An 891,720-nucleotide genomic window follows, 5' to 3' on the forward strand; every position below is an offset into this window, starting at 1 on the left:
TCTTCTTTAAACTGAATAAAGTAGTAAAAATAAATTTTTGACAAAAATTTATTTTCGCAAAATTGAGGAGAAATCCACATCACTTCTTGGAAACAGTATATGCCCCATACACATGACTGTTAACCCATGTAAAGTTGAGACCTTAAAGTTTTAAACCATACCTGTAGTTTTTATGTATCTCCAACTAAACGTCCTTTACAGCTATTGAAAGTCTGTTGAAAATAGAAAAAATCAGCCAGCACACAGGGAGTGGCATGCAGTTAAGAGCTTAGCATGTAAGTGTTAAACGTTCCCTCCCATACAGCCTTGGCATTCAAGGTAAATGTATTTGTTTAGATGCAGACGCCTTACACCAATACATCACCATTCTTATCTCAGCCTTCACTGGACGTAATTACCCCACCAGCTTCATTCAAAAGCAGATTTCCCAGGCCATCACATCCAAACCTGGTACTACTAATCTCTCCAAAAAACAGCTTTCGAGCACTCCAGTGGTTACTCAGTATTCTGGTCTGAAATCTATTAATCAGCTACTTCAACAAGGCCACAACTCCTTAAATCATGCCCTGAAATGAGACCCATTCTGCCTGAGATTCTTCCCACCACACCTAGAGTAACGTTTTGTTCCCCCCCCCCCCCCAAATCTCCTCAATATTCTTGTCAGACCCTATGCTCCTTCTGCACCCATCTCCTACCATATGGCTTCTACTCCATTGACCATCCCCATTGCAAGACTTGCCTTATGCACCCTGCCACTGTGACGGAGCTGTCTCTTAGTCCACTGACACTGAAGCAATCTACAAATTGATATTCACCTACCTCAGACCAACGTCTGCTCAGTGTCCCTTCACTCTGCAACGTAGATATTTACAAGGTGATGAAAAAGCATCATTGATGAAAACATCATCTCTCTCTCTCTCTCTCTCTCTCTCCCTCCCCCTCTCCCTCCCTCACCCCTCACTCCTAAGCATTAATACTGACTGGCAGGGTCTGCTGGTTAATCGGATGTAGCATGTTAATTTGAAGGGGTGGCAGACGCCCTTCCTGTCTCCACTCGGTACCCCTCCGGGAAGGAATTAGTGTACCCCAACTGTCTGCATCAAGTATAATCCACGGAACAGTGTGAATGTGGTCAGATGACAGCGAGCTGTGTGAGGTGGAATGTGGATACCAGCCCAGTATTCACCTTGCAGGATGTGGAAAACCACCTAAAAACCACATCCAGGCTGGCCGGCACACCGGCCCTTGTTGTTAATCCACCGGGCGGATTCAATCCAGGGCGCGCGCCTACCTGAGTCCAGAAAGCAGCGTGTGAGCGCCCTCGGCTACCATGAGGGGGCGATGAAAACAGCACCTAATATCTACAATTACTGAGGCTGTGTAAATCTCGTTATAATTGTTCCTGTAAATATTCATAATAAATTTTCAGGTGGAAAAACGGAGTCCTGATCCTTTTTGAAAGTTCGGAAATCTGGTAAAAGTAGGTTTTATTTTCTTTGCTTAAACATGTGTCATCATCCCACATTTAATATGCAAAACTGCTATAATAAGTTCCCAGAATTCTCCTAAGTCCATTCAAAAAATAATCACTTGAATATACAGTCACTTTCTACACATCTACATCTACATGATTACTCTGCAATTCACATTTAAGTGCTTGGCAGAGGGTTCATCGAACCACAATCATACTATCTCCCTACCATTCCACTCCCGAATAGCGCGCGGGAAAAACGAACACCTAAACCTTTCTGTTCGAGCTCTGATTTCTCTTATTTTATTTTGATGATCATTCCTACCTATGTAGGTTGGGCTCAACAAAATATTTTCGCATTCGGAAGAGAAAGTTGGTGACTGAAATTTCGTAAATAGATCTCGCTGCGACGAAAAACGTCTTTGCTTTAATGACTTCCATCCCAACTCACGTATCATATCTGCCACACTCTCTCCCCTATTACGTGATAATACAAAACGAGCTTCCCTTTTTTGCACTCTTTCGATGTCCTCCGTCAATCCCACCTGGTAAGGATCCCACACCGCGCAGCAATATTCTAACAGAGGACGAACGAGTGTAGTGTAAGCTGTCTCTTTAGTGGACTTGTTGCATCTTCTAAGTGTCCTGCCAATGAAACGCCACCTTTGGCTCGCCTTCCCCCACAATATTATCTATGTGGTCTTTCCAACTGAAGTTTGTAATTTTAACACCCAGGTACTTAGTTGAATTGACAGCCTTGAGAATTGGACTATTTATCAAGTAATCGAATTCCAATGGATTTCTTTTGGAACTCATGTGGATCACCTCACACTTTTCGTTATTTAGCGTCAACTGCCACCTGCCACACCATACAGCAAACTTTTCTAAATCGCTTTGCAACTGATATTGGTCTTCGGATGACCTTACTAGACGGTAAATTACAGCATCATCTGTGAACAACCTGAGAGAACTGCTCAGATTGTCACCCAGGTCGTTTATATAGATCAGGAACAGCAGAGGTCCCAGGACACTTCCCTGGGGAACACCTGATATCACTTCAGTTTTACTCGATGATTTGCCGTCTATTACTACGAACTGCGACCTTCCTGACAGGAAATCACGAATCCAGTCGCACAACTGAGACGATACCCCATAGGCCCACAGCTTGATTAGAAGTCGCTTGTGAGGAACGGTGTCAAAAGCTTTCCGGAAATCTAGAAATACGGAATGAACTTGAGATCCCTTGTCGATAGCGGCCATTACTTTGTGCGAATAAAGAGCTAGCTGCGTTGCACAAGAACGATGTTTTCTGAAACCATGCTGATTACGTATCAATAGATCGTTCCCTTCGAGGTGATTTATAATGTTTGAATACAGTATATGCTCCAAAACCCTACTGCAAACCGACGTCAATGATATAGGTCTGTAGTTCGCTGGATTACTCCTACTACCCTTCTTAAACACTGGTGCGACCTGCGCAATTTTCCAATCTGTAGGTACAGATCTATCTGTAGGTACAGATCTATCTGTGAGCGAGCGGTTGTATATGATTGCTAAGTAGGGAGCTATTGTATCAATGTAATCTGAAAGGAACCTAATCGGTATACAATCTGGACCTAAAGACTTGCCGTATCAAGCGATTTGAGTTGCTTCGCAACCCCTAAGGTATCTACTTCTAAGAAACTCATGCTAGCATCTGTTCGTGTTTCAAATTCTGGAATATTCCATTCGTCTTCCCTGGTGAAGGAATTTTGGAAAACTGCATTCAATAACTCCGCTTCAGCGGCACAGTCGTCGGTAACAGTACCATCGGCACTGCGCAGCGAAGGTATTGGCTACGTCTTGCCACTTGTGTACTTTACATATGACCAGAATTTCTTCGGGTTTTCTACCAAATTTCGAGACAATGTTTTGTTGTGGAACATATTAAAGGCATCTCGCATTGAAGTCCGTGCCAAATTTCACGTGTCTGTAAATTTTAGTCAATCTTCGGGATTTCGCGTTCTTCTGAACTTCGTGTGCTTTTTCCGTTGCCTCTGCAACAGCGTTCGGACCTGTTTTGTGTACCATGGGGGATCAGTTCCATCGCTTACCAATTTATGAGGTATGAATCTCTCAATTGCTGTTGCTACTATATCTTTGAATTTGAGCCACATCTCGTCTACATTTGCATAGTCAGTTCAGAAGGAATGGAGATTGTCTCTTAGGAAGGCTTATAGTGACATTTTATCTGCTTTTTTAAATAAAATTATTTTGCATTTGTTTCTGGTGGATTTGGAAGAAACGGTATTGAGCTTAGCTACAATGACCTTGTGATCACTAATCCCTGTATCAGTCATGATGCTCTCTATTAGCTCTGGATTGTTTGTGGCTAAGAGGTCAAGTGTGTTTTCACAACCATTTACAATTCGCGTGGGTTCGTGGACTAAGTGCTCGAAATAATTTTCGGAGAAAGCATTTAGGACAATCTCGGAAGATGTTTTCTGCCTACCACGTGTTTCGAACAAGTATTTTTGCCAGCATATCGAGGGAAGGTTGAAGTCCCCACCAACTATAACTGTATGAGTGAGGTATTTATTTGTTACGAGACTCAAATTTTCTCTGAACTGTTCAGCAACTATATCATCAGAGTCTGGGGGTCGGTAGAAGAAGCCAATTATTAACTTAGTTTGGCTGTTAAGTATAACCTCCACCCATACCAATTCGCACGGAGTATCTACTTCGACTTCACTACAAGATAAACCACTACTGACAGACACAAAAACTCCACCACCAATTCTGCCTAATCTATCTTTCCTGAACATCGTCTGAGACTGCGTAAAAATTTCTGCAGAACTTACTTCAGGCTTTAGCCAGCTTTCTGTACCTATAACGATTTCAGCTTCTGTGCTTTCTATTAGCACTTGAAGCTCAGGGACTTTCCCAGCACAACTGTAACAATTTACAACTACAATTCCGACTGTTCCTTGATCCAAGCATGTCCTGTATTTGCCATGCACCCTTTGACATTGCAGCCCACCTCGTACTTTGCCCGAGGCCTTCTAACCTAAAAAACTGCCCAGCCCACGCCACACAGCCTCCGCTACCCGTGTAGCCGCCAGCTGAATGGAGTGAACTCCTGACCTATTCAGCAGAACCCGAAACCCCACCACCCTATCGCGCAAGTCAAGGAATCTGCAGCCAACACGGTCGCAAAACCGTCTGAGCCTCTGATTCAGACCCTCCACCCGGCTCTGCACCAAAGGTCCGCAGTCGGTTCTGTCAACGATGCTGCAGATGGTGAGCTCTGCCTTCATCTCGTAAGCAAGACCGGCAGCCTTCACCAAATCAGATAGCCGCTGGAATCCAGAGAGAATTTCCTCAGATCCAAAGCGACACACGTCATTAGTGCCGACATGTGCCACCACCTGCAGCTTCATGGCATCCGGAAGGACCCTTTCCACATCAGGAATGACTCCACCCGGAATGCACACTGGACTTCTTCCCCTCCTTAGCCGCCATATCCCTAAGGGGCCCCATTACGCGCCTAACATTGGAGCTCCCAACTACCAATAAGCCCACCCTGTGCGATTGCCCGGACCTTGAAGGCTTAGAGTCATCCTTTGCAACACGGCAGGCAGCTGCATCTGGCTCAGCCAGAGACAGTACCTGAAACCTGTTTGTCAGACGCACCGGGGAGGCTTTCTGATCAGCCTCCGGGGACGTCTTTCACTGCCTGCCATGCCTTGGAACGACCTCTTAATCAACCGCAGGCAGCAACCAGGCCAACCACAGCGGCAGACCGATCTGGGGACAGACGGGACGAGGTTGACATCCCCATGATACCCAAGTCTGGCTCCCCACAGTGGTGCCCATTGGCAACAGCCTCAAGCTGCGTGACCGAAGGGATGCCAACTCAGAACTCATCCGAACACAGCAATCTTACATAAGTCATTCAGTGGATTTCTTTCACAAAGATTGCTCGCTGAATATATTCTGTAGTAAAACACAGAACATCACCACGCGGAAATTTCTGAGTACAACGAGTCACACATGTGTATCTCCTGAACAAAATATCTCACAACTCTCAAACTTTTACAAAATGTTCATAGCAAGAAAATCTACCATTTCAAATCCATCTGATTGCGAAGGACTGAACATTTCTTCATCTTACACATTTTATGGACGGTCACATTTAACATGACCTTTGTGTTTGAAAAGCTAGTCCATGACTCCTCCCCTCCAGTTACTGATACAACCTAAGTATCTTGCAGTGCATGGGAACCATACTGACTTCAGATTGGCTGTTCAAAAAGGCCAGGCAATCCGATCATACCTTCTAGATCTTACTCACGCCAAAAATGTTCTGAGCCAATCACTACATCAGACTCATTGGCATCACTTCGACAAGCAAACTATTACTATAATGTTTATTAATTGAAAGTAAACGAAAATTAATCTTGAGATAACTTTAGAAAACTGATTATAACATTACCGACTTTCTGGCTGGCTGCTTTATTACATAAGCAAACACTCACAGACGTAAGTCATCTGCTATTTAGGGGGATTTACAATTTTCATGACACCCTGGTGGCGTAACACTTGCTGGTAACGTAAGGTGTATTACCATATAAATTTGAAATTTTACGTATGTCTCCCATACGCACTCACATTCACTCCCACCACCCTAAGACAAAATATAAAAGTTAATATTCAAACTGATATCAATATAATAGAGGGAAACATTCCACGTGGGAAAAATATATGTAAAAACAAAGATTATGTGACTTACCGAACGAAAGCGCTGGCAGGTCGATAGACACACAAACAAACACAAACACACACACAAAATTCAAGCTTTCACAACAAACTGTTGCCTCATCAGGAAAGAGGGGAAGGAGAGGGAAAGACGAAAGGATGTGGGTTTTGAGGGAGAGGGTAAGGAGTCATTCCAATCCCGGGATTGGAATGACTCCTTACCCTATCCCTTAAAACCCACATCCTTTCGTCTTTCCCTCTCCTTCCCCTCTTTCCTGATGAGGCAACAGTTTGTTGCGAAAGCTTGAATTTTGTGTGTGTGTTTGTGTTTGTTTGTGTGTCAATCGACCTGCCAGCGCTTTCGTTCGGTAAGTCACATCATCTTTGTTTTTACATATATTAATATTTAAACTTATTTACCTTACGAAAGAAAGATTATCGAAAGTTTAGAATTGAAAATCTTTATAAAAAAATAAATTGGCACACAGAGTGCTATTACTGTTTTCAAATAACAAAAGAAATATAAACTGCTATGGTTCCTATCTGAATTTCCTTTCTTTCGTTTTGGTCAAGTATTTTTTTAATGGGTTTTTCATATCGCCAAAATTATTATAGGTAGCAGTAACAAATTTTGACACGCTATTTGTCTGAATAACAAAAGGTCCTGTACCACTTTTGGAATAAAACAGTTAATATTTAACATAGTTATCTAGTTTCTTAGGTGAGGTGAATAATTGTACTCTATACGTAAAGCATTCCCATGCTCGGCCAGCAGGGCAGGTGGCTGATGACACAATCAGCAGGCCACAAGTCGGCCGCCGCTGGATGCTACTACACTGCAGGCTTCCAATACAGTTTGTCACAATGTAACAAAACTTATTGAAAAAACAGCAGTCGCGGATTAACCCACGATGCTACACCACCGCCACCTATACCAGCCTGATAACTGGCAAAACTTACACTATCAAAGAGACAGATACTTGAACCAACAGAGTCTTGTAGGGATGCATTTTCAAATCTCAGTGCAAGATTCTTCTCACACTTCAATCAGATAATCATAAAGCTAATATGTGCTTTCTTGTGAACATTGCATTGCCCACATTATACTGACTTTTCAAAATTTAGCTAGCAGACAAACTTAGTTCTTTAACAATGAAAACAATCAATTTTTGTCAAAATAATGTAATTAGATGGATAAAAAGAATCTACCTACCAAGTGCTGGCAGAACACACACATAAAAGATTACAATTAGGCAAGCTTTTGGAGCCAGTGGGGCACTTTAACATGACAGTTTTAAGTGGCTGGTGTTTTGAACTGCAGTTGCTCTTGAGCCTTAAGCACCTTGTTTTAAGATACTGGCAGCGTCAGTAAGCAAATGCACAATAGCTGTTAATGAATGCTTTGCAGTGTGCATTGTTTTCTTCTCTTATTTTGGAATGAGTGAAGAAACTAATCCTAGTCCATAAAGGAACGCGATTACAACTACCAAATACCAGGAGGGATCTGTGATCCCTATAACCATATCAAGTTCCGCTTTTCCAGAAAAACAGAACACAGTTGTATAATGGCTGCCCTGTGAAAGGACTTGTTTCCTCACAATGCTCCTCTTCCTTCTGGGCGTAACAATTCTACTTCGTTTATGCTTGTGGTCAACTGCTATTTTATACTCTCCGCACTCTAGCAAACAAAACCTGGTAATGTGTTTTGACCCCGCCAAAACTGATCTTCAAACATGCAAAAACTTATTTTCAGAGGACCATGTTGGTTCTATCTGTAGCACTGTCAAATATTGGATTGGATATCCACACAAAATTGTGTGGATATGAATTCCCATGAAAAGTCTAAATCAGTACTCTACATATTTTGTAATTATTGAACTGGGTGGAAAAGAAAAATGATGATGGGAAAGCACTTAAATCAGAGGCATGAAAATCATGCTGCTTCTGAGAGAAACAATCACTTACTGAAAACTTAAATAGAGCCAAAACAAAGAAGCAAAGAACGTTTTGGAAAATTGCTGAAGTTTTTGCAAAAGCAAACATTGCAGTCAAAAACATTCCACTTCACCCATTTTTCTCCAGTCAATTTCAAAGCAATATGGCTTCATCTGCAGGCATGTAGTGTGACAAACTTTTCAACAGGTATATCTTTACAGACGAATGGAAAAACTGGTAGAAGCGGACCTCGGGAAAGATCAGTTTGGATTCCATAGAAATGTTGGAACATGTGAGGCAATACTAACCTTACGATTTATCTTAGAAGAAAGATTAAGAAAAGGCAAACCTACATTTCTAGCATTTGTAGACATAGAGAAAGCTTTTGACAATGTTAACTGGAATACTCTCTTTCAAATTCTGAAGGTGGCAGGGGTAAAATACAGGGAGCGAAAGGCTATTTACAATTTGTACAGAAACCAGATGGCAGTTATAAGAGTCGAGGGGCATGAAAGGGAAGCAATGGGACAGGGTTGTTGCCTCTCCCCGATGTTATTCAATCTGTATATTGAGCAAGCAGTAAAGGAAACAAAAGAAAAATTTGGAGTAGGTATTAAAATCCATGGAGAAGAGATAAAAACTTTGAGGTTCGCCGATGACATTGTAATTCTGTCAGAGACAGCAAAGGACTTGGAAGAGCAGTTGAACGGAATGGACAGTGTCTTGAAAGGAGGATATAAGATGAACATCAACAAAAGCAAAACGAGGATAATGGAATGTAGTCAAATTAAATCCGGTGATGCTGAGGGAATTAGATTAGGAAATGAGACACTTAAAGTAGTAAAGGAGTTTTGCTATTTAGGGAGTAAAATAACTGATGATGGTCGAAGTAGAGAGGATATAAAATGTAGACTGGCAATGGCAAGGAAAGTGTACCTGAAGAAGAGAAATTTGTTAACATCGAGTATAGATTTAAGTGTCAGGAAGTCGTTTCTGAAAGTATTTGTATGGAGTGTAGCCATGTATGGAAGTGAAACATGGACGATAACCAGTTTGGACAAGAAGAGAATAGCTTTCGAAATGTGGTGCTACAGAAGAATGCTGAAGATAAGGTGGGTAGATCACGTAACTAATGAGGAGGTATTGAATAGGATTGGGGAGAAGAGAAGTTTGTGGCACAACTTGACTAGAAGAAGGGATCGGTTGGTAGGACATGTTTTGAGGCATCAAGGGATCACAAATTTAGCATTGGAAGGCAGCGTGGAGGGTAAAAATCGTAGAGGGAGACCAAGAGATGAATACACCAAGCAGATTCAGAAGGATGTAGGTTGCAGTAGGTACTGGGAGATGATGAAGCTTGCACAGGATAGAGTAGCATGGAGAGCTGCATCAAACCAGTCTCAAGACTGAAGACCACAACAACAACATCTGATCAGTGACACACAAAAAAAAAAAAAAAAAAAAAAAAAAAAAAAAAAAAAAAAAAATGCAAATTTTGCCAAAAATAGATGCTAAATTTTCAGATTCTACCTATGGTTGTGCAATCACAGACTGATTCAGATGCTGTTGCCTTTCATCAGTACTGCAACTGGCTATTGCAGTTTGTGCAAGACAGGAGGTTAAGCTTGAACTGCTTTTTGTTTTCTGATTAAGCATGGCTTCAGGAAAAGCAGACGTCATCCTGAACCTCATTGGTGACATCCTAAGAAAATGTAACTTGCCTTACAGAACTCTATTTTGACTGATTATTGAATACTGTCAGTTGGTGTGAGATCCTCAGCAGATAGAACTAATAGAAGAGATAGAGAAGAGCTAAAGAATATTGACATGATGCATCATGAGTTTATTTAGGAAACATGTGAGCATCATGAAGGTGCACATTGAGCTCCAGTGGCAGAAGTTACAGGGGGCAGCAGAAAGAACACCCTGATTTGAGAGGCAGTATGCAATGACAGAGTAGAGTGATGGAGATGTGTCCTTGACTAACTACATATGTGTTGTTTTCAATGTATGCCACGGCTTGGTCAGATGAACATTGCAGTTTATTCAAAAAGGCAGAGTGCCAATAGCTACTCAACTTGGCTTCTGCATTTGCTTCACATTTGGTCAACGAGACTCTGTTCCCAATAAGAAAAACATTTGTTCTGGGGTTTTGAATTTTCGAGAGATCCATTCTGAATTAAAATGTAAACCCCAAGGTTAAATACAGACTGCTACAGGTTCCAAAAATGTTGCTGCTGAGAGAGATTCAGTTCAATAATCTCCTCAATGTTCCACAAGAAAGCACACATTAACCTTATGATTATCTGATTGAAGTGTGAGAAGAATCTTGCACTGAGGTTTGAAAATGCATTCCTACAAGACTGTGTTGGTTCAAGAACTGAGTGGAAGAGATTATAAAGTCCATACAAAATTGTGTGGAGACATGCTTCAGAATGTTCACCAAGAAGATGTTATGATTTTTTTCAGATGAGACACAGTGTTGTCTTGTCTGTCAGCTGCAGTAAACAAACAAAATTGCAGGTACTAGCCCGAAAACAACCCCCAGGATCTCCATAAACAACCACTCCATAGTCCCAAAGTAACAGTGTGGTGTGCTGTTTTTAATTTTTGTGTGATTGGTCCATATTTTTGTGAAGCAAATGAATAGTGTGTTACTGTAAACAGCAGTCTGTACTGTACCATGCTCTGTGACTTCCTACAGTGATAACTAGGTGAACAGTTTCATGATCTTGAGAACGTGTGGTTCCAACAAGATCGTGCTACAGCCCATACAACACCTCCATCACTGGCACTAGTGAGAGAAATGTTTCCTGGACACATCATTTCTTTGCGTGGTGATACTGGGTGGTCACCACATTCACCAGACTTGACACCCTGTAATTTTTTCCTGTGGGGCTATCTCAAAATCCAGTGTGTACCAATATTGCTCTCGAACTTTAGAATCCCTCAAGGATATAGTAACTCAAGAAGCTGAAGCAATCATACCCAACATGACTCGCACAGTAATGAACAGCTTCAGAAAATGGCTCAACCAATGCACCAACAATAGAGGCAGGCACTTGAGTGACATATTGTTTAAAACGTATTAATATTGGGTTGTCTTAAACAAAATTATTTCTGTTCTTAGATAATAAAAATCTCCTATCTTACTTGGTCTCATTTTTCTTAGATTCACTAATAAGGGAGTTCTTTCTGCTGCACCCTTACAAGACAACTGCTGTGCATCACCGAGAGATTTACTGCTAAAATTCAAGGAGTATGTTTCAAGAGTCTGGTAACATATTACTTCCACATACAGCTCATGAGATAGCCAATTTCACTGACTGGGAAGGGTTATGGCTTGTATCATGGCATGCAAAGGAGATTAGAACATTCTGTCTGTTCTTCAGATTTGGCACCCTCTCAATTCCACCTACTGGGTGAATCATTTTGATTCAAACAAAGTGGTAATGGTAGGGATCGCAGAATATTTTGCGTGTCCTGCACAAGAGAAGGTTTCTGCAGTCTGGGTACCAAAATTACTAACATGTAATAGTGAAATCCAAAGGAATTTTTGTGGAAATTGGTCATTTTTTATACGAAGTGTGCCTGGAAAGTAAGTGGAATGATTTTTTTTCCTGCCAAATTGGAGGATTGCAACATTGTGACTAGTATGGCCAACATAGCCCTTGACAGTTCCCTGCTGGCCGTTGCCCAGAGCAGATTGTTCATGGTATATACCTGCATTCGAGTGACGCACTGGGAGATCCAAATGCCATGATTCACTGAACAGCAAAATGCCATTACATTTCCTGTTATTTTAGGGAAGTCAGGCTCCACGACAGTCACAATCCTAAATGAGCCAAAAAAAGCAAGAACGTTGAAATTCCAATTGAAGGTAATGCTCATTGCCTTTTTCGATTCCAGAGGCATTGTCCGCTCATAGTTCGTGCCACAGGGATAAACTGTCAACAGCAAGTTTTACATGGAGACCTTGAAAGACTCTGAAACAGGGTGCTTCACACCGGGAAACCGGGAAGCAGATCAGTGGAAAATGGCGACTCCATCACAGCAATGCATTGTCTCATACCTCCTTGATCGTTAGTGTATTCCCGGCCAGGTATGGTGTGGCAACACTGCCCCAGCCACCATACAGTCCCAGTCTGGCTCCAGAAGACTTTTTGTTTCCTTGAATAAAGAGAAGCTTAACGGTCATTGGTTTGGGATGGTAGATCCTTTGAAAGTCGCGGTGATGAGATGTCTGAAGGAGGTTCCTATCAGAGATGGCAGAATCGCTAATAAAAGTGTATTGACACCCAAGGGTGCTATTTTGAAGAATGGTAAAAATTTGTATTTTTATTTTCAATAACTTGTCTCCTGGATTATTCAACTTATTTTCGGGATAAACCCTGCATTTTGGATCCATAACTTTCCAAGAGTCCAAACAATATACAAGTTCTTGTGAGAGTACACAACAGAAAAACATTTTTAAGCCAGAATATTAATAACCACTGATTTTAGAATTACTACTGTATAATAAACAGATGCTTGACTGTTGAATAATTGGGAACATATTGTTAAAAACAACAGTGGTTAGCACACTGGACTCACATTCGAGAGGACGACGGTTCAATCTCGTCTCCGGCCATCCTGATTTAGGTTTTCCGTGATTTCCCTAAATCGTTTCAGGCAAATGCCGGGATGGTTCCTTTGAAAGGGCACGGCCGATTTCCCTCCCAATCCTTCCCTAACCCGAGCCTGTGCTCCGTCTCTAATGACCTCGTTGTAGACGGGACGTTAAACACTAACCACCACCACCACCACCACCACCACCACCACCACCACCACCACCACCACCACCACCAACCCATAATTAGCACATGAGGATGTGCTTCATTTTCATTAGGATACATATACAGGCCACACAGCAGTGAAAATAGTGACAAAGGCAACAGTTGGCACTGGATTGATTTTTCAACTGCCTTATACTTTTGATTCTGCCACAAGTGATTTTTCTCACCTCTCTAGTTAGCAACTTCAGGTTGGTAGAAACACGGTTCCTTTAAATAAAGAAAAGATTACCCGCATAATAGAATCTGTTGTAGGGAAAAAAAGTGAGCATAATTTTCCAAATGTGAAAGAGTGGAAATTTTCTGGACGAATTGCATAATTATTAGTATTACATATTTTGATAACTGAACAATTATTCTTTTTAAATGTTTGTGATGTTTTAATAGACTAATCAGTCTAATTCTGTATTCATGAGTGTTTTGGAAAATGCATATATTTGATTACTTGCCACTGTGAGTGGAGGTACCCTGTTTCATGTTTGTTACCACTATGGTTGATGTGCCAAATGATTTATAACATATGAGAAGGGAAAAAACTATAAAATATAAAGAACATAGACTAGTTGGACAGAATGTATCTTCAGGAGCCAAAATTCCAATTCTGCTGATATATACATTTAAATGTACAAAGAAAACTCTACATTCTGTAACCATTAATTCCTTTCTGTGGGAGGAAAGAGGGATTGGATGGGGAAGATTAGAAAACAGTGGAAAATCACTCAGATCTCATGTTGTGCATAAGAGGGGAGGCAATGATGGAGGAGGAGGTATCAGAGAGAACCGAATAGTACAATAGTAAGCACAGCTTACCGAGTGAGAAGTAAAACTGGATTACGAGGAAGAGAAACGAGAAGTGAAATGAATAGGCAGTTTGAAGTGAGAAGAAAATACAAATTAGAAGGCAACAAAGAAATTAACTGATGTAAATAAATAAAATTAAATAAACATGCAATAAAATACATAAAATGCAGGAAAAAATGAGAACGGTGATAGTATGTTAACAGAGGTTAAGTCTAGGAGGATGGTGGGATGCAAGGATATGTTGGAGAGAATGCTTCCATATCCAGAGTTCAGGGAAGCTAGTGCTGGGTTGGAGGATGCAATTGGCCTGTGTGGTGCAGCGCGCACGCACGCACGCACGCACACACACACACACACACACACACACACACACACACACACACACACACACCTTAAATCATGCTGTAGAGCATGATCACCAACTGGTTACACAGTATCCGCTAAGTGAGTACTTCTTCGGTGTCCGTTATTGGTGGTCACGAAGTGAAGACATTAGCTGGTGACCATCATCATAGGTTGCATTGGTGTTCTGCCTTTGATGATACAGGAATTACCAGTGCTGAGCCTAGAGTAAGAGCAAGTTGGATGCTTGGGACAGGTTTTACAGTGATAACAACTGGAGAGGTAGTGTCTGGCCACAATAACTTGACAATTTTGCTAGTGCTGCCAGAAGTGGAGAAAATCGGCGCTACATGAAAGATATTTATTTGTTTGTGAGTGCTGCCAACATCAAACTTCCCCTAGATGCAAAGTATTAAGAAAGGCTTGTCCCCTGTAGCAAGTAATTTCTGTAAGCACTTGTTGAGGCGTCTACGTTAAAACAAAATTTTCTCAAGTTACTTCTTTAAGACACTGAAGTAAGGAACTTGCTAGAAATACTCGTTACAGAAGTGCATTTACTCTTAGACACTCAAGCAGTCGCCACTGTTGTTGCTTCATTATTAATAATGAATAAAAATCAAAGACAAAACAAAAAAAAATAGAAAAAAATGTTGGACGAGTACATATTGAAGTTACCAAGAAACACAATTCAGTTAATTAGTTAGAGGTTAAAATTAAAAAAAAAAAAATCAGCTAAAATTTAAAGATTTCTGTAATGACATTCTACTTTACTTTCTGAAATTGATTTGTAAACTCATTTCCCACTTTCTTGACTGGTGGTCAGTTACAAGTGTTTATGGATTCCAATGGTACATTTGTTTCAGACCATCTGCCTTTGTGCCACTCTCCTTTTAAACACTGATAATTTCAAACCAGTGCTGAACGCACACAACATCTGTCAGTTTGAGAAAAACTTCCGCAATATGCTAAATTCATCAAGAACTTTCTGCAAGTTGCAAAAATCTTGACTGAATTTTCATGCTGCAGCAAAACGTGTGCTTATTTGAAACTTCCCGATAAATTAAAACAGTGTGATGCACCAGGACTTTAACCTGGGAACCACATCTGGCAATCAGTTGTAATTTGTCAGGAAGTTTCATACAAGAAACTGTTTCCATTAACTTGTCAACTTTCATGAAGTTACAAAAGTGACTAATATCAACTAGAAAGGGGGGGGGGGTGTATGTTTAAGATTTTGTTGTTCCTAATATTCCAACCAATTCTGTTATTGTGTAGGTATTGTGCCACACCACAGCAGAAATTCAAGAGAATGCCTAATAAATATGATTCCAGGAACAATTTGGAAATTTGTGGTAAGATCTTATAGTACCAAACTGCTGAGCTTCCACACTACTTAAACTAAGCTTACTCACTACTTGAACTATCACTAACGACAACACACACACCCATGCCTGAGGGAGGACTCAAACCTCCAATGGGGGGAGCCATGCGAACCGTGACCGTGCCTCAGACCTCACAACTATGATTTCATGATTACGATGTTAGAGTGGTTACAAGACAGGCAAATAAACTGCAATCACTCAGTGAGGAAGGCTGAATAGTTGTCTAAAAGAAAGGACAACAAACCAGCCATGAAAAGTATATAGCATGGATAAAACTGCTGACAGCAGAGGCCACAAAGCAATCAGTTTACCACCCTGCAACTGCTGTCAAGATTCCATAGAACTGGCCTGGGACAAAATAAAACACAATTTCAGGATAACAAGTCACTGCTGACATGTTGAAGAATGTATTGCAGAATGTTGTTATGCTGCTTTCCTTTCAGTTACTGCCACAGGACTGGCAAAATTACTGCAGGAAAGTGCAGCAGCTAGGGCAAGAGTAATGGACACAAGATGAAATAATGGAAGTGGGTATCGATGAAGTTATCAGTAGTACCACACTCTCAGGTGGTGGTGGGCAGGGGTGGTGGTCATGATCTTGAATAAAACATAAATGACAGTGAACTTCAGTGAACATCATTTTGACAATTCTTTCAGGCATAGTTAATTACACCTTGTAAACATTACTGCTGTGCTGGGTTTACAGATTCCAAAAATCAGTTTTTGACTTTCAGTTCATTGTATCTTAAGTTGTGCATTCATCTACTTTTGTTTCTGTTACTACACAAATCATAATAATAATACATAGATAAATTTTAGGTAAAACTCTGACATGAATACGTCAACAAATTTGGTGGTTTCCAGTGCAATGGAAGTGTCACTTAGGCAGGAAATATTTTCACAAGTGCCACCTCTGATTTATTGTTGAGCACAAAATGCAAGTAATGGTGCCAGCACTGCTGCGAGCAACTGACACTGCCTTCCCCTCACCACTCGTCTCCCATTGATTGCCATAATGTGGGGCCATGGCCATTGCCAAGAGCCACTGTGCCAATCGTCAACTGATCATTGACAAACAGTAGGAACTTTGGGGCAGTGATGATAAATGTTTGCTGGGCGATTTCCAATAGCAGTAATGTATTTTTTTTAAGTGTGTGACACACAGCTGAATTAATAGTCTTTTCTTACTGTCACCATCATCTCGTTATGAAAAGCTTAGTCATCAATCATATGTCATATAATTTATCAATACATCTGTCTCTCTTGCCGAATGGTTAGTGCGGCTGGCTGGCAAGTAGGTGATCTGGGTTCGATTACCAGCCAGCTTAGAGATTTTATCCACTCAAGGACTGGTTGTTGTGTTGTCGTCATCATCATTTCATCAACATCACGCAAGTCATTGAAGTGGTGTCAAATAAAGACTTGCACTAGGCAGCTGAACAACCCCAGATGGGGTCTCCCAGGCAATAATGCCATAGGATCATTTTATTTATCAATATGGAAATCCATATAATACATGACCCAACTAAACAGTTGCACATATACACAAAACCAACTGGTGTCGTAGCATCATCTTTCGTGCTGACACCAGTTGTTGACATTTGTAATAGTTTTTATAAGACACACATTATTTGGATTTCCATAATGATAAATGATATGACATGTGATTAATAACTGAGCTGTTTGTACTGAGATGATTGTACAACACCGAAACCAGCAGTAATAAAAGACTATAAATACAATAGTGTCTCATGCATTTAGAAAAGTAGGGATAAGTAGTCTGGGACTATAATATAGTTTGACAAATATGTTGCAGAGATTAGGAGGGTGATGATAAGCGCGCACGCACATGCACACAACCACTATCACAGGCCAGACTGCAACAGTAATGCGTCGAACAGGAGGAACAATTGAGAGTGGGGTGGGGACGGGGGGAGGGAAGTGGGGGGGATGTGAAAAATCAGAATCAGCACTGCCTGATGGAGCATGCTGGGACTAAATGTGGCAGGGCAGGGCTTCCAGGTGCAGCACTTTGAGGCAGTGGGGGAGGAAGATGGAAGCAGAAAGGACATGAGCGGGGCAAGGAAAGACGGTCGGGTGCACAGGCAGAGAGCAGTGCACAATGACTATGAGGGCAGGTGAATGGTGAGGAGATGAGAGGGCAGAGGGGGACGAAACAGCTATATGGAGGCTGTGGGGACAGTAGGTTACTGCAGGTTGAAGCCAGGATGATTTCAGGAGTGGTGTTATAAGGACAACTGACATCTGTACAGTTCAGAAAAGCTGGTGGTAGAGGGAACAATACAGATGGTCTGGATTGTAAAGCATCCAGTGAAATGAAGTGTATTATATTTGGCTGCACATTGTGCCACAGGATGGTCCACTTTGCTCTTGCCAACAGTTTGACGCTGGCCACTCATCCTGGTTGACAAATGGATGGTCATGACACCAATAGAAGAAGCTGAGCAATTATTGCAGCACAGCTGGAATATGACAAGGCTGCTTTCACAGGTTATCCAGCCTATGATGGGATAGGATAAGCGCACGACAGGATGGGAATAGGAAGTGCTGGGTTGGTGGAAGGATGTTGGGGAGGTAGTGTTAGTAGTACAAGATGATGAGCATGACATGTTGGTGAAGGAAGTGGTTGGTATCTTTAATGTGGGAGGCAATAGGTTGTAGTGTGCGATTTCAATGAGGGCTGGGAGTGTGGGCACAATAACCAGCTACAACGGGTCGTCCAGCATAATCGGGTTTTTGGATTCTCAGGAGCATGTAGAAAATGGGTGTGCAGAGTACCGTAGCAATGAGGAGGGAAATGGATTGAGGAGAGAATTCTGGGAAGGGTCTAAGACTTTAAGCAGTGGTTGGAGGTTATGTCAAACTTCTGGGATGGGATCACTCTGGCAGAGTTTAAAGGTGGAGGTGTCAGACAATTGGCAAAGGTCTCCGTCAGGTAGCTACTGTAATTCATAATAACAGTGGAGGAACCTTTGTCTGCAGTGGAATGACTTGGTTGGGATCTGCTTTGAGGCTGTGAATGGTGTCGTTTCCTCTGCTGGAAGCTTGGTGTTCTTTGGAAGGGACCTGGAGAAAGATGGTGAGGCCAAGTTGGTGGTAAGGAATTTCTGGAAGAGACTAAGGGTGGTTAGATGAGGGGAGGACCACAGCTGGTGCGAACTGGGAGAGGCAAGGTTCAGTGTTGGGATTAGATTGGCTTTGTTTGGAAGGACTGGTAACAAAGAAGAGTTTCCATTGCAGGGAGAGAGTAAGTCACTGACAAGTCCAGCACACTGAAATTTCAGTGTAAAGCTGAAGGTGAGGCCATTGGATAGGACTGAAACTTCTGTGGGACTGAGGATTTTGGTGGAAAGGTTAACAAAAGTGTTCTGGGATTGTTTTGGTTTTGGATTTAGTGGAGTGCCAGATGTGAGTTTTTGGGAAGAAGCAAGTTGAAAAGGTCAGCTAGGCAGGGTCTAGGCTTATCCTACACCTTCAGAGGCCAGGCCACCTGTGAAAGCAGCCATGTCATATTCCAGCTTTGTTCCAATCAGTACTCAGCTTTATATATTGGCATGACAACCAACCAGTTGGCCATCAGGATGAATGGGCACTGCCAAATTGTGGTCAGGAGCAATGCAGACCACCCCTGCGACACAATATGCAGCTGTACATAAAGTGCTTGATTTCAATGGCTGTTTCACAACTTGGGCCATCTGGATCATCCTTTCCACCACCAGCTATTCTGAACTGTGCAGATGGGAGGTACCCCTACAACACATTCTCTGCTCCCAAACTCAAATGGTCTCAGGGATGTTGCGATTACTGCTCAGCCAGGGCCACATTTTGATTTTATATTGCGTAATTTTCATTTTCTCTTTGATGCTGTGTGTCAAGAAAGTATTGAAACTTTATTTTTAATTCAGTACTGGGAGTGGAGAGGTGGGACTGGCGTTTTTTACTGACCTTAGTTTCATTTTGATTCCTATCGACTGCTATAAAAATGAGGGGCAAGCCGTTATGCTGATGTTGTATTATGTTTGTACGATACCCAGTGGTGGCCGGGACAACAGTGTGTCTTTTATTCTGACCTTACTCATAAATATATTACAATATAGACTATTATACTGGAATTGTAGACTTCAGGGTGTATGTCCTTACTGATCTGCCTCAGTGGGCACAGAGATTCACATCCTGAAGAGGTGGTACAAAGGTATTTCTAAAATATCTTGGCATACGGAATGAACAGAATTGCATGCAAAGGTCCCTCGTGCAATGAGAAGTTATCAGCAAAATGGTTCAAATGGCTCTGAGCACTATGGGACTTAACACCTGAGGTCCCCTAGACTTAGAACTACTTAAACCTAACTAACCTAAGAACATCACACACATCCATGCCCGAGGCAGGATTCGAACCTGCGACCATAGCAGCAGCATGGTTCCCGACTGAACCGCCTAGAACCGCTCGGCCACAGCGGCCGGCAGTTATCATCAACCTGTTGACACTTTGCAATACTGATATGACAATAACAAATGCCTATAAGTAACTTAGTCAAATATTTACTAAACACACTTTTGCCACATGACCTCTCAATCACAGATGTGTGTATCAGTACTGGTGGGTTTCTGGTACACTCTGTGGCAAAGTGAGCCAATAGAATTCTCTACATTTCTACTTCAACGAAGGGTAGGATGTCATTATGGGAACACAGGAGAAATGTATTTACTGTCGTGAATGAGGGTACAGAATCCTTGAAACACACAATTAATAACTCACTGATTGCTGTGGATGTCATAATGTGCATCAATCTGCTATTCCTAAACAGCTGTAGGTGTTTTAGTTCATACTACCTACTCAGCCTGCGAATGCTGGAGGATATTTATATATATACAAAGCGGCACTGAGTTATCTGCGTACTGTGGCCACCTCAATTTAGAGAACCATATTTCTATCCTATTCACCTTGCAGTATGATTTGTAGCCTTGTGCTGCACCTCTTCATTATGCTTTTCCACACAGGCAAAGTACATCTCTGTTTCTTTAAGAAAATCATACATCAGCATAAGTAGTAGTTTTTGGCACACAAAAGATGACAGTGAGAGAGAGACTTCTCACTAGTGAGAATGCTCATGGCTTTTTTACAGAAGCTTGAAGTAACAATCCTAAGTTACATACATCAGCCGGTATAAATCGTCTTTCAAGATTTTCTAGTACAGTACCTGATGATATATCTAGTAAATAAACCAAATAAATTTTATTTGTACTCAGGGGCAAATACAAAAGAAAACAATTTTTCATTGTCAAAGCAAAGAAACATGAGATTTGACAAGCTTTATTGCTTCACTGCTATTTTGGCCTTTCATGATTAGGGTGAAATGTTAGTGATTTTTGCTTCAGAGATGTAGGTCTTTGACATAAAAGCTGGACAGTGCAGAGAACAATTGCAAGTTCAAGTTGTTCACTTAAAATGGCAATACACTTAACTGAATCTCAGACTCCTTATCCTAAACTTTTGCGTGAGGTGACAATGCTTGGATGCTGAAGTACTGGACGAAGTGTTTTCTTCCACTTGAGCATTTATGGTTTTGTATCTATTGGTGAGCTAGTGGAAAACAATGCGCAATGTAAAAGAAAAGTTTGAGCCCACCTACTTCCTAATTTTTAAAAATAGCATTTCCTTCATACACTCATAGTATTAGTCTGATAGAAGCACAATAACTTATTTCACTTTCTGACCAGCCAGTAATAATGAAAGCTTCCAAAAATGTTTCCTTGAAAGAGCTTTTAACTGTCTGCCCAGCTTGAGACATTATCTGCTTGAGAGTTTGCATTTTAAGCAGTGATCACTAGGCACTGGATGCTGTCTGCAGGTAATAGTGAAACATACTACCATGCACTTATGATCTACAGTGCATATTGCTGAACTAGATTTGACAATCATGAATTTATTTATGATTGTAATGTGGGCTCCATCAATCACTACAATCCAGGGGTAGTGTGTTTGACTAGTAATCAAAATGCCCTAGGTTTCGAATACAAAAATCATCAGCAATGGTGGCTGAAGGCTTCTGGTGTAAGGAACTACCCTCATTCTGCCAATGGCCTCATCAAAGACGGTGGAGAAATGACCGAGGTTAAAGGTGCCTTCTTGCCCTTGGGGTGGAAAATTGTCCCTAAGATGGGGACATCACAAGGCAATGGAAACAACTGCACTAATGGCAAATAACATGTATCTTCACGACATGTGCGCTGTAATTGAATAATGTCTCAGGATGATCTCTCCATTGGCAATAGGTTCTGGATTAGTTCCCCCATTTGTATCTCTGACAAGGGAGGTACCATACAAAAATGATGGAATACACAACAAAATGTTAATATTCCAAAAATCATTTAGCATGAAATGTCAGAAGGCAGAATGTGATAAGGCAGCTATAAAATCTGAAAATGGAAATGCAAAGGCTTTCCCTACATATAGTGGCAGTTAATGAACCGGTTGGGCGAAAATAGGGTTATATCAAGAGCATTAGAAAATGGTGCAACAGACGTAGGATTTGTCATGAATAGGTAAGCAGGACAGAGAATGAGTGCCTGTGAATAGTTCACTGATAGGATTGTTCTCATCAGATTTGACAACAGACCACCACCAGCAGCAGTAACAGTAGTTCAGGTATACATTCAGACTTCGCAATGACAGTATGAAGAAATAAACACACATATATCAGGATGCTGAATGTGTAATCCAGTATACAAAGAGACATGCAAATCTATTAATAATGGGTGACTAGAATGCTGTGGCAATGGAAGAAACAGAAGACAGAGTTACAGTGAAATACAAGCTTGATAGTAATGAATTGAGTTCTACTATAAAGTGAGTTCTACAATAAATTTCAGCTAACACTATTTAAAAGGAGGTGGTATAGTTGGAAAAAGCCTGGAGGCAGGGGAAGAATCCAGCTCGATTACATCATGGTCAGACAGAGATTCTAAAATCAGATGACATGATGAAAGAAGAAATGGGAGTCAATAAGAAAGACAAGCGGATCCAGTACTAGAAACAGTGCTTTTGGACAACTTGCGATAGTAAGGTGGAGGGTATAATTTAACATTCCTTCGAAATTTGTAAAACCTTTGATGGAAATTGCAGCCATGTGACTACTCGAGTTGGTTTGTGGAATTTTTAAGCCTGACTTTCAGAAAAGTATCATCCATCTAATTCTGAGGATAGCAAGAACAGATATGGGCAGCAGCTACTGCACTATCAGCTTAAGAGGCCATACATCAAAGTTGGTGAAAAGACTAACATACAGAAAAATGGAAAAGAAAACTGGGGATCTGTTTGATGATGAACAGCTAGACTATAAGAAGGGACTGTTGTGATGCTGTACTTGACAATCAAAGCAGACTTAAGAAAAATCAAGACATGTTCATACGATGTGCACACCTAGAAAATGCTTTCAGCAACGTAAAACGTGCAAGATGTTCCAAATTGTCAGTAAAATAAATGTAAGTTTTAGCAAAAGGTGAGCAGTATACAACATGTACAAGAACGAAGTGGGAAAAATATAAATTAAAAACCAACAAGGAAATGGTTGGATTAGAAAGAGTATGATATCAATGATAAGATTCTCTTTTGCTATCCTCTGTGTAAGTGAGGAAGAATTACAGGAGTTGTTGAAGGGAATGAACAATGTAATAAACACAAGTTATAGGTCGAGAGCAAATGAAGAAAGAGAAAGTAATAAGTAGCAGAAATCAGGTTAATGATAAACTCAACATCAAAATTGGTGCCCAAAAAGTAGACTAAGTGAAGGAATTCTGCTACCTTAGAAACAGAATGATACATAGTCGACAAAGCAAGTGCAGCATAAAAAGCAAACAAGCACAGATAAAACAGGGCACTCCTGGCCAAAATAAATCTGCTAGTGTCCAAAATTGGCCATACTTTGAGGATGAACTTTCTGACAATGAACACTAGGAGCACATCATTGTATGGAAGTGAGTCACGGACTGTGGGAAAACTGGAAAAGAAGAGAACTGAAGCATTTGTAATGTGGAGCTGCAGAAGGATGTTGAAAATGAGGTAGGCTGATAAGATAAGAAATGAGGAGGTTGCTGGAGAGAAGGACATTGAGAAAACATTGGTGAGTAGTAGTAGTAGTAGTAGTAGTAGTAGTAGTAGTAGGAGGAGGAGGAGGAGGGACAGTATGATTTGGGGTAGGCTGTTTCGTAACAGTCGGAAGACTGATAAAAGGAAAGTGAGTTTCCATGCACAATATCTTCCATGAACAATGCAGTAACAACAGCGATGTGGCCATTGCTCACTCAGCATACAATCCAAGAAACATTTAAATATGTGATTTATCATCACAGTTAAAATTTATGTAAAGAAACTACCATTGTGCAGGTTTGTATTTTTTTTTTTATGCATAGGTTGCTATGAGCACATTTTTCAGTAGTTATTTCTTTAAAGTTCTAGTGTAGTTTAAGTGTTAGAAAATGGTGCATCAAGTGGCAAAGGCCTAATACTTGTGAAGTGCTGTTCTGTTTGGGTTTAGTGGGCAAAGCCAGCTTGAAACATTTATGGGGTGAGTGCCACCATAACTGATTTCAAGAAGAGTCATTATGATATAAATGATTATTCACATTCAGCAAGACCTATTGGTTCTGATGAGGAATGTTTAAACATTTTAATCCATGATGGTCCACACATAATTGACAAGTGTGATAAATTGTGATTATTACACCTTTATTTGAAATTTGCACTCAATGGACATTGATGTAGAACTCCAAGTTCTAGTTCAAAGCAACACAACTCAATGGTATTATGTAAACCGAAGGTGGAAGGGGGCAGGGGGAGAAAGGAAAGTGAAGGAACTGATGATATCGCCTGCACCGGGACTTTTATGTGGAATCACTGGCAATGAATGAAAATGTGTGCCAGACCAGGACTCAAACCTAGGATCTCCTACCTAACAGGCAGTTGCGTATCCACTGTGCCATCCAGACACAGTGTTTATCGCAAATGCATTGATGTCTTAGCACACTACCCAACTAACCCCCATTACCACCTATCCGCAGTCTCCGTTCACGTCCTCCGTGCTTGCTAATTTCTAGATTCCTGCCAGAGGTCAAATGATATTGTGCATCCGCACTGAAGATCGCGCTCATTGAGGAGAATCAATTATTAAGACTGCATGGTGTCTGTTCTTTTGGACATGTGCATAAGCTGACCTCTTGATTATGCCCTGTCTTTAATGGGGTTCATATCGGGCGATGTGTGTGGCCAAATCATTTGCTTGAATTGCCTAGAATGTTCCTCAAACTAACTGCAAAAAACGGTGGCCTGCTAACCTGTTTGGTAACATGAAGTCCAAATGTGGCTGCAAATAGTCTCCAAGTAGCCAAACATAACCATTTCCAGTCGATGATCACTTCAGTTGGACCAGACACCACCCACTCCACTATGGAGCCATCACCAGCTTGCACAGAGCCTTGTTGATAACTTTGATACATGGCTTCGTGTGGTCAGCACCAAATCCCAACAGTAAAATCAGGACTCACCTGACCAGGTCATGATTTTCCAGTCATCTAGGGTCCAACCAATATGTTTACGCCCCCAGGAGAGGCACTGCTGATGATCTGCTGTTAGCGAAGGCACTCCCTTTAGTCATCTGCTGGAACAGCCCATTAATGCCAAATTTCGCTACACTGCCTTAATGGATACATTTGTCGTATGTCCCACATTTATTTCTATGGCTATTTCACACAAAGTTGCTTGTCTGTCAGCACTGCTAATTCTATGCAAACACTGCTGCTCTCAGTTGTTAAGTGAAGGCCATTGGCCACTGTGTTGTATGTAGTGAGAGGTAATGCCTGAAATTTGGTATTCTCAGCACAATTGACATTGTGGATCTATGAATAATGAGTTCCTGTGCTCCTAGCTCCAACTATGATTCCACCTTCAAAGTCCGTTGACTCCCATTGTGCGGGTATTATCATGTCGGACACCTTTTCACAAGAATCACCTGGGTAGAAATGACAGCACTGCCAATGCACTGGCCTTTTATACTTTGTGTATGTTACACTACCACCGTCTATATATGTGCCTATGGCTATCCCATGACCTTTGTCACCTCAGTGTTTATGAGAGAAACTGCAACAGGGTGTATACAGGGACAAGGAAAAATAATTCCTGGATTATTCCCGGCTTTTTCCCGGATATCCAGTTTATTCCCGGGCGAAAATACACTTTTTCCGTGCTAAGTGACAGTAGGTTTTCCATAGATTTTCCTTCGGAACTGTAAAACTTAACAATCCTTTGAATGGTTAACGTTTTATACAGTCGCGTAGAACTTCCCGGAAGAAAAGTAAAGACGGGGGAGAGAAGTTTTTTTTTTTTTTTTTTTTTTTGGGGGGGGGGGGGGAGAAGAAGAAGAAGAAGAAGAAGAAGAAGAAGAAGAAGAAGAAGAAGAGAAGAGAAGTTTTGGATAGACCTTTGATTCGCAGCAACATATACGCTGCGTATTTTCATATTACGAAAGTATAAGTTCGAATTGCATCAAACACAGCGAGTTAGTTTCCGGAGCGTTGAGACCGAGCTTGCTGTGTCCTTTTGTGAGCCAATCATATCTCACGCCAGCCGATGACAGCAGATATTCAGAGCATACATGATAAATCTGTATCATTTTCTATATTTTTACAACATCCCGCCATTACAGGTCACAAATCAACCATTTTTGAATAAAACCTGCATTCAATGTTGAGAGCTTCAGTTTTGCTATAAATACTGTTCACTTTTAAGTAGCTCTCAAAGGATAACTATGTAGAAGAAAAATGTTCCATATGTTACACGGCCCTTTATATATGCTCACTCAGTTTCCAGAAAGTTCACCGCTTCCTGTTTTTACAGGAATCTAGTAAGGCACTCATCGCATACGGAAAGGAAGTGGTCATTATGACGTAACGCCCGACAGATATGCAACACACCTAACATACAGGTGATGTGGGTACAACCGTAACTACTGACCAAAGATACTGGAAAATCACCATAGTGTACGCTTACTTATGCCTATGGTAGTTTTACAACTCTACTCGGCACTCAATCTCGAATGTAGTTGCTGCACCTGCAGTAGTCAAACTGCTACAATAATAATGATGATGATGATGATGACGACGAATGTTCATTATACAGGGTGTCTCACCTAACTCTGCCACCCCAAATATCTCTGGAACAACAATAGATATTCAAAAAAGTTGTCACCAGCATGAATGTACGGCAGGGGCTTAGGAAACCAAATACTATGCGAAATTTTAAAATGTACACAAATACTATTTTCAACACAAACATGTGTATTTTAAAAGGACACCCCCAATTATTTCACATGCAATCAATAGCATGAAAAATCACGAAAATAATGGTGTTGGTTGCATCACAATATGTCAATTACATACCAAAAATTGTGAAGCAAAGTTGACACTTGAAATAAATGAAGCGCACAGCTAGCGCATGTCCTGAGACTCGAGCATGCACCTCACACTGCCTGTGTCAGGGACTCATACAATGGGAAGGTATGCACAATCCACAAAAATAAACAAGTAACACGTCCTACACACAGTTACGTTTTTCAAGTTGTAAATCTACATTTACTCTAGCGAAATAACAACTAGAGCTACAATTAGAGATAACACACTTGAATCCACTTTGCTAAACACATTGACTAGTGCTCTGTTGCCCACAGAAACTGTATTGTTGTGCATTTCATCCAGCATAGAAAATACACCCACATCTTGACCAATGAAACTGTGTCATGTCAACATATGTTCGAAGTGCCCTCTGTTTGCATCAATACACGTTTGCAGACCAGTAACAAGAGAGTTTTGCACAGATTATAGCGTTTCTACAGATATTTCTGCACACGCCACAGTAATACGATGTTGCATATCCTCTACTGTTGTTGGGGGTTCTCGATACATTCTGTCTCCCACTGCACCCCAGAGAAAGAAGTCTAATGGCGTCAAGTTGAGGGACCGTGCTGGTCATCGCACAGTACCTCCCCGCCCCATCCACCTATTTCAAAATGTCACATCTACAACGTCTCTGGCAATTTTTGCTTTGTGTGCGGGACATCCATCATGTTGGAACCACATTGATAGAGTTTCCAATCGTAGATCCTCCATGAGGAGCGCTAGTGTGTGTTGAAGAAATGATGCATATCTGAGGAGCGCTAGTGTGTGTTGAAGAAATGATGCATATCGCTATCCATTCAATGTTCCATGATAAAAATGGGGACCTACAATACAGTTAGCAATGATACCGCACCAAACATTGACACTCTACTGTCACTGATGAGCAACTTGGCGAATCCAGTGAGGATTTTGCATGGACCAGCAGTGCATATTCACCTTACCGTGATTTGTAAGTGAAGCCTTGTCCATAAACAATGTATTGCTTACGAAAACTGGATTACCTTGCAACTACTGAAGTGCAAAATGACGGAATGCAATGTGGGATTCAAAGTCATTCCCACAGTGTTCTTGGCGTAGTGAGATATGGAACGGATGAAACCAATGCCGATGCAAGATTCTGTACACACTACTGTGGTTTATTCTTATACCTCATGCAATTTCTTGTACACCCACCTCAGGATTGTGCAGCCAGAAAAGCAATTTCGCTTCCATTGCCAGTTGCTGTTGTTGTACATCGACGTTTTGTGGGAGCCCAGTTTCCTTTTTCCGTGACTGTCGTGCAGATGTTGCGAATGGTTCGACTTGACAAACACCGCTGATCTGGGTAGCGTTCAGCATACAGTGTCACAGCTGCGGTTGTATTTCTGTGACATTCGTCGTAAATTAAAATAATATCTAGTTTTTCTTCATTACTAAAGGCTGGCAAATATAACAAGCCACAAGAAAACAGGTTTTAATGTGGCAACATATGTGAATTACATTACAGTATGAGAGCAGTTCAGCAGACCAGATTAGGAGAGAGCATGCCGTGGTGATATTGGTATGGTTACGGCAGGATACATGTGCCAGTGCAAGCAACCCCTGCTCTGAGCACAGTACTACATGCGATGCATTACGTCAGAAACTGTGATGCCATTGCTATCCTTTACATGCCATACATTTCAGAACTTATGAAGTTTAAAAATGTTAGCACTAACTGTACCTCTAGTTGTCATTTTGCAACAATAAACATTATGTGCAGGACATCCATCATTCTGATACCACATTATTTGACACATTATAAGAGGTGGACCAGCTCAAGTAGGAGCTAAACTATCCCCCTTTAGGAGTGCCATCAATGAAATATGGGTCAATGATGCGTTGTCATACAATACCCCACCATACATTAACACTCCACTGACGTAGTATGTCAACCAAATCACAATTACCTGCAGCGTGAGGTGTATGCTTGAGTCTCAGGACGTGCGCTAGCTGTGCGCTTCATTTATTTCAAACATCAACTTCGCTTTGCAATTTTTCTGGATGTGCCTGATGTATTGCAGTGCAACCAATGCCATTATTTTTGTGATTTTTCATGCTATTGACTGCATATGAAATAATAGGGGGTGTCCATTTGAAAATACACAAGTTCGTGTTGAAAACAGTATTTGTTTACGTTTTAAAATTTTGCATAGTATTTGGTTTCCTAAGTCCCTGCCATACGATCATGCTGGTGAAAACCGTTTTTGAATATCTATTGTTGTTCCAGAGATATTTGAGGTGGCAGAGTTAGGTGAGACACCCTGTATAGCGCATTTTATTTGTAACTTAGCTTGGAATGGTACCAACATAATCCAATATGTGTATTCCTGATATTGTTGATGTTCTACTCAATGAGCACAATAACCAAAAACTTAGTAAGACAACACATTTAATACAGATAATACAGAATCAATAATATATTACTAAGAAGCTATATGTATCAGCATATGCTGATACGTATATGCTGTGTATATGCACACATAAACAAAAATTTTGTTATATGGTTGATAATAAAGCTGACACCAGTGAATAATGAAAAATGTATAACAAACTTCATGTACTCCTTGACTGTAGTAGTAGTAGTAGTAGTAGTAGTAGTAGCAGCAGCAGCAGCAGCAGGAGTAGTAATAATAATAGGTAATGTAGAACAAGGTAACTGATACTGTTATGCCACTATGACAGAACTATTTCAGTACAATCTATTTCACAATCATATTCTCTCAGGAAGAATATATTTGTGTTACATCATCACTTCTAGCATGAGCAGCAAAGAAACCTTTTACTTGTATCATCTGAAATAATAACATTTGTATATTAGCTGCTGTTTTCTTTCCACGCACTCAAACATTCTTTCTGTACATGTCAATTACTGCCCACAGGCAGACAAACTTTTCTGTGTAGATTATTAGGAAACGCATTTTCACACATCAGCAAGTTACTATCCCACTGTAGTCTATCCACCATAATCATGACTCTGATAGATGTGTGATCCAACAACTCTCTCTCTCTCTCTCTCTCTCTCTCTCTCTCTCTCTCTCTCCCTCTCCCCCTCCCCCCCCCCCCCCCTACTTGAGGAAGGAAGACGCGTTACTTCCATATCTCAGCTGTCATAATGTGACAAGAAGTAATGCAAAGTCACATCCTCATGTATGACTAAGAGGTGCAACAAGCGGCCATCAGCTATATCACACTGCATTTTGTTTGGGTGCAACTGTTCACTAGCCAGAACTTGTACAAATTTTCGGACGTCCACTCTCACTGATCGAATCTTTTCTGGATCAGGCAATGCATCTGGAACAACGAGAGTAATTATGTTTAATTCTGTAAAAGAAAAACTCATTGAAATTATGAAAGCCTGAAAAAAATAATTGAACCTTCATTGTCAGGTGAAGAGAATAGATATTATTTTAAGCTAACAAAAAGAAAAAAAAGCCTGTTTTGTTGTAATACATGGAACACATCATTTTTATGAAGGGAGAGAAAGGAAAGAAGTATGGATAGAGTCCACTATTTCATTGAGGATTATGTCACTATAAATGGAGTGGGGGAACAAAGTGACGTCCTGTTTAATTGACTACCCTGTTATTCATTTCAAGTAATTCAGGAAAATCACAGCATACCCACATAAGAATGGCTGGTTGAGGATTTGGATATTGTGATACACTTCTACGGAATACAAATCATGGAAAAAGTAAGAGTAACTCAGCTTACATTCGAGTGGTTGACACTCTTGCAAACAAGAATAAAGTCATTCTTAAGAATTTGTACAATATCCAGAGTTAATAGGCTAAAAAGGAAACACACACATACAAATGCATAACTACATTGTATCAGCACCACTGTTTTACATCATCACACCACTCCTGCCAGTAAATGGAAAGTCAGCTAAACTAGTAGTCAAGCTGATCATCAACAGCTATGAAATGTCTGAAGACACAGGAACTACGATACTTACCAACACAATGACACTTTATGGCTCTGGTAACCACAGTGGATCCCACTAGGAGTCAAATCAAAGTTAAAAGTAAGCTATATCACATAGTTTAAACCCTAAGGTTTGGATCCCAGTGTTATGTGATACAATACATCACAATAAAAGATGCATGATGTGATGCTTATCTGTGCAACACTGATGTTTACAATGGAATGATACAACAGTCAACAACACATCACGAATCACATTCTGCTTGAGTTGCAATCATGAACTGTTCGAAAGACAATGTTACACAAGCTGTTCGAAAAGTTCTCGGCCTTGCCCAGAGATTGCAGCACCACTTGTGAGCATTTTCCCCTTACGTTGGTATATATGTTAGTAGATGCCATATACAGATGCAATTAATTTCAGGCAGCAGTTGACTGTAGCAAGTCATCTGAAACAGTTGTGACACCCATGTTGTTTAATATGGAAAAAACTGAGTATTGTGCAGCGATTAAATTCTTCATAAAAGAAGAATTAATTAATCAATCTTCACCATGGAGAAATGGGCAACCAAGTTTAAACATGGTCACGAAAGCATACAACATGATCCAAGTGAAGGATGTCTGAAAAGTCAGAAAGTGCAAGCACAGCAGAAATCATCGACAAAGTGCATGATATGATTTTGGAAAGTCAGCATATAAAGGTGTGTGAAATTGCTAAGAACACCAGAAAGCTTTGCGCATGATGGGTGACATGTTCTCACTGCGGATCACAAATGCATTCACAACACTTTCCAAAAAGTGCTTGATGTGATGATAAAAAAAAAGGGGCAGAAGTGACTTTTTGCATTGGTATGTAACAGTGGATGAAACATGAATTCACCACCACACACCCAAATCCAAACAGCAGTCTATGTAGTGGACAAAAGCTGGTTATTCATCTCCAGAGAACACAAGGACAGTCCCACCGATGGGGAAGATGTTGGCATCAGTGTTTTGGCATCCAAAGGAATTTTGTTGGTTGACTATCTTCAAAGAGGTACAAAATAGTCATATTCCATCAGGACAATGCATCCATACAAAAAAGTGCCTTGGCAATGGGGGATCTGAAGGATGTGCATTATGAAGTGCTGGAACATCCACTCTAATCCGCAGGTTTGGCTTCCTCAGTCTCAAAACTGAATAAATTACTTGCTGGTCAGCACTTTTCCTCCATTCAAGAAGCTACTGCCGCTGTAGATGGGTACTTTGCAGCTCTTCTGGAGAAACACTACAGAGAAGGGACAATGGCATTGGATCACCACTGGATGAAATGTATTAATACTGCAGAAGTTTATACGGAAAAAGTAAAACTTCTTTAAAAGCATAAATTGTCATTAACGCTATTGAGCCGAGCACTTTTCAGACCGCCCTCATGCTGTGTCTTATCGTTATTTAAAGCTCAGAAAATTGAAAAACCATAATTACTTGGAGCACGTGTACAGCGCTATAAATATCAAACATAGTTTCATTGTGGTTTCTCATTGACTCTCTCAATGCAAACAGAAATTCCATAAAAGACTCCAGATAGCTTACAGTTCTTGAAGCGACTAGTGTCAGCTACTCTGACAAAGCAGGACATAAATTTTCAACTTGCTGAGAAACTGCTCATTACAATAAGGAAAATTTGTGCAAGTATTTCAGTGTCATTAAAAATGACACTATCAAAAGCTTATTTTTAATAAGACCACATAATATGGCACTTAATACCATGTGGTAGGTATATAAATAATGGTTGCAAGTTAATAAATCTACAATAGTATTTCTAAAACATTTCAGTTTCACAAAGCTTGAGGTGTATTCAGAAGAAACAATGCTGGATTTGAAGTTACCACTGATGGAATAGCGGTGCTTAAGCTTGGATCAGCAGTGTACGAAAAAGAGAAATGCAAGAGAGCTCTTTAGAGTGGAAAGAAGCATGGCTCTCCTTTCAGCATTAAAATAAATTTAAATATGACATATTTATAAGGAATGTCCAGACTCATTGCTGTATGATATTAATTTTCATTTCCTTCCACTTTTACTAAGTATCTGTTTAGGCTAAATTGCCATTATCGAGTGACCTGCGGAATAATGTGGGTGACATTATTTTCACTATATATAAATGTTATGGGAGAACACTGAACGTGGATTGATACTTATGATACATATTGTCTAGATGGATTAACATACATATAATATCATTGGCAACAGTATTATTGAAAAGAAAAATTAACAAAAGTATGCAAGTAAAAAAAATTCTTACCCAATAAACACACAAAAATTAATAGAATCTACAACTGCAATAAACACAGACTGCTGCTGCTGCTGCTGCTGCTACTACTACTACTACTACTGCATACAGCAACCACAGATATAAACACAAGTAAATAATGTATATATCATCTGCGTAACAGTGCTTATACAGGATGTTTCATAATGTTTTGTCGATTTCAAATTTGAATAATACGCAAACTAGTTGCAAAACAAAGCTGAACATTTTCACAAGGTACCCATGTTTACTTATTAACACTATATTGGAACAATGATGACCATTCACAGCTATACAACATTAGAGCCATTTCACTCAGTTTTTGAACACATCTTTTGTAACTGCTCGAGGGATCTGGAAATCTCATTGCGAATTCTATCTTTTAACTGCTGATAGCTTCTTGGCCAGCCATTTGAGAGAGTTCTGGTAACAAATGGTGAGATTTGCCTGTAAACTGCTACACACATGTTGAATGTATTCTGGAGTTCAGATTGTTTTCCAAAGACTGGTTGATTTTGATTCCATGCACTGGAAGTTGCATGGAAGTTTCTCATCCTCTTCAACATCGTTCCCCGAGCAGGAATTGGATACCACAGGTGAATCTTGACATGCTTACGAAAGACATGCTGCAAATTCACGATAGATTTGTCATAGCAGAAACAGCACCCCATCACAAAGTTGCTTCAACCAATAAGACATGATTACTGCCCTCTATATGGGATGAAACGTGACACTCTGTGTTACTTATAGATGGTGCCACCATTGCTGTATCTTGTTTTTTGAGCATGTTATTCAAATTTTAGAATGTCAAAACGTTGTGAAACACACTGTACTATGTAAAAATTCAACATCGTAGCTCCAAAACAGTCAAGTTATTGTCATAAGAATTACTACCTTAATTCAACAAATACGGAGCAGTCAAAATACTGTTGCCAACAATGTCATATGTATGTCAATCCACCTAGACAATATACATGTACGTAGCAATCCATGTTCCATGTCCACACATATGCATAATGAAAATAGTCACCGACATTGTGACGCAGATCGCCTGATAACAACAGTTTAGCTGAAACAGATACATAGTGAAAATGGAAAGAAATAAAAATTAATATCACCCTCCAGTGACGCTGGACACTCCTTATAAATGTCACTTGCTGACTAATACTATGCTGCAAGCCCTATGGAATATAAACAATTCAGATATATTAGCTATATTTGGTATGCATGCAGTGATGTATGGCCTAAAATGCATCAGCTGTTGTGGTCTTCAGACCTGAGACTGGTTCGATGCAGCTCTCCATGCTACTCTATCCTGTGCATGCTGCTTCATCTCCCAGTACGTACTGCAGCCTACATCTTTCTGAATCTGCTTAATGTATTCATCTCTTGGTCTCCCTCTACGGTTTTTACCCTCCACGCTGCCCTCCAATACTGAATTTGTGATCCCTTGATGCCTCAGAACATGTCCTACCAACCGATCCCTTCTTCTAGTCAAGTTGTGCCACAAACTCTTTCCCAATTCTATGCAATAACTCATCATTAGTTATGTGATCTAACTACCTAATCTTCAGCATACTTCTGTAGCACCGCATTTCGAAAGCTTCTATTCTCTTCTTGTCCAAACTATTTATCGTCCATGTTTCACTTCCATACATGGCTACACCCCATACATATAATTTCAGAAACGACTTCCTGACATTTAAATCTATACTCGATGTTAACAAATTTCTCTTCTTCAGAAACGCTTTCCTTGCGATTGCCAGTCTACATTTTATATCCTCTCTACTTCGACCATCATCAGTTATTTTGCTCCCCAAATAGCAAAACACTTTTACTACTTTAAGTGTCTCAGTTCCTAATCTATTTCCCTCAGCATCACCCGACTTAATTCGACTACATTCCATTATCCTCATTTTGCTTTTGTTGATGTTCATCTTATATCCTCCTTTCAAGACACTGTCCATTCCGTTCAACTGCTCTTCGAAGTCCTTTGCTGTCTCTGACAGAATTACAATGTCATCGGCGAACCTCAAAGTTTTTATTTCTTCTCCATGTATTTTAATACCTACTCCGAATTTTTCTTTTGTTTCCTTTACTGCTTGCTCAATATACAGATTGAATAACATCGTCCGCAGCTCGTGGTCGTGCGGTAGCGTTCTCGCTTCCCGCGCCTGGGTTCGATTCCCGGCGGGGTCAGGGATTTTCTCTGCCTCGTGATGACTGGGTGTTGTGTGATGTCCCTAGGTTAGTTAGGTTTAAGTAGTTCTAAGTTCTAGGGGACTGATGACCATATATGTTAAGTCCCATAGTGCTCAGAGCCATTTTTGAATAACATCGGGGAGAGGCTACACCCCTGTCTCACTCCCTTCCCAACCACTGCTTCTCTTTCATGTCCCTCGACTCTTATAACTGCCATCTGGTTTCTGTACAAATTGTAAATAGCCTTTCGCTCCCTGTATTTTACCACTGCCACCTTCAGAATTTGAAACAGAGTATTCCAGTCAATATTGTCAAAAGCTTTCTTTAAGTCTACAAATGCTAGAAATAGGTTCTCTAATGCACTCCGTGAAACTCTCTACAACCTCTGGCTCTTTCATTTATCCAGGTCCCACCTTTTTGCAGTTTCTTGGGTTTTAATCTACAGTTCATAACCAATAGATTGTGGTCAGAGTCCACATCTGCCCCTGGAAATATCTTACAATTTAACAATTGGTTCCTAAATCTCTGTCTTATCATTACATAATCTACCTGAAACCTTCCAGTGTCTCCAGGTATACAACCTTCTTTCATGATTCTTGAACCAAGTGTTAGCCTATGATTAAGTTATGCTCTGTGCAAAATTCCACCAGGCGGCTTCTTCTTTCATTCCTTACCCTCATTTTATGTATGTAATTGATTTTGACTATGCCTAGTTAATATCTTTCATTATAGGGTGAAATCAATAATTGTTTCATTACTTAAATTCTATTGTTGATGCATAAACAAATATAAATTCTGTACTACTTATAAACATTTAGAAGACAAAAAACCAGTAATCTTAAAGTATCTATTTAGCTCTTTTTGTAAACATGTTAGCAAAGCCAGCCTTCAATTAATTCCAAAGTAATTAACAGTTTTGTCAAAAGTATTGTTTACATAACTATATACGTTAATTTCATGATTTAAACAAATAATTCGGCTTAACCCCTGTAGTAAAAGAAACTGTTAAAAAGAACCAGTTTTTTGAGGTAGTCAGTTAATTGTGTGAAGCAAGATTCAATTGTAATTTCTGTTAATTTAACTTCGAACAATGTGAGTACCTATTATTGTGACAATATATAAGGGCCCGGTTTTTGATCACAAGACAGTCAGTCCACGGCCGAGTTTCAGGCAAGGAACCAGTGTTGGTTAGAACGGCAACAATGCATCAACTTAACAGTGTAATAAGTGTTACATAATTAGGCCGTGTGATAAAACAGTGACAGTGTCGGCTCCATATGTACCTTTCTATTCTTCAAGAACTGTGAACTTTGTGGATAGGCTTTTACTGCTCACAGATGTTCAACAGTGAACTATTGTAGCATTATGTGGATGGCTCGCCTGATAACTATTAGTGAGGCTTATAGGAAGTTAGAGCAATAGTGCACTGGCCATATATAACTGTGAATTATTGGGTGGTTGTGAAAAGTGAAAGTGAAAGACTGTGAAATGCAATTGTGCATCTGTCGGCTACATCATTTATAGAAAACAGTACTGTACGTCCACCTCCTATTTTTTGGCCAGTACGTAAACACCGAGGACAACAAACAAAGAAACAAAGGAGGCGAACCGCTACACATTCAATTAATTTTAAAGTAAAATTTTGCCAAATTATATGACTAAAACTCTTAAGAAGTTTCAGTCTTATGTAAAATCTGTAAGTGGATTAAAATCATTTATACAGCCATTCGGTGACCGTATTGGCACAGAAACAGGAGAAAGAGAGAATGATGAAACACCAAATTTGGTTTTTTGAATTTGTTTCACTGCTAAAAAAAATGTAATACTGCTCTTCTGTTCAACAACAACATGAATGCCAAATTGGCATATATTGGGATAAGCCTTGCAAAATAGAAATCGAACTAAAATTGCTCAGCAGTGATAGACTTCTGGAACAGAAGGGACACTTACTTCTACAGAGATAATGCAAAAGTACTTGTTCCTCTACCAAGAATAGTTTACTGTAGGTCACTGGAGGAATGAAGAGCACATAATGACCAGAAAGAAGTGCAGGTCATTCCCATCTCCACAAGAGGTTCCTTGGACAGACCCATATAATTATGAGGCCTGTATCACAGTCGTCAATTTGTTCTAGAATTATGGAACACATCTAATGCTAACACAGATTTTGAAGTTAAAACCAAGACAGATTCTTCAAACAAAGATATTTTGAATATCAGTTCACTCTGTTCACCCACGAGATCTATGTTGGTTCCATGTGTCCTTGAATTTCAGAGGGCATTCGACACATTACTGCGCTGTCTTTTAGGGAACACAATATGAGATTAACAAGTATTGGATCAGAATTGGGTTTGGATTCAGGAGTTTCTGACAGACAGAATTAAACATATCAACCTTAATGGAATAAAATCAGTACATTTAAAGGTTATGTAGATTAAAGGTGAAGGGGGTAGAAAAAAAGGAAAGGGACTGTTAATTTCGGCTGCAGCAGGACTTTAGTGGAATCAGCAGCGATGAGCGAAAATGTGTGCTGGACTAGGAATCAAACCCAGGATCTCCTGCTTACAATACAGTTGCGTTAATCATTACACCACCTGGACACAGTGATTATTGCAAATGTGTGGCCTATTTGGCACGTCTTTCGGCCAACTCACATTCCACCTAGCGCCACCTATCCGCAGCCCTGTACATGTCCCTCATGCTCGCTACTTTGAGATACCCACAGGATGTCGAACGTTATTGTGCATCCACACTGAAGATGGTGGATTCATTGCCCATCCAGATGAATCAAATTATATGAATTCACCTTGATGGGTGAAGAATCCACCAGCTTCAGTGTGGATGCACAATAACTTCCAACCTCATGTGGGAAACTCAAAGTGGTGAGCATGTAGGACATGGACAGGGACTGTAGATAGGTGGCACAGGGGAGGGGGAATGTGCGTCGGCCAAAAGGTTTGCTGAGATGGTCCACACAATTGTGAGAAACACTGTGTCTGGGTGGTGCAGTGGTTAAAGCTACTAAATGGTAAGCAGGAGATCCTGGGTTCTAATCTGGTCTGGTATACATTTCCACCTGTTGCAGCTGATTTCACATGAAATCTCTTTGCAGCTGACAACAACAGTCTCTTTCCTTTCCTTTCTCCCCCTCCACCATCAATTTACACAATACAGCAACAAAAATAATCAATTTTTGACTAAGAAATCTACTCACCAAGTGGCAACAAAACACACACACACACACACACACACACACACACACACACACAGGCAGAGGGCGTATATTGGCACCAAGCAATATCTGTTGCAAGGCATGCTCTACAACATCACAATCGTGACCTTGATGACTGTTTCACAACATGCGCCATCTGGGTTCTTCCTCAGACACCAGTTTCTCAGAAATCCGCACGTGGGAACTAGCGCTATAACATATTCTTGGTTCTCGCCACCCACCTGGCCTTAATTTATGTTAATTTCTTCTGTCTCAGCATTTCCTGACAGTAACTGCTCCTTTCTTCACTCTGTTTTAGTTTTCTACATCTTTCATTGTCTTAACCATCTATTTTTAGCCCCCCGCCCCCCCCCCCATCACTGTTACGCATAATGCACTTAGCTTTTTACTCTTACTAACTCACGCATTATGTTTAAGCAGTAATCACTGTCTTGCATATTACCCTGTCTTCCACCTTTGAGATCTCAGGTATTCAAATCTCATACAATGCAGTCCCCAACACTTGGTCTTTCCTTCTCATCCCGTCCGGTAAGTCTCCCCTGACCTGCAGTTCTGGGTGACTTTCCTGAAATCTACCCGTTTTCCTAGACCTTTCCAGTCCTTTTCCTTCATCCCTCTTCCTTCCCTTTGACCCTTCTGCCTGAAGGAGAAGCCACTGGCTCCAAAAGCTTCCCTAATTATAACCTTCTGTTATGTGTGTGTTCAGCCACAGCTTAATGAGTGGATTTTTTATGTATCCAATTAAATTAATATACATAACATGCATCACAGCTGCAGATTCCGTATGGTGTCTGTTCTTTTGGACATGTTCAAAAGAACAAACACCTTGCAGTCATATTATATTTAAAAGTAACTCTGGGAGTGCCCCAAGAGAGTGTTATAAGGCTGTTACTGTTTACAGTTTATATTCAAATGGTTCAAATGGCTCTGAGCACTATGGGACTTAACTTCTGAGGTCATCAGTCCCCTAGAACTTAGAACTACTTAAACCTGACTAACCTAAGGACATCACACACATCCATGCCCGAGGCAGGATTCGAACCTACGACCGTAGCGGTCGCACGGTTCCACACCGAAGCGCCTAGAACCACTCGGCCACCCCGGCCGGCACAGTTTATATTAATGATCTTTCTAGTGGATATGTTGAAGGTCCCATGAGGCTATTCAAGGACAACTTTGTTGTCTGTAAGAAGGTTGCAATGTCAGAAGACTGTAGAAAAATGCTGGAAAATCTATAGAGAATTGATGACTGATGCAGGGCTGGGCAAATAATGATGAATGTAATATATTGTGCACAAACAGGTGAAGACATCCACTACTGTTTGATAACACTATAGGCGACAAATCACTGGAAATATTAACTACTGCAAAATACATATGAGCAATTATCTGTACTGACATAAGAAGGCCTGAACATATAAAACAAATACTACAGGAAGCCAGGCTGAGATTTGTAGGGAGAATATTAAGGAAATGTAATTCATCCATGATAGATGATGCTTGCCAATTACTTGTTCAACTTATTCAATCTGGAACACTTTCCTGAGAAGGATTAATAGAAAAGTGGTGCATTCCATCATACATTTATTTATTCAGTGTAGGAGAGTTTGGAGGTGCTCAACAAACTTCAATGACAAATCCTACAAAAGAGGCATTGTGCATCACAGAAAGATTTAATGCTGAAATTCTAAGAGTTGGACAACATACTACTTACACCCTCATATCCCTTGCAAAATGATCATTATGAGAAAATAATATTATGAGCTCACACAGAGCTAGAGTGACAACTGTTCTTCCCATGCACCATTTATAAATGGAACAGGCAAGGTGGAAAAAGGAAATGTTACCAAAGTACCTTCTGCCACACAAAGTAAGGTGGTTTGCAGAACATAGATATGTTTATTACATGAACTAAATGAGAAAAATCACATACAAAAATCAAAATAACTATGTGAAACATGTATACAGGATTGAGTTTTGATTTATTTTTGTCAATTACAACATATATGCACTCAATATCTTACACATACACATTATAATTACGACTTGATTAGTCTTTTTTCACTTTTAATAGCATGTTTGATGGTCACATGGCAATATTAAATTAGTCCTATAAACATGTGGTGTTTCAATGGACTTTGAAACAGAAAACTATTTCCGGCAGATTAGTTAGTATAATACCCAAAAATTACATGTTCAGAAGTAGGAAAGTTCTGGTAAAAGTCAGAAGTTTAATTCATGCAATCATCTACACATTAACTGAGTTAAGCATTGCTGAAACTGAACTTGTGATGTATAAAGCACATGTGATTCAGCGTTTAGAGACAATTTTTTAATAAACTTACTTGCTGTGCTGTTTATATTGAGATCACTGAATTGAGTCCTTAGTCTGACAATATCTGTTCGTGTTTCAATTACAAGTGTTCCCAGCGAGTTGGCCCCAACCTCCAAATACAAGTTGATGTTACGCATACGTTCTGCTATTGTTCGCAAAATCCTGAAATTTGGGAAATCTATACTAACCTGAAAAATGGAAAGACATGACATATTCTCAAGATCATGCAATAACATAAATGTTACAGTCTTAATATAGATCAACAATATTTTAGCCTTGGAGTACAGCTTCTACTGCTATTTACATATTTAGTGAGTATTATTAACTGATAATTCAGAATAATGGTTTGGAGATAGACTAACAACATTAAAACACTGATAATAATGATGATACTGTTTGCTCCTCCTACTCTCCATCCCTCCCACTCCTCTCAAAGCAGTATTATGCTGCCACCTTGCCTATGAATACATGTATATGTAGAAGATGAGGATACAAGACGTGTCTAATGCACCCACCCAGCACATCTTACTCCAGTTCTGTCACAGACATATCCTAGACTATCAAAAGTAAAACCACTTGTGAAAGGTGTCACATCACATACCAACTCTAACTTCTGCAGTGTTTTAAATGGGCACGATCACCAGCCAGCTGTTTATCCAAATGAATGGCCACTGCCAAACTGTGGCTAATAGCAGTGTTGATGAGCCAGTGGTTGAACATACAGTTTAGCACAAGATGCCTGATGATAATGGCTACTTCACAACCAGAGCCCTCTGAATCCTTCTATCCCCAACACTAACTTATCTGAATTATATAGATGGGGATTGTCCTTTCAATACATTCTTTGATCTCACAAGCTTCCTAGCCTCAAACTCTGCTAGCCCATGCCCCACCTTCACTCCTGCCTCATGACCCTTACTTCACTCATTCTGCAATTACTCCCTCTCCTCTGTTCTATCTCCCCTTCCCAAAGCATCCTTCCATTTTACTATGTGCTGTGCACAATTCCTCCTGCCTGAAGCCAGAACAGGCTCAACAGTGCCACAGACCTACAACATACAACTACTGCCTCCCCCTCCCAGCTGTCAGTCATCATTTCCCAAGCCTTCCTTCCATTTCTCACCTCCTTTCTCTCCTTGTTCACTCCATCTGACACAGCTCCTGAAACCAGTTGAGCTGCAATGCCAGCACAATATAGTCAGTCAGGACAATGCAACCATGCATGTACATGAATCTTCCAGTAGCTCTGAGGAAGATTTCATATGAAATTTAACATCATTCTCAGTCTTATTTTATGTTCCCGTCAACAACTCAACTGTGCGATGAGCTGTTAGCTGTACTTCTTGCATTATTTATATTCCACCAAAACTTTTCCATTAGCATAAACTGAGCATGGGTTGAATTTTGATTTACAATCCATAAAACTCTTGCAGTATCAAGGAATCTTCTCTTCACTTTGGTAGTGAACTGAAATTGTGTGTGTGTGTGTTTTGGAGGGGGGGGGGGGAGAGGAGTGTAACAATTGAACTATGAAGGAAGATCAAGGCCTGACTAAAGGAAGTAGGTTCAAATAGATGTGGGCTGCAGTTGTTGTACAAAGGTGATGAGGCTTGCACAGGATAAACTACTATCGAGGATTGCATCAAACCATTCTTCACAATGAAGACCATAACTATAAAAAACAAAACAGGAAAATAATCTGCATGTAGACTTTGCCTTCTTTTGTAGGGTTCAGAATTTGTTTCTGTGTTCTGGTGTGAAAGTCTTTGACATGATCCCATCTAATAATGCAAGACCTAGAGTAACCCTAAAAATACATACCACAAAATGAAAAGTACCTTAGTTGCCAGCCCTCCTAAAACTTGTCTGATTATCCAGATTCAAGGATTTAAGAGTCATGTTAATTCCATTACAAGCAATGATTTTTGTCTATTCGCGTGACACATAAGCAATATTTATAGGACAAATGTCATAGGTATCAAGCGGGAGACACTACCAGGAGAAACAGAAGCTTTTTATTGTAACTAAGCAAGTAGCAACTTATTCAAACATACATAATTTTAGCATGAGTATGTACAAACAGAGTGTAGAAGTCCAATAAGTTAGTTATTAAATCTAAGAACTGCTTCTTTTATGTTTATGATTAATTTCATATCCCTGAAGGTTCTTCCTTGTGATATGAGCAACATAAAATATGGAATTTAAGAATAAAAAATAGCACACACTGTAAAATGCATCTTTTGTGTGCAGAACCAAAATTATTTTCCCTGTGCAAGGAGCTTTGTTTTCTTTATAAAGGCCACTAACAGTTTCTTGCTTGACTCAGTTATGGGTGACATTAGTAACACAGTGTCTAATGATTACAATTTGTTGTTGCCCCACATCATCACTATACCAAATATTACCATCTATATGGCAGTTTCTTCTTTACACGAGTCTCACAACAATTGAACAGGTCCATGATGTAATTAATTGTACTTGCTAGCTCATTTGAGTAAATAGGTATTTGTGTAACTGAATATGCAACCAGATACTGTCAGATTTCATTGGCATTATATATTCTTACCCGTAGACACACGGGAAATAGCAGACATTCTCCCATAAAGTATGTCCAGTATGGCTATGAGAGCCTCAAGATGTGTTGGTACACAAGATTCATCTAACAATTAGTGTTACACTGGTGCCAACTGTAAAGCTGTACATCAGCAGATTTTTTTTACTTTGACAAAAGTAATATACAACACTAAAAAATGATATAAAGTTTCCAATTTTTACTGTATCTTATAAATATATCTGTTTTTGTCTTTGGCAAACACAAAACAATGCTAATTGTGTATTAAATCCTTGCTAACAATATTAGTGTAAATGTGTTATGTCAGACATGCTGCTTATGGCTTGGGCACAGCCATATCATATTTCCTGGACCATTCTCAAGTTTTTAACCATTTGGCAGAACAAGACTATGTGTGTTTCTTACCTAGCACTATGGATAAGGTAAGCTCAACAGATGGTTGATACTTTCCTCCATTCAACAAGAGTCTTAAGTCTCTTTAAGAAGGAATGCCACAACAGTGTAGCCAGTGATGACAGACGAAGCACCACAGCTTATAGTCTTCAGAAACTGCCATCATAACCCATAACCCTTCTCCGGTCACAATAAGCACTTCATGGACCAACCATTCAGCACTACCTTATGTGTTCCACAGAGAGCCATATTCAGATTTATAAGGAACATTTATGATAAGTGTATCAACTTAAGGAATAGTGCAGATGTAGTAAACATCAACACATGTCATTTACCATCATGAATGATGATAAATGCTCAGCAGCTACTTTGGGATATGAGACTTTTGAAATCCAGAGTGATGTGCACAGTAAAAATCCTTAAAGATTCTACTTACAAAAGGTTCTTTTGGGATGATATTTATTTAAAAAGCATATCCAAAAATTAACATACCTAAACCTATTGCTATTCTATATAGCCTTTACCAGTATATTTATGTCACATCAATTTTACACAACAATGGTGCAACGTATTTTCCAAGAGCAGAGTTGTTTGCTGTTCTCTTCACACTCAACTTTCACTAAATTGTTTTATTAACCTGCACTAATATAAACTGCTCATCAATTACCTAACAAATCTGATACCATGAAATAAAGACAATGTAACTGCCAGCAATATACCTCTTTCCAAATGTGACAGAAATTTGTTTCTGAATCATTGTGTTAAATTTACTGTTTGTGTGATTTGTAATTTTGTAATGTCGGTAATATCATTATTTGGTTCAGCTGAAGCATGAACTGCTAGCCACATATTATTTTAATCTGGGAGTTGCACAACACTTTATGTCAGAGTTTCCATTGTGATCACTTTTTCTATAATATTCAACATTTGGGAATAAGAAAAATCAGTTATACTACCAAGATTTGACAAGTTTGAGGAGCAGGCACACAGATTGTACATTGAGATTTGTCTATAGCTTTCCAGTGTTGTTCTGCATGACACTCACAATGTAAGGGGGAAAAAAGAAATAACACAACAGAGCTTGTACAGGTTAAATGCAGTTTCATGCACATAGAGATTTATCTACACAGTTTCAAGAAAATCATGAAGTTTCTTGTATTTGAAGCTCCTTAAGCAATTATTTTTGTTGTAAATTGTTTTCAGTACAATTGTTGTGCAACAATATTAGATCAGATCAAAACTGTAGTTGCTCAACAAGTTACTATATATTAAGGGCACTTGTGAATACAAACTGGATGACTAATGACAATAAGCTGATATTAGCCAGTTCAATGCTGGAGTTGTCAGTACCATTACTAATCTTGTTAAACATTAATGAGGTTAAAAGATCTAAAATACACACATTTTCAATATACAAAACCAATGTGTATTTTATTTTCCCACTCTCCAACTTGCATTCACTGAGACTGACAACGTAAAAACAGAACAGCATTTTCACATTTGTTTCATGTTCGTGATGTCTCTTGCATTGCAAACAACTTTCATAGGTGTGCCATGTACACCAAATAATATTACACAACAGCAACTTATTTGGGGTCAACCAAACTTGGCAGTACCACCTGTCTGCTTTGACCAGTGATTTAACTGTGTTGTGTAATGTCATGGCAATGCGGTGTGTTTGAAATGTGTTTGTAGAGAGAGTGTTGGAATATGTGGCGGCACTTCCTTGTGTGGGACATTTGTTTGTAAATTGTTTGTGAGCCTGTTAATGACTCATTGGACTGCTTGAGTGCTGTTTGTGAGAATAACATTGGAAGAGTTTGAGGCAGTTTGTTACAGAGTTATTTTGATATTGGCACTTGTGGGCAATAGATTCATTTTTGGGTTTAGAACAATTAGTGCAGTTTATGCCTGGACATTTAATTTCCTGTATCATATTTTGTTAATTGTGGATGTAAGAATGTATTACATGAGTGGATCCCTGCATGCCACAATGGGGGACAGCATATCATTAATATTAAATTTCTACAGTCGTTTGGTCTAATTTCTGAGTATGTGAAGTTGTACATTTTTGGAGAACATTTGAGATTATCTAAAGTTGCTGCATCTTTCATCAGGATATGACAATCAGCAGGACAATGTATGGCATTGTATCTGGATGGTTTCCTGGTTTGAGAGGTTTACACAGGTCATTTGAAAGGTTGTGCTGAAACATTTTTGGTATCCCTATATCTGCATGTCAGCTAACTTTGGTTGGGAAGCACATTTATATGCTATTTTTTTTATTGCAATATGTATACTATATGCGCATAACTGTGTATTTCTTGTGTATCAAAACTAGTGTTAACACAATTTTTAATGCATTTCTTGGGTTGCACTGTTAGTTGAAGGTAATTATGATGGAATGTGACTGGTCGCTATTATTATTTTAGCTATATCATGAGTTCCATTTTGAGCTTTACAGGTCAAGCGAAATTTCTGGTATAACTGTTTGGAGCTGCATGTCAATTCATGGTACAGTGGACTTTGTTTGAGTTATAAAGGTCAAGGGAAATTTCTGACACGTGTTGTTGTTGGTTTGTTTTTGTCTTCAGGTTTTTCTTAGTGCAGTTTTGTTGGTTGCTGAAGATTTGGTGTGCTTCTTTTTTGTGTTAGTCTCTGTTTTGATGTTTCTTTGTTATTAGGACTGCCACATATTTTAGAAATCCTGTAATTCGTGTGGTTGTCCTATTAGTTTCATCTTGTTTATGTAATTTATATTTTGTATTATATGTGTCTTTTTGTGTGTCTAATGAGTGACGTCATGGTCACCATGTTGTATAAGCTTGAAATAAGGATGTCCACCAGTCTGAAGATGTCTCAGCTCAAAGCCAACATGTGATGCCACAATTTTCAGGTTTGCACTGATTTGGATCAGAACACAGCTGGGTATTCTGTTGAGAGTAAAGATATTTCTGTTTTGTTTTTGCTGATAATTTAGAAGGAGTGGTTCATACCTACTTCTTCCTTTCTTTTTATGGAGGGATACAGTAAAGCCCGTGGTAATTTGAGCTAACCGAGGCTACTTCAAATTACAAAAATCAGTTAACTATCACAAAATCAATGGGTAAATCATGAATAAAAGTTTACTGAGCACAATAATGATTAAAAATAAAAAATAATTCAGTTCATACCTGTATTATATGTACATATATAGGTACAAATTTCCAAGCTGCAAAAATGTAAGTTACATTTTAAAGAAATAGTCCATTGTCCTCAGTTTTAAAATAGAGCCTCATTTTTTAGCAGCAATGTTGTGCCATCTTCTAAGAAGCATGGTGTTAGTGGGGGTAGCTTCTGCTTGCTCCTCGATATAACACGGTGCCACATCTAGTGCTGCCAAACCCTTGATGTGAGTGATCACTGGTACAGTTTCTTTTGTGCAATTCCAGATTGCCACTGACTTCAGCAGGTTCACTAACCATTTCAGCAATTGCAAGATTGGTCACTTCAAACTGTTCATCCATTCTGAAACATCACACGCATTCACATTTTCAGATCCAGCAAGCTTTGTCGTTAGTTCTGCCAACCGTAGCTCATCTTTGTCTGTAATGGAGGTATATGTTTCATTTCATAAAATCTGGTTCCAAAACTTTTTTAATGTCTCCGCCTTTATTTCAGACCATCAATCAGCCATCCTGTAAACTACATGTTTTATCACAGTTTTTTTAGAAGTTCTTTGATGGTTCCTTCACCTTCTGTTGTTTGTAGAAGCACCTGAAGCAAATGATGATGATACCTTTTTCTAAGCACTATAAAACAACTTGGTCTACCGACTGCATTTAACTTGTAATTCTTCCTCATCAGGGTGTGAAGCAATGTTGCCAAGTATTGAGACTGCTCTCGAAGGCAGTCTCTGGAACAAAATCTCCATAAAACCACTTGTTAAAAATATTTTTGTCCACCCGAGCATTTTTGGTGAGCACCTGTAATTGGCAATGCAGAAGCAGTGATATTTTTTAAAGCTTGAGGCTTCCCTGTTACCAGCATCTTCAGTTTATGGTCTCCACTTGCATTTGACGCAGCAAGAACTGTTAAGCTCCTTTAAGTTATTTGTAGCCCAGGGCAGCCTTTTCTTCTTTTGAGGCTATAGCTGTAGATGGAACCATTGTACAATTTAGCCCTGTTTCACCACAGTTATCCAGTTGATTGGATAAGATTTTCTTCTTGTATGATTTTTCTTAATTTCTCACAAATATTTGTAACAGACTGAGAATCTGCAGAAAGTTTTCCATCACAAATTTCAAGCTTCCTTATGCCATATTGCTTCTTCCACCTCTACAACCATCCTGAACTTGCAGTAAAATCTTCTTTGCCATCCTTTCACTCACTCCTAAAAAATTCAGCTTTTTCTTGCAGAACAGGCCCTGAAATTATATTTCTGTTTCGTCTTTGTTGGGTAAAAACGACACAAGCTTCACTAATTTTTTTCATACCCAAATTTCTTCACTGACTTCCTCATATGATGAAATAAAACACTTGCTTGATGAAAACTTCTCAATTTTGTCTCTGTTTCTATGCCAATCTCCAACTGTCATTTCACCAACTCCATACTCAGCAACAAGACTTTTCCATATTTCTCTTTTGTCTAGTCCTTTCAAAGCATCTAGTTTTACAGTATAAAATTTTCATTCCACAGTGGAGTGTGCACTGATATGAAACTTCCTGGCAGATTAAAACTGTGTGTCAGACAAAGACTCAAACTTGGGACCTTTGCCTTATGCGGTAAAGTGCTCTACTGACTTCATGTTCAATGGCTCTAATTTTCTCTTACATCTACCACTCATTGCAATGTGTGAATTAAAACATTAAAAAGCATATAGTTACATACATACAGTACACCGTACATACATAAAAAACTTTAAAATTAATGTGAGACACAGGGGTTCACGACAGTGCTGTTGTTACTACACAACCAACTACAGTACATACAACAACAGTCAGTCAATGTTGTAAAATGTGTACCATATTGTTACTTAGGCATAATGTATTTTAATGAACACTGTTGCTAGTAAGGTACAACAGTAACAATGGTATGCACTGTTTGTTTGTGGAACCAAGAGCATCCCACTCCTCAATACCTAACGGTACCTGTCCATTAGTTATAGAAATGCATTAGCAGCCTGAGGCTAGGGTTGTTTCTGTGCGTTATGAACGAGAACTCTAAGTGGGACAGTTTTATCTGTACTGTACATTGAAAATTGAAAGTAAGTTCAAAATGTAATGCATTTGAAAGTGTGTAATATGCACATGCGCACAACGTATTAAAACGGACTTTTACTCTGGTTTTACATAAAATTTTAATTTTATTAAGACCAGCTCGAATTACACAGAACCTCAAAATACAAGGGCTCTACTGTACCAGTAAAGGGTCAATTCCAAACTTTCAGTAAAGAGCAACTCACTGTTTTTAGTTATATCTGTGTTTCGTTCCTTTCAGACCAAGAAATTAATTATGAATTTATTAATAAAAGAAATACATTTGCTAATTGAGTCCATGATCATGGTGAAAGCCGATAATCGGATTTGTAATTAAGACTTTTCGTACTTATGTTGACAGATAATAACTTAACCTTGATCTTAATTACAGGTCTAATGACGGCAGCAACCAAAGCATTGTAAATAAATGCCACCACAAGGCTGTTGCAAATTAAATGTTAAAATCCACCATTATAGAGCATACGGGCATGTTGTGTCTGTGTTGTGGTCTTCAGTATGAAGGCTGGTTTGATGCAGCTTCGATGATACTCTATCCTGTGTGAGCCTTATCTCCAAATAACTAATATCTTGTCTATCTAAGTGTGGTTAGTTACTATAGCTGATGGCGAAAATTCAATCTTACTACTATTCATTAGAGAGTCTGTACATGAAAGGATATAAATTTACCTTAGAGCTGCATTACATTGCAAGAAAATTTATTATTACAACAATACAAAGAAGTGCATAAGTGGAGAAGTTCAACTAGTCTACAAAAGAGATTGCTTACAAATCACTCGTGTTACTGGTTCTAGAATATTGCTTAAGTGAGTGAGACCTGTATCAAATAGGACTAACAGAGGATATTGAACATGTACAGAGAAGGGCAACATGAATGGTCACTGGTGTGTTTATTTCATGGGAGAGTGTCACAGAGATACTGAAGGAGCTGAACTGGCAGACTTTTGAGGACAGTCGTAAGCTCACCCAAGAAAGTTTATTAACAAATATTCAAGAACCAGCTTTAAAGGATTATTCTAGTGATATACTACAACCCCCTATGTATTGTTCACACAGGGGTCGTGATGATAAGATTACAATAATTACTACACTCACAGAGGCATTCAAACAGTCAATTTTCCCATGCGTGGTTGGAACACAAAGAAACCATAATAACTGGTACAACGGGATGCAACCTCTACCATACACCTGATGGTGGTTTGCAGAGTATACATGTAGATGCAAAAATGGATTAAGTGAAACAGCCAATTTTTACAAGTTACTTCATGTTTTTTCTAAATGTTTAACTGCTACACAGCTCTACGCAAACTATGCTTTAAAGTGTAGATGATTTTTCATGTCTGGCATCAACACAATATAAATCATTTAAGAAGTAAAAGTAACTGTGAATAGCTGAGGTGTTGAATCATCAAAAGGCACAAAAAGAAGACTGAAAATTATCTAGTTTCCAGAGAAACACTTTTTGAGCTAGATTACACATATTTTGTGGTAGGCAGCCACCAAAACACAGGTGTGTGTGTTTTAGACACGTTAATTATGCAAAATAAAACACACACACACACACACAACCAGTGACTCTGGCTGCTGGGCCAGACTACAAACAGCAGCACATGATGGGAGAATCAATATGGGTGGTGGGGGGGGGAGGAGGAGGAGGAGGAGGAGGAGGAGGAGGAGGAGGAGGAGGAGGCCGGGGTGGGATGGGCAAGGATAGCACGGTAGGGGTGGAGCACAGTAAAGTGCTGCTTGTGGGAGGGTACAGCAGCTAGGTGTATTCAGTAGTTTTGACGGAGTGGGAACAGAGTAGGGAACAGATGGTTGTAGGACAATGACTAAAAAACACTGAGGCCATGAGGGTTATGGGAATGGGAATGTAAGATATACTGCAGAAAGGGTTCCACCTGAGCAATTCAGAAGCACTGGTGCTAGTAGGAAGGATCCAAGTGGCACAGGCTGCGTTGCAGCCATTAAAATGAAGGACATTGTATTGGGCAGTGTGCTCACCAACTGGGTGGTCAAGCTTTTTTCTGGCCACAATTTGTTGGTGATCATTCATGTGGACAGACATCTTGTTGGCTATCATGCCCACAAAGAATGCAGCACAGTGGTTGCAGCTGAGATTCTTGATCACATGACTGATTTCACAGGTAGCCCTGCCTTTGATGGGATAGTCGATGCTTGTGACCGGCCTGGAGTAGGTGGTCGTGGGAGGATGTATGGGATAGGTCTTGCATCAAAGTTTATTACAGGGGACCATGAGGCAAGGGGTTCAGAGCATGGGTTATGTAGGGATGGAGAAGGACATTGTGTGGGTTCAGTGGGCAGTGGAATACCAATGAGAGGTGGTAGAAACCCTGGCAGAGAATGTGATTCAGTTACTACATTCCTGGGTGGTTGAGAGTCATTGTTCTATCCTGGATTTTCCATTGTTTGTAAATTAATTACTTTAATCGTTGTGTTCCACGTAGATTAAGTTTAGCAGAAAAATCTTCAGTGATGTGGAAAGAGTCAAGGTCTATGTTAACCAAAGGCAAGAGCCTTCTGTATTAATAAGAAGCTCTCGCTATACTGCCGACTCCTATTTCTGCTTACTCCAGCAACATGCTATGTATTTTATGAATTTGGTTGAGAATTATGTTCACACTACTTCATGCATGTAATGCAACGGAACATGCTGCAGTAAAACAGTGGGAATAAGAGAGATTTCTAAACAGAAGTAGGGTTGAACAGATATTTCTATCGATGTTTTTTGTCAATTTCTATTTTACTTTTTAAAGTTTTGCTATTTACCTAGTACACCTACTCAGTCAAAGGAAACAGAGTAGCTATTTTCACAAAATAAATGCAATAACATCAATTTATTCTGAATACCTAGGGCTTTTTAGACAGTAACATAGCCTGCAGCTGTACAGCACTCTATTCTCACAAAGATGGATTCCTCAATGTAATTGCTACAGACTAGTCACTGTGTTAGGGGAGATAAAATAATTGGGCCACATAATAAATCAGCAAGTGGATAACAGAAATGTTTGTTACAAGTCATTGGCATGGATCAAGGAGATAGGGAGCACTCGACAAACGTTGCAAAGTTACAGACCAGTTTGTTGCCACAACCAGGCGTTTTCAAAATCATATTTGTTGACTTTGCCAACTTACAACAACACTGTTACCTTCCAACTAACAATAAAACTGAATATATGCGCCAAAAGGAGACGTGACAGCGGCCACTAAAGCTACGTCACTAGGCAAAGTTGACAACTTGTATCTAACATTCCTCTTGGCCCTCATTAAATTACTTGCAGTAAGAACTGTTTGAACTTACAACTATTACGCACATTGTTCATCTTAGTATTATCACACTGCTTTATCTTTTGGCATGCTATTGTTGTCTGAATCTAAATGCCAAGAACATAATGCTACGATCCGTGGAGCTTAACTCATTTGTCAAGGCATCTTCTCAGCCCGGTGACGTTCCTTCCAATGGTCACAATGACAATAAACAACACAAATAAGATACAAATACTTGAAGGGAACTACAATATGACTCTCTGAATACAACTGATTTCTAAAGCCAGAGAAAATAATACAATAAAATTACTGTTGTTGTTGTTGTGGTCTTCAGTCCTCAGACTGGTTTGATGCAGCTCTCCATGCTACTCTATCCTGTGCAAGCTTCTTCATCTCCCAGTACCTACTGCAACCTACATCCTTCTGAATCTGCTTAGTGTATTGATCTCTTGGTCTCCCTCCACGATTTTTACCCTCCACGCTACCCTCCAATGCTAAATTTGTGATCCCTTGACGCCTCAAAACATGTCCTACCAACCGATCCCTTCTTCTAGTCAAAGTGTGCCACAAACTTCTCTTCTCCCCAATCCTATTCAATTACTGTCATTCAGAAATTATTTAGTGACATTTCTGATTCTTTTACGAGCAAACAGGTTCAACGAAACTGAAAAGCTGATCACTAATACTGTAATTAACTAAACCTTAATAAGTTAATAAGTTGGAAATAGAACAAACAGTGACATACATCAAAAGTTGGCAGGACAGGGTCTTCAAGGCTCCCCCACTGTCTCCGTGGGACAACAGTCACAGGAATGTCGTGTACACAAAGCCGTGATTGTCCCTAGAAGAAAAAAAAGGCTCGGATTAGATTTACAATACTCTCTGCAACACACACACTCTTAAACTTTTACATGACAAATTTTCGATACTAAGAACAAGAACATCATTATTAGTCATCGAACACAAACGCGGAAAGTTTCCTGAATTACCGATTCTATCTCAAAAGTGAGGCAAGGTGACATTTTGTTGGTCAGTTTCATTTTCACTGATTTAGTACTCGCTGATGTCCTCAAGTTGGCCGTAGCCCGCGCCAGTAGGTCTGAAACAAGGGAACTGCTGTTAACATTCTGATTAAATGACATAGTAAAAATACTTACTGTCGGCATTCTTACCTGGCGAAAAAATTAAACATATCATATTGTGTGTGTTGGAGACACCGACCACTGTATACTCGTTGAAGAAATGGGCCTGTTCTATAATACAATATGCCAATGGTCGCTCCAGAGTTGAACCATCCGACACAGTGAAAAATATCTTGTCCGGTGTTATTCGCAACTTCCAGTCTTTCGCCAGTTTCGCCAAGGCTCCGATTATATCTGTTATGAAGAATTGTCCAGAAAGAATTAATAAAAGATCCTACCATATAGATTATGTAATGGTATCTCATTAAGCTAATTTTACTCACTTGAAAACTGCTTTATACATAACACCTCCGTCATCTTACCCCTGAACTTCATATTTCTTGTGTGTTTCGTATATTAGTGCGCACTTTCAGCCATTATCGAAAGTAAACATAACCTTCATGATACTTTGAACACCCGCTTCAGTTGGTCAAAGTGTATCAATGTGAAAGCGATGCTTACGGGTTTGTAATGACGTCGACCGCCAGATCGATACGAACGAGTTAGAGTTACACACACATAAATGCCGCGACAGTACCTCTCTTTCTTGTTACCCAATGTGGTAACAGCCCGCCAGTCGGCCGGGTAGTTACACTGTTGAGTTCAGCGTAATTTTGTGAAAGCGAAAGGGAATTGTAATTGTTTGTATTGGTCTGCTGAATGTCTTTCACGAACGGGAGCGTCTTTAGCCCAATAAGTTGCAGTAACAAGAAGAAGAAGACAGCACATTTATCTTTTTTGGGGGTTTCCTAAGGACCATAGGAGGTGTGAACCGCTACATAACACGCAGTTCATTCATGATTTTCTTGTAACTTACAGCTGTTTACTGGAGAAAGTGGTGTTCTTTTAAGAACAAAAAAATGTTTCTGAACGGCAGGAGACCTGGCCATTTGCAGAAAGACATCATATATTTACATCCGGAATGTGAAGTAATCTTTACTAGACTTCCAGCGAAATCACTGAATGTGGAACATAGGAAACATGTATGGAATACAATATTGACTTTTTTAACGTACGAGATAATCCTCCACAACTGAAACTGAAGGAAAAAACTACAGAGAAGTGGTAATATAAGAACAAAAGCAATAAAACTCTTTCCCCACAAAGGAGAAACCAATTCCAAAACTGTTGTTGTATCTGACCTACAAACGGCAAGAATCTTCAACACATCCGCATGTAAAGCAAATGTTATTACATTTACAAAAATGTTCATGTATTACGAAGCCGAGTCTTTGCGAAACGTTAGGCTCCCTAATAAGCTGCTAAATGTCAAGGAAAGTGCCTGTCATAATAAGAACAGACAACAAAAATATATTATATATGCTTCTCATGCATGACATATGTGCTTATATTCTCTTGTGTCTAGTGGAGTAAGCTGCAGTTACATATTCGAAAGTATTTCATCGATAAGTTGTAGGTTACGTCACAGAATCAGTGAGATTCGGCTGTTTTCACATTTATTTCGTTATAATTCATGTCTCTTATTAATTTAATAATGTTTGTAACATTAAAGTTTTAGAACGTTTTCGCTAATTAATTAGAAAAATAATTAAAAACAGACATTAATCTTACGGCTTTCTCGCCGGTAGGGGCGTTGGTGTTGCACCAGCTGTCAGACTGTAACAATTTTCACAGCAGAGAGTATTGCGGCTGTGTATGTTAGATTGTGTTACTAAAGTTAAAAGGCATTTGTCTTTCTTGTACGATGTCGTTCATGGGAGTAGAGCCATAGATCACATCCAAAGGGCGTAAAGCCATAGATAGTACCCAGAGATGTTTGGTATGGAAATAGGAGCTAGTAGGAATCATTTTAAAACATCCAGTACACTAATAATAGAGGTATCTTTGGACAACGATATTTCGTTCGAAAATCATTTTCAAATGATAAAATTCAATTTTGTAATATTTTTGAGTCACATTTATGGCTCTGTATAAAAGTGTAATACACTACTACAAGATGTTGTAGCAGGTGGCATTACTTACAATTAACCTGAAATATCTGGGAACTTCAGTCACTGCAATATGCAAATTGAATTCTGGAGAGCACTATTTCTGAATTTGTATTTTATCTATAAGACACTGAATATGAATTGGAAAGTAAGTGTTTATCTCAACAGTTCAGTTTATTTTGATTTTCAGAGTTAGTCAGTGTTCTGATAGGTCATAGGTGCTGTAAATACACGTTTTGTAACCGATGTGGTACTGTATTTCGTAACCAGACATTGTACTAATGTGCAGAACAGTCATACTCAATGATGGCGCCAATACAAACACTGTGATATTTACAAGGGATTTTTATGAGATTCAGAATCATTTAAAATCTCTAAGCCACTAATAACTTTCCATTTCACAGTTATATTTACACTCAAAGACAACAGTAAAAAATATATATATATATAATTGCACTAAAATAAAAAAAATACCCTTACAGTATTGACTATTTTGCAGTAATACAGACCTCAGCATGTTCCCAACCTCAGTTTAAATACTTTTTAATCCATTCTGTCACTTCAGATCATGGTGTGATACTTTGTTACAAATAAGTGAATATAAGGAGTTGTTAAATATTAGAATGAAATTTCTATTAAACTGTTGAAGAAGATTTTCCCACTTTAGAAAGCATTTATTTACGTTGTTGAACACTAAGCCCATCATTTTGACATGACGCTAGCCTTCCATGTACATAACGAAACGATTCAGGATGTGTGCTGTGGAATGAACGAGAGCACAATGAGAGCAGGCCTGCCTTCCAGCAGTAACTGAAGTTCATACACAATTGTGGGGATTGATATCATGCAAGAAAGTAGAACATTTTTCAACTTTCGTAACTTACATATATAAATGTAAGAAATTTATACCTGACGAAACCTAGCAAAGCCAGGGAATAAAATAGAGCCATACAACATGCACACCAATTTAACCCATGGCTGGCCTACTCCTCAGTTACCTAACCCTGGATTGTGCAACTGACACAACAGGATGTTACAAAAATGTACGGCCAAACTTTCAAGAAACATTCCTCACACACAAATAAAGAAAAGATGTTATGTGGACATGTGTCCGGAAACGCTTAATTTCCATGTTAGAGCTCATTTTAGTTTCGTCAGTATGTACTGTACTTCCTCGATTCACCGCCAGTTGGCCCAATTGAAGGAAGGTAATGTTGACTTTGGTGCTTGTGTTGACATGCGACACATTGCTCTACAGTACTAGCATCAAGCACATCAGTACGTAGCATCAACAGGTTGGTGTTCATCACGAACGTGGTTTTGCAGTCAGTGCAATGTTTACAAATGCGGAGTTGGCAGATGCCCATTTGATGTATGGATTAGCACGGGACAATAGCCGTGGCGCGGTACGTTTGTATCGAGACAGATTTCCAGAACGAAGGTGTCCCGGCAGGAAGACGTTCGAAACAATTGATCGGCGTCTTAGGGAGCACGGAACATTCCAGCCTATGACTCGCGACTGGGGAAGACCTAGAACGACGAGGACACCTGCAATGGACGAGGCAATTCTTCGTGTAGTTGACGATAACCCTAATGTCAGCTGCTGTACAAGGTAACGTTGAACACGTCACTGTATGGAGAGTGCTACGGGAGAACCAGTTGTTTCTGTACCATGTACAGCGTGTGCAGGGACTATCAGCAGCTGATTGGCCTCCACGGGTACACTTCTGCAAATGGTTCATCCAACAATGTGTCAATCCTCATTTCAGTGCAAATGTTCTATTTACAGATGAGGCTTCATTCCAACGTGATCAAATTCTAAATTTTCACAATCAACATGTGTGGGCTGACGTGAATCCGCACGCAATTGTGCAATCACGTCATCAACACAGATTTTCTGTGAACGTTTGGGCAGGCATTGTTGGTGATGTCTTGATTGGGCCCCATGTTCTTCCACCTACGCTCAATGGAGCACGTTATCATGATTTCATATGGGATACTGTACCTGTGCTGCTAGAACATGTGCCTTTACAAGTACGACACAATATGTGGTTCATGCAGGATGGAGCTCCTGCACATTTCAGTCGAAGTGTTCGTACGCTTCTCAACAACAGATTCAGTGACCGATGGATTGGTAGAGGCGGACCACTTCCATGGCCTCCACGCTCTCCTGACCTCAACCCTCTTGACTTTCATTTATGGGGGCATTTGAAAGCTCTTGTCTACGTAACCCCGGTACCAAATGTAGAGACTCTTCGCGCTCGTATTGTGGATGGCTGTGATGCAATATGGCATTCTCCAGGGCTGCATCAGCGCATCAGGGATTCCATGCGATGGAGGGTGGATGCACGTATCCACGCTAACGGAGGACATTTTGAACATTTCCTGTAACAAAGTGTTTCAAGTCACGCTGGTACGTTCTGTTGCTGTGTGTTTCCATTCCATGATTAATGTGATTTGAAGAGAAGTAATAAAATGAGCTCTAACATGGAAAGTAAGCGTTTCCGGACACATGTCCACATAACATATTTTCTTTCTTTGTGTGTGAGGAATGTTTCCTGAAACTTTGGCTGTACCTTTTTGTAACACCCTGTATATATTAGTGAAGAGATGAGCAGATGTAGACTGATAGGGGTAAGGTTAGATGCAATATTTACATGAACAAAGTAACATGTAAGATTCCTGTTGCCGTGTTCTGTATGTGGGTGTGAGACCTTTTGAACAGATAACATATGTATTTTCACTCTCTTCTGTTACCAATAAATTCTGCTGTCTTGTTCCTTGCACTTTGTGACTATATCATCACCTAGAGCTATATGGTGTCAACAGATGTAAAAAGTTATGATACAAAGCTCACAACTGCTAGCTCTAGAATGTACTTTTTTGATAAGTGCTCAGACAGTGTGATTACTGAATGTATTTTTGCAGCCTTGGTTCACATATAAACAGTGTGTTAGAACATTGATTTGTAGCGATTTATGTGGAGGAAGTTAACATTGTGTAATGTAACTGCTTAATTTTCATCTAAAATTTAATAAAAATTCTCATTTAAATTTTTAATACAAAAGTCGACACAAAATTATCGATGTTTTCTAATTATGTTAAGGTTATCAATGTATACGAACTATGTTGAAGGTCTCTGAGAAGTTGAAAAAAACAAATTAAGTAGTAGATATTGTTTAAAGAACCCAAAAACGTTACAAGGTATGTTTTTTATAAACTTATTAATTTTAATATTCATAAGTTATTTAAAAGTGTGTATTCATTTTTACAGTGTATATAAGAAAGCTGGGTATCCACTTTGGGTTTTCAACTGGCTATTGTGTGGATTACCTTGGCGCTAGTGGCGCGACGGAAAGAATGGAACGAAACGAAAATATGGTAGCTGCAGCGAGGTAGAATGTGTACATACATTGTTGCGCTATGCCTGGCGATTCGACAGTACTGTAGATGCTAAAACGTTGCTTATGCTTGTATTAGTGAAAGTTGGTGTGACAGTGGCCTTTGTGTCTTAAAGTCGTCTCCAGAAATAGGGGATTTTGGACAGCAAGAATATCCAACATTTATGTAAGATGGAATCAGCAGTCAGAGCAAGTTAAAGGAAAATGGCTACCATAAGCAGCACCATAGTAACGAATTATTTGATACATTTCACTGGAGATGTGAAGAGTCTACCCAGCTATCATTCTGCAAGAATCATATACATCACTGCATAGACTGCAATAATTGAGGCAAGACTTTTTATTTAATCCAAGTAATGAGAAGTGTAATGGATATTTCAGACAAAAGTGTCATGTTTAATTACTCATTATATTAAGTTTTATTCTAAAGTTTTTATTTAAGTCACTATCATAAAGTAACTAACTGAATCCTAAATTCCTCACCAGTTTTGTGTAAATAATTTTCAGTGCTCAAAAGATGGTACAAAATAATTTCAGATTCACAGCAATGAAAGACTGTCACAGAAGTATATACCTTTGAAACTCAACTTCAAATTTATTAGTGCTGATACCAAATTATCTGGTCATATTGCGATATCATGTAAAGCTTCAGATTTGGAGATTTCTTGTAGATAATGTTCAGTTATCCAAGTTTTAGTAACATGTAGCTGCAAAATTTTAAAATTGGTAGCCATTGAACTGTGTAAGGATTTCACAGCTTGCATCTATCTTGACTTCAAGAAGAACATTCAAATTTAGCAGTAATAACACAAGATCATTTGAGTAACAGTTAAATAACTTCTGAAAGAATGAAGTTCGACTGCTCCTTCAAAGTTGACAACCACAAATATTCGTGGTATTAGTATCTTTTCAGAGGCACTGCCATACGATAAGGTTTTACCGAGCAACAGTCTGTTTGCTACTGTGGTGCAGATAAAACTACAAGATAGGCAGTGCATAACATTCAGTGTAATGTTCTTTGTTATGTACCAAGACTATTGCAAATGGAGCCCCATTACCCACACCACACTTGGGAGTGCTAACCTAAACTAACCAACTGTTGGCTTAAGTTAAAAATACTGCTTTTGGTTATACATGTTCCATGCAGCAATAAAATATTGTTAAAATCAGGAAAAGTAGTAAAAGTGATATAGTGCATATTTAATGTCAAAGCATAACTGAGGAGAAGAAAGTCTGCATTGTTTTGGAAGAAAAAACAGGTGCAAAGGGGGAACTGATTTTCTCTGGAGATAAGTGCCACACAGTCCTAAAAGTGGACAATGTAAACGTGTGATTTCTGTGGTCTCACAGACATCGAAGTTTTACCTTTCTATTAATTTAAAAGATTATTCTGTATCGTACCAAGCATCATTTAAAGCAAACACAGCTATTACAATAACTGAAAATTGCTAGTTTCGTGTTTAAAAATTAATATTTTCCCTGCTACGAAAATGTTAATGGTTAAAATGGCTGAGAGCACTATGGGACTTAACATCTGAGGACATCAGTCCCCTAGAACTTAGAACTACTTAAACCTAACTAACCGAAGGACATCACACACATCCATGCCTGAGGCAGGATTCGAACCTGCGAGTGTAGAGGTTGCGCGGTTCCAGACTGAAGGGCCTAAAACCGCTCGGCCACTGCGGCCAGCAAAAATGTTAATACTTTCGAGTAGGGCATGCTATACAGATACTCCCCCATGAATAATGGACATTTTCGTTGGTGGGGGGATTGTGTGCTGTAGGTGAAACCACAACGGAGGGGTATCTGTTGAGAGCCCAGAGAAGTCTGTGGTTCCTTGAGAAGGGCAGCAGCCTTTTCAGTAGTTGCAAGAGCAACAGTCTGGATGATTGACTGCTATGACCTTGTAACATTAACCAAAACAGCCTTGTTGATGGATTCTGCAAATGGCTGAAAGCAAGGGGAAACTACAACCATAATTTTTCCCAAGGGCTTGCAGCTTTACTGTATGGTTAAATGATAATGGCGTCCTCTTGGGTAAAATAGTCTGAAGGTAAAATAATCCCCCATTCAGATCTCCAGGTGGGGAATACTCAGGAGGACATGGTTATCAGAAGAAACAAAACTGGCATTCTACAAATTGGAACATGTAACGTCAGATCCCTTAATCGGGCAGGTAGGTAATAAAATTTAAAAAGGGAAATGGGTAGGTTAAAGTTAGATATAGTGGGAATTAGTGACGTTCAGTGGCAGGAGCAACAAGACTTCAGGTCAGGTGAATACAGGGTTGTAAATACAAAATCAAGATGAAGTAATGCAGGAGGAGGTTTAATAATGAATGAAAAAAATAGGAGCACAGGTAAGCTACTATGAACAGCAGAGTGAATGCATTACTGTAGCCAAGATACACATGAATCCCATGCCTAACACAGTAGTACAAGTTTATATGGCAACTAGCTCCGCAGATGTCGAGTAGACTGAAGAAATGTGTGATGAGATAACAGAAATCATTCAGATAGTGAGGGGAGACAAAAATTTAATAGTCATGGGGGGACTGGAATTCGATAGCAGGAAAAGGAAGAGAAGGAAAAGTAGTAGGTGAATATGCAGTGGGGGTAAGGAATGAAAGAAGAAGCCGCCTGGTAGAATTTTGCACAGAGCATAACTTAATCATAGGCCAACACTTGGTTCAAGAATCATGAAAGAAGGTAGTATACATGGAGTAGGCTTGGAGACACTGGAAGGTTTCAGATAGATTATATAATTCTAAGTCAGAGGTTTAGGTACCAGTTTTTAATTTTAAGACATTTTGAGGGGCAGATGTTGACTCTGACTACAATGTATTGGTTATGAACTGTAGATTAAAACTGAAGAAACTGTAAAAAGGTGGGAATTTTTAGGAGATGGGACCTGGATAAACTGAAAGAATCAGAGGTTGTAGAGAGTTTCAAGGAGTGCATTAGGGAACGATTGACAAGAACGGGGGGGGAAGTACTGTAGAAGAGTAGGTAAAAAGATGAAGGCTAATAGAAATCATTGGGTAACGGAAGATATATTGAATTTAATTGATGAAAGAGAAAATATAACAATGCAGTAAATGAAGCAGACAAAAAGGAATACAAACGTCTAAAAAATGAGATCAACAGGAAGTGCAAAATAGCTAAACAGGGACAGCTAGAGGACAAATGTAAGGAATATATCACTAGGGGTAAGACAGATACTGTCTACAGGAAAATTAAAGAGACTTTTGAAGAAAGGGAACCACTTGTATGAATATCAACAGCTCAGATGGAAACCCAGTTCCAATCAAAGGTGGAAGGAATATATAGGGAGTCTATACAAGGGCAATGAATTGGAGGGCAAAATTGTGAAAATGGAAGAGGACGTAGATGGAGATGAAATGGGACATACAATACTCCATGACGAGTTTGACAAAACCCTGAAAGACCTGAGTCAAAACAAGGCCATAGGAGTAGACAACATTCCATTAGAACTACTGATAACCTTGGGAGCGCTATCCCTGACAAAACTCTACCATCTGGTGAGCAGGATGTATGAGACAGGCGAAATACCCTCAGACTTCAAGAAGAATATAATAATTCCAACCCCAATGAAAGCAGGTGTTGACAGATGTGAAAATTACTGGGCTATCAGTTTAACAATTTATGTCTGCAGAATACTAACACGTATTCTCTACAGACGAATGGAAAAACTGATAGAAGCCGATCTTGGGGAAGATCAGTTTGGATTCTGGAGTAATGTCTGAACACATGAGGCAATACTGAATCTATGACTTGCCTTAGAAGATAAATTAAGGAAGGGCAAACCTAAGTTTCTAGCATTTGTAGACTTAGAGAAAGCTTTTGACAATGTTGACTGGAATACTCTGTTTCAAATTTTGAAGGTGGCAGCGGTAAAATACAAGGAACGAAAGGCTACTTACAATTTGTACAGAAACCAGATGGTAGCTGTAAGAGTCGAGGGGCATGAGAGGGAAGCAATAGTTGGAAAGGGAGTGAGACAGGGTTGTAACCTAATCCCAACGTTATTCACTCTGTTTATTGAGCAAGCAAAAGAAAAATTTGGGATAGGAATTAAAATCCATGGAGAAGAAATAAAAACTTTGAGGTTTGCCAATGTCATTGTAATTCTGTCAGAGACACCAAAGGACCTGGAAGAGCACTTGAACGATGAACATCAACAAAAGCAAAATGAGGATAATGGAATGTAGTCAAATGAATTGGGTGATGTTGAGGAAATTAGATTAGGAAATGAGACACTTAAAGTAGTAGATGAGTTTTGCGATTGTATTTGTACTTGTATGGAGTGTAGCCATATATGGAAGTGAAACATGGACGATAAATAGTTTGGACAAGATGAGAATAGGGGCTTTCAAAACGTAGTGCTACAGAAGAATGCTGAAGATTAGATGGCTAGATCACATAAATAATGAGGAGGTACTGGATAGAATTGGGGAGAAGAGGAATTTGTGCTACAACTTGACTAGAAGAAGGGTTCGGTAGGTAGGACATGTTGTGAGGCACCAAGGGAACACCAATTTAGTACTGGAGGGCAGCATGGAGGGTAAAAATTATAGAGGAAGACAAAGAGATGAATACACTATGCAGATTCAGAAGGATGTAGGTTGCAGTAGGTACTGGGAAATGAAGAAGCTTGCACAGGATAGAGTAGCGTAGAGAGCTGCATCAAACCTGTCTCTGGACTGAAATGCATATCAACAACAACAACAACAACAACAACAGTTGCACAAGGAATCAGTGGGTTCTGGTACATGTTGCGACCATGAGAGGACTATTTCAACTTTTCTGATGAAAAGAACTTAAGTTCTGTTCACGAAAAAATTGAAATACTAGAAATTTTCAAACTAAGCGAGAACAACTTGAAAAATATCGAAAAGAAAGCAGTTCAGGACAGTGTGACAGTTTGTATTAAATTAGGATACTAATGAGGCAAGAAAAAGAATGAGCTAGTATGGCAAATCCTAATCACAATCAGGGACCAGAAAAAATCAAGATGTTGCTCGCCAGTGTTAGAAATGACAAAGGAGTTGCTGATCGCATATGTGCAACTGGAGAGACAGAAAGCAAGAGCCGACATTGGTCACCACCTTTAGCTAGTGACAGCGTGCTTGAAATTAACCACCCACTGAGCGAATCCACACCGGTGTTGATCAAAATAGAGAATGGGATTACATTTTTCTATCAGGAATACGCTGACCAGGTGGGAACAATGGGGACAGAACAGCAACTGTCTATCTCTGACATTATGGAAATGTTGAAAGACATGTCAATAAACAGGACTACAATGAAATGAAACATGGGGTTCTTCAAACTAATATTATGAGTTATGCTCAAACTGAGATGCAAATGTTGGAAACTCAAATCACAACAAAAATCAAATACATAATGAGACCCAAAAGTTGGAAATTCAAAACCAGAAACTGGAGACTAAAAGTTCAAATTTATATGAGAAATTAACGAATAAGGCAGAATAGAATTTGGAAATATTGAATTTACAGAGCCAAATGTTTATTTAAATAAGTGCTTCCATTTCTTCAGTAAAAAGTGACTTGATAGAAGTCCAGAACGAGGTAACCAGTAGACTTCATACTGAAGACAAATAGAATTGATTGCAGGGAATAAATTGCAGGAACTCGTTCCAGTAGCAAAGATTTAGTACAGACGAAACGACAGCTGTTTTCATAGCCCTCAAAGACAGATTTAGGAAAGTACCTTCCGGTTTTACACATGTACAAAACCGTGTAGATGATGTGACTACAGAAATTCGTTATGAAGTAGAATCATTACGTATTGAATTGCAAAATAAAGCGAGTAGTACTGCCTTGGTTGTGTACAATTCGGAACTACTGAGCAAGTAGTACAATTCTCAAATAAAATAGAGGGGTTGGCATCCGTCGAACTTTACAATGAATTGCGAATGGGTGCTACCAAATGGAATGAGAGATGGGTAAGAGATTAATTTGGCAGTTGTTGCTATAAATGGTAGTAGAACCCCCGACGGGTTGAAAAGAGATTCGCCAAATATGACGTTCTCGGAATACAATGTGGAGTTTTTAGAGGAATTTTGGTCTGTACGAAAAATGGATAAGTTGTAGTGAGAGTTCGTTGTTGAAGAAATACCAGACAATCACGAAAGTAGTGCGATAGAGGACTACTGGAGGCAGGGCTTAAGAGATTATAACATTTGGAAGATAGTTTTTCAGAATCTGAGATAGTGTGGGGGCTATGACAATAACTGCCAGACGATTCGAAACGTTACGTTGGCAGCAATCACAAAACGGCGGACGATTTCTTGGAGAAAGTCGAAGACGAAGATCGTTGGCATGAAACGCGCGACCAAAGAATGTACCTGAAAGAGGAGGTCACAATGGAAAACAAATAAATATGATGAGAGGAAGTGGTAGAGGAAGTTCCAGTAACTATGGTAGAGCAAATATCTACAACTGTAAGGGGTACGGAGATGGGGAAAACTGACGACAGTGTAGGTTTCAGGTCTGTCGGGCGCGGAAAAAAGAAAGTGGCCTGAAGAACGACGACAGCGAAAATACTAACAGCATGAAAGAGAGGAACACAAAGACAGAGCATGGTCCTGTTGCAAACAGGTTGTGCCACTGAGACACTAAAAGCGTAAACATCGGAATATAGATACGTGGAGTCAGAGAAGAAAGAATCGTTAAGAAGACAGACAAAGTTGGAAATATTCAAACGGAATAGGGTATAGGGAGAGGAAGAGATAAGAAAATATGGATGTAGAAGAAGGTGGTTCGGAAGTACTGAAGGAAGGGCACAATGTTGCGAAAGGTAACAACAATAAGTGCTGTTTAAAAGATGGCTCAGAAGATATTGAGAAATGGGAAAGTCGAGCAAGATACGAGAAGTAATGACATAGAAGTGGCTCTATCCTCGATTGTAGAAAGGGAGGAAAGGAAATAGCCTTGCACACTGGTGCTTAAGGACACAGTTTTGCTGAGATAATAGCACACCCTGAATGTGATCATCAGTTACAAAAGACTGTGAAGAAAAAGACGACTGTTGCAGGGAGAAATGAAGACAACTATCTTAATATCACATTAATAGAAACTCACTCCAATTTTGCTGCACATTCTGTGAAATTCGTCACAATGCAAATGAATTTAAAAATAACAGTAGTGATAACTTGTGTACCTGATAACATAAGAGCTCATGAGACCGATTGTATTTCTCTTGATGAAAAAAAAAAAACATGAAGACATAACATCTGTGCAGTGGAATATTACATGTATGATTTTGCGGGAACTCGTAGAAGAGGATGAAGATGACAAATAGATATGTCAGTTAACCAAGGAATTTCTAGCAGCTTGGCAATTAAAAGGAAATAAAACCTAATTAGATTAAGAGAATGAAGCAGCTGCAAACAGAAGTGATGATGAGTCTATTTTTCCTCTCAAAGTAATTAATACTGTTAGCCGTAATGACCTTTGTGAAGCCAATAGCATAAAAATAGTGTCTGAGGAGGATGGTGAGACTGAATCCATTGAAACATCACACAATACAAAAGTGATACAAATTAATGAAAAATGGAATGAAATGATTGTGTGGCAATGTAAATGAAGATGAGGTAGAGAAAGAAAATGGTTAACAGAGGGAAGAAGTAATCAATGATAGAGATGAGGGGGAGAAGAAGAAGAGGAAAACCTCCAGAAAAACAAAGAGATGTAAAAATAGAACAGACTTTTTAGCAAGTCTTGATTAATGGAATGGACTTGATATCAGATAGCGAGTGTCAGGACTTCAGTAGGATATTAGACCTAATAGAGAAATACATGCAAGAGACTAGTTGGTTATTTCCAACTTACTGCCAAGAAAACAACAGATTTTGGCGCAAGTATGTTACAGAATTTGAACAATTAAGGAACACATTAAATCATGAAAGTACATGTTTTACTCCTGATGAAATTTTAAAAAAGAGAGAAATCAAAGAGTCTAGTGGAAATCTTGCCAGATTTTCTTCCATTTAGGGAATTCATATGGTTCAAATGGCTCTGAGCACTATGGGACTTAACATCTGAGGTCATCAGTCCCCTAGAACTTAGAACTACTTAAACCTAACTAACCTAAGGACATCACACACATCCATGCCCGAGGCAGGATTCGAACCTGTGACTGTAGCAGCCAAACGGTTCCAGACTGAAGCCCCTAGAACCGCACGGCCACACCGGCCGGCATTTAGGGAATTACTCTAGATGAGAAAAAATAGTTGGACATTTCATTTGGTAAACAAGAAATCACTTTTATATACAATATGTAACAGTTTGTAATGAAAAACATATAAGCTGCACTAAAAATGTATTAGTTAATTTCAATGTATGTTACCCTGTTGGAAAAGGAGATGTTCGTAAGTAACTAATTGTTCTACGAGGATTGTGTTTTATAAAGAGACATTTCTTTGAACCGAACCTTAATGTATGATTCAATGAAATGTGGCATTTGTAAAGCAAAACCTGAAATTTCACATTAAAATTTAATAAAAATCTTCAGTTAAACTGTGAATACAAAAATCGATAGATTAATTTATCGATCTTTTCAAATTATTCTAAAGTTATCGATATAAAAACTATATTAAAGGTCTTGGAAAATGTGTAAAAAGCAAATTAAATAGTTGATATTGTTTAAAAAAACCAAAAGCATTATAAGCAAGGTTTTTTTATAAATACATCGACTGAACTATTGATAGGTTGTTCGAAAGTGGAAAATGGACGTGGATTCCATACTTGCTTAGATAGCAAGTATGGCATCCACGTCCATTTTCAGTGGAATGAAACGAAAATACAGCAGTTATAGGCAGGGTAGTGTGGTGTTAGTATGTGGTTGTGCTATGTCTGGCGATGTAACTATCGGTGCTTATGTGAATGAAAGTTAGTTTGGCAGTGGTGTTTGTGTCCTAAAGTATTCTCTAGAAATTATGGTTTTTTTTCAGTTAGAATATCCAACATTTATCTACAATGGAATGAGGAGCCAAAGCAACTTCAAAGAAAATAGCTACTGCATTCAACGTGGTAGTAACAAATTATTAAACCCATCTCTCTGGGGACGTGAAGAACCTACCCAGTTATCATCTTGCAACTGTCATCTCTAGCACCACATCGACTGCAATAGTCAAGCAAAACCGTTTACCATGTGTATTGGATATTACAGTCAGAGGCATCATATTTAATTACTGAAGATACTAAATTCCTTGTTAATTTGTTTAAATAGTTTTGGGCCATTCTGAATGGTGCTAAGATCATACAAAATAATTTCAGAACCATGACAATTGAAGATTGTCACAAGAATGAATATGTGTAAAACTCAGCTTTAAATTTATTTGTGTGGATACAAAATAAACTGGTCGCCTTGCTCATTACTTAAAGCTACAAATTCTGAGAGTGAGTTTAATTAATGTTTAGTTATCCAGTTATAGTAACACATAACTGCAAAATATTAAGGATTGAGCCATTGATTTATGTAAGAATTTCACAGCCTGTATGCATCTGGACCCCAAGCAGGACATCGAAGTTTCAGTAACAGTTAATAACTTTTGAAAGAATAAAGTTAAATTGCTCCTTCAGAGCTGGCGACCACAAATCTTCATTGTGTTTTTTGGAGGGACTGTCGTACAGTAGCTATAAAGTGTAATTTCTATAAAGTGCTAGTATCGTAGTTAAAAAGAAATGGTTTCCCCGCTACAAAAAGATGAAGCAATTTGGTTACGTGTTAATTGGATGCATCAGTCAACAATCAATTCGCTACTGTGGTGCTGATAAAACTACAAGGTAAGCAGTTCAGTGTATTCAGTGTTATATTCTTTGATGTGTATTGAAACTATTGCAAACGAGCTCTATTATTCACACCACGCTTGGGAGTGAAGTCGAAAAGAAATTTGTTGCCTTAATTTGTCAATATTCCGCTAGGTTTTATGTGGACGATTGAGTAATAAAATATTGTTAAAACCAGGAAAATTAGTAATAGTGGCATGGTGCAGATTTAGCGTCAATGTTTCACTGAGTGGACGAAAGTATATATTTTTATGGGAAGAAAAAACAATTGGAAAGGGTACCATATCAAGCGTCATTTAAAGGAAACACAGTTATTACAATAGCTATAATGTGTTAGTCTTGTAGTTAAAAATAAATGGTTTCCCTGCTACGAAAACATGAAGCAGTTTGGTTCCACGTGAATTGGATGCATGGAAAAACGGCGGGTTCGGTTGCAATTGGTAACAGTTCACGTAATTTCCATAAATTCATGAAGCACAGAGCGTCGCATTTGGTTGATGTTGCTGTATTTGTACAGCGAAAAAGGTTTATTTCTGTTGATGATATGCATACATGTGTAAGGATTTTAATGTCTGAGATATACTGGAATAGTGAACCTGTAGTGTAGGGGCAGAATCTTTGATTAGTTATCAAAACATGCTCTTTTCACGGTTCGAACTATGCCACCTATTAAATTTTGAGTAAAAATCATCGGCTTTGATGGCTCTAAGACTTCCGGCACAAAAAATCACCCTCATTCTGCCAACTGCTTTGTCAAAGATCGCGGTGGAGCAGAGAGAGGTTCAGGGCACTCTCTTGCCCTTGGCGTGTGATACTGCCCCTAAAGGCGGAAGAACTATCACTGATCAGTGGCATGAGGATGCAGATGGCAATGAGAACTGCTGCTTCAAAGTCATAATGTGTATCCACAGGACATTTGGGCAGTAACTGAAAAAGTGTCATGATGATATCTTCATTGCCGGCCGCAGTGGTCTCGCGGTTCTAGGCGCGCAGTCCGGAACCGCGCGACTGCTACGGTCGCAGGTTCGAATCCTGCCTCGGGCATGGATATGTGTGATGTCCTTAGGTTAGTTAGGTTTAACTAGTTCTAAGTTCTAGGGGACTGGTGACCTAAGATGTTAAGTCCCATAGTGCTCAGAGCCATTTGAACCATTTTTTTTTATTTCTTCATTAGCAAAACATCCCGGAATAGCCCTCCATTCGGACCTCAGGGAGTGACCTCCAAGGATAGGTGACCATGAGAAAAAGACTGAATAGTCAGCGAAAGGATAAGGTTCTATGAGTCGGGGAGTGGAATGTCAGTAATCTGAATGCAGTAGGGAAGCTATAAAATTTGAAAATGGAAATGCAAAGGCTTAGTCAGGATATAGTTGAGATCAGTGACGTGAAATGGAATGAATATAAGGATTTCTTGTCAGTTGAGTATAGGGTAATATAAACAACAGCAGAAAATGTTATAATGTGAGTAGGAGTCGTTATAAATAGGAATGTACGACAGAGAGTCTGTTGCTGTGAACAGGATTGTTCTCATCAGAACTAACAGTAAACCAACACCAACAACGATAGTTCATGTATAAATTCGACTTCGCAAGCTGAAGATGAAGAGATAGAGAAGATATATGAGGATTTTGAGCTGGTAATTCAGTACCTAATAGGAGATGATAATGTAATAGTCATGATGGAGTTTAATGCGATTGTAAGGGAAGAAGTAAGAGAAATGGTTATGGGAGAATATGGGCTTGGTACTAGGAATGAGAGAGGAGAAAGAATAATTGAGTTCTGCAATAAATTTCAGCTACTGACAACGAATATTCTGTTCATGAATCACAAGAGCAGGTGGTATACTTGGAAAACGCTGGGAGATACGGGAAGATTACAGTTAGGTCAGACGGAAATTCCGAAATCGGAAACTGGATTGTAAGGTGTATCCAGGAACAGATATAGACTCAGATCACAATTTAATAGTGATGAAGAAAGGACTGAAGTTTAAGGGAGCAGTCAGGAGGAATCAGTGGGCAAAGAAGTGGGATACAGAAGTACGTAGTAAGGAACAAAGCGGTCTGCTTGAAGTTCTGTCAGGTTATAGATACAGCAATAAGGAATAGCTCCATAGGTAGCACAGTTGAAGAGGTACAGACATTTCGAAAAAGGGAAGTCACAAAAGTTGGCAAGAAAAACATAAGTACAAAGAAGGCAACTGCGAAGAAACCATGGGTAACGAGAAATACTTCAGTTGATCGATGAAAGAAGGAAGTAAAAAAATGGAATATAGAATTACAAGTCACTATGGCATAAAATAAAAAGGAAGTGCAGGGAAACTAAGACGAAATGGCTGCATGAAAAATGTGAAGAAATCAAAAAAGAAATAATTTTTGAAAGAACTGACTCAGCATATAGGAAAGTCAAAACAACCTTCGCTGAAATTAAAAACAGGAGCGGTAACTTCAAGGGTGCAACGGGGAAGGCACTATTAAATGCAGACGAGAGAGCGGATAGATGGAAAGAGTACATTGAAGTCCTCTATGAGGGGGAAGATTCGCCTCATGTGATAGAAGAAGAAACGGAAGTCGATTTAGAAGAGATAGGGGATGCAGTATTAGAACCAGAATTTAAAGGAGCTTTTGGGGACTTACGATCACACAGACAGAAGGGACAGATAACACCCCGCCAGAAGTTCTAAAATCATTGGGGGAAGCAGAAACAAAACAACTGTTCACATTGGTGTGTAGAATGTCTGAGTCTGGTGACATACCATGTGACTTTTGGAAAAATATCATCCACACAGTTCCGAAGACTGAAAGAGCTGACAAGTTCGTGAATTATCGCACAATCAGCTTAACAGCCCACGCATCCAAGTTACTGACAAGAATAATATACTAGAGAATGGAAAGGAAAATTGAAGATGTGTTATATGATGATCAGTTTGGCTTTACGAAAAGGAAGTTCTCTATAGGGGCAAGTCTGACATTGTGGTTGATAATGGGAGCACAATTAAAGAAAAATCAAGACACGCTCATATGATTTGTCGACCTGGAAGACGCGCTGGACAATGTAAAATGCTGCAAGATGTTCGGAATTCTGATGAAAGTTGACGTAAGATATAGGAAGAGACAGGTGATATACAGTATGTACAAGAGCCAAGAGGGAATAATAAGAGTGGAATACCAAGAACGAAGTGCTTGGATTAAAAAGGAGTCTGCCTGTACATCGAACAAGCAGTGATGGAAATAAAATAAAGGTACAAAAATGGAATTAAAATTCAAAGTGAAAAGATATCAGTAATAAGATTCGCTGCTGACATTGCTATCCTAAGTGAAAGTGAAGAAGAATTAAATGATGTGCTGAATGAAATTAATATTCTAGTGAGTAGAGGATACGGACTGAGAGTAAATCGAGGAAAGACGAAAATAATGAGAGGTTGCAGAAATAAGAACAGCGAGAAACTTAACATCAGGATTGATGATCACAAAGTAGATAAAGTTAAGGAATTCTATACTCTAAGCAGCAAAATAACCAATGACATATAGAGCAAGAAGACATGGAAAGCAGATAGGCTCTGGCAGAAAAGACAATCCTGGCCAAGAGAAGTCTACTAGTATCAAACATAGGTCTTAATTTGAGGAAGAAATTTCTGAGAACGTATGTTTGGAGCACAGCATTGTATCGTAGTGAAACATGGACTGTGGGAAAACCGTAACAGGAGAAAATCGAAGCATTTGAGATGTGGTGCTACAAGCGAATGTTGAAAATTAGGTGGACTGATAATGTAAGGAGCGAGGAGGTTCTGTGCAGAATTGTAATGGAACTGAGTATATGGAAAATATTGATAAGAAGAATAGAGAGGATGATAGGATAACAATCAAGACATCAGGGAATAACTTCCATGAGAGGATAAAAACTGTAGAGGAAGACAGAGGCAGGAATTCATCTAGCAAATAATTGAGGACATAAGCTGCAAGTGCTACTCTGAGATGAAAATGTTGGCACAGGGTAAGAATTCACAGCAGGCCACATCAAACCAGTCAGAAGACGGATGACTAAAAATAAGTAAAAAAATAAAAATAAAAATCTACTGAAGCAAAAATTGATGTATTATTTTCACGAGTTGCATAATGTAATATTGTCTACATTACATGTTTGCAGAGTTCTGTACATACACTGTGTCCTCTGGTTTTGTTTCTTTTATCTTTCGTAGTACCACTTAAGTATGACCCAATGGCTGAAATTGCAGTTGTGAAAAAAATAATTTCTACACTGAACGGCAAATATGTTGTCCTTTAGAAAAAGTTCTTGACACCTTCAGTTGTCGCTGAAGCCCCGGGCTTTTCATTGTCTTATAAGGATATTGTGGGGCAATGTCCCCACTGAATATGATTACACTCCATTGGAGAGCAGCATTACTCCAATTTTTGCTTTCATGTACAGGCTGGAGCCACTAGGGACCATTGAAAACCATTCCACGAAGTCTGAACTTGATCCAAAGCAACAAAGGATGCTTTACTTTTTTCCAGCCCTTCTGTTTCACTCCCTCCTGTGGCGTGATCACAGAGGGATCTGACATTGACACATGCATGAATACAATGACAAACGTTTCTGCTAAGAACCCGTTGTTTGGATGAATACAATGACGAACGTTTCTGCTTAGAACCCGTTGTTTGGCAATGTATTATGTAGCACCCACCCACAGTAATTGAAAGTTATTGAAATGTGGCTTTACAGGGTAAACCTTCAAATTACCTCTTGGCACGTGCAGGCAGGCAACCACTTTACACTCTCCCAATGCCAGTTGCCTCCCCGCAGGCGTCTGGGACTAATTTGCAGGTTTTCTTTGTAAAGACACATTTATAAAATTATCAGCAAATGTGGGTGGGTGCCACTGAGATTGTTGCAGAACTAGGGGGGAGGGGGGGGGGGAGGATTTTGTACACTTACACCTACTCCTGGAAATGGAAAAAAGAACACATTGACACCGGTGTGTCAGACCCACCATACTTGCTCCGGACACTGCGAGAGGGCTGTACAAGCAATGATCACACGCACGGCACAGCGGACACACCAGGAACCGCGGTGTTGGCCGTCGAATGGCGCTAGCTGCGCAGCATTTGTGCACCGCCGCCGTCAGTGTCAGCCAGTTTGCCGTGGCATACGGAGCTCCATCGCAGTCTTTAACACTGGTAGCATGCCGCGACAGCGTGGACGTGAACCGTATGTGCAGTTGACGGACTTTGAGCGAGGGCGTATAGTGGGCATGCGGGAGGCCGGGTGGACGTACCGCCGAATTGCTCAACACGTGGGGCGTGAGGTCTCCACAGTACATCGATGTTGTCGCCAGTGGTCGGCGGAAGGTGCACGTGCCCGTCGACCTGGGACCGGACCGCAGCGACGCACGGATGCACGCCAAGACCGTAGGATCCTACGCAGTGCCGTAGGGGACCGCACCGCCACTTCCCAGCAAATTAGGGACACTGTTGCTCCTGGGGTATCGGCGAGGACCATTCGCAACCGTCTCCATGAAGCTGGGCTACGGTCCCGCACACCGTTAGGCCGTCTTCCGCTCACGCCCCAACATCGTGCAGCCCGCCTCCAGTGGTGTCGCGACAGGCGTGAATGGAGGGACGAATGGAGACGTGTCGTCTTCAGCGATGAGAGTCGCTTCTGCCTTGGTGCCAATGATGGTCGTATGCGTGTTTGGCGCCGTGCAGGTGAGCGCCACAATCAGGACTGCATACGACCGAGGCACACAGGGCCAACACCCGGCATCATGGTGTGGGGAGCGATCTCCTACACTGGCCGTACACCACTGGTGATCGTCGAGGGGACACTGAATAGTGCACGGTACATCCAAACCCTCATCGAACCCATCGTTCTACCATTCCTAGACCGGCAAGGGAACTTGCTGTTCCAACAGGACAATGCACGTCCGCATGTATCCCGTGCCACCCAACGTGCTCTAGAAGGTGTAAGTCAACTACCCTGGCCAGCACGATCTCCGGATCTGTCCCCAATTGAGCATGTTTGGGACTGGATGAAGCGTCGTCTCACGCGGTCTGCACGTCCAGCACGAACGCTGGTCCAACTGAGGCGCCAGGTTGAAATGGCATGGCAAGCCGTTCCACAGGACTACATCCAGCATCTCTACGATCGTCTCCATGGGAGAATAGCAGCCTGCATTGCTGCGAAAGGTGGATATACACTGTACTAGTGCGGACATTGTGCATGCTCTGTTGCCTGTGTCTATGTGCCTGTGGTTCTGTCAGTGTGATCATGTGATGTATCTGACCCCAGGAATGTGTCAATAAAGTTTCCCCTTCCTGGGACAATGAATTCACGGTGTTCTTATTTCAATTTCCAGGAGTGTAGATACTCTGCAAGCCAGCATATGGCGCTTGGTGGAGAGTGCCACATGCCACTAGTAGTCATTTCCTTTCCTGTTCCACTAGCAAATAGAGCGAAGGAAATACGACTGTCTACATGCGTCTGTATGCCCCTGCAGAATCATTCTGCAGTGAGCTTCAAATAACGATTCTCTAAAGTTACTCAACAGTGTTCCTCGAAAAGAATGTTGCCTTTCCTGCAGCAATTCCCCTTTGTGTTCCTGAAGTATTTCCATAACAGTAGCGTGTTGTTCGAACCTACCAGTAACAGTTATAGCAGCCAGCCTCTGATTTGTTTCAATGTCGTCCTTTAATTCGACCTGGTACAGATTCCAAACACTCGAACAGTTTTTTCAGATTCAGAGCTAGCTGTCATTCATCACACCAACTAGAAATTTTGCCTAAGTCATCTTGTGTCCTCCTACAGTAACTCAACTTTGACACCTTACCGTACCCCACAGCATCGTCAGCAAACAACCGCAGACTATCGTCCACACTGACCACCAAATCCAAACTGTTGTCCACCCTGTCCACCAAATAATTTATGTACACTCCTGGAAATTGAAATAAGAACACCGTGAATTCATTGTCCCAGGAAGGGGAAACTTTATTGACACATTCCTGGGGCCAGATACATCACATGATCACACTGACAGAACCACAGGCACATAGACACAGGCAACAGAGCATGCAGAATGTCGGCACTAGTACAGTGTATATCCACCTTTCGCAGCAATGCAGGCTGCTATTCTCCCATGGAGACGATCGTAGAGATGCTGGATGTACTCCTGTGGAACGGCTTGCCATGCCATTTCCACCTGGCGCCTCAGTTGGACCAGCGTTCGTGCTGGACGTGCAGACCGTGTGAGACGACGCTTCTTCCAGTCCCAAACATCCTCAATGGTGGACAGATCCGGAGATCTTGCTGGCCAGGGTAGTTGACTTACACCTTCTAGAGCACGTTGGGTGGCACGGGATACATGCGGACGTACATTGTCCTGTTGGAACAGCAAGTTCCCTTGCCGGTCTAGGAATGGTAGAACGATGGGTTCGATGACGGTTTGGATGTACCGTGTACTATTCAGTGTCCCCTCGACGATCACCAGTGGTGTACGGCCAGTGTAGGAGATCGCTCCCCACACCATGATGCCGGGTGTTGGCCCTGTGTGCCTCGGTCGTATGCAGTCCTGATTGTGGCGCTCACCTGCACGGCGCCAAACACGCATACGACCATCATTGGCACCAAGGCAGAAGCGACTCTCATCGCTGAAGACGACACGTCTCCATTCGTCCCTCCATTCACGCCTGTCGCGCCACCACTGGAGGCGGGCTGCACGATGTTGGGGCGTGAGCGGAAGACGGCCTAACGGTGTGCGGGACCGTAGCCCAGCTTCATGGAGACGGTTGTGAATGGTCCTCGCCGATACCCCAGGAGCAACAGTGTCCCAAATTTGCTGGGAAGTGGCGGTGCGGTCCCCTACGGCACTGCGTAGGATCCTACGGTCTTGGCGTGCATCCGTGCGTCGCTGCGGTCCGGTCCCAGGTCGACGGGCACGTGCACCTTCCGCCGACCACTGGCGACAACATCGATGTACTGTGGAGACCTCACGCCCCACGTGTTGAGCAATTCGGCGGTACGTCCACCCGGCCTCCCGCATGCCCACTATACGCCCTCGCTCAAAGTCCGTCAACTGCACATACGGTTCACGTCCACGCTGTCGCGGCATGCTACCAGTGTTAAAGACTGCGATGGAGCTCCGTATGCCACGGCAAACTGGCTGACACTGACGGCGGCGGTGCACAAATGCTGCGCAGCTAGCGCCATTCGACGGCCAACACCGCGGTTCCTGGTGTGTCCGCTGTGCCGTGCGTGTGATCATTGCTTGTACAGCCCTCTCGCAGTGTCCGGAGCAAGTATGGTGGGTCTGACACACCAGTGTCAATGTGTTCTTTTTTCCATTTCCAGGAGTGTATATAGACAATCATAGCGGTGCTATCACACTTCCCTGGGACACTCCTGAGGATACTCTTGTCTGTGATGAACACTCACCGTCTAGGACAACATACTGGGTTGTGTAACTTAGGAGTTTTCGAGCCACACGTATGTCTGTGAACTCATTCCACGTGTTCTTACCTTCTTTAACAGCCTGCAATGGAACATCGTGTCAAACGCTTTCTGGAAATCTAGAAATATGACATCAGCCTGTTGCCCTTCATTCATAGTTCGCAGTATATCGTCTAAAAAAAGGACAAGTTGAGTTTCGCTCGAGCAATGCTTTGTGAAACCATGCTGATTCGTGGGCACAAGATTTTCGACCTCAAGAATATTTATTAAAATCGAACTGATAATGCGTTTGATGATTCTGCATTAAACCGATGTTAGAGATATTGGTCTTTATTTTACAGGCCCGTTCTATTGTCGTTCTTATATACAGGAGACACCAGCGCTTTTTTCCACTCGCTTGGGTCTTTACGATATTCACGATAAATGCAGGCCAAGTAAGGAACCAGTGCTGTAGAGTACTCTTTGAATTGGTATTCCACTCGGGCTTGGTGACTTATTTGTTTTCAACTCTTTCAGTTGTTTCTCTAAGCCAGGGATTCTTATTAGAATATAGTGTATATGGGAGTCTGTTCAGTGGTCAAACGACGGTATGTCTGTACGATTCTCTTGTGTTAACGTTTCTGAAACGTGAAATTTAAAACTTCCGCCTTCTTTTTTCTGCCTTCAACTGCCACATCAGATTAGTCAACAAACGACTGGATGGAAGCCTTAGATCCAATTAGCTATTTTACACAGCACCAGAATTTTCGCGGGTTCTCTCCCAAATCTTTTGCGAAAATATTACGGTAGTATTTGTTGTATGCTTCGGGCATAGATCTTTTCACAGACCCACGAGTGTCTACAGACCTTTGTTAGTCGTCAATTTGTCAAAAATGGTTCAAATGGCTCTGAACACTATGGGACTTAACATCTGTGGACATCAGTCCCCTAGAACTTAGAACTACTTAAACCTAACTAACCTAAGGACATCACACACATCCATGCCCGGGGTAGGATTCGAAAATGCGACCGTAGCGGTCACGCGGTTCCAGACTGAAGCGCCTAGAACCGCACGGCCCGGCCGTCAATTTGTCGTCGTTTGTCTTTTGAACCGAGAGTGCAACAGCCTCTGCTTCCTCAGTATTTTCCGAATCTCGTTATTAAACCATGGGGGTCTTTTCCGTTCTTAATCCACTTACTAATCACATAATTCTGCAGACAACGATTTACAGTCTTCTTAAAGTTGTGTATGTATATAGACTGAAGCAACATGTGATAATATATACCAAAGCCAGAAATGGAACCCGGGTCTCTTGCTTACTAGGCAGGTGCGTTTGCCACTAAGTCACCTTGGCACAGCAGTTCACACAGCTGCACAGATTACCCTGTCACGTCTCTCTTCTCGATCCAAATTCTCACTGCAATCCCAACCTACCTTATGTTCCCCCCCCCCCCCCCCAATTCTCCCTTTACACACGAACAGAATTTCATCTATATGAGACCAGTTAAGTCTCTGAAGTGTGTCATTTCACTTGTGCAAGTACCTGCACCTGGGTTTCAGGCTGGATCTCCCAGCTTCAGCTACTTACCTTCTTTGTATCTCTGTTTTCCTTTTCAACTTCTGTGATTATCCTTTTTACAGATGTCCGTTAATGTTCAACTGAACTGTCTACTGAACTATTCCTTATCGCAGTATCCATTGCCTTAGAGAACTTTAAGCGTACCAAAAAAATGTTCAAATGTGTGTGAAATCTTATGGGACTTAACTGCTAAGGTCATCATTCCCTAAACCTACACACTACTTAACCTAAATTATCCTATTGAGAAACACACACACCCATGCTCGAGGGAGGACTCGAACCTCCGCCGGGACCAGCCGCACAGTCCATGTTTGCAGCGCCATTAGACCGCTTGGCTAATCCCGCGCGGCTTAAGCGTGCCTTTTCATTCTTCATTCCGTCTGTATCCCACTTCTTTGTGCGTCCCTTAAACTCCAGCCTAATCTTCATCACTTCTAAATTGTGATCTCAGTGTCCGCCTGCTCAGCGGAGTGCTTCCTTTTTGTTTAATTATTTGTTTGTGATACGTTAGATTGTATTTTCTTCAGATGTTACATTATAAGATGATGTCACATTATCAGGCAATCTGTGAATCGTTCAGAAAAGAAATAGCTGAAAAAGTGGAGTGTAGTGCGCATTTACGGGAACGTCTACGTGAAGGAGAATGGACGATAGTGATTCGCGATCGAGATCCGACGATAGTTCAGATCAAGACTCGGACTTAGCAACTATCTTGCAATATCTGATTAGGAGCCATTACTCAATAGAGCTTCAAATGTTTTGAAGAACTGAAGCTTTCCTACATGATAATCCCTGGAAAGCCTAAGACTAAATCTTTCTGATGATGACATCCGCCACTGGGACTGAAGTACTGTCTTTCTGGCGAGGTGGAATGCAGAGCAGCCAAGTGCACACCATCTCTTCTGAACAGGACGACAGTGATGATGAATTTGTTGCTGCTGCGACACCTCCAAGGATAGATCCAGATCACAACACAAAAAATTTAGGTCAAAGCGAGTTTAGTCTGACTACAAGACAGTCTGGCGACATACCATCTGACTTTCGGAAAAGCATCATCCACACAATTCCGAAGACGGCAAGAGCTGACAAGTGCGAGAATTATCGCACAATCAGCTTAACAGCTCATGCATCGAAGCTGCTTACAAGAATAATATACAGAAGAATGGAAAAGAAAATTGAGAATGCGCTAGGTGAGGATCAGTTTGGCTTTAGGAAAAGTAAAGGGACGAGAGAGGCAATTCTGACGTTACGGCTAATAATGGAAGCAAGGCTAAACAAAAATCAAGACACTTTCATAGGATTTGTCGACCTGGAAAAAGAGTTCGACAATATAAAATGGTGCAAGCTGTTCGAGATTCTGAAAAAAGTAGGGGTAAGCTATAGGGAGAGACGGGTCATATACAATATTTACAACAACCAAGAGGGAATAATAAGAGTGGACGATCAAGAACGAAGTGCTCATATTAAGAAGGGTGTAAGACAAGGCTGTAGCCTTTCGCCCCTACTCTTCAATCTGTACATCGAGGAAACAATGATGGAAATAAAAGAAAGGTTCAGGAGTGGAATTAAAATACAAGGTGAAAGGATATCAATGATACGATTCGCTTATGACATTGCTATCCTGAGTGAAAGTGAAGAAGAATTAAATGATCTGGTGAACGGAATGAACAGTCTAATGAGTACACAGTATGGTTTGAGAGTAAATCGGAGAAAGACGAATGTAATGAGAAGTAGTAGAAATGAGAACAGCGAGAAACTTAACATCAGGATTGATGGTCACGAAGTCAATGAAGTTAAGGAATTCTGCTACCTAGGCAGTAAAACAACCAATGACGGACGGAGCAAGGAGGACATCAAAAGCAGACTCGCTATGGCAAAAAAGGCATTTCTGGCCAAGAGAAGTCTACTAATATCAAATACCGGCCTTAATTTGAGGAAGAAATTTCTGAGGATGTACGTCTGGAGTACAGCATTGTATGGTAGTGAAACATGGACTGTGGGAAAACCGGAAGAGAAGAGAATCGAAGCATTTGAGATGTGGTGCTATAGACGAATGTTAAAAATTAGGTGGACTGATAAGGTAAGGAATGAGGAGGTTCTACGCAGAATCGGAGAGGAAAAGAATATGTGGAAAACACTGATAAGGAGAAGGGACAGGATGATAGGACATCTGCTAAGACATGAGGGAATGACTTCCATGGTACTAGAGGGAGCTGTAGAGGGCAAAAACTGTAGAGGAAAAGAGCTTGGAATACGTCAGGCAAATAATTGAGGACGTAGGTTGCAAGTGCTACTCTGAGATGAAGAGGTTGGCACAGGAAAGGAATTCGTGGCGGGCCGCATCAAACCAGTCAGTAGACTGATGGGGAAAAAAAAAACCAAGACAGTCATTTGGCCTTCATTGAGAGGAAGCGGCCGATTTCTGTTACTGCCAAGATAAATCCAATAGAGCGTGGTAGGCGTGGCTCAGAGGCCTTCACAAGAGACCTCTGCAGGATTGCAAATTCATATCTTCCTAACAGGATGAGAACTGTTGCATATCAGAGCAAGGCTTTTTGTGGTTTCTTCTCTCAAGATGGAAACATTTTCCTAAGTGATTGTCAAGATCGCAACCCGAGACTTTATCATAACAGCGAGGGAAAATTTAAATATATACGTTCAATACAAGCAAGAGATGTAGGCTAGAGCTTACTAGACACTGCTTTTAGCCCAGACAATAACTACATTGTATATTGCAGTTGGTCAGAATGTTTGCATCTGTAAAAGTTGTATGGGTATTCTGATAATCAAGATGAACTGCCATTAGGACCAGCCGGCCGGTGTGGCCGTGCGGTTCTAGGCGCTTTAGTCTGGAACCGCGTGACCGCTACGGTTGCAGGTTCGAATCCTGCCTCGGGCATGGATGTGTGTGATGTCCTTAGGTTAGTTAGGTTTAAGTAGTTCTAAGTTCTAGGGGACTGATGACCACAGATGTTAAGTCCCATAGTGCTCAGAGCCATTTGAACCATTAGGACCACAAGAAAGACGTTTCTGTATTTTCTCTCTCATATTCTCTTCTGATGGACGAGAAATACTTGGTGGAGGAAATAATGACTACCTGTATGTATATGAGAGAGAATGCGACCAGAGAGCTCTGAGAACAGAAGGTCATGATAATGATGTAAATACATTTGATTTTGCTGATGATACATCACATATTTTCTACAGTGGAGGCGATGATGGCCTCTGTAAGGTTTGGGATCGCCGAACTTTAAGTGAACAAAATCCTGTCCTTGTCGGTGTTTTAGCAGGCCATATGGATGGCATTAGATTTATTGATCCAAGAGATGACGGTCGGCATTTTATTTCCAACTGCAAAGACCAAAGTATGCAGATATCGTTGGAGCATCAACAGTCACTCTTGACGATGCTGCATAGGATTCAGAAAATGGGAGAAGACGACTGCGACGTAGCCAGCGCCCTGCACAACAGCGAGCATGACAGCAGTTTGAAAGTAGTAGGCCTAGTAGTGCTGGATCCTGACATCTTTGTCCATGCACCATCATGTACATTACATTCATCTTCATGTGTTTTCATTTTTCTCACATCAGTTTTCATGGGCAGTATAAACATTTTTATTTGATTTTGTGAAGGGGTGACTTTTTTGTTTGATAAAAAGACGCTTTCAAGAATTTACATGAGGAAAAATTGACTTTTTTCAACAGGCGATTTATTTCAGTTTATGTCTGTTGGGGTTTTTGTCATGGATGCATAACTTATAAAAACAACACATGTGTAAGTTTCTTTTAAAATTATAATGCTCAATTTTGTGTTGTGTGCGTCACTGTGCAAAAATTGCATTTTGGAAAATTTTGATAGGTGTAAAGCAATACAAACTTTCACTAAATATTACTTACCCTGTGATAATCCTCGATAAACGCAGTTTCCTGTTAACTATACATACATTACGCTGTTTATTTTTATTGATCTACGGTTAGCGAAATTCTTATAAAAATTAAATCATTTATATTTTTGTCTTAATAGATAATTATAAATTAATCTTGTCGTGTAGTAAAGAGCAAATTACCACCTTATTCATTTATGCAAATAATCATCTCGTTTCCTAATTATCATTTATTATGCACATATACATGTACATTATACATGTCCTGTGTCTCTGCCCTAGATTCAAAAAGAGATAACTACCTGTGTGTACCCTCATATTGTAACACACATAAATATGCATAATGTAAAAGTTATTTAATGTACAGCAAACCGAACTGTTAACAAAAAGAAAGATTACGTGCTTGCCTGGCATGCAGTGGGCCCGGGTCCGATTCCCGGCCGGGTTGGAGATTTTCTCCGCTCGTGGACTGGGTGTTGTGCTGTCCTCATCATCACTTCATCCTCATCACCGGCATGCGAGTCGCCCAATGTGGCGTCGACTTGCACTCGGCGGCCGAACTTTCCCTGATCGGGCCTCCCGGCCAACAATGCCACACGCTCATTTCGTTTTTTTGTGATCTGAGTCTCTATGGGCGATCCAGCCCGAAATCAAAGGTGCAGGCACTTATACAGACGAAATGACACTATTTCAGATACTTTACTGATCTCATAGAGATGCAGTTCTGTTCCTGTGTAAGGGGGGCTGATTTAAAGTAAATTGGGACGGGACGGCAGTGTGAATTTGGATCGAGGAGGGAGGCGTGCCATGGTAATCCGTGCGGTTGTGTGAACTGCTTTGGCAAGGTGTCGTAGCGGCTAATGCACCTGCCTAGGAAGCTTTAGACCGGATTCGATTCCCGGCTTTGGTACAAATTTTCACTCTGTGCTTCAGTCTACATACATAAAATCGCATCTGTACGAGACCATGAGGGCTCTGAAATTGTGTAATTTCATTTTATTAAACTTTGCCACTTAATTCCTCTACGTCCCTGTTACTGATACTCAGTAATGTCAGTTCATTTTCTAAGTGAGAGGCTAACAACTGCTTAGACCTTGTAGCTCAAATAGACCGAACCTTATCGACAACGTCAGTATAGAAATTGGGATAATCCCCATACAATGAAAGCAGAAACACTCTCATAGACCTCTTAACTGATCATCTACTTTCGTAACCTTTCGTAACATCATTGTATGGGGATTATCCCAATTTCTATACTGACGTTGTCGATAAGGTTCGGTCTATTTGAGCTACAAGGTCTAAGATATTTCCACTGCATGTGAGCCGCGGAAATAGCTGCTCAAGACAGTTTTCAGAAAACGTGTTCAAAAATACTTCACACTGCTGCTGAGAATGCATAGACGTCCCAGTCTATACTCCGTAAGTTAAAATTGCCTCCAACTAGTAGTGTATGATCCAGCTATTTACGCGCTACTGACCGTAGAATTTCTTTGAATGCCTCTAGAATTGGTCACAGCAGAATCGGGTGGCTGGTAAAAACACCCAAGACCTGCTGTACGCTACCAGATAATTTCACTGTTGTACTCAACTTCGACATCAATACAGACTATTTTTGTCAACTGCAACGAACACTCGCTCTGCTATGGCCTTTAATTCGTGTTTCTGATGTCCTTTCCACGACTCGCTAAATATCTCCAAGCTTTTCACTTCGGGTTTCAGCTAACTCTCGGTCCCGAGAATAATTTCAATGCGAGAGCTTTCCTGGAGGGTAGTAAATTCGAGAGATTTGTTAAGACTGCTTCAAAAACTTACTGATAAAATTTTCACAGTCTTAGAGAGACCCTTTGCTGCCGTATTCGTGCTTATGTAAATGACGCACCTCTCTGTGATCAGACCACAGCCTGGCACAAATAAGGACGGTTGGAAAAGCATAAGAGCCCTTTGCTCCTGCGGATCATGTTCAAATTCCGTCGAATAATGTAGACGGTCCCTAGTGATTCCAACCTGCATACCAGAGCAAAAACTGCAGTTGCGCTGCACTCCAAAAAGGTCAAAAAGGTGAAATCACACGTTAGATGGGAATGCAATCACACAGTGCCCAGATGCAACCCCACAGTGCCCGCAGAGAGGAGTTGAAACGTCCGGGGTTGTCAGTAGCGTCATAGTTGTCATTGACTTAGCTCTATTGCTCATCGCACAGAGAACTGTCGTCTTCGACCGTGAAAAATGCACGAATCAACGCCCCAAGGAAAAATGGTTGAAATGGCTCTAAGCACTATGGGACTTAACATCTGAGGTCATCAGTCCCCTTGACTTAGATCTACTTAAACCTAACTAACCTAAGGACATCACACACATCCATTCCCGAGACAGGATTGGAACATGCCACCGTAGTAGCAGCGCGGTTCCGGACTGAAGCGCCTAGAACCGCTCTATCACAACGGCCGGCCATAGAGTGGAGCTAACAGTCATTCGCGGCAGGTTTGGTGCTCACACAGAATCGTACAGTCAGTAGCATCAGCTAGCAGGACGGGTTGTAGAAATACTCTACGACAACAGAGTTATCAAGTTACGGGTGATAGGACTATTCACTATGGAACGAAAATGTGTAACCACATTCTGTAAACAGATCTTCTTGAAGAGGTCTGACAGTAAATCAGTCTTCATTGAACAACAAGTGGCACCTAGTATACCAACTTAGAAGAAGACATTATGCAGATGTATTGCAGAACATCCCTGCAAAACAAAGGTACAGAAAATTCCTCGTCACAATTTTTCGTCTCCACTTCAATCACGTCTGTCGTATACAATGGACTGACCGTCTTGCGGAGGATATCGAACACATCATTTTCGGCTGCCACTGCGGTACCATGCAACATTCAGTGTGTGTGTGTGTGTGTGTGTGTGTGTGTATGTGTGTGTGTGTGTGTGTGTGTGTTTTTAGCTAGAAAGTAACCCAGAGCTCTCCCTTAAGATTTTAACCCAGCTCAGAAGTATGCGTTACCTGTATTCACGCAGTCATGACTCTTAATTACATCTGGCTGACGTAGTAGGGCGAGAGTAATAGTGTGCCTTCTCCCATTAACTTCTGAAACAAACTGTGTTTGTAAACTACAAGTGCTTAGGTCTTATGATGACGCCCGTGAAACCGAAAGTATCCAAATAACTGGATCTCGTAATAGTTAGTAGCTAGCAATTGCACATAGCAATGTAATGTCCAAATACAGCTACTTTTAATCTGGTACACCATTTGAATCTGATAGTCACTGAAAACTCTCCTCTAGTTCACATGAATCGAGAAACTACACAGATGAGTTGTGTGATCGGACACGTGAACAACATCGGCAACAGACGGATACTTCCCTGCCTCCCTCTACCAGCCCCACCACCGCCACGCCCGCTCTCTCTCTCTCTCTCTCTCTCTCTCTCTCTCTCTCTCCCTGTCCCTCCCTCCCTCGCTTCCTCCATCTATCTCTCCCTCCCTTCTTTCTCTTTCTTCATCCGCTTCCTAAGGAAACTACTCCGGATTCGGTCCATTGCGATAAGTTTCTCTAACGTTGTGTGTAACTTAGCGATAATACCTTGGCGTACACTGATGGCTACAAGACTGACCGTAGTGTCGGGTGTGCCTTCGCCAATAGCACAGACGATTTTCGGTACGGGCTTCCGGGACACTGCTCAACATTTACAGCAGAGTTCTTCGTCTAGTATCAGGCCCCGCAGTTCATCCGGCGACACAGGCTTTTTAATTATGCCGCCCGCATCTCGTGGTCGTGCGGTAGCGTTCTCGCTTCCCACGCCCGGGTTCCCGGGTTCGATTCCCGGCGGGGTTAGGGATTTTCTCTGCCTCGTGATGGCTGGGTGTTGTGTGCTGTCCTTAGGTTAGTTAGGTTTAAGTAGTTCTAAGTTCTAGGGGACTTATGACCACAGCAGTTGAGTCCCATAGTGCTCAGAGCCATTTGAACCATTTTTTTAATTATGCCATATGCTCCGATTCTCTCAGTGCGCATCAGAGCCTCTCTGTGCTGTACAACGTCCATCCGTTAGGGCAACGGGTCCAGGAAAGCTGTCACTCGCTCGCTCTTGATGGAGCCCCTATGACGTTTATGTGGGTTCCTGGCCACGTCGGTCTGACGGGAAACGAGGCTGTCCTACCTCGGCCCGCTGGCTCTTCCATTCGTTCGGATGATCTCCGTGTTGCCGTGTGCCGGCAGGCTGTGTCACTTCGGCATCACCACTTTTCTTCTCTTCACGGGAACAAGCTGCAGAGAATTAGACCTCTCCTAATGTCATGGCCGACCTCCTCCGGCCATCTCGCCGCAATGAGATTATTATAGTTAGGTTGTGTATTGGGCACTGTCGTTTTAGCCATCGTCATTTGTTAGGCGGTGATCCCCCACCACTATGCGCTCATTGTCGTCAACCTTTGACGGCTTCCCGTTTACCGAACGAATGACATATTTTAAACCATTTTCTTGATAGTATGTGTTTTCCCTCTGAGTTATTCGCCGTTTTAGCGACCGACGCACAGACTGTCAACCGGGGTATTTTGTGGACCTTTCTCCAAGAGGAAGTCTTTGTCCTTAGCTCTCGTTCCTTCCATCGATTCTGCTTAGCGTGTATTCACTTTTAACTTCATTTTCGTATTAGTGTTCTGAGGTTATGACAGGGGCACGTATTATCTCAGATGTTTTTGCGCCCTAGAACAAAACAAATCAGAACCCCCCCCCCCCCCCCCCCCCCCTTCACCACAATGTACATTACCTGTTACTTCTGTCGTGTAGCAGGTTGTGGCATTACGAAGCCGATGTCAGAAAGGATGAAAGATGCAGTTAGTGAGCTGCAATTTAAATTAGCGAACTTTAAATGCGACAGTAATATTATTAAATTTCTTGGTCACACCAGCATTAGCATGAACCAAGAGAGGCAGTACTTTTATAGCACACAGACTGAAATTTTATTTCAATATTTGAGTTTCAATTACTTAGATCTTTAAAATAAGAGATCTATTTTGTGGAAAATATTGATGTGATAGAACAAGATGCAAGTGATATCCAGAATCTGTGTTGATTGCAGAACACTTCTTTTTGAGAAATCGTTTGCCAAAAAGTTCTAAAACGGAGACTTGTGTAATCAACACTGCGCCACACAATTGAAGGCCTAGTTTTTCTAAATACCTTGATTCAGTCCCACTGCAGCGTATATATTTAAAATTAGATACAACAGTGCCTGCAACATTTTTCTGTAATGGTGCAAAAGCGTGGCGGCTTGCACCGTCACCCTCGGCCTCAACGACTCTTCCAGCAGCAGGGTGACGACACATGCGGACAGAAGGCTACAGCTCACAAGTTCATGTCGTGTAAGGTGGGTTAATGATGTCACATTGGCACCAAATTTCACCACAGTTCCGACCAACGATATCGTGGATTTGTCACACGAAGGGAACGACGTCACATGCCCTCTTACCCGCATTTCATTCCTCCCTTTGACGCCTCTGACATGGAGATTAGAACGGCGACACCGATCGTTGGAATCTGGCTGTTTTCTTACGGGTGGCCGGGGTAATGATTTCAGACGCATCGCCAGTCAGAACAGACACGAAAAGCCCTCAGGACGTGGCATAAAGAGTGTCAATGAACCATCCCTTTCCTTGGGGACGGCTGCTGTGACCGCGCGGTTCTAGGCGCTTCATTCCGGAACCGCACTGCTGCTACGGTCGCAGGTTCGAATCCTGCAGCTGACATGGATGTGTGCGATGTCCTTAGGTTAGTTAGGTTTAAGTAGTTCTAAGTCTAGGTGACCTCAGGTGTTAAGTCCCATTGCGCTTAGAGCCATTTGAAGCATTTTTTCCACTCTATGGGGAAAAAAAACTACCCCCAAAGAAACATAGTGGGAGCCACAGTGGTGTCTTGTCGTCATCGCATTTGCTGTCAACGGCACCTGAATTACGTGACCATGAGCCTGTTCCCATCCACATAAAAGGTTCAACAGTTCCGAGTATTGTGTGTCAGCGATCATTCGTTGAGAAGCAGAACTGTGTATTACCTCGATGTCACGTTGCGCAATAGGTTAAAATGGCGCCATCATGTACAGAAGTTGCAGGGGAAGACGAGACAGATATAAGCAATACTCGTAGGCTACACGTTTCTGAGAAACATGTAGCTTTCTACAACGTTAAGGGAACGTTCCTTCATATGGGGTGTGTATGGGAGAATTATTTTTGCTTCAGGTACAAATTATGAGCCTCAGTTTGGTATTATGAGTCTCAGATTGGTATATGTTCTATTCGTGTGCCGCTGTTGCAGACAGAACAAATGCAATTAAACCTTTTATGTACGGCCTCTTGGCCTCTTCGTATTCACAAGTGTATGAGGAAATATTTTTTGCGTCTCTGGTGAAAATTATGTACTTAAACCACTATATCTTCGACATGTCTACCTCTATAGCAGTTACAGCAAAATCAGTTCACTTATTTCAGTTTTATTATTTACAAATGCATTAATATTGAGTCCAGAAATTAAGCGCGCATTCTCAGTCTTCTATGCTCCTCAGTTACAGCCCGTTTAGATTGCTCCTCCGCCGTCTCCACGTGTCTTGAGCCTTCTAATGGTCAAATCTGTCAGACACCGCAGTATACTTACGAGTCGTCTGCAAAAAGCTTCGACGCCGTCACCTCTTGAGCTTTTGTGCTGCAGGCGATTTGTACTCGGCGGCGGCGGCGTCGTACTCAGATAAATCCAAGCCTCTGAAAAAAAAAAGAGTACATGAGAAAATGTTTACTGCAAATTATGTGAGCTCGTACGTGCTCACACAATAAGGTAGAGGTCGCAGACAGCATTGACACCGCCACCTCCTCAGGTTTGTGTAGTGCGTCGTCGTCATCTTACTCAAATCCAAGGTTCTGAAAAAAGGAGTACATAATCAAAAGTTTACTGCGGGTCGTTGGAATTCGTATGTGCTCGGACAGCATGGTATATCTTCGTATAGTTCGCAAACATCAACGATGCCGCACCTCCTCAGCTTCTGCGCTTTCAGCGACTTGTACGTGGCGGCCGAGTCGTCGTTGAGCTCAAATAAACCCACCCCTGTGAAAAAAGAAGAGAGCACGTGAGCAAAAGCTTACTGCGAGCCTTGGGAGCTTGTACCCACACAGACACCACTGCATACCTACCTATTGTTCGCAAACAGCTTCGACATCTCCATCTCCACATGCTCACCTCTCGCTCTTCTAGCGACTTTTACACGGCGACAAAGTCGTCGTCGTACTTACACGACAAACCATCGTACTTTTGAAAAATCCGTCGTATCGTTCGGAACAGCTGTGAAGCGCCATCTCCCCAACTTTTGCGCTTCCAATGACATGCACACGGCGGCGGCATCGTCCTCGTGCTCAAATTAATGCAAGCATCTGAAAAACACGAGAGTACGTGAGCAAAAGTTTACTGCGAATCGTGGGAGCTCGTACGTGCTCAGACACCACAGCATACCTTTGTACCTTTCGCGAAGAACTTCGACGCCACCACCTCAGCTTTTGCGCTTCCAGCGACCTGTACAATGATGTGGCGTCGTCGAAATACTTTCGCCTTCTACGGCATGCTGGTTGCTCGCAGCGATCTGTTCTCTGAAACACAGCCTAAACTTCCCAGCGTATTGCCTTATATAGAAGTATGACAATGCTAAGCATGGTTTCCGTGGAAATGTCCTATGACGTCATTTCTCCACCCATTGTCTATTACAATTCCACGTCCATTTATCGATACAACACTACCATTCGTGACAGATAAAGTGACGAATCATACACCAGTTCACTCACTGATTCTATGCTGGATATCTACACTGAAAACTTGGTGATTTTATTCCCCAGACAGTTTTTACGTAACTTACAGACACTGTCGAGTATACTGCGTTTTTAATCTCTTTATGCTATCCTAGACCTGTACTAGTGGCTTCCTCGCTTATAACAGGGATTTGTACAACAGCCATATTCAATATTATATACACCTAATGTTAGTGAGTGCGGTGAAACATTTCTTAAGGCACCAGAGTGGTGTTCGAATAATACTAGGTTCAGCTCTCTGGATAGTTTTCTGTATATTCTTATTTCGTAGCTTTTTTTCACAGCTTAACGAAACCGAATAAGCCTCAACCCTTTCGTGTCTTAGCATTCGCCTTTAGTGACTTTCTTGACAAAGAGACCTTAAGTTCTAACTTTCCTCTTATTCGATTTTGAATGTATATTACGAAGCTAGACTTTCGGTACAAGAAGTCGCCATCATCATTCTGCCAAAAGCCTTGTCAAACAGGATGGAGTAGGTGAAAGAATTTCAGGGAACTCTCTTGCCCTTTGGGTGGGAAACTATCCATAAAAAGGAGAATAATTAGCAGTAATCAACCATATGACGATACGGAAGGCAATGAAGACCAAGACATTAAAGGTGCATAGCGCCTATCTACAAGAAAAGTGCCCTATTACAGGTGGCGATGACATAAAACCAGTCAGAAAACCCTTCCCCACAAATAAGGCAACCTGCACAGTAGCCAACGTAAGAGACTGAGGGACAAAGGACTTTGATTCGATCCCACTTATTGAAAAACTGTTAAAATAATTTGGAAGACATCTGCGAAGTCCCGTGTCGTCCCTGCGGTACTCACATCCAGAGACTGCTTAAGCAGATGATGTGGCTGCGGTCCGTCGCTGTGCCAGTGTCCTGTCGGTCAATATGGCTACAGACTTCACTCCACGAAGATGTCAGTTCCTGCGTCACTTGCACCAGCATGTCCGCTTTTTAAGGGGTTCAGTGGGTCCCACCTGTGACTTGGCACAGCAGTTCTCACAGCTGCACGGATTACCCTGGCACACCTCCTTCTCGAGTCATATTCTTACGGCCTTCCCAGTCTATTTTAATTTCCATTCCCCCCACCCTCCCACCCCCTTTACACACGAACAGGATCTGAGACCAATAAAGTGTCTGAAGTGTGTCATTTCATTTGTGCAAGTACCTGCACTTGGGTTTCAGGCTGGATCTCCCAGCTTCAGCTACTTACCTTCTTTGTACCTATGTTTTTCTTTTCAACTTCTGTGATTTCCCTTTTTACAGATGTCCGTTCCTGTTCAACTGAACTGTCTACTGAACTATTCCTTATTGCAGTATCCATTGCCTTCAAGCGTACCTCTTCATTCTTTAATAGTTTCGTATCCCACTTCTTTGTGCGTTGATTCCTCCTGACAAGTCTCTTAAACCCCAGCCTAATCTTGATCACAACTAAAGTGAAGTCTGAGTGTCCGCCTGCGTAGCTGAGTTGTTACGTGCTTGCCGCCCATGCAGCAGGCCCGGCTTCGATTCCCGGCCGGGTTGGAGATTTCTCCACTGGTGGACTGGCTGTTGTGTTGCCCTCATCATCTCTTCTTCCTCATCACCGGCATGCAGGCCGCCCAATGTGGCGTCGACTGAAGTAAGACTTGCACTTTTTTGTGATGCGAGTCTCTATGGGGGATCCAGGCCGAAACCAAAGGTGCAAGCACTTATAGAGACGAAATGACACTATTTCAGATACTGTACTGATCTCATAGCGATGCAATTCTGTTCGTGGGGGGAGGGGCGTTAAAGTAGACTGGGACGGGACGACACTGAGAATTTGAATCGGGGAGGGAGGCGGGCCAAGGTAATCCGTGCAGTTGTGTGAACTGCTTTGGCAAGGTGGATTAGTGGCTAACTCACCTGCCTAGGAAGCAGTAGACCGGGTTCGATTTGCGGCCTTGGTACAAATTTTCACTCTCTGCTTCAGTCTACATACATAAAATCGCATCTGTACGAGACCATGAGAGCTCTGAAATTATGTCATTTAATTTTATTGAACTTTGTCGGTAATTCCTCTATGTCCCTGATACTGAAACTTAGTAATGTCAGTCCACTGTCTAAGTGAGAGGCTAACAACTGCTTATCTGCTCTTTCTAGCAGAAACAGTCTAATTAACGGATGTTCCACTTTCGTAACGTTTGGTGCTGTAATGACATCATGATATGAGGATTATCCCCATTTCTATACTGACGTTGTCGATAAGGTTCGGCCTATTTGAGCTACAAGGTGTAAGATATTTTGAAGTGCATGTGAGCTGCCAAAGTAGCTGCTCAAGGCAGTTTTCACAAAACGTGATCAAAAATACTTCACACGGCTACAATGAGTGCATTGATATCCTAGTCTATATTCGTTAAATTAAAATCGCCTCCAACTAGTATTGTATGATGCAGCTATTTACGCGCTACTGACCGTAGAATTTCTTTGAATGCCTCTAGAACTGGTCACAGCAGAATCGGGTGGCTGGTAAAAACACCCAAGACCTGCTGTACGCTGCCAGATAACTTCACTGTAACACTCAATATCGATGTCAATAGAGATGAACACTCGCACTTCTATGGCCTTTAATCTGTCTTTCTGATATCCGTTCCACGACTCGCTAAATATCTCCGAGCTTTTCACTTAGGTTCTCAGCTAACTCTCGGTCCCGAAAATAATTGACGAGAGAACTTTCCTGGAGGACAGTAAATTCGAGAGCTTTGTTACGAATACTTCAAAAACTTACAGATAAAATTTTGACAGTCTTAGAGAGACGTTTTTCTGCCGAATTCCTGCTTATGTAAATGTCGCACCTCTCTGTGATCAGGCCACAGACTGGCGCAAAGAAGGACAGTTCGAAAAGCATAAGAGCCCTTTGCTGCTGCGGATTATGTTCAAATTTCGTCAAATAATGTAGACGGTCCCTAGTGATTCCAACCTGCACACCAGAGCAAAAACTGCAGTTGCAGTGCACTTCAAAAAGGCGAAATCACACGTTAGATGGGAATGCAATCACACAGTGCCCAGATGCAACCGCAGAGTGCCTGTAGAGAGGAGCCGAAACGTCCGGGGATGTCAGAAGCGTCATAGTTGTGAGTGACTAAGCCCTATCGCTCATCGCACTGAGAAATGTCGTCTTCGAGCATGAAAAATGCACGAATCAGCGCGCTGAGGAGAGGGATAGTGCATTGACACCCCTTATGCAACCTTCTGAGGCCTTTTCGTGTATGTTCTGACCGGCGATGCGTCTGAACTCTTTACATCGGCCATCCATAAGAAAAACGCGTGATTTCAACGATGGGTGTCGCCGTTATAATCTCTACGTCAGAGGCGTCAAAGGAAGGAATGAAATGTGGGTAGCAAGGTTCAAATGGTTCAAATGGCTCTGAGCAACATGGCACTTAACATCTGAGGTCATCAGTCCCCTAGAACTTAGAACTACTTAAATCTAACTAACCTAAGGACATCACACACATCCATGCCCGAGGCAGGATTCGAACGTGCGACCGTAGCGGTCGGGCGGTTCCAGACTGAAGCGCCTAGAACCGCTCGGCCACACTGGCCGGCAGGTAAGAAGGCATGTGACGACGTTCCCTTCGTGTGACAAATCCACGATAGCGTTGGTCGGAACTGTGGTGAAATTTGGTGCCAACGTGACATCATTAACCCAGCTTACACGACATGAACTTCTGAACTGTGGCCATTTGTCCGCGTGTGTCGTCACCTTGCTGCCTGAAGAGTCGTTGAGGCCCACTGCAGCGTATATATTTAAAATTTGATTCAACAGTGCCTACAACATTTCTCTGTAATGGTGCCTAATCGTGACGATTAGGCACCATTACAGAGAAATGTTGTAGGCACTGTTGAATCAAATTTTAAATATATACGCTGCAGTGGGACTCAGTCAAGGTATTTCGAAAAACTGGTCCTTCAATTGTGTTACGCAGTGTTGATTAATTACACAAGCCTGCGTTTTAAAAAAAAATGACAAACGATTTCCCAAAAATACGTGTTCCTCAATCAACACAGATTCTGGAAATCACTTGCATCTTGTTCTACCACATAGATATTTTCCACAAAATACACTCCTGGAAATGGAAAAAAGAACACATTGACACCGGTGTGTCAGACCCACCATACTTGCTCCGGACACTGCGAGAGGGCTGTACAAGCAATGATCACACGCACGGCACAGCGGACACACCAGGAACCGCGGTGTTGGCCGTCGAATGGCGCTAGCTGCGCAGCATTTGTGCACCGCCGCCGTCAGTGTCAGCCAGTTTGCCGTGGCATACGGAGCTCCATCGCAGTCTTTAACACTGGTAGCATGCCGCGACAGCGTGGACGTGAACCGTATGTGCAGTTGACGGACTTTGAGCGAGGGCGTATAGTGGGCATGCGGGAGGCCGGGTGGACGTACCGCCGAATTGCTCAACACGTGGGGCGTGAGGTCTCCACAGTACATCGATGTTGTCGCCAGTGGTTGGCGGAAGGTGCACGTGCCCGTCGACCTGGGACCGGACCGCAGCGACGCACGGATGCACGCCAAGAGCGTAGGATCCTACGCAGTGCCGTAGGGGACCGCACCGCCACTTCCCAGCAAATTAGGGACACTGTTGCTCCTGGGGTATCGGCGAGGACCATTCGCAACCGTCTCCATGAAGCTGGGCTACGGTCCCGCACACCGTTAGGCCGTCTTCCGCTCACGCCCCAACATCGTGCAGCCCGCCTCCAGTGGTGTCGCGACAGGCGTGAATGGAGGGACGAATGGAGACGTGTCGTCTTCAGCGATGAGAGTCGCTTCTGCCTTGGTGCCAATGATGGTCGTATGCGTGTTTGGCGCCGTGCAGGTGAGCGCCACAATCAGGACTGCATACGACCGAGGCACACAGGGCCAACACCCGGCATCATGGTGTGGGGAGCGATCTCCTACACTGGCCGTACACCACTGGTGATCGTCGAGGGGACACTGAATAGTGCACGGTACATCCAAACCGTCATCGAACCCATCGTTCTACCATTCCTAGACCGGCAAGGGAACTTGCTGTTCCAACAGGACAATGCACGTCCGCATGTATCCCGTGCCACCCAACGTGCTCTAGAAGGTGTAAGTCAACTACCCTGGCCAGCAAGATCTCCGGATCTGTCCCCCATTGAGCATGTTTGGGACTGGATGAAGCGTCGTCTCACGCGGTCTGCACGTCCAGCACGAACGCTGGTCCAACTGAGGCGCCAGGTGGAAATGGCATGGCAAGCCGTTCCACAGGAGTACATCCAGCATCTCTACGATCGTCTCCATGGGAGAATAGCAGCCTGCATTGCTGCGAAAGGTGGATATACACTGTACTAGTGCCGACATTGTGCATGCTCTGTTGCGTGTGTCTATGTGCCTGTGGTTCTGTCAGTGTGATCATGTGATGTATCTGACCCCAGGAATGTGTCAATAAAGTTTCCCCTTCCTGGGACAATGAATTCACGGTGTTCTTATTTCAATTTCCAGGAGTGTAAATATCTTATTTTAAAGGTGTAAGTAATCGAAACTCAAATATTGAAATAAAATTTCAGTCTGTGTGCCTTAAAAGTACTGCCTCTCGTGGTTCATAGTAATGATGGTGTGATCATGAAATTTAATAATATTATCGGCGGTTTTGAAGTTCGTTAATTTAAATTGCAGCACACTAACTGAAGCTTTCATCCTTTATCACATCACTTCGTAATGCCACAACCTGCTAGACAAAAGAAGTAACTGCTAATGTACATTGAGGGGGATGGGGTTGTTATGTTCTGCTCTGTTTTGTTTTAGGGCGCGAAAACACCTGAGGTCATCCGTGCCTCTGTCACAACCTTAGAACAGTAATACGAAAAAGAAGTTAAAAGTGACTACACGCGAAACCCAATCGATGGAAGGAATGAGTGCTATGGACAAATACTTCCTCTTGGCGAAACGTCCATAAAATACCCCGATGAGACAACAGAGGTCCAGAACTAAAGGTTCGCCATATTACTAATACGGATAAAAAGTAAAACGTGGTTGACAGTCCGTGCGTCGTTCACTAAAATGGCGAATAACTCAGACGGCAAACAAACACTAGCATGTAAATGGTTAAAAAAAAAAAAAGGGGCATTGATTCGGGAAATTGCTCGCCGTCAAAGACTGACGACAATGAGCGCATAGTCCTGGGGGATCACCGCCTAACAAATGACGATGGCTAAAATGACAGTGCCAAATACACAACCTAGCTAAAATAATCTCATCGCGGCAAGAGGGCCGAGAGGAGGTCGGTCATGTCACTAGGAGAGGTCTAATTCTCTGGAGCTTGTTCCCGTGAAGAGAAGACAAGAGATGATGCCAAAGTGACACCACCTGTCGTCACACGGCAACACGGACAGAAAGCTGTGCTGATCCTCCCACGTTTCCTATCTTTCGGCTCGCTGTCTGCGATCCCTCAACACCCTCCGTGTCCTGAATGGCACCTCCTGGGGAGCGGACCGAGTGGTCCTTCTCCGCCTCTATCGCGCCTTAATGCGCTCGAAATTGGACTATGGAAGCATAGTTTACTCCTCTGCCTAGCCGTCTATTCTTCGGCGTCTTGACTCTATCCACCACCGTGAATTACATTTAGTGTCTGGAGCTTTTTACACCAGCCCTGTGGAAAGCCCGTATGCTGAGACTGCTGAAGCTCCGCTGTCCAATCCGCGAACTGTCCTTCTCAGTCGTTATGCTAACCATCTGTCTTCCATGCCTGCAAATCCGGCCCATGACATTTTTTTCGACGCCTCCTTGGATTTAGGGTATGCTGGCCGCCCTTCCTCCCTACTACCACCGGGAGTCCGCTTCCGTCAACTACTCCATTCTCTTTCATTCCACTTTCCTAAAACTTTCTTGACAACTTGGGGTTCAGCACAGCCTTGGCTCCGGCCCCGGACCTGCCTGCTCCGTGACCTTTGTCAGTTTCCCAAGGATGGTACCCCTTCTCTTGTTTATCGTCGGGCATTTGCTGCTCTATGCGCACAAATGAAGGATGCCACATTTATTTACACTGATGGCTCAAAAACATCGTTTGGTGTTGGGAGTGCCTATATTGTTGGCGACTCCCGAAATCGAATTCGGCTTCCCGACCAGTGTTCGGTTTATACTGCGGAGCTTTACTCTGTTCTCCATGCTGTCCAATATATCCGTCACCATCAGCGGATACAGTATGTTACCTGCTCAGACTCTCTCAGCTCTCTTCTCACAAGGGAACCTCCCCATCGCACCCCCCTCAGATTTAGTTATAAGTTGGCACAGTGGATAGACCTTGAAAAACTGAACACAGATCAATCGAGAAAACAGGAAGAAGTTGTGTGGAACTATGAAAAAAATTAGTAAAATATACAAACTGAGTAGTCCATGCGAAGATAGGCAACATCAAGGACACTGGGAGTCAAGGTGCGCCGTGGTCCCGTGGTTAGCGAGAGCAGCTACGGAATGAGAGGTCCTAGGTTCAAGTCTTCCTTCGAGTGAAAATTTTAATTTTTTATTTTCAATTTATGTGACAAACTCTTATGTTTTCATCCCTTTTTTGGGAGTGATTATCACATCTACAAGAAAACCTAAATCGGGCAAGGTAGAAGAATCTTTTTACCCATTCGCTAAGTGTACAAGTTAGGTGGGTCGACAACATATTCCTGTCATGTGACGCACATGCCGTCACCAGTGTCGTATAGAATATATCAGACGTGTTTTCCCGTGGAGGAATCGGTTGACCTATGACCTTGCAATCAAATGTTTTCGGTTCCCATTGGAGAGGCACGTACTTTCGTCTACTAATCGCACGGTTTTGCGGTGCGGTCGCAAAACACAGACACTAAACTTATTGCAGTGAACAGAAACGTCAATGAACGAACGGACAGATCATAACATTGCGAAAATAAAGAAAGTAAAATTTTCAGTCGAGGGAAGACTTGAACCAAGGACCTGTCGTTCTGCAGCTACTCACGCTAACCACGGGACCACGGCGCAAATGAGCTCACATTCTCCTTGATGTTGCCTATCTTGCATATGGACTACTCAGTTTGTATATTTTACTAATTTTTTTCACGGTTCCACACAACTTCTTCCTGTTTTCTCGATTGATCTGTGTTCAGTTTTTCAAGGCCTATCCACTGTGCCAACTTATAACTAAATCTGAGGGGGGTGCGATGGGGAGGTTCCCTTGTCAGTCTCCAAGCTCTCTACCCTGTTCACCCTCTTTTCCACCGGATTCAGGACTGCCTCCACTTGCTCCACTTGGGGGGAGTGTCTGTGGCGTTCCTCTGGATCCCGGGACACGTTGGTATTTGTGGAAATGAGGCGGCCGATATAGCGGCCAAGGCTGCAGTCTCTCTTCTTCAGCCTGCTATTCGCATGGTTCCCTTCGCCGATCTACGGAGTGTTTTATGTCGCCGTGTTGCTCTTTTATGGCACGCACATTGGTCGATACTTCCCAATAATAAATTGCGGGATGTGAAAGCTCTTCCCTGTGCTTGCACCTCTTCCTCCCGCACTCGTCGCCGGGAGGAGGTAATTTTAACTGGACTCTGGATAGGGCACTGTCTTTTTAGCCATCGACATCTTTTAAGCAGCAATCCTCCGCCACTCTGTCCCACTGCTCTCAACTGTGGACGGTGAGACACCTTTTACTTGAGTGCCCCTATTTTACTCCGTTACGCGCCCGTCTACAGCTGTCGCCTGATATATCTTCCATTTTAGCAGATGACACGCGATCAGCCGATCGCGTTCTCGAGTTCATTAGTGCCAGTGAGATGACGTCAGTAATTTGAAGCTCTTTTTGGGGACAAACAACCCCCTTCTATAGTGGTTTTTTAAGCTTTTTTTTGTTTTTGGTTCCCCACTTTTTTGAGTTTTGCTCCCATTGCTGCTGGTTCCCAGTTTCGTTTTCTTAGCTTTTCCTAAGTCACAGACCGGGCACTAATGTCCATAGCGGTTTTGCGCCCTAAAACCATAAAAAAAGCACGGAGATCATCCGAAGGAATGGTAGAGCTAGCGGGCCGAGGTAGGACAGCCTCGTTTCCCGTCAGACAGCCGTGCCCAGGATGCAACGTAAACGTCATAGCGGCTCCATCAAGAGCGAGCAAGTGACAGCTTTTTCTAACGGATAGACGGTGCACAGCAGACAGAGGCTCTGAAGCGCACTGAGAGAATCGGAGCATATGGCATAACTAAAAAGCCTCTGTCGCCGGAAGTACTGCGTGGCCTGAAAGAAGGCGAAGAACTCTACTGTACAATGAGATCCAGTTATTTGGTTACTTTCGGTTTGAAAGGTGTCATCAGAAGACATAAGCTCTTGTAATTTATACAGTTTGTTTCAGAAGTTAATGGGAGAATGCAGACTATTACTCTCGGCCTAACACATCAGCCAGATGTAATTAAGAGTCGTGATTGCGTGAATACAAGCAACGCATACTTCTGAGCTGTGTTAAAATCTTAAGGGGAGAGCTCTGGGTTACTGTCAAACTAAACACACACACACACACACACACACACACACACACACACACACACTGAATGTTGTATGGTACCGCAGTGGCAGCCGAAAATCATGTTTTCGATATTCTCCGCAACACGGTCAGTCCATTGTAGACGACAGAGGTGATTAAAGTGGAGACGAAAAATAGTGACGAGGATTTCTCTGCACCTTTGTTGTTCAGGGATGTTCTGCACTACACCTGCAAAATGTCTTCTTCTATGTTGGTATACTAGGTGCCACTTGTTGTTCAATGAAGACTGATTTACCGTCATACCTCTTCAAGAAGATCTGTTTACGGAACGTGGTTACACATTTTCGTGCCATAGTGAATAGTCCTCTGATACCACAGGCCCCTATCACCCGTATCATGCTACTGACTGCACGATTCTGTGTGATCACCAAAGATACCGCGAATGACAGCTCCACTCTATGGGGAAGAAAACCATCCCGAAGAACTTGAATTGGTTCAAATGGTTCATATGGCTCTGAGCACTATGGGACTTAACTTCTGAGGTCATCAGTCCCCTAGAACTTAGAACTACTTAAACCTAACTAACTAACATAAGGACATCACATACATCCATGCCCGAGGCAGGATTCGAACCTGCGACTGTAGCGGCCGAGCGGTTCCACACTGTAGCGCCTAGAACCGCTCGGCTACCTCGGCCGGCCACACCTGAATTACGTGACCATGAGCCTGTTCGCATCCATATATAAAAACCTGTTCGCATCCACATATAAGGTTTAACAATTCCGAGTATTGTGTGTCAGCGATCATTCGTTTGGAAGCAGAACTGTGCATTACTTCGCTGTCACGTTGCACAATAGGTTAACGTGGCACCAGCATGTACAGAAGTTGCAGCCATAGGCTCTATGAGCGAGACAATTATAAGCAATAATGGCAGGCGCTTCTTTATAGGCAACACATTTCTGAGAAACATGTAGCTTTCTACAACGACTGAACGTTCCCCCGTATTGGCTGTGTATGGGGGAATTATGTTTGCTTCCCAGGTACAAATTATTTGCGTCTCTGATGAAAACTATGTAAATCGATATGTTTACAGCTATAGCAGTTATAACAAAATCAGTTTACTTATTTCAGTTTTATTTTACGTTATTCTCAAATGCATTAATATTGAGTCCAGAAATTAAGCGCGCACGCTCCGTCTTCTATGCTCCTCAGTTACAGGGTGTTTAGATTGCTCCTCCACCGTCGTCACGTGTCTTGAGTCTTGTAATTGTCAAATCTGTCAGACACCGCGCTATACTTTCGTGTCGTCTGCAAAAAGCTTCGATGCCGTTACCTCTTCAGCTTTTGCGCTGCCAGCGAATTGTACACGGTGGCGGCGTCGTCGTACTCAGATTAATCCAAGGCTGAAAAAAAGAGGGTACATGAGAAAATATTTACAGCAAATTATGTGAGCTCGTACGTGCTCACACAATAAGGTAGAGGTCGCAGACAGAAGTGACACCGCCACCTCCTCAGGTTTTGCGATACAAGCGGCTTGTACGGCGCGTCGTCGTCGTCTTACTCACATCCAAGGCTCTGAAAAAAAAAAAGAAAAAAAGAGTACATAATCAAAAGTTTATGCGGGAGTACGCAATAAAAAAGTTTACTGCGGATAACTGGAATTCGTATATGCTCGGACAGCATGTAATATCTTCGTATAGATTGCAAACATCATCGATGCCGCACTTCCTCAGCTTTTGAGCTTTCAGCGACTTGTACAACGCGGCCGATTCGTCGTACTCAGATAAATCCACGTCTCTGAAAGAAGAAGAGAGCACGTGAGCAAAAGTATACTGTGTGTCGTGGGCACACAAGTATTCTGCGAGTCGTGTACACACAGACACCGCAGCATACCCACCTATCGTTCGCAAACAGCTTCGGCACCTCCACCTGCTCATCTCTCGCTCTTCTAGCGACCTGTACACTGTACACGGCGGCCGAGTCGTCGTACTTACACGACAAACCATCGTACTTTTGAAAAATCCTTCGTATCGTTCGGAACAGCTGTGAAGCGCCATCTCACTTACTTTTGCGCTTCTAGTGACTTGCACACGGCGGCGGCAACGTCCTCGTGCTCAAATAAATGCAAGTCTCTGAAAAACACGAGAGTACATGAGCAAGAGTTTACTGCGAATCGTGGGAGGTCGTACGTGCTCAGCCATCACAGCATACCTTTGTACCGTTCGCGAAGAGCTTCGACGCCGCCTCCTGCTCAGCTCTGCTTCCAGCGACCTGTACAATGACGTGGCGTCGTCCAAATACTTTCGCCTTCTGCGGCATGCTGTCTGCTTGCAGCGATCTGTTCTCTGAAACACAGCCTAAACTTCCCAGCGTCTTTCCTTATATAGAAGTACGACAATGCTAAGCACGGTTTCCGTGGAAATAACCTATGACGTCATTTCGTCACCCATTGTCTATTACAATTCCACGTCCATTTATCGATACTACACAACCATTCGTGAAAGATGAAGTCAGGAAATATACACCAGTTCACAATCTGATCCTATGTTGTATATCTACACTGCAAGCTTGGTGGTTTTAATCCCCAGACAGTTTTTACGTAACTTACAGACACTATCGAGTACACTGCATTTTAATCTCTTTATGTTATCTGGACCTATACCAATGTATTCCTCGCTTATAACAAGGATTCGTACAAGAGCCATATGGAATATTATATACTTTTGATGTTAGTGGTGTGGTGAAACATTTCGTAAGGCACCAGAGTGGTGTTCGAATAATACTAGGTTCAGCTCTCTGGATAGTTTTCTGTATCTTCTTATTTCGTGGCTTCTTCTCACAGCTTAACACAACCTAATAACCCTCAACCCTTTCGTGCCTTAGCTTTCGCCTTTAGTGACTTTCTTGACAAAGAGATCTTAAGTTCTAATTTTCCTCTTCCTTAGTTTTGACTATACAAGGTGAGTCACCTAACATTACCACTAGATATATTTCGTAAACCACATCAAATACTGACGAATCGATTCCACAGACCGAACGTGAGGAGAGGGGCTAGTGTAATTGGTTAATACAAACCATAAAAAAATGCACGGAAGTATGTTTTTTAACACAAACCTACGTTTTTTTAAACGGAACCCCGTTAGTTTTGTTAGCACATCTGAACATATAAACAAATACGTAATCAGTGCCGTTTGTTGCATTGTAAAATGTTAATTACATCCGGAAATATTGTAACCTACAGTTGACGCTTGAGTACCACTCCTCCGCTGTTCGATCGTGTGTATCGGAGAGCACCGAATTACGTAGGGATCCAAAGGGAACGGTGATTGACCTTAGGTACAGAAGAGACTGGAACAGCACACTACGTCCACATGCTAACACCTTTTTATTGGTCTTTTTCACTGACGCACATGTACATTACCATGAGGTGTGAGGTACACGTACACACGTGGTTTCCGTTCTCAATTACGGAGTGGAATAGAGTGTGTCCCGACATGTCATGCCAATAGATGTTCAATGTGGTGGCCATCATTTGCTGCACACAATTGCAATCTCTGGCGTAATGAATGTCGTACACGCCGCAGTACATCTGGTGTAATGTCGCCGCAGGCTGCCACAATACGTTGTTTCATATCCTCTGGGATTGTAGGCACATCACGGCACACATTCTCCTTTAACGTACCCCACGGAAAGAAGTCCAGAGGTGTAAGATCAGGAGAACGGGCTGGCCAATTTATGCGTCCTCCACGTCCTATGAAACGCCAGTCGAACATCCTGTCAAGGGTCAGCCTAGTGTTAATTGCGGAATGTGCAGGTACACCATCATGCTGATACCACGTACTTCGACGCGTTTCCAGTGGGACATTTTAGAGCGACGTTGGCAGATCATTCTGTAGAAACGCGATGTATGTTGCAGCTGTTTGGGCCCCTGAAATGAAGTGAGGACCAATGAGATGGTCGCCAATGATTCCGCCCCACACATTTACAGTCCACGGTCGCTGTCGCTCTACCTGTCTGAGCCAGCGAGGATTGTCCACGGACCAGTAATGCATGTTCCGTAGATTCACTGCCCCGTGGTTTGTGAAACCCGCTTCATCGGTAAACAGGTAGAACTGCAACGCATTCTCTGTTAATGCCCATTGACAGAATTGCACTCGATGATTAAAGTCATCACCATGTAATTGCTGATGTAGCGACACATGAAACGGGTGAAAGCGGTGACGATGCAATATGCGCATGACACTACTTTGACTCAGTCCACCGGCTCTCGCAATGTCCCGTGTACTCATGTGTGGGTTCATGGCAACAGCAGCTAACACATCAACTGCACCCGCTTCTCCTGTGACGGGCCTGTTACGGACCCGTTTGCGTGCTACGACCATACCTGTTGCATACAGTTGGCGGTAGATGTTTTGCAATGTGCGGCACGTTGGATGCTCTCTGTCCGAGTACCGTTCTGCATACACCCTGCAGGCTTCAGCTGCATTTCGTCGACACTCACCATAGATGAGTATCATCTCCGCCTTTTCAGAGTTCGAATACACCATGGTCACAGTTCCTACAACACTCCACTATCACAGACGTCTGGTAACACGGTGTACTACAGTTGGTCTGCGTGCGGAGACGAATGCAGAATAACAATAGCAGGAAGCGCTACATGCGGACACTGCGACAGCTAGACCAAACCACAACAGTGCACTACAGCCACACTCGTAAACACGGCCGTCATCGTAAACATGTCCCTGCAGATGCTGCTCGCCGACCGTGGCCCGTGTTTGTTACAACACGCAACTGAACGTCGGAGGTTTCAAGCGTCAACTTTAGGTTACAATATCTCCGGATGTAATTAACTTTTTACAATGCAACAAACGGAACTGATTACGTAATTGTTTATATGTTCAGATATGCTAACAAAATTAACGTGGTTCCATTTAAAAAAATGTGGGTTTGTGTTAAAAAACATACTTCCCTGCATTTTTGTATGGTTTGTATTAAACAGTTACACTAGCCCCTCTCCTCACGTTCGGTCTGTGGAATCGGTTCGTCAGTATTTGATGTGGTTTACGAAATATACCCAGCAGTAACGTTAGGTGACTCACCCTGTATATTACGAAGCTACCCTTCCGGTACAAGAAGTCATCATCATTCTGCCAACAGACTTTTCAAACAGGACAGAGTAGGTGAAAGAGTTTCAGGGAACTCTCTGGCCCTTTGGGTCTGAAACTATCCCTGAAATGGAGAATAATTAGCAGTAATCAATGATATAACGATACAGAAGGCAATGAAGACCACGGCATTAAAATTGCATAATGGATATCTACAAGGAAAGTGCCTTATTACAGGTGACATAAAACCAGTCAGAAGACCCTCCCCCACAAATAAGGCAATTTGCATCATCTGCACAGTAGCCAACGTAAGAGACTGGTCGTCCCTGCGATACTCACATCCAGAGACTGCTTAAGCAGATGATGTGGTTGTGTTCCGTCGCTGTGCCAGTGTCCTGTCGGGCGACACAGTTACAGACTTCACTTCATGAAGATGTCAGTTCTTGCGTCACTTGGTAGGCCTACGTCCTTACGCTGCCATGTCTTAGAATGGAGAAAAAATTGGTGTACGGCCTTCCTAGCACCTTTAACAAGAAGCTATACGACACACGCTGCCTGACAAAAATACTAAGCACGTCGAAGACATGGTCAGATGCCAAAGTAACTTTGTACACGTGCACACCTTCGGCAGACATGTAAATGATTAGAGCTGCAATTCTGTGTAGCAGGTGAAACAGCCACCAGAGTACATTAGTATTCTTAGTGTTCTTCGCAGATCTGGCAGGGTAATAAGTGGTGTGAAGAGCGCCAGATTTTGAGTAATTACCATGAAGAACACGGAGATGCAATTTACTCGTGTCAAACAGTGCATCATCAAGAGTTTGAAAGTGGATTCACTGTAGGTCTCCATTCGGTTGACTGGTCGAATTGAACAATATCTTGATTTGTGGGGCATTCGGATGTGACAGTGGCCCAATGTTGGACCGCGCGGGAAAGCGAGAGCAGTCATACGCATCGTCGAAGTTCCGGTCGACCGTGTATGATCACCGCAAGGAAGGATCGCCGTATTTTGCAGCAGCCACGTCAAAGGACTTTACATGTGTGCCAGATATCGGAGAAAGAGTAACGGGGTTCCAGCAACATTCTGTGTCTTCCCACAATATTAACCGGAGAGTAGGCAGTAACCAGAATAGAGAATTACCGCCCCACATATATTACATCGCTAACACCCTAACACAAACACACAGCCTGGGGTGGTGCTGTGGCCGAGAAGTATGAAGTGCTGATGAATGTCGTAGCATTGCGTTCAGCGATGAATCAGTTTTCTGCATTGCTCCGATGAACATCACCGACAAGTATCGCGGCGAATATGGGAGAGGTCCCATTCTTCCAAAGATTCGGAGAGGGACAGCGGTGTTACTCTGCATCGACATACATACTCCACAGACCCCTGTTTGGTGTGTGTCGGAGGGTATCTTGTACCAATAATAGTCATTTCCTTTCTTATTTCACTTGGAAATAGAGCGAGAAGAAAACGACTGCCTGTATGCCTCCGTACGAGTCTTAATTTCTCGTATCTCCTCTGCGCGGTTCGTATGTGAAATGTACTTTAGCTGCGGTAGAATCCTTCTATGGTTAGCAGAAAATGCCTGTTCCCCAGATTTCCTCAATAGTGTTTCACGAAGCTAACATTGCCTTCCTTCAAGGGATTCCCATTTGAGTTCACGAGGCATCTCCGTAACACTCGTGGGTTGATCGAACCTACCGGTAAGAAATTTAGCTGCACACCCCTAAATGACTTTGATGTCGTCCCTTAATTATACATGATGGGGAGCTCAAATACTCGAGTAGTAATTAAGAGTAATCGCACAAGTAATCTACACGCAGTCTAATTTGTACATGAATTGCAATTTCCTAAAACTCCCTCAGTAAACCGAAAATGATCTCTCGCCCTCCATGTTGCCGTCCTTCCTTTCTTGTTCCATTTGATATCGCTTTGCGACGCTGCGTCTCTCGTAGTTAATCGACTGCTTGTGTCCAGAAGCACACCACTAATACTGTATTGCACTATGCAATATGCATATTGTGTTCTGGAGAGACCTATTTCTGAATTTTTATGTTATCTATAAGACACTGAATATGAATTGGAAAGTAAGTGTTTTATCTCAACAGTTCAGTTTATTTTTATTTTCAGAGTTAGTCAATGTTCTGATATGTTATAGGTGCTGTAAATACAAGTTTTTTACCGATGTGATATTGCATTTCGTAACCAGACATTGTACTAATGTGCAGAACAGTCATACTCAATGATAGCGCCAGTACAAACACTGTGATATTCACAAAGGATTTTAATGAGGTCAAGAATCGTTTAAAATCGCTAAGCCACAAATAAATTTCCATTTCACAGTAATATTTACACTCAAAGACAAAAGCAAAAAAATGTTACAATTACTCTAAAATAAAAAATACCCTTACAGTATTGACTATTTTGCAGTAATACACACCCCAGCGAATTCACAATCGCAGTTTAAATACTTTTTAATCCATTCCGTCTCTTCTGATCATGGTGTGTTACTCTGTTTCAAATTAGTGAATACAAGGAGTTGTTAAATATTAGAATGAAATTTCTATTAAACTTTTGAAGAAGGTTTTCCCAGTTTAGAAAGTATTTATTTACGTAGTTGAAGACTAATTCCATCATTTTGACATGTACATAACGAAACGATTCAGAAAGTGTCCTGTAGAATGAACCACTGCAGACTGAGAGCAGATCTACCAGCAGTAGCTGAAGCTCATACGCTCTTGTGGGGAGTGATATCATGCAAGAAAGTAGAACACCTTTCAACTTTCGTAACTTACATATATACATGTAAGAAATTTATACCTGACGAAACCTGACAAAGCCAGGGAATAAAATAGGGCCATACAACGTGCACACCAATTTAACCCATGGCTAGCCTACTCCTCAGTTAGCTATTCCTGGATTGTACAACTGACACTAAAATAGATATATAGATTAGTGAAGAGATGAGCAGATGTAGACTGGTAGGGTAAGGTTAGATGCAATGTATACTTGTAAGATTCCTGTTGCCGTGTTCTGTATGTGTGTGTGAGACCTTTTGAACAGATTACATATGTATTTTTATGCTCTTCTGTTACCAATAAATTTTCCTACCCTGTTCCCTTGCACTTTATTACTATATCATCACCTAGAGCAGTATGTTGTCAACAGATGTAAAAAGTTGTTATGATACAAAGCTCACAATTGCCAGCTCTGGGAATGTACTTTCTTTGATAAGTGCTCAGACAGTGTGACTGGCGAATGTATTTTTGCAGCCTTGGTTCACATATAAACAGTGTGTTAGAACATTGATTTGTAGCGATTTATGTTGAGGATGTTAACATTGTGTAATGTAACAGCTTAAATTTCATCTAAATTTTAATAAAAATCCTCATTTAAATTTGAATATAAAAATCGACACAAAATTATCGATGTTTTCTTATTATATTAAGATTATCAATGTATACAAACTATGTTAAATGTCTCTGAGAAGTCGTAAAAAACAAATTAAGTAATAGATATTGTTCAAAGAACCCAAAAACATTACAACGTATGTTTTTTATAAATTAATTAATTTTAATATTCGTAAGTTATTTAAAAGTATATATTCATTTTTACAGCGTATATAAGAAAGCCGGGATTCCACTTTGGGTTTTCAACTGGCTGTTGTATGGATAACCTTTGCGCTATTTGCGCGAGGGAAAGAATGGAACGAAACGAAAATACGGTAGCTTTAGCAAGGTAGCATGTGTACATACATGGCTGCGCTATGTCTGGCGATTTAACAGTTCTGTAGATGCTAAAACGTTGCTTATGCTTATGCTAGTGAAAGTTGGTATGTGTGTCCTAAAGTCGTCTCCAGAAATCGCAGGTTTTGGACAGCAAGAATATCCAACATTTATGTAAGATGAAATCAGCAGCCACCGCAAGTTCGAGAAAAATGGCTACCATAAGTGCAGCACCATTGTAACGAATTATTTGTTACATTTCACTGGAGATGTGAAGAGCCTACACAGTTATCATTCTGTAACCATCATATACGGCAATGCATAGACTGCAAGAATTGAGGCAAGACATTTTATTTAATCCAAGTAATCAGAAGTGTGATGAACACTCCAGACACAAGTGTCATGTTTAATTACTTATTATATTATGTTTTATTCTTCAGTGTTTGTTAAAGTCACTGTCTTAAAGTAACTAACTGAATCCTAAATTCCTCAACAGTTTGTGTAAATAATTTTCAGTCACTCTCAATGCAAAAAAAGATGGTACGAAATAATTTCAGAATCACAGCAAAGGGAGATTGTCACAGAAGTATATACCTGTGAAACTCAACTTTACATTTATTTGTGTTGATACCAAATTATCTGATCGTATTGCTGTATCACGTAAAGCTTCAGATTTGGAGATTTCTTTTACATAACGTTCAGTTATCCAAGTTTTAGTAATATGCATCTGCAAAATTTTAAAGGTGGTAGCCATTGAGCTATGTAGGGATTTCACAGCTTGCATGGATCTTGACTTCAAGAAGAACATTCAAATGTAGTAGTAATAACACAAATTCATTTCACTAACAGTTAAATAACTTCTGAAAGAATAAAGTTAAACTGCTCCTTCAGAGTTGACGACCACAAACATTCGTGATATTAGTATCTTTTCAGAGGTACTGCCATACAGTAAGATTATATCAGTCATCAGTCTGTTTGCTACTGTGGCGCAGATAAAACTAAAAGATAGGCAATGCATCACATTCAGTGTGATGTTCTTTGTTGTGTACCAAAACTATCGCAAATGGAGCCCCATTACCCACACCACGCTTGTGAGTGCTAACCTAACCTAACCTAACCTAACCTATTGTTGCCTTAAGTTAAAAACACTGCTTTTGGTTATACATGGTCCACGCAGTAATAAAATATTGTTAAAATCAGAAAAAGTAGTAACAGAGATATAGTGCAGATTCAATGTCAAAGCATAACTGAGCAGAAGAAAGTCTGCATTTCTTTTGGAAGAAGAAACAGTTGCAAAGAGGGAGACCAATTTTCAGTGGCGATAAGTAGGTAGTAGATGTGCCACACTGTCCTAAAAGCGGCCAATGTAAGGCATGATTTCTGTGACCACACGGACATCGAAGTTTTGCCTTTCTGTTAATTTAAAACATTCTGTATCGTACTGCAAAATTTGAGGCAAACGCAGCTATTACAATAACTAAAAATTGCTAGTTTCGTGTTTACAAATAGATATTTTCCCTGCTACGAAAATGTTAAAACTTTCGATTACATGCGGTAGAGATACTCCCAGCACGAACCATGGATCTTGCTGTTGGTGGGGAGGCTTGCGTGCCTTTGCGATACAGATAGCAGTACCATAGGTGCAACCACAACGTAGGGGTATCTGTTGAGAGGCCCCCCTGAAGAGAAGCAGCCACCTTTTCAGTAGTTGCAAGGGCAACAGTCTGGATGATTGACTGATCTGGCCTTGTAACATTAACCAAAACTGCCTTGCTGTACTGGTACTACGAACAGCTGAAAGCAAGGAGAAACTATAGCCGTAATTTTTCCCAAGGGCATGCAGTTTTGCTGTATGGTTAAAAGATGATGACGTCTGTAGTGCTACAACGATGAAAATTAATATTACGACGATGTCAAACCTTATTTTCATGATTTAAAGAAGTATTCATGATATTAAAAATGTAATTATAATTTTATTATTTTCATTTTTGAGCTCAATGTATCAAAGACTTTCTCGTGCACGCAATAAATTAGCATTCTTTGTACTACGAAACTATATATGACTGTTAAGGGTTAAGCATGTAATAATTCGATGTAAGACATTTTGTTGAGTCTGAACTTTGTTCTCGTACTGGTCGGTAGAGAAGGAAAATTTCCTTAATCGATGTGAAGGTATAAAGGCTGTAAAAAGGAGAGGAGAGAAGGTAAATACAAGTTGTTCAAAACAAATATCTCTAAAGTGTAACATCTTGTGATTTCCTATAACAAAAAATTGCAAGGTCTAATCTGAACCTGTCCTGAATAACAGCGAAGAACATTTATGTTATCATATATTTTCTTCGTTTGATCACGGTTGTGATTCGCATGTTTCTTTTTGTTACGTGACGTGTTATGAATATTTTCATTATACGCGCAAAAGTGCTCACAGCTTTAATCGAACCTGCGTCTTTCGGAAACGATAACTTTTAATCAGTACAATTACGCGAATACCGTCTAAATCGCAAAAGTGTTTCCTGGACCAAATAATTCTTATAAAATGTGTATTCTCCAAAGCGAGCAGCATTGCACTATCACTGACTCGCAACAATCGAAAGAGTAAAAACAGTGCTTAAATAAAATTGCCACCTTTTAATAATTATTATTATCCCATTAAATAAATAAATAGCAATTCAGTGGCTATCCAATCAATAAACAGAGAGGGCAATTCGGATCAATTATATTTAAATAACTGCGAGAAGGATCAGTAAAATACAGCATCAAGTGTTTTCAGTAGAGGTTAACTGAACGAGATTGGAACTGAATTTTAATCAAACGAAAGTGAACATTTATAGTACTGATTCCAATTTGGTGCAGTGTAGTAATTATTTTATGTTTTGTGTGACGGAATAATTGATGTGTTGCGTGTGACGTTTTCCCGATTAGACTTGCACCCAAACATTTGCAAACATGGTAAAAACAGTGCGACGTGTAAGAAAAGCTACACAGCAGGAAGTAACTGTAGAACATTCAGAGGAGGAAGGAATAACTAGTGATGTAGAAATTGATAATATTTTTTTCAGATCAGACAGAGGATATAGAACAGGACACTAATATTAAAGTCAGTGATCCATCTGCTGTAGAACACTCAGGCAGAATACGGACGGTAATTCAAATGCGTACTGAAGCAGAACCACAAGAAACACCAGTTACAGTCGATTTACCACCGGTAGAGCCAACACAAACAGTAATGGACCCATTTTCTCTCTTAATGATGAAAATGGAACAAATGTTTAAAATACAGGAACAATCACAGATACAGCGTGAACAAGAAACTGCTAAACAGCTTGTAACTGAGATTAATAACAATATTAGCAGAGCAGATTAGGACCTTAGATGAACGCATCAGACAATTAGACGAGCGTACGCAGTTAAGCTTTTCACAGTTCTCAAAAGAGATAGATCAAAAGCTTGAAAACCGGTTAAAAGAACACGATCGCCAGCTGCGACAGCAAATAATTGCCCAGTTGTCTGCTATTCAGAACAACATTTCAAGTATGCAACAAACATACCACGACTTACCACAGAATTTAAAGCAAGTAACCCAGGATGTGGACAAATTACAACAAGCACACACTTCTTTGGAAGCAGAAATACGCAACATAAGTACACGTATAGAAAACCTTACGGTTGATAATCAAAACGTAATAGAACAAAAATGCAAAGAACAAGAAGAACGCGTTGTGACCACATTCAACACATGGCTAAATGACAAAGACAAACAAATTAGTACTGTTATACAGAAGGAACTACCTGTGATGTTACAACGAGCAGGAACACAACTGATACATGAAAATAACACAAAGATTCGTGAACTCCAGACAGAATTACAAAACGTGCAGAAAGTGCTTAATGAAACACGTATGCAAACATCTCATAACAGTTCACCGGAGTGTGTTAGTATCACAGAAACACACCCTGGTCATTATGAAACGCCTTTAACTGAAAGTAGGGGGCAGACGGGCAATAATTTCAATCCAACACGTGGAGTAACATCCGTTTATCAAGACCATACACTATCATTGGTGACTCAGGATGCTTTAGTGAAGAATTCACAGTTTCAGAAGTTTACCAATGATAAGAACGGACCCCATCAAATTGTGTTTATCAAAGGGATCCGCGGAATAATGCCAAAAAGTTGGAACGAAAGGGAGAAAATTGTCTTTACCATTACCCATATTCAAGGTGAGCCAGCGTTGTTCGCGACACAGAAAGCTGAACAATGCAGCTCCTTCGATGAATTTGAACAAGCTTTTCTAAACAAGTATTGGTCGCGTGGGGTACAAGAACGATTAAGAAAAGAGTATAGTCCTGAGCCATTTAATAGAAAAGGCGGTACTTTCCGGAAATATTTCGAAAAGTATTTGGACAAAGTGAAATATTTATCCACACCAATTCCTGAGTGTGATGTTTTAAAGATATTAAAGGAGAAGTTACCGCGTGATCTAAAGGAGAAATTGTTTCACATTCCTGAAGACAACGTGGAACATTTTCTATCTGTACTGGAAGAGGACAGACACCATTATGGGAATAATTCGTCGAATAATGGTAATGGTAATGGCAACGGGCGAAACCACAAGAACAATAGTAATAGAAACACCTACTATGGGAATCAAAATCATTGGAATAGTCCGAATTATTCAGGATGACAGAACCACAATATGAACACAAATGGACAGTACGGTAATGCACCGAATCACAATTACCATCCACAGAACAATAGTGGACAGAACAATAATGGAAACTTTTCAAAGATACGGAAACGAGATTTTAGAGCTAACGCCAATTACAATAACGGCAATTTTTCAAATAGTTAGCAAAACATGCAACCACCACATAACTGGTCAACACAGAATTATGCACAACAGCAATGGCAGCAGCCTAGGCCACCGCAATATCACAACAACAATCATGTACAACCCCCGTACAATACAAATATGCCAAATAACATGCAGCAGCATATGAATGCGCAGCCATGGCAACCTCCGAATCAAAATATCAAGATCATTGAGGTAAGTGAACCGCAACCATCAACCAGTACCAGTCAGTCAAACTAGATGCGACGACATTCTGCTCCCGTGTGTCAGTCGCAGGGTGTCTAGGGGGCACTTGCATGAATGGTGTTAGTAATAACGAGCAATTAAGCGTGCAGACAACCAGCTGTAGTAACAATGAGAATGTGTGTCGCATAGAATCAACAGCGATCGGGCCGAACGACGCAAAAGATGCAGTGTGTAGGAATAATTCTGTTGATGTTGCTCAGCAACGTAGTTCAACTGTGCAGATGTTGAGATGTAATGACGGAGTCGATATACGAGAGGAATTATGTCAAGATTTTCGGAAGAAGTGTAATTTGTTTGAACGGGAAGTTGTACAAGCAGCTATAGTTTGTGATATTTATGGTATTCAAACTACGGTGATTTTAGATACTGGAGCATCTGTTTCTGTGCTGAATGAATCGTTCTTTCTTCACTTAAAGAAGATTAGAGAGATTCCGGTTTTTCCAGTCACTAATTGTCGAGTTACAGGAGCCATTAGTCAGAAAGCCCAACTAGTTCGGGAACAGACACGGATTTGTATTAATTTTGGAATGGGAGCCAAAGAGTGCACCTTCCTTATTGTAAAGAATTTAGTCGTGAACAGTCTCCTCGGATTAGATATTTTGCAAGAGACGGAAACTATAATCGATCTCGCAAAGGGTGAATGCAGCATGTGTTTCGGTGACACGAGAGTCAGGTTAGAATTGATAAAGACCAAAGAATTGCATGGCAAGTATTGTCAAATTTTAAAGATAGAACCGATTCGCGCACATTTATGGCGGCTTCAAGATAGTTTCAGTTGCAGTACATTCCCGGTCGTGGAAGATGTGAAGAAAGAGGAGAATATCCACCTCTCTGAAATAGTAGAAAAAGTACAACAATCCTCTGGTCTTGACAGTCTGCAACAAAAGCAATTATTAGACACACTTACTAATAATCGTAAAGTATTTTTGAAAAAACCTGGACTAATTGAAGGTTACGTGTGCGACATGCAAGTGTTTCCCCATGAAATTTACTGTCATCAAACGTACTCAATACCCAGCGCGAAAAGGGAAGCAGGACTCTCAGAATACCAGTTAGTTGTAAGAAAATTTCAGCTCCAGTTCGACGGAGAAGAGGACGCCGAGCTGCAGCAAGGAGAAGAAGAATTGCTTCAAGATGATTCCACCCTAAGACACTTAATCAAACATAATACAAACTTGTTGAGATTTAGTAAACTTTCAGGAACTTATGCGTGTGAAACTACGAACAGTGAACAGAACTGCATATTTCACACAACAGTAGGATATAGTGACTTTAGAAAATAAACGTTTCATTTTGTTGTTTGTTAACTATTTTGAACTCACTATATATGATTGTTAAGGGTTAAGCATGTAATAATTCGATGTAAGACATTTTGTTGAGTCTGAACTTTGTTCTCGTACTGGTCGGTAGAGAAGGAAAAGTTCCTTAATCGATGTGATGGTATAAAGGCTGTAAAAAGGAGAGAGAGAGAGAAGGTACAAATATCTCTAAAGTGTAACGTCTTGTGATTTCCTATAACTAAAAATTGCAAGGTCTAATCTGAGCCTGTCCTGAATAACAGCGAAGAACATTTATGTTATCATATATTTTCTTCGTTTGATCACGGTTGTGATTCGCATGTTTCTTTTTGTTACGCGACATGTTATGAATATTTTCATTATACGCGCAAAAGTGCACACAGCTTTAATCAACCTGCGTCTTTCGAAAACGATAACTTTTAATCAGTACAATTACGCGAATACCGTGTAAATCGCAAAAGTGTTTCCTGGACCAAACAATTCTTATAAAATGTGTATTCTCCAAAGCGAGCAGCATTGCACTATCGCTGACTCGCAACAATCGAAAGAGTAAAAACAGTGCTTAAATAAAATTGCCACCTTTTAATAATTATTATTATCCCATTAAATAAATAAATAGCAATTCAGTGGCTATCCAATCAATAAAGAGAGAGGGCAATTCACGTCCTCTCGGGTAAAATATTCTGGAGGTAAAATAATCCCCCATTCGGATTTCCAGGCAGGGACTACTCACAAGGACATCGTTATCAGGAGAATCAAAACTGGCATTCTACAGATCGGAGCATGGAATGTCAGACCTCTTAATCGGCAGGTAGGTTATAAAATTTAAAAAGGGAAATGGATAGGTTAAGGTTAGATATAGTGGGGATTAGTGAAGTTCTGTGGCAGGAGGAACAAGACTTCTGGTCACGTGAACACAGGGTTATAAATACAAAATCATGCAGGGGTAGGTTTAATAATAATAAAAAAATAGCTACCCGAACAGCATAGTGAACGCATTATTGTAGCCAAGACAGACACGAAGCCCATGCCTACCACAGTATTACAAGTTTATGTGCCAACTAGCTCCACAGATGATGAATAGATTGAAGAAATGTATGATGAAATAAAAGAAATCATTCAGATTGTGAGGAGAAACGAAAATTTAATAGTCATGGGGGGACTGGTATTCGATAGTAGGAAAAGGAAGAGAAGGAAAAGTAGTAGGTCAATATATCATGAAAGAAGTACATGGAAGAGGCCTGGAAGCATTGGAAGGTTTCAGTTAGATTATGTAATGGCAAGACAGAGATTTAGGAACCAGGTTTTAAATTGTAAGACATTTCCAGGGGCAGATGAGGACTCAGACACAATCTATTGGTTATGAACAGTAGATTAAAACTGAAGAAACTGCAAAAACGGGAAATTAAGGAGATGGGACCTGGATAAACTGAAAGAACCAGAGGTTGTACAGAGTTTCAGGGATTGCATTGGGGAACGATTGACAAGAACAGGGGAAGGAAATACTGTAGAAGAAAAATGTGTAGCTTTGAGAGATGAAATAATGAAGGCAGCAGAGGATCAAGTAGGTAAAAAGACAAGGGCTAGTAGAAATCCTTGGGTAACAGAAGAAATATTGAATTTAATTGATGAAAGGAGAAAATATAAAAATGCAGTAAATGAAGCAGGCAAAAAGGAATACAAACGTCTCAAAAATGAGATCGATAGGAAGTGCAAAATGGCCAAGTAGGGATGGATAGAGGACAAATGTAAGGATGTAGAGGTTTATCTCACTAGGGGTAAGATAGATACTGCTTACAGGAAAATTAAAGAGACTTTTGAAGGAAATAGAACCTCTTGTATGAATATCAAGATCTCAGATGGGAACCCAGTTCTAAGCAAAGGTGGAAGGAGTATATAGAGGGTCTGTACAAGGGCAATGTACTGGAGGGCAATATTATGAAAATGAAAGAAGACGTAGATGAAGATTAAATGGTAGATACGAAACTGTATGACGAGTTCGACAGAGCCCTGAAAGACCTGAGTCAAAACAAGGCCCCAGGAGTACACAACATCCCATTAGATACTGATAGCCTTGGGAGAGCCATCCCTGACAAAACTCTACCATCTGGTGAGCAAGATGTATGAGACAGGCGAAATACCGTCAGACTTCAAGAAGAATATAATAATCCCAACCAGAAGCAGTGGTTTCAAAGGGAGTGAGACAGGGTTGTAGCCTTTTCCCAATGTTATTCAATCTGTATATTGAGCAAGCAGTAAAGGAAACAAAAGAAAAATTTTCGATAGGAATTAAAATCCATGAAGAAGAAATAAAAACTTTGAGGTTTGCCAATGACATAGTAATTCTGTGAGGGACAGCAAAGGAGCTGGAAGAGCAGTTGAACGGAGTGGACAGTGTCTTGAAAAGAGGATATAAGATGAACATAAATAAAAGCAAATCGAGGATAATGGAATGTAGTAGAATTAAATCGGGTGATGCTGAGGAAATTAGATTAGGAAATGATACATTTAAAGTAGTAGATGATATTTGCTATTTGGGGAGCAAAATAACTGATGATGGTCGAATTAGAGAGGATATAAAATGTAGACTGGCAACGGCAAGGAAAGCGTTTCTGAAGAAGAGAAATTTTTTAACATCGATTATAGATATAAGTGTGAGGAAGTCTCATCTGAAAGTATTTGTATGGAGTGTAGCCATGTATGTAAGTGAAACATGGACGATAAATAGTTTAGACAAAAAGAATATAGAGGCTTTCAAAACGTGGTGCTACAGAAGGATGCTGATGATCAGAAAGATAGATCACATAACTAATGTGGAGGTACTGGATAGAATTGGGGAGAAGACGAATTTGTGGTACAACTTGACTAGAAGAAGGGATCGGTTGGTAGGACATGTTGTGAGGCATCAAGGAATCCGCAATTTAGTATTGGAGGGCAGCGTGGAGGGTGAAAATCGTAGAGGGAGACCAAGAGTTGAATTCACTAAGCAGATTCAGAAGGATGTAGGTTGCAGTAGGTACTTCGACATGAAGAAGCTTTTACAGGACAGGTTAGCATGGAGAGCTGTGTTCAAAAATACTTCAAACGGCTGCAATGAATCCATAGACGTCCCAGTCTATATTCGGTAAGTTAAAATCGCCTCCAACTAGTACTGTATGATCTAGCTGTTTACGCGCGAATAACCGAAGAATTTCTTTGAATGCCTCTAGAACTGGTCACAGCAGAAACGGGTGCCTGGTAAAAACACCGAAGACCTGCTGTACGCTACCAGATAACTTCACTGTCACACTCAACTTCGACCTCAATAGAAATTATTTTTGTCAACTGCAATGAACACTCGCCCTGCTACGGCCTTTAATCTGTCTTGTTCATATCCGTTCCACGACTCGCTAAATATCTCCGAACTTTTCACTTCGGGTTTCAGCTAACTCTCGGTCCCGAAAATAATTTGAATGCGAGAACTTATCTGGAGGCTATTAAATTCGAGAGCTTTGTTACGAATGCTTTAAAAACTTACTGATAAAATTTTGCTGCCGTATTCGTGCTTATGTAAATGTCGCATCTCTCCGTGATCACGCCACAGGCTGGTGCGAAGAAGGACGGTTGGAAAAGAGTAAGGGCGCTTTGCTGCTGCGGGTCACGTTCAAATTTCGTCGAATAATTTTGACGATCCCTAGTGATTCCAACCTGCACACCAGGGCAAAAACTGCAGTTGCGCTGCACTCCAAAAAGGTGAAATCACACGTTAAATGGGGATGCAATCACACAGTGCCCAGATGCAACCCCACAGTGCCCGCAGAGAGGAGCCGAAACGTCCGGGGATGTCAGTAGCGTCATAGTTGTGAGTGACTAAGCCCTATCGCTCATCGCACTGAGGACTGTCGTCTTTGAGCATGAAATATGCACGAATCAGCGCCCCGAGGAGAGGGGTAGTGCATTGACACCCCTTATGCAACCTTCTGAGGCCTTTTCGTGTGTGTTCTGACCGGCGATGAGTCTGAAATCTTTACATTGGCCTTCCATAAGAAAACAGCGCATTTTCTACGATGGTTGTCGCCGTTCTAATCTCCCTGTCAGAGGCGTGAAAGGAAGAAATGATATGTGGGTAAGAGGATATGTGACGACATTCCCATCGTGTGAAAAATCCACGATAGCGTTGGTCGGAACTGTGGTGAAATTTGGTGCCATTGTGACATCACTAACCCACCTTACGCGACATGAACTTGTGAGCTGTGACCTTTTGTCCGCGTGTGTCGTTACCTTGCTGCCTCAAGCGTCGTTGAGGGAGTGCGTGAAGGGGCAGGGCGTCACGCTTAGGCACCATTACAGAGAAATGTTGTAGGCATTGTTGAATCAAATTTGAATTATATACGCTGCAGTGGGACTCAATCAAGGTATTTCGAAAAACTGATCCTTCAATTGTGTCGCCCAGTGTTGATTAATTACGCAAGCCTGCGTTTTCAAAATTTTTGGCAAACGATTTCTCAAAAAGGCGTGTTCTGCAATCAACACAGATTCAGGAAATCACTTGCATCTTGTTCTATAACATCAATATTTCCACAAAATAAATCTATTTTAAAGATCTAAGTAATCGAAACTCAAATATTATAATTGAATTTAAGTCTATGTGCTATAAAAGTACTGCCTCTCGTGGTTCATAGTAATGCTGGTGTGATCAAAAAATTTAATAATACTGCGGGGGATTTTAAAGTTCGCTAATTTAAATTGCAGGTCACTAACAGAAGCTTTCATCCTTTCTGACATCACTTCGTAATGCCACACCTGCTACACAACAGAAGTAACAGCTAATATACATTCTGGGGGGGGGGGGTTGTTTTGTTGTGTTTTGTTTTGTTTTAGGGCGCAAAAACACCTGAGGTCATACTTGCCCCTGTCATAACCTCAGAACACTAATACGAAAGCCGGCCGAAGTGGCCGTGCGGTTAAAGGCGCTGCAGTCTGGAACCGCAAGACCGCTACGGTCGCAGGTTCGAATCCTGCCTCGGGCATGGATGTTTGTGATGTCCTTAGGTTAGTTAGGTTTAACTAGTTCTGAGTTCTAGGGGACTAATGACCTCAGCAGTTGAGTCCCATAGTGCTCAGAGCCATTTGAACCATTTGACTTAATACGAAAAATATGTTAAAAGTGACTACACGCTAAGCCCAGTCGATGGAAGGAAAGAGAGCTAAGGACAAGGACTTCCTCTTGGAGAAACGTCCACAAAATACCCCGTAGAGACAACAGAGTGCCAGAACTAGAGATTAAGGGTTCATCGCCATATTACTAACACGGATAAAAAGTAAAACTCGGTTGACAGTCCGTGCGTCGGTCGCTAAAACGGCGAATAACTCAGACGGAAAACACAGACTAGCACATAAATGGTTAAAAGAAAGGGCTTTCGTTCGGGAAATGGCGAGCTGTCAAAGGTTGACGATAATGGGCGCATAGTGGTGGGGGATCACCGCCTAACAAACGACGATGGCTAAAACGACAGTGCCCAATACACAGCCTAGCTAAAATAATCTCATTGCAGCGAGAGGGCGAGAGGAGGTCGGCCATGTCACTAGTAGAGGTCTTAATTCTCTGGAGCTTGTTCCCGTGAAGAGAAGACAAGTGGTGATGCCGAAGTGGCACCACCTGTCGTCACACGACAACACGGAGATCATCCGAAGGAATGGAAGAGCCAGCGGGCCGATGTAGGACAGCCTCGTTTCCCGTCAGACCGACGTGGCCAGGAACCCACATAAACGTCATAGGGGCTCCATCAAGAGCGAGCAAGTGACAGCTTTATCTAATGGATGGACGTTGTACAGCACACACGGGCTCTGAAGCGCATTGAGAGAATCGGAGCATATGGCATAATTAAAAAGCCTGTGTCGCCGGAGGTACTGCGTGGCCTGCTAGAAGGCGAAGAACTCTGCTGTAAATGTTAAGCAGTGTTCCGGAAGCCGATACCGACAATAGTCGGTGCGAATGGCGAAGGTACACTTGAAACTATGGTCCGTCTTGGAGCAATCAGTGTACGCCAAGGTACCTTTTTTTTTTTTTTTTTTTTTTTTTTTTTGGTTTTAGGGCGCACAACTACAGAGGTCATTAGCGCCCAGACTAAGTTATGAATGCACTGCGAGGCACAAGGTTAAAACAGCAACTAAAAGGGACAACACCATAAAAGGCACATTAACAGGCAAGGGATTAAAAGAAAACAGCATAATCAAATGTCCTTAGACAGATTTGTCAAGTGGATAAAACGAAGAACGCGAGCAGCTGCTCCTGGGTCATCCGCTAAAATGGCATCTAGAGTACATGGCAGGCCAAGATCAACGCGCAATGTATTAAAATTCTGACAGGACTTTAAAATGTGGCGTACCGTCAGCAATTACCCACATGTGCAGAACGGCGCCGGCGCAGCCGTCAGCAGATGGCGATGGCTGAACCGGCAGTGTCCAATTCGTAGCCGGGCCAAAACGACCTCCTCCCGCCGGGAAGGGCGTGAAGAGGTTGTCCAAGCCGTGGGGAGAGGTTTCAAGGCCCGGAGCTTGTTGTCAGTAAGTGTAACCCAATCGGCATCCAGAGTAGTTGCCTTAGGAAGCGTATGAAGAAAGAGACGGAGTGTGAGGAGGGAGGGAGAGGGAGAGTGAGGGATATAGAGAGAGGGAGAGAGAGTGTGTGTGCGGGTGTGGCGGGGGGCGGGGGTGGTTGAGGGAGGCAGGTATGTAAGCGTCTTTTTCTGTGTCCGATCGGAAAGGGAAGGAGGATAGAAGCGCCTATGTTGAGACAACTCATCTGTGCAGTTTCTCGACTCGTGTGAACTCGAGGGGAGTTTTCAGTAACATTCGGATTCAAATGGTGTACTAGATCAAAAGTAGCTGTATTTGGACAATAAATTGCTGTGTGCAGTTTCTAGCTACTGACTATTATTAGATCCAGTTATTTGGTTACTTTCGGTTTGACAGGTGTCATCATAGGACGTAAGCTCTTGTAATTTACAAACACAGTTCGTTTCAGAAGTTAATGAGAGAATGCACGCTATTACTCTCGGCCTAGTGATTGCGTGAATACAGGCAACGCATACTTCTGAGCTGGGTTAAAAACTGAAGGGAAGAGCTCTGAGTTACTGTCAAGCTAAACACACACACACACTCACACACACACACTGAATGTTGCATGGTACCGCAGTGGCAGCCGAAAATCATGTGTTCGATATTCTCCGCAACACGGTCAGTCCATTGTAGACGACAGACGTGATTAAAGTGGAGACGAAAAATTGTGACGAGGATTTCTCTGCACCTTTGTTGTGCAGGGATGTTCTGCACTACAACTGCAAAATGTCTAATAATTTGTTATTCTAGGCGTCACTTGTTATTCTATGAAGACTGATTTAGCGCAGACCGATTCAAGAAGATCTGTTTACGGAACGTGGTTTCACATTTTCGTTCCGTAGTGAATAGTCCTGTGATACCATAGTGCCTATCACCCGTAACATAACTCTGTCGCCGTAGAGTAATTCTACAATCAGTCCTACAAGCTGATGCTACTGACTGCACGATTCTGTGTGAGCACCAGAGCTGCCGCGAATGACTGTTAGCTCCACTCTATGGGGAAGAAACCAACAGGAAGAAACATACCGGGACCCACTGTGGTGTCTTTTCGCCGTTGCATTTGCTGTCAACGGCACCTGAATTACGTGACCATGAGCCTGTTCCCATCCACACAAAAGGTTCAACAGCGATCATTCGTTGAGAAGCAGAACTGTGCGTTACCTCGATGTCACGTTCCGCAATAGGTTCACGTGGCGCCAGCAGGTACAGAAGTTGCAGGGGAAGGCATAGGCTTTAAGGCATAGGCTGTATGTGCGAGATAGATATAAGCAATAATCATAGGCGATTCTTTATAAGCAACACATTTCGGAGAAACGTGTAGCTTTCTATAACGTTGTCATCTTTCCTCCGTATGGGCTGTGTATGGGGGAATTATTTTTGCTTCTCAGGTACAAATTATAAGCCTCAGGAGTCTCAGATTGGTAATGTTCTATTTGTGTACCGTTGTTGCAGACAGAACAAGTGCAATTTTCACATTTCAACTTAAAACGGCTCTTTGTATTTACAAGTGTGTGAGGAAATATTTTTGCGTCTCTGCTGAAAATTATGTACTTCGATATTTCTACCGCTATAACAGGTATAACAAAATCAGTTTACTTATTTCAGTTTTATTTTACGTTATTTTCAAATGCATTAATATTGAGTCCAGAAACTAAGTGCGCACGCTCCGTCTTTTATGCTCCTCAGTTAAGAGCCCGCTTAGATTGCTCCTCCACCGTCTCCACGTGTCTTTGAGTCTTCTAATGGTCAAATCTGTCAGATACCGCGGTATACTTTCGTGTCATTTGCAAAAAGCTTCGACGCCGTCACCTCTTCTGCTTTTGCGCTGCCAGCGAATTGCACACGGCGGCGGAGGCGTCGTACTCACATAAATGCAAGGCTCTGAAACAAAAGAGTACATGAGAAAATGTTTACTGCAAATTACGTGAGCTCGTACGTGCTCACACCATAAGGTAGAGGTCGCAAACACCACTGACACCGCCACCTCGTCAGGTTTTGCGCTACCAACGGCTTTGTACAGTGCGTCGTCGTCGTCTTAACTCAAATCCAAGGCTCTTAAAAAAAAGAGTAAATAATCTAAAGTTTACTGCGGATAGTTGGAATAAAAAAAAGAGTACATAATCAAAAGTTTACTGCGGATAGTTGGAATTCGTATATGCTCGGCAGCATGGTTTATCTTCGTATAGTTCGCAAACATCATCGATGCCGCACTTTCTCAGCTTTTGCGCTTTCAGCGACTTGTACATGGCGGCCGAGTCGTCGTCGCACTCAAATTCACGCCTCTGAAAAAAGAAGAGAGCACGTGGGCAAAAGTTTACTGCGAGCCGTGGGAGCTTGTACACACACAGACACCACTGCATACCTACCCATCGTTCGCAAACAACTTCGACAACTCCATCTCCGCCTCCTCATCTCTCGCTCTTCTAGCGACTTTTACACGGCGGCCGAGTCGTCGTCGTACTTAAACAAACCAATCGTACTTAAAAAAATCCTTCATATCGTTCGGAACAGCTTTGAAGCGCCATCTCCCAAACTTTTGCGCTTCCAATGACTTGCACACGGCGGCGGCATCGCCCTCGTCCTCAAATAAATGCAAGAATCTGAAAAACACGAGAGTACGTGAGCAAAAGTTTACTGCGAATCGTGGGAGCTCGTACGTCCTCAAGACACCACAGCATACCTTTGTACCGTTCGCGAAGAGCTTCGATGCCGCTACCTCCTCAGCTTTTACCCTTCCAGCTACCTGTACAATGATGTGGCGCCGTCGAAATACTTTCGCCTTCTACGGCATGCTGTCTGCTCGCAGCGATCTGTTCTCTGAAACACAGCCTGAACTTGCCTGCGTCTTGCCTTATATAGATGTATGACAATGCCAAGCATGGTTTCCGTGGAAATGTCCTATGACGTCATTTCTTCACCCACTGTCTATTACAATTCCACATCCATTTATCAATACTACACAACCATTCGTGAAAGATGAAGTGAGGAAATATACATCGCTTCACACACTGATTCTATGTTTGATATCTACACTGGAATCTTGGTGATTTTAATCCCCAGACAGTTTTTACGTAACTTACAGACACTGTCCAGTACACTGCGTTCTTAATCTCTTTATACTGTCTAGACCTGTACCAACGTCTTACTCGCTTTCAACAACGATTCGTACAAAAGCCATATGCAATATTATATACTTTTAATGTTAGTGCGGCCTTGCTGCATTGGTAACACTGGTTCCCGTCAGATCACCGAAGTTAAGCGCTGTCGGGCCGGGCTAGCGCTGTAGGCAAGCGGGGTGCACTGAGCCCTTGTGAGGCAAACTGAGGAGCTACTTGATTGAGAAGTAGTGGCTCCAGTCTCGTAAACTGACATACGGCCGGGAGAGCGGTGTGCTGACCAAATGCCCTTCGTATCCGCATCGAGTGACGCCTATGGGTAGAGGATGACTCGGCGGCCGGTTGGTACCGTTGGGCCTTCATGGCCTGTTCGGGAGGAGTTTATTTTAGGTTTTTAATGTTAGTGAGTGTGGTGCAACATTTCTTAAGGCACCATACTGGTGTTCCAATGATACTAGGTTCAACTCTCTGGATAATCATCGATTATTCTTATTTCGTGGTTTCTTTTCGCAGCTTAACACAACCGAATAAACCTTATGTGTCTTAGCATTCGCCTTTCATGACCTTGTTGACAAAGAGACTATAAGTCTAAGTTTCCTCTTTTTGACTATATATTACGAAGCTAGACTTCCGGCACCAGAAGTCATCATCACTCTGCCAACAGAATTGTCAGAACGGAGCAGGTGAGAGAGTTTCAGGGAACCCTCCTGGGCTTGCTGTGGGAAAGTATCCCTGCAATGGAAAGTAATTAGCAGTAATCAACGATATGTCGATGCAGAATGGAGATCACGGCATTAAAGGTGTATAATTTTTATCTACAAGAAAAGTGTCCTGTTACACGAGTCTATCACATAAAACCAGTCAGAACACAGATGATTCTTCCACCCCAAATAAGGCAATTTGTAACAATTATATAGTAGACAACGGAAGAGACTGCTGGACGGAGGACTTTGGTTCGATCCTAGTTATTGGAAAACAGTTAACGTAATGTGGAAGATAGCTGCGGACTTACATGGCGTCTCAACGGTACGCATATCCAGAGACTGCTTAAAAAGACGATGTGGCTGCGGTCCGTCGCTGTGGCAGTATCCTGTCGGGCGATACAGCTACAGACTTCACTTCATGAAGATTGCAATTCCTGCATCACTTGGTAGGCCTACGTCCTTACGCTGCCATGTCCTAGAAGGGAGAGAAATTGGCGTACGGCCTTCCTAGCGCCTTTAACAAGAAGCTATATGAAATACGCTGCCTGACAAAAATGCAAAGCACGTGGAAGACTGGTCAGATGTAGCTTTGTACGCGTGTACACCTTCGGCGGACATGTAAATGATTAGAGTTGCAATGCTGTGTGGCAGGTGGAACAGCCATCAGAGTGCATTAGTATGCTTCGTGTTTAGTGTTTTCCAAGATCTGGTAGGGTATTAAGTGGTGTGAAGAGAGCCAGATTTTGAGTGATTACCATGAAGAACACGGGGATGCCATTTACTCGTGTGAAACAGTGCATCAACAAGAGTTTGAAAGTGGCTTCACTGTCGGTCTCCATTTGGTTGACTGGTCGAATTGACCAACATATTGATTTGTGGGGCATCCAGATGTGACAGTGGCCCAAAGTTGGTCTGCATGGGAAAGCGAGAGCAGTCATACGCGTCGTCAAAGTTCCGGTCGGGCGCGTATGATTACACAGGTGTACAGGATGGCGGGTATGGGCAGGCGGTGGGCGTTATGGAATAATAGTGTAAATTTTAGAGAAAGGCCATTTATTGGCTAAAGCATGATGAAAGGGGCTACATAGGCCTAGGGAGGTGAGGGTGAGCCAGAGCTTATAATTTGGCGAACATTGTTCGCGAAGCTACCGAAAGTTGTTGTCTTCCAAAACTAAGTCCACAGTGCCGTAGCACCGGGAGAAGCGGGAGATGTTCAATGCTACAGGGCGCGCATCCGACTCGCGGGTGAGCAAGAATACAAGAGAGCGGGCCCGGCGACGGGCGGCCGGGTATATTCGACGCACCACGCGGCTTCCTCCACCCTGATTGGTCAGGACCGAGCAAACCGTGCGGGCGGCATGGAACTTTCCAGAGCGTTGCCTGCTAAGCGACGCCTGGGACGGCGTTACCTCGTCAGCACATGAGAGAGGCGCGTGATCAAGGTGCCCTTTCTCGGTGCTGACTTCCTGTTACTAGACCGTGGGACGAAAGAATTTACAGGCAGCTAACACTGCCGGCCGTGGCTTGGCCGCAATGGAAAAATGAAGTTACCGGTTGGAGGCTCATATAATAAAGTAAACTCCCTTATTGTCTGGCTCATCCTTTACATTCCTCCCCGTTCCGTGGGAGCGGAGAACGTACATGAATTCGCTCAATGTAATTATTATTTGAATGTAAACAAATTTAGCTTGCAAAACAAAGTAAACACTACTTGATTAAGAATGGCCCTCACGGAAGACGGCAGGGGTCTTAGTCTATGGGAGGGTATAGAGACTCTAAAGACCTAAGGGTCGCAAGGGGACTTACATCAATAATATTGTTTGCATACAAGAACCATCATAAAACATCAAAACATCATAAAACATCAAAACATCATAACATCATAAAATATCAAATCAAAATTCGAACAAAACATGACAGTGTGTGTTAGGTAAATATGTCAAGTGTTCTTGTTGCTAAGTTGAAGCAAAAATGTTTTTTTTTTCTTTTGTTAAAATAAGTTGAAAATGTAAACAAATCACCACTGATGAGTCACGGCGAGGGCGACAGACGCGAGGCGGCGTGGTGTGTTGTCCTCAGCGGGCAGCGCGCAGGCTGCCGGCGGATAGGGGGCGTGGCCGTGGCCAGGTTCGTGCACTGGAACTCAGCGCAGGGAGGGTATGAGTGGAGATTCACACGCTCCAAACACATTCAGAAAGGGAGTTATCACTAAGGGAACACTTCACTACACTACACTAGTTTTTCCACATTAGTTGTTATTTCAGTTTCAATCTTAAAACTAAGGGAGGGCACATGCCTGATAGGTTTTTGTTTTCTCTTTTTTGTTTAGTTTAGTTTGTGGCTGTTTACCATTCATTTAAGTGTGCCAACAGGCGAAGGTAAGAAATTTGTCCTTTTTCATGTTTTAGCAAGTCATCAATTGACGATAGGTGATCATTTGACTTATTAGATAAAGCTGGCAAGTTAGCTGACAGAGGAATCATGAAATGGCTTTCAGGTATAAAAAAACATAATTAAAGGGGCACGAATAGTAATTGAGTAAGCCATAGTGGCATGAAAGGTTATAAGTGGTGTTCCAACAGGAACCGTTTGCTAAAGATCTGCGCGGAGGCTACGTCAAAGTATCAGCTGACTGCAAGGCCGAATCTCGAGCTACGTCAGAAACAAGCGCGGCAGATAATTTCCAAGGCCAGCGCGGCGTCAGATCTGCACGCGGCAGCTGAGAAGCGAAGCCGAGAAGGCTACGACTGTCAAATGCCTTACGCAGGGAGCACGTGCTCTGCGCAGGTAGCAAGCGTCAGGTGTAAGAGCGAGAGAGAGATGAAGCATACCGACGCTGTCCACTGCGCTGTCTGTACTTTACACACTCTCTACATGTTCTTGGGCTCCTGCGCCCGAGGAGCTTATTTATGTGCTCCAAAATGAGAAGTGACAAATATTAATGTCACAAAATGGAATAATGTCACAAAGTGGAATAGATGTACCTCATCGACATGGTTTTTTTTCAATGATGACCAACAAAATAGAAGTGACATCACGCTAGATGAGTTGTTACAGTGGGTTCTGTTTAAAATTACATTATGCCATAGTAAATTACTTCATAAGTGACAGATACGTCACAACCCCGTAACATAGGTCCTATGAAATCCATTTTAGCCCAAACATAATTGTTACAAAAACATGAAAATATAAAAGTAAGGTACACAAGTATCATATTATTTTGCTGCATATTCCATATCGCTAAACAAAGTAAGTTAAGTGCCTCTTTGGGCTGACTCTCTACGTGTAATAACGTTCACATTATGAGAAGTTTCTCATGCATCAACATTTCAGCTGAACATATCAAGTAAAATTGACAAAGAAAAGTGACACCAGTTTTGTGCAGGTGGGGTGTAGATTGTGTTGTTGGATGTCAAGGCTGTTGCTAATGAGAGGAGAGAAACAAAACATGACGATGTCCATAGTGGGCAGAGGGACGGATAGCTGAGTACTCGGTGGGGCAGTTGCGTTGCTGTAATTTGTGGAGGCTCAGCCATCTTGGAGGACAGAATATCAGAAAGCAGACATCTGACAAATGGGCGGACTCTCTACTGTGGCACTTGTCAAAAGTGCTCACAGGAACAGGAAATAACACAGGGAGAAACGAGATGAATGGCAAAGACCCAAGAACGGGTGGATCCCCTAAGGGCGTGACACTGTTTAATCTTTAGTAGTAAATCAGCCTGTGAGTAGGCTGGGTGCAGGATGAACGCTGCTAGACTATAGTAGTCATATGGAGACAAGAGCCACTGACGCGTAGACGAAAGTGATAGGTAGGCGATCGATTTACGAAACCGAAAATTGAAGGAATAAATCGATCAGCTGGGCTCTCTGCGGGCGCTAACCGCAACGTGTAAGGTACACGGCCCTGGAGGAATTCAACGCCGTTGGTAGGGAAAAGCAAAACTCGACAAGAACCTAGAGATTTCCACAGTAGAAGCAGAAAGCGCAAGGAGTTAAATTAGAATCAACTAAGTTGAGCGTAATTTCTGAAGGACTTTTCCTTTATGAAGATACAGTGCATGGCGCATCGTTGACACGACGTTATCGCCTACTTAACTGTGTACATGACAATGCTGCGACTCCAAGATAGCTGCTACCTACTTCTTCCTCAAACTCGACATCTCTTACATAAAAAAAACTTTACTGTGCTACCCAAATTCGCCGTCTTTATCCTCTCAACATCTTGCGACTAACTTTACTTTGCGACCAAATTCGCCGTCTTCATCCTCTCAACGTTTTGCGACTAACTTTACTGTGCGACCAAATTCGCCGTCTTTATCCTCTCAACATCTTGCGACTAACTTTACTTTGCGACCAAATTCGCCGTCTCTGTAACTCCGTAGTGCTGGCCTCCTCGGGCCCAGCTGGTTGCTTAAAACTCCGTCTATTCTTGCTTGTATCGCAGTGTCCTGGGACACGTCATACAGTTAAATGCTACTACTTCAATAGTCGGTATTCCTTCGGAAAATACAATGGGGAAACAAAGAAGGCTCAAGGTTTTGAACAGAGATTTCCGCTTACTGGCGTTTAGCTGCGGGCTAGACGCGGTTAGCGTCTGATGTTGCCTGATCAGCTGTCGTCAGAGAGCACGGAACACTGTTCTCGTGAACTCTTCTTCGAGATGGAAGATCAAAGTCTGGGCTGAATAGTTTTGTGTCTGTTGAAAGTTGACAGATCAAAGTGGGTAGAACGGACTATGCCGCGAAACGGAAAAGTGAAGAAACGACACAGACAGCTGAGGGACCGCGCGGGTGCCAGCCGCGTCACGTAAGATACGTGCCCTCGCGGGTTGTGCATGACTCTTCAAGGGTGGTTCTGTTGATAGTGGAAAGATGAAAGTGGGTAGAACAGACTATGTCGCGGAATGGAAAAATGAAGAAACGACACAGACAGCTAAGGGACCGCGCGGGTGCCAGCCGCGTCACGTAAGGTACGTGCCCTTGCGGGTGTGGTTCTCTTGTACATCCAACAAACTAGGTGTATGGCCAAAGCTTGCTCGTTCTGTGGGTGTGATTCACTCTGTTTACGTTATCTATCACAGGGGTAGGCATGTGGTATGTCTCTCCAGATAAACATTCAAATACAAATCAAAATAAAGCATGGTTACATCCTAAACTACTCTTCCAAAACAATTTATCACCTAAGACATCATTATTATTAAACAAATAATTGGCAGTACTCGGGAACTTACTCTAGCATACTTGAAATCCTACAAAATGATTATCCTCATCAGTATAGTAACACAGCGACACATGGAAACACTAGGTTGATACAAATACTAAATTACTGATGCTGGCAAAACTTTGCAAAATTCTCTAAATAGGTAGTAATAAAACAGTCAAAATGAACAACAATAAGATAATACATGGACTTAAGTAATTGGACACAAGTAATTAGACATAAGTAATTGGCAACTCGTCATAGTGATACAAGACATGGCAAAACCGCAACAAAAGCAAAAGTTTAAAATATTATTTCTTTCAAACAAAACTTCCTTATCCTCCAGTTACATTTCGTAGCAAAATGAGTGTAAGTATCCCTTGGTATTCCTTTATGCTCTCGTTGGCATTTCCATACCAACTAATAGTCTTTGGTACGTCTACCCACAAGAAAACTCTCATTAAGTAATGGCAATGTTGTGTGTAATGCTATGGAAGTGTAATGTCACGTTAATACTTCCTTTAACAAGATTCTGATGAAAAATGATTTTATGTCTCCTTCAATGGACAGACCAATAATTATTAAACGTGTGATAAACCGTTTCCTGTGTTGATTTGCTTTTGCAAATATTTGTGATTATCAGTCACCCAGTCAATCGTTCAAGGATATGATTGTTGTTCCTTTTGTTAATTCAAAAAAAAAATGGCTCTGAGCACTATGGGACTCAACTGCTGAGGTCATTAGTCCCCTAGAACTTAGAACTAGTTAAACCTAACTAACCTAAGGACATCACAAACATCCATGCCCGAGGCAGGATTCGAACCTGCGACCGTAGCGGTCTTGCGGTTCCAGACTGCAGCGCCTTTAACCGCACGGCCACTTCGGCCGGCTTTTGTTAATTCTCTCACTTACCTGCTTCCATATAATCAATATTGGCGGCTCGACGAAGCTGGTTGCATCTCGAAGACGTCGATATGACTTACCTGTCGGTGCTTTGGTTTATAATAAAATTAGAGTTCATTTGTCATATAAAAAGTGTGTAGGGAGCAAAGTAAGTTCCTGACTATTGAAAATGTGCATAAAGTTATTCATAGGGTTCGTTATATCATGGTTAAGAATTTCTGTGTTGAGATTCAGTGCAGCTTGAGGTGCTAAGGTGCGACACGCGTCGCGCTCGTGAGATTGTAAGTTGCTGACAGCACAGCTGACAGTACGGCTGCGTCCGGTTTCACTGGCTCGGCGGCATAACTGGCGTTCACGCTGGGTCCGTCCTCTTGCTACGCGTGGAGTTAATCTCTCGGTACAGTCACAAAATTTCCTTCCAGAATTATCTTATGTTGTTCACGACAGTTATGCATGGGAGATGTTCTTTTCTAAGGGACTCTAATAACTTCAATCGCTAGAGGTCACAAAACTATCGGGTTCCAATTATTTTACTTAAACATTTCTTCTAAAATTTAGATAACTAACAGGTGTTAGGCTTCTAGATAAACTGTATTTTTGCGATGGCATTCCAAACCCAACTCCTTGGCTAACGCGTTTCCCACACAGCGGTCGTTTACAGGACAGATATAGCGGCAAGTGCCGGCTTCCTTGACACCATATAGATCCGTTTATTAACCGTGGTGGTAATACAACATAGCCGGAGATCGATCTGAAATTCCAACGTTTGCTAATCCTGATGGTTTAGACAATGCGTACCAGGAAAAAGTTCTCTCTCCGACAACACAAATAGATCCCCATCTTTAGATCAGACTAGTAAAATCTGCAGGGCGATATTAAGCTGGCGAGTTTATTTCTATAACTATCACTTTAGGTTTGCTGTTTAAACTGCAACGTACGAAGGTGTAGCGTGGCTGACGCATGCGGCGTGCAGGGAGATTGGTGGGTGGAGAGGAGGGGCGAGGGGAAAGGTGCAGATACTGTACGCGCTAAAGACAGAGGCGGTGGGTGGGGAAGGGGGAACTGCAATGGCCGCTCTCTCGGCAGGCTGGTGAGGGGGAAGGGAAGGGGGCCGCGTCGCCAGCTGACAGGGAGGGGCGGGACTCGGCGCATGTAAACAGCTGTAGACAACAGCGGCGGTATTTACGCAACTCCTTTCGTGGCATTTGATATACAGAAATACGTGGTACCAAAAAAACTTACCTTGTTGTCTGTTCACATTGCATCATGAAAACAATAAAATAGCACTTGAGGAAGACTCCTTTTACTTTAGAGTAACCTATTTGTTGTTTAACTTGGACATACTTATTCTTGTTATTATCGTTGTGTGACCATTTAGCAAAACATACATGTAATTGGGCGTATTTCAAAGGACAGGTAGACGGCAGCATGTAGTCACTGATCTACTGGCAGTTACGAAGGCGTGTTACTGTCATGTTTTTATGGTAAAGCTTTAATACCTGTGTTCGTGCACTATTCACTAAATTAACAAGTGAAATGTGAATCCCTTTGAAATATACAAGATTAACTGATTCTTTCTCTACGTGTTCTTTTGACAAGGACAACTTTCCCCTTAATTCCATGATTAAAGAATGTTTGTGGTTTTAATTCTCGACTGCTACGATAACATTACTGGAGACGTTAAATGACAAGACAAAATGATTACATAACTTCAATCACTTCATTAACATGTGACGTCATAAATTCTATTATTAGCTACCAATGGTTGCCAATTCTTATGTCTACTTATAACTAACATGCACACTTCAATAAATGTATAGTAACAACGGTGTTTTCCGTCAATTAATTCTCTTGCTTCATGCAGGACTTTTTCAACTGTTTACATACCATCTCAGATTTACTCTCTGGAACGCAAATCATAGGGGTTTGACCTTAGAGCATATCTACGTTGCTGTCTAGGCGGTTGTATTACCTTCTTTCTTGCTTTTTTAGGTGGAACTACTGGCGTAATAGGCCGAGCTTCTCCGGTCGGAATTTCGTGCTGAACCAAATCCGTAGCCGGTAGAAACTGCCTCTCTTCAAACAACCACGAAAATTCCTCTAATACTGGCTGCAACATCCTTTTCTCCTCACTGTTTAAATGACCTAACTTCTCTGCTAACTGACTCCTTATCGTCGACGCGACATATCGCACTTCTCTAACTGAACATTTCTTTCCTTTCCTTCCTTTCTTATCTTTATTTCGCTGCTTATCAGCTCCTCTTATTTCCTCAAAAATTTCCTGACCACTGGCAACAATAGTACCCTTCGGTATCACAACATCTTCTACACCAAAATTATCTATACTTACTGGTATCGCAAAACCCTTCTGTCTCCTCTCCGGTCGGCAGATACTTCTCTTTATATGTACTGACTGACGATCTAAAACATCATTCTGGGTGAGCGGGTCAACCAGAATGTCTGTCTTGGGCTGTTCTTGACTTTTGACATCTATCCAGAGAATCTTTCCACTTCCGCGTTTTATCCCCACAGGGTCAGTGGTTTTTATCGCCCACATCTGCGGTTTTATGGGAGACTGTGAACGGCGCCTTTCGCAGCTCCCTCGCGTCTGACGGGGGTGCGCACTGGCAAATCGGTGAATTGCTTCGCCGAACTGCACAGTTCGCGTTCGATAATCCACTATCCTCTGATAACGGTGCAGGAAGTCATTCCCTAGTATGATGTCAAATTCACCCTTCTTTAGCCTTACTACCTCCATCCTCTGACTGTATTTACCCTCGTCTATTTGCAGATTCACTACACACGAACCTGCAGGGACAATTACTTCCTCTCCAAGGCCACTGATATGGTACCGGGGTGGCTGTAACACCCTTCGATCATTTTTCTCCACAAACAATACACTAACTTGAGCACCAGTATCAACTAAAATTCTAACTAATTTGTTCCCGAGTACGCCAAATAGACTAACGTGTTCCACCTCTTTACATTTTTCGGTCCTAACCAGGTGTATTATTTTTGTCGGGGGCGCGGGTGGGTGGCGGAACCTGCCCCCCAAGCGTTTCCGCATGACCTACTGTCTGGCCAATACTGCAATACGGCGCGCGACAGCGCATTGCCGTATGGTTGGGCTTCCCACAACGCTGACAAAATACTTCTTTTGCTGGGACCGGTACTGGGTCCGGCGGGCATGGGGCGGCAGCGCAAAAACGCAACACCTCTTCGCGTAGCATTGCCAAACGAACAGCTTCAAACAGAGAAGTGGGGGAGGCTGCTTTGACTTCTCCTCCGATGCGGGGGTCAATACCGCGAACAAATGCATCAATTGCACGCGCTTCGGCTTCTGAGCGCAAAATTCTGTTTTCACTGGCATTTTCGCCTAGCTTATAGGTACGACAAGATACTGCTCGTATGCGATCTGCAAAGGCATCAAAATCCTCATTAGGCTTCTGCCTAAGGGTTGATAATTGATCTCTGTAATATGCGGTACCTCTGGTATCGGAATAACGCGTAGTCAATCCGCGGGCCAATACTTCAAATTCGTGCGTGTCACGCAATTCGTCCACCGTTTCTATGAACATTCGGGCTTCCCCTGTCAACTTCAGTCTGGCTACATTGACCAGTAGATCATCCGGCCAGGCACACGTGCGACCCACATCACGAATATTTTGTAAGAACATAGCCACATTTTCGTGGGACTTCCCAGAAAACGTGGGAATGAAATCAGACGCAGGAAAATTGCTTACAGTCGCCATGTTAGCAGAAATTGTGGCGTTTGTATTAGAGACAGAATTAGTGTTAGTTGCCTCTGTTTGAGCATTAGTTAGAGGGGTGGAGCTAGCCACAGATATGGAAGTTCGCGCACTAGCTTCCAGCGTCTGTTTCAAGACGCGGTTTTGCTCAACTAGCTCCTGATTTTGTGCGAATAACTGGCGCATTTGTGCATTTATGGCCTCGAGCGGGTCTTGCGAGGCAGGTGCCTCTGCGGGAGTATCCCGTTCCGTCGCTTGTGTTCCTATCGGCATGTTTACAATATTATGGGACGCTAGTGACCAGAAAAAAGTAATGATTGTTACAAAAAAAGGACGGCCACAAAGATTCTCAATCCAGCGGCGGAAGATCGTCGAAGCTATAGTTGTAAGCATCGCGGCGACTTACATGGTGATGGCGGCGGTGCGACGCATTGGTGGCGGCGACGGCATGGTGCAGTGGCTGCGGCGGCGGTGGTCGGTGGTCGGCGGGCGGCAGCGGGCGGCGGCGGCGGCGTCCGGATCCTCGGGCGGCGGCAGATGTGTTGGCGGCGGACGGCGCTGGCTCGGCCGGTCGGCGATGGCGGCAGGCCCCTGGCGCGTCGGTGGCAGCGGCGCGGCGGCGGTGGGCGGCGCGGCGGCGGCTGGCTCGGCGGCGGAAGACGGCGTCCCGGCCGGTCGCGCAGTGCAGCGCAGGCCCCTCGAACTCAGGCAGCGGGCAGCGCGGCGGCGTCCGGCTCACGTGGCTGACTAGCGTAGGCTGCCTCGCTGCAGCGCGCGCCCTGTGCGTGTTTAGTGGAGCAGCCACGGCCCACGTGGAGCAAACGTGGCGGCCGGTTGGCGCATTCCATGCGCGAAGTGTACGGCGTTTTGCCGGGAAAAATTTAGTGTAGAGACAAAGTCACTACGGGAACGCATCCAAACTTCTGACACCAATTGTACAGGATGGCGGGTATGGGCAGGCGGTGGGCGTTATGGAATAATAGTGTAAATTTTAGAGAAAGGCCATTTATTGGCTAAAGCATGATGAAAGGGGCTACATAGGCCTAGGGAGGTGAGGGTGAGCCAGAGCTTATAATTTGGCGAACATTGTTCGCGAAGCTACCGAAAGTTGTTGTCTTCCAAAACTAAGTCCACAGTGCCGTAGCACCGGGAGAAGCGGGAGATGTTCAATGCTACAGGGCGCGCATCCGACTCGCGGGTGAGCAAGAATACAAGAGAGCGGGCCCGGCGACGGGCGGCCGGGTATATTCGACGCACCACGCGGCTTCCTCCACCCTGATTGGTCAGGACCGAGCAAACCGTGCGGGCGGCATGGAACTTTCCAGAGCGTTGCCTGCTAAGCGACGCCTGGGACGGCGTTACCTCGTCAGCACATGAGAGAGGCGCGTGATCAAGGTGCCCTTTCTCGGTGCTGACTTCCTGTTACTAGACCGTGGGACGAAAGAATTTACAGGCAGCTAACACTGCCGGCCGTGGCTTGGCCGCAATGGAAAAATGAAGTTACCGGTTGGAGGCTCATATAATAAAGTAAACTCCCTTATTGTCTGGCTCATCCTTTACACAGGTCTGCAAAAAAATATTTTTTGAAAGTTGTTTGAAATTTGAAAACTGACTTTTGTGTACTTTTCACCGCTGATTGCAATCCGTTTTTTTTCTATCACGTCAGGTTTTCACACAAAAAAGGAAGTATTTTTGGGTATAATAAAAAAATTTAAGCAATTTAACACATTTTTTCCAACGTTATGAAATTTTATTTATAAATCATGTTCTAAACTACTTTTCCAGTATACTTCCATTTCTCTTTAAGCTCATAAGTCCTTATAATAACGCTTTTGCTTTCTGTCGAAGCTTCTTTTATTGCTTTTCCGCCTGTGGACAAGTATAGTATTCACACCTGACAAACAATAATTAACTGATGAAATTGTCAATAATGTCTTTCAGAAAATTACGAAGTGGTTCCTTGTAAATGGACTCTCACTGAATTTTGATAAGACACAGTACACACAGTTCCGTACAGTAAATGTTATGGCGCCATTAATAAATATAGACCTTAATCAGAAGCATATAGCTAAGGTAGAATATTCAAAATTTTTAGGTGTGTCCATTGATGAGAGATTAAATTGGAAGAAACACATTGATGATCATCTGAAACGTTTGATTTCAGCTACTTATGCAATAAGGGTCATTGCAAATTTTGGTGATAAACATCTTAGTAAATTAGCTTACTACGCCTATTTTCACTCATTGCTTTCATATGGCATCATATTTTGGGATAGTTCATCACTGAGGAGTAAAGTATTTATTGCACAAAAGCGTGTAATCAGAATAATAGCTGGAGTCCACCCAAGATCATCCCGCAGACATTTATTTAAGGATCTAGGGATATTCACAGTAGCTTCTCAGTATATATACTCTCTTATGAAATTTTTTATTAACAACCAAATACAATTCAAAAGTAATAGCAGTGTGCATAACTACAATACTAGGAGAAAGGATAATCTTCACTATTCAAGATTAAATCTAACTTTGGCACAGAAAGGGGTGAATTATGCTGCCACTAAAGTCTTTGGTCACTTACCAAATAGTATCAAAAGTCTGACAGATAACCAACAAGTATTTAAGAAGAAATTAAAAGAATTTCTGAATGATAACTCCTTCTACTCCATAGAGGAATTTTTAGATATAAATTAGGAAAAAAAGGAAAAACCAAACAAAAAAATTATAAAAAAATTAAAAAAAAACAAAAAATAAAAAAGTTGTTATATTAACTTAATTATGTTGTTAAATTAACTTAATTATGTCATGTATTGAAAAATTTGACTCGTTCCACATCGTTACGAAATATCGTATTCATGATCCATGGAGCTAGTATTAATCTAATCTAATCTAATCTAATCTAAGGATCATCTCTTTTTATCATCCAGCAGTAGTCCGCTATCATGTTGACGTTTCATCTTCCTTGATATCTTCTTTCCATTTCTTCGATGTCTTTGTGGAATCTTTGGATTTACTCTTCACTTACATCACCAAGGTTTGCAGGGAAGTAGTCAAGATGTGAGTGGAGAACATGAACTTTAATGCTCATGTTACATCCCAGCTTCTTAAAGTTGCCAAGAACGTCTGTGACGATTGTCTTGTAGTTTGGATCTCTTTTGTTTCCTAGGAAACCGGCAACAACTAATTTAAAAGATGTCCATGCTGCCTTTTCTTTTGTTTCCATTTTGTCCACGAAGTTGGGATCTGCCATTAGTTTTCTAATGTCTGGCCTCGGATAAACCAGGAAACTGTCCACAAAGATATCTGAAACACTTCCCCTTTTGGCAATGCCTTAACAGATTGTTTCATCAGCCCCAACTTAATGTAAAGTAGTGGAAGTAACACCTTTTTTGGACCCCACAAGGCATTTCCTCTCAACATTTTTAACCCCTACCTGTGAGGTTTTTCTCAAGGAGCAAGCTTTTTATACGTACTGTTGCTTTCTGTCTCTACTGTCCCATTCACAGAGAAAGCAAGGGAACTTTGTATAGCCACCATGTTAACCAAGCAGCATTGAAATCACTTTTAAAACACCACATAGTGTCCATTTGTGGTCTGAATAGCAGAGTTTGCTTAAAACCAGTTCAAGGTCTTCGTAACATTCTTTTAAGTGAACCAAGTATCCAACTGCTATAAAAGCATACTTATTGCCATTGTGTAGAAGTACTGCTTTAAGACATAGGAAGTCTCCACTCATCACGAGCATATTCTATTTTGAAACGTGACGTAAGTCCAGGAACATCACTGCAAAACACCAGGTAACCTTCTCGATCGTTACGAAGAAAAGAATGTACCTGGAGCCAACATATGTTTATCTTTCAATCTATATCCTAAAACCTCTGACGATTCTTTAGAAAGGCCTAGGCCTCTAACTAAATCGTTCAGATCAGATTGTGAGAATGGAATGGGATCGGTTGTGCCAGGATCGTAGCAATCTCGTCTTGTTCACTATCCACTTGCTCAGCCAATGGCTCGTGATAATCTATATCATCCAAAGAATCTGGAGGAGGGTATTGGTACTTCAGGTCCATGATGTACAGGGCGAATGGCTGATTGAATGATATGGTAAGAAATATGCTTTTTGTTTTCCAAATTGAAACCTCGTATGTTGCAAGAACAAAAATAGCAAAAATGCTTTTTGGGCTCTCTCCAAACCATTGGTATTCCAAAACGTAAGGACTGCTTTTTACGCTGAAACCATTGACTCAGATCTTCAACACACATTGAACAAACTTTGTGTGGGGCCCAAGGCTTATTTTGATCGCCTAACTTTATACCAAAATAGGCGAAATATACTTTTTCAACAAAATCGGAAATGTTTCGTTGTTGCTTTTTGACGGTATAATTACCACAAATGTAGCAGAAGCAATCTGGCGAATTTACACATCCTCTGGTAGCCATTGTCCATAAAACAACTTCACAAGACAAGAAAACAGTCACTACTTTAAAGCACTAGTAACAACAACAAATGAACAGCACAGAGTGAAGAGGTACTGTGAACTGAAGGAAAATAGCAGAAGCTCTCTGCTTCGTGATGGCGGGGGAAGGGGCAGCGTGACAGACAGGCACTGACATGAAAATACTGCTGGGTTTACGTATATATAGTATAAAAACGGCTAAATAACAGTTTATGGAGATCCTAAAAACCAAAATTCAAACTCACTAGAGTTCTGAAATACCGAAAAAAAACTAAAACTAGACAAGCAGTTGTGAAATAACCGTAGGTGATGGAATTTTTTCACTATTTTTCCCGAAATCGGCGTTGAAAACACTATAAAAAATCACTTAATAAATTTGAAACAATTTTTGTGTCGCAGACCTTTGTTACCACAAGGAAGGATGGCCGTATTTTGCACCAACGACATGATAAGGTCTTCACATCTATGCCAGCCGTCGGAGAACGAGTAACGGTGTTCCAGCAACATTCTGTGACATCTCACACTGTTAGCCGGAGACCAGGCAGGAACCAGACTAGAGAATTACCGTTCCACATATAGTCTGTCGTTACCACCTTAACGCAAACATATAGCCTGGGATGGTGCTATGGCCGAGAAGTATGAAGTGCTGATGAGTGGAGTCGCATTGTGTTCAGCGATGAATCAATTTTCTGCATTGCCTCCAATGACCATCGCCGACTAGTATGGCGGCGACTATGGGAGGGGTCACATTCTTCCACAGATTCAGAGAGGCACAATGGTACGGACGTACATACTCCGCAAACCACTGTCTGGTGTGTGTCGGAGGTTATCTTGTACCAATAATAGTCATTTCCTTTCTTATTCCACTTGCCAATAGAGCGAGGGTGCCTGCATGCCTCTGTACGAGTCTTAATTTCTCTTATCTCCTCTGCGCGGTCCTTATGCGAAATGTACCGTAGCTGCAGTACAATCCTTCTATGGTTAGCAGCAAATGGCTGTCCCCCAGATTTCCTCAATAGTGCTTCACCAAGTGAACGTTGCCTTCCTTCAAGGGATTCCCATTTGAGTTCACGAGGCATCTCCGTAACACTCGTGGGATGATCGAACCTACCGGTAAGAAATTTAGAAGCACACCCCTAAATTACTTGCATGTCTTCCTTTAAGTCGACATGGTGGGGAGCTCAAATACTCGAGTAGTGATCAAGAGTAGGTCCCACAAGTAATCTATACGCAGTCTCATTTTTACATGAGTTACACTTTCCTGAAACGTTCCCAGTAAACAGAAATCCACCATTCGCCTTCCATGTTACCGTCATGCCTTGCTTGTTTCATTTGATATCGCTTTGCGACGTTACGCATCTCGTAGTTAATAGACGTGGTTGTGTCCAGCAATACACCACTAATGCTGTATTGTGGGAACGAAGTTTTTCGCGACGGCACTTATACAGGGTGTTACAAAAAGGTACGGCCAAACTTTCAGTAAACATTCCTCACACACAAATAAAGAAAAGATGTTATGTGGACATGTGTCCTGAAACGCTTAATTTCCATGTTAGAGCTCATTTTAATTTCGTCGGTATGTACTGTACTTCCTCGATTCACCGCCAGTTGGCCCAATTGAAGGAAGGTAATGTTGACTTCGGTGCTTGTGTTGACATGCGACTCATTGCTCTACAGTACTAGCATCAAGCATATCAGTACGTAGCATCAACTCGTCAGTGTTCATCACGAACGTGGCTTTGCAGTCAGTGCAATGTTTACAAATGCGGAGTTGGAAGATGCCTATTTGATGTATGGATTAGCACGGGGCAATAGCCGTGGCGCGGTACGTTTGTATCGAGACAGATTTCCAGAACGAAGGTGTCCCGACAGGAAGACGTTCGAAGCAACTGATCGGCGTCTTAGGGAGCACGGAACATTCCAGCCTATGACTCGCAACTGGGGAAGACCTAGTACGACGAGGACACCTGCAATAGACGAGGCAATTCTTCCTGCAGTTGACGAAAACCCTAATGTCAGCGTCAGAGAGGTTGCTGCTGTACAAGGTAACGTTGACCACGTCACTGTATAGAGAGTGCTACGGGAGAACCAGTTGTTTCCGTACCATGTACAGCGTGTATCAGCAGCTGATTGGCCTCCACGGGTACACTTCTGCGAATGGTTCATCCAACAATGTGTCAATCCTCATTTCAGTGCAAATGTTCTCTTTACGGATGAGGCTTCATTCCAACGTGATCAAATTGTAAATTTTCACAATCAACATGTGTGGGCTGACGTGAATCCGCACGCAATTGTACAATCTACATCTCTACATCCATACTCCGCAAGCCACAGATTTTCTGTGAACGTTTGGGCAGGCATTGTTGGTGATGTCTTGATTGGGCCCCATGTTCTTCCACCCATGCTCAATGGAGCACGTTATCATGATTTCATACGGGATACTCTACCTGTGCTGCTAGAACATGTGCCTTTACAAGTACGACACAACATGTGGTTCATGCAGGATGGAGCTCCTGCACATTTCAGTCGAAGTGTTCGTACGCTTCTCAACAACAGATTCGGTGACCGTTGGATTGGTAGAGGCGGACCAATTCCAAGGCCTCCACGCTCTCCTGACCTCAACCCTCTTGACTTTCATTTATGGGGGCATTTGAAAGCTCTTGTCTACGCAACCCCGGTACCAAATGTAGAGACTCTTCGTGCTCGTATTGTGGACGGCTGTGATACAATACGCCATTCTCCAGGGCTGCATCAGCGCATCAGGGATTCCATGCGACGGAGGGTGGATGCATGTATCCTCGATAACGGAGGACATTTTGAACATTTCCTGTAACAAAGTGTTTGAAGTCACGCTGGTACGTTCTGTTGCTGTGTGTTTCCATTCCATGATTAATGTGATTTGAAGAGAGGTAATAAAATGAGCTCTAACATGGAAAGTAAGCGTTTCCGGACACATGTCCACATAACATATTTTCTTTCTTTGTGTGTGAAGAATGTTTCCTGAAAGTTTGTCCGTACCTTTTTGTAACATCCTGTATATAAAACATTCTCGATATTCTTGCCGCGGCAAGAATACGGAGAATGTTTTATATAATTCTGTATTGCACTAATTTACATATTTTTCACGTTTAGGGCAAGCGGCTCTTTGTCGTTCCAAACAGAAATTCTACCTAAGCCATCATGTATCCTTTGACAGTCGTTCAACTACGGCAATTTTCGATACAGTATAGTGACATCAGCCATCACTGTCCGTCAGATTGCTTACTTATACAAAGAATAAGAGCGGTCGTATCATATTTCCATGGGAAAGTTCTGGCGATTCCCTTGTGTTTGATAAACATTCGCTTGCAAGATATTCACAGGTTTGATAATGTATTCCGAATGCTCAGCAGCGTTTCGGAAATACAGGAATACGCCTGTTTCCTTTCATCCATGATTCACAGGATATCGTGCGAGAAAAGGACAAACTGAATTTCACACGAGCGATGCTTTCTCTAAATTCTTGCTGATTTGTGGATAGCACTCGAACTCAAGACATTGAGCTCAAGAGTTACGCAGTAAGCCGACGTTAAGTATGTTAGTCTGTAATTTTGGGGGCCTCATACTGCAGAGAGGGAGAGAGTGAGGGAGGAAGAAAGAGAGAGAGAGAGAGAGAGAGAGAGAGAGAGAGAGAGAAAGAGAGGAAGTCGAGCAAATGGATCAGCTAGTAGGGTGGCGTCACAGGTGTAATTACAACCGTAATGAAAAAGGAGTGTTGGTGGAGAGAACATGTAGCCAGACGAATGGATGGCAGGCGGAGGAAGGAAGTTCTTTATTGTTCTCAAGCAATAGGAGATGACCGAAACGATAACGCAATGGAGGTGGAGGAGATCAGTGTTTAGCATCCCGTCGACAACGAGGTCATTAGAGATGGAGCACAACATCGGATTACGGAACCAACCTGACATTTGCCTGAAGCGATTTGGAGAAATCACGGAAGACCTAAATTAGGCACGCGGGACGCGAGTTTGAACTGTCGTCCTCCCCAACGCGTGTCTAGTGCTAACCAGTGCGCCAGCTCGCTCGGTATAACGCACTGGAAGACGGGGAGATGTCGTTAGAAAACACACACGCAAGATGAATGTGTACAGCCAAAGACCATTGCACTTGGAAAGTATAGAGTGAGAGAGAGGGTATTACCCAATATGATGACTTTGTTGGGATAAGTCTATTGAGATAGTTCAATATGAGCAGATTATCCACTGACTACAAAAAAAAAACAAAAAACAAAAAGTCAGTGAAGCTCCCTGGAGGAGAACAGGAGCCTTCAAACGTTGTGAAGGTATATGATGTTATTCCAGTGTTTACAAAAGAGTGTCAGATTTACAATAACTTGCCAGTAAGCACTGACTTACCAGTACGGATGCATGGAGGGACGCATGCACTGATTTGCTTGGGAAGGGTGTCATGAAGCCATTGTATCCTCTCCTGAGGCGAACTGACCCACAACTGTTGCATTTATTTACTCGAGTCAGAAGCTGTACAAAATCTAGATCACACGAATGTACAATAGTAAGGGGTACTATACTACTGGCCATTAAAATTGCTACACCAAGAAGAAATGCAGATGATAAACGTGTATTCATTAGACAAATATATTATACAAGAAATAAACTGTGATTACATTTTCACGCAATTTGAGTGCATAGATCCTGAGAAATCAGTACCCAGAACAACCACCTCTGGCCGTAATAACGGCCTTGATACCCCTGGGCATTAGTCAGACAGAGCTTGGATGGCGTGTACAGGTACAGCTGCCCATGCAGCTTCAACACGGTACCACAGTTCATGAAGAGTAGTGACTGGCGTATTCTGACCAGCCAGTTGCTCGGCCACCATTGACCAGACGTTTTCAATTGGTGAGAGATCTGGAGAATGTGCTGGCCAGGGCAGCAGTTGAACATTTTCTGTATCCAGAAAGGCCCGTACAGGACCTGCAACATGCGGTCGCGCATTATCTTGCAGAAATGTAAGGTTTCGCAGGGATCGAATGAAGGGTAGAACCACGGGTCGTAACACTTCTGAAATGTAACGTCCACTGTTCAAAGTGCCGTCAATGCGAACAAGAGGTGACCGAGACGTGTAACCAATGGCACCCCATACCATCACGCCGGGTGATACGCCAGTATGGCGAAGACGAATACACGCTTCCAATGTGCGTTCACCGCGATGTCGCCAAACACGGATGCGACCATCATGATGCTGTAAACAGAACCTGGATTCATCCGAAAAAATGACGTTTTGCCATTCGTGCACCCAGGTTCGTTGCTGAGTACGCCATGGCAGGCGCTCCTGTCTGTGATACAGTGTGGAGGGTAACCGCAGCCATGGTCTCCGAGCTGATAGTCCATGCTGCTGCAAACGTCGACGAACTGTTCGTGTAGATGGTTGTGTCTTGCAAACGTCCCCATCTGTTGACTCGGGGATCGAGACGTGGCTGCACGATCCGTTACAGCCATGCCCATAAGTTGCCTGTCGTCTCGACTGCTAGTGATACGAGGCCGTTGGGATCCAGCACGGAGTTCCGTATTATCCTCCTGAACCCACCGATTCCATGTTCTGATAATAGTCATTCGATTTCGACCAATGCGAGCAGCAATGTCGCGATACGATAAACCGCAATCGCGATAGGCTACAATCCGACCTTTATCAAAGCCGGAAAGTGATGGTGCGCATTTCTCCTCCTTACACGAGCCATCGCAACAACGCTTCACCAGGCAACGCCGGTCAACCGCTGTTTGTGTATGAGAAATCGGTTGGAAACTTTCCTCATGTCAGCACGTTGTAGGTGTCGCCACCGGCGACAACCTAGTGTGAATGCTCTGAAAAGCTAACCGTTTGCATATCACAGCACCTTCTTCCTGTCGGTTAAATTTCGCGTCTGTAGCTCGTCATCTTCGTGGTGTACCATTTTTAATGGCCACTTGTGTATTTAAACAAAAATTTCCACAGTTTACTACTTACATGGTTAACATAATGAACTAAATGATCTTTGCTCAGATGTGAACAACAGCAATTGTACCACCTTCAGCGACTATCAGCTGTGCATCACTGCATGAATCAGGGCAGCATGGAGAGTGGCACAGGTGATCCCTTGTCGGTTCTCTTCTGTATTCAGATTGTGTCAGTCTTTCTGAAAGTCCCATTCCACAAACCTGTCCCTGGATTTACCAACACAGTTCAGAGATCTCCAGGTGGATCAATCAACAGCACCTCCATACAGTAAACACGCAGCAAATTTCATCTATGTTTTGTTCTCTGGCATCACATGGAAACACAGTTAGCTGGACTAAGGAAACTGCTTCTGGATTTCAACCTAGACCTTAGTGGTCGCTGGTCATGGAGAAAGTGTAAATGATTTAGTTCAAACGTTTTCCTTTCAACGTCTGCAACTACTTTACGACATATATCATTATGCGGAATACCTGCCAAGCAGTTAACCTTGTCTGTAAGTGCCGGTTTCAGACATGCATTTGTCAATCGTGTAATTTCATTCAGTGCGACGAGATCTTGCTTTGTAAGGGTAGAGATGAACCGTACGCAGCACGCATACGTCCCCTGCACAGAAACAAAGTGCCCAGGCGGACGTTATGATCAAGTGAGTTTGGGCTCCCCCAGTTACAGCCAGTGATTTTCCAAATGATGTAATTTCGGGCTGACACTTTTATCTTGGTGTTGAGACCGGTTTTACAGTGCGTTAAAGACCTGTCTAAAGTAACTCTAAGGTGTTTAGGCGTAAAGCAGTGTTCCAGCTCGGTACTATCCCAATTAACTTTTAGTTTCGTCACAACTGTTGTGATTGCTTCTTGATATCCTGAACGAGATGGAGTTGACGTCCGAGCTGGTACCTCACATGTTCTGTCGGGGACACATCTTTCTGGTCACGGAAGGACTTCAACATGATGCAGATAGTTCATAGGGACATGTGCCATGAAAAAGTCGTTACTATACTGTCGCATGACAGATAACACATCAGGAAACAGGATGCTGTGACATAGCACTGTGCCACCAGAGTTCCCTCAGTCGCTACCAGCCATGATCCGAAGTCATACAAGATGGTTCCTGTAGTGGACTGACAAGGCAGCCAGTCCACAGTGAAGTAGCCGAAAGGGCACGCGTCAACTCACGCCGTCTGGCGTTAAGTCTGGAACAGGATTCGTAATGAATGTGATAAAGAAAAGAACGTAGCTACTAGAACACTTAACTTTTATATTGTCCTTTGGTATACAGCATTCTGGATGATACAAGTGAGACTCTATCTTGAGGTACATGCAACGTTACAAATGGTTAATGGCGCCTTGCTAGGTCGTAGCCATTAACTTAGCTGAAGGCTATTCTGTCTCTCGGCAAATGAGAGAAAAGCTTCGTCAGTGTAGTCGCTAGCAACGTCGTCCGTACAACTGGGGCGAGTGCTAGTACGTCTCTCTAGACCTGCCGTGTGGTGGCGCTCGGTCTGCGATCACACAGTGGCGACACGCGGGTCCGACATGTACTAATGGACCGCGGCCGATTTAAGCTACCACCTAGCAAGTGTGGTTTCTGGCGGTGACACCACAGTTCCCTCACCGTGACGCCAGGAGTAACACAGCTGGCCAAAACACTGGAAGAGCGGAGCCTCTCGCGAGGTCGCCGTCGTAGTCACCGACGATGGTCTTCGGGGGTGGTGCAGAACTGTGATTCATCGCGTGACACTATGTGACACCATTCATCATAAGTCCATGGTTCTCTGTCACGACACCACTGTAAACACAGCTGTTTGTGTTGCTGAGTTAACGGTAGAGTAGGCTTGGCACCGTCAGCAGCTCATGGTCTAGTGGCTAGCGTTGTTGCCTCTGGATCATGGGGTCCTGGGTTCGATTCCCGGCCGGTTTGGGGATTTTCTCCTCCTCATCATCATTCATGACAGTGGCTAGATTGCACTGTGTAAAAAAATTGGACTGTGTAAAAATTGGGACTTTGTATGGGGCTGATGATCGTGTAGTTGAGCGCCTCACAAACTAAACATCATCATCACGCTTGGGACAGTAATTCCCTAGTCAGGTTGCTGCTAGACTTCTACTAATGATGCGGATGGCAGAGAATGTTGTAGGGAGTCAATTACTTGTTTTTGGATGGCGGAAGCATATGCTGAAGCGGTTATTATGTGCCAGGGACACAAAGTGGCGATCCTCTTTCGTGGTGGAGAAACGTGGTCGACCGGAACCTTGCTTGCTCTCATGTTCAGATTCAGTCCAACAATGGACCACTGTCACATCTGAGTGCCTCACAAGTATGGATACGGCACTATTCGACCAGCCGCTCAAATGGAGGCCCAAAGTTAGATCTCTTTCAAACAATTACGCTGTTCACGCCCATAACGTAGTCTATCGGGTCTGGTAACAAAAGTAAACATGAACGCCACTAATGCACTCTGGTGACCGTTCTACTTTTCTGAGAGAATCATCTACACACTCGCTCGCGGTGTTTTCGTGTACGAAGCAATATTCACATCCGACTGTGTCTTCTGGGTGCTTCACTTTCTTGTCATGCAGTGCACTTCGGTGATTTTCTTGTCTGTTCAGTATTAATTCTGTACCAGGAATTGCTATACACAGATGATGATGACGACGATGATGTTTGTTTTGTGGGACGCTCAGCTGCGCAGTTATCAGAGCCCGTATAAATTCCAACCCGTTGCTCAGTCCAATCTCGCAACTTTCATGAATGATGATGAAATGATGAGGACAACACAAACATCCAGTCATCTCGAGCTGTGAACAGAGGAGTTCTGTTTTAGACATATACAGAGTGCCTATTATATCCATTTACGAGAAGTGCTGTGAAACAAATTCAGAGAATCAACGGTTTTCAACATTAAAAGCAACGTCTTGTGACATATTTGGCTGTAAGACACAAATAAGGAAGATTTTCTTTCTTCACGCACAATAGTGTCTTAAGATATCTGTTCACTGTAAGTGCCTGTGATGAATGTGTGTGGAGTTCTACTATCGTGCTTGCGTTGTTATTAAGGATATGGGAGATGTCGAGGTGAACGTCCCCATTCGAATGAGCCACTGTGAAGAGGTTTGCAATTTAGCACAGGACACCTGCGCAAAGTTTGGTCGTGGGGAACTAAACGAAACCGCCTCTCGTCACCTTGGTTGTCAAATACTGCTGGTGTAAAGTTCTTTCACCACCTGGATTTGCACCACCAGGATTTGAAAGGAAGTCGTCCGCCACTGTGATAACATACATTAGCAGCCTCGGCTATTGAAGGAGTACAGTCCCCATTATTCTCTCTGTATGACTTGTACCTTGATGGTACCTCGGCAAAGACCTAGTTATCAACACAAAAATTGCAATATCAGATGATATTTCATTACAGGAATTTTCCCCCTGCTTTCACTCAACGTGATATTCATGCCTGTCAGTAATTAGAGCATCCAGAAATGTCAAATACCACTCTGGGTAATTTTCAGCGGTAAGTTATGAAATATGAAGTGCAAGGAAGAATGATTTGGACTCAATGTTCTGTTGCTGACGAGGACGTTAGAAAGTGAGCTCCATCTTGAACAGGACAAGGTGGCAAAGGAAATAGATCGTGATTTTTTTAAGGGAACCATTCCACCAATAGGCATGGTCGATATCTTTCGGACACTGTGTTTGTTTAGCGAAGGAACAGAATTCGAATCCTCGCCTGGCTACGCTGATTTGAACAGACATAAGTCGCTTCAAAGAAATTCGACGCGTGCTCGACGGGGGTCCACTCACCGCTTATCCTCTCGTTCCAAGAGCTCCGCCACCTGCACGGTTAGACACGGTCGCGCTTTGTCATCCATGAAACTGAAGTCAGGGCCGGATGCACTCTCGAAAAACCGCACGTAGGAAAGGAGTACAGTGTGAAAACAAACTGGCGTGTTTCCGGAGGCTCCTATAACGCGACTAACCCGCAACGTTGCAACGCTATGCGGGTCATCGCTCCAGTTCCGCAGGCACAGTGGCCGAAGTCAGCTGAATTTCGCATGGCCTGCGGGAAGCAGGTTAGTTCCGTGGGCACGCACAAGAGCAATAGAGGCTTCCTTTGGTGCCTCCGTAGGGCCGTTTTCCTCAGCCAAATCGAGCCCATATAGCTAGACCAATAGCTATCTAGCAGTCATCCGCCGCGTGGGTATAACTGCTCTTGCCCTCCGAGCAACAGACAGTCCCGTCTCCGCCAGCAGAGGCAGAAGTTCGCCAGCACGACGCCGCCGCCCGGATTCGACGTCCCCCTTGCCACCCGGGACCATTGCGACCCGCTGCTCCGGCTGTGAGCTCTCAGGCTGGAAGTCCTTGTACTGTTCGTGAGATGGGACTTGAATTTTCTGCCTACTGTGCGTGTCTAAGAAGATAGTCGTTTTCGTTTGCAAGAGAACTTTTCAGAGGATAGTCTCACGGAAAGATTTATTTATATCGTTTTCCAAGAACTTTAATTTATGAAAGAAGCCACTCCTTTATTTTCAAGAAGAATTTTTCTTATTTGTTTTGAATTGTTAACGGAACACAGAACTTACTTTTGAGAACACGAACTGATTGTGTTCATAAATTGATTTGTAAGTGTATTCACTGAGTTACTACCAAAGTGCCCCAAGCTGGGACACGTAGCAAGAATGTTCAAAGATTTGGAGGTCAGTATGCGAGGTGCCGGGGTGGAGAAGAGTTTGTATCTCTTTAATTCAGACGAATTTTGCATGAGAACGAGACATGCACTCGACCTCCTCCTTATCTACCAGCTAATTAATTATGCGCACAATGGTAACGGAAGGAAATGATGATGGACCCTGCTAGTTGGTAAAATAAGGGGCGCACACTCACAATAATTTAATACAAATCGTAATCTACTCAACAAAAGAGAACTTTATCATAATAAACAACAGGAAATGAGATTCTGCATATATCTACGAAATGATATGCGGATTAAATATTACAATGAGATTTATTATACTTCAGAACGTAAATGCACATGATTATCGACACAAACAGTAGGTTAAAGGATAGGGTATACTGAACTACACTCCTGGAAATTGAAATAAGAACACCGTGAATTCATTGTCCCAGGAAGGGGAAACTTTATTGACACATTCCTGGGGTCAGATACATCACATGATCACACTCACAGAACCACAGGCACATAGACACAGGCAACAGAGCATGCACAATGTCGGCACTAGTACAGTGTATATCCACCTTTCGCAGCAATGCAGGCTGCTATTCTCCCATGGAGACGATCGTAGAGATGCTGGATGTAGTCCTGTGGAACGGCTTGCCATGCCATTTCCACCTGGCGCCTCAGTTGGACCAGCGTTCGTGCTGGACGTGCAGACCGCGTGAGACGACGCTTCATCCAGTCCCAAACATGCTCAATGGGGGACAGATCCGGAGATCTTGCTGGCCAGGGTGGTTGACTTACACCTTCTAGAGCACGTTGGGTGGCACGGGATACATGCGGACGTGCATTGTCCTGTTGGAACAGCAAGTTCCCTTGCCGGTCTAGGAATGGTAGAACGATGGGTTCGATGACGGTTTGGATGTACCGTGCACTATTCAGTGTCCCCTCGACGATCACCAGTGGTGTACGGCCAGTGTAGGAGATCGCTCCCCACACCACGATGCCGGGTGTTGGCCCTGTGTGCCTCGGTCGTATGCAGTCCTGATTGAGGTGCTCACCTGCACGGCGCCAAACACGCATACGACCATCATTGGCACCAAGGCAGAAGCGACTCTCATCGCTGAAGACGACACGTCTCCATTCGTCCCTCCATTCACGCCTGTCGCGACACCACTGGAGGCGGGCTGCACGATGTTGGGGCGTGAGCGGAAGACGGCCTAACGGTGTGCGGGACCGTAGCCCAGCTTCATGGAGACGGTTGCGAATGGTCCTCGCCGATACCCCAGGAGCAACAGTGTCCCTAATTTGCTGGGAAGTGGCGGTGCGGTCCCCTACGGCACTGCGTAGGATCCTACGGTCTTGGCGTGCATCCGTGCGTCGCTGCGGTCCGGTCCCAGGTCGACGGGCACGTGCACCTTCCGCCGACCACTGGCGACAACATCGATGTACTGTGGAGACCTCACGCCCCACGTGTTGAGCAATTCGGCGGTACGTCCACCCGGCCTCCCGCATGCCCACTATACGCCCTCGCTCAAAGTCCGTCAACTGCACATACGGTTCACGTCCACGCTGTCGCGGCATGCTACCAGTGTTAAAGACTGCGATGGAGCTCCGTATGCCACGGCAAACTGGCTGACACTGACGGCGGCGGTGCACAAATGCCAACACCGCGGTTCCTGGTGTGTCCGCTGTGCCGTGCGTGTGATCATTGCTTGTACAGCCCTCTCGCAGTGTCCGGAGCAAGTATGGTGGGTCTGACACACCGGTGTCAATGTGTTCTTTTTTCCATTTCCAGGAGTGTGTTATGAGAATAAGAGTTGGCTCGAGAACAAGGGTTTCCTACTTTCTGTGATGCAATAGATTGACGATAATGACTGGAGGTCCTAATGAATCAAATATTAATCTCCCGACTATATAGCAGAATCGCAATTAGCAGTGACAGCTCAAATGGGATCACATGGAGAAACAAGCAAGATCGACTTGTAGCAAAGTGAGCGCGTGTGCTGCTGAGAGATTCGGTATAAAACTGATGAGGTCCCACAATGCCGGAGCCGCAAAATACTGTACCAGTACTGAAATTTGCAGCACGTCGGCGGTAGGCAGCGTCCTGATGATGTAGGCGCCGACTTTTGCCGTGCGGCAACTCTGTGTCAACCCCTGGCCTCGAAGGCTGTCCGAGAATTCTAAGTCCTTCCGAAAAAGAGAGATCTTCGACTCCGACGAAGATCAGATCCCGAATCTCCTTTGTGCCCGCGCAACGCAAGAGCGAAGCCAACATTGCTCAACTCCCTACTCTCCTCGAAAACCGCGAATCAGCATTCAGTGCTGATTCCAATATCCCCCTACTCTGTCTCAGAACATCATTCGCGCCAGTAGCGACCGTTCCCTCCAATTTCGAGCAGGGCTTTGTGATGTCAACTAGCCTCAGTTTAAGTTGACCAATTATGCCTCTGCCAATCAGATGAGGGCACTGAACTTTCTGTTTGACCGGCTATGAAAACAACCTGCCTAGACCACCTGCTATCCGGCGCCAGACAGTCGCACCCAGCAGGGCACGGTCCACAAGTATTCTCAGAATCAGGAGGACAATGCAGTCAGTCGGTGCCAGGAGTCTTCGTTCCATACGCTCCAGAACGGTAAACACATAAACTGCGGCGGCACTCAGACGTCTCGCAGATCGTTTTGCACTGCATACAATAGCCGAAACTCGACCGACGTCAGTCGTTCCGCCAGGCGCGTAAGCATATTGTACGAACCCCTCAGAATTCAGGGAAGTGCAGCCTCCAACCGGAAACGCAGTGTGCCGCGTCCGCCGATACTTGCCGCGCATGGGCCACCAAGGGAAGTAACCCAACATGTGCAGGAATCAAGTGAAAAGTATTTTTTTTGAGCTCTCAGTACAAATACTCTCATTACAATAACCTTATTCGGTCTGTTACTACTGTGCAATGACATAGAACATTAATAAAATTGATGAAAATGAGAGGCGACATGCAAAAGAGGCCGTGGAAGCTCTGAAGTATGTCAATCTAACATTATGCCTCCCTGCAACATTATTTGGCCCTGCAACATAATACAAGGATCACTAAAACGACCATGTTCGACAATTCTGGACGTAACCTCTTATGGCGACAGATGTGAGCATGCAATGCAGCCAGGAACGTTAGCGAACGTTTTGATTGCCCGAGTGTTATGGCGTAGGGAGGTGTAATGTTGCAAGGGCGTAGTGAACTTCAAATCTTTGAATAAGGTACACTCGCCGGTCAACATTATTGTGACACGGTACTTTTTCCCATTCTGCGTCTTTTTATGGGCACATTCAGCCCTGCCTTCATTTTTATGGATGAAATGCACCGCCGCATCGAACAGTGCAGATGAAGATCTTGGAACGGGAGAATACTTGGCAAGTGGACGGGCATGCCTAGTACCCCGACAAACAATCCCATCGAGAATGTGTGGGATACGTTGGGGAGGTGTACTGCAGCAAGTCCACACGCACCAACGACCATTCTGCATTTCTCAACTGCGCTGGTGGAGGAATGGAATGAACTACCAAATCGTTCAAATGGCTCTGAACACTATGGGGCTTAACATCTGAGGTCATCAGTCCTCTAGAACTTAGAACTACTTAAACCTAACTAACCTAAGGACATCACACGCATCCATGCCCGGGGCAGGATTCGAACCTGCGACCGTAGCAGTCGCGCGGTTCCGGACTGGAGTTCCTAGAACCGCTTGGCCACAGCGGCCAGCGAATGTCCTACCACAAGAACTTTTTGCCAACCACGTGGCCAGCATGGGAGCACTTGGCAGAGCAAGCACTGCTGCCTGTGGTGATCACACAACCTTTTACGATCGAAGTCCCACCTTTTGTAACATCAATGAGACCATCATGAATCGCGGCGACTTTAGCGTAAATATAATTTTTGAGTAATGTATCATTTCTGTTCGTTTCACTGAGTATTTCTTTGAGTTACCTTCTGATATACACTGGGGTGACAAAAGTCATGGAATAGCGATATGCACATATACAGGGTGAGTCACTGACTATTGTCATCTAGGATAACTCCAAAAGTACGACAGTAGCTGAAACGTTTGCGGAACAAATGTTGCATGGGACAACGGGGGCCTTAATATGACGTTGGTTCTTTTCTTACTAGGTGGGGTCGCGTCTGAGACACGAAGGTCAACCTTTTATTTTTTTTAATTTGATGCTATAGTTTGGTAATTGTTTTCTGATAGCGGCTATCAAGACGAATTCAATGATGTGTAACAGTAAGATCTTTGAAGGTCAACGAAGACCACAAAGGTGGCATGAACGTCCATTTACAGAAGGTGTTCGAAGTGATGACCATTGGTATCAATGCAGTGCAGCAATCGTCTTATCATGGATTGAGCGGTATTCTACATCTACATCTACATCCATAATCCGCAAGTCACCTGACAGTGTGTGGCGGAGGGTACTTCGAGTGCCTCTATCAGTTCTCCCTTCTATTCCAGTTTCGTATTGTTCGCGGAAACAAAGATTGTCGGTATGCCTCTGTGTGGGCTCTAATCTCTCTGATTTTATCCTCATGGCCTCTTCGCGAGATATACGTAGGAGGGAACAATATACTGCTTGACTCCTCGGTGAAGGTATGTTCTCGAAACTTCAACAAAAGCCCGTACCAAGCTACTGAGCGTCTCTCTTGCAGTCTCTTCCACTGGAGTTTATCTATCTTCTCCGTAACGCTTTCGCGATTACTAAATGATCCTGTAACGAAGCGCAGTGCTCTCAATTGGATCTTCTTTATCTCTTCTATCAACCCTATCTGGTACGGATCCCACAGCGGTGAACAGTATTCAAGCAGTGGGCGAACAAGTGTACTGTAACCTACTTCCTTTTCTTTCGGATTGCGTTTCATTAGGATTCATCCAATGAATCTCAGTCTGGCATATACTTTACCGACGATTAATTTTATATCGTCATTCCATTTTAAATCACTCCTAATGCCTACTCCCAGATAATTTATGGAATTAACTGCTTGCAGTTGCTGACATGCTATATTGTAGCTAAATGATAAAGGATCTTTCTTTCTATGTTTTCGTAGCACATTACACTTGTCGACATTGAGATTCAATTGCCATTCCCTGCACCACGCGTCAATTCGTTGCAGATCCTCCTGCATTTCACTACAATTTTCCATTGTTACAACCTCTCGATATACTACAGCATCATCTGCAAAAAGCCTCAGTGAACTTCCGATGTTATCCACAAGTTCATTTATATATATTGTGAATAGCAACGGTCCTACGACGCTCCCCTGCGGTACACCTGAGATCACTCGGAAGACTTCTCTCCATTGAGAATGACATGCTGCGTTCTGTTATCTAGGAACTCTTCAATCCAATCAAACAGTTGGTCTGATAGTCCATATACTCTTACTTTGTTCATTAAACGACTGTGGGGAACTGTATCAAACGCCTTGCGGAAGTCGAGAAACACGCCATCTACCTGGGAACCCTTGTCCCGTGGACGAATAGCGCGAGCTGGGTTTCACACGATCGTCTTTATCGAAACCCATGCTGATTCTTATAGAGTAGATTTATAGTCTCCAAAAAAGTCATTATACTCGAACACAATACGTGTTCCAAAATTCTATAACTGATCGACCGTAGAGATATAGGTCTATAGTTCTACACATCTGTTCGACGTCCCTTCTTGAAAACGGGGATGACCTGTGCCCTTTTCCAATCTTTTGGAACGCTACGCTCTTCTAGAGACCTACGGTATTCCTTATCACATCGGCACTTATCGAAGCACATGCTCTGACAATTCTCCCTCGTATATCGTGCAAATAGTAAATATTCGCCGAATACGGCGTATCCATCTAACGTGCCATTGACATGTAAACCCCATTCGACGGTTTCGCAATACAACACTAATAGGAACGGTAAGACTAGTATCGTCGAATCAAGCGAATGTGAATGATGTATTCCTTCGAAGAACAAGTCGATATGCTTCTCATTTACGGAGAATGCCAACGAAATTCAGTGAGAGCTAGAGACTTATACGCTGAAAGATATCCTCAACGGACTGAGCGAGGTGGCGCAGTGGTTAGCACACTGGAGGACGACGGTTCAATCCCGCGTCCGGCCATCCTGATTTAGGTTTTCCGTGATTTCCCTAAATCGCTCCAGGCACATGCCGGGATGGTTCCTTTGAAAGGGCACGGCCGACTTCCTTCCCCTCCCTTACCTAACCCAATGAGACTGATGACCTCACTGTTTGGTCTCTTCCCTCAAATAACCCTAACCTCTATATCCTCAACGTACGCAACCTACACGTCGTACATTTAAATATGTGTGCGATAAGCTGAGAACAACTGGATCTTCAACGCATCGGAAACGTATCCGGCAAAGGAAACTTACTAACGAGGAAACGGGATGGTTCGAATCCTTGTGTTAGTTCACATCAGATCAAAGGGGAATCTGGCATGAGCCAGAGTAGTGTTGTTCGTGTTCTGCATCGCCATAAATATCGTCCTTAGCATATCAGCCTCCACGAAGAATTAACTGGTACGGATTGTATGCGCCGCATTTAATTCGGCCGAAGGACAACTTCAGATTCAAATGGATGACGCATTTATTAATTCAATTTTATTTACTGATGAGGCTACATTCACGAACCGTAGAAATGTTAATTTGCATAACATGCATTATCGGGCAACTGAAAATCCATGTTGGCTGCGGAAAGCTGCGAGCCAAAAAGCGTAGTTGGTGAATGTATGGTGTGGGATTCTGGAGGACAGAATTATAGGCCCCTATTTCATCGAAGGAAATCTTAATGGTAGGAAGTACACCACATTCCTGCAAGAAACATTAAGTCTGTTATTGGAAGAAATACCTTCAGGAACGAGAACAGAATGTGGTATCAACGCGATGGGTGCCCGGCACATTTTTCGCTGATGGCTAGAAATGAGTTACAGAGACAATTCCCAAATCATTGGATTGGACGTGGAGGAGATGTGTCGTGGCCGGCTCGTTCGCCAGACTTGACGCCTCTAGTTGTTTTCTTGTGGGGATTCGTAAAAGACATTGTTTATAGAGACGTTCCAACTACACCTGAAGATATGCGAGAGAGAATTGTCAGCGCATGTACTTCGATAAGTGCTGATGTGATAAGGAATACCACTCAATCCATGCTAAGAAGATTGGAGCACTGCAATGATACCACTGGTCATCACTTCGAACACCTTCTGTAAATGGACGTTCATCCCCCCTTTGTGGCCTTCGTTGAGCTTCAAAGACATTACTGTTACACATCATTGGATTCGTCTCGATAGCAACTATCAGAAAATAAGTACCAAACTATAATATCACATTTAAAAAAACAAAGTTGACCTTCATATCTCTGAAGTGACCCTATCTAGCAACAAAAAACGAACGTCATATTATGGCTCCCGTTGCCCCGTGTAACTTTTGTCCCACAAACTTTTCAGCCCCTATCATACTTTCAGAGTTATCCTTGGTGGCAATATATAGTGACTCACCCTTTATAGATAGCGGTAGTATCGCGTATCAGAGTAGAAAAAGGCAGTTCATTGGCGGAGCTCACATTTACAATCAGATGTCTCACGTGAAAAGTTTTCCAACGTGATTATGGCCTCACGATGGGAATGAAAAGACTTTGAACGCGGAATAGTAGTTGGAGCTAGACGCATGAGATACCAAATTTGAGGCATTATCTCTCACTACTGACAACGCAGTCGTTTGACAGGCTTCACTTGACGACCGAGAGGAGCGGCCTTGGCGTAGAGTTGTCAGTGGTATAAAAAAAAAGCAACATTGCGTGAAATAAGCGCAAAAAACATTCTGGGACATACGACGAACGTATCCATTAGGACAGTGCGGCGAAATTTTGCGCTAGCTGGCTACGGCAGCAGACGACCGACGCGAAAGCCTTTGCAAGCAGCATGACGTCGCCTGCGATGCCTCTCCTGGCTGGTGACCATATCGGTTGGACCCTAGACACTGGAAAATTGTGGCCTGGTCAGATGAGTCCCGATTTAATTTGCTAAAAGGTGATGCTAGGGCTCGAGTGAGGCGTAGAGCCCACGAAGCCATGGACAAAAGCTGTCAAAAAGGCTCTATGTAAACTACTGGTGGGCTGAGTCCTCTGGTTCAACTGAATCGATCACTTTTTCAAAGGAACACACCGCCATTTGGCTGGTTCATTGTTTATTTAAATACAACACGTGTTTCGGCCTGTTATGCCATTTTGAAGTAGTTGATTTTATGTCTTTAATATGCGGGGTGTAAATTTTATGTTGACAGACCAGAATAACTCGGAAATAAGCTTCACATGAAAAAATGTGTAGAATCCAAAGTTGATTATTTTAGAACGGGACATCTTCTGGTGCTAAAATTAGCCCGCCGCCTCAGCCGCCTGGGAACCCGCATTTTTAATTGAAGAATCAGATTCTACATAAAAACTACGTAAATTTTGTCTTAAACATTTGTTTTGGTTCTTGGCAGTTGGCGCTGTAATTCAAGAAAATCCATGTTCTCATTTCTGAGTGGAAAATGGTTACGGATAAATAAAAAAATACCTATTTACTTCATAAATTTTCAGTCGCTAAATCTAAAACTCTCCCTCTCTCCCCAAAAGGGAGGTTTGCGAGACAGGAATTAGAGTTTTACAAATGTTGACTCAAATATTAATTTTTTCCGCATATTCGGATAAGTTTTGTTTGTTTCGCGGTCATGAGGCCACATAACTTTTAGTTATCAAACAAATCATCTGACTAGCTAACTAACTAAACAAACATCCTACTTACTAACGAGTCAATTCATTAACTAAAAAACTAGCTCACTCACGAACCTAATTTTTTATTAGATTCGGAGTAATAACTCTTGTTTGGGTCAACATTTATAAAACTCTAAATCCTCTATCTCAAGCCACACCCTATGGGGAGAGAGGGAGAGTTTTAGTTTTAGCGAATCAAAATTTTTATTTATCCATAAGCATTTTCCACAAAAAATTATGAACATGAATTTTTTGAATTACAGCGTCAACTACCAAGAACGAAAACAAATGTTTAAGACAAAATGTACGCCCGCCGGTGTGGCCGAGCGGTTCTAGGCGCTTCCGTCGGGAACCGCGCGACCGCTACGGTCGCAGGTTCGAATCCTGCCTCGGGCATGGATGTGTATGATGTCCTTAGGTTAGTTAGGTTTAAGTAGTTCTAAGTTCTAGGGGACTGATAACCTCAGATGTTAAGTCCCATAGTGCTCAGAGCAATTTGAACCATTCTTGAACCAAGACAAAATGTACGTAGTTTTTTATGTACAATCTGAATCTGCAATAAAAAATGGCGGTTCCCACTTGAAATTTGAAAGTTGCCTCCCGCCCCACAACCAGGGGGCTGGAGTGGCGGGCTAATTTTAGCACCAGCAGATGTCCACCTCGAAAATAATCAACTTTGGATTCTACACGTTTTTTCGTGTGAAGCTTATTTTTAGAGTTATTCTGGTTTGTCAACTTAAAATTTACACCCTGTATATTGCAGGTATCTTAACATGTTGTCAGGCTCAAAATTTGGGCATCAATTAAGAAAAATTTTGGCTCCTCACGAAACCGGGGTTGCACTCAAATAAACTTTAAAATATGCAAATAGAGGTGTGTTCCTTTAAAAAAATATTGTATGACTGTTGCTCAGAAACGTCAAATACTGAATCGATCGCTGACTGTAAATGGTTATATTCGGCTACTTGGAGACCATTTGGAGTCATTTAGGGACTGTATGTTCCCAGACAATGGTGGAATTTTTATAGATGACAATACGCCTTATCACCGAGGCACAGTTGTTCGTGTTTGGTTTGGAGAGCATTCTGGACAATTCGAGCGAATGGTTTGACTCCCAGATCGCACATTTATGTTACATAATCGAGAGGACAGTTCGTGCGAAAACCTGCGAGACTTACGCGGTTATGGATGGCAATAGAGACAGCATGGCTCAGTATTTCTACTGGGGACTTGCAACGACTTGTTGAGTCATGTCACGTCGAGCTGCGGCACTATGCCTTGAGGTATCCCCTGACATTTGTCACCTCGGTGTAACGCGCGCTTGTGAATCCATGTTACTTTCATGCCAAAATTTGTGTCATAGCAGCTACTTGGTACGTTCGCGGAGGCCCGCGAGTTTTCAGAGCTGGATGTACTGGAAGAGAGTGTTATGCAGTCAGAAGTGAAAATTTATTTCTTTAGTATTAAACACTAACTTTACAGTAACATGTGAAAAATTTCGTACTAATCAATGAATACGTTTAGTGTGTAAAGGTATTTAGTGCGATGTAAGCATGGATGAAGTGTGCACATGGTTTAATGATTGGCATATCTGTGACGCTAACAACTCTGTTGTAACTTCCAGCTGAGTGGAAGCTGCGGCAGACCAGGGTTCGTCTTAGCGTATGGGTAGGTGTGGATGGAGGTCAATGACTGGGATTACTAAATGGCTAACCTGATGGATGGTGCACGACCCCAGTTGCAGGTTCCGTATCTGACTGCGTCCAGAGTCAACAAAAATTGGATTATCATTATTCCATATAATCACGGAACGAATTTAAAAATTTAAAGTGTTGTCATAATCTGCTCGTTAACAGCTATAATCTTATATTAAGGCTTAACACTTTAATACAAGTGCTATAGTTAGAAATGTGTATGCGTTTTGAGACAGCGTAACTCATGGTGCACAAGTTACGCATTATAGTCATCCACTATTTGAAAATGAGAGAGCACTTAGCGATTATCAACAAGCTTTACACATAATTTTCATGCAGCAAAACTTCAGTATCAGGCATGGAATTTTAATGTATTATTTCTTTACTACTAATGTTATTCACAACACATTTTGCATACAGTATTTCCAGATACTACCGTATATACCAGCAAAATTATATCATTGTACGGCACATAGTTGAGGGTATGCGACACCATAAACATTGAGATCCGTGAAGAACTTAGTGTTGCTTAAAACGGACCGCAAATTATCCGGACTATACCTATCCAGTGTTTGATGGGACCGCTTAGCAACTTACAACAAACCTTTAACATCATTTCAAAGCATTTCTAAACTTTTCTCTCTGAAATTCTTTTCTTAAAATAATCAAACTTTTGAAACTGTTTTATACATGGGGATTCGTTTTTTTAAAGGACTGGGAGTGGCAGGGTTTACTGGTAGGATCTAATTACTGTACCCATGTTGTCGATACCGGTGCATGTTGTTATAACGAAACTACCTAGTTTGTTGCTATGTTCTGCTGACACAAAGTAGTAATAACTGCACCAATCGACAATAAATGTCTGAAATGTTTCATTTTTGGAAATTTCTCTTTAAATACAAATGCTCTCTTTGAGACGTCTATCTGGAGGCAACATAACAGTACTTTGTTGATTGAGAATGAAATCTGAGCAACAGGCAAAATATTAAAAAATAGCAGAATTCCAGTAGTGCACAACAGAAGCAAATAGAGACATAGGTATTTGTAAAATTAAAGTTGGTATTTGTATCACAACCAGTTTGATAGAGATTAGTACACAGATATAAACTCATTAATGTCATGAACTGTTGTTCGTGTTGCCTTTAATCTTTAACAAAACATTTACAAAAAGAAAGGAAAAAAACACTTTAGTCTCATTTTATTTTCATCTCTCGAAACATTATTTTCTGTGCGTCAGTCAATGAACTGATCAACTTTCTCTGCAGAAGAATAAATGTGATCCCCTTCTTTCATTTTCCTTTCTCTACCCAACAGGGCAGACTCAACCGTTCTGGAACTCTTACGATAAATGTTCGGATCCTACTGAATTCAGTATTTATCAGACGAGTTCTTTATTTATTTGCAGATGGAACGTGGGAGTGACAGCTAATTGTCAAAGTTATTGACCCGCATATAACACTGCTCGTAGAGCTCTCTCTCTCTCTCTCTGTCTCTCTGTCTCTCTCTCTCTCTCTCTCTCTCCGAACCCTGTCCTTTGTCTTTATCTCACTTTTTGTTTCCTTTTCTCCTTCTCCCTGCGATGTCTTCAATGGATAATAGCTTCGGCGATCAACTACAAGGCGCAACACAGTATTGGCAATTTCAGCATTATACAATATATTCTGGAGGTTCAGATCTATACCAGACGACAAAATACGTTGCTCTGAAATGTTCATGGAAGCCGTCAGTATAATACTTCAGGAGCTGAGTTTATGTGAATAAATCACGTAGTGGGTGTCCTTTCTCGAACGTTCTACGCGCACTAATTTTAACCTGTTAAAGTTACGGTTTCGTTTAAACAGTTTTCGTTCTAGTGAAACATACGTCCTCACAAAACAGTTTGTCAACAGAATAATGCTCACACTGGTTTCCTTTGTAGTGGGAAAAATAGTTCCGATAATGATTGGTCCAAAATTTTCTATCACTTGTGATTCGCACTGAACACTTTGTGTCGTGACGAATTTTACATTTACAGGCAGTTTCCATGTTGTAAAATTTATAAATTCCCATTTGTAACAAATATTTATCGTTCCACGAACAAAGTATTACTGATTTCTTGGGTTTTCTACATTGGCTATCATCTAGTATTACTTCACATAACAAGCCCTTTCTACTTGTTTTACTTTCTTCTTACGCAGTCTCAGGCAGTAAAGATACATATAATAACAAGTTTTCTTTCTTTAAGACGTTTACTTTGACTTAATATCAACAAAATTAAAATTAAAATTTTTAGAAATGCTTACACATGCGAGTATTTACAAATTACCCGTAATGTGAAATAAAAATGAATCATTTTATTATACAAAGAGTGCTGTTTCGGCACAATTTTTACGCTAAAATGAAGCGTCCGAATCTCAACGATTAATGGCTCATTTATACACGACCTGAATTCACACACATTCCCCTATCAATTAGATGAAATGTAACTTCACTTAGCTGGAATGAAAAACCGATTATCGATGATATGCAGTATATACACAGTTTCGAAAACATCTTTCATTTCTTCGCATCGTTATTTATCGAAGTGCGTATCTGGTGCTGACGATGAATATTTGAACTCCATTGGAAATAACTATTTCCTTTGACACATAAATGGAATTTAATAGCCTTATCTCGGCTGCAATAACTTTACTTGACCGGGAGATAACTTTATTAAACAGTACTATGGATCTATATGGAATTAACCGAGACTTCTAGAGACGTAAAAATATTGAAGAACCAACCTGGAAGTTAATTTGTATTTCTAAGGAAATAAGCCAAGCCCGAAGATCTGTTAGTTCTCATACTGTTTGTTCAGGCGTTTATAACTGACGAAAAAGTTCCTCAAATATTGTTTGTGTGGGGAAAAACTGTTGTTCAGTTTTCTCGTATTAGTGTTTCATGGCTGTGGGTAGCTAATTAATGATTTTTGCGCTAGAAAACAGTGCTCGATGCTGATTGACTGTAACAGCGTGTACAACAAAAATAACTTCAGTCCTCAATAATCTTGCCCCTCATTTCGGCAATATAAGTTTTAGATGCAATTCAGGAGTATATTGTCGGAAAACAGTACGACAAGCTATGAATATTTACCCAGATTTATTAACTACTATAGTAATAATATACTAAACTTTGAAAATGCTATAGCGAGATATTAACGTCCACTCAGATGTATTCGATACACAGGTACTATGGTAGCCTCTTTCTACAAATACATAAATTACTCATTAGCAACCCAATCTCTCTTGTAGGAACGCTCCTCCATTAGGAATGACAGAAAAATTCAGGGTATCCATAAAAAAATGGTTCAAATGGCTCTGAGCACTATGGGACTTAACATCTTAGGTCATCAGTCCCCTACAACTTAGAACTACTTAAACCTAACTAACCTAAGGACATCACAGACATCCATGCCCGAGGCAGGATTCGAACCTGCAACCGTAGCGGTCGCGCGATTACCGACGGAAGCGCCTAGAACCGCTCGGCCACTCCGGCCGGCTGTCCATAAAAGAAATGCCCAGTTTGAGTAGTATATTGTATGAGCGGCAGTCAAATGAAAACCAAACACGCACCAAAAGGGACCATGGAATGGTTTCATTCAAAAGTAATTACCATACGCATTAAGATATTTATATCACCGAATAATGGGACGATCAATTCCTGTTTCGTGGAACACAGTCAGCCACTGACGGTCCTCAGCCGTAACTACTCTTGTAGTTCCTCGTCAGACTTGAACCAAGGTCCACTCATGTCTTTCTTCAGGTCGCCATAGATGTCAAATTTTTTATTTTTAGTTTTATTTTGTTTATTGATTTACTTAACCTGTCAAGATTAGGGCCATCAGGCCCTCTCTTACATGTATCCAGGCATTATACTTATTTTACTTTCATATGTTTTAGTACAAAAGGTGAAATAAACAATAACAAAAGCACACTTGGAAAAACACATACATATACAGTTTAAAATTCGTCGATGATAAGTACTGCTATAATTAGACATTATGATAGAGACATATTTTAGAGCCGGCCTGAGTGGCCGAGCGGTTCTAAGCGCTACAGTCTGGAGCCGCGCGACCGCTACGGTCGCAGGTTCGAATCCTGCCTCGGGCTTGGATGTGTGTGATGTCCTTAGGTTAGTTATGTTTAAGTAGTTCTAAGTTCTAGGGGACTGATGACCACTGCAGCTAAGTCCCATAGTGCTCAGAGCCATTTGAACCATTTGAACAGATATTAGATAGGAGTGCTAGCAGCAGGAGCTATGAGGGAGACAGATGGTGAAGGGAGGAGAAGAATAGGGACATGATGAAACATAATTAATGAAATACAAAGTAAAAGAAGACTGCGTGGCTAATAGAGATAGGTGAAGAGGAAGAAGAGATGGTTCAAATGGCTCTGAGCACTATGGGACTCAACGTCTGAGGTCATTAGTCCCCTAGAACTTAGAAATAGTTAAACATAACTAACCTAAGAACATCACACACATCCATGCCCAAGGCAGGATTCGAACCTGCGGCCGTAGCGGTCTCGCGGTTCCAGACTGCAGCGCCTAGAACTGCACGGTCACTTCGGCCGGCAGGAAGAAGAGAAAGGAGCATGATAGGAGATACTAGCTTTGCTATTTGACAGAAGCGAGGATTGGCGTTGTACATTAATTTTGTGGAAAACGTTATGAGGACGATAGTAGGAAATGCTTTAACTTCTTCTTAAAAGTAGGAGGGGATGAATTTTGCGCAAGGTAAGGGGCAGTTTGTTCCAGAGGCGGACAGCGGCAACTGAGGAGTTTGCCAAAGTTTTTGTTTTGTGAGTGGGCACAGTTAGGATACCAAATAACAGAGACCTCGTGTTTCGTTTATGATGGCATGAAAGGTGTGTAATCTGTGAAGCAAGGTATTGGAGTGCTTGCGCGATGAGGAGCCGATGAAGTAGACATTGAGTGTGGTAGTCACGCAATTTGTCCGGCCGCTGCCACCCTAGCTGGGAGTATGAAGCACTAACATGATCATATCGGCGAATGTTGCAGGTGTAACGCCCACAGGCATTCATGGTTAGTTCTAACCGTTTTTTTTTCACTACTCATGCCTTGTTGAATTACATCACAATAGTGGAGATTCGGTAGAACGAGTGCTTGCACGAGCTGGCGCATCACGTCCTGTGGAAATGCGTTCCGAAACTTTTTGAGAGCATAGAGACAAGCGGACGTGTTCCGGCACACTGCGACTGTAATCTCTGCCCAGTCGAGATGCTCATCCAAAGTTACACCCAAGTTCTTAACTGTTTTCTGATATGGTATTGGAATACTGTCGAGCAGAATAGGAGGCAGTCGTTCGTGAAAATCTGAACTTATTAATTTCTGATGAGCTATTAAGATTACTTTTGTCTTTTTTGCATTTAGTTTAAGCCCCAGGTTTTTCGCCCATGTCACCACTGAAGACAGATCATCGTTCATCTGAGCGACTATAGTGTTAATATCTTCAGATTTGACTCTTAGGTAGAGCTGGAGGTCGTCGGGATAGAAATGATATTTACAGGAGGACAGAACCGACGAAATATCATTGACAGATAAGGAAAACAAAAGTGGTCCTAAGACTGATCCTTGTGGCACCCTTGAGGAGACATGTTTCCAGGAAGATTTTTCATTTACACATGATGAACGATCCCGGCTGTACATAGGATGTTGCAATTGGGGGCGAGAGTATGATTCCGTCCGACAGCATTCCTGGGCATTTTGACTTCATGGCGGGTCGCAGTTTCTGAAAGGCGTCTTCACAGAACTGCGCATTGACTGTGGCTCCACGCTCGAGAACTCGACAAGCGGAGGGATCCCGTAGTCGAAGAAGCTCACCGTGACGTTATGTGGTGCCACCATTTCGAGTCCGAGGACAAACGGGAAAGCCAACATTGGAACATCCGCATTTTCCCCGCCAAAGAAATCTAAAGCTGTTCACACAAGTCCGGTAAGTCATGATGACCTCATTCTTTGTCTGCAGGGGCCGTCTGCTTGTCCAGTTCCTCGAGCCTGAAACCACAGTCAAAGCCAGTGCCACTTTGCACAAATTGAGACGTGCTATAAAGTCAACACAGCCAGGAATGCTGTCGGGCGGACTCAGCCTGTTGCACGATAACGCCTGCCCTCACAAAACGAAAATTTCTGTTCCGACACTGACAATGTTGAGTGTTTATGGAAAAAGTTCAAGGCAATCGTAAAATGCGTTTTAGACAGGTACGTGCCGAGTAAAACTGTGAGGGACGGGAAAAACCCACCGTGGTACAACAACAAAGTTAGGAAACTACTGCGAAAGCAAAGAGAGCTTCACTCCAAGTTTAAACGCAGCCAAAACCTCTCAGACAAAAAGAAGCTAAACGATGTCAAAGTTAGCGTAAGGAGGGCTATGCGTGAAGCGTTCAGTGAATTCGAAAGTAAAATTATATGTACCGACTTGACAGAAAATCCTAGGAAGTTCTGGTCTTACGTTAAATCAGTAAGTGGCTCGAAACAGCATATCCAGACACTCCGGGATGATGATGGCATTGAAACAGAGGATGACACGCGTAAAGCTGAAATACTAAACACCTTTTTCCAAAGCTGTTTCACAGAGGAAGAACGCACTGCAGTTCCTTCTCTGAATCCTCGCACAAACGAAAAAATGGCTGACATCGAAATAAGTGTTCAAGGAATAGAAAAGCAACTGGAATCACTCAGCACAGGAAAGTCCACTGGACCTGACGGGATACCAATTCGATTCTACACAGAGTACGCGAAAGAACTTGCCTCCCTTCTATCAGCCGTGTACCGCAAGTCTCTAGAGGAACGGAGGGTTCCAATTGATTAGAAAAGAGCACAGGTAGTCCCAGTATTCAAGAAGGGTCGTCGAGCAGATGCGCAAAACTATAGACCTATATCTCTGACGTCGATCTGTTGTAGAATTTTAGAACATGTTTTTTGCTTGAGTATCATGTCGTTTTTGGAAACCCAGAATCTTCTATGTAGGAATCAGCATGGATTCCGGAAACAGCGATCGTGTGAGACCCAACTCGCTTTATTTGTTCATGAGACCCAGAAAATATTAGATACATGCTCCCAGGTAGATGCTATTTTTCTTGACTTCCGGAAGGCGTTCGATACAGTTCTGCACTGTCGCCTGATAAACAAAGTAAGAGCCTAAGGAATACCAGACCAGCTGTGTGGCTGGATTGAAGAGTTTTTAGCAAACAGAACACAGCATGTTGTTATCAATGGAGAGACGTCTACAGACGTTAAAGTAACCTCTGGCGTGCCACAGGGGAGTGTTATGGGACCATTGCTTTTCACAATATATATATAAATGACCTAGTAGATAGTGTCGGAAGTTCCATGCGGCTTTTCGCGGATGATGCTGTAGTATACAGAGAAGTTGCAGCATTAGAAAATTGTAGCGAAATGCAGGAAGATCTGCAGCGGATAGGCACTTGGTGCAGGGAGTGGCAACTGTCCCTTAACATAGACAAATGTAATGTATTGCGAATACATAGAAAGAAGGATCCTTTATTGTATGATTATATGATAGCAGAGCAAACACTGGTAGCAGTTACTTCTGTAAAATATCTGGGAGTATGCGTGCGGAACGATTTGAAGTGGAATGATCATATAAAATTAACTGTTGGTAAGGCGGGTACCAGGTTGAGATTCATTGGGAGAGTGCTTAGAAAATGTAGTCCATCAACAAAGGAGGTGGCTTACAAAACACGCGTTCGACCTATACTTGAGTATTGCTCATCAGTGTGGGATCCATACCAGATCGGGTTGACGGAGGAGATAGAGAAGATCCAAAGAAGAGCGGCGCGTTTCGTCACAGGGTTATTTGGTAACCGTGATAGCGTTACGGAGATGTTTAATAAACCCAAGTGGCAGACTCTGTAAGAGAGGCGCTCTGCATCGCGGTGTAGCTTGCTCGCCAGGTTACGAGAGGGTGCGTTTCTGGATGAGGTATCGAATATATTGCTTCCCCCTGCTTATACCTCCCGAGGAGATCACGAATGTAAAATTAGAGAGATTCGAGCGCGCACGGAGGCTTTCAGACAGTCGTTCTTCCCGCGAACCATACGCGACTGGAGCAGGAAAGGGAGGTAATGACAGTGGCACGTAAAGTGCCCTCCGCCACACACCGTTGGGTGGCTTGCGGAGTATAAATGTAGATGTAGATGCTAGAATGACAGTTTAACACAGACTACTCCCCTAATCCAGTGATCAATAACAGCAATTTGAAAACCTTAACCAACAATGAGCAAATGCTCAGTCTAAATAGGATGACTCCACTGGCTGTGCCTATGTAAAATTTTTTTAAAAAAAGCGTCACTCTATACACACAAGCGCCAGTTTTCACAGCGAAACTCTTAGCCATTGGAAGGGCGCTAAGATTCAGCACGATGATGCAACCTGACCATATTGCAATAATGATGCACTTGCTCTCCATGTTGCAAGTACCATCAGCAGCTGACACTAAGTAATGAAACGTGTGAACTCATCTGCACGACTACTAAAAGAAATCCGCTAAATTTCGGTTACATGATAAATCATACAAATCTAAAGTGTGTGAAATCAACTAATACTTAGGGATTACAATTACGAGTAACTTAAATTGGGATGATCACACAGATAATGTTGTGGGGAAAGCAAACCAAATACTACGATTTATCTTCAGAACAATTAGAAAGTGCAACAGGTCTACTAAAGAGAGTGTTTACACCACACTTGTCTGCCCTACTCTGGAGTAATGCTGTACGGTATGGGATCCGCGTCAGATGGGACTGGCGGAGGACATCGACGAAGTTTCAAGAAGGGTAGCTCGTTTTGTATTATCGCGAAATAGGGGATAGAGTGGCAAGAACATGATACATGAATTGGGGTGGCAATAACTAAACAAAGGAGTTTTTCGTTGCGACAGGATCTTCTCGTGAAATTTCAGTCACGAACTGCCTCATTCGATTGTGAAAATGTTCTTTTGGTGCACAGGGAGAAACGATCATCACGGTAAAAGAAGAGAAATCAGAGCTCGCACAGAAAGATTTATGTGCCTATTTTTCCTGCGCGCCGTTCGTGAGTGCAACGGTAGAGAAAGAGCTTGATGGTGGTTCGATGAACCCTCTGCCAGGCGCTTAATTGTGAATTTCAGAGTAATCACATAGATGTACATATAGATCAGTTGGTAAGGACGAAGAGAACTACCATTTATCATAGCAAATACAGCGTGTCCTAAAAGTGATGATTCATTTTTCATGAAAACATTATTGTAATCGTTTCTTCTTTCATGTGTCATCGAGATGCTCTCTGTAGAAGAACGAGGAACTTCCCTCAAAGAACTATCAGATAAGAGCAACCCATAAACACACACATATACACACACACGCACGTACACACACGTACACACACATACACACACAATTCCACAGAGAATTTATTAACGGTAGATGCAAGCATAACATTCCCAGCTGTAAAATAACTTTTGTACATTAAGTTATATAATAGCAGATGATAAAGCGTGACACGAAAACAGCTGTAACGCAAAATTAAAGAAAGAGAAAACGACAGAAAAACCGCAGCATGTGGTAACAAGATATGTAAACAAAATCTTGTCTGTTTCTCAAATTTGTAAATACAATATTAGAATACAGGATATATGCATGTACAAGTACATATGCTTTTAAAATAAAACAAGCGTTATTAGCATGCTGCTTCTGTGTTCTTCATGTCTACATATTTATTTCTCATTATAGTCACCGTGGCGACGAACACATTTCTCCCAATGAGAGGAGAACAGTTTGTTGATAGGGTCACTGTAGAATGTTTGATTTTGTCAGCAGAGCCACAACCTCACATCTGCTTGCACGACTTCATCACCATCAAAGTGAAATCCTCGAAGGTGTTCTTTAAGTTTTGGATGGGGCCAGGTGGAGACTGTATGGAGGACGATCGACGGCAGCGAACACAAGGCGTCGTGTTGCTGCAGATGTCGCAGCTCTCGTGTGTGGTCTCGCATTGTCATGCTGAAGGAGAGGGTACTCAACGTGTGGACCAACTCTTCGAATTCGAAACTCGAGTAGAGCACACTGTTTTTCACCTACCGACATAGTTACGTTACACCCTGCCTTGTTACTCGCTAGAATTCGGAGCCTTCTAGTAGTAGAGGGCTGCAAATATTTACACACGAAGAATAAAGCGACAGAATGTGACTGATGTTTGCTTAATTCAAAAAGCTTTAATAGTTTTCACATAAAAATTCGGAGACTTTATTTTCCAGCACGCCATCGTAGTAAAGGGCATTTTTCTTATTGTTTAATAGAAAGAAAATAAAAGTCCACTGATGGTGCTGAAACTTCAGATCGTTTTCCGGGCTATGGCGGAAAGGTGGTTTCTTTGTGTTGACATACAAGGTGGGCACATTGAACTTTAATCATTTCTGATGCATCACGTGTGCCCTTGTTACGTAAACATATGAATAGTGGAAATGTCAAATGTTCTTAGTGCCATTTTTTAACAAAATGCGTTTTTAGCTTTATTGTTTTCTCGGTACTCTGTTGTGTGTCCCTAGACTTGCTGCAAGTGGCAGATCATTGAGAGAATGTTTAAGACATTCACTAATAGATGGCGCAAGGTTTCTATGCGAAGCAATTCTCTACACAAGACTGTTTAGTCAACTAAACCTTTGAACCCATTTCATGTAATCCCAATGCATAGCACTGAGTTCCTCCGAGATGCTCCTGAAACGCTGATGTGAGAGCTCCAAATTCAGTATAATCAAAGTTTCTCATAGTCATCTCAAATTGTTATTAAAATTGCTTACTCTGGAACATAGGAAGGGAGAACGTTAATGTACTCCTGTTCAAAAGAGGAAAGACCACAGCTGATGGATGGCATGCCATACTTTACATGAAAAACGAGCCACGTTTTTCAGTTGCATGACAGAAAGACGATATTGTCGTGTATTCCTCGACAGCACGAGTTTTACAGCAATCTTTGCAACATCTGATCCCAAAAATGGATCTGTGCAAGAAAAAAAGTCAACATTGAATTTTTTATTCTCTTGAAAAAATTTCAAAAGTGTGAAAAAAGGTATTTGTTGGCTAAAATTCAGTGAGATAGAACCATTACAGCTGTGCTTCTGTACTTGAAGAAAGAGGGGAGAAAGATTAATGTTTCATTGACAATGAGGTCATTAGTAAAGAGCACAAGCTCGTATTAAGGACGTAAATCGACCGTGTCCTTACAAAGGAACCACAGCATCATTTGCCTTGAGCGATTTAGAGAAATCATGGCAAACCTATGTCTGGATAGCCAGACGGTGATCTGAACCATCGTCGTCCCGTAAGCGAGTCCATTGTGCAAACCACTAGGCCATCTCACTCGGTTTCTGTAGCTGTATTTTCAGAAATAAAACATAGTGCGCCAGTATTAACGACACTTACCACAGTGTTTATGGTACATGAAACAAAAGCTTTGTAAAGTATTATGTTTGTTTTAAGCAGAATCGCTTTTTTATGATAGAATCATAACGGCTTTAGTCCTTCAAAGGCCACTTCCAGATGCTCTGAGCCGCATTTTATGAACAAGATTTTGATATTAATAAACTGCTTCAGTTATATTTAGTCCTTTATTTTTAGATCACTACCTGTTTCTTGGCACTAAAACTTATATCTTCAGATGAGCATATTACTAAAACATTAGAGCTGAAAAGCTCGAAACTTTCTAACAAACATCCGTGGTCCGTCAGAATAAAACACCGCTAAAAGGTGGTAAGTCATGGAATAAAATAGCCGGATTCCGATAATGTGAGTGGGTCCACTTTTCTGGTCTACCGAGCGAGGTGGCGCAGTGGTTAGCACACTGGACTCGCATTCGGGAGGACGACGGTTCAATCCCGTCTCCGGCCATCCTGATTTAGGTTTTCCGTGATTTCCCTAAATCGCTACAGGCAAATGCCGGGATGGTTCCTTTGAAAGGGCACGGCCGATTTCCTTCCCCATCCTTCCCTAACCCGAGCTTGCGCTCCGTCTCTAATGACCTCGTTGTCGACGGGACGTTAAACACTAATCTCCTCCTCCTCCTCCTTTTCTGGTCTACACGCAATCACGAACAGGGAACGCAGCCGCGTGCCGTGAATGTGACCCTTCGAAGAAACAGTACAAAAGTGTCGTTTGTACGGGTCAATGTATATGCCGGGATTGTTGGAGACGGGATGGCCGACCAAGTGGAAAAGAACGCAGCAAAGAATGAAATACAAGGGAGATTCTTCTCAGCTGTTGATCTAAGTGCTGTAGCTACAGGGATGAGCGGAAGGTAGTGGACCAAGTAGTGGTAGGCCGAAGTCTCCAGGAGAAGTGTGCTTAGTACAGACAAATCTACCCAAATATACAGAACGTACAATGGTGCGCTGAAAAGTGGGCTACGAAACTTAACTGCATTGGCAAAGGGAACTAGAGACCAGTTTACATGGACTGCTGCGAAACAGAAATTCAAACACAGCTACTACCGACAGTACCTTCACAGAATTCACATAATACCTTCACCACACCTGTTTAAAAGGTTAGGAATTCTTACAACTGCTTCACAGTACATTTACTCAGTAATAAAATTTTTTCTCAGCAACATGGACCAGTTTAAAATCAACAGCGACATTCATGATTACAATACCAGAAAAAATAAAGACCTACACTATCCTTTACTTAACCTATCTTTGGCATAGAAAGAGGTAAAATATGCTGCTATAAAACTTTTTGATAAAATGTCTGACAGACAGCAGTAATAGTGTCAAAAAAAAAAAATTGAAATCATTCCTCCTTGAGAACTCCTTCTATACCATAGATGAATTCTTGAATATGAGTAAATAAACCTGGAGATATAATATATGTATTTTGTGCCATTTAAGGAATGTATAACACTATAATGAAAACAAAAAATAAAAAAAACTTGTTTCCTCGGCGCATGTCTTGTGCATTTGACACGTTTCACATCATAACGGTTTTCCGTGCTATTGATCAATGGAACAAGTAACTAACTAACTAACGACTGGAAGGAGTCCATGGCACATATACGAAAGGACAGTTCGTTTATTAGCGTGCGACCGGTCGCGAAATTGAATCCACGGTGATAATCCGATGAAGGTTTGCACGAATGAGTTGGGCAGAGTCTCTAGTATGCTCATTAATCGAGTCATGTCGCCCTTTTTTGCATTTCTGAGCGCCCAACGAAAACGTAAAGATGCCTGAAAATAGTGTCTCCTGCTAATTTCAAAGCTTGCTGAGAGATTTCGTCTGATTTCATGCAGAACACATAACGTAACTGTTATGCATTTCCTTCTTCATGAAAATTCTCAGGTACACACTTCAGGGGCAATGAAGAAGCACCTGCAGCGTTTTCGATGGGAAGTGTTTGATCACTCACCTTACAGCCCGAACTTGGCTCCCTCTGAGTTTCCTCTCTGCTCATGTGAGCCGCTACCTATGAAGACAATATTTTGGCACTGACGACCTGCAGACCGGAATAAGACAATCAGCTGCCTTCTATAACGACGAAGTTGTTACAACGCTACGACAAACGTCTAAGTCGGAGTGGCGACTACGTGGAGAAATAGCTGGACGGTCTAGCAAGATGTAGCAAATAAAACATTTCTGATTTTCACTGCGTCCTTGGTAAACGAATAGCCCTCGTAATTTGACTGCCCTAAACACAGAAAGGTATCAAAGTGCGTGGATATAGAGTTAGTTAAAATGTAATGAGATGAGGTGCTGGCGGAAGTAAATCTGTGAGGGCGGGTTGGGAGTCGTGCTTGGATATATAAGCTAGTAGAATACTTGCAAAGGCCCAGGCTCGAATTCGTGCTGTAGTCGCACTCGCTGCACGCGTACCTTGGTGTGCCAGCCATGTCGGGCGGGTTGCGTCACCGTCTCGCCAGGCGCTCAGCGGGCAGTGCGGCACTATGTTTTCGATTTTTTTTCTCAAACTGTTGCATCCTTGAGCCCCCGGTTCGCGATGTACGCTCCCCGGTTGCTAAAGTCAGGGATCACACTTTATTAATAATTATAGTACAAAGTAATATCTCCTACATAGTTTTTATCTGCCAAGAAGTTTGAAAAAAAAGAAAAGAAAGAAAATAACCGCACACTCCGCTGCAGAGTGTGAAAATTCATCCTAGAAAGTTATATTTACTGTTGATGCTTGAACAGTTCCTGTTAATATCGTTACCATTCTTCTTTCCTTTCGTGCATGACGAAAGGACAGTTCCGCGTGCGCGCTCGCGCGCGCGCGCGCGCGTGTGTGTGTGTGTGTGTGTGTGTGTGGGAGAGAGAGAGAGAGAGAGAGAGAGAGAGAGAGCAGCTCTTTGTACTCCTAATGGTGTCCCATTAGGCCGCATCCTCTCCAATACGAAAGGAAGAGCATCTCAGTTGCACTTGTGTAGAGCTTTACTCGAATACGGGGTGGTCTGAAAGCGGAGCCGTTATTTGTCGCGCAGTTTAATGCCCAGAGTCGTTCGCGATTTTACTCTGCGTTAGGCAGCTGACGCTACTGCTGCAATTTCAGCCTTCCTGTCCTTTAGACAGCCACAAATTGGAAACAGTAATCCCCTATTTGAAAAGACGCTTTTAAGCTTTCAAACAATTATGCGCAAAGCACTTTCGGCCTCTATTGTTACTTCATCTAAAATTTCTTAGTATTGCGTTCAAAATGGACTGGTTTTACAAGTGTTTTATACGAATGTAGATTGTCGAAGTGATAACTTTGTACAAAAGATCTCAGAGTTCAAACAGCGTCAGATGCTTTAACAAGAAGCAGCTTTTGGTAGTATTGTGCGCTACTATGGTCAAAGGTTAAGTACTGTGTGCCGATAGGTTTACTAGATTCACTTGATAGGTTTGCTAAAAAACACAATAAATAACATCTTTTCTTCAGAATAGATTGTTTTTTTTTTTCGACAAAATTCACATTAAGTTCAATGTATGCAGTCCAGCGAATTTACAGTTGTTTAAATTCCCTCAGAAATAAAATGTGCAAATTCCGTGTAATAATTGAAAGGGTCCCATTTCATTATCATTTTATTTGCTTTCCAATGATACAGAACTCTCTGGCATGCGTGAGTGAGTGAATGAATGTCGGTGTGTTTCATTTTGCTATACAGTGATTTAGTCTGCTGCAGAGAATCACCGGTAGCCGTACAGAATGGCCAACCCTTCTACTTTTCAGGCAGGCAAAGAGGTTTGCTCCACTTGTGTGAAAGTTACCGGTGTTAGTTTGGTGGCGGAAGCATCATCTCTGCGTTTTCCTGGCCACGGGTTGGCGTGGAGTGTGTGAGAGGGTCAGTCTGCTTGCAGCTCGCCGAGGGTCTGCAGCCGAGCTCTCTTCGAAGGAGGGTGACTTGGTTCAACCGCGTGGCGAGTTGCGTCGTAGCGAGAGGGGAGCTTTTAGCTTTTGGTCTCGTGGCTCGTCTTATAAAGATTGTTTAACCTTGACGCAGCAAGGAATGCAAGGCTTTTGCAGATTTCCATTTTGATTCCCAATGCAGACTATGATCCGTAAGAAGAACGTAACACAAAGGGGTTGCATATGTAAGAATTGCTCCCTCTGTTCAGTGTGAATGTTTGTCTGCCTGCAGCTGCGTCTGTATACGTTCTAATCTTCCCTGAACCTTAATAATTTTGCCTCATCGCGAAGTTTCATTGTCTCATTTACCCTATGTCCGTTGGAAGCCATCCACGTGGTTTAACATTAGAGTTTGTTGGTCCACTGCCATTACCCTTTGTCTATTCAAATGTGCCTTCTGAAAAACGTTAATTGTTCGCGGCTGCGTGGTTTAATCTTGTTAAAACTTGGCCACGGCACGTAGAAATTGTGTCTCCGCAAACCACGTGGGCATACGAGTGTGTTGTGAATCGTGCACCGTTTCACACGAAATTGTACTTAGTTACCAGGCAACAGCAGTTGTATAGATGCATTACCTCAATGTTTTAAGGAATAAATAATTTTGCCGCCAATCTTATCCTGTGTACTGATGTCACGTCTCTGTTACCTATGCAATCTACTTTGTAGTTTCCTTGTTAGCCCATCCATGGCGTTTCCATGCGCACAGATCCAATGATTAGTGTTCCCTTTTTATTTAAAACAAATTATTTAGAATACATCTTGTTTTCAGGAGTGTTGTTGCAAGCTGCTCTTATGCACAGTGTCCACGTACTTTTTACTTTATTTTAATATTTGATTCACGGGAACAATGCCTGGATCATAACAATAATTACATCGCATTCCTTATGAGTGACTTTGCAGAGAATGTTTTTATGAGTTTTTTTATGAACAAATTAACTAAATTTCCGACTCAGCCCAACTTCTTATTTGTCGATGTGGCTAGAGTTGGTTGCGACCCAATCTTTTATGTTGATTTCAATGTCGGATAGCTTCTTCTTATTGAAAGTGCGCGTGGCTCTTTTAGCCATCAGGATACATTCGAAGTGCGCTTCACGCACCTTACACATAGCGACCTTTTATACACGCTACTTACATAATTACCTACAATTTTTTGGCCACCAGCGGTGAGAACATTGTGCTTGTACCTATCAGTGCTTCCAACACTCTCGGTCTTTGAGGAGCCCAGGTCCTTGATTTTGCTCTACCCCCATCTCCTGTCCCCCTTTCCAGGATCAAAAGGCAAGTGAATAGAACAAAGTAACTGAGCGTTATGCCTCAGTAAACGTTCCCCGAGCCTTGTGTCCAGAGCGATTACTTGGGCGTCATTAGACACTGCTATTGATGGCTATCTCTTGACTCTTGTTGCCTCCTTGGGAAAGCAGCCATGACAAAACTATTTCACCTGGTAAGTCAGACACATGAAACAGGCCAAATACCTTCGGATTTTAAGAATAATGTAATAATTCCAGTTCCAAAAAAAGACATGTACTGCTAAATAAAAAAAATAACTGATAAGGGGCTATCAAAAAGTTTTCTTTTGAGGACGTTACTGATGCTTATACGAACGTATGGCGACTCCGATGCGGGTATACAAGCACCGACGTGTAGGCAAGGGATTAAAGTGGCATTTGTGTCTCACCGAGAAGCATTCGGTAAATACGGATGAAAAAATGCTGGTCAAGTTGACACAGAACGATGTACTGGGATGGAACGACAGTAATATAGGAGACCAAGTAACACGTCAGTACTCAGTAAAGAACTGAACTTTGCTCCAGCTCCACAGCCACTACCAGTGACCAAGATTATTACTGGAGTAGAAGAAGCAGTGGGACATGCAACATTACGAGTGTGAAAAAACAAAGTCTGAAATCTTTGGAGAAGCATGAAGAGTTAGCTGTCCTACTGGCAGATCTAATCTATGGTTATCCTCAGTGCCACAGTTTGTCATAAGGAAGTAGTCTGTTACTGGAATATAGCACATGCCGCATTCTCAAGGTGTATTCCACTTTGACAGCAGGATGGCAGGAGAGATACTAAACAACTCCGGCCTCCCTTACGACCTTGTGAAGAATTTTAGGCCGAGACCACTTAGGCCACATAGGGTGTATGGTCTGCCTAAAATAGACAAAGATGGTGTAGCACTGAGACCGATTGTTAGTGATATTGGCTGTCCTACGTAAAGGCTGATAGTACTTAAATAAATTATTTGCACCTATAATCGGCCACTTTAGACACTGGTTAAGAACTCAAAAAATGTTTATTGATATTATAAAGCAGATGAGGATAGGCTCAAGTGAGGTCATTTTACGAAGGTACTGACCGCCCATTTTAGCCTTGAAATTTTAAAGTAATTTCATCACATCTTGACAACCACTTATTATTTGCATAGCTTTTCATCGAGTATTTTGAAGAACAAGTGTTAAACAACGCTCCCTCATGTCCATCCTGCTTCTTCAGATGTGTTGGCAATACATTTTTAACGTGTGGACATGACCGTGAGGCGCTGCGGTAGTTCATCGACCATGTGAATGGTATACATCCAAAAATAAGATTTAAAGCGGCAGTGCAGAAGGACTGAAGTTGCCTTTCATAGGTGTGTTGGCCGAATGGAAGTCAGATGGATGACTCGACCATTCTGTGTATAGAAAACAGATGTATACGAACTTGTATATGAACGGATGTAACTTCCACCATCCAGCTCAGAAAAGAACTATACTGAACACTTTCGAGTCTAGCTCTGAGATTAACCATCTCACAACGGCGTTCAGAAGCAACTGGAAGTCTGTCTGTGACACTAGGTCAGCGTTATCGAAGAAATCAAGATGTGATGCCACACAACCAAGTCAAGAGGACCAATATGTAGCACAGCTTCCATTCTGCGATGCAAAAACTAGTAAGATGGGTAAAGTCCTAAACGTACAAGGAATCAGACCAGTCTTCCCGCCATCCAGGGAAATGAAAGAATTGTTGTGACCCATTAAAGATCAGCGCAGTCTGAGAGCATAACAGACTTATAATATCCTTTTTAGTGTCGCGAAAGTTGTATGGACCAATCAATAGGGACTGCTGCCAGCCGCTGTTCGAGCAGCAGCGTCATCTTAAATACAGGAATTTCGAAAAATCAGCGGTTGCCGAGCATAGCCTGTAAAATAAACATAATATATTGTTCCAACAAATGAGAATACTTACTCATGCATCGAACTATTGGACTCTGTAATCAGGAAAACAGTTGAAATTAGGTTATGTGAAAACAACTTGACCGGCCGGTGTGGCAGAGCGGTTCTAGGCGCTACAGCCTGGAACCGCGCGACCGCTATGGTCGCAGGTTCGAATCTTGCCTCGGGCATGGATGTATGTGATGTCCTTAGGTTAGTTAGGTTTAAGTAGTTCTAAGTTCTAGAGGACTGATGACCTCAAAAGTCTACATCGTAATGCCATCATCATTTCTATTTCAGTCTGTTTCCGAACAATCCGGTTGTAAATTTACGCTGATAGTTTTAATGCTTATATCCATCATCATTTCCCTGTCCGATTATTCTTTCTGAAGCTTTTCAGCATGCCGCCCCGACTGTGCCCATGCTACAGGTGGGATGTTGTCTATTGCCTCATGCACAAGCGATTCAGTGAATATTGTCTTGAATTTTTTTTCCTCCCATATAGCTACTATATCCTTTGCTCAAATTAATTCCGTGTGGCTACACTGACAGTGACATGACGTTAATCACAAAACTGTGTGACCCCATTCACATTCAATGACGTCAAGTTTGTACGTTCTGTCACGTTACTTGTATAAATTAACGAGGTGCAGGAGATCGACACATATCTGGTTTATATTGAGCTTAATATTTTTATTTTTAAGCCAGGGAAAAATATCCGCTTTTCTGGTCTTTGCACTTGGTGTTTTCTCTGTAACAGTTGAATTATAACTGGCAGTGACCTATCTCGAAGCAAGATATGACAAAAATTGTGAATCACGTCACGAGACTGACAGCGTTCGTTTCCGAATGGTAGTCACTGCTGTTTTTCTTACACGTAAATACAAGTTTACTCTCAGAAACAAAACCACAAGAAGAGTCGGTATGTAGAATAACCTATTCCTATGAAAATTTTAAAACCGCCAGTAACGTAATTCATTTTCCAGCAGATCTTCCTGGAATGGTTCTAATTGACACATGTTTCGTCAAGATAATACACTGTGGAACTACAACCTTCTCTTGTATCGTGAATTCTTATATGTGATGTAGTTCGTGCTGCATCTATGTCACTTCTCTGAACTAAAAACTCTCTTCTTAACATATCTGGAATCAATGTCTTTTAAAATTCTTTTCATTGACGAAGCCCTTACTATTGAAACCAGTTTTCTGCTGCGTAATTGTAACACGTTTTAGTGATGTCGGGCATTCATCAATCACATGGAGAACTTTACAGCGACACGAAACCAACTTTTCTACGGTTCCTACAGTTCTGACTCTTTCGTTTACAATTATCTTTACAGTTCTCTTGCCGACACCACATGGTTCTGGAGTCCATTCTTGTGTCTTCAAATGCCAACAGTAGGAGACTTGCTTTCAATTTCACGTTTGGAAAAGTTATAAATGCGGTATTATTTACCCCTCGCCTGCTTGTGTAACACTTCACATTATCGCCGTCATCTGGCTTTTTTTTAATCGCACTTAAACATGTACAGTGACAGTCGAATGAATAGCTAGTGGAGGGGGATGTGCAGAACGGCTGAAAATTGGGCCGCCTTCCAAACTGACGTGAACTTTAGTCACGATAACTAGCTTCGCTGACATAACGATAATCGCTTGAACGTATGATCGCCGCTAACCTACGAGGTCAGCCATGCTGGGGCTCAGGTAGCAACGTTCTACTTGCATTGTATCATTATTTGATGACATATGTCTAGTTCGCTTCATTATTTCACTGTATTTCTTTATTTATTATGGTTTATAGTCTCCAATTGACTAAGTCAGACGGATTACAAAACTTTGTGTTCTGCCTTGTCATGGGGGAAGCATCGTCAGAGAGGTCCACCGCATGAGCGTCTAGGGAAGTGATTCCCGCGGTGGTTTCCCGTTGCCTTCCACTGATGATGATGAAAGGATAATGAGGACAACACAACAGCCAGTTCCTGAATGGAGAAAATCGCCGACCCAGCCGGGAATCGAACCTCGGCCCCTTGGCGTGTCAGAGAGCTGCGCTGACCACTCAGCTATCTTGGCAGACAGACGGATTAAATTCATGTTTATTTTAAACAGCTTTATCTCCCTTTGCTACTTATTTCAGAGTGATTACGTTTGACAAACAGTAAGGTTCTTTGTAAATGTAAATGAAGATTTCAGTATACCTGTTTATTTGTGTCTGAATATGACTCTTATTTCTATAGTGTTGTAAGCATTTATTATGTTAATTATAGCTAAAGAAAAGACTTAGTTTAATTACGACTACCAGGAGGGAACGAAAGCTAAGGCTTAGGTCATGGGCAGCGCCACAGGAAACTACCTGGCAGATTTTCACTTTAACAGGACGTGGCAACAGTGGGGGAGAATGTCGTCGTTTAGCGACCATAGCACGCCCCGGGTTTTTTACGAACTGTAATGTCCTAACAGAGTTCCACCCACAGCACAGCCTGCAGTGTCAGCCGCGAGAGGTCTGAGTTCCACGTGCCACGCCTACCCACTGTCGAGTCCAGATTCCAACATGTTCAGAAATGAGGCTGGAAATTTCACCTTCCGGATCCAAAAACACACCAAACCCTCCTAGTTTCCTTACCTGTTAACATTTAAGCCTACTAAGCGAATTAAGGACCTAGCACGAAAGACGAGCACTGAAAATTTCCTGGAATTCCAGAGGTGAGATCAAATTCTCATCACCCTGTCCTGACACTTATCTGTACCATGTTGTTCAGCGTTGTTCAATTGCGAGGTTTGAAGAAAGTGATAAAAGTAAAGCCACTGAGCGTCAATTTCCCTGGGGCCCTCATGGTAAGAACTAATTTATACAGTCTTCAGGAGACCCTTATTCAAGCTATTTATCATGATGCAAGCATCTCAAAGGGTGAAAAGTTCTGTTTACTTTCCGGATCTAATACGGTTAAAATCCAGAGCTTCCGATGATTGCCTTTATCATCGTTATCAGAGGATAAGACTGACTGTCGTGAAACTGACTAGGTTCCCACCTTTATGTCCAAAAGGTGGCATCTGATTGGCTATATTACGTCATGATGGCATCACGGAAATGGCGCATGCTGTGGCGGTGTTCTCTGTTTCCACAGGTTATGCTAGCGCTCTCTATCCAACGAACCAACCACCACATGCACTTGCATGAGGCAGTAATCTACCTGAAGTGTTCCTGCAGTATCTCTTTATCATTGCATGCATTGCTAAGTGCATACATAGCAGGTGTCTCTATTCAAGTTGTTTTCAAAAATGGTTCCAATGGCTCTGAGCACTACGGGACTTAACTTTTGAGGTCATCAGTCCTCTAGAACTTAGAACTACTTAAACCTAACTAACCTAAGGACATCACATACATCCATGCCCGAGGCAAGATTCGAACCTGCGACCATAGCGGTCGCGCGGTTCCAGGCTGTAGCGCCTAGAACCGCTCTGCCACACCGGCCGGTCAAGTTGTTTTCACATAACCTAATTTCAACTGTTTTCCTGATTACAGAGTCCAATAGTTCGATGCATGAGTAAGTATTCTCATTTGTTGGAACAATATATTATGTTTATTTTACAGGCTATGCTCGGCAACCGCTGATTTTTCGAAATTCCTGTATTTAAGATGACGCTGCTGCTCGAACAGCGGCTGGCAGCAGTCCCTATTGATTGGTCCATACAACTTTCGCGACACTAAAAAGGATATTATAAGTCTGTTATGCTCTCAGACTGCGCTGATCTTTAATGGGTCACAACAATTCTTTCATTTCCCTGGATGGCGGGAAGACTGGTCTGATTCCTTGTACGTTTAGGACTTTACCCATCTTACTAGTTTTTGCATCGCAGAATGGAAGCTGTGCTACATATTGGTCCTCTTGACTTGGTTGTGTGGCATCACATCTTGATTTCTTCGATAACGCTGACCTAGTGTCACAGACAGACTTCCAGTTGCTTCTGAACGCCGTTGTGAGATGGTTAATCTCAGAGCTAGACTCGAAAGTGTTCAGTATAGTTCTTTTCTGAGCTGGATGGTGGAAGTTACATCCGTTCATATACAAGTTCGTATACATCTGTTTTCTATACACAGAATGGTCGAGTCATCCATCTGACTTCCATTCGGCCAACACACCTATGAAAGGCAACTTCAGTCCTTCTGCACTGCCGCTTTAAATCTTATTTTTGGATGTATACCATTCACATGGTCGATGAACTACCGCAGCGCCTCACGGTCATGTCCACACGTTAAAAATGTATTGCCAACACATCTGAAGAAGCAGGATGGACATGAGGGAGCGTTGTTTAACACTTGTTCTTCAAAATACTCGATGAAAAGCTATGCAAATAATAAGTGGTTGTCAAGATGTGATGAAATTACTTTAAAATTTCAAGGCTAAAATGGGCGGTCAGTACCTTCGTAAAATGACCTCACTTGAGCCTATCCTCATCTGCTTTATAATATCAATAAACATTTTTTGAGTTCTTAACCAGTGTCTAAAGTGGCCGATTATAGGTGCAAATAATTTATTTAAGTACTATCAGCCTTTACGTAGGACAGCCAATATCACTAACAATCGGTCTCAGTGCTACACCATCTTTGTCTATTTTAGGCAGACCATACACCCTATGTGGCCTAAGTGGTCTCGGCCTAAAATTCTTCACAAGGTCGTAAGGGAGGCCGGAGTTGTTTAGTATCTCTCCTGCCATCCTGCTGTCAAAGTGGAATACACCTTGAGAATGCGGCATGTGCTATATTCCAGTAACAGACTACTTCCTTATGACAAACTGTGGCACTGAGGATAACCATAGATTAGATCTGCCAGTAGGACAGCTAACTCTTCATGCTTCTCCAAAGATTTCAGACTTTGTTTTTTCACACTCGTAATGTTGCATGTCCCACTGCTTCTTCTACTCCAGTAATAATCTTGGTCACTGGTAGTGGCTGTGGAGCTGGAGCAAAGTTCAGTTCTTTACTGAGTACTGACGTGTTACTTGGTCTCCTATATTACTGTCGTTCCATCCCAGTACATCGTTCTGTGTCAACTTGACCAGCATTTTTTCATCCGTATTTACCGAATGCTTCTCGGTGAGACACAAATGCCACTTTAATCCCTTGCCTACACGTCGGTGCTTGTATACCCGCATCGGAGTCGCCATACGTTCGTATAAGCATCAGTAACGTCCTCAAAAGAAAACTTTTTGATAGCCCCTTATCAGTTATTTTTTTTATTTAGCAGTACATGTCTTTTTTTGGAACTGGAATTATTACATTATTCTTAAAATCCGAAGGTATTTGGCCTGTTTCATGTGTCTGACTTACCAGGTGAAATAGTTTTGTCATGGCTGCTTTCCCAAGGAGGCAACAAGAGTCAAGAGATAGCCATCAATAGCAGTGTCTAATGACGCCCAAGTAATCGCTCTGGACACAAGGCTCGGGGAACGTTTACTGAGGCATAACGCTCAGTTACTTTGTTCTATTCACTTGCCTTTTGATCCTGGAAAGGGGGACAGGAGATGGGGGTAGAGCAAAATCAAGGACCTGGGCTCCTCAAAGACCGAGAGTGTTGGAAGCACTGATAGGTACAAGCACAATGTTCTCACCGCTGGTGGCCAAAAAATTGTAGGTAATTATGTAAGTAGCGTGTATAAAAGGTCGCTATGTGTAAGGTGCGTGAAGCGCACTTCGAATGTATCCTGATGGCTAAAAGAGCCACGCGCACTTTCAATAAGAAGAAGCTATCCGACATTGAAATCAACATAAAAGATTGGGTCGCAACCAACACTAGCCACATCGACAAATAAGAAGTTGGGCTGAGTCGGAAATTTAGTTAATTTGTTCATAAAAAACTCATAAAAACATTCTCTGCAAAGTCACTCATAAGGAATGCGATGTAATTATTGTTATGATCCAGGCATTGTTCCCGTGAATCAAATATTAAAATAAAGTAAAAAGTACGTGGACACTGTGCATAAGAGCAGCTTGCAACAACACTCCTGAAAACAAGATGTATTCTAAATAATTTGTTTTAAATAAAAAGGGAACACTAATCATTGGATCTGTGCGCATGGAAACGCCATGGATGGGCTAACAAGGAAACTACAAAGTAGATTGCATAGGTAACAGAGACGTGACATCAGTACACAGGATAAGATTGGCGGCAAAATTATTTATTCCTTAAAACATTGAGGTAATGCATCTATACAACTGCTGTTGCCTGGTAACTAAGTACAATTTCGTGTGAAACGGTGCACGATTCACAACACACTCGTATGCCCACGTGGTTTGCGGAGACACAATTTCTACGTGCCGTGGCCAAGTTTTAACAAGATTAAACCACGCAGCCGCGAACAATTAACGTTTTTCAGAAGGCACATTTGAATAGACAAAGGGTAATGGCAGTGGACCAACAAACTCTAATGTTAAACCACGTGGATGGCTTCCAACGGACATAGGGTAAATGAGACAATGAAACTTCGCGATGAGGCAAAATTATTAAGGTTCAGGGAAGATTAGAACGTATACAGACGCAGCTGCAGGCAGACAAACATTCACACTGAACAGAGGGAGCAATTCTTACATATGCAACCCCTTTGTGTTACGTTCTTCTTACGGATCATAGTCTGCATTGGGAATCAAAATGGAAATCTGCAAAAGCCCTGCATTCCTTGCTGCGTCAAGGTTAAACAATCTTTATAAGACGAGCCACGAGACCAAAAGCTAAAAGCTCCCCTCTCGCTACGACGCAACTCGCCACGCGGTTGAACCAAGTCACCCTCCTTCGAAGAGAGCTCGGCTGCAGACCCTCGGCGAGCTGCAAGCAGACTGACCCTCTCACACACTCCACGCCAACCCGTGGCCAGGAAAACGCAGAGATGATGCTTCCGCCACCAACCTAACACCGGTAACTTTCACACAAGTGGAGCAAACCTCTTTGCCTGCCTGAAAAGTAGAAGGGTTGGCCATTCTGTACGGCTACCGGTGATTCTCTGCAGCAGACTAAATCACTGTATAGCAAAATGAAACACACCGACATTCATTCACTCACTCACGCATGCCAGAGAGTTCTGTATCATTGGAAAGCAAATAAAATGATAATGAAATTCGTCAAAAGTCCGATATTTCCACATGTACACCTCTGTCATTTTCAAGGTACGAACTAGATGAGGCCATAAAATCACAGTAACTGTTACGGGGCGAGATATCGGTGGCTGTCGATGTTATCGGTCATCATTTCCTGGAGTTATTCACAGATGACAGTTAACTATTTGCTTGTTCAATGGATTATAGATGTAGTCTCTCACTGTAATGTCGAACGATTTAGTTTACAATCATTAGGCCCATTAACAGCGAAAAATATGACAACTCACTGACCATTTTTACAATAGTCTTTTCATTAGTCTTTTCTACCACTAATTCATTTTAAGCGCAGTGATGGTTGGTTGGTTGGTTGTTTTGGGGAAGGAGACCAGACAGCGAGGTCATTGGTCTCATCGGATTAGGGAAGGACGGGGAAGGAAGTCGGCCGTGCCCTTTGAAAGGAACCATCCCGGCATTTGCCTGGAGCGATTTAGGGAAATCACGGAAAACCTAAATCAGGATGGCCGGACGCGGGATTGAACCGTCGTCCTCCCGAATGCGAGTCCAGTGTCTAACCACTGCGCCACCTCGCTCGGTTACGCGCAGTGATTACACTTAACTACAGTCAAACAAATCCACACACATCTTATACACATTTTTAAAAATTCTATTGAGTAGAAGCAGTTGTCAAGCAAATATAATGATTTCGATTTGTGCTTCAAGTTGATTTTGTTGTCTATTAAATTTTTACTTACAATGTAGTTCAAATCGCAATAAATGATAGTTATTGCAAGCAGTTTCAATGATCTTGTTGTAGACAACTGTCATTTTGAGAAAAATTTTACTTCACGTCTTTACGAAGCTGTGTGAGCTGTTCTCGCCTCCCGACGTCACGCAGAGTAAATCTGTGGAGCAGTGGACGCAACGTCGTCAAGACGTGAATTAATATTTCTCTCATGACGACTGACCAAAATTGGTTTTAATATGTACTATTCCTCTCATAGATTTGAACGTATAATACGATGTACCGTAGGCAAATGTGCGTGCCGTCCGCAGCAATGCAGTTCGGCAACGTGGACTTTGTTTGCCCGCTCTCTGCTGCCGCGCATGCGCAGTTCTCATCCCTTAACTGCTCCGCCTCTATGCGCGGAAGCGCCGTCCTACGTGACTTGAGATATAGCAAGCAATAACGTGACTAAAACGACTGCTCGTCGAAAATCTACAATTTGCCTAAGGCTTATGAGGGTTCAGCACACATTCAGGCAAACTCAACAGTTCCATGTGACTCACAGGCTGATTGTGCAGACCGTTTCATTTCCTCGAAGACCAGCTAAAAAATCATACGACTGTTCTTGTTGCATACTATTTAAAACGTCTGGCGTCGAGAAAACGATTGACTGATCAGAACGGAACTACTTTTATCAGTCAAACTGGGTCCTCATAGCAGAGTTTGAAAGTATCACTCCGGGGTGATATGTTGTCAGGCTCTTGCCTTTCGGTTGCCAACTCCACCTTAAAAGTGCATCACTACCTGTGAAGGAAGACTTGTATCGCACGGAGATTTCATTTTAACGGAAATCGACATCATGGCGATAATCTGTACCTTACTAATTGTAGTGGACTGTTAAGGCAGCCAGTCCACAGTGAAGTAGCCGAAAGGGCACGCGTCAACTCACGCCGTCTGGCGTTAAGTCTGGAACAGGATACGTGATGAATGTGATAAAGAAAAGAACGTAGCTACTAGAACACTTAACTTTTATATCGTCCTTTGGTATACAGCATTCTGGATGATACAAGGGAGACTCTATCTTGAGGTACATGCAACGTTACAAATGGTTAATGGCGCCTTGCTAGGTCGTAGCCATTAACTTAGCTGAAGGCTATTCTGTCTCTCGGCAAATGAGAGAAAGGCTTCGTCAGTGTAGTCGCTAGCAACGTCGTCGTACAACTGGGGCGAGTGCTAGTCAATCTCTCGAGACCTGCCTTGTGGTGGCGCTCGGTCTGCGATCCTGACAGTGGCGACACGCGGGTCCGACATGTACTATTGGACCGCGGCCGATTTAAGCTACCACCTAGCAAGTGTGGTGTCTGGCGGTGACACCACACTAATACTATTAGAACTTGTGCAAGATAACTTACCCCTGAGCAGAAACACATTCTCGATCTCAGCGTTGGGCGAGTCCACCAACCTGCTTCGAAGACGTGTCCACCTCAGTTTGCTGCTGTCTGCTGAGCCGTGTGCTGCATTCACTCTAAGCGATGTAAAATAGAAGGGGGCTCACTGCTTTCAGCTGCAATGTGTCATTAAGCGCAATCAGGGGCGACGAGTGAAAATGTGTACCCGACCGGGATTCGAACCTGGGATCTCCTGGTTCCTAGGCAGCTGCTGTAACCACTGCGCCTTCTGGGACACGATATTATCGCAAAGGCACTTTCTCTGCCTGCTTTGGCTACACTGCAGAAACAGAGGTGTGTGCACGCCACCTCTTCAGTAATCTTCCACAGACGATTTGAAAGAAATTAATCGATAAAACTATAATTAACTGACACCTCGCAGCTTCATCTGTCAGCTTCATGGGAACTCCCTATCATTTCGCTAAGAGTGATAGTCATTATGATATTTCGAAATTAAGTAAGGTACTACATGGTATTGTAATAGTTTCTGTTGAAAAATAGTGGTCGCTTTTAGTTTTTGAGTTTCAGTTTGGTGTATGTTTAATTCATACACTGCTGGGTTTGAAATGTAGGAAATGTATTGAATATTTGTTTAAACTTGAGAAGTGTTTTGTGGTGGTGTTCTGAACTTTATGCTTACTAATACTCTCGCCGCACAGCATGGCAGTGGCTGGGTTACCGTAGCACTAGTATGTGGTCCTAAAGTAGAAAAAGTACCAGGCCTCGAATCATTTAACAGTCGTGACGTCATCGCCTATCGGACATTTCAGATTTGTGAGGTGTACAACAGAGACATGGGTAAATCATATTACATGTTCACCATGAAACGCGTACGTTTCATATGTATTCATTACCAGCGATGGCGAGGCATGACAGAATCTCTGACCAGAGAGTTATTTATCGTTGCTAGTCTGCGCTTGACCGCGCGAGTGTTCAGTTGCGAGTTGTACTCTGTCTGTAGTAGAAGTCGGCAGTAGTTGTAGCGAGTGGACGGTTGTACTGAGCGGGAGTCGGCATGCGTCGACGGCGTGCTGTTCTTCCGAATCTGGTCAGGATTGTGGTGGACGATGTGTAATATTGTAGAAGGTAATGAAGCAGCATTGCGCTCAGCTAATAACGTATGTTAATTGTAATTAATTTGTTCAAAAAATTTCCCAATAATAATTTTTCTATAAAATAAATCTTTTAAAGAAAAGTAATCATTTCAATTTAAAGAATTTTTCCATTCTTTTGAAGAAAAAGCATTGATTTCAATTTAAGGAATATTTCCTATGCATTTCCTCCAACAATCAAAATTAAATATACGCCAGCATTGCACAGAGCTGTGCCGAAAAATAAGAGCAGATATAGATGCAGTTTTACTGAGGTAAGAATTTATCAGGTTTAATTATTTCACAGGGCCGAAGGTCAGTGCAGGTGCCCTTATAAAATTTATCAGGTTCAATTATTTGTGTTGAGATGTTACATTCAGTTCACGGTTCATTATTTAATTAATATTATTGTGGGTTTAATGAGCAATCATCTTAACGTTAATTTTGTGGGGAGTTTACATTTGGGCCATTATTATTCTTTAATTTTGCAAGGAGGTTACGCTTGACTCATTTTTATTATTCACTTTTGTGGGAAGACAACATTTCACTTAACATTGACTTTCATATTCTTGCTGGGAGGTTACAATTTCACTAATATTGACTTTTAAAATTTTTGTGGGGAGGTTACACTTGGCGACATCCGGACCAGGATCGTATTTCTTTGAGAATCTTCTGATAAGTAGTCATATATCTGCTCTTATTTACTTAATATAATTAGGATTTGGCGCAACACATTTTCTAATTTGTCAATCTTTCTTCCACAGATCATCGGCAATTTTGTTAGCTCTTTGTTGTAATAGTGTTTGTTGCATTTTGCATTGTGTTTGTTTCATTTGTGAATAATTTTGATTTTTTGATTTGAGAAAAATGCCGCGAAAAACAGTTAACAGTACATCGCGATGTGTGATGAATGAAATAACCGACTCTAATAGTTTGAGCGATAGTACTTGCGACACGCAGTGTAATAATGACAGTTCCCCATTTACGGACAATCAGTGCATGCTGATCACCGGTAATGATTTTATTGCTAGTGATGAGCAAATAAATTCAATTGTGTCCTCTGTTAATTTGACGACAATTGATGACGAGGGGCGTTCTGTTGCAATGAGCGCTGCCCAGCTTGACACACCCGGTTTGCAGGATTTACGTGACGAACGGACGGATTTTCTTAATGAAAACGTACAGTGTAATCAGAATGCGTCGGATTTATTTAATTCCGAGGTATGGAAACAATAGAATGAAAGTGAAATATTCATATCGTCCTTCATATCTGGTAAACGATTTGAGATAACAAAACGAATTTTTGGCAAATGATAGCATGCTAAGTGGAGAATTTTATGCCATACGGTTAACACGCGAATCTTCCTTACCTGTTGCGATTATATAAGTAACTGCAAACTGTTTCAACAAAACAAAATAGTTATTTTACAGGCCGCTGAAAGCTCTTGAAATGAGAATTAGTGTGCATTTGTAAAAACGTAAGTTATGGAATCACTTGTACCGAACAAAAGCTTTATATAAGCTGTTGATCTGACATGCCCTCAGTTGTTTGATTAACAACAGAGAATTTCAGGATTATGTCACTACAGCAACTGCTCTTTCATTTGCACTTTCAGCATAATCCTGTAACCTACTACAGAAGATATGGTACGTAGGACATCTGCAACACCGAGCGAGGTGGCGCAGTGGTTAGGACACTGGACTTGCATTCGAGAGGACGACGGTTCAACCCCGCGTCCGGCCATCCTAATTTAGGTTTTCCGTGATTTCTCTAAATCGCTTCAGGCACATGCTGGGATGGTTTCTTTGAAAGGGCACGGTTGACTTCCTTCCCCATCCTTCCCTCGGCCGATGGGACCGATGACCTCGCTGCTTGGTCCCCTCCACCAAATCAGCCACCCAACATCCGCATCTGAGAGACATGATAGTTATTTAGAGAGATCTACTTCAGTTTTATTAATTGTTTATTCAAACCGCGATCAGTTTCGGGATTTTCCAGCCAGTGCACGAGCTCCAGTCACTGCCCGCCCGCCGTCAGCCACGTGGCAGGAATGCCAACTACTAGTGAGCGGAGACCACGCCGGGGCACCGACTGGCCCGACCGCATGTTATGTGTTATCAAATATAATAATTTCGTACACCTGAAGATGGGATTTCAAAATCTCGAAACCGATCGTGATCTGAATAAATAATTAATACAACTGAAGAGGGTTTCTCTAAATTAGTTAAGTAACTCGATGTGTTCTTAATAGTAAACGCTAGACTTGTCGAATTATTGGTCATACTTGCAAAACCTGTTAACACTACCATTTGCTGAGTTTCTAACTGTAGCTTAGAAGAGCTGCGAGATTGGAGTCTGTAGGAAGGCTTCAGCTATAAGGCTACACTTCCCATGCCGTGGTACCCTATCGGAAACGGAATCTTCACCATCACTGTTGTCCCCTTCCCTACTGTGCCATCTGTGAAACTTGGAGCCAAGTAATTTTATACGCATTGTATGTGAGGGATCACATAAGGCATGGAAAAATACCCCTATTCCTACCAAACATCGTTGTTTTATCATAACCTCTTGGTCACTTTCAAAACCCATAAATTTAATATTCATTTTTTCTCAGTCATTAATTAATAAAATTGTTTCATTCAGTTCTAGCGACACTGACTTCTCATATTCAGTTCTTTAATTATACCTAAGTATGGAATATAACTTAGATAGAACCTTCCCCTGAGGATGCAGGATCACAAGTTGTCTCTTTACAGTAGTGAAGGACCACATTGACACTACCTCCGCATCGTTACTCAAGAGCGCTGGCCATTGCGTTCCACAAAATGCAGACCAGATTTTTTTTCTGAGTAGGTCATCGTTAAGTAGACATATCAGTCTGTAGGGGTAGCCAGAGAACAATCTAGATGCAAGCGTAAATCTGCCACAATTGACAGTTAGGTGGTCAGTCGAGCAAGTGAGTATCTGAATGTAGGTTTAGGTCTGGAGTCAAGAAACATGGGATCGGGCGAACTCAGTTTTTGATATGTGCGGGATGGTCAAAATAACACTAAACAGGAAAGAATCTCTTTCACCTCATGACAGGCAACCGAACTTACATCATCTAAACCTGGGTAAGGATGCTGTAAGTTGGATTGTCTATTTTAAGGTGCAAGAAATTCTCCCCTGGCCAATTTTATTTTGACCACTCTCGAGAATCTGGTTGATGTATAAATATGTAGGCTACTGTGACAAGAGTCGGTTAATAAACCGCGAGGGTGGCCACTGCAACAGTGGTCTTTTCGTTGGTATTAATCGCCCAGTGGTAGTTATTTTCCAACTTACAGGGTTCCATATCCAGAAATTGTTTTTTATCCTTTGACGATATTCTGTACTGTTTCATACGAAGTGCCTACTACATCAGCATCTCAAAATGTTAATATGATGGTCTTCAATCAAGATTCCAAGAACTTTATCGATATTTGTTCAAGAAAGAAAACATCAGTTGGACGACCGCAACATTTTTACTTGCAGTAATCCTTCAACCATGTTTCAGTTCATTTCTACCGTAACAGACGTCCTTAACATTTGTGGGATTAGCTCTGATTTCTTGGAATAGAAATTTAGAAACTTTTGCTTTCTTACCATCTTCTTGTTAATGGAAAACTACTGTTTATACCCATATGGAAGTTATGCGTTGGTGATGGTGTTCTTCCATTGCATTGACAGAGTTCATGAGTTGCCTGGCAGACCACCAAGAAGATCCATTTAAGGGAGTGGACTGTTCTTGGAGTGCCAGTGTAGGTGGGACGTTAACCCTGGTGTCTCAGTACCATAGTTTTAACCGGAGTTAGGACATAAAAGAGTGTTATCGTGGGTTCCACATTGTGAGTTGGTCTGATTTATCCCGTGCCTCAAAATCAGCAAACTCGGAGGAATTTAAATATACCTGACTACGAAGCACATCGAACAGTTCACTTACTATAGTGGTGTTCAAGTAATATGGTGGCAGTGTGATGTATTCTGCACAGAGAGGGACGTCGCTAGTGTCTCTCCCGCGCCACCAGCTCAGCAGTTCCCTACCCTGGTAGCTGAGAACACTCGCGTAACCACCACAGGTGACAGCTGTTTCTAGTTTTCCCCAGGTAAATTTAAATGCCCAGAGAACTATCGCTGTCGCTTCATAGTATACGAGGGTTGGAAGTTAAATAGTGGCAACTATTTATTCACAACCGATACAAAAGAGTCACATGTTTGCACCTGTTGCTGTCCTTCAAAGTAGTCACCAGCGTTGTGTAGAACCTGTTGCCAGCGATGTGGAAGGCATAGTATACCGTTAGCAGAGCCTGTTCTGTTGATTGTGCAAATGGAGCAGTCTACTGGCTGTCGAATCTCTGGAACACTTGTGAAGTGAGTGCCACGAAGTGGTTCCTTCATCTTCGGAATCAAATCAAAGTCACAAGAACTTACGTCCGGGGAGTATGGTGGATGGTACAGTACTTCCCACTTCCATCGACCGAACGGAGCAGCTACAGCTTGCGCTGTATGCGCCCGCGCATTGTCGTGCAAAATGATGGGTCGGTTGTGCAGAAAGTGTCGCCGTTTCTTTCGCAAAGCTGTTCGCAGGTGATGCTCCAAAAACGAACAGTAATACTGTGCATTGACGGTGGCATTCGCTTCAGAACTGTTCCAGAGATTCAACAGGCAGTAGACCGCTCCATTCCCCCCATCAACAGATCAGGCTTTGCTAAGGGTATACTATGCCTTCCACATCGCTGGCAACGGGTTCTACGCAACGCTGGTGACTACTTTGAGGGACAGTAACAGGTGCAAACATGTAACTCTTTTGTATCGGTTGTGAATAAATAGATGCCACTATTTAAGTTCCAACCCTCTTAATACTTGGTTTGTACGTCTTCTACTTATTGCAATTAAAGAGAATTTTTCACCAGACACGTTTCGCTTTCATTTATGAAAATAAAATATGGTATACACCACATGTCTTTACATTTTAGTATCTGAAGGTTAAAAACAGTATTTATTCAAAAAACTTCCGCAGAATTTACTTATAGAATTTTTGTTACTAGTAAAAAATAAAAATAAAAGACTTTGTTGCAGATTTACTTTTCGCAATTTTTCAACTTTTATGAAACGCCTTTTCTTACACAGAGCTCTTGTGTCGTTTTCTACATCGCTCTCATTTGCAAACACCAGAAAACGAACAGTATTGTGGTTTTCATGTGTTTCACACTCAGCACAGTGTCTGTATTTCTTCATTTCTTTTCGATGTAGGTTGCGAGTATTGTCAACTTTGTGAATGCATATTTTGGTAGTTATTTGTTTGTTTGTTTGTTTGTGTGTGTGTGTGTGTGTGTGTGTGTGTGTGCGCGCGCTTTGTAAATTAGATCTGGGTGCACAAGTTAAATAAAAAACTTAATGTGTAGCTTGCAAGAGGGGTTTTACTTTTAAACTAGTGTAATCTGTTTGTTTTATATTGCGGTTTTATGAATGTGGTCGTTTCTCGTAGGGTCAAAAAGTGATTTTTTGTTCTTTATCCTAATGATTTACGTACGTGCGTCTCCGGTGGTAGTTTTATGTTGGTATACATGTAAGAGTTTGGAAAAGGTGAACAATTTGTCCTGTACTTCCATGTCTTACACGTTGTTTGTAAATTGTGTTAAATGTTCTCTTGATCTGTTCTATATATACTACCCAGACACATTGATGTCTTCACCTGTCAAAAGTCTGGGTAACCACCTTCTGCAGCGAGAGCCACTGCAAGACGTGCAGGAGGAGTCAGTGAGGTTCTGGAAGATACCGATAGGGATGTGCAGCCATACGGATTCCATTGCAGTGGCCAGTTTTGTTAGATTTCTCGGTTGAGAATCCTTGGCGCGAACAGCCCTGTAGAGGTGATAGCACAGATTCTCGACTAGTTTGAATCCGGGGAGTTTGGTGGCCAGGGGAGGAGTACGGTAAACTTGTCCTGGCGCTCTTCGAACCACGCACGTACAGCGCGAGCCGTATGAAGCGTCGCATTGTTCTGCTGGTAGATGCCATTATGCGGAGCAAAAACAAATTGTTTGTAGAGGTGGACATGGTCCCCAAGGATACGTGCATTCTTGTGTTGATCCCTTGTACCTTCCAGGATGACGAGATCACCCAGGGAATGCCACGAAAACATTCTCCTGACCCTAAATGTCCCTTCTCCGGCCTGGAGCCTTTGCCTTCAGATGTTTCACGCGGTACATGCCAAAGGCCATTTGTCTGGTGAGTATAAAACTTTATTCACCTGAAAAGGCCACGTGTCGCCACTCAGTGGACTTCCAGGTGCGGTATTGGCGTGCTAATTCCAACCTTCTTCGCCGATGGAAAGCAGTCAGCATAGGCGCAAGAATACCCTGTGGACGCCCATGCACAGCAATGTTCGCTGAACGGGCGTGGAGGAGTCACTGTTGGTAGCCACTTGGTTCATGTGGGAGGACAGTTGGTCCACAGCTGCACACCTGTTCGTCTGTACGTATCCCCGCAAAGTCACTCACCCCTGTCATCTATAGTCCTTGGTGCACCACAGTTGCCTCAGCACCATGGACAGCAACGTTTTGCCACACACGATATTTTTTAACAATGGGCGTTTCAGAAACGCTTCCGCGCTTGATCCGAAAGTCAATGATCATGCCCTTTTAGACGCCTCATAAAATAATTTATTTCTCCAATACGACACCGACTCCACCGTTTTTCACGTTCCCCAGCACGCTTTAATTTCGCTCCACAGCTTCTACTGCCGTCTGTCGCCTGTGAGTGGTTATAGCACGTTGACCTCAAACATCAACGTGACTGGACTGTGTATAAGGCATAACAGACACAACTTTTTATGAGGGCTATTCAGAAATTAGGGAACGTTTTGGCATAAAAAAAACTAAGTGCAAGAAATACATTTTATTATATACATCTAAAAGAGCGAGAGACTTATTACTTTTCCACATAGTCACCAAACACAATGAGACACTTATTATAGCGGTGGACAAGATTTGAAATACCTTCGACGTAAAATTCTTCCGCCTGAGACTTCAGCCAGTGAGTCACGCCCGCCTGGAGTTCTGCGTAGTCATCAAAGCGTTGTGTTGCAGGCCAGTTCCTCATCTTGGGAAACAAGTGGAGGTCGCTTGGTGCAAGATCGGGGCTGTAGGGCGGATGAGGGAAAATGTCCCATTTGAACGAATTAAGGAGTTCTTTAGTGCGGTTTGCCGTGAGAGGTCGGGCATTGTCGTGCAAAAACAAAATTTTGGACGTCAGCTTTTCCTAAGCGTTTGTTTTGAACTGCTCTTCTAAGGCTGTGCAAAGTTTGACAGTACAGGGCAGAATTTATGGTTGCTTCACGTTCGAGGAAATCAATAACAAGCACACCTTGCCTATCCCAAAACACTGTCTCCATCAAATTCCTTGCTGAAAGGTTTCTAAACATTTTCTTGCTTTTTGGGGGGCCTTGTGTGCCCCCACTCCATGGATTGTAATTTTGTCTCGCAATTGACGCGTTTCACCCAAGTCTCATCACTGGTTACGATTCGATCCAGTAATGAATCACCATGTTTGTGGTAGGCCTCCAGAAATGTCAACGTTCCCCCCATTCGCTGTTCTTTATGGCGCTCTGTAAGGATTTCTGGGCACCCATCGTGCACAAAATTTGTAATAGCCTAGCTTTTGAGTTACAATAAAAAAAAAAAAAAAAAACAAAGTCCGTGAAACGTGTGGTAAAGAAAGCGGAAGCTCCTTATTGTGAAGCGACGGTTGTCACGAATCGTTTCATCAACTTTAGCGATAAGATCATCAGTCACAACGATCGGGCGTCCACTCTTCTTTTCATCATGAACGTTGGTTCGGCCATTCACTCATTACGTTGTTTGTGTACACTTCGCACAGTTCACGATAAATATCTGTAGGTTTAAGGTTTTTTGAAAACCGTATCGCAGACCGCACCTCACAACTGGCGGGATTTTCGATTGCAGCGCACATTTCAAATTCGAAAATCGAAATACCCAGACGCGCAGAGACGTTCCCGCTGTCACGGATGGATGCCGACTGAGCTGCCGAGCACGCACATACCAAAATATACACGATGGGCACGAGCCTAGCGGCGTCAGACGGAAACATTCCCTACTTTCTGAATAGCCCTCGTATTTCGTTGATTTCTGATATATGTTTTTTTCTGTTGCTTTTGGAAAGTACATCTGAACTGAATTCTTGGTTGGGCGAGCGAGTTTTATGTCTTGTTTTCTGAAAAATTCTAGATATTTGCCATTACATTTTAATGTGTGTCGCTTTAATTTTTTTTTATTAATCTGTGTTGATACTGTTCATCTACCTTGTGTGACTGCATATGTGGCATACTGTTCTTATGATAGCTGGGTTTCCACTCTTTTCCATTTCTTGATTTTATTGTTCAGTCTTGTTACTAAGTTTTCTTTGATCCATTGTTTGTGGCTATTTGTGCTATGTACTAACCAAAACCAACCGCGGGAACGCCTTGCGCTGCGGATCGTAGCCGCCAGGCGGGGAAGCCGCCGGCGGTGGAGCACGCACCACTGCGTAAACACAAGGACGAGTCGGACGACAGACCAACGACAACCGACAACAACCGACTATGACCGACACAACAAGGAAGAGATAAACAACGGAGGCTTGTAGAAACCACAACACCAAACACCAACAGTAAATCCACTCGGAACCAGAGCCAGGCAAATGTCAACAACGAGCAACGACCAGAACGCAGTACCGCCGAGACAGAGACGCAATCCAGAGCGAGTACCAGACTGACTGGATTAGGATTTTTTTCCTTTATTGAATTTCGATCCCCCCCCCCCCCCAAGAATGGGGGCGGGCTGGCAGCAGCTTAGTATGCCGCTCTTCAGCCTACAGACTTTGTTTTAAAAGGTGAAGGTAATACACAATAAAAAACAGGTGATAAAATCGAAGACTTACAGGGTAACATGGCGAAAAAATCGTGGAACTTACAACAGAACAAAGGGATGAAGATGTTAATAAAAATACATACGAAGCAGACAGGTTAAAAAAACACGGCGACAGTCTGGTTTCTGTTCTCAAAGGACATAAAATTCACACCCAGCTACAGCATGGTTTCTGTTCGTAACACGGGAAAAGATGAAACGACGCTGAACATGCTCTGGAACACTGCACTAAAATATGACATACCACAGCCGAGAGCATGTGGGGGGAAACCAGACAGATGAGGGGAAGATAAAAAAGGGGGGAGAGGAGCCAATGGAGGATGAGGACCCATAAGAGGGTGGGGGGCACTAGACGCGACATGGAGTGTGGAAGGCAGAGGATGGGAATGCAAACGGTCTCGGGGGGGGGGGGGAGAAGGGAGGTAGGGAGAGGTTAGGCGGGGAGAAACACAGGATGGAAGGGGGGAAGAGGGAGCCCAGGGAAAAGATGGAGGAAAGGAGGGAGGGGTGAGGATCAGAGTTGATAGGAGGGATAAGTGGAGGGAGAGAGGGCATCATCCAGGAGGGGAAGTTGATGGAAGCCACCTTGGGAAATCAGATGAAGGGTGTAGAGATGGAGGATAGGGGGGACACAACAATAAAGACGCGGCAGGGGCGGGGATGGGAGAGGAGAGGAGCAACCAGGGGGTGAGGGGGATCAAGGCGGCGGGAGGTACTGGACTAGGTTTTTTTTTTTCTTTATTGTGATTTTTATCACCTTACACAAGGCGGGCTGTCAGCAGCAGAGTATGCCGCTCTTCAGCCTTGAGTTTTACAATAAGTAATACATAGAGGGGGGACATAAAATACAATCAAAACAGCGGGCAAAACAATGTAGACACCAAAAAAACAAAAAAACATGGAGCCGTTCATGCTGGACGAGAAAACATCACTGACACTAGTTGACACAGCACACACAACAAGGATGATGGCGACGGTACATGGGAACAGTGGCGGCGTGACGGGGAACAAACACTAAACACAAACGAAGGCACACACATGAGACACTGATGGCGATGATCTCCGGCGCGCGAATGTTCACTGTGCGTGTACGAGTCCAGGGACCTGCCAAGAGAGGAGGAGGAGGAAGGGGAGTGTGAGAGAGAGAGGGGAGAGCAGAGATGCCACAGGCATGGGAGATAGGGGGAGGGAGGAAGGGGTAGGGGAAGCCCGGGGGAAGAGCGGTGGAGGGAGGGGACGCGGGAAAAGGAAAGAGAAGGGAAGGGAAGAGAAGGGAGGGAGGGTGCCTAAAGGAAAGGACACCGGAAGTGGGGGGTGGGGCAGGGTCAAAGTTGATAGGAGGGGTAGATGGAAGGGAGGAGGACATCATCAGGGAGGGGGAGCTGGCGGAAGCCACCTTGGGAGAGGGTAAGGAGGGTAGAGAGATGGAGACCGGGTGGGACGTGGGAATACAGGCGCGGCAGCGGGCGGGGGTGGGAGAGGATCGGGGAGACGAGTGGGTGAGGAGGATCGAGTTTACAGGAGGTGTACAGGATTCGTATCCTTTCAAGGAAAAGGAGGAGGTGGGGGAAGGGGATGAGATCGTACAGGATCCGCGTAGGGGAGGGGAGACGGATGTGATAGGCGAGGCGGAGAGCATGGCGTTCAAGGATTTGGAGGAATTTGTAAAAAGTAGGGGGGGGGCGGATATCCAAGCCGGATGGGCATAACAAAGGATAGGGCGGATGAGGGATTTATAGGTGTGGAGAATGGTGGAGGGGTCCAGACCCCACGTACGGCCAGAGAGGAGCTTGAGGAGACTGAGTCGGGAGCGTGCCTTGGCTTGGATTGTCCGGAGGTGGGGAGTCCAGGAGAGGCGACGGTCGAGGGTGACGCCAAGGTACTTAAGGGTGGGAGTGAGGGCGATAGGACGGCCATAGATGGTGATATAGAAATCAGGGAGGCGGAAGGAAGGGGTGGTTTTGCCTACAATGATCGCCTGGGTTTTGGAGGGATCTGGACTAGGGCAGAGTGCGTCCCTATATACGAAACCGGAGGGAGCGGCTATTGGCCGCGGTCTGCACGTGGTGTAGCGGTGGCGCCCTCGCTGCGCCGCTGCACGGAATAGCCGTCGCGAGGGCGGAACCCTCTATGGGCTGACCACGTCCATTTGTTCTGGCACGTGTTCGACTTCCGCGGCGGGAGGTACTAGATGCTATGCTATTAATTTCGTCTTGGCAGTTGTCAGTGTCTAGTGGTATTGTGTTTAGTATGTGGAGCATGTCTGTAAGTGCTATTTGTTTTTGTGAGTTTGGGTGATTTGATGCTTGGCCTATGATTCTATCGATTGTAGTACGTCTTGTTGTTCTGAATGTTTAAGGTAGTGTCAAAAAAATGTAAATGTTCATTTTGCACTTTTTCCATACAGAATTTATCTCATCATGAAAAGAATTTTTTATGTCTGCAAGTAACTGGCCAATTTTACTGCTGTCAGTTAGAAGATGCCATCGAAATATCTACTCCAATAGACGATCTTGTACTTGTTTGGCACCATTTTATTAAATATGTTTTATCTGATACATAAAAAAATGTTATGATTTCAGACTCTGTGGATCCCATTGATAATAGTTCGCTGTATAAATAGAATTCAATACTGAACTGGAATTAGTTCATTTCAGCTGAAAGTGTCATCTCAGAAACAAGATGAAGAAATGTAAGTCTCAGGATTGAATCTGAAATAAGGATTGCAATTTTAAAATTTTGGAAGATAAGCTTACTTTCTTTTGTTCTACGTTTCTAATACATAATGAGCTGCTGCCCAACCAAATGCAAATAGAGATAACTGACTTCCTATGTGATTCAGATTTGAAGTCAAAATTCAGCCAATTGCATAACAGGAAAAATCTCATGTCAGCTCCAAAATTACTGATATTTATCTTGGATAAGTAATCACTTCTAACAAGGTCAGTGTCTCTCTTAGGGATGATGAACTGTAGCTGTGATTTAAACTGGTGATATATTTGAGTATAAATAAGAAAACAGTGTTTTTTTTTTTTGCGATTTATGTTAAATTTAAGTTAACACCATGATTCGAGCCACTGCAGGCTCATCATCAGATGGAGATATTACAGGAACATTATGACATGGACAAAGTATAATGAGACGCCGCGGTGATGGGGCTGGCGAAATTGACAGAAATTTAGTATTCGTTAATGAAACAATTATGAAATGTTGTTATGTGTGTGTACTTACAGTGCACTGAATCTTGATGTCCCCAGCAAATCAGCTCCCATAATGTAGATTATCAGCTAATATACACAAATGTATATACCATTTAGGTGCACTTAGTTTTACACTTATTTGTAGAAGGTAAACACTGGATATAATTACAAATAATATGAATATGGTAGATACTATACTTTACTACGTCACAAACATTGCCTTGAGATGCATGTATTAAAGAATAAAGTTTGAAAATAAGATAATATAGCAAAGTGAATCTTGGTAGCTGCAATATACATGTAATGACGTAATATGGATTAAAAAGTTATACAAAAGATAAACGAATAGAGTGAAGTATTTACTAAGTAATTAAAGAGCGAATGAGTTACAGGATGCCGTAGTTGTTATATGACTAAGAATATAATTTATGCAGGAGGATGACTATGTCTTATTATTATCTTTTATGATGTTTTGGTTCCAGGATGTCTTGGAAACTCTGGAAGAACAAGTGTTACATTGATTTAGTTTTTTCGTTAAGGTTTTTTGGAAGTGTTTTCAGCTTGTGAATGAAAATCTCTAATTACTCAGGGATATGCCTCTGAAACCCTTTGTCAGAAATGTGTAGCGCAGAAAGTCTGTCGCTGATATCACCAACAGAGTGTTCATAATGTGCAACATGTGATGCATAGCTGTACTTATTTAAGTTTTTTAGTCGTAGGCGACTGGTCTGCTCGTTCCCCGACTTAAATCACAACCAGTACGTGTGGAAGCATTGGGGAGCTGTGTTACAACACGTTTACATGTACCAGCGATCATCCATCGGCTCTCAACCGCCCTGGTGGAGGAATGGAACCCCTTACACAAGGCCTTCTTAACAGTCTTATGGCCTGCATGGGAGCACGTTGCAGATAATGTCGTTGGTGTCCTCAGAGATCACACACCCTAAAGAAACACGTTTCGTGTGACTAAAAGTGTGATTTATGTTCATCTCATTGCTTATTACTTCCAGTTATCTGATCCGTGCCCACTCCCAACTGGTTTTCGTGAACTTCGCTGCGCCGGCCGGAGTGGCCGTGCGGTTCTAGGCGCTGCAGTCTGGAGCCGGGCGATCGCTACGGTCGCAGGTTCGAATCCTGCCTCGGGCATGGATGTGTGTGATGTCCTTAGGTTAGTCAGGTTTAAGTAGCTCTAAGTTCTAGGCGACTGATGACCTCAGAAGTTAAGTCGCCTAGTGCACGGAGCCATTTGAACCATTTTGAACTTCGCTGTATATCGGTGTTTGGTCTCCCGCCCTTGTTGCGGTTACGTCGTGGCTCTTCTTTCTTATACGTGTGGCAGCAGTGATGTGTATCGATATTTGTGCCGTGTACCATCTTTGGTTTGGTGCAGACAGTTTCCGGCTACGGGGTCTGTAAGCGGCCGACGAGGAAAGTTATCTCCGCGCTTTGCAGTCGGCTGGGTCCGCTGGCAGCCCCTGCGCAGTGTCGGAGCGTGTGTGGAGCTGTCCGATCGCTACGAGCTTCGTATGTTTGTTCTATCTACTTTGCTGTGATGTTTTTTCTCAATTATTTTATTGCTATCATAATTGCATTTTTATCTTGCTGATTTGTTAAGATTTCTTGTTTGGAGGCCTTCAGGCGTGAAAGAGTTGCTTTCGGCAAAGGTCCAGCTATGTGCCACTTTTGGTTGCAAAAGTGTTATTAAATTTCAATAAAACAATTAGAAGGTGAAACTAACCCTAACTTTATTTGGCCCTTTCCACAATCCTAATTACCTGTTATGCCCAGCGGGTTTAGCGGGCGTATCTTCTGCACTATACCTCAGTATTGTTTTATGTATGGTCCAAGTTTCATTGAGCTGTGTTACTTAGCAGTGACACATCATGCGAAGCTACTTTCGTCATTAAATTTACACACCACTGTAGTTTTCTGCGTCTTGTTATATGCACGGCCTTACTATATGCACGGCCTTACACCGTTGTCTCTTTTTGGATTTGTCCTTCTGGGTCAGTGGAGTCGATTTAGAACGAGGCACACTGATTTTCGGTTGTATTCTCCGAACTGGGTGTCCTCACCTGTGTACTGAAGCTTCATTTATCCATCGTGCTCTTTCATCTGTCTATTCCAGCAAGTATACTTGCACGAGAACTTTTTCACTGTCCGAATCACTGGCCTGAATCTGCGTTGATGAGTATATTTTCTCTGTCCTTGTCTTCAGCTCCTCCTTGAAGAACGGTGAGAGTATTGGGATGTGAATAGATTTTTATGTTCTTTGGTTTAGCGTAAGATATGAGCTTAGTCACCTTAAGTTAGTCGATCTTCTCTGCGAGGAAGGTAAGGCACACCATAGTCCTCACTGGAACAGCTGACTCGGGAGCCAAGTTGTTCCTTCGGCCTAAGTGGCCATACCGCATTTTCACACCTTGTGTAACCATCGCAGCTCACAGGGATGTGCCTGAATTACTGATGTTCGAAACATGTCATGTGATTAAGAATGTATGGCGTCACGTTTAGCCCGGTAAATCCTGCTTGAAAGCAACCCAGCAATACTGTCGTGTCAAATGTTAGTGTAAATGGAGCTAAGAGGGTTGAATGAAAAGTAATGCCTCCACCTTCGTTAATTCGGTTTGTATCGGAATATTTTAATCAATCAAACGCAGAAATAATCCTTAGAATGTGATCTTTATTTACCAACATTCACTTTTCCACATAATCACCAGCCATTTGGATACAATTCTGCCAGTGATGAACAAGTTTTCTGAAGCAGTCACGGAATAAGTCCACACTGTTTCCGCAACCAAAGTCTCAAATTTCTCTCATCACAAGCAAATCGATGTCCCCGCAGAACGTCTTTCATTATCGGGAAAAGATGGAAGTCGGACGGTGCTAAATCTGGACTGTATGAAGGATGCCGTACGGTGGTGAGTTTCAGTCTCTGAAGTGCTGCTGTGGTGGTACAGATCATCCGATAGCCAAGCAGAGCAATAATGTGACCAACAAGTTCTTGTGAAACGCCGCTTCTGCTTGCAATGTCTCTCTGAATGATACGACGATCGTCCTGAATCAATCTGTCAACATTTTGCTTGTGACACTCGGTGGTTGCAGTCACAGGATGTCCAACTCTTTGTTTGGTACGCAGGTAACATGTTCCGCCTCAGCATCTTTAAACTTACTCGCCAAACGACGCACAGTAATCACATCAACACAATCACCATAAACTGCTTTCATTATTTGATGAATCTCCTTTGGAGTGACACCTTCTGCTGTCACGAATTCAATGACTGCACGTTGCTTAAATCGCATTGACCGACCGTCTGCGTAGGGTTCCATACTTTACACGGTAACAATACAACCGTTCAATGCTACGGCCTTCCGCCAACTGGAGCTGTAGAGAAGAGGCTACGGAACATGCCAGTACCTGTTCCATACCAGTGCTGCCAATTGTTGAAGAGTTACGAAGGTGGAGGCATTACTTTCCAGTCAACCCTCGTATTTCTCTGAAGTGCCATATACCCATTACACTATGTTTCGTAGTTCAGCTTCTCCATTGCATGCCCTTTCTTCTTGAAGCTCTGTTTCTACAAGAAATACCCTATTACCTACTGTTTTAAGATCACATGCTTGCCGGCCTTGGTGGCCGAGCGGTTCTAGGCGCTTCAGTCTGGAACCACGCGACCACTACGGTCGCAGGTTCGAATCCTGCCTCGGGCATGGATGTGTGTGATGTCCTTAGGTTAGTTAGGTTTAAGTAGTTCTAAGTCCTAGGGGACTGATGACCTCATATGTTAAGTCCCATAGTGCTCAGAGCCATTTGAACCATGTTTTGCAATCTCCCCTCCATACTCAATACACGAGCTTGCTTTTGCTTTTTTACTGTTTATGGCAAAGGGTTAACTTTGACATTAAAATGATTTTTATGAGTCCACCTTTGATTATTTCATGAATTTCTGATGATTTACTGTTCTCTCTCTCTTGTTTATAGTCAGCTTCTTAATTAACCATTCTGCAGGAACCAGTTCACTCCCTGAATCTTCAACAAACACTTTTATGTCTTGTATTATGGCTACAAGTATGACAGTCTATATACATTAGCATTTTTCATATATTTTCGTTACTAATGAGTGAGTAATTGAAGTAGTGTAGAAACAGAAGGATGGTAGCAAATATAATGGATATTACATCTGCAAGTGATTAATTACATGATCTTACGAATAAATGAAATTTAGGAATTTCTTACATACTTGCTTACCCCTGTACAATATCTATGATTTATCACAGTAGATTAACACACTGTTGGCTTTAACAGTGCTTAATACTAGACCAAGGTTTCCAAAACTGTGTTCTGTGGAACAGTCATGTTGCACGAAAAGTGAATAAATGCTGCATGATAAACTCTGAGTGAGAGGGCATTTTTGGTCAATATTTTGACGATACTGCCGTTTTTCAAATTTTATTATGATTTCTGTGTTACTAGTCACGATTTAAAAGCGGAACTAATCACTAAATATAACAAGTTCTTGTTTTTAACATTTTTTAACATCCAAAACAAGGTATTCCATAGGAGGAATAGTTTGGGAACCCCTGTGCTACACTCATACTTATCCAAGAAATCTATTTAGTCCTCATGAAGAGAATCTGCTTGCTAGTGATCTTTGGTACAGAGGTATATGATGAACGTGCCTCACACAGCTAAGTTGTTATAAGAAACCTTTATTGTTCAGTTCACATTTATATGTAATATGCAGTTACATGTATATGGCGGATGACAAACGTATGTTTTCCATCTTGCAGAACTCTTAACTTAATTACAATGTCACATACAATGCCAGGCATAGAGTCCTACTCTTTCATGAAACACAAGCTGGTAATGTACAGCTTGTATCTATAAACAAAATCTATTCTAGTCCAAAAAAGGCACGGAACACAAATTTTTATTGTTCTGCTTCTTCATTATTGTGTACAACAACTTCATAATTATCTTCCTTTTCCTTTTAACTTACAGAGTGAAAGACAACAGAAGAGCTGTGACAAGTTAAAGCTGGCTAATCTTCACCATTGGTGTTATCTCATAAGCAACCTTAAAAGTAACTAGCTGGAAATTCATTCTCTCTTTTTAGCTGTTTTGTGCATTGTTGTCAAAGGCAAACACAAGGGAATAGTAGGTTCCACTTGGAGATAAGCTTATTACGCTGAAAAGAAAACAAAAATTCTCCCTTTCATTTACAAAAAAATATAACATTGATTTCCATCGACTTTTCTTGTCACCATTTCATTTCTAGCCTTGAGTAAATATATTATCTCATGTTAAAGGACACAAAGTAAATTTATGGAGGAGAGTGTAATGTGTTCATTCAGTTGTGAATGTGAGAAAGGAATTATGTCCGTAATTTATTATTTTTGGTTGATATTTTTTGATAAAATTGGATTCTGGATTGATTTTGATTCACATTCACAATTATTTAAGAAAAAATTACTAGCACAATAAATTCCAGCAGAATCACATGCAGGCAATTTCCCATTTTACCTTAACGTTGGAAATCACTTTAGCTCCCACTTCAAATAATAGCACTCAGTGAAACAAGAAGTAGGGTACAGTTTCTTGATATAAATTGATAAGGGTGCATGAGAATAATGGGTTTTAGAGTTGTGCCAGAAATCACATAGAATCTACTGCCACATCATTGACTCGAGAACAGCTCATTGTTGTTGTGAAGGTAGATTCTGAAAATAAAGGTTACGAAAGGTGAAAGGTAAAATTCTGTGTTAACTGTGAAAAAAACTGGGATATTAACAATCCTATGATCCATAAAGACTGACAATATCTTTTACAGCTAGAAACATCTCAGAAGCGGTGACAATGAGTTAAGCTAGGAAAACAGTGGAAGAGACAGAATTACAATTCATGTACATCCATAAGATTTATATTATTAAAACTAATATGCCCCTTTAAAAATACTTTTCATTTAGAGAGCAGTAACTGCATATGACAATGCTTCACTAAAATAATGGTTCATATAAATGTTGTGGTCATACAGCCAAATTAAACTCATAAACTTTGTCAACATTTTAAATACGTTATCTGGAAAAATGCAAGTAATTGCAGTGAGCTGAATTTTTTTCATGAGAGAATTCTATTACAAATAAAAAAATGTTCAGTACCAATGTCGATAATAATTATATGAAGGAGTATTTTAATGTTACATTCACAGTTTTCAAATAAGTACCTGTGAAACCTGCACTGTTGAAGGTAGTCAGCGTTGTACCTTGAATCATACAATGTGATACTGCCATGAAAGAACTGCTGAATCAGCTTCAAAGAAGGATTGCTATATGAGTTCGGTTCTCTCTGCAAATGACTAGCACATTTCTCTTAGACATGTCAGAACTTATAATACTGTATAGAAAACGCAGTTTCACAATGAGCTGAACACCTCAGACTATTAAACTGGAGATAAGTTGTGTGACTAGCGTTTGCTTCCATACTTCTCCGAAACAGGTGAAGTGAAGCTTTCTGTGCCAAACTTTAACGTCTGAGCATATTTTTACTACTTAGGTGTGTTTAGAGGAATCTACTTTAAACAGGTGTAATTGTACAGTTTTTCGCATTTTGAAGGTAATTTTGCTGTCAGATTTTTGGGTAGCTTGTAGTATGTATAATGGAGAAGTCATGGATATGAAAGGAGATCACACGAAGATACTGAAAACCCACACAGTTTGTGGTCAAGTGATGCTGAAAATGTTGCAATACAAATCTCAGAGTATTCACTAGGATAGTAGGTTCTTTTTGTATTTTCCGTAAAACAACAATGTGATTCGCCTAAATTTCTGACAAATTTATGATGGCAGTAGCAAAATTACGGAAAATTCGACAACCTAGTTCCAACACCCTCCACACTCTTCGGAGAGTGCGTTTTACAAAAGGCAGTAATGATAAGTTGCAAAAAAAGTTCATTATTGTTTTTTCAAATTCAATTCTGGGTAGCTTGTCGAAAAAACAGTTCTGATCTATTGTTGAAAACAGGAAAACCCGGAAGAGGGTATCGGCGAGAAGGGAAGAGAAGACGCCATGACGCGCGTCTGCGTTACAGTTTCTTGTACCAGAACAGGTAGTGGTCACCCTCGTCCACGAACAGCCCGTCAACACCTGCAGACAGGAAAAGGGCACGAAATTAGTCTTGTTGGCTTCAAACTTCTGATTATGTTAACAACAAAAAAGTCACAAACACACACACACACACACACACACACACACACACACACACACACACACAACCACGTGCACAGGGGTGGATAAAAATATGGGAACACCATAAACACAATAGATTATGATGCCTAATACCGCGCAGTCATCGCGAATTGGATACGAGGGTGAGTCAAATGAAAACCTTAAATATTTTTTTAAATATTATTTATTGTGCAGAAGTGGTACAAAGATGTATCACTTTTCAACATAATCTCCCCCACGCTCAGTGCAAGTCCTCCAGCGCTTACAAAGAGCATAAATTTCTTTAGAAAAAACTTCTTATGGTAGTCAGCGCAACCACTCATGCACCGCGTGGCGTACCTCTTCATCAGAACCGAACTTCTTTCCTCCCATTGCGTCTTTGAGTGGTCCAAACATATGGAAATCTCTCGGGGCAAGGTCTGGTGAGTATGGTGGATGAGGAAGACACTCAAAATGCAGGTCTGTGATTGTTGCAACTGTTTTACGGGCAGTGTGGGGCCTTGCATTGTCATGTTGCAAAAGGACACCTGCTGACAGCAATCCACGTCGCTTTGATTCGATTGCAGGCCGCAGATGATTTTTTTAGGAGATCTGAGTATGATGCACTGGTGACGGTGGTCCCTCTAGGCATGTAATGCTCCAAAATAACGCCTATAACGCCTTTTTCGTCCCAAAAGAGAGTCAGCATAACCTTCCCTGCTGATGGTTCTGTTAGAAACTTCTTTAGTATTGGTGATGTGGAATGGGGCCATTCCTTGCTCGCTCTCTTCGTGTGGTGTGCGTACTGTAAGACCTTCGGAACACACACCATCAGATTATTTGACTTGTCGCTCTAACGAAGTAGGCGGGTGTCAGCAATATGTCTCGTGGTCTTATTGTGGCATGTTTATCTTCTGCTATTAGGTCAGACGATAGAAATGCCACTTGCACGTTTAGAGTAGCAGATTGACGGTGACCAACTTTAAACAGAACGTGATTAATTTTCACACACATTTATTAAAATAATAAATTGACAATCTGAAGTTCCTTTGGTCTTGGTACGTTAATCTTATTCTCACATACCTCTGATACTTGAAAAAGTGTCTATTCATTTATCTTCATGGCTATGTACAGGGATATGGTAATCTTATTAGGCGCAGACTGAAACTTGACTATAGACTGGTACAGACTAATGTAGACTGGTACTGACAGGTGCAGATAAATGCAGACTAATGCAGACTGGCTAATCGGAGGTCTGTACACTCGTTATAATACCTCGCGCGTTCATGTATCACTGCAAGAGTGTGATCCGCGAGGAGAAAAGGTTCTACGTTAGCAGCAATCACATTGGCTGCGTTACATATTAATACGCGGATCGGCGGAAGCAGAATTTGGTCCGTCTCTGAGGCAGCGCCATCTCGTAGTGTGGAGACGGACGAGCGCTGCGCCTGCGCTGTTGTGCTTAGTGGGGCGCGCTCTAGTGGGAAAGTTGTGTACGCGCTGACTACGCGGAACTATGTACACAACACTTCGTTTTCGGTTGGTGGAAGTGAACCCAGGTTTCGTCCCCAGTAACGATTCTTGCAACGGAGCCATCATCTTCTCATTCAAAACGCCGAAGAAGTTCTTCACAAGCATCAGAACATCGTTCTCTCATTTTAGGAGTCAGCTGCCGTGGCACCCATCTTGCCGACACTTTGTGAAACTGGAGCACATCATGCACAGTGTGCTGTGCTGAACCATGACTAATCTGTAAACATGCTGCAATGTCATTCAGTGTCATCGGCGGTTTTCCTTCACTATGGCTTCAACTGCTGCAATGTTCTGTGGAGTCACAACTCGTTGTGACTGACCTGGACGAGGAGCATCTTCCACTGAAGTCACACCATTTGCGAACTTTCTACTCCACCTGTAGACTTGCAGCTGTGGCAAACATGCATCGCCGTACTGAATTCGTCGATGAATTTCAATAGGTTTCACTCCTTCACTACGCAAATACCGAATAACAGAACGCTGTTCTTCTCTGGTGCACTTCTCAAGTGGGGTGGCCATCTTTATATTGATGCTGCCACGGTATGTGTACATCTGCACTATGCTGCCATCTAGAGGCCACTATGCACGCTGTTTGTAGCACGCTTACCAACTTACAGGGTAACGGCGGGAAATTTCGATGTGTTATTACAAATTTAAGGTTTTCATTTGACTCACCCTCGTAAATACAGGTCGTGAACGGTTTTCATGGTGATCTTATAGCATTCTTACTGCAAAACATTGGCAAGTTGAGATAACGATGATGGAGGTGGATAGCCATGACGTATCCTTCTCTCCGAAGTAGACCACAAAGAATCAATAATATTAAGATCTGGTGACTATGGAGGACAGGGTAGATGTGACAATTCATCCTCCTGCTTACAAAACCAGTCATGGAAGATGTAAGTTATGTGAATAGAGGCCCTGTCGTAACCCAGTACCTCAGACGGGGAAGAAACACTGTAGCATGGGATGGACCTCGTCTGACAACACGTTCACATAATCCTTGGCAGTAATGAGATCTTTGAGAGTAACAGCGAGCCCATGGAACACCACAATATGGCTGCCCAAGTCATCACCGAACCCCCGTCATGTTTCACTTTTCGGACGCAAACTCGGGCATAAGCTGGAAACAGTGTGAAACAAGACTCATGCGACCAAATGACTTTCTTCCATTTCTACACAGCCCAGATTTTATGGCCTCGGTACCACGGTTTCCTGTTACGGCTATTTGCACCACTGATGTGTGGTTTTGGTATTCCAGATCGTCATATAATTCCCTGCTTCTGGAGTTTCCTTCGTGTTGTTTTAGTACTGACAGGATTTGCAAGTGCAACATACAGTTGCGCAGTAACTTTACAGTTGTCGTCCTCCTATTTTTCGTCGCAGTCCTTTTTCATTGACCGTCTGTCACGATCATACAACACACACTTCCGTCCGCGTCGGCTTTAGCGGTAGATGTTATTCTGCTTTCGCAGTATGTGATATAAATCTTCCGTACGGTGTCTCTTGAAACACTAAACATCTCGGCAACCTTGGTTTTGAGAGCATCCACCATATGAACAGCAACAATTTGCCCAAACTCGAATTCGCTTAGCTGCGACGTAATGCACTCACAACATTATAGAACACTTTTCTGAGCACAACTGACGCTTGCAATGTATTAAGGATGTGCCACAGAGAAATAAAACAACACAACCTGCAGGCTTGCTTAGCATCTGCATGTTGTTCATGCGTGCCTTTCCACATTTTCCTCCAGCCTCAGTATTTGAATGAAAGACTCATTGATTATATCTATCAACTCCCCATTCAACCCTTTTCTATATAATCCATCTAGCAGTACACTTCCTCAAAATTCCTCGTCAACCCCATCGATTAGACAACAAAGCATGGTGGCGTAATTATAAAGGTCGTTCAAAAAGTTTTGCACAGTCGCCTCTTTTTTTTTATTTTTTGAAGGAGGAGAATGAAGTTTTTTGTGAACATACTTGGACCATTTAGTTATAAGTTGGTATATAAAAGTAGTTTTTTTCATTTACAGGTGAGCCATAATGGACCATGATGTAGATGTCAGGTTGTGACAACGGTCGGTGATGGAGTTCCTCTTCAAGACCGGCGATGACACGGCAACATCGATTCACAGGAAGTTGCTCCCTGTTTATGGGGAGGACACAGTGGATCGCAGCAGAATCCAGCGGTGGTTGCAGAAGTTTAAAGAAGGTGATTTCTCTCTACTGGACAATTCACGATGCGGTTTACCATCGACGGCAGTGAGTGATGTGAATAAGGAGACCATTGATCAAATCGCCCAAAATGACAGATGTGTGACGACACGACAGCTTGCTGAAATGACTCGTTTGTCATTGGGTAGTGTGGTATCACTGGTACAGTCACTAGGGTACAGAAAAATCTGTGCACGTTGGGTGCCTAGATTATTGACAAGAGAAATGAAAACGATGCGGAAGAATGTGTGCGAGGGTCTCATGAAGACCTTTACTGAAGAGCGGAAACAGTGTTTTGAGGACGTCATTACCCAGGATTAAACATGACTATTTTTGTCCGAACCTGAGAGCGAAACCCAATCTATGGAGTGGCGTCATCCGGGTTCCCCTCGGAAGAAGAAACCAAGACTTTGACGAACAGCAGACCGAAAGGTGATGGCCTCCTTCTTCTGGGATCAGTGTGGTGTCATTTTCATTGACTTTTTGGAACCTGGCTCCACAATTAACCGGGACCGCTACTGTTTGTCATTGGACAAGCTGCGGCATGCCATCAAGACCCACAGACCACAGCTTCAGGGTCAGCTCATCAGACTACACCATAACAATGCCAAACCCCATACAGCCTTTATGACGCAGGACAAAGTCAGAAAAATGGGTTGGAAAATTGTTCCTCATCCTTCCTACAGTCCGGTCTCGGCTCCGTCTGATTTTTACCTCCTTGGTCTTCTTAATTCTCACATGCGCGGTAAAACATTTGACAGTGAGAAAGACCTTATTTCCTGTGTCAAGCGATGGTGTAAAGGTCAATTCCCAGAGTTTTACCAAAGTGCATTTACATCATGGAAAGAACGTTGGGCTAGATGCGTCACAGCTGATGGAGGCGACTTTGAGTAGGCTCAATGTATACCTAAATGTTCAAAGTATGTTCACAAAAAATTTCATTCTCCTCCTGCAAAAAACAAAAAAGTTAGAGACGATTGTGAAAAACATTTTGAACGCCCTTTGTACAATTTTGATTATCTACAAGGAAGACATGCGAAAGAGATGTGGCTATATCGTGGAGGTGACCTGTTCTTTCTAGTAGAGTTGGCAAATACTTTGGTCCCGTTTTATGATTCTTAGATACTTACGAAATTTGAACCTGGCTCTCTTCTGCTCTGAATACAATTGGTATGTGCGGCCAGGTACTTGCACTTACGTTTACCATCGTGGTCATGACTTCCTCTGATGTTGTTGCCAACTCTCAATTTAAAGAAAAAAATTTTGGAGTTTATAATCTTTACTGCTTTTGTATTTGCCTGTCCGTTGATTGTAAGTTTTATAACTTTTACTCTTTTTTCCCACGGGTCTTTTAAATGTGACAGCCTCGTTTAAAAAAGTAAATGGGTTTTGCGTATATCTTACTATAATATTCGAAGCTTAAGTTCATTGAAATTTTATATTTTGTGGACACTTTCGCTGCACACAGTCCTATTATTTTATTTTTACATTTTGTTAGGAGACAATCCATTCCAATAATACGTCTTTTGATATTATGTATTTGTCTCACTGTTATTTATCTTTCTCCCAAGAGATACTTAACTGTATCAACTTTTCATTGTACTGATGTCCTCCTATTTTCCCTTCAGGCACGTATTTTAATTCTAATTTAGATTAAAATATCAGTGTACAGAGTCTTTTATGACTATCGAAGCTACGACTCGTCTTAGCCGGGCATTTCTTTTAACCCATATGTGACAGGGCAATATTTCCGTGGACTACTCCCGAGTTGTCAGTATACGCCATACTGTGGGTCGGGACGCCGAGCTCACGTACTATCATCGCTGCTTGTGTAAGAATTGTTTATTTGGGGATTCTCAGCACGAATTTTCAATTTCGCTTGAGTATCATCATATATCTCTAACGACCTTACCCCAGTGGCGACGCCGGTTCCCGTCATATCACCGAATTTAAGCGCTGTCGGGATAGGCTAGAACTTGGATGGATCACCGTCCGTGTCTGCTGAGCGCTGTTGACGAGAGGGGTGCACTCAGCCCTTTTGAGGCCAGTTGAGGAGCTGCTTGATTGAAAAATAGCGGCTCCGGCCACTAAAACTGACAATGACTGGAAGAGTCGTATACTGACCATATGCCTCCCATATCCGCATCCAGTGACGCCTGTGGGTCGAGGATGACGAGGCCGTCGGTCGGTACCGCCGGGCCTTACGAAGCCTGTTCGGACGCAGAGACAGTTATTTATCATCAGGATTCTTTTGTATTTTGATTGAGTATCAGTATTCTTGTTTGTTCTAGGTTCAACTCACATATAATTCACTGTCAACTTATCTGACGTTACATTTTTGTACTATGATCAGCGTTATGGTAGGGGACACCTGTGTTTTATTGAGGGGCGTCTTCTCTGTCTAGAAAAGGTCCATGGTCTTCCTTTTGTAATTTCTAATGCAATCAGAAATTTTGTTATGTAGTTTACGCTACACAGACTAAAAAGAAGTTTTTTGGATCTTCTTTAGGTCAGTCGTTTGACACCTGACGATGTGATTTTGTAGTCACGGAACGAGTGGTGAATCAACAGAAAATCAATAAAGCTTCTCATAGCAGCTGTTACTGTTATTTTTCATTCAAATTATAAGATTAGCTGGTGATTTGACTATCCTCAGTGAAAGTGAAAGTGAAGAAGAATTACAAGGACTGTTGAATGGAAGTGAAAAGTGAAATAAGTACAGAATCTAGATTGGGAGTAAACCGAAGAATGACGGAAGTAACGCGAAGTACCAGAAATGAAATAGCGGGAAATTTAACGTAAACATTGGTGATCACGAAGTAGACAAAAAGGAAGTCTACTACCTTGGAAGCAAAATAATACATGATGGGTGAAGCAGGAAGGGCACAAAAAGCAGACTAGCACAGGTAAAGAGGGACTTCCTGGACAAAAGAAGTATGTCAGTATCAAATATCGGTCTTAATCTGAAGAAGAAATTTCTGAGAATGTACGTTTGGAGCGCAGCATTGTATGACAGTGAATCGTGGACAGTGGGAAAACCAGAACAGAAGAGAATCGAAGTATTTGAAATGTGGTGATACAGAAGAATGTTGAAAATTGAGAGGACTGATAGGATAAGGAAAGGGGAGGTTACCCGTAGAACCGGCGGAGAAAGGAACGTATGGGAAACATTGACAAGAAGAAGGGACAGGGCGATAGGACGCGTGTTGAGACATCAGGGAATAACTTCCATGGACTTTATTCCATGGGACTAGTGGAGCTGTGAAAACTGCAGGAGAAGACAACGATTGCTATACGTCCAACAAACAAGGTAGGTCGCAAGTGCCACGCCGATATAGAGAAATTGGCGCATGAGAGAAATTCGTGGAGGACCGCACATACCAGCCAGAAGACAAATGATTAAAAAAAAATTAAAATCTCTCAAGCATAAAATGAGACTGTGGAACTGCAACCTCGGAGCTGTTGAATTGAGGGCCTGCTGTTGGGGCTTGCCTCATAAATAAATCTATTAAGTGCAGAGACAGATCTGTACGGCACGAAGTGTGGTCTGGATAATAAGCATGCAGCTGTAAGAATTATATTAAGTTTGCAAGCCAGCCAGGGAAGATGCTCTGCAGAGGAAGTAACTGAGGAAATGGAGCAGTACATCAACCGTAGAACCTGGAGCAGCTGTAAGACTATCAACATATTTGTTCACTCGTGATTTTCTAGCATCAAAAACGAAGAACAGCAAATGCGTATACAGCGAAAGACATGATTTTCCTTTTCCAACAGAAGATGCCCATATGTTGTCGAGTTTCTGAAGTACAGGGACACCATTAGCAGGTCGTGGTTGACGCCTTTGATCTTCGATTCTCTGGTAGTCTGTTGGTGTGGATTTTCATGTGTTGATAACCACTGAGATGCAGGTAAACATTTTTGCCGACTCGGTATTATGGAAAGACTATCCGAGGATCACAGAAATTAGTACGTACATCTGGACGACATGAAATGTGACAGTAGTGTTCGGTTTCATATTTGTAGCCCGATTCAGAGGTTATTCTTGCTTAATCCGATGACAATAAAACTAATTATAGTATTTGATTCATTTCAGTGACATGTTGTCACCTAATAGCCTACCAGCGTACTGTACCCTACTAAATCTTCCTTCTGATTCCGTAATTTACCCTACGATCTTCATCTTTCCATACACAATGTGTTTTAAGCTCTTCTTCTACTTCCAATTATTCTGACTGAACTGTAACACAACTCCTTTTCAATTTACTTCCTCAGGTCACTATATCTATGTCATGCATCCATGGATGAAAATCAACACAAAATTTACAAAACAGAGAGAAGTCTGTAGTGTCACAAACGAAACGCCGCTCGTGTTGTTGCACTGGCGTGACAGAATTCGAACAACATACCAACAGGCGTGATGAGTTGATTTGATGGGGGATCTGCAGGGTTTGGCAGTGTGGGCGTCTGGTACAGCAGCCAGAACAGGTAGCTGGCTGGTTCCTCCTTGCGACCCGCCAGTGTGTGTACATAGTGCCCGTTAGGCCACTCCGTCGCCTCGAACCTGTACAGAGTCAGAACGAGAGAAGTCGTTAAGTGGGCTTGACGGAATTTCAGCATGATTGGTTACAACAGACAAAACAAGTGTAGCAGCATGTACACATTGTGACTGGTGGTGGTTGCTGGTACTATAATAATTATTATGGTAATAGTGATGGTACAATGGTGGTGTTTGTGCTTGTAATATGATGATCGCAATGACTGTGGTCATTATGATGGTAGTGGTAGTGATATGGGATGGTGGTGATTCTAATATAGAATGTGATAAGATAGCAGTGGTGGACGATCAGTTAGCATAATGTAACCTGATAACGAAAAGATGTATTTTGGGAATGAATATATGCATCATAGTGATGGAGAGAGAGAGAGAGAGAGAGAGAGAGAGAGAGAGAGGGAGAGAGATAGAGAGAGAGAGAGACTGTTGGAAATGTGTAGTACGATGAGAAAGATGTGGTTAGAGGGACATGGGTTGGATGTAGCGACTGAGATGATGATACTGACCGGCATATAATGATGTAATCGTGACGATATATCGTTTTGCTGATGAGAACAATATGTTGATGATCACATGAAGATGATTGTGTGGTTAGTAAGGGAGAGTGCTGTACCTTGGAACACTTTCGCCTCTAGCTGGCCGTATAATAGAAGTTCAATGTGTTTTCTTATTCCATTTCAAATGACGTGATTCACTTTACGTTTGTAGTAGATATTTTCTGAAATTTCAGAAATTACCCCGCAATAAGTAAGGTTTTTCCAAATGTGAATAACTGTTCAAAGGTACAATATGGTCATGTACCCAGCAACAAATACTATATAAAAATCTAAATGCTTGCAATTGAGAAAATCCTGTTAGTACTATGTTTAATAGTCTGTATGTTACATTATTATTCTATTATACAGCAATTATCAGTAAGTGAAACGCAAATAAGAAATAGTAGTTTGAAAAACCAAAGTTAAACACATTTTGAAATAGAACCGTTGTAAACTAACAGAAATTGCCATTTTCAAGACGGGAAAATTGCTAAAACGTTTAAGACACTGAGCCGGCCGCGGTGGTCGTGCGGTTCTAGGCGCTCCAGTCCGGAGCCGCGCTGCTGCTACGGTCGCAGGTTCGAATCCTGCCTCGGGCATGGATGTGTGTGATGTCCGTAGGTTAGTTAGGTTTAATTAGTTCTTAGTTCTAGGGGACTGATGACCACAGCAGTTGAGTCCCATAGTGCTCAGAGCCATTTGAACCATTTTTTAAGACACTGAGTTATTTTGTAAATATCAAGTTTTCCATGGTGAAAAGACCTTCCGATTGAAGGTCACAAGAAGACTGTGCACGACTGACAAAGCATGGCTTCCATATGTTATGAAACTAATTTTAAAAACATACAGAATTTTACTTTGTAACTGAAGTACCATAAAAAAAGCTTCCATATACAGGAGGTAGCGAGTATAAGTGTCGATATTTCTATTGATGACTGAGGACAATGTACCGAACAACATTACATCAGTATTATTTATGGCATTGGAGACTAATAAGCCATTACTTGTCGTATGTTTTTACAGTGAGTAGTTCCTCTAAGTGCACATGGCAAAAGAAAGCCATAAATGCTTACGTATTTTCACCTGGGCAGCACGTCAGTTGTTGCAATGTGGCTGCATGGATACAAAATAGACAGACTATAGTGACACGTAGTCCACTTTCCCGTTAGCACTTAAATATGTGGAACTCTTAAAACTTACAAGGCTGCACAAAACACAACCTCATGTTCTATAATAACAACAAAAACAGTGGAAAATGAAAGAAACTGCTTATGGCGGCTTCCAGTGCCTGTTCTTTCTCATGATAGTAAAAAAAAGGCACTAGGTTGATACAGCACCCAAGAAACATCGTGTGTTCCTAGGTACAACACTCTCTCCTAAATTACAGAACAAAAATATTTAATCATATAAAAGCGCGGAGTCTGTTCTTCAGGACATGTCCGAAAGAACAGACAGTAGACAGAATCCACAGCTGTGATACATATGACGTAATTGAAGGTGGAGGCGGATGAAAGCAAAGGAAAGGGAAAGAATTATTGGTGTGGCACTGTATGCGGTATCAGCAGCGACAAGTGAAAATGTGTGCCAGACGGTGACTCCAACACGGAATCTCGTGCTTTCTAGGCGGCTCCATTAACGAGTACACCACCCTTACACTCTGTTGATCGTAAGTGTATTGACTATCTCGGTATGCTCCCCGCCTGACACACACTACCATCTAGCACCACCTATCCGCAGCCTCGTCCATATTCTCCAAACTCCCTAATTTTTAGATTCCCACTGGAGGTCGAACGTAAATGTAAATCCCCCACTGAAGGTTTTAGATTAATTGCTCAGCGAAGAGAAACAGTTATACGAATGTTCTTTGGGACAGACACAACATTTTCATATAACTGATTTGCATCAGTGGGTAATTCATCCACAACCTTCAATGTGGATGCACATTTACCTCCTGTGGGAATCTAAAAATTAGTGAGTGTGGATGACGTAGACGGGGACTGCGCATAGGTGGCACTAGGTGGCAGTGTGGGTTAGCTGGGGAGCGTACTGGGATAGTCAAGATATTTACGATAAACCTGTGCCCGGGTGGTGCAGGGGTAAACGCAACTACCTAGTAAGCAGGAGATCCCGGCTTCGAGTCCCCATGCGTCACACATTTTCACTCGCCGCCGCTATTTCAGCATAAATCCCAGACGTAGCTTATATAATTAGTTTCTTCCCTTTCCTTTCCTTTGTCCCCCTCCAGCTTTACATAGAAATATTTGGACTTAATGTGTGAGCCAGGCTATACAGATGCCGTCAGGGAGCGACTCACTGGTAGTGCTCATCCTGCTGGGCGGCGAGCATCATGACGTTGTAGAAGCTGGAGTTGCGCGCGGGACGCAGGGTCAGCGAGTAGTTCTCGGAGACCTCGGTGCCCACCCACAGCGAATACGTCACCGTCACCTCGTCCGGCTGCTGGCTCGAGTTGCGGCTGCCGGATGACGTCACCACCTCGTCGCCGGATCCGGCGCTGGAGTCGCCGTCGGGACGCCCGGGGGATGTCGTCGCGGCCAGCGGCGGCGCCAGAGGGGCCGAGTTGCCGCCGAAGTCGAAGGACACCGGGCCTGTGGAGGTGGCATCAGAGGACTGCCTGCACGTACTCCCAGGAGCACAAAAACTGGCTGTCAGTAATTGTAGCGTTAGATGAAGGTTTCTATACCACTACATTAAATTCTCTATTGTATGTCAGTGTTCCAGGCTACGCCATGGACACGCCTCAGGTGTAATCTACATGTATAAAAATCAATTGCCGGATGTATGAAACATCATCACCTGATAACAGCTTAACCGATTTGGTCGATTTTTGTTGTTGTGTTCGTTATTGTCAGGGCAAGGTTTCAACGAAAGAAAATTTTTGGAACATCCAACGGATATATAGGTAATATATAAAGCGGAAATGTTGTTGCGGAAAATCTAGAAACGTTGTTGACCGATTTACTAAAATTGTCAATGTCAATAAAATTTACCATCAGCCGTATACTTTAAGGTATTATACACATCGAAAAAGTTTTGCGTCACCCCGGTTCCCAGAACTCCTGAAGATAAACGTTGACTGTGGACTTTGTGTCACAGACACAGGCCCTTTGACTGTTCAGAGATGACACTAAACCCGCCCAAAGATGTAAACAACCGTGCATGAGCACCACCTGTTAGAGGTGTTATCCACAGAGAGATTGGGGGGTGGAAGGAGGAGGAGATGTATGGAGCTACTAGGCATTCAAACAGAAATTTGACATAGTGGGAGGACGAGGACGACGACGACGACGACGACGACGACGACGAGGACGACGACGACGAGGACGACGAGGACAAGGAAGACGAGGATGAGGAGATGGACAGAGAGAGGGGGGAGGTGTTTATGCACAGAGAGAGGGGGGTTGAAGGAGATGCATAGAGCTACTGACCGTTCAGAGAAAAATGAACATAGGACGAGGAAGAGGAGAAAGAGGGGAGAAGAAAGTTATGCATAGAGAGAAAGAGAGGGGGGGGCTGAAAATAGATGGAAATACTGAACTTTCAAACAAAAATGAATTTTGAGGGAGGAGCAGCAGGTGGATAGAGAAGGGGGGAGGAGGTTATACACAGAGAGATGGGGGGAGGAGGAGACGTACAGAGAGAGAGAGAGAGAGAGAGAGAGAGAGAGAGAGAGAGAGAGAGAGAGAGTTTTGTGACGGCCTTCATAGCGACAACACTTCGCTGTAGAAACGGCCTACGAAGTCACCGCCACACTTTTAATAGCGGGCCGACCGGTCCGCTGGAACAGTGAACAGAAAGATGAAAACCCAAACACTCGGATTAAATGAAAGTCGGTATTTATCTTTATTAACGACGATACAGAACACAGTGGTGAACATGGTCTACAGAAATCTGTCTAGTTCGAGTCGGAGCGGCTAGGTCAGCGTCGGCTGACGACAAACAACAACTCTGCTGCGATGAACACACAACTGACTAGCAAGTACACAATTCGGTGGCGAGTATACAACTGAGCGGCGAATACAGAACTGTCCTAGCGCTCGCGACTCCAGCGCTTAAGAAGCCAGAAGCCAGCGGTGGCGCGCGCAGACTTGCGGCGATTTCCTGTATCGCTGGCGCTGCTTATGCGGACGGCGTCCGGACTTTGATGCTGCCAACCTTTTGGCAGCGGGCTCGGTTGGCATTACTGGCTAGGATATAACAGAGAGAGAGAGAGAGAGAGAGACAGAGACAGAGACGGAGAGAAATGGACAGAGAGAGAGAAGGGGGGGGGGCAAGTAGATTAGAATATATATTCGAGGCCGAGCGGTTCTAGGCGCTACAGTCTGGAACCGCGCGATCGCTACGGTCGCAGGTTCGAATCCTGCCTCGGGAATGGATGTGTGTGATGTCCTTAGGTTAGTTAGGTTTAAGTAGTTCTAAGTTCTAGGGGACTAATGACCTCAGCAGTTAAGTCCCATAGTGCTCAGAGCCATTTGAACCATATATATTCGATTCCTATACATATTTAGCACTTGCTAAGCATTGACATATTCGCTAGTAGTTTTATAAAATTACAATAAAATGAGTTCTCACAATTATCCACACCAATTCATTGAAGATACTCGTTGAAATTCATGTTGAAAACCTTTAACTGTCTTATTTATGTCACAGACAATTTTCAAGCTTAGCCTAAACGAGGAAATACAAAAGTTAGAGATTGTACTATTTGACAATTTAGTGTAAGGTTATAAACATCGTACTTACAGGCATAATTAGCAAGAGTATCACACCATGGTTCAAACTATTACAAGTTGCTGTTGCAGGTCAACCATAGTCAATAAAATTGTTAGCAGTATAATAATTATACAGAGCAGTTGTCCCCAGAAGGCTTATTCACATCGAAAATCAATAATAAATTAACTGACCGAAATAGTTTAAGCAGTACGCGGAAAACACGCAAATAATGCTATGTTAAAGATAAAAACAATGCGGCTCATGCTAACAAGTGAAGCTCTAATCTAACAACCAAAGTAATACAATGTAGTATTTGGTTGAAGGTAAACAACTTACATGTGTGAAACAGATCGTAATATTAAGTGCAGAAACAAAGAATGTCAAACTGGCCAAAATATTTATTACTAAACTCTTTCATTTTCTTTACATTGTCTTTTGCTTGCAATGGATCATTAAAATTTCACTTTAAAGAAATGTTTCCTCCTCCAACCTCCCATCTTCTCTCTCTTTGTTAGTAATTCTGTTTAATATTTGAATATTTTTCTAAGCACTCAGTTCAACTGAATGTACTGCAAGTCATAAATTTATTACTAAACTTTTGATCAGTTTAACTGTTTCTGCACACGTCTGCAATGTCCGGTCTCGCTTGATTCATTCTTTAAGTTTAACAGACCACCCATCATCCTTATTGTTAAATGTCAGTCTGATCTCACAATATCACGCGTTCGACGTTCACTTCGATTTTTGACGTTGAAGGTCTCCCTGAGGAAGGTACGTCTTCAATGTGATCTCGACCTCACAAATATGATTTGTAACAGCGAAAAACTTGCGCTCTTGATAAGGAATGTTCCCCACAGCTTGTTTTAACTTTTCAAAGGTCACAGTCACGGATCCTCAAGTTTAACAAAAAACTAGATTGCTTAACGTTGCCCTAAATTCGGTTGTTCCATTTTCGTAACAGAAAACAAAGGCACAACTTCACTGATGGCGTTCTCAGAAATCGCGTGATGGCTGTACGGAGCTGAAATTTCGGACTGAGCGTCTGGAAGGGATGAACACACAAGTGGAAGAACACAACATTGCCAGATCACTCGCAGTGCTGTCAGTCTCATTACTTTGCCCACACACCGCGTATGCCCTATGAATGTTTTCTGTTTCAAATAGTCAGGATGTCTCGAAAACGCATCGACAGTGACACTGTAACACCGAAAATGCAGATAAAATACCTTCTGCACCATCCAGAATTTTTCGCCATTTAATATCAGTTAGTATCTTGTACTACTGCACTTCTAATTTTGGACCTGTAGGCTTTGTTACAGAAACTTTATTTAATATGTGATAGGTGTAACAGTGTATATAATTGTGAATGTATATAATTGATAGTAATTATATTGTAAACTGCTGGAAACGACTTGTGGTTCTCAACCAGCCGCAGCAACAGTAGCAGCTCAGCATTGTCGCCGGCTACATTCTTCGTCGTCTTCATGGCTGCAACATCGTGAGAATGTTAACTAATATTATACAGTCAGTACCCAGTGGCATTTCTTTCACAAACTTTAATAATTTTCTTCGATAATAACCTGCAATAGTTAAAACTTGTAAGGCAACTGTGTTGTCATTGCCCTAAGACACTAATACCTAGAAGGGTCCCTTTCCTTCCATACAATCACCGAGTGTCGTAAAAATGTGAAAACTGATTAACTGCTTACTGCCAGTTTTGTTTGTTAGCTAATGACCAGTTTCAGTCTAAATTTTGCTGCCTCAATAACTGTTAATTCTTGTATTCCATAACACAGGCTTTTCTGATTTTGAGTACTGCCTTCAGTCACTTGAAGCAATGTAAAATTTCGCTGGAAAAACTTATAAATAAAGATAAAGCAAAAATTAAGAGTGCATAATTTCATTTATTCTGTACATAGCTTAGACAATGACTTCTTCTGGCTTGGTATGTATTTTCTTGTTCTAATATTAAAAGCAAAATCAGTTGCTCTTTGCTTAAAGTAAATTCAATTCAGTCTTTCAATAATCAAAAGTAAATTGCTTACTTTTTTCTAAATTTTACATTACGTTAAGCTGAGGTCACTGATAGTCATGTTTTCGTAATAAGTTTCATTTACAGCTAGTCATTTTTTAACCAGTAACTTCATTTAACTTTGCTTTCAAAATTTAGCATTTCTGATCAAGTAAATCCAAACGCAGTGCTTTCTGATTCATTTATTTTCTCATAAACTAATGCGTTGTGGAAAAGCATAGCCTTCTGTTGCCACGCCAGTGATTATTTGCTTTTTCTTTGCCATTACCTTCCTTAAAGTTCTGGAGATTCATTCTCGTAGAGGGCTGGCTATGGTTTAATAACCCTTTTTTGCAAATCAGTATTATTTTATATTAAACATTACGTGGTACGTTTATCCCCACTGTGTGGTTCGTGAGCGATTGCACTGAATTTCCACCCATTTCCAAATTATCATCAGTATTTAGGTTAAGTTTACAATAGATTATTGGTTCCGAAGGGTCTATTGTGTACTATCCTCCTACTAGCTGGTATTATTTTCCTTCGGCAAAGATAGTCTTACTCACTGAAAAATTTCATTACGCATACGCGATCACGGCCAGACATATGGCAATCCACTAGACCGATTAGAAAGGGGGCAGGTTACAGTAAGATTTGTTATAATAAACTGCGAAGTAATAACAGATCGGTAGTTAAACCACAAAAGGCACATGTTCCTGGTGATGTAGTGGATAGATATGCCGAGTTTAGACGTGTGATATATCTGATTTGCCGGTCCGCGTCATGCCGCTTCTAATATTTTCTTTTTATCTTCACGTTTCTAAAAGATTTTGGGGCCGTATTATAAACTTAATAAAAGTATGTACTATAATATTCGTTGTTATGTATATATAAGAGCGCTCTTTACCAGGTGAGATTTGTCATTGTCAATAATTTACAAATAAAGCATGAAACACGCAGAAGCCAGTAACTATCCAAGACACGGTAATCATCTGGTGAAACAAACAAGATAAATTTGAGAAGAACTGAAAGGTAACTTAGTCTCGGCCATCTACAAAGCATAAAAGAAAAATTACAACTTAGTTATTCAACTTAGTTATTTTTGTAGCCTTCTTTTCCAGGCAAGAACATCTTTAATTAAAGAACATATGCAGATGAAATGTATTCCGGTACCGGTAGGGGAATGTTCCCTGTGTTGGTTTTCGTCGTTGTTCCGTTTACTTTCGAGTGCAATTGTATTTTTTGCACAAATTAGAACGTATTACACAAAGAGAGGCGTTGTTCCTCAACGGAGGGACAACGCCTCTGAAGATGTTCAACACAGATTTGGACGAGACGTTAGGAATAGAAGAGTTTCGTGGACCACGATCTCATTCCCCGAAACGTTTACCAGCAGCAAAGTCATCCGGCCGTGAAAGCCTTAATTCTATCAAACTTCACAATACAAGAAAACTTTTATCATTGTGGCTGTTTTTAAGTGCTTTTTGTAATACATCTTTAAATAACGAGCATGAAGTTTGCAAGTTCTCATTTTCAAAGAAAGAAAAGGTAGCAGTAGTTTCCAAAATTGCATAAACGTTCCAATTTAATAAGATATATGAGTTGTCGCTTTAATTCGTGTGCAAGAATGGCTAGCACAGTGACAACGATACTCCGTATTTGCAATGTTTTACCGACTTCAGAAGAGAGTTATGGTGTTACTACATTTATTATTCTGATGTATAAAGCACGTATAATTTTGTACACGTAACTAGACTACGTTACGTATAGGTCTAGAAATGAATAAACATAACAATTATAAAGAAGTCAATAAACATGTCAAAGCGAATAAGATGAGGCAAGGTATGAATTCCTCACTGGCATGCAACTTATACATACGTTTACACTTTTTAATTCCAGTGAGGCACAAGCAATAATTGTGCATTTGCAGACAGCATTTCTGAAATGAACATAACCTGCTTAGCTACACATTACTGTAATGCTCAGAAATAATTAAATTTTGAAAACGGCAACCACTCACGGCAGCAAGTAACCAGATGTGGGCTTCGTTGCACGAGAGGTTCACTGCGCTCAGACTCGGTACAACCACAAAGGACGATGCACATCACTAACAGTCGAAACTGGACGTGGACACGTCATGCTGGCATTAGAGAGAGATATCACCGTGTTGAATCTAACGTCTCCCTAAGTGCCTCCCCAAAGGGATTGGCCGACAGATATACTTGTCAGGAGGAGGGCAGAAGGGCTCGAGATGGTCGAGTTTGGATAATAACACACGGTGCGTGCGGTCAGTAGTCCTTTGTGTCCACCGTGAAAGCATGCGGCCGACTAACGGAAATGTTAAAACCACAGTCACATTCGAAAAGGTACGAAGCAGCACAGCTATGTTACAGTTATGTATAACACACTTAAGGTCTCGTCGAGATGAAAAACATAAGCCTATGCTGAACATCATAGTACAACTGGTTTAGGACCTACAGAGCTATAAAAATATATACGAGGTGAACATTAATAAAACCGACGAACTGCAGGAACGGATTTCTGACTGGAAATTGAGGAAAAAGGTCCCATGAACATGTTTCTGGATATGGACGGCGTGCGTTCAGCTACAATAAAAAAATGGTTCAAATGGCTCTGAGCACTGTAGGACTTAACTTCTGAGGTCATCAGTCCCCTAGAACTTAGATCTACTTAAACCTAACTAACCTAAGGACATTACACACATCCATGCCCGAGGCAAGATTCGAACCTGCGACCGTAGCGGTCGCGCGGTTCCAGACTGCAGCGTCTAGAACCGCTCGGCCATCTCGGCCGACTCAGCTACAACAAATCGCCCCGGATCACAGTACGGAGCTGCTTCGCATCCGTTCACTCGTCGCATCATAGGCTGCCGCACTTTTTCGCACTTTCCGGTGTCTCTCTGAACAGCGTCCCAGACATTGTGAAGACATTGTTGAAGGGTCTGCATATCAGAAACTGCTTCAGCATAAACGACGCTTTTCAGATGCGCCCAGAGATAAAAATTCAAGGAGTTTAAGTGTGGTGATCTAGCAGGCCATGCTACGGGGTCTCTGCGTCCTACCCAATGGTTCAAAATGGCTCTGAGCACTATGGGACTTAACAGCTGAGGTCATCAGTCCCCTAGAACTTAGAACTACTTAAACCTAACTAACCTAAGGACATCACACACATCCATGCCCGAGGCAGGATTCGAACCTGCGACCGTAGCGGTCGCGCGGTTCCAGACTGAAGCGCCTAGAACCGCTCGGCCACCAGCGGCCGGCCCTACCCAATGTCCGGGGGAGATGCTGAGGTGTTGGCTAACCATAATGCAGAAGTGGGATGGTGCTCCGTCATCCAGAAACCACAAAACCTGTCGTATTTCCAAATTCACACTCTCAAGCAGCTCAGCGAGAATTCCGCTTTAAGTCCACATACGTCCTCCATCGGTGAGTCGTGGAATAATAACCGGTCCAAATATGTGATGGCCAGGAATCCCTGCCCACACTTTAATGCTGAGCCGATGCTGATGAGACGTCTCAAGCATTCCCCGAGGATTGTCTATAGCCCCACAGATGACGATTCTTTAGAATGATGATGCCAGTTCTGGTAAAGGTTGCTTCGACAAAGAGACACAAATACGATAACTGTAATGGGCTATTTCAATAATCATCGACAAAATCCTTCCCGTAGAGGGAAATCCGCTGCTGATAATCCTGGCATTCGCTGTAGCTGATAGGGATAGTAGCGGTTGTCATGCAGAATATGCAGAATCGTTCTTTGGCTAACTTGCCTAGAGCTCGTACTACGGTTCGCCTTTGTCTGGAGCTTGTACTAGGATACGTCCAATATTCTGTAGAACCCGGTCCTCCAATTTGATGTACGCACAGTCCTTCGCCTCCCTGCACGTTCGTCTGACTGAATACACCGTTCTCACGCAAACGCCACAGAAGGGCTTAAAATATTGTGTGATTGTGGTTGTGTGTGAGGGTACCTGTTTTGGTATAGCCGTGCTGTCTCTCTACCGTTTCCATATCTGCTTGGCCGTACACAAACACCATCTCGGCTTGTTCCCGACATCAATACCGGACTATTCTGCTGCTTATAGTAGTCTACGTCGACAGCCTGCAACACTCAAGGATCACCCGAATGTTGGTCTGAGGAACTTTCATTCGTCAGTGACATCAACCGTCACAACGATGCATTTCCGGAAACAAGTTCATATGGCTTTTTTTCTCCATTTCCAGTGAGGAATTCGTTCCTGCAGTTTGTCGGTTTTATTAATGTTCATCCAGTGTCTTAAGGTAAATTAAGCAAATTAATGTCTATATAGAGCTGATTGGTGACTGGAGAAAATCGTAATGCAAAGCAGAACTCTGATCTCGTACCAAAAGATAGTAATCAATACGTTTTATTTTTGTGTTTTTAGCATTTTTGCTCATATTACATGTAATTTTAGTGAAAAAATGTTGCTAATCATAATTAGAAATAAGAAAGCCGAAACAGCATGATCAAGCAGAACTACAAATGAGTCTGCTGAAATGCCACCACGTAAAGTGCACTTAATCTAGTTCTAGAAAACTGGCATTTCACCGTATCAAAAAACGTGATCGCAGTTGCGGTAAGCAGACGCCACGAAAGTTCGGTGTGATTGGTTACTACAGACAGAACAGGTGTAGCAATATTTACATGTTGCGACTTTGTTGGAGATGGTGCTGGTGGTAATGGTGTAGGTGATGGTATAATACGCCGGCCGAAGTGGCCGCGCGGTTCTGGCGCTGCAGTCTGGAACCGCGAGACCGCTACGGTCGCAGGTTCGAATCCTGCCTCGGGCATGGATGTGTGTGATGTCCTTAGGTTAGTTAGGTTTAACTAGTTCTAAGTTCTAGGGGACTAATGACCTCAGCAGTTGAGTCCCATAGTGCTCAGAGCCATTTGAACCATTTGATGGTATAATATTTTCTTGGTTGTCATATGCCTGACTTTCGCCTAAAGTGATTGGCATTGGCAACCCCTCAGACAGTGCAGCATCACGTGGTTGCGTATGCACAAGGCGTTGTTTCCCCGGACTGCGGAGCCACAACAGGGACGACAGAACAAGCGCCACCAGAGGTCCTTCTCGCCAGAGACCTATTTCTTCCCCGGCATCACGCGTGCGGCAATGGATCGTCACGAATTTCTCCGCGTCCCGGCTATACAGGACGGTGCACGCTAAAATGTCAGCAGCTCGCTACGCCGAAGCTCTGGACCAATTCATACGCCGGCTTTTAACAGCCCATGAGATACCGGTCGCAAACCACCGATACGGACCCACTACTCCACAGCCATATCCAGAGACGTCTCTGTAAGCCAGTTGCGCCAAACGCTCAACTTCCGTTGTTGGGAATTATCAGCGGGGCGTAGTCTTCACGTCCCCCTACGTTTATTGACTGTGTGTTCCGGGTGTATGCCTGTTAGTGTCTGAGAAGCTGTATTATTTTTTATTGAGAAGAATTTTTTTGTGCGTTACGAGGCGTGTTTTTTAAGTAAGTACCGTTTCTAAATTAAAAAAAGACGTGCTAAGATAACTCAATAATTTTATTTTTACATGAAAGCCTGTACCTTAATCTACGCACTGACGCCATTACAGTCTGTTTCTTCCTTGTTTACGTTGTGTACTGAGTGTTTAAGATGCCTCTGATAATCGTGAGTCCCGTCGACTGTGAAGTAAGGGCTGTTATAAGATTTCTTAGTGATAAAGGCCTAAAAGTGATCGGTATTCATCGTGAGATCTGCGCAGTTTACGGAGAAAACATTATGAGTGATGGAATGGTAAAAAAGTGGGTGAGAGCATTTAAAGGTGGCGCACAGATGTGCATGATGAACAACGGAGTGGGCGTCCTTCGGTCGTTAATGAAAGTTTGGTGCAGGGAGTGGACAATAAAATGAGAGAAAACAGACGCTTTACGATATCCTCCATGCGGGATGACTTTCCTAATGTTTCTCGTAGTGTTGTGTATGGCATAGTGACCGAGCACTTGAATTACCGAAAATTGTGCGCACGTTGGGTACCGAAAATGTTGACGGATGTGCACAAAACCAAACGTTTAGACAGTGCATTGACTTTCCTTGAGCGGTACCACAACGACGGTGATGATTTCTTAAGCCAAATTGTTACGGGCGATGAAACATGGGTAGCCCACGTCACACCAGAATCAAAGCAATAGTCCATGGAAGTTGAGCAAGGGCATCGTTTTGCTGCAAGACAATGCTCGTCCACATGTGGCGAATCAGACCAAAGATCTCATCACATCTTTTCGATGGGAAGCTCTAGATCATCCTCCGTACAGCCCCGATCTTGCGCTCAATGACTACCATCTGTTCCTGCACTTGAAGAGACACCTGGGCAGTCAGCGTCTTCAAGATGATGTCAAAACAGTAGTGATGCAGTGGTTAACAAGTCAGGCGGTAGACCTCTATGAGGAGGGTATTCAAAAACTGGTACAACATTATGACAGGTGCCTCAATATTGACGAAAATTATGTAGAAAAGTAAATTAACGAACAGGCTTTCATGTAAAAATAAAATTATTGAGAAATCTTAGCACGTCTTTTTTTAATTTCAAAACGGTACTTACTTAAAAAACACGCTTGGTATTAAATCTCTCTAATATGGTCGTAATGAACTCCTGATTTTGTTTACCTTTGCTCATGATTGCTTATCAAGTATCTCCCCGTGAGGGTTATAGCACTGGTGATGGTGGTGATATTTAAAATGTCTGTTAGTACCTAACAATTGCACCCATTCCCAATAACACACGCCACATAAAATCTGGGATTTACCCTCCCTCAGCAGGTGATTGTGTTTTAACTTTAAACCATTTTAAGTGACCTGACTGTGTGTAAATTTTTATAGTGCACAATATGATTTCAGTACTGCACAGATTTGACGACAAACGTTAGTCACAGAGAATTTATTAATAAAACGAGATGCGTGATAAAAATAACCTAGAATTTTGACATGCATAACACCACTGTAAAGTGAAAGAATTTGAAATGTCGATGCGACATATAATTTGAATGTCACTAAGAAACAATAATCTCGATTGTACTGTATGAAAATGTCTTATCAAAGCTGTGGATTCAAAGATACTACAGAAGCTCCTGGAATCCTCCTGTTGGTCTGTAACATGATCCGCAGGTTATCTTGTGGGACAAGACGAGCTGTATTTATCGCTGTGCTTCGAAATCTCAAGAGACCCTTAACTTAAGGATCGTCCAAAGCTCTGTCTGCGTAAATGTCTGCCCTCATCACATCACACAGATCATTGCGTGTGAACAAGTGATTTGCGCAGGTACGAGATGTGCGCGGACCTGGGTTAGAGGATTGAGCGAAACTGCGTAGTTCTGTGGATTCAAATCGCATCTGCACAGTCAGATTAGTGCGCGTGGACAAGAGATCGCCGCAAATCTGGCGCTAAAACCTGTTTGAGTCAGCTTCAGTCAGCTGTTTCTCGCCTGTGTGTGCTCGGTGAATTTTAAAATGGGAGATACGCGTCAGTGTTCTAGATAGTTCATTGCCTAATTTATCGAAATGTATAGTAGTGATACATGTTAGTCGGAAATTAAAAGCAGAGAATACAGCGGTAGGGAAAAGAAAGAAGCTGCTAATAGTTATTTAACAGAGAAATTACGAGCGGTTGACCCTACGGCAAACAGGGAAAAGGTACATAATAAACAAAGTCGTTGGGGACTATTCACCGCAGAGAGTAACGAAATTTATTCGATCTGCTGCTTTCACTCATTACTGTCCTATGCTATAATGTGAGTTGTTACAGCGTATCAAAAAAACGTACACTCTATTTGTATTAAAGAACAGTGCAATCAGAATATTGAGTTAATCTGATAATGGAAGATCTTGGCACAGGGTCTTCAGGGACATACCGGTAGTTATTATTACACTTCTTTTTCTTTCTAATATAATACGTGGTTTATAGCAAGAGTGATTTATAGGTGAATTGTAGAAGCCACTACTACAATACTATAAGTAAATTTTTTTCAGATATACTATGAATCCCTTTCTAGAGTTCAGAATGGGATTTTATATTCTGATGCAAAAGTTTCTGGTAGGCTCAGGCAGGAAACATCAAATCTCGACTTAGAAACGAACTTCAGCTCACTGGCCATGTGTATAACTTCTAAGAATGTGTGTGTCTCAGACACTTCTAAAACTGTAAAAATATGACCTGTACCTCTCAGAATTGAGGTACAGTACTTTACTTACCTCCATGAAATCATCCTTCAGGAGAGTACGAATAGCTCACGTGTTCAACACTTGTTTCGAAATTGCAGTAGCAAATTCTAGAGCCTTGTAGCTCCTGTTGCCAGGAATCTTAACATCACCGTCAGCCGCTCATGTGGCGAAATTTTTCTCTTCATACATGGTTTTTTCCGTTTTATACTAAGAGTTACGAGCGTCGAAAGATAATTATATGTGTCTAAAGCCGCGCTCAAACAATTACGCCAGTCGTCAAGTTCGCTCTGCAACTCATGAAGTAAGTTTACGTGCGAAAATTACCTTTGCACTGAAATGAGGATTGACACATTGTTGAGGTCAGGAGAGCGTGGAGGCCATGGAATTTGTCCGCCTATACCAATCCATCGGTCACCGAATCTGTTGTTGAGAAGCGTCTTCCTGTTTCTGGCATGTTGTTCGCTTTTTGTGTTTTGCAACTCAAGTTGCAAACACAGACCATAACAGAATTTCCGCCATTTGCGAATAAATGAAGTAAACTTTGAGGTTATCATACGAGACTGTAGTCGCTTGCCACTGAAATTTCTTCTGCGTCGACAAATTGCGGGGAGGCAACAGTTATGGGGCTTATCGCTGACACAACCGGTTTACGGTTATTATTCGTTTTTCTCACGCCAGTTTAACCTGTATGTCAAAACCACTAAGAATAACCAGTTTCTGAAATAACTGATTTTCGGTTTTTTGTTGCTATATATGTAATACATGTAGAGATCGAACAAAGATGTAAAAATTTTGACTCACAGAGGTTCAAAATTCATAGAATCAAAATATTAAATTATACAGGGTGTTACAAAAAGGTACGGCCAAACTTTCAGGAAACACAAAGAAAGAAAATATGTTATGTGGACATGTGTACGGAAACGCATACTTTCCATGCTAGAGCTCATTTTATTACTTCTCTTCAAATCACATTAATCATGGAATGGAAACACACAGCAACAGAACGTACCAGCGTGACTTCAAACACTTTGTTACAGGAAATGTTCAAAATGTCCTCCGTTAGCGAGAATACATGCATCCACCCTCCGTCGCATGGAATCCCTGACGCGCTGATGCAGCCCTGGAGAATGGCGTATTGTATCACAGCCGTCCACAATACGAGAACGAAGAGTCTCTACATTTGGTACCGGTGTTGCGTAGACAATAGCTTTCAAATGCCCCCATAAATGAAAGACAAGAGGGTTGAGGTCAGGAGAGCGTGGAGGCCATGGAATTGGTCCGCCTATACCAATCCATCGGTCACCGAATCTGTTGTTGAGAAGCGTACGAACACTTAAGACTGAAATGTGCAGGAGCTCCATCGTACATGAACCACATGTTGTCTCGTACTTGTAAAGGCACATGTTCTAGCAGCACAGGTACTGTATCCCGTATGAAATCAAGATAACGTGCTCCATTGAGCGTAGGTGGAAGAACATGGGGCCCAATCAAGAAATCACCAACAATGCCTGCCCAAACGTTCACAGAAAATCCGTGTTGATGACGTGATTGCACAATTGCGTGCGGATTCTCGTCAGCCCACACATGTTGATTGTGAAAATTTACAATTTGATCACGTTGGAATGAAGTCTCACGCGTAAAGAGAACATTTGCACTGAAATGAGGATTGACACATTGTTGGATGAACCATTCGCAGAAGTGTACCCGTGGAGGCCAATCAGCTGCTGATAGTGCCTGCACACGCTGTACATGGTACGGAAACAACTGGTTCTCCCGTAGCACTCTCCATACAGTGACGCGGTCAACGTTACCTTCTACAGCAGCAACTTCTCTGACGCTGACATTAGGGTTATCGTCAACTGCAAGAAGAATTGCCTCGTCCATCGCAGGTGTCCTCGTCGTACAAGGTCTTCCCCAGGCGCGAATCATAGGCTGGAATGTTCCGTGCTCCCTAAGACGCCGATCAATTGCTTCGAACGTCTTCCTGTCGGGGCACCTTCGTTCTGGAAATCTGTCTCGATACAAACTTAGCGCGCCACGGCTATTGCCCCGTGCTAATCCATACATCAAATGGGCATCTGCCAACTCTGCATTTGTAAACATTGCAAAACCACGTTCGTGATGAACACTAACCTGTTGATGCTACGTACTGATGTGCTTGATGCTAGTACTGTAGAGCAATGAGTCGCATGTCAACACAAGCACCGAAGTCAAAATTACCTTCCCTCAATTGGGCCAACTGGCGGTGAATCGAGGAAGTACAGTACATACTGACGAAACTAAAATGAGCTCTAACATGGAAATTAAGCGTTTCCGGACACATGTCCACATAACATCTTTTCTTTATTTGTGTGTGAGGAATGTTTCCTGAAAGTTTGGCCGTACCTTTTTGTAAGACCCTGTATAGGCAATGAAAGAAAACTTACTTCATGCACCGTTCGCTGCTTTTCTCGAAAACTGGTACGTGGTTAAATCGTACAGAAATCACCAGTATTCTTCTGTTGATTCTAATTCTTTGAAACTCTGTTAAATAAACTATCACTATTTGGGCACTACGAGTAGCCCCTACCAAAAAGTGAAAACTGAGGCTGAAGAACTATATTTTTCATGTTAATTTGTCCGTTTTCAAGGGCTAAAGGCAGATAAAGGCATATTATGTAAACACATGCAGCAGATCAGCAACTTTCTATTTTTACTGCATACAATGACTGAGTTAGCGTGAAGTTTTTGATTTATTACTGTAACCATAATTGCCTTCCTCTTTTATTAATTCATAGAAATGGCAGACAAATCTTTAATCTCTAAAAGCAAATGAATCATCGTACTCCATCGCTGTGTCACTTCGAAAAAATATTTAAATGTATATTTAAAAAAGCGTATAGACAGGCGGAAGCCAAGTCTTGGACACACGCCAGGCCTTGTAAAGCCATGACACATGGCGACAGGGACTTTACTGTCCCAGAAATGCTGTGCCAGTTCTTAGGCAAGCATTTGTTGCTCGTTTCTATCGGCATTGTTATTAAAATAACACGGATCGGTTTTCCCATTTCACATAATAACGCAATATTTCCAAACCAACGCCAATTGTACGAATAAAAATTACTTCTTTATTTAAGAAAGGTTCATTAAAAAAATAGTTTTAGCACTGTTAATACGAGTAAGGCTGTCCGCCCCCGGTAGCTGAATTGTCAGCGCGATAGAATGTCAATCCTAGGGGGCCCGGGTTCGATTCCCGGCTGGGTCGGAGATTTTCTCTGGTCAGGGACTGGATGTTGTCCTAATCATCATCATTTCATTCCCCATCGACACGCAAGTCGCCAAAGTGGCGTCAAACCGAAAGACTTGCACCCGGTGGACGGTCTCTCCGATGGGAGGCCGTAGTTACACGACATTTATTTAATATGGCTAATTGATAGTTTTCGTCTATCCATGATTGAAACGGGCGACTTGGGACGTCGACTAGTATAATATATGATAAAAATGACGAAATTCCTCCAGTCGTATTAAGGTGTTGGTTTTATTGGCAACTAGTTTCGATGTTGTTACAACAAATGGTTCAAATGGGTCTGAGCACTATGGGACTTAACTTCTGAGGTCATCAGTCCCATAGAACATAGAACTACTTAAACCTAACTAACCTAAGGAGATCACACACATCCATGCCGGAGGCAGGATTCGAACCGGCGACCGTAGCGGTCGCGCGGTTGCAGACTGTAGCGCCTATAACCACTCGGCCAATCCGGACGGCATACACGTATGGTTGCTGTCAACAAGTATGGGCCAGAAGATGATGATGTAACAACATCGAAACTGTGGTGTCACAGCCAGACACCACACGTGCTAGGTGGTAGCTTAAATCGGCCGCGGTCCTGTAGTACATGTCGGACCCGCGTGTCGCCACTGTGTGATCGCAAACCTAGCGCCACCACAAGGCAGGTCTCGAGAGACTGACTCGAACTCAGCCCAGTTGTACGGACGACAGAGCTAGCGACTAGACATACAAAGCCTTTCTCTCTCATTAGCCGAGAGACAGGCCTTCAGCTAAGTTAATGGCTAAGAAATAGCAAGGCGCCATAAGCCTTACAGTGATTGTAATTAAAGTCTCCTTCGTGCGATGTACCACAATGATTGATTAAAGATAAGTATTATACCAGCTACGTACTTTTCTTCATAGCATTAATTACGTATCCTGTTCCAGTACTTCACGCCCGTCTGCGTTAGTGCCTTTTAAGCCACCTCTATCTACAAGGTGTTGGCCCAGCTGCCGACACATCACATGGCGACGAGTCTACAAAGGATCTTGTGTTTTACTTTGCCCTAATTTCTTTGTGTCATGGCTTCGCCACAATCTCCAGATGTACTGTCCGAATTTTATCGCTTGCAGAATCAGCAGACGCAGGCGTTATTGGATGCTCTTGGACAGCTCGTCCAGGGTCAATGTGCGCTGCACACCGATGCGGCCGCCGCCGCTTAATCGCTACCGCAGCCACAACATGCTGTTGCACCTCAATTCAGACCCTTTGATGCAACCCATGAGTCCTGGCAAGAGTGGTCCCGTCAATTCGCCTTCCACCTCGCCGCCTACAGAATTCAAGGTAATGAGCGGCAGCCATTTTTGCTTTCTTGTGTCGGTGTGTCCACCTACCGTGTGATAGTGAAGTTGTTTCCCCGGCGCGACGTAGCAACTCTGTCCTACGAAGAACTTTTGTCTGCTTTAGATGCCTATTTCAAGGAAACAGTAAATGTCGTTGCAAAAAGGTATACGTTCTTTCGTACAAAACGTACGGCTGGTCAGACTAATAGGGAGTGGGTTCCGACATTGCAAGGACTTACTAGGGAGTGTGCGTTTGAATGCGGATGTGGACTTCCTTATTCAGATACTATGGTGCGTGATGCAATAGCACAGAACGTTTCTGATGTTCGCATATGGGATCAGATTTTGAAACTAGTTAATCCCTCCCTTCAACAAGTGATAGACATATTGGATAGGCAAGACACACTTGACTTTGCTCAGGACTCATTTGCAACTTCGCCGGCAGTGTGTCACATTAACCGGCCCGCCGGGCCCGCTGCACGGGACGCTCAGCGGCCCTCGCGCCCGTCAGCACAGCGGCAGCCTAGCTCGCAAACACGTGCGCCGCGTAAGCAAGCTAATGCAGTGAAATCATGCCCGCGGTGTGCAACTCGACATTCGCGTGAAAATTGCCCGTCACGCCAAGCTATTTGCTTTTACTGTCATAAGAAAGGACATGTCCAAAGTGTTTGCCAGAAAAAGCTCAGATCAGACACTCACACCAATTCCAGGCCCTTTGCTTCGCGCCGGAATCGAACCAAGGAAACTCAGGCTCGTGAACCTTTGCCCATGGATATTCATGTAGTTCATTCCACCCCGTCCGGTGACAGTGTTCATTCCACAAAAAGTGTGCGTCGACGTCGACGGAAGTCCCGTCACGTCGCACGTGATTCTGTCCCAGTGTCTGTTCCAGTTGCACAACACAGTCGCTTTTGTCGTCAGCAGGACAATAAACTTTTTGTCGCCTTAGACTTTGCAGGCAAAGTGATACCATTCCAGCTCGATACCGGAGCTGCAGTTTCATTGCTCAATCACGACACGTACAACCAACTGGGCAAACCTCCGTTGCGTGCCGCAAATGTTCAGCTCAATAGTTACTCAGGCCAGAAAATACCAGTGTTAGGACAGTGCAGCCTTCTTGCAACATACCAGGGACAAACAAAACTTGTGTCATTTTACGTTCTTCGTTCTTCTACTGCAGTGAACTGGTTTGGTTTAGATTTATTTCAGTTGTATAATTTGTCTATAGTAAATCAGGTCCTCTCAGTGATTCAGACTGTGCCTTCCGCCAGTGTTTCTAGTCTATGTGACGAATTTGCGGACATTTTTGCACCGGGCCTTGGTTGCGCTACGAACTATGAAGCACATTTGGAACTGAAAGCAAACGCGCAATCGACGTTTTTCAGAGCGCGCAATGTTCCCCACGCATTGCGTGATGAGGTCGCAAGAACATTACACGATTTAGAATCTCAAGGTGTAATTGAACGTGTGCAGGCTTCTCTCTGGGCCTCACCCTTAGTAATTTTGCCAAAACCTTCCGGAAAATTGAGACTTTGTGTGGACTTCAAGGCAACTGTGAATCCACAACTAGTAACTGCTACTTTTCCTTTGCCCCGCCCGGAAGATCTTTTTGACAAACTGTGCCCGGGAAAATATTTTTCAAAGTTGGACCTAGCAGATGCGTACTTGCAAATACCTGTGGACGAAGAATCCCAGCGCGTCTTGGTGGTAAACACGCATCTTGGCTTGTATTGCTTCAAAAGACTGCCTTTCGGGTGTGCATCCGCCCCTGCATTGTTTCCGACAATGGCCCACAATTCATGTCCGCAGAATTTCAGTCCTTCTGCAAGGCCAATGGTTTTCAACATCTGACGTCCGCGCCGTTTTCGCCTCAGTCAAACGGTGCCGCGGAACGATTGGTCCGGACTTTCAAGTCACAGATGTTGAAATTGAAAGCGTCGCATTCTCGGGAGGACGCATTATTGCTCTTTTTGTCCTCGTCTCGCTCTCAGCCCCGCGATGGTCGCTCGCCGGCTGAGTTGCTCCATGGTCGTTCTCATCGAACCTTGATGTCTTTGCTGCATCCGCCGCATCAGGTTCCTGTGCAGCGGCAGACTCCTGCATTTGCTCCTGGCGACGTTGTCTTCTATCGCACCTATCGCGGTTCACGGCGTTGGCTCGCAGGGCGCATTCTTCGCTGCCTCGGCCGCGCGATGTATTTGGTTTTGGGGGCCTCTGGTGAGGTGCGTCGGCATCTCAATCAGCTGCGCCTCTGTCTTCGCCCGGGTTCTGCCGCTCCCCGTCTGCTTTCAGCGACGGAGCCGTCAGGTCAGCACCCTGGGGACCCATCTACTGGCTCGCCTCATCCCCAGGTGTTACCGACGCTGCCTTCCGTTTTGCCTCATGGCGTCGCGCCGCCGCCGCAGCCGCCGCAGCCGCCTCCGGCGCCGCCCGCAGTGGACGCTTCGCTGCAGCCGCCACGCGCCTCCCTGGGTCACGCGCCGCCGATCGCTTCCCGTGACCAGCTGTCCTCCGCCATGGAACTCTTGCCCGCTCCGGACCAGATGTCGTCATCGCGCGTCGGATTCTCCGACCACATGGAGGTCGACCCTTCGGCCCCTCCTGTCTCCTGTCTCTTTACGGGCGCATACACCGCATGTTGACGTGCACCCTGGACTAGGTTTTCAGGCGTTTCCTAGCTCCCCTCGGACCGAATGGCAGGGTGCGGGTGGCACAGCCTCGCCTGTTGTTAGGCTCCCCACCTCATCGCATACGTCAACATGGGGTCCTCCCCACGGCGGGCGGAAGCCTTATCTCACGACCGTTCGCCGATTTGCGGGGGAGGAATGTGGTGTCACAGCCAGACACCACACGTGCTAGGTGGTAGCTTAAATCGGCCGCGGTCCTGTAGTACATGTCGGACCCGCGTGTCGCCACTGTGTGATCGCAAACCTAGCGCCACCACAAGGCAGGTCTCGAGAGACTGACTCGAACTCAGCCCAGTTGTACGGACGACAGAGCTAGCGACTAGACGTACGAAGCCTTTCTCTCTCAGACAGAATAGCCTTCAGCTAAGTTAATGGCTACGAACTAGCAAGGCGCCATTAGCCTTACAGTGATTGTAATTAAAGTCTCCTTTGTGCGATGTACCACAATGATTGATTAAAGATAAGTATTATACCAGCTACGTACTTTTCTTCATAGCATTAATTACGTATCCTGTTCCAGTACTTCACGCCCGTCTGCGTTAGTCTAGCGTGCCTTTTAAGCCACCTCTATCTACAAGGTGTTGGCCCAGCTGCCGACACATCAGAAACTAGTTGCCATTAAAACAAACATCTTAATAAGGCTGGAGGAATTTCATCATTTCTTAACATAATTGATAATTTGGTTTTTTTACTTCGTTATTGTAAAAAAAATAAAATGAAAAGACCTGTTATAACCGAGACCATTCAAATACAGAAAAATAATACGTATTCAGAACTAAAATACCGGTATCGGTTTTAACGGTCGGTTTTTTCCACCCCTAGCGAACAGCAAGTTGGAAGTTGTAAATTTTTAGACAACACAGTTGCATGGAATAGCAGCGATTGGTTTACTTATAATCAATCAATCAAAATGACTGTCACAAACGCATTATTTTGTCGCCAACCGGTTTCGACCAGCGATGGCGTCATCTTCAGGGCAATTTACACCATTTGGTCACTCGCTGGAGTTGTCACCCTGCCTGAGGTATGACTTTTGAGGTTATTTTAATGAGGTTCTAATAATTGTACCATAACGGCCTGTAACGGCCTTGCCTAAAATCAAAATACCTATTTGCACACCTTATACCATTTGGCATAAATACATATTCTCTACAAGGCTTACAATACCACAAATCTTGCAACACTAAAACAGCTACAGAATAATTAATCTTGTTGCCATAAAAGGCAATAGCAAGTTTATCAGTCCTCTGTTGACTATTAGGAACAAGGAAGGCGAGGCGTAGGTCGTCCGGATAATTGCGAATATGGTCCCAGTTGGCATAAAAAAACTCGAACGCAGACATTAGGTGTAAACAAACACTTTTATTCAGAACGTTACATTACCTTTCCTCTTAGAAAATGCCAAATACACTCTATTTCTTGCAATAAATGTGACGTACTTAGCTTCACTCTGAACATTATCATTATTTTCGGGTTCATCACCGGCAGTCTGTAGGCCAATATAAAAAGGATTTGTCCCTTGAAACAACCTATTTTTAACTTTACACTCCTTTTCAAGAGCAGTCCAAGATTTAACTTTCGTTATATCTGCACTTTGTTCTGGCTTGGAATACGTTACAAACTTAAACCTATTCCTTCTAGTATATTTACGCCAAGGTACACCAGATGCCTTCTGAAGGTTCAAATCAAAAGCTCCCATTTTATTGCTACATGCTATAAGCACTTTCTCTAATGCACCCTGGTCTTCAAAAATCTTCTTCTTAGCTTTATCATCAAGAGTTAGCCTTTCAATCGTAACATAACCCTATACACATATGTTACAATTTTATTAATAGTTACAGAGCCATATTTGTTACCTAAAAATTTAAATTCATCGGTAATATTGTAATCCTGCAATGTTCCAAAATCCTTGGCTTTCTCATCATGTTTCTCAATAACGGCCATTTTACCATACTCAGAGCGTACACTGTCTGAGTGCACAGGCAGGGTGACAACTCCAGCGAGCGACCAAATGGTGTAAATTGCCTTGAGGATGACCTCATCGCGGGTTGAAACCGGTTGGCTACAAAATAAATAACGCGATTGTGACTATCATTTTGATTGATTGGAACTCGTGTCGTGTGAATATACCACCTATGCAGAGATCTATTGCGTGACAGATATTTGCGCAGATAAATGAGCAGACAGATCGGTACGTGTCGACGGGCCTTTCCGGGAGTGAATGTATGTGCAGTGGCGTCTTCAACACCAGTGGCGGCCGGCTTGCCGTGTAGCAGGTGTGAAGTGGCGGGGTGTAGTTGCGGAGTAGGGTGGCTGCAATGCTTTTACCTGGGGGCAGGCGGTGCGGCGCGCAGCCCACGTCGCGCAGCGAGGCCAGTCCCCGGGGGCTGAGGGCGAGCAGCGCGTCCGCCGTGGAGGCGACGCTGCCGCCGAACGAGCCGTCGGCCGCCTGCTCGGACACCAGCGCCGCCACCGCGCTCGTCCGGTTCCACGAGGCGCCCGCCTCCGCGTCCGCCGCGTCCAGCGCCTGTGCGCACGTGTACATGCCGATCAAAACCACCACAACCAGTTTCGCTTTAAGTAAACATATTCAAGGTGACCTGCAATTCAACAAGACAAAGATCAGGCTAAAAGCCCTAAAACTGCGGTGTCCACACTTTTAGCTTACCTGGGTCTAAAGCTGTAAAACTACCGTAGGCTACCGTAGACTATCGTAAGTGAGGGTAGACTGCAGTAGTTTACTAGTACACTACTGGCCATTAAAAGTGCTACACCACGAAGATGACGCGCTACAGACGCGAAATTTAACCGACAGGAAGAAGATGCTGTGATATGCAATTCACACATGGTTGGCGCCGGTGGCGACACCTACAACGTGCTGACATGAGGAAAGTTTCCAACCGATTTCCCATACACAAACAGCAGTTGGCCGGTGTTGCCTGGTTAAACGTTGTTGTGATGCCTCGTGTAAGGAGGAGAAATGAGTACCATCACGTTTCCGACTGTGATAAAGATCGAATTGTAGCCTATCGCGATTGCGATTTATCGTATCGCGACATTGCTCCTCGCGTTGGTCGAGATCCAATGACTGTTAGCAGAATATGGAATCAGGAGCGTAATACGGAATGCCGTGCTAGATCCCAACGGCCTCGTATCACTAGGAGTCGAGATGACAAGCATCTTATCCGACTGGCTGCAGCATGGACTGTCAGCTCGGAGACCGTGGCTGCGGTTACCCTTGACGCTGCATCACAGACAGGAGCGCCTGCGATGGTGTACTCGGCGACGAATATGGGTGCACGAATGGCAAAACGTTATTTTTTCGGATGAATTCGGGTTCTTTTTACAGCATCATGATGGTCGCATCCGTGTTTGGCGACATCGCGGTGAACGTACATTGGAAGCGTGTATTCGTCATCACCATACTGGCGTATCACCCGGCGTGAAGGTTATGGGGTGCCATTGGTTACACGTCTCGCTCATATCTTGTTCGCACTGACGGCACTTTGAACAGTGGACTTTACATTTCAGATGTGTTACGACCCGTGGCTCTACCCTTCATTCGATCCCTGCGAAACCCTACATTTCAGCAGGTTAATGCACGACCGCATGTTGCAGGTCCTGTACGGGCCTTTCTTGATACAGAAAATGTTCAACTGCTGCCCTGACCAGCACATTCTCCAGATCTCTCACCAATTGAAAGCGTCTGGTCAATGGTGGCCGAGCAACTGGCTCGTCACAATACGCCAGTCACTACTCCTGATGAACTGTGGTACCGTGTTGAAGCTGCATGGTCAGCTGTACCTGTACACGACATCCAAGCTCTGTCTGACTCAATGCCCAGGTGTATGAAGGCTATTATTACGGCCAGAGGTGGTTGTTCTGGGTACTGATTTCTCAGGATCTTGGTACCCAAATTGCGTGAAAATGTAATCACATGTCAGTTCTAGTGTAATATATTTGTCGAATGAATACCCGGTTATCATCTGCATTTCTTCTTGGTGTAGCAATTTTAATGGCCAGTAGTGTAGTTTTAGTCAGTTAAGTGGTACCCGTATTACCTGTACGTTAGATGTGTTGAATACCTATTGGGCGTTACCTCATAACTATCGCTTTCTTTACGTATGCGATCAGTGTCTTATTACACTGAAGAGCGAAAGATACTGCCACACTGGCCTAAAATCATGTGGGGCCCCTGCGAGTACGCTGAAGTGCCGCAACACGACGTGGCATGGACTCGACTAATGACTGAAGTAGTGCTGGACGGAATCGAAACCATGAATCCTGCATGGCTGTCCATAAATCCGTTAGAGTTCGAGGCGGTGGAGATCTCTTCTGAACAGCACGTTGCAAGGCGTCCCAGATATATAAGTCCGCAGGCTTTCCAGGCCGTTGTCACTAAAGTTAAATTCTTCTGGGTTGTTAGGGCGCATCATATTTCCTCTAAAATAATAGGCGTTTTGACCCCTTGGACATTGAAGGCAAATGGCGGTGACAGTTGTTCAATCGACATGCCTTTTAGGCGGAATATAATTTATACTAATAAGAATGACGAGGAACCGCCTTCTCACTCCGTTAGGCTACCGTTTATTTCTAGGGTGACTGACCCCACATGCAGAATTCTAAAGAAAAATGGTATCCAGACACCTTTTTTTAGCCAAAACAAAATAAAAGGTTTTTTACCGAAGAAAAACGGACGCACTTAATTTTCTCCACAATGCACGAGTCTATCAGGTGAGGGCCGGCCGGAGTGGCCAAGCGGTTCTAGGCGCTACAGTCTGGAACCGCGCGACCGCTACGGTCGCAGGTTCGAATCCTGCCACGGGCATGGATGTGTGTGATGTCCTTAGGTTAGTTAGGTTTAAGTAGTTCTAAGTTCTAGGGGACTGATGACCTCAGCAGTTAAGTCCCATAGTGCTCAGAGCCATTTGAACCATTTTTTTATCAAGCGAGATGCGGCAGCAGCAAAGTGCATAGAGGCGAAACGGGAAGAACTGTTGAAGAACGCATTAAGCAACTCGAAAGGCACACACGGCTAATACAAAGTGTAAAATCTGCAGTAGTGGAACGTCATGCGAACTGTCGCTCTGACATCGATTTTAATAACGTGCGTGTGCTGGCAAAGGTAACAAAGACATATAGAGGAAAGGTCCGAGAAGAGGTTGAAAATTCCAAGAATGCATGTAATGTCAATAGAGAGCACGGCTATAGGCTTCCGGCATGGTTGGTCCCCGCCATCAAGGAACTGAATATGCCGGCGCGGTACGAGAGCGACATAACAACGCGCTGCATGTCACCTAGGCTGACAATAATATTTTGGATAAACATCCCCCCTCTTTTGCTCTGTCCCTTTCGCATATAGCCAATGACGACGGCCAAACAATAGCAGTAGCAGGAATTTCAACCAATAACCTTTCTCGAGCGTAAATGTGGAATAGTGCCTTTCTATCCAATGACGTTGAGCAGCCAATAGTATCCACAAGAGTTTAGCCAATATTGCTCCTCCTGCATCAGCGCGGGAATATTAGCCTATGACGAAGGCCCACCAATGATAGCCAAAATAATTTTAACCAATGCTCCCACTTCCTCAGCACACACACGGGAAAACTCCCCTTTATAAGAGAACGCGACACTGGTCTCTGACAATGTTCTAGCAGTAGTGGATTCCGGAAGATCCTGAAGAACACCCCAGCATAGGGGTCGAACGTCGATTAATTTAGAGGAAATATGACGCTTCCTAATCATCCCTGTTACGCTCAAAAGTGTTCTTGTCAGGGGAGTTGTGGCCAGAAGTATTGTTTAAAACCAGAAGAGCGTTCCTGGAGCCACTCTGTAGCCATTCTGGACGTGTGAGGTGTCGCACTGTCCTGTTGGAATTGTCCAAGTCCGTCGGAACGCACAGTGGACGTGAATGGATGCAGGTGATCAGATAAGATGCTTACGTACGCTTCACCTGTAAGAGTTGTATCTGGACGTATCAGGGATCCCATATCACTCCAACTGCACACGCCCCACGCCATCACAGAGCCTCCACCTGCTGACATGCAGTGTCCATGGATTCATGAGGCTGTTTCCACACACGTACGCGTCCATCCGCTCGATACAATTTGAAACGAGACTCCTCCGACCAAGCAACACGTTTCCAGTCATCAACAGTCCACTGTCGGTGTTGACAGGTGCAGGGGAGGCGTAAAGCTGTGTGTTGTGCAGAGATGAAGAGTACAGGAGTGGGCTTTCGGGTCTGAAAGCTCACATAGATGGTGTTTCGTTGAATGGTTCGCACGCTGACACTTGTCGATGGCCCGGCATTTAAACCTGCAGCAATTTGCGGAAGGTTTGCACTTCGGTGGCTTTGAACGGTTCTCTACAGTCGTCGTTGGTCTCGTTCTGGCAGAATCTTTTTCCGGGAATAGCGATGTCGGAGATTTGATGTTTTATCGGATTCCTGATATTCAGGGTACACTCGTGAAATGGTCATACTGGAAAATCCCCCTCTGACATGCTGTGTCCCATAGCTCATGCGCCATTTATAACAACACGTTGGAACTCTCTTAAATCTTGATAACCTGCCATTGCAGCAGCAGTAACCGATCCAGCAACTGTGCCAGACACTTGTTGTCTTATATAGGCGTTGCCGACGGCAGCGTCGTGCTTTGCCTGTTCTCAGATATCTGTATTTGAAAACGCATGCCTAGATCAGTTTCTTTGGCGCTTCAGTGTAAGGAGGCGTAGATTACGGTTCTTTTCCTAGTAGCTTTGCTCAGTTAATGTGTTAATACCTGTACGTTAGGTGTGTTGTATGCCAATCGGGGGTTACCTCTTAACGATCGCTTTCTTTATGTGTGTGATCAGTGCCTTATTAGATTCACCTAAAATACAGAAATGGTGTACCATCTAGAAACTGAATGAGGATATATTAAGGGTCAGGTAACCTACTGAACATTTCTGTTCTACACAGTTTTGCTCCTGTCTGTTACTTAAAAGTAAACCGTATTTAAAAAATGGTTCAAATGGCTCTGAGCACTATGGGACTTAACATCTGAGGTCATCAGTCCCCTAGAACTTAGAACTACTTAAACCTAACTAACCTAAGGACATCACACACATCCATGCCCGAGGCAGGATTCGAACCTGCGACCGTAGCGGTCGCGCAGTTCCAGACTGTAGCGCCTAGAACCGCTCGGCCACCCCGGCCGGCAAACCGCATTTATAGCAAGATTGAAATTGTAAGCGTTTAATTCAGATTTTATATGAAAATTGTTGATTTGTAACGTGAAACAGAGGGCGATTATAATAAAAAAATAAATAAAGTAACACATATTTGTCATATAGTGCTAGAAAACGCAATTTCCTCAACAAAAAGGTAAAAGAACTCAAAACAAGAAATACATCAAACATCGCTTCAGAACTTCATCGAAGTTACATAAAGCATGCTGGAATGTTTTATTTTAGTTTTGACTTGAGTATGGCTGCTCTAAATTCGGACCATTGCTTTTCGCAGTGTACGTTTACGGTCTGTGATAGCTTCATTCTGATGAAGGCACCCTGAGTTGGTGTCGAAAGCTAGGTCAATGTACCAAACAGTAATTTGCAACCGGTTGGGTGTATAACTGTATCTTCCTTTGTTGCTGATCGATGAGGGGATACGAAACAGCCGGCCGCTGGTGGCCGAGCGGTTCTAGGCGCTTCAGCTTGGAACCGCGCGTTCGCTACGGTCGCAGGTTCGAATCCTGCCTCGGGCATGGATGTGTGTGATGTCCTTAGGTTAGTTAGGTTTAAGTAGTTCTAAGTTCTAGGGGACTGATGACCTGAGATGTTAAGTCCCATAGTGCTCAGAGCCATTTGAACCATTTGATACGAAACAAAAAAGGCCTAATGAACTTATGTCCGGAAATGCATGGTTTCTATGCCAGAGAAAATTTATTCAATCATACTTTGTTAGAGAGACTGCGGTCTAGTGTGCGCTGTACCATGCAGCCACAGGTACCGTACGCATGGTTTCCTTCTAGATTCGCACCAGTCTGGGCACAGAAGCGGGGCGCGTAAAAAAAAAAAAAAAAAAAAAAAAAAGAAAAAAAAAGAACCCACAAATATGTTTTCTGTACATAAAATGCGAATGAAACTAGAATTTTGAACGTGAGTTTTCAGTCTTATTGTAAGAATATGTTTTTTATTTATTTGACTAACTTTAAACCGTCTCCTCATGTTCAATTCAGGTAAGAACAAATTTTACATGCTACATTTAACTCGACAATAAACGGATAAAGATTACTGAAAAAATCCGATTTGTCTATACATTTATCTATCTTCGTGCAAAGTGTGAGCCGATTTGTACAAATGTAAAGTACAAAATTGGCAAACTTCAGAAAGTTGCCACAAAAATGGTTCAATTGGCTCTGAGCACTATGCGACTTAACTTCTGAGGTCATCAGTCGCCTAGAACTTAGAACTAATTAAACCTAACTAACCTAAGGACATCACACACATCCATGCCCGAGGCAGTATTCGAACCTGCGACCGTAGCAGCAGCGCAGTTCCGGACTGAAGTGCCTAGAACTGCACGGCCACACCGGCCGGCCGAAAGTGGCCAGAAAAACGTGTTTTTTGGATGTGGTACTGTGCCTAATATGTCATGTCCTAGCGCCTTCGTCTGCCATAATACTTGGTAATGTTATGTCCGATTTACTTCTCTTGCAGACCCACCTTGTGGTGGATGTGATACAGCGTTGTACACAATGATTCCGTATTAGAATCGAGAGCTTGCCGACATGGTATTTACTTACGGAAAGGCAAATGGGAGCGGCTGGCGGGCAGCAAGGTTGTATTAGGACAACAACCACAGCATTCTATGCTTGTAACAGTGTTTCGCTGTTTGTCTGAGACAGGAAGAAGGAAATCATGAAGGACGTACCCGAAATGTTCTGACACCAGGTTGGGAGGAGATGTGATTAACACTGGGGAAGGCGGCCACCGTGCCAGGCAGCTGGCCCGCCAGTACAGGGTAAGTCAGACGACCGTGTGGGACATTCTTCATGACAATAGTTACTACCCTTATCACCTGCAGCGTGTGCAGAGCTTACTAGCGACAGACTTTCCACATCGGGTGCAGTTTAGTCACTGGTTTCTTCCCCAGGCAACCACGATTCTGGGATTTTTTTTGTCATACAGATTTGTGGCTGTAAACTTGTAGAAGGCAACTCATATTCTTTAAGGGTATAAAATACACAGTGACTAAGACTGAATGATGTGAGGTTCTAATTATGTGCAAAAGAAAACAACCAAACAAATTAAAAAAAATATCGTCGGCTTCCAATTTCTCTCATAGAGTTATGTTTCTTTCCCTACCAATGCTACTAATTCTACCGGTAATTCCACCATTTACCGCGTCATTTATTTAGTGTACCCAAATAACCGAGCCGTAGTTTTCGTAGAGCGCAACTCTACGTGGAAGAAGACGAGTACTTTTGGGCCGCACACAATATTCTTAATACCACTAACAGCAACTGCTGAAAAAAAAACGGTATTGACCAACGAGAGAACAGTATAGTGCAGCCGGAGTTACAGATTGAAAATATTCAGTTTATCATAACGGAATTTATTTTCGTTTACCAGTCGTATGGTAGAGACTCACCTCTTGGGCTGCACTGATGCTTGCTTTGAGCCGCATGTGGCCCGTGGATTAGATATCCCTGCCCTAAAAAATGAACGTAGTGCAAGCCCGCATATCGTGTTACAGTGCTTGCGTGGCTGCCTCTAGATCGCGGCCTAAGTGTTCGAGTTCCGGTAGGATCGGAGATATTGTTCACTTGAGATATGGTTGCTTGTGCTGGCGTAATCATTTGATCTCGACGTCGTTTGTCGGCCAACAATTCCTTGCGGTCATTTTATTTCGTGTAACACACACACAAGATATGTAACTCACAGTCAAAGTTCACCAGAAACGTCTTCGTAACTAATTCTCACCACATGACAGAAATCTCTCTGCGTCATGACTCAGACGTGGTTGATCGAAAAAAAAAAAAAAAAAGAACGATGTTAAAAGGTACGTTCTGTAAGGCAAACACTTCGCCGACTGCCTGGGCCAAGTACTGCCAATAGTACACTGAGGGAGCACAACAACAGGCTGCGCTATGCTGCAGTGTCCAGGCACGGCCTCTCAACGAATGAAGTAAAACTTGAAAATACCCTGATCATCATATACGGGTTGCGATACATCAGTTGTAGGATATCATAATCGCTTCAGAGTGCGAGAGAGTAATCTAACAAACGGACACAGATACAAGCTCAGCTTAACATTAAAATCAAAAATTTCTTAATACCCTATTTACAGCCTGAACGCTCTAGTAAGATTTATTTTAGGTGAACGAATTGCAGAGATGCACTTAAGTGTAAAAGACACCACACAGTAATTCAAACAATTTACACGAGCTTGGAAGAAACAAGTGTGGAAGGGAACAATTATGTGCAATACCAGAGGAACTGCATTTCATATGTAAGGCAGTCACAGTGATCACAGAAAACTATCGTGAATGATGGATATAAAAAATGTACATTACTAAAATCGTGTCCTCGTTACATATGTAAAACACTAGAACAACCCAACTGGGTGGCTGCGGAGCACAAGATGACTGGCATCAACACACAAGTTTGGCATTGCCAAATACTACAATCACCACTGTACAGAATGACTTGATGAAGGAAAAGTATGTAATGAGAGAGGCTTCGAGGAATAATTAAACACATCTGACAAAAAATTAGTCACCCCTACGCTAACACCGTGTAACACTGCCTGTAGCTTTGAACAGGCCTCGGTTCAGCGAGAAAGAGCGTCCACAGGTTCCTTCTTCTACATCAACATACAGAATCTACAAGCCACCACATGGTGCATGGCGGAAGTTCTCTTGTTCTGTAAGAGTGGTTGTTCCCTTCTATACTCCTAAGAGGGGTACATGCCTGAGCGGTGTGCTAGTTAAGAAAAACGGCAATAAATGATGGGGCTTGCTGGAAGAGCCATGCGGGGAGGGCCCTTGCTCGGGATGGAGGCTCTGGACCGGGCCGACCGAATGGTTTACAGCCGTCTTCCGACAGCGTGGGAAAAACGAGGTAGCAGTCATCTACTTACACGGACTGCGACAGAACAGTCTAACACCCAAACCTCCAGACGTCAGTCACTCAAGATCGATACCAATCGTTGTATGTCGATAATCAACCAAAACACCGATTCAGTTCGTGCTATGTGCTGTCGTCCAGTAGAACATGCGTAAACGATAATTGAAAGTAACACCAGAACGACGGAGGACGTGAAAAGCGTATTAGTGAGTGATAGTTTTGTAGATCGCGCGCTTGTGAGTTTGTAGCGTGTGAGACCATAGTACAAAAGGTCACACGTTCAAACACCGCTACTGACAATTCGTTTAACTGTTTACACGTGGAACTGTTATACGGGAAAACATTTTCCCGACAGCTAAAAAGACTTTTCAGATTTCGCAGAAATATTCCTTTGGCAGTCTGCTTTCGCTTTTTTGGTTGAAAGCAACAAACCTATAGAGTACATTTGCATAGATAGGTGTGGTTTTCTGCCGGACATGAAGGACGGACAGATACCACTCGGGATGAAGCAGCTGGTACATTTATAGTTTCACAGAATAAACATAAACAGTCGGAACAGTAGATTAAAGAGAGAATCGCATCACGCGTCCGGAAGTACTGATAGTCCCGTATAACACTTTCAGGCACAATACAATAAAAAGTCATCGTTCGGGTTTGAACAGACGACCCTTGGTAGAACGATGTAACGCTCTGCCAACTTCCCCACGTAAGCTACAGGTGTTTGTTACTCACAGCTATGCTTTTCCTGTGCTCAGTAGTTGTGGTGCAACTTTTAATTAAAGTTTACACCCGTTTTGTTGGACGATAGCACATAGTACGAGCTAATCGGAGTTTTGGTTGATACTGTATCGACATACCAGTACAATGTTTGTTACCGATCTGAGAGTGAGAGTCTGACACCTGGAGGTTTGGGTTCAAGTCCTCCCTCCGGCGGAAGTGACCAGGGATGTTGCTGGAGGGTGGGTGGGGGTGGGGGGGGGTGGGAGACAGGCTACTTTCCAGTCTATGCAGCCCGTCGTCTGCTGCTACGGATGGAGCCGATGGAAGGAGACGCCACAGTACCACTGCCAGTCATTCACTTTCCTGTTTGACTCGCATAAGGAGCGAGGCAAAAATGACTATCCATATACTTTCTTACGAATCCAGATTTTCTTTGTCCTTACGACAGGTGCACGTTGGTGTCAGGAGAATCGTTCTGCAGTCTGTCGTAAATGTCAGTCCTCTGAACTCTGCCAGTAGTGTTAAGCGAAAATAGCGTCGTATTCTTTCCAGGGATTAAGATTGTATTCCGTTATACGAGGGCCTGCTGAAAAGAAATGTCCCCGAATTTTTTATGTTCACATAAAAAATCGGAAACGGACGTTATCAGTATTCTACATCTTTATTCTCCATGCCTACATGTTTGTAGTCCTCTGCCTCTAGATTCTAAAGGGCCCTGGTATTGTAGCATGTAACTAGGCGCTGTGTAACGCAACTACGTATGCCAGTCGTGAGAAGCAGCCTCCCGGAATCGAGTCTGGAAATTGAAGAGTTCGTCCACAGATGGAACACACACTCCTTCAGCAAGACAATGCAAGACCACACACGAGCGCTTCGAGGTCTGCAGCAATGTGTTGTGTTGGGTTCACTGTCATCGATCGTTATCCATACAGTACCGACTTGAACCCATCCGATTTTCATCTGTTTCCAAAACTAAAATGGACACCTTCGAGAACTTCACTTAATAGTGATAAAGCGGTGCAAGCAGAGGTGAGGTTATGGCTCCGTCAATAAAGTCAAACATTTTGCAGTGACGATGTCAACAAAGTGGTCTCTCACTTGGTGAACTGTGTTCGTCGTCATGGTGACTATGTTGAAAATACATGTGTAGACACACAAAATAATGATGTGGAACGTCAATAAAGTTGGTTTTATTTAAGAGGGTTTAAGAGCTGTGACACACAAAATTCGGAGCCATTAATTTTCAGCACACCGTCGATCTTTAGCTTTGTTCTAACGTATCGAGGGCAAATCTAGCAGCACGCCTCTGAATTGCTTCAATGCTTCTTGTAATTCTATCTGGGGCGAGATCAGTCTTCTGATTGGTTTGATGTGGCCCGCCACGAATTCAAAATTGGCTCTGAGCACTATGGGACTTAATTTCTGAGGTCATCAGTCCCCTAGAACTTAGAACTAATTATACCTAACTAACCTAAGGACATCACACACATCCATGCCCGAGGCAGGATTCGAACCTGCGACCGTAGCAGCACCGCAGTTCCGGACTGAAGTGCCTAGAACCGCATGGCCACACCGGCCGGCCGAAAGTTGCCAGAAAAACGTGTTTTTTGGATGTAAAATCCACACGAAGCAAGATCTTATCAAACGTTAAAAATTTACATCAGACCAAGGTCAGGTTGACTGGGGGACCAAATTTTAACCATAAATCTCGCTCCAGTCTAGAGTTATTTGAGGATGACTGTTTTTGTACGTGAAATCCGAGCGAGGGCATCTGTTTTTACACGTAAAACCCGAGCGGTGGACATGCAAATGGTGTCATTAGGTGAGCATTAATTTCAGCCCAATTAAAATCTTTTGCAAAATCAATTAATCGATTCGCACAATCTGCCCGTGCACGAGTTCCGGTTCGTCGTTCAAACCTTGCTTAATATATCGTAACATAGCTAGAGTCAGACATATGGTGAAACGGCTATACAAATGGCCGCTGATCCGGACTAGACCAAAAAACTTTATCTCATGTTTGCAGGTAGGACAAACAGGCCGAAATTTCGACACCGGGTACACAGAGCGCATTAAAACCTATACACACAACAGACACACACCAACAGCAGTAGCTATACACATATATAACACAGGACCTCCATTTGAAAATGTAGAACAAAATGTCAGTGTACTCCACCGACTAAATAACGGGCGTGAAATAGGTTTGTTAGAAGAACTGGAGATATATACACTTTACAGAAAATATGATAACAAAATTCTGAACGAAAAACTTTAAAGTGAATCGGCGAATTTTTTCAGATACTTCGGCAATATACTTAAAGAAAAGTAGTAAAACATAAAAATAAGCACCGCTGTAAAACAGATGTAATCAAATTATAATCCATATCGTTAAGATAAATATCTTCTGTACAGAAGCATATCGGCGGAGAACATGTAACATTATCTGCACCTAAAACATATTCGTAACTATCTCTTTATGAAAGTTATTCTCGATGTGTACTGTGCACTGAAAGTTGTGAGTGATGTTTAACTTGTGTGAGGCTGCAGAAATGGACGAGAAGAAAACTACTTCTTCCAGATTTCGCCACTAACTAGATACACTGAAGAGCCAAAGAAACTGGTATACCTGCCCAATATCGTTTAGGGCTCCCGTGAGCACGCAGAAGAGCTGCAACACGACGTGGCATGAAATCACCTTATGTCTGTAGTAGTGATGGACTGAACTGAAGCCGTGAATTCTGCCGGGCTGTCCATAAATCCGTAGAAGAACGAGGGGTTGCAGATCTCTTCTGAACAGCACGTTGCAAGGCATCCCAGACATGCTCAATGTTATCTGGGGAGTTTGGTGGCCAGCGGAAGTATTTAAATTCAGAAGAGTGTTCCTGGAGCCACTCTGTAGCAATTCTGGACGTGTGGGGTGTCTCGTTGTCCTGTTGGAATTGCCCAAGACCGTCGGAATGCACAATGAGCATTAATGGATGCAGGCGATCAGGCAGGATACTTACGTACGTGTCACCTGTCAGAGTCGTACCTAGACACATCAGGAGTCCCGTATCCAGCTGTACACGCCCCACCCCATTACAGAGCCTCCACAAGCTTGAACAGTCGCCTGCTAACATGCAGGGTCCATGGGTTCATGAGGTTGTATCCATACCCGTTCACGTACGTCCGCTCGATGTAATTTGAAACGAGACTCTTCCGACCAGGCTACATGTTTCCAGTATCAACAGCCGAGGCGAGGCGTAAAGCTTTGTGTGGTGCAGTCATCAAGGGTACAAGAGTGGGCCTTCGGCTCCGATAGTCCAAATCGATGATGTTTCGTTGAATGGTTCGCACGCTGACACTTGTTGATGGCCCAGAATTGAAATGTGCAGCAATTTGCGGAAGGATTACGCTTCTGTCACTCAAAACGGTTCTCTTCAATCGTCGTTGGCCCTGTTCTTGCAGGATCTTTTTGCGGCCGCAGCGATGTCGCAGATTTGATGTTTTACCGGATAACTGATATTCACGGCACACTCGTGAAATGCTCGTAGGGAAAATGCCCACTTGCGTCTTCCTCAAAGATTCTGTGTACCATCGCTCGTGCGCCGACTATAACATCACGTTCAAACTCAAATCAGTCGTGATAACGTGCAATTGCAGCAGCAGTAACAGCTAACAACCGCGCCAAACACTTGTTGCCTTATATAGGCGTTGCCGACCCGTGGACCGTATTCTGCCTGTTTACATATCTCTGTATTTCAATACACATGCCTATAGCAGTTTCTTTGGCGCTTCATTGTATAATAATCGACAACTAACTAAAAAATTGCGCGCCTTTTACATATTCCAGTAAAATCAACAAAACAAAGCAGAACAATACACATTGAAAACAATGCGTGAAAATGGCATAGTGCAAAGAGATACATCCTAAAAAATGATAATGATTTCCCGAAACTCGTAGCGTCAAATATGAGTAAAAGAAAATCGTTACTGGTAGCACAAAAGCTATTTATAAACAAACCCAGTGTTTTCAGGAGGCCGCCTGTGGCCGAGCGGTTCTAGGCGCTTTAGTCCGGAACCGCGATGCTGCTACGGCCGCAGGTTCGAATCCTGCGTCGGGCATGGATGTGTGTGATGTCGTTAGGTTAGTTAGGTTTAAGTAGTTCTAAAACTAGGGGACTGATGACCTCAGATGTTAACTCCCATAGTGCTTAGAGCCATTTAAACCCAGTGTTTTCACAGTCGCTGGGTTTAAGAAAAAAAAAAAAAAAAATAAGAGCATTTATAATCGGCAAAATCAGAAATGTGTCACAGACTGCATCCAGCTAAACATCCAATAAGGATGTCAATTACACTACTGGCCATTAAAATTGCTACATCAAGAAGAAATGCAGATGATAAACGGGTATTTACATTTCCACGCAATTTGGGTGCATAGATCCTGAGAAATCGGTACCCAGAACAACCACCTCTGGCCGTAATAACGGCTTTCATACAACTGGGCATTGAGTCAAACAGAGTTTGGATGGCATGTACAGGTACAGCTGCCCATGCAGCTTCAACACGATACCACTGTTTATCAAGAGTAGTGACTGGTCAAGGGTAACCGCAGCCATGGTGTCCGAGCTGATAGTCCAAACCACTGCAAACGTCGTCGAACTGTTTGTGCAGATTGTTGTTGTCTTGCAAAAGTTCCCATGTGTTGACACAGGAATCGAGACGTGGCTGCACGATCCGTTACAGCCATGCGGATATGATGCCTGTCATCTCGACTGCTAGTGATACGAGGCCGTTGGGATCCAGCACGGCATTCCGTATTACCAACCTCAACTCACCGATTCCATCTTCTGCTAACAGTCACTGGATCTCGACCAAAGCGAGCAGCAATGTCGTCATACGATAAACCGCGATCGCGATAGGCTACAATCCGACCTTTATCAAAGTCGGAAAGGTGATGGTACACATTTCTCCTCCTTACACGAGGTATCACAACAACGTTTCACCAGGCAACAGCGGTCAACTGCTGTTTGTGTATGAGAAATCGGTTGGAAACTTTCCTCATGTCAGCATGTTGTAGGTGTCGCCCCGGCGCCAACCTTGTGTGAATGCTCTGAAAAGCTAATCATTTGCATATCACACCATCTTCTTCCTGTCGGTTAAATTTCACGTCTGTAGCACGTCATCTTCGTGGTGTAGCAATTTTTATGGCCAGTAGTGTACATATCGGCCAGGACAATTTTGCGACAGCACATGAGAGCTGCCAGAGAGGAGCTGTTTACCTGTATGGCGAGCGCGGTGGTGGAGGGCGGCCCGAAGCCGCCGGCGGGCGTCTGCCTGGAGGCGAGCGCCGTGGCGAGGCGGCGCACCAGCTGGCCCAGGTTGCGGTGGTGGTGGTCCGGTGCCGTGCACGACAGCGCCAGCAGCGTCAGCGACAACGTGTCTGCAGGAACGAGGAACAGCAGCTTCAGAAACAGCGCTGGCGTTTCGTTAGTTGAGAGTGCTGCGGCGACGTGACTGCACTCGGCCATTCACTCAGCGCGTCGGTAGAGGGCGCACGAAAATTATTTGGCCCCTAGCTGTGTAGGCTGCGCGGCAGAGCAGGGGGCAGTGGTAACGGCGCGGACAGCGCAGCAGAGGAGGTGCAGTTCTACTACTAAAGATTTCACTCAAATGCCTATCTACAAATGGCTCATAGGTAAACTATGATAACAGTTTATTCCAGGTTGACTAATAATTCAACAAGTCAATAGGTTCTGTGTGGTATACCGACGCAGTGAACACAGTAGTCACATACGGTGTGACAATTATTGAACTATATGAAAAAAGGTCTCTGCAGTCCATCTTAGAAATGGTTGCGCGACTCGGGTGTTTGATACAGGATGTCAAATTAAACACTCGACGAAATACTGAGACGGCCTACTCACCTGAAGATGCCGGCCAAGTGGACCGCCGAAATAGTGTGTCCAGATGACGAGTTGTTCGGGCTGGAGACCTGATATGAATACAGCCAATTATTTCGCAGGGAAAGTTTACGCACCAAGAGCTTGTACGGGGAGAAGATTTTTGGAACTTGTAAGGAAGCTTGATGATAAACTTCGTTAAGGGGGGCTAGGATGTCAAACTGGCCGACTTGGAGCAGGAAAGGCACCACAGGACATTTTAATTTCCACTGTCTATACTTTTAAAAATAAATTCAAAAAACTTTGTCAGAATGACCAGGAAGGGTTCAGAATTCACGCTCATAGCAGTGGAAGTTCAAAAATGTAACTAAATATATTTTTTTTACATGTGAAATGTCATCATTTTTTTACTTACTATTGCCTGCATTCGTTGCTATAGGTACACTTTTCTTTATAAGTAAGGGATATTCTTCGATGAATTTTGCACAGCATAAAACCATACTTACAGGTGTATGAAACTCTAGAATTTTCCAAATCTATTAAAAACTGTGCTAAAAATTGAGATAATTAACCATAAAATTTTACTTTTTCTAAACACAAAGTTTAGAATGTAACAGCTCATTCATTTTTTCATTAATTAAATAAAGTCTAGAGTTTCATACACCTGTAAGTATGGTTTGTATGCTTTGCAAAATTCATCGACGAATCTCTCTTACTTGTGAAGAAAAGTGTACCTAAGCAACAAAGGCAGCCAATAGTAAGTGAAAAAATGATGAAATTTCACACATAAAAAAAAATTATTTTGTTATACTTTTGAACTTACATTGCTATGAGTTTGAATCCTGAATCCTTCCTGGTCGTGTTTTATGAATTTATTTGTAAAAGTATAGACAGTGGAAATTAAAATGTCGTGTGGTGCCTCTCCTGCTCCAAGTCTGCCCATTTGACGTCCTACCCCCCTTAAGAACACGGGTACTTTGTTGAGCGCCCTCGATTTTCTGCTGAGATGCTGGAATGAAGGTATAATACCTAAATTTACCAGAATTGTTCATTACATTGGACAAGGATGGGCAACAACATTAAGAAGCGTGCTGGTTTTGCCTTAGGAAGGGAGTGCATTCGTTTTATGCATAGACAACTGGATTTCATATCAAAGGACTTATTTTATTTGCATTTGAATGTTTCGGCGTTGCTGTCTGCTGCATCCTGGGCAATATCGGGCTCGGTTCATGCAAACGCTAGTCTTCGAGGTGGCAGAAGACTACAAGGGTTTCCTGCAGCTCGTGAGGCAGTGGACGGCTGCCGACTTCACCTTGCGAGCTGCGACAGGGAACCTTGTGCGGCTACAGGTCGCCAATACAGAAGACTACATCCGGGTGACGAGCGAGGCGTCAAACCAGGGCCTCCACTGGTACACACACGCCGCCGTCCCCGAGCGACTGCTGAAGATAGTCTTTAAAGGACTACCCATGGCAGCTCAACCCGAGCTGCTACAAGAAGAACTGACGGAGCTCGACTTCAGCGTGCGCAATGTGACGCGCGTGAACTCGCACGTCAGTCACAAGGAGTCACCGTCACTTCTGGTGATCGCCACCGATACACCGGAAAACAGGCGGCTCTACCAGCTGACGAGGGTGGCCAACACAAAGGTCACCGTCGAAAACCTGAAGCAGAAGAGGGGCCTGGTACAATGCTTCCGCTGCCAGGGGATGGGGCACGTGGCTCGCCACTGCTCCTTCCCCGAGAAGTGCGTGAAGTGTGCTGGGGACCATGCGAGTAGACTGTGTCCACTACCGCGGTCGCACGCGCCGAAGTGTGCGAACTGCAGCGGCCCACACCTTGCGAGCTACCGCGGCTGCGAAGTTTTCAAAGCCGCAATAGCTCGCCAAAACGGGCAGCAGGCCACGACGACTGCCGACCGCTCCCTCCGCCGTCCGCGCCCAGCGCAAAACCGGCGAGGCGGCCGGCACACGCAAGACAGACGCCGGCAGCCAATGCTGCCAACTCCGTCCCCACTGAAGGGGGCAACAGAAGCCGGCGCATACGCGTTGGAAAACGTGCGCGCGAGCGCACACCCGAAGACCAGCGCGCCTACCACGTCCAAGGGAAGGCGCGCAAAGAAGAGCACGCAGCGACGGGAGGCGAAAAGCGTGGTAACGCGCCAGCCGCCTCAAGTCACTCAGCAGCAACCAGCCAAGGCGCCACAACAGCAGCGCATGAAGGAGGGCTGGCTGCAGCAATTTCAGCACTCTCTGCGGCAATCGACAAGGTAACACACCTTGCCGACACGCTGCAAAGAGTGGCTGAAACAGTGATGACCGCCTTACCGGCGGCTATTCGAAAGCCGTCGAAATAAGGTGCTCCCAACGCCGTCCGCGCCGGGAGCAGCGAAGTCGGCCTGTCATGGGCCCACCCAGTGTCTGCAGGGTAGACACCAAGAAGTTTAACCAACCTGAGAAGGGCCACAAGAAGATACAAATGAAAGAGAAGAATTAACCATGCCAAAAGTAAGAAGACCTGGAGGCAAAGTAGGTTAAGCCTACTAGGACTCCTCCAACCAGGTCGGGGGGCCCCTGCTGAAGCCCGGTTCGTTCGTTCGTTCGTTCATGCAAACGCCGTCAGTGGGCAATCTTCGGACTTTCAACGGCTTTCTTCTCAGTCTACAGTAACGGATGGTGGCATCCGCCGACATTTTGTGATCAATCTCAACCAAAGAACTGGACGATGCTACGCTGGCAGTATTGGAAAAAGGATTGAATTTTGCCCTTACACCCAGTTCATTTCCACTGTTGAACAAGTGGTGTCGAGGCTTCCCGATGATGTAGCTGGTGAGGTTATGGTAGAGGTATCTCATTCCTTGCATCGGGTGCCACCTCGACGATGTAACTTCTCCTCGCTTGAAAGAGCCGCGATCTGGTTCATAAGAGAAGACCAAGATTTAGTAATTCTTCCAGCAGGCAAGGGCAATGCAACGATTCTTCTTTCGCAGGACGATTATGGGGGTAAAATGGATCTTTTGCTTGCGTACTCGGCATACCGAAGATAGAAGAACGATCCAGCTGAACTTATAAAATGAAAGACGCTAGCACATTTGAAGATCAGTTCATTATCTGACGATGTTCTTAAGAAACTTCGATCTGGTGCTGCAGTCCCACCGAGATTACATGGTTTGCCTAAGAGACACAAACAAGGAGTTCCACTTCGGCATATTGTTAGCAATTTCGGCGCTCCTACTGACAACTTTACCAAGTATTTAGCTTTCAACCTCAGTCCCCACGTCGGAAAATCCGAACACCATATTTCCAATTCCCTGGTTTTTATTCAGCGTTAGAAATCTCTGTGTCTCAGTCCCAAGGATTTGCCAGTTAGTTTTGATGTTGTGTCTCTATTTACCAGAGTTTCCCTTTAAGATTCTTTGCAGTTAATTGGTGAAAAATTGGAGGAAGAACCAACTTTGCTTTGCCGCCATGTGTTGAAGTCGACGAATTTTTTATTTAATGACAAAATGCTTTGAACAAACTGCAAACTGACGGAGTGGCTTTGGGGAGTCCAATATCCCCCATAGTCACCAATTTGTTTATGGAAGATTTTGAGGACATGACACTGTAGACAGCGTTCTTAAAACCAACTTGCTTATGGACGTACGTCGACGATACGTTTATGGTATGGTCACATGGGAAGAATGCTCTAGATCGTTCCTAGATAATTTAAATTGTCTGCATCCCAATATTAAGTTCACGATGTAAATTGAAAAGGATGGAAAATTTCCGTTTTTAGATATCTTCAGGAGGGTTGATGGGACATTAGGACATAGTGTTTATCTTAAGCCCGCGCGTAACGACCGATATCTTCATGTATCAAGTTTACCAACGCAACGGGGCCCTACGTACATTGGTAAAAAGAGAGTACGCCATCTTAGATGAAGATAGTTTTACACAAGAACTGGACCATCTAAAAGTTGTGTTCAAGCAGAATGGTTATACTGCCAATCAGATCCGTCGTGCTCTACAATTGAACGTTCGCGGAAACCAGCGGAAGTTACTAGCAAATTGGTGGCATTGCTAGGATTTTAAAGAATCTTAATATAAAAAGTGTATTCTGTCCGCCAGCTACGACCAGAGCCCTGTTGGGCTCAGTGAAGTATGATTTGGGTTTGAGAAAGCCCGGAGTTTACAAGATTCCCTGCCATTGCGGGAAAGTCTATATTGGACAAACGATTCGTACGGTCCAGGTTCGTTGCGTGGAGCACCATCGCCACACGCGTTTATTTCAGCCAGAAAAATCTACAGAGGCGGAACATTGTCTTAATGAAGGACATAAAATCTTGTACGATGAGACACAAGTGGTTGCCCCTGCTTCGCGGTATTGGGACTGTGTAGTGAAAGAAGCCAGTAAAATCCGGCTATCTGACAATATTATAAACTTGTTTTTTCTCAGTACCCAAACATGTTTCGGCACCACTGTGCCATCATTAGTGGGTTTTCGTTTTTATTTATTCTTTACATTTGGTGTGCATGAATTTTCCGGATCACTTGTGTGTTAATTAATACAGTTAGCTTATCACGTTTTCGTGTGGCAAGCACTTTCATTCTCCGCATCATGGTGAGGTGTTGTGATGCACATGTAACTATAACAAGTATTTTCCACAAATAATTGTGGTTTGTTGTGTGTCCCAACCCAGTCCCAGCACACTGACAGGTCTGGGATACACAACAAACCACAATCACACTGTTTTGGTGAAGTGAAAAGTGTTTTACTACGCTATTTGTGGAAAATACTTGTTATAGTTACGTGTGCATCACAACACCTCAACATGATGTGGAGAATGAAAGTGCTTGCCACACGAAAACATGACAAGTTGCCTGTAGTAATTTAACACGCAAGTGATCCGGAAAACTCATGCACATCAAATATAAAGAATAAATAAAAACGAAAACCCGCTGATGTTAGCACAGTGGTGCCGAAACATGTTTGGGTACTGAGAAAAAACGGTGTTTTGCATAACTGGCGGACCTCACATCCAACAATTTTAACTGCAAACACGGCCAACACAAGGAGCTGCAAATCAAAATGATGATTATTGTAAACAGAGATAAGGGGGTATCCTTTAAGTAAGAGCTGGATCCTGTTCTGTTTGACATAATGAAACAACGGTCCTTGTCTCGGTCTTCAAAAACTGTCAATAGTGTTTGATATCGATTTATCGTTTCTGCGAGCTTTCACTACCGGTGCGCCGTTGTGCCTGCCGCTAGAGGGCAGTTACGTTCGCACACGCGCAGTGGACCCACGGTCGTTGTATAAAGGAGCCGTCGCGGCGTGTTTGATGTCAGTCTTGACGAGATACTACGACAGCCTACTCACCTGAAGATGGCGGCCAGGTAGACCGCCGAAATAGTGTGTCCAGAGGATAAGATTTTCCGGCTGGAGACGCGATATGAATGCAGCTACTGTCAATGATAGATAACTTTCCCCAATGACCCAAATGTGTAGCTCAGATGGTTTTTGGATAATGGTCTGATACTAGACCGAAATCGATTATCTCTAATAAAATACACTATTACATTTATGTTACATAATTTAGTGCTTAACATTATTAAAGTTGTACAACAAAACCTTCGTAAGAATAAAGATTACGCTCAAATTGCAACAGAAAGAGCGATTAATTTCGCATGCTCTTTCTCTTAGCGCTTTACTAAGATTCTATTACAGCTGAAATTGCAATAGTATCCTAAAGCACGCTATTATCAAACAAACAATTAAGGACAATTCGGATCGACAGCTTATTAAAAGCTCATGCATGGTATAAAAATAACCGTGTAAATCCTTCACTTATGTTATTACAAACCGATACTATTTCAAATTTCACCAGTTATCAACAATCTTTAAAATAATGATATAATTTCCGGAAGAAATGTGTAGTTACTTGTATCTCACAATAGATAAGAAAGTTTCACACATTAACTACATGCAAAATACTATTTTGCGTGATATTATTTACCAGCAACTAGCTTCAGTAGCTCAAACCAATTATGAAATATGAGAGACGTTATAAATATTTCACATTTACTCTATCATTAGTGCATACAAGCGGAAGTGAGTGTACTACACACAATCCATTTTCTCAAAATTGGTGATAGATATAGATCGCGTCTTAAGTTTAAAGACAAGTTCAATATATTGGCGATATTTCACAGTCTGCTATATATCACCTAACACGCACTAAAAATTAATTACAGTGACACATACTTTTCATTGCCAACTATTCAAATTTCGTATAGTAGCTTATTGAACACCGAAGCATCACTATAACTATGACCTTTAATGAAATGATAGGCAGTTCGTAATGAAGCTGACGAATAACGCTATGAGATTCAAGTGAATAAAATTCTTTCATCAAATAGTTTCTCTAATATCGTTTGCGGAAATTTTCAGTCCACCCGGCATGTGCACGTATTTCTTTCCACAGTGTAGTCAAGGTGTGAAGAGAATGTTTCTTTCATTACAGAGGAAGCGCACAGCTCAGGACACAAGAGCGAAATGAGATGGCGGCTCCTTTGCTACAGGGGGCTGGTCTCACCCAGCGCTCACTGTGAGAATGAATTTCTGTGTGTGGGTGAAGTTATCTTGCATGAGCACTATGACAAATTTGTGGGTATAAACTTCCCGTCACAAATGTTACCACTGTGTCCACGATACTGCTGTGTGTTATGCTTTACAAAATGTAACAGTGGCTTTGCGTTGTTGTGAGGCAAGCTAGCCTGCTGGGTGTGGAAACACTTGACACAACGGTATCCAGGCGGTAGATGCCATAAGCCTTTCCGTGCCAGCGTCCATTGAAATGTTTAGTGTATGTGCCTCAAGGCATAACAAAGCCCGAACAGTTGCAGCGCATAAAAACCTAGCCATTTAATGCTAAGGTCACACTGTTAGTTTTGTAGCAGTATCACCACAGGGCACTGTCACTTGGACGCTATCTGGGATGGTGGTCGTGGACCACAGTTAGCATCTGTATAATGTGCCTTGAGACTTCGGGAAATGGCCTCGGGAAGCAGCTTTCTGGCATCAACTTAGGGGCATTGGGTTGCTGCCATTACGTCACCAGCCTGCCACCTTCTGGACTGTGGTAGATAGGCCAGTTGCACCACAACGCACATCGTCACAGCTCGTAAAGGCTGTCCAGAGCTGTAGTCGCTGCCGATAGAACCAGTTGCTTCATGGGCTACTGCCCAGCAGAAAGCTCCAATCTGTCAGCATTGCGGGGCAACAACACTCAGGTCACTGAATGCCGCTGCCAAGCTGCCACTTCCTGTACTGAGTTTCGGCGGAGTGCCGTAATAAAGCATTTTGAATTGCAGGCTATTGAACTGGCGCTGCTTAGCGTCCTCTAACCCGTCTCCACCAGCCACTTACAGCTGGTGTCAGAGTGGTGGCGTCGCCTTTCCAACGTATCGTCTGAACCTACTGCCTATTATCGTGAGTCAAGAAAGTTAATTGTTGTCGTCAAGGTATGTTTGTCATGGTAAAAAAGTTTGATTACTGTGTTTTTTGTAAGGAGAATTTTGCTAAAAGCAAGAATCCGGTAGATTTATCATGCTTGAGGCAATGAGGGAAGCAATTGGATAGTAGCTGTCAGAAGTACATAAACTTAGGTCATTCAGCGCTGTGTTCAGAATCGGTAATAGTAGTGTGTTTCGTGTGTAAGCATAATGATCACATGGCTAGACAGTGCAGGGAAGCACAATGACTGATGATTGGGTGTAAGAATTAAGTTGACATATTTTTATTTTATGTGTTTCGTAATTCTTGATGTTCCAAAATGAGTAGCAAGAAGGGCAAGGGTTTCCGGAGTCAGGGACACAAGGAGCATCAGAGAGGCAGTGTGGATAGCTATCAAAACTGACAGCAGACAATATGAAGTTCGGTGGCCAGTTGGTGTACAATGAAATATAGATTTGTCAGCCATGAGTTCAGTTGCTCCTTTATCTAGTAAGTCAACTGAGGATGTGCAGCCGTTTGTGGAGGATCTTAGGAATTTGGCGGAGATAGAAGGGTCGTCTGACACAGAACATTTGAGAGTAACAAAATTTAGATTAGCTGGTGAAGCAATAGATTATGCAAGTTATTTAGAGGCCCGAAAGAGAGCTGGAACAATTGAAGAATTTAAGAAGGCATTCGTTCAAAGGCAGAAAAGTGACAGGCATTTTAAGGAATACTTGGGAATGATGACAAAGAGGCATAGGGAATCAGTATAAAAACTTACAGCTAGAATCAGATCAGTGGTTGTTGAGAAGAATACTATAGTGAATGAAGTAATTTTATGGGAGGCTGAGCAGAGGGCATTTGACACATTTTTAATAGGGTTCCCTTCGGATATATAGAGGAGAGCGTGAGAAGGAGTTGGTGCTGACTTCCGCACAACAATTAAATTTGCAGTGGAATGCAAAGAAATTGATATGTCGACTGGGCTGCAAGTCAGATTGGCAGTATTTTTGGCAAATATAAAGTTTTATGAGTGTGGAGAGACGGAGAATGTATGGAAGCAATGATGCTTGTCATGGAACAGTGGAAATGGAGGCGGTGGTCAGCATGATGGTAACGGTACTTCCAGAGATGGGTGACGAGGGAAGAAGTTGGCGTTAGAAGCCAAAGGGAACCCAAGGTTCACCTATGGGCATCCCCAGTAAAAGAAGATACAGAAATTTATATTCAGAAGTGGAAGGAGTAGTGGGGAAGAATAATTACAGAATGTTTTGATCGTATGTAAAATCAGCAAGTAGGTCAAAATCATCTGTTCATTCACTCAATGATCATACTGGCAATGAAACGGAAGATAACAGAGAAGGCCGAAATACTTAATTCGGTTTTCCGAAATTGTTTCAACACAGATGATCGTAACACGGTCTCTCCTCTCGATCGTCCTACGAAAGTCGAAATGGCAGATATTGAAATACGAATATCTTAGTATTGGAAAGGCGTCAGGGATGAGACAGCTATAATGTTCTACAAAGATTATGCGAAAGAACTTGCTCCCCTTCTAGCAGTAATTTAACGCAGGTCCTTGAGCAACGAAGGGTACCTAGCGACTGAAGATAGCGCATGTCATTCTCGTTTTTAAGAAGTGCCATAGGACAGATGCACAGAATTAAAGATCTATATCGTTGACGCCAATATGTTGTAGAATTATGGACCATGTTCAATTCTCAAGAATAATGACGTATTTGGAGAGTGAAAATCTGTAGAAAAGTCATCATGGATTCCGCAAACAGAGATCCTGCGAAACGCAGCTCGCTCTGTTCCTCCATGAGATCCACAGAGCAGGAGACAGCGGCGCTCAGGTTGATGCCGTTGTCTTTGACTTCAGGATGGCATTTGCACCGTCCTGAACTCCCATTTAGTGAAAAAATACGAGCTTGTCGAGTATCGGAATAGATTTGCGACTGGATTCAAGACTTCCTTTCAGACAGGACTCAACATGTCGACAGATGTAAAGGTCATTTCCTGAGTAACACAAGTAAGCGTGAGAGGACTGTTACTGTTTACAATATCTAAGAGTATAAGAGATCTAGCAGAAACCGTCGAATGGTCTTTAAAGCTGTTCGAATATGACGCAGTTGTATATAAGAAAGAAGTAATGCCGGAAGATAGTAAAAATTTTATTTTCACAAGTCCGTCTTGATCACATAGATTTCTTTACACTTTATGACCAGTTTCGGCTTATCGCCAGCTTCAGATCGTTAAAATATTCTGATATAAATCATCATCAGGTTAAACATGTGTTGTGATCAAGGTGGACTTGTGAAAATAAAACTGCTCAAAATAAAATGAGCGCAGACTCATAAACAGACTTCATGTCTTCAATTGATAGCAAAGATTTTCTGAATGATCTCCAGAGAACAGATGAATGGTGTAGGCTCTGACAGCTGACCCTGAACGTAAATAAATTTAACATATTGCACATACATAGGAAAAGAAATCAACTACAGTACAGCTACACTATTTATGACAAATCGCTGGAAAAAGTATCTACCGTGAAATATCTAGGAGTAGCTATCCAGGGTGACATTAAGTGACAGACCACAAAAAACAAATAGTAGGAAAAGCAGATGACACTCAGATTCATAGGAATAATCTTAAGGGATGTAACTCATCCACGAAGGAAGAGGCTTATAAGGCGCTTGTTTGGCCGATTCTTTTGTTCATCTATGTGGGATCCTTACCAGGTAGGACTGATAGAAGAGATAGAAAAGATCCATCGAAGAGTAGTGCGTTTCGTCAAGGGATCGTTTAGCTGGGGTGAGAGCTTATGGAGATGCTCAACACTGCTGAGGGATTCTTCCAGTAATTATTCATCTTGTTTTTCCTGTGATCTCTCTCTATTTGACATGAAGTATGACCTTCAGTATCCTAAGACAAATTATGTCAGGTGTTTATGCAATTTCACAGAATTTTAACTTACCTGTTGTAATGTACATTCTGGATGATGATTAGTAACAGAAACTGGTAGTTGTCTAATGGGACAAACAAACCACTGGATAAAATCTTCTCGGTATCCAAGCCGCGTCAATTAAAAAAAAAAATTCTCAGTTTTTCACGACTAGCTCCACCATGTCGTCAGGAGTAAAACTACTGACTGCTGGGACTGGTTTTATTTTTTTATTTTTTTATTGTGCCCAATATGGACAGGGGAGGCTGGCAGTGGCACAATCCACCGCTCTTCAGCTGAGTGACATTACAATTAATAAAAGCAGGAAACTATACGTATAAAAGGCGATAAAAAGGGGGACAGAAGAATATAAAAGTTGGTGACAATAGAGGTTAAAATATACACTGATACGGAGTTGTTCATTTTGGGACTGTTAAAGAAGTCGACATAAAGTTAAAAAACACAGTTAAAGAGTTGTGGAGAAATCAGATGCCCAAGTTAAGATTGGCCACAGTATTAAAACACTCCAGAATAAAGACACTTTGAAACCACTGTAAGAGATGGAGCACACATTATGAAGCATAAAAACTGCCAGGAGAGACCTGCCGAGGGAGAGGAGGCCCGAGAGGAGGGAAAGAGAGGGGAGGGGAAGGCCCAGTGGGGAAGGGGCTGGAGGGGTGGGATGAAAAGAAAAGGGGGGTCGGGGGGACGCAACAAGGGGCAGGAAATGAATGGGGTGGGAGATGGAGAGGGAAGGCAAGGCAGGAGGGAACACAGGGACACAGAAGGGATGTGCAGGAAAGGGAGGGGGTGGTGGATGAGGGAGGAAAACCGCTCAGGGGAAGGGAAGGGCAGAGGAGAGAGATCCCTTAGTAGTGGCAGCGGGGAAGGTAGGGTTGGAGTTAGCAAGAGGGGACATATCAGAATGAAGCTTAACATGTGGGAGGGGTAGGTGCTGGAAGTTGCATTGGGAAAGGAGGTGAACACTGCTGTAAAGGCACAGGAACGGGTTGGGATAGAGAGGACAGAAGACGCCAGGTGGTGGTGAGAACGAGTCTCTGGACGGTGTACAGAGTGCGGATGTGTTCAAGGAAAAGGAGAATATGTGGGAGGTCGAGGAGGATCCGCGTGGGGGACAGGAGGTGGATACAGAATGTGATAGAGAAGGCGATACAGAGTGCATGGCGTTCAAAGAGTTGGAAGGCTTTATAACATCTGGGAGGGGCAGATATCCAGGCGACGCTGGCATAAGGAAGGGTGGGGCGGATCAAGGATTTGCAGGTGTGTGGGATGGTGGAAGGATGCTGGAACGGCCAGCCGCGGTGGCCGAGCGGTTCTAGGCGCTTCAGTCCGGAACCGCGCGACTGCTACAGTCGCAGGTTCGAATCCTGTCTCGGGCATGGATGTGTGTGACGTCCTTACGTTAGTTAGGCTTAAGTAGTTCTAAGTTCTTGGGGACTGATGACCCCAGATGTTAAGTCCCATAGTGCTCAGAGCCATTTTTGATGCTGGAACTGGCAGTATTTCCTGCTTATATACCTACGATTACGGCCGCTGGCACCAAATAGAGGGGCCGGAAACGACACATGCACGAAAGGCGCGTTGCGCAGTTCATAGCAGCTCCGGCCTGCGACGGGCCGGATGATAGTAAAGGTGACGCGAGGGGCTGGCGCCACATTTGAAATTGCTGCTCCCGCCTCCCTACAAGCGTTAAGCATCCGCCGTTGCTTCCTTCCGACATCCAAAGCACACCCCCACGCCTTACTTAATTTGTAGCCTTGATCTCTGTTGAAATTGTTGCTGTTCATTCTAAACTGGGCCGCTTCCTTAATAACTGAGTCCCAGTATGTTGACGCATGAGCCAAGACTCTTGTCTTGTCTCAAACTTTATTTTGTGCCAGTTTTCGAGGCAATGCTCAGCTATAGCCGATTTGTCAAGCACCCTTTCCTTAATATGTCTCTTGCACTCGGTACAACATTCCGCAAATGTGCCTATTGTCTGGCCTATGAAGATACTGCCACTTTCGCAAAGGACACCAATCACACCGAGCACGCTAAGAGCTACATCGTCTTTAATAGGTCACAACAAATCTCATATCTTGGGGGCGGCCGAAACACTAGTCTCAACCCATGTCTCTGTAATACACGTCCTAACTTTCTGCTGGTTGCCCCACAGTATGGCAGGAAAGCCGCAGGCTTCGCTTATTCTGCCGATTCACAAGGCGCCCTTCTTTGATGACACCTGAAAGTGTTTGCAATTTCTCTTTTGCTGTAGCCATTCTCCCTGAGCACGTGTCTCAAGTGCTGCAACTCAGACTGTAGGTGGTCGTCGTCAGGCACAAATTTGGCTTTATGTATTAACGTCTTCAGGACCGCTTTCTTGTGGGGTGGTGAAAACTATCTGCATTCAAATATCGATTAGTGTACATCGATTTCCTGCACACAGAATGACCAAGCTGGTCTCTTGCCTCACGCTCAACTAAAACATCTAAGAACGGTAGCTTGTCATCCTTCTCCATCTCCATGGTAAATTTAATGTTGGGATGGACACCGTTCATGTGATCCACGAAGTGCTACAGTGTATTTTCAAGGTGAGGCCATATCAGAAAGATGTCATCGACGTATCTAAGGAAGCAAGATGGACGCAACACCGCAAAGCTCAGAGCTTACTCCTCAAAGTGCTCCATGGAGAAATTCGCGACTGCAGAAGACAAAGGCGAGGCCATTGCTGTGTCATCCGTCATTTTATAACACTCGACGAAGTACAAGAAGTACGTTGTCATTATAACGTAACTAAACAACTTGACGATTCCAGGTGGAAACAGTTGGGCCAAAAGCGTGTTTTGTACTGCCACCCTCGTAAAAAGGGACACCACGTCCAGACAGACCATTAAGTCGTTTCGAGCTATTTTCATTTTCTTGAGCTTTTTAACAAATGTCTGCGAGTTTGCAACATGGAGTTCACAATGACCTAGTTTTGGCGCTAATAATCCTGCAAGATGTTTTGCCAATCTGTAGGTGGGCGAGCTGTTTGCACTAACAATGGGCCTAAGAGGAACATGTTCCTTATGTATCTTCGATAGTCCATAAAGCCTGGGAGGTTTGGCGGCGCGAGGCATTAATTTCTTCATCACTTCATCTGTTAACCCAGATTCCTTTAATAACTTCTCTGTCTTCCTGACTATGCACTGTGTCGGATCGGAACTAAGCTTCCGGTATGCGTCATCTTCTAATAAATTTAGCGCCTTCAGGTGGCAGTCTTCAGTGTTCAGACCACGGTAGCATTTCTTTTGTCAGCTAGCAAGGTAACGATGTCCTCGGCCTCATGCAATAATTGTAAGCCACGTCTTTCCTCCTGGCTAATATCTGATTTCGGTGGCTTAGCTTTCTGATGACGTTCACCTACAGTCTGAACTGCAGGACTTGACGCACTTGATCAGGGAGAATGGCTACAGCAAAAGAGAAATTGCAAACGCTTTAGGTGTCACCGAAGAAGGACGCCTTGTGGATCGGCAGAAGAAGCCAAGACAGTGGCATTCCTGCCGTACTGTGGTGCAACGAGCAGCAAGTTAGGACGAGTACTGGATTGAGACCAGTGTTCTGGCAGCCCCAAAGATACGAGATATGTTGCGACGTGTTAAAGACGACATAGCTCGTCGTGTGCCCAGTGTGTGTATGGTGTCCCTTGCATGTGCGGCAGCATCTATATACACTCCTGGAAATGGAAAAAAGAACACATTGACACCGGTGTGTCAGACCCACCATACTTGCTCCGGACACTGCGAGAGGGCTGTACAAGCAATGATCACACGCACGGCACAGCGGACACACCAGGAACCGCGGTGTTGGCCGTCGAATGGCGCTAGCTGCGCAGTATTTGTGCACCGCCGCTGTCAGTGTCAGCCAGTTTGCCGTGGCATACGGAGCTCCATCGCAGTCTTTAACACTGGTAGCATGCCGCGACAGCGTGGACGTGAACCGTATGTGCAGTTGACGGACTTTGAGCGAGGGCGTATAGTGGGCATGCGGGAGGCCGGGTGGACGTACCGCCGAATTGCTCAACACGTGGGGCGTGAGGTCTCCACAATACATCGATGTTGTCGCCAGTGGTCGGCGGAAGGTGCACGTGCCCGTCGACCTGGGACCGGACCGCAGCGACGCACGGATGCACGCCAAGACCGTAGGATCCTACGCAGTGCCGTAGGGGACCGCACCGCCACTTCCCAGCAAATTAGGGACACTGTTGCTCCTGGGGTATCGGCGAGGACCATTCGCAACCGTCTCCATGAAGCTGGGCTACGGTTCCGCACACCGTTAGGCCGTCTTCCGCTCACGCCCCAACATCGTGCAGCCCGCCTCCAGTGGTGTCGCGACAGGCGTGAATGGAGGGACGAATGGAGACGTGTCGTCTTCAGCGATGAGAGTCGCTTCTGCCTTGGTGCCAATGATGGTCGTATGCGTGTTTGGCGCCGTGCAGGTGAGCGCCACAATCAGGACTGCATACGACCGAGGCACACAGGGCCAACACCCGGCATCATGGTGTGGGGAGCGATCTCCTACACTGGCCGTACACCACTGGTGATCGTCGAGGGGACACTGAATAGTGCACGGTACATCCAAACCGTCATCTAACCCATCGTTCTACCATTCCTAGACCGGCAAGGGAACTTGCTGTTCCAACAGGACAATGCACGTCCGCATGTATCCCGTGCCACCCAACGTGCTCTAGAAGGTGTAAGTCACCTACCCTGGCCAGCAAGATCTCCGGATCTGTCCCCCATTGAGCATGTTTGGGACTGGATGAAGCGTCGTCTCACGCGGTCTGCACGTCCAGCACGAACGCTGGTCCAACTGAGGCGCCAGGTGGAAATGGCATGGCAAGCCGTTCCACAGGACTACATCCAGCATCTCTACGAACGTCTCCATGGGAGAATAGCAGCCTGCATTGCTGCGAAAGGTGGATATACACTGTACTAGTGCCGACATTGTGCATGCTCTGTTGCCTGTGTCTATGTGCCTGTGGTTCTGTCAGTGTGATCATGTGATGTATCTGACCCCAGGAATGTGTCAATAAAGTTTCCCCTTCCTGGGACAATGAATTCACGGTGTTCTTATTTCAATTTCCAGGAGTGTAGGTCAGACAATCCGCACAGTTGCGGAGCGTTTTAACGAGCACAAGAGACATATTAAGGAAAGGGTGCTTGACAATTCGGCCATAGCTGAGCATTGCCTCGAAAACTGGTGCAAAATAAAGAGAACAGAAGAGTCTTTCCCCATGCGTCTACATACTTGGATTCCGTTATAAAAGAGGCGGCTGAGATTAGAATGAACAGCAACAATTTCATCAGAGACCAGAGCTACACATTGAGTAGGGCGTGGGGGCGGGCTTCGGATGTCGAAAGGAAGCAACGGTGGATGCTTAAGGCTTGCAGGAGGAGGGAGCGACAGTTTCAAAAGTGGCTCTAGCCCCTAGTACCACCTGACGTGAATCGGTTCCGTGGCAGGCTAAGAGCTACCCAACTCACCTTTTGCACATGTGTCGATCCAACCCTCACTAATTGTGCCAGCGACCATAATCGAAGATATATAAGCGGAATATAGTACCAGTTCCAGCTCCTCCTCCCACTCACTCCATTCCCCACCCTTCCACTTCCTGGCATGTCAACAGTATCGTCTCCTCTACCTAAACATTTACTCCCTCGCCCGCATCTCGTGGTCGTGCGGTAGCGTTCTCGCTTCCCATACCCGGGTTCCCGGGTTCGATTCCCGGCGGGGTCAGGGATTTTCTCTGCCTCGTGTGGCTGGGTGTTGTGTGCTGTCCTTAGGTTAGGTAGGTTTAAGTAGTTCTAAGTTCTAGGGGACTTATGACCACAGCAGTTGAGTCCCATAGTGCTCAGAGCCATTTGAACCATTTACTCCCTCCCTGCCAACAAATACCTTTTCGCGTATACCCTGTTCCAGCAACAGGTCAAATCCTTCATCCTTACTGAAACCTTCCTACAACCTCACCATGTTGTCCGTACCTCTCCCTATCACCTTCACTGCACCAGCAAGCCATTTCCCCATGCTTGAGGTGAGTTTGCTACTGGCCCCCTGAAGCACTTCCCTGTCCAGCCACAACCCCTACTCAATGAACCAACCGATCACCTTCTGCTCAGCATCTTTTTTCCCTCCCTCGCCGGTCACCTGTGCCATTATCTACATTCGTCCTGAAGCTCCTCTCCCATTTTGACTGTACCTTCTCCACCTATGTGACTGCTGCCTACCTCAACATCCATAGCTGTGACCATGCCACCCTTCGGCAGTGGCATCAGTTCCTTTTCACCCTCCACGGTGACCTTGTTCCTTTCCCACAGCACACCCATCCAGATAGTAACTCATCCCAGATCGACATCAACTCTTCCCCCAACCTCCTTGGTCGCATTGCCCCAGAGTCCTTGATCCGATTTGTAGTTGATGTGTTGGCAGAAGAGCCAACACCGTGTTGCTAGAGGTGGCCGAAATGCACGCGTTTAAGCTCACGCAGACTGGCGTGAGGTCTGGAACAGTTAAAGGAGTTGCTTGAATACTTAACTTTAATCCATAATTGGAGAACATCGCTCTTGATGCTACATTAATTATAATCTCAATATAAACTGGTAATGGCGCCTTGCCAGGTGGTAGCAAATGACGTAGCTGAAGGCTATGCTAACTATCGTCTCGGCAAATGAGAGCGTATTTGTCAGTATATCATCGCTAGCGAAGTCTGCTGTACAACTGGGGCGAGTGCTAGGAAGTCTCTCTAGACCTGCCGTGTGGCGGCGCTCGGTCTGCAATCACTGACAGTGGCGACACGCGGGTCTGACGTATACTAATGGACCGCGGCCGATTTAAAGGCTACCACCTAGCAAGTGTGGTGTCTGACGGTGACACCACAGTAGTGACCGCCTACCTGTCCTTCTCACTGTCTCCTCTGCCCATGACCACCCTCCTGGCCCCCACCCTGCTGCCCCTCCGAAGTCTGTCCATGACTACCACCATACCAAGTGGGATGCCTACTGGGAATCCATTGCCTCACAGGTTGAAAGCGACCCCCTTACCTTTCACCATCCTACTGACATCACCCATGCCTCTTCCTGCCTCCAGAAGACCATCTCTGATACTGTGGAGGCCCACATTCCTAAAAAAAACTCTTCCATCCTGACCGTCCTACACTTCCTCCACAGGCCATCCTGCTTGTCTGTGAATCCAGCAGGCTCTACCGCTCCTTCCTCTGCACCTGTGACTGGGATACACTCCTTCACCACCAGCAATTACAATGACACATCCGCAACCTCCTCACAGCAAAGAACCGCCAAGACTGGCAACAGACATGTAAATGCCTCAACTCCACCCTCCCAGTCCTCCAAGTACTGGACTGCTTTCCACCATCTTCCTGGCAGCCACCCCATTCCACATAACTCGCTTCTCCGTGACAAATTACCCTGCCCTGAAAACCTTAAGACGCTAACCATTTTGCTTCCCACCTCTCTGAGGTCTCCATTCCTGACGATCCGCATTTTGATTACTCGCTCTTCCCCACCGTCCTTGAATGCACTGATACTTCTGTCCTGCCATTCGCCCCACCCCCCCTCCCCCGTTTCCGATATTTGGATCAGTTGCCCCCTTCTGACAAACACTCCCATCACCGCACATGACATCAAACTCGTCCTCTGTTCCAAATGCCACACTGCTCCCGGTCATAATGGTGTCACCAACTGCCACCTCAAGGAATCCCCCCTGTCCTTCTTGACTGCCATTGGTACCCAGTACAACAGCCTCCTCTCCACTGGCTTTTACTCTGACCTGTGGAAGACTTCCCATGTCCTGCTGTTCCCTAAACCCAAGAAACACTCCTCTCATACCTCTCCCTATCGTTCCATCTGCCTCACCTCCATGTCCAGTAAGGTCCATCCTCTCCAACTGTATTCATCACCACCTTAACCAGCACCACCTTCTTTCCCTTACCCAGTGTGGCTTCTGGATATCCCTCTCAGTCAACGACCAGCCCCTTAACCTTACCAATCTCCTGTCCCTCCAGCTTAACTCCCATCACTCTGCTAGCTTTGTTTCCCTCGATCTACAGAATACCTACGACCCTGTCTGCCATCCCAGGATGCTCCTCAAACTCCACACCTATGCTCTCCCCATCACATTCGTCCATCTCGTTGCTTCCTTCCTATCCCATGGTTCCTCCTTTGTCACTAGCCACAATACTCCCATACCTTCTATCCCACCGCCAGTGTGCTCCAAGGCTCCATCCTTTCCCCTCTCTGCTATCTCCTGTATAGTGCTGATTTGCCCAAACCTCCCCTGTCTGTTCATCTCCTCCAATTTGCTGATGAAACCGCCTTCCTGGCCCTTTATCCTACCCTTCAACGATCCTAATGTACCCTCCAAACCCACCTCGACCAGTTCACTGCATGGTGCAACCAGTGGTTCCTTCACATCAACCCTCCCACGATCCAGGCAATCTTTATAGGTCATACCACCCACTCCTTCTGGCTTCACGATTTTTACACCATTTATAGTCATCCTATCCACCTCACTGCTACCCTGAAATACCTTGGCTTCACCTTTGACCGTCATCTCACCTGGACTCGCTATCACCTTAAAATCCAACACAAAGCCCACAAGACTCCATCTCCTGAAACTCCTGTCCAGCCAGATATGGGGACTGCATCCTTCCAGCATCCTTCACACTTACAAATCCTTGATCTGCCCTATCCTTTGTTATGCCAGTGTCACTTAGGTTCCACCCCTCCCAGGTTCTATAAGGCCCTCCAAATCCTAGAACGCCATGCACTCTGCCTTGCCTTCCGTATGTGCCTTCTGCCCCTAGCGCATCCTCTATGACCTCATCCCCTTCCCCCACCTTCGTTTCTTCATCGAACATATCTGCACCCTGTACATCGTCTGCCAACTTGAACCCCCCACCCTGTGGTATCCCCCTTCCTCTCCACCCCCAGCCCATTGCCACGCCCTTACCATTGTGTCCCACCCTCTCTCCATCTCCACACCCTCCACCTCCTTTCCCAATGCAACTTCCAGCACCTACCCCTCCAGGATGATGAGCTTCACCCTGACACCTACCCCTCCTACCAACTCTAACCCCACCTTCCTCCTCAGGGCTCCCTCTTCCCTCCTCCTCCCTTTCCCTGAAAGGTTTTCCTGCATTCTACACTTCTCTCCCTTTGCCGGGCCACCCTTCTGTGTCTCTACACTCCCTCCTGCCTTGCCTTCCCTCTTAATATCCTGCCCCACCCGTCTCCTGTCTCTTGGTGTGCCCCCCGCCACCCTTTATTTCTTTATCTCCCATCCCCTCTAGCCCGCCCCCCCCCCCCACTGCACTTTCCTCTCCCCTCTTTTTCCCTCCTCTCAGGCCTCCTGTCCCTTGGCAGGTCCCTACCAGTGTTTTTTTATTTACTTGTGTGTGCTCCATCACCTGCAGTGGTTTTCTAAGTGTCTCTCGCTCTGTGTATTTTTATACTGTGACCGACTTTTAACTAGTGTGTGTGACCTAAGCGCGTCACAAATCGCGAACTGTGTTATTTTAATTGTATGTCGACTTCTTTTAACTGTACCCAATGAACGTCCCTGTATTAGTGTATATTTTAACTTCCATTATCTCCACTTAATGTGTTTTTATATTCCCCTGTTTTCCTCTATTTTTGTATACAAGTTTGCTCTTTTATTATATATATACCACTTAACTGAAGCCGGCCGCGGTGGTCTAGCGGTTCTAGGCGCGCAGTCCGGAACCGCGCGACTGCTACGGTCGCAGGTTCGAATCCTGCCTCGGGCATGGATGTGTGTGCTGTCCTTAGGTTAGTTAGGTTTAAGTAGTTCTAAGTTCTAGGGGACTGATGACCACAGTAGTTAAGTCCCATAGTGCTCAGAGCCATTTGAACCATTTTGAACTTAACTGAAGAGCGGAGGATGTGTGCTGCTGCCAGCCCTCTCCTGCCCGTGTGGTGCAGGGGAATGAAATTGCTGTAAAAAAAAAAAAAAAACAGTCCCGGCATTTAGTAGTTTTACTCCTGACGACGATGGTGGAGCTATCCACCGAAAGCTCAAAACTTTATTGGTATTGACGCGGCTTGGAAACCGAGAAGATTTTATCCAGTAATGCCACCGCGAAAGAATCCAAGGGCAAATAGACAGCTGATAGTTAAAATTCATTTTATAGAATACGTAACGGCTATAGAACCTCACCTCATGAAACATTACACACAGGTTGTACTCTACTTTCGGTCAGGTGATAGTGGTAGCTAGTTGCTACGAACAGGGGAAGCTCCCTCCAGCAAAAAGGATACAACTAAATGGGAGTGGATTGTTAATAAACGAAACATCATGTGGAATAGTGGGAGCTGCCTTCCGTCTACATGTTATAATTACGAAAAAAAAAGAACACATCTGAGCGTCTCGCAGCCTCAGCAGTATCGGCCAGAGGAACCTGTGAAAGTGTTACCAAGTGCGGATCTGACTACTTTCAACCAGACTTTAGGACCCTAGCTAATTCAAACCAAAGACAAACTCGTTGATGAGGAGGAGGAGCGAATCTCTGTGGAAATGTCAATGCAGCATGTGGACCAGTGCAGGGAGAACCAGTGTTAGAAAGAAACAACACTGACCTTTGTCTCCAAATACCATAGCGACTCTTACTATTCTAAGAATAGTCCTTGTTTTTATGTATAATAAGCAGAAAATGAGACGAAGTTCAGAACTAGCTATTATTCAAGTCTCGGTGGATTGGATTCCCAGGGCCTAAGAGGCAGCAGAGAGATAGTAACCGTAAGTTAAGTCCGAGAGAAGTGGCGCAGCAGTTAGCATGCTGGACTCGCTTTGAGGACGACGACGGTTCAAACCCGCATCCGGCCATCCTGATTTACGTTTTCCGTGATTTCCGTAAATCGCTTCATGCAAATGTTGGTATGGATCCTTTCAAAGGGCACGGCCGACTTCCGACAAAATCTGGGATAGAGACAGGTGAACACATTAACGAAAAAGCTGCACTGATAATGTTTATTTCCACCTTTAACAATAACGTAGTGAGACATAAAACATCAAGTGGCTCAGCATGCTTGCTCTCAGCAAACTGTATGTTTTCCTAAAAACAAGCAGGGTTCCCTAGACAGATTTAACTACAAACTAATGTTTCCGTCAAAAATGTATCTTTCGTATAGGATCCTCTCACCACAATGCAGTTTTAATGAGAAGTCCAGCAGTTAATGGTTGCTTAGATGGTGATTTCACTAAGTTTTCAGTATTCGTGTTATTTAAAATTTACAACCAGGTTATGGTCTCTAAACACTTCCTTGTACAAGAAAGATAGCTTTTCAGAAAGCAGACCAAGATTGTATTCGCACTGAAATAATTAAACTTACGAAGAAAAATGTCTCGCAGTACGAAATTTCGTAAAAAAAATACGAAACTTGCAAGCGCAGCAGAGAAACAATCTCGCAGCCAGTTTCACTAAAAAATATTATTAAACCCTAGACCAATTCTCTGTTTGTGGGAGTGTTAGTATATTGTTATGGTCTTCTGACTTTCGTTTCATCATCGAGTGTGCTATGGTATCTGACGTTCGCCGTTTGTGGGAGTGTTCAATTCTCTGTTTGTGGGAGTGTTAGTATATTGTTATGGTCTTCTGACTTTCGTTTCATCATCGAGTGTGCTATGGTATCTGACGTTCGCCGTTTGTGGGAGTGTTGGTATATTGTTATGGTCTTCTGACTTTCGTTTCATCATCGAGTGTGCTATGGTATCTGACGTTAGGAATCTATAATGGACAAACGTTTCGCCGACGGGAGCAGTAGCATTTGCTTGGCTTTGCTGGTGTGTTTTAGGCTTTGCTTGTTGATGAAATATATGAGATAAAAGAAATTATTCAGGTAACGAAGCGAGAGTGTTGGTATATTGTTATGGTCTTCTGACTTTCGTTTCATCATCGAGTGTGCTATGGTATCTGACGTTAGGAATCTATAATGGACAAACGTTTCGCCGACGGGAGCAGTAGCATTTGCTTGGCTTTGCTGGTGTGTTTTAGGCTTTGCTTGTTGATGAAATATATGAGATAAAAGAAATTATTCAGGTAACAAAGCGAGACGAAAAAAAATTAATAGTCATGGGTGACTGGAATTCGAGAGTAGGAAAAGGGAGAGAAGGAAACATAGTACGTGAATATGGATTGGGGGAAAGAAATGAAAGAGGAAGCCGTCTGGTAGAATTTTGCACAGAGCATAACTTAATCATAGCTAACACTTAGTTCAAGAATCATAAAAGAAGGTTGTACACATGGAAGAATCCTGGAAATACTAGAAGGTCTCAGATAGATTATATAATGGTAAGACAGAGATTTAGGAACAAGGTAGTAAATTGTAAGACATTTCCAGGGGCAGATGTGGATTCTGACCACAATCTATCGGTTATGACCTGTAGATTAAAACTGAAGAAACTGCAAAAAGGTGGGAATTTAAGGAGATGGGACCTGGATAAACTGAAAGAACCAGAGGTTGTAGAGAGTTTCAGGGAGAGCATAAGGGAACAATTGACAGGAATGGGGGAAAGAAATACAGTAGAAGAAGAATGGGTAGTTCTGAGGGATGAAGTAGTGAAGGCTGCAGAGGATCAAGTAGGTAAAAAGACGAGGGCTAATAGAAATCCTTGGGTAACAGAAGAAATATTGAATTTAATTGATGAAAGGAGAAAATATAAAAATGCAGTAAATGAAGCAGGCAAAAAGGAATACAAACGTCTCAAAAATGAGATCGACAGGAAGTGCAAAATGGCTAAGCAGGGATGGCTAGAGGACAAATGTAAGGATGTAGAGGCTTGTCTCGCTAGGGGTAAGATAGGTACTGCCTATAGGAAAATTAAAGAGACCTTTGGAGAGAAGAGAACCACTTGTATGAATATCAAGAGCTCAGATGGCAACCCAGTTCTAAGCAAAGAAGGGAAGGCAGAAAGGTGGAAGGAGTATATAGAGGGTTTATACAAGGTCGATGTACTTGAGGACAATATTATGGAAATGGAAGAGGATGTAGATGAAGATGAAATGGGAGATAAGATACTGCGTGAAGAGTTTGACAGAGCGCTGAAAGACCTGAGTCGCCACAAGGTCCCGGGAGTACACAACATTCCATTAGAACTATTGATGGCCTCGGGAGAGCCACTCATGACAAAACTCTACCATCTGGTGAGCACGATGTATGAGGCAGGCGAAATACCCTCAGACTTCAAGAAGAATATAATAATTCCAATCCCAAAGAAAGCAGGTGTTGACAGATGCGAAAATTACCGAACTATCAGTTTACAAAGTCACAGCTGCAAAATACTAACGCGAATTCCTTACAGACGAATGGTAAAACTAGTAGAAGCCGACCTCGGGGAAGATCAGTTTGGATTCCGTAGAAATATTGGAACGCGTGAGGCAATACTGACCCTACGACTTATCTTAGAAGCTAGATTAAGGAAAGGCAAACCTACATTTCTAGCATTTGTAGACTTAGAGAAAGCTTTCGACAATGTTAACTGGAATACTCTCTTACAAATTCTGAGGGTGGCAGGGGTAAAATACAGGGAGTGAAAGGCTATTTACAATTTGTACAGAAACCAGATGGCAGTTATATGAGTCGAGGGGCATGAAAGGGAAGCAGTGCTTGGGAAGGGAGTGAGACAGGGTTGTAGCCTCTTCCCGATGTTATTCAATCTGTATATTGAGCAAGCAGTGAAGGAAACAAAAGAATAATTTGGAGTAGGTATTAAAATCCTTGGAGAGGAAATAAAAACTTTAAGGTTCGCCGATGACATTGTAATTCTGTCAGAGACAGCAAAGGACCTGGAAGACCAGCTGAACGGAATGGACAGTGTCTTGAAAGGAGGACATAAGACGAACATCAACAAAAGCAAAACGAGGATAATGGAATGTAGTCGAATTAAGTCGGGTGATGCTGCGGGAATTAGATTAGGAAATGAGACAATTAACGTAGTAAGGAGTTTTGCTATTTGGGGAGTAAAATAACTGATGATGGTCGAAGTAGAGAGGATATAAAATGTAGACTGGTAATGGCAAGGAAAGCGTTTCTGAAGAAGAGAAATTTGTTAACATCGAGTATAGTTTTAAGTATCAGGAAGTCGTTTCTGAAAGTATTTGTATGGAGCGTAGCCTTGTATGGAAGTGAAACATGGACGATAACCAGTTTGGACAAGAAGAGAATAGAAGCTTTCGAAATGTGGTGCTACAGAAGAATGCTGAAGATAAGGTGGGTAGATCACATAACTAATGAGGAGGTATTGAATAGGATTGGGGAGAAGAGAAGTTTGTGGCACAACTTGACTAGAAGAAGGGATCGGTTGGTAGGACATGTTTTGAGGCATCAAGGGATCACAAATTTAGCATTGGAGGGCAGCGTGGAGGGTAAAAATCGTAGAGGGAGACCAAGAGATGAATACACTAAGCAGATTCAGAAGGATGTAGGTTGCAGTAGTTACTGGGAGATGAAGAAGCTTGCACAGGATAGAGTAGCATGGAGAGCTGCATCAAACCAGTCTCAGGACTGAAGACCACAACAACTACAACAACAATATTACAGTCTGTGTAACTTCCATCGATTGCTGCACTACCCTTCAAAGTGACACAAATACATGACACAGTCTTCCAACAAAGTCACCAATCTCCGTAAGAAGCGATCGGAGCGTTCTTGCAGTCTGTCGACTCCTCGGCGATAGAAATCCGGCACTTGGCCACGGAGTCAGTCGACAACCGCTGAAAGTCATCGCTGAAAGTCCTCACCATTGGAAAATTTCTTTCCGGCCAGATGTTCTTTCAGATTGTCAGTTGCCTGGACATTGCAGTCTCTGGTCTATGTCGATGGCCTTCGTTCCCCGGTCAGCATCACCCATGCCTGTGCGGCCTTGGTCAAATTTAGGCACCATTTCACTACGGCTGCGCTCGAAATTGTGTTTGGTCCATACACCGGCAGAATTTCACGGTGAATCTGTGTGCAGTTTAGACGTCTTTGTCACAAGAACTGAACTCTCCCGCTCACTTTGGAGTTCGTTTTCTGTTTCTCTCCCACACTCTGCCGCGTATGATATCCACACTGCAGCAGAACTGTGTTTGCAGGAAAGCCCGGAACAGGTACTCTCTTCTAAGAATGCGCCACTCTTGTTGGTCGGTGGTCAGCGTGGGACGACATGCGTAACATACTTTCTAAAGAGTCTACATACTAAGTCGACAGTTGTGATAAACCGTCGTGGAGATTTCAGTTTAAACAAGATTCGGAGTTCGACACTCAGTTTGTTAAGACATAGTCTGCCATCTCATCCTCCAGAGCGGGAAAACATTAACTGAACGAATGTTTCACGGAGTAACAATTAATCGTCAAAGGGCTTAGCGGGCCCTGAGAGTCGAACTTAACTGTGAATAGCAAGGCTCAACAAACAATAGTTTGCAGTCTGGCTGGACTCCAGGCAGGGAGTACAAAACTCGCAGAACCTGAAGAAGGCGGCACTGTCGGTCATTGAAACACTGCGCAGAAAATGGAAACAACGATTCGGCTGTACATATTCACTAATGTAAGCTGTCCGCGCTCTGCAGATCTCAATAAGTTAGCATAGACCAATATTTCCGCTACAACTACGAGTTGCTTAGCTCCTTGCGCGGTGTCTGTGTGACTACGATTTTTTACATAATAAGTTTATTTAAAACGTAGCAGTTAATTGTTACTTTGTTTTTGAGAATAATCACGCCAGAAATAGCAAGCACGGAGGTTTTTTGCATTCATTAAATGCTGAGAGAGAGTAACTGCGTTGAGAACATTTTAAAATGCCATTTCTGTGCCGTGGAGGCGCGACTTATGCTGAAGTTGAAATTGCTTGGATTTACATTCGTCTTTGGAAAGAAGCTGTTATTAGTAAAAAGGATGAAAGACAAGAACCAGACCGGTGATATTTTTATCAAGCAGTGTAACCGGAACGTCGTAACTTATCAAACACACGGAGATGACAGAAGACGGGGGATACCTCTTAATATCACGTCGGACCTACTTTTGCCCGGTGTACTGCAGCAACTCAACGTGGCGTGGACTCTACAAATCGTTGGATGTCCCCCCTGCAGAAATATTGAACCATGTTGCCTCTACAACCGTCCATAATAGCGAAAACGTTGGCGTTGCAGGATTTTGTGCACGAACTGACCTCGATTATGTCCTACAAATGTTTGATGGGATTCATATCGGGCAATATGGCTGACCAAATCATTCGCTCGAATTGTCCAGAATGTTCTTCAAACCAATAACGAACAATTGTGGCCCATTGACAAGGTGCACTGTCACCAACAAAAATTTCATCAATGTTTGGGAACATGCAGTCCATGAAAGGTTACAAATGGTCTCCAAGTGGCCGGAAGTAAAGGATGACCCAGTCAGTTCAGTGTAAACACAGCCCACAGCATTATGGAGCCACCACCAGCTCGTACATAGTCGCCGGCCGCTGGTGGCCGAGCGGTTCTGGCGCTACAGTCTGGAACCGCGCGACCGCTACGGTCGCAGGTTCGAATCCTGCCTCGGGCATGGATGTGTGTGTTGTCCTTAGGTTAGTTAGGTTTAAGTAGTTCTAAGTTCTAGGGGACTTATGACCTCAGCAGTTGAGTCCCATAGTGCTCAGAGCCATTTGAACCGTACATAGTCTCGTTGACAATGGCATCCTGAGGTCTGCGCCGCATAAACCCTACGATCAACTCTTACCAACTGAAACTGCGTTTGATCTGACAATGCCACGGTTTCCCAGTCGTTCAGGGTCCAACCGATATGGTCACAACCGTAGGACAGGCACTGCAGGCGACGACGCGCCTTTAGCAGTCGGTCGTCTGGTGCCATAGCGCGTTGAAGCCAGAGGTAATGCCTGAAATGTGATATTTTTGGCACATTATTGGCATTGTATATGTCGGAATGTTAAATTGCCTAATGATTTCCAAAATGGAATGTCCCATGCCTCTAGTTGCAATCAGCATTCCGCGTTCAAAATCTGTTAATTCATGTCGTGTTGCCATAACCACTTTGGAAAACATTTCAGCTGGCCGAAGTGGCCGTGCGGTCAAAGGCGCTGCAGTCTGGAACCGCAAGACCGCTACGGTCGCAGGTTCGAATCCTGCCTCGGGCATGGATGTTTGTGATGTCCTTAGGTTAGTTCGGTTTAACTAGTTCTAAGTTCTAGGGGACTAATGACCTCAGCAGTTGAGTCCCATACTGCTCAGAGCCATTTGAACCATTTTTTTTTGAAAACATTTCACATGAATCGCCTGAGTACAAATCACAGCTTCGACAATGCACTGTCCTTTTATACCTCGGGTACGCAATAGGCTTAAGGGTACTGATCTGTATGAGTGTGTTTCGCTATCCGATGACTTTCGTCATCTCACCGTAAAATGGTGTGCAAAAATAAGGTCGAAAGTAACTATCGTGTGATGTGTCACTGTCGAGGAGCACAGCTGGATGGAACTTCGACCACACCCTCAATGAACTTTCTAAAAATTTAGTAAGACAATTTTGATCGCAAAAAATGTTTATTTTAGTTGTCAACTGATTTCGGTCTATAATTTAGACCATTTTCAGTCCGTAGGCACTGTGATGGCGGTGGATAAAGCAAGGTTCGTAAGAACACGGACGTGTCCTCAAGGATCTTGCTCCGTTCACCGTCACCAGCTGCCATCATGGAGCCTACGATCCGGATATGATCTACATTACTGGCTATTAAAATTGCTGCACCAAGAAGAAATGCAGATGATAAACGTGTATTCATTGGACAAATATATTATACTAGAACTGACATGTGATTACATTTTCACGCAGTTTGGATGTATAGATCCTGAGAAATCAGTACCCAGAACAACCACCTCTGGTCGCAATAACAGCCTTGATACGCCTGGGCATTGAGTCAAACAGAGCTTGGATGGCGTGTACAGTTGCAGTTGCCCATGCAGCTTCAACACGATACCACAGTTCATCAAGAGTAGTGACGCGTATTGCGACGAGCCTGTTGCTCGGCCACTGTTTTGGTTGGCAGGAGAGCCAACACCGTGTTACTAGAACGAGGCCGAAAGGCACGCGTATTAGCTCACGCAGGCTGGCGTGAGGTCTGGAACAGGATAAGGAAATTAGAATTTAGAAAAACGGACGTAGCTGGTGGAATACTTAACTTTAATCCGTTAATGAAGAACGTCGGTCTTGACGGTACATGAATCAATATCAATAGTAACTGATAATGGCGCCTTGCTAGGTCGTAGCAAATGACGTAGCTGAAGGCTAAGCTAAACTATCGTCTCGGCAAATGAGAGCGTATTTTGTCAGTGAACCATCCCTAGCAAAGTCGGTTCTACAACTGGGGCGAGTGCTAGGAAGTCTCTCTAGACCTGCCGTGTGGCGGCGCTCGGTCTGCAATCACTGATAGTGGCGACACGCGGGTCCGACGTATACTAACGGACCGCGGCCGATTTAAAGGCTACCACCTAGCAAGTGTGGTGTCTGGCGGTGACACCACAGCCACCATTGACCAGGCGTTTTCAATTGTATAGAGATCTGGAGAATGTGCTGGCCAGGGCAGCAGTCGAACATTTTCTGTATCCAGAGAGGCCCGTACAGGACCTGCAACATGCGGTCGCGCATTATCCTGCTGAAATGTGGGGTTTCGCAGGGATCGAACGAAGGGTAGAGCCACGGGTCGTAACACATCTGAAATGTAACGTTCACTGTTCAAAGTGCCGTCAATGCGAACAAGAGGTGACCGAGACGTGTAACCAATGGCACCCCATACCATCACGCCTGGTGATACGCCAGTATGGCGATGACGAATACACGCTTCCAATGTGCGTTCACCGCGATGTCGACAAACACTGATACGACTATCATGATGCTCTAAACAGAACCTGATTTCAACCGAAAAAATGAGGTTTTGTCATTCGTGCACCCAGGTTCGTCGTTGAGCACACCATCGCGGGCGCTCCTGTCTGTTCAAATGGTTCAAATGGCTCTGAGCACTATGGGACTTAACATCTATGGTCATCAGTCCCCTAGAACGTAGAACTACTTAAACCTAACTAACCTAAGGACAGCACACAACACCCAGCCATCACAAGGCAGAGAAAATCCCTGACCCCGCCGGGAATCGAACCCGGGAACCCGGGCGTGGGAAGCGAGAACGCTACCGCACGACCACGAGATGCGGGCGCTCCTGTCTGTGATGCAGCGTCAAGGGTAACCGCAGCCACGGTCTCCGAGCTGATAGTCCATGCTACTGCAAACGTCGTCGAACTGTTCGTGCAGATGGTTGTTGTCTTGCAAACGTCCCCATCTGTTGACTCAGGGATCTAGACGTGGCTGCACGATCCGTTACAGCCATGCGGATAAGATGCCTGTCATCTCGACTGCTAGTGATACGAGGCCGTTGGGATCTAGCACGGCGTTCCGTATTACCCTCCTGAACCCACCGATTCCATATTCTGCTAACAGTCATTGGATCTCTACCAACGCGAGAAGCAATGTCGCTATACGATAAACCGCAATCGCGATTGGCTACAATCCGACCTTTATCAAAGTCGGAAACGTGATGGTACGAATTTCTCCTCCTTACACGAGGCATTACAACAACGTTTCACCAGGCAACGCCGGTCGACTGCTGTTTGTGTATGAGCGTATGTAGCACGTCATCTTCGTGGTTTAGCAATTTTAATGACCAGTAGTGTAAATTATATATCGAAACCGGCTCCCATCCTAAGTACACATCTGTTGCGATGAAGACTGTTATACTAATTTTTTAACATATTTAACATCGATCATTGTTCAGTCTCCACTGACAGAATGCTTTCTAAAATTTTAAATTGAGAGAACTGATGTACCTGAAAGAAATGCGCAGTGTAATGAACAGAAATGACACTTTTATTAAAAGACAGTAATTGCAATAAAGTCACCTCGATTCTTGATGGTCCCCTGGACATTAAATTAGGCGGGATACGGTTCATAAGAGGGAGGGTGTTGACCATGGATGTCAATGCATGCTGTGTAACGTGCTCCCATGCTGACCACAAGGCTGATTAGGGCCGTTGGGGTACGGCGTTCAATTTCTCCACCAGCATGGTTGACAACTGCTGGATGGTCGCTGGTGCACGTGGACGTGCTGAAAAACGTCTCCACAACATATCTCACATCTGTTCGATGGGATTTATGTCGGAGGGACTGGCAGACCAGTCCATTCGCCAAATATCCCCTCGTTCCAGGAGTTGCTCCACCTGTGGTGTCCGATGTGGTCATCCACAAAACTGGAGTCAGAGCCGTGCGCATTCCTGAAAAGACGCAGCTGTGGAATTAGTACAGTTTCACAACAGCGTTGGCTGAAGAGTATCCCGTGTTGAAAGATTTGGAAGTCATTACGCCTATGCAGCATTACGCCTATCCACCATAATGCCTGGACCCTGAAACGATCATTTACCAACAATTCTGGACGTACCCTCTTATGGCAGTGTTGGGAACACGTAATGCAACCAGCAACATAGTCGAACATGATCGAACTGGCCTGCCTGTTCTCCTGACTTAAATGCCATAAAGGGCCTGTGGGATGTGTTGGATACACGTATTAAAGTACGTCCATATTCACCGACCACCATCTAGCAGTTGCCCAACGGCGCTGGTGGAGGAAAATATGTGTGTGAAATCTTATGGGACTTAAGTGCTAAGGTCATCAGTCCCTAAGCTTACACACTACTTAACCTAAATTATCCTAAGGACAAACACACACACCCATGCCCGAGGGAGGACTCGAACCTTCGCCGGGACCAGCCGCACAGTCCATGACTGCAGCGCCTGAGACCGCTCGGCTAATCCCGGCGGCGCTGGTGGAGGAAAGGAACGCCCTACCACAAGAACTCCCTACCAATGTTATGATCAACATATGAGCATGTTTCAGAGCGTGCACCGCCATCTGTGGTGATCACCATCCTATTAACGTTGATGTGCCGCCTCTTGTAGCGTCCAGGGGCCCATCACGAATTGCGGTGGCTTCAGTGTAATTATTGTCTTTGAATATGGCGCTTATGCTCCTCTCACTTCGTATTTCTTTCAGTTACCTTCTGCACTATACTGTACTAGCCCTTCCCTTGTATGGTACAAGTGTCATCGAGCTATGTTATTTTGCAAAATTTCCTTACGTTCACTTCTTTTGCACTCCACTGTACATAGAGAGGAATTCCATCTACAAGGATAAAAGAGCACTGTGGGTGAGTTCTGTACTAATGGTTCGAGTTGTCATTTGCATTTACGATGTATTCATAATGTTTTAATTTACACGTAAAAAAAAAAGTTCACGCAAATGCTTCCAGCCTGCACCACAGTACCGCAGTGCGCTGCTTGAGGATGCCAGACAAAATGGTAGAACCCATTTCCACTTTATCTGTTAATTACGTAACTTTTTTCCCTAGGTGATAACTATAACTTTATGATAATCCACGTATTCTCGCGTACACCATCATTACTCTACCACGAAAACATTGGGGTTACACTCGTCAGGTATGAGACGTTCCCGAGGGGTCCACTGGGGGCCGCACCGCACTGTAATCTTGGGTTCAGTGTGGGGCGGCGGTGGAGTGAGTGGACTGCTGTAGCCTGTTGTGGGGTTGTGTACCACTGAGGGCTACGGCGGGGACGAAGACTCTGCGCCGTTTCTAGGTCCCCAGTTCAATAAAATACCTTACAATAAAATACAATACAATACCGACACAACCGAGTCCTGTTTGGGGTTACCTAAAGCCCTCCTGGCACACTGAATTTACGATCAAAGTTATTTTTCGACTGATCGTTCCTCCACGAGGGCAACGTACATTCAAACCCATGATGTTAGCGTATTGCTTGCAATCGGTGGCTACACTTAGCTTTCATATTTTTTTTTTCTGGGACACATTTTACCAGAGTTAAATTAAAAATAGATCGCATCTCCCGGTTCTGAAATTGGTTTCTTCTGTGGTTTCCCTTGGTTTATAACGCAAATTGTGCAGCATGCCGATCTGCGCAAATCGCAAAACATGCAATTTTTGAATGATGAGACGAGGACGATGGATCCCTATATGTGTCTATAGACGCACTTGAAAAATCGGCCATGCCTGAAACTACTAGTGCTGAATAAAGTACAGTCTAAGTGAACAAAACAACACACCACGAAGAAATTATCCAAATGGGATGGAAGTCTGAAGTCTGTGGCTGTGATGTACTTCCACAGACAAACAAACGGTCAATTTCACAAAAATTGGGAGGTTTATTCAAGAGAAACCGCTTCACAAATTGAGCAAGTCAGTGAGGCATTGGTGCATCTCTGGCCCTCATGCAAGTTATTATTCGACTTGGCACTGGTAGAGCTGTTGAATGTCCTCCTGAGGTATGTCGAGACAAATTCTGTCCAACTGGCGCGTTAAACTGTCAAAATCCCGAGCTGATTGGAGGGTCCTGCCCATAATGTTCCAAACGTTCTGAATTCGGGAGGGATCCGGCGACCTTGCTGGCCAAGTAGGGTTTGGAAAGTACGAAGATGAGCAGTATAAACCCTCGCCGTGTGCGAGCGGGCATTATCTTGCTGAAATGTAAGCCTAGGACGGCTTGCCATGAAAGGCAACAGATCGGGGCGTAGAATATCATCGACGTACCGCTATGCTGTGAGGGTGCCGCGGATGACAATCAAAGGATATCGATACGAAAAGAAGTGACACCCCAGACCATCACTCCTCGCTGTCGGGCCAATGGCGAACGACAGTGGGGTTGGTATCCCACCGGCGTCTGGGGCGTCCGCAGACACGTCCTCGGTCTGAAATCTTATTGACTTGGGTAGAATTATCTTAAGTGGTGAGTCTCGCCTGGAATTAAGCACAGCTGCAGCGCAGACGTGTCTGGAGACTCCCTAGACAGTGGTGGGAAACCAACCCGACTGTAACCCTCAATAAAGCACAGCCCGACGATCCGGACGTTGCCCCCCCCCCCGTTTTTTTTTTTAACAGGAGAACCCCTTTGATTCTCATCCGCGACACCCTTACAGCATAGCGGTACGTCGACAAAATTCTACGCGCCGTTTTGTCGCCCTCATGGCGAGCCATCCTGGGCTTACAAGAAACGAGACGGCGAGAGTTTCTACTTGTTGTGTTCGGGCTTAGAAAACCCTACCTCGGCCAGCAAGGCCGCCGGATTGTATCGCCGAGGAAGACATCCAACAACTCTATCAATAACACGTTTCTTGTAGTGGCCATTTTCGCAGCAGATGTATATAAATTGCAGTTGTTTTCAAATAAAATGCCTTTATTGCATGCTGCACATCGAAATTTTTATTTTTATTTATGCACCCAGACCCGTTCGCCTCTTTTACAAGTCATCTTCAGTGGGTGTCCTGAAATATTACATGATTTGTCCATTTTTACACATAGGTTTTGGTTTCACATCTAGGTTATTGTTTAAAAAACAGTTCCTTAACGTTTTTTTATGAAATGATAGGGTATTTATTGGGTCAGATACATGGATGACATCTTTTGTTTAATAGATGAACCTCAGGCAAAAATTGACCAGTTGCATACAGATATAAACACAATACACAGAAAGATAAGATTCACAATGGAAAAAGAACAGAACAACTAAATAAACTTTTTAGATATAACATTAAACAGTCAGCACTCAGATACATGCTTCGTTGACTCAACACAGTACCACTCACCACAGAAAATTACCAGAAAGAACTAGACATCATCACACAAATAGCAACAAACAATGGGTACAATAGGGATCTAGTCACCAAATTAAACCAAAGTTATGGCAGTTACAGCGATGTATACAGTGAACTGAAAGTGAACTGTAAGATAAAAAGCAGTTTGCTTAGATGCAATCAATTAGAAGTTACCTGTAAATACCTTTCCATTTCATAAAAAAACCGTTAAGGAACTGTTTTTAAATCTATAAACTAGATGTGAAACCATAACCTATGTGTAAAAATGGACAAATCATGTAATATTTCAGGACACCCACTGAAGATGCCTTGTAAAAAAGGCGAAACGCGTCTGTGTGCATAAATAAAAAAAAAATTTCGATGTGCAGCATGTAAAAAGTGCATTTTCTTTGAAAACAACTGCAACTCTATCAATCAATGTCATGACGAATAACAGTCTGCATAAGGGCCAGATTTGGACAGATAGGTTATTGGCTTGCTCAATTTGTCAAGTTCTTTTTCTTGAATTAAATGGTCCAATTTTTCTGAATCTGTTATCGTCTGTTCGTCTGTACATGCACATCTAGCGATTTCCGATGCAATCGTATAACTTATTAGTGGTGCGTAGTTCTTATTTGCGTGAGAGAGTATTTTAAAATACAGCCCGGTGGAATGATGTCTTTACTCGAATACAGAAATTTACGGAGTCACATGGCTCCTACTTTCAAGGCGACCACCACTAACAGAACATCTTTTGGTTTGTACACAAGTACTGGGTTGTTCTCAGCTTCAAAATGATATCGAAAGCGCGATGTAAACTCTTTTGCTTATGTAGGTAAGCAACATCCTCCTTTGCGTGCCACCAGCGGGCACGTTCCGTTCCTATGGCACCGATTTAACTGCGATGCGAGTGACCGCGCACTCAGTCGTTTACGACTGATAACTGAAGGATGGCGTTCCAAGGACGTGTCAGTTATGTGGGACATTAAAGTTATATGCATTAGGCAAGACTGAATATCATTCTTTTATACCAACGTACATGCTCGAGAACCGTGTCGCCCAGATTTGATAAAAGACGGCCCTGGAATTTGGTCGGCTACTTCTTGCTACAGAATTCACGAAGAAAGTGAGACTACTGAGCCGTGGCCATCGGCCCTCAGTGGCCATATTTGGTGACCGCTTTGTGTGTAGACTGTGTGAACACTTGTTTGAAGCTATCTGTTGTGCTGCATGGTTTCTTATGTTTTTTGTTATAAGTTTGAGCTAAACCCGACTTCATTCACAGAATTTACCAGTTCCAATTTGGCTTACATTGCTATAGGTTTCTGTCTGTTTACATCGCAGTAATTCCTATCTACCTGGTTGAGACTGGTTTGTAATTTATTACTTGTGCTCGACTTCTGTTATTTATTTTACTGCTTGCTGCTTTAGCTATAGCCTTGTGTGCGTTATTGTTTGAAGTGTATTTATACATTCTGCTGCGGGTAGGCCTTGCGCCTACCTGGCGACAACCAACATTACACTCAAGAGAAGGGGTCACATAACTCATAAGGGTCAGCCTTCCCGCAGACGGACGCAAGTGGATCATGATCTGCCCGCCACCAAGCAGCATCCACCGATAGAAGTCGCTGACCCCACGGACCTTTCCTTCCCCGTGGGCCACATGACTTAAAGTATCTTGGCGCCCGGGCTGTATTTAGGCGTTGGAGCTGTATTTAGGCGTTGGAGCTGTATTTAGGCGTTCTCTCTGATTGGGCTTCCTGGCTCAGGTGCCGAATGCAATCGCATTCCTTCGATCAGAAACTTACTTTGGAGCCGCAGATATAGCGACGCCGTGTTTCCACTCACTGATCAGTTAGTGAAATAGTAAGATTTCTTCTCTTTGCTTCTACCCTGGACCTGAATTTTAATCCTCATACTGGAGCTTTGAACCGTGTCTACCCTTCTAGGACTTCAACTCGTACCGAGTCTAAATACATCAACATTTTAACCTCGTACTGTCCCGTGGGAACTTGAAATCTGGCCAACTGGGTGCTGTGTGTTCACTAGTTAGTGATATGTTCTAGCTTTGACTCTTTTTCTTGCTTAAGGCCTTCAGACGATACCGATGTTTATTCGTTCAGGCTTTCGGCCTCCCTATGAATAATGCTGTCATTTGATTACTCAAGAAAAGATTTCCTTCCCTTACGGTTTATTCCGTTTTCAAGCAGAAAGTGACTTTCTAAAATAATTAATTCTTACATTGTACTTAACATAAGTCGGATAAGAAGGATTCTTTCTCATTATTTAAAACAAGTCTACGTTAATATTTCTTATCCGCGAAAGCAGGCAGACACAATACATTCTTTTACAGAAATAGATTGAATCATTCGCACCCAACTTAAAGAGATCAAGTAATATTTCTCTTATACTTATATTTCACCTTATTTTATAATTACCCATCGGTTGTTTTGATTTTCCTTCGGAATATGTTTCTCTCTGTTTTTGTACGGCCTGAATCTGTACGGCGATTCCTTAAATTTATTTGCGGCCAAAGCTCTGCGTAATGTTACGATATTAAACCACAAATTAAAATTTCTCAATTCGCTAATATTTAATCCTTTTGCTTGTTTTTTTACTTCCATTTGGAATTTTTATATTTCACGTGTTTATAAGAAAAAGGAACATAGTTTTTTACAACTTGTTAAATATAGTATTGTCCGGATGACGTGTCATTTTTTTTGTGCCATGCAACATTTCCGCTCCAGATACTCGCTTGCTAATATGCAGCACAAGTCATTTCTTTTGAGTTAGGTCCCTGACAGATTTCGAAGTGGAGCGTAGTAACACTGCTGCAGTAGACTGATTGTCTTCTACCACTCACTTGATGGGTTTCAGGGAAATCTGGCTTAATGTGAGGGTGAGTCCAGGGTGAACTGTTCGTTATTGATGCGAATAATATCGTTTGTTCTGTTTTAAAGTGACATACAAGAGTTATAGAATATCTCCCATAGTGTGTTATAATGCACTGCATGTATTCAAAAATATTGCAAAATTTATGGTATTGGGGTAAATCAAGCTTTTTTCAAATATATATGCTACAATGCATGAAAAGCTTTTTTTCATGTGTTGAGTCTAGTAACTGCTTTGACTAGTGTGCTAATATCCAGTCCCAGCGCATAAGATCAGACTCAACCCGAATTCCAGTGGCAGTTTAGGGATATTTTAGGAGTATTTGATATAAGGGATCCGTGTTGTCTGTTGGTTCATTACAGAGTAATAATTCCATTATGATTTATTCGGTTTGTCAACCCTTTCCCCTTGGTTCTATGAGAATGGAGGAAAGAATGAAGGGAAGAGTGTAGTAGCCAGTAATATTCAGTCCCCAAAACGTACAACACAATACACGGTCAAAACTTTACAGCCCAGAGTCGTTACTCCACTCTTACATTGGAATCAGTGATACCCACCCGAGGTGCATATCGAACAACTTTTCCCAATAAACGTATCCACACTACTGCGTACGACTGATAACGTACAGCTAACACTGCCAGAAAAAAAAACCATTCCGAACAGTACTCAATACAGTGTTGAGGGTTCAAATGGTTCAAATGGCTCTGAGCAGTATGGAACTTAACATCTGAGGTCGTCAGTAATGTTGAGGGGGAACAGTAGTAAGTTGACATTACTGTCGTCAACAGCAAGTGCTGTTTGTGTATGGAACATGTTTATTTTCAAGCAAGGCACACATCACATAATGTCGACATTTGGACAATTGTGCAGATATTTTCAGAGTAGTACAGGTCCAAATTTCAACGGAGGCAAGAAATCAGAAGAAATGCAGTTATTCTGTGACAGGTTACCGGAGACCACTGGTTTCTTAGATCAAAATACATGTACGAGAGCTGTTCGGAAAGTAGCGAACGATCTATCACAAAATGGAAACCACTTTGCAAATCCGATGAAGCTTTGCACAGATGTGTTAGGCAGTGTCTCTGTTATGCCCATAGATAGCGTCTCGTTGCTCTTCTCAGTTCTGAGCGCACAGTGAGCGCGTAAAGATGCCTAGAAAATAGTGTCTCCCGTGAAGTATGTGGGCATGCTGAGAGATTTCGCCTGATTTGCTGCAGCCCCACCTAAAGTAACTGTCACTCATTTTCTTCTTCATGACAGTCCTCAGCCGCAGCCTGAAGATGCTATGAGGACGCTCCTGCAGCATTTTCGGTGGGAAGTGTTTGATTAGCTCTTCTGATTTTCTTCTCTGCTTAAAGGAACGTCTGGCAATGAAGACAACATTTTGACGCAGACAACAAGCTGCAGTCCAGCGTAGAAAATTGTCGGAAACCACAGGAGGTCAACTTCTTTGACGAGGGTATTGAGAAGTTGGCACAACAGTACGACAGATATCTAAGCCGGAGCGGTGACTATATGTGCCTGGAAGATGTAGCTAACTGTTGCAAATTAAACAGTGGGGCACGTCATGAGGATCCTCGGCATCGACACTCATTAATTCAGCTCTTGGACTGGTTTGCCCTGCTGCGAAATATTGCTGCCCAGCGTGGATAAATAATACCTTCACAAGATTTGTTGACACAAAACTCAACCATGTTACGCGTCTTATAGTAGCTGTAATCAGACCTACACCAACTTTATGACTACCGATACTTAGCCACATACCACCTCCATCTCTTCGGTGGGAAAGTGCACTCGTGCGGGAGTACAAAAAATACATGTAAAGCCTCATCTCCTTGTTCACGCTGACCATCAGTAAAAGAAAGCTTCGGTCTCACCACCCACGTCTGGAAACTGCAGGGATGTTAGTTGACAACGGCTTTAATCTTCATAACTGCCGGTAGTTCTTACTACGACAAAACAGTTTAAGATGCCGTACATATCGACCAAGCAACCTGGCTTTGAGTTGCCGCGCAAGATTTGGTCGATTTTTAACCGAATAGGAACCAACGCTGACAGTTCTACCGGTTCTCCACACAACTGGAAGAAAATAACTTCTCCAAGTTGAGACTGTTGCTCAGGAAAGCAGACTGCTCGCCATGTAGTTCAAGAATGCTTTGTGGGAGCTTTCCTTGGCGATGCAACAGAGCTCCTGCTGATGACGAAGGAATCAATACACTACACTCGTGACCTGGATATTACTTTGTATTTTGAGATAATTGTAAATTGTAATTTTCAGTGAAATAGGCATTTGCTAACCTATACAAATAAAACGTTTGTTCAAAATCTTATACCTCTCTAAACGTTCCTCACCGATCGCTTTGAAATATTGACTCGACGTTGCATTCCAATACGCGCCTGTTTCTATTTACTTACTGGAGCGCCATATGGCATATATATCATTCCCGGCGGTGTGTAAATGCAAATATGTATTTGAATGAAACGTTATGTCAAAATTTCAACGGAATCAATGGAAAACATTCGGAAGTCTAAGATAATAAATAAACGAACATGAGATTTTTCGCAACAATATATTATATACTATATATATTATATACTTATTTATATACCATATGGCGCTCGAGCATGCACGTAAAAACACGCACCTCATGGAATTAACGGAGATTTAAGATTTTGAACATACGAACATTTACAAGTATATAGAAAATAAATGTAAATGCTCATTTGTTCAATATCGTAAATATCAAAACATTTTTCACTTATTGCTTTTAAATTTTGACACAATGTTGCATTTAGAATATGTGAAAGTCTTTATATAACTATTTTTGATATATATAATATATAAATACATATTTAATATATGAAGGGAAGTTGTTAGTACCAAACGTCTCGAAAAGCTCTTGATAGATTTACTTCAAATTTTTACACAGTAGCCTATTAGGACGAACGCAAGCTATGTATTTTTAATACGCATAATACATATAAAATATGTAATAATGAAACATTGTCAGCAAACAGGAACGTTGTATTAAGGCTTATCGGCTTATGATTGCTACCACAGACTCTGAATTTGAAATAACAGTATACAAAGGCTCGAGGTCAGAGGGAGGAGGAAAAGGGAGATGGAACGAGGGGTGGGAGGAAATGGACACAGAAAGAGAAAAGGAGAAGATGGCCAGAGAGAGGTGTCACGAGGAATTGGAGGGGGGGGGGGGAAGGGGCAAGAGGAGATGACGGGCAAAGAGAGGGGGCGGACATGGATGGAGAGAGACGGAGGAGGAGACGGACGGACTGGAGGGATGAGATTAGGACGTATATCTGGTTCTCTCAGCACGAGTTCTCATACATATTTCTCTTTTCTTTCTTTTCTTTTTAATCAGACTGAGCCACAGCTACGTGTCACCAGGAAGAACTAGCAAATAAATCAAGTGTGAAGGCTACGTACAATCATTTAAAAAAATTGGCACTTTTAGTTTGAAACAGGACAAGTACAGATCGGGTAAAATGAAATTGCCTAGAAAATATTCGGTGCACCTGAAGATAGGCAATCCACTTTACGTGCTTTGCGCCAGTTGCAGATTTTGTAAATTGGGTTGCATGTCGTAAGGGACATGGAACGTTTTCTTGGCCCGTTTCATCTTGCCCACTCTGTATTATGATTGAGAAAATAGTTTTTTGGCAGTAATACGCTATGGCAGGGGTCTCCAAACTACGGCCCGCGAGGGCCGGCAAACCGGCCCGCGTTAGCTGGCCGGACATTGTAGGTGGTACCTACACTGCCAACAATTGAGTTCCGAGGACTATCGCGACCAATACACCACGACATTGGCTCTGCTCCTCGCTGCAAGACTACATAACTAAACTTATTGTTGCACCGCTTGAAATAACAATGCGTTGACATACTCTACCTCTGTTACGTCTTGCATTAATAGTGTTGCCAACAATGATTTTGAGATTTCGATAACTTTGCAGGACGCTTTCGTGAAGAATGTGCAGTGACATACTTTTTTGTCGGTGAAATTCGCCAGAATAAAATACGCCACAATTTCGGTCAGGTACGTCCACCAATCAAAATTACTTACTTACTCACTGGTCATACCCGACTCGAGAGTCCATTACCAATCAAAATTATGTAATTGAATAAAAATCGTAGTTCGTTTCAGTGCTAGCTATTCCCACAATCTTAGATTTTTGCGATTTCATCTTTCCTTTAGCCTTACATTACGGTGATCATAGGGTGCTGGGTGCTTTAATCCCACTAGGCAGATCTACATCTACATCTACATTTATACCCCGCAAGCCACGCAACGGTGTGTGGCGGAGGGCACTTTACGTGCCACTGTCATTACCTCCCTTTTCTGTTCCAGCCGCGTATGGTTCGCGGGAAGAACGACTGTCTGAAAGCCTCCGTGCGCGCTCGAATCTCTCTAATTTTACACTCGTGATCTCCTCGGGAGGTATAAGTAGGGGGAAGCAATATATTCGATACCTCATCCAGAAACGCACCCTCTCGAAACCTGGCGAGCAAGCTACACCGCGATGCAGAGCGCCTCTCTTGCAGAGTTTGCCACTTGAGTTTGCTAAACATCTCCGTAACGCTATCACGGTTACCAAATAACCCTGTGACGAAACGCGCCGCTCTTCTTTGGATCTTCTCTATCTCCTCCGTCAACCCGATCTGGTACGGATCCCACACTGTTGAGCAATACTCAAGTATAGGTCGAACGAGTGTTTTGTAAGTCACCTCCTTTGTTGATGGACTACATTTTCTAAGGACTCTCCCAATGAATCTCAACCTGGTACCCGCCTTACCAACATTTAATTTTATATGATCATTCCACTTCAAATCGTTCCGCACGCATACTCCCAGATATTTTACAGAAGTAACTGCTACCAGTGTTTGTTCCGGTATCATATAAAGATACAATAAAGAATCCTTCTCTCTATGTATTCGCAATACATTACATTTGTCTATGTTAAGGGTCAGTTGCCACTCCCTGCACCAAGTGCCTATCCGCTGCAGATCTTCTAATTTTCTAATGCTGCAACTTCTCTGTATATTACAGCATCATCCGCCAAAAGCCGCATGGAACTTCCGACACTATCTACTAGGTCATTTATATATATTGTGAAAAGCAATGGTCCCATAACACTCCCCTGTGGCACGCCAGAGGTTACTTTAACGTCTTTAGACGTCTCTCCATTGATAACATCATGCTGTGTTCTGTTTGCTAAAAACTCTTCAATCCAGCCACACAGCTGGTCTGATATTCCGTAGGCTCTTACTTTATCAGGCGACAGTGCGGAACTGTATCGAACGCCTTCCGGAAGTCAAGAAAAATAGCATCTACCTGGGAGCCTGTATCTAATATTTTCTGGGTCTCATGAACAAATAAAGCGAGTTGGGTCTCACACGATCACTGTTTCCGGAATCCATGTTGATTCCTACAGAGTAGACTCTGGGTTTCCAAAAACGACATGATACTCGAGCAAAAAACATGTTCTAAAATTCTACAACAGATCGACGTCAGAGATATAGGTCTACAGTTTTGCGCATCTGCTCGACGACCCTTCTTGAAGACTGGGACTACCTGTGCTCTTTTCCAATCATTTGGAACCTTCCGTTCCTCTAGAGACTTGCGGTACACGGCTGTCAGAAGGGGGGCAAGTTCTTTCTCGTACTCTGTGTAGAAACGAATTGGTATCCCGTCAGGTCCAGTGGACTTTCCTCTGTTGAGTGATTCCAGTTGCATTTCTATTCCTTGGACACTTATTTCGATGTCAGCCATTTTTTCGTTTGTGCGAGGATTTAGAGAAGGAACTGCAGTGCGGTCTTCCTCTGTGAAACAGCTTTGGAAAAAGGTGTTTAGTATTTCAGCTTTACGCGTGTCATCCTCTGTTTCAATGCCATCTTCATCCCGGAGTGTCTGGATATGCTGTTTCGAGCCACTTACTGATTTAACGTAAGACCAGAACTTCCTAGGATTTTCTGTTAAGTCGGTACATAGAATTTTACTTTAGAATTCACTGAACGCTTCACGCATAGCCCTCCTTACGCTAACTTTGACATCGTTTAGGTTCTGTTTGTCTGAGAGGTTTTGGCTGCGTTTAAACTTGGAGTGAAGCTCTCTTTGTTTTCGCAGTAGCTTCCTAGCTTTGTTGTTGAACCACGGTGGGTTTTTCCCGTCGCTCACAGTTTTACTCGGCACGTACCTGTCTAAAACGCATCTTGGCCCTTATGACCCCCTGGAGGAGTCAATGTGGTCCGCGGGCTAAAAAGTTTGGAGACCGCTGCGCTATGCTGTGCATATCTGTATCATTTGCTACAGTAAGTTTCTATCTTGAGTGTTTGCAGTCGCAGACTACTTGCGCTCGCCGCCTGCTGTTGCCACACTGCCAGTGTCGCCGCCTGGCCTGTTAGGCTGCACTGCGCTGCGCCGCGCCGCGCCGCTTACCCGTGTCGTGGGCGGCGACGCTGTCGACGACGTCGCTGAGCCGGCGGATCTGTCGGCGGCGCACGTTGTGGCCCGCGCTGCAGACGGCCAGCGAGCTGAGCGCGTAGTCCGCCTCCAGGCCCGCCTCGTGGTTATGCAGCATGTCTGCCGCAACACACACAGACTTGCATCACTGCTACCATTCCTCGTACTGGCTCCTCTGATACACACATACGCACTCTTTTTCTGGTTTTGCACTACCATAACGTGCCTGACGAATAGTTACTGGTGACAGCTATATTACTCGAGTAGAGGTTGAGAATACTTCTTCAGTTGTAAGGCTCTTATTATTTATCAGGTTGATAACTTTGTGCTGCGACCCCAAACGCAGTGATGGACGAGTACTGGACGTGGTCTACCACCGAGCAGTGCAGAGCAGAGTACGGCGTCCTTTAGTCGTCCATCACGGCGCCCCGGATCACAGCTCAAAGTTATCGACCTGTTGATGGACGTGTAAGAATCTGAAACGTGATTTAAGCACTCATAGATAAAAAGAACCTTAAAGCTGAACCGGTATTTTCAACCTCTACTATAATGCACAGTTGCGCATGTTTCTCCAGACATAACTGTTCAAAATGGTTCAAATAGTTCTGAGCACTATGGGACTCAACATCTGAGGTCATGTCCCCTAGAACTTAGAACTACACTACTGGCCATTAAAATTGCTACACCAAGAAGAAATGCAGATGATAAGCGCGTATTCATTCGACAAATATATTATACTAGAACTGACATGTGATTACATTTTCACGCATTTTGGATGCATAGATCCTGCGAAATCAGTACCCAGAACAACCACCTCTGGCCGTAATAACGGCCTTAATACGCCTGGGCATTGAGTCAAACAGAGCTTGGATGGCGTGTACAGGTACAGCTGCCCATGCAGCTTCAACACAGTTCATCAAGAGTAGTGACTGGCGTATTGTGACGAACCAGTTGCTCGGCCACCATTGACCAGACGTTTTCAATTGGTCAGAGATCTGGAGAATGTGCTGGCCAGGGCAGCAGCCGAACATTTTCTGTGTCCAGAAAGGCCCGTACAGGACCTGCAACATGCGGTAGAGCATTATACTGCTGAAATGTAGGGTTTCGCAGGGATAGAGTGAGAGGTAGAGCCACGGGTCGTAACACATCTGAAATGTAACGTCCACTGTACGGAGTGCCGAACAAGAGGTGACCGAGACGTGTAACCAATGGTACCTCATACCATCACCCCGGGTGATACGTCAGTATGGCGTTGACGAATACACGCTTCCAATGTCGCCAAACACGGATGCGACCGTCATGATGCTGTAAACATAACCTGGATTCTTCCGAAAAGATGACGTTTTGCCATTCGTGCACCCAGGTTCGTCGTTGAGTACACCATCGCAGGCGCTCCTGTCTGTGATGCAGAGTCAAGGGTAACCGCAGCCGTGATCTCCAAGCTGATAGTCCATGCTGCTGAAAACGTCGTTGAACTGTTCGTGCAGATGGTTGTTGTCTTGCAAACGTCCCCATCTATTTACTCAGGGATCGAGACGTGGCTGCACGATCCGTTACAGCCATGCGGATAAGATGTCTGTCATCTCGACTGCTAGTGATAAGAGGCCGTTGGGATCCAACACGGCGTTCCGTATTACCCTCCTGAACCCGCCGATTCCATATTCTGCTAATAGTCATTGGATCTCGACCAATGCGAGCAGCAGTATGGCGATACGATAAACCGCAATCGCGATAGGCTACAATCCGACCTTTATCAAAGTCGGAAACGTGATGGTACGCATTTCTCCTCACTACACGAGGCATTACAACAACGTTTCACCAGGCAACGCCGGTCAACTGCTGTTTGTGTACGAAAAATCGGTTGGAAACTTTCCTCATGTCAGCACGTTGTAGGTGTCGCCACCGGCGCCAATCTTGTGTGAATGCTCTGAAAAGCTAATCATTTGCATATCACTGCATCTTCTTCCTGTCGGTTAAACTTCGCGTCTGTAGCATGTCATCTTCGTGGTGTAGCAATTTTAATGGCCAGTAGTGTACTTAAACCTAACTAATCTAATGACATCACACACATCCATGCCCGAGGCAGGATTCGATCCTGCGACCGTAGCGGTGGCGCGGTTCCAGACCTGAAGCGCCTAGAACCGCTCGACCACAACGGCCGGCGGACTGTTCATTCTAGTTGAACTAATGTGTTGCGAAGGAAGGCATGTCCTTGTGAACACACTCACTGATGCAAGATCCTGTAGCGGATTGTGCGGATTCGTAATAAGTTAGACAAAGTGAAGTACCCAGAAAGTCGGGAGGAAATGGGATGAAACTTCAGGGAAGAGAGGGTATTCGATGTTATTTCAGTCATTACAAAATCGAGTAAAACTAACAAAGAACTTCGCAGTATGAGTCCACTAGCCTATATGATGCTGCACACTCTGATCTCGATCCATGCTCTGATTTGGTTGGAGAGGGCCTCAAACTCATTGTAACTGGTCCTCTATATTCTGGACACTAGTATTGCGACTAAGTTCACGACCGAGCGGGTCCCACACATGTTACATCGGGGGCAGATATGCGGAATTTGATGGCCACGGGAGTGTCTCAAAAGCACGCAGACAGTTCATAGAAACTAGTGTAATGTGCCGATGAGGGAGAAGTGTCACCTTTCCAGTGTTTCGGAAAAGCACAACGGTGTTAATTCTCCCGTCATGGTTGGGGAAGCCATCGGGTATTACTTCAGGCCATGGAAATGTGATTCCACTACCGTACTTCAGGGACATCCTGCGGCCTCGTGCATTACCCCTGAAGCGACAGTATTGTGGTACCAGTTTCAGTGTTCATCCACATTAATCAGGTGTCTCAATTGAGCCGTCTGCATGACGTTGAGGTACTCCCATGGCCAGCATGATCCCCAGATCCGCACCTGATGGAGCTTGTGGGGGACCTTTTGGTGCGTCAGCTCCATTCCAGTGCCCCAGTATCCTGGCTATTAAGAGCCACATACTAAGAGCCATTTACAACTCTTATGGGCCGTCTTGCCTCAGGAGAAGATACAAGAGCTTTTTGACATCTTTCTCAACTGAATAGGTGTATGCATTCGTGCCAGAGGCGATGCTACATTATACTGATAACTGGACACTACAGTTGTGCTCTATCAAAATTGCTGCTCAGTAGTAGTATTGGTTCAGTACATAAATGACATCGAAAATGGTAGTATTACCCTAGTATTGGTAACATTGGTAGGGAAAAACGTGAATGAATGTGTGAAACATAAACCGGGAACCGACCTTTCTCCTTATTTGTTTGTTTTGCACAAAATTAAAACCACACATCATTCAGCATTTTCCATTATGTATTTTATATCCCTGCATAATATAAACTGCGTCTTATAAGTAATAAAAAATTGTCGATTGCGCAACTTCTGCGCTTTTATGCAACCATTTTTCATGCACAAACTATTGCTTTTATTTTTTACTCAGTAAAACGTTTATCATGATGAAAGGCAAGAGTTCCCTATTATTTCTGATAAATGCAAAGGTTTTTATGAATAACAGAAACATGTGTTATATAAGTTAGAGGAAGTACTGAAGCGATGTTCCCTAATTTTTCTTTCGAAATTTTTTTCATTTTACCTTTTTGTTGAAGAAATTGCGTTTTCTGGTTCTATAAGATAAGTCTGAATTGTTTTCTCTATTTTTATCACAACATACCTCTATTTCACGTGACAAATCAACAAATTTAGATTAAAATCTGCCGCGCGGGATTAGCCGAGCGGTCTCATGCGCTGCAGTCAAGGACTGTGCATCTGGTCCCGGCGGAGGTTCGAGTCCTCCATCGGGCATGGGTGTGTGTGTTTGTCCTTAGGACAATTTAGGTCAAGTAGTGTGTAAGCTTAGGGACTCATGACCTTAGCAGTTAAATCCCATAAGATTTCACACACATTTGAACATTTGATTAAAATCTCAATTACGCATTAACAATTTCAATTTTGCTATTAATACTGTTTACTTTTAAGGAACAGACAGAAGGATAACTATGCAGGAAAAAAATATTCAGTAGGTTACATGGTCCTTTATATGTGCTCCTTCAGTTTCTGGAGGGTTTACTGCTTCTGGTGTTTAGGGGAACCTAGTAAGATACTGATCGCATACGTCCAGAAAGCAATCGTTTTGAGGTAAGGCTCGATAGTTGTTCAACACACCCAATGTGCAGGTAACGCCGGTATGACTTAAATTTGTGGTAAACTCTTATGGGACAAACTGCTTAGGTCATCGGTCCCTAATCTTACACACTACTTAACCTAACGTTAACTTACTCTATGGAAAACACACACACCCAACCCCTAGGGAGGACTCGAACCTCCGGCGGGGGGGGGGGGGGGGGGGGGGGAGCCGCGCGGACCATGACAAAACGCCTGAGACCGCGCGGCTGGAAGCTGCTAGAAAATCTACTGTAATCTACATTTACTTATGATAGTTTTACAACTGTAGTGGGCACATACTATCAGGTTCGTTATTAATCTGACTGCTTTCTGTAATCACTGAAATACCATCAGATGGCTTCCTCATAGCATGAAGTATCATTTCGTTTTCTATTCGCTTTCTCACTGCTTTAGTTTTTTATGAATGGGAAAATATAGCTCAGAGAGGTCCCGGCAGCGCACCAGTGACTTAATAACGACACCAATCATCACGGTACTGTTCACTGTACTAACGTCTTGTGTACAGTCCCTTTAATAGATTCATTGAATTTCCCTGTAATCCCCCCAGCAAATTTAAATCTTTCTTTCGCGTTCCCTAGTCGAATCGGCCTTTTGTGTCGTGGCTTTCTTTCTCTGGGAATGTATTTTTTTGTGACGTCGCAGGTTTATTTCCCAGAAGTGAGACGCGGTAAGGAAGTTTGTTAGCAGAATAGAAATGCAAGTGAGGCAGCGAATACTCACTGACGATGTCGTGGCCGTAGAAGTTCCTGGCGTCCTTGCAGAGCGCCGTCAGCGCCAGACAGTAGCGGGCCAGCGTGCGGGGGGACACAGGCGCCTCGTGGTGCCTGCAACACAACGTCACATCTTGACTGCCATACCCCTCTGTACACTGGATCTGCCGACGAGGTGTCCGAGCTGCTAATTGTTCAGAACAACCGTCTTCATGTACAAAACGACAAAAACGTTTAGATTTCACATTCACAGGAAGTAAAGCTGAAACGTCCCCTTAGAAAAATTATACATGACTGTGCTTAAACTGACACACAATATTTTTTTAGCGCAACGCAATCTGACTTTCAATAATCCCTACAAAAGAATGGCCCTGACTAACATTAACCTATACCTTTCACAAATCACTTACCTCAAAAAAATCTTCGTTACTCGAACTACTGCAATACAGCGAGCGCCACTACTGCCAGCTAAATAAAAGATTCAAACTACTGAAGGCACTAACTACTGATAGGCACAGTTAGCAAAAGAAAGATTTTGATAGAGAACAAACAATGTATTTGCCTTAATATTGTTCAAAAGTCATATTATATATATCAGTTCATGACATCCAGTCTTACAAATGTCAAAATTCCGCCATCTCCCTCCCCACATCCATCACTGCTGGCGGCTCACCTCCAACTGCGCAACGCTACGCGCTGTTAACATCCAGCTGCCCAACACTACAATAGCCAACAACAATGCAAACCAGCCACTTACTGCACACAGCACAGCCAGTGATTTTCATACGGAGCGCTACGTGGCGTTACCAATAAAAAAACCTAAACAGCCTACTTACAAAGCGAGTATAACTCGTCAGACAACTCACTGCAGTTGGCAGCAGTGGGGACTTATTGCCACTACAGTTGGCAGCAGTGGGGACTTATTGCTCGAGACGCAAAGCGTTGGAAGGATCTGGATGTACTACTGCAACGATGAATTATCGTTTTACACTGTACAAGTTAAGGCTTCCTATTATGTCCAATTAGAAGATAGCTGAAAAGTAATACATCTTCAAGGGTTCGACGAAAGTGTGTAAACACCGAGAGAATTCAGTTTTGAATATACGAGGATCATTCAGTAACTGAGAATTCTTCCAGGTTGTATGGGCGTGGTCCATGGAACTCCTCAATCCTGACGTTTCATCCAAAGCTACGTTGGACGTCTTCGGAGATGCTCCTGGTTGTGCTGAGTCTTGCCGACTGACGAGTCGGACGTAGAACAGCGGCCTAAATACCATGGAAAGTGGGCGTGGTCTGGATTTCACGTGATATTAGAGATAAACCTTGTCAAAGATAAATTTTTTTAACTATCGATCATAGTACGTCAAAGATAAAAACTTCTCATCGAATCTGTAGCGCCACAGTCCATTTATCACTGAGTTTCATGCCTTATTCTTTTCTGTTAATATTATCCCCATGTTTATATATTTCGATGGTTTCTCTATATAGCCGTGGATAATAGTTCGTCATAGTACATAAAACTTCAGTCTCCGAAAATTTCACTACGTGATCACTTGATTGAAGAGCATGTTCCGCCACGGCTGATTTGTCTGTTTTCCCTAGTCGGCAAAGACTTTTATGTTCCTTCAATCGTGTATTCACACTTCTCTTTGTAGTTCCAACGTAGACCTTGCCACACCTACACACAACTTGCAGACAGAGGGGGACGTTTACCCTTAACGGAACGAAGTGCTTGCCCTATTTCCTTAGTTGATCTGAAAATCGGTCGAACGTCATGTTTCCTTAGAATCTTGCCGATTTGATCCGCTACTTTTTTGATGAACGGTAGAGAAACCGTGTTCTTCCATGGCTGTGTCCTATCGTCAGGGATTGAAGAGTTCCATGGACCGCGGCCATACAACGCAGAAGAATTCTCAGCAGCTGAAACATCCGGTCGTGAAAGCCTTCATTGTATGATCATTCAGTAAGTAATGCAACACTTTTTTTCTCGGCCAGTTTCGTTTAAAAGTGTGGAATTTGTTGTGGAACATCATGAAATATTCCCGCTTCAGCCTTTATAGTTTAATGAAGTTTCGATAGGTGGCGGCGCTATACGTAGCTCTTTAAAGTCAGTACCGCCATTAGACTGTTGTTTATTTACAGTGTTACATTTACACTTATACAATTACGAATTCGGCTTCAAAGTGTTTCAAGTGTTATACATTGCCTAAGATGGCATACCGACGTATGCCATCTTAGGCATACTGTCGTATGGCATCTTAGGCAATGTATAACACTTAAAACACTTGAGAATAGCATTTTGAAGCCGAAATCATGATTGTGTAAGTACAGATGGAACACTGTAAATAAACAACAGTCTAATGGTGGTACTGACTTTAAAGAAATATATTGTGACTGTGGCCCCGTATTATGAAAGAAATATTAAATGGCTATACGTAGCCTTCAAGTGGTGTCTGTAACATAGAGCTGTTACTAAGTTTCTTTTAGCGGAAAACCAGAACATCTCACTCAGATATTCATATGCGCTTGCAGAATATCTACGGAGACCTGTCACTGAACAAAAGCACGGTGAGTCGTTGGGAGACGCATCTGTCATCGCATGAAGGTCACGCAAATCTCTCCTATAACCCGCGTGACGGCCGGGCGCAAACAGTTGTGCAATGTTGGAAGGTGCGGGCACTCCCATTCGAGGTGTTCGTCGCCGCAGAATTGCAGACGAACTTCTCCTTTCCTATGACAACGCAAGACCTCACACAAGTCTGCGCATCGAGAGGATCTCATAAAATTTCATTGTACTGTTCTTCCTCATCAATCCGACAGCCCGGATCTCGCGGCTCAATGAAAAATGCTCTCTAGTGGAAGCTGTAGGTGTATGATGAGGAGGTTATTGATGCAGCAGAACATTGGCTCCGACGGACCGATAGAGTTGTATCATGCCGGCATAAAGACACTCCCAGTAAGGTGGCGTATCGCTATTCCATTGAACAGCGATTATGTCGAAAATAGGGTTTTGTAGCCAAAAGAATGAGAAATAGTATGGTTTATTGGAATCCTGAATAACACCAACCTACTTTCAGAAGAAAAATGTATGGCGTTATTTACTGAACACATCCCTCGTAAATGCAGATGCTAGCCAAGCCTGGAGTTTGCGGTATTGTAAGAGGGCGTGCTGAAAAGCAATGCTTTCGAATTTTTTGTTTAAATAAAAAATACATTTATTTACACTCTACATCTTCAGTCTTCATTTCTACGTATGCGCAGGTCTCTGCCGCTAGAGGGCTTCGAATTGTAGCGTGTAACATGGCGGTGTGTAACGTAACTATCTCGGCGCGCGAGAAACAGCGCCGGCCGCGGTGGTCTCGCGGTTCTAGGCGCGCAGTCCGGAACCGTGCGACTGCTACGGTCGCAGGTTCGAATCCTGCCTCGGGCATGGATGTGTGTGATGTCCTTAGGTTAGTTAGGTTTAAGTAGTTCTAAGTTCTAGAGGACTAATGACCACAGCAGTTGAGTCCCATAGTGCTCAGAGCCATTTTTTGAGAAACAGCGTGCTGTAATCGAGTTTTCGATTTCGTAGAGTTCGTTCACATATAAGGGCTGCGTCATCTGCAACAGTTCGATACCTTGGATTCAACTATCATCAGTCATCCTTCGTGCTGCCCAGTCTTAGCCCCCATTCAGTTTTGTGTGTTTCCAAACTTAAAGAACACCTTATTTTTGAGACTTTAAGTAATATTTCTCTGATTTACGTAAATATTGTATTTCACATTGTTTTATAGCTGATCATTGCCTCTTATGATCTGTTATGCTGACATGTGTTAATAGATGTATTAATTAAATGTTTATTCATGCTTGATGTATTTTTGGTTTTCTTTGGAACGTGTATGAACTGAAATGTTTGTGTGCCCGCCCTCGTAGTATCTGGATTCGTATTGTTTTTATTGCGTTTATTTTGAGACAGAGTCTCTACGTCATGTCATAGTTTCAAACTTCAACTGAAAATTGCTCAAATTTCAAACACTAAATCCTTACTGCTGACTTTCTTTCATTAATTTAACTTGTGAGTGGTGGTAAGTTCCTATGGGAACAAACTGGTGAGGTCATCGGTCCCTAGGCTTACACACTACTTAATATAACTTAAACTAACTTACGCTAAAGACAACATACACACACCCATGCCCGAGGGAGGACTCGAACATCCGACGGAGGGAATCGTGGCAAGGCGCCCGAGACCACGCAGCTACACCGCTCGGCTAATTTGACTTGTGAAATTTCAGTGCTAAAAATAAATCTCAAGAAGTGTTTGCTGAAATAAATTTGTATTTTCAGGATGAGGTTTATGCCTTTTGTGACCTGGCACCTTAACACACCCAGCTTCTCGCTTGCTAACGCATTTCACACACGAAATAGAAAAATATTCTTTAAACGGCACAGTGAAATAATTGAGTAACATGACAGATAAATCTAATTTTTATTATAAATTCCCCGGGATACATTTCATGCTACTTTAGAAGTATATTTGATCGGTATACATTCTCACTGGCATATAAGTGTGTGCAATAGCATATCAGGAAAATGGCAGGTGAACTGTTCTCCCAGCGGTCATTCTCCCCCCCCCCCACTCTCCCCCCCAAAAAAAGCGGTCTTTGGAAACCAAACTCGCCCCTACTCCGTTACAGAGACACGTATCAATTCAGTGTCAGTTGTTTGAAGAAAGCCAGAGCGTGAGCATATAATGGACACTGGCCATCAGTAAGTGTACCCCGTGAAAGCCTAAAATTAAATTAAGATAATCTAAGGCTCCATTTTGATCACTTATTATTGTATAAACGTGTTATCGTGAACTCTTAATGATTTCATGCCGTTCATTGGGAAAATTGCTTCTTCTCAGGCTAAAAATGATATTTGCTTAACATCGAAGTGCACAAAAAGTTTATACAATTAAAAGAGCGATCAATAAGAAGTATTACATTAACTACTGCAATTATGATCGTGGACTATTTTACTGAATTTTTCATCACTGACAAAATTCTATAGCCCTTCGCCGCTGTTCTCTTTGCAACTGAAAATAGCGGGTGGCTCTGCGTTCTAGAAGCTTCCAGAGTAGCGTTGTACTTCCCATGCGCAGTATCTTGTGTTAACGGCCAAAAATCACTACAAATATGAATACAGAAAGTAGTTGCATATGCCTGAACATTACCTGCTTGATCATATATACAAATCTCATACCCACCCTCTCAGTTAAGAATAGTTAGGTACCTATAGTAATGTGGTGGCATTAATGTGTTAAATAACTGTTTTTATGTACCTATTGTACGGTAGTAGCACTGGTACGTTAGAAAACTTTGTTTCAGAATTAGTGCTGAGCTGTATTTTGTAAGAAATTGTGCTTACGTTCCTCCATACTGCCCCTTAACAGACATGTAATGTGAGTTGCTTAGCCAACATTTTCATCAGATCCAAAAATCGAGTGAATAGCTCTAAGAAGTAAGAAGAAATCTCTTGATACGAGCCATCTAGTCTGCAATTGTTGGCAAGTAAGTCGTAGATAAAACGACTTGTTCTGCAAACAACAGCTGTATTGATTCCCCATAATACATAACAATTGTTTTGCAGTTTTTGGTTTCAGATGATTGCAGGTTGCCTTCTGGCTCCTCATGAAGATGAATGGGTTCCGTATGCGGCGAAAATGCTGGGAACGGCCGAGTCATACTCGCGGTGCGTCGAACGAACTTATCTGCGCTCTTGCCTCCTTCCCTCTCCCTGCCCCCTTCCCCCGTAATCAGGATCGTTAGAACAGCCGTTGCTATGGAGACGGCGTGCTTGTGATTTAAGGAGGGGGTAGTGGGCCACGTTTGCGTGCCTCGAGACGTACAGAGCCCCACGGAGATAAGGCTCCTGCGTGACAGCCTAGTAGAGGAAGATATATGTGGCGGATCTAAGCCTGGGCCCGCATAGCGAGGAGAACATTTCACTGGACGGAATCCACGAGGGTAACAGATAAATGGCGGGATTTTGTAGTTTGTGGGAAAACTGCCTCTCCGTCTGAAGAGGTCCTTCACCTAGAAGCTACGGCTTAAATCGAATCACCTAAGTAAAAAAGAAGCAAAATAAAAAAAGAATTTTTTTGGGATAGTTCGCTGGGTGATCTCAAGGAGGTGTGCAATTGCCTGACAGGAAATAGCTTTTTTCCAAATAGGTTTCCTTTTCCGCACAAAATGATCACTTTCCAAGAGGTGTGTTCGTTATGTCTTTAAAATGTATCTGAAGAGTTTACGTGAGTATAATGGATGCGTTTCAAGTGTAGTGCTACGTTTGTGTTGTATACTACTGCTGCTCGTGACGATGGTAGAAGGGAGAGGATGAAACCCGATGCGAGCACATAGCCTACTCCTCTCGAATCGCAACAAGGTGGCCTCCGAGCTTAAACATCAACACTGACACATGACCTCACTTCAGGAGCCACTGTGTATAATTTCGGAATTTAATCCAAGACCTTGGAGCCAATTCTGGTGATCAAGAAATTAATGCCACCACTTCCACCCCTATTTCCGACCAAATGTTAGTGGTGAAATTTTCTCCCACTGCCAGGGTTCGAGCTGTCTACATCTGAGTCGAGCACATCCGCAAAAGCGTGCCTCAGTGATCTCGGCTACACAGGTGAGCTACACTCAAGTACAGTGACAATGTAACGTCATATCCAAAGCGTTACCGTGCAGTGAATGTAACACTGCGTTTGTGGACTTTTATTTCAGTCAATAATTATGGGCAAATATCGTGTATAATTACTAAATTGAATGAACTGTCGTTAGAGATTCTGATCAAAGCAATGTTTGTACCTTCTTGCGCGAGGAACCAAACTAAAAACCTCAACTTGATACTGTACAGTCAAATGCCAGGTTAATTTGGATAACAGCTAAATTCAGTGCTCTATACAATAAGCATGAGAGTGGTTGGGGTCGTGTAGACCTCAGGTGGATTAGAGAATGCGAAAAGAGATACTTGCTCTGAAGTGTAACGACAAGGAAAGGTGTCACTCACTGTTATGTCGGATGACAGATCCTGGAATTAGTCCAAAGTACAATGGGGAAACTATAATGTATAGGAATGAACAAAACGCCAAATATACGATCTTTTGATTATTACTACTCCTGAGTGTCAGCAGCAGTACTTCAGGTCGCTATATTATGCGTGCTGTACAGAAGTACGAAGGTTGTCCAGAAATTAAGTTCGAACCAGTCGCTAAATGAAACCACCGTGAAAATCAGAAACATTTATTTGCAAGAGTTAGTTACACTTTCCAGATACTTCTCTATATAGTCGCCGCTCCGACTTCGACATTTGTCGGAGCGTTATACCAAATTTCCAACACCATCGTCATAGGAGGCAGCCGCCTATGCTTTGCGTTAATTCTTTACGCTGGTCCATAGCTCGTAGCCAACCCCCAAGTGTTGTCTTCGTATCCAGCGTTTCATGTGAACAGAGACGATACTCAGGACGAGCCAATTAGGGCTGTGTTGTGGGTGATCGAACACTTCCTACCGAGAAGGCTGCAGGAGCGTCTTCACTGCCCCTGCAGAGTGCGACTGAGAATTGCCATGAAGAAGGAAGTGCGTGGCAGTCGTGTTCGGTGGGCTGCATTCACTAAGGCGAAGCCTCTCAGCTGGCCGTCCTACTTGGCGGGAGACATCGTTGCTCTATGCACCTTTACTCGCTCACAGTGCGCTCACAACAGAAAAGAGCGTCTTGATGCGATCGACGGTCATACTAGAGACACTACCCAACACACCTGTGCAACGCTTCATCGGGTTTTCACTGTGGTGTCCATTTTGCGACCGATCAGAACTTACTTACTGGAGAACCCTCGTATAACCAAGCACTTTGTTATACGGACAACGGTAGACATTATGAGCAATTACGAAACACACAGACCAGATACATACTATACTGAATCGGACAGTTCAAAGGATATGAAACTTAAATGGGATTTAAGTAGGATTACAGTTACGGAGTGGTAATTCACACACGAACTGACGGAGAGAAACCCCAAGGGATGGGATCGATTTTGTCAAACCAGCTACACAGTGCTGTACGGTGAAGTCCGATCTATCACACTCTGCAGCCATTATCCTTGGCGGGTCCGCGTTAGCGAGTAATCGACGAATAACTTCTCGCGATCCACTAGCGCCTTGAAAATAACGCAAATTTTCGAAATGGTACCGTAGCCTTGCAGTTAAGTTAGTTATATGGTATGGTGAAGGTTGTGGGTTCGAGCCCACCCGTAGTTGGTTCAAATGTCTCCGAGCACTATGGGACTTAACATCATCAGTCCCCTAGACCTTAGAACTACTTAAACCTAACTAACCTAAGGACATCACACACATCCATGCCCGAGGCAGGATTCGAACCTGCGACCGTAGGGGTCACGCGGTTCCAGGCTGAAGCGCCTAGAACCGCACGGCCACACCGGCCGGCGTGTCGTAGTTGGTTTCCCAGAAACACGCAGCCACAACGAACCTCCAGGTGTGGATACTACCAGTGGACGAGGATCGTGAATATGGAAATTGAGACACCTCTCATGAGTGAAATCGAAATAGTAATTACTAATTTATATGTTGGACTGCAGTCGTGTGTGTGTGTGTGTGTGTGTGTGTGTGTGTGTGTGTGTGTGTGTGTGTGTGTGCGTGCGCGTGTGTGTGTATGCGTGCGTGTGTATGTGTGTCTATTGTTGACGAAGACCTTAAAGGCCGAAAGATATAGTTGTGAGAGTCTTTTTGTTGTGCCTACCTGCGATCCAGCATCTTCGCTATATGGTGAGTAGCTACGTTCCTTCTCATAATGTTATTAATTTATATGTTTACTTTTTTTATCTTTTTCATTGCTCGTTTTATGCCATTTCTCTTCCAAATGTGAAAACATTTCCATTGTAAAAATTTAAAAATAATTTTGAAACTGCGGCAGCGACAGCTAAAGTAATTATACGTAATTGGTTGACCAATTCATACAGTGTAACAGGTGTTTACATACAGGTGTCAAACCTATTAAAATAGAAACCTGAATGAAAAGTCCCATAGTCCTCAGTAGCTGTATTTATTGAAGTCCCTTACAGACGCTCACAACCGGTTTCGTAACTTTCAGTCGCACCTTGTGGTGTAGATAATGCCACGTCATATGACTTAGGGCGCGATTACAGAATGTCGCAGAGTACCAGTTGGAGTGGCTTGGCAAAGTTCTCAGATTTCTTCAACTGGTAAAACCATCATTAGTGTGTGGGCCTATGTCAAGCTAAGGAGACAGTCCAACGGGAACACATTCTCCGTCCACTTTGCACGTCTGGTCTGCAAACAATAGGTAGGTGTGCAGGCAGTGAACACTGCCCAAGAACTGTAATGTTTGGAGCCGTTATCTGTTCTAAGTCTGCACGATACGTGAGCTCCGGTCGCACTGTGCTGTCTGTTATGATACGACGTAGTGCACTAGACGACCACGGTGGTGCTTCGAGTATTCCGTTGTTCGACGTGTTGGAGGTTTAGATTAGAAGTTGTGAAATACTGGCCTGCCCTATCCTCGCAGCGTGGAGGTGGGCTCCCACGGGCTATTGGATATTCAAGAGCCATTGAGAATAATGTCGTAAATTACGATTGTGTGCCCATTTCTATCCCTCCGAATACAGCGCCCTCTGTGGCGAAACGAAGAAAATGCTTCAGACAGAACGTATGTATATCTTGCCGTAGAATAGTAATCTGCAGCAAAAACCATTGAAGGTTTCGAAGTTTCCCCCCGCTACCCACGCACGGGATGCGGTGACGGGTCGAGTGTTTTACCGTTGGATGTATCCAAATTGGAATTACAGCTATTCTGATCCGATGTGTAGTTTTTGAGATATTTCAAAGTCTCCGTTACAATGAACATCCTGTATACAGGTTGTGTTTCCGTAAGAGTGTGCAAAAATGTAGCAGGACAGAGAGAATTCTCCACTGAACAATTTGAGGTAGGGAACCTTGGGTCGGAGAAGTCGGCTTGTCTACTGCTTTGCCTGGCGCTACTGTTTCCCAGCTTATTTGCAACTTACAAGCGTACAGGTTTACACGTACTGTGCTGTTTGTTTACATGTATATTCTTTATTTCGTGCAAGGAAACAAGGAGGACGAGCATGATTACTAGGAAGTCATGATGCGGGTTTTGCTTACTTTACTTGTCCGTAAGGTGGCTGTATCGTATCGTATTTACATTGTCCCTTGACTGAACATGCTATGAATCAACGACAGATCCACTCAGAGACGTACAGTACAATACGATGCAGCAGTTCCGGTACAGTTTTGCAGAACTCACCTTACGTTTGGGGCATTGCGTTTCAATGATCTCCCTGCTGAAAGCCTGTACAGTGAGTTAACGAGCATTACGCTCTCATTTAAGTATATGGCCGAAAGAATCAGCCTTCAGGAATTGTGAAACGAACCCTGTCGCCCACAACCGGATGCCAAAAAAGGGCGGAGATTCACCACGAGATGGGGAAACTCATAGCCGTCTATTGAGGTCATAGCGCTGTAGTGTGCGAGTGAGACAGACGAGAACCTGCGTCATAGGGAAACCCAGTAGACGGCTTTTGTGGCCGAGGAGACATAGCAGTGTTAAATATGGCGGACCTAAGATCGGCCATAAAGGAAAAAATGTATGTAGACTATTTAATTCAGTAGTAATGCAGGGAATCAAGCCACAGTAATTGAAATCTGCCACCCTACATAAATTTTCATGGTGCTCCCAGCAAAAGTCGAATATTGATCATATCTATAATAGTTTAGGATTTACTGTTAAAGTGAAATTAACAAGTTTTGTAACAAAGACCTGATTCACGATCGGTATTTCAAATAGAAGCGCGTCATTAAAACGACAAACGTTGTAAATATCAACTCTGTAACTTTATTTGTTTAAAAGATATAGTAAATTTAAATCACCAGTATTTTCAGTGAAGCATCAGATCATCATTTTCTCCACACAAAACACATTGAACGATGACAGCATGACACCTTTTGAATCATTAGGTAATAGAATATTTGTTGTAAAGTTTAGTGCATAATAGTTACTTTTGTTCTTTATTTATTTATCAGAAATCACATTGGTGCAAGGCTGCTGGCAGTGAAATTCAAAGTTAAGAAGGAAATTGTATTGCTTTTATGTAAAAGAATGTAACGTTTATTATGTAATGGATATTATTGTAACTTTATTTAGAACATGAAAGTGGGCAAGCTTTGATTATTTAAATACGTTAAAATGTAAAGTAATGTAGAATAAGCTATAGCCAATCAGATGGACAGCTTCAGGAAAGGGAACTGCCCTAGTCAGTTGAACGAGGGTATTCGGCGCTCGGGAAACGAGGCCGGGGACGGGCAGATCGACAATGCTGGTGCAGACGCGAAAGCGGACAGTTCGGATGCAGACAGGAAAGCGGACGGTCGGTCGGTCTATAGGCAGCTAGGAAGTGAAACGACTTAGAAAATTTCGTGTTGTGTGCCAACGTGGGACTTAGTCTCTGAGCGGTGAGCAGTCGCGCGCCTGGTATGAACTCTAAATTTTCGTGTAGATAACTTGTATTTCGCGATGAGATTGTGAATGATCGAACTGTGTCAAATGGATATGCGCTCGAGTGTAGCAGTAACTCTAAATACGACCACATTCGCTATTAGTTTGATTTCTGAAGAAACATTATTCTAACCGAATCGCAAATGTGTCGCCTACATTATTTATGTGTCGTTAATTTAGTTCCCGATTTTATTATTACTGAATGAGATTTTCACTCTGCAGCGGAGTGTGTGATGATACGAAACTTCCTGGCAGATTAAAACTGTGTGCCGGACCGAGACTCGAACTCGGGACCTTTGCCTTTTGCGGGCAAGTGCTCTACCAACTGAGCTACCCAAGCACGACTCACGCCCCCTCCTCACAGCTTTACTTCTGCAAGTATCTCGCCTCCTACCTTCCAAACTAGTAAAGCTGAGAGGAGGGGGTGAGAGTCGTGCTTTGGTAGCTCGGTTGGTAGAGCACTTGCCCGCAAAAGGCAAAGGTCCCGAGTTCTAGTCTCGGTCCGGCACACAGTTTTAATCTGCCAGGAAGTTTCATATCAGCGCACACTCCGCTGCAGAGTGAAAATCGCATTCTGGAAACATCCCCCAGTCTGTGGCTAAGCTATGTCTCCGCAATATCCTTTCTTTCAGAAGTGCTGGTTCTGCAGGGTTCGCAGGAGAGCTTCTGTAAAGTTTGGAAGGTAGGAGACGAGATACTGGCAGAAGTAAAGCTGTGAGGACGGGGCGTGAGTCGTGCTTCGGTAGCTCAGTTGGTAGAACACTTGCCAGCGAAAAGCAAAGGTCCCGAGTTCGAGTCTCGGTCCGGCCAGGAAGTTTTATTATTGCTGTTATTATATGTTATCTTTGTATTTCGCAAACTTGCCATCAATAGTATTCTGACCTCCATAGTAGGGTACGGATCAGGAGTCTGGGCACACAGACTCACGAGGGTCATGCCTGCCATGGCCGTAAGAAGAGTGCAGCGGAACATGCTACTGCGTTCAGCGGGGGCCTACAGGACAACACCTGGTGGAGCACTGTTAGTGCTAATGGGGATCTGTCCACTGGAAATAAAAATTCGGCAGCAAGCCGCCTGGTACTGGGCGAGGAAGGAAAACAGGGACATAATCAGGGAAATACTTGGGGTCTACGCTGGGGACAAGTATGCTATTAAAAAGAGAGGGATTGAACTCTGGCAGGATCAATGGAACAATGAGGATACGGGACGCACAACCTACGAACTGCTACCGGATATAGAGGAAACGTTAAACTTCACATTTTTCACACCCACAAGAGGAATGCTGCACTTTCTTACTGGACATGGACCATACCCGACATATCTATGTCGGTTTGGGAAGCAGGCTACACCAGCGTGTGACTGTGGTGCTGCGCAAGGTACCCCAGAACATGTGGTGTATGAGTGCCGCCTCTTCGATGATGTAGCCCATGACCTACGACAACAGATACCGAACAACGACACGTACCACATATTAAGGCACGAAAACACCTTCAATATCCTAAATACACTCACTGATGAAATATCAAAGAAAGTACTCAAGAACTTTTTAAGGGACAATCATCAGTAACAGACAAATACCTTCACCGATTTAGACCTCGTGCACCCTCACGGCTGGAATCCGCCTTACCCTGGACTAGGAGGGAGGGGGGCACACAAACACCGGAATGGAACGCACACCGGCTATGACATATGTAGTTAGATTAGATGTAGCAGATAGGATAATACCTAGAATAGACTGCAGCGACACAAAGTTAAGGCCAGCCCAGTGCCAGGGGCACGCCCACTGGGATTAGCTCAGTGGGCCGGGCCAACACCTAGTAGGTTTATAGTAGCACTGGCACACTTGTAACGCTGCAGGTAGCATGTAGTTCAGGGCTTCACAACATACGTGCTCGCGGAGCAAGCTGTGAGCAGCAAGGCGCGAGCACGGAGCAGCGCGAGCACGCTACCCCCACTACCGAACCAGAGCGGAGAGTGGGGAGAGTCACGTGGGGCTCACAACAGCTGCCGCCAGTCAATGTAAATCCGCGGCCACCTGCAGGGATATCACTCACGAATTATTATTGCGACAAATGAAACAAATAAAGGAGAATGTACACGTGCCACATAATTTTTATTAGCTTAGTGTATGCCCCTACATTCGTATTAATTTGTGAACTGTTACACAATAAAAAGTGTCACTGAAGTGTGGGATTCTCGGTTATCTTGTACTTTTTGCCCTTTTCAATTGCGTCTATGTTCGGAGTAATTGTTCTTGTGGATTGTAGGCGCAGCGTGCAGTTTAAATTTCGATCAGGCGCGTCTTGTTATATTTCATTGCAGAGAACAGTTGTTCACAAACATACGTGGAACCGAACATTGATATTATTGTAGCCGCCAGTATGTGCAAACGAGGAAATCTATCCTGAGGGAAGTGTCTGTAGAATTCCAAAATGTTTTTCTTGTTCTGAAATTTGTCTCTGTATTCTCTATCACACTGCAGGTCAATAATTTCTAGTTGCAGCTCAGGACTAATCTCTTCAATATTCGCTGAATATGGAGAGGAGAACATATCAAAATCACTGTCTAGTGCTGTCAGATCTTGAAAGCGTTGATCAAATTCTTCCTTAAGGGCAACTAAACTATGTGAATAAAGTTCACAGTCTTCGTGAACATCTTGCATGGATGATAATTTAGGCCGGCCGCAGTGGTCTAGAGGTTCTAGGCGCTCAGTCCGGAGCCGCGCGACTGCTACGCTCGCAGGTTCGAATCCTGCCTCGGGTATGGATGTGTGTGATGTCCTTAGGTTAGTTAGGTTTAAGTAGTTCTAAGTTATTGGGGACTTATGACCTCAGCAGTTAAGTCCCATAGTGCTCAGAGCCCTTTGAACCATTTTTTTGATAATTTAGGAAAATGAGCTAGATTTCCTGTTTCCAGCTGACTCACCCAAAGTGTCAATTTCACTTTAAAAGCTCGTATTCGATCTATGAAATGAGTAATTAGCAGATCTTTACCTTGTAGTGAAATTTTCAAAGCATTCAGATGGCTAGTTAAATGTGCTAAGAACGCGAGATCACATTTCCATGAAGGCTCTTTCAATTCAGGTGCCGGCCGTGGTGGCCGAGCGGTTCTAGGCGCTACAGTCTGGAACCGCTCGACCGCTACGGTCGCAGGTTCGAATCCTGCCTCTGGCATGGATGTGTGTGCTGTCCTTAGGTTAGTTAGGTTTAAGTAGTTCTAAGTTCTAGGGGACTGATGACCTCAGACGTTAAGTCCCATAGTGCTCAGAGCCCATTTTTCAATTCAGGAACACACATGTTATTTATTTCCATGAACATATTTATCTCATCTAATAGGCAAAAAAATCGATTTAATAATTCGCCACGACTAAGCCAGCGGACCTCGCTGTAATAAGGCAGGCTACCATACTGGCTTTCTACATCCTCTATAAAGCTTTTAAATTGCCTGTGTTGTAGCCCATGCTTCCTTATATAATTGGTTGTACGAACAACAACACTCATCACATTTTTTAGAGTGATAGTCTTTGCACATAAGTTTTCCTGGTAGATTACACAGTGAACGCCCCTTATTTCATTCGGCACGGTCAGTTTTTGCATTTTCTCCTTCAACAGCGCAACGAAACCTGATTTTTTCGCCTGTCATCGCTGGTGCACCGTCTGTAGACACTGAAAGTAAAGAATTCCACGACAATCCTATATTTTCAACACTTTCTTCAACACTACTTAAAATATCAATTCCGGTTGTAGTGTTCTTCATGGCTACTACATCGAGGAGCTCCTCCCTCACCTGAAGATCTCTATTAACACCTCTAATAAATATGGCAAGCAGCGCTGTTCCAGTGATATCAACACTTTCGTCCGGAGCTAGAGAATACGCCATAAAATCTTTACAGATATTTGCAAGCTGGCTCTGGACGTCGTCTGCCATGTCCTGTGTGCGACGCATAATGGTCATGTTAGATAATGGCACAATCCGAAACTGTTCAACTTGAGATGGACGCAAATGTTCCGCTGCAACTACCAAACATTCTTTTATTAAATCGCCATCAGTGAAGGGGCGCAGGGATTTTGCTAAAAGCAAAGCAATTTTGTAGGTCACTCTGAGAGCTGCCTCAGTTGATTTTTCTTCGTCATCCAGATCTTCTTCGGATAGCTTCCTTTTAAGTTTAATAACTTCCTGTGTACGATCTGGTCCATCACATTTTTCACGTCCGTAGTCTTTCGCGTGGTACGACATATGTCGCTGCAAATTAAATTTCCTAAAAGAATTCAGCGTTTTGTGACATACTAAACATTTTGCAACACCGTCTTTTTCTGTAAACAGATACAATTCCTCCCAATGGGGGTTGAACTGCGAAAGCATGGTTGGGGTTACACAGCGGCGACTTGACATGATTCTTAACCAGCGAAGTGACTGTTAGAGCTGATCGTAGTACTTTAAACATTACACAGTCGGCGCGAATTCAATAGGCACGCTGCGGACCTATTCAAACGTGCGCGCGCATTTCCCCTCCCTCCCCTCCCTCCCTACTCCGCGACCTTGCACCTGCTCGCGAGCACGTGCCTGAGCAGACGCGAGTACTCGCGCTCAAAACCGGCCAATTGTTAAGCCCTGATGTAGTTCCTTAGATTAAGTAGCTTAGCACCCCATAGCGGTAAGACTAGAATAATAATGATAATAATAATAGAATTACCTGTAGTGTAGAATAATAAAGCTGCATTGTACTGTATCAGCATTAAGACCCACTAATGTAGTTAGGTAGTGGGTTATATGAATAATGTAATGAATTGAATAAAAAAAAAAAAACTTGCCATCAACCAGACAATCACGTGCGGTTCAACCCCTAGACGAGTTTGAGCAAGACATATCTTCGAAGAGGAACCGCATGTGAACCCGAACATATCTGCGATGTTAGCTCACAACAGGGAACAATTTCCTTACAGGCACCATACGTCAAGACGAGTCTCTTGATAGACGAATGCGGGACACTGGTTCATTGGAAAGAAGAAACGAGGGGCCCTGCAGCATAAGGACCACACCAGGGATATTTGTTAGGGTGCGCCAGAATCTTTTTCGCGGATGTCATGCTTGCCGTCAGTTTCAGCACATTTTGTAAGATACAGTACAAACGATACGTCCACTGTATCAATGACGGTATTTGCAGCTAACTATAACAAATGTAAATAAAAAAGTGCACAGTAATGTGATTTTATTTCTATTATCTACTTAAGCTGACTTCTCCGACTCCAGGTTCCCTACCTCAAATTGTTCAGGTGGGCATCCTCTATCTCGTTAAAGTTTGCACGCTCTAACGGAAACACCCTGTATACAGGGTGTACTATTTATCTTGATCACCCTAAATAACTGTTTGTCCAGATGCAAATTACAAAATGTTTTAATCAAATGTTCTTTAGCCGTCAGGGGCACATCAATCAGCATGAATGCCTTCGTTGTAGCTTTGTTTTTTACAAGATATGAACAGCGATATGACTTTTTTAAATGGCACCCTTTATTGTTTATTCGGTAATTCATTTCCTCTCCTAAAGACCTATTCAAAAATGTATCACAGTTTACCATGCACTGAAACAACGTCTTCAATTACATAACACAACATTGACTTTGAGTCTGGGATCACAAACTCGTCCACTTGCTGGAGTTGTCAGAAAACAAATGAAAACCAAGTAAAAACATAACAAAAAATTGACTTTGACTCTCCTGTACCATTTCCCAGGAGTAGAACATTCAAAGGTGCTCAAAGTGGTAACCCTGGACACCGATACACTGGTGCACTCGTTGAATGTTGCCTGCTGAAGAGAATTACAAGCAAGCAGATACAATCCTGCATGTCCTCTGGAGTTGTTGGAATATCGCGATAGACAATGTCTTTAACGAATCCCGAAAGAGAAAAGTCCAGAGGATTTAAATCAGGAGACATAGCAGGCCAAGTAACTGTTCCTCCTCGTCCAATCCATCTGGAAGGATACCTTCGTTTCAGAACAGCGCGTGCACGCAAGGCATTATATGCTGGACATCCATCGTGTTGGTACCACATAAGCATTCTGGTTCTTAGCTGCACTTCATCCAGAAGAGGAGGAAGAATTCCTCTGAGGGTGTTGGCATACGCTGTGCCGTTTAGACTATCATTGATGAAACACGGCCAATAATTGTAGTACGAAGCATCCCACACCAGACGTTAACTCTCCATTGACGCTGATATTTCACCTGTCTAAGCCATCGTGGGTTGTCGCTGGACCAATAACGCATGTTCCTTGTATTTATCTGTCCTTTGTTTGAGAAGGAACATTCGTTAGTAAATAGAACACTGGAGAAGAAGTTCGGGTTGACGAGGATTTGCAGCTGTGCCTACTGACAGAACTGTACACGATTCTGGAAATCATTGCCATGCAATTATTGATGTAGGTGTACCTGGTAAGGATGGGACCGGGCCGGCCGGAGTGGCCGAGCGGTTCTAGGCGCTACAGTCTGGAACCGCGCGACCGCTACGGTCGCAGGTTCGAATCCTGCCTCGGGCATGGATGTGTGTGATGTCCTTAGGTTGGTTAGGTTTAAGTAGTTCTAAGTTCTAGGGGACTGATGACCTCAGAAGTTAAGTCCGATAGTGCTCAGAGCCATTTGAACCATTTGATGGAACCGGTGACGTGTAAGAATACGATGTACACTGGTTTTAGGAATGCCAATCTCGTGTTCAAGCTGTCGTGTGATCACATGTGGATTCACAGCAACGGAAGAGAGAACAGTAACTTCGTTATCTTCGTCTGTGCAACTGCTAGAACGATTGTGTTGTCGTGGGTTGAAACTTCCCGTTTCCTGAAGCGTCGCAACAAGATGAGAAAACATCCGTTGGGAAGGTGGATTCTTGTCAGGATATTGCTCTCTGTACAGTTCCGCTGCCTGCGTAGCATTTCGCCTGCCTTCAGCAATAACAATAAAAGAAACGTTATGTCGATGCAGTTTGTAGGAAAGACAGCCTTTACTGTATGCCTACTCTACACAACAGTATTTAAAATGACTAAACTACTGTACTAAATGTACCCGTACATAAGAAAACAGTACTGAAGTTACTGTTCTGCTAACTTAAATTCTCCATGGATGAGTAGAATTTCTACCTTCTCTTCGTTGGTATACATTCTACTCACACAACTCTTCAACTGACGATGGTTGACGGAATGACGGTTGTTCATTCTACTTATGTTTACATTTGTCCTCTGTCAACGTCAGCACGTGGATGTGTTCAATTACCCCGAGTATCTGCACTAAGCGCTGAGAGCGTCAGCGTCAATGTTGTTTTATGTAATTAATAACGTCGTGTTTCAGTGAAAGATACACTGTGATAATTTTTGAATAGGTCTTTAGGAGAGAAACGAATTACCGAATAAAAAATACAGGGTGCCATTTAAAAAAGTCATACCACTGTTCATATCTTTGTAAAAAACAAAGCTACAATGAAGGCAATCATGCTGATTGATATGCCCCTGACGGCTAAAGAACATTTGCTTGAAATAATTTGTAATTTGCATCTGGACAAACCGTTATTTAAGGTGGTCAAGATAAATAGGACGCCTTGTATACACTGATGGATTCTGGAGGACGACGGTTCAATCCCGTCACCGGCCATCCTGATTTACGTTTTCCGTGATTTCCCTAAATCGTTTCAGGCAAATGCCGGGATGGTTCCTGTGAAAGGGCACGGCCGATTTCCTTCCCCATCTTTCCCTAACCCGATCTTGCTCTCTGTCTCTAATGACCTTGTTGTCGACGGGACGTTAAATGCTAATCTCCTCCTCCTACATTGATGAGCCAAAGACACTATACACTGCAGGGCCCCCGCAAACACTCAGAAGTGCCGCATGGACTCGACTAATGTCTGAAGTAGTGCTGGAGGGAACTGACACCATGAATCCTGTTTTGCTCGAATTTGCCACGTCCGTCGGAGTGCGCAATGGATGATGATGTTTGGTTTGTGGGGCGCTCAACTGCGCGGTTATCAGCGCCTGTACAAATTCCCATCCTTTGCTCAGTACAATCTCGCCACTTTCAGGAATGATGGCGAAATGATGAGGACAACACAAACACCCAGTCATCTCGAAGCAGGTGAAAATCCCTGGCCCGTGCGCAATGGACATGAATGGATGCAGGTGATCATACAGGATGCTTACATACGTGTCGCCTGTCACAGTCATATCTAGACGCGTCAGGCGTCCCATATCACTCCAATTGCACACGCCCCACACTAATACAGAGCCTCCACCAGCTTGAACAGTTCCCTGCTGACAGCGCAGAGTCCATGGATTCATGAGGTTGTCTCCATACCCGTACAAGTGCATCCGCTCGATACAATTTGAAACGAGCCTCGTCAAACCAGGGAACATGATTCCAGTCATCAACAGTCCAATGTCTGTGCTGACGGCCCAGGCGATAATCCGTCATTGTAGCAACAGTAACCGATCTAACAACTGCGCCAGACACTTGTTGCAGCGCCGTATTCTGCCTGTTTACACATCTCAGTATATGAATACGTTTGCCTATACCAGTTTCTTTGGCGCTTCAGTGTATAACAAGAAGATTTAATCTTCATTGCGATAAGGCTTGACTCTGAGTTCCTAATGCTTTCAGCTGACATTTTTTTTGATTTGATGTACGATTGTACAATTTCGGTCTTAGGCCATTTTCAAGTACCTAAAACGGAAGCATTATATACTAGATTCATTAGTATCACTTATAAATTTAACATAGGAGCAATTCATAGTACAAGAAAAAATACGTATGCAGGTTAATTAACGAATTTCTGTAAAATAACTATAATTTTTCCGGTGTAAATACGTTAAAATATCGCTCTTATATATAAGAGCTTTGCAACAACTGTTCAAAAATAGCGTGGTACTAAAACAATTTATTTTATGACAATTACGCTCATTTGTAGAAGCAAAGACGTACTTGGCATTATACCATTAAAGAATGGCCCGTAAACTAAATTGTAATCGTCCTACTGTATTTTGGAATATGACTTGTTCCCGTATTAAATTCGTAAGTGATACTAATGCATCCAATGTATAACGCTTCCGTTTTAGATATCTGAGAACCGTACATCAAACACGGGAAGTGTTAGCGAACGCATGAAGAAATCATTTAAAAAAGTATGTTATTTCTTTCTAAGACTTAATGACTGGTATTCTTACAGTAGAGGTTTGTACGTCAGTGACATGTCCCACACGACACTGAAATATTTTGGTTTATCTGTCCAGAAACATATGCGACGAATTCGTTCCCCTGGCACTACTGCTTATCTCCACCTAAATACTGTTGGCTTTCAAATAATCCAAAATTTTCTCCAGTCAATGCTGTGCAGTGCAGAAGTAGCGGTTACTGCGCACCTGTACTCATTTTCTGGACTAAAAATTGCTCTGTACTCCTGAAACTGAAATCATATCTGTGCATTACGTCTAATCTATACTGACAATAAATCTGTAAAAGTGCCGTTTCTCTTCGTTTTTACGTTTGCACACGCTTTTCCATAACTACTAGACAAATTTTTATGGTGTTTTAGCTGGTAACTTGAGCATAGCTTGAGACATTACATAGGCTTTAATACATCAAAATCTAATGACGAAAAAGTAGATACGGTGATTTTAAGTTTTATTAAATTCTTCATGTCTGTGTTTGTCTGTCTGTACACACTACTCTCTTTCACGGGGTTTGACAGCTAACTTGAACATTGCTTGGGGCATCGTGCAGGCTTTATCTCATCAGAATCTGATCACTAGAAGAAGATACCGTAATCTAAAGTTTTATCCGTATTAATGTTATAAATACGAAAGTCGACTCCGTTACATTTTCACGACTTACTCGCTAATTCAACTTCGATGACATTTGGTACGGAGATAGCTGATAGCTGGAACCAATAGGAATACATAAATTAGTTTAGAAAGTGTGTAGTACAGGATACGTATTGACTTCAGCTATGTTACGCGAATTAGGTAAAAATAGTTATTCCTTGGAAAAGAAGTTTACTTTTTGAGTTTTAATCGTCATTTTTGGGAAATGCTTTTATTGATTGATATGTGCTGCATGATACGATTCAGAGATATGGATACAATGCTTATACAATCTTCAGTGTGTTTAATCCGTATCTCCAAACTATTTGTTGCATAATGTAAACGTTTCTTTGCAGAAGAATGGAAGAACTCGTAGAAGCCGAACTCGGGGAAGATCAGTTTGAATTACGGAGAAATGTAGGAACACGTGAGGCATTACCGACCCTATGACTTCTCAGAAAAGATAGGTTAAGGTAAGGCAAACCTACGTTTATAGCACTTGTAGACCTAGAGCAAGCTTTTGACAGTGTTGTCTGGATTCTTTCAAATTCTAAAGGTGGCAAGGGTAAAATAAAGGGAGCGAACGGCTAGAACACGGCACACGTCACAAGTCACAAGCTACGGTTACCCGAACAGGATATAAGTGAGGGCTGCTGATTTATTGCACGTGCAGAGTAGCTTACTTCCTCAGCACTACTCATCATAACAAAGCTTCTGACATGCGAGCGCATCTGTAGGTAATTAACTAGTGTGTATAATAAGCGTGTCCCCGCGGCGCCTCACCTCCAGAGCAGCAGCACGAGCTCGAGCTCCATCTGCTTGACGGCGAGCGCCTCTGCCGGCGGCAGCACGGCCTCCGTGGCGACAGCGCCCTCCGACAGAGCGGCCATCCGCAGCGCCAGCACCGCGCGCGCCGTCTCCGCCACCCCCGGCGCCGACGCAGCCTCCCAGCCGCCGTCGGGCCGCCGCTTCGCCTCCAGCCACGCCGCAGCCCGCCGCGCCTCTGAAACGTACGTCACACCGCCGCTCATTATGTCGTCCATCTCGCATTTCGCGTCGCCGTCCTTACAGAGAGGACACTACAGGGTGAAAAGTATTTAAACCGACAAACTCTGGGAGGTTGTAGGGGACATCAGAACAAATATTTTTCCTTAATGTCAGTTTTTCCTATGAGGAGTATTTAAACCGGCAGAGGAAGATTTATATGGCGGCAAATTAATTAAACCAACAAACACTTTTCCATTTTTTTATGACCAAGAGACAACACATTAACACAACCCAATTTCAGTTCCAGTAGATTTTCAAAAACGTCTCCATTGACAAGTAAACAAAGGTTAAACCGTCGCATCATGTTCTGTCTGACTCGGGCAAAAACCCCAGATCCTCTTCTGTTGCAGCAGGAGTTGCCTAAACAAGGTTGCGCGTCTCTCCCCACACAAGAAAGTCCAGAGGGGACATATCTGGGGATTGAGCAGGCCATGGTACAGGACCACCTCTGCCAATCCACGTTTCTGGGAACCGTCGGTCCAGGAATCGACGCACACGACGACTGAAATGTGCCGGCGCCCCGTCATATTGGAACCATATGTGTTGTCTTGTAAGGAGCGGGACGTCTTCCAGCAACTTCCTCAAATTGCAGAGTTCTTGCTGTGCGACGGCGTCCCTATCCAGGTAATCTGCTAAATGACCCGGTCTCAGGCAAACGTTGGTACACAGCAGCAAAGGTCGTATGATGCGGGATACGGCGATTAGGATATTGTTGTTGATAAACCCGGTGTACAGCTCCTCCGTTGTGGTGTGCTACGTAGTACTCACCTACCATATCAGTGTACTCACTCCAGGTGTATCGATCCATTAGTAAACAGAGACAATGCACTACCACACTGGTGGACAGCAGTTGCCTACAACTGAAGAGCGTAACACGTCCTCTAACAACCGTAATACGGCCTCTAACAACTGAAGAGCGTAATATGACCGCCCCTGGTTTAAATAATCCTCATAGGAAAAAATGACATTAGGGAAAAATATTTATTTTGATGTCCCCTACAACCTCCCAGAGTTTGTCGGTTTAAATACTTTTCACCCTGTATACACTGATGAGCCGCAACATCGCGACCACCAGCTTTACAGCTCGTTTGTTCTGCTTCGGAACGAAAATCAAGGATCCGACAGTTTGTTGGTAGATTTTTGGAGGTATATGGCATTACATGTCTACGCACAGATCATGTAATTCGGATAAATAACGGGCCGCTGATTTGCGTACGCGGTGATGGCGCCCGATAGCGACCCAGATGGGTCCCATATGATTTACATCAGGCGAATTTCTTCGCAAAGACATCAACGTTAGTTCACTATAATGTTCATGGAACCACTATAGCAAGGTTCTCGCTGGCTCTTAGACACGGGCAATTATACTGGAATGAGATTTTCACTCTGCAGCGGAGTGTGCGCTGATATGAAACTTCCTGGCAGATAAAACTGTCGGCCGGACCGAGTCTCGAACTCGGGACCTTTGCCTTTCGCGAGCAAGTGCTCTACCAACTGAGCTACCCAAGCACGACTCACGTCCCGTCCTCACAGCTTTACTTCTGCCAGTATCTCGTCTCCTACCTTCCAAACTTTACAGAAGCTCTCCTGCGAACCTTGCAGAACTATCACTCCTGAAAGAAAGGCTATTGGGGAGACATGGCTTAGCCACAGCCTGGGGGATGTTTCCAGAATGAGATTTTCACTCTGCAGCGGAGTGTGCGCTGATATGAAACTTCCTGGCAGATTAAAACTGTGTGCCGGACCGAGACTCGAACTCGGGACCTTTGCCTTTTGCGGGCAAGTGCTCTACCAACTGAGCTACCCAAGCACGACTCTCGCCCTTGGGCAATTATACTGCTGAAAGACATCGCCGTCGGGGAAGACATCAAGCGTAAATGGATTGAGCTGTAGTAAAAATTGCTGTTTTGAAAAGCGCGCCGCAGCGCGTTATGTGAAGCAGTCGCCCTCCATTCCTGGCGGCGGCGCCGCTGTGGCAATCGCAGCTTTGGTGTCTCCCTCTGGTGGGAAAGGGGAAAGGTTGCCTGTTCACGTGCATTTAAGGGGCGCTTAAGCTCGGCAATTGGAAATCCCTCCAAATCCTTGAACTTCATGCTCTCCACCTCGCCTATCGCATCCGTCTCCCCTCCCCCACGCGGATCCTGTACGATCTCATCCCCTTCCCCCACCTCCTCCTTTTCCTTGAAAGGATACGGATCCTGTACACCTCCCGCAAACTCGATCTTCCTCACCCGCTCGTCTCCCCGATCCTCTCCCACCCCCGCCCGCTGCCGCGCCTGTATTCGCACGTCCCACCCGGTCTCCATCTCTCCACCCTCCTTACCCTCTCCCAAGGTGGCTTCCGCCAGCTCCCCCTCCCTGATGATGCCCTCCTCCCCTCCATCTACCCCTCCTACCAACTTTGATCCTCCCTCCCTCTTCCTGTCTCTGTTCCCTTGGGCACCCTCCATCCCTCCTCCCCTTCTCCTCACTCCTCCCCCGGGCCTCCCCTCCCCTGTCCTTCTACTCCTCCTCCCATCTCCTCAGCCATTGGCATCTCTGTTCTCCCCTCTCCACCCTCTCCGCCCGCCCTCACCCTTCTTCCCCACTTGGCAGGTCCCCGGACTCGCACACGCTACGTGGACTTTCGCGCGCCGGAGATCATCGCCATCTGTGTCTCGTGTGTGTGACGTCGTTTGTGTTTTTAGTGTCCGCCGTCACGCTTCTACGTTCACTTGTGCCGTCGGATTCATCAGTGTTATGTGCGCCGTGCCAACGTGTTTTCAGTGTCTTTCTCGTCGAGTATGAACGGCTCCGTGTTTTTTGTGTGTCTGTGCCTACTGTTTTTTGCCCGTCACTATGTTCATTTTCATTCTCCATTATTGCACTGTGATTGTCAACTCTATGGCTGAAGAGCGGCGTAGCATGCCGCTGCCAGCCTACCTGATTGTTCAGGTGTTAAAATAACAATAAAGTAAAAAAAAATCGGCAATTGGTCAGTCTGTCAGTCTGTCGGAGTGCGGCTAGGTCAGTCTTGCGTCAGCAGTTGCTGGTCTGCCCCTCGTTTGCATTTGTGTTGCAGTTAAGTGTCTGTCTGTCGTCGGAGTGCTAGTATGTCGTTTGGATCAAACTTTAAAGCCAGAAAATGAGAGTCTTGCCTCTCCGCCAGTAACAGAGCTCAGCTAGTGGTCGCCCGGTCGGGGCTGAGTTCCTGCGTCCGAGTCTGCGCGTTAGGCCGCCAGTCGGCTCGAGCTGCTCGGGCAACGGTCATTGGCGGTTGGTCGGTTGGTCGGTCGCGCAGTGAGACACGAGATGACTTGTCCGCCTTGAGCGTCGGCGCATGTGAGGTCGCCACGTGAGTCCAGTGGGCAGCGCCGTATAGAAAGGGGTAATGACTTCGCGGTTCACACGAGAGCAACAGGAGCGAAACCACGACATCGGGCTGGCCGGGGCGAGCTGAGACGGGAGATCGGCGCGCCTTCCTGCGGCCGTTGAAGCGGCTGGCAGCGGACGGTTCGGGAGAGCATTGGGGGTGGTCCGCCAGGTCTTCGCCAGAAATCGCAGTTTATTAGAAGTTATTGGAGATACTTTGTTTCATTTACTTGTTAAATTCTACTTGTTTTCTTGGTGAGGTCACAAGCCGCTTTGTTTTGGGGTCGTCCCACCATTCTTCTCCGTTTGGCCACCCGCGGTACGATGGTTATTTGTGAATTGGGTGGTCTGTTTCTCCCTTGTGGAATTGGGGAGGTTTAGAGCAATCTGCGGTTCGGGTTGTTTAGTTACCCCCCTGTCAATCTGTCATACGTTAATAGCTGCCTCTGTCATGTTTGTCGGATTCGGTGTTAACGAATTTATTGCTTAAAGGCCGTATTCTTGAAATATATTTTTATCGTGCCTGTCATCTTCCGAGGTGGTGTATGTGTAATGTAGAGCATGTCGTACATTTTATGTAAGTCTGCATTTTATGGGTTTTATTTAAATAGTCATTTTAGGTTATAAGGGTGCCACCCTTCCACCGTAAGGGTCGTTAAAAAAACTAATTGCATTTTCGGTGGCAAATAATTTGAGTGTTGTACCATTTGCATCCCTCTTACGGGGTGTATAGTTAACGTGTTTGTGTGAATTGTTAAAAATTTTTTAGTTTAAAGTAATCTGGTGTGTTGCAGATTTGCACCAGTGTACTCTTTCAGAGATTGTTGTGAGCGGTCATGACTACGGCCTTGTTGAAAGGGAGCAGGCAAGCTCCTCATCCCGAAGGCTCCTACTGTTAATATTGTCCTTTATGCCTCTAAATAAAATTGTAACTTGGTATTTCGAGGGTGCTTTTCTGCTTATAATTTTAAATCTGTGTTTTGAAAAAGCTTTCAGGAATAAAATTCACGTTTGTTAAAAGTAATTTCATTTTCCATCAGGTACTTCCTGGCAACTACTTCCACGCTAGCCTAGGGTGATTAAATGTGTTAATGTTCTTGATGAATCGCTAGTAAAGTAAATTCTCTAAGAAAATAATTTGAAAGTAAATTCACGGTTCAGGGATGCAAGTGATCCGCAGCTGTCAAAGTGTCTTCGATTACTACTACAAGTACCATGAAAGCACAGGAGAATGTCTCTCGTAGCATAATACTGTTGGCACCAGCCTGCGTCCGTGCGCGCTGCACGTTCACCTCGATGACGGCGTTTTAGGAGACGACCATCGACCTAGTACAGCAAAAATGTTCTTCACCCGATGAGTCTTCACGTTTACATTGATCGACGGTCGAATCCCGATGGTCCCGTGCCCTCTGCAGGCGTAAGTGATGATGTCGATGGGTCAGTATGTAAACATGTAGGTGAGATCTGCTGTGAGCTGCTTGTTCCACTATTTACGGTGAGCGGTGTGCTCTGAAACACTTGTGAGTGTATTAGCGTTGTGCACTTTCGGCAGAGATGCCACAGATCACCTTCTATCCTACTTTACAGAGGACACAAACCTCCGAACTCCAAGTTCTGTAAAGAGTCGTGGACGTCCAATCACGTAGCACCTAGTGGTAGTTTCACTGTCCTAACTCGTTCCATAGATACTCAAGACAGAAGCACATGAACATTGGACCAGCTTCGTCGTTTTCGGGATGCTCGTTCAATGGCTCTGCATAGCAATAATCTGGCGTTTGTCAAAGTAGGTTATCTCAGTGGATTTCCCCATTTGCAGCCCATATCTTCCCAAGTCCGTATGTGCTCCGCTAACGTATTCGAACTTTCGCTATTGTGTCACGTGCCCACAACACCACCAGGGGGCATCCAACGTCGCGGTGGGTAGCGGTCATAATGTTTTGACTTATCAGTGTATGTACGGGGTGATTCAGCAGCCGTTACCTCTAGGATGTATGCAACCTGCAACACCTTCAAACAACACGTGCAAGATTTTCTTATTCTGTCTCTCTGTACTAACAGACTGCTAGCCCCACAGAAGAAGACTGGATTAGATTCAGTTTTCGTTCTACAGACCCAAAAATGAGATGATTCTCATGGGCGTGAAACGTGTCGGAAAGTACAACATAAAACACATAAAAGCTCTGAATATAACACTTACTACCCAAATCATTTTGTCAGGAGATTGTCAAACTAGGTGAATACATTACAGTAAACTGAAACTGCTGATATTTTCAGAATTAGTACAAAGTCAGAATGAAACATTGTTATGCCCTTTTAATAAATTTATCCTACACAAAATATCTAATCTTGACTGTTGTGATCAAGTGCTGTCAAAACTGAAATCTAACAGATATTTTTACTTAAGGTTGTCTAACAGTCCCTGTTAAGATATTCGTCTATAGAACAGGTGTTACGTATCAAAAGGCCTTTCAATCAGTGCTTTATCTGAAACCAAGTTTTTAATGGTTGCATCCAATTTATTGAAAATGTGTGTTTCTCAATACTGGACTCCTTTTTGGATCAAAGTAAATGATTTTAGGTCTTAATGTAGATTGTTCTTATTCCTAGTACTGATACTATACAGGGTGTTACAAAAAGGTACGGCCAAACTTTCAGGAAACATTCCTCACACACAAATAAAGAAAAGATGTTATGTGGACATGTGTCCGGAAACGCTTAATTTCCATGTTAGAGCTCATTTAGGTTCGTCAGTATGTACTGTACTTCCTCGATTCACCGCCAGTTGGCCCAATTGAAGGAAGGTAATGTTGACTTCGGTGATTGTGTTGACATGCGACTCATTGCTCTCTAGCATCAAGCACATCAGTACGTAGCATCAACAGGTTAGTGTTCATCACGAACGTGGTTTTGCAATGTTTACAAATGCGGAGTTGGCAGATGCCCATTTGATGTATGGATTAGCACGGGGCAATAGCCGTCGCGCGGTACGTTTGTATCGAGACAGATTTACATAACGAAGGTGCCCCAACAGGAAGACGTTCGAAACAATTGATCGGCGTCTTAGGGAGCACGGAACATTCCAGCCTATGACTCGCGACTGGGGAAGACCTAGAACGACGATGACACCTGCGATGGACGAGGCATTTGTTTGTGCAGTTGACGATAACCCTAATGTCAGCGTCAGAAAAGTTGCTGCTGTACAAGGTATCGTTGACCACATCACTGTATGGAGAGTGCTACGGCAGAACCAATTGTTTCCGTACCATGTACAGCGTGTGCAGGCACTATCAGCAGTTGATTGGCCTCCACGGGTACACTTCTGCGAATGGTTCATCCAATAATGTGTCAATCCTCATTCCAGTGCAAATGTTCTCTTTACGGATGAGGCTTCATTCCAACGTGATAAAATTGTAAAGTTTCACAATCAACATGTGTGGGCTGACGAGAATCCGCACGCAATTGTGCAATCACGTCATCAACAAAGATTTTCTGTGAACGTTTGGGCAGGCATTGTTGGTGATGTCTTGATTGGGCCCCATGTTCTTCCACCTACGCTCAATGGAGCACGTTATCATGATTTCATACGGGATACTCTACCTGTGCTGCTAGAACATGTGCCTTTACAAGTACGACACAACATGTGGTTCATGCAGAATGGAGCTTCTGCACATTTCAGTCGAAGTGTTCGTACGCTTCTCAACAACAGATTCGGCGACCGATGGATTGGTAGAGGCGGACCAATTCCATGGCCTCCACGCTCTCCTGACCTCAAAACTCTTGAGTTTCATTTACGGGGGCACTTGAAAGCTCTTGTCTACGCAACCCCGGTACCAAATGTAGAGACTCTTCGTGCTCGTATTGTGGACGGCTGTGATACAATACGCCATTCTCCAGTGCTGCATCAGCGCAACAGGGATTCCATGCGACGGAGGGTGGATGCATGTATCCTCGCTAACGGAGGACATTTTGAACATTTCTTGTAACAAAGTGTTTGAAGTCACACTGGTACGTTCTGTTGCTGTGTGTTTCCATTCGACGATTAATGTGATTTGAAGAGAAGTAATAAAATGAGCTCTAACATGGAAAGTAAGCGTTTCCGGACACATGTCCACATAACATATTTTCTTTCTTTGTGTGTGAGGAATGGTTCCTGAAAGTTTGGCCGTACCTTTTTGTAACACCCTGCATATTGAGCTATTGGTTGGAAACAGAGGGATATAGTGACAAGACGTTACTGTTGGAAGTTTGATTTAGTTAAATTTTATACCGAGATTAGTTTTCGCTGTAGGCCATAGTTTTAGAATTATAGAGAAAACGCATGAAAGTGATACTTCAACGCGTTTTTCTTGAGTAACTCGGAAACCATGGGCACCGTCGGAAATGTGTACCAGTACAAAAATGTCTTATTTTCTGTAGGACTAATAGTTCCCGCGTATCGAGTGAGAGAATAGGAAATTCTTGGAAGTGCTATTTGGAGGCGTTGCGGGCTGCGTGTATCCCAGCAGTAGGGACGGCTGAATCACGCTGTATGTGCAGTACTGTTCTGCAGTGTCTGTGCTGTTAAGAAGAATGATACAGTGCGACACTGCAGCGAATAAAGCAGTTACAAAATACATGTAATGTATTCGCAGGTGTGAATATGTGCAGCTTTCAACTGTATAAGGGAACGACGAAAATGAAAATTTGTGCCAGACCGCGTCTCGAACTTGGATTTCCCACTTTACACGGGTGGTTGCCTTCACCGCTTTGGATATCCATGCACGACCCACAGCGAGCCCCAAACTACCATGGATGTCCGAAGGAAGATTGCATCGTTCTTACCACAGGCACTGCAATATAGTATTTATCTGTCAATACCGGGTGGCGATTTTCAATTAAAATTTCGTCCCCTGTAAGGTATACGAGTACAGGGTGTGACGCAGGGAAGTTTGAATCTAACTAAGATCGCGCACGGGTAGCCAAAGTGGTTAAGGGGACCGCTCATGTAAAGGAAAAAAATCCAAGCTGGCGTCCCCGTCTGGTACAAACTTTCATTGTCGTCATTCCCTACACGGCTGACGGTTGCTCATATTCGAAACTGTAAATATGTTTCATGTACTGTATGTGTTTGGTCTCTCAGTCTCGGCGTCAAACGTCTATGGTGATAAATCACCTCGTGAGGAACAAATTTTGTTGGAGATAATTTGGGTACTGATACCAGAATCAGATTTTCACTCTGCAGCGGAGTGTGCACTGATATGAAACTTCCTGGCAGATTAAAACTGTGTGCCGGACCGAGACTCGAACTCGGGACCTTTGCCTTTCGCGGGCAAGTTCTCTACCACCTGAGCTACCTATCACGACTCACGCCCCGTCGTCACAGCTTTACTTCTGCCAGTACCTGCTGTGACGACGGGGCGTGAGTCGTGCTTAGGTAGCTCAGGTGGTAGAGCACTTGCCCGCGAAAGGCAAAGGTCCCGAGTTCGAGTCTCGGTCAGGCACATAGTTTCTATCTGCCAGGAAGTTTCATGCTCACTGATACTTCCCAATGACGCTAGGTGTTTTATCGCTTATGCCCATCAGTAGTGGAAGGGCATTGGCACTTTGAAGCGTTCCTATGTGATGTACACTGGCTAGATTTGCGCTCTACCAAAACTGCGGTTCAGTTGTTTTGGTAGAGTACGTGACTGACTTAGTAAATGGTAGGGTTAAGTGTAGTACTGGTAACGAAAAAAAATTAAATGAACGTGTAGAGAAAAACTGAGTGTCACCCACTTCTCTTTCTTTTACGCGTAATTAGAACCCCATGTCGTTCAGTCTTACGCCTATTCTTTAAAAATTATGAATTGCGTTTTGTAAGTAATAAAAATTTCTTGATCCCGTAACTTCTGCATTTTTACCTAATCAAAGCTATTACGTCTATACAACTACAGTTTACAGCCACAAACATAAAACAATTTATGTATTTATTGTTGTATTTTGGTACTCAATTGAAGGTTCATCACCATGATGAAAGGAAAAGGTTTCCCGTTATTAGTGGTGAGTGCAAAAGTTGTTTAGGAATAACAGAAACATGTTTATGTAAGCTCGACGAAACACTGAAGCGACGTTTGATATGCTTTTCTTTTTAGTAGCTTTTCATTTTACATTTTGCTTGAAGAAATTGCGTTTTATAGCACTATGTGATAAATAATTTTTTACAGCTGAGCCATGCCGGCTCGCAGCTCGCATCGATCAATCGATCGCTAGTGGGGAACGATCTTTGGTGATTCTTCGCGGGAGGAGCTTTGACCGGCACGAAGGTTGACAGAATTTGCGGACTGAATTGGAAGAAGCATTTGCGGGGCGCGAGGCCGATAGTAAACGGCTTTTGTAGAGCACGAACCTCATCCCGCGAAGATTGTGTTTTGGGTTGGCTGTAGTGGCGAGGGGATTTTGTAAATTTGTCTGCTCCGAGAGTGTGGAGATTTTGAGTGCCACTTCCCTGCCGATTCATCAAATATTTTTGGTGAGACTCTTTCTGTGGTCTCGGCGCGTTGTTTTGTTAAAGTCGTAGTGCTGCGACTAGTTTCCTTTCCCGGAAGGTCTGCTGTGTTTGCTGCTTTACGGGGGTTCGCTCTGAAAGAATTTTACTTTGATAAAAGCAATTGTTTCATTACAGAAGTTAATTGCAACTGTTTGTGAAATGCGTGAAAGTTGTCTGGTCTGTGTTACAGAGCTAGTGGAGTTACGTTAATCACCACTGCCTGTTTAAATTGGTCATATTTTGAGCGGCTTACTGTGGACCCTGTGAGGCCTGAACTGTGACTTATTCTTCATTTTAAAAACAGTTAAGTTTAACTTAATTAGAGTGCCTTTCACTGTAATCATTTTAGATAGTATTTGTAAAACATTTTGATGGGGTTGTTCCTTGTTAGTTGACCCGCCCTGAGATTTTCTATGGTAAATTCTGCTAAAATATGTGATGAATAATTAAAGTATCTGTTAAATGGAATAAACTGTCTAATGAGTAAAGTATGTGGATTTAGAGTCAATCGAAGAAGACGAAAGTAATGAGAAGTAGCAGGAATCAGAACAGCGAGAAAATTATGAGGACTGGTGATCACGAAGTTGATGAAGTTAAGGAATTCTGCTACCTAGATAGCAAAGTAACCCAGGACGCTCGGTGTAAGGTAAACATAAGCAGCAGACTAGCACTGGCAGAAAGAGCATTCCTAGCCGAGAGAAGTCTGCTAGTACCAAACGTAGGTGTGTATTTGAGGGAAAAAATTTCTGAGAATGTACGTTTGGAGCACAGCATTGAAAGCAAGTGTTTCACAGACTGCGGGAAAACCGGAACAGTAGCGCATCGAAACATTTGAGGTGTGGTGCTACAGAAGGATGTTAAATATTAGGTGGACTGATTAAGGTAAGGAATGACGAGGTTCTCCGCAGAATCAACGAAGAAAAGTATATATGAGAAACACTGACAAGAAGAAGGGAAGGGACTACAGAACATTCATAATGGTGGTAACTACTCAGCGAGCATTACTGAAAAGAAAATTTACTAGCCGTCCTCGGAGTGTAACAACGGCGGAAAACGCGGCATGCTTGAGAGAATCATCCAGCAAACTCCAAAGCATTCACCTGCGCTGAGACAATTTTCTGAAAGCAGTTCAACAATAATCCTGCACAAATATCTCCACATGCAACAATACGAAACGATGCTTCCCCAAGAATTACGTGAGATTTTGAAACTCGCAGAACTGTGTGTTAGGAAATTCTCCAGAACATTCACTCTCGTGGGGTTTTGATTTCTTCTGATGAGTAGCAATCTTAAAAAAATTACCAGATTTCCGCTACTGGGAAGCAGAAAACCTGCAGGAACTTCAACAAACAATTCACTTGATGCTACAGTTTGGTGCGCCGCTGCTGAATTGGGGTCCGTATTTTTTTAAAGAAGGTGGCGTAACGGTAACGTTTAATTCAAATTTCTGCTGTCTCCGACCTAAGTTAAACCATTATTTTGGGGACCAAGAAGAGAGACCGCTACGGCCGCAGGTTCGAATCGAATCCTGCCTCGGGAATGAATGTGTGTGATGTCCTTAGGTTAGTTAGGTTTAAGTAGCTCTAAGTTCTAGGGGAGTGATGACCTCAGATGTTAAGTCCGATAGTGCTCAGAGCCATATGAACCAACGAGACGGACCCCATCACTCCCTAGAAATTTTGAGTTGTTTTCTTGACGTCCTCACGGGGAGACATCAAAAATGGCTCTGAGCACTATGGGACTCAACTGCTTAGGTCATTAGTCCCCTAGAACTTAGAACTAGTTAAACCTAACCAACCTAAGGATATCACACACATCCATGCCCGAGGCAGGATTCGAACCTGCGACCGTAGCGGTCTCGCGGTTCCGGACTGCAGCGCCCAGAACCGCACGGCCACTTCGGCCGGCCGGGGAGACATCACTCGTCCCCCAAAGTCAACCGCTTCATCACCTTTTAATTTATTTCTTTCGGGAAACTTGCAGGCTGAAGTGCACAAACACTGTCCGACAACCCTGCTAGCGCTTAACGAGGAAATCTCCCAGGAAGTGGCTGCTGTTCCACCGGAAATGGCACGAAGAACTAAGGACAACTTACGAGAAACGCTTCCTCAATATGTCAACAACGGAGTATGTAATTTACTAGTCATCATTTTTAAAATCAGCTAATGTAAAATGTCTTTTTGCCAGACCCTACATTTAAATAGCTACTGTACTGGTCCTCTGCGAAAGAGAGATAAGAGTATTCATGATTGACGTGACTTGTTTTAGGGAAGTTATTTTTTTGTTCAAAGGAATACGACAAAAGAATTATCTCCCTGTAATGTATGTGAAAAGCAGTATCGATGTCGCAGGATAATCCGTCGTTTTAGAACAATGAAACAATAGAAATAGATTTTCACAATCATCTTACTTTTTTTTGGATCTTCATGTGAGAAAAACTTAGATAGAGAGTATCCGGTAACGCACATCTACTAAATATATGCTACAATTAATCAAAATATCCACGGGTGTGCTGCCGGTCTATAGTGTCCAACGGGCACAATATTTCGGCGATCATACATGTCACCATCATCAGGTGAACTGACGGACTGAGCTCCTGTGAACGTGCCGGCACGGAGATCCGTACGCTATGGCTGCTCAGAGGGAACTGGGTTCGGTCGCGGCGGCGGCCAATTTAAATACCCTCCGCCCGCGGCGCGCTCCCTCCGCCGTCCGCGCCCCGCGCCACGGTCGCACGGTGGAACAGATTGCGACGGCGTCTGAGATGACGTCGGTGTGATGGCTCTGTCCGCCGTGGTCGTCACAACTATACGTTTGCTCGATTTACTCTTGATTAACCCAATCGCTGGTTCCCAAGCCTTGCTAAGATTATAGCCACAGTCACGGTTTATGAGGTCGTCATTGGTGCGAATTTCGATGGCCTCTCTAACAACGCTGTCCCAGTATCTCGACGTCTGTACCAGAATCCTCGTGCGGTCATACTCCATAGCGTGATTTTCCAACAAACAATGTTCAGCGACCGCCGACTTGCTCGGATACATCAGTCGAGTGTGCCTCTGGTGTTCACAGCATCGATCCTCGACGGTACGCATCGTCTGACCAATATACGACTTGCCACATTGACACGGAATCTGGTACACGCCGGCCTTCCTCAAACCGAGGTCATCTTTGGCGCTCCCAGTGCACGGGTTTTATTCGGAGGACAAAACACAGTTCCGACCCGGTGTTTCTTCAGAATGCGGGCAATTTTCCCCGAGAGTGCGCCTGTGTATGGAATAAATGCAGTGCCTACCTCCTCCCTCGTGACTTCATCCGTCTCCACAACAATTTCAGAGCGCTCCCTCAGATCACGAATGGCCGCCTTCTCTTTACTGCTGATATTTGACTTCATCGGCTTGGATTTCGTCAACGCACGACAAGTTTCACGACGTATTTCCTCGGCTGATTCTGGCGGAAGTCGAGCTGCAACCTGTTCAACAGCACAAACAATTTCTGCGACCGGAGTGAACTTGGGGGTGGGAGCGAAGTTGAGACCTTTCTGCAAAACCGAGACCGCATCATCACTCAACACCATGCCACTCAAATTGATGACAGTCTTGCACGGAACCTGCAGAGATGGTTTGTCAACACCGACATCTACGGTGGGGCAACTTTTCAAACCGAGGAAATACGTCGTGAAACTTGTCGTGCGTTGACGAAATCCAAGCCGATGAAGTCAAATATCAGAAGTAAAGAGAGGGCGGCCATTCGTGATCTGAGGGAGCGCTCTGAAATTGTTGTCTTGCCGGCTGACAAAGGCAATGCTACAGTTGTTGTCTGCCATAATGACTACGCTGATAAGATGCAGAGCCTGCTAAATGACGATTCCTACCGGAAGATCAGCGTTGACCCTACAAAGAAGGTGGAGAACAAGACGAGGGCTCAAGGACGCAGATTTACTGGAGGGTGACGCTAAGAAATTGTTACCCCAAGGTCCGGTACCGCCCAGACTATATGGACTCCCGAAGGTTCACAAAGAGGGGTTACCATTACGCCCCATTGTCAGCAACATCAGGGCACCTACATATTTGTTGGCCAAATACCTGACGGGAATATTAAGTCCTTATGTGGGTAAATGCCCTCATCACATCCGTAATTCCGTGGATTTTGTTAAACGCCTTGATAGCTTCAGGTTGGATGAGTCAGATATCATGGTGAGTTTTGACGTCGTTTCCTTGTTTACGAGGGTATCCCTGCGAGAGTCACTAGAATTGATTAGTCAGAAGTTTGACGAGAAGACCACTGAACTTTTTAGGCATGTCTTGACTTCCACGTATTTTCTTTTTAATGGAGAATACTACGAACAAACGGAGGGAGTCGCCATGGGTAGCCCACTCTCACCGGTGGTAGCGAATTTGTACATGGAGAACTTCGAGGAGGAGGCCCTGTCGTCATCCGTATGGAAAACCATTTGCTTTTTCCGTTACGTGGACGACACGTTCGTCATCTGGCCACATGGTATGGATAAACTCCTTGACTTCCTTACACATCTAAACTCCATACACCTCAACATCAAATTCACTATGGAGACTGAAACGGAGGGTAAATTACCTTTCCTTGACGTCTTGGTCAAGAGAAGGGCTGACCGCACCCTAGGTCATGGGGTGTATCGGAAGACAACGCACACTGATCTGCATTTTCACGCAGACAGCTGCCACCACCCTTCACAGAGGAATGAGGTGCTTAAAACTCTAGTACATAGGGGGCGCACTATCTCTGACGCAGAGAGTCTACCCCAGGAATTGGAACATCTGAGAAAAGTATTTCGAAATAATGGGTACTCAGAGTGGCAGATTCAACGTGCTCTCCACCCAACCACTGCAGCACAACCTGTTGAGATGGATCAAGTCACGAGGGAGGAGGTAGGCACTGCATTTATTCCATACACAGGCGCACTCTCGGTGAAAATTGCCCGCATTCTGAAGAAACACCAGATCGGAACTGTTTTTTGTCCTCCGAATAAAACCCGTGCACTGGGAGCGCCAAAGATGACCTCGGTTTGAGGAAGGCCGGCGTGTACCAGATTCCGTGTCAATGTGGCAAGTCGTATATTGGTCAGACGATGCGTACCGTCGAGGATCGATGCCGTGAACACCAGAGGCACACTCGACTGATGTATCCGAGCAAGTCGGCGGTCGCTGAACATTGTTTGTTGGAAAATCACGCTATGGAGTATGACCGCACGAGGATTCTGGTACAGACGTCGAGATACTGGGACAGCGTTGTTAGAGAGGCCATCGAAATTCGCACCAATGACGACCTCATAAACCGTGACTGTGGCTATAATCTTAGCAAGGCTTGGGAACCAGCGATTGGGTTAATCAAGAGTAAATCGAGCAAACGTATAGTTGTGACGACCACGGCGGACAGAGCCATCACACCGACGTCATCTCAGACGCCGTCGCAATCTGTTCCACCGTGCGACCGTGGCGCGGGGCGCGGACGGCGGAGGGAGCGCGCCGCGGGCGGAGGGTATTTAAATCGGCCGCCGCCGCGAACGAACCCAGTTCCCTCTGAGCAGCCATAGCGTACGGATCTCCGTGCCGGCACGTTCACAGGAGCTCAGTCCGTCAGTTCACCTGATGATGGCGACATGTATGATCGCCGAAATATTGTGCCCGTTGGACACTATAGACCGGCAGCACACCCGTGGATATTTTGATCATCAAATACGCCGGGAGAAACTCAAGAATCATATGCTACAATTGATAACCAAACCACTTACACTACTGGCCATTAAAATTGCTACACCACGAAGATGACGTGCTACAGACGCGAAATTTAACCGACAGGAAGAAGATGCTGTGATATGCAAATGATTAGCTTTTCAGAGCATTCACACAAGGTTGGCGCCGGTGGCGACACATACAATGTGCTGACATGAGGTAAGTTTCCAACGGATTTCTCATACACAAACAGCAGTTGACCGGCGTTGCCTGTTGAAACGTTGTTGTGATGTCTCGTGTAAGGAGGAGAAATGCGTACCATCACGTTTCCGACTTTGATAAAGATCAGATTGTAGCCTATCGCGATTGCGGTTTAAGGTATCGTGACATTGCTGCTCGCGTTGGTCGAGATCCAATGACTGTTAGCAGAATATGGACTCGGTGGGTTCAGGAGGGTAATGCGGAACGCCGTGCTGGATCCCAACGGTCCCGTATCACTAGCAGTCGAGATGACAGGCATCTTATCCGCATGGCTGTAACGGATTGTGCAGCCACGTCTCGATCCCTGAGTCAACAGATGGGGCGTTTGCAAGACAACAACGATCTGCACGAACAATACGACGACGTTTGCAGCAGCATAGACTATCAGCTCGTAGACCATGGCTGCGGTTACCCTTGACGCTGCATCACAGACAGGAGCGCCTGCGATGGTGAACTCAACGACGAACTTGAGTGCACGAATGGCAAGACGCCATTTTTTCGGATGAATCCAGGTTCTGTTCACAGCATCACGATGGTCGCATCCGTGTTTGGCGACATCGCGGTGAACGCTCATTGGAAGCGTGTATTCGTCATCGCCATACTGGCGTATCACCTGGCTTGATGGTATGGGGTGCCATTGGTTACACATCTCGGACACCTCTTGTTCGCATTGACGGCACTTTGAACAGTGGACGTTACACTTCAGATGTGTTACGTCCCATGGCTCTACCCTTCATTCGATCCCTGCGAAACCCTACATTTCAGCAGGATAATGTACGACTGCGTGTTGCAGGTACTGTAGGGGCCTTTCTGGATACAGAAAATGTTCGACTGCTGCCCTGGCCAGCACATTCTCCAGATCTCTCACCAATTCAAAACGTCTGGTCAATGGTGGCCGAGCAACTGGCTCGTCATAATACGCCAGTCACTACTCTTGATGAACTGTGGTATCGTGTTGAAGCTGCATGAGCAGTTGCACCTTTACACGCAATCCAAGCTCTTTTTGACTCAATGCCCAGGCGTATCAAGGCCGTTATTGTGGCCAGAGGTGGTTGTTCTGGATACCGATTTCTCAGGATGTATGCACCCAAATTGCGTGAAAATGTAATCACATGTCAGTTCTAGTATAATATATTTGTCCAATGAATATCCGTTTATCATTTGCATTTCTTCTTGGTGTAGCAATTTTAATGGCCATTACTGTATTTCAGCAGCGGTAGCATCCCTACAAGCGCGAAAATTTGATTGTACGTTTTTCCAGAGATTAATAACGTGTGGTACAAGGCGGTTGTAATTTGTATTATTGGCCGCCATTTGCATGATGGCAGATTCTTGTTAAGATTAATCGAATACTAAGGGGCGTAAAGCAAAATAGAGAGGGTGTAGAATTAATTCTGGAGTAAACATACTAAAGTAAAGTTAATTTCATTCAGTTTGCAAAGATTAGTATCGACATTAAAAATTCTTGTGGTTGCCGCTTCACGGTTATCTTTTATTAAAGTGACGAGATTTCCACAGTTTATAAAATCATAAGAGTACCAGATTGAAACTGCAGAAAGGTGGGAATTTAAGGAGATGGGACCTGGATAAACTGAAAGAACCAGAGGTTGTAGAGAGTTTCAGGGAGAGCATAAGGGAACAATTGACAGGAATGGGGGAAAGAAATACAGTAGAAGAAGAATGGGTAGCTCTGAGGGATGAAGTAGTGAAGGCAGCAGACGATCAAGTAGGTAAAAAGACGAGGGCTAATAGAAATCCTTGGGTAACAGAAGAAATATTGAATTTAATTGATGAAAGGAGAAAATATAAAAATGCAGATAATGAAGCAGGCAAAAAGGAATACAAACGTCTCAAAAATGATATCGACAGGAAGTGCAAAATGGCTAAGCAGGGATGGCTAGAGGACAAATGTAAGGATGTAGAGGCTTATCTCACTAGGGTTAAGATAGATACTGCCTACAGGAAAATTAAAGAGACCTTTGGAGAGAAGCGAACCACTTGTATGAATATCAAGAGCTCGGATGGCAACCCAGTTCTAAGCAAAGAAGGGAAGGCAGAAAGGTGGAAGGAGTATATAGAGGGTTTATACAAGGGCGATGTACTTGAGGACAATATAATGGAAATGGAAGAGCATGTAGATGATGACGAAATGGGAGATAAGATACTGCGTGAAGAGTTTGACAGAGCACTGAAAGACCTGAGTCGAAACAAGGCCCCGAGAGTAGACAACATTCCATTAAAACTACTGATGGCCTCGGGAGAGCCAGTCATGACAAAACTCTACCATCTGGTGAGCACGATGTATGAGACAGACGAAATACCCTCAGACTTCAAGAAGAATGTAATAATTCCAATCCCAAAGAAAGCAGGTTTTTGACAGATGTGAAAATTACCGAACTATCAGTTTAATAAGTCACAGCTGCAAAATACTAACGCGAATTCTTTACAGACGAATGGAAAAACTGGTAGAAGCCGACCTCGGGGAAGATCAGTTTGGATTCCGTAGAAATGTTGGAACACGTGAGGCAATACTGACCTTACCACTTATCTTAGAAAAAAGATTAAGAAAAGGCAAACCTACCTTTCTAGCATTTGTAGACTTAGAGAAAGCTTTTGACAATGTTAACTGGAATACTCTCTTTCAAATTCTGAAGGTGGCAGGGGTAAAATACAGGGAGCGAAAGGCTATTTACAATTTGTACAGAAACCAGATGGCAGTTATAAGAGTCGAGGGGCATGAAAGGGAAGCAGTGGTTGGGAAAAGAGTGAGACAGGGTTGTAGCCTCTCCCCAATGTTATTCAATCTGTATATTGAGCAAGAAGTAAAGGAAACAAAACAAAAATTCGGAGTAGGTATTAAAATTCATGGAGAAGAAGTAAAAACTTTGAGGTTCGCCGATGACATTGTAATTCTGTCAGAGACAGCAAAGGACTTGGAAGAGCAGTTGAACGGAATGGACATTGTCTTGAAAGGAGGATATAAGATGAACATCAACAAAAGCAAAACGAGGATAATGGAATGTAATCAAATTAAGTCGGGTGATGCTAAGGGAATTAGATTAGGAAATGAGACACTTAAAGTAGTAAAGGAGTTTTGCTATTTAGGGAGTAAAATAACTGATGATGGTCGAAGTAGAGAGGATATAAAATGAAGACTGGCAATGGCAAGGAAAGCGTTTCTCAAGAAGAGAAATTTGTTAACATCGAGTATAGATTTAAGTGTCAGGAAGTCGTTTCTGAAAGTATTTGTATGGAGTGTAGCCATGTGTGGAAGTGAAACATGGACGATAACTAGTTTGGACAAGAAGAGAATAGAAGCTTTCGAAATGTGGTGCTACAGAAGAATGCTGAAGATAAGGTGGGTAGATCACGTAACTAATGAGGAGGTATTGAATAGGATTGGGGAGAAGAGAAGTTTGTGGCACAACTTGACTAGAAGAAGGGATCGGTTGGTAGGACATTTTTTGAGGCAACAAGGGATCACAAATTTAGCATTGGAGGGCACCGTGGAGGGTAAAAATCGTAGAGGGAGACCAAGAGATGAATACACTAAGCAGATTCAGAAGGATGTAGGTTGCAGTAGGTACTGGGAGATGAAGAAGCTTGCACAGGATAGAGTAGCATGGAGAGCTGCATCAAACCAGTCTCAGGACTGAAGACCACAACAACAACAACAACAACAACAACAAGAGTACCATGCATAAGGTGCTTCTCCACGCGAATCCACGGAAGTATAAATTATTGTTCGAATGAAAAGATATTTAATTTCAACCCTGAGGTATTTCTGAATGTAAAGGATTGAGGTCCTTCACACCGATCTGTCCCTAATTTATTTTAGGTGTATATCGACATTCCAAAGTGGTTTATTTATCGGTAACTTGAACAAAGAAGGACTTGACAATATCAAATGTAACAATACTCGTGCGTGATGAAAAGCTGTAGTGAATATGTTGTGTGTAGCCTAATGTGATGTTACGACGTATTATTAATATCACACGTATACACATACGACACCTAATACACGGAAAAAAAATACTACAGTACCCTCATCTATCGTGCCCCTTGAAGCTTCATATAAATGTGTGAACAGTAGAGGAGGGCGGGCAGAACTTTCCGCGAGTGAGGTGAGGCGACGTGGAGGTGTCTCATTAGCACAGCCCGCGGGCCGCATTCTGCGTGGGACTAGCCGGTCCAGCGCAACGTGGTAGAGCGTGTGGTGAGCGGGCAGCATACGCGGCAGGCGCTATCGATCTGTGGGCTGCAGTTCCCCTGCAACTCGCGAAGCTCTCGCGGGCCCTCGTGTCTGCAAACAGCGCTCTCAGCCTCTCTGCACGCTCCTCTGCTGCACGCCCTCAACCTAACAGCCATCTCACCAGCTTCATCGGGCGACCGTCATCCAACACTCGAAAACTTCCCTTCAACAAGTCGCCGTCCGAGGTACTTTCTTTTTCTTCGCCTTACATACCGCGCTTTCCCAATGTTGTGGCTGCCACTAACTTAACACTGACTCGGTTGTTTAAGGTTACGCTGCACGAAATCTGGACGTACCCATGTGAGTCTAAAACTAAGCAACAATCAGTTTAAAGATAGCAAGAGCATACAGGATGACATCCAGTGAAGTATTTTTACGTTTTCGAAATCATCACGCCCGTAACTACAGCCAAGTGCTACAGCATAGTCAAATCTAAAGACGGCAAGCAGGTAGGAGACATCACCCTAGAGTACAAAACCTGGCCAAACCTAGAAGACTTTTCGCAAATAACTCAAAAGGAAGAAAATAAATACTACTCTGCTGAAGTATATACGGATGAAAGCGAATCACAAGCCTACTCATTGGTTATAACTCGAACTGGATAAGGAGGTCTCAAATAACCAAGCAGAACAATTCGACGTTCTAAATGACCTTTAGCCAATGGCCAATCTAACGAATATTGACAGAGTTCCAGTAGGCCACACCGAAAGCAGGATAACATTGGACCCGTTACGTAATCCGAAAAATCACAATTTCTTTATTGAAGAAATATGACACAGAATTCAGGAAATTGGAGCAGCACTACTGGCAGATGGACTTCGGATGTATTAAAGATCGTATGTGTTGCGGGCAATGAACTAGTTGATAATACACCTAACAGAGAAATCCGATCACGGAAAACAGTAAACTACAGCAAAATAGCTAAAAGTGGAATAGAGGAAAAAACTAAGAGCTTAGTAAGAAACGAGAAATTGAGCATCAATGAACTAAAACCGGAGTAACACCGTGTTTTACTACGACCCGCTATCGTCTAACGATTTAGGTATCATTATTACTGACCTTTACAGCCATGTTAAGAGGGAACGGAGAACTGAAAGCCTGTTTTAAAAGGTTCACAATAACTAATGAAGTACTGCGCACTTTTATTGGAGGACAACGGACTGCTGAACGCTTGCTTTTAGTCTGCTGTAATTCGAAGAAAGAACCACACACTCTCAGGAAGCAAATAACTGAAAAAGGAGGACCATGCCTCATCAATAAATCACTTAGTTCATAAATTCACGACAGATTTTTACAACTTTCGTAATTCAGTATGATCCTGTAGTGTCAACTGCATCTTCACACACGCACTGAAACACTTGGATGTACGCAGGAGGTTAACAAATTTGCCATCGTAACTCTAGACAAGGATCTGTAAAGATATAAATGTGATATTTTACTAAGTTTTTAAGTGCTGATATATTTTAATTTTTTTATTTACAAAAATGTGCCCGATGTAACTGTATGAGTTTCTTACCTTTGTTAATGTAAAAATCTACAGATAAATCTGAGGAGGTTGAAATAAAATCAGCCAACCAGTAACAAAACAGAGGTTTATTACCCCTTGACTTAGGTTTCGATATTCCTAAAAATATCTTCTTCTGAAGGAGTTGTTACATCACATCGGCTTCATCTAATGTAATTTACTACGATGTGACGTAACAAGGCCCACGCCTTCTGAAGAAGATATTTTTAGAAATATCGAAACCTAGGTTAAGAGCTAATAAACCTCTGTTTTGCAAATAGTTGGCTGATTTCTTAAACCTCTTCAGATTTCTACAGTTGCTGATTCGCAGCCACATTTAAGAGTTTGATCTACAAGTAACATTTTAAACTAACCTTCACACGTGCAATATGACAATGGTATGCAGCATGTTGAAAAGTAATAAGCAACCATCAGCTTTTTAGATGTTTCAGCATGAAACGAAACCAACGTAAGTCATTAGTGACGAATTTCCTCAAAAGGATTGTTAGTTTCTTTATTTGCATCTAACATGCCGTGACTGTTGTGCTGGAGGATAGGAGGACAATTAATGATAATAGTGTACAATATTTTGTTCGCCACAATTCATCGATGAAATCAGGAAAAAAATAACAAAATATTGTATCCCTCTTCATGACAGCGGCAGCTGCCACAAAGAGTATCAAATAGTTGATTAGCTGACGGATGGCAATATCGAATTAATATCTCATTACCTATATTCATCTGGTTAATCACCAGAACACTACTTTTCGTTCTTTTAGGTCAAACAAAAAAGGAAAACAAAATAGCTTAGTCTGTGATTATCGTCGAGAAACTGCCCAATTAATCAGAAACTCTGTTTTTATAGTACCAGATTTAAACTGAGAATAATGTTAGCACAACTAATTCGAACGCACGCAAACGTGTGTTAAAGTTAGACAAACAATGACTGATTCGTTTAATAAATATGATTTTCTTTCATTACTTTTTTAAAATTTACAAGCTTGTCCCCGTATTTCATACCACAGAGCAATTGATTCTATAAAGTACACTTAAATGAAATAAGTGTAAGTTTGTTTATTTATTTAATCGTATGGTGATTTTATACAATATACAGTTGATACAAGGCAAGTGATTTTATACAATATACATATGATATAAGACAAGATTAAACCTTAAAGTCCGTGTTTTTCAACCAATTACTTAAGCTGGGTGTGAGAGTGAACAAGTCGTCGGGAATTCCAGGGTATGAATGAAATGGACAGCATTGGCCTAAATGTTCAATTGTCTGCTTTTCTTGATTACATTCATACATTGGTGAACTCATCCAGCCCCATTTGTACCTGAAGTAGCTACAACAAACATGTCCAGTCCTTAACCTGTTGAGGCGGCACCAGAGGTTCCTCGGCAGGTCAAAACCTTTTAGCTTCTTTGTGGGATCAAGGTGATGGGCTCTTGTTCCCAGTAGGTGATATACGTATAAGTGAGCCTGGTGGGAAAGCAGATAGTCCTAAAATTACTAACAGGCTAAAATGAAAGTTGACTTTAGCATCTCGTACTAATTCTGTGATCGGACGCGTATTACATTGAAGCTGACATCGATAAGATAAGAATCAGTTTGGCTCGTTTACTTCGGGCAATTTCTTCACAGTCTGTGAAAAAACCCGAGTGAGAAACATATTTTCTTACAGTTGCTTTTGTCTAATTTTCACTTAGCAATCTTTTCTCACGTCAGATATACCGTCAAAAATTGAGATGTTGAGACCCGGGCTGTGTGAAAATACAGGATATTTGTTGGAACAACATAAAAAGAGCAAACATTTACGGTTAATAATGCTATTTACTACGAATTAAATAGCACTGTTACCGGTCTAAAATCGAATGGTTCACCTTCAGACGCTGAATTTCGTTGTGGTAAATGTTTTTTGTGATGACAGTGTCCTACAGGCAAAAAACAATGTTAGGAAAAACGACTACTTTAATATAATTGGATCTTATAATTAACGAAAACAACATAAACAACTTCCCAATCTAAGAACTGAGTTAGTTTCGTTATTAACACAGGAAATCTAGCGTTCTTTTATAGCGCTGTTGGCAGGTTTTGATGTAGTTCACATTTCTCGTAATTGTAAGCAACATTCAACATTTTTTCAGAAGTTTGAAGATGCAGGCACTGTAGATCAGACCACATACACACTTCTAAATGATTCGGCCAAAGGGATGTTTAGTAATGAAGATGGAGATTTACAAAGGCAAAACATTCCTTATGAACGTAGTTGTCAGAGAACTTGCCCATAAACGAGAAGGTTACACACTCGGTTTGTGACAACTGTCAGCAAGATAGTTCATAGAACGTTTCCAGTAAGTAGCGTGATTGAATTAAGACAAATTTATGAAATGTAGACAGTGTATCAGTGCTCTTCAAAATACGTACTTCCTTCGTAAATCACGTTTTTCTTCTACCTTTGTCCCGAATCGGTGGAGCCTCGGCACGGTTAGAAGCGGATCTCGCATGGCAAACGTAACGGGTGGCTGCATGTCCTTCCTGTCGACACCCCGTTCCACCCACCCTCTCCCCTACCCCATCGCCCTAAGAACGAAATACCAGGATCCCTAGCAGGATGTGGGGAACAGCACAAGAACCACATCCAGACTGCGCGGCACACTGGGTCTCGTCTTTAATCCGCTGGACGGATACGCACCTCCCAGACCCGGAAGCGACGCATTAACAAATAAACAAACCCCACTTAGTGCTTTATGCCGAATGGCACAGCAACTGTCACATGTGTGAAGAGCACGCATGCTCATCAAGTTCGGTTATTACGGTACCGGACACGAGTGTTACTGCCTTGTCTTATACATGCACGAGTGGTAGTTGCTGTCATTCAAAACTAGTTGCCTAATAAAACAATATCAGTTGCTGGTATAATATTGTTACATTTATTTTGTATTAAATATAACTGACCACTAGTCAATATTTCGAACTGACCCTCTGATGTGCCTGCAAATCTTGATGTCAGAAATACACGAATAGAGAGTAGTTCTGAAACTATAGATGTTCAAAACTGTTTTTATATGCTTAATAATTTTAATTTGGTATATCACATTTTGTTTTAAAGACGATATTTTTTGGTAACACTTTGCATTTGTGCTGATCAGAGATTTTCTAATTCTGCTGAGAGAGAGCGAGAGAGAGAGAGAGAGAGAGAGAGAGAGAGAGAGAGAGAGAGAGAAAGCAGCTCTTGTTCTGTGTTCGGAATCTGAGCTGATATATGATCTGAAATCATTCTCACTCTTCCACTGAGCGTTCGCGTGCATGTGTGCTTGTTATCCCCCCCTGCCTCGCAACCATCCGGAATCCCAAAACAGATCAAATTAAGAAAAGTAAACATGACGTGCATCAAACTCACAACCTGCCACGCTATTGCTCAGGCAATTGCGCTACCAGACCCTCAGGACACCAATGTGACGGTGTTGACATTATTGCACTTCCACAATTACACTATTTTAACAAATTAAACATGCTGGGGCTCGAATCCACAACACTTCGGCTGCAGAGACATGGGAGAGGGGAATGGGGGAGGTAATTTAGCGAGACGCTGAAATCATCACCGGAGATCTCGTCACACTTCTGTGCATCTCAGGCGATACTGCGTGGATCGCCTTGCTGTAGGTTATATTGTGATGAATGTAAGCGGTTATTCTCACTGAGGAATTGTGGAGTGCCATTAAATTAGCGATCGTCTATCATCCATTTATCTCATTAGCGCACTGACACAATTAGCCCGGGTACTTAATGAGCCATGGACTATTAATCAGTCTTGGAGACAACTGGAGAAGGGTGTACCAGAACTGTGATTAATGAAGCAGTGGACACGCGTTTATGAGGCCCTGATCACTATAACCGTAGATCAAGGTGGAAACATTACAATCATTTTTAAGTAGTCAAAAGTTATTTGAAGTGAAAATGTTAGGTGCTTCATTGGGCAAATAAACTGACTGAAAGTGTTAAGCAAGTAACAGCTCGACCGAATAGTATCAAACTAATACTCTAGTATTTCATGTCTGTGTTATATATTTACTATAATTTCGTCTTTGTGCGAGCTTATTTTCAACACAGGAAAAAGACATACGTACGAATGAAGAATGGGGTGAGCGCTTGGCGTTTATTTGGTGTGTCTGAAGTGGATATTGCAAATGGCTTCAAATGGCTCTAAGCACTATGGGACTTAACATCTGAGGTCATTAGTCCGCTAGACTTAGAACTACTTAAACCTAACTAACCTAGGGACATCACAGACATCTATGCCAGAGGCAGGATTCGTACCTCCGACAGTAGCAGCAGCGCGGTTCCGGACTGAAGCGCCTAGAACCGCTTGGTCACAGCGGCCGGCTGGATATTGCAACACATCCTGCCAAGAGGAGGGGAAGCGCAGCTTATTGCCGTCTTTCAGACTTTGAGAAAAGTCGAATCCTTTCCATGAGGAATATAAGAGCATCGTACCTAAAGACCGCACAGACAGTTGGCAATGACAAGAATGCGTGAGGATGAGAGGGACGCAGGACAACAGGGTGGCAACACGTGGAGCACGGGACAACATCAAGAGAACATCACAGGATTGTCCGACTGGCTCTGATGGTAGACGAATGACAACGGCTGAAATCCGGACAAAAGTTATAGTCAGTTTGTCACCTCGACCTTCGTTACTGAAAGCTAGGTTGCGATGTGCCGTTTACCCCTAATACCATACCACAGGTAACGGAGATTTACACGGTGCAGAGTCACGGACAAATGGGAAATTGAGTGGCATTCCTTAATGCCTAGTGATGAGTCTCGCTTTGTGTCGATCTGGTCGACAACTCGTCTGTACAAGACCTGGTGAAAGGTCACAGGAAGCAGTGATTCTCGAGACCCACGTCTCTCCATCTCCTTGGATGGCGGGTTCGGCAGCTATTGAATTCGAGAACAGGACTCATTTGGTAAAAGTTGAATAGAGGCTTAATATTCGGAGAGTATGTGGCACGAATGGTAAATCTTGTTGTCATACTCTCCATTTACTACAGATAGGCCATTTGTGACTTGACAAAACCTCCATAGGCTCATGTTCATTAATTGAATAGTGGGCAAAAATTAAATTTATTTAATAAAATGGGTCTAATGAGACTTTGAATGACCATCTAGTAATATATTTAATTAGTGCCAAGGGTACTACTAAAGGCTTGGCAAATTACGGAATAGAAAAGGGATGCATGAGGTCACAGCGTCATAAACCATCTGTACAATCACAGACTCGTGGTATTTGTCCAGTGATTGCTGGATTACCCAGAAAGGTTGGTTATCTAACGTATGCATACCACACTTAGAAATAAACTGAATGCTCCCTCAAACGCTCCACAGAATAACAAGGTCCGGAACGACTGTTCGATCCTAATAGCGCGCCTAAGAATAACTTCTGAAACTCGTCATCCGTTAGCCGACTCTCGCGTCATCTTACCGGTCTCTGCACGTAGCGGAGAAGAAGTCTTGATCATCTAGGAAGTGTTTTTGGTGGATAGGAAGCCAACCCTCACTGGTTATCGGTGAAGAAGTGTTGTATTCGGCTCCCAGCAGTGAAGACGAGTTCCTTTCCTTCTTCAGACCATCTCTCTGATCGGTGTGTGCGCTTATTTCGCTGCGCCAGTTGGGCTACTTTACAAAATCCTGCCCAGCGGCTAGACAGTAAATAAATCTACAGTTTAAGAGTTTGCATTGTTAACCTACAGAAGGACTCAGTTCTGAACAAGTCTCCCTGACATCTACACTCTCCTATCGACGTCTCTCTCTGGTTCTCTGGCCAAACCACTGGCTCAACATTTTGTGTGTCAGAGTCAGCGCTCCTCTCCGTTCTTCCCCCCACCCCCCCCCCACCCCCCTCCAGCCACACTGCTAAATTATTACTCTTAACCAGCAAAGAGTCTCGATCTAAATTTACAACTCAGGCGTTACGGAGCTACGTTGAAGCGGGAAGGTGTTGGTGCTCAAATGAAACAATCTAGTACGCAATACGAATTTGTTAAACAAATTCGATATCTTGACAAATTACAGAGGTCCGTGATTAGGCAATTTTGCGAAACACACGTATCGAAGCCAATCAAAGCTTAATAAAACCTAACTGTGCATATTACTCTTAGTTCATAAAGCAATGATTACCCACACTTCAGAGATCATCAGTAGCGGCTGCTTTAAACTTTAACTCAAGACAGGTATCCAATTAAACAAATAGAATGAAATAATCTGCCAAATAATTGAAAGAATTATTAAGTGCATTTAAACCACGTTTAGAAAATTGAAAAGGATTCAGAAATGCACACTTGATGGCTGCTGCGAAATTTGCTTCATGTTTGTTGTCAAAGAAATTCATAACATAGTAACCAGTACCAAAAGATTTACTAGTTGAATAAACAACAAAATCTGCGCGACAAGAAAATCTGCGCGAGACTCTAAATCCGCCTTTTCAGAAACTCACGGCCTTCGCAACTTTAAAAATTCCCCGGCCAAAATCAGGAAAAGCATTCAGTCGACCGATCGCTGGCGTCTTGCCAGACACGGGAGTCACTGAATATCACAGTTCCACGGTTTTTTAGTGCTCAAGAAACACGCCTATGAAAGTCACTTGCGTACGTTATAGTTGAATAATTCGAAAACTGCGGCCTGTAGAGAAAACATATCCTAGTACAAAATGTAACTATATTAAATTTCCTACTAAAAGGTTCTCTTCATTTTTTTATGTAGTATTAATAGTTTGCACGTAGCTGAGAGTATGAAAATCTTGCACGTGGTATTTGAAGGCGTTGGGGTCTTCATCAAATGCAGTGGTAGGGTCAACTGAATCACGCTGTATAGCTGTCGGAATGATTACTAGATTAGTATGTAAAAATCTGCAGTACATCGGTGGAGAACTTATCGTGAATTTTTGCCAACAACGTTTCCTCTTCAGATATATACTTTCATTAGCGATTCGTGTAAAAATCTGAAGTAAATCAGTCAAGAATTTTCTGAGATTTTTGGTAACAACCTTAAACAGCAACAAGTCTTCATATAATAGACTCGTGTAAAAGATTTACCTTCTTTGTTAGCTTCAAGGACGCAGGTATGTTCGTTAGTTCCTATTCATACAATGTGAATTACGCTACTACTAGTAATGTTAATATCATAATGCTGTTAGTCATAAATATGGATATTCTTTTTTTAGATCAATCTGAAGACGATCGTTATGATTGAAACCCGTCGTTGAATAAAACAAATCCTTGCGATCATAGAATGTTGTGGTTTTTACATATTGAATTACAATGATGGTGGACTTCCGTTCCAGAATAAAGATCACTAACAGTTAAACTTTCATTGTTACCTTCAGGGTAAAATAATGTATTTTTGATCTTCTGGTGCACCTCCAGATGTGCAACTGATGCTGCTGCTGCTGCTGAGGATCTGTTTCACTCCCAAACTGAATGTACGTTTTATAATTCCTGCTTTTCCCTGGACTTACCCTATACCTTCACGGTGTCAACATGTTAGTTTTCATTTTGCAAACTTAATGGTACAGAGTGGTCCGGTGCACTACTTTTCGACACTCCTTCGCCCCCCCCCCTCCTCCCTCACCCTTCCTCCCTCGAGAGAGAATTTATACTCCCCACCTGTCCGTGCCTTGTATTATCCCATGTGAAAGTATGAGAAAGTGTCAGAAGTCTTTGGAATTCGTGTAACAGAGGCGGGACATGGGTAGCACGTGTAAAAGCGTCTAAAAGCCTCATCCAGGCTGGCCGACACACTGGTCCTCGTCGTGAACCAACCGCACGCATTTTATCCAGGCCCGGCGCGCTTCCCCGAAACTTGGAAACTGCGGTTGTTGTTGTTGTTGTTGTGGTCTTCAGTCCTGAGACTGGTTTGATGCAGCTCTCCATGCTACTCTATCCTGTGCAAGCTTCTTCATCTCCCAGTACCTACTGCAACCTACATCCTTCTGAATCTGCTTAGTGTGTTCATCCCTTGGTCTCCCTCTACGATTTTTACCCTCCACGCTGCCCTCAATTGCTAAATTTGTGATCCCCTGATGCCTCAGAACATGTCCTACCAACCGGTCCCTTCTAGTCAAGTTGTGCCACAAACTGTTCTTGTCCCCAATTCTATTCAATACCTCCTCGTTAGTTATGTGATCTACCCATCTGATCTTCAGCATTCTTCCGTAGCACCACATTTCGAAAGCTTGTATTCTCTTCTTGTCCAAACTACTTATCGTCCATGTTTCACTTCCATACATGGCTACACTCCATTCAAATACTTTCAGAAACGGCTTCTTGACACTTAAAATCTATACTCGATGTTAACAAATGTATCTTCTTCAGGAACGCTTTCCTTGCCATTGCCAGTCTACATTTTATATCCTCTCTACTTCGACCATCGTGGTATATTTTGCTTCCCAAATAGCAAAACTCCTTTACTACTTTAAGTGTCTCATTTCCTAATCTAATTCCCTCAGCATCACCCGACTTAATTCGACTACATTCCATTATCCTCGTTTTGCTTTTGTTGATGTTCATCTTATATCCTCCCTTCGAGACACTGTCCAACTGCTCTTCCAAGTCCTTTGCTGTCTCTGGCTGCGGTATACTGTGTATTGCTATCGGGATGAGTTCTATTTCTATGAACAGCTCAACGAGATAGATAACATCCGCGTTTTATTTTTTATTTTTTGGTCATCAGTCTACTGTCTGGTTTGACGCGGCCCGCCACGAATTCCTTTCCTGTGCCAACCTCTTCATCTCAGAGTAGCACTTGCAACCTACGTCCTCAATTATTTGCTTGACGTATTCCAATCTCTGTCTTCCTCTACAGTTTTTGCCCTCTACAGCTCCCTCTAGTACCGTGGAAGTCATTCCCTCATGCCTTAGCAGATGTCCTATCATCCTGTCCCTTCTCCTTATCAGTGTTTTCCACATATTCCTTTCCTCTCCGATTCTGCGTAGAACCTCCTCATTCCTTACCTTATCAGTCCACCTAATTTTTAACATTCGTCTATAGCACAACATCTCAAATGCTTCGATTCTCTTCTGTTCCGGTTTTCCCACAGTCCATGTTTCACTACCATACAATGCTGTACTCCAGACGTACATCCTCAGAAATTTCTTCCTCAAATTAAGGCCGGTATTTGATATTAGTAGACTTCTCTTGGCCAGAAATGCCTTTTTTGCCATAGCGAGTCTGCTTTTGATGTCCTCCTTGCTCCGTCCGTCATTGGTTATTTTACTGCCTAGGTAGCAGAATTCCTTAACTTCATTGACTTCGTGACCATCAATCCTGATGTTAAGTTTCTCGCTGTTCTCATTTCTACTACTTCTCATTACCTTCGTCTTTCTCCGATTTACTCTCAAACCATACTGTGTACTCATTAGACTGTTCATTCCGTTCAGCAGATCATTTAATTCTTCTTCACTTTCACTCAGGATAGCAATGTCATCAGCGAATCCTATCATTGATATCCTTTCACCTTGATTTTAATTCCACTCCTGAACCTTTCTTTTATTTCCATCATTGCTTCCTCGATGTACAGATTGAAGAGTAGGGGCGAAAGGCTACAGCCTTGTCTTACACCCTTCTTAATACGAGCACTTCGTTCTTGATCGTCCACTCTTATTATTCCCTCTTGGTTGTTGTACATATTGTATATGACCCGTCTCTCCCTATAGCTTACCCCTACTTTTTTCAGAATCTCGAACAGCTTGCACCATTTTATATTGTCGAACGCTTTTTCCAGGTCGACAAATCCTATGAAAGTGTCTTGATTTTTCTTTAGCCTTGCTTCCATTATTAGCCGTAACGTCAGAATTGCCTCTCTCGTCCCTTTACTTTTCCTAAAGCCAAACTGATCGTCACCTAGCGCATTCTCAATTTTCTTTTCCATTCTTCTGTATATTATTCTTGAAAGCAGTTTCGATGCATGAGCTGTTAAGCTGATTGTGCGATAATTCTCGCACTTGTCAGCTCTTGCCGTCTTCGGAATTGTGTGGATGATGCTTTTCCGAAAGTCAGATGGTATATCGCCAGACTCATATATTCTACACACCAACGTGAATTGTCGTTTTGTTGCCACTTCCCCCAATTATTTTAGAAATTCTGATGGAATGTTATCTATCCCTTCTGCCTTATTTGACCGTAAGTCCTCCAAAGCTCTTTTAAATTCCGATTCTAATACTGGATCCCCTATCTCTTCTAAATCGACTCCTGTTTCTTCTTCTATCAAATCAGACAAATCTTCACCCTCATAGAGGCTTTCAATGTATTCTTTCCACCTATCTGCTCTCTCCTCTGCATTTAACAGTGGAATTCCCGTTGCACTCTTAATATTACCACCGTTGCTTTTAATGTCACCAAAGGTTGTTTTGACTTTCCTGTATGCTGAGTCTGTCCTTCCGACAATCATATCTTTTCCGATGTCTTCACATTTTTCCTGCAGCCAGTCGTCTTAGCTTCCCTGCACTTCCTATTTATTTCATTCCTCAGCGACTTGTATTTCTGTATTCCTGATTTTCCCGGAACATGTTTGTACTTCCTCCTTTCATCAATCAACTGAAGTATTTCTTCTGTTACCCATGGTTTCTTCGCAGCTACCTTCTTTGTACCTATGTTTTCCTTCCCAACTTCTATGATGGCCCTTTTTAGAGATGTCCATTCCTCTTCAACTGTACTGCCTACTGCGCTATTCCTTATTGCTGTATCTATAGCGTTAGAGAACTTCAAACGTATCTCGTCATTCCTTAGTACTTCCGTATCCCACTTCTTTGTGTATTGATTCTTCCTGACTAATGGCTTGAACTTCAGCCTACTCTTCATCACTACTATATTGTGATCTGAGTCTATATCTGCTCCTGGGTACGCCTTACAGTCCAGTATCAGATTTTGGAGTCTCTGTCTGACCATGATGTAATCTAATGGAAATCTTCCCGTATCTCCCGGCCTTTTCCAAGTATACCTCCTCCTCTTGTGATTCTTGAACAGGGTATTCGCTATTACTAGCTGAAACTTGTTACAGAACTCAATTAGTCTTTCTCCTCTTTCATTCCTTGTCCCAAGCCCATATTCTCCTGTAACATCTTCTTCTACTCCTTCCCCTGCAACTGCATTCCAGTCGCCCATGACTATTAGATTTTCGTCCCCCTTTACATACTGCATTACCATTTCAATATCCTCATACACTTTCTCTATCTGTTCATCTTCAGCTTGCGACGTCGGCATGTATACCTGAACTATCGTTGTCGGTGTTGTCTGCTGTCGATTCTGATTAGAACAACCCGGTCACTGAACTGTTCACAGTAACACACCCTCTGCCCTACCTTCCTACACCTGTTATACCATTTTCTGCTGCTGTTGATATTACCCGATACTCATCTGACCAGAAATCCTTGTCTTCCTTCCACTTCACTTCACTGACCCCTACTATATCTAGATTGAGCCCTTGCATTTCCCTTTTCAGATTTTCTAGTTTCCCTACCACGTTCATGCTTCTGACATTCGCGCTACTGAAGCGCCTAGAACCGCTCGGCCACAACGGCCGGCTACTTCCGTCTTCCTTCGATTAACTCGCAATCCATATTCTGTACTCATTAGACTTTTCATTCCATCCAGCAGATCATGAAGTTCTTCTTCACTTTCACTCAGGATAGCAATGTCGTCAGGGAATCGTATTATTGATCTCCTTTCATCTTTAATTGTAATTCCACTCCTGAACCTTCCTTTTATCTCCATCATTTCTTCTTTGATGTACAGATTGAACAGTCTTACATCTGTCTTACATCATTTTTAATCCGAGCACTTCGTTCTTGGTCGTCCACTCTTATTATTCCCTCTTGGCTCTTGTACATATTGTATATTACCCGTCTCTCCACTGGATTACAGGCCTATATCACTAACGTCGATTTGCAGTAGGGTTTTGGAACATATATTGTATTCGAATATTATGAAGTACCTCGAAGAAAACGGTTTATTGATACATAGGCAGCACGGATTCAGGTAACATCATTCTTGTGAAACACAACTAACTCTTTATACTCATGAAGTAATGAGTGCTATCGACAGGGGATATCAAATTGATTCCATATTTTCAGATTTCCAGAAGGCTTTCGACACCGTTCCTCACAAGCGTCTACTAATGAAATCGCGTGCCTACGGAGTATCGCCTCAGTTGTGCGACTGGATTCGTGATTTCCTGCCAGAAAGATCACAGTTCGTAGTAATAGACAGAAAGTCATCGAGTAAAACAGAAGTAATATTTGGCGTTCCCCAAGGAAGTGTTATAGGCCCTCTATTGTTCCTGATCTATATTAACGACATAGGAGACAATCTGAGGAGCCGTCTTAGATTGTTTGCAGATGATGCTGTCATTTACCGTCTTGTAAAGTCATCAGCTGATCAAAACGACTTGCAAAATGGTTTAGATAAGATATCTGTATGGTGCGAAAAGTGGCAATTGACCCTGAATAAAGAAAAGTGTGAAGTTATTCATAAGAGTACTAAAAGAAATCAGCTCAATTTCGATTACGCGGTAAGTCACATAAATCTGAAGGCTGTAAATTCAGCTAAATACTTAGCGATTACAATTACAAATAACCTAAATTGGAACGATCACATAGATAATATTGTGGGTAGAGCAAACCAAAGAGTGCGATTCATTGGCTACTAAAAAGACTGCTTAAACCACGCTTGTACATCCTATTCTGGAGTATTGCTGTGCGGTTTGGGATCCGCATCAGGTGGGACTGATGGATGACATCGAAAAAGTACAAAGAAGGGCAGCTCGTTTTGTAATATCGCGAAACAGGTGAGATAGTGTCACGGACATGATACGTGAATTGGAGTGGCAATCATTAAAACAAAGGCGTTTTCCATTGCGACGTGATCTTCTCGTGAAATTTCAATCACCAGTTTTCTCCTCCGATTGCGAAAACATTCTGTTGGCACCTACCGACGTAGGGAGAAATGATCATGACGATAAAATAAGGAAAATGAGGGGTCGCCCGGAAAAATGTAAGTGCTCGTTTTTCCCGTGTGCCGTTCGAGAGTGGAACGGTAGAGAGACAACATGAAGGTGGTTCATTGAACCCTCTGCCAAGCACTATACTGTGAATAGCAGAGTAATCACGTAGATGTATATGAGAGATAAAATAATGAAAACAGACAAATAAACTCACTTGTTAATTATTTTTCTGTCGCGGTAGCGAGCGATCCGCTCACTTGTTTTTGCTTACTTGCACGACTACTGAGTTCAGTTTCACGCCACTTGTCGCATGTTATAAACGTCGGATCGGATATTACTGGAGTACGACATAGGCTCTGTCACTAAAAAAGTTAGTTTACCATCCTTGCCTTTTTTATCGGTTAGAGGACACCTACGAAGAGCGTTTTACATACTCTGTTGTTGTTTTATTTTTACCCCTAGTGCTGCTGTTGTGCCATTTTTTACGTTCTACCTGTGTTAGACAGAACTTGCGGAACCTCGTAGACAATCAGAGCGCTTTTTGATTAACATATGATTTGAAGTTTTCATTGCTAAGGGTGAGATACTTTGACTGAAGTAGACACTGTGTTCGATTAGCAGTGCTCAGCGAGCAAAAAATTTGTTTTGTAGCCGTATGCAACCGAGAGTGGAACGGTAGAGAGATAATTTGAATGTGGTTCATTGAACCCTCTGCCAGGCACTTTATTGTGAATAGCAGAGTAATCACGTAGGTGTAGATATCTTACCCATGTTTTTCTCAGAATTTCGAACATTTTGCACCCATTTTACATTGTCGAATGCTTTTTCCAGGTCAACAAATCCTTAGCAACGAGCGAAATATGGTTAATGCTACCTGTACCTCAGGTGTTTGTGATACATTACTCATGTGCAGATGATGTATCCGACACAGTCTCACCTTCATCTACGATACGGGTGGGACTTTTTATGTCTCAGGAACACTAACTATACATGATTAATCACGAATAATATACCTCAGCAAATAGATTAAGGAAAGGGAAACCTACGTTTCTATCATTTGTAGACTTACAGAAAGCTTTTGACAATGTTGAGTGGAATACTCTTTTTCAAATTCTGAAGGTGGAAGGGGTAAAATACAGAGAGGGAAAGGCTATTTACAATTTGTACAGAAACCAGATGGCAGTTATAAGAGTCGAGGGGCATGAAAGGGAAGCAGTGGTTGGGAAGAGAGTGAGACAGGGTTGTAGCCTATCCCCGATGTTATTCAATCTATATATTGAGCAAGCAGTAAAGGAAACAAAAGAAAAATACGGAGTAGGTATTAATATCCATGGAGAAGAAATAAAAACTTTGAGGTTCGCTGATGACATTGTAATTCTGTCAGAGACAGCAAAGGACCTGGGAGAGCAGTTGAACGGAATGGACAATGTCTTGAAAGGAGGATGTAAGATGAACATCAACAAAATAAAAACGAGGATAATGGAATGTAGTCGAATTAAATCAGGTGATGCTGCCGGAATTAGATTAGGAAATGTGACGCTTAAAGTAGTAAAAACGTTTTGCTATTTGGGGAGCAAAATAACTGATGATGGTCGAAGTAGAGAGGATATAAAATGTAGACTGGCAATGGCAAGGAAAGTGTACCTGAAGAAGAGAAATTTGTTAACATCGAGTATAGATTTAAGTGTCAGGAAGTCGTTTCTGAAAGTATTTGTATGGAGCGTAACCATGTATGGAAGTGAATCATGGACGATAACTAGTTTGGACAAGAAGAAAATAGAAGCTTTCGAAATGTGGTGCTACAGAAGAATGCTGAAGATTAGATGGGTTGATCACGTGACTAATGAGGAGGTATTGAATAGAATTGGAGAAAAGAGAAATAGGTGACACAACTTGACTAGAAGAAGGGATCGGTTGGTAGGGCATATTCTGAGGCATCAGGGGATCACCAATTTTGTATTGGAGGGCAGCTTGGATGGTAAAAATCGTAGAGGGAGACCAAGGGATGAGTACACTAAAGATATTCAGAAGGATGTAGGTTGCGGTAGGTAATGGGATATGAAGAAGCTTGCACAGGATAGAGTAGCATGGAGGGCTGCATCAAACTAGTCTCTGGACTGAAGACCACAACAGCAATATACCTAACGGTTGTGGATTTCCTATGAAGAGAAACGTGTTTCAACAAGCCTGATAAATATCGGACCAGTGCTTCGTGGTGTGGTATTTGGCACTTCTGTCTGTGCATCACGCAACTCTTGTTGCGCTGTACATTTCGCCCGCGTTTTTACCGGCTGCATTGTCTCGGCCAGATTCGCGGGTTTTCGGCTGGGCGGCCTCTTCCTTTCCGGCTGGCTGAGAGCTCCGCTCAGGCGGCTGAGTGTCAGTGTTTGCGTCTGGAGCGCCGGCGACCGCCGCGGCGCCTCCCGCTGCAGGCAGGAGTAGCAGTCATTAGGCTAATGGTGCCGGCTGGAGAGCACGGCAGCCGCGCGCGTCCCCCCACTCCCGGCCGGTCCCGCGCGCCACAGGCGGGCCACGGGCAGACAATGCCTCCGGCGAGGCCGCCAGACTCTTTTTTTCGCGTCACCGGGACACGGAAAGGGAGGGGGAAGACGGCAGGCGCCGGGCCTTCCCTTTCAGGGTGCACCCTTTGTGCTCGGCGCTTTTTCCCTTTCATAAACTCGGACGCGCGCTCCCGCCGACGGAGAAGACGCCGCAGAACAGACGGCTCAGCCGCCGCACCGCTTGTGCCCCTGTTTGTGCTCGCGTGACGCGCGCGTCGTTCGTCTTGAGCGGCCCGCCTCTGGGACTTCCATCTGCTTCTCAGAGCGGCGCAGCCTTTGCGGGGGCGACGACACTTCCTCACTGCGTCGCGTCACTGTGACAAGATAGAAGAGCGTTCCCGTCTCTGACGCTTGTAAAAGAGCACCCACTATCTATCTGCTCTTAGCGCGAGTAGATCGTCGAATTCGTGTTCTGCTAAAGCCACGATTCGACACTGCCTTTACACAGAGCACTCTACGTCGTTGGGCCTTTACGTAGCTTGCATTTATCTGACGTCTCTCTCCCAGCCCAAACTTCTGACCCGTGTCCTTAACATCAGTTTTCTGCAGAATTCTTGAACATATTGTAAATTCATTTATAACAAAGTTTTCTAGAGACAGAAAAACTTCTATCTACATATTACACTACTGGCCATTAAAATTGCTACACCAATAAGAAATGCAGATGATAAACGGGTATTGTCCGCAGCTCGTGGTCGTACGGTAGCGTTCTCGCTTCCCACGCCCGGGTTCCCGGGTTCGATTCCCGGCGGGGTCAGGGATTTTCTCTGCCTCGTGATGACTGGGTGTTGTGTGATGTCCTTAGTTTAGTTAGGTTTAAGTAGTTCTAAGTTCTAGGGGACTGTCACCATAGATGTTAAGTCCCATAGTGCTCAGAGCCAAACGGGTATTCAATGGACAAATATACTAGAACTGGCATGTGATTACATTTTCACGCAATTTGGGTGCATAGATCCTGAGAAATCAGTACCCAGAACAATCACCTCTGGCCGTAATAACGGCCTTCATACGCCTGGGCATTGCGTTAAACAGAGCTTGGATGGCGTGTACAGGTACAGCTGCCCATGCAGCCTCAACAAAAATGGTTCAAATGGCTCTGAACACTATGGGACTTAACATCTGAGGTCATCAGTCCCCTAGACATAGAATTACTTAAACGTAACTAACCGAAGGACATCACACACATCCATGCCCGGTGCAGGATTCGAACCTGCGACCGTAGCGGTCGCGCGGTTCCAGACTGAAGCGCCTAGAACCGCTTGGCCACACTGGCCGGCCGCCTCAACACGGTACCACAGTTCATCAAGAGTAGTGACTGGTGTAGTGTGATGAGCCAGTTGCTCGGCCACCATTGCCCAGACGTTTTCAATTGGTGAAAGATCTGGAGAATGTGCTGCCCATGGCAGCAGTCGAACATTTTCTGTATCCAGAAAGGCCCGTACAGGACCTGCAACATGCGGTCGTGCATTGTCCTGCTGAAATGTAGGATTTCGCAGGGATCGAATGAAGGGTAGAGCCATGGGTCGTAACACATCTGAAATGTAAAATACACTGTTCAAAGTGCCGTCAATGCGAACAAGAGGTGAGCGAGACGTGTAACACTGTAACCAATGGCACCTCATAACCATCACGCCGGGTGATACGCCAGTAGGGCGATCACGAATACACGCTTCCAATGTGCGTTCACCGCGATGTCGCCAAACACGGATGCGACCATCATGATGCTATAAACAGAACCTGCATTCATCCGAAAAAATGACGTTTTGCCATTCGTGCACCCAGGTTCTTCGTTGAGTACACCATCCCAGGCACTCCTGTCTGTGATGCAGCGTCAAGAGCAACCGCAGCCATGGTCTCCGAGCTGATAGTCCATGCTGCTGCAAACGTCGTCGAATTTTTCGTGCAGATGGTTGTTGTCTTGCAAACGTCCCCATCTGTTGGCTCAGGGATCGAGACGTGGCTGCACGATCCGTTACAGCCATGCGAATAAGATGCCTGTCGTCTCGACTGCTAGTGATATGAGGCCGTTGGGATCCAGCACGGCGTTCCGTATTACCCTCCTGAACCCACCGTTTCCACATTCTGCTAGCAGCAGCAATGTCGATAAACCGCAATCGCGATAGGCTACAATCCGACCTTTATCAAAGTCGGAAACGTGATGGTACGCATTTCTCCTCCTTAGACGAGGCATCACAACAACGTTTGTGTATGAGAAATGGGTTGGAAACTTTCCTCATGTCATTACGTTGTAGGTGTCGCCACCGGCGCCAACCTTGTGTGAATGCTCTGAAAAGCTAATCATTTGCGTATCACAGCATCATCTTCCTGTCGGTTAAATTTCGCGTCTGTAGCACGTCATCTTCGTGGTGTAGCAATTTTAATGGCCAGTAGTGTATCATGGAATTAGAAAGTACATTTGATGCAAAACTCTGCTTGCCGTTTTCTCTCTTATTAATCTCAGAGCCATGGATGAAGGGCAGCACACGGATTCCACAAGCCTAGGTTTCCCACTGCAGACCGTTAAAGAAGGTCCTGGCATACAGAGTAGTTTGTCAGATACGTCAGTGGCTTGAAGACTTTTTAAATAATAGAGCCAAAAATGTTGCCTTGGATGGCGAGAGTTCGTCAGACAAGGGAGGAGTCAGAGGGCCGCTCTCCTGCGCTAATCACTTGATCTCGGAGTAGCACTTGCACCTTGCGTCTTCAAATATTAGCTGGATGTATTCCAATTTCCCACTACAGCTCCCTCTAGTGCATGGAAGTTATTCCTTGATGTCTTCAACACAGTTCTGTCATCCAGTCGCTATCTCTTGTTAGTGTTTTCCATATGGTCCTGTCTTCGCCGACTGTACAGAGCACTTCCTCATTCCTGATCTTATCAGTTAAACTAATTTTCAACATTCTTTTGTAGCATCCCATCTCAAACAGATTCTTTTCTGTCTGAGTTTCTTCAAAGTCCATGCTTTCCTACCATAAAATGTTGTGCTCCAAACTTACATTTTCAGAAGTTTCTTCCTCTAACGCATATGTTTGATACTGGTAGACTTATTTGGCCAGAAAGGCCCCTTTTGCCGATGCTAATCTGCTTTTGATGTCCTTGCTCCGTCCGTCATTGGTTGTTTTGGTTGTTTTGCTGCCTAGCTAACAGAATTCCATAACTTCATCTACCTCGTGATCATTAATTTTGATGTCAACTTTCTCGCTATTCTCATTTCTGTTACTTCTCATTATTTTTCTCTTTTTCCGATTTATTCTCAATCCATATTCTGTACTTATTAGACTGTTCATTTCACTCAACTGACCCTGTAATTGTTCTTCACTTTCACTGAGGATAGCAATGTCATCAGAGAATATATATATTGATATCTTTTCACTCTGAATTTTAATTCTCGTGAACCTTTTATTCCCGCCATTGCTGCTTCGATGTATAGATTGAAGAGCAGGGACGAAATGCAACATCTCCGACTTATACCTTCTACATTCCGGGCTCTTTGTTCTTTACCTCAAATGTCATTGTTCCCTCTTGGTTCTTGTACATATTGTATACTACCACACTTTCACTATACCTTACTCCTATTTATGCCAGAATTTCGAACACTTTGACTATTTTACATTGTCGAATGCATTTTTTAGATCGTCAGATCCTGTGACCGTGTCTTGATGTTCCTTCAGTCTTGCTTCCGATATCAACCGCAACGACAGAATTGCCTCTGTGGTGCCTTTGCCTTTCCTAAATCCAAACCGATCGTCATCTAACAACCCTCAATTTTCTTTTACATTCTTCTGTATATTATTCTTGTGAGCAGTTTGGATGCTTGAGCTGCTAAGCTGGCTGTGCGATATTTCTCGCGCTTGTCTGTCACTGATAACTTCAGAACTTGTGTGACGATATTTCTTTCGAAATTCTGATGAGACGTCGCCATGTCATAGATTCTATACATTCACATGAATAGTCTTTTTGTCACTTCGCTCACGTATTTAGAGTTCCGGTGGAATGTCATCTATCCCTTTTGCCTTATTTGATATAAGGTCTTCCAGTTCCCTTATGTCTTCCATATCAACTATAATTTCTTCTTCTTTGACGTCTTCAAACAAATCTCCACCTTCACAGAGCTGTTCAATGTACTGTTTCCATCTATCCGATCTCTCCTCTGCGTTTAACAGTGGAATTCACGGTGCACTGTTAATGCTACCGTTCTTGATTTTAATTTCACCGAAAGATGGTTTGAATTTTCTGTATGCTGAATCAGTACTTCCGACAATCATTTCTTCTTCGATTTCTTCACATTTTTCTTGTAGTCGAAGGCCTTAGTTTTCTGTTTATTTCATTCCTAAGAGATTTACACTGTTGTATTGCTGTCTTTCTCGGAAGTTTTTTGTACTTCCTTCTATCGTCGATTAGCTACAGTATTTCCTCTCTACCCAAGGTTTCTTCGCAGGTACCTTCGTTGTACCTGCGGTTGTTAGTCCAACACGTGTCATTGCCCCTTTTAGAGGCGTCCACTCCTCTTCAACTGAACTGCCTGTTATGGTATTCCTTATCGCAGTATCCACATCCTTAGCTAACTGAAAAAGCGTCTTACTATTTCGGTGCTTAAATACTCCACGTCCTTCCATAATGATTCTTCCGTACGATTATTTTAAACTTACGTCTACTCTTCATCATTACTAAATTGTGATCTGAGTCTTAATCGGCACCTGGTTACGTCTTACAGTCCAACAAACCAGCTTAGAGAAAGTGCTTGCTGCGGAGGATGGACACTCTAACAGGATAGTTAGTCTTTAACAGTGTTCTCTCGAAAACACTCTTCGAAATTCTGAAGGTAGTAGGAGTGAAATACAGGGGCCAAAGGTTATATACTATTTGAACCGGTAACAGACAGCAGTTATGAGTCGAGGGGAATGAAAGGGAAGCAGTAGTTGAGAAGGATGAGAGACAGAGTTATCGTCTATCCACGATGTTGTTTAATTTATACTTTGAGCAAGCAGTAAAGGAAGCCAAAGGAAAATTTGGAAAATAAATTATAGTTCAGGCAGAAAAAGCAATGAGGTTTCCCGATAGCATTGTATTTCCTTCGTGGAATCAAAGAACCTGGAAGGGCAGTTCACCTTAATGGACTGTGTCTTGAAAATAGGATATAAGATTAACATCAACAAACGCAAAACAAGGAGTGACATCGGGAGAGGTTGAGTAGATTATGAAACGAGAAACTAAAATTAGTAGATGAGTTTCGCTGTTTGGACAGTAAAAAAAAAAACTGACGATGGGCAAAGCGGAGAAGATATAAAATGTAAACTGGCAATGGCAAAAATAGTGTTTCTGAAAGAAGAGACATTTGTTACATCGTATACAGATTTAACTATTAGGAAGTATTTTCTGAAGGTATTTGTCTGGAGGGTAGCCTTGAATGGAAGTGAAACGTGGACGAGCAACAGCTCACACTATAAGAGAACAAGTTTTGAAATGAGGTGCTACAGACGTTGGTGAAGATTAGGTGGGCAGAGTTTGTAGCTAATGAGGAGGTACTGAGAAGAACTGGGCAGAAAAGAAATTTGTGGCATAACTGGGTTTAAAGAGGGGATTCGTTGATCGGACACATTGTAAGACATCAAGAGATCAATTTAGTACTGGAGCGAAGTATGGGGCCGGGGGGGGGGGGGGGAGGGAGTAAAAATTGTAGAGGTAGGTAAAGAGGTTCAAAAGATGTAGGCTGAGTAGTTATTCAGAGAGAAAGAGGCTTGCACAAGACAGAGCAGCGAGGAGAGCTGCATCAAACTAGTCTTCGAGCTGAAGACTACGACTAAAACTTTCTCTTCGGTTGTTTTCTCAGTGCATTTTATGTTGACGATTGATAATATAACTTTATATGGTTTGTATCTAAGTCATCATGTGTCTTTAAGTTTTTGGCCACTTCTGCACATATTAATCTCTGCAATTACAAGTCCCATCAATTTTGATAATTTAATTAGAATATAGTGATTTACACAAGATAGTTTGTATGCAGCCGTTAATTTTGCTCATCTTTCTTCCCCTGGTTCCTTAAGATCTTAGTTATATACGTTTGCTGCTGTCAGCTTTTGTCGCTGCAAGAGTCCATGGGATGCAGGGAAGATACTCGAACTATCCACTACACATAAACACATGTCACGCTTAAAACAACTCAGCTTCGAGGCATAGTACTGAGTCCGTAAAATCGTGTTACAGTTAAGTTTTTATCAAGAAATAAGCTCAGTGCACCTAGGTAATACCTAGCTGAAGACAGATTAGGTTCTGAGCTATAAAAATTATCATAAATTCATGATTTAACTTGAAGCATAAAATTTTTACCGTGTACAGTCTTCCTCAATGTACTGGACAGCAACCAGCAAACTGCCACGCCCCATCGAACGTGTCGACGGTGCTGTCACAGAATGGTGTTGTATGTATTAGTGGTAAGCTGCGGTTAGAAGCAGTCCTAAGTTATTTCCATATCACCACAGTCAGCAGTTGTTACAGTGAAACTTTTATTAGCGGATCTTTGCTTTAGTATTCCGTTGGTGGCATCTTGTTCATATCTTTAGCGACACTTTTTGTCAAACCTGTAATTAAGCTGTTGTCCTAGCTGTTCTTGTGCATAAGGTCGTTTTGCTGTCTTGAAATAATATTAATTAAAGTTGCTAGCTAGTGGGGTAGGTCGTTATCTGCAAGGCAGTGATGTAATCCCATATTTTAAAGCTTTGAAAAGTAATTTCTGACTTTCAAAATAGTTTCCGCGTCGAGGAGTTCATAATCGTTAAAATGTAATTATCTCAGGGTTATAAATGTTACTTTGTCTTTAGCTTGGACTCATAGTTTTGAGCAAACAAGACCACCTGGCATAAGCATTTTAATGTGACAATTCGATGTGCACGATAAATTAAACATATACAGATATGAATAAGGAGATTGTGAACCATTTTTCAGGAAAAATCTGCTGTATCCACGTGCTGTAAGGGTTCCACGCTGCAGATCAAAGTCTGCGGCGTTGCCTGCACAACAGGCTTAAGAGGCGAGATCCCAGCACAGTTCCGATCTGACTTACGCTTCGTCCTACGTGAGCGAATTGCTGCGAAAGCGGCACGGGAGTGAGACCGCGCGAGAACACCAAACAGTGGCCAGCGGTTGAACTGTACTAAGTGGAGCCACACACGATGAGATGAAATGGACGCGATCAGTTGATTTGATTTTCTTGCGCGAAGTGAACGCAGACTGCGATTTTTGTTTCAGGTTAAAATGTCTGAAATATTGATCAGTGCTGCCCAAGAACATAGTGTACATCTTCTTCTATATGTTACTATTCACTGTCAAGTACATGACAGACGGTAGTTGCACAGTACCACTCATTCTAGCTTTTTCCTATTGCACTGAACTATTCTGTGCAGGGAAGTTTTTTCTGATGATTTCAAGTATCATACAACTATTCACAGGCCAATCCAAGAGGGCAGTTATTTCGTATGAAATTATTCGTAATTATTACCTGTCTTGGGTATGCAAAAATATATTCGGAATTTTGAAAATCATGTGGTGAATCTAGTGTCGTATCATTACAGTTCAAAAAGACAACTGAAGCTGATTATGCTTGAACACTGAAGCGCCAAAGAAACTGGTATAGGCAAGCGTATTCAAATGAAGAGAGATGTAATCAGGCAGAATAAGGCGCTGTGGTCGGCAACCTACATAAGACAACTAGTGTCTGGCGCAGTTGTTTGATCGGTTACTGCTACTACAATGGCAGTTCATCAAAGTTTAAGTGAGTTTGAAGGTGGCATTATAGTCTTCGCACGAACGATGGGACACAGCATTTCCGAGGTAGCGGTGAAGAGGCGATTTTCCCGTACGGTCATTTCACGAGTGTACAGTGAATATCAGGAATCTAGTAAAACATGAAATCTCCGACATCGCCTGCGGCCGGAAAAAGATCATGAAAGAAATGGACGAACGACGCCTGCAGCGAATCGTTCAACGTGACACAAGTGCAACCCTTCCTCAAACTGTTGCAGATTTCAGTGCTGGACCATCAACGAGTGTCAGCGTGCGAACGTTTCAACGGAACATAATCGCTATCGGCTTTCGGAGCCGAAGGCCCACTCATGTATCATTGTGACTGCACGGCACAAAGCTTTGCCGCTAGACTGGGTCCGTCAACACCTGCATTGGACTGTTGATGACTGGGAACATGCTGCTTGCTCGGACGAGCCGCGTTTTAAGCTGTATGAAGTGGATGGACGTGGACGTGTACGGGTATGGAGGCAACCTCATGAATCCATGGATTCTGCACGTTATCAGGGGCTGTCGAAGCTGGTGGAGGCTCTGTAATGGTGTGGTGCGTGTGCAGTTGGAGCGATATGCGACAGCTGATACGTTTAGGTACGACTCTGTCAGGTGACACATACATAAGCATCCTGTCTGCTGACCCGCATCCATTCATGCCCATTGTGCTTTCCGAGGGACTTGGACAATTCCAGCAGGACAATTCGACACCCTACATGTCCAGAATTGCTACAAAGTGGCTCCAGTAACACTCTTCTGAGTGTAAACACTTCCGCTAGCCATCAAACTCCCCATCTTTCTCTCCAGGCGTAGTCATACTGAACATTTGAGTCATTAAGAATTATAGCGCAACCGAAGCTTGCTTTCCAAGATCAATGGAACGGCTCACAAAGAGACGTTTCAATAGACTGTGTTCGAACGCTGTGAATTACCTCGAAGAAAACGATTTATTGCCGGCCGGAGTGGCCGAGCGGTTCTAGGCGCTACAGTCTGGAACCGCGTGACCGCTACGGTCGCAGGTAGAATCCTGCCTCGGGCATGGATGTGTGTGATGTCCTTAGGTTAGTTAGGTTTAAGTAGTTCTAAGTTCTAGGGGACTGATGACCTCAGCTGTTAAGCCCCATAGTGCTCAGAGCCATTTGAACCAAAACGATTTATTGACAAATAGTCAACACGGATTCAGAAAATATCGTTCCTGTGAAATACAACACAACAAGCTCATAAAGTAACGAGAGCTATCGACAGTGGACGTCATATTGATTGCACATTTTTAAATTACCAGAAGACTTTTGACATCTTTCCTCACAAGCAGCTTCTAATGAAATTTCGTGCGTTCGGAGGATAGTCTCAGTTGTGTTTCTGGAACCGTGATTTCCTGTCAGAAATGTCACATGTCGTACTATCTGACGGAAAGTTATGGACTGAAACAGAAATATTATCTGGCACACAAGGAAGTATTATAGGGCCTCTGGTCTTCCTGATCTACATAAACGACATATGAGACAATCTGAGCAGCCCTCTTACATTGTTTGCATCATTTGCGGCGTTATAAAGTCGTCAGATGAACAAAACGAACTTCAAAACGATTTGGACAAGATACACATAAGGTGGAAAAAGTGGCAATTGACTCTAAATAACAAAAATTATGAACTCATGAACATGAGTACTAAAAGAAATCCGTTGAATTTCGGTTACACGATAAATTACACAAATCTAAAGTCTGTAAACTGAAATACATATTTAGTGATTACAATAAGTAATAACTTATTTTCTATCGATGGCATGGATAATGTTGCGAGGAAAGAAAACCAAAGGCTACGATACATTGACGGAACGATTAGAAAATGCAACAGGTCTACTAAAAAGACTGCTTACACTACGCTCGTCCACCCTGTTCTGGAGTATTGCTGTGCGGTGTGGGATACGCATCAGACGGGACTGACAGAGAACATCGAGAAAGTTAAAAGAAGGGAAGCTCGTTTTGTACTACCGCGAAATAGGGAAGAGAGTGCTAGGGTCATGATTCGCGCATTGGGGTGGCAATTATTAAAAGACAGGCTTTTACGTTGCAGCAGGATCTTCTCATGAAATTGCCCGCATCTCGTGGTCGTGCGGTAGCGTTCTCGCTTCCCACGCCCGGGTTCCCGGGTTCGAATGCCGGCGGGGTCAGGGATTTTCTCTGCCTCGTGATGGCTGGGTGTTGTGTGCTGTCCTTAGGTTAGTTAGGTTTAAGTAGTTCTAAGTTCTAGGGGACTTATGACCACAGCAGTTGAGTCCCATAGTGCTCAGAGCCATTTGAACCATTTTTTTTCTCATGAAATTCCAATCACCAACTTTCTCCTTCGATTGTGAAAATATTTTTTTGGCGCGTACCTACGTAGGGAGAAATGATCATCACAATGAAATAAGAGTTCGCACGGAAAGATTTAAGGGTTCGTATCTTCCCGGCACCATTCGAGAGTGCAACGGTGCGAAATAGCTCGAAGGTGGTTCGATGAATCCTCTGTCAGGCACTTCATTGTGACTTGCAGAGGAATCACTTAGTTGTAGATTAAGCCTCGTGGTGTACAGAATACCGGGTGACATAACAAATCAGGAGCTTTAGTGTGTACGGTCTTATTGTCAAACACTCTTTTCAGTCCGGCAGAATTGTGGGGTCAGCGCTGTTGAAGCTTCGTATTTTGTTCGTGTGTTCCAGTGGATGTTTGTTCAAAAAGACGCAGTCTAACGATCTAACATCACAAATCTTAATGAATAGGAATGACTGAAGAGAAGGATGAGAATCTCTGTACATATTATACAGTCGCATAAGCGACGGGTGCTTCAAACTTGCTTGTTTAGTACATCACGAAGCACTTCGTACTAAATTTGTAGGCATGCAGCACGTGAAGATATTTTTATTCCACTGTCAGACGCAACTGTTTACGAGTGAACTGCACGAAGACTATGGAGCCCTTATATATTACTGCCCAGATGAAGGCCGCTGCAACCGTGGCCGAAGCGTTGGATTTTTCCTCCAGCAGCAGTAGTTTTATACATTGTGACGCGATGCCACATCCAGAAAACTTTTATGTCAAATCATTTTACGTTAAAACTGTCCAAGAGCTCTACATTGCTTTCCTCCGGGTGTTTTTCCCCGTCTCCATAATGAGGCTGCAGAAGTGCAACAGTATTTCGATCAACAAATTTGTGTGAAAGAGCTTTATTCGCTAACGAAATTTAATGAGTCACGGTTAGGTGGAAAATTGAGTGCGAAAATCTGAGACTGTCCTCGTCTGCCGATTTACCGACAATTTGTACCAAATAAAATTTATGCCTTTAGCATGCCAAAAATAATTAAATAAATAATACTGAAAAATTGTCTTCTTTGTGATCTACGTTGTTGATAAATGTGAAGTATGAAACCAAGACGTATGCAGTGCTACTGCGCTGTCGTTCAAATGTGGCGTGTTCGCAGTTTCCCCTCTCCTCCCTTCTTCCACTCAGACGCGTGGCGTGGCGGTGGGGGAAATGTGTGACGAAGCTGAGCGTTATGGCACTCCAGTCAGAGGATGGACCGCGGACCGATATTTTGGCCGCCCCTGCTCTGGCATGAGTGATCTAAAGACGGTTGTTTGGTAACTGAATCACATAATCAACTCTAAACTATTGTATTATTGTGAACAATACAAATAAAATATTTTACATAAATGAAAATTCTGTTTAGAAATGTGTCAGATCGCTTATCTCGGTCACCTGATGATATCACGTCTTGCTAAAGTTATGACAGCTTTTCGCCATTGCAAATAATAAATTAACCGAGCGACACATGTCTGCTTCAGTTTTGAGACACGTGATTTTAAAAGCTTATATTTTTCTGCATTGTTATTTCTTGACTGTTATGCTACAGCTTTGTAGTATTCACTGATGCCAAAAATTATTATTATTATTAAATTAGAATCTTATGTCTTTATAGTAATCTAATTTAACAATTAATCATTATATTAAAACATTTTATATCTGTGTTGTCACTGCTATTAAAATGGTACAAATCTATGCCTTGTTAAAAGTGGGGTGATGGCAAGTTGTATTTCATGGATTGGGAACAGGAAGTAACTTTCGTCTCCCCCCCCCCCCCCTTCCCTCCCCAGCTGCCTCCCCTCTCCAAAACAGAATCCTGGACGCGCGCCTGGTCTGAAACAAACATTTTGATTCATCATCAAACAGCTGGACGTATGCTAATGAACCAGTATTACATATTTATAGCTAAATCCATTGTATGAATCTGGTACCGAGATGTAAATAATTGAATCTGCATATGCATTCAAATTACAATTTAATTACGTATACAGTTCCTACAATCAGAAACAGCCAATGACACGAGTAGTGAGATCGAAAACAGACCAACAAGGAGAGGTAGGTTGCATCCACAGGAATGGCATTGGCAACACGTGGCCCCAGATTGCGTGCCGGCGGCTGTGTACAGCAGCCGCTCCTCGGGACAGGGAACGGGAGTTTCGCTGTTACACTCATATTTTGCCAAGGAGACAAACATGACGTCATTCACAGGATCCGGGCAGGAAACCCAACAGAGATGAGATGAATTTTTCTGTTATCTATTCCTTCCGTCTTATTTAGTAGCTCCAGTCTGCTAACCAACATGCCACCTCGCTCGATAAAAAACATGAGTCGATAAGAAAGACACACGTGATCCAGTATTAGTGTCAGAATTTAACAGACCTGTGGAAGTCTTGATGTCAAATAAGCATTAAGGGATAGATGATGGAAAAATAACATCTGACATCGGCCGAAACTGGGTACTGAAATGAATTCAGTCGCGTCAAATGGATATTTGTACCGGACTGGCTCTTACATAATAGTCCGCAGGCTTTCTCAGCGATTGACATTGAAGGATAAATCTTCTGGGTCGATTGTATAAGAAGAAATTCAAGAGGAACATGGTCGGCAGTCAACCCATATGATTTTACCTGCAAAGGAGAGTGCTTAAAAGCACTTGTAGAATCCAGCATAGAATATTGACGAAGTATGTGGGATTCATACAAAAGGAGACTAGCAGGGAATACTGAAAGTGTACAAATAAGAGCAACAAAGTGGTCACAGGTTTATTTGAGTCACGCGAGAGCTCCAAGGAAAGGCTGGAAAATCTGACACGGCATACACTTGAAGATGGGCTCAAACTGCTCTGCGAAACCTATCTAACACTTGTCAAGGACAAAGCATTAAATGAGGAATCTAGGAATGTGCTGCTATGTAGGGACCGTGAAGTAAATCGTGCGGACAGGAATTTAACATGTCATTCTTCCCACGCTCCATTCCTTTTGGGAACGGGAAGTGTAGTATGAGGTACAGCGAGAAGTACCCATTGCCATGCGGATCACAATGGTTTGCAGACAATGATTGTAGACGTAGAGGTAGAATAGTCATTCAGTTTGCTATATCCTTCCTCGTCGAAATTTGCTTAACTGGGCGAATTCTGCTCGTCGAAGCGGACCTGGCGTATCTGCTGTATTTTTTAGCCAGTATGAAGCTCGAAAGAATCACTAACTAAGTCAGTTCAGTCACAGGCTCAGTGTTTTCATGTTCATTTAATTCAAATCACCAACTTTCTCCTTCGAATTTGAAAATAATTTTTGGCTTCCACCTACGTAGGGAGAAATTATCATCATAATAATATAAGAGAAATGGGAGCTCACGCGGAATTATGTAAGTGTTCGTTTCCCCTGGGCGCTATTCTAGAGTGCAACGGTGAGAAATAGCTCGAAGGTGGTTCGATGAGCCCTCTGCCAGGCACTTACTTGTGAACTGCCGAATAATCGTGTAGACGTAGATTAAGTTTCGTGATGTACAGAAGTAACAAAAGAAGCAAAATGTTCCTTACTCGGTTCAGAGCACAGGGCTATGAATCGTTAAATATTCTGCAGTAGAAGGCTTGCAAATATGGCTTTTCTGCTGTACATATTTAGAGACGCACATTTTCTTTCACTTTTCACTAGCGACGCGTTCGATCTTCGTTTGCTAATAACATTCTCTTCACAGGTTCGTATGCAGTGCTAGAAAGGATTAATTCTACACTACTTTGTGCAATATTTTATTATAACGATTTTATTCCTCCTACACGATTATTATTTGTAGATTTTTCACTAACAGCAGCACTTTTTACTGTGGATGAAATCAAAAATCGCATAACAGCGAGTGAAGGGGTTCAGACATGAGTGAAGCAATTATTTAACCACGTGTATTCTTGTCAGTTTTAACTTTGACTTAAATTGGTCAGTCTGCAACTTCTAATTACAGAAAGGCAAACAGAAAACTTGTGGGACGTACAGGGTGCAATCAATACTGTAACTTCGTCATATAGTTACCAAACTAAATGAGCTCACTACCCAATTTTCCTATGCTTACGGCACGTCATCTGCTTACAGAGAAGTTTTCCCTTGGAGCCATCGTCAATTAATAACGCTACGCTGGCCACCGGCTTGTTCTAAGCACTATCCATCGTAGCGTCTCTGTAATTCGTTGCACTTGACTCAAGAGCTGTCGTATGTCATGTATGACACATGTTCACCTAACGTTGCCAAGTACTAAAAAGGACACTGGCTCCGACTTCGGTTGAAAATTGCCGAAATCTCGCTTCAGAAACTGTTAACAAGGGAACTATTCACCCCCGTCAGATCTCGTGGTAAGATGTCCCGGTGGATAGCCCGTCAAAACGTTTTTGGACATAGGCATGATGGCAGGAATATTGAATGATTCAGATGACATTTAATTTTTGTTTGGAGCGCGAAGATATCATTACCAATTTTGGTTTTTCAAGCGATTGGGCCTGCCATCTATGGAATTATTTCAGTCTTAAGTAGTGAGTCCATAAAATTTTACTTAAGCAGGAAATATTGGCTCAATTTATTTCACTTGCGAGAGTTCCCCATTTCGTTTCCCACTTTTAATCGCAAAATGCTAGCGATTTTATATTAGAATAGGGGGCTACATTCTAGGATTTTAAAGTGACTCTCTTATATTTTGTTGCATTTCTGAGTGTATAATTAAACAAGGACTGCATTTAAGCGAAGGCTGGTTTTAGAACGTTAATAGTGGCAACTATTTACTTACAACTTATACGAAATATATGTTTGGAAGTTTTGCAGTCATTCAAAGTCGTTATCAGCATTGTGTATAGCCCGTTTGCCAGCGATGTGAAACTCGTAGTATACCATTAGCAGTGGCAAATATGTTGATCTTCGTGTGGAGCGGTATTTTGCCCTATCAATCTCTCCAACAGTTCTGAAGCGAATGCCGTGAAGCGCATACTTCATATATGGAAGAAAGTTGAAGGGCTTAACTTCTGGGAGTCTGGTGAGCGGCACAGCACTTACCAGTCCCAATTACTGGTTTGATGCAGCTCTCGACGGTATTCTATCCTGTACAAGCCTTTTTGTCTCTACATAACTACCGTAACCTACATCCATTTGAATCTGTGGCTTATCGATAAAAGCCTTGTCTCCCCTCCTCCACCCCACACCAACGTTTCTTTACATTACCAAAATCCAAATTGTTGATTTCTTCATAGCCGGCCGGTGTGGCCGAGCGGTTCTAGGCGCTTCAGTCCGGAACCGCGCTGCTGCTATGGTCGCAGCTTCGAATCCTGCCTCGGGCATGGATGTGTGTGATGTTCTTAGGTTAGTTAGTTTTAAGTAGTTCTAAGTCTAGGGGACTGATGACCTCAGACGAGAAATCCCATAGTGCTTAGAGCCATTTGAACCAGTTTTTCATCCTCAGTTACCTTACTTCCAAAATTGCCTAATTCATCTTTACTTTTAGTATCCCATTTCCTGATCCAGTGCCGCAGCATCGACTAATGTAATTCGACAACATTTAATTGCCCTTGTTGTACTTTTTTAGATGTTGATTTTGTAACATTCAGTGGATTGGAAATAACAGTCCACCAGTTGATAATTGCATGTTCATTAAATCTTCACCATGGTTTCGATAGTTTTAAAACTGTCTTATTCAGAAAGTATTGTACATAGAATCACATAATATCTATATGCGTTGGTGGGAGTCGTTGACTATCTAGTACATGGCTTAATTTATTTCACTTGCGAGAGTTCCCCATTTCGTTTCCCACTTTTAATGGCAAAATTCTAGCGATTTTATATTAGAATACGGGGCTACATTCTAGGATTTTAAAGTGACTCTCTTATATTTTGTTGCATTTCTGAGTGTATAATTAAACAAGGACTGCATTTGAGCATATCTATATGCGTTGATGGGAGTCGTTGACTATCTAGTACATGTGCGCGTCATCCACTTAATCATTATTTAAAATACATGACTTAGTAGCTTTCTAGTGTACGGTTTTGTCAAATGTGTGGTATTTTAAAAAGTTTAAGATAAAGACCTGCAGCAGAGAGCTGCTACTTTTAAATCGTGTATTTTAAATGGCAGTTAAGAGGATGACATTCACATGTCCGAGGCAGAGTCAACGACTCCGACATCGGATATAGGTAAAATGTGATTCTACGTACAATACCTTCTGAAGAAGACGGTTTTTAAACTGTCGAAACCATGGTCAAGGTTTAATATACCTGTATTTTGCAACTGGTTGGTTGTTATTTCAAATTCTTTGAAGTTCTTGCATGCACAGTTGCAAGAGCAACCATATTTAAAATGATTATGTATCCCCTTTTCAAGACACTGTCCATTCCACTGAGCTGCTTCTCTAAATCCTTTGCCGCCTCTGAAAAAATTACACAACCGTCGGCAAACCTCAATGTTTTTATATTTTTTCGTTCAACATTAATTATTTTCCAAATTATTCTTTGATTTCATTTACTACTTGTTCAGTGTACAAACTGAATGGCATAATAAATGAATGAAGCTATTGACTTAATCTGTCACTAAGTGAAGTGTAGAGGGGACGAAACGATATTGATTTGGAGAAACAGGTTACCATCCGTTAGAGTCCAAAAGGTTTTGTGTTTCGTGTAATTAACCATTATTTATGGCACGACAGGTATAAATATCCGCAATGCTAAATATATGGCTGCTTGGCGATCGAACGGAAAAGATCAAGACAGAATTCACCGATTTTCGATGTTCAAATGACAGCCACAGAACTATCGAGGGCGCCGGGTAGGACACCCTTGCCTTGTTCCAGAGCGAAGGATTGTTTCTACTGTCTCATGCGCAGTCACTTCGCGACGGGCCGAGTTAGGAAAAGACGTGTCTAAGGGAGTAACGCTTTTTGAAAATTTAAAAAATTGATTTTTTGTTTCGCTTAAAATATTCTTTGCAATGTCTACTTGTAGTGTACGAGGCGATTTGTGAAAAATTGTCACCCAAAAAAAGAATTGACTGCGGGGAAAAATTGTGGACATCACGGCCATTGTGGCAGCATATAATTTCAACGGCAGCCTAGCAGGCAATATGGAAATAATGAACGTGCTCTAACTTGAAATCGGACCAGTCTGTTACAACTTCCACACAGAAGCGGACGAAAAGCGTATCGAGCGACCAGAGCAGCGGATGACAGAAGCTGCCAAAGAGGCCCGCATGGCCACGAAGAAGACGGAAGAGAACCTGATTTTGCTCTGAAAGGATTTCTTCATGGCCCAGGGATCACTGACTAGTGCAGGGTGAAAATTATTGAACTACATGAAACAAATAGCGTACATTAGTTTCAAACTACGGCGAGCCACACTTTATTCAACTTGTAAACGTCACTACAAATATTCGGATTTAGATTATGACATCTTCTATGTGTTTTCCATCATTTGGCGTTGATGTTGAGCAGACGAATAGCGAAATTCTACATGACCCGCTGAAGTGTCAGAAAATCGATGCTGTCGATGACCTCCTGAATGGCTGATTTCAGTTCAGGAATGGTTCTGGGGTTATTCCTGTACATCTCGTCTTTAATATAGCTAACATATTGGCCAATCGAGGCCCGTGCCAGTGGCCTCTGGGTACCGCAGAGCCAGCATGTGGTCTCCAAAGTGTTCCTCCTCGAAATCAGGATCACTTTAGATAATCGGGATGAAATCGTCTTCCAAAAGCTTCACGTACCGTTCGGTAGTCACCTCGCCATCAAAGAATATCGCACCGACTATTCCGTGACTGGACACTGCACACCACACAGTTACCCGTTGAAGGTGAAGAGACTTCTTGATCACGAAATACGGATTCTCAGTTCCCAAATGGGCCAATTTTGCTTATTGACGAACGCATCCACATGAAAGTGGGCTTCGTCGCTAAACCAAACCATATTAATTCCCAACATGCCCCGCCGCCAACCGTGCAGTTTGAACGACCTGACGCAAACTGCTGAGTAGTTACGACGATTTTATTTCATACAGTTCAATAACTGTCGCACTGTATGTTTATACTGAACTACAAAAAATGTAAACCAAAATTTTAAACCTATTTTTCTCGAAACTGTAGTTTTCATATTGGCGGGAAACAGAACTTGAGAATGGTACATACGATTTTGATAGGAATTTGGTGCCGCCATTCAGAATTGAATTCCCTGTCAGAGCACGTGGCCGTTTTGCAATATCTTCAAAAGTGTATTTTCTATGTACGCTTTTGTGTCGATGTTTTGGGCGAAGAAAATGACGTTTGTTTCAACACGTCACCATTTTGTCAGAACTTAATATCTATCAATTGTCCCATGTATGCTGATAAAAATATATTGAAAATTATTTATACAAAATTATTTTGGTACCGGTTCAGTAGAAGAGTTTCGGATATTACCGTCGATGACATGTTCCGAATGCAAGGGGTCCGTCCACCTGGTGCAGCGGTTACAGGAAGCGTCCGATGAGGACACAAACACGATTTCTTAAATACAAAAGTGTAAGGAATAAAACTATATCACCGAATTTAGCATTACTTTTTATTTTGCTTGAAAAAATCACGAGAATCACTTATTTTTCATGCGTTCAAAGAGGGCTACCTTCTTAAGTAGCACACAAGGGTGTTGTATATGCCTGGTGACGAGTGGCTTCGGAAAATTGTATCAACTGTTTGATGGCCCTCAGCTGATGCAGCTATACTTCTTAAGCTTCTAATTGTACACTTAAGATAATTTATCTTATTGAGCTGTGTTAAGCCGACAACACCAATCGACCTCGTAATATACACTACCCATTACAAGCACGCATTTGATTATAGCTTCAGTTCCTATCCTGTTACCAAGTAAGGTGGTGCAGTGGCTAGCACACTGGACTCCCATTCGGGAGGACGACGGTTAAATCTTGCATCAGGCCATCCTGAATTAGGTTTTCCGTGATTTCCCTAAATTGCTCCAGGTAAATGCCGGGATAGTTCCTTTGAAGGGGCACGGCCGACGTCCTTCCCCGTTCTTCCCTTATCCGATGAGACTGGTGACCTCGCTGTCTCGCCTCCTCCCCAAAACAACCCCAACCTACCTTGTTGATGTTGATCGATAGGACTTGCAATCTGAGGCGGCCTGCTTGTATCATATGCTAATGTGCTTGACTGCATGTTATCTTACAAGGAGACCACACGCGATTGCATTTTTGTAATTTTTTTTGCTTTACGTACGGGAAGTTCGTAGCTCAGTCTCACAAATGGCTCTAAGCACTATGGGACATAACATCTGAGGTCATCAGTCTCCTAGACTTAGAACTACTTAAACCTAAGTAACCTACGGACATCACACATCTCCATGCCCGAGGCTGGATTCGAACCTGCGACAGTAGCAGCAGCGAGGTTCCGGACATAAGCCCTAGAACCGCTCGGCCACAGCGGCCTGCTAGCCCAGTCCCACAAAGCATCTCGATGGAGCTGTCAAAAATTCTCGAGAAAACTGACTTCTAAATTTTCCGAGTAAGGCAAATTTCTTTCGGTAAACAGAGTGGTTCTACGGCAGAATGATCGATTTGAAAGTGAGTGTCCAGAGTTCAGTTCCTGTCAGTGCCAATGCCAATTTATAAACAAAGGTGAATGGTCTCTGAAGTACTTCCGTGAAGCGTAAAATACATAAATATGAAATAAGATTGGTGGTGCTCTAGATTAGTAATCGCTCGTTGTAGCCTCTTTTCCGTCAATGCTGTTCGTTTTTTCTTCAGTTCGAATACCTACCTCATTTAACTATAAAATTTTTCAAATATATCCTAATTAATACATACATATTTGTGATTTTTATGAAAAGTGTGCTTCTTTTTCCTAATTACACACTGCGCACAAAAATCCAGCTTTCATTGTAAATATAAATCCTTAATTAGTGATTTTTTTAAAAAAAATTGTTAATAAAGATGGTTTGCGTTAGTAATTTTTTTCATGCTTATGTATTTTAGGTTTTACGGAAATGCTCGAAGGATACGTACTTTTGTTTAAAAGTTCACCTCAGCCGGAAGTCGAACCCAGGACGCCCACGTGCAAGTCGAACATTTTACCACAAACCCACGGTGAGTGTCGACCTGTCGACCTTACTTTAGGGTATGCCAAAGTCGATTTTTTCTGGAATTTTTTGAAGTTGCATAGAACTGCTTAGGCGCTTGATATTTGATTTCTGAACTTCACGTACTATAAAAATAAAAAGTTACAAAAATCCAGTTGCCATGGGGTGTCCTGGTTAGTCTCGAACCGTTGCACAAATCAGAAGCTAGAAAAGTGGATGTGCTGGCCAGTCATCACATTCACCAAAGCTGGAAAACGATGAGAGAATTTCCGTTTCACGGAGTGTCAATGCGGGCTCAGACAAAAAATAAGTGAGCATCATATGTCTTAGTCTGCGTTTGGAATTGAGCTCGCCTATAAATATTCTTCATGGCGAGTACTAGAGCCAGACATTTACTAAATGAATGCGGTATTTTTTCCTACTTCGGTTGTTATTTATTTAATCTTTTTTTTTTCTTTCACAACCGGTTTCAGCTTATGAAGCCATTTTCTAATGGTGCGAGCCCAACAATAGTTTAATAGTTTGCAACCTCGTTTGAGTCCTAGCAACGAGTACGCATAACAGCAAAACTCGCAGCACCTCAAGAAGGCAGCTGTGTCGGTTGTCGAAATACGGTGCAGAACATTGAAACAACTCTGCTGTAAGCCCGAAAGCACTCCATTAGTCTTTTGTTTAGTTTTTCGCAAAACAAAAGAGGTTCGCTTTCGTAATTACCAACAAATCAATGGGCGCAATATGTCGATTCATACATAGCCTCTTGTATTCCTCTCACTTTTGGATTCTCGGTCATTTCTGGACCAGGTGCCTTATCAGAAAGTCATACATAAATTCGCCCTTCTCCATCAGCCTTAGAGAAACTATCTTAATAGCTAATAATATTAAACCGTTTTTAATCGTTTTTTTAATAAATTGTAGTTGAACACTGATTTATAGAAATCTTTATTTCATCATAAAGCAAGCAAACGGCAAGAGAAAATAACATGATGCCAATACTGCGCGTAATCACGTTTGCCATCGATCACAATTTCACCTCGTCCTGAAAACGTCACTCCTGTCGCAGCCAGCAGCTGCGAAAGTGGCGCTAATACGTTTCAGCGAGCTGTTTTGTGAAGGGGGTTGGAAGGGGGTGGGGGCTGCTGGCAGTCAGAGCTATAAATAACAAAGCGCGCAATAATACCGGGCCGACGCGGGTAACGCATGGTGCCGGGCCAATTAATCGCCTTTCGCGCAGCCGGCGGTGGCACACAACCTGACGCAGTGTCAGCGGCCAACAAAGCGAAACCTGGGCCGTCCCATTCTGACAGGCGAAAGTCGGAAACCATGAAAAAAATATGCCAAATGTGATACCTTGACACATTGGAAACTTACCATCTTTCAAGCTCGCACACGTGCCACACTACTGGTTATTGCTCCCTGAGAATACAACTTGAACTTATTCTCTGGGTAACTATAAATGTTAAGCTGAATTAATTTATAGGTCTGCAGCTTGAGTTTATCTCCATTGTGAACAGGACGGTGAGTTAAAACTGGGTCAAACTGACCATTTCACAACCGGATACAGTCTGCCGAAAAGTGAAACAATCCCTATGTTCTATCTAAATTACGCACCATTGTATCAGCTCCTGTCAAGGTACATGTTCAAAGCGATAATTGATCGTCATTATTTATTTTAAAGAATATAAACTATTTGAGGCTAGAAACTGAGAAATTTTAGTGCTTAATGAGTGCGCAAAATTGCACACCTGTTTTGTGTGTGTTGCGAGGGAGACCAAGAGATGATAAATTGATACTAATGATACAGGCAGGAGTTGGAAAAAACGATATGGAAACATTGCGAGAAATGCATGCTTGAGCATACATGAAGGTGCTAGCTAAGGCTGCAGGTTGCACTTCATATTTCATCACGAACGGCACATGTTCAACGTCCTCAATACGTTAAAAGTTTTTGGAAAAAACGACATTTTTCCATGGAGTGCGTAACTGATTCTTTAGTATTTTTTTTTTGTTTATTTATAGACCCAATCATATGTTTATGACAGTCATAACCGATTTAGGCCATACAAAGACCATCTTCAGATTCTTATGGCGGCATACACTTAACACAGGTTCATGCGTTGTCAAACGTCAGTGTATGCCGCCTTTAGAATCTGAAACTGGTCATTGTATGGCCGAAACCGGTTATGTTGTGTCATAAACATGTGATTGCGTCTATAAATAAACAAAAAAATTACTTTACAAATGTTAGTTTTAGTCAGAAGATTGTTCCGTGTAGTCGTGAGTGCACTGTGTTGGAGCTAAGTGAATTCGACGTGGACAAAGGATTGGTATTAGTATGGCGGGTGCTTCCGTAACCACGGTAGCCGAAGTGTCTTGTGTTTCAAGAGATACTATACGTAAGATTTATATCGCATTCAGGGAAAGCGGAAAACCATCAGGAGTATGACAAAAAATAAAGGGACGGCAGTTGCAAATGTTACTCGCGAAACTATGGGGGCAATGGAAGAATGTCCTTTGGTCAGTCTTTCTCCACGCTGTTTCCAACTTCTGGTCACGTTTACAACCAAAGAGCGAAACATGGCGGGTTGGCAATACAGCCTAAAAAAAAAATTGCTAATATACGGACAGAAAGACCATTTATTGTGTGATTACAGAACTACAGAAGACTGGAAGAAGTTGCTTTCATAAGATATCTAGTAGTATGCATACGGAGAGATATGAAGTGGAACGAGCACTTAAAATGAATCAGACGTAAGGCAAATGCCAGAGTGAGTCATTGAAAGACTTCTCAGGAAAAGTACTTCATTAACAAAGGAAGTAACTTTCAAAACACTCGTTCTACCAACACTTGAATTTTCTCATCGGCACGGGATTCGTATTAGTTAGGAATGACAGAAGAAACAGAGATGATACAAAGAAGTGCACCACGTTTCGTTAGATGTTCATTTAGTAAGTGCGATAGCGTCACAGTGATACTCCAACGACTCCAGAGGCAGACGCTGCAAGAGAGGCGTTCCGCATCACGTTGTGGGCTATTGCTCCGAGTGCGTACCCTAAAACAGTCAAGTAATATTTTTCTTCCTTCTTACGTATATCTCGCGAAAAGACCATGAAGATAAAATTAGAGAGATTGCAACCCACACGGAGGCTTACCAGCAGTCCTTATTCCCACGAAACACGTGCGACTACAACAGGAGAAAGGGGATTGACAGGGGACACAAAGTACCCTCCGCCACACACCGAAAGATGGCTTGCCGAGTACATATGTAGATATAGGTGTAGATATGAGCAACCATACTGTGGTAATCCATGGGCTCCAAAGTTACTCTGCATCGTCGCATTAGGTGCCAAGAATTGAGTGACCATTTTGAGTGATTAGGTTCATCCGATGGTGCAAAATTAGTTCCCCAGTGGTGATTGTGTGTTCCAAGACGACAGGACCTCTGTTCACAAACGTAGCGTCGTCCAGGACTGGGTTTTTGAACACGAGGATGCCTTTGTCGCCCCCATAGCCAGTAGATCTCAGTGCTAGTGAGCCTATGTCGCCTCGTCTGGAGAGGGTGCGTGGTCACTAATCATGACCACCATCATTCCCTGAATGTGCCACTATTTTGAAGAAAGAATGGCGTATGATACCCTTGGGAACTGTCCGAGGCGACGGAAGATATTTCTGATTGTCAAAGGGTTTCCTTCACCGGATTAGATATGAATGTATCTTATTTTTTAGTGTTTCTATCGCTTTCTCCACCCCTGTAGGTAGAGAAGTTGCTCCCTTATTTCCGGATATCATCACCTAATTACATTACAAAGTGACCAGATGTCGCCAAGATGACGATTTCTGTTAAAAATTAGTCTTTGTAGGGAGCGAAACTCTGTGACGAGCAGCGAACCACGTACAAGGTGAAGTTGGCCGTTAGCAGACACAGTGCTCGGCAACTTAACGTCCAGAACTGTTACAAGAGACGTAGTTAGCCGTGCCATAAAGAGGTGGACAAGTTTGGTCTGTTGACCGTTTTTCTTGAGATTCGCAATTTTAAATAGCAGGCAAAGCGAGCAGTGAGTCTCACTTTTTGGACCGCCGTGGGAACGTCTGTGTTTCTACAATTGGTACTGCTAGCCTCCGGGTCACAGGCGTCGACAGTTAGGTGCCCTGTTGTGCAGTACTTGAGTGCTGAAACATCAGATGCCGAGGAAAAGGTGTCGGTGTTTGACAAGCAAACTGTTTAAGCATTTTGTTGCCTCGTCGTTGTGACAATTCTTTAAGTAAATACTACAATAGTACCTCGAAACTACGACTGCAACCGAATCACGGAGTCATCCATGCTGCCGTTCACGTAATGCTAGACAATCCGCAGCCTTTGCAGCATCATGTAACAGAATCTAGATAGTCTTTTGTTTCTGCTCTAAATAACAATTATTTTGTATGATTTTCTGCTCTTGACCTAGCGATGACTGCCAGACATGGTTGATCAGCTAAAGCATGATTGTAATACTCAGTATACGTGTGAGGACACTCAGTTAGATCAGCTTGGTAGAATTTTCAATTCGAACAAAGAACTGGAGAAATCCTACTGGTGGAATATTGGAGATATTGAGTTTTCGAGATTACTGAACTGCTTCCTTCTCTGCTCCCATTGTAAGTAGGCTGTTTAATATTCGCCATTGTAGTGTTGGGCAGTTGGATGTGAACAGCGCGTAGCGTTGCGCAGTTGGAGGTGAGCCGCCAGCAGTGGTGGATATGGGGAGAGAGATAGCAGAATTTTAAGAGCGGGCGATCTGGACGTACAAGGACTACAGTGGGTTTGCTCTGTTGTGGCCCATTACCTGTCTGCATGTCAAGAGTCAGCACTGTCTTCCCGTTGGAAGGACAATACTACTTCTTCAAGACTACATGGAAATCCACTACTTACGCGTGCATTTTCTTTGACTGCTCAGACTATGAGAAAAACACTGCAATTTTACTGTGGTGAATGATCAGGACTGTCTTTATGGACTATGAGAAAATTTTAGCTTTCGACCAACATTGTAACGATAAGTGTGTGGATTTGATATATTTGTTAGCGTTAATATGAAAATTTTTTTGAAATCTGTATTGGCCACTGCCCAAAACAATTTGTAAAATTTTTTGTGTGGAGCATGGGGGCTATGTAAGTAGGCTGTTTAGGTTGTTATATTGGTAACGCCACGTAGCGCTCTGTATGAAAATCACTGGCTGTGCTGTGTGCAGTCTGTGGCTGAGTGGCATTGTTGGAATAGACGCTATTGTAGTGTTGCAGCGCGTAGCGTTGCGCAGTTGGAGGTGAGCCGCCAGCAGTGGTGGATGTGGGGAGAGAGATGGAAGAATTTTAAGAGCGGACGATCTGGACGTGTGTCCGCCAGAAAAAGTAAATTTGTAATACTGGATATCATGAACTGATTATATATATATATATATATATATATATATATATATATATATATATATATATATATATATATATAATGACTTTTGAACACTATTAAGGTAAATACATTGTTTCTTTATCAAAATGAAGATTTTTGTGAGGTAAGTGATTCATAAAAGGTATAGGTTGTTAGTCAGGGCCATTCTTTTGTAGGGATTATTGAAAGTCAGATTGTGTTGCGCTAAAAATATTGTCAGTTTAGTGATGATCAGAATAAGTAAAGAGAGAAATGTCTGAGTACGTTCAGTTTTGCTCAGCTGTTTGAAAATCAAATAACGTAAGGGGTTTATCAGCACAGTAATTCATTAATTTTTATAAGGGGACGTTTCACCGTGTATGCCGTTTCTTACCTTAAGAGAAATTTTTTTGTCACCAGGACGGTGGCAGCGCCGGACTACTCGTCTTCAAATGTTCCTGCCGAAACTTCCTACGTGAATATGCTGGGATGGGCGGGAAGGTTACAGGTAAACAGTTGGGGTGAATTTAATGTAATTTCGACGTATTCTTCAACAGAAACTAAATTGTGAGGCAGCCTTTCCTTTATGCGATCCAGTAATTCACAATCCTGTGAATTACTGTGTTACTGTGTCACACAAACGAAAATATTTCAACTGAAAAAGTATTTAAAAGATAAAATTCGCATTCTCCAGCCCTTAGCATGTCAAAACGGTACAAGATGACGACGAAGTAACAACCACGCGTGTATAGAAAACCATAAAGATAAGAACTTCAAATGCACTCGAGTAAAACTACATAGAAGGGGAATCGGGGTGGTTAATTAGCCATTAGATTTATACACGTGTGTTGCAAGGGATGGCGTAGACCGCAGCACCTACCGGCTTAGCGGCAGTACGCATCCACCCGGCAGCTCATGGCGTCGACCCCAGGCATTCATGGCCTCGTGACGTGACGGAATTAATAGTAAGGCTGGACTCTGCAAATTTAACTCCACGGTAATGAAGCGCTGAGCATACTGTTATCTAGGATGGCGGCAGTCTGCTGCGCAATGTTCGTTATAATCAAGAATGGATGAGCAACCGCCGGCCGCGGTGGTCTAGCGGTTTTAGGCGCTCAGTCCGGAACCGCGCGACTGCTACGGTCGCAGGTTCGAATCCTGCCTCGGGCATAGATGTGTGTGATGTCCTTAGGTTAGTTAGGTTTAAGTAGTTCTAAGTTATAGGGGACTAATGACCACAGCAGTTGAGTCCCATAGTGCTCAGAGCCATTTTGGATGAGCAACCGCAGTCGGATGAGAAATGAGTCAGACACGACTGAGCAACAAACGACGAGGAGCGCGGTGTCTCAGGTTGTGTTATAACCTGGGTGGGGTGCTAAAACATAATCCATGTTGAGAGACTTTCTGACCATACGGTTGTCCCTCTTCACGGGGATCCTACGCAAGGACACAATGATAAATCTCACCATCCGTGAACGCGTAGATTATGAACTACATGTCAGCTGTAAGCCTTCTGCTATGCCCATGACCATATTTAGTTTCTTAATAACACTGATTTACGGAAATTACTTAGTTATTCAGACATCACTGTCACGTAGTCGTATCCTTCCGCAACACGTTGGTAATTTCAGAATTTCGCGAATAATTAGTGTCCTGAGAAATGTGCATATTACGTTTGTGTATTTGCTTAAAGTACATACAGGGTGGTTCGCTCTCTCCTACCGCTGTCGTTGTATGCAACCCGCACTGTTGTAGTTAGCCTTTATAAACCACGTGCGAGGTTTTCATATTCCTCTCTCTCGCTAGGAGCAAACTATTAGTCCTACAGAAAAAATGAACAGGAGTTTTTTTGTAGGATATTTAATGTAGATAAATTCTGTAGAGGGTTACCTTTTCGCTGGAGGTCGTACTTACCGAGTTACTCAAGAAAATTATACGAAAGTGATCTTCAGACGCATTCCAACTGCTACACTCAACCTGTACTGGTCAGGTTTTCTACTACTTGTATGTTGTTCATGGCACTCTCTCCTACCACTGCACAAAAAGTTGTAACTGCACGAATTGTTTCCCACGTTCGAACTTTTTTGGTTTTCGCTGACTAATGTTATTGTGTCGCCGGTTTGACCGAGTACTTAAAGCGTGTGAAGTTCAGGTTTCCGTAAATTAACAATTATATGAATTTTAACAATATAAAATAAACAATTACATCGTTGTTTAACTCAGGACTTCTGACTACGAAACTACTGTGGTTGTAACGCTTAAGTCTGGATCGAATTGGCAACATAATTAATTTTCGTTGATTACTCTCGCAGGCACTTTTAACTTAATAACGTTAACGAAGTAGCTGACTATGCTGGTGGCGTAATAACTAGTCAACAGAGACCAGAAGAGGTCGAACAGCGGGAATAGTCCGCGCAGTCGCAAATATTTGTACGCTGGTAGGAGCGAGTGCCATAAAAACACAATAGAATTGCTTAGTGGTGAGAGATGTCTGTGGGGTGGATGTGCGTTTGAAAGTCACTTTTGTACGTTGTTTCTTTTTTTTTAATAACTCAAAAACCGTGACCTTCAGCGAAAACGTATTCCAGTATAAAATTTAACTACATTAAATTTCCTACAAAAAGATCCTGCTCTCTTTTTCTGCAAGACTAATAATCTCCATGTATGAAGGCCAGATATTACATTGCCGGTTGCATAAAGCGACAGCGGTAGGGGCAGCTAAAACTTCCTGTAAAATCGCACTGTATCTGAGTGCATTCGATCTGTAATTTCATCAGCCGATAGGATCTGACTTCAGAAGTTAAGTGAACTGATTTGTAACACGTTATTTCTTTTTATGAATTGGACCTAACAGTCGACTTTGGCTCTCGAAAGTGAGCATGAATTGTTTTGGAAAAGTCTATAATCCACATCCTTTGGCTCTCATTTCAGTACTATTACAACAATTTAGTTTCTTGTACGTACATATGAGAGTTCTATTTCTTTATTTAATACACTTGTTTATTTGAGTCTATCACTCTTATTTATGTAGTTTTGTAATCTTCACTGTCCTTAATTTCTGTCAGTAGCTTGATAATACTACCAGTGATTATGTAGGAGTTGTGCCTGCAAGTATGAGAGGAAACTGATATCTGGGTCATGATTAGGATTGGAAGCTGTAAAGCAAGAGCTCATCTTAACTCCAGCTACGAAAGTGCAGTGGACATTCACTAGGTGAACGGAAAACTAAATCAGAAACAAAGATTTGCTGAAGTCGACGCGAGCTAAAGCAACTGCCAAATCTGCGAAGAAAAACAGGAAATATGTGCAGGGTTGTTATACAAGTACAAAGGATGTCGCTCTGCTGAAGGCTTCATCTGATAAACTGCAGTGTCACTAATTTTTTTCTTTGTTATTAATTAATGTCTCCATGAGGGATTGGGCTGTCGGTGCATGCCAGTCTCCAGCCAAAGTCTTACATGGTTTATGCTCTGTGCGTTATATAAAAAACATGTGAGGCGGTAGTTTAGTTTAGAACCGAATATAGACAACAATTTGACGATTTTTGAACATTAACTGATGATTTATACTAGAATTAAAACTCAATTAGCCTTTTTCCTCTCTCATTTGTTGTCCCAAGCCCATATTCTCCTGTAACATTTTCTTCTCCCCCTACATCTGCATTCAGTCCCCCATGACTATTAGATTTTCATCTCATTTTACATACTGTATTACCCTTTCAATACCCTCATATACTTTCTCTATCTTTCAGCTTGCGACGTCGGCACGTATTACCTGTACTATCGTTGTCGGTGATGGTTTTGCTGTCGATTCTGATCAGAACAAACCTATCACTGAACTGCTGACAGTAACTCACGCTCTGCCCTACCTTCCTATTCATAACGAATCCCATTCCAATTGTTCCATTTTCTGCTGCTGTTGATATTACTCATCCGACCAGAACTCCTTGTCTTTTTTCCGTTTCACTTCACTGACCCCTACTATATCTAGATTGAGCCTCTACATTTCCCTTTTCAGATTTTCTAGTTTCCCCATCACGTTCAAGCTTCTGACATGCCACAGCCCGAATCGTAGAATGTTACTCTTTTGTTGGTTATGTAATCTTTTTCTCAAGGTCACCTCCCCCTTGGCGGTCACCTCCACCTTGGCAGTCACCCCTGCCCCCTCCCAGAGGTCCAAATGGGGGACTATTTCCGAATCTTTTGCCATTGGACAGACACCACCCTAAATCCGCAGCTGTGAAACATATTATGCAATCCGAAGGTAGAGGGGGGGCAGAAAGGAAAGGGAAGGAATTATGATGTCAGTTGCATCCTGACTTTGTGCTGAATCGGTGCCGACGAGTGAAAATGTGTCGCCACTGATCCTACAGCAAGTTCCGATGCAACTGACATCAATAATTCCTTCCATTTCCTTTACTTTCTCCCAATTCCATCTTCAGCTTACATAGTATGAAAATGTACAAATGGTTATTTGATTCATAAGACACTTCGTAATTCTGACATAGGGTTTGGTTGCCGATTAACAGTGACGCCACAAGACACAAACATAAAAGAAGCTGCCTCATTCAAGTTCTGGCTATACTGTACGGTCTCAGTGAGCTAGGGCAGTCACTAGCAGAGTAACGGGAGCAACACGTTCAGATGACGATGGGTATTTTCCGTTGCGGGAATAAGCATGTTGGCAACATCCACGAATGCCACTTTTTAGCACTGAATGATAGTAAACAAGCATTTTGCAAAATTTTTGTTTGTTTTTTGACCGTCCCTATCATCTCGAACATCAAATGAAACCTTGGGCAGAAAAAGGAAAGTATAAATTGAGCCGTGCTGCTGCTCGCGTTGGTGCTGTTTGTACGTTCATCGTTTGTACGTTTGTATCGTTTAGTTGGAATGGTGGTGGTTGTTTGTCTTCTCGCGTTGACTGGCGCCACTCTGTTTCGCAAGCATTGCCTGTCCGCTAGTGGCAGCAGCGGCGGTTGTTGTTGTTGTTGTGGTCTTCAGTCCTGAGATTGGTTTGATGCAGCTCTCCATGCCACTCTATCCTGTGCAAGCTTCTTCATCTCCCAGTACCTACTGCAACCTACATCCTTCTGAATCTGCTTAGTGTATGCATCTCTTGGTCTCCCCCTACGATTTTTACCCTCCACGCTGCCCTCCAATACTAAATTGGTGATCCCTTGATGCCTCAGAACATGTCCTACCAACCGATCCCTTCTTCTGGTCAAGTTGTGCCACAAACTCCTCTTCTCCACAATCCTATTCAGCACCTCCTCATTAGTTATGTGATCCACCCATCTAATCTTCAGCATTCTTCTGTAGCACCACATTTCGAAAGCTTCTATTCTCTTCTTGTCCAAACTATTTATCGTCCATGTTTCACTTCCATACATGGCTACACTCCATACAAATACTTTCAGAAAAGATTTCCTGACACTTAAATCTATACTCGATGTTAACAAATTTCTCTTCTTTAGAAACGCTTTCCTTGCCATTACCAGTCTACATTTTATATCCTCTCTACTTCGACCATCATCAGTTATTTTGCTCCCCAAATAGCAAAACTCCTTTACTACTTTAAGTGTCTCATTTCCTAATCTAATCCCCTCAGCATCACCCGACTTAATTCGACTACATTCCATTATCCTCGTTTTGCTTTTGTTGATGTTCATCGCAGCGGCGGTTATTGGTATGTAGTAACTGTTACCCTATCTTTGGGGCGACGTCTTTGTTTTTACAGGTCGAGTGAGTGGGCCAGTTCGGTTTGGGACTCGGGAGGAGCCTAGTCCGCGCAGTGCCAGAACACGCCGGGACTGCTGGCGGCACGCATGGACTGCCGGATAGAAGGGCTGTGGTCACGAGGGTGCACGACCTCGTCGTAAACCGGATCCAGCAAGCCTTAAGATGAGTGCATTTCAATCCAAGTAGGGAAACCTCCACCATTGTGACATCTCACGACTCTCCAGTGACTTGGGTTCGTGTTGCTGCTCGTAGTGTCGCCGAGGCGAAGAGCAGCGAGTGGAGTGCTTTCTACTCTGCTGGTAGTGGTTCCTTTCTCGTTCCAGGCGCTCTAAACACAGTATTCTGGGGACGTAGTGCAGACCACCGGTTCCAGCTCTGGCGTATTGTTCCGTCGTTGTATTTGGTTTATCGGATGTCAGGTAGCTTCAGCAAGATTATCAGTAGTCATTCGTTAGACTGCCACCAGTCTGACTTACCATCTTGTGAAGTGAATGCAGCTCATCGCTGCCTATCTCATCGCTCGCGAAAGTGTTTGTTGCCGGACCTTCTCGGAGGTCGATTCCTGGAGCACCGTCTGTGACCCCTTGTGTTGCGTAGTTTACCATCATCTTATTTCACTCGTTTGGTGATCAGTTCCTTTGTTTTTTAATTAACCTTTGCTACTGTATTTGCTGTTTTACAGCAGGTTTCTAATTTTTTTTATATTATTGCCGTTCCTGGCGTGTTAGGCCTTCAGCCATGATTGTGGTCATTTGTCTTAAAATTCTAATTTGGTATTTGTATTTACGCAGTAAGCCTTTAAAATCTTATTTACTACGATTCTTGGCGTCTGTTGCCTTGTGTTTGTAGCGACTTGCCTTTAATATTTCAATACCAGTAATTTGTAAGTTGCAGCGAGTTTTAAACAATTCTTAATTTATTGCCATTCCTGGCGTGTAAGGCCTTCTGCCCAGATCACAGTGGCTTGTTTTTAAAACATTATCTGTTTTATGTGTATTCAATGGTGATTTGCTAAACTGTAGCTCACTGAAAACACTTATTTGCACAGCTGTTTATCCCTTCATTAATAACCGTTGGTATTTTATTTATTGTTGAGTGTGGAATTACTAGTTTAAAATAAATTGTGTGTAACTGTAAAAGGCAACCAATAGTAACTGACTAGGCCCCGTCCACAATCGTAACCGAATCGTGCCTTCTCTTGACTATCAGGTGTCATAAATATATGCAGGGAAGTTTTTCATTTAAGAATCTACTGGTCAGGGCAAGACTAAGACACCTAAATACTAAATACAGACATATCTTAACACGCCGGCTAGTATGTGTCTAGCTGAAGCACAGCGAGAATCCACCTAACAGCTGCCCCGAGTCGCTAGTTGACATTCCCTGCGTTGTGCCCGGCTGTCTATAACTGGTTTTGAACATCGCCGAGCGAGACGCCAGGCATCATTAGTTTGCGCGAAGGAGGGCTCTCCAGTCCGGACGCCTGCCTTATTTTTCCTGCAGAACTTTTACTTTTCGAAGGCGTAGAAAAACTTCCAGCGGCAAAGTTGGCTTCGGACGCGTGCGACCGAGAGCAGCCGTGTTTTTCTTTCGGCAGAGTTTTCGCGAGTTTGGGCCTCATTAACGAGCAGATCATTTCGACGCTGTTCGGATCACTTGCTGGAAGACTAAAATAAATTGTAGAACTGCTGCAATATTTTTCTTTCTGCGACAAACTTTGATGAGGGGCCGTTTCGACTTCTCGAAAATCGCTCGTGCCCATGAGTGATAAAGTGGTTTCGAGCAGCTGTTCCCTTCAGCCCTCCAAATGATCCAATTACTTTCCTGGCACACCAGTGCTTCTCTAATTCTTGTATCGCTTTTCACTTCACCCACAAACGATGTGTGTGTAGCGACAGTAAGATTTTTCTATCTGTACACATTCTAAATGACAACCCCCTCAACAGCGGGATGAACATGCCTGACAGCATTCAGTAATCGCAAATTTCTAACATCTGCCATATAAAATACGACTAACAATTATGTCACTGTGCTAAGTGAACTGCACTGAGTTGACATACACGCAGAGACCATCTATGCAAAGGGTATATGGTTCAAATGGCTCTGAGCACTATGGAACGTAACATCTGAGATCATCAGTCCCCTAGAACTTAGAACTACTTAAACCTAACAAACCTAAGGACATCACACACATCCATGTCCGAGGCAGGATTCTAGCCTGCGACCGTAGCGGTTGCGCGGTTCCAGACTGAAGCACCTAGAACCGCTCGGCCACACCGTATAACGGTACTTTGCGGGCAGGCGTGTCAATTAGCATCATATTAATTAAAATGGGGGATAAACAGACTTTATTTTGGAAGAATTAAAAAGGGGAAAGTAATACAAAACTTTAATAACTGCACAGTATTACTAAGAAGCAATATAATGAAAAGTAATAAAAAGCAAAGTAGCAAAGACCAAGCGGGACAGAAAGATATAGGGGCGCGTTTGTTTTTTAATACATATAAAAGAACATGTAACACATTATTGAGCTCTCTACCTTCAGTTATCGCGATCGGGCTAGTCGATGAAAAAGTGGTACGCTACTGCGAAATTCGTTAAGGAGATTATTTAAAGACTCTTCAAGCACGTTTAAAATACATTACGTGTAACGAAGTGATCAGAGACGTTTATTGTCGGGTGGAGTGAAAATGAATCCGACAACATAATTCGAACTTTGTGTTAGCTGGGAAAAATACTCTTGGGAAACTATTATGGTTGTGGAACCCACGAAAGATGTGCGCAACGGAAAGTTATAATTTACGTAATGCTGCAGTTTATAAAATGATGAAACACGTGTGCGCGGAACATTAATAGAATCTTATCCTTGGACGGGGGTAACTGATACAAACAACGCGCCCTCATAAAAAATAGTTCGCTTATTAACTACCAGATATTAATTAACGGGGACCTAAAATACTAAAAAAGGATAGGATCACCACCTCCAATCCCGATTCATATTTCATATTTAATTAGTGAAAAGAAGTGTTAATAAACAAACTACATTTCAATTTTATCCACGATTTTGGCTTCATTACGTAGTCTTGATTAGATGCTAAACAATATCTGTGGAAGTGTATGCAACGTATCGTCATAATATTTAGCCAACGGATATTGTGGGACACCAAAAATGTAAATGCATGAAATTGTTCTTACAGCGGATGTATAATGTGTGAGTGCGACGAACTATATTGAGAAACTGAACATCCATTACGTACTTGCATGTTTATCTGCGAAAATGGTCCTTGTCGGTACATCAGCATAGCGTTCGAATAGAATCGCTGGAACATTGCAAACCATTCAGATTAATCGAACATCTAAATACGCATAATGCTGGTACCACCAGGATGTATTCTTTCTCCTCACCCCCGTGGCAGCAATTGAATTAAGAGTCATCCGGGAAATACATTTAAATCAATTGAAGACAACGGAGTAAGCGTCACGAATTTTCAAACGTCCACTGTCATGTATGAAGGCGAGTGACACCACGAGTGTTAACGTCGATCGAGGGGTGTCGTCGTGATCGTATTGAATGACATTGAGTGGTTACAACCGGCCGGCTCAACGGGTATATCAAAGCTTTATATCTTTAGGGGTGTCAATGTTTAGAGTGTACTACTATGGATAGTATGACGTAGTAAATCGTATCCTCAGAGCATCACTGTTTCTGTGGAGCTTTCGGAGCTGAGCGCGTAAGGTTTTCGCCGGAGTCCAACAATGCAAACACACGCCAGCGGTCACGCGCAAGTTCGCGAGGTGGGAGTCATTTTTCGGGTCTTGCGCGGAACGGACTGTCGTAGTTGTGTCGTTTCATAATCATTTGACGTGATGGATTATGAGTCTGGAAGTTTTACGTCAAGGGTAAAGTGAGAAATAATTCTGTTTATTCGCTGATGGCCGGCCGAAATGGCCGTGCGGTTAAAGGCGCTGCAGTCTGGAACCGCAAGACCGCTACGGTCGCAGGTTCGAATCCTGCCTCGGGCATGGATGTTTGTGATGTCCTTAGATTAGTTAGGTTTAAGTAGTTCTAAGTTCTAGGGGACTAATGACCTCAGCAGTTGAGTCCCATAGTGCTCAGAGCCACTTAGCACTTATTCGCTGATGCTGCGCTTAGTTACCGTATTCAGTGGACGAACAATATCGTCGTTCTAAGTCAGTAGCTTCCGTTGGCGTGACATAATTACATGTAATAGAAAAAGAAGGCTGTGGAATGTTATGATGCGACATTAATTCGGGAAAACAATACAATAATGGAAGACTTCAGTGTGAAAATACGAGCATATTTGGATCTAGGAAGTGTGTTACTCTCCAAAATCAATAAATAAAAAGTTCTGTGATTTTATCCCTTCAAAACAACATTTTTCTACTTAAAATATTGAGGAACTTTAATATTGGTAAAGTACACAGCAAAGTTTTCGAATTACGCAACACGGTCGAATTTATTTTGTAACAAGCGTGTACTCATTGTTATCAATGCGCCAGCCATGTCCGACTACCGCAAATTCATGAGCTGTAAACAAAGATAACGGGCAAGGTACAACTGGCTTCCAATCACCAACATAAACGTCGAGACGAGTTTAAATATTTATTTAATAACGAACTACAACGGCAAATTGGTGAATATATGGCTTAGGTAATGAAAGATGATGTTTTATGAAATAAATAAAATAATTTTTAGACAGTTAGCAAGATTACGTCCTTTTGCATGCTGCATATTAATTTTTATGACCTAGACGCATTTGGCCTTTTTGTCAAGGCGTCCTCACTGGATGCCTTGGAATATTATGATCTTTTTGTTTTGGGTTTCTCGATTTAAAACAGTCCATGTAAATATTTTGTTGTAAAATGAAAAAAGGTACTAATAATAAAAAGTCTAACTCATTACTTGAAGCCGGCCGGAGTGGCCGTGCGGTTCTAAGCGCTAGTCTGGAGCCGTTCAAATCCTGCCTCGGGCATGGATGTGTGTGATGTCCTTAGGTTAGTTAGGTTTAATTAGTTCTGAGTTCTATGCGACTGATGACCTCGGAAGTTAAGTCGCATAGTGCTCAGAGCCATTTGAACTATTACTTGAGGCTCATGCGGTTTTCCCCATCTGGAAAATATGCAGTATTCCCCATGTCGAAAATCTGTTGAAAATTGCCCTTTTTGCTTCTAGAATCACTATAATTTCGTAACAATATCAATTCAACTGCCATTTTCAGCGAATAGTGATTTGTTTCTGTATGAGAGGCCAACTTCTCAATTTTTTTTTACTATTACTTGTTTTCTGTCTGTCTGTCTGTGTGTGTATGTAACAGTGTGTCAGCGTTTATAACTAAACATCCATCTGCTGCATGCAAAAAAAGGCGTTACTTCCCTAATCGCTACAATTTATACACTGAAGCGCCAAAGAAACTAGTATAGGCATGCATATTCAAATACAGAAATATGTAAACAGGGAGAATACGGCGCTGCGGTCAGCACCGCCTATATAAGACAGCATGTGTCTGTCGCAGTTGTTAGATCGGTTACTGCTGCTATAATGGCAGGGTATCAAGCTTTAAGTGGGTTTGAACGTGGTGTTACAGTCGATGGGACAAGGCATCTCTGAGGTAGCGATGAAGTGGGAATTTTCCAGTACGACCATTTCACGAGTGTACCGTGAATATCAGGAATCCGGTAAAACATCAAATCTCCGACATCGCTGCGGCTGAAAAAAGATCCTAGAAGAACAGGGTCAACGATGACTGAAGTGAATCGTTCAGCGTGTCGGAAGTGCAATCATAACGAAAAATTGCTGCAGATTTCAATGCTGGACCACCAACAAGTGTCAGCGTGCGAACCATTCAACGAAACATCTTCGATATGGGCTTTAGTGCCCTTGATGACTGCACGGCACAAGGCTTTACGCCTCGCCTGGGCGCGTCAACACCGACATTGGACTGTTGATGACTGGAAGCATGTTGCCTGGTCGGACGAGTCCCGTTTCAAATTGTATCGAGCAGATGGACGTGTACGTGTGTGGAGTAACCTCATGAATCCATGGACCCTGCATGTCAGCAGGGGCTGTTCAAGCTGGTGGAGGCTCTGTATCGGTTTGGGGTCGTGTGCAATTGGAGTGATATGGGACCCCTGATACGTGCAGATACGACTCTGACAGATGACACGTACGTAAGCGTCCTGTCTGATCACCTGCATCCATTCATGTCCATTGCGCATTCCGACGGATTTGGGCAATTCCATCAGGACAGTGCGACACCCCATACGTCCAGAGTCGCTGCAGAGTAGCTCGAGGAACACCATTCTCAGTTTAAACTTTTCCGCTCCCAAGAGCATAAAAACCATTATTTAGCGTATCTGGGATGCATTGCAACGTGCTGTTCAGAAGAGGTCTCCACCCCCTCGTACTCTTACGGATTTATGGACAACCCGGCAGGATTCATGGTGTCCGTTCCCTCCAGCACTACTTCAGACATTAGTCGATTACATGCTACGTCGCCTCCACTCGTGAACCATGGACATTGCCGTTGGTGGGGAGGCTTGCGTGCCTCAGCGATACAGATAGCCGTACCGTAGGTGCAACCACAACGGAGGGGTATCTGTTGAGAGGCCAGACAAACGCGTGGATCCTGAAGAGGGGCAGCAGCCTTTTCAGTAGTTGCAGGGGCAACAGTCTGGATGACTGACTGATCTGGCCTTGTAACACTAACCAAAACGGCCTTGCTGTGCTGGTACTGCGAACGGCTGAAAGCAAGGGGAAACTACAGCCGTAATTTTTCCCGAGGGCATGCGGCTTTACTGTATGGTTAAATGATGATGGCGTCCTCTTGGGTAAAATATTCCGGAGGTAAAATAGTCCCCCATTCGGATCTCCGGGCGGGGACTACTCAAGAGGACGTCGTTATCAGGAGAAATAAAACTGGCGTTCTACGGATCGGAGCGTGGAATGTCAGATCGCTTAATCGGGCAGGTAGGTTAGAAAATTTAAAAAGGGAAATGGATTAGATATAGTGGGAATTAGTGAAGTTCGGTGGCAGGAGGAACAAGACTTTTGGTCAGGTGATTACAGGGTTATAAGTACAAAATCAAATAGGGGTAATGCAGGAGTAGGTTTAATAGTGAATAAAAAAATAGGAGTGCGGGTTAGCTACTACAAACAGCATAGTGAACGCATTATTGTGGCCATGATAGACACGAAGCCCACGCCTACTACAGTAGTACAAGTTTATATGCCAACTAGCTCTGCAGATGACGAAGAAATTGAAGAAATGTATAATGAAATCAAAGAAATTGTTCAGATAGTGAAGGGAGACGAAAATTTAATAGTGATGGGTGACTGGAATTCGGTAGTAGGAAAAGTGAGAGAAGGAAACGTAGTAGATGAATATGGATTGGGGCTAAGAAATGAAAGAGGAAGCCGCTTGATAGAATTTTGCACAGAGCACAACTTAACCATAGCTAACACTTGGTTCAAGAATCATGAAAGAAGGTTGTATACATGGAAGAACCCTGGAGATACTAAAAGGTATCAGATAGATTATATAATGGTAAGACAGAGATTTAGGAACCAGGTTTTAAATTTTAAGACATTTCCAGGGCAGATGTGGACTCTGACCATAATCTATTGGTTATGAACTGTAGATTGAAACTGAAGAAACTGCAAAAAGGTGGGAATTTAAAGAGATGGGACCTGGATAAACTGAAAAACCAGAGGTTGTAGAGAGTTTCAGGGAGAGCATAAGGGAACAATTGACAGGAATGGGGGAAAGAAATACAGTAGAGGAAGAATGGGTAGCTTTGAGGTATGAAGTAGTGAAGGCAGCAGAGGATCAAGTAGGTAAAAAGACAAGGGCTAGGAGAACTCCTTGGGTAACAGAAGAAATATTGAATTTAATTGATGAAAGGAGAAAATATAAAAATGCAGTAAATGAAGCAGGCAAAAAGGAATACAAACGCCTCAAAAATGAGATTGACAGGAAGTGCAAAATGGCTAAGTAGCGATGGCTAGAGGACAAATGTAAGGATGCAGAGGCTTATCTCACGATGGGTAAGATAGATACTGCCTACAGGAAAATTAAAGAGACCTTTGGAGAAAAGAGAACCACTTGTATGAATATCAAGAGCTCAGATGGAAACCCAGTTCTAAGCAAGGAAGGGAAGGCAGAAAGGTAGAAGGAGTATATAGAGGGTCTATACAAGGGCGATGTACTTGAGGACAATATTATGGAAATGGAAGAGGATGTAGATGAAGATGAAATGGGAGATACGATACTGTGTGAAGAGTTTGACAGAGCACTGAAAGACCTGAGTCGAAACAAGGCCCCCGGAGTAGACAACATTCCATTAGAACTACTGACGGCGTTAGGAGAGCCAGTCCTGACGAAACTCTACCATCTGGTGAGCAGGATGTATGAGACAGGCGAAATACCCTCAGACTTCAAGAAGAATGTAATAATTCCAATCCCAAAGAAAGCAGGTGTTGACAGATGTGAAAATTACCGCACAATCAGTTTAATAAGCCACAGCTGCCAAATACAAACGAATGGAAGAACTAGTAGAAGCCGACCTCGGGGAAGATCAGTTTGGATTCCGTAGAAATATTGGAACACGTGAGGCAATACTGACCATACGACTTATCTTAGAAGCTAGATTAAGGAAAGGCAAACCTACGTTTCTAGCATTTGTAGATTTAGAGAAAGCATTTGACAATGTTAACTGGAATACGCTCTTTTAAATTCTGAAGGTGGTAGGGGTAAAATACAGGGAGCGAAAGGCTATTTACAATTTGTAAAGAAACCAGATTACAGTTATAAGAGTCTAGGGACATGAAAGGGAAGCAGTGGTTGGGAAGGGAGTGAGACAGGGTTGTAGCCTATCCCCGATGTTATTAAATCTTTATATTCAGCAAGCAGTAAAGGAAACAAAAGAAAAATTCGGAGTAGGTATTAAAATCCATGGAGAAGTAATAAAAACTTTGAGGTTTGCCGATGAAATTGTAATTCTGTCAGAGCAAAGGACTTGGAAGAGCAGTTGAACGGAATGGATAGTGTTTTGAAAGGAAGATATAAGATGAACATCAACAGAAGCAAAACGAGGATAATGGAATGTAGTCGAATTAAGTCGGGTGATGCTGAGGGGATTAGATTAGGAAATGAGACACTTAAAGTAGTAAAGGAGTTTTGCTATTTGGGGAGCAAAATAACTGATGATGGTCAAAGTAGAGAGGATATAAAATGTAGACTGGCTATGGCAAAGAAAGCGTTTCTGAAGAAGAGAAATTTGTTAACATCGAATATAGATTTAAGTGTCAGGATGTCATTTCTGAAAGTATTTGTATGGAGTGTGGCCATGTATGGAAGTGAAACATGGACGATAAATAGTTTGGACAAGAAGAGAATAGAAGCTTTCGAAATGTGGTGCTACAGAAGAATGCTGAAGATTAGATGGTTAGATCACGTAACTAATGGGGAGATATTGAATAGGATTGGGGAGAAGAGAAGTTTTTGGCACAACTTGACTAGAAGAAGGGATCGGTTGGTAGGACATGTTCTGAGGCATCAAGGGATCACCAATGTAGTATTGGAGGGCAGCGTGGAAGGTAAAAATCGTAGAGGGAGACCAAGAGATGAATACACTAAGCAGATTCAAAAGGCTGTAGGTTGCAGTAGGTACTGGGAGATGAACAGGATAGAGTAGCATGGAGAGCTGCATCAAACCAGTCTCAGGACTGAAGACCACAACAACAACAACAATGGCACGTCGTGTTGCGGCACTTCTGCGTGCTCACGGGACCCCTACACGATATTGGGCAGGTGTACCAGTTTCTTTGACTCTTCAGTTTACATAGCTCCTACAAATAAACAAGAAACTTTTAATTTTTTGACGTTTTCATGTTTTAAAACATTGTATTTTATTCAGACTTTTTATGTGAGCGGATTTTACCACTAGAGTTCGATTCTAGAATAACTGCCATCCGAAAACGTCCAAGATGTCACCGGTGGAAACAGAAATATTTCCAACCACTAATATCTCGAAATGTGGAACATATGGCAGGTCATTAACTTTTAGTGGCTGGGGTCCACAGTCATGTAAAATTTTTTAACAGTGTTCATGGGCACCTTTGAGCGTAAAAACTATTTTTTCACAAAAGCCAGTATTCCAGTTTCGTCCGTGTGGCCATTATAAGGTGGTACATAAATTTTACAGTATTTCACTTGAAATTGTGGTTATGGATGTTACGAATAAATTATTCTTACAAGCAATGGCAAGTAAGTCAGTGATTGCGAAATATGTAAATAATTTATTCTCCAAAAATTCGAACTTCAAAAACAAAGTATCTTCATTACTCCAATGCAAGATCGTCTTTTTCTTCTTCTTCTTTTTCTAGTGACACTTTTAAAATTATTGAAAATTTATACGGACTGTGTTGTTTTATATTCAACACTTAAGAAATGAGTGGCTGAATTCCTGGTGACCCCAGTTTTCTTGAATAGGACCCACATGGATGACTCCCGAAACTGCATTCACAGATGGAAACATGGTAGCTGCGTGTATGCCCAGGTGATCAGCTTATCATCACGTTTCTTAAAATTTTGCGTTAGAGGCACAAGGAAGCAAATTTCGGGGAAGAAAGGAATGCAAGAAGATCATACACGATTGGTAAATATTCACACTCCTTCTGGTTAAAGGTAAGTAACGGTAGAAGCGTTTTGGAAAGGGCCACATACTTTCAAGGATCTTGTGTTAAGGATAAAAAGAAAGTGCGAAGATGAGATTGATTAATAATAGCAGGCGGGTGAAAGACAACCTTTAAAGCATGAAAATTAGAACAGAGAGATAAAGAATTCTATTATCAAAGAAAAATATCACCCAAGACACTCGAGGCAATAGAGCTGGTGTAGTTCAGGAAGAAGATTCAGAATGTGTGCGCCTGGAGCACAGCATTGCATCGTAGTGATGCGTGGAATGTAAGGAGACTGGAAAGGAAGAAAACGGTAGCATTAGAAACATATTGTAAGGAGTTGGAAAGTAAATAAATAATTGTAGTATGAAAAGCATTAGAAATGTCGGTTGGTTGGTTGATTTGGGGGTGGGGAAAATAGCGAGGTCATCGTTCCCAGCAGATTACGGTACGATGGGGAATGAAGTCGGTCGCGCCCTTTCCCGGGAACCATCCCGGCATTGTCTGGAGCGACTCAGGACCATGACGGAAAATCTATATGAGGAGGGCCGGACGCGGGTTTGAACCGTCGTCCTTCCGTATGCGAAGCCAATGTGCTAACCACTGCGCCTCATCGCCCCGTACTAGAAATGTCATAATAGAACATTCTATGGGAGAAATAGCCTCGTGGCGATATACATCTAAAGAAAATTGTAACTGAAAAATCTAAAGGGGTCAGAATAATCGTAAGATCACCAATGAAGACGATGGCGGTGCTGTTGAACACAGCATGCCCGGACATAGCGAGGTTAAAGTGCGCGCCACAGATTCGGCACGGAAACATTGCATTATCAGCGATGGATTAAGCCAGAACCACAGCTGTACTACAACGACTGGGGCAGCTACCACACGGCAGCCAGTCGCCACTTGCCGATGGCCGAGGAGTCCTCGGTTGAGATCTCGTGGCTGTGTAACTATTAGGCGAGTCTGGAAGTGCGAACACATTTAGTTCTGTGAAAAACTGTTGTTACAGGGAGCGGCAAGCCAGTGAGACCTCTGCTATAATATCCTTTGAACAGTTCACTCTGAGACGGTGAACAGGGAGAAAGCGATAGCTACAAAAATATTAGAATATGAAAAACAGATTATAATAACGTTGGCTGCAAAAGCAAAAAACGTTGGTACCAAAATTTAGCGACAGCATGTTTTACGCAACTTCTTATTTAACTTATATCAAGTCGAACCCTTGATAAATACCTATGTAGTCTGCAGTTATTAGCACAATTTACTGAGCTGAATACAAAGCCGAGTACACATAATACTAACGTGGCACAAAGAGAATAAAGCTGGCCGGGAATAAAATCTATAGAGGTCCAGATTCACAGTCAAGAGCTGTAACCTAGCGGCCGGTGTGTTGAATGTCCTATGAGTGCGGTCCCAGGAGAGCAATCGATGCAGGCACACTCCTAGTAGCATGGCAGTGGCTTTGAACACGAGAAAATATGGCGCGAAAATCTGTGTTGTTCGAAATACGCTATTTAGAAGACTATTTCTCATTTATACTTTGTGAGTAGGTCTCGTAATGTTGTAGTAAAGTGTGTGAACGAAAAGTGAATGATATTAAGTAAAATTTGGTAAATGAAGTCGTGCTCGCTTTGTGACTGTAAAATAATTTATTTGTAAAAGGCGACATTGCTGCTTCGACAGTGTAGCCATTATCAATATTTCTGCCTTATCACGACTCAAGACCTAAAAATCAGGTAGCGTGACACGACACAGAAGCCGGTTTCATAACAATATATACCTGATTACAACTTCTTGTACATATTACAGTCTTTGAGTTGTATTGTGAATAAGTTGCTCACATTCTGCTTGATTTTTACTCCAGACCTTAATATTGGGTGGCGTAAATAAGGTCCTATTTCTTTTTGTTTCAAACAAAACAGTTGGTTTAATCACACAATGTTCTACGCACATTTGTTCCTGACTGCTAATCTTTGTGTGAATTGCTTAATTTAAATGTGCAGTAAGTACAAAAAATGGTTGAAATGGCTCTGAGCAGTATGGGACTTAACTTCTGAGGTCATCAGTCCCCTAGAACTTAGAACTACTTAAACCTAAATAACCTAAGGACATCACACACATCCATGCCCGAGGCAGAATTCGAACCTGCAACCGTAGCGGTCGCGCGGTTCCACACTGTTGCGCCTAGAACCGCTCGGCCGGACAGTAAGTATACTGTTCGTATTCTGCTATATCTTAGTTCGCCGCAAGAAATCATACAGTCCGTTTAAAGAGCGCGATATGAGATGGAAAATATACAGTATGAACAAGAGTCAAGAGGGAATAATGAGTGTGGACGACCAAGAACGAAGTACTCGGATTAAAAATAGTGTAAGACAAGGATGTAGTCTTTCACCCCTACTGTTTAATCCGTATATCGAAGAAGCAATGATGAAAACAAAGCAGAGGTTGAGGAGCGGGATTAAAATTCAAGGTGAAAAGATATCAATGACACGGTTCGCTGATGACATTGCTATCCTGAGTGAAAGAGAAGAAGAATTACAGGATCTGCTGAAGGGAATGAACAGTCTAATGAGTACAAAATATGGATTTAGAGTAAATAAAAAAAAGACGAAAGTAATGAGAAGTAGCAGAAATCAGAGCTCCGAGAAACTTAACATTAGGATTGATAGTCACGAAGTAGATGAAGTTAAGGAATTCTGCTAGCTAGACAACAAAATAACCAATGGCGTACGGAGCAAGGAGGACATCACAAGCATACTAGCGCTGGCAAAAAGGGCATTTCTGGTCAAGAGAAGTCTATTAATATCAAACATAAACCCTAATTTCAGGAAGAATTTTCTGAGAAGTATGGTAATGAAACATGTACATCGAGAAACCGGAACAGAAGAGGATCGAAGCATTTGAGATGTGGTGCTACAGACGAATGTTTAAAATTCGGTGGACTGATAAGGTAAGTAATGAGGAGGTTCTGCGCAGAATTGGAAAGAAATATGTGGAAGATACTGATAAAAAGAAGAGGCAGGATGATAGGACATCTGTTAAGACATCATGGAACAAGGGGGAGCTGTAGAGGGTAAAAACTGTAGAGGAAGACAGAGATTGGGATACATCCAGCAAATAATTGGAGAGGTAGTGAAGAGGTAGGTTGCAAGTGCTACTAGGTTGGCACGGGATAGGAATTCATGGCGGGCTGTAACCAACCAGTCAGAAGACCAATGACAAGAAAAAAAAAACTGAATGCAGTCGACGATGGAGGGGGGACCGAACTGTATTGCGGCGTTGCAGCGACTCACCCGGGTTCTGAGCGGCGACCTCTGGGGTTGCGACGAGCAGCGCCGCCGCCGCCGCCGCCAGCAGGCACCACCTGACACTCGACGTCATCACAGCCGCAGCTGGAACACAACCGGGAAAAGCCAACATTGTCAGATTCCGCATCCTGCCCTCTGCGACACACACGTAACACAGCTGGCTGCTTTGAGCGCGGAGGGTGGACGAAGTGGTGGTCATGGCACTAGTGCTACTGTCATTTACGTCTTACTACAGACGCTGATGGATACGAGAGGCACTGAAACTCCTTCCTACCAACTTCTGTATGAAACGTGTCACGATATAAAAAGCATTAGGGAGGAAAACTAGTTTACCAGCGCACAACTTTGGATGTGGCAGTAATGGGAAAGATACCGGTGCCAATAACCTGTCAAAGGAATCGTGCCGGCGTTCGTAATAATTTGTTCAGAAAAATTCCCAGGAAACCTGAATCAGGAGTGCCAAACTGGAATTTGAAAACTGATCTGAGCTCAGACAGCAAATCGCTGCATAGTTTCTTTAAATCGACACAAGCAGTTTTACTGATAAGTCAAAACATTATGATCATTCGTTTAAGAGTGTGTTGGTCCACTTTTCAAACATAGAACAGCAGCGATTCTCCTTCGCGTGGGTTCGAAAAGTTTCCGAAGGTATTATAACCCTACCACTACTATTGTAATTCAGTATCCTTTTACCTAAATAACAGAAATCCCTGTATCTACGTTGCCACGTACTGTATACCCCAACAGAACAAATAGTCCTGTCACGGGAAAAGCCACGTATAGTCCTCTTACTAAAATTTAGTTTAGTTTCCAAATAAAGTACGCTGTGGAAGAGTAGTCCTGTTAATAGGAAAAGCTAATCAATAGAGTTACTCTTTTTACAGTATTTGACCGTGTGCTGTGTCTAATGGATAAGTATATCAGACTATTCACTTCTTTTTCTAAGATCTTACCCAGCGGTTAGATAGAAACGCAGCATGAACAATATTATACTGAAGCTAGGACAACTCAGGTCAAAGTTAATTTAGTGGTTTAAAACATGTACTAATGGCCGCCAGCCTATCAGGCAATGAAACTGTGAAATATTGGAAAAGCAGAAGTATGAATTTTGCCTACTTTCTTGCTACTGTTTAATTTGGTTCAAGTAAATATTACTCTACTTAAACAATGTTGGACTACAACCTTATACATTAAGTTTTTAAAAGAGGAAAAGCCCAGTAGGTAGCTTCAAGGAAGCTAAAAAAAATTTGACCAGGGGGACCTTTAGGAAAGCACTTTCCATAATCACCAAACTTAAATACTAAAATACTTAGATACTGAAGCACACACGTTCTATAGTGAGCATTTCACTTCAAGAAAAACTCTTCGTTACTGGAATTTACTTTCAAAAGCTATTACTCTTTGAACTAATTCTGTATAGTCATTTAACAAATTATAGTAACTTGGCTTCACTCTAATTGAATTTTACTTAAGCAAACTTTTACTATAACACTTTGCTATAATAAAGAAAATTTTTTATAGTTTGTACAAAAACAATTTTAATGGTGCCTCTTTACATTAAGTTGGGACTTCATAAGTCTGTAAAACAGGATACTCAGATTAATCAAACACCAGGAATGAACCCTATATCGGTCTATGATTAGGATGAAATAACAGGGTGAACCAGTTTCTCTGAAGTTCAAGAATGATAATTAAAACACGCTGTAAAAAAGTAAAAATACAAAAAATTTTATGTGGTGGCTGTAGGCTTGGGTGCGGCGAATAATTATGACGGCTACACTACCCACAGTACGGCCTGCAAGTATCTTGCTGTATGGGCTCAATTTCTCTTCTTGGCGTCGTTTAATTTTACATACAGTAGCCCAACAACTCGTAGCTATGCCGTAAGCTGTTTGAAGTCTTCATCCGAGGAATTTTTGTGCAAATTTGCAGGCAAAGCTTCTCCTGATCCACAAAGGTGTTGCTTCCATCACTGCTGTCAACAAACTATGACTTACTTCCCGCGCTTGCTCTAGGTAGCGCGCCAATTTGCCCTTGCCACCTTTTCCACTCCCCAAAGCCACTTTCGTTTCAAAGCAAAGTACACTGGCTTTTACACAACACCTATTTCTTACATTGTTCCTAAGCGTGACCATTTCTTAAATTGTCAAATTTTCATCAAAATGAACAATTTATACAAACAAATATTTTTAAATACAAAATGTCATCAGAAAATTTAATGTAATGAACAATTTACATTGTATTTTACATACATTACTCACATACAATGGCAAGAATTTCAGTCTCCAGCAAAGTACACTTTAAATATAGAGAAATTATAGTACCAACATGCGAAAATTTTAAAGCAAAAAAATTATAAAAATTTAAATATACCATTAAGAAATAATGCTACACCACGTGACGCCGTATGTCAGGGCTCAGACAAAGCAGCACCCGTAAATTAAGGGCCTGACGCCCGATATGCCTTCCAACGGGAACAGATTGGTGGCATTAGCTGGCCAAGACAACAATGTGAGTTCACTAACATGCTCCTCAGACCACTGCATCACTATTCTGCCCTTGTGATATGTTATCCTGCTAGTAGACGCCATCGCCGTAGGGGAAGAAATGAAGCATGAATCGATGCAGTTGGTCCTCAGAAATCACGTAGTGCACATCTTCGATTACTGCCATAGGTCTCATCTAAGCCCAAGTCAACGTACCCGATCCCATAATTCTGCCCTCACTGGCATGCATCTCTGGCATGTTTCAAGCAGCCATTTGCCTTGATGACGGCGTGTAAGGACAAAACCAGCGACATTGTTTGACAAGGGATGCGATTCATTTGATTAGACCACGAATGTGTAGTGATCCACGGTAAAAGCTCAGTGATGCTGTGTCTACCGCAGTCGTAATGGACGATGTCACTGGGTCAACACAGGTGCTAAGGAGCTCCATGTTCAACAATTTCCTTTGAGCTGTGTGTCCCGAAAGACATGTGCTTGCTCCAGCATGTTATGCGTCGTAATCAGAATAACGCAGGCACTGCAATATCGTATTTATCTGCCGATATCGAGCAAGCGACTTTCGAGTACAGCGTCTGACCTGTACGGGAATATACATAATGGATGTACGAGTACAGGTCATAGACGCATGGTTGAGGACATATGGAAGTGTGGGTCTGGCAGTGAGTCGTGTACGAATAGCGAGAAGCCCGAAATCCGATATGGAGTCCTCCTCCGGCACAAAGTTTCATTGTCATTCCATCCTACTGCTGATGGTTCTCGTTGTTCGCAATTGCGAATACGTTGTTGTTGTTGTTGTGGTCTTCAGTCCTGAGACTGGTTTGATGCAGCTCTCCATGCTACTCTATCCTGTGCAAGCTTCTTCATCTCCCAGTACCTACTGCAACCTACATCCTTCTGAATCTGCTTAGTGTATTCATCTCTTGGTCTCCCTCTACGATTTTTACCCTCCACGCTGTCCTCCAATGCTAAATTTGTGATCCCTTGATGCCTCAAAACATGTCCTACCAACCGATCCCTTCTTCTAGTCAAGTTGTGCCACAAACTTCTCTTCTCCCCAATCCTATTCAATACCTCCTCATTAGTTACGTGATCTACCCACCTTATCTTCAGCATTCTTCTGTAGCACCACATTTCGAAAGCTTCTATTCTCTTCTTGTCCAAACTGGTTATCATTCATGTTTCACTTCCATACATGGCTACACTCCATACAAATACTTTCAGAAACGACTTCCTGACACTTAAATCTATACTCGATGTTAACAAATTTCTCTTCTTCAGAAACGATTTCCTTGCCATTGCCAGTCTACATTTTATATCCTCTCTACTTCGACCATCATCAGTTATTTTACTCCCTAAATAGCAAAACTCCTTTACTACTTTAAGTGTCTCATTTCCTAATCTAATTCCCTCAGCATCACCCGATTTAATTTGACTACATTCCATTATCCTCGTTTTACTTTTGTTGATGTTCATCTTATACCCTCCTTTCAAGACACTGTCCATTCCATTCAACTGCTCTTCCAAGTCCTTTGCTGTCTCTGACAGAATTACAATGTCATCGGCGAACCTCAAAGTTTTTACTTCTTCTCCATGAATTTTAATACCTACTCCGAATTTTTCTTTTGTTTCCTTTACTGCTTGCTCAATATACAGATTGAATAACATCGGGGAGAGGCTACAACCCTGTCTCACTCCTTTCCCAACCACTGCTTCCCTTTCATGCCCCTCGGCTCTTATAACTGCCATCTGGTTTCAGTACAAATTGTAAATAGCCTTTCGCTCCTTGTATTTTACCCCTGCCACCTTCAGAATTTGAAAGAGAGTATTCCAGTTAACGTTGTCAAAAGCTTTCTGTAAGTCTACAAATGCTAGAAACGTAGGTTTGCCTTTTCTTAATCTTTCTTCTAAGGTAAGTCGTAAGGTTAGTACTGCCTCACGTGTTCCAACATTTCTACGGAATCCAAACTGATCTTCCCCGAGGTCCGCTTCTACCAGTTTTTCCATTCGTCTGTAAAGAATTCGCGTTAGTATTTTGCAGCTGTGACTTATTAAACTGATAGTTCGGTAATTTTCACATCTGTCAACACCTGCTTTCTTTGGTATTGGAATTATTATATTCTGCTTGAAGTCTGTGGGTATTTCACCTGTCTCATACATCTTGCTCACCAGATGGTAGAGTTTTGTCATGACTGGCTCTCCCAAGGCCATCAGTAGTTCTAATGGAATGTTGTCTACTCCCGGGACCTTGTTTCGACTCAGGTCTTTCAGTGCTCTGTCAAACTCTTCACGCAGTATCTTATCTCCCATTTCATCTTCATCTACATCCTCTTCCATTTCCATAATACTGTCCTCAAGTACATCGCCCTTGTATAAACCCTCTATATACTCCTTCCACCTTTCTGCCTTTCCTTCTTTGCTTAGAACTGGGTTGCCATCTGAGCTCTTGATATTCATACAAGTGGTTCTCTTCTCTCCAAAGGTCTCTTTAATTTTCCTGTAGGGAGTATCTATCTTACCCCTAGTGAGACAAGCCTCTACACCCTTACAATTGTCCTCTAGCCATCCCTGCTTAGCCATTTTGCACTTTCTGTCGATCTCATTTTTGAGACGTTTGTATTCCCTTTTGCCTGCTTCATTTACTGCATTTTTATATTTTCTCCTTTCATCAATTAAATTCAATATTTCTTCTATTAGCCCTCGTCTTTTTACCTACTTGATCCTCTGCTGCCTTCACTACTTCATCCCTCAGAGCTACCCATTCTTCTTCTACTGTATTTCTTTCCTCCATTCCTGTCAATTGTTCCCTTATGCTCTCCCTGAAACTCTCTACAACCTCTGGTTCTTTCAGTTTATCCAGGTCCCATCTCCTTAAATTCCCACCTTTTTGCAGTTTCTTCAGTTTCAATCTGCAGTTCATAACCAATAGATTGTGGTCAGAATCCACATCTGCCCCTGGAAATGTCTTACAATTTAAAACCTGGTTCCTAAATCTCTGTCTTACCATTATATAATCTATCTGATACCTATTAGTATCTCCAGGATTCTTCCAGGTATACAACCTTCTTTTATGATTCTTGAACCTTCTTAAGGATTGTATTCTGTGTGTCAGTTTTGTCGCAGGCCGCAGCCTATCCTACTTTACACAGTGAGCAGTCCTCCGATTTCAACGTTTTGTGATTACACGTGGACGTCCAATACCATGTCACCTTGTCGCCTACTCGTTGTATCACCGTCCTTCAGTCAGTTTCTGCAGATGCTCACGACAGTAGTACGTGAACTGCCGAACATCTTCGCCATTTCAGACATTCTCTTTCCCAGGCTCAGGACCTTAGCAATCTGACTTTTGCCAAAGTCGCTTATATGAGTGGATTTTCTCATTTGCGGTCCGTATCTTCGCTATGACGACTACCTGTTCCTGCTTTATTCCTTTCTTACAGGATCATGTGACAGCAACACTTTGTGGAAGTATTCAGTCTCGCGGTGGGCTGTGGTCATATTGGTTTGCCCGGTTTACGTGCACAGTGTATCAATCACGAACCAGCTTAATCCTCAAGGCATAGAACCCATGACGCTCAAAACGAGGCGCTTTACATAATGGACCAATGAGAGATTGCTCTCGCGACGAGTTTATACGAAATTTTTAAGCTATTCAGTATCAATAAAAGAGAGTTATAAATTGTAAGACAGCCAACCAAAGTTTCAATTCCCTCATTCTATTTCTTCATTTGTTGAAGTAATATGTAACCACAAATTTATTGGAATGATAAGTTCTGGTCGTATTTCCGTTACTTTTTCTTCTGTTTCTAGGCTGTCGGGTGATGATAAAATTTTGTATGTATATTTTGAATCATGTCTTCTGACTGCAGCCTAAGTTCTTCACCATTTGTTGTATGTATTATTCCAATCTCTGTCTTCCTGTACTGTTTCTACCCTCTACAGCTCCCTGTAGTACCATGGAAGTTATTGCCTCATGCTGGACCACATGTCCAATCACCCTTTCCCTTCTTCTTGTCAGTGACTTCTACATCTTCGTTTCTCCGCCGATTCTGCGGAGAATCCTCTCATTCCTTATTAGTTCACAGTATATCCATACAGTCAGGATTCTCATCCTGTGGGGTGCATCCTACGTTACGACAAAATCATAACCTAGTCATATGTGGAGTTCGGTGGTCTGCTGGACTGATGGTACTTCTACACGCGTAAGGTGCGCGCACGGTTCTCACTTCAGTTGACCATTTTTAACAGGCTCAAACAGACCGCCGACCGCGGTGGCCACGCGGTTTTAGGCGCTGCAGTCCGGAACCGCGCGACTGCTACGGTCGCAGGTTCGAATCCTGCCTCGGGCATGGATGTGTGTGATGTCCTTAGGTTAGTTAGGTTTAGGTAGTTCTAAGTTCTAGGGGACTGATGACCTCAGATGTTAAGTCCCATAGTGCTCAGAGCCATTTGAACCATTTTTTTCAAACAGACCCTCATCGCCCTGGAAACGCCAAATAAAGGACGTAGTTTGCACTATCTTTCCAAGTTCACACTAAACATGATACTTCGCTGCTGACTAGAGGAGAGGCGACAAGTCATGGTAATCTGAAACTCTGTCAGCAGTTAACTTTCTTACACTTAAAATTTAATTTAATTTAAGGAACAAGTCATGTAGTGTCAACAGACATTTATTACTTACTGTATTTGAACTTGACATGGTGATAATATGGGCGCTGAGCTGGGATATGAATTCAGATCTTCCATTTCGCAAAATGTTGCCATTTCATAGCAATACACTTCTATCGTTATTTTCCCAGCGTTCCGAATTCCATAAGGTCTCCATGAAAGGCGAGTGTCTAGTCCGTCACAAAAATTTTCAAGTAATTTCAGGCTCTAACAGGCTCTGGCAGGCATATTGAACACGTTGTAACCTAAATCCGAATATCTATAGTGACGTTTGCATGTTAAATAAATGTGTGCACGCCGTAGTTTGTAATTAATTTACGTTTTTTTTCATGTACTTCAATAATTGTCACCCTTTATATCCATGTGTCATCGGGAATACAGGGTAATTTCTACTGACACGCTGTTGATGTGGACGATTCTACGTAGCGCTTGACGCTGTTAACTGCGAAGTTTCTAGTTGTCACTGGTTATTTCATTAGCCAGTTTATACAAAACCACTCGCCATTCGAATGACGGGTTGGATAACATTTTAGGGAGCAAGAATACTTCGAATTATCATACAACCTTGGGAGCCCAGTCATTCATGCTAATTCGCATATTCATAAAAAAATTGTAAGTAGGCTGTTTAGGTTTTTTTTTAGTAACGCCACCTCTGTATGAAAATCACTGGCTGTGCTGTGTGCAGTCTGTGGCTGCTTTGCATTGTTGTAATACTCGCCATTGTAGTGTTAGGCAGCTGGCTGTGAACAGCGTGTAGCGTTGCGCAGTTGGAGGTGAGCCGCCAGCACTGATGGATGTGGGGAGCGAGATGGCGGAGTTTTGAAATTTGTCATGAACTGCTATATATATAATGACTATTAAGGTAAATACATTGTTTGTTCTCTATTAAAATCTTTCATTTGCTAACTATGCCTATCAGTAGTTAGTGCCTTCAGTAGTTTGAATCTTTTATTTAGCTGGCAGTAGTGGCGCTCGCTGTATTGCAGTAGTTCGAGTAACCAAGATTTTTGTGAGGTAAGTGATTTGTGAAACGTATAGTTTAATGTTAGTCAGGGCCATTCTTTTGTAGGGAATTTTGTAAGTCAGATTGCGTTGCGCCAAAAAAATATTGTGTGTCAGTTTAAGCACAGTCTTAATTAATTATTCAAAGGGGACATTTCATATGTCGACCCTTAGCCGAGGATACCTCACTGGAATCTTCTGATTTTTTTCTTGTAGTTTGTGTAATTAGTGTAGCTTTAGTTTGCTAGCGCGTAATTGTAGAGAGAATCTCTTTGTAGTTGCAGTCTTTCATTGTTGTACAGTAAAACAGTTGTGGCATGCATGTAGATTTGCACCAAGCATTTCGCAGCTGCAATTAACTAGATATTATTTTCAGCGTTATGTTAATGTGTTCTCTTATTTTTGCTCTTCAAATTGTGCTTTTCTGTGTTGTAGTGTGAAATATTGTGACAATAATGGCGTGTGAAAAACGTAATACTAGGCTCCAAAGTAAACTGAGAAATGACAGTGAAAACGAAAGCAGTGTGTTAGCGCCACCGAGTAATGAATTAACTGATGTTCAAAGTAGTAATTTGGTAATTGTGCATAGGGAAATGGAGCGGGCGGCAAACAATGGCGTGGACAGTGAAACAATTAGTGAAGAGGGAAGCATTATCGATCGATCGGTCGGCAACAGCTCGCCTCAGGAATCGGGAATGACAGGACACAATTTTGCAAATACTGTAGACTCAGGTTTTGGGTTCTCACCGTTTTCTCAAATGAGTCAAGACACATTTTCCGCTTGTCAAAATGTGAATGTTGCCGGTGCAAATTCACTGCCGAAAAGCACTGAGGAACATGTTTCAGACACCAGTGCATTGTTATTACAATTAATGCAACAAATGGGACAAAAGCTTGAAAAATTAGACACAATGGAACAAAATCAGAGACAAACACAGCAAAAGCTTCAAAAGTTAGACACCACACTTGAAAAAACACGTGACGATTTAACTACTGAGTTACATAACATTGAATCGAAATGTCAAAAAGTCTGCAATGACGTAAAAACACAAATTTGTGAGCATTTTCAACCTATTTTTTCGCGGCATGAAAATGCATTACAGAATCACGAAGCAGCCATAAAAGAACTGCAAACCATTGTTCATGAAAATCATGAGACCTTGTCGGCTAAAATTGACTCAGTTGCATCTACCGATACGGTTATGCAACTTGCAAAAACTCAGTAAAACTTAAAGGACACAGTAGATTCGATTTCAACACAAATGGACACTCTGAAACTTGGTTCAGAAATTCATACAGAGGAAATAATTTCACTATCGGATAAAGTAGCCGAACTTTCGGATCAGTTCACTAACTTATCTACAAAGGTAGATGATGATCTGAATGACACAACACCTGTAGCCTTCACTGACACTGAAGAGTATGAACAAATTATAAAATTCAAAAAAAAAACAAAATCAAATCAATACACAGTACAAAAGAGAAATCCGGGAAATGCAAGATCAGTTGGCACAAGTAGTACAAGAATTACGTATTTCAGAGGACACTCGCGCCCCAATACGGGAAGAGGGACATAGAAATACGGAACAGCCACAAAATAATAACACAGCGCATTTCGGAAATTATGGAAGAAATTGGCAAGGTGCACCGAATTTTGAAATGGAACCGCCGAGACGACATAACAATGACCGATATGCGACTCGCCGACGCGATGATTTTGACTATAAGCTGTTCTTTACTACACGTAAATTCAAAACATTTAAGAATTCTGGCAACGACATTCATCCACAAGCATGGCTTCATCAATTCTCTCATTGTTTTCCTCCCAACTGGTCATTAGAGCACAGGTTAGAATTTATGTGTGGCTACTTGGAGAATGAACCAGCTGTAAGAATGCGATCGGTAATTCACGATTGCCACAGTGAAGGAGAGTTTTACCATGCCTTCCTCTCAGCATATTGGTCTCAAGCCACACAAGACCGTGTAAAACATAGCATCATAATGATGAAACGTTTCGAACAATCTGAATTTTCCAGTCTTGTGGAATATATTGAAGACATGTTACACAAGAATCAGTATCTTTCAAACCCATACAGCTCCTCAGAACTCATCCGTATTTGCTTAATCAAACTGCCTGAACATTTACGACATATTATTTTGGCAGGACGTTGCAAAGACGACATTGAAACTTTTCAGGGACTCTTACAAGAATTAGAAACTGACACAGACAGGCGCGGGATGCGAAAACAGGAAAACAATCACTACAGGTCACATACGTCACAATTCCGTGACGACAGAAACAATAACTGGACACGACAAGGCTATTCTCACATCAAAAATCGTGACCAAAACAGACACCACCCGTATGACAACCGTTGGCAGAGTAAAAATAATTACAGAGAAAGATTGCATTTCCATAGTAATGATTATCACAGAGACAGCCAGAGACACAGACGATATGGAAACCAAAACAATTATTATCAAGGGAGGCAGAATAACTTCAGACGCAACAGTTCGGCGCACAGTTACGATTCAGGGAGAAATCCTCCACCACGTGACGGACAAGGAAGAAACTACGGAATCTACCAACATGACGACAGACGATATATTCGTAACGACAGACCTGAATTGCATCAGAACTGGCGGGATTCTAACAGAGCTGGGCCCTCTCGGCAAGGCGAATTTGTAGAAGTTAGGTCTCCTAATCCCAATAACGACGCGCGCCAACAAAGGGACAGACAATGACTCGCACCGCAGGCAGCGGCGTGCGCCGGCTGGCTCAGAGAAAAATAACATAGACGCTAACCTTGAGAAAAATTCCAGTATTCTTTACCGACGTATACCACTTGACAATTACGTTAAAGTTGAAACTCTGTGCACTAGGAAGCGTAAAGGGTTACACCACATTTCACATGTAAAACCGTTTATTGAAAAATAATCTGCTTTTTAACTTTGTCATTGCCATAAAACTTTTCACTTCACATTTCTAGTATGCATTGTGAGACTTAAGAAACTGTTAACATGCAACAATGTTAAATATCCAAGTTAAATATCCAGCCTAGAACCTAGGGAACATTTTTAAACAGAAATTACGAATGCATTGTTACAGTGAACAGATTACACAGTGTTGTATTTGTACATTCTTGCTTGTTAGTTGCACGATTACGTAACGACTATCAGGCTTACATACTTAGGACACATACTGGTACTGCTAATGAGATTTTAATGCAACATTTTGGTTTACTTGAAAATACATTCTGGATTTAAAGTACTTTCTGTGAGATACCAGATGACACAGAGGTTAGTTTATGTGACAGCTACACGATTTTATCACGACACTACTAATGAGTGACAATTTACAATGTTGCTTTTGCGGTGTATCTGTTTTATATCTGCACAGTTTTTCTGTATTATTCTGGAAAGTAAAACATGTTTTAGTAGTAACTGTTGTGGTATAGCTACAATGAGACAGCCTTTTTCGTAGCACAACAATACGTTACATTATAGTGCTTTCTTGATCATGGTAAGGTACGTAATAACTATGGTATCCATACGCAAAGCATTTCACTTTCGTTTATGATGAGGTAAGTATATTGACTTCAGCAGAACTTTGCTTACAGAGGACGATAACTACAACACTTCCACAGAATTATCTTACAGCAAGACGCACATTTAGCGCTACAGGAGATGCATTTGAGAGATTAATTTTGTACTTAAGCCATTTATTTTTCAAGATTTTTGAATTACAAAGAAAGTTTTCCATGATACATTTCATTCCATTGCTGTAATCTGTAACACCTGAGGGTATAATTACATTAATCCTCAGGTTGGTACACGCTTACTTTGTGTACCATGTGTTTGGCAAGCACAAGGAGCCCTAGCTAATATGGTATTTGCTTATACAACTTTACACATCGGTACCATATTTCTCTAACACATAAATTACACAGCTACCTGATCATTTAACAGAGAAAGAAACATTTTTTTTTTACTATGTCAGTGACAGATGTTTACGTAATTACACATTTGGATAACTTCACACTTACGAAATTGTATGTTGTTTGTACTTTGTGAACTGTTCATATTTTTTTGGAACCATTGTGATACTATGAGAGCTTTGAATGATATATTTGGTATGGGATCACGATTTTTAAAGTACGTTTGAGGCAGATGACACTTTTGACGTGAGCAGAGAATTTTTTTTAGGTTTTGAAATTATTGGAGGAAGCTACGACGATTTTGAGAGTTGACTGAGGTGTTATGATATTATTACGATGACTATGTGTATTATGCTGTTGCGGTATGTTTATGATCAATAAGCTGATGCTATATGAGTTATTTGAGTATGCTACGTATCTGTTATCATAAAATATTGAAGAAGTGTCGACGAATAAGGTAAGGAATAATGAGTAGTGGTTAGGGACTCACTCTGGTTTGCGAAAAAGTTTGTTGGAAACCAAGAATCATACTTTAAGAGTTATGAAATGTGTGTATATGCGTGAATGTATCACAATGCTGGCGAAAATTATTTGGACGCTGTTATATTTATAGGATTTTGTTTCTACACATTCGTAACGCAAATTCTCGAGCTCTGAAATTTTTTTTATATGAGACTGTCACTGTAGCGCAAGCTGCTGTCGTAAATATTTCGGTAAGGAAGCTAAGTGACTCAGGTGGCGCCCAGGTGTGCCAGCCACCTGGAGAAAAAGCCATTAGGTGAAAAAAAAAAAGGGGCCATTATCCTCGCTGCTGACATTCCTTTAGAGAAAGCATCGCAAAAACGACACGCTCATTACTTGGAAAGATACATCTGCACACCTGATTATGACAAGCGTCTTTCTACGAGAGTTGAGAGAATTTCTACTAACTTATGAAATGTCACATGACTATTGAATGATATTTTTATGCTTTGCTTTTCATAGTTGCTTATTTCAGTTGACATCTAGTTTCTAGCTGCACTGCAGCATTGGTTAAAATAAAATTTTGTAGATGTACTAATATAAATATTTTCTGTCTACAGATCGAGTAAATAATAATTTTTTTCAAAAAAAATGAGGGAACACAAAAAGACATTTCCCTTCACAGGAATTGCCTAAATAATTTCTTTACGATTTGGTAACTTATCTGCTAGTGTAAGTTCTCGTGATGCATCACTCTAGTGTTAAGATGTGACATAGGTATTAGACATGGCCATTTTTAGTGTAATATTTTTTCTGCTTGAGCTATGTCATGTTTAGATATATGTTTTTTTATTTGCTGCTGCTGTTTGCCAGGCATAGTGCTACTGAATTTTAATTTGTGTTACTCTGCTAAGCCAGATTTATTTTTCTTGTTTGCTGCGCATTGCCTCATATTAGTTGTAATGTTGAATTGCTTGGTAATTTAGATTTACTGTAGCTTGCTTTGCAAATTTCCATTTTTTATTGCTGTTTGTGTTAATTGTTCTGTGCTGCTGCATTGCCTCGTCCCTTAGTTTAGCATCTGAGCTCAGTAGATTTAAGTTAGCTTAAGAGGGGGTAGACTATAGAAGAGAATGAGTTGCAATGAATTGGAAGAAATGCATTGAGAAGTTATACAAAAAAAGTACAGAAAGCAGGTATAGGTAGGATTTTCTTGGAAATAAATAATGAGGTAAGAAATATGTGAAATAAATACAGAAAGCATGCTTGGATAGGTTTTTTTGGGTTGGACTGCAGTACCAAATGTGGCACTGAAAACAAACCCTGTCCTTTCCTCCTGTGTTATTCTGGCATGTGTTTGTGTACTCTTGTGTATTTGTGTTTTTCCTGTCTTTATGTGTTTAGCTGATGAGAGCTATGTTGTAGAAATTTTCTAATACTATGTTATTTACTTTGTAAAGATGTTTAGACATTATTTATTCTGTTTTGTTTTAATGCTCATGTGTGAAATTAATGTTTCGAAACTATTCTCATTATTTTATGTATTGACTTATTTCATAATTCCTGTAACACTGATGTATATGTTTATTTCGATTCTGCCTGCCGCGGTGGTCTCGCGGTTCTAGGCGCGCAGTCCGGAACCGTGCGACTGCTACGGTCACAGGTTCGAATCCTGCCTCGGGCATGGATGTGTGTGATGTCCTTAGGTTAGTTAGGTTTAAGTAGTTCTAAGTTCTAGGGGACTGATAACCACAGCAGTTGAGTCCCATAGTGCTCAGAGCCATTTGGGCCAATTTTTTTTATTTCGATTCTTTTGTAAAGCCTGTACTACAAATGTTATCTGTATTGTTATGTTCTTTAATGATGTATTTTGTACCTTTGTTATTGTATTCTCATGTTATAAAACTGTAATTGTCACCAGTTCATCAAATTAAGTAACTTGTAAGTTACATTTCACTGCACACATTTCTGTTGGTCATAGTATATGGACAATATGTGAGAAGTAGGGACTGTTAGTGTTTGCACGTGTGTTAATAATTCAGCAAGGGACTGGATAACAGCATTGCTGGTTCTAAGGACAATTCCAAAAAACTTTGTGAGTGCACAAGTGGTGGTTATGGACTTGCTATATTATCTACAAGACTCTCCAATGGTGATTGTGCACCTGCACAGTCACAACAGATGGCTGCTGGCCATCTCTACCAGGACTACAGTGGGTCTGCATCTTTGATGGCCCACCAATTTCTACAAGGACTGCAGTGGGTCTGCACCTCTGGTGGCCCACCAGTACCGTAATCTCTACCAGGACTACAGTGGGTCTGCTCTGTGATGACCTAACTACCAATATTCTTCAAAACGTCGACTGACTCGACTGTGGGTTTACTCTGTTGTGGCCCATTACCTGTCTGCATGTCGAGTCAGCACTGTCTTTCCGTTGGAAGGACAACACTACTTCTTTGCATGGAAATCCACTACGTCTGTGTGCATTGTCTTTTACTGCTCAGACTTTGAGAAAAACACGGCAATTTTAGTGTGATCAACGATCAGGACTGTCTTTATGGACTGTGAGAAAATTTTAGCTTTTGACCAACATTGTATCAATAAGTGTGTGCATTTGATTTCTTTGTTATTGTAATTGTGAAAAAAATTTTAACAAATATGTATTGGCCAGTGCCCAAAAAAATTTGTAAAATTTTTTGTGAGTAGCATGGGGGCTATGTAAGTAGGCTGTTTAGGTTTTTTTTTGGTAACGCCACCTCTGTATGAAAATCACTGGCTGTGCTGTGTGCAGTCTGTGGCTGCTTTGCATTGTTGCAATACTCGCCATTGTAGTGTTAGGCAGCTGGCTGTGAACAGCGCGTAGCGTTGCGCAGTTGGAGGTGAGCCGCCAGCACTGATGGATGTGGGGAGCGAGATGGCGGAGTTTTGAAATTTGTCATGAACTGCTATATATATAATGACTATTAAGGTAAATACATTGTTTGTTCTCTATTAAAATCTTTCATTTGCTAACTATGCCTATCAGTAGTTAGTGCCTTCAGTAGTTTGAATCTTTTATTTAGCTGGCAGTAGTGGCGCTCGCTGTATTGCAGTAGTTCGAGTAACCAAGATTTTTGTGAGGTAAGCGATTTGTGAAACGTATAGTTGAATGTTAGTCAGGGCCATTCTTTTGTAGGGAATTTTGTAAGTCAGATTGCGTTGCGCCAAAAAAATATTGTGTGTCAGTTTAAGCACAGTCTTAATTAATTGTTCAAAGGGGACGTTTCAAAATCTATTATGACAAAGTGTTGCTGAATGATTTGTGTGACACAATTAGAGGAATTAGGTGTCTCATGTACTAACGTTAGTTTCAAAACATATGCTCTTCCTAAGGTAATTATTTTGTTGTTTATTCCTTAATTAGCTTATCTCATGCATTTGCGACATGGACGTTAATTAGGAATTAAGGAAACTAAATAATTCTTGAGATTTGTCCTGTTGTAATATTTTTGAAGTGACACTGTAATAAATGAGGGTCTACAAGCGTTGAAGACTGTGTCTTAACTAATAACGAATATTTACAGTATCGTAGCGATTTACATTTGGACTGATTATCATACAGAGCTGTGTTCTGTAGTGGTCATGTGTGATAACCATTTTATATAGTCAGACGACTATACTGAAAGAAATTAGAGGACCTGCTAGAAAGATACGTCGTATAGGGTGCATGCAAACCATGCGGAAAGCAATTCAAGTTTTTCAGATGCTTGTAAACATGACAGTACATCAACAACTTTGTGTAGAAACTTTTTCCCAGAGAGTAGATCGGTTAGCAATGAGTGTCTGCACAGAGAAGAAATGAGTATGCTAGTTTATCTGTCTGTGATTGGCCTCCATAGGATTAACAACTGCTATAATATTTGCCAAGAAATTAATTCAGAGCTAAGAAACTTTATTTCGAACGGTCTGCTTGTTAGTGCAAAAAGCGAATCCGTGAAATTTACGATGAAGTAAACTTCTAGTGTCCAAAGATGTCGCTAATGGAGACTGTGAGCAGCAGCAGGATATATGTTACTAGACTGAACTAAACTTTCTCACTCGAGGTGAGAGGTGTGCTTTGCTACAGTAGAATAATTTTTCGAAGGAAAGTGATGGGTTTAGTTCGTTTTCGGTTTAATAAACTTTGCGATCCTCCCGCAGAAATACACAGCACTTACGAAACATTTTAAATCAGAAGAACCTTTTAATCGCCGTATTACTGAAATCAATTCCTCTAACATTTCTATTTTCTCAGAGATTTTTCCGAACTTGCAGGAAAGCATCTCGAACAAAACGCTAAGGTATCGAAGACAGACGAGGTTTTTTTTTTTTTTTTTTTTTTTTTTTTTTTTTCCAGATTAAGTGGAGCTCGCCAGATAAGAACTACCGTTTAATTGGGAGTCGATCGATGTGTCCGCCTGCCAAACATCACAGTAAGAAGATTACAGACCTCCTCCTCAGACAGAATGAGGTTTGAATAAGAATTTTCATTTCCTTTCAGAAGAGAAGAGTCAACAACGTTTTGGTAACCAGTAATAATACCTGAGAGTGAATAACAGTTTTAAAGAGATTTAATATAAAGTTATTTCATTTCAAAACTGCTTGACTCTCAGATATTAGTATTATGTTAAGTTCATTTATTTTTAAGAATTTCCTCCTACAAATCTGTAATAACTGATAAGTCTATAATGTCTACGAACACCAAAAATGTAAAACAGGAAATACGAAGCATTGCAACCACCCTCAAACGAAACACACACGTGTTTATCAGAGTGTTCTCGATGTATTCTGTTAATATACAGTACAGTACGTGAAAAAGGCAGTACTAGTACCTTGCATGTATTGTTAAAAATGCCAACACCACAACCACGGCAAAGTGTAGAACAACGCACCGCCCACTGTTACTACTTCCTCGGCTGCGATTTTAGCAACAAACTCCATCTGAATATAGACCAGAGCTTCGTAAAATAGTCTCTTCTTCTCATGTTCCGAGAAGAAATAGTCCTCTGGTGTCATGTCCGGTCCTCTTCGAAGAGGACCTCCGTTACTGATTTCTTCTTGTTCTCGCTGCACCTAAGTGTGATTCGTAACATCAAATACGAAGTGCGCTGTCATGTATAAACTACTTAAGATGGCGAATCTACAGCGGCACATCTTGTAGGAAGTCTGGTAAGATACGCTCAAAAAACTTTTTTACACGACTCCGCTCCGTTTATCGGGAAGTCTGTTAGGTCCAGCAAATTTCAATTTTTTTTTTAAAATTGATCCTTGTATCTTGGTAATTAACTGAAATTGAGAGAACGTACTGCCGTTTGTTTCATAAGTCCTGCTCAGTGTTCGTCTGGGTGAAAACAGATTACAATGTCAATCGGCGAAGAGGTCGTGGAAGTTTGCCCGCTAAGCGAGTGTGTTTGGGCGTGTCTAGCGTTGTATTTTCGTCTAAGCTGCTGCTTTGGCACTGACCTATTGTATTTATTAGATTAAATTTAATATTTAATCATACTCTCAAAGAGCAATAAAATTGGTTTTTAGATTTCGTTATCAATGGCATTTCATCTCACATTATTACATGTAACTCTCTTTCTGCAGTGCAGTTTCTTAACAAATTAATGGTATTGCGGTACTGTATATATTCAAGCTTTACGATTTGATGAGAAATTTTGCTCTATTCAACGGCTGCTACTTTTCTCTGACGTTATTAACTGGTTGTATTTCTCCACCCTGTATATTGTGAACAGTAACGCTCCTTCAACACTTCCGTAATGTACATTGGATGTCGACACTGTATCTCTATGAGTTACGTACCAATGAATAATAAAGACTGTCATGTTTGTGTCAGTTAAAGATCACAATAAACATATGTCTACATACTGCACTAGCTGCCTGCCATCCGTCATTTATTCCAGTATTCTATTAGTCCACCTCCTCTTCTCCCTCTCCCTGGCCACCTCGTCCCCCCGTCACTCTCTGTCCATCTCCTCCTTCACCCTCTCTATCTACATGCTCCCCTTCTCTCCATTACCAAGCTATCATCCCTTGACCAATAGGTGTACTCACTCCCACAGTGTTTCTTTCCAGATAGTAAGAAACATTTGTATCAAATTTGATTGAAATCGACCAGCAAGTTTAGGAGGAGGGTTTTACCTACGGTTCGCACTTGTCACATACATTTAACATATTTCGCACATACTTATAGAAATATTTCATCTTTTATCTCTAGGGAATTTAGCACTGCAGTTTCTTTTCATGTATCTCAATGTTTGTGACGTCATATCTCCTGAACTACGTGTGATAAAACGAAGCAAGTTTGCAGGTACATTTAGTGGTGTACGTAGATTGCGAATAGTGTCAGTAGCAAAAAAGTAGTCAATTAAAACGTCAGTTTTACTGCATGTACACAGAAAATGCAATATGCGATTAATGGTTTTCTTTTCATCTTTTCTTTTCTTTTCTTTTTTTTTTTGGGGGGGTGGCGGGGGGAGGGGGGAGGGAGAGAGACGGAGGGTCAGCGTGGAAAAGTCTCGTAAAAGTTTGAGGTTATGTGTGAGGTTCGTTGCGAGCTGCCTTTCTTAAATAGTTGATGAATGTAGTCTGACCATTTGCACTTCATGGACTGCACTTCTTTTTCATCTCCGCCTCCATTCCTTTAAGAGGTGGGTGGTTCTTACTCCCAGAGTGGGTCTTTACGAACGAAAATGTTATACAGGGTGATTCACGACGATATGCAAATGTTTTAATATTTTATTCTACAAGTAAAACTACAGAAAAAAGTTCATAGAAACATAGGTCCTCAAATGCTTAGTTGCGGAGTTACGGCTAATAAAAGATTTTGCCTAAAATTCAGCAACTTCGCTAGTATGAAGCCATCACAAAACTATTAGAGGTTAAAGTACGATATGATTTCCATTTATTTTGTTGTTATTGGTCTGGTGAATCTAATAAAACATGTCCCAGGCGTGTATCTGCAGTAGTTTTCCGGAACATCCAGAGAAGCAAAGAAGTAATTTCATAAAATTTTTAATTTATTAACTACTTGGCCCAATTTGTTTTCTGAACTCCAGACAATTGCACAACGTTTTCAACAGAAGTTGTAGAAAATTTAATTTTGGAAAAATGATGGTAATAATGTCAACTGAAACAGTATGAATGTTTCAGATAATCTGCTTTTATTAATACCATAGCACATGTGAATTTGTTACACTGGAAAAAACAAAACTCAGTGTTAAGGAAGTTGTACTGTGTCGTACAGTGTACCAGTTTTTACTTGTAGAATAACATATTAAAATATTTGCATATCTTCGTGAATCACCTAGTATGTACTAAGTTTGGTTGAAGTCGATCCAGTGGTTTAGAAGGAGATGTGGAGCACACATACATACATACATACATACATACATATAATGGCGCGCTGGAAGGTAAAGTCTCCGATTTTTTGGTGGAAATTCTTACAGCTTTTTAAATAAAACAAACGGTATTAACGATCTATATGTTCATTCTTTATGCCTACATATTTGCAACTCCCTGTCGTCAGATGGCTCCGAACTGAAGTGTGTAACTTGGCGGCGTGTGCTGTAATCGCGTTTAGAATTGGGAGGGTTCGTTTACACATGGAGTACACTCTCCTTCAGTACTACAATGAAAGAAGACACACGAGCGCTGCTACATCTGCAACAATCCGACACCTTGGGTTCATTGTTACTGATCATCCTCATTACAGTCCTGACAGGGCCTCAGCCGATTTTAATCTGTTTCTGAGACTTCAGAACACCTTCGAAGACTTCATTTTGACAGGGATGAAGTGGTGGAAACACAGGCGAGGTTGTGGCTCCGTCAACGTAGTCAAACATTTCACATTGACCGTACGAACAAACCCGGTTGAGAGAAATGTGTTCGTCGTCAGGGTGGCTATGTTTGGAAATAAATAAGTAGAGATGAATAATGTTAATAACGTTTGTTTTATTTAAAATTCTTATGACATTCCAAATAAAAAATGGGAGGCTTTAGTTTTCAGCACGCCATCGTACTTATATTCATTTTTATTATATGTTTGGATTTCTAGTATTAGAATTTTAATGGTGCAGATAAATTCGAAATATGCTTTTCTACATACGAAAACACCCATGAGTTCGTTACTTCTGACCTATATAATCCGTATTATGTGTAGAGCTCCTTTATTTCATTCATCAGAAAGGAACGCTACACTTCTCGCAGACAGCTGTTGGGCTTCTCTTTGAGTTCGTTGTATTGCATCTGGTTCTCTTTTCAACACAGGTGGACGTGTCCAGTACTGTCGTGGTGAGAAACGTGCCTCTGAAAGTTACAGGATAAGCCTACAGAGGGGTTTCATTTGGAAACTACTAATGTAGAAAGAATTCTAAATGACGGTGCACTATGAACCGAGAGTTAAAAGAAGTAAATACTTATCACCTTAAGAACTGCCTAATTTATTTGTTGGCATATAATCATCATCAGTATCTCTTGAGAAGCTGCAGTTCCGAACTAAGCAGGGTCGTCGTAGTCGCACCAGTTTGATGATAGACTGAATACGTCATACAGTACGGCTCAATAGAATACTGGCCACCCAGCTGCTCTAGTTCTGCGTGCCAAGCATGGACGATGTGACACGACGGTTCCTCCCCTTGCAGCCACAGGCGGTGGTTGTCGTTGCGAAGTGCCATCATCTCCGACATCAACTAGCGACATCTGCTGTAGGAGGGCGTACTAAACAAGCAGCTGTTAAGTATTTTATGAAATGTGCGATGTGCAGCTGCCTATGTGTCCTGACAGTGATAGCGGCAATGAAGGATATATACACACACACATCTGTGAGTCATCCATTTCATAAAATATAATCACTCTCTTCACCTGGTCCAACTGTTAAACGAGTGAATACATCCCTTCTCTTCCCAAAAAATGCTGCAGGATCAATTCCTGTAAAATCAATAGTTTTCTTCGAATGCCTAAGTTGACAAATTAGTAATGATTAAAGGAAGTTCTCACAAATTTTTCGAATAATGTCTACCATGATAATTTTTTACGGATATTTCTCAACATTACCTACAACATATATTTTGTAAAAGTTCCCAACTTACCCCTTTTATGATCAATAATAACAAATATCAAGAAATGACATAAATATGTCCAATCTATACATAATTATCAAGATACATGTGTAACAATTTGTCGTTTCATAATTATTGATTATATTCACATTACCGATTTTGACAAGTAGTTGTCATCTTTATATGTGCGGAAGTCACAAAAAGCTTTGTAAAAATACAATCATATGTCTGTAAACTGTCTGAAGATGGCAACTAATTACCGAAGCCATGTGAATATTTGACATATATTTAAGCGGCAGTGATGCAATGAATTACTGTACAAACATTTACAAAGTTTAAAATGCAGAACATCCTAATTGCCTAGATCGCCTACATACATGAAAATTAAAATATGATGACTAGATATAGTTGTCAATGCAACCATCCTCAAACCATGTTCATAATACACGCAGGTTGAACTAGAACTGCAAGTACCCGTAATAAACATATCACGTAACAACTTGTACTGAGTAGAGGCAAGCTAAATAATAAAAATGTGTGGTACCAGTAACCGGTTCTTTACTGCAACTGATTCTACACCATTCTCTTATGAAACGCACTTTGAATAAAAGATGTACCAATAAACACCTGCGTGGTTTGAGAATGGTTGCACTGGCAACTGGAACTAATCTAGTCATAATAATTCGATTTTCTTGTATGTACGCGATCTAGTCAGTTATAAAAGAGATAATTAAAAAATTTCTGAAAAGAGGTTTTTTAAATTTTAACAAATTGCGTCCTCTAGCCCTAAAAAATGTCAGGCTTTACTAATTTACAAAGTTCGCTTAGTCCCAGCTGGCAAACCATGAAATTAAAAAAAAAATTCTCATGGCACGGTGTTCGTTTCTATACTTGTTTCTGAAGCGTTACAAATCTTCGACGAGTGAGAATTGCAAGAAAGTGGTCCACGCTATAAATATAAAACAATGCATTGGAAACTTAACAAGTTTGTTGAGCTCGTCTATAGAGGATTAAGATGTATTTGATTCTATTTGCTACTAACACCTCATTACTTAAAATAATGATATTCTGGTAGAGAATTTTTACAAGGAATACTTGCAGATAAGATAGGTTTTGTATTCGCCTGTGACCTACATATGTATGTTGTAATTACTTTAAACTTCGTCAAATTTCCACGAAATACAAACTTTACGTGCTTAGACAAGGACAGCAACAAGCTCTCCGGCGTCGCTACTCCCGAAGGCAGAAGCAGAACTGCGCTTCTGACCAGGTAACCGCAGCTTATGTGCGTGGCGTGACTTGTTGCTCCCCGCGCGTCACCTTGTGTACGGAAAGTATCGATCGTGGAGTCGACAGCCGGCGGTCGCAGCTGAGTGCTACGGCACTCCTGGGTGCGTAACTTCCTTAACGAGCTAGAGGACCGACTTATACAAGCCGCTGGATTAAGCACCCGGAGTGCCAAAAGCTCAGCAGGCGCTGTCCGGGAAGTTGCTAAGTCAATTTAAAATTCGCCGTTTGCTCACACAAGCTACCAGGGCGATGTGTCTGCTCCCAGAGATCAGGTACGTTGCATATACCACGGCTCTGTACAGTGCCGGCGTAGCTGGTACTAACTAGGCTTTGAGAAACTGCGGTACGAAAATATCCACCTTCTTTCAGGCACAGTTCCAACGCATAAACACTTTGTCAGTCGATCATAAAATGCTATTGTTTAATCATCGAAAATTCTTGTAACACCAGTCGGAGCCTTCCATGAAAAACAGAGGTAGTATAGACCAATTCCAATAAAACATTCCATTTCAGAAGTGTGCCGTGTTTATCGGTTACGAGCTTCTTCCCCATGGCTTCGTCTGGATATGTGTTTATACTAAACACTCCTCCTCCCGCCTTTTTCTCTGTCTGTCTACCTCATACTCCCACCTTCATCTGTCCATCTCCCCCTCCATGCTCTCTCGGTCCCTTCATCTCCACCTCTTCCTGTCTATTTCCTCCACTTCCTGTGTTCCTGACCATATCTACCCTCCGACCATGTCTTCCTTCACATCTCCACCTCCCCCACTTCCTTCTTCAACCCACTACCCCTCCACATCAGACACCTGCCCCTTGCATCCCTCCTTCTTCTGCTCTTTCTGTCCATTTCCTCCACCCCCCTCACTCTGCCTATACCCTTCTGCTATCATCTCGACTTGTCCACAGTCATGCACACTGGCGCATGTAGCTAATACAATACACTTCAATAAAACAGGCTGATACCACTCCTACAACACACCTGTCATGCTGACAGGCTGCGCATCAGGGACTTGAAAATCATTTATTTGGCCCAAACATATTGGCTACTGTGCAAAGCAGATCGATAAAGCAGGCTGATACCACTCTGACACAACACACCTGTCATACAGGACAGCCTGCATGTTGGGGGCCTGGAAAACTATTTCTTGCCTCTGACATATAGGCTACCACACAAAGCAGGTTTATTTGTTGTTGATAATTCTTCCAGATTATATGGCTATGGTCCATGGAATTATTCTATTCCTAACGTTTCGTCCAATACTGCGTTGGACATCCTCAGAGGTATGACTGGTCCTGCTGAGTCCTGAGTTTATTTGGTAGGCCAATACTATTTCCACACAACATCTCTATTGCTGTTCGAGCTAGGAGGTCATAAATCCTATGGTGTTGATACTTCTGAGGCCCACTGTTTCTGTGCCAGATTTAGTTGAAATCCATCCAGAGGTTTAAGAGGAGATCCCAGACATATACATTCTGCTATACGAAAGAGACAGAGAAGATACAAATGTCAGACTGTAACCCAGACAAATACTCAAAGAAGGTGTTAAGCTACAGCAAAGATAATTTTTCACAAATTTTGCACCTTGTCAGAAGCGCAACTATTTACCTCAGTGCCAGCGATCATGTTCTTAGGTATGGGTCACTGATGCCACCAGAACATGGCTGCTGCAGTACATGTGACCGCCATGAGTGCCACCATTGGGCAGCTAGGAGAGGGCACGAATGGTGGCAGTCAATCTGCCGTACAATGAGGGACTGACATCATCATCTAGAGAACAGTGTCAGCACTTGGACGGAAGCAGCTGGCGATCTTGAAGCTCATCGCCAGGGGCCAGGCATTGGCGCCACTGCCAAGGTTGTGTTGTGAGTGGACCGGGGCTGAAGGTACTGGAGTCAGGAGAAGGCGGCTGTACCGAGAGCAAGCGGCACCCTCAACTTCAGCCAGAGCCAGAGACCACTGAGATAGTGGCTGACGAGTTCTGGGCCAGTGCCGGGGCGTTGTGTGTTGCACAGGCGTCGGCGTAGCTGGTCCAAGGAGTAGTCAGTTCTTGGAGAGGCACAGAGAAGGCTGGTCTGCAAGGAGCCAGATCCCAGATTCCTCAAGGCAGTAGTGAGGAACAATACTGAATTGACAATGGCTATCATGTGGGAAGTTACCTGAGGGAGTGGGTGCTGTCTTCTCTGATCATGGGCACAACCATGCAATGAAGGTAAGGAGTGCCCTCAGCAGATCACAGAACACACACTCAAACTGCTATGGAGTTACTGTTGGTATTCTGGTGACCTGGGATTCAAGTCGAGCCACATATTATGTATTTACTATTAAAAACAGTCTTGATCACGATTTACACTCCTGGAAATTGAAATAAGAACACCGTGAATTCATTGTCCCAGGAAGGGGAAACTTTATTGACACATTCCTGGGGTCAGATACATCACATGATCACACTGACAGAACCACAGGCACATAGACACAGGCAACAGAGCATGCACAATGTCGGCACTAGTACAGTGTATATCCACCTTTCGCAGCAATGCAGGCTGCTATTCTCCCATGGAGACGATCGTAGAGATGCTGGATGTAGTCCTGTGGAACGGCTTGCCATGCCATTTCCACCTGGCGCCTCAGTTGGACCAGCGTTCGTGCTGGACGTGCAGACCGCGTGAGACGACGCTTCATCCAGTCCCAAACATGCTCAATGGGGGACAGATCCGGAGATCTTGCTGGCCAGGGTAGTTGACTTACACCTTCTAGAGCACGTTGGGTGGCACGGGATACATGCGGACGTGCATTGTCCTGTTGGAACAGCAAGTTCCCTTGCCGGTCTAGGAATGGTAGAACGATGGGTTCGATGACGGTTTGGATGTACCGTGCGCTATTCAGTGTCCCCTCGACGATCACCAGTGGTGTACGGCCAGTGTAGGAGATCGCTCCCCACACCATGATGCCGGGTGTTGGCCCTGTGTGCCTCGGTCGTATGCAGTCCTGATTGTGGCGCTCACCTGCACGGCGCCAAACACGCGTACGACCATCATTGGCACCAAGGCTGAAGCGACTCTCATCGCTGAAGACGACACGTCTCCATTCGTCCCTCCATTTACGCCTGTCGCGACACCACTGGAGGCGGGCTGCACGATGTTGGGGCGTGAGCGGAAGACGGCCTAACGGTGTGCGGGACCGTAGCCCAGCTTCATGGAGACGGTTGCGAATGGTCCTCGCCGATACCCCAGGAGCAACAGTGTCCCTAATTTGCTGGGAAGTGGCGGTGCGGTCCCCTACGGCACTGCGTAGGATCCTACGGTCTTGGCGTGCATCCGTGCGTCGCTGCGGTCCGGTCCCAGGTCGACGGGCACGTGCACCTTCCGCCGACCACTGGCGACAACATCGATGTACTGTGGAGACCGCACGCCCCACGTGTTGAGCAATTCGGCGGTACGTCCACCCGGCCTCCCGGATGCCCACTATACGCCCTCGCTCAAAGTCCGTCAACTGCACATACGGTTCACGTCCACGCTGTCGCGGCATGCTACCAGTGTTAAAGACTGCGATGGAGCTCCGTATGCCACGGCAAACTGGCTGACACTGACGGCGGCGGTGCACAAATGCTGCGCAGATAGCGCCATTCGACGGCCAACACCGCGGTTCCTGGTGTGTCCGCTGTGCCGTGCGTGTGATCATTGCTTGTACAGCCCTCTCGCAGTGTCCGGAGCAAGTATGGTGGGTCTGACACACCGGTGTCAATGTGTTCTTTTTTCCATTTCCAGGAGTGTATTTAACAAGGTGACCGGTTACAACCACTACTGTGGTCATCTTCAGACCATTGAGTAGGAACCTCGTTCTGTTGTAGTGATTCTTCAACAGAAAGAGGTTCCTACTCAATGGTCTGAAGGTGACCACAATAGTGGTTGAAACCGGTCACCTTGTTAAATAAATCGTGATCAAGACTGTTTTTAATAGTAATTATTAATAAGACATTGATCACTGCTGTGCCCATAATGTATTCAAAAGTAATACATATTATGTAAGTTGTGTGAAGGTGTATTAAATGCTGCCAGTTGTGATTCACTATGCTACAGAAATTTGTGACCATTGTGTAAAAACTTCTTTGTGGAACGCACATGGGGCGCACAATAATGTTATGTCTGTCAGGCCAGTATATGCTGGGTGCGCGGCTGTGCTGATTAAATGTGAATCGAAACTGTTTCTGCTACAACAGTGATTCTGTTCTGTAAACAGTGATTTTAAACTGTGTCATAATTTTGTTGGTATCGAACCAGTGGTTCTCGCAAGTGTATTAGAAGCTGTTGTCTTATGTGACTGATTTATCATATGTGTCACTGGATTGCCGATCATCTTGTGTATCCACACTAATAATGAAACTCTAAATCCGTCAGGTCGGTCTGTTTCAACACGATAATCTCCAAACCGCCTTAGTGAATCTTTGTAGGTTTTTCACAGGTAATACGAGCGTAGCTTGAGGTATAATATAAGCTTTGTTTCGTCAAAATCGGATTACATACACAAATATACTGCAATTTAAAGTTTTGCAAATGCGAAAGCATCTTTGTCTGTTGCATTTCCATGACTAAACCGCTGAGCCGATTTTGAAAATTGCTATGGAGACGGCTAGAATTCCGAGGAAGAATATAGGCTACTTTAGAAAGCATATATTGCAATATATTTATTGATTTGTAGAATATTATGTGAATTAATTAAATGTACTTACTCTTTGAAAAAGCTGTTTGTTCTTTGACTTTTCAACTTTAACAAGTTTGTGAAACTGCTCTTATTGATTGAGATGTTCTACGTAATACAATTCAAAATAATGAATACAATGCACACACAATCTAAAAAGAAAAAAAAGTGAACTCGACAGTTTCATATTAGTGAAGATAAATTGTGTTAAAAATTACTAAATTTGTTGCACAATGCACAGATTGTGCACGATGCGTAGATGCACACTCCTGCCCACACCCGTTTGCATTCACTGCTCGGCAGCAATACTGTATGCATGCTACTCATTGTGTGGTGAAGGAGGGAGGGGCGTATCTATGCATCATAGTACGCTTACCAAAACAGTTGGACATGTGAGAGCAGCTGACGTTATTGCACATACAACAGCTTACCTATTTAGTATCACTCATCATAACAAAACTACTGATATGCGAGCATAGCCACATGTAACATCTAGTTTAATACATAAGTAGTGATAGTTGGGTAATGTTGTGGGTTGTTACTGTCTTCCGGAATTGGTGTCATTAGTATTTATAGAGCAGATGGTGTGTCACATGGGGAGGCGGACATAGCGATGGTCGCTTAGGCATACTGCTGAGGTGCAGCTCGACTACGTATGCACAGTTTAGTGGTCCTGGGGCGGGGGGCACGAACACACTGACTGTGGGACTGTGGGACATGTTGGCGTGCCTCCTCATAGCCGTTGCTTTGGCTTGAATTTGAAACTAACAGATTCTGGAACTTCCCAGAGATTGCAGAGTAATTTATAACTTTTACAATACTTATTACACAAAATAAATCAAGCTGTCAAATTATAGCGCTCTTCGATGCACATCGACTGAGCTGTTCCCATGTATCGCTCCTGTGAAGGGGAACGCGTTGCGCAGATCTTGGTGCCTCTCGCGTCCATCTCTAAAAGAAACCTGAAGATGCCTGAATAAGGCGAAACGCGTCGTTGAAAAATAAAAAACTTAATTTGCAACCAAGACTGTTTTTAACCAATAGTGTCGCAAAGTACTTAATTAGTCCATAAGAAAACTATTCAGCTGAATGACATTTTCACCCTGCAGCGGAGTGTGCGCTGATATGAAACTTCCTGGCAGGTCCGCAGAAGAGCTAATGTGAAGTTTCGAAGGTGGGAGACGAGGTACTGATGGAATTGCATCTGTGAGGACGGATCCTGAGTCGTGCTTGGGTAGTTCAGTCGGTAGATCACTAGTCCGGGAAAGGCAAAGGTCCCGAGTTCGAGTCTCGACCCGCCGCACAATTCTCAATTCAGCTGAACTTCTAATTGAAATCAGCAGGTAGTTTTTAATCCTGGACATTTCCAGGATCAGCAAGGCAGTATGTGTTGAAAGACATAAATACACATCATTTGCAACATTTAATTTGTGAGCATTATATTTTTAATTTATAATTGACTATTTTTTAGTTCACACAGCTTTGCCATAATTCAAAAACTTATTGCTATCAATTCTGATTGCAGAAGTGGTAGGAGCAGAAAAATTCCTGTAAGACAGTGATGAGCAACAGGTTTCCACTGTAATAATTGAAGCCATATAGCTCATGAACTGTTTTCAGTACTGCTGCTGAAACTCGTAGTTGTTTAGTATTAATTTTTCGGAGAACTACTGCAGGTAGAATCGTGATGTATCAGTTTCGTTTACATTTTAGGACCATATAATGAAGCACTCAGAATTTTAATAACACTTAGGTGTGAAAAGTTGAAAGTGAAGCTGGTGGTAGTACAAAACCTTTAAGTGATATAGATGCGTGGTTTTTCTAAGGAGTTGAGGGCCAAGGGTAAGAATTGGAGAGGCAAGAGGTTTGCTTGTGTGTGTGGTGATACAGTTCCACGCTTTTCTGTGTCAGAAGTTTTCGTGTCTGTCACATGCCTTTCAAATATTTCACGTCAGCTCAGTGGGGACTTAGAAATATTCAGCACTGGTCTGCAATTTACTCTGCAGGAGTTGTATTTTGCGAATGAAATGAATTTGGACTTTGGGTAATCTGCACTCTAGTTTCTCAGCTCGTCAGGGAGGATTTCGATTGTTTTTCGTTACTGATCAGCACTTAAGATCAATACGTAATGTATCGATCTGAATACTTCTTTTTTATATTACTGAGGAGTTTGGATCAGATTGATTTTCTAGCTATAAACACCGCCTGTGTTTCCCAGCTTTTATTATTTATTTTTGTGTAGTGAGTTTGGTAACCCCTACGCTGGGGGCTCGAACTATTTCAATTCACTTAATCTCGTAGCAGTTTGTCACCAGCCTACGAATTATTGTGTGAATTCGTGAACAATGGGCTTGTGGTATTCCTGGTTTTAGCAGCTATCATATCTAGCTTCTTCAGAGCAGTAGAGGTTGCCGCCTTATCTATATGACGTAATCATCGGTATGAGGTACCGCCAGAATTTTAGTCTCTGAACAAGACTGACGGATAAGTTCGGAGACTCCGCGCCAAAATGTTAACTTCCTTCCATCAATATTTTAATAACGATGCATTAAACTTGCTTAACAATGTGGAATAGGTACACTATGCCGGCCGCGGTGGTCTTGCGGTTCTAGGCGCGCAGTCCGGAACCGCGCGACTGCTACGGTCGCAGGTTCGAATCCTGCCTCGGGCATGGATGTGTGTGATGTCCTTAGGTTAGTTAGGTTTAAGTAGTTCTAAGTTCTAGGGGACTGATGACCACAGCTGTTAAGTCCCATAGTGCTCAGAGCCATTTGAACCATTTTTAGGTACACTATGTGATCAACCATATGCGGACACCTGCCTGAAAATTACTTACAAGTTCGTGGCGCCCTCCATCGGTATCGCTGGAGTTCAATACGGTGTTGGCACACCCATAGCCTTGATGAAAGCTTCCACTCTCGAAGCGTACGTCCAATCAGGTGCTGGAAGGTTTCTTGGGGAACTGGCAGCCCATTCTTCACGGAGTGCTGCACTAAGGAGAAGTATCAATGTCGGTCGGTGAGGCCTTGCACAAAATCGGCGTTCCAAAACATCCCAAAGGTGTTCTGTAGGATTCAGGTCAAGACTGTATGCTGGCCAGTCAATTACAGGGATGTTATTGTCGTGTAACACGGAACTCAATGCCCCTATCACTACACAGGATCTCATTGCTACACACCGCACAAAACACAACACCGCTCCTGGTCACGATCGTGTCACCTACCGCCACCTTCGTGAAGCTCCTGTCTCTTTCCTCTCCACCCTGGCCAGGCTCTACAATGTAGTCCTGTCCACCGGCTACTACCCCGACCTGTGGAAAACCTCCCGTATCCTGATGTTCCTTAAACCCGGTAAACCGCCGTCCGCCGACTCCTCCTACCGTCCCATCAGCCTTACCTCGGGCTTCAGCAAGGTCCTGGATTCCATCCTCACCCGACGCATCCACCAGCATCTCCGCCAGCACCGCCTCCTTCCCGTTACCCAGTGTGGCTTTCGACCGTCCTGCTCTTCCGATGACCTTCTCCTCCACCTCACTCATCTCCTTTCCGAACAGCTAAATTCCCGTCGCTCCGCAACCTTCCTCTCCCTGGACCTCGAACGTGCCTATGACCGCGTATGGCATTCCGGTATCCTCTTCAAGCTCCAAACCTTCGCCCTTTCCATTAACTACGTCCGTCTGATCGGCTCCTTTCTCTCCCACCGTCCTTCCTACGTCACCATCCATAACACGGATTCCTACACCTTTTTCCCTCCGCCGGTGTGCCCCAAGGCTCCGTCCTCTCTTCCCTTCTGTACCTTTTGTATACGGCGGACATGCCGCCGCCGTCACCCCCCGTCCACCTTCTCCAGTTTGCCGATGACACCGCCTTCCTTGCCCTCGCCCCCACCCTGCAGCGTTCCCAGCACCTTCTGCAATCCCATATTGACCGGTTCACCACTTGGTGCAACCAGTGGTTGCTCAAGGTCAATCCCTCCAAAACCCAGGCGATCATTGTAGGCAAAACCACCCCTTCCTTCCGCCTCCTTGATTTCTATCTCACCATCTATGGCCATCCTATCGCCCTCACCCTCACCCTTAAGTACCTTGGCGTCACCCTCGACCGTCGCCTCTCCTGGACCCCCCATCTCCGGACAATCCAAGCCAAGGCACACTCCCGACTCTGACTCCTCAAGCTCTTTTCCGACAGTATGTGGGGTCTGGACCCCTCCACCATACTCCACACCTATAAATCCCTCATCCGCCCTATCATCTGTTACGCCCATCCTGCCTGGATCTCCGCTCCCCCTACCTTTTACAAATCCCTTCAGATCCTTGAACGCCATGCTCTCCGCATCGCCTATCGCATCCGTCTCCCCTCCCCCACGCGGATCTTGTACGACCTCATTCCATTCCCCCACCTCCTCCTTTTCCTTGAACAGATACAGATCCTGTACACCTCCTGAAAACTCGATCCTCCTCACCTGCTTGTCTCCCCCATCCTCTCCCACCCCTGCCCGCTGCCGCGCCTGTATTCCCACGTCCCACCCGGTCTCCATCACTCCACCCTCCTTACCCTCTCCCTAGGTGGCTTCCGCCAGCTCCCTCTCCCTGATGATGCCCTCCTCCCCTCCATCTGCCCCTCCTACCAGCTTTGATCCTCCCTCCCTTTTCCTGTGTTTGCTCCTTTGGACACCCTCCCTCCCTTCTCTCCCCCTTCTCTCCATCCTCCATTTCTCCCCACTCCTCCCCCGGGCTTCCCCTCCCCTGTCCCTCTACTCCTCCTCCCATCTCCTCAGCCATTGGCATCTTTGTTCTCCCCTCTCCCCCCCTCACCCTTCTACACTCTTGGCAGGTTCCTGGACTCGCACACGCTACGTGGACATTCCCGCGCCGGAGATCATCGCCATCAGTGTCTCGTGTGTGCCGTCGTGTTTAATATTCAGTGTTCACCGTCGCACTCCATCGTTCACCTGTGCCATCGATATCTTCAGTGTTTGTGCGTCGTGTCAACAGTTTGTAGTGTGGATTATCATCGAGTGTGAACGGCTCCGTGTTTGTCTTTATGTGTCTACTGTTTTATTACCCACCGTTATGTAACTTATGTGTATTCTTTCTGTTGTTTCTTCGTCTATTCTATGGCTGAAGAGCAGCGTAACATGCTGCTGACAGCCTGCCTGTTTGTACGGGTTTAAAAATAACAATAAAGAAAGAAAAATGTCGTTAACCACTCCACTACAGGCCGTCCGTTATGAACACGTGCTCGATCGTGTTGAAAGATGCAAACGCCATCCCCGAATTGCTCTTCAACAGTGGGATGCAAGAAGGTGCTTAAAACATCAATGTAGGCCTGTCTCTGATATTGCCACGCAAAACTACAAGGGATGCAGGGCCCCTCCATGAAAAACACGACCACACTATAGCACCACAGCCTCCGAATTTTACTGTTGGCACTACATACGCTGGCAGTTGACGTTCACCAGGCATTCGCCATATCCACACCATGCCATTGGATCGCCACATCGTGTACCGTGATTCGTCACTCCACACAACGTTTTTCCACTGTTCAATCGTTTAATGTTTACACTTCTTACAACAAGCGAGGCGTCATTTGGCATTTACCAGCGTGATGTGTGGCTCGACCATGAGCTCCAAGTTTTCTCACCTTCCTCCTAACTGTCATGGTACTTACAGTGGATCCTGATGCAGTTTGGAATTCCTGTTTGATGGTCTGGATAGATGTCTGCCCATTACACATTACGACCCTCTTAAACTGTCGGCAGTGTCTGTCTGTCTACAGGCGAGGTCGGCCTGTACGCTTTTGTGCTGTACGAAACCCTTCACGTTTCCACTTCACTAGCACATCGGAGACAGTGGAGCTAGGGATGTTTAGGAGTGTCGAAATCTCGCGTACAGGCGTATGACACGTGACACCCAATCATCTGACGACTTTCGAAGTCCATGAGTTCTGCGGAGCTTCCGATTCTGCTCTCTCACGGTGTCTAATGAATACTGAGGTCGCTGATATGGAGTACCTGGCAGCAGGTGGCAGCATAATGCACCTAATGTGAAAAACGTATGTTTGGGTGTATCTCTAAATAGAAACTCATTGCCTACTCATTTCGAAACTCAAAATTAGTGTAATACTAAAAACATACGCCAAACGAAAAGGCAGACAAAGCTCTTCGGGTGTTTTCGGAGCTCCGCGTAGGCCAGGCTGCCAGGCTACCAAGCACAGTAGTGGTGCCGCTTGATAGAGTGCAGAAGTGTTTTCTGGCGAGACAGATATATCAGAAAAAATTTAAAATTCAGTTATGTGCTGATCAGATAGAAAGAGGAAATCATGGGATACAAATGCGTTGTCGGATTCGGAAGTTATATTGTAATTTTATGCAAATTCAGCAAAGTGTTAATTAATCGAAAGGGGCAGCCATGGTGGACGGACATTTGTATGGTGCGGTCGGTGAAACATTAATTTTATGCAGGAATGATGAACTAGAACATTTTAAGAATCCGTAACATGTAATCAGTTACTGGTGCCGCAAGTTTATGTTATAGTACATGTGACTTGTTCAAAAGGCAGTGTATGAAGTTTGTAACATTCAGTTTCTCGTGGTCTGCTTGAATAAATACGAGTAACATTCGTAAATAATGAACGAATCATTTATTTACATAACATCAGTTCTTCGCTAACAGTTCATTACAGCCTTGAGACAGTGGATGTACGACCTACGTGCTACTGTCTGCGCAGGCGACGTCTTTAGAAGACTGCAGGTTGGTCAAAATTAATACAACTCTATGTATTTCACTCAGGGCAGTGAAAGTAACTAGGCACCTCACGTGTACCGGAACAAATGGCATCATTAACACCTAATCTGTGGTAACGCCAACGAGATTAGCAATATGATTCAGTTTTCGCTAATCATATTATTTTAAGCTGTTGACTTCATTTGTTAAACTTAACCAATTGTAGTTGGGATATACACTGAAGAGCCCGAGAAACTGGTACACATCCCTAATATCATGTAGAGCTCACACGAGCACACAAGTGCCGCAGCACAATGTGGCATAGGCTCAACTAACGTCTGAAGTAGTGCTGGAGGGAACTGACATTATGAAATCCTGCAGGGCTGTCCATAAATTCGTAAGATTACGAGGTTGTGGAGACCTCTTCTGAACGGCACGTTGCAAAGCATCCCAGATACGCTCAACAGTGTTCACGTTTGGGGAGTTTCGAGGCCATCGGAAGTGTTTAAACTCAGAAGAGTGTTCCTAGAGTCACTGTGTAGCAGTTCTGGATGTGTGGGGCGTCGCATTGTCCTGCTTGAATGCCCAAGTCCGTCGGGTTGCACAGTGGACATGAATGGATGCAGGTGATCAGACAGGATGCTTACGTACGTGTCAACCGTCAGAGTCGTAACTAGACGTATCAGGGGTCCTATATCACTCCATGTGCACACGCCCCACACCATTACAGAGACTCCACCAGCTTCAACAGTCCCCTGCTGACATGGAGGGTCTATGGATTCTTTAGGTTGTCTCCAAACCGATACAAGTCCATCCACTCGATACAATTTGAAACGAGACTTGTCCGACCAGGCAACATGTTTCTGGTCATCAACAGTCCAATGTCGGCGTTGACGGATCCTGGCGATGCGTAAAGTTTTGTGCCTTGCAGTCATCAAGGGTACACGAGTGGACCTTCTGGTCCAAAAGCCCATATCGATGATGTTTCGTTAAATGGTTCGCACGCTGACACTTGTTGATGGAGCAGCACTGAAATCTGCAGCAATTTGCAGAAGGGTTGCACTTCTGTCACGTTGAACGATTCTCTAGTCGTCGATGGTCCCGTTCTTGCAGGAACTTTTTCCGCCCGCAGCGATGTCGGAAATTTGATATTTTACCGGATTCCTGATATTCACGGTACACTCGTGAAATGGTCGGACGGGAAAATTCCACTTCATCATTACTTAAGAGATGCTGTGTCCCATCGCTCGAGCGCGGAAATTAACAGCACGTTCAGACTCACTTAAATCTTGATAACCTGCAATCGTAGCAGCAGTAACCGATGTAACAACTGCGCCAGACACTTGTTGTCTTAGACAGGCGTTGCCGACAGCACCGTCGTAACTGTTTACATATCTATGTATTTGAATATGCATTTCTATACCAGTTTCTTTGCAGCTTAAGTTTATTACACGCACATACGATCAACATAACGTTAGTGTGTTTTTGTGGTTAACGAATTGAAGACAAGTTTATTACGTTTATCATTATGTTTAAAGTTACCAGTCACCGCAACAATAGAAAACGGAAAGCTGCTTCGAGGCGCAGTCATTCTCAGAGGTATTGCCATGGAATACAGTCCACTGCTTCCTATCATTCAACTAGTAATTTCATAAGTAGTCGGAATCTGTGATTGCGAACATTTTTATGATTGTACTTTCTCTCTCACTTTCTCCCTCTCTCTCTTTCTCTCTCTCTCTCTCTCTCTCTCTCTCTCTCTCTCTCTCTCTCTTTGAAACGAGACTGGCTTGTATAACTGCTGATACTTCGCCACGCACTCAAGAAGTATCGGTGTTGAAGAATTACGTTGAGGGGCGAGTATGTGAGGCTTTGTTATCAATATGGCGGCCATCTTTTATTTAGGAAATGCAAAGACGTGAAGTGTCAGATAAAGAATCACACGAGGGACGGTTCCTTCATTAGAACATAGCTTTATTCATTCTCTAGTTACAGCTTCATACAGGTGACATGAAAACTGATAGCGTTAACGCTCGCCGAGAGAGTTTATATTGGCCTGATATCAGGAGAGAGGAGCAGCTCTGTGATAGAGAGTTTTTTTAACTAAAGCCACACAGACAGACCACCCATCATCCTCTGGTGTGGCGTAGCGGGGAAGGCTCTAGAGTGTAGTACACGTCGCTTCTCTCATGAAACTAGGGCCAGCCTACATCAACAAGGCGAATTTCGGCCACAAAGAAATTACACCCTCACAAAATGCTAATGTTAACGTCTCACAGAGGGCCATTCAGATCGTCTGGTTAAGTATACAGAATGCGTGACGTGAAAGTTGGAGGAAATACTAAGTTTCTTCTGTGACATACTGCTTACGGCTGAAGCTTATTTCTGAATGAAAAGAGAGGGCCGGCCGCTGCAGCCGAGCGGTTCCAAGCGCTTCAGTCCGGAACCGCGCTGCTGCTACGTTCGCAGGTTCGAATCCTGCTTCGGGCATGGATATGTGTGATGTCCTTAGGTTAGTTAGGTTTAAGTAGTTCTAAGGCTAGGGGACTGATGACCTTGGATGTTAAGTCTCACAGTGCTTGGAGCCATTTGAACCATTTGAAAAGAGAGGTAAATGGATTCACAGATACTGGTCAGATGTCAGGCCTCACCAGATGGATGCATCGAACGTAGTTGTGGCACCGTAAGTGTTGCTCTGGTGTGGAATAGGGGTGTATCTTGTTGTTGAGCCTACTTCAGTCAGCGTACAGTAAGAGCTGCGTTTGTTAGACGATGTGCTGTCGTCACTACCATATGAAGAGGTGGCAGACCCATCTTCATTTCGAGCAATGGTGCGTCCACCTCATTACGAGCGATTTGTCCGAACATACCTGGACATCTATTTTCATGGCGGATAATAGATTACGTTATGGTGTTAGTTACGGAACTTGAATAATGAGGATCGATTAAGTGTTACATCGATGAACGAGAACAAGATACATGTTGCCCCGCATAATGAGAAAAAGAAAGGATTAGTACGGTATTCCTTTGGAACATCTCGCGTAACCAGAATGTCCCGATAAGTGCAGAAATTTTTCCATTTAGTTTTTTATTACCCCTTTCAAGGTGGTAATTAATATTTTAGGACTACCTCTCGTATTTTAAGTCCACCGTGCCCGTTTCAAACAATTTCAGTGACATTTCTCTGAGCCACACGCTTTTTTTGGAAGTGGCTGTGGAAATTATGTCGAGACAGCTATAGTGTGAACACCGCACAGTCTCCCAGATAAAGTATTGCAGTCTCCGCCGCAGTTCTACGCGTGCATTCTCACTGTACGAGGAGATTGCTGGTGGTGGTGGTATCACTTACACTGCGGCTCTCGCCACCCATCTCCGTGCGACATGGGCCGCCACCGCCTCGCTTTATTCATTTCCCTCGCGCTGTTTCGTGTTTTCTTTTCTGCTGCCGACACTGCGGAGCTCTCGGCGGGCATGCATTTTGCATGAGTGCGCCGTGGCGGGCGCTAATGTTATGGCCCCATATGAATTATACAGCCTGACCCCGGGGCCCGCAACTCCAAACGGCGCCTCCGGCGACTGCAACCTCAGGCGTCGGCTGAGTGGACACCTGGCTAGCTCGCCCGCAGTGGTCCGTGTCGGAGTAGTTCTGTAACCATTCTCAGCTGGCGGATGCCCACAGCGGAGACAAAATGTTACTAGAAGCAAAAATGCGTTACGCTAAGCTACTCGCCAACAAGTCTGCGACTTTACTCTGTTACTCTCAGTACAGGGCTCCAAATAAAAACAGAGTGTTGCTGGCAGTTTCGCCACGAATATCACCTGCAATAGATCGCTTACTTCGTCCTCTCCACACATGAGCGTTTTACAAACCAGTTTCCATAGCATTTCGGGTGTCACTGTGTAGCGAAGTTCCGATTTGGAAAATGTGACGGTAGATTGGTGGTGACGTATTGAGAGATGCGCTCAACAACATTAAAAAAACTTCCTGGCAGATTAAAACTTACGTTTTTTTTGGGGTTGATCTCATTTTGTTCCTTATTGTTCATTCTATTTGCTCGGGGTGGTCGTCTCATGATGCTTGTTGAAGTTCCTCGTGTGTACATTAACTGAGTTTTTTTATTACAGAGGGCAGCTAACCCTCTGACCGAACATGCTTTTTTTTTTAAAAAAAATCTCATTTTTGTTCGCTTTCGTTCGTTGCATCTGCTCGCGGCGGACGTCGTAAGACACCCGTTTAAGTTCGTTGTTGATCGATTAACTCAGTTTTTTTATTACAGAGGGCAGATAACCCTCTGACCGAACATGCTTTTTTTTTAAATCTCATTTTGTTCGCTTTTGTTCGTTGTATCTGCTCGGGGCGGACGTCGTAAGACATCCGATTAAGTTCGTTGATGATCGATTAACTCAGTTTTTTTATTACAGAGGGTACGTGACTCTCTAACCGAACGCGCTGAGCTACCGTCCCGGCTATCATCTGAGCCACCCAAGCGCGACTCACGATCCGTTCTCACAACTTTAATTCCACCAGTACCTCGCCTCCTACCTTCCAAACATCTCCTGCCCTCGTTGTCAGCTCCTTTAGTGGGTTCAGATTTTCACAAATACGTCTTTCAGAGACTCTTTTCTGCTGGTTCAGCATCTGAATACTTAATGTTGCAGGCGAGTTTCTATGAAGTTTGTAAGGTAGGAGACGAGCTACTGCCGTCGTAGAGGACGCGTCGTGAATCGTGCTTGGGAGCTCAGATGGTAGAGTACTTACCCGCGAAAGGCAAAGGTCCCGAGTTCTAGTCTCGGTCGGGCACACAGTTTTAATCAGCCAGGAAGTTTCGTATCAACGCACTCTATTGCAGAGTGAAAATTTCATTTTGGAAACATTAAAAAAATTACCAGCAATAAAGCATGCATTTAAAGTAAAACCTAATGGAGAGAGGAAGCCCCAGTTAGCCTTACAATTTTATTAACAGGAAGTATAAATACGCCATTGCACAATCAGTTATAAAAACACGAGGTAGCTCCACTTACAAGGGTGGTTAATAGAAATTACCAAAAATTTAAACTCATCATTAGCTAAAGCAGAATAAAAGAAACAGCATGAGATCATAGATTTATCATATCATGGACAATCAATTTAAAACACCATCAATATGCAAAGCCCACTCATAGAACAACAGACTCAGGCTGACAGTTACATGAAAGCAGCTTCAAATCATAAACACTAGAAGCACGTCGGAACACTTTAATTTAAATGGAGACCCACCAGACACACAACAGGCATCACAAAGCCAGGATAAGAAAAGTAAGCAATAGTTAGAATCTTTCTCGAAAGAACCCAAACCAACGGCCATTCGATAGCGAAGCAACTTCATACAAATCTCTTATGAATTAATTGTGTATAGGAAGCCTTTGCACTGTTAAACGCAGAGGTGAGAGTGGATAGGTGGAATGAACACATTGAAAGCCTATAGGACAAGAAGATTTGTCCGGTGTGATAGAAGAAGAAACAGGAGTCGAGTTAGGAAACGTAGGGGATCCAGTATTAGAATCAGAATTTAAAAGAGCTTTGGAGAAGATCAAAAAAGGCAGAAGGGATAGATACCACACCATCAGAATTTCTAAAATCATTGGGCGAAGTGGCAACAAAACGATTATTCACGTTGGTGTATAGTATGTATGAGGCTGGCGACATACCATCTGACTTTCGGAAAAATATCACCCACACAATTCCGAAGACCGCAAGAGCTGACAAGCGCGAGAATTATCGCAAAATCAGCTTAACAGCTCATGCATCGAAGTTGAATAATTTACAGAATAATGGAAAAGAGAGGATGTGCTATATGATGATCAGTTTGGCTTCAGAAAAGATAATTCTGACGTTGTGGTTGATAATGGAAGCAAGGCTAAAGAAAAAGCATAACACGTTCTCAGGATTTGTCGACCTGGGAAAAGCGTTCGACAATGTAAAATTGTGTACGATGATCGAAATTCTGAGTAAAATGCGGGTAAGCTATAGGGACAGACGGGTAATATACGATATGGACGACCTAGAACGAGGTGCTCGGGTTAAAAACGGTGTAAGGCAGGGATGTAGTCTTTCGTCCCTACTGTTCAATCTGTACATCGAAGAAGCAACGATGAAAATAAAATAAAAGTCAGGAGTGGAATTAAAGTTAAACGTGAAAGGATATAAATTATACGATTCGCTGATGACATTTCTGTCCTCAGTGAAAGAGAAAAATAATTACATGATCTGCTCAGCGAAATGCAAAGTCTAATGGGTACAGAATATGGATTTAGTGTAAATCGAAGAAAGACGAGAGTAATGGGAAGTAGCAGAAATGAGAACAGCGAGAAACTTAACATCAGGATTGATGGTCATGAAGTAGGCGAAGTTAAGGAATTCTACTGTCTAGACAGCAAAATAACCGATGACAGACAGAGAAAAAAAGACATCAAAAGCAGACTAGCATTGGCAAAAAGGCATTGCTGGCCAAGGAAAGTCTACTAGTGTCACACATAGGCCTTAATTTGAGGAAGAAATTGCTGTGAATGTACGTTTGGAGCACAGCATTGTATGGTAGTGAAACATGGACTATGGGAAAAGTGGGACAGAAGAGAGTCGAAGCATTTAAGATGTGGTGCTACAAACAAATGTTGAAAATTAGATGGACTGATAATGTAAGGAATGAGGAAGTTCTGTGCAGAATCTGGGAGGGAAGGAATATGTGGAAAATACTAACAAGGGGAAGGGACAAGATGATAGGACATCTGTTAAGATACTAGAGAATGACTTCCATGGTATTAGAGGGAGCTGTAGAGGACAAATATTGTAGAGGAAGGCAGGGACTGAAATACATCCAGCAAAGAATAGACGAGGTAGGTTGCAAGTGCTACACTGAGATGAAGAGGTTGGTACAGGAGTGGAATTCGTGGCGGGCCGCATCAAACCAGTCGAAAGGCTGATGACTCAAAACAATAAAACAAGCCTTTGTACCACCTCTTAATTTGGCGGAAATGTAATTAATTGAATATCTGCAGATCAGTGGCTCTTGGCACGCCACAGGTTTATACCGAGCAAAAAATCCAATACAGTCAAAAGACACAAGATCGAACCGCGGCTAGAGATCATTTACCAACTGGAAAATCCATTGACGGGTCCTACTTGTCACCGGGCCGAGACAGGTAGCGAACTGCGACCTCCAGCGTATGTTGTCCAGCAAATGTTTGCTTTATGGTCGCTCGACAGGAATTGAGGCCGTTCCGGAAAGCAGAATCGCCGAAGCGTAGCTCCGTAGCGCCCTCACAAGTTTGCTGCACACTTCTCTGGCGGTGCGCGTGCGCCGCGGTGGAGCAGCTGCGCGGATATTCATGATGTCTCGCAGACGTGACGGAATTGAACCGCCACAGAAACAGAACTGCTATGTTTAGCAATTGATCCATGTATTGGTACGCATGCGGCAGCATGCGCTACCAAATATGTTGCAAAACGCCCCACATAATAACTGGATTCTTCCATGGTTCATACTTCAGGTGATAGAAGGGTAGATTGGCCTAGAGACCCTTTGTAAACCCAACAGAACGATCGTCTTTGTGTCACAGTACAAGATCGAAGTAAGGATATTACGGACTTCCTCCTGCTTATGCAAATAGCGCAAATCGGGTTGGCTGTTTCTGCAATTGATCTGGTCTAAGGTGTATCTTACGGGGCTTAAGTAGTTCATGAGCGGCTCCTTAGAAAACGCGTCAAAAGGGCATTTTACCATTTTTAAGTGCCAAAACAGAGCTGTGGATTCCAAGACGGCGATGCACAGGAAATGGCAGAAATTTTTACGATGTATTCCTAAGATCTCAATCTCGAACAACCTGGAAAATTTTCTTGACAGATTTAGACGTTTCCAATATACAGAGGTTTAAAGATAACTCACATGTGCACGCAAAATACGTACGTAAAATCCGATGTGAGGCAAAAACGTAGTTGATAGAGTGACGTAGAACGGATAAATACGCTGTAAAGTGTCTGCGTTATAATCAGAAGGGTTCTGGGAGCCGCATGTTGTACTAGTGAAGCACTTGCAAATTTTTTTGCACGTAAAATCCTGTCTGAGGTGAACAATTATTTTTGCTTTATTTCAGTTTCAAAAAAATGGTTCAAATGGTTCTGAGCACTATGGTACTTAACTGCTGTGGTCATCAGTCCCCTAGAACTTAGAACTACTTAAACCTAACTAACCTAAGGACATCACACACATTCATGCACGAGGCAGGATGCGAACCTGCGACCGTAGTGCCTAGAACCGCTCAGCCACTCCGGCCGGCTATTTCAGTTTCACCTAAGTAAATTATCAACATTTTACTGACCCATAAAGTTCTTTTCATAAGATTGACATGCCATGCAGTTGCAGGGAAAAGAAAGGAACCAGCAGAAGATGCTCCTGTCGAGGCACAAAGTGGCGAAGATGCTCCTGTTTAAAAGACTGAGTGAAAAGTGGAGTACCAGCTGCCTTATTCTACCTCCCTCGGCATATTTAAAATTTTTACCAAAATTTTTGGCATACGAACATGTTCGCCTTTTTTTATGCTGAGAGAAAGCGAGACAGTGTCAGTGTGGAAGAGGCAGAAAAGTAATAAATACTGGAAGATAGTAGAGAGTGGTTGTGGTATAGAAAGAGCGAAGGAGACAATGCCAGTGTGACAAACAGGGACAGAGTCGCAATGGTACCTAGTTGGCAGTGACAGAACAGCGCTATGAAATGTGTGAAGGAAAGGAATAGAGAAAAGTGGAGGTGAGTGAGAGCGGGTGAGAATGAGAGACAGAGTCTATGACAGTGACAACGAGGAAGAGAGAGAAATAGTGACAGAAGAGACAGCAGCAATGGGGATGAACGAATGAGAGAGTACCAGAACAGCGCTATGAAATGTGTGAAGGAAAGGAATAGAGAAAAGTGGAGGTGAGTGAGAGCGGGTGAGAATGAGAGACAGAGTCTATGACAGTGACAACGAGGAAGAGAGAGAAATAGTGACAGAAGAGACAGAATCAATGGGGATGAACGAATGAGAGAGTAGCAGTAGGATAGTGGCAGTGAGAGGAGGCCGTATTAGTAGTAGTAGTAGCATTAATAGTAGTAGTAGTAGGAGGAGGAGGAGGAGGGGGAGGAGGAAACTGGCTGTGCTACACGAGACAGTGGCAATTAGAGAGACATAAACAGATAATGACAATTAGTTTGGCTGACTGTGTAGGAATGAGTAGGTGGGAATGAATGGGTGTGAGAGACTTACATCGACGGACTAGTGGGTTGAGCGAGTTACAAATAGGGGAGCTCGTGTGAGAGAGGTGACTTGCATGTTAAGAAGGGAGCATGCAAAAAGCTTGGGAAAATTTTTAAAGGTTCTGGGGAGTGAGGAAAGAGACAGTTGGTACTTCACTTTTCACTCAGATTCTCTTGAACAGGAGTATATTTGGCTTTATTTGCTCCAATACGAGCATTTTTCCGCTGTTGTCTTCTATTGTAAACAATAGCACGAGACTTGATATTTCTTAAAGTGGCTTGGGCACAAACTGTGCCGTGATTACGTGCTGTCCCGCCAGGCAGTTGGCGCCAAGGGCGTTTGGAGCACCAAAGCAGCCGAGTACAGAGCTACCGGAGATGATGAGCGGGCGAGGACGACAGCGTTAAGGGATCTTGGCTCGGAGATCAAAGCCAGCGCCTGGGAGGAGTGTGGGCGTCTGCTGGTCGACAGGGATAGAGGCGTCGAATGCTCCGTGGTAGCGCTGTCCGTTGTCATCTTGGTGCACGGGTGTTCTCGTGGAGGCTTGCAGCGAGCAGTGGCACGGCCAGAGCTTGGAGCCGAGGCCACGGGCAGCTACTGGCGGACAACACACGGACAGCGGCACAGAGCGCAAGGGGACGAACCGCTTGGTGTTGTTTAGTTCCGAGAAGTCTGTCAAGGGGACTGCTGTGGAGCAGCGGTGCAGCCTGTTGTGGAAACGTACGGCTAAATAGGTGAGTGGAAGATGGCAGCTGTCGACATCTAGAGAGCAACGCCAAAAACATGAAAAGTGGGCCGGATGGTGTTTACCTGGTTCCAGGTGAGACTGCGCCTGTAGTGCTCGCTGCGAATATCGCTGTGTATAGGATTGCTCAAGAAGGATTTCAGGTTTTGAAGTCCTTGTTATGGTTTCCATGACGTCTCACGCTGATCTTGATCAATTCTGTGCTAGTTGTACTTTGAAACTGTGTGCTTTATGGCTACTTACTGACAGGCGATTGCCTGTCCCAAGACTGGCTAAGATTCACTGAAGCTCAAAATTTAGTGCGGACGTCAGTGCGAGATCCTTTTCATAGTTTCCACAATGAAACATTGTCTCAAAATAGGGTAGAAAACCCAAACAGATTCAAGTCGTATGTAAAGTACAGAAGTGGCAAGAAACAGTCAATAATGTCACTGCGCGATGCCGATGGAAATGTTACTGATGATGGTGCCACTAAATCGGAGTTACTAAACACAGTTTTCCGTAATTCCTTCGCGAAAGAAGACGAAGTAAATATTCCGGAATTGGAAACCAGAACAACTATTAGCATGAGTGACATAAAAGTAGATGCCTTAGGTGTTGCGTAATAAATCACTCAAGAAAGGCAAGTCTTCCGGTCCAGACGGTGTACCAATCAGGTTCCTTTCAGAGTATACAGACACAATAGCGCCTTTGTTAGCAATCATATACAACCGTTCACTTGACGAAGAGTCTGTTCCTAAGGACTGGAAAGTAGCACAGGTCACACCAATATCCAAGAAAGGAAATAGGAGTAACCCATTGAATTACAGACCCATATCACTGACCTCAATTTGCAGTAGGATTTTGGAGCATATACTGTACTCTGACATATGAATCACCTTGAAGAAATGACTTATTGACACATAACCAACACGGATTCAGAAAATATCGTTCTTGTGCAACACAGCTAGCTCTTTATTCCCATGAAATAATGAGTGCTGTCGACAAGGGATCTCAGATCGATTCCATATTCCTAGATTTCTAGAAGGCTTTTGATACCGTTTCTCATAAGCGACTATTAATCAAATTGCATGTTTATGGAGTATCGTCTCAGTTGTGTGACTGTATTCGTGATTTCTTCTCAGAGAGGTCACAGTTCGTAGTGACAGACGGTAAAACATCGAGTAGAACAAAAGTGATATCTGACGTTCCGCAAGGTAGTGTCATAGGCCCTCTGCTGTTCCTGATTTACATAAATGATCTAGGTGATAATCTGAGCAGCCCCCTTAGATTGTTTGCAGATGACGCTGTAATTTACAGTCTAGTAAAATCATCAGGCGATCAATTCCAATTACAAAATGATCCAGAGAGAATTTATGTATGGTACGAAAAGTGGCATTTGGCACTACACAAAGGCAAATGCGACGGCATCCACATGGGTACTAAAAGAAATCCGATGAATTTTGGGTATACGATAAATCGCACTAATCTAAGGGCTGTCAATTCGACTAAATACCTAGGAATTACAATTACGAGCAACTTAAATTGGAAAGACCACAAAGATAATATTGTGGGGAAGGCGAAACAAAGACTGCGCTTTGTTGGCAGAACACTTAGGAGATGCAACAAACCCACTAACGAGACAGCCTACATTACACTTGTTCGTCCTCTGCTGGAATATTGCTGCGCGATGTGGGATCCTTGCCAGGTAGGAAAGACGGAGGACATCGAAAAAGTGCAAAGAAGGGCTACTAGTTTCATGTTATCGCACAATAAGGGTGAGAGTGTCACTGATATGATACGCGAGTTGGGGTGGCAGTCACTGAAAGAAAAGCGTTTTCTTTGTGGCGATATCTATTTACGAAATTTCAATCACCGACTTGCTCTTCCGAATGAGAAAATATTTTTTTTTTACATCCACCTACGTAGGGAGAAATGATCATCATAAGAGAAATCAGAGCTCGAACGGAAAGAGTTAGGTGTTCCTTTTTCCCACGCGCCATTCGAGAGTGGAATGGTAGAGAAGTAGTACGAAAATGGTTCGATGAACACTCTGCCAGGCACGTAAGTGTGAATTGCGGAGCAGACATGTAGATGTAGATGCAGGCACACTATCAGTAGCACAAAGCAACCTTGCCTGTCTCCTGTCTCAGTCCAACTTGTTTATGGGTAGGCCTTCAACTTATTCGCGTTGATAACGTTAAAACATTGTTTCTTAAACAGCTAGGTTTTGAGTTTCTTTTTATGAGACCTTTCCGGACTGATATTTAACTGCGCAAAGGGGTTTTTATATGCTTTCTATCTCACGGTGTTCATAATTTTAGACTGTGTGTGTGTGTGTGTGTGTGTGTGTGTGTGTGTGTGTGTGTGCGCTCACGCAGTTGCCCTCCTTAGCTGTCACTGAATATTTATTGGTATTATTGTTTTGGATGTTATTATTAATAAATCAGAGCCAGTAACGGTTTTCTTGTTTTTGGAAGCAGTTTACTTAAAACAAATTCTTTATTAATCGTTTTTGACAGAAGTTTAGTTGCTATACAAGACTACTATAAATGATTCAGTTGATTTCAAAGTTCCATATTTTCCAAAGTATTGTAGAATAAAATCACCAAGTCTGCATTTAGTACATTACAAATGTTTAATGAATGGTCACGTGAGACACGTATAAACAGTAGTCAAGTTCGTTGTGTACCTTAAGTAGCAACTTTCAATCCCATTGTTTAGTGACTAACCAGAACCTTTAAATATTTGTAAACGATTTTTCGGTGGGACGCTCTCTCGCGACATAACGCGAACTTTTGATAGCCACGAGCGTCCTATGAAACAAAGCAGTGTTTAACGTCTTCTAGCTTACCCTGAATGCCAAGTCAAGCCTCAGAATCTTTAAGGAGAACGCGCAACGGAGATGTTACTACCGGAGCTGTCCAGTACTTTGTAATTGATATGATAAAAGGAAGGAAAATGTCGGCACGACCATGCAGTGGTTCAAATGGCTCTGAGCACTATGGGACTTAACATCTATGGTCATCAGTCCCCTAGAACTTAGAACTACTTAAACCTAACTAACCTAAGGACATCACACGACACCCAGTCATCACGAGGCAGAGACCATGCAGTGACGAAACTATTTACTTTAATTCAGCATACATTTTCTTTGAAGGATTGCTGATATTATTCCAATACTCTCTCAAGGAAAAAGGAAACGATATTAAATGAAGTTTAACCTGCATTCAGAAATCTGGTTAATTATTACAAAGCTTGATGCCAGATTAGACGTGTGCGAAACATACTTATAGACTACTACTTTAGTCCCTTATGTATGTACAAAGGAGGAGCGTGTTTCGTTAATTTGGCATGGAGATTCGGCGTGAAAAGCCTTTCCATGCGTTTGGGCTAATGATCTACTTTAGAATGAATCTTTGGACATGAACTCACATAGATAACCAAAAGAGGCAGAAATTACAGTAAATTCTAGCGGTCGCCTTTTATTAATTTGCTATACTGACTACTGATGCTTACTTGACTTGTGGACTTCAGTTCTCTCCAGCGAAGAATTTTACGGTCGTGGCTGGAATGGACGATGACCGTGTGGTGTCCGACACCATGGCAAGAAGTATCATAATACTCCAACAACACTGAATTTAGAACAAAGAGAATTAATACCTGAACCACCTACTTCCATCTGCGAATCGCGGTGAGAACTGGTGCAAAATTAACTGCCGATTTCATAGCGTGACGACACCGTTTAGTACGAGCAAAAAGAAAAAAAAAGAAGAACAAGAACAAGTAAAGTGGCCGGCCGGAGTGGCCGTGCGGTTCTGGGCGCTACAGTCTGGAGCCGAGCGACCACTACGGTCGCAGGTTCGAATCCTGACTCGGGCATGGATGTGTGTGATGTCCTTAGGTTAGTTAGGTTTAATTAGTTCTAAGTTCTAGACGACTGATGACCTCAGAAGTTAAGTCGCATAGTGCTCAGAGCCATTTGAACAAGTAAAGTGAATCACTTCCTACTCCTGACTACCGGCGAGTTTGAACGCGACCTAACTTATAAAATTTTCACCTGACTTAATACGGAACTCCACGTTCCATTCAAACATAACTGGCTGCTTGTACGCCGGACGCCGTATTGAGCGCCAGTTCTTTCTAGAGGGGTAGCAACAGAAATATCTCCGGCTGAGCCGTGTGCGGCTCGCGTTGGTGCCGTTGGTAGTTTGGCAACGTATAATGGGGATAGTGGCGTCTCGTTTTCTTCTTCTGTTTACTGGCGCCACTACGTTTGCTAGCGTTGTCTGTCCACGAGTGGCAGCAGCAGCGTTTATCGATATCGAGTACCCATACTATCTTTGGAAGGACGTAAAGTGTTTTTCCGGGTCGGATGTGTCGGTAGTTCGGTTGGGACGGAGCAGCAGGGAGGTCCGGCAGCGCGAGGACATGCCAGGACCGCTGGCGGCATTGAGGGACTGTAGTTGCGAGGGCCACAACCTCGTTGTCCACCGGACCCAGCATGTTGAGTTGAGTGAACATTAATCCAGTAGTGAAAACTCCACTATTTTGTGATCACGCCGTCCGTTTATGCGTCGCTGCTCGAGGGTCGCAGTGAGACGAACAGCAGCAAGTGGAGCGTGTGGAGTTGACAGAATCTATTAGCCGTCTTCTACTGCCTGTTATCAGTTTTCGAATTTTGTGTTATTATTTGGTGAAGTGCAACCAGCAGTGTTGTACTTCCTAGTGACCACTAACGCCCCAGTTACGTGCCCTGGAGGTTAGCGTATTTTCGCGGCAGTGTACTTTTTCCTCGTCTTGCCGATGCTGTCCGGCATGATGTGTAGTTCGACAGCCTCCTTGATTGCGGTGTGGATTGTGGTTTCTTTTGTCTACCTTGGTTGTAGTGGTTCCTTCTGCCTTTCGATGTTTTAAACTCCGGATTCTGAAGACGCAGTACTGTCTGTCACTTCACCCTCGCTTGAATTATTCCATCGTTGTACTGGTTACCACGCGTTAGGTGCAGTTGATAAGAGGATTGATCGGCGTTTAAACTGTCCCTAATTTGAGTTGCCATCCTGTTAGGTGAGCATAACTCTTGCCTGCTTGTCTCACCGCTTATACAGCTGTAGGGACTTTTTTCAGGTCGATCCTTGGAGCACTGTCTGTGGATCACATTCTTTTTTATTTGGTCTAATCGTGTCAATTGTTTAAAAATAGTATTTGTTTAAATTATTCATATTGCTTGTGGCGTTCAGCTGACAAGTAGTTTTGAATTCTTCTTAATAAGGCCTTCAGCCGTCAGTGTAGCTTGTGTTACAGTCAATTTTTTTTAAAAAATGATTTTTTTAAAATTATTTCCTTAAATAAAGTGTATGTGCTTACTGTGCAACCAATGGTAACTCATTAGGCCCCATCCACACCTTTTCCTGCTTTCCCCAAGTCCCACGTCTCACTGGCGGCCGTTAAAAAGCGTGGGACGTTAAACCGACCAGAGGGACTGGAAAAGCGTCAGCGGCCGTTATCCTTAAGTTCTTTCTGAACAGAGAACGGTCCCAGAATGTTCTAGAAAGATCTGCACGGGATTCTACAGGGCCAGTCTAAGGAGTCTGTTGTAAAAATAAGAGGAAGGCGGGCTCCGTCGATTTATTCCCTCCAGGTAAGCACAAAAAAAGCCAACGAGATTTCCTACGCCTCCCAGAGACAGAAAGAGACTGCCTCTAACTTGAAGATATGTCACCATGTCCTCATCTCATGCAGATCACTACACTGGGACTTGGCATACCGAAAGGAATGGTGCTGTTGATCCAGTAATTAAGTGGAATATAAAAAACTCAAATGTCAAATAGAAAATCCTGTTCCAGTCATTAGCATGAGGCAGACAAAAGAGTTCCTAGCAGAATTATTGAATAAAACGGTAGTACATCTGTGGAGACACAAAACTGTGAAGGACCCACGGAACCAACGGATCCTTTTAAACAGTTTGGTATTTTCGAGGTAATTTCCAATTGTAATCATACTGTCTCTGACGGTTAACGTCACACACATTTTTTGTAGATAAGAAAAATCAGCCGTTTCGTTTAGTCGCTTCTGAAATCCCCCAAGGGACGAAACATTCATTTTCCTAGTAGACAGCAGTTTCGGTAACCACTAACCACTTTGCGATTTCACAACTGTTGCTCGTAGACAGCCGCAGGGAGAGGAACGTTCTTCACTGTGCGCTAGCGTATGAATCTGGTTAATAGTGCGTCGCGTCATGCCAGAAAATTTTTTTGCTCTGTGGCAAAAAAACCGCCGATTGCGAGAGCTTTACTTCAGCCCACCACGTGGCGTGGGGCGTTCACCAGGGCAAAAGAGGCGGTAGACGGGCGCCGCCACGGCTGCGGTCTTGCCCGGTGTGATTCACTGAGGGCGCGGACACCAGCATCGACCACTTTTGCCGACGCCAGAGGCACACTCACCGGGAAGCCGGCTGGCGTGGTCAGAGGTGGTCTGATGTAGCCACAGTCCTGAATTTGCAGGGATACTGCGCAAGCTTCATTTCAGGAACGTTTATTACCCTACAGCCCGCTTCATTCTAAATGAACATCGTCAGACTGCTTGCAGTGCAACAAGAGAAAGATTAGCCTAAAAGGTAATAAAACATGCACATTATATAATGTACGAGGGTCACTCCGAAAGGAACGTATATGACAAATGTTTTTTATTCCAGTCTTTGATCACAATATCAATTCCTTTGACGATGACCGGTTTCAGTCCGTAATGACCATGATCAGATCTTTTCTACACCATGTCCTCAAGTGATACGGCCATAATGGCATCGTCAAAACATATAAGTATCGTGAGCACAGCATCGTCACATAGATCTAAAATTGCTACTCAATGTTCCATATCATACCGTTTGCTGGAAGACGACCTGAGGGAAGATCCGTTTCAGTTATTAGACTTCTAGGGCTGCCATTTGTATAGCGATGGCAACAGGTCTGCAGCTGTTGACTAACACTGGTGGTGTAAGGGTTTATTTATTTATTTTTTCGAATTTCCTGTGGCTTATTCACCAGACAGATATGTGCGTCTGTGAATGTATAAGGTTCTGCGACATTTCGACCACCGAAACTTTATCAGCAATGATACGTCTGTGCCTTTGTAAACTATTCTATTCTGAAAGGAAAAGGAACGAATGAACTTAACGTATTTTCGCGAGCGAAGTTGCTTTACACGGATCTGAGTTTCTGATGGGGCCAGGATGGTATGAGAAATTGAAGAGACTTCTTCAAAAGAATCATTCCGATAGCTGTAGATGCTGTGAAGGACGGAAGTTGACTGGTACGGCATGGATCTGAAAATCCACTTCTTCTGAACGCGTGTCCAGAGCATTCACCAATGTGTCATTTCTCTCAGCTGCATACTAAAGTTTGGACACGGAACACGTAACTTGCATACTACATCATTCTCGCTGTATGTTGACAGGACATTAATTGGAAATATGAGACAACAGAGGACACGCTGGAAGTTTTGCACTTAATTACGGGGCACCCTGGAGTGTGCATACTCCACAACTTCGAGACTACGGCATCAAGTGGTACGAAGAGTGCCCTCTCAAATAAAGTGAAGAGTTAGGGGTAACTGATCCCTGAGAGAGAAATTATGCCAGAGAGCAAAGGTGGGGGGGACTAAAATTGCTGTTTTTATGTAAGTCAGTTGCTCAGTTTCGAGACGTGTCATGCCAGAAGAACTAAATTTTATCGCCTGCAAAAAAAAAAAAAAAAAAAAAAAAGACCACTTGCAGAGGTCTATAGCTTCACCCTTTGAAATTTTGAAATACGAATATCTGGAACGTGCGAAATCGAACACAATGTTTACGGCGAAAATTTAGAACCTGAGCTTCCTGGCTCAAGTAATGTGGTTTCCTTTTCTTTTTCTTTAATTTTTGCGCTTTCATACGTATTTGAGTACAACAGCGTTGTGCCTTTTGCGTCACACTGAAACTAGAGAAAGAAAGATACGGCTCAACCAGCCCTTATTATTGATTAAACCTTGACGTGATCAACCTACTGCGACTCCACCTAGGCATACAGTGTTGCATGATGCACGGCTCTATTTGAACTGTGGATCGATGTATTCAAAGGGTCGAACTGCACAAGTCTGCTATCACGCAAATTAGCTAATTTAGCTGAAGAAATAGTCAATGAACGTAAGGCCAGATGGTTTAAGCACTGGAAATCTATGCGGATTTTAAATAATAAGTTGAAGTGAAATATAATAATATAAAACCGGGTTATTATCTACTGATAAACTGATGTGGACGACACCATGAGATTTTTGTTGAAGAAATTGATAATTTATTCAGTTACTCAGACCAAAGAAAAACGTAGTAATGGAGGTCTTAGTATAATTCCATTTAACAAGAAATAAAATAATAACAGTAACAATAGTATTGATTTGTAGTGAAGCTTGCATGAATGCATAATTAGAATCGCAGCAAATTCTCCACATATCATTAAATCATCGGTGGTCCGCGAAAAGAATAGAGCCCACACCTTTTAACTAGGCACTGAAAAATCGCCAGCTCATAATGTATGTAGTCCACTACGACGATCAAATGGTTCAAATGGCTCTGAGCACTATGGGACTTAACTGCTGAGGTCATCAGCCCCCTAGAACTTAGAACTACTTAAACCTAACTAACCTAAGGACATCACACACACCCATGCCTAAGGCAGGATTCGAACCTGCGACCGCAGCGGTCGCACGGTTCCAGACTGTAGCGCCTAGAACCGCTCGGCCACTCCGGCCGGCACGACGATCAACGTATTCCAGTTTATTATTTCATTCAGGGCTGTAATTTTCAGCAATTGTAGTATTATTTTTTCAGGATAAATTCCAGTCATCAGTTGTAAATAAATTTTGTTGTGCTTCACCGGGGATTTTCACCTGCCGCGAGATGACTGGGTGTTGTTACGTCTTCTTCATCATCATTCATCCCCATTACTGTCAGGCGATGGCAACGGCCAACCACCTCCATTAGGACCTTGCCTAGTACGGAGGTGCGGATCTCCCGCATCGTTCCCCCACGCTCTGTCGAGAAGCATGGGACTTCATTTCCATTTTCCATATACAGGGTGGTCCATTGATCGTGACCGGACCAAATATCTCCTGAAATAAGCGTCAAACAAAAACCTACAAAGAACGAGACTCGTCTAGCTTGAAGGGGGAAACCACATGGCGCTATGGTTGGCCCGCTAGATGGCGCTGTCATAGGTCAAACGGATATCAAATGCGTTTCTTTAAATAGGAACGCCCATTTTTTATTGCATATTCGTGTAGTACGTAAATAAATATGAATGTTTTAGTTGAACCACTTTTTTCGCTTTGTGATAGATGGCGTTGTAATAGCCACAAACATATGGCTCACAATTTTAGACGAACAGTTGGTAACAGGTAGGTTTTCTAAATTAAAATACAGAACGTAGGTACATTTGAACATTTTATTTCGGTTGTTCCAATGTGATACATGTACCTTTGTGAACTTATCATTTCTGAGAACGCATGCTGTTACAGCGTGTTTACCTGTAAATACCACATTAATGCAATAAATGCTCAAAATGATGTCAACCTCAATGCATTTGGCAATACGTGTAACGACATTCCTGTCAACAGCGAGTTGTTCGCCTTCCGTATTGTTCGCACATGCATTGACAATGAGCTGACGCATGTTGTCAGGCGTTGTCGGTAGATCACAATAGCAAATATCCTTCAACTTTCCCCACAGAAACAAATCCGGGGACGGTGCTTCGACGACCAATCCACCTGTCATGAAATATGCTATTCAATACCGCTTCAACCGCACGCGAGCTATGTGCCGGACATCTATCATATTGGAAGTGCATGGCCATTCTGTCATGCAGTGAAAAATCTTGTAGTAACATCGGTAGAACATTACGTAGGTAATCAGCATACATTGCACCATTTAGATTGCCATCGATAAAATGGGGGCCAATTATCCTTCCTCCAATAATGCCGCACCATACATTAATCTACCAAGGACGCTGATGTTCCACTTGTCGCAGCCATCGTGGATTTTCCGTTGCCCAATAGTGCATATTATGCCGGTTTACGTTACCGCCATTAGTGAATGACGCTTCGTCGTTAAATAGAACGCGTGCAAAAAATCTGTCATCGTCCCGTAATTTCTCTAGTGCGCAGTGGCAGAGCTGTACATGATGTTCCAAGTCGTCGCCATGCAATTCCTGGTGCCTAGAAATATGGTACGGGTGCAATCGATGTTGATGTAGCATTCTCAACACCGACGTTTTTGAGATTCCCGATTCTCACGCAATTTGTTTGCTAAAGATGTGCGGATTAGCCGCGACAGCAGCTAAAACACCTACTTGGGCATCGTCTTTTGTTGCAGGTCGTGGATGACGTTTCACATGTAACTGAAAACTTCCTGTTTCCTTAAATAACGTAACTATCCGGCGAGCGGACCGGACACTTAGATGATGTCGTCCAGGATACCGAGCAGCATACATAGCACACGCCCGTTGGGCATTTTGATCACAATAGTCATACATCAACACGATATCGACCTTTTCCGCAATTGGTAAACGGTCCATTTTAACACGGGTAATGTATCACGAAGCAAATACCGACCGTACTGGCGGAATGTTACGTGATAACACGTACTTATACGTTTGTGACTATTACAGCGCCATCTATCACAAAGCGAAAAAAGTGGTCCAACTAAAACATTCATATTTCTTTATTTACTACACGAATATGTAATAAAAATGGGGGTTTCTGCCTTAAAAAACGCAGTTGATATCCGTATGACGAATGGCATCGTGATCTAGCGGGCCAACCATAGCGCCATCTGGTTTCCCCCTTCGAGCTAGACGAGTTTCGTTCATTGTAGTTTTTTCGTTTGATGCTTATTTCGTGAGATATTTGGCCAGGTCACTATCAATGGACCACCCTGTAGAATATGAATTGAGAGTAGATCGAAGAAAGACGAAAGTAATGAGAAGTATCGGAAATGTGAGTAGCGAGGAGCTTAACATCAAAACTGCTGATCAAGAAGCGGATGAAGTTACGGAATTCTGCTACGTAGGCAGCAAAATAACACATGATGAACGGAGCAAGGAGGACATCAAAAGCAGACTAACAATGTCAAAAAGCGGATTTCTGGCCAAGAGAAGTTTACTAATATCAAACATAGGGCATAAATTGAGAGAGAGATTTCTGAAAATGTACGTATGGAGCACAGCATTGTATGGTAGTGAAACATGGACTACGGGAAAATCGGAATAGAAGAGAATAGAAGCATTTAAGATGTGGTGCTGCAGAATAATGTTGAAAATTACTTGAACTAAGGTATGATGATGATGATGATGATGATTATTGGTTCGTGGGGCGCTCATCTGCGTGGTTATCAGCGCCTGTACAAATTACCAACCTTTGCTCAGTTCAATCTTGCCACTTTTCATGAATGATGATGAAATGATGAGGACAACACAAATATCCAGTCATCTCAAGGCAGGTGAAAATCCCTGACCACTACGCTATGGAATCAGGAAGTAGTTCTCCGCAGAAACGCCGAGGAAAGGAATATATGGGAAACACCGACAAGAAGGGACAGGGTGTTAGAACATCTGCTAAGACATCAGGGGATGACTTCCATGGTAATAGAGGGAGCTGTAGAGGGTAAAAATTGTAGAGGAAGACAGACTGGGATACATCCAACAAATAGTTGAGTACGTAGGTTGCAACTGCTTCTATGAGATGGAGAAGCTGGCACAAAGTATGAATTCGTAGCGGGCTGCATCGAACCAGCTATAATAGTTAAGACTCAAAAGATTGGGGCTCGATGGGGAAGGAAATGAATCTTATCATTTCCAACGAACTATCCCGTCATTCCCCTATTCGGTTTTGAGAAATCACGGGAAACTTAACATTGATTGTCTGAATTGGGATTTCAACCGCTGTCCTCCTTACGTGTCTTATCGCGGCGCCACGTCCCTCTTTGTATCGTACCATGCCACCACAACCGTTCGTGAGTAGTTAGAGATGCTTTTGTTGTACCCAGTCAGTGTAGACCTAACATCAAAATAACTGCTTTCAGAGACTTCATTGTTCCCGTACAGTGCATTTTGTCCAAAAATAAAATGTTAATATCGCAACGAGGTCACAAGCACTCTGTCGCAGTGGAGAGCACATACGACATTTTGGAGGACACCACAAGATCCTGAAGATGATCCCAGCAGGGAGTCGAAACGTTTATTGAAGAAATATGACGCGGTCTAATCACCCAGAACATTTTAACTTCAGTGAGAACGGCCTCAAAATCCTGCAGACTTACATAAGATTTAGATATTCCGTGCTTTCCGTAAGTAAATTCCACAGAAACCCGCGGTAGATTTTTCTGGAAAGGCTACAGACGATTACTTCCTTCACTGTCGTCCAGTTCATATTACCTTCCTACCATTAACGACGAGGACGTAAGATTTATCTTCACCTCTTTCCTTTTAACATCACAAATGAAGTCTCGTATTTGCAGCTTGCGGGCAGTCATGATTCTGTTCAGGGTAAACCTGAGATGTGTAGATAAAGTAACAGTCTGTTCGATAGTCGCTTTCTGTTCTCTGTACATTCAACCGTTTTGGTCGGTGGCCGAGGTGTTGTGAAGAGTGCCGTGTATACAAAGAGCAGTAAATTGTCTGTGCCTTCACGGACGGTTCATCAATCACTTTTAGTGGGAGACTGCTGTAGTTAAACTGAGATTAACGACCGCAGGTTTAGACGACACGGAGACGTGCGCCCAGCACGCGGAGAAAGGCGGACGTCAAACTTTGCGTGTCACTGGCAAGTACCGTGGCTCTGTAAGTGCGCAGTCGATGCCAGACGATTTGTGCCTTTGTATTTTCAAACTGAACTGCCCTTCATGGGGACCCGAAACGATCTGAGGCAGTCTCTACCTTATGTGTATAGAGGAATAGATCGCTTCGCGTGCACACTCTTTCTTACTAAAAATGCACAATTTGGATAACTCTGGCACCTTGTAAGGAGTTACGTAACTTTACGGTTGAATTCCCACTTCCTGCAACTATTTATGAATTAGCATTTTTGATGTCTTGGTTGTTCAGCCTCGTACTCTGTTATAGAATACTGTAATTTGCTGGAACATTTCATGTACGTATAAACAGAAGATCCGTCTGCTCAGTTGTACTTTTGTGTGTGCTTAATAAACATGGTTTCAGTGCGACGTGTTAGTTCTTGATAACGGTCTTTCTCTCGTAACTGATACCTGATTCCGGAATTTACGTTACATTGCCGCGGCTCCAATAAAGTTACGCAAAACTCAACTGCATTGGCAGCACGGCTCTGGAATCAGAAAGTACATCCCGCCTACGGTTCGAGTACAAAAGCGTTAGTGTGTCAGAGGCACAGCACAAATGCATCAGTGTGTTTACAGTACGCTATCCAGGATCCTACAAAATGGCTAAAAGGATTCGACCGTGTCGTGGGATGACATGATTGGCCTTGCCGACGTCTTATTTGAGGCTATAGCCCAGCAGTGGTTAGAGAACCACGTAATAAAGAGAGTGGTAGAGGCTATCAAGCGCTTGTTTTGAAGGATGTCATGACGAATAGACTACATCGAGTGCTACTAGTATTAAAAATTTAAAGTGTCAGTGTTCAGACCGAAATAACTACCTGTATATCAATTTATTATGTGCGCACCTTTTCATTTTTGTTTATCTACATACAGAGAGTATTCCGTATTATATAAAAAGGGACCAGCAAAATTCTTGAATACATGTAGCAATTTCAACCAAATTTCGTACACCTATCATTTACAATCCGGTAAAGAATATTGTGGGGTGGGGAGGGGGAGGGTAATAATAATTCTTCTGGCCCTCCGAGTGATAGGGATGGAAAATACGCAACGTTTGTAATCATTTAGATCCAGCGTGACGATGTACACGAGAATGAAAGACAATTTTGTGTTACGCTTTTAATAATGTCAGGTCTACTTGAATGTTACACTGCGATACGCTTTTCAAAAGCTTTTGGGGGCGGGAAGTGGATTACCAAATAACAAAAACAGGGTGCTATTCAAAAAAGACGTCCTACTCTTCGTTTCTTCCGAACATATTCTCTCTCGTGTGTGTGGTTTTAGATCTGGCAGTTTTTAGACTATGCTAAATTAAATGCGTTCCACTGGAAAGGAGACAATTCGGGACGTGTCCTACTAATACAGAAGCAGAACATTGTCGAAAGAGCTCTCAGCAAACCGGAAAATTGGTACTACAAACAACCATCATGAACGAGACCATCATCATCATCATCATTATTTCCTTTCACGGACTAGACGTTAGTCACCAGTTCCGGTCTTTATCATCTATCCATCTCCTACGAGGTGTAATTTGTTCTCCCTTTCCAGCCCGCCGATATGTCTTTTTCTGTAGTTTATTTTCTATCATTTTGTCAACAAGGTCTTTCCATTTCATTCTATTCTCTTCTATCTTGTGATAACTATAAAAATTTTAAGTTCATCTTGTTGTTTCATTCCTCATTTTATCCATTTCATTACAGCCCTTCTTTCTTTGCTATTGTCCATTTGGATTCATATACAAGAGAGGTGCAGCCAAAGGTTTATAGAATTTCATTTGTATTTCTTTTATTGTTTTCCTTCCCGAAGTTCTTCCAATTGTTCCGGAGGCAGATTAAAATTTATTAACCTCCGTCTCAATGCCTTTGTCATAGATAAAAATATCACATCTTAGACAAGTGAAACGGGATACTTGTTCTAAATTTTCTCACTTATTATTTTTTCGATCTCACTGGATTCTTCCCTCTGAAAGTCATTATGTATTATTTGCAGAATAGTTGAATTGTACTATATTGCGTTTTGGCTCGATTAACATACTGCTCTTTGTAAATTATCTGTGTAGTTATCTGCTCATTAGCATATAACAGAGATCCTATGTTTTCACTTCATAACTAGGCCGTCAATGTAAGCCAGTAATAAACAACAGCATTGTCAGGCACCTGGATTTATTAAAATTTCATCCGACATTTTTAAACCTGAACCTATAACTTTTCTCGTATTTCTATACAGATTCTTTATGCGATCAACAAGGTGTTTAGAAAGAGCTTTTATTTCTAATATTATCCGCAAAAGACTTTCTCGTAATTAATAAGTGTGAATGCGCTCATAAGCCATACTCCTGGCGTTTTTAAATAACTTACGTTATAAGAAATATATTCCCATAATACGAACGTCCTTTCCTGAAGCTCTGCTTGTTCTTCAGAAATTATTGCGTCAGCAATCATTATTTTTCATAAAGAAAAACTACAACTTACAAGTCTCTAAAGAATGAGCTAGCTAATTCATGAACGAGACGTGGCCTGCAATTGAGGGTAGCAAAACAAAATCAGAATAGCTGAACTCCGGTTTCAACTACTTCTTTGCAAGCGAAAATCCAAGGGTGTTACCACAATTTAATCGTCGCTTCACTGCAAAGAAGTGCGTTGTAGATATTAGTGTCAGTGGCGTCGAGAAACAGCTGAAATCGCTAAAACTGAACAAAACTACAGGACCTGATGGAATCTTTATTACGTTCTATAGCGAATTTGCGACTGGGTTAGCCCCTCTTTTAACGATAATGTGCAGTAGATACCTCTAACGACAAACTTGCCCAGCAGCTGGAAGAAAGCACAAGTCACACCCGTCTACAACAATGGTAGCCGAAGTGATCGACGAATTCTGATTACAGTGTAGAACCTTACAACACATTCTGAGCTCAAAGCTGATGAAGTACCTCGAATAGAATGACCTCTTCCACGTCAACCTGTATGGATTCAGAAAACCTCGATGTGTGAAACCTTGCTCGCACTTTTATCACTCGCCCTGAAAGCATTGGATCAAGGCAGTCAGGGAGGTGCAATATTTCTCTATTTCTGAAAAACATTTGACTCAGTTATAGACCTATATTTATGAAAAGACCGTTCGCAAGGGCTATGATGCGAAGCTGAGGATTTCTTGGAACGGAAGACGCAGCATGTTATCTTGCACGGAGACTCATCGACAGATGTAGAATGGTGTGCTACAGGAAAGTGTGTTGTGGACCTTTCTATTCACGATGTACTTTAATGACCTTGCAGACAATATAAATAGTAAGCTCAGACTTTTCAAAGTTGATGCGGTTCTCTATAAATGATGTATTGCCTGAAAAAAGCTGCACAAATACTCAATCTGATCTTGACAGTGTTGCAAAAATTGGCAACTTGCATTACATGTACACAAATGTAAAACTGTGCACTTCACAAAACAACAATACTCGGACTACAATATTAAGGAGCCACAACTCGAGTCGATCTGCTCATACAAATACCTGGGCGTAGCTTTATTTAGGGATATGAAATGTAACGACCGCACGGGTTCAGTTATATGTAAAGCAGGTAGGGTTCGGTATATTGGTAGAATACTAGGCAAACGCAATCGGTTTACAACAGAGACTGCCTACAAATCACTCGTGCAACCCATTCTAGAATACTGCTCAAGTGTGTTGGACTCTATCCACATAGAACCAATACGAGATAATGAAGGTATATAGAGAAGGACAGCACGAATGGTCAGGTTTGTTTGACCTTTGGGAGCCTATCGTAGAAATGCTGAACTGGCAGAGAAACTGAATTAGCACAGAGAAAGCCTAATTCCGAAGTTTCAAAACCAGCTTTACATGGTGTATTTGGTAATATACTACAATTTCCTACTTATCGCTCCCGCACGATTAGTGAGGACAAGACTAGGGTAATTACAGCGCGCACAGAGGCATTTAAACAGTCATTCTTCCCGTGTCTTCCCCTAGTGACTGGTATAAAGGAAAGCATCTTCTGTCATGCACTTCACAGTGGATTGTAAAGTATGGATGTCGATGTAAACGTAGAGTGACCGCGTTCACGGCAGCAGGCTATGAGCCAGTCTGTTGCAAAGCAGGAATTATCCAGCTAGATGTCATGAAACTCACACAGCCCCCAACCTGCAACCAACATAAGGAATTCCTAATTAACACCGGGACCTGAACGTCCAGTGACACACACTCTAGCTGAAAACTCATGGATCACAAACAGACATGCTGCCAAAATTGTCTGATGGCACATTCCAAGGGGAACGGAAAGAAAACCTATATTCGCTGACATAAATGATAAGGGAGCTGGGACAGGACACTCAAAATACATCCAGAAAAATATGTCAAGGTGCAGTGTTCGCTAATTTATAGTGGGCAATGTGGCGAATTTCCTCACACGCGCAAGTAATTTTTAACGTTTACCGCCGGCCGAAGTGGCCGTGCGGTTAAAGGCGCTGCAGTCTGGAACCGCAAGACCGCTACGGTCGCAGGTTCGAATCCTGCTTCGGGCATGGATGTTTGTGATGTCCTTAGGTTAGTTAGGTTTAACTAGTTCTAAGTTCTAGGGGACTAATGACCTCAGCAGTTGAGTCCCATAGTGCTCAGAGCCATTTTTTAACGTTTACCACCACCATTTTATGACGACGACATGTTTTAAATGAACCTACATTTCTTTTATGTGGTATTGGGAAGAGTCTTCGAGGCGGATTTCACCTACGTAATGTGGAACGTGATAAAATGGTAACAAGATAACAGCGCCGCAAACTACTGTTCGTCGGCAGGGTCGCGAGGTCTAGGGCACCTTGCCACAGCTGCTCTCCCCCGTCGGAGGTTCGAATTCTTCCTCGGGCATGGATGTGAATGTTGCCCTCAGCGTAAGTTAGTTTAAAAGATTAAGTAGTGCGTAAGCCTAGGGACCGATGACCTCATCAGTTTCGTCCCAAAATTTCCGCCGCCAGGAGATGTCCCGCAGACATATGCCCTGCTCGACCAAATACGTACAAGCAACCACGTAACTCATACATGATCTGTTTGTTTCACTGCTACAGGGTGATCATGCTGTGCTGTTGCATCGTGCACACAATTTTCTCGTCAGGCTTTCTAGACCAAAATGTAAAGGGCAGATGAAGAAGTGAATATTGTTTCCGTTTATGGCAAATTTCATCAAATTGCCGGAGCATCGGTGCGATAGTTTGCTGTAAGGTACCCTTACACTACCCAGTATCATTAAAAAAATAAAGAAGCTCGAAGGGTGAAGAATGAAATACACCAATGAAAAAAATAAGGAACTTGATGAAAGAAAAGGAAATAACATTTAAATAATTATAACACACAATCCCTATATTACAATGACGTAGCTTGAATGTGCGAGGATGATCAACCAGAGAGATATTCTGCGAATATTACGTTCCAGCTCATTCTATATTTTCCACATTTCACTTCACCAAAAGCTTCACGGCTATGTCTTTGAACCAAACTACCACAGTGACTGTGCGTAGAGAGTTGAAAACTGAGGAACACCTTATTAGCCACTCATCTCTCGAATCATTGCTAAGCGACGCTGGAGTTGATGTAAAGAGCGACACCATTGGACAGTGGACAACTGGAAATGAGTGATTTGGAGTTATGGTTCACGCTAATCTCTGTAACAATCCGATCGTGGCTTTGGGTTTTTCACCAATGGCTGTAGAACTACCATAATATATTGTGGTGGCGATATTTGGTTTGTGGGGCGCTCAACGGCATGGTTATCAGCGGCCGTACGCTTTCCCAATCTTTTCATAGTTTAGTCTCGCCATTTCCCTGAACGATTATGAAATGATGAAAACAACACGGACACCCAAGTCCCCGGGCGGAGAAAATCCCAGACCCGGCCGAGAATCGAGCCCGGGACCACGTCGTACAGAGGCAGAAACGCTAACCACTAGATCACAAGCTGCGGACCCATAACATATTAAGCCAACAGTGAATTATAGAGGCGGTAGTTGTAAGGTAGGGGGAAGTTTTTAGTGGTTTTTTTTTCATGATTAGAGCGTGATTTCTTATTGCGCTTGTAACACGCCCGGGAGTTCAAAAGGGTGGGGTACCCTAAACTGGCTTCTCGTTTCGACCGTTTCTTGACCGTGCGCCCTGTCCACACCACGTACATGATAGTCCCGCGGCGGTCGTACTATTCTGCTCCGCAGCTGGCTTGCCTGAAGTTATCCATCGAAATACGCAAGATAGTTAGGGGAGCCACTCAACGTCAAAACATAACACTGTTCTACGTCTAGTATGAACAACTATATTCTTAGACGATAAAAGAAAGTCGCAGGTTGCCCTGTTTACATACTAAATCAGAAGTGTTATCCCAATTAACGGGTGATTAAACAGTCCAAAATATCATTCGGACGAGCGTACGTGTAACCGACACGACGTGGCTGATTGTTGAAGATGCGGAAGCCGAATGATCGCACGAAAATTCTTACGCTCGTCACGCATACATAGATATTTGGTACCAGTCCTTCTTGACACTAGTAATGATATGGCACTGTTCGTAAAGTTAATTTTTCAGTTCTCACTTGTACGAGCGTGCGCGTAACCGTCGCGCCGCGGTTGATTGTTGATGATGTGGAAACGCGATGACCGAACGCATGTTCTCACTCTCGCTACAAGACACTGGCACTTGATTGCACTCTTTTGTGGTAAATAGTATTACTGATTCACATTAGTTCATTCTTGGAGACCGAACACGGCGCGGATGTTTGATACAGTACGGCACGGCACGCAACGAGATGATACACAAATACGTTATCAGCAGCATTGCACATTTTAGAATTGCTTCTTGACGCACTTTCCTCTGAATCATTTACTTATTTTATCACTTTACTGTAATAGCACTTGTAGCAACACTTCACCTTCCATACTAACAAATGCCTCTCACAGCTGAACTACACAGTTCCGTGTCCCGCGCTCGACTCTAAAGACGCGGCTGCCCACAAAGATACTCCACAACTAAACCAGCGATATGACAATACGTTTACACGCTTAAGAAAACGCTGTACGGCAGAGGGTATGAACATACTTTACAGCATTTTGTTCAAATGGAACAAATAGCTCTGAGCACTATGCGACTTAACTTCTGAGGTCATCAGTCGCCTAGAACTTAGAACTAATTAAACCTAACTAACCTAAGGACATCACACACATCCATGCCCGAGGCAGGATTCGAACTTGCGGCCGTAGCGGTCGCTCGGCTCCAGATTGTAGCGCCTAGAACCGCTCGGCACGTTCGGTAGATGAATACCTCGGAATCGATGACTATCAGCATGACAGTATGCCTGTCATAAAGCAGCGTCTTTGAGACAATGTTTTGTGGACAATAACACTGCTGAAATGGACTGATCTCAATCGAACGGGACGCCTTTGGGAAGCGTTGGAATCAATTTTGCTCCAAAGCCCAGCGTTCAACATTAACTTTCTCTCGTTTTGGCTGTTGAAGAAGAATGGGCTGCGATTACTCCGCAGACATTCGGACACCTCATTGAAAGTGTCCACAGCAATGAGGCGAAAGCTGTACAAAAAAATGGTTCAAATGGTTCTGAGCACCAAAGGACTTAACATTTGAGGTCATCAGTCCCCTAGAATTTAGAACTACGTAAACCTAACTAACCTAAGGACATCACACACATCCATGCCCGAGGCAGGATTCGAAGCTGCGACCGTAGCGGTCGCGCGGTTCCAGAATGGAGCGCCTAGAACCGCTCGGCCACTACGGCAGGCGAAAGCTGGACACACCCCATCCATTTGCCAGGATGCTTTTGGTATATATACCGTGTGCCTACGTAGAAGTTTGTGTATTTAGAAGGAAAGACACACTGAAACGTCCCCTTAGAAAAATTTATGAATTACTGTGCTGGTAAACCCCTTACGTTATTTGATTTTCAAACAGCTGAGCAAAACTGAACGTGCTCAGACATTCCTCTCTTTACTTATTTTGATCATCAATAAACTGACAAACAATATTTTTAGCGCAACACAATCTGACTTTCAATAATCCCTACAAAAGAATGGCCCTGACTAACAATAATCTATACCTTTCATGAATCACTTACCTCACAAAAATCTTCTTTGCTCGAACTACTGCAATAGACCGAGCGCCAATACTGCCAGCTAAATAAAAGATTGTAACTACTGAGGGCAGTAACTACTGATAGGCATAGTTAGCAAATGAAAGATTTTGATAGAGAACAAACAATGTATGTACCTTAATAGTGTTCAAAAGTCATTATATATATATATATATATATATATATATATATATATATATATATATAAGTTCATGATATCCAGTCTTACAAATTTCGTTATTCTAACGGACACACATCCATATCGTCCGCTCTCAAAACTCTGCCATCTCTCTTCCCACATCCACCACTGCTGGCGGCTCACCTCCAACTGCGCAACGCTGCGCGCTGTTCACATCCAAATGCGCAACACTGCAATAGCGAATATTCCAACAATGCCAACCAGCCACAGTCTGCACACAGCACAGCCAGTGATATTCATACAGAGCGCTACGTGACGTTACCAACATAAAAACCTAAACAGCCTACTTACAATATTATCTTCAGAGATTGATACTACCCTTGCGATCATATACAAGTTCCTTCGAATTATTACTGCACATTCGCATGATATAACCGTTGCAGCTTTGTATAAGTTTTGCATCCTGCCCGATCCGGAATATTTTAGAACATACGATAGATTCCTAGCACCTATGGCACTCCCACAGATAACTTGTGAAGCATAGACCAACGGGTGAGTAATAAGGTTTTTAAGAATGCATTGCATAGTCCTTCAGTCCATGACACTGAGGTCATAAATGTCATGGAACAGCGATATACACATATACAGGTGGCGGTAGTATCGCGCAAGGTGTAAAAGGGTAGTGTGTTGACAGATCTGACGTTTGGAAAGATTTATGACGTGATTATGGCCGCACGACATGAAGTGATAGACTTTGAAGGCGGAATGGTAGCTGGACTTTCCAATTCGGAAATAGAGAATCCAACATTCCGAGAGCCACAGTGTCAAGAGCGTGGCCATTTGAGGCGTTACCGCTTATCACGAACAACGCAGTGGCTGACGGCCTACAATTAACGGCAGAGACTAGAAGCGTTTCCGTAGAGTTGTCAGTGCCAATACAGAAGCAACAATGCGTGAAATAACCGCAGACATCAATTTGGGACGTACGGCGATCGTATCTGTTAGGACACTGCGGCGAAATCTGGGGTTAATGGGCTGTGGCAGCACAAGACCGACGCGAGTGACTTTGCTAACAGCACGACATCGCCTGCAGTGCCTCTTCTGGGTTCGTGACCATATCACTTGGTCCCTAGACGACTGGAAAACCGTGACCTGGTAAGATGCGTCCCAATTTCAGTTGGTAAGTGCTGATGGTAGGGATAGAGTGTGGCCCAGACCCCTGGAAGTCATGGACACAAGTGACCCTGTAATGGTGTCAGCTGTGTTTACAAGGAATGGACTGGGTGCTCTGGTCCCACTTAACCGGTCATTGACAGGAAATGCTTATGTTCGGCTACTTCATTTGCAACCATTCATAGACTTCGTGATTCCTAACAACGATGTAATTTTTATGGATGACAGTGCACTATGTCACCGGGCCACTATTGTTCGCCACTGGTTTGAAGAACGTTCTGGACAATTCCAGCGAACAATTTGGCAATCCAGGTTTGCCGACATGAGTCCCATCGAACGTTTATGGGAGATAATCAAGAGATTAGTTCATGCGGAAAATCCTGCACCGGCAACACTTTCGCGATTATGGACGGCTGTACATTTACATCTACATATACATCTGCATTTATACTCCGCAAGCCACCCAACGATGTGTGGCGGAGGGCACTTTACGTGCTACTGTCATTACCTTCCTTTCCTGTTCCAGTCGCGTATGGTTTGCGGGAAGAACGACTGCCGGAAAGCCTCCGTGAGCGCTCGAATCTTTCTAATTTTACATTCGTGATCTCCTCGGGAGGTATAAGTAGGGGGAATAAATATATTTAATACCTCATCCGGAAACGCACCCTCTCGAAACCTGGACAGCAAGCTACACCGCGATGCAGAGCGCCTCTCTTGCAGAGTCTGCCACTTGAGTTTATTAAACATCTCCGTAACGCTATCACGGTTACCAAATAACCCTGTGACGAAACGCGCCGCTCTTCTTTGGATCTTCTCTATCTCCTCCGTCAACCCGACCTGGTACGGATCCCACACTGATGAGCAATACTCAAGTATAGGTCGAACGAGTGTTTTGTAAGACACCTTCTTTGTTGATGGACTACATTTTCTAAGGACTCTCCCAATGAATCTCAACCTGGCACTCGCCTTACCAACAATTAATTTTATATGATCATTCCACTTCAAATCGTTCCGTACGCATACTCCCAGATATTTGACAGAAGTAACTGTTACCAGTGTTTGTTCCGCTATCATATAATCATACAATAAAGGATCCTTCTTTCTATGTATTCGCAATACATTAAATTTGTCTATGTTAAGGGTCAGTTGCCACTCCCTGCACCAAGTGCCTATCCGCTGCAGATCTTCTAATTTTCTAATGCTGCAACTTCTCTGTATACTACAGCATCATCCGCCAAAAGCCGCATGGAACTTCCGACACTACCTACTAGGACATTTATATATATTGTGAAAAGCAATGGTCCCATAACCTCCCCTGTGGCACGCCAGAGGTGACTTTAACGTCTGTAGACGTCTCTCCATTGAGAACAACATGCTGTGTTCCATTTGCTAAAAACTCTTAAACCCAGCCACACAGCTGGTCTGATATTCCGTAGGCTCTTACTTTGTTTATCGGAGCCGGCCGGTGCGGCGGTGCGGTTCTAGGCACTTCAGTCTGGAACCGCGTGACCGCTACGGCAGGTTCGAATCCTGTCTCGGGCATGGATGTGTGTGATGTCCTTAGGTTAGTTAGGTTTAAGTACTTCTTCTAGGGGACTAATGACCACAGATTTTAAGTCCCATAGTGGTCAGAGCCATTTGAACCATTTTTTGTTTATCAGACGACAGTGCGGAACTGTATCGAACGCCTTCCGGAAGCCAAGGAAAATGGCATCTACTTGGGAGCGTATATTTAATATTTTCTGGGTCTCATGAACAAATAAAGCGAGTTGGGTCTCACACGATCGCCGTCTCCGGAATCCATGTTGATTCCTGCAGAATAGATTCTGGGTTTCCAGAAATGACATGTTACGCGAGCAAAAAACATGTTCTAAAATTCTACAACAGATCGACGTCAGAGATATAGGCCTATAGTTTTTCGCATCTGTTCGACGACCGTTCTTGAAAACTGGAACTACCTGTGCTCTTTTCCAATCATTTGGAACCCTCTGTTCCTCTAGAGACTTGCGGTACACGGCTGTTAGAAGGGGGGCAAGTTCTTTCGCGTACTCTGTGTAGAATCGAATTGGTATCCCGTCAGGTCCAGTGGACTTTCGTCTGTTGAGTGATTCCAGTTGCTTTTCTATTCCTTGGACACTTATTTCGATGTCAGCCATTTTTTCGTTTGTGCGAGGATTTAGAGAAGGAACTGCAGTGCGGTCTTCCTCTGTGAAACAGCTTTGGAAAAAGGTGTTTAGTATTTCAGCTTTACGCGTGTCATCCTCTATTCTAATGCCATCACCATTCCAGAGTGTCTTGATATGCTGTTTCGATCCACTTACTGATTTAACGTAAGACCAGAACTTCCTAGGATTTTCTGTCAAGTCGGTACATAGAATTTTACTTTCTAACTCACTGAACGCTTCACGCATAGCCCTCCTTACGCTAACTTTGACATCGTTTAGCTTCTGCTTGTCTAAGAGGCTTTGGCTGCGTTTAGATTTGCAGTGAAGGTCTCTTTGCTTTCGCACTAGTTTCGTAACTTTGTTGTTGAGGCAGCATGGCTCATTATTTCTGCAGGGAACTTCCAAAAAATTGGTTAGTCCACTAGGCCGGACAAAGGAAGGTCCGACACGATATTAGGAGGTATCCCATGACTTTTGTCATCGGTGTGTATTTCACAAGAAGCTTTACACTCCGTAGCATAGGCTCTCTAGGGGAGACTGACAGAGTGCGAACTGACGGTGTAGTACGGTATCAGTCAGCCGGAAACTAGTTAGGGGTCAGATAGGCGCTGACAGCTGTCGCAAACGCCACGTCAGCCACCTCGGCGTTCTGGGGTAGAAAGGGGGGGGGGGGGGGCGCTGCCAGGCCAGCAGACGGCGCCGAGTCGACCAGTCCAGCGCCGGAATCGATAGCGGCGTCGCGACGCACAGCGACGCCAGCCGTCCCGGCGCCGCCGCCGCAGGGCTAAGCGGGGCTTTACGCTGAGAGCGAAAGCGGAACCGCCGCTTCCCGGAAACGGCGTTAGCGGGGGAAAAAATACTGTTCGGCGGCAGCTCTGCGCTCCAAAGCCAAGAGCCGGGCTGCTCTGCGAGGCAGTTGTTGTAACGAATACTGGCTTCTCGCTTAGAGGTGGCTTCTTTTTGTACGGGACACAGACGAGAGACCTGTATATAAAGCGATCGTGTCACCAAAGGCAGTTACGGCTGACACCCCAGCGTCCGTCGGCCACTTGCGGTACAGCAGGGCAAAAGTCTTTCTCATTGCCAATTCGTTTGTGCCCCACGACTTCACAAGCAGACTGATTTTACGCCGCGAACCTTTCTTTCTATCCTGCTAACATTTTCATCTCGACGTAACATAATACCCAGCATCACCTCTAAGCTCTGTGGAAAATTCAAGACTTTGATCTTCCTCTGCTCTTTTTAACTCCTCTGTTAGTCCTTTCAGTGCAAGTCGAAGTAATGTTTCTCTTCTCTTATCACCTGTTATGTCCAGTACTTCATTTCCTAGTTTATCTATCCATTCAAACAGGAAAAACACAGGAAAATACAGAGGAATAAGTTTGCTAAATGCATGACGTAAAATTTATGGTAGAAGTTGTTGATCAAGGATTACAAACTATCGCTGATGCAACAGTTTCGGAAGAACAAGCAAGTTTCAGCAAGGGATGTTCGTGTAGTGCTAATAGATTTATAGCAAGGCAAATTATTCGGTAACGTCGTAAATTTGGTTTATAAACGCATTTAGCATTAATTATTATGAGAAAGTCCTTAATAAGGTAAAATGTCCGCTTTTGTGGAAAATACTGGAAATAAAACGTTTTCTTAAAAACCTCATTAATACCATAAAGAGCCTCTACGTAAATATGGAAATAGTTATATAAGCTCAAGTTCGAAAATGTCAGATGAAATTTATATAAATAAAGATATTCGACAACCGTCCTACTTTATTTTATTTGTAATTGATGACCTAGTTATGAAGTGGAAACCGGAGTTAAAATAGGATCTAGCGGACCATTAAATACTCTGTTGTAATAACAAGATAATTTGCAAGTAGCAGTATAGAGATTAAGGCAAAACGCGACATATTATAACTTAACTATATCTACAATTAAGGCACTGCTAATGGCTTTTAAAGCAAATAATCCAGTCACATCGAAAATAATAATATAATTTTAGAACAAGTATCTCACTTCGGTTATCTAAAATGTGACACTAGTTTTAACTATGACAAAGACATTGAGAAGAAGTTTTAATAAACATCAAGGTATCTGCGGAAAAATTGGAGGAATTTTGGGAAGAAAAACAAGAAAGGAAACACAAAAGAAATTCTACATAGTTATGGCTGTATCTACCTATATGGTTCTGAATCATTGACAGTAACGAAAAAAGAAAAATTCACTATACAATTAGTGGAGATGTAATTCATGAAATATGTAAGCGGTTTTAATAAAATGAATAAAATAACGAATGAAACGATAAGATCTGACTTTCAAATCTTTTCAGTTAGTGACAGGATGGAAGCAAATAAATTGAAATGGAAGGATCATATTGATAGAATGCTTGAAAGCAGATTACCAGAAAAGGTAATGTATTATCGACCGACTGGAAAGAAAGAAGCGGGTTGACCTGGTAAGAGGTGGATGGATGATCGATGGAAACCGGAACAGATGACTACAATACCTAATCCTTGGAAGGAAATGACGACTTAATTTCGACATCACCACGTAACATATACTTCCAAGATCCTTATGCGGGTTTCTGATTGTCAACGTTTCACTCCCAGACAACGCCCTGCTCCAGACGAAAACATTCAAGAATTTCTTCCTCAATTCCACATCATTATCCAGTAGCATTACAGCCTTTTCGTTGAACCTTTTCTGAGAGACTAATAAGTTATTTGACATATTTTGCAAACTTCCATTCAACCTCTGTTCAAGAATCGCAAGGGGAGGAACAATACTTGAAAAAGGCCGGGTGATACGGAAAGATTTCAGTTAGATTACATCATGGTCGGACAGATATTCCGAGATCAGATACCGGATTGTAAGGCGTACCCAGGAGCAGATAGAGTCAGATCACAATGTAGTAGTGACAAAGAATAGGCTGAGAGATTAGTCAGGAAGGATCAATATGTAAAGAAGTGGGATACAGAAATACTAAGGAATGACGAGATACACTTGAAGTTCTTTAAGGCTATAGATACAGCAATGACGAATAGCTCAGTAGGCAGTAGAGTTGAAAAGGAATTGACATCTCTAAAAAGGTAATCACAGAAGTTGGAAAGAAAAATATATGTGGAAATAAGGTAATTGCAAAGGAACCATGGGTAACAGAAGAAATATTCCAGCTGGTCGATGAAAGAAGTGAGTACAAAATCGTTCTGGGAAATTCAAGAAAAAAGAAATACAATTCACTTAGCAATGAAATAAATAGGTGGTGCAGGGAAGCTACGACGAAATGGTTGCGTGAAAAATGTGAAAATATAGAAAGAAATGATTGTCGGGAGGACTGACTCATCATATCGGAAAGTGAACTTGCGCTGAAATTTAAAGCAAGGATGTAACATTAAGAGTGCAACGGGAATTCCACTGTTAAATGCAGATAAGAGAGCGGATAGGTTGAAAGAGCACACTAAAGGCCCGTATGGGAGGGAAGATTTGCCTGATATGATGGAAAAAGAAACGGGAGTCGATTTAGAAGAGATAGGGGATCCAGTATTAGCATCAGCATTTAAAAGAGCTTTGGAGGACTTAAGATCAAATAAGGCAGAAGGGTTTGATAAAATTCCATCAGAGATACTAAAATCTTTGGGGGAAGTGGAAACAAGACGACTATTCCCGTTGATGTGCAGAATGTATGAGTCTGGCGATATACGAGGGATGGCCAGAAAGTAATGCACCGCATTTTTTCTTCAACAGTTCTTTATTGAACATAATGAGAATTACACACACGAAAGTGTGGTGTTTTATTGACACACCCTAGTTTTCGACGTAATCTTCATCACGTTAATGGCCTTCCTCCAGCGTGAAACAAGGGCGTTTATGCCCTGTTGGTACCAATCCTTGTCCTGGTGGCGGAGCCAATGCTTCTCTATGTGGGTGACCACCTCATCGTCCTCAAAATGTCTTCCACGAATGGCATCCTTTAATGTCCCGAACAACTGGAAGTCTAGTGGATGGGCTTCACGGCCGCTGCAAATCGTGGAGCTCCGCCTAACCGACTTCTGATGACCTTACTCTCCCTGCCCAGGTTCTAACCGTACTTCTGTCGACAGCAGATGCTCCATAGACTTTGCCAAGCGTTTGTGAATATTCCTCACAGTTTCTTTCTCTGTAGTGAGAAACTCAATGACGGCACGTTGTTTGCAACGTACAGTCGTGGACAAAACGAGCGAGACCCCTCGCCTTTTCGTTATTCTGATCCTCAAAGCTTTAAAGTCTGCTACACAGCATAACAGGCAAGGCGACGAAGTGCTACCAACACACTATCCACAGGCGTGAAATTGAAAAACTATCCGAACTTTGTCAGACTGTTTACAATCATGTGTAAGACTAGATTAATGCTGGCTCAAATGGCTCTGAGCACTATGGGACTTAACATCTATGGTCATCAGTCCCCTAGAACTTTGAACTACTTAAACCTAACTAACCTAAGGACATCACACAACACCCAGTCATCACGAGGCAGAGAAAATCCCTGACCCCGCCGGGAATCGAACCCGGGAACCCGGGCGCGGGAAGCAGAACGTTACCGCACGACCACGAGCTGCGGACTATATTAATGCTGATTAGTGTGTTAAACACAACACGTAAATATAAGATATAAATGAAAGAAAAAAGCTAATTAGTATTAACTGTACTAATAAAAATCAAGTTCAGCTTATCAAGATAATATAATTGTTTTAGTAAGACAATGTACCACAGATCGTTACGAATTAGCAAAATATTATGCGCATTCGGCCGCGAAACGTTATGTGTAACCGTTCAGACCAGTCATACTGGAATACCGTTGCTGACCTACCATTACATGGTCCAAATTTAGCAATGCGTGAAGACTCATAACGAAACTCAGTTAAAAGTCGTTCAGTGCCATGTGTAAGTCAATTCAGTTATTGAGAGAAGAGGAAAAAGAAGGCAGTAACAAGTATGAAATTCTACAAGTGTTTCATATTGACATCCACAGGGCGCCAGTACAGAATAAACGTAGCAATAAAAAATAAAACGTATTTGGGGCGCGAGAATTTCTTAAAATTGCTCTACTGATAGTCTATCTGTCTCCATCGAGATTAGAACCGAACACAAACCAGACCTCCCTTGCAGTAGCAAACACCTTTCACTACGCTAGCAGACAACCCAGACAAACAGTTCTCCATTATTGCCCCGGACATGAATAAGCCGGCAATTTCGAAATGAAAATGGCAAAATGATCTGCAGTATCTGTTGCATAGAGCTTTCTGGACTCAAAAACATGAATTTTCTACCTTTACGTCACTGCTTATGTGACAATCAATCGGGATGTTTATCGAAATAACAAAATATTGTTATTAGCGAGTAAATTTAGTAGGATAGGTCTGCTCCACCCCAGGAAATAAACGGCTACATGGCTGCCAAACGTATTCCACAATGTTTCGAGTTCTCCATTAGACTCGCCACACCCAGAAAATGTTCATTAGCCGAAGTGTATCTTAAGCTAGCTAGGAATGGGAATGCTCGCACTTCTAAACCGCGGTGGCATTAATACTGGGATCTGAATTACCACGAGTATAGGCAAATGGATTTTATTTGCATTCCTGTAAACGTGATTTGGATCGAAAGCGTAGCTACGAGTAATATGCTGATGTATCAACAGCAACTGGAACATTTCGAATAAAGAGTAGGGAGAATTATTTATGCCGCTCTCAACTTCAGTGACTATCATGGCTATTTTCGTTGTTAGGGTGCAGTCACCTAAATCGGTAAAAATGGAACCCTACTAGTCTCACTTTCTTGACCGTCTATCTGTCTACCCAACCCTAAAACCCGTTTACCTCGAGTACGAGTAGACATAATAAGCGGAAATGTATCGCACTTCATGGGGTATACAGTCCCTTGGTGGTGTAAAAAAGTGAGCTTCTGTGTCAACGCAATCTAAAGATCCGGCCCTTTATGTAAAGAAAATTTACGCGAAAGGTCAAAAACTGGATGATAGTACATATGTTAAGACATGAGGGAATGACTTCAGTGGTACTAGAGGGAGCTGTAGACGGCAAAAACTGTAGAAGTCAGAGATTGGACTACATCCGGCAAATAATTGAGGACATAGGTTGCAAATGCACTAGAGGAATTCATGGCGGGCCGCATCAAACCAGTCGGAAGACTGATAGCTCAGAAAATAAAATAAAAAAAGAACAAAAAAGCTATCTAACTGTGTGTAAGCTTGCTTCCTTTTTATTTGAGGTTTCACTCATCTGAATGGTCCGATGCGGCCCATCACGAATTCCTCTCTTGTGCTAACCTCTTCGTCTCATACTAGCATCTTTCTGTACCAACACATTTCAAACGGATTAATTGTCTTGTTTTCTGGTCTTGCTATAGGCCACGAACCACTACCATCCAGTGCTGTGCTCCGAACATACTTTTTCCTGCTCAGATTAAAGTCTATGTTAGATTCCAGTAGCCTTCTTTTGGTCAGGAGTGCCTTCGTGCCTGTGGTACTCTACTTCGTATGTCCTAACTGCTTAGTCCGTCATATATTATTTTGCTTCCAGGGTAGCACAATTGCTTCACTTTAGTATTTCATATTCTTCCGTTTTGATATTAAGTTTATCGCTAACCTCATTTCTTCTACTGTTCATTATTATCGTCATTGGTTTACTTTCAGTGCGTGCTCATTAGACTCTTAGTTCCACTCGCTTGGTCCTGTAAATGTTACTCACTTTCACCGAGGATAGAATACTTATAATTTTAATCCTGCTCCTTTGCCTTTCCTTTATTGCCTGTCGACGTACAGATTGAATAATATGGGTGAAAGCTTACATTCCTTATATCCTTTCAAGCCCGAGCACTTCCCTTTTCAACTTTCATGCTTATTTTTCCCTCTTGGTCCGTGTATATATGCATATTTCCTGTTTTCATGAGAACTTCAACATCTTTCATTATTTATTGTCAACCGCTTTTGGTAGATCGACAAATCCTGTGTGTCTTACTTGTAGTATTAAGTGGCATAGCCTGGAATGCGTGTCTGGTGCCATCCTATGGAGAATCAGTTACCGAAGGTATGGTTCATACTTAACCCTAAATTAACTTGCTTAAGAATGGTGTAAAATGTTATCTAGTGGTGTCGAATATTTTGAAGTTGAGGTCTTGCGTGAAAGTGAACTAACTACGTGAGGGTGTGCTAAGGTGCCACCTAGAGACTAAAACGAGAACTACAGAGTGAGATACCATAACCATCCACAGAGATACATTCATAACAACGAATGCCTTGAGTGCAAGGTCGCAAAAGGTCAGTGATGTTCACGGCATTCGGAGCTGCGCATTGTGTGTACCATGCAACCGCAATATTGGCTGCTAAAGGCAATAGGGAGCGCGTGTGGAGGTATCCAACAGTGAACGTAGGATAAGGCTGCGGAGAGTATTTGAAGTGCTTAGGGGACGAGTAACTCACAATACTGCAACGTTCCTAGCGGGGTTGATACAAGGCAGAGCAATGGCAACGATAAACAAAGCAAATACCGCATTATATCTACAAAAACAGTTGTTGATGTTAACATTTCGTCAAAAGGGAAACACAAAGAACTTCGCAGAGTGAAAAGAAGTAGCAGATGAAATATTAGCATTACCACAGTGAAAATCATAAACGTTTTATTTGCGTGAGTTAGCTACACTTTCCAGATACTTCTCTACATAGTCGCCGCTCCAACTTAGATGTTTGTCGGATGGTTATACCAAATTTCCAACACCATCGTCATAGAAGGCAGCTGCCTCTGCTTCCCGATAATTCTCTACGCTGGTTTATGGCGCGTAGCCTGGGCCGAAATGTTTTCTTCGTACCCAGCGTTTCATGTGAACGGAGATGATACTCAGGACGAGCAAATTAGGACTGTGTTCTGGGTGAGCGAACACATCCCATCGAAAAGGCTGCAGGAGCGTCTTCACTGCCCCTGCAGAGTACGTCTGAGAATTTCCATGAAGAAGGAAGTGCGTGGCAGTTGTGTTAAGTGGGTTGCATTCATTAAGGCGAAGCCTCTCAGTTGCCCCCCCCCCCCCTACTTGGCGGGAGACATCGTTGTTCTAGGCACCTTTACTCGCTCAGTGTGCGCCCACGACTGAAAAGAGCGTCTTGATGCGAACGACGGTCATACTAGAGACACTATCCAACACATCTACGCGAAGCTTCATCGGGTTTTCACTGTGATATCCATTTAGCGACTGATCGGAATTTACTTTCTGGATAACCCTCGTGTGATCGACTGTGCGGACAATGTACGTGAGGAGTATAGTGATGACGATACTTGCTTAACAAGCGAAAGTCATTTTGAAACAGGTGTCGAGCCATGTAATTCATCATCTCTAGTGAAAGGTAGTAAAAGGCAATCGTTGCCCAAGGAGCGGAGGTATTAAACGTAATAACGCACATGGAAGATCATCCACATCATAGTAAAATACAATTATGTACAGATTTTGAACAAGTCCGTAGTAATATGACTGTGTAGTGGATACGGAAAACTATGGATATTCAAGAAAGGAGAAGGCACACGAGTTACAAAAACTGGCGTTTGCGTGTTCAAGAGTGCTTGATACAATTTAGAGAATGTGCACGATAGTAATCTATTATGCAAATTAAATTGTGTGCGACGTAGATAACAATGATTTCAAGGGAAGCAGTGGATGGTTGTGTAACTTCAAACAGTGCTACAGAACCAGAAGACGAAAGAAAGAAATTTCAACAATAGCGTCAACTTGACGATAAACAGCAGACTGTGGAAACGGCCTGAAAATTTGTAGCTGAAATAAACAATCGTATGCCGTCGTTTAGTACGGAATTTCTTTTCAACTCCGACCAATCGGGAATATAAGGAAATGCATGTGAAAGGGACTTTGGAAATCAGAGGCGCCAAGAGAATTGTATCAAAATCAACTAAAATCAATGCTTTAACGCATTCGTATACAATTATGCCAACTGTTAATCTGGATGGTAGACTGGCTAGAAACTTATTGTCCTGCGAGAAGTTGGAGGTCTTCTGCCCCGTACTATTCTTTCTGGTGTGCGTGATCTTGCAAGGACAATAGCGAATATTTACGTCACAGCCAGATAGAGTGGGAAAATGATTGTTAGAGAACTACAACTGCTTTTTTCCAATAGCTCGTCAAAATAACTAGCTTTTGCTTGATTCCTGGTCTGGATATAAAAAGTCTTACTCCTGTAAAGCAAACTATCCCTCCTGCAAAGTGTGTGACATGCAATTCAGGCCACCTGGAACCACTGGACGAATTTAGCATCTGGGTGTTTGTATTTTCCGTGCCTAGAAAACATATTATCGCACTTCCTTCAGCTACACCTTGAAGGAGAGCCAGTTTCGCGATAACTCTACGACAAACTGTTTGGCATTCAGTAGCATGGCATCACATTCCATCAGTTCTCATCACCGTTTTACACCAATATGGTTCTATATGCATTCTTCAAGAGTGAACATCCAACACGGTTTGTAATTCCCAAGGAGTTCGCCCTCGAGCTTGATGGTGCGAACCTTTGTGATAACTATGGCGGACCATTTTTCATTCGGTATTCATGGCGCAAATTAATAGTTTGTTTTGAATATATTTTGAAAGTCGAAGATGTCCATTTTGTGAATTATAATACTTACATCCCATAGAAGATTTATCTCGCCACCTCCCGGACACACTTTTTCTGTCGCCCTCCTGATGCACATAATGAGTCATTAGCAGCTAACAGTTTTTCCTGCCGTAATTGCTAACAAAACCTTTCCAGACGAGCCTTACTAAAGACTGAACTGGTGACCTCACACTGTGTGTGATCTGTGTGTGATCTCGTATTACAGCCGTTGATCATCGAGAACAACATTAACGTCAGGAACGTTGTTGGTTCACTTTAGCACATGGGAATCACGAAAGACCATAGTTTTGAATGCACATGTGTTGTCAAAACGTATGGCATATTTTAACTATGAAAGAATGGAAGTGCACTTGATGAGACTCCTGAAAATGTGAACACTTTCGCACATGTGAAATAAGAAAGCGAACTTCATCATCGACAAGTTGACCTTTCAAGAGTAACAGTGCGAAAAGACGAAAGTAATTCAAGGTGAATGCACTGTGCTTAAGTTTCTCGTGGGAAAACCAGTTTCACTCCCGATAGTTCCGACTGATGTTTCTTATGGCAAACGTCAGCTTTATTGCTTCCACTATTTGGGTATATCCAGACGAGCAGATAACTTTAGCGTGAGGGAGTAGCGGGAATAAGACCTGATAACTCTTTCGCATCTGAATCAGTTAAATACTAATCCTACAAAAGAAACTGTTACGCTTTCGTTAGACTTATGAGGTGGCTAAAATAGAGGCATCAAACTTGTCACTATTGTAATGCGAATAGTTCAACATCCTACCCAGCACATCAGAGATTTTCAATCCACTTAAGCTGATGTCAGTCATAATGAGAGAAAGCTGAAATGTAACCAACACGTTACCCATCCATATGAAACTCAAAAAGTAATAAAAACAGGCAGCATTAGAAACAAAATGTTCGATATGGTGGAAATGAAAAGTAATTTCTTTGGCTCTGACAGGTTAATATCAGTTTTAGAAACAGAAAAAAGTTTTTGAGCAAACTGTAGCTTGGATGAACATGAGATGTATCAAAATCAGTGAATATAAGTAGAATGTAATGCATTTTAAGTTCATGCACATGAGGATGATGTGGACTACTGTGAAGTGAGTTTCACTAAACGAATGAGGGGTCGGCCAGCTGAGCTTAGCAACTTTGCCCCGAATCTCAGGTATCCCAGAGAGAAACCGCTTATTAGTGTAAAGAAGAAAGCTCTAGAAGTCGACGCTCTCTTTCATTCCCCTTATTTATCACGATTTCTACAAAAAATTTCCAAATGTTAGAGATTGTTGGAGATTCCATTGATGAAGGAATGTCGGTAGATGTGTGGAAATCCCATAATTCAATTCGAAGTTTACAAGACATTGTCTTTTAATAGCATGTAACATAGTATAGTTGAATGAAACAGGATTGTTGCATGGATAACATCTGCGATAAGATAATGTTGTTAAATTTCCATTGCACTTACTTGTAATGACCACGATTTTTTTTCAGGATTGTAAAGTGTGTGATTTTTTGAAAAGCAAATAAATAACTTTGAATATATGTTACAAGCCTGTTGAATGATACTTGCTATCCTTAACATAACTACTGTTTTCTCTCTGCAGTTGAACTTTAGAGCTCAGTATCTCAAAACATGTCATTTGTTGTTGTTAAACTGTAGCACATGACTCTCCAATTAAAACTCTGACTGCCCTTCGCAATGAATAAGTATTTATTTATTTATCCCAGCACTGATTATTCTTCGCATTTCCCTACCGCTATTACATACAGGGTATCCAGGCAGAAATGGTCAGTGTTCAAGTACATGACAGGAACTTTCATTCGAAGCAAAAATGCCTAATAAACATGGGCTCTATAATCATACCTTAAGAGGTATGAGGACTTGCTCATGTTCGCTGTTATGCAACATATCTCTTCTACTGCGTAAGTGCTCATGATCCTTAAGGTACGCATTTGAGAGTCTATTTTTACTAGCTAATTATTTTTTGTTTTGGTCCATACTCCTCCCCCCAAAATACGGATAGCAATGAGCTCGCAGTAGAAGCGAGATTTTCACAGTATCGTAGATGAAGTAGTGCTCATAGCCCTTTCAGCATCCATTTTCTTGAACCCATGTTTATTAGACTTTCTTGCTTCGTTCCTCCCATATCCCTGAATATTCACCATCTGTGTGCATGTACTTGAGCCGAATAGTACGTACGAGTAATTTGAGACCAGTCGATCAAATAGGAGCACAACACCTCATTTTAAAAACATTTTGTTTATAACAACATACAAGCTGACGTTTTGCTTTGGCATTGAGTTACGCTTGAAATATTTTTAAAGTGGCATTTGTTTGGACAGATTCCAGTAGCCATTTCAAGAAGGAAACTACAAATATCCGCCGAAACATCGAAGAAAATGAGTTTCAAGGCTTTTATGAGAGACACCCGGTAGGTGTATCTTCTCATTCATAACTTTTCGAGTTAGATACTTTGGGCTGTGTTGTTGTACACGAAATGTCTTGCTTTTCCGTGTTCTGTAACTGCTACGAAATAACGCTGCAGGAAATATACACTCATTTTCTGATTATACCTAAATTTTGGTAACTTGTTTACTTAACTCCTGTGGTAGTCTGTAGTTGTCTTCAGTGTTTGCTAACTTTTAACTTGGCACAGAGTACTTATTTGCCACGAGACTGCAGCAGGCACTGTAATTGGCGACCTGTTCGCTGCCCCTGACAGAGCGGTAAGAAAGGAAAGACAGAGAGAGGGAGAACGAGAACCACACACAGAGAGGGAGAGAGAGAGAGAGAGAGAGAGAGAGAGAGAGAGAGGAGATGGAGTGAGGAGTGAGGGAGGACATTAGGAGGCGAGTTAATTACGGAGACCTCCGCGCCCCAATTTGGCGCTACTTGTGTTTTCGTCCGCCGCCGCGATAAATACGTCGAAACGCAATTTCTCTGTCCCGGTCGGTTTAATGAATTGTCTGCAGGGACGGAAGCTGACGCCGAGTGACGTCTGTGTTCCAGAGAAGTCTGCCGAGTTCTCACCAGAAATGATGAAAGGCCGAGCATGCGACGCGTTCCCCTAAAGTAATTACCGCTTCGCAGAAGTCGAGTTACCGCATAACTCTTCTGGCCGTTCCAGCGCCTCGATTCCGCATTTCAGCATCTCCTTACTTTCTTGCAAAATTCTCGTGAGAAGGCAAGTTAGTCAGCTCTCAGTATCACGTTGTCTGCTGTTTCCCAGATTCATTCGCACGCGCATAACTGCAGAGATCATTTGTGGAGAGACAGGAGTCTGTTGAAGTGCACTACACCAGTATTTAATTGACCAACAAGTATTGATTCGTTCGGGAACTTCTAGACTTCTCGGGTCCTACATTAATGATGTTAATCTCAGTTGTTAATTATAAAATACACTACCTGATAAAAATATTGAGACACCTGTATGTAATGCGGAATTGACCAGCAGATGTGACGTGGTGGGGAGTACAGTGTAGTCAGTAGAGAATAGTCAGTAGAGAAGCAATAGCAGAATGGTTCGGTCTGGAAAACTCTGTGGCTTCGATTGTGCACTAGCAACAAATCCATCAGAGACTTTTCAACTCTTCTACACCTTTCCAAACCGACTGTTGGTGATGTTAGAATGGGCCAGTCAAACTCAGTGGGTTTGACCATGCACTAGCAACAAATCCATCAGGGACATTTCAACCCTTCTAAACCTGCCCAAACCGACTGTTGGTGATGTTAGAATGGGACAGTCAAACTCAGTGGGTTTGATCATGCACTAGCAACAAATCCATCAGGGACATTTCAACCCTTGTAAACCTGCCAAAACCGACTGTTGGTGATGTTAGAATGGGCCAGTCAAACTCAGTGGGTTTGACCATGCACTAGCAACAAATCCATCAGGGACATTTCAACCCTTCTAAACCTGCCCAAGTTGACTGCTGGTGATGTCAGAATGGGAACAGTCAAGAGAGCTCAGTTACTTCGACCATGCACTAGCAACAAATTCATCAATGATGTTTCAACTCCTGTAAACCTGCCCAAGTCGACTGTTGGTGATGTTACAGTGAAATAGAAAAACCAACGTACAATCAGAGTTACACCAAGACCAGCCAGTCTTCATGTACTGACAAACTGGGCCATCCAGGTTTGCAGTGGGTGGTTCTAGAAAGTCGCACGAAATGAACAGAAGGGATAATTTGTGAGTTCCAAAGTGCTACCAGTAGTCGAGGTAGCACAATGAGTGTGACTAGGAAGATCAAAAGAACGGGGTACAGTGTCCGAGCAGCTCCTCACATGCCAAACACTTCTGTAGTCAGTGCTGTCAGACACTTGAGGTCGTGTGACCAGCGACGTCACTGGACTGTAGATGACTGGAAACGAATGATTTGGAGTGATCGATCACGCTGCACCCTATCCGATGGAAGGGTTTGGTACTGGCGAATGCTTAGAAAGCATTACCTACCATAACGTATAGTGCGAAGATGATGTAAGGAGGAGGTGTTATGGCAATGACGTGGTTTCCTTGGCTAGAGTGTAGCTCCCAGATTGCGCTTCTGAAAACGCTAAATGCAGAAGAATATGAACACATTTTAGAGCACTGGGTACTGCTTACAGCAGAGAAATAGTTCATAGTCGATAACTGTGAAAGCATGACAAAGTATCGTATCTTAAAGCTGCATCTGGGAAGTAATGGTTTATGAGCAATTACATTCCTGAAATGGACTGGCCTGAACCAAATGAAACACCTGTCGGGTGAGTTAGATTTTCGACTTTGCCCCAGAGTCCAGCGTACATCATCAATACCTTCTTGTGTTACGGCATTTGAAGAACGACCTACCATTTCTCCATAGACTCCTCATTGAAAGTGGCCTCAGCAGAGTTCAAGTCCTCATAAAAGCGAAGGGGATAGACACCCCAGATTAATGTTAACAAATAGGCTCCGGATGCTTTAGTAGTGTCATTGCATTAGTATGTGGTATCAGCATTAAGAAATACAAAAAATCCGGTTAGCTGCTCTAGTTGCACGACTGTGTACAGAGAACATAGCAGCATTTTCATTTGCACCAGATTTTCTTTTTTGGATGAAGGCTTGTTAGTTTCAGTTAACCACTACAAAACACATTTACAAAACAATATCTTCCATCACTATGATTAAAATAAGAAAGAAATAATATGTTCATTATATTAAAAGCAATCTCATGGTCGTTTTTCCTAGGTCTTACTTTTTATTATTTTGTGACAAATGGAATATTAGGAATTAGACTATGATGCGAGAGCCTAAGCACATGTTACCGAGGCCAGTCTTAGTTTATGTGGCGGTGGTGTTCATAGGTGCTTTTAATTACAATTATTTTCAAATCTATCTTTGCGATGACTAAAAATGTGTATTCTTGAAAAACGGCGTCAAGTATCTTATTAAATGAAACTTATTTACAATTTTGATTTTGGTCCTAGATCTACGAGGGCCGTTCAGAAAGTAACCTCCGGTTGATTTAAAAAAATACACCAAGTTAAATAAAAATATTTTAATATATACATCTTACAACTACATCTTTGCACTATTTTTCTACATAGTCTCCATAGCGATTGAGGCACTTATCGTATCTCTTCACAAGCTTTGAAATTCCTTCTGCATAAAAATCACCCGCTTGTGCCTGGAGCCAGCCTGTGACCGCATCTTTGAGCTCTTCGTCGTCATCAAACCGCTGTGACCCGAGCCATTTCTTCAAATGCATGAAGAGGTGATAATCACTTGGCGCCAGGTCTGGGCTGTAAGGTGGATGGTTGATAACGTCCCACTTGAAGGACTCAAGAAGGGCCGTTGTTCTGCGAGCAGAGTGAGGACGGGCGTTATCGTGCAAAAAAACGATACCGGAAGTCAGCATACCACGGCGTTTGTTCTGTATAGCCCGTCGTAACTTTTTTATTGTTTCACAGTACACGTCTTGATTAATGGTCGTACCACGTTCCATGAATTCAACCAACAACACCCCTTTGGCATCCCAAAACACCGTTGCCATCAGTTTTCTGGCAGAAAAATCTTGCGAGGCTTTTCTTGGTTTGGTAGGCGAATTTGAATGTGCCCACATCTTTGATTGTTCTTTTGTCTCAGGGTTCACGTACTTAATCCAGGTTTCGTCACCGGTCACGATTCTGTTTAACAATGGTTCTCCTTCGTCCTCATAACGTGACAGAAAGTCTAATGCAGAGGCCATTCTTTGAGTTTTGTGGTGGTCGGTAAGAATTTTGGGCACCCATCGTGCACAGAACTTACGGTAACCCAATCTTGCTGTCACTATCTCGTACAAGAGAGTCTTAGCAATCTGTGGAAAACCAGTAGACAACTCCGACATTGAGAAACGTCGATTTTCACGAACTTTTGCATCAACTGTCTGAACGAGTTCGTCAGTCACCAATGATGGTCTACCACTCCTCTCTTCATCATGAACGTTTTCTCGTCCACTTTTAAATAAACGTACCCATTCACGGACAACTCCTTCACTCATAACTCTTGGTCCGTACATGGCACAAAGCTCACGATGAATAGCTGCTGCAGAATATCCTTTGGCTGTAAAAAACCTTATGACAGCACGCACTTCACATTTGGCGGGGTTTTCTATTGCAGCACACATTTCAAACTGCCACAAAAACTAAACTAGCGCAGGTACGACGTTCACTCGACCACGGCTTGATGCCGACTGACCTGTTGAGTGCGTGAACGCACAGATGGCGTCGCTACTCCCCCCACAACCCACACTGTGACCAATCGGAGGTTACTTTCTGAACCGCCCTCGTACATTAACTAAATCTAATTTAAGTGACAATTACACTTCAGTGTTTTATGAAACAAAACTGTTTTTGGTTCTAGAAATAAGAACATTGTAAATATGTTTGTGCTGGAGCTGTCAGTGACACGTAAGACTTCTACAGCTCTCTGAGCACACAGATCATCAGCCGAATCATACACCACAAGTACGCCTACATCAATCGATTTACGGGGTACAAGGGAAGTAGCTTCCTGAAGATCGTTCCGCTGATAATATGCCATCACCGACGATCTGGCGTACTGTAGGCAGTGCTACGAGTTACCCTAGCGGCAGAACCTTCCACTAGTAGAACAATAATAATAATGATTCCACACAGTTTCTATCGAAGCCAGCTCTAAAAGTAATCACCATCAATATTAAAGGAATATCATACGCGGAAGAAGCGCTGCTATCAGACATCTGAAAATACACAAAATGTGACTTTTTTGTGATACAACAGACTCATTAAGGGCTCGACGATCGGAGGCCAAAGGTAATCGGTATGAAACTGATCACTGAAAGATCGAACGATCATTATGGAAGTGCAATGTTTGTCAGACCGGACCTCCTTACCTATCCGCGGGCCTAACGGCAGAAGCAGATGCAGAAATCCTCATTGATGAATTCCAGTAATGCACAATGACATCAGTGTATAAACCACCGAAGACACTTCAGTTTCAAGGAACCAAACAGCTTCTGCTGCAAACCAATGAAAACAGTTCAGTTGTCACAACTCATCATGAGGCTACAGGGGAACGGAAAGGAATGGAGAATATCTTTGAGATCGGGACGAATGCACGGAACGGAAGCTCATACACGACCTGAAGAAACCAACATCTTTAATAAGGGAAGGTGCCACTCTGGCTGTAACCCCAGTATCGTCTTTCTGAACAGTTAACGCATCGGTCAAAATAGATGTTATGGAATAAATCTCATATTCTTATCGTCGACTTATCGCCTATGTTGTGGAAGCAGCTGTGGCGCCAAAGAGAGTCACAACCAAAAGACGATTTAATTTTAAGACAGCGCAGAGGTCTAATTTCGCAATACATCTGGGTAGGGAACTGGAAAATGTGGAGCCTCTCCCAGGAAAATATGATCACTGTGTTGACCTAATGAAAACCTTCTTACGGAAACATATCCCTAGGGGATATAGAACTTACATACATCCCAGTATTTGATGGAGTTTCGATAGCACTGCTTGAAAAATATGCACAAGTATTCAAGTAAGATCCTTTCTCTGGAGAAACAATTCAAACCGGTGAACAACTGATGTCTACTGTACCTGCATCTAGAAGATAAAAGCGCTGCAACCTATTAACCAGACATGAAGCGTAGAAGTCATAAACTGTGAAAACTCTTGAGAAAACCGTAGCGATGGCCACAGTAGAGTTTCTGCTGAATCGTTAAATGTAATGATCAGACAGCTCATAATTTGGTACTAAATGGAAAAATCGAAAGAAGATCTGACAGTACAAAACTTCAAAGATCTTCTGAAGAAAATGACTTACTTGCGTGCCCTTTCACTTTGGCGGAACTAGAGGACAACGTGTGAAGCATGAAGAATATTGAAACGTGGGAAAGAGCCTATAGATCCCAAGAATTGTCGACCAGCCTCACTTCTCTGTCATCTATACAGAGTGTTGGAAAGAATGGTTCTGAACTGAGTATCGGGTCATGTAGAGCAGACCCTTATTAGACAACAGGCAGGATTCCGCCCAGGAAAATCATGTTGTGGCCAGATTATCAATCTACTCGTAATTCAGCACATAGGCAACGGATACGAGCACTCGTGGGCCTAACAGCGGTGTGTGACATAGTAAATCCCAACGAACTCGCAAGGAAGATTTATTCAGCCACCAAAGACTACCGATGAATGCAGTTCATCCAAAACCTCCTTCAAAACAGGCGATTCTTTACCACCCTAAACAGCAAGAAAAGCCGGTGGAGAATAAAGAAGAAATTTCTTCCGCAAGGCAGTGTGTCGGCATCGCTGCTGTCCAATATCCACACCAATGCCCAGCCTTTCGGAACAGAAACAAGATCTTCCATTTACGCCAACGAGACAGCAGTTGCAGTCCAAGGAAAAACGCGTGTGAAGGCAGAAACAGCTCTTGAAAATCTGGCAGAATACAATGACAATAACCACCCGAAGCCTAAACCATCCAAAAGACAGGTCTGTGCGTTTCACTCGAGAAATACACAAGCTAGGAAAAACTGGAAGTAACTTGGAGGGGAAAGCGACTACAGCACTGGGACAGTCCTGTATATTTCGGGGTAACCCTGGACCGCGTAGTTCGAATTTTGTAGAAGACTGCGGTAATCCATATAAACAAAAATGTAAATTTTCCTTTTGTTCAAAAGCGTAAACCTCCAAAATTTCTCACCGAGATTTTGAGGCAACGTTGCGCTCTAGCACTTGCGCGTTTTTTGATATACGTAATATATTGTCGCACAGCAGGCTGGGTAGCACCGTAGTGTAGTGGTAATGAGACTAAACTGTTGCATGGAGAGTCCTGAGTTCAAAACTCACCTGCACTGTACAATTTTAATTTCTATATTCAGTTCGAGTATATTCTAGAAGTATCCACAAATGTCTGTACGTATTCTGTGTGTGTTCTGGTCGGAGGCAGTTCGCTCTGCTCTCTTGTGTGTGCAAGTGGTGAATAAACCTTCGTTAAGTGAAGTTAGTGTTCCTCATTCATCTAATTACACCTTCTTCTATGTGACTATATATATAAATATGAAGTACGTAAAAGGGTAAAGTTATTACCAAAAGACTCAAAGTTCTTGACCGATTTACTTCAAATTTATGCGCAATACTCTAATGAACGTTCACACGAACAGGGGCTATATATACACTAGTGGCCATTAAAATTGCTTCACCACAAAAGATGACGTGCTACAGACGCGAAATTTAACCGACAGGAAGAAGATGCTGTGACATGGAAATGATTAGCTTTTCAGAGCATTCACACAAGGTTGACGCCGGTAGCGAGACCTACAACGTGCTGACATGACGAAAGTTTCCAACCAATTTCTCATACACATACAGAAGTTGACCGGCGTTGCCTGGTGAAACGTTGTTGTGATGCCTCGTGTAAGGAGGGGAAATGCGTACCATCACGTTTCCGACTTTGATAAAGGTCGGATTGTAGCCTATCGAGATTGCTGTTTATCGTATCGCGACATTGCTGCTCGCGTTGGTCGAGATCCAATGACTGTTAGCAAAATATGGAATCGGTGGGTTCAGGAGGGTAATACGGAACGCCGTGCTGGATCCCAACGGCCTCGTATCACTAGCAGTCGAGATGACAAGCATCTTATCGGCATGGCTGTAACGGATCGTGCAGCCACGTCTCGATCACTGAGTCAACAGATGGGGACGTTTGCAAGACAACAACCATCTGCACGAACAGTTCGACGACGTTTGCAGCAGCATGGACTATCACCTCGGACACCATGGCTGCGGTTACCCTTGACGCTGCATCACAGACAGGAGTGCCTGCGATGGTGTACTCAACGACGAACCTGGGTGCACGAATAACAAAACGTCATTTTTTCGGATGAATTCAGGTTCTGTTTACAGCATCAGGATGGTCGCATCTGTGTTTCGAGACATCACGGTGAACGCACATTGGAAGCGTGTATTCGTCATCGCCATACTGGCGTATCACCCAGCGTGATGGTATGGGGTGCCATTGGTTACAGGTCTCGGTCACCTCTTGTTCGCATTGACGGCGCTTTGAACAGTGGGCGTTACATTTCAGATATGTTACGACCCGTGGCTCTACCCTTCATTCAATCCCTGCGAAACCCTACATTTCAGCACGATAATGCACGACCGCATGTTGCAGGTCCTGTACGGGCCTTTCTAGATACAGAAAATGCTCGACTGCTCCGCTGGCCAACACATTCTCCAGATCTCTCACCAACTGAAAACGTGTGATCAATGGTGGCCGAGCTACTGGCTCGTCACAATACGCCAGTCACTACTCTTGATGAACTGTAGTATCGTGTTGAGGCTGCATGGGCAGCTGTACCTGTACACGCCATCCAAGCTCTGATTGACTCAATGCCCAGGCGTATCAAGGCCGTTATTACGGCCAGAGGTGGTTGTTCTGGGTACTGATTTCTCAGGATCTACGCACCCAAATTGCGTGAAAATGTAATCACATGTCAGTTCTAGCATAATATATTTGTCCAATGAATACCCGTTCATCATCTGCATTGCCTCTTGATGTAGCAATTTTAAGAGGAATCATTGTTACCAAAATCCTTTAAAAACAACGCGACTGATCTACTTCAATTTTTATGTGGCTTATTAGAAAATTACTAAATTTGCAATAACGCCGGCCGGTGCGGCCGAGCGGTTCTAGGCGCTACAGTCTGGAACCGCGCGACCGCTACGGTAGCAGGTTCGAATCCTGTCTCGGGCATGGATGTGTGTGATGTCCTTAGGTTAGTTAGGTTTAAGTAGTTCTAAGTTCTAGTGGACTGATGACCTCAGAAGTTAAGTCCTATAGTGCCCAGAGCCATTTGAACCATTTTGAAATAACAATAAACAAAGTCCAAGCTCAGAGAGAGAGGGGGAAAGAGGAAATCTACAGAGGGGTGAGAGACAATGGACATAGGAAGCGGAAAGGAAATGGACACAAAGGGACCAGTAGGAGATGGAAATAGGAATGATGGAGAAGGAAATGGCCAGAGAGAAGGAGGGGGGGGGAAGGGGGGACAGGAGGAGATATAGAGAGAGGGGTGGGAGGATAAGATGGACAGAGACAAGGGGATGAAGGCGATTACGACGTACAGCCTATTCTCATAGATATTAGAAACTTGCGGTTTTAGTTTGTTTCTTTTCCATTTAACCAGACTGAGCTACAGCAGCTGTGGCCGTGAACAGCTATTAACAAATATAGTGCTTAACGCTATCAGTCGTCAGTACTTATCATGTTGCTAAAGCACTCTGATCGTTAGTCTCTAACGTAACTGATACCATTTGCTTAATGGAGTTACTCGTATGGAGACACGTAACGAACTGCATACTAATTAATCAATTAATTAATTAATCTTATCTGGAATGTGCTGTAAGGCGATATATCATTCTTCCACGTTAATTACAATGGTTTTTATGAGCTAATCTTGTCATCGCGTAACACAGTAACGGAGAAAAACGTGAAGTGTTTACCGCATATTAAAACACAGCAGAGCGTTTTCTGTAACGCGAGCTACCGTGACAGAGATCCAAATGAAACTGGTTAACTTTAGTACATGCTGACGTGGCCCTTTAAACCATGGATAATTTCAACCATTACCTCATTTACCCATCTTATTTAGTATAACCACTGGACAGTGGAAATTTGTGGCAAGTTCCTATGAGACAAAAGTGCTGAGGTCATCGGTCCCTAGGCTTACACACTACTTAATCTACTTTAAACTAACTTACTCTAAAGACAACACACACACACCCATGCCCGAGGGAGGACTCGAAGCTCCGACGGGGGGAGCAGCACGAACCGTGTTAAGTCTCCCCAGACCGCGCCGCTATCACACCCATGAAGGGAACGCCACACACCTTTCTTCTAATAAAAAGTATGTACCACCATATTGTAAAAGAAAAAAGATGGATGTCGACCGAGTAGCTCGCTTCTGTTAATGATACTAGCCACCACTAGCTGCTACATCTCGACCAACGTGGTTCACCTCTTGTTTAGTTTATTATTTATTCTTGTCAAACAATTGGAAAGTTAGAGGCAATGGAAGAGTGGCTTGTATTCAATGGACACAAGCTAAGTACAGGTTATCCAGCACAATCGGGAAACAACGGAGTAAATGATGAAAACATTTAAGTTTAAAAGTATTCCTTACTTTGACTGACTACAGTAACGCGGTATGGTACAATGTTTTTGGGTTAGCGCTGCCGACTTTTCATGATCATCGGAAAAATAGAATTACGCGTTCTCCTTGCGTTACGATTTAGGAAAGGAACGATGTTCTCTGGACGGGCTGTGCAAGGGGCAGCTGCAGCCACCAGGTCACGCAGCAGCTCTTGGTGCGGTGTTAAAGCAACTAAATGTTTTAACATCTATTCTGGTCCCCGTAAAACATACTCATGGTTAAGGCACTCAAATAATTATGCATGAGATACACATTTTTATGCCATCTCAACGCCATAAACCACCATGACAGTTTTTAACATACATCAGGTAAGTATACTGCTGTAGGCTGCTCAGTAAGCAACCGCGCTTGTTGCGTATCGTATCGCTGAGCGGCGAAATCTTGGAAACACAAGCAGGATTGTGCCTCTCTGAATATGGGGCTCTGCGGTACAACGCTGCTGCTCACAGTTTTTAAGAAGAGAAGAATATAATAGAGCCGGCCAGTGTGGCCGAGCGGTTCTAGGCGTTTCAGTCTGGAACCGTGCGACCGCTACGGTCGCAGGTTCGAATCCTGCCTCGGGCATGGATGCATGGATGTGTATGATATCCTTAGGTTAGTTAGGTTTAAGTAGTTCTAAATTCTAGGGGACTGATGACCTCAGATGTTAAGTCCCATAGTGCTCAGAGCACCAATATAATAGATCTGGATAGTCCTACAACTGTCATGAAACGTAATTGGCGTGAAATCTTGCAATTCAGTACGAAATCTTACAACAGCAACTTAACGACAGCAATGAGTGGCTGTTAGGGTATCTTAATATGCAAAAGCTAAACGCAGTTACGTTTAATTCGTGAATCTTCTCTGTCAAGAGCGACGAAAATCTAAAATATCATGTAGAATATTTTTCCTGTCTTCACAGATCATATCTAATGATCTGACACCCATTTAAAAATGTGCTCGTAATAACAAATGGAAGGAGAAAAGTGAATCAATTTTTTTCATTCTTTGTGGATGAAACAACTAATGAGTGCAATTTTTCGCAGATCTGCTGAGTAATTTGCCTTAGTTGATGGTCAAATACGTGAAAGACTACGAACTCTTACGTGACAGAGTCATTGGCTAAAAAGTTCTCGGTTAAGTTTCTGCATGAAATTCTGACAAAATCCCGAAGTTTCGATGATTGCCTCTATCACTGGCCTCTTAGAGCTAAGTCAGACTTGTGAAATGTCCGCAATAACAGACACCACACTTATAAGTAAATGCATCTTTGCGGAAAATAGTGATGCCTGAAGCATGGATGCATTCTTCGTTCGGCTTCTTGCACAAATCACGAGACGCTGCGAGTAATGAGGATACTGTAAAGGGGACACTACTTACGTGGTGTTCGAGATATGGGAATTTGGGCTGGGCAGGAAGCGTGCTCGAATAGCCGAAGTTGTTAAAGCAACCGCTCGCGACAAGCGGAAAATCCGGGTTCGACTCCTGAGCCGGTACAAATTTTCGCTTGTCGCCGTTGGATTTATTTCAATTCCGGATTGCGGTTGTCGTCGAAATTTCCCTTTCGTCATGTATATACGGCTGCAGGATCATTCGTATAAATAAAGCGGATGTGTCACATCAGAACATATTTTCCTGCTCATTTACGCGATGCTGCTGGGTTTTACATACCGCTCACCGAATTTAAATTATGAACGATTTCTCTGGAGGCTTGTTTCAATCAGAATGAGCAATACTTACTTTAATAGAGAAATAGTTTACATATCGAAAGTAAATACACCTACGAAAGGGATGATGGCACAGGACATCACATTCCGACTTCATAATACCCTGTGAGGAGCACTTTTAGTTCTGCTTGATTTGATTTCGTCGTTAAAATTAGTCTTTCTTCTCGCTCTACATACACGATTGCAACGGCAAGAAAATCTAACATGCTAAGTACCCTCTCTCACGCACTTCGAAGTCATCCGGAGAGTAGCTATCTACGGTAGGTGTTGATGTACGCTGTGCTGCTGTTTGTATGAAACTCAATGAAATCGAAATAAATAAACATCAGAATGATGGACGTGTGTGTCAAAGAAACAAGAGCGCCACTTGAGCAACATTGCCCACCGAGTGGGCTTCTCATCCAATAAGCGGACACGGACCTCGCAGAGCCAGGCCACAGGTAGGCCACGGAATACCTGGTATGCTGCTAATTGTCAGCCGACAGCTGATGGCTGGAGCGAGAGGAAGGACAAGGCAACAGCAGAACCTCAACATTCCCTCGTATGGCTAATCCGTATTGTGTCCTCCAAACAGAGCTTTTATATCCAACAGAACTACTGAAAAGTTTGCGAAACATACGTATAGATCAGAAGGATGGGAGGTTGTGAAGCTAGGATATAACGCCCCGTCGACGACGGGAACTTTAGAGACGGAATACAAACTCGGATTGGGGCAACTGGATAGTACACTTTCAAAAAATTAAGCGGTTTTGAGGTATAACGAACAACCAATATTTTAACCTCCCTGCGTAGATGTGAAGCGTCTTCATCGCACATAAGACTCCATTGTCTCCTCGCTCGGTTAGAAATCAGAGTAGATTCTGTGTTTCTGTGCGCGTTCGTGTGTGTGTGATGGGGAGGGGGGAGGGGGGGTGGGTGAAGTGGACGTTGAGATCCCGGTGGTTATTAGATATTTCTCGCGCTGGTTGGTTGGTTGGTTGGGAGTTGATTGTTGGGTTTAGGTCATGATGCCTCCATGTCTCCGTTACTTAAACACTTAGCTCAACAACTCGTCTTTTAGGCTGTAATAACCGTGACCATAGTCAGTTTGCATAGTCTCAAAAAAACATTGGATTACACACACACACTCTCTCTCTCTCTCTCTCTCTCTCTCTCTCTCTCTCTCTCTCTCTCTCTCACACACACACACACACACACACACACAGAGAGAGAGAGAGAGAGAGAGAAAGAGAGAGAGAGAGAGAGGGAGAGAGAGAGAGAGAGGAGAGAGAGAGAGAGAGAGAGAGAGAGAAGCCGTGAGCGGGTAAAATACACTATAGGCCATTAAAATTGCTACACCAAGAAGAAATGCAGATGATAAACTGGTATTCATTGGACAAATATATTATACTAGAACTGACATGTGATTACATTTTCACGCAATCTGGGTGCATAGATCCTGAGAAATCAGTACCCAAAACAACCACCTCCGGCCGTAAGAACGACCTTGACACTCCTGGGAATTGAGTCAAAGAGAGCTTGGATGGCGTGTACAGGTACAGCTGCCCATGCAGCTTCAACACGATACCACAGTTCATCAAGAGCAGTGACTGGCGTACTGTAACGAGCCAGTTGCTCGGCCACCATTGACAAGACGTTTTCATTTGGTGAGATATCTGGAGAATGTGCTGGCCAGGGCAGCAGTACAACATTTTCTGTATCCAGAAAGGCCCGTACAGGACCAGCAACATGCGGTTTTGTATTATCCTGGTGAAATGTAGAGTTTCGCAGGGATCTAATGAAGGTTAGAGCCACGGGTCGTAACAAATCTGAAATGTAATGTCCACGGTTCAAAGTGCCGTCAATGCGTGGTGACCGAGACGTGTAACCAATGCCCCCCCCCCCCCCCCCCCATACCATCACACCGGGTGATACGCCAGTATGGCGATGACGAATACACGCTTCCAATGTGCGTTCACCGCGATGTCGCCAAACACGGATGCGAAAATCATGATGCTGTAAACAGAACCTGGATTCATCCGAAAAAATGACGTTTTGCCGTTCGTGCACCCAGGTTCGTCGCTGAGTACGCCATCGCAGGTGCCCCTGTCTAGGATGCAGCGTCAAGGGTAACCGCAGCCATGGTCTCCGAACTGATAGTCCATGCTCCTGCAAACGTCGTCGAACTGTTCGTGCAGATGGTTGTTGTCTTTCAAACATTCCCATCTGTTGACTCAGGGATCGAGACGTGGCTGCACGATCCGTTACAGCCATGCGGATAAGATGCCCGTCATCTCGACTGCTAGTGATACAAGGCGTTGGGATCCAGCACGGCGCTCCGTATTACCCTCCTGGACCCACCGATTCCATATTCTGCTAACAGTCATTGGATCTCAGTCAATTGCAGCAGCAATGTCGCGATACGATAAACCGCAATCACGATAGGCTACAATCCGACATTTATCAAAGTCGGAAACGTGGTGGTACGCATTTCTCCTCCTTACACGAGTCCTCACAACAACGTTTCACCAAGCAACGCCGGTCAACTTCTGTTTGTGTATGAGAAATCGGTTGGAAACTTTCCTCATGTCAGCACGTTGTAGGTGTCGCCACCGGCGCCAACCTTGTGTGAATGCTCTGAAAAGCTAATCATTTGCATATCACAGCATCTTCTTCCTGTCGGTTAAATTTCGCGTCTGTAGCACGTCATCTTCGTGGTGTAGTTATTTTATCGACCAGTAGTGTATTATACGTCCGCACGTATTTTGGGCGACGTGAGTGGTGAAAAATAGGGTTTCAGTCTAATTTAACTTCATCCGTCCTCAAAGCAATGATTGCCTACGTGCTAGACGCTATGTGGATGATGCTTGTTGAATGGAAACTAGGAAAAGCACGAAGTGTTTTAGTTTTGTCAATGGATACAGTATGTCATGTTGAATATTTCATACTGAGGGCTACACGAGGATGGATTCAGAGGACAAAGTATTGTAGTAATTTCTTTTCCATTACACGTGGCTCTTAGAATTTTTCTTTGTACAGTGTATGAAAACGAGCACTTTTCCCATAGCCGATGCACCGATGTTGCTTCTACATCGCACAGTCTCCTTGTTCCAATACAGCATACATGACTGATCACCACCAATAAGAGATGGCAACTTCAGTTTTATTCAGTTACAAACTGCTTCCAGAAACAAATGTAAGGGAAGTTTTGATGAGATTCGGAAATTTCAAAAGCCTTCTGCGGCAGAGAGAGCAAAATTTTTACTCTCGCAGACTCTGTCACTTGGTCGCTGTGTGGAGGGTAAAGACCTGTTCTTGATATATTTGAAGAATGCGTTGGGTTGGTGGTGTCGGAACGTATACAAGGGGGCAATCATAAAGTTTCTGTCTGAGGGCGTTGCTGCGGCTGATAAGCACCGTAGCGCGACTTCGATGAGGGTATATAAGCATCGACATGTTGGCAAGGGATTATGGTGACACTCGTGCCCTTCCAAAGTGCGTCGGATAAATGCGTAGAAACAGAACCAAACTGCTGTTATTCTTTTCTTGGCTGCCGGAGGACAAACAGCAGTCGATATTCATTGGAGAGTGGAGAACATGTACCGGGCTGTACGTCTCCCGAAAACCACCGTTTTGGATGGTGCACCTAGTCCCGTGCCCGTGCTGCTGCATCATGATGACCCAAGTCCCCAAATAGCGTATGTTGTAGCTCCGACGTTACGCCCACTCAAGTGGGCGACAATCGAACGCCCACACTGCAGCCCTGATCTCTCCAGCAGTGTCTGTGACGGCTCCAACTCCGAAAAAGAGACTTTGTAGGGTCGACGATTCCTGTCGGACGAGAATGTGTGGTAGGCAGTTACGGACTTGTTCACGTAATACGATACAGTATTTTACCAAATGGGTGTCTTCAACGTGGAGTGCCAGTTGGATGGTTACCTCGATGCTCAAGGCGATTTTGCCTGATTGTGTAGCGTAAGACATTGCTTAATTAATACTGTCGTATTGCTATTGTTACTGCCTCGATGTTGTTATTGTTGTTATTTTACATTTACATGCTGTCGTACAAAAATAATGGCTTAAAAATGGTGTTAAATAACTGTCATTTTTAATGCTGATTAGCAACAGCATTATGAGATTAGCACACATTGTCCCGATACCAACCTCATAATACAATATTATCTCACGGAGCAGTGTTTCTAATGTTAGCTTCAACGAGGTTGCTGTTAGTTTTAGGCATATTGTGAGCAACAACAACATCTACATCTACGTGATCACTCTGCTATTGACAATAAAGTGCCTGGAAGAGGGTTCAATGAACCACCTTCAAGCTGTCTCTCTACCGTTCCACTCTCGAACGGCAGGCGGGAAAAAAGAGCACTTGCATTTTTCTGTGCAAGCCCTGATTTCTCATTTTATCGTGGTGATCATTTCTCCGTATGTAGGTGGGTGCCAACAGAATGTTTTCGAAATGGGAGGACAAAACTGGTGATTGAAATTTCATGAGAAGTTCCCGTCACAACGAAAAACGCCTTTGTTTTAATGATTGCCACTCCAATTCACTTATCATTTCTGTGACACTATCTCCTCTATTTCGCCATAATACAAAACGAGCTGCCCTACTTTGTACTTTTTCGATTTCATCCGTCAGTCCCACCTGATGCGGATCCCACACCGCACGGCAATGCTCCAGAATAGGGCGGACAAGCGTGGTGTAAGCAGTCTCTTTAGTAGACCTGTTGCACCTTCTAAGTGTTCTGCCAATGAATCGCAGTATTTCGTTTGCTCTACCCACAATATTATCTATATGATCGTTGCAATTTAGGTTATTTGTAATTGTAATCCCTAAGTATTTAGTTGAATTTACAGCCTTCAGATTTGTGTGACTTATCGCGTAATCTAAATATAGCTGATTTCTTTTAGTACTGATGTGAATAACTTCACACTTTTCTTTCTTCAGGGTCAATTGCCACTTTTCGCACCATACAGATATCTTAACTAAATCATTTTGCAAGTCATTATATAGGAAAACAACATATGAGTGTGCATTCAATATACGAGTCAAGATGTAAGTTTTATGTAATTGTACCATTTTTTCACTGATATCCTTTCAGATATTTCTCTTGTAGAGTCTCTGAGAATGGCGTAAAGCCGAAAAGCGTAAGGCAGTAAAAAATTACTAAATGCAATGATAAAGACTAACACTAGTTTTTAAATGCTTTCCTACCGTATACTGGGAGCGTGTTATCTAAAATAGGGAGTGTTTAACGAAATTTTAATATCAAGACCGTGTTTCGTCAGCCAGCCCTTTTGGGCTGTGTGTCCCTATACAGCCCAGCAGAGAGTATTCAGCGTACGCGAAAAGTGCCGTGAGTATTGCCCCCACCACGAAAGTTGGCTCTAAGCACTATGGGACTTAACATCTGAGGTCATTAGTCCGCTAGTCTAAGAACTACTTAAACCTAACTGACCTAAGGACATCACACACATTCATGCCCGAGCCAGGATTCGAACATGCGACCGTAGCAGCAGCGCGGATCCGGACTGAAGCGCCTAGAACCGCTCGGCCACAGACGCCGACCGCGAAAGACAATAGTAGCGTAGCGGCAAGTAAAATCAAATAAATACGAGATACCTCTACCGTAGCTAATCGTCAAAAATCTGCTGACTGTGTCAAAAGAAATATATTTCAATGTAGATCAGTGTAGGGTTCTACTACTTGCTCAGAGGATAGCCCACGACCTTGTTAAATACAGGGTGATTCAAAAAGAATACCACAACTTTAGGAATTTAAAACTCTGCAACGACAAAAGGCAGAGCTAAGCACTATCTGTCGGCGAATTAAGGGAGCTATAAAGTTTCATTTAGTTGTACATTTGTTCGCTTGAGGCGCTGTTGACTTGGCGTCAGCATCAGTTGATGCTAAGATGGCGACCGCTCAACAGAAAGCTTTTTGTGTTATTGAGTACGGCAGAAGTGAATCGACGACAGTTGTTCAGCGTGCATTTCGAACGAAGTATGGTGTTAAACCTCCTGATAGGTGGTGTATTAAACGATGGTATAAACAGTTTACAGAGGATGGGTGTTTGTGCCAAGGGGAAAAGTTCTGGATGGCCGAGAACGAGTGATGAAAATGTAGCACGCATCCAGCAAGCATTTGTTGGCTGTTCCCTCAGCTCGAACAAGAAGCACAACAATTCATATTTCAGCAGGATGGAGCGCCACCACATTGGCACTTATCTGTCCGTAACTACCTGAACTTCAACTACCCGAGGCGATGGATCGGCCGCCAGGCAGCTCGTGACAGAGCACTTCATCACTGGCCTCCAAGAAGCCCTGATCTTACCCCCTGCGATTTTTTCTTATGGGGGTATGTTAAGGATATGGTGTTTCGGCCACCTCTCCCAGCCACCATTGATGATTTGAAACGAGAAATATCAGCAGCTATCCAAACTGTTACGCCTGATATGCTACAGAGAGTGTGGAACGAGTTGGAGTATCGGGTTGATATTGCTCGAGTGTCTGGAGGGGGCCATATTGAACATCTCTGAATTTGTTTTTGAGTGAAAAAAAAACCTTTTTAAATACTCTTTGTAATGATGTATAACAGAAGGTTATATTATGTTTCTTTCATTAAATACACATTTTTAAAGTTGTGGTATTCTTTTTGAATCACCCTGTACATTTATCAGACAGTATAATTTCAATGGATTGCACAGTGAGTTTTTCACTCTGCTGCGGAGTGTGCGCTGATAACGTAACTTACTGACAGATTAAAGCTGCATGCTTGACCGAGACTCAAACTTGAGACCTTTACCTTTCGCGGGCTAGTGTTCTACCGATGCTTTTTTTGTCTCATTTTGTTCGTTATTGCTCGTTGCATTTGTTCGGAGCTGACGTCCCCTGACACCCGCTGAAGTTAATTGTTTATCCATTCACTCGTCTTTTTTTTAATTTTTTTATTACAAAGGACAGCTAACCCTCTGACCGAACACGCTGAGCACCGTGCGAGCTAACCGTCTGCACTACCCAAGCACAGTTCACAGCCTGTCCTCACAGCTATACTTCCGTCAGTACCTCATCTCCTACCTTGTTACCGGAGTGCCATGCATGTAAGTTTTGCAGGAGAACTTGTGCGAAGTTTGGAAGCTAGGAGATGAGATACTGGGGAAAGTTGGGCTGTGAGGACGGGTCGGGTGTTCTGATCTATCCAAGCACATCTCCCTACCCGTCTCACAGCTTTACTTCCGCAAATACCTCATCTCCAAAATTCACAGAATTTCTCCCGTGAAACTTACAGGCCTAGCACCTCGAGTTGTGCTCGGGTAGAGCACTTGCAAAGGCCCCAGGTTCTAGTCTCGGTCTGACAGTCAGTTTCAAAGTTCCATTGGATTCTGTGAAAACACCAGTAACATGAAGCAGCTGCAGCCATATGTGCCCCATCATATTTCGTTACGTGTCCCTCTGCTAAAGAAATATCCAACACAGCGGTTTTTTCAGGTTGTTGTAGTTTTGCTTGGCGACAGTGTTCCACACATCCGTCCTCAACAATACAATCAGTCCGATCAATGTTTATGCTTTACCAAAGTGGCATGGAATCTTTAAATGCAGGTCTTCCATAGCTCCCGACCGTATTGAACGGAACCCAATAGAACACCAATCTTACTGGTGCAACAAATAGTCTAGATGTTAAAATTCTCCCTACGACTATCCAGAATGTAACAGACGTCTTCAAATAAATAATTAACAATACAAATAAACCAAATTTTATTGTATACATTTTAAAGGTACGCTTTTAACCTTTTTTCAACATAATAGCTGTTGAAACTGAGGCATTACTTATACTGTGGCACAATACCATCTGTGTATAAAACTGCCGCCTGCCCTACCACTGGTTTATCTCGGCATGCAGTTTGGCGTCAATATCAAAGTGCTCTGTAGCGAGCCAAGTCTTCATTACTAGAAAGAAGTGGTAGTCGCTCGGCGCCAAATCCGGGGTGTATAGTGGATGATCAAACACCTCCCACCCAAAACCCGGTACGAGCTCTCGGATCCGATTGGACGGATATGGTCATGTGTTGTGAAAAAACGAAACTATTGCTTGCAGTTTTCGACGAAGTTTGTTTTGTCTCGCTCATCTTAACTTTGTCATTGTTTGACAATATGTCGCTGAATCACTTGTTGTGCCACGTTGAAGGAAACAAGAGAGAATCACTACCAAGAGTCTCAAAGTACAGCAGCTACGATCTTTCTTAGTGACAGTGTTTGCACTTGGTTCCTCGGAAGAATTTTTGGGACCACACTTTATGGACTGCTTTTCTTTCAAAATTGACATGTTTAACCCAAATGTCGTCCCCGGTTACGATACGATGGAAAACTTTCTTATCATTTTTATTGTAATCTTCGAGGAAGGTCAGTGTGGCAGCCACTATGTGTTTTTTGTCTTCCATTAGGATTTTGGGAACTCACCTAGCATAAAATTAGTGGTAACCAAGCTTCTCCATCACAATTTCATGCACCGAAGTCTCTGGAATTTGGGGATAATTTTGCGAAAGTTCCGAAATCGTGACACGACGATTTTCATCATCAGTTTGTCAGTCACAGGGCTAGGCCTACCACTGTGAAACATTGGTTCGGCCATTTTTAAAAGCAATGCATCGTTGCCTCGCTCGGCTTTCAATGACTATTTCTTTTCTGTATTCATAACAAAAGTTAAGACAAATTTCAGCTGGTTTGGAGCTTTTGCCAACAAAAAGCTAATGACAGAACGCGCCTGACAAGTGGCGGTTGTATTGCTGCGCACATTCTAATACGTTTCAAAAGCAGAGTAGCGGGGAGACAGACCATACGCTACCCCACTGGATGCGTACTGAGAGTAGGAACGTTATGGCACCAAGATGGCGGCTTTAGCCTCGCCCACCGCCGCGATAGATCAAAACATCTGTAGCTTTTTGGATAGCTCTCGTATATTAAACAAATCACTACAACGGTCAGACGATTCCAGTAGCAGTTTGCCTATCTGGTGGACTCCAGGGGCAACAAAAATTTCATTTTCAGAACTTCATATAATTACTGATCGAATTAAAAAGCTCTCGCCAGCCGCTGTGGCCCAACGATTCTACATCTACAGCTACATACACACTCCTCAATCCACCATACGGTGCGTGGCGGAGGGTACTTCGTACCACAACTAGCATCTTCTCTCCCTCTTCCACTCCCAAACAGAACGAGGGAAAATGACTGCCTATATGCCTCTGTACGAGCCCTAATCTCTCTTATCTGATCTTTGTGGTCTTTCCGCGAAATATAAGTTGGCGGCAGAAAATTGTACTGCAGTCAGCCTCAAATGCTGGTTCTCTAAATTTCCTCAGTAGCGATTCACGAAAGAACGCCTCCTTTCCTCTAGAGCCTCCCACCCGAGTTCCTGAAGCATTTCCGTAACACTCGCGTGATGATCAAACCTACCAGTAACAAATCTAGCAGCCCGCCTCTGAATCGCTTCTATGTCCTCCCTGAATCCGACCTGACAGGGATCCCAAACGCTCGAGCAGTACTCAAGAATAGGTCGTATTAGTGTTTTATAAGCGGTCTCCTTTACAGATGAACCACATCTTCCCAAAATTCTCCCAATGTACCGAAGACGACTATCCGCCTTCCCCACAACTGCCATTACATGCTTGTCCCACTTCATATCGCTCTGCAATGTTACGCCCAAATATTTAATCGACGTGACTGTGTCAAGCGCTACACTAGTAATGGAGTATTCAAACATTACGGGATTCTTCTTCCTATTCATCTGCATTTATTTACATTTATCTATATTTAGAGTTAGCTGCCATTCTTTACACCAATCACAAATCCTGTCCTAGGCGCTTCAGTCTGGAACCCCGCTGCTGCTACGGTCGCAGGTTCGAATCCTTTCTCGGGCATGGATGTGTGTGATGTCCGTAGGTTAGTTAGGTTTAAGTAGTTCTAAGTCTAGGGCACTGATGACCTTGGATGTTAAGTCCCATAGCGCTTAGAGCCATTTGAGCCATTTGAAAAAGCTCTCGTTATCTACTCATTAGGAGCCATGATCTTAAGCCAACGTTTAATACAGAAAATCAAGTATTGAAGTTAGAGACAGTGTAGCTAACTATGCGCAAAAATACGTAGATTTTATTCTTGCAGTATTTGAGAATGAGAGCACTTAGCAACTTCAAACCATTTCTGAGCATCTCTCGCTTACAGTCCAACAAAATAATCAAAAGAAGACGGTTTATAGCTTACTAAATGTTCGTAGGTCATGCGGTGAAACTTCAGCATCAAGCATGACGTGTTATTCGTTACTCACTTTGCAGAGAGTATACAAATACACGACTGAAGAAACCTACAACATTATGTCATTGTACAACACTTAGCTCAGGAGATTGACGTCTTAAACATTGAGATGATTTTGGTCAATTCTGGCCTTTCTCATTGGTCTGTGGATGAATAATCTGAAATTAATGACATAAAAAAACTAGTGTATTGCATCCTGAACCTTAACTGTTTTACTTGTTTAACGTCAAATACTTACACCAGTAACTCATTTCTAAAGTAATCTGACCTTTGAACTTGTTTTATACATGGCAGTTCAATTCTGTAAGGAACGGGGGGGGGGGGGTAGGGGAGGGTTTTAAATGATACATTTCCAGTATGCGGAAGCAAAGCAACTCACGTAGATTCGTTTTGCTGTACTTCCAGTGATGGTCCAAATTTCGGGGCACGTCGTATTTGCTTCTCAGAGAATGCGTTCGTTCCAAATAGAGAGACTTTAGTTGTTCAGTTTCCCGTGGTAAGCTTCCTGCATCATATATGGTATATGAAGTTCGGATCATCGTCCAGAAGATCCTATCTAGACGCATGCTCATACTGGCCAGTATCAGTAGGCTTGCGGTAAATGATACGCCCCGGAGTGCCGTCATTCTGTTTGTAAACGAGATCATTCAAAAGAGGGGGCTTTCCATCTATTATCACACTCATTATAAATTTAATGCCGGGGTGAAGAGAATTAAAATATTCCTTCCAAGATACCGTTAAGAGCCTCAGATTCATGTGACCAAACTAAAAAAATGTTGGTTTCAAGATTACAGTCGTTACTGCTCTATCGTCAAACTCTTCTACAAGCATGTCAGCAACCGTGGATGATAGGGACAACCCATAGCCATAAAAAGTAAGATGAGGTAAGCACAAGACGACAAAGTTCCAACGTTTTCACATCCAGCACTTCACTGATTAAACTCGATTCTTCACTCTGAACACGGGTGTATAGGGAGACATCAGACTTTACAAGCTGACCTAAGGGACCCAGATGAAATGTGGTGAAACGCCGAAGACTCAGGGAGAAATATGCAAGCCTCTCACCCTCAGGCATTCTGGAAGAAAGGAAGGTTAGTGTGGAAGGCCCCGTCGACGGCTAGGACAGAGACGGAACACCGATTAGGAATGGGAGGGGAGGGAAATCGGCTGTGGCTTTTCAAAGCAACCATCCCCACATGCGCCTTAAGGGATTTAGGGTAATTACTTGAGACTAAATCAGGATATCCGGACCAGAACTTGGACCGGCGACATCCCCGATATACAGGGTTTGTACAACAATACGGAAACATCGCGAGAAACGCAGCTGCTAGACATTTCTACAGGTTGCACTGTTGTATGTAACGGCGAACAGTATCTCTGTAATCTCCTCAAAAGGTTGTGAAAGTCGCAATCAGTACAGCGTTCTGTGCAGTTGGGGGTGCATTATGTTGGAGCGAAGTCGAACGAACGTGGTGTGACACTAGCCTGCTGTGACACAAGCTAATGTTACCCTCTGAGAGGATTTAGGAAATTTGGCCGTGTGTGTATCCAATGGACAAGTTATGGGACTGTAATTTCGATTATATTGCAGTTAATAGGAAAACTAAACAGGCTTTAACTTTGGGGGTTAATGAAAGTACTAAAAATTCATATACGAATGAAAAAAAAAGAAAAAAAAAACGAACGGTCGCCAGCCCAATTAGGCGCATGAATTTGGAAATCTATGTTTAAGAAAATTGAATATTAGTTATTGAAGTTACTTTCATTAATACTTCCCTTTTTTATAGCGCACAGGGTACAAATGGACACGGGGCACTCTGAGCTGTGGGTAGCAGCACTTACCAACAATGCGCAAACTAGTAATCACAGAAAGCAGAAATGTACCAAACTTATACTAATAACAGTTACACTCGAGATCATTACTTGAACCAGTACGGAGATGTTACTGCAAGAAGTGCAGAGCTAAAGTTGGACATTGGAGTCTTCTTTCTAATCTGAAGTGTAAAAACCACAAGTAAAGATAAATAATGTAATAATTACACTGTTAATGTCCCCCTGCTTATATTTGTTTTCCTTAGTAGCAATAACATTTCAAATATCTTTCTAATAGGAGAAGAATATGGTGGGGACCCAAGAACTGGTATAGTATCACCATTCAAACTCTATGATTAGTTCAGTAGCAAAAATTAATTCAAACAAAGTCACTTCTTAAGTTCACTTGGGATAGGTTATATTTTACTTTTCAAGGAAAAGTATTCAACACTGAGCTCAATTAACTTCAAAAAAATCATTGATGATAGTAATAAAGGCTAAATTATGTTTCAAATGAGTTTAACTTATTTGCCTTTTATCACCTGTGAAGCAGGTATTTTAGACAGTAACATTTACACAATCTCGCACTGTATTTTTGCAAAACGGTACTTTGCTCTAAACTGTTAGTACTTTAGCAAAATTCTAACTAACTTCACTTTTGTTGTTTTAAATTCAACTTTTGCTAATTCTTGTACATTTGACAAAATAAATAAATCACTAGTTCATTTGAAACAGGACACTCAGTTTTATGAACACTTAGGAGAGGACCCTGCATAGGTTCTTGATCAGGATAGATGATATGATTCCAAACACAGATTTATAGCATTTGGATTATTATTAAAATTGACTCTCACAAATTTACTGGTCCATGCTGTGATACACATCTGTATGCATGAAGTTAGTGGAGCAGTGGCGATGTTGTGGTGGCAAGCGACACGGCGACTAATTGTACTCACGGCTCTTTATGTTTCAATGCTCTTTAAAATTTCTTCTTGGCGACGGCTTTTTAACGTGTTAGAACCATTCCTTATTGCCGAGAATATCAAACAACAGTCAAATCCACATCCGAGGCAGAATTCCTTTCAAAGCGTCTTCCAATTGCCTCCCTTGGCACCGTCGGTGTGCACCGTGCAACGGCTAGCCGCTGACTGTGTACCGTTAACACCAAGAAGCTACCCAGTTCGACCGCCAAAACCACCTTTAACATCTCGCCATGCCACTTCCGTTACGGAGGGACTTCACTACATCTTTTACATTTTAGAATACAATCGCCCTAAGCATGAAATAGTTTCTTATTGCATTGTTTTGCTTATAACTATACGTATATTATAAAATTTCATCATTTTAAACAATCATTAATCTTTTTCCATATAAACATCACAAACTTTAAATTTCCTGTCATAAATCAATGACCTTAACTAACAAAGAACACACACTCCACAATCGCAGATACACTGTTACCTAATATAAACCTGCTACTAATCGATATAAGTGTTACAGTGGGCAAAGTGTTAGTTTTCGTATGGTGGATGCTTTCGCAATCAAGGTAGCCGAAGTGTTTCGTGTTTCAAGAGGCACTGTATCGACGCGTAGAGGGAAAGCGCAAAACATCATCAGCTAGTTACAACGCGGGCGAAAGTACACCTTGAGTGATCGTGACGGACAGTCATTGAAGAAGATTATGACGAAAAACAAGAGGACGACAGCTGCTAAAGACACTGCACAACTGAATGTCGCACTCTCGAAAGCTGTCATTACCAGAACAATACGGACGGGGCTCCATAGGCAGGGAGCTGCAGGGCGAGCTGCAAAACCAAAGTCAGAAAAGCTGGACTATGGATAAAGTCGTTTGGTTGGATTCTTGTTTCACACTATTTCCATCTTCTGACGGGGTTTACGTCCCAAGAGTAAAACATGGCTTGAGTTCAGTGATGATTTCGGCAGCGATATCCTCGTATTCCGTTGGTGCATGGTTACTCCGCAAGGCCGCATTACTTCCAGGGATATTGCGACCATTTCGCCTGACCAAGTCCATCCTATGCTGTAATGTTTGTTACAGGGGGAAGGAGCTCATGTTGATGCTTTGTAACAAGACGACATGGCTGATTTCGCGAGCACGAGGGTGAAATATCGCATCTCCCTTGGACACCAGTGTCTTTAGATGCTAATGTGATTGAGCCTTTGTGGTGAACTGTGCATAGCTATTCACCTCGATCGTCGTTATCTGAAACAGCCACTATTTTGCAGAGTGAGTGGTATAAGATTCCGTTGAAAATAGTACAGAACGAGTACTTATCCATCCCGAGACAACTCGAAGTTCGTTTGAATGCCAATATACACAACCGGCCATTACAATTGCTACACCAAGTAGAAATGCAGATGACAAACGGGTATTCATTGGAAAAATATATTATACGAGAACTGACATGTGATTACATTTTCACGCAATTTGGGCGCATAGATCCTGAGAAATCAGTACACAGAACAACCACCTCTGGCCGTAATAACGGCCTTGATACGCCTGGGCATCGAGTGAAACAGAGATTGTATGGCGTATACAGGTACAGCTGCCCATTCAGCTTCAACACGATACCACAGTTCATCAAGAGTAGTGACTGGCGTATTGTGACGAGCCAGTTGCTCGGCCACCACTGACCAGACGTTTTGCATTGCTGATAGATCTGGAGAATGTGCTGGCCAGGGCAACAGTCGAACATCTTCTGTAACCAGAAAGGCCCGTACAGGACCTGCAACATGCGGTTGTGCATTATCCTGCTGAAATGTAGGGTTTCGCAGGGATCGAATGAAGAATAGAGCCACGGATCGTAACACATCTGAAATGAAACGTCCACTGTTCAAAGTGCCGTCAATGCGAACAAGAGGTGAGCGAGACGCATAACCAATGGCACTCCATACCATCCCGCTGGGTGATACGCCAGTATGGCGATGACGAAAACACGCTTCCAATGTGCGTTCACCGCGATGTCGCTAAACACGGATGCGACCATCATGATGCTGTAAACAGAACCTCGATTCATCGGAACATATGACGTTTTGACATTCGTGCACCCAGGTTCGTCGTTGAGTACACCATCGCAGGCCCTCCTGTCTGTGATGCAGCGTCAAGGGTAACCGCACCCATGGTCTTCTAGATGATAGTCCGTGCTGCTGCAAACGTCGTCGAACTGTTCGTGCAGATGGTTGTTGTCTTGCAAACGTCCCCATCTGTTGACTCAGGGATCGAGACGTGGCTGCACGATCCGTTACAGCCATGCGGATAAGGCGCCTGTCTTCTCGACTGCTAGTGATACGAGGCCATTGGCATCCAGCACGGCGTTCCGTATTACCCTCCTGAACCCACCGATTCCATATTCTGCTAACAGTCATTGGATCTCGACCAACGATAAACCGCAATCGCGATAGGCTACATTCCGACCTTTATTAAAGTCGGAAACGTGATGGTGCGCTTTTCTCCTCCTTACACGAGGCATCACTACAACGTTTCACCAGGCAACGCCGGTCAACTGAGATTTGTGTATGAGAATCGGTTGGAAACTTTCCTCATGTCAGCATGTTGTAGGTGTCACTATTGGCGCCAACCTTGTGTAAATGCTCTGAAAAGCTGATCATTTGCATAACACAGCATCTTCTTCCTGTCGGTTAAATTTCGCGTCTGTCGCACGTCATCTTCGTGGTGTAGCAATTTAAATGGCCAGTAGTGTACCATATATGGCACAGTGTTTTAGCTGTTTCCGTATTTTTGGCCAATCCCTGTTTGTTCTGTGTTTCACTACTACGCTGTCTCGCTCGTTAGCTCTGAGTTTGTTGCAAATTACTATCGGGAGTAAGCAGAGATAGATACCAATAGAGTATATACGAATGTTGACAGTAGCCTGCAATTTCATTGTTTTTAAGTTGCCTCTTAGGGACCTGTGAAACATTCATTTCTCTGGAAAGTACTTTTTTTTAAATTTCTGTACTGTAATCAGAACATTGCGAACTGATTGCTCATGTTACTGGATGTCTCTCACGTAGCCAACGCTTTGTTACATTCCTACTGTTTCTCGAATATCCACTTGATGTATGTGTGTGAAATCTTATGGGAATTAACTGCTAAGGTCATCAGTCCCTAAGCTTACATACTACTTAACCTAAATTATCCTAAGGACAAACACACACACCAATGCCCGAGGGAGGACTCGAACCTCCGCCGGGACCAGCCGCACAGTCCACGACTGCAGCGCCCTAGACCGCTCGGCTAATACATTACAAGTACAATTTATGACACTGTTACTATCAATTTATTACAGTAAATGCAAATTGAGATTAAAAAGAAAGAAGCGAAAAAGATAATGGTGAGGTATAATTTGTTCCCAGGCGTACAGAGGCATCGTAATAACAGCCCACTGGGCGCTATGTTCTGCTTTCAAATCAATAAACAGACGAGTGTTTGTGAAATAGCACCGAGCCACGGGTGGTGAGGATGTGACAGACGCAATAGCTCAAACGCTTCTGTACAAAAAGGCTGTCATTCTCCGAGTGAAACACGACCCGAACAACAACCAGCCCGTTACCGAGCTATCAAATAAAACTGCTCTCTGCGTGATACATACGATATATGTGTTCTATCGGAGGCGATATTGTTTCATGTCCTCAGGCTCATACAAATGCACTTCAAATAATGCAGAATTAGCACGCAAAGCACTCTGCATGAAGTAGTACTGGTGAACGAGGGGACACTGTTTTCACATTATGCGCTTATAAATGCACTCGTGCGGATCGGTCGGCGCAACTGCCAACAACTAATCAATACAGACAATGCCAGTTGGCGTAGCCACACAGTACTGCTGGACCTCTTTCCACAGGACAGTAATTCAGGCACCACGCTAGTCGTTTAGGAACCAACCCCGAATTAGAGGGTCACGATAACCTCTTGGAGAAGCGTAAATTGTTTTTACTGAAAGTATATATAATAATTGGTTTATTTCATATTTCAATAATTGTGTGTCTCATCTGGCAGTGGTCTCAGCTTACTACTACTTATTGTAAACAATTCACAACAGGTTACCCACAGGGTTCTACACTGCGGTTTTTATTCTTTATACATGATATTGGCACAATTATTGCGGTAATTGATACCTTAATATGCACCCTCTTCATGTGTACTGCTTTGTTTTTTTTTTTCCTCTGCATCGAACACTCTTCCCTCGAACACATCACATAATTTCCTATTTTTTTGATTTCTGCACCGTCGTAGCTGTGCTGCGAAGTGGACAGCTATCAAAATTTCCAGTTCTGCATCCCCATGCCCATATCTTAGTACCTGACCTGCTGCCCAGGGCAAAATAAACTTTAATGACTCTCTTGTGCCATGTGTACTTGGAGGAACTAACCAACCTAAAAACATATTACTCGTAATAGCTACAATTATTAGTTTACAAATGAAGTAAATCCTGATACAATGTTTTTCAGTATACTGTCCTCAGTCATCATAGAAATATCTGCTCTTACATCCCTAACACATTGCATATAAACGTGTTTTCTCGCATTTTAGAAATGGTGAAGAGTATTTCCATAAAAATCGTTTTTCAAATAAGGACGATCTGTCTGTAATTTCAGGACAGGCGAAAGAAAATGTTGCAATCTTTTTGGTGTGCTTGTTGGTAAATATTGGCTAATTACTCTTCTTCTTCTTCTTCTTCTTCTTGCTGGCTTTATCCATTGTCATCATGGGGTCGAAATTGGCCATTTTAACGGTATAGGGTAGCCGGGTGCCCTTTCTGTCAGAGCAAATTTTCTTTTAAATTCACTGCTTCACAAAAAAAGGAGCAGCACCCCGAAGACATGGTCAGGTGTTAATGTAACTTCGAACACGACATACCATCAGTCAGTATGTAACTGATTAGTGCAGCACTTTTCTGTAACAAGTAGAAAGTACACCAGAGTGCATTAGTGTCGTTCGTGTTTCGTGACATTATCAGGCCTGGTAAGGCATATAATGGGCGTGAACAACGCCAGATGTTGAGTGTTCACTATGAAGGACATGGAGATCCACTTTACTCGTGTGGTTCAAATGGCTCTGAGCACTATGGGACTTAACATCTATGGTCATCAGTCCCCTAGAACTTAGAGCTACTTAAACCTAACTAACCTAAGGACATCACACAACACCCAGTCATCACGAGGCAGAGAAAATCCCTGACCCCGCCGGGAATCGAACTCGGGAACCCGGGCGTGGGAAGCGAGAACGCTACCTCACGACCACGAGCTGCGGACATTACTCGTGTGGGATAGCGTTATCACCACCAGAGAGCGTTTGGAAGCAGCCTCATTTGTCCAGATGGTCAACTCATGCAACATCCAGATTTCTGAAGCATTCGGATGTGACAGTGATCCGACAATGGACTGCATGGGAACGTGACAGCAACCTTACTCGTCGACATGGTCCCGGTCTACTTCGTCTCACCGCCATACCGTCGGACCGCCTTATCGCAAACCAAGGACATCTTAACCCCTTCTCATCAGTGCCTGCCATCCGAGAACGAACGATCGACTGCATGCAAAATTCTTTGTCATTCCGCACCATTGGCCGGACTACTGAATTACCGTGCCACGCGTAGGCTGCCGTTAACAACACAACACTAATGGCTACATTTAGTGTGGTGTCGTGAACGGGAAGGATGGACAGCCGATGAATGGCGTTCCCCTGTGTTCAGCGATGAATCGTGGTTCTGAACTACTGCTCATGACCAACATCGATCGGCAAGTGTAGCTGCGACTTGGGGTGAGGTCCCGTCCGTATAATGTTTTGGAGGGGCAGAGCAGTATTACTCGTATTACTCATCGAGTCATGGTGTAGGAAGCCATAGCCTGTGAGTTCGGGTCACAGCTGTTAGTGATGAAGGTATTCTGGAGGCACAACGTTACGTCACGAACATCTCATGAAACAGTATCGTCGTGTAGTTTTTCAACAGAACAATGCTCATGCACACATAGTACATTTCTCCATGAACTGTGTGTGTGATATGTAGGTATTCCCATACCTACTGTAAAACGTGTGGGACCAACTCGGATGGATACCCCGTCCCAGGGCCAATATCCAGATATCAAGTACCACTTACAACAGATGTGGGCGAGCTTGCCTCAGAAGAGGATATAATGACTTTGGGATACTTTTCCCAACCGAATTAGTGCATGCATCCAGACTAGAGGGTATGCAATGTCATCCTGGGAAATGAGCTCACACTTCCAGGTACTTTGTAAATGTGACTCGATATTGTATTCACTGAAATTACATCACCAGGTCCGAATGAAATCCCAATTCGGTTTTACGAAGTGTACGCTACGGCTTTGGCCCCTTACCTAGCTTGCATTTATCGCGAATCTCTCGGCCAGCTCTAAGTCCCAAGGGACTGGAAAACAGCGCAAGTGACTCTTGTATATACGAAGGGTAAAAGGACTGACATGCAAAATTACAGGCCAACTTTGCTTTTGCTGCAGAAACCTTGAACAAATTCTCAGTTCGACCATAATAAATGCTCTTGAAGTCGAGAAGGTTATGTCCACGAAACAGCGAGGTTTCAGAAAGCATCACTCGCGCGAAACTCAGCTCACTCTTTTCTCAGATGATATGCTGCGAACTATGGATGAAGGGCAATAGGCATTTCAATGCGCAATACGCAAAGAAGTGGGATATGGAAGTACTATGGAATGACGAGATACGCTTGCAGTTCTGTAAGACTATAGACAGCGCAATAAGGAATAGCTCAGAAGGCAGTACAGTTGAAGAGGAATGCACATCTCTAAAAAGGGTAATAACAAAAGCTGGAAAAAAAACATAAGCACAAAGACGGTAAATGCGAAGATACTTTGGGTAACAGAATAAATACTTTAGCTGATCGATGAAAGAAGGAAGTAAAAAAATGTTCGCGGAAATTCATCAATACAGAAATACAAGTCGCTGAGGAATGAAATAAACAGGATGTGCAAGGAAGCTAAAATGAAATGGCTGCATGAAAAATGCGAAGAAATCGAAAAAGAAATGATTGTCGGAAGGACTGACTCAATATAAAGGAAAGTGAAACAACATTCGGTGAAATTAAAAGCAAGGGTGCTAACATTACTAGTGTAATGGGAATTCCACTGTGAAATGCAGAGAAGAGAGTTGATACCAGGAAAGAGTACATTTAAGGCCTCTATTGTGATAGAAGAACGGATTTGCAACTGATAGGGGATCCAGTATTAGAATCAGAATTTAAGAGAACTTTGGAGGAATTAAGATCAAGTAAGGCGGAAGGGATGGATAACATTCAATCAGAATTTCTAATATAATTAGGGAAAGTGGCAACAAAACGACTATTCACGTCGGTGTGTAGAATGTATAAATCTCGCGACATACCATCTGACTTTCGGAAAAACAATTACGAAGACGGCAAGAGCTGACAAATGCGGGAATAAACGCACAATCAGTTTAACAGCTCATACATCAAAGTTAGTTACAATAATGATATACAGAAGAATGGAATAGAAAATTGGGGATCTGTTAGATGATGATCAGTTTGGCTTTAGGAAAGATAAGGGCACCAGAGAGTCAATTCTGACGTTTCTGTTGATAATGGAAGCCAGAATAGAGGAAATTCAAGACACGTTCGTAGAATTTGCGGAGCAGAAAAACAGGGGTAAGCTAAAGGGAGAACGGGTAATATACAAAGTTCAAGAGGAAATAATGAGGGTGGACGACCAACAGGGAAGTACTCGGATTAAAAAAGGGTGTAAGACAGGGATGTAAACTTTTGCCCCTACTGTTCAATCTGTACATCGAAGAAGCAATGATGGAAATAAAAGAAGCATACAGGAATGGAAATAAAATTCAAGGTGAATGGGTATCAATGATAGGATTCGCTCATGACATTGCTATCCTGAGTGAAAGTAAAGAAAAATAATATAGTCTCCTGAATGGTCTGACCAATGAGTACAGAATATGGATTGAAAATAAATCGAAGAAAGATGGAAGTAATGAGATATAGCAGAAATGAGAACCGCGAGAAACTTAACATCAGGATTAATGACCCTGAAGTAAATGAAGTTAAGGAATTCTACAACTTAGGCATTAAAATAAGCAATGATGGACGGATAGAGGATGACATAAAAAGCAGACAAGCACTGGCAAAAAGGGAATTCCTGGCCAAGAGGAGTCTACTAGTATCAAACATAGATCTTAATCTGAGGAAGAAATTTCTGAAACATGGACTGAAGGAAAACCAGAACAGAAGAAAATCGAAGCATTTGAGAAGAGTGCTGCAGACGAATGTTGAAAATTAGGTGGACCGATAAGCTAAGGAATGAGCAGGTTCTGTGCACAATCGGAGAGGAAAGGAATATTTGGGAAACACTAATAAGGAGAATGGACTGGATGACTGGACATCTGTTAAGACATCAAGGAATGATTTCCATGGTATTAGGGGGAGCTGCAGAGTGCAAAAACCGTAGAGGAAGACAAAAATTGGAATACATCGAGCAAATAACTGAGTACGTAGGTTGCAAGTGCTATTCTGAGATGAAGAGGTTGGCACTGGAGAGGAATTCGTGGCGGGTCAAATTCAACTAGTCAGAGGACTCATAACGCCTTATCTCCAGATTTCCGGAAAGCACTTGACACGGTGCCCCATTGCAGGCTGTTAACAAACGTACGAGCGTTTGGAATAAGTTCACTGATAAGTGACTGGCTAGAAGACTTTTTAAATTGTAGAACGCAGTACGTTGACCTCGATGGCGAGTGTTCGTCAAAGGCAAAGGTATCGTCAGGAGTGCACTAAGGAAGTGTAATAGGACAGCCGCTGTTTGTTAGATGATGCTATGATCGTAAAGTTACGGTTTTTTTTCCTGCTTCACTTTTCTGTGCGGCGGTATACGTCTATTGAATGGAGAACAATCCGTTATCAACACTACGAGGTACATTCGACATCTTAGTACTCAACATCCTGCTTTGTGTGTGAGGTAATGTCTCAGTCACATTTTGTCTATATCAGTGAACTCTTCATGGTAGTTTCGTAGAACGATGACCTGCCGGTTGGTTGGGTGGTTGACTGATTTGGGGGAGGGGACCAAACATCGTTTCCCGGTGGGGTCAGGGATTTTCTCTGCCTCGTGATGACTGGGTGTTGTGTGCTGTCCTTAGGTTAGTTAGGTTTAAGTAGTTCTAAGTTCTAGGGGTTCAAATGGTTCAAATGGCTCTGAGCACTATGGGACTTAACATCTGTGGTCATCAATCCCCTAGAACTTAGAACTACTTAAACCTAACTAACCTAAGGACATCACACACATCCATGCCCGAGGCAGGATTCGAACCTGCGACCGTAGCAGTCACGCGGTTCCGGACTGAGCGCCTAGAACCGCTAGACCACCGCGGCCGGCTAAGTTCTAGGGGACTGATGACCATAGATGTTAAGTCCCATAGTGCTCAGAGCCATTTGAACCAACCAAACATCGTTCCAGTCGGATTGGGGAAGGATGGAGAGGTAAGTTGGCGGTGCCCTTTCAAAGGAACCGTCCCAGAGGACTTGCTGAACATCAACATTGGAAACGACTTTTTTGAGTGCAAGAAGAGAGAGTGCTCCCTTATCTGGGAAGTACGGGCGAACGAAGCAAGGAACCTCAGAGAAGTAGATCGTCACGGGCGAAGAAAGCCATCTTCAGTTAAGGTTTGTTTTCGTAAAAGAGTTCCTGAAAATGTGCGTCCTGACCGCGTAAGGAATAAAAAAAGACATACAAGTGAGAGTGTTCCGTACAAACTTAATCATGTATGTACTTAGTTTACTTACAGGTTTTTATAATTGAGTTCGCAAGTATCAGCATATGCGACATAAATGGGTGCCTCTTTTGACTACCTTGATTAGAAGCTTAATTTTTTTATACCGCCAAGGACTCGCAGAGCTTAGTATTTGACAGAAATTTCAACTTGATACTTCGACCCTTCCCTGAGAAATAACGATCTGTACATCCGTGGTCTAGGGGTATCATCTTTTATTAGTAATCAAAACGTCCTCGTTCCAGGTCCGAACTACGTCACTGCTTATATTATGAATAAAAATCATCAGCATTGGCGGCCGAAGACCTCGTTCTGTCAAAGGTCCTGCTGAGGAACGAATAGATGTTCAGGGTACTCTCTTGCCGTTGTAGTGGGAAACTGCCGATAAAAGAAGGGAAAATCACCAGACATCGACACCTTGAGGATGTAGAAGGTAATGGAACTCACTGTATTAAAGACACATCATGTGTATCCACCAGACATATGGGCTGTAATCGAAAAAGTCTCATGATTCTCGCCATTGGCAAAATATTCCGGATTATTCCCCCATTCTGATCTGCAGGAGTTGACTGCCAAGGGGGAGGTGATCATGAGAAAAAACATGAATAACTAAAGAAAGGCTAACGTTCTACGAATCAGTGTGTGTAAAGTCAGATGTTTCATGGTAGGGAAACTAGAAAATCTGAAAATGGAAACGCAGAGGCTCAATCTAGGTACAGTGGAGGTCAGTGAAGTGAAATGTAAAGAAGCCAACGATCTCTGGCCAGAGGAGTGTAGGGTAATATCAACGCCATCAGAAAGTGGTATAACTGGAGTACGATTCGTTATGAATAGGAGAGTGAGTTAGAGAGTGTATGACGATAATGAATGGGTAATTCAATACGTAAAGAGAGATAAGAATGTAACAGTCACGGGGACTGGAATGCGGTTGGTGAGGGAGGAGTAGAAAAAAAGGTTACAGGAGAATGGGGGCTTAGTAGCAGGAATGAGAAAGGACCAGGATTAATTGAGTTCTGCAATAAATTTTAGATCGTAATTGTGAATAATCTGTTCAAGAATCAGAAGATGAGAAGTATGCCTGGAAAATGTCAGAAGATATAGGAAGATTTCAATCAGCTTAAATCGTGGTCAGGCACAGACCCCGAAATCAGGTATTGGATTATAAGGCGCTGTCAGGGGCACATAAAGACTGAGAGCACAATTTAGTAGTGATGAAGAGTAGACTGAACATCTTGCTTAGGAGATGGTCAACAGCATGTACAAATTAAAAAAAAATACATAACAGTAATAATGTTATTTTATTTTGCTACCAGTCTTTGTTCCGAACCATCATCAACGGCAGGAAAATTATCACAGATGTATCATATGTCATACATGTTTTGAAATATTTGATCATAGGAAACCATAATTCCCAAGATAATATAACTCGAAAACTGTAAAGAGCTAAAAATATGATGGCATATTGAGACAAAAACTTGTTACACAATTATTAAAAGACGAAGAGAAGGCTGGAATTTAAGAGAGTAGTCAGGATGAATGTGCATCGAATTAATTCTCCTGCTGCCTATCGCATTAAGCAACGCGCCGGCCTTGCTCTTGTTCGTGAAAGGATCCATTACATTCGTCGACGATTGGATTTTGTGCCCAAGGAGCTGTTTAGGTCTAATTTAATGACTGCATCAAAAATTTCGGCCTTTTCTTGGGACTGTCTGGACGACACTTCATAGGAATTTCATTCTGCAACTGCCCGGCATTTGGCGAACTTTGAAAGTTTCAGTTTCTTGAAGTCTATCTCGATATTCTGTGACAAATCTCACGGAGATAGCTTTTGATGACGCAGTTGTATCCGTGCTAGGGAAAGCTTAAAATTTTGTACCGATTCCAAAGCGTTTGCCAGTGGTTGACATTATCAGTTCTGTTAAACAGGCTGTTTTTAAATTACCTCCTGATGTTGCAGAGGAGGCTACGAGGGAGGCATGATTTGAGCTGACTGGGGCACATCCACTATAGAGTAACATCACAGAAACTGAGAGAACTTAAAGTTGATATGGACGTTGTTACTTTACCTGCGGAGAAGGGCAATGCTACCGTTCTTTTGGACAACCAGGGTTACGTTCAAAAGGTGCAGCATTGAATGTCTGATTCAGCGTACCCCAGGATCGGTACAGAACCCACAAAATGTGTTGAGAGGAAGTCTGACAGCCTCCTGACGAAACGTTCCATGTTGCAGGAGTCTATCAAGAGTGTTATACTGTTCTGTTCCCCCCATCTGGTCGTAGGTTGTGTTCCAAAAATGAACAGCATAGAAACAAAAGTGATGACACTTTCTGCAGGAAGTTCCATGCGGCTTTTCGCGGATGATGCTGTAGTATACAGAGAAGTTGCAGCATTAGAAAATTGTAGCGAAATGCAGGAAGATCTGCAGCGGATAGGCACTTGGTGCAGGGAGTGGCAACTGTCCCTTAACATAGACAAATGTAATGTATTGCGAATACATAGAATGAAGGATCCTTTATTGTATGATTATATGATAGCGGAACAAACACTGGTAGCAGTTACTTCTGTAAAATATTTGGGAGTATGCGTGCGGAACGATTTGAAGTGGAATGATCATATAAAATTAATTGTTGGTAAGGCGGGTACCAGGTTAAGATTCATTGGGAGAGTGCTTAGAAAATGTAGTCCATCAACAAAGGAGGTGGCTTACAAAACACTCGTTCGACCTATACTTGAGTATTGCTCATCAGTGGGATCCGTACCAGATCGGGTTGACGGAGGAGATAGAGAAGATCCAAAGAAGAGCGGCGCGTTTCGTCACAGGGTTATTTGGTAACCGTGATAGCGTTACGGAGATGTTTAATAAACTCAAGTGGCAGACTCTGCAAGAGAGGCGCTCTGCATCGCGGTGTAGCTTGCTCGCCAGGTTTCGAGAGGGTGCGTTTCTGGATGAGGTATCGAATATATTGCTTCCCCCTACTTATACCTCCCGAGGAGATCACGAATGTAAAATTAGAGAGATTAGAGCGCGCACGGAGGCTTTCAGACAGTCGTTCTTCCCGCGAACCATACGCGACTGGAACAGGAAAGGGAGGTAATGACAGTGGCACGTAAAGTGCCCTCCGCCACACACCGTTGGGTGGCTTGCGGAGTATAAATGTAGATGTAGATGTAGACCTGACCATCATTTTGGAGGACAATGCTTAAGCACATACAGTGCTGACTGGGTCTGCTAAGTGCTGTAACACCTACTGCATTCCCATTACTTAAGTCCTAGTGAGTTCAACTCGATTTCTAAACTGAAGGAAGCACTTCACGGCATTCGCTTCAGAACTGATACAAATTCGTCGGGCAATAGACCGCGCCGCTCGAACTGTCAACACAACTGGCACTGCTAAGAGTATCCTACGATTTTCACATCGCTGGCAACGGGTTATACACAATGCTGGTGAATACTTTGAAGGTCAGTAAAACTTTGAAACGCGTATCTATTTTTTGCAAGCTGTAAATAAATAAACTTCCTGGCAGATTAAAACTGTGTGCCGGACCGAGACTCGAACTCGGGACCTTTGCCTTTCACAGGCAAGTGCTCTACCAACTGAGCTACCCAAGCACGACTCACGCCCCGTCCTCACAGCTTTAATTCCACCAGTACCTCGTCTCCTGCCTTCCAAACTTCACAGAGGCTCTCCTGCGATAAATAGTTGCCATTATTAAAGTTCCAACCATCGTAAAAAGCAGATTAGCAATAGAAAGATAGGCATTCCTGGCCAAGAGAAGTCTACTAGTACCAAACGTATATCTTAATTTGAGGAAGATATTTCTAGAAATGTATGTCTGCAGCACTGCATTGGTGGTAGTGGGACATGGACTGTCGGAAAACCGGAATACAATGGAATCGAAGCATCTGAGATGTGGTGTAAGAGAAGAATTTTGAAAACTAGGTGGACTGATAATCTAAGTAATGAAAAGATTCTTCGCAGAATCGGCGAGGAGAAGTGGTATATGTGGAAAACACTGACAAGAAGAAGGGGCAGGACGATCAGACACTGATCAGACATCAGGGAATGAGTTCTATGGTACTAAATCGAGCAGTAACGGCTAAAAACTGTAGACGAAGGCAGAGACTGGGATACATCCAACAAATTAAGTAGGTGTATGAAGTACGAAGTGCAATACTAGAAACAATTGCTCAAGAAAAGGCACTCTGGAAGACCCTTGCTAGGAGAAGGGACAGTTTGGTGGGAAACGTGCCAAGGCATCTTGGATCACTTCTTGGCGCTGAAAGCAACACTGGGGGACGCAATATTAGGGCCACTTAAAGACTAGAACATAGAGATGCTGGGTGTAAGAGATAACTAGAGATAGAAAGTATGTGGACACCAAGATATGCAGGTTTAACAGTCAGATTTTTATGTGTGTGAGTAGATGAAGACAGAGGAGTACATAATAAAGGTGGACATGAGAGGCAGACTGTTAGATCGAATTATAGGCACTGATACCCTCGTAAGCGACGCAGAGATCCACTAACAAAATCGAAGGAACACAAAAAAGTGTCCAAATTCAGTCTCCAGATCGCTTTCCTTTACATCCATACGACCCAGCTTCCCATCTTCATATCATTTGTTACAGTTACAGAGTAACCCGTCGAATATGGAACTGAATTAAAGGAAATCAATCTGGAGATTGAATCTGGACACATTTTTATAAGTAACGATTGCGGTTATTCCATGAAGACGAATACGTTTTGATCAACGTAACATGTTGATGATTTCAAATTTGATTGAGATTTATTGACTGGGGCGGATGAGTTAAGAAGTATAAATTTCTGACCTGACATATAAAAAACGACAACACGTGAAGATAAGTAACAATGTACAACCATTTAATACCGAAAACAAAGACAGATATTTACTGTTCATCTCTGCAACAATTCGAAATAAGGCTAAATTGAAACTTCCTGGCAGATTAAAACTGTGTGCCCGATCAAGACTCGAACTCGGGACCTTTACCTTTCGAGGGCAAGTGCTCTACCATCTGAGCTACCGAAGCACGACTCACGCCCGGTCCTCACAGCTTTACTTCTGCCAGTATTTCACCTCCTACCTTCCAAACTTTACAGAAGCTCTCCTGCCAGGAAGTTTCATATCAGCGCACACTCCGCTGCAGAGTGAAAATCTCATTCTGGAAGGCTAAATTGTGTGATGGTTTTTGTAGGACGATGGTGAAAGGCGTTACGACTGCATTTCGCACGGGATAATCGAGACAGAGAGAGGGTCAATGGAAGCCCGTTGTCTGGTCGCATGAATCGCGTTTCTTGGTACACCACGTCGGCTGTTGTGGCTGGATACGCTCTCGTCCAGGCGAATGACGCCTTGATACACACTTCTCTCTAAGGACGCATATCGGTAGTGGCAGTACGATATAGGGATCATTCAATGTTCTTCCATGGGCTGAGAAAGCAGTCGCAGGGACCATGTAATCTGTGGACTGCGTGAATATTACTGAGGGCCACCTGCGTTCCTTCATGCTCCCCGACGGCACTGGAATCTTCCAGCAGGATAACTGTCCGTGTCCCAAGGTCAGAATCGTGCTCCAGTTGTTCGAGGAACCTGAAAGTGAACTTACGTTGATGACTTGATCTCCAGATTCACCTAATCTGGAGTCACAGAAACACATCTAGGACACAATCAGCTGCCAGCTCATCGTCCACATACTATTGATCCGTAGTTGACGGTAATTGAGTGCGCCGGGCATAAACATCTGATGTCATATACTCCGAAAATCTACCAAAGGACTTGTCGAATCCACGTCACTCAAAATGGCTGTTGTATTGCGTTCCAACTGACGTGCTACTAAGCAGGTGTTCATAATGCTTACGATCGTCAGTGTAGCTCTTTAGAAGTGACGTGTCTATGCCAACTCTCGAAACATCTAAGTCTGAACCGTTGTTATTATTATTGTTTCATATCTAAAATGGCGATTTCTGTCTCCTGACGGAATATGGGCCTTGTTCTTCGGACACCTTGTGTTTGTAGTAGATGCTAGACTGTTTGTAAACGACAATGAATTCATTTTCCGGGTGAGGAATGAAATACACAAGTGCACGAACTGATAATTACTTGCAGTGGTCGTGACAAACGGAAGTTGTTTATGAGTCTCCATAGCGACATTTAACGACCGCTCATGTCACATTTTCTTCTCCCAGCGTAGAGTTTGCAGTTGTCACGCGAATACAGTGGACACTGTTGCACGCTATGCACTACTATGCTAATTAATAGACTTGCTCCCATTTCACTGTCCGATATCTCCTGCCCCATGCACGACAGAACAATATTTTCTGCGTCACCTGCCTCTACAAAACATATTTTACTCCCACGAGGTACCTGTATCTTGACCTTCCTAAACTAGTCGGTATGTGGCATGCACCTTCGTAGACATTTGTGTAAGTCAATTCACCTTTTCGAACTACACAGAAACCACAATATTAACAAGAACTTGCATTTAATGTTTACCTCCACTGTCAACACAATATTACCAAGCACAACTAATGGAAATGTGTAATCATTCGTCTGAGAGAAGACCGGATCACTTTAGAGTAAAATGGAAGACGTGCTTTGTTGGTACCTTGTCATATAGTTAGATAGCAGAATTCTCAGCTAAGTCGATGGAAAGGGACCGATATTAATTAAAATATTATAGCGTTCCCTCATTGCCCAGCTGCAGCAATATGCAACCTATTACGGCTCTGATTTTTCAAGTTGATTTTTTTTTCTTTGTGCTACCTCCCAATTCGGTTCCACTGTACAAAAAATGAACTACATGAAATTTGGGCACAATACAAAAAGTTGTTAGGTCTAATGAATTGGCTTAGGTCAGACCACTTATAAGGTATCTGTGTGCAATGCGTGGAAGGCAAATATGATGATAAAATAACATTGCTTCGAAAAATATTTAGTTTGTTGTTTTTTATGCCATGCTAAAAAATGGCTATTCTTATTTACTGTAGTTCTCCTTGAGATTGATGCCTCTCTCAGCGTTTAAAGTTTTCCGTTAAAGATCTAGAATAAAGCGGTGATAATATCATTTGCATATCGCCGCAAAGACCTGCCTTAAGGGTTACGTCACTGAAGACAAATTTGACAAAAAAAAATTATTTTACTTTGGAGAAACTGATCAACTGCCTACAAGAGGCCATTTTTTATCATTTATTCTTTGCTAATATTCGCAAAGGCAACACAGTATAGATCTGTAGTGTTTGAATGGAGAGTGTCTGGTCCTATCAAGTCGCGCATATTCGGGGAATCCGTTATGGCTGCAGCGGGAGTAATACCACAGTGACGTGTGATAGGTGACTAGGCAAAAATGCTTATGAGTGTTTTGCGAGAGCCACTACATGAAAGATAAGTGGTTTATAGTTTTTCTACCTGGTGTCTTGAATTAGCCCTTGTGTTGAGATCTCGTAGCTTCTGTTTGAAATATGATTCCATATCTCAGTAGTGTCGTGCGAGAAGTGTTTACCGATGAGCAAATAAGTTTAGCGTGCCATACGAGAGGCCACAGACTTCCGGCATAAGAAGTCACCCTCATTCCGCCGACGGCCTTGTCAAAATGGAGAGGAGCGGACAGATTCAGGGCACTCCATTGCCCTTGGGGTGGGAAACCGCCCCTAAAGGCGGAAGAATCAGCAATTACAACACAGTAAGAATGCAGAAGTCACTGGAAACCACTGCGTTAAAGACAAAAAATTGCAAAGTGTCATTATGATATCTCCATTGGTAAAAGATTCCGGAATAGTCTCCATTCGCAACTCTGTAAAGGGACTGCCAACGAAACGGACATGCTGAGGCTCAATGTAGACATAGAGGGGGTCAGTGAAGTGAAATGCAAAGGAGAATTTCTGTTCACATGACTATAGGGTTATATCAACAACAGCAGAAAATGGTATAACTCATGTGGCATTCGTTATGAATAGGAAGGTAGGGCGGAGGGTGTGTTATTTTGAACATTTCAGTGAGAATCGACAGCAAACAAAAACCGACAACGATAGATCGCAAGCGGAAGATGATGAGATAGGGAAAGTATATGATGATATCAGAAAGGTAATACAGTACATGAATGGAGATGAAGATTTAATAGTCATGGGGTGCTGGAATGGAGCTGTCGACAAAGTAGCAGAAAAAAGGTTTACGGGAGAATATGGGCTTGGTAGTAAGATTGAGAAAAGAGAAAGATCTGTAATAAATTTGAACTAGTAACAGTGAATGCTCTGTTCAAGAACCACAAGAGAATGAGGTATATTTGGGAAAGGTCGGGAGATACGGGAAGATTAAAGTTAGATTAGATCATGGTCAGACAGAGATATCGAAATGAGATACTGAAATTATAGACCTTAAAGTTTTCCCGAGACATTTAAGTGTCTCTTCTGCTTCCATCATTATAGCAGATAAAGATGAGACTTAAATGTCTCAAGGAAAACTTTAATTATAAGATCTATAAGATCACCTAAGGCACAGGACTTTTCTATCACGTCCAAAGCTGGGGTGTTATTCCAATGCCGGAGAACCCCGGCAATATTGGCAATATAGGGGGAAAACAGGCTAAGGATATGAACTGGAAGTTTGTGGTGCGTAGGGAACTCTACTTGGGTAGTTCGTGCAGCAATGTTGACAATACTGCTGCGGTAGTGCAATTGTTGGCATTTCTGCCTAGTAAGCAAAAAGACCCAGGTTCCAGGCCATGGCACAAATTTTAATTCATTTATTCTGCTTCCATCATTATCGCAGATACTGAAATGCAAGGCGTACCCAGGAGCAGATATAGACTCAGATCACAATATAGTATTGATGAAGAGTAGGCTTAAACTTATGAGATTAGTCAGGAAGAATCAACAAGCAGTGAAGTGGGATACGGAAGTATTTAGGAGTGACGAGATTCGCTTGAAGTTCTGTAAGGCTGTAGATACAGCAATAGCGAACAGCTCAGTATAAGCTGCACAGTTGACGAGGAATGGACATTGCTAAAAAAGGCCAATCACAAAAGCTGGAAAGAAAAACACAGGTACAACGAAGTAAATGCGAAGAAACCATGGGTAACAGAAGAAATACTTCAGTTAATCATGAAAGAAGGAAGTTCTAAATGTTCAGGGAAATTCTAGAATACGAAATACAGTAGCTGAGGAAAGAAATAAATACGGAATGCAGAGAAGCTAAGACAAAATGGCAGCATGAAACATGTGAAGACATAGAAAAAGAAATTATTGTCGGAAGGACTGACTCAGCGTATGAGAAACTCAAAACAAAGTAAACGTGGTAATATTAAAAATGCAATAGGAATTCCACTGTTAAGCGCAGAAGAGAGAGCTGATAGGTGGAAAGAGGAAATTGAAGTCCTCTATGACGGGGAAGATTGAGAATACATAGCGGATCCAGTATTAGAATTAGAATTAAAATGAGATTTGGAATACTTAACATCGAATAAGGCAGAAGGGATAGATAACATCCCATCAGAATTTCTATACCCGTTAGGGGAAGTGGCAACAAAACGACTATGCACGTTGGTGTGTATAATGTATGAGACTGTCGATATACCGTTTGACTTCCGGAAAAATATCATCCACACAATTCCGAAGACTGCAAGAGCTGACAACTGCGAGAATTGTCGCACAATCAACTTAACAGCTCATGCATCCAAGTTACTGACAAGAATAATATACGGCAGAATAGAAAAGAAAATTGAGTATGTTAAATGACGACCAGTTTAGTTGTAAGAAAGGTAAAGTTACCAGATAAGCAATTCTGATGTTCCGCATGATAATGGAAGCAGTTCAAAATGGTTCTGAGCACTATGGGACTCAACTGCTGAGGTCATTAGTCCCCTAGAACTTAGAACTAGTTAAACCTAACTAACCTAAGGACATCACACACATCCATGCCCGAGGCAGGATTCGAACCTGCGACCGTAGCGGTCGCGCGGTTCCAGGCTGCAGCGCCTTTAACCGCACGGCCACTGCGGCCGGCCAATGGAAGCAGTACTAAAGAAAAGTCAAAACACGTTCATAGGATCTGTCGATCTGGAAAAAGAGTGCGACAATGTAAAATGATGCAAGATGTTCGAAAATGTTGAATGAAAATAGTGGTAAACTACAGGGAGAGGCCTGTTGAATGGAATGAACAGTCTGATGAGCACAGAATACGGATTGCGAGTAAATCGAAGAAAGGCGAAAGTAATGAGAAGTAGCATAAATGAGAACAGCAATAAACTAAACATCAGAACTGACGGTCACGAAACAGATGAGGTTAAGGAATTCTGCTACCTAGGCAACAAAATAACCCATGAAGTCAGAGCATGGAGGACATTAGCAGAAGACTAGCACTAGCAAAAAGCGCATTCCTGGCCAAGTGAAGTCTACTAGTAGCAAACACAGGCCTTAATTTGAGAACTAAATTTCTGAGAATGTGTGTATGGAGCACAGTGTTATACCGTAGTGAAACATGGACTGTGGGAAAACAGGAACAGAAGAGAATCGAAACATTTGAGATGTGGTGCTACAGACGAATGTCGAAAATTATGTAGACTGCTAAGATAAGGAATGAGGATATTCTGTGCAGAATCGGAGAGGAAAGGAATTTTTGGAAAACAGTGACAAGGAGAAGGGGCTGGATGACAGGATATCTGTTAAGACATCATGGAATAATTTGCGTGGTCCTAGAGGGGGCTGCAGAGAGTAAAAACTCTAGAGGAAGACAGGGATTGGAATACGTCCAGCAAAAAATTGAGGTCGTAGATTGCAAGTGCTACTCTGAGATGAACAGGTTGGCACAGGAGAGAACCGGTGACGGGTCGCGTCAGAAAAAAGCAAAGGGACGACCCGAAAGTCTCGCGCGTTTTTCTGTGTTCAATCTGGAGAAGAGACTGAATACTTTAGGTACCACTGTAGGTTGGATGGTTATTCCGTTGTGTTCGACAGCTTGCGGTCTGCGATAGCTGTGTTTCACAGAGTATTAAAACTAATTGAAGGTGTTTTACTAATTTTTTATGATCATCTTTTCGGTATTAGACGAGCGTGGGTGTGGTTAATTGTGTCATCGCCAGGTGTCCATCTTTATTTGTCTTGAGTTTTCGCATTTTGATTTTCATATTACTTGTCTGTTGATCAGCGTGTCGCCTCGTGACTGAGTGGTTTTGAGAACCGAATTCCCCTTGGGTGATTGTATGAATATATTCTATATTTGTTAGTGTTGCTTATTTTATTTAAATTGAACCATGTAGTATGTAACAGCGGACATGTAATGGTCGTTGCCGTGGTCCACTTTTCTTAGTGCCAGTTCCACACTGAGAACTGTTCTCACTCTATTGTGATTAATTGGCCTAAGGCGACTTTTACTGTTGCTCAGGCAAGCGCGTGTTTAGTTACAAAGTGGTTATGTCCCCGCTATAAATTGAAGACCTAGTTTAAGTTACGGCTATTGCCCATTAGCGTAGTCATAGTTCATCACAAGGACCTACTGGCATAATTATAAGCGACGCCTAGCTCATTAAGGTTAACTAATTGTGAGCGCTTCACTTAAGTAGCCTGGAAGTTGTTAGGGCGGCTGCTGCTTTATCTGCTAACGTGTGGTAACTTTCAGTAGTAACCGGCTATATGGAGAGAAGCTAACTACATCACTACTTCTTATCCATTGTGCTTCTTGTTTTCACATTTGACTTTTATCGATGACCGAACTTTAGTAATGTTTTCGTGATTATTTTATGACACAGCTTAATTGATAATTTTTTATCTTGTTTTAAATATCGCTACGACAGTCGTGAATTGTGAGTCTCGAGGATACACAGGGCTCTAACTGACGCCATTTGTTTGCAATCAGACTAACTACTACGCTGAAGGCTAATTATGAACATAAGAAGAAGCAAAGGATGCAACTGGATGCACAACAGAAGTCAGTATCTGAGTCTGCAGGATGAGAGCTAACAGAGACAGAAGTATGAACTTTGAAAGCGCGCACTCCAAGTGATAAAAACAGACTTGTCGGCGTTTACCCGAGGCTGACGATAAGCGAACGGAGTTGGCGGCCCAACGATATGAGAGAGTTCTGTCTGAATACAAAAAACATGGGTTTTCAAAGATAACGGCGGCGCGCCTCCCAATAATCGGCCCACCAATCCACCTGGCTTCGGTCAATCTGACGAGTGGCTCTGAGCCTCCAGGGTGCTTCTCGCCAACCACATTCAGATTCCTCCACGCCTCCAACTCATTTTCTCCTACTGGCTATTATATTGACATAGTTTGGTAGCAACAACGTTCAGCTGAAAGCCAAACATCGCTACCGTTCCTGTTCTGACCAGCGACAACAACGTTTTACGTCGCTTGTCACTGCCCTGTCCTTCAAATCACTTAATAAAGGCAAGGATCCCGGTTCAGATTGTATACCAGTCAGGTTCCTCTCAGAGTATGCTGATACAATAGCTCCATGTTTAGCAACTGTATACAACCGCTCGGTCACAGAAAGATCCGTACCGAAAGTCACACCAATACCCAAAAACGGAAGTAGTAGTAATCCGTTGAATTACAGGCCCATATCACTAACGTCCATTTGCAGTAGGGGTTTGGAACATATACTGTATTCGAACATTCTGAATTAACTCGAAAATAAAAAAAAACGATTTATTGACACTTAGCACGGATTCAGAAAATATCGTTCTTGCGAAATACAACTAGCTCTTTATACTCATGAAGTAATGGATGCTATCGACAGGGGATGTCAAATTGATTCCATATTTTTAGGTTCCCAGAAGGCTTTCGACACCGTTCCTCACAAGTGTCTTCTAACTAAACTGTGTGCCTATCGAATATCGCCTTAGTTGCGCGTCTGACTTCGTGATTTCCTGTCAGAAAGGTCACAATTCGTAGTAATAGACGGAAAGTCATCGAGTAAAACAGAAGTAATATCCGGCGTTCCCCAAGGAAGCGTTATAGACCCTCTATTGTTCCTGATCTACGTATATTAACGACATAGGAGACAATCTCAGTAACCATCTTAGATTGCTTGCAGATGATGCTGTCGTTTACCGTCTTCTAAAGTCCAAAACGAATTGCAAAATGATTTAGATAAGATATCTGTATGGTGCGAAAAGTGGCAATTCACCCTGAATAATGAAAAGCGTGAAGTAATTCACATGAGTACTAAAAGAAATCCGCTAAATTTCGATAACGCCATGAATCACACAAATCTGAAGGCTTTAAATTCAACTAAATGCTTAGGGAGTACAATGATTAGGTCTACAACTTTGCTTCCACCGTTTTGCAATACATGGCAGTAGTGGAAAGCAGTGGTACAAGACATTAGTCGTAAGTGTCATACAGTAAGCTTAGGCATTTGGGAACATAACGCCATCAAAATATCAGCCAATTTTTGATTGCATCATAAAGTTATTCTTCACTGAATATACCAACTTATGAGCCCAGTTCTCGTCATCTGGGGGAGGTTTTAATTTTCTGCTTTGATATGAAGAAATCTGCGGCTGAGGCTCATAAAAAATCTGGGTAAGACCTATGATGAGACGCCTGTTGACAGAACTTCGCAGAAAATGGTTTGCATGCTTCAGGAATGGTGACTTTGACGTTGAAGACCGGCATGCGTGAGGAAAGGGAGAAAGCTTTCGATGCTGCTGCAACCGAAGGGAACAATCACAGGAGATCATTATTGAAAGCAATTGATGTGTTTGAACCGAGCACTGAAAGACAAACGGCCACACTATAGCGACAGACATGAAAAAATGATTCTTCAGCATGACAGTGCACGACCCCATGTCGAAAATCCCATCAAAACATACATGGAAACGTTGAAATGGGAAGTTCTACCCCAACCGCTGTATTCTCCAGATATTCCTCCCTCTGACTGCCACCTTTCTCGATCTATGTCACTCGACCTAGCTGACTAGCACTTGCGGTCATATGAACAAGTGCAAAATTGGCTCGATTCATGGCTCCCCTCAAAAGATGTCCAGTTTACACATTGCGGGATTCGTATGCTGCCCTAAAGCTAGGAAAAAGTAGTGGCCAACGATGACCGATACTTTGAATCGTAAATTTTTTGTAAATTTTTCACAATAAAGTCTCGAACTTCGAGAAAAAAAATGCGGAAGCATAGTTGTAGACCAAGTACAAATAACCTAAATTGGAACGATCACGTAGATAATGTTGTGGGTAGAGCAAACCAAAGACTGCGATTAATCGGCAGAACACTTAAAAGGTACAATAGGTCTACTAAAGAGACTGCTTACACCACGCTTGTCCGCCCTATTCTGGAGTATTGCAGTGCGGTGTGGGATTCACATCAGGTGGGACTGGCTTGATGATATCGAAAAAGTACAAAGAAGGGCAGCTCGTTTTGCATTATCGCGAAATAGGGGAGATAGTGCCACAGACGTGATGCATGAAGTTGAGTGGCAATCATTAAAACAAAGGCGTTTTTCGTTGCGACGGGATCTTCTCACGAAATTTCAACCACCAGTTTTCTCCTCAGATTGCGAAAACATTCTGTTGGCACCCTACTACATAGGAAGAAATGATCATCACTATAAAACGAGCGAAATCAGGGCTCGCATAGAAAAATTTAAGTGCTTTTTTTTCCCGCGCGCCTTTCCAGAGTGACACGGTAGAGAGACAGCTTGAAGGTGGTTCATTAAACCCTCTGCCAGGCACTTTATTGTGAACAGCAAAGTAATCAGGTATATGTAGATGTTTCTCGTGAATGGGGAACGCTATTACAGCACTGTAACCTTCGTAAACCCACTGGTATTGGGGTTCTCAGGCAGCAAGCATCAAGCTTGCTGCCTCTGCGAGGATGTACTTACTCGTGGCCATCTTCTACTGTGACATCTTACGCAGCGAGCAGGAGGTGGATGCAGTTACCAGTTAATTCTCTGAAGTGAAATTTCTCCACTATAATTCGCAGGCCTGTTCCGTTATTGTTTGGCTCCGGCGATCTGATCGCTAACGCATTTGTCTGCTCTCTGCATTGTGTTTCTGATTTCCTACCTCGGAGTGTTCTAGCTGGCTTCCAACAGCCGTATGCTTAACAATGTGCAATTCGTCAATATATGAAAAAATTTCAGTTGTTAGAGACTCATGTGAGAATATCGAACGATTTTTAGCTTGGTCACAAAGTTATATTAGCTCAACTCATTACAGATATGTAACTTTTGGTTTTGTAATTGTGTAGTCTAAGTTGTCTAAAAGATCACAGCCGTCAACATTTAGGCACCACCTGATTGATGTCTGCAGTCATTTTTCCCCGATAGTTTAATGAGGTTAACAGGATGACATGATGGCCGTCCACAAGGACATTTACTGCGATCACTTTCTGTGATTGCACAGAGAGATATCAACATGGTCGTACTCTTGTCATGTGATCAAGTTACTTCCCACTACGGTTCAGTCAACGGTTCGCTTTATTGAGCAGTATGTCACACTGTTATTTGCGATGTGTTGCTAAGATGCGCGCAGTGCAGCGTTCCAACAAATTCCTTGCTCGCTCAGTGGGAAGTGCTACCGTTTCTGTCCAGCGCCGAGTCGCCACGTGGTAACATTTGGAATCTCTCACATATGAAATCTGACAGTCCATTTACTAGGGGCAGATAGCACCCTGTCGCGGGTCGCTGACGCAGACGCACCCTCCCCCGGCTGTCGCGTCGGATAAAGCTCTTAATATTCACTCGCAGCGGGGCCTGTCACACACACTTCCTGAGAAGCACTTCACACGTCGGGGAGCTCTGGCCATCTCGAAGGGGTCCTGCAGACGCCACGCTGCCTTTGGATGGGCACCTTTTGTTGCCTTATCTATTGTTGACACTTCTCCTCCGTAGGGCACTGCCTTCGTTTCCATCCACGTCGCCGTTCCCACTGGATGACTGCCGTGTGACTAACGGTTCATGTATTGAATATTTGTAAACATGACACAAAGATCTTCTTGAATTTGCTGTTCCTATAAACATAATCATATAATATCTTACCAGAGTACAAACATTTTTACTGTCTGTTGAATGTGTCTCTATCATTTTCTATAACCCTATATATGTAACAACTCATCCGTTTCCCATATTAGTTCTACACGAGTAAATGCTAGCGCATAATCGTTTGTATTCAACTTCTCTAATCCTGTGGTTATTTGGTGCTCAGATAGACTCAGGATGTCTATCTTTTCAGAGAACTCTGAATATTCTACACAGACTAGAAGCTGTTCTACCTTATTATTAACTCCTCTAATAATAGTATGAAATAAGTTAAACTTATTTCTTTGTGCGTATAGCAAGTAATTCGAAATACGAAGGCAGCGGTAAACTTTCCTTTATTGCGCAATTTCGAGGTAATTTTTACGGAGGTCCTTGACGTCACACACACATCAAGAAAAGTTTAGCATTACCTCGATTCCTAGAGTTCCAAAATCTGTACAGAAAATTGGAATAGAGATCAACATAAACATCAAAAAATGGTTCAAATGGCTCTGAGCACTATGGGACTTAACTTCTGAGGTCATCAGTCCCCATTACTTAGAACTAATTAAACATAACTAACCTAAGGACATCACACACACCCATGCCCAAGGCAGGATTCGAACCTGCGACCGTAGCGCTTGCGCGGTTCCAGACTGTAGCGCCTAGAACCGCTCGGCCACTCCGGACGGCACATAAACATCATTTCCGCCCTTTTTATTGCTCATGAAAACCACACATTGCATGTTGTACCACCATACAGCGAAACCTTCAGAAGTGGTGGTCCAAATTGCTGTACACACCGGTACCTCTAATACCCAGTAGCACGTCCTCTTGCACTGATGCATGCCTGTATTCGTCGTGGCATACTACCCACAAGTTCATCGAGGCACTGTTGGTCCAGATTGTCCCTCTCCTCAGCGACGATTCGGCGTAGATCCCTCAGAGTGGTTGGTGTGTCGCGTCGTCCATAAACAGCCCTTTTTAATCTATCATAGGCATGTTCGATAGGGTTCATGTCTGAAGAACATGCTGGCCACTCTAGTCGAGCGATGTTGTTAACCTGAAGGAAGTTATTCACAATATGGGCACGATGGGGGCGCGAATTGTCTACCATGAAGACGAATGCCTCGCCAATAAGCTGCCTATATGGTTGCACTATCGGTCGGAGGATGGCATTCACATATCATACAGCCGTTACAGCGTATTCCATGACCACCAGCGGCGTACGTCGGCTACACATAATGCCACCCCCTAACAGCAGCGAACCTCCGCCTTGCTGCACTCGCTGGACAGTGTGTCCAAGGCTTTCAGCATGACAGGGTTGCCTCCAAACACGTCTCCGACGATTGTCTGCGACACTCACCGGTGAAGAGAACGTGATGCCAATCCTGAACAGTCCATTCAGTATGTTGTTGAGCCCATCTGTACCGCGCTGCATGGCGTTGTAGTTGCAAAGATGGACCTCGCAATGGAAGTCGGGAGTGAAGTTGCGCATCATGCAGCCTGTTGCGCACAGTCGTAACACGACGTCCTGTGGCTGCACGAAAAGCATTATTCATCATGGTGGCGTTGCTGTCAGGGTTCCTCCGAGCCATAATCCGTAGGTAGCGGTCATCCACTGCAGTAGTAACCCTTTGATGGTCTGAGCGAGGCATGTCATCGACAGTTCCTGTCTCTCTGTATCTCCTCCATGTCTGAACAACATCGCTTTGATTCACTCCGAGACGTCTGAACACTTCCCTTGTTGACAGCCCTTCCTGGCACGAAGTAACAATGCGGACGCGATCGAACCGCGGTATTGCCGTTTAGACATGGTTGAACTACAGACAACACTAGTCGTGTACCTCCTTCCTGGTGGAATGACTGGAACTGATCGGCTGTCGGACCCCCTCCGTCTAATAGGCGCTGCTCATGCATGATTGTTTACATCTCTGGCCGGGTTTAGTGACATCTTTGAACAGTCGAAGGGACTGTGTCTGTGATACAGTGTCCACAGTCACCATCTATCTTCAGGAGTTCTGGGAACCGGGGTGCTGCAAAACTTTTTTGATTTGTGTAGTATCGGAGGAAATGAAAAAGTCATTCGCACTTTTGCACAGCTGGCTAACTCACAAGAAAAAAGTGAGGGTAAGGCACGCCGTTTTTGAGTCAACAACGGCAAACATAAAAGAACGTCTCTACCTTTCCGTACCGTTACCTAACGAACAAAATATATTTGCTTGAAATATCGGACCATATTTGTGATTTTGTTGAAGAATTCCTGTCAAAGGATCACAATGATCTTCAATCTATACATCGAAGAAGCAATGACGGAAATTAAAGGAAAAGTTCAAGAGTGGAATTAAAATTCAAGGTGAGAGGATATCTACGATATGATTCGCTGATGGCTTTGGCATCCTGAGTAAAGGAGAAGAAGAATTACAGCATGTGTTGAATGGAATGAATAGTGTAATGAGTACGAAATATGGATTGAGAATAAATCGAAGAAGGCGAAAGTAATGAGAAGTAGCAGAGAATTGGTGTACACGAAGTAGATGAAATTAACGAATTCTGCTACCTAGCAGCATAATAGTCCATGATGGAGGGAGCAAGGAGGACATAAGAAGCAGACTAGCAATTTCAAAAAGGCCATTTCTGGCCAAGAGAATTCTACCGGTATCAAATTTAGACCTTAATTTGACGAATTAATTTCTGAGAAAGTACGTTTGGAGCACAGCTTTACATGGTAGGGAAACATGGACTACGTTAAAATCGGAACAGAAGAGAATCGAAGCATTAGAGATATGGTGCTACAGAAAATTAGGTGGACTGATAAGGTAAGGAATGAGGGGATTCTCCACAGAACGGCGAGAATAGGAGACATGGAAAACTCGGACAAGAAGAAGGGTCAGGATGATAGGACAACGTTAAGACATCAGGGTATTAGAGGAAGCTGTGGAGGGTAAAAACCGTTGAGGAAGACAGAGATTGTAATGCTAGTTTGAGATGAGAAGGTTGGCACAGGGAACGGATTCATGGCGGGAAGCATCAAACCAGTTACAGGACTAAAACAAAAATCTGTGATAAATCTACAAGCATAAAAGTAACTTAGAGTGTACCCAAGAGCAGTGTTACAGCACCATTACTGTTCACAGAGACTGTAAATGACCAAGATATAACAAACAGCAATTATTTTAGTTACAGGTTCCTTTCATGGTTCAAATGGCTCTCAACACTACGGGACTTAACATTTGAGTACATCAGTCCCCTAGACTTAGAACTACTTGAACCTATCTAACCTAAGGAAACACAGACATCCATGCCCGAGGCAGGATTCGAACCTGCGACCGTAGCAGCAGCGCGGTTCCGGACTAAAGCGCCTAGAACCGCTCGGCCACAACACAGGTTCCTTTAATAACCACGAAAGTGTCCCGGAGATGTTCAGCCATCTCCAGTTGCAGACGCTACCAGATTGGTGTTCTGCATCACAGCTTGGTTTACGGTCAAAATTCCGAGAGCCCGCGTTCATCGAAGAGTCAGCCAACATGCTGATTCCTCCATCTCGCCGAAAGATCATGAGGGGGGATTTTTGAGAGATTCGAGCTCGCTCGGAGACTTAACCTACAATCGTTCTTCCACGAACCATTGGCGTTTGGAAGAGGCAAGGGTGGGAGTGGCAGTGTTGAGGAAAGTACCCTCTGCCACACACCAAAGGCATTTTACTGCCGTAGATGTATATGTAGCGTAATTTCTGAAGAAATAATTCGAAGACAATTGTAGGAGCACACATGTAAGTTCCTACGTACGTTCTTTTTTTAATTTTTTAGTTTTTCTTCTTTCAATCTGAACTTTGCGTGGCTGTATCTATTTACGAAGGTGACACTTTGTTCAGAGTAGAAATCGTTTTGGCTTTGTGTTTCACTAACATCATCGTGTTTCCAAACTCATGAAATTTTTTAGCTAAATACGAAGAGTTTGAAGAATTTCTCTGTGGTGTGTGTGTGTGTGTGTGTGTGTGTGTGTGTGTGTGTGTGTGTGTATGTGGGGGGGGGGGGGACGGTGCTGGTTAGAGTTTTGAGTCTTTTGTGCGAGAAGGGTGACGCATCTAATCGATGATGTCCAAGGCTTACACAAAATTTGTAAGATTATCCTTCGTGGTCTCTTTCATGGTTTAGGAGGGGAAGAGGATTACAGAGTAACGTCCTGTAGACGACGTCGAGGTCATTAAGAGTCGGACCAAGATTTCGATTGGGGACAGAAGGGGAAGGAAATACATTACTGTCCATTAAAATTGCTACACCAAGAAGAAATGCAGATGATAAACGGGTATTCAATGGACAAATATATTATACTAGAACTGACACGTGATTACATTTTCACACAATTTGGGTGCATAGATCCTGAGAAATCAGTACCCAGAACAACCACCTCTGGCCGTAATAACGGCCTTGACACGCCTGGGAATTGAGTCAAACAGAGCTTGGATGGCGTGTACTGGTACAGCTGCCAATGCAGCTTCAACACGATACCACAGTTCATCAAGAGTAGTGACTGGCGTATTGCGACGAGCCAGTTGCTCAGCCACCATTGACCAGACGTTTTCAGTTGGTGAGAGATCTGGAGAATGTGCTATCCAGGGCCGCATTCGAACATTTTATGTATCCAGAAAGGCCCGTACACGACCTGCAACATGCGGTCGTGCATTATCCTACTGAAATGTAGGGTTTCGCAGGGATCGAATGAAGGGTAGAGCCACGGATCGTAACACATCTGAAATGTAACGTCCACTGTTCAAAGTGCCATCAATGCGAACAAGAGGTGACCGAGACGTGTAACCAATGGCACCCCATACCATCGCGAAGGGTGATACGCCAGTATGGCGATGACAAATACACGCTTCCTTTGTGCGTTCACCGCGATATCGCCAAACACGGATGCGACCATCATGATGCTGTAAACAGTACCTGGATTCATCCGAAAAAATGACGTTTTGCCATTCGAGCACCCAGGATCGTCGTTGAGTACACCATCGCAGGCACTTCTGTCTGTGATGCAGCGTCAAGGGTAACCCCAGCCATGGTCTCTGAGCTGATAGTCCATGCTGTAGCAGACGTCGTCCAACTGTTCGTGCGGATGGTTGTTGTCTTGCAAACGTCCCCATCTGCTGACTCAGGGATCGAGACGTGGCTGCACGAACCGTTACAGCCATGCGGATAAGATGCCTGTCATCTCGACTAATAATGATACAAGGCCGTTGGGATCGAGCACGGCGTTCCGTATTACCCTCCTGAACCCACCGATTCCATATTCTGCTAACAGTCATTGAATCTCGACCAACGCGAGCGGCAATGTCGAGATACGATAAACCGCAATCGCGATGTATCAAAGTCGGAAACGTGATGGTACGCATTTCTCCTCCTTACAAGAGGCATCACAACAACGTTTCACCAGGCAACGTCGGTCAATTGTTGCTTGTGTATGAGACATCGGTTGGAAACTTTCCTCATGTCAGCACGTTGTAGGTGTCGCCACCGGCGCCAACTTGTGTGACTGATCTGAAAAGCTAATCATTTGCATGTCACAGTATCTTCTTCCAGTCAGTTAAATTTCGCGTCTGTAACACGTCATCTTCGTGGTGTAGCAGTTTTAATGGCCAGTAGTGTAGGTTGTGCCATTTCGAAGAAGACAGTCCGGTATTTCCCTCAAGTGATTTACAGCATATGAGTGACTCGTGTCGTCTTGCCAAGGTCTCCTACTACCGAATAGCACTCCGTCAAATACGCTTGTATAAAAGACAACTATACAACATCCACTACGATCAACAGAAGGGGTAAATCCAAGTGTAAATGTAAATATCGTATAGTATTGTTGGTTGGGGCGTACCACGGGATGGGTTTAGTCCCCCGTTGGAAAAGGTGTCTTCCTCTGTGCATACTGGCTCATTTCCTTGAGGATATGTGAGTGTTGTGTCCTAGATGTAGAGTGTAGACTAGTGAAACGTATGTGTGTGTGTAGTGTTGTTCTGGGCTCGCGTTGCATGATGGTGATTTTGCAGTCCTACAGCGTCGACTACACACCGACCAGCGCAGCGCCGCGTAACAGCATCAAAACGGCGCTGACTCGCGCGCCGGTATAATGAGCGGGCAGCGCTACACCTCCAGGAAGACAGACTTCAGCGCCCCCTGTCAATGCTGACTTCTTTCTGGCACACAAAAGACAAACTTCAGGACTGACCAGATGTTACAATGGTAAGGCCAACAACGGACACATGCCACGATTTTTACCTGAGCATACATTTTTAAAGACGATTAAAAATTCAATGCCGACAATATTCTTATATCCCTGAATTTGCAGGTGGCATGGCATACTAATTTAGAACTGTGGATGATTTCAGTTAGTTCAAAATGGTTCAAATGGCTCTGGGCACTATGCGACTTAACTTCTGAGGTCATCAGTCACCTAATACTTAGAACTAATTAAACCTAACTAACCTAAGCGCAGCGGTCGCTCGGTTCCAGACTGTAGCGCCTAGAACCGCATGGACACTCCGGCCGGCGATTTCAGTTGGCATACTCAAGACGCACACAATGTAAAATAAAAGGTAAAGTACATATATACTTTAATTAATAACAAAATCCGATGTAACATATTTCCTAGTCTAAACATAGCCTGTATGTAAGTATTTCAGGCAAACAAAAGAAGAAGAAAAGTTACTGAGGATACTACAACCGTCATGATACACGTTTCAGTGTCGAAGCAAAACAGTACGGTAATTTATGAAAACAATTATTTAAGTATTTTCAAAAATACACACTGTAACAACAACGACTCTGTCCTATTGTACAAATAAGTAATTTTTTTCTTCTAATTTTTCGTTAAACTTGTGTAATTGATGTTCTGATTTCATTTCTTTTTTGTTTCATGCCATTGTGTTAAGAAGACTGTAGACAATTTTCAATGTGAATATTATTGTTTATGTCAAATGTCAAGCAATATTGTAATAGAACCGAAATGTAACAAATGTTGAAACTGTTGTAACATGTTTAAAATTGTAACTGTGCGTCTGGTCCATACGTAGGCAATGTGTTAGGATATGTAGAATGCAAAACCTCGGGTGAATACCCTGTCTGTAAGGGAGCGGTAGAAGGTGGATGGCAGGCGAGCGCGGGAAAATGCGCACGGGCTCTGTACGGCACAACGGGCTCAGCAGTGGTAGTTGGAGTTTGGCATTGGTCTGAGCAACACCTTCTGGAGCGATGAGGCTCTCCTGGAAGACGTAGCTTCACTGAGCCTCGGGTATGCCGTTCCAACGCCCACAAAGCATGGCAAAATTCCATAGGCACTAAATGGAAAAGTATTGCGACGCTAAGAAGAATTAAAGTGCCGATACATCAAGAGCCATAGCTGTGGTTGGATGTGTGCACTGTGCCTCGCCATCTCGCCGCCCGCTGACCGCCGCATCGATACAAGCAGTTGAAACTTTTAGTACTGTATTCGTATGGACCATGAAATGAACTGTTTAATAATAACCTAAATTTTACCAGAACTTTCCCCTCATTTAATTATCCTCACAACTATCCTAGACAGGGTCCTTTCCAAATGTTGTGCAACCCGAGTGTCCCGAAATGAAAAATTGAATTTTGTACTAATAATAATTACTTGCAGACCTAACTATGTTAGAATGGTGTTTAAAGAACTGTTTGTTAAAGAACCAGTAAATGAATAAAGAAGGTCTAGCGAAGTTGAAAGATAACTTTAATATTGATATAGTAATGAAGTTTAATTATTTCGAGACAGATATAAAGGTATTTAAATAAGCAGGAAATAAGATAAAAAGAGTAGTAACTCATATACTGGAAATCTTGAGCGCATAATAATTTCAGTAATCAATTTTTTTTTATACAGCGATCATAACAGTTTCAGGGTCCGCCCCCCCCCCTTTTTTTATTCATTTTAATTCTGAAGTGTTCTAAATTGATTTGACCAGCAAAAGTTAAAGTCAATATATGTCAAAATTTATCAGTGTTTTATCTTTATCAAAATTGACATTTTGTGTGTGGCTCGAAAGTGCTATTTCTAGGGTAACCTATGCCCGATTTTAATCAGATCAATAGACAGTATAAAGTCTTGTAGTATACATTATAGTGCAGTGTTATGTATTCATGATTTTTTCCATATCAGTACAGAACGTGAAACTATCAGTTCAATAGATTTTCTGGTTCTAAAATTCTGCTATATTATGCAGTGTTACTTCTTGTTATTTTGCATGAATGTACATCAACTTGTACAGGGAAGAAACTCAGTTAATGCCTAATTAGGCTGGCGACCGTGCTGACGTGTAATTGCATTTTGAACTCACTTGACGGATCATTGTTATTACAGAGTGGGTGTAAGTCTGATTTGCCACCATTCAGGTACACGCGGTCAATATCTACACGAAAATCCTGTCTGGTAAGGTGAACCCCGCTCACTTACCATAGTACAGGCTTTAATGAGTATTGTGTGCCCCACGCGCACGTTACAACACCCGTTCTTAGTTCATTATTACGTAGCAGATTTCGTGTAAAGGTAAATGATAGTAAACAACGTTTTCTCAGTGCAGGAACAATAAACCCAGACATATTCTATTTTACATTCAAATACTGAATTTTCTTGCAGTAGCCGGCCGATGTGGCCGAGCTGTTCTAGGCGCTTCAGTCTGGAACCGCGCGACCGCTACGGTCGCAGGTTCGAATCCTGCCTCGGGCATGGATGTTTGTGATGTCCTTAGGTTAGTTAGGTTTAAGTAGTTCTAAGTTCTAGGGGACTGGTGACCTCAGATGTTAAGTCCCATAGTGCTCAGAGCCATTTGAACCATTTTTTTCTTGCAGTCAAAAGTGTTGTTGCACTATTTAACATGAGCATTGAAATTGTATTTACCTGCTGCACTATGTCATCAAAAGTATCCGGACACCTTTCATATGATCAAAAGTATCCGGACACCTTTCATATTAGGTGCATTGTGCTGCCACCTAGTGCCAGGTATTCCATGTCAGCGACCTCAGTAATCATTAGACATCGTGAGACAGCGGAACTCACGGACTGCTAGTGTGATCAGGTGACTGGGTGACTTTATACGTCTCTACGCGAGATTTCCACGCTCCTAAACATCCCTAGCTCCACTGTTTCCGAAGTGATAATGAAGTGGAAACGTAAAGGGACACATACAGCACAAAAGCGTACAAGCCGACCTAGTCTGTTGACTGACAGAGACCACAGACAGGTGAAGAGGGTCGTAATGTGTAATAGGCAGACATCTATCCAGACCATCACACAGGAATTCCAAACTGCATCCACTGCTAGACAGATAGGCGGGTGGTGAGAAAACTTGGATTTCATGGTCGAGCGGCTGCTCATAAGCCACACATCACGCCCGTGGATACGAAACGACGCCTCACTTGGTGTAAGGAGCGTAAACATTGGATGATTGAACAGTGGAAAAACGTTGTGTGGAGTGACGAATCACGGTACACAATCTGGCGATCCGATGGCATTGTGTGGGAATGGCGGATGCCCAGTGAACGTCATCTGCCAGCGTGTGCAGTGCCAACAGTGAATTTGGGAGGCGGTGGTGTTGTGGTGTGGTTGTGTTCTTCATGGAGAGGGCTTGCACACCTTGTTGTTTTGCGTGGTACTATCCCAGCACAGGCCTATACTTGCGTTTTAAGCACCTTCTTGTTTCCCACTGTTGAAGAGCAATTCGGGGATGGCGATTGTATCTTTCAAGCACCTGTTCATAATGCACGGCCTGTGGCGGAGTGGTTACACGACAATAACATCCCTGTAATGGACTGCCCTGCACAGTGTCCTGACCTGAATCCTATAGAATACCTCTGAGATGTTTTGCAATGCCGACTTCGTGCCAAGCCTCACCGACTGACATCGATACCTCTCCTCAGTGCAGCGCTCTGTGAAGAATGGGTTGCCATTCCCCACGAAACCTTCGAGCACCTGTTTGAACGTATGCCTGCGAGGGTGGAAGCTGTCATCAAGGCTAATGGTGGGCCAACACCAAATTGAATTCCAGCGTTATCGATGGAGGGCGCCACGAACTTGTAAGTAATTTTAAGCCAGGTGTCCGGATACTTTGTATCACATAATGTAGCAAAGTGTTAAGTGAAATGTTGTTAATTACTTCATCTGTTTAACGAGGTACGCATTCCGAGCTGTGGGCAGATCGGTATTCTTGAAAAGTACGTGTGTTCACATCATACGCCGCGAACGCTGTGTAGACACTTATTTCTTCAAGATGGCCTGTTTCAACAGTCTTATGCCGCCATCGTCAAATACTCTGGAACTTCGACTGACGAGATCCCATGATTGCAGCGTAAGGCTCTTGAAACCGGTCATCTTTGAGTAAGGAAGGTACCTGCACAAAGATCGCCGCGTATGAAGTGTGTTTATTGTCAACTATTTTCTTGACAGCAAAGTGTAAAATGTAATTTCATTACTTGCTTCAACTGTCTTTAGCAACGTCTCAATTCAAAATTGTTTAATAAAATTCGTCACTGCAAATAACACCAGCGGAACTAAACCTGAATTACACCATTTCATACGCTATAGCCGTAATCTTTCCCTAGACATCATCAGGTACAGTTTCTGTTCGATCTTCATTTTTACTTACAGATGACGCTACATATTCACAACAATTAAAATGCAGTGGTTAGCACAATAGACTCGCATTGAGGACGACGACGACTCAAACCCGGGTCCGGCCCTCCTGATTTATCTTTTCTGTGATTTTCTTCAGTCGCTTAAGGTAATTGCCGGGATAATTCTTTCGAAAGGGCACGGCCGCTTTCCTTCTTCTTCCTTTCCAAATGAGAGTTTGTGCTCCGTCACTAATGACCTCTTTGTCCACTGGACGTTAAACACAAATCCCACCTCCCACGACTTTACGTTACATTTTTTTTAATGTAATTATGTGTCTGTGTTTATGCATGTGTGGAATTAAGCGACTTGAAATAGACAAGAGCAGCAGAGGTAGGCGAAAGTAATTGTCTAATACTAAATTATTTTGCCGAAACAGTAGCAGAGTTGTTGATAACAGTTCACGTGCGTTCATTTACCGTGATCTCCATCGTCATTACCATTAAGTCTTCTGTATTATACATTTGATCAGCATTATTTCAAATGGCTCTGAGCACTATGGGACTCAACTTCTGAGGTCATTAGTCCCATAGAATTTAGAACTACTTAAACCTAACTAACCTAAGGACATCACATACATCCATGCCCGAGGCAGGATTCGAACCTGCGACCGTAGCAGTCGCGCGGTTCCGGACTGAGCGCCTAGAACCGCTAGACCACCGAGGCCGGCGATCAGCATTATTTAATCATACAGACAGCAGAAGGTACGCTCGTACTCTTTATCATGTAGCGTACATTGAGTTGTCGATCTTATTTTTGTATCCATGGTCCTGAACATCTGTGTAATTATATGGTTGAACCAGGAAAATTAAGGAATTAATTTAACAAGAAGCTAAAGTAAATGACTTTTCTAACATTCTGTGACCGAGAGGCAACTTTGATTACATGTTAATGACATTGTCGGCAAAGCTCAATAAAAAGAAGGAGGTTTAGAGCAAGAACCTACTGAAGCAACGAGGATCATCCTCAGATTGCATTTATTACATATGATTCTACGCTATAACTGGAAGAAATGTTACCAGCTACAAGTTTTTTTGTACTTGCTTTTGCAGGAAACAGCAGATTAATTATTTCACATTCCACGGAATAACACTCGCGACCCATAACATTGCAAAGGCACTAGCGCACTAACATTTGTGACAGGGCTACACTGTGTGTCTGGCGGCAGTAACGCGTCGTACAAATCGTTTCGGTGGGCGAGGGTAAAAAGTAATTTACGGCAACGCGTAAAAACTCTCGTCTGGACAGAACAGCGACAGCGACGCAGAAGTGAGCACTGTCGCAGTATTTCATGCCGGACGCAGGACAGCGCACCAGAGATTACACTTTTACTCTCTCTCTCTCTCTCTCTCTCTCTCTCTCTCTCTCTATGTGTGTGTGTGTGTGTGTGTGTGTGTGTGTGTGTGTGACAGAGAGAGAGAGAGAGAGAGAGAGAGAGAGAGAGTGCGCGTGCGAGCGTGGCGGGTTGGTAGGAGTAAGGGGGAGAAATGCATAGTAAGACCACTGGGACTCAAGTAGTTATAGAAGTAAAACATAAACAGCGCATGCCGTTAATTCAGTTTAAGACAGATGGAATAATGTTCACAAAAAATATACATGTTGAAGCGGTGCTTTCAGTATGCTACATACGTATACGGCCAGTGATATAAGAGTGTCACTAGATTGACTATCTTGATAGTCTATGGCATAACAGGAATTTTTGTACTTTTTTTTTAATTCTCATGAAATATGGCCTTCGGATGTGAGAATGTACCCAACTGCTTTTTACACTACTGGCCATTAAAATTGCTACACCACGAAGATGCTGTAATATGCAAATGATTAGCTTTTCAGATCAGTCACACAAGGCTGGCGCCGGTGGCGACACCGACAACTAGCTGACATGAGGAACGTTACCAACTGATTTCTCATTCACAAACAGCAGCTGACCGGCGTTGCCTGGTGAAACGTTGTTGTGATGCCTCGTGTAAGGAGGACAAATCCGTATCATCACGTTTCCGACTTTGATAAAAGTCGGATTGTAGCTTATCGCCACATTGCTGCTCGCGTTGGTCGAGATCCAATGACTGTTATCAGAATATGGAATCTGTGAGTTCTGGAGGGTAATACGGAACGCCGTGCTGGATCCCAACGGCCTTGTATCACTAGCAGTCGAGATGACAGGCATCTTATCCGCATGGCTGTAACGGATCGTGCAGCCACGTCTCGATCCCTGAGTCAACAGATGGGGACGTCTGCAAGACAAAAACCATCTGCACGAACAGTTCGACGACGTTTGTAACAGCATGGACTATCAGCTCGGAGACCATGGCTTCGGTTACCATTGACGCTGCATCGCAGACAGGAGCGCCTGCGATGGTGTACTCAACGACGAAACTGGGTGCACGAATGGCAAAACGTCATTTTTTTCGGATGAATCTAGGTTCTGTTTACAGCATCATGATGGTTGCATCCGTGTTTGGCGACATCGCGGTGAACGCACATTGGAAGCGTGTATTCGTCATCGCCATACTGGCGTATCATCCGACGTGATGGTATGGGGTGCCATTGGTTACACGTCTCGGTCACCTCTTGTTCGCATTGACGGCACTTTGAACAGCGGACGTTACATTTCAGATGTGTTACGACACGTGGCTCTGCCCTTCATTCGATCCCTGCGAAACCCTACATTTCAGCAGGATAATGCAGACCGCATGTTGCAGGTCCTGTACGACGGGCCTTCCTGGATACAGAAAATTTTCGACTGCTGCCCTGGCCAGCACATTCTCCAGATCTCTCACCAACTGAAAACGTCTGGTCAATGGTGGCCGAGCAACTGGCTCGTCACAATACTCCAGTCACTACTCTTGATGAACTGTGGTATCGTGTTGAAGCTGCATGGGTAGCTATACCTGTACACGCCATCCAAGCTCTGTTTGACTCAATGCCCAGGCCTATCAAGGCCGTTATTATGGCCAGAGGTGGTAGTTCTGGGTACTGATTTCTCTTTATCTATGCACCCAAATTGCATGAAAATGTAATCACATGTTAGTTCTCGTATAATATATTTTTCCAATGAATACCCGTTTATCATCTACATTTCTTCTGGCCGGCCGGAGTGGCCGTGCGGTTCTAGGCACTACAGTCTGGAGCCGAGCGACCGCTACGGTTGCAGGTTCGAATCCTGGCTCGGGCATGGATGTGTGGGACGTCCTTAGGTTAGTTAGGTTTAAGTAGTTCTAAGTTCTAGGTGACTGATGACCTCAGAAGTTAAGTCGCATAGTGCTCAGAGCCATTTGAACCATACATTTCTTCTTGGCGTAGCAATTGTAATGGCCAGTATTGTATTTTAATGTGTTGCATTTCCCAATTCCAGTCTACATCATGCCATGAGTGTGTTATTGTACGAAGTTTGAATGAGATGGGATACAGAAAGACAAGGGACTGGCACTAGAGCACAGAGGGCTTCGTCAAAATACAGCTTGTGGGAAAGCTAAGCAAAGAGTTTGCTTGATGCTTCGAAAAATATCGACAGAGTAGAGAGTAGAAGATATCAGGTGGCTACAGCCAACAGGAGAGGTTCCCCTCCGGGCAGTTCGAAGTGGGGGACGTTGTCTCCGAAAGTCCGCCATACTTGGGCACAATTAGACGAGCTGTCTTGACGTGAGGACGCTGTTGTCGAGCTCTTGCTGGTATGTTGAGTAAAAGATATAAAATTAGTTATAACATCGTGAATAATGTTTGAAATTCGTCGTTTAGAGCCAATATTTTCAGGAGAGTTTTAGAAGACGGGGTAATTATCATAATTTTGATGGTACAAAGTAAATGGTAACTTGAGGTCGTGACCATTGAGTATAGATGTTGGTCATAAGCTCTGCACTCTGTTGAAAAACTGCAGGTAAGATCTGTTCATTTGCTGGTTCATTGCCACTGAAGTTTTGTGAGATACATTTTATACAGGTTTCATTGACGCATGTTCGCGTCAATTCCGTGAGTGCAGATTAACAACTAGAAATTCAAAGTTTTTCGAGTGGTTAATCACCTGCCTCCTGCCTCGGGCATGGATATGTGTGACGTCCTTAGGTTAGTTACGTTTAAGTAGTTCTAAGTTCTAGGCGACTGATGACCTCAGATGTTAAGTCCCATAGTGCTCAGAGCCATTTGAACCATTTGTGAGAATTTTCGTTAGCTTTTAACTTGTTTCTTTGTAAATGAGATCGCCGGCCGAAGTGGCCGTGCGGTTAAATGCGCTACAGTCTGGAACCGCAAGACCGCTACGGTCGCAGGTTCGAATCCTGCCTCGGGCATGGATGTTTGTGATGTTCTTAGGTTAGTTAGGTTTAACTAGTTATAAGTTATAGGGGACTAATGACCTCAGAAGTTAAGTCCCATAGTGCTCAGAGCCATTTGAACCATTTTTGTAAATGAGATCTGGCCATGTGTGTAGCAGTAGTCCACGTGCCGCCTAGATCGAGACTGATTCAGATGGCGTTTAATTTCTTGCAGTTTAATGACCCTCATTCACGCATTGCGTGATAATTTGGTAATTTTCGTTGATTTGCCTTTGTGAATGCTAACAGACCCCATGTGTTCCCGCCATTCTGTGTTCGCTATTCCATGCCCGTCTATGCTGTTTGTTTCAATCTCTCGGCGGGGAATATAGCCCATCAAAGCTAAATTAATTCATTTATATTAATTATTCAGCTCATTTGCTAAGCCAATCACCACAGTTTGTTTTGCTAAAATAGTATCAGATACACTGGCTGCCCTGATAGTGTCTAATACAATTTGTGTATTCGTCAATTATACGAAGCCCATCATTATCTCCGTTTTGCTTCGCGTTCCGACAGTGCAAGCTGGCGCAGTCAGTCGGAATACCTACCATGCGCACCCGCGTCGCGTGCTGTTACGTCGAACAACACTGAACGTAGTCTATTTCCCTACCCTATAGTGTGGCCAAAACTTCTTTTGTACGTAGGAGATAAAATAAGGTAAAATTCTTAACTGCTGTCAATAATTGAAAGGTGATTACCACACCAGTAATGAATCTTAAATACATAATTCCATATTGAAAGCAGTTTTTAGACATATAAATGTAGATAATTACAAAGAAACACATTTTGCTTTCGATATAACCAGAAACCTCATCCTTTACTTATTTAATGCAGACTGTATTGCACCCCATTGCAAGAAATGATTTGAAAATATTGTAGGAAAAGATTGAAGGAGGAATGATTAAAGCTTAAGAGTTGTCAGCTTAACTGTGATCATGATAAAACATACGGTTATCACCCTCTGCTCTGAATGTGTTAGTTAGAGGTACAGTTAATGTTGTTAAATTTCAGGTCCTTGTAGAACCAGTGAATATATCAATAAAATCGGGCCTTTGTTGGTAATTAAAACCACTGTGCCAAGAACTCCAGCATACATTAAGAGATTGAGATGTGCATAGGAATTATCAGAAATTAGGTATAGATGAAAGCCCACGTCACATGGACATGAATACAGAGAAAGATATCATGAACCATAGTTACATTTTACTCCACTGATGGTAACCGTGCGATGTCGTCCTGGAAAGATTACCACAGTAATTACACGTGCAGCTAACAAATTCAGTTTGAGCAAATACTAAACAAAGTACGAAATGACGAAGTACTAAAAAGAGTATAGGTGAGCTAGGAGGGGCGTGGTAGTAAGACATCTGCTACGACTGCCTGGCGTAGGTAATTTGGTGGAGGAAGAAGCAAGAGGGTGAAATTGGTATCGGCAGACAAAGACTAAAATATGCGAAACATTATTGAGAATGTTGGATGCAGGAGCTGTGTAGAGACGAGAAGATTTGCACAGAATAGAAAACGACAGAGGACAGCATCAAAGCAGTGCAATGGCTGGTGGCCTAAAACGAACTTACTACATCATTCGGTATGGTAGCTATGTCCAACAGAAGACACGGAACATGAAATACATAGAAGAGGGCGTGGCTGCCTACGACTGATGCGTAACTTGCTTACACTGAGCTCCAAAGAGAGCGCACTTGAAATGGATTATGTTACGCATCTGGCTGTCGTCACACAAATAATTCCGAAGTGGACATCCATTCACCAAACATGAATATAAGCAGACACACTCCTCCATTCAGCAGTCATCCGATTAGTACCTACCCTCAGCACAGTACATCAACACTGGCAGTCTACAGTAGCCGACAAGAAGAGCTAACTGGACATTGTACAGGCGATGTTAGTCGTCATTTACTGGACTTATTTCTATACCAAAGTTTTAAGACAGATTAGTGGAAGCTGCATTTCGATATACAGCCTTCATACTCCAGCTCATTTGAGTAACTGGAACACACTAGGAGTGACGCTTGTCACTTCTCTTACGTTCAAGAAGCACTGCAAGAACTGAAAGTCAAAAATTTCCACGAGGAACGCCCTCCCACGGAACCTGGCCGGATCATAGTGTGGTAGCCAAATTGAAACTCTACGATCCTCTGCAGTGCCACTACACTATTTAGCAGCAGAGTATGCATGTTCTGTTTGTTACAGTTCAACACGTAGCTCTCAATGACACCTGCAGAATCATAACATGTTACTTGAAATCTACTCCAGTCGAATGGCTTTACCGGCACACAGGAGTAGCACCACCCCCAGTTCGAAGAGAAATAGCCGCGAATGAGCAAAGAAAAAGTGAAGCAGGGAGAACCCAAAAATCCTGAAGTCAAGGAGGAGTTCCCTAAGAACACTGACGACACTTGGAACCACTGTTGAAAAGTTAGATTTCAGTTACGAAGGGCGGCAACCTGCCTTTCCCCAGGCTGGAATAAAGTGTCAGAAACCCTACGTCCTGGCTATGATGAGAAATGGACGACCTGAACAGACTGAGAACTGGAGTTGGCAGATCAGAGGATAATTTGACAAATTTGGGCTACCCTGATCAACATGATATTCACTGTGACTCTGGAGAAGGCCTGACCGTTCATCAGATGCTTCAGTGCCGACTGTGTTCAACCTCCTGCACAGAAGCTGAACATTAAGGAACAGAAAGTTCATAAGAAGTGGCCAAGTTTTATAAAAGTAGCAACTAAGAAGAAGAGGCATTTCAGATTAAATGTGTGAGAATTTTAGTTTAAAAAGTGAACGGTCGCTACTAATAACATGGTGAAAAAGCATGTGACTGGCACAGCTACAATTAGTTTAGATCTTCCTGACAGAGTAAAACCGATTGTCGGACACGAACACTCAACTTTCGCCTTTCGCTGTTAAATATTGTTCCGTCTGATAGAAAGTCTACTTCTTTTTCCGTCTAGATGTGTGTTTTGTTGTAATTTATTTGCTATCGATTGCGAAGCAAATATGGCGTCACCTCCAGGTACTTTAGCCATGTAAACGTTGTGATATACCACGGCTAGTACATTCTATTAATTGAGGGCGGCATCCCATAATGTAACAACTTAAAGTGTGTCACAAAAAAATCTAAATGGGGAGGCAAGTAAATTCCATTGTTAGTAGTCGATACCACTGTGTATAAAAGCGTATTCAAAGGATTTAATTTAAAATAAAGGCAGTAATTAAAAACAAAAACAGGGAATTAATGAGTCAAATAACACTTCTCTTTTCAGTATTTAGTTATCAGACTGCTGAGTGTAGCAGTGTAGTTAGTTTTACTAAAAATGTTTTAGTTAAGGAAAGAGGTGCTATACCTACAAAGCACACGGTCCTTTACCAGAAATTTCTATGCAGGTGAAAGTTATTTATATTCGCCTGAACATGCCTTAAGTAAAATCTCCCTCCCTCAACTTTTGAAAGGACAATTTTGTTTTCCCGAAAGTAATTTTTTTGCAAAAGTTATTGACGACAAAACTCTCGCCTTCTAAAACATTTTTCTGTAAAACTGAATAAAATTAAAATAACCAATACTGAATTTTTCTGACCCTACATCACATGATTTTATAAATGTGCTACTTATACAATTATTGTAATTGAAAAGTTTCTATTTCTTGAATATTCTCGCGGGAAATGTGAGATTATAAATACGGACGTTGAGACGAAATTCTGGAAGTCTGTGCTTGGATTTTGGCCTGTGAAAATAGTATGCCGGTCGGTCTGTGATTAACTTAGTACTTGAAAGATACTATGTCACTAGACGGAAGAAGTTTGTCATTTGTCTCACTTCTCTGCAGAATCTGTGTCCTGAGCAGATGATTCGGTGTTAATATATGACGGAACTTATGTTTCAGTCATCATATAACAAACACGAACTTAGACAATGAGCAAGATAGGAAGATAAGTAAAACACACTTATTGCGTTATTTCCTTCCAATGACAATTGCAAAGTAAATGGTGAATAATTGTGCCAAAAATGTACTTAATTGGTTTGATTTTTAACTTTGTTGCGTACTGATTGAGGTCGTCTTTTAAGTTCCGCACTGTATGTTTCTGAATGAAATTTAACTCAATATTTACCTTATATTCTACAAAAAGTTTACGTGCTACCAAAGCTATGTACCTACAAACTGTTATCCATCTAATATTTGACTAAATGGAATCTAATTTGCATTGAACTGTAACTGATTGAATACAACTTGTCTTTATATTAAATGCGCAACTGAAGTAAAACAATTATCTGGCCACAATCAAAATTTTCTAGGCGCGCAGTCCGGAACCGTGGGACTGCTACGGTCGCAGGTTCGAATCCTGCCTCGGGCATGGATATGTGTGATGTCCTTGGGTTGGTTGGGTTTAGGTAGTTCTAAGTTCTAGGGGACTGATAACCACAGCAGTTGAGTCCCATAGTGCTCAGAGCCATTTTGAACCACAATCAAAATTTCCACTTACCTAGCGTCTTGGCAACATTGTTACAGATTTCTCGAAAGCACATCAGCAAACGCCAAGCAGGCAGTGGCTAAGCTAGACTCCTACTTTCTTTTTCTTTTCTTTTTTTTTTAAATAAATCTTCCAAACAATATTCAAACTGTTGCGTACAATATGGTGCATTGTGGTAATGCGTAATGATAAACCTCCTTCAAACAGTGGTATGGAGAGAGTAACTATTCATATGAAATGATATTCCAAGACAACGATTTTAGAATAAAGTATTCAAGAGACACAGTAAAATTTCGTGTTATCTTCACACAAAACATTGGTCTGAACAACTCGTACTATGCTTAACAAAGTGAACAATGATTTAAAAAGAGTACAAAATTAACAGAGAATTTCTATAAAAACCAAACAGCTTAATCAGTTGATACATTAATGCATGACTGAGTAAAGTGGGGTGGTCTTTCTATCAGCTCTGAGCAATTTAACTAGCTGACAATAATCATTCCGACAAACTAGCTGCGTAGTTCTGCAGCCTTACCTCAAACTTCTACTCTTCAAAAATAATAACATTATTCAAAATTTATATTTTTTCACCTTCCAATATTTACTTCATATTCATCCTTGCTGTCCTTTAGAATACATCTTTCTTCGTCTAATAGATACAATCACAAGTCAACACAGCACTCCTGAATACGTCCATCACCTACCACATTCCAGTTAAGAATGTATCAGGCGGCGTAGAGGCAACGACTGTGCCACGACAAGAGTAAAGGTTATTTAACATAAATTGTGCTCGCTCTCTCTCTCTCTCTCTCTCTCTCTGACAGGCACATTGGTAACTTGCAAACATCAAAATGATATGACCACCTTAAAGTACTCGTATATTGTAACTTTTCACTTGTCATTCACCCTTAATATTGCATTCAGTACTTATCTAGGTGGCCAACATGTACCTCGAGTATGGATTCACTAATTGCGTTAGAAAAGCGACCCAAGGACGGTACGCTAATCTGCTCCCTATAAATCACAGTGCTTTGCCATCTGAGGGTTGTTGCATGTTTTGTGTTATACGTTTTAGTGATTGCTTATTGCCGGTATTTTTACCTCTGTGAAATTATTTTTGCAGAAACAAATGTAACTGGGGCAACAAACGAAGTATACGTAATTATATCAATGTGCAACGGACCATCTGAGGGCCGGGTCCCTTGCACCAATATCGCCGAACAACCTTAGAAATTCTGTCGGTAGAGTTCGCGCAAGAGGCCAAAATGCACACAAAAAATCAGCGATCGGCAGTGACAAAGGTAAACTACACGTGGGGAACAAGTCGTCGTCTTTACTTTGTACATACATTAACAAATAAACTTACACATACACGAAGCTTTCATATTTTTGTTCGGGGACATAGAATCCCAGAATTGGATGCAATAAAAATGTCGAAACTGGCTGTCCACATCGAGACATTCGAGTTGGGGCTCCCTCTGCCCCATTAACTGTTTGCCTCGCATTTGGTTGGAAATAACGGAGACTCGACAACTTTTCAGAACTCTGAGAACCCGGGCTCTGTATCTGGCCGGGAAAAAAATTGCCTGAATTGCAATACTTGTCGTAATGGATAAGTCCATATTCATATTGTACATCTAGTAATTTTTTCCCCAACTTAATTCGAATCTGCTTAGACATTATTCCCGGTTAATAACTGATACATCAACTGACGAACTTTTTATGCTTGAAAAAAGCTTTCGGCTGGAATTATACAACTGTATTATACAACTGTGCTGAGAATAAACTCAAGATGACGACTTATCTGTGGCTAGAGAGTCATTTCAAAAATCACTTACCTCTCTTGAGCTATCGGTGAAATTTCGCACGTCGTTCGTAAACAAAGGTGAAGAAGTTTCCGTGACATTTGGCAGCGAAAAATTTCGTATGTGATTAGGTTGTGTACTTTTCCTTTTCCGCTCGTTTCAGCACCTGTTATGGTATCTTCTTACGTCTAATTCCACAACGTCTTAGGTATTTACTAACATATCTTGGTCTACTCACTTGAAAACCTTTAATAAGTGCGTTACCAATTGTGTACGTATTTTTTATCAATATTTTCCATTAACTCGCTTAAGAAGGTATAAATTACCTGGTGAACTGAGCAGGCGTTCCAAATAAGAAACGCGAGTCCGTCAATAAGCTGTGCTGAGAGATATAATTCTAGTGTACGTTTTCTCAAACAAAAATTCTGAAATTGTAGATGAGTGTGCATAGACCAGTACTTATCAACATCGTGTTTTTTTCTCTTCCTTCGGTGGAGGCTTCAGCATAGTATACACAAGTCAGTCTTGGACAGTACCTGTTGATGTGTAACAAAAGTAAGTATGTACCCGGCTGGTGGACAAATTTTCACTATTCTTCTAGCTAACTGATCGTAACAATATGAATTAAGGGATTGTCCAACTCCATTTATTATTTTGAGAAAAAAATCTGTAAGAAGTCTGTGTTATCGGAGTGTGTTTAAGTTTATATTCATGTGATCCTTGATTTGTTGTTTTCGTTCGAAATTCCGTCTGCGTTTGCGTTTACGTTAGCCCCTGGCTGTGTGCTATCCGGCATACAATGGTGTTCTGCTTGTTGTCTAATGCTGTGCCACGCGACAATACGACCTGTGTTATTTTAACCGCCTTGTTGTTGAAAGATCCAGTGGCTACGCTAAATTTCCCTCTAGTCCCACCTTCCGCGTTGGGGCTGCTTGAAATAGTATTTCTCCCTCGTTCTGATTGTGTGTCTTCGCCAGTTGCTGCTCACCTTATGCGGCGTCCTCATAGCGTCGGGTGCTTCATCTCCCAACACACACACACCTGCATTCACGGCGCCAGAGGGTACTCGATGAGACTGCTGTTCTCCCATTTCTGCTCCCTGCCCGGGCAGCGTGAGAAGAACCGAACTGACCTGCTAAGTGCTGCAGTTTGTCTTACCCAACTGTACGGCCGTTACGTAGGATATATGAGAAAGCGTGAGAAATGGTTTCGGGATCGTGTGTGTTCTCGCAGGAGCACTTTCGCCCGGAAACTACCGTGCAAAGTGCGTCATTCGTCTCCAGAAATTTCCCGCTCGCCTCCATTTCACGACAACGACCTATCAGATACGTCATCAGCTCTGCAATGTCCCCCTGACTTTACCGAGTTACGTCAGTCCAGACGAATTCACCTTTACTCCCGCACTGAGCTACAAAACAATGTGGAAGTTTTTGCGTAGATATATCGGTGAACATCGTTTCATGCTCACTAATGTGTCTAATTATTGACAATTATTCCCAACGCATTACTAATTGTGCTCTATAAATTGATAAACACTCTAGACCCACACACACGTATGAGTAATCATTTAACTTTCAGTCAGTGAATCAAATTTGTAGTCAATTTGACAAGAAATTAAAGAATGAGCACCCAATTAGCGTCAATGATGAGTTTAAGCTCTCGCACACTAGTTTAAATTTATATCTAAAACTCTCACATACTACAGTTCTGGACGCTTTCGAAAGATAGCCCGCTGTGGCCGCATAGAGATCAACTTACTAGAACGCTATAGTCGTAGTATAATGCTAACCACGTCAAGTGTTCTGTGACTTCTGAGCACACCTCTTTGGCTCGCTCCATTTTCCGGCCTCGTGGTAGAAAACAGAGCGGACATTTGTTCGTGAAACCAGAAGTACATATCATCATGGTACGGTGAGATCGTGCCAATGTAGCTTTTCTGTACCGTAGAATAGTTTCAAGTTTAGTTTCCTGTGATTGGCAATGAGAGAGCTCCTTTACTACGGATCTTTGCGTTAAATTTATTGTGCTGTATAGAAACTATAAACGTGGTTTTTCTTCAGAGAACTACGAGGCTTACAGCTGTGAGAACAACAAATGTATAAGATCGTACCACTGCATATATACTTCTAAGGTAACAGTGATCCATTGTTTGAGAATATGTGAAAGCCAACGTAGTCTTTGATCGCAAATTCATTTTATTCAATTCAGTAACCTGTTTCGGTCAGTATGCTAATCTTCAGATTTATCTGTCTCCTCAGACTTGGTAGGAGGACGTGCTTCTCATCGCGAAGCATGCCAGACGTGGTTTTTGCACGCTCTGAAGCGATCTGATACATTTCACGGAACTGATTACTCTTTGTGATTTGCGACCAAAGCGCTCTCCAGCTACAGTTACGTGCCGCGAGTGGCGCGTGAACTACACAGTTTCGTTCGGGAAGGCCATATACGAGGGCTATTCGGAAAGTAAGCTCCGATCGGTCGCGAAATGGATACCACTGCGAAAATCAAAAATGTTTTATTTGCAATAGTTAGCTACACCTTACGGCTGCTTTTCTACATAATCGCCTCTCCAACTTAGGCATTTGTCTAGCGTTGTACCAGCTTTCTAATACCCTCATCATAGAAGGCAGCCGCCTGTCCTTTCCGCCAATCCTCTACGCTTGTCTATAGCTCGCTGTGTAATGTTGTTGCTTAATTTGTTCCGCAAGCGGTGCTGCTATTCAAGACCATAAAAGTGGGTTAAAACCTGTGAGCTATCTGAGGAAGTTAACCTTGCATTACTGCGCAACTGTTTCACCAGGTATCCAGTCTAGCTTACCAAATTCCCAACCAGACTAACATTAATTATAATCTTTTAATAGTCATACGACAACCGGTGATATATATATATATATATATATATATATATATATATATATATATATATATATATAAGAGAATTTAAATAAAAAGAAATAAATCAGTTTATATCTGGAAATTTATTTTAACATTGATCATTGAAATTTCAGCATAATAAACTTGATTCATAACTAAACTGGTGCCTTATTTAGGATTGTGAAAATGTGAGATTGTAATCTTACGGAACACATCAAATATGGAGCCAAGATTGGGAGACTGCATACAACACTGCATTCATAAAATAACACACGAAGAACGTTGAAACATATGCAAGAGGAAATTAACCACAACCAACCGATTCAATTTCCACCCAAAGAAGTTACGTTCGTAGCGCAATCCTGTCCGTCATGAAATTACCACACACTGGTATACTAAATTCATACTAACTATCTGAGAAATCTTCCCGAAAAGAATAGCTGAGGGCTACTTTGACGATTACACCACATGCTTCACGTGGTCAACTTGGTTTACACAAAGAGTGTAACTTCACAATAATTTTGATAATTAAAATAAATTACATCGAAACGCAATTTACAAAAGAAAAACCTCGGACTGGTTACTATCGTCTTACTATTAACCTGATGGGTCAAACAATTGTATAAGCACGTGGTACTAGTCTCACAAAGTACACCCCACGTGGGTTGAACATGAAGAAAAGTTGCTGTATTGGAAAATATTGTCAAGACGAGACGTTATAATCTCACGCACATTCGCATTTAAGATTGATGATCTTAGTTAGAGTTACTGATCAACACGTGGTTCCACTTTACTCACAAAGTAGTGACAAAGCAACTACCGGAAGATATTCTGAACTTCACACTCGAATTACACTGCGTTGCAATTTAAGATAACATTAGATATTTTAGAGCTAAACCTGAAATAAAGGTGATGAAATTTTCAGTTAGGCTGAACTTAAGAAATCCATTGCCCTACGGACTTAGCAGACACGCGCTTAGCCGGAGATCTTACCACTTCAGACGCTCGCCGCGGACAGACTGACTTGGGCTCCTACCTGAGGGGTGCCTCACAAATACAAACGGAAGTGACCAGAGAGGCAGCTTCCTATACCAACATGACAAGGGACGGACAGGGCCATACTAAGAATAGAAACCTCTTTGCTTCTAGACAGCGTAGCTACCTGTTCCGACGTTGGTCCTACTGTTCTCTAGCAGACAGGCTTGTCTGCTACCATAATGCATGCAACTAGAAATACATTTGCTCATTCATTCTTTCACACAGAAGGGAAGGGGGATGACAGTATCTTATCATATACAGTGTACAAAAGAAAGCGGATGTAGGTTCCGTATGAGACTGTGTGACATGAGTTACATATAAACTGTATTTTAAAGTGTAGTAGTGTGACAGATCGTTCTTGTTTATGTGTAAAAGTAACACGTTTCACTGCTCAGTCTCCTCCCAGATAGTCAGAAACACCACAGTAAATTTAGAAGAGGAATTTATGCCGTAAATGACAACAGATTTAAGAAATTAACATGAAAGGAATCCAACAGAGACCTTTCAGCTGTCCGTGCCAAAATGTGATTCTCATAGCTAGCGGTTCGTTTGAGCAGAGTTGAAAATCAGGAAGACCAAATTACGGGCTGTATTGTGGATGATCAAACACTTCCCGTCTAAAACGCTGCAGGAGGATCTATATTGCTCCTGCAGAGTACGGCGGAGAATTGTCATGAAGAACGAAACGCATGACAGTTATGTAATGTGGGCTGCAGGACATCAGGCGAAGTCTCTCACCAGGCCCTCATACTTGGCAGAGACATTTTATAGCCATCTTTGGTGCTCACAATGCTCTCAGAATTGAAAAGAGCGACACACTGCAATCGACGGGCATACTAGAGACTCTACCAAAAACATCTGTGTAAAACTTCATCGCATTTTGACAGTGGTTTCCACTCTCTTTCCTAACAGCGCTCATGTTATTTCTGTTTCACTCGATGACTTTCTATCAGTTATTACGAACTGGGACCTTTCTGACAGGAAATCAGTCGTACAACTGAGAGGACAGTCCAGAGCCACGCAATTTGAGTAGAAGTCGCTTGTGAGGTACCGTGTGAAAAGCCTCCTGGAAATTATAAATATGGAATCTGTTTGACATCCCCTGTCGACAGCGTTTATTACTGCGTAGGAATAAAGATCATCATTGTCACGTAGCACTGAAACTGTACCCTTTCATAGCACACAAATTATAACACTAATAGTTTCCTAAAATGACCCACTTCTGAGAAATCCTCAATTTGCTGACAATCACCTTATATTCATAACACGTACTCTAGAATAAAAAATACCAAACACGGAATTTAACTACATACAATATGGTGGCTCCTAAGCTCTACTTGTGACATAAAAAGAGTGTGAAATCTCAATCACCACGTTCCTCTCAATCTGACGTGCCACATTACTCATTTCAAAGTTTGCATTGGAGTGGAATGTCGAAATTCACGCTGTGGCGTCAGCATCTCGTCGTCGAGGCCCACGAGAAAGACAGGCCGCGGCGCTTACATCACGAAGGTAGGCCTTCGTTGGCTCGCCCGCTCGTGCAAGTCAGCAGACTGGTTGATGTGCGGAGAGGGGAACAGACAAGAAGGTCATCGGTCCCCTTTTAAACGAACCATCCCGGCATTTGCCTGAAGCGATCTAGGGAAATCACGGAAAACCTAAATCAGAATGGCCAGACGCTAACCACAGCGCCACCTCGCTCAGTAACTCAGGAGACAAAGTACTTTTCTGCATATATTAACTCGTAACTAGGTGTGTACGTACAAACGAGAATTGCATCTTCTAGTGCTATCCGCTATTATGGAGTCTAGCTGTTAGTCCTACAATGATAGGAAGTCCGTAGACCTACTTATAATTTGTTACCGCTGTATTGGGATACAATAAAATTAAAATCATACCACAATGACTATCAGTTGCATAAGGTGCCATTTCTTGTATGAAATGAGGACTGTTAAGCATGTAATGGTACTTGAATTACGTAACCATTACGGCACCTCACCTCACCTCAACCTCTCGATACCAGCAATATTCTACTGTGTTTCTGTAAAATAGTTAACATATTTCTGTGACAACATTCAGATTTGATTTCATTAATGTAGAGGTACTTCGATACATCGATATGTATATATTGAAATGATATTATTCTTATGTGTATTCTTTCTTTTATCACTATGGTCATTGACGTACTTGTAACTCTGATTTTTGGGCGCGTGAGCGGTTATTGGAGAGTCAAGCTTTGGTCGTCGTGTTAAAAAGACGCAAATTGTAGTCAGTTTATGAAATGTGAACTTAAACAGTGAAGAAGATATTTCCAAGTATGTTTTATATTGTCAAGTGATGTTTTGGAACGAGTTGCGTGATATTGCAACAAAAGTAATAAAATAGAAGTGTAACTTAAATTCGGAGTGCTGATTACGTTTTTTACATCACCATTGTCCTAACTTGTAAAAGTTTAATCTTCAAGAATGGTTTATGAAACACATCCATAAAACTTTTGAATATCGCAAAATAACACCTAGGCCTCTTTGTATCCGAGCTTGGAATCATCACTACCTAGATTTTCGACGATTGAGCCATGAGTTCACGAGACCAGAGTGGGAAACACGAAAAGATGAGTGCCTAGTTTATCCATCATTTTAAAAAATGACTTTATTAACTGTGCTCTAATGACACCTGCCACGTAATATAACTTGGTTGCTGTCCGAAAATGCAATATTTAGCAGCGTGAGCAACACTACAATCATAATTAATATTTCACCTTCGTTGTGGTAGGGTTGTTAGAAGCAGAAGAGACTAAATGCTATAAACAACCCGTTATACCATTTATATCGGGTATTGATTTTAAATTAAATTTTGTTGTAGTACTGTTAATCACTATTAGCAGGTTCCAGTAGAAGATGCAATTCTCGTTAGTACGCACACGCCCAGCTGCTAGTTAACAGGTCTCGAAATGCATTTTGTCTGCTGAGCTGAGCGAGCGGGTGAGTTCAGGTCCACCTTCGTGACGTACGCGCCGCTGCCCGTCTTTCTCGTGGGCCTCGCTCGCCGTCCACGTGCGTTTTCACGTTCCGTGAGAGGACAGCTTTAGGCCCGTCACGCCACATCCAAATCGACTCGGGCCAGCACCCCATACCACGCCTGGTGCCGGCCCTCGACTCGTCAGTCGCTACGCACCGCGACTTCCGGCAGAGGTCGAAGTTGTCGGCGCCGGACACCCCCGTCCCGCTGTCCACCACATTCGGGCGCAGCTCGCATACACCGAAAACCTCGGCCTCCTCCCCAGTGCCTGACAACTCGTGTCGCACTACAGGCTTGCCGGCCTTTGCGCTGCCCTCTGGGACATGCGGTTAATTCCGAGCGGAGCAGCCTCGCGCCGCCCCAGTTCGCCTCACGGTGGCGCTGAAACGCCACCAACTGTGCCCTGTGGCAAAGTCTCCGCAACCGCAGTCAGCTGGCCAGTCAGCAAAAACAACATGCCGCCATTCCGTATCCACAGCACGTGCTTTAAATTCTTTTCACAATTGTTATACTCAGACCTGTTTTTTATACGGCTCACCTTTTCTCAACAAAACTCTGAGAAAAGTTTCACAGATCTCACGCCTGCAAGAAAAATATGAAGACCTCGTATCTGATACTTTTGTATCAAATACTGCTGTAAGACTGAAACCCTCTTTCAGCGAGTGTTTCATTGGCAACTTACTATATACTTGCTCTTTCACGCACCCACCGGAATATACTTCAAATTCTTGGCACTGAATGAGTAGTGGATTTTTATTTGATTTTAATTTCAAATACATTTATATGCAAAATTTGCATTTTAAGTACATATTTACAGGGTGTTACAAAAAGGTACGGCCAAACTTTCAGGAAACATTCCTCACACACAAAGAAAGAAAATATGTTATGTGGACATGTGTGCGGAAACGCTTACTTTCCATGTTAGAGCTCATTTTATTACTTCTCTTCAAATCACATTAATTATGGAATGGAAACACACAGCAACAGAACGTACCAGCGTGAATTCAAACACTTTGTTACAGGAAATGTTCAAAATGTCTCCGTTAGAGAGGATACATGCATCCACCCTCCGTTGCCTGGGATCCCTGATGCGCTGATGCAGCCCTGGAGAATGGCGTATTGTATCACAGCCGTCCACAATACGAGCACGAAGAGTATCTACATTTGGTATCGGGGTTGCGTAGACAAGAGCTTTCAAATGCCACCATAAATGAAAGTCAAGAGGGTTGAGGGCAGGAGAGCGTGGAGGCCATGGAATTGGTCCGCCTCTACCAATCCATCGGTCACCGAATCTGTTGTTGAGAAGCGTACGAACACTTCGACTGAAATGTGCAGGAGCTCCATGGTGCATGAGCCACATGTTGTGTCGTACTTGTAAAGGCACATGTTCTAGCAGGACAGGTAGAGTATCCCGTATGAAATCATGATAACGTGCTCCATTGAGCGTAGGTGGAAGAAACTAAAATGAGCTCTAACATGGAAATTAAGCTTTTCCGGACACATGTCCACATAACATCTTTTCTTTATTTGTGTGTCAGGAATGTTTCCTGAAAGTTTGGCGGCACCTTTTTGTAACACCCTGAATATATGTACTTAAAATGCAAATTTTGCATATAAATGTATTTGAAATTAAAATGTTTGCTGAAAGTTTGGCCGTACCTTTTTGTAACACCCTGTATACAGAGTGATTCCATAGTAATGTTAGAAACTTTCAGGGATGATGGAGAAAGGTAAATGTATCAACCTGAGGCAAGGTACACTGGTCTGAAGACGACCAAGTGCTATAAGAGGAAGTTGTCCTGATCCATTTTACAGTGCCTGTACGTACCGATACTGTTGCCACTTTAGATGTGGTAATACGGACCAAAAGAAGACAAAAGTGTCACGTCAACATGGGCTCCAAAATGCATACCTCAAGAGCTGTGGGCACGTGTTCAACTTCTCTGCTCTCTTGTTCCGAACATGTGCGCACAGCTCTTAAGGTATCCATTTTAGAGTCCATGTTCACGAGGAACTTTTGTCATATTTTCGTCCGTATTACCACATCTGAAGGTTGTCTACCCTACGATCTTAATAGCAACAGAATCGGTACATACAGGGATATGTTCCACTGTCAGAAGGATCAGGACGATCTTGGCTTGTAACTTGGTCGTTTCCGCACCTGGATCCCTGACCTCAAAATGGTACATTTCACCTTCTCATAATCCCAGTAAGTTATTAACATCAGCACGGAATCACCCTATACAACTTACTGATGTCACATTCGCTTAACTCTCGACGCTTAGGAATTGCCTGTGCTCCCTCAGGAGCTCCCTGTGCTTCTCAAATAACTATCAATCGCTTACATGCATCGTACTTCAACTGTTGATTAATCTTCTTCACTGGCAATGGTATTCAAACCATTTGCATCTCCTATGTCTTCAAGTTATTTTTAAAAAGTCTTTCTTCTTGTCGCATATGAATCTCCGAATATCTTCCGGAAGTTTCTTTGTTTTTTGTTTTGTTTTGTAGTTGTATTAATACCGATACAAAGTTTCTAATTTCTATTAGCAGTATCTGAACCCCCGTGTGAGGACTGGAGGTTTTTTCCCCATAAATCATCACTCCTCACTCTCCTAGTATGGTACTACAACGCACAGTTAATTTATGCAAGCTACGCGGAGTGGCCGCGGGGTTAGAGGCGCCATGCCACGAGTTGCGGCACCCTTCCCGCCGGAGGTTCGAGTCCCCCTTTCGGGCATGGGTGTGTGTATGTTATCCTTAGCGTAAGTTAGTTTAAGTAGTGTGTAAGCCTAGGGACCGATGACCTCAGCAGTTTGGTCGACTCATACGATAATAGTTGGTGGTGAATTTAATTTACCCTCGATACGTTGGCGAAAATACATGTTTAATTCCGGAGGTACGCATAAAATATCATCCGAAATTGTGCTAAACGCATTCTCTGAAAGTTATTTCGAGCAGTTAGTTCATGAGCTCACGCGAATAGTAAACGGTTGTGAAAACACACTTGATCTCTTAGCAACAAATAATCCTGAGTTAATGACGAGCATCAAAACCGATACAGGGATTAGTAAACACAGGGTTGTGGTAATGAGATTGAATATTGCAACCCCCAAATCCCCGAAAAATTAGCGAAAAATATACCTATTCAAAAAAGCACATAAAAATTCACTTGACGCCTTCCTGGGAGACAATCTCCACTCATTCCAAATTATTAATATAAGTATAGACCAGATGTTACAGTATCGGCAGCAATTGAGAGATTTATACCAAACAAACGACGGAGCTGATCCTCCTTGGTACACAAAACTGGTTAGAACACTGTTGCGGAAACAACGAAACAAATATCCCAAATTTAAACACGCGCAAAATCCCAAGATTGGCGATCTTTTACAGAAGCTCGAAATTTTGCGCGGACTTCAATGCGAGATGAGTATAACAGTTTCCACAACGAAACGTTGTCTCGAAACCTGGTACAAAATCCAAAGAGATTCTGGTCGTATGTGAAGTATGTTAGCGGCAAGAAATAATCAATGCCTTCGCTGCACGATAGCAATGGAGATACTATCGAAGACAGAGCGACCAAAGCAGAGTCACTAAAAACAGCCTTCTTAAATTCCTTCACAAAAGAAGACGAAGTAAATATTCCAGAATTCGAATCAACAACAGCTGCCAACATGAGAAACGTAGAAGTAAATATCCTCGGAGCAGTGAAGCAACTTAAATCACTTAATAAAAGCAAGTCTTCTGGTCCAGACTGTATACCAATTAGGTTCCTTTCCGAGCATGCTGATACATTGCTCCATAACAATCATATACAACCATTCGCTTGACGGAAGATCCGTACCCAAGGACTGGAAAGTTGCACAGGCCACACCAATATTCAAGAAAGGTAGTAGGACTAATCCACTAACTTACAGGACCATATCGTTAACGTCGATATGTAGCAGGATTTTAGAACATATATTGCGTTCGAACATTATGAATTACCTCGGAGGAAACTGTCTATTGACACACAGTCAACACGGGTTTAGAAAACATCATTCCTGTGAAGCACAACTAGCTCTTTATTCACGTGAAGTGTTGAGTGCTATTGACAAGGGATTTCAGATCGATTCCGTATTTCTGGATTTCCGGAAGGCTTTTGATACTGTACCACACAAGCGGCTCGTAGTGAAATTGCGTGCTCATGGAATATCGTCTCAGTTATGAGACTGGATTTGTGATTCCCTGTCAGAGAGGTCACAGTTCGTAGTAATTGACGGAAAGTCATCGAGTAAAACAGAAGTGATTTCTGGCGTTCCCCAAGGTAGTGTTGTAGGCCCTTTGCTGTTCCTTATCTATATAAGCGATTTGGGAGACAATCTGAGCTGCCGTCTTCGGTTGTTTTCAGATGACGCTGGCGATTGTCGACTAATAAAGTCATCAGAAGATCAAAACAAACTGCAAAACGATTTAGAAAAAGTATCTGAATGGTGCAAAAAGTGGCAGTTGACCCTGAATAACGAAAAGTGTGAGGTCATCCAAATGAGTGCTAAAAGGAACGCGTTAGACTTCTGTTACACGATAAATCAGTCTAATCTAAAAGCCGTAAATTCAACTAAATACCTAAGTATTACAATTACGAACAACTTAAATTGGAAGGAACACATAGAAAATGTTGTGGGGAAGGTAAACCAAAAACTGCGTTTAATTGGCAGGACACTTAGAAAATGTAACAGACCTACTAAGGAGACTGCCTACACTACGCTTGTCCGTCCTCTTTTTAGAATACTGCCGGTGTGGGATCCTTACCAGATAGGACTGACGGAGTACATCGAAAAGGTTCAAAGAAAGGCAGCACGTTTCGTATTATCGCGAATTATGGGAGAGAGTGTCACAGGATTTGGGCTGGAAATCGTTAAAAGAAAGGAGTTTTTCGTTGCGACGGAATCTTCTCACGAAATTCCAATCACCAACTTTCTCCTCCGAATGCGAAAATATTTTGTTGACACCGACCGACATAGGAAGGAACGATTACCACGATAAAATAAGGGAAGTCAGAGCTCGTACGGAAAGATATAGGTGTTCATTCTTTCCGCACGCTATACGAGATTGGAATAATAGAGAATTGTGAAGGTGGTTCGATGAACCCTCTGCCAGGCACTTAAATGTGATTTGCAGAGTATCCATGAAGATGTAGATGTAGAAATTCACACACACACACACACACACACACACACACACGCACACACACGCACACACACACACACACACACACACACACACAGACAGACACACGCTCAGGCACACGCACGCGCACACACAAATTTATGCAACCACAATTTAGAAAAAAACCACTATCACCTGTTTGACAAATGGCAGTTGATTCCTAATACCCGGGCGAATAAACTCACTCCCATAAACTGAGTATGAATCCATTTTTTAAACTAACGACATCAAGACGCGCAGGATACCTGCGATCATCATGTGAATAGTAAACACACTTTTTCACGGCTTTCCTGGCCACAAATGACGACGGTCCACGTGTCGTTCAAAATTCATTTCTGTACACTTTTCTTGTATAGCTCATCATCAGATCATCACACAGATACAAATACGCACTGTCACGAAATTAAATAAAAAATCAGATATTTGTATGGCACTGATGTTCACGAATCATGAAGGAAGGTTGTACACATGCAAGAGGCCTGGAGATACTGGAAGGTTTCATATAGATTATGTAATAGCAAGTCAGATTTAGGAACCAGATTTTAAATTGTAAGACATTTCCAGGGGCAGATGTGGACTCTGACCGCAATCTACTTGTTATGAACTGTAGATTAAAACTGAAGAAACTGCAAAAAGGTGGGAATTTAAGAAGATGGGACCTGGATAAACTGACAGAACCAGAGGTTGTAGAGAGTTTCAGCGAGAGCATTAGGGAACGATTGACAGGAATGGGGGAAAGAAACACAGTAGAAGAATGGCTGGCTTTGAGGGATCAAATAGTGAAGGCAGCAGAGGATCAAGTAGGTAAGAAGACAAGGGCTAGTATAGACCCTTGGGTAACAGAAGATATATTGAATTTAGGTGATGAAAAGAGAAAATATAAAACTGCAGTAAATGAGCAGGCAAAAAGGAATACAAACGTCTCAAAAATGAGATCGACAGGAAGTGCAATATGGCTAAGCAGGGATGGCTAGAGGACAAATGTAATTATGTAGAGGCATATCTCACTAGGGGTAAGATAGGTACTATGACCATATTCTTCTGTGAGGATGCACAAAGAGTGCCCGTACTCTTACGGGAATCGGCGGTAAAGCAGCGAGTAATGAGTATAGTGGGTAGGGGTACTATGAATATAGTGCGGGACAATAAGATGTGAATGTGGGTCTCACGGGAGGTGTCCCAGAGGTAAATCCCTGCAGTTGCACAATCTTCTGTGTCCTCGATGGTTCAGATGGATGTCAGAGAGCGGGTTGGCCTCTGTAATAAAAAGCTGAGTGAAAGGATCACCAACGAACTTCAACGGATGTCATGTGACGTACGCAACGACCAAGTACAACCATCAGCCACGAAAAAAAGGATGGATAGAGCGTCTGCCATACAAGCAGGAGATCCCTGGTTCGAATCCCGGTAGGGGCACACTTTTTCAACTGTCCCCTTTGACTTATATCAACGCCTGTATGCATCTAAGGGTATTAATTTCATTATAAGATAGATACTGCCTACAGGAAAACTAAAGAGATCTTTGGAGAAAAGGGAACCACTTGTAGTATATCAAGAGCTCAGATGGAAAACCAGTTCTAAGCAAAGAAGGGAAAGCAGAAAGTTGGAAGGAGTACATAGAGGGTCTATACTTGAGGAAATACTTATGGAAATGGAAGATGATGTAAAATAACAGGAAATGGGAGATATGATGCTGATTGGAGAGTCTGACAGAGCACTGAATTACCTAAGTCGAAACAAGGCCCCGGGAATAAACAAAATTCCATTAGAACTACTGACAGCCTTTGGAGAGCCTGCCCTGACAAAAATCTTCCATCTGGTGAGCAAGATGTATGAGACAGGCGAAATACCCTCAGACTTCAAGAAGAATATAATAATTCCAATCCCAAAGAAAGTAGGTGTTGACAGACGTGAAAATTACCGAACTATCAGTTTAATAAGTCATGACTGCAAAATACTAACACGAATTCTTTACAGACGAATGGAAAAACTGGTAGAAGCCGACCTCGGGGAATATCAGTTTGGATTCCATAGAAATGTTGGAACACGTGAGGCAATATTGACCCTACGACTTATCTTAGAAGATAGATTAAGGAAAGGCAAACCTACATTTCTAGCATTTGTAGACTTGGAGAAAGCTTTTGACAATGTTTACTGGAATACTCTCTTTCAAAATTCTTTAGGTGGCAGGGGTAAAATACAGGGAGCGAAAGGCTAATTACAATTTATACAGAAACCAGATGGCAGTTATAAGAGTCGAGGGGCATGAAAGGGAAGCAGTGGTTGGGAAGGGAGTGAGACAGGGTTGTAGCATATCCCCGATGTTATTCAATCTGTATATTGATCAAGTCTAGCATCCGTGGTCTAGGGGTAGCGTCTTTGATTCACAATCAAAACGTCTTCGGTCCCGGATTCGATCCCCGCCACTGCCTAAATTTTGATAAATAATCAGCATTGGCGGTCGAAGACTTCCGGCATAAGAAGTCAGCCTCATTCTGCCAACGGCCTTGTCAAAGAGGGCGGAAGCGCATAGAGGTTCAGGGCACTATCTTGTCCTAGGGGTGGGAAATTGCCCCTAAAGGCGGAAGAATCAGCAATGATCAACGACATGAGGATGCAGAAGGCAATGGAAACCACTGCACTAAACACACGTAACGTGTATCCACAGGACATGTGGCCTGTAATTGAGGAAGTGTCATGATAATCTCTCCATTGGCAAAAGATTCCGGAATAGTCCCCCATTCGGATCTCCGGGAGGGGACTGCCAAGGGGGAGGTTACCATGAGAAAAAGATTGAATAATCAACGAAAGGATAACGTTCTACGAGTCGGGGCGTGGAATGTCAGAAGCTTGAACGTGGTAGGGAAACTAGAAAATCTTAAAAGGGAAATGCAAAGGCTCAATCTAGATATAGTAGGGGTCAGTGAAGTGAAGTGGAAGGAAGACAAGGATTTCTGGTCAGATGAGTATCGGGTAATATCAACAGCAGCAGAAAATGGTATAACAGGTGTAGGATTCGTTATGAATAGGAAGGTAGGGCAGAGGGTGTGTTACTGTGAACAGTTCAGTGGCCGGCCGCGGTGGTCTCGCGGTTCTAGGCGCGCAGTCCGGAACCGTGCGACTGCTACGGTCGCAGGTTCGAATCCTGCCTCGGGCATGGATGGGTGTGATGTCCTTAGGTTAGTTAGGTTTAAGTAGTTCTAAGTTCTAGGGGACTTATGACCTCAGCAGTTGAGTCCCATAGTGCTCAGAGCAATTTGAACCATTTTTGAACAGTTCAGTGACCGGGTTGTTCTAATCAGAATCGACAGCAGACCAACACCGACATCGATAGTTCAGGTATACATGCCGACGTCGCAAGCTGAAGATGAACAGATAGAGAAAGTGTAGGAGGATATTGAAAGGGTAATGCAGTACGTAAAGGCGGACGAAAATCTAATAGTCATGGGCGACTGGAATGCAGTTGTAGGGGAAGGAGTAGAAGAAAAGGTTACAGGAGAATATGGGCTTGGGACGAGGAATGAAAGAGGAGAAAGACTAATTGAGTTCCGTAACAAATTTCAGCTAGTAATAGCGAATACCCTGTTCAAGAATCACAAGAGGAGGAGGTCTACTTGGAAAAGGCCGGGAGATACGGGAAGATTTCAATTAGATTACATCATGGTCAGACAGAGATTCCGAAATCAGATACTGGATTGTAAGGCGTGCCAGAAGCAGATATAGACTCAGATCACAATATAGTAGTGATGAAGAGTAGGCTGAAGTTCAAGACTTTAGTCAGGAAACATCAATACGCAAAGAAGTAGGATACGGAAGTACTAAGGAATGACGAGATACGTTTGAAGTTCTCTAACGCTATAGATACAGCAATAAGGAATAGCGCAGTCGGCAGTACAGTTGAAGAGGAATGGACATCTCTAAAAAGGGCCATCACAGAAGTTGGGAAGGAAAACATAGGTACAAGGAAGGTAGCTGCGAAGAAACCATGGGTAACAGAAGAAATACTTCAGTTGATTGATGAAAGGAGGAAGTACAAACATGTTCCGGGAAAATCAGGAATACAGAAATACAAGTCGCTGAGGAATGAAATAAATAGGAAGTGCAGGGAAGCTAAGACGAAATGGCTGCAGGAAAAATGTGAAGACATCGGGAAAGATATGATTGTCGGAAGGACAGACTCAGCATACAGGAAAGTCAAAACAACCTTTGGTGACATTAAAAGCAACGGTGGTAACATTAAGAGTGCAACGGGAATTCCACTGTTAAATGCAGAGGAGAGAGCAGATAGGTGGAAAGAATACATTGAAAGCCTCTATGAGGGTGAAGATTTGTCTGATGTGATAGAAGAAGAAACAGGAGTCGATTTAGAAGAGATAGGGGATCCAGTATTAGAATCGGAATTTAAAAGAGCTTTGGACGACTTACGTTCAAATAAGGCAGAAGGGATAGATAACATTCCATCAGAATTTCTAAAATCATTGGGGGAAGTGGCAACAAAACGACTATTCACGTTGGTGTGTAGAATATATGAGTCTGGCGACATACCATCTGACTTTCGGAAAAGCATCATCCACACAATTCCGAAGACGGCAAGAGCTGACAAGTGCGAGAATTATCGCACAATCAGCTTAAAAGCTCATGCATCGAAGCTGCTTACAAGAATAACATACAGAAGAATGGAAAAGAAAATTGAGAATGCGCTAGGTGACGATCAGTTTGGCTTTAGGAAAAGTAAAGGGATGAGAGAGGCAATTCTGACGTTACGGCTAATAATGGAAACAAGGCTAAAGAAAAATCAACACACTTTCATAGGATTTGTCGACCTGGAAAAAGCGTTCGACAATATAAAATGGTGCAAGCTGTTCGAGATTCTGAAAAAAGTAGGGGTAAGCTATAGGGAGAGACGGGTCATATACAATATGTACAACAACCAAGAGGGAATAATAAGAGTGGACGATCAAGACCGAAGTGCTCGTATTAAGAAGGGTGTAAGACAAGGCTGTAGCCTTTCGCCCCTACTCTTCAATTCGTACATCGAGGAAGCAATGATGGAAATAAAAGAAAGGTTCAGGAGTGGAATTAAAATACAAGGTGAAAGGATATCAATGATACGATTCGCTGATGACATTGCTGTCCTGAGTGAAAGTGAAGAAGAATTAAATGATCTGCTGAACGGAATGAACAGTCTAATGAGTACACAGTATGGTTTGAGAGTAAATCGGAGAAAGACGAAGGTAATGAGAAGTAGTAGAAATGAGAACAGCGAGAAACTTAACATCAGGATTGATGGTCACGAAGTCAATGAAGTTAAGGAATTCTGCTACCTAGGCAGTAAAATAACCAATGACGGACGGAGTAAGGAGGACATCAAAAGCAGACTCGCTATGGCAAAAAAGGCATTTCTGACCAAGAGAAGTCTACTAATATCAAATACCGGCCTTGATTTGAGGAAGAAATTTCTGAGGATGTACGTCTGGAGTACAGCATTGTATGGTAGTGGAACATGGACTTTGGGAAAACCGGAACAGAAGAGAATCGAAGCATTTGAGATGTGGTGCTATAGAGGAATGTTGAAAATTAGGTGGACTGATAAGGTAAGGAATGTGAAGGTTCTACGCAGAATCGGAGAGGAAAGGAATATGTGGAAAACACTGATAAGGAGTAGGGACAGGATGATAGGACATCTGCTAAGACATGAGGGAATGACTTCCATGGTACTAGAGGGAGCTGTAGAGGGCAAAAACTGTAGAGGAAGACAGAGACTGGAATACGTCAAGCAAATAATTGAGGACGTAGGTTGCAAGTGCTACTAAAAAAAAAAAAAAAAAAAAAAAATCTAGCAGTAAAGGAAAAAAAAAGAAAAATTCGGGGTAGGTATTAAAATCTATGGAGAAGAAATAAAAACTTTGAGGTTCGCCGATGACATTGTAATTCTGTCAGAGACAGCAAAGGACTTGGAAGAGCAGTTGAACGGAATGGATAGTGTCTTGAAAGAAGGATATAAGATGAACATCAACAAAAGCAAAACGTGGATGATGGAATGCAGTCGAATTAGGTCGGGTGATTCTGAGGGAATTAGATTAGAAAATGAGACGCTTAAAGTAGTAAAGGAGTTTTGCTATTTGGGGAGCAAAATAACTGATGATGGTCGAAGTAGAGAGAATATAAAATGTAGACTGGCAATGCAAAGAAAGCGTTTCTGATGAAGAGAAATTTATTGAGTATAGATTTAAGTGTCAGGAAGTCGTTTCTGAAAGTATTTGTATGGAGTGTAGCCATGTATGGAAGTGAAACATGGTCGATACATAGTTTGGACAAGAAGAGAATATAAGCTTTCGAAATGTTTTGCTATAGAAGAATGCTGAAAATAGATGGTTAGATCACATAAATAATGAAGAAGCCGGCCGGTGTGGCCGTGCGGTTCTAGGCGCGTCAGTCTGGAACCGCGAGACCGCTACGGTCGCAGGTTCGAATCCTACCTTGGGCATGGATGTAGGTGATGTCCTTAGGTTAGTTAGGTTTAAGTAGTTCTAAGTTCAAGGGGACTGATGACCACAGCAGTTAGGTCCCACAGTGCTCAGAGCCATTTGAACCATTTTTGAGTGAAGAGGTACTGAATAGAATGGGAGAGAATAGAATTTTGTGGCATAACTTGACTAGAAGAAAGATCGGTTGGTAGGACATGTTCTGAGGTATCAATGGATCATCCATTTATTATTGGAGGGCAGCTTGGAGGGTAAAAATCGTAGAGGGAGACCAAGAGATGAATACACTAAGCAGATTCAGAAGGATGTAGGTTGCGGTAGGTACTGGGAGATGAAGAAGCTCGCACAGGATAGAATAGCATGGAGAGCTGTATCAAACCAGTCTCTGGACTGAAGACCACAACAACATGGCACTGATGCCGTGAGTCCCCAGCTGGGTAAGTTCGACTGCAGAGTTGCAGTTCTTTTCAGTTGACGCCACATTGAGCGACTTGTGTATCGATGATGATTGTGATAACAGAACACCCATCCGACAAGAGGAGAAAATCTCCGATCCGGCGGGGAATAGAACCTCGGGGCCCACTACAAGGCAGTCAGACATGTTGACCACTTGTTTCCTCTCCCCTCCCTCCGCCCCTCACCGGAACCTTGCCAGCTCCCAAAGGGACTGGAGTGGGGTGATCACTCAGCTAAGGGAACGGACACACAATGCTGCGACTGTACCCTTCCAGCGATAGAGAGAAAGGAATGTGATGGTCCGTTCCGGGTTCGGCCGTAAAGAGGGACGGCTTGAACTACTCTGTCCTTTGTCAGTTTTCGGGTCACTGACACCGCTCGTCACCCGATCAAGGCAAATCAGTTGCATGAAAACGCGTGCATTTAACAAAATTGGTTGAACAACCTGCCTGGTGTAGGTAACGAACTAATGCAGTAACGCAGAAGTAATATCTTTCGATGTTGGATGTTTTTTTTTTCTATTCAGCTCATATTCCACTGAGCTCATTTTTACAGGGAATGGTACAAAGGTGGGGGAAGCCGAAAGAAAGCTTATCGATAATTTTAAAGGGTGTCGTAAGAGCCACAATAATGTACATAAAAATGCACATCTGTATATTAGGCGAAGATAACCATCTTGAATTTGCAGAATGAAGTTCCGCTCCGCAGCGGAGTGTGCACTGATATGTAACTTCCTAGCAGATTAAAAGTGTGTGCCGGACTGGGACTCGAACCTGTGACCTTTGCCTTTTGCGGGCAAGAGCTCTATCATCTCAGCTCCCCTAGCAAGTCTCACCTCAGGTGGTGAGATACAGGCTGAAGCGAAGCTGTCAGGACGGGTCGTGAGTCGTGCTCGGGTAGCTCAGTTGGTGGAGGTTTTTCCCGCGAAAGACAAAAGTCCAGTGTTCGAGTCAAACACACAATTTTGAATTGCCAGAAAATTTCACTTCGAATTTGAACTGCTAGATGTTTGCTGCACTACAGGGAAAGTGAGTACACTGTGCTCATTTGACATCGAAAATTAAAAGGAGACCTAAGTTTTATGAGATTCTCGGTAATAATTTTTTCCCTTAATCGCTAGTTAAGGATTAGAAACGCTAAGTGTCGTCAGGTCGTTAGTTCTGTCATTGAAATGAAACTTGCAAATGACCACTTGCCACTAAATTACTTATAACACATCCCAGCGTCCAGCACGGAATCAGCACAGAAGCGACAAAGAAGTGAATCTACCACGAGGCTGCTTTTTACTCCACACGTACCCATGCAGACATCAAAATCTGCAGACTAAAGATTCGTGCTTAATGAATGGAGAAGTCTTGTTACTCCCAGAGATGTTACAACACCAGATCAATATATTTGACATGAAAACTGGCTTCTAAAATTCTACTGATACGTCGTTAAGATCAGAATGGAAGTATTGACATCGGTAGTACCACAAAGCAGTTACTTCTTTTATGGTGTATCTTTAAGCTTTTGATTAACAAAGAAAAGGATTGACTTCAAAAGCACTGTGCCATTATTCTATGTCTGCGTGAACCAAGGTGTAAAGGACAAATGAGGACTGAAAATGGTAAATACTGAGAGCGTCAAAATTGGATATTTTAGTTTTTTTCCTGTAAACAGTCGAATGTTCCACGACTAAATAACTCGAGGTAGGCTGAAAATACCAGAGAAGGCTCTTTTACCTCAAAATGCCTCCACTAAATGCACAGTGTGTAAGTTCCTTTGTTCGATACATAGCGAGTGATGACTGTGCCGAGACTACCTGACTGCAGTGGTAAACACGTTACAATAACTCGTTTGCCGTTCGCTTTATTCCAAGCGTCAATCTTAAGTATATATTACTTCAATTTATTAGGGGGCCGCGCCTAATCATCATCACCGATTTCGTCCAAATTTATGGTATATGCAGGACTTCATTACAAATAAAAGCGACAGAAGTGAGAGCACCAGATAACCAATCATATAGTAAAAAATAGCATTTTGGTCGAAGGTCGAATGAGGCATGTTGAATTAGTTTGCAGGTAGCGTTTGACGCAGCGATAAGAGTACAGAACGGTAAACCAAGGGTTGTGGGGTCGATGCCCTATGCAGGAACTCTTATTTTATTTATTTGTCACACAAAAACGCATACACCGATAAATCTAATTTCTCGTGTATTTTACTTCCAATCTGAATGTGATTTTAGGTTATTACCACGGAACGTTCTGATGTAATCAGTTCGTTGCCGGCCAAATAATGTAAGCTACACACAAGAGCCATGTTCAGTCTTTACCTTCTGGATGCTATCTCGTGCAGTTCCTGTTCTTCTTCTGTCGATGTTACAGGCATATCAGTATTTCCAATTGTACTGTCAGACATTTCTGTCGACTCGATATTTTTCGGAATATCTCGAAAAATTCGCGTTGCTCGATCCAGAGCTAACAGGCTGATGAGTTCTGTAGCCATAGCTACTGTTGTCCCCAACGGCAGATGGGCCGATTTCACCTGTCCCGAGAACCTATTGTTCGCATGCAGCTGCCGAGGGCTGTTCGAAGGCCAAAATGAAACTAGCATAATACGACGACCTGCACGCCGTAATTACAGCCCCTTCTAGGAAAGTTATTTGCAGAAAACCAGTAGACGCTGTACGTGCAGTCCTTGCTCGGAAAAATATTTGCAGTCCCAAATATCCCTATGCTTTTCCTTTTCATGCCTTTCAACAAAATATTGGTAAAAACATATACTCAGTAATCCAAGTAACGTAAAAGGTTTCCACATGTCAACTCGACCGCACGACACTCGGGTTACCGTTCTGCGCTGTTTCCGCTGCACCAACTATGCAAACACAAATGATTCATGCCTCACCTCAACCAGACCAAAAATGCTATTTTTCCTAAACACTTCAGTATCTGGAGCTTCCATTTCTGCAACTTTCGTTCCTGGCAAAGCTCTGCATATACCGTTAATATGGACAAAATCGGTGATGACCAGTAAGCGCGGTCCACTTGTCAGTTACTTTCAACACGAATCTTTTGTGTCCAGCGCTTTATAGTGGAAAGGAAAGACCAGAATAGAAACGCAAAGAAACACACTGAGCTAAGAATTTAAGGAAAGCTGTAAGCAATAAACAAGAGGGCGGCTGTTGCGCAGAAAGAACTACCCACCGTAATGCAAGTTAAAATCGTTAGAATTTAACTGCGTATTGCAAGGCACAGTGAAATACAACAAAACATCATGTAATTTTTGGGTTCAAACTTCATGATCTTTCAATCATAGGAAATATTTTCCTTTCATTTTTCTGAAGCGAAATACAGGGAATTTTATTTTTTGTTGCGTTGGTGATGCCAATACTGTTATTGCTCGGAAATAAGGGAGGTGATGCTGGTCACATTTACTGATTCGTTGGAAGCAAAGCAAGGTAGTTACAGCTTTATACAAATTTTCATATTTTTGTTTTTAATTTCTTAATTTGCTTCACTCTTGCAACAGTTTTGTTGTCAGACGACACTAAAAACGCGAAACTAACATAATTTCCATTTCTTTGAATAAAATGTCAGCCATGTCAGCTCGTATCGATATTGCGCACCGTTAGACACTTTCACACTTACCAAGCAACGGCACCCCGCGTGGCGACACAGAGGGCGTGCGCCTCGAGTTCCAAGCCTTTTACCGACGAACCAGTCTCGCGAGGTGGCTTCTTGGATGGCAGCAGAGGGGCAAGGTAGCGCTGGTAAGAATGTCGGCGTCGGTGGCTGCACGAGCGGGCTGGCAGCAGCAGCAACGCCTTCTGGATACACAGTAGGTGCTGGCAGCAGACGGAGTGGGGAGTTATACATCGGGCGAAGAAACGGGTCACGGGAGGCGGCCTGAGGAAGATCGGTGTACCAGTGGCCATTTGGGACAGCTCAAATTCAACCGAAAGGACTAAACTTGGTCAGAATGTTTCAGAACTTGGCTGTAACAGTGAGCTGCCGCGATGCTGCTTGACAATACAGCACAGTTTGCCGGACCTTGTTTCTGTTCAGTTTCTGTCTATTTCTACTTGGTGGTTATTACTGCAAAGGAGTCTGTTATTCATGTTTTCGTGTTAAATGGCTTGCGCCCGTTAATTTTGTTCTTGCGATCGTAAGTCGCAATTAAATAGTTTGTCTTATAGTTTAAATTGGTCATTTACCAATTTGTGTCCCGGTGTGGAGTGGGAGAAAAGTTTTGTGTGGTATAGTTTGTCTGACGTTGTGTTTGGTCTTATGATTTTGTAAGGTGATTTTTTGTAACTTGTTGTATTCGACACTCTGCATTTGCTTAGTTTTATTTGATTAGGTTCCCCTCAGTAGCACTGTTCTTGCAAATATTATGTTTGTGCCAGGGTTGCAAGGACTTCTTGTTGTCGCTCAAATATTCGAGAGTTAACAGCTGTTGCCGTCAGGTACCAGCACTTGTCATTTTAACTTGTTCTTGTTTTTGCAGGTACTAACAAATAAATCCTCCCCCCATGAACCACAGACCTTGCCGTTGGTGGGGAGGCTTCCGTGCCTCAGAGATACAGATAGTCGTACCGTAGGTGCAACCACAACGGAGGGGTATCTGTTGAGAGGCCAGACAAACGTATGGTTCCTGAAGAGGGGCAGCAGCCTTTTCAGCAGTTGCAGGGGCAACAGTCTGGATGATTGCCTGATCTGGCCTTGTAACACTAACCAAAACGGCCTTGCTGTGTTGGTACTGCGAACGGCTGAAAGCAAGGGGAAACTACGGCCGTAATTTTTCCCGAGGGCATGCAGCTCTACTGTATGCATAAATGATGATGGCATCTTCTTGGGTAAAATATTCCGGAGGTGAAATAGTCCCCCATTCAAATCTCCGGGAGGGGACAACTCAGGAGGACGTCGTTATCAGGAGAAAGAAAACTGGCGTTCTACGGATCGGAGCGTGAATGTCAGATCCCTTAATCGGGCAAGTAGGTTAGAAAATTTAAAAATGGAAGTGGATAGGTTAAAGCTGGATATAGTAGGAATTAGTGTAGTTCGGTGGCAGGAGGAACAAGACTTTTGGTCAAGTGAATACAGGGTTATAAATACAAAATCAAATAAGGGTAATGCATGAGTGGGTTTAATAATGAATAAAGCAATAGGAATGCGGGTAAGCTACTACAAACAGCACAGCGAACGCATTGTTGTGGCCAAGATAGACACGAAGCCCACTCCTACGACAGTAGTACAAGTCTATATGCCAACTACCTCTGCAGATGACGAAGAAGTTGAAGAAATGTATGATGAAATAAAAGAAATTATTAAGATAGTGAAGGGAGACGAATATTTAATAGTCATGGGTGACTGGAATTCGGTAGTAGGAGAAGGGAGAGAAGGAAACGTAGTAGGTGAATATGGATTAGGGGTAAGAAATGAAAGAGGAAGCCGCCTGGTGGAATTTTGTACAGAGCACAACTTAATCATAGCTAACACTTGGTTCAAGAATCATAAAAGAAGGTTGTATACATGGCAGAAGCGTGGAGATACTAAAAGGTATCAGACAGATTATATAATGGTAAGGCAGAGATTTAGGAACCAGGTTTTAAATTGTAAGACATTTCCAGGTGCAGATGTGGACTCTAACCACAATCTATTGGTTATGAAATGTAGATTAAAAGTGAAGAAACTGCAAAAAGGTGGGAATGTAAGGAGGTGGGACCTGGATAAACTGACTAAACCAGAGGTTTTACAGAGTTTCAGGGAGAGCATAAGGGAACGATTGACAAGAATGGGGGAAAGAAATACAGTAGGAGAAGAATGGATAGCTTTGAGGGATGAAGTAGTGAAGGCAGCAGAGGATCAAGTAGGTAAAAAGACGAGGGCTAGTAGAAATCCTTGGGTGATAGAAGAAATGTTGAATTTAATTGACGAAAGGAGAAAATATAAAAATGCTGGAAATGAAGCAGGCAAAAGGAATACAAACGTCTCAAAAATGAGATCGACAGGAAGTGCAAAATAGCTAATCAGGCATGGCTAGAGGACAAATGTAAGGGTGTAGAGGCTTATCTCACTAGGGGTAAGACAGATACTGCCTACAGGAAAATTAAAGAGACCTTTGGAGAAAAGAGAACCACTTGTATGGATATCAAGAGCTCAGATAGGAACCCAGTTCTAAGCAAAGAAGGGAAAGCAGAAAGGAGGAAGGAGTATATAGAGGGTCTATACAAGGGCGATGTACTTGAGAGCAATGTTATAGAAATGGAAGAGGATGTAGATGAAGATGAAATGGGAGATATGATACCGCGTGAAGAGTTTGATAGAGCACTGAAAGACCTAAGTCGAAACAAGGCACCGGGAGTAGACAACATTCCATCAGAACTACTGACAGCCTCTACCATCTGGTGAGCAAAATGTATGAGACAGGCGAAATACCCTCAGACTTCAAGAAGAATATAATAATTCCAATCCCAATGAAAGCAGGCGTTGACAGATGTGAAAATTACCGAACTATCAGTTTAATAAGTCACGGCTGCAAAATACTAACGCGAATTCTTTACAGACCAATGGAAAAACTGGTAGAAGTCGACCTTGGGGAAGATCAGTTTGGATTCCGTAGAAATATGGGAACACGTGAGGCAATACTGACCCTACGACTTATTTTAGAAGCTAGATTAAGAAAAGGCAAACCTACGTTTCTAGCATTTGTAGACTTAGAGAAAGCTTTTGACAATGTTGACTGGAATACTCTCTTTCAAATTTTGAATGTGGCAGGGATAAAATACAGGGACCGAAAGGCTATTTACAATTTGTACAGAAACCAGATGGCAGTTATAAGAGTCGAGGGACATGAAAGGGAAGCAGTGGTTGGGAAGGGAGTGAGACAGGTTTGTAGCCTCTCCCCGATGTTGTTCAATCTGTATATTGAGCAAGCAGTAAAGGAAACAAAAGAAAAATTCTGAGTAGGTATTAAAAACCATGGAGAAGACATAAAAACTTTGAGGTTCGCCGATGACACTGTAATTCTGTCAGAGATAGCAAAGGACCTGGAAGAGCAGCTGAACGGAATGAACAGTGTCTTGAAAAGAGGATATAAGATGAACATTAACAGCCGTTGGACAAGCAGCTGCAGCAGCAAGTCGTATACTCCTAGCTCACTCATTTGTTACATAGTTTAATTCTTAATTTCTTTGCGTGTTTTTGGTACTTGCATTGTTTAATTCATAAATTTCGGGCGTATTATAGTATTTGAGAGTTGTAGCATCGCGTTTTAGTACCTGAATAGTGTAAAATCGCGTAGTCTCCTTCCGCCGCCGAGCAGTGTCAGCAGTGCGCAAGTAGCAGCATTACTGCATTTACTAGGCAATCTTGTATTTTAATAACCGTTTAAATTTTGTCGATTTGTTTGCGCTCTCTGTAGATTAGTTCAGACGTTCTTTGCACAACAGTTTTTAGCATGGATACTGACTGCAACTGCTGTGTTCGGATGCAGGCTGAGTTCGCATCCCTTCGCTCCCAGCTTCAGGCAATGTTGGCTTCGGTCACACAGCTTGAGGCTGTTGCCAATGGGCATCACTGTGGGGGTCCGGATGGGGGTTTGTCGGGGACGGCCAGCTCGTCCCACGCATCCCCCGATCGGACTACGACTGTGGTTGCCCGGGATACTGCCCGCATTGAGGCTGATCCCTCACCTGTGGTAGAGTGGGAGGTCGTCTCAAGGTGTGGCAGGGGGCGAAAGACATTCCGGAGGGCTGAACGGAAGGCCTCTCCAGTTTGTCTGACGAACCGGTTTCAGGCTCTGTCTCAGGCTGATACTGATCTTCGGCCTGACATGGCTGCTTGTCCTGTTCCAGAGGTTGCCCCTCAGTCTGCAAGATCCGGGCGGTCGCAGAGGGTGGGCTTACTGGTAGTTGGGAGCTCCAACGTCAGGCGCGTAATGGGGCCCCTTAGGGAAATGGCAGCAAGAGAGGGGAAGAAAACCAATGTGCACTCCGTGTGCATACCGGGGGGAGTCATTCCAGATGTGGAAAGGGTCCTTCCGGATGCCATGAAGGGTACAGGGTGCACCCATCTGCAGGTGGTCGTTCATGTCGGCACCAATGATGTGTGTCGCTATGGATCGGACGAAATCTTCTCTGGCTTCCGGCGGCTATCTGATTTGGTGAAGACTGCCAGTCTCGCTAGCCGGATGAAAGCAGAGCTCACCATCTGCAGTTTCGTCGACAGGACTGACTGCGGACCTTTGGTACAGAGCCGAGTGGAGGGTCTGAATCAGAGGCTGAGACGGTTCTGCGACCGTGTGTGCTGCAGATTCATCGACTTGCGCCTTAGGGTGGTGGGGTTTCGGGTTCCGCTGGATAGGTCAGGAGTCCACTACACGCAACAAGCGGCTACACGGGTAGCAGGGGTTGTGTGGCGTGGGCTGGGCGGTTTTTTAGGTTAGATGGCCTTGGGCAAGTACAGAAAGGGCAACAGCCTCAACGGGTGCGGGACTAAGTCAGGACATGCGGGGACCAAGCAGAAATCGGTATTGTAATTGTCAACTGTCGAAGCTGCGTTGGTAAAGTACCGGAACTTCAAGCGCTGATAGAAAGCACCGAAGCTGAAATCGTTATAGGTACAGAAAGCTGGGTGAAACCAGAGATAAATTCTGCCGAAATTTTTACAAAGGTACAGACGGTGTTTAGAAAGGATAGATTGCATGCAACCGGTGGTGGAGTGTTCGTCGCTGTTAGTAGTAGTTTATCCTGTAGTGAAGTAGAAGTGGATAGTTCCTGTGAATTATTATGGGTGGAGGTTACACTCAACAACCGAGCTAGGTTAATAATAATTGGCTCCTTTTACCGACCTCCCGACTCAGCAGCATTAGTGGCAGAACAACTGAGAGAAAATTTGGAATACATTTCACATAAATTTTCTCAGCATGTTATAGTCTTAGGTGGAGATTTCAATTTACCAGATATAGACTGGGATACTCAGATGTTTAGGACGGGTGGTAGGGACAGAGCATCGAGTGACATTATACTGAGTGCACTACCCGAAAATTACCTCGAGCAATTAAACAGAGATCCGACTCGTGGAGATAACATCTTGGACCTACTGATAACAAACAGACCCGAACTTTTCGACTCTGTATGTGCAGAACAGGGAATCAGTGATCATAAGGCCGTTGAAGCATCCCTGAATATGGAAGTTAATAGGAATATAAAAAAAGGGAGGAAGGTTTATCTGTTTAGCAAGAGTAATAGAAGGCAGATTTCAGACTACCTAACAGATCAAAACGAAAATTTCTGTTCCGACACTGACAATGTTGAGTGTTTATGGAAAAAGTTCAAGGCAATCGTAAAATGCGTTTTAGACAGGTACGTGCCGAGTAAAACTGTGAGGGACGGGAAAAACCCACCGTGGTACAACAACAAAGTTAGGAAACTACTGCGAAAGCAAAGAGAGCTTCACTCCAAGTTTAAACGCAGCCAAAACCTCTCAGACAAACAGAAGCTAAACGATGTCAAAGTTAGCGTAAGGAGGGCTATGCGTGAAGCGTTCAGTGAATTCGAAAGTAAAATTCTATATACCGACTTGACAGAAAATCCTAGGAAGTTCTGGTCTTACGTTAAATCAGTAAGTGGCTCGAAACAGCATATCCAGACACTCCTGGATGATGATGGCATTGAAACAGCGTAAAGCTGAAATACTAAACACCTTTTTCCAAAGCTGTTTCACAGAGGAAGACCGCACTGCAGTTCCTTCTCTAAATCCTCACACAAACGAAAAAATGGCTGACATCGAAATAAGTGTCCAAGGAATAGAAAAGCAACTGGAATCACTCAACAGAGGAAAGTCCACTGGACCTGACGGGATACCAATTCGATTCTACACAGAGTAGGCGAAAGAACTTGCCCCCCTTCTAACAGCCGTGTACCGCAAGTCTCTAGAGGAACGGAGGGTTCCAAATGATTGGAAAAGAGCACAGGTAGTCCCAGTCTTCAAGAAGGGTCGTCGAGCAGATGCGCAAAACTATAGACCTATATCTCTGACGTCGATCTGTTGTAGAATTTTAGAACATGTTTTTTGCTCGAGTATCATGTCGTTTTTGGAAACCCAGAATCTACTATGTAGGAATCAACATGGATTCCGGAAAAAGCGATCGTGTGAGACCCAACTCGCTTTATTTGTTCATGAGACCCAGAAAATATTAGATACAGGCTCCCAGGTAGATGCTATTTTTCTTGACTTACGGAAGGCGTTCGATACAGTTCCGCACTGTCGCCTGATAAACAAAGTAAGAGCCTACGGAATATCAGACCAGCTGTGTGGCTGGATTGAAGAGTTTTTAGCAAACAGAACACAGCATGTTGTTATCAATGGAGAGACGTCTACAGACGTTAAAGTAACCTCTGGCGTGCCACAGGGGAGTGTTATGGGACCATTGCTTTTCACAATATATATAAATGACCAAGTAGATAGTGTCGGAAGTTCCATGCGGCTTTTCGCGGATGATGCTGTAGTATACAGAGAAGTTGCAGCATTAGAAAATTGTAGCGAAATGCAGGAAGATCTGCAGCGGATAGGCACTTGGTGCAGGGAGTGGCAACTGTCCCTTAACATAGACAAATGTAATGTATTGCGAATACATAGAATGAAGGATCCTTTATTGTATGATTATATGATAGCGGAACAAACACTGGTAGCAGTTACTTCTGTAAAATATCTAGGAGTATGTTTGCGGAACGATTTGAAGTGATCATATAAAATTAATTGTTGGTAAGGCGGGTACCAGGTTGAGATTCATTGGGAGAGTGCTTAGAAAATGTAGTCCATCAACAAAGGAGGTGGCTTACAAAAACACTCGTTCGACCTATACTTGAGTATTGCTCATCAGTGTGGGATCCGTACCAGATCGGGTTGACGGAGGAGATAGAGAAGATCCAAAGAAGAGCGGCGCGTTTCGTCACAGGGTTATTTGGTAACCGTGATAGCGTTACGGAGATGTTTAATAAACTCAAGTGGCAGACTCTGCAAGAGAGGCGCTCTGCATCGCGGTGTAGCTTGCTCGCCAGGTTTCGAGAGGGTGCGTTTCTGGATGAGGTATCGAATATATTGCTTCCCCCTACTTATACCTCCCGAGGAGATCACGAATGTAAAATTAGAGAGATTAGAGCGCGCACGGAGGCTTTCAGACAGTCGTTCTTCCCGCGAACCATACGCGACTGGAACAGGAAAGGGAGGTAATGACAGTGGCACGTAAAGTGCCCTCCGCCACACACCGTTGGGTGGCTTGCGGAGTATAAATGTAGATGTAGATGTAGATGTAGATGTAGAAGCAAAACGAGGCTAATCGAATGTGTTCGAAATAAATCGGGCGATCCTGCGGAAATTAGTTTATGAGATGAGAGGCTTAAAGTAGTAAATGAGTTTTGCTATTTGGGGAGCAAAATAACTGATGATGGTCGAAGTAGAGAGGATATAAAATATAGACTGGCAATGGCAAGGAAAGCGTTTCTGAAGAAGAGAAATTTGTTAACATCGAGTACAGATTTAAGTGTCAGGAAGTCGTTTCTGAAAGTATATGTATGGAGTGTAGCCATGTATGGAAGTGAAACATGGACGATAACTAGTTTGGACAAGAAGGGAATAGAAGCTTTCGAAATGTGGTGCTACAGAAGAATGCTGAAGATTAGATGGGTAGATCACATCATTAATGAGGAGGTACTGAACAGGATTGGGGAGAAGAGGAGTTTGTGGCACAACTTGACTAGAAGAAGGGATCGGTTGGTAGGACATGTTCTGAGGCATCAAGGGATCACAAATTTAGTGTTGGAGGGCAGCGTGGAGGGTAAAAATCGTAGAGGAAGACCAAGAGATGAATACACTAAGCAGATTCAGAGGGGTGTAGGCTGCATTACGTACTGGGAGATGATGAAGCTTGCACAGGATAGAGTAGCGTGGAGAGCTGCATGAAACCAGTCTCAGGACTGAAGACCACAACAACAACAACAAATAAATCTTTAAAAACTAAGTCTTGACCCAAAATGTGAACAACACTCCCGTTTGCCGTTGCCGTGAGCCATGCACACTCGATAAATATTCCTGCGCTGTGGATACGTCTTAAAAAAATGTTCAAAGGTGTGTGAAAAATTATGGGGCTTAACTGCTAAGGTCATCAGTCCCTAAGCTTACACACTACGTAACCTAAATTATCGTAAGGACAAACACACACACCCATGCCCGAGGGAGCACTCGAATCTCCGCTTGGACCAGCCGCACAGTCCATGACTGCAGCGCCTTAGACCGCTCGGCGATACTTCTTAAGGAACTAAGAAATTCTCTAGTGCTTACTGTCAGTGGCGAGCTGTTGAAGTATTCAAAGAGAGAGGAAATACCTTTTTGTTGCTGCCTGAAACGTTTCGCTTCTAACTCATTCTCTTTCCACCAAGCTGTTCGCGTCTGTCTCGTACCTAGTCGCCAGTACTGGTAAGCGTCCAACTGCGTACTTCGAGATACATTTCGTTAGTCCTGCGACTTCGAACGCCGAGCGCGAGTAACTGATGGCATGAACGACTACTATCGAATTTTTTTATTACAGAGACACGAGTTTAGGCTGTAATTACAAGAGAACCAAAGGGCCTGTAGCAGAATAAGTAACACCAATATTTTTTTCGTTATATTCTGCGTTAGGCTATATGGAGTTCAACTTTTTTTAATTTTAGGTTGCAATAAGGATTGTCCGATGTTGGGCGTCTTCGGTAGGCACTGTTCACTTTGAAAAAAATATAGCTTGGAATGTATTTTTCCGATGTTAACGAAATTTTAATACATTATAGGCACATATATTTTTAGTGGAAAAAACAGTAGATGGAGGCATTGTATGTCTCCGACATCAATTATTTACAGCTACCTTCGTCACTTACAAAGCTTCCAGCTCGACTGTAAACTGTTATCCGAGACGAATACAGAGTTGAGTTCCATTCTTAAATGATTATTCATGTTTCACATTAACGTTCATTTTCTCAACGCGTAATACAATACTCGCCTAACAGAAAAGAAACGAATGGTGTGATTGTTTTTCAACTAAGAGCCACAAAATAAAGTGTGATTTGTGACAATCAAAATCAGAGGACATAAACAACAAATTAAAAAGATAAAAAAAACAATTCTGGACAGCAGTATCTGGTAATTTATCACTGGGCATTGTTATGTGGTCTGTCTACCATTCGCCTTTATGACGGGTTTGATGCTAGAGGAACTTTTAGTGAGGTGTTTGAATGTCTGTGGAGGAATGGGAAACCCATTCTTCCTCAGGTGCCGAAGCCAGAGAAAGTGATGTTGGGCCCTGCGGTCCAGGAAGAAGTCGGTATTCTAAGTCATCCCAAAAGTTTTCCATCGCGTCAGGTCAGGTCAGGTCAGGACTCTGACCAGGCCAGTCCATTTCAGGAGAGAGATTCTCCACAAGACATTACCTCACGTGCAATGTCATACCCGTACAATCATTGTCTCCGAACTGCTCCTCTACCTCAAGCAGAACACGGTGCTGTAAAGTGTGTTCATATCCTTCCACATTTAGCTCTTCCTTAAAGCATAATAAGGATACCACACCCTAACCACGATAAACATCGTCATACCTTAACGCCGCCTCATCTGTATTTCACTATTCGCACTACGTATGTTGTTGGGTAACGTTCCACAGGCATTCGCCAAACACAAAACCAAACCCTTCGATGGGTTTTCCATAGCGTATAGAGTGATTCATCGAACAGTTCGTCGTTTCACCTTTGTGAATGTCCACCGCAGCCGGAGACGGAACGTTAGGGGAATGTTTTACGTATCGACAGCGACCTGTCAGCCCGGAAGTTTCAAGTGAAGTTATTATTTGCCGCCTTGTATGATCATTGTAACCCATTCCTTTTCACTCCCCACTCACAGTCATTGTGCTATCTGGACTGCTGATAGCAATTAGGAGCTCACGCGTGATTCGTTGTGCTGATTTCACGTGATTTTTTTTACAACTACCTTCGACAGTACTCGACTGTCTCCGTCCGTTAGTACGAGAGATCTGTCTGGTCTTTATTTGGCTGTGGTTGTTTCTTCGCGTTTCCACTTCAAAGTCACATCACCATATGTCAACTTAGGCAGCTTTTGAAGCGTCCGTTATGGATATTTTTTTACTCAGGTGATAAACAGTAACTAGTTCGTGGTCGAAGTCGCTGAGCTCTCCTGGCCGACACATTCTGCTGTAACTGCCGCACTAACAAGCGCACAGTACTCCCGCATTTTTCTTTATACTGTCCGGTCCGCCTTCGTGACATCTATTAGTCAATTCCGCATTACTTACGGGTGTCTGTTCATTTTTCATCAGACAGTGTACGTAAGGAAGGTCCGTATTTCTCCGAGATGTCGCGCCGTACAGTTGAATCAAAATCTAGCAGCGCACTTCAAACGCAATTTCGACGGGTAGAGTGTGAATAATAGTAACGCTGGTGACGTCATGCTCCATCCACTGAGCGCTTTCCCAACGTCACGCTGCCCACGTCATCGCCACACGTGACGCAAGCAGAGCGTTTGCGCGGTGGCGTCGGGGCACCTAATGCCCTTGCCCAGGGAAGCGAAGCGTGTAGGGCTGACCCCCCCCCCCCCCCCCTCTCGCACTCTCTCTCTCTCTTTCTCGTGTGTGTGTGTGTGTGTGTGTGTGTGTGTGTGTTTGTGTGTGTGTGGACTGCTCTGCATGTCCCACAGTACTGAAAATAGCTCGCGTCAATAGTCTCTTCCTTTTTTTTTTTTTTTTTTAGGTTGACGGATTTGACGTCGGCCGTTTCCATACAGAGTTGGTGAATTGAATAGTTAGCCGGAAATTGGTACGAACTCCCAATAGAATGGTGCGCAGCTGCCGACGGAAAACATGTAACACTGACATGAAACAGAAATGATGTCCGGGAAAAATCTTTAGAGACCGGTATACCGGACGAGGGGAAAGCCTTCTCTTATCAGCTCTGGAGATTATGGCGAGTGGTGGGGAGCCTCTTAGAGAAAGGTAAAAATATGGTTACAGCTCGTTTAGATTTAGTAGATTTAGAGACAGCTCTTCACAATATTGGAAGGGGAATGACTGTGGAGAAAAACAGAGATTAGAATACACGCAGCAAATACTTGAGGAAGTGGATTATAACTGCTGTTCTGAAATGTAAAGGTTGGCAGAGGAGAGGCATTTGTGGCGAGCCGCATCAAACCAGTCATAAGACTGATAAAAAAATTAAACAACGAGTGGCATTCAATTTTTCAAAATTCTGAAAGCCAAAAACTGTAATTACCACGCCACTGCTTAAGGAACTCACAACTATAATGAACGAATTGCAGCCACAATTTACGTTACACTATCTGATAACGCTTTACCAGTCTAAAAAGACATTAACTCAAACTCTTTGTAATTAACAACGCTCGATAAAATACAATTACAGAAAGAAATACACTAAACCACCAAAGAAACTGGTACAGGCACGTGCATTCAAATACAGAGATATGTAAACAGGCAGAAAACGGCGCTGAGGTCGGCAGCGTATATATAAGACAAGTGTCTGGCGTACTTATTAGATCGGTTACTGCTGCTACAATGGCACGTTATCAAGATTTAAGTGAGTTTGAACGTGGTGTTATATTCGGCGCACGAGCTATGGGACACAGCATCTCCGAGATAGCGATGACGTGGGAATTTTCCCGTACGACTATTTCACGAGTGTACCGTGAGTATTAGGGATCTGGTAAAACACCGAATTTCCGACATCGCTGCGGCCGGAAAAAGATACTGCAAGAAAGGGACCAACGACGACCGAAGAGAATCGTTCAACAATTGCTGCAGATTTCAATGCTGGGCCATCAAAAAGTGTCAGCGTGCGAACCATTCAACGAAAATTATCGATGCGGACTTACGAAGCTGAAGGCCCACTCGTGTACCCTTGATGACTGCACGACACTAGCTTTACACTGACAAAGGACTGCTGATGACTGGAAACATGTTGCCTGGCCGGACGAGACTCGTTTCAAATTCTGTCGAGCGGACCGACGTATATGGGTATGGAGACAACGTCATGAATCCATTGACCCTGCATGTCAGCAGGGGCTGTTCAAGCTGGTGGAGGCTCTGTTATGGTGGGAATCATGTGCAGCTGGCGTGATATGGGACCCTGATATGTCTAGATATGACTCTGACAAGTGATGTAAGCATCATGTCTGATCACCTGCATCCATTCATATCCATTGTGCATTCCGACGGACTTGGCCTATTCCAGCAGGAAAATGCGACACCCCACACTTCCGGAATAGCTACAGAGTGGTTCCAGGAACATTCTTCTGAGTTTAAACACTACCGCTGGCCACCAGACTCTCCAGACATGAACATTATTGAGCATATCTGGGATGCCTTGCAACTCGCTGTTCAGAACTGATCTCCACCCTCTCGTACTCCTACGAATTTATGGACAGCCCTACAGGATTCATGGTGTAAATTCCCTCCAGCACTACTTCAGATATTAGTCGAGTCTATGCCACATCATGCTGCGATACTTCTGCATGCTAGCGGGGACCCTACGCGATATTAGGCAGGTCCTTTGGCTCTTCTGTGTAGCATTATTAATAAAAGCAATCATTCATTGAATTTAAATCTGACGCTGATTTTTACCTAGGTGCGCATACAATGGTTCAGTGACACGTTTTGAGAAAAATGGCGTCTGACCTATCACTCCTACGTAATGTGAACGATCTAGGACAGCCAGTTGTACTATCCGCCACCTGTGCATACGCCCTGTATTAAATTACTTGAAGATGTACTGGCTTCGACAATAGAGAGAGAAGCAGAATTAATCTCCGATGAGGCAAACAAATTTTACATGAACTCACAGTATTGCCCAGTACAAGCATGCTAATGGCTGACACTGGCAGTGACAAAAATTAACTCTTAAACAGACGATGACCGTATCAGTGAACACCCCACTGATTCAAAGCGGGAACGCGTATTTATAATTTAGTGATTACAAATCACACGCTGGTGTCCTTGCATTTGGTAAGGGCAGTGTGCAACTTCACGCTTTAACCCAAATGTTCAAAATAACAGCCTGTAGTTCATCACCGACGCTGGAGACCCTAATCGGCAAGTAAATTTTAGTGTTCAGTCAAACTGAAGAAATTTACTCGAAATGAAGTAACCAGCGATTTCTGAACGGTAACCAGACGGCGGAGACGAGAGCAAGACCACATTTTTCAGCAAGGTGCAGCTTACATGCTCAGCACCACGACCCGTTTAGCCGGCAACAGCACGTCGCACATTCGTGTGCGTGCGTGAGTGTATGTGTGTGTGTGTGTGTGTGTGTTTGTGTGTGTATCCCGACCATTGGCGGCTACCAGACTGCCGACCCCTGTTGCCCGACTCTCTCAGAGGTGGAACCCAGCAAGTCATACCGACAAACGCAGACTTCCTTCACTGACCAAAAAACTGCTCAAAAGTCAAAACAAGCCCCCCCTCTCCCCCCCCCCCTCTTTCCGCGCTTGTTCCAAGGTCAGGAAACCCGACAACGACCGGGAGAAGATTGTACTGACCTCCCCCCCCCCCCCCCCCAAAGCGCATCTCATGACGACATTGGTAGGTGATGACACGGCGGTAGGGACAGAGTGCGGAACTTTACTTTTTACATTTACTTATTCTAAATATTGCAGAAAATTTTGTTTCATTTTCTGACTGTCAGCATACAATTAACGTAACTCCCATCGTCGCCAATTTCTCTTGTAAGTAGTAGTGTGAAATTAGTGAACTCTTTTCTTCTGATAGGCCTTTGGTATTCGTCTATAATAACATACTGTGTATGTTATGATTATTTATTTTTGTGGTTGCGGATTTGGGGCGCCTTTCACGAAGATCTTCGTCAAAAATATGGCCCTGTCAATGCAGCATCAATTTTTTATGTTGACAACAATCGATAAGACACCAAACAGCCTTCCGCAGTACTGAATTAATGTCTGTTAGTGATAAACACGACAGCTCTCTATTCTGTTTCTTTTATCAACGAAAATACGACTACTTCAAAATGCCGCGTAATCAAAATTTACCTGCATATCAAGTGAGAAAGGCAGGAACAGAGGACTAAGGAACAGAACCGTGGTTTGGTACAGACCGGTTATAAGATACAAAATTAAGGCTGATCTCACAGGATGTTGTTAGTACATTTCCATCCATCAGAATGTTGCGCCGTTGACGAAATATTTCTTTTTCTTTTCGGTGAATTATGGAAAGGATGAACTTTGAACTTATATATGTAGGTTTATTGTAATTATTCTGTCACATGTACTGTACGATGCCGGAATAAGATGTGGGCGATAGCAGAGCGGCCTACCAGAGGTAATCTGGACCTCAGAAGCTGTGTCAGGTGACAGATAGCGCCGAAAAGCTCTGGCTGCTCACAGCAAAAGCTGTTTTTATTACAATTAATGTAATGAGTTAAAAGACACTCTTTTGTCCGTTAAAGAAAGTCTTTGTAAGTTTAGTCGTGTGTATAGGGCCAGAACACCCTTTATATAGTACGATCCAGAATCGGAAATTCAATGAAGTATTAAGATTGCGTACATCTGTGTTAATACGCTCGAAAATATTTAATGGAACGTATTTTAATTCTTAGCTTGGACCTGATGTTTGAGTATGACTGACAGAATATTGAACAATATCGAAGTGGGGAATGTTTGATGAGAGTTAGCTGGCAACGTCTGAAGACGAAAATTTTGTTTTTCGATGATCGTGAAAAATGGCTGTGCCATGTAGAAATAGAAATGATTTTTGTTTTATTTTTTATTCTTCTATTTTTTGTGAGGAGTAATGTTAGTTTTGGAAGGTGACATGGACAGACGCTTTTTTTTACTTACCACCATACCAACCGCGACCGCTACGGTCGCAGGTTCGAATTCTGCCTCGGGCATGGGTGTGTGTGATGTCCTTAGGTTAGTTAGGTTTAAGTAGTTATAAGTTCTAGGGGACTGATGACCTCAGAGCTATTTTTGAACCACACCAACGAATCGTTGATTTTGATAAATAAGAAAGTAAATAGTGGTCCATTATCCCGTGTTCAATATTTTAAGAAAAGGTATTGAATATTATTACCAATGCCCTTTCAGTCTATACTGGTTCATATTTTCCAAGTTACAAAAACGGTAATAGGTCAGGCAAAAACATTTTGAAATATAAGTTAGTTTTTCATTTTTTTAAAAAATATTATATTTCTTTTTCATATTTTCGGGAAAAAATATTACTTCCTTCGCACCACTGTCAACAAATACATATCTTTCAAGGAGAGATATGGCTATGGCAGCTAAGCGCGCAATAAAGAATTGATAGGATCCGACGATACCGAACATTCTTTTGAAGTTAAAAAAGTATAATGTTGACACTTAACTAAAAGAATTTGTGGCTGGTGATGTGTTTTACAAGATTTTGAATATAAATACGGAACCCATCGCACTAAGCATATCTGCTAATAAAGATCCTACTGAACCCAAGTTTAAATGGGAACACATTGATTCTCTCGTAGTAGAAGTAACAATAAGTATCCGACTAATGAGCCCACAGGGCTAATTCATACCCCTACGAGGACAGTTATAAAAAAATAATGAAGTTCTGAGGAATGATGAGACGTGTCTGAAGTTCGCTGAGTATGTAGATATTGCGATAAGGGATACCATTGTAGGCAGTTCAAATGAATAAGAGTTGACAGCTATAAAAAGGAGAATCACACATATTGGACACACAAACAAAGGATCACAGAAGGTAACTTCGAAGAAACACACAAGAAATAGAACTCATCAACAGAAGAAGTAAGTACAAAAATTCTCAGGGATAGGCGCAAATACAGTCATGTAAATCACTTACGAATGAAATAAATAGGAAGTGCAGGAAAGACAGGACTAAATGGGCGCTGGAAAAATGTCATGAAACTGAAAAAGGAAGGATCGTTGAAAGCACTGATTTATCATAGAAAAGTCAATCAACCTTTGGATGAATTAGAGGAAAGGGTAGTAAAATTATGACTGCAATGGGAATTTCACTGTTAAACGTAAATGAGAGTGCGGTTATGTGGAAAGAGTACATCGAAGGCATTTATGAGGCGGAGAACTGATCTGAAGACCTGATAGAAGAAGCAGCTGGAGTCGGTATGGAACACACAGGAGATGCAGTGTTGGATTCAGAATTTAATAGAGCTCTGTAAAACTTTATCAATTAAGTTGGAAGGTACATTCCCTCGACATTTCTAAAACCTTTTGCGTATGTGGCAACAAAACGACTATTCAATTTTGTGTGTAGAGATATGAGATTGGCAACGTATGAACAGACTTTCTGAAAAATTTCGTCCACATAAATTCGGAATATACCAAGGGCCGATTGGTGCGGGAACTATCGAGTAATCGGCTTATCAGCTCACGCATACAAGCTGACAAGAATAACATTCAAAAGAAAACAGAGGCTCCCTTATATGACGATCAGCTTGGCTTTAGAGAAGGTAAAAACACTAGAGAGGGAGTCCTAACGTTGCTATTGGCGATGGAAGCAAAACTGAAGAAAAAAATGATGAAACGTTTATAGGATTTGTCGACCTGGAAAAAGCGTTTTATTATGCTAAATGGTGTTATATATTCGAAATTCTGAGAAAAACTGCTGTAGAGAAAGACGGGTAATACAGAGTTTAGTTTTAGTGTGTTTCATGTTCCATGTATGTTCCAGTATGTGCAAGAAAGAAGAACTAACAATAAGATTGGATAACCAACAACGAAGCGCTCGTATTAAAATGGGTGAAATACAGACGTGCAGTCTTTGGCCCCTATTATTAACTGTATATATCGAAGAAGTAATAACGTAAATAAAAGAAGGGTTCAAGAATGAGCTTGAAATGCAGGGTGAAAGGATATCAATGATAAGATTCGATGATGACGTTGCTATCGCCATGAATGTGAAGAAGAATTACAAGATGTGTCGAATGGAATGAATTGTCTGATGAGTACAGAGTATGGACGGAGAATAAACCGCAAAAAAACGCAATGGAAAGTAGCAGAAATGAAAATAGGGAGAAACTCGCCATCAAAATTGAGAATCATAAAGTAGACGAAGTTAAGGAATACTGTTGCCTTGGAAGCAAAATTACCCATGACGGACGGAGCAAGGACGACGTAAAAAGCTGAATAGCGCAGGCAAATGTGGCAATCCTGTCAAAGAGAAGTCTACTAGCTCAAATATAGGGCTTAAATTGAGGAAGGAATTTCTGAGAATGTACGTCCGGAGCTCAGCACTGTACGGTAGTGGATGGTGGACTTTGGAAAAACCGGAACGAAGGAGAATCGAAGCGTTTGAAATGTGGTGCTACAGAAGAATGTTGAAAATTATGTGGCCTGATAAGGTAAGGATTGAGGAGATTCTCAGCAGATTGGTTCAAATGGCTCTGAGCACTATGGGACTTAACTTCTTAGGTCAACAGTCCCCTAGAACTTAGAACTACTTAAACCTAACTAACCTAAGGACATCACACACATCCAGGCCCGAGGCAGGATTCGAACTTGCGACCGTAGCGGTTGCGCGGTTCCAGACTTCAGCGCCTAGAACCGTTCGGCGACTCCGGCCGGCTTTCTCAGCAGAAACGGTGAAGAAAGACACATGTGGGAAATATTGACAAGATAGGACATGTTTTAAGACATCAGAAAATAACCTCCATGGTAGCAAAGATAACTGTGAGGGTAAAACTGCAAAGGAATACAGATTGGAATAAACCGAACAAATAATTGAGGACGTATGGTACAGGTGCTACTGTGAGATGAAGGGGTTGGCGCAGTTGAGGAATTTGTGGCGGGCCGCATCAAACCTGTCAGAAGACTGATGATAAAGGGAAGGTAGTACCAGATACCACTATATGAAAGTCATACAGGGCGAAACTTATCATCAGATCGTGTGACATACACTGCCAGAAAGTAAAAGAAAAAGTACACCTGGGAATATGACGTCGACTTTGATCCGATGAAGGCATCTGCGCCGACCGGTGTGGCAGAGCGGTTCTAGGCGCTTCAGTCCGGAACCGCGCTGCTGCTACGGTCGCAGGTTCGAATCCTGCCTCGGGCATGGATGTGGGTGATGTCCTTATGTTAGTTGGGTTTAAGTAGTTCAAAGTTTAGGGGACTGATGGCCTCAGATGTTAAGTCCCATAGTGCTTAGAGCCATTTGAAGGCATGTGCCGCCTGTGGGACAGTAGATGTACTAATAATGGTTTCCACGTCGTTCTCCAACAGATGGCGCAGTGGTACAGCAGCTACCAGAGCATCATCTCTGTTTACCGTTTAACAGGAAATGCTAAGTGGCAGAGGTCTGAGTGTGGCGCGTATGTGTGAATCAACCCACGTAGACCACTCTTGTTTCTTACAGCCAAGTGAACAAGTTTTAAAGGGGCCAAATTGTGACCTCCCGAGTGGCGGGACGGTCCTTTCGGAGGACTGCCACACAAATTGGACGCGCTGCGTCAGTTTTGCATGCTGATTGTACCAGTGGCTGTTGCGAACTGGTTATTACCAGGGGGACTATGGGCACACACATCCACTCACGCCACATCGACGTGAGTGGCTCTACTGGTGACGTCAGAGGATCACTTGGAATGGTGCGCCATTGTCTTCAGCGAGGAAAGCAAATTCTGCCTGCACACAAGTGGTGGTCTTTTGAGCGTACGACGTGGACGTATACCTGGAGAGTGCTGTCTCGTAGAGCGGATTCATCCAAGACACGCTGGCCCCATCCTACACATAACGTAGTAAGCTACAACTCTCGTTGAACTTTGGTGTTTCTGGAGGGGACGTGCAGAATACTGTTAACCTTATTCTTTTGCAATTCTTGCAATGGGAAGGTGATGTGTTGCTCCAACAGGATAATGCTCGCCCACTCACTGCCCATGAAACTCAACGTGCTCTGCAAGACGTGCAGCAACTTCCGAGGCCAGCGCGATCTAGGGACTTGTCTCCAGTCTAGCACGTGTGGGGTATGATGGGACGAGAAGTGACTCGTGCGACTCGTCATCCAACAACTCTTGCAGAACTACGTGAACAGATCGACCAGGCGTGGAATAACCTGTCCCAGGAGAGTATTCGTCATTCGTACGATCGACTGGATATCTGAGTCAGCGCCTGCATTGCCGTCCGTGGACGCTACACCACGTACTAGTATGGGTGTTTCAGCATGGATCGGTAAGTGGTACCCTACAACCGTACTATTAATCTTCGTACATCCATAGTTGAAATGGAGGACAGTGGGACGTCAGCTGGTATAAATTTATATTAAAAATGAAGAAATTCCTCCAGCTGTATTTAAGGTGTCGACTTTATTTTGTCACTGCTGCAACAATAAATCTTGAGTGAACCTCTGAAATGGTATACTAATTAGTTTTCCTGGCAGTGTATTAATGCCATGTGGGTACGTCGTGGCTTGATTCAATATCGATAGAACCCTCTGGTTGGCAGCATCTCTGGCAGTGGTAGTCCGAGCGATTTTCCGCCGCCAGAGGTTTAAGCGCGACCGCAGGACGGTTGCTCTGTCTGAGTGTTGCTTAGGTATACCTGGACTGTGATCTTTCTGAAAGAGGCTGTGTCCACTGTGGCTCTCGGCTGGTTTCCCGTCAGCCAGCTCCAAAGGACTGAGCATGAGAGCGACTGGTGGATAACCTCAATTGGTTGCAGCCATTGATCGGGCCGTTGTTGACTCATGTTTCTACTCCCTGGGAATTACGGCGATCATTCAGCTACAGTGCCCGTCGTTTTAATTTACATGTGAAAAGGTTGTTCTCTTGAAACTTCCTGGCGGATTAAAACTGTGTGTTGGACCGAGACTCGAACTTGGGACCTTTGCCTTTCGCGGGCAAGTGCTCTACCAACTGAGCTACCCAAGCACGACTCACGACCCGTCCTCACAGCTCTAACTCCGTCAGTACCTCGTCACTTACCTTCCAAACTTCACAGAAGCTCTCCTGCATAGCTTGCAGAACTAGCACTCCTGGAAGAAAGGATATTGTGGAGACATGGCTTAGCCAGAGCCTGGGGGATGTTTCCAGGATGAGATTGTCACTCTGCGGAGTGTGCGCTGATATGAAACTTCCTGGCAGATTAAAACTGTGTGCCGGACCGAGACTAGAAGTACTGGCAGAATTAAAGCTGTGAGAACGGGTCGTGAGTCGTGCGTGGGTAGCTCAGTTGATGCCGGCACGGTAGCTCAGCGTGTTCGGTGAGAGGGTTTAGCTACCCTCTGTAATAAAAAAACTGAGTGAACGAGTGTCATCCGACGTCCGCCACGAATAAATTCAATAAATTCAACGATCAAGATAGAACAAAATGAGATCTAAAAAAAAAAAAAAAAAATTGGTAAAGCACTTGCCCGCGAAAGGCAAACGTCCCGAGTTCGAGTCTCGGTCCGGCACGCAGTTTTAATTTGCCAGGAAGTTTCATATCAGCGCACACTCCCCTGCAGAGTGAAAATCTTCTCTTACTTGCCATACTGGTTATCCATCGTGCCTGTAAAGCAGTTTCTATGAACCTCTAAAGCGATCTCATTCAAGTCATTTCAATGTGTATTTCTTACTATTAAACTGGCGGTGTGGAAAACATAAGCCTGGGTTTGGCCGGGCTAACTGGCGTTATATAAATTAAGCAGTACGTAACGTGATTTCAGGGCACGACTTGCTTTTCCCAAATTTTGTGCCGTATTTTTTTCTAAATTTATTAATTAGTAATTTATATGTCACAGAATAGCATGAGTACACATGTGGTTTCTATTGCGAGTTTAGCTAAAAGGGTCTTCAGAAAAACAAGTGGATAATTCTAAAGTGGTGAACTGTATTGAAGCGACAACCTAAAAACTCATCTGGCCGACCAGGTTGACTGTTGTTCATAAATAAAAGGAAGTAATTGTTTTGGCCCAAAACTGGCACCTAGTCTGCACGACCAATTAATTGCATTTTATGTAAACTTGTCATCAACCTATTTACTTGGCTTTACTTGTTTTTACTAATTACATGCGATCTATTTTGCTTGCCAGTGGATGTCAGATGTTAATTGGCTGTTAATGATTTCTGCAGGTTCCTAAAGCTTAAATCTGGAATGTATTGTTAAGCGCCATATTATTGATCGCAGTCCTGTGTCAAGATTTCAGAAAATTTTACGTAACATTCATTTCTTAAAATTATTTCTCAGATATTGTTTTAGGGGGTTTGCAAATTCTACCGACAGTTCTCTGGTTTCCAAAAGAAAAGTTACTAGTAAATTAAATTCTGGTGGTAGCTGCTGAGATTTTTTGACTATTTTTAATGTGGCAGTAACGTGGTTTAATTTCTATTAGATTTATTAATAAAATTATGTCCCAGTGTGCTACCAATCAACACCTGATGCCTACTGCATTTCATTATTTACTTTTTTCGTGACAGCTATTTATAAGTAGTCGGAAGTAGTAGCAAAGAAAAATTCGGTATCCCATGCAGTCACAGGCGGCGGGAACGAGCAGATCCATGCCAGCGACACTCGGTGGTCGTCGTAGGGCTGGCGCCACGCTGGATGGTCCATTCCTGGCGGGAGGATGGGGCGGCAGGAGAGCACAGAAAGGGCGGATCCATACTTTATGCCCTGCCCGCACCAGCTGCTGCGTGTGTTTACTCTATGGCTGCGGCGCCCTCTGACTCACGCTTGCAAAACATCCCTTGCAGCTTACGATCTGACAGCTGATAACAATAGAAAGCAGGATACGGTGAACTTGCGTACAATGGGCCACGACGGGTTTATGGATCGGTTGAGTGTGAAACTAGTACAGTGGAGAAGACACATATCAGACGATTAGAAGCCTTCGAAATTTGGCGTTACAGAAGATTTTTTTATCATCTACATCTACGTCGATCTACCGGGAACGTGAAAGAGGGTACTACTGAATGTACCAGCTATTACGGATACTTCCCCTTCCGTTTACATGCGGAACGCTGGAAGAATCTCTACTTAATCGCCTCAGCTCAGAACGCTGTAATTACGCTAATCTTCCTTCGCGGTTCCCGTAGGACTGATGTGTAGAGGGTTATAGTATGTTCCAAGATTTTTCATTTTGATTTTTTCCAGGTAGTACTCGAGTAAGAAACATATGTCAGTGAGTCACCGAGGGAAAATATCTGATGAAACACACAATGAATTGAAGAGAGAGAACAGTTGGTAAAATACACCCCTGTCCATCACAATTTTAACACGTTTAGCTGCTTCCCTTCATGCTTCAAGGTATCGCCAAGATCGCTGGCATCTTCCAGTACGATGACTGCCCGTAGCCAAAGGTCAGAACTGTACTGCTGCGGTTTCAGGGGCAGGAAAGTGGACTCACTTTCATGTCGTGGCCAGCAAATTCGTCTGGGGTGAATCCGGTGGAACACATCTGGGACACAAATGGGCGTTAGTTCCACGCCCACAAACCACCGACTAGTAATTACGGGAATTGCAGACCAGTGCGTAGACATTGGCGGCCGTACATCCACGGAAACCTACCAAGAACGAGTCGAGCCCATGCCACATAGTATCACCACACTACAGCTTTACAGAGGTGGAGCGACATGCTATTAAACAGATGATCATAAAGTTTACGGAAAAAAGCAACTGGCCCGGAAAATACACTGACGGAAAAAGTCGCAATATCAAAGATAATTAATATAGAGTAACGAAACTTCGGGTGTACATTTCTCTAGGTAACATATTTAAATGATTAACATTGCAAGTTCAAAGATTAATGCAAGCGGGAGATAAGAGATTTGGAAGACTTAAGCTCAGATAAGGCAGAAGGTATGGATTACGTTCTGGTGGAATTTCTAAAATAATTTGGGGGAAGTGGAAACAAGAAAACTATTGACGTTGAGGTGTAGGACGTATGAGACTGGCGGTATGCCATCAGACCTGGCATGTGCGAGAATTAACGCACGACCATCTTAATAGCCCATGCATCCAATTTGCTGACAAGAATAATACACAGAAGAATGGAAAAGAAAACTGATGATATGTTAGATGACGATCAGTTTGGTTTTAGGAAAGGTAAAGGCACCACAAATGCAGTACTGACGTTGCGGCTGGTAACAGAAGCAAGAGTGCTGAAAAATCAAAACGGTCATAGGATTCGTCGATCTGGAAAAAGTGTTTGGTGGCATAAAATGGAGCAAATGTTGGAAATTCCTAGAAAAACAGCGATAAGTTGCAGGGAAAGACGGGTGATATATGTAGGAGAACCAAGAGGGAATAATAAGACTGGGAAACCGAGAACGAAATGTTCGAATTAAAAAGACGTAAGACAGGGATGTGGTCTTTCGCTCCCGCTGTTAAATCTTGCCTGGAGAAGCAATGACGGAAATGAAAGAGTTTCAAGAGTGAAATTGAAATCCAAGCTGAAAGGATATCAATAACAGTCCTAACCTTACTGAAAGTGAAGAAGGGTTACAGGATCTGTTGAATGGAATGAACAATTAAGTGAGTAAAGAATATGTGTTGAGAGAAAATTGAAGAAAGACGAAAATAATGATAAGTAGCAAACGTGAGGTCAGCAAGAAACTGAACATTAGAACTGGTGATCATAAAGTAGACGAAGTAAGCGAATTCTGCTATCTAGTCAGCAAAATGACCTATGACGGACATGCAATGTGCACATAAGAACAGACTGGCAGTGGCAAAAAGTGCATTCCTGGCCAAGAGAAGTCTACTAGGCCTTAATTTGAGAAAGATTTTTCCTGAGAATGTACTTTTGGAGTACAGCATTGTATGGTAGTGTAAAATGGACTGTATTCATACCAGAACAGAAGAGGATTAGAGCATTTGAGATGTGGTGCTACAGACGAATGTTTAAAATTAGGTAGACTGATAAGATAAGGAATGAGGTCCTCCGCAGAACCGGCGATCAAAGGAGTATATGGGAAACACTTCCAAGAAGAATGGACATAATGATAAGACAACTGAAAAAAAAGCACGGAATAACTTCCATGCTCTGAGAGGAAGCTGTAGAGGGTAAAACCTGTAGAAGTAGTCAGAGACTGGAATACGTACAGCAGATAATTGAGGACGTAGGTTGCAAGGGCTACTGTGAGATGAAAAGGTTGGCGCAGGAGAGGAATTCGTGACAGGTCGCATCAAACGGTCAGAAAACTGATAATAATTTTAAAAAAGTTCCTTTCGACGAATGAGCTGAATGACATCTTTAGAATGTGAATTTTATGGCTTCGATAATACGATCATTTTTCGTATGAATTAATTAGTTTTACGTGTTTTTAACTTGTTCTTTGCGAGCTACAGAAAAGTAGTGATGCTCCGTAAAAATGGTCGAAGTTCGCTTTTCAGAAAAACTCTCGCTTCAGGGGGAATTTCAACCAAACTTAATCGACATACGTGTCTGACATCAATAAAATCAATAGCGTGGGCTGGAACAGTCATATTACTGCGAATAGGTTGACATGAGAAAATAAACTTTCACAGCAGCCTTCGAAACCGTTACAGAAAGACGTTTCACCCATAGAAATTACTACCTGGTAACAATATACCGTCACAGGAAACAAATCCCATTACATTATACAAGTACATAATGATGATGGTTACAGGTATTGCTCCTGTGCAGAAATTTAAAAACGAGATACACGTATGACGTATAAATTGGAAAAGAAATACTATATCGGCATGGTGGGTATCAACCAGTATATGAAAACGTAACCCCAAAAGTGAGGTTCTCTCCAGATCTGTTACTGCGCTCAGTCGGAATGCAATAACGTATCAGACCACTTACCTCTCGGAAATCGAGCAGTAGACATATTTTGACCAGTGAAAGGAACGAAGGGAGACATGGGTGGACTCAGCTTGGTCCTACTTTGCAGGCGACCACAACTAACTGAACTTATCCGAAAATATTCCAAATCGGTAATTATCTCTCTCTGTGACATCGTACACGACATTTTACGACAAGCGGGACTACTGTTCATCTACTGCCACACAGATGATCAATTTTTGTCAAACTTTTCACAACAAGTCCAAGTAAATAGGAAGAACTATTGCAAAATCAGCTTGAAAGCTCATGAATGTAAGCTGCTGACAAGATAAATATCCAGCAGAGTGAAAAAAAAATACTTAGTAGCTTTTAGAGATCGGTCAGTTTGGCCTTAGGAATGGTAAAGGCACCAGAGACAATTCCGACTCTACAATTGATAATGGAGGAAAGATTCATGGCAAATCAAGACAACAAAACGCTGTAGGTGCAAGATGTTTGGAGTGCCCGGAAAAGTTATAAGGGGCGCCCAAATAGATTCCTTTTGAAGGCGTTGCTACAGTATATATACAACTTAGCGTAACTCCAATGCAGGTATATAAGCACTGACATGAAGGAAAGCGGTTTGTGTGGCATTTGTGTCTTTCCGATGTGTACGCGGTAAATTTAGAAAAAGGGAACTTTGACGACATTATTGCCGGCCGCGGTGGTCTAGCGGTTCTAGGCGCTCAGTCCGGAACCGCGCGACTGCTGCGGTAGCAGGTTCGAATCCTGCCTCGGGCATGGATGTGTGTGATGTCCTTAGGTTAGTTAGGTTTAAGTACGAGGGCAGTTCAATAAGTAATGCAACACATTTTTTTTCTCGGCCAATTTTGGTTGAAAAAACCGGAAATTTCTTGTGGAATATTTTCAAACATTCCCGCTTCGTCTCGTATAGTTTCATTGACTTCCGACAGGTGGCAGCGCTGTACGGAGCTGTTAAAATGGCGTCTGTAACGGATGTGCGTTGCAAACAACGGGCAGTGATCGAGTTTCTTTTGGCGGAAAACCAGGGCATCTCAGGTATTCATAGGCGCTTGCAGAATGTCTACGGTGATCTGGCAGTGGACAAAAGCACGGTGAGTCGTTGGGCAAAGCGTGTGTCATCATCGCCGCAAGGTCAAGCAAGACTGTCTGATCTCCCGCGTGCGGGCCGGCCGTGCACAGCTGTGACTCCTGCAATGGCGGAGCGTGCGAACACACTCGTTCGAGATGATCGACGGATCACCATCAAACAACTCAGTGCTCAACTTGACATCTCTGTTGGTAGTGCTGTCACAATTGTTCACCAGTTGGGATATTCAAAGGTTTGTTCCCGCTGGGTCCCTCGTTGTCTAACCGAACACCATAAAGTGCAAAGAAGAACCATCTGTGCGGAAGTGCTTGCTCGTCATGTGGCTGAGGGTGACAATTTCTTGTCAAAGATTGTTACAGGCGATGAAACATGGGTTCATCACTTCGAACCTGAAACAAAACGGCAATCAATGGAGTGGCGCCACACCCACTCCCCTACCAAGAAAAAGTTTAAAGCCATACCCTCAGCCGGTAAAGTCATGGTTACAGTCTTCTGTGACGCTGAAGGGGTTATTCTGTTCGATGTCCTTCCCCATGGTCAAACGATCAACTCTGAAGTGTATTGTGCTACTCTTCAGAAATTGAAGAAACGACTTCAGCGTGTTCGTAGGCACAAAAATCAGAACGAACTTCTCCTTCTTCATGACAACGCAAGACCTCACACAACTCTTCGCACCCGTGAGGAGCTCACAAAGCTTCAGTGGACTGTTCTTCCTCATGCACCCTACAGCCCCGATCTCGCACCGTCGGATTTCCATATGTTTGGCCCAATGAAGGACGCAATCCGTGGGACGCACTACGCGGATGATGGAGAAGTTATTGATGCAGTACGACGTTGGCTCCGACATCGACCAGTGGAATGGTACCGTGCAGGCATACAGGCCCTCATTTCAAGGTGGCGTAAGGCCGTAGCATTGAATGGAGATAACGTTGAAAAATAGTGTTGTGTAGCTAAAAGATTGGGGAATAACCTGGTGTATTTCAATGCTGAATAAAACAACCCCTGTTTCAGAAAAAAAATGTGTTGCATTACTTATTGAACTGCCCTCGTAGTTCTAAGTTCTAGGGGACTGATGACCGCAGATGTTAAGTCCCATAGTGCTCAGAGCCATTTGAACCATTTTGACGACATTATTGCCACATGCGTCCAAAATGGACCTACTTGCTGTTATACTTTTCTTAAACGCCGAAAGACAAACACCGGTAGAGATCCATCGGAGAATGAAGACTGTATGGGGCAGCACGTCTGTCGAAAACCACCGTTGTGGGCTGGTGCGTCAAGTTTCGTGACTATCGAGATTCGACACACGACGCCGATCGATCCGGGAGGCCATCCACATCCAACTCTTCCCATGCATCTCTTCAAAAAAAAGGCTTTATGGGTCGACGATTCTTGTGTGATGTGCTGCAGGCAGTTACGATCTTCTTCACGCAGCAGGATACGGTATCTTCAACCTGGTGCGTCTGTAGGATAATTGTCCCAACGCTCACACCGATTCTGAACCATACGGCGCTCAAAAGGAAACTTTTTGATCGGCCCTTATGGAATACGCTATAGGGAAAGATGCGTAATAACAGACTGTAAAGAACAAAGGAGTAACAGAACACCAACTGCATTACTTAAAAGTGGTGAACAGTAAAAATGCTGTCTTTCTTCTTTACTTGTGATCCTGTATTTGAATGAAATAAAAGAATGTTTCCGTAGTGAGATTAAGAACGGGCATCAATGATAAGATTTGCTGATGACATTGCCATCCTGAGTCAGAATGAGGAAGAATTAGAAGACCTACAAACAGATTAAAAATCTATTACCGCGAGTCAACAATCATGCTACTGAAACCAGCTTGTGACACGGACAGATATCCTGCTGGAAAATGCTGTCGCCGTCCAGGAAGATATCAGTCACAGTGGGCTGCTGTGATCTGCAATAATGTTAATGTCGTCCAAAGCTGTCATGGTGCATTCGATTACTACAGGGCTAAATGAATGTACCATGTAGAGTAACACAGCGCAAAACGGCAAATCTCCGTGGCGCGTTACGTTTTGCGAGTAGCCGTTCGTGTGGATGCCAGCATATCCAGACACTATCATCGAATTACTGTGCCAAAAAGTGATTTATCCAGCCAGCGCAGCATGTAGGTTCACTTAGTTTCATAGTAAACACTGTGTTGTGTGTGTGCGCGCGCGCTGGTGTGTGTGAGTGTGTGTGTGTCTAAGATGGTTAAAATGTACAATATCGGAACGAATTTGTCATGGATATAAGGAGGAAAAGAAAATTGAAGATCGGTTTAATGACGATCATTTGGCTCTAGGAAAGGTGACTGCATCAGGACGGCAATTCTCATGTTGCGGTTGATAATGGAAACAAGACTGAAGAAAAATCAAGACACGATCATATGATCTGTAAACCTAGAAAAAAAGTTCTACAGTGTTAAATGGTGCAATATGTTTGAAATCCTGAGAAAAATAGTCGTAGTCTATAGGGAAAGACAAATAATATACAAAATCTACAAGAACAAAGACCAACAATGAGACTGAGAGACCAAGAAAGAAGTGCTCGGATTAGTAGGGTGTAACACAGATGTAGGCATTCGCCTACCTACATCAAAGAGTCAATGATGGAAATAAAAGAAAGGTTCAAGAATCGAATTAAAATTAATTGTGAAAGGACATTAATTATAAGATTCGCTGATGACATTTCTATGCTCAGTGAAAGTGAAGAAGACTTACAGGATCTGTTCAATGGAACGGGCAGTCTAATTAGTACAGAATACGGATCGAGAGTAAATCCGCGAAAGGCAAAAGTAATGAAAAGCAGCACAACTGAGAACAGCTGGAAAGTTATCATAATTAGGGATCACGAAGTAGATGAAGTTAAAAAATGGTACTACCTATGCAGCATAGTAAACCACTATGGACGGGGGATGTAGGATATAAAAGGCGGACTTGGCTTCAAAATGGTTCAAATGGCTCTGTGCACTATGGGACTCAACTGCTGTGGTCATCAGTCCCCTAGAACTTAGAACTACTTAAACCTAACTAACCTAAGGACATCACACACATCCATGCCCGAGGCAGGATTCGAACCTGCGACCGTAGCAGTCGCACGGTTCCGGATTGCGCGCCTAGAACCGCGAGACCACCGCGGCCGGCTAAAAGGCGGACTAGCACTGGCAAAAAGGGCATTCATTGCCAAGAGACGTCCACTTGTAACGAATACACGCCTTAATTTGAGAAATAAATTTCTGAGAATTTACGATTGGAGCACAAAATGGTAGTGAAACAGAAGAGAATCGGAGCATTTGAGATGTGGTGCTACAGAGAAGTTTGAAAATTAGGTGGAGTGATAAGTTGAGGAAGTGGGAGGTTCTCCGCAGAATCGGCAAGAGAACAATATGTGGAAAACAGCGACAAAAATAGGGGACAGGGTGGTAGGAAATTGGTTGAGACATCATGGTACTAGAGGAGGCTGTAGAAGGTAAAAACTGTAGGGAAGACAGTGATTTGAATACATCCAGCAAATAATTGATGACATACGTTGGAAATCCAGAATGAGATTTTCACTCTGCAGCGGAGTGTGCGCTGATATGAAACTTCATGGCAGATTAAAACTGTGTGCCGGACCGAGACTCACGGGGTGTGAGTCATGCTTGGGTAGCTCAGATGGTAGAGCTCTTGCCCGCGAAAGGCTAAGGTCGCGAGTTCGAGTCTCGGTCCGGCACACAGTTTTAATCTGCCAGGAAGTTTCATAGGTTGGAAGTGTTAATCCGGGATGAAGAGGATGGCCGCACCAAATCATTCAGATGACTGATTTTTCAAAATAAATTACGAGGCAATCACATCGCAGCGTAGTTCTAGCTGCCCATGGTATATAATATAATTTCCTTGTAACACATCCATGATGATGAACCTGCAATAGCTCCAGAACTAGCTAATAGTGCAATAGAAAGTATGAATTCAAGAAGTGACTGGTTGCATATTATACTAGCATGAACCGCCAGTTTAACTCACAGTCATAGTTTCTCATCCACAATGGATATAATGCATTATTCAGACTGATTCCGTGAGGATAATGCAAATTACGATGATACAAATTTTCGTAGGTGATGTAGAAGGGTAAATGTATCAATCTGAAGTGTGTGACGCTGTTCCTGATGAGACTGAGTTGAAAGGTGTATGTGAAAATGGTTCTGATATAATACACGTACCGGTAGTGTTGTTTCTAAGATTATAGGATAGGCAACTTTCAGAGGTAATAGTATGGACCAAAACAAAGCTCCAGTAAATATGGGGTCGAAAGCGCGTACGATTAGAGCTATGACCAGTTCTTCGTCTTTGTTAATGTGATACAATCTCTTCTACCGGGCCGGCCGCGGTGACCGTGCGGTTCTGGCGCTGCAGTCCGGAACCGCGGGGCTGCTACGGTCGCAGGTTCGAATCCTGCCTCGGGCATGGGTGTGTGTGATGTCCTTAGGTTAGTTAGGTTTAAGTAGTTCTAAGTTCTAGGGGACTTATGACCTAAGATGTTGAGTCCCATAGTGCTCAGAGCCATTTGAACCATTTTTTTCTTCTACCGGACAATTTCTCACAGCTCTTAAAGTAGCAGTTCAGTGCCGGTATTTACTGGACTACTTCTCTTGTTTGTGTCCATACTACATACAATATGGAAACCAAAGAGCTTGTAGTAGAAAAGATGTCTTTCACGTCATCGACGGTGAAAAATTTCTCATTGATCTTAACGTAAGCGTTTTACTGCTCTTGTTTACTACACATTTTTTCCTGTTGTGGTCTATACTACAAACTCTGAAAGTTGCCTATGCTACAAACTTGGCAATAACAATAACACTACATTTCAGTGGTACCAGAACGATTCGCTAACAGTGTCCCTTACCTCAAATTGATATATTTACTCATCTCCCATCATCCCTGAAAGTTTGTAACAATCACGCAATCACCTTGTATAAAATATTTTTGTACATATTCAAGAGTCTTTCAGAGTTTGTGGCCATGATGATGGAGGAAACTGCATCGTATTCATAGTGTGTGCCTGTATTAAAAAGTTAGAAGCTGTTTAAGCTACCGTTATGTACAAGTCGACAGACTACGGAACATTCACGTGCTACGTTACAGAGCACCCTGCAGAACGGTTGAAACAGGGGGTCACTCACCTAACAAGACCAGTTCCTATATCTTTTACCACACCCCAGTACACGTTAGAGAGTCGCTTGCCTCTCGCAATAAGCGGGCGTCTTATTAGACGAGGACTTGGGAGACAGCAGTGGCACGTGTGTCGCAGTTTGTGGATAGGACCCCCTCTCCCTGGTAGCCGTGACGATGAGAGAGCAGTGGCAAACGCTTGCGGTCTGGTCTGTACGGCCGAGCAGTGGCCTTTTAATTTCAGAGCGGGGATGGCCAGAGTTAGGCCGTGCGTCTCTCTGAAGTGCCATCCAGACCTCTGTGCGCTGCCCGCCGCTCACAAGGGCTGTCGTCGACTGCCAACTGCGACGGCAGGAGGAAGGGAAAAAAAAATATTGCGGAGCTCAAGTTCTGACTCGTAAATAAAAACTGGCGCCAGCCTACGAAAGGTCTCTTGTATAATGGGCGGATGTAACACGAGCGCTCCTTGTTAGTCGAGTCACGCGTGGCAGTCTCGCCCTTTGTTTGAAACACGAGTCGTACGCAAATTACAGGAGTTGATTTGCTTTCGTATTTCCCGTTAGAGGTTTAGAGACACTGCACTTCCAGAAAATAAATGTTACTCCAATGATTTTCCGTCTAATAGCGAGTTATTCAGCTCACGTCGCCGCTAAATTGCGATGGTGAAAGAAGTTAATTATAATACAATTTGTGAAAAATTCGGTGCTGGAAATACATAAAAGTGGAATACATAAAGGTGGAATACATAATGAAAGTATACAGTAGAGGCGTTGGCTGCTCGAAAGGAACAAAAACGAGACTTAAATCGTCGTTAAGCATTCGGAAAACGCCTTTCCTCGGAATTAACAGGTTAACGAAATCTCTCTCTCTACCTTTCTCACGCACACGTACAGGGTGTTTCAAAAATGACCGGTATATTTGAAACGGCAATAAAAACTAAACGAGCAGCGATAGAAATACACCGTTTGTTGCAATATGCTTGGGACAACAGTACATTTTCAGGCGGACAAACTTTCGAAATTACAGTAGTTACAATTTTCAACAACAGATGGCGCTGCAAGTGATGTGAAAGATATAGAAGACAACGCAGTCTGTGGGTACGCCATTCTGTACGTCGTCTTTCTGCTGTAAGCGTGTGCTGTTCACAACGTGCACGTGTGCTGTAGACAACATGGTTTATTCCTTAGAACAGAGGATTTTTCTGGTGTTGGAATTCCACCGCCTAGAACACAGTGTTGTTGCAACAAGACGAAGTTTTCAACGGAGGTTTAATGTAACCAAAGGACCGAAAAGCGATACAATAAAGGATCTGTTTGAAAAATTTCAACGGACTGGGAACGTGACGGATGAACGTGCTGGAAAGGTAGGGCGACCGCGTACGGCAACCACAGAGGGCAACGCGCAGCTAGTGCAGCAGGTGATCCAACAGCGGCCTCGGGTTTCCGTTCGCCGTGTTGCAGCTGCGGTCCAAATGACGCCAACGTCCACGTATCGTCTCATGCGCCAGAGTTTACACCTCTATCCATACAAAATTCAAATGCGGCAACCCCTCAGCGCCGCTACCATTGCTGCACGAGAGACATTCGCTAACGATATAGTGCACAGGATTGATGACGGCGATATGCATGTGGGCAGCATTAGGTTTACTGACGAAGCTTATTTTTACCTGGACGGCTTCGTCTATAAACAGAACTGGCGCATATGGGGAACCGAAAAGCCCCATGTTGCAGTCCCATCGTCCCTGCATCCTCAAAAAGTACTGGTCTGGGCCGCCATGTCTTCCAAAGGAATCATTGGCCCATTTTTCAGATCCGAAACGATTACTGCATCACGCTATCTGGACATTCTTCGTGAATTTGTGGCGGTACAAACTGCCTTAGACGACACTGCGAACACCTCGTGGTTTATGCAAGATGGTGCCCGGCCACATCGCACGGCCGACGTCTTTAATTTCCTGAATGAATACTTCGATGATCGTGTGATTGCTTTGGGCTATCCGAAACATACAGGAGGCGGCGTGGATTCGCCTCCCTATTCGCCAGACATGAACCCCTGTGACTTCTTTCTGTGGGGACACCTGAAAGACCAGGTGTACCGCCAGAATCCAGAAACAATTGAACAGCTGAAGCAGTACATCTCATCTGCATGTGAAGCCTTTCCGCCAGACACGTTGTCAAAGGTTTTGGGTAATTTCATTCAGAGACTACGCCATATTATCGCTACGCATGGTGGATATGTGGAAAATATCGTACTATAGAGTTTCCCAGACCGCAGCGCCATCTGTTGTTGAAAATTGTAACTACTGCAATTTCGAAAGCTTGTCTGCCTGAAAATGTACTGTTGTCCCAAGCATATTTAAACAAACGGTGTATTTCTATCGCTGCTCGTTTAGTTTTTATTGCCGTTTCAAATATACCGGTCATTTTTGAAACACCCTGTACATGCATGCGCATATAAAATGTAGAGTGCGTGTGTGCGCACGCGTGCGCTTGTATATATATATATATATATATATATATATATATATATATATATATATATGTGTGTGTGTGTATGCGAGCGATAAATATTACTAACCTGTTAGCTCCTGAGAAGGGCGTTGCCTTAAAGCTTAGCGACGATTTCAGTCTAGATTATGTTCCACTACGCCTCAGCTACTTACGCTTAGTGAATGGTTACCTATAAACATTTCATAAACTGCGAAAAAGTTCTTCACTCGCATTCAAAATAATTACGAATATACCCTAAAAATACAGTGTAATACACTCGAATACTCCAACTCAACTGTTAGTCATTTCCTGAAAGTCTCAAACACCATCGAAGTTATTCTCTTCAGTCTAAACAGATTTATCATCTTTCCCTATTTTGCCGGCCGGTGTGGCCGAGCGGTTCTAGGCGCTCTCCTGCTGAACAAGTGCTCATAGTGCTTAAGTTATGCATTCTAGAGTCAATGTGTACCAAGCAATTTTTTCTCCTCCCAAATCACGGAAAGCAAGGAGCTTGCAGTAGAAGAGATTTGTTTCCCAGTATCGAAGATGATGAAGTGCTGATGCTCTTAAGGTAGCATTTTAGAGCCCGTGTTTACTACACTTTTTTACTTCCAATGATCGTTCCTGTCATGTTCCTGTCATGTGAGTATTGGCCATTCCTCCTGGGACATCCTGTATAAGAGCTATTATTGTGCTGTACACAGTATTATTATTATTAATTATTAGAATGGTCAGACACAAAGTGTTAATAGCCTGAAGAATTCCAATATCTGCCAATTCAGAATTAAGGAATTCCGCAATGAATGGTTTAAAAACAGTAAGCACAATGCACACATTTTAACTTTGTTCATTTCAAATGGAGATGCAGTTCAAGTAAGTGCCACCATGGAAAGTAGAAGTGCAGGAAAATCATGTTTTGTAACAACTGCCTACCCTTTCTTATCTGAGAAGGAGTAGTAGTTTAGTTAGAAGCTAAATCTGGTAATGGTGGGAGGTAGTGGTAAGTGGAAAGGGGAGGGAGGCACTGTATAATATTTGGTCGCCCTTAGGGGTAATAGTCTAACCTAGGTTGGCAACCACTGGTGTAGAGGAATGTGTGTCCACGACGCTCCTCAAAAAAGTGGAAAAGCTATAGTACTGACGTGGTGTGTAGGCATATAGCAATGATTAGGAACAATTTGTGCAGGCGACTCGCCTCGTTTTCTTGCTGCGGTACTTTCCCGGCTGGAGGGCGTGCTGAAGTGTTTGCGGGGCTAAATCCCACAGCCGCTGTGCCGTTCAGGAGTTGGGGGCCACTTTTGCTGCTTTGCTGACCCTCAAAAAATGAGCAGGGCGAATGAAGTGTCCTTTCGAGAGGCCTGCTCGGTCCCGGCGGGGTTTCTCTCGCGGTGAGTAATTTCACTCTCTCTCTCTCTCGGCATCCTCTCCCCCCACTGCCAGCCTGGCACCACCCCGTGACGTAATCACCAACACGCGACTGACTGCGACACGGTTTCCCAATCAAGCCTCCCCACCCCCCTTCGCCCTTCACCCCGTCACCAGCCTGCAGCACACGCAGTGCGCATGCGCGCTCCCATTAAAGGATTAGTGCGCGTTGGTGGTGGGTGGGGGAGGGACAGACTATCAATCGCGGGGCGGGGTAGAGGGGTGGCTGGTCTTTTACTGCGGCTTTCGGCTACGGTACACTGACACGCACTGCGCGGCAGCTGCCAATGCGGGTGCGCTGTGTGGCTTACTTGTTAATGGCATCGACTTCTTTCAGTATTCGAGTGGTCTGCATCTGCGAACGACTCTATGCGTCGTCCCAAATGGAAATTAGCGACTGGAATAGGAAACCGCACTGGACGTTTACCTGCATACAACAAGACTGACACTGCTGCACAGTTCAACATCGATGTTGGCGTGTCTCACTTACCATTGCGTGCGTTATGTTTCTCTCAGCAACAGCATGTGGTTGCACACCCATGCCAGCGCGAGACTCGTATGTGGATCACGATCTGCGGCAACACGGACTGACACTTTCCTTGTTACAGTTTTGTGTGCTATATGGTCCAACATTTTGCTTTCGTACGCGCAAACAGCGTGTAACACGCATTATTAGCATGTATAAGTCGCGAATTTAGCAGTAATTCCTCGTGATCATAGTGTTTGCCAGGACCGATTGTAACACCAGTATCGATTGTAAGTAGTTTATAGAATGTAATAATGTGTATGTAACTGTGAAGTAACTGTTCTTTACTGATTAAGTTCATTGCGTTGTGGAAGGAAAGTTGATATGTGTAATATATGTAATATAAAAAACTTAAAAGTTGTTTAAAAATAATGAAATTTTTTAAATTATGCCTGTTAATAAAAGAGAATTTGTATTTTGAATTCTGGTTCATACTTACGGAAATTGTATGATGTAACTTAAAAGACATATGGAATCCCTTCCGCTACAGAAGGGACTTGGCACGTGGGAAAAGGTTGATCTGGCGGTCAATATGGGCGGCAAGAGAGAGAGTACATTAGGCAGTTAGTGGCTAGACGTTGCACTGTTAACGTGGGTGCCAAGTGAGGCATTTGGAAGCCAATTTATGTTGAAATTGCCTCGGACGTGGGTTTGGCTGTCGTGTGGTGCTCTTGTTATCATGGAATGGTTCTGGAATGAAGGAAATACGTCGCCAAGAAGAATTTAGAAAGAGCATTCAAGAGCATGGTACCACTTAGCCGCCACGTGCTTGCCACCATTGTTGCACCACTTCTCCACCAACTATAGGAGTTCAGGTATGTATCACAGTATGGACCAGTATATTGATGTGTTTTTCAATAATGATTTCAATGATAAAAATTCGTGTTTGAACTTTGAAACTGTCCTGTTCATCAAACCAAGCAGGGTCCTATCCAAAACGTGCTAAAGACCGAGTATCCTGTTTATGAAGAACCACGAACTTGTTTCTATTTGAGTGCGCCTAAGTTTCAGTGTTGAAGCATATAAATGTTGCTAACTTATTTCACAGGTAAAGAGAGAGGCACATAATTTGGAACCTACTTGAAACTTAACTTTACCTTGAACTTATTTCTGAAGTTAATTAAGAATATTGTTAGTGTAAATTGCTATAAAGCATTGAAAGATAAATAATTTCAAGTGGGGTTGGAAATAAAGATTAGTGTAATGCAAATTGTTAATGAAATGTTTGCATAGTTTGCTTATAAAGGAAGTGACTGTTTATGGGTTCCCACTACATTCTTTTCTATTACGAGAACGTTAAGTAAAGATTGTTTAGCTAAAGAAATCTGAAGTATTTCCATAAATGAGAGAGGGTAAAAAACGTGTTTGTACAATGTTATTTACCTGCATTTGTGATGTGTGTGTTAGTTAAACCAGGGCTCTTGTCATACTTCATTTAGTCTCATGAGGTCTTTGATAATCTTTTGTGGCTGAATTGGTTAATGGTTGAGGTGGTGATTATTATCAGTAGGAGTAAAGTGCTAATTATCTTTCTGTAATTGCCAATTTAAGCAAATTATAACTACTGCTTACCACGGATCAGTTCGTCTGGTATTTGTGTGTGTTCATTGCACTTTACCAAGAGAGACAGAATGAAACCCCCTTTTGCTAAATTATATTTAAATTATTTGAGCTTAATGTTTCAAATTATGATGCCTAATTAGGCTGGCGACCGTTTAGTATTTCATTTACGTGAATTTTACTACTTTCATTACTTACAAAATTAAAGTCTTTCAGTTTTCTACTAATTGCCATAGTAACGAAATTCACGTTCGATACCCTCTGTCCATTAAGTTAACTTACGGTCATACTTCAGAAATCCCCCATTACTGTAATTTAACGTCATATTTGGCACAACGTTCGTACTTAGGTGTTATAAGATGAGCAGGAATTGTTTGTATGTACCGTGCTGAATAAGCCCTTCATCTCATGACGGCCGAAAAATTTCCTCACAAGGACGTCGGAACTATTAGTAAACTGTACAGTGTGTGTGATTTTCTACGTGACGAGGGAGGCATAATATCTTGAGAACATGAAAAGACGACTGCAGGGAAAAAGAGAGCAAGCAAAGATCTCATAAAAAAAAACTTCCTCTAGTATTCTACTTTACGTGAATAAATTCTGGAATCGCTTTATCCTTGGCAAGAAACACAAAACTTGAACAATAACTTTACTGTAAGGGGCGATCAAAATGTTTCCGTTCGAAGGCCTGCATGTCGTTGCTTATATACCTGTATCGGCTTCGCGCTGGGTTGCATACATGCTGCAGCAGCTCCCTCAAATGAAATCTTTTTGATCACTCCTTATAGTTAAATCAACTTTATGTAATCATTGATTTCCATCATCCGATGGCGAGCGGTAACAACACATTTGTAGGCTGTATCGTAATTAATAGCGACAACTGACGTGTGAAAGTAAACAATAACACTATGAAAAACGTTCAGTTTGCTACATAACTGCGACTAAGTGCTTACGAGCCTTGACTATCTTCAGTATGTAATACTTACTGTACCCGACCACGCGTTGCTATAGCTCCGTCTGGTTAAATGAAAAGAAATAATAGAGAAAACACTTGTTTTAATATGCATGGTAATTTAATGTATCCCCCCACCCCGTTGTCTCTGTCCATCTCTTCCTCTCCTCTCTTTAACCAACCCTTCCTCCTTACCCCTCTCTCTTTCCTTCATCTCCTCCTCCCTACCCTCTGTACATCTTCTTCCACACCTTTCTGGCCTTCAGCCTCGTTTGTTGTTACTGAAAATTCAGATTCTGTAGTAGTATTCTAATCATAAGCCGATAAGCCAGAAATACGACTTTCCTTTTTTTCTGTGAAATTTGTCTGCGATGAAGATAACAAGATTTATACTTCAAAATATATATAAAAAGAGAAATTTACACACGGTCAGCCTTAACAACGATCACAGTGCAGCTTCGGCACATTATATGTTGCAAGTTTCTGTGCTCCAGTATCCTCTAAAGGAGATATTAACCATGTCGTTCTCACATTTGAATGCACTCCAGCACGCATCAATACAATGAATTACAAATTCTTTCAGACACCACAGCATCTTCTATATATCTGAAAAGCGTGTTCAGTCCAATGTTCCAGCTCTTCAACTACGGTATATCAACGGGAGTGATATACGCTTCACCCTTCAGATGACCCCAGAAAGAAAAGAAGAGAGGATTGAAGTCAGGTAATCCTTAAAGTCAAAGTAAATCTACATCTTCATCAATATTCTGCAAGCCACTTGACGATGTGTGCAGAGGATACTTCTGGTATCATTAACTGATTCCCCCTTTCAATTTCCCCTCGCGAATGGCGAGTGAGGAGAATGACTGTTGGTAAGACTCTCTATTACCTCCAATCTCTCTAATGTGATGGTCGTGGTCATTTCGCGAGACGTACGTAGAAGTAATGTGTTGCCCGACTCTTTCCAGGAAGTACTGTTCCGAAATTTCTGCAGTAGATCCACACCTCTCCGTGATTCTCAGAGCTTCTCTTCAAGCGTCTGCTACTGGCGTTTGTTGTGCACTTCTGTAACGCTAGTATGCCAACTAAACGATCCAGCGATGAAACGAAAAAAAAAAAAAGGCTATGAGCACTATGGGACATATCATCTGTGGTCATCAGTCCCCTAGAACTTATAACTACTTAAACCTAACTAACCTAAGGACATCACACACATCCATGCCCGCCGCAGGATTCGAACCTGCGACCGTAGCTGTCACGCGGTTCCAGACTGAAGCGCCTATAACCGCACGGCCACACTGGCCGGCATGAAACTCGAATCTCTTTCTCTCTTATATCAGTCCTACCTGTTAAGGACCGTAAATTGATGGAGAGTACTTAAGCATCGGTCGAACAAGGGCCTTGTAAGTCACTACTTTCGTGGATAAGTTAAATTTCCCTAAGATTCTTCCTATGAAGTACCGGCCTTCTACAACGTATCCATCCTGAACAATACTGAAGCTTTATTGTTACTTTAGCAAAATTTGCTGGTGCATCATCATAATGCATGTATCAGTTAACCAACTATGGGTACGTAGGTCCAATCAGACAGGGATTTAAGCTAGTATACGCATGCTTATCCAAATACAGAGATATGAAAACTGGCCGAATACTGCGCTGTGGTCGGCAACACCTATAGAAAACAAGTGTCTGGCGCAGTTGTTAGATCGGTTACTGCTGCTACAATGGCGGGTTACCAAGATTTAAGTGAGTTTTAACGTGGTGTTATAGTCTGCGCACGAGCGATGGGACACAGCACCTCCGCCGTGCGGTTCTAGGCGCTACAGTCTGGAACCGAGCGACCGCTACGGTCACAGGTTCGAATCCTGCCTCGGGCATGGATGTGTGTGATGTCCTTAGGTTAGTTAGGTTTAATTAGTTCTAAGTTCTAGGCGACTGATGACCTCAGAAGTTAAGTCGCATAGTGCTCAGAGCCATTTGAACACAGCACCTCCGAGGTAGCGATGAAGTGGGGATTTTTCCGTACGACCATTCCACTAGTGTACATCAGGAATCCGGTAAAACATCAAATCTCCGACATCGCTGCGGCCGGGAAAAGATCCTGCAAGAACAGGACCAACGACGACTGAAGAGAATCGGTCAACATGACAGAAGTGCAACCCTTCAACAAATAACTGCAGATTTCAATGCTGGGCCATCAACAACAGTCAGCGTGCGTACCATTCAACGAAACATCATCGATACGGGCTTTCGGAGCCGAAGGCCCACTCGTGCACCCTTCATGTATGCACGACACAAAGCTGTACGCCTCACCTGGGACAGTCAACACCGACTCTGGACTGTTGATGACAGGTAACATGTTGCCTGGTCGGACGAGTCTCGTTTCAAATTGTGTCTAGTGGATGGACATGTACGGGTATGGAGACAACCCCATGGATCCATGGATCCTGCATGTCAACAGGAGACTGTTCATGTTGGTGGAGCCTCTGTAATAGGGTGGGGCTGTACAGTTGGAGTGATATGGGACTCCTGATACGTCTAGATACGGCTCTGATTGGTCACACGTACGTAAGCTTCCTGTCTGATCACCTGCATCCATTCATGTGCATTGCGATGGACATGGGCTATTCCAGCAGGACAATGCGTCACTCCACACGCCCAGAATTGTTACAGAGTGGCTCCAGGAACTCTCTCCCGAGTTTAGAAACTTCCGCTAGCCACCAAACTCCCCAGATATGAACAAGATTAAGTACTTCTGGGATGCCTTACAACGTGCTGTTCAGAAGAGATCTCTGCCCGCTCGCACTCTTACGGATTTATGGACAGTCCTGCAGGATACATGGTATCAGTTTCCTCCAACACTACTTCAGACACTAGTCGAGTCCACGCTACGTCGTGTTGTGGCACTTCTGCGTGTTCGCGGGGGCCCTATACGATATTAGGCAGGTGTACCAGTGTCTTTGGCTCTTCAGTTTATATCAGCACTAACTAAGGCAATATTTCCTAACGTAGCTGCTAAATCTCCTCTACGTCGAAAAATTTCTCTAACACAAAACGCAAACTGTGGGCAGACCACTCCTTTAAAACCTTTCCGACAAGTTTAGAGTGCACAACTTCTAATGGCTTAGCGTCCGTGTTCTATGGGTAGCGTTTTTGATTACTAAATCAAAACGTCCTCGGTCACCAAAGCCCGCCACCGCTTAAAATTGGCAGGAAGTCATCCTCATTCTGATAACGGCCTTGTCAAAGAGCCCGGAGGAGCGGACAAAAGTTCAGGACAACCTCTTGCCCTTGGGGCAGGAAATTGCGCCTAAATGCGGAAGAATCAACAATAATCAACAACTTGAGGATGCAGAAGGTGGTGCGAACGACATAATGTGTGTTCAAAGTAATGTGGCCAGTAATTGGAAAAGTGTCATGATGATCTCTCCATTGGCAAAAGATTCCGGGATAGCTCCCATTCGGATCTCCGGATGAGACAGCTTAGGGTAGGTGACCATGAGAAGAAGATTGAACGAAGTGATGACGTTCTACGAGTCGGGGCATGGTAGGGAAGCTAGAAAATATGAAAAGGGAAATACCAAGGCTCAATATAGATACAGCGGGTATCAGTGAAGTGAGATGGAAATAAGGCAACGATTACTGGTCAGACGAGTATAGGGTAATATCAACAGAAGCAGAAAATGGAACAATGGGACTGGAATTCGTTATCAGTAGGAAGGTAGGACACAGAGTGAGTTACTGTGAACTGTTGAGTGACGGGGTTGTTCTCATCAGAATGGATCGCAAATCAACACGACAACGATAGCTCATGTATTCATGTCGATATCGCAAGCTGAAGACGAAGAGATAGAGAAAGAATTTGAGGACATTGAACGGGTAATGCTGTACGTAAAGAGAGATGGAACTCTAACACTCACGGGGAACTGAAATTTGGTTGTAGGTGAAGGAGAAGTAGAAAGGGCTACGAGACAATATGGACTTGGTACTAGGAATGAGAGGGGAGAAAAGACTAATCGAGTTCTGTAATAAATTTCAACATGAAATGGCAAATACCCTGTTCAAGAATTGCGAGAGGAGGAGGTAGACTTGGAAAAGTCTGGGACATACCGGAATATTTCAGATTACATCATGGGTAGACAGAGATTCCGAAATCATAAACTTCATTGTAAGGCGTACACGGGAGAAGATATAGACTCAGATCACAATTTAGCAGTGATGAAGAGTAGGCACATAGTTAAGATATCAGTCAGGAAGAACCAATACGCAAAGAAATGGGATACTGAAGTGCTAAGGAATGGAAAGCTACGCTTAAAGTTCTGTAAGTCTATAGATACTGCGACAAGGAATAGCTCAGTAGGCAGCACAGTTGAAGAGGAATGGACATCTCTAAAAAGGGCAATACAGAAGCTGGAACGAAAAACACTGGTACAAAGAAGGTAACTGGGAAGAAACCAAGGGTAACAGAAGAAATACTTCAGTTTATTGATGGAAGAAGGAAGTCCAAAAACTGTCAGAGAAATTGAGGAATAGAGAAATACAAGTCGCTGAGGAATAAAAGAAATGGAAAGTGAAGGCAAGTTAAGACGAAATGGCTGCTTGAAAAAGTTAATAATTCGAAAAAAAATGATTGTCGGAAGGCCTGACTCAGCATACAGGAAAGTCAAAACGAAATTCGGTGAAATTAAAAGCAAAGGCGGTAACATTAAGAGTCAACGAGAATTCATCTGTTAAATGCAGAGGAGAGCGGATAGGTGGAAAGAGTACACTAAAGGACTCAGTGAGGGGTAGATTTGTCTGATGCGATCGAAGAAGGAACAGGACTCGATTTAGTGGAGATTAGGCATCCTGTATGAGAATCAGAATTGAAGGCAGCTTTGGAAGACTTAAGATCAAATAAGGCAGAAGGGATAGATAAATTCCATCAGAAATCCTAAAATCTAAAAATGAAAGTAATCAGAAGTAGCAGAAATGAGAACAGAAAGCAGATGATGTTAAGAATAACCAATGAAGAACGGAGCAAGGAGGACATCAAAATCAGAGAAGTACTGGCCACAAGAACATTCCTGGCCAAGAGCAGTCTACTAGTTTCGTACGTAGGCCTTAATTTGAGGAAGAAATTTCTGAGAGTGTACGTTTGGAGCACAGAATTGTATATAGTGAAACATGAACTGTGGGAAAACCGGAACAGAAGAGAATCGAAGCATTTGAGGTGTGATGCTACAGACGAATGTTGAAAATTGGGTGGACTGATAAGGTAAGGAATGAGGAGGTTCTATAAAGATCAGAGAGGAACGGAATATGTGGAAAACACAGACAAGGAGAAGGGACAGGATGATAAGACATCTGTTAAGACACCAGGAAATGACCTCCACTTTACTAGAGGGGGATGTGTAGAGTGTAAAAAGTGTAGAGGAAGACAGACTGGAATACATCCAGCAAATAACTTAGGATGTAGGATGCAAGTGTTACTCTGAGATGAATAGTTTGGCACAGCAGAGGAATTCGTGGCGGGCCCCATGAAACCAGTCAGAAGACTGATGACTAAAAAAGAAAAAGGAAAAATCTCCTAATGCTTAACGCATTTTTGTAGGACCAAGGTTTAGATCATAAGGTGGGAGTGTTAGACAATAATTTAATGTGACAGGAAGGTGTCTGGAGAAACAGTCTTTCGTTTAAATACTCTAACTATTCATTAAAACACTGATGAACACACCTCATGAAAAGGAGACACTGTAACGTTTAACTACCTGTATGAAAATCCTGATCAGGGATCACATGGATAGCTGTTTTACTCGGCTGCATGAGAAATTACACCTTGTTAACTCAAAAATGACGGTCAGAAACTCATTTTCAAAACTCGCTATTTCCTAACAGAAAAAAGCAGTTGGAAAGCTTGTCGACAGACTGAAAGATTCATACATTCAACACAAGTATGTTGAACCCAAGACAGGCCATCCTATGTAATTCCACCATTGCGAAATAAGTGTGACCTACCTCACCATTACTTCTATGACTAATCACCGTAATTTACGAGGTGCATTCAAGTTCTAAGGCCTCCGATTTTTTTTCTCTGGACTGGAAAGAGATAGAAACATGCGCATTGTTTTAAAATGAGGCCGCGTTCATTGTCAATACGTCCCAGAGATGGCAGCACCGTACGGCAGATGGAATTTTACCGCCAGTGGTGAGAATGAGAACTGTTTTAAATACTTAAAATGGCGACGTTATCCTTACTTGAACAGCGTGCAATCATTCGTTTTCTGAATTTGCGTGGTGTGAAACCAATTGAAATTCATCGAAAGTTGAAGGAGACATGTGGTGATGGAGTTATGGATGTGTCGAAAGTGCGTTCGTGGGTGCGACAGTTTAATGAAGGCAGAACATCGTGTGACAACAAACCGAAACAATCTCGGGCTCGCACAAGCCGGTCTGACGACATGATCGAGAAAGTGGAGAGAATTGTTTTGGAGGATCGCCGAATGACTGTTGAACAGATCCCCTCCAGAGTTGGCATTTCTGTGGGTTCTGTGCACACAATCCTGCATGACGACCTGAAAATGCGAAAAGTGTCATCCAGATGGGTGCCACGGACGACCACATGGCTGCCCGTATGGCATGTTGCCAAGCAATGTTGACGCGCAACGACAGCATGAATGGGACTTCCTTTTCGTCGGTTGTGACAATGGATGAGACATGGATGCCATTTTTCAATCCAGAAACAAAGCGCCAGTCAGCTCAATGGAAGCACACAGATTCACCGCCACCAAAAAAATTTCGGGTAACCGCCAGTGCTGAAAAAATGATGGTGTCCATGTTCTGGGACAGCGAGGGCGTAATCCTTACCCATTGCGTTCCAAAGGGCACTACGGTAACAGGTGCATCCTACGAAAATGTTTTGAAAAACAAATTCCTTCCTGCACTGCAAGAAAAACGTCCGGGAAGGGCTGCGCGTATGCTGTTTCACCAAGACAACGCGCCCGCACATCGAGCTAACGTTATGCAACAGTTTCTTCGTGATAACAGCTTTGAAGTGATTCCTCATGCTCCCTACTCACCTGACCTGGCTCCTATTGACTTTTGGCTTTATACAACAGTGAAAGATACTCTCCGTGGCCGCACATTCACCAGCCGTGCTGCTATTGCCTCAGCGATTTTCCAGTGGTCAAAACAGACTCCTAAAGAAGCCTTCGCCGCTGCCATGGAATCATGGCGTCAGCGTTGTGAAAAATGTGTACGTCTGCAGGGCGATTACGTCGAGAAGTAACGCCAGTTTCATCGATTTCGGGTGAGTACTTAATTAGAAAAAAAATCGGAGGCCTTAGAACTTGAATGCACCTCGTAATTACTGTGCACCATGACGAACACCACTGCCGTGCAGACTCTCTCTAGAAGACGAGAGAGTGTTCCAAAATTGCAACATCGTTCCCTGGACGCCTCCTAACTCGTAAGTCGATGTGGTCAGCACCATGTGTCAGCCAAACTCGATGTTGCCTCCACCGCATCTCGACCCCGAGTCGATGCCGCCTCCACCACATCTCTATTCTTACTCAATGCCGCTCCTCCACGTCTCAACACTGAGTACTACAGTTTCGACTCTCTCTTACGCCCTGCTCTCTTTTTTCCGCCGAACAGTGCTCGTCGCCAGCAGCGAAAATAAGAGGGTTGAATGAAAAGTAATGCCTCCACCTTCGTTAATTGGGTTTGGATGGGAATATTTTAATAAATGAAACGCAGAAATAATCCTTAGAATGTGATCTTTAATTACCAATATTCACTTTTCCACATAATCATCAGCCAATTGGATACATTTCTGCCAACGATGAACAAGTTTTCTGAAGCCGTCACAGAAGAAGTCGACACTCTGTTTCTGCAACCACACTCTCGCAGTTCTCTCAACGTCTTAATCAGAAGCCTAAATGATGTCCCCGCAGATCGTCTTTCATTATCGGGAACAGATGGAAGTCAGACCGTGCTAAATCTGGACTGGATGGAGGATGCCGCACGGTGGTGACATTCAAGTCTGTGCGCTTTCATTTCAGGAGTCAGCATCCTGGATACCCATCGTGCACAGATCTTCCGATAGCCAAGCAAAGCAATAATGTGACCCACACGTTCTTGTGAAATGCCGATTGTGCCTGCAATACGACGATCGCCCTGAATCAATCTGTCAACATTTTGGTTGTGAAACCACTGTCCTCTTGCTGTCACAGGACGTCCAACTCTGTTTGCCATGCAGGGTAGATGGTCCCGCCTCAACATCTTTGAACTTGCTCGCCCAACGACGCACAGTACTCACATCAACGCAATCACCATAAACTGCTTTCATTCTCTGATGAATCTCCTTTGGGGGTGACACCTTCTGTTGTCAAGAATTCAATGACTGCACGTTGCTTAAATCGCATTGACCGACCATCTGCGCGATGTTCCATACTTTACAGTTAACAACACAACCGTTCAATGCTAAGACTTCCTGCCAGCTGGAGCTGTGGAGAAGAGGCTACGGAACAAGCCAATACCTGCCGCATACCAATGCCGCCAACTTTTGAAGTGTTATGAAGGTGGAGGCATTACTTTTCAGTCAACACTCGTATAAAGCACTGTGGCCCAATAACGAGATTTCCCTCCAGCAAAGAGAATCCCATCAAAAAAGTGCGTCACAATCAGATGTATATCATATAGCAAAACTCTCCCCTAATAGTAAAAAAAAAAAAGAAAAAAGTCAGCTCTCACTCTGTGCTTGTGACACCACAGTCCAACGTAGCAATAGAGCGTTTTCACTCCTGTGCATTAGCCTCATAACGGAGGATCTCTGAAGTTAGAAGCTACAGCTCACGAGGCTAGAATACTAATTTCTGTAGCCAGTGCTTTCTAAAGTGTCCGATGGATATCTACAAAGGCAGTCCGCAAAACCTGAGGAAGCGGCCCTCGCCTACTTCCCGTCAGAACCGATTAACTCATTAATTTTGACTTCTATTCTCAATCAAGGTTCCGTTTACAATAACAATTGTAAGGTGTGTGTCAGAAGTATCCATTACATTGAAAACAATATATCTAACTTAATATTGTTCTATGTAAGCACTCAGATATCGATACTAACAATCTGAGGGCAAAACATGGGAGGGCGATTCTAAGCATTCTTGCGAGACGAGGTCTGTCTGCGAGAGTGAAAGTAGTGGTGTTGGTCGAGAGTTCGGACACAGGAGACGTGTCACGCTGCCCTCACATCGGTGATGGCAGACCTTACCACACTCAAGGCCCGATTTCATTTATATAGCCAGGAGAGATTTAGATAGCTTAACTACGCTTGAAGATGGAATTTATGGTAAAATTCGCAAACATAGTGCAAAAGCAATTGCAGGGTTAGGCTCGTGATTGTTACACCGAGTTTGCAATAATCCCATGTTTTGCTTGTCAGCTGAAGAAGCTTCCTTCTCCTCCAAATAATAATAATTATTCTCCACATCTAAATAATATACTGTGGTTATTAAATACTCATGTAACTTTGAAATTGAAATAATTTGCTAATCTGGCACTCAGCCATTTTTGACACTTTCGTCATTGTCATTATTAATACTTGTTCATGATGATTCTGAAGTTTTAAATAGACTTAATTAATGAAATTCATTCGCAAAGTTATTTAGTCGTTACCAGGACCCAAACAAACTCCTTTTCATTAAATTCATTCGTAGTAAAAATAAGCTTTAGCCGCTGCTGCTGCATACTGCTACGAACCGCTGTAAACCACATGGAAAAAGATAGTCTTCTAAAAGAGGTGAGTGCAAAACTTAGGGCCACAACATGTCATGTGCTCTAATCCAGTAAATTCCGTTGCACAAGTCAGTTTTTGCAACACTTGTAAATTCTTGTTGAAAAACGCAGTCAGATAGCTTATCCAAATGTTGGTTTTTAGTTTTTCATGTAACGATCTGTTGAGGGCTTAAATGACAGAGAAACTGACACTCATACAATACGCACACAGTGTTATGCAGGTTAGATTTCGATTACTGGTAACTCAGGTTGCTTATCGAGTCCATTTTCACTGACGAACATAGGCAATATTTGTTGCACATGCGTTACACAATATATAAGGTCAGAGGGAGGGGGAGGAGGATATGGCCAGAGAAGGGGTCAGGAAATGGATATAAACAAGGGGATAGAGGATATGGACAGAGATGACGGAGGAGGAGATAGATTGAGATAGTATGGGATAAAAAATGTGTAGGAGCGGGAGGAAGGTGATGGACAGAGACTAGGCAGACACAAATGGAGAGGGGAAGCGGAGAGGGAGGCACAGAAAGGGGAAGGACAAGGAGATTATGATGTATATCCAATTCCTTTACATATTTAGCAACTGCGAAGCATTGCTGGGTTCGCTAGTCCTTTTATACAATTTACCCCTGCCGCACTGAAGTGCTATATAAGATATTGTGATTAATTTTTATTTAATATGCTTTTGCCGCACTGTAGTGCAATTTAATAATTTTCGACCATTAGAAGCTTTGAGATTTCGAGAGAACGAAAGAAAACGGGAGGAAGGACTTGAGTTGTTAACAGTGGGACAGCCGGCGTGACCGTGCGGTTCTAGGCGCTTCAGTCTGGAACCGCGTGACCGCTACGGTCGCAGGTTCGAATCCTGCCTCGGGCATGGAAGTGTGTGATGTCCTTAGGTTAGTTAGGTTTAAATAGTTTTAAGTTCTAGGCGACTGATGACCTCAGAAGTTAAGTCGCATAGTGCTCAGAGCCATTTGAACAATTTTTTTGTTAACAGTGTTACGGCTCGATTCTGTCACGTGTGCGAGCCGCCGAACGGCCTCGGTGCGGCCTTCGCGCTTCGCCGGAAAGTTGTTGACGTCGGATTTACCAGCCGACATATGGTACTGAGGAGTCACCAGCAGGGGTATTTCATGCAAAATGGTGACCAAAGTTAGCGTTTGGTATCTTCTGTACTGTGAGACCGTACAGAACATATTTGTAGATTAATAAAGTGTTTACAAACTTTATACCATGAAATGAAACGCAATTATGGTATTTCTATTCGATTCTTTATTTCTTAACTACAATACTATGTATTATTCAGACTTGTTTATCTAAGCAGTCTGTTTCTATTGGGCACTCTTCATCATCATTTTCAGCTTCAGGGACCTATCTAATCAATCCTTCGCTTGAGAGCAATAAACATAACCACTGTATTCACAAAGGATTGCTGGTATTCTTTGGCTTATGTCTCATTGTAAAGTAGTTATGTCATTTTGGTTTTTATATGTTATGGCTGAGCACGTCAGAGAGCGAGCAAGTAACGTTACTGTTCAACAATCTTTGTTCTTGTCTTGGCACAGTCTTTGCCTCTGCGCAGTCTCACACATTGTTAGTTCAAGTCATGTAGGTGATGAACGTATTTAGTAGTGCTGTGTTGACTTGCGATTGTAACTATTATATGAAGAAATGGTTCAAGAATCATAAAAGAAGGTTGTATACATGGAAGAATCCCGGAGATACTAAACGGTATCAGATAGGTTATATAATGGTAAGACAGAGATTTAGGAACCAGGTTTTAAATTGTAAGACATTTCCAGGGGCAGATGTGGACTCTGACCACAATCTATTGGTTATGAACTGCAGATTAAAATTGAAGAAACTGCAAAAAGGTGTGAATTTAAGGAGATGGGACCTGGATAAGCTGACTAAACCAGAGGTTGTACAGAGTTTCAGGGAAAGCATAAGGGAACAATTGACAGTAGTGGGGGAAAGAAGTACAGTAGAAGAAGAATGGGTAGCTCTGAGGGATGAAGTAGTGAAGGCAGCAGAGGATCATGTAGGTAAAAAGACGAGGGCTAGCAGAAATCTTTGGGTAACAGGAGAGATATTGAATTTAATTGATGAAAGGAGAAAATATTAAAATGCAGTAAATGAAGCAGGCAAAAAGGAATACAAACGTCTCAAAAATGAGATCGACAGGAAGTGAAAAATGGCTAAGCAGGGATGGCTAGAGGACAAATGTAAGGATGTAGAGGCTTGTCTCACTAGGGGTAAGATAGATACCGCCTACAGGAAAATTAAAGAGACCTTTGGAGAAAAGAGAACCACTTGTATGTATATCAAGAGCTCAGATGGAAACCCAGTTCTAACCAAAGAAGGGAAAGCAGAAAGATGGAAGGAGTATATAGAGGGTCTATACAAGGGCGATGTACTTGAGGACAATATTATAGAAATGGAAGAGCATGTAAATGAAGATGAAATGGGAGATGCGATACTGCGTGAAGAGTTTGACTGAGCATTGAAGGACCTGAGCCGAAACAAGGCCCCGGGAGTAGACAACATTCCACTAGAACTACTGACTGCCTTGGGAGAGCCAGTCCTGACAAAACTCTACCATCTGGTGAGCAAGATGTATGAGAAAGGTGAAATACCCTCAGACTTCAAGAAGAATATAATAATTCCAATCCCAAAGAAAGCAGGTGTTGACAGATGTGAAAATTACCGAACTATCAGTTTAATAAGTCACAGCTGCACAATACTAACACGAATTCTTTACAGACGAATGGAAAAACTGGTAGAAGCGGACCTTGGGGAAGATCAGTTTGGATTCCGTAGAAATATTGGAACACGTGAGGCAATACTGACCTTAAGACTTATCTTAGAAGAAAGATTAAGGAAAAGCAAACCTACGTTTCTAGCATTTGTAGACTTAGACAAAGCTTTTGACAATGTTGACTGGAATACTCTCTCCCAAATTCTAAAGGTGGCAGGGGTAAAATACAGGTAGCGAAAGGCTATTTACAATTTGTACAGAAACCAGATGGCAGTTATAAGAGTCGAGGGGCATGAAAGGGAAGCAGTGGTTGGGAAGGGAGTAAGACAGAGTTGTAGCCTCTCCCCGATGTTATTCTATCTGTATATTGAGCAAGCAATAAAGGAAACAAAAATTCGGAGTAGGAATTAAAATCAATGGAGAAGAAATTAAAACTTTGAGGTTCGCCGATGACATTGTAATTCTGTCAGAGACAGCAAAGGACTTGGAAGAGCAGTTGAACGGAATGGACAGTGTCTTGAAAGGAGGATATATGATGAACATCAACAAAAGCAAAACGAGGATAATGGAATGTAGTCGCATTAAGTCGGGTGATGCTGAGGGAATTAGATTAGGAAATGAGACACTTAAAGTAGTAAAGGAGTGTTGCTACTTGGGGAGCAAAATAACTGATGATGGTCGAAGTAGAGAGGATTTAAAATGTAGACTGGCAATGGCAAGGAAATCGTTTCTGAAGAAGAGAAATTTGTTAACATCGAGTATAGATTTAAGTGTCAGGAAGTCTTTTCTGAAAGTATTTGTATGGAGTGTAGCCATGTATGGAAGTGAAACATGGACGATAAATAGTTTGGACAAGAAGAGAATAGAAGCTTTCGAAATGTGGTGCTACAGAAGAATGCTGAAGATTAGATGGGTAGATCACATAACTAATGAGGAGGTATTGAATAGAATTGGGGAGAAGAGGAGTTTGTGGCACAACTTGACGAGAAGAAGGGATCGGTTGGTAGGACATGTTCTGAGGCATCAAGGGATCACAAATTTAGCATTGGAGGGCAGCGTGGAGAGTAAAAATCGTAGAGGGGGACCAAGAAATGAATACACTAAGCAGATTCAGAAGGATGTAGGTTGCAGTGGGTACTGGGAGATGAAGAAACTTGCACAGGATAGGGTAGCATGGAGAGGTGCATCAAACCAGTCTCAGGACTGAAGACGACAACAACAACAATATGAAGAAAGATAGATTGTGAAGGGCAGCACGGATGAATAAGATCAATTGATTAGAAGGCGAAAGGGAAACAAACTGTGAATAACGTTATTCTTTTCATATTTTTATTTTATTTATTTATTTTTTGAAGAGAAGAGGCTTGAGGTAAGTCTGCAGCTAAAAATGATTATTGTCAGCTAGTTAGTTGCTCAGAGCTGAGAGAAAGACCACCTTACTCCCGTGAGTCATGCTTTAACATATCAACTGATTAAGCTGTTTGGTTTTTATAGAAGTTCTCTGTTAACATTATCCCATTTTTAAGTTTTTTTTCATTTTGCTAAGAATAGTGTTGCTCAGACAAGTGTTATGTGTGAAGGTCAGGCGAAGTTTTACTCTATCTTCTTGAATACATTAATTTTAAAATCATTGTCTTGGAATATCATTTCATACGCATAATTACCCTCCCCACCTCACTCTTCATCATTACTCATTACCGCACGCGGCAGTTTGAACATTTATTTAGAGACACAAATCTAGCTTAGCCGCTGGCTGCTTGCTTTTTGCTGTTGTACTTCAAAAATCTGCAACAATGTTGTCACGACTCGAGGTGAATGGAAATTTTGGTTAGGGCAAGATAACTGGTTTGCTTCCGTTGTGCATTTAACATAAAGACAATCTGCATTCAGGTCAGTTACAGTTCACTTCATATTAGGTTCTGTTTAGTCAAAGGTTAGCATACCAGTTTAAGTTGGGTAACAATTTTTGGGGACATAGTTTAGTAATATGCAAACTTTTATGGAGTGGAAGGCAAAGTTGTGCCAAATTTAATACAGAAACCAATATAGTGGGGAGGTTGCATCATGCCTATTATTAATGAATCAGGTGTCAGTAGCAGCCTGTTTGTTATGTCCAGACTGCATTCTTCTCGTGAGAGTATCATGGCAAAAGTTTGTCTGTACAGAGGAAAGTGATTATCGCGGGCCTCGGCTGCTTCTTTTGATAAACTGCCTGGGGGTTCAATGATAATTGGACCGTACTCCATCTTGTGTACAGTTTGAGACATTGGATGCCATGGGTATAAATCAACATACAGTCTTACTGTTTCAACAATATAAGCAAATGTTTGTGTTTGTCTTATGTGAATTGGAAATAGTTTCCCCACTAACGCTGAATCGATGGATGAGTTGGAAATCTACAATTTTTATTCCTGCTGATCTTTGCAAAAGATCTTCTGCTGGTATTTCCGTCATTGTTATTTCCATAGCCTTGCTTGGGAACATCTACAATGAATCCCAGTCGATTTATAATATTTTATTTTGTGACCTGTTTCCTCTCTTGAACAAGTTTGTTTTCTTCTTTTGAACGAAAATGTCACTTCGTGATGCAACAAATATTCGAAACATCTAATTCGAGGACAGAACATAGACAGGCCGAACTGAAGAGCTTCTATATTTACTACTTTGGTTTTTGAAATATCACTGAAGTCTTTTGAGAGAGAGCCTTGCAAATGTAACACCTCACTGTCGATGCTGTCTCCGTTGCTGCAATGCAGACCTATGCATCTACCACAGCCATCATCTGAGTGTGTTTTGTGGATAACTCACCCTCTGTTCTTGCCATTTTTGTTTCATGCAATGTTTCAGTTTGCCTGTTGTCATAACCAATTTCTTCATTAGTAACTTCAGCCGTTTCATTTATGACTCTAATTCTTATTGGTCTGCAATAGAGAGGAGATGATGAATAGGTCTTCATTCGTGCGATTAATAAGTTGGAACGGCACTAAAGAGATTGAAATATGTCCGCATCAGAATCATGGTTGATTTGAAATACTTGGTTAAGCTGGATTTTCTGTGAACCATCAAACCCCATTTACAGATAAGTTCCAACGCATCTACACTCCTGGAAATTGAAATAAGAACACCGTGAATTCATTGTCCCAGGAAGGGGAAACTTTATTGACACATTCCTGGGGTCAGATACATCACATGATCACACTGACAGAACCACAGGCACATAGACACAGGCAACAGAGCATGCACAATGTCGGCACTAGTACAGTGTATATCCACCTTTCGCAGCAATGCAGGCTGCTATTCTCCCATGGAGACGATCGTAGAGATGCTGGATGTAGTCCTGTGGAACGGCTTGCCATGCCATTTCCACCTGGCGCCTCAGTTGGACCAGCGTTCGTGCTGGACGTGCAGACCGCGTGAGACGACGCTTCATCCAGTCCCAAACATGCTCAATGGGGGACCGATCCGGAGATCTTGCTGGCCAGGGTAGTTGACTTACACCTTCTAGAGCACGTTGGGTGGCACGGGATACATGCGGACGTGCATTGTCCTGTTGGAACAGCAAGTTCCCTTGCCGGTCTAGGAATGGTAGAACGATGGGTTCGATGACGGTTTGGATGTACCGTGCACTATTCAGTGTCCCCTCGACGATCACCAGTGGTGTACGGCCAGTGTAGGAGATCGCTCCCCACACCATGATGCCGGGTGTTGGCCCTGTGTGCCTCGGTCGTATGCAGTCCTGATTGTGGCGCTCACCTGCACGGCGCCAAACACGCATACGACCATCATTGGCACCAAGGCAGAAGCGACTCTCATCGCTGAAGACGACACGTCTCCATTCGTCCCTCCATTCACGCCTGTCGCGACACCACTGGAGGCGGGCTGCACGATGTTGGGGCGTGAGCGGAAGACGGCCTAACGGTGTGCGGGACCGTAGCCCAGCTTCATGGAGACGGTTGCGAATGGTCCTCGCCGATACCCCAGGAGCAACAGTGTCCCTAATTTGCTGGGAAGTGGCGGTGCGGTCCCCTACGGCACTGCGTAGGATCCTACGGTCTTGGCGTGCATCCGTGCGTCGCTGCGGTCCGGTCCCAGGTCGACGGGCACGTGCACCTTCCGCCGACCACTGGCGACAACATCGATGTACTGTGGAGACCTCACGCCCCACGTGTTGAGCAATTCGGCGGTACGTCCACCCGGCCTCCCGCATGCCCACTATACGCCCTCGCTCAAAGTCCGTCAGCTGCACATACGGTTCACGTCCACGCTGTCGCGGCATGCTACCAGTGTTAAAGACTGCGATGGAGCTCCGTACGCCACGGCAAACTGGCTGACACTGACGGCGGCAGTGCACAAATGCTTCGCAGCTAGCGCCATTCGACGGCCAACACCGCGGTTCCTGGTGTGTCCGCTGTGCCGTGCGTGTGATCATTGCTTGTACAGCCCTCTCGCAGTGTCCGGAGCAAGTATGGTGGGTCTGACACACCGGTGTCAATGTGTTCTTTTTTCCATTTCCAGGAGTGTATGTCATCATTTGGAAGATGGTTTAAAACCTGTTCCAAATATAATATTAACCTCATATACGTGATTAAACCAGGCTTGAAGTTGAATCTCCGCAAATGTGGCAGCCACCTGATAGGATTCAGTCACGAGGTAGCGCTAGTCTTTAGTCTTTTGAAGGATAGGCCTTCTTATCAGTTATTCGGATTATCTTTCATTTTTTTGTCAACTATGCTTCTACAAAGATTGAAAAGGATATGTGAAACTCGTTTTTTTTTGCTTCGAAGTCTCTAGGACTCCGATGTAATGTTTGTCTGTATTCAGTTCCTCGTGTAAGGGATGAAGTAACATCTTTAATCACTTTAGAATCCTTAACATTTTCATATTCTCGAAGCTTCATTTCACTGGCGTACGTTAACTCTTTGGCTCCAAAATCGTTTCTCAATAGCTGTATCTTAGGTCTTTTACTGCATTCGCTTAACTCTACAAACGACTCTTGTAACCTTCCAACTCGAGTTTTGCAACATGGAATTTTACTGGTACTTTGTATCCAATTATGGTTATTTTATAAGAATGTACTTCAAACCTTCTGTAAAGCCATCGTTTCTTTAATTGCGACTTTGTATACGACGGTTAATGTTTAAAATCTTTCTTTTCTTCACCAGAGAAGGTAGGATCTGATGATATATAATTTTCCGTGAAGTCTTATCTTTTTACAAACTCTTTTTCAGAACTTCTTTTTATAATATCCTAGAGAACGTAGGATAAAAACAAAATGCTTTCAGAACTCATTTCAGAGACGACATTTTTTGTACCTGGCAACTCATCATTTTAAAGCACTCGTACAAAGTCAATTTGCGGTATTCAGCGGTTACTTTTTTAATTTCCCAGTAGAGGAACCATTTTTCTGTCACACTCTATTACAAAATATGCAGGGAAAGAATCTGAAATGTAACAAAAAGGATGATTACTTTACAAAGTAGAACATAATATGAATGAAAATAATTGTAAATAATGACACGTACTCGAATCTTCGGAATCCATATTGCTTTTCACCACACTTCTAGTAAAAATACACTTTAAGCACTCGATAACTTAGAGTGATTTGAAACCAGTAGAGAAGCTTCAGTTACACAGCAAGCGAGACGTGGTTGATTGGTTGGTTGATTTGGGGGGAAGGGGGATGAAACAGCGAGGTCATCGGTCCCATCGGTTTAGGGAAGGATGCGGAAGGAAATCGGCCGTGGCCTTTCAGAGGAACCATTTCGGCATTTTCCTGAAGAAACGAGACGTAAATACTGACTAGAAGTACCGCGTAGCAGTACACAATAACCAAATAACACACTGCCTCAGCAATGCCCCGTCTATCAGATTATCGCAAGAAGATAAACATTCCGGGAATCACTCTCATATAAAAAGTGGACTACTGGCCAGCTTTTACGGCAAAATATTCCGATGTGTGTCGTCTATTGGGTTTTCAAGTGTATGGAGTTTTGGCTCCTCAAGGATCTTTCGCGTGCCAAGATGCACTGGTATATGGAAGTTTGATAACCTTAGCTTTTGTGAACTTAAAAGATGACTGTCTTTCGTAGAAACGTTTCCTGTTCATTATTAATTTACAGTGAAGGTCTGTGTTATCTTGTGTGGCATATTGAGTGGCTGATACTATGGGTTCTTTCAAGAATAATCGTAATTATTAGTTACCGTCTTTATGGCAATCGTCTTTACTATTGTGCACTTTGTGGGCACCAATACAAACGTAAGTGCTCTGTCTCACCTCTGGTGGTTACGTTATGAAGTTGTTTTTGTGTAAGTGTCAGCCTGAATTTTAAACGTTACATGTGTCTTTTGAATACTGATCTTAGTTTGAAAGAAATGTAGTTGATGTCTCAAATCTGCGATCACAAGACTATTTCTTTTCATTTCAGTGTTTCCAACAGACTATTGTGAGAGTTTAAATTTTTGTAATGTGTTTAACAATTTATATAAATGGTGCTACCTTGTGTTTTTAAATAATTGTGTGTCGAGGTTACTATGTATTGTGGTCATGAAATTGCAAGGCTAATTGAGGTTTTATATCTTGATTGTTTTTTTTTTCTAAATGCTACTTTTTTTTCAAATCTTGTTGTGCGTGCCTCTCAAGTAGGCAGCACCAATCCCTCGTACTGTCACAAACATACCTAATACAGCCATTTATTGATGATATTTGAAGGGCTACACCCAAATACTCAGTTTATTTAAACCAGTTGTTGGGACTGTGATTAAAATTAATGTTATTGTAGAAACCAGCGAAGTGTGAATATTTTGAGTTCCAAGTTTTTACTTGCGGTATTTTACAAAGCGAAGACTTTGCGCATTAGGTTGCAGAAAGAAGTTAGAAAACTTCCAAACTTTTCAATTTTAAAGCGGTACCAAGTAGAATTACCGAGCGATGTGGTGTAGTGGTTAGCCGACTGGACCCACATTCGAAAGGACGACGGTTCAAACACGGGTACGGCCATCCTGATCGTGATTTCCCTAAATCACTTCAGGCAAATGCTGGGATGGTTCCTTTGAAAGAGCACGGCCGACTTCCTTCTCTCACCCGATGGGAGCGATGACCTCGCTGTTTGGTCCCTTCCCCCCAAATCAATCAACCAAGCAACCAAGTAGAATTAATATGAACCCAAATATACAAGAGTGCTATATGTGCTACGAATTTGAGTGAGAATAGCAACAATTTTTGCAGTCAAAGTCAAACCTTTAAATAAACTGTTCCCAAAGTGTAATGAAACTCTGTGCTGCGAAGATCGGAAAAACAGGGGCAAAGTATCAGAAGATTCATTTCAGAACCTCTGTCTTAACAATGTTTATCTAATTCAACAAGTAGGAACTGCAACTGATGGTTCAAATCCACATCACCACCTCAGTTATGTAAGACGTTCAAAAATGGCTCTGAGCACTATCGGACTTAACATCTGGGGTCATCAGTCCCCTAGAACTTAGAACTACTTAAACCTAACTAACCTAAGGACATCACACACCTCCATGCCCGAGGCAGGATTCGAACCTGCGACCGTAGTGGTCTCGCGGTATGTAAGATGTCCAGTGTATTTACACCGATGAGCAATTGAATTAGATATGCTTTCCTATTTAAGACTGTATATTCTACACGAATCAACGTACAAACTTCTGGTGGATATTAACATACGCATCGAAACTGAGAATTTACCTTAGTATCATTTCTAAGTTTCCGGTTCAGATGTTTGCAGGTAGGGTCTCCCTGGTGCATATGGCTTGTTCATCAACCAGTGCCCGTCGAGTCGACAAGGCGATTACATACGTAAAAAGTCGTCTTACAATTTCCATTCCAACATGTGTTATTCAGTTCAGTTACAACTGTGCGCCGTGATTTTCGTCGAAAGCACTGCTCTGCACTTCCTACGCCTTAACTGGCGTGCGGAACTCCCATTACAGTATTAGCATCTCCAGACATGTTATTTTCTTTCTTTGGCAGGAGTTTCTGAAAGCACTCGTGTACGTGCCTCCCCTTCCAATAACCTTGGGTGTACTGCCGCGCCGCATAGCAACAGCAGCGGATGCACTAGCTTCAGACGTGCTCGCAAAGGCAGAGGACAAGTTTGACTATCGACTGGATGTTTGTCGTGCGCCCGGTGGAGGACACGTTGAATATTCGTGAAAAGTAAATGTTTATAAAGGTAGTTGTTTGATGTACCCCTAGGTTTTGTCTGCAAGGATTTAAAAGATGCTACATTGTACAGTCGGATGATATCTGTGAAAACAAGAACTTTGCAGTCATAGAAGTTAAAATTCACTCTGCTTCTATGCTCATTCATGTTGAAGATATAGTCTTGCGAAAACGAATGACTCTTCGAAAAAGTCCTGTATGGATCGTTAACACAAACCAGTTCAAAACAACTTTTAAAAAATAACATGTTTCACTATTTAGCAATCTATGTAACATGTCTCATTGCAGGAAAGGAAACCCACTGATAATGGCGTGCTATCACCGAAATTGGTTTGGGGAAAATAAATGGGCTATTCATTAAGATCATACAGATATATTTACAATTAATACTGCTACTTGTTTGGTAGGAATTTGTTACTGTTCATCTGGATGTAAACAAAACAGGTTTAAGCTCAGTGGTTCCCAAAAGAACTAAATAAATTATAAGGCATTCTCTACCGCTTACGTAGCGACGAAGTCGCGTCGGGGGCCTGTGACTATTATGAAAATTGTGAGCGCACACTCCATACTGCTCTAATAGGTCACTTAAAAACAACAGACGCCTTATTGTTACAAAATTATATTTGGTGCGTTACAGTCGCCTCAAGGCGTCAACGCCTTTTTTTTTTTTTTTTTTTTTTTTGCAAACATGGGATCTGGGGTTTTCAAGCGAAATATTACAGCTCTGCATAAGGAGTGCTCTTAACTCTGTATAAAGTTAGTATTCTGTGCCTCTAATGCCTTTTATTCGCCTAACGGTACTTCAATCTGGGAACAGATCGTTTATATTAACAAGTAGCTTCTAACGAAGCAAATGATGCACAGCACTTTGTCTTGAAATTTTCATCTCGTTAGTGTTCCAGCGCAAAGTGTTTTGCAGAACCTTTCGATGAAGTTTTGTAGAGAAAAATCGTATCCAGTCTCTGTTGGAGAAAAGGTCCACAAACAACACTGTGATTCGGTGGTATGTTCGGAAAAGTTTTATTGAAGATGACAATGGTCGCGGAAGCCTGCGATCGCACAATAATAGAGAAACTTAAAAAAATAAATGATATTTATCTCATGTTAAGAAAGCACACGTCACCTGAAATGCATTGTCTCTATTGTCAACACATACTATGATTGTGTATCAGATTCAACTATTACACGGTTTGTCGTGAATGAATCTTTTAAAACACTTCATGCACAGTGAAGAAGAAATCGCATTTATTAGAGTTCTCTTGAAAATCTACTGGTGTCCTAAATTAAAGCAAAAATTGGAAATTTTGCAAGGTTGCTTTTATTTTGCCACGAAACAGTACAAACATCTGATAGTAAAGTAGAAACAACGTAAAGAATACAGAACGTAAGCAACATGCATAATGGTAAACAAAAATTGTTTTTGTTTCTATCCATCTTTACGGATTTGGACACAAATGCTGAGAACTGATTAATGTGCTCAGAATGGGTTGTGACCACCTCTGGCAGCAATACAGGCTTGACAACGTTGGGGCATCGATGTCATCGATCTCATGTTGAAGCAATAACGCCCATTCTTCCAACAGAACTGCTCGCGAGTCTTAGAGCATGATTGGTGAATGATGTCGTGGTGAAACATATCTCCCTTGTGCGTCCCAGACGTGCCCTATGGGATTCAAACTGGGAGAGCAAGCAGGCCACTCCATACTTGCACCATATTCCGTTTTCAAGGAAACATCAACCACGTGTGCCTTATGAGGTCGAGCATTACCATCGATCGGTACGAAGTCTGGGCCCAAACACCTCGTGACAATCGCACATCAGGTCCGAAGATCTCGTTACAATACCTGACGGCTTAGCCGACTCACCTGTACAATTTCACGAAGAGGTGTTCTAGCTGTCAACATAATCCCAGCCCACACCATTGGGGATCCTCCTCGACATCGGTCTCTTTCCACGATGCTTGGGTCCAGAAATCGTATTCCTTCAGATGTGAATCCGTCGAAAATCACTCTCCAGACGATATTGGGACTTATCTGCGGAAACATTGGCCCAATGTTCGAACGAACAGGTGGCACATTGACAACTCCACTCTAGACGTCCCTTTCTGTGAAGACACATCAGAGGTAAATTTACAGCAGGTCTTCAACGATAAATGCCAGTCTATCGAAGCCTTCTCATCACCATTTGCCTCGATACAACACGTCCAGTGGATGCTCTGGTCAGATGTAAGTTGGTCCGCGCGACTCCCCCCGTCGGAGGTTCAAGTCCTCCCTCGGGCATGGGTGTGTGTGGTGTCCCTAGCGTAAGTTAGTTTAAGTTAGATTAAGTAGAGCGTAAGCTTAGGGACCGATGACCTCAGCAGTTTGGTCTCATAAGAACTTATCACAAATTTTCAAATTTTCAGATGTAAGTTGACGGTACCTAAGGCGGTACCGTCGTGTCCTTACGGCCAAAGAACGGCCTTCCCTTTCTGATGTTACACTTAGTTGGCCCTGGCCTGGTCTTCGGGACACAGCTTCGGTCTCTATAAAATGTCGTCACATCCGAGAAACAACTGAACTATTCACATTAAGCTATTGGGCCACATCAGTTGGCGACTGTCCTGCTTCGATTCTTCCTATGGCCCTCCAGTGTAGATAGTCTGGTAGGCGTCTTCTCCGTGCCACAATTCACAGTCTGTGACTGTGTACACAGCGATTGTGGACGTGGAACTACCCGGCAAACGCTACCCTATTTTTTAGGTGTTCTGACCTCACCGTTGGCATGGTTGTCCGTTGACCGGAGTGCCATCTTCCGTGCAGAACACGATCGTACAGACGTCTGTTGACGGTTTGTGTGATTATACTGTGTATTAGACTCAAAACGACGGGGAAGTAGCGGTTTGTTGCTTTAATATTGGACACCAGTGAATTATTTCTTCTATCTCCCTGAATGGTGAGTACTGCGCCTTGCTTTCCATATCTACCCCACATGTTGTTCTCTATCTCTAGGTATTTTTTCCGCCTCACCCATATTGTCTGTTGACGTGCGTACAACACGTACTGCTTCATTAATTCCTTTTATTTGTTTGACATTTATAGTAGTGATCACACATTGCTCCGCAACACCTACACTTGAACTCATCTCCCAATTGCAGGCCACGAAATCTACGCTGACAAGTGCCATTCGTGTCAGATCTATCCCATCTCCAACTTTTCCTACATCAGAAACCCTTCCTCTATTTTCTTCCTTTCCCAGCTAGCCTCAATTTGCACCTAGCCTCATTTGCTACATTTTACTTATCGCTACGTAAGACTGTGTCTGTTCCTTTAATGCTGCCCCCTACCCCCACTGCATCTCGTAATATCCCAACTGATACACTGTCATTCTTCGCATTCTCGCAGGTCTTATGTTTCCCCCTTGCCCTTGGATAGGCTGCACTACAGATGGGGAAATTGAATTTAACCGGCTTCACGACGGTTCTGATTGATAATAACTATTTATTGGTACTTAGCCTCTATGATCGAACTTCAAAGAGTATTATGAGCCGCTACCTTTAATGGACTATTTATCAGCAGTTTAATTAAGCCTTGAACGATTCCAAGCAACCAGGATCGATTTCAGAAAACTTTCTTATCGCTCACAAAGAATCATTTCAAAGTCCCACAATCAGCTCATACAATATTTATTACGACAGCTCGCCAGCGACTCTGCCGACCAACTCCTACTGCCCACGGCGCTAAACACGGGACAAACAAATCCAGTCTGAGACCAGAGATGTAGTTTTACTTATTCTCATGGCTCAGCAACGCTTTTACCCATTAAGGTAGTACACACAAATTTTTTTACGAGCTCTGAGGACAGAAAACTCATGAACTCTACCCTTGCTTATACTGAGTGTGCAAAATATGAATACATGTAAAATATCTCATACACCTTAAGATAGGCAACCCAGCTTACATCGTCTGCTCCCTGGGTGTATGAAATGATCTGGGTTTCCTATCTTAAGGTGTACGAAATATTTCCTGGGCCAGTTTCGCATCCTGAACATACCACATCTAATCCCTGGAAGGGAAAGGGGAGGGAGTGCAGTGTAAGGTTGTTTTACCATAATTCCTGTTTCATCAGCATTATTTAGAAAAAAGACATAATAATTTCGAAAAGTCATTACTAACAGTCATTTCAATACTTCTAAAACATGTAAATGTTATACACAAATATTTTAAAATAAAAAAATGTTTTTACAGTTCATTAGACCGAAGAGCAGCATTTGTATCTCTGACAGCCCTTTCGACTTGCGTGGATATGAAATAATTAATTGAAAAGGTTATTGTACTCACCGAGTCGAGTCTCAGTGTTCCAGAACCGCTCACTCGCTACCTGCAACACGAACGACCTATTAGAAACAACATATATATCCGAAAACATGAGGTACTCTCACCTGGACACAAAATGCGCATCTTGTTGTCAGTGGGAATTAACGAGAACACTCAGAGACACTGTGTTGTTTTGGGAGTTGGCGTATCACAAGTTAGACCTGCAAAAAGAGTTTGAATGGTTAGAATTCAGTACAGAAGCAAATCGATCGCTTGATCCGTACCTTTTATGCTGTGAAATAAATCATAACCGGGTGAGGTAACATTAACGACTCACAGCTGCACTAAGAGAGATAGAGAGAGTGAATATCGAGAAGAATGATAGTGTCTGTAATGTAAACAGACCGTCGTCCTATTGGAGGAAACTTCCCACAATCCAGCTGAAGAGCACTTTCATTGAGTGTTCAGTCTTCTAGCTAGTTTGATGCGGCCCTTCACGTCATCCTCTACTACTGTGCCCACTTCATTTCAGAGGAGCTCTTACTCCCTAAGTCTCCATTTCTCTGACCTATTCCAGTCTCTGTCTTCCTCTACATTTTTAACTCTCCACAGAAGTTCTTCTATAATGTATTAACACATCTCCTAGCATCCTTAAACCGTATGAGAGCCATAATCCATAACTGTCGCTCTAGTACAACGTCTTTGGCCCGTTGCCTGGCTGCTCGGGCGTCCAGTTAGGAAGCAGCGACGCAGTGGTTCGCGAGGTGAAAAGTTCTCTCGTGAGTTATGGCAAGGAGGTTGGTTGAGAGTCCACTTAAGTACAGCAACATGTGGGCGACGTTTTGCTGAAGATTCCATGTAACGGTAGAGGGACTAGTTCCGACAGTTTGGCCCCCTTTGCGTATCGAGATGGACGTGTTGACAATTAACCAGGTGGCCACGCTGTTGAAAGTAGCTGTCTGCTTCCCGATTAGACAGTGGCGAGTCACAGGTTGGAGTTAGTCTTTCAATTCGCTGCCTTTCCTGATCAACAGAGGGCTTTTGGCTGTTTTAATTTCATCCATGAACAACGTGGAGATCACGGTGAGCTTCTGCTTTACAGCCATCCAGCGCTGGGAAGGTGAGTTTTGGAAAATTCCTCCCATAGAACAGACAACACATGTCCAATAATATAAGCGCCTCACGGCGAATAATGATACCTTCAATACGTATGCAGACTATGACCGAACTCTTAGGGGAATCAGGTGAAGCTGCGAGCAGTGAGGATAATGGACAGTGGAAGCTACGTGTACAGTATGCGACAAAGTGGGAATTCGGGTTGGACGGAAAGCGTGCTCAGATAGCCGAAACGGTTAAGGCGACCGCTCACGTAAAGCGAGAAATTCGGGTGAGTCCCTGATCGGCACAAATTTTCACCTGTCGCCATTGGATTTATTTCAATGCCCGATTGCGGCTGAAGTCTGAGTTTTTCCTATTTCCAGCATCCTGGTTATCGAGCCACATTTTGCGGTAATATTGTGTGGTCACGACCTGTATGGGAGTATTTGTCACACACTTGTTCCTTTAATAAGCAAGCAGATTATTTCTTGCTAAATTGTTCTCTACGCTTTTAACAAAGAATGGTAACATTCCTTAATTTTTTATAAAAATCTGCCTGACACTTGGCTAAGGGTTCCTTGTCAGTATGCCTGCAGCGATCACTGCCTGTATGTAATCAACTTTATTTTTGTTTACATTGTATATAAAACTGCATGAGCATAGTGGTACTGACCGGAGTACTGCTCGCGTTCATTATTACTTGGAATTCGACTTGTTTTGTAACACTCTGGCGTTAATTGGTGTTTACATTTTGATTCCTGTGGCTTTTCACGTTGGTGGCCGTTTAGTGAGTGCTCTCTGACGTTTTCTTTATTTTGCTGCTCTACGTATTTTCAGTTCAGGTTTAATTTTGAATGCTTGCCGAAGTAGTATTTAAAATTGTTAAGACTGTGCTTCAGGCAGCCTCTTAACGTTTGTGGACCTCGATATTGTAAGGAATTTAAAATTCACCCCGTTGGACGGTCTAGTTTCCTAAAGGTTTCTGTCCAAGAGCTGCTTTCTAAGTCTGGTAACTCATCTGAAATGCAGTGGGCCACCTGAGGCGGATGGTTAAATTCTGATATTCTTTGTTTGGTACTTTAATCAAAATGCTGTCACAGCTAGTTGCCAAATGCAATTTTTTAAATTTACTTATTTCGGTTGCCGACTAAGTTGAGCTACTGATTACAACTGTTTTAAAATTGTATTTAATCAGACTGGTCGCCGTCAAGGCGCTTAGTTACTTACTATTTTTCTTTATTCTAGTGCATTTTAACGCGACTAGTAGTTGCAATTGTTTTTCGTATTTTATTGCTTCTGCCCTTACTGTTCTGAGTGTATGCCAGAGCAGGAAAGTTAGTAGGGTGTAAATTGCTTTTATAAAGTGTCCGCCTGGAACATTAAGAGCGCTACAACTGCTCGATGGTTTAATGTTTGCTCTTACTGTTAAATAAACTGATTGCAACTTTATCAGTTTATTTGATCCAGCACCTTTCGACTCATCAACCTACTTTCCTACCGTTTCAGTCCAGTCCTTTTTTCTTTTTACCCCTTTTCACGTGTTTGTTTCTTCTCCTATTCTACAGAATCTCATTTCATATCTCATCAGGCCATACAATTCTCAACATCCTTGTATTACGCCATGTCATACGCATTTCGATTATCTTCTGCTCAGCTTTTTCCCTCTGTCCATGCAATGCTGCTGTGTTCCGGACTTATGTTCTCAAAAATTTCTTCCTCAAATTAATGCCTATGTTTGAAACCGTTAGACGTCCCATGGCCAGGAATGCTGTTTCTGCCCATACCAGTGTGCCTAGTCCTCCTTGCTTGTCCGCTAAACTTTATTTTACTTCCAAGATAACAGAATTCCTTAACTTGTTCTATTTTGCGATCACAAATGTTGATGGTAAGCTTCTGGCTAGTCTCGTTTCTAGAACTTCTCATTACCTTTGTCTTTCCGGTTTACTCTCAATCCATATTCTTTATTCATTAGACTGTTCATTCCATTCAACATTGAAGACGATATTAGTGTCAACAGCTAATCTTATCCTTGATATCCTTTCACCCTGAATTTTAATTCCGCTCTTGAACCTTTCTTTTAGTTCTGTCATTCATTCTTGTATGTACAGATTGAGCAGTAGGGCCGAAAGACTGCTTTTCTGTCTTATATCATCTTCAGTCTGAGCACTTCGCCTTCCTTTTTCATTTTTCCTTCTTGTTCTTACACACATTTCATATTACCCGTCTTTCCTTAGATCTTACGCCTAGTTTTATAAGTGTCGTAGCGAAACTCTTGATGAAGAAAATCGGGATAGCAATGTGGGAATTTGAATCCCCGCCCTTCAAGCGTGTGAGTCAAGAACATTTCACGTGTGCAACATCTCGATCAGTGTGGGTTGAGGGTTGGTAAATTTTGTATAGGCTGACAACGTTCTCAATCACTCCCATTTTTCCTTCAGCAGTTCTGTATTACATTCTTCTTTCCTGACGTTATCGTCTTGAAACGTACAACATGGAAGCCAGAATGTTTGAATGCTTCAAGAGAATGCTCCTCCTGGATAATAGCTTCGAGTTCAAAAATGTTCAAATGTGTGTGAAACCTTATGAGACTTAACTGCTAAGGTCAACAGTCCCTAAGCTTACACAGTACTTAACCTAAATTATCCTAAGGACAAACACACACACCCATGCCCGAGGGAGGACTCGAACCTCCGCCGGGACCAGCCGCACAGTCTATGACTGCAGCTCCTTAGATCGCTCGGCTAATCCCATGCGGCAATAGCTGCGAGTCTCTAGACGCTTTTCTATGGGTGCTGCTCTGTTACAGTATTCAGTCGTGTAAAATATACGCATGTAAGCTCTCCGGATGAAACGTTACCCCATTAAAATAGCGCGCTGTTTGCTTTGGAACGCTGCAGTTGGCGTAGAACTGAACAGATAAGTGGGTTTGCTAGTTTCCCATTTTGAATTGTATGTTCCACACTACTTGTGATTGTTTAGAGCAGTTTACAGTACATTTTCTCTCTTCCTTCTTCCATTTTTTCAAAAGTCACCCTTCTCAAGATAGCGGGAAGTTGGGAGGCCGTAGAGCCTATCTGTAACTTGGACTGTGGGACGCCTGCCACTAATATCCGACTCAAGGCTGACGTGGTATTCTTGCATCAGGTATCTTTGTCCGAGGTTACGAGCGATGCATATTCTCTACGGCTTGGATCGTACTCTGCAGAGCGCACATTCTGCATCGATCGCTGGTACGACCACAACCAGATTGAGCTACGATGTTTTACTGCATCGTCAGCAAGACAGTACTCACTAAATCAGAGGCAATATAGTGCCGGCTGCGTAACATTGTACACCGGAGCGATGCCTTCGTCACCACAATGAAGGTTACCTTTCTCTTCAAAGTAGACCATGAAGGCTAATTAATACTACAATTTGGTGACTGTGTTGGCCAGGGGAGATGAGACAATTGATCCTCGTGCTCGTAAGACCATACCTGGATGATGCGAGCAGAATGAACAGGGGCAGGAACTTGAAAGCAGCGAAAACGCCTCTCTGTATTCCGCACCTGTTTACGGTGTTTCAAATTTATGTTGGGCAGAAACTGAACTCTGACCTTCCGACTCTTCAGAGATAAACTAATCTACGTAAGCCTCTTCGGACCGATTATCATTTACTGGAAAAAAAACACGTTGCTCCGCTGGAGTGACCAAAACTGTGAAATTTCTTATTCTCAGCTATTTTCTTCCGGTAAGATCCACCTACTCCAAAAAACGGTCATGTATCAAACGTTACTAATATATTTAGTACAATCGCGCAATTACAGTGTCCACATACGATATAAATATTCAGTCAGGAATACAAGACAAGTGATAAACTTACATCTACAAGGTTACTCTGCAATTTACACTTAAGTGCCTGGCAGAGGGTTCATCGAACAATTTTCATACTACTTCTCTACCATTCCGCTCTCGAATGGCGCGTGGGAAAAAGGAACAGCTAAATCTTTCCGTTCGAGCTCTCCCTACGTAGGTGGGTGTCAACAAAATATTTTCGCCTTCGGAAGAGAAAGTTGGTGATTGAAATTTCGTAAACAGATCTCACCGCAAAGAAAACCGCCCGCGTGTCATATCATTGACACTATCAGCCCTATTGTGCGATAACACGAAACGAGATGCCCTTCTTTGCACTTATTCGATATCCTTCATCAACCCTACCTGGTAAGGATCCCACACCGAGCAGCAATATTCCAGCAGAGGACGGACAAGTGTAATGTACGCTGTCTCTTTAGTGGGTCTGTCGCATCTTCGAAGTGTTCTGCCAACAAAGCGCAGTCTTTGTTTCGCCTTCCCCACAATATTATCTATGTGCTCTTTCCAATTTAAGTTGCTCGTAATTGTAATTCCTAGGTATTTAGTCGAATTGACAGCCCTTAGATTTGTGCGATTTATCGTATACCCAAAATTTATCGGATTTCTTTTAGTAACATGTGGATGACCTCGCACTTTTCTTTGTTTAGTGCCAATTGCCACTTTCCGCACCATACAGAAATTCTCTCTAGATCATTTCGTAATTGGAATTGATTGTCTGATGATTTTACTAGACGGTAAATTACAGCGTCATCTGCAAACAATCTAAGGGGGCTGCTCAGATTATCACCTGGACCTAATGCGGAAAAAAGATATTCCGCCAAGAGAGATCAATGACTGACATGAACTACATTTTATTTCAGACACAATGGCACAATAAGCCGATTTCGGCCAATATTGGCCATGTTCAGATGATATTGGTAACAGGGTCATTAGGTGAATAAAAAGTTTGTCGCATGCGCAGTAAAACGCGCTGACTAAACATATAGTGAGGCATGTGGCGTCCATACGAAGTATCATCTGAATATGGCTCTAAATGTAGATTAAAGTAAAAGTAGGAGAAACAAATCCTTATGTAATATTCGGATACAGCATGAGTAGTGTGTTGGATGACAGTCAGAGTCAGTCGGCATAACGTTGCAAAGCGATATGGAATGGAACGAACATGTGAGGAATGTGGTAGGGAAGGCGAATGGGCGACTTCGGTTTACTGGGAGCATTCTGTGAAAGTGTGGTTCACCTGTAGAGGAGAGCGTGTATAGGTCGCTGGTACGATCTATTCATGAGTACTGCTCGAGTGTCTGGGATACGCTCTAGATCAGATTAAAGGACGACACGGAAGTATTTCAGAGAGGGACTGTTAGATTTCTTGCCGGTAGTTTCGGACATCATGCAAGTACTACCGTGGTGCCTCGGGAACTTCAATGGGAATTCCTGGAGGGAATGCGACGTTCTTTTCGAAGAAGACTATTGAGAAAATTTAAAGAACCGACATCTGAAGCTGACTGCAGAACGATTCAACTGCTTCCAACACACATTGCGCGTAAGCACCATGAAGGTACGATACGGGAAATCAGGGCGCATAGTGAAATGCGTAAACACTCTTTTCTCACTCGCTTCATTTGGAATTGGAACAGGAAAGGAAACGAAAAGCAGTGGTACAGGGCGTTCTCCGCCACACACCGTACGGCAGCTTGCGCCGCATGTGTGTAGATGTTACCCGAAATCGGTTATGGTTGTGTTTGTCGCATGCGCAGTTTCACAGAATGTGAATGTGAGTGAAACGTCATAAAACTTTATGTGAGTGCAGTTTTCTTCTTTCATTATTCTGTCGTTAATTACAAGCATCAATGTTATGCTCACTTCCTCAAGGCACATTTTGAAGGGCCATAGAATTTGCGTGTTGCATACGGCCCAGCTACAGCGGTTGCATAAAAATACGGAAGCACGGAGAGAAATGGATGCTCAACCATAGATGCAGTCGCTAGCCAAGCCTGCAGGGTGTTGTATCTGATAATGAACGGCACCTGTGTGATGCCCCAACACGTTACAACTGTCAGTCGTGTTCGAAATAGTGTCCTGTATAGTTGTGAGTGCTAAGTGTGGGAGCTAAGTGAATTTGAACGCGGACAGATTGTTGGTGCTCGTATGTTGTGTGCTTCCGAAGCCAAAGGAGCTGAAGTGTTTGTTTGGTGTTTCAAGAGGCACCACATCGAAGATTAGATTAGATTAGATTAGTACTTCTTCCATAGATCATGAATACGAAACTTCTTGGTGATATGGAACGTGTCGGGTTAATAAAAGGTGTCTATACAAGATATTACACTCCTGGAAATTGAAATAAGAACACCGTGAATTCATTGTTCCAGGAAGGGGAAACTTTATTGACACATTCCTGGGGTCAGATACATCACATGATCACACTGACAGAACCACAGGCACATAGACACAGGCAACAGAGCATGCACAATGTCGGCACTAGTACAGTGTATATCCACCTTTCGCAGCAATGCAGGCTGCTATTCTCCATGGAGACGATCGTAGAGATGCTGGATGTAGTCCTGTGGAACGGCTTGCCATGCCATTTCCACCTGGCGCCTCAGTTGGACCAGCGTTCGTGCTGGACGTGCAGACCTCGTGAGACGACGCTTCATCCAGTCCCAAACATGCTCAATGGGGGACAGATCCGGAGATCTTGCTGGCCAGGGTAGTTGACTTACACCTTCTAGAGCACGTTGGGTGGCACGGGATACATGCGGACGTGCATTGTCCTGTTGGAACAGCAAGTTCCCTTGCCGGTCTAGGAATGGTAGAACGATGGGTTCGATGACGGTTTGGATGTACCGTGCACTATTCAGTGTCCCCTCGACGATCACCAGTGGTGTACGGCCAGTGTAGGAGATCGCTCCCCACACCATGATGCCGGGTGTTGGCCCTGTGTGCCTCGGTCGTATGCAGTCCTGATTGTGGCGCTCACCTGCACGGCGCCAAACACGCATACGACCATCATTGGCACCAAGGCAGAAGAGACTCTCATCGCTGAAGACGACACGTCTCCATTCGTCCCTCCATTCACGCCTGTCGCGACACCACTGGAGGCGGGCTGCACGATGTTGGGGCGTGAGCGGAAGACGGCCTAACGGTGTGCGGGACCGTAGCCCAGCTTCATGGAGACGGTTGCGAATGGTCCTCGCCGATACCCCAGGAGCAACAGTGTCCCTAATTTGCTGGGAAGTGGCGGTGCGGTCCCCTACGGCACTGCGTAGGATCCTACGGTCTTGGCGTGCATCCGTGCGTCGCTGCGGTCCGGTCCCAGGTCGACGGGCACGTGCACCTTCCGCCGACCACTGGCGACAACATCGATGTACTGTGGAGACCTCACGCCCCACGTGTTGAGCAATTCGGCGGTACGTCCACCCGGCCTCCCGCATGCCCACTATACGCCCTCGCTCAAAGTCCGTCAACTGCACATACGGTTCACGTCCACGCTGTCGCGGCATGCTACCAGTGTTCAAGACTGCGATGGAGCTCCGTATGCCACGGCAAACTGGCTGACACTGACGGCGGCGGTGCACAAATGCTGCGCAGCTAGCGCCATTCGACGGCCAACACCGCGGTTCCTGGTGTGTCCGCTGTGCCGTGCGTGTGATCATTGCTTGTACAGCCCTCTCGCAGTGTCCGGAGCAAGTATGGTGGGTCTGACACACCGGTGTCAATGTGTTCTTTTTTCCATTTCCAGGAGTGTATATTAGACAAAATATTACATGACACACAATATTTTAAATTTTTATTATTATTTTTTTTATTTTTTGTGGGGGTTGGGAAATTACCCACTTACTATATCCAAAAATTCATCTGATGAGTAGAAGGAGTTGCCATTAAGACATTCTTTTAATTTCCTTTTAAATGCTTATATGGCTATCTGTCAGACTTTTGATGTTATTAGGTAAGTGACCAAAGACTTTTGTGGCAGCATAATTTACCCCCTACTGAGCCAAAGTTAGATTTAACCTTGAGTAGTGAAGATCATCCTTTCTCCTAGTGTTGTAGCCATGTACACTGCAATTACTTTTGAATTCGTTCGGATTGTTAATAACAAATTTCATAAGCGAATATATATATTGTGAGGCTACAGTGAAGATATCTAGCTCTTTAAATAAGTGCCTGCAGGATGATCTTGGATGAGCTCCAGTAATTATTCCGATTACACGCTTTTGTGCAATGAAAACTCTTTTACTCGATGATGAGTTACCCCAGATATGATGCCATACGAAAGCAGAGAATGAAAATAGGCGTGGTAAGCTAATTTACTGAGATGTATATCTCGAAAATTTGCAATGACCCTAACAGCATAAGTAACTGAACTCAAACGTTTCAGCAGATCCTCAGTGAGTTTTTTCCAGTTCAACCCCTCATCAATGCATACACCAAGAAATTTTGAATATTCTACCTTAGCTACCGATTTCTGATCGAAGTCTATATTTATTAATGGGGTCATTCCATTTACTGTGTGGAACTGTATATACTGTGTTTTGTCCAAGTTTAACGAGAGCCCATTTGCAGAGAACCACTTAATGATTTTCTGAAAAACATCGTTTACAAATTCATCAGTTAATTCTTGTCTGTCGGGTGTGATAGCTATACTTGTATCATCGGCAAAAAGCACCAGCTTTGCATCTTCGTGAATATAGAATGGCAAGTCATTAATATATATTAAGAACAGCAGAGGACCCAAGACCGAATCTAGCGGCACCCCATTCTTGATTGTTCCACAGTTTGAGAAATCACCTGTTTTTTGCATATTATGTGAACTGTTTATTTCAACTTTCTGCACTCTTCCAGTTAGGTATGATTTAAACCATTGGAGAACCGTCCCATTCATACCACAGTACTTGAGCCTATATAGAAGTATTCCATGATTTACACAATCAAAAGCCTTTGATAGATCACAAAAAATCCTAACGGGTGACTTCCGGTTACTCAGAGCATTTAATATTTCATTAGTGAAAGTATATATACCATTTTCCGGTGAAAAACCCATCTGAAAACCTAGCTGACATTTTGTTAAAACTATTTTTAAAAAGGTGTGAAGCTACTCTACAATACATTACTTTTTCAAGAATTTTGGATAAGGCAGTCAGAAGAGAGATTGGGCGGTAGTTGTTGACATCAGACGTATCCCCTTTTTTATGCAGTGGTTTAACAATGGCATACTTCAGTCTATCTGGGAAAATACCCTGCTTCGGAGAGCTATTACATATGTGGCTAAGATTAAAGACTTATTTCTTGGGAACAAGCTTTTATTATCCTGCTGGATATGCCATCAATTCCATGTGAGCTTTTATTCTTGAGAGAGTTTATTATCTTCCTAATTTCAGAAGGAGAGGTGGGTAGAATTTCAGTTGTATCAAATGGTGTGGGTAAGGCCTCTTCCATTAACTGCCTTGCTTCTTCTAATGAACATTTAGATCCTATTTTCTCTACAACATTTAAAAAATGATTATTCAAAATGTTAAATGACTTATAACGCATACACGGAAAGCGGAAAAGCATCACATGCTAAGCCACAACGCGGACTAAAATGTGGGCGAAATAATGGAGAAGGACGGGCACTGAAGAGGATGTGACAAAAATAATATGACGGAAACTGCAAAAGTCACTGCAGAACTCGACAACACTGTCAGCACCAAAACAGCACGGAGGGAGCTCCATAAGCGGGAACTACAGGGCGAGCTGGAATTCCAAAACCACTCATCAGTGATGCAAATGCCCGTAACAGGAAAACGTGATGAAGAAGCCATAAAAACTGGATTGTCGGGCGAAGGAAGTAAGTTATTTCACACTGTTTCCAACTTCCGGTCGAGTTTACGTCCCAAGAGATTTCGATGATGATTTGGGAAAGCCTATCGTGGTATTCCATGGGCCCTATGTTTACGATAAAAGGTGACGTTACTGCTAAGGATTATATGACCATTGTGGCTAATCGGATCAGAAGCATTGTATAATGTTTGTTCCTAAATGATGAGGATGTGTTCCAAGAGGAGAGCGCCTTGTTCACACAGCTGGCATCGTCCTGGAATAGTCCTACTAGCAAGAGGATGAACTGTTGCACCGTCCCTGGCCACCGCGGTCACCAGATCTCAATATTACTTAGCTTTTGTGGTCTCCTTTAGAGTGAGAAGGATGCGTGATCGCTGTTCACCTCCATCATCGTTACCTGCCACTATTTTGCGACGTGAATCGTATGTGATTCCCTTGAAAACCATACAGGACCCGTATTTATCCAAATCGAAACGACTGGGTGTTGATTTTGATACCTAACGGTCTTCTCAGGCCGTATTAGGCACGGTAATGTGTGGTGTTTTTTATGTTCCCATACTTTTGGCTACCTCCTACATGTCGGACAACATTACCGACTACACGGATCGCAGATACGTGCTTTGGAACATTGATGGCTAGTGGTGTCCTGTAGTGTTTGCGGCAAAACATTTACGGCCCAGAAATGCATTTATGGCCCAGACGTGTATTCACGGACCACAGTATGGCCTTGAATTGACGAAAGCGAACTGTTGAAAGAGTGCGCGCTTCAAATGGCTCCGAGCACTATGGGACATAACATCTGAGGTCATCATTCCCCTAGAACTTAGAACTAATTAAACCTAACTAACCTAAAGGCATCACACACATCCATGCCCGAGGCAGGATACGAACCTACGACCGTAGCGGTCGCGCGGTTCCAGACTGAAGCGCCTAGAACCGCTCGGCCACAACGACCGGCAGTGTGCGCTTCCCTGCATTTGGATTTCCAAAAGGAAACAAGTTTCCACGGGGCTAGCGTTATTTCTTTATGTAAGTGCACTGCTCCCGATGGAAAACTCGTGACCTGTATTGTATATAAGTATTCCAGAAGAATTGAAACACGTTTACAGTGTATCACAATATCAATTCGCAGGGAAGTTGTTAAGAATGTAAATCAATATGAAAGACTGTACACCAGTTACTTACAGACTGCCCATCACTTGTCAGCTTTTGGCTACTGATAATTCTTACAGAAGTATTATGTTGCTTGGTTGGTTGATATGGGGGAGGATACCAAACACCGAGGTCATCGGTCTCATTGGATTAGGGAAGGATGGGGAAGGAAGTCGGCCGTGCCCTGTCAAAGGAACCATACTGGCATTTGCCTGAAGCGATTCAGGGATATCACGAAAAACCTAAATCAGGATGGCCAGATGCGGGATTGAGCCGTCGTCCTCCAGAATGCGAGTCCAGTGTGCTAACCGCTCGTTCGGTAAGTATTATGTACGAGGCCGAAATGTCTCAGATCATTTTATGTGAAAACTCTTAAAGCTTTCTAAATAACACAAACAGTATTAACATTCTACATGTTTATTCTCCATGTGTACATGTTTGCGATCCTCTGCAGCTAGAGGGCTTAGAATTGTAGAGTTCAACATGGTGGTGTATGAAGTAAGTGCGTCGGTGAATGAGAAACAGCGTGCTATAGTCTAGTATGGAGTTCAAAGAGTTTGTCCACGCATGGAGAACCCTTTCCTTCAGCACGACAATGCCAGACCACACACGGGCACTGTGGCATCTGAAACAATACGACCCCTTGGATCCACTCTCAGGGACTATCCTTTCCACTCTCAAGGATCATCCTTCACATAGTCCAGACCTGGCCCCATCGGATTTTTATCCGTTTCCTAAACTTAAAAAACACCTACGTTGACTTTACTTTGATAGTGATGGAGAGTAACAGAAGTATAGGTGAGGCTATGGCTTCGTCAACAGAATCAAACATTCTACAGTGAGGGAATCAACAAAATGGTCCTCTTTGGGAGACGTGTGTTCGTCGCCAGGCTGACTATGTTGAGAAATAAATGTATAGACATGTAGAATACAGATGTAGAATGTTAATAACCTATGTTTTATTTAAAAAGCTTTGAGGGTGGCTCTCTTGCACTATTCACATGAAAATCATCACTCGCATTGTTTGTTTATTAAATCAAAATATGTTAGAAAGATACCATGCCAGAATAGCTTCACGAAGAGTTCGAAACAGATGTACTACAATTTTTTGTGGCGTACGTTATTTACGTAAAGGTGTCACTCCTAAATTTATTTGACCTGTGCTGACTAATTCTGACTTTTAAATTTTTTAGAATGATTTATGTTCTATTTTGTTTCAAATGTTGAGTAGAGTCTCTGAAGAAATGAACAGTTTGGAACTTTGCTATAGTTGTTACATACAGGAGCCACATTTGAGAACCCCGCCCGGTTGGCCGTGCGGTCTAACGCACGGCTTTCCGGTCGGGAAAGAGCGCCTGGTCCCAGGCACGAATCCTCCCGGCGGATTTGTGTCGAGGTCCGGTGGATGGTTTTAGGCGGTTTTCCATCTGCTTCGGCGAATGCGGGCTGGTTCCCCTTATTCCGCCTCAGTTACAAAATGTCGACGATTGCTGCGCAAACAAGTTCTCCACGTACGCGTACAGCACCATTACTCTATCACGGAAACATAGGAGTTACACTCGTCTGGTGTGAGACGTTCCCGAGTGGAGTGAAGGGGGGGGGGGGGGGCACCGGGGGCCGAACCGCACAATAACCCTGGGTTCGGTGTGGGGCGGCGGAGGGGTAAAGTGGACTGCGGAAGTCGTCGTGGGGTTGTGGACCGCTGCGGCTGCGGCGGGGACCGAGCCTCTCCGTCGTTTCTAGGTCGCTGGTTAACATAACATAACATTTGATAAGTTAACTGAATCACTATCTATTTTATCAATGTGAATATCCCGCGTTTGCTTTTTGTGATGTACAAACGTTTCAAGCTCCTCCATTACATCCATTGTACTCGATTTCTGGAAGTAGTGGATTTCTTAAAATTTATGTTTTTTAATGGATGTCCATTTTTTTGTATTTATTACTATTTCTGATTTTGTGAACTGGTTGTGTGTGTTACAGCTGATGTGTTCAGAATATCTGTTTGAACGTTCCTGCCAATCTGTCCTATGTAGTATCCTGAGCAAGTTGACTTTGTACCTTCCTGAGTCTGAGAGTTTATCTTTCTTTATTATTTAAGGTGTACACTAATTTCTATTGGAGTTTATTGTAGATGGAGAAAGCTAATTTGACTTTATGTGACCCAAGTAGGTTTTATCTACATAAAGTATGCTGCCCACACATTTAACACGCGATGGCACGCACCTACTGAAACAATTATCATCGATCGCGGGAGGAACAGTAGAAGAGGAAGACTGTGATATGGACACAAATTCTTTCGCGATTGCTACAAGCCACACACAGTGGGCAGCAGAGAAAACATGTCCATTTGCATTATTTTAGCAGCCTGTTAGTAATTTCAACTTTAATTCAGTTAGCGGTTAACAACGATCGAATTGTTACAGAACCAGAGCTTATATCAATGACTTTCAGATGGCGAAGCTCTGGAAGAGAGACACTTCGCCTCGTTGACTAATTACATATTTTTAATACACAAATCTGCCAGTGACTCAACCACGCACGTGCCTTACACGCCGACATCAAACAAGCATGTGTCTAACCGTTCAAACGTATGTGGATGCCCTCTGAGAGACTGTCGTTGAAGTTCATTTCCACTGGTATACGCAAAAGCCACACTCTAAGCTTTTTTCGATAAGAATATCACTTTCATTTGCTCGCTGCTCATCGGCTATAAAAGTGATACGTGATACATTTTACGAGTGACAGTTGCGGTGTACGCCGAAATTGAGCCGGCGGTTGGCGCAGACCACCGAGTGTACTCGATAATCCACCTTCAGGGCTGACACGCTCTCTCTCTCTCTCTCTCTCTCTCTCTCTCTCTCTCTCTCACACACACACACACACGCAAGCACACACACACCCTTTGCTCACACACACACACACACACACACACACACACACCCTTTGCTCTGGTTTTCCGCGCCACCGCTCTAGCGCGAGCTATAACACCCTTGCACACTCGGCTGGAAGTTTCAGCTGATGTTTCCAGCTCACAGCATCCGTACTTTTATCCTAATGGCGCACAGGGGCAAGGCAGCGTCATCCAGCCGCACGCAAAAATGAGTTTGCTGGACGAAAAAAAAAAAAGAAAAAAATAAAGGGCAGAAAAAAGGGAAAGGGTGGAATCATGGGCGGCGACGGCAAATTGTCCCCCAGGGATGTTAGAGCTGACGCCAGCAAACACACACACACACACTAATGAAAAGGGGCACAGAAGGGTTGCACTCCGTGACCCAGTACAGTCGAACGCTGTACAGTCGACTGCAATACCAGCAGTTTTTCGCCACTTTGGGCACTCGCGCGCTAGACCGATTACTAAAATAACTGTAGCCATTACCAAACATTTGTTTTTCACGTCAGCCTTATACAGTGACATCGCGGCCAGTCATCTACAAACTACACTCCTTATTTGAGCTTCCTTGCAGAGGAATCTTTACTCTGTGTGCCCTGATGGTGCTGTAATCGGCAATCTGATACAAAGCTAAAAAGAAATCACATAACGGACATCGTTATGGAAACGTTGGAAAACCCAGTGTGGCAGACGCTTGCACGTAACGATAGCCACCCCACGAAATGTTAACTGATTCTTCCTTCGCTACATGGTAGAACAAAACAGTAATAAATGAAAAGCGACATTTTGCTTATGTTCTACGGGACTAATTTATTTAGTTAACCAGTTTTAGGCTTATATGACCATCGTAATCTGTATATTGAGCAAGCAGTAAAGGAAACAAAAGAAAAATTCGGAGTAGGTATTAAAATTTATAGAGAAGAAATAAAAACTTTGAGGTTCGCCGATGACATTGTAATTCTGTCAGAGACAGCAAAGGACTTGGAAGAGCTGTTGAACGGAATGGACAGTGTCTTGAAAGGAGAATATAAGATGAACATCAACAAAAGCAAAACGAGGATAATGGAATGTAGTCAAATTAAATCGGGTGATGCTGAGGGAATTAGATTAGGAAATGAGACACTTAAAGTAGTAAAGGAGTTTTGCTATTTAGGGAGTAAAATAACTGATGATGGTCGAATTAGAGAGGATATAAAATGTAGACTGGCAATGGCAAGGAAAACGTTTCTGAAGAAGAGAAATTTGTTAACATCGAGTATAGATTTAAGTGTCAGGAAGTCGTTTCTGAAAGTATTTGTATGGAGTGTAGCCATGTATGGAAGTGAAACATGGACGATAACTAGTTTGGACAAGAAGAGAATAGAAGCTTTCGAAATGTGGTGTTACAGAAGAATGCTGAAGATAAGGTGGGTAGATCATGTAACTAATGAGGAGGTATTGAATAGGATTGGGGAGAAGAGAAGTTTGTGGCACAACTTGACTAGAAGAAGGGATAGGTTGGTAGGACATGTTTTGAGGCATCAAGGAATCACAAATTTAGCATTGGAGGGCAGCGAGGAGGGTAAAAATCGTAGAGGGAGACCAAGAGATGAATACACTAAGCAGATTCAGAAGGATGTAGGTTGCAGTAAGTACTGGGAGATGATGAAGCTTGCACAGGATAGAGTAGGATGGAGAGCTGCATCAAACCAGTCTCAGGACTGAAGACCACAACAACAACAACATGACCATCGTCAGACTTTAACTGAAATTACAATAATTGTAAACTACATTGAAAACCATGTTATTCATAAATAAATGAGACAAACCAGAAAAAAACATTAACACTAAACTAAAAAAAGAAACAGTGGCTGTACATCAACTTAAATTAAAAATCCTCAAAAATAAAATTAGTGCTTGGCAAGACTACTAAAGAATAGCTTCGATTGGTATTACAGATGGAAAGTGATGGAGGACAGAGTAAAAGTTATAAGTGACTATTGTAACAATTAAATATGGAGTACAAAGGCAACCACAATAGAATAAAAATAGAGGAGTGGAAAGGAAAAGACAATGTGGAAATCAGTGGAAAACGGAGGAATAAGTGTAGTTTGTAACAGGAGAACTATACAGCTGTTTTTTCTTTAATGTCAAATGATGGCTCTGGGCCACATTTTTGTTGATTTCCAGGACTTCCACCAGGCTGAGTTTTCGGCCTTAGTTTTCTAAGTCAAGGACGCGGAACTGTGGCCGACAGCTGTGGTGGTCCTGTTCCACTTCACGCTCAGAAAATGTGGAATCATAATTCTGCAACCCCAGCTGGGTCCATTTTCAGCCACGCTAGTTGCAATCTCCCTGCCTTACTGGCCAACTTAAAACTTGTTTCAATCAGGACATTATTTTGTGTACCCCACTGTTGAACAGTAACTGGGTCTTATCTTAGCTACTGAAAATACGCTGGACCGTCGTGTTCTTTACATAGTAGGAAACCTCGTATTTGCATGATTTAAGTGTTTTTACTACACTCTGTGATATCTTCCTAGGTAGTAGACTGTGGAAGGAGCAGTGGAAGAACCAAGAGAATGGGTATAATTTTCAAATTTTGTTCATACCCCACTACGGTCGCAAGTTCGAATCCTGCCCCGGGCATCGATGTGTGTGATGTCCTTAGGTTAGTTCGCTCGGTTCGCTAGTCCTTTTATACAATTTACCCCTGCCGCACTGAAGTGCTATATAAGATATTGTGATTAATTTTTATTTAATATGCTTTTGCCGCACTGTAGTGCAATTTAATAATTTTCGACCATTAGAAGCTTGTGTTTGAGATTTCGAGAGAACGAAAGAAAACAGGAGGAAGGACCTGAGTTGTTAACAGTGGGACAGCCGGTGTGGCCGTGCGGTTCTAGGCGCCTCAGTCTGAAATCGCGTGACCGCTACGGTCGCAGGTTCGAATCCTGCCTCGGGCATGGATGTGTGTGATGTCCTTAGGTTAGTTAGGTTCAAGAAGTAAGTTCTAGGGACTGATGACCTCAGATGTTAAGTCCCACAGTGCTCAGAGCCATTTGAACCATTTTTGTTCATACGCGAGATGTGGTCAGTCAGGACAGGACTGTAGCCACGGGTTAAGGTAATAAATTGTGAAGTCTTATTTGAAAATGAGAACAGATATTAAACGGTGCCCCCATGTAGAGCTTCTATTGTTTATTTTAGTTATTTTGCGGCTACCGGACTGGACTATGGGAGCTTTGCAGAGTGAACACACGTCGTTACAAAATAAACTTACCATGTGCCTAATTCGTAGTTTAATAATACGTCTCTCTTAGTATATATACGTCATCATAGATTACAGTCACATTAAGAGATACGAAACACGGTGCGCCGGCCGGAGTGGCCGTGCGGTTGTAGGCGCTACTGTCTGGAACCGAGCGACCGCTACGGTCGCAGGTTCGAATCCTGCCTCGGGCATGGATGTGTGTGATGTCCTTAGGTTAGTTAGGTTTAACTAGTTCTAAGTTCTAGGGGACTAATGACCTCAGCAGTTGAGTCGCATAGTGCTCAGAGCCATTTGAACCATTTGAACGAAACACGGTGCAGTAGAGATAAACGGTTCTTGGAAGATGCGTGGCGTGCTGAAAAGTAATGCCTCCGAATTCTCTACGTTAAAACTCTACATATTTATTTTTGATGTTTACATATTTCTTTTTCAACATAATCACGCTGGCGACGAATACATTTTTCCAGCGAGAGACAGACTGCTGATGCTGATGGCGCCACCACCTCCCCTTCCCTCGCAACCCTTCATCGCTATCAAAGTGAAGACCTCGAAGATGTTCTTTAAGTTTTTGAAGCAGACGAAAATCGGATGGGGCCAAATTGGGACTGTGCGGAGCGTGATCGACGACAGTGCACGCAAGGCGTCGGGTTGTTGCAGATGCCGCAGGCTTCGCGTCCGGTGTGGTATTGTCATGCTGAAGGAGAGGTGCTCCATGTGCGGTCGAACTCTTCAAAACAGTGCTTTTCGTTTTCCGATGGATTATGTCACCATGTTTCGCACGTACCTACATAGTTACGTTAGACGCTACAATTCAGAGCCTTCTAGTGGCAGAGGTCTGCGAGTAAGTAGACACGCAAAATGAAGATGTAGACTGTTAACAATGTTTGTATTAGTTAAAAAGCTGTAAAAGTTTTCTCATACAAATTCAGAGGAATTTCTTCTGAGCACGATGTGACTGTAGTCTATGAAATAAACACCTAATCAGTATCTCTGGAATCGCTTTGACAACTACATAATAGCCTGAACAAATATGTTGATTGGAACTATCATATAATTAGGTACTTACTTGACTTATTGCCAAACGTCTTTGTCATATGCTAAGGTATCTACATGTTGTTGTTGTTGTGGTCTTCAGTCCTGAGACTGGTTTGATGCAGCTCTCCATGCTACTCTATCCTGTGCAAGCTTCTTCATCTCCCAGTACCTACTGCAACCTACATCCTTCTGAATCTGCTTAGTGTATTCATCTCTTGGTCTCCCCCTACGATTTTTACCCTCCACGCTGCCCTCCAGTACTAAATTTGTGATCCCTTGATGCCTCAGAACATGTCCTACCAACCGATCCCTTCTTCTGGTCAAGTTGTGCCACAAACTCCTCTTCTCCCCAACCCTATTCAGTACCTCCTCATTAGTTATGTGATCTACCCATCTAATCTTCAGCATTCTTCTGTAGCACCACATTTCGAAAGCTTCTATTCTCTTCTTGTCCAAACTATTTACCGTCCATGTTCCACTTCCATACATGGCTACACTCCATACAAATACTTTCAGAAATGACTTCCTGACACTTAAATCTATACTCGATGTTAACAAATTTCTCTTCTTCAGAAACGCTTTCCTTGCCATTGCCAGTCTACATTTTATATCTACTTCGACCATCATCAGTTATTTTGCTCCCCAAATAGCAAAACTCCTTTACTACTTTAAGTGTCTCATTTCCTAATCCAATACCCTCAACATCACCCGACTTAATTCGACTACATTCCATTATCCTCGTTTTGCTTTTGCTGATGTTCATCTTATATCCTCCCTTCAAGACACCATCCATTCCGTTCAAGTGCTCTTCCAAGTCCTTTGCTGTCTCTGACAGAATTACAATGTCATCGGCGAACCTCAAAGTTTTTATTTCTTCTCCATGGATTTTAATACCTACTCCGAATTTTTCTTTTGTTTCCTTTACTGCTTGCTCAATATACAGATTGAATAACATCGGGGAGAGGCTACAACCCTGTCTTACTCCCTTCCCAACCACTGCTTCCCTTTCATGTCCCTCGACTCTTATAACTGCCATCTGTTTTCTGTACAAATTGTAAATAGCCTTTCGCTCCCTGTATTTTACCCCTGCCACCTTTAGAATTTGAAAGAGAGTATTCCAGTCAACATTGTCAAAAGCTTTCTCTAAGTCTACAAATGCTAGAAACGTAGGTTTGCCTTTCCTTAATCTTTCTTCTAAGATAAGTCGTAAGGTCAGTATTGCCTCACGTGTTCCAGTATTTCTACGGAATCCAAACTGATCTTCCCCGAGGTCGGCTTCTGCTAGTTTTTCCATTCGTCTATAAAGAATTCGTGTTAGTATTTTGCAGCTGTGGCTTATTAAACTGATTGTTCGGTAATTCTCACATCTGTCAACACCTGCTTTCTTTGGGATTGGAATTATTATATTCTTCTTGAAGTCTGAGGGTATTTCGTCTGTCTCATACATCTTGCTCACCAGATGGTAGAGTTTTGTCAGGACTGGGTCTCCCAAGGCCGACAGTAGTTCCAATGGAATGTTGTCTACTCCGGGGGCCTTGTTTCGACTCAGGTCTTTCAGTGCTCTGTCAAACTCTTCACGCAGTATCGTATCTCCCATTTCATCTTCGTCTACATCCTCTTCCATTAGCATAATATTGTCCTCAAGTATACCGCCCTTGAATAGACCCCCTATATACTCCTTCCACCTTTCTGCCTTCCCTTCTTTGCTTAGAACTGGTATCTACATACGGCAAGTTAAATACACGAAAAAGTTGCCGTCACGTAAGTAATACGAAACATATTTTACACGAGATAAAAGTATTTTGAAGCATACGGATGGTGATGAACATGTACACACTATTGGTCTGGCTATAAATAAACTATTCTTATTGATGAGCCTGCATTATTGTATATTAACATGATACACACCGCCCGTTGAAAAAGTTCCGAGGACGATTTTATTGCTGGCGTATAAGCTACGACAGCATAGTAACTACTAACAACTGCCGGCCGGAGTGGCCGAGCGGTTCTAGGCGCTATAGTCCGGAACCGCGCGACCGCTACGGTCGCAGGTTCGAATCCTGCCTCAGGCGTGGATGTGTGTGATGTCCTTAGGTTAGTTAGATTTAAGTAGGTCTAAGTTCTAGGGGACTGATCACCTCAGAAGTTAAGTCCCATAGTGCTCAGAGCAATTTGAACCATTAATTACTAATAACTGTAAACAGCATATGTGAATTCGTCCAGATACTTGTGACCAGGCAGTGTTAAGTAATGGAACAACATCCTAAATCTAATGTTCGAGACTCTCTCCAGAAAGTTTTCAAGTGTGTGCTAAGTTTATTCCGCACACTTTCACTTCCGAACAACAACAACGATGCGTGGACGCCTGCCGCGACTAGACTGAAATGCAAGACACGGAAAATTCTTTTCTGGAAAGAATCATCACGGGCAAGGAGACGTGTTGTCAATACGAACCTTCCACAAGACGACAAAGTACAGAAATTCACATGAAGGTTAACTCTTTGACGACATAAGCAACATTCATACTAATGTAACGCACTGGTTGAACATCCCGAAGACAGACTTTTGTGAAAGTTTCACATGATTGTATGATGTTCTGGTCGTTAGCCTCAAGAGGGGAGGAGTGCTCTGTAGAACACCTGAATAGTTAAATGCACCATCTTAACATTTCTTTTTATTAATCTTGTCTCATTTTGGACTGACGGGGTACGCACCTTTCACGAGAACTTCTTAGGGCTTTTCCCAGGTAATTAATGCTGCAATCTCACACTCCCCGTATTATCTACGATTGTTCGCTGTAGCGATGGAATCCACGATCTACTGAACTCGAGGCTTTTTTCTTTCTTGTTAAAAGTGTTTTCCTGTTTGTGAATTTCTGTGGTTTCCCAGAACAAACGGGTGTGGTAGTTATTCTCTACAGCGAAACGTTGGCGCGACGAGTACGTGATTGTAATCTCCGGCCGCGGGCTTGACTCTAGTCAGCTTCCGGAAAAGAAGGGTGAACATCGGACAACGTCAAATCATTCATAGTGGTAAAAGCCAATAGGCAATAAGCCCATAGGTGGCCGCGACAGCTTCAACAATTGAGTCTACAAAACGACCAAATGGGGACTAGCTGGGTATACTGTACGTATACGAAGAAGGGCAGCAAAGGATTGTTGAGAGATAGTCATGACGATGCTGAAAAATCTGAACTGGTTCACGCTGGTGAAGACGGCCGCAAACTATTCCGCGAAACCCTACTTTGTAAGTTACAACGAACTTTAAATGAAGGATCTAGGAATATAATACAAAGTGTATCAAAAAGGATCATCTGATTTTTAAAAAATCATAACTATTATGTTATTTGAGATATATGCGTGAAAAACGTACAGTCGGAAAAAACTCTCGAATTTTACATGGTCCGCTAGGTAACAGCCCTTCAGTTCTAATAAAAATGGTGTCGGTACAACATAAAGGTTTTGTGGTCTATGTTTTGCGCAGTGCGGGTCAGTAATAACTGTTCAGCGTGACTTTCGTACTAGTTATGATGTGGATCCTCCTACATCACAGAGCATTAGACTGTGGCATGAAAATTTCCGAGGAACAGGTTGTTTGTGTAAAGGCAAATCGCCAAGCCGTCCCCGTGTGTCTGACACAGACGTCGAACGCATCCACCATAGTTTCACAAGGAGTCCGTAGAAATCCGTTCGCCGTGCAGCTCGACAGCTCAGAATGCCCCAGATGTCCGTCTACTGCAAGCTCCTCGTGATGGTGACAATCAACAACGTGTGGAGTTCTGTAATTTCTTTCTTGGCAAGTTGGAGGATGACAGTTTTCTTCCACGCTTAGTGTTTAGTGAAGAGGCAATATTCCATTCAAATGGAAAGGTGAACCGTCATAATGTGAGAATGTGGATTGCGGAACAACCACATGAAGTCGTAGAACATGACAGGGACTCTCCATAATTTAATGTGTTTTGTGTAGTTTCACGGAAAAGGTGTATGGTCCATTTTCCTTTGCCGAGAACACTGTTACGGGAAGCACGTATCTCGATATGATTGACAACTTTCTATTCCCACAGTTCGATTCGAGCGACTTTATTTACCAATAGGATGTGGCAGCACCATACTGGCATCTGGATGTGCGGGGATTTTTAAAGCAAGGGATTATTGTGCGACGGATCCGTCGCACTGGACCAAATCATTCACCCTTACATTACTGGCCTCCAAGGACACCGGACCTGATTGTATGTGATTATTTCTTGTGGAGGTTTATAAAAGACTCTGTTTATGTGCCTCCGTTATCAACAACAATGAATGAACTGAAACATCGCATAACAGCAGCTGTGGAAGCTGTAACTCGAGACATGCTCGCTGCGGTGTGGGAACAATTTGTATACTTTTTTATGCCTCGGATCCACAGTCATGTAGAACTTCATAAAAGACATCATATTTACGCCAGTGACTGTGACTGCCGGCCGGAATGGCCGAGCGGTTCTAGGCGCTTCAGTCTGGAACCGCGCGACCGCTACGGTCACAGGTTCAAATCCTGCCTCGGGCATGGATGTGTGTGATGTCCTTAGGTTACTTAGATTTAAGTAGTTCTAAGGGGTCTGATGAGCTTAACTTCTAAGTCCCATAGTGCTCAGAGGCATTTCAACATTTTTTTTCTGTTTTTCTTTTACTGTGACTGGCGTGAATATGCTGTCTTTTATAAATTTGTATACCGTATTGACACATCACACATCAGGTTACCTTCCATTTAGAAGGCTGTTGCACGCAGCGACTGTTATATTGACTTGTAAATAATAGATTTCAGCTATCAATCGTCCGTTTTAAATTTTATTGGAAAATCTAGATTTCAGCTAGAAACTAGCCATTCTCAGTGCACTATCATTTTTGATTAATGCATGTAATGCCTGTTGGTCGGGCTTCATCCACAGTTCATTGAATACTCAACGAACTGTGGATGAAGCCCGACCAACAGGCATTACATGCAATGATCAAAAATAATAGTGCATTGAGAATGACTAGTTTCTAGGTGAAATCTGTATCTGCCAACAAAATTTAAAAAGGACGACTGATAGCTGAAATCTATTATTTACAAGTATTGACACGTGCCGTGCACACCAATGGAGACATATTTAATAGCTATGTAAAGGTACGAGAAGAAACTTTTTGCCCTTCCCGCTCCTCTAAATCATAATTTATTGCTCATGTTTATTAGTTTCAGGAATAAAGACGTGCCAAATCGGTTGATTCTTTTCTATACACACTGTATAATCCCCTATGTATCGCTCCCGCAGGGATCGTAATGACAAGGTCAGTCCAATTGAAGGAAATTCAGAGGCGGTTGTGCGACCAATCTTGCTCTGCTCAATACGTGAATGGAACTGGTAGAATAAGTGGTTCAAATGGTTCACATGGCTCTGAGCACTATGGGACTCAACTGCTGTGGTCATAAGTCCCCTAGAACTTAGAACTACTTAAACCTAGCTAACCTAAGGACAGCACACAACACCCAGCCATCACGAGGCAGAGAAAATCCCTGACCCCGCCGGGAATCGAACCCGGGAACCCGGGCGTGGGAAGCGAGAACGCTACCGCACGACCACGAGATGCGGGCGAATAAGTGGTACAATGAGAGGAACCCTCTGCTATGAAATTCACAGTGGTTCGCAGAGCAGGGATGTAAATGCAGATCTGTGGTAGTGTCGGGGCGTGAGGTGAATGGCGGATGCCGGGAGCAATCTCAGGCGTCGCGGCGAGACGAGGTCAGTGGGTCAGCGCAGGAACTTTCCTAGTTAGGGGTGGATCAGCGCCTGGTCGCGCATGCTGGGCTACGTTCTAGATAAGAAACGTGAGCTGCCTCGCTTAAGGAAATAACGCCGCACCACTGCAGTGGCTCTCAACAAAATTCTTACTGATCCTCGTTTTCGTATCCGTTCTCGACATCTCTGCGCAGATCAGTATCCCAGTCCACAAAATTGCACTGACTTGCGCTTCTCCGCCCCCCCCCCCCAAAACAACCGCTCAAAATGGAACTTATGCATTAGGATAAAGATTACATTCTTTCTCCGGCTGAACTTGATTGTTCATACGTGGGTCGTTCTAAAAGAAAAGAGGGTTTGTTTCACCAGACATTTTCATTCAAGGCAATGAAATAAAACCTACTCTACAACACATTTTGTAGCTTCGCAACTTTCCTACTTGGTCACCGTCCAAATTCAAACATTATTTTGTCATAGCACTCTACAGTATTTTCTGTGTCTCCTGTATATTCCGTTGTCATTTGCTTGGTATTTCTGCTCAAAGAATCCTCTAAGTTGGGAAAATGATGGTAATCACTCGGGCCAATCTGAGCTAAAAGGTGGATGTTCGAAAACTTCCATCTTAAAATGCGTAAGCAACTCCTTCATCAATGTAGCAGAATGCGGACGTTGTCGGTGGATGTGTACTGACAAGCAAAAAGCAAAACGTTCGTGAGTAGGACGCACATTCGATCCAAGAATACGGTGTCTGTTACGTTCTAGGCGCTCAGAATTTATTTGGATATTATCGGTTTTGTTGGGCAACGTGAATGAAGCCGTTCAGTTAACTGGTGCTTCGTTTCTGGACATTTATACTACACCATGGGCTCATCACCAATACAATCGTCGGTTAGAAGCTCCTCGCCATACTTGTCGTGCCTAGTGAGAGGAGCCAGTGCAGCTCTTATTCGTTACTTTCTGTGTTCGAACCCAGCTGGCACATCACTGACATTTCGTGTTAAAGGCGAGCCCCCAACAGAGGGTGCACAAGGCAAAGCATATGTTACACTTCTGTCTTACGTCTCACAAATAGCTCCCAAGTTGATGTCCATATGCCAAATGCGGATATAAGCCGACACACGGCTCCATTCACAAGGGAACATTCTCAGGTGTAGATAAACGATCTAGATGTATTTTGGTGGGTACGCGGCGAGATCAAAATAATGCAATACATATTTTTTCGTTTATGCCCAATTTCACTTGTAAGGGGTAAAACACACCCCGAAAGGTAATTTGGCACAGTAAGTCTAGACGGAATATCTTCGAAAAAAATGTGTGTTATATAAAAGTTGCAACGTACTTAAAGTTCTCGAAAGCTGTATAATTAACTTTCTTAATTTTAAATTTTGAAAGTTTTGTCAGAACGTAAATTAAAGAAGCTTTTACGCCACATCCATCGTCACTTAATAAAGCTCGTTTGTGGAACACCATTTTCAGAAAATAAGCTGTAGACAACGTGCTGTCAGAGTGTTTTCAACACACTTAATTAAAATATCCAAAAGTTCATTATTATTCTAATTATTTGTTTTACTTATTTTTGTGTTATGTTTAAAATTGTTATTTTGTGTTGCTTCTTAGTTTACACTTCACACATGTGTGCAATATTTTGTTAACTGAAAATAATAAGTAATCCATTATTGTGTTAGAAAATGATTGCAAATGATGATTGTAAAAAATGCGTAAAATATAACGATTTTATTATACTACGTGCCTAAAAATGAACGAAATTTTTTCTCGTAATACACACGACTGAGATACAATATAAAACAAAATTCAGCAGGATTCCCAAATTCTGGCGGGTGATTTAAATGTCCTGATTACTACCAGGCGTATTTCAGTGTACTGGAAGATCTTGGCGAAGATAATTGATTATGTACTAGTGACTGCAGCTTATTGTTATTGTTTCTCAAGTGTAGACTGACATCATAATCATTTAGCAGAACTAGAACTCAATATCTTCTCACTAGATAGTTCCGACATCGAAAGCCGTATACACCAAACGGCTGTACTTGTCTCGTCGAGACTTTTGGGATCTTCAGGTGAACAAGTTTGGTCTGATGTCATTCTAAAGCCCTAAGTATTCTCGTGATGGCATCGAAATCTGGTAAACTAAAAGTTTGACAGGGTCAAAGTACTCGTAATTTAATAGACGGTTTCTTTCTCAATGCGGGAAAAAATCGGTATTATTGTTGGATTCTTGGGATGGTCAATGTGAAAGAATCGTTTCGCGAGTCGTACCTGAAGGCAAGACACTTGTCCATCTGGTGGTCCCAGGAGGCTCGACAGGACAGGTACATCCGCTAGACGGACAGTGTATGACTCACGACGTTAAAACAACTTTGTGAGAAGATTTTCAGATCTAGTTCTGCTGACTGATGATGATGTGAATCTGCAGTCACTACATAATCAGTTCTCTTCGCCAAGGTTTCTCAATGCTCTAAAATATGCCTGACACAAATCAGGATAGGTCTGGATATTTAGAGGATCGCCCACCACAATTTGAAATCCTGATGAATTTTGTTGTGTATTGTATTGTCTGTCGTGTGTATTATTGAAGGATTTTTGTTCATTTTACGTGCATAGCGTAAAAAAAGTTTTATTTGAAGCATATCTTTACAGAACATCTGTACTGCAATGATTTTCTATCATATCAATGGGTTACTTTTTTTTTCAATTAACAAGATCACAAGTGAAATGGTAAACCAGCAACAAAAAATAATATGGATATTCAAAATATAAAACAAAAGTAAGTAAAAAAGTAATTAGAATAATGAGGACTTTTAGATACTTTAACTAGATTTGCTGAAAACACTCAAGCAGCATATAGTGTACAGCTTATTTTCCAAAAATTGTATTTCAGAAATCAGTTTTATTAAACATGGATGTATGTGGTGTCAAACCTTTTTAAATTTATGTTGCAATAAAAGTTTTCATTTTGCAAAATTCATTAACAGTGGCAGGGTGTTTATCAAAATTTCGAATTATTACAAAAGTTGATTATACAGTTTTCAAGAACGTTAATTATACTGCACTTTTTAAATGGCACACATTGTTTGTTTTATATCATGGTCCCGGAAATATTCGATGCAAACTTCAAATACGATATTGCAATGCCTCTATTGTTAAGAAGAGCAATGTATGCATGTCCGAAGTAACATTGCTCATTCTTCTTAATATTATGTGCATGTTCGAAAGAACATTCCATCGTTCTTTCTCCTGTCGTATTTATCAGTCGATACCAGGCATCGAATCTCAATTGTAATGTCTTCCCCTGTACGGGGACTACATAATGTGTGTACGTGTTTAGGCTGTGACACATGAACGACGACTTATGGAAGTTTGGATCTGGCCGTGAATCGTGCACGGATAGCCAGAGCAGTCAAGGAAATCCGGGTTCAAGTCCCGACCCGGCCCAAATTTTTATTGTCGTCATTCCCTTATTGCTGATGGTTGGTTGTATTCACAACTGCGAATAAATTTCACGTATATGAACTTAAAATGCCAAATTACGTTTCGGGATGTGTTTTATACCATAAAGGTGAAACTAGACAAAATGAAACAAAATACGTATTGCAGTATGTTGACACCCTTTACGTACCAACCAAATTTAATCAAGATAGTTTATTTGCACATGAGGATGTTCCCTTGTCAGACAGTATAAGCGAGAGTATCAACACGTTATCACTACCCTATAGTCGGCACCACCAACAGCCAGACCGATACTGTACAAGTGATCTTAGTTGTCGCGCATTGTATTCAAGACTAGAGCAGAATACGAATCAATGCAAGTGGATATTGAGCTATTACCAAGAACCATCTATATATTAAAGTTATGTATCTGTAAAGATTTTATTAATGAATTGTTTTTAAACTGTGTTACATATTTGCCTAGCCCTATGACGGGCCTGTATAGTTGTTGCGTGTCAGCAACTTATAACAGCAACTGCTTTCGGTGGTAGGAGTGGGGGGAGAGCATGCTGCCACCTTATAATGTTCGACACCAAGAGTATTCGGCGAATCCAATGAGGATGAAATGATGTTAGTGCTTAGATTCAATGATAACATTTCCATCCTTTGCTGAAGTGAGGAGGGATTACATAACTTGCTGAATAGAATGAACGAGTAAACCAAAGGAAGACCAAAGTATTGAAGAGCAGCATATATGTCATTAGCAAGGAACTCAACACTTAAATTGGAAGCTACGTAGAACATGAAGCGAAGCAATTCTGCTACGTTGGAAGTAAAGTAACGGAAGATGTACTGTGTTATTTCGCTGATGTCTTCACTCTTTTTGTAAATGTTTTTCACACATTCCTCTTCTCACTGATTCTGCAGAGAACCTACTCATTTCTTATGAGTCCACCTAATTTTCAACGTCCTTCTGTAGCAATTCTCAGACACTTCGATTTTCTTCCGTTCCGGGTTCTGCACAGTCAATGATTCACTGCCACATAATGTTGTACTCCAATTGTACACATATTTCTTTCTCAGGTTTAGACATATAGTAGTGGACTTATTTTGGGATTCCCTCTTTACCCATGCTAGTCTGCTTTTTATGTCCTCCTCGATTCGTCCCTTAAGCATTATTGTTTTCCAGTTAGGAGAATTCCTTCACTTCGTGGTCCCTAATTTTGACGTTACGTTTATCGCTGATCTCATTTCCGCTTCTTCTCAACATTTTTGTGTTTCTTTGGTTTGCCTTCAGTTTGTAGTCCCTGCTCCATAAACTTTTCATTCATTTCATTTGGTCCTTGCAGTCCCTTATATTCTCATAGGCTGGTAACGTGATAAGTGAATCTAGTCCAGAATCAGATTTTCACTCTGCAGCGGAGTGTGCGCTGATATGAAACTTCCTGGCAGATTAAAACTGTGTGACGGACCGAGACTCGAACTCGGGACCTTTGCCTTTCTCGAAACATCCCCCGGGCTGTGGCTAAGCCACGTCTCCGCAATATCATTTCTTCCAGGAGTGCTAGTTCTCGAATGGAAAAGACATGCAAGCAGAGCATTAGCCAACAGAAAGAAAGTACCTGTCGGATTAAGCACTGTGTCAATCGTCATCTGGGCAACCCACATAAGTCGGTACTTAAATCTTATTCAACAGCAGATGCGTAAAAAAGTACACTGTTGAGGACATTGCCATTTTTCCTTATTACAAAGTAAAATGATATCTTTTGTTTCCAAAGGATTATTCTTTAATCCGCCGTTGCCTTTGAACAGCACGTTCACAGTCGTGCAGGTCGCGTAAAACGTTTCTGAGCAGATTATTAAATGAAAGCATACGCTGTTGTAACTACGCAGATAGATACTAAAAGACTCCAAAAAACGTATCGTCTGATTGGCTTGCGCCTGGAAGCATGAAAAAATATTGGATGTCTCTCGGCATTTTGGACAGCGCTTGCAATCATATGTTAAGCGCCACTGTTGATAGATACCTTTTTTAACGCTTTTGTATCGCTAATAGAATGAAGGAAACACCTAGCGCAATGACCACATGGATAATCAAAGGCGGAATCGCTACACGCCTGTGTGCGCATGATTGTTTGTTTGTGTGTGTGTGTGTGTGTGTGTGTGTGTGTGTGTGTGTTGTATTGCTACTGTTTCACGTCAGCGGGCTTCAAAAGAACAGTTCTGTATTTTCACCGGTGCGCTCGATAAATCGGTGTACGCTTAATCGGCGCACAATGTAGGTGCGAAGCTTCGAGCTGCCAAGCGTGAAATTAGCGACGCGGCTGTGCAATGGATCGACAGTGGCAGCAGCAGCAGCAGCAGCAGCAGGGGCCGCAATAGGTGCGCTTGCTCTTAGCACCGGCATCAGAGCGCAACGACCCGTGGCGCCCAGCCATCTGCAACCCGCATAGCGCTCGTGCTGACAAGAATGGCCAACGTGCCAGGACCTATAAGCTTTTACTCGCCAGCGAACGCGTAAATCCATCTCGCTGTGCTCATAAACCGAGTTTTTCCCGACTTCAAACGAAAACGTAAGTACCGGGTGACGTCAACATGCTGCGACTGCTGGCGCATCTGATTCTCTCTCTCATTACAGCTCCTTTTATACACGACTGTCATGCGCAGTCACTGACGTTTTGCTGTCCAGCGCCATCTGTCGGACATTTTGTGAACTTTGTTTTTTGTTCTAATAAAACCGCATGTCATTCCAAGCATGTGTGTCAATTTTTACCTCTCTATCTACATTATTCCGTGATTTATTCACTTTTCATATTTATACTGACTTTTTGATCACCCAGTACGACGAATGTGTGACTGTCGCATAGAAATAAAGGTGTATGTTTGAAACATAAAGACAGAAACAGAAAAAACACACAGTGGAGCAACAGTCCGAAATTTAACAAACTTTTGGAGGTATTAAATACATAACAAGTGTCACATATTTTGAGTTGGAACATATCAATAGTCAACATCAAAATGAGATCCTGACACTCATTGGCAAGATCACGCTCTTGTTTTCATTGCAGCATGGAACTAAACAGCCGGCGAATGCCATCTTGTGAAATGTCTGACCTTGCCTGAAACGCATTATGTGCTAGTGCTTGAAGATTGCTGGCTTGATGCTGGTATGAAAGTATATCATCTCTCATCTGCAGACATACTCTATGGGTGGTAACTTAGGGCAGGGGTGCGTCATGCTAAACTGTACCAATGTGCTACCATGTGGTGGCCTACAGCCCTTTGATTTAAAAACGTATTAATCGTAAATAAACTGTATACATTAATTTTACGTTAAAGAACCAAAGAAACTAGTACACCTAGTTAATAACACGAGCGCACAGAAGTGCCGCAACAAGACGTGGCATAGACTCAACATAGACTCAAGTAATGTCTGAAGATAGTACTGGAGGTAAATGACATCATGTATCCTGCAGGGCTGTCCATAGACCCGTAAGAGTACGAGGTGATGGAGATCTCTTCTGGACAGCACGTTGCAAGGCATCCCACATATACTCAATAATGTTCACGTCTGGCTAGTTTGGTGGCCAGAAAAAGTGTTTAAACTCAGTAGAGTGTTCCTGCCTTTTCTTTAGCAATTCTGGACGTGTGGGGTGTCGCATTGTCCTGCTGGAATTGCCCAAATCCGTCGGAATGCACAATGGAAATGAATGGATGCAGGTGATCAGACAGGACGCTTACGTACGTGTCATCTGTCAGTCGTAACAGTCGTATCAGGGGTCCAATATCATTTCAACTGCACAATCTCCACACCATCACAGAACCTCCACCAGCTTGAACAGTTCCCTGCTGACAGGCAGGGTCCATGGATTCATGAGGTTGTCTCCATACCTGTACACGTCCATCCACTCGATATAATTTGAAACGAGACTCGTCCGACCAGGAAACACGTTTCCAGTCATCAACAGTCCAATGTCGGTATTGACAGGCCCAGGTGAGGTGTAAAGCATTGTGTCGTGCAGTCAGCAAGAGTACACGTGTGGGCCTTCAGTTCCGAAAGCCCATATGTACGTCGTTTCGTTGAATGGTTCACGCGCTGACACTTGTTAATGGCCCAGCATTGAAATATGCATCAATTTGTGGCAGGATTGCACTTCTGTCACGTTGAACGATTTTCTTCAGTCGTCGCTGGTCCGTTCTTGCAGGATGTTTTCCCGACCGCAGCGATGTCGGAGGTTCGATGTTTTACCGGATTCCTGATATTCACGGTACACTCGCGAATTGTTGGTACGGGAAAATCCCCACTGCATCTCTAGGTCGGAAATTCTGTATCTCTTCGACCCTGCGCCTACTTTAACATCACGTTCAAACACACTAAAATCTAGATAACCTTCCATTGTAGCAGCAGTAACCGACTAACAACTGCGCCAGACACTTGTTGTCTTATATAGGCACTGCCGATCGCAGCGCTGCATTCCCCGTCTTTGCATATTTCTGCATATGAATACGCATGCCTATACCAGTTTCTTTGGCGATTCAGTTCATATGTATAAACTGAACAGGTTAAATATATTTAAATCCGGTAACTAATAGTTTAACTTAGTGAGAAATAAAATAAAATGAAAGAAATGTTGGTAGCAGCGGGAATCGAACCCAAGCTGACGAATATCTGATGAATGCGCTTTACCACTTTTTGTTTTGACATCGCAGTGTTTGATTTTTTTTCTTATGGGCTCACCTTAAGAGCGCGGTTCACTGTACTCGACCCGCTATGATCGAGGAACTTAGAGCGATAATACGAGAGGAAATCCGTAGGATTCCTATTGAACTGTTAGGTTGAGCCATGCATAACTTTCCTATTAGGCTGTAGGAGTGTGTGTGCTGAGGGGGAGTTCATCAATTGGATGTGATATTTCAGAAATAAAAATGCTTGTGACATTCAATAATGGCATAATCTGTACTATAAATTGAAATAAATAAATGTTTAACCACTTGTGCACATCCATTAATCTCCATTCCAAAATTTCCGTTTCTTTGAGTCACCATTTATTTCATCCACCTTAAGATAGGCAACCCCACTTACATTATCCGTCCTGAGTGTGAATGCCGTAAGCTAGGTTGTCTCTCTTAAGGTGCATAAAATATTTTTGGCACTAGTATGATTGTTCCCAGTCATTATGACGTGTAGGAACTCATACAAAACGCATAGACTGTTTTCTCAGATGCACAAGCAACTTCTGAGGAACTGCGAGAGTGAAAGGGAATAGCCGATAATATAGGAAAAATATTTAGTAACAGTCTGCTCCATTCACAATTCAGGGAAACAGAAGACCTCTACTAAGGCGACAGTCTTAACGCCACAGATATGCCACAATGACTTATAACTGAATAATATACGAGGTGTGGCTATAAAAAAAACCGGACTAGTACTGGTGAAACAATAAAACGAATGCAATAAGGCTGAAAGTCGCGTGGCCTGTCACGTGACTCTCGCTCCGCCTACTGCTCGAGTTTCATCTGCCTCCTGCACTCAGTCTGCCCGTGGCGTCTGTTTTAAGTAGTTGACGTTTTGTCTGTGCGTCGGAAAATGTTCAGTGTACAGAAAGAACAGCGTGTTAACATCAAATTTTGTTTCAAACAAGGAAAATCTGCAAGTGAAACGTTTGTAATGTTACAACAAGTGTACGGCGATGATTGTTTATCGCGAACACAAGTGTTTGAGTGGTTTAAACGATTTAAAGATGGCCGCGAAGACACCAGTGATGACACTCGCACTGGCAGACCATTGTCAGCAAAAACTGATGCAAACATTGAAAAAATCGGTAAACTTGTTCGACACTTTCCTTGTCAACTCCTGTTAACTCAGACACTGCTCTGATTGTTAAACGGCGATCTTGTCGAACAAGTTTACCGATTTTTTCAATGTTTGCTTCAGTTTTTGCTGACAATGGTCTGCCAGTGCGAGTGTCATCACTGGTGTCTTCGCGGCCATCTTTAAATCGTTTAAACCACTCAAGCACTTGTGTTCGCGATAAACAATCATCGCCGTACACTTGTTGTAACATTACAAACGTTTCACTTGCAGATTTTCCTAGTTTGAAACAAAATTTGATGTTAACACGCTGTTCTTTCTGTACACTCAACATTTTCCGACGCACAGACAAAACGTCAACTACTTAAAACAGACGCCACGGGCAGACTGAGTGCAGGAGGCAGATGAAACTCGAGCAGTAGGCGGAGCGAGAGTCACGTGACAGGCCACGCGACTTTCAGCCTTATTGCATTCGTTTTATTGTTTCACCAGTACTAGTCCGGTTTTTTTCTAGCCACACCTCGTATACTTTCGTAACGAAAAATACCACATTATAATTAGACTACCAGAGCGACCATTACAACTATCCGCGCTGTTTGCTCTTCGAAAACCTCAGTATACATCCGCACAACCTGTCAGCAGGCTACGCCTTTCAGCTGAAAAGCCGATTAGCAAATGGCAAATAACTATCTTGTGGACGACCTCATTACATATCTTCTAAAGGTTAAAAGGATAAATACATCCAAACAGCGAAGTGAAAAATATAAGATAAGCCTTTTTAGATTGAAATATCAGTGGTAGGCAGTAATATCTAGTGACGCAAAAGACGAGTTCCCATTAGCCAAAAGCGAGCATTTCTGCCGTCGATGAATTGCCTGGCGTCCTTCCATTTCCAGGACGGTTATTCAGGGAGGCGCACGGGCGAGGCATCGATTGGCACTGACACACACACACACACACACACACAAACACGAGAGAGAGAAAGAGAGAGAGACCGACCGTTAAATGGACGGGAAAAGCGGGACAGTACAAAACTAACGGAACGGCACCAACTAATTTGCATAGTAATTCAATCGTGAAGGAAGAGAATTGAAGGAGAAATAGAGGAGTGTTTTTTATTCATGAGGACCAATCGAGTTCAGGAAGCAGAACCTCTCCCTCTTACCAAACATCGACAGGATATCGTCAAAGTGATTTACGCGTTGTGGCCCGCCTGCGCATCATAGAAACGTCAGCCGGCCGACGGCTGAGCGGTTAATCAGATTTCGGCGCCCCCTAGCGCTGCGGTGCGCGGACAAAACAGGGCATTTATTGCGCGGGCCGAAACTCGCGGCGGATATCTAACTGCCGAGTTAACGTGGCAGCGACGCGCTCGCTCATTTCACATATTACGTTCTGTGGCACCAATTTCATAATCCAAATGCTCTCTAACTTCCTCACAGGGAGAGCGTTAATTACGTAATTAGGGAGGGAGTGTTGAGATTGGGCGTTGGGCTGCTTAATGACATCACGGTGGGACGGAAAATTCTGTCTCGTGAGAGGTACCTTGCCCTGTGCTACCGCTGTTAACACCGGATTACAGTTCTCCCTGATTATTTTGTACTGACCAGAATCCATGACCACCACCGCCACCACTAAAAGGGTCCTGTAGCCATCTCTCATTAGTCCGGTAGCCCACTTTCACTAGCGTTTCTCTTTCTTTTCCTTGTTTCTCTTTTTTCATAACTGATTGAATGAAAGTGGTTGTATGTCACGTTTCTAGACGGTGGCGTAGTCTGCTGCAGAAAGTCCGCGATAGTCATACAGGTTCAACAGCAGTTGTACAGAATAGCCAACCCTCATAGTGGTCAAGTAGGCAAAGAGGTTTGCGCTACTTGTGAGAAATCTATCTGCGTTAGGTTGGTGGCGGAAATGGCATCTTCGGGTTTTCCGGGCCACACGGAGCGTGGAAGAGGCTGCAGGAGAAAAAGCGAGCCAGCCTGCCGCCGGTACGGGAAGCGTCCACAGCTGTGCTCCAGTCGAAGAAGGGTGAGTTAGACTGACCGCGTGTCGCGTTGCTACTTGGCGAGAGGAGAGCTGTTAGCTTTTGGTGTCGCTTTTCAATTCTGAAAGATTGCTTGCCCTTGTCGCTGCAAGTAATGCAAGACTATGGCAGATTTCTCTTTTAGTAAATTTCTATAGCAGACTTGGATCCGCCGGAAGAGCGCTACACAAAGGTGTCGCATCTGTAAGAAGTGAGCCCTCGCTTCTGTATGAATGTCTGTCTGCCTTCAGCTGTGCCTGTATACGCTTTTATTTTTCTAAATATTAATAGCTTTGCCTTCTCGCAAATTTTCCTTGCTTTATGTATCTTTCGTCCGTGGGGAGCCAACCACATGGTTGGGCTACCGTCATCACTAACTGTCCGATCTCATGCGTGTTTTACAGAAAGTTAACTGTTCATGATTGCGTGATATGATATTGTTGCAACTTTGTCACGATACCTAGAAATTGCGTCTCCACAAACCACGTGGGCACGCGAGTGTACTGCGAAACGTGTACCGTTTCACGAGCTATTGCAATCAGTTATCAGGCAACTGCAGTTGTATGAATGATTCAAATGGCTGTGAGCACTATGGGACTTAACAGCTATGGTCATCAGTCCCCTAGAACTTAGAACTACTTAACCCTAACTAACCTAAGGACAGCACACAACACCCAGTCATCACGAGGCAGAGAAAATCCCTGACCCCGCCGGGAATCGAATCCGGGAATCCGGGCGCGGGAAGCGAGAAAGCTACCGTACGACCACGAGCTGCGGACTATGAATGATTCACACCAATGATTTTGGGCGTAGATTATAACGGTGAATGTATCGATGCTTTTCTTTAATGTTTTAGGAATTAATGTTATCAGGAATTGTTTACATGCCTCACATCCATATCTTCGGAATAAATGATTTTATCCACAATTTTCTCTTGTATTCCGAGGTAACGTTTTTGCACCTAAGCCACTCACCTCGCAGTTTTCCCGTTAGCACATCCAACGCGTTTCCTTACGCACAGGTCCAATGATTAGTTTCCCCTTTTATTTTAAAACAAATGCTTTAGATTAAGTCTGTATTTCAGGTGTGTTGCTGGGAGCTGATCTTATGCACAGTGTTCATGCACTTTCTATTTTATTTTAAATGTTTGATTCTCGGGAACAGTGCACGGGCAATACTATTTATTACATCGCATCCCCTATGAGCGATATCACAACGTATGCACTTTTATGAGTTTTTGGTCTGTGATCAAATTAATTTACACTCCTGGAAATGGAGAAAAGAACACATTGACACCGGTGTGTCAGACCCACCATACTTGCTCCGGACACTGCGAGAGGGCTGTACAAGCAATGATCACACGCACGGCACAGCGGACACACCAGGAACCGCGGTGTTGGCCGTCGAATGGCGCTAGCTGCGCAGCATTTGTGCACCGCCGCCGTCAGTGTCAGCCAGTTTGCCGTGGCATACGGAGCTCCATCGCAGTCTTTAACACTGGTAGCATGCCGCGACAGCGTGGACGTGAACCGTATGTGCAGTTGACGGACTTTGAGCGAGGGCGTATAGTGGGCATGCGGGAGGCCGGGTGGACGTACCGCCGAATTGCTCAACACGTGGGGCGTGAGGTCTCCACAGTACATCGATGTTGTCGCCAGTGGTCGGCGGAAGGTGCACGTGCCCGTCGACCTGGGACCGGACCGCAGCGACGCACGGATGCACGCCAAGACCGTAGGATCCTACGCAGTGCCGTAGGGGACCGCACCGCCACTTCCCAGCAAATTAGGGACACTGTTGCTCCTGGGGTATCGGCGAGGACCATTCGCAACCGTCTCCATGAAGCTGGGCTACGGTCCCGCACACCGTTAGGCCGTCTTCCGCTCACGCCCCAACATCGTGCAGCCCGCCTCCAGTGGTGTCGCGACAGGCGTGAATGGAGGGACGAATGGAGACGTGTCGTCTTCAGCGATGAGAGTCGCTTCTGCCTTGGTGCCAATGATGGTCGTATGCGTGTTTGGCGCCGTGCAGGTGAGCGCCACAATCAGGACTGCATACGACCGAGGCACACAGGGCCAACACCCGGCATCATGGTGTGGGGAGCGATCTCCTACACTGGCCGTACACCACTGGTGATCGTCGAGGGGACACTGAATAGTGCACGGTACATCCAAACCGTCATCGAACCCATCGTTCTACCATTCCTAGACCGGCAAGGGAACTTGCTGTTCCAACAGGACAATGCACGTCCGCATGTATCTCGTGCCACCCAACGTGCTCTAGAAGGTGTAAGTCAACTACCCTGGCCAGCAAGATCTCCGGATCTGTCCCCCATTGAGCATGTTTGGGACTGGATGAAGCGTCGTCTCACGCGGTCTGCACGTCCAGCACGAACGCTGGTCCAACTGAGGCGCCAGGTGGAAATGGCATGGCAAGCCGTTCCACAGGACTACATCCAGCATCTCTACGATCGTCTCCATGGGAGAATAGCAGCCTGCATTGCTGCGAAAGATGGATATACACTGTACTAGTGCCGACATTGTGCATGCTCTGTTGCCTGTGTCTATGTGCCTGTGGTTCTGTCAGTGTGATCATGTGATGTATCTGACCCCAGGAATGTGTCAATAAAGTTTCCACTTCCTGGGACAATGAATTCACGGTGTTCTTATTTCAATTTCCAGGAGTGTATTTTCCGACTCGGCCAAACCTTTGATTCGTTGTATGGTTAGAATCGGTGGCGGCCCTAATATTTTCACGTTAATTTTACAATCAATAAGCATTTCCGTCTGCATCTGGTTCATTTAAATATTCAGACACAGTTCCGAGCGCTACGTTTTGCTGACTCAGAGGCGCTTCATGCCACTTACACAGAACGCAACAAGTACACGGCTGTCTTACACGATGTATTCACAGGTGCCGCACAACTGCCAGCAACGACCATTTGCCTATGCCTTAGTTTAATAGTAGGAAGGAGCCAAGTGAGTTACACAGAGTCGGTGCCGACCCAATAATAACGTAACAACCCGTAGAACCAGGTTAGTTACACCACCACCACCAACAACAACAACATTATAACACACTAAATAAATAGTAATGACCTCTTTCGCCTCAGAATTAGTCATTAACAGTTTTTTTAAATGTAGATTTATGTTCTTTTTCCTCGGAAGTAACAACAGAACCACTTTCGTCCTGTCCTCAGTCATATGTTGATATTTCCATCCTTTTCCTGATAACGGTACCCATCTTTTCTGTGGTCTTTCTCTCCCTCTCTCTTCTTCCTTGGTACTAACATTTGTAGCCTTTAATGGAAGTCTCTCACTCCCCATTCTTTCTAGATGTTCCTTCCATCTTCTGCTGTAGTCTAGAATTGTATCAGCTAGACTAAACTTTTTAGTGTTTCCCTAATATCTTGATTCCTTTGTCTTCTATTGTGCAACCCTCACCTCATCTCAAGAATTTCATTTCTCGTGCCTGAATATGGCTTTTTCGTTGTATGATGATAACGCAGGTCTCGCTTCCATAGAACAGTGTGGAGACTGCAAGAGTTTTGTAGAATCTGAGTATCTTTCCCAATTTCATTTTTAAGGCTCTTGTTAATTGTTCGATGTACCCAGCTGGATTTATTAATTTTAATTTCCATATCTTTACTGTAGCCATATGTCACACCACATCCTAGATCACGGAAGTAGTCTGTTTGTTCTAAAATTTTTGATTTAACACAATTTTGATTCTAATGTGCTCTTTCCCCACGAAGGTCATTGTCTTCGTTTCTGTTGCGATCTCCACGTCGAAGTTAGCACTTATTTGTTCCAGTAAGTAATTTCCTTTTTGAAGGTCCTCTTCTTTATCTGCTAGGGTCACTGCATCGTCATCATATAGTAAGTTATCTAAAAGACTCCTTCTGTCTAGGTATATACCTTTTTGGAATTGTTTACCATATACGCATTATTTCAAGTACGTAAATGTTGAACAAAGCTGGGTAGATAAAGCAGCCTTATCGTACTACTTTGTTAGTTGATGTCTGTTAGTCATTTTTCCGTTGAGATCTTGAGCTACAGTCGTGTTCTGATATACTACTTTGACTGCATCTATTAGATGTTTCGGATATCCATGATTTGTCACTATCTTCCAGAGATTCTGTCTATTGGCAGAGTCAAAATCTTGAAATCAGTAATAGCAATCTGTGTTCCTTCATTATATTCTCTGCGATTTTCTGTTATCTGCTTTAAAATAAAGATTCGCCCTATCGCGGAGCGTCCTTTCCTAAAATTCATTCGTTCCTCATGCAGTAAAACTCCCGTTATATTTTAAGTCTTTTGTTTAAAATCTTAGTAAATATCTTGTATTCTGAGACCAGTAAACTTATTTCTCTGTAGTTATTGCATTAGCTCTTATCTCAATTTTTTTTAAAAATTGATGTCACTCTAGCAATCTTCCAGTCTTTTGAGATAATCCTGCACATCTAACATTCGCTTGAGAGATGTACAATCATAGTTGTAGCATCATTTCTACATCTATTTTTACACGAATAGTCTCCAAATCACTCTTAAGCGCCTGGAAGAGGGTTTATCAAACCACCTTCACAATAATTATTCCAATCTTGAAGCGCTGAAAACATGAACACTTCTATTTTTGCGTGCTACCTCTGATCTCCCTTATTTTATTATGATGATCGTCTCTGCGTATGTAGATCGGTGGCGACAAAATATTTTCGCATTCGGAGGACGAAATTCTTGATCGAAATTTCGTGACAAGATTCCACCACAACGAAAAGCACCTTTGTTTTAACGATGTCCACCCCAAATCCTGTCTCATGTCAGTGACACTCTCTCCCATACTTCAAGATATACAAAACATGGTGCTCTTCTTTGAACTTTCTCGATGTACTCCGCTAATCCTATCTGGCAAAGATCCCCGACCGTGCAGCAGTACTCCAAAATAGAACGGAGAAGCATAGTGGAGGCAGTCTCTTTAGTAGATCTGTTACATTTTCTAAGTATTCTGTCAATAAAACGCAGTCTTTGGTTTGCATTCCCCACAACATTTTCCATGTGTTATTTCCAATTTAAGTTGTTCGTAATTGTAATTCCTAGGTATTTAGTTGAATTTACGGCCTTTAGATTTTACTTTTTTATCATGCAACCAAAATTTAACGGCTTCCTTTTACCACTCACGTCAACGACCTCACGCTTTTCATTATTTACGGTCAACTGCTAATTCTTGCACCAAACAGATATCTTTTCTAAATCGTTTTGCAATTTGTTTTGATCTCCTGAGGACTTCTTTAGACGATAAACGACATCATCATCTGTAAACAACCTAGGACAGCTGCTCATATTATCTCCCAAATCGTTTATATAGACAAGGAACAGCAAAGGGCCTATAACACTACCTTGTGGAACGCCAGAAATACTTCTGTTTTACTCTATGACTTTCCGTCAGTTACTACGAACTGTGACCTCTCTGACAGGAAATCACGAATCCAGTCACATAACTGAGACGGTATTCCATAAGCATGAAATTTCACTACAAGCCGCTTGTGTGATACAGTGTCAAAAGTCTTCTGGAAATTTATAAATACGGAATCAATTTGAAATCCCTTGTCAATAGCACCAAACACTTCGTGTGAGTAATGAGCTAGTCGACGAAATAAATCTCGGGTGAACAGCCTGGTAGGAGTGTGCATAGGACACAAGATTTCGGCAATCGACCACGTTGCCATCATCAGCGCACCTGATGGTGGCAACGTGGTCGATTGCCGAAATATTGTGTCCTATGCACACTCATACCAGGCTGTTCACCCGAGATTTATTTCGTCATAAAATACACATGGAGAAACTGAAGAATCACAATGAGATAGTTGTTTCACAAGAATGATGTTTTCTAAATCCTTTTTGACCGAATGTCAATAGGCCGTTCTCTTCGAGGTAATTTATCATGTCTGTACACCATGTATGTTCCACAATCCTGCTGCATATTGAAGTGAATGATATAGGCCTGTAATTTAGCGGATTACTCCTGCTGCCTTCATTGAATATTGGTGTGACATGCGCAGATTTCCAGTCTTTGGGTACAGATCCTTCATCTAGCGAGCGGTTGTGTGTGATTATTAAGTATGGAGCTACTATATCAACATATTGTGAAAGAAACCTAATTGTTGTACAGTTTTGTTGTGGAAACTATTATAAGCATCTCTCATTGAAGTCCACGCTAAATTTCGAGCTTCGGTAAAGAGCACCAGTCTTGGAGATTTTGCGTTCGTTTAAATTTGGAATGCTTTTTTAGTAGTTTTTCCAACAGTGTTCTCACGCGTTTTATGTGCCAAGGGGAATCAGCTCCCTGTTTATTAATTTATTTTATAAAAATCTCTCAGGTGCTGCTTTTCTGAACAAGTATATATTTCGTTTATTTTTGGAGGATTTGGGGGTTGCAATATTAAATCTCGCTATGACAACCCTGTGTTCACTAATCCCTGTATCCGTTCTGATGCTCGCTATTAGCTCAGGATTATTTATGCTCCTTGTTATAGCAGTTCCTCCGTATTACAGCAATTTAGAGTTAATATCATTTGTTTCTCTCGCTCTTTTGTTCTTCGGTGATCGTAAGGCAAAAGATTTTGCGTTCGTTTAAATTTAAACGAACGCAAAATCTCCAAGACTGGTGCTCTTTACTGAAGCTCGAAATTTAGCGTGGACTTCAATGAGAGATGCTTATAATAGTTTCCACAACAAAACTGTACAACAATTAGGTTTCTTTCACAATATGCTGATACAGTTTCAGTTTCTTTTGCTGTATCATCATACCGTAATCCTATGTAGTAATGTAGCCATTGTTGTTTTTCAATATTGTGTATTTGTATCTTCTCTTTTTCATTTGTGTTTAAAGTTTTTTTTAAATTTTGCAAGTCATTTCCTGTCTCCCGTGAACATCATTCTCGATGTAAAAATTAAGTATAACCCAATGTTCCCGGTGTGCGTTTCTTACTACACAATTAGTGATATATGTTTTGTACGATCCTCTGGACATTACTGTTTGTTGATAATTTGTCATCTCCAATTAGTGTTTCTGTGAGTTTGGGTGGCGAGTTAACAAATAATTTTACCAATACACGGTACCCACTGATGATGACACGAAACCGCTGTTATATGTTTCAGTTTACGTAAACAACAGTTGTCTGCACACGAGGAGGGCCTCAAAGCCAGCAGTTTCGTCTGCAAACACGGTTGTTGTAGGAGGTTCAGGACCAAAAGATGAATAAACGTACCAACGCAAACATCACTGCCATGCATAAATATATACGAGGCCTATCTTTTTTATGTTGTTCTGTAATCCACCTCAGTAGCCTTTCGCGAAAAGATGACATTCTTCGTTGAAAGAATTCTTACCTGAGTTTAGAAAACATTTTCCTAACACTCTCATACTGATCGACCCGAGAGATAATAAATCTAGCAACTCGCCTCGGAATTGCTTCGTTGTCAATTTTTAATTCATCTGTCGGGGATCCCAAAACACTCTAACAGAACTCAAGTATCGGTCACACAAACGTTCTGTACGTGGTTTCGTTTTCATGAGCACTAACCTTTACTAGAACTCCCACCAATAAATTGTAGTCGGCCATTGGCCTTCCCTAAAACTGATTTTACGTGACCGTTCCACTTTATATCGTTTCGCAGCCTCATGACACTCAAGCAGCATACCAGTAACAGTGTATTGGAACATTATACGAACGTCACACCTCGTATGACGATTTGTCATTGAATACTGTAGATGAAAATTCTAAGCCCTACTGAACAAAATCGACTAATGTAAAGGTGATTTCCCTAGTACCCGTTGGCATATTATAAGGATGCTGCTACTGACAATTTATATTAATGATATAACGGATAACATTGGAGGCGTCTTGACTCTGTTCGCGGACGATGTTTTTATCTATAGGAAGGTGGCGACGACTGAAGACTGTAGTGAATAGCAAAAAGACCTGTGGAACACTGATGACTGGTGCAGGAACTGGCAGTATGTGTAAAGAAACGGAAAGCCGTGCATTAAACAACGTTTCTTCAGGTTATTTATTTTTACAGGAGGTTAATGTCGCTAGTGAAGTAAATAAATGTCGTGTGACTTGGGCCTCCCGTCGGGTAGACCTTTCGCCGGGTGCAAGTCTTTCGATTTGACGCCACTTCGGCGACTTTCGCGTCGATGGGGATGAGATGATGATGATGATAAGGACAACACAACACCCACTCCCTGAATGGAGCAAATCTCCGACCCAGCCGGGAATCGAACCCGGGCCCTTGGGCTTGACATTCTGTCGTGCTGACCACTCAGCTGCCGGGGACTTACGCTAGTGAGGTGAATAGATATTATGCTCGTCTGACAATGTACGTTACTGTCTTTCGGTGCCTAGTGAAAGTACATATGTCTTACTCTTTACTTTGGAGGAACTCACCTCACACCTCAGCATACGAGAGCAGAAAGCATGCCATGTAGACAACAAGGACAAAGCCAATCTGTGGTTTGAATTCTCTGCTTGTGTTTGCTGTTCTGGGCTGTCTTGTTTCCAGAATTATTGGGTCTACATGCATCGCAAGGACTCTGGCTGCACTTACGATTTGTATGATATTTATGGTGAGACCGTTGCCATTAAGCACAGCTTCGCTTAATATTCCTTTCAGAGTTTTGAACTGCATAGATACAACATTTTTTGTACCTAAGATCAAAGTAGTTTGAACTGAGAGGCTTTGTTCTATGTTAGAGGATCAATACCGGTATTTCGTTTATTTGTCCGTGAGTATGAGCTGTACGGCGCACTTTAGCCTCCCACTTGTTCTAACGTTGCCTTGACTCATTTCAACCCCACAATCATTTATAGTGCTTTTGTTATTTGTTCCCATGAGCTCTTAATTAAATCTGCATACTATTGAATACATCTTGGCTTCATCAGAATTGTTACTCAAACATTCTGCCGTCAGCAGCAACACCTCTCAGTTCTTTGCCTGTTTCTTACAGCTAGTAAAAGGTAAATTAGTGTTGGCGACAACTTCGAAACTCATGAATGTATTTAGAGTGCCCACTGTGTTCATTTGTAAACAGGTTAGGATATAAAAAAGTGAAGTCTTATATCTTCATAGCACGTATTCCTTTTATAAGGGAGGACACAAACACACCTATAGATGATGTCAAGAAATTAGGTGTGATTATAATGTTACATTCACTTAAAATATGTTTCAGACCTCTTTCCCCCTGCTTATACTGTTCGTTGCCACAAGAAAACTCCGCCTACCTGTAAAAATTTCAATCAAATCGATTTAAGATCAAGTTTTCATTCTTGGGTCAAACATTTTACGTAGAAAGTGGTACATTTTCAGGGTATTTTAACTGAAGTAGTATCAGGTACATACTCAGTTTAATTCAGAAAAAAGTAGGAGGCTATCAAGATGTAACATATGTTTGATTACACTATTGGCCAACGCCATTGGAAACTGGAATTACCGTGAACTACCTAGGAATAAGCATCTGATGCGAACTAAATTGGAATGACAACAAAATTCAAATAGCAGAAAAAGCAAAAAACTGGTTGAAATTCACTGGCAGAATCTTAAGCAACTGTAATTCATCCAGAACACTTGTTCTACCGATTCTCGCGTGCTGTTCTTCAGCCTTGGTCTCTTACCGGTTAGTATTAATAGAAGAGATGCAGCCGCTCAAACGAAGAGCGGCGCGTTTCGACATGGAATCATTCACTCGGGGAGAAAGCAAACTTCAGTGGCAGACGCTACAAGAGACGTATTGTGCATCGTGGAGCAGATTGCTACTAAAATTTCGAGAGCGTTGCTCCCAAGAACAATTGGGCAACAAAGTATCTTTTCCCACATATGTCCTGCGAAATGACAGCGAGCTTACCGACTATCATCCATTCGTGGCTGGAATAGGAAAGGGGAGGGGCGGGAGGAAGATAGTGGTACATAAGTATCCTCCACCACACACGGGAAATCGCCTATCGATGCAGACTGAGAATCCACCTATAGCCAGTCAACGATCACACTTCTCGTAAACAACAGCAGCAGCAGCAGCAAAATATCTCACAAGGAAAGACCACGACCAACGTCGTTTACTTCACACTTTGCACACCTTTAGGAGGCCGTTCAAACAACCGTATGCGCAAGTAGTAAGGTGCACCATTTTGGCAATACCAAGAAAATCCCACGAGAAGTTTTACGAGTGTATTATGTACCTGATGTATCTGTGCGAAGGTGCCGGACATTAGACTTCATGGTAGGCGAGCGATTGTAGAATTAAAATGACGATGCCAAATTGGGTACATCTGATTTTTGGTTGTTTTATTTTTGGAGATTAAACTTAGCCAGATGGGAAGATAGGTCCATGACTAAAAAAAAAAAAAAAAAAAAAAAAAAAAAAGAAAGAAAAAGAAAAAGAAAAGTGGTTAGCGTTCGAACTAAGTGAGACGAAAATGGCTCTGAGCACTATGGGACTCAACTTCTGAGGTCATCAGTCCCCTAGAACTTAGAACTACTTAAACCTAACTAACCTAAGGACATCACACAGATCCATGCCCGAGGCAGGATTCGAACCTGCGACCGTAGCGGTCGCGCGGTTCCAGACTGTAGCGCCTAGAACCGCTCGGCCACTTCGGCCGGCCTACGTGAGACGAACGTGTATTATTAGATTGTTCGACTCCCACTCAAACCTAATTTTCAATATTTTTTTTCATCACTGGTCACATTATTTAATTTATATGACATTTGAGAGGTAATATAATTAAAAAACCACTTGTCTTTGCATAAAGTTTTAGTGAATTTTATGTTATTTGACTACTTACTTTCTTCGATTATATTTAGTTATTAGAACAAACATATTTCTAACTATAGACAAGTAAATGACGAAACGCATAGTGTTTTCCTGAAATGTATACCTCTCATTATTTGCGAAATCCCTTATACATGCAATCTGCTGAGGTACTCGGAAATCCTTTGCGCCGCGACGCTTCGAGCTGCAGACACAGAGGCAGATCCCATTTGGCATTCAATCTTCGTAACGGTGAGACGTTTCTAATGTAGCAAGAACGAGTAGTGCAGGTGCAAATTTTTTGAATATTACAGAATTTACACTTGTACTACAAAAATGTAGGTTTGAACAGGAGTCGAACAGTCACCTTATCACACGTTCATCTTACGAAGCTCGAACGCTATCCACTTGACCACTATGAACTCTAACGTCCGGCACCTACGCTCAAATACATCAGTTACATAACAGACGCGTAAAACTTCTCTTGCGATTTTCTCGGAAGTAGTGCATCTTTCTCCTTGCACATTATGTTATTTTAATGGCCCACTTAAGGTGTACAAAGTTCGAGGTAATCCGTGATCCCAAAGTCGTGGCCTCCTCTTGTCAGTTTGCTGCCCACAGTATCTGACAAATCGTGTACGTATTTAGGGAGTTTAGAAAATAGGTTACTCGTGTCTTCGCAAGCTCAGATCGCTGTGCAACAAGAGTGACGCATTGTCAGAAGAGAATATATGTTCCTCATTTACTGTAGGCACAGCTCTGCCTCTTAAGGATAACGGGTGCATCACAATGTGGAAGTGACGCGGCAACTAGAGACGTACTTAAAACTTGGAAGTAGGCGGGACAGCACATCTAAATTGCTCACAAATTCACTGTGACCAAATGCAATATCGCGTCCAGCCGTAGTGAAACGGTGCCATCAGTTTCACCAATGCGAAACAGACGTGAGTCATGCAGATTGTGATGTCCATATCTTGCACCAAGCGATCTTTTTGGCATCCTGAAAGAACTTCTGGTGGAAACAGATTTTCCAATGATGCTGACGTTCACACAGCTGTTTCAAATGGAGCGGATTGCAATAGCCGAGGACTGAACTTTTTGTACAACGTTCAGGCTACTGTTTACAGAGACTTGGTGTCTAAGTTAAAAACAGTGTTACCTGTGCCACCTTGAAGTGCAGTGCAGTATTCCATAAAAGTTAATCGGCGTGACACATATGAAGTGTCCTCATGCATGGAGAATAGTAACAGCTGTACCACACTCTACCTCTGCTACGTATGCACAGAATATATACTTTACAAAATCTGAAACAAGGATTTTTCCGCAGAATTCGAGGTCCCAAAAAGAGTGCTGAAACTGTTGGCGTTACTAAGGAAATGATAGTTCTAGCGTGCGATGGTTTTTCGAGAATTACATGCGTTACTACGCCGTAACTGATCTCATCGACATTGTCAACTCTGTGGCACTGGGCGATCACTTTAATATAAACGTATTCTGCACTCCCCTGAAAAAACTAAATTTAGCATATCTCTGAATATAGCAGACCTTTCCAATCTGCGGTGCACAACTCCAGCATTATAATTGAAATCCACACACAGCTGAAAACTTTTCTGCACGTATTTTTCCACAATTGCACAAAAGCCCTATCACTTTTGAACATATTGTCTGGCACAATAACACTAATCTGAAACGAAATGCCGGGTTCTGACCGGCATGTATCGTCATCAGATCATAAAACACATGCCGTGGCTCAATCCCACTGCTTCATAAACAATAATGTCCGTTTTTTATGCTTTCACACGGAGCAGAAGAAAACATTAGCAGTAAAGCTGCTCGCCCACTGCCTCTGAGCTGATCATGATGGAAATTAGTTTCAGAAAACAGTCCACAATTGTGCAATAATACAGAACGACCAATAGATACAGAGCGAAGTGTTGGCTTATCGTTACTTTTTGTGCCAGTCTATTGTGCTGTGAGTCAGTGGCTGATGGCACAGTTAAGGCAGTTGCGCAGCCGCTTGTGTTGCGTCCCTTCCATGACGGAGTACAATCGCGACTGCAGAACTGCCAAAGGCAGTGCCAAGTTACAGGATGAGAGCGGCGTGGAGTGACAGCCAAAAGGGAGTCGGTGGCGGATCAAGGAAGTGGCGTCAACTAGCCCCAGCACTCTATGGGCAGCAGGGGGCTTGTGGCGCTAGCCCATGGACGGTGCGCCGTCCGGTCTTGTTTATGTGCCACCGTTGCTCGCTCAGGGAGTTTGCCGAAGAGCGGCAGCACGTACAAGGATGGTTAGCACCTGTTTGCTGACAGCCTGTGATAGTGGAGCGGTATATTTGGTGCAAAGACCTTGTAAAAAGTAAATAGACTCACTGATGGCGCTGCAGTCGCGGGATAATTTGAACCTTCGGCTGGACGCCATTATAGTGGTTGTAGTCTGATGTGTTGTGTAGTATTGTTGTTTATGAAGACCCTGATTCAACGTGGTATATTTGTTGGGGCGTACATACAGTATTTGTTACTCGTAATTCTACTGTCTGTACGTTCCAATCAAAAGAAGTACAATGGTGAAGAGTTGTGCAGCGATTAATTGTACAAATAAATTCGAGAAAGGAACGAATATTACATTTCACAGGTATGTGGATATTTTAAGTTGTTTTGTATGTCAGTGCACTTGCTTAGTAAATGTTTTTGTAACACGGTATTAGCATAATGTCTGTGTATATATTTGCAGGTTTCCTTTCTCAAAACCACAGCTGTTACAAAAATGGTTACACGCTGTCAGGAGGCAAGATTTCCGACCGACAGAATACCATTTTATATGTTCCGATCATTTTGAAGAAAGTTGTTTCCTTGAAAATTACGCAAATCGCAGAAAGCTGAAAGATGATGCTGTTCCATCCATCTTTCGTTTTCCAGACCATATACAGCAGAAGATAAATTTTTCTTTGTGAACCACATTTTATTTTAACTATAAAAGTTGAGTTGCAAGCAGGCTTTTTATCGTTATAAAATGCAACTGAATGTGTGTAATTCTAATCTGATTTCACAACTTCTCTCGATGGAACAGTTGTTGAGTTTTATTTATTATATGAAAAAACCACACATATAAACTGAAGTGTACATCTTCGAAAGTAAATATTGTGACTAATGCGATACCGGATGCCTGCCTGAAGACTTGTTTGTGGTAGCTGGCTGATCGGTAGTGTTTTCATGGTCTAGGTTAGGTTGAAACGATAATTTGGTCGTGAGTTGCCAAAGCACTACGCCATATATAACGCACTTTTCGTCATAAAATCTAAAGCAAGGTAGAGTCAGAAAATATCTATTAACATAGTGGGCAAATCTTCGAGTATTTTGATGCATTTTGCGTACATCAATCGTAAATGAAGTACGAAAAATGCTAGGGGACCAGTGCATAACTTTTAGCTACGGCAGATTCCATGTACTACGTAACATAAATTCATAAACAGTGACTAGTTGCTGTTTGTTCATAAATTAAAAACTATATTGTAGTAACGTATTTAAATGAGGCATTATTTTTGTGACCTAACTCTAGGGAAGGCATTTTATAACCAAAAGCGATGTATAAACATTCGAAATCCGCGCGTCAGTTCACCACTCTAATGGCCGCCGGCCAGCTATTCAATTTGTCCGCTCTTCACAGTCGACCACTCGTGCGGTTGTAGGGGCCTGATTTGGTGTGGCACGTGACAAGTAAGACGGCCAGCTCCAACAGAGAGCGAGTGTCTGAAAATACAGTCAGGTGGAGGAAGTGGAGCGGGAAGTTCATGCAGCAAAGCAGTGGAGGTAGGTGGTGGAATCTAGAGGCCTCAGCTTGCGGCAGCTTGCTGTCAACACGTGCCGTCAAGTCCGGACTGGGCAAGTGGATGGTGGTCGGGGTGTCGAATCCAAGGACGACAGAGCTGACATGACAGAAATTGCTATTATTAGACATGGTCTGTGCTCATCCACGACAGTATTAGAAGAGGTTGTGCCTGTTGCGTTCAGCGAAAAATTTCAGTTGTGCAGACGCCACTGTCTGGCTGGTTATAGTAACACGTAAAAATCTGAAATTGACGAAAAGTTCTCGAGATTCCCATTTATACAGTATATTATATACTCATTTATATGTTACATATATTAAAAAAGGTATATAAAAACACATGCGTGCTCGAATGGAATATAGTGTCAAAATTTCAAAGGAATCGGTAAAGAACTTTCAGGGTCTTACGATTTTGTACAAACGAGAATTTATATTTTTATTTCTATAGATTGTGCTCAACGAATTTGCTGTTGTCTTTTACTGATGTCGGTAGTTGAATTATTGATATCGGTTATTAAGGTCGGTGGTTAACTGTGGGTGTGCTGAATTAGTGTGTTTTTATTATTTATATACTTTATTTATATACTTTAGTTTGGGTTTCTGGTATGTCGGCTTCTGCTGGAGAATTTTCTAGGTACTGCGTCCAGCGGCAGTATTTGATTATTTAATTCCTTCTTTTCATTCCTTTACAGTTTGCAAAATTATTTATCGTATCCTCGTATACTATTTTGTGCCCTCCTCATTATTGTAAAGCCGAAGATATTTTGAGGGGCAGAGAATTTTACTGTGTGTTATGTTTTACTAGACATTAAGTTCTGCATACTTGTGAAATGAGCGCTGGCTATTTTAGTTGTGTTTGATCATATTCATGAGCTCAGATTTGTTTTTATTGTTAATAAACGTATTTAAAACTTTTTATGGCCAGCTGGGGTGGCCGAGCGGTTCTAGGCACTACAGTCTGGAACCGCTGCGGTCGCAGGTTCGAATCCTGCCTCGGGCATGGATGTGTGTGATGTCGTTAGGTTGGTTAGGTTTATGTAGTTCTAAGTTCTAGGGGACTGATGACCTCAGAAGTTAAGTCCCGTAGTGCTCAGAGCCATTTGAACCATTTTGAACTTTTTATGGATTTAAGCCCAACCTCTCAACCGCCAGAGTATTGTAGAATAAACCTGTGTAGTACTGTTTTGGTATTTCTTGCCAGATTAAAACTGACTGAGACTCTTGTGTTTCGTGGGAAGTGCTCTGAATGGTCGGAATACGAGTACAACGCATTAACAACTGCCCCTAACACTCTGTGGTTGCTTTTGATTGATTCCATATCCGGTATTAACATTCCTAGACATTGTACTTTAAGAGCTTCCTGTTTTAAGACATGAAAGAGTAAGTTGTTGCAGGGGAGGGGTTGGGGTTGTTTGGGGTAGGAGACCAGACAGCGAGGTCATCGGTCTCATCGGATTAGGGAAGGACGGAGAAGGAAGTCGGCCGTACCCTTTGAAAGGAACCATCCCGGCATTTGCCTGGAGCGATTTAGGGAAATCGCGGAAAACCTAAATCAGGATGGCCGGACGGGGGATTGAACCGTCGTCCTCCCGAATGCGAGTCCAGTGTCTAACCACTGCGCCACCTCGCTCGGTGTTTCAGGGGAAGACAGCTATTGGAATATATACAACAAATAATTTATGATGTTGGGTCTAGGTATTAGACTAAGATGAAAAGATTGACAAAGAAGAGGAAATCTTAATACGATAACAGAAAAAGACACCACACTCCTTTTGATATTCATAGTCAGTTAAGGTGGGAAATATTTCGTTTGTGAAGACTCATGCAGCACACTTGTAGTTCCTATCCCTAATGGACGACAGAAACAACAAGTACTGTCAATCAGGCATGTAACGCCTGTTTTCTGGATTATAGCGATTCTGGAGACACCGATGAAACCAAATAACGATTCTAAATAAGATTTATTTTGATATAAATGTATAGGCTTGCGTGATCGAAGTCAAGTGCATTAAAATCGTTATGGATATATACTGCCGCATCATTTCTTAAGATACTTAAAATGCTAAAACTCTAAACCGCCGTGTGTTTCAGCCGTCTTGCGGTGGAATTCCTTAGCATGAAGACTAAGGAAGAATTCGGAACTGGCTCCATCCTTTGTGACTGGAGGGTAGTGATGTACGGCATCGGAAATGAGAGTAATGCAAAGTAGCCATGCCACGGGGAAATAGGTCATCGACGTCTCTGTTTTCAATTAAGTGGAGGGAATGAGCTTAACGTGTGGTGTTACGCCACATCAACTCCTAATGCGCGTCTAGGTCGCGACGGGAAGACAGTGCCGGGTCTTCGGTGTGGTACCAAACGCACGTCCAGCACCGTAGTCTGAATAAGACAGTTGGAGTTCTCAGCTTCGAGAGGCGGGAAGAACCGTATCGGCCATTAGCCCTCTCTGTTACGCACTTACCGCCCAGATTGAACATCTGGTAATATTTCATTAGGGTGTTAGCAATATCACAGTGTAATGGCTGTTTCACAATGTAACACACGGCGATTCCGGTCTCGCCGAGTAGACAAACTGCCAGAGAGAGAGAGAGAGAGAGAGAGAGAGAGAGAGAGAGCCGGGGGAACAGACTATTACTGTCGGGAGCCTCATTCATTTATGGTCTCGCTAATGGCTGCCTTCAATCGCGAGCGCAGAGTTTGCAGTTTAATTACCGCCAAATACGGGCGACCGCAGAGCGCCGATAACCGCTGCTGAAGCTTGCGGTGGGTGCACCGGCATGGCAGCGCCGAGCAAATCACTCCGGATTCAATGAAACGAGAATGGTTGCGTCAATATGCTGCGCCGCACCGTACTGTACATGCAGGAACGCAATCGTCAACGCATCCGGTGACCATTGCTAAACATACACACACGTACAGCACTTGTCATCGGGCGCGTACCGCTGCTGCCGATTGGTTTTTTCTGCGTCGTCATTACGCGAACAGAGCAATCGTGTGTGCAACCAATGCACTTTTGCTTTTTTATTGACAGCTGTTTTTATGGTCCAGCTCTTCAGAGAGCGGATATTGTAGGAGTAAGGTTTCAAAACAAAGCGGGCTCCTGAAATGTCCGCTTCTCAGCGTCCTGCAGATGACGCGGACAACACGGAAAGTGTAATTGTCTGAATTCCCAGACATTTTACTTTGCAGAAGAGCTCAAAATAAGCCGACACGTGTCTCGGCTTATCTCCAGATTTTCTCAAAAATATCATGATGCCTTCAGCTATCATCCTCTTTATTTTATGTACGATTGTACAATATTGGCCTTATGCCATTTTCAAGTATTTTATGAATGACTTTTAGTAGTAAATTATGCCTTGTATGTCATTGCTCCCATGACTCCCTGTTCTGCTCATAAAGCCGGCCGGTATGGCCGAGCGGTTCTAGTCGCTTCAGTCTGGAACTGCGCGACCGCTATAGTCGCAGGTTCGAATCCTGCCTCGGGCATGGATGTGTGTGATGTCCTTAGGTTAGTTAGGTTTAAGTAGATCTAAGTTCTAGTGGAATGATGACCTCAGATGTTAAGTGCCATAGTACTCAGAACCATTTGAACCATTTTTTTCTGATAATAAAATAAATCCGAGATGTTTTACGCTATTTTAGGGGCACGTTACTTTCTAGCAGTTGTTGCAAATCTTTTTTTATTTTTATTCATTTTATGAGCATAACATGGAGGTACAGGAGCAACGACGTACAAAGCATAATTTACTACTAAAAATCATCCATACAATACTTGTAAATGGCCTAAGGCCGAAATTGTACAATCGTGCATAAAATAAAGAGAATGCTTGCTGAATGCATCATAAAATCTTTCAAAAAATTCATCGCAGATGTAGACCCTATCGCACTGAAAATTATCTATAGATATTCGATCGTTTCTGAAAAAGTGGTCAAATTTTTCGATGTACCTTTTTGTGAATTTTAGTGAGTAAATAGTTCATCTAAGTCGCTAGCATGATGACTAGTGTCGTGGGCTCACATTTTTGTGCCCCGTGTTCGAAACCCGACTATTACTTCTTATTTTTATTTTGATTATTCAGTTATCTACCCATATTCATAGGAGATTACTACACGAATGTTTTCCAATTTATATTGAAATAAGGTTGACCTTAATCGTCTACTGAATGAATGAATTCTGGTGAATGAATTTAAAACAAATGATAGAAACATTATTTGAAATTGTTTCCTGTGAAATGTCTGTAGTGTAGCTTGATTCACAACCAACTGCAAGCGCCAATTTTCGGAAAAGTGATCCGTCATGCGTGGTTTTCTGAGATATTATTTTCAAGCGTGAAATCTTCAGCAAGGTTAACGACTTTTCTTTCCGGAGTGAGGTATACACGAAGAAATGTACCAGTGGTAAACGACTGTTTCAGGCGATGTTCGTGGTTATCGGAATTTCTATGTTTCACATGTCCTACGATCGGCATCATCCAAGGAAATGCATGAAATCTTTCTGAGGAACAAACATAAAAATTTAATACAAGAATTACGAAATAAGAATGTAATATATGGATATGAGAATTGAAAAAGATTGTAAACCCTGAAAATACCATACACATGTATTATATAGTAAAGTATGATATTGTGAAACCCAGTTGTAATTTGACATGGAACATTCCTGCTGCAACCTTCTATGGACATGGATAGATAAATGTAAAAATACAATAAAATATAAACACATGGTTTATCACCTTTACTGTTTAACTGTGTTCTAGAAAAAATTGTAAGGATTTGGAATTCGGAGCTAAAAAAAACTCAAAATTGAACCAATAACTCTGGGAAGGAAAACAAATGGAATTAAGGTAAACTGCTTGCCTTTTGCGGATGATTTTGCAATACTTTCAGAAAACCTGACAGAAGCACTTATTCAGATAAACCTCCTGGAAAAAAATAGCAAACAGAACTGGTCTCAAACTTTCAGCTGAAAAAACAAAATTCATAACAAATATAAAAAATGCGCCAAAATTCATAAATAGGTAAAATAGAGCGAGTAAATAAATTTAAATATCTTGGAGAGACTAGGCAACAGAATGAACTAAAAAAAATCTGCAATAGTTGTAAGAATTAACAAGAAATGTATATCTAGAAAAACAGAACTAAAACACTACACCACAGTGGTACGGTCCGAATGTCTGTATGAATCTGAATGCCTAACGAAGACTGTAAGACGGACAAACTAGAGGTAATGGAAAGAAGAATTATTAGAAAAATAATGGGCGCAATAGAAACTGCAGATGGTTGGAAAATAAGAAGTAATGAGATCTACAAAAATATAGAGAAAATATCTGAAGATATGGCCAAACGAAGATGAACCTTCTCCGGACCTCTACCAAATGGATGGAAATAGACTAACAAACCAAATACTTCTATATTTCTGGAAGAAGAAATCGACAATAGCATGGATTACAGAAGTAAGGAAAGATCTAGAAAGAAACAACATCAAAGAATCAGAAATAGCACAAAGAAACAGTTTTAAAAATTAAATACAAAATTTGGAAGGCTTTCAAAGCAGCAGAAATAAAAAATCGGGAACAACGTGGACAGAAGAAAGGAAGAGACTTCATGGTGAGAAAATGAGGGTGTACTGGAAAAATAGCAAACGTGATCTTAGTTGGTATCGGGAACAACGTGGACAGAAGAAAGGAAGAGACTTCATCGTGAGAAAATGAGGGTGTACTGGAAAAATAGCAAACGTGATCTTAGTTGGTCAATTCGTCGAAAACGGGATTTAAAAATGAGAGGCCACGTCGGTATCCGCTGTGCCACCAGTTAGGCTGCGTTCATCAGGCGCTAAAAGGTATTTAAATTAGGTCGAAAATTTTGACGGTAGTTTTCTTATAAACGGTTGAGTACCTACGGATATGTTGAGACACGGGTTAGCTTATTTTGGATCCTCTTCCACTAAGCGAAATTTCTTGGAAATCGGGTTATAGCACTTGCCGTGTTCTCATGAGGGGGATGCGTACTATTTATGCCACGCACTCAGGCACGCGCAGCCACACCCCTTCTGAAGACATTAAATAACTGAGAATCTAAAGAGCACGGAACTAGTTCGTTCAGAAACACTGGATGAAATGAAGGCTTGCGCTGGTTAGTATGCAAGCTTTAATTCGAGAGCAACAGAAAATTTTAACCTTTTCAGTGCGGAATGGAGTGTACCTCCTATCAACAGTATCATTTTCTGTACTGTACCATTTGCGTATGGAGCGAAGGAATGCTTTTGATCCCTGTGAGAGATATAAGATTGTGGCGGCAAAATGGTCACACGGTTTTTGTCGACCAAAGATTCTCTACATTAACACAACAGAGTTCCGCGGAACTTCGTCGTCCTTCTGCCAAGGATTTCCTTTTATCTTCTCCTTGCATTTCTGTTACACTCGCATACGAGTTATACGGACCTTTTTCGATCTTAGCAGTGAGTCCCTCAATTCGATCCTTACCTATTGACATGCCTGCTTCATAAGGGCTCCATATACCGTGCAAGATGTCTGCTATTGCGCGAAACACCTTTCATGTTGCATGTTCGTCCACCAGATGATAGGTAACTCACTTCCTCAAAGATCTACAGGCACCTACCTGTCCGCCGGGGTAGAACATCTCTGGATGGAAACTGTAAGTTATGTCTTGACGTTTCGTGCGGGGTCTGATGGTAGCCAACCAGTAGGCAAGCTTGGTGATAGATTTGTTTCGCGAGATTTCTCGGTCGGCAGACAAAAGAACACTCTTCTCCCCCGCCTACTGCTGTGATTATGTTCTAATCTTCTTAGTAGAACAAATGCTTTTGCCTTGTGATAGTAAACTGACTACATTCAGCCGACTTCGTCCTGGATAATGGTGAAACCGTCGATGACTTACACAATTTGCGCTGCATTTGTGTGATTTTACTCCACCCGTTACGTGGCCCTTCAGATTATAGAGTTTTACATTTATTTCCGCAATATATTGTACAGTCGTGGTTAATGTGGGAGACGTTAAATCTATGTTTGTGATTTCAGCTCTTTTGGAACATGTGGGGATTAATAGTCCATATCTATTCAGGCACTCTAGTTTTCACGTCGCGTATGTAACGGCTCTTCGACTCCTGAAATAATGTTTCAGACATTATTTTTGTCTCTTATATCCGGTCGTAAACTGAAGACAAGAAATCCGCTGAACTGCTCTAGCAAGACGTTATATTGTATTTAAATACTGAACATTACAATGTGTTTGAGCATATTTTGAGATTTTTATGGGCTTATTTTCACCCCCTCCCTCCGCCCAACAATTCAATTTAAACGTTCACGTGTTCCATCGGCCCACACGAGTCCACTCGAAAACAATTTTCTCGAGGCTTACCACATTTGTTTTAGCTGTAGACCTATTTAAAATCCTTGAAGAAACGATCTGCCTTAAGCAGAGATTGGTGACGTAGCAAATTAAATTTTCAGCTGCGGAGATAAGTTCCTGCTGCTCTTGAATTTCGAGACACGTGTTAGAAACGGCAAAACAGTGAGATAAATCCTGCTACCATACTATCTCAGCGTTTCCAGACTGTATTAGATGACTTGTGGCCGAACTAGATAAAAATACATTTGCATTGCAAGGACTATATCTATAAGATACAATTTGTCTTACACTTAAGTGCATGAGAGCTACAGTAAAAAAATTTAGTTTGTTTTGCCTTAATAATTTTTCTTTAGCCTCCTTTGATTACTCCGTTCCGCTTTACGAAAGAGCTAGCCGCTCCGAAATTTACGGTATTCTTGCGTTTATTCACATGTAGGTGAGGTTAAGATAAAGCGGTAACATTTCATGGCATACGAACCGGCTTCAAAACTTCTTATGTACTCCCAGGTTAAAATGCATATCAGAGGGAAGGTTTTCAAAGCACTTGCGTCTTTTATGCAAATTCCTTTACAGCTGCTCATCACAGTCCCAGAACCTTTCCAACAAATCTGTCTTATACTCGGCCTGCCGGTGTGGCCGAGCGGTTCTAGGCGCTACAGTCTGGAACCGCGCGACCGCTACGGTCGCAGGTTCGAATTCTGCCTCGGGCATGGATGTGTGTGATGTCCTTAGTTTAGTTAGGTTTAACTAGTTCCAAGTTCTAGGGGACTGATGACCTCAGATGTTAAGTCCCATAGCGCTCAGAGCCAATTGAACCTTTTTTTTTTTTTTTTTGTCTTATACTCGCCATTTGTAATACTGTTTTTACGCGATCGTCCTGTTTCATGTCGCTTCTTAGTGTGTTCTTTAAATACTTATACGATGTGGCCTGCTCATGACATTGACCACTTGTCTTGTCTACGGGTACTATCGAATCCTCTCTCATCGTTGTAGGCATTATCTTGCCTGTCATCCTGACAAATTAAACCTGCATGCCGAACAAATAACTAAGGATTCCGTTTATCTACAGAACTTGTTCCTCTTTATCCATCGTAATTGCCTCTGTTCAGGAACCAGTCAAACTTACAGGGTGACAATTATTGAACTACACGAAATACAGTCATTCCTTCTAAACGGTGTGCGTTACGACGTTCAAACTGCACGGTTGGCCGTGGGGCATGATGGGACTTAGTATGGTTTGGTTTAGCGACGAAGCCCGCTTTCACTTGGATGTGCTAGACAATAAGCAAAATTGGCGCATTTAGGGGACTGAGAATCCGGATTTCGCGATCGAGAAGTCTCTTCACCCTCAACGTGACTGTGTGGTGTGTAATATCCAGTCAAGTAATAACCCATGCGATATTCCTTGATGGCACAGTGACTATCAAATTGTACGTGAAGGTTTTGGAAGATGATTTCATCCCCATTATGCAAAGTGACACTAATTTCGACAAGATGCAGTTCATGAAAGACGAAGCTCGACACCATCGAAGCAGGAGATTGTTTGATGTCCTGGAGGAGCGCCAAAGCGCATTCTGGCTCCGGGTTACCGCGATGCCACTGGCATGGCCCTCGATTGGCCGCCATATTCTCCGGATCTGAAGACATGCGACTCCTTTTTTTTGTGGGGTTACATTAAAGACAAGATGTACAGCAAGAGTCCCAAAACCACTGCTGAGCTGAAACCAGCCATTCAGAAAGTCGTCGACAGTGTCAATGTTCCCACACTTCACCGGGTCAGCAGAATTTCGCTATAAGTCTGGGCTATATCACTGCCAACGCTGACAGCCATGTTGAACATGTCATTACCTATTTAGGCCTTACATACAGGTTCCCATTACGGGAAGAAGTCTATGAGTTTGTTAGTCCTTTATTGGTGACTTCAATATGTACTCTTAGTATAATTCTAGAAAGCGTTTTATGGAGGCCTAAAATCTCCTGTTTAGGGTCTACATGGATTCCACAACAGCATTAATGTGAATCCCTCGCTCGTTATGTCCGTCTATGAGACCAAGAGGGCAGTTGAAATCAGTGCCCAGGTTGCTGGTGTGACTCTTGACTTACGGAAGGCGTCCGTTGAAGTGTTGCACTGTCGCTTCATAAGGAGAATGCGAGTTTGTGACAGGAAGGAGTAGTTTCTAATCGATAGAACGCAGCATGTCATTATTAATGGTTTGAAATCTTCAGACATAAAAGTAGCTTCGGGTGAGCGTACCACAATTGAGTGTTGGAGGGCAGTTTCCGTTCGCAATATATGTAAATAATGTCCTGACACACAACGTTGTAATCTCCACGAGGTTGTCCGCCGATGATGGTGTGTACGGAGGAAGAGCAACGTTAGAAAATTGTAGCGAAATGCAGGAAGATCTGACGAGGAACGGCGCTTGATGTAGGGACTGTGTGTGTGTGTGTGTGTGTGTGTGTGTGAATTCCTAAGGGACCAAACTGCTGAAGTCCCTAGACTTACACATTAAACTAACTTACGCTAAGGACGACACACACACACACACAAAACCATGTTCGAGGGAGGCCTCGAACCTCCGGCGGAACGGCCGTGCAATTCGTGACATGGCGCCTCTAACCACGCGGCCCCTCAGCGCGGCTTAGCAGTTGATGCTGAACACAGATCTAACGTATTCCGCATAAATAGGCGGATGCCCTCATTGTAGGCTACACGACTGCCAAAAAATCACTGATTGCATTCACATCAATTAAACAGAGGGAAGGAACGAACAGTTCAAAGAGGAACGACCATATGAAACTAACTGTAAGAAAGGCAGATGCCAGGCAGAGTCATTGGGAGAATGTAGCCTACAAAACGCTCGTCCCACCATTACATGAGTACGGCTCTCGTCAGTGTGGGAGCCTTACCAGATAGCACTGACAGAGGAAATAGACAAGATCCAAAGAAGAGTTGCGTATTTCATAGTTTCGTTTAGTGAGCACGAAAGCGTCACGCTGCAAGAGAGGTGTTGTGAATCATTGTATTCACTATTACAATTTCGACAGCGTACGTCCTTGTAAAAGACAACCAATATATTCCTTTCTCTTACGTTTCTCTCGTTAAGAGACCATGAAGATAAAATTAGGAATTTTTCGAGCCCCCACAGCGGCCTACCAGCAATCATTCTTCCCGCGCACCGTTCACTGATGTGACAGGAAAGGGGGACATTGACAGAGGTACACAAAATACCCTCTGCCACGCACCGTAAGTTGGGTTGAGTTATGTAGATGTAGATTAGACTGTCTCACTTTTCAAATTCGATTTTTTTTCTATTGTACTATTCCGTACCACTGTACGGAAAAACGGATTTCTGTAATTTGGGCTCCATAGTAAAAGAATCCGTTACCGGCGGTCCTTAGATTAAGAAAGCCTAACAAAATTGAGACACATTATAACAATATTTGTTTATGGTTCATTTAAATTTTTCACAATTTTTTTGCTTTAAAATTTTCGCAGATTTGTACTAAATTTTCTGTACATGTAAAGTAAAGTGTGCTATACTGGAGGTTGAAGTTCTTTGTATTGTATGTGAGTAACGTAAGTAAAATACTACGTAAATTGTTTATTACGTTAAATAATTTTCTGATGACCTTTCGTATTTAAAAATACTTGTGTGTGTAAATTGTTCATGTTACTGTAAACTTGACAGTTTAAGAAATGGTCACGCTTAGCAACAATACAAGAAATAGGCGTTGTGTAAAAGCAAGCATGCTTTTGTTTAAAACGAAAGTGTCTCTGGGGAGTGGAAAAGGTGGCAAGGGCGAACTGGCGCGCTACCTAGAGCATGCGCGGGAAGTGAGACGCACAGTCTGTAGGCAGCAGTGATTGGCGCAACACCTTTGTGGAGTAGGAGAAGCTTTGCCTGCAAATTCGTACAAAATGCCTAGGATGGAGACTCCAAACGGTTTATGGCATAGCTGCGACTTGTTGGGATATTGTATGTAGAACTGAATGACGCCAAAAGAGAAATTGAGCCCATACTGCATGAGACTTGCAGGCCGTGCTGTGGATAGTGTAGCCGCCATAATTGTTCGCCACATCCAAGTCTACAGCCACCAGATATGACCTTTTTTTGTAGTAAATTTTCCTTTGTTCAGCGTGAACCACTAATTTAAACTGTGTTTTGATAATCATTTTTGAACATTAAACAAAGTGGCTCACTCTTATTTCCTCCTAATCATACACCTATGTAGGGTTCCTTCCTGGTATTTGATGAAGCCAAGTATCCTATTTTACAAACTTATGAAGTGCCAAGTTAGTATAAAGAGGCACCATTTAAATTGTTTTTGTGTTTTCTTAACAATTGCGACGTGTTATAGTAAAAGTTTTTTGCGTAAAATTCAATCGGAGTGTAGAAGTTACTAGAATCTGGTAAATGACTATACAGAGTTAGTTCAAAGAATAATAGCTTTTAAAAGTAAATTCCAGTTACTGCGATGATCAGTATAAAAAGTTTGTGCTTCAGCACGTAAGTATTTTAGTATTTAAGTTGTTTATTATAGAAAACGCTTTTCTATATGTCGCCTCTAACAAACTTGTTTTTAGCTTCCCTGAGGTTATCTACTGGGCTACTTCTTTCTTAAATATAATGTATAAGGGTGTAGCAGTGAACATTGTTTACGCGGAGTGATATTTATTTGAAGAACCAAATTAAACAGAAGCGAGAAAGTAGGCAAAATTCATACCTCTGCTTTTCCTATACTTCACTGTTTAATTTCCTGGATAATCTGGCGACCATTAGTGCATGTTCTGAACTTGGAACTGAGTTGTCCTTGCTTCAGTATAATATTATTCATACTGCGTTTCTACTTAACCGCTGGGTAAAATCTTAGTAAAAGAATTGAACAGTCTGATTTACTTATCCATTAGACACAACACACGGTCAAATCCTGCAAAAAGGGTAACACTATTGATTAACTTTTCCTATTAACAGGAGTATTCTCCCCTAGTGTACTTTATTTGGAAACTAAACTAAAATTTTGTAAGAGGGTTATTAGTGGCTTCTCCCATAAAAGAACTATTTGTTCTGTTGGGGTATAGTATATGTGACAACATAGAGAAAGGTTTTTCTGTTAGTTAGGTAAAAGTATAATAAATTACAGTTGTAGAGATAGGGTTATACGTGACGATCGTGATAGGACTGTTTGTTCTGTTGGGGTATAGTATACGTGAGAACATAGAGACAGGTTTTACTGTTAGTTAGGGAAAAGCATACTAAATTACAGTAGTAATGGTAGGGCCGTAACATCGACATGATCCAAGTGGTCCCTGACTTTTCAGTACTAAATTCCAGTTTGAAATTTATAAACATCGAGCACAGATCAAGATTTTTGGAATTTCTGGAGGTGTTGTAGTAGGACTTTTGTTTCTAAAATTCATATTTTCCTCAAAAAGTTGAGAATGGTATCATATATGTGATATCTGTAAGGTCTTTTTGTTAAAATTTTTCAGTCACAACACAAGCACATCTGAAAGTTCACATTTTTGATGCTCTTCTGTCTAATACTATGGATTCAACGTAGGACTGAAGACTCCATTCTAGTGGTAGAGCGTAATGCAGACGCTCCAAGAAGTTGCTCTGGACTTCTAATTGAGAGAGCCACAGTTACTCTTCCTACCGTATCATTACCCATTGTCGTCACCCGTAAATTGGCTTTGGTATCAGTAACTTTTTGTCCCGAGGAGTTTCTCTTGGAACATTTGAGCAGAATTCCTATTCGCTGCAAAACTGATGATATCTCGACGTACTGCTTCGATTGTCTCTAACAGGCTATTAACTGCTCTCGTTTTACTGACCCTCTCTTTATCAAAGGCACCAACAAGGTCGATAGTCATTTCTGCTTGACGTCCTCTTTTTTTTATCTGTAGCGATGAAAGTTTCGAGACAGCGTTAATAACTCATGTTCCTGAAACTTTATGGAAATTACCTTTGATTGAACACTATTTGAACTGGGGGTTCACCAATATGGCAATCTGGTCCGAGAAAAAAATGATGGTGACCTGTACGATGACAGGTAAAACGATACATGTGAGTAAAATTACCAGCAGTGAATGAATAGTGAATTTTCATCTAATTTATAATCTATTATTGACTAAATTAATGCGAAAAATTCATAAATAAATGACCTACCGAATTAGTGAATTTCATATTCACTTGGCTCTCGCCTTCTGCCTAGCAAAGATGCTCATCTTACTAAAGTAGTTGATGACGGGCTGCGTGCATGATCCCTGGCAGTCCTTTAAGCCTTTCGGTTGATCAAATACTTTTTCTTTGGTGGGGGGGGCCTGTACATAAAGCTTTAGAATGTGTTCACTCTTTCTTTTTTTTTTTTTTTTTTTTTTGTAGTTGCGTCTATCGTTTCTTATTCTGGTGTCCAGTCTCTCAGTTCACATTAGTATTCGTGCTTTTGCCCAATAAATAATCACTCCCCATGCAGTTAGTATGATACTTTAACACATAGTTAATATTCAGTCTCCCCCCTCTCCCTTCCCGCGCCTTAAATTATAAAACAGAATGTTTAGCTTTTGTCTGACAGATGGCAGTTTCCTTCCAGTAATTTTATTACAGTTATACCCAAGTAAATAAATTTTCTAGCGTAAACGGAACATAATCCTTGCTGCGGCTGCTACCTTTCCTGAAACTAACACACTTTCACACTCTCTCTCTCTCTCTCTCTCTCTCTCTCTCTCTCTCACACACACACACACACACACACACACACACTGAAGAGCCAAAGAACCTGGTACACCTTCCTAATATCGTGTATGTCCCTCTTCTGAACGGCAGGTTGCAAGGCATCCCAGACATGCTCAACAATGTTCATTTCTGGGGAGTTTGGTGGCCAGCGAAAGTGTTCAAACTCAAAAGAGTGTTCCCGGAGCCACTCTAAAGCAATTCTGGCCGTGTGGGATGTCGCATTGTCCTGCTGGAATTCCCCCAGTCCGTCGGAATGCACGATGGACATAAATGTATGCAGGTGATCAGATAGGATGTTTACTTATGTAGGTGTCACCTATCAGAGTCGGATCTAGACTTATCATGGATCCCATATCACGCCAACTGCACACACCCCACACCATTACGGAGCCTCCACCAGCTTGAACAATCCCCTGCTGACAGGCAGGGTCCACCGATCATGAGGTTGTATCCATACCCGTACACTTCCGCCCACTCAATACGATTTGAAACGAGGCTCATCCAACCAGGCAACGTGTTTCCAGTCATCAACAATCCAGTGTCGGTGTTGACGGGCCCAGACGATGCGTAAAGCTTTGTGTCGTGCAGTCGTGCAAGGGTACACGAGTGGGCCTTCGTTGAATAGTTCGCACGCTAACACTTGTTGATGGCCCAGCACTGAAATCTGCAGCAGTTTGTTGAACTACTCTCTTCAGTCGTCCTTGGTCTCTCTTTAGTTGATAGAGACCGTATTACGATCTTCAGTTCTTAGAAGGCGTATTACGCTCTTCAGTTGTAGGCAACTGCTGTCCACCAGTGCATTGTCTCTGTTTACTAATGGAACGATACACATGGTCGGTGTTGTTGGGGACTGTTTAATTGGCCGTATCGGCTACCTAGGCCATTAAATGGCAGGCAACATTACAATTTTCTCGACAGATCATGGCCAGAATTTCTGGAAGACGTCTCGCTCCCTACAAGACAACGCATATGATTCCAACATGACGGGGCGCCGGCACATTTCAGTCGTCGTGTGCTTCGATTCCTGGACCGACAGTTCCCAGAAATGTGGATTGGCAGAGGTGGTCCTGTACCATGGCCTGCTCGATCCCCAGATATGTCCCCTCTGGACTTTTTTGTGTGGGGAGAGATGCGCAACCTTGTTTACGCAACTCCTGTTGCATCAGAACAGGATCTGGTTGCCCGGATAGTAGCAACAACACTAACAATTCAGGATACTCCTGGGGTTTTTGCCCGTGTCAGACAGAACATGATCCGATGGTGTAACCTTTGTTTACGTGTCAATGGACGCATTTTTGAAAATCTACTGTAACTGAAATTAGGTTGTGTTAATGTGTTGTCCCTTGGTCATACAAAAATGGAAAAGTGTTTGTTGGTTTAATTAATTTGCCGCCAGAAAAATCTTCCTCTACTGGTTTAAATACTCCTCATAGAAAAAAGTGACATTAAGGAAAAATATTTGTTTTGGTGTCCCCTACAACCTCCCAGAGTTTGTCGGTTTAAATACTTTTCACCCTGTATAGTGTATATATATGCCAAAGGGGAGTGCTTCCACTTAACCCACTGAGTTTAAATTTCAAACAACTTATTTTCACAATGACTGGAGCAAAAATGGAGGGTTTCTGAAGAAAAATTACAAACAAATGAAGTAGTAATAAAAGCGGCCACAATGTAGATGCGGGTAACTGCCACACGTTTGAAAACACATGGCAATTTGGTGCATAGCAGCTTCCATAGTGACACATTATGCTCACAGATGCTGGTCTAAAGGAGGAAATCGTCGATTGCTGTGATTAATTAACCAAGAGAGTCGCGTGTATAGAAACAAATACGGAACTTTCTGTACCTGCCATTCACAAAATAGCAGCACTGTAAATTACGGAATTTTCGTTACTAAGAATGAGATGCTCTGTCGTCAGAGAAACCCTCTCCATTCATTGCAGACGCTCGCTCTACACCTTACGTGCAACGCCTGGCGCCAAAAACCTTCTAAACAATGGGAACAACTTGCAGAACTCGGAGAATGGCCCCAGAACTTATGGCCGAAGTGCGCTGTGCAGGTTCCAGCACACGAACTAGCACGCAGGTAGCGTGTGCGGCATATGCAGCTTGAGCAGAGCTGATGCTTTACCGCCTCTCTACAGAAGTGACGAAATAAGTTAACGTTATTTCGGCATGCGCAACGTAACCGGCTGCAGTATCAATGTGAAAGAGTGTGAAAGAGTGTAAAAGAATACCACTTTTTTATTTGTCCTTGAACTCTCCTGCTCTAAACTTCTGTGACAACTTCGTAACTGAGTGTGTGTGTGGAAAATTAACCAACGTACAGTGATGAGCAGAAACATTGCGACCACCTAGTTAGTGGCGTGATGATTTACGGTGCCACCTTCAACCATGTCTTTTTAAAATTCCTTCATTCACTGCGACTGGTAGTGTAGCACCGTGGTGAGAGGTGGATGAAATAACAACAGACCTGAAGAAGGAAAAAACGCTAGCTGTAACATGCCACGGCATTGTTTCCAATATTTTATTTTTCGACTTTATGTATGGTCTAGAAATAGACGTATGACCACTTGCGTGCAAGTAACACATTTTTAATATTATAGTCAACGTATTACCTGAGACGCTGTAACTACGATATACTTCTTTATGTGAAGTTACGTATTTGATTCACGTTTTCTGTTCTGTGTTAACAGGGAAACGCTTCATAATCACCATGAGACTGAAATTTGAGAGTAGCATGTAAAACAATTAGATACAGGCGTACCCTCAGCGGAGACATGTCTCTATCGTAGGGGACACAGTTCCGAAGCAACTACCATAAGGAAGCGATGTTAAAAGGTGCAAATTTCAGGTACAGTTTCTGAGGAAACTGGTTTGAATAACGATCGGAAACTGTGACAGAATACAGATGAAACATCACCTCAAATCACACAAAAATTGGTTACTGTATTTTACGTGTGTGAGTAACGGTATTTTCGTTCAAAATAAAAATTTATTTATTTATTTATTTATTTATTTAACCTGGCAAGATTAGGGCCATCAGGCCCTCTCTTACATCTAACCAGGCATTCTACTTATTTTACATTCATATGTTTTAGTAGGCATGTTAAACTACATCTAGTACAAAAAGTGAAATAAACAATTTGAAAGGTACACCTGGAAAAATACATACTTATAGAGTTTATATTCTTAGATCACAAGTACTGTTATAATTAGACATTATTGAACAGACAGATTTGAGATAGGAGTGCTGGCAGCAGGGAGTATGAGGGAGACTCATGGTGAAGGGAGGAGAAGAATAGAGAGACATGATGAAACATAATTAAGGAAATATAAAGGAAAAGAATATTGCGTGGCTAATAGAGATAGATGAAGAGGAAGGCATCTAAGGAGCAACATAGGAGACGCTAGCTTTGCTATTTGACATATGAGGGGATTGTCCTTGTACAGTAATTTTGTGGAGAACTTTATGAGGATGATAGTAGGAAATGCTTCAACTTCTTCTTAAAAGCAGCAGGAGATTGAATTTTGCGCAAGGTAAGGGGCAGTTTGTTCCAGAGGCGGACAGCGGCAACTGAGAAGGAGTTTGCAAAAGTTTTTGTTTTGTGAGTGGGCACAGTTAGGATACCAAATAAGAGTGACCTCGTGTTTCGATTGTGATGACATGACAGGTTTTTAATCTCTGAAGCAAGGTACTGGGGTGTTTGCGCCTCGAGGAGTCGGTGGAGTAGACATAGAGTGTAGTAGTCGCGCAATTTGTCCGGCCGCAGCCACCCTAGCTGGGAGTATGAAGCACTAACATGATCGTATCGGCGAATGTTGCAGGTGTAACGCACACAGGCATTCATGGTTAGCTCTAGCCGTCTTTTGTTTTCACTGCTCATGCCTTGTTGAATCACATCACAATAGTGGAGGTTCGGTAGAACGAGTGCTTGCACGAGCTGGCGTTTCAAGTCCTGTGGAAATATGTTCCGAAACTTTTTGAGAGCATAGAGACAAGCAGACGTCTTTCGGCACACTGCGACTGTATTCTCCGCCCAGTTGAGATGCTCATCCAAAGTTACACCCAAGTTCTTCACTGTTTTCTGATATGGTATTGGAGTACCGTCGAGCAGAATAGGAGGTAGCCGTTCGCGGAAATCTGAACTTATTAATTTCTGATGGGCTATTAAGATTACTTGCGTCTTTTTTGCATTTAGTTTAAGCCCCAGGTTTTTCGCCCATGTCACTACTGAAGACAGATCATCGTTCATCTGAGCGATTGCAGTGTTTACATCTTCAGGTCTGACGCTTAGGTAGAGCTGGAGGTCGTCGGCATAGAAATGATATTTACAGGAGGACAGAACCGATGAAATATCGTTGACATATAAAGAAAACAAAAGTGGTCCTAAGACTGATCCTTGTGGCACTCCCGAGGAAACATGTTTCCATGAAGATTTTTCATTTACGCAGACAACACATTGCTGTCTGTCTTTTAAGTAGCTTTCAAACCATCTCATTGCACTTTCAGAGAAATTAAGCTGTTGCATTTTTCTGAGCATAATGTCAAAGTTAACAGTGTCAAAAGCTTTGCTGAAGTCCAGTAGCGTCAATATTGTTGCCTTTCGATTGTCGATGGCATATTTCAGGTCATCAGTTACTTTAATTAGAGCAGTGTTTGTGCTGTGATGTTTACGGAAACCGGATTGAAATTTGTCATATAGGCTGAATTCATGCAAGTGTTCAGTGATTTGGTCATGAACAATATATTCAAGTGCTTTGGAAACAGCAGGCAGTATGCTAATTGGTCGGTAATCACTAGGCAGTTGCGGGTTTTCGATCTTAGGGATGGGTCGAATTAGGCTTCTTTTCCATGCAGTGGGATATATTCCGTTCACGAGGGAAAAATTAAATATGTCAGTTAAGACAGGCACTAAGATATCGGCAACATTCTTAATCATGGTTATACCGATACTGTCGTTGCCTATTGCATCAGAAGAGATTCTCATTATTGCTTTTCTTGCCGTATTTGTTGTTACATGTTTTAGATGGAAGGTATCGTTGTTAGTTATCCTGTTTAGGGATTCTTGTGGACGGTAATTATCAGCTGTACTGGTATTCAGAGGTGCAGAGAAGAATTCATTTAATTCGTTAGCTGACACATGAAAAGTGGTTTCCGATTTTGCCTTTCCGACCCCCAAGCTACGGAGATTCTTCCATAGAGTCGTGGGCGTCAGATCGCTGCATACAAGGGAGCGAGCGTGCCTGATTTTAGCATTGCGAATGCATTGTTTCACTCTGTTCCGTAGCTTTCTATATTCTTCGAAAAGCTCGGGTTTCGGATCTGCCTTGAAACGCCTGTGGGCAGCATCCCTATTAGTCATCATTTGACGTAATTCAGCTGTCAGCCATGGAGCAGGAGATTTTCTTACACGGATTGTGCGCACAGGTGCATGTTTGTCATAGAGGGCAGTGAGTTTATCACCAAGTTCATTAATTTTGCCGTCGATTGTGGGTTTTCTGGTTATTTGATGCCATGAGATTTCTGAGCAATCGGCTGTTAGAGCGTCAAGGTCAATACGTTTCATGTTCCTACAAGTTATGTAACGCGATTTGATCCTTGGGGGCTGCACAGAGTAGGCCAGGAATATTACATCATGTGCTGAGAGGCCAGGGGCCGATGTTTGACCAACATCTCTTACTTTGTCAGTCTGTTTCGTTGCGATTACGTCTATAAGAGTATGACTGTGCGCCGTATGGTGTGTAGGTTGTAATGGAAGAATGTTCATGCTATTGCAACTAAACAGTCTTCTTAGGTTTATTGCGGAGGGAGTGTCTCTTAGCAGGTCTATGTTCAAGTCACCCATTACGATGACATGTTCGTATTGACACTGAAGTGAATGTAATTCCGACTGGAAGGAACTCATTGAGCTTATTTTTGGCGGCTTGTACACGACGCCAGTCAAGAATTTCCGACTTTGTATATTTATTTCAATGAACATGAATTCAGCCTCTTTTTCTTCAGCAGGATTTGACGTACATAAGACTTTCGCTTTGAGATCTGTTCGTATATACGCGCCGACGCCGCCACCTCGCTTTTTTGATCTGTCTGCCCTAAGAAATGTGTACCCTGGGAGATGAATAGATGCAGAGGATATGTGTGGTTTCAACCACGTTTCGGATAAGAGGATTACGTGGTAGTTTAGTTGGTTGAAGAGGAGGCTAAGTTCTTCGTAATGTGCAGGTAAAGACTGGATGTTGCAGTGAGCTGCTAAAAGCTCTGACGCGTTCCGCTGAGCAGCCTGAAGTAGGGTGGCAGACTGGTTTGTCCCTTTGTTAGGCACTACCTGCCGCGAGGGGCACTGGCCGCTGCTTCCGCCAAGTGACATAACACAGGGGTGTCCGAGATTTTGCGCGCCCTGTGTGTGACACCGCGAGTGCCGAAAGAAAGGCGACTGCTAGAGATTTCCTGAGGTTGCGGGAGTATAGAAAATGGATTAGTGGTATTCGGTGCAAGGAGAATATGACCAAAACAGTGACGGCTGTGTGTCACTGTGTATCCTCTGTCGTACGAGGAGAAATGTAATTAGCGTATTTGAAACAGCTTAGGGTGGAAATAAGGGAAAAGGGAGTGATTTAAGAGGCCGATGCTGCCAGCAGTGAGAAGTAAGCTTAATAATTAATAGATTATCGTAGGAAGCTAGAATTAAATTGAAATTTACTAAAGTGATGCTGGTAGTGATTATCGTAGGAAGCTACAATTAGATTAAAATTTGCTAAAGTGATACTGATAGTGATTTTTGTTATGAACAATTTAAACCGAAGAGATGGGTGATTAATGAACTAAAGGAGAGACTAATAATTGCAATAGAACTAATTCAGAACGGAAGAGAATAAACTGAGAAAATGAAAAAAGTATTAGCAGTAACTAAAATTAAGTAATGGTTAGAGCTACAGACACAAAAAAATAGTGAAAAGTTAATACAGTTACAAAAACAATTAGTTGAAGGTACAAATATGGGTATAATTAATAAATTAATAAAATTACAAGACTATATCTGAGTATAGGGCTGTTACAATTTGCAAATGGTGTTAAGTTTGCACTTTTGGCTCGAGTAGCTTCACTTAATACTATTCAGTTCTGTCATGTTTGTGACTGTCTTCTTTCCAGCTGCTGTCTTAATGATTACTCTGCCATCCTGAGTCCACACATTCTGAAGACCGAAATGGGATATGGCACTGTTTAAAATCTTTAGCCGTTCGTGTGTCAGATCTTCCCTTATTGTAAGCCCTGTCCTTGCTAACTTCTTCTTCTGGGTAAAGATCTCTGCCCTTTTTCGGTAAGAGATAAATTTAATTATTATTGGACGAGGTTTGGTGGCACCTGGTAGTTTTCGTCCCACCCGATGGCTTCTGTCAATGTCTGCCTTGGTCACTTCTACGCCTAATTTTTCACGCGCAACTTGTATAAGCAGGTTGTCCGTGTCTTCTTCTTTATTTTCTACTACTCCAAACAGTCGTAGACTATATCGCCTTTGGTACTGTTCTAGTTCGTCAGTTGCGGCAGATAGTTTCACTTCCAACTCTCGTGCCTTTTTCTCGTATTCAGACACAGACTTTTTTAGTGCTGTAATTTCGGCAGTATTGGCCTCAACAGTTTCACGCATTTTGGCCAATACTGCTGCCGTTACAGTATCTGATATAGTGCCTGCTATGAGATCGAGATTGTTTTTATCGCGAAGCGCAGCGTTTACCTCAGAGCGGACCAGCTCCGCTATGCCGGGAGCCGCGGCCGCACCTTCCGCCAAGAGCGGGCCCGCCGCACCTGCTGCTTCCCCGCTGCTGGACGCGCTGTTGTTGACTCTTCTGTTTACCATTTTCTCGAAGATATTGGCGGAGCACAGAAAAAAAATAGCACTACTGCACAGAACACTGTTGTTTACACGATTTCCACTTGTACTAGACAACACCACCTGCGAGAACACCTTCGAATTCGACTAAATTTCGCGAGCCGAACTTAACACGTGTTACACTGCAGCCGCCATGACACTGGTCAAAAAACACCTTTGAGCTGTTAAATTTTTCTTGATGTCACTACAGGTTCCTTTTTATCTGACTAATCATCGTTTTATTAACATGAGACACTAAAAGTTTGATGTCTTTAGCAGTCTTAGTTTTTGAGGAAAGTGGACCAGAATATCAAAAGAAGATGTTTTGAGGAAAACGGCATTAAAGTTTACATACGAGTAACTACTGTACATTAGCATACAGACACATTTTCAAAACATTCAAGGCCTATAATGTGGCTCAGCTCCATCCACTTATCTTCTTTTTTCTTTTATTTGATATTCTGACTATCCTGGCCTCTTTGATGGAATTTCCTGGAAAAGTTTAGGCCTAACAGCTACGGTCCATGTCGATGGTTTTCAGACCATTTTCAGTATTGTTACTATTCTCTGTTCCCAAGAGCCTTAACACATTGGTCTTCTTTGAAGTACATGAACACTAAACTTTGTTCCTTTTCTGACAAAAATAATTTTGCTAACCTTGACCAAATGACAGAATTCAGTGTTTCATTCGGATTATGAGCTTTACAGTGGAGACATTTCATCAAGAGCTCTTGCTGGCTAATATCTGTGAAAATGGGTTTGATAGCAAGTAGGAATTTTTCTGTAACTGAATGTTTATGCTCATAATTGGAAGCTGTAATTGGATCCTCTTGGGCAAAGTGATGTTTCTCTTCATCATCTGTTGAACTGTTACGAAAGACTACAGCTTAGATAGCTCTCCTCGTTGCTTCTATATTGTTTCAGTCATTCCTAATGTCCAAACCATAATTATGGATAGTGTGTGTTTCAAACTTTGTCTGGCCATGTTTAACAACCAATTTTTTTTCCCATGCGTATCTTCAGAAGTACTGATCCCATTCTTTTCTGTACGTGCCCTATACACTCCAGTTAATCAATTTTGACAGTAGTTCCGTATGGTTTCTCTTCTGCTGCTTTCTGATAAGCCTGTTCCCATCCACAAGACAGTCTACCGACAGGACATCTCTTGACTGCTTAAGCGTTCCGAAAATTTGAACACCAGTCATTTCCAAGCCTCCTCTAGAACCATTACAGTCTTTTTTGAAGACATGTTGTGTAGAGGGATTTTTGCTACGGATGTCGTAGAACATACTGGTTATTTCAGTTCTCAGAAACTTTTCAGTATCAAAAGAAGTGGCGGACACAACGCCTTTCAGGGATGTATGTCCACATTTCTACCAACTGTCATCTAAATCAATAACAACATTCCCCGGGTCACATTTCGGATCATTAGACTGAATTACATCTTTTGTTGATGCGGAACTCAAATAATTGCTGTATTGTATGTACGTATTGTATGTTAACGACGGAGAGGCTCCGTCCCCGCCACAGCCGAAAGAGACTACAACCCCACGACGACTACCGCAGTCCACTTCACCCCTCCACCGCCCCACACCGAACCCAGGGTTATTGCGCGGTTCGGCCCCCGGTTGACTCCATCCCCCCCCCCCCCCCCGCCCCCAGGGAACGTCTCACACCTGACAAGTGTAACCCCTATGTTTTCTCGGTAGAGTAGTGGTGGTGTACGCGTACGTGGAGAACTTGTTTCCACAGCAATAGCCGGCACAGTGTAGCTAAGGCAGAATAAGGGAAACCAGCCTGCATTCGCTGACGCAGATGGAAAACCGCCTGAAAACGATCCACAGACTGGCCGGCACACCGGACCTCGACACAAGTCTGCCGGGCTGATTCGTGCCGGTACCCAGGTGCTCCTTCCCAATCCGGAAAGCCGTGAGTTAGACCACACGGCTAACCGGGCGGGGATAATTGCTGTTGTGTAGTCAGTGCTTAACAAGACAGAGCAGAAGTGGATGTGGTACAAATTTACCATTCATCAGGAAAGAATTAATAACTCCAAATGTAATCACCAAATTTGAATGAAACATGGAATTTTAAATCTAAGTAATTGAAATGTATTGAAGACTAAAACAAACTTGTAATTTTTTAAGCTTGGTCGCAGGTGTGTCCTCTTACTGAAAATGTACTGATACAATTGTGTGACTGCACAAGAAACGAGTTGAGTTGTAAAAATCATTTTTTTTAAGTGGGGAGGGTAGGGGTAACCGTCTTCCTCTTTCCCTCACTAAGTGACTCCCTTTTGTAACCCTATGCAAACTTGTCAAGGCTGAACGATATCATTACGCCGAGGTGGCAGACCTTATGCAGATACCCTAGCTCTCACTTCGGCCACGTAACTTCCACCCCCTCCCCCCTCCCCCGGTGTGATCTCGGCCTTTGCGCCGGCTGGCCTAGTTGCGGCTGTGTCCGTTCCGTCCCCAGACACGAGCTGAGCAATCCGCCGCAGACATCGATCGCTCGCTATCGACGGCGGCCGCGGTGCGGCGGGAGGCGGGGCGGAGCGGCGAAGTGACGCAGCCCCCCTTTCTCCCTCCCCCACCAACACACACACACACACACACACACACACACACACACACACTTACGCATGCACGTCTGACACGTGTCTGCTGGCCTACTCCTCCGCGCATATTAGAAACCACGACAGCTCGGCAAACACCGGGCGCATCAATATGCTCGCTCCGTTCCCACGGAGTGTTTGCTGACTGACCGATACTCCGGGGATAATGACCGCCGCCTACCCCAATATGCTGCGCCACGGGTCACCTCATTCTCGTCTCCTCAGGCGTAAAGTTGTAACAAAAGACTCTCTGAGAAGACACCGTCCTGGAGCGTGCAGATCATAACTTACATAATTTTGTAGACATCTATAAACGCCTCTCACTCTTTGCTTCAGTAAATGGTGAGTGTAATAACTATTTTGTTTACTACTAACCGTTCTCTTTCTCCCTATACATGTCTGTCTGAATGATCGGATCGTAGCCGCTACGGTTTTTTTTTCTCTGTCAATCTCTTCAAGACCAAACTTAAAAGTACACACCTTTAGTTTCAGGAACTTAATAGTAACATTGTAAAAGTTTTGAGCCTTCAGCGACCATTCAAAAATGGAAGTACTGCTGGTAGCACTATAATTTGGTTGTCAAATGGACATAAGCTTTCTTCTCTATCGCAACGTCTTAGACCGCTGATCCAATCGCATTGCTCTGTGTTAGTGCTACATTAAACAGATGCTCATCTTATGCGCAACCACAAAAACGTATTCACAGCCCTTAGTTACCAGTCACCAAGCGAACCGTATTTACAACCGCATGGAACTAACGATGCTACGGGAACGAATTCACCAGACACGGCGAGAACTCGCGGAAACTAGCAGTAAGCTGTTACATCTCCATTTATATATCAGTAACATAATTCAGTGCTATGACTGGAATAAGATGGACTGTCTAACGTTCAGGATCATGGAGCTCAGTGCAGAAATGGCAACTAATAGGCAGAAGAGGAAATTGATGGTCTACAGAAAGGTAGAAGTGAAACATCAGTCGCTGGCAACTCTCGAAGCGTGATTAACTTGTCTGTGAAAGATTTTAACAAAAGAGGAACATTCAGTTCTATCTAAAGGAGGCAACTTTGCAGTCACGCCACTAAAGGTTCCTATGGAGGACATTATAGCGAATGTGGACGCAGGAATACGTTTGTAATCATCGCATTCCGCGGATGAAATCAGGACTGTAACAGCCAGAGTATTACGCCAAGCGAAACCACCTACCAGCAATTTGTCTCAATCGGAAAGGAGGGCACTGAGGGAGATCAATGCGGATAAGAGCATTGTTGTACTTGCAGCTGATAAAGGAAATGCTACGGTTTTGCTGAACACCGAAGATTATCACAAGATGATTAGTGACCTTCTGGATCCCACTACGTTTAAAAAGCTTCAGAAGGATCCTACAGTCAAAATTTTGAGAAATACCAATCAACTGGTAAAACAATTTTCTCTTTCTTCGGATGATAAAAAAACAACTCTGCAAAACGAAAGCTTATCCACCCAGACTATATGGGCGCCCAAAGGTACATGAAACACAGGTCCCGTTGAGACCGATTGTGAGTGCCATAGTATCTCCAACACAAGAGGTGACCAGATATCTCGCCTGCTTGCTGCAACCATAGATTGGCAGAACGGACAGTTACATTAAAAACTAGACGCATTTCATTGAAAAACTGGGGGAGATTAACGTCAGCCCAAGTGATATTCTTGTGAGCTTCGATGTAGTGTCATTGTTTACCATGGTGCCTGTAAACGAAGTCATTTCATATATAGCAGGTATTTTTCCGACTGACATAGTGGCTTTATTTGAACACTGCCTGACGACAACTTATTTCCAGTATAAGAACGAGTTTTACGAACAGATCGACAGGGTGGCGATGGGAAGCCCTCTCAGCCTAGCTGTTGCCAATTTATGTATGGAGATCTTCGAACAGCGAGCGCTGCAGACTCCCAGTAAAACGCCAACCGCTATGTTGATGACACATTTGTAATGTGGACTCATGGTGAAGAAGAGCTGGATGTCTTCTTGGTGCATCTGAACAGTATTAACCCGAAGATACAGTTTACGATGGTGAAAGAGAGCAATGGTCGACTCAATTTCCTGGATGTGTCGGTAATTAAACGGGTGGATGGGTCGCTGGGCCACAAGGTATATAGAAATAACACGCACACGGATCCACACCTCCACAAGGAATCAAATCATCATCCTAGGCAAAAAGAGGTGTCATGAAAACCTTGGTGGACAGAACCAACAAAATCTGCGAGCCGGCTTACTTGCAAGACGAACTAAATCACTTACGGTCAGCCTTAATGAAAATCGGATATACCAACAAGGAAATTGATCGAGCCCTCCATCAAAGAAGAAAAGAAGCCAGAAGTCCAGAACAACAACGGTCACCTACTGGAACAGTTTTCTACCGTTCATTAATAAAGTTACTGACCGTATCGGGAAAGTTCTGGCCAAGTTTGGGATCGAAACAATCTTCAGACCCACCAACAAGATTAAGGAATATTTAAGAACTGCAGAAGACGCCCGACACCCCCTAACAACACCTGGGGTATACAAAATTCCATGCAGTTGTGGACAAGTATTTATTGGAACAACGAAAAGAAGTGTAAACACCCGCTTAGCCGAACATAAAAGAAACTGTCGCTTAGGACACATGGATAGAAGATCCAAAGAAGAGCGGCGCGTTGCCTTACAGGGCTATTTGGTAATCGTGATACCGTTACGGAGATGTTTAGCAAACTCAAGTGGCAGACTCTGCAAGAGAAGCACTCTGCATCGCAGTGGAACTTTCTGTCAAGGTTTAGAGAGGGTGCGTTTTCTGGATGAGGTATCGAATATATTGTTTCCCCTTACGTATACCTCCCGAGGAGATCAGGAATGTAAAATTAGAGAGATTCGAGCGTGCACGGAGGCTTTCCGGCAGTCCTTCTTCCCGTGAACCATACGTGACTGGAACAGGAGAGGGAGGTAATGAGAGTGGCACGTAAAGTGCCCTCCACCAGACACCGTTGGGTGGCTAGCAGAGTATAAATGTAGATGTAGATGAAAAATCGGCCGTAGCTGAGCATATTTTTCGAGATGGGAACCACGAAATTAAATTTAATGAGACAAGCGTTCTAGCACGAACATCCCATTATCATGCGCGCATGTATAGAGAAGCAAAAGAGATTCACAAACACCATAACAATTTTAATAGAAAAGAGAAAGTTTTAAAGTTAGACAAAATATGGATGTCGATGTTGCGCCAGCAGAATGGCGATCGATTACTCTTAATTGAGAATAGTGACGCCTTCCAAAGATAGGCATACAGTCGGCATCACGTGACGAATGGTAGTGCCCTCTAAGCGCTCTATAAATGCGAGAGTACCTGGTGCCCCAGTGGCAGTAGCTGGACGACCTCAGAAGATGCCTCCCGCAGATGGAGACGAAACGTTAGGTGGAAATTTCATACGTCAACCACGGCCTCTCAGCCCGGAAGTTTCAACTGAAGACCTTAGTTACTTTGTTTGCCGTGACTGGTACAGTTTTCTCGTGTTTTATTGGCAGGGGCGCACATTCTCAGAAATTTCTTCGTTAAATGAAGGGCTATGTTTGATACCAGTAGATTTATCTTGGTCAGAAGTGTCCTCTTTATCTGTGCTAGTTTACTTTTTACTCCTCCTTGTTTCGTTTGTCTTTTATATTGCTTCAAAGGTAGCTAAATGCCTTCGGCTCGTTTATTTCGGGATTGTCTCTAATCTCATTTTGCTACTCCTCATTACTTTTCTCTCTCTTCGGTTTACAATCAGTCCATAACATGTCCTCGTTACTATCGAACGTTTTTACTTTGTCGACAAATTCCATGAACGCTTCCATTATGAATCTCAATATCAGAGTTGCCTGTCTGTCGCCCTTGCCTATCCGAAATTAGCACTGATCGTCATCTAACAGATCCGTTACGGCGTAAACCGGTCATTATCACACGCTGTGGCAATTCATCGTCCTCACTGGCCTCAAAAGCAGCTGAATAAATGCCTCCTTCAGACATCAGTTATTCGCATCCCTGTTTCTCCTGCATGCCTCATATTATCTACCCGCTTTCCGTTAGGTCGACATCTTTGTCTTTTCTCATCTCCTGGAATGCAGAAGAGAATTTTCTAGGTCCATTTTCCATTTATTGTTCTGGCTAGATGTCCTGTTCACCTACATTTCATTTTCATTAGTCATAAAATTACGCCTTCGCTTTAGTCTATTACCCAATCAACTAGTATTTCCCAATACGCATTTCTAGAATGCTGGATGAATAACCCTGAATTTTACAATGGTTAACGCATTAAAAGGTTTTGTCTCACTGCTGTAACTAAATATATGTAAGAGACTCTGACCGTAAACTTCATATGCTTCGCAAACGTAGGTTCAGCAACCCTTTTTAGTTCATTAAAAACGTTCAAGGCGAACTTGATTAGTCTATTTTTTTCCTAGCTACGAAACGAGTCGGTTGGTTCTACGAATTAGTTGTTAATTTGCACTACTGCCTTTTCGATATGTTAGTTATACATTATTTCTGCACTTGTCATAAATGAGGTCTACTTTCCAGCATGCTCAATTAAGATTTTACACAGATTGTGTGACTGAATAATATCTCGCGAAAACAATGTCCACCCCTAAAAGCCTCCGTCGCTAAAAATGCGAACGCTACCTCAGCGCGTAAGAAAGAGCCACGCATACAATGCCCACTTCAAGAGACACACAAACAGGATCACTTTAGTATAACCGTTAACTAAATTGTCTCACTTGTGTCAGTTGATCATATCGTTGCAAATCTCAGAGGTCACAGTACACTTTCCTTACGTGTAAATGAATATTTACAATATTTACATTCGCCTCTGGATTCGACAGCCCCTTTTGATGGCGCTGGAGTTCTGCAAAAATGTATCGGCTGCTCTGGGTGTCATGTGAAACGCGCATGTTTGCTTGCTGTCAACGCCTGCGGGCTGTTTACGTAAGCACGTGACCGCGCTCGGCAGAGCTATGGTGGGACGATAGCTGGGAAAGGGACGAGAGCGAATGACGTGGAACTGTGTGAAAAAATATCGATGAAATTAAGATGTGGGGTAGAGTATCAATAATGCAAGAAAGACTTGGTAATTAATGGAATTAAGTTTGGTTCGACAGAGTGTCGAATACGAATAATCAGTGTTGTGCAATCGCTACCAGTTTTGAAAATCAAGAGTTCGTGCCGATTAATAAAGTGGTAAGAGTAGTATACGACTTATAATGAATGATTGTAGCTCTCATTTTAAATACAATTTTTACCCCACAACTCATCAACACAGATCATCCCCATATTACAGGTAAAACAGGGTACATTATTCGCATGCTCTTGAGGAAACTTCATCAAATTATGAGACATACCGCGGCGCTCTTTGAATAGAAAAGCTGTGGAGACAGGGCTGAAGAGTAAATATCACCCCTCGCAGACTCTTTCATTAACATTTTGTTTTGCAGTCTGATTACAACAGTCGGAGCGATTCAGCTGCCACTACCGATGTCGTTTTCTGCAACCCGCAATAATATATATGGTCTTCAAAAAAGACGCACGAAATGTTCATACGCTCTCGCTCGCTACGCGGAAACTCTTAGTCCTACAGAGAAAGCGAACAAGACCTTTTTGCAGGAAATTTGATGTACTTACATTTTGTACTGGAATACTTTCTCGCTGGAGGCCACGGTTTTTGAGTTATTCAAGAAAAACGTTAAAAGGTGATCTTAAAAAAACCGCTCCTCCACCTCCTCACTCATCAGTCAACAGCTGGAATTTCTAGTACCTTCCTAGCAGTATACAAAAATTTCCGACTACACGAACTATTCCCGATATCAGACCTTGGTTCAAATGGCTCTGAGCACTATGGGACTTAACATCTATGGTCATCAGTCCCCTAGAACTTAGAACTACTTAAACCTAACTAACCTAAGGACATCACACAACACCCAGCCATCACGAGGCAGGGAAAATCCCTGACCCCGCCGGGAATCGAACCCGGGAACCCGGGCGTGAATATCAGACCTTTTTAAGTCTCTGTTGACTAGGGTATTATGCCCCAGCATAGTCGGCTATGTCGTTAACATTATTAATTTAAAAGTGTCAGTGAGGGCAATGACGCAAGATCGACTTTCATAAACGTTACACTAAAAGTAATTACGTTTACAGTTCGATCCAAACTTAATTCTTACAAGCACATTACTTTTGTAGTCAGGAGGCCTGACGAAAACAACGATATAATTGTTTATTTTACGGTGTTAAAATTCACAAAATTGTTAGGTACACAGACGCTGATTTTACTATTTGCAAGTGCTCGACTAAGCCGGTGGCGGAATAAGGCCAGTCAATGAAGACCAAAAAGGCTGAATGAGGGAAATAATTCTTGCAGTCGCAAATTTTTGTACAGTGGTAGGGAGAGCCATGAACAACATACTACAAATACTGGCCGGTCGGGGCTTTGTGTCTGAGTCGCAGTACGTTTGAGGCTCGCTTCCGCACGTTTCTCTTGAATAAGTAGAAAACTCTAGAGAAAACGTATTCCACTTTTCCACTTGAACGCTTAAACTACATTAAATTTCTTACAGAAAGGTTATCTATATATATATTGTAGGACACAGTTTGAGTGCAGCAAGCAAGAAAATATCAATATCTCGTGCATGGGGTTTGAAGGCCAGATATAACATTGGGCGTTGCACAAAACGACATCGGTTATGTAAACTGAATCATCCTGTATAAAAAAAAATAAAACTGTTGCGAAAACGAACAGTGAAATTGCCAAATAGCAGACGTAAACATTAATAGTGCAATTGTGTTCCACTTGTACTACGACTTCATCTGACATTTAGAAAATCCACGGTTATTTGTGTAAACAGTAGTAGCTGATCTATAATCAGCAGTTGTCGGCCTTTAAACAACGATTGACGACGTCTATAGCTGATGTCCAGGGCTTCAGTACCAGAACATGATAAATTGGTGGTAGGATTGCAGCACGGTGCATTCATTCAGTCTTATTAGGCCAACAGCGGTTCTGAATGTTGAGAAACGGACAACGGCTGGGAGAGCACTGAGCCGAACAAACATGGTGACATCGTTGCTGGAGCATGACATGGAGGCCGGTCAACTGGACGAGTACTCAAGATCCTGATCGGAGAGTTATGACATGCATCCCAACTACCTTGGGACCACGTTAGACACAACACTTTCTTTTAAGGAGCACATGACACGAACATCTGCTAAACTGAATAGCAGAACCATTCTTGACAAGCTCTGTGGCACTAATTTGGGATCGTTAGCAGACACTCTCAGTGTCAGCACGCGGATTGGTGTAGTCAACACCAGAGTAGTTTATGTCTGTTATAGCCCATATGTTTTTATTATTATTCTGGATTTACAATGTGAGTACATTTTTCCAGCACCTATTCTAGATTACAGTAAGTCACTAATTATTGTTCTCCACTCTTCTCTATTTGTCCATAAATCTTCAGGAATGTTGTTCTTCCTCATTGCTGACTGAACTCCCTGTATCCATGTATCAGGTGGTCGTCCCCTTTTTCTTCTTCCAATTGGTACCCAGTCGATTATGCATTTTGGTAGCCTTTCCTGTTCCATTCGTCTGATGTGTCCATACCATTTAAGTTGTTTGTGCTCGATGAAATCAATAATTGAATTTTTACATTTCATCTTGTCTCTGATTACTTCATTTCTTATTCTTTCTCGTCTTGATATTCTTGCTGAACGTCTCCAGAAATCCATTTCTGTGGCTAATAATTTTGATTTCAGTTGCCATTTTGTTGTCCACACTTCTGAACCATATGTAATAATGCTCCTAACTATTGTTTTAAAAATCCTTATTTTGTTATCAGTTGTTATGTGTTTTTCCCAGAGAATTCCATTCAATAAAGAGATTGTCGTCTTTCCAGAATTTATTCTTGATCTAATTTCTTTGTCCTGTTTCCCATCATTTGTAATTTTCACACCTAAATATTTATATTCCACAGTAGCTGTTATTGTTCCCATCCCTTCTTCTAATATTAAGTCTCCATTCACTCCACCAATTACCATGTACTTTGTTTTATTCATGTTTACATTTAGACCTGATTTTTTATATTCTTGAATCAATTTTCTGGACATATACTCTATGTCCTCATAGTCTTGGGCTATAATCAGTTGGTCACCTGCAAATTGTAACGAGTATATTGTTCTATCATTTATTGGTATTCCCATAGCGTGACATTTTTTCTTCCAATTCTGTAAAGTTACTTCTGTATATATTTTATACAATGTAGGTGAGATGCTACATCCTTGACGTAATCCTTTTGTGACTTGGAATCCATGTGATAGATATTTACCAATTTTTATTTTTGAAATAGAATTTTTATATATAAATTTTGAATTGCTTTAATTATTCTTGGATTTATTCCTATTGATATTAAAGCTTTCCATAAACTGGATAAAGGCACACTATCATAGGTTTTTTCTATATCTATGAATACTAAATGTATAGGTTGTGCCCGAACCATTTTTTTTTCAATAATTTGTTGTAGGCAAAAGATATGATCAATTGTTGATCTTCCAGCTCTAAAACCTGCTTGTTCTTCAGCCTCCTTTTCTTTGTATTCTTGTTCTAACAAATATTTAATAATTCTTCCATATAATCTATTGGAGGTATTGGTCACTGTTATTCCCCTATAATTTTTACACTCATCTTTCGCTCCTTTTTTATGTATCACTGAAATATATCCTACTTTCAAATCATTTGGGACATCTTCCCCATTTAAGCATCTTTCGAAAAGGTTTCTTAACAATTCCATTAATTTCTTTGTTCCTAATTTTAATAATTCTGCAGGAATACCTCCAATGCCTGTAGCCCTTCCATTCTTTAAAGATTTTATTGCAGTTTTTACTGTCTCTATTTCTCTGCTTGTAGATCTATCATTTCATTATATTCAGGGTTTCCCAAGTATTCTTCCCTGTTTTCTGTTAATAGACTTTTAAAATATTTTTCCCAAGAGTCATCAGTAATATATTTAATATGTGTTGTTTCTTTGGAATTCCTTCTTAAATTTTTTATAGTTTTCCATGCTTCTGTGTTTCTTTTAGCCCATATGTGAAAAGGTAGATGTGTAGTAGAACTTAACGAATCCATGCACATTGTTAGTAGATCAATACGATCTGCCCCCACATACTGGTTACCTATGCTGAGTGAAATTCCACCTCCTGATATCAGACGGTAGAACGCGCTAATACATGGATACCAAAAGATTGTTGATAACCCGGACCTTCTAGTATGTTAAAATGTGTGTGAATTCCTAAGGGACCAAACAGCTGAGGTCAACGGTCCCTAGACTTACACACTACTTAAACTAACTTATGCTAAGAACAACACACACACCCATGCCCTTGAGAGGACTCGAACCTCCGACGGGAGAGGCCGCGCAATCCGTGACATGACGATCAAACCACGCAGCCACTCCGAGCGGCAACCTTCCAGTATTTCACGACCTATTCCCTGCGGAGCGAAGAAGATTAAGATCAAGAGATTCCTATCTTATCACAACCAGGATTGTTACCGAAAATGAATTCAATCTCATCGATGAACGGAAACGTTGTTGGCAACAAAACTGCCCTCCACAATGTCAGAAACTGCCATGTAACCAGGAGAAACCCCGAGGACTTGGTCCGCCACGGTCAATTTGCACTCACCTGAACCACATCAGACTAGGCCATGAAAGATTTGCAGACACTTTCCACAATTGGGTCAAATTGTCAACAATTTGTTACTGTGGTGCGGGACGACGGACAATGACTCATGTTTCCAGAATGAATTTCTTAACTCTGCAGCGAAGTGTGCGCTGATACGAAGCTTTCTAGTAGATTAAAACTGTGTGCCGGACTAGGAATCGAACCGGGACCTTTGTGGAATAGAACCCGGAGCCTTTTGCAGAGGTTCCTGTTTCGAGGCCTGGTCCGGCACACAGTTTCAATCTGACAGGAGGTTTCCGTTGCTCATGTTGTATCGACATATCTCGCACGTGTCTACAAGGCTCCTTTCGAATATTTCCTGACTGAGTCGTGTGATAAACAATATACAAGACCTACTGCATTTGTCTAATGTTATGCTGGAAAGCTGTCTTGTGATATTGATGTACAGTAGCTTAGCAATCCAAGTGTAAGTATTCAAAAACCTGTAAATTGTGTCATACGATAAATAAATAATAATTCGACACTGTGGCACTACGTCAGCCAGAACTTTATGATGAATGTCACCAGAACCAACTCACAACAAGAAGCAGTCGGTTTCTCTCTCTCTCTCTCTCTCTCTCTCTCTGTGACACACACACACACACACACACACACACACACACACACACACACGCACACACAATGTCTCTCTCTCTAGTTGCATTGACTTACAGAGCAAAAGTAAACAGATTGTCTGTTCTTCGCCTAAAATACAACAAAAACAGTCTTCTGCTCTGATAATGAATTTTGACACAAAATGCGGCATAAAGAAAGAGGATCTTTTGATGATCACTTTAAATAACATTGTAATGTAGGCAGTAATACAACAGCATCTGCCTGTCTTTTTACAAAGGGCAGACATGACGTAGGACAAACAGATCAGTATCTTGACATCTATCATGTTCCTAAAAGATTTAAGTTGTTTACATGAAAGGCTTATTACAAATTAAAAAAAAAATATCTGTGTAACTTGATAAATAAACAAATCAAGTTCCGCAACAAAGCGTTTTTCAGACTTTTCTATTACGTCGTTTCCTCTCAATGGTTTGCACTTCGGTTTAAGGCGCCTTGCAACGGTTCACGCGGCTCCCCCCGTCGGAGGTTCGAGTCCTCCCTCGGGCATGGATGTGTGTGTTGTCCTTAGCGTAGGTTAGTTTAAGTAGTGTGTAAGCCTAGGGACCGATGAGCTCAGCAGTTTTGTTCCGTAGGAACTACCACAAACTTCCAACAAATTTTCTCCTTGTTTTTTGTCGTTTTCTTTCGCTGCAATAGTTATTCTGCAGGCTTGTACTTGTCTATTATTAATTTGATTTGTTAGTTCTTCCATACCTGCTGTTAGGCACACACTTGCGACAGTTTGGTTCTAGGTTACTTTCCTTGGATCGCGTCTATAGGCAGGCGTCATCTGTCCTACTTCTAGTGCACCTGTCGTTTAGCTGCACCAGTAATTAATTAACTTTTACTGGTTTTTTATAATGCTTACTCTCAAAGTCTTTAAACTGAACTAAATACTTAGGGATTACAGTTACGAATAATTTAAACTGGAACGATCACATAGATAATGTGGGAGCAACAAACCAAACTGTGATTTATTGGCAGAATACTTACATAATATTTCACGTCCACTAAACATACTGTTTACACTACGCTTGTTCGCCCTCTTCTGGAGTACTGCTGTGCGCTGTGGGATCCTAATCAGATACGATTGGTGGAGGACATGGAAAAAGTTCAAAGAACGGCAACTCGTTTTGTACTATCTCGAAATAGGGATGAGAGTGCCACGGATATGACACACGAATTGGGGAGGCAGTCGCTGCGGCAGGATCTTCTCATGAAATTTCAGTCATCAACTTTCTCCTCAGAGTATGAAAATTTGTTGTTGGCGCCCATCTACATAGGGAGAAATGATCATCATAATAAAATAAGAGAAGTCAGAGCTCACATGGAAAGATTTAAGTGTTCTTTCTTCCCGTGAGCTGTTCGAGAGTGGTAAGGTAGAGAAGTAGCTTAAAAGTGGTTCGATGAACCTTCTGCCAGAGTAGTTATGTAGATGTAGCTGCAGACATCGTGAATATTCTTAAGCTTATAGGAGTCTCGCCGCAGTCGTGGGTGTGCGCGTTTGGGTGTATGTGAGGTTATGTGAATGAATTAATGTATGTACTAACGGAAGGGGATGAATTCGAAAGGTAGTGTAAATACTGCTTTCTTTTGCTTGTTACTGTACGCCACATATGAGTAAGCCAAAGGCATTTTACGTATTATTCCATCCAGGAAATCCCATTGTTGTTAATGATGAGTTACTGTGTAACGCATTCTTGTGCGTACATATATGTGTATAGAAATTAATTACCTTCGTAATTCGCTTTCCTAATATTTTATTACCCCTTTATCTTTCTTTTCAAACATATTCACTTACAACGACTTGGTAATTAGTTGAAACTGACATTAACATTTGTACGACCTGAGGCTGAAATAAATAATAAAAAACTATAAGACGTTCACTGTCTATCGATAAGACATTCTACATCTACATTTACATTTATACTCCGCAAGCCACCCAACGGTGTGTGGCGGAGGGCATTGTCTGTATCAAAAATGGTTCAAATGGCTCTGACCTAGAAAGTACTTAGACCTTACTAACCTAAGGACATCACACACATCCTTGCCCGAGGCAGAATTCGTACCTGCGACCGTAGCAGCAGAGCGGTTCCAAAAAAAATGGTTCAAATGGCTCTGAGCACTATGGGACTTAACTTCTGAGATCATCAATTCCCTAGAACTTAGAACTACTTAAACCTAACTAACCTAGGGACCTCACACACATCCATGCCCGAGGCAGGATTCGAACCTGCGACCGTAGCGGTCGCGCGGTTCCAGACTAGCGCGGTTCCAGACTAGCGCGGTTCCAGACTAGCGCGGTTCCAGACTGAAGCACCTAGAACCGCTCGGCCACAACGGCGGGCTGTCGTTTGTATCACAACAAATAAGTGTACAGTCGTAAAGTTTTTATTCAAACACTTTACCACAGGAACTAAGGCTACAATATTATTAGAAAATATGTTGTGAAGGAATGTTAATAAAATCACAACACACACATCCTGTTCTTTTTTGTTCTCAATAAGTGACTGATGATCTATAATTCAAGTACTACACATTGAAAATATTAGACAGTCACGGATTCATCACGGTGAAGATAATATACAATGTAAACTAGGGCAAAATTTTACAGAGTTGTTCATAGTGTTATGAAAATAATGTGTTAGGTAAAAAACTGATTCTTCTACAGTTACCTTAAGGCAGTACATTTGTCGCCTGAATACAATTTTCATAACATAGGAAATATCCACTGAAGATTGAACTATTGAAACATGTTTACGAACAGACAACGTAAGATTTGTCTTGGAAGAAGGTGATGTTGAGTTATTCGCATATTTTCTGCGAACACGGGAACACAAGGCTACAGTCGCGTATCGTAAGTCTCTGTTAGTATCATCCAGACATTGTTACAGAATGGTCTTACAATTAGTCGTTTGAACCAAGAGTCCACTAGAAACCCACTTCTCTGCAATTCACTTCTTCTATCAAGCCGTCGATTCAGCCAAAGAGCGTCCGCCTCTGTTTGTTTACAGAGCTTACAGCCCTACTGGTGAAATTTTTTACTCAGCCAGTGTTGAGCTCATATGCAGTTGCAATTTCTCGCCGTATTCCGGGTATTTGTAACAGGCATTCACCAAACGCTGGTTACAGCTAAGGGGTTCCGTAAACAGCAATGAATAGAGCCAGCCGATGTACTGTTACGCTGTGTCCATACCGGAAACTCGTCCTGCTGTTTACACTTGACCCTGTATTTAACAGCGTGCGCAAAAAGCTAAGTTCTTTTATTTATTTACCAATTGCGTAATGCGGGATTACTTCATTATCCCATTGACAATTGTTACGCTTGGATGCAACGTAGCTGGGAGCCATCTGATAAAATAAAAATCGAAAAAGACACTATATTAACGGCGTTTAAGTCCCTTCTGGGTATCGGCAACCACTGATGATACGTCCGACGCTCTAGATTTTATGAACAAAGTTACTAAGTGAATTCCCCGGCATCATTAAGGCTATTTCATCTTTTTATCAAAACAAGACATGATTGTCTTACGGGGATAGCCGCGATCGTCCTTTGAAAAAATATATGACATTTCAGTCTTTGATCGCTATTTTTTATTTTCTATAACCGGTTTTAGCCCATCTTCAGATTTGTTAGATAGAATTAAAGATATATAATTAACAAGATAGATTGTACAATTACTGATAGAACTATCTTAGTTTACAAAAAACTTTTTCGGAATGAATTAAAATGCAAACATACCATATATTGCAGTTACAGAGTAACCTGTCAGTGCAGAACTGTTGGTCCGCTGTCATAACTAAAGTAATTTTTAATCTGTCAAAACCTTATGTCACCGTTTGGAGAAATCTGACTGCTAAAAGTAAAAAGTGGCCTCTATCTGTAAGAATTGTTCAAATGGTTCAAATGGCTCTGAGCACTATGGGACTTAACATCTAAGGTCATCAGTCCCCTAGAACTTAGAACTTAAACCTAACTAACCTAAGGTCATCACACACATCCATGCCCGAGGCAGGATTCGAACCTGCGACCGCAGCGGTCACGCGGTTCCAGACTGTAGCGCATAGAACCGCACGGCCACTCCGGCCGGCTGTAAGAATTGTGCATATGTACATTATGTAAATGTTATTTCTTTTAAAAATTTTCTTATTATTAAAAAGTATATCCGCCATTACTATGTATGGTGATAAAATAACCTCTTAGTACATACGCACAATTCTTACAGATAAAGAGCACTTTTTACTTTTATCAATCAGGTTTCTCCAAACGGTGATACAAGGTTTTAACAGATTAAAAATTACTTTAGTTATGACAGCGAACCAATAGTTATGTACTGACAGATTACTCTGTAACTGCAATATATGGTATGTTTGCATTTTAATTCATTCCGAAATTTTTTTTTGTAAACTAAGATAGTCCTATCAGTAATTGCATAATATCTCTTGTTAATTATACATCTTTAACTCTATCTAACAGATCTGAAGATGGGCAGCTAGCCTGAAACCGGTTATAGAAAATAAAAAGCCTGAAATGCCATATTTTGATTTCATCTTTTCCATGAATTATAACAGCCTTCCATAGCAAGCTGTTAAGCTATAACAGATACGGCGAAACAGCACACAAAGTATGGTCTCAGTGAGAAGGGAAGGAAAGTAGATTGTGATTTATTTGAGACAAGATACCATAAAAGTTCGATGGGATTCATGTGAGCGATGTTGTTGTTGTTGTTGTTGTTGTTGTGATCTTCAGTCCTGAGACTGGTTTGATGCAGCTCTCCATGCTACCCTATCCTGTGCAAGTTTCTTCATCTCCCAGTACCTACTGCAACCTACATCCTTCTGAATCTGCTTAGTGTATTCATTTCTTGGTCTCCCTCTACGATTTTTACCCTTCACGCTGCCTCCAATGCTAAATTCGCGATCCCTTGATGCCTCAGAACATGTCCTACCAACCGGTCCCTTCTGCTAGTCTAGTTGTACCACAAACTTCTCTTCTTCCTAATCCTATTCAATACCTCCTCATTAGTTATGTGATCTACCCATCTAATCTTCAGCATTCTTCTGTAGCACCACATTTCGAAAGCTTCTATTCTCTTCTTGTCCAAACTATTTATCGTCCTTGTTTCACTTCCATACATGGCTACACTCCATACAAATACTTTCAGAAACGACTTCCTGACATTTAAATCTATACTCGATGTTAACAAATTTCTCTTCTTCAGAAACGCTTTCCTTGCCATTGCCAGTCTACATTTTATATCCTCTCTACTTCGACCATCATCAGTTATTTTGCTCCCCAAATAGCAAAACTCCTTTACTACTTTAAGTGTCTCATTTCCTAATCTAATTCCCTCAGCATCACCCGACTTAATTCGACTACATTCCATTATCCTCATTTTGCTTTTGTTGATGTTCATCTTATATCCTCCTTTCAAGACACTGTCCATTCCATTCAACTGCTCTTCCAAGTCCTTTGCTGTCTCTGACAGAATTACAATGTCATCGGCGAACCTCAAAGTTTTTAATTCTTCTCCATGGATTTTAATACCTACTCCGAATTTTCCTTTTGTTTCCTTTACTGCTTGCTCAATATACAGATTGAATAACATTGGGGAGAGGCTATAACCCTGTCTCACTCCCTTCCCAACCACTGCTTCCCTTTCATGCCCCTCGACTCTTATAACTGCCATCTGGTTTCTGTACAAATTATAAATAGCCTTTCGCTCCCTGTATTTTACCCCTGCCACCTTTAGAATTTGAAAGAGAGTATTCCAGTCAACATTGTCAAAAGCTTTCTCTAAGTCTACAAATGCTAGAAACGAAGGTTTGCCTTCCCTTAATCTTTCTTCTAAGACAAGTCGTAGGGTCAGTATTGCCTCACGTGTTCCAACATTTCTACTGAATCCAAACTGATCTTCCCCGAGGTCGGCTTCTACCAGTTTTTCCATTCGCCTGTGAAGGATTCGCGTTAGTATTTTGCAGCTGTGACTTATTAAACTGATAGTTCGGTAATTTTCACAACTGTCAACACCTGCTTTCTTTGGTATTGGAATTATTATATTCTTCTTTAAGTCTGTGGGTATTTCGCCTGTCTCATACATCTTGCTCACCAGATGGAAGAGTTTTGTCAGGACTGGCTCTCCCAAGGCTGTCAGTAGTTCTAATGGAATGTTGTCTACTCCTGGGGCCTTGTTTCGGGCCGGCCGCCGTGGTCTCGCGGCTCTAGGCGCGCAGTCCGGAACCGTGCGACTGCTACGGTCGCAGGTTCGAATCCTGCCTCGGGCATGGCTGTGTGTGATGTCCTTAGGTTAGTTAGGTTTAAGTAGTTCTAAGTTGTAGGGGACTGATGACCACAGCAGTTGAGTCCCATAGTGCTCAGAGCCATTTGAACCAACCTTGTTTCGGCTCAGGTCTTGCAGTGCTCTGTCAAGCTCTTCACGCAGTATCGTATCTCCCATTTCATCTTCATCTACATTCTCTTCCATCTCTATATTGTTCTCAAGTACATCGCCCTTGTATAGACCCTCTATATACTCCTTCCACCTTTCTGCTTTCCCTTCTTTGGTTAGAACTGGGTTTCCATCTGAGCTCTTGATATTCATACAAGTGGTTCTCTTTTCTCCAAAGGTCTCTTTAATTTTTCTGTAGGCAGTATCTATCTTACCCCTAGTGAGATAAGCCTCTACATCCTTACATTTGTCCTCTAGCCATCCCTGCTTAGCCATTTTGCACTTCCTGTCGATCTCATTTTTGAGATGTTTGTATTCCTTTTTGCCTGCATCATTTACTGCATTTTTATATTTTCTCCTTTCATCAATTAAATTCAATATTTCTTCTGTTACCCAAGGATTTCTATTAGCCCTCGTCTTTTTACCTACTTGATCGTCTGCTGCTTTCACTACTTCATCCCTCAGAGCTACCCATTCTTCTTCTACTGTATTTCTTTCCCCCATTACTGTCAATTGTTCCCTTATGCTCTCCCTGAAACTCTCTACAACCTCTCGTTCTTTCAGTTTACCCAGGTCCCATCTCCTTAAATTCCCACCTTTTTGCAGTTTCTTCAGTTTCAATCTGCAGTTCATAACCAAGAGATTGAGGTCAGAATCCATATCTGTCCCTGGAAATGTCTTACAATTTAAAACCTGGCTCTTAAATCTCTGTCTTACCATTATATAATCTATCTAAGACCTTCTAGTATTTCCAGGATTCTTCCATGTGTACAACCTTCTTTTATGATTCTCGAACCAAGTGTTAGCTACGATTAAGTTATGCTCTGTGCAAAAGTCTACAAGGCGGCTTCCTCTTTCATTTCTTCCCCCCAATCCATATTCACCTACTATGTTTCCTTCTCTCCCTTTTCCTACACTCGAATTCCAGTCACCCATGACTATTAAATTTTCGTCTCCCTTCACTATCTGAATAATTTCTTTTATCTCATCATACATTTCATCAATTTCTTCATCATCTGCAGAACTAGTTGGCATATAAACGTGTACTACTGTAGTAGGCGTAGGCTTCGTGTCTATCTTGGCCACAATAATGCGTTCACTATGTTGTTTGTAGTAGCTTACCCGCACTCCTACTTTTTTATTCATTATTAAACCTACTCCTGCATTACCCCTATTTGATTTTGTATTTATAACCCTGTATTCACCTGACCAAAAGTCTTGTTCCTCCTGTCACCGAACTTCACTAATTCCCACTACATCTAACGTTAATCTATCCATTTCCCTTTTTAAATTTTCTAACCTACCTGCTCGATTAAGGGATCTGACATTCCACGCTCCGATCCGTAGAACGCCAGTTTTCTTTCTCCTGATAAGGACGTCCTCCTGAGTAGTCCCCACCCTGAGATCCGAATGGGGGACTATTTTACCTCCGGAATATTTTACCCAAGGGGACGCCATCATCATTTAACCATACAGCAAAGCTGCATGCCCTTGGGAAAAATTACGGCTGTAGTTTCCCCTCGCTTTCAGCCGTTCGCAGTAACAGCACAGCAAGGCCGTTTTGGTTATTGTTACAAGGCCAGATCAGTCAATCATCCAGACTGTTGCCCCTGCAACTACTCTAAAGGCTGCTGCCCCTCTTCAGGAACCACACGTTTGTCTGGCCTCTCAACAGATACCCCTCCGTTGTGGTTGCATCTACGGTACGGCCATCTGTATCGCTGAGGCACGCAAGCCTCCCCACCAACGGCAAGGTCCATGGTTCATTGGGATGGGGGGGGGGGGGGGGGAGGCGATATGGGTGATCAAAGCATTCGCTCGAACTGACCAGAATGTTCTTCAAACCAGTGGCGAACAATTGTGGCCCGGTGACATGGCGCATTGTGAGCCATAAAAACTCCATTGTTATTTGGGTACATGGAATCTATGAATGGCTCCATTCTATGCAAACACAGCCCACGCCATTATGGAGCCATTACTGTCTTGCACAGTTCTTTGTTGATAACTTGGTTCCATTGTTTCGTAGGGTGTGCATCACACTCGAACCATGCCATCAGCTCTTACCAATTGAAATCGGAACTTACCTGAGCAGGCCACGGTCAAACCGATATAGTCACGAGCTCTGGAGATGCGCTGCAAGCCATCTCACACTATTAGCAAAGGCTCTCGCGTTGGTCGTCTGCTGCCATGTCCCACTAACACCAAATTTCACGGCAATGTCCAAATCGATATGTTCGTCGTACGGCCCACATTGATTTTTGCGGTTATTTCACGCAGTTTTGCTTGTCTGTTAGCAGTGACAACTCTACGCAAACGCCGCTGCTTTCGATCGTTAAGTGAATGTCTTCGGTCACTGCGTTGTCCGTTCTGCGAGGTAATGTCTAAAATTTAGAATTTTCGGCACACTGCTGACACTGTTGATCTTGGAATACTGAATTCCCTAACGATTTTCGAAATGGAATGTCCAATGCGTCTAGCTCCATCTATCATTCCACGTTCAACGTTATTATTATTATTATTGCGTTGGGTTGTTTCGGGGAGAAGACCAGACAGCGAAGTTATCGGTCTCGTCGGATTAGGGAAGGACGGGGAAGGAAGTCGGCCGTGCCCTTTCAAAGGAACCATCCCGGCATTTGCCTAGAGCAATTTAGGGAAATCACGGAAAACCTAAATCACGATGGCCGGACGCGGAATTGAACCGGCGTCCTCCCGAATGTGTGTTCAGTGTGCTAGCCACTGAAACACCTCACTCGGTATTATTATTATTATTATTATTATTATTATTATTATCACAAATGAATTCTGCTGGATCACATAGTGTTTTTGGATTCGTTTTCATCATCTTTTGTATGGCTCTCATTCACTCTTCGTGGGGACTGAACATATTCCAGTCTACTATTTTCACTGCTTCTCTCTCTTTTTAACTTGTTTGATCCATGGTACATTCTTTAATTTCACTAGAGCTATACTAACAATAAAACGATCGTGTTTGTCTGCCTCAATACACAGTTTTCATGGGGTTTCCACATTAACTTTAGCGGAGCTTGGGGCAAGATAAAGGTTATATTCCATCAAAATCGGAACACAAAAAAAAGAAAGAAAAAGGAAAACGAAGTGCCACAATCTTATCTGTACAAATATAAACTAACAGAAGATTTACTTGGCTACGATACAAGGATTTACTAATTCCGTTTAGTGTATAAAAATCTGAACAACATTGCTTTGCTTCTTTCGACAGTTTTTGTTTACACTCTTTGATAGGGAAAAATGAATTTATGAAATTTGTTTGCCCACTAATTGTATTTTGATTTCACTTCGTTTATGAATAAAAATGCCTAGTAAAATGTATAGTCTTTTTGAGTACACCAGAACAGCTAAAAGACAGGACCATGTGGTCTCAAGAATCCAATGAAGGTCGTGGGGTGAGACCTGATGCTGCTCGAATCCAATGAAGGTCGTGAAGGGAGACCTGATGCTGCTCGGGAACATCAGGCCGTAACTCGCTCTTTGGAAACTTTCCTCTAAGCGAGGTGCTCTCTGATCGAGAGCGTCATGCATTATCTTCCTCCTCCGAACCCTTCACTCACAGAGGCTTAAAGCTACTTCTCTCCAACATAGCACCATAGAAGGAGAAATGTTGACGAGAAGTGGTGTAGACGAGCTAGTTTTTATACCCCGAATCTCGCTTATTCCTAATAATTTACCACTTCACTTTAATCGCATACATATCCCGGTGAGTATTGTGCCATGACCATAAACGAAGCACAAGATCGGACACAGCGTATTGTGAGCATGGACCTTGGTGTAAGTTTTTTTTCAGAGCCTGCTCTTTTTGCTCTACTTGGCCCTCTCCCACATTAATGGTAGTGGGGGAAAAAAAGAACTCTTCTTTCATGTCCCCAGTCACACTACTTTAAACGTTCTATATAACGAAGCTTTTCAAGTAAAAAATAAATTTCACACGTACAAAGTCTTGGGAAACGCTGGTTTTGTCAGCTAGTACGTCATGATTTCTTGTGTAAGCCTCATTATTGGCTCTCTTGAAGATGTCTGTGAAACTTTAGTTTCATTTTCTAATGCCTGCCGGGTCCGATAATTTCTCTGTAGGTTTTCTGGATTTCACTCTGTATGCGTCCTCAGTATTTCGTTCTTCGTTTCAGAATGTTTTCCAGATCGCCTCTCGTGTTAACAGATTTGGACTCAGGTACCTACATTCTCCATTATAATTTGAGTTTTTGGAATCAAAATCCCTTTGCTTCGTGTTCTAGGTACGTTGGTTCTATGATCGTACAGAGATATTGAAATGTCTCATTCATTTGATTTACCCCTACTTTGTTTAGTTTCTGAACGTTAAATGCAGTGTACAAGAATTTGTTTTCTTTTTTTTTCAATTTATGTGTCAGCTTTTTCAGGACATTCTTTGAGGATTTCTATCTTTCCGGTTGCTTTGATTTCACCGTCCGGTAGTATCACTAAATCATCTGCAAAAGCTAATCAAGAGAGTGTCAAGGTATGTTCGTCTAAGTTGAATAGTATTTCGGAGAATTTGGTTTTTTAAGTTATTTTCCCAATTCCTTAATGATTTTAACTAGGACGAGACTGAAGAGCAGTGGTGACAGTCCATCCTCTTGCCGAGCAGCGATTTGCAAAGGGCTCTCATGTTTCCCTCAAAGATTTTACTTTGGATTTTGGGTCAATGAGTGTTTGCTTAACGAGGCTTACTGCCTTTGGGTCTAGTCCCTGCCCTTCTAGGATATCAAAAGGAGACTGTCGGTCGAGTGATGTCACCCAAAGTGCTTATGACTGGGGATTGCCTTACACTCACAGTTGAAGATCTGCAGAGTATATACACCGACGGAAAAAAAACATCGCAACACCAAAAAGTAATTGATGTAGAGTAATGAAATTTCGTGAACAGATTTGTCTAGGTAACATATTCAAGTGATTAACATTGCAAGATTACAGGTTAATGTAAGCGGGAGATAAGCCATTGCAAATGTGAAATGCTGATACATTATAACCGCCAGAATTTTGAATGCAAGCATTCAAACGTGCATGCATTGTGTTGTACAGGGTGGCGTTCCATGCCTGGAGTTCCATGCCTGCTGTACTTGGTCGTTAACGCTATTTGTTGATAACGCTGGAGCTGTCGTCCGATGTCCCTCGATTGGAGACATACCTGATGATTGAGCAGGTCAAGGCAAAATTTCGACATTTCGTAAGGAATGTTGAATTAGAACAGCGTATGCGGGCGAGCGATATGCTGTTGGAAAACACCCCCTGGAACTTGTTCATGAATGGTAACACACAGGCCGTATTACCAGGCTGACGCACAGTTTTGCAGTCAGGGTGCTTGGGATACCCGGGAAATTGCTCCTACTGTCATACGAAATGGCACCCGAGACCACAACTCCAGGTTTAGATCCAGTGTGTTCAGCAGACAGACAGGTTGGGTGCAGGTCCTCAACAGGCCTCCTCCTAATCAACACACGGCTATCACTGGCACTGAGGCACAAAAAGTTTCATCACAATACGTAAGAGACACCCACCCTGCCTTCCAATGAGCTCTCGCTCGACAGCACAGCTCGTTGTGTCCCTGTGGTGTCAATTGCTGCTCAAATTGCTGCTGTAGATGCAGTTCCATCTGCCACAAACTTACTTTGAACACTACTGTCTTTCTTCTCGGTAATGCTACGAAGCCGTCCGTAGCCCGTTTTTCTAGCGACCGTACGTTCTCATGATCACCGCCGCCAACGATCATCTACAATCGCTACAACCCTGCCAATTGTCTCTGCAGTATCGCGGAAGGAAGATCCACTTCTCCTAATCCTATTACAAGGTCTCGTTCAAATTCAGAGTGGTATTGATAATGGCACCTTTGTCACCTTAAAGACATTCTTGACTAACAACAACTCACCACGTCCAACCTCATAGGTAACCAACGCTCATGACAGCGTGTATTTGAGGCAAACCTGATTTGCATCCTCAGAGATTCGAGAGGACGATGGTTCAAAACCCGTGTGCAGTCATCCTGATTTAGGTTTTCCGTAATTTCCCTAAATCGTTTCAGGCAAATGCCAGGATGTTTCCTTCTCCATCCTTCCTCAACCGGTGGGACGGATGACCTCGCTGTTTGGTCCGCTCCCCCAAATCAACTAACCAACCATGCTCGGAGTGGCGCTGCTAGAGTCACTCTTATGCGATTGGCGCCAAATTGGAATAGACATCAGCCGTAAGATGTATATGCTACGGTCGCAGGTTCGAATCCTGCCTCGGGCATGGGTGTGTGTGATGTCCTTAGGTTAGTTAGGTTTAAGTAGTTCTAAGTTCTAGGGGACTTATGACCTAAGATGTTGAGTCCCATAGTGCTCAGAGCCATTTAGCCATTCGTAAGATGTATAAACACGCCTACCAACTTCTATTTCCCTCAAACAATTCCTTCTCTGTGTTGCGATTTTTTTCCGTCAGTGTATGTTAAAGTCCACTTCGATAAACGAAACTTTCACGCACACAGGAGAATGCTGCAGCAGAGAGTTTATTCCTCCCGGCAGACTAAGCAACACACTGCTGTTGGCTGTTCGCAGAAGGAAACAACCCAGGCGCCAGGAGGTCTGCAACACGCCTCGAGATTTCCCTGGTGTCTGCCGAGCAGCTGTGCTTCAACCGCAGCACCTGCGCCCTCCTTCAGAAGCGTTGAAACTCGTGCGTTGCTTCTCTCTGCTACTTCATTGGACACTTCCTCGCTCAAAGGAACCGTAGACAATATTTGAGCTACTGTAATCAATATTCCTCCCGACATAAAAGTTTTCTGGGTATAGTACCGCGTCATAATGTAAAAAGTACTGCTGCTGGAGAAAAACCAACGTTTCGGCCACGATTGCAGCGGCCTCCTTCTGGGTCTAATGGTGCGTTCTAGCTATGCAGTGTCCTTTATATTTTGTTGTTAGTGTTCACTGCGCATGTCATTACGTCATAATTTTAAAAAGGTAGTTCGTTTCATTGGTCACTTAAGGAAGAAGGAGAGGGAACTTTATTTTATAGGTTATTGCGGTGGAGGGAGAACGTGACCTCTGTCGTCTATTGGCTCTAGTTTTATGTGCCGCGATTGGTGGTCACCGTCGAATGAGAAGTTTGCTGCTGTTTACCAACTGCTGGACGTCGGCCGCAGTTACTCGCCAGTAGTGCTCGTGCCTCGTGTTGACAGTGTGGTCTGTTGGGCTCTGATTGCTGGCAGCCAAGACGGGGCAAGCTTGAGTCCATCCTCCCTGTTCACTACGAGCAGACGGACAGCGTGGCAATGGGGTCTCCCCTGTCTCTGCTGGCAGCCGATATATTCATGGAAGCCTTTGAAGCAACGGCCCTCGGTTCAGCTCCTTTACGCCCACGTTGCTGGTTCAGATACGTGGACGACACGTTCGCTATATGGCCTAATGGTGAAACGGAGCTACACAAGTTCCACGAATATTTGAACAATATGCACGGGAAGATACAGTTGACGCTGGAAGTAGAAAAGAATGGTGCTATCCCATTTCTAGACGTCGAAGTGTACAGGAGAACGGAGGGCACACTGGGGCACAGAGTACATCGTAAGCCTACACATACAGACAGGTATCTGCGCGCCCAATCCTACCACCACCCAGCGCAGAACTGCTCTGTCATCCGTTCTTTGGCAATCCGTGCGCAGCGCCTAAGTGGTGCTCAAAACATCACACCTGAGCTTAAAAGGTTACGCCCAACGTTTCTAGCCAATGGCTACAGCCGTAAGTCAATAAACACAGCCTTGTCGACGAACACAAGCAAGAAAGATAAGCAAGAAATAGACAAACTGCAGCCTACAGTGCGCTTACCTTATATGAAAAACGTTACTGACCGAATAGGCAGCCGGCCGCGGTGGCCGTGCGGTTCTAGGCGCTTCAGTCCGGAACCGCGCTACTGCTACGGTCGCGGGTTCGAATCCTGCCTCGGGCATGGATGTGTGTCATGTCCTTAGGTTAGTTAGGTTTAAGTTCTAAGTTCTAGGGGACTGATGACCTCAGATGTTAAGTCCCATAGTGCTCAGAACCATTTTGAACCGAATACACCTTCGCCGCGTTGGGTTGCAGCCTGTCTTCTATAGTGGTCGTAGGATCCTGGACGTGCTAGGCTTCACCAAGGACAAGGTGGATGCATTACACACTGCAAGCGTTTACAAGGTGGAATGCGAATGTGGAGAGGCACACATCGGCGAGACTGGTAGGCCAATAGCAACGCGCATTCGGGAACACGAGCGTTATATTCGTCTAGGTCAACACAACAAATCCGCAGTGGCAGAACACCAGCAAGACTGCGGAAAAGAAATAAAATTCAGCGAAGCCTGTGTGATGGCCAAGCAGCCAATTATGACGAAACACAAAATCAGAGAGGCCATCGAAATACTTAAACACCCTAACAACATGAACAGGGAGGATGGACAGAAATATCAACCGTCTTTTCAGATCACTTGATCTAAATTCACGTGACCTCTGGCTGTGTTGTTATCTGAAAGATGATGTATTCAGTGCTCCGATTACGAACGTAGCTGAATTGACGGCAAGCGTTGCGCGAAGCTTCTGAACATGACCCCCTAGACATTCCAGTGTGCAATGGAGGAACTTGCTGTTTCTTGATTTCAAACTATAACATAACGGTGGACAGTATAATGAACATGTTTTGCTCATGTCTCACGTCAATTAAAAACTTGCTTTTTATGCCGTCTTGGCCCCTGGACAATTCCCCTAGACACTCCAGTGTGCAATGGAGGAACTTGCTGTTTCTTGATTTCAACCTATAACATAACGGTGGACAGTATAATGAACATGTTTTGCTCATGTCTCACGTCAATTAAAAACTTGCTTTTTATGCCGTTTTGGCCCCTGGGCAATTCCCCTAGACACTCCAGTGTGCAATGGAGGAACTTGCTGTTTCTTGATTTCAACCTATAACATAACGGTGGACAGTATAATGAACATGTTTTGCTCACGTCTCACGTCAATTAAAAACTTTATTTTTATGCCGTTTTGGCCCCTGGACAATTAAAAACCCGCGTCATTTAATTTTTTATGCGGTTTTTGGCCTCAGGTCAATTAAAAACTCATTTTTCCCATCCGATGTGGTACGATATTGCCATGGTGGACTGGTTTAGCTCACTAACAGTGCGTTACTGCTGACTGCCGAACCTGTGCATTCATTCACATTGAACGGTACAGACAGAGTAATGTGCAACTCAAACCGTGGCCGTCATATTGAGGTTCTGTGTCATTTGTAGCCGACCCATTTATGTTAAGACGCTTACAGAGCCGTCTATTGGTAAAGTTTTCGTATTTTTTTTTGTTCCACGGCGTTTCTCCCTGCATCGATACATGCTGATCAAATCCGTCTTCATTCTGAGCAGTGGTTCTCTTTCTACAGAGTTTTGAAACTGGGATTTTAATTATGGACACCCTCTCGATTAAAATATAATGTACAGGAAAGCACATTAATTAAACTCTACTAAGTAACTGTGTTGCCTTTGCTGCTATGTGGTAGCGAATGTTTGACTATCATATGAACAACTACGACGAATTTAATCATCAGGGATGAAGTTCCTCCGCTTTGTAGCGAGATATTCATTGTTGGACCATAAAAGAAACATCAATTTTGCATAAAAACTAGATGTTGAACCCGTTAACATCATTGAAAAATTATCGACTGAACTGGAAAGACCAGCCGGCCGTTGTGGAAGAGCGGTTCTAGGCGCTTCAGCCCGCAACCGCGCTGTTGCTACGGTCGCAGGTTCGAATCCTGCCTTAGGCATGAATGTGTGTGATGTCCTTAGGTTAGTTAGGTTTAAGTAGTTCTAAGTCTAGGGTACTGATGACCTCAGATGTTAAGTCCCATAGTTCTCAGAGCCATTTGAACCATTTGGAAAGACCATATCCAACATACATCTAACGATAAGACGACTAAGGATGCAATACAATACAACCCAACTAGAAAGAAGAACGTTGGACGTCCCTTAAAGAGACGTAGTGGACAATTCTGACAATAGTCTAAAAGGCCTAATAACTGAAGACGATGATAATTTGACGATAAGCAGAAGAGCGCCGAACCATTTCGCAGCAACAATAGTCACAGCACCAGACTTTAAGCCATTCCCTGGCTGCAAAACATTTCCCACTCCATGGATAGTCGCCCACAAAACGCACGCCACCCGTCACCTGCGATTTACTGAGAATTTATAGTTTCTAACTTATCTGTGGGACCAACATGAAAACATAAGGAGAATACTAAAATATGAAAAAAAAAATATGAATTTTAACCACTGCATTACGCAGCCTTTAAAGAAATATGGTGAACGTCGCGGTCAACAAACCGTTGAACCATAACAACAAACAGACGGGCTCCTATGAACATCAAGAAGCAGTAACACAGCATCATCCCTCTACACGGAATCGATCTCCCACTAACTCCAGCCACAGCGAACAGTATCAAGTGCCACATCATTTCCTATTCACAATTTGAGGTAACTATGCAAGTTACATAGTAGTAAAAATGTATTATAAACAGTGACTAGTGGAGCACAGATGTAGGTAAATATATCGCTATGATTTCTAATTTTAAGAATAAGAAATTAAGTCAGTAGCAGGATAGTCCATGTTTTGGACTGAAACAGATAATTTTCGAATTTTTGTTAGAACATTCCAGCTCACCCTTGACCGATTATTAAAGATCGGCTAGCATACTAAGAAATGTAATATGTAGTATTCGTTTGAAACAAAAATGTATAGTGTTTCCACACTGCAAAATTAATAAACACGAAGTACAATTACACAAGTATAAAACCGTCCCTTTCACTGTTCCATGTGTTCCCTTTCTTTTGTTTTAGTATTTTAGCACACGAGAAAAAAATATTTACAAAAGGCTTTCGAAAATGTTGACTTCAATACACACTCAAGTTTTAATCGTAGCTGGGCTAAAACACAAGGAGCGGTAGGTGCTCTACTACTTTTACAGAAATCAGACTGTAGTTAAAAGAGAAGCAGGATATGAAAAATAGGCAGTAGTTGCGAAAGCAGTGGGGCAAGAAGTGAAGGAAAACAAGGAGAAATTTGGAAAATGTAGTAAACATCAGAGAAAAGAAACAAGAACATTAAGGTTTGCAGGTGGCGTTGTAATTCTATTACTGATGACAAACGACTTAGACCAGTCAAACGGAATGGATATTGTCTTCAATGAGATTGTACGAGTACAATGATATCTGCCAGGTTAGCCGAGAGCGCTAATGCGCTGCCTCCTGGACTCGGGTAGGCGCGCTGGCCCCGGATCGAATCCACCCAGCAGATTACCGACGTCGGCCGGTGTGCCGGCCAGCCTGGATGTGGTTTTTAGGCGGTTTTCCACATCCCGCTAGGTGAATGCCGGGCTGGTCCCCACGTTCCACCTCAGTTACACGACTCGCACTATTCCAGGGATTACACTAGTCGCAGAGAGCTGGAGTACACTAATTCCTTCCCGGGAGGGTATGGGGTGGCGGCAGGAAGGGCATCTGGCCACCCTTAAAACTAACCTTGCCAAATCCGATCCTAACCACGCCGACCCCGCAGGACAAGGCATCACGAAAAGAAGAGATTATAAGATGATGAAAAAAATGATGGTAATGAGATGTAGTGTAATTAGATCAGGTAATACTGGGGGATATTAGATTAGGAAATGACACACCTTATATAGAAGATACCGGTATTTTTCTATCTAAATAGCTGATAATGTCCAAAGTAATAAAAATACAAAGTGTAAACTGGCAATACTGCAAGAGACTTGTGAACATGGAATGTAACTTTAAGTGCTAATACGCTGTTACAGCAGTTACAGTATTGTCCAACATGTAGCCTTGTATGAAACGGAAATACGGAAGGGAAACTTTAACTATAAATAGTTTGGGCATCAATGTAGTAGAAGATTTTGAAATCAGATGCGAAGAAAACTGGGTGGCTTGACTGGGTAAATGATACAATAGTACTGAATCCAACTGGGCACAAAGGAATTTTGTGCCATAATTCTTAAAGGACCGGGTATTCGTTAATAGGACACGTCTTTGGCCATGAAGAAATCGTCAGTTTGGTAATCGAGAGACGTGTATTTCTGTATGTTTGAGGGGGAGGGAAGGGGAGGGAGGGGAGGACAAAAACTACAGAGGGAGACCGAGGGCTGTACACAGCAGGCAGGTTCAAGTGGGTTGATGTTGCAGCAGTTATGCGGAGATGAAGAGGCTTGCACAGGATAAACAAGCTTGGAGAACTGCTTCAGATACGTTTTTCGACTGAGTACCACAAAAACAACGACGAGTTCTCAGTTGGAATCTTCATAAACCTAATGTTTCTCCGTGCAGCTACACACACTCATATCCTGGGGAGTGTCATCTCTCTTCCTAATATTTTTGAGTCATCTGCCTCTGACTAGTTTGGTGCAGCCCGGCTCGAATTCCATTCGTGCGACTACCTCTTCACTTCAGAATATCGCTTGCACATTACGTCCACAGTTATTTGCTGGATATATTCCAATTTTTGCCTTCCGACACAGTTCTTACCCACTATACTTCTCTATAGTACCACGGACGATATTCTCTGATGCCTTAAGACACGTGATATCATTTTGTCCCTTTTTCTTGTCAGTGTTTCCCTTATGCCCCTTTCTTCGCCAATTCTGTGGAGCACGTCCTCATTTCTTATCGATCGATCTAATTTTCAACAGTATTATGTGGAGCCACATCTCAAACGCTTCAATTTTCCTCTGTTACTTTTTTTGTGCTGTGCTCAAAACATACATTCACAGAAATTTCTTCCTCGAACTGAGGCCTATGTTTGACACCATAATCCTTTTGTTTGTGAGGAATGCCCTATTTTCGTGTGCTAATCTGCTTCTAACGTCCTCCTCGCTTTCTCCGCCACGAATTGTTTTGCTTCCTAGGTAACAGAAGCCCTTAAATTCATCTATTTTGTGCTCACCCATTCTGAATTAAGTTTCTCTCTATTCTCATTTCTACTACTTTTCATTATTTCTGTCTTTCTTCGATGCACTCTCAACAATCCACCACTGTACTTGTTGTTCATTCGTTCAATCTATTCAACAAATTCATCCTGTAATTCATTTTTCACTTTCACTAAGGACTGCAATGTCATCATCGAACCTTATCATTAATATCCTTTCACCTGGATTTTAATCCTACTCCTGGAACTTTCTTTTATTTCCCTAACTTCTTCTGCGATTAATAGACTGAAAAGTAGGGGCGAAAGATTACACCCTGTCTTACACCCTTTTTAATCAGAGCACGACGGTTCAAACCCGCATCCGGTCATCCACACTTAGGTTTTCCATAATTTTCCTAAATCACTCCACGCAAATGCCGGGATGGTTCCTTTGAAAGGCCACGGTCGATCTCCTGCTGCATCTTTGACACAATCCGAGCTTGTGCTCTGTCTCTAATGACCTCGATCGGACGTTAAACCCAATCTTCGGTCCTTTAATCCGAGCACTTCGTTCTTGGTCTTCCAATCTCATTGCTCCCTCACGGTTCTTTTGCATTTGTATGACATCTACCTTTACATAGAGCTTACTGGAATTTCGAACATCTTGCACCATTTCACATTAACAAATGCTTTTCTGAATCGATAAATCCTATGAGCAAATTTTGATTTTTCTCCAACCTTGCTTCCATTAATTGTCAGTAATAATGTCATATCTGCCTCTTGTGTGTTTACATTTCTTGAAGCCAAACTGACCATCTTACAAATTCTCTATTTTCTTATCGATTGTTCCGTATATTATTCTTGTCAGCAGCTTTGATGCATGACATGTTAAGCTGATTAATTAATGGCGTGTGACGAGGGCCTCCCGTCGGGTAGACCGCTCGCCTGGTGCAAGTCTTTCGATTTGACGCCACTTCGGCGACTTGCGCGTCGATGGGGATGAATTGATGATGATTAGGACAACACAACACCCAGTTCCTGAGCGGAGAAAATCTCCGACCCAGCCGGGAGTCGAACCCGGGCCCTTAGGATTGACATTCTGTCGCGCTGACCATTTTTTTTTCTTTTAATCTCATTTTGTTCGTCTTTGTTCGTTGTATCCGCTCGGGGCGAACGTCGAAAGACACCCATTTCAGTTCGTTGTTGATCCATTAACTTTTTTTTTTTTTTTTTTTTTTTTTTTTTTTTTTTTTTTTTAACAGAGGGCAGCTAGCCCTCTGACCAAACACGCTGAGTTACCGTGCCGGCCCACTTAGCTACACGGAGCGAACGTGAAGCTGCTTGTGCCATTGTTGTCACACCTATCTGCTTTTGCTATCAGCGGAAATGGGTGGATGATATTTTTATGAAAGTTTAATGGTACGTCGCCAGTGTCATAGATTCTACACACTAACTTGAATAGACGTTCGGCTGCCATTTCTTCCCAATGATTGCAGAAATTCCAGTGGGATATTATCGATCCATTCTGCTGCATTTGATATCAAGTCTTCCTGATATACTGGTACCTTAAACAACATCACCCTTAAGACCATTCTCCGCTACACATAACTCACCTGGCACCCTCGCCTTGTCGGTCCTGGCGTGTTAGTGGAAGTACGCTCCGTTAACGTACAGTAGGAAGGCTATACCGCGAGAGTTACGGAGCGCTCGCAGCGAACGCTACAGCGAAGCTGAAAGCGACCTCAATGCTCGCAGCAGTAACCACCCTGCTGGCGCACGCTATGCCAACCGTGCCTCGTGACTCACAGAGCGGCCGCCGTGGGAATTCCAGCGGCCACTGCCCACGCCTAATTATTGTCCAGCTCGCTCCTGCACTGACACTGTCTGACCCAGCTGAAAGCTCACGGCATTGCTCTTGCAATGAAGTCGGGTCACACCCGACCATCTCAACTACTGGCTCTGTGTGCAGTACGAATTGTGTGAGAAAAGTAATGAGTCTGACAAGACTGTGAGCTATGTGGCAGCGTTGTATTCTCCTACTTGTGCAGACCGGTGCGTTCATCCCTTTCACATTCTCAGTCCGTGTTTCAGCGCCGCACAGGCGTCACGTGATTTTTGAGCAGGCCCGGATCTAGGGGGAGGCAAACTGGGGTATCTACCCCGGGTATCAATTTCAGGGGGCGCCAAATTCACATCTTCGACAAAAAAACTTGTTCCACAAAGTGCCTAGCATCCAGCGCACGTTCGTCTATCAATTATTCATGTCATTTTACCCGTGCGGTCTGAGGCGCCTTGTCACAGTTCGCGCGGCTCCCTCCGTCGAAGGTTCATCCCATAGCACTTTACCACAAATTTCAAATGATTTTGAAATGCATTCCATTTGGTTTTTGAACGTTTTTGAACATATTCTAAATTATTTATTTCAAGTTTCTGCTACCAGTCACTTTTTATTTTATGCTTAATCTAACATAATGCAACGCGTTTCGAACATGTTCTGTTCATCTTCAAGCGTTTATACATACATACATACACAGAGAAATGTTACTTAAAAATAAACAGTCTTAAACTAGATTAATCTAGAACACTTTGTCCATTGTTTTTTACTGTAGCTGCTGGTGTGGCATTTGGGGGGAAGGAGGGGGGCAGTGTATATCTAGAAATCGAAATCAGTGATGTCTTCTGCTGGTTTTCTTCTTTGTTGTTGACTCTGTATATCACAGCCTGTATCGGATGCAGATAGATTTGCATCAGTTATGTGTTACGAAAACAGTGTGAAAGGCTTTTATATGACAGTTGATCACTTACAATTTCATAATCTTGCTCCTTCACTTGCATCACTGGTGTAATGGCGGAGCTGTTGATTGTCATCACACTATTGCACATTATATTTTGTCACTGATTGCCACTGCACACATTGCTTCTATCTTATACACACAACACAAGATGGCGGACGGTAGCATGCGAGTCTGTATTAATTATCGAGGTTTTGTATCGATATTCTTGATTCTAGTCATTTCTTGAATCTATTGAGTTCTGGCTTAAGACTGATGAAGAATTTTGAGTTTTTGAATACGTTTATTTCATTAAGAATGTTATCTCCATGCTTTGTTTTATGTACGAAAATTTCCATTTCTTCCATGATATCCATTCTTTTACATTTCCTATTTTGTGTAAAATTTCGAGGTTGTCTTCGATTTTCAAAGGGTGGCCTGTGTCTGTAATGTGAGTTGCTGATTTATTACATTTATCAAGCCTGTAGCAGTCTAAATGTTCTTTGAACCGGGTTCTCAAATTTCTGCCTGTTTGGCCGATATAATATTACATTGGCTGCAGGTAATTTTGCATATGCCAGATGCATCAAGACTTGTATCTGGTGGTTTTATATTGTGAATAAGCTTCCTACTTAGGTTGTTGTTGGTGCTGAAGCTTATTTTTACTTCTGTGTTTTTGAATAGTCTTGATAATTTGTCAGATACTATTCCAAGATATGGCATTTTTACATATTTGACTGCTGGGGTACTGTCAGTTGTGAGTGTAGTTTGATATTGTTTGTTCAGTTTATTTTTTATCCCACACAGTCACGGTTCACAAACATAGCCATTATGGCTGAAAATAAACATTCCAAGTTGATTTCCGAACGAATCACAAGTTGATTTTTAAATGCGGTCGTAGTGTACGTGATGTCTCTGCCAGGGGAATCCCCGTTGCATCTAGAAATAAAATTTCCCGCAGTTAAAAGGGGACGGGGCTGTATGAGCATGACCGAATAAACCCGAATGGGTGGATGCCAATCGCTGTTTGTTTATGTCGTTGATTGGGTGCACGTGTGATCAGCTTTGTTATAAATATTAGCGAAATCCATAGATTCAGATTACGAGAGTGGAAATAAACGACTAACAGGAATAATAGATAAGCAAGATTATCTTCTCGGAGTATCCAAGTAAATGAAATTTTGACAGAATATTTTTTTGCTAGATCGCTACACTACCAGTTGTACAGTCCCCGGTCAGCACCCGCCGTAAGTTCTATTCTCGGAATAGCGCGGAAAACGCGTTGTACGAAAATGTAATAACTCCTAATTGGAGAACAAACGCTGGATGACTGTACCTGTGATTCTGGCAGGGTTATTGACGTTAAGAGGAGGATCAGATTTGACAATGGCAGTAATAGCTACAGAATTAGTGATAACAAGAATGTTTATTAGAGCGAGGAAGGAGAAGGAACAGGGACATCAAATTATATGGAAGAATATGACGATTCCAAACTTATATAAAAATTTCGTACTACTACTTTTCGATCTCATGTTTGATAAACTGGAGCGCATGAAATGGGTGTGAAACTATTTCATCAAATAAAACTTTTTGCTTGTGGTAGGGATAATGGGCATTTGATATTGGTACTTCCTAAATTATGTTCTGTCGTGTTATTTATGTAAATTGAGGTACATAAAAACAATCATATGTGCCAAAACGGTCGCGCTTATTTGGCGTGTGCAACTATTGCTGCAATATTAGAAAGATCTACTTCGTTTTACCCAGCAGACAGTGACAAAATAGACGTAATCAAATCGAGAAACCACGCAAGTTTTGGGTACTAATCGTATTAACAGCTTTTTCAGTATTAGACAACGACCGTTTTTATTTTTCACGTAGCAAAACGATTGACGAACTTTGACGCGGTAATAGATTCTTTCGCAGAAAGGAAAGCACGTCGTGTAAAGCTGTGGCAAGATAAGAGAAAAAAATGCTGGGGCCTAACGATTGAAAAAATGTGTACTGTCTTGCCTGTCTGTTGTCTTTGCTGGTTTTATGTTTATTATCTTCAATTTTATGTCACACAAAAGAGAAAGTTATTAACTAATAGACAATAAAGAGTGGGAATTTTCTGAAGATATCTTATTCTCCCTGTCACAAATAAGTCCACCCAGTATTAATTGTGAGTTTTTTCTTAAGTGGGGTAGGATGTCAAACTGGGCGACTTTGAGAAGGAGAGGCACCACACAACATTTTAATGTCAACTGAGCTGAATATGGGTTTGATGGCTTCCATTACAAAATATACATGTTTGAATTCCACAGAGCGAAATACTGTGACGTGTGATAGAAGAATGCTCTGTGAAGAAGTGTGGCACTGCACTTTGGCACTTTTAAGACCCAATAACATGTCTTACATTTCCTCAAACATTTGTTTTATATATCATACTCTTCGGAAATATGTGTGCTATAAAATTAACATATTTTTGAAAAATCGATTTCTTTTTAATTTTTGACGACCTATTTCAAACGCTAGAGGGGGGGGGGGGGTTGGCGACATATGACCATATGAAGCTTTTTCCCGGTTCAGAATAACGTAGATACGGGGCTTCTGTGAGAGCGCCATTAGTGAAATTCTATGTTACGGAAATGGAACAGCAGAATTAGAACAACGTTACGCCATCAGGTTTCGTGTTAAAATTGGGGAATCCACGAATGTGACCGTTGAATTGTTGAAACAGGCCTATGGGGGCCATTACGTATCAAGAGCACAAGTTTTTTGCTGGCACAAATCATTTCTGGGAGGCCGAGAACGTGTTCAAAATAAACCTCGCTCGGGGAGACCTTCAACTTCGAAAACCGGCGAAAACGGCGAACATGTGCGTGCTCTTTTGACATCAGACGGACGTTTAACAAGCTAAATAAATACTGTTATCTGTTAAATACTTTCATCGTACATCAAACGTAGACCGAAGTTTTGCATATGTGAAAAGCTTGTGCCAGAATGGTGCCGAAAAACGTCACAATTGGGCAGAAGGACAACCAAAGAAACGTGTCCGATGATCTTGAGAAAATTGACAATGGTCACGAATGGTTAAGTCGAGTAATCACAGGTGACGAATTCTGAATTTTTGAGTACGACTCCGAAGAACGTGGCAAAGTGAGGAGCAGCACATTATCTCCTCGACAGAAAAAAAAAAAATCGAATGGGCAAATCAAAGATCAAAACAATCTTGATATGCTTTTTTTTTGACAATAGGGGTCTCGAGCATAAAGACTTTTTTCCCCTCAGGATAAATTGTCAATCAGCTGATATCCTTGAAAGGCTCAGGAAAAGGGTGATCTAGTGAGACCGGACATTGCAGATAAATGGGTGCTGCATCACGACAACGACCTATGTCACACAGCCACTTCCACCATGTAGTTTTTGACATCAAAAGGTTTTCCTGTCTGCAACCCTCCCCCCCCCCCCCCCCCACCCCTCTATTTATCTGACGTGAGTCCTTATGATTTTTTTCTTTTCCTTAAATTGAAAAATGTCTAAAAAGTGCGTTGTGTTGGGACTCTGGAGATCATTTAAAAGAATGTGACCGATATGTTAAAGGCTCTATCAGTTGAAAGCTTTTGGCGCTACTATGAGGACTGAGAACTTCGTCGGTGTATAGCTGCCGAAGGGAACAACTTTGAGGGGGCAATAATGTAGTCAGAAGAAAATAAAAACTTTGATGCATAAAATTAAGTCTCATAGGCCTCAGACGTAACGTACCTTTTTCATTTTGATTAGAGAAGCACCACCAGTTTATGTTTCCGCCACCTTTGATAAGCATCGATAGATGACGTCAAGAAACGTGGTATTGTCTCCAGCTGTTTTTGCATACTGCCGCCAGCTGTAGCGTACACGTTGTGGTGTATCGATTAGCATCGCAGAGTGGAGTGCTGTGCTGTACGTTCCCACTTCCAGCCTGATCAGCTGAACTTATTTGTTATTTGGTGTTTGGTATTTTTTGTTGTTGTTGTTGTTGTTGTGGTCTTCAGTCCTGAGACTGGTTTCATGCAGCTCTCCATGCCACTCTAGCCTGTACAAGCCTCTTCATCTCCCAGTACCTACTGCAACCTACATCCTTCTGAATCTGTATAGTGTTTTCATCTCTTGGTCTCCCTCTACGATTTTTACCCTCCACGCTGCCCTCCAATACTAAATTGGTGATCCCTTGATGCCTCAGAACATTTCCTACCAACCGATCCCTTCTTCTAGTCAAGTTGTGCCACAAACTTCTCTTTTCCCCAATCCTATTCAATACTTCCTCATTAGTTATGTGGTCTACCCATCTGATCTTCAGCATTCTTCTGTAGCACCACATTTCCACAGCTTCTATTGTCTTCATGTCCAAACTATTTATCGTCCATGTTTCACTTCCATACATGGCTACACTCCATACAAATACTTTCAGAAACGACTTCCTGACACTTAAATCTGTACTCGATGTTAACAAATTTCTCTTCTTCAAAAACGCTTTCCTTGCCATTGCCAGTCTACATTTTATATCCTCTCTACTTCGACCATCATCAGTTATTTTGCTCCCCAAATAGCAAAACTCCTTTACTACTTTAAGTTTCTCATTTCCTAATCTAATTCCCTCAGCATCACCCGACTTAATTCGACTACATTCCATTATCCTCGTTTTGCTTTTGTTGATGTTCATCTTATATCCTCCTTTCAAGACAATGTCCATTCCGTTCAACTGCTCTTCCAAGTCCTTTGCTGTCTCTGACAGAATTACAATGTCATCGGCGAACCTCAAAGCTTTATTTCTTCTCCATGGATTTTGATACCTACTCCGAATGTTTCTTTTGTTTCCTTCACTACTTGCTCAATATACAGATTGAATAACATCGGGGATAGGCCACAGGCCTGTCTCACTCCCTTCCCACCCACTGCTTTCTTATAACTGCCATCTGGTTTCTGTACAAATTGTAAATAGCCTTTCGATCCCTATATTTTACTCTTGCCACCTTCAGAATTTGAAAGAGAGTATTCCAGTCAACATTGTCAAAAGCTTTCTCTAAGTCTACAAATGCTAGAAACGTAGGTTTGCCCTTCCTTAATCTAGCTTCTAAGACGAGTCGTAGGGTCAATATTGCCTCACGTGTTCCATCATTTCTACGGAATCCAAACTGATCTTCCCCGAGGTCGGCTTCTACTAGTTTTTCCATTCTTCTGTAAAGAATTCGCGTTAGTATTTTGCAGCTGTGACTTATTAAACTGATTGTTCGGTAATTTTCACATCTGTCAACACCTGCTTTCTTTGGGATTGGAATTATTATATTCTTCTCGAAGTCTGTGGGTATTTGGCCTGTTTCATACATCTTGCTCACCAGATGTTAGAGTTTTGTCAGGACTGGCTCTCCCAAGGCCGTCAGTAGTTCCACGGGAATGTTGTCTACTCCGGGGGCCTTGTTTCGACTCAGGTCTTTCAGTCCTCTGTCAAACTCTTCACGCAGTATCGTATCTTCCATTTCATCTTCATCTACATTCTCTTGCGTTTCCATAATATTGTCCTCAAGTACATCGCCCTTGTATAGACCCTCTATATACTCCTTCCACCTTTCTGCTTTCCCTTCTTTGCTTAGAACTGGGTTTCCATCTGAGCTCTTGATGTTCATGCAAGTGGTTCTCTTATCTCCAAAGGTCTCTTTAATTTTCCTGTAGGCAATCCTGTAGGTTCCCCTAGTGAAATAATCCTCTACATCCTTACATTTGTCCTCTAGCCATCCCTGCTTAGCTATTTTGCGCTTCCTGTCGATCTCATTTTTGAGACGTTTGTATTCCTTTCTGCCTGCTTCAATTAGTGCATGTTTATATTTTCACCTTTCATCAATTAAATTCAATATATCTTCTGGTACCCAAGGATTTCTACAAGCCCTCGTCTTTTTACCTACTTGATCGTCTGCTGCCTTCACTACTTCATCCCTCAGAGCTACCCATTCTTCTTCTACTGTATTTCTTTCTCCCATTCCTGTCAATTGTTCCCTTATGCTCTCCCTGAAACTCTCTACAACCTCTGGTTCTTTCAGTTTATCCAGGTCCCATCTCCTTAAATTCCCACCTTTTTGCAGTTTCTTCAGTTGTAATGTACAGTTCATAACCAATAGATTGTGGTCAGAGTCCACATCTGCCCCTGGAAATGTATTACAATTTAAAACCTGGTTCCTAAGTCTCTGTCTTACCATTAGATAATCTATCTGAAACCTGTCAGTATCTCCAGGCTTCTTCCATGTATACAGCCTTCTTTTATAATTCTTGAACCAGGTGTTAGCTATGATTAAGTTGTACTCTGTGCAAAATTCTAGCAGGCGGTTTCCTCTCATTTCTTAGCCCCAATCCATATTCACCTACTACGTTTCCTTCTCTCCCTTTTCCTACTACCGAATTCCAGTCACCCATCACTATTAAATTTTCGTCACCCTTCACTATCTGAATAATTTCTTTTATTTCATCATACATTTCTTCAATTTCTTCGTCATCTGCAGAGCTAGTTGGCATATAAACTTGTACTACTGTAGTGGGCGTGGGCTTCGTATCTATCTTGGCGACAATAATGCGTTTACTATGCTGTTTGTAGTAGCTTACCCGCACTCCTATTTTTTTATTCATTATTAAACCTACTCCTGCATTACCCCTATTTGATTTTGTGTTTATAACCCCTGTAGTCACCTGACCAGAAGTCTTGTTCCTCCTGCCACCGAACTTCACTAATTCCCACTATATCTAACTTTAACCTATCTATTTCCCTTTTTAAATTTTCAAACCTACCTTCCCGATTAAGGGATCTGACATTCCACGCCCCGATCTGTAGAACGCCAGTTTTCTTTCTCCTGATAACGACGTCCTCTTGAGTAGACCCCGCCCGGAGATCCGAATGGGGGACTATTTTACCTCCGGAATATTTTACCCAAGAGGATACCATCATCATTTAACCATACAGTAAAGCTGCATGCCGTCGGGAAAAATCACAGCTGTAGTTTCCCCTTGCTTTCAGCCGTTCGCAGTACCAGCACAGCAAGGCCGTTTTGGTTATTGTTACAAGGCCAGATCAGTCAATCATCCAGACTGTTGCCCTTGCAACTACTGAAAAGGCTGCTGCCCCTCTTCAGGAACCATGCGTTTGTCTGGCCTCTCAATAGATACCCCTCCGTTGTGGTTGCACCTACGGTACGGCTATCTGTATCGCTGAGGCACGCAAGCCTCCACACCAACGGCAAGGTCCATGGTTCATGGGGGGAGGGTTTGGTATTTATCGTTATATTTATGAACGGTAACGACGCCAGATAGGCCGTTCTGACGTTGAGCTTGATATTGGAAGCAAGAATGCAGAAACTGTCACAGGATTTGTCGATTTGTAAAAAGTGTTTGACAACAGAAAGTCGTGCAACATGTTCGAAATTCTGAGAAAAATAGCAGTTAGCTGCAGTGAAAGACGGATGGGGATTGAAATTCAGAGTGAAAGGCTATCAATAATGTGATTCACTGGTGGCACTGCTATCCTCTGTGAAACAGAGAAATCACAGGATGTGTTAAATGGAATGACCAGACTAATGAAAACAGAATACGAGTTCAGAGTAAACCTGAAGAGACAAAAGTAATGAGAAGCAACAGAAATGAGGATAATGAGAAGCTTAACATCAAAACTGGTGGTCAAGAAGTAGACAAAGTTACGGAATTCCGCTACCTATGAAGGAAAATGACAAACGATGGACGAAATAAGGAGTATGTGAAAGACAGCTATCATAGCCAAAGAGGGCAGTACAGGCCAAGAGAAGTCTACTGGTGTCAAACGTAGGTCTCAATTTGGGGAAGATCATTTTGAGAATATTCGTTTGCAGCACAGCATTGTAAGGTAGTGAATCGAAGCGTTTAAAGTGTGCTGTTGCAGAAGAATGTCGAAAATCAGTCGGACTGATAAGAAATGAGGAAATTCACTGCACAATCGGCCAAGAAAGGAGAATATGGAAAACACTGACACGAAGAAGGAACAGGATAATACGACATGTGTTAAGGCATCAGGGAATAACCTCCGTGGTACTATAGGGAACTGTGGAGGGTAAAGCTGTAATGGAAGACATAGACTTGAATACGTTCAGGCTCAATGATTCAACAAATAAGCGCGAACGTAGGGTGCAAGTACTACACTCAGACGAAGCTGGCGCAGGATATATTCGGGAGTATTCGATATCTGTGTAAAAACCACCGTTCTGAAATATTCGATGTTTGTATGCGTGTAAATAGCTGTATTCTATGTCTACAAGTTTAATTCCGTTCTGGACTTCTTTCGTGTCAGTAATAACCATACACTGGTATCCTCTGTGAAATTGAAGAATTACAGGATGTGTTAAACGGAATGAAGTCTAATGTGTTAGAATATAGATTCAGAGTAAACCTGAAAAGACAAAAGTAATGAGAAGTAGCTAAGTGACGTATGAATTGACCACCCTACCTTCAGATATGGAGTTGATTGTGGTTTCGGCAAATTATTTGCGTTTTACTGTCACACGTTAATTAAAGACGCGCCGTCCAAAACAAAAGCAGCAATGTACCGCCACCAGCAATGAAAGCGCAGGGCGAGTCACATATAGGGAAATTCACGAATCAGTTGAGCCAGACTTGAAAAAAATAAATAAAATAAAATAATAATAATAATAATAATAATAAAATAAAATAAAAAAAGACAGGGTGTCCATAAATTATCCTTACAATTAAAAAATATAGTAACTTTAGAACTATACTAGATATTAATAAATGGTTTTCAAGATGTGATAACTTAACGTTTTTTCACCTTCCAGGTAACGCAATTTTGACAAAACTGAGCTTGGAAAACTGATAAAAATGTGAACGCCAGAGGAAAAAGCTCAGTGTGAGGCATGGTTCATAAAGACGATGGCCGACACTTGAACCTGTTGTCATATTCTAGCACGACGGGGCACCACCCCACTCGTCCCTAAATGCCTTTAAATTTCTGGATGAAGTTTCCAGATATGTGGATTGGACGAGGACGTTCAGTGTGAGGGCCGCAATGGTTCCCTAACTTCACACCACTAGACTTCTTTCTGTTGGGTTTTGTAAAGGATCTGGTGTACCTAATCAAGGTTAGACGTTTACATGATGATGATGATTATGATGATAATGATAATGTTTGTGGGGCGCTCAACTGCGTGGTCATCAGCGCCCGTACAAAGTTCCAATTTTTATTCAGTCAACTTTCTTTTCACAATCCAATCCAGTCACTCTAACAAATGATGATGATGACAACACAAACATCCAGTCCCTGGGCAGAGAAAATCCTTAACCCGGTCGGGAATCGAACCCGGGACCCCGTGATCCATAGGCAGCAACGCTAGGCCCTAGACCACGAACTTAAGTCAGAGAGGTCTACAGGACTTTAAGGCACGCATTCGCATCGCATGTGAACATGTCACCGTAAAGATGTTGAATGGTACTTGGGAGGAAATCAAATTCCGACTAGACATTATCCATGTCACTAAGGGTGCACACACTGATGTGTATCAACGAGGAAACAAAAACTTGGGAGTTATCTTGTCACTCGTCGAAAACCATATTTCAATATCTACTATAGTTTTAAAAATATTGAAGTCTTAAGTCGTAAAGATAATTTACGGACACCCTGTGTTATAATTTCTGATCATTAAATGTACTACTCAGCAATACTGGCACTAATGGGAAAGGTGAACATGGGCCTTTCATTTGGCCAACCAAACGAATTAGGGTAAGCTTGGCGTCTACCGTTCTGTTCGGACGTGTTTGTAACTGCGTATTTCGGTACTGCTGTAAATCACAGGAAAAGAGGTGGGCTTGTTCTGTTCTGCGTTGTGTGCGGGTAGCTACTTAGCATTTGCATTTGTAATTTAGAGATGGTGCATAGAGTTAGAGTTCAAACTTGGCACGTGCAGAGACAGGCACAAAATATTGCCTTCGACTAGTTACTATTTTTATTACTTCTTTCTAGCGAAATAACGACGCAAAGGTATTAAGAATAATGAGAAATATATAAGTATTAATATCTGTTCTTGCCCGTAAATACAACACCGACCGTTTGGAGGTCAGTCTTAACAACTTGCGCCTGAGCAATGGAGGCACTGTGTGTAAAACACACACACACACATTACGCAAGACGCTGTCGCGGTACTTCCCCCCCCCCCCCTCCCCCGGGAACCTCAGGATTCGCAAGGAACAGGCTGCTGGACACCAAAACAGCACTGGACACCCCGTACTTCCAGCCTTTGGACAGCACACTTGTGTTGTCGGCAGCCAATCAGCCAGCAACCAGGTGCCATGTAAACAGGAGGTCCCGGGTTCGAGTCTCGGACGGGGCACACATTTTTCAACTGTCCCCGTTGATATTTATCAAAGCCTGTAAGCAGCTAAATGTCTGGATTTCATTATAATTTCAGGTGCTTCTTGAAGTCCGTCCTGTTCGGCTATAGCCACAACATCCTGTCTTGCAGCCACACCGAGTCTTCCTCGTTGCCTCCAGATGGCGCAGACACTAGACCGCTGCCGATAGCAGCGCCCTCTCTTGCACGGCGAGTGAACTGCGGTGACCTTGGCGTCATCATGTAACTTCGCGGCATTTTATATCGCCGTGGACGTTTGACGTCTTGTGGCGGCATCATATTTTAAGGTTACAGGTATTTGACTAATGTTCTCATCCGTATCGGTGGCGGTTGTTTCCGACGTGTTAGGGTCGATACGTATGTTCTGTCTATACTGCTGGAAAAAAGATAACCACCTCAAGGACAGTATTCACTTGCACCGGAGTATACAGGGTGGTCCACTGATCGTGACCGGGCCAAATATCGCACGAAATATGGGCCAAACGAAAAAACTACAAAGAACGAAAGTTGTCTAGCTTGAAGGGGGAAACCAGATGACGCTATGGCTGTCCCGCTTGATGGCGCTGCCATAGGTCAAACGGATATCAACTGCGATTTTTAAATAGGAACCCCCATTTTTTATTACATATTCGTGTAGTACGTAAAGAAATATGATTGTTTTAGTTGGACCATTTTTTTCGCTTTGTGATAGATGGCGCTGTAATAGTCACAAGCATATAGCTCACAATTTTAGACGAACAGTTGGTAAAAGGTAGGTTTTTTAAATTAAAATACAGAACGTAGGTACGTTTGAACGTTTTATTTCGGTTGTTCCATTGTGACACATGTACCTTTGTGAACTTATCATTTCTGAGAACGCACGCTGTTACAGCGTGATTACCTGTAAATATCACATTAATGCAATAAATGCTGAAAATGTCCGTCAACCTCAATGCATTTGGTAATACGTGTAACGACATTCCTCTCAACAGCGAGTAGCTCGCCTTCCGTAATGTTCGCACATGCATTGACAATGCACTGGAGCATGTTGTCAGGCGTTGTCGGCGGATCACGATAGCAAATATTCTTCAACTTTCCGCACAGAAAGAAATCCCGGGACGTCAGATCCGGTGAACGTGCGGGCCACGGTATGGTGCTTCGACGACAAATCCACCTGTCATGAAATATGCTATTCAGTACCTCTTCAACCGCACGCGAGCTATGTGCCGGGCATCCATCACGTTGGAAGTACATCGCTATTCTGTTATGCAGTGAAACATCCTGTAGTAACATCGGTAGAACATTACATTGGAAATCAGCATACATTGCACCATTTAGATTGCCATCGATAAAATGGGGGTCAATTATTCTTCCTCCCATAATGCCGCACCATACATTAACCCGCCAAGGTCGCTGATGTTCCACTTGTCGCAGCCATCGTGGATTTTCCGTTGCCCAATAGTGCATATTATGCCAGTTTACGTTACCGGTGTTGGTGAATGACGCTTCGTTGCTAAATAGAACGCGTGCAAAAAATCTGTCATCGTCCCGTAATTTCTCTTGTGCCCAAGGGCAGAATTGTACACGACGTTCAAAGTCGTCGACATGCAATTACTGGTGATTAGAAACATGGTACGGGTGCAATCGATGTTGATGTAGCATTCTCAACACCGACGTTTTTGAGATTCCCGATTCTCGCGCAATTTGTCTGCTACCGATGTGCGGATTAGCCGCGACAGGATCTAGAACAGCTACTTGGGCATCATAATTTGTTGCAGGTCGTGAATGACGTTTCACATGTGGCTGAACACTTCCTGTTTCCTTAACTAACGTAACTATCCGGCGAACGGTCTGGACACTTGGATGATGTCCAGGATACCGAGAAGCATACGTAGCACACGACCGTTGGGCATTTTGATCACAATAGCCATACATCAACACGATATCGACCTATTCTGCAATTGGTAAACGGTCTATTTTAACACGGGTAATGTATCACGAAGCAAATACCGTCCGCACTGGCGGTATGTTACGTGATACTACGTACTTATACGTTTGTGACTATTACAGCGGCATCTATCACAAAGCGAAAAAAGTGGTCCAACTAAAACATTCATATTTCTTTACGTACTACACGAATATGTAATGGCAGCGCCATCTAGCGGGCCAACCATAGCACCATGTGGTTTCCCCTTCAAACTAGACGAGTTTCGTTCTTTATAGTTTTTTCGTTTGATGCTTATTTCGTGACATATGGCTTGGTTCAAATGGCTCTAAGAATTGTGGGACTTAACACCTGAGGTCATCAGTCCGCTAGACTTAGAACTACTTAAACCTAACTAACCTAAGGACATCACATACATCCATGCCCGAGGCAGGATTCGAACCTGCGACCGTAGCGGTCGCGCGGTTCCAGACTAGCGCCTAGAACCGCTCGGCCACAACGGCCGGCTTCGTGACATATTTGGCCCGGTAACGATCAATGGACAACTCTGTATATGCGGATACTGAGGGGTTGTATTGTTAGTGATTTGTTTGTCACGGTCATCGGCGATTAGATATCGCTCTGAAGGACTGCCCTTGCATGCTCTGTTTTGACTCTGCAGGTAGTAACTGTGCTGGGTTTTGAGGTCAACAGTCTCCGCAATAATCTTACTATGGTACACCTATGCCCCACAGACTTGTACGTATTCCTGCTGAACTACTTCAGCTATTTGAACAGTGTTACATTATGGGACTGCAGGAAGCTAGGTGGATGTATCGACGGATTGCTGCACATGTTCGGTACAATGTGTCCATGGTGTGCCGCTGCTTTCAGCAGTTGTGTGGGGAACATTCCGACACCCTTACACTAGGATTTGCTTACCTCGTAGTACCGGCGGGCATCAACATCGACGCATTGTGCGTACATGAGTGGCCGACCGAACACTATCCAGGGAAGAAATCTGGGCACACGTTGCAACTGTCGGACGAAGCAGGACTAACATGTGTGCCTCTGGCCAGACTACCACAGACACCATAACACCACCAATCGCCGCTGCTCTGATGTGAAAGAGTCAAATGATTGAAATGGCGCTCTTGTCTTCAGTGGTGAGAACAGGTTCTGTCTGCTTGGGAATGATGAACGTACACGTGTACGGTGTAGAGCTGGTGAGTGGCATGTCGTGTAGTGAATTCGTGCAAGACCGAAAAGTTGCTACGCTCGTACTACTGCCATTTATTAGTGAGAAAGGTGACGGGCAGAACAATGCACATCTACATGCTATGAAAAGATTTAAAATATTAGGGCAGACTGTACTATTGTAGGTATTTGCGGTTAAGTGGTGATAAAACTAAATTCCGCTTTGGAAGTCCCTAAATTATCACGGCAACTTAAGAAAAAACGGTTATAAATGGCCCCCAGCTGAGGTAAGAAATTAAAAACACTGTAGTCTACAGCTAGGTACCGACCCAGCGGACGATAAGGCATATACTGCAAACATCGGTAGCTGCCATCACTCATACTAATGTTCAAATAATGATAAACACGCAAGTAAAACAATAACCATGGCAGGCAGAAAAGATAAACGTTGTGTGCGAATTTTCGGGTGAGATTCGAAGCGACAACGGCTACAAGTTTAACATAAAGGTGTAAGTGAGCAGCCTTTAGTTGTGTGTGTTATCTAAAACGCTAACCTCTGAATGTGAACTGACAACCTAAATATGCTACTGAACTCCAAGCCACATAGTTTACGTGAAATTGAAAAGAATCCTGTGGGTGTGAAAACCGATCTCATACATAAAACGCAAGTGTATAAAAAAAATGTAGTGTCGACCTGTATAAGAATGTAACCTGAAACATGCGAAAATTTCTGCACTGACATAAGACCATGGTAAAATAAAGAAACTGACAGAACCAACATTGCGCAAAGGAAACGAAACAACCACCTATTACGAATCTCACCAGCATAATGAAGTACTGACTGAAACAGCAACACAGCAAGTCTCCGCAACAGCTAAAAAACTACTGCTAAAAAAATAACTATAGTTGGTCCAGGGAACTGGGTTCATAATCATGCATAGAATGCCAAAGGAAGACATCAGTCAACCTTTAAGTTCTGAAATTTCAGTTTGGAAGGGACTTCTCAAAGACAACAGTTATAGACTGTAATATGAAAATTCATTTAATCTAATAACTCCCACGGTCAATAGAATAATTATCAAAAACTCGACTGTGACGAGGGTGAAGTGAACCAACAATACAAGTCTACAAAAATAAAAATAAACGTTTTACCTCATCAAATAATACTTTTTTCTTCATTTTAAAACCTTTTTCATGTCGGTATGCTATCCAATCATTGTTCTGAATCATGATTCCTCCTCGTAATAAATCTTCTCCTCACATAGGTCCAAAAATACGTCCATCCAATAGTGGCTGAAAGATTCTAAGACTCCACAGTGCTGCCATCGTAGATACTGTTACCTAACAACAATTTATCTGCCCACAATTCTTGAAATACATCAGTTTCCTTTACAAATATCAACACATACAATAACATCATCAAAAAGTAGCCGTCTTACAAAGATCTTACCGGTAAGCGATTACAAAAAAAAAATGGAAATGAAATCCCATGCTTCTTGACAGAGCGTAGGGCAACGATGAGGGAGACCCGCACTGCCGTACTAGGCAAGGTCCAATTGGAGTTGGTTTGCCGTTGCCTTCCTCCGACCGTAATGGGGATGAATGATGATGATGATGATGATGATGAAGTCGACACAACAACACCCAGTCATCTAGAGTCGGGTGAAAATCTCTGACCCTGCCCGGAATCGAAACCGGGACCCCGTGCTCGAGAAGCGGAAACGTTACCGCGACACCACGAGCTGTGGACTACCGGATAGGGACTACTACGGTCGCAGGTTCGAATCCTGCCTCGGGCATGGGTGTGTGTGATGTCCTTAGATTAGTTAGGTTTAAGTAGTTCTAAGTTCTAGGGGACTGATAACCACAGCAGTTGAGTCCCATAGTGCTCAGAGCCATTTGAACCATTTGAACTACCGGATAATATTCCTCTTTATTCACCCTGGAGTAACGGGTACATAGCTTTCGATGTCCTATGACAAACTTAATCAACTCAGGCTAATTTCCTTCTGAAGGCGCTGTATCACATTGGACATGTCCGAAAGAACAGACACTACACATATCAATCTATACGACTTGACTATCATAAGATCATTTCTCTCTCCTGAACTCTTGTGGGATGCGGCGAGCACTGAGTATGGTGGACCGGAGGCCGCTACGTAAGTAGTATGCGACAAGACGGGAATTTGGGTCGGACGCAAAGCGTGCTCGGATAGCTGAATTTGCTAAGATGAACGCTCTCATAAAGTGGGAAATCAGGGTTCGAGTCTCGGTACAGCACAAATTTTTTGCTTGTCGCCATTGAATTCATTTCGATGCCCAATTTCGGCCAAAGAATTCGTTTCATTTCAGCACAATGACATATACTATCGACTTGGCGTATTCACATGGGCAAAAAAAGTTTCAGCTTGAATTTGCTGATGCAGTGCTGCCAACCACAAGAAATAAAGACTGCTATTCAAATGGCTCTGAGCACTATGGGACTTAACATCTTAGGTCATCAGTCCCCTAGAACTTAGAACTACTTAAACCTAACTAAACTAAGAACATCACACACATCCATGCCCGAGGCAGGATTCGAAACTGCGACCGTAGCATCCCGCGGCTCCGGACTGCAGCCCCTAGAACTGCACGGCCACCGCGGCCGGCAAAGACTGCTGGTTTCGTCAAAACTACATAGGAGACGTGTTAATCGTTTTTGGAACAAAGATGTGCCCTACATAACAGCTGTACCCTAAATGGAATCTCCACGATAGCATCTCACAGACGTTAATGTCAGCCTGTAATGCGGCAACGGAGTGAACGAGTTGCTGTCGAGGCATATGTGTGTCTGTGTGCGCACGCACGCGCTTGAGCAGGGGCAGCCGTCCCTCCAAGTGCAGCAGGGCAGCAGAGTAAGAGGGCCGGCTGATTCCGCCCACCAGCTGGGGGCCGTGGCTGCGCGGCGCGGCGCTGCGCTCAACAAGCGGAACGAGCAAATAGCCCCCACTTGCGGACGACACGCTGGCTGCAGCGGTGGCCTTATCTGTCGTGCAGCGGCTCTCTGAGCCGGGCGACGTGCCACGAGGTCAAGGAGACGTGTTTCTGGCCAGGCGCACAGATCGCGTTACTATCAGTTAAAGTTTGCTTGTATTATGTTGCTACAGTTGCTTAGTAATTTAAGTCAGATACCAACACGAATTGTGGAATCGCTTTGTCACACTTACTAAAGTGCACGGGCTATTATGTCGAGGTCGAATGATTTTCTTGGAGAAACTCAACGTTTCATCCATAGCTACAGAGGACATCTTCAAGGGAGATCCCCTCTGCAGGTGGAGAAGAAAAGTTGAATTCTTGTTACATTGCCGAAAAAGATGCAGCATCCTGAAGGACAAGTAACAACTGAAAGAGTGAAATAAGTCAAGAGGTCCTGATGAATTCCCAATTCGGGTTTTCCAACAGCGCTATGTAGCTTCCTGGCAGATTAAAACTGTGTGCCGGACCGAGACTCGAACTCGGGACCTTTGCCTTCCGCGGGCAAGTGCTCTACCAACTGAGCTGCCCAAGCACGACGCACGTCCCGTCCTCACAGCTTTACTTCTGCCAGTATCTCGTCTCCTGCCTTCCAAACTTTAAGAAGCTCTCCTACGAACCTTGCAGAACACTTGCCCGCGAAAGGCAAAGGTCCCGAGTCCGAGTCTCGGTCCGGCACACAGTTTTAATATGCCAGGAAGTTTCATATCAGCGCACACTCCGCTGCAGAGTGAAATTCTCATTCCAGCGCTATGTAGCTTTGGCCCTTTATCTAGGTTGCATTTCTCGTGACCTTCTCGCCCAGCGAAAAGTCCCAAGTGAGTGGAAAAAAGCGCGGGTGACTCCTGTTCAGAAGAAGGGCAACAGAATGGACCTGCAAAACTGTAGACCAGTATCCCTAACATCGGTTTGCTGCGGAATCTTTGAACACATTCTCAATTCGAACGTAAAAAAGCCGAGCGAGGTGGTGCAGTAGTTAGCGCACTGCACTCGCATTCGGTAGGACGCCGTTTTAAACTCGCGTCCGGCCATCCCGATTTCATTTTCCGTCATTTCCCTAAATCGCTCCAGGCAAATGCCGGGTGGACCCTTTGAAAGGGCGCGGCCGACTTCCTTCCCTGTCCTTCCCTAATCCGATGGGACCGATGACCTCGCTATTTGGTCCCCTCCCCTAAATCAACAAACCAACAAATGCAACAAGTTTTATTGAGACTGAGAATCTTATTCCCACAAATAAGCATGGTTTAGTTTCGTTCGTGGGTAACTCAGCTTGCCCTTTTCTCACATGACAAACTGCGAACTATGGATGAAGAGCAACATGTAGATTCCGTATTTCCGGAAAGCGTTTGACACGGTTCCCTGACGCCGGCTACGAGCGATTTTCGCTTGCTGTGTTACAAGTTATTTAGCTAGTAATTAATCGTTTTTGCTGTATAATATATAGTATTTACGTGCATTAGTGTAATCAAGTGATAGCAGAAACAATTCGACTGTATGGATTACTAGCCGGCCGATGTGGGCGAGCGGTTCTAGGCGCTTCAGTCTGGATCCGCGCGACCGCTACGGTCGCAGGTTCGAATCCTGCTTCGGGCATGGATGTGTGTGATGTCCTTAGGTTAGTTAGGTTTAAGTAGTTCTAAGTTCTAGTGGACTGATGGCCTCAGATGTGCTCGGAGCCATTTTTTTTTTTGTATGGATTATTGCTTCCAAATTAACTCTTATCAAATCCCTTTACCGTCACATTCAAGTAATTACACTGTCTGGATAGTATTTATCTTGAATAATCAGGGGCTGTAAGCCATTAAACAATATATGGGTAGACATAAGATAACATAGAAAAGCAAAACAAAAAACAATCATTGCAATTCATGCAGAAATTTGTCACCTTAAATTAAAAGGTAAAACTGACACTGGATCAATGGAAAACGGTTGAAGACATGAGGGAACTGTAGAAGAGGGACACGTTTTGCACGAACCATGGTGTGATTCAAATGGCTCTGAGCACTATGTGACTCAACTGCTGAGGTCATAAGTCCCCTGCCCGCATCTCGTGGTCGTGCGGTAGCGTTCTCGCTTCCCGCGCCCGGGTTCCCGGGTTCGATTCCCGGCGGGGTCAGGGATTTTCTCTGCCTCGTGATGGCTGGGTGTTGTGTGCTGTCCTTAGGTTAGTTAGGTTTAAGTAGTTCTAAGTTCTAGGGGACTGATGACCATAGATGTTAAGTCCCATAGTGCTCAGAGCCATTTAGCCATAAGTCCCCTAGAACTTGGTACTACTTAAACCTAACTAACCTAAGGACATCACTCACATCCATGCCCAAGGCAGGATTGGAACCTGCGACCGTAGCGGTCGCGCTGTTCCAGACTGTAGCGCCTAGAACAGCTCGGCCACTCCAGGCAGTGAACCATGGTGTGCATCTGACCTTAATAGGTCGGCTTGAAGTTTACATTCCACGAAATTGTTTTCATGAAGATAATTCATAAAGACCTCGCGCTTGCAAAAATCCGGAAATTGCTGTTGCATGTTCCCTGCGCAGCTGCATTTGTGAAGACTTTTCGATCATTATAGACGAGAATAAGTGTCATACATAGGTAAAACATACAAATGTTTCATAACGGTACAGTTACGGTGTGGCAGATGGGTGAACAGCTGTGGTCGGCTATCTGACGCACAGTAGGAGGAACGTCGAGGTTTAACGTTCCGTCAACGACTAAATCTGTGAGACTAATCACGTGTTCGGAAGGTGACTCATGTGTGTTAGCCACCGTGCTGCCTCGCAGAGCTGCGTTGCACAGAGGTAGAGCTGGTCTTCAGTCAACAGTGAGAACGAGGCCAGGAGGAAACAAGGACGTAACCAAGAAGGACATAGTACAAGCTCGGACTGGAAAGATGCTGAACGAATTTTCAGCGTCCTTTCCAACGCAAACGTCCTATCGTCCGTTTTAATCGACATAGACAAACCACATCATTGTGGATGTTGTTGTGTTTTTATTAGGTATCGGTTGTTGTTATTGTGGTCTTCAGTCCTGAGACTGGTTTGATGCAGCTCTCCATGCTACTCTATCCTGAGCAAGCTTCTTCATCTCCCAGTACCTACTGCAGCCTACATCCTTCTGAATCTGCTTAGTGTATTCATCTCTTGGTTTCCCTCTGCGATTTTTACCCTCCACGCTGCCCACAACTACAGAAGCGACATAACAAATCTACACTGTCCAGTCACATTAATGTGACTTGCCAAAAGCCTGAATAACCACCTTTTTCAGAGTGTACCGCTGCGAAGCGTGCGAGTACCGTGTCATCGAGGTTCTGGAAGGTACAGACAGTCACGTAGACCCACGCTGCCAGTTGCGACGTTTCTCGGTTTAGGATACAGGAGCGTACGGTAATCTCATCATGGCGCTCTTCCAACAACGCACCTACACTGCGAGCTGTTTGAGGCGTTGCACTGTCCTGCTGGTAGATGCCATCGTGCCGAGGAAAAACAAACAGCATGTAGGGGTGGATATGGCCCCCAAGAATAGATGCATACTAGTTTTGATCCACTGTGCGTTCCATAATGACTAGATCACCCAGGGAATGGCACCAAAACTTTCCCCAGAACACAACACTCACTCCTCTTGTAAGCGTATTGTCATATCGCTGGCTTAGTTGCGGAGTATCTTTGCAGGCAGCGCGTTTGCAGAGTCGAGCATGGGACACGGAACTGTTATTGTGTTGTGGGTAGGTCTGCATGTGAGAGGCATTGTTATGGAAGTTCAAGTGTTTCTACAACTGCTATTAGAGTAAAGTGATCAAATATGGAAGTGATTCGGAGGAAAGTGCGATATAATGTAATTAAAAATAAGCAGTGACGCCGATAACGTATTTGTGTATCCTCTCGTAGCGTGTCGCACCGTACATCAATCATCCGCGCCGTGTTCGGCCTGTCAGAATGAAGTAATGTCGATCATCAATATAGTTTACCACGAAAGAGAGCATTCAAGTGCCAGTGTCTTGTAGTGAGCGTGAGAACGTGCGTTCAGTCATCGCCTTCCGCATCATCAACAATCAGCTGCGCCGCGACGGTTACGCGCACGCTCGTACAAGTGAGATCTGAAAAATTAACTCTATAAACAGTGTTTCATTACTAATGTCAAGGAGGACTGGTACCAAATATCTGTGTATGCGTGCCGAGCGTAAGAACTTTCGTTCGATCATTCGGCTTCCGCATCATCAACAACGACCCGCGTCGCGTCGGTTACGCGTACGCTCGTCCAAGTGATATTGTGGACAGATAATCATCAAGAATGTTAATCGGGGTAAGCGTTTATGAATTAGAATGTAAACATTGCAACCTGTGATTTCTTATGGTCTCAGAATAAAGATGTTCATACCAGACGTAGGACAATGTTGTGCTTAACGTTGAGAGGCGCCCCTAAACCCGCTAGCGTATTTAGACTACTGGCCTATAAAACTGCTACACCAAAAAGAAATGCAGATGATAAACGGGTATTCATTGGAAAAATATATTATAATAGAACTGACATGTAATTACGTTTTCACGCCATTTGGGTGAATAGATCCTGAGAAATCAGTACCCAGAACAACCACCTCTGGACGTAATAACAGCCTTGATACGCCTGGGCATTGAGTCAAATAGAGCTTGGACGGCGTGTACAGGTACAGCTGCCCATGTAGCTTCAACACGATACCACAGTTCATCAAGAGTAGTGACTGGCGTATTGTGACGAGCCAGTTGCTCGGCCACCATTGACCAGGCGTTTTCAATTGGTGAGAGATCTGGAGAATGTGCTGGCCAGGGCAGCAGTCGAACATTTTCTGTATCCAGAAGAGCCCGTACAGGACCTGTAACATGCGGTCGTGCATTATCCTGCTGAAATGTAGGGTTTCGCAGGGATCGAATGAAGGGTAGAGCCACAGGTCGTAACAAATCTGAAATGTAACGTCCACTGTTCAAAATGCCGTCAATGCGAACAAGAGATTACCGAGACGTGTAACCAATAGCACCCCATACCATCACGCCGGGTGATACGCCAGTGTGGCAATGACGAATACACGCTTCCAATGTGCATTCACCGCGATGTCGCCAAACACGGATGCGACCATCATGATGCTGTAAAAAGAACCTGGATTCATCCGACAAAATGACATTTTGCCATTCGTGCACTCAGGTTCGTCGTTGAGTACACCATCGCAGGCGCTCCTGTCTGTGATGCAGCGTCAAGGGTAACCGCAGCCATGGTCTCCGAGCTGATAGTCCATGCTGCTGCAAACGCCGTCGAACTGTTCGTGCAGATGGTTGTTGTCTTGCAAACGTCCCCATCTATTGACTCATGGATCGAGACGTGGCTGCACGATCCGTTACAGCCATGCGGATAAGATGCCTGTCATATCGACTGCTAGTGATACGAGGCCGTTGAGATCCAGCACGGCGTTCCGTATTGCCCTCCTGAACCCACCGATTCCATATTCTTCTAACAGTCATTGGATCTCGACCAACGCGAGCAGCAGTGTCGCGATACGATAAACCGCAATCGCAATAGGCTACAATCCGACCTTTATCAAAGTCGGAAACGTGATGGTACGCATTTCTCCTCCTTACACGAAGCAGCACAACAACGTTTTACCAGGCAACGCCGGTCAACTGCTGTTTGTGTATGGGAAATCGGTTGGAAACTTTCCTCATGTCAGCAAGTTGTAGGTGTCGCCACCGGCGCCAACCTTGTGTGAATGCTCTGAAAAGCTAATCATTTGCATATCACAGCATCTTCTTCCTGTCGGTTCGCGTCTGTAGCACGTCATCTTCGTGGTGTAGCAATTTCAATGGCCAGTAGTGTAGATACATAATTTCAGGCAAGCCAGCAGCAGTGTGTAGCAGAACAGTACCACTGCCGCGGGATTATCAGGTACGTGGTGTGGACAGGGCGCGCGATCACGAAAAGAGAAGCGACAACCAGTTAAAGGAGCCCGCGCCATTTGCACTCCCGGGCGTGTTACACTCTGACCTAGGTGGTTGATTTCAGCGGTACTGACGTGCAAATTCCATCCTTAGTCGCCGATGAACAACAGTCAGCATGGGTGCATGAACCAGAAGCTTTCTGAGAAGGCCCATACGCAGCGACGTTCGCTGGACTGTTGTTCAGGAGACATTGTTGGAAGCCCCTTGGTTTATCTGGGCGCTCAGTTGCCCACAAGGGAACCTCCCCATCGCACCCCCCTCAGATTTAGTTATAAGTTGTCACAGTGGATAGGCCTTGAAAAACTGAACACAGATCAATCGAGAAAACAGGAAGAAGTTGTCTGGAACTATGAAAAAAATTAGTAAAATATACAAACTGAGTAGTCCATTCGAAGATAGGCAACATCAAGGGCAATGCGAATGAAGGAGAGCCGTCGTCCCGTGGTTATCGAGAGCAGCTATGGAACGAGAGGTCCTAGGTTCAAGTCTTCCCTCGACTGAAAAGTTTAATTTTTTATTTTCAGTTTATGTGACAAACTCTTATGTTTTCATCACGTTTTTGTGAGTGATTATCACATCCACAAGACAACCTAAGTCTGGCAAGGTAGAAGAATATTTTTACCCATTCGCTAAGTGTACAAGTTACGTGGGCCGACAACATATTCCTGAAACTTCCTGGCAGATTAAAACTGTGTGCCCGACCGAGACTCGAACTCGGGACCTTTGCCTTTCGCGGGCAAGTGCTCTACCATCTGAGCTACCGACGCACGACTCACGCCCGGTACTCACAGCTTTACTTCTGCCAGTATCTCGTCTCCTACATTCCAAACTTTACAGAAGCTCTCCTGCGAACCTTGCAGAACTACCACTCCTGAAAGAAAGGATATAGCGAAGACATGGCTTAGCCACAGCCTGGGGGATGTTTCCAGAATGAGATATTCCTGTCATGTGACGCACATGCCGTCACCAGTGTCGTATAGAATATATCGGACGTGTTTTCCTGTGGTGGAATCGGTTGACCTATGACCTTGCGATCAAATGTTTTCGGTTCCCATTGGAGAGGCACGTCCTTTCGTCTACTAATCGCACGATTTTGCGGTGCGGTCGTAAAACACAGACACTAAACTTATTACAGTGAACAGAGTCGTCAATGAATGAACGACAGATCATAACTTTGCGAAAATAAACAAAGTAAAATTTACACTCGAGGGGAGATTTGAACCCAGGACCTCTCGTTCCGCAGTTGTGGCGCTAACCACGGGACCACGGTGTTACTCAGTTCATAATATCCTTGATGTTGCCTATCTTGCACATGGACTACTCAGTTCGTATATTTTGTTTATTTTTTTCATAGTTCCACACAACTTCTTCCTGTTTTCTCGATTGATGTGTGTTCAGTTCAAATGGTTCAAATGGCTCTGAGCACTATGGGACTTAGCATCTATGTTCATCAGTCCCATATAACTTAGAACTACTTAAACCTAACTAACCTAAGGACATCACACAACACCCAGTCATCACGAGGCAGAGAAAATCCCTGAACCCGCCGGGAATCGAACCCGGGAACCCTGGCGTGGGAAGCGAGAACGCTACCGCACGACCACGAGCTGCGGACTGTGTTCAGTTTTTCAAGGCCTATCCACTGTGCCAACTTATAACTAAATCTGAGGGGGGTGCGATGGGGAGGTTCCCTTGTCAGTAATTGCACGTATGTTACCGGTATACAGCTCCGCAGACGTCGTTAAGCCCTTTCGTCTATGACCCGTTGTGGGCAACAGTTGCCTCAGCACCAGCTTTGGATCGCGACATTTTGCAATGCACGGTATGTCAACCGCGGTAGCACAATCCACCTGTGAGTGGTTGTTGCATGTTGACGTTCTACTCTGGCGGTGGTCACATCAATGTCATTGGATGGTGTATATTTGCAGTTCAGATATGTCAAACACAGGTGACATAAAAATAAAAAAGCTCGCATACTTCGCTTGATTTCATTTCATAATGTCGTATCAGTTCATTCTTTGGGGTAATACATCAAGCGAGGCTTAAGTTCCCTAAGTCCAGTGATATCTAAATGGAATTATTCGTGGTATGAACCCAAGAACTTCCTGCAGATGTACGTGCAAGGAACTCGAGATACTAACTACTGCTTGCCAATACGTGTCTTTATTATTTAAATTTGCTGTGAATCATATATCTCTCTCTCACTTTCTTTTTTAAACCAGCACCTCAGATCAGGGAACCAATACTATAAATGAGTATAGTATTCACAAAGATTGAAAGTAACTTTGGTTCAGGAAGGTGCCCATTACCTTGGAAGACCCATTTTCAGTAAGTTGCCAGCACGCACCAAAAATTTAGCTACGAATAAGCTACAGCTTAAAAGAAGACTAAAGAATTTATTGGTGTCCACCGTTTCCACCGACGAATATCTTAGGAGAATCAACTTCACTTCAGTGCAGGAAAGTGATAAATGGAAATTTGTCGTAAACTGGTTTTCTCTTTCATGATTAGTGGCTACAATAACCTAAGCATTCTCATATGCATCTCAGTGTATTACACACTAATATGTTTATTATTTGGCTCACTAGGCTTCTGGAAGATGAAACTAGGAAATGGAGAATGGGTGCAAATTTGAATAGTCCAGTGTTTGTTGGGTACATGATGAGTAGTGACAGGAAAAAACAACCTTTTACTTTGGTTGGCAAGTTTACTCGCATGGTGATTAACTTGCCACAGTTTCGTGAATAAAGCGAAGAGAAAAAGCGAAAGCAGCGTTTCATTAATCTGAACGTGATACAAACACGAACTCAGATTTCCAACAAAATGAGGGACTAATTACTACAAGGAGATCAGAGGACGCTATCAAATGAAGCAGTGACATATGGAACAAAAATGTACACAAAAATACCGTCCGATGAGTACGGTCATAGCAACAAATTAGAAATGAGGTAGCAGTAGAACAAAGGGTTACAACCACCTAATGAAACTAAGGGGAGAAGATCCGCTGAAATTATATCATCGCTTCTAGTAATACCGTGGAATGAAAACGTAAAAGTATATAGACTTAGGTCGCCTAGACTTACCCACGCATGATTCCGCAAATACTACTATGTAATTAATGCAGCTGGCACCACACACCCTGAGTGTGGCTTAGAAGATTGCCATCTCTTCCTTTAGTGCCCATGAAAGCTTCTAAGACAATATGTTTAGTGAAATGGCTGTTCGCTGCTAGCACGGTTCAGCCACGAATGTTAAATCGCGCTAAAAGCAAATGAACTCGCAGTTTATTCACATTTGAATCAGTCTTTGACAAAGGAGCTAGTTAATGTCATAGGGTAAATGAGAGAGGTCCATCAGTTTGGAACTGTTTTTACATTAGATGCTGCGTTCTTTCACCAGTAACACCCACAGGTGACGTCACACTGGTATTGGACAGCCCCATTTCCTACAACATTATGACTTCAGTTCAGCAATGAAGAGAGTCACTAAGTTTCTTTAAGTATGCCGTAGCCAACTGTATCCACTGATTGTGATTTTATCCTGTGGAACTACCAAATTGTGGGGCTTCTCAACTGAATTTAATCCTTTTTTTTTTCACTGCATCAGAAGATGGTATGATGTGAAACACGTAAATAGACGAAAAGCAATTTTTCGCTATAGGTGGGAAGTACAGGGCTATTCATAAAGAAGGAACGAATTTCAAGCATTTATATCTTCCAGATTACGAAAGGTAGCATCATAATTCCTGGATAGACAACAGTTTAAAATTTGAACAGTCCGGGTAGATGTTACAGCCATGACCGCAATGCTGTTGTTGCTTTCTTCTTCATGGAGAAAATTGTGACACGACTAACCTATCTAGACATGCTTTAGAACTGAAGCTCATTCAATGACGTCATCTTCATGCAAGATGGCGCCCGACGGTCAACGTTACCGGAATGACACCATTCCAGAACGGTGGACTGGAAGAGGAGGAGCAGAAGATGAACTTCATAGCTGTTGGCCTCTCATGTCTCCAGATCATGCACTCTGTGATTTTTATCTGTGGATTTAAGTGAAAGACAGCTTTTTTATGTTCTCTATACCTGAAATTCTTGAAAGTCTGCTGCAAAGTATTACTGAAGCTGTGATTCGATAACGAGATACCAGCCGCTTCGTGTATGGCAGGAAATGAGTCACAATTTTTGATATTTGTCATGTAACTCACGGTGCTCACATTGAATGCGTAATAATTTCAATTTCTCTCTTTCCAGGAATTTTGGAATTGTGTTTCTATCTTTTGTAGTTTGGAAGCAAAAATGTTTCAAATCTGTTCCTTCTTTCTGATGGTTCAAATGGCTCTGAGCGTTATGGGACTTAACTTCTAAGGTCATCAGTCCCCTAGAACTTAGAACTACTTAAACCTAACTAACCTAAGGACATCACACACGTCCATGCCCGAGGCAGGATTCGAACCTGCGACCGTATCGGCCGCGCGGTTCCAGACTGTAGGACCTAGAACCGCTCGGCCACCCCAGCCCGCCTTCTTTCTGAATAGCCCTGTACTTTTTAATATACATAACTGAGGCAAGCATGCATTAAAATCTATTTCTGCCACTTGTGAAACCTGTCTGCTTGTCGTACCCTAGCAAGGGGTTGGTCGGTATCTCGCTAGAGCGAGCGTAGTCGCTCGTCGAGCTGATTTAACTGCATGTTTGCGTGCTGTCTGCATAACAGCTGGGGTCGCTCATCGAGGACGAGGGTGCTGTTCATCGTGTTTTGGTTGGCTGTGGAGTATTGTGCCTGTCATATCTGAAGAACTACTGCCTCCCCCTGCTTTCTTGGTGGGGGGTTTGCGTCTTCGGAGTCGATGCATTTCTCTTTCCGGCTGCCTTGGTTGTGAATTCTGTGCTGTCGGTATTTACTTACAGCCAAAGATAGATGAACCAGTAAAACTGTGAACACCATATGTTATCTGAAACCAAGGGCTGGTTGCCATTCGCCAAATCCCCTGTTCGCTGAGCGAAATTCAATTTAGATTCTCACGTATAATGCTACCTATGATTGATCAGTGGCAGTTATATTTTGTCTTAGCCCTCTATCAACATTCCGAGTTACCTGATAATGCCTGCTTAATTCTTCCTTTTGCAAAGGCGAAGCTCTGCCAAACTGTACTTCTCTTGGTATTTAGCATAATCCCTGGTCATGAAAAAGGTGTATCCTTTTAAAACTGTGTGTGTTTTTGAAGGCATGCATGTTAAAACTGTTTTTAAAAACTAATTTTTCCAATTGTTTATTCACATTAATGGCCGCAGTTTTTTTTAATTTAGTGGACCGTATTGAAAACTTCTCATTATCCTTCCTTAAGTAGCCTGTAAGTTATTTCTGTTAAGTGGTTCTGATTTGTATCCAGCGTTTTCTAGAATCTATTATGAGTCGAGGAACCGTGTGATGTCCGGGCTAAATTCTAGCTAATCACCTCAACAAATGTATTCATTTTCAGCTCTTTCAATTCTGATTCAAGTCTGTTGAGTTGGGCATTTTATTGTGTGAAACTAGTAAATTCAAATTAGAGGCCTTTTTTCTTTAGACTACCTGTGGGATTTAAACTTCGATCTGAGAAAAAAAGAAAAAGAAAAAAAATACAAAATTTTTCTTAAAGAATATAAAGGTAACAATTTGAAGTGTTTTTCTGGTTCAACAGTTCTGTGTTTATTCAAACAGTATCTTTCTCTGGAACTTAATTGTTTATTAGTATCTACATTACTTTCAAGCCGCTGAGGCACATGTGTAAAATTTTTGTCTGTAGTGTGTTTAGCACCTTAGCACTCCCAGATTCATGCTCTCTGCCATTTCAGTAATGATCGCTGACTCGTACTGGTAATTTCCGTCCATGACTAATAAATAGATGGAATAGCTCATTTCAAACAGGTATAATGGCAGACATTCTCCTGAATGACTTCATCTTCCGATACGCTTGTACTGTGTGGCAGGCTTCCGATATCATCCAGAAATCCGTCTAATAATCTGAAAGATCCGCGGCATGTGCGGCTTGTAGCTGGTGAACGTAATGAAGTCTACGCGCCAGTGGTGAGAGGGAGGTTGTTCACCCTAGCTGAGCTCTCGGCCCAATGTGCCAGAAACGCTGCGAGACGGGGCCACGGTGAGCCGCAGGAAATAGAATTAGCGTGGTGGTTGCGGGGGAGGGGTGTGGGTGGATAGCAATGCGTTCCTCGCGGCACAGGACGGGCCGGCGGTAAGTCGATAGCAGCGCCTGACGTCACAGAGACGCTTCCCGCTTGGCACTTTCGATCTCATCGTCTGTTGTAAGAAGGCCTCGAGATGGGACGAAACCGTGACCAGGGTACACCCACAACCCACCAGCAGTCAGAGATATGCCTATAATTAAGTTAATGTAATAATACGCCTTGAACTGGTGACAAACATAATCTGAAAATAGACGCTCCATTAATTTTGAGAAAACACCCTAAATTCGGTTGTATACAACAAATATTCATAGCAACAACTATTGATGTAGCATATGAACAGAAACAGTGCAGAATGCTTCAAATATTTTGGTGTACAAATCTGGAGGAATCATGTCACTGAACTTCTAAAACAATTAAGCTACTTTTGCGCTCCATATAATTACTAATCTTAGAAACAAACGACCTAGCCATGTGATGTCGTTTGCATATTGCCACTCATGAGTGTCTTACGGAGTAATTTTCTGGGGTAACTCACCACTTAGAAAGAAAGTATTGATTGCACAAAAGGGAGCAGTAAGAATAATATTCGGTGTTTACCCACGGTATTGTGTAAATAGCTCTTAATGGAGATAGGCATTTTAATTGCTCCATCGTAATAGATACAGTGAGGTGACAAAAGTCATGCAATAGCTCCTAATGTCACGTCGGACCTCCTTTTGCTCTGCATAGTGCAGTAACTCTACGTCACATGGACTCAACAAGTCGTTGGAAGTACCCTGCAGAAATACCGAGCCATGCTGCCTCTACAGCCGTCCATAGCTGCTGAAGTGTTACCGGTGCACGATTTTGTGCACGGAATGACCTCTCGCTTTCGTCCCATTAATGTTCGATGTGATTCATATCGGGCGACCTGGGTGGCCAGATCATTCGCTCAAAATGTCCAGAATGTTCTTCAAATCATTCGCCAACAGTTGTGACCCAGTGACATGGTGCAGTCATACATAAATATTCCATCGGTGTTTGGAAACACGAAGTCCGTGAATAGTTGCAAATGGTCTCCATCTAGCCATCATCATAGGTTCAGTTGGTTCAGATGACCCACCTCGTTCCATGTAAATGAAGCCCACACTATTACAGCGCTGCCATCATCTTCCTCAGCGTCTTATTGACAGATTGTGTACATGGCTTCGAACGGTCTGCGCCACAAACGAACCCTACCGCCAGCTCTTCCCAACCGTTATAGGGTCTTATCTGACCAGGTGACGGTTTTCTGGTCGTCTAGGGTACAACCTATATGGTCACGAGCACAGGAGAGGTACTGCGGGCGACGACGTGCTGTTATCAAAGGCACTGCCGTCGGTCGTCTGCTGCCTTAATTCCAAATTTCGCTTCTCTATCCTAACGGACACGTTCGTCGTACATCCCACATTGATTTCTGCTCGCATTTCAAGCAGTGCTGCTTGTTTTTTAGCAGTGACAACTCTACGCAAAAGCTGCTGCTCTCGGTCGTTAAGTGAAGGCGCTTGGCCAGTGCGTTGTTTGTGGTGAGAAGTAATGCCTGAAATTTGGTATTCTCGACACGCTCTTGACTCTGCGGACCTCGGAATACTAAATTTCCTAACGATTTCCGAAATGTAATGCCCCATGCCGCGTCGAAGTCTGGTAATACCCGTCGGGCGCTCACAATCACGTCGGAAACCTTTCCACGTGAATCAAGTGTCCGTCTCCGGTAGCTGACAGTCTGGCCTTAGCTGTCGCAGCGGTCGCACGCTCCTCAAGTTTGCTCCGTGAACGTTCAGTGTTTACGCCAGTGTTTTCGAGTTTCGTGCTCGTTTATTGACGTTTTGCACGTGAATTAAGCGTTATCAATTGAGCATTTTGTCTTCGTCGTGTCATCTTTGTACGTAGTGCTGTTGGGATTTCGGCGTTGTCCGAGATTTCTTCGCTGCAGAACACCATGGCAAACTCCGTGAGAAAAAACACCGTGATTTTCACCTTCGACAAGTACACCCGTCGAGTACAGCCCTCTGCACTTGAAATACACGACTGGATTACCGAGGTAATTGGCCTTCATTCTGAATCTGTTCATACCATGCAGCTAGACTCTGATGAATACTGCATTTATGTAAAGTTCAACGATTCCGTGAGTGTAGACCGCTTTCTGGCAAAGTTTGGTTATGAAATGGAATTTATACACCGTGATGGTACTAAAAGTACTGTAAAACTCCGGAATTCCGAGTCTGTAATTAGGAATGTTAGGGTTTTGAATATTCCCATAGAAGTAGACAACTCGAAAATTAAAGATGTCCTTTCAAAATATGGGGTTGTCAGGCAAATAGTCAACGAAAGGTGGGCTTCGCATTTCAAGCTGCAGTGCTTTAACGGCATTCGCTCCGTGGAGATGGAAGTGAAGGCAAACATTCCCTCCCACATCTTTGTTGACGGGCACAAGACGCATGTTATGTACTCAGGGCAAACCCCTACATGTCATGTATGTAACGAGTCTGGTCACCTCCGTCAGGACTGCCCTCGCCGTGTTTTTGTGCTAACAAATAACCTTACGCAACGCCGGAAATTAACACTCAACGATTTGTTGCCAGCCAGTAATACAACAGAGCCGGCGGCTGTCGTGGATCTTGTTACTACCTCTGAAAATGTTGCACTTAATGTTAATAACTTTCCGTCTTTAAAACCTGCATTAACTGCTGAAATTCCGTCCCGTGACAGCGAGATTCCCACTAAAAAGCGTCCTCTAGAGGACACTGAAAAAAATGTTGATGAGGACTCTTCCTGTGAAACACCCGTTGCCAGGAGACCGAAGCCCAGTCCTGAAGATCTGTTGGAAGTGGAAAAAGGAGATGGACTGCAGGTCGATGTGGCTCCCACTTCCGCACAAGGACTTATACCGCCACGAACAAATAGTGACGCAGCTGGTAGTGACCTTTCACGGAAATGTGACCCCGAGCCTCAGGTCACGACTGAAATAACCGCATCAAGTGCACAGCCCATACAGTGCGAACAGTACGAGGAAGTACCAAGTAAACAACCTGCTGACTCCGAAGCGCAACGCCGCGCCGAAGGAGGAAATAAACAAGCATCACCGCCTCGCCAGCAAGACAGCACAACAGACACCACGCCGGAACCAAATATTGACGACTCGCAAGCCACGGCCGTTGCCCCATTCAGCCACCGCCGGCGGCAGCGACCGACACCCGGTCTTGCTGTCACGCGTCATCAAGCGAAAGCCACACCAGAGAAAAAAGACATCAAGAAAAAGAATATTAAATATGAAGTAATCAGGGCCAACACTGATGAGGAGAAAGAGAATGGCCACAGTGACTTTTAGCAATGCATTGTCGGGATTTCAGGATACTTTTCTTCTCAAGCTCTTTGTTTAAAAGCAGTGCAAATTTTTCTAGGAATTAAGTACATGTAATGGGCACACAGCTTGTAAAGATCGTGCCTTGTAGGGAAGCACGTTGCTGCTATAATCATACCGATCCTCATCCCAAATAGCTTCTTATGGTATGTCTGTGATGCAAGCTTATAGCATTACTACTATTAACATTAATAAAATACAGTCACCCTTGAAATTGGCAGCACTAAAAGAATTCTTGTACCAGTCCGGGACAGATATCGCGTTGCTACAAGAAGTTGCGATAACGGAATTTCGGATCCCAGGCTTTTTTGAAATTGTAAATGTTTCTACGGAAGCCAATATCGGTACAGCCATTCTTATAAGGGAAGGCATCCCGGTGACTGAAATCGAACGACTAGAATCAGGAAGAGCCATAGGCATAAAAATATTCGATGTGACAGTGCTTAACCTTTACGCCCCATCAGGAAATTCCCACAAATTGGATCGTGCGAAGTTTTTTCAAGATGAACTGATTTATTTATTGAGGAAAAATCCGTGTTCTCTTATACTAGGTGGAGATTTTAACTGTGTTTTAAACCAGAAAGATCAACAACCCAACTTCAACTACTCGCCACAGTTAAAAAAGTTAGTAAGTGATCTACACCTTAAGGATGTGTGGGAACTTCAGCACCCGACGTCAGTCGGGTTCACGTATATAACCAGCCACTCCCGCAGCAGACTAGATAGAATTTACGTGTCACCAAATTTGCAAAATTATTTATTAAACGTTGAAACTATTCCCGTGTATTTTAGCGATCACAGTACACTTTTAACTTGCTTTAATTTAAGTGTACAGCCAACCCGTCGATTCAGAGGCCAATGGAATTTAAATATCTCTGTTTTAACTGACGAAGAACTAGAACAGGAAATAAGAGTAGCGTGGACTATGTGCCTCCGCACAGTAGACAAGCACCCAACAGTCATTGACTGGTGGACTAGGAGGGCTAAACCAAGGCTGCGGAAAGTTGTCATGCAGTATAGTGCAGCGAGGCACAGGGAGTTGAGGAATACAATGGAGTTTTACTATAAAGTTTTAAGAGACTTATATCAACAGGCCCATGATGACGTAATTCGTCTGAATGATATCAAAAAAAATAAAAGCCAAGTTATTAAGCATTAAACGGCAACAGATGGAGGGACTCAAAATTAAATCGAAAGCCACATCAGTCGTAGCAGATGAAACAGCTTCTCTGTATCACTTGGTGCGGCATGCTAAAAACAGACGTCTAACTCTAATTGATGAAGTCCAGACGCATACTGGTACGAGGCTCACATGCCAGAAACAAATACTAGACGAAGTCCACAGGTACTATGAAACCTTATATGCCCCTACCACAGTGGAAGATGCAGCTCTCGAGGACTTTCTCACTATTTTAGGTCCACAATTGTCGGGAACAGACAACGCTGACATCCTGTCACCTATTACTAAAGATGAAGTGCATGAGGCAGTGCGTAACTCACCTCTCAAAAAATCTCCGGGACTTGATGGCCTCCCTGTGGAGTTTTATGCCCGCTACTGGCCTATAATTGGGGACAAGATCACTTCCATGGCAAATGAGGTCCTGAACGGAAAACCGGTCCCTGCAGAGTTTAAGGAAAGTAAAATAGTACTGATTCCTAAGAGTAAAGGCAAAACCAACTTAAACAATTTTCGGCCTCTTTCGCTACTAAATTCTGATTACAAAATAATTTCGCGTATTATCAACAAAAGACTCTCTGCCTTTTCCAACAAAATATTGAGTCATCATCAATCTTGTTCTCCGACCAGAACGATATTCGAAAGTCTATCTGCATACAGAGACGTCATTGCAATTACCTCAGTGACAAGTATAAAATGTGCGTTAATCTTTATAGATTTCAACAAAGCTTTTGACCGCGTTAGTCATAGATACCTCTTTGCGACGCTGTCAAGAATGGCTTTCCACCCCCAGATTGTGAACATGCTAAGGAATATTGCAACAGGTATAAATGCGAAAATAGCAATCAATGGCCAAACATCTAAACCCATACAGATAAGGCGAGGGGTTCCACAGGGCAGTCCCTTATCTATGTTTTTATTTTCTGTATCTTTAGAGCCCTTCCTCCGCACTGTCCACGCAATATTAACAGGCATAACATTGAGTGGAGAGAAAACTGTCATACGAGCTTATGCTGATGACGTGGGCGTTGTAATAAGAAATAAGGAGGAGACAGTTACACTGGAAAGAGAAATCCAAAGGTATTGTCTAGCGTCGGGAGCGACAGCAAATGAAAACAAAAGTCAAATATTGAATCTACGGGGCCTAGATCACCTTCGACTGGCATGGGCAAAACAAGACAACAAACATAAAACTTTGGGAATAACCTTAATGGCATGTCCGATGAGGATGGCTGCTTTTAACTGGACGGAAACTAGGAGGAAAGTTCATGGTGCTGTAATGGAGAACATCCATCGAACTATGGACCTGGTGCAAAAAGTCAGATTCATCAACTCCTGCGTATTGTCTAAAGCGTATTTCACTGCGCAGGTATTTCCAATCCCTAAACTAGTAGCGAAAGGGATCATGTCCACTGTTACCAATTATTTATGGAGAGGAGACATATTCAGGGTTGGTGCGACTACCGTTATACTGGATGTCAAAAACGGGGGCCTCGGTTTGGTGGATATTCGCAATAAAGCGTCTGCTCTGTTCCTCAAACGGACTTTCCATATACTCAGAGAACTTCCACAATGTATAACCGCAAAGCTCTTTGAGGCTGTGACACCCCATAGCCTGGAAGCACCGATTGATGTGCGAAGGATTAATGCCCGTCTGCAGTATGTGAGGAACTTTTTCCTCGAACCAAGTTATCTTAGTGACGAAATCAGAAGCAACACACGTATCAGAGCGCGCGACATCATACTTGAAAGGAAGTTAAATGAGGGTAGAAACAAAATTGAAACGAAATTCCCAAATTGTGACCGGAAAGCTGTATGGCGGAACATCAACTATGCCGGGCTATCTACAGACGCTATTTCCGCATGGTACAAAACAGTTAATAATGTCATCAGCACTAACGAGAGACTATATGGGATCGGTTTAAACCAGACACACCTTTGTGGAAAATGCAATCTGGTGGATACACTCAGCCACAGATTCACCTGTGGTGGCAATGTGCATAACTGGAATTGGATCAGGCAACAAATCGCTTTTCTCACCAGATCCTCTACGGAATATATAACGCCGTCGCTCCTCCTGAGACCAGACATGACATACTTTCCGAAATTAAAAACCAACGCCATTAGCTGGTTACTGGGAAAATATGTTAGTTATGTCATCTACACACTTGGGTCGGACAACGAGATAGAATTCCGCGTTTACATGAAGTGTGAATATGCAAAAATCAGCACGTATCGCAACCACAAGAAGCACTACGGCAACATGCTGAAGATCATTTTTGAAAGAATGGGTGTTGGTTAAATATGTGGAACCACTACAACACTTTGAACGAGAACGAACAGAAGAAAATTAAAAGTCACTTGGTTTCTTATTATTATTTACTATTACCTTGCTTCCGGAAACGTTTTTTTTATTTTTTTTTATTTTTTTTTATTCAGTTTCTACTTAGAGAAGAGGTTTCTTTGTCTTTCTTACATCGGAGAGTGGAAATATTGTGTTAAGATTTCTGCATACTTAGTGCTATGACCCAACAGGTAACATGAAAAAGGGGTGGGAGGGGTTTGGGCCTCGACGCACTGACAGTGCCGTGAACAGACCCTACTGCTAGTGCGGCGTGTACCACGCCCTGACCATCCTAAAAATACAAAAAAAAAAAAAGTGGTCAGCACGACAGAATGTCAATCCTAAGGGCCCGGGTTCGATTCCCGGCTGGGTTGGAGATTTTATCCGCTCAGGGACTGGGTGTTCTGTTGTCATAATCATCATCATTTCATCCCCATCGACGCGCAGATCGCCGAAGTGGCGTCAAATCGAAAGACTTGCACCCGGCGAACGGTCTACCCGACGGGAGGCCCTAGTCACACAACATTGACATTTTACCTGAGTAGAAATGCTAGCTCCGCCAATGCCGTGTCCTTTTATACCTTTTGTACACGATACTAACGCCATCTGTGTATGTGCATGTCGCTATCCCATGATTTTTGTCAACTCAGTGTACTGTCGCTAGTTAAAATCGTCATAACTAATCCATCACAGTATGAGAAGAACGGTGAGGTCCATACTACAACGCTAGACCGAAAAATGATCCTCACTACCAATTATTATAGCTGTCAGTGGGTCAGCAGCAAAAATCTTTGATCGGTTGGGGAATAACATAAAATGTCTCATATATACGAAAGCAAATTTTAAATCTAACCTAAGATTATTTCTCTTGGACAGCCCCTTCTTTTCTGTGCACAACTTTCAACCTGAAAGCTGTGAGCATTAAAAAAATATGATTAGAATTACAAAAATAATGTATTTATTTATATGAACAGTAACCGTGTGTGCCGGCCGCGGTGGTCTCGCGGTTCTAGGCGCTCAGTCCGGAACCACGCGACTGCTACGGTCGCAGGTTCGAATCCTGCCTCGGGCATGGATGTGTGTGATGTCCTTAGGTTAGTTAGGTTTAAGTAGTTCTAAGTTCTAGGGGACTGATGACCAGAGATGTTAAGTCCCATAGTGCTCAAAGCCATTTGAACCATTTTGAGTAACCATGTACACAGATCCTGTAAACCCACTCGTTCCTCACCATTTCGATGAAAGAATCGTTCAGTTGATCTGTGGAACTTTAAACAAACTAACTAACGTCTCGAAAACGCAAGTAACTGTTGCGAAGTTTAAGAATTTGTAGAACAATCGTTGATAAAAATTTCTTAATTTAGTTTAATTACCGGTTTCTGCCATTACGATCACCAGATTCATATCACGCCTATTCTCTGAATCATATATCTTTGGTATGTGAATAGAGGTATGGACAAGATAGATCTCACGCTATCTCAAACGTAAATGGCTATCAATACTCTTTTCTTTCATCGCCCAGCGATAAAACTTTTTATATTGGGACCACACTTCTATTACGATAGCTGAATATATATGATTCGAAGAACAGGCCTAAGATGAATCTGATGGTGATAGTAATTACAGAAAACGATAAATAAATCAAATAAAGAAATTGGCGACCAACGACTTAGTTTCTAGAAATTCTCAAGTACGTTTTGCACCTTGTTACTGGCCACACTCCTGTCCACCACTGTCTACTCCTTCACAGCAACCAGACACCCCCCCCCCCCTTGATAATACTGGTCAACAATCATTTTGCATACAATGTGTGATATATCAATTCCTTGTACATTTGGTTGCAGAATCAAGTGTGACATTAGAAATGTATGAGCTTCTCAAAGTACGTTAAGCTATATACAGTACTGTATTTTAAGTCGATTTTGTCATTTACTTTCTTCCTGTATTGAAAATATAAAAACGTCACTATGAAATTAATTTATTTGCGTTTAGTGTCAGTGTCAGTAACACTCTCTAGTTGGCAAGTGACATTCATTTGCCAAAACTTTTTGAGTTGATGACAGCAGTTTCTGGTGAAAAGTGCTTAATGGCAATAACATGCCATTGGAGGGGGGGGGGGGGGAGGGGGGAAGAGTATTGTACCAAGAAAGTGATGCACCCGGAAACACATGAAGTTTTTTGCTGGTACTTCAGTCTAGTGACTGATTTTAGAGTTATTACAGGAACTAATGCACACTACAGACCGATATAAGCTGTTTCTGCCATACTTCGTCGGTTGTGCACTACCGTGTACTCTGAGAAAGAAGGTTTCTTTTACCATGGAGCATCCGATACTTGGCAATTAATTAAGGTTCTTTAACGTCTTAACAATTCATTGAAAATGTGTTCAATTTTTAAATGGTGTTTAAAAATGGAATGAGAAAATATCCTGAACTTCTGGTAGTGGGCTACGTACTGACGAACGTCTGAGAAGTGTATCTTATTACAACACCCACCCTATATATGGCTGATTCCGATAAGGTTACAAGCATTGTCCTGCATCAGATATAAACACCATAGACGGACGGTCTTCTGTGATTTATAAGTTAGTGCGCTGCTTGGAGTTTTATATACTGTTTTTACAAAACACTACTTTTCTATGCTTGTGGTACGACCGAGATATCAATAACGACTACAGTGTCATGGTCTGGCCTTAAGGACAAATGTCTAGTCCAAGGAAGAAAAATGTTAAGGACGATCCATCTGTTGTGCCAAGTAAAGTTATACTGCCCCGCTTTCTGCGTAACCCACCCATCATTTTGCACAACAATGCGCGGGCGCATTCAGCGCAAGCTGTGGCTGTCCTGTTCGGTCGATGGGACTGGGAAGTACTGTACCATCCACCATACTCCCGGACTTAAGTCCTTGTGACTTTGATTTGATTCCGAAGGTGAAGGAACCACTTCGTGGCATTCGCTTCAGAACTGTTCCAGAGATTCGGCACGCAGTAGACAGCTCCATTCGCACCATCAACAGAACGGGCTCTGCTAACGGTGTACTACGCCTTCGACATCGCTGGCAACGGGTCCTACACAACGCTGGTGACTATTTTGAAGGACAGGAACAGGTGCAAACATGTAACTCTTTTGTATCGGTTGTGATTAAATAGTTGCCATATTTAAGTTCCAACCCTCGTATAATGGTATTTTTGATATCTTACATAAATGTTAGAATAACTTTAGGATTACAGCTATCATACTTGCTTTTTTCGATGTTTACCACACATTAGAAATAAAATAGAAGCCTTTTATGGTTATTTTGTAGGTCAGAAATGTGATGTAATATAGAAACTCTGGTTGCACTTACATGTTCAGCTTCCCAAAATAGGTAAATCCACCCACTCAGAAGTCGGATGCAGCACACAGCAAAAATAAAACGTTCTTCATGCTTGAAAACCCTAAATTTTGATCACTACATCGTCCCACATATCCATGAACGCAAAGAATGTCCTTACTCTTTCTAGAAACCTGTAGAACCTAGTTAACAGTGTTCTTTATATCAGTTTTTATCGTTAGCTGTAGGAGATTTCAAATATTCTTCCTTTTCTAACACAAAAAAAAGGAAATCTCTTTCTGCGTGCCCATTAGCCGTAGCTCTCCAAACGCATCTGAAAACACCAGTTATTTCCTGTCAGCCAGTTTGGCTTCTGTCCTTACTTCTCGGCTGCTAATTGCGTTCTTCACCTTCTATACTATCATCACAACGAACGCTGACTCACCCTCTTTCTCTTCATACACATCAAAAAGCCTACCACCATGGCCGGCGTTCTGGTCTCCACTGATATGCTCTCCCTAATCAGTTACATCTGCCCATTTCAATATTTCTGCTTAACTGTACATCATACAAAACAATCATCAATACCTACTCCTGAACTTTCCATCCAACTGCCCGATGTATACGTTCTATCTAAGATCGTTTGTCTCCTATCAAAAACCAACGACGGTAAAACATCCTGTCCTCTGCACCTATTCCAGTATGTTCACCCCAACTTCCTTGTTGCATTCCATGCTAACCTCCATTCGTCCTATCTATCCCTCTAATATTAACTTCTGGTGTAACCAGTTGTAATTTTTGAACAATACTGGAAAAATCCAAGCGATAATTCTAGACAAAATCACATGAATATCCGCCATGAGGACCTTCACCTACATATCCATTACCGTCCAATCCCTGTAATTAAAACACTTGAACATCTTTGACTAACATTCAGTGCGACCTTCTACTACCAACCACTTAAGAGGAAATCGACAATGGGGACTTACCCTCCTCGCAAATTCTCTCGCTCCCTTCAAATCCCAGATCGACTTGCACTCTGCCTTACTTTCCATATTCTAACTTCTGCCACTCGTGTCTTGAAACAGCTCACATGGATAGGTTTACTGATGAAGTGTTACACCTTGTGTATGGGTTCAGAGATTATGATGGGAGAGTTGCAGAACGGCTCTATGCTGAGCTGTCCCATATCGACAGCAGCCAAATCGCAGACCTTTTCCATTTGTACATAGGTGGGGAATTCGCCAGTACATCTGTTTATACTGCACTGCATCGCTCCTTAAGTACAACTACCATTGTCGGGGAAAAAATCTGGGACAAGAATGTACAGCACTGTCTAGAAGCTTGAAGGTGGAGAGTAATGTGAGCATTGCTGTTTGTAGGATACTCCTTACTTCCAGATAACAGCACATTTTACTTTATTTCCAGTTTTGTTATTTCGTATACATGAAGTGGATGTATCAGCACTGCAGCACATGCAGCGTCAGGAGCGATCGGTAGGTTTCCACGTCGACTAGCGATTGCGATTGGCCATCTGGCGCTCTCACAGCCAATGGGATGAGGCGTCGATACAGAAATCCTACGTGACGACAGCAAAGAGATACTTCGGGAAAGTAAATCTACTCTGGCGCGAGTCAAGTTATTGTTATTAATAAATATTTGCTAAGAGAAGTTGTCTTTTCCAACTCAGACATTATGAGGAGTCTACAGGTCACAAATGCTATCTTTCAGTAATTTTACAATTCCAGCAAACGTTGATATTAATAAATAAATGAATAAATTTGGCATAACCGAAGATGTACGATATTATATTAATTACACCGACTGTATGCTCGAATTACGGACTGTGCGCCATAGTCGGTAATAGGATACCTTTCGATCTAGTCATGCAGTAAACCAATAGTTAGCTTATAATCAGTGCTACCAAGTTCATTTTAGGATGTGTCATAAATAACCGCATCACAATGGCATCCCATGTATAAATTATTTGCACAAACGAACTTCTTCCCACTTCATTACATAAAAGATAGTAGTACTGCCCTTTTGAATATGATGGCACTGCTACGGCTCTGCAAGGGGACATAAAGCTACAAGAGCATATCCACATAACAGGTAGGAAGACTTCCTATGCGGCGGCTCACTAAGTCAGTTCGAAGACGGACTGGGTTAACTATCACAAAACTCTGGTGGGAAAGAGAGGCTAGTTATACTATGAGCTCCTTATACCAGCTACGGACACGCCGGCTAAACTGAGACATTTCTATTGGAAGTTTAGTACGAGTGGTGGTGGTGGGGGGGGGGGTGGAGTGGAGAGCTTGCGTGCTGTGAACACTGCGTAACTTAAGTGAAATTGTTTAAACAAGATACAACTTCATTCTTCTGTCACCAAATTTCTTAAGTATATAAAAGAATTTTCTTGCAATGACATTTCGACGATCTCTGTGTGTGCTGAGTCTCATCACTTCAGTCGTTCTTTTTCACATGTTTACGAACCTCTCCATCACAAACCACATTTATTCTTCTCATTCAGCCAGGATTGCTTCTTGAAGGTCAAGCATATTTACGTTTACCCTTTCTCAAGTGATTCTGAACAGTCTTGTCACACATCTCCTTCAACATGCGTCTCACATGTATCTTCATCACCAATCCTATCTAATCCTTTTTGTCTCGTGCGTAACTCCGTAATCAGTCTTGTCATTCCAGCCTACACTGACATCTCCCGGGGTCTTCAAGAGGCTACCCCAGTCAGCTCTCTCAAACGCTTTTTTCTAATCAACTGAACAAATGTACATATCCTCGTTAACTTGTAGCACTTTTAGCCTTGTCATCCTCAGACATCTAATAGCACCTAGGTCTCCTTTCACCTTCATAAATTCAAACCGATCTCACCATTTTGGAAGAAGCGACAAATCCTTTTAGGGAGAGGGACATGACTAATTACAAAATTTTGTTTATTTTTTGAGACAGTCACTTGTTTCGGCACAGTGGCATCTTCAGATTCTACGGGCGACATCTGGTGAACAAATACTCATGCGTTGTCAAACTGCAACAGCGCAAGAACATTTGTTGACGAAATACCGCTCTTATGATTGCGTCATTTTTTTTCCTTGTCATTAGTCTACTGACTGGTTTGATGCGGCCCGCCACGAATTCCTTTCCTGTGCTAACCTCTTCATCTCAGAGTAGCACTTGCAACCTACGTCCTCAATTATTTGCTTGACGTATTCCAATTTCTCTCTTCCTCTACAGTTTTTGCCCTCTACAGCTCCCTCTAGTACCATGGAAGTCATTCCTCATGTCTTAGCAGATGTCCTATCATCCTGTCCCTTCTCCTTATCAGTGTTTTCCACATATTCCTTTCCTCTCCGATTCTGCGTAGGACCTCCTCATTCCTTACCTTATCAGTCCACCTAATTTTCAACATTCTTCTGTAGCACCACATCTCAAATGCTTCGATTCTCTTCTGTTCCGGTTTTCCCACAGTCCATGTTTCACTACCATACAATTCTGTACTCCAGACGTACATCCTCAGAAATTTCTTCCTCAAATTAAGGCCGGTATTTGATATTAGTAGACTTCTCTTGGCCAGAAATGCCTTTTTTGCCATAGCGAGTCTGCTTTTGATGTCTTGCTTGCTCCGTCCGTCATTGGTTATTTTACTGCCTAGGTAGCAGAATTCCTTAACTTCATTGACTTCGTGACCATCAATCCTCATGTTAAGTTTCTCGCTGTTCTCATTTCTACTACTTCTCATTACCTTCGTCTTTCTCCGATTTACTCTCAAACCATACTGTGTACTCATTAGACTGTTCATTCCGTTCAACAGATCATTTAATTCTTCTTCGCCGGCCGAAGTGGCCGTGCGGTTAAAGGCGCTGCAGTCCGGAACCGCAATACCGCTACGGTCGCAGGTTCGAATCCTGCCTCGGGCATGGATATTTGTGATGTCCTTAGGTTAGTTAGGTTTAACTAGTTCTAAGTTCTAGGGGACTAATGACCTCAGCAGTTGAGTCCCATAGTGCTCAGAGCCATTTGAATTCTTCTTCACTTTCACTCAGGATAGCAATGTCATCAGCGAATCGTATCATTGATATCCTTTCACCTTGTATTTTAATTCCACTCCTGAACCTTTCTTTTATTTCCATCATTGCTTCCTCGATGTACAGATTGAAGAGTAGGGGCGAAAGGCTACAGCCTTGTCTTACACCCTTCTTAATACGAGCACTTCGTTATTGATTGTCCACTCTTATTATTCCCTCTTGGTTGTTGTACATATTGTATATGACCCGTCTCTCCCTATAGCTTACCCCTACTTTTTTCAGAATCTCGAACAGCTTGCACCATTTTATATTGTCGAACGCTTTTTCCAGGTCGACAAATCCTGTCTTGATTTTTCTTTAGCCTTGCTTCCATTATTAGCCGCAACGTCAGAATTACCTCTCTCGTCCCTTTACTTTTCCTAAAGCCAAACTGATCGTCACCTAGCGCATTCTCAATTTTCTTTTTCATTCTTCTGTATATTATTCTTGTAAGCAGGTTCGATGCATGAGCTGTTAAGCTGATTGTGCGATAATTCTCGCACTTGTCAGCTCTTGCCGTCTTCGGAATTGTGTGGATGATGCTTTCCCGAAAGTCAGATGGTATATCGCCAGACTCATATATTCTACACACCAACGTGAATAGTCGTTTTGTTGCCACTTCCCCCAATGATTTTAGAAATTCTGATGGAATGTTGTCTATCCTTCATAAGGAAGTGATTTATCGAAAAGGTAAGAAAACCTTCACGATTCTCCCCAAGATGTCCTCAAATTTTATCTAACAATTGTTAGTAAAGTGGATTCTTTGCAAGGTATTTACATACAGACCGTAGCCTGGCACCTGCCTAGTGACGTTTCGCCCTTCCAGCTACGGCCATTCTGACGTCTTCCGCCAGTGGAGAGGCCGAGCAGTTGCTTCACAGAAATAATGCGACATTTCAGCAACAAGGAACAATTAGAGGCATAGAATAATAGTGTTGGCGGTTCGCCTCTAAATAGGCGCCAGGTATATCCCTCAGGTGGTTGGTAAGCAATTATTTGCGTATAGACACGAATAATAAATAGGCGCCGTCGTGGCGCATTGTGAGTAACTCCGATGCGCGTAGAACTGCAACACCTTTTGTCCGCGAGCGCATTGTGCAGTTGCGGCTTTTGTCCGCTCGGCGTCTTCATTAAAGTAACGAGCGGTGAGCAGGCGGGGACGTACGGCAGCTTGAGCGATTACGCCGCAGCCGGCGCGCAATCCCGGCCACAGCTCGAATACACCGCTAACAGTCGACCACAACGAGATGAAACTTGCCGCAGGACTAGCGAACTTTTCAGCTGCACGGACTGAACAAACTTGTCTGGAGTCGTAGAGCTTCCCACTTCAGTATGACACCAAGAAAGCTGCAGATTTTAATGGAAGGCCCAAATCCATGAACACTGAAGAATGATATATTGTATACCTAATAAGTTAATAAGAAATGCAAAACCCTTTTTATATTGAGTAAGGCAAAGGTAAAGTTCCGCTTTCTGGCTCGAGACGGACTAATCTCGCCCGACCGACCGCCGTGTCATCCTCTTCCATTGACGTCATTGGGTGCTTTATGGAGGGGCACGTGGTCAGCACACTGCTGTCACGGTCGTTGTCGGGTTTCTTGACCTTGGAGCCGCTGCTGTTCTGCCGAGTAGCCCTCAATTCGCCTCACTGGGCTGAGTGCATCTTCCACCAGTCCTCCCATCAAGGAAAAATTGCTGGCAAAACCCGGGTTTGCTTGGCATTCAGTCACGCTGATATCTCAGCTACGAAGGCGGACTTTATACTGTGTATTACAACGAATATTTTGATTCCTTACTGCTGGACATGTGTGAATGAAGAAAACACTTTCAGAATGATAGAGCGGCAATCAGTCGTCGTTTCAGCTCTAGTTTTATAAAAGCAGGTCCTGATTTAGGCAAGTAACTAGCCATTATCAATGCTAAAACTACAAGAAACACATAGAACACAGTATAAAAAAAAACATTACAGCTCATGACATATCTATAACTCATGCACATAAAATTTCGTACCAGTATTTCACTTTGATACACATGCCATAGTACGTCTACACGTGTTGGTTGGTTTGTTGATTTGATGGAAGAGATCAAACAGCGCGGTCATCGGATAAGGGAAGGAAGTCGGCCATGCCCTTTGAAAGGAACCATCCCGGCATTTATCTGAAGCGACTGAGGGAAATCATGGAATACCTAAATCAGAATGGCCGGATGCGAGTTTGAACCGTTGCCCTTTCGAATGCGCCGGCCGAAGTAGGCGAGCGCTTCTAGGCGCTTCAGTCTGGAACCGCGCGACCGCTACGGCCGCAGGATCGAATCCTGTCTCTGGCATGGATGTTTGTGATGTCCTTAGGTTAGTTACGTTTAGGTAGTTCTAAGTTCTAGGGGACTGATGACCTCAGATGTTTAGTCCCATAGTGCTCAGAGCCATTTGAACCATTTTTTTTTTTTTTTCCTTTCGAATGCGAGTCCAACGTTAAATCAAGAACTGCTGCCAGTGTGAGTAGCTTTGAAGTAGGTATCCTCGGTGTATCAAGGCAGCTTAAATCACTTCATAAAGACAAGTTACCCATCCAGATTGTACACCAGTTACATTCCTTTCAGAGTATGCTAATTTAATAGTTCGGTACGTAAGTCATATAAAGACGCACACTCAACGAAAGATCTGTAGCCAAAGACTGGAAAGTTGCACAGGTCGCACCAATATTCAAGAAACGTAGTAGGAGTAATCCACCAAATTACAGGCTAATATCATCAACGTCGATATGCAGCAGGATTTTGGAACATACACTGTGTTCGAACATTATGAATTACCGCAAAGAGAACGGTCTTTTGACCCAGTCAACACGGACTTAGAAAAAATCGTTCTTGTGAAACACAACTAGCTCTTTACTCACACGAAGTGTTGAGTGCTATTGACAAGGGATTTCAAATTGTTTCCGTTTTTGTGGATTTCCGGAAGGTTTTTGACACTGTGCCACACAAACTGGGTGCTTATGGAATATCGTGTCAGTTATGCGACTGGACTCGTGATTTCCTATCAGAGAGGCCACAGTTCGTGGTAATTGACTGAATGTCATCGAGTAAAACAGAAGTGGTTTGGTTGGTTGCTTGATTTGGGAGAGGGGATCAACCAGCGAGGTCATCGGTCCTATCGGATTAGAGAAGGATGGAGAAGGAAGTCGGCCGTGCCCTTTCAAAGGAACCACCCCAGCATTTGGCTGAAACTTTGGGGAAATCACGGAAAACCTAAATCAGGACGGCCGGACGCATGTTTGAACCGTCGTCCTCCCGAATGCGAGTCCAGTGTGATAACCACTACGCCACCTCGTTTTGTAAAACAGAAGTGATTTCTGGTGTTCCACACAATGGTGTTACAGACACTCTGCTGTTCCTTATCTATATAAAGGATTCAGGAGACAACCTGAGCAGCAGTCTTCAGTTGTTTGCCGATGACGCTGTCGTTTACCGTCTACTAAAGTCATCAGAAGGTCAGAAAAAACTGCAAAACTATTTAGAAAAGATGTCTGTATGGTGCGAAAATTAGCGATTGACCCTAAATAATGAAACGTTTGAGGTCATCCACACGAGTGCTAAAAGGAATCCGTTAAATTGTGGTTGCACGATTAATCAGTCAAATGTAAAGGCCCTAAATTCAAGTAAATACCTAGGAATTACAACTACGAACAACTTAAATTGGAAAGAACACAGAAAATGTTATGGGAAAGGCAAACCAAAGACTGCGTTTCGTTGGCAGAACACTTAGAAAATGTAACAGATCCATTAAACAGACTACGCTTGTCCGTCCTCTTTTGGAGTACTGCTGCGCGACCTGGGATCTTTACCGGATAGGATTAACGGAGTGCATCGAGAAAGTACGAAGAAGAGCAACACGTTTTGTATAATCGCGAAACAGGGGAGAGTGTCACTGATATGATACAGGATTTGGGGTGGAGATCATTCAAACAAAGGCGTTGTTCGTTGCGGAGGAATCTTCTCACGAAATTTCTACCACCAGCTTTCTCCTCCGAATGCGAAAATATTTTATTGATGCAGACCTACATAGGGAGGAACGATCATCATAATAAAATAGTGGAAAGATATTGGTGTTCTTTTTTGTGGAGGTGGTTCGATTATCCCTCTGCCAGGCACTTGAGTGTGATTTGAGGAATATCCGTGTAGATGTACTCCAGTGAATGATATTCCAGATTCACGTCGCGCAAGAGAAAAGAAGGCTAATCGTCCAACACATGTGACATCCGTCTATCGCAGAATCTTAGAACGTATTTTGAACCCAAACATAACGAGTCACCTCAAACGGAATGATCTCCGTATCAACCAGCATTAAATCCGTAAATATCGCCATGCGAAACCCCGTCGATCTTTCCTCTCGTGTGCCGGCCGAAGTGGCCGTGCGGTTAAAGGCGCTGCAGTCTGGAACCGCAAGACCGCTACGGTCGCAGGTTCGAATCCTGCCTCGGGCATGGATGTTTGTGATGTCCTTAGGTTAGTTAGGTTTAACTAGTTCTAAGTTCTAGGGGACTAATGACCTCAGCAGTTGAGTCCCATAGTGCTCAGAGCCATTTTTTTTCCTCTCGTGCTTACCTAAATGTTATGAACCAAGGGACACCGGTAAATGCAGTACTATGTGACTTCTGAAAAGTCATTTGACCCCACATTTGATTACTAATGAAAATATATGTGCTTCACGTGATTTAAGTCCAGTCCATTCGCCGAATGCCTTCTCGTTCGAAGACTTGTCAGTCAAATGTCGGTGTTCACGGGCCCAGGCGAGGCGTAAAGCTTTGTGTCGTGCAGTTATCAAGGGTACACGAGTGGGCCTTCGGCTCCGAAAGTCCATATCCATGATGTTTCTTTGAATGGTTCGCACGCTGACACTTTTGATGGACCAGCAGTGAAATCTACAGCAATGTGCGGATGGGCTGCATTTCTATCACGTTGAACGATTCTCATCAGTCATCGTTGGTCCTGTTCTTGCAAGATCTTTTTCCGGCCGCAGCGGTGTCGAAGATTTGATGTTTACCGGATTCCTGATATTCATGGCACACTAGTGAAATGGTCGTACGGGAAAATTGCCACTACATCGCTGCCTCGGAGAAGCTGTGTCCCACCGGTCGTGCATCAACTATAACACCACGTTCAGACTCACTAAATCTTGATAACCTGTCATTGTAGCAGCAGTAACAGATCTAACTACTTCGTGAGACACTTTTCTTATGTAGGCGTTGCTGACCGCAGCGCCGTATTCTGCCTGTTTACTTATATCTGTATTTGAATACACCTGCGTATACCAGTGTCTTTGTGCTTCAGTGTATCAACCATGTCCCATGTTTTGTACTGTCCACCATATTATCATAAATACCAGTGACTTCAGTGTAATTATTGTCTTTAAATGAAAGCGTCATTTATGTTCGTCTCATTGTGTACCTCTGTCAGTTACGTTCTCTGCTATACGTAGGTGTTCTTTGAATGTTCAGCGAGGACATTAACTTTTGCACAACAGTGTAGGTAAAGCAGGTTGGAGAGTTCAGTTCTTTGACAGGATAGTGGGAAAAACGCACTTAATATACAAAGGATATCGCTTACAAAATAGTCGTGCGATCCATCCCAGACTATTGCTCAAATGTGTAGGATCCATGTCACACAGGACGTGCAGGAGATGTTGAAAGTATACAGACAGTTACAAGCACGAATGGTCACAGGTTTGTTTAAAACTCGTGGGGCGTCACTGAGACACTGAAAACCTGAAATGGAAGGCTCTAAGTCACATATTAACTAAACGGTGAATGCATACTTGATGTTTCAAGAAACATTACTAAATGGGAAACCTAGGAACACACTACAGGTCCCTACTTAACTCTTCCACTAGAACTGCCGAGACATTTACAGCACGCGCGGAGGCATTTAAGCAGTCATTCATCCCGTGATCAGTATGCAGATCTAAGGGTAATAAAACTTATTAAGTAATGGAGCAGTAGGTACACACTCTGCGATGCACTTCACTGTGATTTGCAGCTACACAGGGTGTTACAAAAAGGTACGTCCAAACTTTCAGGAAACATTCCTCACACACAAAGAAAGAAAATATGTTATGTGGACATGTGTCCGGAAACGCTTACTTTCCATGTTAGAGCTCATTTTATTACTTCTCTTCAAATCACAATCATGGAATGGAAACACACAGCAACAGAACGTACCAGCGTGATTTCAAACACTTTGTTACAGGAAATGTTCAAAATGTCCTCCGTTAGCGAGAATACATGCATCCACCTTCCGTCGCATGGAATCCCTGAGGCGCTGATGCAGCCCTGGAGAACGTCGTATTGTATCACAGCCGTCCACAATACGAGTACGAAGAGTCTACATTTGGTACCGGGGTTGCGTAGACAAGAGCTTTCAAATGCCCCCATAAATGAAAGTCAAGAGGGTTGAGGTCAGGAGAGCGTGGAGGCCATGGAATTGGTCCGCCTCTACCAATCCATCGGTCACCGAATCTGTTGTTGAGAAGCGTACGAACAGTTCGACTGAAATGTGCAGGAGCTCCATCGTGCATGAACCACATATTGTGTCGTATTTGTAAAGGCACATGTTCTAGCAGCACAGGTAGAAAATCCCGTATGAAATCATGATAACGTGCTCCATTGAGCGCAGGTGGAAGAACATGGGGCCCAATCAAGACATCACCAACAATGCCTGCCCAAACGTTCACAGAAAATCTGTGTTGATGACGTGATTGCACAATTGCGTGCGGATTCTCGTCAGCCCACATATGTTGATTGTGAAAATTTACAATTTGATCACGTTGGAATGAAGCCTCATCCGTAAAGAGAACATTTGCACTGGAATGAGGATTGACACATTGTTGGATGAACCATTCGCAGAAGTGTACTCGTGGAGGCCAATCAGCTGCTGATAGTGCCTGGACACGGTGTACATGGTACAGAAACAACTGGTTCTCCCGTAGCACTCTCCATACAGTGACGTGGTCAACGTTACCTTGTACAGCAGCAACTTCTCTGACGCTGACATTAGGGTTATCGCCAACTACACGAAGAATTGCCTCGTCCATTGCAGGTGTCCTCGTCGTTCTAGGTCTTCCCCAGTCGCGAGTCATAGGCTGGAATGTTCCGTGCTCCCTAAGACGCCGATCAATTGCTTCGAACGTCTTCCTGTCGGGACACCTTCGTTCTGGAAATCTGTCTCGATACAAACGTACCGCGCCACGGCTATTGCCCCGTGCTAATCCATACATCAAATGGGCATCTGCCAACTCCGCATTTGTAAACATTGCACTGACTGCAAAACCACGTTCGTGGTTAACACTAACCTGTTGATGCTACGTACTGATGTGCTTGGTGCTAGTACTGTAGAGCAATGAGTCGCATGTCAACACAAGCACCGAAGTCAACATTACCTTTCTTCAATTGGGCCAACTGTCGGTGAATCGAGGAAGTACAGTACATACCGACGAAACTAAAATGAGCTCTAACATGGAAATTAAGCGTTTCCAGACACGTGTCCACATAACATCTTTTCTTTATTTGTGTGTGAGGAATGTTTCCTGAAAGTTTGGCCGTACCTTTTTGTAACACCCTGTAGATGTACAGAGCACGTTATCTGAGTGGACCACTGTAAGCATACAAGCTGTGGCGGGAGTTTAGAGCGGCAGTTTCTGCGCAGAGTACGTAGCTGGTGGTTGCTACCGGGCCATGGCCAGCGAGTAGCGTTTAAGCGGCATCGAAAAAACCCGCGCGGAAGCTTGGCAGGGGCGCGTATGGCCGTGTTTGCACACTTGGAGAAATGTATATGCCAGAGAAAAATTGATAAAAACAGAATTAAGAGTGACACGGAGGTGCGAGGTGGCAATCATGGACAGAAAAATATGTAAAACCAAATTACCTAGATGGGCCACAAAAATATATAATAGTCTATAAGTTAGTCTTGTCTTAAAAATTGTAAATTTATGAAAGTTCAAAAGCTAATATCTCGGCAATGCTTTGGCCGTTTAATATGAACACTGTTTACGGATGCGGCTAGGAGAGCTGCATCGAGCAGTCATAGCCGATTTGGCTGAATATGTACCATTTTTTGATGGGAGGTCGGAATATGGTATTCGACTGAGAGAAACTGTGTTTTTGGTAATAAATAAATTTAAAGAGACGAAACTAGCGGCAGCATTCTGAAGTTTAAAGACGTAGATGAGTAAGTATGTATTTATATTTATTTGTTTATGTTTAGTATAAAAAAATCCGGGAAAAGCAATATCACGCCACAAGAACATTATTTGCGGAAAAAAACGGTGGCACGTACAGAAAATTGGGTTCAAATGGCTCTGAGCACTATGGGACTTAACATCTATGGTCATCAGTCCCCTAGAACTTAGAACTACTTAAACCTAACTAACCTAAGGACATCACACAACACCCAGTCATCACGAGGCAGAGAAAATCGCTGACCCCGCCGGGAATCGAACCCGCGAACCCGGGCGCGGGAAGCGAGAACGCTACCGCACGACCGCGAGCTGCGGGCAGAGAAAATTGGGCCTTAAATTGTTATTGCTCCGAAAGTTTCCATATTTCTCAATGTATCGTATGTGTTTTTGTGTTTAGTTTTAGAATATTCTTAATTCTTTTTGCCAAACATTGTTTTGAGTTAGGCAGTCGTTTCGAGGGTGCATAGGGCGGCCATCTTTGATGAAAGGGGAGCTGGTTTTGAGCGACGCTAAGGGCCGGACGTGCCGCACATCTCGGGGTAGTAGTGGGTTGGTAGCCACGTTCGGAGACAAGTTGTATGTAGCGACGTTCGGAAACGATCAAGTTGAGCGCAATATAGAGGTTTAAGGCATCAGACTAGAGCGTATTTTATGAATTGTGAGCAGACTGTCGAGTGCCGTGATCGCGACATATGAATTTTATAGTGAAGTAGCATCGCCGGCCGAAGTGGCCGTGCGGTTAAAGGCGCTGCAGTCTGGAACCGCAAGACCGCTACGGTCGCAGGTTCGAATCCTGCCTCGGGCATGGATGTTTGTGATGTCCTTAGGTTAGTTAGGTTTAACTAGTTCTAAGTTCTAGGGGACTAATGACCTCAGCAGTTGAGTCCCATAGTGCTCAGAGCCATTTGAACCATTTGTTGTAGCATCAGTTATTAACGGCCGCCCTTATGTAAGAGCCACTCAGACTGCATTTTGTTACGTGAAGATATTGAAGAAAATAGACTACTTTTTCAAATTACAAATCAGCGTGAGTGACTCAATATTTTAAATTTCACCTCAATACCTGCTTGCATTGTTTTGTTATATTTTATTTCAGCTTAAAAATCGAGTTTACGACAGGTGTGAGCTGCAACCCTATGGCGAAAAATGTAGCCAAATACTGAGATCAGCCACATCTGTGGGCCGCTCAGTTAAGCTGAGTGTAACAAATATATATATATATATATATATATATATATATATATATATATATATATATATATTTTCGTGCCATAGCACGAGGCGGCTCGAGCCAAACTATTCAAATTTCAATGTGTAGTGTAGTGCTCAGTACCGTCGTAGCACGTTGTATGTTGGCGTTCGTCGCTACGAGGAAGTACAGCCGAAGCTGCGTAGCGTGCAATGCCTACCTCTGCGGCTACCGAGGGCATGCATTCCGTACAGGATATTGATTCCACACAGCATCCAGACGTGCCTTACTGCCAGCTTCAAAGCTTTAGCATGCCACAGACATTCTCCCTGCATTCTTTTCCGAGCTAGTAACGTTGCTAGGAACAATGTTGTGCATTTCACACTTCCGTAACAAACCAGTAAATCCCCGATTCTTTACAGAATACCACTACTAAAAATAATTCAAACGACTGATTACTTTAAAAATGAGTTAAGGTGTTAAATATTTCACGTTAAGCATGACAGCGAGAAAAAAATTTAGAAATATTGCTTAAAGTTTCTTGGAAGTCGCTAAGGTCTCTCATTGTCACACTCTGGATGAATATACTTTGGGTAATAAATTAGAATGTCATGTCTGCATGAACAGCGAAAATATAGTAAGCGATAAACTTCTTTCCTTTCATTATTTTGGGCTGAGTGTCATTGAGAAAAACTTTCGCAAAGTTTGACGTTGAGTGACAACTCGCAAGCCACTAACTGCTCTTATTCTCAAATACTGGATGAATTAAGTCCGGGTATTTCCACGCCATCACTTACAGTGCGCATTTAAATTTTGAAATTCGTCCAATAATTACGCGAGATATTGAAAATCAAAATTTTGTTGCTCCTGTAGGTCGTTCGATAGGCAACTCGCAACTAGTATTGTGTTTCGTGCTCCGGGGGGGGACAGTCGGTTGGTAATATAGATTATGGCTTGTTTCCAAAGCGATTCTTTGCTTTTGCTGTGGAGTTTGCGCTGTAATTAGATTTTATGCTCTGCTGAAAACAAAGGTTTAGTCCATTAGGAGCCTCCACTGCAGTGTGAGGTACGACGCGAACTATTCTTTCGAGACTGCAGAGTTTTAGATATCTCATGATCATCAGTAATGAGCTTTCTTAACTGCACTGCTAACAATAAAAATATACTAAAAAGATCAAAAGACCTGATCAAGTCGTAAATCCCATTAAGGTAGGAGATTGGGTCAATATTACGCACAATAGGCAATAGTGGAATGAAATACGCATCGCAACAGCTAAGCGAAAGAGACTGATGTTAGATGGATCCAGAAGCGATAGCCTTTAAATGTGGATAAAGGCAAGATTCTGTCTGCAACAGAGCGAAACAACAAGACAGTACCTGATCACACGGTTAGTGGTCAACGCCTGAGCGTGTCATATCATCCAAGCTTTTAGGGGCGATAAAAAGAAGCGATATGACCCTGACCGATTGCGCAAGATCAACGTTAGGTAAGTGAATGGAAGACAGATTTGTTGGAAGGATTCTTCGAAAGTGAGATAAAGGAAACTGCGTACAGGATGCTAGTATTCTACCATTACTTGTAGTTATTATCAAGCAGGCATGCCAACAGGAATAGAAAAAATTCCGAGCCGTGATGTGAAGATCGTAATACATCAGTACCGTCCATACTGAAGTGTAACAGATTTTGAGTTGTGCGCCAGTTCCTGTCGATACCTGTTGAGAGTGGTCAAAGGCCGTGTTGCTGCACGGCGAAGAGAGAGAATGAGGGGGGGGGGGGGGGGGGAGTGGGGGAGTCTATCTAGCCGGGTTTTGCGCTGTGGCTCTTCTTTGCTACGCCGCCTGGGGCGGAAGAACGCAGAGGCGCTATGAATTGCGGTTGACGAGTTGTAGCGGCTGTTTGTCTGGGTGTGCTGTACCGTGAGGAACTGTATTATCGAGCACAGGAGTCTGGCCGCGAGCTGCTCCGCATGAATGGAAGATTTCCGCCGGGCAAGGCTTAAATTTAGCTGCAGGTTGCTGAGGCATGCACAGTGGTGATTCACGGTCAGCTCACTTGCGCAGCATTATTGTATTGAATCTCCTAAGCTTTCATTTGTTAATCTGACCCACAGCACTTCGTTCCAGGCGTTCCTGCACTGTCGTATATTACCGACCATTCCCTATAGTGTACCCATATTTTTCTTAGAATTTCGAACATCTTACCACTTTCTATTTTCGAACACTTTTTCCAGTCGATAGATCCTATGAACGTGTGTTGTTTTCCTTCATTCTTGTTGCCTTTGTCAGATGCAACGTCAGAACTACCTCTCTGATGGGTTTAGCTTTCATAAAGCTAAACTAATTGTTATCTAACAATTCTCTTTTCCGTTTTTCTGTAACTTATTGTTGTCATCAATTTGGAATCATTACCTGTTAAGCTGACTGTGCGCTAATTCTTGTACTTGTCGGCTCTTGCTATATTGGGATGATGTTTTTCTAAAAGTCTGGTGATATGTCACTATTCTTATACATTCTAGACACCAACGTGCATAGCCGTTTTCTTGCCACTTCCGCCAATCAATTTTAGAAATTTCGATGGAATGTTATCTATCCCTTCTGACTTACTTGATATTAAGTCTTCCAAAGCTCTTTTAAATTCTGATTCTAATACTGGATCCCCCATCTCGTCCCTGTCGACTCTTGTTTCATCTTCTATCACGTCATTAGTCAAGTCCTCCACTCTTTCCATCTATTCGCTCTCTCCTCTGCATTTGACATTGGAATACCCATTGCACTCTTAACATTACCGCCCTTGCTTTTAATTTCAACGAAGGCTGTTTTTACTTTTCTATATGTTGAGTCGACAATCATTTCTTTTTCTGTTCCTTCACATTTTTCATACAGACATTTCGCCTTAGCTTCCCTGCATTTCCTTTTCATTTCCTAACTGACTTCTATTTATGTATTTCTGAATTTGCCCGAGCATTTTGGTAGCTGCTCCTTTCGTCGATCAACTGAAGTATTTCTTCTGTTACCCATGGTTTCTTCGGAATTAGCTTTCTCATACCTATCTTTTTTTCTTTCCACCTTCTCTGATCGCCCTTTTTAGAGATGCCCATAGCTCTTCAACTGAAATGCCTAATGAGCTATTCAGTGTCACAGTGCCTGTAGCCTCAAAGAATTTCAAGTACATCACTTCATTCTTCCGTATCCCACTTCTTTTCGCATTGATTCTTCCTGACTAGTCCTTTAAACTCCAGCTTACCTTTCATCATTACTAAATTGTGATAGGAGTCTATATGTGCTCCTGGATACTCCTTACAATCCAGTATCTGATACTGCAGTCTCTACCCGACCATGAGCTAAGTGCAATCTTCCTTTACCTCCCGGTCTTTTCCTAGTATACCTTCTCCTCTTGTAATTCTTGAATGGAGTATTCGCTATAGCCTACCCAATAATTATTCTTGGGACGCATTTCATTTTTCAGGTCTATTGAGTGGTTATATTTCTTATCTATGGACTGTATGACACGTGTGCAACTTTGTCTTCTGTATGTTGTAGTCGAGTAACTCATTGGTGTTAATGGTATTTTGCACCTGTACGAGCTCGAGGTTATTTCTTGAGTGGACTGGGTGCCCTTGTTACAGAGGAGCTGATTATTTATTGTTATTTCTTCAAACTTGTTAGTAATAAGGTATTTATATATTGGCGACTCCATGGAGTGCTGTGTGCACAACGACCATATATGTTAAATTAAAAGGAAGGTCAGCGTTGGTCGTAATATTGATGTTTTATTGATAGCAGAATCGATTTTCGATCACATAGTGATCATCTTCGGTGCTATACACGTTAAACTCAGACACTGGTATCAAGTTATCAATAACCAAAACTGAGAAGCGAGCATTGGTAATCGCTTCTCAGTTTTGGTTCCGCATACGAGTAAAACTCTTCATTGTGCACGAAAGTCACAACTTGTTTAGGAGCGAAGTTCGAACGTAGCGTGGCGGTTTGGGTTGGCATCGGCTGATATGCACATTCAACATTGCCTCGCTCGCTCTACGCGTAGCGTGGCTGTGACATTTGTCAGACTCGTACGAAGTAAACATAGGACACAACATATGAACAGCACTATTTGTAGCTTTATGGTATTTCTCCTTATTCACATTATACTTATTCCTCGCGCTTTTCTCGTTAGCTTGAAATGGGTCGTTATTGCAATTTCTCTAATTTATTGTTGAAAGCCTAACAAAAGCCGTACAGGCCGGACTCGTATTTATTTGAGTAGATACGACCGTAAAAGAAGCCTGACATGTCCGGATTAAGCCGAACTCCTCGCAATCCTATGTTCGTTCAGTGGAAGTAGTTAAGCAGAGCTATAAGTTTCGACATTCCCAGGTGTAGATAGCTAATGCTCAGTGGTAACAAGAGATCCAATGAAAGTGATTCACAAAGTGTCTCTTCTCCTTCAAAAGCATGCACTTCTAATGAAGAAAAGATTCGAATTTAATAAAAGTGCTATCTTCTTTATCTTTCTTCGTTCCTATGAGCAACGTTATCTACGTCATTACTCTGCTATTCAAAATAAAGTTCCTGGCAGAGGGTTCAGTGAACCACCTTCAAGCTGTCTCTCTACTGTTCCACTCTCGAACGGTGTGCGGGAAAAACGAGCACTTAAATTTTTCTGTTCGAGCCCTGATTTCTCTTATTTTATCATAATGATCTTTTCTCCCTATGTAGGTGGGTGCCAACAGAATGTTTTCGCAATCGGAGGAGAAAACTGGTGATTCAAATTTCATGAGAAGATCTCGTCACAACGAAAAATGACTTTGTTTTAATGATTGCCACTCCATTTCACGTATCATGTATCACGTATATCCCCTATTTCGCGACAATACAAAACGAGCTGCCCTTATTTGTACTTTTTCGATGTCATCTGTAAACGCCACCTGATGCGGATCCCACATCGCACAGCGATACTCCAGAATAGGGCGAACAAGCGTGGTGTAAGCAATCTCTTCAGTAGATCAGTTGCACCTTCTAAGTGTTTTATCAATGAATCGCAATCTTTGATTTGCTCTACCCACAACATTATCTATGTTATGGTTCCAATTTAGGTGATACGTAACTGTAATCCCTAAGTATACAAGGTGTTACAAAAAGGTACGTCCAAACTTTCAGGAAACATTCCTCACACACAAAGAAAGAAAATATGTTATGGGGACATGTGTCCGGAAACGCTTACTTTCCATGTTAGAGCTCATTTTATTACTTCTCTTCAAATCACAATAATCATGGAATGGAAACACACAGCAACAGAACGTACCAGCGTGAATTCAAACACTTCGTTACAGGAAATGTTCATAATTCCTCCGTTAGCGGGGATACACGCATCCACCCTCCGTCGCATGGAATCCCTGATGCGCTGATGCAGCCCTGGAAAATGGCGTATTGTATCACAGCCGTCCACAATACGAGCACGAAGAGTCTCTATATTTGGTACCGGGGTTGCGTAGACAAGAGCTTTCAAATGCCCCCATAAATGAAAGTCATGAGGGTTGAGGTCAGGAGAGCGTGGAGTCCATGGAATTGGTCCGCCTCTACCAATCCATCGGTCACCGAATCTGTTGTTGAGAAGCGTACGAACACTTCGACTGAAATGTGCAGAAGCTCCATCGTGCATGAACCACATGTTGTGTCGTATTTCTAAAGGCACATGTTCTAGCAGCACAGGTAGAGTATCCTGTATGAAATCATGATAACGTGCTCCATTGAGCGCAGGTGGAAGAACATGGGGCCCAATCAAGACATCACCAACAATGCCTGCCCAAACGTTCACAGAAAATCTGTGTTGATGACGTGATTGCACAATTGCGTGCGGATTCTCGCCAGCCCACACATGTTGATTGTGAAAATTTACAATTTGATCACGTTGGAATGAAGCCTCATCCGTAAAGAGAACATTTGCACTGAAATGAGGATTGACACATTGTTGGATGAACCATTCGCAGAAGTGTACTCGTGGAGGCCAATCAGCTGCTGATAGTGCCGGCACACGGTGTACATGGTACGGAAAGAACTGGTTCTCCCGTAGCACTCTCCATACAATGACGTGGTCAACGTTACCTTGTACAGCAGCAACTTCTCTGACGCTGACATTAGGGTTATCGTCAACTGCACGAAGAATTGCCTCGTCCATTGCAGGTGTCCTCGTCGTTCTAGGTCTTCCCCAGTCGCGAGTCATAGGCTGGAATGTTCCGTGCTCCCTAAGACGCCGATCAATTGCTTCGAACGTCTTCCTGTCGGGACACCTTCGTTCTGGAAATCTGTCTCGATACAAACGTACCGCGCCACGGTTATTTCCCCGTGCTAGTCCATACATCAAATGGGTATCTGCCAACTCCGCATTTGTAAACATTGCACTGACTGCAAAACCACGTTCGTGATGAACACTAACCTGTTGATGCTACGTACTGATGTGCTTGATGATAGTACTGTAGAGCAATGAGTCGCATGTCAACACAAGCACCGAAGTCAACATTACCTTCCTTCAACTGGGTCAACTGGCGGTGAATCGAGGAAGTACAGTACATACTGACGAAAGTAAAATGAGCTCTAACATGGAAATTAAGCGTTTCCGGACGCATGTCCACATAACAACTTTTCTTTATTTGTGTGTGAGGAATGTTTCCTGAAAGTTTGGCCGTACCTTTTTGTAACACCCTGTATAGGTAAATTTACAGCCTTCAGCTTTCTGTGATTTATCGCGTAATCGAAATTTAGTGGATATCTTTTACTACTCATGTGAAGAACTTCACACTTTTCTTTATCCAGGGTCAATTGCCACTTTTCGCACCATACAGATATCTTATCTAAATCATTTTGCAATTATTTTTGGTCATCTGATGACTTTACAAGACGGTAAATGACAGCATCGTCTGCAAACAATCTAAGACGGCTACTCAGATTGTCTCCTATGTCGTTAATATAGATCAGGAACAACAGAGGGCCTATAACACTTCGTTGGAGGACGCCAAATATTACTTCTGTGTCAGTCGATGACTTTCCGTCTATTACTATGAACTATGACCTTTCTGACAGGAAACCACGAATCCAGTGGTACAACTGAGGCTATATTCCATAGGCAAGCAGTTTGGTTAGAAGACGCTTGTGAGGAACGGTGTCGAAAGCCGTCCGGAAATCTAAAAATATGGAATCAATTTGTCATCCCCTGTCGATAGCACTCATTACTTCATGAGTGTAAAGAGCTAGTTGTGTTTCACCAGAACGAAATTTTCCGTGCTGCCTATGTGTCAATAAATTATTTTCTTCGAGGTACTTCATAATGTTCGAATACGGTATATTTTCCAAAACTTTACTGCAAATCGACGTTAGTGATATGGGCTGCAATTCAGCGGATTACTCCTACTTCCCTTTTTGGGTATTTGTGTGACTTGAGCAACCTTCCAGTATTTAGGTATGGATCTTTCTGTAAGCGAGCGGTTGTATATTATTTGCTGAATATGGAGCTATTGTATCAGCATAATCTGAGAGGAACCTGACTGGTATACAATCTGGACGAAAGTGTGAAAATATCAAGTTAATTGTGTGAGATTAGGTTTTATCAGCATTCTTTTGAATTATTATTATTATTATTGACAGTCTCAGTAATTAGACAGAAGTAAATGGATATCACGCGCCGTTTTTGTGCCATGTATGAAAAATGCTGAGGAAGGAAAGAAATTTGGGGTGGGAGAAAAGTAATTTGTGCTTCAGAAGAGGGGCGCAACGAAAAAAGTTGAGAACCCCAGGCCTAGACCATGGGTCAATTGAATAACTCGTTTAAGAAAATGCTTAAAACTGCATCAAGAAAAATAAAACTTGTGTGCAGGAAAGGATCTTAAATAAATCATAATTTTTATTACAGACGTGTAGCCTAAGATAGCTTCATTCATTAAACCTTGCGTTTTCAACGCAGATCAGTCAAATTTTGAAAAGGAAATGCTCGCTAATAAGATGGTTTGATTAAAAATATCAATTAATTATAATGATTTAATATATAATTTATAATACAATAAATATTTAATTATAATATTAATTTGTATAATAAAAACTATAATATGGATCAAAGATAATTTGAATTTCTCTATGAATGTTTAATTATCTTATAATGGCTTTCAATCTGCAATTCAGCGCTCGCCTCGATAGCCAAGGGGGGATATGAATGTCAAGAGAGTGCAGTGATAGTATTCAGGGCTGTGCACCAGGCAGTTTCAAGAATGGAAACCATCGAAAAAGTCATACAATTGTTTTTCACAAAGTCCCAATTCATAATGCAGCGTGTGGTTTTTAAGCAACGTTAAATACGTCAAGGCACAGAAGTGACGTCAAATTGAAAAATTTTATGTGACGCTGGTAGCAATAGGGTGGTTGTTTCATTTCCCCAGTAAAAAGTAACGTTGTAGTTTGCACTGATTCTGAACTACCGCATCAAGACATGCAACACATACAAGCGATATTTACCATTACTTAAATAGCTACAGCAAACAGATACTTTTACTATGCATTATTTATGCCAACACGCGTTTCATTTTTTCACCCTTTTCAGCTGATCTAATACAGTTGTATCTTCTTGAACATGACGTATACTCGACTGCACTTTGAATGTTGAAGTTGCTATAGAGTGTCCACAGACGCCTCAGGGAATGTTCTATACTTTAAAATATGATTTCGGAATATTTGTCTTTGCATTACGTAATACATTACCACGCGTTTTGACACAGCCTTCGATCCTTCTTCACAGTGAATAACGCACTCTTTCACATACACCTGGCTCCGTGTGGATTAAGTCACAAGCGTTGGCTACACACTTTTGCAATGACTCACATTCTCTTGATGGGTTGAGTATACACCAATGCCTTTAACTGTCCCAGTAGCCATAAATCCAACGGATTCAAGTCGGTGAACGGGGAGATCATCTTACCGAATCTCCTAGAGCATCCGTCGCACATGCAATGTTCTAGTGAGATATTGCTACACGACCCGTAGAAAATTGGGTGGTGTTCTCTAGTCGTTGCCTTCTTGAAATAGTAACGTTCTTCAGTAACGCTGGTAACTCATCGTGGAGCTTAGTTCAACAGTAAGACGGCCTACACCTCCGAATACTACACATTACTCACAAGCAAAACAACTCATATCGGAATAAGAATTGCTTACAAACACGTAAGAACTTTCTTCTGGTTTTGACCAATCCTACCCTTCTGCAGTAATATGTGACGCCATTTTTAAACACGCTGATTACAAGTTGTTTGAGTACGTACAAACGAAAAGGGCACATAGAGAAAAATGAAGCAAGCAAATAATCTCAATAAACATAGTTCCAAAAACTGACGGTTTCCATGATACGACTGACAATGACCAATTATGTGTTCACCTTTCAACAGAGCCGCGAGGATTCAAACTGCAAATATGCACTTTAGAGAAAAACATTGCAACAAATGTCCCAGATAGTTAGCGTTCATTCGAAGGCAGCCTTCAGCACGTCTTCTCATCGATAGCTGTACATGTTGAAAGGTATGTTCCTAATGCACTGAGAACCGTTCACATTACATTCCTAAAGTTCAACGACATTATCAGAAAGGGGGGAACACACCATAGGTTTTAAATATCCCCATACAAAACCATCCAACGGGGTGGAGTCGTAGGACCTGGAAGGTCATGATATTAGCGAGACACGACCAATACACTTGTCCAATATTCGTGCTACGTTATGTATCCTAATAACCACAAAAAAGAGTGCCGAAGCACCATCATGCATGTACCACATACACATCCCCTCGTCAAAAGGAACTGCACCCAAATAGTCTGTTAGAAGATGTTCATGCACTTATTCGTAATAAGTAGCATCAGGGAAGCCATTGGTTTCCAGAGTTATTTTTATTATAGTACACCCAAAGGTTTTCAATGACATTAGCCACATTTCGACATTGAAATGAAATAATCGTAACAAGTGAAAATCTATGCGTGACTGGTAATCGAACCAGGATCACCTGATTGACGCGAGCAGTTGCCTTTTTAACCACCTCGGCCATCCGAGGACACTTTTCATCTCATTCATATTCCCAGCGTGTTACACACTACTAGAGAAGCGTCGCCTGCCCATGAGTCCTTTACTCTCCATTTCGGACCCCAGTGAGAGATCAGGCTTGGTGTGTGTGTGTGTGTGTGTGTGTGTGTGTGTGTGTGTGGGTGTGGGTGTGGGTGTGGGTGTGGGTGTGGGTGTGGGTGTGTGTGTGTGTGTGTGTGTGTGTGTGTGTGTGTTGGACATATCTAAAAGAATAGAAGCCACATATACTCGTATGAGTTGGTTAGGATTATTTGCTTCTTTTATTGCTCTGTGTTAGACCCTTTTGTTTGTACATATAGTCGGACACCAATATGTGTATTTATATCATTTTGGTCACATTGATGTTCTAGGACGTAGATGCCCCAAAGCCAATAGTAACTATATTAAATCGATGAACGCTCTTGAGAGTAAGTAAAGAATTAAGCCTTTTTCTCAATAAAGAAAGGTCTTTGACAGCTAACGTTCGCAGTTTCCAGCGCTATGAAAACAACAAAACAGCTTAACGCTGTGTGCAATTAAAATTATTGAAGTTATGGGTTCTGATATAGATTTAGTTTCCTGAGATCATGTCTTCTCTTCGAAGTGGTTACAAATAGAGGTTCAAATTGTACACTGCCAGAAAAAAACTAGTACTTTCTTTCAGAGGTTTCTAGTTCACTCAAGATTTATTATTGCAACAGCGTGTGTGGAGTGCATGAAATGGTTACATTTACTGATCAATAGCACACCCCGTTATGAGGTACCAGGTATTGCATGTTGCAACACCCGTATTTGTACACGACGTAGCTTCCACGGCACCAGTTGAGTCGCGAGCGTCGATATTGCGACGTAAGTGAAAGATGGGTTAGAGGTGTGCGTGCCTGTAGTTGTACTACATTTCGTGTTGACGTATCTGGGCCCACAAGCCCTCTTATCTGCGCTGCGGTAGCTGTACGATCTGCCACTGCTTCCATTACAACACGGCGATCCTGGCAGGTGTCTGTGCTGCGTAGTCGTCCAGAGCCTCATCTCCGGTTGAGGGAAGCTTCACGTGACCATTGATACCAACATCTTTACATAAACACTATCAGCACATCTACTATCTCCCAGGTGGCGTATGCTGTCATCGAATCAAAATCGCCGTTGTTTTTCCCGGTGTACTAACGTTTTTCCGGCAGCGTATCTGCTATACACGACACAGGTAGCAGAACTCATTTCGGATAATTTTAATGGTAAAATCAGATTAGTTTCTGATGCAATGAAATTCGAAAGAGGTGTCTCTCAAGATAATATGGCACGCCACCTCCTTTTGCTTATTTAAATAAATGACATGCCGATCTCAGACACTGTAACTGAGTCCTTTTTACAGCTGACAGTGTAATAGTGAGCGATGTTACGGAATCTCTGTTTACAACAGTTAATAAAATCCTGAACTCCAACAGGCTTACCCTCAATGTGAAGAAAAAAATATATTCAATTCGTAAAATCAATCAAAACCAAGATCTCCAATTAGTACAGGATAATAATGAGCTAGAGTATGATGTACCAAATTATTACGAATGTATATTGATCAAGACTTAAATCGGAAAGACTCGCATTCAGATGTTGTTGTGCCAGGCCACCCTGACGAGCTTTCTCTCGTTTCCCCAATCGGCTTAGGTGAATGGCTGCACTGAAACTGCCATGGTCTACAACGTGCCCCACATTTGTGTAATCCGATCAGAGGTTGTATTGTTTTAGAGATGTATATATTACACGGTGCAGTCACAATGTCACCCCTGCCTTTGTTCGACGTCAACGTGTAACCAGCTCTCACAGACAGCAAGTCGGAGCAGTTGCAGGGAGGGAGTATAAGGAGTGTCGGCGGATGCGGACACAGTGTAGTTGTTGCCGTAATGCGCAAACGGAGCGATTTACCTGGCGTCCAAATGAGCGTGATCATTGGAATTCGCGCCGAGAGTGGAAGCATTCCCGAAACTGCTAAGTTTGTAAAGTGCTCGCTTGCCGCCGTGGCTACAGCACAACGTGCATAGCAAAACGGTTATACAAAAATGGCGCCGAGGTAGCTGTGGTGCACCACGGGCTATAGGTGACAGGAATTAATTACGGCTATGGAGATGCGTATGGGCAAATAGGTGTCCACTTGTTGAGCAACTGACCGCCCAGAAGAGGCAAGGGGACTACAAACTAGAGGGAGCTTTATGCTCTGCAGAATGTTTTCGTGACAGTCTCTGCATGATCTCGTCATTGTGGAAGGCAAGATGGACTAACACGTATCTGCTTCTATCCTTAGGGACTATGTCCACCTCTACATTCAGAGTGTTTCCCCTCGTACGATACCGTCTATCAGCAGGACAACCCAACGCGTCACACAGCTTTCTGTGTGCCCGCGTGGTTATAAGGCCACACGGATGGTTTATCGTACTCCTCTGGGCGCCAATGCCCCCGGCTTTAAGCCCAATTGAAAATCTGTGGGAACATTTCGATCGGACATTGCTCCATGGTTCAAGTGGCTCTGAGCACTATAGGACTTAACATCTTAGGTCATCAGTCCCCTGCAACTTAGAACTACTTAAACGTAACTAAACTAAGGACTCACACACATCCATGCCCGAGGCATGATTCGAACCGGCGACCGTAGCGGTCGCGCGGTTCTACACTGAAGCGCCTAGAACCGTTCGGCCACCACGGCCGGCTGCTCCATGGATCCTCAAGCGTGTAACCTAGTGCAGATGGCCACTGCACTGGAGTCTCCATGGCTCAAGATTCCCGTCGGTGCTCACTGATACTCTTCCCACAGATCTCGCGTTGCAAAAGGTGGGTATTCAGACTTTTGACAGGTGATCACAATGTTACTGTACAGTGTATCTGTAATGTCTCTGAGGTGCAATACTGTTACGACGAATCGTCCATGGCCTATCGTGAATCTCGAATCTTGACAGCAAGCTTATTCAAATATCCGTGACAAGAGTTAACTGCTCGGTAAGCGGTACGAAGTGTGGACCACCTGAGGTGGCGGCAACCCGCGACGCAGCTGTGCGGGTAGTCTGCCGCTTGCATCGATTGGCGACTCCGCTGCCGGGTCCTGGCTGGCTAGCTAGAGGTCTGGCCCCCAGCGATGCAGCTCCCGCGTCCGCTGGACGTCCCTCCACAGCTGGAGGCGCACTGACAGTCGCTGTGATAAGCGTCGAGGGGAACGGCACCACGGAGACAACTCTACATCTACATGTGTACTTCACAAGCCATCTTGCGACGTGTTGCGGAGGGTATCCTCGACACCACAATCATTTTTCTTCTTCCCTGGCCAATTCGCGAATAATGCATGACAAGCACGATAAAATTCAGTATGGTGCGTAATTTCTCCGATTTTTCGTCGTGGTCGTCTCACGAGACGTGTGTGGGAAGAAGTAATACACTCCTGGAAATTGAAATAAGAACACCGTGAATTCATTGTCCCAGGAAGGGGAAACTTTATTGACACATTTCTGGGGTCAGATACATCACATGATCACACTGACAGAACCACAGGCACATAGACACAGGCAACAGAGCATGCACAATGTCGGCACTAGTACAGTGTATATCCACCTTTCGCAGCAATGCAGGCTGCTATTCTCCCATGGAGACGATCGTAGAGATGCTGGATGTAGTCCTGTGGAACGGCTTGCCATGCCATTTCCACCTGGCGCCTCAGTTGGACCAGCGTTCGTGCTGGACGTGCAGACCGCGTGAGACGACGCTTCATCCAGTCACAAACATGCTCAAATGGGGGACAGATCCGGAGATCTTGCTGGCCAGGGTAGTTGACTTACACCTTCTAGAGCACGTTGGGTGGCACGGGATACATGCGGACGTGCATTGTCCTGTTGGAACAGCAAGTTCCCTTGCCGGTCTAGGAATGGTAGAACGATGGGTTCGATGACGGTTTGGATGTACCGTGCACTATTCAGTGTCCCCTCGACGATCACCAGTGGTGTACGGCCAGTGTAGGAGATCGCTCCCCACACCATGATGGCCCTGTGTGCCTCGGTCGTATGCAGTCCTGATTGTGGCGCTCACCTGCACGGCGCCAAACACGCATACGACCATCATTGGCACCAAGGCAGAAGCGACTCTCATCGCTGAAGACGACACGTCTCCATTCGTCCCTCCATTCACGCCTGTCGCGACACCACTGGAGGCGGGCTGCACGATGTTGGGGCGTGAGCGGAAGACGGCCTAACGGTGTGCGGGACCGTAGCCCAGCTTCATGGAGACGGTTGCGAATGGTCCTCGCCGATACCCCAGGAGCAACAGTGTCCCTAATTTGCTGGGAAGTGGCGGTGCGGTCCCCTACGGCACTGCGTAGGATCCTACGGTCTTGGCGTGCATCCGTGCGTCGCTGCGGTCCGGTCCCAGGTCGACGGGCACGTGCACCTTCCGTCGACCACTGGCGACAACATCGATGTACTGTGGAGACCTCGCGCCCCACGTGTTGAGCAATTCGGCGGTACGTCCACCCGGCCTCCCGCATGCCCACTATACGCCCTCGCTCAAAGTCCGTCTACTGCACATACGGTTCACGTCCACGCTGTCGCGGCATGCTACCAGTGTTAAAGACTGCGATGGAGCTCCGTATGCCACGGCAAACTGGCTGACACTGACGGCGGCGGTGCACAAATGCTGCGCAGCTAGCGCCATTCGACGGCCAACACCGCGGTTCCTGGTGTGTCCGCTGTGCCGTGCGTGTGATCATTGCTTGTACAGCCCTCTCGCAGTGTCCGGAGCAAGTATGGTGGGTCTGACACACCGGTGTCTATGTGTTCTTTTTTCCATTTCCAGGAGTGTATATTACCCAGCTCTTCTTCGAACGTATGCTCTCGGAATTTCAGCAGCAAACATATCCGTGATGCACAACGCCTCTTTCGTAACGACTACCACTGGATTTTGTTGAGCGTCTCTATAACCTCTCGCATTTGACTGCCATTAGTTAGACCGTACCTGTCTGTCGAACACGAATCGACTGAAGCTACCATCTTGATGAAATACGTACATCAGATTCTTTCAATGAATGTCAGCCTGAAACCTGCTTTTCCTGCTATTTTTTATAAGTGGCCATTGCAGATTAATGGGGGACATTGATGAAAAACAAACACTATTTCAAAAATGCACCAAATCCATAGTTTTGGAGAAATGGCAATGAAATTTTGTACCACGCTTTACAAAAATGGTTTAAATGGCTCTGAGCACTATGGGACTTAACATCTATGGTCATCAGTCCCCTAGAACTCAGAACTACTTAAACCTAACTAACCTAAGGACATCACACACGTCCATGCCCGAGGCAGGATTCGAACCTGCGACCGTAGCGGTCACGCGGTTCCAGACTGAAGCGCCTAGAACCGCACGGCCACACCGGCCAGCCACGCTTTACATGAAAGTAACACATCTACATATAAAATCCTTTGATTATGTATATTCAACTTTTTTAATGAAATTTAAAGTTTTATCTTCAAAAAATAATGTATGTTCATTTTTCTCAGAAAGTATTCAAGAGATTTCTACAAAAAATTCTCTGTTTCATCTGTTTATACGTTGTAAGCTCATGAGGTTTTTGGAATAGGTGAAATAGGAGAATTTTCATAATTTTTTAATTATAATTCCACAAGTACAATTTTAAATTCATGCAAAATTCCACTTTGCCCCATATATCAGCTTGCAATCAGAATTTCAAAATTTCCTCTTGAGACAACGTTTATTAGGTTTACAGAAATATGTGTACAAAATTTAATAATTGTAGCATTCATAGAATCTGAGGAAAAGGTACATAAACTTTTTAAAAACTTTTCAGGAAAGGCAATTGTAAGTTCAACCTAACTTTTTCGTTATGTCATTTCCTCAGAAGGCACCACATTTGTACTATGGGGCGTCTTTCCCTTCAAGGCTTCTCTTCTGGTTTCTTGTTGTCTGTCTTCTTTCCTCTACCAGGTCTTCAACTGACTTTTGAACTGCAGAAACGCGCTGTAACTCTATTGTTCTCAGGATGTCTTGAATAAAATTTCCATCACTAGCTTATTCAAACGAAGTTTATCCAGTTTCTTATACACTCCTTGCGATCGTGGCATAACTGAATGAAGAAAGAATCGAACATTTGTAAAAATCTCCGTCAGTATCACAAAGCAGAAAAAAAATTGCTCTGTTATAAACGATGAAGCTGGTTTTTTATTGTTTGTAAGATACGGAACAGAGTCAAAGATGATCTATAAAACCAAAGAGTATGTATCACGGCCTTCTACATGTATCCCGCACACGTTTGGTCGAAAGTAATACACAGAATCGTTGTTCACTGAGCTGATATTGAAGTGCTGCTTCAAAACGTGGACGTGGCAGGGAAGCCGCGTCACACTTTTAATTAATTTTCAGGCACTTCTGATACGATTTCAACATTGAAACTTTGGGAACTTATTGTCCACGAGTGGTACTAATAAATAAAGAATAGATCAAAATTGACATATTTGGTCAATTTCGTCAACGTCCCCCCTTAAGTCGCACCGGACGACTGATTACGGTTTTTACTGTTTCCAGTAATTTTTGAACGATAGTGTAATGTAACAGTAACGGATCTCCTCAGTGTTTATGAGCAGTGCGTCACATTCATTTATGTTCACCGTACCGTCCCTGCAGCAGTCACAGATCCTCTGAAGATTGTTCTGCATTTCATTAGTCTTCTGGCGTTGCAGCCTTCTAATAGACAATCGAATCGTCTGAAAACAACCTCGCAGAGCTCCCGACGTTGTCCGCTAGATCTTTTATATATGTTGTAAACAGTACCGGCTTATTACACTTTCTTCGGGTACTGCAGAAGTTACCTTTACCTTTGTAGATTTCATACCGTTAAGATGTGTTGAATCCTATCACTTAGAAAGTCCAGAACCCACTAACTATACTCGTGTTGTGCTCGGTATGCTCGTATTATATTCACTAAACACACTGCGGAATACTATTGTATGCCTTCTTGCAGTCAAGGAATGTGATATCTGTCTGCCGCTTTTGTCTATAGCTGTTTGGATCTCATGAACGAATAGCTCGAACTGTGTTTGAGAAGATCTCTGATTGTGGAATTTATATGTGTATCATCATCGACATCACGCTCCGCAAGTCACGCAAGGATGTATGGCGGAGGGTACATTTCGTACTAGCAATTGTTCCCTCCCTTCCCTGTTCCATTCGCAAATGGCGTGTTGGAAGAATGATTGTCGGTAATGGAAATGCCTTGTCGGGTAGACCGCATGGTGCAAGTCTTTCGAGTTGACGCCACGTCGCCGACTTGCGTGTCGATGGGGATGAAATGATGATAAGGACAACACAACAACCAGTCCCTGAGCGGAGAAAATCTGCGACCCAGCCAGCCCGGGCCGTTAGGAATGACATTCCGTCGCGCTGACCACTCAGCTACGAGGGGCGGACATTGTCGGTAAGCCTCTGTACTTAGTTCTACCTTCTTGAATTATGTGGTTGTTACGTGAGATGCACGTGGCAGGAAGTAATATGATGTCCGACTACTCTCGGAAAGAGCTCACACGTAATTTCAATAGTAAACGTCTCCGTCATACACAACATCTCTCTTGTAACGTGTACCGGTAGTCTTAGCCTAGCGTCTCTATCACTTGTAATCAGTCTTACCTGGTAACAATCCCATGTTGATGAACAATACCCAAGAATCGGTCTACCAAGGGCCTTCTAAAGCACTTCCTTCGTGGATGAGTTACATTTCCTTAAGATTCCTTTGAATCTCAGTCTGTCATCTGAATTTCCTACTATTTTCTGTATGTGGTCATTTCACTTATGGTCGCCCTGGATAGCTATGCCTAGATATTTTACGGTAGATACTATTTTCAGGAATTTGTCACTAATAGTGTAGTTGTACAGTAGTGGATTTATTTTGCCATATACACGCAGTGTGTTACATTTATTTACTGGGTCAACTGCCAGAGCCCGTACCATCATCAATCCTTTGCAGGTCATTGATACTGTCTTCTGGCCTAGCTACTTTCTTATAGGCAACATCAACTGCTAACAGTCTTAAAGAGCTTCCGAAGCTTTCTGTTAGAGCATTTACATACATTGTAATCAGTAACAATCCTGTCGCACTTTCTTGAGGTACTCCGGAAATTTACCATTACATCTGTTGATTTTTTACATTAAGAGCGATGCGTTGAGTTCTATCTGCAAGGTATTCTTAGTAGCGTTGTGGGACGGTGTTAAATGCCTTCCTGAAGGCAAAGAACATGGCATCAACCTGAGCGCCGTTACCTACAGCGCTGTGGATCTCATGGAGGTAGAGGACGAGTTGAGTCTCGCAAGATCTCTGTTGGCGGACTCAATGTTGATTTTTTACAGATGAGTTTTTAGTTCTCCGAGAATCTCAATTTCGCCGGCCGAAGTGGCCGAGCGGTTCTAGGCGCTACAGTCTGGAACCGCGCGACCGCTACGGTCGCAGGTTCGAATCCTGCCTCGGGAATGGATGTGTGTCATGTCCTTAGGTTAGTTAGGTTTAAGTAGTTCTAAGTTCTAGGGGACTGATCACCTCAGAGCCATTTGAACCAATGTCAGTTTCCGAGCACAGAACATGTTCCTTAAGCACCTTGTGCTTACTACATGGAGAGGATACTCACTACCACCTGTTACCTTCGAAACATTTCGGCATACTCGTCTCGAGAACCTAAAGTAACCCATGTGATAGAATTTAGGTCACTACTGGGATAGTCGAAATTCTAACTATCATTTCAAAAGAAAAAGTTACGGTCGTATAGCTTTGTTTGTTTGCTGGTACATGTCTGCAGTCCTCGCAAACACGGAAGCCTCTGCGTTACAGCAACGTAGCACGTCGATCAAGGTGCCATCCTCGCGTCACCAAATTGCAATACACCACAGAGACCAAAAACAAACTGTCGCAGCCAATTGAAAAGTTGGAGTATTGTGCGGTTATTCGTTTTCAGTACGATCAGAAATGTTGCACCTTCTTTAGCCATCGGGATTGGCCCCACACAGCTGCAACATTTACGGTGCAACCGAAAACTAATAACCGCATGATTCTCCTCCTTTTCAGTAGGGTGCGACATTTTGTTTTCGCTTCTCTGGGGCTCTGCTACGGAACAGTCCTAAGGAGGTTTTGGTGTATACGGAATTTAAAAATGTTAATTACCATAAAATTATTTTTTTAGTGGATAGATAAAACCTGGTGACTAACCCGCGTATGCTTCAGCTATTGAAAAAAAAACGCCGTCAATGATCATGAGACAGGTTTCCTCCCGGACCTGATAGAATCGTTAGAACAGTAGAAAGAAAGCGAATCTCTAGTTGTTATTCTTTATTGTGTCTTAAATTACTTGCAGTTTAAGGGAGTGTTACATCAGACCTATTTCGCTTTTATTTGCAAGGATCATCAAAGCAGTCAGAGTTAATTACTCCTGTTTACATATTTTCGACGCGACTAATTTTTGCCTGGTTAATAGTATACGTTGTATTCGAAGAGCCTGCTTCCCTTTTTACACATCCTGTTCTATTGCCGTTTATGAATTTCTATGAAGACAGTTCGTATGAAATTGAACAACAGTGAACTAAAGCGCAAGGAACGTAAATACAACAAAAGGGAAAACTGGTATCTAAAACCCGAATAAATCAAGTTTTCCGTACTGTAGCCTCCACCAGCAATGAGGAAAAACCATCTTGACTTCAAAATACGTAATACAAACGCGAACTGCCACTGATGATACTTGGTCAATAAAAGCAAAACGGGTCTTGGGCAACCCACTCTCAAGTTACAGCACGCTAAAGACAGAAATACGAGACAGATATAGGGTCAGTAATGATTTCGTGGCTATACGCTATCATGAAGCTTATCAAAAGGGCCTGGGAAAACTATTTCAAATGTATGTACACATTCATGTGCAAGTGGTAAGCTTTTGTGAAAGCAAGTAAACAGTTGATAGGACTGTTACAACTCTGTCTTACGCGTATTGATAAGAATGAACATTAACCAAAATTAGCCACCGTCTCGTTTCACTATATATCTAAAGGGTGATCCAGCTGCCACTACTGATGGGATTTATGCAATCCACAATGCCTTCAAAAACGACACACGAGATTTACGTATCTCTCGTTTGCAATGTGCGAACCATTTGGCCTACAGAAAAAATGAACAAAACCTTTTCGAAGGAAATATAACGTAGTTAAATTTTTTACTGAGATATGTTTTCGCTGGAGGTCAAGGCTTTCGAGTTATTCAAGAAAAACGCGTTTCAAGGACACATCTGTATGTTTTTCTTGAATAATTCTAAAACTATGTCCTCGAGGGAAAACATAACCCAGTACAAAATTTAACTATATTAAATTTCCTATAGAAAGATCCTGTTCGTTTTTTCTGTGGGACTGACACAATCTACGCATAGCGGGCGAGAGAACACGAAAATCTTGCACATGGTATTTGAAGGTATTGCGGGTTGTATGAAACACTTCACTAGGGGCATTTGTGTGTGGTATAATAACTGTACAAACTGTCCAAAATTAAAGCAACGAACCGGTATTTCCCCGTCTTGTGTCTAATTCACCGTATAATGTTGTAATGCTGTTGCATTAATTTATTCTGTTGGGGTGCTGATATTCAAGACCATAAAAGTGGGTTAAAAGCTGTGAGCTATCTGAGGAAGTTAACCTTGCATTACTGCGCAACTGTTTCACCAGATATCCAGTCTAGCTTACAAAGTTCCCAACCAGACTAACATTAATTATAATCTTTTAATAGTCATACGACAACCGGTGATATATGTATAGAAAAGAGAATTTAAATAAAAAGAAATAAATCAGTTTATATTTGGAAATTTATTTTAACATTGATCATTGAAATTTCAGCATATTAAACTTGATTCATAACTAAACTGGTGCCTTATTTAGGATTGTGAAAATGTGAGATTGTAATCTTACGGAACACATCAAATATGGAGCCAAGATTGGGAGCCTGCATACAAAACTGCATTCATAAAATAAAACACGAAGAACGTTGAAACATATGCAAGAGGAAATTAACCACAACCAACCGATTCCATTTTCACCCAAAGAAGTTACGTTCGTAGCGCAATCCTGTCCGTCATGTAATTACCACACACTGGTATACTAAATTCATACTAACTCTCTGTGAAATCTTCCCGAAAAGAATAGCTGAGGGCTACTTTGACGATTACACCACATGCTTCACGTGGTCAACTTGGTTTACACAAAGAGTGTAACTCCACAACAATTTTGATAATTAAAATAAATTAGATCGAAAAGCAATTTACAAAAGAAAAACCTCGAACTGGTTACTATCGTCTTACTATTAAGCTGATGGATCAAACAACTGTATAAGCTCGTGGTACTGGTCTCACAAAGTACACCCCACGTGGGTTGAACATAAAGAAAAGTTGCTATATTGAAAAATATTGTGAAGACGAGACGTTATAATCTCACGCACATCCGCATTTAAGATTGATGATCTTAGTTAGAGTTACTGATCAACACGTGGTTCCACTTTACTCACAAAGTAGTGACAAAGCAACTACAGGAATATATTCTGAACTTCACACTCGAATTACACTGCGTTGCAATTTAAGATAACATTAGATTTTTAGAGCTAAACCTGAAATAAAGGTGATTAAATTTTCATTTAGGCTGATCTTAAGAAATCCATTGTCCTACTGACTTAGCAGACACGCGCTTAGCCGGAGATCTTACCACTTCAGACGCTCGCCGCGGACAGACTGACCTGGGCTCCTACCGAGCGTGCTTCCCAAATACAAACGGAAGTGACCAAAGAGGCAGCCCCATATACCAATATGACAAGGGACGGACGGGACCATACTAAGAATAGAAACCTCTCTGCTTTTAGAAAGCGTAGCTATCTGTTCCGACGTTGGTCCTACTGTTCTCTAGCAGACAGGCTTGTCTGCTACCATCCAGCATGCAACTACAAATACATTTGCTCATTCATCCTCTTACACAGAAGGGAAGGGGGATGACAGTATCTTATCATATACAGTATATAAAAGAAAGCGAATGTAGGTTCCGTATGAGACTGTGTGGCATGAATTACATATATGAATTACATATAAACTGTGCTTTAAAGTGTAGTAGTGTAACACGTTCCACTGCTCAGTCTCCTCCCAGATAGTCAGAAACACCACAGTAAATTTAGAAGAGTAATTTATGCCGTAAATGACAACATATTTAAGAAATTAACATGAAAGGAATCCAACAGAGACCTTTCAATGTCAACAGATGTCCATAGAATCGTGTTCTGCACGGAAAATGGCATTCTGATCAACGGACAACCACATGAACGATGACGTCATGGCATCTATCAAACGGGGTAGTGTTTTCCTGGCAGTCCCATATCCACAATCGCTGTGTATACAGTCATTGACGGTGCAGTAGGGCACAAAGAAGACGCCCCAATATTCTTTTCACAGATGAGTCCCGATTTGGTCTGGAGAGTGATTCTCAACTTATTCGCATTTGGAGGAAATGTAGGACACGATTTGGGAACACAAACATTGTGGAAAGAAACCGATGTCGAGGAGGATCCCTGATGTTGTATATAAGGATTATGTCGACCACTGGAACACCACCTCACGAAATTGTATCGCTGAATCGTCAATGCTTAACTGCTGGCAGGTATCGTGAGGACATTTTGGGACCTCAGCTGCGGTTGATGCGGTGTGGTGCGACCCCAGACTTCATATTGTTGGTCGATAGTGATCGACCTCATAGAGCTTTCTTGCAAACGGAAGATATTGCAGGCATTGCGTCGCCTGCCCTCTCTCCCAGTTTGAATCTCATGGAGCATGTCTGGGGTGCACTAGGGAGGCTAAGTACACCATGTCAGCATCCACCAACTACTCTCCAAGACTTGCGAGCAGCTCTCCAGGACGAATGGGCATTATTGCCTCATTGACGATATTACGCCCCGTCGTTGTCAGGCTGAATTAGTGCCAGAGGTGGTAACACCACATTCTGCACACATCAACCAATTGTAGGTGTGTGGAAATCCATTGTTGGAAAAAACGAAAAAGATTTTTGTCTACTATTACGCATATTGCAGTTGTTTACGTTCTGTATTTCTACTTTACTATCGCCTGTTTGTACTGTTTTATGGCAAAATAAACAACCTTACAAAAATTTCCGTTTGTTGCTTTAATTTGGAGACCAGTATATTTTATATATTTTCTCTTGCCTAAAAGTATTGACAGTTGTAAGATTCGAACGAGCGTCCTGACGGCCTCCGCCATGGTCAACGCTCACGGGCTTATCTATCCATGTTATCTTCGCGAGTGTATGAATGATATTTTTCTGAAAGTCTGATGGTGTGAGGCCAGTCTCATAGATTCTGCACACCAACCTCAATAGCCTTTTGGTTGCCACTTCCCCCAACGATTTCAGTAATTGCGGAGAAATGTTATCTACTCCCTTCGCCTCATTTGATTGCAGATCTTCCAAAGCGCTGTTAAACTGATTTACGGAATCACCTGTATCTTCCGTATCGACTCCTGTTTCTGCTTCCGTCACGTCATCATACAGGCCTTATTGTACTCTTTCCACCTATCTGCTCTCTCGTCTGCGTATGAGAGTGAAATTCCTATTGTACTCTAAAAATTGACGAATTTGCTTTTAATTTCATAGCATGTTGCTTGCACTTTTCTATATAGGTGAATCTGTCCTTCCGAAAATAATTTTCTTTTCGATTTCTTCATGTTTTTGCTGCAGTCATTTGACCTTGGCTTTACTTCATTTCCTGTTTCATTCGTAAGTGACATATTGCTGTATTACTGTCTTTCCCTGAACCTTTTTTTTTTTTTTTTACTTCCTTCTTTTTCCGTTCAGTTGAATTACTACTTCTGTTACCAGAAGTTTCTTCACGGTTACCTTGACGCCTTTCTGAGAGACAATGTCCTCTCCTTCCAAATTAACAATGTATGTGTGTACCAGATGATGCTTAAATTCAAAGAAATAGTATCGACAGCGATCGCGAGTTTTATACTAAATAAATTAAACGACAGCGCTGATCTCCCTTGGTACACAAAACGGGTCAGAACACTGTTGCAGAAACAATGAAAAACCGATAAGAGTTTCATCTAAATAATCAAAGCTAGACAACCTTTAAATTAATATACACTGCTAGTTACGTTGGAAACGACTTTTCTACGATGTTTATTGAGTAACGTTTGATTATGAAATTAGTTAAACTAAATATTCTAAAATGCTTTTAATTTAAGAGAATAAGTTATACTCCAAAAGTAGCGCTGTGAGGTGTAATGCTATTAATAATGAAATCTAAAGTCCACATGTTTTAATATTTGTTACTACATAGACGGCATAAATTAACTTCCACGCTAACGTGTACAGTGGTGAAAAATAAAACAGAAGTAAAGTTTTGAACATATTTTTAATCAAATCATATTTTTACAGCAGATGTTCGAAATCTTAGCTCCAGCAGCTACAAAGTTGGCATTGTTAACGGCCGAATGGAACAGCAGCTTAACCAACAAAACCACACTGCTAGGCACGCCAAAACGCGTTCCATTATAGGAGGAACTTCGCTCGTTCGAGGCCGATTGTCTGTCTTTTTAGGGCCGTAGTTCCGTAAAGATGAATCTGCGACCTTTGATTAAGAGAAAACTTTGCTTCATTCGATGTACCCTACGCTAATCTGACATAATTATCAGGCTTTTTTCTCCATGCTTTATGCAGTGGTATAAGCAACACTTTTTAGGGTTGTGTGCCTCACTCTTACACGATGGCTTTGTTGCCCGTCTATCTGCCTGTCCAGTTTTGAAGAACCCGCTTTCTAAGCAACGGGTAGGCGCATCGAGTTGAAATTTATGTCACATACTAAGGTCTAGAGTTCCTTGGTGATATCAAAATTGAAGCTTCGAAGAAAATGCAGTCAAAAGATACAGCCTTATACAATTGACAATTACTGAACTACATGAAAAAAACGTAAATTAGTTACAGACTACGGCGTGCACACACTGTATTCAACATGTAAACGTCACTACAGAATTTTGGATTTAGGTTATGATACGTTCGATACGCTTGCCATCATTGGCGATGATGTGGCGCAGACGAATAGCGAAATTCTGCATGACCCGCGAAAGCGTCGGAACATCGATGCTGTCGATGACCTCCTGAAAGGCTGTTTTCGGCTCAGCAATGGCTTTGGGGTTTTATTGCTGCATACCTTGTCTTTAATATATCCCATAAAAAGCAGTCGTATTTATTAAGATCCGGAGAATATGTCAGCCAATCGAGGTCGATGCCAGAGGCCTCTGGGTACCCCAGAGCCAGAATGCGGTCCCCAAAGTACTCCTCCAGGACATCAAACACTCTTGCTTCGATTATTCCGTGACTGGACATTGCAAGCCTCACGGTCACACGTTGAAGCCGTAGAGACTGCTCGATCGTGAAATGCGGATTCTCAGTCCCCCAAATGCGCCAATTTTGCTTATTGACGAACCCATCCAAATGAAAGTGGGTTTCGTCGCTAAACCAAACCATTCAATTCCCATCAAGCCCCTCGGCCATCCGTGCAGTTTGAGCGTCCTAACGCAAACCTTATAGCAGTTATGACGATTTTATTTCATATAGTTCTAAAATGTTCACTCTGTATGTTATATACTTTGATATTCAAAATCTCATTCATCAAAACCTGTAGGGTAACTCTCCTTGACATGTAATAATGAAATTTAGCGAGAAGCAAGGTTTCACAGTACAACTAAAGGAAAAAATCCCTGAATTGTTATTTTTTAATTATATCACACGAAAAAATGTTCCTTTTGTCATTTGCCACCCAACGTCAAACTTGAATTTAAAAATATAAACGTTGGTTTTCGCGGCTATTGTCACACTCAAAATTTTTCTGGGTTTGTGACCGCATTGTCAATATGTAAAATTATCGACGTTTCGGTCACTGCTGCAAATGACCTTTTCGGGGTATTTTTTGTTTGTATACTGTTGGAATTAAAACATTCGCGAAATCTTTGACTCCTTGGGACCGATATATTGTTAAAATCAATGTCGATAACAGTAAAAATTGTCGATATTAGCAATTTCTGGAGAGGATGAAGTGTCTAAATACATAATTAAGTTTGTACGGAACCCTCAATGCGCACGTTCTACTCGAATTTGGTCAAATGTTTGTATTAAATGCTATATATTTGCAAATTGGTCATCCGGTGCTGATAACTACTATATTTATAGAGCTTGATTTTGCTAAATATGAACAAAGTGCAGTAAATGATGCCTGAATGATAAGGAGCAAAAAGAAGATCATAAGCATGGTGTCTTTGGTACAGGATATTTATTAGTTCATCATACCTGTATAGTAAAGTGCAGTGCATGACATGCTGGGACGAGACCACCGTTAGACAAGGCGTTCTAAGTGGCCACGCGGGTCTCTGAGCATGTGCGAACGTGACGCATCAATGACTGACGCACACTTTCGAATGTGCCAGTCTCTCCACATCCGGGATGAGCTCTGCATAGACGATTTCTTTCATATGTCCTCAAAGTTAGAAATCTAAAGAGCTGACGGCCGGCGCCCGGGCACGCCATGCTACTGGACCATGTCTTCCGATTCATCAGACGGGGTAGAGATCAGACGCTGCCTCTGCATGGAAATGGAGAAGTAGGCTTGAGCACCGTCACGTAATGGCCACATTACCCGTCGTATTACCAAACGCACATCTTCCAGCAGGAGGAGCAGTGTCGTCGGTCGGAAGTGCAGACATGCCTCGCCTGTGTGGTGTTGTGGCGGGACCAGTTGGTCACTCGCCATTCATTGAGGCTGAACCATTGTCGATGGGGTTCGCTGCCGCCACATCACGAGGATTCTCCTTAGTCCACAGGTGGACGTTATCAAGGTTGACAATGCCATCCACTTAAAAGTAGCCGCATCGATGAGTAGAATGGATGACAGATATCCCAGAACCATGGTGACCTGCACAACAAACCCGCGACAAAACGTCACCGTGGAAACAAGTCCGTAGATAATAACGTCTGCACTCGTTGTACGTAGAGTTGCATTCTTCCAAAGCTGCAGTTTAGTAGCTTTGGTACACTGCATAAACGGCGTAGTTAATTGTAGCTTTACCGGTAGTATTGGTAGCTTCGGTAGGGAAAGAAACAAATGAATATGTCAGAGAGAAAATGGGAACCGACGATTTATTTTTTCTCTCTTTTTCGTTTTGCACATAATTAAAACTGCATATAATTCGTTTTTAGTCCATTGCGTATTTTATATCCTCACAGAATATACATTGCTTTTTGTAAGTAACAAAAATCAGCTGATCGAATAACTTCTGCGCTTTTATGTAACGAAAGCAATTACTTTTGATGCAAGTACACTTTACATTGCCGGCCAGAGTGGCCGATCGGTTTTAGGCGCTTCAGTCTGGAACCAAGCGACCGGTACGGTCGCAGGTTCGAATTCTGCCTCGGGCATGGATCTGTGTGATGTCCTTAGGTTAGTTAGGTTTAAGTAGTTCTAAGTTCTAGGGGACTGATGACCGCCGCTGTTTAGTCCCATAGTGCTCAGAGCCATTTGAACCATTTGAACACTTTACATTCACAAACATAAAAACTTATGTCTAATTATTGTTGTTATTTTGTACTCAGCAGAACGTTAAACATCATGATCAAAGGCAAGAATTTCCTGTTGTTATTGGTAACTGCGAAAGTTTTTATGAATAACAGAAAAACATTTTAATTAGGCTCGACGAAGTACTGAAGCGATGTTTGATATATTTTTGTTTTGTGATTCATTTTTTTAATTTTACCTTTTTGTCGAAGAAATTGCATTTTCTAAGGCTATATAACAAACCTGTATTGTTTTCTTTATTTTATTAACATCTCTCTATTTCACTTTGCAAAGAATAAAATGCGAACTAACACTGAAAATTTCAATTTTTCTAAAAAATGTTCCGTATGTTACGTGGCCCTTTGTATACCGCCACTCAGTTTCTAGAAGGTTCACCACTTCCGTTTGTTAGCGGTCTCTAGTACTACACTGATCACATGCGTAAGGGAAAGAGGTCGTTATGAGGTAAGCGACACACCTGACGTGCATATAACGCAGGCACGAACTTAAGTAGCCAAAGCTACTAGGCAAGCTACCGTAGTCTACGCTTACTTATGATAGTCTACGGTAGACTACGGTAGTTCTACAACACTCGTTATTACATCGACAGTGGCAGTAGTTGTGGAGAAAGTTCCATACATTCGTCTGTCTTAACGCATGCTGGCGGGCCACCTGCCTTGTAGCTGATACTGGGGTCATATTCTGCAGTATTCCACATCTGTTCCTGAAAGATCTGTATACATACCGGGAGCACCCGCCTTTCATAGTTACCCAGTTCTGTACACTAGCCTGTCTCACACAAATGGCGAATACCTGTTGCGAAGATTTACGGTGATGTTGCTGTCGACGGGGATACTTTTCACAGTACTGTCGTACTGCTACCCGCCCATTTCCACTTGCTTCTCCGTATGTTAAGGGCATGCCAACCTGGTCTTGGTTGGTAGATCGGGCTGTCGTTCTTCAACGCTGCACTAAACGACATACATCCACATCAGAGCCAGTCGACAACAAGAGTGATGCGGATACCCCTAGTATCAATTTATGAAAGCGCCGCCGTCATGGACAACATTCCTATTCTCTTGAGTGGCAAGCTAAATCTAGTGGAGACAGAAAATTCCAACTTGAGGTCTGGTGTGTTTTCATGTGTGCTTTCATTCATGGAAACCTACACTGCCCAGCAGTATTACTCCGTATTACATACAGCTCGTCCGCTGAAGTAAAGTGTTTAATATAAACACATCCGCCGGCCGCGGTGGTCTCGCGGTTCTAGGCGCGCAGTCCGGAACCGTGGGACTGCTACGGTCGCAGGTTCGAATCCTGCCTCGGGCATGGATGTGTGTGATGTCCTTAGGTTAGTTAGGTTTAAGTAGTTCTAAGTTCTAGGGGACTGATAACCACAGCAGTTGAGTCCCATAGTGCTCAGAGCCATTTGAACCAACACATTTGAACAGATAAAACCGTCATTAAGGGAACAGTCGCGCTAACGTAGAGCAGCGTTGAAAAGATAGATACGAGGTGTGGCTAGAAAAAAACCGGAGTAGTACTGGTGAAACAATAAAACGAATGCAATAAGGCTGAAAGTCGCGTGGCCTGTCACGTGACTCTCGCTCCGCCTACTGCTCGAGTTCCATCTGCCTCCTGCACTCAGTCTGCCCGTGGCGTCTGTTTTAAGTAGTTGACGTTTTGTCTGTGCGTCGGAAAATGTTGAGTGTACAGAAAGAACAGCGTGTTAACATCAAATTTTGTTTCAAACTAGGAAAATCTGCAAGTGAAACGTTTGTAATGTTACAACAAGTGTACGGCGATGATTGTTTATCGCGAACACAAGTGTTTGAGTGGTTTAAACGATTTAAAGATGGCCGCGAAGACACCAGTGATGACACTCGCACTGGCAGACCATTGTCAGCAAAAACTGATGCAAAAATTGAAAAAATCGGTAAACTTGTTCGACAAGACCGCCGTTTAACAATCAGAGCAGTGTCTGAGTTAACAGGAGTTGACAAGGAAAGTGTTAGGCAGATTCTTCATGAAAGTTTCAACATGAACAAAGTGTGTTCAAAAATGGTTCCAAAGTGTCTCACAATTGAACAGAAGGAACGCCGAAGAATGATTTGTTCTGACATCCTGGAAAACATTGAAAGTGATCCCACATTCTTACAAAATGTTATTACTTGCGATGAATCGTGGTTTTTTACTTACGATCCCGAAACTAAACGCCAATCGATGCATTGGAAAACTCCTGGTTCTCCACGACAAAAAAAAGCATGAATGTCAAAATCGAAATTCAAGGCAATGATGATTGTTTTTTTGACATCAAAGGGATTGTGCACATTGATTGGGTACCAGAGGGACAAACAGTGAATCAGCATTACTACATTAGCGTCCTGGCTACCCTACGTGAGCGAGTACGGAGAAAACGGAACGATTTGTGGAGAAAAAAGTCATGGATCCTTCACCAAGACAATGCCCCAGCTCACAGTGCGTTGTCAGTGAAGACGTTTTTGGCAAAACACAACATTCCCGTCTTAGATCATCCACCCTACTCACCTGATTTGGCCCCCTGTGACTTTTTTCTTTTCCCTAAAGTCAAGTCAGCTTTGAAAGGAACTAGATTTGAGACTGTTGAAGCAGTAAAAGAAAAAGCGACGGAAGTAATGTATGGACTTACCGAAAATGATCTGCAGAATTGCTATGAACAGTGGAAAATTCGTATGGAGCGGTGTAGAGACCGAGGAGGAGAGTACATTGAAGGAGATAACATGAAATTGTAAATAATTGTAAATAAATGTTTTTTCCAGCATCAGTCCGGTTTTTTTCTAGCCGCACCTCGTATTTACAGCTCCAAGCAACTACCTTTCCATGTTTCATCTTGATCCTCAATGGACGCTAGTCGGACAAATTCTACAACGAACAGTCGCTCCGTGGTGATATCGGACTCCAGAATTTGCCTTACTCTGCGTGACATTATGCCAAGCGTCCAGGAATAAGAGCAGTTATTATACAGGTGAACCGGCAATCAGAAGCCGTCTTAAGGCATTAGCAAGTCACGGCGAACCTGGCAGGCGAGCTGAGCTTCGCGGGTCGCGTGTCGGGGTTAACGAACTGGGCCAGCAAATGTCAGACGTGCACATTGCGGGTCGAATCCAAACATTGACCGGACACTCCTCTCGTCCTATTTACACCTAACCGCTGCTTCTGACACTTCGAAATTAAAACCATTGCGTTCTGTAACGCAAACGCTAGTAGGGTTTTCCTTCGTGAGATTTACAAAAAAAAAAAATATTAGGACGCTTAACCGTATAAACTCAACATTACAACGGGAAAAATTATGTAATTTCTTAAACTACTTCAGTCTTTTTACGCATCTGAAACTACAATAATTGGCTACAGATCTTAAAAATCACGGAAACCAAGACAAAAATTTTACGTTCGAAACCCTAAGTCAGAGAATTTAGCAGAAAAAGAAATCACATTAAATATACAAAGTTTCGGATTGATTCCTACATACGAATAGAAAATGGCAATTTTCAAGTCACGTGGGTAAACTCTCTTTCAAAGAACAAAATTTAAGAAAGACGAAAACAGGAAGCGGCATCCGCCGAGCAACCATTTGAGCCAGGGTAACTCTGAACTCTGTAACTATCTAAGCGCTCAGTCCGGCACCGCGCGACTGCTATGGTCGCAGGTTCGAATCCTGCCTCGGGCATGGATGTGTGTGATGTCCTTAGGTTAGTTAGGTTTAAGTAGTTCTAATTTCTAGGGGACTGATGACCACGGATGTTAAGTCCCATAGTGCTCAGAGCCATTCGAACCATTTTTTTGTAACTATAAAAATAAATAAGTAAATTACGCGCTGTATATTGGTACTGATGCAATACTGTGCCAGTAATCTTATGTCTGTGTAGCATTTCAGAAAACATGTGGTAAGTATGTATGTGTCAAGCCGTACACTCTTCTTATAGAGAAATGGAAAGTTATTTCTGCGTTTCAGTACAACCACCGATCGACGCAGAAGTCACAGAAAAAAATGAAACCCATTTGAAAACTGTCAGAAGGTGGCGATTTTCCCTAAATCCTAAAAATGTCTTTTAATTACAATTTTATTGTCATAGTATACTTGTGATGCTGAAGCGGTTATGTAATGTCTCTGACAAATATTTTGTGCAAAAAAGGTACTGTCTTAACGGAAGTGAAAATGCACACACTTGTGAACTACATTATACTACGACAGAAAACTTTGGACTCGACTGAAGTGTCACGATAGAGAAATGTAGATGCGTAAGAAAACATGTATTTTCGTCAACATTTAACGAGAAGATTCCAGGTTATTAGAGGAATAAGGCCCTCGGCTTAAGTAGTGCTTCAACAAGTTCGTTGTTCTCAGGCGAAGATGAGTAAGGAATTATGCTAAACTTTGCCACAAGACGATACCGTCAATCCGCTGATGACTCGAGATTTCCTCAACAATCCTTAGCTCGCTAATGTCCCATTAAAATTTCTTCTCATCTTTGCGACTTACACTTCGTATTTTATTTGTGTGTAAATTACAACATGCTCCGGGATATGTGAAAAACACGTACAATCCATGTTTTAAAAGAAACTGCTGTTTGCTGTAATTAAAAAAAAAAACATGCTACATGTCACATTCGAATGCCCACTGCACTATTTACGTGTCACTCTGCGGAAACCAAACCAACAACGTATTTACAAATGGTTCAAATGGCTCTGAGCACTATGGGACTCAACTGCTGAGGTTATTAGTCCCCTAGAACTTAGAACTAGTTAAACCTACCTAACCTAAGGACATCACAAACATCCATGCCCGAGGCAGGATTCGAACCTGCGACCGTATCGGTCTTGCGGTTCCAGACTGCAGCGCCTTTAACCGCACGGCCACTTCGGCCGGCACGTATTTACAAAGGTACTCTAAAAACTCATTGTATCTTTTATCACTTGCTTTGAGGCCAATTTTGAGGAATAATTCCTCAGTTTTTCTTGTTCTGGAATTCAGTCACTTTTTCCTACAGACAGTTCTGAAGTCTAAACATTGCTTTAGCCAATGAAATTCTGTCCTGCGTGCCCTAATTACACATCAGCCTATTTCAGTGCCTCGATGTCCGCGATAATGTGTTCCTCTACCGCCTAGTCTTTCTCTTCCTCTAATGAACACGGATTTTTCACTATATCCACGTCACATAGCTGCTCAAATCCCGCTTTTTAACTAACCGCTGGTGTTTTCATCATTCCTGCACCGCCGCCCTCTCTGCTGTTGATTGTGATGTTGCATTCCTAAGTGAATGTGAGCAGTTATTTGGAAAATTCGGACATATTCGCTTTTCTTGAGACTCGGTGGGCTATATACGAGTAGAGCCAGATATTATGGAAAGGCTCCTAGCCCATCAGTCAGTATACGCTGCTGCGCCGAACAAGGAAGAACACATGAACCAACCTGACTTTCGGTCTTCTTCAGCCATTCGATGTCACTGTAGGATTATCTGCTTTGGCTGCGTAAGGATGACGACTATAGAATTAATGGCAGTCCAGTTAGTGATTTCTTTGATATCAATACAATTTATTTTAGAGCTGAAGTTCGTTGTAACCTTGTAGGTTTCCTAATGCATAGTAACATGAAATCAGATATATTCCTATTTCCTGATGATATTCAAAGTTTTTATTGAAATATTAAATTTAAAATAATTAATTCATTAACCAAGCATTTATTGCTTGCAATTTTCTTCAATCATGTGAAGTAATTCTCATGGGATGGCTTGGTGCAGTAAAAACAAAAGCATTAAGTTTAATGAAAATTTGATTTCTGCCATTTCAACAAAAACGTAACTACTAATTAATCATTTCTGTCACATTTAAAAAAACTGCTGCTTAATAACTTGTGATGTGTACTGTATTTATCTGATTTGGTTTGCCGTACAGTATTCCGCCGTCGTCTCATGTTTTGGATATTTTAATATATGAATATTGACACAAAAGGTGTGTAACTCAGTTTTATAACGTGAGAGCCATTTAATCTTTGTAGGTACACATTAAAGTGTTATGAAGCGACTGTGTAGTAATGCGTGAGTATTTAAGTACTACCGAGAGTTGTTAACGTAGGCTTTTTTTTTTTTTTAACTGCTACACAAAGGGTTGAGTGTGAACTTTTAATTTGGCTGCAGGCGAGGAAATTGAGACATTACGCGCATGTTATTATTAATCAGTCGTAACACGCGAACGACTCCAGATTAAACAATTTATTACTACAATAATAAAAATAAATACGGAGTATTTAAGTACAACTCAGGCTCTTACGCCTCTTAAATGAGTGCTATTGAACACAGCTGTAACGATACGAAAAAGGAAGACGAAAGTCAGTGAGAACTGTGGGGTAATTAGCCTAATAAGTGCTTCTTACAAACTCTACGTCAAAATTATTCACAGTAGAATGAGATACTTGACGCCCTCGTAACGGATGAACAAACTGGGCCCGCATCTCGTGGTCGTGCGGTAGCGTTCTCGCTTCCCACGCCCGGGTTCCCGGGTTCGATTCCCGGCGGGGTCAGGGATTTTCTCTGCCTCGTGATGGCTGGGTGTTGTGTGATGTCCTTAGGTTAGTTAGGTTTAAGTAGTTCTAAGTTCTAGGGGACTGATGACCATAGCTGTTAAGTCCCATAGTGCTCAGAGCCATTTTTGAACAAACTGGTTTTAGAAAACGAAGATCTATTTTGACAATGTTTCTACGGCACGTCAGTCAAAACACGTAATTACAACCTCGAGGCTCACATCGCATTCGTAGATTATGAAAGGCTTTCCACAGAGTGAGGAGAAGCAAGCTTTGGAATATCACGCAAAAGACGAGGCTATCCGGGCATCGAAAATAGTCACAAAAAGTTTGTATGAGCATACAGAAATTATAATAAGTACAGGGAAAAAATTATAGTGAAAACAACTAAACAAACGGCTTTGAAATGGTGATTTCCAGAACCCTTCAAAATAGTACTAGATGAACACTAAGTAGGACAACCGAGTGAGGTGGCGCAGTGGCTAGCACACTGGACTCGCATTCGGGAGGACGACGGTTCAATCCTGTACCCGGCCATCCTGATTTAGGTTTTCTGTGATTCCCCTAAATCGCTCCAGGCAAATGCCGGGATGGTTCCTTTGAAAGGGCACGGCCGATTTCCTTCCACGTCCTTCCCTAAGCCGATGAGACCGATGACCTCTCTGTCTTTCTCCTCCCCCAAACAACCCAACCCAACAGGACAGGTATCACATTTTCAGTTGTTAGGTTGCGGTGTAACTATAAATATAAAAAGGACGCAAATAACATATTAAATGAATTTTAAATTATCTCTGGAAAAATACACCGACCACTAGGTAAGAAGATTTTTCTGATCCATTAAGTCTGGAGTAGAACTGTCCGTCTGCCAGTAAGTTTTTGTACACTCCTTACAACGATTCGGTTTACTTCGGTACTGATCTTTATTCCGAGACCCTTTACGTACACTATCGGCCAACGGGCTTTCCGCAGTGCTAACACCAGTCCCCGTCAGACCACCGTAGTTAAGCGCTGTCGGACTAGACTAGCATTTACATGGGTGACCGTCATGGTCTGCCGAGCGCTGTTGGCAAGCAAGATGCACTCAGCCCTCGTGAGGTCAATTGAGAAGTTATTTGATGGAGAAGCAGGGGCTCCGCTCACGAAAACTGACGACGGCCGGGAGAGTGGTGTGCTGACAACGCGTCCCTCCATATCCGCATCCAGTGTCGCTTCTCTGCTGAGGATGAGACGGCTGTCGGTCGATACCGTTGGGTCTACCACGGTCTCTTCGGACGGAGTTATTTGTGAATTTATCGATCAGGGTAAGGGGAGTATTATACAGGGCGATCGAAACGTTGCCGTTTGCGGGCGTAAATGCAACGTAGTACGACTCCGATGCGGGTATTTAAGCACCGACGTGTAGGCAAGGGATTGGTGTGGTGTTCGCGTCCTTCCAAAGTGAGTGGAGTAAATGGGGAAACCTGAATTGTGGCGACGTTATTGCCAAATGCTTCCAATAAGGACCAACGTCATATTATGCTTTTCTTAGCTGTCGAAGGACAAACACCGGTAAATATCCACTGAATTAAGAAGAATGTGCATGGGACAATATGTCTGTTGAAAACCAGTCACGACAAGGGGTGCTGCTGTTTCATGATAACGCACGTTCCCATACCGTAAGACAGAATTTACGCCAACTGAAGTGGGAGAAAGTCGAGCACCCACTATAGTCGTTGTGATATCAATGTTAGATACCACACTTGTTAGGGGTTGCAGATATGGACCGCGGTCCGTAATAGATATCGCTGGTCCCGCGAGTCGCGACTAGCGCCGCTCCGCGGTTTGCGACACGTATCTAGCGATATCTCGGCCACTCTTCCTCTGGAATGTAGCATAGCCTTCAGCTGATAGGAAGCAACCTCTAACAAGGCGCTTCGTCAAGTATGACATAAGTAGCGCCTCTCTAGATATGTTTGTAATTATATGTATGCAGCCTATGAAGAAGCCTGTAACACAAGTTAAGTACAATATATATAATTTTTTACCAACGACTACTGATTATTTCAGTCGTTGCAGATACCGACTATGCAGCGAGCTCATTACCAACTTCACTGCCAAACCTGCAATATATGTTTCTACGAGAGTGAGTCAAATGAAAACCTTAAATTTGTAATAACAAATCGAAATTTCGCGCCGTTATCCTGTAAGTTGGTAAGCGTGCTACAAACAGCGTGCAGAATGACCTGTAGGTGGCAGCATAGTGTAGATACACACATACCGTCGCCGTATCAGTATAAAAATGGCCGTCCCACTTGCAACTTGCACCAGGGAAGAACAGCGTTCTGTTATTCGTTTTTTGCGTAGTGCAGGTGTAAACCTATTGAAATTCATCGACTAATGAAGGTTCAGTACGGTCATACATGTTTGTCACAACAGCAAGTCTACGAATGGAATAGGAAGTTCGCAAATGGTGTGACTTCAGTGGAAGATGCTCCTCGTCCAGGTCAGGCATAACGAGTTTTGACGCCACAGAACATTGCAGCAGTTTAAGCCATAGTGAAGGAAAACCGTCGAGTGACACTGAATGACACTGCAGCATATTTACAAATTAGTCATGGGTCAGCACACCACATTGTGCATGGTGTGCTCCAGTTTCACGAAGTGTCTGCAAGATGGGAGCCACGGCAGCTGACTCCTGAAATGAGAGAACGACGTGTTGGTGCTTGTGAAGAACTTCTTCGGCGCTTTGAACGAGAAGGTGGTGGGTGGCTTCCTTGCAAGAACCGTTACTGGAGACGAAACCTGGGTTCACTTCCATCAACCGTAAACGAAGAGAGCGAGCAAGGAATGGCGCCATTCCTCATCACCAAAACCAAGGAAGTTTCGAACAGAACCATCAGCAGGGAAGGTTATGCTGACTCTCTTTTGGGACGAAAAAGGCGTCATTTTGGAGCATTACATGCCTAGAGGGACCACTGTCACCAGTGCATCATACACAGATCTCCTAAAAAATCATCTGCGGCCTGCAATCAAATCAAAGCGACGTGGATTGCTGTCAGAAGGTGTCCTTTTGCAACATGACAATGCAAGTCCCCACACTGCCCTTACAACAGTTGCAACAGTCACAGACCTACCTACAATTTGAGGGTCTTCCTCATCCACCATACTCACCAGACCTTGCCCCAAGTGATTTCCACATGTTTGTACGACTCAAAGACGCAATGGGAGGAAAGAAGTTCCGTTCTGATGAAGAGGTACGTCACGCGGTGCTTGAGTGGTTGCGCGGACTACTAAAAGAATTTTTTCCAAAGGATATTATGCAGCACTTTGTAAGCGCTGGAGGACTTGCATTGAGCGAGGAGGAGATTATGTTGAAATGTGATACAGCTTTGTACCACTTCTGCACAATAAATAATATTTTTAAAAAATATTTAAGGCTTACATCTGACTCACCATCGTACACTCCTGGAAATTGAAATAAGAACACCGTGAATTCATTGTCCCAGGAAGGGGAAACTTTATTGACACATTCCTGGGGTCAGATACATCACATGATCACACTGACAGAACCACAGGCACATAGACACAGGCAACAGAGAATGCACAATGTCGGCACTAGTACAGTGTATATCCACCTTTCGCAGCAATGCAGGCTGCTATTCTCCCAATGAGACGATCGTAGAGATGCTGGATGTAGTCCTGTGGAACGGCTTGCCATGCCATTTCCACCTGGCGCCTCAGTTGGACCAGCGTTCGTGCTGGACGTGCAGACCGCGTGAGACGACGCTTCATCCAGTCCCAAACATGCTCAATGGGGGACAGATCCGGAGATCTTGCTGGCCAGGGTAGTTGACTTACACCTTCTAGAGCACGTTGGGTGGCACGGGATACATGCGGACGTGCATTGTCCTGTTGGAACAGCAAGTTCCCTTGCCGGTCTAGGAATGGTAGAACGATGGGTTCGATGACGGTTTGGATGTACCGTGCACTATTCAGTGTCCCCTCGACGATCACCGGTGGTGTACGGCCAGTGTAGGAGATCGCTCCCCACACCATGATGCCGGGTGTTGGCCCTGTGTGCCTCGGTCGTATGCAGTCCTGATTGTGGCGCTCACCTGCACGGCGCCAAACACGCATACGACCATCATTGGCACCAAGGCAGAAGCGACTCTCATCGCTGAAGACGACACGTCTCCATTCGTCCCTCCATTCACGCCTGTCGCGACACCACTGGAGGCGGGCTGCACGATGTTGGGGCGTGAGCGGAAGACGGCCTAACGGTGTGCGGGACCGTAGCCCAGCTTCATGGAGACGGTTGCGAATGGTCCTCGCCGATACCCCAGGAGCAACAGTGTCCCTAATTTGCTGGGAAGTGGCGGTGCGGTCCCCTACGGCACTGCGTAGGATCCTACGGTCTTGGCGTGCATCCGTGCGTCGCTGCGGTCCGGTCCCAGGGCGACGGGCACGTGCACCTTCCGCCGACCACTGGCGACAACATCGATGTACTGTGGAGACCTCACGCCCCACGTGTTGAGCAATTCGGCGGTATGTCCAACCGGCCTCTCGCATGCCCACTATACGCCCTCGCTCAAAGTCCGTCAACTGCACATACGGTTCACGTCCACGCTGTCGCGGCATGCTACCAGTGTTAAAGACTGCGATGGAGCTCCGTACGCCACGGCAAACTGGCTGACACTGACGGCGGCGGTGCACAAATGCTGCGCAGCTAGCGCCATTCGACGGCCAACACCGCGGGTCTTGGTGTGTCCGCTGTGCCGTGCGTGTGATCATTGCTTGTACAGCCCTCTCGCAGTGTCCGGAGCAAGTATGGTGGGTCTGACACACCGGTGTCAATGTGTTCTTTTTTCCATTTCCAGGAGTGTATTTAGCATTGGCCACCAGTCATCATAACAACTGACGAAGAGAATCATAACAGTGGTGACCTCTTCCCATGCGATTACCATGCCTCTGGTCCCTTTAAAAAGGCCTTGAAAGGTCGGCAATTCCCATCGGACGAAAATGTGCAGCAGGCAGGACGGACTTCTTTACGCAGCAAGAGACGGTGTTTTACCGAACGGGTATCTTCAACCGGTGCGTCGGTGGGATAATTGCCTCTCTGCTCACAGCGATTTTACCTGATTGGCATACCGGCCTCCGAACGGGAGCTTTATGATTGCCACTTACTCTGCATGACCACAATGATAGTCTGAAGAGATCCACATTTATTTCTATGAATTTCTGTGTGAACGGCGTTGCGTTACTGACTACACTACAAGAATTTCTAAATTGCGCTCTCACTGTTACTTTTCTATCGTATATTTGTAATTTTTCGGTCTATGTCGCTAGAACAACATGTGCTACATTAAAGATTAGATTTTATTACGGAATTCGTTAGTCCTTTCAAAATACACACATCTCGTGGAACAGTGTAAACCATTATTCAAAGTATGATAATGGGACGGAGCATCAGAAATCCTTTCCTTTCAGCGTGATAGAATTTAAGAATGAATGGTGGGCTCCATGTGGCTCCCAAGTTTTGCAGCGACCGTAAACCCTAAAATTACCAAACAAGCAGCAACCAGTCGCAAAATCATATTTTATTTATTCACTTTTGCAAATAGATTTCAACTGATTAACATAAAGACTTTATGTTTGACCTGTGCTGGAGACAGTATTACTACTCAGGGCACATATTCGTTGAAAGCACCGATGATGGCTGTTAATCACTTGAAATCGATTTGCAAAAGTGAATAAATAAAACATGATTTTGCGACTGGTTGCTGCTTATTTGGTAATTTTAGAAATTAATAAATTAATAGCTAAACTTACGACACGCCATATTTGCCATACATGAATCAACATATTGAATGCCTTGCAGGATCGAGTGTCAGAAACTAAGAAGAAGGTTGTGTCTCAGCTTACACTGATGCAATCCACAGCGTAATATGCGGTGCTTATCGAACTAGCGTATGGATGGAGATGTTGCAGTTTCTTTCCCTCAGACTTGGTATTACAGACGTTGCTCATACACTGGGAGGGAGCAGAGTGAAGAGGAGAAGTTCTACATATAGTGATTTTCATAGTAAACCAGTAAGCATACATAATGCTGAATGGTTGCTAATGAGAGATCTTGGGTGTTCCACAGGAATATTATATTGAATCCAAGCTCTTTATTATGCGTTTCGAGCGTGACCCTTCATCACACAGTCTGGTAAATAATTTAAAAATTCGGGGGTTTATAAAATTGTTTGGTTCCTGAGACGAGATCTAAGCGTGCCAGACTGGGAGCGACTTCATAACAAGGTTTAGAGAACAAAATGGCTCTGAGCACTATGGGACTTAACATCTGAGGTCATCAGAAATGAGAAGTCTTAGAACTACTTAAACCTAACTAACCTAAGGACATCACACACATCCACGCCCTAGGCAGGATTCGAACCTGCGACCGTAGCAGTCGCGCGGTTCCGGACTGAGCGCCTAGAACCGCTAGACCACCGCGGCCGGCGTTTAGAGAACACAGGTACGGAAGTAATGATAGTGGACTAGGCTGCCATCTAAAAGTGAAGGGCCAAGATTTGCCCGCGTTAAATGAAGGTTTAAAAGTCCTTCACATCGAGCCTAAGGAAATGGACCTTGATATCCCGCAGAAACTCGAAGTATATGTGCACCGCAAATTATTAGGTCTACAACTTTAATTCCGCCGTTTTTCAATAGACGGCTGTAGCGGCAAGTGGGGTTCGGGTGGTTTGTCATATGTGTAATACAATAAGCTTAGGCATCAATAAACATAATGCCATAAAAATATTAGTAGATTTGTGATTGCATCATAAGGCTACTCTCGATTAAGTACGTCAACTTACGTACCCATTTCTCGTCATCTGCGGGAAGTTATAATTTTCTGCTTTAACATGAAGAAATCTGCGGCTGTGGCTCTTAAAATGCTGGGTAAGATCAGTGGTGAGGTAACTATTAGTGGAATAACGCGCAGAGAATGTTTTCAACGCCTTAAGAACGGTGATTTTGATGTCAAATACCGGCATGGCGGTGGAAGACAGAACGTTTTCGTAGGTACTGAAACAGACGAAGACAGTCACAGGACATCATTATCGATAGCAACTGACGCGTTCGAGCGCAGCACTGAAACACAAACGGCCAGAATACAGCGATAGACACGTGAAGCTAATTTTGCAGCAGGTCGCTGCTCGACCCCATGTCGCAAAACCCGTCAAAATATACGAGGGCAGTTCAATAAGTAATGCAACACATTTTTTTTCTGAAACAGGGGTTGTTTTATTCAGCATTGAAATACACCAGGTTATTCCCCAATCTTTTAGCTACACAACACTATTTTTCAACGTAATCTCCATTCAATGCTTCGGCGTTACGCCACCTTGAAATGAGGGCCTGTATGCCTGCACGGTACCATTCCACTGGTCGATGTCGGAGCCAACGTCGTACTGCATCAATAACTTCTTCATCATCCGCATAGTGCGTTCCACGGATTGCGTCCTTCATTGGGCCAAACATATGGAAATCCGACGGTGCGAGATCGGGGCTGTAGGGTGCATGAGGAAGAACAGTCCACTGAAGTTTTGTGAGCTCCTCTCGGGTGCGAAGACTTGTGTGAGGTCTTGCGTCGTCATGAAGAAGGAGAAGTTCGTTCTGATTTTTGTGCCTACGAACACGCTGAAGTCGTTTCTTCAATTTCTGAAGAGTAGCACAATACACTTCAGAGTTGATCGTTTGACCATGGGGAAGGACATCGAACAGAATAACCCCTTCAGCGTCCCAGAAGACTGTAACCATGACTTTACTGGCTGAGGGTATGGCTTTAAACTTTTTCTTGGTAGGGGAGTGGGTGTGGCGCCACTCCATTGATTGCCGTTTTGTTTCAGGTTCGAAGTGATGAACCCATGTTTCATCGCCTGTAACAATCTTTGACAAGAAATTGTCACCCTCAGCCACATGACGAGCAAGCAATTCCGCACAGATGGTTCTCCTTTGCTCTTTATGGTGTTCGGTTAGACAACGAGGGACCCAGCGGGAACAAACCTTTGAATATCCCAACTGGTGAACAATTGTGACAGCACTACCAACAGAGATGTCAAGTTGAGCACTGAGTTGTTTGACGCTGATCCGTCGATCATCTCAAACGAGTGTGTTCGCACGCTCCGCCATTGCAGGAGTCACAGCTGTGCACGGCCGGCCCGCACGCGGGAGATCAGACAGTCTTGCTTGACCTTGCGGCGATGATGACACACGCTTTGCCCAACGACTCACCGTGCTTTTGTCCACTGCCAGATCACCGTAGACATTCTGCAAGCGCCTATGAATATCTGATATGCCCTGGTTTTCCGCCAAAAGAAACTCGATCACTGCCCGTTGTTTGCGACGCACATCCGTTACAGACGCCATTTTAACAGCTCCGTACAGCGCTGCCACCTGTCGGAAGTCAATGAAACTATACGAGACAAAGCGGGAATGTTTGAAAACATTCCACAAGAAATTTCCTGTTTTTTCAACCAAAATTGGCCGAGAAAAAAAATGTGTTGCATTACTTATTGAACTGCCCTCGTATATGGAAACGTTGAAATGAGAAGTCTTATCCCTCCCCCCGTATTCTCCATACATTACTCTCTCTGACCACCACCTTTTCCGATCAGTGTCATACAGTCTGGCTGACAGCACTTCCGATCATATGAACAAGTGTAGAATTGAATCGATTCATGGATCCCCACAAAAGACGCCCAGTTCTTCCGCACGGGATTCGTATGCTATCCGAAAGATGGGAGAATTTAGTGGCCATCGATGCGCAATACTATCAATCATAATTTTTTTGTACTTTTTTACAATAAAGACCTGAACTTCGAGATAAAACGGCGGAAGCAAAGTTGTAGACCTAGTGTATTCTAACATTGTGAATGACGAGCAGATTGCAAGTAACAGGAATTGGTTTTTTAATATCTTTGATAATGTGTTGCTTTAGTGATATCATTTAGGACTCCTGCTTTCACGACGCTCGTTTGTCATCCTTCTGTTTGTTTTATTGTTTTTTTTAATGCATGAATTGATACTCGTTTTTGCGGTGCTCATGCAACCCTTTGTGAAAATGTGTCTGGCTTTCCTAGTTCGCCTAACACTTGGAATTTCATTCACTGAAATTTCTTTCGCGCTATTATGTACAAATATAACTGATGACTGGTTGTCACCACCTCGAGCGCATCATGCTCCTCCTGGGACAGTTTCTTGGTGGTTTTTAATAAAGATTTGGTGGTTTGCTTATTATTTTTAATTCCTGTCTTCGTAACGTATGTTCTCACTGATTTTGTTGTGGATTGGCAAGACAGCCAACCCACTATAAGGAAGCCGAAAGGCACGCGTTTAAACTCACACAGGCTGGCGTGAGGTCTGGAACAGGACAAGGAATTGAGACTAGCAAAAAACGTACGTATCTTCTGGAATACTTAACTTTAATCCATAATTGGTGAACATCGCTCTTGACGGTACATGTTTTACAGCATCAATAGTAACTGGCAATGGCGCCTTGCTAGGTCGTAGCAAATGACGTAGCTGAAGGCTATGCTAACTATCGCCTCGGCAGAGGAGAGCGTAATTTGTCAGTGAACCATCGCTAGCAAAGTCGGCTGTACAACTGGGGCGAGTGCTAGGAAGTCTCTCTAGACCTGCCGTGTGGCGGCGCTCGGTCTGCAGTCACTGATAGTGGCGACACGCGGGTCCGACGTATACTAACGGACCGCGGCCGATTTAAAGGCTACCACCTAGCAAGTGTGGTGTCTGGCGGTGACCCCACAGATTTTATATGCAAGGATGGATGTCCCACTGAAATTATTTGCCTGTGTACTCTTATCACTTTCGATTGTTGTGTGAAATACGTTTTGGTTTTTCATTCTTAAAAAGGAGGGCGAGGACTGCGTCTATGCTGTTCATAGTGCAACATGCTCTAGTGTAACAGCTTTCGGCACCTTTTTTAAGAACGGTTTTATGATTTATTCCTATAGTTTTATTATAGGACTTAAATTTGGAATTCCTGTTCTTGTATAAAAATAAAATCTTCGTAAAATATCCTCTTCTCTGCACATCTTTCATCACCGAATGCAGTGGTATGTATAAGCTAACGATATAATTTGTTACTGCCATTTAATACATTCGTATTTCAATGTATTCTGCTGTACTATATGGGTTGTTCTCATTAATATTCTGACGTTTTATGATATTTATTTTTACATAGGGCTAACTGTAGCCTTTTTGCTACTTCCTGTAATTTGTCTTGTTTAGCGTTTAGAGCGCTAAGTTCGGCGCACCATCTAGCGGGCTTTTAGTTTACTTCGCTCTAGTCAGCATGATTTGTTCACTTTAGTTTTCATGTTCAACCACTGCGCTTGACTATTTTCTCTGTGAAATCTCGTGCACTGTGTATCAATGTTTATGCAGCTTTCTTGTTCTGTACACCGATACATATTCTGTAAGTTTGTCTGCCATTTGTTTTGCCTTACTGTGCGGGTTGTGAAGTATTTTTATACTCATGATGTTTGCATTTTTTTAACAGACCGTCTGATGATGGATTCAATATAATATTTCTATGGAATACCCAAGACCTGTTATTAGCGATCAGTCAGCATTGTATACGTTACTGGACCACTCATAGTGGTCGCATATCTCATGCGCGACTTCAAATCGCAATTGCAGTTTTCATAATAGATTCGCCAACCAAGAAAAATTGAAAAATGCACAAATAATGCACAGTGTTAGTGGGCATAGACTATCATCAAAATCATATGGTACTGCCTGATTCAGAAACGGATTCCAATGAACTGTCCCTGGCTGGATTGCGTGGGTACCTTAGAGTACGCAAGTCGCCGATGTGGCGCCAAATAGACTCGCACCAGGCCACTGAGTCACACGAAATTACTACTAACCGACTAGGGACAGGTCATCTGAATATTAATAAAACGAGCAATTTGTTAAAATTAATACCATCTCCGTACTGTGATTCCTGCTTCATTGAAGAGTACACTTGTACCTGTACTGATAGAATATGATAAATACAAGCTCCCAAGAAAATTATATTTTATAATATTTAAAAAAAAAAGGATTACTTTCGTTAGAGTAACTCATAGTTCCATAAATACGATCCTTGCCAAATGTATTTGCCGTTGCATTCGCCTTGTGAAATAGTAAGACTTGAGCTCTCGCCTTAATTTTTCGCGTATCAATATATAATTAAATTTTACACAGTATATTGGGTTTTAGCCGGCCGCGGTGGTCTCGTGGTTCTAGGCGCGCAGTCCGGAACCGCGCGGCTGCTACGGTCGCAGGTTCGAATCCTGCCTCGGGCATGGGTGTGTGTGATGTCCTTAGGTTAGTTACGTTTAAGTAGTTCTAAGTTCTAGGGGACTGATGACCACAGCTGTTAAGTCTCATAGCGCTCAGAGCCATATAGTGGGTTTTATATTTTATAATGGAGTCATCCAAATGTGCGGTTTGTATTATTACGTGACCACTGTATCTGGTGAAATGAGCTTTGCCTGAAGCCAATAAATAAAACTTCTGACAATAGAATTTACATTACGAGACGTCCGGATGGGTTGCTACTTTTATTTCTTCGTAAGCTGTACGTGACGAATACGACTGTGTCAGCTGGTTACTTATTTTGCACAAACCTGGAATCGCCGTTCTAGGAGAACACATATTGGAAATATCGGAAATCACAGCTCCAAGGATTAGATTTTACAGCCTGATCCAGTGCAGCAGACACGGCCAAAGTATTTCTTCATCACCCCATCACTGTGGAAAACACTTTGTGATGTCTTTCTGCCATTTATGTAGCAATCGGCTGAAAGTCGCTATAAGGACTTTTGGAAGCAGTAATATACGCAGGGCAGAACATTGCAAAAGGATGCCCTTTGCTGAGTGTGAAAGGCATCTGAGCAGCTAATCTAATCGTCCAACAGGCATACCTGGAGAGGATTTCGGTGTCTACAGACTTGCTTCGAAATTCCTTTATTGTATTTCTCAGCGTCGTGTCATCGTAAATAGTACCATGACCGATTTTGACTTCTTAGCAAGTCGTATCTAAAAGCAAAATGGGATACTAAAATACTATGAAACTAAATTGCAGCTAATATTGTGATAAAATAGCCAGACGTTCGCACACAGCTTCATTTATTATAACTGGTTTCTCTAGTCTGACGTGAGAACCGTCAGATCTATGAAAATAATGGTATTTAGCAACAAAATTAGGTAAAATTGCCTTAAAGTCGCCTTACTGCATATAAACTCCGTATCATTGCCTTGGTGGTAAAACGTTAAAGCGTTAAAAGTACCGCTAGGTACCATAGTAAAAAAACTGTCATGTTACCGCCAGGTCAATGAATGTAAGTTTGTAAACTGACTTTTAATCAGTTTCATCTAACGTTGTTGCTAAGTGCTGTAATTTTCACAGATCTGACGATGCTCGCGTCTGACAAGTGAAAGGGGTTATTATAAAACTGTGCCCCTTGCAGCTTTGTTACCTGTATATCAATTACAGCAGTAGTATATCATCGGTAGGCCATACCTACGTTTGCTAAATTGCAACAAACACCTCTACTCCTTTGAAATCCTTACACGTCAGCGGAACAGGCCAAAAGAGCCACACTCACAATGAACAATTCCGCGGTCGTACTGAAATGAAAACAATTACAAATTCTATGTTTGTTGCGTAAAGTGTGTTATGTGTAAAAATAATTTACTAATAAAACTGAATTCGAAACTTCGAAGGGACATGGCAATTTGATATATTTAGACGAAATAATCAGCTTAATACTGCATGTTATCTCTTATAGTGGTGTTCAGTATCACCTTTCTTTATTTGTAGAATAAATTTCTTTTATTTCCGTCTATGAACCCAAAATTGTTTGGTTCTTAGACTACTGGTTCCGGTTAGCAGTGACCACCTTCAAATCTGTTTAAAAATATGTCCCAATATAATGAAGCCATAGTGGCATCGTCAGAAGATAAATTATGTTAGGATATGTCTTAAAACAGATCAGAAGATAACTGATAGCCGAAGGACCTAACAATTTTGTGTTCGTAGACGGAAATAAATTTATTCTGTACTTTCTGGATCACTGTTCTATTCGTGGCCAAGTCGCAACTTGTGAATCGTATATTTATTTTATAAGTCAATGTGGACTTAACACATTCCATGGGCCAAATACAGATTTATTAAAGCATTGGGATCTTTCCATTTAATAGCTCCTGATCGTGTGGACGGTTCTCGTGTGAGGAGAGAGAAGTTTGCCCGTTCCAGCCTAAAGTATTTGAGCAGTGACCGACGACTGCGGCAGAAGCTTGCGTGGTACTCACCGTGCCGTCAGCCCCTGTGCTTTCGCTGCTGCAGAGTCGACCACCCCGCAGTCGACGCTCGACTGTTCCGCAGCTGACAGCTGACTGGCGCAGCGCCGGGGCCCGCTGCCCTTCGGCCGCGCCCGCCGCCTCTCGGAAACACTCGGCCCGCGCCCGTGACGTCAGGGTCCGGGCCGCCAACGGCAGGCCGTTGAGTCATCGCTCGGCTGCGCCGTGCCAGCCGAGTCGAAATGTGCGGCCGCCCAGCTCGGCTTGTCAATTAATCATAAAGGGGATTTCATGCGGGCTGGTCACGGCATCACGGACCAGAAACGGCCAATCGAATTCTGGCAATTTAGCTTCACAGGGCCTGCCATCGAGTACAGCTCAATAACACCGACGGCGATTTCTGCTCAAATCGCCACGGAAAGGAAGCTGTCAGGCCAATAACATAAATTGAAAGTGCGGAACAACGTTGACTGGAGTGGAAAAAGATAAAAATATTAACAGTATCGTACCGTTCCATGGAGCTCTGTATGTTTGTACTTAAAAAAAAAAAGTCAAACAAGTCAGCATCGCCCTGCACAAAAGCTGTATTGAGACTGTGTACCCCTGTTTATTCTTCCCCCAAGGCTCTGTAACCTAAAAAAAGCCCTATCCACTCCCCACACCCCTCACTGCTTTTGCATCCGCCTCCTGTTTGAAGTGGATCCCTGTTTTATTAGACAAATCGCGACACCTTTCCACTCTACGACGCAAGACACGGAATCTATAGCCTACACGTTCGCAGAACCGTCTGACCCTCTGATTCAGACACTCCACGTGGCTCCGAACCAAAGGTCTATAATCAGTCCTGCCAACTACACTGCAGATAGTGAGCTATGCCATCTATAATGCAAGGAGGACTGGCTGCCTTTCATTGGAAACCAAGGAGAACCTCTTCTGATCTGTAGATACCAACACCTGCAGTTGGCTGCACCCTGTGCTTCTTTCTGGCAGCTAGAAGAACCTGTCCCACATGTGGGATGACTACGTGCATCCCCCTCCTCCATGTCCTGATATGAACACCTAGCGCACATTGGACTTCTTATTGCCTTCAGAACCATATCCCTAAGGGGCTCCATCATCCACCTTACGCTTGAGCTAAAATTAGTCAATAATCTTACCCTCTGAGCTTGTAGGCTAAGAGGCATCCTACAGAACAGACCAACCACTAAAGCTGGCTCAGGATATTAGCCACAAATCGCCTGAAACCTCTTTGTCAGAGAAGCTGGGCAGGCCTTTCATCAATTTCCCGGAAAGTCTTCCGCTGCCTGCCACACCTTGAAATGGTTCCTCAATCAACCACGGATGAGGGGTGACATTGATGTACTGGACGCTACATGGATCCCTATGTCTGGCCTACTGGCAGGAGTCTCAAGCTGCATCACCGATGCCCCCCTATAGCTGTGAGCATAAGGACTCCTATTCGACTCGAATCCGATCTAAAGACAATTTTCACAGTCCCTATCATTAATGTGCTGTCTTTGACTCCAATGCTCCAGTTGTTTGTAAGTTTTTGTTCACGGCGAGAAATTTCTTCCAGTGAAGATGAGACATTTTACAGAACGTTTCCCTTTACATTCGTTCGACACTACATCCTATTGAAGTTCTGCAAGTTCCTTTAATGAGTAAAACTCCATCTTCGGTAGTGAGTCATGGACTGTAAACAGTGATAGACAACATCATGGACACATAATTGACAATTGGCTAACCTAATCGACTTGGCGGATAGTTGTTTGTCATGGACGGATTGAGCCTTAAAAGGGCAGGTGTGCACTGCAAGCAGGAAGCGCCTACCAGGCTAGCGGTGAACATGGCTGTGCACAACAGGTTGTAATATTTCTACATTAATTTGCTATGCTGGATAACGGTACTGATGGTCAATGAAAGCTGGGTTACAAGCCGTGAGCTGTCTGGGGAGAAGTTAATCTTGCATTACTAAGCAACTGTTTCACGACTGGGTATCTCGTCTAGGTTTACCACATTACCAATCAGACTAACATTGATTATAATCTTTTACAGTCATACAACAACCGGTAATATATATTTATAAAAGGGAGAATTTAAATAAAAAGAAAGAATTCAGTTTATATTTGCAAATTTATTTTAAAGATTGTTCATTGAAATTTCAGCATATTATACGTGAGTTATAACTGAGCTGGTGCCTTATTTACGATTGTGAAAATGTGAGATTGGAATCTTACTGAACACAAAAAATATGGAGCCAAGATTGGGAGACTGGATACAACACTGCATTCATAAAACAACACACAAAGAACATTGAAACACATGCAAGAGAAAGTTAATCACTACAAACAGATTCAAATTTTTACCCAAAGAATTTACTTTCGTAGCACAATCCTGTCCGTCATGTAATTACCACACACTGGTATACTAAATTCATATTAACTCTTTGTGAAATCTTCCCAAGAAGAATAGCTGAGGGCTACTTTGATGATTACCACATGCTTCACGTGGTCAACTTGGTTTACAGAAAGCGTATAACTCCACAGTAATTTTGATAATAAAATATATTCGATCGAAAAGCAATAGACAAAAGAAAAACCTTGAACTGGTTACTAACGTCTTACTGTTAACCTGACGGGTCAAACAGTTATATAAGCACGTGGTACTGGTCTCACAAAGTACACGCCACGTGGGTTGAACATAAAGAAAAGTTGCTATATTCAAAATATTGTCAAGACGACACGTTATAATCACACAAGCATTTGCATTTAAGATTGATCTTACTTAGAGTTACTGATCAACACGTGGTTCCACTTTACTCATAAAGTAGTGACAAAGCAACTACCACAAAATAATCTGAACTGGACACGAGAATTACACTCCGCTGCAATTTAAGATAACCTTAGATATCTTAGAGCTAAACCCGAAATAAAATGATTAAATTCTCAGTTAGGCTGAACTTAACAAATCCATTGTCCTACGGACTTAGCAGACACGCGCTTAGCTGGAGATCTTACCATTTCAGACGCTCGCTACCGCCAGACTGCAACTGCCTACTGCTAGACTGCAACTCTCCAACTGCCGGACTGCAACTGCCTACTGCTGGACTGCAACTGCCTACTGCCCAGCGTGCTCCCTGAGGGTCGCTCACAAAGACAAGCGGAAGGGGCCAGAGGGGCAGCTTCCTATACCAACATGACAAGGGACGGACCGGACCATACTAAGAATAGAAACCTCTCTGCTTTTAGGAACCGTAGCTACCTGTTCCGACGTTGGTCCTACTGTTCTCTAGCAGACAGCCTTGTCTGCTACCCTCAAGCATGCAACTACAAACACATTTGATCATTCATCCTCTCACACAGAAGGGAAGGGGGATGACAGTATCTTATCATATACAGTATATAAAAGAAAGCGGATGTAGGTTCCGTATGAGACTGTGTGACATGAATTACATATAAGAATTACGTATAAACTGTGCTTTAAAGTGTAGTAGTGTGACAGATCGTTCTTGTTTACGTGTAAAAGTAACACGTTCCACTACTCAGTCTCCTCCCAGATAGTCAGAAACGCCACAGTAAATTTAGGAGAGGAATTTACTCCATAAATGACATCAGATTTAAGAAATTAAACATGAAAGGAATCCAACAGAGACCTTTCAAGGTTTTTTTTTCAGGTTAGAAAAACCCCCTTAGGATCCGACACGAATTGCCTGCGAAAACTGAAGTTACATCAGCAACGTTGTTCTCAGAGGATGCTCGTGCTCGCAGTTCGGATATAGAAAAGGTTAATCTGAAGTTAGTAAACTGTATGAGTATCAAGGAAAGGTCCCAAAATTAGAATCACTTATTGAAGGACATTATGCCCAGGCAGTATTAGCAGTAGAAAGTTGGTTGGAAACAGAAGTGAACAGCAACTAAACCCTAAGTTCAGATTGGAATATTTATTGTAAGTATAGGTCAGTCACTAATAGTGGCGGCGTATTAATTGCGGTAAAGAACCACGCCGTTGTAATTGGGGCGGGGGGTGACTTAGATTTGCCTGATACAGACTGGGAGAGTCGTGAAACCAAAACTGGCGTTAGAGACAAGGATTCGTGTGACATATTTCTGAATGTCTTGTCCGAAAATGACTTTCTGTAGGTAGAGAACAAACTCTTGGGGGTAACGTCTTAGACCTCCTAGCAACAAACAGACCTGAACTGATCCAGTCAGTTAACGTAAATGAAGGTATCAGTGATTGTAAGACTGTGATAGCAACTATGACTACGCCTTTGGCAACGAATGTTAAAAAATGTAGGAAGGTATTTTTACTTAGCAGCCAAATGGAATATATTTTAATTAATAGGCGTTTTGGAACTTCAGTTACAAGAGCTCCACTTATCTTGGAGCAGATGTTCCATCTGACCATATGTTACTAGTAGCTTCTCTAAAAACAAAACCTATAAAACACAAAAAACCAACTCAACAAAGGAAGACAGCTTAAGAAAAACTCAAACAGCCTGAACTAAGAAGTGAAGTTAGCAAGGACATCAACAATAAAATAGTGACAATCAAACCTCTGATTGACCAAGAAAACAGTACCACAGTATGAGAAGAGATGAAAAACATTATGATAACCACCGTTCGAGAAAAAATAGGATATAAAACAAGAGAGCGAAAACAGAAATGGATGACTGATGAAATTTTTTCATTGATAGATGAACGGCGAAGGTATAAAGCCCAGTTAGATCAAACTAAGTACAATAATATCCAGGAATTCATAAGATCAAAGATTAGAGCAGCAAAAAATGAGTGGCTACTACATGAATGTGAAGAAATTGAAAGCTTGCAAGCTTCACGTGACGATTTTAGCTTACATAAAAAGTTAAAAGAAGCTGCTGGGACATATAGAAGAAAAAATATCTCCTCATTAACCAACAAAAATAGTAAAATAGTTCTAGATACCACTGAGAAGAAAGAGATATGGAAAGATTACATTAAGAACCTCTTTTCAGATGATAGACCAAATGTTGAGATTTCTAGAACAACCATTTAACAGGATCTCCAATCATGAAAGAAGAAATCGAGAAAGCTATCAAAAACTGAAAAACCAATAAAGCCACAGGGCCTGATGAAATTCCAATCGAACTTATTATACTCCTTGATGAAGAAGGTATCAAAGTCTTACATAAATTTTTTAACAAAATTTACGACACTGGTCATTACCTTGCCAAATGGCTATTATCAACTTTCATTCCCTTACCAAAGAAGAGGAATGCGAGAAGATATGAAGATCACAGACTCATTAGTCTTTTGAGCCATTCTCTGAATATATTTCTGAAAGTCATCCACCAAAGGCTATACGAAAAATGTGAGAAATTCATTAGTGAGACACAGTTTGGATTTAGGAAAGGTTTAGGTACAAGAGAATCAATAGTCGCATTACAAGTTCTAGTACAAAACTGATATGATCAGGGTAAAAATGTAGGTCTCTGTTTTATTGACTACGAAAAAGCATTCGATGGAGTACATCATAAACTCATGGAAATTCTCCAAATAATTGATATATATGAGAAAGATATCCGCTGTATAGAGAATTTATACTGGAATCACCAACCCAGGTTAAATTTGATAATGAGGTCACAGATTTTGTCAATATATGTAGAGGAGTCCGACAAGGATGCATACTGTCACCTCTGTTATTCAACTTACACTCTGAGAGTATTTTTCAGGAGGCACTTAATGATGTAGAAAAAGGCATAAATGTTAAAGGAGTGTATATCACCAACATTCGCTATGCCGATGACATGGTATTGATAGCTGATAATTTAAATGACCTTCAACAACTCGTCAACACAGTAGGAGATTACAGCAGTACTCTAGGTCTGAATATTAACATCAAAAAGACAAATCTTTTGATTGTCGCACATGAGTCTGACTCATTTAAAGATGCAGATCTATGATTTAAAGGGTCTGTAATACAAAGAGTCAACAAGTTTAAGTACCTCGGAACCTGACTTTGTAAAGACTGGCGAACAGACTTGGAGATAAAATGTCGCATAGAGAACGCCCGGAATGCCTTCATGATATTTAAGAATATTCTTACAGGCACAGAGCTAGACCTAAACCTTAGAGTCCGATCTGTAAAATACTACATCTGGTCAATTCTTCTATATGGCTCTGAAGGCTAGACACTAAATATGACGACAACGAAGAAGTTAGTGGCCTTTGAAATGTGAATTTATCGCAGAATACTTGAAATACCGTGGACCGCAATAATAACCAACTCCGAAGTACTGGAACGAATGAACAAGCAGCGAGAAAATGACCGGTGAAAAATCTGCATTTGAGATACCAGAAATATTCAAGTATATATACTCGAATATTTCTGGTATCTCAAGTACAGATTTTTCAGCGCTCATTTAACTTTAGGACTCTGTATCTTAGAATGAACAAAAATGGACTTGTACCACTATTGAAATAAGCCCTTCATATATTTATTGATGACGATGAGAGAGAGGGAGGAGAGAGCTACGTTCCCTCACTCCCTAAGACACTACGGAGGTCCGGAAATTAGTCTAAGATTTTTCATCATCAGTCATCTGGTTGGGTTGTTGTGGCTAATCATGACTTCGACTCCTATACCAGTTTGCCTATCCCAGCGCAGTGTCAATAAACCCTCCATTTTTTGTTATACAGAGTGATTTTATCCGCCATTTTCTAAGGATTGATCAATGAGAGTATACGAAACGGAAAATGTCTAATGAACTTAAGTCCGGAAAAGCACGGTTTCCATGCCAGAGACCGCTTATTCTACCATACATCGTTACAGAGTCTGCAGTCTAATACGCGCTGTAATATGCAGCCACAGTATGTGCTGAATATGGTTTTCTTGTGCTTCATCGCGCCGTAGTATGTTCTGTGTCACAAGTTCACATTGGGCAGGCTGCATCCGAACAGTAGCATGAATAAGCTGCTCCAGTGTCTCCACGTCTGGAATGGGCCCTGCATACACGATACTCCTGAGATGGTCCCGTAACCTGACATCACACGCGTTGAGATCCGGTGAACGAGCAGGTCGTGCAACTGGACCCCTTCCTCGGATCCATCGATGAGGGAAGACACGATTGAGATGCGTCCGGACGTTAATGGCGAAGTGGGCTGGAGCATCATTGTGTAGCAGCCACATAAACCTGCGAATCGTCAATGGAACTTCGTCCAGCAGGGGAGGCAAAGTCACAAGCAAGAAACGCCGATATTCCGTCCTGTTAGGCGACGTGGACGGAAGACTGGTCCCAAAATACGGCCGTCGGTTACCCCGGCTCACACACTCCGGTTTCACCTATGCTGATGGTTCGCTGTCACTGTGTCACGAAGGTTCTGCACACTATCCCACAGATGACTGTTGTGAAAACTGAAGATACCACACCGCGTAAACGTGGCCTCATCTGTGGACAGCACGGATGACGCAAATCCCGTAACCGTGGTTGCCTTGTGCGGAAACCAGTGAAAAAACCGCTCCCGATGTGGAAAGTCTGTCGGTAGTAAGTCCTGCACATGCTGTAAGTGATAAGGGTAGTAACAGTTGTCATGCAGAATGTTCCACACGGTCGTCTGGCTTACCCTGTACTGGCGGGCCGACTGCCTAGTACTGCCACGGCGGTCGCCTTCCACAATGTTAATCACATTTTCCTGGTGTCCGATATTTTCTGGTACGTCCTTCATGACTTCTGCTTCTTGAAACGGCCCGGTCTCAGGCAAATGGCGAAACGCTGTTGCAAATGAATACTGTGCCTGTTGCCGGCTGGGATAGGCCTCCTGATACAACCTTGCTGTACGCCGCCTATTGCCATTTGCCTTTCCGTAAGTAAACAATACGTCGGAAAGCTCTCAATTCCAATACGGAACCATTGTGTACAAGCTGTATCACATACACTACAAGTGAGTCAGCAAGACAAGTGAATCGGATACAATATTACCAATGACTATAGCAGTAGACGGCGCTAGGGCATGTCGTATGAGGAACAGCACCACCCTCTAGGAGGTAACCATGCATGTTGTAACTTTGTCTGCATGGTACGGAGCTTATTAGACCACAGTCACTGTAACAGTGAGACTCAATGAATGGTCTCCAGCGCGGAAACCATTCATTTCCGGACATAAGTTCATCAGACCTTTTTTTCGTTCAGTATGCTGTCATCTAACAATACCAATCCACAATCGTGTCTGTGTAACACTACGCTCGGGCGCACGATACTTTTTAAAGCCTGTACTACAGTAAGTTGACGGGCTTCACCTTAAGAGAAAGCATTTTTGTGTAGACATTGACCGCGTGTACCTGAATGGAGGCAAATCAGACTTACAGCCACTCAGTAATAACAATGATACGTCAAGTAAGTCCGAAATGCAACTACACGTCAGGACGGACAAGAAACAACACAGAAGATGTTACCAATTTGTTAATAATACGGTCGCCAGCCTAATTAGGCATTAACTGAGTTTCTTCCCTGTACAAGTTGATGTACGTTCGAGCATAACAACACGTAGTAACACTGCATAATATGGTAAATTTTAGAACCAGAAAATCTACTGAACTGATAATTTCACTTTCTGTACCAATATGGATAAACCATAAATACACAACATTACACTATAATGTTTACTACGAAACTTCGCACTGTCTATTGATCTGATTAAAATCGGGCATAGGTTACCCTAGAAATAGCACTTTCGGAACACACACACAATGTCAATTTTGATAAATGGAAAACACTGATAAATTTTGGTTTTTGTATTGGCTTTAACTTTACTGGTCTAATCAGTTTAGAACACTTCAGAATTCAAATGAATAAAAAAAGGGGGGGGCCTGAAACTGTTATGATCACTGTATTGAAACTATTAACTATGAAAGCATTAAGCACTCAAAATTTCCACTATATGAGTTACTACTCTTTTTAGCTCATTTCCTGCTCATTTAAAATACCATTATATCTGCCTCAAAATATTTAAACTTCATTACTAATTCAATTTCAAAATTATCTTCCAACTTTGTCAGACCTTTGTTATTTACCTATAGATTCATTAACAAAACAGTTCTTTAAACATCATTCTAACATAGCTAGGTCTGCAAGTAATTATTATTAACATAAACTTTAAATCTTCATCTCGGGACACTCGGATTGCACATGTGGAAAGGACCCTGTCTAGGTTAGTTGTGAGGATAATTAAATGATAGGACAGTTCTGGTAAAATTTAAGTTGTTATTGAACAGTATGGAACAAAAGTAACACTGGTCCACACGAATACAGTACTAAAAGTTTCAACCTGTTCGTATCGATGCGGCGGTCGGCAGGCAGCGAGATGGCGAGGCACAGGGCACACATACAATCACAGCAATGGCTCTTGATGTATCGGCATTTTGCTTCTTCTTAGCGTCGCAATTCTTTTCCATTTAGTGCCTATGGAATTTTTTTATGCTGTATAGGCGTCGGGACGGCACATCCGAGGCTCATTGAAACTACGTCTTCCAGGAGAGCCTCCTTGATCCAGAACGTGTGGCTCAGACCAATGCCCAACTCCGACTACTACTGCTGAGCCCGTTATGCCGTGCAGCGCCCGTGTGCATTTCCCGCGCTCGCCTGCCATCCACCATTTACCGCTCCCCTGCAGATAGGGTATTCACCCGAGGTTTTGCATTCTACATATCCTAATACATTGCCTACGTATGGACCAGACGCACAATTACAACTTTGACATCTTACAATAGTTCCAATGTTTCTTACATTTCAATTCTGTTATAACATTGCTTGAAATTTGACATAAACATTAAGATTCACATCGAAATTTGTTTACAGTTTTCTTAACACAATGACATGAAAAGAAAAGAAATGAAATCAGAATATCGATTACACTAATTTATCGAAAATCAGAAGAAAAAAAATTATCTGTACGATAGTACAGCGTTGTTGTTGTTACATCTGCACACGGTAGAAAAAAATCATCCTTTATATACTACGCTCTCGTTCTTCCTCTACAATTTTCACCCTGATGTCATCACTCATGTCCTACCATCATGTTCTGCCTACTAATTACTGTTTCCAAATATTCATTTCCTCGCCGATTTTGCATAGAATCTCTTCACTTTTCACCTTGTCAGTCCACTTAATTTTCAAATCCTTCTGTAAGACAACCATTTTTGGCGGGGGTGCTCTCTTACGGAATACCGAGGCACATTGTCGTGATCAAGCACTTTACCTACCTACAAGTCGAGCGCTCTAGATCTCCGCTGAGGCGTTTTCTACCTGTGGTCTTGAGGTCTCGTGGCATAGGGCCAGATCCAAGGATCACGAGGGCAGATACGTATCAGACCCGTTGTGACAATACAATTAAGATCTGGCAAGTGTATAATTCTTTCTAAAAACCGGACGAAACCGAATGGAACTCGCGTTCTCTGAGGTTTTCGTACAAACTTCATCATGAATAGAGACTGTAACAGCACGACGTTTTGTAACTTGGGGAGATCGTAAACGATGGAAATTTGAACGTTTTAATACAAGGAAGTCGAAGACGTGACACAAAGTTTATACAGCACTGTGCACTTTCTACATATTCTGTAGGCTAAATGAAACATCAGGATACTGTAGTTTCGAAAACGTTTATTGATGTTGGAGAAAAATCAGATACCAGAAGCCAAATGTTTAGCTTCACTACTGTGAAATGTTTAGTGTGACGACAATCGACTTCGTTACATAATGTGCAATGACGAACTTTGTTGTGTTTGATTTTCTGTAAGACTCCGTACTCGCCTCTCATCGTCTGAGAAGATGTAAACGTGCACTCAATAAGCTAAGGTTCTGTTTCCACTGGCATTGAATGCGCTAGGGATTTTATGTAATCCCAGTGAAGAAAGTCAAGAGAGGTAGTGTTAGCGGAGCGTAGAGGCCAAGGGGCTGAGCTGCTACCGTTATTAAGTACCCTCAACTCACAAGAAATTTATTATTATTCAAATGGCCACGATGAATAGAGTACTGCAATGAAATATTGTTCTTTTCAGGATTAGCTTATTACAAATCCAAAAAGTGCATTCCCAGAATTAGCAGACAGATCAATAATAATAATAACAATAATAACTCACACAAATACGAAACAAAATTCGCGGTGACTGATGGTGTTGATTGCTAGAACAGTTGTTAAAGGGGAAGGGGGTTAAGTTAAAATGATGCCTCCCTCGAGGTAATAGCATGAATGTTTTCTGACTATATGTGCACTGACTGAGGCTGTGAACCGCTAGTTGAACTTCAATACGACTTACGTTGGTTGAAATACAAGGCTGCAGGTGAGATGGACTCGCTACAGTCCTCAGACAAAGATTGCCAACAGGCCCAGGCTGCCGATATGCTCACCCCTGGACTGCCCGATGGGTGATGTGGAAACTGGCCAATGGTGCACGACTGCAAAGGCCGCGGCCGGCCTACCCTCGCACCGAGAGGTGCAGAGAATCCCGGCTGTCGCGCCGAAAGAACCAAAGCTGTCCTCTGTGGCGGCTCTCCATCAATTTGCCGAGTATACAACGTACCTCGATGCTGAATGAAATTTCGTTAAAGAATAATAAATTTGCTTTTAAGTTAATTAATTTGCCTTTCTTTGTCTTCTGTAAGTACGAACTTTGTTGTAGAACCTCACTCTTATTTACGTGTGGTAATAAAAAATTCACTTTCAAAAGAATTACGTACATTTAAAGATTACGTGAACTCATGTTAACTGATTAAGAATATTTAGTTGAGAATTAAATCCTTTACATCATTCGGCCTTGACACATATTTTCTAAATGCAGTGGATTTTTTGTTAAATAATTACTGAATTCTATCCCGGCGTTAACTATAGAACACAAGATTATTTCTATTAGCAGAAAATGGTTAATTATTGCCAAGCCGACATTTAATTATCACTGATCAAACCTACTTCGCTATACATTTAAGCTATTTGAAAGAACCAAAATTGTTAAATTTCAATGTTAACTAACATTAACTATCCGCCTACGAATGCACAAATGTATTATTAGGTTAAAAATTCTTCGGTCTCAGGATCACTGTAAAGGAAGAACAATTTCTTAATTCACTGTTAATTTTTATCTATCTGTTCCCGATTTACGGGTTTGGTTGATTTTTTCTTTAGCGGAACAATTTTTTAAATGTGCCGCCGCTGCAAATCGATCGGTCGCGGCACAGCCCAGCAACACCGCTAAAAATGCTGAAAATTCTTTAAAGAAATAATATAGATGACATGGGCAAGCTAATTTACATTAATAATACACACTTTTGATAAATTCTGATATATTTAGATCAAACAATAATTGAACTCACATTAATTCGTAACGCCTCCTCTAATGGCGGCTAAGTCTAGACAAAGACAAAAGACATCTACCCTTTCATGAATCGCTTCAACACAGCTTCTTCTCGCAGTTGCATCTACACACATAAGACCAAAGAATACGCTGTACATGGTTCTTTTATACGACTGCTGACAATTAACATTTCTTTGTAATTTGACAATATTATTCTCCTCTGGCTAAATTTCACATCTCTGTTATCGCAGATACTGACACATTTTACAATCACATAATAAATATAGAAAAATTACTATCCTAAATACAGAAAGAATATTACTACAAAAAATATTACGATAATAACAAATGTCTTTTACACAAAATTCAGTAATATTTTTGTTAAATAATTACAGTATATACAGATTGCTCAGAGCGGCGTATATGGTACAAATAAATTTTATTTTATTAATATCGTGAGTTTGTCAGGGAACGTTACACCGTCCTCTACGGTGGTCATCCACCGATTTCCATCAAAATATCTCCTCTCTTTCGTCCTCGACACCAAATCCTCTTGGAGTCGCAAAAATTGTCCCCTCCAATGGCCACGTTGCCCGCACAGATTGCGCCAATTGCGAACTTATAACACCGCGCCACGATTTCCACCTAGACACGGCATAGCGGTATTCCTCCAATGAGAAAGTTTGCTGCCAAAATCTATGTTATCCTCCCTCCCCCCCCCCCCCCCCCCTCTCGCAAAACTCGGCGCCAGAGAAACGAGCGTGCATTCCACACCTGCAGTGAACTATGCTCTCTTTCGCAGAGGAAGTCATAAAACTCTTTCGGCCGCATACCCAAGGTGGACAATACGACTCCGGAATGTAGGCTGCTGACCATTGTCCTGCTGAAGACAGGGTCGCCCTCGCGCGCCGACTTTATGGCGAGATGCAACCACCTGCACTCGCGATTTTGCAGAAGCCTGGATGCTTTGCCGGAAGAGCTTACGGCTGTTTCTTTTACTTCTGCTGCCCTGGCCACGTCTCCCTACCATTCTCATCGATATAGAAAGAAATCTAGTGCCCCAACTATTATTGCTAGCGCCAAACAAACTCTGGTATTTCCTGTCATATCTATAATTGCTCGTCCTGAAGGGTCGCTATGTAGATGAGATGGCTGCAGTGCCTCTGCAGGGACTGCAGATTCAACAAGGGGTGAAAGATTGGCTTGCCCAAAGGGTAAACACTTTTCAATATGCCCTGGCACGACGATGAAATTGCGCTGGAGCACCATCGTTCTGAAACCACAAACTGGTACACAGTTGCAAGGGAACATCTTCAAGAAGTTCAGGCAAGGCACTGTCGTGCAAGTTGAAATACAATGTACCTTTCAAACGATTGGTAAGATGAGTGTGCCAATAAGGTGATCCCCGTGAATTACAGCCCAAATGTTAACTGGTAACTTCTTGTACAGAGACTATGTGGTTCTTTAACAGGTCAATGATGGTGAAGATAATTTATTTCACGTTTCCGGCTACAAGTTCCCTATACCAAAAAGTTTAACATTCCGTTCTCCAAAATCTCCAGAATTTGTAAAGCGCCGCTCTGTTACACCCTGTACACAGGGTACTCAGAATATGTTTGAAATGCTTGTAGGCATTTTACAGGGCAGGTTGTACTGAGACTTAATATTTAAAAAAATTCGAAACATTGCACCGTTTTAGAGTTATTTAGCATAGAAATTAAGCAATCGGGGAACTGAGAGCTCACATTCAAACGGCCTACCGGGGACGGAGTTTTCCAGCGAGTGCTTTGTCTGGTTAGCTGAAACTTAAATTTGTGGGCGACGACCTGATTGGCTAACTTCAATACTAAGCAACTCGGAAACGGGGCGGCGTACCGAATTTTTTTTCTTAACATTTATGTCACACTACAGCCTGCCCTGCAACATCCCTAAAAGCGTTTCAGACATTTTCTGACCACCCCGCATATAGCGTATCTGTAGGTTTTTGAGAGTGAGCTTGCATCAGTCAAAATACTCAACATAATTGGCCGTATCTTTTGATGCATTGACTTAGACACTTAACATTTTTACACTAACAAGAGGCCGTAGACGTACGTGTTTGAGATATATTGAAGAGCCAAAGAAACTTGTACATCTACCTCATATCGCTTAGGGCCCCGCTAGTACGCAAAAGTGTCGCAACACGACGTGGCATGGACTCGGCTAATGTCTGGTGTAATGTTGGAGGGAATTGACTCCACGAATCCTGCAGGGCTGTCCATAAATCCGTAAGAGTACGAGGGAGTGGAGATCTCTTCTGAACAGCACCTTGCAAGGCATCTCAGATATGCTCAATAATGTTCATGTCTGGGGAGTCTCGCGGCCAGTGGAAGTGTTTAAACACAGAAGAGTGTTCCTGGAGAAACTCTGTATCATTTCTGGACGTTTGGGGTGTCGCATTGTTCTCCTGGAATTGACCAAATCCGCCAAAATGCACAATGGACATGAATGGATGCAGGTGATCAGACAGGATGCTTACGTACGTGTCACCTGTCAGAGTCGTATCTGGACGTATCAGAGGTCCCATATCACTCCAAATGCACACGCCCCACACCATTACAGAGCCTCCACCAGCTTCAACAGTCCCCTGCTGACATGCAGGGTCCATGGATTTATGAGGTTTCCTCCGAAACCGCACACGTCCATCCACTCGACTCAATCTGAAACGAGACTCGTCCGAATGAATACCCGTTTATCATCTGCATTTCTTCTTGGTGTAGCTGTTTTAATGTCCAGTAGTGTAATTGGAGGGACAAAACGTGGCATAATGTCTACCTCTGATACACATTCTTGTATTGTATTGAACTGGAGACCTAGAAACGACGGAGAGGCCTCGTCCTCGTTGCAGCCCTCAGTGGTTCACAACCCCACAACCGGCTACAGCAGTCCACTCACCCCACCGCCGCCCCACACTGAACCCAGGGTTATTGTGCGGTTCGGCCCCCATTCCTCTCTATGGATTTTAATACCTACGCCGAATTTTTCTTGTGTTTCCTTTACTGCTTCCTCAATATACAGAGTGAATAACATAGGGGAGAGGCTGTAACCCTGTCTCACTCCCTTCCCAACCACTGCTTCCCTTTTATGTCCCTCGACTCTTATAACTGCCATCTGGTTTCTGTACAAATTGTAAATAGCCTTTCGCTCCCTGTATTTTACCCCTGCCACCTTCAGAATAACAAAATGAGTATTCCAGTCAACATTGTAAAAAATTTTCTGTAAGTCATCAAATGCTAGAAACATAGTTTTGCCTTTCCTTAATCTATCTTCTAAGATAAGTCGTAGGGTTAGTATTGCCTCACCTGTGCCAATATTTCTACGGAATCCTAACTGATCTTACCCGAGGTAAGCTTCTACTAGTTTTTCCATTCGTCTGTACAGAATTCGTGTTAGTATTTTGCAGTTGTGACTTATTAAACTGATAGTTCGGTAATTTTCACTTCTGTCAACACCTGCTTTCTTTGGGATTGGAATTATTATATTCTTCTTGAATTGTGAGGGTATTTCACCTGTCTCATATATCTTGCTCACCAGATAGTACAGTTTTGTCAGGACTGGCTCTCCCAACGTTGTCAGTAGTTCTAAAAATGGTTCAAATCTGAGCACTATGGGACTTAACATCTGAGGTCATCAGTCCCCTAGAAATTAGAACTACTTAAACCTAACTAACCTAGGGACATCACACACACCCATTCCCGAGGCAGGATTCGAACCTGCGACCGTAGCGGTTGCGCGGTTCCAGACTGAAGCGCCTAGATCCGCTCGGCCACGCCGGCCGGCTCAGTAGCTCTAATGGAATGTTGTCTACTCCCGGGGCCTTGTTCCGACTTAGGTCTTTCAGTGTTCTGTCAAACTCTTCACGCAGTATCATATCTCCCATTTCATCTTCATCTACATCCTGTTCCATTTCCATAATATTGTCCTCAACTACTTGTATAGATCCTCTATATACTCCTTCCACCTTTCTGCTTTCCCTTCGTTGCTTAGAACTGGGTTTCCATCTGAGCTCTTGACATTTATACAAGTGGTTCTCTTTTCTCCAAAGGTCTCTTTAATTTTCCTGTAGGCAGTATCTATCTTACCCCTAGTGAGATAAGCCTCTACATCCTTACATTTGTCCTCTAGCTATCCCTGCTTAGCCATTTTGCACTTCCTGTCTATCTCATTTTTGAGACGTTTGTATTCCTTTTAGCCTGCTTTATTTACTGCATTTTTATATTTTCTCCTTTAAATTCAATATTTCTTCTTTTACCCAAAGATTTCTACTAGCCCTCGTCTTTTTACCTACTCGATCCTCTGCTGCCTTCACTATTTCATCCCTGAAAGCTACCCATTCTTCTTCTACTGTATTTCTTTCCCCCATTCCTGACAATCATTCCCTTATGCTTTCCCTGAAATTCTCTACAACCTCTGGTTTAGTCAGTTTATCCCTGTCCCAGCTCCTTAAATTCCCATCTTTTTGCAGTTTCTTCAGTTTTAATCCACAGTTCATAACCAATAGATTGTGGTCAGAGTCCACATCTGCCCTTGGAAGTGATACAATTTAAAACCTGGTTCTAAAATTTCTGTCTTACCATTATATAATCTATCTGATACCTTCTAGTGTATCCAGGCTTCTTCCATGTATACAACAATAAGAGGATATTATTGCTATATCTATTTATCTATCTGTGTAACCCCATTACTCATTAATCATTTGACAGTAGATGTGCATTCAAAAGGAGTTCCATTAAACAAAAGTCGAGTTACTGAATTTGTTCTTGAAGCTGTATTGGTAACAGAAGATTGTGTGAATACAACCGACTGTAATGTGCTTAAGTTCTTGTTATTGTTTGCCAGTATTGTTTTAAAGTGTGTGAATGTTTTACGAAACAACTATTGTACATTTAAAAACACCTCAAATGTTCGTAACAGTTCATACATATGAAAATAACGCATTTTTTTCCAAAGACATCAGTAATTTTATTTACGAATGTGCTAGTTATGTTGTACGTATTTAATCGAAATTATGCGTTCTTAATTGTTTTTGTCTCATTTCCACATAAGAAATACGACGATGTATTCTCCCCCCCCCCCCAAAAAAAAAAAAAACCAGTAACATTTCCGTGGGCGGAGATTGTGTAGCATACATTTCTGTCGCTAGGGGTGCATAGCGCAAGTCATTGCCAGTTCAGCGCCGCCTTTGTTGTCGACCTGGCTTATTATGTGCATCTGCAGTGAGTGTTTTGGATAGCACTGTTTTGTTCCTATTGCTTTTTTTATGATGGCAAGTTAAGGTGAACAATGTGCAGCTGTGAAATTTTGTTTTCTACTCGGTAAAAATGCTGCTGAAACTGTTTTAATGTTGAAAGCAGCTCACCAAGATGATGCTACGAGAAAAGTTCAAGTGTGCGAGTTTGCTCGATTTAAAAATGGCGACATGTCGATTTATGACAAACCTCGTTCTGGTCGTCCATCAATTACCCGTATCGATGAAAATATTGAAAAAATTCGAGAGCTTGTGCTAGTAGGTTGCCTTGGAGCTCGATTCAGCGAATTTTTACGGAAGATTTGCGAATGAAAAGGGCTGCTGCCAAGTTTGCTTCTCGGGTTCTGACTGACAATCAAGAGAAACTTCGAGTTGAACCATGTCGTGCTTTGAAACAACAGCTTGAAACTGATTTTCTGTCAAAGGAAATTACTGGTGATGAGTCGTGATGCTAAGGTTACGACTCAGAAACAAAGCAACAGTCAAGCCAATGGAAGACGTCATCTTCACTCCGTCAAAACAAAACGTCAAATCAAACATCAAAACAGTGCTGATTTGCATTTTTGGTACCAAGGGCGTAGTTCATTCAGCGTTTGTTCCTCCAAGTTAACCGTCCATCAAACCTTTTATTTCGAAGTTTTAAAAAGATTGCGCAACAGTGTTCGGCAAAAAAGACCCGATTTGTGGTAGAGAGGAGACTGGTTCTTCCGCCACGACAACGCACATGCACACACAGCCAAATCTATTAGACACTTTTTGGCTAAAATTACATGGTTCCTCTGCCCCACGTAACTTACTCGAACCTCGCTCCGTGCGACGTTTTCTTATTTCTACGCATGAAAAGGGCCATGAAAGGACAGCGATTTGACAACAATGAAGAATCCAAGGAAAAAAAGCTAGGGAGAAGCTGTCAGCCATTTCTAAAGATGGCTACCAAAATTGTTTCGAACATTGGAAGCACTGGTGGGACAAATGTATTGGTTGTAATGGAGAGTATTTTGAAGGGGATAAGGTTGTTTTGTAAACAATTTACAGTTTAAAAAAAATAATTCCGGTTTTTTTATATCCCTTCGCGTATGTGTTTTCTCCGTTAACTAACGTCTTTCAAGCGTCAACTCAAAAATAGCTCTTTTTACGAGACACACAACTCCTTTTGTGTTGCCTGCTGATATCACGATCGCCGCTTGTCTATGACGCCACGACACGTTTGTTCCCCTGTCTGTTGGTAGTGTTGATACAGCTCGTCGACTTTGACCGATGACGGCTTATTTTGATCATAGATATTAGTCTGCTTATTTTCGAACCATAGATAATAGATCGACTATGTTCTGTAGCGAAGCGACATAAACGTAAATAAAAATGAATGAATGTATTTATAAGAGATGGATATTGTACACCCTTTTTGTGGCTTGTGGTAATTTTAAATAATATGTCTACACATTTTGAATTATGATTTTGTCTGATAGTGGGTCGTTCCAATTCATTAGGTACTAATTTTCATTCTTAGTGATTTTGACGTGTTTCGGAAGAATTCTTTTCCATTCTGAACAATTTTTACTTTTTATTATTGCTTTGTAGGTATGGATTTATCTATTCCGATGAACAAGAACGACTTGAATAAATAGTTAGGTGCAGATTTGTTGTCTACGATTCGTTTCTTGCAATTGTGTGGGCTGATAGCTTCGTTCTCATGAGTGCGGCGAACATATGCACCTAATGAGTGTTTCGCGTCGTCCCCGTGGTTTGTACATCTGGAGGCGCAGCAAAGATTAATTATGGCATTCGATTCGAAGAGGAATCTGGTTTGAGAAGTCGAAGCTGGACTTGAGAGATATCATAAACACCATATACTGGTGATGTTTGATGTATCCTGTGTGACTGTATGTTCATGAGTGTTGTGAGAATGAGCGTTCCGTTCTTCATTGGTTCTCTTTTTGTCGGGAAGTCTGTGGGGAATATTTAAAGTATGGGGGTCTTTGAGGAGGCCGAGTGGCATTGTCGAAATCGATGAATAAGCTTTTGGAAAAACGAAGTATAAAAGGGCCATCATGCGGTGGTAATATGGGATTAGAGCGCTGTAATTTCATGTACATAGTGTTCTGATGTATTTTTCAAATTAATTCGTGATCGAACGAAGAAAGTCTTGGTTAAATTAATTGAGGAACATTTGGTCAAAGTTCTGTAGTGGTGCCGGAGGAGTTTTCATTCTATAGGTATTTGGGGAAGAGAGGCTTTCAGCACCTTGTTGTCAATCATAACACTGAATTCAAATGTTCGACAACTAGGGCTTGTAAAAATACTACAGAGGGTTGTTGCAGGGCCAAAAATGTGTGTTCAAATGTGTGTGAAATCTTATGGGACTTAACTGCTAAGTTCATCAGTCCCTAAGCTTACACACCACTCAACCTAAATTATACTAAGGACAAACACACACACGCATGCCCGAGGGAGGACTCGAACCTCCGCCGGGACCAGCCACACAGTCCTCGACTACAGCGCTTGAGACCGCTCGGCTAATCCCGCGCGGCTATTGCAGGGCCATAAAATCTGTTGCGGGAGGGGGAAACGTCGCATTTCAACCCGACAGAGCCAATTGGATGAATATTTTTGAAAGCGGATTGTACCAGACACATTTTGCCTGGTTTGGTGTTTTCTTAAACGTGTTGGGTAGCTGTATCCACCAAAATTTGTTATCTAAATTCATTTTGGGGAGGGGGTGGGGGCAAATGATAATTATGGAAATGGGTAGGTTTGGGGGTGTGTGGTTAAGGTACTGATTTGGAGTTTTTATGTTGTTTCATCTTTTTTTCTTCTCTTATGTTGGGTAACATTTCATTTTCGGTTTTGTTTTTCGTTATTTTCCTTTTATTTTGTTTATATGTATATACTGACTTTATAGTCTTATTTTTATATCAATTTTGTCTTCTTCCATTTATTTCACTGTCGTTTCATGCTGTCCTTCGTTGTGTTTGGGTTCGTTCGTGTTTACTGTTACGTAATACCAGAACTTCGTAAATGCTATTGTCAGGGGTGCTGTTTACTCTGCAGTTTATACGTATCCTGTACTACGTAGATCAGCTGAAGAACAAGATACTAGTAGTAGCGATAGCAAAGAAAGCGACATACGCAACATTGTCATCCTGCACCTCAGTTGAACTACGAGTGTTGTATTTCGTTCTTCAAAAATGGTTCAAATGGCTCTGAGCACTATGGGACTTAACATCTGTGGTCATCAGTCCCCTAGAACTTAGAACTACTTAAACCTAACTAACCTAAGGACGTCACACACATCCATGCCCGAGGCAGGATTCGAACCTGCGACCGTAGCAGTCGCGCGGTTCCGGACTGAGCGCCTAGAACCGCTAGACCACCGCGGCCGGCCTTCGTTCTTCAGTTGACACATATAGCTCAGATGCATTACAGGATACAGGTTTTTACGTTTGTCGCTTTTCCCCGTTTGCTGGTCCTCGTATCCTATTCTTCATTTGATATAAGTACTAGCAGAGGCGAAAACACTGACACATGTACAAGATACAATCTACGAGGGCTACCCAGAAAGTAATGCACTGCATATTTTTCTCAGCCGAAAACAATGCTACGGATGCGGAACGTGTCTTATTTGAAGTCTCCTGAGTGAGCGCGAAAAGTTCCCGTCACTTCCGACAGATAGCGTAACTGCAGGACAGTTTGAAAATGGCGTCTGTAGGTGATGTACGTTACAAGCAAAGTGCCGTCATAGAATTTTTCATTGTGGAGAAAGAAACTGTGGGGAATATTCAAAAAAGCTTGAGCAAATTCTATGGAGCATCTGCTGTCGACTGAAGTGCAAACAGACCCTGGGCACGGAGGGTAAGGTGGTTCGGCGGAGCTCCACGATTCAGAGCGGCCGGGGAGACCATCCACGGCTGTCACACCTGACATGTTGCAGCAAGCTGACGTTGTCATTCGCCATTAAAGGATCCCATTCGTGGAATACATTTTGTGGACAATGAGGAGGTGATTCACACAGTGAAGCGCTAGCTCCGCCACCAGGACAAGGATAGGTACCGATAGGGCATACACAACCTAGCTTAGTGCTGGAGGAAGGCCATAGAATGGGATGGAGATTACGTGGAAAAAGAGGATGCGTAGATAAAACACCATTCTTTCCTGTGTGTAATTCACTATTATGTTAAAAAAAAACTGTCGAAGGAAAAAAATGCGGTGCATGACTTTCTGAGCAATCCTCGTATATATGTGAACTCCATGCCAGTATTACCTATGTCGCATTCTTTTGCTTTCGCTAGCGCTAGTATCCTATTCTTCATTTCACCTATATAGGTCAACTGAAGAATAGGATGCTAGGACTTTCTACCATGAAAAAATCGATATGCTTAACATTACGTTCGATACATGGATGTACGTGTTATATGCCCACAGTCTGTTTTCTCTATACTACATTCCTTTGTTACTGAACATTCGTCTATGCTTTTAAGCCTGTGGCAACTTGTGACGTCATTGGTCAAAGACGATGGGCTGTATCCGATTCTTCAGTATCACCAAAAAACCTAATTTCTTGTGTTTTGCTAATACCGAACGGTTCATCTTGTTTGAAGATTGTCAGAATTGTTTTCACGTTAATAAATGTGTATATTGATCTTATGTCAGAGAAGTTAAGGCATATCTTGGAATAATTTGTATTGAATTTATCATTTATTTAGCCCGATTCTAAGTCATAAGAGCGTCTGCGGAATATTTCGTAAGGAGGTAAAGACTGTACTTTGGCTGAAGCACTTTATCATAGAAGCTGTAATATTCCTCAGAATTTTCAAATGATGTTTCGTGCATATAGGCACGTCACTGACAACACTGATGGGGTCGATAACACCCAGTTTGAGCACTTCTTCGGTAGGGAGCAGCGCTGTTGAAAACAGCAAATAAGCAGTGGCCACTTTTCCCAACGTGGACACTTTACTCTTCTTTCCCATAATTATTGGAAGAACGCTGAATGCTCACCAGAATGCGGCAAAAATGGTGCATCTGTTGTCATACCGTTCATAGCTAGGGTCTCAAATCACGTATTCCAGTATGATAACGAAGACTATACACACTACAGTATCCATCACAAGCATATTGAGAAATGTATGGCGGCTTGATTGGGCTGCCTGGTACGATTATTTGTCACCCAGAATCAAATCTCTTGTTATAGCACAATCAATTTGTACTAGCATGTGATGCACGTAAGTGTACTTTTATACCAGTCTGTAGCGAGCAGTACTTGTGAATTTCATGTAGTGACATATAGCTTCTGGTAAGATATTCAAGACGACATTCGGAAGCTGTTTGCTTCAATGCCACAAGAAGTACAAAGTGTATTCGTGCCCAAGTGAGTCAGATTTCACAATCATGTTTTTGATGGACTCACGTTTAGAATGGAATGAACATTTAATCATTTAATATCTGTAAAGTGAAGAATGTACGCACAAAGTTTTATAAATATGGGACTACTGCTTCATAGTGTACCACTTGTCGTTTCCATAAGTGTGAAATAACTTTCTGATTGACGGACTTCAGTGACGGCGGGAGTGTAGCTAGCGTGCAATCAGCCACGTTTGAAAATTCTTTGATACGCTTGCAATATATAAAACACAGAGAGCATGGGGCATTAGGGAAAAATAAAATACGATTGGCTGGAGGCTAGCCACAACCACTCGACTCGCACAAACGTCAATTGTAAAGTTTACTTTAATCCACGTATACGAGCGATGGCATTCGATAGCGAATAGCAATGTAACGCTGACAAAGTTTGTTTTACTTCAGTATGAGTTTTGTAATGATGCTATTTGTGGTATCGATAGCTACGATGCCACAACGTAGGTGCGCTCTGCTAGGTTGGCACTACGGACACCGACACCGACGACAGCGACAGCGCCCTCTAGCCGGCGCTGTGCAGCTCTACGAGCGCCGCTGCAGATTCAGCCCATTTTGATTCCGAGCCGACGACCAAGCAACTTAGCTTCTCCTTCATAGGGGGATAGCCATTACGGACTTTGTTACTTCAGTGATAGTTGTCCAACTACTAGTAGCAGATTTGACTTATGTGCAGCTTCGCACCTACGTGCTCATCTCAGCCAAAGTAAAGTACAATTGATGTATTCCAGTTATTGTGTGGTGATATAATAAAACCACTTTTAATTGCAGTACCGAGTGTTGTACGTCACCTGCTCCTCCTAGCTTCCTACATTCGGTCTACCTTCAGTTTACAGGAGCAGACCCACGCGCCGCCTACCAGGCGGGATACAAAAGTATTGGTGACGTAGTGATCTGTAGCGTAGCCCGAGGTCTTGGTCTGCTTACAAGGGAACCTCCCCATCACACACCCCTCAGATTTAGTTATAAGTTGGCACAGTGGATAGGCCTTGAAAAACTGAACACAGATCAATCGAGAAAACAGGAAGAAGTTGTGTGGAACTATGAAAAAAATAAGCAAAATATACAAACTGGGTAGTCCATGCGCAAGATAAGCAACATCAAGGAGAGTATGAACTCAGGAGTGCCGTGGTCCCGTGGTTAGCGTGAGCAGCTGCGGAACGAGAGGTTCTTGGTTCAGGTCTTCCCTCGAGCGAAAAGTTTAATTTTTTATTTTCAGACAATTATCAAAGTTCAGGCACTCACACATAATCAACTTCGCTCTCCAAAATTCCAGGACATGTTCATATTTGCTTGGACATATGCAGGATTTGACAGTCTACACACGGAAAAATTTGAAAACGTTAAAAACATATGTTTTGACAGACTACAGGGAAATCTGTGCGACTGGGAAACTGTTCCATTCTTTGTTGCAGTTTATGTGTTTTCATCACTGTTTTGGGAGTGATTATCACATCCACAAGAAAACCTAAATCGGGCAAGGTAGAAGAATCCTTTTACACATTTGCCAAGTGTACAAGTTAGGTGGGTCGACAACGTATTCCTGTCATGTGACGCACATGCCGTCACCACTGTCGTATAGAATATATCAGACGTGTTTTCCTGTGGATGAATCGGATGAGCTATGACCTTGCGATCAAATGTTTACGGTTCCCATTGGAGAGGCACGTCCTTTCGTCTACTAATCGCACGGTATTGCGGTGCGGTCGCAAAACACAGACACTAAACTTATTACAGTGAACAGAGACGTCAATGAACGAAGCGACAGATCATAACTTTGCGAAAATAAAAAAAAAAAATTAACTTTTCACTCGAGGGAAGGCTTGAACCAAGGACCTCTCGTTCCGCAGCTGCTCTCCCTAACCACGGCACCACGAAACCACGGCGCTCGGGAGCATACACTCTCCTTGATGTTGCATATCTTGCGCATGGAATACTCAGTTTGTATATTTTGCTTATTTTTTTCATAGTTCCACACAACTTCTTACTGTTTTCTCGATTGATCTGTGTTCAGTTTTTCAAGGCCTATCCACTGTGCCAACTTATAACTAAATCTGAGGGGGGTGCGATGGAGAGGTTCCCTTGTTAGTAAGGTGAGCAGACGAAGCTTACTGTCATGGGAAAAGGCCGCCAACAATTGCTGGACATAAGTGCGAATGCTTCCACGGCCAGTATCAATCTGTACAAAATAGTTTTGGTCACGTCGTTTTGAAACTAAAACCACTGTCGAATGCGATGTTTCAACCATCTTTGCAGCAGCACTCTTCAGGGCGACTTAACTGCTAATTCCTGGAGGTCGCCTTCCTTACATACCGTCCTATTTCTGTTGTCACGTGGCAACCTACCTCACTTGCTTGAACCTCGTTGGAGGCAGGGTGGTAGTAGGGTGGGCTGTTGCCTGTGCCAATCGGTACTTTATAAACAGGGACAGCGTGTTTTTGCAGCAATCAATCGATGCCGCACGGCAGATCTCTTCTGATTGCTTATGTTGGTGTGTCCGTCTCACAAGAGACGCTGCATGCTGAACGCACGCTGCCCTTTGCGCTGGTATCGTGGTCTCATATCCTAAAGGATTTTATTCAAATTACTGAAAAGTTTAGTAGGTAGTCATTTGAGAAAAAGTAGACGTACGGTTCTTACGATATCTCAGATTACTCTGAACTGAAGCCTAAGGTCTACGTCAGGTGTCATAGAATTATGTTTACTACTAAGGAAGGAACTGTAGAACCCGGTCATTGGTTACGTTAACACTACTTTTTATTATCCGTTAATGATTTCATATGTCTTCAGACCCATCTGCGGAAGAAGCTCAGTTAGGACGCTACATAAAAATGTAGCACGTATAATATTTGTTAATACTGACATTTTGCTGCAGTTTCTCTCGCATTAATACACCATAACTGATAGTGTTCCATAACCCATTGAGGAAGAACTTACCATATTAACTGTTAGGACGAATATATTTCGAACTTTAGGATTTACGACAGTACTTTATGTTCATTTTGGGCAACGGCCTTGCCGCAGTGAACACACCGGTTCCCGTGAGATCACCGAAGTTAAGCGCTGTCGGGCGCGGTCGGCACTTGGATGGGTGACCATCCAGCCGCCATGCGCTGTTGGCATTTTTCGTGGTGCACTCAGCCTCGTGAAGCAAACTGAGGAGCTACTCGACCGAATCGTAGCGACTCCGGTCAAAGAAAAGCATCATATCGACCGGGAGAGCGGTGCGCTGGCCACACGCCCCTCCTAACCGCATCCTCAACTGAGGATGACACGGCGGTCGGATGGTCCCGATGGGCCGCTTGTGGCCTGAAGACGTAGTGCTTTATGTTCATATTAACATACTAGGCACGTCTGAGTAACGTATCAGCGATGTAATTCTTATTGGTCCTCCATTTTATGAATTCTGACTGTTTTACCAGTTACTACTCGATATTTTGTTACAAAACATCATTCTTGTCCTATTATATGGTGCATAATACGATTGATAGTAATTCGTATACATCTTACCTCCATTTAGCACAGATACTTGAACGTCTTAAGTGTGAAGAATAAACTGATTTAGTACATTAGCAGAAACATCACGTGCGTTAATACAAATTCTTTTTAATTAAGTTTATTTTTTTTTTAATTCGAGATAACATCTAGCAGCCCAGTATCGAGACTCCCTAATTTCACTTTATAAAAATTAAGTTTGGTTCAAATGGCTCTGAGCACTATGGGACTCAACTGCTGAGGTCATTAGTCCCCTAGAACTTAGAACTAGTTAAACCTAACTAACCTAAGGACATCACAAACATCCATGCCCGAGGCAGGATTCGAACCTGCGACCGTAGCGGTCTTGCGGTTCCAGACTGCAGCGCCTTTAACCGCACGGCCACTTCGGCCGGCAATTAAGTTTGGTCAAAGATGAAATCTGTGACTGACAAATACTTTACTTGGGAGTAAAACAGCAATCGAAAGTTAGCTTCATCCTTACCTTTTGCACTGCAGGCTACAAAACTGCTAGTAAACTCTTCCCGTGCCTCCGTGATCACTGTCGCAAAAGTACCTATAGGTAAAAGTACAGTTGGTGTCTGAGAAATATGCCTGTGATGGGTGAGACGGGGAGCGGGTAAACATTCTTTCCCCTCGCTCCCTGCTTCACCGCAGCTGCCATTTGCCTGTTATAAATGCCGTTACAAAAATATTACCTTACTATCAGACATCATTGTCAGTCTTATGTTTAACTGTTCGCCGTTCATGGTCTCCCAATTTCTTTCATTTTTTGTGTACGGCACCAGTTCCAAAGACAAGAAGTCTAGTTAAATATGCATGCACACATCACCTCCCCACTGCGACCAAGAAACGGACGAGAGAACCTTGTAACTTGGCCATACTAAAAATGAAAACGTTGTTTTGTAGGGCGGGCAACCACAGCCAAACCTCGACATTTTTTCAAAGAAATTCCGTACTGGCTGTTTGAATGGTTTTTATTAAATCTGCGACCGGTTTCGCAACACTTATCGGTGTATCCTCAGGCAGTATACGCTATTTATAACATAGTAACGTTTAAAGTTGCCCTGTAGCCACTCCCCACCATTCACGTCCAATATTGCCTGAAAAAGCACCGATAAATGGTGCGAAACCGGTCGCAGATTTAATAAAAGTCATTCATACAGCCAGTGCGGAATTTCTTTGAAAAAATGAAAACGTGCATGGTGATGAGAAATCTTATTTCAGTAGTCTCATACACAATACGAGTGTTAGTAAATTATTTCTACAGCAGCTACTGAAACCATGAACACACACGTAGATAGTTTGACAGATATTATTCTGGAAGTATCAATCCACTCAGTCGCTCGAATCTCTTCAAATCAGTCAAATTTACAATGTTGATGTAACTGCATTCAGGAAGACGATTTACAAGAAGGAATTTATCAAGGAAAACAAATATCTACAGGATATAATATGAAAATATCTTCTAGTAACTCTAAGTAAATCTAAGTGGATGGCGTTTTGTACGAATTATTGGCTCTGAGCACTATGGGACTTAACATCTATGGTCATCAGTCCCCTAGAACTTAGAACTACTTAAACCTAACTAACCTAAGGAAATCACACAACACCCAGTCATCACGAGGCAGAGAAAATCCCTGACCCCGCCGGGAATCGAACCCGGGAACCCGGGCGCGGGAAGCGAGAACGCTACCGCACGACCGCGAGCTGCGGACTAGGAATTATTCATGGAGAACTAATATAGTAGTTAATGAAAAACAATTGAACAAGCAATATATAAGTAGGTTGAATGTGCCATAGAGTAACAGTACGAAGAAGCTGTGTAGATTAAGATGAGCAGATTTGATAGTATCTGCAGAACAAATACGAGGGGCTTTCAATAAGTAGGCAAAACATTTTTTTTCTCGGCCAATTTCGGTTGAAAAAAATGCGGAATTTGTTATCGGACATCGTGGAACATTCCTGCTTCAGACCATATAGTTTCCTGAAGTTCCGATGGATGGAGGTGATATACACAGCCTTCAAAATGGCGTCTGTAACGGACATGCATTCCAAGCAGAGAACCGTCATGGAGTTACTTTTGGCGGATACCCGGAGAATCGCAGATTTTCACAGGCGCTTGTAGAATGTCTACGGAGACTTCGCACTTGGCAGTGAACAAAAGCACGGCGAGTCGTTGGCGAGGCGTCTGTCATCATCGCAACAAGGTCGCGCATACCAGTTCGATCTCCCACGTGCCGTCCTACCGCACGCAGCTGTGACTCCTGCAGCATTGGAACGTGCGGACAGTCTCATTTTAGGTGATAGATGGGTTACAATTAAATCCTTCGCTATGCAACTGGACGTCCCTGTCGGTAGTACTGACACACTCATCCACCATTCGGGATTCTCAAATGTGTGTTCTCACTGGGTTCCTAGCTAGGAAGTTAGAGTCCTTCCTCGGGCATGGGTGTGTGTGTCGTCCCTAGCGTACGTTATTTTAAGGTAGATTAAGTAGTTTAAGTAGTGTGTAAACTTAGGGACCGATTACCTCAGTAGTTTGGTCCCATAAGACCTTACCACAAATTTCTAATTTTTCTTCTACAGCTAAATATCCATTACGTAAGCAGGATGCTCAGCACTGGCGAGGAGAAAGTGGCAAGTACCATAATCTGATTTCCCAGAAACTTCGCTCAGTGGAAGAACAGCCAAACTAAGCTAGCACTTGTCTCGGCTTCTCTGCAGATACTCGAACGTTTCTGAGAAAGACCGTTAAAGTTTTCGACGTAATTTAGATACGTATTAGCGGGTGCTTAGTTCAGCCCAGCCGGTGGCGCAGCAGTTAGTACCGCGCCCTTACAGTTTTGCGTCCCATATCCGACTCCCGATTATTGTTTTTATTTATTTTACTTTATTTTTTCATTTATCAACCCAGGTTCGTATAAAGTTTTTATCAAGTTAGGGGATGCAAGGACTTTATATTAATTGTAAAATTAAAATTGGGTTTCACAATAAATGTCATACATTTATTATACGAGTAGAATATATGTGTGTTTGATACAATGTTTTTAAATTATCATATTCTTATATTTCATTCTTAATTCTCATATTTTATTCTTATGTTAATTCTTATGAAAGATTTGGTGCATTCTTTTGGGTGATAACGATCGTAGAAACATTCGAAATATAGAAATTCCGAAAAGCATGAGCATCGCTTGAAGGCATGTTTGACACAGCGGCATTTCTTCGTATGGATCTCACTCGAGGAAGAAATGTTAACACCGCTGAAGATTTCACGTGTTTCCAATAATTTCGTGTCAAACTTCGTATAGCGGTTCACTTTTCCCAAAACTGGCACTTGCAAGTAATTGTGGTTCAAGACACACAACAGGAATTTCACCCAAAAACAATTTCAAATATTTTTTCCATTCTTCTTTTCATTTTTTTTTTATTCATTCACCAAAACATACAATTAGTAGACAGGTAAGGGCAACGATATTTCAATATACACTGGAAAACATTCGTGTAGTAATCTTCTATATAAATGGGTAGGTAAATGAAAAACAAAACTAAAAATTATAATCTGTTTTCGAACACGGTGTGCAGAAGAATAAATGCGCGACGGTAGCTGCTGTGTCACCGATTCTGTCGCACTATTACTCGGTAAAAGGCACACAAAGTTCCTCGAAAAGTTTAAACGTCGTTTTCTCAGAAACGGTGAAGTATAAGCCGAGACACGAGTTCCACAGAACAAAGTTTCTGGAAAATCGCATTCTTTAAACCTACGTTTTAACTATTGCATTGAGAGAGGAACATGAGTTACTTTTACATTCATTTCAACTGTCTCTAAATAGCCAAGCGCGACTGAACGTGTTATCTATTTCCATCTTTCATGTCTTTAGTGCACTACAGGGGAGTCAAAATAAAATTTGCCCGTAAAATCGTAAAACGTATGGATTCATGGTCGTTATTAACTTCACTTAAAACTTCCAGGATGACTGGCCGTTGTCGATATGTAAAACTTTCCCCTAACGTTTCGTCTAGGCTGCAGAACGTATCCTCAGACGTGAACATATCGACCGTGGCCTGTCAGCCTGGAATTTTAAGTGAACTGACACGTAAAATATTTATAAGGATGGCACACAAATAACTTATGTTACTGAACGGGAGAAGTTCTCATCACAGGAAATGCTGGAAACCATGATTCTGAAGAATAGTCGGTTGTGCGTTTGCGCATGCTCTGATCCTCGAGTACTTCGCTGTGCCATTGTCTTTGAGTGAATGAGAGGAGCAGGCGTGTTTCGTGACAGTTTGAATGCAACATAAAATGGCACTCAGGACACAACAGCACACGTTCATCGTCGAGTGTTATGCGAAGCACAAACAGAGGATCTGTTTGCGCAAGAGTTTAACACCGAACTGCTTTCGCAAAATCTCCATCGAAGTCAGCAATGCAAAGCTTAGCTACAAAATAGTGCGTAATTGGCTCTGTAACGGATAAAAGCCTTAACTATCCGAAATGACTTCGAAAACCAGAAAAGGTTGCTCGAGTGAAAGAAGGACTGGAATAGAGTCCGACGAAATCTCAACGCCATTTAATTGTGTAGATGGGAATCAAGAGATCGTCGTGTCGAAGTATTACCGAAAAGAACCTGCATCTCCATCCATACAAATTTACTCTTATGCTTGAGTTAGGGAATGCAAACGAACTACCGCGTGCTGAGTTTTGACGGTGGTTTTTGAGTAAAGCGAAATTAGGACTTTTGGATCCCCAGTTTTTCATTTCTTCAGATGAGGCCTGGTACAGTCTACTAGGGCATGTGAACACACGGAACTTGCGCCCTATCTTTGAAGAGCCGTTGCATATCTCAAGTTTGGTGCGCATTGTCAGCCATGTCTCGAGAGCATGATGTGTCTGGCGAGAAGAAGACAATCGGCAGGGGCAGTGCAATTCCCTCGCCACCTCGATCGCCTGATTCCTCTGCCTGTGATTTTTACCTGTGGGTCAGATTGAAAGGTCAAGTGTATTTTATAATCCTCAACCACTGGAAGAGCTACATCAGGACAATTACAGTGCTACTGTTGGTATCCTTCAGGCAGAGTTGCTGCACGTGTCTCACAGTTTGATAAATAGAACACAGCGCTGCGTCGGCGTCAACGGTGAACGTTTCCATCGTCTTCTGTGATTTCCCTAGCGGGGGTCAATCTCGCGCCAGTCTTATTATACAGGGTGTTTCAAAAATGACCGGTATATTTGAAACGGCAATAAAAACTAAACGAGCAGCGATAGAAATACACCGTTTGTTGCAATATGCTTGGGACAACAGTACATTTTCAGGCGGACAAACTTTCGAAATTACAGTAGTTACAATTTTCAACAACAGATGGCGCTGCAAGTGATGTGAAAGATATAGAAGACAACGCAGTCTGTGGGTGCGCCATTCTGTACGTCGTCTTCCTGCTGTAAGCGTGTGCTGTTCACAACGTGCAAGTGTGCTGTAGACAACATGGTTTATTCCTTAGAACAGAGGATTTTTCTGGTGTTGGAATTCCACCGCCTAGAACACAGTGTTGTTGCAACAAGACGAAGTTTTCAACGGAGGTTTAATGTAACCAAAGGACCGAAAAGCGATACAATAAAGGATCTGTTTGAAAAATTTCAACGGACTGGGAACGTGACGGATGAACGTGCTGGAAAGGTAGGGCGACCGCGTACGGCAACCACAGAGGGCAACGCGCAGCTAGTGCAGCAGGTGATCCAACAGCGGCCTCGGGTTTCCGTTCGCCGTGTTGCAGCTGCGGTCCAAATGACGCCAACGTCCACGTATCGTCTCATGCGCCAGAGTTTACACCTCTATCCATACAAAATTCAAACGCGGCAACCCCTCAGCGCCGCTACCATTGCTGCACGAGAGACATTCGCTAACGATATAGTGCACAGGATTGATGACGGCGATATGCATGTGGGCAGCATTTGGTTTACTGACGAAGCTTATTTTTACCTGGACGGCTTCGTCAATAAACAGAACTGGCGCATATGGGGAACCGAAAAGCCCCATGTTGCAGTCCCATCGTCCCTGCATCCTCAAAAAGTACTGGTCTGGGCCGCCATTTCTTCCAAAGGAATCATTGGCCCATTTTTCAGATCCGAAACGATTACTGCATCACGCTATCTGGACATTCTTCGTGAATTTGTGGCGGTACAAACTGCCTTAGACGACACTGCGAACACCTCGTGGTTTATGCAAGATGGTGCCCGGCCACATCGCACGGCCGACGTCTTTAATTTCCTGAATGAATATTTCGATGATCGTGTGATTGCTTTGGGCTATCCGAAACATACAGGAGGCGGCGTGGATTGGCCTCCCTATTCACCAGACATGAACCCCTGTGACTTCTTTCTGTGGGGACACTTGAAAGACCAGGTGTACCGCCAGAATCCAGAAACAATTTGTGGTGTCACCGCTAGACACCACACTTGCTAGGTGGTAACTTAAATCGGCCGCGGTCCTGTAGTACATG

At 42.9% G+C, this 891,720-nt stretch overlaps 2 protein-coding genes, 1 long non-coding RNA gene, 2 other non-coding genes and 1 pseudogene across 5 annotated transcripts; 1 reads left to right on the forward strand and 5 right to left on the reverse strand.

Annotated features, from left to right (window-relative positions):
• Positions 1–29,037: 29,037 nt before the first annotated feature.
• On the reverse strand, positions 29,038–54,084 carry LOC126203837 (checkpoint protein HUS1-like). The gene is made up of 6 exons (XM_049938212.1): positions 53,939–54,084; positions 53,646–53,849; positions 53,463–53,572; positions 53,219–53,314; positions 40,975–41,152; positions 29,038–30,278 (listed from the first exon to the last, which is right to left on the reverse strand). The coding sequence occupies exons 1-6, from the start codon at positions 53,988–53,990 to the stop codon at positions 30,088–30,090; spliced, it is 831 nt and encodes a 276-aa protein (XP_049794169.1). The 5' UTR covers positions 53,991–54,084; the 3' UTR covers positions 29,038–30,087.
• Positions 54,085–63,999: 9,915 nt separating this feature from the next.
• LOC126204175 (DDB1- and CUL4-associated factor 11-like) lies at positions 64,000–82,462 on the forward strand (annotated as a pseudogene).
• Positions 82,463–206,927: 124,465 nt separating this feature from the next.
• On the reverse strand, positions 206,928–329,034 carry LOC126203667 (uncharacterized protein CG3556-like). The gene is made up of 8 exons (XM_049938032.1): positions 328,903–329,034; positions 306,720–306,823; positions 301,763–301,906; positions 257,630–257,790; positions 242,865–243,063; positions 220,596–220,887; positions 217,600–217,754; positions 206,928–209,381 (listed from the first exon to the last, which is right to left on the reverse strand). The coding sequence occupies exons 1-8, from the start codon at positions 329,007–329,009 to the stop codon at positions 209,320–209,322; spliced, it is 1,224 nt and encodes a 407-aa protein (XP_049793989.1). The 5' UTR covers positions 329,010–329,034; the 3' UTR covers positions 206,928–209,319.
• Positions 318,553–318,627, reverse strand: Trnal-caa (transfer RNA leucine (anticodon CAA)). The gene has a single exon. It is a non-coding gene; the product is annotated as a tRNA-Leu (tRNA).
• LOC126203668 (uncharacterized) lies at positions 329,032–858,792 on the reverse strand. Its single transcript, XR_007540343.1, has 4 exons — positions 858,717–858,792; positions 650,858–650,897; positions 411,656–411,754; positions 329,032–329,122 (listed from the first exon to the last, which is right to left on the reverse strand). It is a non-coding gene; the product is annotated as an uncharacterized LOC126203668 (long non-coding RNA).
• Trnal-caa (transfer RNA leucine (anticodon CAA)) lies at positions 330,903–330,977 on the reverse strand. Its single transcript has one exon. It is a non-coding gene; the product is annotated as a tRNA-Leu (tRNA).
• Positions 858,793–891,720: the final 32,928 nt, after the last annotated feature.

Source organism: Schistocerca nitens, chromosome 9 (genome assembly GCF_023898315.1).
Source record: "Schistocerca nitens isolate TAMUIC-IGC-003100 chromosome 9, iqSchNite1.1, whole genome shotgun sequence".
Lineage (NCBI taxonomy): Eukaryota > Metazoa > Arthropoda > Insecta > Orthoptera > Acrididae > Schistocerca > Schistocerca nitens.

What these genes read in the sequence shown, in the direction of transcription:
- LOC126203837 (XM_049938212.1), bottom strand. Translation starts at nt 53,990, where the DNA reads ATGAAGTTCAGGGGTAAGATGACGGAGGTGTTATGTATAAAGCAGTTT. An exon ending in TCACTTTTGAGATAGAATCG is followed by an intron (nt 53,315 to 53,462) that starts GTAATTCAGGAA and finishes TTTTTCTTCTAG; the next exon opens with GGACAATCACGGCTTTGTGT. An exon ending in CTGTCCTGCCAACTTTTGAT is followed by an intron (nt 41,153 to 53,218) that starts GTATGTCACTGT and finishes TCCATTTTTCAG; the next exon opens with GTTAGTATAGATTTCCCAAA.
- LOC126203667 (XM_049938032.1), bottom strand. Translation starts at nt 329,009, where the DNA reads ATGGCCGCTCTGTCGGAGGGCGCTGTCGCCACGGAGGCCGTGCTGCCG. An exon ending in GCCGCACCGCCTGCCCCCAG is followed by an intron (nt 220,888 to 242,864) that starts GTAAAAGCATTG and finishes CCACCTCCACAG; the next exon opens with GCCCGGTGTCCTTCGACTTC. An exon ending in TCAACTCATCACGCCTGTTG is followed by an intron (nt 209,382 to 217,599) that starts GTATGTTGTTCG and finishes TCCTGTCTGCAG; the next exon opens with GTGTTGACGGGCTGTTCGTG.